At 35.6% G+C, this 1,153,433-nt stretch overlaps 2 protein-coding genes across 3 annotated transcripts; one reads left to right on the top strand and one right to left on the bottom strand.

Moving 5' to 3' along the window:
• Nucleotides 1–82,563: 82,563 nt before the first annotated feature.
• On the bottom strand, nt 82,564–169,661 carry TMX3 (thioredoxin related transmembrane protein 3). Of its 2 annotated transcripts, none has more exons than XM_036734956.1 (16): nt 169,403–169,661; nt 168,109–168,163; nt 156,920–156,959; nt 155,620–155,743; nt 145,954–145,999; nt 138,545–138,625; nt 132,807–132,906; nt 125,955–126,032; nt 119,390–119,456; nt 110,064–110,162; nt 108,123–108,180; nt 106,400–106,453; nt 105,296–105,355; nt 92,328–92,457; nt 91,492–91,560; nt 82,564–85,940 (listed from the first exon to the last, which is right to left on the bottom strand). In XM_036734956.1, the coding sequence occupies exons 1-16, from the start codon at nt 169,446–169,448 to the stop codon at nt 85,668–85,670; spliced, it is 1,380 nt and encodes a 459-aa protein (XP_036590851.1). In that variant the 5' UTR covers nt 169,449–169,661; the 3' UTR covers nt 82,564–85,667. The 2 variants fall into 2 exon arrangements, with proteins under 2 accessions (XP_036590851.1, XP_036590855.1); XM_036734960.1 differs by lacking the exon at nt 169,403–169,661 and adding an exon at nt 156,225–156,333 and having other exon boundaries at nt 168,109–168,144.
• A 135,238-nt stretch (nt 169,662–304,899) lies between these two features.
• CCDC102B (coiled-coil domain containing 102B) lies at nt 304,900–1,101,914 on the top strand. The gene is made up of 9 exons (XM_036736648.1): nt 304,900–304,969; nt 404,140–404,759; nt 407,995–408,209; nt 430,644–430,752; nt 497,449–497,565; nt 560,311–560,520; nt 767,781–767,951; nt 849,549–849,652; nt 1,101,797–1,101,914. Exons 2-9 carry the CDS (start codon nt 404,157–404,159, stop codon nt 1,101,912–1,101,914), a joined length of 1,647 nt encoding a protein of 548 aa, XP_036592543.1. The 5' UTR covers nt 304,900–304,969; nt 404,140–404,156.
• Nucleotides 1,101,915–1,153,433: the final 51,519 nt, after the last annotated feature.

Here is a 1,153,433-nt window from a genome sequence, read left to right as displayed (position 1 = left end):
GTGACAACCTTGGTATGTCCTAAGACAGGATCCTCCTGACTCTATTTCTCCATTGTTCTATTTCCTTTCTGTAAAGGAAAATAATTCCCCACCTGGTTAATCTTGAGCCTTTCTTTTAACACTCTTTGATTACATGATTGGCTGTCAGATATGACTCATACCTGGAATCAAACAGAGATAAGGGAGTTTTTCCCCATATTGTGATATGTGACACTGTTGTAACTACCTCTCTCTTTTTCCTTTTATAGCAAATTTCTACAATTAAGAAGCTTTGTAAGTACAATACTAAATCTATTAAGGAATAGATTGATACTGGAACATCTCTGAGTTACTATAATAGGATGCAAGTAAGAATATCTTACAATTTTAACCTGTATTTGTGGTCAAATTATAATACAGAGATGATATGCTCCTAAGGGGGAAATGATTAGACAAAGTAATAAGACCAAGGTGTAATATAAAAGTTTTCTAAATAAATGGAACAGTAAATTTTGAGAAAAGCAACAGGATTAGACTGTTTTCTCTAAGAACCATACACATGTGTATACGATTACCTTCCAAACTTATCTGTCATGAAAATTCAGGGTTGAATATGTTTTGGTAATAAATTCTCAAAATTGGATTAAGGATTTTACATGTAAATTGTGTTGATAATGGTGAGGAAAGTGAAATTATTTTCCCATTTTTTAAAGTATCTGTCTGATAATTTTAAAAAGCAGAAGAGCTCATGTTACAGTTGGATCCTCATAATTTTTAAAAAAGATATAGGTATAAGATTTAAATAAGGATAAAAACAGCAAATGGTATATCAACTGAAATTCTCAGAAGTTTCAAAATTGGAGAACCAAATTTAAGTGATTATATTAAATTACATTTGTCAAAATCATCTAGGAACCTCTAAATTTGGAACCAGAGAAGCAGAGATCTCTTCAGAGCTGTCCTGAGAATAAAACCTATTGTCCAAGAAAAGACATCTAGGGACCAGGTGACTACGTGAGAAATCTGAGACTCAAAATGTTTGTCTTCTTGGTTACCTTGGTGACATGTTAATCTTTCTTCTCAAAATTAATCCATTGTGAGCCCTCTAAGCAGTTTAATCTGTAACCTGACATTAATGAAACCTGAATTAATCTAATTATGATTGGGAATTTATGAAAACCTTATAGATTTGGCTTATAGTGGATTGAGGGGATTAAGACAGCAAGTGGTTAATAGTATGAATTGAGTGATCCACACTGACTCCATCTTGTGACCCGATCCTGGAACTAGCTTGGTACTTACTCAATTGTGGGTTTAGTCCAACTTCTGTCTTGTCAGAAAACTTTATTCAACTGTGGGAATTGGGAGAAAATCTTACTGCATTGTTTGTACCAATCCCTGTCTCACTGGGAAACTGGACTAAAAAGCAGCCGACACCCAGATAAGATACGGCATTTCACTGCATAATCTTTGCCACTACATAATCATTGCACAGTTTTTTTCAGTCCAAAAATTGTTTGATAAACTTTCATCATGTAATCATTGCATGGTATAATTCTGTTCCTCATGCTGCTTAAAAGGTAACCAGAGTGGGGCAGAGCCAAGACGGTGGCATGAAAACATGGACTCGCTTGAGCTCTCCCCCAAATCCCTCCAAACACCTGTAAAAAATGACTCTAAACAAATTCTAGAGCTACAGAAATCCACAAAACAACAGAGTGAAACAAGTCTCCAGCCCAAGATAGCCTGGATAGTGGCTGGGAAGGGTCTATAGCACTGTGCTGGGAGCGGAGCCTCCTGGGCAGACCAGTAAGGTGGAGCAGGCCTCAGGGCACTGAATCACTGGTAGCTGTGGCAGTTTCCAGACTTCTCAACCCACAAACACCAAAGACAATGGCAGGTCAATGGGAAAACTGTTGGACCTGGGTGAGAGAAGTGTGCAGTCTGGCCCCAGCCCTGGGGTGGTAGAGGTGGCTGCAGGTGCAGCTGCTTCCAGAGGAGCTCCAGGCCCACAGACGGTGTGGGGAATCAAGCTGCTGATCACAGCAGGAGTGCAGGGATCTCTTTGCTGGTGCTGAGGCAGCGTTCTCCTGCTTTGCCCTGCTTGGATCTGGATTGAAGTCTTGGTTGGAGGTTCTTGGGGGAGGAGGAGTGCTAGTGTGGCAGGGCTTGTGGTGGATGTGGATAGGGAGTCCCCCTAGTAGTTACACAGCAGAAAGGAGTGCTTGCACTCACAGATCAGAGCATGCAACTGGGAAATAAGATATATAGGCAATGGGGTATAGAAATCTATCTTGCCCTACAAGAAAGTAAAGGGAAAGGGAATGGGGGGGAAGTGGGGTGACAGAAGGGAGGGCAGACTGGGGAAAGGGGCAATCAGAATACATGATATCTTGGGGTAGGGGGGAGGGTAGAGATGGGGAGAAAATTTGTAATTCCAAATCTTGTGGAAATGAATGTTGAAAACTAAAAATAAATTTAAAAAATAAAAACAAAAAAAAAAAGCAGGATGCTCTCAGAAAAACCTGGAAAGACTTATGTGAACTGACGCAAAGTGAAGTGAGTAGAACCAAGAGAATATTATCACAGTAGCAGCAATATCATACAATGATCAATTGTGAATGACTTAGCTATTCTTTTAGCAATATAATAATCCAAAACAATTCCAAAGGACTTATGGTGAAAAATGCTGAAAATTTCCAGAGAAAGTACTGACGGAGTCTGTATGCATACTGAAGCATATTTTTTTTACTTTATTTTTCTTGGTTTTTTTTTTTTGCTCTGTGTTTTCTTTCATGGTATGATCAATATGGAAATGTTTTTGCATGACTGTACATGTATAACCTATATCAAATTGTTTGTCTTCTCAATGAGAGGGGAGGGTCTGGAGAGAGGGAGAGAATTTGGAGCTCAAAATTTAAAAAAGAATGTTAAAAACTATTTTTACACATAAGTGGGGAGAAATAAAATATTAAATTTTTAAAAAGGTAAACAGAACATCAATGTATTCACAAGTGGCATATGGATAAACATTTATCTCTCACACATTTCGAGCTGTGAGCCTAGAATTCTCAGCATATGCACGTTAGTATTCAATTTTAACATATATTCACAAGTATTCCATGCATCTTAATCTTGCACCAAAGACAGTTGAGTAATAAATGATTTTTAAATACCACCGGTACAATTTAATTTAAAAAAAAAAAAGCTTCACATAATGGTTGCAACCCACTTTTTTTTTCCAAAATATATTTGGCTTCAAATCTTCAACGATTATATGGCGAAATACAGTAGCTGCCACCCAAATTCCAGATGACAGCTAAGTATACTGTCTTAGTTTTTTTTCCTCTTCCCTTTTGCTATGTGACCAATCACCACGGCCCTGATTCCTTACTGGGAGTTTCTCAATGATGCCTGGGACATATTTCCCAGATGTGGGATGGATCTCCGAGAATAAAAATGCCATTCCATCATTGCTACAGGAGAAGGGCTAATAAATCTTGTTTAATTTACTACTTTAACCCCCAAACTCTTCTAAACTCAACGTGTCATCCTGACCCAGCTGGCTTCTCCTGGCATCTTGGCTTATACCTGTCTCTCCTTTATTGGCCTGGAGGGGAGTGGTTCTTTCAGACCCGACCCTTTGGCCAAAAGAGGGAAATGTCAGTATCCAAGACCACCCTTCTCTTTTTACTCCTCTCTTTTACTATCAAGAGACACCTTGTCTTCCAGAAGGAAGGTCCAGCAAACAAGCCGTGCCTGAGCTTAGCATAACAGCAATCTTTTTGGCTCACCTTCTGGATGAACCCTGCTACAACTAAATCACAGAACTGATTGTTCCTGGGCTTGGGCAAGTGCCAACAGGCCCAGACACAACAACCTTGCTTCACTGTTGCTGTTATGCCTTACCACTGTTGCTATACTGCACTGTTTTATTCTTTGTCTAGCCACAAATGTATCAATCAAGGTTTAGCCCCACTGCCTTGGGTCCCCTCCTAGAGGAGACCCTGATGAATGTCTAATTTCCCTCCCCCAATGGAGTAAAGAAAGCTTTTTGCTTATAACCTGTGTGAGCTCTTTGGTATTTCTGGAGTTAAAATGGTTGCGAAACCTCTGTGACTCTTTGGTCATTTGTTTCCAGAGTTGACAGAATCCAAGCCTTCAGGACTCCCCATTCACCACACTATATACTATATTGCCTAAAGAGTGATCTTACTTGGTCCATTAACAATTGACTTCATTTCTATTTTTTCAACAATATGAACAAAGATGGCAATATGGCACAGGGGAGAGAGCGCTTGGCTAACATTTGGGAATCCTGGAGGCTAGTCTCAAACACTGCCAGAAAACTGGATTTATGACATATTTAGTTGATCTCTCACGGACTCAATTTTTTCATTTGTAAAATGAACATTAAACTTCAAATGTCTAAAAGCACCTAGCTGGCACAAGTGGAGTGGGAGCTAGGCCTGGAGTCAGGAAGGCCTGAGTCCAAATCTGGTCACAGACACTATTTTATGACTGAACAAAACACTTAACTTCTGTCTGCTTCAACAGTAAGATGAGGATAAAAATAGCATCTGCCTCCTGCAGTTGTGAGGATCAAATAAGATAATGTAAGAAATGGGGAGAGCAGTTTTGTTTCCACAGAGTTCAAAGTATCCCTCTCCCCCCCAACCTCTCCTCCTGCCCCCACCAGCTTTAGCAGAATGTAAGTTAGATGACAGATTAGAACTAGTTCTAATCAGAGCTGTGATCTAGCAGAGACCAGGCTTCTGGTTGGGTGAAAGGTTAGAGGCTCCTACACATGCTTAGATGAGCCATTTGAGGAGGGCATGACTTAGGCAGTCAGAGGATTGCGTCTGGCCAATGAAGAGCCTGGTGGGAGATTCGAAGTGGGGGTCAATAAAAGGACTGGCATCCACCTGAGTCCTTGTACTCTAACCTGTACTCTATTCAGGGGACGTACCCATTTATTCAGACCAAATAAATGTAAAATATAATTAAAACGTTCCTGGCTTCACAACCAGTATTGTTTATTCCTAGACAATGTAAGTATGTTTTTTAACAATAATATGTGTAAAGAATTTAACACAATGCCTGGAATCTAGTAATTGCTTAACAAGTGATTGTTTCTTTCCATCTTTCCTATTATTGTATATATGATTTGGAAGATTAGAGTTGCTGGGAAAGGAACTCTCTAAATGTTTCACCCAAATAGTACATCCTTTAGGTAAACCCCCTTTACCTAGGCTGGAAATAGTTGTTACACCAGATGGCAGAACTATTTACCCCCAGAAAACGGTTTGTTCCACCCATGTATGGAAGGAAGAACAACACTACTAAACAATATTACTAAACAAAGAAAACTTTGTGATTCTATAAATAACAAAAGGTCTGTATTCCTGAAGTTGCCAGTTCTCTTTAAAAAAAAAGTCACATAGTTAAGACCATAATAATAACCATAATATTATATATTGTTTATAATAATCATAAAAACTATAATAACTTATAAAAACCACTATTTCTAGCATAGGTAAAGGGGGTTTACTAAAGGATGTAATATTTAGGTGAAACATTTAGAAAGCTCCTATCCCAGAAAATCTAATCTTCTAAATCCCATATAGAACAATAGGATGGATAGAAGAAAAAAATATTTTCAAACCAATCAGAAATATGTAAAGATAGAAATTGTAAATGTACTATCATAAGTTTCTACAGGTGAAAGCTAGCTCATCCAAATATCAGTAAAAATTTATATATTTGTGTGTGTGTGTGTGTGTGTGTATGTGTGTGTGTGTGTGTGTGTGTATTGACCCCAGAGGTACCTAAATACAGGCAAATTGAGGCATCAATTTTGTCTTCTGTAAAATGGTGTGAGAAGGGTAGATTATGACCATCAATATTTCTTCCAGGTAGAACAATCTGTGATTTAATACATACTTACTTACCAAAAACTGACCTTACAGGTATACAGAGAAAGGGATCATCCAATCAGTATGATTTTTTGAGAGGCTAGAAACATCCCCTACCTACCACAAAATAATTTTTCTACTACTGCTTAAAGTTCTAGCATTAGAGATTAGATAAAGCAGCTATCTCTCTCTCTCCCCCAACACCCTAACACAGATCCAGGATAAGCCAGGCCTACTTCAATAATCACCTTCAAATTTCCCATATATATTTTTTAAAAAAATCCTAATCCCCCAATAGAATGTAGGATCCTCAGGGAGAGGACTGTGATGGAGAAAGAAAAAAAAAAGAGAAGAGTAAAAAGACTGGGTTCCTTAATCTTTTCTCTATATAACTTTGTTAGTACACTGAAATTATAAGAAATTTGTTTGAAAGGGGTTGTAATTGGCAACCCAAAATTTGAAAGAGAAAGCAAAATCCAAAATATCAATGCCACCTTACCTTCATTTAAAAAAAAGCATTTCCTTCTCCTAGGCTCTCTTTTCATCCTGGTCTCTGGCCTCTAGCTCTGAGATTCTTACCAGTTGATTTGTCATGGACCCCTTTGGCAGTCTGGAGAAACTTATAGACCCTTTCTCAGAATAATGTTTTCCTTTATTTCTTAAATGCATAGTTGAAGGAAATGCTAAATTTCAATTAGGGGTTAGTGAAAATAAAGATGTGAATTTTGGCTTCCCATCCAAGTTCTCCAGAAGGCACACTGAAATTTAACCACAGGACTTCCCCCTCCCCAGATTAAGGACCATTTGTCCAATTTTTCTGGGAGTGTGTGTGGAGTACTCAGGCATAGTCATTTCCTCATTGGTGGCTTCTGGAAGGATTTAAGATAGCTAATCACATAAAAAACTCACAGGCAAAATTCTAATGACTTTGGTTTACTGGTTTCCAATTTCAATGACCATCCAATATACTTCTGGCTCAGGTAAGATGATGCCAAATAACATATCACAAACCACAATAAAGAAATATTTTAGATAGTCTGTAGCTTTCTTCATACTTCTGTTATATCATTGCTATAATTTAGCAATGCCACAGCCCTGTAATGACATATAAAGCTTAGTGTGGAAGTAGGAAAGGTTTGAAGGTCTAGATTCTATTCCCAGCTCCATTTCGATTTACTATGACCTTGGATACAATCACTTCATCATAGTTTATAATTAACAGCTAAAGGGAGGTTACATGGTGATGATACTCCCTCCAAGAGCTCAAGGTAGTTTACCAAGTACAATTTCTGTAGAAACATTAATCTCCTCACACCACCCTCTGAGGGATGGAAAGCACTATTAATAAATAACACCAACATGAAGTCCCACTTCCTCTGCTCCTCAATACAGCAACAAAAATTGATTGACAATGAAACAGTATATTAGTGATTGTGTGGGACAATGACCCTTCCCTGAATTAAATTCAGAGACTTCTCAAGGTAGAAAGTAGAAAGGACGCCACCCAACTGGGGGTGTTTTAATTATGTTTCACATTTATTCGGTCTGAATAAATGGGCACATCCCCTGAACAGAGTACAGGAGAGTACAAAGGACTCAGATGGATGCCAGTCCTTTTATTGACTTATCCCGCCAGGCTCTTCATTGGCCAGATACAACCCCTTGACTGCCTAAGTCATGCTGCCTCAAATGGCTTGTTTAATCATGTGCACAAGCCTCTGACCTTTCAGCCGACTGACCTGAGGCCTGGTTTCTGCTATATCAGAGCTCTGACTGGAAGTAGTTCCAATCAGTCACCAGACTTACACTTTGCTAAAGCTGGGGTGGAGGAGGGGTAGAAGGAAACTTTCAACTCTGTGGAAACAAAACCCTTCCCCCCATCTCTTACAGTAACAAACTTGGCACTACTGGACCTGAAGCCAATGGCACTGAATGTTGAATTTCCCCTTTCTTGAATCTTGCCACTAAGGTGAAATAAGAGAAAAACAAACAAGGGATGAAGTATAAATCTGAAAGAACAAAGGAAGAAGTAAGTACAACCTCCCAAAAGATAAAATTCCTGGTGGGAATTTTAGTTGATGGGTCACTTCAATAATTGGTGTGTCCTCTCATGGGAGTATACTTACTTGTAGAATTGTAGAGTTTGGCAATGTCATGAAGTGATCTGTTCAAGGTCAATGTACTGGTTAGTTTTACTGACTATTTTTCTCTCAAATTTTTATCCTTTGTTCCTGAAAATGACTCACTGGGTTAAGGAATAGGCAATGGTATATTTAGAAATGAATGTGATGTAAAAACAAAAGATATTGATAAAAAATTAGGTAGATTTTTTTAAGTGTACTGTCTAGTTACTGATCCCAATTAGCATGTACTAGGGAAGGAAAGGAGAAGTATTAGAAAATGCCAAAATGGACTTTCCTTTTACTTAAAAAGAGGCAGCATGACATAAAGGACTGAGAGTTAGCTTCAAAATTGGAAAGATTTGGGTTTAAGTCTGATCTCAGACACATATGAAACATATGAACCTGGTCAAGCCTTTTAGTGCTCTAGGTCAATGTGTCAAATTCAAACAGAAAATGGGGTAGGGGGAGCAGGGGGTGGCACTAAACTCAACCATACATAAGGATCCCTGCCAGCTGCATGTTGACTTAGTTTAGCTGCATCTTATCTATGTTTTATTGTATTTTTATTTATTTTGTTAAATATTATCCAATTACATTTTAATCTGGTTAACCTGATTTAATCTGGCAACACTGGAAGAATTAATTGTGGGCCACAGGCCCATTGTATATGTTTGATACCTAAGCTCTAACTTCTCTAAATAAATAAATTGTGGTGATGATGTTGATTTCATGATTAGAGGAATTTTCCTCACCTTGGCATTCCCTATGTCAATGAAATCACAGTCCCTATGACTATACTGTTTAACAATAAGAAATTCACAGAATTTAATGTCTCTATTTAAAAATAGAAATTCAGATGGCAGCCATTTACATTTTATTTTGAATTACTTTAATCAAGATAATTTAGATGAGCAGCTGAGATCATGCTGAAGGATGAAGCTCTGGTCTCCCCAAAACTTAGTGATACCTTTGGTTTGCAAAGTATGTAAAATGTTGTAACATTTTCATATCATTTTCCAATTTTATATTCAACAATTTTCTGAAATGAGATAATCCCCAGTCCTTGAGCTGAATCTACCTACCCTACCCAATAAGTTCCAGTGGCTTCCTATTACCTCTAGGTTCACTTGTCTGTCTGACAAATGGGGCCCTGAACCTACCTTTCTGGTTATATTTTTCAATATTCCCCTCCATACACTATATGGTCCAGCCAAACTTTCCTCCTTGCAGTTTCTCAAACAGGACTCTCCATTTCTAATCTCTGGGCCTTTGCATTGGCTGCTTTCTATGACTGAAATACACTTCCTCTTCATTTTAGAATCCCTAATTTCCCTCAAAAGTTTAAGTGCCACATCCAACATAAATCCTTTCTTTGGTGGCACAGTGGATAGAGCCTGGAGTCAGAAAGACTTGAGTTCAAATCCATTCTCAAACACTTATTAACTGTGTGACCCTGAGCAAGTCACTTAACTTTTTTGTCTCAGTTTCCTCATCTGTAAAATGAGCTAGAGAAGGAAATGGCAAATCACTCCTATATCTTTGCCAGGAACAAATGGGGTTGCAAAGAGTCAGACATGACTAAAATGACTTAACAACAGTTGTTGGTGCTTCTCCCCTCCAAATTACTTTGTGTTGACTGTTTATAATTTATATGAGAGGTGGTGTGGTATAGTGGAGAGAAAGATGGTCTCAGAATCAGCAAAACCAGGGTTCAAGTTCTACCTCTGACATATCCTGGCTCTGGGACTCTCAGTAGGCATCTTAGTGCCTCAGGCATCTTTCCAGTATCATAAATTTCAGAGTATCTACAGAGAGAAAGTAGAACTGGTAGAATTTCCTCATCATTCCCTATACCAAAGAAATCACAGGACTAGTCATGCTATTCGAGAATACAAATCAAGTGCTACAAAGGGGATATTTACTTCCATAATTGCCTTTAAATGTATTATTCATTTCAGAAGCTTGAAGTTGTGATTATAGTTGCTCATTCCGATACATAATAGAATGGACTTTGAGTTGTATATCTTCTGCCTTGCATGATGATGATAAGCATTAGGAAGCTGAAAAAGCAATTGTTTGGTGATTTGTGGGGCACTAGATTTATTTGTATTCTGTCCTTTGGAAAACAGTCCTTGTATAGACTTTTTTTATGAGGTACAGCTCAAGGGCTGGTGATTATCTCATTTAAAGGAGCTGCTAACCATTTCAGAAAATTGTTGAATATAATATCGGAAAATGATGCAAGAGTATGACAATATTTTACACACTTTGCAAACCAAATGCATTCTGCTGGAAAGCAGTATCTTCTGCTGCCTACTATTTTGATATGTTGTCGTAGGTTTTGGAGTTCGATGTTGTAATCTTTGATTTTTCTGATAGGCTTTGGTGCAATTACATTGATGCACCTCAGTAAGCATCAGACTACAATTTCATGTAAGCTTTCAGGGCTGACTTGGGGACATCTTGATGGCAGAATTGGAAGAGGATCAGCAGTTTCTTTTTCACTAACTTTTCCTCTTGCTTCTGTTTACACCTAGGATTTAATGAATTGGAAAGTTCACTTGGAAATGATTCAAAATAAAAATGGAAAAAGGAAACTTTCAGATGGGGAGAAAATTTAAAAAGAAAAAAATGGCCTGCCAAATTATGCTGAGAGTGAGCTTTTATAGCAGTCTTCCTAATTAATTAACTTTGCTGATAACAGGAAAACCAGACCTGGCCTGCCTAGCCCTGGGGCCACTGCAGCAGTCTCACTTGGTGGGCTGGTAGACTAAAATGCCTCCTTAAGAGATCAGACATTCACAGCCACCTCATTGAACTGGAAATTAAATTCCATTTTAGAAAAACAAAACAAAACAACACAAACATTTTAAATAAACAAGAAGTAATTTCCAAAGCAGGAAAAGGATTGACTTTTTTGGTTTGTTTGTTCATTTTATGGAAGGTGAAGATTCCTGGAACTCTGTCTTTGTTCCTGGTACCATTTTCCTAAGAGAAGGCCAAACAAAGCATGTTGACATATAAGATCAAGAAACATATTTTGGGGGGATTGGATTCTTTTTCTTCTGCTCGCTCCTTCCTGAATATGTGGACACCAGAAAGAAGTGAGAGACCAGCGAATCAAGCACACAGAGGGACAGGATCAATCAATCGATTAATGAACTAACATTTATTAACTATCTATTAAATGCCAGGCACTGTGCTAAGCCTTAGCAATATAAAGATAGGCCAAAAAAAAGTCTCTGCTCCGAAGATCACAATCTTATGAAGGAGACAACATGTAGGCAACTATGTATAGTTTATGTTAGAGGCAGGTGGGTGGTGAGATGGTAAAGCAATGGATCAGAAAACAAAAAGAACTGAGTGCAAGTCTAGCCTCACACACTTAATAGTCATATGATCCTGGACAAGTCACCTAACCACAGCTTCCTCATCTATGGAATAAGTATTAAAGTGCTATAGAAATTCCAGCTATTATTTTTATGTACAAATAATATTATGTATGTATATATTTATGCATATCTAATAAATTGAGGGAAGTGTCAGAGGGATGACACTAAGATTAGAAAGGATTGGGAAAGATTTCTTGCAGAAAGGGGGGCTTTAAAGAAAATATGAAGGAAGTCAGGAAAGCCAAGAGGCAGAAATAGGGGAGAATGATCTCCACATGGGGGGCAGCCAGAGAAAATGCTTACAGTTAAGGAGATGGAGTTTATGTTCAAAGAACAGAAATGAGGCCAGTGATACCTCCTTAACCACTAGTCAGAAACAAGACTCTGGTTTATCAGCAGCTCATTTTCATACTCTGACACACACTCAAAAGAAATGAGCCCCAGACTCCTCTTTTTGTATTATTAGTCTTCTCAAACTTACCACTTTCTGATCTCTTTCTTTCGGAAGGCCATATATTCCTTTATTCATACCCCTTGCTCCATCCCCTTAGAGTGGTGCTTCCTCTAAGTTATTTTTCATGAGTCATTTCAACCTTAATTCTTTTATTCAATATAAATTTATCTAGTGCTTATTATTTATTATCTTGTCTTCATCTCTCAGTCCTCAGTTTTTTCATCTATAAAATATGGAGGAGGATTAAATAGTCTCTAATTAGCCTTTACATCTCTAAAATTCTGAAGCACCCTCTCTGGCCTTCAAAGTATCACTGCACTGGCAAATTAGGTTCCTGTTATTTCCCCCAGTGTTCCAGTTAACCCTGAGAGGTTGCTGCTTCTAATATTATTACTTACAAGCCCCCATCTTGTGTGTCCCCAATAATGATCAAGCAGTGTGGCTCAGTGGATAGAGCACTGAACCTGGAGTCAGGAAGACTCATCTTTCTGAGTTTAAATCTGGCATTAGACATTTACTAACTGTATGACACTGGGCAAGTCACTTAACCCTGTTTGCCTTAGTTTCCTCATCTGTAAAATGAACTGGAGAAGGAAATGGCAAACCACTCTGGTATCTTTGCCAAGAAAATCCCAAACGGGATTATGCAGAGTTGGACACAACTGAAAAACAACTAAACAACAACAAATTGCTGACAAGGTATAGCAAGAATAGTAGTTGTAAAACAATCTGCCAAACCAAGAGGTTCACTCTCCCCTTACAAAAGGTCACTAGGGAGACTGAGCAGACTCAACTTAAAGTAAAAAGGTAATAAGACACACATGTTGGGAATATGTGGAACAGAAGGGGTACCTACCTTGTAACTCCTGGCTTTGTTACTCCTTCTCTTCTTTCCCAGTTTCTATCAAATTCACTTAGGCATAAGGCATCAGCAACGGACAAGTCCCTCCCCCCACCCCCCACCTTGGTCACCTAGGCTAGTTTATGACAGGACATACTCTTTCTAACTGGACTGGGTCAAATAGATTGTTTGGCTGTTATACTTACCGGTCCTTACCAGACTTGGCTGCTGCTGTTGCTACTGACCCTGACTAGCCTGACTTCTAATTGGTTTTGTTACACCTCTGGGTCTCACTAATTATTTGTGTACCCCCCTCAGAATACTTGTTCACCTAAGATCAAGAGAAGAAAAAAAAACATAAAAGAGAACAAAAGTGCCATGTGTTTATATGGGCATGTGAATGCTAGGTGAAAGACAGGGCAGCTGCTGCCCCTCCTCCATTCAGTGGCTCATAACAGTTCATGCCTGGATTACCTCAGTCACTAGGAAGGAAAAGTACAAAATGACTAAGGGAAGGGCACATTGATTCTTTTATATTCAAGCTCAGTTATAGCTCTGAGCATGAATTTTCAGTCCCTTCCTTTCCTTAGCCAACCAGAAGACTGATCATTCACTCAATACCAGCACCAACAACCTCAGCACATAAGGTATTGTGCCATTTGCCTAGTGTGTAATTTGGGGAAGATATAAAAAAACCTACCCTGGAGAATTTGAGTTCATATTCTGATTGGAGGTCCAGACCATAAATAAAAGAAAAGGCAAATGACCATAGAGGAGAACAAATAATTAAGTGCTAAGTAACAGGGACAATGAGTGCTCTCTTTTGTTTAAACCTTCATTTCTCCTAACAGCCTCCAAACTCTGACCCCACCAATCCTCCTATACAACGCCACCCAAATAATCAGCTAAAACCATGCCATTTTTCTAACCTATAAATTAAATTGTAGTGATTCCCTATTGCAATCCAAATAAAATATAAACTATTGCCTCTGGCTGAAGGTTTTCCACCATCTTGACCAAAGTGACCTGTAAAGCTTCATCTTACACTCCTCCCCTTCATTTACTCTCCAGGCCAAACAAATTGAAATCTGCTCTGTTTTCCATTTTTACCCTGACTTCTCCCTTTTCCTCCTTCACTCTGGTCTCAGAAGAAAATGTGCCCTTTTTTAACAAAGTCAACCTTTCTACATGTACCTTTGTTCCCATCTCCTAGCTTCTCCAGAAATTTGACCCCATTCTCCTCTACCTACTCTCACTTTTCTTCAATCTATCTCTCCCTTTCTATTATTGCCTTTCTTTCCACCTACAAGCATGCCCATGTCTCAGCCATTGTTAAAAAAATAAAAAAAACCTTTACTTGATCCTACCATTCCCATTAGCTATTGTCTCATATCTAGTACCATTGTGCTTACTTTGTATAATGAAAAAGATAAATTTGGCTATTTTCATTATCTGTCTCTTATTCTCTCCAAGAGACAGAGTAAAATCTTACAAATTGCTAAAGCAGAACACCCACTCTTCTCTATAAATGCCATTCTTTGATTTTTCTCTGCAAAGCTGATTAAACTATACCAATATACAGGAAGTTTCAACATATTGTATATCATTACCATCAAAAGAGCCTGATTAATCCTATGTATGTCAGATGCAGTACACAGAGTTTTATAGGCAAAGGCCACTAATCTTTCAGTACTGACGATCTAAAATAGAAAATGAATACACAAAGGAAAAAAATACAAACAAATCTCTCTTAAAGTCATAGATGTATTCCTGAAAAGGTAGTATGAAGTCAAATGACTGTAAATAAAGAAAAAAAAATTTTTCATATTCCAGATTAGGTCACAATTTAAAGAAATGTAATTGCTATTATTATTTGTAAATTAAGAATCCTTTTGTCATAGGAATTATCACTCGCCTTTGTCTCTATTTTGTAAGTCTGGGATTTTCCTTTATTTTATTTCATCAAATTAACACCCATCAGTAGTTTGCCTCTCACTCACAGTCAGACAATAAGCATTTGTGTCAAGCACTGTGCCTAGTTCTGGGGTTACAAGGAAAGGGAAAACATCTGTCCCTGCTCTCAAAGAGCTTTCATAAAATATTAGGATTTAGAACTGGGAGCTACCCTAGCAGTCACCTAGTGCAACCCCACCAATATTGCAGATCAGGAAACCAAAGCCAAGAGACAGTAATTTGTTCAGTCTTATAATTAATAGGGACAGAATTCAATGCAGTTCCTTTGATTCCAAATTTTAGGTTCTGGTTTCCATTCAACCTTATATCCTCTGCACAAATAATCTTTATGTAGATTTATGAGCTCCTCTAGGTCCAGGACTGCTTCATTTTTGTCTTTGTATACCTACCTAATAGCCAGCACAATATCTTGTGAACAGTAGGCAATTAATAATTTTCAAAATTATTTTGCTATATCTAGGTGCAGCTAGGTGGAACTGTGGATAAAGCACCAGCCCTGAAGTCAGGAGGACCTGAGTTTAAATCCAGCCTCAGACACTTACTAGCTATGTGACCCTGGGCAAGTCACTTAACCCCAATTCCCTCCAAAAACAAAACAAAACAAAAATTATATTGTTATATCTAATTCAAAAGTGACATAACAGATAGGGGACTAGAAGTCTTCTATTTTTCATAGAAGTAATCTCTCTATGTACCAGCAACTCTCTGTAATAGGACTATAAATAAATTGTCCATCTGCTTCCATGGAAATGTTTCTGCACCAAAAATTTCCCAGAATGATAAAATTTCAACCAGTTAAAAAACATCAATGTCATAAGAATAGTTCTTCACTACAACAGCTTCTTACAACTTAGTCAAGATTGTGTTTCAAGTTTAGAGTTTGTATCATCTATTTGTATAAACAATATAAATTATAGACACATGTTACAGCATCCTGGTAATCCAATTGGTACATGCAGACACACTTGTGAAAAGTCAAACATTTGCATTACATTGCTTGACCTTGAAGCTAAAATCAAGCATGGAGGAAGGAAGACTGTGTCTCAACAATTTCAGACATATGTTCAGCTTCTTTTAAGCTAATTAGAAAGTATTTCTATCACAACCTGCCCCACTAACAATCCTTTCAACGATAAGCAATCATGGATTACAGGGGCATTCAAGTCTAGGAATAGTATTTTTGAAGTTTATCTTGATTTCGCTTTTTTACCCCTTGCTGTGTAGTTAAACTTAAAAAAAAAGACCTAATTTAGTATCCCATATTAATGACAATCAGTCACACATCTGCAACTTAGGGTCTTAAAAAGTGGCCTGGCATACTGATAACTTCTGGATCAGTCAAGATATGTCATAGATGGAACATGAACCCAGATGTTCCTGACTGAAAGGCCAGCTCACTATACCAACATTCCTCTTGTGACAGAGATGTAATGATCCAATTCAACAAGCATTTATTAATTACCTACTGTTTGCAAGACAATTAAGAGCTATAAACTGCTATGTTTCCTCCTATTTTTCCTTAGCTCTTCCCTATGACAATTTAAAATAAATAATTTTAAAAGTCTCCTGATTTTTTTATGAAAAAATTTTTAGGGGAAATATGCTATTGCTGGTTTTCATTATACATTTTGTACATCAACAGATATTTACTGAGTGCCTGTTATATATCAGGCATTTTGATATGCACTGGGGATACAAACATAAAATATAAAGCAATAGTTACTTAACCATAAAGAGCTTACAGAAAAAAACACTAAGCATATGTACAGCTAGGTGGTACAGCGGATAGAGCACTGGTCCTGGAGGTAGGAAGAGCCGAGTTCAAGTCTGATCAAAGATACTTAGCTGTGTGACTCTGGGCAAGTCATTTAAATTTTATTTGCCTCAATTTTCTCATCTGTAAAGTGGAAATAATAATAGCACCTACCTCCCAGGGCTGTTGCGTGGATCAAATTAGATAAAAATTATAAAGCACTTAGCACAATGCCTAGTGCATTGTAAGCACTATATAAATGTTAGCTATCAAATATATACAACATAAATATAAAGTTAATAAACATAGATAGAGGTAGAAACTGAAATTCAAAAAACTTTAAGTAATTTTCCTAAAGGTACATAGTAAGTGTGGAAGGTAGGATTTAAATCTAGGTCTCTTCATTCTAGGTCCAGGCTTTGTGGTCTCATTTTTACCAGAATGACTCTCATAATAATCATCTACATTCTGTCAATGTTTAATTTGTTCATGTTGTGTTCATTAAAAACAGTTGGCACACATACATATGCCAATATTATTGATGGCTAGTTTAAATTTAAATATATAATAGATGGAGTTGAGATAGAGAATACCTCTACATCTATAACTATATAATATATATATATATATATATTTAAATAACTGAAAATACAACTTCTTATTTAAAAAGAGTCTAGTTTTAGGATTTCTCATAATATGGTATAGAAAATAACTAAACACTAATATAGCTTAGGAGGAAATCCTCACTTAGTGGAAATAAATTGCATTTTCCAGGCAACTGTACTCTCTAGAAGAGATGACAAACCTAGTGTTCAAGTCAGTTAAACCTAAATTTTTTAAGCACCTCCTGTGTGCAGAGCCCAGTGCTTTGTCATAAGGGAGGTACAAAGTTTAAATAAAATACAGTCCTTGCATCAAGAAGCTCACGGTCTAGTGAAGGATGAAGACAGCACAGAGAGCTATGATGGACAATATTACACCACAAGTTATAAAATGTTAAAATAAAGAGCTGTTTGAAGTCCACAGAAGAAGGTCATTACCAAGTTGTGGGGGGGGGGGAGAATTGGGAAGGGGAGACTACCTGAACAAGGTAGCATTTAGGTTGTACTTTAACTAATTAGTGAAGAGAGGGAAGACATGCTAAAAATAAGGGAGATAGGGGACTACTACCTTGAGTAAAAGCATTGAGGTCTGAGAGTACTGCAAATGTATGGGAGCAAAGGTTCATCCATTTTGGATGTGGAAATGTGTATTGAATCTGGAAATGAAGAGTAAGGCATCAGGTTGTGTAGGACCTTGAACACCAGGCAAAAATTTTTAATGATATACATTATGTGACTGAAAATCACTAAAAATTTCTGAACAATGGAATAACTATATACCATGCACTAGGGATACAAGTACAGCAAATTAAACAATTCCAACTCATAATAGGTTTTCATTCTAATAGAGGAGAAAATAAGTATATATAAATAAGAATAAGCATATATAATAAGTATATATAGAGGGATCTATTTATATATCTTTATATCTATATAGGTATAAATATTTTCTGTATAAAGATGTATGATTATATTATATATGATATATCTTTATATATTAAAATAATATGTATATAGATAGATAATGTATAAATAATAAAAATATATTTATATTATACATATATAATCATTATATGTTTGTGTTATATAAACATATAGATGTAAAGATATATAAATCTATAGAACTACATATGGATCTAAATATATAAAGACATACATATGTGCATATATACACATATAACATATATTTAGATCTATATATTTCTATAGATCTATTTTTATCTTTATACCTATATTTATATAAATAGATGCAAAGATATATAAATATAGCATTTATCTTTGTATTTATATAAATAGATATAAAGATATATCTTAATATTTATATAAACATATAAAATATATTATATGCATTATATATTTATATATTTTATATAAATAATATATACATAGATATGAAATATATAGATATATGCAAGTAGATATGATGATATATACATATGAAATGTATAATTTATAAAACTTACATAACATATTAAAATATATTATATAGGCCTAAATATATTATATATCTTTATGTCTATTTCATATAGAGATACATAATACACATATAATGTAACATAATGTAACATACATAATATAATATAATATAATATAATATAATATAATATAATATAATATAATATAATACAATATAATATAATATAAATGTTGCCATATATGTCATAATACATCATTTATATCTATATATCTTTACATTTATATAGACATATTAAAATATAGTTTTATTTCTATTTATTATAAATATTCATTATCTTTATAACTATGTTTTATTATTATATGTCATGTTATATTGTGTGATATATAATATACATAGTATCTTTTATATATCTTTATACCTATATTCATTTAAATATAGGTACATAGATACATATATATAGATCTATATGTCTATAAATGTATATTTAAAGATATAGATATTTATATAAATAAATGATATACAAATATATTTTATATATCATATACCTTTATATACAAATATATCTACACTTATATAAATATTGATATAAGGACAGATATTGATAGATCTCCTTATATGTCTTTATATGTACATATAGCTGATAGACCTCTCTCTATATAGATATCTATCTATATGTGCACATATATAGAAATTAAATAATTACAAACAAATACACAGTAATTCACAAAGTAGTACAGACTCAGCAAGAGTCAGTTGGCCAGGACTATTCTAAAAGGAACTTTGATTTCAGATACTTAAACCTACCTCTCACATGGGACTCACACATGTGATACGTTCTTCCCCCCAGTTTCCTTCCCCAGCCTCATGTGTACAACTGGCCTGGACCTAAAAATGTGGGCCAGGAATATAGCCTAGGCAAACTGGAGTTTTGAAGAGCCAAGAGACTGCTATATAATCAAAAAACTCTGACTGGCTCTGTTATTACCTCTTTCAAAGAGTGTTACAGGCTTTTAGATCTAATTAATCATCATAATATCCCTGAAAGGTGGAGGTGGAGGAGTAGGTGTTATTACTCCCAGTTTATAGATTTAAATAAATCTCAGATAATAAATTAAACAGACTCAACAAAGTCTGCTTTTCTCTGGCTGCCTGTGCATCTTTATTTCATGAAAGGCTAAAAGGGAGGTTCAATTATACTATGCCAAAAACTATATTTAGCCTTTATAATCAACATGACTTAATAAGTAGAGAATCAGTAGCTAAGAAAACTTGTATAAATACCATTCAGCTATTTGTCCACATGTTACTGGCAGTCTACAAACCCAACATTAATGCTATATTAAAGAACACTCTGTCTGCCTGTGTGCGAGTGTTCTGGCTCTATTAGTTTCATGTTCTTCCTTTCAAGCAGTGCTTCATACCACATGCAATCACAGAATCCCAGAGCTGAAAGGGACCTTCCAGGCCTTCTAGTCTAACCCTTACTTGAAAACTGCATCATCTCTACAATACCATAAACAGCTAATCTTCCAGCCTTTGTCTGAACACCTCCATGGGACAGGGAATAGTGTGATAATAATACCTCACGTTAACATTATACTCTCAGATTAATGAGGTTCTTTCCTCTTTGCAGTTCTGGAAGGTAGGCAGGGGAAAATATTGTTATCCCCACTATGCAGATAAGTAATCCAAGGTTAAGTGAGGGTAAGGGACTTACCAGACCAGGGTGATGCTGTAGATATAGTTTAACTAGATTTCAACTAGTTTAATAAACATACTATACCCTTGATGTGGACAAGAGGGAGAGGTGTAGGCTAGACTACAATTCAGAAATGGGAGAATGTGAGATCCAAAGTAGAACCATTACAAGATTAATGCCAACCTGAAGGCAAATCAGTAGTAGAGTGCAACAGGGATATGTACTAGGCTCTATGCTTTTAAAAATTTTATCAGTGAACTTGGATAAAATAACAGAGATACGTTTATCAAATTTTCATATCATACAAATCTCGGACACATAGCTAAGATATTGGATTACAATATCCAAAAAGGCACAAATAGGCTATGACTATATGTTATATCTGATATGATTAAATTTAATAATGCCCAATCGATCAATAAGTATTTATCAAGCTCCTATCACGTACCAGGCATTGGGGTTAGGCACTGGAGATAGAACCAAAATCAAAATGCTTTTCCCTCTCCAAACCATCCTTCACACAGTTGCCAAAGTGATGTTCCCAAAGCACAGATCTGACCATGCCACTACTCTTATCAATGAGACTAAATGCAAACTGAACTCTGGTAGCATTTAAAACCCTTCACAATTTGACTCCAAGCTAAGGAACTGTGGATAGAGTGCTGGACTTGGAATCAGGAAGATGTGAGTTTAAATACCTTCTCAGAAATTCACTAGCTGTGTGACTTTGGATAAGTTAGTTAATCTCTCTGATTCCCAGTTTCCTTATCTGTAAAATGGGGATAATAATAGTACATACTTCACAGGGCTTTGAGGAGTATCAAATGAGATAACATATGTAAAGAATTTTGTAAACCTTTTAAAGTACTATATAAATGCTAGCTATTTTTATCTTTCCAGATTTATTAAACATTATTCCCTCTTATAAAAACCTATGTTCTGACATACAAGCTGTTACTCACACATACCTGTCTATCTTCTATCTCTGTGCCTTCATGCAGGCTGTCCCACATACATGAGATGCACTCCCTCCTCACCTCCATCTTTTAAAATCCTTAGCTTGCTTCAATGTAATGAAAATTAATAAATGTAGTCTTACCCTCAAGTTTAAAAAATCAGGTTTATAAATATAAGACAGAAGAGGAGTGGCTACATAACAGTTGTCTGAAAAAAAAAGAGAGAGATTAGGTGGTGTGAATAGATCATAAGTTCAATGGGTCAATACAATGATGTGACAATAAAAAACAAACAAATAAACAAAAGTCAAAAGCAATCATAGGTTCTTAATAACAAGGGAGATGAGAACCCTAATATGTTCTGCCCTGGTTCAAAAACACCTAAAGTACTTGTCTGGTGTCCTTTAACAAGGATACGGATAAGCCAACTTGTAGACAGTGTGACCACGATGTTGAAGGACACTGAGATCATGCAATTTGGGATTATGCAATATAAGGGTTCCTTGAAGGAACTGGGGATGCCTAGTTTGTAGGAGAAAAGGCTTAGGAGTGACATGATACCTATATTTGATATCTATATGTGAATATTTAGAGCTGTCATTAGAAAGAGACATTTGATTTTATCTAACCGGTCCCAGAGAACAAGATATTGAGTAAATGTTAAAGTTGAAAAGAGACATATTTTGACTCAATGTAGGGAATGGGGTGGGAATTACATATGTGTGTGTGTGTGTGGATATATACATATACATATATACATATACATATAGACAGATAATATAGATGATATAAATTAGTTATAATTATAGCACATGTGGATGTGAATGTGGATACAGATATAGATAAGGATGAGGATGCAGATGTGGATATAGATATTCCCTGACAACTACAGCTATCTAAGAGAATAATAGGCTGCCTCTGTAGGTAGTGGATTTACCCTCACCAGAAGTTTTCAAGTGAAAGCTTGGTATCCATTTGTTGGAAATGCTGTAGAGAGTATTTTTCATCAATCAACTGAATTCATTCAATCAATTGAATTAAATGGGGCCACACAGAATAAATGGTTTTAATGAGTTATTGTACTCAATAGTAAATACAAGAATGTTTTACACTTGTTTTGTAATTATTTGCATTAAAAGAAATTAATTTCAATGCATAACATTTTATTGCAGCTTTTCAATTATTCTCTCTAAGTCTTCATCAAGATTCTTTGTCTATTCATTCCCACTAATGTGATAATAGTATATTCTTCATTCTCTTTGTTTTGCTTTGCATGATATTTCCAAGTTTGTCTGTATGTCTCATTCTTATCTTAGTTGCATTATAGTATTACATGACAACAATGCTTAACAATTCATTAACTATTTTCATATCATTAGACATTAATATTGTTTTCAGTTTTCTCTATTATAATGATTCTATTAAAATCTTTCAATAGATATCTATTCTTTTGGTTTTTTTAAAATACTACTTTCAATTTATATTCACAAAAATGAAATAATAGAAGGGGCACATCCTACAAGAAAAAAGATAATAAAACAGAGTAGCGCACAGGTTGATCAGGGTACTATGGCACCTCACATGAGAATTATCACTTCAGTTTTTTTGCTTCCTATAATTCAATAGCTCAATGATTCTAAGGATACTCATACAACATATGGATATGTTCATTTGGTTATTTCTACTGGTGTGGATTGCAACCCTTCTTATCCTATAAAATTCTTGTCTGTGTTCTCTCATGAATGGTCCATAGATGATATACCCAACACGCTGGAGATTTTCCTCTAGACCTTTCAACACTATGTGGATACCACTGCAGCAACTAGACAGTCTCTTCTCTTTTGATCTTTTGTACATGATCCATAATACATTTCCTTGATGTTACCTTTTGATCACTTTTTGGCAATATGATAATTTGGTATTGTTGGCAATATGCTACTGCCTCTTAATAATTATACTTGCCATACTTCTCTCCATTACCTTTTAGGTAACTCACCATTATGATTCTTTGAAGGTAAGAGCATTCCATAAGTCATAGTCATATAGCATTGTTAGGAGAAATTTGCATTTAAAAGATAAGTTTGTACAACAGGTAGCAGCATGGGATTACTGAAAATGTCGGGGTTTTTCAAATATAATCCAGCCCATTCTCCTATTTAATTCTGAGATCAACTCATTATCCATCTGCAGTGAATATCCAAGATATTTGTAATGATAGACTAATGCAATGAGCTGGCCTTCTGAATATATGCCAATAATCTGGAGTATATTATCCCATCATAGCTGGGAGAAGAGCCTGCAGTAAATGATAAGAACCTAGACAAGCCAGATTGATCACTGCTGAACTGTTAATCTGAACGAACTGATTGATGGTGATGTTTTTTCCTGTGCCTTCTCCCTCTCTCTTCTAAGGAGAGCATATATTAAGCCCAAAGTTTACCTGTCTTTTAAGCTTGTTTACATTTTTTGTTTAATTCTTTTTGAAAAGTAGGTACAAGATAAAGTGTGGTCAATCATGGTAATTTTTGATTTGTATGCATTTGATTATGGAGAATGGCATGCAGGAGAGAGAAGGGCAGTGACCAGCATTATACTCAAGGAGAGAGGAAACAGAGACAATAGATTCTGTCAAAAATCACTATGATTTTCTCCAGCTGGGGGCCCTGGAGCCAAATGAAATAGAATCTTATTGATTATTATATACCTTCCCAAAGTTGGCTAAAAGTTTTGGAACCAGACCTAAGACTCTAGACAAAAATCTGAGCTGAATAAGTACTTTTAAGTGAAGGGAAGCTTTGCCAGAAGACAGTAGGCTAAGACCTGTAGGTAAATGTTTTCCTGTATTACCATTGTGGAAAATATTATACTATTTTATATCATTTCTAATTTCTACCAGACCCAGAGCCTCCATTAATGAGTAACTGGATGAAGATCCAGGACCTGGGCTTCTTTGTTCTCTCTAAAAGTTTGCTCAGGCAATACCCTTACCTCTGTCAACAAGGACAGATCATTAAGGACATTACCCTAACCCCAAGAGAGATTACCTTGCTTAATATTCTACAGGTATATACTATGTTATGGAATGTAATGAGACACAGAGACGCTGGGCTGTAGTCTCAACTGACTTTTGTCAACATCCTTTACAACTCTATTCCATTAAGGAAAATCCTCTTCTTGTATCATGGTTAAACATACATGGGGGTCATAAAAATGAGGTCATACAGGCTTGCTAGCTCTGCTAAAATAACGTATATAAGTTTTCTCATTGCTTTGTTCAGGCAGCCAGAGTTTATACTCTGACTCCTTGTACGTACAAGTAAGCTAGCTCCGCTATGCTTTAAGGGAAAATAATAAACAACATGGATTTTTCTATCACCTAGCTCTGTTGTATCCTTCAACCAAATTTTCAGGTTTAACACCATCCTATTTCTAATTCCTTCAGAGTATTGCATTCAACTAGTTTTCCTCATGGAAAACCATCTCTTATAATAATTCCTGCCAAGATGTTATGGGTTATAATGATTTAATTCATGCTCTCTCCCAGAGGCATTTGCATTCTGTTTCCTGGGGACACAACAGCTTAACCTTATAGAAATGAATATGTAATGGTAAAATTTCCAGAACAATGGCAGAAAGATAAGATGGGAAAGGGCGAGGGGGGCAATTGGGAGCTGGGTGTTTTTATTAGAACCCCTAAGACACCACCTCTTAAGGTGGCAGTCTATTTCAGCTACACACAAAGTTACCTCTTGATTTAGGATAAAAATACATGACCACTAACTACTTGAAGGAAGGTACTGTACCATTTCCCCATTGTAATCTAATTGCTTAGCACCGAGTCCTGCATATAGTAGGCACTTAATACATGGCTGGTGAATTTAATTGAACACAATTATATTGTTCCTATAAGAAACATTGTATTGTACTAAAAGCTTTGATAGAAACTGCATGCTTACTTCATTTGTATTTTCTTGAAGATAAAGATAAATTTATTGTCCTATCACAGGAAAGGATCTTTTAAAAAGACCTAGATTCAATGCAAACAGTACAAAAGAAGTTAATTTAACTTATTCTTAAAGTTTAGTTATGATCTTAATGCATCATCTTTTTTAATCCATTTGACATGATTTGCATGGAAAATAAATGTTACCATTAAAATGAATATTAATCACCTTTTCAGCTCCATTCATTTTGAAATCAAAGATAATTTTAAGAAACCCAGTGAGTACAGCATTTAATAACAATACTTATGTTTAATTCATATAATTTTAATATAACATCTACTATTAATAACATAATTTTTAAAAAGTCATTCAGTCCTTGTATTTCATTTAGGTTCTTCATCCATCTTAAATTAAACTAAATGGTCCTATAGTTTTTACTTTTGAAATCAATATGTGTGATGACAGGAACAACAAAATTGGAAAGATGCCTTGATTTCCATTACTAACACAAGAAAAAAATATTTTATATTTTGAATTCCTTAAGGGCAGTTCCTTCTGTATCATAAATCTTGTTTACCAAAGCCTTATGGTTTTAGAAGTTGTCTAGCCATGAACTGAAATCTCTCTTTAATGGGGTCACCTGAGAAGGAGCTCACAGGATTATCCCATGTTAGCCTTTTGTCTCTACAGATCAGAGTTTAGAATTTGAAATTACACAGTTCCAGATACCTGGGCTCTGGAGAAAACAGAAGATAAATCACAAAAACATAGTTTTTATAAAGAAGCATGTTAGTGGGTAACAACATGGCTATTTTAAACATTAAAACCTTAATTTTAAAAATCAGTAGAAAATGAACTTATCAGGCAATAAAAGAGTATTTCTAAATGGTTAAAAACAAATTAGTAAGGAAACTACTCACTGGTCTATAGAAATCATTTGCTGCCCCCTTCTGGACTTTATAAGAATCAGCTAAATAGAAGGATAACAAGTAAATGCCTCAATTTTTAAAATGACCATTTGCATCCTTTATTATGTAATGCCTACGCATTTGATATCATATCATGTCACATGACATATTCCCCTCCGTGCAGAAATGAATGAGATATAACAATTCCATTCCCAATTCCATTCATTTAATATGGAATGAATGAAAAGTTTTTGCTTATATACACTAAGAATTAGTGGCCACTGAAAAGATACTGGAAAAGGCATCAGAAGACCGAGATGTTAAACTAAGATGTGCTCCATGACCTTGAAAATATTGCATAACCTCTCTAAGCCTCGGTGTCTTCATCTGTAAAGAAGTAATGCCTACCTAACAGGACTGTTGTGAAAATCAAATGAAATAATGCATATAGTAATACTTTGAAAACCATACAATACTACACAAATAAACGTAAGGTGTAATAATAATAATAGCTATTATTAATAGCTGGCATTTACATAATTCAGGTATGCTAAATGCCTTACATATGTCATATGGGTTTCACAGATTTTGACCTTCACAACAGCACTGCGAGGTAGGTGCTATTATTACGCCCATTTTACAGATAAGGAACCTGAGGCTCAGAGGAATAATACAAAAAGTCCTACGACAGTGTCTCATCATGTACAGCTTTCTACATGAACCCTTTCAAGATCCTTTCAACTGCTAGTGCCTTCCCTCTCTACCTTCTATTCATTTATGTCTATTTTTCTTATATTTAATCTTTTTATTCTTATATATTTACTTCATATCTCTCCCTTCCTCGAAATAGACTGTTTCATGCTTTGTAAGCCTCCCAAAGGGGGCTGGAGATCAGGCAGGAGATTTTGTGTGACAGAATGACATTTCTTCTGCCAGGGGGCTGGAGACTAGGTGGGATGGAAAAGGAGCCATTGATATATGAGGTTCATGTGTATACTCAGACCATCAATTTGTCACAGCAAGATCAACATTAAATTAAGTAGGATAAAAAAGATAAGACGATAACACAGCATGCAACTACAAAAGCTCCAACTTGACCTATTTAGACAAGCCACTGACAATGAAAAGTGGTAAACCGGCAAAGGAAAATAAATATGTCAGCCTGAACTTTTACCTTTTCCTTCAGAATTTTAACCAAAATAAAGCAATCAACACAACAAGGAGAATAATAGAGCCCAGCGACTGCCTCAGCCAAAAATACCTGACAATTTTGTCATATAGAAATATATGGCAGTCAATGATAACACCAGTTGAGAATATAAATTTATTTGCAAATCAAATCTTTGTGGAAGAAAATAGGAGAAGATTGGGAGCAATATCAGCTGTGGAGAGAAAAAAAAGGTTTGCAGAAAATTAAGAGTGAGACCCACTTATGTCAGATGATCTTAAGAACATTTAAAAGTGAAATTAGAAATATAACAAAGGTTAAAAAAAGGTGCAAACTAGTCAAGATTCTATAGCAAAATATTTTCTTCATCCATTATAGAAGAATCACCACAATTGGATCTGAATATGCCAGTCCCTGGTGTGCTATATGAGGAAGTTTGAAATTATACTAAAGACAGTTAAGATGGGAAAAGCTGCTGGAACAGCCAAGTATTCATAGAGCAAATCCATGTTGAATGCAAGATAATTTGAAGGTCTCTGAAAAATTTTCTTCCAAGACAGCTAACAGTCAGGAAGATACCAAATGATTATTTTTAAAAAGAGTATTATTAGTAAATAGTAAATTAGTAAATAGTGAAGAGTATTATTAGCAAATCCATATTGAATGTAAGATAATTTGAAGTTCTTTGAATAATTTTCTTCCAAGACATCTAACAGTCAGGAAGATACAAAATGATTATTTAAAAAAGAGTATTATTAGTAAATAGCAAATAGTAAAGGTAAAGAGTATTATTAGTAAATAGTAAAAGAAAATGAGATAATATCAATAGCTACCAACTATGCCTATGTTTCATCTCTATGAAATCTTTATTAAAATAATCAATCAACCAATATTTATTAAGCACCTCCTTTGCTGCCAGGCACTGGTGATACAAATACAAAAAATATGAAATAATCCCTACTTGCAAAAAGCTTAGATTCTAATGAGGGAAACAGAGAGGACATTAATAAGGATATATAAAGTAACTATAAAGAGAATGAATACAAACAAATATAAAGTAGCTGAATACAAGTTATTAGGAGAGAAGACACTAGCAGTTGAGGATATCAGAAAAGATGATTGATTTATTTTGCCACCATGAAAGTGACTAAAAAGAGCACAGAATGGAATATTGCACTGTTTATTAAAAGCATTTAATTCAGTAATTAAATATGTAACCTTAAAAGTCTTTCTTGAAAGATAGATGAATAACTTCAAAGATCATCTAATCATAACTGTCAAATAAAATATAAAACAGAGAAAAGTATGGGACTTGAAGGGGTTTGCTATTTCCATGAAAGATACTCATAAGCCAAATGGTAGACAGATTCCAAATGGATAGCAAAGTTTTCTAGATATTCCTGTTTGCAGACGATTTTATTCTAATTGCATCAAAACTCCAGAAATCTAGAGTCTACTAAATGAAATTCACAATGATTAAAAATATTTTAGCCCCTTCCCAACCCATCCCGTAAGATACACAGGCAATGGGGCATAGAAATTTATCTTGCCCTACAAGAAAGGAAGGGAAAAGGGGATGAGACGGGAGGGGGGTGATAGAGGGGAGGGCTGACTGGGGAACAGGGCAACCAGAATATAAGCCATCTTGGAGTGGGGGGGAGGGTAGAAATGGGGAGAAAATTTGTAATTCAAAATGTTGTGAAAATCAATGCTGAAAACCAAATATGTTAAATAAATAAATTGCATTCAAAAAAAAATATATTTTAGCCTAGAAATCCAAATAAGGAAAAATAAAAGTGGATAAAGAATGACTATTGTACAATATTAAAATAAACAGACAGCTTATTGAGCTGGTCCATCAGTATGTCTTGCACAGACACTGAAGATGGACGATGAACTGGGCTCAGAATTGAGCAGAAAGAAAAAAAGAAGGCTGGATTTCATTTAGGAAATTGTATAACGCTTTCTTCTCTCTCAAATTGCTTACTGAAACAAAACTCCATCTTTAAGTACCATTCTTCCAGTGATGCCATATGCTTATGAATCACGGAAAATTATAATATCCAAGGAATCAACATTTCAGGTGACTTAAAGAAAAAAGGGGAGATGTATGGTGAGTCTAAGTTGCAGCATATTACAAACGAGAACTTGCCCACAAACAGCATTAAAAAAATATCCAACAGATGAAATTAGAAAAGGAGATAGTACAGTCTTGTTTTAAGAGTGAAGATGGGTGGATATCCACACTGAATGGATCCCATGTTAAAAGTTTAAGGGATAGAATGGATAAGAATTACAAATAAGGGGAAAGCATTGGATTGTTCTCTACACCAATGGAGGGTGCTACAGAATCAATGACTCTGAGAATCCTTTAAAACATTGAAGTATTGATGATATGGACAATACCAGATGATTCTGTAATAATTAATGATATACTTAAGCTTATAAACTATTATCATTTGAGAAAATAAAAACTGAAGTTTCTAATGAATATATCACTATACTTTAAAAAATGTAAACAATGTAAAAAATATAATCTGCTAAAAAGGCATATGATTTTCCAGTTCATTCTCATAATTACTAAACCATGTTACCTACATAAGGGGGAAAGATATGATTCTCTTCTACCCTGGCCAATGTAATCAGCAGTGTTTATGTGATGTTAGCACTTGGTTATCCTGTTATGAAATATGGACACCTTTCTCTGACAGAGTTAAAGGAAGTTTGGTGTATTGTTAAGGTATTTTTGCTTAATTTGAAGATCTTCCCATCCATTAATAAGGCCATGTGACCTGCTTAAGTCACATGCAAGCCTAAGTCACATTTGGTGGGAGGAGCTTGCTGAACAGGTGGAACAGGAAGGGTGGAAGAGGAAGTTGGTCAGAGGAGTTAGAGCTGAGGGAGAGAGAAGAAGTGGGCAAGCACAGGGCTCTGTGGGGGAATGCTTGGGAATGGCAGTGTCCCCTGCATTGTTATTGTGTATAGATTTCTTTGTTGCTATGATGAACTGGACTTTTTGATGTTGGGATTTGATTTTCTGGTGTCTGAATAAATGTTTTGGTTCTATATGGAAAGTCTGTTATAATTTGTGATTCAGAACTATCTGCGAACATTGCATTGGCCATACATTTGGTCACTGGGTAAACAAACTGGCCACACTTCTGGGAACTTTAAATAATAAAGCCTAGGAGATAGTGGGATACTCCATGAAATTTGAGAATTGTAGATAAACAAAAAGAGAGATAGAAATGGAAGAAAAAGAGAAAATATCTTCCTCTCCCTCAAGAGGTAAAGAGATGAGTGATAATACCTGGCTTTCCCTTTTCCCTTTCCAACCCCAGGCAGAGTCAAGATAGTGGAGAAAAGACAGGGACTTACCTGAGCTCTCCCAAATTCCCCTCCAAACAACTTTAAATTATACCTCAAAATAAATTCTAAAGTGGCAGAACACACAACAGGATGAAGTAAAACAATTTTCTAGCTCAAGACAATGTAGAAGGTTGGCAGGAAAGACCTATTGCAGCAGTTTGAGAGTGCAGCACAGTCCAGTGCATGCCTGGCTCCAGAAAGACAGTAGTAAGCTTAGGGGGTAACTGAATCAGTGGAGGTAACAGTGGCTTTTGGAGTACTCAGCCCACAGACAGTCAGGGGGTTGGACAACTGGTCAGAAGGAGATTACAGGGGTCCCTTTGCTGGCACTAGGTGCAGGACTGTGTAGCATTGCCCATAATTGGATCCAGGTTACAATCTTGGGTCACAGTTGCAGGATGAGGAGGAACACTAGCATATTAGAGCTTGCACAGCAGGGGAACAGGGACCCTGGTAACAGTTTCATGGTGGAAAAAAAGTGATTGTGGTTGCTCACAGACCAGAGCACAGGCAAGAAGAGCAATGACCACATCTCTCACCAGATTTATACCACCTTGAAAAAACTGAAAACTTACACATCCCCAGAATTAGCTCAGAGAGAAAAAGAAAGAAAGGTTTGAAGCTTGGGACAGTAGCCCCCTCTACTGTGGAAGCTCAGCCAAACTTTAACATATTAAGTTAAAGGTCAAGACATAGGCTGGGAAAATGAGCAAACAACAAAAAAAGCACCTGAGCATTGAAAGTTACTAAAGTGGCAGGAAAGATCAACACACAAACTCAGAAGAAGACCATAAAGTCCAAAGTGCTTCATCCAAAGCCTCAAAAAAGAATGTGATTTTGTCTTAGGTACAAAAAGAATTCCTGGGAGAGCCCAAAAAAGATTTTAAAACCCAAATAAGAGAGGTAAAGGAAAAATTAGGAAAATAAATGAGAGTGATACAAGAAAATCATGAAAAATGAGTCAATAGCTTAGAAAAGGAGACCCATACATTTCTGAAGAAAATAATACCTTAAAAAGGAGACAACACTAAATGGTAAAAGAGGCACAAAAACCTACCAAAAGGAAGAACTCCTTAAAAATCAGAATTGTCCAAATGGAAAAGGAGGTCCAAAAGCTCACTGAAGAAAATAATTCCTTAAAAATTAAAAGCAAGCAAGATGTCAGCTGGAAAGCAGGGACCTTCTTAAGCTCTCCCCCAAATCCCTCCAAACACCTGTAAAAATGTCTCTGAACAAATTCTAGAGCTTCAGAACCCACTAAATAGCAGAGGGAAACAAGTCTCCAGCCCAGGAGGGCCTGGATGGTAGCTGGGAAGGGTGTATCGCACAGTGCTGGGAGCAGAGCGCAGCACAGTGTGGGCCTCCTCAAGACAGACCAGACCCAGAGTCAGCCAGCTGGAACAGACCTTGGAGCCATGAATCAGTGAGCTGTGGAAGTTACCAGACTTCTCAACCCACAAACACCAAACAGCAGGTTAGTGGGAAACTGCGGGATTGAGTTCAGTGGGGTCAGGCCACCAGCCCTGGGGGTGGTGGAGGTGGTACAACAGTAGCGGTGGCAGCAGCAGGAAGATCCTGAGGCTGCTTCCAGAGCTCCAGTGTCAGCTGCTTCCAGAGCTCCAGCGTCGGCTGCTCCCCAAGTCCCTGGCTCACATGGTGGGAGGAATCTAGCAGTGGATCAGAGTGGGAGTGCAAGGAGCACATTGTGGGCACAAAGGCAGATCCTCTTTCTGTGTCCTGCTTGGATCTGTATTGCGGTCCTGGCTGGCAGTTCTTGGGGGAGGAGGAGAGCTGCTGTGACAGAGCCTTGGGTGACAGTGGAGTAGAAGTAGCTCTGAAAACTGCAGTGCTTGGACTCTAAAGCTTGGGACTAAGTTCTCTCTGCTCTGCAAGCAGTCATATCTTGACAAAAAGCTTAAGGGTCAAGTAGTTGTCTGGGAACATTAACAGGCAGCATTAACGAACTCAGACTCAAACTCAGACTCAAACTCTAAAATCCTTTTTTGGTGACAAATACTACCTTAAAAATTAGATTGGAGCAAGTGGAAGCTAGTGCCTTGATGAGAAATCAAGATATTATAAAACAGAACCAAAGGAATGAAAAAATGGAAGAAAATGTGAAATATCTCATTGGAAAAACCACTGACCTGGAAAATAGATCCAGGAGAGATAATTTAAAAATTACTGGACTACCTGAAAGCCATGATCAAAAAAAGAGCCTAGACATCATCTTTCAAGAAATTATCAAGGAAAACTGACCAGAGGGTACAATAGAAATCGAAAGAATCCACCAATCGTCTCTTGAAAAAGATCCCAAAAAGAAAACTCCTAGGAATATTGTCGCCAAAAATTAGAAGCGAGCAAATGGAAGCTAATGACTTTATGAGAAATCAAAAAGAAATGAAAGAAAACTAAAAGAGTGAAAAACAATAGAAGAAAATGTGAAATGACTCATTAGAAAAACAACTGACCTGGAAAATATATTGAGGAAAGAGAACTTAGAATTATTAGACTATCTGAAAGCCATGACAAAAAAAAATAGAGCCTATATATCATCTTTGAAAGAAAACAGCCCTAATATACTAGATCCAGAGAAGAAAACATAATTTGAAAGGATCTTACTAAAACAAACCCAGGAATTATATGAACACAATTACAAAACACTTTTCACACAAAGTCAAATCTAAATAATTAGAAAAACACCAGTTCCTTGTGGGTAGACCAAGCTAATATAATAAAAATGACAATTCTGGCTAAATTAATTTACTTATTCAGCGCCATACCGATCAAACTACCAAAAAATTATTTTATAGAGGTAAAAAAATAAGAAAATTCATCTGGATCAAAAGGTCCAGAATATCAAGAAAATTAATGAAAGGAAATGCTAGGGAAGGCGGCCTAGTCACAACAGATCTTAAATTGTATTATAAAGCAGCAATCATCAAAACTACTTGGTACTAGCTAAGAAACAGAGTGGTGGATCAGTGGAATAGGGTAGGTACACAAGGCATAGTAGTCAATGACTATATAACTACTGTTTGATAAACCCCAAAACTCCATCTTCTGGGATAAGAACTCACTGTTTTACAAAAACTGCTAGGAAAACTGGAAAATAATATGGCAGAAACTGGGCATAGATCAATATCTTATACCATATACCAAAATAAAGTCCAAATGGGTACACAATTTATATATAAAGGCTATACTATAAGCAAATTTGAAGAGCATGGAATAGATTACCTGTCAAAAACAGAGAATGGAGGAATTTATGACCAAACAAGAGATAAAGAACATTATGAAATGCAAAATGGATCATTTTGATTATATCAACTGAAAAGTTTTTTGCACAAGCAATGCCAATGCAACCAAGATTAGGAGGGAAGCAGAAAATTGGGAAAGAATTCTTATAACCAGTGTCTTTGATAAAGACCTATTTCTAAAGTATATAGAGAACTAAGTCAAATTTATAAGGATACAAGTCATTCTACCACTGATAAATGGTCAAAGAATATGAAGAGGCAGTTTTCAGAAGAAATTAAAGCTATCTATAGTCATATGAAAAAATGCTCTAAATCACTACTGATTAGAGAAATGCAAATCAAAACAACTCTTGGGTACCATATCACACCTATCAGATTGACTAACATGACAAAACAGGAAAATTATAAATGCTAGAGATGTGGGAAAATTGGAACACTAATCCATTGTTGGTAGAGTTGTGAACTGATCCAACCATTCTGGAGAGCAATTTGGAACTATGCCCAAAGGGCTATAAAAATACGCATACCTTTTAATCCAGCAATACCACTTTTAAGTCTGTATCCCAAAGAGATCATCCAAGGGGGAAAAGGACCCACATGTACAAAAACATTTATAGAATCTCTTTTTGCTGTGGCCAAGAACTGCAAATTGGGGGGATACCCATCAACTGGGGAATGGCTCAACAAGCTGTGGTATATAAATGTAATAGAATACTATTGTGCTATAAGAAATAATGAGCAGGTGGACTTCAGAAAAACCTGGAAAGACTTATATAAACTGATGCTGAGTGAAGTGAGCAGAACCAGGAGAACATTGTACACAGTAATATCCACATTGTGCAATGACTGACTGTGATAGATTTAGCTATTCTCAGCAAAGCAGGGACCTAAAACAACTCCAAAAGACTCAAGATGGAAAATGCCATCCACATCCAGAGAAAGAAATGTGGAGTCTGAATGCAGATCGAAGCATACTATATGCTCCTTTTTGTTTTGTTTTATTTTTTTTCCTTTCTCATAGTTCCTCCCATTCATTCTAATTCTTCTATACAGCATGACTAATGTGAAAATATGTTTAATAAGAATGTAGATGTAGAGCCTATATCAGATTGCATGCTGTCTGGGGGAGGGGAGAAGGGAGGGATGTGGAGAAAATTTAAAACTTATGGAAGTGAATGTTGAAAACTAAAAATAAATTAATTTATAAAAAAGAAAGAAAGATTCCACCAATCACCTCCTGAAAGAGATCCCAAAATGAAAATTCCTAGGAATATTACAGCCAAATTACAAATTTCCTGGGTCAAAGAGAAAATATTTCAAGCAATCATAAATAAACAATTCAAACATTGTGGAATCACAGTCAAGATAAGAAAGTTTAGCAGCTTCTACATTAAAGAATCAGAGGGATTTGAATATGATATTCCAGAGAGCAAAGGAGTTAAGATTGCAACCAAGAATCACCTACCAGCAAAACTGAGCATAATCCTTCAACAAAGAATAGGAAATTGAGAACTTTCAAGCATTCCTGATGAAAAGATCAGAGCTGAATAAACCAATTTTACTTTCAAATATAAGAATCATGAAAATCATAAAAAGGTAAACAGGAAAAGAGAAATCATAAGAGATTCAATAAGGTAAAACTGTTTACATTCCTATATGGGAAGATGATACTGGTAACCCCTAAGAACTTTCTCATTATTAGGGAAGTTAGGAGTATGCATAGACAGAGGACACAGGTGTGAGTTGAAGGTGATTGGATGATATTGAAAAAAATAAAATTAAAGGCTGAAAAAGAGGGATGCACTGGAAGAGGGGAAAGGAAAAGGTAGAATTGGGTAAATTATCTCACATAAAAAGGCATGAAAGAGGTTTTACAATGGAGGGGAAGATAGAAGAGGTGGGAAGAGCACATGAAGTTTATTCTCATCCAAACTGGCTCAAAGAAAGAATAACATACATAGTGAGTTGGGTATAGAAATCTACCTTACCCTATAGCAAAGTGTATTAGCAAAGCAATAATCAGAATATAGACAATAATTGTAATTATGCCTATGTAGTTCTGTATCACAAAATATAAGAGACTCTCTGTATAGAAGGTAGAAGTAAACCATTTATTCCCAGAGAACCATGTCCCAAAACCAATAAGTCCAACCCATCCAAACAGCAAACAAATTCCAGAACCATTAAGTCCATTTTATAATAACAGCAAAGAATCTAAAACATAACATCACAGCAGGGAGCCAAGCCATCTCATAACCTTCCCACCCCCTTCTGGGGCCTTGCCACCAACAATCACTCACAGCACAGGCACCACACATCTGCTCTCTTCCTCAGCGCTAACTGCTCTCTCCATATTTCCTGTGACACACTTTCCTTTTCCTTCAGCAAGCTCCTCCCACCACATGTGACTTAGGCTTCTTGTGATGTAAGCAGGTCATATGGCCTATTAATGAGTGGGAAAGATATTCAAATCTAAATTACCATTACAGAAAGTAGAAGGGGAAGGAGATAAATGAAGGAGCAGAGCTCATAGAAGGGAGGATTGGGGTGGGCAAAAACAAAAAACTTTTAAGGATGGGCAGGGTTAAAAAAGAGAGAGTAGGATAAATAGGGAGACAATAGGATGGAGGGAAATATACAGCAAACAACTGTGAAAAAAATTACAGTTGGTGTCTAATAAAGGCCTCATTTCTCAAAATATAGAGAACTGAGTCAAATTTATAAAAATTGGATTCATTCACCAACTGGTAAATGGTCAAAGGATATGAACAGGACATTACAGACAAAGTAATCAAAACTATCTATAATTATATGAAAAAAGGTCTAAAACACTATTGTTTACAGGAATACAAATTAAACCAATGCTAAGGTACTACCTAACACCTATCAGGTTGAACAATATAACAGAAAAGGAAAATGATAAATGTTGGAAGGGATGTGAGAAAATTGAAACACTAATGCATTGTCAGTAGAGTTGTGAAATGATTCAACCTTTCTGGAGAGCAATTTAGAACTATGCCCAAAGGGATATAAAGCTATGCATACCCTTTGACTCAGCAATATGACTACTAGGTCTATATCCCAAAGAGATAAACAACAAAAAGAAAAGGACCTATATGTTCATAAATATTTATAGCAGCTCTTTTACGGATGGCAAAGAATTGGAAATTTAGGGGAAGCCTATCAATTGGGGAATGACTGATCAAGTTGTGGTACATGATTGTGATAGAATTCTATTGTAATGACAAGCACGTTGTTCTCATATAAACATGGGAAGTCTTACATGAACTGATACATAGTGAAATGATCAGAAGCAGGAGAACACTGCATACAGTAAAAGCAATATTGTACAATAATCAACTGTGAATGACTTAGCTATTCTCAGCAATATAATGATCCAAGACAATTCCAAAGGACTTATGATGAAAAATGCTATCCCACATCCAGAGAAAGAACTGATGGAATGTAAATGTTGATCAAAGCATACTTTTTTAAACTTTATTTTTGTTGGGTTTATTTTTGTTTGGTTGGTTTTTGGTTTGTGTTTTCTTTCACAACATGACTAACATAGAAATGTTTTGCATGACTACACATGTAAAACATGTCAAACTGTTTACCTTTTCAATGAGGGGGGAGGGGAGGGATAGAGAGAATTTGGACCTTGAAACTTTTTTAAAAAGAATACTAAATTTTTTTCACATGTTAATTGGGGAAAAATAAAATATTAAAACAAAGTATATTTTTAAAGTATATTAAATATATATTAAATATCTGTGGAAGGAAAAAAGTCTCCAACTCTAGAATTGTGTCATCTATCTCACTGTCTCCATTGCTGTTTAAACATTCCCCTTTACAAGGCCAATTTGGTGAACATCATCAGCCCAGACAAATAGTTTATAAGATCAGGTGTCAAAATAGGCATATTTGTCTTGGACACTGATGGCATTCATAGTTCTCTCTAGTCATGGAATAGCTACAATTCTCTATTTATCTTTTTAATGAATATCACTGGAGTCCTGGTGGTTCAGGTGGAGGTTCATATGAAGCTCCTTTCTAAGACCTCTTGAGGGGACCATGATGATGTAAATTATTGAATACACTGAGCTAATCAGGTTTGGGACTTCTGGAGCTTGCTTGATTACACAAACATACAGACTACGTGAGGCAAAACTTCTCTGATATGACTATGCTAAACACACTCTTATGGTGAAAAAGCTCTAGATTGAAGATCAGCCAGGAATTAGAGGCAAATGGAACATACACACTATGCTAGGCAAAATATCCAGAAAAACCAGGAGCAGAATGCAACTTTCTCATATCATATTCTCAGATTATGTATCTCTCATATAACCCATCTCTATCACTATGAGATGATGAACTGACTGTTTTCAGGTTGGATACCTCACAATGTTTCAGAACTCAGATACTCAGAGGCTTGGCCTACTAGGTTACTAGTCTGGACCAAAGCAAGTGCCCTTTAGTTGTTTTGATTATTACTGGGCAGCATAGGAATCTTAGGACACGCATTCCCTCTGGAAGAGTCCAGGAAGTTCACACTGACCTACAGAGCTGCTACAGTTGGAAACCACAATATCTAGGGACCTAGCAGTTGGATATTGATCATCTAAAATAGGTGGGTCATAGGGTGAAATGTGAAAAATAGTCATTCTGGGTTGAGAGAAGGTCTTGGTATCCCATTATCTTTGTGACACTAGGCCAATCAGTAGAATGATCCTTTACTCGGAAAAAAAAAAAGTTTTGCTGGGCAACATGCTTGGGCCATGATTCCCTGAGACACACCAAGTTCCCCTCCTTTTTCATAATATAATAGACTACTGTTGGGCAGGTTGAAATACTGAGGTATACTGATATAAAAACATCTTGGGATGCAATCAAATGTAGGATTTGGTTTGAATACCTGATAAAATAAGAAAGGACAGATTATTAGCCATTTCTGCCTGGACTGATTCATCATGGATTCATGAAACAAACCTCCTCTAAAAACTGATCCATCAGAGAAAATATGTTCCATGCCATAGACTGGCAGAGTATGGAAGGTACCGGATTATTCTACTATAGTTCTTGTCCCTCCTAGAGCAAATGAATTTTCTGGCTATGTTTAATAATCTCTGCTTTAAGTGTATTTGGGAGTGGGAATGAGTTGGGGGAAGAGCTTGCCAAAGGTCTTGGGGTCTTGAAGGCAGTCCTCCCCCTTGTAGAGTAGAGAGAGATTTTCTGGGTTCTTTGTTGTTGTTGGTTTTGCTTTTGGTTTTGTGTTTTTGAAAACTGCCTCACTACTGTAGTTCAGAATTACAAAGGATTATATTTTAAATAGTTAACAAAATATTTTTTAAAATAAATTCAAAGACCCCAAATTAAGAACCCTTGATCTAATCCAGCCTATATGATAAAAAATATCCCTTGTACCTACATGATAGACAAGGAACCTGTTAATCTTGTAATAAAAAACTCCAAGGAGAGAAAAGCCACAATTTCCCAAGGCAGCTCATACTACTTTGGGAGTAGTTTTTATTGTTTAGAAAGGTTGTTTTCTTTTTCCTAATATAAAGCCAAAATCTGCAATTTCTATCCTCAAGTGCCTGAGGACAGAGAAGGACCAGTATAAGCTATCACTGGAGAGAATTTATCCTTCTGGCGACCTAAACTGCCAGTAAGATTAAAAATTGTAAAGGTACATTAGTAGGGAGTGCTTTTTAAAATTAAGTTGATTGGTAAGTTCCCAATATACCAACAGACAATTCACCTTTTTTCCTTCTCCTGGAAATTGTTTTACTTTTACTTTTGCCTTAAGAATTTCTTTCTTGGGCTGACTTCCCCTATAAAATTTTAGTACATGGAATCCTATCTATCCTTTCACCAACTCTTTTAATTCTACTCTCCTAAAATCTAGGCTGTTTATCAGACCATGCCTGGCTTTCTACTCCTCAAACACAAATCCTAGGAAAGAGTGGGGTCTTCTCCCCAAGATGTACAACATTTCCATCCCAGACATTAGTTCCAGAATAGAAATTCCCTTCATTGGTTCTTCTACCCTTTAAAGGAAAAAATTATTATGTCAAGAAACTATTAGTTGCTTTTCTTAGAATAGAAAAATATTAGCAAATATTTGAAGTCACATATTGCAGATATATGGCAGTTTTCCGAACTCCTCATCTATTTCCTTGTTCTATCCAGCAGGTCCATAATATTTGTTATGTCAATTCTGTTTTAGCCTCAACTGATTTTTATCCAGATGTTTTCTCCTTCGCTTTCCATTTTAGCTTTTGGATTTCATAATATGTTTATATGAAATACCATTCTGCATCTCACCATACATTTTTTTTGTATTATATGTGCCTTTCGAATAAGGTATGCTTTTCCAGAGACCTTTATGAATCATGGATCTCATCCAACCAAGTCTCAGTGGCCAAATTTACTTCCTTGAATTAGACTTTCTAATTCATTTTGCTTGTTATCTATACATGCTGCATTTATTTATAGACATTTGAAGCTATAGATTTTAGTGCTGACTCCTTAATTGAATTTTGTATCCTATGAATTTCAATTTCCAACATTAATATCTAGAATGGTGAATATATGTGGATAGTTTTATCCATCCCCCTTTCTTTTCAGTTTAAAATCATTTTCATATTTTCAAGACTCCATCTGTCTATCAGTCAATCATTATTTATAAATATTCTACTATAAGCCTGGCACTGTGATAAGGGGATCCAAAGGGAGGCAAAAGACAGCCTCTAACACAAAGAAGGCAATAGAATTAACAGGGCTAGAGGAAGTCTTCCAGTAAAAGATTGAATTTTTGTTGGAATTTAAAGGAAGCCAGGGAAGTCAGTATTGCCAGACATTATCAGCAGCATTCTATCACTCAACTATATTTGGTCTTTTCTACATTTTAAGTTGTTGTCTAGAAAATTAAATCCCATCCTCAGATTCATCACCTTAACCAGCTGTTCCTTTCCCATATTTACCTCTTTATTCTGAAACCATTGCCTTCAATTGGCAGCAGTGACAAAAACAACAGCTGAGACCCATAAGATTTTCAGTTTTCCTTTCCAAGACTCAAGTATTAAGCAGTGCTTTCTAGATTCCGTCTGGCCATATAGTTTATATCCTTGCTGATCAGCAGAAGTGGGTATTAGTCATTCATTTTTTTTTCCAATTCCAATTTATTTATTTAATATTTCTTAGTTTTCAGCACTGATTTTCACAAGAGTTTGAATTACAAATTTTCTCCCCATTTCTACCCTCCCCCCCCCTCCAAGATGGCATATATTCTGATTGCCCTATTCCCCAGTCGGCCCTCCCTCCTGTCACCACACTCCCCCCAACCCCTTTTCCCTTACTTTCTTGTAGGACAAGATAGATTTCTATGCCCCATTACCTATTTATCTTATTTCCTAGTTGCATGCAAAAACTTTTTTTTTGAACATCTGCTTTTAAAATTTTGAGTTCCAAATTCTCTCCCCTCTTCCCTCCCCACCCACCCTCCCTAAGAAGGCAAGCAATTCAACATACATGTATCATCATGCAAAACTCTTCCACAATACTCATGTTGTGAAAGATTAACTATATTTTGCTCCTTCCTATCTTATCCCCCTTTCTTCAATGTTCTCCCTTGACCCTGTCCCTTTTTGAAAGTGTTTGCTTTTGATTGCCTCCTCCTCCTATCTGCTCTCCCTTCTATCATTCCCCCCCCCACCCACTGTTGTAATCTCCTTCCTCCTTCTTTCCTGTGGGGTAAGATACCCAACTGAGTGTGTATTGTATTCCCTCCTCAGGTCAAATTAGATGAGAGCAAGATTCACTCATTCCCCCTCACCTACCCCCTCTTCCCTTCCTACAGAACTGCTTTTTCTTGCCACTTTTATGCAAGATAATTTACCCCATTCTATCTCTCCTTTTCTCCCTCTCACAATATATTCCTCTCTCATCCCTTAATTTGATTTTATTTTTTAGATGTTATCCTTTCATATTCAACTCACCCTGTGCCCTCTGTCTATATATATGTGTGTGTGTGTGTGTGTGTGTGTGTGTGTATGTATGTATGTATATTCCCTTCAGCTACCCTATTACTGAGGTCTCATGAATCATACGCATCATCTTTCCATGTAGGAATGTAAACAACAGTTCAACTTTAGTAAATCCCTTATGATTTCTCTTTCTTGTTTACCTTTTCATGCTTCTCTTGATTCTTGTGTTTGACAGTCAAATTTTCCATTCAGCTCTGGTCTTTTCACTGAGAAGCCTTGAAAGTCCTCTATTTTATTGAAAATCCATATTTTGCCTTGGAGCATGATATTCAGTTTTGCTGGGTAGGTGATTCTTGGTTTTAATCCTAGCTCCACTGACCTCTCCTGGATCTATTTTCCAGGTCAGTGGTTTTTCCAATGAGATATTCCACATTGTCTTCCATTTTTTCATTCCTTTGGTTCTGTTTTATAACATCTTGATTTCTCATAAAGTCACTAGCTTCCACTTGCTCCAATCTAATTTTTAAGGTGGTATTTTCTTCAGTGGTCTTTTGGACCTCCTTTTCCATTTGGCTAATTCTGCCTTTCAAGGCATTCTTCTCATTGGCTTTTTGGAGCTCTTTTGCCAATTGAGTTAGTCTATTCTTTAAGGTGTTATTTTCTTCAGTATATTTTTAGGTCTCCTTTAGCAAGTTATTGACTTTTCATGGTTTTCTCTCATCACTCTCATTTCTCTTTCTAATTTTTCCTCTACTTCTCTAACTTGCTTTTCCAAATCCTTTTTGAGCTCTTCCATGGCCTGAGCCCAGTTCATGCTTTTTCTTGGAGGCTTTTGATGTAGGCTCTTTGACTTTGTTGACTCCACTTCACTCAACATCAGTTCATGCAAGTCTTTCCAGGTTTTTCTTTTTTTTTCTTTTTTCTTTTTGCTCTAAATCACTTTTTTATTTAATATATTTAATTTTCAGCATTGATTTTCACAAGAATTTGAATTACATATTTTCTCTCCATTTCTACCCTCCCTCCCCACTCCTAGATGGCATGTATTCTGGTTGCCCTGTTCCCCAGTCAGCCCTCCCTTCTCTCACCCCACTCCCCTCCCATCCCCTTTTCCCTTTCTTTCTTGTAGGGCAAGATAAATTTCTACACCCCATTGCCTGTGTATCTTATTTTCTAGTTGCATGCAAATACTTTTTTTTGTTTTTGAACATCTGTTTTTAAAACTTTGAGTTCCAAATTCTCTCCCCTCTTCCCTTCCCACCCACCCTCCCTAAGAAGTCAAGCAATTCAACATAGGCCACATGCATATCATTATGTATAACCCTTCCACAATACTCATGTTGTGAGAGACTCACTATATTTTGCTCCTTCCTAACCTATCCCCCTTCATTGAATTTTCTCCCTTGACCCTGTCACCTTTTGAAAGTGTTTGTTTTTGATTACCTCCACCCCCATCTTCCCTCCCTTCTATCATCCCCCCTTTTTTTATCTTCTTCTTCCTCCTTTTTTCCTGTGGGGTAAGTTACTCAATTGAGTATGTATGGTATTCCCTCCTTTTTCTTAAATCCACCTGCTCATCATTTCTTATAGCATAACAGTATTCTATCACAATCATACACCACAACTTGTTCAGCCATTCCCCAATTGATGGGTATTCCCTCAATCTCCAATTCTTTGCCACAACAAAAAGAGCTACCATAAATATTTTTGGACATGTAGGTCCTTTTCCCTTTTTTATTATCTCTTTGGGATACAGACCTAGTAGTGATATTGCTGGATTAAAGAATATGCACATTTTTATAGCCCTTTGGACATAGGTTGCAAATTTCTCCCCAGAATGGTTAGATCAGTTCACAAGTCCACCAACAATGCATTGGTGTTCCAATTTTCTCACATCTCTCCAACATTTATCATTTTCCTTTTCTATCATATTAGCCAATCTTATAGGTATTCGGTGGCACCTCAGAGTTGTTTTAATTTACATTTTTCTAATTAATGGTGATTTAGAGCATTTTTTCATGATTATAGATAGTTTAAATTTCTTCATCTGTAAACTGTCTGTTCATATCCTTTGACCATTTATCAACTGGGGAATGACTTGTATTCTTGTAAACATGACTCAGTTCTCTATATATTTTAGAAATGAGATCTTTATCAGAAACACTGGCTATAAAAATTGTTTCTCAGCTTTCTGCTTTCCTTCTAATCATGGTTGCATTGGCTTTATGCAAAACCTTTTTAATTTAATGCCATCAAAATTATCCATTTTTCATTTCATAATGTTCTCTACTACTTGTTTGATCATAAATTCTTCCCTTCTTCATAGATCGTACACGTAAACTATTCCTTGCTCTCCTAATTCTGCTTACAGTCTGTCTAAATCATGTGCCTATTTTGACCTTATCTTGGTATAAGGTGTGAAATGTTGGTCTATGCCTAGTTTCTGCCCCACTATAGTACAGTTTTCCCAGCAGTTTTTGTCAAATAGTAAGTTCTTATCCCAGAAGCAGGAGTATCAAACAGTAGATTACTAGAGTCATTTACTACTGTGTCTTGTGTACCTAACCTATTCCACTGATCCCCCAGTCTATTTCTTAGCCAGTACTAAATCATTTTGATGATTGCCACTTTATAATATCGTTTTAGATCTGGTATGGCTAAGTCACCTTCCTTTGCATTTTTTCATTAATTCCTTTGATAATCTTGATATTCTTTCTTTCTTCCAGATGAATTTTATTATTTTTTTAGCTCTAAAATATTTTTGATAGTTTGGTTGGTACGGCACTGAATAGATTAATTTAGGTAGAGTTGCCATTTTTATTATATTAGGTTGGCCTACACATGAGCAATTGAAATTTTTCCAGTCGTTTAGATCTGACTTTATTTGTGTGAAAAGTGTTTTATAATTGTGTGCATTTAGTTGCTGGGTTTGCCTTGGCAGGTAGACTCCCAAATATTTTATATTGTCTGCAGTTGTTTTAAATGGAATTTCTCTATCTCTTACTGCTGGGCTTTGTTGGTAATATATAAACATGCTGATGATTTATGTGGGTTTATTTTATATCCTTCAACTTTGCTAAAGTTGTTGTTTCAAGTACTTTTTTAGATGATTGTCTACATATACCATCACATCATCTGCAAAGAGGGATAGTTTTGTTTCCTCATTGCCTATTCTAATTCCTTCAATTTCTTTTTCTTCTCTTATTGCCAACACTAACATTTCTAGTGCAATATTGAATGATAGTGCTGATAATTGGCATCTTTTTCACCCTTGATTTTATTGGGAAGGCTTCTAGCTTATCTTCATTACATGTAATGCTTGCTGATGGTATTAGATAGATACTGGTTATCATTTTAAGGAAAACCCTATTTATTCCTACACTCTCCAGTGTTTTTAATAGGAATGAGTGCTGTATTTTGTCAAAAGCTTTTTCGGCATCTATTGAAATAATCATATGATTTCTGTTAGTTTTGTTAGTGATTTGGCCAATTATGCTGATAGTTTTTCTAATATTTTTTGGGGGAGGGGAAGGCAGGGCAATTGGGGTTAAGTGACTTGCCCAAGGTCACACAGCTAGTAAGTGTGTCAAGTGTCTGAGGCTGGATTTGAACTCAGGTCCTCCTGACTCCAGGACTGGTGCTCTACTCACTGCACCACCCAGCTGCCCCTTAGTTTTCCTAATATCGAACCAGTCCTGCATTCCTGGTATAAATCCCACCTGGTCATAGTGTATTATCCTTTTGATAAATTGCTGTGATCTCTTTGCTAATATTTTATTTACAAATTTTGCATCAATATTCATTAGGGAAATTGGTCTATAATTTTCTCTGTTTTGGCTCTTCCCAGTTTAGGTATCAGCACCATATTTGTTTCATAAAAGCAATTTGGTAGGACTCCTTCTTCATCTATTTTCCAAATAGTTCATATTGTATTGGAATTGTTCTTTAAATATTTGATAGAATTCATTTGTAAATTCATCTGGCTCTGGAGATTTTTTTGGAGGAAGTTCATTGATGGCTTGTTCAATTTCTTTTTCTAAAATGGGGTTAAGTATCCTATTTCCCTGTCTGTTAATTTGGTCACTTCATATTTTTATAAATATTCATCCATTTCACTTAGACTTAGATTTATTGGCATATAGTTGAGCAAAATAGCCCCTAACTACTGTTTTAATTTCCTCTTCATTGGTGAATTCACCCTTTTCATTTTTGATATTGGTAATTTGGTTTTCATCTTTTAAAAAAAAAACAAATTAACCAGGTTTGCCTATTTTATAGTTTTATTCATAAAGCAAGCTTTTAGTTTTATTCAATAGGTTTCTTACTTTCAATTTTATTAATCTCTCCTTTGATTTTCAGAATTTCTAATTTGGTATTTAATTGGGAATTTTTAATTTGTTCTTTTTCTAGCTTTTTTAGTTGCATACCCAAATCACTGATCTTTTTTTTTTCTTTATTTTATTCATTTAAGCATGTAGAGATATAAAATTTCCCCTAAGAACTTCTTTGGCTACATCCCATAAGTTTTGGCATGTCATCTCATTATTGTCATTCTCTTTGATGAAATTATTGACTGTTTCTATGATTTGTTGTTTGACCCCCTCATTCTTTAGGATTAGATTATTTAGTTCCCAATTAATTTTTAGCCTATCTCTCTGTGACCCTTTATTGCACGGAATTTTTATTGCCTCATTATTGGAAAAGGATGTATTTAATATTTATGCCATTCTGCACTGGATTGTGAGATTTTTACACCCTAATACATGGTCGATTTTTGTGTAGGTGCTATGTACCATTGAGAAAAGAGTATATTCTCTTTTATTACCATTAAATTTTCTCTACAGTCTATCATATCTAACTTTTCTAAAATTCTATTTACCTCCTTAACTTCTTTCTTGTTTATTTTCTGGTTAGATTGATTTGCTTCTGAGAGGAGGTTGAGATCACCTACAATTTTGCTGTACAGTTTTGCTGTCTATTCCTTCATGTAACTCGCTTAACTTTTCCTCTAAGAATCTGGATGCTATATCACTTGATCCATACATGTTTAGTATTAATCTTACTTCATTTTCTATGTTACCTTTTAGCAAGATGAAGTTTCCTTCCTTATCTCTTTTTTTTTTACATTTTTTTTGGCAGGTCAATTGGGGTTAAGTGACTTACCCAAGGTCACACAGCTAGTACATGTGTCAAGTGTCTGAGGCCACATTTGAACTCAGGTCCTCCTGACTCCAGGGTCAGTGCTCTACTCACTGAGCCGCCTAGCTGTCCCTTCCTTATCTCTTTTAATTAGATTTATTTTTGCTTTGGCTTTATCTGAGATCAGAATTGCCACTCCTGCTTTTTTCTACTTCAGCTGAAGCATAATACATTCTGCTCCAGTCTTTTACCTCTACCCTGTGTGTATTTTTTTTGCCACTCTGTAGGATTGTGGTTTTTCATCCACTCTGCTATCTGTTTCTGTTTTATGAAAGAATTCATCCCATTCACATTTACACCTATGATTACTGTGTATTTCCCCCCGTCCTATTTTTCCCCATTTATACTTTTCTCTCTCCTTTCACCCTGTCCCTCCTCACCAGTTTTGCTTCTAATCATCACCTCCCTCAATCTGCCCTTCCTTCTATCAGCACCCCCTTTTCTTTCCACTTTCCCCTCCCACTTTCCTACAAGGTAAGATACATTTCTATACCCAACTGAGTGTGTATGTTATTCCCTCTGAGATAAATCCAATGAGAGTAAGGTTTAAACAATGTTCACCCCCTTCCTTCTTTCCCCTTATTGTAATAGGTCATTTGCATCTCTTCATGTGATGCAATTTACCCTATTCTACCTCTCCCTTTTCTCTTCTCCCAATAAAATCCTTTCTTTCACCCCTTAATTTTTTTAACATTGTCACATCAAAGTCAACTTATACTCATACCCTCTGTCTATGCATATTCCAGCTGCCCTAATAGAGATACAGTTCTCAAAAGTTACAAGTATCAACTTCCCATGTAGGGAAAACAGTTTAAATCTTATTGAATAACATGTTTGTTTTTTCTTTCCTGTTTACCTTCTTATGCTTCTCTTGAATCTTGTATTTAAAGATCGAATTTTCTGCTCAGCTCTGGTCTTTTCATCAGGAAAGTTTGAAAGTTGCCTATTTCATTGAATCTCCTCCCCTGAAATATTATGCTCAATTATGCTGGGGAGTTGATTCTTGCTTGTAATCCAAGCTCCTTTGACTTCTAGAATATCATGTTCCAAGTCCTCAAATCCTTTAATGTAGAAGCTGCTAAATCATGTGTAATCCTGACTGTGGCTCCTTGATATTTGACTTGTTGTTTTCTGGCTGCTTGAAGTATTTTCTCTTTGACTTGATAATGAGTTTTCATTTTGGGATCTCTTTCAGGTGATTGGTGGATTCTTTCAATGATTATTTTACCTTCTGTTTGTACCAGTTTCCTTGATAATTTCTTGAAAGGTGCTATCCAGGCTCTTTTTTTTAATCATGGCTTTCAGGTAGTCAAATAATTTTTACATTATCTCTCCTGGTTCTATTTTCCAGGTCTGTTGTTTTTCCAATGATGTATTTTACATTTTCTTCTTTTTTTTCATTCTTTTGATTTTGTTGGACTGATATTTGAAGTCTCATAGAGTCATTAGCTTCCACTTGCCCAATTCTAATTTTTAAGAAATTATTTTCTTCAGTTAGCTTTTGTAACTCTTTTTCCACTTGGCTAACTCTACTTTTAAAGGAGTCATTTTCTTTAGTGGGTTTTCCCCCCATTTGCCCAATTCTATTTTTTAAAGTTTTTTTCCCAGTCAATTTTTGTGCTTTCCTATTCCAAGCTGCTGACTCTTTTTTCATAATTCTTCATAATTCTCATTTCTTTTCCCAATTTTTCTTCTAAACTCTCTTACTTGATTTTAAGATCCCTTTTGAGCTCTTCTAAGAGAATTTTTTGGGCTTGAGACCAATTCATATTCCCCTTTGAGAGTTCATATGTATGCAGTGTGGTACTGTTGTCTTCTTCTGAGTTTGTGTTTTGACCTTCCCTGTTGCCATATTAGCTTTCTATGATCATGCCTGTGTTCTGTTTCTTACTCATTTTTTCATCCTATTTTGTGACTTTTAAGGTTGAATTCTGCTCCTGGGCACAGGGGGCACTATTTCAAGCTTCTCATGCTGGGGGCCAGGGGCCTGACTGTTGACTTTCCATGTTGGGCCTCAAGTGCTTGCAGCTTGCCCACTGTGCTGGAGGTGGTCTGGCCTAGTTGTGCCTGCTGTATCGGGGTTCCAGGGCTCACAAGTTGCCTTCTGTGCTAAGTCCAGAGGCCTCACTGTTGGGCTGCTGAGCCAGGACTGAGGTGCCTCAGTTGCTGATCTGTGTTGTGGCTAAGAGCCTCCTGCTGGCTTGCCTGGACACCATCTGCACTGGGCTTCCCTCCCCTTTTATCCAAGTGAGACAGACCTTTCCTGAAGTCCTTCTAAGTTATCTTTCACTCCATCTTTTTGTGGATTCTGTCAGTCTAGAATCTGTTTAGAGACTTAACATTTCTGAAGGAAACTGGGGAAAGTTCAGGCAACTTCCTGGCTTCTCTCCAACATCTTGGTTCCACTCTCTACTTCATCTTTCTAAATTATTACTATGTTCATTTTCTCAATGGAAAGTTTTAAGAAACAAATTTCTCATTTCTACTACTTTCTCAATGTACAAGTGTAACAACAATATTGCTTGCAGCTACTGTGGCTGTGTAAGGCCAACAACACCAGCACACAGGAGGGCTGCTAGAACTGGTTCTTTGATCTCCTTTTCTAAGACAGGCAACTTTAAAGGGTTACCAATATTACTTTAATTAAATATACGTATATCATTCACTTAGTTCAGGGGGAAAAGTCAGCACCCTGAACTTCAGAGTAAATACAAACAGAAATTACAGAGACAATATAAACACATCAACAGACAGGTTTCTGTGTGACCATAGCATACATAATTACCAGATAGAGAAAAGCACCAACATCTGGTTTCAAAGCTGGGGGCTCTTTGACAGCTACCCAGAGTCTCCATACCAACACTCTTCCAATGAATGTCCCCCCAAAACCAAATGCTAACCTCCAAGTATATATATATATATATATATACACACACACACACACACATATATATATACTTCTTCAGGGTCAGACTCAAACCCATTTCAACTAGGCTTTCTTGTGATTTGATTTAAGCAGGTCATCAAAGATTCCCAATTCAATCAAAGACTCTTGATTGAAACAATGGGAAGACTCAATCAAAGGCACTTGATGCCTTAGTGCTGAGAAGCACTCAAACAAAAGACAACAAAAAGTCCCACTTTGCTTGCCATTACATTTGAAAGGCAAGACTCATCAAAGGTACTTGAATGCCTTAGTGCTGAGAAACACTCCTAAAGAAAAAAAACAGGCAATAAGTCCCACCCTGCTTAACACCATAACACGTCTTTCTGAGTGCTCATATTTCCCCACTAGAAATATCTGCATGGCTCAAGATATTCAAGCACTACCTTCTCTTGATCTCCTCAGCCAAGAGTACCTTTCTTCCAGCCAAATTTACCTTGTACTTATTTATTTTGTATAACTCTTGTAAATAATTTTATGGTCTCCTGCCTTATAGAATGTAAGCTCCTTAAGGGAAAAGGCTATTTCATACTGGGGACTTTATATAACCAGCATCTAATGGAATGCTCAGTTGTTCATTGATTTCTGAGCGCTTGGGCCTTTGTATCCTTTGATTACAATATTTGTAATGTCATATTCCCCTTTCACTGAACTATTTGGCATCAAGTCCTCATTAATCTAGTTACATCCCATTAATTGTAATTTCAACTACCATTCCCTAAAGAAGAGAGACCCTTCAATTACCCCACCTAAAATCCTCAGTCTTTGAAGGAAAAAACAATTTAAAATATATTATTAAATTATTTTTCATCCTCAATGTTGCTCTACTTTCTCTCACTTATTCTGGGGAGAGGAAGAACATATATAGTATGAAGACTCATCCTAGCTAGGGATCCTATTAATAACAAGCTCAGGTTGAGTAGGCAATCCTAACAACTATAACACGGAGAGAGATAGACAGAGAGGGAGAGAGATGGACAGAGAGAGAGAGAGAGGAGAGAGAGAGGAGAAAGGGAGAAAGGGGGGGAGGGAGGGAGAGGGAGAGAGAGAGAGAGAGAGAGAGAGAGAGAGAGAGAGAGCACTTAAATACTTTGGCCATATTATGAGAACACAGGACTCATTGGAAAAAACCCTGATACTGGGAAATACTGAAGGCAAAAGGAGAAGGATGTGGCAGAGGATGAGATGGATAGTGTCATGGAAGGAATGAACGTGAGTTCGGACAGACTTCTGGAGATAGTAGAGGTAGTAGTGGCCACGTGTGACCCAAAGTGTGGCCCAAATCAGATTAAAATGTAATTGGGAAATATTTCACAAAATAAAAAAATATATAATATAGAAAAATAGAAATATATGGTTTTCTAGATCAATATGTAGCCCAGAGGGATCCTTATGTATAGTTTAGTGATTCCCACTTCTATTTGAGTTTGACACCACTGTCATAGATCCACAAAAGCACTGAAATACTGATAAAGCAAAATGTTTCCAGAGAAGGGGAGTCAAGATGGTGCAAGGATGAGTTGAACAGATTGTGAAATGGGAAGTTTTAAAGAGAACATAATAGTTGTCTTCAAACATATGAAGGACTGTCACAAGGAAGAGGAACGAGACATACTGCATGATCCTACAGGGCCAAAACCGGAGCAAATAGAGGAAATTACTGAAAAGCATATATTGGCTAAGATAAGGAAAACTTGAACAGTTAGGGCTATTCAAAAGTGGAATGGGTTATATCATTATGTCATGGGCTCCCTTTCATTGGAGGTCTTTAAGCAATGACTAGACGAACAATTACCAGGTAAGGCATAGAGGGCTTGCAGAGGCATTCCTGTAGAGTTACAGGTTAGAACAAAGAATCTCTGAACTTCCTTTCAATTCTATTTTGTGATATTCTTACAGGGACATAAATTATTTGTACAAATCACTTTAGTACTTACCACTTGGAAGATAACTGAGCCATGACATTTGTTTTGTGCTTTTTACACGAAAAACAAAATAAACTTCACATATTCCTTCCATTATGGCCTTCTGAAACTAGATCCAAATGGTTCTTTACACAGCCAGCCATAATATAACCTTCATCCCTATGTTAGAAATCATTAAAATATGGTAAGAAAGCACAGAGTCAGTTGGCCATATTCTCATAGAAAGAAGCAAAAATAGTTTTATTTGAAGCTGTCGTTTACTAGTGTGGCCAGAGAATGGATGTTATCACCAATTCATGCTGAGAGGAGATGAAAGAGAAAAAGCCAATCCACATCCAAGTACTCTATCATTCTGTTCTCTTTATTGGCACTTAGTAAAAATACCTTCCCATATGATCAGAATGTGGAATTTACTATCTCAGAGAGTCAGCCTCTTTTTTGGTGTGGGGAGAGGAGAGGGGAATCTTTTTTACTCCAAACCTAAATAAAATTTACCAAATATTTTAACAAAAAACAAATCATGACTGTCAGCCACTATATGTGTGACCTTGGACAACTTCTTTTGAGTTTCCTCAAAAATAAAATGAAGAAGTCCTACTAGGCAGCCTCTAAGGTCCTTTCTATTTCTAACTCTATGAACTGATGACTGTGCTGACTGGGGAAAGGAAAGGAATCACCTTAGGCCCCACCTATTGGCAAGGAACCAGTGACTTGGGGAGAGAGCTAGTAAAACTTAAATATGCATATAAAAGGTCCATAAATCACTCCTTACCACCAAGACATAGCAGGGCAATGGAATTCTCTTTCCAACCATCTCCCGTCCCACCTAGCTTTGTTGATAAGTAGGCCTCTGGTGGAACAGAGCATGGGGGTAAAGAAAGACTCTTGGAATGCCAGCTGGGGCATCTTGAAGCAAGGTCAGATGGTTCAAGGAGGGATAGGAGCTGGAGTTTGGTGAAGTCAGCAACAGAGTAGTCAAAACATAGCTAGAAACATCTATACTCTTAAATTACACATTCACAGTTTGCCTACCCATCTGATCTCTGAAAGGCTACTTCTGTGGAAGGTGTCCTTAATGCTAAATCCGCCTAAATGGGAGACTGTTATATTAAAACAGGCAGGAGACAATGTACCATCCTAACACATACCTGCCCACACACATAAGCTATTGTTTTGTGACTAATTTTTCTCCTTGAAACTTTCTGGCTCCTTCCTTCAATCTATCTAACTTGGCTTACTATGATTACAGATAACGAATATTTCTTGCTCCCTTAGTTTTCTAAAAACCTAGTGTTCTTTGTTTCAGAAATTATGAAAAATACTTAAGGGTTGGATATTGGGGGCAGATAGTGGGGGCAATTGGAATTCTCTTTATATATGAATCTTCTCATCATTCAAGTCGCGAAATGGACACAAATATAAAAATACTTGTCTTCAAGAATTGCAGCCCCACTCATAAAGTATTGTGTTTATATATGCACACCTATATTTATATAACAAATACTTATATGCAGATATACACATACAAACATATATGCATGTGTGCTTATGTGAGTGTGTGTACTTGTACGTATACACAAATACACATTTCATGGAATGAGTAAAATAGAATGAATATCAAAAAAAAGAATGGGAGCTTAATTTTTTTTTTCTTTTGATGTCATAAAAGTAAGGTGAGTAAAATCAAGGGAGGAAGAATTCTCTTCTTGACTATCCCAATATTCCTCATTTTCAACAGTCATGATCCTTAAAGGAGTATACAGTATACAGCACAGTTTGGCTTATCTTTCCATAGGGTAATTCCTCCCTCTAATTATTAAGATGATCTTCATTTCACCATTTTATTTCATGAATATTATTGAGCCTGGCTTAGTGGTTAATAAGGTCTTACTATAGATGCCAGAATTTATTTAGCCCTAACAACCTGCTTCTGGAAAGTTTGGCTGCTATTATTGAAATGGCCCTAAGTGGTGGGTTGTGGGGTTTTTTTCCCTCTCCAAGAATAAACCCTGTCTAAGTAACTACCAAGTTATATGAGGTTATAGAAAAGTGGTAGAATATAATGAGAACATTTTTTTTTGGCTCAGCCACAAGATTCTTTTTCTCCAAAGGAAGGAGTGTAAACCTGCTTATTGCATGGATTATAACAGCCTCCTTTTGTCTGCTGCTCCCCGCACCCCCCAAATGCTACTCATATTTTTCTCTATCAATAATCATCCATATATCATTTTAGAATAAAAATAACAACTGAAGTAAAATTTTAACAGGGCAGCACCTTTTCTCCTTTAAAATTACATTTGTGGTTTTAATTAACTAGACAGTAATGGCTGATGTCAGGATTACATATGTGGTGACAAATAAGTCCTTTATCAAACTGCCTAGAGGGGGAAAAAGTAATTTGTTAGGGTGTATTTCTTATCATTTAGGTCAAGATCAAATTAATCTAAAAACTGCATTAAAAAAATTAGTAGAGTGAGAATTCTTAATTAACTAGAACACAATCTAAAGAGTCATTTGTTTCTTCTATAAAAAAAAAGTTTCTCATGACTAAAATTATTGCATATACACATTAGGGAGAATAGCTTTTAACAACTTCCTTCCTCATCGAAAATCCTAAAATATTCCAGTGATTTCATTTTAGGATACAGATTAATAATTAGGTATACAGGAGAGTTGGTGTATCAATCAACAGCCTGTGTCACTAGGAAACAGCAGACTACTTAATGCAGCAAGAGTTGTCTTCTAACCTGCAACATGCCAAAAGTTCTGAGCAAGTTTTTCACTAACATTCCATTTCTGCTCTTTCTCTCCAACAAGATTCATTTTAAGAGAAGTTTCTTGTATGTAACACAAGGCAATTGCTCTATTGATATTCAATCTTACAGATGATTAGAGTGCTGGATCCTGGAATTTATGGCAAATGCACTTTTAATACTAAATTACCATGATGCTACTGATGCTTCATATTTCTTTCACCTTACAAGTGTAGCTCAGAAAACTATGTTGTGCTAAATATACTGATCTTGGATGGGCTTCCAGAATGCTCTTTTTAAAAAATCTCTTTAAAAAAGAATGATTCTCAGACCAACTTTCAAAAATCTCTTTTAAAAAGTTCATGTGTTTTAACCTATCAAAAATGAAGATGATTGAAATTAGTAGCAAAATATCATATTTTAATGTAGCATATACTGTGAAGCTATTCTTCCAACTACAACTTTCACTGGAAGATCAGTAAATCAACAATTCAACAAGCATTCACATTTATTATATGTCAGGCATTGTACTAAATGCTGGGGTCCCAAGAACATGGCTACTATGTTCCCTTAGGATTCTAGGGGTAGCCCTGAAGATTAGGAGCTGTTTTCCTAAAATACACACAGGAGCACACGTGCACGTACACACACACACACACACACACACACACACACACACACACACACACCCGTGAGCCCCCACCAGGGTGTACTGCTGATCAGCTAACATAATGATTATCAGTTACGATCAAAGAGTTAACCAAATAATTCATTTCAAGAAAGTCATATTTAATAAGGCCATATGATAAGAACAGTTGAAACAAAGTAACCTCCTCCCACCTACCAAAGTTTGCAACACACTCTCCCACTAGCAAACATGGAATACACGGTTCAAGCTCAAAGAGCACAAGTGGCAAAGATGTGACTCATAGCTCCTGTAACTTCTTTTGCTGGTATCCTCTAGATATTCTCCTTACCAATGGTATAGTTGTTGATTTGTTTGTTTCCTACTGGGCTATGTGTAGAACCTTAAATCCACACTTAGTCTGTCACTGGTATCAGCTATTCCAGGAATGTTGCTAAGAAACAATGGGAAGATGGGAAATCCAAAATCCTCCAGATCCTTAAGCTCACAAAGGTTCTGTTCTAATGGTGGGGGGTGAGGATGGGAAGACTGTTGAGTTGTTCTTCTCCTATTGCTTCTGAGGTATTTAGCTTGAACACCCTCTCTTCTCTGCCACATGAAAAATCTTTTTTTCTAGTTCTGAACTAGCCCCTGTTTTTATATAAGCTCCTCAGTTCATGACTCACCAAATTGGAACAGACTTCCTGTTGCATCCAATTGAAATGTCTTTAATTCATTCAAGGGGGGCCCCACATCTAGTTCTGATCTAGTGATTCAATCAATAAGTATTCTTACTTAACAAAGATAATTACTTTTAAGTGTACTGGGATAATAAATGGAACCCTGCTGTTATACTAGTCAATTCACTAAGCATTTATTTAGTGCTTACTATGTACAGAATAGAAAAGAAAAGGGGGCAAAGAAAAGTAAAGATGGGGGAACTTATTAAGTCATATAAAGTTAAGGCCTAATTAAATAGAAGTCTATTAAAAAACACAAGCGGAAGTCACTATAAATAAGGAAGATGTGGAGGGAGCTGGCATTTAACCATCACTTTCAACATGAACTCTTCAAATGATGGTAGAATACATACACAAACATACACAGTGTCTGATATAGAAACATATTCAACCTAATAGGAAAACAGAAAGGAATATAGAAGAGAGGATGGCAGATAAAAGGAAGGGCAGCTTCAGGGAGAAATTAGTTATAAACAAATCAAACTCTAAATTAATTTACTAATTCAGTTTCATACTAATCAAATTATGAAAAGAGTATTTTATGGTGTTACAAAATAATAACAGAAGTCATCTACAAGAACAAAAGGTCAAGAATATTGAGGGAAATAGTAAAAAGTGGGAAGGTAGGGGGCATAGCAATTCTGTATCAAACTATATTACAAAGCAGTAATCATCAAAATGATTGGGTTCTGGCTAAAAAATAGAGGTCAATAACTAGAACTGACTAGGAGTACATCACAGAGAAGCAAAGAAAGAGTTTAGTGTTCAATAATCCCAAAGGCTTCAGCTACTGGGGTAAAGACTCACTTATTTGACAACTGTTGGGAAAAATGGAAATCAGGCAGGCAGAAACTCAGTTTAGACCAATACCTCACCCATATACCTAGAAAAGTTTCTAATGGATATATAACAGATATAAATATTACATAGTTGTGTGTTTTTTTTAATTAGAGGAACATTGAAATAATTACCTAGATCAAGGAATGGGAAATAGTTAATGAATAAAGGCTAGAGAGGGTCACAGAAGATAAAATGGACAATTTTGTTTGCATGAAAATAAAAAATAAGATTTTATACAATTAAAACTAATGCAGCTAAAATTAGAAGGAAAACACTTAGCTAGTGGAAAAATCTTTGCAGTAAGTTTGTCTGATAAAGGTTTCATTTTCAAGATATGTAAGAAACTCATTCAGATTTATGAGAATAAGAACCATTGCCCAAATTATAAATGGTCAAAGTATATAAGAAAGGTAGTTCTCAGGGAAAGAAATTTAAGATATCTGTAATCACAGGAAAAAATCCTCCAAATTCATCAATAATTAGAGAAATGAAAATTGAAGCAATTCTGAGATTCCACCTCATATCTATCAGATGGGCAAATTTTTCACAAAAAGAAAATGACAAATGTTTGTAGGGCTATGGAAAAACAGGCACATTAATGCCTGTTGGTTTAGCTTCCCATCCTGGGAAGCAATTTGGAACTATGCTCCCAAATTACTACTGTCCTTTGATCCAATGATAAGACTACCAGGCATATAGCTCCAAAGAGATTTTTTTGAAGAGGAAAAGGACTCACTGTAAAAATATTTATAGCAGCTCCTTTTATGGTGGTAAAAAAAACAGCAATAACTAGAAACTAAAGGCATACAGTTCAATCAACTGAGGTCTAGCTTCATAAATTATGTTAGCTGACTATAATGGAATATTATTGTGCCATAAGAAATGAGGAAGGAAAAGTTTCAGGGAAATCTGAGAAGACTTGTATGAATTGATAAAAAGGGGGCAGAAGAGGACAACATATATCCTCTAACAATAACAATGTAAACAGACTTAAGAAGTCTCATCAGTGCAGTGATTAACCATGATTCCAGAGGATCAATGATAACGAATACTCCCTCCCTCCTAAGAGGAGTGACAGATTAAACATGCAGAATGATATACACATTTTTGGAGATGATTAACATGGTCATTTTTTGCCTATGAATATCTTTATAAGTTTAATTTTTCTTCCTCCCTCCCCCAATGTTAAGGTAGGAAGAAGGTACAAAGAAGAGTTAAATCAAGTCAATAAGCATTTATTAAGCACCTACTGTATGTCAGGCACTATGCTAAGCACTATGGACACAAAAAAACAAAAACAAAACAATCTATACTCTCAAGGTGCTCATAGTCTACTGGGGGAGACAACATGCAATCAACCATCTAAAACATGATATATAAAAGATAAATTAGAGATAATCTCAGAGAGAAGGCACTAAGGTTAAGTAGAAGGGTTTAAAATGGTGTAGAATGTGGGACTTTAGCTGAGACTTGCAAAAAGCCAATTCTCATCCACAGATGAGAGCATTTTAGACATGAAAAGGCCCAGAGTTAGGAGACAAGGTGTCTTGTGTCAAGGCCAGTGTCAAGAGATCACAAAGTACATTGATGAGAGTAAGATGGAAGAAGCTCCTTGACCTCATCAGGTTCAGCTACTAAATGAAAGTCAAGGATTCCATGCCTCTCTAAACATACAGAATTAACCAAGAGCCATTTTCTGTTCCTTTCTTCCCTTTTTATATAACCAGCCCCCACCTGACCCCCTGGGAGAAAAAAAATCTGTCTGTTCTTATCCTCATTTCCCCAAACACCGTAGGCTGCTTAGAACAGTGGAAAGAAAGATGGAAAATCTGGACTCGAATCCTGTATCTGACATTTGCTATGGGGTAACCTCAGGTAAGTCACTTTCCTAGTCTTGGTTTCCTCATATACAAACGAAAGGGTTAGGCTAGACAAACCCCTGAGCTCTATTTCAGATCTAGATCCACAAACATCTTCCTTGGCTGTGCTAGCTTACTCCACATCCAGAGCTGTTTCTGATCTTACAATCACCTCCTTCACTCACCATCCTTGATTCTTGGCTGCTCTCTAGTAGCACTGTGTGAAACAATATTAAGTATATCATAGGTTAATCTTTCAGTTGCTGAAAGCCGTTGCCTCTGACTTATCGCCTTCATCCATTCATAAGATTTAGAGCTGGAAGGGACCTCAGAGATCATCTATTCTAACTCCTTCATTTTACAGATGAGGATACTGAAGATCAAAGGGAGAAGGTGACTTGCCCAAGTTTCCCCAGATATTAAGTAGCACAGATATGATATAAACATAGTTTCTCTGATTCTAAAGCCAGTGTTCATTCCTCTACACCAAGCAGCCTCCAGAGAGGCATTAGGAAGAAAACTACTCAGGAAGAGTACACCATAATTAATTAAAATAATCCATGGAGCCTTAATCTCCAACCTGGACTGCCATATGCATAATCTAAGTTTACATAAATTAGACTTGGTGGGAAATTTGTTAACTACTTCACCGAACTGTGGTGTCATTTTCTGAACTACTATTACAAAATCATCAATGGTACATTGAAAGAATTAATATCCTTTCCAAACTGCTTCACTTGTTATAGGTCACTTGCCTGGCAGGCTATGCTCCATTATTTAGCATTTATATAGCACTTTAGATTTGCCAAGTGCTTTATAATAATTTTTATTCTCTTGGCTATCCTATTAGTGATGAGCAGACATATTTCACATGTGCTTTATTACCATCCAGGTGCTTCAAAAGATCACCAGGGAGGAGAAATAAGGTATCTAATGGGATGCCCTTGCACAATACTAGCTTGAGTTCCAGTCAATATCTTAGTGGCTTTTCCAAGTGGAAAACATTTGAAATAAATAGCATAATGGGCATTAAATCATCATTGCTCTCCTATAATTTAGCCCTTATTACATTACTCATGTGAAACTGGTCCATCTCCTCCAGGATACACTACTTCCTAAAGTAGACTCTTCAAGTTCTGGGTCACTTGAATTTTATTTTTCACATAATTGCATCATGTACCCTAGTCACCATTATAACATCATACTTATATTCTCTTTAGCAAGAGAAACAGAATAGACCCCTAAGTGCCATGAACACAGTTATTTCTAGACTGTGGGAAAATGTCTGACAGTAGTTAGATTCACAAACAGACATAATATTAATTCCCATCACCTAATGACTTCTTGCCTATACTGTAGCATTAACCTCCTAACTGGTCTCCTTGACTCCTCTCCTGTACACAGTAACAAACTGGTTTTCTTAAATTATAGGTGTAACCATAATGCTCTCTCAAAATTCATTATCTCTCTATTGTCCCTAGGATAAACTATAAACTGCTGTCATTTAAAGCTCTTAATGCCCTATGTCCAAACTATTTTTCTAATTTTTATTATAAATATAATGGTTGTTTTCCTCCCTTTTCCTTATCCAACAAAACTAGTCTTTTTTGCTGTTCCTCAAACATGATGCTCAGTCTCCTACCGCCATGCCTTGGCACTGTCTAGTCCACATGCATGGAATGTATTTCTCATCATCATCATCATCTCTGACTGGTTATGTTTTGAAGGAAACAGGAGGCAGAGAAAGTGGAGTACTACATCCCTCCCAATGCCTTCCTTTATAGAGTACAAAAATTGGACTTCTGGGCTCACTCCACTTTGCATCTGCTGTCCTGCCTGGTTTTATCAACTCCATGAAACAAGATACCACTGAAACAAATACTCTTGGTTGTTCCCTCCCCCTGCCCTAGCTTTCCTGCTTCCTTTTTCCACTAGAATTCCTTGAGGGCAGAGACCATCTTTCTTTTTATTAAGTGTATTCCCAGTGCTTAGGCCAGTTCCTGGAATGTAGGAGGCTCTTAATAAATGTTTATTGGATTACATTGGATCTGTTACTTCCAAACTGATTTCCTGGCCTCTTGAACTTGCATGGTGATCTAAGATTTCATTCACTGAATGGGCATTACCTCACTCAAAGTGAGAACCTGTAAAGACCTTAGCCTGGAAGGACCAGGGTCTCCTAATGCATCCTGGGCCATCTTCAGTTATCCTGGTGAATATTAGGCCACTGGACCCAGATGGCTCAGGAGCAGAAAGTGAGACTGGTGATCTTGCACAGCCCTTCCTCACTCAAAGCAAAGTCAACTGCAAGTCTTGTCATAAGTTCCCTGACATCATGGTCCTCTTTAAGAACGAAGGACAAACAAAACAACAACACTCATTATAGACTTACTTCCTATTCACAATATCATTTCATAGTGACTCTTTGATTTCTGAGTCCAGACTGGTCACCTAATTTGATTCATGATTATTCCATTTGCTTATGGGTTTGGTTTGGATGTTAGGACTATAAGCTGATTCCATTGAACTCAACCATGATAATGGAACAGATAACTGAGTAAGGAGTTAGAGAACAGGTTCAAAATCTACCTCTCATGTTAATTACCCATGTGATCTTGGGCAAATCACATTCTCTTGAGTCACAGTTTCTTCATTTACACAATGAGTGGGTTGGACTATATGGCCTCTGAGGTACCTTATAAATCTACTTGGCAATGCAACTCTTATCTGAAACAACTGTGAAAATATTTTTCTGTATCATGTAATTTTATTAAGACATACAAATTACACAACAAATAACTTAATTTACCTTTTCCATTAAGAGATCTAACCAACATTTACCTTCACCCAATATTCAAGTTTTGAATGGAGCATCCTCTATTGCTTATACATGCTATGTGACTCTTCCATAAAGAAAAACATGTTTTTGTGCAAAGAAGATTGCTCAGCTTTGTTGTCAAGAATGCTAAGCTTATCAGTATATCAGAAGCAATTATAAAGCAGAAACTTCTCCATGATCGTGGAAGCCAGTAACTCTGCCATTAATGTGATCCAGATTGGTTCCACCTTCCTCCTAAGCGCCAATATCTTCACTACCCATCTTTATCAAGATCAATTATTAGGAATGAAATAAAATTTTTATTTTGTTAGATATGTCATGGTTCAAAGATTCTCTTTTTTTATCATGTCAATAAAGTTATTAACAACTTGAGCTTGAACAAGTGCGTAAAAATGCCAAGAAGCACACGTGGATTTGTTTTGCTCTAGAATTTTCTTCATAAACCCTCTGAACTGTCAATATATTATCTTCAAAAAGTAGCCAGCTATACCTATATAACAGGGTAGGTAAGAACATTTTAAAACACTAGAACAAAATTATAATTTGTTTCACTATTGTTAACCTGTTTTAATTGTATATAGCCTAATGTGATGTATTTTAATGCAATTTTTACTCCTTGAAATTTTGCTGATATATGTGTATATGTATGCATTTACTTTTTATGCTGTGTCAGTTAAGTTAGCCAGTGCATTTTTCCCTCTAGGCTATACTTTCCATTGACTAAGTCAGATATTTTAGAAAAATATGGGCTGTGAAGAATTTTCATAAATGCTTCAAAAAATATTTTGCTTTACTAGTTATAAAAAATGAAAACAGAAGCATTTAACAGATAGTTTGGCATCTGAGAATGCATATTGGAATCAATTGATGTCACCTATCTTAACTGGCTTGTCCAAGTCTCTGTCCCCTAGTCACAAAGTGCTCTTCATATCTGTAGTATAATGGTTAATTACCCATCACACCAAACTTAAGTGCTGAAACACATGCCTACACAACCTCAAAATAAAACGAAGGATTAACAAAAGATTCCAGCTACTCAACATGTTATGTCACTGCTCCAGTTATTCTCTGGTAAACTGAATTGAGCTATTTCTAGCCTGATAGCTATGAATGCAAATATTGTATCACTCTAACCCCTTCTGTCCCTAAGTGCAGTCATATCAACAATGTACCACATATTTGTTACTAACTGTATGCTATACTTTTTCAGTTTATATATCTATCCTGCCTTCCTTTAGGAACTTGAGAAAAGGAACTATGCTTCTTACTTCTTTGTATTCCTAGCATCATGTGCTGTTTGTATACAGATATTCAATAAATGTGCATAGATTATGCCTTACTGTCCCTAGACTTCCATATTAGCCTTTGGTTGAACTAATACCACAAAATCCCCAGCAACGAATTAGGATTTATGTCTGCCTTTTGGAAGCTAAAGCTGTTTAGACATAATGAATCAGTAGAGAAAGCAGATTCCTGGTTGGCCATCCAGGCATGGCCCTTTAGTCCCTATAAATTCAGGATGAGAGGAGGCGGAGCCAAGATGGTGGCTGCAAACAGGGACTTGGTTAAGCTCTCCCCCAGGTCCCTCCAAACACCTATAAAAATGGCTCTGAACAAATTCTAGAGCTGTAGAACCCACAAATAGCAGAGGGAAGCAGGGCTCCAGACCAGGACAGCCCAGATGATTGCTAGGAAGGGTCTATTACATGGAACTGGGAGTGGAGTGGAGCAGAGCAGAACCCAGCATGGGCTGTGCCAGGACCAATAAGACCGGGAGCCGGGTGGAATAGGCCATAGGACCCTGAATCATTGAGCTGTGGCAGTTACCAGACTTCTCAACCCACAAACGCCAAAGACAACAGAGGAGGTTAGTGGGAAAAACTTCTGGGACAGAGTGAAAGGAATTCATGGTTCGGCCACCATCCCGGGAGGTGGCGGAGGTGATACAGCTCTGAGGCTGCTTCCAGAGTTCCAGCTGCAATAGCTTCCGGCCCCAGGCCCACCCGGTGGAAGGAATTAGATGGCAGATTAGAGTGGGAGTGCAAAGCCTGCTTTGCCCAGCCTGGATCTGGGCCACAATCCTGGTTGGCAGTTCTTGGGGGAGAAAGAGCACTGGTGTGGCAGAGATTGCTGTGTAAAAGTAGCTCTGAAAACAGCAGTGCAGCTCCTCAAGCTTGGGACAAAGTACTCTCTACTCTACAAGCAGTCATACCCCAACCAAAAGCTCAAGTGTCAAGTAGCTGGCTAGGATCATGAACAGGCAGAGAAAACGGTTTCAAATTCAGACTCAGACTTCGGAATCTTTTTTTGGTGACAAAGAAGATCCAAACATACAGCCAGAAGAAGTCAACAAAGTCAAAGAGCCTATAACAAAAGCCTCCAAGAAAAATAGGAAGTGGTCTCAGGCCATGGAAGAGCTCAAAAAGGATTTGGAAAAGCAAGTTAGAGAAGTAGAGGAAAAACTGGGAACAAAAATGAGAGTGATGCAAGAAAACCATGAAAAACAAGTCAATGAACTGCTAAAAGGGACACAAAAAATACTGAAGAAAATAACACCTTAAAAAACAGACTAACTCAATTGGCAAAAGAGCTCCAAAAAGCCAATGAGGAAAAGAACACCTTGAAAGGCAGAATTAGCCAAATGGAAAAGGAGGTCCAAAAGACCACTGAAGAAAATACTACGTTAACAATTAGATCGGAACAAGTGGAAGCTAGTGACTTCATGAGAAATCAAGATATTATAAAACAGAACCAAAGTAATGAGAAAATAGAAAACAATGTGAAATATCTCATTGAAAAAACCACTGACCTGGAAAATAGATCCAGGAGAGATAATTTAAAAATTATTGGACTACCTGAAAGCTATGATCCAAAAAAAGAGCCTAGATACCATCTTTCAGGAAATTATCAAGGAAAAATGCCCTGATATTCTAGAGCCAGAGGGTAAAATAGAAATTGAAAGAATCCACCAATCACCTCCTGAAAAAGATCCCAAAAAGAAAACTCCTAGGAATGTTGTTGCCAAATTCCAGAGCTCCCAGATCAAGGAGAAAATACTTCAAGCAGCCAGAAAGAAACAATTTGAGTACTGTGGAAACACAATCAGAATAACACAAGACCTAACAGCTTCTACATTAAGGAATCGAAGGGCTTGGAATATGATATTCCAGAGGTCAAAGGAGTTAGGATTAAAACCAAGAATCACCTACTCAGCAAAACTGAGTATCATGCTCCAAGACAAAATATGGACTTTCAAGCTTTCTCAGTGAAAAGACCAGAGCTGAATAGAAAATTTGACTTTCAAACACAAGAATCAAGAGAAGCATGAAAAGGTAAACAAGAAAGAGAAATCATAAGGGACTCACTAAAGTTGAACTGTTTTGTTTACATTCCTACATGGAAAGATGATGTGTATAATTCATGAGACCTTTCTCAGTAATTAAGATAGCTGAAGGGAATATACATATATATATACACACACAGAGAGAGAGAGAGACAGACAGACAGACAGACAAGACAGACAGAGGGCACAGGGTGAGTTGAACATGAAGAGATGATATCTAAAAAAATAAAATCAAATTAAGGGATGAGAGAGAAATGTACTGAGAGAGGCAGAAAAGGAGAGATAGAACGGGGTAAATTATCTCACATAAAAGTGGCAAGAAAAGCAGTTCGTGAGAAGGAAGAGGGGGCAGGTGAGGGGAATGAGTGAATCTTGCTCTCATCTGATTTGACTTGAGGAGGGAATAGCATACACACTCAATTGGGCATCTTACCCCACAGGAAAGAAGGGAGAAGGGGAGAAAAAAGGGGGGATGATAGAAGGGAGGGCAGATAGGGAGAGGGTGTAGCTAGAAGCAAATACTTTTGAAAAGGGACAGGGTCAAGGGAGAAAACTGGATAAAGGGGGTCAGGATAGGTAGGAGCAAAATATAGTTAGTCTTTCACAACATGAGTATTATGGAAGGGTTTGCATCATGATACAGGTGTGGTCTAGGGAGGGTGGGTGGGGAGGGAAGAGGGGAGAGAATTTGGAACTCAATGTTTTAAAATCAGATGTTCAAACAAAAGCTGTTTTTGCATGCAACTGGGAAATAAGATATACAGGCAATGAGGCATAGAAATCTATCTTGCCCTACAAGAAAGTAAGGGAAAACAGGATGGGGTGGGGGAGTGGGGTGACAGAAGGGATGGCTGACTGGGGAACAGGGCAATCAGAATATATGCCATCTTGGAGTGGGGGGAGGGGAGAAATGGGGAGAAAATTTGTAACTTAAAATCTTGTGGAAATCAATGCTGAAAACTAAAAATATTAAATAAATAATAAAATATAAATTCAGGATGATCACATCAATGATCATCGCCTCCTCTGAGGAGCAACATAGAAGTAGGAAGCACTTCTTTTCTGGCAACTCTTACTGACTTAGTAAATCAGGATGTCTCAGATTTGTAAGATGCCTACCAAGGCTTGAAGCATCTATATCTCAGAAGCACTGTTTAAGAATCTGTGCTCAAAGAAACACAAATGGTCAAAAAAAGCAATCAAGGACTTGAGGTATACTATTTGGCAAACTCTTGTTTCCACATGTTTGTAGCCATCATTGCTGTTGGGTGGGTGTGGAGGAGGATGGAGAGGAAAGAAATCCTCTTCCCCATCTTGGTTGGTAATCCAAGAGAGAATCGAGTCTCAAAACTGTGCTGTCAAAAAAGTGAGATATTTCTATACTTCTTATAACTTTCTGAGGGGGCAATATTTCCTGGGTTGGTCACTGGTTATCTTCAATATGAGCCCCAGTCAAGGGAACCAAGGAACATAAGGTGAAGCAAAGTCTCTTGTATCTTTCAGCAAAGGGATAGAGCATATGCCCCTTGGAAGTGGGCAGGTGCATAGGCAATGTGGGGACAGGTGAATAGTTTTAAATGTGCGACAGAATAGATTGTATTTAGTTCTACAGCCACTGGCATTTACTGAGTCAGGAGTAACAGGTTCAGATCTGTGGTTTAGGAAAATCACTTTGGGAAAGTATCTGGAAAATGTTTTGAAACAGGGGGAGATTTCAGGCAAAGATACCAATTAAGAGATGATTGCAATAATTCAGGAGAAGAAAGGAAGGGCCTTGAGAAATATTCCCATTAGGGGGGAGGGTAGAAAGGATAATATGGCAAAGTGAAGTATCAGTCAGATAAGTAGTATGGGATCCAGAAAATAGCAGTGATACAAAAGGTGAGAGAGAAGAGAGCATCTAGAAGAGAGTGGTCAATGGTCAAAAGTTATAGAAAGTGCAAGAAAGATGAAGACAATAAAAGACCATCAGATTGAGTGATTAAGAGACTTTTGGCAACCTTAGAGAGCTATTTCTGTAGAGTGGTAAGGTAAGAAATCACATTTCAGCAGGATGAAAATGAGTGATAGGAGAGGAAGAAGAGGCAAGAAGAGTAGACTTTTTTTTTACAAGTTTGACTGTGGAGAGGAGAGAGATAAGAAGATAATTTCTCACTTTAACTATTCCTTATTGCTAATTAGAAGGTATTTAAGCTATTGTGCCCATTTCAGGTTTCTTGCAAGGATGGGGAAGTATGATGCTATTCATCTTCTGGGCACTCCCTCTCCACAACTATCCCTGTTTTCATGTAGGCTCAACCCTAGCACTCATTTCTCCCTCTTTGTTTTGATGTTGGGTGAGGTATTATAGTAAGCAGTATGTGGCAACCCCTTCTAGGGCTTCTCCAGAAGCTCTGCCAAAACTTGAGGGAAATGGAAATAAGAGAGACTGCTTAGCTGCCAATAGGACTAGCGTTAACTGGGTATCTACATGAGGGATCCAGCAATAATAGTGCAGGGTAGATGGGTGTTTTAATAATCCGGCTAGCAGCTCCTGTGGGGGCATAAGATCCCCCCACAGCCAGCACCCAGGAGGCTGCCGGCACGCCAGGAAAGCACAGGTTCTTTTTAACTGCTTAAACAAGGAAAGCACGGTGAAGGGGTTGACCAGCTTACTTTAATCCAGCATTCAGTTAGTTCAGGGGAGCATACAAGACAAGCATCAACAGACAGGCTAAATACAGATTACAGTCAGCTAGTACAGGGGAACAAACAACCAGCACCCTGAAGTTCAGAACATTCATTTAGTTTGGGGGAAAACAAAACCAATATCCTGAACTTCAGAACAAAATACAAACAAATTACAAATATCAACAGACAGACCCAGTATAACTTATAGTTACCAACATCTGGGCTCAGCCCGAGAGCAAGGGCTGGCCCAGAGTCACGCTCCCACGCCAACCGGAAAAGGAAAGAGGAATCTTCAAGCCACCTTCTTCCCTCTTATAGAGTTTTTGACATCATCAAGTGCCGCCTGAATGACCAGGGTCGATTGGTTCTTGAGTTGGCCCCTTCCCCTAGGTTAACACCCAATAGGGCATGTCTCTGGAGTCAACACTTCCCCTCAGCCAGCCCCATGACTCATCACACAGGAAGTTCTCTGCTTCCAGGCATGGTCTCTGGGCTTCCTGCCCCAGAAGAGAAGCCCCAGCACCCCACACGGCTCAATGAGGTAAGCTGAGTCATTCAAAGAAAACAAAGGCCATTCTGGTCACACTCCACCCCTCACAATGTTCTAGGATGCACAATCCAATCATAATTTAAATTAAATTATATATCCTAGAACATTGTGATCCAATTAAGCAGGAAACTAAAACATATCATTCATAACAAAGCAAAACATATCATTCAGTGACATTCCCAAATATTGGTTTACGATTCAAATGTGATCCACCCGTAGGTCCCAGCAAGATAATCTCTTCAATTAATCATCTCCAAAATAATTATTAATAATTCAAATGTCTACCCCTAGATCTTTGTATCCATTACATAGGATCAATAATATCATAACAATAAAACAATATAGCAAGGATAACACAAAATAAGTACACAGAACACTATCATCATCCCCCCCCCCGAACGATTGGGGCTCAAAATCTTGGGGTAAGGGGTGGTAAAGTCACCAGAAAGAAATATGAATTTGATTGGGGCCTTGAACAAAGTAGAGCTTTTGAGGAAGCAAAGGCTGCTATACAATTAGCTCTGGACTTATGGCCTATGCAAAATGGGCCAGTGGAGTTACAAGTGACTGTACAAGATGACTGTGCAAATTGGAGTCTGTGGCAAAAACAACAAAGCCGAAGTGTACCTTTAGGCTTTTGGTCAAGGAAACTGCCCTTATCTGGAGTGCAATATACACCTTTTGAGAAGCAGCTGTTAGCTGCATATTGGGCTTTAGTAGAAACTGAGTAACTAACTCTGGGTCATGAAGTGATATTAAAGCCTGGAATTCCAATTATGACTTGGGTAACGAGTACCCCAGCTTCTCACAGAATTGGACATGCACAAGAGGCAAGCATAATCAAATGGAAGTGGTATATTCAGAATAGGTCCAGAGCAGGCAAAAGTAGAGTTTCTGCTTTACATGAATCTGTGGCAAACATTGACACTGAGAGGAATGAAAAATGCTTTAAATCTAAGCAACAGATGGTGCCATCCTAAGTGAAATGGAATAATGGATATGATAGACTAAATGTAGAACAGAGAAACATGCTGGTTTACTGACGGGACAGCAAAATATTTAGGACAGAAGAGACATTGGAAAGCAGTAGCCTATAACCCCTGTACTAGGTGAACTCTGGAAAGTTCTGGGATAGGTGGAAGTAGCCGGTATGCTGAACTGATGGCAGTGCACCAGGCCATCAGAATGGAGAAAGGAGGACAGTGTCATATATTTACTGTCTCATGGGTGGTAGCTAATGGATTAGCTATGTGGATGCCTATATGGAGGAATCAGAATTGGGGGATTCATGGCAAACAAGTTTGGGGTAAAGACTTATGGGAAGATATATGGGACATGTCTTTGGTTACGGATTTGTCAGTTTTTCATGTTGATGCTCACGCGACCCTGACCACACCAGAACATGAGTACAATGCACACGCAGATTGACTAGCAAAGATTGCTACTGAATGTATTGTCCCTACTCCAACTGATGACCCAGGCTTAGCAAGATGGGTCCACCAGACCGCCGGCCATTTAGGGGTCCAGGCCACCCACCGATGGGCACAGGATCGAGGTATCAGTATCTCTCATGCATTGTTAAAACAAATAACAGAGGGGTGTTATATATGACAATTAGAAAAAGAACGAACTCTTCCTAGGATAGTAACTGGAGAAATAGCGAGGGGGAAAGTTCCAGCCCAAATTTGGCAGATAGATTATATTGGCCCATTACCCCAGGATAAAGGATGTAAATATGTATGTACATGTGTTGACACCTGTTCAGGTGTACTAGTGCCTCGTCCTTATAAGGACGCAACTCAGAAAAACACCTGTAAAACCCTAGATATTGTAAGTTTATACTATGGAACCCCAATGCAGATTCAAAGTGACAATGGATCACATTTCAAGGGCAAAGAAGTGAAAAGATATTGTGTGTTAAATAATATAGAATGGATATATCATATTCCATATTACCCACAAGCATCTGGGCTAATTGAAAGAATGAATGGATTGTTGAAAGAACGGCTGAGAAAATTAAGCTCTAATAAATCATATCGACTTTGGAAGGATAATTTGTCTATTGCCTTACGTAATTTGAATAATAGGCCCTTAGTGGGGAGTACACCTCTAGCCAGAATGATGACCTCAAATCTGCAGATCAGAGAACAGCAAACACATGAGATCCAAAATATTGAATTTTGGACTGTGAGGGAAGATGTTCCACTACCATGTCCAGGAACACCTGGTTCGGCAGGATATGATTTACATTGTATAGATAATTTTAGGTTGAATAGGAAAGAGATAAGAAAAACTCCTACTGGAGTATGTATGAGAATCCCCAAGAATCATTTTGGACTGATATTACCTAAACCAAGTTTAGCAGCTCAAGGAGTAGATGTATTGGCTGGAGTGATAGATTCGAATTATCAAAAAGAAATTGTTGTGACACTCCAGAATTTGGGTGAAAAACCTGTACAATTTTGTAGGAATGATAGGATAGTTCAAGTGATTATTATCCCCTGTGAAAAAATACCCTTTGTGAAAACTGACCCTCCTCCTAAAATAACTACTAGAGGGGCAAAAGGGGCTTGCTCCATTGATAGAATAAAGTTGGGAGCTAAGGTATGGGTAAAATGGAAGCCAGATGATATTCCAAAGGCTGCAGAAGTCATAGCCCATGGGAAGGACAACACTGTAACAGTTGTCTATTCAGGGGAAGATAATTACCAAATCGTACCCCTGAACCATATATTTTACCATGAATAGGGCTATAATAATAGATTCACGGACCCCACAGGTATGGCTGATGCTGGTAACTGCCACAAGCCACTCGGAGGGAAGGTGACCTTGTGTGATTAACAGATGAAAGCTTGTACATCTGGGGAAAGGCTGGGAGGACAATCCTAGTCTCTATCTAGGTTGGGATCCTCTTGGTTTAGTTTCCTCATTGTGTTCCGTTTGAAAAGAAACATTTCCCATCTGAGTTTGGCTCTGATATTGGATCTTTGCATAACTGAAATCTCAACCAAACTGGAGATGATTTTATTTGAAGGATAATAGCCCATACTTGCCTACTCTTTTTGTTCTTTGTTTTGACTAACTTTGTTGCTAGTTCTGTTTCCTTTAGGCTTAAGTACCCTGCACTTTCTGGTGATTGCCTAAGCACATAGCATTCTTGGAATTCCTGCCAGCTCGCAAAGAACTGACCTCTGGAATGAGACTCTTTGCGGCAGGCACAGCTCTAAGCCCAATTTCAGCAAGAAGAAGCTATGGAAAATGAGACCTTCACCCCTTACCCCAAGATTTTGAGCCCCATTTGTTCGAGGGGGAGGAATGATGATAGTGATCTGTGTACTTATTTTGTGTTATCCTTGCTATATTGTTTTATTGTCATGATATTATTGATCCTGCGTAATGGATACAAAGATCTAGGGGTAGACATTTGAATTATTAATAATTATTTAGTGGATGATTGATTGAAGAGATTATCTTGCTGGGACCTAGGGGTGGATCACATTTGAATCGTAAACCAATATTTGGGAATGTCACTGAATGATATGTTTTGCTTTATTGTGAATGATATGTTTTAGTTTCCTGCATAATTGGATCACAATGTTCTAGGATATATAATTTAATTTAAATTATGATTGGATTGTGCATCCTAGAACATTGTGAGGGGTGGAGTGTGGCCAGAGTGGCCTTTGTTTTCTTTGAGTGACTCAGTTTATCTCATTGAGCCTTGCTGGGCCATGCCTGGGAGCAGAGAACTTCCTGTGTGATGAGTCATGGGGCTGGCTGAGGGGAGGTGTTGACTCCAGAGCCATGCCCTATTGGGTGTTAACCTAGGGGAAGGGGCCAACTCAAGAACCAATCGGCCCTGGTCATTCAGGTGGCACTTGATGATGTCAAAAACTCTATAAGAGGGGAGAAGATGGCTTGAAGATTCCTCTTTCCTTTACCGGTTGGTGTGGGAGCAGCGGTAAGCATGACTCTAGGCCAGCCCTTGCTCTCAGGCCGAGCCCAGATGTTGGTAACTATGAATTGTATTGGGTCTGTCTGTTGATATTTGTAATTTGTTTGTATTTTGGTTTTGAGGTTCGGGGTGCTGGTTCATTTCCCCCAAACTAAATGAATGTTCTGAACCTCAGGGTGCTTGTTTTTTCCCCCTGAAGTAAGTGAATGAATCTGTATTTGGTCTGTCTCTTGATGCTTGTCTCTTTGCTCCCCTGAACTGAACGCAAACTGAATGCTGGCGTTTTCTCCTGAACTAAATGAATGTTGTCTGTATGCTAACTGAATGCTGGATTAAAGTAAGCTGGTCAACCCCTTCACCGTGCTTTCCTTGTTTAAGCAGATAAAAAGAACTTGTGCTTTCCCGGCAGCCTCCTGGGTGCCAGCAGCCTCCTGGGTGCTGGCTGTGGGGGGGGGGGGGATCTTACGCCCCCACAGAAGCTGCTAGCTGGGTTGTTAAAACAATGGGGCAGAGGCAAGAAAATGGTTATTGGGGAATGGGAGTTTATGGTCACTTGCCAGCCCTGAAAGATATAGAATACTTTCTCCCGCACCACTAAATGGGCTGTCAGATGCTGGGATGCACGTTTTCCATGATTCCTCCAGTTCTGCCCCCACTCATCCATTGTAGGGGGTTTGGGGTGGGAAGTCTTGGCTCTTCTCTCAATCCTATCATTTGGTAAAAAGGGTAACTCACACCAACTTTTTAAAGATTGAGCTCTATTAGGTTTTTAACCCTAGTCCTCCTCCCCAAATCTCAATTAGGGTAAAATGGGTCCAGAATATTAGACCAAGGCGATTTTTGGAAAGGTAGGGTGGTGAGGAAACCAATGGCTCCAACTTAAAGAGTCTTAAATGAAATCATTATAATTGATTGAAGATTAAATAATTTAATCATATTATGGGTCAAAAAACAAATCATAAAAACAATAGAAAATTTCATCAGTGAGAATCATGCAAAATAAACCCCAATAACAAAACCTTTGGGGTTCAAGCCCATGGCACCCAAATATATTTATATTTCTAAACATTTACCTGAAAAAATAAGAAAAAGAACACATTAATATATTGGTCATGAAACTAAGTTTTTTTAAAAAAAACTGGAAAACCATCATAATAAAAAGCCTCTACTAAATACAAAAGATCAAAGAAGAGATTTATAAAATTTAGAGGGTAAAAAAACACTGAATTTATCACTTAAATCAGAAGTTGGTTTAAAAAAATTAACCAGATAAACCATTCTCTAATCTGCTTTCTTTGTAAAAGAAGAAAACCAAATTTCCGTTATCAAAAATGAAAAAGGAGAAATAATAACATAGGAAAAAGAAATAAAGGAAATTATAAGAAATTATTTTGCAATAAATGTCAAAAAATTAACAATTCAAATTGAAATGAATGTTTACAAATTATATATTATATAGATTTATAGAATAAGAAATCAGTAACTGAAATAACACAATTTCATAAAAAGAAATGGAACAGGCCTTAACTAAACTCCCAAAGGGAAAAAAAAAAGAAAAACGAAGGACCAGAAGTGTTTGTAAATGAATTCTATCCAACACTTAAATAACTTAATTATGACACTATAAAAACAGCTTGCAAAAGAAGAGACATCCCAAAGTCCTCCTATGTTCTTGATGTACCTAAATTAGGAAGAGATAAAGCAGAGAAAGAAATATAAAGACCAACATTCCCAAGAAATACTGATGTGAAAATTGTGCTACTACACATCAAAAATATATATTATGACTAGGTAGGATTCATACCAAAAATGTAAATTTGATTTACTATTAACGTATCAAAGGGAAAAATTCTATCGATAGTAACAACAATCAAAACCATATAATATCAACAAATTCAAAGATTCTGACAAAATACAAAACCCATTTGAGCTAAAAACAAACAAACAAAAAAACAGGACAAAACATAGGAATAAACTGACCTAATTTGATATAACAAATAACTATGATTACAAAAATCAATAATATATGTAATAGAAATAAACTAGAGGAATTTCCAATCAGATTGTAGGTAAAACAAGAATGTTCATTATTGCCATCATTATTTAACAAAGTGCTAAAATTCTAACTATAGAAATAAGAAAAAGACAGCAAAAGAATAAGCACAGGAAAAGAGGAAATGAAATTATCACTTTTTGCAGATATTATAATTGTTTACATAGTGAACCCCAGAGAATCAACTAAAAATTAGATGAAACAATAACTTCTGCAAAGTATTAGGACATAAAATAATCCTAATCATAAGTCTTCCTGTATATTACCAACAAAATACAGCAGGAAGAAATAGAAAGAAAAATTCAATTTATAATAACTATGGAATACACGAAATTTAACTCAAAATGCTAAGAGACACGTAGGAATTATTTGAATATAATTACAAAATACTATTTACATAAATAAAGATTGAGTCCTACCAATATAATAAAACTGATAATAGCATCAAAACTATTTTGGAGATTCAGTGCCCTATCAAACTACCAAAGGAGGAACCATAAACCAACAACGGAAATAATAGGGGGGAAAAATGAGAAGAGGGCCTTGAAGTAACAGGTTTTAAACTACACTGCAAAGTAGTAATTATAAAACATTTAGTCTAAAAATACAGAGAGATCAAGTCTAAGATTATGAACAAATAATTCTCAAAAGAATAACTGCAAACTACTAACAACCATATTAAAATGTTCCAAATTGTTAATAGTAAAAGAAATGCAATTAAAAGTAACTTTGAAGTTTCACCACATACCCCCAAAATTGGCAAAGATGATAAATGATGGAAACCATCAATTCTGGAGGTGTTATAGGAAGATAGGTACACTAATGTATTCCTGGTGCATCTGTAAATAAGTACAACCATTTTGGCAATTTGGAGTTATGCAAATAAAGTGACTAAAATAATCATACCTTTTGATCCAGAGATTCTACAACTAAACGTATACTCAAAGGAGGATATTAATGAGAAGAAAGTTCCATATTCACTAAAATATTTATAGCCTCAATTTTTGTAGTAGCAAACAACTGGAAACAAAGTAGATGGTCATCACTTGGGGAACAGCTAAACAAACTGTGGTACATGAATATAATGAAATATTACTGTGCTCTAAAAAAAATTATGCATATTACGAATACAGAGGACGGAAACACATGATCTAAAGTAGTGAGATAATCAAAATCAAGAAAACAACATACACAATGACTATAATCATGTAAATGAAAAGAACCACAAAAAAATCAAAAGTTAAAATAACAAAAATACAAAGAACCAATATGTCCTCAAAGAGACAATGAGACAATACCCCATATGACCCCTTTAAAGAAGTGGGAGGTGCATGGGTGTGGAAAATTGCATGTTTTCAGACTTTTTCAATGTATTGATCAGTTTATGCTCACAGAGGGACAGATATGAGTCAAATGAGACCCTCTTGTCAAGAATATCTAACACTAGATCTGTTTGTGATACTAAGAATGTTGGCATAATGGGCCCCTACCAGAGTCATTAGAGAAGAACCTACTATCCCCACATACTCAAGGATAGCTCCTGCTCCCAGTCCCTTCGGTATTAAACAACTATCAAAAAGACTGAAGTTCCTAGTACACCAAAGGTTTATTCTTCTCTTGGGTGCATGGGAACATGCCCACACTGATAACAAAAGACTAACTAATCATTTCAAACCACAAAATTCTGAGCCCACATTTGTAATGACAAAGCCATGGTTTTAGGTCTGGAGAATTAATCTCCTACTCAAGAGATTTTTTTTTTTTTGTTCCATCTGACATAATAATTCCTTACCTCCTTAGAATGTCAGTCTCTTTAAGAATAACCTCTAACGGAGGTGGATTGCTTTCTACCTATTTTATCTCCACTTAATATTCCTCTACAGAATCTGAAAGGTTCCACTCTCAGAAAACTCACGCAAGACAGAATTTGGATTGTCCTCCTCCCTGAGCCTGTGATGGAACACTCTATACCAACTCAGATGCTCTTCTCCCTGTCTTTCCTTTTTTCTCCTTTCCTTTATGCTCCAATTTCTAATCCCACCTCTTGGGTCTCTTTTGTTCCTCAGGCCATCCTCAGTCTGGGCAGGGAGAGGAAACGATCCCAGAAAAAATACATACAAATCTAGGTGTCCCTGATATGCTCAAAATGCTTGAGAGGCTTCCTTTTTTGCCCACCAAGTTCAAGCTTCATTGACTGCCATCTAAGGCCTTCCATAACCTGGCACCTACTCTTTTCAGTCTTTACCTAGTATTTTTCCCTTCTCCTACACTCTTGTATTCCAGCCAAACTTATTTATTAGCCTCTTCATAAGCCTGGTCTGGAACACTCTCCACTTGTTGAATTATTACCCATCCAATTCAAATACCACTTCCACTAGAAAACTTCCTTAATTCTCCATTAGCAAATGGATTTTTCTTCTCAAATGGCACATAACCACTTGTACCTGTCAGATGCATTTATATATTTTGTACTTATTACCTGTATTATATCCCCTTATCGAACAGTAAGTTCCATGAGATAAACAGCATGAAGTAGGAAAGGAACACACTTCCTCAATTAAGTTCAATTAACTTCTTTCAATTCAGAAAGTCTTCTTTTAGATTAGGTTACCTATTTTTCCCACAGTCAAACTTGCTACCAGAAATTAAATTTAATTCACATTTATTAAAAACTTATTTATTTATGTGGGGAAGTAGATAGGTGGTGCAGTGGTTATAGCACTGGACCTGGAATCAGGAAGATAAGAGTTTAAGTTCAGCCTCAGACACTTAACAGTAAAATGGGGTAATAATAGCACCTTCTTCCCAGGGTTGTTATGAAGATCCAATGAGATATTTGTTAAAAGCACTGTATATAAATGCTAGTTATTGGCAATAAGGATACAAAGACAAAAAAAAAGTCCCTGACCTCAACAGCTTACGATTTTATTTTTTGGGAGGGAAAGGAGGACAATAGAGAAAAATTAAATGTAAATACATAAAGTAATTTCTTAGAGGGGTTACAGATCTAAAGTGACAGTTTAACGATAGAACAGGGCAGTTATTTGGAAGCCACACTAGAAATGCACAGTAGAGTGGGATAGAGAAACAGGAGGAATACAATGAACATGAATGAGCATGAATGATGAATGATAGTGGCCAGGGAAAAGAGCTTCTGCTTATGAGGATTCTGGAGCCACTGGACAATAAATGTCATGCCATTCACAAGAGCCAGAGTAAACATAATTTGAATCTCAGAATGTAGATTGAAAAGGAGCCTCTGATTATCTAGAATATTTTTTTCCTTTTATAAACTAGGAAAATAGGGCCAACAACATAATATTATACAAGTAGTTATTACACATACCTACATTAGAAAATGTATCGCCTGTCAATATTTGTGGTAGTGTAAAAACATCTATTGGTTAAAAGCAGAAATAAATTTACTCCTTTTTCTAATTGACTAGAAGCAGGGGCAGCTAGGTGGTGCAGTGAATAGAGCACTGGCCCTGAAGTCAACAGGACCTGAGTTCAAATCTGGCCTTACACACTTGACACACTTACTATAGCTGTGACCTTGGGCAAGTCACTTAACCCCAATTGCCCTGCCTCCCCCCCCTCCAAAAAAAAAAGGAAATAAAGAAATTGAATTGACTAAAAGCCAAAGTCTCTCCTATAGATTATTCTTCTCCAGTAGAATTCAAAATGTGGAACTTTTCATAATTTGTATTCCAATTACCTTAAGCCTGTCTCAAATTTAAAAGGCCAGCTTCCCTGTATTGAGCTCTAAGATTAGACTTTTCTTGCTTTAACTTTCTACAATTCAGTTGTCCAATTTATTTACCTAAGAAGATCTGCACCTGATCATAAAGTCCAATCACTTACTTAAGAATCACACCTAATCACTAAATGATAGTTATTGAGCATAACTACCCTCAGTTGCTAGAGATGTTTCCAGGATTTTTGTCCAACAATACTTAGTGGGGAGCTTGGTAGAGAATTTCATATTTGGGTTAGTGGCTGTTCATATCACTGTTTAGTTTAAACCAGCTTGGGAAAACAGAAACAGATAATACTGCCAGGATTTTTTTTTATTGTTTTAAATATTATTGCTTTTTTAAATGTACCAGAAAGATGCTCTGCATATTCTGAAACTTAGGCAGATAAGCTATAACTGCCTTCCACACCAAAAACAGGTTCGAGGCAATTTAGCCATGTCCCATCTTTGGAGGGATGGCAGTAGAGGCAAAAAGGGAGATAAATAAGCCTGGCTGGATATGACCTATTTTCTTGTTTACAAGAACAAATCTGTTTTTCTAAAGCCATTACAGTTGTACTAACATGTCCACAAACTATAGGTTAAGAATAAGGTATCACAATGGGGCTACTGAAACAGTACTGTGCATACTTGTATGGTACTTGGCCTCTGCATGCTCAGAAGGAATGGACACAAAATACAATTTTATTGCAGAGCACTGAAAATTCTCTCTAATAATAATTTAAAATATATCAAATACTATAAGAGAAACTTACAAGGTTGAAATATATTTAATTGCTATAATACATAATGATATTGGTTCAAATTAGTATATTCTCATCATTCTTGACACCAAGACCTTGTCCTAGATATTTTATAAGGTTTTAAGTGATAAAAAACTAGACAAATATTTTATTAAGAAAAAATTTTTAAAATATGGTCACATATTTGCTCATTATGATAACTTTTCCTACAAATATCTTTATGTTCTATAAAATCTCTTACATAAGGAACAATTAGTCAAGTAAAAATAGTAATAACTTTTCTTTAGTTTACAAAGTGTCTTTCTCACAACTCTATGAGAAACACTAAAAAGTGGTCATATTAACTTGTAAATTAAAAAAAAGAATGTTTACAAAGATTGGCATTGTCTCTCAGTGCATTCCTTTACTGTTCCTGATATGTGAATAACAAAATACCCTAAAACGACATATAACTCTCAAGGGCTTGGAATATGATATTCCGGAGGTCAGTGGAGCTAGGATTAATACCTAGAATCACCTACCCAGCAAAACTGAGTATCATGTTCCAAGGCAAAATATGGACTTTCAATAAAATAGAGGACTTTCAATCTTTCTCAGTGAAAAGACCAGAGCTGAATAGAAAATTTGACTTTCAAACACAAGAATCAAGAGAAGCATGAAAAGGTAATCAAGAAACAGAAATTGCAAGGGACTTACTAAAGTTGAACTGTTTTGTTTACATTCCTACATGGAAAGATGATGTGTATGATTCATGAGACCTCTGTATTAGGGTAGGTGAAGGGCATATGCATACATATATGTGTGTGTGTGTGTATACATATATATATATATATATGTGTGTGTGTGTGTGTGTGTATGTATATATGTATGTGTGTGTGTATATATATATATATATATATATGGAGAGAGAGAGCACAGGGTGAGTTGACGATGAAGGGATGATATCTAAAAGAAATAAAATCAAATTAAGGCATGAGGGAGGAATATATTGAGAGAGGGAGAAAGGGAGAGATAGAATGGGGTATACTATCTTGCATAAAAGTGGCAAGAAAAAGCAGTTCTGTAGGAAGAGAAGGCAGGTGAGGGGGAATGAGTGAATCTTGCTTTCATCAGATTTGACCTGAGGAGGAAATACCATACACACTCAATTGGGTATCTTACCCCACAGGAAAGAAGGAGGGATGATAGAAGAGAGGGCAGATGGGGGAGGAGGTCATCAAAAACAACCACTTTTGAAAAGGGACAGGGTCAAGGGAGAAAACTGGATAAAGGGGGATAGGTTAGGAAGGAGCAAAATATAGTGAGTCTTTCACAACATGAGTATTGTGGAAGGGTTTCACAGAATGATATGCATGTGGCCTATGTTGAATTGCTTGACTTCTTAGGGAGGGTGGGTGGGAAGGGAAGAGGGGAGGATTTCGAACTCAAAGTTTTAAAAACAGATGCTCAAAAAAAAAAAAAGCTTTTGCATGCAACTAGAAAATAAGATACACAGATAATAGGGTGTAGAAATTTATCTTGCCCTATAAGAAAGGGATGGGAGGGGAGTGGGGTGACAGAAGGGAGGGCTGACTGGGGAACAGGGCAACCAGATTATACGCCATCTTGGGAGTGGGGGGGAGGGTAGAAATGGGGAGAAAATTTGTAATTCAAACTCTTGTGAAAATCAATGCTGAAAACTAAATATATTAAATAAATTTAAAAAAAACTTCTGAAATAGTAAGAAAGGAAAAGGAAAGGAGTCTTGGCTCGTTCACTAAAAATATATTACCTAACAACTAATAAGAGATCTCAATTCCAATATGCTTTCCATGAAAGACCATTTCATTCCATAAACATTTAGACTTTTAATCCAACAATTAGAATGACTTTAATTTCAAGGAAATTTAAGAGCCAATTTTCTAAAGTAACAGGAGGCTGGAATTATTGAGACCTAGAATGAATATTCTATAGCTGTGCTAATCTGAATTGCTAAATGTAATGTCTCAATCGTTCCACCTGAACACGATTGTCTTCTGAATGGAACCCTGTACTAATTTTCATTTTTGCATTGTGACATGCTGCAAGAGTTTTAAAAAGTATATCAAAACTTGATTAAGGTGCATCCCATTAATTCAGAATTTGTGATAATTTGAATTGGAGCTGTACTACATAATACATTACATTTACTGTGCAATAGATTCCCTGAGAAAATTAGTATTTCAAAAAATATTAACAGGAATTTCAAAAGGATTTTAAAGAATCATAGGAAAGAAATCACAATTTAAAAGAGAGAGTCACAGGATGACAGGCATCACCAGGATGAGATGACTACTGACACATACTGGCTATGCATCTCTAGAAAAGGACTCAACCTCTCAACAGTCTTTTAGGCAACAATTTGGGCTGCATTCTAGAGGGATTATGTTCATCTAGGAGTTCCCTACACCAATCCTTATCCTCTATTTTCACCCTGAAGATTTACTCTAACAAGAAGTAATTTTATGTTGAATAAAAAGAGTCAGGATTGGAACTGGGAAAAGTAAGCGCGGATAGCCTGGGCTATTTCACAAAATAGTAGTCTCAGGGAGGAACTCACAATTTAGAAGAAATGGCCACGAGGTGAGAGGATCACCAGGATGACTGCTGGGAGGAGCTAGGGGTGGAAAAGTCCAGAGTGTAGTGGATCTGTGAGAAATGAAAATCCAAAACCAGTTCTAGTAAGAATGGGGGAAAATACCTATTTCTCTCTATAATGCTACCATAAAGATATATAGGTCAGCACTCAATTAAAAATGGGGTAGAATAGAGGCAACTGGTGGCACCTATAGTCAGGAACACCCAAGTTCAAATCTGGTCTGAGAAACTGTGTGAGCACTTAAACCTACTTACCTCAGTTTCCTCATCTGTAATATGGAAATAATCACTGCTGTGAGGATCAAATGAGATAATATTTATTAAAGTGCTTAGGACAACCTGGCACATAGGAGGCACTGTATAAATGCTTATTCCCTTCCCCATTCCCTAGAATATCAGTAATCATACCTAGCAGGGCAGACGAGAATAAAATATATGATCAGTTTTATGCCTTATATTAATTTTTTTCATTGTGAGCCACTCATTTTTTATTACTAAAAGATTAGTGTATATACCAAGTATAATATAAACCTTCATTATATCTACTATATTTGTGCTGTCCAAAACCCTAGCTTTTCTATAACATAACCCAATAATCCTGTTAGATGTGTAAATGAATTTATATATTTCTTCATAATTTTATCACTTGAAGCACAAATTATTATGATGTTTTACAAGCACAGAGTTTTTTAAACATTCACATTTATAATTAAGAAGTTTATGGGTTTGTTAATTAAGCCTCTTAACTTCTAAGTCAACAGAGTATAAATTGAGGTTCAGGCTCAATTTACTAAAAGTAGATTACATTTATAATTATTTAGCATCTTTCCATGGTCAAAATCCACTATAACAGTTCTCAATAAGGGAGAACAAATCAATGAGAACACTTTATCAAATCTTATGATAAAAAATATTATATAAAGTGGACTCTGGAACATCCAAGTATCTTAAAAAAATATGTGAAGGCAGTTTGTGCTTCTTAAAGGAAGCAAACATTTATTATTCAAACTAAAGACAGCTGGGTACAAATGGACATTTACAAAGATCCATTTTTAAATCTTAAAGATGAAAAATGACAAAATGACACAAAAGAATGTAAGCTCCATAAGTGCAAACACCTCTTAAACAACTGGTGTTTCATATATGCGTGTGTGTGTTCATTTGAAAGGCACACTCTTAATGTGAACTCTAACAAAAATTAGCAAAAATACCTGCTCAAAAAAAAAAAAGCAACTTGCATCTCGTTATATAGGTTATATCAAGATGCCAACAGCTTCACAGAACAAAGGTTGGAGGGCTATGGTGTAATAGAGACCTATGCACCCTACTCCATTTCTGTTTTATAACTACCTGATTTTAAGGAGGATATTAATATATTGGACAATAAAAATACATTACAACTTAACATTTTTTCAGTTAATTTATTGTAGAAAAACAAAGGTTTACACGCAGTACCATAAGGCAGCATATCGTAAATTCAGTTATGTTAGATTTTCAGAAACCCTTACATAATTAGTCCAAGGTAAAGTAATAGAAAATTATTTTTCACCCTCTCTTGGACTCAGATGTCTAATTTCTTTCAGGAAAATATATATAAAAATAAAATGCCAAAACCAATCTCACAAATTAAGTCACAAACTGGTCTTTTCGCATACTATTATTACAATATCAAGATATTAAGAATAGGTATGTGATTTTTTGCTCTTCACTCCACAGAAATGCAATTCTGGGATGAAGTATTGATGAGAATGTGAGTGCATTTAAATTGTAATTTTTTTTTAAAAAAACAGCATAGCTGGTTATATTAACAACTCATCTGTACCTGAGTGAGACATATGCCTTTCTGCAAACTTAGACTGGACAGCCCACCAGATATTTGGTATATTATTTCCACAGCAGGTGCCAGCAAGCACTGTGTGCTAGGCAGAATACAGAAACTCTGAGACAGAAACTCTAATCAAAAGACTACTCTATAAAGTTTTAGGCTGTATTAGCTATAGAAAGAAATAATGTGAAAAACAGAGAATTTAGGGAGAGGAATATAGGCAGGTTGAGAAAACTATTAACCCAATTTGTCTTTGAAAATGCTGAAAAAACTTATTTTAAATATTATCTAGGCACCAGTTTACTAGCAGCAGGCATCTGCAATCCTGAATTCTATATGGCATACTCAAAATTATGTTTGAATAGAAAAAAAAAACCCTAACTTAAAGCTGAAGCAGAAATCCCAAATTACCACATAATTTTTCATATTGTAGTTATTTCATTTTAAAATGACGTACCCCATAAATCACTGGTAGCTATGTTCTTCTTTAAAAAAAAAAACAACCAAAGAAGGAGTTTGACTTTTAAATATTTTTTCTGACCACAAAATTTTGCTAAAAAATTTCCAGGGCAAAAGGATTATGGAAGAAAAGTACAATAATAAACAAACAAGAATTATATTAAATCAGTTGGCAGAAGAAAAAATTTTTTTACAAAATTCCTACTCTGAAGTTTAAAAAAGACTTCGTTTTTTAAAAGGATAATGGAGTCGTCTTCTATTCCTAAATCACTAAGATTAAAGTCTTCCTGATGCAGAAATTTTAAAATGAAAATGTTAAGTGGGACAAATAACAATTGGGGTAAAGTTACAGAGTTTAGAAATAGAAATGAAATAAGATTAAACCACTATATCACAAACATGAACCTTCAGATTATATAGTAAGACCACTAAGTTATTCTGTGTACATAAAATAGGCTGCAATTTTTCCTGAGGTCATTAATTTTAGGTTGAGATTATAGATGGGTATTAAATTTTCAAGGTCCAAAATCATGCTGATGGCTAAATCTGAGAGAAGATATATGGTCAAAAGAAATCAATGATCTTTTCTATAACAATTTCTTCATATCCATGATTGTTAAGCATTCACACCTTACAATGACTCTCAATTTAGGCATTGGTAATTTTCTAAACTTTGTATTATGGCAGTACAAATTCGACTGATATATAATAAATAACCTAACATTCATGTCTAAAAGAGAGAATCAATGAGTACTACCTGAAACAGAATTTGCCTGTAAGTTACACATAGCATACCTGCACTAGTTAAAATTTCATTTAGGAATATAATAATCCAGTGCCATGGCATATTTGTTTCATTATAAAAAGTAATGAAGCTGGCATGTATTTTAAAAATGAGTGTTGCAATAAGAAAAAACATTAAAAATTAAAAAATATAAACCCAAGGGATCATAATAAAACTGATGTTAATATTGCCTCAGTACTTGTAAAATCAAGAATTTAAGTTTAGTTTCTATGATGATCCTCATGGCATCAGTGCTAATCAAAGGTTAACTCCTTGGGAACAGAAAATAAGATAACTTATATTTTCAGTATCCCAGGCTAGAATCAGAAATCATTTTTATAATTGAATATTTAAGAAAAATACATTATATTGGATAACTTGATTTTGTGATGATGAAATGCATAAACAACTAATAGCTTACTGTTCAAATGGTAACTAAAATAAAAATGATCAAATATAAACCCAAACTAAAATAAATACACTGTCATGTAAAAATAAACATTTGTAGATATCACTCTATAGATTTAGTGCAGTATTTAAATAAGTATATAAAATGAAAGGATAGGGATGATGGGGAGATGTGTAGAAGAATGACCTTAATAGATATTCTTTTACAAGAGTTGTTGTTTTATAATGTTACATAAGCTGTCATAAATACCTTACAATAACTTTTAAAAACAGTGTTACCTAAATACAGCCTACACAGTGAAGTGTACATTTCCATGGAATAACTGCAAATCTAACAATTCTGAATAGTTTGAAAATATTTCTTTAAGTAATTTCACTTAAGACACAGAGGCTGATGCATACGAAGCATAGAGTTGCTGATTTGGGTTTGGGGTAGACGTATACACAGACTTTATGATGATGCAAAAAAGTAAAATCTGTTCTCCTTTTAGCCACTGAAGTAAAATTGGCATGCTATGTAACGTTAAATTATTTTTATTTACCAGAGTCTGAATAACATGAATTGTTATATGTGGGAGAAATCATTACAAGTCTTACACATTCGAAGTGCTCATCTTTGAAATGGCCAGAATAAACACCTACTTCTATTTTTTTTAATGTAATTGGGAGTGTTATTATTGTTCTAAGTAAAAATGTGTCATCTATCTGATTTACAGATGTAAATATTCTGCCCCAGAACCTCAACTTTGTCAGATAATATTCAAATAAAGGAATATACAAATTGATTTAGTTTCTTACTATGATGTTTATCAATAGTAAACTTTGAAGACTGCTTTAAAAAAAAGATAAATATATCATTTCTTATCCATATGACCCACCTTTCACCCAAATATGGGAAGACTTTAGTCCATGGATTTGATATTAGCAAAATACAGATCAGATGTTTTCTTCGGCAAAGATCATGATTAAAGTCAATAAATAAGTTTTTTTTTTTTAAATTAGAAATCCTATCAAATAACCTAAATCATAGGAGACTCAGTCATTTTTCTTTTCTAATATATCTTTGGGTTCTTGCTCTGCCTCTGAAAGTACTAGAGAATTCCCATTGTTTTCTTCCTTTGTTTCTTCCTCATTGCCTTCATCTCTCACATCTGTAGTTTCAGTTTCCTTTTTAGATACTTCAATTCGTTCTTCTGTATAAGCTACATCTGTGTCAGCTGTGTAGATTCCATAACACATGATGCTGATGACACCCAGTGGCAGGCCAAAGAGAAAACACCCCAAAAATGGTGAGCTTCTGAATACAGACTATAGAAAAAAGAACAAGAATTCAGTTGTATTTAGATTTTTTTGTCACTTAAAAACATTAGAGGTTTTCATCTGTAGTGCTGATGTAAAAGTCAACACATCTATATTCTTCCTTCATACTGTCTACATATAATAACGTAAATTTAAAAATTTTACATACCTATAGTAACAAAAGCGTAGTAAAACTAAAAGTATAAAGACATAAAACCTGGAGATTTTAGTTTCTTTCTAAGAAACAGTAAATAGCAAATCTATTAAGTTTGATTTGCACTTCATTTGATCTGTCTCAATGCAGGAATCTACTAGGCGGATTAACAAAACACAATGGCAAACAGCTTGGTTTACTATTTCCTTCCTATCTGGGACAGAGAGAGGACAGAAAGACGTGTTACCACCTGGGGCAGTGGGGCTACCCAGAACCCATTTGTTCTGCTTTAGTGCTCAAACTGCTTGGCCAAGGTGGGAGTCACTAAATCTAGTTCTTCTAGTAAGATGGACAAGGATCGGGCCTTCGTATTCGCCCTGCCACTGCACTGTAAGGTTATTTGGGACTTAAATTTTATCTTGTCTTTCACCCTGTAAACTTCCAGTCACTGTCATCTTGACTCACTGGCAGAGTCTAAAAATGCCTGGGTCACTGTACCCTGGGCCCTTCCATTTGTTCTTCATCTGAACTTTCTTTTATGTGATCTCTCCCAACTATCATGTGAATTTGAGAGTAGAGACTTTTACTTTGTCTATTTGTATCCTGAGCACTCTGCACAAAAATTAACACAGAATAAGAACTTAACAGCCATCCTCTCTACTCTGTGTTTTGTGACACTGTTATCTCTTCATATTGCTCCTACATATCTAATTGCGGCTTCACAGTTTTCTTTGGATCAACGTGATAATACAAAAAAGTAATTGCATCATATTGTAACCCCTAATTGTGGATATACACCAAGACTCTGTCCTGGCCCCTTTTCTCTCTCTACTCTATCTTACTTAGTGACCTTATAAATTCCCAAGGCCTGTACAGAGATCAATGCAAATTAATTCTAGACCAATATAACTAGCCCTATTCTGCCTTAAGTACTAGTCCCTCATTACCAACTGCTGTACTGGACAATTTTAACTAGATCAACATGCCCCCAAATGGAATTCAATATCCTTCCCTCAAAACCCACTCCTCTTCCAAACCTGTCTATTTCTATAAAGAACACGACCATCCTTCCAGCCCTGGTTTGATCCATGGAGTCATTCTCAATTTCTTACTCTCTCTCTCTCATCCTACAGTATCCAGTCAGTTTCCAAGTACTATGAATACTATTTCCATAATACCTCTTGCCACTAAAGGCCTTGGCATATCGATGGTTCATTATCAGAAACTGATATGACTTTATCATTGGAAATGACATGAAAGAAGAAGCACTACCATCTGCTTTGTTGTTGTACCCTAAAAGTCAAGGGGTCTTTCCACATAACTTAGAGTTAAAAACCTTCCCCATATTTGTTTGTCTCCTTCATTTAAATGTGAATTCCTTAAGAGTAGGAACTGTCTTTCTTTTCTATTTGTATTCCCAGGGCTTATCACAGTGCTTTGCACATAGTAAGAACTTAATAAATGCTTTATTCATTCATTCATCTCTCTCATCTACCCCCTTATCTATATATGACTAATTCAGACTCTAATTCAGGCCATAATATCTCAGCTGTACTACCGTAAGAGCCACCTAAGTGACCTCTTTGCCTCATGTCTCTCCCTACTCCAATCCATCCCTATTTACAAATGCCGAAGTGAAATTCCTAAAACACAAATCTGACCATGTCACTCCTCTGCTGAAGAAACTTGTGGATACCTATTACTTCTAGGATCAAATAGAAACTCTTCTGGCATTTAAAGACCTGCACATTATGGACCTACTTACCTTTACAGCATATTATACATTACTCCCCTTTGCATAATATAAGGTCCAGCTAAATTGGCTTTCTTGCTCTTTTTCATTCATGACTCCATCTCACATTTTCTTAACATTCCATTAGCTGTCTCTCCCTTATTCTAACCCATACTTAGAATGAACTAGATCCTCACTTCTGCTTCTTAGAATCCCTTATTTGCTTCAAAGCTTAGCTTACACACTGCCTTTCTTGGTGTCCCACTTACTTGTGCATACTTTTGCAAATTACTTGGTATTTACTGTCTACTTTTTTACATATACATGTCTCCCTTGACAGAATATTAGCTACCTGTGTCCAAGGGTTATTTTATTTTTGTCTCTGCATAGTGGCACATGGCATAGTGTCTGGCACAAAGAAGGTGTTTAAATAAATGCTTGCTGATTTACTTATAGATTTCCTTCCATTTGGATTTTATCATTATTTATTAAATTTAGATTCTCAGAGTAATCTAAAAGGAACATTACAGGGTACTGACAACTGAATTCTATGTTTAGAAACAAAGGACTTTGTGGTACAAGAACAGTACTGGATATGGAGTCAGATAACCCAAGTTCAAATTCGGGCTCTTCTTTCTCTCTGGAATAAATCACTTAACTCCTTCAGGTTTCAGTGTCCTTATCTGTAAAATGGAGACAACTATATACCTTGTGAGGCATGAATGAGATAAATTATGTAGGCTCACAAAATGGGAGATACCACGAGAGCAATTCGGAGAGTGGGGTGGGGAGTAGTACCCTCAGGTGCAATTGGGGTCCATTGAATAAAAATAAGGGTTAACCTAACCTAACCCCAGGAGGATGATGAGTAATTTTTTTTTAAAGGAGGCAGTATGCCAAATAAGTTTAGGAACCTCTGCCAAAGAAATACCAACTTTGACAATTACTAGGTCCTTTCCTCCCTCCATAACTTCTCTGCTAGTTTCTGTCTCTTTGTTCAACTTTAGAATCTCATTTCACCAATTTTTCCAATTAATATGATTAACAAGTTTTCCTCATTTCCCTTCCAATCTACTGACTTCTTCACCTGTCATCTATATTTGCTGGTCCAGGCAAAAATTCCTCCATTCTGTCACACTTATTTGAACTCAACCATTAGACTCATGTCCCATTTCATCTTTAATCTAATGGAATAGGGTCCCATATTACCCCTTTCCACTGTTCCATGCTTTCTTAATTTCCTAAATTTCCAGCCTGGACCAAAACCCAGTTTCCTATGGATGACAATTATATGCTCCACCCCTCTCCTTTCTCTAAATCTCCATGTGTCTGGAAGAGGAGGAAGGTCCAGTCTGCTTCCTGCTAACCTGTGCCACTTTCCAGAACAATGGTCTGCCACCAGCACTCCAACTGAAGTCCATGTCATCAGATTATGCCACAATCTCTAACCTCCAACAATCACCATTCAGGACTGATCATTACCTTTACCAAGTTATCCATATCTCTTATCACCTTTCACTTAAACATCCATGTAGATGACACATCTGATACTAAGGTCTGCCAGTTTTATCAGCTCTTCTACTTCACTGATCCTCAACTATATTTTAGCCAAATTTCAACCTCATATAATAGAGTCTAATATATACAATGCCTATGTAAGGCATAGGGGATATAAGGAGAACAAACTTCAGTCTTTGCTGTCAAGGAACTTCTATTATCCACATCTAAGATCTTGAACTTGGTGCTTACCCCCAATGCTGGTTGCCAATCCTTTAATTTATTTATATTTATTTTAACTCAATTATAATCTAGCCATTTACTCTTCATGGTCTTGGTTTCTTGCACCCATTTACTCTTTAACTTTCCTTATTTTATCTATCCCTACTACTGTACAGAAAAAGACTCTTACAGATCACTAAAAACTTAAGTGGCTAGGTATTCTTGACATTTATAGCATTCAACACTGCTGAACACTTTACTCCTTTGAAATTAAATTAAAAATTATTTGGTTCACATTTTTCTAGGGGTAAGGGCTGGGAATGAAGGTTACAATTTTACCCATTCCTACAATAAACAAGCAATAGTAGTCCAAATCACTACTGATTAGAGAAATGCAAATTAAGACAACTCTGAGGTGTCACCTCACACCAATTAGATTTGGTTAATTACAGAAATAGTTAATGACAGAAAAGGAAAATGATAAATGTTGGAGAAGATGTGGGAAAATTAGAACACTAATGCATTGTTGGTGGAGTTGTGAACCAATCCAACCATTCTGGAGAGCAATTTGGAACTATGCCCCAAGGGCTATAAAACTGTGTATACCCTTTGATCTAGCAATAACACTTCTAAGTCTGTATCCCAAAGAGATCATAAAAAATGGAAAAGAACCTACATGTCCAAAAGTTTTGTAGCAGTTCTTTTCGTGGTGGCAAAGACTTGGAATTTAAAGCTATGCTCATCAACTGGGGAATGGTTGAACAAGTTGTGGTATATGAATGTAATGGAGAACTATTGTGCTAGAAGAAATGATGAGCAGGCAGACTTCAGAAAAACCTGCAAATACTTGTATGAACTGATGCTGAGTGAAATGAACAGAACTAGGAGAACACTGTAGACACAAACAGTCACATTGTGCAATGAATGACTTTGACAGAATTAGCTCTTCTCAGCAACGCAAGGACCTAAAACAACTCCAAAAGGCTCAAGACGGAAAATGCTATCCACACCCAAAGAAAGAAATATGGAGTCTGAATGCAGATCGAAGAATACTATTTGCTCTTTTCCTGTTTTGTTTTTTCTTTCTCATGGTTCCTCCCATTAGTTCTAATTCTTCCATACAACATGACTAATGTGAAAATATGTTTAATAAGAATACACATGTAGAGCCTATATCAGACTACATGCTGTTTGGGGGAGGTGAGAGGGGAGAGACGTGAAGAAAATTTAAAGCTTATGGAAGTGAATGTAGATAACTAAAAGGAATTAAATTAATTTTTAAAAAATTCAAAAAGAAAAGAAAATGATGAGCAGGTGAATTTCAGAAAAAACCTGGAAAGACTTAAACGAACTAATGCTCAGTGAAGTGAGCAGAACCAGGAGAACCAAACAACACCGTGCAATGATCAACTATGGTAGACTTAGCTCTTCTCAGCAATATAATCATCCGAGACAATTCCAAAAGACTTATGAGGAAAAATGCTATCAACATCCAGAGAAAGAACTACGGAAGGAATGCAGATCAAAGCATACTATTTTCACTTTTTTTTCTTTCTCATAGTTTTTCCCTTTTGTTCTTATTATTCTTTCACAACATGATTAACATGGAAGTATATTTAACATGACTGTACATGTATAACCTATATCAGATTGCTTGCTATCTTGGGGAAGGGGGAAGGAACAGATAGAGGCAGAAAAAACTGGAACTCAGAATCTTACAAAAATGAATGTTGACAACTATCTTTATGTGTAATTGGAAAAAAAAATAAATACTATTAAGAGAAAAAAGAATAAAAGAACCTATGCAGCTAGAAAAAGAAAAATAAAAAAACAAAAATTCATCTTCTTCTACTCATTTGTGTTTTGAGATTTTACTGTAATGAGGTTGTATTCTGGATGAATCATAAATACCTATTTATCTTTCATTATTATTTACTTTTCCCCCCAAATCTTACCACAACTGTAGTCCTGACATCATAACATATTCTTTTCAATCTTTGCAAAATTCCGTCACCACCTCTGGCCTGAAATTTCAGACAAAATATAAGTTAAAGAGACACACATTGTTAATCTTTTTATTTATTTCTCTTTACATCATATTATAATTATTACTAGAAGTAATTTCAAATAGTAAAAACCTAGCGTTTGTTTAGAAGAGAGAAATCAGGATATTCAGAGTTCTGAAGATCATGCCAAATAATGATTGGTTAAAAGAACTTGGGGGTCTTAGTCTAGACAAGAAAAGATTTGGCAAGGACATGAGTGCCTTGAAATATATAAAGGGCAGTTCAGTGGTAGCTGGATTAAGATTTGTTAAATTTGTCCATAAGACAGAACCAGAAATAATACTTGGCTTGATATAAAGACAAATTTCCTCATCATTAAAACCATCTAAAAGTGGATGCCTAGGGTAGTAGAAGATTACGCAATACTGGAGGTTCGTTCTCATGCATAAGAGCTAGATGTCTACTTATATTAGGGGTATTACAGAGATTCTCTCTCAGGTTTGGAATGGAATAGCTAACTTGAGATTCTGTCTAAATGATTTCCTATGTGTGAGAAAGAAGATAAAGAGATGGTGCAATCAGGTGCAATATGAGAATAAAGTGTCATGGAAACCAAAGGAAGATACAATATTGAGAAGCAGGGGGAAGATTCCAGTTTCAAATGCTACAGAATGAGGCCTTTAAGAAAAAGCTAGTATTTCGTACTTTGTTTATCATACCCTTTAAGTTAAAAAAAATGACCAAATAGCATTACAGTTTTATTTAAATTGAATTAAGTCACTTACTTCTATTGTGCCATCCAAAATATCATTAATGAACTGCATCACATCTTCAGGACTCTCAATATGTCTAACTGGCAGAAAATACTGATGGTTTGAAGTATTTATTGCGACTACAGTTGGAACACTCAATTCGCTAAAAATGTGAAAAAGATAAGAGGTCAAAATCCAGAAAAATTCACAGTGCACTTATATGAACTTAGTAAACAGATATAGGGAGCAAACTTGTGATTTCATTGGCATCATAGGCAACTTCCAGATGAAGAAACTCTATGTTTCAACGCAAGCAAACTTCTTGTCTGCAAATTAGTCTTAAGAGAGTTGCATAAGCACTGAGAGGTTTGCGGACTTGCTCAGGGTCACTCAAGATATGTGTCAGAGCAGAGAATTGAACTCAGGTGTTCTTGGATCTAAGATCAGCTCATGATTCACTACATCCCATTGCTTCTCCTAAAATTTAGTATTGAGCTTATATATGCTATATTTAAGTGACTATAAAATATGCTATATTTAGGTGACCAAATAGTATATCCTGTCACTTTTAAGTAGGCAATGCCTGCATTTCAAAACAATGTTTTCAACTTTGAAACTTCAACATTAAATACTTTTTAATATATATTGATAAGCATCCTACCACTAAGATTTTAGCTGAAAAGCAAACACACAATCTTAAGTATTTACTAATTTTAGGTTTAAGACAAATGTAATTTAGGATTTTTACTTCTGATAAATACATAATATTTATTTCACATTGCAGTCAAAGCTGAGTAACTTAACAGTTTCACAAATTGTTCTACAAACATAGTAAATTGAAACCTGGATAAATTGTCTTATTCACCTTTACTTAAGAAATGTACCAGAAATTCTTAGTCTCTCTTGCTAGTTTACTAAGATTTACATATCATAATATAAATCTGACAAGTCTATTTCAATGAACATAAAAATTACTCAAAAAGGTCTAACTGAAATATAAAGCTAAAATGAAAATGTCTTGAAGGAACTATTTAAACTGACTAAAAATAGGATGAGTATTACCTAAAACTTTTTGTTTATATTTAACTCAAATCTGATGATCCAAAGATATTAAGAAGCATAACTGAGATTCATTCAAGTGCTTAAAGACCAGGAATAACAAAGAAAAAAAAATTCTTTGAGAACCGTAGTTCAACTGTAGTTCTCAGTACTTAATATTTGTTGAAGTATTTGAAATAATAATTTTTTAATCTTTATTCAATATATTAATTACAAATTTGTATGTATTCCCTTAAAGCTGGTCCAATTAGTCTCACTTTAGCTGCACCATGTACTTGTAAAAAGATACTAATTTTTTTAAAAATTACATAATTAAAACTTTTAACTAATTCAAGTTAGATATTTCCAAATTAAAGTAATAATTTTACAACATTAAAAACAACTTTTATAGTGAAGCATTTTACTTCTGCTTGCCACGTGGCACAGTGGATAAGGCACCAGTCCTGGAGTCAGTAACTCATTCTGAGTATAAATCTGGCCTCAAACACTAACTGTATGACTCTGGGCAAATCACTTAACCCTGTCTGCCTCAGTTTCTTTATCCGTAAAATGAGCTGGAGAAGGAAATGCCAAACCACTCCAGTATCTTTGCCAAGAAAATGCCAAATGGAGACATGAAGATTTGGACATTACTAGACAACAATTTTACGTCTATGTAAGTCAATTCTAATCTCTCCTCCTTTGTCCTAAATGATATGATTTGTATGGAGAAAAAGTAGTTTCCCCTCTATTTTTCTTTCAGTTCAATAATGCAGAATAGGAAGTGACCAGAAGGCCATATAGATTTTACAGACAAGGAACTGAATGAGATGAAGTGATTTACCCAAGGAAAAAAAAAGGTATTAAATGTTAGAGGCTTAATTTGAATTTAAGTCCTCTGGGTCTGGAGTCAGCATACTTTCAATTGTACAGATTTCAAACGTATGATTGAAAGTCAGCACACTTTCAATTGCAGCCACCAAATGACTCCTAGAAATACATGCATGATTCAGAGTACACAGAACAGCAAGAAGGTCAATTTAGTTGGAACATAGAATGCATGAAGGGAAGTAATACGGGGGAAAAACTGTCTGGAAACAGGTGAGAGCTATGGAAGGGCTTTAAATGGCAACCACAGGAATTTATATATTTTTATGAGCAGCAACAGGGAGTCAAGGGAGTCACTGGAGCTTCTTTATGTATTTCAACAGTCCAACAAAAAGTAAATGTGTTTTTGAACTAGGGTGGTGGCCACACGAATGAAGTGAAGATGGAAGATGACAGAGCTATGGTGGAAGTATAATTTATATGATCTGGCAAGTACTCAGAAAAGGAGAATAAAGGATGAGTGAAAGGCTAGCAATGATGATGATGATCATTACAAGGATGACGGTGCCTTTGATAAAAATTGAGAAGTTATACAAGGGGTATGGTTTGTTGTCAGTCATTTTTCAGTCATGTCCAAATCTTTGTGATTCCTTTGGGGGTTTCTTGGCAGAGATACTAGAATGGTTTGCCATTTCCTTTTCCAGCTCATTGTATAGATAGGAAACTGAGGCAAACAAGGCTAAGTGACTTGTCTAAGTTCACAGAGCAAGTGTCTAAGGAGAGATTTGAACTCAGGATAAGAAGTCTTCCTGACTCCAGACCCAGTACACTATCCACTGTGCCATCTAGCTGTCCATGGGTTTGGGGCAGGGATAATGAGTTTCGTTTTTAACATGCTGAATTCAATTATTTCAAGAAGCATTTAATAAGCACCTATGTGTAAGCTAAAAAGCAGAATGTCATAAGGGGTAGAAATCTGGTCCAGGAGGCAGAAAATTTTGTATTCAAATACCACACTGCTGACACATTCTGTTTGTGTCATTCAGGGTAAATTAATCTAATGATGTCCCAATTGTTTCTAAAGACTTGTAAGTTACAAAGCGTGCAGATTTGTATTATAGAATCTCATCACTGGGAGTTCCCTAAGCCAATTAAACAAGTCAGGGTCCAAAAAAAAAAAAAGTATCAAGTGGTAAAGATACAAAGACAAAAATTAAAAAGTCTCTAACATCAAGAAGCTTCCAGTTTGAGTTTGAGATGCCTATGGGACAAGCAGGTGGAAATGCCTAGCAGAAAGCAAGAACTATGAGGATGGAGATAAGGAAACAAAGATTAAAGCTAAATATACAGATTTGAAAGTTTGCATAGGCATAACAATTGAATCCATGGTATTTGATGAAATCACTGGGAGAAAGGGTAAATAAAGAGACTTTCCAAGGACTTGAGGTGACAACTACAGTGAAGGTTGGTTCTAGTACCCCACCAAAAAGCCACTTCAACTTGAAAATATCATTTTACCTCTCTGGATCCCAATTTCCTTATATATAATAATAATTATAACAGCAGCAACTTATATAGACCTAATCATGACATCAAACTAGTTTTTTTTAAGTTCTGCTTCAGCTTTAAAATCCTATTCCAATTATCAGAAGGATTTTTAAAGATTATTTAACCTTAAAGTATTTCTAGAAAATACTGCTTTGGCAAGCATGTGAACTATAATACTACTATTAATAACAACAATAAGAGCTAGCATATATGTCTGTGTGACCAGGCCCCTAGCTCCCAGCAGAAGAAGCTTGGGACAGTGCCCCCTGTACCCTAGGAGAAGAGCTCAAGGTTAAAAAGCCATGAAATGGGCAAAAAAAATGAGCAAGAAGCAAAAAAGAACCTTGATCATTGAAAATTACTATGGTGACAGGGCAGATCAAAACACAAACTCAGAACAGGACAACACTGTCAATATACCTACATCTAAAACCTCAAAGGGGAATATGAATTGATCTCAAGCCCAAAGAGCTTCCTTAGAAGAGCCCAGAAAGGATTTTAAAAATCAAATATGAGAGAAGAAAAACTGGGAAAAGCAATGAGAGGCATGCAAGAGGGAGCCAACAGCTTGGAAAAGGAAAGATAAAAATTGACTGAAAAGGAGGTACAAAGCTAACTGAAGAAAATAATTTCTTAAAAAAATAGAATTGGTCAAGTGAAAGCTAATGACTCTGAGACACCAAGAATCAGTCAAACAAAATTAAAAGAATGAAAAAAATAGAAGAAAATATAAAATACTTCACTGAAAAAAGAACTGACCTAGAAAATATATCTAGGAGAGACAAGTTAAGAATTATTGGACTACCTGAAGCCATGATCAAAAACAAAGCCTGGACAGCTTCTTTCAAGAAATAACAGGAAAACTGCCTTGATATCCTAGAATCAGAAGGTAAAACAATCATTAAAAGAATCCACATCCTGAAAAAGATCCCAAAACAAGAACTGTAAGGAATATTATAGCGAAATTGCAGAATTTTCAGGTCAAAGAGAAAATACTGCCAAGTAGCCATAAAGAAAAAAATTTAAAAATCACGGAGCCACAGTGAGAATTACACAGGACTTAAAGTATCTACATTAAAGGATCTGAGGGTTTAGAAAATGATATCCCAGAAGAAAAAGGAGCTTGGAATACAACCAAGGATGAACTACCTAGCAAAACTGAGAATAATTTGTCAGGGGAAAAGATACGCAATGAGATAGGGATTTTCAATCATCCTGAACAGAAAATTTGATCTTCAAATACACCACTCAAGGGAAGGAGGACAGAAGATAGTGCAGAAGTAATAGGGGCAAGAAAAGAGAGGGGAGCCAATAGAAGAGAGGACAGACTGAGGTACATGACAGTCAGAAGCAAAACACTAGTGAGAAGGGAAAGCGCAAAAGGAGAGAGAAAAGTGTAAATGAGGGAAAACAGGATGGAAAGAAAGACGCAATTAGTAGTCATAACTGTGAATGTGAATGAGATGAACTCCCCCATAAAATGGATAGCAAAGTGGATTAAAAATTAGAATCCTACAATATGCTGTTTACAAGAAATACACCTGAAATAGAGAGATACACATAAAGTAAATGTAAGGTGCTGGAGCAAAATCTGTTATGTATATTATACTTCAGCTGAAGTAAAAAAAAGCAAAGGTAGCAATCCTGATCTCAGACAAAGCAAAAGGAAAAAAGAGATCTAATTAAATGAGTTAAGAAAGGAAACTGTATCTTGCTAAAAGGTCCTACAGACAATGAATTAGTATCAATAATAAACACAAATGCACCAAGTGATATAGCATCCAAATTCTTGGAGAAGTGAGTTACAGGAAGAAACAGACAACAAAACTACACTAGTAGGGGACCTCAACCACATCCTCTAAAAACTAGATAAATCTAACCATAAAATAAACAAGAAAGAAGTTAAAGAGGTGAGTTGAATTTTAGAAAGGTTAGATATGACAAACCTCTGGAGAAAACTCCGTGAGGATAGAAAGGAATATACTTTTTCTAAGCAGTACATGGCACCTACACACACAAAAAATTTACCACATATCAGGGCAAAAAAATCTCATAATCCAATGCAAAAAGGTAGGAAAATTAAATGCATCCTTTTCAGATTATGATGCAATAAAAATGACATGTAATAAAGAGCCATAGAAAGAGAGACTAAAAATTGAGAACTAAGTAATATAATCCTAAAGAAATCACAAATCGCAGAAATAATTTCATCAAAGAGAAGAGATAACATATTAAAACTTATGGGAAGCAGCCAAAGCAGTTCTTAGGGGAAATTTTATCTCTCTAAATACTTGCATGAACAAAAAAGAAGATGAGATCAAAAAAATGGGCACGCAACTAAAAAAAACCCAAACTAGAATCCCCAATTAAACACCAAATTAGAAATTCTGAAAATCAAAGGAGAGATTGATAAAATTTAAACTAAGAAAACTATTGAACTAGTAAATAAAACTAAGAACTGGGTTTATGAAAAAACCAATAAAACAAATAAACCTCTATTTCATCTAAAAACGAAAGAAGAAAACCAAATTACTAGTATCAAAAAAGAGTGAATTTATCACCAATGAAGAAGAAATGAAACAACAATTAGGAACTATTTTGCCCAACTGTATGCCAATAAATCTGTCAATCTAAGTGAAATGGTGAATATTTACAACAATATAAATTTCCCAGATTAACAGAAGAGGAAATAAAATACTTAACCTCATTTTAGAAAAAGAAACAGAACAAGCCATCAATGAACTCTCCAAGAAAAAAATCTCCAGGGCCAGATGGATTTACAAATGATTTCTACCAAGCATTTAAAGAATAATTAATTCTAATACTAGATAAACTATTAGGAATAATAGGTGAAGGAGTTCTACTCAAATTCTTTTTAATGATACAAATATGGTGCTAATATATAAACCAGGAAGAGCCAGAAGAAAGAAAAAAAAATTACAGACCAATATCCCTATTGAAGATTGATGCAAAAATTTTTAAATGAAAAATTCACAAAGCGATTACAGCAATTTTTCACGAGGATAATACACTATGACCAAGTGGGATTTGTAGTAGGAATGCTAGGCTGGTTCAACATCAGGAAAACTATCAGCATAATTGACCATATCAACAACATAACTAGCAAAAACCATGATTATCTCATTAGATGCAGAAAAAGCTTTTGACATAATACAATATCCATTCCTATTAAAAACACTAGAGAGTATAGGAAAAAATGGAGTTTTCCTTAAAATGATAAGTAGTATCTATCTAAAACCATCAGCAAGCATTATATGTAATGGGGATAAGATAGAAGCTTTTCCAAAAGGATCAGAGGTGAAACAAGGATGTCCATTATCACCATGGTTATTCAACACTGTAATAGAAATGTCAGCTTTAGCTAGAAGAAAAGAAAAAGAAATTGAAGAGTTAGAATAGGCAATGAAGAAACAAAGCTATCACTCTTTGCAGATGATATGATGGTATACTTAGAGAATCAAATGAAAAACTATTTGAAATAATTAACAACTTTAGCAAAGTCAAAGGACATAAAATAAAACCACATAAAACATCAGCATTTCTACATATCACTAACAAAGTCCAGCAGGAAGAGATAAAAAGAGAAATTCCATTCAAAATAACTGTAGACTATGAAATATGTGGGAGTCTACCTGCCAAGATAAACCTGGGGACTAAATGAACACAATCACAAACACTTTTCACACAATTAAAGTCAGATCTGAACAACTGGAAAAAAATCAATTGCTCACGGACAGGTCGAGTAATATAACAAGTATGACAATCCTACCTAAATGAATTTACTTATTCGCTGCCATACAATCAAATTACCAAAAAAAAAACTTTATAGAGATAGAAAAAATGACAACATTCATCTGAAGGAACAAAAGATCAAGAATATAAAAGGAATTAATGAAAAAAATGCAAAGTGAGGTAACCTAGCCATACCAGATCTAAAACTACATTATAAAGCAGCAATCATCAGAACTATTTGTTACTGGCTGAGAATAAGAAGTACAGTGGCAGTACACATGACAAAGTAGTCAATGCCTATAGTAATCTACTGTTTGATAAACCCAAAGATTCCACCTTCTGTGATAAAAACTCACTATTTGACAAAAACTGCTAGGAAAACTGGAAAATAGCATGGCAGAAAGTAGGCATAGACCAGCAATTCACACCCTATACCAAGATAAGGTCCAAAATGGGCACATAATTTAGACATAAAAGGCAAAAACATAAGCAAATTAGGACATCAAGGAATAATTTACCCATCAGATCTATGGAGAAGGGAAGAATCTGTGACCAAACAAGAGAGAGAGAATATTATGAAATGCAAAATGGATCATTTTGATTACATTAAATTAAAAAGGTTTTGCACAAACAAAACCAATGCAACCAAAAGTAGAAGGAAAGCAGAAAGATGAGAAATAATTTTTACTGCCAGTGTTTCTGATAAAAGGCCTCATTTCTCTGATGACCTATCTGATTGGATAATATGACAAAATAGGAAAATGATAAATGTTGGAAAAGATGTGGGAAAACTGGAGCACTAACGCATTGTTGGTGGAGTTGTGAACTGATCTAACCATTCTGGAGAGCAATTTGGAACTATGCCCAAAGGGCTTATAAAACCATGCACACACACCCTTTGATCCAACAATACCACTACTAGGTCTATATCTCAAAGACACTAAGAAAAAGAGAGAGAAAAGAACAAAAATATTTATAGCAGCTCTTTTTGTGGTGGCTAAGAATTGGAAATCAAAGGAATGCCCGTCAATTGGCAAATGGCTAAAGAAGCTGTGGTACCATGCTATAAGAAATGATAAGCAGGATAACTTCAGAAAAACCTAGAAAGATTAACACAAACTGATGTTAAGAGAAGTGAACAGAACCAGGAGACCATTGTTCACAGTAACAGCAATATTGTTCGATGAAGAACTGTGAATGACTTAGTTTTCTCAGCAATACAATGATCCAAGACAATCCCAAAAGAGGTATTCCAGCAACATAATGATCCAAGACAATACCAAAGGATGAAGCATACTATCTGCTTCCAGAGAAAGAACTGACATTGTCTGAATACAGACTGAAGTATGCTATTTTTTACTTTCTTTCTTTCATTCTTTTATTTGTGTATTCTGGTGCAAAATGACTAATATGGAAGCATTTTACATGAGTACCATGTATAAACTATATCTAAATTGCTTACGTGGCTGGGGGCACAGAAGGGGATAGAATGTGAAACTCAAAGCTTAAACTGTTATTTTACCTATCATTAGTCCTTAAGATATAAATGATAAAGTCATGAAAAACTATTAAAGAGATAGGAAATCAAAGATATCATAGGTCAACTAATACAATGTGTTACAAATTGTTCTTCATTGTCACTTTTAGTGAGATTGCAAAAATGTATGGTATTACTCTGATCAACTTCTGAGGAAACAGATGGACTTCCAGGGACTAGGACAGCAAGTGTTTAATTGTAGGAATTGGGGTAAAACCTTACTGTATTTGAAGTTAGCCCTGCATGGCTGGGAAACTGAACCACTTCTCCCTGCTCTTGTTGTTGAGATGGGGAACTAAGGCAAACAGAGTTAAGTGATTTGCTCAGTATTACACAGCTAGTGTCTGAGTCTGGATTTGAACTCAGGAAGATGAGTCTCTGATTCCAAGCCCGGTGCTTTATCCTCTTTGGCACCTAGCTGCCCTTTCCTGTTGCTCAGGGACCCTTAACTAAAGACCTTAGGTTACGCTGATCAGAAACACAGTCAGGTCCAAAAAATAATACAAAGTTTTCTCACAATTGTGCAACTCAAGCAACCCATGTCTTATCTGAACACTGACCCACATTGATCAATTATTGTTTCCATGTTCCTTTAACTGTTCACAGACACTTGACGGGAATGGGACAATTCTTCTTTCTGAATTCAAGTAACTGCACCTATTTGCTCTCCTCTTCCCAGCTTGGAAAATCTCTAATCATTCATCCAGTTAGAATTCAGATAACCTAATGTTGTATTGTTTCTTTTTAAATCAGATCCCTCTTCCACAGCCTTTTCTTAATCTGGAAGACCACTCTCATATCCATATTATGGACTGGCCAAACCTGCTATAGATAGTTATATATTAACATATGTAGAGATAAACATTTTATGAGCAATTAGAGTGTTTGCTTATCAATTGATATTGATAATACCCACTTTCAAAATGCTAATAATTACTGTGTTAATAGTTTGTTAGTGGATAAGACATCAATTACATTATTATAAAATTTTGTTTATTTTTCTAAGATTAAAATCAGCAAAAATTCATATTAGAGAATTAGCTATGTAATATTGACATTCAGTAGATTTGGTACTTTAGGAAGGATTCATCAAACAAAGCAGGAACAGGCTTCCTCAGCTTAGGCCTGGTTCCCAAATATAGCAGGAGACTTTTATACATTAAAAACAATGCCAGTTAATTACAAGAAAACAGTACAACATTAGGGGATCTGAATTCCAACTGGATGAAAGATTAGGGACTTTGCAAGTTGGGAGGGGGAGAGGAAACAGGTGCAGTTACTTGAATTCGGAAAAAGAAGTATCCTATTCCCCCTAAGTGTCTGTAAACAATTAAAGGAACATGAAAATTAGAATTGGACAAAGTAAAGCCAGTGAAATTATAAGAGATCAAGAAATAATTAAACAAAACATGAATAATGAAAAAATAGAAGAGAAAGTGAAACATCTTATAAAAAAACAACAGATTTAGAAAATAAATCAAGAAGAGAAAATATAAAAATAATCAAAGTAATTGAAAGTTATGATCAGAAAAAGAATCTTGATACAATAATACAAGAAATAATTAAAGAAAATTGTCGTGAAGCATTAGGCAGGGAGGGAGAAATAGAAAAAATCAATTGAACACCACTTAAAAAAGACCTATGAGGAAAACACATAGGAATATCATAGTCAAATTCCAAAACCCCCAGTTCAAGGATAAAATATTAAAAGCATCAAGATTAAAACAATTTAAATATGATGGTACCACAACTAGAATTACACAAGCCCTAGCAGCAGAGACTCTAAAGGACCACAGGTCTTGGAACACAATATATTGAAGAGCAAAAGACCTGGGGCTTCAGGTGAAAATATCATACCCTTCAAATTTCAATATCATCTTGAATGAAAAAAAAAATGGACATTTGACAAACCTTCAGACTTTCAAGACTTTGTTAAAAAAAAAAATCCTCAACTTAATAGAAGATTTGACATATAAGAACCATGAGAAACATAAGGTACACACCAAGGACTGACTATAAGGGATTCATAAGAACAGACTCTTTACCTTTCATATAACATAAAATGTGAAATGTATGTCTAAGATTCCTAATAAAAATTGTTGAGTTCATAAGAAAGAGGGGGATAAACATGACTATGATATGAATTTAAAAGTAAAAGCATCTAGAAACAGCTAAAAAGAGTAACTATTTTATACAAAAGAGGTCCAAGAAGAAGAAAGGATACAGAGGATTTAGATGGGGGAGCAGGGCTAGTAGTTCTAGTAATCTACTTTCACTGGGAATGGCTTTAAGAGGGAACAATACATATATATTTAGAAGAGAATAAAAGTCTTCTAAATTTAGAAGAAATAAAATGGTAGGGGTATAGTGAGGGGGGAGAGGACAAGGGAGGGATTAGGAAAAGGGAGGGATTTTTAGAGAAGAGAATGAGGGAATAGGTAAAGGGTGTTAAGATCAATGGGAATGGGAGGATAGGGAAGGGATCCTTGGAGGGGAGAAGGCAAGTAATAGGAGGGCAAGGTGGTTGGTGGAGGAGGGGGTAGGCAAATAATAGGAGGGCGATGTAGTGGGTAGAAGTAGAGGAGGCAGGAGGGATAGAAACATGAGATATGTACAAACATAAAAACAAAGATCAGGAGTAGAGTATATTTGGGAAATATATGTCTATATACGCATGTATATATGTGTAAGTGTATGTATATATCTGTATGCGTATGTATATATAGAGAAACATATCTAAACTACATTGTGGCCTTCTGGGGAGGTGGGGGGTAGGAAAAAAAAGAACAAAGTTAAAAAATACACAGCAGAGAACAAAACACAAGAAAGCAAAGATGGACAATTCTCAACACAAGGTATATTATTTATCATAAAGGCTTTCTTGAAATGAAAATTTGTTACATATTATCAATCGTCTCATTCTGCCATGTACATGACATTTTTTTCTTTCTTTGTATTTATTTCAATATTTAAGTTTATGATATGTTTCTGTTTCTTTTCTCTATTCTGTATTTGTGTTCTGGCAAAATAAAAAAAAATTTGAGGGGGAGGAAAATATTTAAGGGGAGAGACTAAAAGAAAATGAGAAGAATATTATAGCATTTTATTTAGTCTACCTTGCATTTCAAAATGGAATGAAAAAAGTATATTGAGAAAAAGAAGGTTTGAGACTGTAGCATTAATCAATAAGGTTAAAATAGTATTATTTTAGTGGTGGTTGTTTTAAGGCTACCATTATCAATACAGTACTTCTCATAGCGACAGCTAGGTGGCACAACAGATACAGTTCTGGACTTGAAGCTGAGAAGAACTAAATTCAAAATCATCTTCAAACAGTTACTAGCTCTGTGACACTGGGCAAGTCAATAAACCTGTCTGCCTCAGTCTCCTCAACACTCAAATGGGGATAATAAGAGACACCTCCCAGGGATCAAATGAGGTAACATTTCTAAAGAGTTCTGTAAACCTTAAAGCTAACTATTACTACTACTACCACTACTACAGCTATTATTGTTGTTGTTGTTGTAGCTTCCTGGTAGGAACAGAGTTCTTTCAAGACAAATAGATTTTCTCTTAATAAAAGTAGAAATTTATTATACAGAACTAGATCTTTAACTGGTACAATTCATGATACTAAAACCACTACATTCTTCCCACATGTAGGATCTTTTTTGTTATGTCCTAGAGCCAGATTATAATAAAACTTCATATATTTGGATCATCAGAATTAGGAAATATATGCATCATAAAAATCTGAATTATTCAAAGGTATCTGTTTCCATTCCCTTGTAAGAAAAACTTTAGAAGTCTTACTATGTCATTTTTCAAAGGGTCATTTCTTCAGCTTCTCCATCAGAAGAAAAGGCATACATTTGCATAAATTATAAGTTACAAATTAAAGAATGAAACATCTAGATAAACTGGACCTAGTTGAATACCTAGTGAACATACAATCAACTATTTAGTAAAATCATAAAACAACTCACACAATTAAGAAACATATTAGACTAGTGACTTATATAATTCCACTAAAAATTGTAGGTTGTATTAATATCCATTTAATTACTTAATTTTAAAACAGCTATGGAGATTCTAAATTAATAAACCTAAAATATGTGAATAATTTTATTTTAATCTCAAATTTCTTCCAAAATAAACTTACAGGTACAAAAAAAATCATTTTTAAACAAAATGCTTACTATTTGAATAAATTATATATTTTCATTCTGCAGCCAGTTAGTAGTTATCAAATGATCATAAAGCATGTGTGTGTGTATATGTATACCAGTTTACTTACTCCATCAGCATGTTGTTTACATAGTCACTCCCATCTATGTGTCCAAACTGAAAATCTCTCCTAATATAAAAAAAGATTGAACATTAAAGGACATTACAAGAAGACAATTATGTTAGTAGGGTTAATTTGGTCTTTGGAAGACCTAAATAGTAAACATTAAACTATTAATTGTGTTAGGAATTTTTCTGACTTGAGGCTTTGAGCAATCACGATCATACTCCTAACTTTAAAGATTAATATAAATTCCATAAAGCAACAGAGGGAAAATATTGCCTTTAGTTCAAGAAAAAAGAGAAAGATATTTTCCATTACAGAGTATGCCTGATTGACTCTTTAGAAAAAAAAAATAGGGTAGGGAAAGAAAACTCTAACCTTATGATAGTGATCTCCCAACCACTGATACTGCAAGTGGAACTGGACAATATGATCACTAAGGTCTTTTTAAGTCCTAAATTTCATTATTCTATTAGACACCAAAAATTGCATGTTTTAGGAAATAGAGTGTGAATAATTTATTTGCTGAGTTACTGATTTGGAGAGAATTTATATAATAAGTTCTTTGTACTTGAATTGATTCATACTTTAAAAAAGAAAATGATTTTACTTAACACGTGATTTACAAGGAATAAATCTACTAAGTCTATACTTCTGAAGATGCAGTAATCATAAATAAAACATAATGCTTATTAATATAGTTGGAAAATTTCAATTAAATATCAATATCAGTATGATGGAGAAAGATTTACATCACTAAAAAACATCAGACTAGAAAGAAAATTATTAATATAAACATGAAACTGCATTTGATGCGCTTTGTTAAAACAAAGAATAGAACATGGACTAATACATAGCTAAAATTTAATACCTAACAACTAGCTGGTCCTATTTCTAATTCATTTATTTTGTTTTTACTGTCAGCAATTCTAATAATAGTTTTTTTTTAAATCCAGCTAATTCACATCAAAATGTAATAATCACCAATTTTTCTCAATTACTTGATTCAATTAGGAAAATGCAGAATTGTTTTGTAATAAAATAATAGATTAAAATAAATGTAATGAGAGAAAAAAGAGCCAACTAAGAGACTAAGAGTTTGGAACCTACCTGTGAAAACGATCTCTATAATCTTTAGCTACTTCCTGAACAAATTCCTGTAATCTGTAGAAAAATAAACACTTAAAATATAACAGTCTCAAATCTACTTTAAAAAATGATTGACTAATTCAATATTTAGTAGTGATTAAATCAAGAAAGTCAAAGTTATTTTAAAAGAAGGCCATTTGGCTTTAATAATTTAATACTTTCATCTCTCTCCAGGGTGTATACCTGATTCTTCTCCACAGGACTTTCTCTACTATTTTGGTCATGGCCTCTCCTTCAAGTACAGCCTGAAGTTGTAAGAAAGATATTAAATCCTCTCATAGCAGTCTAGTCTGTACTCCAGAACCAGTGCAGTATTAGTCACGTCACTATTTTCCTGGAGTTAAGCAGGGGAGTATCAGGGGAAAATATGCTTCTCTCTAAGAAAGAGTTGCCCTGTATTCCTTTACAAAGCACAACATATGAATGAATCTTGAGATGATTCCACTAGCTAAGAAGATCCATTTTTGTTTCAGTCAAAACAGAAACCAAGTTAGTGAGACACTTTCCCCCTAGTTTAAAACAGGAATTACTAAGGAAGAAAACCTTTTCTTTTTTTTATCCACTGCGAGGACAACAGTGATTAATTTGTTTCAACTGGTTAAAAACAAAAGATAATCAACATAAGAACAAAGCAAATAGCAGTGTGCAGACTGCAATGCTAACAAGTTACTTAATACCTATTTTGTTTCCATAGAATATAAAAACATTACCCCACAAAAGTCCATGCCTCAAGATGCTAAGGATTTATCAATTATATACTGTTTCCCCAGTTTTATTCTCCTTTCAACAGAAAAAATCTGACCCATTACTTGGTGATAAAAGGGAAAAGCCCACCATTCTTAAACAGGAAGGGGTAATAAGAACTGGGCAGTGAATTAGTGTCTAGAATAGGATGTGTAAGGGAATACTTTCATTCATGACCAAGGTTGCTCGAGAAAGTTCTACTTCATCAGTTGTAGGAGAATGTCCCAAAAAAAGAACTTGAGGCTTAGCGATCTCATAAATTTATATAAGCTGCAGATCATAAATATAGAGAAAAATGATGAGATGGCTTTCTAGAAACTAAGATTTTTGGAAATAAAATATTTTCTCACAAACCCAGAAAATGCTGTGGGGGGCGGGGGGAGGTTTCCGATTAGGAAGCTAAGTCATATCCAAATTTCTGCCCTTGGTGAATGCCTACAGACCCCAAGCTATATAAGGTAACCATATTTCCATTCTGATTCTCCAGGGAACAGAATTTATAGTCAGTTACTATGGGGGGAGAGGCACTAGCTGTTTCCTCTTAGTCTTAGTGAACACCAGTATTAGAGGCAGAGCATACGACCTACTCAAATGATCACGTAATTGGAAACATCCAAGCTGAAGCTAACAAGCATTCTAGAGACTCAGAACACTATAAGAGTTATCATTTAAGGTAATAGTACAACCACTCAATCTCTGGAGAAAAAAAGTGTTCACTGGAATAGGTACATTTGATTCCTTTCATGAATCCACGACTAAAAAGGTGTTTGACCATCAGGATACCATGATTTTCTGTTTCAGTTTTCACAAGTGTTACATTAAAAAGAGAAAAAAATATATTAAATATATCTAAAGATATGTTGTTATAAAATTGAAGTTGAGCCCTACTATTTTAACATTTTAATCATTTTAAGAACTGTATCTTTCATGAATATCATACCTGGTATGCTCAATTGTTGCATTTTTCCCATCAATAACTGCTATGACAATAAGTTTTCCTGAAATAAAAAGAATGTTCTAAATTCATCAAAATTCTCTGTAAATAAGTGATGCAACTTTATTGTTTTATGACATACTTTTTTATGTCTAGTGAATTAGGAAATCAGTTATTCCTAAAATCCAAATGAAACTTGTTTGATTCAAGTGAGGCATACTTATCTAAGGTAAAGTCTCACTTCAAGCAAGTACCTAAAATATTATTTTTTTCCTTAAAGACCAGTAAAATTTTACTATGAGAGGGCATTATTTTAAAGCAGGAAAATTATGGTAGAGAAAAGAGGTAGTGGTAGAAAGCAATGCCATACATGGATAGAGTGCTAGACCTGGAATTAGGAAGACCTGAGGTCAAATTTAGCCGTGGGCATTTATTAGCTCTATGACCCTTAACAAGTCACTTACTTTCAATCTGCCTTAGTTGCCTTATATGTAAAACGAAGATAATAATAGCACCTACTTCCCAGGGTTGTTGTAAGGATCAAATGGAATTTAATGTACAAAGTATTTTGTAAACCCTAAAAAGCTACACAAATACTAGTTACTACACTGAATTTTTAGGAAGAAAGGAGGCAAAGAAGGAAGGAGGGAGAGAGGGAGGCCAATGAAACGCACAGGAAAGATCAGAATGAAGTACAAAAGTGGACACAGAGAAGTAGAACAGTTTTGGAACCCCTAAACTGAATTTGTCATACATTTTAAAAACCAACATCAAAATGAATATAATAATAATAATCAAGATGAAAAACAACATCAAGATTTGTGGCTTCATATGCAGTCCTCTTTTATTGTACTTCTTTACCCCTCTTCTTATGTATGTGTGTGATGATATGTTTCCTGATATTTGTCAAGTACATAATAATGCAAAAGAAATAAAACAAAACTGTCAGCAAACAAAAATATAATAATAAAACTATTAAGATACAAATAAGATTAAGATATAAGAAACCATGCACTATTTCCAGTATATTAAATTATTTCCAGTATAACATGAGTATGTCATAGAAAATAACACACAAGAAAGTAGTGCTGAGCTAATGAATTACATGTGTACTACTCAACTTCTTTCATGGCAAAGTCACCAGATACCATGCTAAACTTAGTCTATAATCATAACACCATCCCACTCCAACAATAATACACAAATATAGGCAAAACAATTAACATTTATTTAACCACTAGGTAGAACAAAAATATGAAAAGAATTTTCCAGAATTTCCCTCAAGTTCTTATGCTATTCACCCCCACATGAAACATCTTTTCGTTTACTTCTCCAATTTAAATGATTTTTTCAAGTCGAGCTCAATATTGAAGTAGGTGACAATTACACCACTTTAGGACTTCTTCACAACAATCCCATCAGGTAGGTAATGTAAGTACTATTAAGTTCATTTTGCAGATAAAGAAATTAAGACTCAGAAAAAATAAATGCTGCAATCTGCAGTTATACAGACTCCAAAGCCAGTTAATGTTTTTCCTCACTATACTAGAATGTGTTTCCATTCATGCACTAATCTTTCCCAAAATATATTGTAAACTATACTGATATATCCTTTCTGAATCCATTGTATTTAGTACATGTGACAGATAATTAGGTAATAATAATCTTGTACTCTATTTTTGTTCTACTTTGTAATACTTTGTTCTTTTTTTTTTAATGTTTACATGTCAAAGCCAAGAAAAATAATGATTCTTCAGAATCAATGTATTTCTGAAGAAGTTATCTGTAAAGGAAAATAATCATAGATTTAGAATTGAAGGGGACCTCAGCATTCTTCTAATCCATTGGCTCCTTTTCTACATGAGGAAACTCAAGCCCTGAGAAGTTATGTTATTTGCTTCAGAATCATTAAATCAATAAAAAATAGGCCACAATTAGATATTTTACCTGTGTCTGTAAGTTCATACAGGGTAAAGCCATCCACAGTAAGATAATTCTGAAATCTCTCTCTGTTGACCCATGATTTAAGATCGCCATCTTCATACTCTTAAAAAAAAGTGGGGGTGAAGGTGAACAAAAATTAAAAGAATATTGATTTCTACAAATGTGTTATATTTCCGTATGCCAAGACTATATATCAAGTTTTAATACTTTTGACATGGAAATTTGAAAAGTAAACAGATAATTTTAAAAATGTGAAAAAACACCTTATCATACTTACCAAAATATAGATCTCAAAATATATTCTTACCTACTAATGAAAAAATTTAAAAGGTAATCAAACATACTTTTAATCACTTTCCCCTTGAAGGCATAACCAAAATAAAAGCAAAAAAAATGTTTCACTTATAAGGAGCACTTTCCTTTTTGTATTTATTAAAAAATAGTAATTTTTAGCCATTCATTTAGTTCCCAATAAGAAACTAAATTATATTATAACTAAAACTGATAATTCTTTAGAAGTGACAATATTCTACCATTTCAGAAGTGCGGAGCACTATACAAATAACTTCAACTGACTTCTAGGGAAAGCCTCTGTGAGATGCTATATACAAAACAGTGGATAAGAATTCACATAATCCTGGGAAGAATATAAACTGAGTTGAAATGAAATGTGCAGAACCAGAAAACAACTTACATAATAAAAAACAATGTAAATGGAAACAACAATAAAAATGAAACTGAAAGCTGTGCAGCTATAATGACTAAGTTTCAACTTGAAACAGGAATAAAAAAATGTACCTCCCTTTTTCCTTTGCAGAAGTGCAGGGATAAAGGTGTGGAACACTGGATATACTGTCAAATTCAGCAATACACTGGTTAATTTTGCTGAACTACTTTCCCTTTTATTTTCCTATTCTTTATTTTAAAAAGACAGCTTGCTGGGTAGGGGAGGAGAAAGGAACTATTCGGGGATGAAGGTGATACAAAACTTCAATTCCACCCCCCTGTTAATGTGATAGCAAAGAAAAGTCCAATTATATAATATCAATTATGAATCACCTCTTCAGTCAGTCCACAAACTTTTTTTTTAAATCTACTATGTTCAAGACACTGTTTAAGTACTGGATATACATATATTTTAAAATGATATCTACTCTCAAGGAGCTTCCATTCTCTGAGGGAGGGAAGAAGTAAAATACCACATATATAGGCAAATGTAAAAAAGTATAAAGTAATGTGGACAATGATACGAAGTATACTAAGAAAATTTAAAAAGAAAAGAATACTTAATTGAGGGGATCAGAGAAAGCTACGCAGGAAATGGTTCTTGAGATGATCCTTAAAGGATGATACAACTAAGGGGGGGAGGGGGAGGGCCCAACACAAATGAGCTGCAGTTCAGCGTCTATTACAATAGTACAGTCAAGAGGTAGCGTACTGATCTAGATTGACAGCTCTGAGTGGTAATGGAGACAGACAATAAAGGAGTTGAGGAAGACTTGGCAACTGATTAGACATATAGTGTGAGGTGATGAAAAATCTAAATAAGGCTTTGAAACTGGCTAAATGGGAAGGGTGGTATCACCAACAAAAATAGAGAGGCTGCAAGGGGAAGAATTGCAGAGAAAGATGTTATATTCAGCTTTAGACAAGTTGTGTTTGATATGCTAATGGAATTATCAGGTGGAAAGGTGTATCAAGTGTTCGGCGATGTGTTTAAAGGAGAGATCAAAGCTACAGAAACAGATTTGGGAGCCATTATCATTAAGCATAAAGAACAGATGAGATTACTATAAGAAAAAAATAAAGAGGGCCCAGAATAGAGCTTTAGGGCAGCAGTATGAAACTCTAAATATAAATTGGGGTGACCAATCAGTATGTAAGGATTTTTGTGGATCACATATTGACTTAATTTTAAAATATAGTATTAACCATATTTTGATATTTTTATTAAAAAAAAAACATTTCCCAATTACATTGTAATCTGGTTTAGTCCCTAAATCAGGAGTGTTGTGAAGATCACCTGGCAAGATAAGGTACCAGACACTGAGGTCCTTTCTCAAGCTGAACTGCTAACCAAACTCTGCTTGAGAGAACGCAACTCTGATGAGCTGGCCATGTCGGTCAAATGCCAAACATACATTTGCCTAAAAGACTATTTTACAGAGAACTCACACAAGGCAAGTACTGTCATCATGGTCATAAGAAGCAATACAAGGACACTCTCAAGGGCTCTTGTAAGGAGATTTTGTTATCCTTTTTAGAGTTCAGTTTCTCAAGATCTATGGCCATGGCAATGTCTAGTTTCCAGGTGTTAGATAATAACTCTCAGGATAGCCCCAAGGACTCTACATAATAATTCCCAGAATCACAGTGGTAGGGAGTCCTACTGAGGCTGCACTGTGAGATATGGGAGTGACATAATTGATATTTACTATGTTTGTGCAGAATGATGAAACTGCTAAAGTTAACCTGTGAGCTTAATGTTGACATGATGCCTTCTTTATCTGTTACCCTATAAAGCAGGTGGGCACTGGTCAGTGAGTGGGGAATCCACAGGGAACCCATGGGGGGAAACCACGTGGAAGCCACAGGGGAATCTGTGTGTGCCTTGACGGGCCCCCATCAAGGCTTGAGGGGATTTAGGGGAGGGCACAAGCTGTTCCTGTCTCAATTGACCCCATTGAGACATAAGGGGTAGCTGCCCCCACTTCTCACCCACCCCTGCGAGAAGGGTGATTAGGAATGCTATAGAAGCTGGTTCTCCCAGTATCAGCAACCTTTCTGAGAAGACTAGACTAGAATAAAGTAAGATTATTAACCCCTCCAAAAGTGTCTGCCTGTCTGACCAGATCAAGAGTGAACCTGTTAGAGGCTGGATTCCCAAAACTCCAGTGCCTTCTCTGTGTTATCTATGCAACAGCTCTCTGAAGAACTTTGGAACCGACTGCATGATATAGACGACATCGGCAAAAACAGCACAGCATATATGCCCCAATCATATATATGCCAAATTGCAGTTAGCCCAAAAGAAAAATAAGATGTGCAAATTTAGAGACATCTCCACTCCAAATGTTCATGCAGATGATTTGTGCCCAACCTGTGGGACAGCCATTTGAGCTCATATTGGTCTGTCCAGCCACAGTCAGACACAATGTACCTTGACTACAACATAAGTGTGTCATTTGGGTCCTCTTCGAGAATGAAGGACAACCACCATTACTTCATAATCAACCAAGAAATAAATAGTTTGATATGTATTTTAAAGAAAACTGTAAGCAGCTTCTACCTTAAAGAATTTTGGGCTTGAATATGATATTCCAGAGGGCACAGGAGCTAGGATTACAACCAAGAATCACCTATGCAAAACTGAGTATAATCCTTCAGGGGAAAAAATTCACATTCAATGAAATAGAGGAAATTCAAGAAAGCTTAATAAAAAGACCAAAGCTGAACAGCAAATCTGACTTTCAAATACAAGACTCAAAGAGAAGCATAAAAAGGAAAAGAGAAAGGGGAAATCACAAGGGACTTAAGATTAAATTGTATACATTTCTATAGGGGAAGATAATACTTGTAACTCCTAAGAAGTCTCTCATTATTAGGGTAGTTAGGAGGAGTTTATATAGACAGAGGATACAGGTGTGAAATGAATATAAAGGGATATTTAAAAAAGAAAATTAAGAGGTGAGAGAGGAACATGCTGGGAGAAAGAGAAAGGGAGAGGTAGAATAGGGTAAATCATCTCACATAAAAGAGCCAAGAAAAAGCTTTTACAGTGGAGAGGAATAATGGGGAGGTGAGGGAGAGTAAGTGAACCTTACTCTCATCAAAACTGGCTCAAAAAGGGAATAACATACACACTCGATTGGCTACAGAAATCTATCTTACCCTACAGGAAATTAGGAAGGGAAGGAGATGGGAGGAGGGAGGGATAGAAGGGAGGGCAGAATGAGGGAGGGTACAGTCAGAAGTAAAACACTTTTGAGGACAAACAAGGTGAAAAGAGAGAGATAACAGAATAAATGGGGGTACAGGGAATAGGATGGAGCAATAGTAACTGAGAAAAGTATTTTGAAGCAAGTTTCTCTGATAAAGAAAAGACCTCATTTCTCAAACACATAGAGAACTGAGTCAAATTAATAAAAATAAGAGCCATTCCCCAATTGATAAATGATTAAAATATATGAACAGTTTTTAGACAAAGTAATCAAAACTATCTATAGTCATATGAAAAATTTTCTCACTATTAATTGGTGAAATGTAAATTAAAACAATTCTGAGGTACTACCTTATACCTATCAGATAGGCTAATACAGAAAAGGAAAATGACAAATGGCAGAAGGGATATGTGAAAAATGAGACGTTAATACACTGTTGGTGGAGTTGTAAACTGATGCAACCATTCTGTAAAGCAATTTGGTACTATGCCCAAAGGGCTATAAAACCATGCATACCCTACCTAGCAATACACACTAGTAGGTCTGCATCTCAAAAGAGATTTTAAGAAAAGAAAAAAAGGACTTATGTGTACAAAAATATTTATACCAGCTCATTTCTTGGGAAAAAGAATTAGAAATTGAGGGGATGCCCATCAATTGGGGAATGGCTGAACAAACTGTGGTATGTGATTACGATGGAACACTATAGTGTTATAAGAAATGATGAAGAGGATTCTCTCAGAAAAACCAGGACAGATTTACACGAGCTGACACACAGTGAAATGTACTGTGTACAAAGTAACAGCAATATTATAAGATGATCAGCTGTGAATGACTTAGCTATTCTCAGCAATACAACGATCCAAGACAACTCTGAAAGACTTATGATGAAAAATGCTACCCATCCCCAGAGAAAGAACTGATGGTCTCTGAATACAGACTGAAGTATACTTTTTTTACTTTATTTTTCTTGGGTTTTTTTTTTGGGGGGGGGTATCCATGTTTTCTTTCACAACATATTATGGAAATATTTTGCATAACTACACATGTATTACCTATATCAAATTGCTTGCCTTTTCAATGGGGGGAGTGGGAGGGGGAAGCGATGAAGGGAGAAAATTTGGAACTCAAAAGTTTTAAAAACAAATGTTAAAAATTGTTTTTTACAGATAACTGGGGAAAAATTAAATACTAAATAAATTTTGCAAAAAAAGAAATGCTTAAATAGAAAAAAATAAAATTCAAGGTCTCAAAACAATGCAAACATAGTTTAAAAATTAAAAAACAGGAATTAACAGAAACTTTGAAGATCTTCATTTTAATTCTCCAAATAAAATCTAACAAAAAATAAAGTATAGTAACTGATCTAAAAATCCTTTCCTTCCTTTTTTCCAATCCTAGCAGTAAAATATAATGCAAGGATACTTTCATACAAATATCAGAAAAACTGCATTCTTCAGCCACAAAAGACAGAAAACATTGTGGAAATTCTACTTTCCTCAGGTCTACTTTGTCCTACAAACATGAGAGATAATATTCAGAAAATGGAAATAAAAATAATTGGATAAAAATGAAAAGAAAATAAAGTAAATAAAATATTTAGGAACACACATAAACAATTTGAAAACATTGTAAAGGGGTTACCTAAGCAATGAGACAACAAAGCAGAAAGTTCTTCAGTCACTCTGATGAAGTTATAAAGCACTGGTCCAATTTTGGGTAAAGAAAACAGAAAAGAAATGGGGGAAAAAAAAAGAAAAAAAAGAAACAGGGAAATTCTACAACTGATTGGAACAAGTATCTGACATCCCCTTGCTGGCCTTAAAATGCAAGATTCATCTAAGAAAAAAAGAGTTTAATCTTGTCTTCTCCTTTGCACCTTTTGGAATACAGCAATCAGAGGAAGAAGATTTTTCTTTCCTCTTCCAACAAGCAACAGTCTTGAGAATGAAGCACATCACAGTATCCATGAGAAAGGACTGAGCTGTAAAGTGCAGTTAGTGAGAGGAGTCAAGAATCTGAAGCATGAAAGTTGTGATTCTATTCAGGCAATAACAGGACCCAAAGCCAAGATTCCTTCTGATCACAGTAAATAGGTTGTAGCCCTTTCCCAAAGTGAACAGCAGTAGATGAAGCAAGGATTTCACCTAAGTTTTGTCAAGATAACTAGCTGATTATAGCAAACCCTCTTTATCAACAACTCAAATGGTGACTCTACACATGGACATTACCAGATGATCAATACAGAAATCAGACTGATTATATACTTTGCAGGCAAAGGTGGAAAAGCTCTATAGAGTAATCAAAATATGACCTGGAGTTGATTGTGGCTTAGATCATGTGCTTCTTACTACAAAATTCAGACATAAATTGAAGTACAGAAGACTATTAGACCATATGGGTATGACCTAAATGAGCTATTTAAAATCCTAAAAGATGATACTATTAAAATGCTATACTCAATCTGCCAACAAATTTGGAAAACTCAAAAGGGCCACTAGATTGGAAAAGATCAGTTTTACATCCAAACCCTAAAGAAGGGCAAAACCATGGAATATTCAAATTACCAAACAACTGTGCTCACTTCACATGTCAGCAAGGTTACGCTTAAAATTCTGAAAGGCAGGCTTCAGTAATATGTGAACCAAGAACTACCAGAAGAGCAGGATGGTTTTTGAAGAGGCAAAGGAACTAGAAATCAAATTGCCAACATTCGCTTGATTAGGGAGAAAGCAAGGGAATTCCAGAAAAACATCTACTTCTTTATTGACTACACTAAAGCCTTTAACTGTGTGGATTACAACAAAATGTGGCAAGTCTTCAAAGAGATTAGAGCACCAGATCATCAGCTCCTGAAGTACCTATATCCAGGCCAAGAAGAAACAGAACTGAACATGGAAATACTGACTGAATTTAAGATTAGAAAAGGAGTATGACAAGGCTGCATATTGTTACCTTATTTATTCAAATTATTTTCAAAGTACATCATAAAAAATGTCAGGCTAGATGAATCAAAAGCTGCATTAAGGCTGCCAGGAGAAATAACAACAATCTCAGACATGCAGATGATACTACTCTGATAGTAGAAAGTGAAGAGAAATTAAAAAGCTGGCTTGAAGCTTAACATCAAAAATACTAAGATCTTGGCAACTGGTATCATCACTTCCTGGCAAATAAAGGGAGAAGAAATGGAAGCAGTATCAGATTTTATATTCTTGGGCTCAAAGTTCACTGTAGAAGGCGACAACAGCCATGAAATTAAAAGATGCTTGCTCCTTGGAAGGATAGCTATGGCAAATTGGTACAGCATACAAAAAAGCAGAGACATCATATTGCCAACGAAGGTCCATATGGTCTATGGACTATGGTTTTTCCAGGTGCAATGTATGGCTATGAGAGGTGGTGTATAAGGAAAGCCAAGCATTACAAAATAAATACTTTCAAATTCTGGTGCTGGAGAAGAATTTTGAGAGTCCTTGGGACAGCAAAAAGATCAAATCAGTCAATACTTAAAGAAATTCATACTATTCATTTGAAGATCAAATACTGAAGCTGAAGCTTAAATACTCTGGCCACATAATGAGAAGATGAGACTCATTGGAAAAGGATGAGATGGACAGATAGTGTCAGGGAAACAACGAACATGAATGTGGACAGACTTCATGAGATAGTGGGGTATAGAAAGGCCTGGCGTGCTATGGCCCATGGGATCATGAAGGGTCGGACATAACTGAACAACAAAGGTAAAGACAGTGGAAATCATGACAAAGCATTTTTGGAGATACACACTCTGGATAGAAGCAGTCTCTGAGGGCCTAGCAGAGAAGCATGAGGAATAGTATAAGGGATTTTAGAAGATCTTGGGAGACTCAGCAGTAAGAGGTTCTTGACTGCGTATTTCTCTACTTGTGAACTCCACAGATGTCTAGTCTTTCCAGTAATGCAGTATGTGTAACTGGGGGAGTTGTTTTCTTGCTACCTTTCTTACTGTACCATTTCAATAGATGCCTTTGTTTCAAGTGAATTGTCTCCTGGCTAATTACCAAAGGTAAAAACATCAGTGACAGCCTGTGAGCTCTAATTTTAGGAATGTGGACCCAAATAGTATCTTGTACCTAGGTAATCCTTTCTGGGAGGAATCTAAGCTGCAAGTTCAAGTTGGGGGAATAATCTAAAGGGGTACTAAAAATAAATAAATGAGAGGGTGTTTTTTTTTTCTTTAAGAGGTAGGGTGGTCTGGTTTTCTGATTTCATCCACATAGGGTACTTCTAGTGTGAAAAATCTGTCAGTACAGATTAGCAACTCTTCTAACTTTTACCACAGAGAGCCATCTAGAATACCCATAGAATAAGTGACTTGCCAAAAGTCACACAGCTAATGTTAGGAACATATTTTGAATCTGGATCTTCACAACTCAAAGGCGCATTTCCAAATCAACATACAATGCTGTTCCCTACAGAGAGATTGATGAAGACATTGTGTTCAAACGTCATAAAAGTTCTCTCATAGCAGGCTATTTTTCAAAGCAACAACCTACAGAAAATTCTAAATTTATTTATAGAATTTTGCAAAATTCGAAATAGTATTTTAGATGAGAAAAAAAATCATATGAAGAAAAAAAGAGAGGATTCATTTAAATAGCCACCAGGAAAAACTAGGTTTAAAAGATTTAAACACAAACTAATTAGCCCTTTCTCTTCCTGCCAAAAAAAAGTAAATGATAGGAAGAATTCTTGTGGAAAATAATTTAATTTCAGATGCTTTTTTTGATTAACAATTTATCATTTTGTAGTCATTAAAATAAGTTCAAAAAGAAAAAGAAAATCTGAAGATGTATACTTCATGAATTTTATAATCAATCTTTTTATTCATATGAAAAATAAGCTTCAACATTCATATTAAGTTATCACTATCAAATAAGTGATGTAACATTTTTTAATTTGAATTTTCACAATAACTTCAAACAAAGCTTTAGTAGTAAAAGTTGACAGAGTATGCAATTAACTTATTCGTGTATTACCGCGCAGTTTTCTTTTGAAGTCAATCACCTGACAATTTTAATTCCCTCATTCCTTTTCCAGTTGCAGCTCTATGTGACACCAACTACTGTCATTTTTAGTGCCCTGTGCACATAAATAGTTCGTAAAAACAATATTTAAAGGATCAATAAGTAGAAATTAATACTAAATTTTTAAAGACTTAGTAAATTTTGATTCAATCTACAATTCGAATGAAGATTTATGTTATCTGTATCTTGCATGAACAAAATGGAATTTATATCTTAAGGTCATTCAACTTACTGGAACAGTGAAGAATATTTATATTTACTAAATATTTTACTGTAATCAAATTGTGTTATAAGCTTCAATGCAGCATTATGTACTTACCATCATATACAAAATAAGTTTCATCTTTGAAAACAAGCACAGCAGGCATCTCATTCAGGGTTACATACTGCAAAAATCAGAAATTTCAATGCCTTAATCACTGAAAAAACTTTTAACTGGTGACTATCATTTCACAGATATTCAGAGATCTTGTTATCACAAAATATAAAAAGAGACCCCAAAAGAAAACTAAGTCACATTCTATGAACTTGTCATCCAGTCTAACTTCCCACCTTACTAATCTATTCACTATCAAACATTTTTAGTGGAAATAGTCGATGGTGTAGCCACAGAAAGACAGGCAACAAATACACTGTGGATGGAGCTGTGAATTGGTCCTGTCATTCTATAAAGAAGTTAGGAATTATCTTAAGAAATAGTAACAACAGCAACAACAACCACTTTAAGGTCTGAAAAGCATTATACATATTATCTCATTGATCCTCAAATGAGGAAAACTGAGATAGAGAAGTTAAATGACTTGCTCAGAATTATATACTTAGTAGGTGTCGGACTAGAGGATTTGAACTCAGATCTTCCTGACTCCAAGTAGATAGACAGAGGAGACGGAACATCAGTTTTCACAGTAGAAAAAAACTGAAAATACAGTAACTGACTCCTGACTGAGGGAAAAACTAGACATGAATGCAATGGAATATATATTGCATTGTAAGAAGTGACAGGTAAAAAGAATACAGAAACTCATGGAAAGATTTGTAAACTATGTGCACAAGTTTGCCAATGGAAATGGAATGGACAATAATATAAAACTGAAAGTAAACATAGTATATAATTATAACGACCAAGTTTGGCCACAAAAAAAATATAAGTGGGGGGGGGACTATGGGTGTAGAATACTACATACAATGTTATGCTTGGTTGAATTTATTGTTAGTTTCTCTGAACAGCTTTTCCCCCTACTTTCTTTTTTATTCTGTACTGTAGGATTTATTAGGAAGTGAAGGTGATATGAAAACAAAAGATATTAATAATCTTTTTAAAAAATGAGATAAATCTATCAATAATTATACTTTAAGTCATTGTATCACTTTCTAACTAGCTAGTGACTTATCTAAAAATAACTACTCTTAAAATAACTCTAGAATTATATTTACATAAATAACTAGTATTTAAACAACCAAGGGAAACTATAATTTTACAGATTTTACCAAATATGCATATTCATACAATATACTGAAATCGTACTGAAGGACGTGTATTTTGTGGGGCAAACTGTATAAGATTAATGCACTGAGTTTTTCTGGGTTTTTTTGAGGGGGGGCAGGGATTGGGGTTAAGTGACTTGCCCAAGGTCACACAGCTAGTACATGTATCAAGTATCTGAGGCCACATTTGAACTCAGGTCCTCCTGACTCCAGGGCCATTGCCTTACTCACTGCGCCACCTAGCTGCCCCACAAGAAGTTTTTTTTAATGAGTTAAACTGAATGTGAGTTAAATCCATTAGTGGAATTTCTTATTTAAAGAACCTTTATAAAAACTTTTGCAGTGAGAACAGTCACTTAAAAAGCTGTTTTACAAAATGATAGTTTCCTATATAAGGGCATTCATAAACCAGGGTACGGTCAATCAATAGCATTATGAGTAAGTACTGACAATAATTTACTAAGTACTTACTAAGTGCCATGCACAGTGTGAGGTGTTGGGGATATATGGTCCTTGAAGAGTCCACACTCTAATCAAAGAGATCACATAAAAAACTATATATATCTATGTCAATGGAAGGTAATCTCAGAAGGAAGGCGATAGGAAGAACTGAGAAAGGGACCAAGAAAGCCCTCCTGCAGCAGGAGGAATGAGAACTGAATCTTGAAGGAAGCCCGATGGCAGAAGTACATTCCAAACAAGGAAGACACACACTTGGAACACCAAGAAACTCGGTGTTGCTGGAAAGCTAAGCAGGGGTCAGGTTGTAAAGAGTTTTTAATGACAATTATTTTTGATCCTGGAAATAACACAGCCCCACTAGAGTTTACTAAATAGAGGGGGTGACATTGGATACCTTCTATTTTAGGGAAATCACTTTGGCAGCTGAGTGGAGAGGGAAAGAGTACATTAGCATGGGGGAGAGACTGAGGTCGGGAAAACAACCAAAAGGCTACTGTAATAGCCCAGGGAAAAAGCAATGAGGGCCTTTATACCAAGGCAATAGCTATGTGGATGGGAAGAGGCAAAGGAAGTGTGTGTGTGGAGGGGTGGGGGGTTAGGGAAGCAGAAAGCTGGTCAAAAACCAGATCTAGGTCAATCAAAATTTTAGGCTTGATCTGCTTAATATAAATTTTTAATCTGGACTTTAAATAATTCTTAGGAATTTTCTATGTAGAAGAAACAAATTTCAGTTAAAAGAAGTTAAGATGAATAACTAAATGGAATAGAAGGGCTTTAGAGAAATAAAGCTTAGCCAATTCTGTTAAGTAAAATTGCTATAAAAAAATCAAATGGATAAACAGAAAGTCATAAATATAACTAACATTTACATTAAGAAGACCTCTGCTTCAATAATATAAAGGTTTAAGTATTTCCTTAAGTGGAAATAATTATCAAAAAAAATAACCTCTACTAAAAATTATTATGTATAGAGAATATAGCCAAACCACAGAGTGTGAACAGATTATACCTTATCTCTTTAGGAAGGTGAGGTTGGTGATACCATCTTTTCTTAAAAACAGGGAAAAAGGAAGGGCAAGAGTAGGGGGAAAACTCTTTTCATTAAATGGATGGTGATTCTTCTGGCCTGGATATAAATAAACTCCACAGACCATCAAACTTCCATCAAGGCTAGTAAACCTCCCTCTCTCACTTATCTAAGAAACTAAAAAGAATGGGAAAACTTTACTTATATCATTTGACTCTCCTCCTCTTCTCAAAAAAAAAAAAAAGAAAAGGAATTAGGTCAACGTTGTGGCATTCCTTTTATTTGCTTCTGTAGTAACTCTCTGGATCACCGGATGGGAAGGCAACACATATATATGTATGTATGTATGTTTCTATCTCTTCTATCAAAAGATCATCACATCATGCTTAGATTACTTTAATAATACAGATTTCTTTTCCCCCTGCAATCCATCTTAAACATGATTTTACTTTGCAGTCAGCTGCATCACTGTGTTTAGTTCTGCATATCACATTTTAAAAAGCACACTGATAAACTAGAGCAAATCCAAGGGAGTCTAGGATAAAGGGGGATGCAAAATTATATAACTGAGGAAAGGTCTTAAGAATTGGGGATATTTAGCCTGTAAAGGGAGTCTTAACAGCTGCCTTCAAATATATGAGGGGGTATCCTATAGAAGAGCCTTACATTTCCCTTTATGTAGCTCACTTCGATTAAATAGACATTAATTATATACCTATTTTAAAAGCCCTGAGGATAGAACTAAGACTAATGGATAGAAATTATAGGAAGACAGATTTTGGTTCATAAAAAGAACCACCAGAATTGTACAAAAAGCATGGATGTATGAGGCATTACATTCTCTGTCAAGAAGAAAATAGATGACTGCCTGCCACAGAGATTGTTAAGGGTTTTTTTTTTTTGGGGGGGGGGGGGCGGCTGAACTGCAAAGGAGATTGGACACATCAGATTCAAAGTTCCTTCTTACTCTGACTGTAGGCTTCTATGTCTTTCTTGTTTTAAGAAATGATCTCTCATGCTACATTTCATTCTATTTCTTACACAAATTTATAAGTTTCAATCAAGCACTCAGCAAGTACTTATTAAGGATCTATTTTATGCCTAGCACATTTTCTCAATTTTAGCTTTTCAGACTAAAAGGCAGCCCAAAGTTTCATTTATTCTATCTGCACTTTTGCATAATGAAAGCAACAAAAATTTCACTTCAAAGAAACATATATAAAAACCTGATTGAAACAGAATTTAACCTGTAGTGCCTAAAAATTTTTAATAGAACTTCTAGGATTAAGCCTATCATCAAGACAGTTATGAGGAACATCAATAACTAATAGGAAAAAAAGCGTCCTTACTTTTACCTTTCAACAAAGTTGGTAGTAGGGCAATTTTATTCAGAATAAATTCTATTTCCCTCATAGAGTGTTATTATAAAATTGTAACGAAATTATTCTATGGAAAAAAGACTCTTTGAAATGTGTCTAAACTACTTTGTCTAGATCTTCCCTTTTGACCATCACACTCTATTTTAATCCCCTGTGTATATGTCCCTATCTCCTCCCCTAGATGATTTTAAGGCTCTTTGTGTAGAAAAGTGGTATTGCTTTTTTTTCTTTACAGCCTCAGCATCAAGCACATTTGTTTGCACACAGTAGGTACTTAATATTTACCTGAACTTTATTGACTGTTATAAGTATTAAGTATACTGTAAATATTTATAAGTTAAATTTCTGTTAAAATATTAAAATGCGATGTTCTTCAAATAAGTCATAAATCAAAAATACGAAAAGTTGAACAATATTACAATTCTTCAACTTCAGAATAAACATGCACGGAGGATTGTGAGTTGGACTTGGTATCGGGAATACCCAAGTTTGAATTCCATCTGATGCATACTGGTTATATGACCCTGAGAAAGCCACTTATCTTTTAGTGTCCTCTAGCAACTTTCTTAAACTACAAATTGTAGAATAGTTGCTTATTTGCTTTGGTAGACACTTTCCTTACCCAGAAAAACTGATAAATACCAGATCTGGACAAGAAACAATATTAACTGGAAAACTATGAGTTAACATAAAACAACTGTTTATCTCATATACTGTTTCCTTTGAAAATGTGATAATTCCTAATATCATAGATGCTTGGATATAAGTTCTGAGTTTCAAATCACAAATAAATTCAACATTTCTAACTTTATATCAACACTTTATCTCTCTGTACTTTTTTATATTAAACTTATTGGCCTATTTTCAAAGTGCTTTCCAAACAATCTCTCTATAATACATTATGTATGTTATATATGTCTGCATATAGGTACATACAGTCAATAATAATGGGAAGATTAAAAAAAAACTAACAATACTTGATTTGCTGAGAATGGCAACGTGTTGCTAGTTATGATGCAGACAAGGTGGTTAAAGTTAATCATAATTCTAATAAATGGTTATGTTGTATCTTGTTGTATTTTTATTTATCATGTTTGGCTTCCAAACTTTACATCTGTGTTAAATATTCTTAATATTTCACTTTTCAATTACTGCTTTTGCCTAATGAAATTAAACATTGGTCTCAATTATGTTCCAATCAACTTAAAAAAATTTAAGGGAAAAAAGAAATCCAATTTCAAATATGGAAACTAATAAAACCCAGAGCCAAATAAATCAAGACATACAGATAAAAGGGAAGAAGGCCTAGGAATCGATAACAATGAAATATATCATAAGCATAAAACTTTACTGTTTCATAGTAGATTACAGTTCTAATATCAAATATAATTTCTGTTCTTCTTTAGCTGTGAGTTATTGCAGTTCTAGAACTTAAAAGTTCTAGATAGGCAACTAGATGGTATAGTAGATAAAGAGTTCTGGCCCTGGATTAAGAAAGATCTGAGCTCAAATCTGTCCTCAAATAATTACTAGGTGTGATTCTGGACAGGTCACTCAACCGCTGCCTGTCTCAGTTTCCTCAAATGTAAGGTGGAGACATACCTTTAACATACCACCTACCTCCAAAAGTTGTTGTGATGATCGAATTAGATAATATTTGTAAAGTATTTAGCTTAACTCAGTCTCTGGCACATAGAGGTTTTATTAATGCTTGTTCCCTTCCTTGTTTCACGAAACTCTTGGTTTTTTTTTTTTTGGCCTAAGGCTATGACTAGCCATTTGCTTACAAAGAAAAGTAATTTTAGCACAAAGAATTATACAACAACTAGAAAGTTAAGTGAAGAGTATAGTTTTTGATGAATAAGTATATATTCCAGGTCTAGGAAACCATTTCACAGAAACTAGAGGGCAATTAAAACATCTCAATAATCAGGATAGCTTTGTTCATAATACAACCTAAAGAATTCAGTCTAATAAAAATCAATGTTGCTGTTATTTTGAAGCAAAAAAAATACAATATTACTGTATTACCTAAAATATTATTTCCATTAATATTTATTAGTTGCAGTTCACAATAATCTATCATGATAGCTATGAACAACCACCTATACAGTTATCCCTTCCACATCATGGGGCTTAGGGCCACCTCTGCGATCTGGAAAACCTGCATAAAAATTTTTGGTCCTCCTTTTATACCAGAGAAAGCTGAATTTTTCCTTTTTATGGGGTGTTTACAGTACTTTACTGTAAAATTTCGATTAAGTACTTGTTCACAGGCTATATGCAGATCAATATTAAGTAAAAATACGGTATAAAAAAGAAATTTTAAAAATACGACATACAGTAATTTCTTATGCTGACCTGTGATCTAGCAAAACCATGATGGAGAAAGTCATGATGTGGATGGGATAACTATATTACAATTTTTTTATAATTTTTACTAAATGTGTCAAACAACATTAAAATACAAAATCATATCTCAAATAAGTTTACCAAAAGAATGCTATGAAATGCATTTAAAAGTCACATACCTCAGGTATAACCTCTTCTGAGGCCGAAAAGAAGTAGGTATAAACAATTAATTCTGAAGCTACTTCTATGTACTTCTCCTGTAGAAACATGTGAAGATTGAAAAAAAATGTAAGCCACTATCATATTTGTGTGCATATATCCAAATATTTACATACACATACATAAATACACATTAATTGTTATGTACACCGTATATTACAAGATATCACTATTATAAATTTAGGTCTACTAATTGATTATTTTAATTACTTATTTTAGTAAATCATTTAGGACAGGAGGATCTCAAAGTCCTCAATCCAAAATGACACTTAAAAAAATCAAAATAACTGAATTATTCAAATGACCTTCACAATTCATAAAATACACAGCAAATTTACTTCACTTTAATCCCATTTTAAATTCAAAATCAGTATTTCAGTTAAATATTCAGAGACTAATATTTACTTAACTCATTCATAACTGATGGCAAATTCAATCTAATAATCTAAAACAGGGAGATTCATGAATGATTTAAAATGAAGTGGAATTATAGTGAGGATCACAAAGCTATCACCCACACAACTCTAGAATTCTAGATAAGCAAACATACAGATAATTAATGTTTCAGTTTTCCAAGGAATTAATTCAACTGTAAAGAAGTTGTCTCCTGTACTCAAGTATGGTCCCATCCTCACAGTAGCCTTTTACAGCCAAACTGTTGGGCACACCTTGCTATAAATTTGGGATCATCGATCTGCCACAATTCCCACAGATTTATACATCACAATTTGTCATGCGTTGTTTTTCAAAAAAAAAAAACAAAACTATTAAAAGGCCTAAACTTAAGAAAACATTAAAGCATCATCAAATCAGATAGTATTGACATATTCTGATCTGTGATCTCATTAAATGCAGGCACTGATTCCAATAGTACCAAAACTTTTATCTCTGTTCTTTTGAAATACTCATGGGATGCCCACAAATAGTGCTGCAAGCCTTCCTAGAAGTCTCATCATTTCTTGGAGACCAATGGAGGTATTGCTTATCAAACATCTCTCACTCTCACTATATGACTGGCCCAACCTCTTCTCCATGATCACAGGACAGAACTGCTCATAAACTTTAACCATCTTCCTCAATAAGCTTTTGAAAATAAAATATTTTTAACCCATATTGTCCTTGACTATCAGGTCTCTCCATCTGGCAAAGAAGTCAGATATTTGCTGACTGAGGTGATTTCTGGGCACTTTGGTCTCCTTTTTATGTAACTTCCTTTATATTATTTAAAGTTCTTTAGAAAATGGTGATAATTGTTTTTGATGTCTTTTCCTTTATCTGTTTTCTGGAGTCAATAGTTTGTTTAAATAGGCTGAAGTTATACTTGCACACACTATGTTACTCTCATCCTTTTTTCCTTTCTCCTAGTCAGGTGTCAATTCTGACCTTAGTTTTAAAAAGTCAGACCACAGAAATAGGTTATTCTGATATGACAACCATATCAGTAGCCAATTATTTCCTGTGTGTTATGATAGTCAAATTCTTTTATTGTAATAATACTATTCAGTGTTCACCATATTCAGTGCCTTCTGATTCTTTTCTTCAATAAAATATTCATGGCACCAAAGTTTGAGATTTCTGCAGTCAATAGGCTGTTGGCTTCTTTCATTCTTAATCTTGAATCATATATTCCAATGTATTCTTCACCATTTACCCCACTGAAATCTTTCTACTCTAGCCACCAAGGACTGAGGAACATTAGCTTAAGTTTGGAGTATCTTATCAGGTTCGTTTAAGAATTTCTCTACCTTCTCATCCTTTGCATCAGATGTAGGAATATAAGATGCAATTACATTCATGGTATTCTTTTTGGCTTGTGCTCATGATGAACACAATTTAAGATGATCAAGCATCCACTGAAATGATGGTTCTTACGGCCAGCCCTTGGACATATCACACAAACCAGATTAATTTCACTATCCAAGGAGAACTGTGAAGTATGCTCCATTTATATTAATTTTATATTTTCAAGTTACAATTTACATGAGAATACCAATTACATGAAAAAGAATAAAAAAACCCTTTTAGTGGTTTCCACTACCCTTTCTAACTACCATCTAATTTCCATGAAATCTGTTTTTCTAGCCTTACCACTCTCCTGAAACTTTTATCTCAAAAATTATTAATAATTCCCTCAAGTCCTTCTCAAACCAGTTTTGTTTCTGAGTCAAATACCTACTCATGCTTAAAATATTCTTCTGAGATTGAAACGACAGAATGTTTCCTGGTTCTTCTTTTATACTGTGGACAAATCCTTTCTGACACCCTATTGAAGCTCCCCTTCAACTTCTTGCCTTCCAACTGTGGGCAGCCCACAATGACGCTTAGAATTTTGTTGTTTCCCCTCCATACTCATTCTGGATACTGTCCTGTATTTTAGGCTACTTCTTTGGTCTGCTCTACCTCAAAATCAATTAAACCATCGTTAAACTCATCATCCTCTCACCTCTCGTTTCCAACAAACTGGGTATCCCTTATAATTTTTTTTTTCCATTTTTATCAATGACACGATCACCACTATTCTCTTAGTCACCACAGTTTGAAATCATGGAATTAACTGACTCCTCCTTCATTACTTGTATTCTGTCAACAAAATTTACCATGTTTCCCTTTGAAATGTTTGTAGTAAGATTAAAACTTTTCCCTTCATTTGCACCAAAACAAAAAGCCCATACTACAATTACCTGGCAAACTACTTAAAAAAATACTTCTCATTTGCCATTTTCATTATCTCTGTAATTTCTGATCTACCCTACATATGGATATCAGAAACGCCTTTCTAAACTAGCATTTTTATCATGTAGCTCCTCTGCTCAAGAATAAATCATCTTTTACAATTGTTAAGACTCAGACTGTAATTCCTACACCTTGTTTTTGAAACCTCTGATCCTACCTTTGATATATGATAACTCACATCTGTATTCTAGTGAGCTCATGTTTAATTCCCAAATGGTTAGGATTTCAAAGGATTTTGGAGACCATCCAATCCAACTTGTACCTGAGGAAAAAATTCCTTTACAGCATAACTTAACAGTAGTTAACCAGTCTTGTGATGTGACATTTGGATCTCTGACAGGAAGATGTTCTTTTAAAAAAACTGATACCTACCTCTCTGACTCTTCCAGACATTATTGCTAGGCTAGTTCTGCCCTCTGGTGCCAAACTGAACAAAATTAAATATTCTTCATGATCATAAAATTAAAACTAGAAGAAACATAAAAGGTCATCTAGTCAAACCCCAACATTTATATATGTGTGTGTGTGTGTGTGTGTAAAAACCTTTGAATTTTTCCCTATTAAATATCATTTTATTAGATTCAGCCTAATGTTTTAGTCTGAGATCTTTTTATATCCTTAACCTATCATCCAATATGTTAGCTACCCCTCTCTGGTTTGTGTCATCTTTCAAGTTGGTAAGCATGGTATTTATCTTTTACCAAAGCCAATAAAAAAATATTATACCATACAGGATCAAGCATAGATAGTACGGCAACATCAATTAGAGATTTCCAGACACTCAACTGGTTGAGAATCCATCAAACTGTAATATTTTTTAATTCACATCTTTTCGTTTAGTGGGCAAGAACAGCATAAGAAATTTTTTTCAGATGCTTTGCTAAAATCCAGGTAAACTGGGTTTACAGCATTCCCTTTATAAATTAGTCTAATAGTCCTGTTAAAAAAGAAAATATTAGTCTGGGATAACCTATTACTGATACTATTGATACTATTAATTTAACGAAATGTTTTAAAATTTTGTCAGGAATTAAAATCAAGTTCATTTGCCTATAGTTAATAGACTCACATTCTTCTTGTAATCCTTCCTGTTTGAAAATTAGGACAGAATTTGCCCTTTCCCAATTCATCTCTACAATCTTTACAGACCACTAATAATAGTTCAACAATGCTATCTGCCAAAGGCTTCAGCCCGGAACTAACTGTCTGGGTCCAGTGTCTTGAATTCATCTCTCAGTATCAGCCTACTTCTTTTGGCTGTCAACTCACTATCCACCTTCTTTGGTCTTTCCTTTCAAATCCAAAACATGTAAGACAGCTCTTGATTCTTCCCATCATGAGTTATAATTAGCACATCTTCCCCCAAGCAGTAGTCCTATCCTTCCTTTTATCCTCCTACTTTTCCCCAATATATCTGAAACAACAAAACAAACAAAAAACATCTTTTTTGTGGCCCTCAGCTCATTCTGAGCTTTAACACTTTTGACACTATTCCATCTTCCTCTGTTATCTACAAGATAAAACCTTGCTTTCATCTACCGTAAACAACTTCTAAACATCTAAGCTGGTCAACAAATTCTCAAATTTCCAGTTTATTTAAAAACATTTCCTCCCTAAAATAATTCTTTTTCTTTGTCTGAGATTTTGTTGAGACCTTTTTATCCTTCCCAAGCTGAAATTCTCTGTAGAATTTTAAGAGATTGGATTATGAACCCTTTGAAATCTGCACTCCTCACAACTAGGATGCAAACTAGACTAAGCCTTAGCTTTTCTTCCCTATCACAAATTCTGAAATGGAATGGTCAATTCTCACTTCTACTTCAGCAACTGTTCCTTGCTATTGAGTGCCAGTTCTAAAACAGCAGTTATTCTCACTGGTTCCTCCACCTTTTGACAGTTATCATTAGAGTGAACTATATAACTTATTAGCTCCAGTCCTGGTCATTCCCTCAAGTTCCAGTCCCAACTACCTACTGACATTTCAAAACTGATGGTTCACAGCTATCTAAAACCTAACCTGTACAAAAACAAAACAAAGAAAAACCGGTCTTCATTATTTTTCCCAGCAAGCCTACCTCTCTTCTTCCCTGTTTTTGTCAAAGGTATCACTGTCCTTCCAGTAATCCAGGTTTATAGTCTCGACATCATCCACTACTCCTCACTCTCATTCTTCCCATATAATCAATCTTTTGCCAAGTCCTATAGTTTCTACCATGCCACTTATATGCAGACCCCTTCTCTCTACTCTCATAGCCACCACTTGAGTTTAGGTCCTTATACCACACCTAGACTACTGGAACAGCTTCCTAATTGTTCTACCCACCTCAAATCTCTTCCTCATTCTAATCCATCCTCTACATAGCTGCCAGAGTGGCTCCCTAGCTATCCCTGTAATATCAAATATAAGCACTTCTGACTGGCATTTGCAGTTCTTCACCACTTGACCCCAATTTACCTTTTTTCCCTTTTTACTCAATACTCCTACTACATACTCTATGTTACAGCCATGTGGGTCTTCTTGTTCCTGACAAGCAAACTCCCACCTCAGATGCTTTGCACTAACTGTCCTGTGATTGAAATGCTCTCCTTCTTCACCTCACACAGCTCTTGAAACTTTTGGTTTCCTTGAAAACTCAATTCAAGAGACATCTTCAATATGAAGTTTTTCCTGGTCTCCTCAGCTGCTAATGCCTTTTCTTTCTTTCAAGATTACCCTACATCTTCTTTGTGCATGTTCTGTATATACCTATATTTTATCTCTCTTAATAGAAAATAAACTTCTTGAGGACAGGAACTTGGCATCTCCAGTGTCTGCTGTAGCACCTGGCACAGAATTAAATGCTTAATAAGTGCCTATTTGTTGATCAGTTGCTCTGCTTTTGGCAGAAGGAGAGCTCTAGCTTAAGTCCCCCATCCCAACTGCCTGAATACCAGAGTTATGATATGCTATCCCTAACTCTCCCTCTAATTCCTCTCTCTCAAGGGCCAGTAGTATACTCCAATGATAATCTGGCTTTTGTTTCTGTATTCACAATTTTCACTCAAATGTTTTATGTTAAATTTCCCTAATCTATTCCCTTGATTTCCTCATGGAATATATCACTTTAAAATACAACGCACCCTTCTTTTACCTATATTATTATTTTTAATAAGATATACACTTAGTCAAGACAACAGTGGAGTAGCAGACATGAAGTCAGATTTAGTCATACAGACCTGGATTCAAGTACCTACTCTGACATGAGGTGGCTATTTGATCCTGGGGAAGTTATTTAACATCTCAGTGCCTCAGGTAACTAAGATTATAAACTTCAGAACTGTTGACCTTCACTGTTAGAGGGAATTTCCTCATTGAGTTCCCTACACCAAAAAAACTATAAGTTTCAAAAAAAAAATACCACTTGCCTTAGGTATAACATCTCTCTTTTGTTTCTTCATTTCTAAGATAAGCAAATGCCAGAAATAATGGAAAATAAGAAAGTACTCTACTTATGTTGCTGAATGAATTAAAATAGTTATGGACTAACCATGTAACTGACAAGATCAAACTCTGCTAAATACTAATCACAAAAAGGGAATGTTTGGTGGTACATTGGTGCAGCAGGGTACAGTTAGTCAAACAACAGGAATAAAGAACTCTGACTCTATAGTCAAATACTTGGGTTCAAATCCTACCTCTGATGATTAACATCTGTGTGATCTCAGGCAAGTGACTAAACATCTCTGAGCCTCAATTTCCTCATCTGAAAAATAAGGGGAATGTACTAGTTTGCCTTTAAGATAATTTTCAGTTAAAGATCTATGATCTTGGAAAATATATAAGCTGTTCAATAATTACAAAACTTATTTTCAGATATTACAAAATGGTAAAGCAAGAAATAAGCTGCTAATAGTCGAGAAAATCCCTGTGTGTGTGTGTATAACGTATATGTGTGTGTAAAATGATACTATTTTTCAAAACATATGGAATCAAGGTTTCTTGTACAAGTATCTAGAATTTGGTATGCTATAAGAACTATGCTTAAAATGCAACAAAAAAAGCTTTAACTTGTTATTCAAAATTTATCTTCATTTCAAACCTTTAAAGGTGACTCTCCTCCAACATAAAGAAACAGTACACGATGCCTCTTCTTCACATGCTCAAACATCTGTTGACTTGGAAGTGGACGGATCAGAGCCCTGTATTTAAAAAGACAATTTTTCTTTCAAATAAGACCCACTTTTCAACTTACACATCATGGTTATTCCGTCTTAAAAAAATAACAAATCAAAAAAGTCATCTGAAATATATTTTTAAAGGTTTCTATCACCCAATATGTGTATATATGTGTGTGTACATACACGTGAGTATACATACATACATGAGTGAACTACAAATAACATAACTAAGGCCTTTATACTTACAAAAATAAAGGAAATCCATTTTGGTTATTTCAAATGTTAGCAGAGTTTTTAAAAAATTTTAGATATTCTGAAACAGATTACTATTTTAGTTAATTTTATACGCAAAATTAAAAGTTACTATTTTTTTAAAATGTTAAAATAAAATCTAGTAAATAAAAAGGGAATTGAAATAATTATACTGCTGTATATTTTAAAATTAAAATAGGTCACTTATAGTACTAAAATTTTAAGAGATCACTTGACTGAATTGTAATAACACCTTTATTAACATCAGATAAAAATTATTCCAAGTCTTAACTGATTCTATAGAGGACTACCACAATACAAAGGTCCATAAAAATCTGAACAAATATATGGGGAATATTAAGCAAGTATAACCAATATAATTTTAACTGTACTCTTCATTTAAGACAATCACTACAAGAGTAACTAATGTTTTAAATCTTTTATTGTTCTCTTATTTTATTTCTGCTCATATATTTTACTTAATTGTATCTTTTTTTAAAAATATTGCCTTAGAAAGATACAATGTGATATTTAAAATAAACTTTATTTCTTAAAATTTCATATTAATGGACTTACATGCTTTGTGTAAAAATTAGCATTAAAACTTTATGAAAGTGACTAAAAGGAACCATTAATAAAACTTTTTAGGAAAAAAGGAAAATTATGTATTTATCCAAAGGACCTATTTTATTATACATAAACTATATAACCAATAACTTATTAATGTTTTATTATCTAGGCATGTCTAAAAGGAACCACATTAAATTAGAAATTAAATTACACTAAAAAAAATCATAAAACCAAAATGATATTCAGAACCAGAAATGGCTAATGTAAGGAGATTACTAATTTGAAACTTCCCCATCTACAAGTTTTAGAAAGTCAATATGTTCTTTAACATTTAGTGTGTTTAAAAAATAGGTAGTTCTCTGAGTGAAATATTGAGTCATTCTGCATTCTATTTTTACTTCTGTAACAACTGGATAGACGATGATGTAACTACAGAAACTAATCTTGAAATTTTGGTTGCAATACTTTCATTAGCAGTTGCATCAGAAAAATCTCTTTATTACACTCAACAGAAATCTATAAAACAAATATCAACAAAAAACCTACCAAGATCCCAAATTCATAAATGTTTGAGGGAAAAAAATACTTCACAAGCCTTATTAATTTTATTTTTAAATGTTTATGTAATCTACCAAATATAAAAAAATAAGTAATTATTACAGTGAGGAAAATACAATGAAGAAATTAATAGCAAAGGAAATTGCTGACATAGTGTCAGGCTATACTGAAAACCTGTTTCCTGAATAATTTCGTCCTACAATATCTGGTTGTCTCTACCCTCTAGTTCCCTAAACCCTGCAGACAAGAGTTACCAAAATATAAATAATGAGCTTGCTAAAATCATGCATCCTTTCAGATCAATAACTTATTTTTTTTCTCTCTTCCTCAAAACTAACTGCACTATTTGTTCATTCTTTTCTCTTTTTCTGTAAGTGGTAGCCCCATTCCTAATTAAGGCTAAGCTTAATAATTATACTTATTCCTAAACAGATCTATACCAAGAGTCAGCTAGCTCCCCTCTAGTGAATCTCAGTAATAAAGTCAAATTTAAATAATGATTTAAGGTTTGCAAAGAACTTTATTCATAACAATCCTGTGAGTTGTTCCAAATATTACGTCATTTTTTTTTTATTCTGAAGAAATTAAGGCTGAAAGACTAAGTGACTAGTTCATGATTACACAGGTGGGAACCCAAGTATCCTATAGGAACTCCAAGTCAGGGGTGGCCTTTGTCTTTGACAAGGAAAACCCTTCTCTATGTACAAATGGTCCCATTCAGTTCAGTCTTCTGTGTTGGTAAGCAAAATGGCCTTTGTTTTCTTTGAGTAATCCTTACTAGGTGCTAAGTCCCAGGCCCAAACCCCTATTAGGCAACCTATGTGGGTGTGGATTGGTGACTGGGGTGGGGCCCAAGGTGGGACTGGCTAAGGGGAGGTGCTAACTCAAGAGCCATGACCTATTAGGTGTTAACCTAATCTATGTGGATGTGAACCTCCCAGGGTCCTAAGGGGAGGGGCCAACTCAAGAACCAATCACCAGAGCCTAAGCTCTGGTCACTCAGACAACGTTTGATGACATCTGAAGCCCTATAAGAATGGAGGCCAGAGCCATTTGTGCAGGGCTCTGGAGATGGTGTTGATGAGGAGACTCCAGGCAGCTGTAGCTAAGGAGCTCCTCCCTACAGCAGTGGTGGCACAGGTGACTCTGGGCCAGCCCTTGTTCTGAGCTCCTGGGCTGAACCTAGATGTTGGTAACTATGAATTGTATTTGGTCTGTCTGTTGATGTTTGTAATTTGTTTGTAATTTGCTCTGAAGTTCAGTGTGCTAGTCTCTTCCCCTGAACTAAGTGAATGATATTTGTATGCTGAATTAAAGTAAGCTTATCAACCCCTTTACCTCGCTTTCCTTAGTTAAGCAGATCAAAAGAACCTGTGCTGTTGGCAGCTTTCTGGGTGCTGGCTGTGGGTGGATCTTACACCCCCACAGAAGCTGCTAGCCAGATTGTTGCAACATCTTCTCCAGCAGATTCTAACAACAATACTCTTGCTAATCTTCAATCTCTCTGTCTACCTGCTGCTTCCATACTGCCTATAAACATGTCCATGTTACCTGCCAGATATCTCTTTCCTCATTTTCCTGTAAAAACAACATTCAGTACCTCCACTTCCTTTCTTCTCATTCTATCATCCTCCTAGTTTTCCAGGCTCAAAACCTAGGCATCATCCACAATTCCTCACATTTTTCACCCTTCCCCGAAATCCAATCTGTTGAAAAATCCTATCAATTGTACCTTCTGTATATTTCTTCATCATCTCATCCCTGGAGTACTGCAATAATCTTCTGGTTTTTCTCCCTGCCTCAAGTCTCTCCCCACTCCAATACATCCTTCACTCAGCTGACAAAGTGAGCTTCCTAAAGTACAGATCTAACCATGACACATACCCTAATTCAAAAAACTCCAGTGGCTCCCTATCACCTCCAGGATCAAACATTATCAAATAATAATAACATATATCAAATATAAAATCCTCTATTTTGCTTTTAAAACCTTTTATATGCTTGTCCTTCCTTTCCAGTCTTCTTACACCTTACTTACTGCCACATACCATGAGACCCAGTGACAGTGGCTGTTCCTTGCAGAAGACAATTCTCCATACCCTAGGTATCTTCACTAGCAATCTGGAACTCTCTCTCTCCTCATCTGTGTCTCCTGGTTTCCTAAAAGTTTCAGCTAAAATCCTACCTTCTTCAAGAATCCTTTTCCAATCCCCATTAAGCTACTACCTTCCCTCTGTTGATCATCTCTAACTTGTTCTGTATCTATCTTATCTGTACATTGTTGTTTCCATGTTGTTTTCTCCATTATACCGTGGGATCATTGAAAGTAGCAATCTTTCTTGTTCCCATAGCTTGATATCTAAGAAGATGACTGAAAATTCTTTTTCCGAAACTTTCTTCTGCCCTACAATTCTAAATATGCCACATCTTTCCACCTTAATTTTCTAACAGAACCTAAATTCAACATGACAGAAACAAAGTATATTTAGCATTTTTCCCATTATCATTGTCAGTCATTCTGACTTCCATTTTTTTCCCATTGACACCACCATTCACTCTTGGATATCTTTGATTCTTCCCTCTCCTTTGCCTTTCAAGTCCAATCATTTACCAAATCCTGCCATTTCCACCTCTATAAAATCTCTTGCTTCTGTGCCCTCCTCACTACATCCCTTGTCAACACCCTAATACAGGTCTTAATTATCACCTAACTACACTCTTATAAAAGCTGACGAGTGGTTCTCCCCACTTCTTTTTTTCTTCTATCCCCAATCCTTCAATTAATCGCACTACTAAATTAATCTTTATGCATTCTAACAGAATGTAAACTCTCTGCTAAGAGTATTTCATTTTCATATTTTTAGCTTCCTTGAGAAGTGTAACATACAGTTAGCACTTCATGGATAATTAACTAAATTGAATCTGTTAAGTCCAAATCTGTATTAAAAAAATACTCTGGGGTTCCCTACTACATATTTAAAAAGGTCCTTATTCCTTTGACTAATATTCAAGGCCTTCAAAAATCAGCAACAAAACTCACTTTCCAGCTATCAGGAGCTATGTTGCCATAGTAAAACACTGGACTTGGAGTCAAGAAGCTCTGAGTTCAAATCCTTAGAGAGTTACTGTGTGACCCTGGGCAAGTCAGTTAACTTGTTTTTCTCAATTTCCTCATCTATAAGATGGAGATGATGATAATAACACTGACCTCCCAGACTTGTTTGGAGGATGAGATAATATTTGTAAAATGTTTTACAAATCTAAAGTGATATCTAACTGCTAGATACAATACTCCCTTCCATACTCTTTGCTGCAACCAAAATGGAATACTGTCTACCTTGTGCTCTTATCATTTGCCCTTCTGCATCCCTACTTCTGTAATGTCCTTTCTTTCCTTCTCATTTCAAATGGCTTTAAACATTTATAAAGTGCTCAGCAAAGTGCCTGGAATATAATAGGTGCTATATAAATGCTTATTCCCTTCTCTCCTTCCCTAAGGCCTAACTCTTCAATGAAGTCTTACCTGATCTATCCTCTACCCACAAGCCCTGTACATCTAATATTAAACAACCTTCTATCTTAGACTTCACATAATACTTTACAACTCTCAAAATTAAGAATGCATTATGGATATTATAATTATGTATTATATGTCCACCTACTGTACTGTTAGCTCCACGAGCATAGCCACTTTATCTTAAAGTTTGAACGTCCCTCAGGATCTAGCACAGTGCTCTGCAAATAGCAGTTGCTCAGTATTTGATAAATGTTGAATCAGTGAATAAAATCAAACTTTTATGTATTGACTTTCACATTTCATGGTCAAATTCTGATCACTTTTGCTTTCTGAATAGTAATTTATGAATTCAATATTGGCACATTTAATAAATGGCAATGATCATACATGAGGTCTCACATTGCACATGCTTCAGTTGCAGCCATTCTGGATACAATGAAAAAGAAAAAAATTCGGACCAACTTGAAAAGTTGATTTCAAGAGTGTCCATGACCCTATCAACAAATTAGCACCATACAAACCTCAAAACTTCAAAATTCTGCAATGAGATATTAAACTAACGACTTAAGGAACCCTCCAAAATGGCATTTTTCTGTAACTCATCTTACACATCTGCTACATAAACTTATATTTTGAGAAAGAAATGTAAATTGTGATTATACAATTAAAACACAAAAATGTTTAATCAATATCCTCAACAGTTTAATTCTCAAATTGGACCCTATTACATTAAATTATTTTCAAGGAAGAACAAATACTTACCCAGACACTCTATGAGCAAACTCAATGATATCATCTCTAGTTCTAGGCCCTCGGTAGTTATATGCCAGGTCATTTTTTAGTCTTCAAAAGAAAAAAAAAAGATTGATGTGCGTTTCTGATGTCAACATTTGAATATGGTTTTAATTTGTTAATTAGAAATTGTTACTTGATTGTAGTTAAGAAAAGCTAGCTTCCAGAATGCAAATGTAATGTGTTAGAAGTAACAGTTATGAGGGCATAAGAATAGATCAACCAAATTACAAAGAAAACTATATTCCAAACAAATTACTGTTTAAGTACCTCATAAAGAGCTTTGCATACATGGGAGGAAAAAGTATATGTGTGTATATAGATATATAACTGTATCTATATATATAGCCATTTGTTTATAAAATAGATAACCATACAACTGTGTACATACATACATATAAATATGTGTGTGCATGTGTGTATATATATGCACACATATATACACATAAACACACATACATACAACATTTATTTATTTATTTATTGGAAAAAGTTGAAAAAGAGGGAAAAGACAGTGTCATCTGCCAATCAAGCCCCAACTCCCCTGTCTATATCTCCATGTTTTCTTTATGGCTTCCCTCCCTGGAGAGAGGGTAAAAGTGTGTGCCACTAAGGCAGGTAAGACTAAGAATCATCCTGATGTTGGGGGGAGGGGGTCCTTGCCTGTCCCTCCTTGCTTGGTTCGGAAGTAAGGGCACCTCCCACATGTATCCTAAGTTCTATCTTCCTGCCAATGAGGCAGATCTAACTAAATACATATAGCCATCTATGGAATAGATATATCTATGGAATATATAAGGAAGGAAGGAGGGAAGGAAAGAAGGAATGAGGGAGGGAAGGAAGGAAAGTTGGAAGGTTATATCCATTTATCTCTACAGCTCTATAGATATATATATACACACACATACACACACACACACACACACACACACACACACACATATATATGCAGGTGTATATGTATATATTTTCATATCTATACAAAATCTCTATGAGGGATTTATATACTAAGTAAAGATGTCTTTGATAAAGGTATCATTAAACAGTAAGTGGGATTTCCCAAATGATAGTCAACAATGGACAAAATTTTTACCATGTCATAATTAACTAAACGATGTAAAAAAGTATCAGATACCATTGTGATTACTTTTCTTAATTACAAAAAAAAAGCATCTGGCTTTATTCTTTTACAATAAGTTGTCTCTCATCCATATAACAGATCTTTCAAGATTTCATGAAACATTTATCATTAGAAATAACCTTGGATAATAAACATCAGACAAAGCATGAAACAGGGAGATATATGCTCCCCAAGACTCGGCACAAATTTCGGGTGGATGGGGGAGTACCCTATAGATGGTAAGTTTCTCTGGATGCTATGGTTTGTGGATGACATTAGCTGATTTCATCAAACCCTAAGATTTTGAAGGGACTCCAGGAAGAGCTATGTATTCATTCAAAGGAGTCTGGCCTTTCCACCACAAAGCAAAGGCCATATTAATGAAGACTGCCTATTGCCCAAATTTCAATATAAATCTGAATCAACACTCTATAGAGCTTGTCCAAATAGTAGGTATACATGACATAGATAATACAGATGGTCAATGAACTGGGCCAAGAGCTGAAAAGACTGAGAGTAGACTAGATTGTTTTCAGGAAATTTCAAAGCACTTTTAATGACTCTAAGTTTGTCTTAAAAGCAAAGGCTCATCCATTCAATACAAATATTTTACCCATGCTACATGGCAGTGAAACATGAACACCATAGGCTTCCAAGAACTACAGATATGTATCACATAGCCAGCAATGGAAAAGCACATAGTAGGTGTGAACAAGTTGTACCATATAATCAATAAGGAAGTCCAAAGAAGAATGTAGATGTCATCTCAGCATTGTACCACAGAAAGAGAAGATGGGCTAGTCAGATGGGAAGGACAGACAGACATCCAGAGTACCCTCTACTGGCACCCTGGAAGTGTTAGGTTATTCCCCTATGGCAACTTTTGAGATCATGACTGAGAGGATAGACTAGCATGGACTGCCTGTGTTATGCACAACTGGAAGGAACTCCCAAATTGATGAGGTTACAAGGTCATTTGAATGAGTAGCCAAATTATTTAAATGCACAATGATTATTAAAGTCAGAATATCTTACTACTCAAAGAATGGTCTCCAACAACAGAGAAAACAAAAAAAAAACTATTTGATTTTACCAGTTGATTCAAGGACAAAAAAGGATTGCCAGGATAAGCTCATCACCTGAAACCTCACCAATATGCTAACTACCTCAGCTTTTAATACTCAATACCTTCTCAACCTCAACAGCTGCTCTCCCCTCTGATTGGAGAGCTAGAAAGGGGTGGACTAAATTCTTCCCAAAGGCAGTTGAACTCCATAAGGGGTCTTGCCCCACAGTTTAAAAAGCACTGAACGGGTGCTTAGTGGAAAAAGTTTAAGAAGGCCTGTATTTGGATAAGAGCTCAGGAACTAGTCAGATAGACCTGAGTAGAAACATGGCCTCAGACACTTATTAGCTGCGTGACTCTGGACAAGTCATTTAACACTGTTTGTCCCCGTTTCCTCATCTGTAAAATGAGCTGGAGAAGGAAATGGCATACCACTCCAGCATCTTTGCCAAGAAAACCCCAAATACGGTCATAAAGAGTTAGATGTGACTGAAATGGCTGAACAATAAAGAATTCTTCCCAAAACCTTTTTTTATAGAGGGCTGGATCTAAACTTTTCAGGCAACTATTTTCTATCAGCAGCTTAGCTTGGTTTCAACTCTATGGAACATCACACCCCCTAGTGATCCTCCCCCTACCCTCAATTCCTTCTGTGTGTGTCTTCCCTCCATTAGACTGTATGTAAGTTCTTGGGGGGCTTTGTCTTTTTTATTGCCCCAGGACTTAGCATAGTGCCTGACACATAATAGGCACTGAATGAATTGAATTTCTCCAAATTCTTTTAGGAACCAATAATGTCTCATTAATATAAAACTCTCATGGGATACAAAACTCAGATCAATCGCTGAAGGTCAAAAAGCTTAATAACATAAGAAGAAAATTAATAGTGATGACATTTAATAGAAGGGACAGTAAAAGTGATTGCTTTCACATCAAGGTATAGGAGATGCAAGACATAATAAAATACAAAAAAGGCCAAAAATCAATCAAACGTTAAAAACAAAAATCACAAAATTTGAGACTTGGAAAGCATTTCAGTCTATTCCTCTAGGGCCATCTATTCCAACCTATACATACAAAAAATTCCTCATTGTAAGAGATACCCAACAACTGGTCATGTAGTTTCTGTTTAAAGACCTTCAAGAAGGAAGAGACACCCAAGTCTCAAAAAAAGCCCATTTTGCTTTTGAACAGATCTAATTGTTAAGAAGTTTGTTCTTTTGTTTTGATTTTATATGTCTAGCCTATTGTGGGTCTTTCTGCAACTTCCAGCAACTGCTGCTGGTTCTCCCCTTTGGGTACAAATAAAACAAGTGATAGACCTTGAAATACTTGAAAGTAATTATTATTTCCCCTGAGACTTTTCTTCTTCAGGCTAAATAAGTCCAGTTCCTTCAAATGATCCTAATATGACATGAACTCAAGGCCCTTCACTATCCTTCTTACCCTCTTCTGGAAACTATAGGCCAACAATGTTCTTTTTAAACCATGCATCCAGAATGGAATACAAAATTACAGAAAAGGTCTGAAAGACAAGCATAAAACACTATTATGATATCCTTTTCCTCAAAGTTATGCCTCTGTTCAGGTAGCCCAAGATCACAGTAGCTTTTTTGGCTGCAAAATTACAATGCTGACTCATGATGAGTTTGCAGTCTGCTAAAACTGGTAGATCTTTTTCAAATAAACTGCTATCTATCCATTACTCTCCTAGCATATATTAGTGAAGCTTATTTTTTTGTACCCAAGAATAAGATTTCATATTTACTCCTACTGAATTCCAACTAGATTCAGTCCAATCCTCTAGCTTGTTTTTGGATCCTGACTCTGTAATTCAGTGTTACCTAGCCTTCCTAGTTTTCTCTTCTCTGAAAATGATAAGCACAAGAAATACAAATCATTGATAAAAATGTGACGGGCATAGGGCCAGGCCCAGAGCCTAAGGAGAAGTACAAGTAAAAGACAGAAGGTCATCTTAGAGGGGAAGGAACATGCTTTTTCAGGGTGGGGGGGGAGGGGAGGAAGGGAGAAGTATGATGCAGGGTGATAGAGGGAGGTACTGCAAGAGGCAGGATTTGTGCCAGGTCTTGAAGAAAGCCAGGCAAAGGAAGGAGGAAGCAATGAGGAAGGAGAGCATTCAGGACATCTAGTGAAAAACTGAAGATATGTTAAGTTGAAGTGTCATGTCTGAGGAAAAACATGCAGGCTGGATCACAGAACACAGGAAGGAAAGTAAAGTTTAAAAACACCAGAAAGGTAAACCTACTTGAGAAGAACTTTAGAAAGCAAAACAGAAGACCTCATATATTTAAGAAACAGACAACAGAATTTAACAAGTTAGGGACATGAAGGGATTTAGAAATCTCATGCTTCAGAAAAATCACTTTGTTACCTAAACTGAGGATGGATTGGTCTAGGGAGAGACAGACAGCACAGACAAAAATTGGAAGGCTACTACTATAGTCTAGATGAGAGAGGATGAAGACCTAATTACAGAAGCAGTTGTGTAAGGAGAAAAAAAGGAATACATACCTGTGAAGTTTTGACAGTAAATGACAAGAACTGGCAATGGGCTGTATATGTAACTTGAGGAAGTGTGTGAATTCAAGGTTTAATGATAACGATGATACATTAAATAGTGAGAAAGTTGTTTGGACAGGAAGGTTTTGGGGAAAAGATAATAAGGTCTGTTATACACATATTAAATTTGAGATGCCTAAGATTTTGAAACAGTTTGAAATGTCCAAAAGACATGAGTGGTGATTTAAGGTGAACTCAGGAGAAAGAATTGGGTTGGATATAAAGATCTGGAAATCATGTACATAGAAATGTTAATTGTATCTACCAGGAGAACTGACGAGATCAAGTAAGATAACATGAGGAAGAAGAGAAAAAAGCCCAGAGCAGTCATATGAGAAAGTTAGGAAGTAGATGAAGAACAAACAAAGGAGACAAAAAAAGAGCAGTCAGACAATTAGAAAGCAGTGTCAGGAAAACCTTAAGAGAGAGGGTAACTATTAGTGTCATGCAGCAGAAAAGTCAAGAAGCCATTAAAATTTGACAATAAAGAGATCATTGGTTACTTTGGAGAGGTCTGTTTCAGCTGAAGGGTAGAGTAAGAAACCAGGCTATACATGGTTAAGAATAAAAAGGAGACGAAATAGAAGCACCTATTAGAAAAAGTTTTCTCAAGGACTTTCAACTAGAAGAGAAGAGAGATATATAGAATATAGGGATGGTCACATCAAGTTAAGAGTTGTTTTTGGTTTTTTTTTAATGATGGCTGAAAAATGGGAATATTTGTAGGCATCAAGGAAGGAAACAGAAGATAAAGACAACAAAGAAGTGATAGCCTGGGAAAGAACTAAGGGATGAAGGTATGGAGGTCACAGTGAGAGATGGATAAGTGCATAAGGGGTAAGGAATTATATCATGATAAAAGACTTACCAAATAAAGGAGTTTCATAGTTTGAGAACATGGAAGTAGGACACTTTGTGGGTTTTGGCAAGATCAAGGACAAGGCCATTTCTGTTATACAGCTGAGGCAAAATGGAGAAGTAGGTCATGGGAATTGAGTTAGGCTAAGGAAGTAGGAAGTTAATAGCTTTGTGCCCAGACATCAAACTAGTTCTAAATTCCTCTCATTATATTACTGTTAAATCTCAATCTCTCACTTTTTTATACACAGACACACAAACACATCATCTACAAAAGAATTATGACGTATTCTACAAAAAGCTTTTGTTAAAATACAAGTAAACTATACATCTGCATCATTCCTCTCTTCTACTGGTTGTTTAGTAATCCGTCAAGAAGGAAATTAAGTTAGTGTGGTATGATTTGTTGTTGATGAATATATCATGACTTCACTTTATAGATGTTTGCCAACCATCTTTTTAATCATGTATCCTACAGTGTTCCAAGGAATTAAAACCAAGCTTACTGATTTATATTTTGCAGACTATTCTCTTCCCTTTTTAAATTATAGCAAAGAAAATTGCCAAGTCAATTAAAACAAAATTGCTTTGTTGCTCTTATTTATTGCTTTATTGATCTTATTTAAGCAATAAAATAAATTTACAGCAAACAAGTCTAAGGAAGAGTTTTTCTAAAAATGATTTAATTAATTCTCCAGAAGTCTCAGAGGATATGCTTTGTTCTGGTAGCCTACACAAAACTTGATCAACAAATATAAATTATTATTTAATTCACATTTTGATTAATCCAGATGATCTTGAACAATTTTCATTTAAACACAAAATCCCAAAGTTAAGTAAAGGTAATATTTCCTTTAAGCATTTAATTTTCAATCATCATAATAATAGCTAATATTTCTATAGCATTTTGTATTTCACAAAACACTTATCATATATTATCTCAAGCAGTTGTTACAACAATGCTAAAAGGCAGATAGTTAAATTCCTAATAACCCCACTTTATAGATAAGAAACTGAGGTACTTCAAAGTTAAGTAACTTTGACACAATTTACATAAGACCTTAGCCTGAAAGGGCCAGGGTCTCCTAATGCATCCAGGGCCATCTCCAGTCTTCCAGATCGATATCCAGATGGCTCTGGAAGAGAAAGTGAGGCTGGTGACCTTGCACAGCCCTCCCTCACTCAAATCAAAGTCAACTACAAGTGATCATTTCCCTGATGTCATGGTCCTCTTTGAGAACGAAGGACAAATACAACAACAACTACATAACTAAGTAGGAAAGGCAGCATTGAAACCCAAGTCTTCTGATTCCAAGTACAGTGACAGACCCTAGTTCATAATTAAGAAATTTATTCATTTCTTTCTTTCCTTTTTTAAAGTATCATAATGTGATAGTATACCCTGTTATGCCAAGCTAAAAATATGCTGCACTGAAATGAACATGGGCTCAAGTCTTAGTTCCAATGATATCTAGCTCTGACAGGAAAATTCTATAAATCTCTTTGAGCCTCAGCACAACAGTCTATAAAATACGAGAGATACTGCTTTCATTACCTAATTCCCAAAAATGTTGTCAAAAGTTCTTGGTAAATTATAACATGCTATTAGTTTTGGTTATATTTTAAAAACAGTTGCTGAATAAAAGTCCTTTTGTCTCATGAGCTACTAAGAAACACATTTTCCAAGGTAAGGTACTAGAGTAAGCAGAGCGATAAAAATGCACATTTAACAACCACATTTGACTCTCAACTTACAGCTTAATTGTTGGATATCCTCTAACTCCAAACTCTGAAGCAATGCCTGGAAAATTAAGAGAACAATAAATAAACTTAATCTTCTTTACATACCAATCCTCCATTAAAGTCTTAATCCAAAAGTCTCATCAAGGCACAGAAGTGATGCTATTTAAAAAACTATGACAGTACATACAACTCTGGATCACTATAGGTTAGAGGGAGTGGGAGTACCCTTGATCCTTAAAGTTCTGAAGTAGTCTGTGAGTTTCTTGAGAGCAGGAAACTGACTTTAGCCTTTTTCTTTTTGTATCCTCAGTACTTAGCACACTACCTGATATATCCTAAGAACTTGATAAATGTTTATTGACTAATAAGTAGGTAACAAATGAGTAAATGGAAATTATATACTTAAATTTTTTAAAATTACTTTTTACTTGTATTCATGAATTTAAAAATGTTACAGGAAAATGAGTTATGCTGATATAAACAAAAAAATTACTATATTATACTTATCTAAAAATTTGTAACTTTATTGGTATGAGTATTCCTTTCCTTAACACAAACCACACTTCCTTAGTTGACCATCTTTGGGACTTACTGTTATCTTAATTGCCAAATCTAATGACCTTTTATCAGTCCACCCTTCTTAACCTCTCTCCATTTGAAACTGTAGATCACCCTCGTCCTTAATATTGTACTCTCTCTAGGCTTCCATGACATTACTCTATGTTGGTTCTCCTCCTACACATCTTGCTGTTGTTTCTCAATCCCCTTTGCTGGATCTTCATACAGGACATACCAGCTAATAGTGGGCATCCCCCCAGGGCTCTGTCTTGGTCCCTCTTCTATTATTTCACTCTTACCACCTTACATGGTCCAACTATCAGCTCTATGCAGAAGATTCACATATCTGTGAGTGGAATACAAGATTGTGAAAGCTTCCCTATGAATAACTCAGGCAAGGTGATACTCAAAAAGTACAAATTTAGTTAGGATGTGGACCTCACTAAGCCGAAGTTTCGTTTTCCTGTAAATCATATGATTTCAGGGAAATCAGGTGATATTCCCCTCTCCCCCTCCCCTAGCCTACTTACAAACCATCTTAACGTTAAAAGTTTCCCTATAAGGTAATTCTGTAGTTTCTGTGCTGGTATTGGGTAAAACTTATTCCTGGTTAGATTGTGAGGCCACCTGTCCCCGCAAATGGGGACAGGGGTCCAGCCTCTGGGGTGGGATTTCTTAGAATTGTTTGTACAAGGATATATATCCCCTAGCTTGCCTTCTCTCCCTTGCCTCTCTTCACTACTATCTCCGCCCTGGTAGTGGGAGATGCCCAGTTCTCGAGACTTGATCAAATAAAGCTTCTGTTTTTTTCCTACCTTGAGAAACCGAGACATCTGTTTTTTTTTTATTTGAGCCAGTGGTCTTTTGTCCCACACATCTGTACATCCAGATTCTCAGATCTATGTGTCCTAACCTCTCTCCTGTCCTCTAGCCTTGCTTCTCCAATTGCCTATTAGTCATCTCAAAGCGACATTTTAAACTCAAGGTGTCAAAAACGGTACTCACTATGGTTCCTCTCCCTACCCTGCAAACCATCCTCTCATTCTAATTTCTCTGTTACTACTAGTGTGAAGATGGCTAAAGACAGCTTTTTCTATGAACCTGACTGAGAAGAAGAAGAGAGAACTTAAGATGGCTGGAGAGGATTATTCAGTCACTCAGGCTTACAACCTAAAGGTCAGCCTCAGTCCTTCACTCTTAATCCCCACATCCAATCTGTTGTCAAGTCCCATCATTTTTACCTTCACAACATATCTCCTCTGACACCACCATGGTACAGACCCTCATCACCTCATATCTGGACTACTGAGATATCCTTTTGGTTGGCCTGCCTGACTCAAGGTTCTCTCTACTCCAGTCCATCCTCCCCTCAGCTGTCAAATTAACTGTCTTGAGTAACCATTTTCTGTAATGTTTCTATAATAAAGATTGATTAAAACTATTTACCTCCATTTCCTGAGAAAATTCTAACATCTCTCCAAATTCAGAGAGTAGGGAAAAAAAAGCAACGTGGAAGACTATGTAATTCAAGGGTGCTTACAACTAAAGGTTCACTAGATTAGGGGAATCTGACAGTACTTATTTTTGGCCAAAACAGTGGGGATGGTTTGGAAATAAGACTGCTGTCAAACAAGGTATCAGAGATTATGAAAGGCAAGGATATGCAGAGTGATCTATTTGATCACTTTGAATTATCTCATACCATTTCATTATTATAGGACCAACCCTGAGCTCACTCAGAACCCCTCCCTCATCTCTATAGCAATGAGGCTCTGCTAGCACACCCAAGAATACAACATTGGCTTACAATAAACCCCCACCCCATATCCCTGCTCCCTTCTCTTTCCCAGTTCTTGAATACCCAGACTCCAGGCTAAGGAATGCTATCAGGCAGCCACAGACCCTGAGGAGCAAAAGCCTGGGGCTACAACCCTATGGCAACAATAATGCAAAGCTCCAAAGTGCTGATATTGGGCCAAAGAATTAAAGAACAGAGGGATAGGACAACAGGATAGGAACATTGGAGGGCGCGGGGGAAGAAGGTAGAGTATACAGCACTCTACCAAGCCTGAGGAAAACAGTACAGCAACCAACTGGGGCCAGTCTTAAGCACCTGAAAGTTATTTAGGAGCAGAGACCCATGCCAGTGAAACATGAACTTCCCAACATAAGAAGAGACTAAGATGATTTGAGACTAGCCCCCAAGGAAACCACAATAAAAGGGAAGAGAGCCAGAAAGTGAGCAATAGGAGAAAATGTGGGCGGGGGAAAGAATAACTTCAAATTACCCAAGATTTCAGGAAGACGAAAACTCAACAAAACAACAACAAAAAACTCAAGGCTGCAAGCTCTGAGACCCATAGAGGTGAAATTTAACAATTCAATTCAGAAACAAGTTCTACAAGCCATCAAGAGGAAAAGCTTTAAATATAAAGGAAAGAACATTGTAATTGCACAAGACTATGTGTGCTGATTAGAAATTTTAAGAGAGAATGATAGAACAATGTGCTCTGAAGAACAATGGAACGCATGATGCAGCCCAGGATGACCTACCCTGAAAATCTGAGTTTAACTATACATGAAAAAAAGATAAACATTCATTAATGAAGAAGATTTTGAAATAATTTTAGACAAAAATCAAAACTGGAGAGGTTATTTGCTTCTCAAACATCTCAGGTGACTGAAATGCAAGAAGAGTGAATAAATGCAGAAGGCAAAGACAGCAACAGACTGACAACAGAGAGACCAGTAAAAGACCTGTTTCTAAATGGGAAGGAAATGGGGGGTGGGGGGGCCCAGGGGCCGATGTGGTCGAGATAACAACAAAAGTGTAGACAGGTGGCACTACAGAAGAACCTGGAAAGGAAATGGAGATAATAAGGGCTATCTGCAACACAGAATGTAATCAAGGCTAAATATAAAAGGTTGGCCTTAGCAAAGAGATGGGTCATTTCTTCAATGGAGACTGAAGTGTGGGAGAAGATGTATGAGAAGTGAAAAAAGGAGGAGGCATCACTTATTCACCTTAATTTTATCAATGAAGTATGAGTCAAGTTCCTCAGCTTTTATGATACACAGCTGTTGTGAGCAGAAGGATGGCAAAGTTAGAGAGAAGTAGAATGACAGCCTTGCCTTTCTGCAGTAAGGGCCTAGTTGATATTAGACTAACATAAATTTGTAGTAGACCCAATCATCACCATTTTGTGCTTGGTTTTTTAGCTCTACTTAGCTGCACTTAAATAAAAGAGGAAGTGAAAGGTGGCAAGAGTGAAGTTTCACAAAACATTAACTGAGGAAAAGATAAATACTAGGGATTCAAAAATAAAGGGTAGTCTAAAGTTTATTTCTGAACAATAATGAGGGCCCACCATGACTCAACCAGGATATTCTCAGAGTGGCCCCCAGTGAAGGCAAACCCCAAAGCCATCTAATATCAAGGAGGAAACGCAAAGGATAATTACAATAAATTTGTAAAAAGTACCTAAACATGTCACTCATCTAGTTTTATGGCAGTATTCTTTAGGCTGCAGTCTTAGGATCCCATATTCTCTTCTGGAGACAGTCAAGAACTGTGAAGTTCAAGAACAGCACATCCATATAGCTGACTAGAGTAAGGAGCCTCTTTACTTCAGTGTTAGCTACAAACTGTAGTAATAGCAACAGTAGTGATAGTTAACATTTTATATCATACTTTAAGGTGTGCAAAGCACTTTACATCTATGATCTCATTTGATCCTCATAAAAACCCGGCTAGGTAGGTGCTGTTAATGTAAGAAAGGACTTAGGTATTGACCTAATCAGGGAAGAAAAAAAACTCTACTCTAACTGCAAATATGAAGAACCACCAAGTGCAGTCTGCAAGACTGATTCCCAGTGTAATGACTTTGAAGGAGAATGGAATATAGAAAAAAAAAAAAGATAAGAAAGCAAAAGACAAAGAAGCAAAAGAGGGAGGGAAATGATTATGAATAGAAGAATGGCGGAGGCTGGATCTAGGAAAGCGTCTGGTGGAGCCCACAGACTAAAGTCTGCCAACAACTGCCTTTCAGACTTCTTAAACTGACTGTCCAATAGATGTTAAATTCAGCATGTCTAAAGCAAAATTTATTATTTTTCCCCTTAGATCCTTCCCCCTTCTAAAGTTTCCTATTACTATAGAGGGCATCTCTAGTCTCCCAGGCTCATTGTCATACTTGCTTTCTCACTATCTTTCACCTACCATATCCAATCTGTTGCCAAACTCTATTGATTTCACCACTGCAACATCTATATCCCCTTCTTTTCTCTAATATAGCCACCATCCTGCACAGGCCCTCATAACCTCCCACCTAGACTATTTCAATTAGGTGCTAGTTTGTCTGATAAAATCTCTCCCCACTCCAGTTCATTCTCCACACAGCTCCCGAAGCGATTTTCCTAAAGCATAAGTCCAGCTATGTCTCCCCCATAATCAATAATCTCCAGTGGTTCCCTATCACCTCCAAAATCAAATATAAAATCCTCCGTTTGGTGTTCAAAGTCCATCAGAACCTACCCCCACTCCCACTTTTCTAGTCTTCTTACACTTTATACTCTACACATATCCTTCTAACCAGTGCCACTAACCTCTTTGCTGTTTCATGAATAAAACACTGTGTCTCTTGGCATTTTTTCTGGCTGTCTCCCATGCCAGGAATGCTCTCCTCCCTCCTCATCTGGCTTCCTTCAAGTCTCAACTAAAATCCTACCTCCACAAGAAGCCTTTCCCAAGCTTTCTGATAGCAGAGACTCTTGTCTGTCTTAGTATCCATGGTTGGAAGATAAAGGCTTACTAACTGAAATAATAAACACATCCTTTACAGATCAAAATATAATGAAAACAGTAAACACCAGAAATACAAGCAATAAACTCAGACATTACAAGAACATAAGCTCCTTGAAAGTAGGGATTGTTCCATTCTTTGTACTATATTCTCAGAACCTAGCACAACACCAGGCACACAGTATAGGCTTAACATTTATGTTGAAAGAGCCATGCTACAACTGATAAGTGGTGAAAAGATATGAACAGCTAGTTCTCAAAAGAAAAATATCATCAAAAACCATCTGAAAAAATGCTCCAAATAATTAACAAGAGAAATGCAAATTAAAAACAATTCTGGAGTCAGGTTAGCAGCTCAGTGGATAGAGCACCTGCCATTGAGTCAGGAGGACCCCAGTTCAAATGCTGTCTCAGACACTCACTAGCTTTGTGACCCTGGGCAAGTCACTTTACCCTGACTGACATCCCTACCCCATCCCCCCCAAAAAAGAAAAAAGAAAACAACTCCGAGGTTGTTTTCTCACACCCAACAGACTTACAAAGCTGATACAAATGAAAAAAAAAAAAAAAGACAAAAGTAACAATCCCTGGAGAGGATATGAGAGGTTAGGCATACTCATTCATTGTTGTTTAGGCTATGAACTGGTTTACCATTCTAAAAAGTAATTTGGAACCATATCCATAAAAGTCATCATAAAATGGTGGGACTAATATCTTATCCTGCTCTAGTAATATACTAACCCTCTCCCCTAAGCAAGTTAGGCAAAGGTACTGAAACCATTGGCTCAAGAGACTAAATGTTCATGCTGGTAACATCACTTCCTGGTTACTTGAGTATCAAGCAGCCACACATAAGATATATTTGACTTAGATGTAAAAGGTGATATCAAAAAAACAATCAGAGGAGAGAGAAAGAAATTAACTCTTGAATTTATGGATAGGAGAAGAGTTCATTACTAAACAAGGGATAAAGATCACAGAAATGTAAAATGGATAATTTTAATGACATAAAAGTTTCTGCACAAACAGAAACAATGTAGCTCAAGTTAGAAGGGAAATCATTAAATGAGCAAACATTTTTTAACATCCAGTTTCTCTGATAGGGGTGTCATATCAATATAAGGAACTGATTCAAATATATAAAAAGGAGGCATTCTCCAAGACTGATAAATGGTCAAAGAATATTAATAGGCAGTTTTCAAAGAAAGAAATCGAAGCAATCAACAGTCATATGAAAAGGTGTTCCAAAGCACTCCTAAATAAAGAAATACAAATTAAAGTAACATTATGGTTCCACCCTATATCCAACGTATTGTCAAAGATGACAAGGATGACAACTTTTGGAGAGACTGAAGAAAAACAAGCATACTATTGCAATGCTGGTGGAGCTGTGAACATATTAAGCCATTCTGGAAGGCAATTTGCAACTGTCAAAAAATTACTAAACTGTGAAAACCTCTGACCCAGTGATAAGATTACTAAGCTTACAACAAAAGGAAATCAAAGGAGGAAAAGGACCCATTGCACAATAATATTTATAGTAGTTTTTTTAAGTAACAAAGAACTAGAAGTTAAGATGATGCCCATCAATAGGGGAATAGACGCAAAAATGCTGTGGTAAGAACGCAACAGAATATTATTATACTATGAGAAATGAAGTCATTTTCAGAAAAAACTAGGAAGGCCTGTATGAACCAGTACAGAGTAAAATAAGAATAAGACAGTAATTTATACCAATAGCAACATTATAAAGAACAAACAACTTTGAAAGACTTGAAAATTCTAATTAATTCACCGAGAGGCTGTGATTCTAAAAGACTGATGAAGCATGCTATCCACCTCTTCATATAAAGATGATGGATGGAAGAGAGGGCAGCAGAGAAAGAGGGATAAAGAAGGAAAATGAGACATCCTTTTTATTTTAATGTAAAGAAGAGAAGAGAAGGAATGCTAAAAGAAACAGACAAAGAGGACAGCTCTGAAAGCTACAAGCTGAACTCACACATAAGAAAATCAAATTCTACATAAGTGTTCTAACAGTTTCATGTACAATCCTCTTTTTTATGTTCTACTAAATATGATAACGCCCATTTTATTTGGTGTTTAAGTTCAGAATTAAAAAAAGAAATTAAAAATAATATAAAAGAAGAGAAAAGCTAGAGGTCTTTCCAGTAAGATCACACATAAAGCAAGGATAACCATTATCACCACTATTATTTGACACAGTTCTAGGAAAAGTAACTATTCGTTGTTGTTCAGTCATTTCAGCCATGTCTGACTCTTTGTAATCCCATCTGGTGTTTTCTTGGCAAAGATGCTGATGTGGTTTACCATTTCCTTCTCCAGTTTATTTTAAAGATGAGGAAACTGAGGTAAACAGGGTTATGTGACTTGATCAGGGTCACACAGCTAGTAGGTGTCTGAGGTCAGATTCAAACTCAGGAAGATGAGCTTTCCTGACTCCAGGCCCAGCACTCTACCCACTGTAGCTAGCTGGCCAAAGGTAGCAATAGCCTCAACATAAGAAAAAGAAATTCAAGGGAAAAGTACAGGCAAAAAGGAAACAAAGTCATCACTTTCTGATGATATGATCATCAAAACAAAGAATTTTAATTAAAATTCAACATTCAAAATGTACAGGATATAAAATAAATCCATAAAAATCCTAAGTATTTAGGGATGAGCTGGAATCACAAAACGCATAGGGAGTTGATAGTGAAGCTATCACAGGCTCATTTGCTTTTAGTATTATTCATTTCCTCAACAAGTCAAGCATTTATTAAGCACCTACTATATGCATTAGTACCTACTACTATGCTAAGTGCTGTTAAGGATTCTCCTGAACTTGTAATCTTGAGTTGCCATATTTTGCAGTAACACTGAACCCAGAGTATGCAGGAGGCCCCAAATGTGTCAAGGAAGGAGCCCCCTGAGGTGACTTAATTTGTTGTTTGTATCTCAAACTGGACTCCCTGCATGTCCTTCGGAATCAAGACAGGTGACTGTCAGTTTGCACCAGGCTAAGGAACTATTGGACAGCTGGGACCCTCGATGACAAGCAGACCATCCTGTCTTCATGGTCTAGCAACTCCCAAGGGGAAAGAACGCTGCTTTTGCCGTTGCCTTGCTCCTCCCCTTTGCGAGGGGTTTGGTCCTTTTCACATCTGTTCCACTCTCATGCCACACCTCTTTGGGTGGAGGTTTTTGTTTCCTCCTCCTCCTTTTGTTGTACTGTCATAAATATGCAAACTTCTGTATGGATTGTAAATTTTTTGGGTTTTACAAGCATGGTCATTTCTCTTGTAATAAATCTAGTTGCAGTGCAATGTCAAAAAAAAAATCCTAAGTATTTCTGTATATTAGCAACAAAACTCATCTGGAAAAGAAAGAGAAATTCCATTCAAAATAACAAGAGAATGTTCAAAATACCTTCAAGTTTACCCACAAGACACCCACAGGAACTATATAACTACAGAAGACTCTTTACAGAAGATAAAGGCAGAGTAACTGAAGTATTAATTGCTCGTGATAAGGACTTGCCAACATAATTTTTTCTAATGACAATAATATCTAAATTAATTTACTCCTCCAATATCATGACAAACTACTTAGGTATTATTTTAGATAGCTAGGAAAAAAAATTACATCCATCTGGAAGGAAAAAAAGATAAATTTGGGAAAATGGTACAATCAAGAGATGCAGCAGTACCAGATCTCATATAAAACAAACCAGAAATCATCAAAACTGTTTGGCATTAAATCAAAAACAAGGGAATCCAATCAATGGAAAAGATTAGGTATGTAGCTCATGTTCATTTATTTCTGTGCCTTTGCTCAGATCTCTTCCCTACCTGGAATATTTTCATTCCTTTCCCATTTAATTAAATCATTTTAAAAAACACACAGCTCAAATCTCAATTCCTCCATCAAATCTTCTTTGAGCTCTCTTGCTCTGAACTTCTACTGTACTTATAGCCAGGATCTCACAGTTGAACCTTTAACTGTTCTCAAATTGTTCCACAGAAAGTTCTACTTCCTTAAGGCAAATTGCAACTTGAGGACTGATTGCCTGACCCTCTGTATCCCCAAAGTCTCTAACACAAGGTTCAACAAATAGTAGTTCAGTAACACAAACTGATATGATTTAATGTAAAAATAATCCCAGAAATTACTAACACGCTAGTTGTGTAAGAAGTTTCAAGGGCAAAGACAATGCTACTGTTTGATCTGTCACCACTGTGAGTTATTATTGCTGTGTGTAAAGTACTATATCAATGTTCCTGATAATGAGCATTTTAAAATATCCAGAGAAGGCTTACTAGTGTAGGAAGTAGCATCCATCTTTCCAACTTTAACTGGAGACCGAAGCCTTTTCATCTCCAAACCGACTTCATTCCAAACTGGTTCCAATCTTCTGCAATGTGCACACCATGGCGCATAGAACTAGAATTAAGTAAAACAACTTTTTTAAAAAGTCAGTGATTCTAAACGTTAAGGCAACCATTAACAAAATATTACATTGATTTTTAAAGGGCCTCTGAACTATCAAGAATTCCATTCTGACTCAATCACCTGTTAATAGTTTGTATTCCATAAATGTTCAAAAATTACCATACCAGGTTCATTTAAAACAGATACCTGTTTTACACTATTTATAGTGCATATGTCATTAATCTCAAGTGAATATGCTAATATTTATATTCACTGGGGTCAAATTAATACAAAAAGAAAACTAATAGTTGATGATAATTACAGCTCTTTTCTTCAGATTAGATTTCTCATTATATCCCCATACTGCTAGGGGCTTCCCTGACTTTCCCCCCATATCTATAGGGGAACTTCCAGGGCTTCTGTTTTGGGACTGGAAATAGCTGGCCTGTTTAAATAAATATCCATTGACCACCCAACCAGGTAGGGACCTGACCTTTTCTGCCACCAGCTGGCTGGGGTCTTGGCCAGGTCCACCTGTTGAAGAGCCATAATAAATTGTCCGTAGCCCTTCCATGCCATAAGATTTAAACTTATCCCCTGACCTGAAAGTGAGGAAAGGAAGGTAAGATGAAACTCAAAGTAATTCAATTTTGCTCATCATTTGCAGCTCTAACAAAATACTCAGTAAAAAAGAGACTGAACTGTTTAGTTATGAACAAGTGACAAAAATTAGGTCTGGGCTTATCTGTGGACTGGGATTTATTCTAACCCTCTATGCTAAGGTTTAGACAAATGGAGGTCTGGTTTATAAGTAAATTACTCTATAATCTCACTGTTGACATTTTTATTACAAAGTGGAGTTCAGTATAGCATAGACCTAACATGGAACTAATCCAAGGAGTGTTTGGCAATTTTGTATCCAAAGGGCCACATCATAAGATGCTGTTACCTAATAAACTGGTTCCCCTGACATTGATTCCAAGGTCAGCACTATTAGTAAAAATTTGGTATAATCCTCAGATTATTCTACTCTATTAGTCTATACAAGTACTGATTCAACACACTTAAGCGTTACTCAGATATAAAACTCAAAGTTCCCTATCATTTCTTTCTGGGAAGAAAAAAATGGCAGAAAGTAATACAAAAATATTAACCAAAAGAAAACCTGCTACGAAGTCGTATACTCACATCTACAAGCCAAATGCTATTTTTCCGATTGTCTTTAAATCTAAAAAAGAAAAAAAAATATATCTGATTTATGGATGTGCTCAAATTAGAATTTTGTAATACATTTTTCCCAAAGGAGAAGACAAACACTCTGAAATCTATATATAGATACACACACATATTCATACATTCTACATATGGAAATCATACTATACTACTTACTTCCTTTACTATAACTCATTATAGTACTCTGTACCAGCAACCCATCCCTACTATGGCTTCTCCTCTTTATCCTCTTATCTCTAGCATTTTATACCTATATTGAATTACCCCTCTTCAACATCAATCAATACTTAGCCATTTCAAATCTCTACCATTCTTGAATCTGTTGCATTTTCCCTATTACTGTTCTCTTGAAAAACCACAGGGCTGGGGGCTGGATTATTTCCATCTTAATTTCCTCCATTCCTACTGAGCTACTCAAAAAGCTGGAGGAAATACTCCAATCATGCTGACTGGGTACATTACAATTGATGTTATCCAACGTCAACTGGGACCTTACCACAGCCAAGAAATTGTTTTACTCCTCCCTAATTGATACCTATCTCGCTCCCTACAGAAGGTATTCCAAACATTCTCTTTTCTCTCCACTCCCAACACCCTCTTCACTTCTCTCTCAACTGGCAACCTTATCTTTTACTTTACTGAAAAAACTGAAGCCATTCAATGTGACCTCCACCTTCTCCCATTCTCTTTGCCACAAAACCCCTTGGTATCACCTCCTAATCTAATCTGTGACAATAAGGCATCTCTTCTTGCAATGAACAAATCCTCCATATGTACACCTGGATCCTATCCTCTCCCATCTTGCCTATTAGAATGTATACTCAATCATTCCCTTCTCTTGAATCTTCAAACCTCTCTGCATCATGTAGCTTCTTCCTTATTGACTTCAGATATTAGGCTTCTCTCACCCTTATAAACCCTACCTATCATGGCAGATCTTACCAAACCTTTAAGTTACTGTCCCATGTCTTCCTTTCTTTTCCCAGCACAACTGCTAGAAAAAGCTGTCTGCATTTGTTATATCTCTAATTCCTTTCCTTTCACTCCACTTGCAAATTGGATTTTAACTTAATATTACAATTGAAACTGCTCTCTCCAAATTTAAGAATGATCTCTTAATTGTTAAATTGGATTTTCTTTTCTCAGCTCTAATCCTTCTCTACATAGTTGCTGTATATGGTGGTATATTCCTCCCAGTTTAATATATACATTTTTTTTAATTAAAGGGTTATTTATTAAAGGTCATCCCTTGACTGCTGAAAAGAGGCCTATTCACTGAATGGGCATTACCTCACCTAAAGTAAGAACCTGGAAAGTCCTTAGCTTAAAAGGGCTAAGGTCTCCCCATTGCATCCTGGGCCATCTCCAGTCTTCCAGATTGATTTCTGGCCACTGGACCCAGATGGCTCTGTAGGAGAAAGTGAGGCTGGTGACTTTGCACAGCCTTCCCTCACTCAAATCAGTCAATTGCAAATCATGTCATCATCTCCCTGATGTCATGTCCTTTTTGAGAAAAGATGGACGAATCATAACCCATGAGTAGTCTGAGTTGCCTGAATGGGGACCCAGCTGGAGAGTTCCAGCTGGGCCCAGCCCCTCCCCTCCTCTCTCCTTAGCAGAGGGTGCTCTGCCCAAAGGAAGGGAAATTTTCATGGCCAAAAGCTACCTAGTTGACTGTTTACTGGCTAGCTTTCTTTCTCAAAGACCAAGCCTTAAACCCAATTCACTCTGGATCTCACAGATTGGACAACAATAGGTTCCTGCCCAAGCAACACTTACTTTTAGTTTTAGGGCCCTCCTGGCTTCAAATGAATACATATAGTGACTGTTTTTCTTTTGGCCAGCAACCCTAAGGGTCTTCCCCTTCCAGTTCGATTTTTTTTTTTAATTAAAGGGGCCATCCCATGACTCACTGCTTAAAGAGGCCTATTCACTGACTGGGCCTCACTCAAAGTAAGAACCTGGAAAGACCTTAGCTTAAAAGGGCCAAGATCTGCCACTGCATCCTGGGCCATCTCCAGTAGTCCAGATTGATATCTGGCCACTGGACTCAGATGGCTCTAGAGGAGAAAATGAGGCTGGTGACTTTGCACAGCCCTCCCTCACTCAAATTAGTCATTGTAAGTCATGTCATCATCTCCCTGATGTCATGGTCTTCTTTGAGAATGAAGGACAAACCACAGCATACGAGAGCGCTGAGTAACTTTTTTTCCTGAATACTCTTTCCCCTCTGGTTTTTGTGACATTACTCTCCTGGTTCACTTCAGTTTACTGTATGACCCATTCTTAATCTTTGCTGATTCTTTATCCATATTACGCCCCTCAACTATAGGTGTTCCTCAAGGTTCTGTCCTGGGGCCTCTTTTCTCTCTATATATTCTTTCAGTAACTTCATCAGCACCCAGCAGTTTAACTATCACCTCTATGCAAAAGACTCTTAGATCTACATATCTAGCCCCAGTCTCTCCCCAAAGCTTCAGTCCTCTATCACCAAGAGCCTGCTAAATATTTCTAACCTGAAGTCCCTGAGATGTCTTAAACGCCAAACATCCCCCTAAAACTTACCTTCTAAAACTTCCAGTTTTTATAAAAGTCACCACCATCTTGCCAGGTCCATTATAATTATCCTCAGCTCCTCACTCTCCATCACCTCACACAACCAATCAGTTGTCAAATCTTGCCACTTCTACCATTACATCTTTCACATCTGACCCCTCCTCTCTACTTATACAGCTACCCACTAACTGTAGGCCTTGATCCTGTAATGCCTAGATTATTGTTATTAGGCTCCTAATTAGTCTCCGTGCATCAAATCTCTTATCACTACATTACATTCTATGTGCTTTTGCCAGTAATTTTCCTCAAGCACAGATGTGACTTTTGACTTCTCTACAGAACCAAAATGTATGGCTTCCTATTGTCTCTAGGATAAAATATAAACACCTGTGATTATGTTTAAACTCTATTAAATCATGACCCCAACCTATTTTTCCAGGCCTATTGGACATTACTCCCCTTTCCAATCTGATCCATATAAACTGGCCTTCTCCCTGTTCCCCATCCATAACATTCCATCTCATATTATTTGCAATGGAGAAATTCGGGAAGCTTAGATACTGGGTAAAGCAAGGATACCTTATGTCTCCACTATTATTATTTGATATAGTTAAAGTGATGCCAGCTATACCAAAAATTAAGGAAAAAATGAGGGAAAGAAGCAAAGAGGAAGCAAAATTCATTTCATATGCTGGCAATATGATGGGCTCTTTTAGAGAGCCCAAGAGAATCAACAAAAATAATCAACATAAACAGTCAGTAAAATTGAGTATAAAATAAATCCTTAGCATTTCTTTATATTACCCATGAAACCCAGGAGGAAGAGACAGAAAAAGAAAAGTTTTTGTATAAACAAAGTCAATGCAACAAAGGTTAGGAGGAAAGCAGAAAATTGGGAGAAAATCTTTACAACCAATGTCTCTGGTAAAGGCCTTACATCTAAAATATACAGGGAACTGAGCCAAATTTATAGGAATAAAAGCCATTCCCCAATTGAGAAATGGTCAAAGGATATGAACGGGCAGCTTTCAGACGAAGAAATTAAAGATATCTATAGGCATACAAAAAAATGTTCTAAATCACTATTGATTAGAGAAATGCAAATCAAAACAACTCTTAGGTACCACATCTCTCCTGTCATATTGGCTAACATGACAAAACAGGAAAATGATAAATGCTGGAGACTATGTGGGAAAATTGGAATATTGTTACATTGTTGGTAGAGTTGTAAACAGATCCAGCCATTCTGGAGAGGAATTTGGAACTATGCCCGAAGGGCTATAAAAATGTGCATACCCTTTGACCCAGCAATACCATTCCTAGGGCTATATCCCAAAGAGATCACACAAGTGGGAAAAGGACCTGCATATACAAAAATATTTATAGCAGTTCTCTTTGTGGTGGCAAAGAATTGGAAATCAAGGGGATGCCCATCAATTGGGGAATGGCTGAACAAGTTGTGGTATATGAATGTAATGGAACACTATTGTGCTGTGAGAAATGGGCAAGTTACAGACTTCATAATAACCTGGAAAGACCTACATGATATGATACTGAGTGAGAGGAGAAGAACCAGAGGAACATTGTATGCAACCACAGACATACTGATTCTGTGATGACTAACTTGATAGACCTGGCTCTCCTCAGCAATAGAAGGCTCAAAGATAGCTCCAAAGGACTCACGATGGAGAAAGCTGGCTACATCCAGAGAAAGAACTGTGGAGTCTGAATGGAGACTGAGGCAAACTATTTGCTCTCTTTTTTTTTCCTCTTCTTTTTTGGTTTTGTTTCTTCTCTCTCGTGACTCATTCCATTGGTCATAATTCTTCTTTGCAACTTGACTATTGTGTAAATAAGTTTAATGCGAAGGTTTATGTAGAATTTATAGAGGACTGCATGCTGTTTTGGGGGGAGGGGCGGGAAGGGAAGAAAATCTGAAACTCGAGAACATGTAGAACTAAGTGTTGTAAACTAAAAATAAAAAATCTAATTAAAATTAAAAAAAAAAAAAGAGAATGAATAAGATGCCCACAGTCTTTGGTCCAAGGATCCCATTGCCAGGCATACACATCAAGGATGTCAAAGACAAAAATAGAAGTTTCATATATACCAAAATACTTGCTATATAACAACACTTTTTGTAGTTGCAAAGAACTGGAAAGTAGACGAACATCAGCCACGTAATGGCTATACAAACTGTTGTACAGAAATGTAATGGAATTATTACTGTATCACGAACTCATGCTGTGTCACACATGAACTGATGCACATGTACATATGCAGAATCCAGAAAACAACTCTACTAACAGCTAGAATTTATGTAAGTTTACAATTTGCAAAATGTTTTACATTGTCGTGTGTATATACAAAAAGAAATCAAAACTTAAAGAAGTGAAATTTTAATGTGATAACTTGGCCCTGAGGAGATGAAAAATGTACCTTTTCGCCTTTTTTTGCAGTCATGAGGAATTATAGTTATGAGTATTGCAACTACTTTCAAACTCAGCTGATTGTTGATTAGCTCTGCTAAACTGCTTTATTTTCTCTCTTGTTTGCCATAAGGAATGGTCTCTGGGTAAGGGAGAGATGAAGGCTAAATTTGGAAATGAAGATGCAAAAGGCAAAAGAAATCAGTAAAAATGTTTCAAAAAAGAAATTAGGGAAATGTAAACTACTTAGAACCAAATATAACTACAAAGAACAAAACAAAACTGAATGCCTTGTAATTATAATGGCCAAACTTGGCCCCTAGAAAATTCTATCTACCTTTCATTAAAAACTTAGAACTCTATAGATGGGGAATCAATATTCTACTACTGTATATACTGCCATATAGAATCAATGTGTTAGTTGATTTTGATGAACTACCTTGTTCTCTTTTTTTAAAATCATTTTTATAAGAGATGGCTTACTGTGTAGAGGAAGGGGAGGGAAGTATTTGAAAATCAATCTAAAATAAAAACACGAGATACCAATAAAATGTTTAAGAATTGTAAAAGATTGAAATATGAGAAGGAAATGATGAATGCAAAAGCCTGGCAAGCCCCCCCACATTCTTCCCCAAATAGTGTCAGAAATGTCAAAACTGAAAAGTAAATAATGCTGTCAAAGAAAGCTAAGGACAATAAAAATATTTTAAGCCATATAGTAATAAGCACTTTATAAATATGACCTCATTTGATCCTCACCACAACCGTAGGAGGTAGATGCAATTATTTTTATTCCTGTTTTACAGATGAGTAAACTGAGAAAGATAGCAATTAAGTGACTTGCCCAGGGTCAGCCAATTAAGTTTCTAAGGCTGGATTTGAATTGGTTTCATGTCTTCTCAAGCTCTATCCAGTACACCATCTAGCTAATGACTTTTTTGGTGAGAAAGGACACAATAAAAATGGCTCATAGGAAGTCAAAATCCAAGATAAGGAGGGAGAAAGTAAAAGAAGTATGCCCTTGACTAGTCAAATTTAATTCAAGTCAATTCAACAAGCCTGTGACAAGGTACTGTGTTAGGCACAGGTATACAAAAACACAAATGAAGCAGTCCATATACTCAGGGACCTTATATGTTTGGGGGGAGCAGGGAGAAGAAGAGGGTTCAACACGTACACAAGTAATACAAAGTAATTTTAAGAGAAGAAAATGCTATTAACTAGAAATATCAGGAAAAATCCAGTGCAGGATATAGCACCTGACTTGTACTTGGAAGTCAGCTAAGGATTCCAAGATGCCAAAGTGAGAAGCTGGTATATTCCAGATATGGAGGACCACTTGGACAAAGGTACAGAGGTAAGAGGTAGAATGATGTAGATGAGAAAAAGCTGGCTAAAATGTAGAATGTATGAAGAAGAGAAATGTCAATTTTATATTGGTGTAGATGACGGAACCATGAGGGGAGAAATTGCAGGCAGGGAGGCTATTGCAATAGTCCATGCAAGAGGCCCTTAAGTGGGGTGGAAACTTTACAGGTGAAGAGAAGAAATAGATAGGGCAGATAAAACTCTCAGGTCACTGTCATTAACCTATGAAAGGGAAAGGATAATAGCAAATACAACTGCAGAGCTACTGTAACTGAACTATAGAAATTCTACAATACCAGAGAAGGGCAAATGTCCTAATTTTCAATAAGGAATAATGGGGTTTAAAATTATATTAATTTCCTTTTTTTTGAAGTCCTGGAAGTTATCACTATGCCTCTTATACTAAACATATCTTAAATAGCCAAATTTGTGTTAAATAAATGCCATTACTGAATGCATTTATTTCATTAACGAAGTAATGTAAAGTAATACTTTCATTAACTGAAGTAAAGTAATACTTTGAAACTGTGTGTGCATATAAAGTTCTTTTAAGAATAAACGGGGACTTATCAAGGAGTTACTGGACAAAAATACCTCATCAAAAAGACATCTTTATTAAACAGACTGACTTAAATTAGGACTTGTAAAAACATTAATTTTTACAGGATTGGTCAATAAAACCTACTATAATCATATCAGCAAAGTGACAGTAAAATGTTTTTCAAGACCCTGAAAGAGCCTTATCTCTAACACCATTTTTTAAGATACGTAAAAACAGAAGTAAAAACAGCAAAAGACTTGCTATGAAAGCAAAATTTAACCTTCAAATATATTATTCACCAGAGTGGCTTTAAAGAAGATGGGAAATCTGACTTTTAAGAGAAATGTTTCATTTTTTTTTCCTAAAGCAGGAAAAACAAGATGACGACACTAACAGTCATTCTTCCTTACTGTTGACATGAAACCAAACTTAATTTCCATCACAAACACACTGATTGTCCATCACTCACATCAACATGAATTGTATCTCCTTTCATTTTAAAAATTTGTTCCAGTTGACCTACAGGCCACTTATAGATAGTAAAGTAAATCTATTTTTAGGTAATCAAGGAAAAAATATAAAATATTAATCTCTTTATATGTCAAGATAGGATACTCTAAAAAACATTTTTAACCATAAAAATTCCTAACTGTAGTTTGGAAAAAGGAAAAAAAAAACAAACTAGTAACATCAGAATATCTAATAAAATTATGCCAATTATGTTTAAATGCAACATAGGATCATAAGTTTAGAAGGTGGCTAAGAGGTCATGGAGTCCAACTCTATCATATTATAAATGAGGAAAACTGAAGCAATATCCACATTTATGCATAGAAGTAATTAATCCCTTGGGAGATGATAAGGTCATCAAGTAAGAAAGTATAGTATAGAAGGAAAAGAATGCCTAGGACTGAGCCTTGGCCTTAGTGAACATCCAAAGTAATGAGGTTGATATGAATGAAGATCCAGAGACTGAAAAGCAGTTGTCAGACAGGTAGGAGGGAAACCAAGTTTAAGAAGCACTGAAGGGGTCACGTATGGGAAAAGTTTAAGAAGTCCTGGATTAGACAACTAAGAGATCATTGGTAACTTGGGATTTTCAGTGGAGCAATAAGTATTTTTGAAATATGGACTACAAAGAACTAAGAAACAAATGAGAGGAAATCGGAGATGTGTCCAAAGATTCTATCAGAGGCTCTTACCTCTTCTCTCCCCACATTTTTTCTTTTGATGATATCTTCTTCATTGTGGAATCAATTATCATCTTTATGTAGATAACTATCAGATCTTCATACTCAGATCTCATGTCTCTCTTAACTCCCACGTCCGTATCACAAGCTAAGCTTCTGGACATCTTCACCTAGAAGTCCTCTGACACTGTCACAAAACTGGTGCAGACCCTTACCACCTCACATCTGGAACAGTGCAATAATTTTCCAGTTGGTCCTGTCTCAGGTTTCTCCCCATTTTAGTCCACTCTCCCCTCAACAATCAAAGTGGTCTTCCTAAAGTACAGGTCTTAATAAATGTATTGCATTGAATCCTGGGGTACATCCTATGAAAGGATGTAAACTCAGTGAACTCCAGGGGGCTCCCAAACACCTCCAAAATCAAATAGAAAACTTTCTATTGGACAGAACTTAACTTCTTCCTACCTTTTCTTTTTCCTTTTTTTTGAAATTTTTAATTAATTTTTAGTTTCAGTTTACAACATTCAGTTCCTCAAGTTTTTAAGTTTCAAATTTTCTCCTCCTCCTTCTCCTCCCCTCTCCCCACCCAGGAGGGCATGCAATAGCTTCTACACATACCTTCACACTAAACATTTTCACAATAGTCAAGTTGTAAAGAACTATAACCAATGGAATGAACCAGGAGAAAGAAGAAACAAAAACAAACAAAAAAGAGAGAGAGCAAATAGTTTTCTTCAATCTGCACTCAGACTCTATAATTCTTTCTCTGGATGTGAATCGCATTTTCCATCATGAGTCTTTTGGAGTTGTCTTAGAACCTTGCATTGCTGAGAAGAGCCATGTCTATCAAAGTTAGTCATCAGAGACACCCTGTGTCTATAATCGTGTAATGTATAATAATTCTCCTAGTTCTGCTCCCCTCACTCAGCATCAGATCATATATGTCTTTCCAGGTTATAATGAAGTCCATCTGCTCCTCATTTCTTATAGCAAAACAGTATTCCATTACATTCATATACCACAACTTGTTTAGCCATTCCCCAATGGATGGGCATCCCCTTGATTTCCAATTCTTTGCCACCACAAAAAGAGCTGCTATACATACTTTTGAACATACAGGTCCTTTTCCCACTTATATGATTTCTTTGGAATACAGCCCTAAAAGTGGTATTGCTGGGTCAAAGGGTATGCACATTTGTATAGCCCTTTGGGCAAAGTTTCAAGTTGCTCTCCGGAAGAGTTGGATCAGTTCACATCTCCACCAGCAATGCATTAGTGTTCCAATTTTCCCACATCCTCTCCAGCATTTATGATTTTCCTGTTTTGTCATGTTAGCCAATCTGACAGGTGAAATGTGGTACCTAAGAGTTGTTTTGATTTGCATTTCTCTAATCAACAGCGATTTAGAGCATTTTTTCATATGCCTATAGATATCTTTAATTTCTTCCTCCGAAAATTGCCTGTTCATATCCTTTGACCATTTACCAAATAGGGAACCTCCTACTTTTCCAACACATATTCTGTGCTCCAGTGACACTGCCCTCCTTCACGTTCTTCATGCAAGATACTCCAATTTCCAGACTCCCAGAATTTCCTTTGTCCCTGGAATTCTCTCTCTCCTCTTCTCCATGGCCTGGCTCTTCTGGTTTCTTTCAAGTTCCAGCTAAAATATCACTTTCTTCAAAAAGTCTCTACTGATCCTCCTTAATGCTAGTGGCTTCTTTTTGTTGATTAACTCTAATTCATCCTGTATATATTTTATTTTGACATAGTTGCTTCATGTTGTCTCCATTAGACTCTGAGCTCCTAGAGAACCAAAACTGTCTTTTGTTTAATTTGTATCCCTAACGTTGAACATAGTGACTGGCACGTAGAAGGTGCTTAATAAATACTTGTTGACTGACTGGCTGTGTCATTACCTTATTCAATAAACTACAGTACCTCCCTATTATTTCCAATATCATTCTAGGATCATAGCTTTAGAGATGGAAGGGTCCTTAGAAATAATCTAGTTCAATTCCCTCATTTTATGGTGATGAAACTGAAGCCCAGAGATCATTAATGACTTGCCTAAAATCAAGGTGTATCAGAACCAGAATTGAAACAGACTCTCTGGCTGTAGCACTCTAATATGCTACATAACTAGTCAAATCTGATTGCTTCATGTCAAAAATCTAAACTAAAAGAATGTCTGGAGTGTGGTTAGGAAGAGAAAGAAGTAACTTCAGATTTAGCTAATTTAAGTGAAAGCACATATTATTAATGTATTATTAGAGGATGGACTAGAACTAAGTTAGGGGCTGCAGGGATTAGGGTAGCATAAAAGAACATAAGAAGATAACTGGGATATTTTCTTAAAATGTATCTAGTACTGTTCCTGCATCTAGGAAGGAAAGAAAAAACTTCTTTCTCTTTCTGTAATACAGGGCCCAGAGGTTAGTAGTCATAGCAGCAATAATAGTATACTTAAGTTATACTAGAAGTTAAATAGGATTTTGTGATCCTACAGTCGATAACACTATTTTTAGGAGAAAATTTAGTATGAGCTCCAAAAAGGGTGGTAATTTGAGAACTACATGTACTTGAATAGTCAATGTCTACTTTTAAAGAATGGAATAATTTTTCAATAAATCACCATTTAACAAATTTATTATGCAATCTTTCTACAATTTACATAAGAGTTATGTTTTGTCCACCTTTATGTTTGAAATACTAAGAAAATTAATTTTTTTGCCAACCTCCTCTGGAATAACTTGCATATTAAATTGTGAGATCCTAGAAGGCAGAACTGTCTTTTGCTTTTCTTTGTACCCCCGGACTTAGCACAGAGTAAGCACTTAATTAATGATTATTGACTCAATGATGCCTACCTCCCAAAAGCACCTGTATTCTAGCATATGTGCTTTGTGAGTTTGCCTAGTTTAGTTTCCAACTAAACGTATCTATAGTACTAACACGTAATGTTAGGAAGTAACACGTAATATTTTTAAATCGTGTGTGTGTGTGTGTGTGTGTATGTATATATACATATAAAAAATATCCATATATCCATATACTCACGATTCATCTAACTCTTCTACAACATCTGCATCCAAAGTCTGACCAAGTACAGCAACTGAAAAACAGAAGAAGAATACAATATACATATACTGGCTTTGTATTTTAAGGCAAAGTAATATCCTTTGCCAAAAAGTTTCATTACCCACAAAGAGCAGAAATCTTAATTCACTGAAGTATACAACCAAAATACAGAGAGTGAGTTCATTTCATTTAACAAATATTTTTAAGACACTGTACACTGCATTTGTTCCTCTTCCCCAAAATGTACAATCTGCTGTTCTCTACCACACAATTTTTCTTCTGGCTTCTCTCTGACCACCAAGCTACTAATGCCCTTCATACTACTTACACTCACATCTCCCCCTCTTTTGATAGAAGAAAATAATTTGAGGTACCCAAAAAAACCAAAGTCCAGATTTATGGAATCACTATACCGGAAGTCCAAGTCAACTCACTGATGCATGCTGCCACTTTTCCTCCACAATATCTAATTTTATACAAATTTAGATATATTCCTGACTGTCCCTATCCAAAACATTTAAGAAGCTAAGGTGGGGATTTGCTTCAAGTTGGCAGATTGTTTACTGCCCTGATTCTCATGGGATTCTGATCCACCTGAAGCTTCATTCCTTCTACTCCTTTTCCTCCATGTTAAACCAAATGAAGAGACCTCATCTTTTCATAGGATGTAGCCCCGGAATTCAATACATTTATTAAGCACTTACCACATGCAAAGCATGGGAGGTGCGCAGTAGGGGTCTGCAAAGCTGAGTGATTACGGAACACTCAATACAACTCCTTTATCTTACAGAGGGAGAAACACGGGCTGAGTGATGAAGTGACATACCCAAAATCACAACTCCCAGATTTAAAAGTGGGTACTTCAGGGCTCTTCCCATTACACCACAAGGGCTCTCTCTGGAGGCTGCACCTCCGGCAAGGATAATGGGCAGGTGGGCTCAGAAGGCACCTAGCTTCATTCGGGTGACTAAAGGGGTGCGCTACAACCGGGGCCTAGGCTAGAAGAGGGAAGGAGACCCGTGGGATGTCTGGTAGCGCAATCACCCTCCAGCCTACTCCCTCCCCCGCCCCGGATGGCAACCCGGCTTTCAGGGCGCGCGCACGCGCTTCTCCTACTACTCCCCTCCCCCATATTTCACCACCGCCTCCGTCCCTCCCCCACCTCCTACCCCAAGTCCCACGCTCCCGGCAGCTGGCCTAGGGCGAGGGCGAGCCCCGTCCTCCGTCCCCTCGCCGCCCCGAAGCCTCCCTGCACACCAGCGTCCGCACTTACCTGCGGCACAGAGGAGCAGGAGATGCCGAGCGCTTCCAGCTCCCATAGTCACCACTGCAGATGAGTAGAAGGCGGCGGCTGAAGGAAGAAGAGGCAACGAAACCGGGAGGAAAGGCCACCGCCGCCTCCGCAGCAGCTGCCGGAAAGGGAAGCTCAGCTGTCACTGCGCGGAAGAGCAGAGTGAAGGTGTGAGCAACGCCGCCGTTAACCGCCTCAGGAAGCTGCCCCAGCTTCTGAGCATGCGTGGAACACTTCCTCTACGCATGCTCCACTGTTCTCCTCGTGCCCCTCTTTCTCCGCCCCTCCCCTGGCGCTGGGAGGGGAGGAGCTTGTAGTCTGGATACTGGTCTAGGCTGGGTGTTGGGCGGCGGAAGTCTGTCATGGGTGAAGAGCTGAGAGAATATGGGATAAGACAGAACAGCCTGTGTGCCCAGCTGTGCAGACTTCCAACTAAACCTGACTGCATTTGTCGTTCACCAGTCGGTTTAATTACACTAAAACGCTTTGAGCTGCTTTGGTGTATTTAAGTAGATAGGCGCTTTGCTAAGAGGGATATCTCTTTGTCCAAAGAGATGTGGAAAGGCACGAAGAACTGAGTTGGTACCCTGTGACAACCGGGAATTTTATAAGTGTATCCCTAACGGCTTATTTATTAAAAGTGCCCTTCAACCTGTTCATCTTCATTGTTAAGTACCATTAATATTTTAGCCTTCCTTTGAAGTGAATATTTGATTTTATTTGCACTCTTCTGGAAACCACTGGAGCAGTGAAGGCCCAGAGAGAAAAGAGGGAGAGGTATAGAAAATCGAGGCCTGTCTTCTTCTTTCTTCTGAAAAATATTATATTTTTATTTCATAGATATTTTTAAAATTTCAGTATATTAACACATCCACTGTGTATTCCTGAAAAACAGGCAAGGCCATATATGAGTAGTCTCCACTGCGAATGTAAGTGAATTTTGACATAATGAGTTAAGACTTTTTAAATAATGTCTTTATACATCATTGAGTAGGCTTTACTTCCCTCATAATGTTTATTTTCTTTAATTATACTCAACTGGATCTACGGTCTAATCAATTTGAATGTCCCACCCCCCCCATGATGATGCAAATTTACAGATCACAAACTATCCATGCATGATCATCCTGTGAAACTCTTTTTATTATCCTCCCAGAAGTTCACCAGTTCTAACAGGAAGCAGTACTCCTTGCTTTCTTCTCTATCAGAAACCAAGACTCTTATAATTCTTATAGTTCCTTCTCCTTTACACTTGTTCAATAGTGTCCAACTCTTTGTGACCCCATTTAGAGTTTTCTCAGGCAACATACTGGGGTGATTTGCCATTTCTTTCTCCAGTTCATTTTACAGATGAGGAAACTGCAGCAAGCTGGGTTAAGTGACTTGCCATGGGTCACACAGCTAGTGAGTGTCTGAGGTCATATTTGAGCTCGGGTCCTCATGACTTCAGGGCTAATACTATATCCACTATACCACCTTCCTGCCTCCTTCTCTCTGCTACTCCTCTCCAGCACCTCTTTATCTCTTGTCTTCATCTCTACAATGTAAGCTCCTTGAAGGAAGGGACTTTTGTTTGTCTTTGAATCCCCAGCACTTAGCCCAGTGCCTGGCACACCACTAGCACTTAATGAATGACTTATCTATCTGTAGTGACATTGTGAAAATACCACAGAAGCCCTCAGACTGTACACCTGTTGTCCCCTCACTCTTACCATGTGACCAACCCATCTTTTTGCTCCTACATTTCCCTGATGACATATTATACTCTAGTTTTTCAAAGTTCCAGAACTTTAATTTGTTGCAGCCTGGTTATACCCAAAATGCACCTTTCCATTGCACTTTGTGTGATATTCATTTTTAATACCTTGAAAATTGTTGCAGTCTAAGACTCACAACTATTTAATACCTATAAAATATTGACATTGAAAAGATGGGCCTTTGTTTCTGGGATAAGTTTGGAAGAACTAAAGAGCTTTACGGTATCCTAAAGGCAATCCTGTCCACTCTCCTCTTCCTGTTTAACTCTGGGCCCAACAACTTTTCCATTTATACTGTGAGATGTGTGTTTGTGTGTGTGTGTGTGTGTGTGTGTATGTGTGTGTGTGTGTGTGTGTACACTGCTGGACTGTTTCTATAGGTTGTCCATCCAACTGTTGTGTGTAATAATCTGAGCAACATACTTTATTTAGCTGCTTCATTTTTCTTATGTGGATAATTAGACCAAAGTCTTTGAGTATTTACAAATGTCTTTCAGAAGGCTTTTCATTATTCTGGAGGGATGTTTCAATCAATACAATATGTATCATCTGCAGAAAGGAGTTTCTTAATGAATTCACTATCCACTAGGAATATGTCCTCAAATTTAAATGTAGAATAAGACAATGGTAAATGCATTTGGTGAAAATACATTCACTTGTGTAATAGCAATTTAGATTTGAAGATCTTTCCCACCCATTAATAGGTCTTGTGACCAGCTTACCTCACAGGAAGCCTAAGTCATATGTGGTAGGAGGAGCTTCCTGACAGGAAAAGGAAGTTATGTGACAGGAAATGTGGAGAGAGAAAGAGCAATTTTGGCTACTAATGGCCGCCATTGTGATAGAGCTGAACAGAATAACTTAGCTGTACTGTGAGTTTGTTTTTGGGAAGACCACAGCAGGGGGTAGTAGAGGTTTGGGGATGGTAAGTCTCTGTGTTGTGATATTGTATATTGAAATGTTTTACTGCTCTGATAGATTGGAAAAATGTTTTGTGGGATATGGTTCTCTGGTGTCTGAATAAATGGTTTGCTTCTTCTACCTTCTATGTGGAGAGTCTCATCTACTTTGCGATACAGAACTACATAGGCATTTTGACAATTATCATCTACGTTGTTATTAATGCCTTACTGATACGTTATTTGGCGTCACAAACAGGATGGGATCACAATGTATGAGATCTCTGTTTAGAGGTAAAAGGGCTTTAGAGGAAGAAATGGTTATCCCAGGATGGGAGGATGTAACTTATTGCTCCCTAGCCAGGGAATGGCATAAGGGTACTGGTTTGTATGAGGACTAGAAACAGAAGCTACACAGTGGAGGACATAGAGATTTGGAGCTATGTGTCAGAGATGTTACTGTTGAGCCAGGAAAGGAAATGCCAACAAAGATCTCTAGACAAGGCTGGATTTTACTCACAGTATTATATATGAAAGCAGGGACAGACTATTACGAGAGAAAACTCAGACTCAGACAGTTGCTGAAATGTCTGCTAATTCAAGTGAGAGTGCTTCTTCTATACCACAGCAAGATGGAGAATCTCAGGTGGTAGAACAACAGGAATCTAGTAACTGCTGTAAATTCAGCTAGAAGGCAGAGGAAGCCAAGGAGGTCAAGAGTGCAACTCAGTTCAGCCCAGGTCAAGTCTAGCAGCCAGTCTGATTACCATGCTAACAGGGGAAGAGAATCTAGACAAGAGGATACAATGTCAGGAGTGGAAGATACTCTGTGTTATGACGCTCCTGAGCATCATGTTACAGTATTACACCAGACTTCCCAGCTAGAAGTGCGCCCCATACAGTGAAGGAGGCAAGAAACACAGGACCATAATACTGTGTCCAGGGAACTTTGGGAAGATTTTACACAACAGGAAATAACAGATATCTTGAGTAGGTTCACCCAGAGAATGGGAGAATCATCAATATCTTGGATGGCGAGAATCAGTGATGAAGGGGCTGCAGGAATGTCTGTAGATACTGTGGATTGTTTGAAATTCATAAGTATTAGTCAGAATTTTTTTGTGCTGCAAGCTTTTAGGGATTATCATTTGCGAAGAGGCAACCAGTCCATTAGCTTTGGCTGCAACAGGTTGTAATACAGAATACCCTGCTGCTATGTGGCCTACTGCAGATAGACCCTGGTATTCAATTAGGGACTGTATAAGAAAGTTAAAGGAGGAGGTAATGAAGGGTGCTATTATGTTGGGGAAAGCTGAAGTTTATTATGAAACTCCCTTGAGAGTCTCTCATAGGAATTTGATCATTAAGATGGCACACACCCCCCCACTTATAAACATATAATTCTGATTCTGCTAATTGCAGAAGTAGGAAATACTCTTTCAGAGGTGCTGCATAAGATTTCACAGTTAAACGACTTAGGAGACTGGAAAAAAATAAATTTCCTCAAGAGACAAGGGTAAATGACCAGCAGATTCAGTGTCAGAATAGAATGGCAAGAAAAGACTGTTTACTGCTCTATTGAAAGCAGCGGTAGATTTTAGAAGAATAGATGGTATTCCAAGTAATGAACTATACAAAATGAACCAAGATAAGGGGCTTAATAGCAAATGTAAGAGAGGAGTAAGAACTGCCCCTACAAGTCCTACAGATCTTGAACCCTTGTATCCAAGTGAGTCACATCTTCAAGGAGACTAGGGAATATGCTGAGCCCCAGCTCAGATTAAAGAAACACACAGAAGGAATTACAGACCCCATATTAATCTGACTATATATTGGAAAAATGGATCAAATACCATAACTAGGGCATTGATTGACACTGGGGCAGAGGCCAGCTTGATTTATGGATACCCTGACAAATTTAAGCATGGAACTCTTATTACCATCACAGGACTAGGAGAGGCTGAAATATCAGCCAAACAAGTCAAACTGATGATAAAAATTGGACAATTGCCTAAGAAAGAATATACTGTGGTCATTGTACCTATTCCTGAATACATCATTGAAACAGATATATTGAAAGATATGACTCTGAATTTGCCTGAGGGGAGATATCAATTTGCAGTAAGGAAGACAGGAATTAATACAGTTTTAGTGGGAAAAATAATAATGGACTCAATTACTTTGCCTGAACCTTCTGAAGTAATTACTTTGAAGCAGTATCACGTGCCAGGTGGGTAAGATGAAATTGCCAATAAAGGAATATGTTGAAGCAGAAGTGTTAGTCCCTACAACCATTCAATGGAATAATCCTGTATGGCCAGTATGAAAGTCAGATGGAATGTGGAGAATAACAGTGGATTATAGACAATCGAATGAAGTGACTCCACCCTCATATGCTGCTGTTCCAGATACTGTTACCTTAATAGAAAGAATCCAGAAATACGATGGGACTTTGTATGCAGTTATTGATTTGGCCAATGCTTTCTTTATGATCCCAATAGACTCTAAACAATGGGACCAGTTTGCTTTTACGTGGCAGGGCCAACAATATATGTTCACCCGCTTGCCACAAGGATATCTGTATAGCCATAGTCATAGGATTGTGGCTGATTTGGATGAATTAAAGTTGCCTGGTGTACAGCTTACCCACTACATAGATGATATTATGATACAGGGAGGAAAATGTAAAAGAAGTGGAGAAGAGTTTGATACTTTTAACTGAGCATATGAAAAACAAAGGATGGGAAATTAACCCTGCAAAGATTCAAGGGCCAGCTCAAATTGTAAAGTTTTGGGGTATACAATGAAATAAAGTACTGCAAGAAGTTCTTCCACAAGCTTGACAAAAGATTCAAGATTTTCCGATCCCCACTAATAAAAAAGAGGACCAAAAGTTCATAGGACTGTTTGGATATTGGAGGCACCACATTCCACATCTTGGACAGATTTTGAAACCCTTATATAAAGTTACCAGTGTTTGATTGGGGACTTGAACAGAGTAAAGCTTTTGAAGAAGCTAAAGCTGCTATACAATTGGCTCTGGATTTTTGGCCTATGCAAAGTGGACTGGTGGAATTACAAGTGAATGTACAGGATGACTACGTGAATTGGAATGTATGGCAGAAACAACAAAGCCAAATGTTCTCTTAGGATTTTGGTCAAGGAAACTACCTTCATCTGGATTACAATATACACCTTTTGAAAAGCAGTTGTTAGCTGTATATTGGGCTTTGGTAGAGACTGAACAACTGACTCTGGGCCATGAAGTAATATTAAGGCCTCGAATCCTGATTATGACTTGGGTAATGAGTACCCCAGTATCTCACAGAATTGGACATGCCCATGAGGCTAGCATAATTAAATGGAAATGGTACATTCAGAATAGATCGAAAACAGGCAAGAGTGGAGTTCCTGCTCTACATGAATCTATCGCAAGCATCAACATTGATGGAAATGACAAATCCCCTGAACCAAGGCAACAAGGTACAATCCTTGGTAAAATGGAATGATGGATATGATTGACTGACTGAAGAACAGAAGAAACATGCATGGTTTACTGATGGGACAGCAAAATATTTGGGCCATAAAAGACATTTGAAAGCAGTAGTCTTTAACCCATGTAGTAAGAGAAATTTGGAAAGTACTGGAATAAGTAGAAGTAGGCAATATGCTGAAACCATGGCAGTACATCAAAGTTATTAAAACAGAGAAAGGAGGACAGTGTCATATATTCACTGATTCGTGGGCAGTAGCAAATGGGTTAGCTACATGGATGCCAATGTGGAAAAATCAAAATTGAGAAATTCATGGTAAACAAGTTTGGGGCAAAGAACTATGGAAAGATATAAGGCACATGTCTTTGATTACTAATTTGTCAGTTTTTCATGTAGATGCTCACATGGCCATCACTATGCCAGAACATGAGTACAATGTGCATATTGATTGAATAGCTAAGATACTAAACATATTTTCCCTACTCTGACACCAACTGATGATGCAGTACTAGCAAAATGCATCCACCAAATGGCCAGCCATTTAGGGGTCCAGGCCACAAACCAGTGGGCACAAGATTGAGGTATTAGTATCTCTTATTCCTTGTTAAAGCAAGTAACAGAGGAATGTCATATATGTCAATTGGAAAAGGAACGAACTATTCCTAGGGTAGTAACTGGAGAAATAGCAAGCGGAAAAGTTCCAGCCCAGATTTGGCAGATAGATTGTATTGGACCACTACCCGAAAATAAAGGATGTAAATTTATTTGTACTTGTGTTGACACCTATTTAGATGTACTAGTTGGCTTGTCCTTATAAGACTGCAGCCCAGAAAAACACCTGTAAAACTCTAGATATTATAAGTCTATATTATGGAACCACAATGCAGATTCAAAGGGACAATGGGTCACATTTCAAAGGTAATGAGATGAAGAGATATTGTGTATTGAACAATATAGAGTGGATATATCATATTTCATATTATCCACAAGCATCTGGGTTGATAGAAATAATGAATGGATTATTGAAAGAACAGTTAAGAAAGTTAAGTTGTAATAATTCGTATCAACATTGGAAGGATAATTTGTTCACTGCTTTACGTAATTCGAATAATAGACCATTAGGAGGAAGTACACCTCTGGCCAGAATGATGACCCCACATCTGCAATTTAGAAAACAGCAAACCCATAAGATCCAAAATATTGAGTATTGGACTGTGAGGGAAGATGTCCCACCACTGTATCCAGGAATATCTGGTTCAACAGGATATGATTTACATTGTTTAGAGAACATTTGGTTGGATAAAAAAGAGATAAGAAAAATCTCTACTGGGATATATATAAGAATCCCTAAGAATCATTTTGGACAGATATTACCTAAACCAGGATTAGTAGCTCAGGGAATACGTGTATTGGCTTGAGTGATAGATTCTAGTTACCAAGGAGAAAAATTATTGTGACACTCCAGAATTTAGGTGAAGAACCTATACAGTTGTGTAAAAATGAGAGAATAGTTCAATTGATTATTATTCCTTGTGAAACAATACTTGTGAAAACTGACCCTCCTTCCAAAACAACTACCAGAGGAAAGGAAGGATTTGGTTTTACTAATAGAATAAAATTGGGAGCTAAAGTATGGGTAAAGCAGAAGCCAGATGATGTTCCAAAGGCTGCAGAAATTATAGCACATGAAAAAGACAACACTGTAACAGTGGTTTACCCAGGAGAAAATGATTATGAAATTGTACCTTTGACTCATGTATTCTATCATGAATGAGGCTACAATAGTCTGTTTCTTTTTGGCTTTTGTCTGCTAAATTTGTTTGTGAGATTTGTTTCCTTCAGACTTAGTACCATCTACCTGAAGATGCCGGATCGCTTAAGCTAGATGTCATTCTCTGATGTGTTCGCATGTCACCCTTGGACCTGTCCATGACTGTGATGTGTCATCTCTGGACCTGTCCATGACTGTGTTGTGTCATCCCTGGACCTGGCATCAACTGAGTTCCAGATGCCAGCTTGCTAAAGAACTGACCTCTCGAATAGGACTCTTCATCTCTTGGGACAGAGAGAGATCTACATCCAATTTCAGCAGGAAGAAGCTTTGGATAAAAAAGAGATCATTGGAGGATGAGCTCTTTGCCCCTTGCCCCAAGATTTTGAACCCCATTCGCTCGAGGGGGGAATGATGACATTGTTTTATATGCTTATCTTGTGTTATCCCTGTTATCTTGTTGTGTAAAGCTTTGTTGACACCAGTTATCCCAGAATTCCCATTGCCCTATGTAATGGATACGAAAGATCTTGGGCCTGAAATAATAGCAATTTAGATTTGAAGATCTTTCCCACCCATTAATAGGCCATGTGACCTGCTTACATCACAGGAAGCCTAAGTCACATGTGGTAGGAGGAGCTTCCTGACAGGAAAAGGAAGTTATGTCACAGAAAATGTGGAAAGAGAGAGAGAACAGTTATGGCTGCTAATGGTCACCATTGTGATAGAGCTGAACAGACTGACTTAGCTGTACTGTGAGTCTGTTTTGGGGAAGACACCAGCAGGGGGTCGGAGAGGTTTTGAGATGGCGAGGCTCCATTTTGTGATATTGTGTATTGAATGTTTTACCGCTCTGATAGATTGGCTAAATGGCTTGTAGGATATGGTTCTCTGGTATCTGGAGAGTCTCATCTACTTTGTGATATAGAACTACATAGGCATTTTGACAATTATCATCTACATTGTTATTATTGCCTTACTGATACACCCTGTTTTACACCCTGCCTGGTATTAATGACAACAGATGGTCATTAGAAAAGATTATCTCTGTTATATCTTTCAATCAATCTTAGTTAATTTTAATGTATGAATGGGAGACATCTTGTTATGAGAGAATCTCTAAATGGTATTACAATCTGAGTTTTTCCCACAACTTTGGTATCTTCTAATCTTCAGATAACATGAATATTAATTCCTAGATGCCTTCATAATTCTGTTACCTTCAGTATGTATCTCTTCTATATACATATAAATGAAAGAAAAATATATTTATTAAACACATACTATCTGCCAAGCACTGCACAGAAATACAAATAGGGAAGCCAGACACTCCCTTTTCTCAAGGTTCTCACATTCTAATTGGAGAAGACAATAGAGAGATAGAGAGAGAGAAGAGCGGGGGCGGGGGGGGGGGGGGGGGCAGGGAGGAAGAAAGATCAAGCTACAGAGAAAATAGGAGGGGCCATTAGTGCTAGATGGCAATGTTTGCCCTTTGTGGAGAAAATATTTATCATTTATTAATATTGTTTGAACCTAGCTTTACATGGCTAGAAAATTGTGTAATCCAAAAATCTTACTGTAGAAGTCAAATTGACCTCAGAGACCCTCCAGAGAAATGATTCGATGCCACCCAGTGCTTATTTTGGGTCTGCTCAGGTCTTGTTTTGGGTACTACCAAAAGCTTGTGTTTTGGGTTCCCCAAATTGGATTGATTTATCTGCTGAAATACATCTCAGGCTTCCCTTCTCTTAGAGACTACTACTGTCTACATGAGGCCAATCAGGCAAATGTCTTTACACCCTTGTCTGAACTCTTTATAAAGTAACCTCACAAAGACTTGCAGAGAGCCATACTTTCCAGCACTCTTCCTACCAAAGGACCCAATAAGTTTCTTTCTAAAACTATTTAAGAATTTGGGGGTCATCCTTGCAAATGATAGGATTTAAAGGGGAGGGTGACCAGGCAAAGCAAGGCAGTATTAAGAGCCAACTATGTGGCAGGTACTGCGCTAAATGCAGATACAAAGGAATGCAAAAAATATATCCCTCTCTCAAGGACTAAGCGAGATTAATGGGGGAAACAACATGTAAACAATCACATACAAATAGGATATAGAAAGGGTAAATTGGAGGTAATCAACAGGAGAAAAGCAATAACATGAAGGGGGATCAAAAAAGGCTTTTTGCAGAAAGTAGATTAGATATCACTGAGTTCTTGTTTTGGGTCCTGAAGGACTTGTTTTGGGACTTGAAGGAAGCCAGAGAAGTCAGGAGGCAAGGATGAGAAGGGAGAGAGTTCCAGCCATGGAGGACAGCTAGCGAAAATGTCCAGAATCAATAGAGGGCTGGTGTCTAGTGCAAGGAACTGCAAGGAGACCCATATCATTGAATCTAAGAGTATGTGGTGATGAGAAAGGTGTAAGAAGGTTAGAAATATAGGAGGGCAGCAAGGTTGTGAAGAAGGCTCCATTCCAGAGATGTCACAAAGGTAAAATGGACAGGATTTGGCAACTGATTGGGTATGAGGAATGTGTTTGTTCCCATCATCTGTACGAATGAGGGATATCTCTTTTCCCATCATCTGTATGTCTCTTTTATTTTTTTTTAATGTTAGATATTCAACTTCCCTTTCTCCCCCTGGCTGCATGTACAGTATCCATTCACAGGCTTGATCATATTACTGGTCAACAAATAAACTTCAACCTGCTCCATTTCCAACCCCTTTCAGTAGGTTTACAAAGTAAAAATTATTTTCATGATAATATTAAGGTGTTTTTAATTTCTAAATACTGTAAATATGGATAGACATTACCCACCTTAACAAAAGCTCTTTAGGAGGTCCTCAGTAATTTTTAAGAACATAAAGAGGTCCGGAGATAAAAAAGATTGAGAAAACTGATTTAGTAAAAGCTTCTCATTTTACAAAAGAGGAAGATGAGGCTTAGGTAAGTTGGGTGCCTTATCAGGTCAGGCTCATGAGGGCCAAGAATCTAGGTCTTCAGATTTCTAGTCTAGTATTTTCTACCATCACTACCACCACCACCACTACTACTACTACTACTACTACTACTACTACTACTACTACTATTACTACTACTACTACTACAACCACCATTACTACTACTACTACTACTACTACTACTACTATTACTACTACTACTACTACAACCACCATCACCACTACTGATGATCATACTAAGTACTATTGCTACTGTTACTACTAGCTAGAATTTACATAATGCTTTAAAGTTTGCAAAGCACTTTACATATGTTATTTCATGTAATCTTCAACATAACTCTATGACATAGGTACCATCACCCCCATTTTGCAGGTGAGAAAACTGAGGCTAAGTTAAATAAATTGTCCAGGGTCATACAGCTAGTGAGTATCTGAGGAATGATTTGAACTTAGGTCTATCTTGTCTCTAAGTCCTATGCACTATCCACTTTTCCACATACTATTGCCATATTGTCTTCAGAAGATGAATGTAGCGCTCTTATCACTACACAACCCTGTCCACTACTTAGGTTAGGTATTCTACAATACTATATTTGAAAATGTTAATGCTATTTTTTTTCCTGAGCCAGTCTCTAACCTAAGAATGCTTGGAGCTGCACAAAGCAGGCCAATAGACGGGAATACCAGTAATCAAGTAATTTAATCAGTTTCAGCGAGGAATGTTCTCTTGGCTAAAGTAAAAGCACAGGTTATATACTTAAATCACAAGTGGGGAAGGAGTGGGGAGGAAGGTACATTACAAAAAAATCATTTAGTGGTTTCCCATGAAAAACTCACAAATCCTACAATACAACAATTCTGGAATCAAGTCATTGAGGGTTGAGTCCACCTCCCCTAAAGTGTAGAACCAGAGTTCTGTGACTGAAACAGGTTCTTCAATCTTTGATTCAATTCACTTAAGGTCCAGTGATTGTGAGCATTGTCAGAATTTTGATTAATCAGTTAAAGCTGCATTGTGAGCTCTGACTCCCAAGCCAGGGAGGCAGATCTTGAGAAAACAAAATTATTAGTATATTCATTACACATATATCGATTAATATGAAAATTATAAATTCCTTTCTCAAAAGTAACTTTGTAAACATCAAATCCTAAGCCTTTTTGCTTGTTTTGTTTTTACTGTTAACAAGGTAATCTGCATAGTGTATTATCTTTTAGGAAGTATACAAAAATGAGTTTAAAATCTTCTAGTCAAATGAGATAATATTATCACTGTTTACTGGATTATTAGAAACCAGTTCAAGTGAACCAAGGAGCATTTTACAAACTTTTCAATAATATGTTTTAAAGCAAGTAATAAATAACTGACTGGAGTTTAAAAAAAAAACAATTCACCAATATAGGATGGTGGAGATATGGTTAGATAGTGGTCAATTATTTCCAGGTAGCTCCCTCCCCACCCCCACCCCCATGCCCACTTGCCCCCACCCCCGCATGTTTTGAAAACCCAGATATTGGTGCTTCTCTCTCTGGTAACTGTGTATATATTGCTGTGGTCAGACAGTTAGAAGCCTGTCTGTTGATTTGTGTTTATTTGCTCTATTTATATAACTTCTGCTTGTAATTTCTGTTTGTATTTTCTCTGAAGTTCAAGGTTCTGGCTTTTCCCCCTAAACTAAGTGAATGATATATGTATGTTTGATTAAAGTGAGATTGTAAACCCCTTAAAGTTGCTTTCCTTAGAAAAGCAGATTGAGGAATCAGTGCTAGCAGCACTCCTGTGTGCTGGTGTTATTGGCCTTATACCTCCACAGCAGCTGCAAGCAGCATTGTTGTTGCAGTAAACTATAACTCATTGCCACAAGAAAAGCTAGAGATGTCTATAGTAGAGGGATATCACATATACACAGATAACCAGCTATAATATATGAAAAGTTTATGAAGTTATAAAACAAAGAGCTTTGTACAAGGTATTACATAATGAAGAAATATTGGAAAGTGGTGATATTTAAACTAGATTTTAAAAGGATTAAATTAATAGATACAGTGATATATTTTTTTTCAAAAGTATAAAATATGGCCTATGTTTTGATAAAGGTATTTTGCTGCTCAAAAGAAAAATAACCCTTTTAAATAAATCTTCCTTTAGAACCATACTGGCTTTAGACAGCTAAACTGCTGATACTGAGTGTTCCTTTTCTTTGCTTGAATAATTAAAGAGCCAAAAGGAAAAAGAAAGAGAAGACAACAGGAGGGTAGATGGGCACAGGACTAATTCACAGTCATTTTCTTATTTGTTGAACATAAAGGAGTAACAGGAATGTAGTGGGGCCAAATGATTGTTATCTTTTAATATAGGCCAAATGATTGTTATCTTTTAATATAGTCATTAAGATTTGATTTTCAATTTGAATAGATTTCTGAGTAGCTAAAGAAAGAAATGGTTTTAAGACCTGCTTCTGTGGTAACTGAACCCACTTAGAGAGAAAAATTAAGTACATCAATGTTTTAGCAACCCAGCTAGCAGCTTCGATGGGGGCGTAAGATCCTTCCCCCGCTGCGGGACCCAGGGGGCTGCGGGGACCCAGGAGGCTGCCAGGAAAGCACAGGTTCTTTTTATCTGCTTAAACAAGGAAAGCATGGTGAAGGGGTTGACCAGCTTACTTTAATCCAGCATTCAGTTAGCATACAGACAACATTCATTTAATTCAGGGGAAAAGGCCAGCATTCAGTTAGCATTCAGTTAGTTCAGGGGAGCATACAGACAAGCATCAAGAGATATACCAAATACAGATTCACGTACTTCAGGGGGAAAAAGCCAGCACCCTGAGGTTCAAAACATTCATTTAGTTCGGGGGAAAACAAACCAGCACCTCGAACCTCAAAACCAAAGTACAAACAAGTTACAAGTATCAACAGACAATTCATAGTTACCAACATCTGGGCTTGGCCCGAGAGCAAGGGCTGGCCCAGAGTCACACTTGCTTGCCGCTGCTTCCCACACCAACCGGAAAAGGAAAGAGATCTTCAAGCTGTCCTCTCCCCTCTTATAGGGTTTTTGACATCATCAAGTGCCGCCTGAATGACCAGGGCCGATTGGTTCTTGAGTTGGCCCCTCCCCCTAGGGTAGAGGTTAACACCTCCCCTCAGCCAGCTCCATGACTCATCACACAGGAAGTTGTCTGCTTCCTGGAATGCTCTTTGGGCTTCCTGCCCTGGAAGAGCAAGCCACAGTGTCCAGAGGCTCAATGAGGTAAGCTGAGTCATTCAAAGAAAACAAAGGCCATTCTGGTTATAATCAATTAACTAATTAATAGATTTCTGAAATACTTTTACCTTTTCTGTCAAGTAGTATGGAAGAATTTATTTGTTCGTAATGACTATAAGTTGCTTTGAGATATTTATCCTTCTAGATGGTTTTGTGCCATGAATGAATGAGTGAAAAAACATTTATTAATCACTTATTTGAGAGGGTCTTTAGTAGTCTGTGGTTTGACACACTCAGCACAATGCTAAACACAAACAGGAGTATTTAGACAACCTTGCCATCTATAGGCAGGCCCTCTTCCATTTAGATATTGCTAGGAACATCCTTGATTACAATAGTGACCACTTAAAATGCATACACATCCCTGATTTATACTTCCCTTAATAGTCAGAGGCCTTTGAACAAAATTAGCTCTGTAGTTACATCTGTCAAGGAATATTACATGATTTTAACTCATGCATGGAATTTTGGAGAGCATAAAAAGGTCAAGGAGAAATTGCCAAACAAAGCTAGAAATACATTACTATAAACAAAACTGCAGGGGAGAAGCAGCAACTTAAATAGTAAGGGGGAAATAATGTAATAGAATTTAAGGAGGAAAACATAAACTTAATCATAACCCTAAAATTGAACAGCCCCAATAAAATGAAATGATAGAGAAGACAGATAAGAAAACAAAGTCTAACAATTTGCTACAAATAAGAAACACACTTAGAGAATGGATAACATGCAGAGTGAAAGTGAGAGGCTGGAAAAATGTATTATGTTTTAGGAAGTTCCCTCAAATCAGAAATTGCAATCATGATTTCAGATGTAGCAAAAATAAAATTAATAATGTGAAGAGGAACAGAAATGGAAATCTTATTATGTCTAAAGGTACCATGGACAATAAACCAATATTATTATTACACATATGGGCACTAAATGAAATCACATATGAATTCCTTAAGGAAATGCTAGAGGAATTAAAAAATATTGTTAGTAATGTAATAATTGTGGAGACTTAAAGTTTCTTTCTTAGAAAAGAATAAATTTAACAAGAATAAAGAAGGAAAACATAAAGATGAACAGTGTTGGAAAAATTAGAATGGAAAAACCATTAATGATTTCTGAATTAGGATATCAAAGAATATAAATTTTCTGATAATCACATGATCTATTTATAAAAACTGAACATGTACTAGAGAATAAAAAGTACAAATAAATCTTAAAATGTAGAAAAAATATTTTAATCATAATAGGTTAATCCTTGTAAATCATTCATGAGAAATTACTAACATTTCCTAATTGTTTTCAAAGTTTGTCACAGTCTGGTGACTTCCTATTTCTCAAAGGAAGATTATGCAAGTAACTGAAACTGAAAGGAGAAAGAAGAGAAAAGGGAAGAAATAGGAAAACATTATTACCTCTATGAATAAGAAATGCCTTGAAAGTTCCTGTTCAACTTAAACTTCTTGTGCCTCTCCTGCTACATTCAGTTGCTATTTCTGCTTTTGCCTCTATCTTCTTTGTTCTTGATTTTAATCTTCTTTTCTACCTTATTGTTTGCTGATGACCACTTTACCGGATAAATGATCCAGTCTGTAATCCTAGCTATTGAAATAAAAATACTCTATATCCCCACACTCTGTTCCTTCCTCCTCACAACCTGTGTTAAACTCAAATTTTAAAAAATTATTTAATAATCATAAATAGAATGATATTTTATAATGTTATTTTTAATTAACTTCTGCTACTAACTGAATCTTAAAAAATTAGAAATTATGGCTGTGTGTAAACATTGATTTTAAGGTCAAGAATACAAATTATACCACCTCTAGGGAGGATTATCAGTTGTTGAAGTTGAGACAAGTGCTTATACACAAAACTGCTAACTCCATTCTCTTATTTCTCATTTGGCAATCTTTCATAAAACAGGCGAAGAGTAATTTGCATAATATGTTCAAACTACCCGAGAGTATCCTAGGATTTGAAAGGATTAGCAGAAATAGAGGGTAGGAGTGTCCTTCCAAATCCTCAGGCTCAGTGGGATATAATGATCAAAAAGCACACTGCCTGGGTAGTAAGGGAGAGAGTAGATAAACAGGGCTGATACATGGTATTGTAATACAAGGAAAATTAGGAACCCCTGAGTAACCCCTAGCTACTGATGAGCCCCCTAGGATCCGGTGACTCCTTCCTGGAATGTCAATAGATAGGACCATCCCACTGAGAGATAACTTGATAGACCCTTCCTGGGAGATATCCCTGGGACTCTGTGACTCCACCAAGGAATGTAAATGAGATTATCCCACTAGTACGATAACCTGACTGAATCTTTTGATCAGCCAGGACCTTTGTTCCTCTTCCCCCTACTCTGTACCCCCATATCCTATATAAGCCAAGCCATCACCCCAACACATTTGCCATTGATTTGTGGTGCCGTACCCCGATGGCCGCCGGCTAATAAATTCTCCACTTAAAACTTATACTCTGTGGTGTGTCTCGCTCGCTTCTGGTACAACATTTTGGAGGCCCCAGCGAGATGCGGCGGTATTTCGTGTTACCGCCCTGGAGACACACACAGAATTCCGGACCTCAGCAGGGAGTCTCTGCCCCCGATCCACCTTCTCTCACTTCAGAGGGCCGGCTCCTGGGGATTTCTTTTCCTAGGACTCTGATGTGGAGTGATGGTCTCGGAGAATGGACTCTTTGCTGACCTGTCCCTTTTCGGCCTACGGAGAATTCTGGTTTTGTAGACCTCTAGAGGTAAGGTTTTTCTGGTTTGGTTTCTGGTTTGGGGCTAGCCATTTGGGTCTCTGATACCATGCTAAACCCTGACGAGGCTGTGGTACAGAGCTAGGAGGGCTGGGACGCCACCCTTCCATTTGGGGTGTGGGAAGATTGGGGTGTTTTCCTTGAAGAGGGAACCTGGTTTATTTTCTTTCCTCTGAGGGGACCTGCTTAGCCCCAGTTAACTCATGCCATTGGTTATATGTTTTGTGTTGGGTGTGGGAAGATTGGGGTGTTTTCCTTGAAGAGGGAACCTGGTTTATTTTCTTCCCTCTGAGGGGACCTGCTTAGCCTCAGTTAACCCATGCTACCCGGGTCTGTTTGAGGTATGGGAAGATTGGGGGTGTTTTCCTTGAAGAGGAAACCTGGTTTATCTTCTTTCCTCTGAGGGGACCTGTTTAGCCTCCAATTAGCCCATGCTGTTGGTCTCTGTTTTGTGTTGGAGGTGTGAGAGAGATTGGGGGTCGTATCTTTGAGGAGGAAATCTTTCCTCTGAGGGGGCCTGTTAGCCTTCAGTTCGATCCACACCGTGAATTTTGTTGTGTTTTGAGTTCGTCTCTGTTAGCGTGTCTGTGTCAATTGTGAAATGTCTATGTTTTGTTAAAAAAATCTGAAACATAGGCAGCCAGAGATATCAGGCTGCCACCAGGAAAAAAAAAAAAGATTCCCTTCCTTGTGGCTCCCGTTTGGCCAGCGTGGAACCACGGGGAATGGGTTAAAATTTGGCAAATTCTGGGTTTTAAATTGTTAAAAGTTTGGAAATTGGTTAGTTGAATTTGGGAAGAAAGAACTCCTGAAATTGTAAATCCATTCCAGGAGCTCACTCTTGCTAAAAAAAATACACCTCCTCCCAACGAATGCCTTCTGGCTAAAACCTCCGTTAAAGTCTTCAGCGGGACTCTAGCATTTGTCTTAGTCCCGGATTCCCTTAGATTCAAGTACAAAAGAGGTTTTTGGGAGTGAGCAAGGGGGTGAAGTTTTACTTGAATTACAATCATTGAGATCTTTTCACTAGGGCTGCAGTAAAAGTTAGAGCAGTTAAATCAAACTCTTCTCCTCCCGGATCAGATTAGTAGAGAATGCAGGAGAACTGTAGGGAAAAACTTAAATCGCCCTCCCCACCGGGCAATGAGGAGAGGGATAGAAATTCACAGACTGACAGTCAGTCCTGTGCCCCTGAGTACCTTTGTAGCCCGTCCTTGTGGTAAAGTTTAAAAAGTAAAATTTGTGAAAGAGAGAGATAGAAAACCTGTATAAGGAATTTAGGGGGTGGTAGAGTAGCAGCTTGAGATTACCTGTCTAGTCAGGAGTCCATGTGCTCCTCTTGGCTGCCATGTGCTCCTCCTGGTCTCACCCTTCCCCCACCCTCCACATTGAAAGGTTATCAGAGCTGAAGCTAAAAGGAAACTTGTAAAGAAATAGGGCTGGTTAGTTAGTGCTTGGAAGGGTAGGCTCCTTGCCCTCAAGGGGCTGCCAGGCCCCACCTAGGGAGGAGCCCTTTAGAAAACTAAAAGGGATTTTTTTCCTGCTCTTATCTTCCTTGGGAGTCCAAAAAAAAAATCCTTTTAGGCATTTTTGTATAAGATGAAGCTTGGAAAAGTGGGTGCAAAATTAAGTTTCTCTTTCTTTCATAAGTTCATTCATGGCCAGGCAAAAGTTCCTATACCTGGGCCAGAGGTAGTGGTGCTGAAGAATATACAGCTAAATAAAGTGTATTTGGGATGTTAATGTATTAATATATGTGATACATGTATTTATATATTAATACATTAATATATAATACCAAAAGTAATAAGCTGAATAATTTCTATATGTGGAAGTCTGGAAATGCAATAGATGTCATCTGAAAATTATTGTTTCTGTATTTCTAAACTTGCATCGTGTTCCCAAAATTCTCTTAGATTGTGAAATTTGAGAAGACCATTGTGTGGTAAGAAATGATATTATAGCAATTTTAATCTGATTTTGATACATGTGAATTGGGTTTTTAAAGGGATGTGATAAAATTTGGAACTGTTATATGTGGTTATAACAAGTAATTAATAATACTAATATTTAACCATGAGAACAGACTTTCTGTGTGAAAAAAAGTTTTCTATTATGAGAATATATCTGGTGATTTAAAGTTATGCTTTCAAATAATGATATAAAAGATTCTCTGTGCAAGGAGATTTAGAAATGTGATCACCTAAATTGATAAAAGGGTTGTTTCAAGTTTTAAAATGCATAATTATGTTTAGGGCACTAGTACATTTCTAAATTGTGTAATTTGACAAACAGATGTATCAGCAATATTGAAAAATGTGGTAATCTTTTATAATGCAGAGAGTATTGGGCCTTAGAAATTAAAATGTTACCACTAGTGGTTATGAATCATTTGATTTGCTTATCAAACTCAGTTATGATCACTAGATTGGTAATTAATTGGAATCTGTTTCAAGTTTTAAGTACATGATAATTGCTTGTGGTGTACTTATTTCTAAATTTGTTATTATATACAAATTGGTTAACATCGCATTACCTGTGCTGTTAGAGAATAATTTCTCTTATAATCTGGATGTTGTTAGATTAAGAATCGTAGTTAATTAAGAAATTGAGGTTATTAACTGAAACAAGAACTTTTGAAACCATCTAGTCATGAATTCTTATCAATCTTGTGTGAGTTTTCTGTGTAGAGGAATTCTTATGGAAAAAAAGCTTTTTTAAGTCCTGGTAAACCTTATTATTGTGATAAGGCTAATTAATTGAGTATATAATTTATAGAAATTAAGTGTCCTCCCATTATAACACTTTTTGATTAAGGAACTTTGTAATGTCTAGGAATTCTGTGCAACATTTGAGAGTGAGGACATTTGGCACCAACTTAGTTAATGAATTCCAGCATTTAAGGGTTAATTTGCTTTAAGGAAAAAGGAAATGTCTATCATTTTAAACCTTCTAAATAATTGTGTTCAGGAAAGTTTAGCGAGCATGCCTTTTAACATCTGGATAAAAAAAAAATCCTTATTAGAATTATTAGAATTGATGCTTATCTATAGAAGCGCCCATTCAATGTCTTATTCAAGTTTTTTTTTTTGAGTAAGGAGGTTCCAAAAGACAGTCTGAATTCCTTACTCCTCCCCGCCCTTAGTTTAAATAAGAAGAAAAGAATTTCACCTTAGCCCACCTGTCAGAAGGGAAGGAAAGGAGAGGGGTAGCAATAAGAGGATGGTAGGGGCCAAGAAGCCTCCAACCTGGCTTTTTAAAAAACTGTTAAGATTAGACTAAGACTTGAGATGGGTTTGGCCTGGTAGTTAATTAGTGAAGTCTGCCAACTGATGGAGAAGAACCCACCCTCAGGGGGAGACGAGATGGCAGATCTTTTTAATAAGTGTTCCCTTTTTTAGAATGAGTTATCACGAAAAACAAATCCCCTTTTTTTTGTGTCTTTGTGTGTTTATGAAGCTGGAATGGGATTCCAGTATACACAGTTATGACAATGAAAGTACTAACTTATGAGTTGTTTTGTCTTATGGTTGAAATGTAAAGAAGACTTAGTACTAGGTTTGAAAGATTTGGAAAGGCGAATTAAGGTTGAGGGAAAATAGGAAAGGCAGATAAGAAAGTTTGGGGACAAATGGGAGTTAGCTAAGCCTCTCCTGTCCCGAGAATGATAGTTTTAGATGGTCAAAGTAAGTTGGAGATGAGTTTGAGGAAGTATTTAGAAGATGGAAAAGTTATGTAGCTTGATTTGATAATTATTAGCTCAATAAAATTTGGGCAGTCTTATCTGAAGGATATTTATTTGCTATTTAAGATTTTATGGGACTACAATTTAATATTGTCTTAAGCTCTGATTACAGGACTAGGTCACATGAAGCTGGTAATGGCACACCAGGCGTTACAAGCCGAGAATTTTTTAGGTGGGTCTGCCTGGGAGCAGTCCTGAAGACGACCTTGGACACAGCCTAGGTAGGATCTTCCTGACTCTATTTCCCAACTCTGCTATTTCCTTTCTGAAAAGGAAAGTCCCCACCTGGTTACACCTAAGCCCTGCTTTCAGCACCTGGTGACTATAAGATTGGCTATCAGATATGACTCGTGCCTGGAATCAAACAGAGCTAAGGAAGTAAGTTCTTTCCTTCTGTTAAGATATATGACATAGTCCCTCGTTTCTTTCATAGCAAATTTAAATTATCAAGAAGTTTTGTAAGCACTATGCTAAATCTGTTAGGTAATAGATAGATGAATACTGAAATATCTCTGAGTTATTATAATAGGATACAGGTATGAATAGCTTACAATTTTAACTTAGGTTCATGACCAATAAGACATTGAAATAATATAGGGATAACATCCTCCGAAAGGGGAAAATGATTAGGCAAAGCAAATAAGGCAAAGATGTAATGTGATAGATGTCTAATAAAAGGAAGGGATAGCGAATTTTGAAAAAAGGCAATTGATTGATTCCCCTAAGAATTATGTACAGATGTGTATGATTGGCTCTAAAAATTTATCAATTCTGGAAATTCGAGCTGTTAAGTGTGTTTTGGTAATAAGATCTTAAATTTGGATGCTAATACAAGAAAATTGTATAAGATAATGGTACAAGTGAAAATATATCCCCTTTGTAAAGTATCTGTAAGTTATAGTAAGTTAAAATTGTCTGAGAATTGCTAGATCTGAACCAGAGAAGCAGAACTCTCTTTTACTATCAAGGGACCAGATAACTACAATCAGGCATCTGGGATTTTAAAATACTGCTTTAAATGAACATTGTGAGGAGTGGACATCTGGGCCTATAGAAGACCTCGCCCTGCGGTTCCAAGAGCCTGGGAGGGACAGCACCGGACGCAGACGGCTTTCTCACAGGATCCGGAACCAGAACCTGAGCAAAGACCTGTTTTTTTTCCCTTCTGCGTCCTTGTGTTCCCAAGACTGTTTTTCCTGAACTTTTATTATGTTCCCTCTGCTTACTTACAATTAGTTTACAATTCCTGCCCATCCCTGGGGATGTCCAAATACAGAAAAGGGAAAACCTGACTCCACCTAGATAGGGATTTTAAAACTTCACCTTGTGGAAAATAGAGTTTTTTCCATACCTTTAATTGGTCTTTAGGTGAAACTTTCAGTTTGCCTTTGACCAAAAAAAAAAAGGGGGAAATGTGGGATGTTTTATACCATTTTTAAATTTCTGGAGTGCAGTACCCGGGGAGGCTCCTTGGACTCTCCTTGAGTCTTCCAACTGGGTCTGGCCTTCCCCTGGGGCCAACGACCTAGCGTTCCTTTTATTGTCACCCCTGCTTTGCGTTTTTGGTTGGCCTCCTAATTTTATTGCTATGCCCCATCAGGTCGTTCCTTTTTTCAAGGATTTGAAATTCCCATGAAGAAAAAAAGTGGGGAATGTAATACAAGGAAAATTAGGAACCCCTGAGTAACCCCTAGCTACTGATGAGCCCCCTAGGATCCGGTGACTCCTTCCTGGAATGTCAATAGATAGGACCATCCCACTGAGAGATAACTTGATAGACCCTTCCTGGGAGATATCCCTGGGACTCTGTGACTCCACCAAGGAATGTAAATGAGATTATCCCACTAGTACGATAACCTGACTGAATCTTTTGATCAGCCAGGACCTTTGTTCCTCTTCCCCCTACTCTGTACCCCCATATCCTATATAAGCCAAGCCATCACCCCAACACATTTGCCATTGATTTGTGGTGCCGTACCCCGATGGCCGCCGGCTAATAAATTCTCCACTTAAAACTTATACTCTGTGGTGTGTCTCGCTCGCTTCTGGTACAACAGTATAAGGAGAAAGAAGGTTCATAGCACCCTGATACCATTTAAAGTAGGATGATAGAGGTTACAGGCCCTAGGATTTTTTTTTAATGATTTCAAAAGAATGAGGTTACTCTTGCACAGAGGAATATTTTAAACCTATAATACTTTGGGACAAGGTTCTGGGGTGACTTCTCAAATCTGATTCCCTGGAAAAGGTTGAAAGTGTCAACTGCTGGAGAGTGTTAGAATAACACTATCAAGCAAAGGAGCTGAATTTAGAGGAGGTACAGAGAGCAACTGGCAGAATCTGCTTGTATATTTTCTATAAACTTGGCACTTGCACTAACTATTCAAGGAGCTTAATAATGCTTATGGATTGATTTCTAACTATAAACTACTATAGGTCACAAAGATTGTATAGGTCTCTAAAAAAGTCTTTCCTACTATGGTGACCTCTTGACCATACGGATTTGGATGAGAAATCTTCCTATGTCCTTTAATTTGTAAAAAAAAAATAGTTAAGTATTTTGAGTCTTGTGAGCCTGAGCCCTTGGAAGGGAAGCTAGTGAATACTTATCCAGGAACTGGATTCCAAATACTTATATTTCTAAATTCTTCCTGGGTATGATGGGGTACAGGCCCAGAGATCTTTTCTTCCTAACCCCAAAAAAAGCCCATTTGTCTTTAGGAATTCTCCTTGACTCTTCCCTGCTTGATTCGGTTTTAGCCTGAGGCTATAGCCTCGCATTTTTATTAGGCCCAAATCTCTCCCTCTGTTGTTACTTTAGACATACATGCCTTCAGTTACTTCCCAACCTTGATATTCCCTCAGAACTTCCTGCCCTTGATCCCATTCTCTTGGATCCTGGACTCTGACTCCACCTTATCTTCCTTAGACTTCCCCTCAGGACCATCCCAAAAGCCCCCCACCAGTCACTCCAGACAACCCCTCAATCTTTCCCACAATCTTTTATGTATTTAAATCCCATCCGGCTTCCACAAGGCACTCAGATTCTTTAGGAGTCTAGCCTATGGAGGGGCTGCTGGAGTGTAGCTGGTCCCTAATAAACTTTGTCTTTTTCTTTGGCTAAGAAGGCTTGAGTCGAATTCTTTCGGCAGGACCCGATGCGTCAATATTTTGGGGTGTTGAGTACCTCTCAACCTTTCACCTCTTCATATATGGTTCCCTGCCCGGGAAACGACTGCTAATCTCAAGTTCTCCAGTCAAGACTGGAAGGTAAGCCTCTTCCTAACCCAAACCCTTTCTCGCTCTCCAAGCATTTTGGAGGTGCTTTTCGGGCCTGACTCCCCAGATCCCCAGTAGATCAGACAGCTGCTCACTGTCTCGGACTCAGCCTGATGCTCTCAGGTTCTCGGTCCAGTGGTTTACGTTCAAGGCCATGGACCTGGGCACACCTTCTGAAGCATAGAGGACAAGGACAGACGCCCTATCCGGAAGTGCGCCCCAATTTTCTCAATTCTCTCAATGCTAGGGAATGGGAAAACCCCAGGTACCTTTTTGTGTTTAATTTTTCCCCGTCTTGCTTTGTTCCTTTCTGAGGCTCACCCCCAGATCCTCCTTCCAGAAGGGACTTCCAGCCCCCACCCCCAGACCACAATGGGTCAAACCTCCTCAATTCCCCAAAATTCACCCTTAGGCTGTCTTTTACAAAATTGGAAAAAACTTAAGTTCTCTAAAGAACTTAAAAAGAAAAAGCTGGTATACCTTTGCAATACTGCCTGGCCCCAATATCACCTAGAAGACCATGAAGAGTGGCCTATTTTTGGGACTTTACAATATAATACTCTTTTACAGTTAGAATTATATTGTCAGCGAGAAAGAAAATGGACAGAAATTCCTTACATAATGACCTTCATCGAGCTGTCTCAGAACTCCGTTCTCAGAAAAGATTGTAAGATGCTCATAGCTAGAACCGCCTTACAGAAGGGAAATGGGGGTCAACTGGACATCTTGGATGACCCCCTTCTTATGGCTCCTAGGGCCTCAGCCCCCCACTCTTCCTTGCCTCCATTCCCAACACCTCCTCCACCCCCATCACCACCCCAACCTCCCTCCACCCCTCCAACTGTTCCCTCCCTGTCTCCTACCACTCCCCAACCTTCCCCAGTACCCCTTCTTTCTGGTACTCTGCCTCATAGCCCCACTTTTCCATGGTTTCCCTTCCCTTTCCCCTTAGCCCAACCCCCCTCTTTTCCCACTACGTACCCCTTCCAGGTCTCCTACCCTGCATCTCCTCCCATAACCCTTCCTCCTGGGGAGACCCCTACTCAGGTTCTGGCCTCCAGACCTGCCACTGCTGCAAGTCCTGCAGTGTCTATCACCACAGATCCTGATCCTGAGACCATCCAAACTCAGGCCCTGGATCCTTTTTCTGAGGCAGCACCCACTCAGGTTCTGCCTTCTGGCTCAGCCCCTAAGGCAACACCTCAGTCCCTGGTCTCTCTTTCTGAGATGGTGTCCACATAGTCCTCAGTCTTGGGCCCCACTCCTACAGCAGTCTTTAGTCTCTCCTCCGGTGCCAGCTGATCCCCTCCCTTGCCAACTGGGTCCCCTAGCTAATACAGATCAGCCAGCACTCCCTAGCCCTTCCCTCACAAGAAATGGGACTTCCTATCTCCCTCCCCAAAACCCATCAACGTTTTTCCTTTTAAGGGAAGTACCTGTCCCACCTAATGGAACAATGAGAGTGCATGTTCCATTCTCCATTTTGGATCTCGCTCAGGTTAAGGAAAAATTAGGGCGGTATTCAGAAGACCCCACTAAGTTCACTGAGGGTTTTAGGGACCTGTCCCTACAATTTGAACTTTCTTGGGCTGATTTGCATATCCTTTTCTCCACCTGTTGTACCACTGAGGAGAAGAGGAGAATCTGGGAACAGGCCCAAAAATCTGGGGATCAATTGGCTACTAATGACCCCATAAGATACCCCCCAGGAACAGCTGCTGTTCTAACTAGTGACCCAGGATGGGATTACCAGAAGAGTGAAGATAGAGCAAAGAGAGACCATATGATAATTTGCCTGCTAGAAGGCTTAAAGACTGCATTTCAAAAGCAAATAAATTTTCAAAAACTTAGGGAGATTACTCAGGGAGAGAAGGAAAACCCTGCCCTCTTCCAAGACCGCCTAGTGGAAGCTATTAAGAAATATACAAATTTAGATCCTGATTCTACAGAAGGGATGGCAATTCTGAGCATGCATTTCATTAATCAGTCTGCCCCAGACATCAGGAGGAAACTGCAGAAATTGGCAATGGGACCCCAAACACCTCAGGCCCAATTAATGGAAAAGGCTTTTGAAGTTTTCAACAATAGAGACTTAGTTAAAGCAGAGGAAAAAGAATGTGGGGAAAGGGCTAGAGACAGAGAACACGCCGGATTCTTGGCTGCTGCCATAGCCGGGGAAAAAGCCTGAGGGTGCTTCTGGCCCTTCTGGCATAGGGGAAACCTGCTTTCGATGCAACAAGGAAGGGCACTGGTCCAAGGAGTGCCCTTCCAGGGCGCCCCCCCAAGGAAGCCTCCAGGATCCATGCCTCCAAGACCATGCCCAGCATGTAACCAGGAGGGACATTGGAGGAAGGATTGTCCCCAAGGATGGAAAAGTGGTAGAGCCACCTCCCAGTACCCTGTCCTCCAGTCTTCACAAGACTCGGAGTGAAGGGAGAGCCTAGGGCTTGGCAGTGCTCCCACTTTTTCCATCTCTCTTGCTGAGCCTTGGGCTGATATCGAGGTCGAAGGTAAGGTTACCCGATTTATAATTGATAGGGGGCAACATTCTCTGTTTTAACCAATTACTCTGGCCCAACCCACCCCTCGACCCATCAGGTCATGGGCATTGAGGGGAAGACTAAGGGATGTCATGAGACATACCCACTCCCCTGCTTATTTGAGAATCTGTTGTTTGAACACTCCTTCCTTATTATCTCCTCTTGCCCTGCCCCCTTGTTGGGAAGGGACTTGATGGTGAAATTGGGGAGCCAATTTTCTCTAGTTAAACCTCCCATCTCCCTTTTCCCTCTGCTCACCAGACCTTCCCACATTCCTCCAGAGGTGTGGGAGGCAGTTAAACCAATTGTTTGGGATCAGGGAATCCCTGAGAAAGCTACTCATGCCACTCCAGCCCTTATTTGCCTCAGAGATGCTAATGTGTTCCCCAATCAGCCAACAGTACCCAATTAAGCCTGAGGCTAGGGAAGGACTGCAAGCATTAATTGAAAAATTTCTAAAGTTTAAAGTCCTGGTCCCTTGTCAATCACCATGCAACACTCCAATTCTTCCTGTAAGGAAGCCTAATGGAGAATACCGAATGGTCCAAGATCTTAGGGCTGTTAATGAAGCTACCATTCCTGTGCACACCATCATTGCCAATTCTTATACCATACTCACCCAGATCCCTGGGGATACTAAATGATTCTCTACCTTGGATCTCAAAGATGCCTTTTTCTGTATACATTTGCACCCAGACTCACAACATATTTTTGCCTTGGAATGGATACTTCCTGGGGAATCAAGCCCATGTCAACTAACATGGACAGTCTTGCCCCAAGGGTTTCGGGATAGCCCTCATTTATTTGGCCAGGCTTTGGGAAAGGATTTAAGAGATCTGAAATTAACTGATAGTAGCTTAATTCAATATGTGGATGATATCCTTATTTGTAGCCCCACTCGGGAGGCCTCTCTGGCTGCGGCCACAGAAACCCTAAATTTCTTGGGTACTCGAGGCTACAGGGTCTCTTTGAACAAAGTTCAGATAGCATGCCAGTCTGTAAAGTATCCGGGCCATGAATTAACGCCTACCTCTCGATCCCTAACCTCTGAGAGAAAGAAGGCAATCTTGTCTATCCCTATTCCAGCCACCAAGAAACAGCTCTGAACCTTTTTAGGCATGGCTGGACACTGTAGACTCTGGATCCCTAATTTTAGTCTTAATTGCTAAGCCTCTTTATAACTCTACTCAAGGCCCTGACTCACTCCCTCTGGAGTGGGGCCCCGACCAGGCTAAAGCTTTTGAGACTCTGAAAGCTAAATTGACCACCACTCCAGCATTAGCTCTAGCCATTCTAGAAAAACCTTTCACTCTCTATGTTGATGAAAGGAGAGGACAGGCCTTGGGAGGCCTAACCCAGGCTTTAGGACCCGACCCCAGACCTGTGGCCTATTTTTCAAAACAGTTAGACTCTGTGGCTACTGGATGGCCTGCATGCCACAGGGCCGTAGCTGCTACAGCCACTCTAATTGAGGAAGCCTCTAAACTTACACTTGGCCAGCCCCTGGAAGTTCTGACTCCACGTAGAGTTCAGAACATACTGGAGGCAAAGGGCCACCTGTGGCTAGCTAGCGGCAGGCTCACCAAATATCAAGCCTTGCTTTTAGATACCCCTGACCTAATCCTTCGGGTGTGTCGTACACTTAACCCAGCAACTCTCCTCCCAGACAGCTCACACTCAGACACTCTTGTACATGACTGAGGAGACCTTGGACTGCGTTCATGCTAGTCGACCGGATCTGAAAGATTTGCCTCTCCTGAACCCCGAAGCAGATTGGTATACAGATGGGTCTAGCTTTATTGAAAAAGGGGTTAGGAGGGCTGGGTATGCAGTAGTCAGCCTCCACCAAACCATAGAGGCAAAACCCCTGTCCCCTGGGACCTCTGCCCAGAAGGCAGAGTTGATAGCACTCACCAGAGCCCTAGAGCTAGGGGAAAATAAAAGAGTAAATGTTTTTACTGACTCAAAATATGCTTTCCATGTTCTACATGCCCATGGAGCAATTTGGAAAGAAAGGGGATACCTGACAGCAAAAAATTCCCCTATCAAACATGCCCAGGAGATTTTACATCTCCTCCAAGCTGTTCAAAAGCCATCAGAGATAGCTGTTATCTTTTGCAAAGGCCACCAGAAAGGGGAAACAGATCAGGCAGTGGGAAATTGCCTGGCAGACACTGCAGCTAAGAATGCAGCCCGGCAGCTAACTATACTGGCCCCTTTACTCCCACAGCTTCCTGATTCCTTCACACCCTCCTACAGCACCCAAGAACAGGCCCTCGCCAGAGAAAGGGGATATACTCTCTCTCCCTCCGGGTGGTTTCAGGCACCTGCAGGCCAGCTTCTTATTCCAGAGGAAAGCCAGTGGAAGCTTCTTTTTAGCCTACACCAGGCTACACACCTGGGGAAGAATGCCCTCCAGTCTCTGATAAAGCCCATTTTTATAGGCAGTAAGCTAGGAGAAACTATCCGACAAGTCTGTCGGGCTTGCCCAACTTGTGCCCAGGTGAATCCTGAAGGGGCAGTCAAACCTCCCCCTCTTTTAAAACCTGTTCAGAGGAGGGGTACCTACCCAGGTGAAGACTGGCACATAGACTTTACACACATGCCCCCATGCAGGGGTTTCAGATTTCTTTTGGTTTTCGTTGATACCTTTACTAACTGGATAGAGGCTTTTCCCTGCAGAACTGAAAAGGCTCAGGAGGTATCGAAATTCCTGTTGAAGGAAGTTATACCTTGCTTTGGCTTGCCTGGCTCCTTCCAGAGTGACAATGGTCCAGCTTTTATTTCACAGGTAACTCAGGCTGTGGCAAAGACACTTAAAATCACTTACCATCTTCACTCAGCCTGGAATCCAAAATCTTCTGGCAAAGTAGAGAAAATGAATCATACCCTTAAGCAAGTTCTTACTAAACTGTGCATAGAAACTCGAGAGGATTGGATTAACAATCTTCCAATTGGGCTTCTCAGAGTACGCATCACACCTCAGGAAAATATCAAGCTCAGTCCCTTTGAACTCCTCTATGGGAGGCCCTTTCTAACCTCTGACATCCTTGTAGACCCAGAACAGCATTTAATCACCCAATTTGCAACTCAACTAGGGGCAGTCAGGAATGCTCTAACTGAATATGTCAATAAGTGTCTTCCAAAACCTGTCAGCAAGGACAAAGAGTGTCCTGCTACAGTACAACCGGGAGATTGGGTCTACTTAAAATCATGGAAAACCCAAAAGGGTGAACAGTTAGATGTTAACTGGAAAGGACCTTACAGGGTCATACTGACCACTCCAACAGCAATAAAACTCGAAGGCCTCCCCAGCTGGACTCATAATTCTAGGATTAAACCAGTGTCACCTCTTGCTTTTCCCCCAGAGACTCCGGAATATACCTGTGAGCCCTTGGAGGACCTCAAGTTCCTGTTTAGAAAGACTCCAACACCCTCCAGGGAACAGGTGGATAAAAGGAGGTGAAATCTTTTGGCTTTTCATCTCTTTTTCCCTCTCAAAACCATTTCCCTTTGAGCTGGCAATGATAATACTGATCCTCTTTCTTCTTCTCCCTGATACCTCAAGTACAGGCCTCTGGTAATGGGAGGATAACTCTCTAGTTAAACTAGGAAATTCACTAAGCTGGGGGCGGGGGGGGGGGGGGGGGGCCGGAGTTCAGGATTGTTGGGTATGTCATTCACACCCACACGGCAAGGCAAAACTCATCTCCCACCTCTTGCTATTTTTGCAAAAGCTCCCCTACCCAACATGACCTCCTCAGAGGTCTATGCCTGTCCATTTATGCTGGCAACTCCCTTATGGGCTACTCTTTCCATCTCAACACCTTGTTTCTCTGCAGGGGAATATTCCCTTACTTGGGAGACAAGTTCCAAAGCCACTGGACAAGTTAACACCCCTGTTAAAGGAGGGCTTGTAAGAGTTTCTGCTGGTCTTTTGACCTGCACTATCGGTGCAGATACAAACAGTGACAAGTGCCTCCGGAACTTTACATCGGCCAGCTATACCAATTGTACCACAGGAGTATTTCCTATTTGCACCTATGACCGCATCCCTCCTCCTACCCTGTTGGTGGGATCCCCTTTTTTTAAGCTTCACTCCTAAGTCAAGCCACAAGACCACAGCTCCTTCAAGTTACAACACTCACTGAACGTATTTTGGAAAAAGCTACTTGGATGAAAGAAATCCACAAAAACCTCAGTCCCCCAAAATCATCTTCATGGAAATCCTGGCTTCTTCCTATATTAGCCCCTGTTCTAATTCCTCTGTTGCTTATATTCCTCTTGTGCTTGTTTGGTCCTTGTTTGCTTGATGTCCTTGCCAGGTTTGTCTCCTCCAGGGTCCGAGCTATCAACTTCCAGATGACTGCTCAGGCTGTATATCAACCTCCAACTAAATCCAAGGTCGCCAGCACTGGACCTGGCACCTACCCCGTTCTGAAATCTGACCCTTGAACAAGGGACCCAGAGAATTAGGGACAGCTCTACACCCCTAGCCAGCAGGAAGCAGTTCCAGAAGCTGAGACCTTCGTCCCTGACCCCCAAAAGAATTTGGGTCCCATTTGTTTGAGGGGGGAAATGATGGGGTACAGGCCCAGAGACCTTTTCTTCCTAACCCCAAAAAAAGCCCATTTGTCTTTAGGAATTCTCCTTGACTCTTCCCTGCTTGATTCGGTTTTAGCCTGAGGCTATAGCCTCGCATTCTTATTAGGCCCAAATCTCTCCCTCTGTTGTTACTTTAGACATACATGCCTTCAGTTACTTCCCAACCTTGATATTCCCTCAGAACTTCCTGCCCTTGATCCCATTCTCTTGGATCCTGGACTCTGACTCCACCTTATCTTCCTTAGACTTCCCCTCAGGACCATCCCAAAAGCCCCCCACCAGTCACTCCAGACAACCCCTCAGTCTTTCCCACAATCTTTTATGTATTTAAATCCCATCCGGCTTCCACAAGGCACTCAGATTCTTTAGGAGTCCAGCCTATGGCAGGGCTGCTGGAGGATCTGGCCAGTGTAGCTGGTCCCTAATAAACTTTGTCTTTTTCTTTGGCTAAGAAGGCTTGAGTCGAATTCTTTCGGCAGGACCCGATGCGTCAATATTTTGGGGTGTCGAGTACCTCTCAACCTTTCACCTCTTCAGGTATGGACAAAAAACCAAACCAGTGAAGGTTCCCTGAAGTTCCTCTGGGCTCTTCAAATTGGGATGGATTCTTGGATACAGTTATATTGTATGATGTTTTAAAGATTTTAAAGTTGTTTCACCAATAAAAAATAATTCACTGGATCTCATAACAAATTTCCAAGGTAATCAGGGCTGATATTTTTATTACTATTTTACTGATGAGGAAACTGAGACTCCTAAGTTAAGTGATTTCCCTAAAGCCTCATCTAATAGTGGTATAGTGAAATCAGCCTCTTACTTTTTATGCCTTGGCAGCTCCAGGGCTACATGTGCAAGAAGGAATCTGGTTCCAGATATGAAAACATATAAACTATGACAATGAGAAATAAAGGTGCTGTGTGGGCCTGGAGAGAGGCCTACTATATGTATCTATGCATCCTCGTAATGACAATTTAGATTTGAAAATCTTTCCCACCCCTTAATAGGCCATGTGACCTGCTTAGGTCACAGGAAGCATGAAAGATTAACCTGAATGTGCCTTCACTGCTGCTAATGACAAATGAAAACATATATGTAAAGTACATAAAGTAAACATATACGTAAAACATAAATAAGGTATAAAGTAAAATCCTTGTCATTATTATCATCATTACCATCAGTGCGTGTCATGTAAACTATATACATTCTACAAGATGGAATCTTGCTTTATTCTATCTAGAGACTTGCTTTATTGTATCTGGAAATAAAGGAGGGATTTCCTGACAACTATTCTGGACAATGTGCATCATGAGTCTAATGGTGATGTTCCCAGGACTTCCCTAGTTGTGGGCATAAGTCAGAAAAGTTTTCGGAGTATCCTTTTAAAATTGTAACTTGAACCATAGCTGTAAGATTAATATTTTTTTTTAGTGAATTTTAAGTTATTGTAGTCACTTTAATTTAGTCACCAATAATTAATTAAGTTCCAGGTACTGTATGCTAAGCAACAGGAATACATATACAAAAATGATACAGATCCTGCTTTTAAAAAGCTTACACTCTATCGCAGGTTCCCCACCCCTTCTCTAATAGTTATCTGAAAAGCAATGTCCTGTACAAATATCTTTCTGTAGGAGGCATGTGTGAGTTTGTTTTAGTACCTATTTACTTGGAAGAAGCCTTAGAGAACCGTCTAGCAACCTATTTTTTGTAGTTGAGAGGGACAATCAATTCCTCTCAGCCAGGTCAGCTACTTAGCTCTATCATAATCTGAACCAAAACCATGGACATGGGGCACAGTTGGGAGTTCTTAAAGGGAGACAAACACAATCTTGAAAAAAATGGAGGGGAAGGAGTGGGGACTACAAGAACTGAGTAACATCAGCAACATAAGAGACAAATCTACAACTCCACTTGGGACTTAAACTGAGATAGAAAGATCCATCGGCATGGAGACAACAAGCCAAAGAAGAGACTGAAAGAAGAAAGTGAAAGGAGGGCTGAGCTGTGGCCAAGGAGATATAAAGGAAGACTATTGGACCCCTACAGGCATCTCAAAGAAGATTTCAACTGGAGCTGCCAGTATTATGCACCTATTCAAAGGCTGAGGGAAATTTCAAAAATAGTCTGCCCTTTCCCCAAATTTTCTTCCTGGTGCCTTTCTGGTAGTAGATACTATAATATACCTTGCATGCTTCTTTTGCCTGAAAGTTTTCCTGTATCCTGATTTTTGCCTGAAACGTGGAGACCAGGGGTTAGCGATATGTATAATTTAAATAAGGATAGAGAGCTAAACCCCCCTCTGAATGTTAGGAATTTCTCTGATGGGGGGCTCTGAGATACTATAATCCTATTCATACTATTTATCTCATATAAATTCTGTAAAATAGGAACTACATGGACTTTAACTCTTTAAAAAAACTTAAATAATGTTAGATATTATACTTAATTGTGTTTGTTACTTTAATCCAATGGTTTCCTGGAGCCATCTTGTACCAACAACAAAACTTTCTTGAGTAGTTTCAGCTAGTTGTTAAACACAACACACAGTTCAATCAAGTATTACACCATTTATATTATTTTTTGTTTTAAAATACTTGGTATCAAGCACAGCAGAGCATAGTTTGAATATACTATTGTCTACTTTCAATGACTGTGATTTTAATAATGGATATTTAACTTAATTGCATTTTATCCTGTTATTGCTAAAACAATTCTGGGAAGAAAGTCTGGAGTAGCTATGACATTGTTATAATTTTTTTAAAATCATAATTTGGCACAGTTAAAGTTATCTATTTCAATGATTATTTGACAACTCAATGTATGATACAAAACAGATTCATCATTTAAAATATTTCTTGGAAAAATTAATTCTAGTTATTACCAATCCAATAAAAACAAATTGAGTTAGAAACTGTAGCCTAAAGACTTGAAAATGAAATAGTTAAAACTGAGACTGAGAGGGGTGGCATGTAGTTTAAGAACTGCTACTGCTGTATGGCACACCTATCTTGGGTAATACATATACATACACATGTTGTTCTTATTCTGGTTTGACAAAGAGATTGATAACATTCTTTCAGGATTTTCCCTTGATGGTTGACATTCTTAAAGAATTTTCATTACTTTCAACTGCATTGCAGTCAAGGTGACCAAATAAAATTTTAAAAGTGCAAGAATTAATCAAACATATCCTAACAGCTCTGGAAAGTTTAAAGATTGGTACTGGAAAGCATAAATTCAGGTTAAATATTTGATTAAGTCATGCAGGATTAAGGACATTCCAATTAATAAAAATAATGCATTTAATGTCCTTCCTAGGAATGTTACTAGAAAATATAATTCAACACATGAATTTATGTATTTTATTCAACAGAAGAAATGATGAAAGCATTTTTGATTATTTTGATTCATTAGAACCATCTAATTGGTTTTATGCAGAACAACTAATTTCACCATGGATAGTTGATGGAAAAATATATAATTTCAGTGTTGTTTTAAAACATCAAATTGATTTGGAATGATTTGGGGGGATTTTATAGATAGTAATGAAGAATCACACAAAGGTCCTATCTTTGCAATTTTACAAAAAGCTTAAAAAGAGTACTCATGCAATCAGTATTTTTGAAGCTGAATGAGGTTTCATTTTAATGAATACAATTTGTATGAGAATGAGAAATAGTTTAACAGTAGATTACGTATCAGATTTAATGACAATAAATTTATGGGGAAAAGTTAACAGGTTGATATGTAACTCCATTTGTCATGTCATGGTTAAATTGCAACCACAGGTTCCTATGGATACAAGAGGTGTGCAAAAATCAAGGAAAGTATTTCGTAAGAATCAATTGACTTTATGGAATTTACAATGAAAAGTATCATATTATTTGTAAATTGTTCATTGCACATCCTTTTTATTAGTAAAATTTATAATAAGCTTATTTGTGTGCGTATGTAAGTTGAAGGGGAAAAAACCAGGGATTCAGGAATCCCAAAACTAAAGTTCCCAGCACTGGAGTTCCTGGTGAGGGGGAGTACCCCTCAAGGACCTGAGCACTGGAGCGGGTAGGGGCCATCCGGAATAAATTCACAATCTCAAGCATTCTTTAAGTCAATGTGGCAAAGACTTACGCTTTACAGCAGTCAAGAGTTCTTAGGGAACCTACAACCTTAGAGGGGTGGAGGAAGAGCTTTTATAAGAGATTTGGGGGTAAAACATGTCAATTAGGTGTTTTGGGGTGGGATTAGGGAGTGATTAAGAGGTGGTCAGCTCTTAAAGGAACATGCACTTTTTGTATCTACTATGTAGGCATATTACCTAGAGTTCACTGGGAAATAGCCCAAGAGGATGTCCTAGGGGGTGTGGTTTTTACTGTGAAATGTCACTAAGTTAACTAGCAGTCAGGGCTGACTGAGAATAACTAGGTGGCTTTCATCAAATGTTAGCCAAAATAAATGTAAGAGAGCATACATTTGACTAAATCTAGGATACATATCAGTAAGGTCAGTAAGTAGTGAATATTGTCATGACCCAGTGCACAACCAATTATCAGTACACAGGGAGTAGATAGGCACAGAGGAGACATAAGTCTTTTGCTAGGGCATGCTGCCCTGCTTTTCTAGAAAGAAACTGCTAGGGCCAATGTTTTGAAGCTAGGGAGAGATGTGATTTTAGAACCGGATGTGGTTTTGGAATTGGGGTTCAGGCTCTGGCACCCAAGCAGAGGCTATTAGAATTAGGGTTCAAGCACCCCATTATGTATGCACACAGATCAAACACATAATACATAAATACAATTCCTCCAAGGACCATGTGTTAGCACTAATAAATAAATTCGTAAAGGATTATTTTTATTTTCTCCCAATGAGAAACTACTTTTCTTACATGGTTTTCTCTTCATTTTAACTAAATTTCTTTTATCTTTGTAATGCAAATTCTATCAGTTTTCTAAATTATATATAGCCATCCACAGAAGTGTAATTTCTAAGAATGAGAGATGGAAATCACTATTCTTTTTGTAAAAATAGTAGCAGGAATATTTAGATTAATCAATTGTTTTAATCAGAGAAAGATGTGCATATTCTACTGGGGGAACCATATAAAACTATTCATAGACAGGGAAAAATTGAGATCTTATAAAGGTGATTTTCCATCCCAAATTTTCCAATTTGCAGAATGACTGCAACATTTAAAGAACACTTTTATTATAACCTGATTTATTTTAATATGTTTAAAATTTGTGAATGCTACCAAAAAATGAAAACAACAGCATTTGCTTTTGTAAAGGTTTTCTAAATAGTACAAGCACCTTTTTAGTAAAGTATCTTCTGTTACACCTTCAAAAATTTGATCTACAAACAACTTAGAATTCAAAAAGGTTTTTCCATTGTAACACAAAAGGCTTTATTATTTCAGTCCTTAATTCCTTAAGTTAGAGGGACATCATGTGGTAGCATTTGGTTATATATTCAAAGCTTCCATTATTATCATTGATTTCATAATCTTTTTCATATGAAATCTAGTTGAAATTGACATGGTGTAGTGACCTTTCTTTTAATTCTTTTCTAGTTTGACAATCATGCTTTTTTTTTTATTCACTCTCCCATGGGATTAAACTATTCAACTAGAAGGATCTCTTTTTCAGAACCACAATCAGGCCAACCAGATTTGAAAAATGAGTAGCTAGATGAACAGTTGAGAAAGACATTGTAGGACATTAATCATAAGTCCTTTACTTAGGAAACAAGGCTGGAAATTACCTTAGAGATTATCTAGTTCAAACCCCACTTCTACAAATGAAATTGAGACCAGCAGAAGTTAAATGACTTGCCCCCAGTTTAGATAGGCCTTAAATTGCAGGGTGGGATTAGATCAAATCCATATCCAGCATGTTTTCCATTGTATAACACAGCCTCTCTTCACTTAGACTTAGTGAACTTAATTCTGTTTCTGAATGTTTCAGCAATTTATACAGATGATTTTGAGATTGGGTCCCAGGCCACCTTTATCCCTTTGATCTTTATCAAGGAACTATAACCAGCCTTATTAATCAATGTGCTTTCTATTCTGTCATCCAGATTATTGATGAACAAACAACTGTAGATATAAATCTATCTCAGAGGCTTATGTTGGGTCATTGACACTGATTGTGAATCAACAATTTGCTGTTTTTCTATACAAAATTATGTAGTCTAAATGATATGTCCTCAGCTTTTTGTTTGTTTAAGATGTAGAACAAAATAAAAATAATGCTAAACTTAAGAACATAATGCTTTTTCCCCCTCTTAATGTTGCATAATCCTTACCATGTGATTGGAAAGTACTGGCCTTACAGTATTTGTCCTTTATGATGTGATGATAATCATTCTCTGTGTACCCAAATCTTTTTAGGTTTTTGTGCATTTTTATTTTCCTGACTTGTATCTTGTCCTAGATATGTCTCTGAAGTTCTGGACTAATATTTTCAATGGTTTGCTAACCCCAATTCCTTACAGTATAAAATCCCCAAATTTCCTAATGTCATGTTCAAATCCCTCTACGACTTGACTCTACTGTATCTTTCCAGTCTTATTTCACCTGGCTTCTCATCATGTACATTACATTCCACCCAGGTTAAACTTCTTGAGGTTTCCTAAGCATGTGTAATAAGAATCTGGTACGTGCATGGAATATCTGAGATGACATCTCTGCACATGGGAAACCTGCTTCCAGGAGAATCACAATGATGTGTAAAGAAGTGCCTTGGAAAGACAGATTGTGGAGCATCCTTAAACATTCAGTAACTGGCTCTAGTCGCTAACCAAGTATTGAAGAGGAGATTCTTTGATTGGCTGCAGACATACAATAATAACAATAATAATAGCTAACATTCATATAGCACTTACTATATGTCAGGCATTCTGCTAAGCACTTTACAATTATTATCTCTTCTGATCCTCACAACAACCCTAGGATGTAGATCCTGTTATTGTCCCCATTTTATAGATGAGGAACTGAGGCAAACAGAGGTGAAATGATTTGCCTACATAGCTAGTTAGTGTCTGAGGTCAGCTTTGAACTCAAGTCTTCCTTCCTGATTTCCTACCTCTAGGCCAAACTCTTTGTCCACTGCTGTGCTTCTGGGGCACCTTAGTGACTCGTTCACTCATGGCAATCAGTAAAGGGAGTGGAGTTTCAAACCTTGGAAGGTTTGAAAAGGAGAGGGAGCAAATGACAGTGATTCAGAGCCCAGGCTAAGAGTTGCAGTTAGTCTAGCATTGATGTGCTGAGAAGCAAGGGAGTAATTTTTGGGAGAATCTTTGGGTTCCCTTTAGACCTGAAGTGATGATAAGGGCTCATCCAGCAGAAATGCTGACTTCTGATATAAACTTTGTGGAATTAATGTTACACAGAAACTGAGCTAATTTGAGCCTTCCCTCTACAGAGACCAAGATGGTATAGGGAGCATGTGTCCAATGTTGAGGAAATTAGGTTGTTCTGGCTATGTTTTTGAAATAAATATCTTTTTTTGATTACACTAATTAGTTAATCATTGTTATGCAGTTAAATGGAAATGTGATGCTAGTCACTGGCCCTATAACAGTGGTGGGAATACAGCCACTGGGAGGTCAAGTTAATGGCAGTAGAGAAGGAGATACCCCAAATCCTTCAGTTTTTCCTGGAGTCTTGAGATGATTTATGGTACAACTGGTTCTGAGAGACTGGGGACAACGTATAGACACCAACTATGCTTTGCTGCTACTATCCCTTCCCCCCAGTTCTCTATACCTGAAATGCCATCTTCTTTGCATCTCTTAACTGTTGAAACCCTACCCTTCAGGCCCTTATTAAAAGATTACTCTTCCATGAAACCTTCCCTGATCTCCTACCTGTCTTTTTCCTTCTCTGAATTTTCATAGCATTTAAAATGTTTTTTGTGATTCTGAACTTGACAAATATCAATAAAACATGAGCATGAGGAGTAGAAAAGTTCTATTTTGTACAACTTGTTTCTTAAAGGGATATAATCAATTCAATCAATACATTAGTTTCAACACTATCCTACAAGTCTTCTTTGGAATTGTAAAATGATTCTCTACATGGTACAAAAGACTATAATACCACACAAAGAGAATTTAATGTGGATAAACCTAACTACTTGTGATTGTACAATTCAAACATCTATATGACATAAAAATGGAAAGTTCCTTTATAACTGAAAATGATTCTTCACTCAGTGCCTAAGGGCTACATGCAGAGCCAAGAACATCATATTTATCAGTAAATGTATTTTTTTTACTAAAGCAGTAACATCCAATATATAAACAGGACAGACAGAATAAAAAAATGTACTAATAGAACATCTGTGTCATTACTGAATTTAAGAAGACATATAAACATCAATCACTGTTAAAATCTTATAAATTTAAAAACCTTTTTTTTAAGTTAAGATAGTCTTCCAGGCAGATATATTCAAAAAGTGTATTTTATGCTTAGACATTCCTGGAATTTATCTGGACTCTGATAATTTAAGCATAAATCCTTGCTCAGATTACATATCAATGACATATTGGGATGTACCATAAATTTTATTTATAAGAGCTCAGACAAGTCTGATTTTGTTAATCCTTTTCTATCATGACTTGGAACCAGAAGTAATTACTTCAATATAACACAAAAAACCCCTTCATACTTAAAATAGGATCAGAAATTTTAGAGCTGGAAAGAATCTGATATGTCATCTAACCCCCTCATTTTGCAGATGAGGAAACAACACCAGAAATTAAGCGACTTTGGCCTAGCTTAAACTGGTTATTAGAAGTCAATACTTTAATCCCAGGTTCTTTGGCTCCAAATTTAGCAAAATTCTCACTGTATTACATACAATAACAAACTCAATTTTGTAAAGAAAAATATTGTGTGTTTGTGCACATATAGAAATATAATACATACATATCAACATGTATTGAATGAGCAAAGCATTGCCCCAAATCTTCCAGCTCTCTTTAGGTTCTCTCTTGAGTAAGCAGAACTCTCTCTTCACCTTACTCCTACAGATTGTGGTGGTTCGTCAGGAGGGATACAGTATTACAACTAACTCTTAGGGGCTTAGGGGTTACTTTGGTGATTAAAAACTATTTATCTGCAATTCTCACATCTTACTCTCAGAGACCTAGGGGTAACCTTGATGAGAAAAAAACTATGTATTTTTTTACTTATTACCATAGCACCTGAGCCCCTACTAATATGGTGCCCATGCAAACCAAACAGCCAGAATGATACCATTAACTCCTAATATTGAAACATATACTAAAAGGAGACAAATGCAAATACAAGCATAATTATACGCCAATAAACCAATGCACATAGTGTGAATGCAAGAAAGTAAAACCAAACTTATAAAAACTTATCAGTGAGGTATATAAACAGAGAAATCCAAGAGCCTGTGGTGACTCACAACCCTGGACTATACAGGCCATGATGTTCATGATCTATTTGAAAAACAATTAGCACTATACATCACTTCCTGAGGGGACCACTCCTGCCAGACAAAAACCTCTTCTTTGCCACGTTCAGTCCACTGAAGGAAAAAAAAAACACTTTTAGCAAATAATAGATTTAAAGCCAGGGAATTTAAGTGTCTTTTCTCTAGGCTTTGCACTGACACAATAATATAGTCATTTGATGAAAGATCCTCCTTCAGTTTAGGATTTGCAAAGCTATTAATATCTGTACTATAGGCTTCCCTCTTTTGAGTAATAAAGGATAATCCTTACATATAAATATATAATAAACCTGCAAGAGGTTTCCCCTTTCTCAAGCTGTAGATGGTACTAGGTACAAGGGCTTTAGCCAGCACTTCATTCAACAGAGGATTCTGCTTTCTCCAATCAGCTCCCATAATTAGAGCTTTTTTCCAATCAATTGATCTACCAGCTTCTACAGCAAAGTCTACTGTTCTACTCTTTTTTATTTACCTGATCTTAGCTGTGCTCTGCTCAAAGTAGCTGCTTCTGTTGGCTTCTCAACTCTATTGGCTTCTGTAGTCTCCCTCTTGTCTTTTCTTCTTCCAGAAACTACGTCTGGCTTCTGGGTTCTGTAAGCAGCTTTTCTTCTGGTTTATGTCAAATCAGGGCTCCAAGTATAGTAACCTACAACTATCTTTAGTTGAGAAACCCCAAATCCACATTTCTGTTAGGTATGACACAAGTAGTTAATATATCATACAGTGAATTGTATCTCATAGCTCCCAAACAGTTCTTTGATTTAGACATTCCTCACAATAAACTTTAAATCCTGAAAACATTCCTGTGTAAAGTAGATGTTAGAAGCAATGCATTGTAACCATCTTTATCATCAGTCTGTACTTTTGCTTCTGAAGGACTGCTTTCACTCAGGTCCTCTCAGAACTGTCTGTGTTTCTCCTCAAGCTTCTTTTCTGTGTTTCTCATACAAATATCCCTTTTCCATCCTTGTCAGTAAGTGACCTTACATATTTATTCTATATGGCTTATCTTAAAAAAGAAATGAATGCCAAAAATGCAATTTAAAAATTAGATATGGACAATGTGTTTATCCTATTTTGTTATTATTTTAACATTCTTTATAAATTGACCTATTTATTAATACCTCATTGATGGAATTAGTGGTAAATATGGCATGAATTAACATCAGACAAGGACAAAGACTGATATGTAGCCCAATGGAGAAATTCTAGAAACATAAAAGAGGTGGAAAGAATGCAATGAAACCTAAATACAGCAACACACCAGAGAGTTCATTTGAAGCGAATCTTAGAAGCAAATTTATGGCAAAATCTTTAAAAGAATAACGTTTTTGAAAAGACAGAGTAGAATAGTGGGTTGAAATCAAGAAACCTTGGAGTCAGGAGACTTGAGTTCAGATTCTGACTCTGACATATACTAAGGGAGTAATCATGGGCAAGTTACTTAACCTCTCAGTGCCCCTAGACAAGGGCAGCTAGGTGGCACAGTGGGTAGAACACAGGACCTGGATTCAGGAAGCCCTGAGTTCAAATGTGGCCTCAGATACTTACTAGCTATTTGACCCTGGGCAAGTCACTTAACCTTGTTTGCCTTGGTTTCCTCATCTGAAAAATGAACTGAAGAAGGAAATGGTAAACTACTCCAGTGTATTTGCCAATAAAACTCCAAATGAGGTAATAAAGAGTCAGACATGACTGAAATGACTGAACAACAAAAAAGCCCCCAGACAACTCTCTAAAACTAGAAGTTTCAAATAAGTTACTGAGGTCCTTGAAATTAGGGACTAATTTGTTTGTTTGATTGATTTTTGGCCTTTCTTTGTATTTCCAGCACTTAGCAAAATACCTACTACAAAGTGGGTACTGTGGTGGGTGAAAGGTACAATGATTGAGGAAACATAGGTTGGAGCTTCCAAGCATATACATTTATTAAGTAATGCATGCCAACTGCCCAACAAAAGAGAAGCAGCAGCCTTCCTCAGCTTTGGCACTGACTCCAAACACAGAAAGAGACAGAATTGTTTACATTAAAAACAATCAAGTAAGAGCAATTAACTGCAAGGAAACAATTAACTAAGAAACACCATTAGGTAATCTAATTTCTAATTGGAGAAAAGATTAGGGACTTCTCAAGTTGGGAGAGCAATTCCCTGAAATTAAAGAAAAGAAGTGTTTCCCCTCCCCTCCCCACTCAAGTGTCTGTATTCAGTCAAAGAAACATGGAAACAATAATTGATTGATTAGTATCGGATCAGTTTTCAAATAAGAAATATAAGTTGGAGATGTATAATTGCGAGAAAATTCCTTGCATTAATCTTTACATTTGACCAGGTTTCTGGTCAGCATAACCTAGGCCCTTGGTTAAGGGTCTCTAAACAGCAGGTAGGAATGGTCTACCTTCCCATTCACACAGGACCAGGTTCAAACATTGCAATAAAGTTTACTCACAATTCCCACAACTGAACAAAGTTTTCTCACAGGACAGAAATAGGGCTAGACCTATGATCAAATAGAGAGGGAACTGAGCTAGTTCCAAAGCTGAGTCACAAGTCAGTGAGGTTCACCCAATTCCCAGTACCACTTGCAGTTCTAATCCCCTCCATTCCATTAGTACTTAAATGCTAATTGAGTGACTGATTGTAGCCAGAATGGCCTTTGTTTTCTTTGAATGACTCAGTTTACCTCATTGAGCTTCCCTGGACGCTGGGGCTTGCTCTTCCGGGGCAGGAGGCCCGGGGAGCATGCCGGGAAGCAGACAACTTCCTGTGTGAGGAGTCATGGGGCTGGCTGAGGGGAGGTGTTAACGGCTATGCTAGGGGGAGGAGCCAACTCAGGAACCAATCGGCCCTGGTCATTCGGGCGGAGCTTGATGATGTCAAAAACCCTATAAGAGGGGAGAGGACAGCTTGAAGAGCTCTCTTTCCTTTTCCGGTTTGAGCCAGCGACAGTTACATCGTCAGTTACAGTTACGACAGTTACATCGTCAGTTACAGTTACGACAGTTACATCGTCAGTTACAGCGACAGTTACATCGTCAGTTACAGTTGCAGCTTCAGTTACAAACACAGACACAGCTGAGGCAGGAGCTGCCAGTAGCAGAGCTGATCTACGGGAGGAAGCTGAACAAAGACTTCAGTCCAGTGGGTAATCTTATTACCATAAAAGGGGGGAACATGATTTTGCTTTACGCAATCATGTTTCTCTGTAGCCTCCTGGTTACTCTTTCAAGGCGTACTTATTGGGCCTGGAAGATTATGATCAACATATCAAAATGGGGCTTCTGGTTCATGGGTTGGTTACTGTGGAGCCTAAATAAATGTTTTGATTCTTCTGCCTTCTACTTTGAGAGTTTCTTATATCCGGCGGTTCCGAACCTTTCAGACATGTTTATGATCCTCTTTGAGATTATAAACTCTGCCCTCCTGATACACTGATCTATACAAGCAAAAGGAGTTTCCACATTGGGAGATCCCTACACTGATGGAATCACTGATATAGGACTCCTCACCCCCCAAAAAAAGAGGAACTAAAGCTAATGATAATATTGAGCCATAGACAATTAGAATATTATATTGCATCATTTTATCAATATCTTTAAATTCGCTTTTTGGAGGGGGGAAGGCGGGGCAATTGGGGCTAAGTGACTTGCCCAAGGTCACACAACTAGTAAGTGTGTCAAGTGTCTGAGGCCAGATTTGAACACAGGTCCTCCTGACTCCAGAGTCAGTGCTCTACTCATTGCACTACCTAGCTGCTCCCTATCAAGATCTTTAAGGAAAAAGACTAACAAATGACTAGACAATAACAAAGTTTACAGTGAGAGGGCACTACCAGTTAGGGGCTTCAAGAAAGGCTTCATGTAGAAGGCAGTGTTTGAGCTAAGTCTTAAAGGAAATAGGGATTCTCTGAGGCAAAGGTGATGAGGAAGAGCATTCCAGGAATGAAAGAGAAACAGTACAAAGGCAAAGAGATGGGAGGAGTTCCCCTTCTCCCCTTGGTGAATTCCTTACTGGCATTATTTCATTTGATCCTTACAACAACCCTGTGAGGTAGGTGTTATTATAATGTCTATTTTACAGTTAGGAAACTGAGGCAGGCAAGGGTTAAGTAACTTGCCTAGGGTCTTATAGCCAATAAGTCTCAGAGGCTAAACTTGAAGTCAAGTGTTCTTGATGCCAGGATGAGCACTCTATCAACTGTGATGCTGCCTCTAAAAAGAGATAGTTTATAGTTAAAACCACTTTGCTGAGAATTGTTATGCACATTGCTGTGAGTCTAGTTCCATAAAACTATCAAAAACAGATTAGAGATCTAGTAGGGGACTATTATAATCTTTCAGCCAGGAGCCTTAACTAAGGTAATGGCCATAGATTTAGAGAGGGAAGAATAGATGTGAAAGATAATGTAGAGGTTTAGAAATAGGACAATTGATTACATATCTGAAATGAATATTTGGGTAAAGGTGAACGGAAACAGAGTGATTTTGTCATTTAAGTATACTGAAGCCTAATTGGACAGAAAAAGGACATAGATGAGTTTGGGAAATACATCATAAAGCTGGCATAGAGGCATGATATAGTGGGGTTTTAGGGGTTTCAATTATCTAGGCATCTGGTGTTCTTTCTCTGCCAGAAGAACAGTGACTAATAATTACTTGACTTGCCTTAGGGATAATTTCATCCATCAAAAGATGGAAGAAGCAACAAAGGGAAATGCTATTCCTTATCTGATTTATACTACCAGGAAGGAATCAGTTTCTGGGGTGGAAGTGACTAATCCTAGAGTTTGTGAGACAGAAGAAGAAATCGGTGTATAGTCTCATTTAAACCTTAACATTTTAGTAAAATTTCAAAGGGCTCAAGGAAAGGATAAGATTCTATGAACTGAAATGCTACGAGAAAAGTCAGTCTAAAAGAGATCAGAGATGCTAAAAGATGAAATTCTGAGCATAGAAAGGGAAACAATTCTAATAAGAAGGAAATGGGATTTATCTCAAGAGACCAAAATAGATACACAGGGAACTCACTAACCATTTCAGATTTGTAAAAGGCATGCACAGAAGATGGAGGGAAAAGCAGGTAATAGAAGGTACGTATGAAGGCAAAACAATTCCATAAAAAGCATTAGGAATGCTAAAGCGCAGAAAGAGCTTAGGATGGTAAATTAAGCTTAAGTCAACGACAAAATAAAAGCAAAGTTAGGAGGAAAAAGTGGGTCAAAAAAGAGAGCACCTTTGCTTGGTGCAGATGGGATAACAACTGACACCAGAAGTAAGGCAGAACTACTGAGTTATTATTTTGATCCTATTTTCTCTACCAAGAGGAATGTCCTTTTTCCTGGAAATGACAGGAAAAATGACCAAAAGAGTAGATACCTAACATATTAAAGAAAACAACAAGAGAGAGCCCAACTTCCCTTGTAGAATTTAAGGTGCCAGGCCCAGATGAATTGCATCTCCAGGTACTAAAAGAACTGGCAACTCTAATTGTTGAGCCATTGTCAGTTCTATTAGAAAGATCATGGAAAACAGGAGAAGTACCATAAAATTGAGTAAAAACAATTATAGTCATAATTCCTCAAAAAAGAGAAGAGAACAGACATTCAGTAAACAAGAATTTATTAGTCATTTACTAATTGGCAGTCATTTTACCGAGGCACTGGGATTAAAAAGAAAGACAAAAACAGGTCTTGACCTCAAGGGGCTTACATTTGAATGGAAAAGACATGTTTATAACTAGATATGTATAGAAAAGGTGGAAAGTAATCCCAGATGGGGAAGAAACTAGAAGCCAGGGGGATTTGTGAAAGGTTTCCTGCAAAACGAGGGATTTGAGTCTTGAAAGTAATCAACCTCACTCTTTTTTTCAGAGTCATCTACATCCAGTGGCAAGACAAAAATCAAGAAGACTGGTAATGGCCTGGGATGCAGTGGATGACCTTGGCATCTCTGATGTCTGACCAAGCTCTAAATATTCCACACTGCCTACTTCAGCTGCCTTTACTGCCGTTGGAATAAATTGTTCTCATCCAACCATTCCACTGGAAAAAGTCTTCACATGCTTGGGGTAGATATCTGCCTAACTCACTGACAGGCTTGAGGCCATCTGTTTTTAGCCCATCTACTGAGACGGTTTTACTGGGGTATGGCCTCTGCTACAGCTTCTTGGAGCCACAGGTGAGAGTTAAGTGACAGGTGGATATCAAAGGTAGATAAGCAGCCCTGAAAAGAAGTTGGCAAGCCCTTACACCAAAGGTGCTAGTTTTTCCTAAACACCCCATGCACCCCAAAGGTGGAGGTAATTACAAGACAAAAGCTTGACCTTCTGGCAAGTTTCTCTGGGATGTGGGTGGTGGGTAAAGTTTATAAGGAAAGGAACCTTTAAATGGAATATTTAATTTAGCTTTCTTAAGTCTTGGAAAAACAGAATTAAAATCATTTTTCAGTTTTATAATAGGAGCCACAATTGAGCAAATCCTAGTCAAATGACTACTTAAATTTCTTAGATTTCTTGTTAAATAATTTTATTCATGTGATGCTGAACAGAGCTGGAGAAAATTTAGATATGATACTGCCTGGATCCATTAAAAATTTATGTTACATATTCTCAAAAAGGCTCTCAATGAAACAAGGCAATCCTTTTATATTTTCCTAATAGATTCATAATCACATTTTCTATTTGGTCTTTCCCTTCAGATTGCCTCTTCTATCATCCTCATTCTCACTAATCTTCAGTCTCTCCCTTTCTATTAGCTGTTTTCCTGTTGCCTACAACAGAGAATGTGGGTTCCTATGTCTCCCCTATCCTAAACAAACAAATAAACAAAGAAAAACCTTCACTTGATGTATCTACCCTCACCAGCTATGTTATTATATTTCTCTTTTCTTTCATGGCTAAACTTCTTGAGAAATACATCTACAACTATTATCTCCCTTTCCTGTTACTCTCTTCCAAACTCTATAGTCTAGCTCTGACCTTATCTCTCCAGTTTTACCAAGGAGTTTTTAATCGAGAAGTCTAATAGTGTTTTCTCAGTCTTCATACGTTTTAACTTCTCTACAGCCTTTGACATTGCTGATCACCCACTTCTGCAATCTTTTGGCTCTTTTAACTTTTTCTGATACTTTCCTATCCTAGTTTTCCTTGTATCTCTCTGACCACTCTCTCTGCCTTCTTTGTCTTATCTTGCTCCAGGTCATACTGACTAACTGTGAGTTTTCCCCAAGCCTCCATGCTGGATTCTCTTCTCCTTCTATACTGTCATGCTTGATGACCTCATCGCTCCCATGGGTTCAATTATCATTTCAATTCAGAAGGTTGTTAGATCTATTGATCTGTTTATCTATTTACCCCCAGTTTACTCTGTAATATCTTATACATATGTGCTTGCATGTTGCTTTTCTCAATAGGACACGAGTCCTGAAAGCTGATATTATTTCTGTCTTTGCATCCCCAAAACTTAACACAATACCTGGAACATAGTAAGTGCTTTACAAATGCTTTTTTTTAACTTGATGACTTTGCATAGGTGCCTTTGTTTAAGCTCCAACCTAATGAGATAGACAACCCTGGAAATATCCATATCTGGTTTGTTTGCTCTCCCATAATGCCTCTAAACTCACTTGCAAGTACTCAGGCTAATAAGATGTCAAATATAGAACAAGTTTTATTTAGCCACACACAAATATAGAAAAGATTCATAACTGAGAACTCTGACCATCAAGAAAACTCTTCCCTCTTTTCCAGAGGGTGTTAAGTAATACTCCCTTTTAATAGAGTCATCCTTCCCCATAAACTTGTGTTATCCATATGATTCATATTATCACCAAAAGTCAAGGTCAAAGTTTATTCCTCCACTTAAAGTTTCTGAGCTTCATTAGTCCTTTATACATTTCACTGCTGCATAAGTCTCTCTTTTTCTCCATCCCAGATCTCTCACATCTTGCTGTCATCAAGGCTACATTTCTGTGTCTGTTTTTCTCATCAATGGCTGTTTCTCTGAAAGGCCACAGCAATGCAATGTCTTTCAGTAGAGGCCTTTCTTCAAGTCTCCACACAACTCAGTGTTTCTATTTGCATCATGATTGCTTTTATGTTCAGAAGATTTATATGCCAAGAAATCTAAATCCCAAGATTTAGATCCCAAGAATCTCTCACTAATTCAGTGAATTTGAGGTTGGAATTTTCTTACCCTTTGATGTATGTGTGCCTATTCTAAGTAAACTAGGCTGAAGAGTTCTTTGTGTTACTGTACCACAAAATTATTTGCATTTCCACATCTTACAGTACTAAGTTGAGGAAGGATTTCTCACAGAGTGAATTATGATATTTGAGTTATTTTGCTTAATCGATTTAAAGCAAAATCAGAAAAATTCCTTTGCATTTGCATCATTAGTATTTGATTATAAGATTTATATTACCCTTATGGAATTAGCTAATGTAGAAACAGACAGGACATTGGCCTTTTTTAACTACTAAACTAATAGAGATTTTTTTAAAATCCAACAACAAGATTCCTAATGTTCTTATTATAATCCCTAGAAAAAGACTACAGATAGAAGCTTGGAAAGCAATCTCTTAGTATGTTTCTACTTCATTCTGCAGGTCAAATCAGAACATGGGCCCTGAATCCTTAGAGTTATCCCTATTTTAGTCATGTCTTAAATTAATAGTGTAGTCACCTGAAGAGGTGACATAAATAACAACATCTGGAGATTGCTATAGGAAAGTGCTTTTAAGTGTTTTCAGTTGAGGATTCTTTTCCAACCAAATAAATTAGGAGGATCATCTGGGAGATATGTGAGATTTCACTCAAAAAGAAATTTCAGACAAATGGATTCTTACTCAATGCAACAGATCTTTTTCATAATCTAAATGACAGTGAAACCTAATGCCATAAATACCCAAATTCCTTTTCTCCAGATTTCTGGTGAAATGGGAATTTTATGTCCTCCTTAGGTTCTATAGATATCTTCTTAGAGTTTTCTGAAAATAAAAATAAAAGCAAACTCATCTTTTCACTGTCTTTTAAATAAATGGAAACTTCTGGTAACAATCTCCTGGGTGCATAATATGATATTCCTGACCCAGTGCCTCTGAACACCAGGGTATAAATATTCATCAAAAAGCTTACCTGTTAACTTACTCCTAGCACAAAAGTCCTCATATTAGTAAGTGAAGACCTTAAGTTAAGCATGACTGATATTAAAACCTGCTTTGACTTAACTAAGGGGCATCAGACCAGTAAATTATAAGCTTGAGGGTAGGTAGTATTACCTTGTCACTGAATCTCCAGTTTCCATCATTGTGTCTTGAACATAGAAATTTAATAAATATTTATTAAATTGAATCAAATCAAATAACAGAATGATAGAATAGTAGAATCTCAATTTTAAGGATATATTGCACATCATTAAATCAGATCACAATGTAAACCATAAATCAATTCTTCAGTATCCCTGAAAAATGATCATTCAATTTCTAAAGGCCTCTAGTGACAAGGAACTCATTATCTTTTCAAACTGCAGATTGTATGACTTCATATGAATCCTGCATGAATTACCTTGAACAATTTATAGATGATTTGTACGTACTTTTCTTAACTCTAAATTGAAATATCTTTATAGTCACAATGATTTCTCCACTGATAGCAAAAATCTTCATTGAGATAGACTAAGAGGAAGCTGCTGTTTCACTTGAGGAATCTCAAATTTAGGGTGAGAATTCTGGCACACATTTCTGCAAGTCAGCTTGCTATTTTTGTTAATCTTCAGTTTAACCTCAGTTTAACAGATGTTTGAGGGGTGTCTACATCATGCAACACAACGTACTACATGCTCTTGGAGGTATTGAAATAAAACATTAACAGTCTCTCCTCTCAAATATCGTTTGTGTTGAAACAGAAAATATAGACAAATAATTATAGTACAAGATAAAAAGTAACAATTGATAGAAGAAAGGTTCAACGTATTTTGGGAGCACAGAAGAGAAAGAAGTTAATCACAGCTGTGTCAACAAGGGAATAATAGCAAGGAGGAGGAAGCATTTGAACTAGGTCTTGAGGGATGGGTAAGATTTTAAGGATTGAGGTAGGAGGGTAAGGGGATTCTAGGCAGAAGGAACAGAATAAACAAAGGCACAGTGGTGGAGAAATGTAGTGGAATTTAAATGGTATGATTTGACTGAAGTACGTTTATGAGGTGGAGTACTGTCAGGTAAGGCTACAAGGGTGTGCTGAGACCAGATTATGGAAGGTTTTGAATGATACACTTAAAAGTTTTGGCTTTATTCTATTGGCAATGAGGAATCTTTGAAAGTTTTTTTTGTTTGTTTGTTTTTGACCAAGGTAGGATCAACTGGTTTGGTGACTGATGGTAGCAGAGGTGAGAGAAGAGTCAAACTTATCCTTAAGTTTTGAGCCTAGGTGATTTGGCAAGAAGGAGGGCTACTAACATATATAGGAAGATGTGAATAGTATCCATTGGGTGGGCTGATGATGACTTTGGTTTAGACATATTAGATTCAAGGTTCATAGGAGAATACCTTAGAGATCACCTAGTTCAATATTCCAGTTTTCTAGATGAGGAAACTGAGATTCAGAGAGATTAATTGGAATGACCAAGAGTTTTGATGTTGCTTAGTCATTTCAGTCATGTCTGATTCTTCATAGACTCATTTGGGTTTTTCTTGGCAAAGATACCAGAGTGGTTTTCCACTTCTTTCTCCAGTTCATTTTACAGATGAGGAAACTGAGGCAAATAAGGTTAAGTGATTTGCCCAGGGTCGCACAGTAATAAGTGTCTGAGGCTGGATTTGAATTTAGGAAAATGCATCTTCTTGACTCCAGGCTTGGTGCTTTATCCACTACACCACCTAGATATCCTTGACCAACAGTAAACAATCATAATCATTTGAGGGGGCTCTCATATGGAATAAAAAATAACTTTGTTATGATCTGTTTGGATCCAGATAAGAGCTAGGATCCATGAGGGAAAATTATAAATAGTTGAATTTAGGACTAAAATTAAAAACCAAATACAACAAAACAAACATAAACAAAGGGCAGGGACATGAGAAAAAGCTATAACAATACACAAGCTATAACAATGGAGATCATTAGAACCTCTGGTGTGATCTTCAGACTAGGACAAGAAGAGAAAATGGTTAGCATAACAATTGTCCTTTCCAGAGGCTACTTTCAGATTTGGCACACCCACCTTAACCAAGATCTTGATCATTGGACAAAGCAATGTGAAATTTAGATTATATTTAATTGATTAAAGATAGTTAATCACTAGAAACAACATTTATGAATCAGATTTGGACTTGATTGTATAGGCTTTGGTAGTAGAGTTTATAAGAGTTTAACTTCTTTGTTCCTATGGCCTACAATCCAACCACAAAGACTCAAATCTATGCGCTTTTGCTCCATGGAGAGAAGTGAGTCAATGTGATCATATTATGTTTGCCCATCATGAGACATTGCACAGGATGTTAGGTAACTATGTTTTTCTCTTTGCCATGGGTTCTGGAGATCCCCTTGCTGAGTCAAGCCATTATGTGTCAAACCAATCACAATCTTACTTTAGTTTGCATCACTGGACCTTATGTAACCAATTCTATAGAAGAATTGCTGTGGCTGTTAGATGGATCTTTGACCACTGAGGATCCATTGACTTTGTTTATTGGCAATTGCTAATAAATTGCTTTGCTAATAAATTGATTATGCATAGACCTTTATGCCTCATTTTATCTTTATCACAGATTTTTATCATGACAGAAGCAAAGGTTATAGGTTTTATGAACAAGGCAGGTTCTTGTTTAGTACATGTGGTTGGTTGGTTTCCTCTCTTTGATGTCACAGGCAAGGGGATGCTAGGAATTGGGTAGTTTATCAAATAAGCAAGCCAAGCATAGAACACAGAAAATTCCAGAAGAGGTTAGAATGAGGTTGACATGTCCAGCAAATAGGTTGACTTCCTCAGAAAGATCCATAGAAATAGTGAGGTTTTTTGAACTGTAATACCCTATTTTAGCATACTTTGCCAATTTCTATTACTAAAATAATTTCATTAAGAAATGTACATATTTTGTGATTAGATTCATTAATTAGACTCATTAATTAATTAGATTCATTTTTCCCACAAGGGAAAAAACCTCAGCAAATATTAAAATTTAGTTAGTTGAGATAGACAATTCACAAACCATAAATGGAGTTTGAATTCTTCCTAAATGTCTTTTTGGGTTTCTGTTGTCTCATGTCACGATAATGATAATATATCTAAGGACCCCAAGTCCAAAACTTTGTCTACCATGTTATTTATTAGGCCTCAGGACAACCTACTTACTATCCCGTCAAATCATCAAATCATGAACTTGGAGATTAAAGGGATTTTAGAATTGATCTAGCCCCATTCCCTCAATTTATAATTAAGGAGACTAAAAGCAAGACAGACAAAATGTCTGGTTGAGGTCACAAAGATATTAAAGAGCAAACTCAGGACTTGAACTCATATCCTGTGACTTCAGATCCAGTGTTCTTTCCAACACCCTCCTTTTCCTCCCCAAAGGAATGGTTTATTACATTATAAAGAATTCTTGCAAAAGATTTACTATAAGATTCTTTCATAAAGGGACAGAAATAGATGATTAGAAAAATATCTTAAACTTTTTTAATAAATCATTTGAATCACTGAATCAGATTGGCAGTTGTTAAAAGAGAGAATAAAACTGCAGGTACACTTTAGACTTAATATTAAGAAAACACTATTAAAGGATTTTTATCTATAAAACTTGGGATCATTTATCCATGTCTTTGGTTACACACTGGCTATGTATAGTTGGAGAACACAAAAGCATAGATCTATAAGAAACATAGGTGGCTATGAAATTGAAAGGGAAATGTAGCCCAATAGTAAGAAGCAAGTAGGCTGGATTAAACTTGTGAATTAGCACAGCATTTCAAAGTATCCTAAGCAGCTCACTTCTAAAAAATTTATCTTCTTAATATGATTATTCTCCTAGTGATGCAGTGTGCCTGGGAATGATGAAACAGCACATTCATCACTTCAGTACTTCAATGCATCTGTAATCTCATCAATATGAACATGCCCTTCAACAATGCAGTTTGCTCTCCTACAGAAGATGGCAACTTATCCATACCTTCTCATCCTGTGTGGGTTTTTTCATGTTTCCCATACATTCTACCTCTTGATGAACTTGTTAGTCATGTGAATGCAAGAAACAGCTGCTAATTGCTCATTTGCGCTATTGCATACAGTATAATTTTATCACTGCTAAAAATTTAGCTACCCTAAAAACCCAAACAAAATAAAATTGTTTCATATTATTTCCTAATTAATATTGCATATTTATTCTCTCTTATATGGATGTTAGGAGCAAAGTAGGGTAAGAGATCACATTTTGTGATTTTAGTTATGGAAAGTTCCTCCATTTATACAGACTTTCGATTTGTCTCTAACTTATGGTCATATAGTGTTTCTTGGGAGTATTGAGATGCAGGATGTGTAAAGGGCAGGACTTGAGCCCAGGGTTTTCCTGACTCCAAGGCCAGTACTCTATCTTTTCCTAGATGCTGCTCACTATGGAACGAATAGACAAATTGAAACAGGTATTCAAGTTCAGTCAAAAAGTGAGAATATAAACATCAACCTATACAATAGAAAAGCCAGTATTAAAAACATAGAAACCTACTTACAGTTGTAAATAATAGTAGCAGTTTGGAAAAGATAAAGGAAGTTGTTGGCCAGAGAATGTATCATTTCATTCTAACTGGAGCTATGGAAGAGTTCTAAAAGGATAAAACATCAGAAGTGACACAACGCATATTATTAAGCTTTTACGAATATTTTAAGAGAAATTACCCCTGAAGAAAGCCATACATCATAAATGTGCTCCAGAGAAAGCGAGATGGGCTACAGAATGGATTTCATGGAGAATGACCATTTTCAGAAAATCTACAATCCACAAAAATAAATAATTGACATTGAGCTCATAAATTCCAACAAATACTCTTTGATGTTGGTATAATCACTAACACTATTATTAATACCATACTATTAATATCACATACTAACACTCAGTTGGTGCTGAGTTGAAACTTATCAATGACTCTTGCAAGGAATTTGAAAGTATGTGCTTGAATTGCCTGTGATCCAAGAAATAAAAACTGTTCAAACTCTACAAGATGCAAAAGAAATGTAATAATTATTGGTAGCTATTCATTCATGGGCTAGCTTCATGTAACTTTCAATGAAACCTTGATGGTTGGGTCTAATGCCATTCTTGGTCATGTAGCAACAAAAAATATCAATAAAATTTATTTTTAAAAAATGTGATTGGTGTGGTACCCAAAGGTTAATCCAAGCAAAAAAAACAAAAAAATCTGTTCTTTTCCTGGGTCATATTAAATCATGGATTTCAAGCTAGAAGGGACCTTCAAGGCCATTTTTCTTGGATAAAAGCCTAAGACCAGTCAAACTGGTCTTAGAGAAGCAGCCAATGACTTACAAGTCTATAGTTGAAAGGGAAGCATTTCAACATTTCTCTGGAGTTGTTTTGATTTAAGAATACATTATAATTACCACTCTTAGCAGTTTAAAGTCCACAATAGATTTTATGAACAGGACAGTGCATAGGGATCACAGATTTAGAGGTGGAATAGTCCTTCAAGGGCATCCAGTCCAATCTATCTAATTTTATAGATAAGAAAACTGAGGCCCAGAGAGTAGGCATGATTTGTCCAAGGTCACATGAGTAATAAGTGGCAAAGTTAGACTTTGAATCTAGGGTCTCTGACTCCAAATTTAGCATTCTTTCCACTGAGTTGGTACTGTTCTGAAAGTTATTTTAAATATCAGACAATCTTGGTCTCTTATTCTTCTCAGATTTTTAAATCCCAGGGGCTACAGATGTCTAAAAGGAGAAAGACTGGCCTTCAAAAACAGACAATCCAGAAGGAAAGGATTACTAATTTTCTGCTTCATTAGATTAAACAAATGTTGACAAATACTGAAGCTATGGGAGGTGTCCTAGAGCTTGTCCTTACAGCTTGTAGTTACACAGGCGAGGTAAACATAATACAAGAAAAGGAGGTCTAAAGTTAACCTGCCGTCTGAAAACTCCAGGGACCTCTTATTAGAACACTAAGCTACTGTTTAGGAAAGTTGTAGAGGAATCCCTTAATGTGTTTCAAAAGTCAAAAGAAATGATGAATGAAAAGTAAGTAAAAAGGAAAGATGGACTATGATTTAGAGGAGTGTAAGACATGAACGGAGTATACTTGTTTTCAGACACCATTTTCTGGATTCGCTATCTGAAGAAAACAAGGAAATTAGCTGGCTTGCATCTGTGAACAAAGTTCAAAAATTTCATCACTGTAAAATGACTGCTTCAGTTAGATTTAAATTCAAAACAGCTATAGTTTAGTTCATAAAAGAATTTAAAAGCTATGTACAAAAAGTATGACATATCTCTGTTTGGCATGTAAAACTCTTCATATGTCCCTTTCCAAATTTTATTTCCTGGCCTACTTGTTGTTCTCCACACTTGCTGCACCATGCTCCATCTCCAGGCCTTTGCACTGGCTATCTCTCCTGCCTGGAATGCTTTCCTTCCTCACTTCCACATCTTGGAATCTCTGGCTTCCTTGATTCCCACCACTGTATATCTATTTTCTCCTCCATTAGAATATAAACTCCTTGAGGTCTTTGTACCTCCAGTGGTCAGCAGAGTGCCTATGGCTGAAAAATAAACAAGCAAATGTTTGTTGATTGATTTGCAAGGCAGTTCCTGAAGGGTGCAGACAAGATAGATAGTAGGTAGGGAGAGACCAATGTAGAGCACAGTGTCTGGGAAGGTTTCCTGAATGGATGTCAAGATGGAGTCCTTGGAGACGATCCAGGGTTGGAGGAACTTCATCCAGGAAGAGGAAGGCTGAGCACCCCTGCTGCCAGGGCTACTAGATGGACAAAGTACCAATCACACTCTAATCTGACAGTTCTCTAGGCTCAGAAAGTATGATGGATGCAATGCAGTGCAAAGGGTAGCCACAGGTGCTCCTTGTATTCATCTCAGTGTTTCTCTACATTGATTATTACTACAGGCATTGCTCCAGGTACTGCACAGCATTACATCATGCCGGGTACCACTCATCTCCCACAACATTCCAGGCACACTCTAGTCTGAACCACCTAGAGCCTAGAGGGTGGAAGGGAGCACTCTACACACACACACACACACACACACACACACATATACACACACGCACACACGCACGCACGCACACACACAATCTTCAGAGAAATGCAATTAATTTCTGTTTTTTTTAAATGAATCAATTCTACTCTTAACTGTCATATGACTTCAGAATAGCACTAAGAAAGTCTGTATGCATATTTAAGAAAAATTTTAATACTCTACGATGTAATAACTTGGGTAGGGCAACTAAGTGGCTCAGCAAATAGAGTGCCAGGCTGGAGTCAAAAAGACCTGAGTTCAAATCTGGCTTCAGACATTTATTAGTTGTGACCTTAAGAAAGTCACTTAACCCTGATTGCCTCAGTTTCTCATCTGTAAAACGAGTTGTAGAAGGAAATAACAAATCAGTCCAGTATCTTTGCCAAGAAAATCCTGAATGTGGGGTTATGAAGAGTCCAACAGGACAGAAACGAATAAGCAATAACAAAAAAAGGATGTTCCATGTTGGAATATTGTTTTATTTGGAACTGGAGAACCCAGGTGTGAATTCCATTTCTGCTGCATCCTACCTGTGCCAATTGACCTACTCAATATTCCCCTAGCTCCTGAACTGGACATTCCATCTTCTGTTTCTATGGAAGTGTAGGGTGTTTCCCATGCCTGGAATGTATTCCTTCTTTACTTCCACTTCTTAGAATTGCTAGGATCTGGCTCATGTCTCTTATTCTACCTGAAACCTTTCCTTATCTCCTAATTGCTGCCAGACTATCCTTCCTCAAGTCACCTTGTATTCGTATTTGAGTACAAGCTGTATCTCTTCTATATAATATAAATTTCTCAAGAGTAGGAATTTTTTTTGTTCTTGTACACTGAGCCTAGTATAGTGTCTTGCGCATAGCTGGTACTTAATAAATACTCGTTGAAATGAATTATGAATTACCAAGGAAAGATTTCTAACAAATGATGTATGACATTTTTTTGAAAACCATTATAAACATCAAAAGTGTTTTTTCATAAAAAAATTTGTTATGGATTTTAAAGTTTCTTCATTATCTACAAGGTATAAGTGGAATTACTGAATCAGTGCCTTTTTAAAAGTAACATTCAAAATTTTTAAGAATTGCTGGCATATTTGTCACAGGATATAGATTATTGGCAGCCTCTGACTTGCATGACCTATACATACTAATGGCCTAGTTGCACCTCCTCTGGACCCTTAATATTTCTATCTGAGAGAAGGAATGTCTGGGAAGGAGGTAGAGGCTGAAGGTTTAGAGAATCCATGAGGCTGAAAAGAAATAACACCAGAGGAAAGTCATGGCAGACCCAGGTTCTCAGACAGGCTTGGCCTTTAGCAAAGAATCATAATATCAGACTTAACAAGTCCTAATTCAACTCTACTCATTTTCCCCAAATGACCTGAAACTTTGAAATTTGCTTTATTGCCGAGTTTGTATACTTATATCTATCTATCTATCTATCTATCTATCTATCTATCTATCTATGACATAACTGTTAAGAGGGACAGGAAAGTCTTCCTGAAAAAGGTAGAACTTTATTTTGTTATTTTTATTTTTTAATAGTTATTTTTATTTTTTTTTAATTTCACGTAAAGGCAAATTTTAGTGTTTATTTAAAAAAATTTAAGTTCTGAATTTTCTCTCTCCTCTCCCTCAACTTCCCCTTCCCTGAGATGGTAAACTACTCAGGTTCTATATGTGAAACCATGTAAAACATATTTCCATATTTGTCATTGTGTGGAAGAAACAAACTAAAAGAAAAAAATTTTAAAAAGTGAAAATAGTATCACTTGATCTGCATTCAGATTCCATTAATTCTTTCCCTGGATGTGAATAGCATGTTTTGTCATGAATCCTTTGGATTTATTTTGGATCACTGTGTTGCTGAGAATAGCTATCATTCATAGTTGATCATCCTACAATGTTGCTCTTCCTTCGTACTATGTTCTCTTGGTTCTGGTCACTTCACTTAGCATCAGTTCAGGTAAGTCTTTCCAGGTTTTTCTGAAATCCATCTGTTTGTCATTTCTTATAGCACAATAGTATTCCATTACATTCATATGCCACAACTTGTTCAACCATTCCCCAATTGGTGACATCCCCTCAATTTCCAATTCTTTGCCACCACAAAAGAGCTGCTAAAACTACTTTTGTACAAGTAGGAGCTCCTCATCCACCCCACTGCACCCTCTTCACCTTTTTTAATCTCTTTAGGATACAGACCTAGTAGTGGTATTGCTGGGTCAAAGACTATGCACAGCTTGATTGCCCTTTGGACATAGTTCCAAACTGCTCTCCAGAATGGTTGGATTAGTTCACAACTCTCCTAGCAGTGAATTAGTGTCCCAGTTTTCCCACATCCTTGCCTACATTTATCATTTTCATTTTCTGTCATGTTAGCCAATCTGATAGGTGTGAGGTGGTACCTCAGATTTGTGTTAATTTGTATTTTTCTAATCAATGGTGATTTAGAGAATTTTTTTCATCTGACTATAGAGAGCTTTGATTTCTTCATCTAAAAACTGTCTGCTCATATTCTTTGACTATTTAGCAATTGGGTAATGACTTGTAGTTTTGTCAATTAGATTCAATTCTCTGTATAGTTGAGAAATGAGGCTTTTATTAGTGACATTTGCCATAAAAATTCTTTTTGCTTTCCTTCTAATATGGTTGCACTGGTTTTGTTTGTGCAAAACCTTTTAAATATAATATAATCAAAATTAACTATTTTGCATCTTATAATGCTTTCTATCTCTTTAGTCATAAATTCTGCTGTTCTCCACAGTTTTGACAGGTAAACTATTCCTTGCTCTCTTAATTTGCTTACGGTATCCCCCTTTATGTCTAAATCATGTATCCATTTTGACTTTATCTTGGTAAATGGTATAAGATGTTGGTCTCTACTTAGTTTCTGCCATTGTGTTTTCCAATTTTCCCAGCAGTTTTTGTCAAATAGTGAGTTCTTGTCCCAGAAGTTGGAATTTTGGCTTATCAAATACTAAATTATTATGGTCATTTACTACTATGACTTGGTATCTAATCTGTTCCTTTGATATGCCACTCTATTTTTTAGCCAGTACCAGGTAGTTTTGATGATTATGTCTTTAAAATATAGCTTGAGATCTGGTATGGCTAGGTCACTTTCCTTTGTATTTTTCCCACTAATTTCCTTGATATTCTTGACCTTTTGTTCTTCCAGATGAATTTTTGTTATTTTTTTCTAGCTCTATATAATGTTTTTTGGTAGTTTGATTGGTATGGCACTGAATAAGCAAATGAATTTGAGCAGAATTGTCATCTACATTATATTGGTTTGGCCTGACCGTGAGCAATTGATATTTTTTCCCAGTTGTTTAGACCTGACTTTATTTGTGTGAAAGATATTTTGTAATTGTGTTCATATAGTTTCTGGCTGGTAGACTCTTTAGTTGATTCTCTAGAATTCTCTAAGTATGCTATTGTATCATCTGCAAAGAGTGAAAGTTTAGTTTCTTCATTTGCATAATTCCTTCAATTGCTTTTTCTTCTCTTACTGCTATAGCTAACATTTCAAGTATAATATTGAATAATAGTGGTGATAATGGGCATCTTTGCTTCACTTCTGATCTTATTGGGAAGGTTTCCCATTTCTTCCCACTATAGATAATGCTTGCTGATGGTTTTAGATAGATAATACTTATCATTTTAAAGAAATTCCATTTATTCTTATGCTTTCTGGATGCTTGCAACATTTTCTCCTTGACCTGGGAGTTCTGAAATTTGGGTTCTATATTTTGGCAAAAGCTTTTTCTATAGCTATAGAGATAATTGTATGATTTCTGTTGGTTTTGTTATTGATATGGTCAATTACGCTGATATTTTTCCTAATATTCAACCAGCCTTGCATTCCTGGTATAAATCCCACCTGGTCATAGTGTACGATCCTTGTGACATTTTGCCATAATCTCCTTACCAGTATTTTATTTAATTTTTTTGCCTCAATATTCATTAGGGAAATTGGTCTATAGTTTTCTTTCTGTATTTTGGCTCTTCCTGGTTTAGGTATCAGCACCATATTTGTGTCATTAAAGGAATTTGGTAGGACTCCACCTATTTTTCCAAATAGTTTATATAGTATTGGAATTAATTGTTTTTTAAATATTTGGTAAAATTCATTTGTGAACCATCTGGCCTTGGAAATTTTTTCTTAGGGTGTTCATTGATGGCTTGTCCATTTTTTTTAAAAATGAGGTTATTTAAGTATTCTATTTCCTCTTCTGTTAATTCAGGCAATTTATGTTTTTGTAAATATTCATCAATTTTGCTTAGATTTTCAGATTTATTGGCATATAATTGGCCAAAATATTTCCTATTAATTGCTTTAATTTCTTCTTCACTGCTGGTGAATTCACACTTTTCATTTTTGATATTGGTAATTTGTTTTCTTCTTTCTTTTTAAAAAAATCATACTAACCAATGGTTTATCTATCTTATTGGTTGTTTCATAACACCAGCTCCTAGTTTTATTATCTACATAGTTTTCTTGCTTTCAACTTTATTAATCTTACTTTTGTTTTTCAAGATTTCCAATTTGGTTTTAATTGGGGATTTTTAATCTGTTTTTTTCTAGTTTTTTTCTAATTGTTTGACCAATTCATTGATCTGTTCTTTCTCTATTTTATTGATGTAAGAGTTTAGAGATATGTGTTTTCCCCTAAGTACTGCTTTGGCAGCGTCACATAAATTTTGCTATGTTGTCTCATTGTTGTCATTCTCTCTAATCAAGTTATTGATTGTTTCTATGATTTCTTCTTTCCCTCACTCATTCTTTAAAATTAGTTTCCTATTTATTTTAAATCTATCTTTCCATTTCCCTTTATTGAGTGTAATTTTTGTTGTATTGTGATCTGAAAAGGATGCATTTAATATTTCTGCCTTTCTATATTTGATTGTGAAGTTTTTATGCTCTAATACATGGTCAATTTTTGTGTAGTTGCCATGTACCACTGAGAAAAATGTAAATTCTATCTCCATTCAGCTTTCTCCAGGGGTATATCATATCTAACTTTCCTAAAATTGTATCCACCTCCTTAACTTCTTTCTTGTTTATTTTGTGGTTAGATTTATCTCATTCTGAGAGGAGAAAGTTGAGGTCCCCCATTAGTATAGTTTTACTGTTCCTTCCTGTAACTCACTTAGCTTCTTCTTTAAGAATCTGAATGCTATACCACTTGGTACATGCATATTTAATACTAATATTACTTCATTGTTTATGGTGTAAGAGGTAGTTTCCTTCCTTATCTCTTTTTGTTAGATCTATTTTTGCTTTCACTTTGTCTGAGATCATAATTGATACCTCTGCTTTCTTTTTTACATCACCCGAAGCATAATAGATCCAGCCCCTTACCTTTACTGTCTTTGAGTGTCTTTGCTGCAAGTTTTTTTTTTGTAAACAAGATATTGTAGCATTCTGTTTTTTAATCCACTTTGCTATCTGCTTCTAATTTGTGGGTGAGTTCTTATTCAGATTCACTGTCATGATTAGTAACTGTGTATTTCCTTCCATCCTATTTTTCTTCCTGTTTATCCCTTTCTCTTTCCTTTTCTCTTTTCCCTCTATACCAGTGTTGTGCTTCTGACCACCACCTCCTCCAATTTGTCCTCCCTTCTGTCAGTTCCTACTCTGCCTTTTCTCACCCCTTCCCATCCTCCCTACCTTAGGGTAAGATAGGTTTCTATACCCAACTTATTATGTATGTTATTCTCTTTGAGCCGATTCTGATGAGAGAAAGGTTCAAGTGATTCCTACCTTCTCTCCCTTCCATCTTTCCCTTCATTGTAAATGGTCTTTCATGCCTGTTCATGTGAGATAATTTATTCCACTTTACCTCTCCCTTCCTTCTATTACCAGTGTAATCCTCTTTCTCACTTCTTAATTTTTTATATCAGCCCATCAAAGTCACCTCATGCCTGCATTCTTTGTGTATGCTTACTCCTTCTAACTTCACTAATAGAATTACAATTCTTAGGGGTTACAAGTATCCTCTTCCCATGTAGGGATGCAAACAGTTTAGCCTTATTTAATTCCTTATGTTTTCTTTTTCCATTTTATTTTTTTATGCTTTTCTTGAGTCATATATTTGAAATTCAGTTTTTTAATCTGCTCTGGGCTTTTCATCAGCAAAGCTTGGAAGTCTTCTATTTCATTGAATGACCATTCCCTCCCCCCTCCCTACCTCCCAGAAAGATTACACTTAGTTTCACTGGGTAGTTGATTCTTGGTTGTAATCCCAACTCCTTTCCTTTCCTGAATATCATATTCCATGCCCTCAGATCCTTTAATGTAGAAATAGCTAAATCTTGTGTAATCCTGCCTGTGGTTCCACAATATATAAATTGCCTCTTTCTGTCTGCTTGCAACATTTTTTCCTTGACCTGAGAGTTCTGGAATTTGGTTGTAACATTCCTGGGAGTTTTCATTTTAGGATCTCTTTCAGGAGGTGATCAGGGGATTCCTTCAACATTTATTTTACCTTCTGGTTCTACAATATTAGAGCAGCTTTCTTTGATAATTTCTTGAAGCATGATGTCTAGGTCTTTATCATGGCTTTCAGGTATTCCAAGTATACTTAAAATATCTCTCCTGAATCATTTTTTTAATGCTAGTTGTTTTTCCAATGAGGCAGTTAAATTTTTTTTCTATTATTTAATTCTTTCGATTTTGTTTGAGTGATTCTTGATGTCTCATGGCTGGCTGCTCACCTGGTGCTGCAATGGGGCCCCTGGGGCCTGGCCACTCACCTGGTGCTGTGCCATGGCCCATGAGAGGTCTGGTGCTGTGCTGAGGCAAAGGTGTCTGGCTTCTTGGCTGGTGCTAAACTGAGACTGCAAGGGACTGATGCTACTCTGAGGCTGTACAAGGTGAGACTTACCTGGTGCTGGATGCTTGTGTGCTGCTGCACCGAGAAATGGGTCCTTAGTTGCTAACCTGCACTGCGGCCCAGGGCCTGTTGCTGATTTGCCAGGACACTGCCTGCCATGGACTGTGCTCCATTTTTTACCTGAATGAGACAGACCTTTCCTGCTGATCTTCCAAGTTGTCTTGGACTGGAAAATTGTTTCCCCTCATCTTTTTGTCATTTCTGCCATTCCAGAATTCATTTTGGGGTGCTACTTATAGTTGTTTGGAGGTGGATTTCAGAGAGTTTGGGTCATTTTCTGCTTGCTTTACCATATTGATTCCTGGAAGTCCCAGAAGGAAGAACTTTAAATGGGACCAGAGGAAAGTCAGGGAAGCCATGAGGTAGAATTAAGTATGGAGAATATTTCAGGCATGGGGGGCAGTTAGTAAAAATACACAGAGTCAAGAGCTCACTTGTCTTGTTTAAGGAATTGTGATAAGGCCAGTGTCACTGTGTTGCAGAGAAGTAAAATGTAGTGCCTTCATATTTCATAAGGGATCCCTCTCAGTTTATTTAAAAAAACCTTTTCTCTATCCTACACTTAACTGCGATGCCAGCATATGATTTTGGTACTACAAGATTGGGAGAAGTGAAATTTAAGAACTATAAGAATGATAGATGCAACTGCAGAGAAAAAAATGTTCATGAATTCTGTTATTACCATTATCAAGTTAATCATAAAGCAAAGAGACATATTTGCGTGAGGTGTTTAACATGGTTCTGAAAAATGTCCTGTATATAACCAAAATGGAAATGCGATGGTAAGGTCTTCCAGATACTCCTCTTTATAGATGGATTTTCATGAAGGAATGTGATCTGCTCTGTTGGAGGGAGTATACTCATTCATAATAAAATCAAGGATCCATAGGAGAATTGAACTAATGATGATGATAAGCAATTAAGAAATACTATTGGATGGTACTGGAACAAAGCCATAAATATTTGCAGATTCCTTCCTATGCTTAACCTACGTATAAAAACAATTTTATTATCAACTGTTCTGCTAAAATGGATGTTTTCTCTCTATAACCTCCCCCAGTTACCAAGATATCAAGTTTTTAATTTCTGACATTTTAACAAATGCCTTAGATTTCCAACAGTATTACTTTTAAAGTACTGCATGTTCCTCTTTCAAGCTATAAAACAAAATAATGTTTTGTTGGCTTGTGAACTAACCTGTCAACATTTAACTGGGCTAAATTATAATATGTTTACTACATTTGGCATGATTTTGGAATGATTTAAAGGATTTAAAGTGTGGGCGTTTAGTAGAAGTAGAATGAGGATAAACAAACAATATAGGCAAAGGTCAAGTGCTCTCAAATGGTTATTCTCTCTTCTTAAACTCATTCCCTGCCTCCACCCCCTAACCATTCCCATCTCTCCCCCCTTTTTACTCAGTACAAAGACTTGCTCTATTTCCTCAAGGGACAGGGCAAATATTTTATTTGGGCAAATGTTCAACCCATACAAATTATGTGGTTTTATTCTTAAAGGGAGTATCAATTCTCAGCAAGCCACAGTTTTTCTTATTTTAATAAGGGATCCCTCTGGTTTTATTTGAAAAGATAAAAATATTTGATTTCTGACACTTAACTGTAATGCCAATGCATGATTATGACACTACAAAAATTATTGGGTACCTACTCTTGGACATTTGACTGTGAGTGTGATGGAGACTTCAGTCCATGGACCCATATGTACCACAGATTCTAAAGATGATGCCTTCATGCTATTACTTATAAAAGATAATAATTTTGTCTATTAGCTGTCAGGTGACCTGCATTAACCACTTTATATCAATGATTCAACAAATATTTATTAGCTGCCTGCCTTGTACAGAGCACACAGTACTTAGTGGGGAGAGAACAACATGTTTATAAGATACATTCCCTGGCTTCACAGAACTTGGGAGTCTCATCAAGGATACAGACATTAATACAGAGATATTCAGATGCTGGAACTAAGAGATTTTTATTTTTTTAAGAGTATTGTTGAGTGTTCTGACAACTTCAAGAGACTAAATATGTCTTCCATAAAATTATCCCCAACTTTTTATGGAGCAATTGTCCATAATTTTATTGAAATTCTTCTCAAACTTTCTGAATATTTTCTATGAGTATCACATTTTGAGGTAAGAAATTCAACAAGTTTATTGGAATAATATATAACTAATAAATAACACATGAACAATATGTAATATGAATTCACATTATTCGCCCTATGTGAATAATGAATGCTATGTGAATAAATAATAATAATAACAATAATAGTAACAATAACAATAATAGCTAGCATTTATTCAATATATTAACATTTTCAAAGCTTTTTACAAATATCTTGTTTGATCCTCACAACAACCCTGGGAGGTAGGTGCTATTATTACCCCTATTTTACAGATAAAGAAAATGAGGCACAGAGAGCTTAAGGGATTTGCCCCACATCACCAGCTAATAAGTGATTGAGACTAGATTTGAACTCATACATTCCGATTCTAAATCAGGCCTGCACAACATATGTTGTGCAGTGGCCAGTTCTAAATCCAGCTTTCTATACATTGTGTCATCTGCTTCTGAAGTAAAAATACTTGCAAAAATTGCACTAAAGCACTTTTAAATTCTGAGTTCACTTTAGTTCTAAATTTATATAACCTATTAAATTAGTTTATAGTAACCTTCTCCATAATTTTGTAGAATCAACCATATTACTAGTCAGGCTTCAATAAAAAAAAGTACGTGTTTTGATTGTCCAAACTATTATTTCGTTTTTCTTTGTTTACTGACCATTGAAGTTGATGAACTCTTTAAAGACAGTAACCTCTTTTTTCTATTTTATGATGTAAGTGCTTCATTATTACTTAATCTTTTAGAATTATCTCCTTTCTTGTTTCTTTTGTCTATTGTGATTGCCTTCAAGTACTCTGCCTGTCTCTGTTTTTCTCAACAGAAATACTTACAAATTATTAGTTTTGTTTAAGGTCCATTTTACCTTTGTAGGATTAGGTTAAACTTGACAGGATAAATTATTCTCAAAATGGAAGACATTTTCCTTTGCTTTTTGGTGTATCATTCTAACATTATATTACCCTTTTTTGTAGATGATGCATAGTTAGTCCTATGTGATTTTGACTGAAGTTCCCTCATATCTCTCTTCCTAGTAACTTGCATTAATTTTTTTTCTTTGACTGGAAGCTCTCAATTCTGGCGGTCATATTTCTAATTACATTAACATTGGGGTTTCGCTCTGGTGGTGACTATTGGATTTTATCAATTTGAATTTTGCCCTCAGGTTTCAATACTTCTCAGAAGCATTCTTTTATTATTCCTTGAAATGAGATATTTAGGATTTTTCCTCCATCGCGCTCTTCTGTGAACCTGCAGATCCTTTCATTATTTCTTTTTATGTCCCACCCTCCCCAGGACTGCTGTTTTGATAATATAGACTTTAAGTGTTTTCCAACTTAACTGACTTCTGACTTTGCTTGAATAAAAAGCTCATTGAACTTTTAATTTCTACTTATGCCACCCCCCACCAACCCCTGCCAAATGTTTAGTGGCTTAAACTATTAAGGTATCTATTCTATTCCGTATCTGTTCCTCCAATTCTTTTATTAGACTTTTAAATTAATTTTGGAATTCATGAGTCTATCTCATTCTCTTTTCTGATGCCCTAGCTGTAATTGTCATTGAAGTATTTTCTTTTTCTGGAGATCAATTCTGAAATTATTTTACTCCACATTATTTCTTCATCATATTAAGAGTTTTCCTTTGATTGTTCATTTCCTCATCTCTGTGTTGATTCTTCTCCCCCTTCCCCTTGTAGAAACTTAATTTTCCCATGTTGAGGGTTGTAAGAATCTGTTGGAATCAAGGCAGAGTGAGAAATTTTCTAGAAGTTTAGCCTTCTTGTTTTCTTTTTCTTTTTTTCTTTTTTTTGGAGGGGGGAAGGCAAGGCAATTGGAATTGTGACTTGCTCAAGGTCACACAGTTAGTAAGTGTTTAGTTCTGAGGCCAGATTTGAACTCAAGTCCTCCTGACTCCAGGGCCAGTGCTCTATTCACTGTGCCGCCTAGCTGCCCCTAGCCTTCGTATTTTCAAATGGAATAATATTAATAATTTTAGTTTATCAGATAATTTGATATAAAAGTAGTAGGAAGCCTTTTACTGTTCTGTATTTTTAAAAGTCTTATTGTTGTATGACATTATGTGTGAATGGGACATTGGAAATTTGGTGAGCTGATTCTGAAAAAACCATCTTTTCATTTAAGACAAATACTGTGGCAGTTGTCTCTAAGAGTAACACTTCTTATTCACTAGGAATAAACACAATAGCATTTAAATATTGTGTTTAAGGTAAATAATTATTTAATTTCTACAACACTAAGATTTTTCCTTATATTTAATTTAGGTCTAAAGAAAATTGACAGAAGGAACTACCCAACGTTTTGCTCTTCTATAGTGTGTATTTTTTGCTGTTCTTAAGTGCCTTTAATGAATCTGGCCTTTATTTGAATGGGGCAGGTAAAGTGGGATCTTTTTTGTCTTAGAGGGTTTCTTAGCACTAACACGATTGAGAGTCATTGATTTGTATAAGATGTGGTACTAGTGAGTGATTGAACAACTTTTCCACACCCCACACCCTGGTGTTAGTGATTTCCCACACCCTAAAAGCTAAGTTGAGCCTCAAGCCCTCAAGGTCCTGAAGAGGGTATATGTACTGGAACGTTAGCGTTTGACTTTGGGAGGGTACACTCACTGAAAGGGTGTAATGGGCAAGTCATTGAAACAACACTGTTCCCCCGACTTTGTAACCCAGATGTTGGTGCTTCTCTGGTAACTACGAATTGTGACTTGAGTCAGACAAGGTCTGTCTGTTGATGTTTGTTATTTCTGTTTGTATTTGTCCTGAAGTTCAGAGAGCTGATCTTTCCCCTTGACCTAAGTGAATGATATAGGTGTGTTTGATTAAACTGAGATTGTTAACCCCTTAAAGTTGCTTTCCTTAGAAAAGCAGATCAAAGAACCTGTTTTGGCAGCCCTTCTGTGTGCTTTTGTTGTTGGTCTTACACAGCCACAGTAGCTGCTGGCAACATTATTGTTAGAATATCTGATACTCTTTTTCTAGTATTTTGTAATATAAAATAGAGCTAATCTGAGAAGTACACTGAGTAGATAGGCACCTGAAGGATGATTTGAAGGGGCTCTGGCCAAAACCACCTGACCAAATATATAAACTAATTCATCTCTCACCCCACCATTATAGATCATTCCTTTGAATTTTAGAATTTTTTATCTTTATGAGTCATCTTTAAAAAGGCAAGTACCATGGAAAGGATGTAATAACAATTAATTCTCAGTTTTAAAATGTTATTAGGGATTAGTTGACCTTACACTCAGAGCAAAATCTTTACATTTCCTTCTCAAATGAAACCTTTGATCCCAAGGAGAGATGCTTTAGTAAGGGATGCGAGAGTGGATATTTGATGAATAGAGAGATACTAAGAATTAGAAAAAAGGATACGAGAGACAAGATGCATATTTTGCTTGATTATAAGAACATTAGACTGGAATTTGAGATCTGATTCTTTGTCCCAGCTCTCTCTGTGGTGAGCTCTGTGACTTTCCACTACAGTTTCCTCATTCATAAATCAAGAAATTTGTCCTTAATAATCTCTAAATTCAAGACCCTTCCACCTCAGATATGCTATGGTTTTTCGGATTTATTGCCCAACAGATTAAACTGATTTGATAGTTAGATCTATATTCTTAACTATTTACATTGTGCCTGCCTAGAACCACACTTTGGGAAGTCAGAAATTTCATCAATGTGTATATTGTCTTCACACACACACACACACACACACACACTCAAAGCATCTCTATACCTCTTCCATTTCATGGATTCCAGTTCATTAACTAGTAGCTAGTGTTCTGGTAATAGGTCCATCCACATTTAACCGTGGATGACAATCATACAGTCTGTCACTAGCCCGGTCTCAAGGCCTTTATAACTTGGAGTAATCTATAGGATTTAATGCTCTACTGAAATAGTCAATGTCACCATTTTGCTATAATGAGATATCAGAGTTGTATTTTAATGAATGTCTAGCATAATAAAAATTGAGACTTGGTTTTAAAAGCTGTAAATACATATCCATCCATATATTTACATGTAAATATCATATATATGATACATATGTCATAATATGGCATACATATACCATATGTATGCTAAATGTATATGAACAAAATGATAAAAGAATTAAGAAAAGTAAAATGACAAAGTTTACAATAGGGTATGATTCCAGAGATTAGAAATCAAGTGCCATCATAAAAATATTCTGAAGTTGGTATGGGCAGAATTGTTGTTAATCTGTAAAGATGAAAGAAATAATAGTTCTTGAGGAATACATAAGTAATGCTTTGGCCAGGAAAGGAAAGATCATTCATAGGACTAATGCATAATTAAAAAATATCCTGGAGACCCAAGGGGTTAATGAAGTGGCTAATGTCGCTTAATATAACCAGGGAAAATTTTAAGTACTAGTTTATCCTCTTTCTTGGAATACTTGTATTAAATTTTATTTGGAGAGGGGGGGGAATAATTCCATTCCATTGTTTGTGTATACTCAAAGAGACGGAGGAATAAGTTGCAAACCAGCATTTACCCTGTATAACTTGGCTTGACGTCCTTAATCTAGGAGAATCAAGAGTATTTTTTGTTGAAAGAGCAAATTTTCTGTCTGTGTCTATCTATCTATCTATCTATCTATCTATCTATCTATCTATCTACCTATCTATCTATCTACCTACCTACCTATCATTGACTTGTGCCTAAACTAAAAACTTTGGCAATAGAACTTAAATACTTATCCTCTGAGAATTCCAAAGCCTTTGTAAATATAAGGATAAGAATCTCATTTTTGTCGCTTAAAATTAATTTCCTTAAGAGCTTAACTATTCATTTATTCATTTGTTTATTCTAGGAATAAACTATGTACGAGGTATTATAGGCATCCAATCAATCCTCCTTTCCTTTCAGTTTAGACATTGACTCTAGGCTATGGAAAGATGATATGTGGACAATTAGGTTTTCATCATCTAATTTTAATTATTTTCATAGCTGTATGAAGTATGGACACTTGTTAATGGGAATGGGAAGATCTTTGCCATCCATTAATAGGCCTATGTGACCTGCTTTGAGCCAGAGTCACATGGAAGCCTGAGTCACATGGAGCCTGTGGTGGGAGGAGCTTGCTGAGCAAGTGGAGCAGGAAAGGGTGGAGCAGGAAGTGTTTTATTCAATCACTTGAAATATCATGACTTTTATGGTGAACTTGCTTGAAGTCTGCCATTTTTGAGGATCTCCTTTACAAGCTATGAGAATGTAAACTGGGTAACCCTTATGGTCAAATAGCATCCCACCTACTATGGCCCTACGATTTCAGAGGATATAGCCATAATTGAACCACTTTCCCAAGCTATGCAGCCCAACCACAGACAAACCACAGTAGAAGCCATTTCCTGTATTATAAAGGATTAGTAAAAGAAGCCAGATGGACCACTGAATTTGTTATCACATGCCTATACGGTTATTATTTTTAATCCTTGGGTATTTACCCCCTTTTTATGGAGGAAAGCAAGACAATATGAAGTTATGTATTTCCTTTCTTTGAAAACTTGACAAATGGATCTTTTACATTCTTAAATGAAAAAAATAGTATATTGAGAATAATTACTTGAAGAACAGATAGTTCATATTTTTTAAACACTGAAAAATACTAACAGGCAATGGAAAATGGTTACCTCAAACTATACTTATTCAATAATTTAAAAACAATAAAACTTAACAATATAATACAATACAATAGTCTTTAACTTTTTATAATGCCATCTCAGCTCAATCATCTTTGACGATTGACACTTTATGGGAGATATGTATACAATAACACATCCCTACCTCACTTGGTTAAAGCTGACACAGGAATGACTCCCAAGGACTCACAGATTGAGGAGGGTGGTTTTCTGTTAATTAATTCCTTTATTCAAAACTGTAATTTCCAGTGATTCATCCAGTCTAGCGTGAGAAAGAGGTTGGATCATTCATTAATGCAGCAGACTCCTCAATTGCAGACAACTCCACAGACAGAGCTCAGAATTTAGGAAGAAATAGATATTGCCCACACTTGAGGGACGTCCTCTTGCATGCTAGAAAGAAGAAATACAACTAGTAACATCTGGGCTTGACCAGAATTTGTTGTTCTTTAGTCTTTTTCAGTTGCATCTTACTTTTTGTGACCCCATTTGGAGTTTTCTTGGCAGAGATACCGGAGTTGTTTGCCATTTCCTTGTCTATCTTGTTTTACAGGTGAAGAAACTAAGGCAAATAGAGTTAAGTGACTTGCCCGGAGTCACACAGCTAATAAATGTTTGAGGGCAGATTTGAACTTAGGAAGGTAAGTCTTCCTGACTCCAGGCCCAACACTCTATCCAGTGTGCCTCCTAGCTGCTCTTGCCCTGAAGTAGTATGTGGGTATTGAGGACACAGATCCATTGAAGACCTTTCTCTTAACTTTGGTCTCCTATTTTTGGTTGAGGAGTGGCCCTTTGGCTCTACTACAACTTTGTTTCCTTTTCCTTTGGGGTCATCAGAGGATCAAGGTTTAGCTCTATCTCTACTACTTTATCCTTCTCTTTTTCTTCTGGTTGAACAGGAAAACAGAATTTTCTTTCTGTCCTGCTTCTTAACTATTCTGGAGGATGGATCAACAGTTGAAAGCTTCTTCAACTTTTCCAAATGCAGAGGTGGATAGAAGGTTACCCTTCTTATAAGAAGAATTCACTAGAAGTCTGTTTTTCTTTCATTTTCTTTCTTTTCCTCTTTCTTGACTATGAGTTAGTAAGTCCCTATCTACAGCCTTGTATAGGTATCTATTATTAATTCATTCACTTCATTTGTTATATATTTTTAGGATTTCCTTAAAAATTTCATTTTTATTTTAAAAGGATTCATTTTTGATAGACCGTATTTTTCAAGAAATTTCTCCTTATAATCAATTTGCTTGATTTATATGTTCATTACTGAACTGAGCCCCCTTTGTGATCCATGCGTTTGATAATCATCATTTAAAAGCAAAGTTGGATTTTTCACTAGTGGAGTTCCAATACCTAGAAGATCCTCATTTTCCACCAAATTTAGTTTGCAAGTAAACTTGAAAAAAGGTGGACTCTATTATCTCTTATTCTACTTTTAAAAATATGTCTGATTTTTCAGCCATTGGTTCAATCTAAGTGGCTTGACAAATACAAAGAAAATTTCCTTTGAGGCTCTCCATTCACCGTTTTGTTGTTGTCGTTCAGTTTTTTTCAGTCATGTCCAGCTCTTTGTGACTCAATTTGTATTTTTCTTGGCAAAGATGCTGGATTGGTTTGCCATTTCCTTTTCAAGTTCATTTTACATGTGAGGAAGCTGAGGCTTGTCCAGATTCATATAGCTAGCAAGTGTCTGAAGTGAGATTTGAATTCAGGAAGATGTCTGTCTATTTCCAGGTCCAGCACTAGCCATTGTGGTACCTAGCTGTCTTCATTCACCTTAGCTTGAAGAAATGTAGGCCCTGTTATTCTATAAAGGGCACTTGGCTTCTCCTTATCCTCCTTATCATGTTCTTTCTTTGGTTATCTTTTTTTTGCCTTGGAACCTCTATGTGGGTATTGAGGACACAGATTTGCCTTTATACTGGCTATCGTAATTGTGGATAGTGGTTACCATCAGAAAAGCAGTGAATTATTATTATTATTAGTTACAATTATTATTATTACATTTAGCATTAATTAATTAATTTAGGAAGTCCTTCAGTTGCTCAAAGGTTGTGTGAAGAGGAAGAGATAGAAAGCCACCATATGTCTTCAGAAAGAAGGTCTAAATCTATCTTGCCTCTTTCTCTTGACCTTAAAATATAGGCACATGAAATAACCCTGCATTTGGTGCAAAGGAAATAATGATACCTGCTAGTTTCAAGGATAGAAGGGAAGAAACGAAGCTAGGGTCAGGCAGTAAGTAAAAGTAGCCATAATGAGCACATAGGTGTCACTTTTGACCTCTACTCTCGAAATCCTTTTATTTTTGTTTTTTTTTTAAACCCTCACTGTCACATAGATGCAATGTGACATGTAAAAGTAAGAGAATCTTGACTTATTTACTATGTTCATGACTTTGGACAGCTTACTTTATTTGTAGAAAGAGAAGTTTTGATTAAATGACGGGAAAGCAATAAGCATTTGTATGGTGCCTAATATGTGCTGGGCACTATGCTAAACACTTTACAAATATCTAATTTGATCTTCACAATAACCTTCTGAGGTAGGTGCTCATTTTACAGTTGAGGAAACTGGGGCAGACAGAAATTAAGTGGCTTACCCAGGTTCATACAGTTAATAAGATTTGAGTTCCCATTTTTCTGACTTCAGGCCCAGTACTCTATCCATTGTGCCACCTAGATGTCTCATGAGGTCTAATGTTTCTTCTAGATGTTAATCCTATGTTATAAGGGTTAATTCTCTTCCTTCCTTCCTTCCATCTTTTTCCTTCCTTCCTTCCTTCTTTCCTTTCTTCCTTCCTATTTCCATTCCATATTAAGGAAACTCCTTTTATTAATTAAGATGGGCAAGGAGGGCAGTGACAGCATGTCTATCATTGGATTATAATATAGACTACATGGACAGAAAAAAGCAATAGATGAATAGTTTGGGATATAGGTGAAAAATGTGGCAGAGATAAATTATGTATTTGTATTAGAGGAATTTAAATATTCCCCATATGAGCCAGAGCTTTTTAATATGACAAAACCAAAGCAGAAAATATCTTCTTGACTTGCCTTAGTGATAATTTCATCCTTTAGAATGTGACAGGAGCAGCAAGTAGAAATTGTATTTTGGGTTGGATTATCATTAACAAAGAAGAAATCATTGCTACAATATAAATGCTGGGAACATTGGGATGAAGTGATTCATTTTTAGTTTGTGATAGAAGGGACACGTACCCTAGATTTTGAGAAAGTAGATTCCAAAGGATTCAGAGGAAAGAGAAGTAGGATCCTATGGACAAAAATGCTACCCCTCCCCCAATGCTATCAAAGTGAACTTTCTAAAGCACAAATCTGATCATATTATTCCCCTATTCAATAAACTCTAAAAATTCTCTATTGCCTCCAGGATCAAACATAAAATCATCTGTTTGGCTTTAAAACCTTTCATAACTTAGTTAATTTCTACCTTACAAGGTTTCTTACACCTTATTCCTCTTCACATATTCTATAGTTATGCATTTTCAATGACTGTTCTCCATTCCTGAAATATATTTGTTCCTCATTTTCATTTTCTGGTTTCCTGTAAATCTCAGCTAAAATTCCACCTATAGCATTCCAAATTCTAAATGGCATTTCCCAGCCTTATTTAATATTAGTGCCTGTCTTCTGTGATTATCCCCAATATATATATATATATATACATATATATACATATATACATGTGTATATATACACATATACATATATATACATATATACATGTGTATATATACACACATACATGTTTGTATTTATAAATATATACACACATCATCTATCTATCTATCTCTTGTTCTTATATACATAGTTGTCTGTATGTTTCTCCCATTGGAATGTGAGCTTTTTCATGTTAGGGATTTTTTTTCTCTGCCTTGGTATTGCTAGAACTTGGCACAGTGCTTGGCATTTAGTAGGCTCTTAATAAATGCCTATGGACTGACTGACTATAGAGAAAGTCAATCCAGGAGGGAAGGGAGCTGCTTAAAAATAAAAATTCTGAAGAGGTAAATGGAAGCAATTGCATTGAGGAGGAAAAAAATGGAATTTATCTAAAAAAAAAACCAGTGTGGATGCATAGGGTACTCCAACTTAGAATTAAAAAATGAATGTGCATATGTCTCTATCCCTGGACTACTTCCTGACTTGCATTTATAGTCATAGGTTGTTCCCTAGAGAAGGGCTCCCCCTCCTAAATTTTAGAGAACCCTGTGAGTCCACACTCAAAATTATAATCAATCACCATGCCTCTGCTGTTGAACTTATTTTTAATAGCCAGTAAACACAATTAAATCAAAGCAATGGCATTTAGTAGAATAACATAGTAAGAATTGTAGACATTCACCTTATAAACCTGGGAAGCATTCTCCAAAAAATATATGTAACATCCATGGGAAAGCTGAAAACAAACTTAAAGTACAATGGTGATGAATCATACAGATAGGAAACATATATGTCTAAGGCAACTCAAGCCTCATGGAGTCTTCATGCTCCTTCAGGGTTGCAGTATCTCTACTGAGCAGGCTGTTAAGCTGGATTCTCAGGGCTTGCTGTTCTTTGCAACTGGACTCTTCATTATCAGGCCTATTGACAAAACTGGTTTTCTTCTCTGCTTCCTAGGGTTATGCCCCTTGAAACTGCTTCTTGTTTCAAGTTGCTGACTTTCTTTGTGCCTTTCCTGAGAGTGTGTCTCCATTCCATGATGGATTTGTGTCTTTTGGGCCTCTCAGAGTGGAGTTAATAGATGCAGTATCGTTGTAGACATGGGAAGGGAGAGAGAAATATCCTTTATCACACCCACCCTCTCCCCCTTCCAAAAAAAGATGAAAAGGAATTTTAGTGGCTGGCCTCTTCCTCAATTGCTAACTCCTGATTAAACTCAGAGTTTATAGAAAACTTTACAAAAAACATTATAAAAAACCTTAGGGGCATGACAAGTCTTTGCCTGGCTTCTTCCAATTCAATCAAGAAGAAACTTTCACATTTCATAAAGATAACAGTATGTTAAAATATTTTTGCTCTTGCAAATAAATCAATATGTTATTGCTTCTGTTATTTTTCTCTTTATTTTCCGTGACTCTATCAACTGAGGAGTGGGAGGGGAAATCAACTGGTCAGGAAGCAAGTATCTTATGTAAAGAAGATGGAATCAAGGCTAGGCAATAGAGAATAAATATGAGTATGGTATGGTTCTGTAAAAATAATGTCAGAGATGCTAAAGCTCATAATGAACTGAGGCCTGCAAGGGAAACTATGGATAACAAGGTGTATCTCTTTTCAGCTCTATTAAGAAAAAAAGCAGGATGAAAAAGATTAAAAAAAGAGAGAGAGTCCGTGGTTGGGGGAGCATGGGGTTATTATAATTAAAAACAGAGCTGATTAATTATTATTTTTCTCTGTCAATAAGCACATACTTTGCACTACAATGACAAAACAAGAACAATTAAGAGGGTTAATACCTAAGATAAACAAGAAAATAATGAGAGTGCACTCATTTGCTCTAGATGAATTCAAGTCATCTGGCCCAGCTGAGTATCACCTTTAAGTTTTGAAAGAGCAAGCAAGTATGATTGCTGAGCTACTGTCAGTGGTATTTTAAATATCATGGAAAATAGAAAAAAGTCTACAATATTAGAGAACAGCAAATGTTCTGATTGTAAAAGGGAAGAGAAGAGTCTAAATAGTATTTTAATTCATAGGGGAGTCTCCTTTTTTTCTCTGAATTCAATTGTTATCCCTTTTTATTTGGTGCATAATTCTTTTTGGGAGGTGTTGAAAGGTTGTAAAGAAGTTTGGAAGTGATTAATCCTCCATTTTCTACGAACCACTATCACTCCCTCTGGTCTCACTCCCCAAACTCCCACTTGATTTGGTAATCCAGGGCATGAGTAATTGACTGACTATTTTTCCTCCCAGTGTTCTAAAGGGTAAGGGATTAGAGTTTTTAATATTATTGTTCATTTAGTGTGTTTCCCCATAATCTCCACCCCCCCCCCCACCTCTGCCCTGCTCTCGTAGCAGGATAACCTGTGAGAGGTAAATAAACTGGGGGTAGTATCAATTTTTCCTAGAAAATACGGTAGTATTCTCCTATTCCACCACCACTGAGAATTCTTAGAGCAAAACTCAGCAAAGACAGAAAAGCTGCTTCTTAGCGGCTAGTATACTCTGAGGATTTCTGCAAATATCCCTCCATTTCTCTCCCAGTGTGACATTCCTTGGGGAGGTAGCAGCACCAGATTTGTACTTCCACTCCAAACCTGTAGTAACCATTTCATCCTGGGTATAATCCTCTAGAGGATGACTTCCATTCAGTCCCTTTGTTATAACAGGCACCTCATTATCCTTTATGTATTCCCCTTGCTCAGTTCCTATAGCAGCAGCATTTACAGCTTCTCTCTGTATTATTTGTTGATTCTGCCAAGCTTCAAAATCTTTATGCAACTGTCTGCATTTAGCTTATGCTTGGAACAAATGCTTATGTTGGTGAGAGTGTAGCAAGTTGAATTTTTCCTAGATCCCTTCTGTCTTCAGTTTTGTTATATTTTTATTTTCTGGCCCTGGTTCATCTAATTCAGAACTGAAAGGAGAAGGAGGATAATTCAGGTTCAAATAGTTGTAGTTTCTCTTTGGAGAAAGTTCTCATTCAGGTGCAAAGAGCAATAAGTAGGGCCCATCCTTATTCCTTTATTGCAAGGGCCCTTAACCTTGTCTGGACATGGGCCCATGGTATTCTGGTGAAGCCTATGGACCCTTTCTCAGAATAATGTTTTTAAATGTATAAAATATGTAGGTTTGAAAAGAAAACCAATTATAATGAAATGCATATTCATGCACACATTTACATATACACGGTGCTACTAGGGCAGGAGGGAATATTGAGATCAATTAGTCAAAAAACATTTATTAATTACTGACTATGTACCAGGCAGTGTTAAGTACTGGGGCTACTAAGAAAGGTGAAACTCAATTCCTACTCTTAAGAAACTCACAGTCTAATTGAGGGGGCATGAGGGAGAGGAGGAAGGACAACATGCAAACAGCTATGTAGAAACAACATACATACTTTTAAATTTAATCTGCATTGTTAACATTTTCACATTACTTTCTTAAGCCTAGATCATTAATAAAACAATAAATCAAACCCTGATTTACAGCATTTGCTGATTTCTGAGGTATAAATACCCACACTGAAAATCTAACAATTGACTCCAGTTAGAGCCAGCTCTTATACACTCCTGCAACAGATTTGCATGTTACCATGAGGCCTTTTTACAAAAAGTGGTGCTTCTATCAACCACAATTGGGGAAACCTTAACACAAGCTATACTGAAACTGTGTTTAGAAATTTCCATGGAGTAAACTCTAGTCAAGGACATGATAAACCAAAAAAGAAAATAGCCCTTTTGGTTCAGCCCTGAGACTGGTTCCAGTTCATGTGAACTCAGTGTTTTGAGGGGACTCTGGGCTACAGATTAGAGATAAATAGTGAGCAAATGAGAAGTCATTTCCATTAAGTTTTATAAAAGGAAGCTTAATAGAAAATATGCTTTTGTATAATTTAAGTATATCTTTAAATGTAGCTCAGTGGTAAGCACGATTAGTTTAAGATGGAAAGTTTTATAAATAACGGCAAGTTAAGTATATTATATGCCTAGACAGAAACAGAATTGTCAGTTTTTTTAGGGTATATGGGTTATATAGACAAAGAAGCCCAATGATTTTTAAAAAATGATCTCTACTATTCCAGGGAAATTAAAGCCTAGACTATGTAACCATTTTACTAAGACATTCAAGCTCCTTCAATTTACTTTTGCAACCCCCCTCCAAGTTTTAAATCTGTCTAATCAGGTCCCATTTTCCTGGTGATATTAAAATGCTATTACTTTAATGTTAAAATAACTTTTCCACAAAGATAAACATATTTGATGGAGAATAATTTTTAGGGATCCATGAAAACTCGGAATGACCAATTATTTACAAATTCTAAGGAAGAGACTTTAATTAGCATTCGCTTTTATGAATCAGAACTTGAGCAGTAAAATTTCAAAATAACATCTCTGATGATTAGGCAAGATATGTTTTCTATAGCTTGAGGTTTATGGGGTCAAATAATTTTACTCCAGCTGAATTTATGAAATAGTCATCACTGCTTTCCTCTTCTCCCCCTCACCAGAGGTGGATTTAGGATGTGACCTATTAGGAGCAATCTATTCTAAAGCAAAGACCATTATGGTAATTTTAAACTTCATATAATTTATCTCCTTTTAGATTAATACTGTACATTTGCTAATATCATTATATGCATCAATGATATTTAGTTACAAGGATAATTAATTAAAATTTGAAAGAATAGAAAACACAAGTATAATGCTGATGGAGTCACCTTCATTATCACTGCCTCACAGGTATTAAAATCACCTTAGCATTATATTGTCCACAGTGATAAGTATGAGGAACATAGACCTACTAAATTTAATTAAGTCATACTTCATCTATCTTTTGAGTTATCTATTCCCAGTTGAGACACGTGAGTAACCCTCATTAATGTTAATGAGAGATACATGTGTAGTAGGTGCATGGGTAATTGCACTAGGATATTTCCAAATACCTTGAAAATTCAGCTGCTTAACAACAAACTCATCCTTCTTGATCTCTCAGAAGTTTTTGACAATTTTTAACATCCTTCCTCCTAGATATTCTCTCCATCATCAACACTGCTCTCTCTTCTGGTTCTTCTCTTACCTTTCTGAATGTTTTAAATCTCTTTTGGTGGATCATCATTCAGACTCTGTCATGGGCACTCTTCTCTTTTTGCTTTACACACTCCCTCTTGGTGATCTTCTTAGTAGTCAGCATTCAATTATTTGTGAACTATAAATCAATTTGTAATAACACATAACATGTAAATTTTTTTGAAATATGTGAACTATAATATGTGAACATTTTCAAGATGTTTTAATATACTTTTTTCATTTGAACTTGTTTCAACAATCTGGCTAGCAGTTGCTGTGGGGGGCATGAAACCAACAACAACCAGCTCACAGAAGGCTGCAAGCCCAGATTCCTTTGATCTGCTTTACTAAGGAAAGCAACATTAAGGGGTTAACAATCTCAATTTAATGCAGCATACAAATATTATTCGCTTAATTCAGGGGAAAAAGTCAGCACCCTGAACTTCAGAGCAAATACAAACAAATCACAAACATCAACAGACCAAATACAATTCATAGTTACCAACAGAACCATCAACATCTGAGTTCAGATGGAAGGCCCTTATAGCGGCTGCCCAGAGTTCCTCACCTCCAGGAGTAAGAGCCTTAAGCAAATAACTCTGTTCTCTCTTTGCATACAGTTTCAGACATCATCAAACGTTATCTGAGTGACCAGAACTTAGGCATTTACTATTGGCTCTGGAGTTAGCACCTCCCTTCATTGGCCCCACCTGGAGCCCCACCTTAGTTACCAATTCACACCCACATAGGTTTAGCACCTAATAGATAGGGGTTTGGGGCCTGGAGTTTAGCACCTAATAAGGCTCAATCAAAGACACCCAACTTAATTGATACTACAAACTTCACAATAAATCCATGATATGGATGTTACAGATTCGTTTTACAGATGAGGAAAATGAGGCTTAGAGAAATTAAGGGACTTGGCCATAGATGACACATAGTCACTAAGTGTCAAAGATGGGACTCAAAGTCAAGTCTTCCTGACTCTAAGACCAGCATTCTGTCTATTGTTTCTCTCCTCAAACAGATTTCTATGCCATGACATGCTTGTGAGATACTTCTACCTGGACATCTCAAATTCACTATGTACAAAATAGAGCTCCTCATTATCTTTACCCCTAAATGCCTTTTAAATTCTCTTCTGTTGTGTCATATTTGTTCTAGTCTCCTTGGTTCACATGCCTGACTCTTCCTCATTCTTTTTTTTTGTTTTTTTGCTCTAGCCTTATTTTGTTTTTTTTTTTAATATTTTAAACTTAAGTACAAAAAAAGAAAAGAAAATAATTACCATGTACACAGCAGAACATAAGATAGGATTCAATATGATGCAATAAATTTCCATTTCAAGAAAACTGTTTAATAAAGACTACACATTTTTCAAAGCTCTCCAGCTTTTTTTTTGTTTCCTTGTAGGTTTTCTTTTGTTCTTTGCTGTGCGCTTTTCACTTTATCTTCTCTGCCCAGGCTACAATTAAGAGTGGTTATGTGTGTGCATGTATATATGTGTGTACACACATATATACATACATATATGTATATAGATATGCATAGATATATCTATACACATGTACACTCATACACATATATGTAATAGCGTACTAAGCTTATTTCCACTTGTCATCTATTTCTCTGAAGGTGGATAGCATCTTCTTTCATAAATTCAAGTCTTTCCATGTTTTTTTTTTTTTTTGCAGGGGAAGGGGGAGGCAGGGCAATTAGGGTTAAGCAACTTGCCCAAGGTCACACAGCTAGCTTGACACACGGTGTCAAGTGTCTGAGGCTGGATTTTAACTCAGGTCCTCCTGACTCCAGGGCCAGTGCTGTATTCACTGCGCCACCTAGCTGCCCCCTTTCCATGTTTTTCTAAATCAACCAGCTCATCCATCCACAGCAATATTCCAACCCAATCACATTCTATCTGAGAAATTATCTATGAAAGTTTTTCCCCCAATTTTCTTTATTCTTCTATTCTTGGCTGCACAAGTTTTGTTTATACAGGAAAAATTTAATTTATAATAATCAGAACTATCCATTTTACACTTTAACAATGCTCTCATTTTATAATATAGTTTAAGGTCTGATACTACTGAATGTGCTCCCTTTAAATCCTTTTCCCCTTGTTTTCTTTGAAGTTCCTGACCTTTTGTTCTTCTATATGAACTTTGTTATTATTTTTTTCTAACTCATTAAAATAGGTTTTTTTTAGTAATTTAATTGGGATGGCATTACTTCAATAGATTAGTTATATAAAAATTGTCATTTTAAAAATTATATTGGCTTTACCTACTCATGAACAATAAATATTACTTCAATTATTTAGATCTAACTTTATTTGTATAAAAAGTGTTTTATATTTGTATAGTTCCTGTGTCTGTTTTGGCAGGTATAACTCTCAGGCATTTTATATTGTCTAGTTATTTCAAATGATTTAAAACAATATTGAATAATATGGCTGATGCATAGTGTAGTTTTCCTATTTTTCTCTTTCAATTAAATCTATTTTAGCTTTTCCTTTTTCTGAAATAATGATGACTACCGCAGTTTTTCATTTAAGTTCTACTCCTGACCCTTATTTTGTTTGTTTGTATCTCTCATTTTTATAGCATTTCCTGAAAGCAATATATTGTTGAATTCAAATTTTTAATCTATCAGTTTTCATTTTTATGGGTAAATTCATCCCATCCACATTCTAGCTATAATTGCTTTTTGTATATTTTTCCCTTTCTATATTTCCTCACTGTCTTCACCCTATTCTTATCCCTCCTCACTCCTCTGCTTTACTTTTACCCACTGAGTTGCCCTTCTATTCCTTAACCCACCCTCCCTTACAAGAATTTCTCCCTTATCCTCTCCCCACACCCTATCCCTCTGCCCTCTTATTTCTTTCTGAATTTAGAAGACTTTTATACATACATACATACATATATACATATATACATACATACATATATATATTCCCTCTTTATCCTATTCCCAATGAGAGTGTACATTAATATAGTAAACATTTTGTTACTACAGTGTTTACATATTTTGTAGATGTATCTTTGTAGCTAAGTATGGAGAGGCTCATTTGCTAGGTTGGTTATTGGGTGGTAATCTTTTGGTCACGGCATCTCTCAAAAAACACAGCTAAGTCAAAGAGAGTTTGAAAATGATACTGGTAGAGTGAAAACCTACTATGGAGAAATCATAGATCCTGCCCGATTGAGAAAGAAAAAACAATTGCTTCCTGTAATTACATAATAATTAACAGAAAAAATAAGGGAATAAGAATTTATTGAGCACCTATTATGAGTGCTAAGTGTTTTTTAAAAATATTATTTCATTTGATCCTCACAACAAGCCTGCAAAGTAGGTGCTATCATTATCCCCATTTTACCGTTGAGGAAAATGAGGCAAACAGAGGTTAAGTGATTTGCCCAGTGTCACATAGCTAGTAAATATTTGAGATCAAATCTGAACTCACGTCTTCCTGACTCTAGACCTACCACTCTATTTGTTGCACCAAGAGGTACCCTGACAACTTCGCAATGATTTTGAAAGTATTTCAAAACTCTGAAAGTACGGGCTATTTGAAACTGCCTGTCATCTATATTGTTTAGCTAAAGCTTTGGCTGACAGTGGATTGGGAGTGCACTTAGAAAAAATGAATCTTCTTATGTAAAGAAAAAAAACATGGAAAACTTCTGAGTATGTCACAAAACTAGTTGATGCTTTTTATGTCTTAAGGAACTGGCAGAATATCGTGTACTACATTAATTTCCAAGCGTTGTTTAGAGCCAAGGGGAAATTTGTGAGTCTGAGACCTCCTTCATCTATTTATCTTTAGTACTCCCTCAATGTGCCATCTGAGGAAGACGTTTCCATGGAAACAAAAATGTTACAAGATAGTTGTGGTGTGCTTAGAGAGTTCGTGAGCAGAGCTAAAATGCCCTGTGAACATGTTTAACTGAGAAATAAGAGCCCAAATACAGCAAGACTCTTAGACTGGGCAACAATCCAACAACTATTCAGGTTAGTAAATTTTTTATAGCATCTTTTTTTTGATAGAAACATAAAAACCTACACACATACTGATTCGTTGTTTTTCAAGATGTCAGCTTGGTAGATAGAGGCAATGCTGGTATTCCCATTCCAGAGTTCAGAGATCAAAGGCCATAGGATGTTAAATGGTGTTCCAAGGTCTCTTTATCAGTCAGCAAAGGAACCTGGATAGAACATATTTCTCTAACCTCCATGGACACACACCCAACCAGTAGTCTAGGCAAACCTCACTTAAGATCACATTGTGGGAGAAAATGTTCCAAGAACTATTAATTTGGGGTCCTGATCAGGAAAAAGCCATAAAATACAGTAATAAGTGAAAAGCCCTAAAAACAAACTGTGTGAAAGATGGAAGCCCAAACATGGTGACCTGTTTACAATGATAACTTAGATAATGAATTATATTTTAGGCACTGAGTCATAACTTAAGATACGATGACTTATGAAAGCCAAAACAAGAATATCATGACATATAGGTGACTGAGACATGATCAACTCACAAACTTATGTTTGGGCATAACATTGGCTTAACTCCCAAGGTCATTACTAAGCATAAAACCAAAAAATATCCACCAATCAGTAGTGATGCACCATCTAGCTCCTCCTGCCTTTGTCTGTTTTCTATAATTACCATAGAGATTCTTTAGCAGGGCTCCATTGAACTGTGTGGCTGCTGCCCCAGACTGAAGATTGCCCCTGTTTGTAAGTATTCATAATAACTGATTAAACTACTACCTACAATCCCTCTAGAGATACTTGGCCTCTGAGTCCTTCGCTATTAAAAGAACAACACCCCACTGTTTCGGAGGAGGTACAGGATTCACCAGCCAGGAGAATTCCAGACTTTACAATTAAAAGGGGAGCCCCAGTAATTCTATTAAAATTATACTTAATTGTAAATCACAGATGGTTTTGATGGTTTTTCCTTTTTTTCTCATAGACGAAGTAAAATGACAATCTAAACTTTGCATTCTAATGCATCTATAGATGCTGAGAATTTATGGAAGTTCAACAAATATTTTGTTCCAGGCATAAAATGATGTTAAAAAATTGGAAAGCACTTTATGAGACATTTTAAGCAGAGGTAGTCAATGAAATATAACTATTGGACAAAAATATTACCTATAAAGACTTACTAGTGAAATATTGCTAATCATTTATAAAATGTAATAATAAAAAAATACTGATAATAAGCAAATTAGCTTTCTCCCAAGGGCTAATATTTAAGAACCAAAAAATAATTTTAGATTTATTCCTTATAATTGGAATATTTTCAATTATTTAATAAGTAAGTTATTTTTCATAGCTTGAATTTAACTTTTAATTTTTGGTTCTTTGCCATGCTAATAGAGATAGATTGTATGTAGCTTAAACTCAATAACAGATTAAAAAAAGCTTTTATAGATACAATGTGTCCCAAAAGTCTTAGTACACTAAGTATATTTCAATTCAGCATACTTAGCGAGGTCAGAGAAACAATATATTGCAGTTTGCTAATCACTTATATGTAACCTCAGAATAAGTTTTGTTTTCTAATTGGTGAGGGATATGCACATTATATTACGAGCAGAAAACAAAATTCAGGATGGGGTAAAGCCTGATATTATCAGTAGATTAAATATGAAAAATGAAGGTATCAATTACTTCTAGAATCATGGAGTAGGGGAAAATCCAATTTTGTCTTCTCCATTTCTTTGCTTCTAGGTACATCTATACCTGAACCATTTATGACAGATGGCTTCCATTCTAAAATCTTTCCAGGAATGGTTATTTTACAACAATGGTAACCTGCTCCAGCGTTCAATCAACCTTGCCATTGGAGTGTTCTTCCTTTAGTCCTTCCAAATTTCTTTTTTACAAATTAAGCCTACTTCCTCTTGCCTAGTCTTCTCTATTGTGGAGACCATAAAGAGCTGCCAAATGTTCCTTTCAAAAATTTGCCATAGACTCTAAGATAGTCTATTCTTACATTACCCCTTAGCGCCCCCTTTTTAGCATAAGTAAGCACAAGCATTTGACATTTTCTCATTGGGCTTCTATCCTGCTTGCATTAATTGTTCTCCTTTAGAGCCTTACCATTTTTCTATATCACTTAAAGTGTGGCACCTAAAACTGAAACAACACTTTAGTAAAGAGAAGGTTCACCTTATCTCTTTCTCCTTTTAAAATTCTAGTATTGTTTACAATATTAGTACTAGTATTACTAGTTTACAACATTTACTAGACTGTTTTTCAACTCCACTTCCTTTAGTCCTACATAATACACACACACACACACACACACACGTATTGAATATTATGTATATTATACAGGGTGTTCCTAAAGTATGGACACATAGGCAAAAATGCATATTTTCAAGAAATGAAATGAATGAAATTTTTATTTAATTGGAATATCAACAAATAACATTTTCAATATGATTTCCATCATTTGTGATCCAAAGGTTGATGCACTTTGCAAGATTCACGAGAACTCGATGTAATAACGCCACATTGCCATCCAATGCCTATGTGTCCAGACTTTAGGACCACCCTTGTATACAAACACATATGTGTACATGTATGTATATACACACACATCTATTTATCCATCTATCATTAATCTGTCTATAGCATTAAATTGGACCTGTGGTGATTTTTATGTCTTTTAAAATTTATTAACCAGTCTGGGACAATGAAAACAGCATTATTTGTGGAATCAGAAGAACTAGGGTTAAACACTGTCTTGGACGCTTACTATCTGTGTGATCTTGGGCAAGTCACTTAATCTTCTTGGGCTTTTTTCCTCATCTGCAAAAAAATGGAGTATGGACTAGATGACATCAGAAGTGCTTTACAACTCTGAATTTAGAGCTATGAAATAAGATTGCTGAGTACCATGTAGTCTTCAGGAAGAGGAGACAATAATAGTTTTGTGAGAGAAAGGCTGTGAGAGAGTTCTTGGATTTGTCAAACCTAAGTTTCTCCAAGCTTTCTACACTCTTTCTCATCAATGCGTAAGAAGATGCCTTAATTCTTTGTCACCTCTGTAGTGGGGTGGCTTGCCCTGTAGGTAAAGGCTATGGGTTTTTTTCAGTAGGGAGAAAGGTTCATATTTGATTGGTTTGTGATCTGTTATGTCATAGATTGAGAAACACAGAACCTATACTATTGCAATAGCTTACTGGTTGATCCTTCTGATTCAAATATCTCCCCATTTCAACCCGTCCTTCCCTCAGCTGTCAAACTGATATTCCTAAAGTGTAGGTGTGATCATCTCTCTCTCCTCTGTCTCTGTCTGTCTCTCTGTCTCTCTCTGTCTCTGTCTGTCTCTCTCTCTGTCTCTCTCTCTCTCTCTCTCGTTCTGTCTCTCTCTCTCTTTCTCTCTCTCTCTCTCTCTCTCTCACACACACACACACACACACACACACACACACACACACACATACGCATATGCCCATTCAATAATCTCCAGGATCAAATATAACATCATCTGTTTGGCTTTTAAAGCCCTTTATATCCTGACCACTTCCTGCCTTTCTAATCTTCTTACTCCTTATTCTACTCCAATGAGATCGACTTCCTCGGTTTTCTTTACACAAGACCATTTCTTGACTCCATGAATTTTCACTGGCTACTCCCCATGCCTCAAATTCTCTCTCTCCCCATTCTGTCTCCTGGCTTCCCTGGGTTTCTTTAAGTTCCAGATAAAATTTCTCCTACTAGAAGACTCTTCTAATCCCCCATAATGCTACTGCCTTCCCTGTAAGATTATCTCCAATTTATCCTTTTTATAAATTTTTAATGTAATCATTTCCATGGTATCCCCCCCCCCATTAGACTGTGAACTCTTAGCGAAAAGGGGCTATTTTCTTAAAATTTTATATTTATGCCTATCTTTGTATTTAACTGAGGAACTAGCACATAGTAGTTGCTTAATAAATGCTAACTGCCAACATAGGGAATGGAAGTGAATATGGAGTGTAGAAGTGCCCAGAAAAAAGCAAAGCAAGGGAGACAGAGAGGAAGAGAGGCTGGGACAACTGAACACTAGTGCTGATAGAGGCAAGGCAGTCCAAAACTTGGAGTGGTATTTTTGGTTTATAACATCATTATAAATAAAACAAGAAGAATAAAAAGTAAACCAAAATAGAAGAAGGATTTCCTGAGGTTTTTTTTTAAAGAGATGAATAAATGAAAGAGTTTCACTTTTTCGTCTAAAAACAAGAAAAATCATAATTGCACAGATTATAATTTCATTTGCAGTGATAAATGAAGTTAAACAAAAAGATTACCATGAAGATAATTGTAGTCCATGTACTAACATCTGTTACAAAGGATGGAGAAATAAAGAAATTCTTATAAGCCAGATCAATTTAATACAATAATATGAAAGAGGATTGGTGATAAAAATATGTTGGGAAATATGGCTCAGGATTAAGAAATAAAAACAAGGCTTCACCATAAAGGAGAGTTTTCAACAGATTTTAAATATACAAAAATGGAAAGATCTGCTTATAAAGAAGTAGCGAATCACTAGAAGTGTTTGGTTTAGTAAATACTGGATAATAACTTTAAAGTAATGATGCAAAGTGAACTCATATTTTGCATGGTTAGATTAAATGATCCCTAATGTGCTTTCCAATTCCAATATGCTATGATTTTATAGTTTATATGCTCCAGGGACTCCTTGTTGATGGATCTATAGATTCTCCTCAATTTTTTAGTTTCCCTTTGTAACCACCTTCTACCTCTTATGTACCCTAGAAAAAGGAAGCGTTTCTTATAGAAAGTATGAAGTTCTTTGCCCTGAGTTCTCTTTGCTTATCTCATAAGGGCTTGGTTCTGGTACTGATTCATAACACCCAAATGTTATATCCCTGGGGTTTGGTCTTTATATTAAGATAGAGAAATGTTATAAACAGATTCAGAATCAGTTCACATGGAGAGGCTTTTGTTTTCAGCCCCTACAGGGAGTCATGAGGTTTCCCAGGAGAAGAGGAATCAGAGCCATATAGAAATACAGAAGAATTTAGCTCAGATTTATGGGGAGTTAAAGACAGATATACCAATTGGGACCTAGAGGGGGGCCAAGGATATATGACAGACCCCCACACTCTCTAGGAGAAAAGGAGACACAAAAGGGAAGAAGGATCAGCATTTAAGGATCTGAGAACCATGATATATGAGTCATGTGGGCTGTTTGGAATGCACCAGAGGGAAGGGTTGCTAGACTCCCTAACAATTCTGAGTTCTTTTCCTTTATGAAGGATACTTCCAAAGGTAATTCTGTGTCTGGTCCTTGGGGAAGTCAGAGGCCCACATAATCAAGGGAAGTTATCTCAACTACTTATGGGCTTGGAAGTTTTTGGAACTTTCTGTCAGTTTAAATAAAAGCCATCCTATAGTTATGATGGTCCTATGATTTGTGAGTGTTTATATGAAAGATGAGGGCCCTTTTAGATGAATTTAAGATTCTGAGGTTTGCAGAGAAAATTCTGGGTTTGTCAAAGAAATGTTGAGAGAGTCCCCCAGGATTGTACCTAGTTTGTGTGAATATAAAGTTGAAGTTCAGAGCCATGGGCTGCTTATGAATTTGGATATTTACCATCCTTAAATACAAAACACATCCTTGCTTTAGGAATGTCACAAGGTTAACAGAACCAGATAAAAAAATTCTCTGTAGGGAAGTTGTTCACATAGTGAGGTTGTACTGCTCTTCTTAGGGGAACAATAAATCCCACTGAATACTCCTTTTACAATTGTGCTTAATTATTTCATCAAATATCAAGTTACATTTTGATAAACATATTTTCCCCCATTTGTTCTGAAACTATGATTTCATCTGTGTGGAAAGTCCTTTCACTGATACAGATTTTGATAAAAAACCATAATCCCCTCAAATTACTTTTGAGTTTAGGGATTTCACAAATTCTCTCTGGTTTCTCTATGGAATGCTATAAAGAACAGTAGAGTATCTCCTTATTTTAGCTAGGATAAATCATGGTGAGCCCAACTGTAAAGGCCTCTGCTATAACAGAGCTTTGCCTCTTATAACCCATGATATTCTAATTATTTGACTTTTCTTTAAGCACCCTAAACAGACTCTCTTTGAGTAACAAAATCTTCATAAGGTTACACTGATTGCTGAGCCACCATGTTATATCTTTTGTTTGAATGTTTTTGTCCTACATACTTTCAGAGTTAGAGATTTAATATAATAAAAAATGGCATTAAATCTTGTGGTCCATTGCACAAGGAAAAAGAACCAAATGACCATGTCTGAAAATGTGCCCTTTCTCCCATCAGATTCAAACCAAATCTAGGCATACTCAGTAGAACAAAGTTGTGTTCATTCGTATGGATTCGCTTTCAGTAATCTCTCATTTGCCTTTATAAGATGAAGTGGAAAGTTGGCAAGAATCCTATAAAATTGGGCAGCACAGACTGCCAAACCAGATTATTAGAGACAAAACCCTATTCTGCACTCCATTCTTACAACTTTTGCAGTACAAATTATCTGCAGCTGTGGACAACTTCTAGCATTCAAACAATGGGCAAAACCCTCACTTTTTGACCTGTGCTGTCGGGTTTGGCTGTCTGTATGATTGCGAATGCCAATTTTCCATTTCATATCAAGCTGTGTGGACTTGGTCAAACACTTCTTCCTGGATGCCAAGGGGCAGGAGAACTTTCTTCTTAGCCTGAGTACTATAAAGCAAGGAAGATTAAGAATTTTTTCAACATTCAATTTGATAAATATCACATCTCAATAAATGGCTTATATAATTGAAATACCCAATTTATGTTTAATTGAAATTACTTCTTACTAGCACACTAATTAAGGAAGTCTTTTATAACAGGAAGTTAGTCAGATCATTCACTTTCTCCAAAAACAGATTAATAGAGAGAATTGCCTTAATATTTACTAGTCATTAGTCAATTAACCTGATGACTTTAAAGTCGAGTAGAAACAACTGGCAAGAAGGTTGAACGAGCAAGAAGAAAGGCAATGTGAACAAGGTAGCTCAATTTTCCTGGCAGGTGACTAAACAATAGATGGACTAAAAAATTTTTTTGATTTCTAGGCTAAAATGAAAAGGCAAAGTTGTGGTTTTGCTATAAAATAAAGAATCAATATTGATATTCACTGAAAATATATTATTTGATGTATCAAACTTTTCCCCCATGCAATTTAGCATGCTTTGTATTCCTGTGAAATAAACATTTTTATAACTAGGAAAGAGGTTGCCAGGTTCAGAGAATCAGATTGAATTTCTCGCTTAAAGTTTAAACCTGTCCATTGTTTTAGAGCCTCCAAGTTATCCACAGCTGCAGGTCATTTGTACTCCCAAAGTTCTAAGAAGGTTGTTCTGAGTGAAATACTAGTAACTGCTGGACATCTGCCAAGGAAAAATGGAGTTTAATTTGATATGTGTTGCTGTGCCCAAGAGGTTCAATTCATGTTTGGTAAACTACATACAATTATCCCAATTAGTACATATTTAAAAATCAGTTATTGAAATAGACTTTTCATGTTCTGATTTTTGCAAATAAAATAATTTCTATTCAATTGAGATTAATAGTATTAGTGAAAGTTACACAAGTGTTCGTATCTATGTATCTGTGTACATATGCATGTATATTTTATCTTATATACACACATCTATAGAAAGCATGACATAGTGGATAAGGAGATGGCCTGGTAATCAGGACCATATGGGAGTAAGTCTCATCTCTGACACATTTTTACTTCATGACTTTGGGTAAGTCACTTATTCTTTCAGAGTTTGCTAGAACTAGAACTATGTTCTAGCAAACTCCCTAAGACTAAGTTGCAGAGAAAGTGCTAACTTTCACTGGCAGAAGAAGTTCCTAATTGGAAACTTCTAACATGATGAAATCTCAGATTCAGTCCCTATCACAATCCCTACATACATATTTACATCTATGTATATGTGAATACAAGTATCAGTGTGTGTGTGTGCGTGTGTGTGTGTGTGTGTGTATATATATATATATATGTATATATATGTATTTGGAAGGTAGGGTGGCATATGAATAGGAGGTCAGTCACTGGGGTCAAATCCTTATTAGCTGTGTAACCCTAGGCAAACCACTTAAACTTTTAGTATCTCACACAGCTTCCATGAACTTATTTGCTAAGATTTAGATGGGTTTTAATCTCTGTTGCTTGAGGGAATTCCCATAATCAAAGCTCTGCATGGTGACAGAATTGTACATGTATAATAAAATACTGAAATACTTGAAGAATTTCTCATTTCTTTGTTGCTGTGTGGTTACTCTCTCCAGTAGTGTAGATTATAAGATTTTTAAGCCTTTGAATATACTGTTTTCTTGAATCTCTGTGACTGAAAAGATTAATGCACTAATGCCCAACTTTCTCTGGTGATTAGCTATTCCAAACTAATTAAGTGCTCTTTGGCCAAAAGATACATACTTCATCACTGGGCCCACAAACAGTGTCTCACTGAGCACCGCATGAGGCCAGCTTTTTAGGATCTGACAGAGTTTGTACACCGCTGATATAAAAGACAGATTTATCTCCATGGCATGAGGAAAAACTGGAGTAGGACTTTAATGGAGACGTTTGTCCATAGATTTTCTTCAGTCAGGAGTCCTGTTAATTCAGAAAAGTAAACTTGAATTTCTAACCAAAAGTTAGAGGACAATACAACTTAGAGATTTAGGAGAGCTGGTAGAAGAAAGGGTAGTTAACATTTAACAGTTGAGTTCTAAGAAGAGGTCAAAGGGAAGAATTTTCATATAGATCATTGTACTTTCAGGTAGAGCTGAAGTAAGAAATAGAGATTCTCAGGTTTAAGCTGAGAGCTCACGGGAAAAAATTACAGAGAGCTTCACATATATTGGTTGAAGAAGCTTGCAAGCTGGCTTGAGCCCAAGCCTTATGAGACTGCACAGGGTGCATCAGTGTGCTTGACTGATGCAATTCCCTGTGTGAAAGAGGCTAAGTATATTGCTTCTGGAAAGACTTTGGAGCATGTATAGACATTCGAAAATTGGTTCCAGATTGCTAACCATGTGGTGGATAGTAATTTCTTTGATTGGCCGCAATTGTAGAACTGGAACTGGGGGCATCTTCAAAAGGCCTTAGCTGGCCGTGGCCTCTTTCTCTCTTTGTGGGATCTCTTATCTTGGTTGGATTCCTTGGCTGATAATGCTGTAAAGGGAGAGGCCTTGGACCCTCTCTCTCCCATATCGCTATGTGGTCTCATGAGTATTGACCTCAGTTCCTTGCCTGTCTTGGTGTTTGTTCTGTTCCATTTTAAGTTAAGGAGGTTGGTGGGAATGAGTTTGTGAGTTTCAAAAGGTCAAGAGAGGTTTGGAAATCTAAAAGGTTCCATGAGTTTGAGAATTGGAAGGTTGAGTCTATGCTAGATTTTGTAGCCATTAATCAGCATTAATTGATTTGAGGAATCGAGTGCTACTTTCAGGAGCCAAGCCAGCAGTAACTGAGACAGAACTCGCCCAGCACTAATGGTAGATTTATAAGTGAGCTTGGTGGGACCAATATTCTATAGAAACTGTATTATGTCTGATTTCACTCCCTCTGGAAACAGGTCATATAGGGAAGAATATGCTTCAGAAGTATTGGGGGAATTTTTTTGTACATTTGTTCTTGCTATATCTTTGAAGTAAATATGCTTTGTAAAAGCTATCTGATGTTATTTGGTTAAATGAAACTGGAGTGCTACTCAGTGGTAGTTAAAAGTGAGGGAAACATATGCAGAATGAGGGTTTGACATTAAAGGAGAGATACTTCAAATCCTAAAGGGCACACCTAGAACCTTGAGGGGGAAATGTAGCAGCCTGGCTCTGGGATAGTGAACTCAGAGAATATATTCCCCATAGGTAGCAATTATGTGTAGCAAAGTCTTTCCCAGATACTTACACTGCACATCATCATTACTCTCCTGGAAGCAGGGACTTAGCCCCTTTCATATGTAGAACTGCATTCACCCCTCTGATGCACATTATACCATCTCGTAGGGACTGGGCTCTGGCCATTCATTTTTTTTTTTGCTTTTTCTTTATTTCCTCAGAGATTAGTAGAGCTTAGCACATAGTAAGCACTTAATAAGTACTTTTTAAATGATTAACTATTATTTAGAAGAGCATAGCTAGCTTTGAAGGTAGACAGCCAGGTGGTACAGTGGACAAGGCACTGGACCTGGGTTCAGGAAAACCTGAGTTCAAATTTAACCTACCTCACAGGGTTGCAGTTGCTATCAAATGTAATAATATTCATAAAACACTTATCACAATGCCCAGCACATATTAGTAGCTTAATAAATGCTTGTTTCCTTCCTTCTTTCCACTCCTATCTGCAAGTGTATGATTAGAACTGATAAAAGAGCTTTAATTTATGAATACTTGCTGGATTTATTTTTAATGGATATTAGGTGACCCTTAAAATAGCCAGAGTTGACCAGCTACAACAGTGGAGTGTCTGGTGGGGGGTGGGGGGAGCAACAGAAGGCAACCCTTGGGAATGAGCAGTGAAGAACAACAATTTCTGAAGAATAGGGGAGAGCAAAGCTGGCACAGAGCAGGTCTGTCACAGTAATCCAATGATATCACTAGAAGACAATGGCTACTTTTCAGTTTTGGAAGAATTGTACCTATATACATGTACCCAGGACATATGTATCCCTGTGAGTGCATCCACCTTTGTGCAGGTACCAATGTATTCCCCACTTGTGAATGTCCCACCAAAAGTTCTTATAACTATTTATTCTTCTCACTAAATGCGTATGTATTGTAGGAATCTCAACTCAAGGTTTATGGGTTGTGTGTGTGGTGGGGAGGGATATTCCGTGGTTACTTTATTTACATTGCTATTTAAGTAAAATGTCTCCTCTATAAACTGTGTATTTCATCTGGATGAATGGTTAAAAACTGAAAGAAACATCAGTGGAAGCTTGTGAGTTAGTTGAAGATTCTGACTCATTAAATAACCTACCACTTACAGTAGCTAAATAGGATGTCTAGAGAGAGGCCTTCTGTAGTACCAATTCGATACCCACAGCGGCTGTGGTAGCTGTGAATATGCCAGCGTAGTTCTGAATCACAAAATATAACAGATTCTCTCCATGGAAGACAGAACTAAAACATTTATTACAACACCAGAAAGCCAAATCCATCGTAGCAACAAAAAAATCTATACACATTATCAATGCAGGGAGCACCACCATCCCCAAGCCTTCCCTCTCTCAGACCTTCCAACAAACAAACTCTCTTAAGCAAAATCACTCCCCCTCTCACTCACCTAGCTGCTGCTCTGTGTGTCTCTTTCTCCCAGCTCTGACTGCTCTGTCTCACTTCCTGATCCACCCTTTCAGCAAGCTCCTCCTACCACAGGCTCATGTGACTCAGGCTTCCATGTGACTCAAGCAGGTCACATGGGCCTGTTACTGGATGGGAAAGATCTTTCCATTGCATTAACAATACACCTTCCTTTATAGGTTCCATATCTGTGTGTATGTATGACCAATTCATGTCACTTAATGTCTCAGTATTCCAGGTAATTCTCTAACCCTAAAATTATACATAGTTTGCTAATATGAATTATCGGAAGAAGTTCTTTCAAAAAGGTGATTTGCAGACTGATAAAAGCACAGATCTGTACCAAAAAATGTTCTCTGTCTCTGTGTGTATGTGTATGTGTGTGTGTGTGTGTGTGTGTGTGTGTTTCTCTCTCTCTCTCTCTCTCTCTCTCTCTCTCTCTCTGCCATCCAGGTAAACTTGGATGGTTCATTGAAGGACAGCCCTGTGATATTGTGTGACATAAAGAGATATGACTCCTGCTTGGCTTAGAGACCACTTAGCCCTTGTAATTCTGTAAGTTTAGGTGAATATAACTTTGGATTGTTGGCAAGACTTTATAGTGACTTGGGGCAGGGCAGATGGAGGAGAAGAAGAGATATCAGGAGAGGAGAAAAGGCAAGGTTCAGACTTTGGACAGTTAATGGAAACCTTTGGAGTCAAAGGCATGTGGTGAAATCCAGCATCTTCACATTCTTGATTCCCAGCATCTGAACCACCAGAGACCATTAAGAAAGGACTTCTGGGGTGGAACTGTTTTCTCCTTGTTTGAACTAAGATTTTATCTCCTGTATTTCAGAACCCCCAGACCACTGTATGTCTTATGACCTAACCTAAATTGTGTAACTTTCTGGGTTATTGTTTTACATCTTCAGAAAATACTTCTGCTGTATTGTTTGTGAAATAAGTGTAAAGATTTTTAATGACATTACCACACATAGTACTTAGCCTCAGGAAAGTATTTCAAAGCCTTTTGTTGGATTCCAGAGTCAAATCAAAGTAGGAAATTGCTTTTAATCAGATATCAAAGGGCTTTTCCACATTGAACACTTTATTGCACACAAGAGGAAAATGATGTGATTAAACTGCCTTGCTAAAATTCAGACCCCTTCTTTCAGTTTTACCTTTCTTTGGGTCAATTACTCTGTAGTAAGGATCACAGCATTATTATGTTAAACATTCTGAGAGTCAACAAAAAAACAATGTGGTTATTCAATTTGTGTGTGTGTGTGTGTGTGTGTGTGTGTGTGTGTGTGTGTGTCGTGTGTGCATTGGAAGAAATATTAAAAAGGCAGGAATTTCATAGAAAAACAAATTTAAAGAAATAGTTCTAAATTTAAATAACTTATAAGCAACCCAGACATGATTTAAAAATACATTTTTAAGTCAAAGAAAATGTATGCTACATATTTAAAAGCTTAGATTCTTCAACAAAACTCTGAGATGAATAACTGTTAAAGTAAAAGAGACCATTAAGAATGAAACAAAATTCTTCTATCAGGGTTGGTCTAAATGGGCACTGAGGTGACACTCCACCCTAAAATTTTACAATTCTGTAAATCAAAATTTTTAGTCCAAACAAGAACAGTGGGGACATGAATAGTATAATTGGCTAGGAGAATACTAGAAATTAGGGAAATACCTTGCTAGAAATTCTAGAATGAATAAAAAATATCTTTTAAATACATAAAGAACAGTCACTATTGAATCAGTGGGACTGTTTGATGATCAACACATATCAAGTTCACTCAGTAACAAAGTAATCATTTCATGGAATGCTCTAGATATAATTAATGAATGTAAATTGGACTCAGATGCCATCCTCTCAAGCATTTTGAAGGAACTCAAGAATAAATATTTAAACCTATTGGCCAAAATGTGCAAACCCTTTGTTCCAGTTAAACATGATGTTAGGTCTATGGCCCTATTACCAGTAAATATAGAGGGTGGAACTCTGTAATGGCAAATAAAGTGAGACTTTGTGCTGTCTTTTGTTTTGGAGTGTTTCTCAGCCCTAAGGCAATTAAGTGCCTTTGAGTCTTGCCTTTGTTTCAGTCAAGAGTCTTTGATTGAATCTAGAGTCTTTGATGACCTACTTAGGTCATGGGAAGGCCTAGGTCACATGGGTTTGAGTCACATGGTTGTCATGCCCTCTGACCCTGAAGAAATATATATATATATATATATACTCTGAGGTTAGCATTTTGCTTGGGGCTCACTCACTAGAAGAATGTCATGTGATTTAATCATATGAGACTCTGAGTAGATGTTAAGGAGCCCCCCTGACTTTAAAAACCCAGATGTTGGTGCTTCTGTCTCTGGTAACTATGTATGTGATATCTTAGATGGACAGCTAGAAGCCTGTCTCCTGATTTGTGTTATTTTGTTCTGTTTATATAATTTCTGCTTGTAATTTCTGTTTGTGCTTTCTCTGAAGTTCAAGGTACTGACTTTCTCCCCTGAACTGAGTGAATGATGTATGTATGTTTAATTAAAGTGAGATTGTTAACCCCTTAAAGTTGCTTTCCTTAGAAAAGCAGATCAAAGAATCTGTGCAAGCAGCCCTCCTGTGTGCTGGTACTATTGGCTTTGCACAGCCACAGTAGCAGTAAGTAGCACTGTTGTTACAAATTCAAATTTAAGTCTCCTGACTCCAAACATAATAATATTTCTACTGAAAGGAGTTGTATGAAATACAGGGATGAGCAATGGGCACAATTTGTTTGGGTTTAAAAAAGTTTTTGGTAAGTTTCTGTACCCAAAGTTATTTTACATAAATAAGAAGTAAATATACAAACAAATTTCCCATGTGATTAGGTAGGGAAGCTTTAGCATAGATTAGAAACTGGTTTATCAGTAGAAAGCAAAGTATAGAGACAAATGGACTCTGGATATATATGTGTAAATACCCCAATGATTATTTAGTTTTTACAAAAAAGTTCTGAAGAGCACTTCCTTTTATATGAGGAAGTCTTTAGATTTAGAGTTTTACTTAAGTTCTTTCAGGAAATAAAATGCCAAGTTTATGGGAAAATATTATAATATTGGATGGGCTGAAAAGTAGAAAGTGAATGCATGTGCCATTGTGTCAAGAAATCCAAAAGGCTAGGTGTAATCAGGAAGGGTATGACTAATAAAAGTAACATTTTCTTCCTGTCTTAAAAAAAAAAAAAAACCTCAACTAAACATCTTGTCTATTATAGTGGGGAAAATAGGTCTAGTGCAACAACAAATTTTCCCAGCTCCTTATAATGATGCAGTTTTGATGATTGCTCCTCAAATTCTGGATTTTGAATACCAAAAAATGGAAAAGATTTAGAGAATGGTATATAAAAACAATTGGTGAAATGTAGAAACTTTGAAGGAAAGGCTAAACAAAATTATGACCTGAAAATAGGATGGATGAGAGACAAAAGGATGAAAAAATTTTAAACCATAGCTAGTAAAGAAGGATGGGAATTGTTCACTGGTTCCCAGCATATTAGGTCAAGGAAATGAAATAAGATTTGTTAAACACTTTGCAAATCTTAAAGTACTATGTAAATGTGAATTATCATTATCATTATTATTATTATTACAAATATCACTTAAAACTGGAAAGAGGTTTGTTAAAACAAACCAAATTATGCTCTGATATTTAACACTTAGAAAACTTAAGGAATTCCTGATCTCCAAGAGGTAGGACAAGCTAAAATGTTAAACACATTCAAGAAACAATTGAGATAAGTTCATATCTTGCTAATTCATACCTAGTCAACATTTTTGTCAAACACTTAGCTGAAGGCATAAAAGACATGCATTTTAAACTAAGGATAGCTAATAAGTCAGATGAGAGCAAGAATGAGACTCATATGATGGACTGAATATAATTTAAAAAATTCACAGGACCTTAGGATTTCAAAATGAGAAGGGACTTCACCAGTCATCAGTCAATCCACACCCAGTAAAAAACCCCATGATAGTACTATGCCAAGTGCTCATCCAGAAGACCCCAAATGAGGGGAAACCTGCTATTTCCTGAGGCAGCCCATTCTACCCTTGTATAGTTTTATTGTCAGAAAGTTTTCACAACTCCCACTCATTATTCTTGGTTTTGCTTCAGGCCAAAGAAGTTTTTTGTTCACATATGTGAAAGTTCTTCAAATACTTGGATACAGTTTTCATTCCCTTCCTAAATCCTCTTTTACTGGTAGAACTTTCTTGTTCCTTCAACTGATCCTCATGTTACATAGCCTTAAGGCCCTTTACTGTTCTGGTTGGTCTTCTTTATATGTTCTCCAGCTGATCAATGCCCTTAACTGAGTATAGTTATTCAGGTGTAGTCTGACCACAGCAGAGTACAAAGGGATTGTCATCACCTTATTCTTGGAATTTATGACTCCTCTAATGCAGTCTTTAATCTCAATAGCTTTTTTTGCCTGCCCAACCATATTATTAATATATTAAGCTTACAATCCACTAAAGCCCCCAGAACTTTTTCATAAAAACTGTCATAGAACCATGATTCTTGTACTTGCAATGTTATATTTTTGAACACAAGCAAAATAATTTGCATTTATCATTAGTGAATTTCATATTTATTCCTGTGCTTTAATCTATAAAGATGTTTTTATCTATTTCTCCTGGATATGTTATCTATTTCTCCCATTTGGTTGTTATCTTACATCTGGCGTGTTATCTATTTCTTCTAGGTTGGTGTCATCTGAAAATTTGATGACCATACTATGAATATTTTTATTTTTATTCAAGTGATTGATAAATTGATCAAATGAAAGCCTTGGGGAACTCAGCTGGAGACCTCCGCCATATTGACATTGAAACATTAATTTTTAATTCTTGATATTAGACTCATTCAGCATTAATCAAAATACATTATCATCTAATCAATATTTGCCCATCTTTTCTATAAGATTAGTATAAGATATTTTATCAAATGCTTTACTAAATTCTATGAAAATATTCTAGTTCAGTAACACCATCAAAAAAGAAAATATATTCAGTTTAGCATGGCATGTTCTTGATGAAGCCACATTGACTCTTGCAATCACTACTTCTTTTCCTACATATTCACCAAGAATCAATTTTTTTTTCCAGGAATCAAAATCAAGCTCATTGAAATATAATTTGCAGACATTCCTCTTCCCCTTTTGGAAAAATGAGACAGCTTTGCTCTTCTCCAGACCCGAGGGATATATTCTGTTCTTCCTGATTTTCCTAATATTAATGAAAATAGCTTAGTAATTACATCAGTTACAGTTACCTTTTATTTTATTTTATTTTTTTTTACAAAACCCAAAGAACTGTTGACCTAGACACCTGGACAAGGTGACTTGAATTCATGAAGGGCAGGTAAGTGCTCACTTATTATCTCCTGTCTTGCCTTTGTCATTATCAAATGTTATCAATGCCCTGTTAGCCATGCAAAGAAAAATACCATATTTTTATTAACTTATGCTCTTATACCAAAATTGTTTCCAAATATAGCTCTCCCTTTCCCCTACCCAGCAAACCATGCCTTCCTCAGTTTAAAAATAAAAGAAAAAAAAAACAGTTCGGCAAAATTAACCAATTGTGTCTGAAAATACACATAAAAAAATAAGAAACTGATGTTAGGTGTGAAGGGTCGGGAACTGCATCCATTCCCTCTCTCTAAGGGACCTCTTTGATCCCTTTTATGGACCTACATATGCAGGAATGTCCTGGATCCCATTTGAACTAGTTTGAGAGAACTGATTGTTTCATTTTTGAGGTGCACATTTCTACCTTAGAAATCAGCAACTCCTACAAATCTGGATGTGAATTGGTGTATTGTTGATTGTCTAGACTCTAGAATTTAAAAAGTGATGGGAAATGTTAATAATGAATATAAAAAATGTGTCATCAATACATTTTTTTGAGAGCCAGTTGTTAAAACATTTATAGAATGCCCTTGTATATCTGTGGTCAGACCAGGTCCAGTTCTGGGAGAGCCTGGCCTCTAATGAGATCTGGGCTCACCTTTCTCATGCTCTTAGCTTGTCATATCTTCATGCTGTGTCCTGGTGCAAATTATTTAAAGCATAAGTTTTGGGCTATATTTAGTTCTCCTTAAAGAGGAAAGTAAAAAAGATATTCAATGTTCAATACAAATTAGGTAGGGACAGGAATTATATTCTTACAAACACATGAAGTACTTAACATAGAGACTCACAGCATGCTATAACAAAAACAATTTAAAAGAGAATATGATAAGTTAAAAATAACTACAGCTACAAAATTCTGGAAAGCTAATGATTTAATCTCATCAAGACATAAAGCAGTTTCAAGAAATGCTGATTAAGCATTTTATGTTTTCTATTAGCTCTGCACTGTTTCCTTCAACATGGCAGAATAGGCCAGGTACTTTGGCTCTTCTTCTTGTTGATGGTCATTTTCTTTCATGAATAAACATTCTTTGTCATGAGTCAGCTTCACTCAATTGACTTCTAGACTTCAAACTTATAAGGATACTGTGAAACTGGACATATTCAACTTGAAGCTGATTCTTAGTCATTTACTTAGGAATGGAAGGCCTAACTGGAAAAGGCAGGCAGTGATCCAGGCACAAAGTCACCTAATTAAGTCTCTAGATATTGAATCTAGTTATCTACTCTCTCAGACTCTTCTATCATCTTAGGACAAGAGGAAGACTAAGAGACTATTCAGATTTTTGACATCATACTAAAGGGACAAATTTGACAAGGAGCTAGCTATGAAACCCATGGCCTCAGATGTCTAGACACAAAGTCGGGACAACAAGCAAAGCAAATCAGAAATCCTAATAATGGGAAACAAATTTGACCACAGTTATTACTAAGAATTGGTAGACTTAGACCCATTCAATTCAAGCATTTACTGAATGTCTATCTGTTGGGCAATATGAATGAATGAAAAAGCATAAAATGTTGACTATGTGCCAGGCAATGTGCTAAGTGTTGAGGATGCAAATATAAGAAAGCATTTGCCCTCAAGGAGCTTCCATTCTAATTGGGAAAGACACCACTTAAAAAGGAATTAAAGTGCTATGCCAGGTATGTTATGTCATCATGTTTTTGGAAATGGCCAGGAACTAACAATGGAGCCCTGTTTCAGGGAAAGATAAGGTGAAAACTCAATTATGTAGGCTGGATCCAGAGGAAGACTCCAAGGTTCTAGTGGGAGGAAGATAAAGAAGATGGAGGAGGGGGAGATGACATAGTTTGGAAATGGCCTGTGCTAAGTAAAAAGAGACAAAAAAAGACATAAGAGAAAACAGAGACAAAAAGAAAAAAAACAGTTCCAGCCCTCAAGGAACTTACATTTTAAAAGGGAAGAAAACAAAAAGTGCACAGATAAATAAATACAAAACATATATACAAAATAAAATCTTTAGGTTAAGAATACTGCCAATTTGGGGTGTGAGGAGATTTTAGGAGGTACCTTAGCTATGATGTGGAGGAAGCTAGGGATTCTCTGAGGTGGAAATGAGGAAGAGATGGCTTTGAGAGGATATACCTTATTTACAGTAAAAGGATAAGAAAAGGGAAGTTGGCAGAGTCGCTTTATATTTCAAGATGATATAAGATGAGTAGGAATCAGAGGGAAGAAATATGGTGGAGAAGAGTTGGGTGGTGTTCAACCAAGGCAGAAACAGAAGCAATTTTTTTTGTCAGCATATACTATGAATGACCTTGACAGACAAAAAATAAATGAGTTTAGGAAGCATCATAAGCCTGGAATGGAGTTATTTTATAGTAGTGATGGGGGACTTCAATTATCTAGATATTTGCTGGAATTCTTTCTCTGCCTAAAACAGGATAGTTAATAATTTTCTTGACATGCTTTAATGATAATTTCATCCTTAAAATAGTGGAGAAACTGATGAGTGGAACTTCTATTTTGTACCTGACTCTCACCAACTTGGAAGAACTTGTTCCAGGAAGGCAACCTTCGGGCAAAGTGATCACTTCATTTTAGTAGAGAAGAAAGGAAAGTGGGAATAGTCTGGTATCCACCCAGGTTTTGAGGAAGCTGATTTCAGAAGAGTGAAGTGAAGTGTTAGGTAGGCTGCTTTTTGGCAAATAACAAGGTTAGTCAGGCCAAGAAAGATGAGACAGTTTCAAGAATGAAATTCTGAATTTAAAAATAAAAACAACAAATAATTGCAATGAGGAGGAAAACATATTTGCCTATACTCTACAGAGACCAATGTGTATGTATGTACCTTATTGACCAACTTTGACTATGAAATATGTACAGAAGTTAGAAAGTTGTGAAATGGAAGATGAATGTTAAAATGTGGTATGGAACTATAAAGTTTGGGCTAGGCATTCTGAAGTTCAGAATGAACTGATAGTTGTGAGGAAGGGTAATTACATAAAATGTTTTATTTTTTTTCTTTATTGGGGATAATTCAAGAAGAAATGAGACCTTGGTGCCTCTGCTTTGATAGATGAGACATGACAATGAGTATGGAGAGGAGTTGCTGTTCAACTTTTATTTTGTTCAATTTTCTCTTTTAAGGAGAATAATCTTTGGTCTAGAACAGACAGAAAAAATGGCCAATAACTGGAGCCCTCGAGAGACACCCATAAGAGAACCCCTATGTATCTCGACAAGAGCAGATCACTAGGTTTAGGTGAAGCAACGCCCTAGAGTTCTGAGGCAGATATGATTGTTTAGCTACAGTCTTCATTTTTCAAAATAAGTTTTAATTGATTTTTTCTTTTTCTTACAACCCCATAGTATCTCATGTATCCCAACCTCATCCTTGTGTATCACCCCAAGCCATCCAATATGACAAATAGTATTTTTTGGAGAGGGAAGAAAAGGGTCAGCACAGCTGATTGATACATTAAAAAAATGTGAAAAGATATGCAATGTGCAACACCTGTGGAATTCCCACCTCCATGAATGGGTAGGTTCAGGGCAGGGGTGGGGATCCTGTAGCCATCTAGATCCTTAAGTGTGGTCTTTTGACTGAATCCAAATTTTATAGAACAAATTTTAATAAAAGGATTCGTTCTGTAAAATTTTGATTCAGTCAAAAGGCTGCACTTAGAGATCTAGAAGGTCACAGGTTCCCCACCCCTGGTTTAGGGTATCTTCTTATATATCTTCATTTGAATCCCCTTTTGATCTTTAAACTTTTGTTACATTTACTTTTGCTTTTTTGGTGTGTTTTCTTTTTCCATTTGCATGTTGAAGTTGCTGTGAATATTGCTTTCTTGGCTCTGCTTACTTCACTATGCATCAATTCACACAGATCTTACTTCTCTGTATTCATCAAACATACCCTTTCTTACACCATAATATTATTCTGTTACATTTCTGTTATATTCATGCACCACAATTTGTTTAGCCATGCCCCAGTTCGTGGAATTCACTTTTTCCCCCCAATTCTTGGCTATCACAAAAAAGTGCTGCCATAAATATTTTGGAGTATATGGAGACTTTTTTTCTTATCAATGGGTTCCTTGGCATTCAAGCCCAGGATTGGAGTTTCTGGTTCAAAGGTATTGGAATTGTCTTCATTTTATTTGCCTAATTCCAAATGGCTTTCCAAAATGATTATGCAGTTTCATGGCACCACTAGAAATCCTTTCACAACCCCTCCAATATTTACTGTTGCCATTTTTGATCTTTTTTTTTCCTAATTTGCAATCTATGAGATGATACCTCAATGTTGTCTTGATTTGTGTTTTTTTCTTTTTCTTTTTTGTTACCAATGTTCTGTAAAGACACTCAGAAAAATCTCAAGGAGAAAGTTTAGTGTATGTAGCTAGGATCTTTTCTTGGATCAAATAGGGGAGGTAAAAAATGCTTCAGGGACCACGGCCCCCTTCCCTTTACCCAATGCAATCCCCTTTTTCTTCTTTTAGAACTGAGACCTCAACTGGGTTAGGCACAGTGGAAGCTGAGAAGCCCACAGAACAATCCACCAATTGCTGCCCATATAGAAGCTATCTCACTTCTTTTCACATTATTTCAACAGTAAAACATAAATGAGGGAGTGTAGGGAGTTAGTGCCGACCCCGGGGCTACTCGGACCCTAGCGCTTGGCCTGTTTCCTGGGTAATACCAGACAGGCTTAGTAGGGTTTGGAACAGTAGGCGCCCGGAGGAAAGACTTCCGTCCCTAGCAGCCCCCCTAGCAGCCCCCCTCTTGCTCTGATAGCCATCCTTTCTCATGCAGGCAGAGTCCATTCACTAAGGACTCACAAGCGCAGAAGGAGGAGCACAGCTGGCCACTACCTAATGCTCTTGAACCAGTACCTAACACAAACATGTTTTAATTAATGGGAACTTCTTTGATACTTTACAAGGGCATCCGGCTCCGTGCTTCACATAGCTCATACAGTTCTGATAATCAGTTTGTATCCTGCCTGAGCCTTCCCAGGCCTCTTTAGATACTGTAGAACAGCACTCCCCTCCTGTTCCCAGCCTTCCCTGTTACTGTAGAAATAGCACTCCCCTCCTGTTCCCATACTCCTATGGAAACCACCTTACCACAGCCCTAGTTTTTCCATACACTTGTAGGCAGCATAGTTTACAATAATCCAGATTCTTCCCACCAGATATCGCTACTAATCTAAGTGCAACAATACATTACTAAAGCACATCCCTTTTTCCCCATGCTTTCATCCCCTTGAATACCTGCTTCTGCTTATGCAGTGCAAAACCCTATAAAACTGGATAATGTCTGCCAATGAATCAGAGTTATAACCATCTTTGCTCCCGCCTCATCATTGCATACTGAGATAGGGCAACTTGCTGGTCAAGACCCTAACAAGGGAGAAGAATGATGTAAACAGAATTCCAGGAAAGACCACACTGAATATAATAAAAATTCTGAGTATCATGGCAACATGGCCACAGAGATGTGCCAAGCTTTGCCCTATTAGACAAGGATCACATAATCACAGAATTACAACATTTCAGCATTGGAAAGCATCTTTAAGGTCATCTAGTCCTACCTACACCTGAACAATAGAGTGCAGGAGAGAAAAATCTGCTTCCAATAATTGCTGGATACAGAATTTTTACCACTAACAAATGATATTTATCCTAGATTTCACACAAATGTCGATGCTAAGTAAACACACACTTTAACCCAACATGATGTTTCTATTTGCTCTAGAACTGTGACTTCACTGACATAATGAATCCCAGGGTAAAACTCTCTCCACCAACGCATCATCGTTATGTGTGGTAAAATCTATGCTGTTTATGTACAAATATTATGTAATTTGATCCAATAACTTTGCAAGGTAGATAGCCTTGTTATTCCCATTTTACAGCTAAAGAAACTGAGGTAAAGGTGAAATGACTTTCCCAGGGTCATATCACTAGCAAGTGTCTGAGGTCAAATTTGAATTCGTACCTTCATAACTCCAGGCCCAGTGCTCTAGCTGCCTCTAATGCAAACAGGCAACTAAATTGCCTGGGAGACTGAGATAACAAGAGACTTGCCCAGGGTGACACAGCTGGCATGTACAAAGGTCAGGATTGAAACAAGTCTGCTAGACCAGTTACATATATATATGAACATATATATATATATATACACATATATATGTGTATGAGCATACATATTAAGTAATAATTCCTCAACAATATTACAAGATTTCTAATCTCAAAGTCTCAGTGATGTAATAGAAAGAATGCTGGACTTCCAAAGCTCAGTAACATGATGCTTTTTGTTCTTTTAATTTTTTTCCCTTGTTCTGCTTCTCTTTATTTGATTATTGTGATTGCTTATATCTTTCTTCTTTTAACTCATCTTTGTCTGTGATACTCCAGTTCCTGAAATCTCTTAGGCGCTGAGTGAAAAGCCCTTGAGAACATACTGGAAATGCCTAAAATTAGCTGTATTGTTTTCAGTGTTAAATATATCCTAGTGACAGAGCAGCAATTAACTTTTATAAGCTTGAATTTAGATGGTTATTTGTTCCCTTATCATCCCCCACTAGGAAATAAAAGCAATTGATGGTTTAAATGTTGCTGATTTTCACCTAATAAAGTTGTTAGGCTACATTACTGAAGAATTTTTCCATACACTGGGAATGCTGGCACTTTTTTCCCTTGCTTCCCTCTTCAATTTGACATATTTTATATGTAGTTTTAAGGCAAATTCATGCTGTAAGGTTAGAGCCAAAGGACTTGTCATAATGCTAAACTTACTAATAATAGAGTACCATAAAGGACATCTGAGCTTTAACTTTGGCAAAACTTTGAGTTCTACAAAGTTATCCATAGGACAATATATGGCTTCTTGTCAGGGGGTTCTATTAGAAAGGGCACAGAATTCTTGGTACCATTTAATTGGTACTAATTAATTCTTGGTACCATAAGCATGATTTGAACTTCATGAGAGAAAATCAGATCAGAATGGGCTAAATAAATGATATTTGGTAACGTGGATCTCAGCTCAGTTTATTCAGAGGTGAAGGATTTTCTAAATAAGGATCTGTTCCCATGCCCATTTTTGCTCTCATTCAATTGCCAAAGTATCTTTCTTTAGCTGTGCAATAGTTGATCTAGAGATTTAGGCTAGCAGTGATCTTAGCAAATATCAGGATTTCCCTTTCCTTAATTGCCATTGACCCCATTTTAAGGGGAGAGGAAAGTTATGTTTTAGAAAAGGGAGGTAACTTGCGGAAGATTACTTAGAAGTAGAGCTAGGATTTGAACCCACATATTCTCTTCCAAACGCAGTGGTTTTTCCACTATTGCCTTTCCACTACATTACCTTTCTAAGACAAGGAGGTAGGATGAACTCCTTCTCAACTTGACGAGAAGATAAATATCACTTCCAATTTCTTTTACCTGAACCTTTCATTATTTCAAGTAAAGGGTATTTTCTAGGAGTTGTAATGCAAGGATGAATCATATATCTGGGCTGTCCTTCTGGTTTAGCCATAGGTCCAGAATGTGACAATTCGATTTGATTTAGGAAGACTATATTAAGTGCCTATAAGGTGCACAAAGTAGGTACTTAATAAATGAATGGAGAAGGCCTAGATAGGCTTTGAGCTGTGTATATCGAAGGCATACCTACATGAAAGAGAGATTACAACTTCCTTGGAGTATGAAGGAAACAACATGAAAACAATCCCTTTCCTAAGAACTTAATTTTTCTCAAAAGATACAACATGATACCAGAAGGATATGCTTGAGTAAGAGTGTAGAAGTTTTTAAATGTTAGGCTATAGAGTTTTGTGTTTTATGATAGAAGCCCAAAGGAGCCAGTAGAAGTTTTGAATGAAGGAGTGACATGGTCTAATCTGTGCCTTAGGAAGATTAGTTTTTTCATTTGTGAAGAAGAGTGACTACTATGTACTTGACTTTTTAGATAGATAAATCATAGCTAAGGAGGTCATAGAATTATGTATAATGAACTAAATTGAGATATCCAGTTAGGATATCTAGGATAGCAAATTGTTGTTTTCTCTGCTCTTAAAAATCTATAAATATTCTTGCTTATTTTGGTAATAAGTTTCAGTGTTTAACAATTTTAATAGAATACTCTTTTGAATAACTGTCCTAAATGTTCAATTCAGTTAAGTCCTATACTCCCTTTCCCCCATTTTTAGTGTAAATAGCAGCTTATAGGCTGGCAAGTGGAAAAAAAAGTCAAACCATTGCAGATTTAGTGCCAGAAAGAGCCTTAGAGGCCAGCTAGTCCAACTCCTTAATTTTATAGATATAGAAACTGAGGCCCACAGTGGTTAAGTGACTTACCTAAGGTCATGCAGGTAGAGGGAGGATTTGAACCAGGGGTGTCCTGGAGCCAGCTTGAAACCTGTAAGCTGAGTGATAATTTTTCTTCTTAAACCCTGGAAATCAGCAAATGCTACAAATCAAGGTTTAATTTTTTGACATTGTTTTGTTGATTGTCTAGACTCCAGTGACAGAAAAATGTTAATAATGCAGATTCAACCTAAAAGGTACTTTTTTTAAAAAAGGGGCCAGTTGTTAAACATTTACAAGCACACATCTTATTTGAGCCTTGGTCCTCTCACCCTCAAATGTAGCACTCTTTCTCCCGGACTGATTACGAAATCAGGAGGACCTGTGTTAAGGTTCTCTATAAAACATAGAAGCTGTGTGGCAAGGCCATCTCCAGTTGTCTTGATCTATATCTTGCTACTGGACCCAGATGGCTCTGGAGGAGAAAGTAAGGCTGGTGACACAGTCCTCTCTCTCTTAAATCCAATTCACTTGCATATCATGACACTACCTCCCTAATGTCATGGTCTTCTTTGAGAACGAAGGACTAACAACAACGAGTTTTTAAAATTATTATTATTGATGATTTCAAGCATTTTTAACGTAGTTGTGAATACTTTCCAGTTCTTTTGAGAGCTGTTTGTTCATATTCTTTGGCCATTTGTCTATTGGGGGATTAGCCACAGTTTTTAAAGACTGTTTAGAGTAGAAGATGTGTTACTAGAATGGAGAAGGGAAAATGTTGCCCTGATTTTTACAAAGGAAAAGAAAGGAGTTTGTGAACTAAAGATCGTGAGCTTGATTTTGGTTCCTGAGAAAGTTTTAGAATGTACTCTTAAATGTCATGAATTATCTAGAAAAGGAAGTAGTGATCGGTGAGAGCCTGCATGGCTTCACTAAGAATAGGTCATATGAGACCAACTTTATTTTCTTTTTTTAGAGTTTTACAAGATAAGGCGGCAAGGGGAATGCTCTCTCTTTCTCCCTCTCTCTCTGTCAATTTTGTGGTTCTTAGTTCTTGAAGAGGACCTTGACATCAGGAAGACGATGCCATGCCTTGCAAGTAAATTGGATTTAAATGAGGGAGGGTTGTGCAAAGTCACCAGCCTTACTTTCTTTTCCAGAGATATCTGGGTCCAGCGGCCAGATTTGGATTAAGACAACAGGAGATGGCCCAGGATGCAGTGGGAGACTTTGGCCTTTTTAATCTAAGGTTTCCGAAGTTCTCACTTCCACAAAGGTGATGCCCATTCAGTGATTCAGCTGTTTAAGAAGTGAATCAAGGGATGGTCCCTTTAGTAAAAAAAAAAAAAAAAAATCAAACTGGGAGGGGAATACCCTCAGGGTTTCTGACCAAAAGAGAAACAATTACTATTTACATTCACTCTGAGCCATTAGGGATCTCGAAAAATAACCATTAAGTTAGTGGTGGTCAGGGACCTATTCTTGGCCAATCAATGAGAGTAAAAATGAATTAGGTTTAAGACATAGTTTTTAAGACAGAAATCTAGCCAGTAAACCCTAAGAGATCAAGGTAGGTTTCAGCCATCAAAATTTATCTTCCTTTGGGTAAAGCACCATCAGGTGAGAGCATGAGAAAATGAGAGAGGAGATGTGCAGATTTGAGGTATGTCCTTAACAGTCTCCTGTGCAATTCTTGTATTGAAGAGATAGGAGAAAAGTCTAGTTATTAATGCTTTTGATGTCAATTTGGAGGAAAGTCTCTTGTGGAGTGCTTCTTGCATTTATATTTGGCCCTGTACTGTTTAAAATGTGTATCAGAGATTGGATACAGTAAAGATGGCATAGTTTTCAAACTTGCAGACAGCTCAAGGCTAGCAAGGATTGTTAACACATTGAATTATAGAGTTAAGATCTAAAAAAAATCTTAATAGGTTTGAACATTGGGAAATGTATAAGGAGATGAAATTTAACAGGGATAAGAGTAAATTCTTAAATATGAATTAAAAACAAATCAATTTCACAAGTGAGATATGTGACTAGATGATAGTTTTTCTTTGAAAAAATATCTGGGAGTTTTGGAGGACTACAAGCTCAATATTGATTAGTAATGTGAAATGGAAGCCGAAAAAGTTAAGTTAAACTTTGGCTGCAATCAGCAAGAAGCCATCCTCCAGGGCTAGGGAAATGATTGTCCACTGTACTGTGCCTAGGTATGAGCACATCTGGAGTATCATGTTCAGTTCAGATTGCCATATTTTAAGAAAGACATTGATAAACTAGAGTATTTACAGGATGCTGACCAAGATGCTGGAAATTCTTGACTTTCTGCTATATGAGGATTGGCTGAAGTAAATGGGTTGTTTGAGAAATGAAAATGGAAACTAGGCACAATAGTTATCTTCACATATTTGAAGAACTGAGTCATGAAGAGGAATATGTTTTTTTGAAGGTGCAGAGAAACAGGTTTAGGTTAGGTAGAAGGAAAATGCTCCCAACAGAGCTATTGAAAAAGTGAAATGGGCTCCCTGGCAGGTAATGAGTTTTTACTCTAGATCTTCAGGAAAAGGCTATATGAGTCTTTTGTTGGGTGTATTTCAGAGGGAATTCTTATTCAGATATGAGTTAGGCTAGATGCTCTCTGAGGCTCATTCTATCTCTGGAGTGCTGGAATTCTCTGAAACTCATATTGGCACCTTTGGGTATCTAGAATAATAAAACAGTTCCTTTATGAATACTGTATAAATTAATGGTGGCTCAAATAAGTGTTAAAAATAACAATAGCTAGCATTTATATAGTAACCACTATGTGCCAGGCACTGTGTTAAGAGCTTTAAAAATATTTTCTTATTTGATCCTCACAACATCTTAGGAAGGTAGATGCTATTATTATCTCCATTTTACAGTTGAGGAAATTGAGGCAAATAGACATTAAGTGACTTGCCCAGGATCACACAATTAATAAGTGTCTGGGGATACATTTGAACTCAGATCTTCAATCTACTATATCACCTAGCTTTCTCTGGTGTTGAAATGTTAAATGAAGGAATATAATCATAGTATTTAAAAAGTATTAAATGGATTTTTGAAGTTCAGATCATGAATGTAATGTATGCTTTCCCATGAAACTTTCTTTGGCACCTTTTAAAGATAGAGTACTGAACTAGATGCGCTGTGGTAACTCCTGACCCCAGGAATGAGAATATTTTTCTCAAGTACTGTTCTATCAAGTGACAACCTACATTTTGACTCCAAAGCCTAAAAAAAAAGAGTTTGATGACAGAGGCAGAGTCCACATAGGTGGGATTATGGTGAGGTCAGAATTCTTTGCTCTAGAGCAGGGCTGTTCAAAATGTGACCCACCTACAAGCATAGAAATTTACATAACTTTAGTAAATGAAGCCGAGCTACTGCAGAGCTCTCACTAAAATGGCAAATAAAAATATATTGTCAATTGTTTCAATATAAAGCTAAGGTTGGATAGCCCTGCCCTGGAGCATTCTACAGCATCTTCATCCATGGGGAGATCCAAGTCATGGTGGAGGATAGGCAAGGTAGATTAGAGAGATATATTTCCATGACATTATTGAGACTAAAACATTCTTTAGGAGAGAAAAATGTCAGAAATTAGAGAATTCAAACTATGAAAGAGACACAAGTTATTGTTACAATTTGAAGAACTTGGCTCAATGCTTCGTTAGAATTTTCCTTCAGATTCTTCTATCCCATTTCCTCATATATGCTTAAACGCTTCTCTCCACTATATACCTAAATGTGCATCATCCTTCCCTTGCACCTTCTACATCCCTTTGTCTCTTCTACACTCCTTCCTGGTCCCTAATTGATATGCTTTAGCTTAGAATCAAATTATCAAGGTTTCAAGTGGAGGGGTTTAGCCTTTGTGGGAAGAAACATCTGCTTTATCAGAAACTGAAGGAAAGGAGGAGAGATGGATGAAAAAGAGATTTTGAGATAGAGTATGAGAGCTCATAGTGAATTGCCTCTATTTTCTCAGTAAAGTATGATGCGAGAGACCCACTACTGAGAGTATGGGCAGATAGAAAAATGTAGGAGGCTTTAGAAAAGGAGTTTTGTAACCATCTCTCTGCTGAATGCAATTGAAATTCAATTAAGGACAAATTAAAAAGGACTGCCATGAAGCACTGAAGAACCAGCTGAGATGGGACAACATAATGGACCACTTAAATGATTGTGTGACATGTACACAGATAATTCAGTACAAAGTAAAATACAAAATAATTTCTGGGGAAAGTGCACTAATATTTGGTGAGATCAGGAAAGATCTCTCGTGGGAGATCATGCTTGAGTCTGGTCTTGCAGGCAGCTATGGCAAGGATTTCAAGAGGTGAAGTTAAGAAAGAATTATATTTTGGGGAAGGGAGACAGATAACCTGGAATCAGATTGTGAATGAATTTAATTTCCAGCAGATCTTGTATTTTATCCAATAAGCAATGGGAAATCAGTGAAGCTTCTTGAGCAGGAAGTGACATGATTGGAACTGTGCTTTAGGTCAATCACCACAGCTATAGAGAAGATGGATTAGAGAGTGGAGAAATAGTATGTAAGGAGAACAATCAAGAGGCAGTAGGCCAGATAAAATATGATAAGGGTATGAACTAGGGTGGTGAGTATGTGAGCAGAGAGAAGAATTCAGATAAGAGAGAAATGAAGGAATAAAATCAAACAATTACAGGATTTATGAGCTGGAGGAAATTTTAGAGATGACTTAGTCCAAACTATATCTGACCAAGAGTCTCCTTAGCAATATTCCTCCCAATATGCAATATGATGAATATTTATTAAACACTGACTATATGCCAGGCATTATGCTAAGTTCTGGGGACACAAATGAGAAAAATGAAGATAGTCCCTGACTTCAAGGAGCTTATTATCTATAATGGCAAGCAAAGTGGGACTTGTTGTTATCTTTTGTTTTAGAGTGCTTCTCAGCACTAAGGCAATCAAATGCCTTTGATTGAGTCTTGCCTTTGTTTGTAGAAAGGTTCATACCCTTTTGCTAATTAGGTCACAAGAGGTGTGGAAACCCTCGAGAAGTATGAAGTGCTCTGACCCTGAAGAAATGTGTATATACTCTGAGGTTAGCATTTTGTTTGGGGATCACTCATTGGAAGAGTGTTGGTTTGGAGACTCTGGGTAGCTGTTAAGGAGCACCCTGGCTTTGAAAAATCCAGATGCTAGTGCTTCTCTCTGTGGTAACTATGTATGTAATGCTATTGTCAGACAGATAGAAGCCTGTCTGTTGATTTATGTTATTTTGCTCTGTTTATAATTTCTGCTTGTAATTTCTGTTTGTGTTTTCTCTGAAGTTCAGGTTGCTGACTTTTTCCCCTGAACTAAGTGAATGATATATGTATGTTTAATTAAAGTAAGAGTGAAAACCCCTTAAAGTTGCTTTCCTTGGAAAAGCAGATCAAAGAATCTGTGCTAGTAGCCCTCCTGTGTGCTGGTATTATTGGTCTTACACCCCCACAGCAGCATGTTCTTTAAGTTTCTTGTGTCTGGGTTTTCTTATGGACAGACTCCAACTCTTCCAAAAATAATCTAAGTATACTCTGACTATAGCATTACCTTAATCTACTAATCTAGTTATTCTATCAAACAGAGAAATTAGATTAATCTGGCAGAATCTATTTGATTATATTAAATACAGACTTACTAGGAACAATGTATCCTAGGAAGCATCTCATATTCAGATATGGGTGTCAATTGATCAAACAATAAGGATTTCTGAAGCAACTACTCCATGTAAGGCATTGTGTTGGTGGGAGATAAATGATGAAACACAATTCTTGTCATCAAGTAGGTTAACTCTAGTAAAGGAGACAATACAATCCCTAGCACTAAAACTTACTTTGTAAAAACAAAACAAAACAAGAAAACCCAACCAAACAAGCAACCACCTCAGACAATGTATGAAACATTTTTACTTAGTTCCCTGCCTCTTTCATGAGAGGGGGGAAATGAATTTTATTAACTGTTCTCTAGGGCAAAGATTATGTCCTATTCTTGATGAAGGCTTGTAGGCTTTTACTTATTGCCTCTTTCTTTCCTAAGTGATCACAAATCATCCCCTTAATAATGAAGCCTAGAGTTTTGCCAGGAACAGAAATCAAATTTATTGGTCTATAGTTTGCAGACTCAACCTTCTTCCCTATTTTAAAAATGAATCAGGATAACACTTTTCTATTCCTTAGAAATTTTTTATTCTCTAGATTTTTAAACTGTTATCAAACAGAAGCTCAGCAAAAATACATGCTAGTCTCTTTGGACATTATTGGGGAATGGTGTAACCAACTCATCTGAGGACTGATTGTTAAATATGCATGAGCATTTATACTTCAAAAATAGGAATAGGCTTGAAACAGGGATTGATTGATTGTTTTGTCAATTGTCTAGTTTTAAGAAAGTATCAGAGAAAATGTTAATAAGGTAGATTAAACTTAAAACTGTGTCCTGCATTTAGGAGAGTTGGCTGTTAAATATTAATCAGCACACTCCTGGATATAATAATTCATCTAGGCCTGGTGACTTGGATTCACTGATGGCAATGCTGTCCAACTGCCATTGGACTGTGTTCTCACTTATTTTCACTTTCCACTCCCTGCTAACTATTTTTCATTCTATACTTAAATTCCAGAGGTTCTCCTTGGAAAAGAAAGAAGAAATAAAATGAGATTTCAGTAGTTCAGCCTTCTTATTTCATGTTATCATTAGTCCATCCACCTCAAGCAGCAGTCCTGACCCTTCCTTCATTGTTCTTCTGTCCCCTGCATAGCTAAAAACCAATCAATCAAACAAATAAACAAAAGGAAAAAAACCTTTTCTCATCATTAACTTTCCTTTCTAGCTCCAAGTTATTCTGGGTTTTAACATTCCTGACCCCATTCCCAGGACTATGCTGCTTGTTTGTATTTATTTTTAGATATTTATACTTGCTCCCATTTTCTATGTGTCTTTCAAAAATTAGAGTTTCCTGATGAGTGCTCTGGGCCTCTTTAGCCATATTCATTTTTCCTCTTAATCAAAACCATTTCTTATTGTATTATTTTTCATTCATGACAGCTTCCCATCCCGGTTGGGCTTACTTTTCCTGTGACATATTGAATCCCACCTATCCATTCTCTAAATCATTTAAAATCTATTCTCCTAAGTCTAGGGTGCATTTCAAATTACTCCTGGCTTTTCTTTCCTTTTTATGAAGCCTGTGATGGAGTAGTCACTTACCTGCAAGGTTCTTATAATTCTTATTTCAGCAGTATCTTCCTAGTTGGAATCTAGTCCAGCATAGTATTTTCTCTGTTCGCTTTTTCCATGTTATAAGCAGCTATCACCTGGATGAGTGAGCATAAGACTGAGGGTGATATGACATACACCTAAAAAAAAATAGAAATGATCTCTTTGAGCAGTGGTGTCAAACTTAAATAGAAATGGGGTACTCAACCATACATATGGATTCCTACAGGCCATATATTGACTTATGACTTAGAAAATCACATATTAACATTATCTATTGTATTTTATTTATTTTGTTTAATATTTCCCAATTGCATTTTAATTTGGTTTGGGCAGCACTTGGGAGTATTATGGCCAACAAGTCATGTTTGATACTTCAGTGAGGAATGACTGATTATGGATAGCTGAATTTTCAAACTACTTGAAAGTATTAGAAACTGTTCTTGATTTACTTACTTTACAAAATTCTTCCCCTCCCTTCTCAAATTATCTTGCATTTTGCTTAACTGTGTAAATGTTGTCTACCTCTTCACTCCAGACTCCATAGAATATAAGCTCCTTGGGGGGAATTTTTTTCTTTTTAGCTTTGCCTACCGAATCCCTGACACTATGCCTTGTACATAGCAAGCACCTGTTAAATGCTTATTGAATGAAATGAACTTTCATTAAGTGCTAGAATGTCATATTTTAACGATTTGGGGAAATATTTTCAAAAAGGTGTTTCTGACTTCTCTCAAGGGCCTGCTGAATGCAATTTAATATTTTTTTTTTTCTGGAAGACCCTGAGGTAATTTTTGTAAACATCATTTGTAGTGAGAGCAGTGTTACATAGTAAATCAAGAGTTGGCCACAAAGCTAGGAAGACTTGGGTTCAAATTCTGTCTCTGACTGCTATTGGCTGTGTAATGAATGATGAGTAAGTCACTTAACCTCCCAATGCTTCAGGGGATTTTCTGAGTATCATGGCTGCCTGCCCCCTACTCAATCAACCTCAATGGTTCCCTAGTACCATCAGAATCAGATATACAGTCCTCTATTCAAGGTATTCAAAACCATCTATTCCTTCCTACTTTCTAGTCTTCTTTCACCTTTCTCCCTTCCATGTCCCCTGAGATCTAGTGATGCTGGCTTCCTTGATGTTTCTTGGACAAAGTATACCCTGTCCATCTTGGGGCATTTTCATTAGCTGTTTCTCATGCCTGGAATATTCTCCATCTTCACCTCTCTCTCTCTCCTGGATTTCCTGGCTTCCTTCAAGACTCAGCTGAAAACCCACCTTTTATAGGAAACCTTACCAGATCCCCTTTAATTCTAGTGCCTCTCTTCTATTCTTTCCAATTTATCCTGTATATATGTTATTTGTACTTAGGTGTTTACATGTTGTTTCCTTCATTGGCATGTGAGCTCCTTGAGAGCAAGGATTATCTTTTATCTTTCTTCACATACCCAGAGTTTAGCACAATGCACAAGTTGCTTAATAGATGTTAGTGGCTGACTGACACAAATATTAAATAAAACAGGACCAAGTTAGCATTAAATGGTTGATTTTGTGTGTTCTGTTACATTTAATTTGCACACCATCTGAGTTCATTTGTAAATAAAGATGTTAGATTATATGATCTCTAAATTCCCTTCTAGCTTCCAGATAATGAGATTCTATAATATTGTAGCTAAATGACTTTTGGGGGCTTTTTTGATTGAGACAGGGTGATATAGTAGAAAGAACAATGACTTTGAAATTAGAGGACCTTGGCTCAAGTCTCAGCTCCACTTGCTGTGTGATTTTGGGAAAATTACTTTAATTCTTTGAACCTCAATTTTCTTATCTGTAAAACATGAGAATTTAACCAGGTCATCTCAAATATTCCTTCTGAATTCTAACCTCACTTTATGACATCAAAGTTTAAAATAAGGATAATTTTTATTTTTCCAAATCCCTGGTAATTTATAGAATAAATATTATACATCCACTTATTAGGATGACCAGAATGGGGAAGGAAAGAGAAAGTATTTATTAAGTACCAACTATGTGCCAGGTGCTGTTTTATACTGTTTTACAAATATCATCTCATTTGATTCTCTGTGAGGTGGTGCTATTATCCCTTTTTAGAGTTGAGGAAACAGAGGCAGGCAGGAGTTAAGTGACTTGCCCAAGGTCACATAACCAATAAGTGTCTAAAGCCATATTTGAACTCAGGCATGTCTTTCTGATTCTAGGCCCAGAGCTCATCTACTTTACCACCTAGCTGCTTCCAAATTGGAATAAATAAATATTAGAATATTTTATAACACCTAATATCTGAAATCTTTTAAATTACGTTAATTGAAGAGACAGCTGTGTACTTCTTTCAAACATAGTACAGAAAGATCATCAGATTATAGAGTTATGATGCTGTAGATACTTTAATAAAAATAGCCTCTTATAGAGTCAAATGGATCTGGGACCTCATCAATTTGGGAGTTTCCTCGAATGATGAATATTATAATCCATTCTTGGGAGCCTACCCTGTGAGTCTGTAGTCCAGATTCTTCCCAACTTTCACCACAGGACATCCACCCAATTGTGGTGCTAGAAGCCAAAAAGGTAATCACTAATGTCAGGGAGGAGATCCAACATGGAGATCAGATTGGGAGTTGGGCAGGGATTCTTGGTAGATGGTGAGGTCTTTCCTTGCCCCTGCTGGTAGATGACTTTGTGCTGATTACATCTAGCACCAGGACATTGCAGAGCCCCAGGGTAAGATATCTGTGATCATTCCAAGCAATCGTCCTGTCTGTCCACACAGGAATGCATACATGCACATACACATACATATGTCCATATACATATATGTATATTTTTGTATTTAAAGAGATCAAACAGTGTGCATATATGCATATGTATATGGCACATATATGTATAGATATGCACCTCAATGCATTGTATATACACAGAACACATGTACATAATACTACCAAGCATATGTGCACACGTAGATACACATACATGCATACACACAAATATATGCATATACATACATGCATATGTTTGTCTGGGACAGACAGCACAGTTGGACCATGAGCAGAAACAGAACAGGTTGGACTGCTCTCAGGAAATTGCAAAAATAGCAATAACAGCAACAATAAACTAAATACTAAAACTAAATACTAAATAAAAACATTTTCTCTTCTTTATGTCATTCTAGGCTCAACATCTTCATTAAACCTCCGGCTGGTTTGGTTTGAAGCTCACCAAGAACTAAAAGGGGATGTAATGCTAAACCTTTTTTTAATTTTAGCTTCTTCTCATTATTTTTCACCTAATTCATTTCTTAAGATTATCACTCTTTTGGTGGAGAGCCCCACCAAACTAAAACTAAAGTTCAAGTTAACTGCAATGTTTGAAAATTTCAGAGTGTTGTTGGAACTATAAATTTATCTACATTTTGTTAGTAAAGGTTGCTCTCACTGGTAATTAATTTTTGTTTTGTATATATAATATAATATATTTATAATATATAATATAATATATAATATTATATATAATATATATTTATCTATCTATCTATATCTATCTAACCTTATCTGGACATTTGGCTATATATATTTTAAATATACAGGACAAAATCCTTGAAAATCATAATGTAATTACTTTACAAAATCTCATTTTAAAATTTGTAATCCTATCCTGAATAATTCAGCTTTTTCTTTTCTTCTCTATATTTCTTGAACATCAAAAAGAGCTCTGCTTGTGACATAGAAGGCGTATACTGGAAATATTAGGTCAACTATGCAGATCATAACAGTACATATTTTATTTTTAATTAAATTAGAATATGAATGTTTTTGTACTTTCTCTGGTTTTGCAATTGAGTTTCAGTATTCTCAGTCATGCTTAATAAATTCCAGATATCTAAGGATTGTTTCACATGGATAATTTTCCTCCTACTATTTAGAAAAACCATTTTCATTTTCCTACTGTTAGAAAAGGAAGGTCTATATTCATTAATATCACTTAACCAGGATAAAAAGAAAGTTCAGGAGTCACTACTTATTAATTAAATTATCTATTTCAAGAAAAGAATGGAGAATCAAGAAAAGTTTCATTTTGATGCTAATATAAACTGAAGTTTCTCTTCTTAACTTAAATCATTTAAACCAACATTAAGGATTACATTTAAGTAACATTCAGCATTAATAAGTGATTATGTTACAAAAGTCTCCTGTATTCATGCATTTCAAACAATCTCCTATGCAAACCATGACTTTTCTGATAAAATCAAACTCTATTATTGCACTGTTTTTGAAGGACAAAGATAATACCTTCAGCCTAGGCTCTTATCTCTATAGTGGGAGATAAGTGCTCTGTGTCACTCTGTGCTTAGGGAGCATGAGGTGAGCCTCTGCATAATTGAGTTTGTGGTATACATTTGCAACTGGGTTTTATTAAATCTATTTTGTGAGGTTTTAAAATTGATGTCCTCTTTGCACACTAATCATATCAAGTTGTTTTAAACTAGTTCTTTTCTTTAAAAAAGACAAGTAAAAACTTCAGAATTTCTATAAACTCACAAGCTCCTTATTTTTCATTTATGTCATCTTCGGGAGCTAAAATGTTCATGATTTTCAACCCTCTGTACATGCAATGAACCCAGGAACTTTATGTCTTGGAGAAAGGTGTGTGAACAATTCTTGGTAAGGAGAGAAAATGCTGAACTCCTCTTTCTTGAATTTGTTCGGGGGAAATTGTCATAATTTTATTGTTGTTACTTAATCAAAGTGGGATTATTTTCCTTATTATCATATATAAGATGAATAATTTTAAATTTACATCACAGTTAATCCCAAATCTTTTCATTGAAATACTGGAAATTCTAATACTTAGATAACCATGCCAGGTTATAATTTGTGATGAAAAAAAGATACATGTTGCAAATATTGAAAAGAAAATTGGATACTTTAAAGATGCCTGGTCTTTGTAATAATTAGCTGAAAACTATAGTAATACAGGTTGAGATGAGGTGATTCCATAAAATTTAGAATGTTTTCTCATAAATGAAACTTGCTTTCCTTGAGAATTTTGTTTATTATGGAACTCCTCATAAAACCTGAAAAACAATTATAATAACTATACAACTATTCATTTTTATATTTACTGACACCAGATGCAGAGAGGTTAGGTGACTTGGCCATTGCTTAGCAACAATTCTATGGGGAGTCAAGAATAAAGGTCAGATATCCTAACTCTCATCTCAGTTTTCCATGTGTTTCTAGTAGATCAAACTGTATAATATTTCTTCCTTGCAACTTTTAAGTGCTTTCTTCATATCCAGCCATTTCCACTTAACAAATGAACTCTCTTGCTGTCAAAGTAAAAGTTATTTTTTCCTAAGTTATAATTCTTATTTCCTCAACTTCAAAAGAAGAAAAACCAGCAGGTAGGGGGGAAGGTGACATTAAAGAATTACAAGAGAAAATCTTGTGCTATGTGGAAGAAAGTTCATTTGGAAGTCCCAGCAGGCAGTTGGTGAAAGGAAATGCCAAAAAGCATCATGAAAATGAATCAGAAGTTATGTGAGCTGAGGAGAATTAGTTGTGATTTGGAAAGGATTAGTGGACAGGGGCTGTCCAAAAAGACAGTTACACTTTAAGGGTCAGAAATATGATATATTTTTGTAATTAACTGACAAAAATGAGTTTTTCACTTTGTTATATACCAGATTCAGAGTATATGGGTAGGGTTTCATTAATGGAGGAGAACAACTATACTTTGATTGGATTTACTTCTTGAGTCTACACCAGTAATTTTATCAATATAGTGAATATTGACTTATGTTTTGAGACATATCCAGCTTAACTTGATCCTATAAGACAAATTAAGTGAAACCATTCCTTCTTGCCTCTTATGTTTAGTTGGATTTATTCAATGCCATTTTAATTTATAATTCTCAAAGGATCATAGTATTCTAGAGTGGAGAGAGAGATATTAGAGGTCATCTTGTTCATGCATTTGCATATTTATCTTCTATGCAAACTTTTCTCACAGGTAATCATGCAGCCTCCTTTGAAGATCTCTAGTATCTGAATATTCTCCCTGCTATTGCATACCATTTCATTTCTGGGTAGCTCTAATGATGAGAAAATCTTTATGGTTACTTGAAATCTGCCTCCTTATGACTTCTCACAATGGTCCCATATCTCCCCCTCCCATCACCACCTCCTCCTGGGCCAGGCAACTCTACATCCTTCTCAAGGATCTATCTTGGGCATTCTTCTCTTCTCTGTACACTTTACACTCCTCGTGACCTCTAGCAACCATGGATTTAATTATTACCTTGATGTAGATGACTCACAAATATCCCTCTCTCTCTCTTTCTCTTTCTCTCTCTCTCTCTCTCTGTCTGTCTACACACACACACACACACACACACACACACACACACACACACACATCTCCTAATTTCTCCCATAAACTGTAGTCCAGTATCACCATCAGTCTATTGGAATTTCCAAGTGGATGTCCAAAATACTTCCCAAACTCAATATATTCTAAATAGCACTTATCTTTCTCCCCAAACACTCATTTACAAGCTTCTCTTTTTCTGTCGAAGGCATTATCATTTTCCCAGTTTCTCAAATTCATAAACTTGGATTTATTCTTAACTCTTTACTCTTGCTTGCCCCACATATCTAAGCAGTTGCTAAATCTTGCTGTTTCTATTTCTACAACATTTCTTGAACCTTTTTCTGTATACATAAGGCTAACATTTGAGTTTAGGACCTTCTCACCACTCCCCCAAGGTTACTGCTTTAGCCAGAAGACAATAAGTCTCCTTGCCTTTAATATCTTCAAATTCTAGTCTGGCTTTCAAATTTAATGATCTTTCCTCAATTCTCATCCTTCTTGACCTCTGCAGCTTTTGACACTGTTGACCATTTTCTTCTCTTTGATATTTTGTTCTCTCGAGGATTTGGTGTTATTGCTCTCTCCTGGTTCTCTTCCAATATTTCTTGATCCTTCCTTCTCAACCTCCTTTGTAGATCACATCCACTAATAGTAGGTATCCATTAGGACTCTATTCTGGGTCCTCTTCTCTTCTTTCTCTATATTGTTTTGCTTAGTGATCTCATTAGCTCTTATAGATTCAAGATGGTTCTCAAATCTACTTATCCATTACTAATGTCTTTCCTGAACTTCATTCCCATATTTCTAACTACGTATTGGACATCTTAAACTGGATGTCTAGTAGAAACATTACTACTATATTTCCAAGACTGAACTCATTATCTTTCCCCACAAACCATCCCCTCTTTGTAATTTCCCTCTGTACCACCAGTCACTCAGGCTCACAGTATGGGTATTATTCTCAACTCTTCATTTTCTCTCACCACTTCACCCTGTTCCAGCCAATCTGTTTCCAAGGCCTTTCAATTACCTTTATGACATCTCTCATATACATCTTCTCTCCTCTGACATTGCCACTACCCTGGTATAGGCCCTTATCACTTTGCACCTATAACATGCTGGTTCATCTCCTTCCCTCAAGTTGTTCTCTTCCTCACCCCATGCACTACAGCCCATCCTCCACTTAACAATCAAAGTAGTTTCCTAAAATTCAGGTCTGACCGTATCACCCCTCTCCCTTCTCCTTGTAATTAATAAGCTACAGTGCTTCTCTTTTACCTCCAGGATCAAATATAAAATCTTCTGTCATTCAAAGCCCTTTATAACCCCTCCCCACCTGTTCAGTTTTTCTTACACTTTAATCCCCTCCATGTTTTCTGTGATCTATTGATGCTGACTGCATTTCCTCACATAAGAAACTCTGTTCCTCTACTATGGGCCGTTTTTACCAGCTTTCCCCATGCCTAGAATCCTCTCTGAACTCATTTCTGTCTCTTGATTTCTCTGGTTTCCTTCAAGTCCTAGCTAAAATTCTATTTTCCACAGGAAGGCTGTTCTGGTTCTTCTTAATTCTAGTGCTTCTCTTTGCTCATTATCTCCAACTTATCCTGTATGTGTGAGTGTACACATAATCACACACACACATATGTATGTATGTATGTATATATGTATATCTTGTTTGTACATAGTTATTTCCATGTTGTCTTCCTTATTAGACTGGACTCCTTGTTAGCAGTGACTTTTTTAAAAATTTTATTTATTTATTTATTTAAAATTTTAGTTTTCAACATTGATTTCCACAAGATTTTGAGTTACACATTTTCTCCCCTTTTTTACCCTCCCCCCACTCCAAGATGGCATATATTCTGATTGCCCTGTTCCCAGTCAGCCCTCCCTTCTGTCACCCTACTTTTCTCCCCATCCCCTTTCCCCTTACTTTCTTGTACGGCAGGATAGATTTCTATGCCCTATTCCCTACATATCTTATTTCTCAGTTGCATGTAAAAACAACTTTTTCTTTTGGGCATCCGACTTTGAAACTTTGAGTTCCAAATTCTCTCCCCTCTTCCCTTCCCACCCACACTCCCTAAGAAGGTAAGCAATTCAACATAGGCCACACATATATCATTATGTAAAACACTTCCACAGCACTATATTTCCCTCCATTGTATCCTGTCCCCCTTTATTGAATTTTCTCCCTTGACCCTATCCCTTTTCAAAAGTGTTTACTTTTGATTACCTCCTCCCCCTATCTGCCCTCCCTTCTATCATCTGCTATTTTTATTCCCTTTCCCTTACTTTTCTGTGGGGTAAGATACCCAACTGATTGTGTATGTTATTCCCTCCTCAAGTCAAATCCAACGAGAGCAAGGTTAACTCATTCCCCCTCACCTGACCCCTTTCCCTTCGAACAGAACTGCTTTTTCTTGCCTCTTTTATGTGAGATATTTTACCCCATTCTATCTCTCCCTCCCTCTCTCAATATATTCCTCTTTCATCCCTTAATTTAATTTTATTTTTTTATATCATCCCTTCACATTCAACTCACCCTGTGCCCTCTGTCTATATATATATATATATATATATATATATATATATATATATATATATATGTATATGTATATATGTATATGTATATTCAAAGTTCTTATGAATTACACACATCATCTTTCCATGTAGGAATGTAAACAAGACAGTTCAACTTTGGTAAGTCCCTTAGGGTGATTTCTCTTTCTTGTTTACCTTTTAATGCTTCTCTTGATTCTCATGTTTGAAAGTCAAATTTTCTATTTGGCTCTGGTCTTTTCACTGAGAAAGCTTGACAGTCCTCTATTTCATTGAAAATCCATATTTTGCCTTGGAGCATTATATTCAGTTTTGCTGGGTCGGTGATTCTTGGTTTTAATCCTAGCTCCATTGACCTCTGGAATATCGTATTCCAAGCCCTTCGATCCCTTAATGTAGAAGCAGCTAGATTTTGTATTATCCTGATTGTGTTTCCACAGTACTTAAATTGTTTCTTTCTGGCTGCTTGTAGTATTTTCTCCTCGACCTGGGAACTCTGGAATTTGGTGATAGTATTCCTAGGACTTTTCTTTTTGGGATCTTTTTCAGGAGGCCATAAGTGGATTCTTTCAATTTCTTTTACCCTCTGCTTCTAGAATATCAGGGCAGTTTTCCTCGATAATTTCTTGAAAGATGATGTCTAGGCTCTTTTTTTTGATCATAGATTTCAGGTAGTCCAATAAGTTTTTAAATTATCTCTCCTGGATCTATTTTCTAGGTCAGTGGTTTTTCCAATGAGATATTTCACAATATCTTCCTTTTTTTTATTCCTTTGGTTCCGTTTTATAATATCTTGGTTTCTCATAAAGCCACTAGCTTCCACTTGCTCTAATCTCATTTTTAAGGTAGTATTTTCTTCAATGATCTTTTGGACTGCCTTTTCCATTTGGCTAATTCTGTTTTTTAATGCTTTCTTCTCCTCATTGTCTTTTTGGAGCTCTCTTGCCAATTGGGTTAGTCTATTTTTTAAGGTGTTGTTTTCTTCAGTATTTTTGTGAGTCTCCTTTAGCAAGTTATTGACTTGTTTTTCATGGTTTTCTTGCATCTCTCTCATTTCTCTTCCCAATTTTTCCTCTACTTCTCTTACTTGCTTTTCCAAATCCTTTTTGAGCTCTTTCATGGCCTGAGACTAATTAATATTTTTCTTTGAGGCTTTTTTTTGTTTTTTATTTTTTTCTCTTTTTTATTTAATATATTTAGTTTTCAGCATTGATTTTCACAAGAGTTTGAATTACAAATTTTCTCCCCATTTCTACCCTTCCCCCAACTCCAAGATGGTATATATTCTGGCTGCCCTGTTCCCCAGTCAGCCCTCCCTTCTGTCACCCTACTCCCCTCCCATCCCCCTTTCCCTTCTTATCTTGTAGGGCAAGATAAATTTCTATGCCCCATTGCCTATGTATGTTATTTTCTAGTTGCATGCAAAAACATTTTTTTTTTTGTTTTTGAACACCTGTTTCTAAAACTTTGAGTTCTAGATTCTCTCACCTCTTCCCTTCCCACCCACCCTCCCTAAGAAGTCTAGCAATTCAACATTGGCCACATGCATATCGTTACGTATAACCCTTCCACAATACTTATGTTGTGAAAGACTAACTATATATTGCTCCTTCCTAACCTGTCCCCCTTTATTGAATTTTCTCCCTTGACACTGTCCCCTTTCGAACGTGCTTGTTTTTGATTACCTCCACCCCCATCTGCCCTCCCTTCTATCATCCCCCCCCCCTTTTTTATCTTCTTCCTCCTTTTTTCCTAGGGGGTAAGATACCCAATTGAGTATGTATGGTATTCCCTCCTCAGGTCAAATCTGATGAGAGCAAGATTCACTCATTCCCCCTCACCTGCCTTCTCTTCTCTCCCTACAGAACTGCTTTTTCTTGCCACTTTTATGTGAGATAATTTACCCCATTCTATCTCTCCCTATCTCCCTCTCTCAATATATTCCTATCTCATCCCTTAATTTGATTTTATTTCTTTTAGATAACTTCCCTTCATCTTCAACTCACCCTGTGCCCACCCTCTCTCTCCATACATATACACACGTACATATATACATACATACACACTCACATATACATATATATATATATACACATACATATATATCCTTTCAGCTACCCTAATACTGAGGCGTCATGAACCATACACATCATCTTTCCATGTAGAAATGTAAACAAAACAGTTCAACTTCAGTAAGTCCCTTGCAATTTCTTTTTCTTGTTCTTTTTCTTGATTACCTTTTCATGCTTCTCTTCATTTTTGTGTTTGAAAGTCAAATTTTCTATTCAGCTCTGGTCTTTTCGCTGAGAAAGCTTGAAAGTCCTCTATTTTATTGAAAATCCATATTTTGCCTTGGAGCATGATACTCAGTTTTGCTGGGTAGGTGATTCTTGGTTTTAATCCTAGCTCCATTGACCTCTGGAATATCGTATTCCAATGCCTTTGATCTCTTAATGTAGAAGCTGCTAGATCTTGGGTTATTCTGATTGTGTTTCCACAATACTCAAATTGTTTCTTTCTGGCTGCTTCCAGTATTTTCTCCTTGACCTGGGAGCTCTGGAATTTGGCGACAATATTCCTAGGAGATTTCTTTTTGGGATCTATTTGAGGAGGCGATCTGTGGATTCTTTCAATTTCTATTTTGCCCTCTGCCTCTAGAATATCCGGGCAGTTCTCCTTGATAATTTCTTGAAAGATGATATCTAGGCTCTTTTTTTGATCATGGCTTTCAGGTAGTCCAATAATTTTTAAATTATCTCTCCTGGATCTATTTTCCAGGTCAGTGGTTTTTCCAATGAGATATTTCACATTGTCTTCCATTTTTTCATTCCTTTGGTTCTGTTTGATAATATCTTGATTTCTCATAAAGTCACCAGCTTCCACTTGCTCTAATCTCATTTTTAAGGTAGTATTTTCTTCAGTGGTCTTTTGGACCTCCTTTTCCATTTGGCTAATTCTGCCTTTCAAGGCATTCTTCTCCTCATTGGCTTTTTGGAGTTCTTTTGCCATTTGAGTTAGTCTATTTTTTAAGGTGTTGTTTCCTTCAGTATATTTTTCAGTATTTTTTTGGGTCTCCTTTAGCAAGTCATTGACTTGTTTTTCATGGTTTTCTCACATCCTTCTCATTTTTCTTCCCAATTTTTCCTCTACTTCTCTAACTTTCTTTTCCAAATCCTTTTTGAGCTCTTCCATGGCCTGGGACCAGTTCATGTTTTTTTGGGAGGCTTTTGTCGTAGGCTCTTTGACTTTGTTGACTTCTTCTGGCTGTATGTTTTGGTCTTCTTTGTCACCAAAGAAAGATTCCAAAGTCTGAGACTGAATCTGGGTGCATTTTCGCTGCCTGGCCATATTCCCAGCCAACTAACTTGACCCTTGAGTTTTTCAGTGCGGTATGACTGCTTGTAGAGTTAAGAGAACTATGTTCCAAGTTTGGGGGGATGTGCCAGCTCTGCCACACCAGCACTCCTCCTTCACGAAGAACCCCCAACCAGGACTGGACTTAGATCTTCAGCAAGCTCTTCACTCCTGCTCTGATCCACCACTTAATTCCTCCCACCAGGTGGGTCTGGGGCCAGAAGCAACTGCAGCTGTAGTTCTGTAGCTGCCCCACCTCTGCTGCCCCGGGGGCATGGCCGAACTGTGAACTCCTTTTTTACTCTGTCCCCAGTAGCTTTTCCCACTAACCTTTTCTGTTGTCCTTGGTGTTTGTGGGTTGAGATGTCTGGTATCTGTTGCAGCTCACTGATTCAGGGCACTAAGGCTTGTTCTGCCTGGCTCCTGGTCTGGTTGGTCCACACCACCCATGCTGGGCTCTGCTCCGCTCTGCTCAGCTCCCAGCTCTGTGCGGGATAGACCTCACCCAGAGACCATCCAGGCTGTCCTGGGCTGGAGCCCTGCTTCCGTCTGCTATTTTGTGGTTTCTGCAGTTCTAGAATTGGTTCAGAGCCATTTTTTATAGGTTTTTGGAGGGACTCGGCGGGAAGCTCAAGCTAATCCCTGCTTTCCAGCACTTTCTTTGAGGATTTTGATGTAGGCTCTTTGACTTTGTTGGCTTCTTCTGGATGTATGTTTTGATCTTCTTTGTCATCAAAAAAAGATTCTAGAGTCTGAGTCTGAGTCTGGCCATGTTCCCAGCCAACTACTTGAACTTTGAGCTTTTTGTCAGGGTATAACTGCTTGTAGAGTAGAGAGCGGTTTGTCCCAAGCTTTAGATCTGTGCTGCTTTTTTCACAGCTATTTCTACTGTACTGTCACTGCAAGCTCTGCCACAGCAGCACTCATCCCCTCCCAAGAACTGCCAACCAGGATTGTGACCCCAAGTAGGGCAAAGTAAGCCTTGTACTGCTGCCCTGGTCTGCTGCTTCGTTCCTCTTACCATGTGAGCCAGGGACTCCAGAAGCTGCTGAAGCTAGAGCTCTGGAAGCAGCTGCAGGAGCTTGCTGCTGCTGCTGCCACTATTGCCACACCACCCCTGCCACCCCCAGGGCTGAGGCCAGACTGCTTTCTAACCTGAACTAGCAGTTTTCCCACTTACCTGCTCAGTTGTCTTTGGCATTTGTGGATTGAGAAGTCTGGTAACTGCCACAGCTCAATGTTTGATGGCCCTAAAGCCTGCTCTGGGATGACTCCCAGTCTGGTCTGTCCTGGCGCAGCCCAGGCTGCACTGGGCTCCACTCCCAGCAGTGTGATATAATAATCATTCCCCAATTGATAAATGGTCAAAGAATATGAACAGGTGCTTTTTAGATGAAGAAATCAAAGCTACGTATAGTCATGTAAAAAGATATTCTAAATAATATTGACTAGAGAAATACAAATTAAAACAACTCTGAGGTACCACCTAACACCTGTCAGATTGGCTAATATGACAGAAAAGAAAAATTATAAATGTTTGAGGTGATATGGGAAAATTAGAACACTAATTCAGTGTTGGTAGAGTTGTGAACTGATCTAACCATTTGGAAGAACAATTTGGAACTATGTGCAAAGGGCTATTAAAGTGCACATTCCCTTTGATCCATCAATACCACGAGTGGATCTGTATCTAAAAGAGATTATTACAAAAAGGAAAAGGACCTATATTTACAAAAATATTGGTGGCAGCTCTTTTTATGGTGGCAAAGAATTGGAAATTATGATACCCATCATTTGGGGAATGGCTGAGTAAGTTGTGGCATACAGTTGTGATAGGACTATTGTAATATAAGAAATGATGAACAGGATCCTTTCAGAAAACCTGGAAAGAGTTGCATGAACTGATGCACAATGAAATGAGCAAAATCAAGAGAACACTGTATGCAGTAACACCAATATTGTGCCAATAGCTATGAGTGATTTAGCTACTCTCAGCAATATAAAGATTCAAGACAATTCTGAAGAACTTATGGAAAATGCTCTCCACCTCCAGAGAAAGAACTGATGGAGTCTGAATGCAGATTGAAGCATACTATATCAAAGCATACTTTATTTGTGTTTTCTTTTTTTTTTGGTCTGTGTTTTCTTTTACAACATGACTAATATGGAAATATGTTTTTCATGACTGGACATGTATAACTCATATCATATTGCTTATTGTCTCAGAGAGTAGAAGGGAGGGTGAAAGAACATTTGGAACTCAAAATTTAAAAAAATATTAAAAATTATTTTTACATGTAATTGGAAAAAATAAAATATTAAACAAATAAAAAAGACTAACAAATCACTAATAACAATAGGAAAGAAAATCAAAGACTTTTAAGAATTAAATTTATAGTTGGCAAACTGGAAAAGATGAAAAAGATGGAGGGTCTTAAAAAAGGCACACTAAAGTAAAGTTGTTAATTGATTTTATCTTTCTGGAAACCATTTGGGAATTATACTAAAAAGTGATTAAAGTGTCCATATATATTTTGGCCCATGTATGCTATGGCACCATGAAGAGCATATACCAGGGAAGTTGAAGTATGAAGAGAGGTCACTTTTATACCAAAAAAAACACAACACCATTTTTTTTAGAAAGAAAGAATTAAAAACAAAGTGGGTGCTCATAGATTGGGCTTGGCACAAATAAACAATAAATGCTTGGAGCATGGGCAGGGGGGCTATCAATGTGCAATGTTTCATATAATGCTAGATATTGTTGATATGTTGGTGGGTTTGGCTAAACTACTTTTTTTTTGCTCTTTTTAAATGTTTATTACAATGTGTGGTTTTACTGGGTAGGGAGAGTGAGTAATATATTCAGAAATAGAGTTGATGTTAAAGACAAAAGTCGTCAGTAGAAATAACATTTTAAAAAATTAGGTGTGAAATGTTTTGTGGGCTTAATGATTATACGATCCATTTTAAATTCATTCCTCATATGCCCACAATTGCAGCTAGTGTTTATGTAGCATTTCACAATTTATAATATATGATTTCCTTACAACAACATCATTGAAAGAAGGTTTTGTAAATATAATTAGCTCCATTTTATAGATCAGAAAACTGTGCCTTAGAATGGATATATGATGTGTTCAAGGATATGGAACAATTTAATGGTGGAGCTGGGATTCAAAATCAGGGCACCTGACTAAGTCTGGTGCTTTTTCCACAGTACAATGGTTTTTCAAAGAGGAATATTAAAAGATAAATAAGACATGGTCTCTGAATTCAAGCATCTAATACTCTGGTAGGGGAGATGACTATATACATGAGGAACAAAGTGCTATGAGAGCATAGAAATGTGAGTATAAGCATGTAGATTTGGTTATTTGGGAAAGCTTATTAGAAGAGAGTCTTGAAAGATAGCAGTGATTTTTAACAGGCAGAAGTGATAGAAAAAGAACATTTTTCAGCTACACTGATAAGAATGTAATATAGGAGCAATAGAAAATAAGCCAGCAATAGAAATCTCCCAGAATTTTCTGTCTTTAAGATGTTAGAATTCATTCAACACAAAAGTGTCTCCTTCATATGTGTTCCTTTTGATAGCAAATTTGAAACATCAAAGATAAAGTTTATCGCACAATTGTTAAATACTTGCAGTATACTTCCATGGTAGATGTTTGTGCTGCCACAATCAAAAGACATTGATATCCTTTCCTCACTCTGATTATACTTCAGGGAATTATCACTTTACAGTGATTTCTCCTTTTCCTATCAGTCACTGTTTTAAGGCAGTTTTTTCCCTACATTTTTTTGGCTCCTCAAAGTTATTTTATTTATGGCCATGCAATAGCATGAATGCTGTTAGACCTCAGTTGTAAAATTCAAGCATTGAACTAGATGGAATTCTTAACCAGAAGTCTGTATACCTAAAAAAAAATTGATAACTATATTGTAAGTAATTGGTTTCCTTTATAATCCTTTCTTTTTTATTTTATATTTTAGGAATCCAAAAGCTTTGCCATATTGCCAAAGAGGTCAGTGATACAAAACAAGCTGAAGAACTCATGGCCTCCCTTAGCTCTAAATCTATGATGCTGGTCAGCACTATTTATGATGGGAGAGAGAGAGAGAGAGAGAGAGAGAGAGAGAGAGAATGATATAGATAGACAGACTTCAGAGTCACATGATTAACAAAATGGAGGAGCAGACATTATCTATGATTCTCATGAACTTTCAAACCTCTCAAAAATAGAAATTATGAGTAAGAGAGGACACCAAGAAGTAAGATGAGGTAAAAATTCAGTGAATCAAATCTAAGAAGTGCTGGTTGCTAACAAATGTTCAGTTAGCATACTCCCTCCACCCACTGTCTAGTAGCAGGGTTGTACAAGCCAACCAATAAGCTTGAAGCAGAGCTCAATTATATATCCCCCCCACTTCATGTTCTTTCGGTGTTTTAGAGTCCCCAGTTGCAGAATGTTACTCAGGCTGTGCTACCATGTGGCAGTGCCCTTTGCTATAACATAGCTTGGTCAGTGAATGGTCAAACAGAGGGAATGTAGCAAGATGTATAGCTGTGTGGTATTTCACCAAGCCTGAGAGAAAGATCTAAGCATTCACCTAGATCCAGTTCTGTCCCCCTAGAAATCAGTTAGGGCCTAGACTGAAAGAAGAGAGTGAGACACTTTGAGATCATGAGGGTCAGAGAGCCATACTTCAGGGAAACTGCCATCAAACTGGAGGGAGTCAGAATGTGAGCCATAGGGGAAAATAAGGAGGCAAAAAGACTTAAATTACTGAACATTTCTGGAGGAGAAAACTCAGTTAAAAACCTTGAGCATAAGCAGATAAACCAACAGGGAAGATATTAATAGAAGAAAATAACATGGCCTTCAGATCATGTAAAAGAGTTCAAGTATCTAGAATAAATACTGCAAGACGAAGGAAAATCAGTCATCACCTGATGAAGTAGGCCATCCTATGGGTTCCCAAGATGGAAAGGAACCACAAATAAGATAATCATGAATGGTTTAAAAGAGAAATAAAAATTGTAAAAGAAGAATTTGTGTCCTATACAGCAGAAATAATTAACAGAACAGAAAACTTGAATTCACAGTGGCGAATATCATCAAAAAAATAAGGGAGCATAATTGATTGGGAATGTAACTACATAGAAAAGAAGGACAATCTAGAAGAAAAGCAAAAAGCAGCAACATTAAAGTAATTTTATCGTTTAAATTAAAATAAAGTATGATCTCCATATAAGCAAAACATAGGGTGCATAGAAACAACTAAAGATTTATAGGTCTCCCAGAAGAACACATGTCAAAAAACCTGTTTGGCTGCTAGAGAAAAGCGGAAGGGAAGGATGATAAGGACTTGAAAAGAAAAACGGATTTTTCTTTTTGGTCTTGGAGCAATTATGGGTTGTCTTGTTTGTTGCTGAGTCTGTGATACTCACATACAGTAGTGTCTAATTCTGGCTTTCCAAACAGTGGGAATCTTGTGGCTATTCTCTTTCTCAGCTTTTCATATTACTAGGAGAGTGTTATTAGTAGCCTATGGGGTATAGCTCTGATTTGAATTATTGTACTATGCTCTATTGCCACCAGAGGATGTAGATAACTATAGCATTGTTTAATAACAGAGATTAATCTCCTAAACCAAAGGGAGAGAAAATACAAATGATTGAAGGAAATTTCTTCTTTCCTGTTATATGATGTTTTTGTCATTTAGTTTTCTTCTGGATAATTTGAAAGGTTAGAGTTAACCTTTGAAATACTGGTTTGTTTGTTTTTTTTTTTACTTGCATTCCTAAAGGGATAAAATATCACCATTCCCTCAGTGGATCTTGACAGCTGAGCCATGTCAATGGAAAGTCATTCAGATAAAGGAATCAGGGCCAAAATCCTCTCATTGGGGGGTCCTTGACTTGGAAACTCAGAATTCTTGTCAGTCTGACTGAGATCAAGTGTTCTGACACAAATCTTGAACTGTGATTTATTTAACAAGATATTTCTTTAAACTTAGATAGTGTCTTTTACGAAATGAATCACAGTGATATATTGAATACCTGCAGATATTTTTCTGTTGCTAATTATTATGACCCATAACATAGAATGTTTATCCCTTGCTTTTGCAGGTTTGTTCATTAATAGTTTTTCTTTTATTTTGACATGTTTAGTACATTTAAAAAAGTGACTGGCTGAAGATAATGACATGAAAATAAAGTAGAAAACGTGCTAATGAGAAACTGTGTTTAGATTTCCTGATATATTCATAGCATATAGTTTCAAAAGGTTGTGAAGGAAAGCTTAGGAAACTCATGTTTAGTTTGGGGACAGTAGAAAAAGATTTTATTTTGGTTAGCTAAGTTGAAATCCAAAGAGTGTGTTGTGGTATTGGCTTTGATAAAGCTTCACAACCAATAGGAATCCTTTTTGAGTTAGTGTGGAGTGGCCTTAATGCTGGATATAATCCTGTTGGCCAAGACCCCAGAGCTGTACAGATGAGGAAAGGATGCAGGAAATTCAGTTGTTTACACATGTGTCTGTAACACTGAGAAGCAAGAGCAGCCCAGCAAGCCCAGAGGGTAAGAGTGTTTAATAACCTTGTGGTTTTTCTATTTAATTTTTATACTTTCCTGCTGGGGTAGAGCATGAGTTGTTCTCCGAGCAAGAGAAAAAGTAGTTGGTTATAAGACACAGAGCAAGACTACTGTGGGTCTGTCTGTGAAACAGAAGAAACAGACGTATTTGGATTTTCTTGCTAAGTTGGATATATTTTTCCCTTCTTTTTTCATTTTTCAACTATTGGTGTTATTTATCTTGACACTATATATATTTCCTGTGTTTAAAATATTTGTATAGTTATCATAACCAGGTAAGGTTTTATCATGCAAATATAGATAGTAACTGTAGATACTGTTTTACAAACTTTGGTAGTAAAAGATGAATATGAATTATCAGAAATGTTGGCTATATTTTATGCTTTAAGAACAAAAAAGGTAACATCACTTTTGAACAGTGTATTCTCTTATAAAAACTATAAATTTGTGCTTCATACATTTAACGTCCTTTGGAAATGGCTGGTGCTTTTGTTGAATTCCTGTGATTATTAACAGGAAGTTGTGTGATCAGAAGAGATGTGTCACATTTCAGAGCTACCAAAGTGACCTGAATTTCCTTATGTAAAATACAGGATTCCATTGTGGAAGAGAGAGGGACAGAGAATAAAGGTCAATACATAGACAAACTAAGGAAATGGAAAATATAACTACACAGAGAGGCAATGCTATGTCCAAACAAACAAAAAACTCTTTCTTTGACAACTAGATTTACTTTATCTGTTAATTTAAGAACAGATCACAATTTTGATTACCTGTGAATGTAAAATAGGTCTGTCAAACAGAAAGAAAATTCTTAAAATCATGATTAGCTATTGGATAAATGTAAGTAACAGATGGCTTTCAAAAACTTAATCCTTCTATTTTATCTCTGTAGCCATTGTCACACCAACTCTAATTTTTTCACCTCTCTAAATCAGCTTACATTTTAAAAATTTTATATTCTTTCTTTGGGCAGGGTATTGCAATTTGAAGTTTAAATCTTGATGAACATATCAGAATTCAAAGGATTAGATCAAAGGAATGTTGATGTCAGGATAGCTGCTTTAGAACATAGTAGGAGAGAGTCTTTTTGACATAAGTAAATCAACCTACTTTTATTGTCAACAGGAGATCTCAACACTGCTTGAAAAAAAAATTCTCATATTATTATTCTTCCCTATATATTTTCAATGGGAACATTAAATTTAAGAGAATATTCTGAGAAGATTGTAATATAGCACCAGTGCAGTTGTCCCATATGCCTTTATACTGTTAATTAGAAAATAAAAAATATTTATTTTGAGGAAGATCATGGGAAGAAAATCTATCGCTCACTTAAAATGATTTATTTCCAAAAATCTCTAGAGATTGTCCTGCTATGTAATAGCAGACCATTTCATTGATTATTTTTACTCTCTCTGTAAATATTGGCTGGATTCAGTAATTATCTGATCATTGAGGCATTGAGATGAGGATGTTATTCAAATATTCTTTATGGTATTTATTTGTTGTTTTTAGAGCCCCAAAGAACAATAATGGCATTTCCCACAATTATGCAATACAAGCATAGATCTACTCTTAATACAAGAGCATGGGATTTCCATGTAGATGTCACTATGTCAGTTGAATTGCACATTTAATTTTTCACTAGTTTCCAAAGTAGGACAAAGACAGATATGGGTTTGTATCCTGGTTCCACTGGGGACAAACTGTATCTTCTGTTGCTCATTTAATTTCTTTTAAACAGGAATGATTTTATTTTTCAGATTCACATCAGTTGCCTCTGTAAGCTTTCATAGTCTTTTCTCCCTTTCAATTCCTTAAAAAAGTTTTTTTTTTGTTATTCTGAACTCAACAAATGTGCACACTTCCTATATAAAGAACAGTAAAAGCAACTATATATGAAATTGAAATACATAATCATATTATATATAACTTTTTAAAAGTACTCAATTCAGTGCATTAGTTCCAAAGCTGTTTTGATTGTCTGCATGCCTTAAGAACTTTCTTCTGATCTCCTTTGTGCCTTTTCTTTAAGGCTTCATTGATGTCCTTTCTTTTCTTTGTGGGAATGGGGTGTGGGTCAGGATAGGAAAGGAGATGTCCAAATTCTTCTCCACCTCACAAAAAGCAAACTCTCCCTTTTACAAGTTAGTATGGTTAAGTAAAACAAATCTACCCAGTGGTCAGGGCTGAAAATTTTTGTTACATTCTTATACCTCTAGTCTATAACCTCTCCTTCAAGAACTGGGAGGCATACTTCAACACTGGTCTTCTGGAGTTGTGGTTGGACATGACATCAATCAGGATTCTTATGTCTTTCAAAGTTATCTTCCTGCCCCTCCCCTGCCCACTGCCAGTATATTAGTCCCTTTGTATAAATTATTTTCTTTGTTCTGTTCACTTTACTGTATTTGGAGAGGTATATCTTCCCAGATTTTTTCTGAATCCATCCTTCTCATTATTTCCTATAGTCCAAGGATACTCCATTAATCCAGACACCATTATTTGTATGGCCATTCACCATTTAATGGGCATATAATTTATTTTCAGTTCTTTGATACAACAAAAAGGGCTACTGTAAGTATTTTTTATATATGGGTCTTGCAGCATGGTACAGTGGCTCCAAGTCAAAGGATCTACATTCAAATCTAGCTGCTAGTATTTCCTTAGGCAAATCATTATACTTCTCTGGGCGTTAGTTCCTTCATTTGTAAAATGAGGGAGTTGGACTAGATGGCCTCTGAGTTTGCTTTCATATCTTGCTCTTTGGTCCCTCTTTCTTTTAGCTCTTTGGGATATATGCCTAGTAGTGAAATCACTGAGTCAGAGGTATACATAATTTATTGGCTTTTGGGGTATAATTCCAAATTCTTTTCTAAAATGGTAGGTCAATAAACTACCAATAGTACATTACTATGCTTGTTCTCCCATATCCTCCCTAATAATTTTCATTTTTCTTTTTTTATCATTGTAGTCAATGAGGTTGAAACTCAGAGTTGTTTTTACTTACTGTTTGTGATTTGAGGCATTTTTCCATATAGTTGTTGACAGATTTTTTTTCTTCTTTTAAGCACTTACTGTCCATTAGCTTTGGCCATTTCTCTATTGGGGATTGATTCTTGTTTCTTGGTTATCAGAATTTTATCAGTGGAACATGCTGAAAAAAAAGAAAGAAATTTCCCATTTAGCCATTTTCCTTCTCATATTAGCTGCGGTAATTTGATTTATGTACTTTCTTTTCAACTACAGCTCTTAAAATCCCTAACTTGCTTCCTAAATTAGTGCCAAAGACAAAGGGAGTACATTTCTAGGAATGTGGAATAGGTATGAACATATGAATTGAGAGAGATGGCTTGGCAAAATAAAAAGGTAGTCTATTAGCTTGTCTATACTGAAATATGTAGTATATGAATATGATGTAATTTGAATAATGTAAGCTAGAGCAACATTATAATGGACTAATGAGTTTCTTTCTTTTTTTAATGGTTTTTTATGTATTAATGATTTTATTTAATATTTTAGTTTTCAACATTGATTTCCACAAGATTTTGAGTTACAAATTTTCTCCCCATTTCTACCCTCCTCCCTATTTCCAAGATGGCATATATTCTGATTGCCTCATTCCCCAGTAAGCCCTCCCCTCTTTCACCCCACTCCCCCCCACCCCCATCCCCTTTCCCCTTACTTTCTTGTAGGGCAAGATAGATTTTTTGCCCCATTCCCTATATATCTCGTTTCCCAGCTGCATACAAAAAACAACTTTTTTAAAAAAAAATTTTAAGCATCTGCTTTTGAAACTGAGTTCCAAATTCTCTCCCCTCTTTCTTTCCCACCCACCCTCCCTAGGAAGGCAAGCAATTCAACACAGATCACCCATGTGTCATTATGTAAAACACTTCCACAATGCTTATGTTGTGAAAGGTTTACTGTATTTTCTTCCATCCTATCCAGTCCCCTTTTATTCAACTTTATCCCTTGACCCTGTCCCTTTTCAACGGTGTTTGCTTTTGATTACCTCCTCCCCCTATCTACCCTCCCTTCTATCATCCCTTCTTTTTTATCCCCTTCCCCTTACTTTCCTGTGGAGTAAGATACTCAATTGAGTGTGTATGTTATTCCCTCCTAAAGTTGAATCTGATGAGAGTAACATTCACTCACTCCCCCTCACCTGCCCCCACTTCCCTTCCTATAGGACTGATTTTTCTTGCCACTTTTATGTGAGATAATTCACCCCATTCTATCTCTCCCTTTCTCCCTCTCTCAATATATTCCTCACTCACCCCTTAAATTTATTTCATTTTTTTAGATATAATCCCTCCATATTCAACCCATCCTGTGCCCTCTGTCTATAGTCCCTTCAACTCCCCTAATACTGAGAAAGGTCTTATGAATTACACACATCATCTTTCCATGTAGGAATGTGAACATAACAGTTCAACTTTAGTAAGTCCCTTATGATTTCTCTTTCTTATTTACCTTTTCATGCTTCTCTTGATTCTTGTATTTGAAAGTCAGATTTTCTATTCAGCTCTGGTCTTTTCATTGAGAAAGCTTGAAAGTCCTTTACTTTATTGAAAATCCATACTTTGCCTTGGAGCATTACACTCAGTTTTGCTGGGTAGGTGATTCTCAGTTTTAATCCTAGCTCCTTTGACCTGGGGAATATCATATTCCAAGCCCTTTGATCCCTTAATGTAGAAGCTGCTAGATCTTGGGTTATTCTGATTGTGTTTCCACAATACTCAAATTGTTTCTTTCTGGCTGCTTGAAGTACCCTCTCCTTGACCTGGAAACTCTGGAATTTGGCAATAATATTCCTAGGAGCTTTCTTTTTGGGATCTTTTCCAAGAGGGATCAAGAGGCGATCTGTGGATTCTTTCAATTTCTATTTTGCCCTCTGCCTCTAGAATATCGGGGCAGCTCTCCCTGATAATTTCTTGAAAGATGATGTCTAGGCTCTTTTTTTGATCATGGCTTTCAGGTAGTCCAATAATTTTAAAATTGTCTCTCCTGGATCTATTTTCCAGGTCAGTGGTTTTCCAAAGAAATATTTCACATTGTCTTCCATTTTTTCATTCCTTTGGTTCTGTTTTACAATATCTTGGTTTCTCATAAAGTCACTAGTTTCCATTTGCTCCAATCTGATTTTTAAGGTGGTATTTTCTTCAGTGGTCTTTTGGACCTCCTTTTCCATTGGCCAATTCTGCCTTTCAAGGTATTCTTCTTCTCATTGGCTTTTTGGAGCTCTTTTGACATTTGGGTTGGTCTATTCTTTAAGGTGTTATTTTCTTCAGTATTTTTTGGCTCTCCTTTAGCAAGTCATTGACTTGTTTTTCATGGTTTCCTCGCATCACCCTCATTTCTCTTCCCAATTTTTCCTCTACTTCTCTTACTTGCTTTTCCAAATTCTTTTTGAGCTCTTCCATGGCCTGAGCCCAATTCATACTTTTCTTGGAGGCTTTTGATGTAGGCTCTTTGACTTTGTTGCCTTCTTCTGGCTGTATGTTTTGGTCTTCTTTGTCACCAAAAAAGGAATCTTGAGTTTGAGTTTGTATCTGAGTTGGAGTCTGAGTTCATTTTTGCTGCCTGTTCATGTTCCCAGCCAACTACTTGACCCTTAAGCTTTTTGTCAGGATATGACTGCTTGTAGAGTAGAGAATACTTTGTCCCAAGCTTTAGGGTCCAAGCACTGCTGTTTTCAGAGCTACTTCTGCTCCACCGTCACCCCAGGCTCTGTCACAGCAGCGCTCCTCCTCCCCCCAAAACCACCAACCAGTACCACAATACAGATCCAAGCAGGCATAGCAAGAGAATCTGCCTTTATGTCCACAAGGTGCTCCTTGTACTCCCGCTCTGATCCACTCCTAGATTCCTCCAACCTCATGAGCCAGGGACTCAGGAAAGCAGCTGATGCTGTGCTCTGGAAGCAGTCTCAGGAGTTTCCTGCTGCTGCTACCACTGCCACTGCTATACCACTTCCTCTACCCCCAGAGCTGGTGGCCAGACCACTTTGAACTCAATCCTGCAGTTTCCCCCTAACCTACTCTTTGGCATTTGTGGGTTGAGAAGTCTGGTAGCTGCCACAGGTCACTGTTTCATGGCCCCAAACCCTGTTCTGGCTGGCTGACTCAGGGTCTGGTCTGTCCCAGCATGGCCCACTCTGGGCTGCCCTCTGATCTCAGCACTGTGCAATAGACTCTTCCCAGTGACTATCCAGGCTCTCCTGGTCTGGAGACTTGTTTCCCTCTGCTATTTCATGGGTTCTGCAGCTTTAGAATTTGTTCAGAGCCATTTTTACAGGCGTTTGGAGGGATTTGGTGGGGAGGTTAAGCAAGTCCCTGCTTTCCAGCTGCCATCTTGGCTTCGCCCCTCCCCCACAATGGGCTAATGAGTTTCTATTTTAGTCAAGGGGAATAAGCAGCTCTTGAAGGTTTTTGAGCAGGAGAGTGATATGGTCATATCTATATCTTAGGATAATTACTTTTGCAGAAGATATTTGGAAAGGGAGAGACCAGAGACAGAAAGATTAATTAGAAGGCCATTAAAATAGCCAAGGGCAATGGTGATAAGGGTTTAAACTAGGGGATTGATGTAAAAATTGCTCTGGAAATAGAATGGAGAGTATATATACATATCAGTTGTTATGAAGATGAGGAATATAATAAAGACTTTCCTTATAAGCATATATGTAATATGTTATAAAATACACATGTATTTGGAATCAAGCATTCATAGAAATCATGTTTTGGAAGAGACCTTAAATTCAGTCTATTCTAATATTCTCATTTTGTGAAAGGAAGCATGGAGTAGTGGAGAGAATGCTAGACTTGTGGTCATGAAACATTACTTTGAAATCTGCTCTGCCACTTATGAACTGGACAATCACATCAAGTCAGTTAGCTGTTACAACCTGTGTGACTTTTCCCAAGTCATTCTATGTCATTAGCCTCAGTTTCCTCATTTACTAAATGATCATCTATTAAAAAGACCTCTAAGTAACTTTAAGTTCTAAATCTAGGATCTTATAAGCCTCCCTGAGCCTGTTTTCTTATTCGTAAAATATAGAAAATGATATTTACAATAGCTATTCCTTAGGTGCTTTGCAATCCTTAAAGCATTCTCTAAATATGTTATTTTTTTTTTTAGATTAGGAAATTAAAGCTTTCAGAAACTAAGCAATTTTCCCAAGGTCAACTCTATTTAGTAATACTGCTTTATTTCAAAGCAGGAAGAGTATATGAAAATCGTTCTTGAAAACAGTTTAATAAAGAGAATACATTGCATCCAAAGGAAAAAAAAAAAGGAAGGAACCTTAGAGATAATCTAGTTTTGTACTGTGTTCTGTAGAACTCAGAACACATATGCATACTATTTTACTTGTTCTTACAGCATGTGAGTGAGTACTCTGGGGTAGACAGAAATGGAAATGGTTGTCACTTTCTTCTTTCTTGTTGATTCTTCACAGAATCTATTCCTATCACAAGTATTGTGCAGGGGATGCTTTAGAGGAGGGATCTTAATCCTCTTTGTGTGTGTCATGGATCCCTTTGGTTATGGACTCCTCAGAATAAAGTTACTCCCTGCACAAAATAAAATTATATCTGATCAGAAAGGAAATAAATAACATTGAAATACCATTATCAAAATCTTGAAAAACAGTTCATGGACCCTAGAGTGTCTTGATGTCTGCCTCAGAAAGACTAACTGATGAATTAAATTCCTAAAACAAAGGATAATAACTTTAGTTTGATCCAAATTAAAATTAAAATAATCCAAGGGCAGGCAATAGTTTAAACTGCTCTCAGTTATTTATACTTTTGTGTGAATGAAAGATCTGGGGGCAGTTTTTGTTATTGTAACTTGAGTGCCTCTGGGATAATGGAGAAATACATGATAATACTTGAAATTCCATGGTTATAAACAGACTCTCTGGGAATGCGACTGAAAGGATGAGCACTGGGTTTGGGGGAGGAGGTAGTCACCGAGCCAGGGTGACTCAAGCGTAGATTTGGTTTGAATTTTATGAGAAGACAAGCATGGTAGTAATAGCAAATGGTGTCTGGAGAGAAAAAAGTTCCTGTAGGTGTTTTGGGATGCCTGTTCAGAGACTAGAGCCTGGCCTTTGCAGGCTTGGCTTCTGTGGCCCAGCTTACTAAAGAACAAAACCAAGCAACTGACAACAACAACCAAAACTTCTTATGGGTGTAGATGAAAGGAACTGGCTGACCTGTTGTCATTTCCATATATCATTGCTATCTTAGAAAACCTAGTGAAAGTTTAACTTTCCCCTCTCCTCTGTACTCCCTTTCTCCATCCCCCTCCACCATGGGGGGGAAAAACATTATTTTTTTTTTATTTCTTTAAGGTGTTTCTAATTCCTGATTTTTTAAAATTTAAAACTGTGATCATTCCTAACTGTTTTTTGATGAATGTCAGCTATTAGCTATGTATAGAAGATGTACAATAGAGGAAGATAGTGAATGACTGGCAGTAGAGAGAACTGAACAGTACAGGGGTTTGAATTTTGGTCTAAAATAGCTATGTGGGAATTAGGCAACATAGTGAATAGAGCACTGGGCCTGGCGATCTGACTTCAAATCCAGCCTCAGATACTTACTAGGTCTGTGATCCTGGATAAGTCACTTAATCCTATTTGCCTCAGTTCCTTATCTGTAAAACGGGGGCAAATGGAGAACGAAATGGCAAAACAGGCCAGTATCTTTTCCAGGAAATTCCCATAGCCTTCTGTCAGAGATGCAGAGTCAGACATGACTGAAAAACAAGGAGAGCTAGAATTCCTTTTATCCTATCTTAATGGCTCTGAGAAGTGATCTTGAGAGAATTGAATGTCCTTGGTTTTTATTAATAACACTTGTAAACTCTCAAATAACAGAGGTTAATCACCCCATCAACCTTGAATTGTTGAGTCATATGTAAATAGATTTTGGCAAGCATATCTCAAATGCAAGGACACCTGGGCAAGTTCACTGACTGCCCACTGGTTTCATTTGTCTTCAAAACTTGGGATCTCTTGTGAGGGGAAAAGTAGAGATTGAATAAAGGAGAATACCTCCCCAGAGGCCAGGTAAGGGAGGAACTGGAGAAGATTGAATTAAACCACATTCCAAAGGTGGGGGTTTCAAGGAAGTTCTTTTGTCTTTTGTTTTCATCTTCTACTAATGCCATCTGCTGGTTAAAATATGTTGGGTAGAAGAGGAAAGAAGAGGAGGAGGAATAGAAGGAGAAAATGACACAGACAGATAGAGAGAGAAAGAGAGAGAGAGCACATAATGACATTAAGTCATTAAGTTCTTGAAAGGGGAGAACAGGCACCTATCTTGGTGCAATATAAATACTGTAGAACTAAGGAGGGTGGTGACTCAGAATACAAACTTACCTTGCTCCATAATTTTGCCTAGGATACCCCTGCTATTTTCTATTTTAAGTTACTCCAATGATTTTATTTTTAGTGCTGATATTTCCTAGGAACTGCTGACACAGATTATTTTTAACTAAAATGTCAGTGATTTGTGTTCTGTATTCATATAAACATAAAAAATACAGATGCTAGAGTACCAAACATTTCGAATTTTTTATTTTTGCTATTGCAGCTGAAGACAGAGATTTTCATGTCAGCTTTAAAAAAAGACATTGACTTGTGAAATATGCAACATTATATCTCCTATGTTGAGTCTGCTTTTAATTTGTAGAAGAAATTCTCTCAAGAAGTCAAAGTGAGGACTTCCATTTTTTTGACAGCCTAGCATGTGTTTCTAAGATGCTGTAATGATTTAAATATATTACACTAATTGGAATGGTAATATCTTATTAAAGATTCTAGATCTAGATTCTAAAGGGTTATACGGAAGCAGTTTTGAAGAAACTATAGTCATTAATTTCATGTTGTAGTGGAAAGAACACTGAATTTAGAGTCTGTGGATTTGGGTTTGAATTCTGCCTCTGCTATGTATGTGGGTAGTTTGTGTAAGCCATTTAATATCTTGATATTTCAATTTCCTCATCAGTACGATAGGGGACAGGGTAGGTATTACTCTAGGTGGTCTCTAAGACCCATTCTGGCTTTAAATATATGATTTTATCATCATTTAGTGTGACATTCATGTGAAGATAAAAGATTCATTTATGAAGGAAGGGTAGATGTTGACTGAGTCAATGTGTTTATTAACAGCATACTACCCTGTGCAAAGGTCTGTATTGTAATGGAGTTTTTGATTTAGCTGGGGATGAAGAGGTTACTGTAAAAATGATGATTGTAGGGAACCATATGTTTCTAGGGGTGCTCGAGACCCCAAAATACCTACACGCCGGGTCCTGCCGAAAGAATTCGACTCAAGCCTTCTCAGCCAGGGGAAAAGACAAAGTTTATTAGGGATTCACCATAATGGGCTGTCTTAAGAAATCCCACCCTTTGTGACACCTGCTTCCACAAGCGGGCCAGATTCAACCTACTGAATTAGATTGAATCTGAGCACCTCATGGAGGCAAGATGGAGATTATATACACAAAGATTGTAGGAGGGATTGAGGGGTGGTCTGGGGTGACTAGAGGAGGAGTTTAGGGAGGGTTTTGAGGGGAAGTCTAAGGAGGATAAGGTGGGGTCAGAGTCCAGGAACCTAGAGAATGGAATTAAGGATGGGAAGTAGCTGAAGGCATGGATACTGATATATCAAGGGTGGGGAAGTAGCTGGATAATAAAGGGCAAGGCTAGGGAGAGATTTGGGCCTAATGATAATGTGAGGCTTGTGGCCTTAGGGGAAGGCCAGATCTAGTTGGAAGATTCAAGGACAGTTCAAGGGGGCTCCCAGAGACTGTATTCCAGATTCAAAGGGGTTCCCAGAGACTGTGCCCTCATCAGGGAGACAAGATATAGATCCATAAACACAATTAATATGTACCTTGATCCTTCAAGTATCCAATGTGAGTGCTTCCTTCACTCACACAGATCATAATTCCTTTACAATTCAGTAGTTCGAGATTTACAATATATGAAAAAATTTTCACTTTGCTGGCAAATAGGTGATAAAGCTCTCCAAACTAATACAACCTAGTCCTCAGACAATAGGCATACTGTGTATTATAGGCTAATTCATTAAAGTTTTTCCTTCTTGACAGAACATGGGCTACCCTTTTTGAACCCTGGATCACCTCCACACCAGGATAAGGTATTAGCGATATATCTTAAGGGAAGAACTACAGCATGTCAGTAAATAAATGACAAATCTATGGCATAGACAATCATAATAATAATGATACATGCATACATTCATACATACACACATATAGTGTTTTCTTCACAATAACCTTTTAAGTAGATGGTACATATGTTATATATCATTGTTATTATCTTTTCATAGAAGAGGAATGTAAGGTTAAGGAAAATTAACTCCTCTTATGTTCACATAAGGACAGTTAGGTGGGCATAGTGGGCCTGAAGTCAGGAAGACTCATCTTCCTGAGTTCAAATCTGGCCTCAGACTCTTACTAGCTATGTGACCCTGGGCAAGTCACTGAACCCTGTTTGCCTCAGTTTCCTCATTTGTAAAATGAGCTGGAGAAGGAAATAGCAAACCTCATTATTATCTTTGCAAAAAAAATCCCAAATGGGGTCCTGAAGAGTCAGACATGACTGAAACGATTGAACAAAAAAAAATTCACGTAACTGCAAAGTGGCAAAACTAGTACTTGAGCTCAGATCTTCTGATTCCCAGTCCAGTGTCCACCCAATGAATATTATAAATATTATAGGAGTTCAAAAGAGGAAGAAATGAATGGAGAATCTTTTCTTTTAATACTTCATATGTCATTTAAAATGTTATTTAATAATTTTTCAAAAAAATTCTGAGCTTAACCACCACAATTGAACATTTCATCTTGCTAGGTGTCACGGTAAATAGAGTGTGGGGCTTGGATTCAGAAAAAAACCTTTGTTCAAATCAGACCTCAGACACTTAACTAGAATTTTAACTCTGGGCTAGTCTGCAAAATGGGGATAATAATAGCACATACCTCACAGAGTTGTTCTGACAATCGAATGAGAAAATATTTATGAAATTCTTAGTACAATGCCTGGCACATAGTAGGATTTGTATACATGTTGGTTATTATTAATAAATTCAACAGGATGAGGTATCAGAAATGAGTCTTAAGAACTACAATATTTCAGTAAAAAATGACAAGTCTATGGCATAGACAATAATAATTATACATACATACACCCATACATATACACATATGGTAATAACTTTCAAAACTCTCTTGCTTATATTTCCTTTTGGACTTTCTTCTGTTCAGTGCATTTTAAGAAATGCCTCAACGACTATCTTTTTTTTTCTTTTTTGCAACAGAATTGCTAACTCTTCTTCCCTCCCAAATCTATCTTCCTAGCAATGAAAAAAAAGACAGACAATCCTTGTAATAAATAAACAGTCCAAAGCAGTAAAAAGATACACATTTACTTTGTCCAAAAATCACATGTTTAATTCTGCACTTTCTGTCTATCAGCCTTCTGGCAGGAGGTGGGTAGCATTCTTCATCAAAAACCCTCTGGAGTCAGAGTTGGTTATTGAATTGATCGGAGTTTTAAATCTTTCAAAGATGTTTTTCTTTATAATGTTGCTATGGCATAAATTGTGTGGTTGGTCTTGCTTACTTCACTCTGCTTCAGTTCATACAAGTCTTCAGATTCCTATGAAACCATTCTTTTCATTATTTCTTACTGCCATAACAAATGACTTCCGAGAAGTCTAAGGGATACAGGAGGCTAGAGGTTAGTCATACTTTATCTTTTGTCTAGAAGGACATCAAGGTAGACCTAGTTCATGTGTCAGGACTTCCCTGAGGATTAATGTCTGTTCCCAGAGATGACTGCCCCTATGACAGGATAAATGTGAAATAAGTGTATCTCAGAACCAGACCAGACTTACTGGTATTGAAATTGCACCAATTCTGTTCACAGTTGGCTGTTAGACCTAGACTTCTTTGTCTGGCCCCAAACTAGGCAGTTTTTATTGAATTGTTTCTCTACACCAGAGGGCAAAAATGAAGCACCAGATGCTGAAAATATTTATTATAGTTGGTAACAGGAAGGTAACTTTCTAAAAGAAGATTGATTTCAATAGCATACCAATCATCTGCCAGTAGAGCACTTTACTTTATATGGGAACCAGTAAACATCCAAGAAACACCTTCTCTTTTTACTCTCTACTCTCATTTTCTAGAGATGCTATCCTATCTACCAATGCATTTTTTACAATGGCATCAAGCTGGTTATAACAGTATAGTGACAAATAAGCATTTTGGCAGGGGATCACTGTCATGCATTAATTCAACTCGACAGATACAATTCCAAAAAAAAAAATTATATCTTAAGTATGTATTATACTAGGTAAGGGAGGATATACAGAGTTTAGCTCAGACACTGTTGCTGCTCTCATGGAACTCACAGTCTAATAGGGACATATGAGAAGGTTACAAAGGACAGTAGTGTAAATATATGATAAATACATAAGAGGCATATGCAAAGTTCTAGATGAGGTTTGATGAAAAAAGTCGTTAATATCTGGGGATCAGAGAAATAATTCTAAGAGAAAATTACATTTGATTATGTTCTTATAGTGTGGAAAATAAATCAGCAAGGGGAGAAATGGTGATAGGGAGTTATTTCAGGGTTAAAGAACTGAACAAGAAAAGGTACAGAGTTGAGTGAACAGAGAGCATATATGTATGTGTATGTGTATGTGTATGGGCACTACAAGTAAGCCTGTTTGATTGCAATGCAAAGTTACATGGTAAGAAATGAAAGATAATGCTGGAAAGGTAGGTCAGTGCCAGGTTGTTAAGAGAACCTCTTGATTACCAGGAAAAGGAATAAGAACATATTAAAGAATTTTAAACAGAGAAATGACATGTCTAGATCTCTGAAAAAAAATAAAGGTGTGGTAGTGGTGCGACAGATGGATGAACAGGAAGAAAGAAGAGAAGATCTGTTTGAAGATTATTATGATAGACTAAATGGGATGTAAAAATAGTTTTTTCTAGGATGAGGCTGTTTTTAATTCCAAAGAGAATACAGCATAGGTGACAGGTGGAAGAGATGTTCAGAGGCAAGATAGACAGAATTTGGTAACTAGTTGTAAAAAAAAAAATAGAGAAATTATGGTTTTAAAATGGGAAACAGTATGGATGATGATGCTATCAACACCATCATAGTCCTGAGAAATAAGTACAAATTTTAGGGAAAAGTTAGTAAGTTTGATTTTGGACATTCTGAGTTTGAGCTGCTCGTGAAACATTCAGGCTAAGATGTATCATAGGCACTTGGAGATGAGTTTGTAGCACTTGGGGAAAAGATCAGACCTGATGATCTAGATTTGGGAATCATTTGTGTAGAGATGATATTTTTTTGTGCTTTTCTTACCCTTTTGTTAACTGAGGTCTATTCCATTTATTTTTTTTTATTCATTTTGAATTTAAATACAAAAAGGCAAAAAAGCCCATGTACACAGCACAACACATCTCCATTTTGTGCTTTTTAGTTTTTTTAAAACTATGTAATAAATACTATACATCATTTTCAAAACTGTCCTGCTTTTCTGTGCTTCCTTCTCAGTTTTTGTTCGTTTTGCTTTTCTTTGTATGGACAGCACCTAGCACAGCAAAACAAACAAAAAACAAAACAAACAAAAAGAAAAGCAAAACAAACAAAAAACAAAACAAAAAAACCCAGCCCACTGAAAAACAGAAAATAAAACTAATCCCTCTTCTCAAAGGATTTACCTTGGTGGAGGGAACAACATTTAAATCCCTAATGTATAAATAAGTTATGCATCTCAGAAGAAAGGCACTAGTATTAAAGATTGTCAAGATATCCCACAGTTGGGATTTTAACTGGAACCTGACAGAAGTTGACTTAGAAGATGGAGGTAAAGAGATGAGGAGTTTCAGGCACAGGGGATAGCCAGTGAAAATTCTTGGAATCAGCAGATGGAGTATCCTGTGCAAGGAACCCCTTCCCCCATTCATAAATGGTATAATAATACAAACCTAGTCTTGCACTTAGTTAGGCTCAATGTTACTGGATCACAGAGTACCTGGAGAAGGGTAAGGTATAAAAACACTAGAAAGGTGATGTGGCATTTGAAAAGTTCAAGAGACATCATTTCTGAGTAATTTAATAATTTTATTAATAATGCCAGCATGCTTATTAGTAAAAGGATGGTCATTTGGTCATGTCTCTCTTAGACCAAAGACAATCTTGGTGGTGGCCTCACAGTTTATATGCCCATTGGAAGAGGGTAATCCTGAGTGTGGCAATCAACTCTGATTGGTTAGCCATTAATGAGAGAATGAATATCACAATGAAAGGCTGGATCTGCACTTTGATTATGTTACTTACTTCTTAAGTTATCCCTAGCCCTGGGCAATCTATTCAAATAATTTATTCCCACCCAAACCTGGGTAGAGTACAATGACTTCTCCAGCTGGGTGGGTTCTGAACAAGAAAGTTAGTACATTCTCATTATCAATAATTTCCTTCAAGAGAGTGAATTTTTAAAATCAGGACTTTAGAAAAAGGGGGCAACTATGTATTTTGTTAAATCATTGATTATTGATAGCCATTTCTCTCAGTGGATAGGACCAGGTTTTGAAGAGCTTTAAAAGCCAGTGTATTTTTGATACTAGAAGTAATAGGGAGACCTTGGAGTTTACTGAATAAGAAGGTATAGGGTGACATAGAGATCTACATTAAGAAGAAAATTTGACAGCTTAGTGGAGGATGGACTTGAGGTAAGGAGACCAACCAGAGTACCATGTCAATGGTGTAGATGTGAGGTAATGAGAGCCTACAGCAGAGTGGTAATGGAGTTAAAGGAAAGATGAGGCTGTATAAGAGCTATTCTCAAGGTAGAAATGACAGAAATTGACAAGGGGTATGAGAAAGGGTAAGAAGTCAAGCATGACACTTAGGTGGTCCTGGGTGACTGGAAGGATAGGTGTGTTTTTGACAGAAATAAGGAAGTTAGGAAGAGGGGTGGGTTTTGTGGGAAAGGTAATGAGTTCAGTTGTGTACATAATGAGTTTAAATGTTTATGAGACATCTTAAGTTGGAGATATCAATAGGTCATTAAAAGTATGACATTGGAGGTCAGGAGAGAGATTTTGGTTGGAAAAATAGATCTGAGGATCAACTGCAAGGTTCAACTTCTCTGAGCCTCAGTTTCCTTTTCTACCAATGGGGATTTCAGGGTTGCTGTGTTAATTATATTAATTATCATATCTAAAGCTCTTTCTCAACCTTAAAGGACTTTCTAAACTATAATGATGAAACACAACCAAAAATGAATTGGAAAAAAATCATTTTAAAATATAGCACAATCAATAAATATTTTATAGCCCCAACTTCCAATAGAAAGTATCACAAAAAGCTTTATCTTTTTTGATATAAGTACATAGTATAAACCATAAAACTGATTTAGGGGAGAAGAAGAATTTGATCTGCTCTTTTGGCTTCTAGATTGCATAGTTTATAGTCTAATACCATTATTAGTATAATATTTCTAACTCATTTGTCTGGAATAAAGCCCTTCACAATCCTGCTCCAACTTTTAGTTCCAGACTAATCTTATATTATCTCCCTTCAAAAATTATATTCCAGTCAAAGTGTACCTCTTGCTGTTCCCAGGATGGGAAATTCAATCTCCTACCCTCATCCCTTTGTATAATCTGTTCCCCATACCTGAAATTGTCTCCTCCTCACCTCCACTTCATAGAATTCCCAACATCCCTCACAGGGCAACTTAGGCACCTTTTCTGAAGCCCCTGATTAATGCTGATTACTGAAACAATTTTGTATATATTTTGTATTTATTCATTTGTGTACATGTTATTTTCTCTCTGTGAAATAAAAATTTCTTGGGTGTAGGAGTCTGGAATTTTACATCAATTTTAAAAAAGTTTGTTGAAATGAATTGAGTTATAGATATAATTATTGACATTGAAGCAGGTTCTGGGAGCTTTTGAGAATGCAAATGATAAAGTGATTGAGCATTCCTAAAACAAAAATGCATTAGTGCATTCCATATTTATATGTTAGGCAAATTACATAGAGTTTATTGAATCAGGCCGGTACCTTCATGAGTGATTTGGTGATTCAGACTCATCAAAATTTGGGAAATCATCAAAGATTTTAATAAAAAATGTCTGCAAGATAAAGATTAAAAAGTGAAAATGATCATATTTTCAGCACAATTAAAAAAAAAGTTGCCCATAATAAAACACTGTGAGACATTCTCACTTTGTATATGTTGCCAGTTACCCATATGAATCTTCATTGAATCAAAGCTGTTTTTACACATGGGCTATAACACCGATGCATTCATATGTTCTATGTAAAAAAAATGTGTTTGGCAGGAAGCTAATTTGTATTTGCTGGCTTTGTACCCTTATAACATAATTCTAACGTCTATCATATCTTGCTTGTCTATTTAACTACTCTATTTTATCATTATGTTTCCATTGGTTTTTTTGGATGATATCAAAACTACATTTTGGGGAAAATTAAGGAATTTATGGCTATCACACCATAGCAAATTCTAAGTCTCTCAGTGTTTTTAGATGTTTGTTTAATATTTGTGGGTTTGTATTGTTACTGTTGTTTTTAGCTAGGTGTAAAAATATCAGATTTAATAATCAGTTCACCTAGAAAATAAGAATTTAGGGTATTATCCTCTCATCTACATTGTGGCCAACATTCAACAAGTATTTTTCATTTTTCATATTCATTTTGTCTAAAATATTGGAAAGCTTCTTAATAGAATTAACCAAAATATTGCGGTAAACAGATCCAGTTCTGTGAATGACTTTAATTTATCTGTGCTATTGAAGAGGTTAAAGGTAAAAATGATGATGGTAGGGAGCTATATGTTTCTAGGGGTGCTCGAGACCCCAAAATACCTACACGCCAGGTCCTGCCAAAAGAATTTGACTCAAGCCTTCTCAGCCAAGGGAAAAGACAAAGTTTATTAAGGATTCACCATAATGGGTTGTCTTAAGAAATCCCACCCTTTGTGATGCCTGTTTCCGCAAGTGGGCCAGATTCAACCTACTGAATTAGATTGAATCTGAGCACCTTCCTGGAGGCAAGATGGAGATTATATACACAAAGATTGTAGGAGGGATTGAGGGGTGGTCTGGGGTGACTAGAGGAGGGGTTTAGGGAGGGTCTTGAGGAGGAGTCTAAGGAGGGTAAGATGAGGTCAGAGTCCAGGAACCAAGAGAATGGAATTAAGGGTTGGAAGTAGCGGAAGGCATGGATACTGACAGTATGAAGGGTTGGGAAGTAACTGAAGACATGCATATCTATAGTAACAATAGAGGGCAAGATTTAGGTAGAGATTTGGGCCTAATGATAATGTGAGGCTATAGTCTTCGGGAAGGCCAGATCTAGTTGGAAGATTCAAGGACAGTTCAAGGGGGTTCCCAGAGAGTGTGCCCTCATCACTATGATTATAACAGTATTCTGACTCCTGGATTGTGATTCATATCCTGGGCCATAAGATTTTCATGTGAATTTGTTGTTTTAATTGAACTGTCAAGCAGTACTTTAAATATACTGTGAGAATAAATTTCCATGAATGATGACAATTTATGCTATCATCTCAAAACATGTCTTTGGAGTGGAAAAAGGGGTCAACAGAGTGCACACATTTCCCTTTTCATTGTTATAACATATCATCTGACATTCCCTCTTTGGGAGGCATATGTCATACATGATTAGTAAACAAAAGTATATAAAGTAGTTATGGCAAACCTCAAGAAGAAAGAGAAAGAACTGGGAATCCTGCCAAACCAAACAGAAATTGTCCTTAAACAAGATGAAGAAATTCAAAGCAGAATTTTTTATTTCCTTAAAATTCTCCATGAGGTCATGTGGATTTAATAGTATATTAACAGATCCCATTTCTCAGTCTTCTCCATTATGGCAGTAGTAAACTCTGTTAAGTGACCAGAATCTCTTTAAGATCTGAAGACATTTAAAAACCTCAGAAATTAGAAAAACAGGGAGGTCTGATCACATAAAGCAACCAATTTCAAGAGCCTACAACTTGTCTTTTGAGAACACATGAGAAGCTGGGGAATAACTTTCTTTGTATTCCCAGCATTTACACAATACCTCACATATATTAAGCACTTCATAAATGCTCATTGACTTGATTTGACTTGAATATCATTAAGAGGGGGGAGTCAGGGGCTGTCCTGCAAAGCAACTGAAATTTTGTTTTGTTGAGTTCTTTTCAAAGAAGATAAGAATGAAAGGGAGAAGCAGTTCAGAAGAGGAAAAAAAAGATCTTAAGGAAATAAAAGATTTATGTTTAGGAGGAGAAATAAAGAAAAAGGTCTCATCTGGGTTTTCTACTCAGTAGTTTAGAATTGCTTTAACTCAGAGGCAGAAATACTTACTGCTTTTGAAAGAAATGTGCCCAGGGTGTTCACTCCCATTATTTTGATATTTTTAGTTCAATTCATTTACTTGTCTTAACTAAGGAAATAAGCAATTACTTCTACAATAAAAGCAAGCAGATGAAATCAGTTTCCAGATCAATTAGCACTGGTGCTAAGGGTTTTATAGTTTAACTGTCTTTAAACTATGATCCTTTGTTGTGCCAAAAAATACAAACCAGTCAGGAAAATATTTTTTAAAAAATGATTGGAGGCTTTGGGAAACTTAATGTCCAAACAAATTACTAATTCTTTTTGGCTACAAATACAGAAAGTGTGGTCAGGGATTAAGCAAGGAGAAAACTTACACTAAACTTTTGAAGCAAATTAATACTTTTCAGAATTTGGCATTTGTAGTTGTTATAGGGTATTTAATTTTTTTTTAATAAAATGATTCATAGAACAACAAAGGTTAAAGCCACACTCATGAATTCCATATTTAAAAAGTTTAAAATGAATAGATGTTCAAAATGCCCTAATTTAACAAAGAGAAAAATTTTCTGTGGGGCATAATACAGAAATGACAAAAAAGCTGGGGGTGGGGATGGCCCATGCCCATAATAACTGCTACTATTGATGAGGGTTTGCTTGACACCCCAAAGTACCGACACACTGGGTCCTGCTGAAAGAATTCGACTCAAGCTTTCTCAGCCAAGGGAAAAGATAAAGTTTATTAAGAGTTAGCCACATTGGCCTGCCCCAAGAGATCCCACCCCTTGCGACTCCTGTAAGGAAAGAGGGCCAGATCAATCTGAGCTAGATTGGATCTGACCACCTTCATGGAGGCAAGATGGAGATTATATACTTGCGGGAGGGATTGAGGGGTGGTCTGGGGTGACCAGAGGAGGGGTCTAGGGAGGGACTTAAGGAGGAGTTTAAGGAGGAGCTTGAAGGGACTGGGATGAGGTCAGACTCCAGGGTGGGGGAAATAGCTGAAGGCTATATGGAAATGACAGACCATAAAGGGCTGGGGTAACAGAGCTAGGGTATAGATATTTTGATCAGGATTAAGGATGGGAAACAGGATTAAGGGTGGGAAACAGCTGGACAATAGAGGACTGGGCAAGGTAGGCATTTGGGCTTAATAGTTATAGCCTCAGGCTAAGGCCAGGTCGAGTGGGAAGATTCAAGGAGAGTTCAAGGGTTCAAGGGGTTCCCAGAGACTGTGCCCTCATCACTATGAGGCTAAAGCTGGTGGATTATTTGAGCTAAGGAGTTCTGAGCTTCATTGGGGATAAAGCCCAATTGCATGTGCGTAGGCACCAGTATGGTGAGTCCCCCTGGAGCAAGGGAACACCAGGCTGCTTAAAGAGGGGCAAAGTGGCCAGGTTAGAAATGGACAAATTAAATAGCCTGGGGGAGAGGAAGAGGGGGGCAGAGAGACTCGAGAGAGAAAAAAAGAGAGATAGAGAAAGAGAGAGAGAGAGGGAGAGAGAGAGAGTCTCAAAAAGAAAAGAAAGGGGAAATGAGACAAAGAAACAAAAAAGAAAGAAGGAAGGAAAGAAGAAATTAAGTAAGGAAGGAAAGGAAAGGAAGGGAAAGAAATGAAGGAAGGCTGAGAAAGAAAAAAAGAAAAAAATCCAATATTTTTCAAAAACTTTTATTTGAAAGCTCCACGATGAGACTAAAAGTGATACTAGTTTTCCTTGATATTTTTTTTCATTGCTTTTGGCATAGTGGATAGAGAGCTGTCATTGGAACCAGGAAGACTCAGGTTCAAGTCCCACTTCTGGCATAAAGTGTCTATAGGGATCTGGGCAAGTCATTAAGCCCCTCTCTTCTCTAGACAACTTTCCAAGACAATAAGTTGAAGAAAAAGACCTACATTGGTGGAGCGAGTTCTTTACCTGGCAATTTCCTATACTAATGGAATCAGAGCTCTGCCCCTTAACCCTAACTTCCCTATCATTCTCTGTAGTTTAAAGAATACATACACATGAGCATATATATATATATTTATGTATATGCAAAATGTATGTATGTATGTATGTATGTATGTATATATCTCCTTGGAGGAATGATTTGTGAAATCTACACTATACATAAGCCAGTCTTTGGCTATTGAATTTGATGATAGGATTTTTTTAAACAAAAAAAAATAGAAAAATGACTAATAGACTACTCTTTAAGAAGTCTCAATGCATTAATGATGCTTCTGCTACTACATATTGTAGTCAATTTATACTTAATCTTGCCTACTTTCTAGCCATATCTTCACAAATTTATCCTCCACGTGAAATCTACCCCATGCATTTGAGGCCTTACTTTGAAACCTGTTATTATTTTTTGACATTTTTAGTACAAAAATGTTCTAAAATATTTTTAGCTCAAATATTGTTGGGGTATCTATTATTCTTTTTCCTTTTCTCTGTATCAGTGATTTTGTTGTTTCAGGGAACTCCCAGTAACAAAACTTCTATCAATACTGGTCAGAGACTGTTCTACAATCTAGTCCTAAAAATTCATCTGAAGCAGTGATAGGTCAAATACTAGCTCAGGCTCACATGGCCAGTATGTATCAAAGGGTAGAACTGAATCTAGATTTTCTTGATTTTTAGGAATCTATATTCTACCATACTCTACAAAACCATGTAAATAACAAATACTTCAAATGAAGTGGAGAAATCAGAGCAAGGCATCAATCTAAATATTTTGGAATAAGATGTATGAGTGTGTGTGTGTGTGTGTGTGTGTGTGTGTGTGTGTGTGTGTGTGTAGGTGTTGATTAGCTAAGTTGGCTCTTTCCCATTGTGTGACAGGAGGATGCTTAAAAGACCTTTCCACAAATTCAGAATAGTAGGAGAAACTACTATAGATAAAGAAATTAGGGATTTAGAAAGAAGACCAGTAGGTGGAGATTGAGATATTTAGTGAAGAGAAGGGAGGAAGTGGTCTTTTTTTTTTATTATAATGAACAGATTTAACATTCTTTAAAATCTTCTTTGTTAAGTCATTTATCCTTCAGCCCTTTATGTGTAAATATGCCACAAGTCTGTGCTCTGGACCTTCTTCTCTTCTCAATCTATATTCTTTTCCTTTGTGTTCTCCCTTTGGTTCAATTATTATCTCTATGCCAATTACTCCCAAACAGATTTTATTATTAGGTTTGTGATTTATGAAGTGAATAAGCCTCTAACTTTAACCCAACTCAGCTCTTCTGCTCCTCACATAAACCTGAGTAACATCTTCCACAATCCATAGCAGTTGCTACTTGATTCTTTGCTATAGCCTTCCTTCAACTATTTACCTTTTTCTCTCTGTATCTGCATAATTAATATTTGAGTCTTGGCCTTGGAAATCCCATCTGACTTTTACTGCCTTTGTACATTATTATACCTCTCTGTCTCATCTGACTTTTGTTAACTTTGTACAATATTACACCTCTCCTTCACTTTGTCCCTTCTGCCTGTAACAAAAATGTTACTTGCAGCTACTGTGGCTGTGTAAGGCCAATAATACCAGCACACAGGAGGGCTACTAGTACACATTCTTTGATCTGTTTTTCTAAGGAAAACAACTTTAGTTAACAATCTTACTTTAATTAAACATACATATATCGTTTACTTAGTTCAGGGAAAAAGTCATCACCCTGAACTTCAGAAAAAACACAAACAGAAATTACAAGCAGAAATCATACAAACAGAACCAATAACACAAATGAAGAGACAAGTTTCTAGCTGTGACCAAAGCTATACATACATAGTTACCAGAGAGAAGCACCGACATCTGGGTTTTCAAAGCTAGGGCGGGGCGGCTCCTTAATGGCTATCCAGGGTCTCCACACCGACACTCTTCTAATAAGTGAGCCTCCAACAAAATGCTAACCTCAGAGTACATATACACTTCATCAGGGTCAGAGTGCTTCACACCTCTCAAGGGCTTCACACCTTTCAAGGGCTTCACACCTCTGATGACCTAACTAGCAAAAGGGTGTGGGCCTTCCTACAAAGGCAAGACTCAATCAAAGGCACTTGATTGCCCCAGTGCTAAGAAGCACTCCAGAACAAAAGACAACAAAAGTCCCACTTTGCTTGCACTTACACTGCCCCAGTTGGGACTCCTCAAGCTTCACTACCTCCCTTAGGTGAACTTAGGTGAACTTCAGTCCAAGTTTCCCTAAAGATCATGTGGTTCTCAGCCATTTACCATATACTACCTATCTACTGCTTTCCACATATTTTCCTATATCCCAGCCACCTAGGTTTGCAGGTTTAGGGTAATCCTTAATTACTCTAATTACTCTAATCTTGAGAGTCATCTTCAACCCCCATATCCCAAAGAGTTACAATTCTATTGATTCCATCTCTTACATCTGTCATCTTCTTTGAGAGATGTAACTTTTCTTCTAGTTCCACCCTTCAGTACCTCTCACATGAACCATTGTCATAGCCTTACAATTATTCCTCTTGACTCCATTCTTTCCTTACCCTATACTACATCCTCAAAATTGCTGCCTCATTGATATTCCTAAAATATAGATTCCCTAAAGTGTCAATGGGTACCCATTTATTACTTTTAGAATAAAATATTAAATCTTTACTCTAGTATCTATATTCACTTTCTTTCCTTGTATAATTTCATAGTTTCAATCAGTAAACATTTATTAAGCTGGACATTGTGCTAAGCACAAATACAAATACAAACAAGGAAAAAAAGATACAAAAGGAGGCAAAAGTTTGGGCAAATAATTGAATATCTCAGAACCTCTCTTTCCTAACTGGTCAAAGGAATGAGGATTGAATAGATAGCTTCTGAATTTCCTCCCAGTGGCAAGTCCATGATTCTATGATATACCATATTTTCCAAAGTTTAAAACTTTCTCATTTCAGGCTTTTGTATCTTCAGATTAGTTGCATATTAAGCAAAAATATGATTATGAAGCACAGAGGGAAATTGTTCTTGTCCATTAATATTTGAACTTTCCATGGAAAAAAATAAAAGTGAACTAATTCAAGGGATGAAACTGACACAAATGAACAGCATTACACTTTGGGATGGGCAGGGTGGAAATAAATGGACTTCCTTTTAAAACCTTTTGGGAATTTTTAGGATGTTCCCCCAATTTTAGAGCAGGATGTACTCCACCTTCCAACTTCAAACAAAGTTGAACATGTGTGAATATTTATTTTTGAAGGTTGATCCAGAAAGCTTACCGAAATTCCAAAAGTAGGGCAATTTGAGATGTTCATTATGATCCAGAAAACTTTGTGTCTTTCGGGTTTTCCTGTGACATTCAAACTAGCTGGTTTTGACTTGATCCTTTCTGTATTGAGCACTTTTTCTTTTACAAACTTTTGCTCCCTTTTGTGCTGGGAAAGCATACTTAAATTATACTAAGAATATCTTTGCAAAACATTTTTTGACATAGAATTCTTTCAATTAGATTTCAAATGCATATAAATGTGAAAGTAGGGAGTTCCAAATGCTCATTTCTTATTTTATCTTTACAGACAGTAAGGAGTGAATATGTATTTCTTAGGTATAAATAACATTTATGTATGTTGGGGTTTTTTTGAAAGAAAAGATAGCCAAATGAAATAATCTTAATTGCACTTGCTGAGATGGTTGGTTGGCTTTGGTTCACAGAATTTAGCAGCTGAAGAATGTTGAAAGAATTAAAACCACAAGACATAATTTATGGGTAAAAGCATAAATTAGGTCAATTCTTTAAACTTTCAAATCATATTTATCTCTAATGGTATAATAAAAATATGAACTTAACATGGTTAAGATAATTAAAATGATGTATATAATATTTAAAACTATAGAAGCCCTTCCAAGAGAAATTCAAACATTGAACGGGAAGTGTAGTGCTATGAGAAATGAAATATTCAGGGAAAACTGAGAAAGATTAAATATATTTTGAAAGAAAGAGTAAGAAATATTGAGTTCAATAGGTTAGAGTAACAAAACGGGAGTTAGGGTAAACTTGTTTTTCGGTTGAATCTATGACTTAAAAATGTATAAACGATCCATGACCAATGAGTTGAAACTATATCCAAAATGGTAAATCAGTATATTTTTTAGCTATGAATTTATTTATTTAATATGCAGTTTATTTAAAAAATTATCTTTCATCCTATTAAATCATAAAACCTTTAACAAAATTTCTTTTTCTTTGGGGGTGCAAAAGAGCTGAAAGAAAATACTTTTGAAAGAAAAAGGTTTTTTCTGTTTGCCCCTTCTCCTCACTCTCTGGCATCTCAGGTTTTTTCTTTCTGCCTTTCCCCCATCAACTCATCTGTGTGTGTGTGGGAGTGGAATGTCTTTTTGTTAAGTCATTTTTCAGTTGTGTCTGACTTTTTGTGGTTCTTTTTTTTTTGGGAGGGCAGCATTTCTTGGCAAAGATACTGAAACGATTTGTCATTATTTTCTCCAACTCATTTTATAAATGAAGAAACTAAGGCATGTAAGATTAAGTTACTTTTCCAGTGTTACGCAGCTAGTATGTGTCTAAGGCCAGATTTGAATTCAGGAAGATAAGGCTTCCTGATTCCTGGCCCAGCACTCAATCCTACGTATCACTTAATGGTCCTGAATGTCTTTTTGGAGCAAACAAACTGGGGGACCACAAGATGCAGAGCTTTTGGCAGTTTGTTAGGTTGGCAGCTACAAAGATGAAGACTAAATAGATGTAAGCTAGTCACTGGAGACAAATACAGAGACATAGGTGATGAGGGTTTGGGGTGAGAGGTGCTCAACACCCGAAAGTACCGACACGCCGGGTCCTGCCGAAAGAATTTGACTCAAGCCTTCTCAGCCAAGGGAAGGGATAAGGTTTATTAAGAGTTAGCCAAATAAGCCTGCCCCGAGAGATCCCACCCCTTGCGACACCTGTAAGGAAAAAGGGCCAGACCCATCTGAGCTAGATTGGTTCTGACCAACCTCATGGAGGCAAGATGGAGATTATATACACAAAGGTTGTGGGAGGGATTGAGGGGTGGTCTGGGGTGACCAGAAGAGGGGTCTAGGGAGGGACTTAAGGATGAGGTCAGACTCCAGGGTGGGGGAAAATAGCTGAAGGCTATATGGAAATGACAACCCATCAAGGGCTGGGGTAGCAGAGCTAGGGTATAGATATTTTGATCAGGATTAAGGATGGGAAACAGGATTAAGGGTGGGAAACAGCTGGACAATGGACGACTGGGCAAGGTAGGCATTTGGGCTTAATGGTTGTAGCCTCAGGCCAAGGCCAGGTCGAGTGGGAAGATTCAAGGAGAGTTCAAGGGTTCAAGGGGTTCCCAGAGACTGTGCCCTCATCATAGGGACGGTTAGATGGAGGTGTCAAACTAAGATATACAAACGCATTGACTAGGAAGTTGAATTAAAAAAATATTCTTGAGCCTGGAAAAGCTTCTGCTCCCTGTTCTAAAGAGATTGGCTTGATGTCGATGAATGGCCTTAGAGGCTAAGACTATGAAAAGAATAAGACAAGCTATTCATTAAGAAAATAAAAAGGTCACAAAGGGTTGCCCACCACCTCTAGGAGGTTAGCTATGTGTCACAGTGGACAGAGTGGTGGGCTTGAAATCTGGAAGACTCATCTTTCTGAATCTGTCTGGCCTCAGATACTAGCTGTGTGATCCTGGGCAGGTCACCTAACAACCCTGTTTGCCGCAATTTCTTCATTTGTAAGATGAGCTGGAGAAGGAAATGGCAAGCCATTATAGTGTCTTTGATAAGAAAACCCCAAATGAGGTCATAAAGAGTTGAATATGACTGAAAAGACTGAACAACAACAAACCACCACTAAGGAGGATTTTGCCTGATCCTAATACTAAGTGACTTAAGTCTTGTTACTCAAAAAAGGCTCTAGAAATCTTAAGAACTTTAAACAAAGAGAACATAATAGAGCTTGCTCTTCTCATAAAGAAGAGACAGAATTAGAGTTAAGGAGTCTAAATGAATCTAGAAGGTGGAAACAGAGAAATGCCCTACAATCCATAGTCAATGTTGCCATGCCTGGCATTGCCCAGGAGAGACATAAGTTCCCAAACCTGTTTGGCTCCCTTTAATTACCAACAGTGAATGGCATAAAAATTGACAGGGGCATGAATAGTTTTAGATGACCTCTGAACATCAGAGTACCTTTATACCTTAAATGTAAGATCTTTGTTAAGTGACTAATAAAGTAATGTGCCAGTTATTTGGGACAAATAAAAATTAAAATAATTGATTTCTATAATAAATAATACAATAAATGATATTTCCCTCATTTCTTTCATTCACTTGTTTTACTTGACAGGGCACCAAATTCATAAGCTTTTGACACATATTCTTTAAATCTTCATCATGAAACCACATATCACATTGGTTAGTAAGTTGACCTTAAGCAATAGTCCCTTTTCCTAAATCTAGCATTGACTACAGCATAGAAATTTTTGATTGGTTTAAAGTCAGATAAATTTATAAGCCATTGAAATATACTTATCTCTTTCTCTTGGATAAATTTCTTTCCTTTTTTAGTTTTTTAATAGTTTAAACTTAAATACTGAAACAAATACACAGAAAGAAAAGAAAAAGAAACATTCTATGAACTTAAATACAAAATTAAAAAAGATAAAAAAGCATTGCCATGTGCATAGCAGAATGTAAAAGGATTCAAAATATACAGCAATAAATTTCCAGTTCAAGAAAGCCTATATAGTAAATACCACACATTGTGTTTCGAGCTATCCATCTTTTCTTTGCTTCCTTGTAAGTTTTCCTTTGTTCTCTATTGTGTACTTTTTAGTTTGTTCTTTCTCCTCTTCCTGCCCCACCCCTCCACCTAGAAGGCTACAGTTAAGCAAGGATACACACACACACACACACACACACACATACACACAAATATATATATAATATATATACACACACACATACATACACTTACATGTACATACTTAGATATCTATAATCATACTCTTATATAGACATATACATCCATATCCATCTATGTAAGACCATACTGATGAGGGCACAGTCTCTGGGAACCCCTTGAACCCTTGAACTCTCCTTGAATCTTCCCACTTGATCTGGCCTTGGCCTGAGGCTATAACCATTAGGCACAAATGCCTACCTTGATCCTCCCACTCGACCTGGCCTTGGCCTGAGGCTATAACCATTAGGCCCAAATGCCTACCTTGCCCAGTCCTCTATTGTCCAGCTGTTTCCCACCCTTAATCCTGTTTCCCATCCTTAATCCTGATCAAAATATCTATACCCTAGCTCTGTTACCCTAGCCCTTTATTGTCTGTCATTTCCATCACCCCAGACCACCCCTCAATCCTTCCCACAATCTTTGTGTATATAATCTCCATCTTGCCTCCATGAAGTTGGTCAAATCCAATCTAGCTCAGATTGATCTGGCCTGCTTTCCTTATAGGTGTCACAAGGGGTGGGATCTCTTGGGGCAGGCCTATTCGGCTAACTCTCAATAAACTTTATCTTTTCCCTTGGCTGAGAAAGCTTGAGTCGAATTCTTTCGGCAGGACCCGGTGTGTCGGTACTTTGGGGTGTCAAGTACCCCTCACCCCAAACCCTCTTCAATACTATACTTGTTTGGCCTCTGTTTCTCTGAGGGTGGATAACATCTTCCTTCATAGGTCCAAGTCCTTCCATATTGTTGTAAGTCTACCAACTCATCGTTCCCTATACCATAACAATAATTATTTGAAATGGGCTAAAACTCTATTGACTAATATTGCGAATTTATAGTGTAGTTTCCTTTTTTCTCTTTTGATTAAATCTCTTTTAGCTTTAACTTGCCTGAGAGTGTGATTACTATCCCTGCCTTTTTTCCTAATAAGTTCTACCCCTGATCTTTATTCTATGTTTTTGTGTATCTCTTATTTCCCATCCCTTCTGACTCCTCTACTTTACATCTACCTGCTACCTTGCCCTCCTTTTACTTAACCTATGCCCCCCACTAAAGATCCCTTCCTAATTCTCTCTTTTCTCCCTATCCCCTTGGCCTATTTCTTTCTGAATTTAGAAGACTTTTATACTCTTATATATATATATATATATATATATATATATATATATATATATATATATATATATATATATATATATACATACACATATATATATTTATATATAAAAGACTTTTATACTCCTATATATATATATATATACATATATATATATATGTACATATGTATTGTTCCTTCTTTGACCCATTTCCAATGAGAGTAGGGTTCAAGAACTATCAGCACTCCTTCCTCATCTAATTTCTCTGTCAGTTCTTCCTCTTGCACCTCATTTGTGTAAGATAATCACTCTTTTTACCTTTTCATAGGCAGTTTACTTTTTAGTACTGCATCATACTCAGCTGTACTCTAATCTTTCTTTCATACCACCCAATTACTAATAACAATCTCAGACATATGATCTACATTTCCTTGTATAAAAAGTAAACAGTCTGTCCTTATTTAGTCCCTTGTAATTAGTCTTTGATGTTTACCTTATATTTCTCTTGGATCTTGTGTGTCAAATTTTCTATTGATTTCAGGTCTTTTTGCAACAAAATCCTGAAAGTGTGGCAATTCATTAAATATCCATTTTTTTCCATTCAGGATTATGCTTAAGTTTGCTGGATATGATATTTTTGGCCAAAACACCAGTTCTTTTGCTCTTCAATATATAGTGTTCCAAGACCTGCAGTCTTTTAATGTAGCCACTGCTAGATCTTGTGTGATTCTAATTGTGGCTCCACCAAATTTGAATTTTTTTTTCTTGTTGCTAGTTATATTTTCTCCTTGAGCTGGAGGTTTCAGAATCTAGCTATGATATTCCTGTACATTTCCTTCAGGTGGTAATTGGTGGATTTATTTTCTATTCTGCTTTCTGCTCTTATTCTAACACTTCACGACAATTTTCTTTAATTATTTCTTGTATTATTGTATCAAGATTCTTTTTTTCTATTGTGGCTTTCAGGTAGTCCAGTTATTCTTATGTTTTCTCTTCTTGATCTGTTCTCCAGATTGGTTTTTTTTTCTTATGAGATGCTTCACTTTATCTTCTACTACACACACACAAACATACATATATGTATATTTACATATGCATACACATACACATATCTATCTATCTATCTATCTATCTATCTATCTGTCTGTCTGTCTGTCTGTCTGTCTGTCTATCTATTTCTTGTTTATCCTGTAACTTTGCTGGCTTCCCCTTGCCCAATTCTTATATTCAAGTCATTTTCTTCCTTAAGATTCTGGATCTCCTTTTCTAGTTGGTTGACTTTCTTTTCATAATCTTTTTGTTTCTCTTGGATTATTCTTATTTTTTTTTAAAAAAACATTTCCTCAATCTCTTTCATTTGATTCTTAAAGTCTTTTTAAAGTTCTTCTGTGAATTCTTTTTTGGACAGATGACCATTTGATGTGACTCTTTGGGATAGGAGAGGCTTTTTTTTTTTTTTTTTTGCTTCCATATCCTCCTTTGAAGAGGAACCCTTGTCTTCTTTATTCCCATAATGACTTTCTATGCTTGGTTTCTTTCTCCTCAGTTTATCATTGTAATCAGCTCTAATCCTGGGGTGTGGGGATGGTGCCTCTGGCCTCACATTCTCTTTCAGTTCTACCCTCTGGCCTGTAACCAAAACAAAAACTCTGCCCTCCTGTAAGTGCTCACAGCCCAGCAGCATCCCCGCCCCACTGCTTCAGCACTTACCTGGTGCACACTGGTTTCTTCTCATCCAGGGCCATGTCTTGGTATCACAGCTGAGGTTGGCATCCCTCATCAGCAGGGGTTCCCTCAGTTTCCCCCTTCTCAGATGCCTGTCTCCCCACACTGTTCAGGAGGTGAAAATTCCTGTGGCTGCGGCCAAGTTTACCTCCCAACACAACTAGCCCCAGGGCCCCTTGTTGTTTCAGCAGAACTAGCCTGGAGGTGTTTACACTTCACAGGGACCAAATCTCAGACCTTCTCAGGTTGTCACAGGAGGACCACCATTCTGTCCCAACTCTTGTTTATTTTTACCACTCTACATTTGCCCTAAGGCACTATTTTGTCTTATTTGTGGAGAGCTTGCAATTTGTGACCTACTCCACCATCTTTCCAGAATCCTTTCTCAGATAAATTTCTTATCTTTTCATGACGTGTGGCATGGTGCCAAGTTGCAGCATTGCATGTTTATTTGGGAATTTCTATAATTACAGAAAAAATTTGCTTCTCTGTTTGTCAGTCTATTAGATCCTTGACATGTTGACTTTACCATTCCAAAAGCTGCTACAAAATTTCTAATAGTTATTGAAGCATGATCTTGAAGAGTTATAACTTTTGTACTTTACCTAGAAGTAATCTATCTTAAAAAATGCAGAATGAAAAACACACCAAAAGATACCAACAAAAGGCATATGTGTGGCCCAATGTCCAGAGCTCAGCCTAAAGAACTAACTAAAGGTGAGGAAATCAGTTTATCATCATCATATGGTAAAGTTCAAACATTCTGACTGAATCTAGAATCAATAAAAGCATATCTGCATGAATACTGATGTTGTACAATGAAGCCATATTAAAATTATCACTCATCCCAAGTAGTTCAGACAGTAATCGTTCAATGATTCTATGATTATTAATATCGACCAGTTAATAAACATTTATTGAGTGCCCACTATAGTATGTGCCAGGCACTATACTAGGTCCTGAAGATATGGGGAAATATACACTAACCAAAAATGTTAGCTGCTTATATAGGGTAATCAGCACAAGATCCTAACAGAAAAGGATTTCTTATAGGTGTTTAGTTTTCCTGGATGTTCCTATTTGCAAACGATATTGTACTGACTTTAACAATCCCTATAATACTCCACACTTTCCACACTGAGATCCACAACCACTCGAAAGAGATTGAACTAACAATGCACATAGCAAAAGTCAAGTCAATGATACATGCCCATTGCATAGTGTAGTGCTGTCAAACTCAAATAGAGGAGAATACTAAACCATACATAAGGACCCCTCCTGGCTGCATAATGATTTAGAAAACTACATATTCACATCATCTATATCCTATTGTACTTCTGTTTATTTTTAAAAATATTTCCCAGTTATATTTTAATCCAGTTGGGCTACAGATGGGAATGTTGCTGACAACATTGTAGTGTTTTCGTAACTCTGGTCCTGAGTGATGTGCCATTGAATTGGTAGCCTACTAACTTGGCACATTAGTTAGGCATGGAGGATGGGCATTTAATTGATGCTAAGCAGATATGTTTAATATTGATATTTGTTTATTGTCTGTTGTTCCTTTCAGCATAATGTAGTTTACTTATTTATCTCTTTTTCTGTTGTGAACTTTAATTTTTGCTTTGTCTTATAACACAATTGCAACTCCTACTTTTTTGCTTCAACTAATATATTGTAAATTTTGTTTCTGACACTCATTTTTATTTGGGGTCTGCTTTTTTTTGTATGTTTCTTGTAAGTAACAGATTGTGGGGTTTTGTTTTTCTATCTGTCCTTTTTGTTTTATTGGATTATTATCAATTTACATTTAAAGTTAAGAAAACTCAATGTAGGTATCTTTCCATTTGTTTCTATCCACCCCCCCCAAATTAGGAATTTGTTGCTCTCTAGAGAGAGTACTTTGTTTCTTTAGTTATTTCACCTTAATCTACTTTAAGGTAACATTCTCACTAATTCTCTTCCTTTCGCTCTAAAGACCCCACCTCAAGAAACCCAAAGACTCATTTGCTTCTTAGTTTTGGAGTTTTACATATTAATTCTTTTTTTTCTTCTCTCCTTTGACTAGTCATTTAAATCTGGTTCCCACCTTTTGTTTCTGTCAGACATATCAAGTAAAATCTTCTTTCCTCCCCTCCCCTTTAATTTATTTCATTTATTAGCATGGAAATTTCATTTTTTGAACAATTTTCTAAAAAAAAAAACAATTCCTTTCCCTCCTTCATTATTTCTCTTCCCTTCTATCTATTCTAGACTTTTATTCTTGATTCGTGGCACTTTTGTTTATTTCTTCTTTATTTCCATATTTCTCATGAAATTAAATCTTCTAAGGTACTATTATGAATTTCTTCTTTTAAAGAGGTTCTATGTGATTGTTTTGTAGATCTTGAAAGCTGGGATTGATTGTCATTTGCCTTCCTTTGTATCTCCAGTGCTTAGCAGTAACTGATACGTAGTAAATGCTTAATAAATGTTTATTAACTAGTTGCTGATAGACTAGTTGCTTGAGGAATTTTTGGTTTGCCATTGGAACTGTTAAATTTAATCAACATATGCCATGGAGTTGCAGTTTATACAAGCATGGCCTTTTGGTCTCCCATGGCATGTAGAGGGTGGTGGTAGGGGAGAAGAGTTGAGTTCTTTTGCAAGCACATGGGTTGCTCTGTTCATTTCTGCCAGAACGTGATGGCTGGTGGAGGAAGGGGTGCTGAGTAAATAGGGTTTAGAATTTGGCTTTCTTTGCTATTGGTTCATTTGGTTTTTACCTTGATAGTATTGTTGGTATTAAAATTGCTTTATCTCTTATATATAATTACTATTTTAGAAGAGTTTGAGAAGTTGTGGGAATCAAACAAAGTGTCCAGAACTCTCTGTTTTGGTCAGGTATCCCAGATGTTCTGGCACATTTCCTATTTGAAATGAGGAAAACATCTTTTTTCCAATCACCCAGTTAATGTTGAAGGGACCCCTGACTTTTCATTCTCTATCACCTTTCTGTATATAATCAATTGATGATTCTTATCTAGTTTAACTCTACAATACCTATCATATCTATTGTTTTCTCTCTACCCACCAGATCATCATACTAATTTAGCATTTCATCATCTGTTCATTGGACTTGATACAGCTTCATAAATGTTCTCCCTGTCACCAATTTCTGACCTCTATAGTCCATCCTCAACATTGTTGCCAGACTGGTATTCCTGAAGCCCAGGTGCAACCATGAATCTTTCCTACTAAAGAAGATTTAGTGGCTTCCTGGTGCCTATAAGATAAAATATAAACACTTCTGTTTGGATTTAAAGCCTAACTCCAGCCTACCTTTCTAGGCTTATATGATACATTATTTCCTGTCACATGCTGTATATTAGAGCCAAATTTCTATTTTAACTCCAATTTCCTATGCCTTTGCATGGGCCATGCCCCATGTTTGGATTCTTCTTCCACCTTACCTTTTCCTCATGGGTCCCTTGTGTCCCTTTATACTTGCGCTTGTATCAACAAATGTAAGAGATCTTTGTATGCCAATTTCATCTTTCTCAGGTGGGACAATTACCTTGTTATTACCTTTGACAACAACAACTACAACCCCAATAGTCTGTTTAGAAGCATTTGTGGCAGACTGAAGATTCATCATAATCCTGCTTACTTATCCAAATGTATTGGAAGGTAGACCAGAAGGAATTCAGAGTTGTTGCACTCAGCTGGAGCATTGACTTTGATTTTCATTGTGCCGGTGGCTAGGGCTGTGAAACAGTAAGGCAATAAACACAACATCAACAATAATCCTGAATATGCCTATGTAGTTCTGTATCACAAAGTATACGAGACTCTCCACATAGAAGGTAAAAGTAAACCATTTATTCAGACCGCAGAGAACCATATCCCGTAACAAAATGCTCAGCTCCCACAGTCAGTCAGTCTACTTCATCATAATAGCAAGGAACTTAAAACACCATATTACAGCCTGGAAACTTGCTACCCCAAAACCTCTCTGACCCCCTGCTGGGGTCTTCCCCAAAACAAACTCACAATACAGCTAAATCAGCCTGTCCAGTTCTAACCATCATGAGGGCAGCCATTAGCAGCCACCAGCAGCCATAACATCTCTCTCTCTCTCTCTCTTCCTCAGCATTTTCTGTGACCTAACTTCCTTTTCCTGTCAGGAAGCTCCTCCCACCATGTAACTTAGGCTTCCTGTGATGTAAGCAGGTCTCATGGCCTGTTAATAGGTGGGAAAGAACTTCACAACAAAATTGCTACTACAGGATGTAAACTCTTTCCATATCCTGCCTGGGTACGTGGTGATACCACCAGCCAAAATGGTATTGGCATAGAGATCCTTCAGATATATTTTATGTAGTTGAATGTAGTTTTATGGACACCCCAGGATTCCATAGTTAAGAAAGATGGCTGGAAGAAAGCTTCTGAGAATCTGTATCTCTCTCATTACTTTCAGGGAGGTCATGGCTCTTTTTTGGGGGGAGGTTGCATTTCTTTTTTTAAACATGGTTTAAACATATTTTAATTTATTTCATTAAATATTTCCCAATTACAAGTAAATTTTTTTAGCATTTTAAAAAATTTTGAGTTCAAATTGATTAGAGAAATGCAAATCAAAACAACTCTGAGGTACCACATCACACCTATCAGATGGGCTAACGTGAAAAAAATAGGAAAATGATAAAAGTTGGAGAAGATGTGGGAAAATTGGAACACCAATGCATTGTTGGTGGAGTTGTGAACTGATCCAACCATTCTGGAAAATAATTTGTAACTATGCCCAAAGGGCTATAAAACTGCATACCCTTTGACATGGCACTAACACTTCTAGGTCTGTATCTGAAAGATATCTTAAAAATGGGAAAAGGACTCACATGTACAGCAATATTTATAGCTGCTCTTTTTGTGGTGACAAAAATTGGAAATTGCAGAGATATCCATCAATTGGGGCAGGGCTGTCCAACCTTAGCTTTTTATTGAAACAATAGACAATATATTTTGATTTGCCATTTTACTGAGAACTCTGCAGTAGCTCAGCTTCCTTTAATAAAGCATTTATGTAAATTTTTATGCTTGTAAGTGGGCTGTATAAATTGCATTGTAGGCTGCATGCAACCTGCAGGCCACATTTTGGACAGGCCTGAATTGGGGAATGGCTGAACAAGTTGTGGCATATGAATGTAATGGAATACTATTGTGCTACAAGAAATGCTGAGCATGTGGACTTCAGAGAAACCTTCACTTATATGAACTGATGCTGAGTGAAATGAACAGAACCAGGTTACACTATACACAGTAACAGCCACATTGTGTGATGTCTGACCTTGATAGATATATCTCTTCTTAGCAATGCAAGGATCTAAGACAACTCCAAAAGATTCATGATGCAAAATGCTATCCACATCCACAGAAAGAACTTCCATCTGAATGCAGGTGGAAGCATACTATTTGCTCTCCTTTTCTTTTTTGTTTTGTTTCTTCTTTCTTATGATTTCTCCCATTTGTTCTAATTCTTCTTTACATTATGACTAATGTGAAAATGTGTTTAATATGAATGTATATGTAGAGCCTATATCAGATTCCATGTCATCTTGGTGAGGGGGGAGAAGGAGGGGAAGAAAATTTAAACTCAAAATCTTATGGAAGTGAATGTTGAAAACTAAAAATAAATAAAGTATAAAAAAGAAACCTAAAAAAATTTGAGTTCCAAATTCTCTCCTTCCTTCTCATTCCCCCCCCCACCTCTTGAGAAATCAAATCATGTGATATCTATTATACACATGAAGGCACACAAAACTTATTTACATATAAGTCATATTGCAAAAGACAACATGCACATAAAATAAGCAAAATAAAAAAGTTTTAAAAAGTTTGCTTCAATCTGAAGTCAGAGTTCTCTCTCTAAAGATAGATAATGTATTTTTTTTTAATCATGGCTCTTTTGGAATCATCTTGGATCATTATTTTGATCAAAGTAGCTAGGTCTTTCACAGTTGATCATCCTTATATTATTGCTGTTACTGTGTAACGTGTTCTGCTGGTTCTACACACTTCACTTTGTATCTGTTCAAATAAGTCTTCCCAAATTTTTCTTAAATCATCCTGAACATCATTTCTTATAGCATAGAAGTATTCCATCATAATCATATACAAGTTTTTCAGCCATTCCTCAATTGATGGGCATCCCCTCAATTTCCAATTCTTTGCCACGACAAAAAGAGCTGCTCTCACAGCTCCTTTACAGAGAAAAAACTAGATATTTGCATATGGGTGTGTCACTAGCACCTCAAACTCAAAAAGTTCCCAAACCAAAGTTAGTGTATCTTTCTCTTCTTGATTTGTCTGTTATAATGACACCATCCCAATCCAGTTATACTGATAACTACTAAGTAATTGTTTTTACTATTGTCTTTATATCTGTTGGCACATATTTGCCATTATATCTCTACTAATATCTGGCACAGTACTTTGCATATGGTACACACATTGTTTATTAGATTTTATTGCTCACATACACACATATAGCATACTACATATGTTCATATATCACATATTCATGCATATATTCTTTTGTAATTTCAAATTTTATACCAATTAGTCTATGGGCATTTATTGAGCACTTATGTTATGGGCCATGTGCATTTTTATCTTTTGTTTTTACATAATTTTAAGTTCCAAATACATTTCCCCTCTCTTTTACCCCTTTATTATATTTATGTACAATAGATTGTTTAGCTATTCCCCACTTGATGGATATCTACTTTGTTTCCAGTTTATTATTTCTACAAAAACTTTATTTATTTTTAGTCTCTTATGCTTCTTGTTTTCTATACCTAGAGAAATACATAACCTGATTTCCCTTCTCTTCTCATATACTAATTCTAGAATCCTTCAAATTCTGTTATTCAAACTCAACTAAGTCTTCATTTCAGTGAAGAAATCTTTGATTCACTAACCTGCTCTCCACAGAAGCTATTCCAAATCAAACATATTTCACATATCTACTTCATCCTTAAAATATGTAACTAGACTTAACCATTTCCTTTTTTCTTACATATTTCTTATATTTCTCAAATTTCTGTAAACATTGTCTCTTCTCATTCACTCTTTGATCATTTTCAATATTGCTTTTGACATCATCATTCTACTGACATTTCTTCATTTAAAGTTACCAACAATCTCTTACTTGACAAATCTGATGGGTTTTTTTCTCAGTCCTCATTCTTGATCTCTTGATTGTAGTTCATATTTTTGACCTTTCCTTCCTCTTGGAAACTTTCTCCTTTCTGGGTTTTTCTGTGGTTTTATATTTCTGCCCACTCTTCAGTTTCCTTTGCTGGTTTATCATTGCTAATCACACCCCCTACTCTGTATGTTCTCTTCCCTCTATACTCATTCTCTTTTGGTGACTTCATCAATTCCCATATGTCTAAATACAATCTCTGTGCAAATGAGTCACAGATCTATATACCCAACTGAAATCTTTACTGACTTTGAGTCTTACATTACCAACTGCCTATTATTTAAAATTTAAAACTGGATGTTGTCCCATCCTGCTTGCCATCACCATGTCCTAGAAATATTTCAAGTTCAACACGTCAAAAATGGAACTCATCTTTTCCCCAAACCCTGTCCTCCACCAAAATTCCCCATTTCTGTCAAGGACCATTATTTCAGTATCCAAAATTTATATCCTTAGCTTGTTATCTTCTGCTTCTCATTTCCCTCCATTCTACACTTCCAATTTTTTGTCAAATCTTGTCAAAAAGACTAAAAATTAGATTGGAACAAATGGAAGCTAGTGACTTTATGAGAAATCAAGATATTATAAAACAGAACCAAGGGAATGAAAAAATGGAAGACAATGTGAAATATCTCATTGGAAAAACCACTAACCTGGAAAACAGATCCAGGAGAGATAATTTAAAAATTATTGGACTACCTGAAAGCCATGATCAAAAAAAAGCCTAGACTTCATCTTTCAAGAAATTATCAATGAGAACTGCCATGATATTCTAGAGCCATAGGGCAAAATAGAAATTGAAAGAATCCCCCAATCGCCTCCTGAAAAAGATCCCCAAAAGAAAACTCCTAGGAATATTGTCATCAAATTCCAGAGCTCCCAGGTCAAGGAGAAAATATTGCAAGCAGCCAGAAAGAAACAATTTGAGTATTGTGGAAACACAATTAGAACAACACACAATCTAGCAGCTTCTACATTAAGGGATCAAAGGGCTTGGAAAATGATATTCCAGAAGTCAATGGAGCTAGGATTGAAACCAAGAATCACCTATCCATCAAAACTGAGTATCATGCTCCAAGGCAAAATATGGATTTTCAATAAAATAGAGGACTTTCAAGCTTTCTCAGTGAAAAGACCAGAGCTGAATAGAAAATCTGACTTTCAAACAGAAGAATCAAGAAAAGCATGAAAAGGTAATCAAGAAAGAGAAATTATAAGGGATTTACTAAAGTTGGATTGATTGTTTTGTTTATATTCCTACACGGAAAGATGATGTGTATAATTCATGAGACCTCAGTATTAGGGTAGCTGAAGAGTATATATATATATATATATATGTGGACAGAGGGCACAGGGTGAGTTGAATATGAAGGGATGATATGTGATATCTAAAAAAAATCAAATTAAGGAATGAATGGGATAAGTTATCTTGCATAAAAGTGGAAGAAAAAGCAGCTCTGTTGCAGGGGAAGAGGGGGCAGGTGAGGGTGAATGAGTGAATCTTGCTCTCATTGGATTTGACCTGAGGAGGGAATACCATACACACTCAATTGGGTATCTTACTCCACAGGAAAGAAGGAGGAAGGAGATCGAAAAGGGGGGATGACTGAAGGGAGGGCAGATAGGGGGAGGAGGTAATCAAAGGCAAACACTTTCAAAAAGGGAAAGGGTCAAGGGAGAAAACTGAACAAAGGGGAATAGGATAGGAAGGAACAAGATATAGTTAGTAATTGTGGAAGAGTTTTACATAATGACACACATGTGGCCTATGTTGAATTGCTCACCTTCTTAGGGAGGGTGGGTGGGGAGGGAAGAGTGGAGAGAATTTGGAACTCAAAGTTTTAAAAGCAGATGTTCAAAAAAGAAGTTTTTGCATGCAACTAGGAAATAAGATACACCAGCAATGGGCCATAGAAATTTATCTTGCCCTACAAGAAAGTAAGGCAAAAGGCATTGGGAAGGGAGTGGGGTGACAGAAGGGAGGGCTGACTGGGGAATAGGGCAATCAGCATATATGCTATCTTGGAGTCGGGGAGAAGGTAGAAATAGGGAGAAAATTTGTAATTGAAACTCCTGTGAAAATTAATGCTGAAAACTAAAAATATTAAATAAATAAATAATGATTTAAAAAAAAAAACATTTAAATGGAAAAAATTTGTAATGTTTCATTAGGCATAAAGTTTCAAAATGAGAAACATAAAAGCTATTGCAAACAATGCTGGTGCTTCTTGGGACTAACCAAGATGCATAAGCATTAGATTTACTCTTTTGGCCTAAGACAGTAGGTGTCTAGATGATTCCTGTTAATTATTTGAGTGTTACCCGGGGAAAGAAACACTCTTGGACGAGCATTTAGGAGAAGCTCACTCACCAGACTCCATACAATGTTCAAAACACAGGCTACGGTATTGAGTAAAATGAATCACAGCACATCAGTCTGTCATGGAAAGAGGGTAGGGAAAAGGAAAAGAAAAGGTCTGGAGGATGGTAGACTAAACCAGGCATGAACCATGGGGAAATAGTATTAAAGCACTGGGCCTCCTGGAAGTGAAGCAAGAAAGTCTGAAATAGGGAAAAGGGGGGATACAGAAATTAAAATTCATATACTTAATCATTTTTAGGCCAAGCATGCTGTAAGTCATTTTAAACATCTGCATCAATTTTTTTTTAATGCAAAACAAAAATAATGGCAAAGGGGTGGGATATAGTTGTGATACATAAGCACAGATGGTAAACTGCAACCAATTATCACTAGAAACAAGTCAACATATGTTCAAATTGATAATGGCTGTTCCAGATGGGTCATACAGACTGCTAGCCATGTGAGATATGATTATGAAGGACTATACTAGTTATGAGGTGATTAAATTAACATATAGGAGGAAGATTAAATATAATTTATTTCAATTCAGTGGAATTGAATTGAATTTCAATGAATGAAAGGCTATGAAACTGAACTGAATTTCATTGAAAAAGCCCCCAAAATACCTACCTTAATGCAATGTTTTTTTTTAAACAAGTTAAATAAAGAAGTGAAGAATTGTATTAAAAAAACCTGGTGAACAAACAAACATTTATTTATTTACTTTTGAATAATATTTTATTATTTTGCCCAATTACATATACACTTTTTAAAACTTGATTTTTAAATATTTGAGCTCCAAATTCTCTCCCTTCACTCCCTTTTCCCTGACTCAGTAAGCAATTTGATATAGGTTATACATATGCATTCATGCAAAACATATTTACATATTAGTCATGTCATGAAAGAAAAGAAAAAGAAAAATGAAAAAACTCCCCACCATAAAAAAAATAAGGAAAATGAAACATAGCATGATTCTGTCTGCATTTAGACTCAATCAGTTCTTTCTCTGGAGGTGGATAGCATTTTTCGTCATGAGTCCTTTGAAATTGGTCTGGATTGGGGGTGGAGCCAAGATGGTGGCTGGAAAGCAGGGACTGGCCTAAGGCTCTCCTCCAGGACCCTCCAAACACCTATAAAAATGGCTCTGAACAAATGATAGAACTACAGAACCCACAAAATACCAGAGGGAAGCAGGGAAGCCTGGATGGTCGCTGGGTAAGGTCTATCCCCCGGAGCTGGGAGCGGAGCAGAGCAGAGCCTAGCATGGGTGGCAGCAGGACCAACTAGACCGGGAGCTGGGAGGAACAGGCCCTAGTGCCCAGAATCAGTGAGCTGGGGCAATTACCAGACTTCTCAACCCACAAACACCAAAGACAACAGAGAAGGTTAGTGGGAAAAAACTGCGGGGACAGAGTGAAAGGAGTTCATGGTTTGGCCACTGCCCCGGGGACAGCGGAGGTGATGCACCCTGAGGCTGCTTACAGAGCTACAGCTGCAGTTGCTTCTGGCCCCAGGCCCTTGTGGTGGGAGGAATTAAGTGGTGGATCTGAGCGGGGGTGCAGAGTCAGCTTAGATCTGAGTCCAGTCAGGGTTGGTGGTTCTTGGGGGAGGAGTAGCACTGGTGTGGCAGAGCCTGCTGTGTAGAAATAACTCTGAAAACAACAGTGCAGCCCCTCAAGCTTGGGACAAAGTACTCTATACTCTACAAGCAGTCATACCCCATGAAAAAACTCAAGGGTCAAGCAAGTTGGCTGGGAATATGGCCAGGAAGCAAAAACAAACCCAGATTCATACTCAGACTTTGGAATCTTTCTTTGGTGATGAAGAAGATCAAAACATACAGCCAGAAGAAGTCAACAAAGTCAATGAGCCTACATCAAAAGCCTCTAAGAAACACATGAACTGGTCTCAGGCCATGGAAGAGCTCAAAAAGGATTTGCAAGAGCAAATTAGAGAAGTAGAGGAAAAATTGGGAAGAGAAAAGACAGTGATATGAGAAAACCATGAAAAACAAGTCAATGACTTGCTAAAGGAGACCCAGAAAATACTGAAGAAAATAACACCTTAAAAAATAGACTAACTCAAATGGCAAAAGAGCTCCAAAAAGTCAATGAGGAGAAGAATACCTTGAAAGGCAGAATTAGCCAAATGGAAAAGGAGGTCCAAAAGACCACTGAAGAAAATACTACCTTAAAAATTAGATTGGAGAAAGTGGAAGTGGAAAGTGGAAGTGACTTTATGAGAAATCAAGATAATATAAAACAGAACCAAAGGAATGAAAAAGTGGAAGATAATGTGAAATATCTCATCAGAAAAACCACTGACCTGGAAAACAGATCCAGGAGAGATAATTTAAAAATTATTGGACTACCTGAAAGCCATGATCAAAAACAGAGCCTAGATGTTATCTTTCAAGAAATTATCAATGAGAACTGCCCTGATATTCTAGAGCCACAGGGCAAAATAGAAATTGAAAGAATTCACCGATCACCTCCTCAAACAGATCCCCAAAAGAAAACTCCTAGGAATATTGTCATCAAATTCCAGAGCTCCCAGGTCAAGGAGAAAATATTGCAAGCAGCCAGAAAGAAACAATTTGAGTATTGTGGAAACACAATCAGGATAATACAAGATCTAGCAGCTTCTACATTAAGGGATTAAAGGGCTTGGAATATGATATTCCAGAGGCCAGTGGAGCTAGGATTAAAACCAAGAATCACCCACCCAGAAAAACTGAATATAATGCTCCAAGGCAAAGTATGGATTTTCAATAAAATAGAGGACTTTCAAGATTTCTCAGTGAAAAGACCAGAGCTGAATAGAAAATCTGACTTTCAAACATAAGAATCAAGAGAAGCATGAAAAGGTAAACAAGAAAGATAAATCATAAGAGACTTACTAAAGTTGATTTGTTTTGTTTACATTCCTACATGGAAAAATGATGTATATAACTCATGAGACCTTTCTCAGTATTAGGGTAGCTGGAGGGATTATACATATATATGTATATATATATATATATATATATATATATATATATATATATATATATATATACATATTTATACATATATATGCACACATACATACATACATACATATATTATATATATACAGAGGGTACAGGGTAAGTTGAATATGAAGGGATGAAAAAATAAAATAAATAAATAAATAGAAATAAAAAAATAAAATCATATTAAGTGATGAGAGAGGAATATATTGAGAGAGGGGAGAAAGGGAGAGATAGAATGGTGTAAATTATCTCACATAAAAGTAGCAAGAAAAAGCAGTTCTTTAGGAAGGGAAGAGGGGGCAGGTGAGGGGGAATGAGTGAATCTTGCTCTCATCAGATTTGACCTGAGGAGGGAATACCATACATACTCAATTAGGTATCTTACCCCACAGGAAAGAAGGAGGAAGGAGATCAAAAAGGGGGGATGATTGAAGGGAGGGCAGATAGGGGGAGTTGGTAATCAAAAGCAAACACTTTCAAAAAGGGACAAGGTCAAGGGAGAAAATTGAACAAAGGGGAATAGGATAGGAAGGAGCAAAATATAGTTAGTCCTTCACAACATGAGTATTGTGGAAGGGTTTTGCATAATGATGCACATGTGGCCTATGTTGAATTGCTTGACTTCTTAGGGAGGGTGAGTGGGGAGGGAAGAGGGGAGAGAATTTGGAACTCAAAGTTTTAAAAGCAGATGTTCAAAAAAAATTTTGCATGCAGCTAGGAAATGAGATATACAGGCAATGGGGCATAGAAATCTATCTTGCCCTACAAGAAAGGAAGGGAAAAGGGGATGGGGGAATGTGGGGTAACAGAAGGGAGGGTTGACTGGGGAATGGGACAATCAGCATATATGTCATCTTGGAGTGGAGGGGAAGGTAGAAATTGGGAGAAAATTTGTAATTCAAACTCTTGCGAAAATCAATGCTGAAAACTAAAAATATTAAATAAAAAACATTTATTTACAAAAAAAGAAATTGTTCTCGATCATTGTGTTTTCTGAGAATAGCTGTCATTCATAGTTGATCATCATACAATATTGGTGTCACTATGTACAATGTTCTCTTGGTTCTGCTCTGTTCATTTTGCTTCAGTTCATTTAAGTATTTTCAGGTTTTTCTGATATCATGTGGCTTGTCATTTCATAGAGCGCAACAGTGTGCCATTACATTAATATACCACAACTTGTTCAGCCATTCCCCAATTGATGGGCATTGCCTCAATTTCCATTTCTTTGCCACCACTTAAAGAACTTCTATAAATATTTTTATACAAATAGTTCCTTTCCTCTTTTTAAAATCTCTTTGAGATATAGAGCTAGTATAGTGGTATCGCTGGTGGAAAGGTTATGATGCACAATTTTAGAGTGGTCATAATTCCAAATTCTCTCCAAATGGTTGGAAAAATTCATAGTTCCACTAATAGTGCATTAATTTCTGAATTTTTGTATATTACCTCCAACATTTCTCATTTTCTTTTTCTGTCATATTAGCCAATGTGATAGTTGTGAGGTGGTACCTCAGAGTTTTTTAAATTTGCATTTCTCTAATCAGTCATGATTAGATATGACTCAGTTCTTTATATATTTGATAAATGAGGCCTTTATCAGAGATACTTGTAGCAAATTTTTTTCCCTAGTTTTCTGCTTTCTTTCTGATTTTGGTTGCATTGGTTTTATTTGCACAATAACTTTTAAATTTTATATAATCAAAATTATCAATTTTATATTTTGTAATTCTCCATATAGCTTCTTTGGTCCTAAATTTTTCCCTTATCCATAGATCTGACAAATAAACTATTCTATGTTCTCCTAATTTGCTTATGGTATCACTCTTTATGTGTAAATCATCTACCCATTTTGACCTTATGTATGGTGTGAGATATTGATCTATACCTAGTTTCTGCTATACTGTTTTCCAGTTTTCCAAGCAGTTTTTGTTAAATCATGAGTTTTTGTTCCAAAAGCTTGCATCTTTGGGTTTATCATGTACTAGATTACTATGGTCATTTGTTATAATGCAATTTATACCTAATCTATCCCGCTGATCCACCACTTTATTTCTTAGCCAGTATCAGATTGTATTGATAATTACCACTTTATAATACAGTTTGAGATCCCCAAAGACGAATGATATACTATCCACCTCCAGAGAAAGAATTGATACTGTTTGAATACAGAGTGAAGCATGCTATTTTCGCTTTCATTATTTTTTCTTTTCTTTTTCTTTTATTTGTCTTCTTGTGCAAAATGATTAATATGGAAATGTTTTACACGATTGCACATATATAAACTATGTCTGATTGATTATTCTCTTGGCAGGGACAGAGAGAGGAAGGGAGAGAGAGAATTTGGAACTCAAAACTTAAAAAAATGTTAAATAACATGTAATTAGGGAAAATTATGTATATATGTGTATATGTATATATGTATATGTATGTATATATAGTAACAAACTTTTTTTTTTTAAAGAAAGCTGATTCTATAGTTCTTATTCATCCCAGAGCTGCCTTTTAGGCTGTGGTATGTGAAAGACAAAATGATTGAGGAAGCAAAAGTTTGAGCTTCTGAGTATTTTAATTTTTTAAGCAATGCATGCTAATTGCCTAACAAATAGGTACCTGGCCTCCTTCTTGAGCTTAGAACTGGACCCTGAACACAGGGTGAGACAGATTTTTATACATTAAAAACAATTAATCAAATAAGATCAGTTAATTAAAGGGAAACAATACAACATTAGATCATCTGATTTCTAAGTGGTAGAAAGATGAAGGACTTTCCAAGTTGGGAAGGGGAGAGTTAACAGGTACAATTTCCTGAATTCAGAAAAAGAAGTGTCACACTCCCCCCAAAGTATCTGTAAACAATCAATGGAACATGGAAACAATAACTGATTGATCAGTATAGGGCCAATATTCAGGTAAGACAGTGGGGTTGCTTGAGATGTGTAATTGTGTGAAAACTCCTTGTATTAATCTTTGGATCTGACTGAGTTTCTAGTCAGGGTAACCTAGGTCATTAGTTAAGGGTAGAGGTGGTCCAATTTCCCAGCCACTCAGGGCTAGGTTCAAACAGTGCAATAAAGTGTTCTGACAATTTCCACAATTGATTAAAGTTTTCTCACAAGACAGAAATTGGATTAAATCCGTATTTGAATAGACAGGTAACTGAACTAGCTCAAGAATTGAGTCACAAAATAGAGTTTGTGTGGTTCACTTGATTCCCACCATGACTTGCTGCTCCAGTCCCCTCAATTCCCTCAAGTGTGACAAGGAAGAAAGTGGTTAACTGTGAGGCCTGCTCATGCCAGAACTGAAAATGTATTGACTAGCCCATGTTGACTTAGTAGGCCTCACTTTAATAGAGGAATAACACTTTTCCAATGCAGCAACAGTGGAAGTAAGGCATTGTGATATAGCCGTAGGGTAGGGCAGCAGAACATTGCATTGACTGAGAGTGGCAACTGCAGAAAGGCATATAACCACTGAAAGATGGAGGCTAGCATCTATCGCAGCAGAATTTCAGTGGATGATAACTATGGAAGCAGTGTCCAACAGTGAAAGCAGGTGGTAAACTTCTAAACCTTGACAGGAGTCAATATATATTGAAGTGGCTGGGTGAAGGGACTTTCTGAACTATGCCAAGGAATTATGAGTTGAAGCCAAGAGGCAATGAGGCACATTTGACTATAGGTTTAGGTCTGCCTCTGATACAAACTGGTTGTGACCCTGGGAATATCACTTAACTTCCCTCACCCCAGGCAATTCTTTAAGACTATACATTTCAGGAAAGGTGCTAATAAGTATTAGTAAAGAATGTTCTTCATTGAAAACAGCAAACACTATGAAATCATAGACTTGGTTTAAAAAAATACTGCTCTTACACTTTAGGTATATGAACACCAGGCATGGTGGGGTGTCACAATCTCACCACAAGACATTCGTTCTACTCTATATATTTGCTATCAGAGTTCCATGCTTTCTTTAATTTTTTTTTTTTACTAAGAATACATATCTTGAGCAAAGTCAAATAAACTTTATAAACAATCAAAGAAAATTCTTTAGAGCAGACTTTTTAAAGAGGTAAAATGTATGAGAATATTTCTCTTATTAACTGTCTCTGAAAATAGATACACACATATAAATATGTATATATATATATATATACAATACATATACATAATATGTGTGTGCATTTGTGTGTAGGTATGTCTTTATACCCCTATCTATCTCTCAACATAGACTCTAAATAGAATGTTTATAATACCCTAAATCTTATCGTGACATCCAGTGTTCCTGTACAACTTTCCTCTCCTCTGGTTTGGGGTTTCAAATGTGTCTTCTCGCCTCTCAGATTATGCTAATTTTCCTTAAGAAATCTTTTCTCTTCTTCCTTTGTGATCTTATTCAAAAGAGTCATCTTCTCAGTTTCCAAATCTCTCTAAGAAACAATGAGGAATAGCTTCCAGGAAGTCAGGAAAAGAAAGGCATATACAATTTGATACAAAATCATCTTCTCCATGTGGAAAATTCTGTGTCTGTTTTTTTATCCATTAAGAAGCAATTCTTCACATTACTTTTAAAAGAGAAGTAAAATAACTCTCTCCTCTCTCAATTGCTTCTATATTTGTAATAGGCTATTCCTTCTTACCTTCATATGCTTGTTGACTAATTAACAGCTTCTCAAATGCTTCCATTATCAAAAATAGGCTTCATATCTGGGGTATGTTTTTTCAGAAAGGTTTCTTGAAATTAAAGTATACTTTGCAAGAGAACAAATGGAACTTAAACAAAAGCAAATTGGTTTCATCACAAACACCAAGGACAGAGTTGGACATAACATTCCTTTCTTCATCTTAGACCATGTATTATTAAATAAAATCTTGAAACACTCTCCTAAGGAAAAAAAAAACCCAACAGTTTTTGGATGAGAAGTTACTCCATCATTCAACAATCACTCATCTTCAGCACTCATGCATGGCCTTTTTTGGAAATGAAGGACATTCATTTGCAAAGGAATATAGTAAGATTGAGTTTTTAAGGATCAATTTTGCTCATTCCAATTCAATTGAAATTGTTAAAAAAAAACCCTCACAAATGTGGAAGAAATAGAAAAAGAGTTAGGGATGATATCACAAAATGGAAACTATTCTTAATATTCCAACAAATAATATCCGTAAATGCTCCTGCATTTTGAAAAGCTTAAGTAGTCCCAGATGTTTATGAGAAAGAAGTGATGGCAATGGGCAGACTCCCCAGAATAGTTCATTTGAATTGAAGTGAAGGGAAAGAAGAAGAACAAAAGTAATCCTAGAATATTTTTACAGATTTAAAAGGAAGAATAAGGGAGAGTGGACAATAATTGAGGAAAACTAAAATTGATAAACAAGCTAGGATACTGCATCAGTTACACTTAACTGCTCTGAAATTGCTTTAGATCACTGTTAAAATTAGATTCAGTACAGACTCCTTTTCAGTGAAAGGATTTTTTAAAACAAAATGCTAATGAATTGATAGAAAAAAGCTGATAAAAGTGGATTGTTAGCATAATCAGAAGCTGAAATGGCAACTCTACCAGAGTACTTCAGAATTGCTGGTAAAGAAAAATGAACTGTTTGCCTGGCTTTAAAAAGCTTATATCTTGTGAAATTTATAAATAAATACTATGACTGAAGCAATGAGATGGCAAGGTAGAGATTTTTCTCTTTTGAAGGAAAATCAAGTATATTTGCAAATTTGTAATTTGTGTATGCAGACATTATCTAGAGATAGTGAAAGCAAAATGAATCTGGGGGAAAAATGTGAAACAGGTAATGTCATTCTTCCATACTTCCAAATTCACTTTTCTGGCAGTTTTTCCTTTCAGTTTTGCCCCAGTCCTTGTTGCTAAGGAAATTCTCAGGTGGTCTGTGCCCTTGTTATTTCTTTACTATTACCTTCCCTTATCTGCTGGGGTTGAAGTGAGGGAGTTGTGACATAGGGAAAAAGGGTGAAAAACTCATTTACACTGAGATATAAACATAATAATAAACTTAATGCTTTACTTCTTTTAGGGAAATTTGTATTTTAACATGGGGAAAAATTTCTGTTTAACTGTAGCCAAAAGAATTAACTAATTGCAGAATTTTAGGCCTTGTGTTAAAATTGTATCACAACATTGTTCCCCTTATAGTCAATATAGTGAATAAGTTTATATGAAGCCAGGATGGAGTAACAATAGCAGGAAGTAATATTGCAAAGGAAAACTCAAGACAGTCTGCACATGACTGATGCAAATTGCATCAAATATTTAACAATCACATTCTGAGGCTGTATGCTAAATCAAGGGAGGCCATTTAGGCCTTGCTGTAAGGGCCCTTTGGTCCTATGATAAGTAAACCTCTGAAAAGCTCCAAACATCTTCAATAAGACCAGCAGAACATTAAATGGTGCTGATAACTTTGGGATGATGTTAATGAACTAACCCCAAGGTGGCACAGATAGGAGTTAATACGTTTCCCCCCCAAAATTTATAAAAATGAAACCCCAAAATTCTGCCCTCAAACAATCTTTCTCAATCTGGAGCCGTGCTGCCTAGTGCTCCCAACCCTAATCCATGGTTCTGTGAGTTACTCTCTATGACTTTCCCCCTCTCCACTCTCTTTCCCACACTGTCTACTTTATTCCACCACCCCATTCCCATTCCTATGACATCTACCACTGTATTCCCCAGCCCCCCACCTTTACTGGTTGTCTCTGTACTGTCTATGCCATCTTTCCCTGCCCCCCTATGCTTTATTAAAGTGCGATTGAAGCCTTATCACTCACTGCCATCGTGGTTTTTCCCAGTGAGTACCCAAAGCACTCTGCCTCCTATTTCATAATTCCATAAATTAATTAGCAATTCAGGCATTATAAAATTATTAGAAGAAAATATACTTCAAAATGGCAAATACTTTCTCTGATTAATTTCTTTATTTTTCATAGTAACTAGCACATGCTAGACATTCAAAGTGATTTAAGTGAATGTGAAGTAGAACATAAGGCTAGCTCTGACTGAAGGGAAGACTGGAAAGTTATGACCCACTCTAACATCAAGATTTAATTGATGAGTGCAGAGTTAAGAATTTTGGTAAGAGAGATGATAGTTATACTCATCAGAGCCCCAAAGAAAGGATACAATGAAAAAGTACAGATAACAAGGATCCCCAAAATGGTTTCCACTCATTCACATTTCATGGATCTTCACGGAAGCAAGAAATATTGGGGTTGTCATGTTCATTTCCTTTTCTGATTTATTGGTGAACCTAAATCTTTTGTGGTCATAATTTTAGTAGAAGCCATCTTGATACTACCCTCAAAGAAGGCTCTTGATTGGTGAGTCCCCAAAAGGGGGACTGGCTGAGAACTGAAACTTTCACATCTCTCCATCTCTCCCCCACCTCCCACAGAGGGCAGGGCATTCCTCTCTACCAATAAAGAAAGATTTCCATGCCAATGGACTTTGGAACAGAGATATAAGCAACTTTAGTTTCCAAAGACTCCTGGTAGCATAAATGTTAATAGGATGACATGGTGTAATCACTGATACATCAATCAACCAAAAAGCATTTATTAGCTGTATACAATATGGCAGTTACTGTTAGTCCCTAAGAATTCAAAGAAAAAGTCCCTGTTCTCAAGGACTATACGTTTTTAGAGGCATAAGTGAGGAGGAATTGTATTTCAGGCATGGGTGCCTGAATAAAGGCACCAAATGTCATGTATGAAGAATAGCAGGGACATTGGCTATACTATAAAATGCGTAGAGAAGAATAAAATATAATAGTCTTGGAAATGTAGGTCTGAAACAGATAATAAATGGCTTAAAATAGTCTTCCAAGAAGTTTGTATTTGATCTTAAAGGTAACAGGGAGCCACTAGATTTTATTGAGTAGGAGAGAGATATATTCATATTTTTACTTTAGGAAAATCTCTGTGAAGTGATTAAAGGACAGATTGGAGAAAGGAAACAATGGAAGCAGTGAGACAAATTAGGAGCCTATTTGCCCTGGTTCAGTTAAGGAGGGAAAGAAGTAGGACAGTAGATATCTGAATGAAAAGAAAGGTGGATGTGAGTTGTAGAGAAGGGAGAAGAGATAAGTTGGCAACTAGATAAATATGTGAGGTGAGGAAAATGAGGAATTGAGGACAATTTTAAGGTTGTGGACCTGGGTAAACAGAAGTATGGGGATACTTTACATAAATAGGGAAGCTTGGGAAAAGGGTATATTGGCATGAATGGAGTGGAAGATAATGAAGTCTATTTTGGCTGTGCTAAATTTAAGATATCTATGAAACATCCGGTTTGAAAGGTTCAATAGGCAGTTGGTGGTGTGCAATTGGAACTCACTAGAGAGATTAGGGTTTAACCACATTGAGTATTTGGGTGATGAAGACAATGTAATCCACAGACTTTTCACCAATCCATATTTTTGTTGTGTTTGAATATATGGATCATTCCTTTATTAAAAAAAAAAAACAAAATGAGAGATGATTCTTCTCTTTTACTAGTGATAGGGGATAGGGACTAGACCTGAGATTTTTGTTAGCATAGGGAACTTTTGGGAAAACTTCATAGGAAACCTCTTCTAACAATGAAAGTTGGCACCTTTTTTTTTGCAAGGTTACCTTCTTAGAGTATTGCCTGGAGTACTGAGAGATTAAATGACTTACTCAGTGTCACATGGCCAGTTTATGTCAAAGGCAAGGATTTGAACCTAGGTCTTCCTGACCTCAATAGTAGCTCTACATCCACCATACCATGCTATCTGTCCCTATTTACTATTTGATTTTAATAATCCTCTATGTAGTTTTGGGTGACATGCACTAATATACATGATACTTTTCTCTTAAAGATGGCAGAGATTGGATATACGATTTAATTGAAATAGGGACTCTACCAATGCTGGTCAGTCTTTTTTTCTGTCCCATATTTTTAGAGAATATTTTAGAGAACAGAGAGTTTTATTGACTTGCTCAGGGCCATGTATTATGTGACAGGTCTTCCTGATTCCTAGGCCAGCTCTCTCTACACTATGCCACAGTGCCTTTCTCTTTTAACAACAAAAAGATAGCAAGATTTAATTTTGTCTTCTAATAGAACACATTGATTTTTTTGAAAATGGTGCTTGAGATGGGTGTAGATAAGCTGAGTGATCTACTGGAAAAAAACAATTCTTCATACTCAAGCTGTTTAACTACCAGCATCATGTTAAACAAATACACTTACATGATCTATGACTTGTTCTGTAGAAAATAGTGGCAAATTATATTAAATCAGAGTGTCTCAAAGGAGAGTTGCTCTGGAAAACATGCTTTGGAAAATAGACTTACTCTGTTACATTTGATTTATTTTTCTTTCAAGATAATATAGTGAATGAAATATATTCCTACTTGTATATTCAGATTCAGAGACACTCTCTTGCAAAGCTTACCTGAATTTTTATGATTCCTTTTGTTTGCAAATGCTTTTCTTAAAAAAGTTAATCAGAAAAGAGATAAAGTATCTTAAGACATAAAAGAAAGTTACGGTACTTTGGACATAGCAGGTGCTTAATAAACATTGGTTAAATCGAATTATCTAACTAAAATGTGGTTTAATTTCATTTTCTGGATTCTGTGCAATAAAATATGAAGATTTTTGGGTAGTGAAGTCAGGTACACACACACATACATATATCAATATACAGTCAAATATCTGGCAGCAAATAGTCATCAACTGGTCAATTCCAGTTAGATATGGAATAATTTTATGACCAAACTGAAGCCAGCATTATGTTTCAGTCTTACTTCAACAGTCTTAGTTTGCTGAATCAATTTTTTCAACCAGTTGGACCACTAGAGTTTTCTGTATTAAGAAAGCCATATGTCCCATCCCTCTATCTAGCTCACTGTTAATTAATGGGAATATAATTCACAGTTGAAGCAAATCATAGGTTTCACTTTTGCATAGAAGCCAATTTATTGTTTTCTTTTTGTTATGTGTTCTTTTGAAATTTTATTGAAACAAAGGATGAAAATTGGGAGTAGGCAATGAATGAGAGGTCTCAGAAGCTGTGATAGGGTAGAAATACTGTCAGATCCATATTGATAATAATATAGAAAGTCAAGAAAGTCCTAATGCCTCTGTGATTAGAATTGTTACAATTCATAAGCAAGGCCACAAAGCTATAATTCCTTATTTTTAAATAGGTCTTTACAAATTACAAAGCACTTTACATATATACTATGGTGATTCATGTTCTCAACAACTCCATGAAGTAGGTAGTACATTATTAAACCCATTTTATAGATGAAGGGACTGGGGTTGAGAGAGGTTAATTGATCTTCTCAAGGACACAGACTGTGGAGAAGCTGGGATTCAGAGCGAGATTTAGGATCATAGATTTAAAGATTGGAACAATCTTAAAAGTCATTTAATATAACTTTTATTTTAGATGAGGAAGTGAGATTCAGAGAGGTTAAACAATTTGCCTTTAGTCATAAAGACATTAAGCAGCAGAGTTGGGTTTTGAACTGAAGTCCTTGGACTCCAATACTTGGTGCTTTCTCTAGCACCATAAATCTTCCAGTTCTAGAACCTGTGCTTTTTGTGCTGCACAGCTATTTTTAACAGTTGTCTATGCCCCATTGGGCCAATTCTTGCCCCAATCTCCCCAAAAGTGTTCTTAATTTACTCAAACATTCCTAAGGTATTTTGACTGGTTCTTTCCTTTGCCCCCAATCACTTACCTTTGTTGTTCAGTTGTTTAGAGTAATACCCAACTCTTCATGACCCAATTTAGTGTTTTCTTGGCAAGGATACTGGAGTAGTTTGCCATTTTTTTTTCTCCAGTTCATTTTACAGTTGAGGAAACTAAGACAAACAGGGTTAAGTAACTGCCCAGGGTCAGATAGCCAGTAAGTCTTTAAGGCTGAATTGGAACTCACGGGTTCCTGACTCCAGGCCTGGCACTCTATCCACTGTGTTGCCTAGCTGCCCAATCATTGCCTAGCTAGCCTTATTTTTATCTATATATAGGATACTTTTATTTTGTACAACTTATATTCTTTTGTTATATCACAATCTGAAAAGGATGCATTTAATATTTCTGCCTTTCTGCATTGGATTGTGAGGTTTTTATGCTCTAGTACATGGTCAATTTTTGTGTAGGTGTCATATACTGCTAAGAAAAAGGTATATTCCTTTCTATCTCCATTCAGTTTTCTCCAGAGGTCTACCATATCTAACTTTTCTAAAATTCTATTCACTTCCTTAACTTCTTTCTTGTTTATTTTGTGGTTAGATTTATCTAGTTCTGAGAGGGAGAGGTTGAGGTCCCACACTAGTATAGTTTTACTGTCTACTTCTCCAAGAATTTGGATGCCATACCACTTGGTGCATATATGTTTAGTAATGATATTACTTCATTATCTATAGTGACTTTTAGCAGGAAACAGTTTCCTTTCTTATCTCTTTTAATTAGATTTATTTTTGCTTTTACTTTCTCTGAGATCAGGATTGCTACCTCTCCTTTTTTTTAAACTTTAGCTGAACATAATATATTCTACTACAGCCTTTTACCTTTACCCTGTGTGTATCTCTCTGTTTCAAATGTGTTTCTTATAAAAAACATATTGTAGGATTATGATTTTTAATCCATTCTGCTACCCACTTTCATTTTATGTGGGAGAGTTCATCCCATTAACATTCAGAGTTATGATTACTATCTGTGTCTTTCCCTCCATCCTATTCCCCCCACCCCTGTTTATGCTTTCATTTCTTCCTTTCCCTCCTCAAAAGATTTTGTTTTGACCACTGCCTCCTTCAATCTTCCCTCCCTTCTATCAGCCCTCTCCCTTTCTTTCTCTTTTCCCTTACTACTTCTTTCCTCCCTTCTCCCTTCCCACAACCTCCCTTTTCTTTCCCCTTTCCCTTCCTACTGCCTATAGGGCAAGTTAGATTTCTATACCTGAGTATGTTATTCCTTCCTTGAGCCAAATATGATGAAAGTAAGGTTCAAACAATGCTCATCTCCCTCCCTTCTTTCTCTTTACTGAAATATGTTTCTGTGCCTATTTATGTAATGTTATTTACCATTTTCAGCCTCCTCCTTTCTCATCTCCCATTAAAATCTCTTTTCACCACTTAATTAGGTTTTTTATCATCACATCAAAGTCAATTTATACCGACACACTCTGTCTATGTATATCCCTCCTAAATGTTGTAATAAAGATAAAGTTCTCAAGAGTTACAAATATCATCTTTCCATGTAGGGATGTAAACAGTTTGCCCTTATTGAAGAATATATTTTAAAAAAATTCTTTCCTGTTTACCTTTTTATGCATCTCTTGAGTCTTGTATTTAAAGATCAAATTTTCTGTTGAGCTCTGGTCTTTTCATCAGATAGGTCTGGAAGTCCCCTATTTCATTGAATATCCATCTTCTAACCTGAAAGATTATGCTCAGTTTTGCTGTGTAGTTGGTCCTTAGTTGTAATATAAGCTTCTTTGCCATAAGGAATATCATATTCCAAGCCCTCTGATCTTTTAATGTAGAACCTGCAAGGTCCTGTGTAATCTTGACTGTGGTTCCATGGTATTTGAATTGTTTCTTTCTGGCTGCTTGCAGTATTTTCTCCTTGATCTGATAATTCTGAAATTTTGGCTATAATATTCCTTGGTGTTTTCAAATTAAGATCTCTTTCCGGAGGTGATCAGTGGATTCTTTCAATGACTATTTTGCCCTCTGGTTCTAGGACCTTAAGGCAGTTTTCCTTGATGATTTCTTGGAAGATGCTGTCCAGGCTCTTTTTTTGATCATGGCTTTCATGTAGAGCAATAATTCTTAAATTATCTCTCCTGGATCTGTTTTCCAGATCAGTTGTTTTTCCAGTGAGGTATTTTATGTTTTCTTCTATTTTTTCATTCTTTTGATTTTATTTGACTGATTTGTGATGTCTCATAGAGTCATTAGGTTCCACTTGCCCAATTCTAATTTTTAAGGAATTGTTTTCTTCATTGAGCTTTTGTACCTTCTTTTCCATTTGGCCAATTCTACTTTTTAAGGAGTTTTCTTCAGTGTACTTCCTCCCCCCTTTTCTTCAATTGCATTTTTAAAGGAATTGTTCAGTCTTTCTTCTACCTCTCTAATTTGACTTTTAAAATACTTCTTGAGCTCTTCCAAGAAGGCTTTTTGGGCTTGAGACCAGTTCATATTTCCCTTTGTGGTTTCAGATGTGGTTATATTGACAATGCTGTTCTCTTTTGATTTGTGTTTTGAGCTTTCCTGTCCCCATAGTAAGAATTTTGTTTTTCTATGTTGCTTTTTACTAATTGTGTTTGTCTTTTTCCTGGCTTTTACAGTTGATTTGTGCTTCTGGGGTACAAGGGGCACTGCCTCATGCTTCTTGTGCTGGGGGCTAGGGGCCTGGTTACTGGCTTTGAGTGTTGGGGCCTCAGGTTCTGGCAGCCAGACACCATAGAGGATGTAGCTTTCCTGGTCCTTAACTAGAGTTCATGGTGGTGGCTGGTGTGTTCTGATGCCAGGTGGGGTTTTACTGTGTTTCCTGAGGATTACACTGAAGCTTATGGGGTGAGGCATGGGGATGAGGGTTGTCTGGCCACTGGAGGTCACCTTCTCATTGGGCACTGTGCTGGAGCACAGGTAGGCTCAGCGACTGGTAGACACCTCTCTGCTGCACAAGTGGTCGTTCTTCACGCTGGTGTGTGCTGATTTTCCTGGATGCATGAAGGCATGCAAGGGTCCTGGTGTTGGTGCTTGACTACTCCACGACCCTGGGGCTCAGGATCTCCCTGTGGTCCACTGATGTGGGGCTTGCTGCTGGTTTGCTGGGACACTTCACATTCTGTACTGGTCCCCTTCAGCTACACAGCAAGAGAGACCTTTCCAGTAGTGAGATTCAGCCAATTCACACCAGTTCAGTAGAACCGGTGCCTAACGAGTTGTTAGTGGGCCTGTGCCTGCCACGTTAAGGCAGTGCCTTGTCTGGGTTCCATGGAGATCCAGTTGCTAATTTATTTGAACCTCACCTCTGGACCTTTCCCATTAACTCCCCCAGACTCATGAGCTAAAAAATGGGTAAATCCTGGCTTTCTACTATCTATTGTTCTAGGATTTTTCCTGGAGCAGTATTTTGTGGGTTTTTCAAGGTCAGTAAGGGAGAATGACAGTGACTTACTGCTTACTCTGCCATCTTGGCTACTGGAAGAAACTTATGTTCTTATACTTAATTTTTATCTCTGTATTCTGTGCACAAGGTAGTTCTTAAATGATTGATGAATTGAGTTAAATTGAATAAAGAGTGTAGCTTTTTAATGAAACTAGCTGATCATATGACTTTATGTGAGAATGTTGGGGGCTAAGCTTGTAGGCAGGGATGTCAGTAATTTCTACTTTCCTTTCCCTCACCCTCACCCTCATCCCTGCCCCACCCCCCCACCTTTTTTGTGGATGTGGCTACTTCTTTCCTTGGTGAGTTTTTTTTTTCTCTAGCAAATTTCTTAACCCTTCCCTTCTGGAGAAGGAGTTTTCCATTCAAAGCAGGCACAGGTCATTGTGGATACCTCATTTAGTGCTTATCCAGCCACTTAATTACACAGTCACTGTTACTGCTTCAAGGTTAGAGAGACTTTGGTGAAAATATATACTCTGCCCATGGAAATTTTAAGAAGTTAATCAAAAGCTCCTTTTTTTTAACTTCAAGTTTCCAACTTGATCCCATTCTAGAAAAACCCCAAAATGTTTATAGTATATGAGAAATATTGCAGAGGTAAAATTGATGGGGCAGGGAAAGAGTTGAGATATATTGGGGAGTACAGGATAACACCTAGACTGTGAGACTGAGAGACTGGGAAGATGGTCTTGCTCTATTTGGTAATAAGGAAAGTAGGGATGGGGAGAGTTTAATGGGAAAAATAATGATTTCTTTTTTGGATATGTTTGGTTTAAGAATTCTACTGGACGTCCATTTGGAGATATGAGATTGGAGATTACCTGAGAGATTAGAGCAGAATAGGTAGATTTGTCATCAGCACAGAGATGATAATTAAATCCTTGAGAGCTGATGATATAACCAAGTGAAGTAATGTAAAGGGAGAATAGAAGAGGGTACAAGATAGAACCCTGAGGGAAACATATGGTTACAGGGCATGATATGGATGAGGATCCAACAAAAGTGACTGTGAAGGGACAGTCAGATAGGTAGGAAGAGAACTGGAAGAGAGTGGTGTCCTGAAAACCTAGAGAGATGAGAGTATCAAGAAGAGGGTGGTGAATAGTATCAAAGGATCTCATCAAGGAAAATGAGGATGAAGGAAAGGCCATTGAATTTAGCAACTAAGAGAAGATTGATTTGGAAGAAACTATTTTGGCTGACTGAAAAGTCTGGAAGTTGGACTGTAAGAAAGAGTAAGGGGAAGCACCTATTGCAGATGGCCTTTCTGAGGAGTTTAGCTACAAAGGGTAGAAGAGATTTAGGACAATAGTTAGTGGGGATGGAAGGATCAAGTAAGGATTTTTTCAGAATCAAAGGGAAATGGATATATTTGTAGGCAGTAGGGACCAAGAAATTAAAAACAAGTAATAAAATGGGGATGACAAAGAGGACAATTTTATGGGGTGAGGTGGGTTGGAATGGTTGAATTCGTTGGATGGCTTGAACAGGTAGAGAGATTAATTTTGGTAAGGAATAAAGCCACTTTGTTATTTGAGACAGGGTTGAAGAAGAAGGTGCTGGCAGAAGGCATCTGAGTGATAGATGAGGAAGAGGGGAGAAGTAGCTCAGGGCAAGAATTTGAAAGTGGCAATGAACCATTGGAATAGGGAGCAAGGAATATTCCAATTCTTCTTCTTTGACCAGTGAGCTGAGAAGAATGAGTGAAAGTGAAATCAGTACTGAAATGGATGACCAGATAGGCTCTGTCATTAGGGAGAAACTAGGTTCCAATAATAGCTAGTAGACTGAAAGAGTGGAAGAAGAAAAGATTAAGGACGAAGGAAAATGTGTTGCTGTAGAACAGGCATTTCAGAGGCAAAATGGAAAGGCTGGATGGTATTTGACTGAAACTTTGTGGTGGGAAGTGCGAGAAGAATCAGAATAAGAAAACAGAGAAAGAGGGGATGGGGAATGGAGTTTGGAAGATAATCCACAGGGTTTCAGAAGCACTGGGACGTGAAAGGTATGATTAGGTATGAAAATGTTTATTACTGAGTGGAAGACAACACTTCTCTTTCCAAAAAAGTTGGAGATTATGCTGGAGGCAAGTGCAGCATGAGATGTGGTCACATGCTTGCATGGTTATATGGGAGATCCTGGTTCACTACCCCTCTTCCATCTAAAAGATTGAGATTAGTCAGGAAAAGGTTATATAGCAGGAGATGGAGTTCAAACCCGCACATCAGAAGAATGAAGCCCTGTTCCCAACCACTCTAGTGCAGGCTCTCAAAATCTCATGCCTGCTGGTGGGTTGCTTGATTCAAGTATCTCCCCACTACAATACCTTCTCCATTAAGCCACCAAATTGATTTTCCTAAAGCACAGGTTTGGCCATATCCCTCCCCTACTCAATATACTCCAGTCTCTCCCTATTGCCTCTAGAATCAAATATAAAATGCTTTGTTTGGGAGTCCAAGTCCTTCATAAACTAGTCACTCCTACATTTCCAGTCTTCTTATAACTTACTCCTTGCTATATAATCTTGGGTCCAGTGACACAAACAAGACACTCTATGTTTTCATTCAGGCTTTTTTTTTTTTTTTTTGGCTTCTTCATGCCTGGAATCCTCTCCTTCCTCAGCTCCACCTACTGACTTCTCTGGCTTCCTTTAAGTCCCAATTAGCATCTTATATTTTATAGGGAGATTTTTCAAATTTCCTATAATTCTAGTGCCTTCCATCTGTAAATTATTTCCTATTTATCTCATATATATAATATCTATATGCATATATATGTACATATTTGTTTGCTTTGCTATATTTGTACATATCTGTTGACCCTCCTATTAGATTGTAAGCTTATTGGAGGTAGGAACTATCTTCTGCCTTTTTTTGTATCCCCAGAACTTAGTATAGTACCTGTCATATTTTAAGTACTTAATAAATGGGTAGGTCTGTGTGTACATACATACATACACATGCATACATAATACATATATACATACATATGTATATATGTATGTATATACATACACATTATAACTTATATAACTATATCTACATAGATAAAATATAGTTGGCAGATAGGTGGCACAGTGCAAAGAATGCTGGAGTTAGGAAAACTTGAATTCAAATCCAGTCTCTGACTTACTAGTTATATGACCTTGGATAAGTTACTTAACCTCTGTTTTCCTTAGCTTCCTCATCTGTAAAGTGGAGATATAAATATCACCAGCTCCCAGAGATGTTGTGAGGATAAAATGAAATAGGATTTGTAAAGAGCTTTTCAAACATTAAAGAGCTTCTTAAATGCTAGCTGTTATTATCATTATTATACATATGCACAAATGAATTCATATATAAATATATATAATTCAAAATTTACTTAAGCTTTTAAATTTTAACTAAATCAAAAGCTTGGCATGCAAATGGGTCAATTCCTCAACTCCCACTTGATGCTTCTAAAAGAAGCGTTGCTCATTGATTCACATTCAATTATCTTTGTAGACAAGTATCTTATAACACTAACTGGTTAGATAATAGGTTTTAGTGTTTTGGTTACTCAGATGTCATTTCTTAAAAAAACTCTCCTGTTGTTCATGAGGTTAATAGTGGGTGCCTATTACTTTTTTATCCCTTTGCAGGCCATCCTCCATCTCTTTCACTAGATTTAAATCCCATATGACAGAAGGAAAAAACACTTTCCACCAGTTATTTTCCATAAACAAAAAAACAGACTATTTGTTTCTGGCTAGAAAGCTAGGACACGTAAAATGAGTTCATGGCAGAGTGGCAATGGAGAAATATATACTTGATAAACAGTCAGCTGTCTAGGCATTTCATTTCTTCATCTTTTCTTTTTAAAATAGATAATGGGTTCAGATGAAGTCAGTGATGTCTCATGACTGTTGTTGTTTAGTCATTTCACTTGTAACTTTGTGACTCCATTTGGGGTTTTCCTAGCAAAGACTCTAGAGTGGTTTGCTGTTTTCTTCTCCAGGTCATTTTGAACTCAGAAAGATGAGTCTTCCTGATTTCAGATCTGGCACTCTATCCATTGTGCCACCTAGCTGTCCTTCATTTCATTTCACTAAACACCAAGAATTTGAAGAAAATGACTGGAAAGACAAACCATTTTTTTGCCATATTGCTTCAAGTAAATGAGAATGATTATAACTTTTGTAAAAACCCCTACATCTCTCCAAATTACATTCAAATATGCAAAACTTTATTGAATTCTGCTTATTACAAAATTCTGGGCTATCTATCCAAATGCTTCCTTTCAGTTAGGGGTTACGCTAAAAATGAGCCTAATTGTTGTACCTTTAATGTCTTTGTTTAGGTGTGCAAATCTATATTTATGATTGTAGAAATATTATAAATCTATGACCACAATAGCATATGAGCAAAATGCTAATTTTGTTAAGGTTTGTTCTTATTCTAAAATTTTACTTGTATGGGTCAACTGTTGTATGATTTCTTTTTGTAAGATTAGATTAGAAAAATAGAGTAGCAAAAAGAGAGGTCTTGAAATTTTGCACCTGAAAAATCTAGCATAGTCAAAATGAGGTGGACTTTTAAATCAGTGAAATATTTTCTTAGTATGTAAAGTTCTCTGTGCAATTTCAATTGAGTAATGAATGTATTTTAGCCAATGCCCTGGAGGTAAGTTTCCCTGTAAAAAGAACCTTCATATTAAACATGCATATTATGTTTCATTCAAGGACCCTGAATTACTACTGTTAATCTATTACTTGACCTTGTGGAGATTATTTTAATATAAGTAAAGGAAAATATAGAAAAACAAATAAACCGATAACTGACCTTGGTGGTAAGCAAAGTAGACAATTCATTTAATGACAAATGAACTTACAAATTAAAAGCAAAAGGTAAGTTATATGTGATTATTAAGCACCAGAAACTCCTAAGCACATGTAGATAGAAAACTTCTGCAGAAGACATGAAGCCGGGATGGAGGACTAAAATACTGAATGATTATGCATGTGTGTGTGTGTGTATGTGTGTATTTGATTTGAGTGATATGCATTTTAATGGGGTCAACTATAAACTCTTACATTGAGTTAAAAAAGAAAATCAATAGGAGATAGGAGAAACATGTCTAAACATCAATTCTACTAAAAATAGAAGTTTTAGTAGGTTGTATGCTGATTATGAGTCAGAAATATGATCTGAAATCTAAGAAAGATAATGCAGTCTTAGGAATCCTTAAAAAAGACAACTCTAGAAAGAAAAAGGTTATATTCTTTCTATATGCTACCATTGTAAAACCACATTTGATTTCTTGTGTTTAGCTTTGGGCTCCATATTTAAGAAAAAAAAATTGAGAAGTTAGAGAGTATGCAGACAGGGTATACAGGGTGGTGAAGGGCCTTCAGTTCATGTCATTGACTAGTGGTGGAAGGAACTGGGACTATTTAGCCTCAAAGAGAAGATCATGGTAGAGTGGAGAAAGAGGAATATAATGGCTACATCCAAGTATTTGAAAAGCTGTCACCTAGAGGGGGAATATGACTTGTTATGTTTGGCTCCAGATGGCAGAATTAAGTTACAAAACTGCAGTTTTAGCTTCGTATAAGGAAAAACATCCTAACAGAGCTATCCATATGTGAAATTAACTGCCTTGTCAGGTGATGGGTTTCTCCTCACTGGAAGTCTTCAGTCAAAGGCTGGTTACTGCTTTTCCAGTATATTATGGAGGGGGTTGCTGTTCAGGTATGGGTTGGATTATAAGATCACTAAGAACCCTTCAAATTCTAAATATTTTCTGATTCTGTGAACAAGACAAAAGAATAAAAAATGTTTGTTTCTGGTTTCCATGTAATCTTAGAGTACATGAGGATGACATGATTGAAGAGAAGAACAAAGTATGACCCACTGTTTTCTCCACACTCTTTATAGCTTATAATTTGATATAGACTGAAATAAGTCCTAGAAGATCATGTCTCTGCTTGACACTGACTTCTTGCCTAGCAAACAGCACATCGTTTTGGACAGTATCATTGTGTTCCAAGTTGGCTTACTTGATGCTGTCACTTTCCAAAAGCAACTGGCTTTCTTCCATTGTCTCATAAAGTGCCTGTGTGTGTTCTTAACTTTCTTCTGTTTCTATTATTTGGGATTGTGCCCATGCTAATGCTGAACTGAGGTTTTGGACCAAATGGCTTTGGTCTCAAGACACCCCCCATCCTCTTCTTACTATCAAACAAGAAAACTGACTCGATGAAAAATGTATCCTAAGAATACCTAAATATACTCCTGAATCTTATTCTATTGACTTCCTTGACAGATACATGTGACTTAATTATTGATGGAGTACAAAATAATAGCTCTAGTTTAAACCTTATGAAGGTTTTACAGTGTACTAGGATTAGGTTTTGTTTGGGAAATAGTTGGCTAGAATGTATCATAGGAATCATAGGAACAAAAGATTGCAAATTTAAACATTCAACTTAATAAACTTAATAAAAGTTTAAATTAGTAAGTATAATTTAAGTATTAGTCATTATTATATCCAGAATGTACATACTCCATTCCATCTTCACCACTTTGCACTGTGACCTTTGAACATTTTGTACATGAGGAAATGAAGGCACAGAGAGGATAAGTAACATGTTCAAGGCTACCCAGTGAAAAAGCTAAGACTTCAATCAGGTCCCTCGACCACACTTCCTTTTAGCCATTTTTTTTACGTTATAAACTGTCTACTCAACTAGGATAATGTATTTTCTAAATATGTCCATTTAGCCACCTTTAATAGTATGGGTATATGTATTCTGCAACATTTCTATAAATAAATGGAAATATGACTTCATTATTTTTAAGTTTGTAATATTTTAAAAATACAAGGTGTGAAAGTTTAAAAAGTGTTAAAAGGCGAGATATGTTTTGTATGAAATGGGTAAAGTTTTATCTCCAAAGACTTTTAATAAACTTTTAGAGGGGAGAACAAAGTCACATTTGCTATTTTTATATAAGGCAGTACTGCTGATTTGACAGCATCAGTCACAAAACTGACTTTTTCAGTGTTATAACTCAACAAACGTTAGGATATCAAAACTAACCAATGTCAAAATACACCCATAACTGAACTCAAATAACCTTGTGCTTTAGAAAAGAAGATTTTCTTGTTAAATGGAATTTGGCATTAGAAATGGGGGGAAAATCTTAACTGGATTGTTAAAGTACTTTGCAATTTTCTTTAAGAGTGAAATGTTATGTATAAGATCTTTTGAAAGAGAAACAACTTCAACTCAATAAATTATTTGAAAAATATATCTTCACATGTGACAGTTTGCATACTGTAATATAAAATATTATTCTCAGTAGATCACCACCCCAAAAGTGATGGTGAATTTAATGTTGTGTGTAAAATTTTAGGATATAACTGTGTTTCAACTTTATTACTTTCATAATTGTCCCCTACACTTCAGAAAATTGTAACAAAAATAAAAATATTATTAAATAACAACATTCAACAAACTTTTATTGGACTCTTCTTATAAACTTATGAAGTATGAAGAAACCTTTTCTAGGAGATTTGTATTAGCATACACTATGTTTTAAGTAGCTAAGGACAATATTGTTTGCCAATTTACACTTCCTGATATTACATCTCTGAAGTTGTGTTTTCTTTGTAATCTATTACTGAGGAGGACAGTTATTGGCTCTTTAATCTTGCTTTCCTGCTTTAAACACTTTCCAAAATCCACATATATACTCCTCTCTTCCCTTCTATCTTTCCAACCCCCAACTGTCCCTGAACCCTTCTCAAGGCCAAATTATACTCAAGACATCCCAGAGACTCATTTTGCTTGTCAGCTTTTGATTTACCATATATCATTAGGCACCAACAATGCTTTTCCCCCTAAATATTCACATTATTTTTGTTGACTGAAATGTTTATGCTCTTGGAAGGTAAACTTTTACTCCTTTTTTTCTGGTGACAGAACAAATTCAAAAGTTCAGAGATGAATAAATATATTAATAATCTTTGTAGTGTATAAAATGTAATGAACCAAGGTTTATTTGTATTTCAAGTTGTTACTGAATCACAGAACCTCAGAATTAGAAGGAATCTCAGAGGTCAATTAGTCCAAACATCCCTAAGTAGTATTTAATCTCCAGCTAAAGATCAACAGTAATCGGGAACTTACACTGCCGGTCCATTCTCTTTTGGATTGACTGAATTATTATGAATATTATCTTCTTACACATCATAAACAAGCATTGCAAATTTGCAACTTTCATTCATTATTTCCACTTTTACCCTCTAGACAAATTTTGTTTTTTAGTTTAGTACAACTTTTTGTAACCCCATTTGGGATCTTCTTAACAAAGATACTGTAGTGGTTTGCCATCTCCTTCTCCAGATCATTTTATAGATGTGGAAACTGAGGCAAACAGGGTTAAGTAACTAGCTCAGGGTCACACAGCTAGTAAGTGAGGACAGATTTAAACTCAGCCCAGTGCTCTATCCACTGTACAACCTTGCTGCCCTCTGGTTGAAGAAGGACAAATAAAATTCTCTTCCACGTAAGAGCCCCTGAAATATTTGAAGAGAGATATCATGTCCTATAGTGTTTTCTCTTTTTCATGCTAAAAATGAAACAAAACAAAAAACACAACCAATTCTTTAAATTAGTCTTTTTATCAAATGGTTTTCTCAAGCCTTTCTAGTGACCTTCAGGAAATTCTACTTAATCAATGTCTTTCCCAAAATGTGGTGCTTAGAAGAGAACACAGTTCCAGTTCTGTTCCGAACAACACTGAATGATTATTTATCTTACCTTCCATGTTATCCCTTCTGTTAGTTATTACAACAAATAATTGGCTCCTGTCATAATCTTTGCATTATTACTATTAATTTTAGTTTCATTATATGGAAATATTTCTAATTGGGATCATCAATGCAATTTAAATTTTTGTTTTTATGGCCACAGAAAATTTTTACTTGAATTTGAATTTTTTATGATTAAAAATCTCATTGCCTTAATCTACCTAGATGATACTAAATCTATTTATTTTACCTAAGTATATTTTCATTTTTAATATGTGACATTCAGTGTACTTGTCAGTCTTGCTTCCCCCCATCTTGTACCCTGATCCATCATGATCTGAGTACTCTATGACTTAAAATACTCTCCAAAATATAACTGGTATGTTTATTTTTATGATTCAGAGGACAAACAGTACAAAATAAGTCATTTCCATTAAATGTATTAACAATAATAACAGAAAATTCCCTACTCATGCTATGCTTCCACCTATAACCTTGCCATTTCCCGATTGATCTTCAGTTCATTGTCATAAATAAAATACATATTCTTTAAGGAGAAAGTGGATCTGCATAGAAATCACATGCATTTGATCCGTGTGGGTAGGATATCCATAGCTTAGGTGCCATATATATGGAGTGCCGCCTACAATTCTATGTTCTGCTATTGGAGTTCATTATGATTGTTGAGACTGTTTCCTGCAGAAGAAGAAAATCACTCTCTTTTTTTTTCCTTCAGTCTCCTAAGTCAAAGTCTAAGAATCTCTTCCCCTTAGCTTATTTGCATTAGAAGAAAGAGAGCCCTTAGGCTATTTCTTATAATTTTTGTTTTTGACTCTCCAGTTTTTTTTAACTTTTCTGTTGACTTCAGATCTTCCCTTGACTTTACTTCTTCCAAGAACTATTTTAATTTTCTATTATGCACTCCATTAGGTAGCTAGGGATGATATTATTATCTTCATTTTTCAGAAAAGTAGCCTAAGGTTTGGAAGTAAACTTGCTCAGTCACACACACAGATAAAAGCAACAGAGTTGAGATTTAAACACAAGTGTTTTGATTCCACAGGATACTCTGTCCTACTGAGTACTGAAACATTTTTTAAATATCTCATCATATTCAAGACAGGGATAATTTTGGCCTTTTTTTGTATGCCTAGCACTTGGCACACAGTAGGTGATTAATAAATGTTTGTAATTGGTTAATTGTACTTTTTACTAAGTCTAGTGGCCACATTTGCTTTTGTTGTTAATGTTTTCTCTATTGATTTATCTGCTTATGTTTAATGGCTTTGAGTTTTCTTCTTTGGTAATTTCAGTTTTCTACTGGCTCTCTGATTCTTTCCCATCTGATAATGGTGGTTTCCTTTGGGCTGGATCTCAAAAAGTTGCAGCCTCCTCCCCTGCTGAGCAATTTATAGTTCCCCAGTTTAGGTCTCTGCTTCAAGTGACTTTTGTAGGTAGAACTGGTTCTAGCTAGATGAGGAGCTCTTTCCCTCAGGTTTGGTGGAGCTCCACATAGTAACACTCCTCAACCCTAACACACATATAGTGTCCTAACCTGGCCTCTAGTCCCACTTCCTTTGTTTCTTTTTTTCTGGCCTGAGCATGGGTATTTCAGAGCTTTGCAGTACTAGTGCTACAAGGTTGTTTGGCAGAGTCCGGCTTCTATTGTAGCAAGAACAGACTTTAATAGCCTAGCACCTGCATATTCAGGGGCACTGGAAAAAAAGAGGGAACCAGAGTGGGTTATTGGGCTTTGTTGTAAGCCCATAAGTTAAGATCTTGGGCAGTAACACGGAAGGTAGGGGAGGGGTACTGAGTGAACTCAAACTCAGTGAGCATGAGTAGATGTTTTTATTTTTTTCGTTAACTTATTTTGGATTCTTGGTATTCTAGACCACGGAAGCAGCAGAAGTTACTTTATCTTTGACACATTATTTCTATTTTGAGAAGTCTAAGAGGTCCTGGGGATTGTAGAAAAAGTCTAGATCTCCATCTTGTTGCTCAAGTGATTGAAAGTTGTTATGTTACCTTTTATGCATATACATACTTGTGTATAGGTCTATAGAGAGAGAGCATGGTTTTGTGTATAAAGGGCTCAGAATTAGGAAGATCTGGTTTCAAGTCCTGTCTCTCACATGTGTTATCTGTGTGACCCTGGGTATGTCACTTCATTTCTTGGTACTCCAGTTAATATCTTAAGACCATAATTTTTTTTACAGGGGGGAAGGCAGGGCAATTGGGGTTAAGTGACATGCCTGAGGTCATACAGCTAGTAAGTGTGCCAAGTGTCTGAGGCTGGATTTGAACTCAGGTCCTCCTGACTCCAGGATCAGGGTCACTGAGCCACCTAGCTGCCCCAAGACTATAATTTGCTGAATAGTATCAGATATACATTGGTAAACAGTTTCTTTATAGGATTCCCTGCTTCGAAGAAATCATAGATTTGGAACAAAAATTAAATTACATATTCCATCTAATGTGTTATGCACACAATTTAATAAGAAAGACAACATTAATATGTATTTTGATTTTAGTATTCAAGCACTTTACATGAAATGGAGGGAAGTTAGCCTATACAAATTGAAGATAGGAAGTTCAGCTGTACTTTGGGTTAGTTCAATCTCTTGTGTCATTTTTTTCAAATGTTTTGAGTTAAGGAAATCCCAAATGTGTTTTGTTAAGCACTTTACCCTTAATTTTTAAGCTCAAGTGTAACTTAAAGGAAATTATTTCCATATGTTTGTAATTTATAAATCATCAAAATATGTAGGGTTTTTTGTTTTGTTTTTACACTATTTGATGTTGAAAAAAGCCTCTTGAGCCATTTATTTCCAGGGCCTTTTCTCTATTTTTGGCAAGATTATACTAAGTCAGAAACAAAAAGGTTTGGTTTGAAACTCAAAATACATCAATAAAATGTAGAGCTGCATCTCAGTTAAATATTCTTCTCAGCTTACATTTCCCTTTTTAACAAATTGAGAAAATAACAATTCGAAATTTTCTCCAAGGTAAGATATGAAGGTAAATTTTGATTACTTTCTACCTAGAGTCTTGCAACGATCCTAAGTATTAACAGACACATTTATTCTTAAGTTTCTCTACTTCCACTTCAACTGTTTAAAGGCACACGGACCAGCTATTAAAACCTTTAGCAGCAGCATATTTCAGCCCAAAATGTTTGACTCTTTAAAAGTCTGCTTCTATCCTACTTTGAAGTAAATATACATATTTTATTTTGTTTTACATGTACATATACATACATATGTTATACGTAAGCATATAGAAGTTTTTACAATTTAAGTTGATTAGAACATAGGTAGGAGGCAACTAGGTGGCTCAGTGGATAGAGTGCTGGGCCTCTATCTCAGGAAGACCTGAGTTCAAATTTGACCTGAGACACATACTAGCTATGTGACCCTAGGAAAATCACTTAACCTCTGTTTGCCTTAATCCACTGGTAAAGGAAATGGCAAACCACTCCAGCATCTTTGCCAAGAAAACCTCATGGAAAGTATTGGGGTGCTATGGTACATGGGGTCATGAAGAGTTGGATATGTCTAAATGACTGAACAACAACAACAGAACACAGAATGAGTAGGCAAAGACAACTGTATATTATAACTGCATGTTCAGAGCAAAAAAATTATTTATGAATACACAATTTATTCATATGTTGTGCATTTTCAAATCTGAAATGGTGTCATAAGCATAGGAAATGAACTACTGACCTTGAAAACAAATAAGGAAAATTTAGCTACTCATAATCCAAAAGACATTAAACAGTAACTATGATTTTCCCTAAAGTCTTGGTTTGCTTGTGTATGATTCTTGTGAAAATGGATTGAGCAGAAAGGTAATGTTAGATGGGAAAATATTTTCTCCATGTGTTTCTGAAATTCCTAAACATATACAATATGTCAGCACAGTCTATTTTGATTATGTGATTAAAATCAGATACAAACAAGTGAAAGAAAATGTCAAATGAGCAAATATAACAGTCTCCAATTTATAAGTGGATACATTTTTATGGAATTTCTGACTCCATATATTCCATAAATGAATAAGATCATAGTTATATTGAAAAGGAGCAAAATTTATTTTCTGAGCATTTTAAACATGTGAAGTGAAAGCTCCTTTTACATAAAATTAATTTCTTCATTGTATTTTAAAAATGAAGACAATTCAGTTCATATTCCTTTAATCTTATTCACATGGTGATACCAATCAGTTCATTTTGTGACTGTCCAACTTTATGCAAGATACAGTTTTAGATATAGTCAGTATTTTGGTGAATGGTATCCCTGTGAATTATTTGCATACCCTGGATTTCATGCTAAGTCAAAATTGGTCCTATATATGTATTACAATCTATCATTTTTTAAAAAAATTAAATGGTGTATTAATAGAAGTGTGATTAGGAATTTTTACACCTGGGACAGGGACCACAAATCATACCCCAAGGCAAGCAGCATGAAAATCCACTTATTTTGATAAGGAGGGTGGACAGCACCCTAGCAAGGTGGGATATAGAGAGAGCAACATACCATCTTCTGGGGATCCTGTTTCTCCTTTCTTCCCTCTGGGAGGGTCATTTTGGGAATAGTGTCTTGGTATACTGATCCAAATGGTGGGAATAAATTAGTGCACTGATCTTGTGGGAATTGTATTTCCTTATCAGGCAATTTGGAGGGTTTTCAATCCTCTTTTTTATGTTCAATATAGAGAGAGCCCTAAGAACTTCAAAACATTTTCATGCTTCTTTACCACACTCTGTGAAATGTCTTATGATCATTAATCTTAAAGAAACAATCCAGAGCTATTTCCAAATATGCTATTTGTGATAGCACTAAAGCCACAGCATTATTTAATTTAAGCTATAGTATATTTAATTTAAACTAATTTTTAAAAATATAATATGGAGCTAAGGTCAGTTGTTTTGTTACTCCTTGATATACAGGAAATTGTTTATTGGAGAATGTGTGTATGGGGCAATAGCAATTATAAGAACAAGTAGATGATTAATCAAGAGATATAAGAGGCTTTGAAGTTCGTTTCCATTTTCCACCCTGTTAAAAACAGGACAAAATGAAACATAACAAAGCCCAATAGCACTTAAAATGTTATGTTAAGAATAGAACGAACATTAAGGATCTTCTAACCCAATTTCATGATTTTACAGAAGAAGAAACTGAGGTTGCAAAGAGGAACTGGATGTCTCTCCCATTTTGCCCCTCATTGAATCATTCGCATCACCCCATTCTTACTGTAGATTTTGTTGAGAAATATCAGAAGATTCCTAGGCCTGAGGAAGGTTTTTTCTACTCCCTGAGGTGACTGAACTGACCCTTACAGGTTCTTAGGAATCAGAACAAGCATCCAGGAATAAAGGGGATACCTCAATAAGTTTCCAGGTATACCATGGGTTCAAACTTGATTCCCTTTTCCCCTCCTCCACTTTCATTCTGTCAGTAGGGCAGTTTGAGAAGTTGAGAACTTGAAGGAAAAAAAGGTCTCTAGGGAGAAGTGCCCTTCTTCCCCCCAAGTCTTCCCTCTTTACATGATGATTATAGGTAAAGGATTACAAATTACAAGCAGTTTAGTTAGTCGACCAGCATTTCTTGAAGGAAAAAGGCAGAAAAGACAGAAATGGAAGGAGGAAGAAGAGCATGGGGGATGGTCTGTACAGAGTTGGGAGATGGAATGTTATGCCTGAAGAATGGCAAGTTGGCCAGGGTAGTTGGATCATAGAGCACATGGAAGGAGTAATATGCAAGGAAACTAGAAAAGGCCAATCTGTGAGGGATTTTAAATTTCAAAAGGAGGATTTTATATTTTATTCTGGAGGTAATAGGGACTCACTGGATTTTATTAAGTGCTGTCCTCCTAAAAATAGTGTGGGTATTTTATCCACTTACCTATAATGATCTTGGGCTAATACTTACCACTTCTGTGCCTCAGTTTCTTCATCTGTAAAAATATGGGTTTTGGATTTTATCAGTCCTAAGTACTATGATTCTAAGATTACCTGACTTCTAGCCTAGAGCTCTTTACAGTCCTCTCATGATATCTCCTGAAACAATCAGTAAATGGTGTGTGTGTGTGTGTGTGTGTGTGTGTGTGTGTGTGTATGTGTGTGTGTGTGTGTGTTTAATTCATTCATTTAGGTTATAGAATTGAATTAATGGAAAATTCATGGTCTCTTCTATTCAACTAAACTCAACATTTATCAATTGCCTACTATGTCCAAAGCACTGTGTTAGCACTAGTAATACAAAGACAAAAATTAAATTGGCTCTCCCTTCAAATAGCTTGCATTCTAGTAGGGAGAAAGAATATGCAGAGAGAAGTAGGTAAATATGATGTCACTTTAGTGAAGAGATGAATTTGGGGTATCAAGGAAGGCTTTGCACAGGTGGGGCAGTTAAGATTAGCCTTAAGGGAAATTATAGATTCTAAAAGGAAGAGATAATGAGAAAGTACATTCTAGGCATAGGCAATAGCTTATATTGCTAATGTTGTTTAGTCATAGGATCATAGATTTAAATCTGAAGTTTTCATTTTACTGATGAGGAAAAGAAGATACAAAGGGCTAGGTGAATTGCCTGAGGTCATGAAGTGGGTTGAGATTTGAACCAAAATTCCCTGATTCCAAAACCAGCAATTTTTCTGTCCTATCATGTTATCATTCTCTCTGTATGTCTCTGTCTCTCTCTGCACCTCCCCCCTCCCCCCTAAAAAAAGTTAGACAACTTACAGAAAATCATACAATAAGTTGGTGTCAGGGTAAAAAAAACTCATTTCTTCTGAGTCTTAATCTAGCATACTTTAAAATTGTATAAATGTATCTAAAATATTATAATTAATCACTTCCAGTAATTTCCTGAATAAGAAAACCCTCTAAAACATACTTGGCAAGTAGTCATCCAGTTTTTGGTTGAAGACCTCCAATGAGTAGTAATCTACTCCTCCCAAGACAGTCCATTTCCCTTTTGGACAGCTCTACTGTAATTGTTAGAGTCTTTTCTTACCTGAAGTCTAAATTTTTCTCTTTTAATTTCCACTATTGTTCCTAGTTCTGTCCTCTGGGGCCAAATAGAAGAAGTAGATTCCTTCATCCATATGACAGCCCTTCAAATGCCTGTGGCCCCTCTGAATCTTCTTTTCTCTATGCCAAACATTAATTTGGTAAAAATTGTAGTTCAGTTAAATTTACGGCACATGATTAGTTTCCCATTTATTTTCGTACTTTTTCCTTTCTTTCTTTCAATTCATGCCTTCTTTTGTCCTTTTTCTGTCTCTTTCTGTTCCACTTGTGAGCAAATGAAGGGACCTAATCTTTGCAGAATAATGTAAAAGTAATGTTAGTGATGTATATGCATCAAGGAAAGAAAAATACACAGTTGCTGTAGAGTAAAAGTCAAATTTCAGTTCCATATAAGAAAAAAATTGCCAATAATTAGAGTGGTCCACAGGTGGTAATAGACTCTTCAAGACTGGAGATTTTCATGTGAAAGTTGAAGATCACTTGTTAGATAACATAGAGTGATTTCTGTTCAGGTGTGGGTTGGTCTAGAAGTCAATTGGATGTAATAAAGAACCACTAACACTCACTTCTTAGTTGTTCTCTGAAGTCCCAGCAGAAGATTCCCTTAGAGTTGCCATATCTCTTCATTTGCCTCTCAAAAACTTTAATTTCCTCAAACAACAGCATTCAAAAATAATTTTAAAGTAATCTTTAATTCAATGTTTTTCTTCTTAATACTCTTTACTAGTGTTGCAGTAATTTGTTTTCTATCTTTTCCCCTACTTTCATGTGTGATTAATTATGGACTAATACAGTGATGTAATGATGTATACAACAAGTTTTGTGGGTCAACTTGTGAATTTATAACAATTTATAACACCCTATTAGTGTTCTATGTTTGAAGCAACATACAAGCAAACCTTTGGCATGGAACCCATTTGTAAATTTGAAAGATCTTATCAAAATATTGCTAGACTATAATTGGGTTTAAAATTATGGACCTGTGTCTTTCAGTGGCTTCTAATTTGATATAAATGTGTGTCTTTTTAATACTAAACCTTTACTAACTAGAGGGTGGCAGAGGAAGGGGAGGGTAATACATTTATATCTAGGTCATATCCTTCCTGGCATTTTCTCTGGCTGTCCTCCAGGCATGGAATGCTCTTCCTCTTCCATTTTGCTTATTGATCTCCCTGGCTTCCTTTAAGTCTCAACTAAAATCTCACCTTCAGGAACTTTCCTCAACCTTGCTTAATTCTAGTGCCTTCCCTCTGTTAATTATTTCCTCTTTATCCTGAATATAATTTTCTTTGTTTATATTTATTTTCAGGTTGTTTCCCCCATTAGATAGTATGTTACTTGAGGACAGGAACTGTCTTTTGCTTTTTATTTTTTGAATCTCCAGTTCTTAGCACAATGTCTAGAACATAGTAGGTACATAATAAATGTTTATTACTTGATTTATTTTTCATTGGTCATCAAAGTAGAGGTCAACAAATGACTCAACAACCATCTACTAAGCTCTGGGGATACAGAAAATGTCTGAAACACTGTTCCTGCCCTTAAGGAGCTCATATTCTAATGGGGAAGAAATCATGAAAATAATTGATAAGATGGATTCAATGTAACTAATAAGATGCATACATAAAAATGGAAGGTAACCTTAGAGATAAAAAAAAAGTTTGTAGAAAGGTAGGAACCAGACAAGGAATATTGGAGAAGTTTCTATAAGTTATTATTTTGTCCAATGCATAAATAATTAGTACAGACAAAAGGATTTCAAATAAATGCAGTGTAACCAGAATGGCCTATGTTTTCTTTGAGTGACTCAATTTATCTCAGTGAGCTTTACTAGGTGCTAAGCCCCAGGCCCAAATCTCATTAGGTGTTAATGTAATCCATGTGGATATGAGCCTCCCAGGATCCTAAGGGGAGGGGCCAACTCAAGAACCAATCACCAGAGCCTGAGCTCTGGTGATTCAGATGATGTCTGATGTCTGAAGCCCTATAAGAAGGGAGGACAGAGCCATTTGTGTGAGGCTCTGGAGATGGTGTTGATGAGGAGACTCTGGGCAGCTGTAGTTAAGGAGCCCTCCAGTTTGTAAACCCGGATGTTGAAACTTTGTTGAACTGTGGTAACTATCTGTTGGGACTTGAATCAGACAAAGTCTATTGATGTCTGTAATTTGCATTTTGTTTTGAAGTTCAGGGTGCTGGTTTTTTTGCCCTGAACTAACTGAATGATATTTGAATTAAAAGTAAGCTTGTCAACCCCTTCACCTTGCTTTCCTTAATTAAGCAGATTGAAAGAACCTGTGCTGTTGGCAGCTTTCTGGGTGCTGGCTGTGGGTGATTCTTATACCCCCACAGAAGCCGCTAGCCAGGTTGTTGAAACATGCAGTCGATGGGATTAGAATATTCATAAGGGGCATCTTAAGGGACAGGACTGATTCTGTCTCCTGAATGCTACATAAATGCAGTATAAATAAAAGATATAGAAAGAAGGAATGACTCAGAGAAACATGAGGAAAGTGGTCTGGCCAGAGTAGAGCTTGACTGGAGTATGGCAAGAATATTGAATAAAATAGTGGAAAGTGGAGTAAATAACACAAAAGTGGCAACGACTCACATTAAAAGAAAAAAAATTACAGTAAGTTCTTGCATACTTGACAAGTTTCACCATCTCCCCTAAGATTTCTCTCATTAATCAGCCCACATTCTCTTTGCTGAACTCTTGCTGCATTTATAATCAGTAACTTTAGTGCATGTATATACCTTGTCTCTATAGGTATCATGCAAACATGTTGAGGGCAAAGAAATTCTCCACTCCCCCCCATTTTTTGCACTTGACAGGGCTGAGTATAGTGCTAGACAGTGTAAGAAGTAAATAGTTAAGCTTTTAGAAAGTGGAGTTTGTTAAATATTCTACATGATATAGTGATGAAATGACCGTTTAATTGCCAAATCTCCATGTGTCTATAAATGATGCATTAAGGCAGCAGTTTTCCAAGTGAGGCTCATGGACCCCAGGGTCCCCAACACCATTTTGGGAAGTCCAGGAGATGAAAACTAGTTTCACAACAATGCTGATATTATTTGCTTATTCAAATACAACTTATTTTTCCAACTACATGCTATATGTGTGTGTCTAAATTTTCCTTATGTACTTCATTAAACTAAAATTTTACCACAGGTTGAATTCAGAAGGAAGAGAATATAGCTGTTTTCAATTAAACCAGACTTTAAAGAAATTTATAAAATATGTAAAACAACATCACTCCTTATGAATTATTTTGTTTTAGAATTAGTAATTTTTCATAAAAATGTGTTATTTTAACATGTAATGAGTATTTTTTATAAATTAATAAAAATTAAAATTTTATCAATTTTAATTTTTAATATGGTGAATAAAAATAGACATAACTCACATGGACAAAAACTTTTTTGAGGTCATCAATAAGTTTTTAAGAGCATAAAGGGGTTCTGAGACAAAAAGTTTCAGAAATACATCCTCAAGGAAAAATTCAAACAGGTTCCTTTTTTTCAAATGAAAGTTATATAGCTATTCTGGGGTACTTCACAGCTCTCACATAAATCCCAGGTTTGCAGATGAATAAATGATTTGTTCTCACTGTGCCAATCACAGGATATAGAAAAAATGACTCAATAAAATAAATCAATCACCAAGAATAGATTAATCTTTATCCATTACTTCTATTTTGTTATCAAGAATTTGTTGGCTCTTGGAAGACTAAAATGCTGTCTACTGGGTGTAGAAGTAGGAATACAGTAGTATCCATTGCCAAATTACCAAATCCTTTCCTTTTCAGTCACATTTTCAGTTCTCCTTTAAAGCAGATATTATATGAATTCAACCCCAAAGCTATGGCTTCATATTTCAACTGACATCTAATACTCTTATCTTCATGCTTTTCATACACAGTGGTTGAATTTTGAGATTTGCTTCTTATCTTACTATAGGTAAGAAATACAGTTCAGAAGCTGTAAATACACAATAGAGATAGTTGTCTTTTATGTCATTATGTATTCAGAATGTATTCTTGCCTTTATAGTTGTAATGTTAATGGGATATGAAGATCTTGTGGAGCCTATTGAGGGAAGTCTGCTTAGGAGAGGCTTTCTTGTAGGAAGGCTTTCACACCTTTTGACACTAAGTTGATTAGTCACTGAGCCATGAGGGTTGTGATCCCTTCTGGCTCTGAGAAGTGTAAATATACTCTGAGTTGGTATTTTGCTTTGTGGGTTCGCTTATGAGAAGGATCTTGTTGAGACTCTGGGTAGCAGTATGTTCAGACTCTCAACTCCTCAGATGTAAAGACTCTCTCAATCACATGTAAAGTGTATAGCAATATTGCTTTGACTCAGGTAGTTAAGAGCCCTGTCTGTGGGTCTCTATGTTAATTTCTCTGCTTGTATTTTCTCTGCTTGTACATTCTCTGACATTCAGAGTGCTAATCCTTCCCCTGAACTAGTGAATATAATTCAAAGTAGGATTGTTAACCCCTTTTGAGCAGTCTTTTCTAGAAAAGCAGATCTAAGAACTTGTGCTAGCAGCCATCCTGGGTGTGCCTATTACAATAGTTTACCACAAATTAAATGTAATTCACGCATTTGGGTCATGAAATTTTCTCTGTAAAGATATGCCACATGCCAATAAATATTAGCTTCTACATTATAGTACTGCACAGCAGAAAGATTTTCTACTTATATAAAGATTTTTTTTTGCCCTTTCCTGATTATTATTTTTATTACTAAATTTCCCTGGCAACATTTATTATAAAATGACACTTTATAAGAAATAATGGGCTATAAAGTAAAAAGATTAGTGATAATAAATAAAACATTGATAACTTGAGGGCATTTTTAAACGATCAGGTTTCAAATCTGACATGACCAAGATCACCTACTGAGAGCAGATGAAAAAAATATTAAGATCCATCTTACTTGCCTATAAATGAAATTAACACTAGAATTGTTCCTAACTCTGAAGATATTTTAGCATCAAGCATAAAATTTGATCTGCCACATCTTGGCATACGTATCTAAAACTGACTTTAATAAATACAGATGTTCAATGGCCTAAAATCTGTCACGGCTGAACTTTCCAGAGCTTATGCTTTATTGCCATTGCCATCAAGAATTCAGGGTCACCTCCAATGTATTATGAGGCACTGGACTAAGGCACTGTGGAGAAAAGGCCAGAGAGAATTCAAGTGTCACCCCAGCAACAGACCAAGTCTGCTTTCTGAGGATTACCTAAACCACCAGTAGATTGGCTTGTAGGTGTTTAATTCTTTGGCTGTGGCCACCCATGAAACAAAAAGAAATTTTAAAAGGCCTTCAGTCCTGTGTAGTCTCCTTATGTTTTTTGTAGTGATGGCAACAGAAAAGGAGGCAGAGGATAATGATAATCACAATATTTTTAGGCCATCTATAAACTTTTTAAAAATAAGTTTTTATTGATTTCTTATAAATTCTCTATATTTTCTGTTGTATTTCTCCTAGAAAGCCATTTTTATTTAAAAAAGAGTTTTTAAAAATCAAAACTAAGAGAAAACAAAATTTAAAAATATAGAAATGTATTCTACATCTGTGAACCCTGCACCTCTGCAAAAGACTATGGGGAGGAATCTTCTTACATCTGGCATTTCTTACAAAGGAAGATTGTTCTTTGTAATTTTGCAACATTCATGTTTTATAGTTGTTATTTTTTTCCATTTATACTTCTGTAGCTATTATATATATGTATATATATATATATACATATATATATATATTATTTTCCTTGCCTGTTTACTTCACTTTGCCTCAGTTCATAGAAGTCCTTCCCTTCTTCTCTGTATTAATCATGTTCATTGTTAATGAAAGCATAGCAATATTTTATTATTGTTCCATGATCTGTTTATACATTCCTCAATGGCTTCTGTGACTATTTTAATTCTAATTCTTTGCTTCCACAAAAAGTTTTGCTCTAAATATTTTTCTGTATATATAGCCTTTCTTTTTGTATATGATCTGTCTCCTCGGGGCATATGTCTAGCAATGAAATCACTGGGTCAAAGGGAATAGACACTTTACCCTCTTTATTTGTATATTTCCAAATTGATTTACAGAGCTATTGTACTAATTCAAAGATCTGCCCAAAAGGCACTATGAGTACCTGTCTTTCCACACTCAAACATTGACTCTTTCAAAGTTTTTGGACATCTTTACCAATATCTTGGGTTTAAGATGAAATTTATGATTTATTTCAATTTGCATTTCAATCATAATTAACAATTTGGAAAATTCTATAATGTGGTCAATAATATTTTGTGATTCTTTTGAGAACTGTTATTCTTGGCTTTTGACTATTTCAAGTTTTGGGAAATGGATTTTGTTCTTATATATTTATATTGATTGTTTATATATATGCATATATGGTATTATATGTGTACATATATATATATATAATGATAATTAAGGTGGGACATTTTTACTGTTTTCTCTTTTGGAATGCTGAGGTAATCAAGTACCTTTTATGAGTTCTGCCTTTCAAATGTAATGGCAAGCAAAGTAGACTTTTGTTGTCTTTGATTTGGAGTGCTTCTCAGAACTAAGGAATCTTTGATTGAATCGGGAATCTTTGATGACCTGCTTATGTCAAGGAAAGGCCTAAGTCACATGGTTTTGAGTGGCATGGTTGTGATGCCCTTTGACCCTGAATTAGTATATATAAACTCAGAGGTTAGTGTTTTCTCTTTGGGGGCACATTCATTGAAAGCGTTGGTGGCGAGACTCTGGGTAGCCGTTGAAGCAGCACCCCCATCCCCGATTCCTGGCTTTGAAAACCCAGATGATGGTGCCTCTCTCTCTGGTAACTATGTAATTCTTTGGTAAGACAGATAGAGGCCTGTCTGTTGATCTCTGTGTGTTATTTGCTCTGTTTATATGATGTATGCTTGTAATTTCTGTTTGTATTTCCTCTGAAGTTCAGGGTGCTGACTTTTTCCCTTGAACTAAGTGAATGATATATAAATGTGTGTGTGTGTGTGTGTGTGTGTGTGTAATTAATGTGAGATTGTTAACCCCTTAAAGTTGCTTTCCTTAGAAAAGCAGATCAAAGAATCCATGATAGCAGCCCTTCGGTGTGCTTTTGTTGTAGGTCTTTCACCCCCACAACAGCTGCTAGCAACATTGTTGTTACAATATACTATAGATATCAAATGTTTGTCAGAGAAATTTGATATATAGCTACCTATTTGACCGCTTTTCTTCTTATACGAGATGCTTTGATTTTGCTTTTCCAAAAGCTTTGCAAGTTGTTTTATAAAAATGATCAATCTTATGATGCACTTTTCTAGTTTGTTGCTACTTCTTTCTCATTTGGTTAATAATTTATCTCCTATGCCATTTCTGTGAAATGTAAATGATCTCCTTTAATTTTTTTTGATGTGATCTTTTATATTCAAGTCACATATCCACTTTGATTTTACTGTAGCTTTCTTTAAATTTTAGTCTTGCTACTGGCATTCTAAATCCAAGATCCTTGTTCAATCACTAGCATGTAGAAATACCACTAGAAAAGCTGACTCACATCAATCTTGACATTCTCGCTATAAATAAAAACAAAAGAAATAAGGAAGTTGCAGCTCCATGGATGGATGGTTCATAGATACTCCTTGGAGAGTGAAAGAAAGGAGTTGGTAGAGTTTATTTTATTATGTGCCTAAAGGCACACAATGTTCTTTTTAGAAAACATTATTTCATAGAACACTTTGTCATCTCATGGTGCAGAGCTCATGATGTGTTTGAAAAAATTACTGAGAGAACCATTGCACTGTGAGCACCACCTTATGAAGCAGAGAATTAAGGGGAAGAGAAATTCTATGAAAAACTCAAAAAGAACCCACTAATAAAATTTAAATATATTTTGATACTTGGTGACTTCTATTCAAAGATGAAGATAATATAATCAGAAAGCATGGATCATTAAGAATGAGGGAGGGAGAAGACTTATAGATTATGCAGAAATATCAGACATCATTAACACTTGACACAATAATAAATGATGTCATTAACAGTTTCCTGTCCTTTCCTTCCCTTTCCTGCCATTCATTCATTCATTCATTTCTTTTAACTATGCTTTGGGTAATTTGGAGTAGAACCTTTTGGATGCACTAATTCGATTATTCACTCATTAATTATATATTTGTTAATAAGTCATATTAACTGCCCACTATGTGCTGGAAGCAGAGGAATTACAAAGCTAAATTTATTCTGTCTCTTGGATATTGTAATATGGTACAGAAGTTTTGCAAAAAAAAAAATCATTGAAACAGTCTAAAGTAGTTTTTTTTTTAATTTTTCTTCCTCTTACTTAAATTAGCTAGGTCACATAATGGATACAGTGCTGGACCTGCATTTAAATCCTCTCAGACTTCAGACACTGACTAGTTATGTGGTCTTGGGCAAGTCCCTTAACCCTGTTTGCCTCAGTTTCCTCATATGTAAAATGAGCTGCAGAAGGAAATGGCAAACAACTCTAGTATCTTTGCCAAGAAAACTCCACATGTGGTCACGAAAAGTTGGACATGACTAAAATAATTGAAGAACAATAACAAATGATGACTTTTATCACCCTCCTTTAATCAGTAAACAGGCTTGCAAAATGTATTTATTAGGTGCTTATTATGTCACAGGCATAGTGCTAAGAGATGGGGATACAGGTAAAAACAAATATAAAAGACAGTCCCTGTCCTCAAATAGTTTCCATTCTAATGGAGGAAGACAGAATAAAAGGGAGCTAAAAAGGAAGGGGTGAGAAGTTACCTGTGGAGAGGCATAGTAGTCAGGAATCGTAGTGAATAAACATTTATTAAGCACCTACTATGTGTCAGGTGTTATGTTAAGTGCTGGTTGTGAAGTTTGGAGAATGAGAAATATGGCTTGGAGGGGGATATGTCATGGCTAGCCTGAGCCAATCACCCAAATTCAGGCTTCAGAAGGAACTCACCAATGGGGTAAAGAGATGGTGACGAGATCTTCCATAGTGAGGCGCAAGACTCTACATGCTGAGGGAAGTTTCAGGGTGAGAAAGTAGCTGAAAGAGAGGACAAAGTCTAGAGAGTAAGAAGCATGGCCATGAAGGGAATGAACAACCTTTTACCTCAGAATAGTATACACTTTAATCTCCTAATCATCTTGGTAAAATGAAAGAAGTACTAGCTTTGAAGTCAGATGACTACAGTTCAAATTCGTACTATATTCTCTGTTTTGCCTCAAGCTGCATTTAACCTTTCTGGGCCTCAGTCTTCATCTGTAAAATGAAGGGGTTAGACTAACTGACTCTTTCCAGTTCTAAATCTATGACCCAATGAATTCAAACACTATTTCTCTCTCACATTAATTGAAAATGAAATCATTAAAGTTAGATTGATTGGGGGGTAATTATAGGAACAAATGTTTCTTCATGCCTTCAGCTATTCATTTATTCCTGCATTAACTATGATTCAGGATGAAGAAGGGTGTTAGATTTCTAAGAATTATCTAATTGGGTGTTATTTCTCTTTTAAGGTATAAGTTTTTCAAAGGCCGGGATTTATTTCTACTTCACCAACACCAATTACTGTGGTTCTCTGTACACAGAAGTTATTGCAGAATGACAGTTTTTTATTTTTATTTGTGTGAAGGATATGCCCAAACCAAAATGATTATTTTTTTGTTCAGCCTTGATATTTTATTCATGTAGGGAAATTCTGGTAAAGAAACTCCCTCTATTGCTAATACCAATGCCAATAGACCCCTAATTTGCAACTTAGACTTACAGAATTTCTGGAACATTAAGGACTTAAGCTTCTTACCATGGTCATTCAGCTAGTACATGTCAGTCCCAGGTCTTGAAACCAGGTCTTTCTGAGGCTGAAAAGACTTGTTCTCTATCTATTACATCATTCTGCCTATTAAGAAGTTAAATTGAACAGAAATAAATATATAATTCTGGGTTTACTCCCAGATTGGGACCTGACTTGACAGCTGTTCATGTGGAAAAACACCTGGGAGTATTAGTTGATGTCAAGTTAAATATGATTTATGAATATGAAGTGGCTGTTGAAAAACCTAACGAAATAGCAAGCTCTATTCATTCATTGCACAAACATTTGTTAAATATCTACTGTATCCAGAGCACTGTGCTTGGTATTGGTAGAGACAGAAATTCTCACCTTAAATGTAGTCCCTGCCCTCATGGTGCTTACAGTCTAGTAGGAGAATAAGACGCAGGTAATGATAGTAAACAATTATTGCTTTTTATAATATAAACAATGAAAATAAACTTCATGAATAAATTAGGGAGTCACAGAACAAGGTGCTATGTGAGATCTTAGTGGAAAGATCTTTGCTGAATGAATATTTCAAGGAAGACTCCATGGAAGAGGTGGTATTTGATAGGTAAAGACCAAGAAGGAAGATTTCAAGGCATAGAGATCCCTAAAAATTAAGTCACAGAGGAAGGAAGGTACATGTGTTTTGAGGACAGGGTACACGCTGATTTGGCTAGAGTATGGGGTTCATTGAAAAGAGAAATATGAAATAAAGTTGGAGAGGTGGGAAATTGCTAGACTATGAATGTTTTTAAATAAATAGCAGATTATGGATCTTGAAGTTTACTTTGTAGTCAATAAGGAGTCTATGAAGATTGTGACATGACTAAGTTTATAATAGCCATGATTATTCCAGCAGTGGTATAAAATGCATGATTTTATTGGAGGAGAAGAGAGAAATATGGAAGATCCACAGAAGTAGGAAGATCTGTTGGGAACATTTCACCCAGGGAGGTGGTAATGAGGATCCATGAAAGGATGATGATCAGATAAGAGATGAGGCAAAAGACACACAGGACGGAAAACAAAAAAAAAAGCCCTGTCTCAAGCTGTCCAGTGTCACCTCCCCATGGTGAAGTTGGAGTGGGCTAGAGGAAGCTCATCTGGGAATCAAAAGGTCTGGGCTTAAGCCCCTGCTCTGACACCTTCTTTGTCTGTGGCTCTGAGCCACCACTTTAATGTGAGCCTTGTTTTTTTGCATATGTAAAATGGAGATAATTGGACACATACAGAGAGAGAAAGATTTAAAATTGATTTAAAGAAAAACTTCTTAATAATCACAACAATTCAAAAGTGAAATGGACTGACTTTGGAAGTAATAGATTTCCCCATTACACAGGTTTACAAATTGAATGAATATCTGTTAGAAATATCATAGAGGAGATTCTTGATCAGCTATATATTGAGCTAGATGACCACTTACGGCTCTTCAACTTTTAGATTCTGGGGTTTGTGATAATTCATTTCAATTCAATTCAAATTCAACAAATAATTATTTAGAGACTGCTATATATAAGCCCCTGCACACTAGCCAATTTGAGAAAGACAAAATGAAATAATGTATGTTCTCAAATTAATCTCATAGGCTTGTAAAGAAATTGTTTAGGAAACAATAATCCACTATATAAATGTGGGCTCTTATCATATTCATGGCAGAAAGTATAAGTTTCAGTTCAAGTTTGCTTCAGAATTACTAATTGCTTGTGTAGGTATCAAATTTCCTGTTCCTCTATATTCTTTTTTTTTTTGATTAGCTTGATATTCAAGTATTTATTTCAAACGACTCTCCTAGATTTTTGACGTACTCTTGTCCAATAAAGACTGAAAACTCTCTGAATTCTGTCAGAATTCTTTGGTTTTCAGAGCATGAACTGATTCCTAATCACTGGTAGATATAATCTCTCTGGGCTCCTTCCTTCCTGAATTCCTGATTTTTAGGCTCCAGCTATATCTTGATCTCTGGCAGCTTATCAGGCCCTTGATTCCTCCTGTACCTGTATTAAGCCAGGAGGACTGCTTGCTTTTCACAATCATAGCTCACTATCTAAGCCATCCTATTTGACTGCTGCACACAGCTCAGCATGACAAAAAAAATCCTAATCCCAAATAGAGTTCATGGTCTTTTTGTTTGGGTCTTTAGTTCCCATTTTATGTTATGGTAATGTATGTATACCAATACTTTGACTCTGAAATTTCATAAATGTTATTCCCCATACTTATGCACACTACAACTTTTCTATTCCTAAATACTTGTTTGTTGGCCAGTCTTTTGAGGATGAGCTTTTTTGAACTTAGCTGGGATAGCATTGAACAACAGACATACTAGTTCATCACCTGATGGCATACCAGTATGAAAACTTGCTGGCAAACTTTGTGCTCCATTAGAAAAAAAAGTTTTTAAAAAATAACTGTTAGCTTCCTTGTTTTATATCACCAAAACTCCCCAAACATTCCACTCATATATGAAACTAAAGTAAATAGTTAAGCAATGTGAAATGTCACAGTGGTTGTACCTCATGGTGCATGTACCACTCCACAGCTCTAGCCTACCATCCCTTTTCTGAGAGTAGAGAAAGTATATCAACATTGGAGCCATAGTCTTCAAGCATCTAACTTTACCTTTGTCCAAATATGGCATTGTGATGGAACAATAGTGAGATATTTCAAAATATAGAGAATGGATTTTTATTTTCTGCTATCAGTTATGGACATTGTTATTTTCACAGAGAACAATGAATTCTAGCTCCTCCCTAGAAATAGACATTCTTTTGTAAAACTATGACTTTATTTGAATAAAGGATTGACATGTAAATAAGCATAGGCCATAAAATCAAAGTAAATGATTGGATATCATTTTCCCAGATCCATTTTCCTTTTGTTTTTGATGTGGGAAGCAGTGTAGCAAGTTTTAGTTTATAGACATAGAGAATGTACTGTTGGGAAAATTATAAAAAAGACTGGGAATAATTTTTGTTTAGATTCTTTAGTATTTTATAACTGCTGTGCAAAAATAAATCTGACAATCATTTGGATTATGCTCTCTAAACTTTTCTGAACCACTTTACTTTTTAAGTGTGAGAAAATCCTGCCAGTCAGCTAACGTGCAGAAGGTTGGCAGCTATGTACATTCCATAGAATGTGTGTGAAAAACCAATTGGACAAACTTGACATTCAAAAGCCTTTCCTTTTTCCTAAAGCTAGACTTGTGAATATTTTCCTTTGTCACCAAAAGACATTCCTCAAGACCAATTTGCATGGGGTAGCTGGGGTGTGGGTACTGGTGAGCAGCATCTTTCTAGTTAGGATTTAAAATAAATTTATTTTATTTTTCTCCTCTTTCCTTCCCTCCCATCCCCTCTTCCTCCCCCTTTTCCTCCCCCTTTCTTCCCACTTTTCCCTCCTTTCTTTACTCCATTTCCCTCTTTTCCCTATACTTTTTGCTCTACTTCACCCTCCCTTCTCTTCCCTCTTCCCTTTATTCTCCTCCTATTCCTATCCACTCTGTTCCCTCTCCTTCCTTCTCCTTCTCTTGTCTCCTGTCTTCTCCTGTCCTGTCCTGTTCTGTACTGTCCTATCCTCTCTTCTCCTTTTCTTATGCATCAAATTGGTCATATCCTCACCTCAAGCCTTCTACCTTTCTAATAAGGTATCATATTGCATTTTGACAATCTTCCTGGTAGTCACCTTTGAAAGAGGAAAAAAAAATCCTTGTATGCACATAATTTCGAAATGAGGCCCTCTGATTCTTGCAGCTCATTTTCATTTTAATTTTGGCTTGGATTTACAAGGAAATAATTTGGCTCATTGATTTGGCTCTATTGCTTTGGATGATATTTTATACAAAGTTTGAAGTGTCTTGTGACACAGTATCGCTGAAATCTTTGGTTGTATATAAACTTTTGAAGAACATAAGTTCAACATGGGGCAAGTTTTTCATGTGAGTAGGAAAATAAAACTGTAATGCTCTTGCTTGTGTTGCTACTTCTTTACTTTTTGTTTAAATGTGTTGGTGGAAATAAGCTTCTCTTTTTATAATCTAAGAATACAAATACTCTTATGTCTTAAAATATGTGCTTAGAGTACAAAAATTCAAGAAAATGTGTTTACCACAGAATTTTCTAGATTCTGTTTGACACCTTGAGAGCCTCACAAGCTGAATAGTATAAATTCCGTTATATCCACAAAACCTCTAAATTGACTGAAATAAAGTGTGTACTTGGCAGGCAAACCACTATGAAGGATTCACAATGATCAGCTTGCCAGACAACAGGACTTTTCCCCCACAAAGGTCTATGAAGAATGATGCACAGATCCTTTGTAAAGCAGATTGTTGACTTTGGATATTGCTTAATTTCTCTATTCATATTCCAGACAGGGTCAGCTTGACTGCCTATAAGAACTTAACTGTTTTGTTTTTTTATTTCCCCCAGAATCTTAGGGAAGATATTATTATTGCAGTAGTTTGCAGTCATTAGTGCAAAATATTATGTGCAAAGATGGTACTGAGATGGTTAGTTTGAGGATAAATAGACCTCATTTCCAACTATTGAAAATTTTTTATTTATGAATTTATATTTTAGTAGTATTTGTTTCTCAGTGGACCCTAACCGAAAGGACCAGATTCTAGTATCACCACAGAGGTGATACTAGAAATAGATTCAATAGAGTGAAGTAATGGTAAGAAGATCAAGTAATAGAAAGTCAACCAGCCAATTCACCAAAGCTCTAGGACTTAACACACTTGTTGAAGACCAGATTCAAAAACTACAAAATTCCTACTCAATGAGATAATGGAGCTTAAACATTATTTAATGGTGGTCCTTAGAAAAATGTAGAAATATGATGGCATGATATTTATGTGTTTTGAAAAATATGACTGCTTATGAAATTTCTAAGTGTAGAGTTGTAAATAACAGCCACCAGAACATATTGTTGTATTATTTATTCGTGTAATTTGAGTATATGTTTTCTGCCCACATGCAATTCCATAACCACCAAATAAACATCAGAAAGCTTGAAAAGAAGTACTGTATTCTCCTTCACCCCTAGGATACAACATACATATATTTTTATCTTCATTTTATCTAAGAAATTATATAAAAATCGTGTTTTCTTGATCTTTAGCTAATTCAGGTGCATATGACATTGCCGCCCCCCCCCCCCACTCCAAGGCAAGTGTCTTCCAAAAATAAGATAAAGCCTTATAGCAGTTCCCCAGTCTATACTGTCTCTCTCCTTTGAGTTCACGTAGCATTCGTTAACTGAATACCACTTATTTAACTAGGAAAACCACGGAATCTCTGTTTCTTAGTTTCCTCACCTGTAAAATGGGGGACAAGAATAATATCTATCCCACAGAGTTGTCATGAGGAACAAAAGAGATAACACCTATGAAGTTCTTTTCAAAACATAAAGTCATGTATATATGTATGCACACATATATACATATACTAGCAATTACTATTATCTTATTCTTATAATTTATTACTTTTAGTATTACCACTTGGCATTTTTATTTCTTTTAAAGACATGTATGCTGTCTTCCCATTTAAATACAAACATTTTGAAGTCAGTGTCATATCTCCTTATATTCCCAGTTTCTAACAAAGTGCCATTAATGTAACAGGTGTTATAAACAAAGCCAACACAACAAAGATTAGAAGAGAAGCAGAAAACTGGGAAACGATTTTTGTAACCAGAGTCTATGATAGGGAACTGAGTCAAATTTATAAGAATGCAAGTCATTCCCTAATTGATAAATGGTCAAAGGATATGAATAGGCAGTTTTCAGAGGAAGAAATTAAAGATACTATAGTCATACAAAAAATGCTCTAAATCACAATTGATTAGAGAAATGCAAATCAAAACAATTCTTAGGTATCACATCTCTCCTGTCAGAACTGAGTCAAATTTATAAGACTACAAGTCATTCCCTAATTGATAAATGGTCAAAGGATATGAATACACAGTTTTCAGAGGAAGAAATAAAAGATACTATAGTCATACAAAAAATGCTCTAAATCACTATTGATTAGAGAAATGCAAATCAAAACAAATCTTAGGTAACACATCTCTCCTGTCAGACTGGCTAACATAACAAAAGAGAAAAATCATAAATGCTGGAGAGGATGTGGGAAATTGGAACACTGTTACATTGTTGGTGGAATTGTGAACTGATCCAGCTGTTCTGGAAAGAAATTTGGAACTATCTATGCCCAAAGGGCAATAAAGATGTGCATGCTCTTTGACCCAGCAATACCACTTCTAGGGAAATATCCCAAACAGATCATAGAGGTGGGAAATAGACCCATATGTACAAAAATATTTATAGCACCTCTTCTAGTGGTGGCAAAGAATTGGAAATCCAGGGGATGCCCATCAATTGGGGAATGGCTAAATAAGTTGTGGTCTGTGAATATAATGGAATACTATTGTGTTATAAGAAACGAGGAACAGATGGACTTCATAATTACCTGGAAAGACCTACATGATCTGATGATGAGTGAGGGGAGCAGAACCAGCAGAACATTACACACAATTACAGACATACGGTATCTGTAAGGACGAACTTTGGTATGCTCTCCTCAGCAATACAAAAGGCTCAAAGACAGCTCCAAAGGACTCATGATGGAAAAAAGCTATCTACATCCAGAGAAAGAACTGTGGAGTCTAAATGCAGACTGAGGCAAACTATTTGCTCTCTTTTTTTTCCTCTTTTTTTTTTTTTTTGGTTTTGTTTCTTCTCTCTCATGATTAATTCATTGGTCACACTTCTTTTTTGCAACTTGACTATCATGTAAATAAGTTTAATGCGAAGGTTTATGTAGAATCTATTTCAGACTGCATGCTGTCTTGGGGGTGAGGGGGGAGGGGAAGGAAGGGAAGAAAATTTGAACTCAAGCACATGTAAAACTAAGTGTTGCAAACTAAAAATAAAAAATCTAATTAAAAATAATCAATCAATAACATTTCATCTTAAATACTTATTTTCAATAAGTTTAAACAATCTGTACCAACAAATCCTATTCCTATAAAACTGAACATTTTGAATTAATTTCCATAAAACACTTAGGTTTTTCTTCGCTTTATGTTTGAAGTGTTATAATTATTTACCATAGTAGAAAAATTACACAAATTTACCAACAAATAAAGTCAAATGTATACTTTGTTTTTGTAACATAGGGGCTCCACTTGATCTTAGGCACCTAGACTTTTCTTTGTAAGGTCACATCAAAATTGACATGCATGCATTAAAGTCTTATTCTTTGAATGATCCTAAGCCTAAGATTACAAAATATATACTTTCAACCACTTTCAAAAATTTTTGAAATTTTAAAAATACACTAGCACGGCATATAGCACAAGATGGTTGTTGTGTTGAATTTTGGAAACATTAATGTCTTAAAATTAAATTATTAGTCTTTAAAATGTAATTTTTGTAAGTTTGTAGAATTTATACTTCTGTAGTTATTAATATTGAAAACTACACTAAGACTTTTGGGAGACCCAGTACGATTAAATGTCAAGAGTTGATGAGTTCTCCATGTATTCTATGGAGAATATGCATTAAAAAGTCTCTGTTATTAAATGAACAGACTTTTCAGCACTACTAACCAACCCGGCTGGCAGATATGTTGACCTTCACCAGTTTAATTTCCCATAGAGTAGTAAAAGGTTTTAGTTTTAAATGAGGTAATTCACATAGGGAGATGGTTGCACACAGTACTTTGCTTTTAGCGGGTCTTGCTAAATGATCAGGATTCTACCAAAATCTTATGGAGATTTTGTGCCACATGCTTATATATAAAAGTGAGGGAACAACTTTGTTATTTGGAATCCAATTTGGAATCTGTTAGTCCCATTTTTTTTTTTTGTAGACAAATTGTTCTTTGTCAGATTTCTAAGAAATACTTCAGTGGAAAGTATATGATAATAATAGCTAATATTTAAATAGAATGCTAAGGCTTGCAAACCACCATATGAATGTTATCTTTTTTATCCTCCAATATTTCCATAAGGTCAATATTACAGTTACCACTATCCCCAAATTTCAGATAAAGAAACAGTTTCAGAGAAGGTGATTTTCCCAAGATAACAAATTTTAGAGTTGTATTTGAACTCAATTTTCCCGACTCTAAGTTTTGCATTCATTATGACATGACAAACAGTATTTGAAGCTCATTAGTTTTATTACAAAAGCATTTTATTTTTGGAAACCAGCTAAGATATTGCTTGATAATGGCTAACAAAGAATTATGGCATTTTGAAAGCTAACTTTCTCAAGGGCACTGGGGAAAACCCTACTTTTTTCCTCATGTTCAGTAAGGCTAGATCTAAGACAGATGCCCATGGTGAAAGCTCCACATATTCTGGTTAGTTCCACTGAAGCTAATTACAGTGGCTGACATGCTTCCTCTGGAACAATGAATAGATAGGTTTGTCTAGGTTACCAGATAGAACTTCAAGTCTCAGAGAGGCCACATGAAATCCCAATATCAGGGTAGGATCTTAGGTAGGGATCCATGGTTAGATATTGTCCTTCATTCATTTTTTGAAGGATAGTGGCTATCAAGGGATCAACTTTGGTTATTTATAATTCTTCACTCCTGGGGTAGAGGCAGAGATATTTGATTTGTCCAACTGATCTTTGACTTAAGTGGGCACAATGTGGTAATGGTCATATTTCTACTGTGTTTATGCTGATGGCAAACATGGGTTTTGGTGAAAACTGATGTATATTTTAAAAAATTGCTACATCTACATGTTAAATAAATAAAAAAATAAATAAATTAATACATGTTAAATTAAGACTTTACTTTTCTGATATCTCCCATTAAATATCATTAATATTGCTTAACATTAATATTTAAATAACTCCTTTCTAGAAACCCAGTTGTCAATTGGAAAACATACTAGACTTAGAATCAGAAGACTTTTTTTTTCAAATTTTAGAACTTACTCTTTCTAGGTGCATAAGTGGGCAAGTCATGGAAACTATCTGACTCAGTTTTTCTTATCAGTAAAAAGAGTAGCAATAATGCATGACTTAATTATGAATGTTGCTTTGATTAAAATGCTTGGTAAATCTCCAGTGCTATATAATTTTTTTTAGCACCTCATATTTTAAAAATAGAATTGAGATAGAAATAGTCTAGGGACAAACCACTACCCTTTCATTTTTGTTTAATATTTAATGTTCTGTGGACTATTGAATGGAAGAATAACATTTCTGCTTTCTGTAACTGAATAAGATTAATGGGATATATACCCATTCCCTGTAGACTCAATGAAAGCATCTTCAGGAAAACTCCAATAGTAGACAGGATGATGGGGATAATATGTACTCTGTCTTTATCTGTCATGCTATTTTTTTTTGCTAGGTATTATTGTTAATTTCATTCTCCTTTTCCGTCAGAAAATTTTTACAATTGTTGCAATAATTTTGAAGGTTTTGGACCTGTGATTTCACCAGGGTAGGGGAGTCCCTCTATCCTTGCAGATCTGCAACTATTCTGCAACTTAAGGTCCTAATATCCTGGGCCACTGAAAGGTTAAATAACCAGTATATGTCAGAGACAGGACCCAGTTTTTCCTCACTTTGATTTTTTATGTAGTATTCCACAATCTTTTTTTCTCTCTCTCTCTTGCTCCCTCTCTTTCTCTGTATATACATACACACATATACAATATATGTATACATATATATATTTCAAATGTATGTATGTACATACACATATAGTGCATGTGATGCATTTAAATTTAGCTTTATAAAGACTCTAAAAAGTAAATGTAGCATCACTAACAAATAGCAAGAATAGACTGCTCTCTGATAGACTCTCATTTAAGGACTTATACTACCACAAACATATACTTTTAATAAAATGTTTATATTCATGTAAAGAGCTTAGTCATGTTAATTATGCAGGATAGAAATATAATTCTTAAATAAATGAGTTTCAACAAATATACAATGAGGTGAGTATCCTGTTGTGATAGATTAGATAATTAAATAAGAGATCCATTTTACCCTTTTAGTGCAAATATTTAGAGTAGGAGAAATGATGTGAATCCAAATACTGAATGATGAGAACCAACTCATTTCTTATTTAGTCAGCTGTGAAAAGTATAAAGCTAATTGGTAGGCAAAATCCTAATATACCAGCATCCAATTACAGTGTCTGCAAATCATCAATGGAATAAAAGTTAATGAGATATTTTATAATATGTCACAATTTATGATACTGGTTAATTTTAAAGTATAGAGTTGATAAATTTGAGTTTAATACCCTCATAAAAATGACTGCCACATGTCAGATGTCTCATTAAAAGAAGGTCCCTTAATAGGTGTTACGTACTCTTTTACATAGGCAAGTGATATTTATTTGTCCTCCTTAGGAGTATTTTTCTGTCTATCTGTTTTTTTAAGAGGGGTATTGGTCATGATACATATATGGATCTGGAAATTTGTATGATACATCACAATCACCCCCAAATTACAGCAAATGAATGGAAAAATAACTAAAAATCAATATCTATTCAAATATGATTGCATATATACCAAGGCTAACAAAAAGATTGCAACCATAAGTCCATCTCATTATACTCAGGGGTGAATGGTTTTGGAACAGGTCCAGCTCACTTGCTAAAATGTGAGTTTTCAACACCTGAAAGTGATATTCATTTTACATCAGATAGGCTCTGTTCCACTGAATTAAGGTTAGCCTGGCAAGGGAATCAGGACCATTAGAATTTCATTTAGTGCAAAAAATGGATTGGTTATAGAAAAGATATTTGTGATCTAAAACATAATGAAATGAATACAAAAATGAGAGCAAAGGTGTATATAGAGTATATGTGTAGAAAATGTCATCTGATTAGATGGTTGACAATAAAATTTTATCTGGTATATCTATCTGATTTTGCTGGTAAACACAGAAGTTCATGTTATATTCATTTTGTTTCTCCAATTATAATGCAACATAAAAAATTCTGCTAGGTAGTATACAGATCTATAGGTAACAAGGAGATAGTTGTAGGAGAGGCGGAGATAGATATCAGAAGAATGGGTATTAGATTCATTATATGCATTTGGAGCTTATTAGCAAAGAGAATTGAAAAACTAGTATTAACACTGTAAAGCTCCTTAACTGCTAGTAGTAAACTGCTTCTCCCATCTCATAGCTCTTTTAACTAAGTATAAAAAGAAGAGGAACTCGAATTAGAACAATTAAATTTAGAGCAAATGGCATGAGAAATGAAAAGAAAAGGAAATTAATTTGAATTAAGATCCTGGAGATTTATTGTGCCATACAGATTTCAAATTCCCACAAAACTTCAAATAAATGTTGGACTGGTACTTCTTCATGGAGGATAGCATTGGGGGAATATTTCTTCAGTATATTAGAGACAAGTTTAGTTTGTCCATTTCCTCCTGTACTTGAAAGGAAGTATTTCTAATATGGTATTCTATACACTGAAGATTATTCTAAGATTCTCTGCTAGATGGTATATTAGCTATTTAAGAAGGAATATTAGCTATTTTATGACACTAGAATATATTCATAGATTTGAAGAAGGTTAACACTGGAAAAGACTTTAGAGATTCTTCAAACTATAGACAAGTGAGCTTGAGTTCTCTTTTTAACACAATTCTAAATTATTATTAGAATTATTATCTAGAATATTATTACATTAGTAAAGGTATTATGGAAGAATAGATAGAGAGCTTACCTCAAATCCCCCAGGACCTGTGTACAAGTTTTGCCTTTGAATCATATTCTGACACAAATGTGACTCTGCAAAGGTAGTTTCTCAGAATCCTAGGAAATTCTCCAATATTATAAGTTGCAACATGGATACTGATTAGCATTGGTAAAGGGAGCTTCCTCAGTAAGAATTTCCTGCATCAGTAAAATCATAGGTCAAGACACTCTCCTCTACCCCAAAAGAAATATATATATATATATATGTATATATATATTAAAATTTCTTCTTATTGTTATGTTAAAGTGATATAGAATTCCTTGAAAGAATGTAATACAAGAAATAACTTTGCTTGATAACCCTCTGATTGTTAATATCAAAGTGAGACAAAGAATCTTACTTGTCAAATGTATTTGACATCATCATGACAGTCTCAGTTAAAGAGGGATTTACCATAAGTGCTGATATTCTCCAGCTACTTCTGGTTGCAGATTTTATTGTGCTAACTTCCTCATGTCTTGGAACATTGCCGACACATCTAAATGAGATCCGTGATTACTGAAAAGTGAGTTCTAGCCAACTATCCACAGTAGAAAATCAAGCGCATAAATGATTCCTAATGTCCGAACTATGATATGAAATTGGATCAAAACATAGAGTGCACACACACACACACACACACACACCGACACACACATAAAATGTATCTATATCAATATCTATGCCACCTATATCTTTACCCATATCATTTGTATCTATACCTCTATTTATCTGTCTGTCTAGCTATCATCTTTTTTTAAATTTTTTAACATTGCTAGTCTGGTCTTTGGATGACAAACATTTCCTTGTGGGCTTATCCTCTAGGACTTATTTTTAGGAAACTAAGACCTCCTAATGCTTGTGCTATATTGACATAGCCTTTGAGATTTCAGGATCACCTCTAAACAATGATGAAGCAACAAAGGAGATGTTAGCAAAGGAGAAAAACAAAAAGGAAGGGATGCTGTCTTGTCAAAGGATTAAATAGGGTTCAGTAGGTTCTGAAATGATAATATAGTCAGACTCAAAGAGTAGTCAATGGTTTAATATTAACATGGTCTTTAGTGGAATATTCTAGGGATGTGGGCTTGACTTGTCCCTGTGCTACTTCACATTATTACCAATTCCTTGGATGAAGTTAATGTTCACTTAAATTTCAGATAACCCTAGTTAACTAGTTAATAGACTAGAAGACAGATTTAAGATGTCAAAATATCTTATGCTTCTAGAACACTGAGCAGGGATAAATATAGTCTTTCACTTGGGTTCTCAGTGAAAGGTCATTGATCATCATCAACAAACATTTATTGAATAAATTTAGAACTGGAACTGAGTCTCCTGACTCCCAATAGATTGGCCTATCCAGTATGTCATCTTGTATTTAATTAAAATCCAACATAACTAAAGAGAAAGAGAATACTTTGCCAACTTTATAGAGTTCAAAAAATTTTTTCTCCGTAATTTGTATCCTGGGTAACTAAAAGAAGCTGCATATATGATTACTCAAGATCAGTGATGTTAAGGATAATAGAAAATGCAAGAGGTTCCACTGCAATGAAGATGGGCAAATATTCCAACTTTCTTTTTTTTATTTTTTTATTATTTATTTAATATTTTTAGTTTTCAGCATTAATTTCCACAAGATTTTGAATTACAAATATTCTCCCCATTTCTACCCTCCCCCCACTCTGAGATAGCATATATTCTGATTGTGCTGTTCCCCAGTCAGCCCTCCCTTCTGTCACCCTACTCCCTCCCCCATCCCCTTTTCCCTTACTTTCACATAGGGCAAGATAGATTTCTTTGCCCCATTGCCTGTATATCTTATTTCCCAGTTGCATGCAAAAACACCTTTATTTGAACATCTGCTTTTAAAACTTTGAGTTCCAAATTCTCTCCCCTCTTCCCTCCCCACCCACCCTCCCTAAGAAGGCAAGGAATTCAACATAGGCCACACATGTATCATTATGTAAAACCCTACCACAATACTCATGTTGTAAAAGACTAACTATAGTTTGCTCCCTCCTATCCAGTCCCGCTTTATTCAATTTTCTCCCTTGACCCTGTCCGTTTTCAAAAGAGTTTGCTTTTGATTACCTCCTCCCCCCATCTGCCCTCCATTCTATCATCCCCCCTTTTTTATCCGCTTCCTCCTTCTTTCCTGTGGGATGAGATACCCAATTGAGTGTGTATGTTATTCCCTCCTCAAGTCAAATCTGATGAGAGCAAGATTCACTCATTCCCCCTCACCTACCCCCTCTTCCCTTCCAATGAACTGCTTCTTCTTGTCACTTTTATGTGAGATAATTTACCCCTTTTCTACCTCTCCCTTTCTTTTCTCCCAGTACATTCCTCTCTTATCCCAACTTTCAAAAAAATAAAAGAAAGTGTATAAATCAATAATGAATTTGAAGCAAAAGATGCAATTTATACTTAAGAGAAGGAAAAACTTCCTAATGTTTTGAACTACTGCCAAATGGAATGGATTTCTCACTTCTTGTCAAAGGGAATTCTCAAGTAGAGGCTATGGAAGCTTCTATTGTGGAACATTGTAAATATTTTTGATTAATTTGGCTCAACTTCCTAAGTGCCACTTTAACATTCTTATATAGCACATCCAATACTGAGTGTCTGCCTAAAGATGGTATTTCCACTATCATTAGTTTTGAGAATAGGTCACAACAGAAATTGTGGCAAATCTACTCTATTTTCTACATCTTTGTTGTCATCTTTATAGTTTCATTAATGTTTTGGGGATGATCCATTTAAGTTAGATCTCATGCTACCCTTTCCACTGGCTCATTTTGACTTCTACTTGTTAATTTTCTATTTTGTGAGACAATACTGAAAACTGTCTACTGTCACCCACTTTTAAAACTTAAAAAAAAAAACAATTTGTATTCAAGGCAGTGTGGTACAGTAGAAAGATTTGGAGTCAGTGCACCTGGGTTGAAATTAGTACCCATATAACATTGCCTAAGTCACTTGACCTCTATGGACCTCAGATTCCTTATCTGTAAAATGAAGTTTTAGATTATATGATCCATAAGTTTCTCCCCAAATCTAATTCTATATTATATTTTAAGTGAGTGATTCTTTTAGCTTCTATGTCTCTTCATTCATTGCACTAACAAATCAAATGATTATTAGGTAAGGGGGTTTTGAGGCTCTTTTGATCTCTTCCTTATGCCGTCTGCTTTATATTGGCTAGACTTTTTTCATAAACAGTCAGGGCTTCCTCAAAAATATACCTAAAACAATAAGTTACATTTCAAGGTCTAATCAATAAGTGCAAAATGAATAATAGAATTCATAAGTAGTACACAATATAGTGGGAAAGATCACATGCACAGAAATTGGGAAAGACTTCATTTATGGAACAGAGATTTGAATTCAGTCTTCAAAGGAAACTTAGGACTAATGAGAAGAAAGGAGATAGAATACATTCCAGGCAGAGGAATACTGAACTAGTTGTGTGCCATAACAATTAAGATAGCATTCCTTCCTATTTGATTTTTAAACATATTTAATTTGAATGAATTTCTTTAGGGGAGAGGATGAGTACTAAATCCATAAAAATTTGCATTTCCTTATTTTACCCAGTGAAATAATATTCTTGGTGTTACATGTGATGTTATTAAATTTTACTTTTTGCTGAATAAATCTGGATATCATAGCCATTAGACTAAATGTGTACTGTTATTCTCTCTTTTAAAGGCCTTAAGCAGTGAAAAATGAATTTCGATTCCATCCACAAATTAATTGAAGAAACACAAATTTTTAAGCTCCAGCAATCTTCGCTGAGATCACCTTGTGAATCAGTAGCACCTGCCTCACCACTACGTGACCCCTGTAATTCTTACTTACCACCCCAAGGCCTGAATTCACATGGTGCCCGGAACTTCTATGCTCACTCCTACAGCAGCAATGACTGGGATATCTGTGAAGAGCTTCGAGTTCGAGAACTTGAAGAAGTCAAGGCTAGAGCTGCGCAGATGGAAAAGACCATGCGCTGGTGGTCAGATTGCACTGCCAACTGGAGAGAGAAATGGAGCAAAGTGAGAATAGAAAGGAATAAAGCCAGGGAGGAAGGACGGCAGCTCAGAATAAAATTAGAGATGGCAATGAAGGAATTGAGTGCCCTCAAAAAGAAACAAAGTTCACTAAATGAAAAGGAAGCACTGGATGCTGAAGTCATCTGGAAGGAGAAGTCTGGGCTTGTGGAAGGCTCCTGTCCACAGGAAGCTCAATTTCCTGTGGCTTCTGAGGAATGTGGTACTCCTGGGATCAATTTGGGAAAAATACAGGTTTATCTAAAAGAAGATATAAGCAAGAAGGTAAGGGGCAATTGTCATAGGATAATATCATCTTCTAATGGTCATTTTTCAGTTTTTTTTCTTTTTAAAATAAGTTTAAACGTAATTTAGTTTTCGTTGTATTAAAAAAGCAATATAGATACTTTCCATTTAGCCTGATTAAATTAACATAATGGAATGACCTATAAAGCTTAAACAAACAAAAAATACAAAATTCCCTGTAGTACTATATGGCCCACTTCCATTCGTCTGCGGTGGCAATTGGGTGTAGAGTAGGGGAGAACTATATAAACAGTATTTAGAATTATCCTATGGAATGAGAAGGCCAGAAGTAACTGCAGGTTTCTTCATTAAGGGGTCATTATATATCACTTTCTTCTATCTCTGTTCAATACTCTCTCTGAAAATATACTTTAGCATATAGAAAAATGTATAATGTCACTTCTAAAATTTAAGCTATTCTGTGGGACTTTAGGGAAGTTAAAGGTAATAGGGATCACATGGAAGGGGTAGCAAGTATGGGTGTGCATATGAATCTAATGGAATTAAGATCAGAATTACTATTGTTTGTACTTAGCTTTTTAGGTCTATATTATAACATGCTATTCAGTAATAGTATTCTGCATAACATTGAGAATATGCTATAATTAATCACATTCTAGAGTAACAATAGAGGGCAGCTAGGTGGCATAGTGCTCAGCCTAGAGTCAGGAAGACTCATTTTACTGAGTTTAAATCTGGCCTCAGACTCTTACTAGCTGTGTGACCTTGGGCAAATCACTTAACCATTTACCTCCTTTCCTCATCTGTAAAATCAGCTGGAGAAGGAAATGGAAAACTACTCCAGTACCAAGAAAATTCCAAGTGCTGTCACGGAGAGTTGGACATGAGTGAAATGAATGAACAACAATAAGAGAGTAATATTGATAAGCTGGAATGTCCTGGAGAGAAGAGTAAAATGGTGCTCAGCCTAGAGTCAGGAAGACTCATTTTACTGAGTTTAAATCTGGCCTCAGACTCTTACTAGCTGTGTGACCTTGGGCAAATCACTTAACCATTTACCTCCTTTCCTCATCTGTAAAATCAGCTGGAGAAGGAAATGGAAAACTACTCCAGTACCAAGAAAATTCCAAGTGCTGTCACGGAGAGTTGGACATGAGTGAAATGAATGAACAACAATAAGAGAGTAATATTGATAAGCTGGAATGTCCTGGAGAGAAGAGTAAAATGGTGAAAGGTTTTTAGTTCATGGAATATAATGATGAGTTGGTATTGTAGTTATTTAGTTTAGAGAAGAGAAGGCTATGGAATGTGGGGGATGATAGTTTTAATGTATTTGACAAGATGTACATAGAAAACAGATTAGACTTATTTTTCCTTTCCTTTTTTTTTTTTTGCACGGGGCAGGAGGATAGATGTAGGAACAATGGGTAGAAGTTGTGAAGGGGCATGTTAAAGTTTGAGGTAAGGAAAAAAAAGCTTCCAAATACTTAGCACTGTCTGAAAGTAAAATGATTTTCTTGCCTGAAGAGGTATGGACTCTCCCCATTGGAGGTCTTGAAGCAACAATTAGGTGAACATTTGTTAGATGTGCTGCATTCTTTTTTTTAGATGTGGTTTGCAGTAGAGTGCCCTGCCACTTGTGTTCTATTAAATTATGAAATTATGTATTTCCTTGTAACAATGAGATTCCATTAACCATGAGTTGTTTAATAGATACTGATGAATTAAATGAGTAGAGCAAAGAGTATGCTTATAGAAGAAATTATGAGATTCTAATTCACTTAACATTTGTCAATTTGTTAATAGGACACATGAGAAACCATTTTGTGTGGGAAGGCAGCAGAAAAGGAGAGGGGTATTGCCTCAATTCACTTACAATATAAATAAAATATATTTAAATATGAATAAATTCAGGAAGTATCAAAGTCTGAAATGTCTTCAGGAATCAGGGGAAATGAATCACCATCAGATGTAAAAGAAGCCTTAAGCAGCTGTTCTGATTTAGCGCAGCTTCCTTTGCCAGCTCTGAGCAAAATGAGAAGGGCCATGCCTGAATTATCTCTGCTTACTATGTTGCTTAGTGCATTACACACATCCCATTTGTTATTTGACAATTATTGCACAGAGTGACAAGTACATATTTCTTCTTATGAAGAAAAGAGAGAGTAAAATTAAGCACTACTGCCTCCACATACTATTTTTAAAAGTTCTAATGTATTGATTTATATTATCTTGTAGTGTATATAGATATGTGAGCTCAGATACTAACAAATTCCTTTTTCTCGGTTTAAATTCATAACATATATATATATTCAAGTGTTACATATATGTGGCATGTTCAATATTTGTTGCCATTAACACATAAGATGAATAAGTTTTGTTCATTCTAGTACTGAACCATACACTGACTTGGGGACTTTAATATGCTTATGTTTCCTCAAAAACATCAACCTCAACTTCCATGACCTTTGCTGCTTCTCAATCATATAGAGATGATTTTACCCTGATTGTCCCATTACTCATGAATGTTTTACTTCCATTATCAAGAATGCTGAAATTTCCCTATCTGATCATAATATTCCCTTATTCTATCTCTCCCTGTTCCTCACATCTTCAAAATCTTCATCCTTACCATCACCATCAATTCTTCTGTGTTCTCCTCAGTTGTTAGTCATATTCTGGCTCTTCTTTTCTCCCTTACAAATGTGACCATGTAGACACCCCTACCCCCAGTGTTGTAGGGAACAAACTAAGAGGGTAACTCAGAAGTGTCCAATTATGGCCCTGCCGTAAAGCCAAACCAGATTAAAATGTAATTGAGAAGTATTAAAAATTAAAAATAAATAAATAAAAAGTAAATAAAACAAAAAATATGTGGGTTTTTTGTTGTCTTCGTTGTTGTATGTACAGAGATCCTTATGTTTGATTTAGCAGCTCTCATTTCTACTCAATTTTGACACAGCTGGTATGTCACCATTGAATTGAGGATTTGCATAAGTGAAGTGATTTTCCACACTTGAAATTCCCCAGAGCAATGGGGAAGTCCTAACACAAGCCCCAACAAAACTAACCAAAGAACAACTTTGTTCACTGAGAAGATATTAATTTTATTTTGAATATTCTCAACTACAAAAATGTGCCTTATGATTTTTCTCCACATTTCTCCTGAGATAATTATGATATCAGACATTAAATAATCTAGTAAATTAGTTTTACTTTGGCTAAGTATGTGTCTTTATATTTTTCTCTCTAGGAAATAGAAATGGTTGCCAACCCAGTAAGATTCAACCAGAATTTGGATTTAAAAGGCCCTGATTTCTTCAGAAAAGGTCTTTCTGGCAGCTGTGTGACAAAGCCTGCACTGAGGCTAGATAATGTAGCACAACCTTTGGAGAAGGAACTAACACAGATTTCGACTCTGAAGTTTCATTTGGACGAGTCTCAGAGAATTTTGTGGAAGGAAAGAGAGTAAGTGCAAATCATAGTGTCCTTTGAATAAATCATAACTTTAAGCCACTGAATAGAGTTAATTTAGGTCATTGCTATAAGAGAATGTGCTTTCACCACTATCTTTATAATGTAGTGGAAAGACAGCTGAACTTGAAGCCTAACAGACCTGGCTGTGATACTTACTGTGTGACCATCGGTAATTCACTTTGCTTCTCTGATGCCCAGTTTCCAATCTGTAAAATGGGAATAATCATGCCTATAATACCTTTCTCACAGAACATTTGTGAAAATCAAATGAGATAATGCATGTAAAGCTCTTACAATGATATGTAAATGTCAGCAATTATAATTACAATCTTCTAGGATTTGTCAAATATAATTAATGAGTATTTATTTTTGAAAAAAAAATCTCATGAGTAAATCAGTTTTTGTATCTTTTTGCTAGGTTGGCCTCAAGCATCTGCTATTTTGGGGAGAAGTAATATTGAGATGTTTGCCTTTATCCTATAGAATATATATTTAATAGTCTGTCTGGTAGTTTTTTTTTTTTGTAATTCTCACAGTATTCCTAGAAATTAAGCTGGTGAACACAAAGACTGATTAAATGCAGTTACCGGGGAACTCACAGCTCTGGTCCCAAGCAGATACTAAATACTAATGAAATGATACTTTTTAAAACTGCACCTGTGATTTTAACCACATAAGGAACTCTGTGAGGAAGCTCTTACCAATTGGTACCTTGTACATCACAGTTTTAGAAGACTGTGAAGACCTGGCACTGAGAGGTAAAATGACTTGTCTAAGGTCCCACAACCATTATGTGTCAGGTCTGGTTGACTTTGAGGCCAGCTTTCTAATGACTATGCCAGGTTTCTTACTAAAATATACTATGGCTGAAGTAACTGAGATAATAATGACTAATATTTGTATTGCACTTTAAAGTTTGCAAAGTTCTTGGAATATATGATCTCATTTGACCCATCCTGACAACTTGTTATTTGGGGACTTTTATTACTCCCATTTTACAGATAAGGCAACTGAGACTGATAGAGATAAAGCAATTTAGCCATCTTCACATCACCAATAAGTATCTGTAGCAGGATTTTAGTTCAAATTTTCCAGATTGCAAGTCAAGAGCTCTACCCTACTATGCCACTTAGTTTTCTCTAGATACACCAAAATAAATTTTATGAGAAAGATTTCTTTTCCATGTGTATTATGATAGTTGGTTTGATATACACTCCAGAGTTGATCTTAAAGTAACATCTTCATTTAGCATTCATCAATAAATAAATGAGAATCAACATGATTTATTAAGAAAAAAACCCCAACACCTTCACATGCTGGTAAGCTTAGAAAGAATTATCAAAATTCATTTCGATTTCTATTTGAAAATTGAGACTTTTTATGCCCTAACAATCCTATGATATGTCTATCTCTCTGGCTATGAATTTATCCAGATAGTCCTAGATTTGGAAAATCAGAAAGGAGAGGAATACTCAAGGCTAGAACCAAGTCACAATATTAGCAAAAAAGTGGTTTTAAATTTGCTTCAGCCTTTCAATGTGTCCTATTTTTGCCAGGAATGGAAGTCCAGCTCAATGGACTAAATATTGTAGTACTACAAAATTTTCCTTGTAAAAAATGCGACATTTTTCTTCCTGGAAGCCTGTGGTACCTTTTGTGATCTCAATGATCTTTCAACAATAAAAGAAAAAGACAATTCAACAATCTCTTTTATAAGCTCTTTCAGTCTGATGATATATAGTCGATAAAACCATAGATATAGAGCTTGAAGGAACCTCAGAGGGCATCTGGACCTTCTCTCCTTTACTTCTGCCATTTTACAGATGATGACACTGAGTATCAGGCAGGTTAAGTGACTTGTCTAAGGTTACACAATGTCAGAAGCAAATCTTCTAATTCCAGGGCCAACAGGCTTACCTTAGAATCATTTAACTGGATGTCAAGAGAGACAATCAAGTACCCTCTTATCATTTCCTCCACTTAATTTCATTTTCAACTTATCTTTGACCATTGTTATATCCTTCCTAGAACAAACTTCATTGTCCTTGGGAGAGAGAAAACAAAATAAATACATTAGAGGTGCTAGGCCTTCTGACTTTTCTTTGTTTTCCCTTATTAAACCTTCTCTTGCCTTTCATAGCTTAAAAAATCAAGAAAAACAACCAAAAAATCCCTCTAGGTTATAGGGCTCCTGACAGTATTTAAATGTGAGATATAGAATTGTGCTCCTCTATGTTTTCATCATCTTTACATGTTGTTAATGTCTTTTAAAATCAAAGTTATTCAATAAGTCTTCTGTGCAATCATATCAATTTCTTTAAGCACTTTTTTCTCCCTCATTGAAATAATTTTTATTTATCTCTTAATGATTCCTTTCCTGTGAGCTCCATCCTTCTTGCGCCAATCTTCCCAGCAGAATATTAGGCCATTATATTCTAAGCACTCTTTTTTTGAACCTTTTGAAACTTGGTCTTTCATGCCACTGCATGTCAAACTGTGGTCCTCTCCTCTAACAATCACATCAGGAATCTATCAACAATCAGTAAATAAGCATTTATTAAGTAGCTATTATGTGTTAGGCATTGTGAATATAAAGACAAAAATGAAATAGGCCCTGCATCCATGAGCTAACATTCTATACAGTGAAATAACATTGACTTACATGTTGCTGTTGTTGAGTCATTTCAGTCATGTCTGACTCTCTGTGACTCCATTTGCGGTTTTCCTGGCAAAGATACTGGAGTGGTTTGCCATTTCCTTCTCCAGCTCATTTTATAGGTGAGGAAACTGAAGTAAACAGGGTTAAGTGACTTGCCCAGAGTCCCACAACTAGTAAGTGTCTGAGGCTAAATTTCAACTCGGGCTCTTCTAACTCCAGTGCTGGCAGTCTTTCCACTGTGCCACCTAGTTGCTTAAGTATTTGCAAAATACAGAAGGCAATTTTTGGGAAGAGTTACAAGTATTCGATAAAATTGGGAAAGGTCTCATATAGAAAGTTATATTTGAGCTCAACTTTGAATGGATCTAGGAATTCTATAAAGCAGAGATGAAGGGGTATAAATTCCAAGAATGGAGGATAGCTTAGACCAAATTAGGGAGATGGGAGAAGAAACTTCATGTGGCATGAGGAACAGCTGAAAGTCCCACTTGGCTAGACTATAAAATGGGTGGAGAGCAATATATAGTAAGCCCTGGAATATAGGATGGAGTCTGGTTGGGAAGGACTTAAATACCAAATAGAAAGATTGATATTTGAACTAGAGGTAATAGAAAGCTACTGAAATATATTGAGGAGGGGAATGATATGAAGAGATTTATGCTTTTAATGTGACTTTTTTTTTTAACGATGTAGAGGATGATTTACAGCATTGAAAAACTGTAGCGGGGTAGACCCAATTAGAAGTATTTTCCAATGGTTAAGGTGACGGGTGATAAAGGGTTGACGTAGGGAGGTGGCCACGTAAGTAGATAAAAATAATGTAAGAAATATTGTGAACATAGAATCAATAAAACTTGGTACTCAATTGGATATGCAGGATGAATAAGAATGAGGTATCAAAGATGACATAGAGGTTGTGACTAGGAGGAAAGTAGTATCCTTGACAATAATAGGAATGTTTTGAAAAGAAGTGGATTTTAGGGAGGAAGGAATTTTTTTTTTGGCATTTGAAATCCGAGATGTCTATTTGACATATCTGACTGGCTGTCATATAGCCAATGATATAATGTTGTCACTCCAGGCTAGTAGTAGCATTGAAGACATTTGCAGGAGGAAGTTTCTGGTGATCTTTCTTAGATTTAACCTATTTCTCTTCTAAAAAACCTGTTCTAAGTATGTATTTAATCTTCTCCAAAAGCATTGGCTTCTCTCACCAAAAAGTAATAACTCCTACAGAAAGTAAAATTCTCTCCTTCAGAGTAATACTAATAAATATAACACAGGTAGAAGAAAGAAGAAGAAATAGGCTGTGATTCAGAATTTGTTTCTCCTTATTCTATTTAGGAAACTGTCCTTTGGGTATAGTGACTCAAGTCTTATGTGCCCATGAATCAACATTAAGCTGCAATCCACATGAGACAATTACAAAATCTTTTTTCTTCCCAACACAAGGGAATGTTTCCCAAGGATGTAGCATGTGTTAGGACTATAAATCTTTCTAATCTTTTAAATTCCTCCTCCTGAAACCTTAGTAAGTGGGTGGCTTCTATTGAGCAACCCTGAATATAATTTTTGTTGCTCTCAGCTTGGGGGAACATTCCCTTTTAATTTTCCACAGACATCTGTTGCCTTGACCAGTATAGCCTGGTCAGAAGAGCCCAGGACTAGGACTCAAGAAACCGATCCCAAATTTGACATGGATTACAGTCTTGGAAAATTTACAGGAATTCCTTTCCCCTCCCCCATGAAATGGGGATTTAAAAAAAATATTGCTTATAAAACGTCACCATTTATAAGCTACTACCAAGAATCCTTTTTATAGAGACATATTTATGAATTCCTGACCAGCTGCAATAAGACCACCCAGGTAGAGGAACTGGAAAAGTGATGGGGGATGGGAGCATATATAGTTCCTTTCACATCTTCATCTGTCTTCTTCCAATCTTTCTAAGAAGCACAGATAGGGAGGTATCTATGCGTTCATTTGATTCATTGGTTGATTCAAGGAGGTTACCTGTGTCCAATGTGTCATATTTGAAGCAAATATTTGGTGTAGTGTTTTTTAAAGAAGAATTGTTCATATAACTAATTATAGCCTTTGCCTATATCTGTTCCAAAATATTTGTTTCTTCTCACATATAACATTTATTTCTGCCCTATTATTTGGAACTCAACTCTTCTTTCCTATCTCTCTTTCATAGGAAAAAGAAAAATCATTCCGGTCATACCTTAATTACAATAATATTTAATTTTTTATGTAAATGGGAAGGTCACTGGTCAACTAGAGAGGCATTTTGAGTTCTATCTCTGGCCCATGAACTTGTTCTATAAACTTGGACAATGCATTTTAGTTCTCTGAAAATTTTCTCATATAAAAGAAGCAGTTTGGATTAGGTGAACCCAGAGATCCCTTGAAAATTTAAAGTAAATTGATCCTATGGCCATTTTATTGCCTTGTGCTTCAGTAAAAGCTGAATTTGTTCTTAGCATTTTGTAATTTGAATATAATTTTATATCTTAGTGATGAGATGCAGCAAATAATGCATGAAAGAAAAACATTGAGTTTTTAATCTTATCATCCTGTACCTTAGATTTCATATATGCTTTTTATCTTTTCCTCTATTCAAAAATACACAAATCAGTGTATTAATCTAATTATTTTGTGTGGAAGAGAAAAAGTAAGCTTGTTACAAATTGTATCACTATAAGTATGGAATAATGCATATTTAACTTTGCATGGGTGAAATGATGACTTATAGATCACACCTAACCAAACTTTAGCCTTGGATCAATCACACCTTTTGTCCCATTACTCTTACACACATGCTGCTGATCAAAGGTGGAGAAAGTTGCACAACTATTCTGACTAGTTCCAATAAAAATTCATGTTACATAATTTCAACTGGCCCCTCACTGCTGCTGGACAATCCTACTAGACTTCTCTTATCAACTCAGTATCCCACTCTCCATAATGACTCTTCCAAACCTCTTCATCCCTCTTCAATCCTTGCAGGGCTCCCTCTACCCCCACTCTCTTAGCTGAGAACCTTGTCTCACATTTTATAGAAAAATTTAGGACATTCATCATAAACTCCATCTTCTCCCCTCCTCCTCATCTATCTCTCAAGTGTCATCTACTACTTTCTCCTCTTTGACCCCTGTCTCATACAATGAAGTGGACTTATTCCTTACCAAGGCAAACTTGGTAGTCCCTACTTGTCCAAGTGATCCCATTCCATTCTTTCTCCTCCAACAGATTAACCATTTTGTCATCCCCACTCTTCCACTTATTTTCAATCTATCCCTGTCTACTGGCTCCTTCCCTGTAAAATGCCCATCTCTCCTATTCTGAAAAAAGCCTTCATTTGTTCCTTCCATTATTGCTAACTATTATCCTATTTCCCTTCTGCCCTTTGTACCTAATCTAGAAAAGGCTGTCTACAATAGGTGCCTCCAATTTCTTTCTTTACTCTTAACTCCTTATAAGATGGTTTCTGACCTTATCATTCCACTGAAACTGTTCTCTTCAAAGTACCTAATGATCACTTAGTTGCTAAATCCAATGGTCTTTTCTCAATCCCCATTCTCCTTGACCTCTCCACAGCCTTTGACACTGTTGATTACTTTCTCCTCATTGATATTCTCTTCTTTCTAGGTTTTTGGGACACCAGTCTCTCCTGGTTTTCCTTCTACCTAACTGCTTCTTTTCTATGTTCTTTGCTGTATTCTTCTTCAGATCATGCCTTTTAACCATAAGTGTACCATGGGGTTCTGTCCTGGGCCCTCTTCTCTTCTCCCTCTATACTATTTAGTGATCTTATCAACTCTCATGGCTTTAATTATTATCTCTAAGCTGATGATTCTCAAATCTACCTTTCCTGCCTCTATTTTTGAGCTGACCTCCAATCTCATATCTACAACTGCATTTCAGAGATTTCAAACTGGTTGTCAAGTAGACATCCTAAGCTCAATATATCCCCAACAGAAGTAATATTATTTTCCCCTAATCCCTTTCCCCACTCCTACCTTCTCTATTACTGTAGAGAGCAACATCATCCTCCCAGTCCCTCAGGATCATAAACTAAAAGCTATCCTTGGTTCCTCATTATTTCTGCCCTGCACCCCCATACCCAAGCTGTTTCCAAGACTTGTCAACTTCATCTTTGAAACATCATTCACGTATGCCCTGTTTTCTCCTCTGACACTACTCCCACTCTAAAGGTGCAGCTTACCTCATGTTATTGCAACTTCCTACTATTGGGTCTACCTGCCTTATGTCTCTTTCCATTCTAATTCATCCTTGCTTCAGCCACTTAAGTGATTTTCCTAAATGGCAGGCCCAAACATGTCAAACCTCCCCCTAACTCCCCTTACTTAATAAACACCAGTGGCTTCCTGTTGTTTCTAGGAACAAATACAAAACTCACTTTTTGGCTTTCAAAGCCTTTTATGACCTAGTCCCTCCTATCCTTCCAGTTTTTTACACCTAAGTCCTGAATACATACTCTTCCATCCAGACATACTGGCCTCCTGGTGGTTCCAGAACAAGACATGCTTTCTCTTGCCAACAGGCATTTTCTTTTCTTTCTTTTTTAGCATTTTATTTTCCCCCAGGTACATGTAAAAACATTTTTAACATTTGTTTTTAAAATTTTGAGTTCCAAATTCTCTCTCTTCTTCCCTCCCCACCCCCTCTCACTGAGAAGGCAAGCAATTTGATATAGGTTATATGTGTGTGGTCATGCAAAACATATTCATAATGGGCATGTTGTGAAAGAAAACACAGACCAAAAAAACCCAAGAAAAATAAAGTAAAAGAAAAGTATACTTCAGTTTGTATTCAGACACCATCAGTTCTTTCTCTGGGTATGGATAGCATTTTTCATTATAAGTCCTTTAGAGTTGTCTTGGATCATTGTATTGCTGAGAATAGCTAAGTTATTCATAGCTAATCATCTTACAATACTGCTGTCACTTTGTACATGGTACATTTCACTTTGCATCAGCCCATGCAAGTCTTTCCAGGTTTTTCTGAGAGCATCCTGCTCATCATTTCTTATAGTACAATATTATTCCATCATAATCACATACCACAACTTTTTCCAGCCATTCCCCAATTGATGGTCATCCCCTCAATTTCTGATTCTTTACTCCCAGAAAAGAGCTGCTACAAATGTTTTTGTACATATAGGTCCTTTGGCTTTTTGGTTTTTTAATTTCTTTTGGGATACAGACCTAGTAGTGGCATTGCTAGGTCAAAGGGTATGCATGGCTTTATAGCCCTTTGGGGATAATTCCAAATTGCTCTACAGAATGGTTGAATCAGTTCACAACTCCACCAATAGTGGTGGAAGGCACCCCTTGTAATCTCTTTCTGACCAGCTGGTCGACCCCCTTACCATCTCTGGACTGAGAGCTCCAGAAGCAACCACTGCCACTGCCACTGTTGATTCAGTCATTCCTATGGCCTGTTCAAGGTTTGCAGGGGCCTGATCTGTGCTGGTGCAACCTGAGCCAGACTGTGCTCCTCTCTCTCCCTGGTACAACAGACCTTTTCTGCTGACTTTCCAAGTTGTCTTGGGCTAGAAATTTATTTCACTCCATTTTTTTGTGGGTACTGCTGCTCTTGAATTTGTTTAGCGTGATTTTAAAAAGGTATTTGGAGGAGCTTGGGGGAGAGCTCAGGCAAGTCCCTGCCTTTACTCCACATCTTGGCTCTGCTAATAGGCATTTTCTCTGGCTCTCTCCCATGCCTGGAATTCTCTTCCCTCTTCTCTAACTACTGACCTCCCTGACTTCCTTTAAGTCTCAACTAAAATCTCATTTTCTGCAGGAAGCCTTCCCAAACCCTTCCTAATTCCAATGCCTTCCCTCTGTTAATTATTTCTTATTAATCCTGTATATAGTTTGTTTTTGTAAATATTTATTTGCATGCTGTTTCCCCCATTCAGTTGTAAACTCCTTGAGGGCAGAAACCATCTATTGTCTCTTTTTATATATGTGGTACTCAGCACAGGAGGCATAATAGACACTTAATAAACATTTATTGATTGATTGATTACTTACCCTTTTGGATCTTATTTTTAATTTTTACTAATTTTAAATTGGTACTGAATCTTTAGGGTTCTTTTTTTCATGTTAATATCAACTTAAGATAATTAACCATCAGCAACATGATGTAGATTATTTTGAAAGGGAATTTCTGTTTGAAATGTTAAATGTTTCTTTTTGGATGTTTATTGTTGAAAGAACTTTCAATTTATGGACATATTTTGATTAATTCTAGTTTTTAAGATGTTTTATGATCATAACAGTTGACAAGCTACTATTAGATCATGTGCAAACATCATAACATCTTGCTACAGAAATGCTGTTTGCACAGTTATTGTTTTCATATATTTTACACTCATAACATTTGTGGACTCTAGCAGACTGACTTAAAAACTGCTATTTTAGACCAGGAAAAGCCTTATCATACCAATATTCAATGTTTGGTAAATTTTTGTTTACCAAGTTAAAAAAAATATAATCTTTCTGGACTATATAAACCCTGTTTCAACTTGTTGGTAAATGCCTTTTCATGATTCTGTTAATAAAATCCATAACTACAATACAGATGAATACTAGAAATTGCTGTCTATGAGAATGAAGTAATTCTGTAACTCTTTCTGAAATTCAGAATGATTTAATTAGGACAAAATATTATGTATTTATGTAGTGCCCTCTGCTGCATGACTTCAGATGTGCAGTTTCCTTTGTTATGTGCTGGAAAAGAAGCAGTTTGGTAATATAGCTAATGTTAAAGGCTGGTTAAGCGCCAACCTAAAACAAAAACAAGAACCAAACCAAATCAAAACCAAAAAATGATTTAAGCAGGGCATGATTTTTATATACAATTTGCTTTTCGTGAATTACATTTTTTCTCTATAATAGCTCTGATATTACCTAGTAAAAATATTTAGCTATCTTCCTTAAGGACAAATTAAAAAATGAACAGAAACTAACATCTTAATGAGGTGATAATCTTTCAAAGGTAAATAAGAAAATAAAGGTTTCTGAAACTACAGCCTATAGAGAGGCAGTATGTGATAGTGGATGGAGGGTTAGATTTGCATTCATAATGTCTTGTCTCTGATATTAGCTATGCAAATATGGGTAAATGACTTAAGTTCTCAGGACCATAGATAATCCTCTAAAACACTAAACTAGAGATGAAGATATCATCTACATTGGCTGAGTAGATTTTCATTCCTGGAATTAAGATAGGGACCAAAAGAAACCAAACAAAAAGCTTATTGCTATTTCAGTGGGAAATAAAACTGGTGATATATCCACTTGGATTGACCTTTATGGAAAAAATGAACTGTACAAGTCATTTAATAATTTATATTTTGCACATATATCATAAAAACTAATTTTCTATTCATATTCCGGTCAACTGATTCCATTTTAAAGTTCTTTTTTCAGATACTTGGAAACATCTCAGTCATGATATTACTTCTCTTTATTATTAGCCTTGCACACATGATTCAGGGGAGAATATGTCACTTATTTTACAAAAGCTTATTTTTAAAAAGAAAGCATGTTATGGTGAAGAAAAAACACATAGTCATGTGACTAGCAAAAGACATAAGAAGTGCAGAGTGGGCTAGAGTAGAAGTGTCTTCTATTTTAAAGGGAAAGGCCCCTAGAAACTTACATACACTCAGTTCTTTTCATATGGAGTATATTCTGGGTAGAGATGGGACTATGCTTCCAGATTTCTTACCTCCCCTAACTCCAGGTGGCTGAGGCTGTGAAATCTCAGATGTGTATTCAGGAAAAAAAGGTATTTAAATAAATAATGGAACTAGGAAGAGATTAAAAAAATGGAAGAGATGCCAGAGACTGGGAATAGAAGAAAAAGAACAATAAGAGAGAAAGGCTTAGTTATAAATTGAACTCATAAGCAGTGTGAAGACAGAAAAGTATATAAAAAATTAAGACAGTAACAAAATGAATGTGTATTATACTTAGAAAAACAATCAAAAATCTTCAATGGAAAAGATAATTTTTAAAATAATAATTAACTAGTATTTTTATTTTTCAACATTCACTTTGATAAGATTTTGAATTCCAAATTTTCTTCTCCCTCCCCTGCCCAAAGACAGCATGCAATCTGATAAAGGCTCTACATATACATTCATATTAAACATATTTTCACTTTAGCCATGTTGTAAAAAATAATTAGAACTTATTGGAGGAACCATGAAAGAGAAGAAACAAACAAAAAAAGAGTAAATAGTATGCTTCGATCTGCATCTCCATAGTTCTTTCTTTGTGTATAGACAGCATTTTCCATTACGAGCTTTTTGGAGTTATCTTAGATCCATGCATTGCTCAGAAGAGCTAGGTCAGTCAAAATTAGTCATTGCACAATGTCACTATTACCATGTACAATGTTTTCCTGGTTCTGCTCACTTCAATTAGCATCAGTTCATCTAAGTCTTACCAGGTTTTTCTGAAATCCTTCTGCTTATCATTTCTTATAGAACAATGGCATTCCGTTACATTCATATACCACAACTTGTTCAGCCATTTCTCAATTGATGGGCATCCCCTCAATTTTCAATTCTTGGCCACCACAAAAAAAAAGTTGCTATAAATATTTTTGTACATGTGGTTCCTTTTCCCATTTTTATGATCTCTTTGGGATACAGACCTAGAAGTGGTATTGCTGAGTCAAAGGGTGCACACAGTTTTATAGCCCTTTGGGCATAGTTCCAAATTGCTCTCCAGAATGGTTGGTTCAGTTCACAACTCCACCAACAATGCATTATTTTTTCAATTTTCCCACATCTCCTCCATCATTTATCATTTTCTTCTTTTGTCATGTTAGCCAATCTGATAGGTATGATGTGGTACCTCAGAGTTGTTTTGATTTGCATTTCTCTAATCAATTGTGATTTAGAGCATTTTTTTCCTATGACTCTAGGTATCTTTAAGTTCCTCATCTGAAAACTGATTGTTCATATTCTTTGACCATTTATCAATTGGGGAATGACTTGTATCCTTATAAATTTGACTCAGTTCTCTATATATTTGAGAAAGGAGGCCCTTATCAGAATCACTGACTGTGAAAATTGTTTCCCAGCTTCCTGCTTTCCTTCTAATCATGTTTGCATTGTTTTGGTTTGTGCAAAACCTTCTTAATTTAATGTAATCAAAATCATCCATTTTGCATTTCACAATGTTCTCTATCTCTTGTAATGGAAATTCTTCCATTTTCCATAGATCTGGCAGGTAAACTATTGCTTGCTCTCCTAGTTTGTTTTTAGTGTCAGCCTTTATATCTAACTTGTGTACCCATTTTGACTTTATTTTGGTATAGGGTGTATGATGTTGGTCTATGCCAAGATTCTGCCATACTATTTTCCAGTTTTCCCAGCAGTTTTTGTCACATAGTGAGTTCTTATCCCAGAAGGTGGAGATTTGGAGTTTATCAAATAGTAGATTACTATAGTCATTGATGATTTCTTGTGTATCTAACCTATTCCACCAATCCACCACTTTATATTTTAGCCAGTACCAAGTAGTTTTGATGATTGCTACCTTATGATACAACTTAAGAACTGATATGGCTAGGTCACCTTCCCTTCCATTTCTTTTCATTAATTCCCTTGATATTCTTTTGTTGTTCCAGATGAATTTTGTTATGATTTTTTTCTAGTTCTATAAAATAATATTTTGGTAGTTTGATTTTCATGGCACTGCATGAGTAAATTAATTTAGGAAGAATTGTCATTTTTATTATATTAGTTTGGTCTACCCTTGAGCAACTGATGCTTTTCCAATTATTTAGATCTGACAGTATTTGTGTGAAAAGTGTTTTGTAATCATGTGCATTTAGTTCCTGGGTTTGTCTTGGCAGACAGACTCCCAAATATTTTGTAATGTCTATAGTAACTTTAAATGGAGTTTCTCTTTCTATCTCTTGCTGTTGGGCTTTCTTAGTAATATGTAGAAATGTTGATGATTTATGTGGGTTTATTTTATATCCTGCAACTTGGCTAAATTTTTTATTTAAAGTAATTTTTTCTTGATTCTCTAGGATTCTCTAAGTATACCATCATATCACCTGCTAAGAGTGATAGCCTTGTTTCTTTTTTGCTTATTCTAATTCCTTCAATTTCTTTTTCTTTTATTGCTGAAGCTAACATTTATAATATAATATTGAATAATATGGTGGTAACATATATCCTTTTTTCACCCCCAATCTCATGGGAAATGCTTCTAAGCTTATCCCCATTACATATAATGCTTGCTGATAGTTTTAGATAGATGCTACTTATTGTTTTAAGGAATACTCCATTTATTACTATGTTCTCTAGTGTTTTTAATATGAATGAGTATTGTATTTTTTTCAAAAGCTTTTTCTACATCTATTGAGATAATCACATGATTTCTGTTACTTTTGTTGTTGATGTTGTCAATTATGTTGATAGTTTTCCTAATATTGAACGAACTAGTCTTGCATTCCTGGTATAAATCCTACCTAGCCATAATGTATTATCCTTGTTATATATTGCTGTAATCACTTTGCTAATATTCACTCAGAATATTTGCATCTATATTCATTAGGAAAATTGGTCTATAATTTTCTTTCTCTGTTATTGCTTTTCCTGATATTCCCTCTTTGGGCAAATCTGATGAAAGTAAGGTTCCAACAATACTCATGTCCCTCTATTCTTTCCCTCTACTCTAATAGGTCTCTGTGCCTTTTTATGTGATGTAATTTACCTTTCTCTGCCTCCTTTCCTCTTCTCCCAGTACAATCCCTTCTCACCATTTAATTAGATCCTTTATCATCATATCAAAGTCAACTTATACCCACTCCCTCTATCTAAATATACCCCTTCTAAATGTAGTAATAATGATACAGTTCTCAAGAATTACAAGTATCATTTTCCCATGTAGGGATATAAATAATTTGCCCTTATTAAATGACATGTTTTTTTTCTTTCTTGTTTACCTTTTTATGCTTCTCTTGAGTTTTTATTTGAAGATCCAATTTTCTGTTCAACTCTAATCTTATTATCAGGAAGATTTGGAAGTCTCCTATTTCATTAAATGTCCATCTCCTTGCCTGAAAAAATATGTTCAGTTTTGCTGGGTAGTTGATCCTTTGTTGTAATCCAAGCTCCTTTGCCTTACAGAATATCATATTCCAAGTCATTGAATCTTTTAATGTAGAAGCTGCAAGGTCCCATGTAATCCTGACTATGGTTCCATGATATTTAAATTGTTTCCTTCTGGCTGCTTGTAGTACATTCTCCTTGACCTGATAATTCTGGAATTTGGGTATAGTATTCCTTGGCATTTTCAATTTGGGATCTTTGTCAGGAAGACCTTAAGGCAGTTTTCTGTGATGACTTCTAGAAAGATGCTGTCCAAGCTCTTCTTTTGATCTTGGCTTTAAAGTACACCAATAATTGTTAAATTTTCTCTCTTGGATCTGTTTTCCAGTGAGATATTTTACTTTTTCTTCTATTATTTTTTCATTCTTTTGATTTTGTTTGACTATTCTTGATGTCTCAGAGTCACTAGCTTCCACTTGCCCAATTCTAATTTTTAATGAATTATTTTCTTCAGTTAGCTTTTCTTCCTCCTTTTCTGTTTGACCAATTCTACTTTTTAAGGAGTTTTTTATTCAGTATTTTTTTTTCCATTTGGCCAATTGTGTTTTTAAGGAATTGTTTTCTACAGTCAATTTTTGTCCCTCCTTTTCCAAACTGTTGACTCTCTCTTGCATACCTCTTATTGCTTTTCCCAATTTTTCTTCTACCTCTCTTATTTGGCCTTTAAAATCCTTCTGGAACTCTTCCAAGAAGGCTTTTTGGGTGTGAGACAAGTTCATATTCCCCTTTGGGGTTTCAGATGTGGGTATATTGACAATGTTGTATCTTTTTTTTGAATTAGTGTTTTGTTTTTCCCTGTCTCCAAAGAAAGAATCTATGGTCATTATCTGTTTCTACTTTTTGTTCATGATGTTTGCCTATTTCCTGGTTTTTGAAGTTGAGCTCTCTTGCTAGAGTACAGGGGGCACAGTTCCAGGCTTCTTGTGCTGGGGTCCAGGGCCTGATCACTGGCCTTGTTTGCTGTGTACTGAAGTGCTAGTAGCTAAAGGTTGTAGGCATCTGGCAGCCTACCTGATACTGAGCTGAGGTCAGAACACTGAACCTTTTAGGGTAGAGGGGGTTCTGGCCCCTGGAGAATGACTGCTTTATGACACCCAAATGTGGCTACTGGAGAGTGTAAGGGTCTGGCAGCTTATCTTTTGCTGAGCTGGGGTCCTAGTGGTGGTGGCTGTCATGTGCTGAGGCCAGGTAGGGTTTTTTCTGTGTTTCACTGGGGCTACACTGAAGCTCTCAGGGTGGGGGGTGGGGTCTGCCCCTGGAGGACACCTCCTCACTGGGCTACATTGAAGCATGTGGAGGTTTGGCTGCTGGTGGATGCCTGCCTAGCTGCAGTTGCACTGAAGTATGGGGAAGTTCAGCTGCTGGAGGACACCAGACTGCTGGTGCATGTGGTGGTTCCCTGAGCTGCAGTCTGCCAGTTCCCCTGGCTGGGCCAGTGTACTCAGGGGTCTTGATGTTGGCTCTTGCCTGCTCCACCACCCTGGTGCTCAGGATCTCCTTCTGGTTTGCTGAGGGCTTGCTGGGATACCCTCATCCTGTACTGATCCTCTTCTACCAGAGGGAGAGGGATGTTCCCATTAATTCCCCAAGCCCCCAGGGCTAAAAGACTCCTGTACCCCATCTTTCGACTGGTTCTGCTGTTCCAGGTTTTTTCCTGGGGCAATATTTTCTGGGTCAAAGGTCAATAAGGAAGAGTGAGAGCGACTTACTGCTTACTTGGCTCCCAGAAATCTCTCTGGAAAAGAGAATTTTTCAGGTTCCCTAGAAGTTGAGAATTAACAGTAAGAATCAATGGAACAGTTGAAAAGAAAAATCTTAAAAAACGAGTTATTAGAGGATTATAAGACTAGCAATATGTAAGAGTTAGTTGCTTTGTGAGTCCCTCACTAACCTAAAAACCTTAGAAAAAGACATTAGGAAACAGATACACCATAGGTAAATATGAATACACAAGCAGACAAAACATCCTGCAACAAAACAAAACAAAACAAAACAACCCAAAACAAAAAAATTCATGTAATCAATTGCAGAATTTTAATATTTCAGCTCCCATTCAGTTTCACCTTTCAAACAAGCCACTGTGTGTGGAGCAAAAGGACAGAAATTAACTGGCAGGTTTGTGATTCAGCGTCTCTGTAAAGATTCTTTCTTTGCTGCCCCCACATCTCTGAACTCCCCTTTATCCTTTAAGAGGCAGAAGACACTCATTGTACCCAGCAGAGCCCAGGCATAAGAAAGGGAATGTAAATAGAGTGGGGATTTTTAACCTGGGATCTGTGAACATATTATTTAAAAAATATAACTCTATTTCAAGATAATTAATATTCTTTTTTAATCCTAAATATTTTATTTTATTCTCAGAAAGGGTTAGTGGGCTATATGTGACTGCCAAAATTGTTCATGATATTAAAAAATGTTAAAAACCACGGAACTAGGCAGAGGGAGGAGTGAAAGATGAGGACAGTCCAGAACAATACAAAAACACAAGTGAAAGGCTGAAGAGTATATACACTGCCAGAAAGGAAGATTGGGAACTGAGGTAGAGCTTGTCCTTTCTTAACAGTTCTTTTCCTGGTCAAATACTGAGGCCTACACCTCCTACATCCACCAATTGTAAGATGCTGAAGATCAGAGATCTGTGCAGAAATGAAAGGAGTGGAATGGAAAAATACAGGCAGATGATTCAGAATACAAGGAAGAAGCTGGGAAAGACCAGCATTTCAAGAGAGGAAGCTGAATAAAAGTATAGCTTTTAAGCAGATAAATTATCAGAGATCAAAAGGAAGAATGACTAAAACTACACAGAGAAGCCAAAGCATATTGAACAACTATTATATATTAGGAAGGGAAATGAAGCAAAATCAACCAACAGAGAATCCTGCAGAAACCCCAGAGTTCACAGAACATCAGGAAGTAATTCCAGAATTGTTCAATAGGAAAATATAGTATTTGAAAAACAATTAGAAATGCATTTAGAGCTCTCAGCAGAGAATTTAAAAACACAAGGTGAAGAGTAAGAAAAAATAATTTAAATGATTGAAGATCACTCTAAGGAAACAGAAATGCCAAGAGAAAGAATGGCTGCTTATACAAAATATATTAAACTGGAGGAAGATTTAATAGAAAAAACTAAAGGACTATAATTTTAAGAGAACACATGAATTTTATACGAGACAAAGCAACTGTCCTTGATGGCAGAGTATATAAAGATAAGTAAGGCTCACCAAAAGAAAAAAAATAGCCAAAACAATTAAAAAGTCTAAATCCTATACATAAGTAAATAATAAAAGAAAACTCAGGATTTTTGAATACAAAAATCAAAATATTTAATTGAATTAATAGATCAGCTCCACCAAAGAAACAGCAAAAAGAAACTTGTTTCACATTCCATTGAACATAGTGGTTGTATTAAAAAATTCCAAAAAAAAGGAAAACATATTTTGTAAGTAGTCAGAAGACTTTAGAATAATAAAGGAAACCTATTTCAATAACCCATAATTATTTCATAGTCTTGAGAAATTGGAAGATGAAATGGATATGGGGAATTCCCTGTGAGGACACTCTATTGATTTAGGTTGATACCTGCTGTGTACTTCATGGTCTTAGATAGTTTACTTTTGGCACTGATGTATTAAGTGACTTGCCCAGGGTCACACAGACAGTATTTGTAGAGATAGGATTTGATCCTTGGATTCCTAACTTGAGGCTGGCTCTCCATCCTTTATTACAATTTAATATTTATATATTATGTAAATGTTATTTATATAGTATAGTTCAAGGTTTACAAAGTTATATATAGATACACACACAAACATATACACATATTTATGAATCCTCACAACTCACTGAGATATGATTACCTCTTTTTACTGATGAGGAAACTGAAACAGAAAGAAATTAAGTGATTTGTCTAGGGTCACACATATGGAAAGTACCTTAATCCAGATTCTAATTAGGCTTTACCAATTCCAAGTTTAGCATCCTATCCACTATGTCAGCTAACTACCACTAGGGCATAGTGGCTTTAAAAAATGAGAGAATAGTAAGATAAATTAAAGGCATAAATATAACTAAAGAAGAGACAATTGTTTTTATTTGAATGAATTTTCAGACCTCAGGATGGCTTACTTAGAAAACTTCAGAGAATTACCCAAGAAAACAATTGAGAAAATTCATAATTTTGGTAAATAGACCTTCTTATTTAGAAGCAACTAGGTTGCACAGTGGATAGAACACTGGACCTAGAATCAGGAACACCTGAATTTGAATCTCTCCTCAGACTTTTAATAGCTGTATGATGCTGGGAAAGTCACTTTACCTCTGCCTTAGTTTTCTCAATTGTAAGATGAAGATCATAATAGCAAGTACTTCACAGAGTTGGTATGAGAGTTAACTGAGCTAATATTTGCCCAGTGCCTAGCATGTAGTAGATGCTTTAAAATGTTTATGCCTTCCTTCTTCTCTCCCTTTCCCTTTTTGCCTTTCCTTTCCCCTTCCTCTCCCTTTTCCTTCTTTCCCTTCCCTTCCCACTTGCCCTTTCTTTCCCTCTTTCTATTCCCCCTTCCTGTTCCCTTTCACCTCCTCTCCCCATAAGCTATAATCCAGCAACATTCACCTGTTTGCTATAGCTTGCAGAAGACACCATGTCTCTGAATTCTGTACATTTTCGCTGGCTGTCCACCATGCCTGAAATATTCTCCCTCTTTATCTTTGCATATAGAATTAATTCCTGGCCAGCCCATAACCCACTATCCCAGAACTATTCCTCGAAGCAAGGAAAAATGGTAAAAAAAAAAAGACTAATCAAAACAGAAGTTTCCTTCTTTGTGTTTCAAGTATTTGGCCTCTATAGCCATCTGTCCTCTGGATTAAATAATGGTTCTTGCATTTTTCTTGAGATCATTTACCTTTTTGAATAATTTTTATTGTACTCACTGTGCATATTGTTGTCCTGGTTCTGCCTACTTTGATTTACAACAGTTCAAAGAAGGCTTTTCATATGTAAGTGAATCCTCCATGTTTACTTAAAAAACAATTAATTTTTATTGAGTATTTTATTCCCCCTGCCCCGCTTACATGTAGAAAGCAATTTTTAGAATTCATTTTATAAAACTTTGATTTCCAAATTCTCTCCCTTCCTCCCAAACTCATTGAGAGAGAAGATAAGCAATTCCATTCAAGGATCAGGAACCTGCAGACTCGAGGTCACATGTGGCCCTCTAGGTTCTCAAGTACAGGCCTTTGACTGAGTCCAAACTTCACAGAACAAGTTTTATAGCCCTTTGGACATAGGTCCAAATTGCTCTACAGAATGGTTGAATCAGTTCACAACTCTACCAAGAGTGCATTAAAGTCTCATTTTTCTCACATCTCTTCCAACCTTTGTCATTTACCTTTTCTATCCCACTAGCCAATCTAATAAGTATGAGGTAGTACCTCAGAATTGTTTCAATTTGCATTTCTCCAATCAATAGTGAGTTAGAGTGTTTTTTATATAGCTATAGATAGCTTTGATTAGTTCATCTGAAAGCATCATATCTAGTATGCATTTATCAATTGGGGAATGGCTCTTGTTTTCATAAATTTGACTCAGTTCTCTATATGTTTCAGAAATGAGGCCTTCATCAGAGAAACCTAATTCAATTTTTTTTTCACAGTTACTATTGCTAACTGCATTTCCCTTTATCCTGTCCTATCCTATCCTACCCTACCCTACCCTACCCTACCCTATCCTATCCTATCCTATTCTATCCTATTCCCCTGCCCCATTTATTCTATTCTTTCTCTGCTTTCATCCTGTCCCTCCTCAAAAGTATTTTGCTTCTAACTACCCCATCCCTCAATCTTCCCTCCCTTCTATCACCACTACTCTCTTCTTTCATCTCCTTCCTGTCAAACTTTCCTGTGGGGCAAGATAGGTTTCTGCACCCAACTGTTTATGCTATTCCCTCTTTGAGTCAATTCTGATGAGAGTAAAGTTCACTCACTACTTCTCACCTCCACCCTCTTCCCCTCCACTGCAAAAGCTTTTTCTTGCCTCTTTTATGTGAAATAATTTACCCCCATTCTGCCTCTCCCTTTCTTTTTCTCCCAGTACATTCCTCTCCTACCCCTTAATTTTCTTTTTTAGATATCATCCCTTCATATTCAACTCACACCTGTGCTCTCTGTCTATGTATACTCCTTCTGACTACTCTAATAATGAGAAAGGTCTTATGAGTTACAAATATTACCTTCCCATGTAGGAATATAAACAGTTTAACCTTATGATCTCCCTCTTATGTTTACCTTTTTATGCCTTTCTTGAGTCTTGTATTTGAAAGTGAAATTTTCTATTCAGATCTGGCTTTTAATCAAGAATACTTGAAAAGTCCTCTATCTCATTGAATATCTATTTTTCTTTTTTGGTTGTAATCCCAGCTCCTTTGCCCTCTGGAATGTCATATTCTAAGCCCTCTGATCTTTTAATGTAGAAGCCACTAAATCTTGTGTTATCCTGATTGTGGCTCCACCATTCTTGCATTTTTTCTTTCTGGCTGCTTGCAATATTTTCTATTTGACTTAGGAGCTTTGGAACTTGCCTGTAATATTCCTGGAATTTTTCATTTTGTGATCTCTTTCTGGAGGTGATTTGTAGATTGTTTCAATTTCTATTTTACCCTCTGGTTCTAGAACATCAGTACAATTTTCTTTAATACTTACTTGAAATATGATGTCTAGTTTCTTTTTTTTTTTGTTCATGACTTTCAGGTAGTCCACTAATTGTTAAATAATTGCTCCTGGATCTATTTTACAGGTCAGTTGTTTTTTTAGTGAGATATTTCACATTGTCTTCTATTTTTTTCATTCTTTTGGTTTAGTTTCATTGTTTCTTGATTTCTCATGAAATCATTAGCTTCCATTTGCTACATTCTAATTTTTGAGGAATTATTTTCTTCAGTGAGCTTTTGGACCACCTTTTCCATTTAGTCAATTCTGCTTCTAAATGAATTCTCCTCATTGGCATTTTGGACCTCTTTTACCATTTGGCCTAATCTGTTTTTTTAAGGTGCTATTTTGTTCAGTATTTTTTGTGTCTCTTTTAGCAAGCTTTTGACTCATTTTTCATGATTTTCTTACATCACTCTCATTTCTGCCCCCAATTTTTCCTCTACCTCTTTTACTTGATTTTCAAAATCCTTCTTGAGCTCTTCCATGGCCTGAGAACAATTCATATTTTTCTTGGAGGCTTTGGATGTATGAGTTTTGACTTTGTAATCTTCTTCTGAGTGTGTGTTTTGATCTTCCTTGTTACCACAGTCTTTTTCTGTAGTCGGAGTTTTTATTTCCATTGTCTGCTCATTTTCCCAGCCTATTATGTGCCTTTTAACTCTTTGTTAAAGTAGGGCTCTGCTTCCAGGATGGAGGGTGTACTCTCCCAAGGTTCAGGGGCTTTGTGCAGCTGTTTTCAGAGATACTTATAGGGACATATAAGTTTCAGTTCTTCAAAGATTGTATGATCTGAGGAGAGGTGTTTACTACTCTTTTGGCCTGTGCTCTGGTCTGTGAGCAATCACAAGCACTCTTTTCTGCCCTGGAACTGTGAGGGGGGGTTCCCATCCCCACTGTGGCCACAAGCTCTGCTATGCTAGTGCTCTTCCTCACCCTGCCACCCAGGACTGTGACCTAGATTCAAGTATGGCCAAAGCAGCAGAGTCCTGCATCAGTGCTAATCTCCTGATCAGTTGTCCTACCCCCTTACTGGTCTGTGGCCTGAGATCTCAGGAAGCAGCTACTGCCACAGTCACTCTAAAGGCCTGTTACTGGTTTGCTGTAGTCTGGGCTATGCTGACTTGGCCCGTCCTGGACTGTGCTCCTCTCCCACCCTGGTCCAACAGTCCTTTCCTGCTGACCTTCTAAGTTGTCTTTGGTTTCTGTTGGGCTGAGAGTTCTGGAAACCACCACTATTGTCAGTGATTCAGTTGCCTCAAGGCCTGCTCCTAGTTTGCTGGAGCTGTCTGAGCTGGTGCATACTGTGTTGGACTGTGCTCCTATTTTACTCTGGTGCAACAGACCTTTTCTGCTAAATTTCTGAGTTGTCTTGGGCTGGAAATTTGTTTCACTCCATCTTTTTGTGGGTTCTGCTGCTTTAGAATTTGTTTAGAATCATTTCTAAGGTATTTGGAGCTATTTGGGAGAGAGCCCAGGCGAGTCACTGCCTTTACTCCACGATCTTGGATCTGCCCACCTCCCCATTTCTTCATTTTTTAAAAATGCACTATACATATATATATATATATATATATATATATATATATATATATATATATATATATATATATATATATTGCAGTTCCTTTAACCCCTCCCCTATCAATGAAAATTCACTTTGCTTCCAATGTTTTGATGCCACAAAATATCTTGCTACAAACATTTTTGTACATTTAAATATGTATACTTTGTTATGAAATGTTGGGGCTAAACAGTTCTTCTTTAATCTTAAAATATAATATAATCTTAGAAGCATGGAGTTACTAAAATCGTATATACAAAGTGATTTTTAGTTAATTTTTAGTTGCCTAAGAAACGTTTTGTTTTGAAATTTCCTAGTTTGCGTTCATCTTTGGAAAAAGAAGTTGAGTTACTCGAGTCAGCATTGTCTCTTTGGAAATGCAAGTATGAAGAAATGAAAGAATCAAAAGAGATGGGTTTAAACCAGGTATGTAGGCATGAATGCCTCCTTGTCTAGAAGCATTTTAAAAGATATAATTGTTTTCAATCATGGGGTAGATACTATATGCTAGCTGGAGATCAGTAGATAAGAAGTCATATAGAAGAGCAGGACTGCTCAAAAACAAAAACGTGAAACAGAAATAAACACAGTGAGTAGATTGGGTAGCAATTAAATATTTTAAAGAAATCCTTAAAGAGTTAGCATTTTAAATGCTGAAACAACCTGCTTTGTTGTACTTTGTTTTTAGTGTGTTTGTTTGTTGTGGTTTTTGCTCTACACAATACCATTATTGGTATCTAATTATGTGATTGATGTCAGAGGCCTATAAGATGTGAAATGCAGTAGAAAAGTATATCTGAAGCTATCCCTATTTGTTGACTACATAATAATTTACTTATAAAATCCTAGGGTGTCCACAGAAAATCCAATTGATACAACAACTTTAACAAAGTTTCAGACTACAAAATATTTTCACAAAAAATCAACAGCATTTCTATATAATAAAAAAATCTAAGAGAAAAATAATAGAAAAGAAAATTCCATTTGAAATAACTACCAAATGTACAACATGTTTGGGAGTTCAGCTACAGAAGCATACTAAATACTGTATGCATTAAATTTAAAATATGCCTTAAAAATAAAGAAGAATAAAAAAGCTGGAAGAACATTTAGTTTTTATGGCTGAGAAATCTCACTATAATAAAACTGACATTACTACCAGTTTTAATACTAAGCCTGTCAGTTTACCAAAGAGGATCTTCAAACGATACCTTGCTAAAATAACAATAAAATTATTTTGGAGTAAAAAATGATCTAGCCTACCAAGGACAATAATTTTAAGAAATGAATGAAAAGGGAATAGAATGTCTAGATCTTAAAATATTATAAATCATCAATTTTCAAAACCATCCACTAGTGATTAAAAACATGAAAGTAAAATAATGGAACTGACTTGACAAGGGAGAATCAGAAGTAATATAACTCAATAACTTGGTACTCAATAAAGCTGAAAACATAAACTACCTAGAAAGAAATCCCTCTTTGATAAGAACTTTTGAGAAACTGCAAAGCATACTGTCAGAAAGTAGGATTAGACCATATCTTACACTTTATTAAACAATAAATTCAAAGTGGATAAGTGACCAGACTAGTAAAGATTGCATCATGCGAAACAAAAAAAGATTATATATATATATATATATATACACACATATACACACACACACTCACATATATATGTATATATTTACAGCTGAGGGCAAGAGATATGTTTCTAACCAAACAAGGGATGAAGATCATTACAAAAGATAAAATAGACTGTTTTGGTTACATGCATTTGAAAAGCTTTTGCATACACAAAATAATGCTTCTAATTTAAGAAGGAAATAATTGACTAGTGAAAAAGATTTTTGAATCAAATATCTCTGCTAATGGTTGAATCAATATACAAGATATATAGACAACTAATACAAAAATAGAAGACCAAAAACCATTACTCAACATATTAGTAGTAAAATGATATCAACAATTTCTAAAAGAAGAATTGCTACCTCTTAAAAACTGCAAAAGAATTCTCTAAATCATTAATGATAATAAAAAGTAAATTAAAAACCCAAGCATTTATCTAAAAACCTGCAAGTAAATAAATTAGCAAAGATAAAAAACATTAAATGTTGAAGGAGTCCTATTATGGGAAGATAACATTAGTGATATTCTTGGTGAAGGTATGAATTAGTGCAAACATTCTGTAAAGAGATCTGGAATTATGAAAATAAAGGGACTAAAATGTCCCCATTCTTTGATGTGCTAGGCGGATATCCTAAAGAGATCAGTGACCAAAATAAAAAACCTTCACATACACCAAAATATCTACTGCAAACCTTTTCTTTGAGTAACATCAGTTTGGAAATAAAGTAGATATCCAATGATTGGGGAATGGCTAAACAAATAGTGTAATGCAATTTCACTTTTCTTTAAGAAATAATGAACATGATGAATACAGAAAAGCACTAAAAGATCTACATGAACTGGTATAGAATGAACTTGAGCTAGGATAACAATGAGTACAGGAATATAAATGGCTAGGCCATTTCCAAATAGGAACTACAAAGCAACTGAAATGAATGATCTGCAATTGTGAAGAACAAGCTTGTCTCCAAAAAGACACAAATGAAAGGAGAGATCTCTTCTACTCTTTTCCCCTCCAGAGATGAGGAATCCACAAATGTAGAGTATTGCTTTTAATGTCAGATTTTTTTGATGTCTTGATCAGTTTCGATAATTTCCCCCTTTTTCTTTTTATTTAAGAATTATTTTTATAAGGAATCAATCTCTAGGAATGGGAGAGCAAAGGGTATAGGGAAAATATAAGTGATATACAAAAATATATTGAAGAAATATTTTAAAATTAATTTAGTGTAGGAGTAAAGAAACTGTCACTGTTAGTGTTTCTCTTCCCACCCTCTGTCTGTCAGCCTTCCTTCCTATTTATCTGTCTTTATGATTTTGTTGCCAAAAAATTTTGAAGTCAATGTGTCCTACTATGAATAAACATGTCTTGTTTAATAATTACTGGGTTTTACATCAGGAAACTTGTATCTTGATCCTGGCTCACTTTCTAACTAGCTTTGTGAAATTGAGTATCATTTTTCTTCTCTGTAACTAGTATTCTTATTTATAAAATGAATAGATTACACTATGATTATTACACTATGAACTAGAAGGCATCACAATAATACCTTATTATGATGCCTTCTAGTTCTAAAATGCTGAAGTTTTAATATCTAATCATGTATATGCATACTTACATACATACATTTGTGTGTATATACATATATGCATATATAAGAGTTAAATTGATATCTCCCCCGCCAAAGCCAAAGTTTAAAGTAAAGAGTGCTGGTATTAGAAAAGTCATTCTTTTCTAGCTAGCCCATTTAATCTTTTGCATTGTCTCAATACAATATATGTTCCTGGAATGAGATAATGGCATTTGAATTAATTTATCATGCATAATTGTTTTCCATAACGAAATTATTCTCCCTATAATTTTCCTTAAAATAAATCTGAAAGCATATATATATATATATATATATGAAAGCATATATATATATACATATATATGAAAGTATATATATACACATACACACACATACATACACATATAATATGTACACACATATACATATATATGTACATACACACCTATATACACACGTATTTATATACACACAACTTAAGAGATTTTTTTGTAGAGGGCCAGCTCTGAGAAAGTCCATTTTGAGATAAGATACAGGCCAGAGGCCTGTTCTTGCCCTTGGGCTGATAACTCGGCACTGGGCTTTCCATTCCCCGCCTCAGCACGCACATGCTGCTCAGGATGAAGGCTTTTCAAGCCTCCCCAGTATACACGTGCTGAACACCATCTGTGGGCTATTAACACAATATTGTTTACAGCAAAAGGGGAACGAAAGCATGAGGAAGTCATGCAAAGGGGAACTAAGCAAGAGGAAGTCATACATTGTGCAAATGCCTCACATGTGGATTTGTTGATTCTGCTTGCCTAAAAGGGTATATAAGCCCTGTTTCTCAGTTTAATAAACGGAGCTGTTCTTTACTCTTCTGCCTGGCCCATGTTTTCTTATCACACTCCATGGCATTCGGCCATCTCTGGCCATTTCAGCACCACAGCCGCTGGCTGCAATTTGTCTCAGCATTTCAGATAGAGGGATTATAGGCCTGTACTACCATATCTAGTTTATTTTTTTTACCAGAAATCTAATTTAAGATGACATTAAAAATTGGCCTTTATATAGCACTTTAGGTTTTCAAAGTACTTTAAGTGGCTTTTCCCATTTCAACCTCACAATAACCCTATGATGTAGATACAATAGTTATTCATATTTAGTAACAACAACAAAAACCAAAAAACTTAGACTCAGAGAGTTAAAATGACTTTTCTACAGTCACACAGCTAGTGAGTGTCCAAGAGAAGAATTGGGTTTAGTTCTCTCATGGTCCCAAGTCCAGTGTATTAAGAGTCTTCCTCAGTTTAGTTATCCTTGGTAATCACTTGGTATCACTTTTCTCCATCTTGTACTAGTATTTGCTGCAGCAGCAGCAACAGTAGTAGAAGTAGTAGTAATAGTAGTAGCAACAAAAACAATATCATTTTTAGTCAGTCGACTAGTATTTGTTAGCACTTTAAGGGTTTGTGTACAGAAATAGTTCTCCATAAGTCATGAATGAAGGGGCTAGTATTTTATTTTGAATAAAAAACTAAAAAAAAACACATCTTGGAAAAAGATTTTCCCCTCCCTCTCCATTGCTCCCTCCCATTTTCTTCTTCTTCTCCCCTTTATCTTCCTCCCTTTTCCCTCTCTCTCCTTTTTATACCTGTCTTTCCCCCTTTCTCCCTTCTTCCATTTTCCCCTCTCTTTCTCCCTCCTCTCCATTTTCCTCTCTCCCTCTCCTTGTCTTCCTCTTCTTTCTCTTCCTCCTCCTCCTCTTTCCTCTCTTCCTTCTTTGTTCTCTTTCCCCCATCTCTTTTTTTTCTCTCCCCTTCCCTCCCTCCCTCCCAGAAAGCAGGAAGACGTAAATAGAAGGGAAGGCTATTCTTGTGGATTCTCAAGATTGTTCCCAATGGACCTACATAAGCAGGTGCATATTGTTAAGCCTTGCTTTATTTTAAGAATAATCTTTTCTTCTGCTTTTTTTCTAATTACTGTTAAGTTATTGTTAATATTTGTATTTTCCTTATCTTGGAATCATTTTTGCTATATTCAAATGTTTGTACTGAGCTGGGAATTGCAGTCAGCAGTCCATGTTTCTGACATGTCTATTATAATCCTATCATCATTATTGAGCTAATAATTTCTTCTATGTTCTAAATGCTTCCTGATGCTCCATCATCTTTCTCTCTCTCTCTCTCTCTCTCTCTCTCTCTCTCTCTCTCTCTCTCTCTCTCTCTCTCTCCCCTTCTCTCTCTCTGTCTCACACACATATTCTCATAATTTCATAGTTACATTTTACTTGGCAGATTTGGACAAAAGCTTATATTGTACAGAACAAAAATGTTTCAAAACAAAGTATTTTGTGTTTTATTTTTACAGCAATGGTATCTTACTTTAAAAACTAGTCAATGTTTAGGACAGAATTTATCACAGGATTGAATTCAGAAAAAAAAAACATGCATGTACTTGGTATTACCACTGGTGTGCAGTATAGACCTACAAATACAACGATCAGTCTGTTAAGGTTTGTTCTCCTATGTTATCATTGTGCCGTTGAAATGCTTTAGAATAGTTTTGAAAAACTCTTATTTCGTTATTAGGTTTATAGAAATATCCTTCACAAAATGCCTGCTACTTTAAATACCATAGAATCCTTAAAACAGGACAATAGATCTCTTCCCTTCAAATTGTAGAGATCAGAGTATTAGATGGTATAAACTGCCTATACTTTGATATCCGCATTACAAAAAATAAAAACAATAATGCTGAACTGGATAAAATGCTTGCCTCCTGAATAAGACAGAAAATCTAGAACCTATTGGGCCTCATAATTATGCTCTTCTACTCTACTGTCAACAGTTTCCATGGTGGCAGCAGCTAGAGTTGCTCTCAGATGAGTGATTTCAATAAGCCAGAAGTAGGGGAAATGAGGCTAGAGAGTGTGCATTTAGCTGTCATACAGCAGGTGAATGGTAAAATGTAATTTTACACATACGAGAAAAAAAGATGTTCTAGTCCATGGCTTCAAGGTCCCTTTAAAATACTGTTCTTTTTTTTTTTTTGTAGAGTTCTGCATCCAGGTACTCTTATGAGCAGTGACTAGAAGATTCATAGAATACTGGCCCTTAAAAGATTTGGAATACAAGCAGGTTCTTTATGAGGGCATTGACTCACAGCAAGAAAGTTCTGAGTTCATCCAAAGATGTGTTAAATGTCTGCATGATTATTATAAAAATGTGATGAGATCCCACCTCCACATCATCTTTAAAAATGCAAGCTAACAAGATCTTGAGGAGCAGTTCTCACTAGAGCACTCAATTTATTCTTTTTAGAATACTTTATAAACAGTACATATCTTATGCAGTGCTAATAAAAAGTGAGATAGAGAGATAAGAAATGAAGTGGCCCAAAGCTTTATACACCAGTGATTGACAAGTAGAAAAAGTTGTCATGATACATTTTGTTTCACTGAAACTCCATAGGAAGTATCTCCCTTTTTATTTCCAATCTTCTCCCAAAGATCTGAATAATTAATTTTGCATTCTCTGCAGTTTTCAACTTTGTAGGGGCCCTAACCACAGTAGCTTCTATTCTTTGAAATATCTGAATCTATTCAAAAGCAAACAAATGCTTGACTAAGCACTAGAGGGAGGGAATGCTTATGGGAAGATTAACAATTTTTAGAGTCAGAACCAGATGTTCTTAATAGATCAAGACTTTAAAAAAAGCATTTGTATAGCTAATATTTCTCAGAGGGAATTTTAAAAATTAAATCATTGAAATTTTGAGAAGGGAAAATTGAATAATTTAATAGGAACACCTACATAAGTTTTATCAAAAAAACAGTTAGCATGGATATTAAACAACAGAGATATTTGTATTTGGAACATAATGACCATGTTGTGGTTGGCCCTGTATTAAGAATTTTTCCTTGCTATTCTGTGCTTATCTAGCAATACATAGATAATGCTAGCATTCAATGGCTTAATAGCCTTATACTTTTATTGTCTCATCTGTGGTCTAGTCTGATAAGTAACATGTATATAATGGTAATTCTGATTGTAAATAATTTGACTTAGATGTATTGTCAACACTGTAATTTATAGAACTATGTCATTTTAGAGTTGGAAGATAGCTTAGAGACAATCTGGCTTACCTTTTCATTTTGCAGACAAGGACACTTGCCAAAAAGGGAATGGGGTGGGAGAATAAGCATTTATATAAACTTACTATGTGCCAACTACTGTGATAAGCACTATTTTACAAATATTATTTCATTTTATCCTCACACCAACTTTGAGGTAGATGCTAGGTTAAATAACATATTTAAAATTAAAAGTGAGGTAGTAACAGACCAAAGCCCAGAGGGCTGTAATGTTCAGAATGAGAGAAATAATCATCCCACCTCTCTAGTCAGATAACCTCTGGAATACCATTCTGGCCAGTGCCCAAATTGAAAGACAACAATCTGAAGAACATCCAAGAAGGTAACTAGGATGATGAGTGTAAGAAATGGGAGGAGGAGTTTTATTTCCACAGAACTAAAGGTGTACTTCCCCCTCCCCCACCCCAGCTTTAGCATAAATCAGGCCTCAGCATCAGTCAGGTGAAAGGCAGTCCGGGGAATTAGAGGGGCCAAACCAGGTTGAACCAGTTCAAGCTTATCTCGGGTCTGGTCTTGGTCAATAATCCAGGCCTACTGATTTGCATAGTTTGCATATGTTAAAGAGGGAAAGGAGGGGGAGTAAAAGCATGTAGTTTAATCCTAAACTAAGACAAGGAAAATCTAATTAGCTTCACTTTTGCTTCTGAACCCTTATTATCCTACCTATATAAACTGTATAACCTAGGAAAACTATGTAAAAAAATAAAGATTGTAAACTAACCATAACTCTAGCAGGAGTGGAGGGAATGGTTACCCCTGCTCCTGCAACTATATTGATGTGAGTGTTCCAGTGAGCACTACACCTGTTTTCTTTGAGGAGTGTAATAAAAGCCTTCTTCTGCCCACTCTAGTCCTGAGTTCTTTGTGTGAGAGTGGGCAAATCACATGGATCTTCCCAAGATTAAGGGGGGCTACCACTTGGTCTTCCTCTGGGAGTCCTGTGGTCTGCATAGCCTTCCTTAATGGTCATCATGTGGCTCTTTCCCAGGGTCCAAACCTGGGAGGTCCTATGATTCCCCATGACCATTCTAAGGGGCCATCATTTGGGTTCTCCTTAGGGTCTGACCCCTAGGAGCCCTGTGATCTCCACAGATTAAGGGGTGGCTACCACTTGGCCTTCCTTTGGGAGTCCTGTGGTCTGCACAGCCTTCCTTAGGGATTACACAGGGTTCTTCCTCAGGACTTTGGCCCTGCCTAGGAAGTTCAGTGATCCCCAAAACCACATTTCTCACAATTTGGGGAAGTCCAGTGATCTCCAAAATAGTGTTTCTCACAATGAGAAAATTAAAACCAATGCAATATAATACTCTTCTAAAGCAGGGGCTATTAAGCTTTTTTGTTGTCAAGGACCCCTTTGGCATCCTGGTGAGGACTATGGGCTACTTTCCAGAAAAATGTTTTGAAATTAAAATTAAATTAAATTAAAATTAAAAGAAAAAAAATCAAATGAATTTGCAAGCCTTTCTCCCCCTGAAATATTTAACCTAGTGTTCATAGCATTTGCTTCATTGGGATTACTGAAAAATTGATTTGTGGTAAAAGCCCCTCCCTCATTCTCTTTTATTGCCTCTTCTTTTGGACAGAGGCCATAAGAGTTCGAAAGGTCCTTTTCTCCTTTTAGATATCTTTCTTAGCTTTAGCATTAGAGTTAGAGTTTTACTCAAATCAAATATTTCAATTAGTCATTTAAATAACATTCTCACTTATTTCTTGCAGGAGCAAATTTATTTCCATTTTGGCTTGTATCAAATTACAGTATCAAGAAGGGAAAGAGGCAGATTTATTATTCTATTGTGACCAGTGAAAATACGTTTGTTTTATAGCCAGTGTTTAAGTAAGGGAATCACATCAGTGTTGCAAAGAAAACAATCTTCATGAAGCAAAGGAAAAGACAAGGCAGGTGGTAGAGCACATTTTTTTTTTTTGGTGTTTAAATTTTTATTTGGATTTTCCATTTGGGAATGTTTGATAAAAATATTAGTGAGACACTGTGGTTTGTTAGGCTCAATGTGTAGAAGATTCCTTCTGCATTTTATGATTTACAAAGCAATTAATATCTATCCTTTAATTTTGTTTCTTACTTCTAGTTGTTTCTTGCAATCGTTTTCATTGGCTATGAATAAACAAGTAAAATAGTCACAATTATTCTTTGTCAGAGAAGAGGTAGGCAGCATGAAAAAAGATTATTGAAGAAATATAGGGAGTATAGAATAAAGAAGGGATTGAGAGAATCCAAATAGAATCGGTGATATGGATGGTATAAGTGACATTAGAACAATCCTGGAGAGAGTCTGGGGTGTGTTCACTAGCTATGTCCAGGAACAAGAGCCTAGAACAGACTAAGAATTAATTATATTTGCACAACAGGTATAAGCTACATATTATAATAATGCCTAATATCTATATGGATCTGTGATCTCACACTGAAACTTATCTGAACCCTTTCATTCTGTGTGCATTTTCACATGATCTTTCACATTTTGCAAAGCACCAGTAACCCAGTTCTGTGAACCTTTCTTGCATACCTTCATTCTTCATACAGTTCTCTTTCTCACAAGGAGGGGGGGCACAGCTGGTAGCACAGTAGATAGAGCACTATGCCTGGCAACAGGAAGACCCGAGTTCAAATTAAACCTCAGATTCTAGCTATGTGACTCTGGGCAAATGTCTTAACCTCTGTTTGCCTCAGTTTCCTCAACTGAAAAATGGGGATAATAGTTTCTCCCTCCTAAGGTTGTTGCTAAGAGCACACTTTCTAGGAGCATAGGTAATATGTAAAAGGTTATTCTCTTCCCTTCTTCCACTTATAAATTTATATAGAACTTTAAAGTTTACAGAGGTACTTATACATATTATCTCATTTTTTTTACTCACCAAATCCCTGTGGTGTAGGTCTTGTTATTATTCCCGTTTCACAGATGAGGAACTGGAGACAAACAACATTTAAGTGATTTACCAAGGTCACATTACTATTAAGTGTCTGAAGCAAAATTGTAGCTCAAGTCTTCTTTACTATAGCCTATCACTCTATGCGAATGGGTGGGTGAAGTGGGTAGCCTATTCTATTGTGGCAGCCTATTCAGTGCAATTCAGTTCAGTTCAGTTTATCTCAATTCAACAAATATTTATTTAGTGTGTACTTGGAGTTGGTAGTTTTATGTAATGAAAAAGGGGAAGAGGTGTTAGAATAAAATAAAAAGCACTATATATCTCTGCTATCTTCTACCTATGTGACCTCAAGCAAGCCCTTTCACTTCTCTGTTTCCTCTTCTTGAAAAATATACATTTTGGACTAGGTCTCAAAGATATATTCCAGCTGTGAATCATATGATCCCATGAAAATCAATGAAATCTGATAGGTAATTCATTGTCATAACATCATTGAACTGCTTAGAAACTCCTTTGATCTCTCCTGTTTCCAGGTTCAGATGATTTTCCTTTTACTATTGGGTAGGCCTAATTTCATCTCTACCCTCAGATTCTATTGTTGCATAGTCAGAATCCTGTAATATTAGAGCTGGAAGGAACTTAGAAGCTCAGGTAGGTCATCTGTCCTATTTCTTCAGCTAAGAAAAAATGAGACCAGAGTGAGTAAATATTTTTCCCAAGGACTAACATTCAATTATTGGTGGAATCAGAACTAGAATGAAGGTATCTTGATTGCCAGTCATGTGCTTAGTCCACAACATACTCCCCTCTGACTAGTACTTTCATATTCTACATGAACATTACCTTTGCCTTGAAATCTTTTCAGATTTCCTTGTGTTTATCAGAAAGGGCATTTTCTCTGCCTCTTTCAGTCTTTTTGTAGGCTTACTTAATGCTATCTCAATTATAGATTACCTCCAGCTCCTTCCCTTCTCTTAATCTGATATTGATTAGCTTAGTTCATATTTTTGGTATCTTACCCTGAGTCCGCATTATCACAGATTAGAAGGGGCTTTAGAGATCATCTGATCCAAACTTCTTATTTTGGGATAAAGAATTTAAGGCTCAGCGACATTCCAGAGTCCCACAGATAAGTAAGCAGCAGAGCCAGTATTTAAATCTAATTCCTCTGATTATGCATCTTCTATACTTACCACTATACCATGTTGTTGCCATAGCTGGCACCCCAGAAATTTGAAGGATACTCAATGCTATGAAATATCCCTATACCTTTACAAGACAATATCTTAATTTTTAGATGAATAAAAAGAAATCTCAGAAGGATTAAGTGAAGTGAATGGACATCAATAGTGAGAACTGGAACCAAGGCTTGGACTCTTGGGTTTTGGTTTTAAATTCAAACCAATTTCTATTGCATCATGCTGCCACTCTCCATTGCCATCCCATAACATCACCATTAAGGATTATTGTAGTGTACAAAAATTGTAAGTACATAAATATACACCAATTCCTGCATAATCCATGTAATCTTTGTGTCTGAGATATTACAGTGATACTGGGCTGCAGTGGCCTAATCAATGCATATACACAGAAAAATAATGAAGCAAATTTTGTACTTGTCAAGAATTCAGATAAATATTCCATAAAACTCACATAGAAATAGGCAGAAAGAGAAATGTTGTGGTAGAAAAGCAGATTTAGGAGGCAGTAGGGCAAAGATAGTACAAGATAAATGAAGCCATAGAGTGGGACAAGATTATCTAGAAAAGTGGGGGATTCTATAAATGTAGAACTCATCATTTTGTATGAATGGTCTTAGCTTAGATTGCATTATAGAAGGCCTGGGTATGGACTGAGAAGGAGAAACATGGAAACTGGACTGACAGTTAAAGTAATCATTAAGTTTTGGATCTGACTCCTTAATTAAAACCCCATTAGATTCCCTTCCCCTACATCCAAATCCTGTCATAAAAGAGATTTTAAATTTTAAAGAGAAATATTTAAATGAAATACTGGATAATCTCATTGATTTACTATTGATTTCTGTCTATAATATTCATTCATTCATTCAACAAACATTAAGTGTCTGTTATGTTCAAGGCACTGTGAAAAAAGAAAATTACCAGACTTTTCTCCTTATTTGTGAAATAGCAAAGAAAGTGAATAGAAGTGGCACAATGGGAAACTGGTAAGAAGGGCTAATCCTATCAAAGCAGTTTCATGCATTAAAGAAAAGGGGTGAAGATTTTGAATCTAATATTTGATTTAAATCAACTAAGTGGAAAGTCAATCATACTGGCAAGAATCATAGAATCAGCAGAGGCAAAATAAATGAAATGGGTATATGACAGGAGGCCCAGACAGGGTGGGAAGAAGTCACAAAAAAGTTTTTCTAGAACACTTTTTTTTTTTAAAATAGAGCATTTAGTTTATTATATAACAAAGTATACTTTTTTGTTGTATTATAGCAAGGATACAAATTTTAAATAGAAGTTTTTGGATAAGTGATTCTTTTTAATTAAAGAGAATCTAATCTATCAAGGAGAAATGAGTTGAGGCAAAAATATAATATGAATTATTTCTCAGATACTTTAGTCAAAAATATATTTTTCAAAACATCTTATTTCTACAATATTATCAGTAGAATTACCACATAGAACAATGAAGAGCCATAGACGGAAAAACAAGCTTGCAGACAGCTTGGCATGACAGTAAATTAAGCCTCATCATCCAATGAGCACTTAAAGATGAAACTAGATGAAGACAACAGAAAAATAAGAAAAGGAAAAAGATCTGTCGAAAGCTCTCTAAGAAGGCGTTTTCTCCACCATTGACAGCAGAGCCACTTTATTCATTCTATTATAGTATCTCATCCCTGGTTGGGTTACATGGATAATTCATTAGTGAACATAACTATGGGAAAAACTAGTTGGGTCACATCAAGTAAACAAGGATATCATTTTTGCTAGAGGGTATACAATTTTGCAAGACAGGGTTTGATTATCAAGATATCTAAAAATGAACCTGAATGATTGGAAAATATTATAACTTGTATTATACTTAAATTGGTGATAAAGGGAATGCCAATAATTATCAACACATATATCTTTCACATTTCTATAAAATATGAAAATGATCTGTGCATATATTGCGTACATCTTTGAAGAACGTATGAGAAAAGAACAGGCAGACCTTCACAAACGACATTCCACAGCAGACTGCATTTTTTATAGTCAAACAACTTACTGAAAATAGCAGATATTTCAAGATCCCACTGTGCTTTTGGTTTGTTGAATATAAAAAAGCAGTTGATTCACTGGAGCAAAATGCTGTCCTAAAGGCATTCTTCTAAGAAAGTCTGCCCCATTATTATGTTAAAATCAAAGAAAACTCAATGGATGGAGCAACAGAAGCAACTATATTCAATTAATCTCTTATGATAATTACCATATGTGGCACAAATCAAGGACATATACTCACTGAAGTTGTTGACCCTTGTCACAGAAGATACTCAGGGAAGAGTTCAAGTGAGGAAAGACTCTGTCGTCAATGTCATTAATTACAAAAAATTTATAGATGACTTTGTATTAATTGCATCAAGTCATAGAGTACTACAGTGCCTCATAAATGTGATTCACAACCACTCAAATGAGTTTGGCTTAATAAGGCCATTAAACTGTTAACAAATATGTTTTGGGTAGATTGTATACATACTACAATTCTGAATCAGTATTGAGTATGAAGAATTCAATTTAGCTTCTGTTTAGGAAATTATTTAGCCTTTTCAATGAACACAGATATTCCATTGAAAACAATATTCCATCTTTTAAATAACAATATTCTTTTATCAGTAATATATGACTGTGAATCATCAAACAGTATAATTTCAGGGACATATGGGGCTGTTGTATATTGTGTGATGAGATTGAGGGATTATGAACCACATGAATTTTTACTGGTTCTTAGGTAATCTTAAAAGATAAAGGAACTCTCCCTTCCTCCCTTTATCTGTACTTTGTTGGGTGAATCCTCTATGGAGAACGTATGGGAAGTAATGGATGTGAGGTCATATAGGATGAAAAAAGGCAAATGATTATGAACTGTGCAATCTGTACTAGAGATACAGATTTATATCTCTGCTGAGACTAAAATAAACAATGAACTGTTCTCTAGGTTGCTCCTAAATCAGGCAAATCCAGTGCCTCAGTCTGAGAACAGATAGATATACAAGTTACTTCTTGGCCATAAATTATTTAAAAAAATAAATTATTAACAAAGCATAATTTGTTTAACCATTTGATAAGGACCAGTCAGTAAACAGGCATTTAATTGGCATTACCAAGAACTATACTGTGTGGTGGGAATACAAAGAAAGGAAAACATAGTCCCTGCTCTCAAGGAGCTCACGTTATAATGGGACATACAATGTTCAAATAACTACATATATACAAAATATGTAGATTGTAAATGGAAGGCAATTTCAGATGGAAGTCACTAGTAATAGGAAGTAGGGACTGGGATACGTTTCCTTCAGAGAATGAGATTTGAGGTAAGTCTTAAAGATAGCCAAATTAGGTGGGAATCAGAAGTGGGAAGGGAGAACATTTCAGGTGAGTAGGACAGCCAATACAAATGCCTGGAGTTGGGAAAAGAGTATGCTGCATGAGGAATAGCAAGTAAATGTAACTGGATTGTAGAGTATGTAGAAGGAAGGCAAATGTAAGGAAACTGCAAAAGTGAGAAGGGACAAAGTTATGAAGGATATTAAATGCCAAACAGAGAATTTTATAATTGACCCTAAAAGTATTGGGACACACTGGAGTTTATTGAGTAGTCAGGGTGACATGATCAAAGGAAAATCACTTTGACACTTGATTGTAGGATGGATTGGAAAGAGCATAGATTTGAGACAGGGAGATCAATTAAGAGTCTATTTCAATAATAAAATCAAGAAGTAATGAGGGCCTGTATTGGGGTACTTTGTGAGTGGAGAGAAATGGGATATATACAAATGACGTTATGAAGTTTGGAGAAAAAAAAGATTTGCTGTACTAGATTGGCAAGGAGCACCAACTTCCCTTGGGCTAGAGTTTTTGCTTCAGGACAACAGGAAACCATATCAATGATTCCAACCTGAGGCTCTGAACCAATAAAATCATGATGATTTGCCTATTTAAAGAAAAGCCATCCTAGTCTATATAAAATCTATGCCAATTCTACCACAAGTATAATTGGAGTACGTATATGCCATACATTGGCATAGCTATATGCTAATTGGAGTTGTGGTAGAAGGTATATATGTGTGTGTGTGTGTGTGTGTGTATATGTATGTATATATGTGTGTGTTTATATACATATATGTGTATAATAGCTGTATGTAGTATGTATATAAATTTGTATCTATATATATAAATCTATACATAAATGTGCATATATACACATACACATATAATGCATATATGTGCATATAAATATGCACAGAGATGTATATATACATATATACACATATAATATATATACACATACGTATGAATGTATATGTGTGTGTATATATGTGCATATATATGCATACATATACATACACACACATATATGAGAGGAACTCTCCTGTGATTTAATCAGAATAGAAAGTTTCTGGACAAAGAAAGCCCTCCAAATATAGGTCACAACCTTCTTTGTAATCAATAGTCAATTTATAGAGAATTGCCTAAATCATGTGAATGGTTAAGTGACTTGCCCATTATGTGTCAGAGGCAAGACCTGAACCCAAGGCTTCTTATCTCAGAGTTCAGCTTTCTATTAACCATGTCACACTACCTCTCATTTTGAATACAGCAATATAAAAATATAACATTTCCACAAAAGGCTGATTCACTCATTGTTCATTTATAATCCTATTGTGAATTTTAAGGGTAGATGAGTAAATAATTGTGGCAATGTTATTGAAGTTCATCTCATTGGAGAAATCATGTGGTTATTTAAAGGGGTTGCTTTTATAATAGCATCTCATCATTTAAAACAGTCACTTTTGGGAGGATGTCAGAGCTAAGATAGTGGAATAAAATCAGTGACTCATCTGAGCTCTCTCAAATTCACCTCCAAACAATGTTAATATTAAAGTAATGCCTCGAAATTAATACTGAAGCAGCAGAACCAACAAAAGGGTAGGGTGAAATGATTTTCCAGCCCAAAACAACTTAGAAGGTCAGCAAGAAAAGTCTATCTCACTGGGGTGAGAGTCCAGTGCAGATAGCACCAGTGTAGACCATGCCCTGGTAAGCCTCCATCATGGCTTGGAGGTGACTGAGTCAGTGGTGGTGGCTTTCAGAGCTCTCAGCCGACAAATAGTAAAGGGATTGGACAACTAGTCTAAATGGGATTACAAAGATCCCTTTTTCTGGCACTGGAAGCGGGACTCTGTTGCCATTGCCCTTATATAGTTCTGGGTCTCAATTCTAGGGTGGGGAGGAGCATTAATGGGATCAGGGCCTTGTTCCCAGTTCCAAGGTGGAAAAGAGTGCTTGCACAAGGCACTCACAGACCAGAGCACAGGCCAGACAGCAATGGCCACACTTCTCCTTAGTTCATGCCATCTTGGAAGAACTGAAAACTTACAGAACTCCAGAACTAGATCTGAAAACAACAGCTTGACAAACCTGAAGCTTGGAACAATAACCCTTCCATCTCAGGAGCAGAGACCAACTTTAATGGTAAGAAAAGGCAAGAAATAGGTTGGAAAAATTAGCAAACAACAAAAAAGAACCTGATCATAGAAAGTTACTATAGTGAAAGGGAAGATTAAAAAACCAAACTCAGAAGACAATGACATCAAAGCAGCTACAAGTAAAGCCTCAAAGAAAAATGCAAAGTGGTCTCAGTCCTTGGAAGAGCTCAAAAGAACTTTAAAAATCAAATAAGAGAGGCAGAGGAAAAATTGGAAAAAGAAATGAGAGTAATGCAAGAAAATCATGAAAAAAAGTTTCAACATTTTGTTAAAGGAGGCACAAAAAATACTGAAGAAAATAACACCTTAAAAAAACAGAAGAGACCAAATGGTAAAAGAGGCACAAAATTCCACTGAAGAGAAGAGCTTCTTTTTTTTTGTTTGTTTTTATTCTTGTTTTTTTTTTTTTTTTGTACCAAATGACACAGTACAGATCTCAATTTGATGCATTTCCAAAAAGTGCATTTTGCCCATCCTGCCGCTTCTTGGAGTATGGAGTTATAGGGCAAGAGGAAGACAAACAAAAGAAATCATCCAAAAATATTAACAGCCTCTTTAAAAGAAAGATAATGGTAAGATTTTTAGGGTCCCAATTGCCTAGGGGATGGACAGGACTCTTTACTCCTGGATACAGAAGAGTTTTCTCTAAGCCTAGAGGTACCTGGCACTCATGACCATATATATAGTTAACCTTGTTGCCTCCTCATTCCCAGTCACTGGAAAAGTCCTTTACCAAGGTTGCCCCCACCCCTTCAACCCCTTGTTCAGGTGGCCAGGTTGTCTTAAATATCCCCAAAACATAGGATTTTTAGCCCAAGGGATCAACATTTTGAGAATGAACCATGACTAAGTAGAGGCCAAGTCTCCAAGTACTTACTTCCCTCTGGCTCCCTGGTACCCAGGCCAGGATCTGGTGTGTGGTAAGGTACCAGTGTATGCAATCCTGGGTTTCCTGAATGATCAGTAGGGTGACAGGATACTCTGAAGCTGACTGGTGATGGGAGACCATGAGATGGATATTATGGGTACAGGAGCACAAGGGGTAGGATGCATTTGGCTGGTGTGAGGCTTTCTGGGACAGCAGTCTATGGGGCTTAAGTACTAGCCATCCTGCAATGGTCTTCGTTGGGCAGCTTCTCTATGTCCTCCAGACTTAGGATGGGGAAGCAAAGAGCACAGATAAATTCAGTCCATGTGCTCTCCCAACTCCCTAAAGTCTTCATCACGGAGGCCCTGAGGAACAGGCAGCAGGTTAATAGGAAACTGACTGGCACCAACATCATACCTTATAATGGGCAGCACTAGGAGGCAGAAAGCCCCATAGAGTCTGGAGAACTTTCTTTTTTCCCATTGGCTAAGAGATTTGCTGTGTTTCTTGGCTGGCCCTGTAGCTCTGGTGGTGGGAACACAGGTTCCATCCCCTTTTCTCCCGGGGTAGTTGACTCCATTCACAAGGGACAGAGGTAAGAGTCTAAGCCCTCAGGAGGTCTTTGCTTTCTCCCAATTTTTCCAATCAGGAACTCTGCTTGGGTTGAGAAGAAGTTCTTCAAAAGCAGAATTGTACAAGTGAAAAAAGACATACAAAAATTCACTAAAGAAAAGAACCACATAAAAATGAACTGGCCGAATAGAAAAGGAGGTACAAAGGCTCAATGAAGAAAATAATTTCTTAAAAATTACAGTTGGGAGAGTGGAAGCTAATGACTTTATGAAACAGCAAGAAACAATGAAACAAAATCAAAAGAAGGAAAAATAGAATAAAAACTGAAACATTTCATTGGAAAATCAAGAGACCTGGAAAATAGATCCAGGAGAGATAATTTAAGAATTATTGTACAATCAGAAATCCATGATAAAAAAAGATCCTAGACATTATCTTTTAAGAAATTATCAAGGAAAACTGCCTTGATATTCTAGAACCAGAGAATATTTTATTCTAGAATAGACATTGAAAGATCCACTGATCGCCCCCTGAAAGAGACCCCAAAATGAAACTTCCCAGGAATATCATAGCCAAATTCCAGAGCTCCCAACTCAAGGTAACAAGCAGTCAGAAAGAAACAAATCAAATGTCGTGGATCCATAGTCAAGATAACAAAAGATTTTGTAGCTTCTAAATTAAAGGATCAAAGGGGTTGAGATTTGATATTCTAGAGGGAAAAGCAGCTTGGATTACATTCAGGAATCACCTCAAAATTTTAAAACCTCAAAAATGGATTAACTTTATGTATTCTTTGTGTATTCTGGATGTCTCCCCTCCTTTTCCTCTCTTTTGTGTCATTTTTACTTGCTCTCCAGGTATATCTGCAACAGTAATATATAATCCAAGTGTGGTGAATCAGTTGTCCTTGATGGGGAAAAAGGTTTGTTATAAATATCTTGATAGATCTTTTGCATATTTCATATGCTTATTTTTCTTTTTCCAGCTTCATCCACAAATGACCTCAAGATATCTTTGGTTAGCTGAGGCTTCTGTAGAGCTTTCTTTAAACTGGCTTTACCCTCCACATCTTTCTGTTTTATGTAATGAAACTCCTTACTTTCTTCAACCATCTATTTCTCTATGATTTTACTAATAGATTTAAATCCTAAACTTATTACAGACTTATCTGCCATATCCAGCCACTTAGTAAATGGTCAAGAATTTGCTGTCTAAGCTATTATTTAGGTTCTTTCAATCTCTTTGGTATGGCAATTGATTTTCATTGATGAAACTTCCATATGAAATTATTTGCAATCAGTTTTATTGTGATTTCTTCCATCCTATTCTCATTTTTTTTGCATCAGTAGTTCACTTAAATAAGTCATGTAGGAATTGTTTCAATTGTAGATAAAAAATATCAAAAAGGCATAGAGAATAGAAATTGGAATTATGTATACTTAAGTAAGTCACAGATGGTCTCTAAGTCTTTTATAGTTCTAAATCTTTGGTCCTCTGGTAGTGTTGTTGGCTGATACTAGGCAAATCACTTTGTCTCTTGGGCTTACTGGGAGAGATGAATAGATGAATATCTTTGGAATCCCTTCCATCCCTCTCCAGGAAAAAGTTTAATTCCAGCTGACAAGTGAGTAGGAGATTCGGGTACTGAGGCTGACTGGCTCTCTTCTCCTCAGAGAGGAGCTATCAGATGAATTATATTTAGGAACACCTCTAAATATTGCCAGTCTAAGGGAAATGGAAGGAGTGTCCCAACCTATATACACAGGCTTGACTTCCTACCCACTAAATGCTAGTTATACAATGATCATAACAAATAGTGAATAGCAAATAAACCCATCTATACAAGTTGAATGCAAAGAGAAATCAGAGGAGTTATGCAGATTACAATTTACCAGACAGTACAAAGAATGGATGGGTCTCCCACTGTGAGCAAGATATCTCAGCTCAAATGAGAGAGTCCTCCTTGATGTAACCCAACAGGGATCTCCCCATTTTCTCTAGTGCAGCAAGTTGGAAATAGGGATAAGCTCAAGGCAAGGAAAACTGCCTCCAGGATCTAGAACCATATATCATCTCTATTGAACTTGGAAGCCAGGAGAACAACTCTCCTCTCCTAAGCTCTTGCTATATCCAACACTCAGGCAGGCACAAAGGCTAAGTAAATATTCTCTCTACCAATGAGGAGAATCTTATGCAAATGCCTAGGCTGAAACCCTGGATTGCACATGTACACTTACACATAAATATGAATATATATATATATATATAATATATATATGTCTAAATCTGCTTGCTCTTGTGGTTATATATTGTTTCAGAAATCACAACTGACTTCACAATCACATCTAGGCTATAGTTTTTTCTCCCTCAAACAAACTAACAGGAATACAAAAAAGCTGACAGTGAACTGAAAACTTAAGACAACTTGTAAGCAAAGTTTTGCATCTATTTCTCTTCCTCAGGGGACACCAAACAGGGGAAAGGATTTGTAACTTCTAGTACCAAGGTGCATTCATACACAAAATTATGCTCACCAGAAAAAGGACATCAGTTACAAGTGTCAGGTTCAATATCAGCATAATTTTGGAAAGAGAAAGGCTCTTTAAAATTATTTTAGCCTGTCAAGTTGTAGTGGGTGGGTAGGTAAAGAAACTTTCAAGTTTATGTCTAGTTGTTATACACACACACACACACACACACACACACACACACATATATGTACATATACATTTATTTCTATTCTCTTAAGTCTGATAAACAACTGAATATAGTCTCCATGGAAACTGAGCAGTCCCCTGCTTAGGATGGCTGTTTGAGAACATTTTAAAGAGATTTAATGTCATTCAGCTAGCTTGCTGAGATTCTAATGCAGAGTTACTGGCCTTCTATTTTCTAACAAACACAATAATGGACCCTAAGGAGAAGCATTCTATACTCCTGATAATCTGTGGAGTCTAAACATATGCCATAATAACATCTTTGATTGTCCTGGCTCACCTAGGAGAAAGGTTTTGATAAATAGGCGAGGTTACCAAAAGTGTACTTCTCACAACCGTCATACACCATTGTTCAAATATTTAATTTTATATTTGGAATTAACAGTCTGGTAAGGGCATTACTGCATATATTTCAAGGCTGTGCCATCTGTCTCAATACTGCAATTTCAGGGATTTCTTAGGTAAAGTTTTGCAGAATTGCCTTTAGGTGAAGTTTGTAATAAATTTCTCCAATAGCATCTCTTGCTTGAACTAAAATTAACCTTTTTAATAACCCAAGACAAGATACTGGGGCTACATGTTATAGAAATTGAAGTAGCAGTATCAATGATGTCCATAACCTGCCTGCAAAAAGACCTTGCCATCAAAGTCAGCAGGTAACATAGGAAATTCATACTGGACAATATCCAAAGATCTATTGAGATGTATTTGTTCTGGTGGCAGAGGGTTATATCAGTGTTCTTGAAGATTGAGAAATAAAGACATCAGATAGTGCAAGAGCCACTACGCCTGAAACTGATTGATAAGTTAATATTATCAAGAGCCTTAATTTATATGGTGCTCTAAGGTTTTCAAAGTGCTTTACAAATATTATCTCATTTTATCCTCACAAAAACCCCTTGAAAGTAGATGCTATTATTATCCATTTTACAGATAAGGAAACTGAGGCAGATGGGTTAAGTGACTTGCCAAGAGTTACACAGACAACAAGTGTCCAAGTCTAGGTTTGAACACAGGTCATCTTGACTCCAGGTCCAGTGAAGTGACATAAATATCTGCCTCAAATACATTGATAACATCATAAGAAAGTCCAAATATTTTAAGATGTTAATTACATGCCATTGAGAAGAATGATACTTTGCATCACTTGTGTGCTATCCTTGGAGTCAAATTCTATTTGGTCCTTTGATATTTAGTGCAGCACTTAGTGTGGATTCTAGATCTGCTTTAGCCTTACTGCATCTTAGAACTAAAGTGATGTGCCAGACCCAGTCTTACCTGAAGTAGGAACTCCAGAGCTATGCCACCACTTCAGATTCCCATTCCTATTTTGACTAAATACTTGATGCCAGTAAGTCCAAGCTGCTCAGACACTTGTCAAAAGAGCTTCTTGTTGACTTGGAGCTATGTGTCTCTGGAATTTCAACTCTATTTATTTCTTTCAGTCTTCATAGAGTTTGTTTTCTATGGAAATTACTTCTGTCCTTGGTGAGCAGTTCTTTACTCTTATTTTGTGTGCACAAGTGGAACTTAGCAGGGGTTATAGTAGGGTCTGGCCAAAGCCCACTACAACTTAGTTGCCTGAATTATCCTTGTGGAATTAAATATTTGCTTCAAGTTTCTGAGGAGAAATGGTGAAAATTTGTATAATGCCCTTTCTATACAAATTCCTTAAAGTCTATTGAGTAAAACAGTATTCAAGAATGTTTTTCAAGCATTATAGACATTTGCTGCTGAGGAACAGACCTGGTATGGTGTTTTGCAAACCGCACTTAACTATTTGTTGAATTACTTAGAAAGTTGTCCCAGAAAAAGTTAGTGAACAGTATAACTTTGCAAAGGTTCAACTGTGAAAGAAGATGTAGAACTACCTTGATTCCTGTGTTAACAATAAATATGTCTTTTGATTGTGGGCACAGTTACATTCTGTAGATGGAATTATTCTTAAGTATTCAGCAGTTGGTGCTTCAGGACCATCTGGTATTCTGTGGCTGAATACAACTTCAATACCTGAAGGAGAATCATTTAGGATAAGAAGCACTGGTTTGTGTTCATTTTGGTGTATAAGACTGGACTCAGATGTGAATAACTCCTTAGTATGCAAAGTAGTGCCCTTATGCTGACATGTCCAGTGACAGAAAATGTTCTTTTCCAATATGTGATGAAGAGGTTCCAGATGGTTTCCTTTTATGGAAGGAAAACATGGTAAAAATCGAATAGTTCTTGTAAACGTGGCAAATGAAATACATTCTTGCTTTTTAAAAGTTTATGCTAGTTTCTAAGGCAAATAATGTATTCTGATAGAGGTCTTTGTGGTGCAATGTTCTAATATCCTTCTCTTTTCCACCCTTCACCTATTTTATAACAACATAAAAGGTATCATGGTAGTAGGATGAGAGTCAGGAGGCCCTAGGTTTGAATCTTCATCATGCATCAAGTCCCCATGATGTCCCAGTTCGCATTATCATCCTCTTCCACTTCCTCCTCACCATCATTACCAACACTTTTTGTAAAATGGGATCTTGCACATGATAGTGTCTTCACTAATAACGTTCACTGATACTGAAGGCCTACTCATGCCTGTTACTTAGCCAGCACAATGGTATTATTAGTTTAGAAGTTCAATAAATCATATAAATTTAGCAAATAAAGGTCAATATTTATAGTATAAAATATATTTGACATTTCAATAAAAGAGATACAGAATTGCCTGTGGTTATAAATAAAGGATATGAATTTGACTTTGTTGTCAATTGCTGAATTTTTCCTTTTTTTTAATGAAGCATCACATGAGGTTATTTCTGCTATCTGGGTCTATTTACATTGTTTACACATGAGGACACATTGCCCCAAAGAAGAAAAGGAGTGTGGTCAGCTGTTTGATAGCAGAAAAGATTTGCATAAGTCAGATTGCTTTCTCTAATGACTCTAAGAGTTCTGTATGTTATGAACAAAATTGAAAGATAATAGTATCCAAGATATTTGTAACCTTACAATATAAAGTGCTACAGTCTGTAAATATTATGTGGCCATGAAGGTAAAACAACAGCTTCTGTTTTAAAGCATTATAGGATGAATGTGAAGGAATACTGGTTAATTTTTTTTCCCATGCAAGTGTGATGTTCCTTATTTTGAATCCTCAAATCCCAGTATTGAATTCAGAAAACCATAGAGGAGTGAGGAGGCTTTTTGATTCCCCTAAAATAGGGATTCCACTAAGGCAAATTAAGGGATGAAAGCTCCTGCTTTGCTTCAGATCTTTTGATTAAGAATGCTCCAATCTAAAGCCCTTTGAGACGTAAAATTAAATTAGAAGGAATAATTGCTATAATCCTTTTGCCTAAAACAATCTTTGTTATTTACATAGGTTTTTGAACACAGTTTCTGTAATCTATTAATACTGCTATCCGGTTAATTTTTTTCTTGTCATAGCCCAAGAAAAAGCATGAATAGCATGCTAATGCCTTATGAAAGCCCCCATTTAAAATGAACAACCATCAGGGGAGATTTGTCCTCATCTCTTCAGAGAAAAAAAGTAAAATGAAAGTTTTCTCTGTATCTGTCTAAATTAGAAGAGTTAAAATATGAAACGATTTCTTCCTTAAAGGAAACTTTCACTTTTAACAAACCAAAGATAGCATACGAATGAGTGCTCTACCCTCGCCATGTTTAGTAAATAAGCAATGCCAGTTTTTTACAAATAAATGACAATTTGTCAAGTTGTAAGGTTTTTTTTTGGGGGGGGGAGGGATATGAGTCTTTTGGATGAGAAATCTGAGGGATTAGCATGTGCTAATTTTTTACTTCAGTGAAGTTAGACCATATACTTCAACTCTAGCAAAATCCATTAAAATATGTTCATTTAATTTGTCTTGATGTTTTGCTTATAATAATTATATAGAACTCATGGAAAAACCTGAAATATAATTAAGAATTAAATCATACTAATACTAGATAAAAATCTCATTTGTTCACAGGAATATAATGCAGATGACTTTTTTCTTAACCAAAAATTTTTCTGTCTTATAATTTAAGCTTTTTATTATAGACTTATAGGACTCCAAAAATGTATTGATCTTTTAAAAAATTGTACTTACTAAATTAAAAGGTATAAGTTTCAAAAATGTAATTTGGAAAAATTTCCCTATTTTTCCCCCTAAGAATCACAACAATGATGCCTTTGTTGCTAGCTTTGAAACTCAGTTAAAGGATTTAGCAAGAGTTTAGATCAAGGATGGGTACTGCTGGGGAAACTTTGATGATTTCATCATTTGCTCCTGTAATCTTTTCTGATCTTCTTGTTTAACCTAATGGAAGCAAACAAGACAAAGAAAATAAAGTATCATGTCTCATCTTTGAAGACAATATTTTCTGTCAATTACGGAAATGAATTCATTGGGCTCTGAACTTCTTCCACTCACAATTATGCTTACCTATCTTTTGTGCCTGATCAAACAAACAAACAAGCAAAAACCTTTACTGGGGATGCAAGAGTAAGGTGCAACTAGCTCAAAGGAAACATTTTTCACAATTTCTGACAACTAGTGTATAACTCAATTAAGTTCTACGATGGGAGTAAAGTTCACCAAACCCATATACTTTATAAGCCGAGGCTAAGAGGAGAACATATAAATGATAATCCCCTTGTAAAAGCATTCTAATTATTAGTAATAATGGCTCAGATAAACATAACATTTAAGGTTTGTGAAGCACTTTTACACAATTAATTAATTCAAAAGAAATACCTGCAAAAAGATACTATTATCTCCGTTGTTCAATTACGGAAACTGAGTTTTACAGTGGTTAAATGACTTATCAGTGTTTACATAGCTGATAAAGTTCAAGGGCAATCAATCCTGGTCTCTCAGAACCTGATTTAAGACAAACACATTTTCCATTACCTCACATTGCCTCTTCTTCACCATGCTATTTTTTGTAGAATACAAATTAACTTTCCCTAGAGTGAAAATTTCTAGGAGCCACACAAAGTGACAAAGCTTGACTCCTATTTCTAAAATAGCCAATGGTAACTTTAATAGGCATATCAACATCTGTGTTGAATTAAATAAACCATTGTAATGAGACCAGAAGGTGGAATTTGATCCTCTCATAAACCAGTTAACTTCACTCTATTCCATGGGCATGGCCCACAGTACCGTTGGTCTGTTTCCTTGTTTAACTACTTACTGGTCACAAATGGGAGCAGCTGAGAGAGTTTGAAATAATCAGTACAAAGTCTTTACCTTTTGAGAAAAAATATTGCAGTATAAGTTATGCTGATGGTAGGTCAGTACAATTGTCATCATATGCAAAATGTGACATAAAATTTAAAAAAAGTATAACTACAATGTCTTTCACATATTTTACCATATTATTATATTGCCAATTACATTTGCATAAAGATATATGTAGATGACAAGTCAATGATAATGTAAGCTGTTTTATTGTTTTAAACAAATGTTTTGTTCTATCAAATATTTTTGTGATTTAAATTGAACAGATAAACTGGTTATCTTTCATATTAGTACATTTTCTGTCTTTTCTGGTGAATAAGAAGTACATAATATTTCTTTACTGGTTGATTTGGGACCACTTGTATCATTTTTACTTTTTTATTAAATAATAAAATTTCAGAGCTCAAAAGGAGAAAATCTAATTCAGCTCTGTTGTTTAGGAAATTGGGTCCCAGTGAGACTGTGTGATTTGCTTGAAAACACATAGGTAGCTAGTTATAGAGGTTAAATTAGGATACAGTTCTCCTGAATTCAAGTCTTATGCTCTTTCCCTTTTACCCTGTTGCTATTTGTCATCAAAAGAAATATCATATTCCCATGTTTCAGATGAGGAAATTAAAAGTCAGGAAAGTTAAGTTACTTGCTCCTCATACAAGCTATTAAGTGGTAAAGTCAGCACCTAAATTGTGGTCCAATGCCCTTTCCATTCAACTACTCTGTTTTTTTTTGTACCACATTTTATAGTTATCAAAACACTTTTATGCATGTTATCCTATAAATAAATTTGACTTGATTTTATGATGAAAACAAGGAAAATATTATCCTTTGTCTAGGTTTTTACATCCTTCAAAATGTAGGGAGATAATGTGCATGCAAATAACACTCAACATCAACAGGGGAACTTTCAGAGTTAAATGGGAGGGTTTTTCCTTTTTTATACAATTACCTGGAACTCTTAAAAAAGGATTAGGAGCATGGAAAAAAGGGATGAATTCACAAACTTATCTCTATATGATACCTCATTAAAAAAGTTTAGTTTTGACTTTTAGAATTTAACTTGGTGATATAATTATTTTTCACCACCACCCCCACTGGCCCTCTCAGCTTCATGTAATTAATACCACCATGGTTCTATCAGGTTTTATTAATATTTCAGTCATGCCATCAATAATTTTAGTTTTCATAGCTTTTGCTAGTAAAATGTCTGCAGATGATAATCAATATTGAATAGAATCAAGAAACTCCAATTCTTTGTCTAATAATTCCTCTTTATTAGAATCATTAATACTACTTTACTTTAAACTTTCTAAGGTCCTTTCTTCCTGAAATTTCTTTTAATATTTGGCATTCTAGAATCTGGTGCCATCTTTTCTTTCTAGCCTTGTGTCACAATATTCATTTCCAAATACTCAAATCTTCAATTAAATCATTTTATCTAAAATCCATAAATACCATTTTATTTCCACCCCCAATGCCATTGCTTTCTCTGTTCCTCAACTCTGGAATGCCTTACATCTTCCTTTTTTGCCAGTTACTTTTCTGCCAGATATTTTATAACCCAACTCCAACACCCCGATGTCAAGGGGGTGATTGATATCTTTAATAGGAAATAGCCTATTCATCCTTGGCACTTGCAAAGTATTCTGTTGTACCTCTTTGTAATTTTGTTGTTGTTCAGTCACGTCTGACTATGCCAGGCCATTCTATCCTTCACTATTTCCCAATGCCCAGCTTATGATTATTGCTTCCATGACACTATCTATCCATCTCATTCTCTGCCACCATGCTTTCCTTTTGCTTTCAATCTTTCTCAACGAGACCCATCTTCTCATTATGTTGGCAAAGTATTTAAGTTTCAGCTTCAGTATTTGACCTTCCAATGAGGAGTCTGAGTAATTTCTTTAAGTATTAACTGATTTGATCTCCTTGCTATCCAAGGGACTTGCAAAAGTCTTGTCCAACACCACAATTCAAGTGTCAATTCTATAGTGCTCAGCTTTCCTTATAGTTCAACTCTTACAGACATACATTGCTACTGGAAAAACCATAGCTTTGACTATACAGACATTTGATAGCAAGGTTATTCTCTGCTTTTTTGCATAGTGTCCAGATTTGCCATAGCTTTCCTTTGGAGGAGCAAATGTCTTTTAATTTCATAGCTGTAATCACTATCTGCAGTGCTCTTTGAGCCCAAGAATATAAAATTTGAAACTGGTTCCATTTCTTCTGTCTCTATTTGCCAGGAAGTGATGGGATCAGTTGCCAAGATCTTACTCTGCTGTTGTAGGTTTTTTTTAAAAATTTATTTTTACTGTTAAACTTCAAGCCAGATTTTATACTCTACTCTTTTACCCTCATCAAGAGGCTTCTTAATTCCTCTTCACTTTCTGCCATCAGTGGCATCATCTGCTTATTCGAGATTGTTGATATTTTTCCTGGCAACTGTAATTGCAGCTTTTGATTCATCTAGCCTGGCATTTTGCAAGATGTACCCTGCATGTATGTTAAATAAATAAGATAACATTATAGAGCCTTGTCATATTCCTTTTCCAATCCTAAACCAATCAGTTGTTCTATGTTCGGATCTAACTCTTCCTTCTTGGCCCACATACGAGTTCCTCAGCAGTCAAGTAAAATGGTCTGGTACACCTACCCCTTTTAGGACTTGCTGCATTTTATTGTGTTCCACATTGTCAAAGGCTTTGGTGTGGTTAATAAAGGAGAAGTATATGTTTTTCCCTGGAACTGCCTTGCTTTCTCCATAAACTAATGAATGTTAGCAATTTGATATCTAGTTCCTCTGAATATTTGAAAATAGGCCTATTCTTCTGGCAATACTTGGCTCACATAATACTGAAGGCTTGCTTGCTGAACCTTTTAAAATTTTATTTAATATTTTGTTTTTCACAATTACATGCAAAAAACAACTTTAGCATTCTTTTATTTTCAAATTTTGAGTTCCAAATTCTCTTCCTCCATTTCCTCTACCATCATTGAGAAGGCGAGCAATTTAACATAGGTTATACATGTATAGTAATGTAGAACACATTTCCATGTAAGTCATGCTGTGAAAGAAAACACAGATGAAAAAACCCAAGAAAAAAAAAGGAAAAGTATGTTTAATATGCATGCTGGATTCACTAGTTCTTGCTCTCTGGCAGTGGACAGTACCTTTCATCATCAGTCCTTCAGAATTGTTTTGGATCATTGTATTGCTGAGAATAGCCAAGTTATATGCAGTAGATCATCATATAGTACTGCTGTTATTGTGTACAATGTTCTCCTGGTCTGTTCATTTCACTTTGCATCAGCTCATGTAAGTCCAGTTTTTTCTGAGAGCATCTTGCTCATCATTTCTTATAGTACAACAGTATTCCTTCACAATCATATACAACAACTTGTTCGGCCATTCCACAATTGAAGGACATCCCCTCAATTTCCACCACTAAAAGAGCTGCTATAAATATTTTTGTACATATAAGTGCTTTTCCTTTTCCTTTTTTAAAAATCTCTTTGGGGTACAGACATAGTAGTGGTATTTCATGGTCAAAGAATATGCATGGTTTTATAGCCCGCTGGGCCTAATTCCAAATTGCTCTCCAGAATATTGAATCAGTTCACTACTCTGCCAACAATTCATTTGTCTCAATTTTCCCACATCCACTCCAAAATTTCTCATTTCCCTTTTCTGTCATATTAGCCAATCTGATATGTGTGGGATGGTAGTTTAGATCTATTTTAATGTGCATTTCTCCAATCAATAGTGATTTAGAGAATTTTTTCATATGACTATAAATAGCTTTGATTATTTTATCTGAAAACTGCCTGTTCATATCTTTTGACCATATATCAGTTGAGGAATGGCTCTTATTTCCATAAATTTGGCTCAGTTTTCTATATATATGAGAAGTGAAGTCTTTATCAGAGAAATTTGATGTAAAATATTTTTAACAGTAATGATTACCAACTATGTATTTTCCTCTGTGTTTATTTTCTCCCTGTTTGCCTTTCTCTCTCTCTTTTCACCCTGTCCATTCTAAAAAGTGTTTTGCTTCTGGCTTTTACCACCTTAATCTGTCCTTCCTTGTTTCAGCACTCTTCTTCTTTTCAGCACCCTTCCATTCTCTTCTCTGATCTCCTTCCCCTCTGACTTTCCTGTATGGTAAAAGTTCCTATACCCAACTGAGCATGCATGTTATTCCCTTTTTGAGCCAATTCTGATGAGAGTAAGGTTCATGTGCCTCCTGTTTCCTTACCCCATCTTTCCCTCCATTGCAAAGTCTCTTTTGGGCCTCTTTTTTGTCAGATAATTTACCCCATTCTATCTCTCCCTTTCCCCCTCTCCCAATGCATTCTTCTTTCACCCCTTAATTAATTCTTTTTTAGAATAATCATTCTATCACATTCAGCCCACAGCCATACTTTCTATCTATGTATACTCCTTCTAACTGCCCTAATGATGACAATGATTTTAGGAGTTAGGAGTATCATTTTCCCATGTAGGAATGTAAACTTATTGAATGTCTTATGATTTATCTTTCCTGTTTACCTTTTTATGCTTCTTTTGAGTTTTGTATTTGAAAGTCAAATTTTTTATTCAGCTCTGGTCTTTTCATTAGAAATGCTTGAAAGTCCTCTATTTCATTAAATAGCTATTTTCACCTGAATAATTATACCCACTTTTGCTGGGTAGGTGATTCTTGGTTGTAATCCTCACTCTTTTGCCTATGGAATATCATACTCCAAGCCCTTCAATGTAGAAACTGCTAAATCTTTTGTTATCCTGACTGTGGCTCCATCCTTCTTGGCTGGTTGAAATATTTTCTCCTTGACCTGGGGGCTCTAGCATTTGACTATAACATTCATGGGAGTTTTTTTGGGGATCTCTTTCAGGAGGTGATTGGTGGATTCTTTCAATTTCTATTATACTCTCTGGTTCTAGAATATTAGCGTTTTCCTTGAGAATTTCTTGAGAGATGATGTCTATGCTCTTTTTTTGATCATGGCTTTGAGGTAGTCCAATAACTCTTAAATTATAGCTCTAGGGTGTATTTCCAGGTCAGTTATTTTTCCAGTGAGATATTTCACACTAATCTTCTATTTTTTCCCCTTTATTTTATTGGATCTTGCTGTATCATAAAGTCTTTGGCTTCTACTTGTCCAATTCTAATTTTTTTTTAACTTTTTTAAATTTAAATTTATTTATTTGACATATTTAGTTTTCAGCATTGATTTTCACAATAGTTTGAATTACAAATTTTCTCCCCATTTCTACCCTCCCCCCCCACTCCAAGATGGCATATATTCTGGTTGCCCTGTTCCCCAGTCAGCCCTCCCCTCTATCACCCCCCTCCCCTCTCATCCCCTTTTCCCTTCCTTTCTTGTAGGGCAAGATAAATTTCTACGCCCCATTACCTGTGTATCTTATTTTTTAATTGCATGCAAAAACTTTTTTTTTGTTTTTGAACATCTAATTTTAAACCTTTGAGTTCCAAATTCTCTCCCCTCTTCCCTTCCCACCCACCCTCCCTAAGAAGTCGAGCAATTCAACCTAGGCCACATATGTATCATTATGTATAACCCTTCCACAATACTCATGTTGTGAAAGACTAACTACCTTTTGCTCCTTCCCAACCCATCCCGCTTTATTGAATTTTCTCCCTTGACCCTGTCTCCTTTCCAAAGTGTTTGTTTTTGATTACCTTCACCCCCATCTGCCCGCCCCTCCATCATCCCCCCCCGTTTATTTTTTTTTTATCTTCCTCCCTCTTCTTTCCTGTGGGGTAAGATACACAACTGAGTATGTATGGTATTCCCTCCTCAGGCCAAATCTGATGAGCGCAAGGTTCACTCATTCCCCCCTCACCTGCCCTCTCCCCTCCTCCCACAAAACTGCTTCCTCTTGCCACCTTTATGTGAGATAATCCACCCCATTCTATCTCTCCCTATCTCCCTCTCTCAGTATGATGCTCTCTCATCCCTTAATTTCATTTTATTTCTTTTAGATATCTTCCCTTCATCTTCAACTCACCCTGTGTCACACATATATATACACATAGATATATACATACATACACATTCACTTATATATATACATAAACATATATATGTATATATATGCATATTCCCTTCAGCTACCCTAATACTTAGGTCTCATGAATCATCCATGTCCTCTTTCCATGTAGGAATGTAAACAAAACAGTTCAACTTTAGTAAGTCCCTTACAATTTCTGTTTCTTGATTACCTTTTCATGCTTCTCTTGATTCTTATGTTTGAAAGTCAAATTTTCTATTCAGTTCTGGTCTTTTCACTGAGAAAGCTTGAAAGTCCTCTATTTTATTGAAAATCCATATTTTGCCTTGGAGCATGATACTCAGTTTTGCTGGGTAGGTGATTCGAGGTTTTAATCCTAGCTCCATTGACCTCTGGAATATCGCATTCCAAGCCCTTCGATCTCTTAATGTAGAAGCTGCCAGATCCTGGGTTATTCTGATTGGATTTCCACAATACTCAAATTGTTTCTTTCTGGCTGCTTACAGTATTTTCTCCTTGATTTGAGAGCTCTGGAATTTGGCGACAATATTCCTAGGAGATTTCTTTTTTGGATTTATTTGAGGAGGTGATCTGTGGATTCTTTCAATTTCTATTTTGCCCCGTGGCTCTAGAATATCAGGGCAGTTCTCCTTGATAATTTCTTGAAAGATGATATCTAGGCTCTTTTTTTGATCATGGCTTTCAGGTAGTCCAATAATTTTTAATTATCTCTCCTGGATCTATTTTCCAGGTCAGTGGTTTTTCCAATGAGATATTTGACACTGTCTTCCATTTTTTCATTCCTTTGGTTCTGTTTTATAATATCCTGATTTCTCATAAAGTCACTAGCTTCCACTTGCTGCAATATAATTTTTAAAGTAGTATTTTCTTCAGTGGTCTTTTGGACCTCCTTTTCCATTTGGCTAATTCTGCCTTTCAAGGCATTCTTCTCCTCATTGGCTTTTTGAGCTCTTTTGCCATTTGAGTTAATCTATTTTTTAAGGTGTTGTTTTCTTCAGTGTATTTTTCAGTATTTTTTTGGGTCTCCTTTAGCAAGTCATTGACTTGTTTTTCATGGTTTTCTCGCATCCTTCTCATTTCTCTTCCCAATTTTTCCTCTACTTCTCTAACTTGCTTTTCCAACTCCTTTTTGAGCTCTTCCATGGCCTGGGACCAGTTCATGTTTTTCTTGGAGGTTTCTGTTGTAGGCTCTTTGACTTTATTAATTTCTTCTGTCTGTATGTTTTGGTCTTCTTTGTCAGCAAAGAAAGAATGCAGAGTCTGAGACTGAATCTCGGTGCGTTTTCGCTGCCTGGCCATAATCCCAGCCAACTAACTTGACCTTTGAGTTTTTCAGTGGGGTTTGACTGCTTGTAGACTACAGAGTTCTACGTTCCACGTTTGGGGGGGAGGTGCCAGCTCTGCCGCACCAGCACTGCTCCTTCCCCAAGGACCCCCAACCCGAACTGGGCTCAGATCTTCGGCAGGCTGTGCACCCCTGCTCTGATCCGCCACTTAATTCCTCCCACCAGGTGGGCCTGGAGCTGGAAGCAGCAGCAGCCATAGCTGCCCCACCTCCGCTGCCCCCGGGGCTGGAAGCCGAACTGCGAACTCCTTCCACTCCCGCAGCTTTTCCCACTAACCTTCTCCGCAGTCTTTGGTGTTTGTGGGTTAAGAAGTCTCCTAACCGCCGCAGCTCACTGAATCAGGGTGCTAGGGCATGCTCTGCCCGGTTGCTGGTCTTGTTGGTCCACGCTGCTCAGGCTGGGCTCTGCTCCACTCCGTTCCCAGCTCCCAGCTCCCAGCTCCATGCGGGATAGACCTCACCCAGAGACCATCCAGGCTGTCCTGGGCTGGAGCCCTGCTTCCCTCTGCTGTTCTGTGGGTTCTGCCGTTCTAGAATTGGTTCAGAGCCATTTTTATAGGTTTTTGTAGGGGCTCGGCAGGGAGCTCAGGCTGGTCCCTGCTTTCCAGCTGCCATCTTGGCTCCCAATTCTAATTTTTAAGGAATTATTTTCTTCAGTGAGCTTTTGTACCTCCTTTTCCATTTGACCAAATTTACTTTTTAAGAGGTTCTTTTCTTCAGTGGATTTTTGTGCCTCTTTTACCATTTGTCTTATTTTGTTTTTTAAGGTGTTGTTCTCTTCAGTATTTTTTGTGCCTCCTTTATCAATATGTCAACTATTTTTTCATGATTTTCTTCCATTAGTCTAATTTCTCTTTCCAATTTTTTCTCTACCTCTTTTACTTGATTTTTAAAATCCTTTTGAGCTCTTCCATGACCTAGGGCCAAATTATATTTTTCTTTGGGGCTTTGGATGTAGGAGTTTTGACTTTGTTGTCTTCTCAGTTTATGTTTTGATCTTCCCTGTCACCAAAGTAACTTTCTATATTCCTGCTATTTGCTCATTTTCCAGCCTATTTCTTGTCTTTTAACTCTATGCTAAATTGGGGCTCTGCTTCCCAAATGGAGGGCACAGCATCACGAGCTTCTAGAGGTAGTTCTGGGGACCTGTAAATTTTTGGGTCTTCCGAGGTGGTATGATCTAGAGAGAGGTGTGAGCTATTATCTTGTACTTTGAACTGGTCTGTGAGCAATCACAAGCACTTTTTTTCTACCCTATGTTTCAACAATCTGGCTAGCAGCTGTTGTGGGGGTGAAAAACCAATATAAATCCAACAACAAGAATGCTGCCAGCACACTGCCAAAGTCCAGGTTCTTTTGATCTGCTTTACTAAGGAAAGCAATGTTAAGGGTTAACAAGCTTACTTAAATCCAGCCTACAAATTTCATTCACTTAGTTTAGGGGAAAAAGCAAGATCATGAACTTCAGAGCAAAATACAAACAAATTACAAACATTGATAGACAGATCAAATACAATTCATAGTTACCAACATCTATGATCAGCACGGAAGCTCATAACAAGGGCTGGCTCAGAGTCACGCATGCCAGCAGGGCTGTGGGTAAGAGCTCCAAAAAAAGAGAAAGCCAACTCCTGGTTTTATATCTTTTTTAGGGTCAAGGGTGAGTCACACATGCAACTTACCAACATGACCTGAAATGGTCACAAAGAGGTGACTTAAACCCACATGGTCTAAAAGACTTTGATGTCCCAAACATGCCACTCAAATCCATGTAAACTAGGCCCTCCCCTGAGGCAAGGAGGTCACCAAGGACTCCCGATATAATCAAGGAAACAAAGGCCAAACTCTTCAGGGGTACTTGGTTGAACTGAGTACTAAAAGCCCATTTTGATTGCCAACACAACCAGGAACTGTGACCAAGGTCCCTGCTCCCCTGCAGCCTCAAGTTCTGATGTGCTAATGCTCATCCTTGCCCTCAGACTGAGATACAACCCATATCCAAGAATGGGCAATGCAATAGACCCCTACCCCCAGTGCCAGCAAAGGGACCCTTCTAATCTCCCTCTGAACAGTTGCTTGACCTCCTTACTGTCTGTGGGCTGAGGGACCCAGAAACCATCACTGCTCCTACTGATTCAGTTTCTCCAAGGCTTGCTCATGGTTTGCTGTGGCCCAGTCTGCTGGCATGGCCTGTGCTGCACTTCACCCTGTGTAACAACAATAGGACTAGCAGCTGCCATGGGGGGCAGAGGACCAACAACACCAGCACACAGGAGGGATGCTAGCACAGATTCTTTTGTTGTGTAGAAAATAACAGCGAGATGAGACCTGGATTCAAGGTAAATTTAGGGTGTGGATTTATTGATCAAGCGCGCAACTACCTGGAGTATGCATTCAAATCAGGCAGTCCCCAACTGAGGGACTTACAGGCTTATAAAGGCAAAAATCACAATTACACAATTAGGGAGGGTCACTAGCAGAATCAATGACTTACAGAGGCAAAGATCAGCCATTGGTTGGATTCATCAGCTCAGAGCTAATTTGGGAATATGGCAAGATTCAGGGGTGTGACCATCCTGTGACACAGGGTGGTCAGCTTCCTGGAATGGGTGGCCCTCTTAAGTTGTGATCAGTTTCCTATAACTGGGTGAAGGGTTCAGGGTGGAATTTCCCAGAAAGTAGCCCTACTTGATAAGCTATGGTCTGAGTGGAGTGACCTTGGTCAGCAGAATAGCTGCACCATAACCCAGGGTGGGGCTATTTGGTAACCAGGGGGTTTCTCCTTAAAATAAACTTATACCTTACCCTAGCAACTGATCCTTGCACATAATGCTGATGTAGAGAAAATATACAGAATGCTGAATCATGAGGAAGGGGAGGGGGGTGGAGTCAGGGGACTAGCCTTGGGCAATACCCAGAAGTATGCCTTAAGCAGTTTCAAGCCATTTCAGGGTGTAGGGCAGAGACAAAGTTGAGAATATAAAGGGAATTAATGGTGGGCTTAATGGTGGGCTTCAATTTAGGTGTAACACTTTGATCTGCTTTTCTAAGGAAAGCACCTTTAATGGGTTAACAATCTCATGTTAATTAAACATACATATACTGTTCACTTAGTTCAGGGGAAAAAGTCAGCACCCTGAACTTCAGAGCAAGTACAAACCGAAATTACAAACAGAAACAATATAAACAGATCAACAGACAGGCTTTTGTCTGATCAAGCCATCAAATTACCAGAAAGAGAAGCACCAACATCTGGGTTTTCAAAGCTGGAGGGGAAGGCTCCTTAATGGCTACCCAGAGTCTCCACTCCAACACTCTAACAATGAGTGGGCCCCCAAAAGCAAATTGCCAACATAAGAGCTCATATAACCTGTTCAGGGCCCTGAGGGCTCAGGGTCTACTTAGCAAAAAGGGGTGTGGGAAAGATCTTTAATTACTACATTGTTTCCAATCAGTGACTCGATTCAAACAAAGACAAGACTCAAAGACACCAGACTGCCCAGTGCTAAGAAGTACTCCAAAACGAAAGACCCCATTTTGCTGGTCATTACATTTGAAAGGCAAGACTCATCAAAGGTATTTGATTACCTCAGTTCTGAGAAGCACTCCAAAACAAAAAACAAAAGGTCCCACTTTACCTGCACAAGTCAAACAAAGTCAAGAGTCATTAAAGGCACTTGATTGCCTTAAAAGATAAAACAGTAAAAAAGTCCCACCCTGATTATCATTACACCCTGTTGCAACGAAGTTTTTCCTGTCACCTTCTAAGTTGTGTTGGGCTGGAAAATTGTTTCACTTTATCTTTCTGTGGGTTTCTGTCTGTCTAGAATAATTTTGAGTCATTATTTAAAGGTATTTTGAGAGGTTTGGGAGAGAACCGAGACAAGTCCCTGCTTTTCCTCTGCCATCTTGGCTCTGCCCTCCTTTATTTGCAGAATCTTAAGCATAATCCTGCTGGCATATGAAATAAGTGCAATTGTTGGGTAATTTGTACATTCTTCGGCATTACCTTTATTTTGGATTGGGATGCAAACTGATCTTCCAATCCAGTGCCACTCTTGATTTTTCTGAATTTTGCTGATATATTGAGTGCAATATTTTAACATCATCATCTTTTAAGGATTTTAAATAGTTCAGCTGGGATTCTGTTGTCTTCACTAGTTTTATTGTTAACATTGCTTCCTAAGGCTTACTTGACTCCATTCTCCAGGATGTCTGTCTCTAGGTCAGCAATCACACCATCCAGGTTATTGTTGATATGAAGATCTTTCTTGTATAGTTCTTCTGTATATTCTTGCTGCCCATTTTTAATCTCTTCTACTTCTGTTAAATCCTTACCATTTTTTGTAATGAATTATGTATTATCTTGCATTATAATCAATTTAAGTGTCATATAGTCTGACTAGAATGTAACTTCTTGTCAGGGACTGAAGTCAGAAACTGAGTCTTAGTTAAATTTTATTTCTCCCCTAGCACTTAAACAGAGTAACTGTGAAATCAATCTTTACCGGATTGAATCCAATTTTATTGTTGAATAGCTCTCATGAAGAGTTGCTTTATAATAGTGAGGTTTTTTTTTCTTATAAAATTTAGAGATAAGCCCATCTGTTTCACAATCATTTGCTTTACTCAAGAGCTTTATCATATTTTTGGTCCCTATTTTTGCCTCTGAATCTTAAATTTTCCATTCTGTTAATTACATCTTAAGGGAAAAAAAAATCTCTCCTGTTATGTCTAACTTTTCTTTTCAACAACTCTTGGCTTGTTAGCTTTCAAATTCATTGGCACTTTACCACCATCTCTTCATCTCTAACCTGCTAACCTCCTAATTACCTGAATGATTTCTATTCAGACTCTTTCTTTGGGTCTTCATTTTCTTTTATTTATATGATTGCCTTCCTTCATTATCCAATCTTTGTGTCCTGTGTAAATCTTCATAGTTTCACAAACTCTACATAAACTTGCAAAGTCTTTGCTCACTGATTCTTTTAATTAATGTATTTTGTTTTTTACATTGCAGTGAATATATATATATATATATATATATACATTGCAGTGAATATATATATATATATATATATATATATATATATATATATATATATATATATATACATATATTAGTCTACTCATGTTTGGACCCACCTCTTGTAATAAAGAAAACCAATTAAGTCAGGAGAAACAAAACAATGACCACATATGGCAATGTATTGAATGTTCTGCCCTTCCTTCCTCTTCCCTCTCTCTTTGTCTCTGTCTCTCATCTGTTCTCCAAGACGAAGGGCTTTTTTATTATTCATTATTCCTTCATGTTCATCATAATCAACATTATTAGTACTAGTCCTCATTATTCTTTTTGATAAATCAACAAATCAATATTTATGCATTAAGCACTTATCATGTGCAAGGCATTGTTCTAGGTCCCAAGTACACAATGGCAAAAATTTAAAAAGTTTCTACCCTTAATTGTGGTAGTCATTGTATATATTATTCTTCTGGTTCTGTTTATTTTTCTTTTCTGTATTAGTTTATAAAAACTACTTACTTTGTTTCCAGTTCTTTGCTATCACAAATAACGTTGCTTTGAAGATTTTGGTAATCATTGGACTTTTATTTCTTCATCTCAGCTTCTTGGCTCAGTACAGGTAGGTCTAATTTAAAGAACCCTGTATGAACAGTTTAGTCATTTTTTTCTCATTGTTTTCCGGAATGGCTGGACAGATTCACAGCTGTAGCACTGCATTTGTGTGCCTATGATATTGACTATTGGCTGTTCCTGTTTTTGTTTTTGTCATCTTTGTTTATTTTCAGGGTGTGAGGTCAAATCGTAGAGCTATGTTAGGTTATAGTTTTCTTATTATTGTAGTTTGAGTCATGTTTTCATAGAGGTATTTGGAATTCTTTTGAAAGTTTTTTCCCATACATTAGCCAATCTATGCATAAATGGTTTCAGTCTTATATCTTTGTGTCAATTATCTACATGTCTTGATTATCAGATTTGTCAGTGATAATGTAATTTTCCTGCTAAATTTCTCTTCTATCTGCGTAGTTATTTATCATGCAAAAACTTCTTTAAGTCTTAATTTAATGCTTTTTTCTTTTACGATCCTTTATGTACCTTGTTCCATTCTCCCACTAGCCAAGGTTGTAAAAAGTAATCCTTCTTGTCCTTTAACTTTTTTAGTAGTCATTTTTACATTCTGGTCACATAGTCATTGCAGTTAATAGTATGTAAACTGATGGTCTAATCCTATTTTCTCTCAAATTACTTTCCAGTTTTTCTAACAATTCTTTTGAAATAGGAATCTTTCCTTCAATAATTTATGTTTTTGGGATTATCAAATTACTGAGTTTCAATTTTTAATTTCTTCTGCTTCTTGCTTATATAGTCAGTTCCATTTACATACTTGTTTCGCAGATAACACATGGGAGGCACTGGAGTTTTTGTACTCTAGCCTCTAATAGTTCACTCTTGATCTGATCAGACAGGAAGGACAGGAAAACAGCTTTGGAGGGGTTAATAATTTTACTTTATTCTAGTCTAGTCTTTTGAAGAGGGAGTTGCTGATAATGGGAGCACCAGCTCCTACAGCATTCCCTGATAACCCTTCTCACAGGGGCTGGCATGGGGGGGGTGTGGTGCAACTACGCCTACATCTTGATGGTGTCAATCGAGACAGGCACAGCATGTGTACTCCCATAAATCCCCTCAAACCTGGGGCCAGTTGAAGCAGGTACATGCAATCCTCTATGTATTACCCAAATCTCAAATGGCTTCCCCAGTGGGGTCCCTAGTCACTGACCAGCACCCACTTGCTTTATAGAGCAACAAACAAAGAAGGCATCTTACCAACATTAAGCTCACAGGTTAATTTTAAGAATATCATCATTCCGTGCAAGCATAATAAATATCACATTATGTCACCCCACATCTCAATGCACAGCCTCAGTAGGCCTGTCTATCACTATGATTGTAAGATCCTTAGATTCTAGGATCCTTAGGGTTATTCTGGGAGTTATTATCTAACACTTGAAAACTAGACATGCTAGATCCATGCCATGGCCATAGATCCTCAGAAACTAAACACTAAAAAGGATAAACATTGAAACTTAACTACAAAATAAGAAAAGACAAAAAGCATGTCATTTGCACAGCAGAATATGAGAGGATTCAAAAATATATAGCAATAAATTTCCATTTCAAGAAAGCCTATATAATAAAGACTACTCATTGTGTTGAGAGCTGTCCATCTTTGCTTCCTTGTTAGTTTTCTTTTGTTCTTTGCTGTACTCTTTTTGCTTTGTTCTTTTTTCCTCCTCTCTCCTTCCTTGCCCCCACCAGAAGGTTACAACTAAATACAGATATATGTATATATAGATACACATATACATATGCATACACACATACATGTATGCATACTTATGTAGCCATATACTTTCCCTAACAAATTCTGCTTCTGATCTTTGTATTCATGTCTGTGCATATCTATTTTTCAGCCCTCCTAACTCCTCTACTTTACTTCTACCCACTACCTTGCCCTCCTGTTACTTGACCTACCCCCTCTTCAAGGATCCCTCCCTTATACTCCTATTCCCATAAATGTAAACACTCTTCTATACCACCTCCCTTGACCTATTCCCTCACCTTCCTCTTTAAGGATCCCTCCCTTATTCTCCCAAGGAGCCCTCCCTTGTCCTCCCATTCCCATTAATGTAGACACCCTTTTATAACCCCCTTTAACCTATTCCCTCACTCTCCCCTCTAACGATCTCTTCCTTATCTTCTCCCCCTCCCTATCTCCTTAGCATTTAATCTCTTTCTGAATTTAGAAGACTTTTATACTCTCCTAGAGATATATATACACACACACACATATATATATATATATATATACATACACATACATACATACATATACATACATACATATATTGTTCCCTCTTGAACCCACTCCTAATGTAAGTAGGTTTCCAGAATTAACAGCCCTCCTTCTGCATCTAATTCCTCTATGTCAGTTCTTCCTTTCCATCTCATTTATATAAGATAAGTACTCTTCTTAGCTGTTCCTAAATGGTTTTAATTTCTAAAGCCATACCATATTGTTGCAACAATTAGGCTAGCAGCTGTTGTGGGGGTGAAAGACCAACACAAGCCCAACAACAAGAACACTGCCAGCACAGGTTCTTTTGATCTGCTTTACTAAAGAAAGTAGCATTAAGGAGTTAACAATATTACTTTAATCCAACATAAACATATAAACTCACTTAGTTCAGGAGGAAAAGCCAGAAACCTGAACTTCAGAGCAAATCCAAACAAGTTACAAACATACACAATATAAACAGACCAGATCACAATTCGTAGTTACCAGGAAACCATCAACATCTGAGTTGACAAGCCAGAAGGCTCTTAGAGCAGCTGCCCAGAGTCCCACACCAACACTCCTCCAGGAGTGACAGCCTCAAGAAAACAGCTCTGTTCTCTCTTTTTATACAGTCTATAATGTCATCATATGTCATCTGAGCTACCAGAACTTAGGTACCTACTATTGGCTCTGGTCTTAGCAACTCCCCTTAGGGCCCTGAGGACTTCACACCCACATGGGCTTAGCACCTACTAATTAGGGGTTTGGACCCAGGGCTTTGCACCTAGTAAGGCTCAATCAAAGACACTTCATTAATTTAGCATTCTAAAACAGTAAAAAAAAGTCCCAACTTAATATTACACATATTCAGGTCTACCTCAATGTTTCTTACTAAATACCCAATTACTAATAACAATCTTAGACACACATTTTCCATTTTACATACATAAAAGGTAAACAGTCTGTCCTTATTGAGTCCCTTGTAATTAGTTTTTGGTATGTACCTTATATTTCTCTTGGTTCTTGTATGTCAAATCATCTACTAAAAGTTCAGTCTTATTTTGAAATCCTGAAAGTCTGACAGTTCACTAAATGTCCATTCTTTTTTGATTCAGAATTATGCTTGGTTTTGCTGGGAATGATATTTTCAGCTGGAACCTTAGTTCTTTTGTTCTTTGATATATAGTATTCTAAATGCTGCAGTCTTTTAGTGTCGCCTCTGCTAGGTCTTGTGTGATTCTAGTTGTGGCACTGCCATATTTAAATTGTTTTTTTTTCTTCTTGCTCATAATATTTTGTCCTTGAGCTAGGGGTTTTGGAATTCAACTATAATATTCATATGGGATTTCTTCATGGGATCTCTTTCAGTTGGTGTTTGGTGGATTTTTTTTTTCTATTTCTATTTTACCTTCTTATTCTAATGCTTGGGGACAATTTTCTTTAATTATTTCTTATATTATTGTAGCAAGATTCTTTTGTTTTGATCATAGCTTTCAGGTGGTCTGATTATTCTTATGTTTTCTCTTCTTGATCTGTTCTCCACATCAGTTGTTTTCTTTATGAGATGCTTCATACTCTCTTCTTTTGTTTCATTCTTTATGTTTTATTTTGTTATCTCTTGATCTCTTATAACTCTGCTGGCTTCCCCTTGCCCAATTCTGATTTTCAAGGAGTTGTTTTCTTCCTGAAGATTCTGAATCTCCTTTTCTAATTGGTTGACTTTCTTTTCATAATCTTCTTGCTTTTCTTGGATTGTTCTTTTTTATTTTAGTTTTTCCTCAATCTCTCTCATTTGCTTTTTAAAGTCTTTTTTAAAGTTCTTCTATGAATTCTTTTTGAGCAGGTGACCATTTGACAATACTTTTTGGGATAGAAGAGAGTTTCTTTGCTTCAGTATCCTCTGAAGATGAACCCTGGACTTCTCTATTCCCATAGTAATTCTCTATAATTGCATTATTTCTCCTTTTGATACTTTTGTAATCACATTTAGTCCTGGGGTATGGGGGATGGTGCCTCTGGCCTCAGGTTGTCCTTCCATTCTCCCATCTGGCCTGTAATAGGAATGAAAACCTGCAGCCTCCTGTAAGTGCCCCATAGCCAGTGGTATCCCTGCTCCACTGCTTCAGCATTGGGTGTTTGCTTGTTCTTTTTCAACTCCACTGATCTGTAGCACAGCTGGGTCTGGCATTCATTGTCAACAGAAGTTTCCTTGATCTTCCCAGGCTCAGAGGCTCAACAACTCTCTCTGTCTCAGGGGTAAAAGTTCCTGCAACTGGAGATGAGGCAGTCACCCAACACAGCTAACCCTTGGGCTTGCCACTTGTTCTTTAAGCTGACCTAGGACCTTGCCTAGAGGTGTTTACTCTTCATAGGGATCAAACCTCATCCTGGGACTTTTCTTCAGATCTCTGATTGACCAAGGAGGGCCCCTTTTCTTCTCCTACTCTTCTTTATTTTGACTGTTCAATATTCACCCTGAGGTGCTATTTCATTTCTTTTGTGTGCAAAAATCTTGAGAGCTTGGGATTTTCTGACCTACTCTGCCATCATCCCAGAATCCTCTCCTCCTAAATACTATGCCTCATCTGCTTGCTTTTTTTCATTATTTACCTTGACACCTCCTTATTTATTTCCATTTGTTATGATGCCCAGTAATTCTGATATTAATTTTTTCTCTTCCTATCTGTTTTATCTTCTGATACTATAATAACTATGTGTCACAAATCAGGTGGTATCTTAATGTCAGGATCTCTTTCATTCAGGCTGCAGAGACGTAAAGAAAATCCTGATGTTGTTTTTCCCCAATAATGTTTATTTATTCCATTGAAAGTTTCAGGCAAATGCAACAGCTTGAAAAATGTGCCTAACCTTCACCAACTAAATTAATAATCAAATTAGAAAGTTGGGAATGACCTCAGAGATCTAATACAGAGATCTTTAACATAGGTTCCATGGATTAATCTCAGGAGCTAAGTGAACTTGTATAAAAAAACCTTACTTTTTCAAAACTTTTCTCTAACTGAAATTTAGCATTTCCTTTCATTATGAATATAATTAACAAACCCCAATAATATTATCAGTACTTGCAACTTTTTCATCAATAGAAATCACAGATATTTTTATATTTTGTTATTAGTTATTGCACATATTTTAAAATATTTTAATACTCATCTCTACTTTGAAATTATTATACTTATGAAGCCCATCATTAGATCACACAGGATCATAGTTTTCCTTTCAATAGATTCTCAATAGAATCCAATTCTTCCCTTGTAAAGTGATCTATGGAAGCTTTTTACAATAATATATCTTTGTGTTTCAGGGATTTCAACATTTGTAACCATCAAAATCAACAAAAAAAGTGAAAACAATTTGTATTCTATGTGACATGTTTGTTGTCTTATAGAGGAAAATGCCAATTTAATGATCTTATTCAAGCTAAGCAACAATAGCTTTCATACTTATATTTCTCTAAAAGCAAAATTTAATTTTAACTAGACTATATTTTTATGCTTTATCTTGTTATTTAATTTGTTTATAAAGTAACATAAATTACTACATCACAAACTTTTGTTTAATCTTGATAAGTATTTCAATATATTTATTTTCCTTTATAATTCTATGTATTTTATTTTATCAATCAATGAACATTTATTGTGTACTATTTTATGCCTTCAAAACATTATTCTGAGAAAGAGACCAAAAGCTTAAGCAGATTGTGAATGGGGTCTACACCCCCCAAAAGTTTTAAGAATTCCTGATCTAAGCCAATCCCATCATTTTAATAATGCAATTCATATAGCAGTGTAAAGCTTTAAGGGCTCTCAAAATGAGTGCATATTATGAGCTGCATTTCTCAGATAAGGATTAAGGCTTACTAAAGTTAAATTACTTGCTTATAGTTATACGTCTACTGTCAGAAAATGGATTTGAATCCAGATGGCCTGACTCCATATCCAATGTTTTCTTCCCCCCTACAAGACCATATTGCTTCATTTTATGTTCTATGTTTGATTCTATGATCACATTCTACACTATTGTGGTCTTCCTTTACATATGTTCTTCTAAACTATAATTACTTCTTATACCTCCCCATAAATACCAACTTGTCTGAAATAAATTATGCTAAATTCTTCAGTGTTCATTAAATGCTGCCTCCACTTCAAATTTTTAGTGATGTAAATAGAAACAAATTAGTCATTTGCTGATTAATGTTTTTGCAAATAAAATATATCACTTACAAGAGACATAGGCAGGATTTGTGTAAGAAAATCTCAGGGTGGAATTCCCTTCAGACTTTGAGTCCTAGGAAGGAAGCTTGAAACAGTCCTAAGGAGTTGTTTGAAACACATAAAGGTTCAGTGACTTTTTCAGTGTCACACACAGCTTAAGGATCAAAGATGAGATTTGAACTCAGGTCTTTCTGACTCTAAGTTCAAGATTCTAGCCACTATTTACTGTGCCTCTACTTGTACTCTGTAGTCCTAAATACAAATACCACAGCATAAACCACAAATATAAACACATTTACTATGTTTCTATATTAGCTTATTCTCTATAAAGCATTATATATTACAGGCTAAAAATTGCAATTTTAGAGTATTTTACTAGGGAATTTTCTTCTAAAAATGGAAAGCTCCTTGAAAGCAGTAGCATACTTATTTGAAATGCATTTTATAACAAATAGAACCCTGTCATATATAGCACATGCATTAATTTACCTTGACACCTCTATCTGTTATATCACCTAGCTTCCCCATTCTCATTCATTCAAATAGAGCCCAACACTCTGATGCTATTTGAGATAGAGCACAAAGTCAAGCATCATGTGTTTGGGAGGCATTTTATTTGATGTAATTTATGAAGTTATTACAAACAAATGCATGTAGAACTAAGACACACACAAATATCATTTCAACAATTTGCAAATGTTCTAGTTGGAACTTGAGCTTTCTTGATGGTGACATTTATCTAGTCCTTAAGATGTCTAAGTTAAACAGTGATGCTATAGAAAATCCAGCTAAGTTATACCTTTGAGATACTCTTCCTTTAAAGATGTCTTATTAAACAGATCACTCTGGAATTTTCTCTCCTTGTCAGAAAACCAAAAAGTACTGTGTTTAATTTGGCTGCCACAATTCTTCCTTTTCAAATTTTAACCACAAAATATTTTATACTGAAGTCTAATAGAAATGTATTAGTTTTTTTTTTAAAAAAAAACAGCAAATGATGCATGGTTTCCATAAGGAAACCACTGCCAACATAGCTGATTAAAGCAAGAGCTTGGGAATATATCAAGGCTGCCCTGCTTAACCTGCCACAAATATAGCAAAACAAGAGATAGAAACATGCTAAATGATTTTAAAGAGAAAAATACAATATTGTTAATAAAGGGATAGGAAAACCAAATGAAAACAAAACACCCCTCCTCCACCAACACATATATTTTTCCTGACCATATAAAACAAAATACTTTGATATAGTATTATAAGATTAAATAAATATGATCTACATGGGATCTAAAATTTTATGTTCTCCTCTGTGATCACATGGTTTTCTTTGTTTTTTAATTGAAATTTGGTTCCCTGCAAACAAAATGGCTTGACATCTCAATTAAATATTGATAATTGTAAGACTGAACATAAATTTGGAAAATGCAATCTAATGATTACTCATTAATTTAGACAGCTGCCATTCTGGTTTTGTCAGGTTCGTTTTACCTACAGCCCTGTATCATTCAAGGAAAGGCATTGATAAATTTGCTTCAAATATTACTCTTCAGTATCTAAGTTTACAACTCAAATTTCTTACTGCTAAGTAGATTTTACTTATAAATCCATTACTCTACAACTGATTAGTTATTCCTTTCAGAATGAGAGCCCTTAGCAAATTAAATAAAGACATTATGATAATAATAATAATAACATTTATACTATGCTTTAATATTTTTCAAAGAGCTGTATAAATATTATTTCATTTGGCCCTCACAAAAACCCTGTTTGGTTGGTACTATTATTATCCGCATATTACAGATGAGGAGACTGAAGCAAAGAAAGATAAATAGCTTGTTTAGGGTTACCTAGCTATTAAGAATCTGAGTCTGCAAATGGTGGGGGGGTGGTGTGTGGAGCCAAGATGGCAGCTGGAAAGCAGGGACTTGCTTAAACTCTGCCCCAGGTTCCTCCAAACACCTGTAAAATGGCTCTGAACAAATTCTAGAGCTGCAGAGCCCAGGAAACAGCAGAGGGAAGCAGGGCTTTAGCCCAGGAAAGCCTGGATGGTCACTGGGAAGGGTCTATCACACAGAGCTGGGAGCAGAGCAGAGCACAGCCCTGTGTGGGCTGCTCCAGGACCAACCAGACTGGGAGCTGAGTGGAACAGGCTGTAGGGCCCTGAATCATTGAGTTGTGGCAGTTACCAGACTTCTCAACCCACAAATGCCAAAGACAACAGAGAAGGTTAATGGAAAAACTGCTAGACTGAAGTAAAAGGAGTGCATGGTGGGCCCCAGCCCCAGGGTCATGGAAGTGGTACAGCTCAGGGGCTGCTTCCAGAGCCCCAGCTGCAGTTGCTTATGGCCCCAGGCCCACCCTGTGGGAGGAATTAAGCTGTGGATCAGAGCAGGAGTGCAGAGCCTTTTTGGATCTGGGTCATGGTCCGAGTTGGCAGTTCTTGGGGGAAGAGGAGTGCTGGTGTGGCAGAATGTTCTGAGTAGAAGTAGCTCTGAAAACAGCAGCACAGCCCTAAAGCTTGGAACAAAGTACTCTATACTCTACAAGCAGTCATTCGCTGACAAAAAGCTCAAGGATCAAGTAGTTGGCTGAGAACATGAACAGGCAGTGAAAATGGTCTCAGATTTAGACTCAGATTTTGGAATCTTTTTGCTGAGAAAGAAGAGCAAAACATACAGCCAGAAGTCAACAAAGTCAAAGAGCCTACATTATAAGCCTCCAAGAAAAATATGAATTGTTCTCAGGGCATGGAAGAGCTCAAAAAGGAGTTGGAAAAGCAAGTAAGAGAAGTAGAGGAAAAATTGGGAAGAGAAATGAGAGTGATGCAAGAAAATCATGAAAAACAAGTCAATGACTTGCTAAAGAAGACCCAAAAAACACTGAAGAAGATAACACCTTAAAAAACTAACTCAAATGGCAAAAAAGCTCCAAAAAGCCAATGAGGAAAAGAATGCCTTGAAGGGCAGAATTAGCCAAATGAAAAAGGAGGTCCAAAAGACCACTGAAGAAAATACTACCTTAAAAATGAGATTGGAGGAAGTGGAAGCTAGTGACTTTAGCAGAAATCAAGGTATTATAAAAACAGAATCAAAGGAATTAAAAAATGGAAGACAATGTCAAATATCTTATTGGAAAAACCACTGACCAGGAAAATAGATCCAGGAGATTTAATTTAAAAATTATTGGACTACCTGAAAGCCATGATCCAAAAAAGAGCCTAGATATCATCTTTCAAGAAATTATCAAGGAAATTGCCCTGATATTCTAGAGCCAAAGGGTAAAATAGAAATTAAAAGAATCCACCAATTGCCTCTTGAAAAAGATCCCCAAAAGAAAACTCCTAGGAATATTGTCACCAAATTCCAGAGTCCCCAAGTCAAGGAGAAAGTACTGCAAGCAGCATGAAAGAAGTAGTTTGAATGTTGTGGAAACATAATCAGGATAATACAAGATCTAGCAGCTTCCACCTTAAGGGATCAAAGGGCTTGGAATATGATATTCCAGAGGTCAGTGGAGCTAGGATTAAAATCAAGAATCACCTACCCAGCAAAACCGAGTATAATGCTCCAAGGCAAAATATAGATTTTCCATAAAATAGGGGACTTTCAAGCTTTCTCAGTGAAAAGACCAGAGCTGAACAGAAAATTTGACTTTTAAACACAACAATCAAGAGAAGCATGAAAAGATAAACAAGAAAGAGAAATCATGAGAGACTTACTAAAGTGGAACTGTTTTGCTTACATTCCTGCATGTAAAGATGATGTGTGTAATTCATGAGACTTTTCTCAGTATTAGGGTAGTTGAAGGGAATATACATATATACATATACATATACACAGGGTGAGGGCACAGGGTGAGTTGAATATGAAGGGATGATATCTAAAAAAATAAAATGAAATTAAGGGATGAGAGAGGAATGTATTGAGAGAGGGAGAAAGGGTGAGATAGAATGGGGCAAATTATCTCACATAAAAGTGGCAAGAAAAAGCAGTTCTGTAGGAAGGGAAGATTGGGCAGGTGAGGGGGAATAAGTGAATCTTGTGCTCACCAGATTTTACTTGAGGAGGGAATACCATACACAGTCAATTGGGTATTTTACCCCACATGAAAGTAGGGGGAAGGGAATAAGGAAGGGGGGATGATAGAAGGGAGGGCAGATAGGGGGAAGCAGTAATCAAAAGCAAACAGTTTTGAAAAGGTACAGGGTCAAGGGAGAAAATTGAATAAAGGAGTACAGGATAGGATGGAACAAAATATAGTTAGTCTTTCACGACATGTCTATTTATAGGAGTTTTTCGCATAATGATACATGTGTGGCCTATGTTGAATTGCTTGCCTTCTTAGGGAGAGTGGGTAGGGAGGGAAGGAGGGAGAGAATTTGGAACTCAAAGTTTTAAAAGCAGATGTTCAAAAAAAAGTTGCTTTTGCATGCAACTGGAAAATAAGATAAACAGTCAATGCGGCATAGAAATCTATCTTGCCCTACAAGAAAGTAAGGAGAAAAGGGATGGGGGGAAGGGGAGTGGGGTGACAGAAGGGAGGGCAGACTGGAGAATGGGGCAATCAGAATATATGCCATCTTGGAGTGGGGGGGAGGGTAGAAATGGGGAGAAAATTTGTAACTCAAAATCTTGTGGAAATCAATACTGAAAACTAAAACATTAAATAATAAAGTATGGAATTCAACATAAAGAAAAAAATCTGAGGCTGAATTTGAACTCAAGTTTTTCTGATTACAATTCCATTGTTCTATCTGTTACATCACCTAGCTGCCCCATTCTCATTAAGCATTTTCAGATATCATTCTCTTTAAATATACATTTGAAAGTGTTACCATTTGTAAAAAGACTAAATTATATTACCTTGTTTTTCAGATGCCTTAATGTTGCCAACGATTGATCACTTTATGCATTGAAAGAGGCATCAAATATGTAAACATGTATTTCCAGGAGGGTGCTAATAAAATTTTAACAACTTCTCTGAAAAAAAAAAGTATGAAAAATCGATTTTAAGTTTAATTTGTATTATTAACATTTTATCTAATTCTTTATCTAATATCTAATAGTCTAGATAAACAATAAAGAAATAAATAAATCCCTGATTTGTAGTGTTCGCTATTCCAAGTTGCAAATACTTGCACTAAAAATTTAACAATTGACTCTCCAGAACTACTGCAAGCTGACTCTAGTACACCCCTGTAGCTAACAAATAGGACTGTACCTATACACAAAATATATATTGTCTAAATTACAGGTTTCCTAAGATAGTGTTTATATCCTTTTGGAAGTTTAAAAAAAACCCACTGAACATCAATATGGTGATAGAATCATTATCTAATTAATACATATAGTCCCTCTATTCACTTGAAGCATGAAGTTGTAGAATATCTGAAAAATCTCTATCCCTACACATTATGCTATGTACAGCACAGAATTTAACCTATTCAAATCTTCCTATTGTTTGTGATTCTAGCCCATTTCTTCCAAAAAATCTTCAGAAAGCATATACTCTACATGGTAGAAGGCTTCATCTAGGTCTTCTCTATATTTTATGGATACTAGTGTTGAACTCTCTCTATCCAAGGGTTATTCCTCACTCTTGGCACCTCACAACCCCAGTCCTATTCAAGTCATACATGTCTTTTGTGGTGTCTTTATTTTTAATTAAGTAATTTATTTTTAGTTTTCAATGTTCACTTTCACAAGATTTTTAGTTCCAGATTTTCTCTGCATCTCTCCCTTCCTCTTCCATAAGACAGTGTGCATTCTGATTACCTCTTCCCTCATTCTGCCCTCCCTCCTATCATCCCATTCCTTCTTTTATCCCCTTCCCTTCTATTTTCCTGTAGGGCAAAATAGATTTCTTTACCCCATTTCCTGTATATCTTATTTCCAAGTTGCACGTAAAAACAATTTTTAACATTTGTTTTTAAAACTTTTAGTTCTAAATTCTCTCCCTTCTTCCCTTCCCACCTACCCTCTTTGAGAAGGCAAACAATTATATCAAATTATACATGTGTAGTTATGCAAGATATTTCCATAATAGTCCTGTTGTGAAAGACTAACTCTATTTCCTTCCATCCTATCTCACTCCCCATTTATTCTATTCTCTCTTTTGACCCTGTCCCTCCTTGAAAGTGTTTACTTCTGATTATCCCCTCCCCTAGTCTGCCCTCCCTTCTGTCATCCCCCACCCTCTCTTATCCCCTTCTCCTATCCCCTTCCCCCTACTTTCCTGTAGGTTAAGATAGATTTCCATACAACTGAGTGTGTGTGTTATTCCCTCCTTAAGCCAAATCCTATGAGACTAAATTTCACTCATTCTCTATCACCTCCCCCCATTCTCCTCCAGTGTAAAAGCTTTTTCTTGCCTCTCTTATGTGAGATAATTTACCCCATTCTACCTCTCCCTTTCTCCTTCTGCCAGGACATTCTTCCCTCACCCCTTAATTTTATTTTTTTTAGATATTATCCCTTCATATTCAACTCACCCTGTGCCCTCTGTCTCTATCTATCTATCTATCTATTTATTTATCTATCTATCTATCTATCTATCTATCTATCTATCTATCTATCTTCCCTCCAACTATCCTATTACTGAGAAAGGTCTCATGAGTTACAAATATTATCTTTCCATGTAGGAATGTAAACAGTTCAACTTTAATAAGTCCCTTATGACTTCTCTTTCCTTTTCACCTTTTCATGCTTCTCTGGAATCTTGTATTTGAAAGTAAAATTTTCTATTCAACTCTGGTCTTTTCACCAAGAATGCTTGAAAGTCCTCTATTTCCTTGAAAATCCTTTTTTTCCCCTGAAGGATTATACTCAGTTTTGCTTGATAAGTGATTCTTGGTTTTAATCCTAGCTGCTTTGACCTCTAGAATATCATATTCCATGCCATCCAATCCCTTAATGTGGAAGCTGCTAAATCTTGTGTTATCCTGTTTGTGTTTCCACAGTACTTGAACTTTTTCTTTCTTGCTGCTTGCAATATTTTCTTGGGGTGTCTTTTATGGTCCTTCCTGAACACAACTCATCATTGGTGTGATATCATCACTGCCCATTTAGATTCACCATGTGTCTTTCCATTGCTTTCAGGGTAACCTAAAATTCTTATTCTTCTGATAGTATGTTATATAATATTACTTGAAGAACATTGGTATTCATTCATTCATTCGATAAGCATCGATTAAATTTCTACTTCCAGCTCTAGGAACTGTGTTAGACTTTGAGAATAGAGAGTCAACAATAAATGTGCATAAGAAACTTACATTCTATTAGGGGAGATAACATAAAAAACAACAGATAATTTTAAACTATATGCTAAGTAAGCTCAGCCCAAGTGAAATTTTGGAATGAAATAAATAATAATAGCTTACATTTGCATAAGGCTTAATAGTTTTCAAAGTGTTTTATGTACATTGATGGGGAAGATTTGCAGAGGAGGAAACAGAGCCTCCAAGAATTTGAGTGACTTGATAGATATTACTTGACTTATAAATTGTAGAACCAAGACTACATTTGAGGCATTCAGTCTCCTAGTCCACTACATCTAGGGAGGCTTCAAACAAACAAATAGATAAACAGAAAAACAGACAATTGGTGAGGCAGGAACAGAGGAAATAGAGCAGGAGGGGGAACATGGAGAGGCTGTGGCCAGCCATACCCGGCCTGAATCCAGAGGAGGAAGGTGGGGCAAGGAGGGGCAGACACATGGGGGAACCAAGGTAGATACAGGAGAAGCTGGGTGACATATGGGGGCAAGGACAGATATGTGATACCCAAAGGAGAAGGGAGGAAAGACTGACATGCAGGGCATGACACTTAGGCAGGTGGGCATGGTTGGCAGGGCTGCCTCTCTAGGCCTCTGGAGATCTAAAGCCAAGCCCCTGATCACTGACTGCAGTGGTGGTAGTCTCTCTGTGCTCTGTTCTTCTTTCACTTGTAGAGTTTTTTAAAAAATGTTTCTGTTTTGCTAATTTTGATTTTTGGTAGGGGCATGGGAGGCAGTAGAGCACCAAGCAGAGGGACAGGAGGGGAGAGAGGAGAGAGAGAGAGAGAGAGAGAGAGAGAGAGAGAGAGAGAGAGAGAGAGAGAGAGACAGAGAGAGAGAGAGAGAGACAGAGAGAGAGAGAGAGAATGAGAGAGACAGAGACAGATAGACACAGACACAGACACAGACAGAAAGATACAGAGAGACAGAGACAGACAGAAAGAGGGACAGAGACAGACAGAAAGTATAGCACTATAAAGTAAAAGTGTTTTTTTTGAGGATAAGAATTTCTTTTAGAATTCTTGAGGAAAAGTCAAATTTTCAATGTGAATTTATGTGAAGAAGTGTTTGTACATGTATGTGTATGTTTATATATATATACACACATATGTATATATGCATGTATGTACACACATACATATATGGGTGTATATGTGTGTGTGTGTGTGTGTGTGTGTGTGTGTGTGTGTAGTGATCAAACTGCCCAGAAAATTCTGTTCAGTTTACTTACAGTCAACATTTATTACATCACTATGTGTAAGGATTCATACTAAGTGTTAGGTTAGATACAGCTATAAATAAGAAGTTTAAAAAAAAGGGTGTATGTGTGTATATATATACATACACACACACACACACATATATATACATATGTATGTATATATACACACATACACACATTATACATATAAATATATACATACATATACATACACCTATATCCATACACACACACATATATCTTAGGGCCAAGGGCTTCACATCTAATTAGCAAAAGGATATGTGCCTGGGGCTTCACATGTAGTTAGCAAAAGGGTATAGGCCTTCCTACAAACAAACTTCCCCTAATCAAGCTTCCCTTAACTAGCTCCACCTGAGGCCTATTAAACAGGCAGGGAAGATCTTTAATCACATTATCACCACAGAAGTATGCAAAAATCCCACGGGATTATAAAGAAGTAAGGTTATTCTGCTGGGGGAGCTATGATCCGTTTCAATGCTGGACTTCAGAAGGGGTCTTTAAACTCTTCAGGAGAAACTGTCGAACACGATGATGCGTATGCCCCTTAATTATCATCAGATTGCCTTACATCCTTAAGTATTACCATTGGGCAAAGTGGAAAATGGAGGTATAGGATGTACGAGTATATCTGGCCCAATTCTATACATACCTTATGCCTACCATGCAGGTAGCATAATTTTGGGAGACTAGGACTTTTCCTGGATACATTTCACTGAATATAATGAGAATGTACAAAAGATCACCAATATATTGTGATGAGCCAAATCATCTGGTACTCTTGGAGAAGTTTCCTACACTCAGAGACCAATGTTTTGCTGCTAAAAATATTTTGTCTAGTATTCTATAATTTTTTGAAAAAGAAAATAATCCCCCGATAGTGTTGTTAAATAATTAATTTTATATTACTTTATGAATTTGGAAAGACAAGAAAAAACATGGGTTTTTAATGGCTCATAATGATTAATTAGGCAATACCCTAGAAAATTTGAAACTAAACTAAGCTATACATACCACATACCATTAATTACTGAACTTGAACTAATTGCTGACTTGCATATGCTCATTTCTAGAATGGGAAGGTGTGAAATACTCTGTAAGAGGGAAATAAAAGGTGAGAATGTTTGTCTGAGATTAAGGCAGCCATTTCTCTTCATTTCATATTTAACTTCAAGGTTAAAACCCACAAAGCAGCAGGAGAGATGGGACTTGTGACAAATTTGTTGTAAGCACTGATTATTTGCTAGTATGTGTACTGGTATATACCAGCTGGGGGAAAGTGCTGATTGAGACACAACCATGGATTCCAGCCAAAATAATTTATAACCTAAGATGACAGTAGAGACAGGAAAATACTTTGGGGTAAAAACAAAGCTGGATCTAGGATTTTTTCTATTGCTATTATTGTTCCCCCTACCCTCCTTGAGTTGTTTGCCTTTTTTTTCTGCTCAGTGCCCTAAAATACATAGTGTTTTATATAAAAGTAAACAGTTCAATCTTACTGAAGAATAATTTGCTACTCTGAATTGTTATAGGGAGTTTCCTCATCAGTGGTTTCTTTCACTAATAAGGTAACAGGTATGAAACTGCTCCCACTCCCAACAAAAAACAAAGTCAGGCTTCAAGCAAGGGAAGGGCAAGTACTTACACAGATGTATTTTGCAAATCAGAGTGTGATGAGAAGAAATAGAGACATTTTTAATTTTTTTAAAATTGTCAACATGAATGTAGCAAAGGTACAATTCCAGGTTAAGCAACTGTCAGAGTGTTACTATAATAAAATAAATTGAGATGATTAGATATTGGAAGCTAAATAGCTAGACTATCTGACAAGGTGGCTATTGTTGCAAGCAGGAAATCTCACATTCAGGTCAGTTGTACTGCATTGTATTCAGAAGCCTGTGCATACACTGAAATGAATGTATAAAAGCCTTTGAAAATAATAATGCAAATACTGACGTGTAAATGTTCCTCACTCGACTCTGTAGCTGCTCCTCTGCCTGGTTTAAACTCCTGGACCAAGATGCCCCCTGCTCAGGGTACCATTTTGGGAAAGCAGCTATTTGTGCTGAATCAGCCCAGGTGATTCCATTTTAAAACCTTGTTTAAAAGTTTGAGTATGTGGCAGCTGCATAAGATGGTGGTGTGCTTGCTCACTAATTGTGGTAGCTGCCCAAGGTGGCACAAACTCACTAATACCATTTCCCCATGATACAGAAATGAGGGAGTGGCTGAGGCAACCCTAACTCTGTCTCCTCACAGATTAGGTGGATCAATCAACATTGTTTCTGTTATATAGAAATTGCTCACTCCTTTCTGTAACACAGATTAAGTACTGCAGGGTCACAAACACTTGCTGCCTTGGTGTATTAAAAATTCATTTTATATTACATTCTGAGTTTGACTAATTGATCAAGGTGAGTTCCTAACCTAGGTTTCTTTTAATACTGGCATCCCACCCTTCTTTTGAGTGTTGTCTCCCACCATCCCCTTTAGATTGTAAACTCCTTCAGGGACCATCTTTCCCTCCTTCTCTCCTTCCCTCCTTCCCTCCTTCCTTCCTTCCCTCCTTCTCTCCTTCTTTCCTTACCTCCTTCCTGTCTTCCTTCTTTCTCTCCTTCTTCTTTCCTTCCTTCCTTCCTTTCTTTCGTTCTTTCTTTCTTTCTTTCTTTCTTTCTTTCTTTCTTTCTTTCTTTCTTCCTTCCTTCCTTCCTTCCTTCCTTCCTTCTTTTCTTTCTTTCTTTCTTCCTTCCTTCTTTGCTTTCTTTCTTTCTTTCTTTCTTTCTTTCTTTCTTTCTTTCTTTCTTTCTTTCTTTCTTTCTTTCTTTCTTTCTTTCTTTCTTCCTTCCTTCCTCCTTCCTTCCTTTCTTCTTTTCTTTCTTTCTTTCTTTCTTTCTTTCTTTCTTTCTTTCTTTCTTTCTTTCTTTCTTTCTTTCTTTCTTTCTTTCTTTCTTTCTTTCTTTCTTTCTTCTTTCTTCCTTCCTCCTTCCTTCCTTTCTTCCTTCCTTCGTTTCTTTCTTTCTTTCTTTCTTTCTTTCTTTCTTTCTTTCTTTCTTTCTTCCTTCCTTCCTTCTTTTCTTTCTTTCTTCCTTTCTTTCTTTTTTTCTTTCTTTCTTTCTTTCTCTTTCTCTCTTTTTCTTTCTTTCTTTCTTTCTTTCTTTCTTTCTTTCTTACTTCCTTCCTTCCTTCCTTCCTTCCTTCCTTCCTTCCTTCCTTCCTTCCTTCCTTCCTTTCTTTCTTTCTTTCTTTCTTTCTTTCTTTCTTTCTTTCTTTCTTTCTTTCTTTCTTTCTTTCTTTCCTTCTTTCTTTCTTTCCTTCTTTCTTCTGAATCTCCAGCATTTAGCACAGCACCTGGCACATAGCAGGCACTTAAAAATGTTTTTTGGATAAGATCAAATATCCAAATGACCCCTGAATGGTTGGTGGCTCAGAGGATTTGCCCTATGATCCCCATTGCCAATGCTTTAGAGGCACCATAACAGAATTGAGGGAGTTCTGTACTTGAAATTAGCAGACTAATACTAAAATTCCACCTTAAACACTAACTGTGTGACCATGGGCAAATCAATAAATCTCTCTGGGCCTCCTTTTCCTCACCTGTAAAATGGGGATGATAGTACTTATGCCTCCATGTATGTTGTGAACAAAGTGGTCTGTAAACTTTAAATAATTATATAAATGCTATTTTGTTATTGAGATTTCTTTTTGCTTTTCTTTCTGCTGTCTGCTGTCTGAGAGCATCCAGCCCAGACTCCCAAAACTATTTGTGGTTTCCCTCATCTTCCTTCAGGATTTGTTTAGGGAAGTGCGTTGAAATGATGGTAGTAGTGAGAGGGCAAAGGAAAATAAATTCCCTCACTTCTTCACCACTGCTAAGTTACTTCTGTAAGTGAATTGGTATCCCCTATCCTCACTGAATTAGGGTGATATAGTTGAAAGAGCATTGGACCTTGAATGAAGAGGTCAGTTCAGGTATAAGCATGGATACTGATTAGCTGTGTAGGCTTCCATGGATTTTAAAATTGTTGACCATTTTTTCAAATAAGAGGTATGTGACCTTGGACAAATTCTATAAGGCTGATTTTTTTTCTTTTGTAAAATATTAAAAACACCCCAATAATAATTGTATTACTTGTCTCATCAGGTGGTGAGATAAAGTACTTTGTAATCTTTAAGCATTCCTTTTTAAGGTCTGCATCTGAGATTTCATTGGTATAGGGACCTCCTACTGAATAAACTACCTTAGAAAGCTATCTGGGACATTGAGACATTGAGTGGCCTGTCCAAGGTGATTTTAGCTATTATTCAATGCTCTTTCTTCAATCACTATATTACTAAGAGTTATTATATGATTTCATACCATTACCACTGCTTTCTCCATACAAATAATCTGTCTTATTCTTTGAATCAGAACTATTTTCCTGAGACAAAATTCTCATGAAGCCTGCCTGTTTTCCCTATGAAATATAGTTGAACCTTTCTTATTCTACATGAATCTTTTGAGTCAGATATCTATATTTTGAGTCAGGTATCTATATTTTAGTACCTATGTATAACTTTGTTTTCTTCTATAATGTCTATAGAAAAAGAGAATGAAGAGTGGGTCCCAAGATGGAAATGTTTTCCAGGTTAGGAAGGTGGTTGGTGAGGAAAAGTGGATTGGTGATTAGGGAGTAATGCTAGGCTTGGTAGCTGGGATCTCCAAAGGAGTTAGTAATTTATCAAGATGAACTATGTCCATGACAGCTATGGTTATTAGTTTTTGATATTTTCTGACTTTTCTTATTAGACTTACTGATTTAATTTTTCCACTAACTACTTGAAAAGATAATGAAGTTTCTGGGATATTTTGATGACTTATTGAGAAAATAGAATAGAATAATTAAAATCATGACTACTCTAGTTAATTGGGCCTATATGGTCACCATTGTTGTATTTTTTAAACTCTTATGATAAGCCCCAAAGAATATTTAAAAACTTTCTAAAGAAATAGTGAACTTTCTGTTTTGCCTAGTACATGGAAATTTAACTGTTATGCAAATATACATGGGAGGAGCTAACACTGTTTTATAAAGGAGGACACAATAACAGCTTAGTTCGATATTGAAGTGTTATTCAGTTTTTTGCAGTAGTGTCTGATTCTTTATGATCCAATATGGCATTTTCTTGGCAGAAATATTGTAGTGGTTTGCCATTTCCTTCCCCAGGTCATTTGATGTATGCAAAAACTGAGGCAAACAGGGTTAAGTAATTTGTGCAGGTCACGTAGCTAGTAAGTATCTGAGGTCAGACTTGAACTCAAATATTAATATTGCAATATAGAAGGGCAGCTAGGTAGTGTAGTGGGTAGAGTGCTGGGCCCGGAGCCAGAAAGATTTGAGTTTCAGTTTTCGCATACAGAAATAAAGAGTTAATTCAAGATTTTGGAAAATTATATCTACTTCTCAGACATGCCTTTAACAACATCTTATTAAGGAAAACAAAATTTAAGTCTGACCTTAGAAATTTACTAACTCTATAACCATAGGCAAATAATGTAAACTGCCTGAGCCTCACTTTCTTTGTTTATAAAATATTTTCTCCGAAGTTTGTTGTAAATTTCAAATGAGATAATAATCTTCATGTATTCAAAGGATTAGCATATGGAAAAGGTTTATTTTCAAGAAAGAAAATGAGGAACAGGTGAAAGTTTTAAAAAAGATAAATTTGGGTTTGATATAAAACTTCCTAACAACTATTCTTTCTATTAGAGGTCTTTAGTCAAATGGGTCTTTCTCTCGAATAGATTGGTATAGATGTCAAATAATATAAAATATTGTGATTCTATGATATTCTACATTTCAAATTGTTAAGCATTATATAAATATTGGTAATTAAAATCCTCACAAATTATTTACTTTGAAATGTTGTTCAACTGTAATAATGGAGAAGCAACATGGTATATTAAGGAGAGCATAAGTTTTGGGTAATATTAGCCTTAGCATTCAGTATTTGTGTGAGCATACTATTTAATTTCTCTTAGCCTCAATCTTCTGATCTGTAAAATTGAAATAAAACTTACACCACCTTCCTTTCAGGGTGAGCTTCAAAGTGCTGCAAAAGACTTAAATCACTTTAGACAAGAGTTTTTATTAATATTAACTCTCATTAATTATATGTAAACTATTATTATTAAGACAGATGTTTTGAAAATAGACATTCAACAAGAGAATTATACATTGAATAGAAAATACAGTAATATGTTCTTGGTCCTTTTTGTTCTAATAAAAAGGAAAAAAGAAAACATCTTTTATTTCTTGCATTAACTTCTGTCATATCATCAAAAAAATGTTATGACCATGTGAAAAATAACCCATGGTAAATATTCTTGCAAAGTAAAACTCTTAACATTTCCTAAACATACAATGGACTCTTAAATCTCTTTGATATTGAAAATAACTAGGTGAAAGAGAAAGCAGAGTAAATGCATTTTTCCTTGAGCTAAAACTATGAGTTTCTGCCTTCAGAGAATTTTAGTTCCTGGAATTTTGGAGCAAAGGGGAAAAAGGTTTATTTTGAATCTGTAGATTTTTTAAAGCCTTGCTACTCAACATTTTCAAGTTACCAATCATTTTAGATGTATCTCATCACTAAAATTACTAACAAATAACTCCTCTCTTGTTCCATTATTTTCTCAGCATTCACTTGAATTTTCCATTTCTAAATGTAAGTAGAGATCCCTACCTCCTTGGTATTCATAATAAGATTGCTAATTAAGGTCAACTATATTTTATACCTGTGTGTAAAAACCATTAAAAATGTACTGCTTAGTTAATAGATGCATCAGTACTAGGTAGTGAAGTACATAGAGTCAGGAAGACCTGAATTCAAATTTAGCTTCAGATACTTACAAGTTGTGTGACCTTGAATGAGTAACTTAATTTCTACATTCCTTTGCCTCCTCAGCTATAAAATGAGGATAATAATAGTACCCACCTCCCAGGGTTGTTGGGAAATTCAAATGAGATAATGTGTTTAAAAGTCTTTAGAACAGTGGAAGGTACATAGTATGAATTCAAAATAAATACTTGTTTCCTTCCCTTCCACTCCCTAAAATGGATTGTAGCTTCTGATTTATTTTAAATTAAGTTTTGTATCTAGTTCTACTATCTCACAGTTTGAGAGACACTCAATACTCAAAGAGCAAAAATAGTTTCAATCCGCTAGTTATATCCTCTCTAAAGAATAGATAGGAGAATCTAGACCAAATAATCCCATGATATTAAAAGGCATAAAACATTTTGGAATTACATCAGTGGGGTTGGTTGTATGCAAGGGAACATATGATGATGAACTTGAAAATAAATTATCTATTATTTTCAAAACCCACTCAGAAACAGGGGGAGGAGAAAGCCTTGCAAGATCATTTAGCTACCCACTAATTTCATTTAGGTTTAAATTTAAACAATCTCGATCACATGTGTATCACTCTTGAATTTCAAATATATCTGGTTTCAAATCTTCCTGGCTCCAGGCCCAGCACTCTACCCACTGCACTACCTAGCTACCCTTCTATATTGCAATATTAAAGGTATGTACTGAACTTCTGTCAGAAAAGCTTGCTAGAGAAGCCCTAGGATGGGCTATCAAAGGGTCAGATTTAAATTTTGTTTTCCTTAGTAAGATGTTGTTAAGGGCATGTCTGAGAAGTAGATATAGTTTTCCAAAATCTTGAATTAACTCTTTATTTCTGCTTTTGATATTCTTTGCTGTTGTTGTTTATTAAATTACATCTGTATAGATTTGTTTTCTTTTCCTAGAAACACTATAATACCATTTGTTTCATCGATTATTGGTAACTTTCTAAGAACATATTCCTATGTGACATGGATAATTCATAAACATAAATACAAGGAAAATGAATCATTATCCATTACCTTTTATGAGTCTAATATGAGGTTAATTTTTAAAATGGTAAAAATAAAACTAAAAGGAAAATTATACAACAGTTTCACTAAGGAATATAGAAGTTTAAATATCAAGTAGAATATAGCAATGCATTCACACAGTCAAGCAGGGATTGTACCAGGTATGTAAGACTGGTTCATCATAATAAAACATATTACAGGCATATCTCAGAGATATTGCAGGTTCATATTTGGTTACAGATCACCACAATAAAATGAATACTACAAAAAAGCAAGTCACATGAATTTTTTCCCAGTGCATATAAAAGTTATTTTTACATGATATGAAGTATGTCTATTAAGTGTGCAATAGTGTTATGTCTAAAAAACTCCACCTTGATTAAAACTACTTTATTGCTAAAAATGTTAACCATCATCTGACACTTTAGCAAGTTGTAATCTTTTTGCTGGTAGGGGGTCTTGCTTTGATGTTTATGGCTGCTGGCTGTTCAGTATTCTGGTTGATGAAGGTTGGGGTGACTGTGGCAATTTCTTAAAATACAATGAAAATGAAGTTTGTCACATTGATTAACTCTTTCACTTGAACACTTCCTTAGAGGCCACTGTAAGATTATTAATTGGCCTAATTTCAATATTATTGTGTCTGGGGAATAGGGAGGCCTTCAGGCGGAGAAGGAGAAAGGATGGTGACACTTCATTTGGGACAATCAGAATGCACCACAACATTTATCTATTAAGTTCACCGTCTTATATGGGTGTGGTTCATGGAGCCTCAAAGCAATGGTAATTGTCACATCAAAAATGAATGATCATAGATCACTATAAGAGATATAACAACAATAAAAATGTTGGAAATATTTTGAGAATTCATAACAATAATAGACTGTGACACAAAGAAAAGATATAGGCTGCTGTCAAAATGGCACCAATAGACCAGCTCAATGCAGGTTTGCCACAAACCTTCAATTTGTGAAAAAGAAGAAAAAGGGACAATATCTGTGAAGTACAATAAAACAAGATATGCCTCTAATCAGTGTAGGCTTTAAGTATGGTTATTATTTCTTTTTTTCTGATTTTTAAAATCTATCTTGTCAATAAATATACTTTAAAAAATTTGGCAACCAGATGTAAGTGGATAGGAATGATTAGCTAATGAGCATGACTGGGAAGCATAGTGATATGTTGCGAACTGAATAGAAGGAAACTTCTAATGAATAATGCTACACATCCCCAGCATCTTTATTAAAAAAGAAACAAACAAAAAAACATTATTAATTAAAGAATCAGCTTGAGAAAAATTCCAAAGTATATTTATATATTTTAAAGTTTACAAAGTGCTTTCTATGTTTTATCTCCTTATGGGAAGGTAACATATGTTATCATTATAACTATTCTATAGGTGAGGAAGTACATCAAATAAATTTTCATTTGACCATGATCACAAAGACAGTAAGCATCAGAGTCAGAGGTAAAATCCAGATTTTCATGCCTGTAAGTCCAGCACTCCATAATGCCACTCAAATATCACAGATTTCAGATTATTGATTATAGTTTATAGTGATATTTAATATTATTAATTCACCGACATCTTTTTTCCTGAAACTTAATTTATAAGTATTTGTTTTGCTAAACCCTTTCCCCTAACCACATGTAGCCACACACTCAATTTGTCTTTTCCGTGGTCTCAAGAGGTATATCAAAATGTAGTGTTTAGAAATTTTTCATCAAAGTGATATCAATGTGATGCTATGGAGAAAGACATTTCCCCCCAAAATGATGATATGTGGTATGGTCATTGAAAAAAAAAACCTATACATTTTACACATTAAAAGAAGTAGTATAAATGGATTAAAAAATTTCCCTTCCTTTTGTTTACATGCCCCAGGCTTGGTGCCTCTATGCAGCAAAAATCTATACAGAGAAATCTCATGGGAATGGGTCTCCATTTCTGAATTTCAAAAGAGAAGGTATAATTTTCCCTGTCTCAATCTTTGGCTTTTCCCTGTGAGCCAACTGCATTAACACCAGTGATGGCAATACATATAATAAAACGTATAAATCAAGACAAATTTTTAGTATGGTTATTGTTTCCATTTTTTTTGAATGATGCAGATTGCTACACAAACATGACTCACCATCTTTATAAACGTATTCAGAAGCAGACACTGGTCTCTTCTCTTTCATAAAAATGGCATGCCAGTCCTATTTCTGAAAATCACTGTACTTTATGAAGTTGAGGGATCTGTTTTAAGCTACTTAATGATATTCATTCACCAGATGTTTAGCTGAGCTCCTTAAATATCTTATTTTCCATGCAAGGGAAGAGAAATATTTCAATTTGTTTTACCATCATTCCTAACAGAAAATAGATATTCATATGGACAGAATTCCCAAATATTTATTTATTTGTTTGTTTGTTTTTATCAGTTTGCCCTATTGCATATTTGAAATGTGGCATAGTACAAAGTACACTGTCTTGGGAGTTGAAAACCTGTGTTCATATCCTATCTTTAATACTGGTTACTTTGCGAATATCATGTAATCTACATGAGCCACTGGTCCCTAATCTGTACAATGAATGTCAGACCTGAGAGCCTCTAAAGCCCATTTCAGCTCTAAAATTATGAACTTAAAGAGGATGATGATATCCAAATCTTCCTCCAACTCTGCAAATCAAAAACCCTCTCTGTCTGTCCATCCTATGAAATTCATCCCCATCTTCCAGAAGTGATTTACTTGGTTTCTTCTGACACAGTAAGAGTACCAGTAGAACATTCTCTCTATTTGTCATTCCTCATTCTTGGCATGTCATTGGCTCATTGCTTCTGGTCTCACAGTTTCATGATGACATCTTTTATTTCTATTGGAATTCCTCATTCATTACATATTAGAGTCTGTTCATACCTGACATATACCTTTCCATTGTGTTCTGTAAGATTCATTTTTTAATTCGTTGGAGACAGTAGTGTTTCATGCCCTTCTGCCTTAAAAGAATAAAACAAAAAATTCTGAAGAATTTTGGTTCCGAACCTAAAATGAACTGTTCTTGCACATATGTAGAAGAGACGATTTGTACATATCATATTTAAGTATATTTAAGATATGCTTATTATAAACATTTTTCCCCTTCATAGTGATACTAGCAACTGAGAGAAGTGGGATTTGAGATGAACTTAGAAGCAAAGTAGTGCTTAAAAGAGGTGAGGAAAGACTTCATTCTATACATGGATGACAACATTTGCAAAGATATTAAGGTGGAAGAGAATATTTTTTGTGCAAGGAAGAATAGTTTGGATGGATCAAAGAATGAATGTAAGGAAATGAGTCTGAAAAGTTAGGACAGAGTCAGGTTATAATGGTCTTTAAATGTAAACCAATGTTTAAGATAAAATCCTAGAAGTAATTAAGAGCCATTGGAGCTTATGGAGTGGTGAGGTGACATGGTCAGTCTTATGTTTTGGGGATTTCATTAAGGTAGCTATATGAAGCATATGGTTGGCTTAGGGAAAGTCTGACAGTGCTGCTATGAAGTCCTTCACTTTGGAATCATATTTTAAAATTTTAGCATTAAGTAACATCAATATTTTTATTGTTATCTCATATTGCTGATGTATTGGGTTTAAGGCACCTAGAACTTTGACATTCTCCCCCACTTCCCCCCAAAAAAGACATTGTTTTGTAACCACATTTTTCTGTTTTCCCTAGATGCCCTTTCCCTTTGTATTTACATCTTCAATGCCTTGTGTAATGCTATGTACATAGTAGGCATATTTAGAAAACCTTTTTGAATTATAGTGGCTCTTTTATTTTTAGAGTAGATTTTCTCAGCATTAGCCCACTTTCCAAAAATTTCTATAGACATCAGTTGGGATCTTAGTTCTGTTATTCAATGTATTAGTTATCTCACCAAACTTCACATCATTCTAAAAACTGATGAGTGTAGCTTAATTTATGTTATTCATAAAGGATAGAATCCTGTGACTTAACTAAGGGCTTGTCTCTAATTTGACATGAAACAATCATTTAGGCAATACGTTTTAAAACTACTTAATTATATTATATTTCCACCTAGTCCACCTTTTTCTGTTTTGCCCATTAGGATATGATTTGATCTTATGACAAGAAATGTGATGAAATATAGAAATACTTTATTAATGGCATCAACCTCATAGCCCTGTCAACAAAGAAAATAGCAATGGTTTGGCATGCCTTGTTTTTAATAAACCCATATGGACCATTACTGTTTTTCCTTTGAAGGACTTAAAAACTTTTTAGACATTTTTATTAGACCTACTAGACTATTCATACAGTCAAGCAGGGTTTATACCAGGTATGCAGGACTGGTTCATTATAATAAAACTTATTACAAGCATATCAGAGATATTGCAGATCACAATAAAATGAATATTACAATATTATGAATATTGCTGTTATTAGAAACTCACAAAGACACTCCCCTGCAAACCCCCTCCCCCAAAGGAAATTTATACCTGTTCTGTACTTTATAGTCATAAAGACTTGCATGGCTCATTAAGAAGTTAAAGAATTGTTCAAAGGTCACAAATTAGCATGTGTCACAGATGGGAATTGAACCCAGCTTTTCCTTTCTATCTACGATGCTATGCTGCCTCTAATAAAACTACTGTTCATAAGCCTAGTATAGTATAACCTAGCTTTATGTAGATTTGCATAGCTAACATTATTAGGTAGTTCATCAATTCATTGATTAGTAATAGCTAATAATATTAAAACAAAAAGGAGTACAAAAACCTAAACTACTCCTGAAGATACTCAAAAATTAGTTAAAAATAATATCTTAAGAATGTTCTTTTACATTTTATGATTATCAATTTATGACTTTTGTAGTTTAACATATTTCAGGACCTACAAGAAAATGAAGTGGAAAAGGTTTCAGAAGATAGAACGGATGAAGCCAATTGCCAAAACAGCAAGGACAGATTGATCTGTGAGCTGAGAGAGGAGGTATATTTTTGTTTTGATTTTTGCATTACTACTTTGCATTGGCATATAGAATATACTATTGTAAGCATGTTGGATAAATCTTCTTAAATAGTTAATGTTATCCATAGCATAAACTAATAAAGTGTATTGATTTTAATGCATAGGCAGGCCATTCACTTTTAAAGAAAGAACTTTGTCAAAAACTTATGCACATGAAATTAACTGGCATGGAACTATTATTTGGCATCAAAACAATGCAATGGTATCAGTTCACATTAGATCTTGAGCAATTTTAATGCTACAAAGATATAACATTTAACTACTCTAAGATTTCTGATCCCAATGCATGTCTTTCTTTGAGTAAAAACTCATTAAGTGTACAATCTGTTGTGCGGTTTGATGTGTCAGACAATTGTCATATCCAATGACATAAATCAAGTGTTGCATGAAGTTTCTGGTGGACTTAATGGTATTCTTGGCAAGGCATGCTAGTAGGGGGAGACAAGCAGAGTAGATTTATTTTTGTTGTATCTAATTTACGACTGAGGTACTTGTCAAATGAAATAGTAGAAAACAGGTTTTTTTTTTCCATTCCAAAAGAAACAAAATTGTCACGGATTGTAAACTTCTTTTTACCCTGATTTGATAAAAAGCAAAGATAGTTATTACAAAAGATTGAGCCATTTATACTTTCAAAAGTCAAGACTTTTTATGCTTACATGTTGCCTAAATGAAGAATTGTGGAAGTCAGAAATTCTTGTACAGTATATTAAGTACTCCAGAAAACAAAAAGTTTGGTAGTAAACTATGTGAGAGGGGGAGGTAAAAGTCACAAGTATTTGGTCTGTGTATTTTTAACATTATTAAAGGAAATGTGGAAAAGTGGAGCCAAGATGGTGGAGAGAAGGCAGAGATTTGCCTGAGCTTTCCCAAACTCCCTTCCAAACAACTTTAAATAATGCCTCATAATGAATTCTGGAGTGGCAGAACCCACAAAAGGATGGGGTTAAATAATTTTCCAGCCCAAGACAACTTAGAAGGACTGCAGGAAAGATCTAACTCTGAAAAAAGAGTGAACAGTGCCCAGTGCAGGCAGTGTCCAGATAAGCCAGCATGAGGTCTCTAGCAACTAGCACAGATCAGTAACTGAGGTCCTGTGGCCCTGGAGCAGTAGGCCAGAAGTACATAGTGTCAGCTGTGAGGCTGCTTGCCCCTGGTGCAGAAGGTGAGTGGCCAAGCCTAGAGACCTCAGCACAGGAGGTCATTGAGCAGCCCCCTGCCCCTGGTGCAAGAAGCTTGGGATAGTGCCCCTGGTACCCCAGGAGCAGAACTCAACTTAAAAAGTCATAAAATAGACTAGAAAATGAGCAAACAACAACAAACCTGACCAAAGAAAGCAACTATAGCAATAAGGAAAATCAAACAGAAACTCAGAAGAGAACAATGTCAAAATTTCTACATAAAAAGCCTCAAAGAAATGTGATTTCTTCTTAGGCAAAATAAAGAATTCCTGGAAAAGCTCAAAAAGGATTTTAAAAATCAGAGAGGTAGAAGAAGAATTGGAAAAGAAATGAGAGTTATGCAAGAGAATCATAAAAAAAAGAGTCAATAGCTTGGTAAAGGAAGCACAAAAAAGGGGAAAATATATACCAAAATACCCTTAAAAAACCTTAAAAAGTAGAATTTGCTGAATGGAAAACATACATAATCCAATGAAGAAAATAACTCCTTTAAAAGTAGAATTGGCCAAGTGGAAAAAAAGAGGTACAAATGCTCACTGAAGAAAATAAATCCTTAAAAAGTAGAATTGGGCAAGTAGAAGCTAATGACTCTATGAGAAATCAAAACATAATCAAATAAAACAAGAGAATGAAAAAAATAGAAGAAAATAGAAATATCTCATTGGAAAAGCAACTGACCTGGAAAATAGATCCAGGAGAGAGTTTAAGAATTACTGGACTAGACCATGATCAAAAAAGAGCTTAGATATCATCTTTAAAGAAGCTATCAATGAAAACTTCTTCAATATCCTAGAACTGGGGAGCAAAATAGAAATGGAACGAATCCATTGATTACCTCCTGAAAGAGATCCCAAAATGAAAACTCACAGGAATATTATAGTCAAATTCCAGAATTCTGAGGTCAAGGTGAAAATTCTGCAAGTAGCTGGAAGAAAATAATTCAAATATTGTGGAGTCAGGATTATACAGGATTTAGCAGCTTCTACATTAAAGAATTGGAAGGCTTGGAAAATAATGAACAGTAAAGTAAAGGAGCTTGGATTACAACCAAGAGTCACCTACACAGCAAAAACTAAGTATAATCATTCTGGGGGAAAAATGGATATTCAATGAAATAGAGAATTTTCAAGCATTCTGTATAAACAAACCAGAGCTAAAAGAAAATTTTATTTTCAAATACAAGATTTAAGAGAAGCATAAAAAATAAACAAGAGAAAACATAAGGGATTCAATTAGGTTAATCTGTTTACATCCCCAAATCAGCAGATGATTAAGAACTGTATCAATATTATGGCAATGAAGAGAACACAGAGACAGAGTGAAGGTATAAGTTGACTTAGATAGGATGATATTAAAAAAAATTAAAGGGTGAGAAGGAGGATTGCATTGGGAGAGGGATGGGTGAGGTAGATTGGGTAAAATTTTCTCACATAAAGCAGTACAAAAGAAATATATTACAATTCATTGAAAGATGGGTGGTGGTGGTGGTGAGCATATCTTGACCCTTACTCTCACCTCAGTTGGGGATAGAAATCTATCTTACTTTATATGGGAATTGGAGGGGAAGGAGATAAGAGAAAGAGGAGGACTGATATAATGGAAAGAAGATTGGAGGAGAAGGTAATGGGAAGAAAAACACTGATGAGGAGGGATAGGAAGAGGAGAGGAGAGGAAAAGGGAAGAGGAGATAGAAAGACAGAGAGACAGACAGATAGACAGACAGACAGAGAGACAGAGAGTGAGACAGAGACAGAAATACAGAGGGAGAGACAGAGAGAGAATAATAAATAGATGAAAATAGGATGGAGGGAAATACAATTAGTAATCATGAGTAGGAATGTGAATGGGATGCACTCACCCATAAAAAAGAAGCAGAATACAATATATTGTTTACAAGAAACACATTTGAAGCAGAGAGACACTCACAAAATAAATGTAAAAGGCTGGAGTCAAATCTATTATGCTTCAGCTGAAGTTAAAAAAAGGAGGGGTAGTAATCATGATTTTAGACAAAGCAAAAGCAAAAATAGATTCAATTAAAAGAGATAAGTGAGGAAATTACATCTTGCTAAGAGATACCACGGACAATGAAGTAATATCAATATTAAATATATGCACCAAATTGTATAGCATCCAAATTTTTAAAGGAGAAGTTAAATGAGTTCCATAAGGAAATAGACAATAAAACTATACTAGTGGCAGACCTCAAAAATCTCCTCTCAGAACTAGATAAATCTAACCACGTAATAAACAAGAATTAAGTTAAGAGATGAATAGAATTTTTGAAAAGTTAGATATGATAGGCCTCTGGAGAAAACTGAGTGGGGAGAGAAAATAATATATGTTTTTCTCAGTGGCACATGGCACCTACACAAAAATTGACCCTGTATTATTCCTCACAATCCTCATAATCCAATGCAAGAAGGCAGAAACATTTAATGCATCATTTTAAGGATAATTAATTTCTTTGTTTTTATTTTAAATTTTTATTTATTTTTTTCTTTTTTAAACAGTATTTTATTTTTCCAATAATGTGTGAAGATGATTTTTGACATTAAATTTTTGGAAGACTTTTGAGTTCCAAATTCTTATTCCTCACTTCCTTCCCTCTCCACTCCCCAAGAGATCAAGCATTCCAGGATAGGCTATACATGTGCAATAATGTAAAACATATTTCTACATTAGTCATGTCGTGAAAGGAGAGACAGAACAAAAGAAAAAAACACACAAATACTAAAAATATTATATTGATCTGCATTCAGACTCCAGCAGTTCTTTTTCTGGATGTGGACAGCATTTTCCATCATGAGTCTTTTGGAATTGTCTTGGATCACTGTGTTGCTGAGAAGAGCTAGTTCAATCATAGTTGATCATTGCACAGTGTTACTGTTATTGTGTATCATGTTCTCCTGGTTCTTTTCACTTCACTCAGCATCAGTTCCTGTAAATTTTTCCAGGTTTTTCTGAAATTAAACTGCTCATCATTTGTCATAGAACAACACTACTATAATACCATAGACCAAAACTACCACTACATTTTGACTAAATACAATTCCTATCCTCATTAGAAACATGAGAGACCAGAGGAATAAATAGAGCTTACTTTAAAATAAGTAGTATTTTTCAAAAACCATCAGCAAATATTATCTATAATGTGGATAGGTTAAAAGTCTTCTCAATAAGATTACGGATTAAGCAAGGATGCCCAATATCACCACTATCTTTCAATGTTGTACTAGAAATGTTATGTGTAGCATTAAGAAAAAGAAATTGAAGGAATTAGAATAGGCAATGAGGAAACAAAACTATCAGTCTTTGTAGATGATATGGGGGTATACTCAGAGAATCAGAAAGAATTGACTAAAAAAACTACTTGAAATAATTAAAACTTTAGCAAATTTGCAGGATGTGTAATAAACACACATAAATCATCAACATTCTATGTATAACCAAGCCCAGCAACAAGAGATAGAAAGAGAAATTCCATTTTAAATAACTGTAGACAATATAAAATACTTGGAAGTCTATCTGTTAAGAGAAATCCAGGAACTGTATGAACACAATTACAAAACACTTTTCACACAAATAAAGTAAGATCTAAATAACTGGAAATATATAAGTTGCTAATGGGTAGGCTGAGCTAATATAATAAAAATGACAATTCTACTTTATTCATTAAATTATCACTACCAAAAATTATTTTATAGAGTTAGAAAAAATAATAACAAAATTCATCTGGAAGAACAAAAGGTCAAGAATATCAAGGGAATTAATGAAAATAATGCAAAGGAAGGTGGCTTAGCAGTGTGTGGTTTGTCCTTTGTTCTTGAAGAGGACCATGCCATCAGGGAGATTATGACCTGACTTGCAATTGACTTTGATTTGAGTGAGGGAAGACTGTGCAAAGTCACCAGCCTCATTTTCTTCTCCAGGCCATCTGGGTCCAATGGCCAGATATCAATCAGGATGATTGGAGATGGCCCAGGATGCTCTGGGAGACCTTGGCCCTTTTATGGTAGGGTCTTTTCAGGTACTCACTTTTAGTGGGGCAACACCCATTCAGTGAATAGGCCTCTTTAAGAAATTAGTGAAGGGATGTTCCCTTTAATAAAACAAAATCAAACAGCATTCAGGATTGCTGGCCAAAAGAGAGACAGTTACTATTTACATTCACTCTGAGCTATGAAAGCCCAGAAAATAACCATTAAGTGGTGCTTGGGCATGGATCAATCCATGAGATCCAAAGTGAATTGCATTTAAGGCTTGTTCTTTGACAAAGGAATCTAGCCAGTAAACCCCAAGTTAACTAGCTTAGCAGTACAAAATCTCAAACTGTTAAAACGTGGTAATTATCAAAACAATCTGGTACTGGCTGAAAAACAGAATGATTGATCATTGGAATAGATTAGGTACATAATACATCGTAGTAAATGACCACAGTAGTCTGCTATTTAATAAATCCAAAGATCCCAGCTTTTGAGATAAAAACTTACTATTTGACAAAAACTTGTGTGAAAACTGGAAAACATTAGGGCAGAAAGTAAGTATAGATCAATATCTTACACTGTACATCATGATAAAGTCAAAATGGATACATGGGTACATTGGACATAAAGGATAATATGATAAGGCAAATAGGAGAGCAAGAAATAGTTTACCTGTCAGATTTATGGAGCAGGTAAGAATTTATAACCAAACAAGAGAGAGAACATCACTAGGTATAAAATGGATAATTTTGATTTTATTAAATACCTTTTGTAGAAACAAAAGCCAAACAACCACGATTAGAAGGAGAGCAGAAAGCTGGGAAACAATTTTTGTAGCAAGGATCTCTGATAAAGGCCTCATTTCTCAAATACATAGAGAACTAAGTCAAATTTATAAGAATACAAGTCATCCCCTACTTGATAAATGGTCAAAGGATATGAACAGTTAGTTTTCAGATGAAGCTATCTCTAGTCATATGAAAAAAATACTCTAAATCGCTATTGATTACAGAAATGCAAATTAAAATAATTCTGAGGTATCGCATCACATTAAAATAATTCTGAGGTATCACATCAGATTGGCTAATATGACTGAAAAGGAAAATGATAAATGCTGTAGAAGATGTGGGGAAAATTGGGATACTAATACACTATTGGTGGAGTTATGAACTGATCCAACTATTCTGGAGAGCAATTTGGAACTATGCCCAAAAGCTATAAAACTGAGACTACTTTTTGATCCAGTAATACCACTACTAGTTCTGTATACCAAAGAGACAAAAAAGGGGAAAAGAAATATTTGTATAAAAATATTTATAGGAGGGCAGCTAGGTGGCACAGTGAGTAGAGCACCAGCCCTGGAGTCAGGAGGACCTGAGTTCAAATTTGGCCTTAGACACTTGACACATGTACTAGCTGTATGACCTTGGGCAAGTCACTTAACCCCAATTGCCCTGCAAAAAAACCAAAAACCAAAAAAATATATATATTTATAGGAACTCTTCTTGTAGTTGCTGAGAATTGAAATTTGAAGGGATGTCCATCAATTGGGGAATGGCTTAATAAGACGTGTTATATGATTGCAATGGTATACTACTGTGTTATAAGAAACGATGAGCAGGCTGATTTCAGAGAAAACTGGAAAATCTTGCATGAAACTGAAGTGAGCAGAACCACAGCAATATTGTATGCAGTAACAGCAATACTGTATAATGATCAACTGTGACAATTCTCAAAACTCATGATGAAAAATGCTATCCACCTCTAGAGAAAGAACTGATGGAGTCTGAATGCAGATATGCAGATCAAAGCCTACTAATTTTCATTTTTCTTTATTGTGTGTGTGTGTGTGTGTATGTTTTGGTCTGCATTTTCTTTTACAATGTGACTAATATGGTAATAAAATTTCACTTTATTCAATGATAAAAAAAATTTAAAAATGTGTTTCAATCCCTTGCATCAGGTTGAGTTCCACTCAGAGCAATTAGGATCTTCATTATCATATATGTTTAGTAGAAATATGAAAGAAATGGAAGGAAAACAAAATATGAGAATTTTCAAAGATCATTCTGTACACCTGTGTCCCACTCATAAAGAGATATTTGTCACCTCAATTAGTTTAATACTTTTGAGGAAATAATTTAATCTTTCTTTGCCTAATTACCTTATTTTTATGATTGTGATAAAGTTATCTTTCTGGCCTTCAGGTTGATTCTGCTATTTTGAGATTGTTTTTCATTTCTAATATCTATGAGTCTTTGAGAAAAAAGAATGGAAATAAAATCTACTTATGATGAGGATATTTCTCATACTGAATAGATGGGCAAAATTGAAAACAATACAAAATTAGGACAATTTTTACCTTTAGATAAAAGTAATTTTTTTTTACAAAAGAAAAAATAAAGGAATAAATTTTAGCAAATAAGAGCTCAGTTTTTTAGAGCTTGGCTTATTTGGCACCATTATTTAGGTAACTAATTGCCTATTGTGCTAATCATTTTTTTTTTGCGGGGGGGAAGGCAGGGCAATTGGGGTTAAGTGACTTGCCCAAGGTCACACAGCTAGTAAATGTGTCAAGTGGCTGAAGCCAAATTTGAACTCAGGTCCTCTTGACTCCAGGGATGGTGCTCTACTCACTGTGCCACCTAACTGCCTCTATTGTGCTAATCCTAGAGAGAATTTCTCCATATACTAAAGCTCTGGTCTTTGCTCTATATTAGATAAGCAGAAATCAACTCTACTTGTGACCAAATTGCTGTCATACAAATGCGTTTTTACCAGTCTGTATCACAACTTTCTTAGAAATTAATTTGATAACTTCATAAACTTAACTTGGTATGTATGCATCTATTTCTCTGTCTCTATTGCTATATTTACATATACACATACATTCCAGTGCTTAGCACAGTGCCTTGCATATGGTATTCATTTAATAAATGCTTACTAAATTGACTTGTTGAATTGAATTGCATACATATATGTATACTAAATGCATGTATTGTTCATGTTGATTATATGATGATTTCTTACTAAATACTATCACTAAATGCTCTTTGACCTAGAATTCAAAACGACTTTTTGAGCATGGTGATATATTCACAATGACCCCTCTACTTTCTGACCTTGTCCTTCCTGTCACTAGAGTTTTGGATTTACAAGGAAATTCTCCACAGAGATGAATGGAGTCTGAATTGTAGGACAGTTCCCATTTATTCCCAGAAAGGAAACAAATTGGTAAATTTGATCTTGTTTGACAACAGTCCAATAGAAAAACCAGTTAGCCACCAAGAAGTTTTAACTAGCAGGGGTTAACACTTTATTTTCCTGGGACTGTCTTGGTTTTAAAGAATAATATTGTGTACATTAATCCTTACTCAAAGAGGCTCATTTAATCATATAGAGGTCAGGATTATATCTGCATGAATGCCTACAGTGGAATAAAAGATAGGGAGCTAGCCTAAGAGTTAGGCAGACATGATTTCTAGTTCTGCCTCCAAAAGATTCTGGCTTTATGACCCTAGGGAAATCACTTAACCTTTCATTGTCTGATAAAATTCTTTAAGGTTTTAAGTCATAGAGCAGATGTGGATCAACACTGTTTAAGGGAGTTCCCTTATCTGGATCTTCCCATCCCAATGAAAACACAGGTCTGAGTCCCATTTTTCCAATCATTATTCAAAATAATAACTCACAATCACAGTTCTTTTTTTGGGGGGGCAGGGTAATTGGGGTTAAGTGACTTGCCCAAGGTCACACAGCTAGTACATGTGTCAAGTGTCTGAGGTCAAATTTGAACTCAGGTCCTTCTGACTCCAGGGATGGTGCTCTACTCACTGTGCCACCTAGCTGACCCACAATCACAGTTCTTAATAGTTTACAAATCACTTCCTTCACAAGTGTAGACTGTATAATTATTCCTACTTTAAAGATGAGAAATCTGACACTAAAAAAAGTCAAATTTATTGCCCCAGGTCATACAGCTAAAAAGTAGAACTTTTTCATTAAACATTGGTCTTCTTATTCCAAATGCAGTGCTCTTCACTATTTTCAGTTAATTTTAATGAAAGAAAATTGATTTTCTTTCCTTTTGAATAAGTTCCTTAAGCACTTGCTACAGAGATTTTTTTGATTACCTTTTTTTACATCTAATTTTATTTGCATTGGTTTTGTTTGTGCAAAATGTTTTAATTTGATGTAATAAGAATTGTCTGTTTTATCTCCTGTGATCCTTTTTATACCTTGTTGGTTATCACTTGTTCTGGAGCACATGGACAGGTTAATCTACAACTACGGAACATGGCTTTCAAATGTGGCTGCCCTGCCCCAATTTAGCACTTAAGGATGAAGTTAGTTGTTTTATGAAACCCAGATTGGTTCTTGCAAACTTGGCCACAAAAACCCCCAAAACATAAGCCATCTCACCCAGACTTTTACTGGCTCTGTCTCCATTTTCTAGACCAGCTCACCCCAAATCTTGATAAGGGTAGTACCCAGGACAGAGGAAAGAGTTCCTCTGGAAAGACCTAATTTATTCTGGCTTTTGTTTATACAGTAAACAAAAAAAAGTATGGCTGCCCAAGTAGATGCCTTGGGAGCTAGGAGTAGTCACATTACTGTGGTCACACCCTTCAACAATTTCTTGCCTTTTCTGGAGTGGGGTCTTGATAAAAATAGAAGGAAAAAGGATATATTACAAATAAATAATTGGCTATAAATATAATAGTATATTATCTTTCCTCACCAGAAAGACAATTTCTTCCTTGTATCTCTAATTTGTGTTTATTATCACCCTTTATATCTTATCCATATACCCATTTGGAGTTTGTTGTTGTTCAGTCATATTTGATTTTCTTGACCCCATTTGGGTTTTGTTTTTGTTTTTTGTTAAGGATACTGGAGTGGTTTGCAATTTCCTTCTCCAGCTCTTTTTATAGGTGAGGAATGGTGAAAACAGAGTTGTGACTTGCCCAGGGTCACACAGCTAGTAAGTGTCTGAAGCCATATTTGAACTCAGGTATTCCTGACTCCAGGGCCACAGATTTACCATGCCACCTATCTTGTTATAAAACATGAGATGTTGATTTATATATAGTTTCTGCTTGACTGCTTTCCAGTTTTCTCAGCATTTTTCTCAAATTTTAAGTTTGATAAATACTAGGCTAATGTATTTATTTGCTTCTAAAGGGTGTTCCTATGAAAATTTGTTCTGCTAATTTACCTCTTTGTTTCATAACCATTATTGAATCATTTTTATAATTGTTGCTTTGTAGTAAGGTTTGAAACCTGGTAGAGGTAGATGTCCTTCCTTCCCATGCTTTTATTATTTCCTACGGTGTTCTTGAAGTTTTTCCCCTCCAGATGAATTTTATTACTTTTGTTCTATAAAGCAATACCTTAGTATTTTATTTAGTATCCAATGGATAATTAAATTACATTATATAGTACTGTCCTTTTAAAATTAGCTCTGCATTTCCACAAGAAACTACTGTTTCTCTATTTTAATCTCTTTATTTCCATAAAGTTTTTTTGCAAATGTATTCATACAGTTCCTGTGTGGCAGGTGGACCCCAAAGTCTTTAATACACTCTATGGTTATTTAAAATGGAATTTATTTTTCTATCTTTCTTGATGGGTTTTACTGTTAATATGCAGAGATGTTTATGACTTATATGGATTTATTCTATACATTCCAACATTACTCAAGTAATGAATTAAATTTATTTGATTATTTTTCTCTAAATATATTATACCATTTGTAAAAGTAACAATTTCATTCTTTGTGTATTCCCTCAATTTTTTTTTCTTTTCTTATTGTTGTAGCTGGAATTTCTGGGTCTCTATCAAAAGTACTGATGACAATAGACATCTGTGTTTTAACCCTTCTACTTACTATTTCATGCTAACTCTATCATAATCAAAGGACAAAAATTATAAAGCATCTAGTATATATAAATTCATACTACAAGGTAAGGATGGTATGGCAAAAATGAAACAATATTGACTATCAGGAGCTTGGATTTTACTGAAGGCTGGGTGAACAAAAAATAGAACATATATAAATAAGTAAATGTAAAATAATTTGGGGAGAAAGAACACTAGCAATGATGAGATTTGGTGAATATTTACAGAGGAAGTAGCAATTGAGCTAAATATTAAAGGAAGATAAATCTTAAGTAAGAGCTGAGGAAGAATTGGATTGTAGGGATGGGAGACAGCCCACATAAATTCATAGAGACATGAAATGGCATATCAAATTCAGGCACTGATCAGCTAATTGACCAGTTAAGCTGGAAAGAGAATTAGATACTATGAACTGTCTGGAAAATTAGGTTGGAACAAAGTTATAGAGAGCTTTCAAATTTAAGCTTGAGAAATATATATGTCATAGAGGCAATAGTAAGTCATTGAAATTTTTTTGATGAGAAGTGATATGATTAGTTCTACTCCCTAGGAAGATTATTTTTGTAGCTATGTGGAAGATGGATTAGAGTATCATCTAGAAGTAAGAACATCACTTGTTAAATATTATAATAGCTCAGATGAAAATTGAATAGGAATTGAAATGGCAGGATGTTGATATGAGTAGAGAAAAGGGTACTAAAGTAAGAGACATCATGGATGTATCAATTACAGGACATGACAAGAAATTGTATGTATGAGAAGGGAAGGAGAGATTGAAAGTATAAAAGTTAACTCTGAGTTTATGAACTTGGGTGAGTGGAAAGTTAGTGGTATCTTCAACCAATAGAAGGAATTTAGGAAATTTGGGAAAAGATCAATTCCATTTTGCATGTATTGATTTTGAGATAGTGATGATATATACTGATGGAGATAGCAGGTAGTTGGAGAGGCAGGACTGGAAGTCTGGAGTGAGTTTGATGATAAAAATATAAATTTGGAAGCTACCTCCAAAGAAATAATAATCAAATACTAGAGGGATGATGATATCCCCAATAAAGGATAAATAAATAAAGGGTGTAGTGAGAAACAAGAATAGTTCTCAGGATAGAATCTTAGAGAAAACATATGTATATAGGCATGGGTGAAGGATGATGACTCATCAGAAAAGATTAAGGAATGGTCAGATAGGCAGGAAAACATGAGATCTAAGTGTCATGGAAACCAAGGTGACATCGAGTGACATCAGTATATCAGTATATGAAATTCCTAAATATTTGAGATAGGACAGTGTTTGAAGTAGATAGGAATGCTGGAGCATGGTTATTGAATTCAAGAAAGGAGGGAAAGTGACTCAGAGACCAAAGGATCACAGAAACATGAATATGGATAGTGTATTAAAGATAGGACAAGAGGTTGTAGGCTGGCCTAAGACATATAGGAGATATTAATATGGTATTTTTTACATTCTCAGTAATGCATAACTAGCACAGTGAAACTAATTTGGAGGTCTATTCTAGTATTCAGATGGGGAGAGTAGCCAGACATTTATTAGTGACTGCACTTTCTTTAATTTTTAAAATTCAAACACTGACAAGGAAAGGGTAAGTGAAAAGTTCTTAAATTGATATGGTAAAATATCTTTAGGATTGCCTAAAGTATATTAATGTATATTGGGTATATTAAGAAAGTCATGCCTGAAAATTTCCTTCACAGTTACTCAGTAAATAGTCACTTCGTTATATAATTTCCATTTTGCAAATAGGAAGAAAATGAATTTAGCCAAGTTTTAAAATTATGAGGTGAATAAAAGACAGCTTCAAAAAGAAAGTGTAGTAGGTCTGACATCTAATATATTAGGACTAATGAATTTTTTTTTTTACTTCATAGATTGTAATAGTTTAGTATTTTAAAGAACAAGATAACAATAGTTAAGATTTAATTTTCAATCTCACAGTACCATTTCTAAAATGAGTAATTAAGGAAAAAAAATTCCAAACTGAAAGACAGAAAGGAATTGGTAAGCGATTCCCCTAGTTCTTTAACTAAGATCACGTATACAAACATTCATTTTCCCCTTACATATGGATGTAGAGTGCAAGGCCAGCCAAAAGGAGGTAATTACATTATATTATAAGGTCTTAGAAGGCAAACACTGTTCCCTTGCCTCTATTGATCCTAGCGGATGTGGTTAGCATTTTCTGTCATGAGTCTTTTGGAATTATCTTGGATCATCGTATTGCTGAGAAGAGCTAAGTCTACCATTGTTGATCATCACACATTGTTGCTGTTACCATGTACAATGTTCTCCTGGTTCTGCTCACTTCATCAGCATCAGTACATGTAAGTCTTTCCAGGATTTTCTGAAATTTGCCTGCTCATCATTTCTTATAGAACAATACCATTCCTTTCCATTCATATACTAGAACTTATTTAGCCATTTCCCAATTGATGGGCATCCCCCCAATTTCCAATTCTTTACCACCAACAAAAGAGATGCTATAAATATTTTTGTACATAGGGGTCCTTTTCCCTTTATTATGATCTCTTTGGGATAAATATCTAGAAGTGGTATTGCTGGGTCAAAGATTATGTACATTTTTATAGCCCTTTGGACATAGTTCCAAATTGCTCTCCAGAATAGTTGGATCAATTCACAACTCCACTAACAATGCATTAGTGTTCCAATTTTCCCACATCTTCTCCAAAATTTATCATTTTCCTTTTCTGTCACACAAGCCAATTTGATAGGTATGATATGATACCTCAGAATTATTTTAATTTGTATTTCTGTAATCAACAGTGATTTAGAGCATTTTTTCCCTGTAACTGTAGACAGCTTTAATTTCTTCATCTGAAAACTGCCTGTTCATATTCTTTGAGCATTTATCAATTGGGAAATGACTTGTATTCTTATAAATTTGATTCAGTTCTCTTTATATTTTAAAAATTATCCTTTTCCTTTTTGTTTGGAACATCACACCCAGGTTGGCACAAATGAAACATTAAATAAGTTTATACATAGAAACCAACCATTTTTATAATGACAAGCAATATTAGTGTTTCTTTTCTTAACATTTGATTTTAAGTCACTTTGTATTGCAAGACTGCTGGAGGCTCTTATACACCCTCTCCTTTAACTACCTCAAGGCAGCTAGGGACCCCAGTGGACAGGAGTCAGGTAGAACTGAACTTAAATCTTATCTTAGACACTCATTGCCTCTATGATCCCAGGAAAATCACTTAATCTTTATTAGCCTCAGTTTCCTTAATTGTAAAATGGAGATAACAATAGCACCTACTGTAAATGAGATAATTTTTGAAAATAATTTAGCATCATGTATGACACATCATAGAACTTAATAAATGCTTCCTTCCTTTCTTCCTTCCATTGGTAGTTGAGAAATCAGTAATGTTGTCTTGCCTGTTCTTGAATACTGCCCATAAATTCTACCATTTTAATGCTACTTCTAACTTCCTGGTCAGAATATATAGAACCACTCATAAAATGATGGTGCTAGAAGGGACCTTACAAAGAATATAACTAGCCTCTTTATTTTACATCTGAAGAATTTAAACCACAGAAAGATTAAGTTACATATCTAACATCACATGGTTCATTATTGCCAGAACTAAGACTTTATCCAACTCTCATAACTGAAATCCAGTAATTTACCTTCCATACCATTCTTCCTTCTAGTCTTTAAAAAATACATTTTTGTTGATTGTTTTACAGATTTAAAATTTACCACTGTATACTTTTTCCCTGCCAGAGAACCACACCCTATAACAAAGAATTTTTTTTTTGGAGGGGAAGAGGAATATTGGCTAAACTAATCAGCACATCAAAGAATGACTGATGTTATATGCATTGTTCCATAAAAAGGTCCCTAGCTTCTGCCAAGAGATGGAGAGGTGTCGTCATATATGTCTCCCCACCTTTTTGAGTCAAACTTGGTTGTTTAGTTTCTTTCTTTATTTTGAGAGGTCCTCCTTAATTCTGGGTCAGAGATTCTTGGTTGACTGCTTTAGGAAATGTATTACAAGTGACTTCAGTTCAGCACAACTGGTCATTTAGTTCCAACTGCTTTATTGTTATTCTTTTCATTTACAATAATGTATTTATAGTGTGATATTGTGTTCCTGATTGTGCTTAATTCACTTTGCATGATTTCATATGAACTTTTTCAAAATTTTCTGTATTTATCATCTTCATTTTTTCTTAGAGCTCAGTGATATTCCATTGGATTCATGTATCCTAACTTGTTTAATTCCTTAGTTAATGGACATCTAGTTTGTTTCCAGCTTTTTTTCCCCTATCACAAAAAGTGTGATTATAAAAATACATTGGGTCTTTCCTTTGTTCACTGACTTCCTGTGACTGTATTCCTAGTAGCTGGATATCTGGATCAAAGGCTAAGAATATTTTAATCACATTATTTTTTAAAAAATTAATTAATTAGTTTGTAGTTTTCAACATTCACATTTATAAGATTTTGAATTCTAACTTTTCCCCCTCCTTCCCTCCCCAAGATGACAAGCAATTTGATATGGGCTATACATGTACAATCATATTAAACATATTTGCACATTTGTCATGTTGTAAAGAAGAATCAGAACAAAAGGGAAAAACCACCAGAAACACAAAAAAATTAAAAAGTGAAAATAGTATGCTTCAATCTGCATTCAGACTTCATAGTTCTTTCTTTGGATGTGGATAGCATTTTCCATCATGAATCTTTTGGAACTCTTTTAGTTCCTTGCATTGCTGAGAAGAGCTAAGTCTGTTTTTCTATGCCTAGTTTCTGCCATATTATTTTCTAGCTTTCCCAGCAGTTTTTGACAAATAGACAATTCTTATCCCAGAAGCTGGAGTCTTTGGGTTTATCGAACAGTTGATTACTATAGTCATGGACTACTGTGTCCTGCATACCTAACCTATTCCACTGATCACCATTCCATTTCTTAGCCAGTACCAAGTAGTTTCCATGATTACTGCTTTATAATGCAACTTTAAATCTGGTATGGCTAGGCCACCTTCACTTGCATTTCCTTTCATTAATTCTTTTGATACTCTGGGTTTTTTTTTGTTCCTCCAGATGAATTTTGTTATTATTTTTTTCTAGCTAAATAAATTTTTTTGGTGGTTTGATTGCTATGGCACTGAATAAGTAAATGCATTTACATAGAATCATCATTTTTATTATATTAGCTTGGCCTATGCATGAGCAACTGCTATTTTTCCAATGATTTAGATCTGACTTTATTTGTGTGAAAAGTGTTTTGTAATTGCGTTCATATAGTTCCTGGGTTTGCCTTGGCAGGTAGACTCCCACACATTTTATTTTGCATACAGTTATTTTAAATGGAATTTCTCTTTCTATCACTTGCTACTGGCTTTTATTAGTAATATATAGAAATGCTGTTGATTTATGTGGGTTTATTTTACATATTGCAACTTTGCTATAGTTGTTAATTATTTGAAATAGTTTTTTTTTAATTTATTCTCTAAGAATACCGTCATATCATCTGCAAAGAGGGACAGCTTTGTTTCTTCATTGCCTATTCTAATTCCTTCAATTTATTTTTCTTCTCATTGCTAAAGCTAACATTTCTAGTACAATGCTGAGTTACCGTGGTGATAATGGACATCCTTGTTTCATCCCTGATCTTATTGGAAATGCTTCTAGTTTATCCCCATTACATGTAATGCTTGCTGATGGTTTTGGAGAGATGCTACTTATAATTTTACAGAAAACTCCATTAATCCCTATGTTCTCTATTGTTTTTAATAGGAATGGGTGTGCATTTTGTCAAAAAAAGGCTTTTTCTGCATCTATTGAGATAATCATATGGCTTCTGTTAATTTTATTATTGATATGGTCAATTATGCTAATAGTTCTCCAAATAGTGAACCAACCCTGCATTGCTGACATAAATCCTACCTGGTAATAGTGTATTATTCTAGAGAGAAGTTGCTGTAATTTATTTGCTAATATTTTATTTGTAATTTTTCCATCTACATTCATTAGGGAAATTGTAGTGTTCTTTCTCTGTTTTGACTCTTTCTGGTTTAGGTATCAGTGCCACAATTGTGTCATAAAAAGAATTTGGTGGGACTCCTTCTTCACCCATTTTACCAAATAGTTTACATAGTATTGAAATGTTTGTTTGGTAGAATTCACTTGTAAATCAAACCGGCCCTGGAGTTAATCTCATTCTTTGCATAATTCCAAATTGTTTACCTGATTGCACTAATTCACAGTCCCACTAAAAATGCATTTGTGTTGCTTTATATTAAACTTAATTTAAATTACCTTTCTGTCTGGTATAAGAACAAGTTTTTAAAGCTGAAGTTTTCTCAAGAAGAAAACATGGAGCACCAGAGTTACATGAGGAAAAGAATCTTGGACTAGAATTAGGCAAACTGAAAAGCCCAGCCCTAACTTACAACATAGTAAATCACTTAAAGGTCATACATTTTAGTTTCCTTATTAGTAAAATGAAGGACATTTATTTGGTTCTCTCAATGTCATTAATTTTATTTCTAGCCTATGATCTGTGAAGCCTATAACTGTGAAGCAGTCTTCTGGATTTTGAAGAGAGGTGAAAAATACAATTCTTAAGACAATAAGTTTATATTCTAATATCCAAGGTAAATAAAGCTAGACAAAGTACTAGAGAATAATTTGAGAAGGGAAATATCACTTTCCATAGGGGGATGTATGGAATTAGAAAAACAATGTTTCTGGAAGAGGTAGCCCCTGAACTGAGCCCCTGAACACTTTCAACAGCCTGATAGCATATTCTATTTTTTTTTTCAAATTTAATTTATTTAATATATTTAGTTTTCAGCATTGATTTTCAAAAGAGTTTGAATTACAAATTTTCTCCCCATTTCTACCCTCCCCCCACTCCATGATGGCATATATTCTGGTTGCCCTGTTCCCCAGTTAGTCCTCTCTTCTGTCACCCCACTCCCCTCAAATCCCCTTTTCCCTTCCTTTCTTGTAGGGCAAGATAAATTTCTATGCCCCGTTGCCTGTGTATCTTATTTTCTAGTTGCATGCAAAAACTTTTTTTTTTGTTTTTGAACATCTGTTTTTAAAACTTTGAGTTCCAAATTCTCTCCCCTCTTCCCTTCCCACCCACCCTCCCTAAAAAGTCAAGCAATTCAACATAGGCCACATGTGTATCATTATGTAAAACCCTTCCACAATACTCATGTTGTGAAAGACTAACTATATGTTGCTCCTTCCTAACCTATCCCCTTTTGTTGAATTTTCTCCCTTGACCCTGTCCCTTTTCAAAAGGGTTTGTGTTTGATTACCTCTCCCTTATCTGCCCTCTCCTCTATCATTCCCCCTTTTTTAATCTTCTTTCTCCTTCTTTCCTGTAGGGTAAGATACCCAATTGAGTGTGTATGGTATTCCCTCCTCAGGCCAAATCTGATGAGAGCAAGATTCACTCATTCCCCCTCATCTGCCTTCTCTTCTCTTCCTACAGAACTGCTTTTTCTTGCCACTTTTATGTGAGATAATTTACCCCATTCTATCTCTCCCCTTCTCCCTCTCTCAATATATTCTTCTCTCATCCCTTAATTTGATTTTATTTCTTTTAGATACCATCCCTTCATCTTCAACTCACCCTGTGCCCTCTCTGTCTCTCTCTCTATATATACACATACATATATACATACATACACATGCACATATATATACACACACATATACATACACACATATTATATATGTATATATACATATATTTATATCTATATCTATATCTATCTATATCTATCTATCTATCTATCTATCTACCTATCTATCTATCTGTATATATGTGCATATTCCCTTCAGCAACCCTAATACTGAGGTCTCATTAATCATACACATCATCTTTCCATGTAGGAATGTAAACAAAACAGTTCAACTTTAGTAAGTCCCTTGCAATTTCCTTTTCTTGTTCTTTTTCTTGATTACCTTTTCGTGCTTCTCTTGATTCTTGTGTTTGAAAGTCAAATTTTCTATTCAGCTCTGGTCTTTTCACTGGGGAAACTTGGAAGTCCTCTATTTTATTGAAAATCCATATTTTGCCTTGGAGCATGATACTCAGTTTTGCTGGGTAGGGGATTTTTGGTTTTAATCCTAGCTCCATTGACCTCCAGAATATCGTATTCCAAGCCCTTCGATCTCTTAATGTAGAAGCTGCTAGATCTTAGGTTATTCTGATTGTGTTTCCACAATACTCAAATTGTTTCTTTCTGGCTGCTTCAAGTATTTTCTCCTTGACCTGGGAGCTCTGGAATTTGGTGACAATATTCCTAGGAGATTTCTTTTTGGGATCTTTTAGAGGAGGTGATCTGTGGATTCTTTCAATTTCTATTTTACCCTCTGGCTCTAGAATATCAGGGCAGTTCTTCTTGATAATTTCTTGAAAGATAACATCTAGGCTCTTTTTTTGATCATGGCTTTCAGGTAGTCCAATAATTTTTAAATTATCTCTCCTGGATGTATTCTCTAGGTCAGTGGTTTTTCCAATGAGATATTTCACATTGTCTTCTGTTTTTTCATTCCTTTGGTTCTGTTTTATAGTATCTTGATTTCTCGTCAAGTCAGTAGCTTCCACTTACTCCAATCTAATTTTTAAGGTAGTATTTTCTTCAGTGGTCTTTTGGACCTCCTTTTCCATTTGGCTAATTCTGCCTTTCAAGGCATTCTTCTCCTCATTGGCTTTTTGAAGTTCTTTTGCCATTTGAGTTAGTCTATTTTTTAAGGTGTTGTTTTCTTCAGTATATTTTTCATTAGTTTTTTGGTCTCCTTTAGCAAATCATTGACTTGTTTTTCATGGTTTTCTTGCATCATTCTCATTTCTCTTCCCAATTTTTCCTCTACTTCTCTAACTTGCTTTTCCAAATCCTTTTTGAGCTCTTCCATGGCCTGAGACCAGTTAATGTTTTTCTTGGAGGTTTTTGTTGTAGTCTCTTTGGCTTTGTTGACTTCTTCTGGCTGTACGTTTTGGTCTTCTTTGTCCCCAAAGAAAGATTCCAAAGTCTGAGACTGAATCTGGGTGCATTTTCACTGCCTGGTCATGTTCCCAGTCAACTTACTTGACCATTGAGTTTTTCAGCGGGGTATGACTGCTTGTAGAGTAAAAAGTACTTTGTTCCAAACTTGGAGGGATGCACTGTTGATTTCAGATTTCAGCTCTGCCCCACCAGCACCCCTCCTTCCCCAAGAACCCCCAACCTGGACTGGACTTAGATCTTCAGCAGGCTCTGCACTACTGTTCTGATCAGCCACTTAATTCCTCCCACCAGGTGGGCCTGGGGCTGGAAGCAACTGCAGCTGTAGTTCTGTAGCTGCCCCACCTCTGCTGCCCCCAGGGTGGTGGCTGAACTGGGAACTCTATCACCCTGTACCAGCAGCTTTTCCCACTAACCTTCTCTGTTGTCTTTGGTGTTTGTGGGTTGAGAGGTCTGGTAACTGCTGCAGCTCACTGATTCAGGGTGCTAGGGCACGCTCCACCCAGCTCTTGGTCTGGTTGGTCCATGCAGCCCATGCTGGGCTCTACTCTGCTCCTCTCTGCTCCCAGCTCCTTGCGGGATAGACCTCACCCAGCGACCATCCAGGCTGCCCTGGGCTAGAGCCCTGCTTCCCTCTGCTATTTTGTGGGTTCTGCAATTCTTCTCTGTTGTCTTTGGTGTTTGTGGGTTGAGAAGTCTGGAAACTGCCACAGCTCACTGATTCAGGACACTAGGACCCGCTCTGCCTGGCTCCTGGTCTGATTGGTCCACGCGGCCCTGCTTCCCTCTGCTATTTTGTGGATTCTGCAGTTCTAGAATTGATTCAGAGCCATTTTTTTATAGGTTTTTGGAGGGACCTGGCAGGGAGCTCATGCTAGTCCCTGCTTTCCAGCTGCCATCTTGGCTCTGCTCCTCCCCCCTCCCCCCATAGCATATTCTAGGCAGGGAAAATGTTCTATATGAAGATGCAGTAAAGAAATTAAAAGATGAATGTGGACAGCAGCCAGTAGTTACATTTGAATCAAAGGAGTTTTAATTAGAAAGGACCTTAGAGCTTACATCACCACATCGCCACATTTTACAGATAGGGAAACTGAGGCTTATTGAGATGAAATAACTTGTTCAATGTCAACAGTAAGGGAACAGAACTATGATCTAAATATATGTTTTCTATCTCTGAATCCATTTCTTTTGCCATTACACCAAAGCTTTTTTACTTTAATTAAACTACTAAATTACATGAATGAGAGTGATATGAAATAAGACTAGAAAGATAGAAGGGAGACAAAGTCTGTAGGTCCTTAAGTGCAAACCTACAGAATTTAGATTCTCTCATATAGGCAATGGCTACCCAATGAAATTTTTTATTCAAGAGAATTATGTAGAGATAACCATATGTTAAGAAGGATAACTTGGATTCCGTGAAAAGGATTGGCTTGAGAGGTAAATGAATGGAGACAAGGAAACCAATGAGAAGGCCATTGTAATAGTTTAGGAGACTATACAAATATGAGCTAAAAGGCTATTGTGATAGTTTGGAAGCTTTGGAAATCTTAACAAAATGGTTTGCAATATCAATATAAAGGTGCTACATGTGCTAGTTCAGTTTTAAAATGTTGAATTTGAGGATCTAGGAACATATACAAATTGGGAGGTCTCCTGGATAAATAGAAATGTGTAACTAGTATTAGAGATGATATTTGGGCTGGTTATATAGATGTGGGACTCATATACAAAGCATAGATGTACATCCAATAATTCAATCCAATCAAATAAACATGTATTAAGTACCTACTACGTGTTAGGCACTGTGCTAAATAATCTAAGTATGGGCAAAAGACTTTTTAAAAAGTCTAAATCTAAAACAATATAACAGAGCTCATGTTAAGTACCAATACAGTAACAAGGTTTACACACACACACACACACACACACACACACGCACAGACACACATATATATGTATATGTATACATAATATATATATGCATACACACATATATACATATATGTAATACAATAATACACACACACACACACACACACACACACACACACACACACACACACATATATATATATATATATATATATATTTCAATATGTCAAAAGATGGAGTTATCATCCGGGGTTGAGATAAAAGAGGTTTAATTTCTCTGGACATTGAGGGCAGGATAGGACCTAAACAAGCTGATGGTTGGAAGAAAGGCATACCAGGCATACCAGAGCTGGAAGAAACCTCAGAGAACCCCATCTAGTCCAACCTAATCATCTCACAAATGAGAAAATTGAACCCAAGGAGGTTAAGTGGTATTCAATGGAAATGTTTATGAATGAGTGTAAGCTCAGATTGCAAGTGTTCTTGGTCTGTTTGGGGAAAAAAAAAGTATGAAAGAAGTTTGGCTTGAGCAGAGAATTTTTTCTCTCTAATTTGAGGCTTGGATATAGTTAATCTAAATTCTCAGAAAGAGTTTACTTTGAAAACATTTATACATACTACGGCTTGCAAGGTCTAACAATCTTTTGACATTACTCAAAATGCCAGACTGCTCTCACTTGACATTAGCTTCTCAGTCCCAATCCCTGGAGCCTTAAACTAGGTCATTTGCCTTAAATTCTCAGAAAAGGTCAAGTGTGCCTTGTGAAATCCTAGAGGAAAGTGTGAATCATATATGCATGATGTGTACTAGGCACCTAGGGATCTCACCTTTTATTATCTTAGCTAGCTCATATTAGTCAGAAGAACTAATTTCTTTAAAGTAAAATCAATGTGACAAGTAGCCTCTTTGATGTTTGCATGTTGAGATTTCATCACTAAAAAGAAATGCAACATTTTAAGATGAAAACATCAACCACAATTTAATTATGTTGGTATAACTAGAAAACACATTGCAAATGTACATACATACATACATACATATTATATATAAAGCAACCTATAATTCCCATTTCTCTTATGAAACTATTAATTTAGCTCTACAGTGAATGTGAACTACTATACAGCAAGTTGGTTGCTAAACCCAGACAATGCTAATTATATCACCTTCAAACGAAGTTATTTAATAGCTAACTTCTCCAGACTAACATGAGTTGAGATGTTTTCTTTCCATTTGAGTTCTTAGAATAAAAATTTAAACTTGAAAAATTTAAATATCATTAGAGAAGTCATACTTTCAAATCATAGAATCATAAAATATTGGCCCCAATATGTACTAGCAATGTAATCATAGTCCTATCATATAATCTCTCTGAGGCTACTTACTCATCCATAAAATGGAGATAATTATATTTGCATTATCAACCTCATAACCTTCTTCCCAGATTAATATTAATTTTTGAATGAATTTTAGTACTGTAAAATTGAATTTTTGTTTTCTTATTTTTTTATGAGAATATTAGTATGAGTCAAAGACCTGATTTCAAATCATAGTATTGAAACCAAGCAGAGTTGTGTGACTGTGACCAAGGCAAAGTTGTTTCGAGAAAGGGATTTCCCCAAGATTTTTCCAGGGTGAGGTTTGAGTTTGGTAGAAATAGTTTCCTATTATGATCATTAGTAAGGTTAATCCAGAACATTTTGACTAGATTGAACCTGGAAAAAAAGGGTTTATAATGAAGTGATCCAAAAGCAAACTGAGGATGGCACTTTGGTATTTTGTTGCAAGAATATCTGAGTTTTGCTCACTCAGTTTATAAGAGAATTGCAAACTCTATTACAAAAGAATGTTCCAGACTAATAATAACAAAAATGAATCAAAAAGACCCTGAGGTTTGACCTCACACCCTACAATTAGAAAAGACAAGGAAAGATGGAAACAGTTGGTATTAGAGATGTTGTAAGAAAATAGGCATATTGACACAGAGGTTCCATTACTCATCTTATACCTCAAGGAGGTAATTTATAAGAAGAAAGTCCCCATATACACCACAATATCTATAGTGGCACTTTTTGTGGATCTCAAGAATTGGAAACAAAATAGATGACCATTGATTGGGTAATGGCTAAACAAATTACAGTACAGTCAGTTCTCCTATAAAGTTGTTTTGAAAATGAGAATTTATTCCAACAAAAATGATATTAGGGAACATTCTAAGCAAAACTTGAATTTAGTGTTTGCTTATATATGATTTTTTTCCTCAAGAAATAGCAATATTGCAGAAATCTGTATCACTTCACAGCCAACAACTCTTCTGATGCCAACTTCCACAAGCAAACTTTACGTTTTTGTTTTTTTAAGGTAAAATGAAATAGTTATTGTTTATAATCTTGAGCAGCAAGAGCTGAGAGTGGAGGTGGGCTAGACAGAACCCTCACCATCTTCCTACCTTTGGTAGTCATGGCCTTTAGCCAGTCCAATATTTGTAAGAATTTGCCAGTCTATGTTGTAGGAACCTGGGTGCAGGCTGAACAGCAGTCCAAGGTCATAGACACAACCATGATTTGTCATAGTATATATGTATTTCTTAACCATTTAATGTATGAAATTGAGCGACCATTTTTGTTGTGTTGCCACATTTTTTTTCATTTCTCACTGTTAAAGTTTTTGCACATTGTACTCCTAATCCCCTATCCCCCATAAGCCCTGTGGTTTTTATTGCATCCTTTTGCATAGTGAAATATTTTTGGGGAATGCATATATTGAGTTATAGCAAAAGTGACTGTACATGAATATAATGGAATATTACTGTTCCTTAAGAAACAATGTAGGTGATGGATAGAGAAAACCCTGGAAAACTTTATAGGGATGGATGCTGAGTGAAGGAAGCAGAATCAAGAAAATAATATGCACAATGACTACAATGGTATAAATTGAAAGAATAACCACAAAATGATTGAAGGTGAATATAGCAAAATTACAAAGAACAAGCTTGGCCTCAAAGACAAGATATAAGACCACCCTAATCTACTCCTTTACAGAAGTTGGAGGTCCATGGGTGTGGCACAATGCATATATTTTCAGACTTTTTTGATGTATTGATTAATTTTGCTGACATTGTCTTTTTTCCTCTTTTTCTTTCTTTAAAAATGATATTTGTTGGGGCAGCTAGGTGGTGCAGTGAGTAGAACACCAGCCCTGGAGTCAGGAGGACCTGAGTCCAAATCTGGCCTCAGACACTTGACACATGTACTAGCTGTGTGACGTTGGGCAAGTCACTTAACCCTAATTGCCCTGCCCAAAAACAAAAAAAAATGATATTTGTTATATATGATGGGTCTCTAGAGGGGGCAGGGTTGTAATGGTATAAGTTATGGTCATGGAAAAAACAAAATATTATCCTTCAAATTTTACTTAAAAAATAAACAGAGAAGTCCTAGAAAACTAAGGTGACTGGTCTCTTAAAGAATTTTATAGTGCAACCCTTTTATCTTACATTTGGGGAGATTATGATCCAGTCCCCCCACTTCTCCAAGCCTTAGTTTCCTCCCCTATACATTGACAGCATTGTATTACACCAACTCCAAGGTCCTTTTCAACTCTAAAATCTATGGTCCTTTAAATTAAATGATTTTCCCATGTTCACACACCAAGTCATTTTTAAACTATAATTTGTATTTCCTGACTCCTTGTGAAGTGTGTTTTTCAGTGTGCTGTCAAATCAGAATAACCCCTATCCCTTTCAAATTTCATGTATAAAATTCCAGAATTAATTCAAGGAAATTAATTGTTCTCTTTGGATCCTGATACATTAAATTGGTTAATATCTATAATGGATGTTTCTCTTAAATATTATTAGCAATGTTCATGACTTCTTACTGAAGCAATATGTATGTTTTTAATTTGATAATGTTAATACATTAATGGATGAGAAGTACATTTCTTCTACTTTAAAAAATCCTAGTAAGCACAGGTGGCTGTTGGAACAATTATTTTTAACACTAATTAGATCGTATTGATTTGTACTTTTAGTGTTGAACTATTCAAGTTCAAAACAGCTGTTCTGGAGTTATTTGAGTATAGTTGCCTGAGGCTTCTTCTGCTGTATTTAACAAGAATGCATGAATCCTAGTGGAGGGAAATATTCTCCTGGTTCACAGTAGATTGGCTTGTTGTAGACTTTCCAATTCTCACCCCCAAAATAAATAAGGTTGTCACTAAGTAAAGTCATATAATTCTTCCTTCCTCTACTCTCTTCCTCCCTTCTTCTGTCACTTAGTGAGGTGGGTGGAGAGGGCAGGTTTTAGAGTAAGGCAGAATGTATCTCTGACACATTCAGAGTATGTAACTATGGGCAAGTGACTTTACCTTTTTGTGCCCTAGGCAACTTTCTGAGAGTCCAAGGTACATAGCAATTACCAGTGAGACTCTTAGCTAGGGATTATTGGCCAATTTGTTACACTTCAGGGAGTTTTTTAACATCATAATTTTCCAAAACTCATCCACTTATAGGTGTGCTCCCAATCTCTAGCCCCATCCCTCCAAAGCAACAGCAAAAATGAAATGTATGTATATGATTTTTTCCCTCTTGCAGCCAAAGTGGATGGGGACAGTGATGTAAGGAGAATGGGAGGAAGAAAGGGAAGGGCAAAGAGAGACTACCACTTTCTTTAAGAAGGAAATTGGAAAGGAAATTGATTTATCCATTGTTGATGCTGAAATGTTGTCCTTTTTGTCTTGACTCTTTTGGTTTTAAATATTTTTTTGATGTCTTTTGCTTCAAAAAATATCACCCTTTCCCCCAAATATATCTCTTCCTCTCCCCTAGTCAGTTAGATATTTTTGTAAGAAGGAATAAAAAGGAAAGTGAAAAAAAATTCAGTTCAGCACAACATTCACTGTGCCTGACAACACATGTGATATTTCACACCATGCTCCTCTGATACTCTTTCTTTGTAGAGTTTTCTGCCCCAGTGCATAGCTTGTTCAACATAATTATATAACATTGAGCTACATTTTTGTTCTTTCTGATTAAATTGCTGTAGTTTTTTGTATATTGTTTTCTTAGTTTTGCATACTCCACTCATTTTTAGTTCATATATGACTTCCCATGCTTCTCAAAATTCTTCATATTTGTCATTTCTTACATCACATTAATATTTTATGACTTTTATTTATCACAACTTGTTTAGTTTTTCCCTGTTTTAAGGACATCTACTTTGTGTTTAATTCTTTGCTACCACAAGAAACATACTGCTGTGAATATTTTGGTGTATATATGGGATATTTTTCTCTCTCATCTTTGATATTCTTGGAATATATAACCAGAAGTAGAATATCCATATCAAAGGCTCTGGATATTTTCAAATTTTTTTTTTAATAAAATCCTAAATTTCTTTACTGAATGGTTAGACCAGTTCCCATTTTACCAACAGTGTATCTTAATGTTCCTGTTATATAGCTGTTAATAATTTCCTATTCCTGAACTATACATGTTCTTTAACCACTTATTTATTGGGGAATATGGGAGTATATGGGGTGTTCAAGGATGACTAGCACTTCTGATGTGAGGGCTTGCTCAGCCCTTTTCAGCCCTTTGGCACTCAACCCTCACCTGTCACTCCAAGAAGTGGCCACACCCCAGTGTAACAACAATGTTACTTGCAGCTACTATGGAGGTGTAAGGCCAGTAACACTAGCACACAGGCGAGCTGCTAGCACAGATTCTTTGATCTGCTTTTCTAAGGAAGTTAATTTTAAGGGGTTTGAATCAAACTTTAATTAAACATACATATATCATTCACTTAGTTCAGGGGAAAAAGTCAGCATCCTGAACTTCAGAGAAAACACAGACAGAAATTACAAGCAGAAATTATATAAACAGCGCAAATAGCACAAAAAAGCAGACAGACTCCTAACTGTCTGGTCATAGCAATACATACATAATTACTAGAGAGAGAAGCACCAACATCTGGGTTTTCAAAGCCAGGGAGCTCCTTAACAGCTATCCAGAGTCTCATCTGGCCAAATCACATGAACCCTCTTCCAATGAGTGAGCCCCCAAAGCAAAATTCTAACCTCAGAGTATATGGTTTCCAATCAAAGATTCTTGATTCAAACAAGGGTAAGACTCAATCAAAGGCATTTGATTGCCTTAGTGCTGAGAAGCAGTCCAAAAAGAAAACACAGTAAAACATCCCATTTTTCTTGCCATTACACCCAGTAAACTATCTTGGCAGACATGTTAAACCAGGTTGAGGATAACCACCAGGCCTCAAACATATTAGTGAGGTAGGGGTGGGGTGGGATGTCTAACTTAAGCATATGAAGACTTTTCCTGATGGAATGGGTGAATGAGAACAATTTGTTCCAGTGGCCTTGAAGTAACTGGAATAGGAACTGTGGAGCATTTAGAACTTTCTCAGGCAACAGAGAAACCAAGGTCATGTACTGCATCCTGAATTATCGCCAGCCATCTTGACTTTTGTTTTACCACTTGACTTTGATGACTGGAATAGAGAGTGAGGCTGATTACTTTGTGCAACTCTGACTCATTTAAATCCAATTCATGTGCTAGTTAAGCTGTCACCTGTGATGTTATTGGTCTCTTTTGAAAATGAAGGACAAATAACATCAGGGAATGTCACACCAACATTTTAAAATAACTGTCAATTTTATTTGGGATAGGCTCTGAAATAATTTATATTGGACCCTTAGTAGGTGTCAATATGAATAGTTTTGATGTACTTTAATGAACTTTAATATGTCATTATTATTAATCTACAGTCAATCTTTTAGTAATGAATATGCATGAATTTAGCATAGTTGGTCTTCAGCTTTAGAGACCTACTCTTTAGTTCCTTCCACATAGTCTGTGCATTTCTAGTATATACACAGTTATTTGCAGTTGTTACCTCCATTAGAATGTGAGTTCTTTGGTGGCAAAGATTGTGTTTGTCTTTCTCTTTATCCTCAGAGTTTAGCACAATGCTTTGTAAATATTCAATAAACACCTATTTATTGATGTACTGGTTGAGTCTTCCCCAAAAGCCTTTCCAGTTTGTTAGTTCTTCCCCAAACTTGTGCTTTGCTAGAATGGCTTTTAAGAATAAAGGGTTAAATTTATGGGCATACAATTGGGCAAAATAATTCCTAATTATTGTTTTGATTTCCTCTTCATTAGAGGTGAAATCATCCTTTTCATTTTTGATACTGGTAATTTGATTTTCTTCTTCCTTTTTTTTAATCAAATTGACCAAAGGTTTATCAGTTTTATTGGTTTTTTCATGAAACCGGCTCTTTGTTTTATTTATTAATTCAATAGTTTTCTTGGTTTCAGTTTTATTAATCTCTCCTTTGATTTTCAGTATTTCTAATTTGGTATTTAATTGGGGATTTTCAATTTGTTCTTTTTCTAGCTTTTTTAGCTGTATGCCCAGATCATTGATCTCCTTTTTCCCTATTTTATTCATGTAAGCATTTAGGGATATAAAACTTCCCCCTAAGAACTGCTTTTGCTGCATCCCATAAGTTTTGGTATGTTGTTTCACTATTTTCATTCTCTTGAATGAAGTTATTAATTGTTTCTCTGATATGTTCTTTGGCCCACTCATTCTTTGGAATTTAAGAATAAAGGGTCACATCTATTGTGCAATGAGGTATTGGAAATATTAATCATTTTTTGAATGGTATTAGAGGGTAAGGAATCATACTAGATGATCCTTAAATTTTCATTTAATAGTAAAATGCTGTGGTACCAAATCCTGGCACAATTATTTGTAGATGGAGAGATAATCTTTCAAAACTATTTGCAATGATAACATAACATACAAATTCTGTAAATTTAAGGTTTAGTCTGAAATTCTGTGAAGATCTTAGCTTTAAAGGTATTGGGTGTATTTACAAGAAGCTTGTAAATATGTTCCTTGGTATGAGAAATAAATTCCATTCCATTAGATATATGTTATTGCTATATTTGCTAGCCAACAACTACATCAACTCATAGCCTGAGCTATGTGACCCTGATGTCCACTGTTTTACAGTTTATTAAAAATAAATAATTTGCAGTCTGGTCATTAAAAGACCTGAGATTTACATAAAGTTTAAATTCAGAATGACATATCTATCCATTCATATTCTTAAACTGATCTTTAATCTGACCCAGACCAGATTGAATAAAAATGGTTAAGTTTATTTGACAGTGAATATGACTGAGTCCTTAATTTTAAGTGAAGGTTATTTATGCATTTCTGTTATAATGTCCAGTGCTTTGGGTATATTTGCAATTATGTATATTTGTTTGCATGTTGTTTTCCCCATTAGATTGTAAGCTTATTGAGGGCAAAGACTGTCTTTCTGTGTCTCTTTTTGTATCTCGAGCACACAGCACAATGCCTGGCACATAGTAAACACTTAATAAATGTTTATTTTATTGCATCGTAATTTTTTTGTGTTGTGATTTGCTTGTGTCCAAGCAGAGAACAGTAGGTCTATGCAGTTTGGTACTGGGTAATACCCAATGAGCTGTTAATAGGAAACAGTAAAAATTCTTAGTCAATATTCTTTTATGAGATTGATTTTTATCTAAAAATATAAATATAATGAATTATATGAGAATGTAAAATAAAGCATTGAGAAAAACAAATTTGAGTCTTCCAACAAATAGAAATTTGCCATGTTAAACCTAGTTTTAAATAACACTGCTGGAATATACTATCTGTGTTACTATGTACACATCTTTTAAACTTTTGGTGCCCCTAGACAATTATCTAAGATGATAAATTGATCCCTTGAGGTAGTTTTTATGTCACTTTTTTGCATACACATCATCACTGGTAATATGAAGTGGCCTATCTCCTTTTATCCTTTGCCACTGGGCATAGTTCCAATAGAGGTCTGACATAATTAAAGAGAGATATGTATGCAAAAAGCAGTAATAGTGGAGTTAGGAGTGTGCTAGCAGCTGTTTAACATCTTACTGTCTGGGAGTGGGGTAGGTGGGAATAAATCTGTGTAATATTTCTAAATCATTTTCTTAGGTCTAGACAATCAAAGGCAATAAATTATACCCTGATTTGGAGCATTTGTGGATTTTAGAGGTGTAAATGGTCACAATGAAAATTTATAAACTGGGAAAGTCAGGTGGAGCTAACTCCAGCCCACCACTTACTGTAGTGAATAAAGGGCCAACTTGCCCTTGAGTTAGGAAGATGCAGTTTTAGATAATGCCTCTGTAGTGTATTACCTTTGTTACCTTATGTGAGTCTTTCTTTTAGACTATTGGTACCCTGACCAAGACAATAACCTAAGAAGATAAATTGATCCCTGGAGGGAGTTTTTATGTCACTTTTGCATACATATCATTGCTGGTGATGTGAAGTGTCCTATTTCCTTTCATCATATATAATATATGTATATGTATGTATAGATAGATATAGATATCTACATATCTATATATTTGTTGTTCTTAGGGTCACAAGCAATTATAATTCTTTAGAGTGAGTACCTTATGCTTTTGCATCTGGAAGAATACTGTTGTGAATAAGTGTATTTACTTTTAAAAAAATACTTGAGAGAGTAGATTACAATCATCAAAAGAATTATGTGATTTGCTACATTCTTTCATTCACTTTTGGGTCAAATGTATTATTCCTCTCTAATGTTTGTCTAAGATATTGACTGAATGATAATACAGCAGATAAAAGACCTGAATTTCCAGATAAAGCATTATATTAAAAATCTCATACAGGGGAATTTAATATCTCTATTGCATATTACCCATTTGGGAACTAGAGGTATCTGTCCCAAATGTAGACTCAGACAAGAATCATTTGAGGAAAAGACTATATTAACTTGATGACTCCTCTCTCATTCTATATTATTTACAAAGTTCTGAAGCAAATATGTAGAATTTGGAAAATATGAGATATAGACATTTTTATACTTCAAGTATTGTCATTGTCAATATTAACACCTATCTGTTTTCAAAATCACAACTTGGAGCAGCGGTGTCCATACTGAGAATGTGACTAAAATGGGCCTCTGATCTTGGGTAATGCTATCTCCTTGAGTCACGCCAAAATCAATTTTTTATTGATTGGTAGTACAAGAGTGAATTTCTCTGGCTTGAAATTTGGTGAATCAGCTATTTGGAACATAATCCTGTTTGGGAGCTTGAATTTGGATTCCAAATTATTTTTTGTGCAACAAACAGTTGGCATCTCTGAAGACTAAAGTGTTTTTCATCTCTCCCCTGCCTCATCACTTTAACTTGACAGCAGAGAAACAAATAAATGTGTCCTATTTCACAGAATTATAACAATGAAATGTAGTTAAATATTTTAAAAAGAAAATGAATTTCACTACTACTTGAGAATTGAAAGGAAATTATTTTTATAATTGCTGTGTGTCTTTGGTGGGCTATGTTTTTGCCAAAGTTTTGATGGTGGAAATACTTGTAGTACTGTCATTGTTGAACTCATCAAAAAGAGCAAAGGCAAAGATGCTTTGTCAATGGTCAGATTGAAATCATTATTTTTCACTGACGCTGAACAAACACATTGTGATAATTATAGGAGGAAACATGACATTTGCATCAGCAACCTGATGGATAATATTTTCTAATTCATCTGTCTTGACCCTTTCTTACCTAACTCCCATTTAAAATATAACAGTTATATATCAATCAACCTCATGACCCTCCTTGAGTCTCTTCTAATTTTAGCTGAATGTTTTTCTTTTTAATGGCACATTGTGCCATAGCCCACATTTACATGGCCCTTTATGATATAGCAATTCAATAAATTCTCACAACAACCTTGTGAGGTAGATGGTGCAAGCGTTATTATTTTCACCTTCAAGATGAAGGATTTTGATGCTTGGAAAGGATTAGTGACTTGCTTAAGGTCACATATCTAATGAAAAAGCATATCTAGGACTCAAACCCCTGTCTTTGGCTTCCAAATCCAGTGCTCTTTCTATTTCTCTATAGCAGCTTCCGATCAGGATTGGATGGTAGGGCAATTATTTAATCCTTTATGTCTCACTCACCCCAAAACTAAAAATTTGATTTCACTTTTGTTTTGGTTTTTGTGTAGTCATGCCTCATTTGGATTCTGTTCCTTTGAACTTGCTAGAAGCCTATACATTCAGCATATGTAGAGAAAGCACTTTCTATATTTCATTTTAAAAATATATACTGGAAGATCTACGTCACATGAAGTATAGGACAATGGGGAGAAGCAGAAGGGAAGTATTTGTTCCTATGCTGGTCGCTTATGGCCTCAATGGGCCACAAGTGTGCTAAAATGCTAGTCCTTGATTTAGGCAGGACTCAAGGATATTACTTGTGGTAGGGGAGAGAAAGAAAATCTTAGCAAATCAACAAAGACATGCAGTATCTATTAGGTGTGAAAACATGAAAAAAATATTTGCTTCTGACATATTTTTGTTGTTCCATCTGTCTTTCCAAAGGTAGGGGAAAATACTTTTTTATATTAAAAGTGTGTATTAAATTTCTTTTACCCCAACCTTCAACCAGGAAAACTGCTAGTATATGGTATTATGTCCTAAAATACAATCTAGTTCTGTTTTATTAAGCTGTACCTTGTCTAGAAAGTTTGACCAAGCCCTTGTCATTGGCAAAGAGGGATGACATGATATTAAGTTCATGGCAAATACAGAAGTTTCACAAATCCCTGAACATATCAGAATCTTTCAATATTTTCAGTACTCTCAAATTTGACACCATCAGTATAATTTACATTACCAGTATAGTTATGTTGTAATGGCAAGCAAAGTGGGACTTTTTGCTGTTTTTATTTGGAGTGCTTCTCAGCACTAAGGCAATCAAGTGCCTTTGATTGAGTCTTGCCTTTGTTTGAATCAAGAGTCCTTGATTGAATCAAGAGTCTTTGATGACCTGCTTAAGTCACAAGAAAGCCTAAGTCACATGAATTTGGGTCACATGGTTGTGACACCCTCTGATCCTGAAGAAGTGTATATATACTCTGAGGTTAGCATTTTGCTTTGGGGCTCACTCATTGGAAAAGTGATCATATGATTTGGCCAGACAAGACTCTGGATAGCTACTGAGGAGCCCCCCAGCTTTGAAAACCCAGATGTTAGTGCTTCCCTCCCTGGTAACTATGTATGTATTGCTGTGGTCAGTTAGAAGCCTGTCTGTTGATTTGTGTTATTTTCTCTGTAATTTCTGTTTGTATTTGCTCTGAGGTTCAGGGTGCTGACTTTCCCCCCTGAACTAAGTGAATGATATATGTATGTTTAATTAAAGTAAGATTGATAACCCCTTAAAGTTGCTTTCCTTTAGAAAAGCAGATCAAAGAGCCTGTGCGAGCAGTCCTCCTGTGTGCTGGTGTTATTGGCCTTATACCCCTCCCCCAGTAGCTGCAAGTAACATTATTGTTATGTATGTCTAGCTTTAAGGATCCTATTTAGTTCCTTTCCTGTTCATATAGTCAGGGTTCTGACACCAACACTCATTGAATATAGGAGGTTTATTTTACCTTAACACAGTAATAACATGCAACAAGGATTCAGTGACACTTAGCTTCTCTAGAAGTCCTAAACTACCTGTTCCCATTTGGAAAAGGTCTTTCAGGGCATGATGACTGTCATGGACTCAAGCACGTACAAGTTTGGGATGCCCAGAGCATATGCATTTGCGGATATTTATGCCTTTGAACCAAGAAACTGCCTTAAGAAAGCTGGAGCCAATCAGGTTCTATGGAAAGAGGAAGATGTGTCAGGGAAATTGGAATGGGCAGAAGGAATTTGCGTCAAGGAAATGCTCTTCCTATCACATCCATCATCCTTTGAGGTTTTCAGTGGAATGCAGCAAATCCTATTTAATCTGTTTTGGGGCAACTGTGTTTGTGAACACAGGAAAACAGCCAAGAAGCTGATGTCAACACATATGACTCAACAGATTCTAGCAGAGTCTGAGGCCTTGGTTTGTTGCTTACTAGCTGTGTAACTGTAATCAAGTTGTCTCACAGTCTGAATCTCCATTTTGTCACCTGTGAAATTGGTGCAATAAAAGTTGGTTTCCCAAACAAAGGATGGTTTTCTTGGGAGGATTTGGGGAAAGAATATATTTAGAAATGAAGGATGATGTAAAACCAAAGATATCTATGATTTTTTAAAAAGTGTTTTTTTTGATAAGAGTGAATTAAAAAAAGTCATATGAAGTCTCCTTCAGAACAGCAGAGAATACATAACTATTATATAACAACTCAACCCCATATTGGGGTGATGAACTACATAGGACATTTATTTAACCTTATGTAACCCACCATGCAGCCAAATATGAGATCTACTGATGGTGTGAAGCTTGAAATTTATGAATGTATGGAGAGATATTGAAGTGTTCAGAGACATGGTATACTTCTGTCTTTGTTGTACATTAAATATCATATTGGCACTCTTTACTGCTGCCAAGGGCTTGGTAAGACTTTTTAGGCAGTGTGGTCTGCAATCATCAAACAAAAAGACAATGTGATTTAAAGGTGTGGTGGACTTAGATGAGGCCCTGCTGTGGTTCCTCTCCCCCCCAATAGACTCCAGGTGTTTACATAGATTCAAGTGAAATAACCCTTATGGTAGTAGTGCAGTGGAAAATTAACTCTCTAAATAATAAGATTTTAAAATAGAGAAGGGGGAAGAGTATAGAGACATGAGTGCATAGCCCTAAGGCCATATTTTTTCACAATTGCTTATATAATCTTGAGTTGATGTGGCACATAGGACATGGAGCATGAAAGCAATCTCAGGGAGACATGGCATTGTTCTTCTGACCTGATAAGACTCTTATCATCTCCATGGGCTGCTATATGTTTGTTCAAGGTAAAGTTGGAAGCTGAGGCCTTTCAGGGTGAATTCAGAGGGTTTGTATTTTAAGAGTTACATACAGACTACAATACTGTTAACCATGCTTTAACTAAAATCATCAAAATGCCTTAGTAATAAGGGAAAATAATAAAGGTTAGACCAATAGTAGTTGCAGTAAAAAAAAGCTTTCTGTGGTTCCTGTAGGTGCTTACAGAGGCTACTCTTGGGTCCAAGTAGTAGCAGAAGTTACAATAAAAATAGAGAAGCATGACACCTTGAAAATCAGAATTGGGCAAAGTGAAGCCAGTGAAATTATAAGAGATCAAGAAATAATTAAACAAAACATGAATAATGAAAAAATAGAAGAGAAAGTGAAACATCTCATAAGAAAAACAACATATTTGGAGAATAGATCAAGAAAAGAAAATACAAAAATAATCAGAGTAACTGAAATTTATGATCAAAAAACAAATCTTGATACAGTAATACCAAAAATAATTAAAGAAAATTGTCCTGAAGCATTAGAACAAGGCAGGGAAGTACAAATAGAGAAAATCCATTGAACACCACTTAAAAGAGATCCTTTGAGGAAAACTCATAGGAATATCATAGTCAAATTCCAAAACCCCCAGCTTAAGGATAAAACATTAAAAGCATCAAGATTAAAACAATTTAAATATGATGGTGCCACAATTAGAATTACGTAAGACCTAGCAGCAGAGACATTAAAGGACTGCAGGTCTTGGAACACAATATATTGAAGAGCAAAAGACCTGGGACTTTGGCCGAAAATATCATACCCTTCAAATCTCAGTATTATCTTGAATGAAAAAAAGGATATTTAACAAACCCTCAGACTTTCAAGATTTTGTTAAAAAGAGTCTTCAACTTAATAGATTTGACATACAAGAACTAAGAGAAATGTAAGGTACATACCAAAGACTGAATATAAGGGATTCATAAGAACAGACTGCTTACCTTTTACATAACATAAAATGTAAAATGTATGTCTAATATTCTTATTAATAATTGTCGAGCTCATAAGAAAGAGGGGGATAAACCTGACTATGGAAGAATTTAAAAAGTAAAACCATTTAGAAATAGCTAAAAGCAGTAGCTATTTTGTACAAAAGAGGTACGAGAAGAAGAAAGGATACAGAGGATTTAGATGGGGGAGGAGGGCTGGTGGTTCTGGTAACCTACTTTCATTGGGAATGGGTTTAAGAGAGAGTAATACATATTCATTTAGAAGAGTATAAAATCTTCTTAATTTAGAAGAAATAAAATGGTAGGGTTATAGTGAGAGGGGAGAGGACAAGGGAGGGATTAGGTAAGGGAGGGATTTTTAGAGGGGGGAATGAGGGAATAGGTAAAGGGAGTTCAGATCAATGGGAATGGGAGGATAGGGAAGGGATCCTTGGAAGGGGGAAGGCAAGTATTAGGAGGGCAAGGTAGTAGGTGGAAGATGGCAATGGGAGGATAGGGAAGGGATCCTTAGAGGGGAGAAGGCAAGTAGTAGGAGGGCAGGGTGGTTGGTGGAGGAGGGGGTGTAGGCAAGTAATTGGAAGGAAGTAGCAAGTAGAAGTAAAGTAGAGGAGGCAGGAGGGATAGGAAACAAAAGATATGTACAAATATAAAAAAACAAAGAGCAGGAGTAGAGTATGTTTGGGAAAGTATATGTCTATATTTGCATGTATATACGTGTAAGTGTATGTATATATCTGTATGTGTATGTATAAATCAACAAACATATCTAAATTATATTGTAGCCTTCTGGGGATGGGGAGGGAAAGAACAGCAGAGAACAACAGAAAACAAAAAGAAGCAAAGAAAAGGTGGACAATTCTCAACACAAGGTGTGTTATTTATCATACAGGCTTTCTTGACATCAAAATTTATTGTTACATATTTTGAATCCTCTACTATGTTCTGCTATGCATATGACATGCTTTTTTTCTTTCCTACTTTATATTTGTTTCAATATTCAAGTTTATGATATGTTTTTGTTCTTTATTCTATTTTGTATTTGTGTTCTGGTAAAATAAAATTAAAAACTGTCAAAAAAATAAAAAAAATAAAAAAAAGAAATAGAGAAGGAAGTATGAACACCAGAGATATTGTGGAAAAATTGCTGAGAGGGTCTGACAATTCATTATATAAGGGAACTGAAGAAGATACATTGAGGTTCTGAACCAGGAATGAAGATGAAAATGATGGAAACTATGAGTAATAGAATCATAGTTAAGAACTGAAAGGGACCTCAAAGTCCATTTAATCCAACTTCCTCATTTTGCAGATGAGGAGATTGGACTCAGAGATGTTAAGTGACTTGCTTTAGGTGCCACAATAGTGATCAGAAGTGGGATCTAAACTCTGGTTCTCCTCATGTCAGAGCTAGTGAAAAAGAGTGGGCTTAAGAGGAATACAGTACATTCAAACACATGTCAAGTTCGAGGTTCTAGGTGATATCTAGGAAGAGGTATCATAGAGGTAGTCAGAAGTCTGGGGCTTGAGCTCAGAAAAGTGACTGTTGAAATGCAGATTGGGAATCATCTACATAAAAGTTAATATTCAAAGCAGTGGCAGTAAATGAGATTATCAAGGAAGACAAAGTAAAAAGAGAAGAAAACAGAGCCAAGGGCAAATCCTGTAAGAACAGAACAAGCGAAAAAAGTAGAAAGAATTAAAATGGTAGGAGAATTAGAAGTATGTAGTGTTTCTGAATCCAAAGGAGAAAAGTGTATTCAGAAGGAATAGATGTCAACGCTTCTTTGTGGTCAAGGAGGATGAAGATTGAAAAAAAAGGCTCGTAGGAAGTTTTCATAACCTAACATCTTCTGACCCTTGAGAGAGCAGTTTTAATGAAGTGATAGTTACAGAAACTAGATTGTAAGGGACTAAAGAGAGAACCAAGGAGAGAGAAAGTGGATTAATGATTGAAATTATAAGAGAGAGGGTCATACATCCAGGAGGGGCCTCAGATTGTCATCTAGCCCAATGTTGTAATTTTCTGTTTGAGAAAATAGCCCCAGAGAGAGAAGTGATGTATCAAGAAAGAGAATGCCATCAGTGATAGAATTTGAATCCAGGTCCTCTGACTACAGGACCAGTATTTTTTTTCCACTATAAAGTATTGACTAAGTATAGTCATTCTGAAATTTCAATAACCTGATGCTTTTGAAGATGTGAAAATTTAAGTGGCGAGATTGCCATAATGATGGAGATCAAGGGTTCTTAATTTATTTTGCCTCATTGACCCCTTAGAGAATCTGATAAAGCCTTTGGATTCCTTCTCAGAATAATGCTTTTAAATGCATGAAATATAATAAAGAGATCTCAAGGGAAACATACTGAAATTCAGTAACAAAATATATTTTAAAAAAGTTCATGAATTCCAAGTAAACAACCCCCAGTATAGATCATATCATCCTAGAGTAGGCCAGGGTAGTGTCCCACACTGACTACATACATAGTTGAAAATTATCATTATCAATTCATAACAAAAAAGTAATAACTTATTTCTGTTAATTAACTACAATCTGTTCATTGATAAAATATTGCTCTTTGGAGGAAAATACAATAAGCTAACTCAAGAAGACCAAGATGTTGTCTGGGAGGTAAGCAGCAGATGTCTTGTAGTAGCAAGTAGCATTTTTTTTAGAGTTAAGACAGGGTCCAGCCTCCTGGATGGCTAGACCTTCTGAAGTGCAATTGTAGAATCAGTTACATTTGTGTCATCTATGAGATATACTTAAGTAATGGTAAAAGAGGAGTATCAGTGATGTACACATACACACACATACTGTACCTTGAATCCATTATGTGAGCAGTTAACTGCAACCAAGATTTACTTGTGGAAAGTTTAAGCTAGCTAGTTATGATTTGGGGGCAACATTGCTTTATATTCAAGGTCCTTCATGATTTTTTTAATAGACAAATATCACTTTAAGGGGATTGTGGATAGGATAGAGTATTACCCGATGCAAGGCAGAAGCCAAGTGAAATCAGAGAACTAAGTCACTCAGTAAGTGTTGATCAAATTATGAGAAGGTTAAACAAAGGGATCCAAACAGTACAATTTTGAATGATGAATCTGTGAAGGAATTGAGGTATAAAGACAGAATCACCCAAGCATCTAAGGTGCTAAGGCATCAGAAACAACTGAAAATGACTGTGTCTTTTCTAAGTCATATTTTGAAAATTACATTATATTTTTCTGGCCCTTGTACCAGAACTTAAACGGCTCAATTAGTTTGTGCCTGAATACCAGGCCAGATTCTGATACATGAGTAACGGAAATATGCGAAACATTCATTGAGGTCATCTTCAAGTGGCATAGCTTAGTTGTTGCTTGCTCTAAAAGAATATGCAGAATAAATTGAACAAACGTATTAGTCTATGAATCTTAGGCCTTAGCTATGTGATAAAAGCATTATAAATTAGTTTGTATTTGAGGGACATTTTTTCTTCTTAGAGAAGTCTTATTTCTTTCTATTCGAAAATGAATCCCTTATAATACATGCTACAATTTTAAAGAATTTTTTTGTTATTATTTGAAGATATAACTTATTTGCATTGGGATATAATATAGGAAAGTGAAACGATAGCTCTTATAGATAATTAGGAAATATGGATTTAAATAATTTTCAGGAGTCAGGAAATAAGAGGAAACCTAAAAGTATGTAACAAATAGTAATCTATACTACTTTTGATCAAATACCATTGCGAGAATCTAAACATATATTTCATTTTCAAAAGATGGTTGCATTATATTAAGCCATTTTAACTGCTGGAGAGTTATGAACCAGAAAAGAGTAAATATTAAATACAAGGAAAAGAAAAATGATTTTAATGACAAATATATCAAATTAAACTAAGGTCATAGACAGATATTGGGATGTTGCCAACTGTAACTAAATGAGAACAGGGCTGACTCTTTAGATTAAAGATGAATACTTGCAATTAATCTGTCAACTGAGTGAAAACATAAGTATTAATGCTTGCAGTAATTGAATATATTTTAAAGTATTACATCAAGCATGTCCAATTCCTGTTGAACAACATGTTCTACACTATGAAAAAGTAATTTTTACCCTTGAGGTTGGTTCTGTCATAAATGGAACACTGTTAAATCTTATAGGGGAGGGGCAGATTTCCATAAGGATAATTCTATTGGTGTTGTGCTTATATAGTACTGTGCACTCATTAACTCTTTCAGGACACTAGTTTGCTGTAGCAGTTACATACTTTAAAATCTTCTATACAACTGTCTGTTCTGTAGCATGTTTGTACATTTGTTCCAACTTATCCATCTAGGATTCAAAAATGTAGCCAATTTTTGAATATCTGTACTGGCAGAAAAATAACATAAATCAGCATATAACCCATGAGAGTATTTTGGAGCATTTGCTCTGAGGATAGATTTGCCTGGGTGATAAAACAATTGGCCCCAACCGGATGGGAAATCTTGCTATGGAGAATGACAAGGGGTTTCCATTCCCTATAGTTTCCCTGGGTAGTGAAGATATACTTTGAGAGCCACTAACTGGTATAAAGAACATTTCTGTCAGTCACATTTCCTCATTGCTTAGAATACCTTGCCTGACTCCTGAAAGACAGGCAAACACAAGGGAGAAACTGATTGCAATATTTAGTCAAAGGCATTATGATTTTAAATGCAGAAGATGTAGTTTGCTAATCTCCTTCATGCAAGACCTAGTTAACCTGGGATGCATGTTTGTTTATTTTAAAATTCTATTTGATGCTGCAATTGGTACAGATATCAGGGCTATAGCACTTTAGCCTTCTATGTTTTATTACTAGCGACAGTATTTTCAGTTGTTGCAGATAGTAATAGTCTTCACTTGTCAGGTATCTGAGAGCTTTTCTATTCTATAGGGCTTTCACAGCCCAATTTTCTCCTAAGGTCATGAGAAAACTACTGTAGCATATAAAAGTTTGACAGGGAAGTTTCAGAAAAGCCTCATTTTGCTGGTTTTACTTTAGTTTGAGGGCTTCTTTTTTGTTATTTTATTATATACTAAAATGGTGACAGCCAACCTTTTGAGGCTTGTGACATTTCATCATTATTTGAGAATGTGATTTCTCCTCTCCTGAAAGCATATTGGCATATACATAGATTGTTAATTAAAATGAAAATATTGAATTAATTTTTATTTGGGTATTTCCTAATACCCCCTGAGATAATTGGATAGAACTAGGTATGTTTTTAAATCAAGTCATCAGTATTGGCCTTAAATTCTCCTTATGAATTCTATGTGCATGGTGGCACAAGCACATTAAAATCCTTCAAAAATTATTTACCCCTTTGTAGTTCAAGTAGATGGTGATTTATTTAGACATTAGTTATAGTTGCTTTCTTTTTTAATTTGCTTACATTGGACTTGATTCATGTTCCATTTGATACCTTTTTTGTATTCCCAGTGCTTAGCAGAGTGCCTGATATATAGTAGATGCTTAATAAATGTTTCTTGAATTGGATTTGATCTCATTTTTGGCATGTTATCTATCTATCTGACTATTTTCTTATTTCTTTATCTATCCACTCATTCATTCATTTATTTATTTTCAGTTAAAATCAGTATTTGTACCCTTTACTTAAGGAAATTCTCCAAATGTAATTAAATAAAGCATTAAAAATACAAATGAAATTGCTTATTGCTAAAATTAGTCATTGCTTACTCTAATGATGGTCAGGGAGATAGTGAACACTGATGGCAATATATTCATATAAGGACAAATAGAAAGGAAGTGCGGCGTGGAGAAGAGTAGTGGGTTTGGGAATTAAAAAAAAAAAACAGACCCTAGCTCCGCTACTTATTACCCATATGGTTTTGGACAAATTCCCAACCCTCTCTATACATGGATTTCTTTATGAAGGAGTTGAACTAGATAATATCTAAGGTGGCTTCAAACTCTAAATCTTATGGTCTTTAGTGGGTCATCATCTAATAATGCTGTCTTCTGATGCCTTACTCCTCAAGGATATTCCAGATGAGAATAAGCTCTGGTTGATGCTACCTAGATGTAAGGGGACTGAGTATGGGCCTGGTGCCAGAACTTGTTGCCTCACCAGCCTAGGTAAGGCTGTAAGGACTCAGCTCCAGTTGGTTATGTATTGGCTAATGATTTTTGTTTTTAGTCATAGCAGGTCTGAAAAATAGTCTACAAGGTGGAGAGGCATAAAGAACCTAGAGATTTATTTGATAGGATAAAATGGATCTTTTAACCCTAATTCTTCAGATTGGCTAAATATGCAGCCCCAAATCATTAATTACTTCAGTGTTATTCATAAATTCATTATTAAATTAAATTATTAAATATAGATCAAGTAGTAACTAGCAATTTTGGAGCCTAGGATAAACATTACAAAACGTACCCAGAAGCAACATTTTAAGACAAATGCAGTTGGTTGTAGGAGAGATCCCAGAATACTTTGAAATTATTGCTAAAGTTGCTAACATGGATAAGTACAGGAGAGGTTTATTTGGGGTCAGGGTATGAGTGATAGAGGAGAACAAGTAAGCCATCTGGTAGCTTCTCATTTTAATTATTTATTGTTAACTAGATGCTAAGATCAGTTTTTTCAGGCTGCTGAAGGAGTGTAACAGCTCTCAGCACTCTATAAAATTTGGTACCTCTGAGAAGAAAATCATGGTTATTCCATTTTATACTTCTTGGTAATACATATATTTAGGGTGGTAAATTTATAAATAATGAATAGCATCATGGAAGTTATAAAGTTATAAAAACTTAATAATTTAGAGTTCAAGAATTACAATTTATCTGCAGCTTATCCCTTAATAAGTAGTGAAGTTGAGTTCCTGGTCCAGGTTATAAGATTCTGAAGAGTTGAGGATATTTCATTCTTTATATTTGTATACCCAGCACATAGTAGAGAATACATGTTGATTGACTGTTTACTGTTTTTAGAAGTTACAACAAAGTTAAGTAGAGTTCAGTTAAGAAATTGAATAGCCGGTAAGTATTTATGGAGTATCCACAGTAAAAGTAAAGCATGAATTACCCTGCAACCAAAGTTCCAAAAATACTTTCACTGTGATTCTATATCTTTTTATCCACCACAGCCAAAAAGAGTGATTGCTTACATTTGAAAGTGGAATAGTTTTTGTATTCAGTTATTCAGAATTTTCTATGGCTCTTTGGTACTAAATCCATGTAATTCCCTTTCATTTTGATGAAATAATTAGTGCTTGTTTTTCAAAGAGTAATTTCTGAAACTGTTGAATAATTCATGATATAGTTCTTGGTTACTGGAATTGCTTTGGACTGTGCATTGAGTTGACGGACTTATGATATAGTTGATTTTCCTACATTCCACGGAAAGAGAAGGTTTTATGAGAAATCATCGTGTGGCCAAAAAGAAAAATTCTAAAATTAATACTTTCGGAGTCTTGCATGGTTGTCCTGGAGATTCTATCAATTTATGATTTCCAAATCACATTATTTTAGCAAATGATTTATATAATTGTCCTCAGAATTATAAATAATAAATAGATAACTTTACTTAAGTCTGGCTAGTATTACCAAAGCAATCCTCCAATTTTTTCTTTGTCCCAAGTTTTAGGATCTGCTCATTTCAGTAACTCAAAGCTTCAGATATACCTGTTATGTCATTCCAGTGGTAAAAACAATTTAAGTGACCACAGCAATTTCTGTGAAATTAGAGAGAATTTGATAGCCTTGATGTAGCATCATCCTATTTTTCTTAAACACAAGTCATTCAATCACCTGATCTATTTTCCATAACTACCATAAAATGCTGACTTTTTGTTTGGTTTTAATCCTAAAAAGTGGTGTGATGAGTATAAAACTTTTTGGAACATTAATCTTAGTAATTTAAGTGATGTCATATTCTAAATTGGATTATGAAAGATTATTTCTACTTCCTATCTATTTATTGCCACCTCGAATATCAAGTGCATTATCTGGAAACTAATCTTTTAATTTTACTAATTAATTGAGTTCCATTATCTACTACAAAAGATACAATTTTTGTCTCTTGCCACATATGAAATTATAAGTCAATGTTTCTGTTGCAATGGTAGACTGATTAAAAAAAAAGTTCTGGGTAAATGTTTTGGTTTGGGTTTCAGTTCTAGAGATATTATTACATTTTAAAATTGTATTACTTTAAGTTTAATATTATTTTTCCCTTAAAACTAACATTGATATGAAGTATGTACAGTATAATATTCACCACCACCAATAACAACTCTGCCCCACTTTTGATGTCTCAATAATAAAGAAAATATGATTTCCAGTCACATTTTATAATGAAAAGTCCCCAAAATTTCTGGATAGCTATTGGGTCATAAATTCAGTCTTAGAAAAGGAAGGACTACTAGAGGGCACTTTGTCCAACTCTCCAGTGCATGTGGGGATATCACTGTATGATATTATTGACAGGTAAATTGTTCAGTTTGGTCCTGATGATTTTCATTGAGAGCAAACTCATCACTTCATAATGAAGATCATTATGTCTGAAATTATGTACAAAGAATTATAAAACTATGTATACCCTTTGACCTAGCAATACCACTATTAGATTTGTTTGTCAAGGTGATCAGGGTAAAAAGGTATATATATATATATATATATATATATATATATATATATATATATATATATACACACACACACACACACACACACACACACACACACACATATATATATATATATGTTCAAAATATTTATATCAGTTCTCTCTGTGGTGGCAAAGAATTGGAAATTATGGGGATGTCAATCAGTTGGGGAATGGCTAAACAAGTGGCAGTATATGACTGTGATGGAATACTACTGTGCTGAAAGAAATGATAAACAGGTTGAGTTCAGAAAAACATAGAAAGATTTGCGTGAACTAAGGAAGAGTGAAATGAGCAGAAGCAGACATTGTACATAGTAACAGTAATATTATTCGAAGAATAATTGTGAATGAATAAGTTATTCTGAGTATTATAAATACTCAAATCAACTACAAAAGACCTATGAAGGAAGATGCTATCCATCTCTGGAGAAAGAACTGATACATATGCAAACTATGGTATATATATTATATATATGCATACATATGGTTACATATATATAATTTATATTTACATAGTTATATGTACAGTTATATAAATATATAGTTACATAATTATGCATTTTATATGATTATAAATAGTTTTATATATATGTATGCATATATATATACACATATATAAGAAAATTATAATTACATATATCTGTGTCTAATGGAGGCCTGCTTTAGTACAGGATCAGGAGGTAGGGAGGGAGACAGTCTGGAACTGAAAATGACAGAAAATAATTTTAATTTAATTTTTAAAAAAGTAGCTCATTAGGTTGGAGAAAGCAAAAATGATTAAAAAGTTCTTCCTTATCTTGAATCAAAATCTGAATCCTTGTAACTTCTAACACCTGGTTTAAGTTCTCCTTTCTAGAGTCATACAGAATAAGTCTGATCTATCTTCCACATATAACCTTTGATTTATTTGAAGAGATTTTTCGTTTCTCCCAACATAGACATCCCTTTATCCCCCAAATTAAGCATCTCATTTTACTTCTATCACTTCTCATTTGACATGATATTTAAGAACACTTCCAGTTCCCTTCCCTGCATAAGTTCCACTTGTGAATGTCCATTTCAAAATGCAGTGTCATGGAGAGGATTCTGGGAAGATGGCAGACATACCAAAGACTGAAAACATGGGATTCAATAAAGACAGTGTTTACCTTTTATGTATGTAAAATGTAAAGCATATGTCTAAGATTTTCATTAGCAATTGGGTGGCTTGTAAGAAAGATTGGGTTAGACCTGAGTATGCTATAACTTTTTAAAATGTAAAACCCTCTAGGAACAGTAAAAAAAGAGAAATTATCTTATACAAATGAGGTGTGAGAGGAAGAACCTACACAGAAGAATTAGATGGGGGAGGAAGGCTGGTAGTTCTGATAACCTATTTTCATCTGCTATGGATTCAAAAGGGAACAATACATATATATCTAGAAGAGTATAAAAGTCTTCTAAATTCATAAGAAATAAAATGGTAAGGGAATAGGGAGGGGGGAGAGGATAAGGGAGGGATCTTTAGAGGGGAGCATAAGGGAATAGGTTAAAGGGGGGTATAGAAGAGTGTTTAGATTTTTGGGAATGGGAGGATATGGGAGGGACCCTTGGGAAGGGGATAGGCTAAGTCATAGGAGGGCAAGGTAGTGGGTGGAAGTAAACTAGAGGAGTCATGAGGGAGAGGAAATAAGAGATATGCAGAAACATAAAAACAAAGATCAGGTGGAGAATTTTTTAGGGACGGTATATGTCTTTATATGTATGTATGTGTATATGTGTGTATCTATCTATCTATCTATCTATCTATCTATCTATCTATCTATCTATCTATCTATATCTGCATTTAATTGTGGCCTTCTCGGGGGGAAAAGGGGGGAAAGACAAAGTAAAAAGTGCACAGCAAAGAACAAAAGTGCGTACCATCTTTATATACCATTATGCCCTTATTATAATCTTTAATTAATCTTTGATATCTACTATTACAGACATATAGCTTGTAGTCTAATCACTTCAGTTTGATGGACATTTTGTTAAGTGATGCAGTGTGTTGTTGTTGTTGTTGTTTGTCCTTCATTTTCAAAGAGGACCATGACATCACAGGTGATAATTTGACTTGTGTGTGAATTGGATTTAAATGAGACAGAATTGCATAGCATTGTCAGCCTCACTTTCTCTTCTTGAGTCATCTAAGTTCAGTGGCAGGAAGAAAGCCAGGACAACTAGCAGTGGTCAGGGATGCAGTGAATAACCTTGGTGTCTTTGTTACCTGACCAAGCTCTATTAAATGATCTACAACACCTGCTTCAATTGTTTTCATGGCCCTTGGAACAAATTGTTCTCCTCCTCCCATTCCACTGGAGAAAGTCTTCACATGCTTGGGGTAGACATCCACCAACTTAACAAAAGGTTTGAGGCCTATTGGTTACCTTCAACCTAGTTTAATCCCACTTGCCAAGAAAGTTTATGATGGTGTGGCTGCTGTACATTCTATATTTTCTCGTGACTACAAGTGAGAGTTGGGAGAATCAGGTATACACCAAAGGTGGATGAATGTCCCTGTAAAGGGCACAGCAAGCCCTCACACCAGAGGTGCCAGTCCTTCTGAATACCTCATGCAGTGTGTTAGCTACTGCTCTAGGTGCTCAAGATTCCAATAGCTTGAATTCCTGGCTCAAGTTTCTTACCTATCTAGACTATCCTACACATAGCAGCCATGATATTTCCTAAGTACAGCTCTGACAATGCTAACAATGCTACTTTCCTACTCAATATCTTCTATTCTTCCCCAGGACTCAATACAAAGTGTTTGCTTTGACATTTGAAGCCTTTCCCAACATGGTTCCAATATATCAATACAGAATTCTTAAATACTTCATATACTCTGTCCAATAGGCTTTTTTTGTTGTTGTTAAATGATATCTCATATTCCATCATTATACAGATTGTACCTTTATGTCTGTGTAATATGAATGTGGAGTGGTCGCCAACCACAAAGAAAACATAATATATGGGGTGACTAGGGTTTCCATTTGATATAGATCCCTTACACAAGGCACATAGACATCTACTTTTTCCCTCCAATCTGGTCTCTTACATGCCAGTCTAGGATTCTAGAGAGAGAATGATGCTGCAGTTACATTCAAATAGTGGTAACCATGTAAGTGGGAAATACATTTCTTTTTCTCACTGCCCTACCTCTTGAGTCCCCATTATTGTCTTTCTTTTTACCTAGTGAGCTATTCAAAATGTAACACACTGTACTAGGCTTCAGTGGCAGTAGAAAACCCATGCGTCGAGTGTCACATTTACACAACTGGCCACTTAAAATAATGATACTTTTAGAACTTAAAAGAGCCATTTACTTAACATAATGCAAAATAAACCATAACACCATGAACACTCACATTAAGTCAAATGCACAAATAATAAAATGTGATGAAATACTAATATAAAGCTGGGTCATGAACTTCTACCAATGTCCCCAATATCTGTCAGAGAGAGTAGGCATGTGCTCTCTGGGAGAGAAACACTTGAGAAAGAAAAGTTTAAGTGCTTGGGGTAACTCACAACTCTGGACTGATAATGTTGGCTCATTTGGAAACATCCATATCACATGAAATGCCATCTCTGTTTATTACTTGTTTATTGATCCTTACCACTCTTCAGATGGATAAATCCTCTTTTCTTTTATATTTGGATGTAGCATTTATAAACTTCTTCACTTTTAATCACCATTAAAAGGACATTTAGAAAGTGATAGATCTTAATTTGAATAGCAGTTCTCTTTAAGCAGGAGAGCTGCAAAGTTCATGAAATTGGCTCTTTCTGGGTTATGTAAAGCATCCTAGTCAGTTATTCATTCAGGTGCTCTGTTGTCAGATGAAAACAGAACTGCCAGTATGCATCTTAGGTTTAATAACCAGCCAAATCCACCCAACTTTTTCTCACATTTCAAGATATTTGTAGTATCTGCTTTCCCTTTTCTGTTTTCTCTTCTCTGAACAGAGGGGAGCAGAAAGGGGCAATATATACTTATGAGTTTCACTTCTCTAAAGTTTTAGGTGGTACTGAGAGGCAATAGACAAACTGTCATCTTCATTCAGTCGTTCAAGCAATAAAAGTCAAAGTCTTCTTGACAGCTGATTTTTCTTGTCGGTCTCTTTAGACCAGGCCTGCACAACCTGCAGCTTGTAGGCCGTTTATGGCCCTTGGGCACCTTACAACCAGTCAAAGGATTTCAGGCAGCCCACAAAAAATGTTGAAAATGTTTGTAAGTGGAGGAAATCCTTTGGCTGGCTGCAATTTGTGCAGGCCTGCTTTAGACAGTTCACACTAACTGCCATTTCAATTCCATGCCATTTCTTCCTCTTCTGTCATTTTTAGCTTTCTATCTCTCCTTTATTTTTCAGTGGCTTAAATAAAAACCATTGGCTTTTGGTTCTCAATGACCCACCTTTCAATGAAAAAGTTAGGCTCCTCAAATTTCCTCTATGAAATCAATGCTCATTTACAATCATACTTCAGTTGTCTTTTGTGATATGCTTTTAATCTGTTCAGCTTTATCCTTTAGTCATAAAACAGTTATATGAGTTTAGGGAACATGCTGTCCTGAAGCTCTAAAGTCTTCAATGTGGTCCAACTCATTTTGTGTCCTTGAACTGTTTCTTCATAGCTATATTTTCCACCTTGTGATAAGTAAAAGTTCTTTCTCTGATTCTTTGAACTATAAAACTGTTTACGTAAAAGTGTGTTATTATTCTATATTGTTTTCCAGGTGACTTGAGTCACTATATTTATGCTGCAGTTCATTTTTTCTTTTCCAAACTGCTTAAATTCCATTAGAAAGCTGTTAATTCATACACATATTTAAGTGTTTTTAATTAAATTTCTTATCTAATTCTCCTTATGTATTAACATATTTATTTATAACAGTGACAAAATATCACATCTTTTGGTTATTGATAAAACTTTTCTTTATTGAAGCTACTTTTTCATCTCCTTTTAACACTAAACTGAGGATTTTTAAATAGTATCTTAAATAGAGAGTATATTATACCTGAAATACACTCTCTTCTTACCTCTGCCTCTTGGAATCTATATTTTCTTGAGGCATGGTGGTACATACCCATAGTTTCTACTGCTAGAGGACCTTGAGTCTAATAGATTACCTGAGACTGGAAGTTCTGAGATACAACAGGCCTAAAGCTGACTGGATATGCACATGAAGTCTGGCACCAGTACAGTGAAGTCCCTGGAGCCTTACCAGGCTGCTTAAGGAGAGACAAAAAGGGCAGATTAACACTTCTTCTTCAGTCAATATTGGGATCAGGCCCATTGACTGGCTGCTGTACTTATAGCTTGGGCCACACAGAAAGAGCATATCTCAAAATAATGATAGCCATGATGACGATGATGGTGATGATGACAATGATGATGATGATGATGTTGATAATGATGGTGGTGGTGTATAGTCTGTATTTTTCTTCAAAGTTTAGTTCAAATCCCATTTTATATGATTCTTTCAATGGAAGTATTAATACTTACTATCCTTCCATACCTTAAATCCTTGGGATTCTATTTTACTTGCTACTGAAAACTTCCAAATTTAGACTCCTCCATTTGAGCACAAATAATGTCTTACTTTTCTATTTGTAGCCTTAGAACTTATCACAATACTTCACATATAGTAAGCACCTAATAAATGTGTCATTCATTCATTCATTCACTTTCTATATAAGGTCTTTTCTGATCCCCTAGCTACTAGTCCCATCCCTAATGATAATTATATTTTATTTTTACAGAAATGTGTGCATATATTGTCTCTCCTTAAAAGAATGAAAGCTCCTTGAAATAAGGACTGTTTTCATTTTTGTGTTTTTCCAACCATTTGGCACTATGGCTAGAACACAGGCTTCATATGTATAATGGGTATTGTATTTCTTGTCTTCTGAATAGGCAGGTGGAGGGAGGGAGAAATTTGAAAATAAAAATAAAATTTAAACTAAAAAATAAAATGCAATATTGTCTATAAAAAGTAAATATTCATTGAATGGTGAATTAATTGACATCTTTATTCTTGATTCTGTTATTTTGAAATATTTTTCCTTCTAATTTATTTAGTATTTTATTACAATTATAAACATTCATTTTAAAACTTTGAGTTCCAAACTTTCTCCCTTTCTTGCAAACCCCACCCCCAAGACTCCCATTGCGAGGGCAAGCAATTCAGTATAGGATATACATGTGTAGTCATGCAAAACATATTCATAATGGTCATGTTGTGAACGAAAACACATACAAAAAAACTCAAGAAAAATAAAGTACAAATAAATGTGTGCTTCAATCTGTATACATATGCCATCAGTTCTTTGTCTGGGGATGGATAGCATTTTTCATCATATATCCTTCAGAGTTGTCTTGGATTGTTGTATTGCTGAAAATAGCTAAGTCATTCACAGCTGATTGCCTTATAATAATATTGCTGTTACTTTGTACACACTACATTTCACTGCATCAGCCCACACTTTCCAGGTTTTTCTGAGAGCATCCTGCTCATAATTTCTTAAAGTATAATAGTATTCCATTATAGATACATACCACAACTTTTTCAGCCATTCCTCAATTGGTGGGTATCCCCTCAATTTCTAATTCTTTGTCCCCAGAAGTGAACTGCTACAAATATTTTTGTATATATAGGTCCCTCCCCCTTTCTGTCTCTTTTGGGATGGAGAAGTGGTATTGTTAGGTCAAAGGGTATGCACGGATTTTTAGCCCTTTGGGCCTAGTTCCAAATTGTTCTACCAAATGGTTGAATCAGTTCACACCTTTACCAACTGTGCATGAACATTTCGTTCTTCCTCCATCTCCTTCAGTATGTTTATCTTTTCTGTCTTATTAGCTAATCTAATAGCTATGAGGTAGTACCTCAGAACTGTTTTAATTTGCATTTGCATTTTTCCAATCAATAATGAGTTAGAGTATTTTTTTGTATGGCTATAGATAACTTTGAATACTTCATCTGAAAACTGATCATATCTTTTGATCATTTATTAATTAGTGAATGACTCTTATTTTTATAAATTTGACTTAGTGCTCTCTATGTCTGTGAAATAAGGCCTTTATCAAATGAACTTGCTTCAAATTCTTCTTTTTCACAGGTGCTATTGCTAACTGTATTTCCCTCCATCCTATCCCACCCATTTATTCTATTCTCTCTCTCCTTTCACCCTGGCCCTCCTCAAAGGTGTTTTGCTTCTAATTATCCCCTCCCCTAATCTACCCTACTTTCCCCTCCTACTTTCCTGTACAGCAAGATAGATTTCAATAACCAATTGAGTGTTTATGCTATTCCCTCTTTGAGCCAATTCTGATGAAAATAAGGTTCACTTACTCTCCCTCACCTCTCTCCTCTTCCCCTTTACTGCAAAAGTTTTTTCTTGCTTTTCACAGGAGAAAATTGACCCCATTCTACCTCTCCCTTTCTCTTTCTCCCAGTACATTCCTCTCTCACCCCTTAAGTTTATTTTTTAGACATGATCCCTGCATATTCAACTCACACCTGTGCCCTCTTCTATATATACTCCTTCTAATTACACTATAATAATGGGAAAAGTCTTATGAGTTACAAATGTATGCTTCCATTCCCATGTAGGAATGTAAAATTATTAAATCCCTTATGATTTCCCTTTTTTGGTTACATTTTTATGGTTCTCTTGAGTTTTGTATTTGAATTTGAGTCTTACCTCAGTGCTAACAAAAAGAACCCTGTAATCTCCTTTTGATCAGTTGTTTGAACCCCTAACTCTCGGTGGGTTGAGCGCTTCAGGAGCAGCCACTGCTGCTGCAGATTCATTGACTCCCAAGGACTGATCCTGATTTGCTGTGGCTGGGGCTATGCTGGCTCGGCATCAACTGGACGGTGTTTCTCTCTCAACCTGATGCAACAGATGTTTCCCTACCTACCCTCCCAGTTGTCTTGAGCTGGAAATTTGTTTAACTCTGTCTTTTTGTGGTTCTCTTGCTCTAGAAGTTGTTTAAAGTCATTTTAAATGATATTTGGAGGGGCTTGGGGGAGAACTCAGGTGAGTCCCTGCCTTTACTCTGACATCCTGGCTTCACCTCTACCAATTCCTATTTTTGAATATTGATTCTTCCCAGCCTGTATTCTCTACCAATTTTGTAAATATGCCATTAATATGTCAATATGTCATTGATCAAATGTAGTATCATGGAAGGATGACTAGTTATGCATTTGGAGGAACTGTATTTCAGTGAAAGCTTTGCTTACCTCCTGACCTTGGGAAAATCAATTAACTTCTATGAGTTTCTGTTCATCATCTTTAGACTAAGGAACTTGAATTAGATCTCTAGGACCTGATCCAGCTCTAAATGCTATTAGTTTGTAGTACATAGGACAGGGCCAAGTACAGAATCCTGGAGCACATTAGAAACCTTACTTACTTTAAGTTGAAATTGATCTCATTGAATGCTGTTTTAGATTGCATACCAATCAAACTACATTTCTCCATTTCATCCATAAGGATGTGAGAGATCTTATCTGATCTGAAATCTAGATTGGTTGTTATCCTTTGTTGTTGAATTGGACCAAAATGATATTGCTATGCTCGAGCCAAGTTACAGTGTGTCCAACTCTGGCTGATTAAACAAATACAAGCTTGGAATGCTCTATCACAGGGCAGGCACAAATAGTACATGGGAACACTTGGGGTGGATTCTCTAAATTTGTACTTCTCATGTTTCCTTTGAACTACTTCAATTCTGCTTTGCTCATTATAGTGATGTGCCAGTATCTCCAATCACACAGTCAATTCCAAAGTTCTTGAGAGTGTTCTTGTATCACTTCTTCTGACCACCATGTAAGCACTTGCCCTGTGTGAATTCTCTATAAAAGTCTTTTTGGCAAGTGTATATTTGACATTCAAACAATGTGGCCAGCCCATCAGAATTGCACTCTCTATGGTAGAGTTTGAATGTTTGGCCATTTAGTTCAAGAAAGATCCTCAGTGTCTGGTATTTTATTCTGCTAGGCAATTTTCAAAATCTTCCTAAGATAATTCAAATAGAAGAGATTCAGTTTCCTGGGGTGGTGCTGGCATACTGTTCAGGTTTCACAGGCGTACAACGATAAGGCCAGAACAATGGCTCTGAAGCCCTTCAGTTTGGTTGATCAGTCTAATACCTCTTCTCTCCCACACTTTCCTTTCAAGCCTCCCCAACCCTGAGCTGGTTCTGGCAATGCATGAGTCAATGTCATTGTCAATGTGTACATCCCTGGAAAGTACACTGCCAAAGTAAGTGAACTTACCCACAGCATACAAACCTTTTCCATTTTTGTAACCAATGGTTCCATGTATGGATGGTGTGGTGCTGGCTGATGGAGCACCTGTGTTTTCTTGGTGTTAATTGTTAGGTCAAAATTAGAATATAAAGCAGAGAATCAATCCATAATTTCTGGTATCTCAGCTCCAGCGGCTACATTGAGTCCATAATCATCTGAAATCAGAAAAAAAACATGCAGCAATGCTCCTTCCACTTTGGTCTTGGCTTGTAGCCTTTTTAAGTTGAATAATTTACCATCAGTGCAGTGGCTGATTTTGATGCCTTGTTCATCCCCATTGAAGGTATTTGACAACATGGCTGAGAGCATCATGCAGAAAAGCATGGGAGCAAGCACATAACCTCATTTCACTGCACTGGTGATTGGAAAAGCACAAAAGCTTTGTCTATTATCCAGATCTGGGAAAGCATGCTATTGTGAAATTGATATACAATTCTGATGAACTTCTCCATGCAACAAAATTTTGACATAATTTTTTCCCATAATCCGTCATGACTGACAGTATCAAAGGCCTTGGTCAGAGCTACAAACATTGTGTACATGCCTCTGTTCTGCTCCTGGCTGCCCAACTCCAATTGATCAGTCCATGGTCCTTTCTCAAGCCACACTGTCTCTCAGTTGGATGAGTATCTTCTAGTTGAAGGATCAGCCTATTCAGGAGGACTTTGGCAAGAATCTTGCCAGCAATGACTAAGAGAGAGACCTCCCTGTGATTGTCACAGGACAGTCTATTTCCTTTACCTTTACAGAGATAGAAAATGAAGGCATCCTTGAGTTCTTGGGGGATAACCTCCTCTTGCCATATAATCCAGAAAATTTCAGTCAGCTTTTATATGAGTAATGGACCTCCTGCCTTGTAAATCTCAGCTGTAATAGAATCAGTACAAGGTTCTTTACCACATGAAAGGAGCTTAATGGCATTCAAAACTTGTTATTCATTTGGAACTTCAGCTAGCGTAGGACTGACTTCAAACTGAGAAAAATGGTCAATGGTTTCAGCATTGATTATGGTCTGCTGAGAACACAATGGAAGTGTTCAGCCCATATCTCTAGGATCATGCCCTTATCACTAATCAATGTGGCTCCATCAGCACCTAGTAGTTGAGATACACCACAGATCTTTGGCCCATATATAGCCTTCAGAGTATCATAAAAGCACATTGGATTATTATCAGCATAAAGCTGAATTTCATCTGACTTCTTACTGAGTAAAGGATCCTGCATCACTCTAAGTTTCAATTGTATTTAATTTTGATGAAATTTAATGCTGCCTTCTTAGAGATGGATGAAGTATCTTATTGGTAAACCCCGTGGAGTTCTCCTTTTTTGTTTGGCAGGTTCTGAATTTCCCCATCATTTTCTTCAAACCAGTCTTGATGTTTGTGAGTGTTCTGATCCAGATGAGCAAATGCAGTGCCATAAACCAAATCTCTGAAAGCTGGCTACTCCTTTTCTGCTTCACCGTTGCCAGCTGTGTGTTGGCTCAACTTTCCCTCCAAGTTAGCAATAAACTCTTCCAGCTCCGGTAGCCATTTTGCCTTGGGGTCACTGCTTTTGTTGAATGTGAATATTTACCTTGGAGAGGATAAGTCTATGATCAGTCCAGCATTCTGCACCACCCATTGCCTTCATTCCTCTCACATACTGTCTGTCTCTTCTCTTTACAATTACGTTGTCTATTATTTTTTTTACTCTTTTTAAAAATTTATTTAATATATTTAGTTTTCAGCATTGATTTTCACAAGAGCTTGAACTACAAATTTTCTCCCCATTTCTACCCTCCCACCCATTCCAAGATGGCATATATTCTGGTTGCCCTGTTCCCCAGTCAGACCTCCCTTCTGTCACCCCACTCCCCTCCAATCCCCTTTTCCCTTCCTTTCTTGTAGGGCAAGATAAATTTCTACACCCCATTGCCTGTGTATCTTATTTCCTAGTTGCATACAAAAACTTTTTTTTGTTTGTTTTTGAACATATGTTTTTAAATCTTCAAGTTCCAAATTCTCTCCCTTCTTCCCTCCCCACCCACCCTTCCTAAGAAGGCAAGCAATTTAGCATAGGCCACATGTGTATCATTATGTAAAACCCTTCCACAATACTCATGTTGTGAAAGACTAACTATATATTGCTCCTTCCTAACCTATCCCCCTTTATCGAATTTTCTCCCTTGACCCTGTTCCTTTTCAAAAGGGTTTGTTTTTGATTACCTTCTGCCCTCCCTTCTATCATTCCCCCTTTTTTAATCTTCTTCCTCCTTCTTTCCTGTGGGGTAAGATACCCAATTGAGTGTGTATGGTATTCCCTCCTCAGGTCAAATCTGGTGAGAGCAAGATTCACTCATTCCCCCTCACCTGCCCCCTCTTCCCTTCCTACAGAACTGCTTTTTCTTGCCACTTTTATGCTAGATAATTGACCCCATTCCATCTCTCCCTTTCTCCCTCTCTCAGTATATTCCTCTCTCATCCCTTAATTTGATTTTATTTTTTTAGATATCACCCCTTCATATTCAACTCACCCTGTGCCATATATATATATATATATATATATATATATATATATATATATATATATATATATATATATATATATATATATGTATATATACCTATATACACACATACATATATGCATAGACACACACACACATATATATATTATACATACCCATATACACACACATACACACATCATATATATATATATATGAATATTCCCTTCAGCTACCCTAATACTGAGGTCTCATGAATCATACACATCATCTTTCCATGTGGGAATGTATACAAAACCATTCAAATTTAGTAAGTCCCTTGTGATTTCTCTTTCTTGTTTACCTTTTCATGCTTCTCTTGATTCTTGTGTTTGAAAGTCAAATTTTATATTCAGCTCTGGTCTTTTCACTGAGAAAGCTGGAAAGTCCTCTATTTTGTTGAAAATCCGTATTTTGCTTTGGACCATGATACTCAGTTTTGTTGGGTAGGTGATTCTTGGTTTTAATCTTAGCTCCACTGACCTCCAGAATATTGTATTCCAAGCCCTTTGGCCCTTAAGGTAGAAGCTGCTAGATCCTGTGTTATTCTGATTTTGTTTCCACAATACTCAAATTGTTTCTTTCTGGCTGCTTGCAGTATTTTCTCCTTGATGTGGGAGGTCTGGAATTCGGCAACAAAATTCCTAGGAGTTTTTTTGGGGGATCTTTTTCGGGAGGCAATTGGTGGATTCTTTCAATTTCTATTTTACCCTCTGGCTCTAACATATCAGGGAAGTTCTCCTTGATAATTTCTTGAAAGATGATGTCTAGGCTCTTTTTTTGATCATGGCTTTCAGGTAGTCCAATAATTTTTAAATTATCTCTCCTGGATCTATTTTCCAGGTCAGTGGTTTTTCCAATGAGATATTTCACATTGTCTTCCATTTTTTTTATTCCTTTGCTTCTGTTTTATAACATCTTGATTTCTCATAAAGTCACTAGCTTCCACTTGCTCCAGTCTAATTTTTAAGCTAGTATTTTCTTCAGTGGTCTTTTGGATCTCCTTTTCCATTTGGCTAATTCTGCCTTTCAAGGAATTCTTCTCCTCATTGGCTTTTTGGAGCTCTTTTGCCATTTGAGTTAGTCTATTCTTTAAGGTGTTTTCTTCAGTATTTTTTTCAGTATTTTTTTGGGTCTCCTTTAGCAAGTCATTGACTTGTTTTTCATGGTTTTCTCGCATCCTTCTCATTTCTCTTCCCAAGTTTTCCTCTACTTCTCTAACTTGCTTTTCCAAATCCTTTTTGAGCTCTTCCATGACCTGAGACCAGTTCATGTTTTTCTTGGAGGCTTTTGATGTAGGCTCTTTGACTTTGTTGACTTCTGTCTGTATATTTTGGTCTTCTTTGTCACCAAAGAAAGTTCCAAAGTCTGAGACTGAATATGAGTGTGTTTTCTCTGCCTGGCCATGTTCCCAGCCAACTTACTTGACCCTTGAGTTTTTCAACAGGGTATGACTGCTTGTAGAATAGAGAGTACTTTGTTCCAAGCTTGAGGGGATGCACTGTTGTTTGCAGAGCTATTTCTATACAGCCAGCTCTGCCACACTCATACTCCTCCTTCCCCAAGAACCCCCAACCCGGACTGGACTTAGCTTCAGCAGCCTCTACACTCCTGCTCTGATCCACCACCTAATTCCTCCCACCATGTGGGCCTGGGGCTGGAAGAAACTGCAGCTGTAGTTCTGTAGCTGCACCACCTCCTCCACCTCTGGGGTAGTGGCTGAATTGCAAACTCCTTCTTTCACTCTGTCCCCAGCAGCTTTTCCCACTAACCTTCTCTGTTGTCTTCGATGTTTGTGGGTAACTGGTCTGGTAACTGCCACAGTCACTGATTCAGGGTGCTAGGGCTTGTTCTGCTCGACTCCTGGTCTAGTTGGTCCTGCTTCCGTCCACACTGAGCTCTGCTCCCCTCCGCTCCCCTCCGCATCCAGTTCTGTCCAGCTCCGTGAGTGATAGACCTCACCCAGCGACCATCCAGGTTGTCCTGGGCTGGAGGCCTGCCTCCCTCTGCTATTTTGTGGGTTCTACAATTCTAAAATTTGTTCAGTGCCATTTTTTATAGGTTTTTGGAGGGACCTGGCAGGGAGCTCATGCAAGTCGCTGCTTTCCGGCCACCACCTTCGGCATTGTCTATTAAATATCAGCGTTTGCTGTGAGGATGCATCCACAAAGTTTTATTGCACTTAGTAAATGGAAAACAGTGTTGGTTTTTGTAAGGTAATGAGCTGCACAAGTCTTCATAAGTAAGTAACCATTGCTGTTTCTCTTTCCAACTCCTTTCCTCCCTAGGACTCCCTGCTAAGTCTGCTAGTCTAAGCCGATCGTAGCATTAAAGTCACCCAGAATTATAAGCTTGTCCTATTTTGTCACATTTATGATAAGGGTCTGCAGGTCTTCATAAAAATTTTGTTTGACCTCATCAGGGTTTGTCATGGTGGGAGCCTGGGCATTGATGATGGTTGGATGGTGTTTTCCTGCAAATAGCAATCACATTGTCATGAGGCTGTCATTCAATCCTTTTGGTAGGCATAAGAGCTTGTTGACTAGATTTTAAGTGCAAAACCTACACCAGCTTCACAGCATTCCCCTTTGCTGTAGCCACTGCAGAAAAAAAAAGTTCATCCAGCTCCAACTTCACTCAGCTGGCCTTCATTCACTTGTTTCACTCAGGGCTGCTATTTGGATATGATACCTTCTGAGTTCTCTTGCAACAAGACCTATTTGTATTTTAGATATACTGGATTTTGTGTGGTCTGTAAGTGTGCACACGTTTCATTTAACAATGGTGAGTGGAATCATCTTTGCAGGAGTTTTTGTACTTTTTTTGTTTTTCCATTATAGGGTATGATCCTTGCCTGCCCTGGTAATCAGGCCAATGTTGGGTAATTGTACAATATTTAGAGCACATTTTCTAGCCCTTTCCTCACACTAGAAGGTGAGCAATGCAATCCTTAAAATGCTGCTCAGACACCTGGGGACTGCTGAATCCCACTGCTGCTTGTAGTGAGAATATGACCCTATGACCTTGGCTGCCTGCATGCAGGGTTGTAACTACAGCACGTGCTGCTTCATCACTTGCCTGTCACCACAGGATTTTGAGATAGGGAAAAATGTTAAAATGGCATGGACAATGTCTTTTGATTCATGTGGAAATTGGATTTAAGTGAGGCAGAGCTGCACGAAGTCACTGGCCTCAATCACCCCTCCAGAGTCATCACAGTCCAGTGGCAGGACAGAGTCAAGATGCCTTCTGGTGGCTGGAGATGCAGTGGATGACTTTGGTGTCTTTGATGTCTAACCAAGCTCTAAGCACTCCATAGCTCCTGCTTCAACTGCCTTCATGGCCTTGGAACACATTGTTCTCAATTGCCCATTCCACCAGGGGAAGTCTTCATATGCTTGGGGTAGACACTCCCCAACTCACCAATGGGTTTGAGAACCCTTGGTTACTCTCAACCTCTTTTAGCCTGTCTGCCAAAATGGTTATAGGGAGTTGCTGCTGCAGATGCTACAGCTTCTTGGAGCCATAGCTGTGAGTTAGGTGGAACGGATGGACACCAAAGATGGAAAGCAGCCCTGAAAAGGGCTCAGCAGCCCTCACACCCAAGGCATTAGTCTTCCCTTAACATACCCTACGAACCCATGAAATCTAGATACATTGTTAATGAATGAATGAAAAAGCTTTTATTTAGTGTCTATGATAGGGATAAAATAGGAATGTCATGAGAGTCTTTGCTCTCAAGAAGTTCATACTTTAAGTAGGGCAGAATAACATATAAAAGAAATTTCAGTTGTAGGGTAGATGGAAAGGCCCAGAAATACTAAGAATTCAGGTGCCCATTATATGATAAGATGGATCCTTTGGCTACATCAGTCAGTCAGATGACCTTGCCAGGTCTTTGTGATTGTAGAAAAAGGGCAGATAATAAGGCCTGTTGTATGTTTTAAACTTAATGGTTACATTTTACTAACCATAACATAATATTGACTGTCCATATGTTCAGATATTGTCTGCTGGAAGAAATGTCTCCTACAATTTGTGGTCTCTGCTGCTGGAACTCTATGTTAACATCTTTGGAGAAGTCACTAGTGGTCTGGAGCCCAATCTAGCACCTACCTTCACTTCTGCCTCTCCGTCTAGAGCAAGAATTCTTAGTTGTTTTTTGTGTCAAGGACCCCTTAGAAGTCCGCCGAAAACTGTGGACTCCTTTTTCAGAATAATGTTTACAAATTTATTAAATTGTAACATGTAGGATTGCAAAGGAAATCAGATTTATTGAAATAATTATTAAAATATTAAAAAAAAAACAAACAAGTTTAGGGAAATTCACAGGATAAGAACCCCTGTTCTAGAGCCTTCCTGAAATATTTCCCCAGGGAATGACACTGACTGGCACATTCTATGGAGTCTTAAATACCAGCTTTCCTATTCTTTATTCCCTACTCCCACCTGGTTAACCTCGGTGATCAGAAGGGTTCAAATGATCTCATCGTTCAAAAGAAAGTAGGTGGTATATTGGTTAGAGCTCTGGGCTTGGACTTAGGAACATGAGTTTGAATTTGCTTGTTTCAGCCTCTTACTTTTCTGTGTGGTCCTCAACAAATCAGTAATCCTCTGTCTGCCTCAGTTTCCCCATTTGTAAAATGAGAACAGTGATCGCAATACCTCACAGGGTGGTTGTGAGGATAACATGACGTAACAGATGTAAAGTGTTTTGCAAATTTAAGGTGCTATATAAATTCTAGCTATTATTACTTCAGCAAACTCATGAACTCTAATACCTTTTATAGGCTAGGCTATGAAACTAATTATCATGCATCATAATGTTTTTTTACAGGAAAAAAAATAACAATGAGTTCCAAAGAACAGATTTTAAATGGACTTTTGGCACAGAGCCCATGTGTTAAGTCAAGGTTACCTAGACATAGTTTATAGAAACATGCCCTAATCATCAAATTGCTTCCTTGATTATCTCTGCTTGAATGGGTAGGATTACTTACAGTTTTTATTTAACGGTCAACTTCAAATTCAGTCAGAGGGAATACGGAAGACTGCACAGATTGCCACGGAATTAGTTTGACTGTGTGGTTCATTATTAATTATAAAGATTGGCAAAATGACTAGATGAGATATATTGGAATCCAGTTTATCCATGAACATGTTTAGCTTTAGAGCTTAGTGTTTTTGCCGGCTTCTCAAATATGACAGTTTCAGACAAATGTTATTTCTCCTCTAAGTTCTCAAAGGTATATCTCTTTAAAAATATATATGTAACAATTACTTCTCTGAATTTGCCATCAAACCTTCTCAGCATGTGCTGCTTGTCTGAATCCTCTAGTAGATTGGCATTACATGTATCCCATGCTGTTTTTTTTTTGTATTGTATGTTTTCAGCTGGAGAGACTACAGGCTGAGAATACCTCTGAGTGGGGCAAGAGGGAAATACTTGAGACGGAAAAACAAGGACTGGAAAGAGACAATAGAAGGTTAAAGGCCCAGGTGAAGGAAATGGAAGAGCTTTTGGATAAAAAAAATCCATTAGCTGCAGTCCCTCAAGGTCCTGATTTGAAGACGTCACAAAGTGAACTACTAGAGAAAAACAAGGTATGGATTCTACTTTGAAGTACATTTTCTTACTTGCATACATCATGTTTTTAATGCCTTGTTATCTTCAAGTTTGATCTCTCTCCCTGTTTGACTTGTCTCTTTTCTACCATCTAAGATGAAAGCAGAAAGTTACCATGCCAGGTTTTTGATTCTCTAACTTGTAAAATCCCTTTTTGGTTCATGAATTTGAAAACTTAGAGGATCAATGACTTTGGATTGAAGTTTTAGATTATGTCAAAGCCTCTCAAGGCCTTCAAGAAACCTGTGGTTTCAAAGATTTTCCCCTAATGACAAGAAGTCTTAGAAAAACTTATTCATTCTTTATGACTTACTTGGCCTGTTGTGTTTCATTCTCTGTGCATTTTCCAAGCAATTGACCTTATTATTCACACCAAATGTCCTGTCTCATCAATTCTAGTAATTACTCAGTAAGCTTTAGTCAGCAGCAATCTTGGTAAACACTTGATAGATTTGGCCTGTTATTTGCTTATCCCTGGTTCATATGTAATCAAGATCAGATAAGATGATTTTAAAATAGAATTCTAAATATTAGTTTTAAAATAAATTTGAGAGGCTGTTATAGACACCTACACATGCAGATATATATGTACATATAATATATATACATGTATATATATATGAACATGTAATTAAAATATTGACTAAAACCTGGATTGTCTAAAAGTATTTTTTCTTTATATTTCTGCAAAGATCTTTACCATTTATGGAGGAAAATACTTTGCTTACAGGTTGTAGACTTTTTAAGTCATAATTTATATTATCACTTTCATTTGTAATGTAATAAATATAAATGTAATTTATATATAATTAGTATATCAATCATGCCATTTTCTTGCCATTTTATTCCCTTTGAGGGGAGCTTGCAAGTTGAAGAGATAGACGTAAGGAGAAAATTTGTTTTACAATGTGCTTGTATTTTTTTTCCATACCATATTTTCCTCCTTTAAAAGCTCATAAAGATTTTAAGGCAAAATACCACATTGATTTTATTCACTGTCTTTGATAACTTCGCAGGTTCCCAAATTTTCTATATTCAAAGTTTAGACTTTTAGTAATAAAAATGTTTTATTTTGAAAATACAACTAAATTATACAATTTTAATGGGCAGAAGTGAAAATTTTATACATTCCTACTATGTTGCAATCTTTTTTCCTTCTTTCTTCATCTTTTCTCTTGATGTGTTCCACACTGAAGCAACCAGTGCAATGTCATCTTATAATATTGCACTGGTTCCTCCTGATTTAGGCATTTAATCTTTAAACTGAATCATTATTTTCACTGATTGTAGTTTTCATTCTATAGCAGGGTATTCAGAGCACTTCTATAATTGGTATTCATTGAAATCACTAACATAATCATAAAATTATTTTGTTCTAACATGCACATCATTTCTGTATTTGAGGGCTATATATTGTCCAGAATTTATCTAAAAGTGTCACAAATGACCTTGATCTACCTATTAAATACTGAATGAATAGCAAAGATCTGCCATCAAATTATTTGGACACTTTCCTAGGGTTCACCAAAATGAAATGACATATGACAATGGGGTTATGACTGGAATCCAACAGGAAGGGTATTTGGCATGCTGGCAATTTGCCAGATCCTATCCATCGACAACCTCTAGGTTATTTTTGCTCCTATTGGGCCATTGGAATACTCATCCATACTTCTCTGTCCGGACATTTGAACCTGGAACGTCTGCATCAAGCTTATGACAATCAGGATAACCCAGGTAATTTTGAGGGCTCTAAATTATTTTGAGTACCACCCTGGCATTCTTGGTCTTTGAAAGACTTCATCAATCTCTTGCCCAAATCATGAAAAGTCTATAACCTCAAGAAATTATTCTCTACAAGGAGGACATAGTCATTTGCTTATAAATCCTCTCTCCTAAATTCCTCATCCCTCACATATGAGAAGGTTTTATACTAGTCAGTCACAGTATCTTCTGGGTCTTCATGTTCTTCAAAATAGTTCAAAGTTTGGTCATTAGGCACACTGAACTGTGTCTGTGCTGGGATACTGAACATGCTAATAAAGCCTCACATATGTTTTTTTTTTTCTGTTTTATATGAGAAGTAGTTCCCTATTTTTAGATCTCTAAATGAATCAAACAAACAGTCCATTACAATCTCACTTTTTTTACACTGCAATTGTACCAAATTGTTATTATTACTTCTAATAATAGTTCCTCATTCAACAGAAATTACCTAGAAATGTGTATATCCAGATACGTTGTCTGTAGGAATTGAGAATGAGTTTATATTTTTGAAAAGTCTCAATGCAAAACACTTTTAACAAAGGGTACTGAAAAATGAAAGCTTTGAAAATGAGCTTGCCAATTTGGAACATGAAGTATAGAAAATTAATCTTCTATCCATGAATTTCAAGAAAATTTGTATTTCCTTTCCCTGGACAGGATGCTAGATTAAAATAGTTTTTTTCTCTCAGAACAAAACAAAAAATGCATTAGTAATTCAAAAGATAAAGGTTAAGATAAAGGTTCTTTCAGGTGAACTTTCAGGTGAACTGATTCAATCAATTTCAGGCTCTTAAATCTCTTTGTAGACATGTTGCTTATACATCTAATTTTATGTATCATTGTAATGTATGTGTTTTACAAAAACTAGATCTGACTTTTTAATGGGTAAATTGTATTTTAAACATTAGTAAACAGATTAGTTCTTCATTTGCCAAGCCTTCAGTGGCTGTTCCCAAAAGGTTAATTCTATTGATGTTTGTGCTGCAGTTCTTCTGGTGGGGATGGCATTGTTCCATGGCTTCAGCTAAATTGATGAATTAACTGAGATCAGATGATGGATTTTGTGTAGTACTATTGATTGCTCCTCATGGAATGATGTTTGAATTTTAAAATAATAATAATGTTTGAATAATAACCTGCTAATATAAATGTAAATGGGGACCACTGATTAATTTTAAGAATAGAAATAATGAAACAAACTTAGAAAATATCATATTATAGTTCAAATTTTCTCTCTCCTTTAACAAAGTTTGAGCTGGCTAATAATTATTTTCCTCTTATGGCCCCAAAGATAGCATGAATAACAATTACGAAAATAAAGGTGATATGAATAACCTGATATAAGCTTTTTGGTGCAACTTATATACCTGTACAGAACACCATAAATTTGATGGAAGTTCTTTTAAAATGTCTGACTTATTTTCTTATCTTTGTTGCATGGGAAAAATGAAACAAAGGACCACAAGTAAGCTTAGTGCAGTCATCTACAGAGTATCTACACAAATCTACTTGAAAAGTGAAGAAAAATTAAGTACTTCTGGTCTTTTGGCATATTTATGTATATGATGTAAGCTGTTTTTTTTAAAATTTGTTTGACCCTTTACTGAATTAATTATTCCAATGATATGGTCATAACTTAAATATTTATATTCTCTCTATCTAATATTCTTACTTTGCTTTCATGTTTCTAATTCTAGATATTTCTCATTACATGAATATGATCTCTGCTAAACCCCTATTTGACAAATTCAATAAACATTTATTGAGTACCTTCAATATGAAAGAAACTGTTAGGTGAAGGAGATACAAAGACAAAAGAAAATCGTTCCCGCCCCTCAGAAGTCTGGTTAAAAGTCAATAGTAGTAAGGGATACAAAATTATGCAAATTCAGACAGAATAAAGTAATTTGATAAGGGAGAGGAGTCTTTAAGGAAAACAAAAATTCTGATGGAGAAGGAAGGATTATGTTCAAGATATAGGAAATATCTACCCTTTATTACACCTGTGTGGACAGATATTCAACAAGTCACATCAACAAACATTTATTAAGCGCTCCCATGACAGGAACTGTGCTAAGTGCTAGGGAAACTAATATCGGCAAAAAGAAAGACAACTCATGCCCTCAAATAGCTTATATTTTCATAGAGGAAAAGATAAGACAAAAAGAGGTGGGGGGGAGGGTTCCCACATAGGGTAGTGGTGAAGAAATCCAGAGACTGAAGGATGATGGGTCTGGATCCTTCCTCAAAACAAAGGTTCCAGGAAGAATTTACTAATGAGAGAAAGGAGCAGAAGGAGAAAGCCACTTGATCATGGTGAGGTATAGGTAGAGATAGAATCAGCATGATTAGGGGCTTACTATATGCCAGGATGTATTTTTAATATTATATGATAAGTTCATTATAAGCAGAGACTTTCATTTTTTTCAGGTCTATATACTTCAAGGTATGCCACATGGTAGGTTTCTTGTTTTTGTTAGTCACTTTTTTCAGTCATGTCTTACTCTTTATGACCTCATTTAGGGCTTTCTTAGCAAAGATACTGGAGTGCTTTGCCATTTCCTTCTCTAGTTCATTTTACAAATGAGGGAACTGAGGCATACAGGGTTAAATGACTTGCCCAGGGTCACACAGTTAGTAAGTGTATTAGGCCAGATTTGAACTCAGGAAAATGAGTCTTCCTGACTACAGGCCTGGCACTCTGTCCACTTCGCCAATTAGCTGCTCCAAAGGTGCCTTATAAATGGTTATTAAGGGACAGCTAGGTAACACAGTGAGTAGAGCACCGGCCCTGGAGTCAGGAGGACCTGAGTTCAAATCCAGTCTCAGACACTTGACACACTTACTAGCTATGTGACCTTGGGCAAGTCACTTAACCCCAATTGCCCTGCCTTCTCCCCTCCCAAAAAGATAAATAAATGGTTATTAAAATGAATAGAATAAAATGTACCTTGCTTGGGAACATTTGGCTATATTTGATTTAGTATTTCCTTTCTTATATTTACCTCTAATTGTTTTGTATATGAATGGCTTCCCCTCCCCTGAAGAAGATTATAAGTTTCTTGAAAGTAGGCTCCATGTCATATATTTCTAAGCCATAAAGATCAGTGCTATGGTCTTCAGTCAATAAATACTTGCTGAGCAGAATTGAATTGTACTGCTACGGTGTTACACTGATCAAACCTTACCTAATTCTTCTCTCACCTGCATGCTGGGACCTCAATTCCTGTTCTTGAATTGGATCTGACAAGCTGGAGGATAAAAATGAATGCCATATGATATCTACATAGACAGAGCTGTGTTAAAGTGATACACCTCAGGCTGTATATATACACAAGGCAAAATGTGTATAACAGAAAAGAGCAGGAAAAAAACCTGAATAGTCTAATTATTATTTCTTTTTGTGTTTTTTCTACTTTTATTGATATTTTTGCTTTTGTATCAATTTCTCCAAATATCCCGTCTTCCTTCTCTACCCAGAGACCTATTTCATATAGAAAGTAGGAAAAATCAAAGCAATTAAGCAAAGTTAATTAACTTATCAATCAAATTCAATAGTAAGTATGATATTCCACAACCATAGTCCATAGTCATCACCTCTGCAGAAGCAACCTTTTCTGTCTCTTCTTTGGGATCAAATTTAGTCAGAATTACCCATCATTGAGTGTTGATTTAGTTAGTTTTTTTTTCTGTTATATTGCTTTAGTCATTGTATATACTTCTTTCTTCACATTATTTCAAATAATTTTGCCTTCTCTCTTTCTTATACGTTCATTATTTCTTATATATGTATATTACATATACATATATGTATATTATACATATACATATATATGTATTATACATATACATATATGTATATTATACATATACATATATATATATATATAATATTTTTGGCCATTTCACAATTAATTGCCATTTACTTTGTTTCTATTCCTTTCTTACTAAAAACAAATTAAGAGAAAAAATGCTATTATAAATATTTTGTAGTATATTGGACTTCTCCATTTTTTTTAACCTCCTTACTGTCTAACAATGGTAGCCCTCTGGGTAAAAGCCAATTTAGTCACTTTCTTACTGTAATTCTGAATTGCTTTCCATAATGAGTGGAACAATCCACAGATCCACAAACATTGTATTAGTGTTCCTTTCTTTTCATGGGTTCCCTAATACTGACTATTCCTATCTTTTGTCATCTTTAGCTTATTATTTCTTTTAAGACAACCAGGAATTTAAATGGTAAATACAACTTTGCTTGAATTAAGTTAGTTTTTGAAAAGAAAAAAAAACAACTAGTTACTCAAGTGGATTCAAATATTTGCCTGTATGCTTTTTTCTCCCAAACTTAATTTGTAAGTACAAGCCTAACCTTTAATCATCATAGTGCTAAAAGGAAGAGGAGAAATGTAGGGTTAAGATAAGCTTCTTGGCTAACTTCAGAAAAGAAAGTCATTAACTTAAAAACTGATTAGACCAAAAATTTGATATTAAGAAAATTCTATATCTGTGTCTATACATATTTGTAGCAACACATATTTCTATAACAAATAGACATGTATACGTATATGAACATTTATTTCCATGCACACATGCATGTATATATATATAATTATATATATATATACACATACATATATACATATACACACATATCTTGTAATATAGTAACAACACTATAGTCCTGACCATAGATGTGATAATACTTTTTGTGGATATAACTTGCTAATTGTGTTTCATGGGTACTATCTATTCTATCAAATCATTTAAATGTTATATATTTGTTATTTTGGGATGTTCTTACATAATTCTCCAATACTCTTTCAAATATACAATATACTGCTAAATAAAAACTAAGCAAAATACAAAGACTTGTTAGATAAAAGAATCACTTTTTGAAGGAGGAAGGGATATAAGAAATGTATGGATTGAATAATGATTATAAATCTAGAACTAAAGGAACCTCAGAGGGGAGGCATTTTCTTGAGAGAGGAAATTAAAAGCTCCATTACGATTTCATTTATTCATTTCCTTCATTTCAACAACTGGCAAGCTCCTACCACATATAAAATGCTATTTTCCTTAAACTTCAATGTTTTTTAAAAGATGGATGGGAACATCACACAGCTTTATTTTAGGATAAGTGTTTTTTGATCCTTAGGTTATCTCCTTTTGAGATTTCTTACACTAGCTTTCATTAAAAAAAAAAACAACAGGATAGCACAGTATACTTGATAGTTTTTTTCTCAGTGAGAAAAATTTAGAGAATGATAGATAGCTTCCTTATCAAGTTGTCAGATAACACAAAGCTAGTAGGAACAGATTATATGTAAGGTTACAGAGTCAGGATACAAAAATGATCTTGACAGGCCAGAAAATTGGACCTAGTCAAATAAGTTGAAATTTAGCAGGGATAAATTTAAAGACTTACATTACATTCATGAAATCAATATCCTATGTATAGCAAAGACAGCACTTGATCTGAAAAACAAGATGTAGTGGTTTTAATGGACTGCAAGCTCATTACAGATGAGTCAGCAATATGATATGGAAGCCAAAAAAGCTAATGCAATCTTGCACTGCATGAAGAAAAGCACAGCTTCTATGAGAAATCATTATAATCCTTCTGTACTCTGCCTTAGTTAGGACATATCTGGAGTACTGTGTTCTGTTCTTAGTATCATGTTTTAGAAATAATATTGATAAGCTTGTCCATGTCTAGAGTAAAGCAACTGGAATGATGACCATGGGAAATGAGAAACTATTGGGATTGTGTAATCTAGAGAAGGGAAAACTCAAGGGCAATATAATAGCTCTCCTTTAATATTTAAAAGACTGTCATAGGAAAGAGGGATTAGACATTTTTTTGGCCACCAAAAGAAGAAACTATGGTATGTGTGTGTGTGTGTGTGTGTGTGTGTGTGTGTGTGTGTGTATGTATGAGGGGGGTAGAGTCTTCTTAAGAATTAGAGGCATATCTTTGATCTACTTATTTATTTATTTATCTGTCTATCTATTTATTTATTTATTTAATATATTTAGTTTTCAGCATTGATTTTCAAAAGAGTTTGAATTACAAATTTTCTCCCCATTTCTACCCTCCCCCCCACTCCAAGATGGCGTATATTCTGGTTACCCTGTTCCCCAGTCAATCCTCCCTTCTGTCACCCTACTCCCCTCCCATCGCCTTTTCCCTTCCTTTCTTGTAGGGCAAGATAAATTTCTATGCCCCATTGCCTGTGTATCTTATTTTCTAGTTGCATGCAAAAACTTTTTTTTTGTTTTTGAACATCTGTTTTTGAAACTTTGAGTCCCAAATTCTCTCCCCTCTTCCCTTCCCACCCACCCTCCCTAAGAAGTCAAGCAATTCAACATAGGCTACATGTGTATCATTATGTATAACCCTTCCACAATACTCATGTTGTGAAAGACTGACTATATTTTGCTCCTTCCCAACCCATGCCCCTTTATTGAATTTTCTCCCTTGACCCTGTCTCCTCTCAAAAGTGTTTGTTTTTGATTACTTCCACACCCATCTGCCCTCCCCTCCATCATCCTGCCTATTTTTATCTTCTTCCCTCTTCTTTCCTGTGGGGTAAGATACCCAATTGAGTATGTATGGTATTCCCTCCTCAAGCCAAATCTGATGAGAGCAAGATTCACTCATTCCCCCCTCATCTGCCCTCTCCCCTCCTCCCACAGAACTGCTTTCTCTTGCCACCTTCATGCAAGGTAATCCACCCCATTCTATCTCTCCCTATGTCCCTTTCTCAATATATTCCTCTCTCATCCCTTAATTTGATTTTATTTCTTTTAGATATCTTCCCTTCATCTTCAACTCACCCTGTGCCCACTCTCTCTCTCTCTCTCTCTCTCTCTCTCTCTCTCTCTCTCTCTCTCTCTCTCTCTCTCTATATATATATATATATATATATATATATATATATATATATATATATATATATATATATAAATATACACATACATATATACCCCTAACACTGAGGTCTCATGAATCATACACATCATCTTTCCATGTAGGAGTGTAAACAAAACAGTTCAACTTTAGTAAGTCCCTTGCAATTTCTTTTTCTTGTTCTTTTTCCTGATTACCTTTTCATGCTTCTCTTGATTCTTGTGTTTGAAAGTCAAATTTTCTATTCAGCTCTGGTCTTTTCACTAAGAAAGCTGGAAAGTCCTCTATTTTATTGAAAATCCATATTTTGCCTTGGAGCATGATACTCAGTTTTGCTGGGTAGGTGATTCTTGGTTTTAATCCTAGCTCCATTGACCTCTGGAATATCGTATTCCAAGCCCTTTGATCTCTTAATGTAGAAGCTGCCAGATCTTGGATTATTCTGATTTTGTTTCCACAATACTCAAATTGTTTCTTTCTGGCTGCTTGCAGTATTTTCTCCTTGATCTGGGAGCTCTAGAATTTGGTGACAATATTCATTCTTTTTGGGATCTATTTGAGGATGCTATCGATGGATTCTTTCAATTTCTATTTTGCCCTGTGACTCTAGAATATCAGGGCAGTTCTCCTTGATAATTTCTTGAAAGATGATATCTAGGCTCTTTTTTTGAGCATGGCTTTCAGGTAGTCCAATAATTTTTAAATTATCTCTCCTGTATCTATTTTCCAGGTCAGTGGTTTTTCCAATGAGATATTTCACATTGTCTTCCATTTTTTTCATTACTTTGGTTCTGTTTTATAATATCTTGATTTCTCATAAAGTCACTAGCTTCCACTTGCTCCAATCTCATTTTTAAGGTAGTATTTTCTTCAGTGGTCTTTTGGATCTCCTTTTCCATTTGGCTAATTTTGCCTTTCAAGGCATTCTTCTCCTCATTGGCTTTTTGGAGCTCTTTTGCCATTTGAGTTAGTCTATTTTTTAAGGTGTTGTTTTCTTCAGTATATTTTTCAGTATTTTTTTGGGTCTCCTTTAGCAAGTAATTGACTTGTTTTTCATGGTTTTCTCGCATCCTTCTCATTTCTCTTCCCAAGTTTTCCTCTACTTCTCTAACTTGCTTTTCTCAATCCTTTTTGAGCTCTTCCATGGCCTGAGACCAGTTCATGTTTTTCTTGGAGGCTTTTGTTGTAGGCTCTTTGACTTTGTTGACTTCTTCTGGTGGTATGTTTTGGTCTTCTTAGTCACCAAAGAAAGAATCCAAAGTCTGAGACTGAATCTGAGTGTGTTTTTGCTGCCTGGCCATATTCCCAGCCAACTAACTTGACCCTTGAGTTTTTCAGCAGGGTATGACTGTTTGTAGAGTTATGTTCCATGCCTGGGGGGATGCGCCAGCTCTGCCACACCAGCACTCCCCCTTCCCCAAGAACTGCCAACCCGGACTGGACTTAGATCTTCAGCAGGCTCTTCACTCCTACTCTGATCAGCCACTTAATTCCTCCCACCAGGTGGGCCTGGGGCCAGAAGCAACTGCAGCTGTACTTCTGTAGCTGCCCCACCTCCACTGCCCTGGGGTGGTGGCCGAACTGTGAACTTCTTCCACTCCCACAGCTTTTCCCATTAACCTTCTCCACTGTCTTTGGTGTTTGTGGGTTGAGAAGTCTGGTAACTGCTGCAGCTCACTGATTCAGGATACTAGGGCACACTCCGCCCGGCTCCTGGTCTGGTTGGTCCGTGCTGCTCACACTGGGCTCTGCTCCGCTCTGCTCCCAACTCTGTGTGGGATAGACCTCACCCAGAGACCATCCAGGCTGTCCTGGGCTGAAGCCCTGCTTCCCTCTGCTGTTTTGTGGGTTCTGCAGTTCTAGAATTGGTTCAGAGCCATTTTTTTAGGTTTTTGGAGGGACTTGGCAGGGATCTCTCTAGTCCCTGCTTTCCAGTCGCCATCTTGGCTCTGTCCCATCTCCACCCCAGCCAGAATTAGAGGCATTTCAAAGTAAAATGTGTTGATGGGATATATCCAGAAGTAGTGAGCTCTCTCTCTCTCTCTGTCTCTCTGTCTTTGTCTCTCTGTGTGTGTGTGTTTCTCTCTCTGCTTCTCTATCTATCTGTCTATCTATCTATCTATCTATCCATCTCTCTTGTAGGCCTTAAACCAAAGGAATGAAATTTGCTGTAGCAAGGAAATTTTATCAGGTATGGTTTTCAATAGTCATTGAGGTCCCTTCCAACTCTGAAATTCTGTACTTATGTGATTCTATGAAATGCAGAGTTGAGGTAAACATAAATGATAATATTATCACAAGAAATATTTTTATACATTATACAGAATAGGATGATTTCGACCGCAATTACTGAAAATCAAGAGAACCCCAATTCAGTATTCCCCAACTGATACTTACTGATATTTCTAAAGTATTTTTTTGGAAATTAAGCTATGATCACACTTTAAGCACACAAATACCTAGTTTATTCTATGATACTTTTAGGGCTTTCTTTATATTAATATGATTCTAGCTTAATTGATTTTATCCATATTTCATATCTTCCTTATAACGTTTAGATTTTTAACAAGGAAGGCATTATAACTTGGTTTTCTTTCATTAAAAAAGTTAGAAAGATGTTTTGGCATATTTTAAAGTTTGATGCTCTCTTCCCCATTCCTTTCTATTATGCTTTTAAATCGTAATCTGCATGGATATTTTAACTGCTCCCCTGAAAAAGATGACATAATATAGTGTAAAGAACATGAAAGAGGTGTTGTCTGAATCTTAGTTTTCTCATTTATAAAATGAGGGCTATATTAAATTATAATGGTTGACCCTGATGATGTCTTTATAAATGTATTGAGTTTAAGTACATTGTATCATTTAATATTCATAACAGATTATTTGTAAAGGCGAAAAAAACAAGCTCAGAAATGATATATGACTTAATCACATTATCACAGCTCCTAAACCCCAGGGGTGGAAGTCTCTCCTGAATTGATGCCAGCACCCTTTCTACTTACACACTTTCTCTTACACGCATTAATAGCACGGCCCCTTCTGATTTTAAATCTACCTGATGAACAATTTTCTAGGAAGTTAGGTGTGATATTCTGTGGTGCTTAAGGTACTATCTGGGCCTTAGTTTTTGCATTTATAAAAATGAGGAGATATGATTATATTAATACTAAGGACCCTTTTATATCTACTATTTAACATGTAGGGTTTCAAATAATGTTCTCTTCCTAATAAATGTGGGCTCATCAAGAATGATAAGTCTCAGTACTCATGTTTCTATCTTAAAGGACATCAACAATTAAGGATAATCTCTGAAAGAAGCTATATTTCTCTTTATGCATTTTTAGATTCATTATCTAATGAAGGGACTTATCTTTGCCATAATAATTGCATTATAAAATGAAATAGAGAAACATTTAAAAAGATTTGTCATAAAATCCCTATTGAGAGAGAGATTATAGAATCATAGATTTAAAGCTAAAAGGGAAACTCTAGTCTAGCCTACCTCCCTTATTTTTATAGATGAGGAAACTGAGATCCAGAAAGGTGAAGACTTTTGATGCTTCACACAAAGAGTAAATAACAGAGGTAGGATGTGAACTCATGTTCTGTGTCTCTAAATCTTGCATACTTTCTGCTTTACAAAACTGGAACACAATAGTTCTATATACATTTAGATGTGAGGCACTTCGTGCACAACGATGATACTGATGATATTAATATTTTTACTATAACTGTCATTTTCTCCCATTTATGGGTCATTTTACTGTTTACAAAGAGTTAGTAGGGTTTTGACTTATTTTCCCAGTAGTAAAACATCTGCTCATTCACATTGGCCTTGATCTAAAAAGAAAAGAAACAAAACAAAACAAACATAGATATTTTAAAAAGTTGTTCAGGATAAAGTATCAGAAAGATGAATAAAACACATCTTCTACAATATGGTGCAGTACAGCAAATGCTGGATTTGGAATCTGAGAACCTGAAATCAAATTCTAGCTCTGCTACTTATTACCTGTATATTCTCAGGCAAGTCACTTAATCTCTCTGGTCTTCATTTGTAATATGAGGATGTGGGACTAAATAATCTCTAAATTCTTATCCATTTTTAGATCTATGATGCTGTAACCTTGACTTCATTAGCCCTAAACTCTGACAAATTGAAAATAGATTTGAATACAACTATGAATATAAATATTAATACTTAGCAAAGTGCATGGATATATGAGATGGAATGAGGCAGAGAATATAATTGAAGTGTTTGAATTGATATGTGTAAATTAAAACTAAGTAAGTATAATATATGTGTATATATGTATTATATGTAAACTGATTTTAAAATTGAAATAATGTATTTAGTAAATGACAAATTTTATTTAATTTTGACTGACTGTAGTGTGGTGGAGTGGAAAATAATCATCCTCAGAGTCAGAAGGTTCGAATCTCAGCTTTTCCAGCTGTTTGTAAATGGTTGTTTAGGCAAGTGATTTAATCACTCTGAGATTCATTTTTGTCATCCATAAAATAAGAGGGAAAGAAATATTACGATGATTACACATCTCATAGAATCTTGTTAAAACATTTTGTAAAAAGTAAAATGCCATATAAATGGGAAAATAACAATAACTTAAAATAACTCATCATGCCTATATTATTATAACACTTGCAAAAAAGAGAAAGAGAACTTATATTTGTCGTTTGAACACATGCTAAACATCTATCGATCTATCAAAACATATAAATCTAAACTTATATAAACCTTACAAAGTATTTTTAAAACTACCAGGAATAATTTTATTAAGCAATATTAAATACTGATTATTGTATTTGTTAGATGTAATCCAAAGTAGTTTGCCTATGAGGCATGCAAAAAAGGAGAAAATCCAATAATGTAATCAAGAGGCCCTACAATGGTGGCATCTGTATGAACTCAACAACAATGTATTGACAAAAAAGTGTATTTAATTAAATAGCTGCATAAAGGTGGAAATAAAAAGAAGATCATAGCAACTGAGGATCATGTCATTGTCAAATGAGATTATAAGTGAGTTATTCCTAAGAATTCTAAACTTATTGATTAAAGTAGGTTGTAGAAGCAGATGATAGAAATCTGTGCAATATATTACTTCAGACTTAAAAAATGAACACTTATTCTATATCTAAGAAGACACAATCTGTTTGCTAGAATCATACAATGGAAGTTCACCATGGTTTCATGACAAAAAAATGACATATTACTATACTACATATAGATGAAAAAAATATCTCAGAGGACTCTACCAACAAACTGTATCGAAAACAAGATTTTTATCAGAGACAAAACTGTTACTCACAATTACCTGTTGTGACATTGAGCCATAAAAAACAAGAACATTTTAATAAATTTTGACTAATCAAATATTCAAAATCTCCAAGACACATGGAACAAAAAGTTTTCAAAATATAGAGACCTAGACAAGGATATCAAAATCATATAAAGGATGTAGTATGTATTAACACTGCTATCTCATCTGTTACTCATTTTGTATAGAGGAAGGTTTCAGCAGTTCTTTTGTTCTGTTATAAAACAAATATTTTATCCACCTGTGTAATAGTAAGGCATTAATTATAATAGAACAATAAGGGGATAACAACTTGACCCAGAACTGTTTTTATCTGAATCCCATTTAAAAAGATGAGAATAAGATTGTAGCAATAATAAAAACCAAGAAATTATCTAGATCAGGAATCTCTGATGAATAATTTGTAATTGATGGATCAATTGAAAAAGCTAACTGATTTTATAGGGCAACAGTAAATACAACTTAGTACTTTTCAGGCAGTAGTATTTTCCATCAGGGTATCAGATCCAATTAGCAACTTAGGCATGGCTTTCTACCTGTAGTGAATGGTCAATTGCATTTGGAGAGGGAAATGTCAGGAAACTACTACTGTTAGTTGGGGCGGGGGACCTTCAGAAGAATTTTAGTCATATTTCTTATGTAAGAAAATAATGAACCACAGGGAAGGGTGTATGGTGTGTTCTTTTAGCCCACACCTGATAATGGTTCACTGTTCTCCGCAAACCACTCTCCCTCTGCTCATGGACCACATTTTCAGGGCCTTCCCCCTTCTCATTTCTACTCACTAGTCATAAATTGAATTCTTAAAATTTCATCAACTGCACATGAAGTAGTGTCCTCTATGGAGTCATAAATTTGAATTGCAGGTTAGTAACTAGGGTTGAATTAAATTGTATGAGGATTTTCATTATCCCTTAAAAAGTAGGTTATATCCCTTAATGATTAGGCTCCAAACAAGGAGTACCTATCTTTTTCTGAGACATTCCCAGGTGTATTCATGACCTTAAGTCTTAATGAATTCATTCGTGTATTCAATATGCATTTATTAGCCACCTACTACAGTTCAATATTGAAATAGATAGAAAAGACATAGAATTTTAGTTTCCTATTCTTTAAGGAGCTTGCTGCGTAATTAGAGAGACCAGAGAAAGCTGTGAAATGAAACAAGGTCCAACATAAGACATGTGATAATAATAATACCCATTAATAAATCTTTAAAGTTTACAAAATATTTTTCTTACAACAACCCTGTGAGGCAAATACAAATAATAAAGTAATGTACAATTGTAAGACAGATAACACTAGCCCACAGGATGGCTGCTAGCACAGGTTCATTTTGATCTGGTCAGACAGGAAGACAGCTCTGGAGAGGTTAATAATCTTACTTTATTCTAGTCTAGTCTTCTTGCAAGGGGGTTGCTGATAATGGGAGCACCAGCTCCTATAGCATTCCCTAATCACCCTTCTCACAGGAGCCGGTGAGAAGGGGGTGCAGCTACCCCTACATCTTGATGGGGTCAATCAAGACAGGCACAACTTGTGTGCTCCCCTAAATCTCCTCAATTCAATGGGGGCCAGTTGAGGCAAACACAGATTCTCTCCAAGCCTTGAAGAGGGCTGATCAAGGCACACATAGCATTCTATCTTGTGCATTCAACCCCAAGGGTTCCCCCACTCACTGACCAGTGCCCACCTGCTTTATAGGGCATCAGACAAAGAAGGCATATTGCCAGCAATAGCCTCCAATTTTAGGTTACCTCATCCCTGTATGTCACTGTGCCGTCGCAGTGGATGTTTACAATTTAAGCACAAATGTTTATATTATTTATCATTATATAATGCTGCACAAGTGTGGTGGAGATGTCTTGAGCTACAATCATGAGGACTCATATCTAATACCCGGGAACAAGAGATTGTTATGGGTATGGATCCTGGGAATTAAACTATAACAAATAATAACAAAAATCCACCTTGCATACAGTAAAATCCACCTTACTTACAACAATAAATACAAAACAACAGGAATCTGATGCTTAGAGTAGTCAGCAGACTTGCCTCAGCTCCCATAAATAAGTACCAAAGGTAGAAGGAAATTCCAGATCTCTTCTGACTTCCAATCCCTTCCCCTTTCAATCATACCACATTGACAATCAATTGTAATGAACAGACTTTAAAGGAGTAGAGAGTAGGAGTAGACAGAAGGGAAACAGGATTGCAACCTCAAGGTCTTTGGTTAAAGCTTCATAGAAAAGTTGGCACTGGAATCTGGGGAATGAAGGAAACACAAAGTTTTAATTAGTTAAGGTATAGTGGTTTGCACATAACATAATTAAAGGCACAGAGGAAGTAGTAAGTAAATTGGTTATTACAATCTGCATTTAAACACTACTCTGTCAAATACGGTTTTATTTAAATTATCATTAATATATACCCAAGTAATTTCTAGCTTGCAGAGAGAGAGAAAGGGAGATCTCCAAACTGGCATAGTGCCAATTGCTCTCCAACATGATTTTCTGTCATAAGATTTCAGATTTATATTTCAGGTTCACATTTATAATCAATCATTCACAAAGCCTATATTAAATACCTATAGGTGGATAGAGTACATTCTTACGCATTCAAAAATGTTCTAAAAAGGGATCCACAATATAAAAAATGATTAAGAGCTACTGTAATAGATGTGGGAATCTGCTCTTTCTTTTGACTAAATTCATCACTCTACTTGATTTTGCCTTATCAAACTCAAACAGGATATACAGCTGGGTCTTTGTGGCTGGCTCAGACCTTGGTGTTTCAAAGGACTTTTTCCAGTTTTGGCATAAAGAGATCATGATCTATGACCTTCTTGATCTGGTTTTCACACGTGTTCACAGGATGGCCCTTATTAGAAATAAACTCTCCCTTTGGGAATCTCTATCTCCTTGTGGCCTATTCCAAACTCTCTATATACTGGCAAAATTGAACTGACAGGGACAGTGGATATAGTTCTGGGGATGAGTCAGAAAGATATGAGTTCAAATCTGGCCTTAGGCATTTACTAGGTATCTGACTCTGGGCAAGTAACTTAAGTTGTTTACTAGTATGTAAAATGGGGATAATAATAACAATTTCCTCACTGGGTGGTGAAGATCTAAGGAGATGATAGTTGTAAGGTGCTTAGCACAATGCCCAGCCCATACTAAGTGCCATGTAAATGTTAGCTACTATTATTATAATATACTGTACTTATTTTCTTACTTCAAGTTAAAGATCAAGAAATTCACTCACTTCAAGGTAATAAATCATTATCTCAAGTCTGGGCCCTTTTTCTGGGTTGCAACTTGAAGACTCTATTGTTTCCAATAATTAAAAGTAACAAAAACATATGGACGTATCATCATATCAATGTACTCTCATGTTTTGTTATGGTGTAGCTACTGCTGTATCACATTCTTCTGCATTGCTGCTGATATTTCAGACTTCCTAATTCTGACACATACTACATCTATTCCATTTTTGTAGCAATACTACCTTGTCAACTAAAATATACTTAGAAAAGCATATTCAAAATTGTCCTGGCTAAGACTCCATGAAAAATTAAAATAAAATTCTTATAAAATGCTTTGGAAGCTTGTTTTCTCAATCCACCCCTGAAATTGAATTCATTCATTCAGGTCACACAATGGATCAGTGTAGGGTAGGAGAGCTTCTAGAACTAGCAGATGTTTTAGCAGGTTCACTCTTGATCCTGGCAGGCAGGAAGACAGAATTGGAGACATAAGACAAGGGGTTAATTACTTTATTCTAGCCTTCTCAAAGGGGTTTCTGATAATGGAAGCACAACTCCTATAGCATCCCTTAATTACTCTTCTGGCAGAGGCAGGTGAGAATACAGTGGGAGCTACTCCTACAGGTCCCTTAAGTCTAGATGGGGGCCATTTGAGACTAACACACATTAACAAATCCCTCCAAGACTTGATGGGGGCCAATCAAAGCATACACAGCATTCCAGCTTGTTCATTCCCCCCTAAGGCTCAGTGGGGGTTAGTTGAGACAAGCACACATGCACATTCCCCTTGTGCATTCTTATTCCCCACTTACTGGACCAGTGGCCACTTGATTTATAGAGTAACAAAGAATGCAATTTGCCAGCAATAGCTTCACAAGTTTACATTAACTCATCTTTATTTCTCATTGAGCAGTCACAGTGGATATTTGCAACTTTAGGCACAAATGTTTATATTATTTATCCTTATATAATGCTGTGCAAATGTGGCAAGATTGTTTATGAAGTGAAATCCTGAGAACTAGAGATTGCTATGGCCACGGATCCTGAGAACTAGTATCTATGATACTGGGAACTATTATTTAAAAAAGAATAACAAAATCTACCTTACTTATAGTCAATTTTAGAAGGTTAATGTGTCATACTAGTAATTGATATGTCTCCAGGAAATGAGGAATGAATCAAAATGTTGATAAGTCATCAAAGCCAGCTCCTAATGAATTCATTTCTGTAAATATGACATAGCTGTAGGCCCTACCATAATATTTCTTTCAATTAGTAACTGATTTCTATAAAAAGTAGGTTTTCTTAAACAGTGGTTTAATAGGCACTGTATTTCATTAAGGTGGCAACCTATTTTGCAAAATGTTTCATCGTGGAGAGGTTTATGTACATTTTCCTTACATAACTACATTGTTTTCCCTTAGCTAAATAGCTTAAATGATTGAAGAATAAAAGTGGATTCTATTCTCTTTCTCAGTTTTATTCAACCACACCTATTGTATACTCACTAATTACAAAACTCTGTTCTAGGTGTCAGATCTGCAAAGATGAAAACAAATCTCTTCTCTAAAGGCTTACAGACTTTTCTATTGGAGGAGACATATGCAGATAACTATAAGGCAAAATGATTTGAGAACAGTGACAGCTTTAACTACTGAAAATTTAGGGAAGACTTCAGAAAGGAAGTAGTAGGTTGCCTGAAGTTTGAAGAAATATAAGGATTCTGAAAAAAGTGAGATTAAGCATAATTTCAGGAAATCTGTGCAAAAGGAGATACAATGACATCAAGAGGTTTATAAGGATATGACTAATAAGCCATTGGCATAATTTGTTTGGGATAGGGAAAGGGAGAAAATTTTGTGGTTATATGGAGACTGAATTAGGGAAGATACTGGGATTGAGGAGATGAATCAGGAAAGAGATGAAGAAAGGTGTTAAACCTATATCTACATAAAAAAATTCCCAGATGAGGAACTCCCTTAACTAATGCAGTCTATTTTTTGCACTTAATAATATTTATATTTTTCCACAATTACAGGTAAAGGAAGTTTTCAGTATCTACTTTTATAAGATTTTGAGTTCAAATTTTTTTCTTCCTCCCTTTCCTATCCCTTACCCAAGAGAGGAAGAAACCTGATATAGGTTATACACATACTATCATATTAAACACATTTCCATATTAGATATGTTCTGAAAGAAGAATCAGAACAAAAGGAAAAAAATGATGAGAAAGAAAAAAACAAAAAAAAAGGTGAAAGTAGTGTGCTTAGATCTGCATTCAGACTTCATAGTTCTTTCTCTGGATGTGGATAGCATTTTCCATCATGAACCTTTTGTAATTGTCTTTCTATTCAATTTGTCATTGTATTACTGAGAAGACACAAGTCTACCAAAGTTCATCATCATGCAATGTTGCCGTTATTGTGTATAATGTTCTCTTGGTTCTGCTCACTTCAATCAGCATCAGTTTATGTAAGTTTTTCCAGTTTTTTCTGAAATCTACTTGCTCATCATTTCTTATATAACAATACCATTCCATTCCATTCAATTCATATACCACAACTTGTCCAGTCATTCCTCAGTTGATGAGCATCCCCTCAATTTGCAATTCTTTACCACTACAAAAAGAGCTACTATAAATATTTTTGTTCATGTGAGTCATTTCCTCCTTTTTATGATCTCTTTTGGATACAGACCTGGTAGAACTATTGCTGCATCAAAGGGTATGCACAGATTTATAGCCCTTTGGGCATAGTTCCAAATTGCTCTTCAGAACGTTTGGATCAGTTCACAACTCCATCAACAATGGATTAGTATTCTAATTTTCCTGCATCTTTTCCAACACTGATTGTTTCCCTTATCTGTCAGATTAGCCAGTCTGAGAGGTGTGAGGTGCTGGCAAGATTGTTTTAATTTGTATTTCTCTAATCAATAGTGATTTATAATATTTAATTTTTTCATTTAAAATTGTCTGTTCATATCCTCTGACCATTTATCAATTGGAGAATGATGTGTATTCTTATTCATTTGACTCAGTTTTCTATATATTTTAGAAATGAGGCCTTTATCAGAAACATTGGCAGTGAAAATTGTTTCCCAGCTTTCTACTTCCCTTTTAATCTTGGTTGCATTGGCTTTGTTTGTGGAAAAACTTTTTTTTTTTATTTAATGTAACCAAAATTATCTATTTTGAAACTCATAATTTTCTCTGTCCCTTGTTTGGTCATAAATTTTTCCCTTCTCCATAAATCTGACAGGCAAACTATTCCTTGCTCTCTTAATTTGCTTCATAGTATTACCCTTTATATCTAAATCATGTACCTATTTTGACCTTATATTGGTATACAGTGTAAGATGTTGGTCTATGCCTACTTTCTGCCATACTATTTTCCAGTTTCCCCAGAAGTTTTTGTTAAATAGCGAATTATTATCCCAGAAGTTGGAGTCTTTGGGCTTATCAAATAGTAAATTGCTGTAGTCATGGACTACTGTGTCTTGTGTACTTAACCTATTCCACTGATCCACCACTCTATTTCTTAGCCAGTACCAATAGTTTTGATGATTGCTGCTTTATAGTGCGGTTTTAGATCTGGTATGGCTAGACCACCTTCCTTTGCATTTCTTTTCATGAATTCCCCTGATATTCTGGACGTTTCCTTTTTCCAGATGAATTTTGTTATGATTCTTTCTAGTTCTATAATATAACTTTTTTGTAGTTTGATTGTTATGGCACTGAATAAGTAAATGCATTTAGGTAGAATTGTCATTTGTATTATATTAGCTTGGCCTATCCATGAGCAATTGATATTTTTACAATTGATTAGATCTCACTTTATTTGTGTGAAAAGTGTTTTGTAATTGTGTTCATATAGTTCCTGAGTTTGTCTTAGCACATAGACTCCCATATATTTTGTATTGTCTACAGTTATTTTAAAAGGAAATTCTCTTTCTGTCTCTTGCTGCTGGGCTTAATTGGTCATATAAAGAAATTTTTATGTTGTATGTGGATTTATAATATATCCTACAAGTTTGCAAAAGTTATTATTTATTTCAAGTAGTTTTTTAGTTGATTCTCTAAGTATACTGTCATATCTTCTGTAAAGAATAATAGTTTTGTTTCCACATTGTCTATTCTAATTCCTTCAATTTGTCTTCTCTTATTGATAAAGCTAACATTTCTAGTACTATACTAAATAATAGAGGTGATAATGGGCATCCTTGCTCCATCCTTGATCTTATTGGGAAAGCTTCTTATTTTTCCAATGAGGTATTTTGCATTTTCTTCTTTTTTTCTTCTTTTGATTTCATTTGACTGATTCTTGATGTCTCACAGAGTCATTAGCTTCCATTTTCCAAAATCAAATTTTTAAGCAATTACTTTCTTCAGTTAGCTTTTGTACCTCCTTTTTCGTTTGTCTAATTCTACTTTTTAACAGTTTTCTTCACTGGATTTTTTTTTTACATTTTGCCAATCATATTTCTTAAGGAAATCCTTTCTTCAGTCAGTTTTTATCCTTCCTTTTCCAAGCTGTTGACTCTCGTATACCTCTCATTCTTTTCCTAATTTTCCTTCTACCTCTTTTATTTGACTTTTAAAATCCTTTTTGAGCTCTTCCAAGAAGGCTTTGGGTTTGACACCAATTCATATTCCCCTTTTGAGTTTGTGTTTTGATCTTCCCTGTCATCATCATAACTTTCTAAGGTCTTCATTGGTTTTTTTTTTTGCTTCTTGCTCATCTTTTTTGCCCCTTCCAAGGCTTTTAAAGTCTAACTCTTCTGCTAGAGCACTGTCCCAAGCTTCTTGTACTGGGAGCCAAGGGCTTGATTCCTGGCTTCGTGCACGTGGGACCTCAGGTGCTGGTGGCTTACTCACTGTGCTAAGGTGGCACAGCCTAGTCACATCTGTTGCTTTGTTTCCAGGGCTGGCAGTTTGCCTTCTCTGATGGGGCTGGAGGCCTCTGGGGCTTTGGCACTGGCCTATTAAGCCAAGGCCTTGATAGTTGATCTGTGCTTTTGGCTAAGAGCCTCCTGCTGGCTTGCCCAGACTCTGTCTGCATTGGGCTGCAATCTTCTCTTACTCAAATGAGACAGACCTTTCCTGAATCCTTCTAAGTTAATTTTAAGCTGGAGATTTTTTTCACTCTATTTTTGTGTGTTCTGTCATTCCAGAATCAACTTAGAGGCTTGATTTAGTATTGTTTCTGAGGAACTGTGGAGAGCTTTGAAAACTTCCTGGATTCTCTCTGCCATCTTGGCTCTTCCTTACTAATGCTGTTTGTTATTTTCTCTGTATTTTATCATTTTACAATGTCACTTAAAACATTGAGAACCTAAATGACTTGCCCAGGTTTACATAGTTATTACCTGTCAGAGCAGAAGGATATTAAAATAGTCCATGTGAAAGATGATTTGAGTCTTACCCAGGGTGGTGAGGAACAAAGCAGATAGATAAATAAAAATTAGGTAGAATTGAAGAATATGCCAACTGATTGGCTATCAACCAGCAACAATCAATCAACAAGCATTTATAAAATACATACTATGTCCTTAGCATTGTGCAATGTGCTAAGATACAGAGAAAAAAAGGAAACTCCCTGACTTTGTGACTTATATTTCATTAGGAGAGACGAGGGGTGTGTGTGTGTGTGTGTGTGTGTGTGTGTGTGTGTGACATACGCACACCTACCCCACTCCTACATATATATCTATGTGTATATATAAACACAAACATACACACATATACACTCTATCTATCTATTAGCTAGGTGGCACAGTAGATAGAGTATAGTATTCTGGCCTGAAGTCAGGAAGACATGAGTTCAAATCTGGCTTCAGGCACTTACTAGTTATATGACTTTGGGCAAGTCACTTAACCCTGTTTACGTTGTTTCCTCATCTGTAAAATAAGCTAGAGAAGAAAATGGCAAAATACTCCAGTATACCAATCAGAGATGTTTGTAATTATTCCTAGAGGTAACAGGACGTCTTTGGGGAGTGATGATGTCGAGCTCTGTGTTTCAGTAAAATCATTTAGCAGATATACGGAGAATGGATTGGAGAGGGAATTTACTTGCTCTGAAAGACCAATTAGGATTCAGTTTTAATAGTCCAGGCAAGGAGTGAAAAGGGAATGAATTGTTAGTGACCACAGGAGTAGAAATGAAGAAATGGATGCAAAAAGTATTTTAGAAGTAAAATTGGCAAGATTTTGTAACTGAATGGATATTTGGGGTAAGTGGGGATGGTTCTCAGCTTGTGAACATGATTGACTAATTAAATGGTGATGTAAATAGAAATAGGGAAATTTCTAATAGGGGTCAGTTTTGGCAGAAACAGAATTAACTGTGTTTTGAACATGTTGAATTTGAGACATGTTGAGTTTGAGATGCAAGGTGCAGTTGGAAATGTCTATAAGTACTTGATGATGAGAATGTATAGTTTGGGAAAGGGATGAGGGCTAGATATATACATCTCAGAGTCATCTGTATGGACATGACAATTGAGTATGCCAAAGAGGTTACCTAACTAGAGTGTAGAAAGGGAGGAGAAGAAGGCCCAAGGAGAGAACTTTGGGATCTGGATAATGATCCAGCAAAAGAAAATAAGGAATCTTGGTTAAGCAGGCAAGAGGAAAATCAAGATAGAATTAAGAAAAAAAAAACTTAACAAATTTCTTTAAGTATGTGCCCATTCTCTCCCTTTAATTGTTGGGAGAGTGCGACTCAGATTTGGATGATTTGGTGTAATTGGAAAGCACTTCTAGGATCCCTCACATCAGAGTTGTTACAACTGTCTTGAGAGACAATTGTGAAGTGTTGCCACATGACACACTCCACTCTGGAATCTCTAGACTTGCCAATGTGGTTATAGGTTAGAGTGAGTAAGCCTGCCCGGTAAGCAAAAGTGGGGGGACCACATTATTCCCTCTGGCTACATATGAATGGAAGGACAGTGATGTTCTTATAAAAATAGAGGAATTTGGAGGAGAAGTAAATTTACAATTTATTTTTATTAAATTTATACTTATAATTAATTCTGTTTTGGAGATGTTGAGTTTGAGATGTTAATGGTATTATAGAAATGTCAATCAGGTACTTGTTGACTCAGGAGTGGATTCTAGGGTTGGAGATTAGGATTGGATTTGTACAGATTTAGGAAATATTTCTGGAGATTGGTAATATATTCATTGAATAGTATACTTCAGAAATCTAATAAAGCCAAAGATTTTCAATATCAAAACAATTATATTAAAATGAATAAATTATTTTAGTTCTTTGTATCATTTCAATATTCTAATGCATGGGATATGGAGAAAGGGTTAAAAAGTATTTATTAATAAAATATTTGATTTCACATGGTTGAAAATATTTTTGCTTTTACACATAAAATAGACTTGATTTTTCCAGAGAAGAGGGGAGTATTTACTTAATCTTTCTAAAGATTTATAAGTTGTTTGGAATTCTAAAACTATTCTCTAAATACAGTCTTATCATAACACACGTGTTTCACTATATTTGTTTCTACCACAAATTAACAATTAATTTACTTCTTTAATTTAAACCTTTATGTATATCTTGATGCTATATCATTAAAGAAGAATCCTGTTGAACATTTTTGTTTACATTTCTTTATTTTTTTAAATGTTGTCAAGTGAGAATGGGTAGGGTTGTTAATCATGGAAATGGTTTTCTCCCATGAGATGCTAGGATTAAAAAGTACTACTCTCTGAAGAGTCATTTAATTGTCTAAAGTGAGGAATTTCATGAATCAACTCTATTACTCTGAAAGATTTGCTCCCATCTTATGTAATTCTTTAAGTCCATAATCTATTATATAAGGATTTGTTTGTTCAAGTTCATAAGGGACAATTCATTGTCCTTTCTGCTTTTGTATTTTACCCATTGAGTGAATAGGATATGGGTATGTATGTGAATTGCCATTCTGAGAAAGAACTTAAACACCTGGTAGAGGGGCAAGGCCCACCGCAACAAATAACCATGCCATGTATGTCATTTCTTCATTTTAAAAGACAACCAATAGATCACAGAATTAAAACTTTAGACTAAAATGTCTTTTTTTTTCCATTTTTAGAAGAGACAATATGGCATGATAGATATTACATGTATAGGAAGAAGATAGGGGTGACTGTAGGCAAATTATCAATTCTGTCAAGCTTAGCCTGGTCATCTGTAAATTGAGAATGATATTACTTGTACTAACCCCAAATTGTTTGGAAAACTCAGTATTCCATGAATGTCTCTGGCTATTTGTTAATTTAGGTGGGAGGAGCCTCAGGGCCACATTATCAGATTAATTAGCCTAGTCATTCACTAGAACTCATCCTCAACTTTTCTCCTAAGCAATGAAACCAATTCACTCTAGATTCCTGGTGTTCTTTCACATGGCACCTCTCCTCCTCCCTCTCCTTTAAGAAGCAACTTACAGTTTAATGGACTGGCACACCAGGGTCCTCTATTCTCCATTGGACAAACAGATAAGATGTCCACCATTAACTATCAGGGGTCAAAACCATTGGGGAAGACTCCAGAAAAGCAGCATTAATTTATGTATCAGGTAAGAAGAAATAAAGTGCACAAACCATTGTGAGAAGAGGATCCATGCCTTTTTCTTCAGTATCTCATCCTTGTACACAACTTCATCAAAGATTATACACAGAAACTATTTTATCAATTGATATTAATGCTAGGGGCCAGTGAAAGAGCTAGATTAGATCACCAACACTGACTCCTGGCTTTTGTAGTTAATACTATAAGAGAAAAGAGGTATCAGCTGAGAATGGTGCTACCCATCAGTTTCTCTCCCCAGATGTTCTTAGCAATTGCTTTTGTCTTTTTGCCTTTCTAGAAGACATGACTTCTGTCACATTACCTCAGTTCTAGTGATTCTCTGCTACCTTTGCAATTTGTGGAGTAATATGACTTTCAATACATCCCAGTAACAAGTCACTTTTTGTGGGCCTGTCAAGAGAATATTGGGATCTCTCTCAAACTAGCAATATCCTCCTCACCCAGCTCATACATTTTTAAACTGCAAAGTTCTATCTAAGTTTGGACCATCATCATTATTCTACCCTTTATTTGAACTATACTGAACCATTTTTTCCCTCTTACTTCTTTTTCACCTATATCCAAAAATTAGAGGGCAAAGGGTTTGGGGTAGGAGTTACCTTTTCCCCCCTTTATTCCTTAAAATCATAATAAGTCAGTTAAGAATCTCTTATTATCCATCCAATTAAACTGAGGAAGCAATTTTAGACATTTTAGGTCACTTGCTTTTTATGTTTTTAGACTTTAGTGATCTTCTTAAAAAAACAGAAACAGAGAAGCTCAAATTGGAGACATCATTCTAGTATTCTTTATGAGTATCATAAATTGATAACCCACTATATTACAAAATAAGTGGCACATCAATATAGAAGTTATCTGTTGATGTTTATTAGGTGATACTGAGGATATGATAAAAAGAAATGATTCAGACATTTCAGCAGGTATAAAAATTCTACTTTTTAGGCATTATGAAACTAGAAGCAAGATCAATTAAGTCCTTAGATAACCTCTTTTACTCTAGGGAGATCACTGTGATCCTGGAAAATAAAAATAAAAGAAATCTTATTGAAGCATGTATACATATCGAGGTATAAATTATCCTAAAATATGTGCATAAGGAGTGTGATATTCTCTCATGGCTTTGCTAAACTCAAAATTAAGCAAATATACAATGATATTTTAAATTTGAAATGTTACAGTTGTTAATGTAGAAACCATTATCACATTGGGTAGCATATTTTGTTGTAACCCCTGTTTCAAATTCATTGGTATGGATATCTCTCCATATTGGGTGAAATGAAAGTTCTGGCCTGTGTGAGGGGTGGGGCAGAGTTGTTCAGAAGTGAGAGAGCTCCAGTCTTTCCCAGTCACCAAAGATTTCCCCTTTGGGAACTCTTCAAGTGGGAGTTCCCCTTTGGGACTCTTCAAGCTAAAGTCCAAGCTAGCTTTCAGGTTGGAGAGAGAAGATGAAAGAGGCCAACCTCACTTCAGGTTGATGGAGGAAAAGACTCTGCAAAGACATGAGAAGCTCGGGCAATCTCCATCATGTTCTTTTTCCAGATTGCTACTCTAGAGACTTTTCCTTTGGATGAATTCTAGGACCTTTTCCCTTGGTTGAGCTTAGTTATCTTGCCTCCAAAGGGAGAACTTCTTCATTATGATTTGTCCCATATATATTCTCCTATATATAATTTCACTGATTTCTGTGGTAATTGGGTTTCTTTGCTATTTTCTACATTTGTTCTTTGTTGAACTGATTTTAGGAGAAGGAGTCAAACCTTGGATATAGATCTTGGACTTCCCTTTTTCCCCAAAATGATAATGTCATCAAAAGTTAGCTCAAACCTGATTACATTCTCTAAACTAAAAATACTTAAGAGTTTAAACAGATATGCTTCTATCCTGTTATCCCCATTTTCCAAGGAGAGCAGAATGGTGGCCTTTAGCTCCAACCTCCTGCTTCCTGTCCTGGAAGGAATGAAAGTCTCTCTTACAGAAATATAGGGGGAGAGGAGGCTAGAGAAGCCACAACAAGTACAACTGCCCTCACTGAATGTGAGCCTATTACACTTTGAATTTAATAAATATTGATGAATGGGGATTCATATTAAATATGTGGAAGTAATAAAGATATGTTACTTATATTCATACTGAATGATCAACATTATTTGATTTCACTACTTTCCAAGTTTCAACAGGGCCAAAATGGTTTTACATATAGTAAGAAACCATTGGCTACATCAAGCCTCTTAGATTATATGTATCAAGCATGTGCGATTTCATAGATAGGAATTCCATCCATTTGGATCTATTGCAACATAGTGGAGGCTTGTAAAGGTTAAGTTAAGCAACTAGCCCTGGTTCACACAGTTAATTGATGTCAGAGGTGGAATTTGAGCCCAGGTATTCCTAACTCCCAGCCTGGTTTCAAATCCAATAAATCTTGGTGACTTTATTTTGGACTCTAGGCAAATAATATCTAAATAAAGATAAATGTAGAGACAAATTTAAGCAGAGATTGTCAACAATTGCTCCCATTTTAACCATACAACTTTTATGCCTGATTTTTAGATTAGTTCTGTATAGGATGAAATCATTTTCCCAAGAAAATTTCCCTTTAAATAATACATGAAAAAATCTTGACAAAGTAATATACTCAGATTTGAGCATCAGTGTCTCAATGTGAGAACTGATCTTTCTTTTTAAGCTTAGTTTCTATTTTTTCAAAATATTCATTACAGCAAAATTGCTGGTAGTTTTCAAGATAAAAGCCACCAGAGTGCCTGTGAATGACTCATTCACAGTTAAGTTCACAACAAAGCTTCTTGATTGGTTGACAGTGAGTCAGATTCACACCCTGTATTGTCTTTAGCACCTTTTTCATACAAACAAAAAAATGCCTTTGAAAGGACACAATATGATAGGATATAGGCAATCTTAATTATCCTGCCTCCAAGCTGGTGTCATTGATGCTTTTTTATTCTTTTTGTAGAAAAAAAAACTCTTATACAAAAGCAGAAAACTTGAAGTCTGATTCTGAAAGCAGAATTCCATATGATAAAAAACAGAACACTTGTCTGAAAATGAGTGGAATGCTTTTTTTCCCCTCTGAGTTCTGAGCTTTTGCAAGCTAGTTCACACCTAGTGCTAAACAGATTGCATCTATGATGCCAGTGTGAAGAAATTAATAAGGGTAATAATCTCTGGGCTTTTGAAATTACAGAGCTAACAACTTTTTAGATAGAGTAGGCAGCTGTCTAAATGATAAGATTTCTGGAGCAAAAGGAAGGAAAGACTGTCTAAGCAAAATTGCCACTCTCCTCTTATTCTTTGGGGCTTAAAATTCCTCTATCGGGAGATAACAACTGTTTCTTCCACAATTTGAGATGAAACTCCTTTCCTTTTGGTTATAGATGTGAAATCACAATTTAAATTCATATTGAGGCATGAATCACTCATTGATAATGTCCCTTCAAGAGAAGTTTTCTACAACTAGAAATGGGTTGCAAGTCATATTTTGTGGTAGAGGTGGTATATGATAGACAAACTGACCATTAGCAAAGTTCAGAAGGGTGTTTTGTTTCAGATGGCAAGATCAGTGGCTCAAATTAGGGACTCAAATTAGGAGAGAATAACACATGGAATTTACATTATGTTTTAAACTTTTGAAAGTACTTAACATACTATGTCTCATCTTACCCCAACAATCATCCTGTAAATGAGATACAATAAGTATTGTTATGCCACATTATAAGGAAACTACCAAAACTACATTATGAGGAAACTACCAAAATGTCTTCTTTAAGCCTGTGCAGCTACTATCATTTTTGCTTCTGTCACTACTCTTTCTTGTGGCGAGTTCTGTACCCTGCAGCCTATTATCTTTCTTGGCCACCACAACTATTTAGCCTTTTGTGGAAAGTGGAGAACCTAGAGAACAGCCCATAGGTACCAAGTGCTCTGTCACCTCATTATTCTTCATGGCTCCTCCTTCCTCCTCAGCACCCTTGACCGTAAAATCTGTCTCTCCATGATGGGAGAGGGTGGAGAGTAGACATCAAGAGCTCCTTGCAGATCCTTCATTTAATGAAGATCCCCATGAAAGCCATCTAATAATTTCCTATTCACTCCAAGATTTCATAATGCTCCCTCCTTTGGTATTCATTTTTTTTCTTTTTCTTCCTCCCCCATTTTTCAGTTTTCAAAATGTGTTATCTTTCCCTATTAGATTGTGAATTCCTTGAGGGCAGAGACTGTATTTTGTCTTTCTTTGCATCCCTGGAGCTTACGACGTTGTCTGACACATATTAGACAATAAATATTTAATGACTGACTTTTCACTGGCCTTGCTGCCTCTGCCTCTTCCAGCGATGCTTATTGCAGTGACTGACAACACCTGTCCTAGTCCCTCCCTGGTTGTTCAGACTACATCTATCTCTCCTGCTACCACTGCCGCCCTTGGAGGGAGATAGGAAAAGAAAGAGGAAACAACATCTCACTCTGTTGCCATAACAGCCATCCATGTACTATAGTTTTTGCCTTCAAATAGCTGTTTAGAGACTGGGGATTCCTTGGTCCTCTATTTTCTTCGCAAACCCTTAGTGATCATATTACGAATGCCCTAAAGACATGTGGGACAACAGAACCTATGAGTGGTAGTAACAGAAAACTGCCCCAAGAGCTTCAGTTTCCTCTAGAACTGTGGCTGATGGTGATGAAGTAATTATCTACCTTCTGGGTATACAAACTGAAAGTGCCAATGTGAGTTGAGTGACTGAATTCTGAAATGTGATTTTTAGAATATCATGTTACAATGTTTCCTTTCAATATTCATTACTGATGAATAGTACTATACATTTTGGTTTGCTGTTTCCTAATTTTTAAAAATGCTTCCTCTTGGGGGCTGCAAATATTATAGAAAATTGAAATATGTTTACTACATTTTGGGTTAAATTGAATTTGAGATTCTTCTATGTTGGCATATTGTGAATTTTTTCAATCAGCCACTTTTTTTCCTTTTCTCCACTACTCAAGGCAGTTTTTTTTGTATGATGTCTCAGAATATAGTATTTAGTTTCCTTCTAAAATCTATCATCTATCTGTCTATCCATCCATCTATCTATCTATCTATCTATCTATCTATCTATCTATCTTTATGGAAATATCTATTTATAGATACTCTATGTATGGAAATATCAATAGATATAAATAGATAATTTCAGGGAGTTCAGACATAAATCTTACATATCAGACCTCAGTTGTTGAGATTTGACTTCTAAGTCAGCTGTATTAGTTTATAGAAACAATACAGATTCCATTTCTGCAGCTTTGTTTATCTATTTATTTATTTTTGCTTTGGTATTTGTTCCTTTATCTCTTCACCATTTTGTATTCTGCCTCTGCTACTCTCCTTTTTAAATTATCAGCTGCTTTGAGATCTTCTGTTTTCTGTTATAAACTACCAATTCTCATTTGACTTTTCAAAATCTTCCTCGAGAACTCCAATATTCTTCCTTTCTCCCATTGTTTCCTTTTTCCCTAGGGGCCTCCATTTTTGGGGAGGAGCCCAGGACAGCCATCCTTCATTCCTTTCATGACTGTGTACTTTGATGCTGGTGTCTCCTCCTCTCCTTCACATTTGTATGTTATGTTCTTCTTTGAGGGCAAGGACAGTCATTTCTTTTTGTTTGTATTTTTATTCCCAGTGCTTAGCATAATAAGTGCTTACTAAATACTTGTTGTTTTATTTTTCTCCTTTATTGTATTAAAATATAATCATGGCTCATGTTTGGGGGATTGTTCTATTTCCATTTATAGTGTATCTAGTTGCTGTTATTGTACTATTATTTTTTTTCTCTTAGAAATTTCTCTTTACTGTCATTTATCAAGATTACTTGTTCATTTTTCTTCAGTCTTTAAAATTTTTTGTTTAATCATTTCTTCAGTTTCTCTTCTAGTTTATTAGAAGATTTTTTGGTGAAGATTTATTTCTTTTTCATTTTATTATTATTATTAGATAATATCTTATCTCCCTGAGGACTCTGAGGTTTTCACTATTGTCTTTGCATCCCTCATCCAGTGCCTGGTATATTAACTCAAATTTTGAAACGAATGTGATCAAATCAATTTGGAAGTTATCAGTAATGATGTAGATTACAACACATCCATGACTGTCCAGAATGTGTAACTACCAGCATGCTGGATGCTTCCTTTATTTCTTCTGACATATCAAGACTATTAGCAGATCAATTTGACTGCATTCCAGTCACCATCTCTTTTCCTCATCTTGTGATTAACCTTGCTTTTCTTCCTGTCATGTATTTCCTTGATGATATATTTCACCCTTCTTCTCCTTAATTCCTGGTATATGGCATGTACTTAATAAATGCTTGGTAATTGATTATTTTTATTCTTTTACTGTATTCAATACATTTATTGGTTATTTTTACATCAGAAGAGGAAAGTAGCCTTAAACACTATTACTTACTCAGCCAATTGTTGGAAATATTAGATTTTTTAAAGTTTCTGATTTTTTCAATGTGTTGGTCATATTTTTAGCCTCATGAAATCTGCAAATTATACATTCTATGTTTTCATCCAATTCAATTATAAAATTTTGAAGAGCATTGGGCCAAGGACAGATCATGCTACTGAAAACCTCCCAGCAAGGTTATAATAACCCATCAGTTTCTTCTTTTCTTATCTAATAATGATGCTACTGATATGGAAGTCCACATTTTTCTACCTTATCAACAAGAGAATCATGAGAGACTGCCAGATATTTCACTGTTGCTGCATCATGGGATAATGGGATTTAGAGTGGGAAGAGATTTTTAGAGATAATATAATCAAATGTCCTTATTTATAGATGAGTAACTGAAGCCCCTAAATGACTTGGCCAAGTCATTTGATCAAGAGAGTGGAAGAACTAATATCTGTCTTCAAATCCAGTGATTGTTATATTGTACAACTCTAATTCTCTCAACATCACTATATCTGCAATATTGCTACCCAAAAGCTCATTTTATTATACTGAACATTCATCTCAAGCCTTAGTTAATCACTGAATACATTAGTAATTTTTACAAGAACATTCTGCTCTTTTGTATTCTTTCCTTGTTCTTTCTTTTGAACACATCTTTTAAAAAATCAGTTTTGTTGTCCACATGTTCCTAGAACATCTTTTTAGAAATCTGTTTCTTATTATCAGAATTATTTGTGTTCATGTCAAAATTTCCTACTCAAGAGTATCTTATTATTTTTGTGTCAATTTACCCTTATAACAGTTTAGACTCTGAGATCTTATCTATTCTTTTGTTTCAAAATCTTATAAAATATAAAGTCTATTTTAGGGTTAAATATACTTTTAAAATTTTATAGGTTTTTGCAATGTACCCACCTTTAGTAAAAGTTTTACAAACTGGTAAAAATTAATACAGACTAATATTGGACTTTTTTGCTTCTGTAAAAGTGCTACTCTGGATATTTTGACATATTTGAGATTTTTCTTTTTGTCTTGATTTCCTTGCCTGTATATATGTCTGTGTGTGTGTGTATACATATCTATATACATACACACACACACACACACGCACACACACACACATATATATATACATACTAGTAGGATTATTTAGGAACATATTTTGAACAATATAGTATTATTTCTAATGTTATATATTACAAAAATGTACAGTTTAAACATGATACTCACTACTTGCTAATGTTTAGTGCTTTAAAATTTACAAAGTGCTTTACATATATTATCTTATTTGAGCCTCATAATAACCCATAAGGTAGGTAGCATCCATATTTCCATTTAGTATTTGAGGAAACTGAGATGAAGAGAGGTTAAATGATTTTCTCAGGGCTACATTAAGCATCTAAAGTAGGATTCAAACAAAATCATTTTTGACTCCAGGTCTGGTATTTTCTCTCTGCCACCTAGCTGTCCCACAATTTAAAAGCAAATACTTGAGATCATTGGTTGTTTAATTCCTAATTTTAGTACCAGTTAAAGGGGTTTGAATCCTTCTTAATAAGACATTATAGCAATATTTATAAGCTCTAGGTTACATTAAGATCATGATCTTCAAGATAAACTATCAAGCCAATGGAGGAAGCTTATGAGGCTGGAATCAGACTTACAGGGATCAGGCTATGGTAACAAGTAGACTTGATAATAGGGAACGGGATCAGGAATACACACAATAGAATGATGCTTGCCAAGAACAATATCTGAATTATAGGACTTTGCAGATGATTTTAGTTCAATGACTCTGAAGCCCAAATCCTAGAAAATCTCCATTAAAATATACAATAAAATATAAAATAAACAAGTGGCTATCCAGATTTTGCTTGAATAATTTCAATAAAGTAGCCCTTTGCATTTTTGGAGAGCTATAATTATTAGGATTCCTGACCCCCTTGATATAAAATCAAAATTTACAGATATGATTCACATGATATCATCAGAGAAATCTGTGAGCTGAGAAAATGATGAGTGATAACCAATGTACTCCGAAGACAATGGGTAAAGCTCTCTTGAGGTGAATATGTCGACCCAAGGACTAGACCTGTGATTTTACTGGTGAAGAGAACTCCCAAGTGAGGAAATTTCCTTTACTGTTGAAGGCTGACATTTATAATCTTTGGGAGTTTCATAGAAAGGTGAGAGGTTAAGTAAATTGCCTACGGTTACACATATCTGGTATGTGTCAGAAGTGAGACTTGAACCTAATATGCATGAGTTGTTACTGTGGTTAAGAACATCTTTCCTTAGCATCTTTCTTCCTGGTATAATTTTCACAGTGTCAATACTGTAATATGGATGTGTACCCATATACATATATATATATATATATATATATATATATATATATATATATATATATATATGTGTGTGTGTGTGTGTGTGTGTGTGTGTGTGTGTGTGTGTGTAACAGTTCTAGTCAACTGAGTTGAGAAGGATATCTCAGATGAAGATAAGTACCTCTAAAAGAATTCTTGCTTAGTCATTTTGTTCCAAGTGTCCCTTGCTTTGAAAAACGAGGAATTAAAAATCAGATCTTGGTATATGTTCTTGAACAAAATGTATAATCTCCCTTGGCTTATTCCCTTAGTTTCAAAATGGCCAATTCATTAACATTAGAGTTGTCAGAGATCAGTGCTTCATAGTTGTTTGGATTAGATATGGCAAGGTACAATGACAAGGCTTCTGAATTTGGAGTCATTGAGTTACAAGCCCAGTTCTGATATTTACTACTTCTGTGATTTAAGCCAATCAATTAACCCTTCTGGGTCTTGGGTTCTTCATCTTTAAAATGATGGGGTTGTACTAATTATTAAGGCAAATCGAGACTTGAAGTTAGGAAAAGAAAAAAAAATAATAAACCAAAAACTCTTTCTGACAGTTAAAGCTGTCCAGAGGTGGAATGGCTATCTAAAGATGGGGTGGGGCCACCTTCCTTAGAGTTTTTCAAGTAGAGTCTGGACACTTGTTCAGAGCAGACTTGTCAGTTATGTTGTAGTGAGAATTCCTTACACATATGAGTTATACTAGAAGGCTGTTGAACTCTCTGCCAATTCTAAAATTCTATGATTTCTAATCAGCTCCAGCTATATATTCCTAACCACAGTTTCTAAAAGTGTGAAAATTCTATTTCAAATCTCACCTAATGGGTTTCTGTAGGGATCAGACATTAGAGTATTTTTATTTCCTAGGAATTATTTTTTAGAATTTCAGTTGTTTTTAATTGAGGATTTGCTACAATAGATGTTGGTATCCAACATATATAAAATGTCATTTCCATATGCTCCATCTATTTCTTTCACAATTTCACTGTTAAATTTAATATGATCATTGACTTAATTAACATATTTATCATTTCATATGCTTCTATTATTTACTACCATTTTCTGCTTCTATATATTTTTATTTGGCTTAACGTGATGGTATTTAACTCCCTAACATATTTGGCAGTCATGCTTAGTGTAAAAATCCTTGGAAAACAGTTACCAGAAAAATTGTCAATATATCAATTGTTAAAAAGAGTCATTAAAAATTACTTTGGAATTTTTATTTTCCATTATATAGCTCTTCTTTGGTTTTCTTGTTTAACACATAATGACTATAATGTCAATAAGAAGGGATAATTACAAGTCATATTTGAATTTCTATGCTTCATACTCATTGCCTTTTATATGATCCAAGAAACATGCTGAGAGCATTCAGCTGGCTGAATTTTTATTTTTTTAAAGCAAGAAAGAAAATGATTTATCTTTAATCAGAACTATTCTTATTTAGTGGTATACCATATTCATTTCACCAAAGTGTTTTATAATGTCTATTGTATTACCCAAAATTACTTCAGATATTTGGAAATGTTTGCCTCAGAATCATAATATTTCTGAAGCTATCTCAAATAATATTAGTAGCTTGCATTTAAATTATACTTTAAAGTTTCAAATGCTTTATAAATATTAACTCATTTTATCTGATAACAATTCTAGAAGGTATTAAGGGAAGAGAAGAAGCATTTGTTAAGTACCAATATGTGCCTGTGCTAAGTGCTTTACAAATATTATCTTTTTTGATCCTCACAAAACCCTGGGAGACAGGTACCATATTATCCCCATTTTACAATTGAGAGAACTGAGGCAGACATTAAGTGACTTATCCAGGGTGATACAGATACTCTGAGGCCAGATTTGAACTTCAATCTTCCTGATTCTAGTTGCAGTGCTCAATCTGGGGCACCACCTAGTTGCCATTGTTACAATAAAAAAAAAAACGAACTATGGGGGGTTAGAGGTTGAGACCCATCCACATTCTCCTTAGTGCCAAACACTATGATAAGCACTGGAAAAGAGAGATGATAAAACAAATAGTCTTTTTATTACATTAAAAGTTATAACAAAGATTCATTGTTATAGAAAGTTTATATTGTCTAAAACTGAAGGTTTAGATTAACTATAGATTTAGCCATAGAGTTTAACACATTTCTCCTGTGCTCTAAGTAAAATGAATATTTCAATATTATATATTCTTTATCTCTTGCTCTGTATATATATGTGTGTGTGTGTATGATATATGTATATATTATTTGTAGATAATATATACATTCATTCAGATATGTGTATATATAAATATTCCTATATGTCTATATAGTTTTTTTTCTGCTTAAAACATTTGCAGATACTCTAATAAGATATTAACAAAATCAGGAAGTAATTTTGAGAAATTTGAAATAATTTATTTTAAATTATCTTAGGATTTAAGATAATGAAAGTGCTATTTTAAAGGTCATAGTTTGTTTTTTATCGGTGCAAAATAACTTCAAACATAAAACACAGTATCACATGACTGAATTCAAAAGAGTTATTCAACCACCACTTGGACCAGTTCGCTGTTAAAAAAAAGGAGGTTAGAGTATGTAATGCTCAGGAGAAGGAAGACCCAAATATAAAGTTGATAAGACAAATTTCTCTTTTTTCATTGTTTTATTGTAAATTCATCCTGTTATGAAACTTTTGATTATTTTTGTTTTCTGAGATTATTTTGGTATTGAAAAGAACCATGTTATTTCCAAAAAGCAATCCAGGCCATTCTTGTCCTCCTCCTTTTCAATTTGGGGCCTAATTCATTGCCTATTTGTTGTGTATGTAGACGTTCCATTCAAATCCATGTCATAATATGGATGATATGCATTGTTCACCCCCTTAACTTTTCCTGTCTGAGTAACTAGGGTCAATTTTCAGGGTAATTTTTTTACTTCACTTAAGAAGCTCTGCAATGTTCAGAGGCTTTATACTATCATAACAAGAGAATCTGAAAGACCTCAATGTCTATAATGGAGGCTTTTATCCTTTTTTAATGTGTGATATGGACCCTTTTGGCAGTCAGGTTAAGCATATGATATTCTTTCTTGAATATTTTAAGTGTATGAAATAAGATGAATAGAATTATAACAAAAAGCAATTATATTAAAATATGATTTATGTTTATGTACACGCATGTGTATATGCATGTATGTAGTCAAGCAAAATAAATTTCCACATTGGCCACATCCAAAAAAAGATATTTGTTTCATTCTACATTCTGAATCCTTCAGGGGATAGTTAGCATGTTTCAACATTAATCATCTGGAATGATGGATGGTCAGTATGCTGATTATACTACACTCTGCATCAGATCATATAAAGCTTCCCAAGATTTTTCTATAAAGCCATCCCTTTATCATTTTTAAACTGTACAATAGTATTCCATCACATTAATATACCATACCTTGTTCTGCACCCCCTCAGATTCCCTGTACTTTCTTTGGTACATCCTTTGTGGTTTGTTTTGCTTAGGAATAAGCCCTCCCTAAATCTATTGTACATCTAATTCCTCCATTTCCCTTTTTACCTTTCCTCATACTTCCCTGTTGAGGAAAATGTATTTCTGTACCCAAGTGTGTCTGCGTTTTTTCCTCTTTTGACCAGTTCAAATGAGAAAAAAACTTAAGTGTGAACTGCTCCCTACCTCCTCTTTGTATAGATGTTTGTATGTACTTTGCATAGATGTCTACTTACAAACCCTGATTATGTGAGAAAAATTTCTCTAATATTCATTTCCCTTCCTCCACCCCACGTGTTTTCTTTCCCCCTCTCTTTCCATTTTTAAAAGGTCATTAAAATAACAGAATTTCTGCCAGACCATGCCTAATTAGACTCCCTCAGTGATCCCATATGATGATAGGGTTCAGAGGGTATCATATTCCCATATTAGAAAGTAAGCAGTTAATACTTGTTTAATCCCTTATGATTGTTTATTCATGTTTATCTTTTAATGTTTATTTTAACTCCATTTTTGAACTTCAGAGTTTCTATGCAGCCCTCATCTTTTCATCATGAATGTTCAAAAATATTCTTTGTTTCATTATAGGTCCATATTTCCCCCTATGGGATCTTACCAAGGTTTCCTGGGTAAATAAATTTTGGCTGTAAGTCTATATCCTTTCTCTTCTGGAATATCACATTCTAAGCTCTCTGTTTCTTTATACTGGTGGCTGCTAAACTGTATCTGATCCTGACTGTGGCTCTTCAATTCTTTCTTTTTGGCTGCTTTTAGCATTTTTCTTTGGCTTGTAAGCTCTGGATCTTGTGAGTTCATTATTTGCCTTCCTGCCTTCCGTCCTTCCTTCCTTCCTTCCTTCCTTCCTTCCTTCCTTCCTTCCTTCCTTCCTTCTTTGCTCTCTCTCTCTCTCAACCTCTCTTCCCCCCTCCCTCCCTCCATCTCTGTGAGGGTGTATATTTTCTCAGGAAGTGACCTGCAGTTCCTTTATATCTCCATTTTGTTCTTTGCTTCTAAGAGATTTAGGAAGTTTTATGATTTCTTGAAATATGATATTCATTTTTTGGTTATGGCATTCAGATAGCCCAATTAATTGTTTTTTTTTTTCTCATTGATCTGTTTTCCAGATCAATTTTGGTCCAGGGCTTTTTGGTCCATTATGATTTTCAAGGAGTTTCTTACTTGGGCAAGGTTTTGTGTCTCTTGTGCCAATATGTTAAATCCTTTCCATTTCTTTCTTCTGTAGCTCTCATTTCTTTTGTATTTTTTTCTCCTAGAGTTCTAATTTCATTTATTTAAAAAAAAGGGTTTTTTTAAACTCTGCCTTCATATCTGCTGGGACTTCTAGCTGAATCTGTACCCAAATTGTAATTTTCTCTTAGGCTTTGCTTATAGATATTTTAGAGTCATTCTTTGCGGTTTGTGTCTTGAGCATCCTTGTTACCAAAATACCTTTTAATAGTGGAATTCTTTTTCTATGTGCAAATTTTCCTAGCTTTAGGACTTGATGTTAGAACTGGATTCTGTGTACTTCTGGAGTAAAGATCTAATCTAATACTGTTGCTGCTTTCTTGAGGGCATTGAGAGTGGTGTTATTCTTGGATCTCAGGGACTTACCAAACTCAGGATGTGTAAACTTTCAGTAATCTCAAAGTAATCTAATCCAGGGAATAAAGCTTCCCTCGTCTGAGCTCTGCCAGTTCCTGGGTATGGGTCTGATCAACAAATATTTTGTGCCTGACTCAGAGTCTATCAACCAGCTGGGAACCTCAGCTGGTTCAGAATGACAGAATATAGGCTCTCTTTGCTTTGGGATTCTTGACCTGGTTATTCTTCTGCAGGCTTCAGATTGGGCTAGATGCTAGTAATGAGACCCTGTTACATTTCTGGGGTCTGAGCCACCACTATTGTTTTCTTTTGTAGTTGCTTCCCTCAGTACACCATCTAGGGCTTATAGCTGTACCTTATCTCAGAGTGCCATCTTTGGGCATGAGTACTTGGATCTATGATTTGGAACTGGGTAGTGAGTGACAAAAACATTACTCTTGCCTCCATATGGGTCTCAGATCTCCTCTTGTCCCAGTTCCTAGCCTTTTCTTATGTACTTGAGTGTTCTATGAAGCCTCTTCTATCCACACCCCGATATCTGCAGACTAGTCTCTCTGCATCTCTATGCTGACTTAAGATGGAAAAATGGCTTTTTCTTGAATTTCCCAATCAGGATTTGGTTTGCTGTATTTTCTAGGTTTTTTTTGAAGGATTGTGTTGTTGTTAATTTCCTTGCTTTTTCAGGGGAGCTCACTATATTCTATAATTTTTTAAAAAAAGTTTATGATCCACAGGTTAAGCATCCTTAATCAATAAGTAATCCCTCTTCAAAGCCTTAGCAGTCAATGAATAGCTCTTGGTGTTGAAACTCTCCTCATCCATGAAGATTTTCAATTCATTTGAGCTCATCATCTTAGAGAATTGCCTGGGGCCCTATGATGTTAAGTGAATTACCCATGATTACACAGCTAGTTATGTACCTGAGGCAGGAATTAAATCCAGGTCTTCCTGACTTCAAGACACCCAACTATCCAGTGCCTTTACATACATATTTAACTTATAATAGAGATAGGAATCAAGAATAAGGTAATCTCACAGTATTCTCCTTTATGATGTCTTTATGTTGTATGTATGAATTGCTTTTCATATTTCTTTAGCACTTGAGAGTTAAATATATATTTCTCACAATACATTTTTCAAGATTATCAACTTTAATTGTCACATACGTAAATAACATTCCTCCAAATACTACTTAGCACAGAGGGCATGGCCTAAGTGATAATGAAACTCAGTTAAGTAATTATTAGATATGTAAATGCTTGGAGGGATAAGACATAGTAGGAGAAGGATTGCATTTTCATTCTTAAATTTTATGCACCTTAAAGTTTAATAGGGATTAAAGCTCCTGAACATAACACCTGAAAGAAAGATTTGCTTTCTTATTTGTTATGCAATTTTCTCCATGCTGAGCTATAAAACATTGTCTTCCTCATAAACTCTATTAAGTGAATTTGAGAGCTTAATTACAAAAAAAAGATATGGTAAATCAGAAGGATAATTTCAATGTTAAAAAAATACGTTAATCTCATTAGAGCAGGGATTTCCAGAAAGATTGCTGAGATAGATTAGTTTAGGAAGCTGTGTTCCTTTGGAAGCCCTTATTGCTCACTTAGTGATACTGAGTAAGAAGTGTTAATCTGCCTCCTCACTAACATCAAAGAAAGCCAATTTCTCTAATTCCACTAGTCAAAGAGCCTAAGGTAGATACCATACAGGTATAAGTATGTCCCCATTCTAGCTAGGGCTTTGGGTGAATTATCCATTTGGTTAAGCATTCCAGGTGGTGTCCTTGAGAGATACAATGGACTCATAATCCATTTAGCTCTGTTTATTCATTTGCCCACTTTTAAATTTTGTGTCTATACTTGTACTAACCCTGTGCTATGAACACATATGTATTATCTATCTTTCTAAAGGAATTAAGGATTGGCAGTGATTTGGTGAAAGCTACAGTGAAGGGGAGTGCTCAGGATGATGAACATACTTCAGTGCAAAATAACAAACATGCATAGTAACAGCACAGCCACTAGCATTACCACCAACACCACTAAAATAAAACAAAACACTAAAACAGTGCCCAAGACTGTGAAAAAATAAAGACAAACAAGAACAAAGTGGACTACACCTTTGAGGGATCTAGCTCAAACAACAATAACAAAATGAGAGCATTATACTCTCTATCCTGAGGCCCACTCCCAGTATTGGTAACAGAAGTACAGGGCCCTACGCTCATATCAAAAGGGGCCCCAGCTCTCTTCAATAATCCTTCAATCATTGGGTGATTCACTCTGTAATTCTCTTCCTCCTCTATGGCAGCTTCCTAGTCCTACAGATACCTCAGCTACCTTAATATATACTTAGATACCTTAATGACTGTCTTAAGATTATGAGTCCCTAGCCTGGACCTCTATTTCATGAGGTACTCCAGCCATGCTCATTTCACTCTCCAAAGGACTAATTTTACATACTTCACCTCCTTTCTAGAAGACTTGTCCTTCCTATTCCTCTTTATGTGTTGTCTTCCCCCATAAGAATTCAAATTCTTTGAGGGCAGGGACTATTTTTTCTTTTCTTTCAATCGAGTGCTTCGCATAGTGCCTGGCACATAGTAAGTACTTAATGGATGTGTTTGCTCTTAGTCTGTCTTCCTGTCTTTCTCATTACTTTCATCTCTCTCATATCTCCAAGGAAAGAACAGGCTTTGATATAACATATAACATGGGCCTATAGATAAAGAATTAAATAAAGACAGAGATGATAGCAGCATTAATATACTGTAGAAAAGTACTGGAGGAACATCTTGGCACAAATTCAAAAGAAAGATCTGAGTCATAATTGACCACAATTTGCTTGTGAGTCAGCAAAGAAGTGGCACTGTGAAAACACAAGAGTAATTATGGGAATAGGACAGAGCTGAGAATAGCAGGCTCTACATATTTTTCTTTAGTTAGATCCTTTTAGAGTATGGCTTCTAGTTTTGTTCACCTATTAAAAAAGGACACAGAGACACTCCTCTGCATGGAGGTGACTCTGGGTTCTTGAAGACTATGCCAGTGTAGTGAAAGCTCTAGTAGATTCTGACATTCTGAAATGGCTTTACAAATAGCTCAACAACAGACCCAGTTGGCTTTCCAAAGACCATCCCAGCTACATAGAGAGTTTTGTCAGTGACAGGCTGGCTACTTGGTGATAAAGTTTTGGTCATGACAACCCATGAAATAAGAATTAGAAAATATCCCTCAAGCCATTTCTATACTCTCATTGTCAAAGTTGTAGGAAAGGGAGCAGTGGGTGGCAAAAATAACATCCATTTTTCATCTATAAATATTAAATTTGACTTTTGTAACTCTGTGAGATCTTTGTCCAATATCTATCTCTTGTTAGACATACCACAGGAAGAGTTGTTATATCAATCCTAACATTCTTGTTTTAGGTGAAACCCAAAGAAAGAGGAAAGTTTCAGCTGATGGAAAGAATGGCTCATTTGTATTCTTTGAAGATACTAAGAAAGAAGCTGATAGAGTGGGTGCTATTATATTTTCAAAGGCAATAAAAACATTACTTGGCAGGATACCTGATCATCTTGTATTTCAGTACTGTAATATCAGTTAAGGTGGAATTTCCTTACTGTTTTAAAATGATTAATTAAGTCTTATTAATTGAGTCTTACTAGGTGATAAACCCCAGACCCAAACCCACATCTATTAGGTGCTAAGCCTATATGGGCATGAAGCCCTTGGAGTCCTAAGGGGAGTTGCTAAGACCAGAGCCAATAGTAAGAGCTAAAGTTCTGGTCACTCAGATGGTGTTTGATGATGGTTAAAGAGTGCATAAAAAGGGAAGACAGAGCTATTTGCTTAGGGCTCTCACTCGTGGTGGTATGCTGAAGTGGAGACTCCAGGCAGCTGTAGTTAAGAGCCCTCCACCTTGTAAACCTGGATGTTTGGACTTTGTTAAACTCTGGTAACTATGCATTGAGATTTGAGTCAGACAAGGTCTGTTTGTTGATGTTCATAATTTGTATTTGCTCTGAAGCTCAGGGTGCGGGCTTTTCCCCCTGAACTAAGTGAATGATATTTTTATATTGGATTAAAGTAAGATTGTTAACACCTTAACATTGCTTTCCTTAGTAAAGCAGATCAAAAGAATCTGGGCTGGCAGTGTTTTGTGAGCTGATTGTTGTTGGTTTTATACAGCCATAGTAGCTGCCAGCTGAACTGTTGAAAGAAGTACTAATGATATTTCTACAAAAACCAACAGGAATACAATTTATTCCTCTGCATCACCAGAAGAGATAGAGAAATTTTATGAAGAACTTTATGATTCCCTAAATTAAGTCATTATATACCCTGATATTCAGGAACTTAAATATAAGGTAAGAAAAAGGTTAGGATGATGATTCATGTTTTAGAAAGTGATTCAGAAATAAACAAGAGAGGCTCAAGAAGTGCTGACTTACAGAAACCTCATACCTTGAATATCATGAACACTTTATTTGTTAAAATAATTTGTAGATGCTGTTCAAGATGACTGTTAAATATTATTGAAAAAAATGGAATAGATTACATTTCAATAAATAAGAAAACGTTTGTTATTGATATGGTAGTTATCAGCTCATTGTGCAAGTAGACTACCAACTTGGTAGGGCAATGATTAGAATTAGTAAAAATGAAGAAAAAATAAGAAAGAAAAAATTGAGTACAAGGGAAAATCAATTCCACTTAAACTAGACATCAACAACCAGATATGGGAAGCTGACATAAAAATAACATCAGGGTTGATTATAATAAATTTTACAGATGTTTAACTTCTATAAAAACCTTAGTCAGCAAACATTTAATTTACTTATTAAGGGAAAGAGAGTTAGAGGCCAAAGTCAACACTGGATTAGACTACAAACTCATTAATAAAGTTTTATGAAGAAGGTTAATCAATGATTATGAGCATATCATTTCATAAAACAGAGAGAAGCACTGGAGGGGTTAAGAAGTTAAAAAATCTTTACAAGAAATCACTATGCAAAGGCATACTAAGGGCATTTATGGAAAAAAATGGAAGGATAACAAAAGAATAATATCTGTAAAATTACTGTAACAAACCAGATTTACCATCAAGGCCATTTGAACCAGAACAACTGGACCCTAATACCAATGTTACATTCCTGGGTATTCTCATATAAGAGGTAGAAATGGAATTAAAGAGAAAAAAAACATAGGAAGAGTTTCCCAATTGGACCAAATATATAGAGAAGAGATTTATGTTTAATGTCACTCTAGATTTCAATGTTACTTTATTTTTTTAATAGTGGCTTAAATTCTATGACTTCTTAATTGCCAAATCCAAGGGGTTTTCTTAATTCACATTCTTCTTGAACTCGCTGCAGCCTTTGACACTGTCAATCACCACCTTCTTCTTGATATTTTCTTCTCTCTAGATTTTCAAGACACCACGATCTTTGTTCTCCTACCTATCCAAATGTTCCTTAGGCTCCTTTGATGGATTCTTATCCAAATAATACCATCTAACTGTAGGTGTCACACAGGGTTCTGTCTTAGATCGTGTTATCTTTTCCCTCTATACTACTTCCCTTGGTGATCTCAGCAGCCCTCATGGATTTAATTATAATCTCTCTCTGGATGATTGTTGAATTCACCTATCCTACCCTAACCTCTCTACTGACCTCTAATCTCATTTCTCCAACTGCCTTTCAAACATCTCAAACTAGACCTCCTGTACACATTTTTAACTAATCATGTCCAAAATTGAACTCATTATCTTCATCCCTAACCCCTACTGACTCCCAAACTTCCCTATTATTGTCAAGGGCACCACCATTCTCCCAGTCCTCCACACTGGGAATCAAGGGGTCATCCTCAACTCCTCACTATCTCTCTTCCCCCATATACTATCTGTGGTCAAAACCTGTCAATTTCACCTTTGCAACATCTCTCAAATATGGCCCCTTCTCTGTTCTATTACAGCCACCATTCTGCTGCTGGCCCTCATTTCCTCATGCCTTCTGCAATTGTTCAGATCATTATCTTTTTATGTCTCTTCTCACTCTAGGCCATCCTCCAATCAGCCACCAAAGTGACTTTTCTGAAGCATAGATTTGACCTTGTCCTTCATGTACTTCAGTAGCTCCCTGTAACCTTCAGGATCAAATATAAAATTTGTTGGTGTCAAAATCTCTTTACAACATGGCCCAACCAACTTTCCAGTCTTTTTATACTGTAATCCCACCTTGTCCATGGATTCTTACATTTAGTGATACTGGCCTCCTTGCTGTTCTTCAAACAAGAAACTCCATCTCTCAGTTCTGGGTATTTTTAACTGAGTCTTCATGTCTACAATGCTTTTCCTCCACATCTATATCTCCTGGCTTCCCTGGCTTTCCTCAAGTCCCAGATAAAATCCTACTTTGTTCAGGAAGTCTTTTCTAATTCCTCTTAATTCTAATGTGTTCTCTCTGATGATTACTTCCTATTTTCCATTCACATAGTGTGTTCCTACATTGCTGTTTACATAATGTCTCCCCATTAGATTGTGAACTAAGGCAGAGACTATATTTTGTCTTTCTTTGTAGTCCTAATGCTTAGCATGGTGCCTATCACATAGGAATATAATGAATGCTTATTGATTACATGACTGACTGTTTTCTTCTTTCTTTTGCATTACTTCTTTGGTCCTCAATCCTAGATAACTACAGAATCAATCCATAGAAATTTGCCATATTCCCTATCCATCAAGGTTTGGGAAGTTAATTTAAAAAACAGTTCCTGTAGCTTCCCTTAAGCAACCAGATAAATGGTAATACTTTTTGGCTTTTGACCTGTGTCAATACTTGTACATATTTACCTTAGTCAGTAGTTTAAGCTCTTAACCATTTTAACATACAGGGATAATGACCCTCTATGGAAGAGAAAAAAGGGCCTTTAGGTTCTCCCACATGAGGGTAGATCAAGAAAATGAGAATGTTTAACCTGAAATAATTGAGAGGAGACACGAATGATATCTACTTGTTTTTGAAGGACTGTCCCACAAAGGAGAGATTGGATTTCTTCCAACTAATCCCATAGGAAAGAGCAAGGAACAATAAATAAAAATTGCAATGAGGAAAACTTAAGCTTGTTATAATGTTATGGACCTATCTGGAGGCAGATTAGGCTGCCTGGTTAAGTTAAGGATGAATGATTGCATGTTGGACATTTGGTGCACAGGATTCTTTTTCAGCTATGGATTGGGCTAGATGACATCTGAGGTCTTATCTCTGAGTTGCTGTATTTTTTTCCTTTTTTAAACTAAATTTTATTTCCCCCCCTCAATTACATGTAGAAACAACTTTTAACATTTGTTTTAAAAGTTTTCTGGGTTACAAATTTTCTCTCTCCTTCCCTCCTACCCCCCATTGAGAAGGCAAGCAATTTGATATAGATTATAAATGTGAATCATACAAAACATATTTCCATGTTAGTCATTCTGTGAAAGAAAACAAGGACAAACCCAAGAAAAATAAAGAAAGTAAAGAAAAGTTATGCTTCAATCTGTATTCAGACTCCATCTGTTCTTTTGCTGGAGATGGAGAGAAGTTTTCTTCATAAATTCTTCAGAATTGTCTTGGATCATTGTATTGCTGAGAATAGCTAAGTCATTCGCAGGTGGTCCATCATACAATATTGCTATGACTGTATACGTTATTCTCCCAGTTCTGCTCATTTCACTTTGCATCAGTTCATGTAAGGCTTTTCACATTTTTTTTCTGAGACCATCCTGCTTGTCACTGCTTATAGTACAAGAGTGTTGCATTACAATAATATACAACTTGTTCAGTTGTTTCCCAATTGATAGACATCCCTTTAGTTTCCAATTCTTTGCCACCAGTAAAATGATGCTATAAATATCTTTTTGTACACATAAGACATTTTCCTTTTTGTTTTTTATCTCTTTGGGTTACAGACCTGTGGTATTGTTTGGTCAAAAGGTATGCATGGTTTTATAGCCCTTTGGACATAGTTCCAAATTCCTCTCTAGAAAGGTTGAATCAGTATATAACTTCACCAACAGTGTGTTAGTGTCTCAATTATCCCACATCCCCTACAATATATGTCATTTTCCTTTTCTGTCATATTAGCTAATCTGATAGGTATGTGGTAGTAGCTCAGAGTTGTTTTAATTTGCATTTCCCTAATCAATGGCAATTTGGAGCATGTTTTTTCTCATATGCCTATAGATAGCTTTAATTACTTCATCTGAAAACTGCCTGTTCATATAAGATGCTGTGTTTTAAACATCTTTTGATCTCCTAAAATTAACAGATTTACAGATTCACAGAGTTTTAGAATTGGAGAAAATTTCAGTGGCCATCTATTTCAACCCATACCAGAAAAAGCATCCTATTACCACCAACCTTAGTGGTAGCCAGGCCTCTGGTAATAGAAGACTTCCAATAAAGAGGAACCTATCACATATATGCATTGTTTCCCCATTAGAATATAAATTCCTTGAGGACAAGAACTATCTCACTTTTGTATTTATATTCCCTGTCACTTAGCACAGTGTTTGGAACTCAGTAAGAGCTTGATATTATTTTCATTCATTTAAAGCATAACTTGACCTTTGTATTTAAGAGGGAGGGGAGCATCAAATAACCTTGTTAATTAATGATAAAAAGGAATGATTTGAATCTATATAAACTTATATTAGATTTTAGATAACTATAGGGGAGTATTCTTGATTGTCAGATATTAAAATCCTGTAGGTTATTTTGAAGATCAATTTGCTTAGCACAGTGTCTAGAACATATTTGGCACTTAATAACTGTTTTCCCCTTTCTTTCTATGATATGTTACTGAAAAAGTTTGGAAATAAATAATATGATCATCTCTTTTTTTGTAAATATGCATAATGCAAAAATTTACCATTTATGACAATGAGAAATCTATACAGTAACTTTAGTTCCTAAAACAAAGAATAGATAGCTATCATTTTTCAATGGTTTAACCATTTGCCATCTTGAATATGGGTAACTATATTAGATTACCCCTTCAGGGTAATTACCCCTTCCAGTTCAAAGAATGATTTAAAACCCTTTGGTAATGAATCTTATATAATTTATCACATTCCTCTGGTAGAACACACACATACACACAAGTAGAAAGGGATTTATATAGCACTTTAAGGTTTGGAAAATACTTTATAAATGTTTTTTTCATCCTCAGAACAACTCTGGGAGGTAAGTGTTATTATTAACCTATTTTACAGATAAGGAAACAGGCAGGCAGAGGTTAAATGATTTGCTCGGGGTCACACAATGTCTAGATTTGAACTCTGGTCTTTCTAAATTCAGGTCCAGTATATTATCTAGCTACCTATGTGTGGATGTGTATATATCTATGTTTACATATATATATATATATATATATATATATATATATATATACATATATATATATATATATACATATACATAAATATAATTTGTAAACACATGAACATATATATTTATTCTTAAATACATATATATATCTGCATACATACATATATACGTATATATATTATATATATAGCTTGTTTATTTATATTTGTTTGCATTTTGTCTCCCTCATTGTATTGTAAGCTCCTTGAGGGTAGGGGTAGCCTTTTGCCTCTTTCTTTTTGTATCCCTAGCATTTAGCACAGTGTCTGGCAAAAAGGAGGTACTTAATACATATTTATTGATTATCGATATTTGTTGACTGATGTATACATGTGCATATTTCCACTTGGTGAATGAGAATTGGGAAATTAGTCAGATCTGAGTACTGGCTCCGTGACCTGATGCAAGTTATTTACCATCTTCTGATTATGTATCCTTAAATGTAAAATAGAGATTATAATACTTGCCTTGTATACATGACAAACTTGTTATTAAGATCAAGTAAACTCATGCAAACTCTATAGCTGTATACAAAGGGGAGATATCATTGATATTAAATGGAAGAGGCCAAAGTAACCTTGGTAGTTGTGTACAGTGGCTTTGCAATCCTCTATAGTTAATTGAAAGTAGTATGGAAGTCACCTACACAGACTAGAAGAGGCCACTGAGAGAAAATTTGTTCAAATTTGCAATGGATGAATTTCATGATAATGAATATGTGGATCCTATGGGAATGGTTTTAATTTACTAACTATGACAAGGAAAACTGTGGCTATAATCAGCAAAACTTGATATCTCATCCCTGAGGTGCCTACCATTAAGTGTTTTGTTTGATTGCATATTTATTGCTATAGGTGATATCATTACCAACTAAGGAAGTCTCCTAGGATCCAAAATTGCTGAACTGCCTAGTTTTGTAAAATTAGTCTCACAATATCTTTCACTGTAGTTCAGGCTCTCTCCCTCCCTCTCTCTCTCTCTCTCTCTCTCTCTCTCTCTCTCTCTCTCTCTCCATGTGTGTTTGTCTCCCCCCTTCCTGCCCTTTCCCTAACTTTTCCTCCTATATAAATACTTTTCAAGAGGGAGGGTGAGGGTCGAAGCAGCCTTCTAAATAAGCTTTTTTCATTCTCTCTCTCTCTCTCTCTCCCTGTCTCTCTCTCCCTGTCTCTCTCTCTCTCTCTCTCTCTCTCTCTCTCTCTCTCTCTCTCTCTCTCTCTCCCTGTCTCTCTCTCTCTCTCTCTCTCCCACTCACACACATACATTGACATGTGTGAATATGTGAAAAGAATAAATTCACCTTTAAGATTAATGCATATAGAAGAATGGATTAGAAATCAGAATCCAATAATAGGATTCTTACAAGAAACACATTTGAAATAGAAAGACACAGGCATAATTAAAATAAGGGACTGGTGCAGAATCTGTTATTTATCAGCTAAAGCAAAAAAAAAAAAAGACAAGGGTAGCAATCATGATCTCAGACTAAGCCAAAGCAAATGAGACATAATTAAAATAGATAAGCAGAGAAACTACATCTTCCTAAAAGTTACCATAGACAGTCATGTAATATCATTACTAAATATATATACACCAAATGGTGTAACATCCAAATTCTTAAAGGAAAACTTAAATGAATTACAGGAAAAAAAATAGACAGTAAATTATAGTAGTTGAGGACCTCAATTAATCCCCCTCAGAACTAGATAACTTTAACCATGAAATAAAAAAAAAGAAGAAAAAGTTAAGATGAAAAAAATTTTCACAAAAGTTGGGTATGATAGAACTCTAGAAAAATGGGAACAAAAAAGGAATATACCTTTTCCTCAGTTGTAGATGGCACCTTCACAAAAAACTGATCATGTATTAGGGCATAAAAACTTCACAGACAAATGTAGAAAGCCAGAAATACTAAATGAACCATCTTTGGACTATAATGAAATAAATTATATTCAATAAATGGCCTTGGAAGAATAGATTAAAATTATTTGGAAACTAAATAATATAACCCCCAAAACATCAGTGAGTTAAAGAGCAAATAACAAAAACGTCAATAAATTCATTAAAGAAAGTGACAAGACAACATTCCAAAATCTATAGGGTAGAGTCAAAGCAGAAATTCAGTGACAATTTCTAACTCTAAATACTTACATCAACAAAAGAAGTTAAGAATAGGTAACTATTTCAGAGGCAAGTGAAAATAGAAAAACAACAAATTAAAAACCACGAGTTAAATACCAAAATTGAAATCCTGATAATCAAAGGAGAGTTGAATAAATTTGAAATAAAAAATGAACTAATAAATAAAACTAGGAGCTTGTTTTATGAAGAAAAAATATCAACAATAAAATAGATAAATCATTTGTTGATTTGATTTAACAAAAGAAAAAAAAAAAGAAAATCAAATTACCAGTATGAAAGGATGAATACGTCACCAATGAGGATGAAATTAAAACAATTACTAGGAGATATTTCGCTCAATTATATTCCAATAAAACCAACAGACTAAATGAAGTGGGTGAATCTTTACAAAAATAAAAATTTTCCAGTTTAACAGGAAAAGAAATACTTAAATAGCCTATCTTAGAAACATAAATCAAACACAATATTAATGTGATCCCTAAGAAAACAATCCCTAGGACCAGACAGATTTACAAGTGAATTCTACCAAAAAAACCCTATTATTTCTAATACCATATAAGCTATTTGAAAAAAAAATACATAAAGGAGGCCTATCAATATGACACAAATATGATTCTGATACCTAAACCAGGGAGATAAAAAACAGAGAAAGAAAATTATTGACCATTTTTTCTTAATGAGTATTGCAAAAATGTTCACACAAAGATTTTATTAAAATACTAGCAAAGAGATTACTGCAATATATAACAAAGAATAAACACAATGACTAAGAGGAATTAATACTAGAAATGCAGAGTTGGTCAGATTTTAGGAGCTCTCTAAGCATAATTGATCATATCAATAAAAAACCCAAAACAAAAAAATCATATGATCATATCAATAGATGTAGGAAAAGCTTCTCACAAAATATAACACCCATTCCTATTTTTAAAAAAAAATGCTAGAACTCATAGTAATAAATGGAGGTTTGTGTAAAATAAGAAATATCTATCTAAAACCAAGAATAAATATTACTTGTAATGAATTTCTTTGAGGAACCCTAATCTTTAATGCTATGAGACCTTGACACTTATCATGATGTTTAGAGGTTATAGAGCTGGTTCAGGTGTGAAAGAATTCACTTATGCCTTCTTTGTAGCCATTGGGAGCTTTATTGATACAAAAGCAGTATGGACTCCTAGCAAGAAAGCTAAGTGAGACTCTGATATTTGGGGGGGGGGGTTATGCTTATATAGAGGTTTCAGAATGATGATGTAGTTTCAGAAGTTTTTATGGGGGTTTAAGATTAGGGACAGGATGAGGAAGATGGATGACACAAGGGAGACAGGGGAAATTTTATGACCCAGGATAGGGGAGACAAGGAATTTTATGGTCCAAGATAAGGGGGAAGTTTTGTGGAATTTCAAGGTAAGGGAAACAGATTTTTGGACACCTTCAGGTTAGAGAATAAACTAGGGACTTCACAAAGTACTGGAAAAGTAACTCTCAACCCATAGGGCACTGTTTATATCCACATCATTTATATGTATGGGAAAAGGATAGTGGTGGATAAGAGAAAACAGAGATCTGGAAAATCAACTCAGTTAAAAAGGTGGATGAGGGAAAATCCCATAGGAATAAAAGAACATTTCTGTGCATGAGAAAGCAAATGAAGAAGCTGCTCAATATTGAAACTATGCTTTCTAACCTAATATAGTAGTAAACTGTGTATATAATTGGCTTTTTAATTGCTCAAATACTGAGTCGCTTTAAGTTAAGGATCAATGTTAATTACTTTTATTCAATGTTAATTAGTTCTATTTCCTCCTCCAAAGGAGTATACTAATCCTTCTCCTACAGTAATTTTGTCATGTAAATACTTATATACAGGCAAGTACTAGTCATAAATCAAAAAGATCAGGTAAAAAACTCAAGAAATTATACTAATAAAACACAACCAATAAATTATGGCTGCCATTTAAATGTAATACTTCTCTATCACTGGGGGCAGGTTTCTTATAGAAGGATTCCTACCATGGAGCCCAAGCACAAGCATAGGAGAAGGATCTTGCTCCAATTCGGAATGGACTGACCTTGTGGGAGGCACACGGATTTATACAATAGGCCATTTAAAATAGGGATCACAGATTTTAGGAGAGATGAGTTTCATAAAGCCTGTTGTCCTATATGATGATTCCATCTGTGAATTTCCATAGAACTCCTGCTCCACAGTAACTGTCCTCAGTAAGAAGGAAAAGTAATTCAATAAAATTAGTAAGTATAATTAAAGAAGTACTTCAAGCAAGAAATAAGGGCTAGTGTCAATTGCCTCTTCTTAGGCCCATGAGGACATAAGTCTAGTACATGTCATATTTATCTTCACATTGATGAAACCACAGATTTTTAATATTCTGTCTTTTCTCACCATATAAGTAACTATGCCCTAAATCTTCTTTCCTCTTTCCACTATTCCAGAAGCTTTTGCTCTCCCTCTTTATATGGGAGGCATGACTTAAGGACAACAGATAGTTTGCTTACTTCTCTGAAATGGCATCCTTGTTTCCCTAGCATGTCTCCATTGACATTTGTGGAAAATTTAGATGACTAACATCTCCTTTCCAGATTTTGACCAGAGGCAAGAGTTGTACCATACTCACGTGTTAGTGATGAAGCCATGCCAAGTTTCAGGGGCCATTTATAGCATCTCTCTGAGTAAAAGCAGCCTTTTCAGTTGACAAGGTATTAGGACTGCCCTCTCCTCTTTTCAAACCTCTTCAGTTACTCCCAAGTGCAATCTCATTCTTTTTCCAATCACTAAGAACCTTGCACAATCAGTGGCTACCTCATCTACCCGATTTTATCAACCTGATGTATACTTGATGATACAGCCAAAAGGGAATGACCCTTATATTCACTCCACGTATTTGCTCGCATTGGTTTCTCTGGGATGTACTCTTTCCCTTCTCTGCCTCTTGAATTCCTACATACCTTGAAAGTGCAACTGAAATGCTGCCTTTAACAGTATACCATTAATGCCCTAGTCAAAATGGCCATTATTTGTTTTTGCTTCAAACTTTGATCATACTTCTCTGATTCATTTTTCTTATATTATTTTGTATCATGATTTGGTATACAACCTACTAGATCATAAATTCGACTAGCTTGGGGGACATGACTTATCTAAACTTTGTATCTCTTCTCCTGATACCCTATTCTATGTATAATTGGAGTATAATAAATGAATATTTTTTAAAATGAATTGTTTTGTGCCATGGATTTCTCATTGACCCTTAATTTTTTTTGCCTCTGTGCACCTAGGACATATCATATCAGCTGAGGAAAACTAGGAGTGGATGTGGGTGATGAATGGCTTTAAACTTCATAGTGAAGAGATTGGATTAACTGTGCCAATTTATAGACAGTGTGAAGTATTATACTTTCTTTACCAGTGTAGTACTCCAACTGAGAGATAAAACCCATGGTACAGAACTCAGATGATTATTCTGCTATGTAACTTTCTGACATGATAACTGTTCTCTCTCACCTCTTCATTTGCTAATTAAACATCGATGATGCCTACAGTGGTTTTGTCTCTTCAAAACAATAGACTTGTCTCAGATAATCATCAACACGAATGAACTATTTCTTTTTTCTTCTCTTTTTTGATTTTACATAACTTTTATTTCCAAATATATTTGCCTCCTTCCTTGTCTAGCAAGGTATCCTTTGTAACTAAAAATAAAAATAAACCAAAAAAATCTCTCATTTCTCAAATTCAATTAAATATTATACTTGCAAAGTCATGAAATTCTGCAAGGAAGGGAAAGAGGCTCTTCTTGCACTGGTTTTCATTAAAATGTTCCCTCTCTGCCCAGGTAGAGGCCATATTTCTTCCTCTGAGGTGGCATTTTGGCAAGTCTACATCAGTTTGTCAGAACTATTTTTGAGCAAGAGCAGAATATTTGAGTCTCCAGCTGGTGCTTCCAGTGGCGTTTCATGGTTCTAAGGGTATTTACAAATTGGATCTATGTCCTGATTGGTGATAGATTACCTAGGCTTATGATGAAAGGAATCTATCAGTCAAAGCTAACATCATTAGGGTTTTTCAGTTACTCACTGTATTTAATAGTTGTTTACCAAATTTGAGGGCCACACATATGTCATTGCCAAACTATATCACTTAGGTCCTTACTTACAGCACAGAAACAACTTCTATATCGCTGTTTAGTCTCAAAATGGAGGTTTAAAACAAAATGGAGTCACTTATCCTAAGTTAATATACTTATTCCCTCTATACTTCCTCTTTTGTAAATATTCATAAAGCATTTAAAATTATCTTCATCTAAAACTTTTGAACTAATCTGAAAGAGAAACATTTATCAGTACTTTATCAATTCAAGAATAATGTTCTGTTCCCTTTTCTTCAGATCAGCACAGGAAGCAGTCTTCCCTAAAATAATTAGGTCAGTGACAAGGACAGGGCTTATTTGAGCCAGACTATTTTTCTGGATTGATGAAGCAAACTATTAACTTCTGTCTTAGGAGTTGTATCTTACCCTGAGTTGTAGGTTTTATCATATAGTCAAATGTCATATTGGTTCAAGAATCCTACAAATGATAATTCAAAATGTTTTGTGTTAGAGATATGTTCAAGGGCATTAGACAACTTTGTTAGTTTAGTTATTTATTTTTCTAAGAAAAATAATTATTGGATTATAAAAAGGATAAATAAATGAACATTGTTTTTGTCAGGCTAATGCCCACAATATACAGTATAGTATTAATGTATTTTCTTCAGAAATATAGATGATAAGAAATTTTTCACATCTGTAACTGAAATAATTTTTCTACTTTTATTATTTGTTTGCTTTATATAGACTATTAATTTTTAAATTAGTGTTCATTTAAAATTGTTTTTGAACTCTTTTGACTTCTTATGTTTTATTAAATTTTTGGTTTTCAATTTCAATTATTGATCAGTGGAATATAGAATTTTGATATATTTTTGTTTCCTGGAATTTATTTTGTATGTTTGTTTTTAATTGTCTTTCATAAAGTAATAAGATTTCATTTTCTGCCATGTCTTTATTCAGGTCTTTGCAAGTTTTCTCAAGCTGCTCCTGGCCACGGTGATATTATAAAATACCAATAAAATACCTATGGTATTATAAAATGCCCATAAAATATCCGATCCTTGTCTTTAGGTGTTCCTCAATAGCTCTACCTTTTCTTGCCATGACAATGATTATAATGTATATTATTAAACACAAGTCCTGAAATGGTACTACATTTTCTGCAAAATATTGTGAGAGAATGTATTCATTCATGATGGTTATAGAAAGGCCAGTTTTATTAAAAGTTATTTTGACATAGTTAGTTGGTCTATTGTTTATATGTGTGCCCTCAAATGCAAATGGAGTTTGTGAATACCATTCATTCCTCTGTCCTCTGTATCAAGCTGATCATCATGTTAGTGCTGAGGAAGGCCAGCCTACAACCCTATGCTTTCTTATTTCTTTCATTCTTAGAAACAGTTGTAGCACTACAACAGGGGTGTTGATTAAAGCAGTGGCATAGTCAGAGTGTAATTATCTGATATCTCATGATTCCTTCCAGACCTTCACACCTAGAATAACAATAGGGGTTAATGCTTCGGGGGAAGTGGAGCCCAATGGTAAAGACAGATACTTCTTTTATTTTCTCATGTTTTTCCTGTATGGCAAAATCTTACTTAATGTTTAATTTTTAAAGCCTTGTTGTTTGCTGAGAAGCCAGGTTAGTAATGGAGCAGTTGAGTTGGGAAGCAAGGGTCAAGGTCCTTAGAGACATAATGGAAAGTTCAGATGTTCCCAGGGTCTGGAAGCTGGATGTGGTGGGGGCTGTTATAGAGAGAAACAGAAAGATCAAACCTTGTTCATGAGAGCTTGAAGATGAGATTCTGAGACACTGATTAAATCATTATTTTAGAAATGAGGAAACTGAAACTTAGAGTGGTGAATGACTAACTTCAAGTGACACAGTTGGTATGGGACAAGTACACCTTTCAAACCCAGCTCTTCTGAATCTGATTTCATTGCTATTTTCATACTATTTGGGCAAGTTCAATAGACTCACTGAGCTTTTGAGCCATTTTCAATCAAACTAAGGGGACTTTGATTAGATAGTGCCTGTCCCTAATTAGGTGGGAGAGTCTTCAATTTTGTAGAAGGGGCTATTATTGAATGAAGAGATCCCTCCTCCCCTCAAATGCAGCACATGGAGAATTAGGAGCAGGGGAGTCATCAAGGAGCAGAGCAGAGAAGAGGATGAGAAAATTGCAATTCAGTCGATCACATCTATTCAGCATTTTAAAAATCTGTCAAGTACCTTACCTACAACAAATGTAGTGCTATTAGTCCAACTTTTAAAATGAGGAATTTGAGCCTCTGAAAGTCACTTACCAATGTGTACAGCTAGGTGTACTAGGCTGTCACTATTAAGTGTTGGAGACAAGATTCAAAAAAAGTACTGCTTTCACTCAAAGCACTATACTATGCTCAAGTATGTTAAGGGTGCATCTTTATATGCTGTAATCCAGGTAGTCGTGCTGACATAATCAATTTTGTGAGGTGACAAACGCATATACCTTTGTAAATCACTAAAGACTCAAACACACAAAAATGTTAGTTTGCTCTTTTAAATGTTCTTGCCATATAGGAAAACACAAAAATTAAATATTTTGGTCTAAAAATATGATATATCTGGAAATGCATCCACTGTGTAGCAACATCTTTTACTTTTAACCTTTAGTTGGGGCAGGTAAGTGGTACAGTGGACAGAGTTCTATGCCGGGTGCCATGAAGATCCATGTTCAAATCCTGCTTCAGATTTGCTTGTGTCTTTGGGCAAGTCACTTAACCTTTGCCTTACTTTCCTCAACTGTGAGGTGAGGCTATTAATAGCACCTATTCTCCAAGGTTGTTGTGAAGATCAAATGAGATAATATTTGTAAAGCACTATGCACAATGTCTGTCACATAGGTGCTAGAGAAATGCTAGCTATCATTATTATTATTTTTAAAAGAGATATTAGAAAAAACCTTCACTGGCAAGAAAACTTGGCCTCATATTCTTTTAAAAATTAAATTTTCTGTTTTATTCTGAACTTAATCAAGAAACAAATAATTCGATAGAAAGAATAAGAAAATTAGTTATAATGCTTATATAAGAAACTGAGAAAATTTAAGAAGTGTCTATGTAAAAATTAACATTGTAGTAACATAACTGATATTTGCATCTCTTGTGCATTTTCCTTCTGTGCATTAAAGACATTTTATTGGTCTTTCTTTGTATATCATTATCTACTTATTTATCTTTCTCCTTTCCCACTAAATCCTTCTTTATTACAAATATTCTCAATCCAGCCAAATAAATTTAATACTTTGTGTCTGAGAATATTTATTTCAATCTATATGTCTAGCCCAGTTGAGATGGACACACTATAAAATATGTCCCATTTTATACATTGTTACCAGTTGGAAAGAGTGATGATTTTTCAGGGTGCTGAATGATTTGAGCAATTTTCAGTTCCCTGTCTAAACGAACATTTTCAGATGGCAAAGTGATCCATATGGCTTTTCATCCAATCGTTAGTTAAGAAAAAAAAGTACCAGCGAAACCTAACTACAGTTTTTTCCACCCCAGAGATTCTACCTAGCAGGGTTTCCAAGTTAGCAAAGCCTTAATTTCACCCTTCAGTATCTTTGAAGTTCAGTAACTTCCATTTTGACTGAATGGGTGGTAGAGCTATGTAAAGAGTTTTCTACCTGAAATGGAACAATTTCATCCTTCTGCTGAGTTTTCCACTTTACAAAAGTGTTGGTTTTCCAACAGACTGCTTTTTTGCATTGGTTTTACTGATACAGAAAGCAACTTTTATGGCAACCCCTGCTGCTTATCTCTGTGAAGCGACTGTTTCCCCCTCAGCTTGGCAAAAACAACATGAGGCCCGAGCCTGTTAAGCATTAGGGAAGTATAAAATTTCAGTTGAGATTCACCCACTTCTATTTCCATCTTGCTTTACAATTCCTGGAAGCTAGTTCATGGCCATTTCATTTGCTTAATTTAATTTTGAATTTCAAAACATCAGCCATCAAATGACTTGAAACACATACCCCAAGAATATGAAAGAATTGAATTCTTGTTACTGAGCAGAATTCATTTCAATTTGGCCCTATTTAAGATTAGGATAAGGTAGAATGTAAAAATCACTATTAGGATATCTAAAAGTTAATATATAGAAAATGTTCCTGAATTAGGACCTCTTCCCAAGCCTGCATTGTCTAGTTCCATTAGCTAAAACTTACTAATATATTAATAGAAGTAGAGAATGCCTATAAAAATGGTTAAAGAAGTGAAGAAGCAGTTTCTGTGCCTTTAATTACAGCCTGTCCCCTCCTGATATTTGTTTTGGTATAGCCACCCTCACTTCTGTCACATTTCTTTGCTACGGTATTTAAACTTAGGTCTAATTGAAGGATCCAGATTGATGTTTTGGTGTTAACTACTGTGAATTTTAATGTGCCTACCATCCCAGAATTTTCCTGATCCTTCTAGTTGTTGCAATTTTCTTCCATTTAGTATATGTGTATACCTATACCCACTTTGCATTTATGGACTTATGAAATGTTTATTGCATCTATTAACCTTGCATGCTTCTCCTCCAACTGAAATTAAATTTCCTTTATATTAAGGGCTTTATCCCTTTTGTTTTCTCTATGCATACTACATTGGCTAATATTTATAGAATTGAATTGAACAAAATAGGAATACTGGAAGTTGGATATTATTAGGCCCCAGAAAAACAATTTCATTCTTGTATTTTATGTAGAGGATATGGATTCAAATTCCTGTTCTGTTCATATACTACTTTGGGGACCTTAAGAAAAACACCACATTGGGCATTGTTTACTAATCTGTATAGGGAAGGAGCTAGATTAAATGACCCTACACAGCCCCTCTAGCTCTAAATCTGAATTGTATGATTTTAATATATTCATGCTGTTTTAGTTGCCATAGAACTCTACAGTAATTCAAATTTGATGTTCTCTCTCTCTCTCTCTCTCTCTCTCTCTCTCTCAATCTCTCTCTCTCTCTCTCTTTCTCTCTCTCTCTCTCTCTCTCACACACACACACACACACACAAAGCTAATGCCCTAAACTCAAATAATTCAGTTCTTTAATACTGAATATTTTTGATACTTAAACATTTGAATTAAAATGCCATGATCTGTCCAAAGTGTGTAGTTTTCTTGGCCACAGTGAATATTTGTGATAGTGTTTTATCTATACCTTTTAATTGAATTAGTTGCCATTTTAGTTTCTGAGGCACTTGGGGAATTTAGGACTTACTCTATTGGCAATGATGATACTCCCATAAATGATACATGCTATTAAGCTGAGCACTTATGACATTTGTGATTCATGAATACTCAAAGTAAGATATGAGGAAATAGCAAGTTGATAGTAACTATCACTAGTTGACAGAATTTCAACTGACCAAGTAATTTTGCCTGAATTTTTAAAGATGCAAAATATTCTAGAACCATTAATTACACAGAGAGGATATTAGTATTATAGGTAAATATGCATTGTAATATTCATCTAAATTTTAACATTTTAGAGGATATTTTGCATATAATCTTACCTTATTTTATAAGTTTTGAATGGCTTATTACCAATTTCTGCTTTTCAGCTTCATTTGTATTTATCTATCTTGCAGTTCTATATTATGTTTCTTATTTTAGAAAGAGTTGCTAAATTCTGCTTCATTTTTTTAGGTTATACCCACACATAGTTTGGTTTGTAGTAGGAAAAAGTATGATACTTTGAAAAGGAAACTTTATCAGAAAGGGACATAGGAAAGAGTTTAGTCCAACATATATGGTCCCTATGCTATCATTCAATGAAAAATTAGGAATGACAAGAATCTGGCTTCAAAGAACAAATCTCTGATATTAAAAAAAAGAGGCAATAAGGCAAAGAAAACTATCATTTTGAAGTCACAGTTTGGATATACAGTAATGTAAGTCTCTAATTTTGCCCTTCTTTTTTGACTTGTAGAAGAGAAAGATGTGGAAATAGAAATAAAACTTGAGAATGGCAGGAAGATAGTTTATTATCTTATTTCAGTTTTGTTTTGAAACAATAAAAGAGAGAACATTCCCTCATTAGAGAGAACAAAGACTAGATGCCATCCTCTGCAAGGTGGGAAAAACCTATGGGTATCAATTCACTTGTAGTTAGGTATTCGTACTTCTGTAAACTTTCATCTACCTGGATATTATCTGAATATATAGAGTAAATACTAGTGTTATTATAGACTTACTATGTAAGCTGAATTGACATAATAATTAGATTTTTATTATTAAAAACCATAATTGAATGATAAATCTACTGTTCTAATGTGATGTTCAGATTATACATCCATAATGAAATCATCCTGAGTTAATTATGGGTGAAAAGTGCCTCCAATTAAATAAATACCTACCTGTGTGCTAAATTTTTTTAACTTTTAAAATGATTGGGAATATTACCCTCATTGAAGCATTAATGGTAGAGATGGAAGGAACCTTGGAATAAAGAACATTAAAGCACAGAGTATATATTAGACCAAGACAAGATTTTACAGATGTGTAAGCCTGAAAGGTTAAAATATTTTCCCCCAGTATCTGTAATTATCAAGGATTAGAGTCAGAGTTCATACTCCCATGACTACTTTTACAGTGAAGTAAACTCTAGGTTGCTCTTCCTAAGTTTCATTTCACATCAATTAATCCTGCAAACCACTGCTAAAGAGATTGATTTAAAAGGAAGGTCTGGCCACGTCTCTGATCCTGTTCAATCAATTTTGTTGATTACTTATTGCCTTCAGGATAAAACAAAATAAAATATAAAATAAAAATGAAACAAAATAAAAATAAACAAAGAGCCCTTCAAAACCATATCCCAACATACCTTTCCCAACCTTGCTATTCATCACTCCTCTTCCTTGAACTATGGGATACAGTCAGAACTGGCTTTTGCTATTCCTTACATGTGGCTTCTCAGCCTTAATTTTGCCCATTCCTACCATTCATTCACACTTCTCCTTCTGTAATGCCAATCATGGCAGCACACTTGAGGACTGCTGCTGTGAATAATTTCAAGGGTCTGATAGCATAGTATAATGAGCTCTATTTATTCAGCAATAAACTAAAGCATTGTTCAATAAAGTAAAGCATAACATTCATAACAACATCCTTAAGCAAAACATATCATCTAACACACACATATTATATATATATATATATATATATACTATATATATATATGCAATATATATATATGTATATAGTAACACTCAGTATATCATATGGCATATAGCATATATCATTGCATTCAGTAACATTCCCCAAAATACTTGTTTACACAATTACAGGGTCCCAGGCTAGGGTCTTCCCTAGGATGACACGTCCTTAAGGAGTAGCAGAAAATACCATACCATCCACCTCTAGGTTACAGTAAGAGCAACACACTACACAGTATATATAATTGCATCCCCAGTATCAGGGGGTCCCAGGTTAGGGTCTTTCCCAGTACAACATATCCTTAAGGGGTAGCAGAAAATACCACACCATCCATGTCTAGGTCACAATAAAAATAATTTTCTTAATCAATAACAAGAGTTCAAGTAAAGTCTTCTTTCGTCTTGAATCAAGGTTGACTTTCAAGTCCCATGGCTCTTACTCACCTGGATTCACAGGCAGGCAGCTCTCTGCTCCTGCTTCAGGTCTCAGCTCACAGGGACTGCTCCACTCCAAGCTCTTCCTGCTCCTGCCCAACAGCTGGCTCTAGGGACTCCTGCCCACAGCTTCTGCCTCTGGGAAAACAAAGCTTAACAGGACAACAACACACACTATCAGCACCACCATCTCAATTCACCTCCAAAATCCAGAGGCTCTGCGATAACAGCTCAGTTCACTTAAACAGCTCTCAAAAGGGGCTTAAGCTAAGCCTCCTTCCCATGGGCAGGTGTCTGCCCTACAGCCCTATTTGCTTTTACAACTCAGAAGCTCCTTCAGCAAGTCTCAGCAATCAAACATCTTCTCTTAGCCCTTAGAGGTCTCTTCTCTGCTCTCAGAGGTCTCCTCTCAGCTCTTAGAGGTTTTCTCTCAGCTCTTAAAGGTTTCTTCTCAGCTCAGTGCTCAAAGCTCATTCTTCTTCTTTGTTTCTTCTCTTTATTCTCTTCTTCTCAATGCTGGCTCACCCTTTCAATGCTGGCTCTCTCAATGTCTGCTTTCTCTCAACAGTGGCTCTCTTTATATACAGTTCTAGTCGGCATCTGATTAACTGAAAATCAGTCCACAATCTCTAATTGGCTAGAACTAAATGCACATGTCTGATTGGTTAGAAATCATGTACAAATCTTAGATTGGCTAGAACTCAATCCAACAAAAAAGTCCTACTTTCCTTGCTTTTACACCTTTACTTCTTAGAATCCATTTTTTCATTTCAAATATATGTCAGATGTGACTTCTTACATGCAGCCTTTCCCACTCCTCTTAGCTGTTTGTGCTACACATATAACCTAGTACTTATTTTGAATGTCTGTGTATACAGGTATGTATATACCCACACACATACCCACACACATATATGTGTGTATATATATATATGTATATATATATGTATATATATATATATACATACATATACATACCATCATTTCCTTATGACCTGCTCCCCCTTTGCTATTACTCTCAATAGAATAGAGGCTTCTTGAGGGCCAGAGAGTTTCAATTTGTCCTTTGGTTCCCAGCACCTGAAATAGTGTCTAGTACATTATCAGTTATTAATAATTGCTTGTTCATTAATTGATTGAGAGTAATAAAGCTGAGGTTTATGAGTCACAGGTTTTCTGATTTTTAATCCTATATTTTTGTCCACTTCTTCTGAAAAACAAACAAACATATGTTCATATATAATTGACAACAATAAGCAATGTCTTTTGATTCCAAGGTTGAGGAAAGCTAGAATTTATAATAGAAACTGATCCACATTCATTTTGGTAACATTCATACACATAAAAATAGCAGCTAGTTTTCCTGCATACATTCTAAGTCATGCATATTTCCTATACCATTCTGGCTATGCTTTTTATTAAATCACCTATCTCCATAGAGATATAAAAATCTTTTAATAATTCTATTTCTTAGTATGTGATGTCATTGTGTGATGTTTCATCAATTGAGAGCCACAGGCAGAATTTTTTAGAAATCTTCTCTTTTGCTATGCATTTGAATTTTCAACTTTGTTTTCTAAATTACTCCAATCTTCTAACTTTCCATAATTTTACTATATTTTATTATAAAATTATTTTAGAGAGTGTTCAAATGTTTGTTTCATAGATATTTTATAAGTAAAAAAAATCAACTAACCAAAATAATTGTTAGTAAATATAAAAACTGAACGTTACAGCTAGTGCATTTTATAATCCCAGTCAAAATTAGAATAAGACTTTCCAAATGTCTGCACGGGAGACATGGTGGCCATAGTTTGCACAGAATTGTATATAATCCTTGTACTTAGATTAAAGACAATAGATATAAAAGTACAAAGTTACATGGCATGCCTGGAAAATAATTCATATTATAAGACTTTTGGATTGCTAGAGTAAGGAAAAATCAGTATGAATTAATGGCACTATAGCCATTAAACAAACATGATCTTAGGATGCAAAGAAAGGCTTATTCCATAGTATCTTCAAGCCAATGGTCAGTTTTTAAAAATGTGCAGAATGCCAAGGAGTAGTATCTTGTAGTGGGGAAACAGTGTAAGCAATTTATTTAACCTCTGTTTCCTTATCCGTAAAATGGGGATAATAACAATACCTACCTCTCTATTACTCTCAGGATCACTTGATAACAATAGAACCATTAGAAGCGCCTTCTTTAGAACTATCAGACATAGATTTAAAAAAAAATTTGGTCACACCTCCTAATGACTCACCAGAGACACAACAATAAAAAGGATGTAATAATTTGTCTGGTTTCTGGCTACCATTTAAGAGGTAGCACTTGATATTTTTATCCAACTAATAAAATAGAGAACTAGTCTCACGAATAAATATCCCATTGCTGATTATTAAAATCTTATATTAAGTAGAGTGAAGGGGTAGGGCACATTATGTATATGAGGGGATATTGTGACATCATGCTATTTTTTCTCATCAGTGTTTTCTTCTGAATTTTTGTATTTGTATGTGATTTTCTAGCAATAAAGGAGTGTCACACATATGTCATCACAACCATCCACTTCTCCAGTTCAATCCTTTTTTAAGGTGGCTTAGCTATCATTATGTGTCATACAATTCTCTAAGTCATCTTTCAATTTCTGATTTATAAAGTTGAGTCAGAGAAGGAAGCTGACATGTTATGGCATTTGATTTAATAATACACTTCAGTGGATCTGTGGTCTCATAAATGTGGATACATGTGGGTCAGAACAAATTTCATCTATGCCTTAAAAATGTGATTATTGTTCATATTTTCCTGTAAATCCAACATGGATTCTGCCCTCTGCAGTGTGGATCTTCTTGTAGGACTTATGACATTGTGTCATTAGTAATGTAGCATCCATGTTGAAAAATATAGTCAATATGACAAATAATACATCAGAAGAAACATTTCCTTAGAGGAGAATTATTGATAGTATATTGAATCTCTATTGAGCCAGTAGGGAGATAGTGCTTTGTAGTAAAAAAAATCCTAGACTGAAGTCCTACATATGACACATATTGCTGGTGTTACTCTGGGTAAGTCACTTACCCTTTTAGCACTCCAAGCAATCTTCTAAGTTGCCAAGAAGGTGTCTTCCTGGATTTGTAGATAGTGATTCGTCACCTGGGAGTTCCTCTTGCAAATGAAATCACAGCTCCAATCCCTACTCCTACCTCTATAGTTCTAGCCCCAAACTGGAGCCTGAACATTTTGACATCTTGATTGTTTACTTTATTTTTGTTGCCTAAAGATTCAATATGATGATAGCAATTAGGCTAAAGAGAGAACCTGGAGAACCATTCATTACAACGAATGAGAACATTGTATCTTCAGATTTACATTAGGAGTCTAAGTGCAAACTCAGTTATTTGAGAAAGAAATGAAATGAGAAAGAATTCCTTGCATACTGGAAGTATAACATATACAAACAAACAAAATTAATGAGGGTACCACAAAAGGAAAAGTCTAATTTAATTGATATTTTGAAATCTAGTGACACTCAGAGTTTTAATATTTTTGTAGATACACATTTCAACAAATTATCTACAGTTGATCTAGAGCAAAAATATATGAGAAATAAATGGCTCTGGAAATACGAATATGAATGAAATAATAGGAAATTATAGACTCTTGTGGCTGTAAAAAACCTGAAAATGTGACTGTGCTTTCATTATCCCATCTTTAGAATTGCACCTAACACATCAAGACAGATGGCTATCCATATTGCATTTGAAATTTTCCAATGAAAACTTTTCTACAACAGTTTTCATTGACCTATTTCAAGGAATAGAATTCTTTTCATCAGAATTTTTCCCTTATTTATAACCCCAATCTCTTAAAGAATGTAGTTCCATTTTTTTCTTTTCTCTTTAGTAGGAATGAAAGGCTTATTTAGCCTTATACTTGAAAGCCTTCTGCTCATATCTTAGCTATGTTAATTCCAACATCAATTTCCTTCTTTGTTCCTTCATTATAGTCTTAAAACATTTTCAATTATTTCCTATCTTTTTTGAAAACAAATGGACTTATATGACTCTTTTTTAGTACTAATGTGGACACAATTAGATATTGACTTTAGCAACTGACTTTATGGTGAAAGGTATGTTTTACAATTTTTTTCTATGTTAATACATTTTGATTTCATTAAATATAACAGAATTTAGAATTAGACTAGGCTAAGGTTGACATTTGTATTTTTATTGTTGAAAAGTGTTTTGTAAAAATAAAAGACACATATGGAAGATATTGAAATTTTTAAAAACAACAAGCAGTTTTTCAAACAGAGATGCATAAGTATTATGTCTTCTTAAGATTGTAGGGTCCCTGAAACAATATCATATTTATTTTGTGTGGTTTATAGCACCTGGAATGATATTTTACATATTATATGTGGTCAAATGATTCAGGGCGAACTAAATATACATTCAAAAATTAATGTGCGAATTATAAATCTCTAAGTACAGTAATAACAGAATCTGTTTTGCAATTATATTTTATATATGTCCTTATGTTGATATATATGCATATATATACATATATATATATATATAGTTGAAAAATCCTGTTAAATTAGTCTAAAATTCAGAACTTTCACTTATTCAGAATGGCAGCACAAATTTTCTGAATTATCTAGATTTAACTGTACAGATAATTAGGGATTTATTTGGCACCTCTTCTGTGAATATTGCTGTAATTTGTCTACTCACATTTACCCAAGATGTTACTGTTATATTAATTTTCTTCTTTCCCCATAATAAGTATGTCATCTGGTGTGCCTCTTTCTTTTTAAAAATGTATTTATTCATATATTTTATATGTCACCATAGTTTCTTCCCATTTTCCATAAAAGCATCCCATATACCGAATAGTATTTTTAAAGACAAAAAGAGTAAAAACCAAAATAGCTGCTTTTTCTGATCAATATATTCAAAATATAGCTGACACACACATATATAATCATAAATATATATGATCAATATAGGAAAAACGTCTGAAAACATGTGCATCATACTACATTTATGAACCTCCCACTTCTGCACTTGGATGGAATGGGGATTTCATTTTGTAACTCTTCTTTTGAGTCATAATTGTTCTTGATAATTTTGAAACGTTCACTTTGGAATTTGTGTGTATGTGTGTGCACATTTATTTTTAAACTGTTGAGTTCTATATTCTCTTAACTCTACTTTTTATACTGGGCATCAGTTTAAATAGACCTTTTCATGCTTTTGCTTGCAGCACATTTGTCATTTCTTACATTTAAGTCATTCCATTACACTTATTATCATTCCATTACACTTATGTACCACAATTTATTTAGTAATTTCCCAATTGATGGGCATTATCTTTTGCTTTTAATTTAATTTAATTTAATGTTTCTTTTGGTGTATATGGGACATCCTTCTTATCAATGGCTTCCAAGGTGGTATATACCTGGGTAGTTGAATTTCTGGGTCAATGGAAATGGATATTTTAGTTACTTTAGTTATATAATTCTAAATTACTTTCCAAAATGTTTATAGTAATTCACAACTCCCCAAACAGTGCACCAGTTTTCCTCCTTCTACAACCTCTTCACTATTAGTTACTATCATCTTTTGTTATTTTTGCTATTTTGCAGGATATAAAGTGAAACTTCAGGATTTGTTTTTAATTTACACTTCTTTCAGTGATTTGGAACATTCTTTCCTATGATTGCCATTTCTTATTTCGCCATTCTTATTTTGAGAATTATTTATTTATATGCTTTGACCACTTATCTATTAGGGACTGGTTTTTGTTCATATGTCTTGTAAACAAAATCTTTATCAGGAAAATTAGATACCATCTTTTTTTTATCATTTGCTTCACTTTTTACTCCCAAGATGCAGTTATATTATTTGTGCAGAAAAAAATTAGTTTCATGTATATCAAAGTTGTCTATTTTATCATTTCTAATTGCCTCTATCCCTTATCTGGTTAACAATACATATCCTACCCATAGTTGTGAGAGGTATAGTATTTGCTTATCTTGTAATTTTTTATACTAGGATCAGTAATAATTAATCACTTTTCTATTTAAAGTGCATTATGGAATACAATGTAAAATGTTGATCTAAGCTTAATTTCTGTCATATTGTTTTCCAGTTTTTTTGAGTAGTTGTTATGAAATAGGGAGATCCTTCATAAGGAATTTGTGTTATTAAATATTAGGCTATTGAGTTCCATTATTTCTGATTATCCCTTGTCTAGTATATTCCAATTATCTTCTCTATTTTTTTAAATGAATATCAGATTGTTTTGATGATGGCTACATTATAATCTGAAGACTGAAATTGCTATTCTCCAATTATCTGTACCTTTTTACAAAATTTCCTTTGACCTTCCAGAGCTTTTATTTTTACAAATGAATTTTGTTATGTTTTCAAATTCTGTAAAATATCCCTTCAAAAATTTTATTGGTATAGCACTGAAAATATAATTTAAATTCAGGATTAGTAGTTTTGTCTTTTTAGTCATATTCCCATGGTCTAGCCACAGGCAGGCACTCAATATTATTCCAGGTATTTAAGTTGTTCTTTACTTCTTGAAGGAGCTCTTTGAAGTCAAATCTATATAACTCTTTTGTGTTGTTTAATACCTTGATCCTCAGACACTTTATACATTTTCTAATTTATTTGGAATAAATTATCCTTTTATATTATTACCCCTTGAATTGTTATGACATTCCACTAAGTCTAAGGGGAAAAGTCCCTATCTAGCTGGGTCAAATTCTGTCCCCCACAGCACCATTTGGAGAATTCATTTGGGACACAGCCTGAAATTGGAAAATGTGAATTGCCCATCACAGGGAGATGCTGAGATGGCTTTGAGGTCCAACCCCTAGGGAGACCACAGCAATAGGGGAAGGTGTCAGGAAGTGAGTTGTAGGGAATATGAACAAAAATAACTAAAATTACCCAAGATCTCAGGGAGAAGAAATTTCACTTAAGGAGTAGTGTAAGCAGATAAACCAATAGAAAAGATATTGTTAAAATAAAACTATATGTCATTTACATCAGCCAATCAAGTCTCAACATCCTTTAATAATATTGTAATACAGAAGAAAATGAATCAATAATTGATGAGGCAGTGAAGTTTCTGGGTTCCTGAGAGAGCATGGAACCACAACAAGATATTCCTGAATTGGTTAAAGTAGAAATGAGAATTTATGAACTGCACAGAAGAAACATTGACAAAATTGAAAAAATGAATCTATGGTAGCAAATCTTACAAAGGAAAGAACTGATTTCTCAATGCAAATGCACAGAAGTGAAGGATGATCTAGAAGAAAAAAATATCAAAAGTGAAGTAGAATCTGGAAGAAGAGAGTAGAAAAAACAATAATGTTAAAAGAAAGCATGTTCCATGTACTAGCAAAGCATATTGATCTTGACAGGAAAAATATTTAAAGTTTAAGGTTATTGGTCTTTCAGAAGGATATAACAAATAAAAAACATCTGGAGACCATAATGCAAGAAATAATGCAAGAAAATGCCTTAAAAGTACAAACATAGAAAACAAAGTTGTAAATAAAAGATCCCACAGATCACATCCAGAAAAAATTGCAGCAAACTCAGATGCATAGTGATTACATCCAACAATTCTAGTGAAAAACAACAAATTATGCAATCTACCAAGAGTCAGATCTTCAGACACAAAGGAAATGGAATTTGAATAACATAAGACTTTTCTACACCCATCAGAAATCACAGAAAGCAATGGAATACATCTTTCTTCAAAGCAAAGAAGCTCAAAATACCATTCTACGAACCTGAGTCTAACTACTAATGAAAAAAGATAGATGTTCAATAAAAAGATTCATTCCTATAAAGAAAAGTAGAAAATATTTGTTTTTCAAGTATTCAACAACATGAAAATACAAGAAAGATAAACAAATGCAGCAAACAAGATCAACAAAATAATGATAGAGATCATTAAAATAATTCCATTTAAAAGTGCGTAAGGAGATGAGGGTAAAAGCAGAAGTCTGAAAAAACTGATCGTAGATAAATAGGCCTAGTACATGATATTTTAAACCCCACAACATCTCACCTAAAGGTAATTTAGTATTTTTTATTTATTTGTTCTTATTTTGTTAATGTTGTTATTGGACAAAATTATGGAATGAGAGGACCCGTAAAAGGAGACAGTACAGGAAGGAGAAAACATAGAATGTGATACATTACAATCAAGGCAAAGATTAACAATAAAGGGAATACAATTCTTGTGGTCTTTCAGAAAAAAAGAGAGCCTATGTGAGAATAGAGAAGAAGGCTAAGGGAGATATCAAAACATGAAGGAAGAGGGTAGGGGAAATGGTGTTTCAGTAGTGGGAGGGGTGATTGCTGATGAATGTTTGTATGGAGTAAGAGGGATGTGCAATAAAGGGAGATGGAGACCTTACAATGGATATAATGTATTGGGATTTGGTTCTCCTCATCCTGCCTCAGGAAAATGGGAATAAGAGCTCTTAGGGGACAGCTGATACCCAGAAAATTGTGAAGACATTTACAGAGTGAGGAAATTTCATGCAAATGGGAAAAAAAATATACTGCCATGTGGAGGCCAAAAGCTAATAAGGAACTAAACAATCGGGGACATAAGAGAAGTCTTTCCATGGAGCAATATCTGCTCTAGCATCTTTAGTAACTGGTATTTCTTAAGGGAATTAAAAGAAACCTTGTGATCTTTTTCTGGTATATAATATAGTATGGTTAAAGTACCATAGAGTTAAAAGATGAATTAAAAATATTCATGAAAAGGAGGAAAAAAGAGTTCTTGACAATTAGTTTCCCTAAACTCAGTGCTCAGTAACATGTTTTCCTCTTCTAAAAAGTGAGGACATGAAAAGTATCATCTACTTCACTGGAAGGATCAAGTAAATTTGCTATATAAATGCTAGATATCATTATAATGTACAAAATATGTGAATTGACATTCGAACATTATCAAATTATATTTTTTGGATATAAAGGAAACATGAAAGTTTGAAGAGGAACTTACTGATTCAAAACAACGATTGGTCAAATAAATTTTATGTTAATAGTATATAATGGAAAGAGAAATGATTGGGAGCAAGAAGACATAGTTTTGAGACTTGCCTCCATTATATTGTAGTTTTGTACCTTCAGGCAAGTTATTCAGTCTCACTGATCCATTGATTTTCCACATTTGGAGTCAGGATAATACTTACCTTTTCTATCTCATAAGAATGTATTCTGAGTATTAAGTGAAATAATGTGTATAAGTACTTTACAACCATAAAGTACTACATGATAATTATGACACTTTAAGTATATTTATTGATTAACTTATTATTACATTATGAATCTCTAACATTACTATTATATTCTTTTTATGTTAAAGGGTATTATAAAGTATTAAGAATTTATTTAAGATGTTCCATGTTATTCTGTGTGTCTATTAATAAAGGATATGTTCAGTGTTCTTCATAATTAAAGATATTAGTTGACAGCCTACTAAATATGGTTGCTTAATGTTATTAAGTATGAAAATATATGAGAGAAGACTTTCATAATCCAAAGCTATAAAATATATTTCTATCTCAATGCTTCAGGGAACCATAATTTTGTTGATATGAGTAGTCACTCCAGCAACATATATCACAAACATTCTGTACCTCAGTAGACAGCCTTTGTGAGTTGCAGTGGCAGCAGCCAACCTTCTGGTGATAAGAAGATATGTTTATATTTCCACATTTTCATCAATTCAGTCAATAACACCAGTGTAGTTTGATTTGCAAGTACACTACAGTATGTTTTAGAGGGATAATATCCAGGATTCTGCTAGCTCAATTTAAAAAAAAATAAAACTCTTTCAAAGTTTCTTTTAACTTTTTAAAACATTAGTGTCTCTCACTGAAATAATTTACTAAATCAATTTGTTATATCCTTTATACTAAGCAAAGTATATAGTAACCAAGTATTTATTTAAGTTAATTAGGACAGGCAACAAGATCTAGTATTTCACATTTCCTCAATAAACAGAAGAAACACAAATATTTGACCATTTGAATCTCATATACCTAAATAACTTCTGAAGTCCCTGTCTATTTTGAAATTTTATTAATGTGTAATTACTTACATGTACAACTTTTCTTCTAGTAGATATATATATATATGCATATATATGAATGTAAATTTGCATGTATTTTTAATGTACATTCCAGATCACTCAATTTTATATTAATGAAAGGTTTTTTTGGGGGTAGGGGAGACAGAAATGGTTGCTGAATTCAGTTTTACCAAGACTTTGTTGATAGGAGTTGTTTAATATCTGTTGTTTGTTTGCAAATATTTGTTGAACAAGCAATTATTGAAAACCTCCTATGTGAAAAGCCATGTGATAAGCAGTATGTGGAATGCATAGACAAATGAATTTTGGTCCCTATCCACAAGGAGTTTTCTTACCTAGAATGGATAAGAAGACATGCAAAGATAAGCCTATTAGATGATAAAAAATGTATAAGAGGCATATACTTAGTGGTGCAGAGCTTCAGAGGAGAGAGGGATTGCTTCTAGCTAATGGGTTCAGGAAGGGCATCTTAGAAGGTATAGGATTTTTATATGAGACCAAGGCTGGACCTTGTAAGATAATCACTATTTCAGCAACCTTTTGTTAGTAGACATTTGGAATTTTATTTAGTTCAACAAAAATTTATTACTGTTATAGTCAGTAGTCAAAGTATGGTATTTAGTGAGCATGTGGGAGAATATTCAATACAAATATTATATTAAAGTATGGATGCTCTTGGGCAGCTAAGTATTATAATGAATAGAGTGCTGGGCCTGGAGTCAGGGAGACCTGAGTTCAAATATAGCCTCAGACACTAGCTATGTGTCCCTAGGCAAATCACTGAACCCTGTTTGCCTCAGTTTCCTCATCTGTAAAATGATCTGGAGAAGGAAATAGCATAGCATTCCAGTATCTCTGCCAAGAAAACCCTAAATGGCATCACAAAGAGTAGGACATGACAAATGAATGAATAACAACATATTGGTCTTTATGAAAATGACCTATGTATCACTTTGTATTCAACAAATTTCAGACTATAACTGCCATCTTAACCACACTGTTTCTTAAGTAGTCTTGGAAATAGAAAATAAAATTCCTATTGATAGTATGTATTAATGGTTAAAAAGTACTGCAAGTTGATGACTGTAGTAGGTGTTAGCCTTCCCTATGGATAAGTTTAAAATTTTCAACCTTTTTCACTTTTTATTTTTATAAAATCTTGCCTATTGTATTATTTTTCTTTGCAGAAAATTGTGAACCAATAAAATATGGCTCAAGAACTTCAATAATTAAGACTCAATATCTTGAAACTGAAAAACAAAATCAGATGATACAATCTTTTCTAAGATATGATCCTTCAACAATCCTGAAAAAAATGTCTGTATATCAGTGTATACACTGTTTTAACAACAATGCTGCTAGCAGCTGCTATGGGAGATGTAAGATCAACAACACTAGCACACAGGAAGGCTGCTAGCACAGGTTCTTTGATCTGCTATTCTAAGGACAGCAACTTTAATCAAATATACATTCACTTAGTTCAGGAGGAAAAGCCAGCACCCTGAAATTCAGAGCAAATACAAACAGAAATTACAAACAGAGACAATATAAACAGAGCAAATAACACAATTCAACAGATGGGCTTTGTATGATCAAGACATCACATACATAGTTACCAAAAAGAAAAGTACCAACATCTGGGTTTTTTCAAAGCTGGGGGGCTTTTAACAACAGCTGCCCAGAGTCTCTGCAGTCAAATCATGGAACACTCTTCCAGTGAGTGAGAGCCCCCAAACAAAACACCAACTCTGACTTTATATACCCCTCTTAGGGCCTAAAGGCTTCATACCTAATCAGCAAAAGAGTATGGGCATGGGGCTTAGCACCTAGGAAGACTTAATAAAAGGCATTTGATTACTGTATGATCAAGACATCACATACATAGTTACCAAAAAAAAAGTCCCACCCTGCTTAACGTTACAACTTACATATATGCAGTACACATACACATGTGCACACACACAGACAGACAGTGTATATACATTATACATAATATATAGTTATAACTCATAAGTCATAAGCTTTGTCAATATATTTTGTTCTTATAATTGTTTCTGGTTCTATAATTTCATAAAATGAGGCCTCCATTTTAATTAATGAAATTATAGTCACAGTGGCCATATCAGAAATTGCATATAATATCCCACATCCTTAATTTCCCATCTCCTTCTCTAAAGGAAGGAGATACATAGCTATTCCTAGGAATTAGGGTGAGCATTGTCATTACTTGGTGTTTGGAGTTGATTTAATATTATTTATCTATTTGCAGTAGTTACAAATATTATTCTGGTTGTTTTTACAAAGTCTACATGAGTTCATATAAGCCTTTTTATATTTTCTGATTTCCCTAACATAATCAAAATATTCAGGCACAATGATATTCCATGGCATTCCTATATCATATTTTGTTTAGTGATTTTCCAATTTTATTATAAAAAAGTACGCTAAAAATGTTGATATATTTTGAGACTTTCTGTCCTTTACCTCTTTGTGGTAAATACTGAATATTGTAATATCTATGTCAAATTTTTTAAATGTAAAAAATAACAAAAAAAACCTCACTCCATATATTATCAAAGCTTCTTCCATAAACTAGGCAGGGAGGGGTTAGAGAATTAGTGGCTTTTCTCAAATAAATCTAAATTATTTTCAAGAAAGGTAAGAACACTAATTCCTAGCTCCACAAATAGTGTATTACTGGGCTTCCCTTGTACTCTATAAGACTTTTCCTCATCTTTGGCAGTTTGATAGATATGAGGTGAAACTTCAAAATTGTTAATATTTTTCTTTCATTTAAAAGTAATTTAAATATATTTTTACATTACCAGAATTTGCACTAGTATTTCTCCATTTTCTTCTCTGAGAGCAAATAAGAGGAAAAAAACAAAAAAAAATAAGGAAAATGATTCAATGCATCAAAAGAGTCTGCATAATATACAATGTATCCCCCAACCATCCTAGAACTCCCTCTCTACAGTTAAAGTGGGTGGGGATATCTTTAAGTAATTGAACTTGAAGTTATTGAATTCTCTTGTTCTTGATTCTTTCTTGTTTCATCTCATTCATTAATCAGCACCTCTGTTTCAACTAATATCAAATGGGGAAAATAATATTAAAAGAAACTCTGTAGAAATAAGATATATATGAAATAAACTAAATAATCATAGAGGGAAAGCACTAATAAATAAGGTTTAAGGACAACTAGGAAAGACTTCTTGCAGAAAGGTGGCTTTTAGCTAGGACTTAATGGAAGCCAAGGAAGTCAGGAAGCAGAAATGAGGGAAGGAAAGAATTCAAGGCATAGGGACAGCCAGTGAAAATGCCTTGAGTTGAGTGTTGAATTTGTTGTGTGAAAAATAGCAAGAAACAATTGTCACTGTATCTCAGAGTAGGGAATAAGGTAAAGGATAAGAAGACTTGAAAAGTAAGAGCTGGACAAGTTGTGAAAAAGGTTTTTTTTAAAGAAAATTTTAAAAGCCAAAGATAGGATTTTATATTTATATTTGATCCTGGAAGTAATAGGGAGTCACTGGAGTTCATTGAATAGAAGGAACATATAGCCATCCCTGTGTTTAGAAAGATCATTTTGTTAGCTGAATGGTAGATAATGACTGGGGAGGGACTTGTGAACAGGAGACAACATAGCAGGTGATGAGGGGTTACACCAGGGTGATGGCAATATAAGAGGAGAGAAAAGTGCATACTGTATGTATTTCACCCCATAATTGTCACCACCACATAATCATTGCACCCTGTTTTTCAGTCCAAAATTTGGCTCCTAACCTTTCATTGTGTAATTGTCACAAGTTATAATTCTGTTCATCAGTACCTCTTAAAGTGTAGACAGAGAAGCAATATATTCAGCAGTGGAAGACAGATACACATTTCTGTCTCACATATTGCAGGCTGTGAGCCTAGAATTCTCATTCCATGCTTACTGTCAGTATATTTCCAAAATCCAACTTGCCTGGTTGGTTTAGAGCACTGCAGTACTGGTGGTATTGTTGCTCAAGCCAATGAAGAGCCATAGGCACAAGGGAGCAGGTGAGCAGGTGAAGCTGCCATGAGTAAGTCATGTGATATGGTAGGACCTGCAACTTCCCATGCTAGTTAAACTATCCAGTTCATCTGCCAGTGGCACATTAACATGTGAAGCATTTCTTTCTGAATATAGGTAAATATAAAAATTATTCTGTGATTGCATGTGCTGAACAGCATGGAAACAAAGCTGCAGAAAGAGAGTTTTCAGTGAGTGAAAAGTCAGTGTGAGACTGGCAGAAACTAAAAGACAAGTAATACCAGCACAGACTTTTCTAAAGCTTCACATAATGGCCACATCCTATATTTTGAGGGAAAATATTGGCATAAAATCTGTGAAAATTATGTGGGGAAATATGGTATTTGAGTGATGTTAAGGAGGTAGAAAGAAGAAGATAAGAGAGTGAGGAATCAAGGATAGCACCCAGGCTGGGAACCTGGATGATTGGGAGAATTGTAGTAATTTTAACAATAATAAATAAATTCAAAAGAGGCAAGGGTTTTTTTTTTTTTTTGAGAAAGATATTAAGTTCAGACTTCCATTGAATGGCATCAGTTTTTTCAGTGAAACATGAAGCAAGATTATCACCTTGGTATGGGCAAAGGTAGGTGTGGGAGGTTTGTGAAGAGATAAGAATTTTATATAAGCCTCTGGATTGAGAGGATAGTTAATCAAGATGGGAAGTAAAAAGGATTGCTTTGTCCTAGTGAGGGCCCAGTTGATATTAAGTAACATTAACTTGTAGTGGACCCAGACAGCATGGTTTCATTATTTTCTTGAGCTTTTTTATTATGACAGGAGTGAGTACAAGGGCAGAGTTGATAGGATTTTACTTAAAAAGCTTTGAATTGATAATTATTAGTGGCATTGTTCTCTAGAAGAGGGCAGCAAATTGTTGCAGTAGATCAAATCTGGCTTGCTGCTTCTTTATGTACTACTTGAGAAAAGGAAGGTTTTTAAACTTTGAAAAAATCTTTATTGTATTAAAAATGTAAAATCTATTCTTAATCCTCATACTCTTGGCCCATGAGCTGTAGTTTGCTGACCCATGGTATATAGATCTTTGTTTTATCTTTCTCTGATTTAGGACTATATTTGTCCCATAAAAGGAGACTGGTAGACTACTTTCTCAATTTTTGAGAGTATTATGTAACATTTTTACTAATTTTTCTTTAAAAGTTTAATAGAATTCTCCTGTGAATCCACCAGGATTGGAAGTCTTTCTCACTGGTAGTTGCTTTACAGCTAAGTCCATTTCATTTTCTAAGGTGGTATTATTTAAACTCTCTAGTTGGTCTTCTGTTAGTCTGGGTGTTTTATTTATTTATTTTAGTTTTTGAATGTATTGCTCTGTTTCTTTTGTGTTCTCAGCTTTCTTAGCATATAAAAATGAATTCTAGGGTGTGATAATTCTTTAATAATTATCAGAAATAATGGAACATGTGAGATACTCACCAATTAGAATATCAGAACTCTCTCACAGAAGTTTCAAATTTATAGGAGTTAACTGGTTTGGGTGGCAATGTGGTTAGAGTGAAGATCGCTAGGGCAATAGAAAACTGAATGGTAGGAGGAAACCTGTCATCTTCTGATAAAGGAGTTATTGCTTTCTAGAAATGTGTCACTTGAAACTATGTATAGCAAAAATCTCTCTTGAGTTTTTCCAAATTTATAGCAAGTAATGCAGAAAACACCCTTTTCGTTTTTCTGTATGACAGCCAAAGCTTCTACAGATGACTGCTATTATGCTCCGTCTGTTTCTTTACATTAATGAACCCCAGTGCATGCAGGGAAAATCATTTTATGCGAGCCAACATTATTTCATGCTTCATTACATGAAGTGCTTACTAACTCTTTGATTATATATAAATTTGTTCCTGAAAATCTCAGAAAGCAGCTTGTGATATACGAGTTAATGAATTCTCATTAGATATGATCATATTTCTCATTGCTGAAAAGAATATTCTTTTGTTTGACAAATCAAAGGGAAGGCTTAACTGCTATTTAATTTAAGCATCTGAGGGAAAGCATTATAACTAATCCAATTTTAATACATAAATTTGAGGTATGCATTGTTGATTTTTGTAACGATAGAATATTCACTAAAGATATTTTTCTTTTGAAATCTACATGGGGAGCATTGTAGAAAAAATAAGTGATGAAGAATTTTAAACATAGTAATTAGTTTTGCACATAATGATTAATAATCTGATTAGAACAGTCAGGAAACAAATGGGTAGGGCTTAGGCCACTCGACTCTGTTTTGGAGTATTGTTTTCAGAGCACAAGGAATTTCTTTGCAGGAAGATTTCCTCAAAGTATTATATGTGGCTCTGGATAGCTGACATCTTGAAACAGAAAGTTAACCTAAACAGTTATGATCTTAGAACAGCATAACCTTTATTTGCTAAATTAAACAAATTTGGAGCCAATGTTAATGTAAAATCTCTACATAGACGTGGTTTATATATTTTTATCTCAATAATACCTAGCTCAATTCTCTGTACACATTAGATATTTTTAAACAGATGAATGAATATATGAATAAGTTTTTGAACAGAAGGGAGAAGAAACATTTGTTATCATAAACAAGTCATTTGACCTTTTGTTTCCTTATCTGTAAAAGGAAGAACTTTGTTGAAATAATTTCTGCTCTCCTTTGAATAAAAAGATTAAATAGAATATCTACGATTATGTGATTTCAGATTCTCTAAATTATATTAGTTAACCAATAATTCAGCAAATATTTACAACCTATAAAGTAGGTAAATTTAAAATAGTGATTTTTTATACCTTGAGACAATTGCAGAATTATAAATAGTTAAGGCAACAGGAGAAAGAACTCAAACAGAATCTAAGAGTTGGAAGGAACCTCAGAAGCCATTTAGCCCATATACTTAGGGACAAATAATTCCCTTTATCAATGTTCTGCAACATTGATAACCAGCTTTTGCTTCAAGACTTGGTAAAATGCAATACTCTTCCTTCCAAGGTAGCTGATTCTCCTGTTGGATAACTTTAATGGTCAGGAAGGTTTTTCTAATATGAGACTTTAATATAATTTTTAAACCACCACTCTCTCTTCCTAGTTCTTTCCTTTAAGATGAAACAATATTTTAATCACTTTTATTCATGGCAGCCCTTCAGATATTTGAGAAGAGCAACTAGATGACTCAGTGGATAGAGTGTTCAGCCTGAAGTCAAGATGACCTGATTTAAAATCAAACCTCAGGCATTTACTAGTTGTGTGACCCTTGGCAAGTGACAATCTCTGTTTGCCTTAATTGAAAAAAAGAAGTAAATAGCAAACCACTCCAATATCTTTGCCAAGAAAACCTCATGGACAGCATGCTATAATCCACAGGGTCACAAAGAGATGGACATGAATGAACAACTGAACAATAACAGTCATTACTTCATCAAGGTCCGAAGTCTTCCTTTTCCAGGTTAACATACACAGTTCACTTAATCAATTCTCATATAACATAATCTCAAGCCCATCACCATCCTGAATGGCTTCTAGAGGCTCTCCAATTTATTAATATCCTGACTAAAATGTGCATATAGTTGGAGAAATGTACTCCAGCCTAATGTACTCCTAAATGTACTCCAGCTAACCAGAGCAAACTACAATGAGACTTTCACCTCATTCATTCTGGACACTATTCCTCTCATACTTACAGCTAAAATCACACTAATACTTTTGGCTGCTATATTGAACTATTGACTCATTTATCTTAAATGGTTATAAAACCTTAGCATCTTTTTAAAATGAATTGCTGACTAGTCTTATCTTCCCATATTGTAAAAAAGTAAAAAAGTCGTTTTGAACATAAGGGCAAATTGTTGCATTTGTTCATATTAATTATCTTCTCTAAATTAAAATCCTTGTCTCAATATTTTTAATCCACAGTTTATCATCCAGTTTGTTAGCTAGCCCTCCCAGCTTTGTGCTCATGCAAATGCCAGTCTACCGGTAAACAAGGACTTTTTTTGCACTTGTACCGCACCAGGTACAATGCTAAACATTGGGGATTACAAAAAGGATAAAAAGAGTTCTTCACAAAGGAAATTACAATCTAATGGAGGAGACAAGATGTGTATATATATATATATTATGTATATATGTATATATATATATTGTATATATAGATAGATGTGTATATATATATACATCATTATACACACGCACACACACATATATATAGTTACACATACACACATATGAATATGATATATCCAATGGACATAGAAGATAACTTTAGAAGGGAATCACCTTGGGGGAGGTACAGATAGCCAAGTAAAAGCTGAGAGTGATCTGACTCTTGAATGAATTCAGGGACTCTAAGAGGAAGTGGTGAGAAGAATGAGCATTCAAGCTATGAGGGAAAGCTAGTGCAAAGGCATGGAGACTAGAGATGGAATGTCTTGGTGTATAGGCCAGTTTTAATAGATTATTGAGTGTATCAAGAGAACTAAAGTTTGAAAATATTGGGAAAGTTGAAAAGTGTCAGGTTGTCAAGAGTTTTAAGTGCAAAACAAGAATTTATATTTGGTCCTAGAGGTAATAGGAAGCCATAAAAATTTAGCGAAGTAGGAGTGGTGGTGACAAATCAGATCTGTAATTTAGGAAAATCATTCTGGTAACTTAGTGAGAAAAGATTGAATAGGGAGAGACTTAAGGTAGCAAGACCAATTATAAAGCTAATTGCTGATAGTTTCAAAAGAAAACAATTTGAAGTCCAAAGGAAGCAAACACACCATTTATACCTTTAAAGGCAGCTATAAAGCTAATTGATAATTAGAAAAGAAAATAATTTGAAGCATAAGTGAAACAAGCATGACATCTATATTTAGAGACAGTTAGGTGGCATACATAGGAAGAAGCTAGATGGCTCAGTGGATGGAGCACTGGATCTTGACACAGAAAGACCTGAGTTCAAATGTGACTTTTGACACTTATTAAGTCTGTGACCCTGGTCAAGTCATTTAACCATTGTTTGCTTTAATCCACTGGAGAAAGAAATGGCAAATCACTCCAGTATCTTTGCTAAGAAAACCTCATAGACAGTATGGTGTATGATGTCATGAAGAGTCAGACATGACTGAATGACTGAACAACAAAAAAAGTGCCATACACAGTGGATATAAAGTCAAGACTGAAAATCAAGAAGACCTGAGTTCAGATCTATCTTTAGGTGTTTACTAGGTATGTGATGTTAGACAAGTCACTTAATCTCTTTCTGCCTCAATTTCCTAATCTATAAAATGGGAGGGGGGTAATATCACCTATCTCCCATGGTTTTTATAATGATAAAAGTAGATAATATCTCTGAAGTACTGTTAGGGGTTCCCGACCAGCAAGAACCCCAATCTCAGCACGCAATGATGAGGGGGGAATCAGGGAAGATGCAACTCTGATTTATTGGGAGACATTATCCAGTTTTATAGGGTTTTGAACTGCATGAGCAGAAGCAGGTGTTCAAGGGGTAAGGGGATGACAGCATGGGAAGATCGATATCTGGTGGGAAGAATCTGGATTCTTGTAAACTATGATTCCTACAAGTGTATGAGAAAATTAGGGCTGTAGTAAGGTAGTTTCCATGGGAGTATGGGAACAAAGGGGGGTGCTGTCCTACAGTATCTATGGAGGCATGGGAAGGCTCAGGCATGTAGCCAGCTGATATCAGAGCTGTATGAGCTATGTGAGGCATGGGGCAGGATGCCCTTGTAAAGTATCAAAGATGTTCCAGTAAGTAAAGTATCAAAGCATTGTTGTGTTAGGCACTGGTTCAAGAGCATTAGGTAGTGGCCAGCTGGGTTCCTCCTTCTGGGCTTGTGAGTCCCTGGTGAATGGACTCTGCCTGCATGAGGAAGGATGGCTACGAGAGCAGGAGGGGGGCTGTTAGGGACAGAAATCCTTCCTCCGGGCGCCTACCATTCCAACTCCTACTAAGCCTGTCTGGTTTTACCCAGGAAACAGGCCAAGTCATTTATATAGTACTCAATATGTACCAGAAACAGTGCTAAATGTCTTATAATTATTATCTTATTTGATCTGCAAAACAACCCTGGGAGGTATCTCCCATATTATCTCCATTTTACAAATTGAGATTTTTATAATGAAAATTTTTTATAATGGACATTTTCTTATAATGGAAATTTTATAAATGAAGTAATGAGGAAACTGAGGCAAATGGAAGTTAAAAGGCATAGTCAAGGTCATATAGCTAGTAAATACCTGAGTCTAGATTTGATATCAGATCTTCCTGATTCTAGTCCTGATATTTCATCTACTACACCTCTGAGCTGCCTGAACTTAGCATGACATGATCTGTTCTTGATGAAACCATCCTGACACCTTGTGACAACAGTTTCCTTTTCTTGATATTCATTAACCAACTTTGATAATATTTTCAAATATATCTCTAAGAATTGAAGTCATACCTATAATTTGTAGATATCTCTTCTCTAACTTTTTTGTGAAATGAAAACATTTGCTCTTCTTCAGAGCCACCTGTTTTATTATCACTGACTATCTCAGAAATTACGTTCTCCAGTTCTTTCAGAGAACTGAGATGTACTTCACCTGCACCTGGTGGCTTCTACTCAACACATGCAGCTAAGTTCTTTCTTATCATTCCTTTAGTAATCATGGGATTTGGGTGCATATTTGAGATTTGTGGGCTGTCTTTGTAGTTCGAGGGCCATTTTCCTTGGCAAAGAAAAATGATAGCTGACTAGCTCTGTGCTACCTCCATCATATGCTGTTATGGTCACATCCACCTTGAGCAATTCTATCTCTTTGATGCTCTTTTCAAAAAAGCTAAGACAAACAAAACAAAAAAAACCCCAAAACAATGTTTTTGTTTTCCTTTAAATTTAACTTGATTCATTAATTTTTTTGAGTCCTGAGACTACTTTTACAGGACCATGACTTGCTTTTGTATTTACCCTCAGTTTGTGGAAAAATTGTTTCAGTAGCATCTTTGTGACCTCATTTGGGGTTTTCTTCACAAAGATGCTGGAGTGGTTTGCTATTTCCTTCTTCAGCTCATTTTAGAGATAAGGACATTGAAACAAGCACATCTGAGGCTGGATTTAGATTCTGGTCTTCTTGACTCCAGGCCTGGTGCTTTATCTACTGTTCCATTCCCAGATGCTTTTCTCAAATCCATACCTCTGTTTAAAAAAATTTAGTTTACTCAGTATTGTCTATACTTACAAAAGAGCCTCTTTAACAAACTCTAACATTTTGGTGAGATTTTTTCTCTTTATTTTTTGTCATTAGAATTTCATTTTTGATACTTGATTCTTCTTACTCTGATTTTCCTTGAAAAACCTTGTCATCCTACTTCTCCTTGCTCAAAATTGTTTGAATTTGCTCAACAGAAATATAGTGTCAGACAATGTCTAGTTATTACCACCTCCTCTATCACAAATTTTAAGATAAAATCTGCTTCTTCCTAATGTTTCCATTACTTTTATCTCACTAGCCAGTTCTGCTTTGTTGATGAGAATGAAGTTCAAAAGAATAGTTCACCTCATCACTTTTTCCACATTTAATGATGGAATTATAATTAAGGCAAAGCAAAAATCTATCTGCTCATCTCTTGTCAGAGGGAAAACAGGACAAATACAGTATATAACTCCAATCATTACTCTTTTTAAAGGCTTACAGTTTATTTCCTTAACTCTTCATCTATAGTCTTCATCTTCCTGGGTTGTCCATAGTGTACCTTCATTAGGATAGAATCTAAATCCATTTCCCCATTTCCTGATTTTTATCCAAATATTCTTCAGTATTATTCCCTCTTCTGGTTACAGAATTTCATAGGGTGAATATACCTTCTAAATCTAAAGGGTTTCCCCTGTACTCTAAAGCTTTAATAGCTAAAGATTTCCAAAAGGAGGAATCCACTACATCCTGAAGGTCCCTTTGATCTTCTACCTTTTTGTTCCTGGTTCCTTCTCTCAGGCCATACAATATCAGCCAAATCTCTCTTCCTCATGACTTTCCATCAATTACTTGCATAATGACAATTATTTTCCCTACTTTGAGTCGTCTTTTTTTCCTCCAGGCTAAACACTTTCATTTCCTTCAACTGATTATCACATGATATGGAATCAAGATACCCCATGATGCTGTTGTTCTACTCTGGACACCTTCCTGCTAATCAATATTCTTAAATTTTAACCCTCAGTACAAAACATAATACTCCAGATGTGGTCCAAGGGAGAATGAGCCTTGGAAATGGAGAGTTATGCCAGAGAAAATACTCTGGGATGAGAGAAATGGGGCAGGAGTAAGGAAAGCCTGTACTAATGTATGTATAACTTGCCTTGCCCACTTACAAGGCCACAATTTCCACATCTGCAAAATGAGTGGGCTAAGTTCAATTATCTCTTCTAGTTCTAAGTCCTTGGCTATGTCATAGATCCTTCAAATGTGAAACAACTGAAGGTGATTTAAAATATTTAACTGATCAAGTGGAGCCAAGAAAAAAAAAGAATATTATATATAGTTAACAGTGGAGCAATATCAATACTAAATATATCTGCACCAAGAGTTATAGCATCCAAATTCTTAGAGGAGAAGTTAAGTGACTTACAGAAAGAAATAAACAACAAAACTATACTAGTGGGGAATCTCAACCTCCCCCTCTCAAAACTAGCTAAATCTAACCACAAAATAAACAAGAAAGAAGTTAAGAAGGTGAATATAACTATAGAAAAGTTAGATGTGGTAAACCTCTAGAGAAAACTGATTGGAGATAGAGAAGAGTATACCTTTTTTTCAGCAGTAAGTACCTGACACCTACACAAAAACTGACCATGTATTAGGGAAAAAAAAAACACTTCACAATCCAATGTAGAAAGGTAGAGACATTAAATCCATCCTTCTCAGGTCATGATGCAATAAAAATTATGTGTAAAATAGGGCCATGGAAACATAGACTACAAATTGATTAGATACTAAATAATCTAGCTCTAATGAATGAGTGGGTCAAACCACAAATCATAGAAACAATCACTAATTTAATCAGAGAATGACAATAATGTGACAACTTACAAAACTTATCAGATGCTGCCAAAACAGTTCTTATGGAAAATTTTTTATCTGTAAATGCTTACATGAATGAAATAGAGAAAATGGAGATCAGTGAATTGTGCATGCAACTAAAAAAGCTAGAAGAGCAATAAATAAAAATACTCAATTAAATGCCAAATTAGAAATTCTGAAAATCAAAGGAGAGATTAATAAAATAAAACTAAGAATTGGCTGTATGAAAAAAAAACAATAGAATAGTAAATCCTTTGATTAATTTGATTAAAAAAAAGAAAGAAGAAAACCAAATTACCAGTGTCAAAATGAAAGAGGTGAATTCACCATTAATGAAGAGGAAATTAAAACAATAATTAGAAGCTATTTTGCTCAACTGTATGATAATTAATCTGACAATCTAAGTGAAATGGATGAATATTTAGAAAACTATAAATTGTCCAGATTAACAGAATAGGAAATAAAATACTTAACCCCATTTTAGGAGAACAATTTGAAAAAGTGACCAATGAACTCCCTAAGGAAAATAATCTCCATGGTCAGATTGATTTACAAGTAAATTCTACCAAACATTTAAAGAGCAATTAATTCCAATACTATATAAACTATCCAAAAAAATAGGCAAAGAAGGAGTCCAGTCAAATTCTTTTTATGATATAAATATAGTTCTGATATCTAAACCAGGAAAAGCCTACACAGAGAAAGAAAAATTATAGAACAATTTCTCTTATGAATGCTAATGCAAAATTTTTAAATAAAATATTAGGAAAGAGATTAGAGCAATTTCTCATGAGGATAATAACCTATGACCAGGTGGGATTTATACCAGAAATGTAGGGCTGGTTCAATGTTAGGAATACTAACCCCATAAATGATCATATCCTTAACAAAACTAATAGAAATCATATGATTATCTCAATAGATCAGAAAAACGCTTTTGACAAAATATATACCCATTCCTATTAAAAACACTATAAAGCATAGGAATAAATGGAGTTTTCCTTAAAATTATAAGTAATATCTTTCTAAAACTATCAACAAGTATTATATGTAATGGGGATAAGCTAGAAGCATTTCCAATAAGATTGGGGTGAAAGAAGAATGTCCATTATCACCACTATCATTTAATATTGTACTAGTAATGTTAGCTTTAACAATGAGAAGAAAAAGAAATTGAAAGAATTAGAATAGATAATGAGGAAACAAAGCTATCACTCTGCAGATGATATGAAGTATCCTTAGAGAATCCTAGAGAATCAACTAAAAATATTATTTGAAATAATTAACAACTTTAGCAAAGTTGCAGAACATAAAGTAAACCCACATAAATGATCAGCATTTCTATACATTACCAACAAAGACCAGCAAGAAGAGATAGGAAAAAAATTCCACTTAATATAACTGTAGATAATATAAAGTATTTGGGAGTCTACCTGCCAAGACAAACCCAGGAATATATGAAGACATTTACAAAACACTTTTCACACATAAGGTCAGATCTAAATAATGGGCAAAATATTAGATGCTTATAGGTAGGCTGACTCATTATAATTAAAATGATAATTCTACCTAAATTAATTTACTTATTCAATGCCATACCAAACTACCAAAAATTATTTTATAGAGCTGAGAGAACAAAGGTCCAGAATATCAAGGGAATTAATGAAAAAAATGCAAAGGCAGGTGGCCTGGCCATAGCAGATCTAAAACTATATTATAAAAGTGGCAATAATAAAAACTATATGGTGCTGGCTAAAACATAGAGTGATGGATCAATGGAATAGGTTAGGTACACAAGACACAGTATTCAATGACTATAGTAATCTACTGTTTGATAAACCCAAAGACTCCAGTTTCTGGGATAAGGACTTGGTATTTGACAAAAACTGCTGGGAAAATAGGAAAATAGCATGGCAGAAATTAGACTTAGACCAACCTTTCACACCCTATATGAATATAAGGTCAAAATGGGCACAGTATTTATACATAAATGAGTGATACCATAAGTAAATTAGGAGAGCTAGGAATAGTTTGCCTGTCAGATCTTTGGAGAAGTGAAGAATTTATCACCAAACAAGAGATAGAGAACATTATCAAATGCAAAATGGATAATTTTGATTATGTTAAATTAAAAAAGTTTTTTTTTGCACAAACAAAGCCAATACAATGAAGATTAGAAGGAAAGTAGAAAGCTGGGTACCAACTTTCACCACTAATGTTTCTGATAAAGGCCTCATTTGTAGAATTGAGTCAAATTTATAAGAGTACAAATCATTGCCCATTTGATAAATAGTCCAAGGATTTGAACGGGCAGTTTTTGGAGGAAGAAATTAAAGTTATCCATAGTCATATAAAAATGTTCTAAATCACTATTGATTAGAGAAATGCAAATTAAAGCAACTCTGAGGTACCACCTCAAACCTATTAGATTTACTAAAATGACAGAAAGGAAAATGATCAGTGTTGGAGAATATGTAGGAAAATTGGGACACTAATGCATTGTTGGTAAAGTTGTAAACTGATCCAAGGATTCTGGAGAACAATTTACAACTATGCCCACAGGGCTATAAAACTGTGCATACCCTTTGATCCAGCAATACCCCTACTAGCTCCATATCCCAAGAGATCATAAAAAAGAAAAAAAGTACCCACATGTAAAAAATATTTGTAGCAGATCTTTTTGTAGGGGCCAAGACTTGAAAATTGAGGGGATGCCAATCAACTGGGGAATGGCTGAACAAGTTTGGTATCTGAATGTAATGGAATTCCATGGTGCTATAAGAGATGATAAATAGGCTGATTTCAGAAAAAACTTGGAAAGAGTTGCATGAATTGATGCTGAGAGAAATGAGCAGTACCAGGAGAGCATTGTACACAGTAACAGCAACATTGTGTGATGATCAACTTTGATGGACTTGGCTCTTCTCGGAAATACACTGACAAATTGTATACAAAGACAATTTTAAAAGACTCATGATGGGAAATGATATCCATATCCAGAGAAAATACTATTGAGTCTGGATGCAGATCAGAAAGTATTATTTTCACCTTTAAAAAGTGTTTTTCTTTCTCATAGTTTTTTTTTCCTTTTTGTTCTTATTCTTTTTTCACAATGTGACTACTATGGAAATGTGTTTACTATGATTCATACATAACCCTTATCAGACTACTTACTGTCTTGGGGAGGGGGTAGTGCAAGGGATGGAGGGAGAAAAAAATTAGAACTCAATATCATAAAAATGAATGCTGAAGAAAAAGAAAAAGAAAAAAATCTAACAAAGTTAATATTTCTGCATAAATTTTAGACCAATTATTTTTTAATGATTCGATATCTGATCAAACATAGTAAAAGGTAAAATAATATCATCATTTCATACTTCAGTGGATGTGCAATCTCTTCTATATCAGCCTTTTGTCAGGTGGTACGGATTTCATCCTTTTCATACCTTCTCTTCCTATATAACTCTTTTCTGTGTCTTCCCATAAATCCTTCATAGAGTATCCACCCAAGGCACTGGAGCCCTCATTCTGGCCCTTTTCATGAAACACTATGTTAATTGTATAAAAAACTCAAAGAAACCAACTTTCCTCTGAGTATGAATACTATAAGGGGAAAATAGGGTAACTTTTACTTGTGGCAACAGGCTAATCACTAGTAGGTTATTGTTGTTTTCTTACTGCACTGCCTTCAGCTGAGAGGAGTGGGGCTGTGGGAGGATGGAGAGAGTATAGTTAGGACCATTCAGAATTGATTCTTTGTCTACAGCAGACCATTAATCAAGGATCTGTCCCTTCTGTTTTTTTTCTTTATCCAACTCTATGATAACATCTTATCTCTTTGTAGTTAACCAGTACTAACCAATCTCTTGTGTCTTATACAGTTCTCTTTAGGTCTGAATCCAGGACTCTAAACTCAGACCACATGGAATACACATTTTACTATCACTAATACTGAGCTACCTAAAGGAAATGGTGTTTTAGAAACTTTTATCCTGTGGTGGGAAATAAAAAATAGTCACAAAGGGCCTGTATTTTTTCTTAAATAGAATTTTGGAAAATATGATAGCATTTACTTGGTGAAAACACATGATCTCTTAATGATCTAAAGTGGGGATATATCACCCTACCATAAATCTAAGTTCTATGAATCATAGTGCATTGCACATAGCAAGTGCTTAGTAAAGTTTATTTAATGTAAACAAATAAGGGAGAACATTATTGTAGAATGGAAAGAATACTTGATTTTGAGTTGGCAGATTTGAGTTAAGATGTTGTCTCAACCATAGTGACATTGGGTCTTAGTTTTCTTATCCATAAAATGGGCAGAGAGACTAAATAAACAGTAAAGTCTTTTTCAGATATAAATGGATAATGTTATCATAAGTTATGAGGTAAAATTAATAGGGACAGAGAGAAAGTGAAAGTGTTTCAGGAAAATTTTAGGACAGAGACAGTTTTCAGGGAAACTTCCTGGAGAAGATAGTGTCAGGGCTGAACTTCAAAGGAATAGATTCATTGCAACTGGCTTATATGAAGTGAGAGCTTGTTTCCAGCATGGGAAATGATATCTATAAATACATTAACACAAGAGAATATGTGGCAAATTGGGAAATATTTGTAAATTCAATTTTACTGAAATATAGAGTACAAAAGTAGCAATCCCTCTGTTCTACTTCCTTAGTTTGCAGTTACTCTCCAAGTTGGTGTCTAGATGGAAACTAGTACTCACAGGTTATGCCTAAAACTACATAGATTATGAGTTCCCATTGCTGAGCGTCCCCTTAACAGCCAGCCAGTAGACACAATTAGCTCACAGACAGCATAAGAATAGTAACTGTAGAGCATGCCCTCCCTAATATAACCCTGGAGCACATTCTCCCACAAATACATGAAACATACATGAGAAACATAGAAAATTTGAGGACAATGGTATTGAGGCATATATGTAGGAAATTCTTGTAGGCAAGGCAAGTTATAGCTATATTACTATAGGCTCTCCCTACCTTTGCCCCATTTCTCTCCTCCTGGAGTATTTTATGTGGCACAACTCTCTATTACCAAGGCTAATTCTCCCTTGAATAAACCATCAGCTCTCTGTTGCAGGAGTTACACTACTTGAAACTACTTCTTACTCAAAAACTCTTGGATAGAATGGCTCTTAACTGTCCATTAGCTCCATTTCAAAATGACATGGCCATTGGGTTGGGATTGGGGCAGGGGTGAGGCAGAGAAAATCATCTCTCTTCCACTATCCTCTGGTACAGGTACAGGTGGTCACATTCCACAAAGTTATTTCTGTCCTGGACTATCTTCTACTTGCATTGACTTGAAATGACCAATACTGCTACTATTTAACTGTCTTTTAAGGACCACTGAGGGACACATCCAATATTTTCCCCCAATCAAGGTCCCCCTTTTACTTCTACAAATGATAAACTTATTCATACTGAGTAAAAGGGATCATTGGATATGTCTGCCTTTATATAGTGAAGCTCCTTTTTGTCTGTCCTTTAGTTTCTGTGAAAGCATTCAGGTCTCTGGATAAGTGGAGTTTGAGAAGGAAAGTTGATCAAAGTCCATGCCCTGTAACCAAGAATGGGACCAATGTAAAAACAAACAAATAACAAAAGAGATGGGGAGCTGGGAAATTAGTTAGGAATCAGATTGTGTAGGAAAAAAGAATAGACTTCTGTATTTCATTCAATGCAAAGTAGTCTGCAATTAAGCAGTTTTCTACTAATAGCTAAGAAATATTCTGCAGATATAGAGGAAAACCACTGACTAATCCAGAAAAAAATAAAAATGAAAAATATCTCCCTGACCCCAGACCAGAAAAGACTAGTAAAAATCACCAGTAAATATTATATGATAACACTCCTATGTCTGTGTCTATATAAATAAAAGGTTTGTCTTCTAAATTCTAAATTCTTTGTGAATTCTACTCAGAAATTTACATGAAAATAATTAAATTTTAAAGATTAAACAAGACTTTATGATGATTTTTATATTTTAATTACACATATTGTTTCCATTTTAAAGAAAGTAAATTGAAATCAGCCTTGGAGAAAAAAATTTTTTTTCACATTAAAATAACTCAGCAGTCAACAATCATTTAAAACCTACTGACATCTTGAGTTTAGTCTCTGTCTTATTTCATCTTTGTATCCTCTTGCTTTGAACATAATGGGCACTTTAAAAGGTTAAATTGAAATAATAAAAATACTTCCTCTTTTTCAATTCACAAAATAAATGAGTAGCAATCCCTACACATTTTCCATAAGGAAGGATTTATCAGGTATAAGGTAAATATTATGTCCCCATGTAATCAATGAAGGTAAGCATTTTTAGAAGGAAGATACTTGTTTTAACAAAGTTCACTAAAGGGAAATCCAATGTCATTTAAATATTCATGCTTATCTGACAAAGCTAATATTATCAAGGCCATGAAACCTATTTTCATGATAGCTAGGTACTCCCAACCCCATAAAGACTTCAGAATACAAATGTGAATATGACTTTCAAAACATATAGATTACCCATAGACATTTAACTGTTCAACACGAAAAACATAGCTTTGTAGTTAACCAGTACTAACCAAGGTTAGTATTTAAATGGAAAAATAGATTCTCAGTCAATTCAATAAATATTTATTAAGTGCTTACTGTGTGAAAGAGCCTGATGCAACAAAAACTGTACAGTTTCTGTGACCTGACTTTGTTGTGTCAGTTGTCAGAATATTTTATAGTGCAGCTGTTGATTTTCAGTAGATAATGGATTGAGACTCTGTTTAATAGCATAGTTTACTGAAGCATGCTAGTACAATGTAACCTCAAGGTATTTGTCATAAATGTTGGGAAAATTCTCTTGTAGAACAGCAGTAAGGCAATTTATTCCTAGGACATGGGGCCAGAGCTCTGAGTTCACATAGCAGCCTACTTTGTGTTACTTTCTTCATATATGGGATTGTAGATGGTTGTCTGAAATATAATTAGCTTTGCAGCATATCTGTAAAATATATAAATATTTGTCATATACATTAGTGATTTTCAATGAATGAAGATTAGGAATATCAGATGTATAGATACCATATAATATCAAGTATTCTTTTTTTCCTCATGTATTTTGTGAGTATTCATGAGTATATATGTGTAGTGGTTGTATCTAAATTTGTCATATACACATTTGATGGGTTGGAATCTACCTGAGCATATGATATTCCTGACAAGTTCCATTGTCAATTTTCCCTAAAGTTTATGCTAATTTATCGTCCTGAGTTCACTATTAGGAGATATAAGAAAAATGTGGAAACTTTTTCTTTTTGGAATTATTAGATATAAAAAGAGTAACAACATAACAATAAGACCACTGACCAAAACTAAATAAAAGCGGGATAATAATTTGTCTTAGGACCATTTATATCTGAAACCAATTTAGAAAAGATGAGAACTAAATGGTGATGAAGATTATAGCTATAATATGTCTTTAATTATATAAAATATAATTTAGTGCACTTAGGTCACACAGTGGATAGAACACTGGGCTTGGAATTGGGAAGACTCATCTTTATCAGTGCAAATCTAGCTTCACACACTTGCTAGCTGTGTGACCCTGGATAAGTCACTTAACCCTATTTCCCTTAGTGTTTCATCTATAAAGTGAGATGGAGGAGGAAATAGCAAACCATTCCAGTACCTTTGTGAAGAAAACCCAAAATAGGATAATGAAGAGTTGGAAACAACTGAAATGATCAAACAAAAATTATTCATAATCATCAAATAAAAATTTATTAATGTATGCCAAGGAAATACAGACAGAAAAAAATATACCTTAAATTCAGAGCTCACCTGGACCCAATAGTTAAATTTTATTTAGGCTTTTCCATAAAAAGATACATTAAACATAAAGATATGAAGGAATAAGCTATGGCTGTATACATTGAGACTTATTGACATCCTTAAATTAGCCAAAGGGAAAGAATATTGTTAAAGCAATGAACACATACAAAATATGGCTTAATATACATTTTCAGAACTGTAAAATGGACTACTAGAGATTTGGAAAGTATCCAAAGGAAAAAAAAAAACTTCATTATATTAATGAATACAGGGCCCATCCGATTAATATTTGCTCACCCAAGGTGGGGGATGATTGCTAGATATTCCTAAAGGACATAATTTACAAATTAAAAAGACTCTACTTTTGGAAAATGCAGATATCACTTCCCTGACTAATACTCAAGGTTGCTAGTAGGTAGGTACACTACATCAGATTTGTTGAATGAAATGGTAAATGTTTTATCTCTGGTTGGAGCTTATGAAACGATTATGATCTTAGTTAAAAATTAAAAACAAAGAACCTGCAGTGAGATCCATATGAACTTGACTGACAGCAAAGCATTAAACCAATGACTTCGTTGTGTGTATTTGCTTGTAGAAATGAAGAAATGTATTATGGCCATTTAGGATTAGGTCATTGCTACCACAATTATATATCAATCAAAGCTGGTTGGCGTAATGGGTAGAGTGATAACCTTAAAGCCAGGAAAATTAGATTCATGTCCTATCTGTTATGTGATGTTACACATGTTGTTTAACCTCTCAGTTTACTCTAGGCAGCTTTTTAAGGTGCAGGGAAGGTACTCACCTGCTTTGGTAGAGGAAGCTTTTTCATCTATGAGTTTCCTATACCAATTAAATAACAGGTTCAGTTGCTATTCCTTAAAGTTTACAAAGTACTTTTTCTACAACTACCCTGAGAAGTGTACAGTTCAGGTAGTATTCTCCCCCATTTTATAAATGAGATTAATAATAATAATGATTTTAAAAAAAACAACTTGTATATATTCTAATGTTTGTACAGTGCTTTATGTAAGTTATCTCACTTGTTTTAAAGAATGCTGCTTGTATTTGGTGCTTTTGTTATCACCAATTTTCAGATGAAGAAACTGAGTCTGAGTGGTTAAGTGACTCGTGCAGTATCACAATATAATAAGTGACTGAGATGGGATTTGGACCCAGGTCTTCTGACTCCAAGTTCATACTTTCCCCACAGTATCATAGTTCTTCTCTTAAGATACATAATTCCTTAATATCTAAATAACTATCATTTCTTAGTTATGATCTTATATGAAAGTAGCAATTGATAATGATAGACTAGTCAGTGATTGATTCATTTTCCAAGAAGAGTCCCATGCAATGTGAACATATGTCCTCTTTTAAATATCACTTTCAACAGGGGTGAAGCAAGTACACTTCATAAATCAATCTACTAAAGTGGAGATGCACACTGCATTCCTAAAAGCCTTAGGAGAATTGCTTAGTTGTCCATAAATCACAAAAGAATGTAGATATTGGTATGCAAATACAGTTATAAAATGTAACTAGTAAATTTTAATAACTAGATTATCATATCTGGCATGTTATAATTCTTTTGCCATTTAAGTATGACTCTTTTAACCAATAAACCAATAAACATTTATTAATTGCCTATTATTTCCCAGGCAGTGTTTTAGACTTTTAACTAGAGACATAGACATTATCTTTCCAATTTTGATTGCTACAGAAATTCTAAGATGTGACTAGAATTTCTCAATAATGTTATTGTGTTTTCCATTCAAAATATTATAAGGATTATTCATAATGTGATATTTCCTGAAACACTTGTTAACTCTCAAAATCATTTCTTTTGTGTAGATTGGAGATTTGAGTAGTATATTGAAGTCATGGCATTCATTTAGCAGGTGCATAATTAAAATAATTCTTTTCATATTACTTTAAATGCATTGGAATAAAAGAAGGTACTGAGGACTGATTCTAAAAGAAAGAAATTAAGTGAACTGTATTTTCAAAGTTTTTTTAAACATACCGACATTTTCAGAGTGGTATATGTGGTGCTATGTCAGACTTTAGTAAGGGTATCATAATTACCTGTTACCATTAGAAGATTGGCTAACCAATGCCCAATTATATGCTGATAAATTTGGCAATGTAAATGAAATGGATGAATATCTACAAAAATATAAATTAGCCAGATTAACAGAAGTAGAAATCAAATACTTAAATAACCCAATCTCAGAAAAAGAAATTGAACAAAGCATCAATAAACTTCCTAAGGAAAAATCCTCAGGGCCAGATGGATTCACAAGCAAATTCTACCATATATTTAAGGAATAATTAAACCCAATACTATATAAACTATTTGGAAAAATAGGTGAAGGAGTGTATCAGGCAAGATTCATGACCTCAAGGATGACCAGGAACATGCCTGTAAGGTTCAGAATTGCAAAGTATGAAAAATTCTCTACGTAGAAGGCAGAGGAAGGCTAACATTTATTTAGACACTAGAAGATCAAACCCTGAGTCCAGTAACTCCAATTTGGTATAGTAGTAATTATATTCCAAAACCAGTAAGCCCACCTCCATGTAGCAACAAGGAAATTATAATACAATATTATAGCAAAGAACCAAGTCATCCTGTGATCTCCCCCCCCACCCCGAGCTGGGGCCTCCTTGTAAACACTCATGAATCCCAATTGTCTGCTTGCTTGTGTTCTCTCCCCCCTTAGTTCACTGGTCTCTGCAGCTCCCTGGTTTCCACTCTCCATTCCTCACTATTTCTGTAGCTCTGAGTTGTCTCTGAGTTCTTACTTCTCCTCCTTGGGCTGGATTCTGAATTCTCAGTTCTCAGTGGCTACCTTCTGGGTGTATATAGTCTTTTTAGGGCCCAAGGGCTTCATGTCCAATCAACAAAAGGGTGTGGGCCTGAGACTTAGCATCTATTTAGCATAAGGGCATGGGAAAGATCTTTAATCACTGATTGCCATCACAAAGGTATAGATCTGCCCCTAATCAGGCCTTTCTTAACTGGCTCCATCTGAGGCTTACTGAATGGGTAGGAAAGATCTTTAATCACATTACCACCAAATTCCTTTTGTGACACAAATCTTATACTGATACCTAAACCAGGAAGAGCAAAAACAGAAAGAAAATTATAGCCCAATTTCCCTAATGAATATTGATGCAAAATTTAAATAAAATCCTAGCAAAGAGATTGAAGCAATATTTCACAAGGACCATACACTAAGACTAGGTGGGATTTATATCAGGAATGCAAGACTGGTTCAGTATTAGAAAAACTGTCAGCATAATTGACTATATAATAGCCAAACCAACAGAAACCATATGATTCTCTCAACAGATGCAGAAAAAATCCCTTAACAAAATATAACACCCATTCTTAAAAAACACTAGAGAGCACAGGAATAAATGGAGCTTACCTTAAAATGATAAGTAATATTTATTTAAAAACATTAGTAAGCATTATCTGTGATGGGTATAAGGTAGAAGCCTTCTCAATACAATCAGGGGTGAAGCAAAGTTGCTCACTATCGCCTCTGTTATTCAATATTGTACTAAAAACATTAACTATAGCAATAAGAGAAGAAAAAGAAATTGAAGGATATTATCTTTGCACCTAATACAATGTTATACCTAGAAAATCATAGAGAATCAATTAAAAACTACTTGAAATTATTAACAATTTTACCAAAGTTGCAGGATATAAGATAAATCTACATAAATCATGAGCATTTATTTTTATGACCAGCAAAGCCCAACAGCAGGAGATAGAAAGAGAAATTTCATTTAAAATAACAGTAGACAATATAAGATATTTGGGAGTCTACCTGCTAAGACAAACCCAGGAAGTATATGAACACAGTCACAAAGCACTTTTCATGCAGAGAAGGTCATATGTAAACAGTTGGGAAAATATTAATTTCTTATGGGTAGGCTGACCCAATCTAATAAAAATAACAAATCTAACTAAATTTATCTATTCAGTGCCACACCAATCAAAAATTATTTCATAGACTTAGAAAAAGAGTAACAAAATTTATCTGGAAGGACAAAAGCTCATCCTCATGCATATCAAAGGAATCAATGGAAAAAAATGCAAAGGAAGAGAGTCTCAAACTGTATTATGAAAAGATATCAAACTGTATTATAAAGCAGCAATTATCAAAACAATCTGGTACTGCCTAAGAAATAGAGTGGTGGATCAGTGGAATTGATTACATTATGACCATAATAATCTGGTGTATAATAAACTTGAAGATCCAAAATTTTGAAACAAAAATTCATTATTTAGCAAAAACTGTTGGGAAAACTGGAAAACAGTAGGGCAGAAACTAGATGTAAACAAACATTTCACACTGTATACCAAGATAAAGTCAAAATAGGTACATGATTTACACATAAAGGATGATAACATAAGCAAAGTAGCAGAGCATAGAATAGTTTTTTCTGTAAGATCTATGAATAAGGGAATAATTTATGACCAAATAAGAGATGGCATTACAAAATACAAAATAGATAATTTGATAATATAAAATTAAAATATTTTTTGCACAAAAACACCACAATGCAATCAAAATTGTAAGGAGAGCAGAGAATGGGAATTTTTTTTGCAAATATCTCTGATAAAGGCCTCATTTCTCAAATATATAAAGAACTGAGTCTAATTAATAAAAACACAAGTTATTCCCCAACTGATAAATTGTCAAAGGATATGAACAGACAGTTTTTAGACAAAGAAATCAAAACTATATATAATCATACGAAAAAATGCTCTAACTCACTTTTGATTAGAGAGATACAAATTTAAACAACTCTGAGTTACTATATTGCACCTATCAGATTATTTAATATAACAAAAAAGGAACATGATAATTGTTGGAGGTGATGTGAGAAAACTGGGAAACAAATGCACTCTTGGTAGAGGTGTGAACTGATCCAACTGCTCTGGAGAGCACTTTGGAACTATGTCCAATGGGCTACTACACTGTGCATATCCTTTGGTCCTGCAATACCACTGCTAGATCTATATCCCAAAGACATAAAAAGACAGGGGTATGGGGAAAGTACTTATATATAAAAAATATTTATAACAGCTCTTTTTGTGCTGGCTGAGAATTGGAAATTGAGAATTGGGGAATGGCTAAACAAGCTGTGGTATATAACTTTAATGGAATATTATTTTGCTGTAAGAAATGACAAGCAGCATAATTTCAGAAAAACCTGGAAAGACTTACATAAGCTGATGCATAGCAAAGTGAACAGAACCAGGAGAACTTTGTACACAGCAACAGCAGTATTGTGTGATAAATTGTGAATAACTTAGCTATTTTCAGCAATACAATGATCCAAGACAATCCCAAAGGACTAATGATGAAGCATACCATCTGCCTCCAGAAAAAGAACTGATATTATGTGAATACAGACTGAAGCATACTTTTTTCACTTTTTTCTTTTATTCAAGTCTTCTTGTACAAAATAACTAATATGGAAATGTTTTACATGGATACACATGTGTAACCTGTATCTGATTACCTACCTTCTCCGAAATGGAAAAGGGGAGTGAGTGAGTAGGCAAGGGATAGAAGTTGGAACAAAAACATTTTTTTTAATTGTTAAAAATGTTTAACTTTTAATTGGGCTAGTTGTTTTTTTTTTTTTTTTAAGGAACTTGGCCAAGTGAGTGATATAACATTTTGGGAATTTGTATGAGTGTTTTTTAAATATTAATCCCTTTCCAGAGGTTCCATGGGATCGAAACTATTTTCATAAAAATACTACGGCATTATTTGCTATTATTTTATATTCCTTTTTCTATTGAAAAATCTATGTGATGTCAGATTTTCTTTATATAGTTGAATGAAAACATGTCAGAACAGATTGAATTTAAAAGCAAGTGTAAGGATCCACCCCTCTTTTAAGTCAAACATTAAACATATTTGCAAAAATATATAAAAATACCATACTTCTCACTATGTTTTTGCTTTGGAAAATATATTTTTTTCTAAAATATATTACTTACATTTATGTAATTGGTTCATTATTATTTTAAACAAATCAAGTGAACTTTGAAAAATATCATTTAAAATTTCTAATATGATAAATACTGATAGAATACAAATAAAATTCTTGGATATTCAATAATTTTAATAGTGTAAAGAGGTTATGAGATCAAAATTTTGATATCTATTTTTGTAGGTAATACTATCTTTAAGATTGAAACACAAAGTATAATGGCCAAATGGGAGTTAAAGATGATATTCATTCTTGAAACTTGTAGCATTTTCAAGCTATAAGAGAGTCTAGGGAGTCCATTTACTTCATTCTGAAGATGAGAGGGCTGAGTAACAGAGACTAAAAGCAATTTATCCAAAGTCACTTGACTAGTTTATGGCTAGAAAGTAGATCTCTGATTTTTGTTCCTCTATAGCATGATCTCTCTTAGTATACAAATGTAACAGTTACAATAATTAGCTGATTTTAAATGTAGTGGGCAATATAATGGCCCCTGAGGTCCATTTGTTTTCCTCCTCTTAGACATTAGTAAATTTGTTTTAACAAAATGTTATGAAGTCAGCCATAAACATTCCGATTCTCCAGTTATGAAAATTCCTCACATTTATATAGAATTTGGGCTCTCTTCCTAATTTTATCTTTATATTTTTCTCTAGTTAACTCCAGCCTCTTTGCTATTCAGGCAAAATTAATATTTGTGGAAATATTTGGGTAACAAAACAGTAGATTATATTAAAGTTTTGAGGATAGACAGGCTGTGGGAGGGGAAGTCAGGAAAAGAGGTAACATTTTCTTGATACTTTACTCAGGTTTAGTACTCTGCTTGGAGATTTCTACAGAACCAGTTACCCTCCTTGATATTTCTCTGTTCTGTCTTTCCTCATAATTATAATAATAATGATGATAATGGTAATAATAGCATTTATGTGCTGCTTTAAAATCTGAAAAGTGATTTATAAATAAATATTAGCTTATTTTATCCTCGTAATAACCCTGGGAGGTAGGTGTTATTTTTATCCCAATTTTACAGATGAGAAAAATGAAGAAAGCAGGGACTTGCCTAGAAACACACCTTTAGTAGGTATTTGAGACTGGATTTGAATTCAGATCTTCCTAACTTCTTCTTGGATGTGCTGGAGTGCCATATTTGTTCCCACCTACTGAGTTAATGGATTTCTATTATGATAGACACCCTTAGGTGACCAAGATTCTTCAGCTTATCTAAACACCATTCTTGCGCAAACTCACTATAATTCTGAGAACTTTCCCATCATTAGTCTGAGGCTTATGAAGTTAGGGAATTGGACATCATATCACTTATTTCAAATGGAGTACAAATGAGTAAATCAGTCACCTCAACCTTACACAAATATTTATAGTTAGGATAACAACATATCTTTCTCTTCATTGAAATAGTCCCTTCTTATTTACTTGGTGATTAAATCATACTAAAATTTCCCAATCTTTTCACCTATGGGTTCTAAGAACTTAAGCTATCCCTCATATTTTCCTCATTTTGCACATTGAGGTTACGTTTAAGCATCCTAAATTGTTGCTTATTTAGTTTGCCAAATCGGATAGTCTTTTTCTGAAACCTTGACCTCTGTGAAGCTTTTGATACTACCAGTCACTCTCTTCTTGATATTCATCTTTCTAGGTTTGCCTGATGCTACTGTATGCTTATTATCCTACAATCTTCTGGGCTTTCCTTCTCAGTCTCCTTTGTTATATTATTATCCTCAGGGCCCTCTCCTAGACTATCTTCTCTTTTCCCTCTACACTAAACCACTTGGTTATCTCATCAGCTCCCATGGATTCAATTACGATTTCTCAACTGATGATTCATAAATCTAACTTCCCAGCCCTAACCTCTCTACTGATCTTCAGATTCATATCTTGAACTGAATTTCTCACAGCCATTTTAATTAACATATCTAAAACTGAACTCATTTTCTTTCTCATCAAATCCTCCCTTTTGACCTTCCACTGTTGCTGTTGTGAACACCTCTATTCTTCCAGTCCTCCAACACCACAACCTATGCATCATCTTTGATTCCTCACCTTCTCTCACTCTCCCACCTCTCCCATATCCAATATGTTGCTAAGTGCTACCTCTTTTACCTTTATACCAACTCTTCTATATGCTTTCCTTTTTCTTTAAACTCTCACCATCCTGGCTCAGACCATCATCGTCTCATGTCTGGACTACTGCAATAGTTTGCTGATTGGTCGCCTTGCCTCAAGTCTCTTTCCACTGCAGTCCATCTTTCATGCAGCTGTCAAGCAAATCTTCCTACAGCATAGTTTCTGATCATGTTCATTTCCCTACACTTCAATCTCACCTCTCACCCAATAAATTCCAGTGGTTTTCTGTTACCTGGAGGATCAAATATAAAATCTTGTGTTTCACATTCAAAGCCCTTCACAACCTTTCTCTCTTCTACCTTCCCAGTCTTCTTTCACCTTATTCACTCCCAAATACTTGGTAATCCAGTGACACTGGCTTCCTTTTAGTTTCTTCCACAAGGAACTCCATTTACAAGCTTTTTGCATTTTTGCTAGCTGTTCCCCATGCCTGGAATTCTGCTTATTCTCATATCTGCATCGTGGCTTCCTCGACTTCCTTTTAAGTCCTGGCTTCCTTGACTTCCTTTAAGTCCCTACTAAAAGTGCATGTTCTACAAAAAGTTTTTACCATTGCCCCATAGTTATTTTTACATTTTCTCTTAGATACTTTCACCTTTCTATACCCCCAGACCTTGGCACAATACCTAACACACAGTAGGTATTTAACAAATGTTTATTAATTGATTGATTGAGGAAGCATGTGTGTGTGTGTGTGTGTGTGTGTGTGTGTGTGTGTGTGTAGTATAAAACGGAGTAGAATTTGATGTCATTTTGAAATATCAGAGAGACAGTGAGAGCAGTATAGGCAATTATTTGTTTTTCTGGTAAGTAATGTATGCCATTGGAACAGCAGATAAGAGATGATTATACCTGATGATAGCTAACATTTACCTAGCATTACATATGTGTGCATGTATATATTTCACATTTACTCTGTGAGATAGATACTAATATTATTTCATTTTTTTAATATTGAACACTGAGGTTGACACAGTTTAAGTGACTTTTCCAGGTTCATAAAACTAGTGCTTTAAGTTTCATTCCTTTCTGAACTCCAAGTCCAGTACTCTCTCCATTTTTACAGCTAGCTGACACTGGCTCTATTAAGTAAACCAAATATTTAAAATTACATTTTATGTTAGCATTAGCTATAAGAGAAGAAAAGGAAATTGAAGGAATTATAATAGGCAATGAGGAAACAAAGTTATCACTCTTTGCAGATGATATGATGGTATACTTAAAGAATCCTGGAGAATCAACTAAAAACCTACTTGAAACAATTAACAACTTTAGCAAAGTTGCAGGATAAAAAATAAACCCACATAGATCATCACCATTTCTATGTATTATGAGAAAAGCCCAGCAGCAAGAGATAGAAAGAGAAATTCCATTTAAAATAACTGTATACAATAGAAAATATTTGGGAGTCTACCTCCAAGAGAAATCCAGGAACCATATGAACACAATTACAAAACACTTTTCATACAAATAAACTATTGGAAAAATAATAATTGCTCATGGGTAGGCCTACCAGAAGAGACACTGCCCTCAAGGAGAAATTATGAGGATTTACTGCAGAGAGAAAGGACTTCCTGGCCCTGTAGTACCAGGTGTTCTGAGTCTCCTTTGCCATAAATCATTCATACATATATGCTTTCACTATTATTGTTCTTTATGTTTGAGTCTATTCTTCCCAAAGGATATGGTTTGTATTTGTGAAAGGGTACAACCCAGTTTCATGGGAATCATGTGTTGTTTTGTGTTTACTACTCCATCTTAAGAAATGCCTTTGCTGGGAATTACTGAAAAGAAATGCAAGGGAAAGTGGCCTAGTTGTACCAGATCTAAAACTACATTATAAAGCAGAAATCATCAAAACCATTTGGTACTGGCTAGGAAATAGAGTGATGGATCAGTGGTGGATTGATAAATCCAAATACTCTAGCTTCTGGGATAGGACCTCAATATTTGAAAAAAAAAAACTGCTGGGAAAACTGGAAAATAGTGTGACAGAAACTAGGCATAGACCAACACATCGTATACCAAGATAAGGTCAAAATGGATACATTATTTAGACATAAAAGGTGATACCATAAGCAATTTAGGAGTGCATGGAATAGTTTATCTGTCAGATACATGAAGAATGGCAGAATTTATAACCAAACAAGAGATAGAGAACATTATGAAATGCAAATTGGATAATTTTGATTACATTACATCAAAATGTTTTTGCACAAACAAAGCCAATAAAACCAAGAGTAGAAGGGAAGCAAAAGCTGAGAAACAATTTTTACAGACAATGTTTCTGATAAAGGCTTCATTTCCAAAACAGATAGAGAACTGAGTCAAATTTATAAGGTTACAAGTCATTCCTCAACTGATAAATGGTCAAAGGATTTGAACAGGTACTATAATCGTATAAAAATGTTCTAAATCACTATTGCTTAGAGAAATGAAAATTAAAACAACTCTGAGGTACCACCTATCACATTGGCTAATATAACAGAAAATAATAATTCTAAATGTTGGAGATGTGAGAAAATTGGGACATTAATGTATTGGTGGATTTGTGACCTGATCCAACCATTCTGGATAGCAATTTGGAACTATGCTATATAGTTCTATGGCTATAAAATTGTGCATACCCTTTGATCCAGCAATATCACTGCTAGGTTTCTATCCCAAAAAATCATAAAAAATGAAAAAGGACCCACCTGTACAAAAATATTTATTGCTGCTCTTTTTGTGCTGGCCAAGAATTGGAAATTGAGGGAATGCCCATCAACTGGGGAATGGCTGAACAAATTTGGTATCTGAATGTAATGGAATTCTATGGTGCTATAAGAAATGATGAATAGGTGGATTTCAGAAAAACCTGGAAAGACTTGTATGATCTGATGCTGAGTGAAGTCCTGAGCAGAGCCAGGAGAAGATTGTATACAGCAATGGTAACATTGTGTGATAACCAACTTTGATAGACTTAGCTCTTTTCAGCAATACAATGATCTAAGACAATTCCAAAAGACTCATGATGGAAAATGCTCACCACATCCAGAGAAAGAACTATCAAGTATGAATGTAAATTGAAGCATACTATTTTCAATTTTTTATTGTTTTTTTTCTTTCTTGTGGTTTTCCTTTTTCTTCTCATTCTTCTTTCACAACATGACAAATGTAGAAATATGGTTAACACAATCATACAAGTTTAACGTATATCAGATTGCTTGCTGTCTTGGGGAGGGGAGGTAGGGAGGGAAGAAAAATTGGAACTTAAAATTTTATAAAAATGATTATTAAAAACAATCTTTACATGTAATTGGAAAAAAATACTATTACAGAGAACAAAAAGTACACTTTAGACGACATTATTTCCCTCCAATTCAAATCCTATAATCCATTATCTTCATTTGCCCAAATCCCACTTTTCAAAAATAATCCTAATTCAAGTCCCACATCCTCTATCAATATCCCTCTCCCACCTAAATGACCCAGCTCTCAGCATTTGCTCCTGGCTTTGCTCTTCTGAAGCACTTGTCTGTGCCACCAGTTTAACAGTTATTCTATTGTAACCCTTTATTTTGTTGTAATCCTGTTATTTTTCAATATATATTCCCAGTATCCGTAAATAGACTACAAAACACTACCAAGTAAGATCTATGTGTGCCTATTCATATGATCAGCACCTAATATAAAATATACAAACACATATATTCATATTTCAACTTTTTCCTGATGTTTATTGTCAGTGTTAAGGATATATTTTATACTTTGGTTTCTGTGCAATAGTTGTCTAGTATGGAGATGAACAGACTATATGAGCATCAATATTTTAATAAGTGTAGAATAGCTCCAAGAAAATCAAATCTTTGGGGAAATGTGTCTTCCTAGTTTGGTGTCAATAGATGGAGCCAAAGCAACAAAGCATGATGTGATTAGTATAGCAATATCCATTGCAAAGAAACAGAAAGTTCCCAAGATGACCTGGAATGGAAACCCATGTTCTCTTTCTCAATGAGTTGTGAATGTGAAGGGGTTTCAAGACCTTTCCATACCTAAATACTCCAATGCCCAAGTTAGGCCTTCAATATAGCTTCATGAGACTTGCCTTGATTTGCTGTTGGCCTTCCTTACTATTGGATACTCAGGGAGCAAGTCTTCCCTGGGCTGATGATTACTGTCTTAAGAGTGATTTGTTTAAAGTAAACACTATACTAAGCAAAAGGAGACAGGAAGACAATGACTATTGCCTTCTTAATTATACTGTGAAGAAAAAAACCATGTACATAGATAAATAGGATACTTTTCCTCCAGTAAGTATACTAAAAGAAAGGTTTGCTATTCTCCTTCATTCAACTAAGTAAAGATTTTCCTTTACAAGATAGTGTTTTTCCCCCTACAGAACACAGCTTTTAGAATGACTGCATCTGAGAGAATTTCAAAAGAGGCGGCTCGGCATAGGGGATAAGATATTGAGTTAAGATCTGAATTAAAATCTTGTTTGTGATGTTTGTTAGATGTGTGACCCTGGACAAGTCACTTAATCTCTCCCTGCCTCAGTTTCCTCATATATAAAATGAAGAGATTGGAGTTGATGGCCACTGAAGTATTTATATTTAGACCTTTCCATCTCTGTTACCCTGTAGTTACATAAAACCTTATTTTGAATCCACTATTTTCAAACCTTGGGTAAACCACTTTTCAATTCTCGACCTCACTTTCCTCACTTCTGATATAAGGGGGTTGTACTAGGTATACTATTTCAGTCCCCTCCCAGTTCTATGATTCTGTGATTCAAAGGGAATTAGAAGTTGTTCAACATGGCAGGTGTTCCCTACTTGTGCCCCCCAATTTGAAAGAATTGTGGCATGAAAAAAAGATTTACTTTCCTGCCTTCTGGAATGTATTCATCAATCATCCCTAAGAGCTCTTTGCCCCTCAACTCCCCTTCTCTTTTCTGAACCTTTAAGATAGATAAAAGTTCTTTGTAAGCAGTCAAAACTGTTTACTAACTCCATCTGTCAGGAACCCTTAATTCTCTGTCATATTGGCCACTATTAAACCCTATTAAAAAGCTACTGTTTACAAAACCTCATTCATATATATGTTTACATGTGCACACACACATATGTGTGTGTGGGCATGTGTTTATATACATATATGTGTATATTTTGTGTGTGTGCATATCATCTATATATTATACACACACAGAGTAATATAGAATAAATCTAAACTCTTAAAAGTCAAACAGTATAATTCTCTCTATTTATGAGGAATTGCTTTTCATTCTTTGCCTCTTTCCCCTTAATCATGAACACATACACATATCCCACAGTTATGGTGATCATACCAGAAGCATGACTTTTAAAATGAGTTTAAAGGTTCTTCATGTAATTGTTAATCTTTACTTTGCCTGCCATTAGGGTTGGAAAAACTTAATTTGACACACCCATCACTCTCTGTGTTTCATTGAAATCTATTTTGAAAGAAGTTATCTTAATCATTACTATGTATTTTCAGATTTAACATGATAAGCTGGTTACATTGAGAAACCCATATGTTATATATCTTGTAGGGATATAAAGCCAAACATTCCTTCATACTGCTGATAAGTTTGTTCTTCCCAAAATATATGTATTTATCTTTTAACATTGCATTTACAGAGCATTTCTTCAGAAAGGCTATCCTTTACTGTCAAACATGTCTAGCAGGAACCCTTTCTAGTATAACCAACTAATGGGAAAGTGTCACCAACTCCAGAAGTATTTCAAAATGTACACATCAGAATCTGAGAAAATATTAGTCCATGGACAATGGTAAAGGTCAGCATATCGAGTGCTCCAAACCTGAATATACAAACCTGGGTTTTGGTAATCCTTATAACATTTGAAAGGCTGCACAGTAGCTTCTACATTAAAGCTAAGGGGATCTTTGAAAAATTGTTGCTCTATAGGGAGGAACCTTTATTTTAACAGTTTAGGCTTTTAGAAATGGTAATCATAATAATAAAAAATAGAGGTAATAACAGTTCTCGTAGAAACAGTTTTCAAGGCCTCGATTTTCAGGAACATAATGGAAGTGTTTTTAAAAATTCTATTCCCAGGTACTTTTGCTCTTTTCTGTTAGGCTTCTACCTTATGACATTTTTACTACTGCTTCTAAGTCTATTTTCTATTTGGTCCATTAAATCAAAGGGTTACTTATAGAGTTCTTTCTGGTCGTACTATTTACGAAGTTTGTGGTGAAACTGAAGGAAGAAATATTTCCCCAGACTAGCTGTTGCCAGCTAAGACTTCAGTTTCAGTGTGAGCTCTTTGAACAAAAGTTATAGATAGTCTTCATAAACATGGTATGCTAAGTGAATTAATGGATCATGTTCAAAGCATGGTACTTGCAAAATTCTTCAGTTCAGCAGCAAACTGTAATTGGGGAATGCTTAACAAAATAATAAAAATACAACATAGATAATGTTAATTTGTGGTTTGCTTTGTCAATATTATATACACATATATAAAATAAAGCATGATGTAAAGTAGCATGCTTCAGTGTTAAGAGAGATATCATATGGCAAGTACAAGAGTGATTTAGGGAAAGCTCTAACCATGTGCTGTGGAGGCCAGAGAAAAGTTTCATTTAATAGCTGGACTTAGGCTTACAGGAGAGAAACAAAGGTTCTTGTGGTTGGACTGAGCAGAGTTTGTCCAGAGGACAGTAAAATACACTATAATGGCCACAATGAAGGCATTATTTGGAGATAAAGTTAGAGAAGTGGTAAAAGCTAATTAATTACTATAAATAAGACCTATTTCCCTAAGGGGAGCAAGTAGGGACATTCAGACAGTAAGCCCCAAATGGTTGAAGGATATCCAAGAATTCTGCCATACCCTTTGCTTAGCTTTTACTGATCTACTCAAGAGTAGTGCATTTATAAGAGGCTGAAGTTCCTTTTGTCTAATTACTGTGAAGTGCATAGGTCCTAATATCTATGAAGCCTCACATGGTCCTATATATGTGGATAGTTTGCCTTTTTTGCAACAGTTGTATATCTACTTACAGTTCCCTGGAGCAGACACAGATAGAGTTGGAAGAGAAGCAGTTCTTCACATATCTTCTTTCCTTCTTAAGAAATGAATTTGTGGGGCAGCTACATGGCACAGTGAATAGAACACTGGCCCTGGATTCAGGTGGACCTGAGTTCAAATCCAACCTCAGACACTTGACACACTTACTATCTGTGTGACCATGGGCAAGTCGCTTAACCCCAACTTCCCTGCATTCCCCCCTCAAAAAAAGAAATGAATTTGTAATTTGGATTGTATAATGAGATAAATACTGTTAGAGCAACTCAGTGTGAAGAATTTCCTTAGGTTCCTTGAATCCTCTAAGCTGATTAGTATGCTAGGTATAATTATGATTTTCCCTTACACATTGTCTTATGTACAAGATACCTTTGAGATGCCCTGTATAATCAGTTGCCAAATCTGTCATTTCTTCCTTTCAAATCTCTTATATCTATCACCCTTCTTTATCTCTACTGCAACATAATTGTTGAGGCCTAACCTGGACTATTATGATAATAACTTCCTAAATTTGTTTGTTTTTACTTCTACTTATCCTTTTTTATTTAGCCCTTTAACACCAAAATCACATTTATCTTCTTTATATGCTCATTTCATTCTAAATTCATTCTCCGTATTCTTAAAAAAGGATTGATGTAACTCTCTTTCCAGTCTCTTCTATTTCCCTCTATTTACTCTCTACTCCTCTGCACTCTTATTGGACTACCCTTCTCTAGTATTAGGTGCTATTATCTTCTTTTGTTCATTATTTAACATTTGCTTGTTTATTTAGTCCATGTTTTGGTTCTCCTCTTAACACTCAGGTAAGTAGTCCAAAAGCTTCCTCTCTTGCTTTCTAATCCATTACTTTTAGTAGCAGTTTTTATTGTACACTATTTCAAGATCTTTTTCTTTTGTTTGTAGTCTTCATTATTTTTCTTCTCAGTTTTATTTTATGAGTTACAGGTTTATTCCTTGGAAGGTAAAAAAAAATGTAGTACAGTGGAGAGAGTTTTGCATTTGGAGTCAGAGGATCTGGGTCAAAATTGTGTTTTTCTTATTTGCATCCCACATAACTTTTGTCAAATCACATTCCCTTTTTTGTCTACAGTTTCTCATCTATAAAATTTTAGACTAGAGCTTTCTAAAATTCATTCAAGGTCTAAATCTAAGTTCCCTTTTCTGAATGTTTCCTGGGCTGTTAGAATGGATAGAAAGCTTAATATAGATCATAGATATTCTTGGCTGTCTTCATCTTTTAAGTAGGCATTCTAATCTAATCCCAGCCAGAGTCCAGATTTTTCTCTTTATTATCATCTCTAAGTAGGGCCTTAATTAATGAACTCTGAAACCCATAGTCATGTTGGCAAGATGACCAGGGGCCCACAGATTCCCCACTAGCATGCCTATGTTCCTCATCAAGTTTGGAGTTAGGGAAACAACTCTATTCCACTTCCATAGAGAACATCCAAACCGATGATATTTGGACCCTATAGCTTTCATCCCATTTCAGATCCACAAGGATCAAAACCTTTCTCAATGGTCTAATTTCTCCATGACCGTGTCTACAATATCTTCATCTGTTCACTACATAGTAATTAACAACATGATCCGGGGAAAGAAGACAAGAACCAGGAGAAGTTCTTCCCCACTGTTACATAATTTAGTACTTTACCTGCCTCCTACTTCTCTTCTTCCCCACCAAATCCTAATCTGTTCACAGCCTGCCCCCATGCCCCAGGCTCTTCCAAGACAAAGACTAATTCATTTTTCTTTTTATCTCTAGTGCCTAGTTTAGTGTGTGATACATAGTGGGGACTTAAAATTCTATGATAATTGAACCAAGTTATCTTCATAATAATATCTACTGTAGAATCTTGAATTATTTTGACATATGTGTGAGAAAGGCATATCATTTGAAGAGAAAAGCTTTAAGGCTGTATTTTGGCTTACCAAGACAAATTCTTTTTTTTTTTAAATGAGTCAAATTGACAGTACAAATTTATATTTCCTCTGCCTTAGAAACAGTTGTATAAAGATAACAATGTGTTCTGCTTTAGAAAATGATAGAACCATAGACTGAAACTAGATTAGCACTTCTAGCGCTTTCCTTTTATAGATGAAAAAATGAATCAGAAAAAAGATTAAGTAACTTGCTTAATGTCATAATTCCATTACAAGTGATCACATGTGAAAATCTACATTTAATTTTTCATATTTCCATTAGATACCCTCAAAATAGACTTCCTTTTCAGTATTTATATATATGTGTATATATATATATATATATATATATATATATATATATATATATCATCTTTCTATTTTTGTAAAAAGTACCATTGATATATTCTATTCTTTTTAACATTTTCTTTTTCTTTCCAAAGTTTTGGAAATAGATATTCAAAACATCTAATATGTTTTCTGTATATGTCTGGCCATGTCAAGGCACTTTCCTCCAATGTTATAGCAGGCATGAGATGGAAGCATCCTAATGTAGTGATTTCATTACTATTACTGATGAGAATAGTTCACTATGGAAATTCTAGAAATCTGTTGGATTTTGTTTCTCTCTTTGTCCTCCGTGCCCCATTCCACTTGTTAATCTTGGAATGGTCTGGTTTAGCTAGATAGTATATCAAGCTTTTTTTTCCAGAAAATTTTCTCCTCATTTTTTCCCTGTCATTTTGTTTTCTTTTGGTGATATATTGCACATAATCTACATTATCCTCCTATGGAATGTTTTGTGATTGTACTATTGTGTATGTTATTTTCATTGAGAAGGTCATCAATTTTTTTTTTCAAATAGCTTTCCCCATAAATTTGGTATAATAAATATTAGGTAAAAACCTTACTTTTGGATTTGTGTCCCCAGGACCTAGTACCATACTTGGCATAGAGTAGGTGCTGAAGTAATGACTCTTAATTGAAAAATATTTACATTTAATATAACAACAAAAGAAGCGTTACTTAAGTGGAGTGCTATTCTAGGCATTGAGATCAGAAAGTATATTTCATTCATTTGGCGGGGAGGGTATTTTCAAATTGCTTTCTAGGTTGCAATTCACACACAGTACTACCAACAGTATAGCTATATTTCTGCCGCCTCTCCAACACTATTTCTATCTTTTGTCACATTTCCCAATTTGTTGAACAGAAGGTAAAACCTAAACTTTGTTTTTATTTACCTTATTTCACTACTAGTGATGAGGAGCAGTCTTGTATATAATTATTAATAGTTTATATATTTTTATAACTATTCAAATCCTCAGACCACTTGACCATTGAGGAATAGTGCTTTGACAGATATTTTAAAATTGACACACACAGATATACATATATACATACATATACATATATGAGGCATATGAGATGTTCACAAACTAGCACCTCTGGTGTGAGGGCTTGCGAAGCCCTTTTTCAAGCCTCCTTATCCACCTTTGGTGTCTATCTGATTTAGCTCCAAGGAGTTGTAGCATGTGCAATGGCCCCATCCCAATAAGCTATCTTGGAAAATGGGCTGAACCAGGTTTAGTGTAACTAACAGGCCTCAAACACAGTGGTGAGTTAGGGGATGTCTACCCAAGCATGTGATGACTTCCTTTGGTAGAATGGATGGAGGAAAACAATTCATTCCAATGGTCATGAAGGTGACTGAAGAAAGTTGGGTCAGAAAAGAGCTTGGTCAAACATCAAAGATGCCAAGGTCATCCACTGAAATCTGAAACATCACCAGTGTATTTGATTTTTCTCCTGACACTGGGCTTCAATGACTGGAAAAAGAGAGTGTGGCAGATGACTTTGCACAACTCTGCTTCACTTAAATATAATTCATGCATGAGTCAAAAGACATCACCCTGTGATATCACTGGTCCTCTTTCAAAATGAAGAACAAACAACAACAACATATATTAGACCATTTTAGAGAAATTTGATGTGAAGATTTCTCTTTCCTAATCAAAAACTTTCCTTCTTATCTAAGTTGCATTAATTTCATTTATGTAAAAAAAATTTCGAGTAGTGAAAATTATCTTTTTCTTTTGTTCTCATTTCTGTCTCTTGGTTGGTCAGAAACTCTTTCCTGATCTATATCTGTGAAAAGTACCTAAACTTGTTCTTTTCCATTTTTTTTAATGATGTGAACTTTAATATTTACATTACAATTTTTTTTTTGATTTATTGAGGCATAAAATCACTTTGATCTTTTTACACATTCTGAATGTTTTTGGATTACGTATATGATTTTATCTGTTTAAGGACTCCTCCCTTCCCTCTATCAGCAGCTTCCTTTACCAATGCAGATTGGCACTTTCTCTACAATTTCTGTTCTTAAAAAAATGTTGGGAGGATTGATGGGTTGTTATTCGACATAGACTATGTGGCAGAGATTGTACTTGAACTTGGGTGTTCCTGACTCAGTGTTACCAGTTTTTTTAATTATTCTAGTTGGCTGTTAGCATGATTTTTTAAGGCTATTGATGCCAAAAGCAAAGGAAATAGATAAAAGATCAACATTACTAATGGTAAATAAGCTATGACATTTTACTCAGAAAGGAAAACTGCCTTTCTGAAGTAGCATAAAGGATATTATCTGGGGGAATATATGATGGGAAAAGATGTGGACCAATTATGTTGCAAGTGGAAGTATTAATCTGTGGGTGGCTTGTGTACTCCATTGTTATCCATACAATGTCAAGAGAGCTAGCAAAAGACTGACAGCACATTGGATACACTCTTGGTAGAGGACCCAGATAGATATCTAGCAGGAAGAAAAGATTTGGAAAAGCTGTGGTCTATCTGCATTGTTGGATGAGTAGCCATGTCAATGTGATAACATCTACTTCTACCAAGGTGTTTAAGTAATGAGAATCTAGAGCATTTTGTAATGGAGAGTGACCAAGCAAGATTTCTTAATAACTTGGAAATCATGTATGTGGATAAATGGAAAAAAATGTGGAAAAAACTTGGAAAACTCTCTCTCTCTCTCTCTCTCTCTCTCTCTCTCTCTCTCTCTCTCTCTCTCTGTGTGTGTGTGTGTGTGTGTGTGTGTGTGTGAGAGAGAGAGAGAGAGAGAGAGAGAGAGAGAGAGAGAGAGAGGGATGAGAGATGATTGATGGAACTAGGGATGCTTGGCTTGGAGAAGAGGAGGTTTAATGTGGAGGGTGGAGGTGAGATTTATCTTTAAATATTTGAATAACTGTCATGTGGAAGAGCCATTAAACTTTGTCTTCACAGATCTGACCATAGAGCTCTGATGAGTGGGTCAGAGAGGTTGATTTTTGACTCAATAAAAAAAAAGAAATAAAGTTCTCAACAAGTAGAGCTGCCTAAAAACAAAATGAGTTATCTTGTGAGACAGTGAGTTAAAACATAATTCGGATGACCATATGTTGTCTTACTTTAGTTGTGAGATTGACCTTGATGAGTAATTGTTTCCCTTCTGACCTACAGATTCTATGGCTGTAAAATTCTTTAAGTCATTTAATCTTACTGGATCTCAGCTTTCTTATCTGTAAGATAAGGGGATTAAAAAAGATCTCTAAGGACCTGCTGGGCTGTAAAATTCTATGGTTCTATGATTTTTTAGTAATAATAGCTGACATTTATACAGTGTTTTAATATTTACAGAACACTTTATATGCATTGTCTCATTTGACTCTTTGTGACACCATTTTTTTGCAGAATTCTGTAACATAACTTTAATCAGCCATTGATCATGTGCTACTAATTAGTATACAAAGTGCCAAATCAAATGCTAATATGCCCATGTGTCTCAAAGGAAATTTAAAAGCTTTCAAAAACCTCTAAGCCTTAACATGAAAAGAGGCTGTAGAAATAAGAAGATATCATTAAAAAAGATAAAGAAATATTATTTATGTAAATTCTTTGAACTTTTCATTCCAATTCCTCACACTGGCACAAAGGTGACTACGTTCTTAAAGGACAGTGGAAAGGCAGCTATACAAGGTTTGACCAATGAGAAAAAAAATAATAGATTATTTGTTTGACAACTGAGGACCAAGAAAGCTAACTTTTGAAAGGCTCATTACCAGACGGTTGATGCATGATTTTTTTTGTCATAGTAGTTCATGAAACATCCCTGTGAGGAATGAAGTCTCATAATCAATGCTGGTGTCCACATCTAGGAAATAATGGAATTTTTAATATGTTGAAAGAGTATGGCATAATGAAACAAATATTAGATTTGGAGTTAAAAAAAGAGGGGCTTGGGTCCTAGCTCAGCATTTACTACCTGTATAATGTTATGAATGTTACTTTACTTATTTCTGCTTAAGTTTCTTCATTTGTAAAGTGAAGCGGTCAGATCAGAACATCTCCAATGTCCCTTTCAGAGTCTTATCCTATACAGAACGTTTTACCAAGGTTAAGTGAGCTATATAAATGTGTTAGTATTATTAATAATTGATCAAAAATATGTAGAAAGGAGCCAAGTCTCATTTCATTTTTTCTAGTAAAAAAATGTCATATGATATCCATTTTGCAAAACTTGGAAAAAGGCCAGGGGGAAGAATCTCCTTTTATTTTAAATGAATCCTTAAATACTAAATGAGGATCAATTTATTTATTTTATATGTTTTGTTTTTTCCCAGTTACATGTAAAGAAATTTTTACAAGATTTTGAGCTTCAAATTTTTTTCCCTCCTTCTCTTCCTTCCCCTGTTCTTTAAATGTTTGGTAGAATCTACTCATGAACCAAGCTGGGGCTGGGGATTTTTCCCTAGGGCATTCATTAATGACTTATTCAATTTCTTTTTTTCTGTAATTTTTCTCATATTTTATTATTTAATATTTTAGTTTTCAACAATGATTTCCACAAGATTTTGAGTTACGATTTTCTCCCCATTTCTACCCTCCCCCAACTCCAAGATGGAATATAGTCTGATTGCCCCATTCCCCAGTCAGCCCTCCCTTCTGTCACCCCACTCCTCCTCTCATCCCCTTTCCCCTTACTGTCTTGAAAGGCAGGATAGGTTTCTATACCCCATTCCCTATATATTTTATTTCCCAACTGCATGCAAAAACAATTGTTTTTGAGCATCTGCTTTTAAAGCTTTGAGTTCCAAATTCTCTCCTATCTTCCCTTCCCACCCACCCTCCCTAAGAAGGCAAGCAATTCAAAATAGGCCACACATGCATCATTATGCAAAACACTTCCACAATAATCATGTTGTGAAAGACTATCAATATTTCCCTCCATCCTATCCTGTCCCCCTTTATTCAATTTTCTCCCTTGACCCTGTCCCTTTAAAAAGTGTTTGCTTTTGATTACGTCCTCCCCTTATCTGCCCTCCCTTCTATCATTCCCCCTTTTTTATCCTCTTCCCCCTAGTTTCCTTTGGGGTAAGATACCCACATGAGTGTGTATGTTATTCCTTCCTCAAGCTAAATCTGATGACAGTAAGATTCACTCATTCCCCCTCACCTGCCCTCTCTTCCCTTCCAACAGAACTGCTTTTTCTTGCCACTTTTATGTGAGATAATTTACCCCATTCTATCTCTCCCTTTCTCCCTCTCTCAATATATTCCTCTCTCATCCCTTAATTTGATTTTTTAATATCATCCCTTCATATTCAACTCACCAGGTGCCCTCTGCGCGCGTGCGCGCGCGCACACACACACACACACACACACATATATACATATATATATATTTCCTTCAACTACCCTAACACTGAGAAAGGTCTCATGAATTACACACATTACATTTCCATGTAGGAATGTAAACAAGACAGTTCAACTTTTGTCAGTCCCTTATGATCTCTCTTTCTTGTTTACCTTTTCATGCTTCCCTTGATTCTTGTGTCTGAAAGTCAAATTTTCTATTTAGCTCTGATCTTTTCATTGAGAAAGCTTGAAAGTCCTCTATTTTATTGAAAATCCATATTTTGCCTTGGAGCATTATACTCAGTTTTGCTGGGTAGGTGATTCTTGGTTTCAATCCTAGCTCCTTTGACCTCTGGAATATCATATTCCAAGCCCTTCGATCCCTTTATGTAGAAGCTGGTAAATCTTGTGTTATCCTGATTGTGTTTCCACAATACTCAAATTGCTTCTTTCTGGCTGCTTGCAGTATTTTCTCCTTGATCTGGGGACTCTAGAATTTGGGGACAATATTCCTTGGAGTTTTCATTTTGGGATCTTTTTCAAGAGGCAATAGATGGATTCTTTCAATTTCTATTTTAGCATTTGGCTCTAGAATATCAGCACAGTTTTCCTTGATAATTTCTTGAAAGATGATATATAGGCTCTCTTTTTTTGATCATGGCTTTCAGGTAGTTCAATAATTTTTAAATTATCTCTCCTGAATCTATTTTCGAGGTCAGTGATTTTTCCAATGAGATATTTCACATTGTCTGCCACTTTTTCATTCCTTTAGTTCTGTTTTATAATATCTTGATTTCCCATAAAGTCACTAGCTTCCACTTGCTCCAGTCTAATTTTCAAGGTGATATTTTCTACAATAGTCTTTTGGACCTCCTTTTCCATTTGGCTAATTCTGCCTTTCAAGTCATTCTTCTTCTCATTGGCTTTTTGGAGCTCTTTTGCCATTTGTGTTAGTCTATTTTTAAGGTGTTATTTTCTTCAGTATTTTTGGGTCTCCTTTAGCAATTGGTTGACATGCTTTTCATTGTTTTCTTACATCACTCTCATTTCTCTTCCCAATTTTACCTCCACTTTTCTTACTTGCTTTTCCAAATCCTTTTTGAGCTCTGCCATAGTCTGAGACCAATTTTATTTTTCTTGGAGGCTTTTGATGTAGGCTGTTTGACTTTGTTGACTTTTTCTGGCTGTATGTTTTGATCTTCTTTGTCACCAAAAAAATTCAATAGTCTGCATCCTTTTTTACTGCCTGTTCATGTTCCCAGTCAACTACTTGACCCTTGAGCTTTTTGTCAGGATATGACTGTATGACTGCTTGTAGAGTACTGAGTACTTTATCCCAATCTTGAGGGCCTGTGCTGCTGTTTTCTGAGCTACTTCTACTCCACCATTGCCACAGGCTCTGTCACAGCAATACTCTTCCTCCCCCAAAAACCACCAACCAGAATCTCAACCCAGATCCAAGCAGGGCAAAGCAAGAGAAACTGCCTCTGCACCAGCAAAGTGCTCCTTGAACTCCTGCTCTGATCCACCATTTGTTTTCTCCCACCATGTGATCCAGGGGCTCTGGAAGCAGCTGATGGTGGCACTCTGCAAGCAGCTGCAGGAGCTTCCTGCTGTTGCCACTACCACGGCTGCACCACCTCCACCACCCCAGGGCTAGGTCCCGACCACTCTTACCCAAATCCAGCAGTTTTCCCACTAACCTGTTTCATGGTCTTTGGCATTTGTGGGTTGAGAAGTCTGCTAACTGCCACAGCTCAATGATTCATGGTCCTCAGGCATGTTCTGCCTGACTCCAGGTGTGGTTGGCTCCCAGCATGGTGCGATAAACCCTTCCCAGAGATCATCCCTGTTGTCTTTTGGTGAAAACCTGCTTCCCTCTGCTGTTTTGTGGGTTCCTCAGCTCAAGAATTTGTTTAGAGCCATTTCTACAGGAGTTTGGAGGGATTTGGAGGAGAGCTTAAGCAAGTCCCTGCTTTCCAGCTGTCATCTTGGCTCCACCCTCCGTTCAATTTCTTTTTCTAAGATGGGGTTATTTAGATATTCTATTTCCTGCTCTGGTGTAAATATGCATCCATTTTGCTCAGAGAGGCATATGATTGGGTTAAGATTTCCCAATGATTAGTTTAATTTCTTCTTCATTGATGGTGATTTCATCTTTTTCATTTTTGATAGTGGATATTTGGTTTTCTTTGTTCCTTTTTAAAAATCAAATTAACCAATGGCTTATCTCCTTTATTGTTTTTTTTAATAAAACAAGCTCCTATATTTATATACCAGCTCAATAGTTTTTATTTTTATTTTCAATCTTACAAATTTCATCTTTGACTTTCAGAATTTCTACTTTGTTGTTCAATTGGGTATTTTAAATATATTCTTTTTCTAGATTTTTTAGTTGCTTGCCCAATTGCCTGATGTGTTCTTTTTCCATTGTTGTTGAAGTAATTAATTAGAGAAACATATTTTCCTCTAAATTATGCTTTGGCTACATCCCATAAATTTGATATGTTTTCTCATTGTTGTCATTCTCTTTAATGAAATTATTGATTGTGTCTATGATTTGTTCTTTGACCTACTCATTCTTTCAGATTAGATTACTTAGTTTCCAATTAATTTTAATCTATATTTCCACTGCCCTTTGTTGAATACAATTTTATTGCATTATGATCCAAAAGGAATACATTTATGATTTCTGCCTTTTTACATTTGATTTTGAGATTTTTATGCCCTACTTCATGTTCAATTTTTGTGTAGGTGCTATGTGCTGTTGAGAAAAAAGGTATATTCCTTTCTGTTCCAATTAATTTTTTCAAAGGTTTGTCATATCTAGTTTTTTCTACTGTTATATTTACCTCCTTAGTTTCCTTCTTGTTTCTTTTTTTGGCTGAATTTGTCAAGTTCTGAGAGAGGACAGAAGAAGTGACCCACTAGTATAGTTTTGCTCTATTTCTTCTTATAACTAAATTTAACCTAATTTCTCCTTTAAGAATTCAGATGCTATAATACTAGGTGCATATATGTTTAGTATTGACATTGTCTATTTAGCATGATGTAATTTTCTTCCTTATCTCTTTTAATGAAATTTATTTTTGCTTTTACTTTATCTGAGATCAAGATCACTACCCTTGCTTTTTTTAAACTTCAGCTAAAGCATAATAGATTCTGCTTCAGTCAATTACCTTTATCCTGTGTGTGTCTTTCTGATTCAAGTGTGTTTCTTGCAAACAACGTATTGTCAAATTCTGGTTTTTGATACACTCTGCTATCCCCTTCTATTTTATGAGAGAGTTCGTCCCATTCATATTCACAGTTATGATTATTTACTGCTTATTTCCCTCCATCCTATTCTTCCTCTTGTTTATCCACTCTCTCCTTTCACCCTCTCCCTCTTCACCAGCATTTTGCTTCTGTTTACCACCTCCCCTGATGTGCCCTCTTTGTTGTCATACCTCATACATTTGTAGTATTTTTCCTTTACCTGAGAGTTCTGTAATTTTGCTATAATGTTCCTTAATGTTTTTATTGTGGGATCTCTTTCCTGAGGGGATCCATGGATTCTTTCTATCAATGCTTATTTTTCCCTCTGTTTCCAGGACATCCCAGCAGTTTTCCTTGATAATTTCTTGAAAGATGCTGTCCAGTTACTCCTTTTGTTTATGGTTTTCAGGTAGTCCAATGATTCTGATATTATCTCTCCTGGATCTATTTTCCAGGTCATCTGTTTTTCCCATGAGCTATTCTACATTTTCTTCCATTTTTCATCCTTTTGAATTTATTTGATTGATTCTTGATGTGTCACAAAGTCATTAGCTTCCACTTGCCCAATTCTCACTTTTAAGTTGTTTTTCTCAATTAGCTTTAGTGCTATCTTTTCCATTTGGACAATTTTACTTTTTAAAGAGTTGTTTTCTTCAGTATATCTCTGTTTCTAATTTTATAGTTTTCCAAGCTGTTCACTCTTTTTTCCATAATTCTTTTATATTACTCTCATTTCTTTTCCCAAATTTTATTCTGCATCACTTATATGATTTTTAAGCTCCTTTTTGAGATCTTCCATATTTTTTTTTTCTGGGCTTGAGGTTACTTCTCATTTTCTTTGGGGTTTTGCCCATAGGTATTTTGACATTTTTGTCCTCTTCTGAGTTTGTGTCTTGGCCTTCCCTGTCACCACAATTACTATGGTCAGATTTTTTTTCTATTGTTTTTTGCTCATCTCATTTTTTTGACCTTTTTCTTTTCTTTTGAATTTGATTTGTTCTCCCAGGGAGAAGGCGCTCTGTTTCAGGTCTCCTGTGTCAGTGGCTACAGGCACTAGCTATTTATCTAGTGCTATGCTGATGTTGCCCTGAGGCAACATTGTGGATTCTCATGCTTGGTATTGTGTTCAGGTCATTGGGTGGGTGGGTGGGTGGGGTGGATGGCACAGCTGGAGTCCATAGGGATCTGGCAGCTTACCTGGTGCTGAGCAGGGGTACTGGTGCTGGTGTCTGGTATGTGCTTAGGCCTGGTGGGATTTTTCTGCATTTCTCTTGGTCTACACTGAAGTCTGCAGAGGTCTGACCACTGGAGGGTATCTGTTTGCCCTGGGCCATGCTGAAGCATGTGGAGTTCTGGTCTACTTTCTTGTCACACTAGGGGATGCCTATTTGCCTGGGGCTACGCTGAAGCAAGTGGTGGTTCTTGGAGCTGGAGTCTGTTAGTTCTGTTGGCTATGCTAAGCCACATGGAAGATCTGGGTGTCAGTGTTTGCTTGCTCCACCACACCAGCACTCAGGATTTCTCACTGATTAGTGAGGTGAGGCTTGCTGGGTTGCTTCCTGTCCTGGATTGTACTCTTCTTTTACCTGAGTCAGATGGAACTTTCTTGTTGATCTTTCAAGTCTCCTGGGCTAAAAGACCATTCCATCCCCTTTTTCTGCTGATTCCACTGTTCTGGGTCTGGGGTGCTATTTTGTGATTGTTTGGAAGTGAATATGGGAGAGCTTACAGAGATTTACTGCTTACATTGCCATCTTGGCTCCTGGAAGTCCCAGGATCATTTTAGATGCATAAAAATCATCTTAATAGGAGAAAGGAATGGGTACACTTTGAATTCACTTAGAAATTAATTTCTGTACCAATCTAAGCAAAGATATACTCAGGAAAAGGCAGATTATCCAGGGATAAATCACAAGAAACTTGCTCAATAATCTATTATTTGTCTTAGCCAGATTTTTCTCCCTTATAGAAGTTTCTGCTTTTATAAGAGTTTCTTTATTTCACTGGCAACTCTTAAATAAATATAAGAAAGTTTTCCCAAGGTACCTGATTATTACCCTGTGGCAGGTGATGCTTCCAGATTATGCCTGGCATAGACCTTCCTTTGTGTACTTATCTCTCATGAGTGTGCCTGACAAAAGGTCTCATGAAACTCTACAGAAAATGGACTAGCTTCTAGGCTAATTACATTAATGCTTTTTTGAGCATTAGTGGGTTTTACTTTTGTGACACTGCTGATGTTCAAGTGCATTTCTCTTTGAAATGACTACTCACTTTACTGTCATATCTGCAAACCAGCACATTTCCCTGTCCTTGTGATGACATAACAGACAGATAGCTGAGCAGAAATGCCACTTCTGGTAATTTTTCTATATAAAGGCAACCTGTAAGGTAACCCATCACCCTTTAGTACAGGAATAGCAGCCACCTCATGTTCAACATATATATGAAATACTGGGTTTTATTAAGGCCAAAGAGTGAGCACCAATATCTGAGCTTATTTTATTACATATTCCTTGCTTCTCCTGATAATAGTAGGATGGCAATAGACATAGAGTTGTCAGAAAACTGAATTAGATGTTTCACAAAGGTGTGAATCTACTATTACCAGAGCAGTCCAAGTAGACGGATGGCAATTTGCCACTGGTACTGTAGAGGGGTTTTTCTATTGGACAGGATGACCTCTAGGGTTCCTTCCAGTTGTAAGAAATTGTATGTGCTTCTATTGAACTTTTAAATATCACAGTTGTTATTTTTTTTATGAAAGTAGTCTAGCCTCAGACATTTAATAGCTGTATGACCCTGGGCAAGTCACTTAACTTCTGCTTACCTCAATGTTTTTATATCATAAAATGGGAATAATAATAGCATCTAATCATAAAATCTTAGCACAGATACTAGCATAGTAGGTTCTATGTAAATGTTTACTCCCCATCCCTTTGATGTAGTTAGAGCATTAATTGTTTTGATTCTGCTCACCTTGTTCTTCATTGATCCATGTAAGTCTTCCTAGGTTTTTCTAAAACAATTCCTTTAATCATTTATTACAGCACAATAATATTGTATTTATATGCATTTATTTTCATGCATGGTATAAACTTTCACTCTAAAGTATAACTAGTTGAATTTCTCATAGAACTTAAAATACACACTGATGATCCTTTAATAATATATTTTAATGTAAAGAAAAGAGGTTGAAGTCATCCTTAGAAGCATGACCCAAAAAGATACTGCTGTTTTGGGGAATAAAGTGAACTTTATGCCTTCAAAATTCATAATTGACTTTTTACTAATGATTATCATCTACCTTTGGCTTTGGTCTTTTTGCAGAAGCTTGCCATGTGGGGCAGCTAGGTGTCTTGGTGAATAGGACACTGGTCCTGGAGTCAGGAGGGCCTGAGTTCAAATCTGCCCTCAGACATTTGACACTTACTAGCTGTGTAACCTTGGGCAAGTCACTTAACCCCAATTGCCTTGCCTTCCCCACCTCCAAAAAAATAAAAAAAAGAAGCTTGCTATGTCAGAATGTTGCAAATAGAGAAATCCATCTCAAAACTTGCATGTCATATTTAAGAGATATAATTATTAGATCTAGCTTTCATGAGAGTACCAAGAAGTTATTTTATGATGAATATGGTGTTGAGTGAGTTTCCTAAATGCAGATCAGACTGTTTATACTGAACAATTGGCCTAGTATTCAAAAAATATATTTAATCCTGGGTACCAGGATATCACTGTGCTAAGTGTAATGATGAAAGTCAGTAAGTCTCATGAATAGCCACAAAGGATAATGTTTTAGAACTCTTAAGGTGACTTTCCAGTCAAAGAAATATGGCAATGTGAATGCTGAATGGAATAGTAACATTGTATGCTTGAAATCCCAGCTCTTTGTACGCTTAAAGATTATTCTGTTTCATTATTTTTACCTCTCCTTTTTGCCCCATTTGTCTTTTCCATATTTTTTCTCTTTAGACTATAATACCTTTTTATTATTTGCTATGCTCTCAATAACTAAGAAGGATTCAACTACTCCTGTAATGGCTTCATGTATAATATGGCCAGTTAATAATTTCATTTTAGAGACAGGACTTAGGTTCAAGTTTCATTGAGAAAAAAAAGAGGAGAAGGAAAAGGAGGAGGAGGAGGAGGAGGAGGAGGAGGAGGAGGAGGAGGAGGAGGAGGAGGAGAAGAAGAAGAAGAAGAAGAAGAAGAAGAAGAAGAAGAAGAAGAAGAAGAAGAAGAAGAAGAAGAAGAAGAAGAAGGAAGAAGGAAGAAGAAGGAAGAAGAAGAAGGAAGAAGAAGAAGAAGTGGAGGAGGAAGAGGAGATAATGATGATGATGATGATGATGGCATGATGGTGATGATGAAGAAAAGGAGTTTTTTGTAAAAGGACTTTCAGATGGATTCTCAGCAATTCTTACTATCAAGTTGTATCATATTATACATTCTAGTTAAATTCAGGTTTTAGTTTGTCTCTAATGAAAACACAGTTGTTTTTCCATTTTTCATAAACTATTTTATGTCACTTCTGAAGGAGATGCTTACATAAATTTGGCCCCACATTGATAAGTTAAAATTTAAGGGAGTTCTCTCAAGTTCAGAGAGGTTAATGACTACACCATAGATAACAACAGAAGGTCAGAGAACTGGCCTTCCTACCAAGACTGGAATTCCATCTACTACTGTATTAAACTATTGAATTGTCAGATATTTGAAGATACAATTAACATGTGGCAAGCATTGCCCATATTATCATTATTTCAATAGCTTTATGAATTCTTTGTCAGGCATGTTTGCATGATAGTTTGAAGAACAAGGGTATATACATACATAGAGTGATGGGGAAATGATTAAAATCAGTTTATATATCCAGGCCAAATAAAACCACATTAAGAGTTTTTCCTCCTCTATATTGTTTTGATATAATTAATTTTCTAACACTTTTGGAAGGTATATATTCATAGTTTGGCAGAATTTCATAACTTTCATAACTCAGTCATTTTAACCCATAACCTCTATCAAAGTGAAGATTTCCCTTGTTTTAAAGAATAGATTTATTCCAAAAAAGTTGGCTATGAAACAAGTGCTTTTTCTTTCCCACTGACTTCTGTTATAAAATCAACATTCATTATGTGAGGGAAACAATCTCCCTATAGATTGAGTTTAAGAATTTTCATGAGGAATGTATTCATGCTTGCCAATACCTCAGCACGACAGAAGCTTGAGTAACTTTACAAGATTCAACTAGAAAGCTCATAAAATTTTAAAGCTAGAAGGAAAATTTAAAAAAAATTCTCATTCAACTACCTTATTTTCTAGATGATGTTAAGTGATTTTTCCTCTCTCAGTCTCAGTTTCCCCATCTGTAAAATGGAGCTAATAATATATATCTTGCATGGTTATTTTGGGAATCAAATGAGATACAATATGTATAGTGTTTGTGAAATTTAAAGATTTTTATAAATACTAGTTATTATGTATTCACATGTACTAAACTGAATCTCTCCTCCCCAAGCAGAAGACTATTTCATTCTTGTCTTTTTGAACCTTGCACATGGTGTAGGACCTGCCATATAGTAGAATTTCAATGAATGGTTGTTGACTTTGTTGTTGAATTGGTTAGAAAGTAGCAGAGCTGAGATTAAAACTCCTCTCTTTTGACTTCTAGTTGAGTGCACTTTTAGAATTTTGGGACTCTAGGTTCAGAGAAATGTATATATTGAAACAGCAATAGAATACTCTTCTACTTTTGTTTATAAAATAAAAATTCATGTAAAATAAGAAATTTATCAGTGAATATATAGCTGTATATGCCTATGTGTAGATATATATCTATATATACAAAATATACACACAAATAAAAATAAAGATGTATGTATTTGTGTATGCATGTATATTTTAATCTGTACCTGTGGTTTCATTGTTATAGGAAAAAGTTAGTGATGAAACTCCCCTACTAATGTAAATTGCTACTTACTCTGGAATCTAGAGTATTTGAGTTTTGCCTGAGGGCAATAAGACATTAAGTGATAGAAGATGATTAACTGAATCTTTCAACTTATTCAACTGAAGGTGCTAATGGAACATCTAGGTGAACATGTTTAATAGGTATCTTTAATAGGCATTTTTAACAGGCCTAGAAATTAGAGGGATAATCAATAGGTATAATTTAACCCCATTCTCTTCTGGCCAGGATTCCAGAGTACTTTTTTTCCTCTGTGTTTCCTTTCCCTATCATTTCTCAAGTGCTTACTGTTTGTACCTTCTACCCCCATTTATTAAAAGCCTGAGACTAGAACCATAATTCCATTGATTCACAATATCAGGTAACACAAAAGTGTATTTATTTCATAGATATGCCAAGAATAAATGTACAAACATCCCTCCCCCTAGTATCAAGGAGGAAGTATTCATCCCTATACCAATCTCAGTCTCTTAGAGAATAGGCTCATAACTACTCTCACTACCTAGCAATCATCATCCCAACAAGTCTAGGTTCAAATCTGTCACATGTGGGTGAGTCTTCATTTGTACTTTCATGGACAAGGGTCAAAAAAGTACCCCTGAGGACCTCTCCTTGTTCTTTTGGGCAGCACCAATTGCCATTGATGTCAACTTCCAGGTTTGTTTGGCTCTTCTTCTGACCAAATCAGAGTCAACTCTTTGCACTTAAAACAGAAAAGAATGAATAGAAAAGGCAAGTGGCCCCCATTTCTTGGCAGACAAATGGCCTCAAAGGGAGAAGATAGTCTCATGGAATTTTTCCTTACAGCAAGTTTTCTTACTGGATGTCATCATGCTACCAGAGTACACCTGAAGACAATGAGGCAGAGGGCAAAAAAGAAGTAGCCAAAGTTGACAGACCTTTTCCAAAATTTCCAAAGCCAATCATAGAGTTTCCTCTTCATCATGTGATTAGCTGACCAGAATTAGTAATTGAATGTCTCAGCATGCTCCAGCTTCTCCAAGGCATTTACTGTACATTATTCTCCCAAAAGAAGCTTTCTAGCATCCTCCATGTGGAAAAAAGCCATTTATTCCTTGTGTCTTGACATAGTAATACTGGTCCATTTGATCTGGGTGTCAGACTTCCATTACAAATAGATATGATAGTCATGCACACAGTGAGTATTACTGAAGCTATGAAATTAGATGAGATTACCAATGGATAGAATACAGAGTGTAAGAAAAGAAGTTTGAAAATGAGAAGTTGAGGGAAATCTATATGCATTGGTGCAGAAAAGCAATGAAATGGAGTATGATAAAAAAGAGGAATGAGCAGACATGTAATAGGAAAACCAAGAAAAATAACATAACTCAACCAAGAGGGGAAAGAATACCTTAAAAAAGAAGGGATTGTTGAACCATTTAAATGCTGCAGGAAGAATACTTAGGGCTAAGAAAAGATAATTTGTGTTAAACAAAAGATCATTGGTGCAATTACAGACAATTTAAATAAACTAGTGAGAATGAAAGTCATCATGGAAGGGGTTGATAAAGATTTTTGTTTTTGTTTTTACTTTGAGAAAAATGTAATATGTGAAAATTCTTATTTGTTCAAACAAAACTGGACAATATCCAGAGGTAAGCATCTTGCTTACATAAGAATTTACAATAGTATTGTTTAAATAACTATTTGCATTAATGCATTTTGTTAGGATAGGGGTGGTAAGAGGGAAGGAAGATGGCATTAGGATGAAAACCAAGTTGGTGTAGTAGAGAGTAATTTGGTTGTTATGGGTATCAGGAAAACCTAATTTCAAATCCTGGTTCTGATATACAATGGCTATGTGACCCTGGGAATATCACAACCTCTCAGTACTCCAAGGAACTCTTTAAGACAATGAATTGCAAAGGACATAGAAATCTGAACTGATTAAGGAGTTTGCTCCCTAGGAATTTGCTGTATCAATGAAATCACAATGCTGTGTATATGTATATGTGTTATATATTTAGATTTGCAAAAAGATAAGATCTTAAATTTTGTGAGATATAGCTAGGTGAGGTGGGTGGGGGAGGGATGAAACTGGTAGAAAGTTTTTTTTTTAATAAAGTCAATAGGTAGGTAGTATGCATTAAATGGATTTGGCGTGTACATAATGTCTATCTTATATTTGTCTAAAAGGATTCCACATTCCTTGATTGGCTGAAAAATAAGATGCCCTCCTCTCTACTTAAAATGAATTAGTTCTTTTTATGAGAACTAGATCTGACAAAGTGGGACAAAATGTACAAGAGATACAGGAAATTAGAATGCATTACAATAGGTTATAGGAAATTCCATAATGGGGTTCTCTATGCTCCAAGACAAGCTTGTTAGTTTCATCAAAGAGTAGATTGCTATAGTCATTGAATACTGCGTCTTGTGTACCTATCCTATTCCACTGATACAAGACTCTGTTTCTTAGCCAGTACCAGGTAGTTTTGATGACTGCTGCTTTATATTACAGTTTAATATCTGGTATGGGTAGGCCACCTTCCCTAGCATTTCTTTTCATTAACACCCTAGATATTCTAGACCTCTTGTTCTTAAAGATGAATTTTGTTATTATTTTATCCAGCTCTGTAAAATAATTTTTTGTTAGTTCAATTGGTATGGTTACTGCATAAATAAATTAATTTAGGTAAAATTGTCATTTTTATTATATTAACTCAGCCTAACCATGAGCAACTGATATTTTTCCATTTATTTAGATCTGACTTTATTTATGTGAAAAGTGTTTCATAATTATACTCATATAAGCCCTGAGTTTGTCTTGGCAGAGAGACTCCCAAATATTTTATAGTGTCTACAGTAACTTTGAATGGAATTTCTCTTTCTATCCCTTCCTGTTGGGCTTTGTTAGTAATGTATAGGAATGCCGAGGATTTAGGTGGGTTTATTTTATGTCCTGCAACTTTGCTAAAGTTGTTTATTATTTCAAGTAGTTTTTTACTTGCATCTCTAGGATTCTCTAAGTAAATCATCATATCATCTGCAAAAAGTGATAATTCAGTTTCTTCTTTTCCTATTCTAATTCCTTCAATTTCTTTTTCTTCTCTTATTGCTACTGCTAACATTTCTAGTACCAAATTAAATAGTAGGGGTGATAATGGACATCCTAGTTTCACCCCTGATCTTATTGGGAATGCATCTAGCTTATCCCCATTACAAATAATGCTTGTTGATGGTTTTAGGTAGATGCTATTTATAATTTTAAGGAAGGCTCCATTTATTCCTTTGCTTTCTAATGTTTTTAATAGGAATGGGTGTTGTATTTTGTCAAAGGCTTCCTCTGCGTCTGTTGAGATGATCATATGGTTTCTACTAGTTTTCTTGTTGATATGGTCAATTATGCTGATAATTTTCCTAATATTGAGCCAGACTTGCTCAATAATCAATTGTTGAATAAATCCTACCTGGTCATAGTGTATTGTTCTTGTGATAAGTTGCTGCAATCTTTTTGCTAATATTTATTTTAAATTTTTGCCTCAATACTCATTAGGGAAATTGGTCTATAATTTTCTTTCTCTGTTTTGACTCTCCTGGTTCAGGTATTAGTACCATATTTGTGTCATAAAAAGAATTTGGTAGGACTCCTTCTTCACGTATTTTCCCAAATACTCTATAAAGTATAGGAATTAATAGTTCTTTAAATGTTTGATAAAATTCACATGTAAAACCACCTGGCCCTGGAGATTTTTTCCTAGGGAGTTCATTGATGGCTTGTTCAATTTCTTTTTCTGAGATGGGGTTATTTAGGAATTTTATTTCCTCTTCTGTTAAGCTGGGCAATTTATGTTTTTGTAGATATTCATCCATATCCCTAAGGTTGTCAAATTTATGGGCATACAATTGGGCAAAATAATTTCTAATTATTGTTTTAATTTCCTCTACATTGCAGGTGAATTCACCTTTTTCATTTTTGATGCCAGTAATTTGATTTTCTTCTTTCTTTTTTGTAATTAAATTGACCAAAGGTTTATCAATTTTATTGTTTTTTTTTCATAAAACCAGCAATTGGTTTTATTTATTAATTCAATAGTTTTCTTGGTTTCAATTTTATTAGTCTCTCCCTTGATTTTCAGTATTTCTAATTTGGTATTTAATTGGGGATTTTCAATTTGTTCTTTTTCTAGCTTTTTCAGTTGCACACCCAATTCATTGATCTCATTTTTCTCTATTTTATTCATGTAAGCATTTAGAGATATAAAACTTCCCCTAAGAACTGCTTTTGCTGCATCCAATAAGTTTTGGTACATTGTCTCATTATTGTCCTTCTCTTGAATAGAGTTATTAATTGTTTCTATGATTTGTTCTTTGGCCCACTAATTATTTAAAATTAGATTATTTAGTTTCCAATTAATTTTTAGCTTATTTTTCCCTGGTTCTTTATTACAAATAATTTTTATTGCATCATGATCTGAAAACGATGCTTTGACTACTTCTGCCTTTCTACACTGGATTGTGAGGTTTCTATGTCCTAGTACATGGTCAATTTTTGAGTATGTGACATGTACTGCTGAGGAAAATAAAGTATATTCCTTTTTATCCCCATTAAGTTTTCTCCAGAGGTCTATCATATCTGCCTTTTCTAAAATTCTGTTCACCTCCTTAACCCCTTTTTTGTTAATTTTGAGGTTAGATTTATCAACCTCTCCCTCAACCTGTCCTCTAAGAATTTGCATGCCATACCACTTGGGGCACATATGTTAAACAATGGTATTGCTTCATTGTTTATGGTACTTTTTAGCAGGATGTAGTGTCCTTCCTTATCTCTTTTAATTAGATCTATCTTTGCTTTTACTTTGTCTGAAATTAGGATTGCTGCCCCTGCCTTTTTATACTTTAGCATAAGCACAATATAATCTACTCCTGCCTTTTACCTTTACCCTGTGTATATCCCCCTGTTTCAAATGTGTTTCTTTAAAACAGCATATCATAGAATTATGATTTTTAATCCATTCTGCTATCCATTTCCATTTTATGGGAGAATTCATCCCATTCACATTCACAGTTATGATTACTCTCTGTGCCTTTTTCTCCATCCTATTTCCCCCCTGTTTATGCTTTTATTTCTCCCTTTCCCCTTCCACTCCTTAACAAAGTTTTGCTTTTGACTTCCACCTTCCTCAGTTTACCCTCTTAGTTCCCCTCCCTTATCTTCCCATTTTCCACTTGCTACATCTTCCCTCCCTTCTGACCACCCCAACTCCATTTTTCCCCCTTTCCCCTCCTACTGCCTGTAGGACAAGTTAGATTTCCATACTTATCAGGGTATGTTATTCACTTCTTGAGCCAAATCCGATGAGAGTAAAGCTCACATATTGCTCTTCTCCCTCCCTTCTTTCCCTCTACTGCAATATATTTTTTATGCCTCTTCATGTGATGTAATTTACCCCTTTCTACTACCTCCTTACTTCTTCTCCCAGAACCATACCTTTATATCTCTATGTAGTTTTTATCATTATATTAGTTATTTTATACTGACATCCACAGTCTGTTAATATCCCTTTCAATTGTTGTAATAAGTATACTATTCTCAAGATTGACATATATATCTTTATGTGTGTGTGTATGTATATATATATATATAAAATAACCCTATATAATGATGTAGTTAATTAGACTTGTTGATTAAAAAAACTAGGGTTTTTTCCCCCCATTTACCTTTTTATTTCTCTCTTGAGTTTTGTATTTGGAGATCAAATTTTCCATTGAGCTCTGGCCTTTTTGTCAGGAAGGTCTGAAATTCCCTTATTTCACTGAATGTCCATCTCCTTGCCCAGAAAATTATGCTCAGTTTAGCTGGGCAGTTGATCCTTTGTGTATTCCAAGCTCCCTTGCCTTTTAGAATATCATATTCCAATTTCTCCTAACTTTTAATGTAGAAGGTAAAAGATCCTGTGTGATCCTGACTGTAGTCATATCCGACTGTAGTATATTTGAATTGTTTCTTTCTAGCTGCTTGCAGGATTTTCTCCTTGACCTGGTTGTTCTGGAACTTGGTTATAATACTTCTTGGAGTTTTCAATTTGGGATCTTTTTTCAGGGGGTGATTGATGGGTTCTTTTGATGAAAGTTTTACCCTCGGGTTCTAGGACCTCTAGGCAAATTTCCTTAAGAATTTCATGGAAGATACTGTCCAGGCTCTTTTGTTTTCATCATAGCTTTCAGGTAGACCAATAATTCTTAGATTGTCTCTCCTGGATCTATTTTCCAGGTCAGTTGTTTTTCCAATCATGTATTTCATGTTTTCTTCTATTTTTTCATTTTTTAGATTTTGTTTGACTGATTCTTGATGTCTCATAGAGTCATTAGCTTCTACTTGCCCAATTCTAAATTTTAATGTTTTGTTTTCTTCCTTTATCTTCTCTATCTCCTTTTCCATTTGGTTGATTTTACTTTTCAATGAGACATTTTCTCCAATCGTATTGTGATTTTCCTTAACCAATTCCCTGATTTTACCTTTTAAAGATTTGTTTTACTCATTGAATTTTTTTTCCATTTTTTCTTTTACCTCCTTAATTTGGTTTTTGCAGTCCTCCTTGAGTTCTTCCAGGAATGCTTTTTGGTCTGGAGACCAGGTCACTTTCCCTTTTGAGGTTTCAGATGTGGGTGTAGTATCAATGCTGTCCTCTTCTGAATTGGTATTTTGATCATCCCTGTCTCCATAATATGAATCTGTTATCTTTGAAATCTTCTTACTATTCTTTTTCATTGCTTATTTTCTTTTTTCTTCTTCTTTATTTTTCCTTATGGGCTAAGAATTCACTATTTCACAAAACCTGCTGGGAAAACTGGAAAATAGTAGGGCAGAAACTCAGCATAGACCAATATCTTACACCATACACCAAAATAAAGTCAAAATGGGTTCATGATTTAGGAATAAAGGCCGATAATATAAGCAATTTGGGAAAGCAAGGAATAGTTTACCTATCAGATTTATGGAAAAAGCAAATAATTCATGACACAATAAGAAATAGAGAGCATTACAAAATGCAAAATGGATAATTTTGATTATGTTAAATTGAAATGTTTTTGCACAAAAAAAGCCAAAGCAACAAAGATTAGGAATGAAACAGAAAATTGGAGAAAATCTTTAAAACCCGTGTCTCTGATAAAGGCCTCATCTCTAAAATATACAGGGAATTGAATCAAATTTATAGCAATACAAGTCATTCCCAATTGAGAAATGGTTAAAGGATATAAACAGAGAGTTTTCAGAGGAGTAAATTAAACATATCTATAGGTATATGAAAAAATGCTAAATCAATTGGGGAATGGCTGAACAAGTTGTGGTATAAGAAGGTAATGTAATACTATTGTGCGATAAGAAATGGGGATGATACAGACTTCATAATAACATGGAAAAACCTACATGATATAATGCTGAGTGAATGGAGCAGAACCAGGAGAACATTATACACAATCACCAATATAAGGATTCTGCAATGCAAAGGAAAACTCCAAAGGACTCGTGATGGAGAGAGCTATCTACATCCAGAGAAAGAACTATGAAGTATGAATGCAGATTGAGACACACTGTTTGCTCTCCTTTTTTATTTTTTGTTTTCCCTTTGTTTTTTTTTTCTTTTTTGTTTGTTTTTTTTGTTTGTTTTTGTTTTTTCTTTCTCCCAATCCATTCCATTGGTCATAATTCTTCTTTACAACTTGACTATTGTGCAAATAAGTTCAATGCAAAGTTACATGTAGAAGATATATCTGATTCCATGCTGTCTTGGGGAGGGAGGAGGGGAAGGGGGAGAAGAAAATCTGGAACTCAAAATTATGTGGAATTGAGTGTTGTAAATTAAAAATAAAAAAATCTTAATTATAAAAAAAACAGTGTCTCAGAAAAAAAGACAAGCTTCTTAGGCTTCATCATAATCTGGCAATAGTTATTGGAAATAAGAGTAAAAGTATATATTTAGGAGAAGAATTTAGTAAATTACAACATTTCTATGAATACATTCAGAATTGAGTTTGATTTGGGGGTGAACATTGACCCTCTTCCTCAATGAAACTCATGTTAAGTAGCAAAGAAACTTGTACCTAATCCTTAAATCAGAAGCAACCAAATTGCTTTTATTCCCATGGTTCTTAAATGTAGGGGCAGAGCAGTGGTAGGAAAATCTAGTACATTAAAATATTATTTAGTTTTTAAAACTAAACAGATGAGGCAACTAAGGCCTACTGTATACATGACTTGTTCATGGTCGAATGCTATATTCACAGGAGGGTGAAAGGCAGAATTTAAACCCAGGTCTTTCTAAATTCTTCTCATTACACCACACTACCTCTTTGATGTAGGATCAGAATAAAATGTTCAATGTTATAGTATAGATGTCCTTTAATAAATATTCTTACTTGGCATTTTGGCTTTTTGATTTAAATAATTCATTTGCTATACATTAAGTATGGTATTAAGAGAAGTTTTATTAATAGTTGGCATTGGTCCCTCTACCACTCCAATTGTTTTTTTCTACAATGAGTATTACATGTCTACTGTCACAAGTATCTGAATTCACTAGCATTATCAGGCCTCAAATTATCAAAATTTTTGAAAAGTAGCCAGTAGGATTCTCATGAAAATGTTGTTTCACATACACGCCTATTTATTCTCATTCAGAGTAAATAATGTGGCATTGAAGAGCACATGCAATGCTTTTTAGGGGTTCTTCCGACATGTAAATCCATCAGAAATAGCTTTTTCCATTATTGAATCAGAGAATGTGAAATTTAAGTTCCTTTTAAATTGTCAAAAGGGGATAGTATCACAAAATATACTAATAAAGAAAAAAAAATTAGCATATTTATTACTATAAAAATCACATGCTGACAGTATTGCAGTGGTAAACATAGATACAATGTTTGTAGTAAAATTTTAAAGGGAGTTTGTTTCTTCAAGTTCTTTGGATATTACCTATTACCTGTGGGAAGAGTATAGATAAATAAATTTAATAAATCGCAAGGTACTAGAGCTTCTGTTGTAATTTAGAAGTGACATAAATATGCACAAGTTCTTTAAAAAGATACTCTCTTAAAAACAGCTTTTCTTCAAACCTTGGCCTCAGGCCAAGGGGAAAATTTACTGTTTTGTGCTATATTCCCTTGAATAATAGTTGAATAAAAGGCTGATCATTGGTTGAAATAATGATGTGACGGTAACAGCTTATGGGCAGCCAGGTGGTGAAGTGGAGATAGCCCCTAGCCTGGAGTCAGGAAGACTTGAGTTAAATCTTGCCTCAAACAGTTACATGTTGTGTCACCCTAGACAAGTCCCTTAACCCTATTTACCTCACTTTTCCCATCTGTAAAAGAGCAGGAGAAGGAATTGTCAAACCACTCCAGTATCTTAGCTCATAAAATTCCACATGGAGTCACAGAGAGTTGGACAACACTGAACAATAATAGATCACATCAATATAGTACTTTGCAAAGCACTTCTGATTGCACCTGTTACCAAACCACTTCGCTTTTCATAATCCCTCTCAAATGCTCTTCATCATGAAATACCACAGTAAGCTTAATATAATAAAAAGAGTATCAGGCTGGGACTATGGACCAGAGAAAGGATTGCTTTTTATGCTTTCTGTGTTAAAATCTGAAATATGACTGTGTACCACAAAGGACTGTGCACTGACTCTAGTGATGGGAACACTATGTTCAAAGCATGCAACTTATTCTTGTCTCATCTATGCAATGAGTGGGTTTGCAATGTGGATTATGCAATGACTGGATGGCCTCTGAGATCCCTTCTACATCTTGGCCTATGAACCATTGGCCTAGTAAGATTTTTTTAAGTATGACTTGAATATTTAGCAAACAATAATGACTAGTATCAATATAGCATTTCATGTCATTATCTCATTTAATCCTCACAATGTAAATCATGAGGTCTATACACAAAAATATGTGCACCTTTTAATAAAGAAACAAGCTCAGAGACATCAAGTGACCATGAACACACCCCTATTAAGTCCCAGAGTTAGGATTCAAATCCATACCTCTCCTCACTTCAGGGTCAATGCTCTTTCTACTATCTTATGTTGCCTCTTTAATAAGATATGGAACCTCAATCAATAATTCAAGAAGACAGAACAATCCAAAACCAAAGACTGGTTAGCAAAAGAATAGCAAGAAGCAAAAGAAATAGACATAATATACATGATAAAAACCAATGTTTCTAAGTATGTTTAATTTAGCCTATCCCCATGTCCTTGTTTCCAAATATTTGATAATCTTAGTTGCATTTTGACTATTTTCAGACTTTGCATATCCCTGTTTTCAATTTCAGGTGTGTAGAACTAGAGATATGATTCTAGAAATTACCTGATTAGTGCCAGGTAACATATAATTTTCTTTTTTATATGCTGAATTAATCCATATTACACCCTTCATAAACACAACCCCGCATACACATAGACCTCTACCTCAAGATGTTCAGATAATATGGAAAAATTGATAAAACTATACTTTGAAGTGTGTCTTCTTCCCAATCCCATACATGTATGTAGCATAGTATATACTCATAGCACTCTCTCTAGAGAGAGCCTGGTAAATTTTTCTGAGAGACAAAATAATCATTCTCATAGAACCAAAGGAAACTACAGTGAAAAATCCTTGATATAAGGGAAGAGAGCTGGCTGGCAAGAATGCTAAACTCCTTGAGGCTTTGTGAGCCAACAAAATTTGACCCTGGCAGAGAAATGCTTGCGTAATTTGATATATTAAAGAAAGACATTGATGTGATGCAGACCACCAAATAATAGGATATTAATGGATATAAAACACTTTCACGTATATTATCTCAACTAGGCCTTACAATAACCTCATGAGATAGGTATCATTGTTACATAGATTGAAAAAAACTCTCAAGAAAAAATATCATGGAATTAAAACATTTCAGAAAGAGTAGAGATCTCAGAGACTATCCAGTCCAAAACAAACTTCCATTCAAGTTCTATTTCCAACAAGACTGAAAAGTGTCATCTAGCTTTAAAGACCTCTAAGTGAGGGGAAACCAACAATATCCTGAGACAACTCTTTCCATTTTGGGGTAGTCTTGACTATTAGGAAGTTTTTTTCCTCACTTACATTAAGCCAAAATCTTTCTCTATGAAATTTCTACCTGTTGTTTTCCATTAGTTCTCTGGGGCCGAGCCTTACAAGCAGAATTTTATTTCCATATCCCATATAAGCAATATAAGGTATCTGTCATGGTCTTTGTAAATTTTTTTTTTTCATTTCCAGCTAAACATACCCAGATCTTAATACATTATATTCAGTCCTTCAACTATCCTGGTATTGCTCTGCTAGATTCTTTCAATATCTTTCCCAAAATGTCATGCCCAGAAGCAAAGACAATTCAGAGTACAAATCTAAGCATTATACCTCTCTACACAACCCAAGATCACATTAATTTTCTTCCCCATCATATGACAATTATTACTCAAATTGAGCATGTAGTACAGCAAAACAACCAGATCAGTTTTTCAGAAAAAAAGCTATTTAGCTACCCTCCAATATTATATTTGTGCAATTGATTTTTGGAGCCCAAGTATATGACTCTACATTTATCACTATTAAATTTTGCCTTTTTAGATTTGGACCAATCTTCTAGCCTATCAAAACCTTTGTGTATTCTGATGCTGTCATCCGATATACTACTTATCCTTCCCCAGATTTGTGTCATATAGAAATTTACTGTTTGTTTCACATGTAACTCTATATTTTATTAATAAAAATATCAAATAAGTACATTACCCTGGTGCACTCAACTGGACACCTCATCCATATTTTAATCAAATAATGATTATATTTCCATGCTATTTTCAACCTATATCCATCTATCTTTTGCCCAAGGATAACATGTAAGACTTTGTAAAATCCTTGAGAAAATCTAGGTAAACTGTATCTGCAGCTTTATCACTATCTAATTTTAAAAGCATTTTCATCATTAAAATGAGTATAATATGTTTTTATATAGTGAACTATTGTTTACAAAAAGACTTTACAAATATGTTATCCTTTGTTCTTCACAACAGATCATAGAGGTAGGTCCTATAATTATCCCCATTTTACTGAGGGGAAAAAACCTGAGGCAGACAGAGATTAAGCAACTTGCCCAGGGTCACACAGCTAGTAAAATTTCTGAGGCAAGATCTGAATCCAGTTCTTCCTGACTCCAAATCCAGCACTCTATCCATTGGGCAATCTAACTACTTCAGGTTAGTCTGGCATGATTTGTTCTTGATGAAGTCTTGTTGATTATAATAATTTCTTTTTAAAGATATTCACCAACCATCCCTTTAAAAGTATACTTGAGGATTTTGTTAGGACTTGAAGTCAAGAACATTCACCTATAGATTGCAAATTCCTTCATTTGTGTAAAAATAGGACAATATCTTCCAGAAGTGGTATACTTTCCAAGGTTACATGGCCAATAAGTTGTGGAGCCAGAACTTTAACCAGGTTTTCTGTACATAAGTCCACTATTAAACTAAAGTAACCTGAAAATCTTTTTCCTGCTGCTTGACTCTTCATTTTCTACCTCATTTCCATCACATATTATTGGAGGTTGTTACTTCACCAATTCTTTTATTGACATAGAGGGAATCAAAACAAAACAACAACCCCAACTATCCAGGATGTATTGGAATGGGATGGATCAAGTGCTTGGAGGTTCCAAGCACAACCTTATTTTTGAACTAGAATGCAGACTTTGGAATCACTTTCTGCATGCTTTCAACTTGTATTCCTAGGGACTGCCAGGTGCTATGCAAGGGCTAATAGTGCCTCTTGGGCATTTTGGGGTTTTGTTTGGTTTTATGTACTCAAAAGAGATCTCTGAAAACAATTGTCCACCAAATGGGGAATAGATAAACTAATTGGGGTTACATTAATGTAACAATACTAAAATGCTAGAAAAATATGGATAGAGTAGATACAGAGAAGCATAGGAAGATGTGAATGTTTGCAGAGTGAAGTAAACAGAAACAGGAAACTAATATATAATAACTATATAAATATAAATGGGAAAAAATAAAACAAAAATGCATGTTATATAATTATATTTGCCAAATATGGTCCCCAAAAAGAGATGAGAAAATATATCCCTTTCTGTTATTTGCAGAATGGGAGGCTATGAGTATGGAACAATGCATATGATGTAAGAATCAGTTGATTTTTCAGTTCATTTTCATGAACCGCTTTTTTCCCTTTATAATAAGGGATAGCCTCATGCATGGTTGGTGGTGGGGGAGGAAAATGTTATTTTTTTAAATGAGGGGGATTTAAAATATCAGTAAAATGAGAAAATATTAAAATTCCCTCCTCCTCTAAAAAAAAAAGAAGTGTTCTGGATTTTGTTGTTCTTGTTTAACACAATTTCAGAATATGTTTTCTATGTATTCCTCAGATTATTGGATTATAGTGTTTTTGTGTTTGTGTTTCAATATCTGCAAGTGGTAACATTACCCTAGCAATAGTAAAGTAAATTCCAATGGTCTATAGGCAATTTGGGGCTGGGTATTCACAAATCCTGTGGCTATGAATGCTTTCATTTTAAAAGGATTAAACATACAGGCAGCAAAAATCTAATACAATATTAGAGTGATTTGAACTGCAGGTGGGCTACCTTCCATAAACTCAAATTGCAGCATATGTTTATCCACATCTTTTCTTCTCCAATGTGCACCAGCTCTGAGTCACAAACCACCTGACCTAATGTGTAATAGGATCATTCAGCTATCTAAATTTTGCACATTGCTGACTTCCAAATTTGATGGCTGCAGTTCTGCTAAAGGATTTTTATGTCATTATAAAGGCTGGACATTGGCAATTAAAATAAAAACACAGAACTTTATTCTTACCCTTTCTTATTCTAATTTTCTGGATATATTATAACTTAAAAGCAAAGGATCAAATATTTGACGCAGGAATTTTACATACTTGCATCCGTATTCACAAGATAGCAAATTTATTTTTAGTCTGTCATGGTTACAAGTTTTGAAGTGGTATTCCATTGCCACCCCAAAGCTGTGATATTTGCCCCTTCAGTCATGACTATTTTAGACAAGAATTAAATGATATAGAGCTTTGCAACTCTGAGTAAAGCATGCTGACAGCAAAATAGGAAACTGCTGCTCACTTTAATTTACAGCTTAATAACTATTGTGGATGCACAATATCATTAAAAATCCATTTCCATTATTTAACATGACGTATCGAGCTTCTTTGGAGAAAGCACCCTAGCAGTACACTGTAGAAAACATTGACCATTCTGCTAATTCTTTTTAATTTTACATCAAAATTATGTTTAAAGCCAAATATTTCTTCAGAAAAAAACATTTAAAAATTATCATAGAAGTGCTAATGCTTGTGAAAATTGGTCTTGAAAGGAAAAAAGAGCTTCTCATATAATTTGTCCATCTTAATTTTCAATGGCTCTTTAAGAAACCACATATAACAAGGGAGTTGAATCCCTTATGTGTCTTCAGGCATTTACTCCAAGACAGATTTTTTAGATACCTCAGACAAGCAAAGTGTAAATAGACAAGCCAAAGGATGGGTATAATAAATGAGTTGGTAAATTTGCTGCATTGTATCAAAACTGAATTGGTGCTCTAAGTTTCATCTTATAATTTTAACTATTGAATCACTTAATAATTCATGCTTTTTAATAACTTGGGAAATTTTAAGGAAAAAAAAAAGACCTAGCCACTTAGAGGTCTATTTTTAGCCACAGGTTTTCTACCTCATTCATCCTTCTATTTTACATTTTTGTAGAGAAAGAATTTTTTTCTCATTGATTATAGATATTTGCATGCAACAAAACATTTAAAGAAAAAGTTTTTTTTTTAAAAACCAAAAGAAAGTCATAACCTTTTTTTCCATTATTAATACCTTATATCATGGCATAATTTCCTATTACTGATAATTTGACATGTTCAAGAATCATTTGCAAGTGTCAATAGGGAATTAAGCTTGAAGTAGGTAGAAAGTAATATGGCTGGCTATATCTGCCTCTTTCCTCAACCCTTACCAACCAGGGTTATAATGTACTTCTGAAGGGTTGGGGGTGACTTTATGGTGCTATTGCCTAAAGTTACCATTTTAATGTGTTCTTTCCAATTTTAACTGCTAGTAGTTAGCTCCCCAGTTTCCAATTATCAATTATCTCTTACAAAGGGCTATTTACTCTGAAGTTCTAGTTAGAGCATAAGTTACCAAGCATTCTCCTCTTGTCCTCAGTTTCTGGGGGGTGGATATGTGTGTGTGTGTGTGTGTGTGTGTGTGTGTGTGTGTGTTTATTTTTTCTATCTATTATCTCAGTCTCTGGGAAGAATGGGTTTACAGTTAAAGCACTAACTACAAAGCATTTACCTCACCAAGTTCACTTCCAAATATAGTATAGCCAGTTAATGAGTCCATGCCTATGATAATGCTGGGCTGGGTAAAGCAGATCACTAGGATTTCTCCCTTCATCTTCTACCATATGGCATATCCTAGCATTGGCTCTAATCCATACCTCTGGGGACTTGCAATTCTTACCTTTTAAATATCAAAAACATATAGGGGTCTTTGATACTCCTCCTAAAAGTAGGAAAGGACAAATACAAAGCAGTAAAAACAGAGGTCTGTATTCATGGCTTCCTTTTAGCCCTCAACGAAGAACACCTGAGGTTTAACCTTCCATTACAAGTGTCAAGGCAATTCACAAATATTTAATACATACCAACTAAGTACAAGGCATTGTATAAGACACTTTAATAGTCTCTGAAAGGAGAAGGGGTAGGGGTATGAGGACAGTTACACTGTCCCTACCATTAAGAAGCTGATGAACTAATTGGAAGAACAAAGAGGTTAGAATATATCTATCTTTCCACACAGCTGCCATAAGTCTATAATGTCTCACTCCCCAAGTACTTTGCATTTACTTTGTATTGTTACCAATGTGTTTTCCTCCTAGTGAAATTTAAACTCTTTAATGGAAAAGACTGTTTTATTTTTTTTCCTATCCCTGATCCCTAGTGCATTTCTGAAAGTGAATGGATATAGAAAGTGCTTGTTGTATGCATGCTAAATTGAATTGAATGACATATACGAAGTATACCATGAACTATAATTTAACAAAAACAACAGAGAAATACATTTGGTACATTTGGAGACCAAAGATTGAGTTCCAGAGGGTGTCTTTGATGCCATCTAGAACAACCCCCTGATTTTAGACATGAGGAATGGAGATGCAGAAAGCTTAAATCATTTGCTCAGTTACAGAATAAAGTGATAGATCTGGGTTTCAAATCCAAGTTCCTCAATTTCAATTCAGTCTTTTTTCCCAAGGCTCCATGATGCATTAATTTTAGTAATCAGGGCCATAGTCATTTGTGCATCACTAATTCATAATATATAATACTCAGGAAAGAGACTGCATGGAAGGAACTTAACTTTAAACTAGGAAAATATCAATTTTTTTTTCAATATTGAGCACTATGCAAGGCACTGAAAACAATTCAGTTTTATATGTAAGTGTAAATAAATCTTGTTCAAGAAAAATATCTCAAAGAAAAAACTTTTGAAACAGTGGTTTATGATATGATTTATGTATTACGAGCCATCATTTGTGTATAGATTCATGCTATTTGCAGTTAATAGATAAAGAACATTAGAACTATAATAAACCTTTGAGTGATCCTGGTCCAATTCCCTCAATTTTGTAAGTGAGACTACTGATCTCGGAAAGTTTGTGACTCCTTCAAGTTACACAGACTATGATGAAACTCTTTATTCCTTAACAATGCCTCCACAGAACCATTAACTTTGTTAGCCTCGTTTCTCTTAAAAACACTTTAAGGACTCATTTCAATTTTTTTAAAATTTAAAGTCTAAAAGATTGTGTAAGACAGACTTTTCAAAAATTTAGATTAGGCCATGACTCCTGATGAGTGCCAATTATGGAAGCTTTACAATAGCTAGTAAACTCTGCTTGGTAAAGGCAGTTTTCCTGAAGAATGATTCAGCTAAGTGAGGTTATTTAACCTAATGAGAGAATGCCGTATAGCAAGTTCTTGTTACTTTATTAACTAGGGCAAACAGCTGTCCTCCATCTTCATTATAGGGAATATAGAACAAAAGGAGTTTCAAATGAAACAGAAGAAATGTAATTTAGAAGTATGATGGTTCTGATAGCAAAATGTTATACAACATAATCTCACATGAAGGCTATTTGAAACAAATGGAAATTTTCATGATCCACTTTAAATTGCTGAAGAAACTTAGTCATCAAAGACTTGGACAAACTTGAAAAAAGAAATAACAGAAACAGTGCAGTGATTTCAACTATAATAAGGTAAATTTGTCTTGATTAGTTTTTTTTCTAAAAAGATGCAGTTATCTATATTGTCCAGATTCACTTGATATTGATCCATAAACCATTCTCCTTTTTTTATTACCAGTTAGATTTCTCAAGGGATGCAATAGATTGTTTGTCATATTCAGAAATACAACTAGCAGAGAGTGACAGGGGCTATATCCTAGAAACTGTCATCTGAGTGGATGTGATTCCTATATTTGACATTTTCTTGTTCTATGCCTACCTCTCATGACCCATTCATTAGCCAAATCATTGGCCTACTATACTCTTGTTTAGCCCTGGACTTTCAGTCTCTGTGGTTCTTTAGCTGCAAACCCGCTCTCCCAAGACACCTTCTCTTTGAAGTAGACTGGATACCACTTCAAATCCTCCTAACACTTACTGTTCAAATGAGCTTCATGAGTTTAATATTCCTTTTAGTATGATCTTCATCTGTAGCCTTATAGGAATTGTATATGAAAAATTGATGGTAACATAATTTTCAAACAAATACCGTATGTAAATGAATATGGCATAATGATGAATCTAGGTCTCTTAAATAGTTGGCTTTGCACACTGAGCCTGCTTCTCCTTGAGTATTTTCTTGCTCCAAGTTGTCTGCTAACAAGAATCTGTCATTCCTTTCAAAATATCTAGTCTTCTGTATGCCAAACAACTTAAATTACTTGCTAATTCCTTTAGGGTGTTTTAGAACCAAAAGTAATACTATGAAGACAATTTTTAATTCACTGAAAATTTCTAAAATCATAGTATCTTTCATTTTGTAAATCTCAGCTGATAATTCCCCCACCTTGTTTCTTGCTTCTTTATTTCATGATACTGGAATTATAGATCTATCATACATATTTTCTCTAGGCTTATGTTTGTATTTCTAATGAATTCAACATATAAATAGTACAAAAAATCAATAAGCCATCTTTGTACTGCATCTCTCATATCTAGTGAGTATTAACATGCCTTACAATGTCTGTCAATAATTGAAAGTGAATAGATGGCATGGTAAATACTATGATATTACCTTGTCTCAGAATGATGATTGATTTTTAGATCACATATGTCCACTTGAAGAAGCTTATTTTCTCACTCAATATTCATGAATTTATATATATATATATATACATATACATATATATATATATATATGTAGCATGGCTAAGTTAATGAAATGTAGCAGGCACAATGCTTGTTTTATCACTGCTCCAGCAGTTAAATTTTCTCTGTAGATGGGAAACTGAAGGATACTAACTACATGAGGCACTTTAACCCTCTAATATACCAGGTCATATTTAGTTCACTGAACGTATAATTTACATATTGGTATACTGTATGGGCTTAACATCTTAATTGCACTCCCTCTGAGTTTCAGATCCCTATTTCTTTTAATGGATTCTGACTAAATGGACTTTTTAAATTTCAATTGGAATGTATTATGATTTGGAGTCTTGAGTTTAAGAGGCACCATTTGGGCTGGTGACACACTGTAAAATTCTGAATGCTTTTGCAAAATTGTGATGAAATGGGTTACACTGGTATATATCAGGAAGAACCAGTGTAGCAGGCACAAATGCTAGGAATCAGTTATAGTTTCTATTTGATTATGTCATAGACAATTTGCCATTTTGACTAGAACTTAGATACTTAAGGGAAAAAGTCCTGGAAATGTAGGAATCCTGTCTTTATTATTTGTTTCTCAATTCCAATGTGAACCAAACATTGTAAAATATCCTTTGTTGGCAGTTAGATCTCCAGAAAAAGTGGACAGATAGATATAGTGATGTGATATGACATCATATATATAAATCATATATATGTATACATATATACTATATATATAATATATATCTACAGTAAAATGCATGTGGATTTTCCTTGGCATTTGCATAATAATCTTTTTTAAAGATCCTGCTACTTATTCAGATATTCCAATACACAAAGCATTGAAGAAAAACCCTAAGTAAATATTAACCTATACACATGTATACAGGTTAATGTGTATATACACACATGCAGATATATATATATATATATATATATATATATATATATATAAATAGATAGATAAACAGATAAAATTAATGTTTGGAGATTGATTCAGGAGAGGAATTGTCATATGAGTCCATAAACACACTTAATGTCATATGTTATTTTTTTCCTTTGCTAAACTAGCACAGCTGAGGCATGCAGCCTTTGTCTAAATACAGTAATAAATTATAACTATATAGATAATGTCTATTAGTGCAGCAGTGTGAGTTCATTTTCATTCTCAATTTGTACAGAGAAGAAAGTAGACTCCATCCCAAGGCTATCAATGAACCAGATTTCTCCCTTTCTCTCCCTCCCCACCCACACAGCCATTTCCTTTTTCCTCTTCTTTGACTGTTAAACCAATTCTAACACTCAAAGATTTCAAAACATAAATTTGGGGATGGAGGCAACAAATAATACTTCATGTCTCCCTACCAAATAAAAATCTAGGAAGGTCAAAACTAGATCCCTAAGTAGGGAAAACTATCAGCATTCTTATAGCCTTCATGAAACAATGAGGTTTTTCTTATGCCAAGGAAAGGAAAATTACTGCTAGCCCTTAGGCCTTTTCTTTTTTCATGAACTTCTGCCCTAAATGTTAGCTCTTAGACTGCTGGAATTAATAGTAAGTTTAAAAATAAAGGTCTGGAAAATAAACATTAATTTTAAGGGCCCAGTGTTATTGTCTTCTGATTTCCAGACAACTTTGTCCCTAAATTTTACAACAATAAATTTTACATTATATGTGAATAGGTTTTCACGTTTCTGCTATGGTCACTAGCTTAGCATTAGATTGCCTATTTAGAAAGCATTTGCTGCTAAATGGTAAGAAAACAGATGGGAGATTCTGAATGATCTGAAATATCCCTTATCCCTATGTCCAATTTAGCTTTGTAGTATTATAATAGATAAATAACAGAAATATTATAATAGATAACATAATATAGTAGTAGAATAACTGAATGTATCAAAATTTTGTACAGGAATAAATAAATTTAAAGTGAGATGAAGTAGTATCATATTGTAAGACAATTCACTGAAAAAGACATTGCAATTAATATAATCCAATCGGGAATTTTCTAGAATTATATAGGAGAGGAGAAATCTTTCAGTATGCATGGAGAATAGGCTGGGTTGGCCTGATTATTACAGGATCTGGAAATCATGCCACAGGGTTTCCCAGAATATACCCAGACAGTGCTGTAAGCATTTTGATGATGTACATTAAAAATAGATTCTAATAACATTAGATACCTCTGAAAGTGAAAAGAGAAGGAATTTATGAAGTTTCTATGGAATATATTTTTTAAAAAGGTGAAATTAATGACATTAGTAGAGAATATTTTTTAGTGTTGAGTGCAGGTATATAAAGAATGTTTGGCAGGTGTATTGGCATACACTGAGGCAAGAATCACCACTGACCCTTTCACTTCCTTCAGGGAAAGGACCAGTGCTAATACTAATGCTAATACAAGTGTACCTGGCCCATGCTTGATGTTTGACTATGATTTATACTGATGATATTCTTTAATGTCACTTAATGCTTTTGGCAGGGAGACTGCCAAGCATTCCTGAAGTTCTGAATGTTATAGATATATTTATGCTGATTAATTTGAGTCAATTTTCACTACCACTCCAGGTATCAAAGGCCTCCCAATAATTAATGATCCTAAATATCCATTTTATAATTATTTGAATTATCAATCATGTAATACATGTATATTAAAAGAAAAAAAACCTTTTCACTAAAAATTGAGGCCACTTGCCAAGAGTTACCTCTTCCTCTCACATCCCTCAGATGCTTTCCTCCTTCTATTGTGCCTCCTCCACTATTTCCTCCTTCTCCCCTATCTCACATGAAATGTGGGCCATGTCCTTGCCAAGCAAACTCTTCCAATGCATAAATGATTTCATTCCATCCTGTCTGCTCCATCAGATTGCCTCCTCTAACATCCTGATTTTCTCACCAATCTTTAATCCTTCCTTGCCTGCTGGCTACTCTCCTACTGCCTACACAAATCCCCTTTATCTCCCCAATCCTCACAAAACCCTCATTAAATCTGGCTGTTCCTACTAACTATCATCCTCTATTTCTCTTCCATTTTGTGACTAAATTTCTAGGGAAGGTCATCTGCAATAGGTGTCTCCACTTCATTTCTTTTCATTCTTTTTTTTAAATCTCTGCAGTCTGGCTTCTGACTGCATCATTCGATTAAAACTGCTCTCTCCAATGTTGTTAATGATCTTTCAATTGTTAAATTCAAGGCCTTTTTAAAATCCTCATCATTTCTGACCTCTCTGCAGCTTTAATACTATCAGTCACTCTCTTTTTCTTATTACTATATTCTGGTCTCGCCTGGCTCTCTTTTGTCCCTTCCCCTACCTATGTGACTCAATCCTCAGTTTGCTTGGCTGGAACTTCATTCCACTAAAGCCTGCTAACCATGAATGTCTACCAAGATTCTATCCTAAGTCCTCTTTTCTTCCTCCTTTGTGCTATTTCACTTGATGTCAGCAACTCCCAAGGTTTCACCTATACAAATGATTCTCAGGTCTATTTGTCTAGCCCTAAACTCTCTCCTGATCTCCAATCTGGAATATCTGGCTGCCTGTTGGACATCTCAAACTGGATGTCTCATAGAAATTTTAAATTTTCTTATGCCCCAAACTGAACTCACCTTTCCCCACAAACCCTTCCCTAATGTCCAGGGTACCACTATTCTCCCAGGCTCACAAGGCATTATTCTTGACTCTTCATTTTTTCTCAGTCCCCATCTGATCAGCTGTAATTTTCTGTCAATTTTACCTGTGTAACATCTCTCATATAGACCCTCTTCTCCTCTCTGACACTGTCATCACCCTGATATAGGCCCTTATCATATCACACCTGTATTATTGAAATAGGCTGATGGTTGGTCTCCCTACATCAAGTCCCTCTCAGGACTGGATTTCAATCCATCTTCCATTATGACATAAAATTAATTTCCCTAAAGTACAAGTCTGCTCATGTCATAATCCTGTCCCTCCCCTCAATAAACTCCTGTGGTTCCCTATTGGCTCTAGAATTAAATATAGAATCTTCTGCTTGGCTTTTAAGGCTTTTCTTAATGTGTTACCTGCATACCTTTTCAATCTTACCCTTTTTCCACCTTCAAATATTCTTCCATGCAGTAGCAGTGGTCTTGTTATTCTTCACAAATGTCACTCTATCTCCTCACTATGTGAATTTTCACTGGGTCTTCTACTATATCTAGAATTCTGTCCCTACTAAGTTCTGTCTTCTGGCATCCATGTAAAAATCCCACCTCCTCAGAGAGCCTTTCCCTATTAATGCTGGCTTCTTTTTCCTGAAAAAATATTTCCAATTTGTCATGTATATGTCTTGTTTGTACATAATTGTTTAAATGTTGTCCCCTCCAATTGACTGTGATCTCCTCAAAAGCACAGGTTTTTCAATAATTTTTCTTTATATCTCCAGTGATTAGCAAGGTGCCTGGCACTTAATAATGTTTGTTGACTTTAAAGTTCCCCAAATAAAAAAAATATAAATTAATTTTTGGAGAAATCTTGATGTATATTTCAGCTCTCTTCACATGATTTATGTAATTTGTGAAATACATAAAGTGTCCTGGATGTTAGCAAACCACTTAGCAAATCAGTACTCTAATCTCCATAGACTTTATCTATATGACACAAAATGAAGTGGGCATCTGGCAATTGACCAGCTAATTTGATTAATGAATCAGCCAAACAATGAAATGCAGGCCAAAAGAAAAATCATTCACTTGGGCATCAAAATGATGTCCTAATGGACTAAAGGAGTTGCTAATCAAGGAGTTTAGTTGCCCTGTGAAGTATATTGGTGAAATGGATACTGTGAAGTAGGAACTTTCTAAAATCCTCTTACCCTGCAAATCTAGAATTAAAAAAAAATCTTTCTATGTGAAACCATTGTTGTGTTAGCACAAGTAAATATAGTATAGATTCACATGCTTAAAAAAATTGATTGATACATACACATATAGCTCTCTTAATATGTATTATTACTTTAAATTACCTATAATATACATCTTTATGTAAATCCTATTTAAAGTACTCTATATCAGAAAAGAACTCTTCTGTTAAAAATTTTGTCAACAGTCATGAATGGATTTTCCCTATGGTTTGAAAAGAACAAATTAAGAAACATCATAAAAGGATACAGTTACAATTGCTGTTATAAAATTATATGTTGTTTGAAATCAGCCATTATCAAAAGATTATTTTATTTAAGTATATGTATTTTAAAATAATGAACAGGGGAACAAAAAATCACATTTAGTTTCCTTTAAAGGTTTAACTTCAACTAGATGATTTGCACAGTACATTAATGACACAAAAGAGCTGTGATGTCAACTTAATCATAGGAATCTTCCTAAGTCATGCCTAAGTCATGCATAGAGATTAAATGACTTTCCCAGGGTCACTAAGCTAGCAGTATCAGAGGCAGAATTTGTACTTGCATAGTACCCTGTACACAGTGATGTCTTTATGAGTACGTTAAACTTTAAGTATTTCAGCATTGGCTTCCCCTTATTACTTGATGATTAATAGTTAATTACATGTTAGCAATATACAATCGCTACAAGTTAGCAATCTGTGCATTTTAATGGGCTGCCCCCCATGTCTGGAATGATCTTCATCCTCAGCTTTGCTTCCTAGCCTCCCTACATTTCTTCCAATCCTAGAGAAAATCTCACCTTCTGTAAGCAGCCTTTCCTGATTCCCCTTGTACTGATGCCTTCCATCTTTTGATTATCTCCAGTTTATGATAGGTAGCTATAAAGAAAAATAGATGATAGATTATAGTTTAATACATATGATAAATATAAGATATAGAATATATAGTTATAGTTACAGCTTATATGTAAGATATAGAATACATATTATATGTCTATATATAACCATTTCTATCAATCTATCTTTGTTAACATATGAATGTTTGTCTTCACTTGTATACTTGATATCATACTACTTGCCTTCTGAATGGGTGGGGGGCAGGCTGGAGGAAAGGAGAGAATTTGAATGAAAAGAATGCTAAAAATAAATATTTTTAAAACCATCTTTTCCTGCTGCTTACCCTCTTCCCCAACTGAAACAACAATAGTAACAAAGATTCCTCATAACAAATGTTCATAATCGAGCAAAACATTTTGGATATGAACAAAAATATGTATCTCAGTTTACACCCTAATCCCATTACCTACCCCATCCTCCAGGAAGTTTGATACAATGCTGTATAATCAGTCCATTGGAATTGTAGCTGATCATTATTCTGATCAGAATTCTTAAATCTTTCAAAGTTGTTTATGTTTACAGTGTTTTTATTGTATCATTGTTCTGGTTCAGCCATTGGACTGATTCTATGTCAGTTCACACAGGATCCCAGCTTGCTATGAAATAATTCTTTGATCATTTTTACAGCTCAGTGGACGATAACTTGTTCACTCATTTTTTAGTTGGTGGTCACTCCATTAGTTTCCAGCTTTTTGTCACCACAAAAATGCTTCTATAAATATTTTTGTATGTCTGAGTCCTTTTAATGGAGGTAAAATTTCATGGTAGAATCTATGCCTCACTTCTTAAACTGTGGATACTGACCCCATATGGGGTCACAAAAAATTTGGTAACAGTAAAAGGTTTCTGAATGCATGACCAAAAATTAATTAAAAATCAATGTTGCATCCTACAACTTCACTTCAGTCTTGGTTTTGAATACAATAAATACACAGTACAAAGTGTACTTTGCTCTACACATACTCTCAGGCCACAGAAGGCCAACAAATGCTGCCAAAATGAGAAGAGGGGTTTTGAGTGGGAGAAGTTTAAGAAGCTCTGCATAGGACAGTACATATAATCAACAAGTGGAAATTTCTCCTAATCACCCTAATCATGCCCTTGTTACATATTCTAAATTGCATTTATCTTGGGCTGATTGAATTTCTAAATTGTTGATGGTTCCCAAGCCAGAAATTTTTTTGTCATTCTTTTTACTCCAGGAATAGAAACTTTCTGTTGTATTGTGTCAGAATAAATTGCTAGTTCACTTGAACTTAAATATTTTGAAAGCAAAATTAACATTTGTTTTTCAGAAGTTTTTCTATGTGTGTGTGTGTGTGTGTGTGTGTGTGTGTGTGCATCTATATAAATGGATTTCATTAACAATGTGTTTCATTAGATCAAAGGTTTCAATGAGAACAAATGTGTAAGATAAATCATATATGCAGAACATAATATCAACATATAATTAGAGTTGAAAATATCCTTATGTTAAATGCTTATAGAAAAGCTGTTTTTATTTTTTTTAATTTAATTTTATTTTTTGAGGGGGGAAGGCAGGGCAATTGGGGTTAAGTACCTTGCCCAAGGTTACACAGTTAGTAAGTGTGTCTGAGGCCAGATTTGAACTAGTGCCTTGCCCAAAGTCACACAGCTAGTAAGTGTGTCTGAGGCCAGATTTAAACTCAGGTCCTCCTGACTCCAGGGCCGGTGCTCTACTCACTGCACCACCTAGCTGCCCCGAAAAGCTGTATTTAGAAGTAGTTTGGTTGTTAAAACCCAAGTAGAGGCCATTTGGTACAGTATATAGAGTTGGACTAGAAGCTAGGAAGACTTGGCTTCAGATTTACCCTTAGACACATACCTGCTGTCTACCCATGAAGAAGAAACTGATCATCTCAGAGCTTCAGGAAACTCCCTAAGACTTTAAATTGTAGGGAAGGTGCCAAACAGCATTGGCAGTTTCTCATTCAAGAGTTCCCTATACCAAATGAGATCACAGGTTTGTTATCTATTCCTTGGATATTAGCATTTCTTATTCTTATCCTTCCTTAAAAGTCTATTTTCCTTAAGACAGTAACTTTTCAAATAAAATTTGTGTACATGTACTGCCTAACATATAATAATGATTTATGGTATTATAGTCTTTTCCTGCAGCCATTAATTATGTTGTCAAAGAGGATTATTACATTAAGTGAAGAATAATCTGGTGACTATTCTTTAGCAGGAAAAAAGCCATTCTCTTGCACCTGTATCAACAACAAAATAGGGAACAGGAATATTGAAAATATTATTTATTATTATATATGACTTTTTAATTATAGACAGAGAGAAGATGCATAAGGCTGTGAACATTCTTTAAAGAGCCATAGTTAAGGGAGACCACAATATTTTCCCTAAATATCTGGCTCATCATGATGGAGAGGAGAGATCTGTGCATAGAATGATTTTTTTTTACTGAAATAGAGATGTAAGTTTTTATTAAGGTCCTCTTTCTTTCCTGCCAATAACAAGAATTGTATTTGACTCCACCACTCATATTGAAAAACAAATTGAAACAATAATTCCAATATCAGTAGTAAATGCCTAACACAAAGAGAATTTGTGAGTTGACTTCATTGTTAAGGGCTGATGATTACTCCACCCCGAAATTTGAATCTGCTGGTTCAGGCAGCCTTTAGCAGCCATTAGAGATTCACTTGTGTCAATAATAATGGTAATAATAATAGTAATAGGAGCAGGAGTAATAGTAGCTAACATTATATAGTAACTACTATGTGGTAGGCATTGTGCTAAATGCCTTAATATATTATCTCATTTGATCCTCATAATAACTGTAGGAATTAAGTACTATTATTATCCCCATTTTACAATTGAAAAAATTGAGACAAAAAAAGATTGTGACTTGTCCAGGATAATAAAACCAATAAGTGTCTTATGCCACATTTTAACTCATGTCTTCCTGACTCCAGGTCCAGTGTTCTATTCAACGCACCTAGAAACTAGAAAAGATATGCAACTAATTTTTTTTCCAATATGCCAGAGAAAAGACACCTAAATGAATTCCTTCCTTTTCACCATAGTTACTGTGGGGATTGTATACTTCTTGCAATGATACAACCATTGATTGCTTATGGTATTTTTGAAACTAGTCTTTTTTGATTGACAGTGTTCATTTATGAGCCTGAGAAGAAAAAAAATCATTACTTTTTAGCTAACATGTTTTTTATATTTAACTAAAACACATCAAGTTTTAGAAAGATTGAACACATACCTTATTCACTATATTTTCCTCCTAATATCTTTTGGGTATTTCTACAGATTAAAAGCACATCCAGAGGTACATTTAAATATCAAAGTTATCAGATTTCTCAAAGTTCTAAAACCAAAATTTATCCAAATTGAAGACATTCAACAGAATTTGCTCCAATCTCCAAAGTTCTCTTTGTAAGAAGATTCCAATCATTTAGATGTATTGGCTCTTTTATGTTTATTTTAACAAAAGTAAATATTTAAAAAAAAGTTTCATTGTATGATCTGTCTCTTTCCATGGGATTCTCACACATGGATTTCTATAAATTCTTATTAAATGACTCATAAAACAGACCAGAGCCCTTGTTTAATTTTATGGCTATTTTAAGGGTACTCCCTCACTCTAATTAAGTGCCCAACTTACTTTCTTTTATAGTTATGCTTTTCAATATTGAAGTCTCTTACACTACTTTTGATGTGTACAACTTTGTTGGCAATATGCTGATCACTGTTAGTCAATTATTCAATCAACAAGAATTTATTATGTTCCTATTATGGGCTGATAATTGTGCTAGACCCTAGGGACAAAAATGTAGAGAATAAAAAAATCCCTATTTATAAGGAGCATACATTCTAATGGAGAAAGGCCATAAGTACACATAAAAATATAAATATCATAAATGTAGAGTAAATAAATAATAAATGAGAGTATGTGACAAATAATTATACAAGGTAGTTTGGGAGAGAGGGCACAAAAAATTTGAGGGAGATATCAAAAAAGTCTTCTTTATTAAAGATGGTATGTAAGCTGTACCTTAAAGGAAGGAGTGGTACTTTATGAGGTAGAAGTGAGGAGGGAATGCATTCCAAGCATGTGGGTCAGTCCATTCAAAGTTACAAACTGGGAGATGGGATGTCATGTAAGGAACAGAAAGTAGTAGGTCAGTTTGGCTGGATCACAGAAAGAGGGAGAAAGAATAAAGTCCGCTGACAGATTAGGGCCAGGTTTCTGGGGCTTTAAAGACAAAATTGAGAATACACACACACACACACACTCGCTCAATCACACATATACACATACATATATATTGAATATATAAATAAAGTATAATATGTAATTTACATATAAGCTAGAGAATTTAAGTTCTCTCTTTGGTTAATACATAATATAAATTATATGTATATGTATTTATTGTGTACACACACACACACAAACACACACACACACATTACTAGAAGCAACAGAAAACCACTAAGGTTTATTTAATATGGGAGTGAGGTGTTTAGCTCTTCATTTAAGGAAAATCATTTTGATAATAATGTTCAGGGTAGACTGGAGTAAAGAATGATTTGAAACAGGGAGGAGGATTAGAAGGTTGTTCTTCTAATCTTTGTAAGAAGAGATAAGGGCCTGAACTAAGTTGGTAGTTGTGTGAGTGGAGAGAAAGGGTAAGACTCATGAGAAACTGCAAAACTAGGAATTATTAGATTTGGCGATTGATTGGATATGTGGGGGAAGGGAGAATGAGGAGTCAAGATAATGCCAGATTACAAACCTGAGATACTGGAAGGATGGTGGTACCTTTGACAGAAATTGGAAATTTAGTTCAGTTTTAGGGATGCTGAGCTTAAGTTATCTTTGGTGTGTCAAATGTAAAATGTTCAGTAGGCAACTGGTGATTATGGTACTGGAGCTCAGGGGAAAGAATCCTGGAAGAAAATCCATACTGGCCTCATTGGATAAAAGCTAGATAAATGAAATGGATGAAAAAATTGCTCACATTTATATAATACTTTAATGTTAGAAACTATTTATTGCACAGCAGCACTATGAGCTAGTGTAGACACAGAGAGATATGATTTGCCCATAGTTTCCCTGTCATTCTGAAACTGCAAGATCGTGTTACTTGACTACTGATGAATTTTTAGTGGCTCTCTATTCCTTCTAGGATAAAACACAAACTAACCAGTTTGTCATTTAAAACTTTTCATAGTCTCAATCTATTCCATAGTTTCCATATAAAATTACATGTTACTCTCCTTCACTCACTCTATATTCCAGGCAAATGTCCTCACTTTTTGTTTCCCCAACCCAATATTCAATTTTCTTCCACCATAACTTTGCATAGATTGTATGACTGTGTTCCTTTCTCATCTCTTCCTTTTAGAATCCTAAATTTTATTCAACACTCAGTTCAGGTGCCACTTCCTCCTAAAATTATCCTCCATTTGCTTATGTATTTACAACTTTTATCCCCCAATAAAAGAAGTAGAAGTCAGATATACATTTTTTTTTGTTTTAGATCTCTAGATACTGTGACATTTAAAAAAGCTTGAGAGAAATAATTTCTAAGTAATTTAATCATTTTATTAATAATGCCAGCATTTTAATAAAATGATATCATTTGGCTATCTCTCACTTAGACCAAAGAAAATCATGGAAGTAGGCTCATGGTTTACATGCCCTTTCAGAAGAGGAGCATTCTTGAGGGCAGCAATCAACTCTGGTTAACAAGTAATGAAAGAATGAATATTACAATGAGGGGCTGGACCTAAATTTTGATTATGTTATTTACTTTTGGTAGCCCCAGTCTTGGGCTACCTATTCAAAAATTTGTCTCCACCCAAACCTGAGGGGAACACAATGGCTGCCCCACCTGGGTAGAGGCTGGTTAGAAGATAAGGTCTGCTTAATCTTTGGAAACTGAGGTCTTGAAATGAAGTTAAAAGAAAAAGGGGGAAATCTGAATCTCCCCAGATGATTGGTTATGAAAAATCATTTCTCTCAATACAAAAAGCATAAAAAGTTTTATATTTATTGAATTGAATAGAAATAAATAGGAGCAAGGATTCTTTTCAATTTTTTTTTTGGTCTGTAACCTCAGTACTTGGCACAGGGCCTGATATACAGTACGCCCTTATTATGCCTTCTTGAAGTCACATAGATAATAATATGTGGAATTAGGATTCAAGTTATATTTCCTGACACCAAATCTAGTGCTATTTCAAATTCACTACGCATATGTCCCAGATTATGACTTGCATTTGGATGGGTAAAACCCTTGAGTCAGTACTTTAGTAAACATATATTAAAAACAGGTAGTATAGACAATGAAACGGGCTCAGAGCTTCATAAATTTGGAGAAGGGGCTGTAAAGAATTTAAGAAATATGTAGTATTTTCACTAATCCCAAGTCACTCACTGCTACAAAAGCCCATTCTGTGAATTGCAGTATTCTGAAAGTGACACTGAATTGTCATAATTCATGGCATTCTGTAAATTCAGAAGAATCAAAATTGGAACAATTGAAAATTTTGCTCTAGCCAGAGCTTGTATCTCTCTACTGTAAAGTTGGAGTAGATGTGACTCTTAAAAGTTCCACTGGAAAAAAAAGTTCCACTTAGAGCACGTTTTAAGACTCTCATTAATCACATTATGACATTAAACTGTAATACTCTGAGAAACTTGGCACTAACTTGGAACTTTGGCACATCAATTAACTTATGACTATAGAATGATTGTTACGGTTTAATCAGAGTAATATATATTTATTTCTGTATATCCCATTTAGTTAGACATTTAAATGGAAATTTTAATCACTTCTAGGAAGAAGAGGCTAATTTATATGTTATAGTGACTATCTAGTGTTTGTATACTGTATGCCAATATCTTCCTTTTTGGCCTGATTAATTGGTATTTGACTTTGGTGCCCAAACTTTGTATGGTTTCATTGAAATGTGGGATGAAGCACAGAGGAATGCTCCCAACTTTTCAAATTCCCTGTTTGGCTTCAAAGTCCATCATAAATTATGTCCCTTATAACTCCTATCTTTCCAGTCTTCTTACACTTTACACAAATACCAACTATGACTACGTACTCTCCCATCCAGAGATGTTGGCCTCTTAGCTATTCCATCTCTTATCTCCAGGCATTTTCTCTGGTTGACCTCCAGGCCTACAATACTCTTCCTCATCATCTTCTCCTCCTAGCTTCCTTGGCTTCCTTTGCTTTCTTCATGTCTCAGCATAATTCCACTTCCTACAATAAACCTTTCCCAATCCCTCTTAATTCAGCTGCCTCCATTTTGTTGATTATTTCCTTTTATACTGAATATTCATATCTATACATATTTGTTTACATGGTATCTCCCCCACTGGATTGTCTGATCCTTAAGGACAAGGACTGTTTTTTGCCTTATTTTGTACTGCTAGAGTTTATCACAGTATCTGGCACATAGTAGGTACTTAGTACTTATTGATTGACCAAGTATAATGAGTCCTTTCTCCAGGCAAATACTTCAGCCAAAAATATTGAAGTTTCATTGTCATTTTTCTATGTTACTCATTCAATTCAATTCAGCTGGAGCTTATGCAGTGCCTACTAGGATCCAGATGCTGTGTGGTAAAGACAAAAATGGAAATATGCTTTGCCTTCAGGGAATTTCCATTCTACTATAAAGAAATAATATTAATATTGTTGTTTAAATACAATGTGTACATGTGTGTTTGTGTGTGTATTTGCATGTGGGTGTGTCATATGTGTGTGTGAAGTAAGGAGAAAATAATTTTTTTGAGGGGAGAGCATGACTGAGGGAATCAGAAATGGGCTCATTGGGAAGGTGGCATTTGAATTTGGCATTCATCCCTGGGATGAAGTTAGAGATTCCATAAAGCCTTATTAATGTCATTGATTTGCCTGAAAAGGACAGTACTTTATATATGGAATCTGAAAAATAAAATCCCTCATTGGACTATGAGCTCCTTGAAGGTAGGAAATATTTTTTGCCGTTTTTTGTATCCTCAAGGCTTAGCACAGTATGTGGCATTTAGTAAAGGTTTATTGATTGATTGACTGGTTAGTTGATCTGAAAGAATTGCAGTTATGTTTGTAATTAACCTAACTCATTTTCTGTTTTGAAATTGGAGTCTTTTGAATTTAGTGTATGATCATGTATAAATCCTACTCTCAACCCTGTTCTAAGAACTCACTGTACTTAATGTGGCTGTGAGTACTTGGTCACAAGATCACAATCACAAGATCTTGTTAGTCATAAGCTTTGGCAGCATATGCCAATCTCTAAAGGCTTTGAATGCAGAATCACTGATAGACTTTACTTCTCTCATTCAAGAACCAGTCTAAGTGTTGAAATGCTCATCACCATAAGGCTGGCCATCAGGTAATGAATTTTGTAGCCATAGCAACTCAGAAAACATGGAGAGGCTGTGATCTGTATTGGTAGAGAGAGTATTCACTATAAGAAAATTACAGATATTATAAGGTATCACTATGCAAATAATTTATGACCTTCACATGCCTAGAAGATAGTATGACAGACTGATCCCAAAGAACAGTTTACTCTCTATGATAGGTATGATTAAACAAAAATGAAGGCATCTGATTTGTCACAATTTAGAAAAAGTGAAATATAGCCAGCTCAGTACTTAAGAGGAATGGTATAGAAAAGGAAAGAATAGCCAGATAGTCATCACTGACAGGTTGACATAGATGCTCCTAGATGAATGACAATATACCAAGAAAGCAGATATCAATACTGAACTATAGCTAGGTTAGCTTGCAATGTTTGGTGCCATATGTGCTGTTGTTGTGTTTGTAAGTGGTACTATCTGTCTGTACCTTCACTATAATATACAATTGGGGGATCCTCATACCAGTGTCCCTAAAGTCTGGACACATAGGCAAAAATGCATATTTTGAAATGTTTGAATATTAACAGACCTTAGCCACCTTGACTTCTTTTCCAGGGTATGCTAAAGGAGAAGGTGTATTCATTGAAAACCACAGATGCAACACACTTGATTGAATGCATAGAGTGAATGTGCTAAAATTGATGGCAATGTGGAGTTATTGCATTAAGTTCATGAGTCTTGCAAAGCACACCAACCTTTGCAAAACAAATGATGGAAATCATATTAAAGATGTTATTTATTAATATTCCAATAAAATAAAATGTTGAAAATTTCATTCATTTCATTTCTTGAAAATATGCATTTTTGCCCATGTGTCCAGTCTTTAGGAACACCCTGTATAACCTTTGGTTATCTTTTTCTTTCTGGGTAACTCAGACAGAATCTGGTATATCATAACTAATATTAATCCAAGCTAATTTTGGATTAATCAGTGCCACACAGATAATCCTAACAAATAAGTACCAAGACCACACCTTTGAAAATATACTAAATATTATAATAAATAAATTTTATTATTAACAATGATTTTTTGGAATCCTTTTTTTAAAATGTAACCCCCAAATTAGAATATAGGTACTCTCTTGTCCCAGGAATACTTTTCCATAAGAAAATAAAATTTTGTTCCTGTATCTCTGTAGTCCTGGACAATTATAGGGCAGGGTGTGTGGGTAGTTGTAAACTATTATCACTTGGCTAAGTGTACCTTGCTGAAAACATAACCATGTAGGAGTAACTCATTCTCCACTGAACATGAGTCATTTTCTCTGCTTTTATGCCCCATGGGGAACCTAAGAGACTAGGAGCTAACTTAAGATTTGAGGCACAATTTTTGTTGGGTAAACATCAAGAGATTTACTTTTAATATTTTGGAGAACTCTGAAGATATCAAACATTTCAATTTTAGGCTATATTTGTAGCTTATAGTTATACTTTGTGCATAGAATTAATATGATATTTTTGTAATGCTTTAAATATGAAATTTAACACAAAGATTCAATCACGCTGTCATGAATAAAATTCTCCCTCCTGCCATTACAGATTTGTATCATTCACTGTATAATTTATATATTATTTGCAACTTAGCTTATGTTATTAAAAGAAATGTAACAAAAGTATATATTATCTGGGTATGTCAAATATGATTCACTGTATGCTGATGTAGTTAAGCATGATCTGTATTTTGAATTTCACAGCATTTGAAGTTTTATTAATCACATATGTCTCTGTACATGCACAATTAATATTACTGCCCTAAACCTTCAATAAATACATGTACACATATGTACAAATCAGCATGATTTAATATATAGGGAGCTTGCCTCTAAGTCAAGATGACATGAGTTCAAGTCCTACTTTAGATATAAACTGTCTGTGCATCACTGGGTGCGTTGTTTAACCTCTTAGTGTTCCAGAAAACTCTCTAAGGCTCTTGAAGTTGCTGAGTAGGTAATAGAGAGGGACTTTTATAAAATAAAATTCTTTATTCCAAAAAGAAATCATGGTATTTTCCAACAATGTACATATATTTGCGTGACAATAAAATGCAAGCACATTTATGCATATGTAGATATACAGAAATAAAGTTCACTAGTAGCTGAAGGGAATTTTGAAAGGTCATGAAATTTCATCTAACATATTCTATGCATCCAAGTCACCATAAAAGGGAAATTTATAGGTTGGGGAATCCGTCATGAGAAGAAGATATATGTCTGTCATTTGATAACAACAGTGGCAATAGCAAAGAATAATTATATAGTGGTTAAAACTACAAAGGACTGTACATGCATTATTGAATTTTATCTCAATCTAACTAGATGGTATTGCCACCGGGGAAATTTATAGAGAATATAGGCTTATGTTTAAGGGTGGGATGGTTGGGAAAAAATGAGTCCTATTTTGGACATGCTGAATTTGTTATGTCTATGGGGATATCCAGTTGAAGATGTTATATCTACATCTATCTACGTACCTATCTGTATCTATCTATCTATCTATCTATCTATATCTATATATGTGTATTCATATGAATAGAGATTATAATTCAACTCATGATAATAGATAAGATCATTGAGAGAGAGAGGGACAATTAAAAAGAAAAGAGGGAGACAGAGAGAGAGAGTCTTGAATAGAGCCTTCCTAGTATATATCCATCCATCCATATGTACATATATATATGTATATATATATGCACATACACACATACACAGATTTATACATAAATGAATATATATTGCTTATGTCATATGTATCTAAAAGAATCACATATATTAGTTAATACTTCAGAAAATTTGTGATTTGATGAATTTGGACCCTCCATCAACTGATACACAATACACTGCTTTGTTTATTAGACATTTCAAAAAATTAATCAAATAGTATTGTCTACTACATGCCAGGCACTGGGAGTACAATCATAAAGAAGGAACTTTCATTTTAACGGTAAAGACAAGAAGACAAAGATAAAATGTATGCAGCATTACATTGGTGAATACTAATCCATGCCATAAACATACACATGTGTATATGTGTGTCAGGCTCTGTGTGTTCATATATACATATATGTATACACACAGGAGATAAATAAAAGGTACTATGGGGAGGGCACTACCTATTGATAGGGTCCAGAGAGATTTCATGCAAAATGGTGTTCGAACTGTGTCTTACATCAAGATAGGGATTCTGTGAAGCCAAAGGTAAGGAGAAAGGGCATTCCAGACTTGTTTCTTCATAAATTACTGGGAAACAAAAACTTACTCATGTTTCTTCTTCCATACCCTCCTACCTCTACTCCTAGTTTTACTGTATACATGTAGTCCACTGATAAACTTCTTTGAATTTGGACAGGCTGTTTCCTGGGTGATCCTTTACAATTTTATAGGACTTTCTAGCGCTCAGGATCCATTGGATTAGTTTGTGAGGCCCTAGCATTACCTCCCCATCATTATGAAGTATCCAAATACATTTTGGTGGAGGAAAAGATTTGACACGCTTTCTAAATCTACACTACTAGAAGAATGGTTTACTGTCTGTTATCAACTGAAGGCAGAGATATAAAATTGACCATTTTATTTTCAGTCACAGCTAGGGCTCTTGAGTATTTCTGGATATTATTAAATGGTAACAGACTTCCTCCAAGAGTATCTCTTAAACAAAGAAATATTGAAAAAAATTTCTGAGTTTATGTATGGAAGAGAAAGCAATAAGCGTTTCTATAGAATCTTCTACATACTGGACCCTGTACTAGTACTTTATAAATACTATTCCGTTTAACCCTCATAAAACCCTGGGAAAGAGATGGCTATTGTATGTACCTTATAGTTGAGGCTGCTTAGTCATGTCCAAACCTTTATGACCCCATATAGGGTTTTCTAGGCAAAGGTACTGGCATGGTTTGTCATTTCCTTCTCCCGTGGATTAGGCAAACAGAGGTAAAATGATTTGCCCAGGGTCAAACAGCTAGTGAGTGTCTAAGGCCAGATTTCAACTCAAATCTTTCTGACCCAAGTCCCAGTACTTTATCCACTGAGCCATCTAGCTGCAAGCAAAGGAAATTGTGTGATTTGCTTAGGATCACACAGCTAGGAAGTGAGGCTGCATTTGAATTCAGGTCTTTCTGACCAGGTTTGGTGCTCTATACCACCTAGCTGTCATCCATCATTCATTTCTGAAATCACAGCAATATATACTTTCAAGGTTGAAGATGAGCTCAAAAGCTATCTAGTTTAGTCCATACCTGAAAAAAAAATCTCTCCTACAACATGCCTGAAAGGTGGTTATCCAAATCATTGTTTGAAAGACTTCCAATGAAAACAAAACTAACTCATAATTCACTTTTGGATTGTTCTCATTATTAGAAAAATTTCCTTTACATTAAGCCAAGATATGTCTCTCTATTACATCTATTACAACCATGCATACATACATACATATGCGCATATATATACACACCTACATACCTATGTATACATATATATGAGAGTATATTGCTCATATCATAGATATTCAAAAGAATCACATATGTTAGTTAATACTTCAGAAAATTTGTGATTTGATAAATTTGAACACTTCATCAACTGACACACATTACAGCAGTCCTAGTTTTTGTCTCTGGAATCAAGTCAAAAGACTAAGTCTCATTATTCTTCCATAAGAATCTAACTTTAGTCTTTTCTTGTCCAGGCTAAATATCACCAGTTTCTTCAACTGAGCATCACAGGGCATGGTTTATAATCTCCTTGACACCCCACTTATCATCCTCTAAACTTTGTTAGTGTCCATTGTATATATAACACCCAGGATTGAACAGAGTATTTGAAGTGATCTGAGCATGGCAGAATATGACTAGACAATTGTTTATCTTATTTTGGACAATATGTCTGTCTTAATACTCCTTATCTGAATAAATCTAACATCTCCACATAAATCTTGACTCAGGAGATTCAAGCTCACATACAGGGACATAGTTCTTTCAGATAGATAAGGTACATGTATGTTAATTTGGCTTTTGAGAGAAAATTATATCACAGGTATGTAGTTCTTTTATTTCCAAAGGGCTTTCTATGTATTACCTCATTGTGTTCTACAATATACCATGTAAGACAAATACTATACACTCATTTGAGAGAAATAGTAACTAACATAAAATTTAAATGATTTTCCCAAGTATCACACCCCAAATCCATTGCTGGATAATTGTTTTATCAATATGTTATCCATTAGGCTACAAACTACTTTTCTAAAAAGAATGTTCTGAGAATTAATGATACCAATTCAATTCAGCAAAGATTTATTACATGTCTATTGTGTGCTAATTGCTGAGTTGAGAGAAGAGGAACAAAATTTAGTTCATATAATTTTGGAGGAGAAAATTATTATGTCCGTAAATATGTATATTTGCAGAATGAAAAAGTGCAAAAAAGTGATAATTAATAGGAAGGAAGGAATCAGCATATGTTGTGTTGGGAGGTTAGAGATAGCACATGTATTTGGAATTAATTAAAGGTTCAAAATAAATGTTTTATGTAAGCTTAATTTTCTAACCAACTCAAACATTATCTTTAAGCCAAGCATATGGAAAAAATACTGGACTTTGGCTTAGAAGAGACATGAATTCAAGAACTGGCTTGGCCACTTGCTAGCTATATAGGCAAGTCACTTCTCTAAATCTTAATTTTCTAGTCTATAAAATGAGTTTACGACTCTTTTGATTTTATACATCATGGTGAAGATGAAATATATCCTAGTTCATACTAATGTAAGTGAAAATTTGTTGTAACCTGTTAACTATATAAATTCAAGTGGCTGTTATTTTATTATTATTATACATAGGATTTATATGTAGCCTATTAATTTCTTACATTGCACTGCCTACTTGCTTACTTTCTATTTGGATAGTAGTATCATATATGTCTGCCATCTACAAATCTTGTTTCTAAGTAATCACAGATTCTCTAAATGTTCTTACTAAAAATAGGACAAATTGCATACATGAGTATTTCTGCAACAAATAGGATCTACAATTAATATATTACAATGCTAAGTAACAGATGACAAGAACACATGGATAATTATACAAACAATCATTTTTAAATATATTAGATTTATATGAGCAATTTAAGATACCGCATGTCCTGGAGCAAACCAAGTATATAAAATTTTCAAGGAGATGGTTGTAAGCATGCCATACTTTATAATGGGATTTTTTCTTGGTCAAAATAGTAAAAATGATTGATTTTACATGTGTCCTGGAAAGCTTACTCTATAAATTATCCTTACCTTAATAGCACTACAGGGCTAGGCTATTTCATTTAAGATTGCTGGAGAATTTCTGGACATAACAAAAAAATTACATAAACTGGGAGAAATTTATGATATCAATTTACATGGGTCTCTTTTTTTAAAGAAAAAAGGTATAAGTGAAGAAATAGTGTTTGTATATAGACACATATATTCATATATATCTTAACCCTAACATGCAATATAGATTATCATTTTGTATCATCTGTATATATATTCATGTGACACATCTAAATCTGTAATAATGTTAGGAAATTAGAACAAAAATGACTTTGAACTAACAAAATGATTATCTTTGATATATAGTTGAATGCCAAAAGCAATACCTTTCGTAGAATTAAAAATAACAGCAAAGTCCAAGGACTAAATTACTTTCTAGCTATCCCACTTATGCCATTCCAATCAGCAAGCATTTAGAAAATGCCTCTGAAGTTCTGAGGTAACAAAGATGACATAAGACAAAGTCATGCCTTCAATGGAGTACAGAGTAGAAGGGAGATAAGATAAATATGCAAATAATCATAATAGAAGATATGATACAATAATGGTAGAGGAGAGGTTAACCAGAATTTTATCTGAGGTTGGAGGAAGGATAGATCATTTATAGCTGAGATGATCATAGAAGGCTTTTTATCTTCTCATTCTCTTCTTAACCCCTTTCAATACAGCTTCCAAATGTGTCCTTCCACTAAAACTGCACTATACAAAGACTAGTTGTTGTCCTTCATTCTCAAAGAGTACCAAAAAGATATCACTATGTTGGGGTCAAAGTACAGTATGTCCAACTGTGACTAATCAGACCAATATTAGCTCTGAAGACTCTACCAGGGGTCGGGCACAATGTCCATATGAACGTTTGGAGTGTCTCTAAATCTTTGCATTTCACATTTCTTTGGAGCTACTGCAATTCTGCTTTGCTCATAGAGTACAACACCTTCTTTGATATAACCATGTAATGATGGATGATCCTGTGCCAGTGTCTCCCATGTTACACAACTGATTCCAAAGTGCTTCAGAGAGACCTTATATCCCTTTTTCTGATCTCCATGTGACCATGTGAGTTCTCTATAAAATAATCTTTTAGGCAAACATATATGTGGCATTCAAAAAGTATAGCCAGATTATCAGAGTTGCATTCTCCGTAGTAGAGAATGCTTGGCAGTGCAGCTCAAGAAAGGACATCAGTGTCCAGTATGTTATCTTAGCAGGTGAGCTTTAGAATCTTCCTTAGACAATTCAAATGGAAGCTATTCAGTTTCCAAACATAGCACTGGTAGACCATTCGGGTTTCACAGACTTAAAACAATGAAGTCAGCACAATGGGTTTGTAGACCTTCAGTTTGGTAAGCAGTCTAATAACTCTTCTTTCTCACACTTTCCTTTGGAGCCTCCCCAAAACTGAGCTAGCTCTGGGATTGCATGCATCAACCTCATCAGCTGTGTGCACATCCCTGGAAAGAATGCTGCCAAGGTAAGCAAAGTTATCACAGGATTGAAACTTTCTCCATTTGCCGTAACAAATGGTTCCACATATGAATGATGTGATGCTGGCTGATGGGGAACCTTTGTTTTCTGGGTATTGTTAGGCCAAAATTAGCACAAGCAGGAGAGAATTGATCCATTCTTTGTTGTGTTTCAGCATAAGAGGCTACATTGGATGCACAATCATCTGCAAACAAAAAGGCACATACCAACTCTTGCTCCATGTTAGTCTTGACTTGTAGTCTTTTCAAGTTAAATAATTTATCATTAATGTGGTAGCTGACTTTGATACTCTTTTTATCATTGTTAAAGGTGACTGACAATGTTGCTGTAAGCACCATGTTTAAAAAGCATGGGAGCGATCACACAGTCTTGCTTCAGTCTGCTGGTTACTGGGAGAGCATAATAACATTGTCAATTATACAGAACTTGAGCAAGCATACTGTTATGGAACTGGTGTACAATATTGATGAATTTCTCTGGGCAATCAAATTTGCCATGATCTTCCACAAGCCCTCACAGCTGACAATATCAAAGGCCTTGGTCTGATCAACAAATGTGTACAACCTTCTGTTTTGCTCCTGAAATTTCTCCTGGAGTTGTTGGGGAGCAAACACTACATCAACTGTTCCTCAGCCCTTTCTGAAGCCACATTGACTCTTAGGTAGATGGCCAATTTTCCAGTGAAGGATAAGCCAATTAAGGATGATTGTGGCAAAAATCTTAATGGCATTTACTAAAATAAATCCTCTCTGTGATTGTGACAGGACAATCTACTTCCTTTTCCTAAAGGATTCACTTTATCCTCTTATTCTTTTCTTATCCTTTTTCAATATGGCTTCCAAACTTATCATTCCACTGAAACTGCTCTCTCCAAAGGTACTAATGATCACTTAGTTACCAAATTTAATTAGGTTTTCTCATTTGTCATTCTTGCTGATGTCTCTTCAGCTTTTAATTCAGTAGTAGATCATTCCTCCTTGATACTCTCTTCTCTCTAGATTTTTGGGACATAATTATCTCATGGTCATCCTCCTGTCTATCTGACTGCTCCATCTCTGTTTCCTTTGTTGGATTCTCTCTCAGATCATGCACTGTCACTATAGGTGTGCCTCAGGGTTCTATCCTGGGCCCTCTTTTCTTCTTCCTCTATACTCCTTCAGTAGGTCATCTCATTAGCTCCCACGGATTTAATTATGATCTCTATGCTGATGATCCTCATATCTACTTGTCCTGCTCCAAACTTTCTGCTGACTTCCAGTCTCTCAACTCCAATTGCTTTTTAGACATCTTGAATTTGATGTTTACTAGACATCTCAAACTCAATACATTAAAGATGGAATTCATCATCTTTCACCTTAGCCCTGGGGTGGGGACCTGCAACCTCAAGGCCATATGTGGCCCTCTAGGTCCTTTGGTGTGACCTTTTTACAGTCCAAGTTTTAAGGAACAAATCCTTTTATTAAGGGGATTTGTCCTGTGACGTTTGGATTCAGTCAAAGGGCTGCACTTGATTGTCTAGAAGGCCATATGTGGCCTTAAGGCCACAGGTTACCCACCCGTGCCCTAGACTCTCCCATTTTCCTCCCTTCTTTTTTTAGTGCAGAGGACAACACCATTCTCCCTGTCCCTTAGGCTCGTGACTCAGTAGTCATCTTGGATTCCTCACAAACTCAATGTCTGAATCCAATTAGTTTCTAAGGCCTAATAGTTTTCCTTTTGCAATATCTGTCTTACATGGCCCTTTCTCTTCTATGATACTGACACCTTTTTAGGCACTCATCCACTCATGCCTGGCGTGTTGCAAGAGGTTGCTGGTGGGTTTGCCAGCCTAAAGTCTCTCCCTACTCCAATCTATTGTCTATCCATCCAATAAAGTGATTTTCCTAAAGCATGGGTCTTATCTCACCCCCTACTTTTTAGTCTCCAATGCTTGCCTATTTTCTCCAGTATCAAATAAAAAATTCTCTGGCCTTCAAAGTTGTTCATAAACTAGACCTCTCATAACTTTTCAATCTACTTACGCCTTACTCCCCACCATGTATTCTTTACTCTGGTGACATTGGCATCGTGGCTCTTTCAAGAACAAGACACTTCATTTTTTGGCTTTCAGAACTTTTTCTTCCCTGTCCCCTATGCCTGTGTCACTCTCCCTACTCTGTTATATCAAGCTTCTAGGCTACCCTCAAATGCCAGCTAAAATCCTGCCATCAATGGGAAACCTTTCCTGGCCCCTTTTAAATCTAATGCATTCCTTTTGTTAATTATTTCCCATTTATCCTGCATATAGCTTGCTTTACATATATTTGTTTCCATATTGTCTTCCCCATTATATTTTTAACTTTGAGGGTAGGTACTATCTTTTGCCTGTTTTTGTATTCCTGGTAATTGGCATATTACTTGGTACCCAGTAGATACTTGATAAATGTTTGTTGATTGATTATCATTTCAACCCTAGACTATAATAATCTTTTCCTCACTATTCTACCTATGTCTAAGATTTTCTATTTGTTATCTTAAAATTATCTGCCTTGAAAGAAGCTATGAACATATAATTCCATTTTTAAAAGCTTCTAGTGCTTTCTCATAACTCCTTTTTCTTTGGATTAAAAGTCTTCATTCATCATTTCCAGGTCATCTGAGTCTACCTCCAGCTATCTCCTTTCTCTATCTAATCCCTCAGTCCAGTAAACATGCACCTACACACCTAAAAATTATTCTTAATACATGCTGTAGTAGTTTACTAGACATCAAAGTTTCCATAATCATTTATTCAATATAATTTCACATCAGTGCATCAACAATGCTACTTGCTGCCACTATGGCCATGTAAGGTCAATAACATCAGCACACAGGAAGGCTACTAGCACAGGTTCTTTGATCTGCCTTTCTAAGGAAAGCAACTTTAAGCAGTTTACAATCTTATTTTAATTAAACATACATATATCATTCACTTAGTTCAGGGGGAAAAGCACCCTGAACTTCAGAGAAAACACAAACATAAATGACAAGCAGAAATTATATAAACAGCGAAATAACATGAATCAGCAGACAGGTTTCTAGCTGTCTGTCCAAGACATTACATACATAGCCTCCAGTGAGAGAAGCACCAACATCTGTGTTTTTCAAAAGTGGGGGACTCCAATAATTACCCAGAGTCTCATCTGGTTGAATCATAGGAAACTCTTCCAGTGAGTGAGCCCCAAGAAAAATGCTGACCTCTGAGTATATATACATTTCTTCAAGGTCAGAGGGTGTCACAACAATGCCACTCAAACCCATGTGACCTAGGCCTTCCTGTGACTTAAGCAGGTCATCAAAGACTCCCAATTCGATCAAAGACTCTTGATTGAAACAAAGGCAAAACTCAAAGGTGCTTGATTACCTTAGTGATGAAAAGTACTCCAAAACAAAAGACAACAAAAAGTTCCATGTTACTTGCCATTACAATCAGGAAGAAACTTTTCTTGTGGAAGAAAGATCCATTGGTAGAACTGGTCCAGTCCTTCAAAATTCTTTTTCATAATCATCATTCTAGATAGCTAGATTCCAGATAGCAACCCACTTTAAAACCTTAAAATTGTTAAGTGAAAGACAATTTGAAACATTTTAGGGACTAAAGCATGATTTTCTTCTATTTCTTATGTATCTAATACAAATAATATTATGACAGGAACAAATACCAAATGATAGCACTTTCCACTCTGTCCAGTTTTCTCACAAATATATGATATCTTTGAAACACCTGTGCTGACCTCTACAATGATACATTAAGCCAAAATGGCAGATTGAAATGCATTTCAATTATATCAATAAAAGAAAAGATACTGTCACTGCTTTAGATGACTATAAATGTTCATTAACTTATACAATATTATCGTTTGTTTCTTTCTCAATTCTAACTCCAATAAATATTTATTAATAATGAAGGGTTTAAAAAGATCCTGAAAAATGTGTAAAGGAATTCACATGAGTCGTTAAACTAAAAACATTTAACTATTTTTGAAAGTGAAAGGAAATTATAATTTTAAAATTGGAAATCTACTTTTGTAATGCAAAATTTAACAAAGAGGAAAGTTTAAGAATTAATGGAAAGATTTGTGTCATTTGATGTTTCAAGTAGAATTAAAATGAATTTCAGTTACCCATATATTGCTAATAAGATCTAGGGATCCTTATCCTAATGCCTATCTGCACTGGAAAGTTAGGGTACCAAATTAAGATTATATCTCTTTCTCAGTGTTCTATAGGTACCTTTGAAGGGTTGGGATACATTTTTAATGCTATTGGATCAAGCATCTATTTCATTGTTCTTTCCAGGACCTATCATTAGTTAGAGTATCTTCCCAAAAGTTACCCAATATCATTTAACCGTATAAAATAAATTAGCTTTTATAAAAGGCATATTTACCAAATAGATGTTGAAAGAATAGAAGTACAAACACATGCCATCCTTTCATCCCTCTCAATCTTCTCTCTAGATCTGGAGAACACACTTTCCTCTACACCACCTTGGTCTTTGAGAAGAGTGGGCTCAATGTTAAAACAGTTGCAGTAAATTGTACAAAGTTAACAGTGCCAATGTATTAGTCACTCCCTTTTGGCTGCCTTCATTCCTTTGCTTGCTTAGTCAAGGAAGTTACTAAAGACTTTAGTACTTACTGGGTTTGGCCCACTGCAATCTTTGGCATGAATATCTTTCTCTTGACCTACAGTGGCTCACCTTTCCAATCTCTTTAAGCTCACAAGGGTGTAGCCTATTCTGTTCTATCTCTAATATGCCTTCACAAAAGGCAATAGGAGCAAAAACAATAAGTACATTTGGTCATGGCATTATGTGATTCTGGGTGAGAAAAATAGGCTATTGGCTTTAGCTTTGTCTCCTCACCTGGTAGGTTATAGAAGTCTTTGGCTTTTAACTCAAACATGTCCAGGCCAGAAGGAAAAGAGAATTGAATGGTTAGTGCATTTTGAATGCACACTCAGTTGGGGCCCAGTAACCAATCCAAATATTGCTTCATTACTACATGGTTAACAGAATGAAAATAGTTGTAGAATAACTATGCCCCTATATTCTGTGTCATTAGGCACTTTCAGAACTAAGCTCACTCAGTCTTGGTGCACTATATGCACCAAAGATGGGAAATCATTGGCCAGGTGATGTTATATCACCTCGGGGGTTTACTTGCACAAAGCTTTTCATCAGGATGCCGCTACTTCTCCTTTTTCTTATTTTAATAGCATTTTATTTTTTTCCAATTACAGGTAAAGACAAATTTCAACATCCATTTTTATAAGATTTTGAGATCTAAATTTCTCTCCCTTCCACCTTCCCCTCCCCCTTCCCCAATTTGTCAAGCAGCCTGACATAGGTTATACATGTGAAATCATAATTATGACAATCTTTTCAAAGAACTTTTTTTTGGGTTTCAGAATTTATTGTTTACTTTACATTCTTTGAAGGAGAGATAAAAGGTTCTTTTTTGTCTTTTTTTCAGTATCTACATTTTTAATTTAATGTTTTTTAGTGTTCAGCATTGATTTTCACAAGATTTTGGATTACAAATTTTCTCCCCATTTCTACCCTGCCCCCAACTCCAAGATGGCGTATATTCTGATTGCCCCATTCTCCAGTCAGCCCTCCCTTCTGTCACGCCGCTACCCCCATCCTCTTTTCCCTTACTTTCTTGTAGGGCAGGATAGATTTCTATGCCCCATTGCCTGTGTATCTTATTTCCCAGTTGCATGCAAAAACACCTTTTTTTTAAACATCAGCTTTTAAAACTTTAAGTTCCAAATTCTCTCCCCTCTTCCCTCCCCACCCACCCTCCTTAAGAAGGAAAGCAATTCAATATAGGTCACACATGTATCATTATGTAAAACCCTTCCACAATACTCATGAAAGACTATCTATATTTTGCTCCCTCCTATACTGTCCCCTTTTATTCAATTTTCTCCCTTGACCCTGTCCCTTTCCAAAAGTGTTTGCTTTTGATTACCTCCTCCCCCTATCTGCCCTCCCTTCTTTCATCCCCCCCTTTTTATCTCCTTCCCCCTACTTTCCTGTGGGGTAAGGTACCCAATTGAGTGTGTATATTATTCACTCCTCAAGTCAAATCGATGAGAGCAAGATTCACTCATTACCCCTCACCTGCCCCATCTTCCCTTCCAACATAACTGCTTTTTCTTGCTACTTTTATGTGAGATAATTTACCCCATTCTATCTCTCCATTTCTCCCTCTCTCAATACATTCCTCTCTCATCCCTTAATTTGATTTTATTTTTTTATATCATCCCTTCATATTCAACTCACCCTGTGCCCTCTGTGTGTGTGTGTATATATATATATATATATATATACACACACACACACACACACACATATATATGTGTGTGTGTGTGTGTATATATATATATATATATATATATATATATATATATATATATATATATGTACATGTATGTATATTCCCTTCAGCTACCCTAACATTGAGGTCTCATGAATTGCACACATCATCTTTCCATGTAGGAATGTAAACATGACAGTTCAACTTTAGTTTATGATTTCTCTTTCTTGTTTACCTTTTCATGCTTCCTTTGATTTTTGTGTTTGAATGTCAAATTTTATATTCAGCTCTGGTCTTTTCACTGAGAAAGCTTGAAAGTCCTCTGTTTTATTGAAAATCCATATCATATTTCAAGCCTTTAGATCCCTTAATGTAGATGCTGCTAGATCTTGTCTTATCCTGATTGTGTTTCCACAATACTCAAATTGTTTCTTTCTGGCTCCTTGCGATATTTTAATCTTGATCTGGGAGCTCTGGAATTTGGCGACAATATTCTTAGGAGTTTTCTTTTCAGGATGTTTTTCAGGAGGTGATCCGTGGATTCTTTGAATTTCTATTTTACCCTCTGGTTCTTGAGTATCAGGACAGTTCTCCTTGATAATTTACTGAAAGATGATATCTAGGCTCTTTTTTTGATCATGACTTTCATGTAGTCCAATAATTTTTAAATTATCTCTCCTGGATCTCTTTTCCAGGTCAGTGGTTTTTTCCAATGACGTATTTCACATTGTCTTCCATTTTTTATTTGTTTGTTTCTGTTTTATAATATCTTGATTTCTCATAAAGTCACTAGCTTCTACTTGATCCAGTCTAATTTTTAAGGTAGTATTTTCTTCAGTGGTCTTTTGGACCTCCTTTTCCATTTGGCTACTTCTGCCTTTCAAGACATTCTTCTCCTCATTGGCTTTTTGGAGCTCTTTTGCCATTTGAGTTAGTCTATTTTTTAAGGTGTTACTTTTCTTGAGTGTTTTTTTTTTGGGTCTCCTTTAGCAAGTCATTGACTTGTTTTTCATGGTTTTCTTGCATCACTCTCATTTTTGTTCCCATTTTTTCCTCTACTTCTCTTACTTGCTTTCCCAAATCCTTTCTGAGCTCTTCCATGGCCTGAGAAAAATTCATATTTTTTCTTGGAGGCTTTTGATGTAGGCTCTTTGACTTTGTTGATTTCTTCTGGCTCTATGTTTTGGTCTTCTTTGTCACCAAAAACAGATTCCAAAGTCTGAGTCTGAATCTGAGACCATTTTCACTGCCTGTTCATGTTCCCAGCCAACTACTTGACCCCTGATTTTTTTTTTGTAGGGCTAAGACTGCTTGTGGAGTAGAGAGTACTTTGTCCCAAGCTTGAGGGGCTGTGGTGCTATTCTTAGAACAACTTCAACACAGCCAGCTCTGCCACACCAGCACTCCTTCTCCCCTAAGAACCACCAACCAGGATTGCAGCCCAGATTCAGGCTGGGCAAAGCCAGTTTTGCACTCCTGCTCTATTCACCAGCTTAATTCCTCCTGGTGCCAGAAGCAACTGCAGCTGTAGTTCTGGAAGCAGCATCAAAGCTGCACCACCTCCCCCGGGGTGGTGGCTGAACAGTGAACTCTTTGAACCCTGTCCCAGCAGCTTTTCCCACTAACCTTCTCTGTTGTCTTTGGTGTTTGTGGTTCGAGAAGTCTGGTAACTGCCACAGCTCACTGATTCAGGGCACTATGTCTGTTCCACCTGGCTCCAGGTCTGGTTAGTCCTGGCACAGCCCAGGCTGGGCTCTGCTCTGCTCCACTCCCAGCTCTGTGCAATAGACCCTTCCCAGTGACTATCCAGGCTGTCCTGGGCTGGAACCCTGCTTCCCCTTGCTCTTTCGTGGGTTCTGTAGCTCTAGAATTTGTTTAGAGACATTTTCTTAGGTGTTTGTAGGGACCTGTGGGGGAGCTTAAGCAAGTGGCTGCTTTCCAGCTGCCATCTTGGATCTGACCCCTTACCTCTGCTTTTATGAAGGGAAACACACAAAATCCTGGTTTTTACCAGTAGCTTTAGTATTCCATCTCCCTATGCCCGCACATGATAATGACTTGGTATGTGCTTAGGAAAGGCAAGCTTTTCTTGTCAGGATAAGCAAAATAATATTAAAGGTTGAAAAATACACCTGTATGTGGATACAGTTGTGTTAATATGCTATGATTATATTGCTTTGGAAATGTCATTTAATGTATTATAGATTGTGAACTATCTATAATTTAGAGTTTTGAAATACTACATGAAGCTCAGAAAGGTAAAGTGATTTCAAATATCAGAAGAAAGAATTGAATGTTATTTACTGTGGTGTATAGTGATATCCTCTAGCACCTAAGCATCTAGTCCCATGCTTGGTACAAAGCAGGTGAGATTATGTGTACACATACACATATATACTTTAGAGGCATGCATATATGCATACACATGCACACACATATTTACCTACCCACATATAATACATGTACCTATGCATAAACAAATGGATATACATATGTGTGGATGTTTGCATATTTATATTATACTTCATGTGTTTAACTCAACATACTGTATGAAACAATATGCATGTTATAATTTTTATATGCACAATATCAAGACTTTACAAAACATACACAATTTCATTTTACCACATTTATCTTGTTGAACACTGTGAATGCTAACTCATTCTTTTATGCATAGCATCTCCATTTAATGATTAAAATAAGAAACCAGTACTATGAACACAAGAAATCTGCCATGAAAGAATACAACACACAGATGCACAAGTGTCATCAACTAAGAAAGTGCACATTATTTTTTTTTCCTTTGTTATATAGAAAACATGACCGTGCCCCTTGTCATGTAAATGTAAGTAGAAGGGAGGTGACTCACTAAAAAGGAAACCAGAATATGCAGTACGTTTTTGCTACTTTGCAAAAAAGCAGGTTTTTTTTTATTATGTAATTTGCTCTAGAAAGGCATTTAGGGATAAGGATTACATAAGGAATTCTTATACAATAAGACTCCCCCACCACCACCATTTTCAAAAACTTAGATGCTTTGGAAAGTTCAAACTAGTCAGAGATTAAGAAGTCAGAGAAAACATATACTTCTTTCCCAATATCTGCTAATCTTGCTCCACTTGTGTTATTCCAATTTTGAGTATTTCAGTGAGCAGAGACTGCCAATTAGATGTGATCATGCTTTCTTAGAAGGTAAAATAAATGTGGACTGTATAAATAATATTTGTTGTTGTATATATTGTTGTATAATATAAATAAATGAATGAAATGTGGACTGTATAAATAATATTTGTTGTATAAATTGTGGTATAAATAATATTTCAAACTGTATAAATATTTTATTTACATACAACCATATGTGTACATACATACATACACATAAATAGATGTGCATATGTTTATGTAGCTCTACCTACATTAATTGACATAGATATTAAGAGATAGATAATGATATTGATAAAGGTAATATACTCAAATCTAGATCTAGTCCAAGCTGTCTTTTTTTGACCATTTTTATTTAAATTTTTCTGTTCCAAATTCTATTCCTTCCTCTCTCCTTCCCTTGCCAACTTCCTGATATGGTAAACAATCAGATATTGGTTATATATGCACAATTATGTAAAACATTTGCATATTAGTCATTGGATACAGGAAGACTTGAATAAAAAAAGAAAGAAAACAAAAAATAGCAGGCATTATTCTATATTCAAGCAATAACAATTCTTTCTCTGGAGGCAGATAGTGTACCTCATCATTAGTCCTTTGGGGTTGTCTTGGATCATTGTATTGTTGATTATAGCTAAGTCATTCACAATTCTTCATCAAAGAAACCACATTCCTGGTTCTGTTCACTTCACTATGTATCAATTCATGTAAGTCTTTCCAGGTTTTTCTTAAATCATCCTGCTATTCATTTCTTATAGCACAACAATATTCCATTGCAATCACATACCACAGCTAGTTCAACCATTATTCAATTGATGGTATCCCTTCTATTTCCAGTTCTTATCCACCAGAAGCAGAGCCACTATAAATATTAATGTACAAATAGGCCTTTTTCCTTTTCCTTTTGTTGTGGATGTCTTTGGGATACAGACCTAGCAGTGGTATTACTAGGACAGAGGGTATGGACAGCTATATAATCCTTTGGGCATAGTTCCAAATTGCTCTCCAGAATGGTTGCATCACTTCACAACTTCAACAGGGCATTAATGTCCCAGTTTTACCACATCCCCTGCAACATACCACATATTAACCAATCTGATAGCTATGAGGTAGTACCTCAGGGTTGTTTTAATCTGCATTTCTGTAATCTACAGTGATTTAGACCATTTTTTTTCATATGACTATGGATGGCTTCAATTCATTTGTCTGAAAATTGCTTGTTCATATCCTTTCTCCTTAGACTTATTGAGGAATGCCTTGTATAAGAAATTCTCTTTACCTTTGAGAATTGAGGTCTTTATCAGATGCAATTGTTGCAAAATATTTTTCCCCAGATTTTGCTTTCCTTATAATTTTTTTAAAAGTTATTACTGTTACACAAATTTTATTTAATTAGTTAAGCAAGTAATTATCAAACCCTGCTGTCTAAAAACCCTGTCTTGTACTCTGCTAAGATGAAAACAAGCTTGGCATGCTTAGAGAAGGTAGTTTAGGTTTTTTTAATTAATTTATTTATTTAATAGATTTAGTTTTCAGCATTGATTTTCACAAGAGTTTAAATTACGAATTTTCTCCCCATTTCTGCCCTCCCACCCACTCCGAGATTGCATATATTCTGGTTGCCCTGTGCCCCAGTCAGCCTTCCCTTCTGTCACCCCACTCACCTCCCGTCCCTGTTTTCCTTCTTTTCTTGTAGGGCAACATAAATTTCTATGCTCCATTGCCTGTGTATCTTATTTACCACTTGCATGCAAAATTTTTTTTTGGTTTTGAAAATGGTTTTAAAACTTTGAGTTCCAAATTCTCTCCCCTCTATGCTCCCCACCCACCCTCCCTAAGAAGTCAAGCAATTCAACAAAGGCCACATGCATATCATTATGTAAAACCCTTCCACAATACTCATGTTGTAAAAGACTACCTCCTTCCTAACCTATCCCCCTTTATTGAATTTTCTCCCTTGACCCTGTCCCTTTTCGAAAGTGTTTGCTTTTTATTACCATCTCCCTCTATCTGCCCTCCCTTCTATCATCCACCCTTTTTATCTCCTTCCTCCTTCTTTCCTGTGGGGTAAGATAACCAATTGAGTGTGTATGTTATTCCCTCCTCAGGTCAAATCTGATGAGAGCAAGATTCACTCATTCCCCCTCACCTGCCCCCTCTTCCCTTCCAACAGAACTGCTTTTTCTTGCCACATTTCTGTGAGATAATTTACCCCATTCTATCTTTCCCTTTCTCCCTTTCTCAAGATATTCCTCTCTCATCCCTTAATTTGATTTTATGTTTTTAGATATCATCCCTTCATATTCAACTCACCCTGTGCCCTCTGTGTATATATATATATATATATATATATATATATATATATATATACACACACACACACACATATATACATATGTACATATATACATATATACATATATATATATATATATATATATATATATATATATATATATATATATATATATAATATATATATATATATATGTACCTTCCCTTCAGCTAATGTAATACTGCGGTCTCATGAATCATACATATCATCTTTCCATGTAGGAATGTAAATAAAACAGTTCAACTTTAGTAAGTCCTTTATGATTTCTCTTTCTTGTTTACCTTTTCATGCTTCTCTTGATTCTTGTGTTTGAAAGTCAAATTTTCTATTCAGCTCTGGTGTTTTCACTGAGGAAGTTTGAAAGTCCTCTATTTTATTGAAAATCCATATTTTGCCTTGGAGCATGATAATCAGTTTTGCTGGGTAGGTGATTCTTGGTTTTAATCCTAGCTCCATTGATCTCTGGAATATCATATTCCAAGCCCTGTGGTCCCTTAATGTAGAAGCTGCTAGATCTTGTATTATTCTGATTGGGTTTCCACAATACTCAAATTGTTTCTTTCTGGCTGCTTGCAGTATTTTCTCCTTGATCTGGGAGCTCTGGAATTTGGCAACAATATTCCTAGGAGTTATCTTTTTGGGATGTTTTTCAGGAGGTGATCAGTGGATTCTTTCAATTTCTATTTTACCCTCTGGCTCTAGAATATCGGGGCAGTTCTTGGTAATTTCTTGAAAGATGATATCTAGGCTCTTTTTTTGATCATGGCTTTCAGGTAGTCCAATAATTTTTAAATTATCTCTCCTGGATCTATTTTCCACGTCAGTGGTTTTTCCAATGAGATATTTCACATGGTCTTCCACTTTTTCATTCCTTTGGTTCTGTATTATAATATCTTGATTTCTCATAAAGTCACTAGCTTCCACTTGCTCTAATCTAATTTTTAAGGTAGTATTTTCTTCAGTCGTCTTTTGGACTTCTTTTTCCATTTGGCTAATTCTGCCTTTCAAGGCATTCTTCTCCTCATTGGCTTTTTAGAGCTCTTTTGACATTTGAGTTAGTCTATTTTTTAAGGTGTTGTTTTCTTCAGCATTTTTTTTCAGTATTTTTTCATTCTCCTTTAGCAAGTCATTGAGTTGTTTTTCATGGTTTTCTTGCATCATTCTCATTTCTCTTACCTATTTTTCCTCTATTTCTCTAACATGCTTTTCCAAAAACTTTTTGAGCTCTTCCATGGCTTGAGACCAGTTCATGTTTTTCTTGGAGGCTTTTGATGTAGACTCTTTGACTTTGTTGACTTCTTTAGGCTGTATGTTTTGGTCTTCTTTGTCACCAAACAAAGATTTCGAAGTCTGAGACTGAATCTGAGTCCATATTTGCTGCCTGGCCATGTTCCCAGCCAACTCACGTGGCCCTTGAGTTTTCGTTGGGGTATGACTGATTGTAGAGTAGAGAGTACTTCGTTCCAAGCTTGAGGGGATGTGCTGTTGTTTTCAGAGCTATTTGTATACAGCCAGCTCTGCCACACCAGCATTCCTCCTTCCCCAAGAATGACCAACTCGGATCTGACTCCGATCTTAAGCAGGCTCTGCACTCCAACTTTGATCTGCCATGTAATTCCTCCCACCAGGTGGGCCTGGGACTGGAAGCAACTGTAGCTGTATTTCTGTAGCTGTACCATCTCTGCTGCCCCTGGGTGGTGGCCTAAGTGGGAACTCCCTCCTCTCTGTCTCCAACAGCTTTTACCATTAACCTTCGCTGTTGTCTTTGGTGTTTGTGGGTTGAGAATTCTTGTAACTGCCACAGCTCACTGATTCAGGGTGCTAGGGCCTTTTCCACCCACTCCTGGTCTGATTGGTCCTGCTGCCACCCATGCTGGGCTCCTCTCCCCTCCTCTCCCAGCTTCAACCACAATAGACCTCACCCGGAGGCCATCCAGGTTATCCTGGGCTGGAGCCCTGCTCCCCTCTACTATTTTGTGGGTTCTGCAGTTCTAGAATTTGTTCACAGCCATTTTTTATAGGTTTTCAGAGGGACCTGGTGGGGAGCTCACACAAGTCCCTGCTTTCCAGCCACCATCTTCTCTCCACCCATCAGGTAGTTTCCTTTCCTTATTATTTTGTTTGCATTGGTTTTGTTTGTACAAAAACTTTTTGGTTTTATGTAATCAAATTATCTATTTTATATTTTCTAATGCTCTATCTTCTTTGGTCTTAAAGCCTTTCCTCATCCATAAATCTGACAGGTAAATTATTCCAAGCTGCCTTCTTTTGCTTATGGTATTTTACTTTTTGTGTGAATCATGTGTCCATTTATACTTTATCTTGGGATATGGTCTATACCTAGTTTCTGCCATATTGTTTTCCAGTTTTCTCAGCAGTTATTCTCAAATAATGAATTTTAATTCTAAAATTTAGGTCTTTGGGTTTGTCATATGCTAGATTACTGTGTCATTTGCTATAACATAATTTGTATGTAATCTATTCCACTGATCCACTTCTCTCTTTCATAGTTAGTACCATATTGTTTTGATAATTACTTTATAATACAGTTTGAGATCTGGTAGAGCTAGACTACCTTCTTTCACATTTTTTTCCATTGATTCCTTGAACTTTTTTTCTTCCAGATTAATTTTGTTATTATTTTTTATAGTGCTGTAAAATAATTTTTGATGATTTGAGTGGTACGGAACGGAATAAGTCGATTAATTTAGGTAGGCTTGTCATTTGTATTATATTGGGTTAGCCTACCCAAGAGAAATTAATAATTTTTTCCAGTTGTTTATCTCTGACTTTATTTGTGTGAAAGTGTTTTCTACTTGTGTTCATATATTTCATGTGTGTCTCTTGTCAGGTAGACTCCAAAGTATTTTATATCATCTACAATTATTTTAAATGGAATTTCTCTTCTTATCCCCTGCTGCTGGAGTTTCTTGGTAATATATAGAAATGCTGATGATTCCTGTGGGTTTATTTTATATCCTACATCTTTGCTAAAGTTGTTAATTATTTCAAGTAGTTTTAAAATTTGATTCTCTAAGGTTCTGTAGTTATAGCATCATATCATCTGCAAAAGGAGATAGTTTTTTTTCTCCTTATTGCCCATTCTAATTCCTTCAGTTTCTTTTTAGTATTGCTATATTATTCTCTTATTTCTATAGCTAACATTTCTAGGACAGTATTTAATAATAGAAGTGATATTGGGCATCCTTTTTTCACCCCTGATTGAATTGGGAAGGCTTCTAGCTCATCCCCGTTATAGAGAAAGTGTGCTGATGGTTTCAGAAAAGTATCAATTACCATTTATTCCTATGCTCTGTAGTGTTTTTAGTAGGCATGGAAGCTGTATTTTGTCAAAAGATTTTTGTGCATTTATTGAAATAATCATGATTTCTGTTAGTTTTGTTATTGATATAGTCAATTATGCTGATAATTTTTATAACATTGAACTACCCTCTCATTCCTGGTATAAACCCCACCTGGTCATAGTGTATAATCTTTGTGCTGTTTTCCTCTAATTTCTTTGCTACTATTTTATTTAAAATAATTGCATAAATATTCATTAGGGAAATTGGTCTATTATTTTTTTTTCTCCCTTTTGGCTCTTCTTGGTTTAGGTATCGGCATCATATTTGTGTCATAAAAGGAATTTGGTAGGTCTCCACATATTTTTTTCAAATAGTCAATATAAAATTGGGATTACTTATTCTTTAAATGTTTGGTAGAATCCTTTTGCTAGTCCACAAGGTTCTGGGGTTTTCTTAGGAATTTCATTGATGGTTTGTTCAATTTCTTTTTCTAAGATTGGGTTATTTAAGCATTTTATTTCTTCTTTTGTTAAACTGGTTAATTACATTTCTGTTGATATTCATCCATTTCATTTAGATTATCATCTTTCTGGTATATAATTGGGCATAATAGCTCCTAGCAATTGTCTTAATATTCTCTTCATTTTGGATACTAGCAATTTGGTTTACTTCTTTCTTTTTATAAATCAAGTTAATAAGTGCTATATCTATTTTATTCTGCTATCTGGTTCCATTTTATGAATGAGTTCATCCCATTGACATTTATAATTGTAACTAACTGTGTATTTTCCTCCATGCTACTTCCCCCTTGTTTATACTCTCCCTTCTCTTCTCCTTGCTTTTTCTCCTCATGAGTGTTTTACTTCTAATCACTGCCTTCACCAATATACTATTTCTTTTATCAGTCTCCCTCTTCTATTGTCCCCATACCTATTTATTTCCTTATGGAATAAGATAGATCTCTGTATCCAAATGAGTGTGTATGTTATTCCTTCTCTGGGCCAACTTTGATGAGAGAAAAGTTCAAGTTGTGCCTCTCACAACCTTCTTCCCCCTGATCTTCCCCTCCATTATAATAGCTCTTTCACACCTCTCTTATATGGGATAACTTACCCCCTCCAGTCTCCCCCCTCTTTCTTTTTCCAGTACAATTTTCTTTCTCATTCCCTTTTTTTGGAGGTTAGGGGGGCATCATACCATCAAAGTCAACTTAAATCCACACCCTCTGTCTATATATACTCTTTATAATTACTATTATTTTGCCATATAGAAATATAAGCAGTTTAACCTTAATGAATTTCTTGTATTTTCTCTTTCTTGTTTCTTTTTTACCTCTTTCTGTTTCACTTGAGTCTTATATTTGGAGGCCAAATTTTTTTTCAGCTGTGGTCTTTTAATTAGAAATACTTGAAAGTCCTCTATTTCATTAAGTATCCATTTATTTCCCCTGAAAGATTATATTCAGTTTTGCTGGCTACATGATTTTTGGTTGTAATCCCAACTTTTTGCCTTCTTGTATATTGTGTTCCAAGCTCTCCAGTTCTTTAAGGTGGAAGCTGCCAAATCTTGTCTAATTCTGACTATAGTTGCACCCTACTTGAATTATTTCTTTTTCGCTATTTGCAATACTTTTTCCTTGATCTATGAGCTCTGGAATTTGGCTGTGATGTTCTTGGGAGTTTTCATTTTGGTATCTCTTTAAGGTGGTGATCAGTGGATTCTTCCATTTTCTGTTTTGCCCTCTGATTCTAACCTGTCAGGGCAGTTTTCTTTGATAATTCATTAAAAGATTTTTTCTAGGCTTTTTTATTTTAATCATGACTTTCAGGTAACCCAATAATTCTTATATTATTTCTCCTGGATCCATTTTCTAGGTGAGTTGTTTTTCCAATAAGAAATTTGACTTTTTAATTTTTTTTTGTAGTATCTAGATGTTTCAAAGATTCATTAGCTTCCACTTGCTCAATTCTAATTTTTAAGGAATTGCTTTCTTCAGTGAGTTTTTGTACTTCCCTTTCCAATTCTACTTTTTAGGGAGTTATTTTCTTTGGTAAATTTTTGTATACCTCTTCCCATAGTATTGACTCTTTTTTTCATGATTCTTTTGTATTACTCTCATTTCTTTTTCCCATTTTTCTTCTACTTGTCTAATTTGCTTTTTAAAAGCCCTTTTAATCTCCTCCAGGAATTTTTTTGGTGCCTGAGACCAAATTATATTTGTTTTTGTGGCTTCACATATAACCATTTCACATTGATCTTTCCAGTAATCATAGTGACTTTCTATAGTCAAGTTCTTGGGGTTTTGCTCTTTTTTCCTGCCTTTTTATAACTTGGTGTTTTTATGAGAGCTGGTCTGTGGTTCTGCACTAGGGCTCAGGGTCTTTCTGCTAGCTTTCACTGGGCTTCAGGGTTTATCTTCTTGCTTTTGTTGGAGGACAGTTTACCTTTCTTGCTCTTACTGGGGGTTATAGTCTCCCTGTTGGCCTCCCCTGGTAGTGGGATTTAGCTGCTGGCCTGCCCCATGGGTATGCCATTTCTTCTGGGTTGCTATTATAAAAGAGTCTTTCTGGCAACTGGACCTATAAGAGGGATCTTGTTGCTGGTTCTGCCTCAGGGGTAGAATTCTGCTATTCGGTTGCTAGGGAAATGGTGTCTCTCTGCTGTCAGTTCGCATTGGTGGATCTTGCTGTTGGCCAGCCCTGGGGTAGAGCTTTATGACAAATCATTAATGGGGTCAAGGCCCTGCTAGTGCCTTGTGCTGGGGGTGGGGTCTTGTTGTACTTCTCAGGGAGCTACTAATTTACAGTAGGGTGGGGCCTCACTGGTGGATTGCCGGGGTTTGGAGCCTTGTTGAAGGTCTCCTGCTATGAGGCTGGCTGGCTGGCTGCTGCTGCTGCTTTTGGAACTTGCTCCCCTCCCACCCCAGTGAGACAGACCTTTCTTGCCCTGCTTGTAAGCAGCTTCTCTGCTCCTAGATCAATTGTGGGGTGATTTTCTAGTTGTTTGGAGGGAAATTTGGGAGGATTTCAGAGAATTCCTTCCTCACTCTGCCATCTTGGCACCAGAAGTCCTGCCTATCTGTCTTTTGTGTCCTTAGAGTCAATAAAAGCAGTTTTATTATCCTACCTCTGAGAGTGTTATTTTGCATGAGGTAAGGTACTTCACTGCTATTTTGACACTCATTTATTCTTACCACTCAAGGTTGTAATAGTAAATGTTTAATAACTGATGATCTGGAAAAAAAGAGTATATATGCTTTTAAGTTTAATCTGCATTATTAATGTTTCCTCTATCAACAAAATTATAAATCAATCCCTGATTTTCAGTGTTTGTTGATTTCCCAGGTATAAAATGCTCATACTGAATATTTAACAATCAGCTCTGGCATGAGCCAGTTAGAGCTGGTTCCAATATACTCCTGGTTAAGATTATCTAACTCTGATTAACATGAGAAGAATTGACAGAAGGCCCTATTATTTATTTTTTGATGGTTACATAGGAAATTGTTACTTTTATTCATTTGAACTGAACTCTAAGTCCAGAGTTATATTACTTCGATGAAGTAGTGCTGGTCAGCACATTTTCGTGGTTTTTATGTGCTCTTTGTTTGCTGTCACATTATTTCAGTGGTCCATGCTTTATCATACATATGCAGCTCAATAGAATTCAATTCAGAATAAAAATCTTCATAATTGAATATATGCTAATATGTTAGGATTATTTTAATAATTATATTTTAATTGACATCTTTTGCTTCCAATTCTTGTAACAACAACAAATATAAGGCTGCTATGAGCATTTTGGTATATATTGGATCTTTCTTCATATCTTTTACTTCCTTAAGGTATATGCCCAGCAGCAGAATAAATATTTTGGTTAGAGAGCATGGAATATTATTCATTTTCTTAACATGACTTCAAATGGTTTTCCTGAATGGTTGGGCCAAGTAATAGATATTCCAACAATGCATTAGTATGCCTGACTTTCCCAAACCCTATTACATGGATTATTCTCATGTTTTGTTATCCTTCCTGGTTTGCCATATGTCAAGTCAACAAGCATTATTAAGTTCCTACTATGTGGCAGATACTGTGAGAAAAGCTGTGTCATGCATGATAATTTCAGAATTACTTTGATTTGTATTTTCTTATTAGAAATTCAGATCAATATTTCATAAGTTTCTTAATAGTTTGCAGTTGCTTTTTTGAGAATCATTGGTTCATATCTTTGATCACTTATTCATAAATGAATGTCTTATATATTTTTATTAGTTCCATATATATATTGGATTTTAGACCCTTGACAGGAATAATTGATGCAAATCTTTTTTCCCAAGTAATTTCTTTCCTCATTGTCCTAGTTACTTTGCTTCTGCCAGTTTAAATTTTAAGTAATTGAAATTATTTATTTAAGTCCTTGTGATCAACTCTATTGGTTGTATAAAAATCCTCCCTATAGATATAGATATCAAGTGTATTTAATCTGGTTCTCATTTTCTTAATGGTGTTACCTGTAATTTTTCAGTTGCAAATTTATTGAATTAGTTTTTCTAATGGCTTATTTTTCTGTCACATCCTCAGATTCACATGGGTTTTTAACAAAAAAAGATTCTTAAGATAATGATGATCCTTTACTCTCATGAAATATTATTTTCAAGATCTTTAAAAGTGCTTAAGAAAAAGATGATTTACCTACAAACCTTTATTTTTGTCTTATTGAACTAATTAGAAGCTTATTTAGGACATGTTCAGATCATCTCCCTTGTTGTTTTGAAGGAAAGTCTTTATTACAATAGGTTTCTTTCAAGAAGGTTGACAGATTAATGTAGCTGCCAATTAAAGCCCTCAAAAAGGCCAACATCTTTACAATTGACCAAAAAAAATAGAGAAAAGAGAAGGATGCAGAAGGGCTTTCTTTCGGAGGATTGTAAAAAGACCCTTCTATTTAAATGTTAGTATTCCCTATAGGTAATTTTAATAGTTTATCAAGAAAATTGTAGTTTTGCTCTTTGAAGGCTTCTCTTCCTGTTTGTTGTGGTAACAATTAAAACGAATCAAAAATGAACACAACATCAATCCTTAGAAAATGTGACACATTGTTTAATGGACTCCTGTTATAGACTTATTTGAGAGGAATTGTGAATTTTAAAATTTAAGTTACTCTATTTGATCATGGTGCTAATCCAATGTATCTCAGTCAACTTTTATTTTATGAGAAAAGTGCCCTTAGGATACCATTATTACAGCTGGAATACAACAAGGTTGTCAAAAGACTCTAAAGATGTTATTTTCATTTATTCAATTACAATTATTTTACTACTTTTGAGTTATGTATGATATGTGTGACTTTCAGGATCTCTGAAAATCCATATACTCTAATTGTGTTTTTTTTGAGACTACAAATGCAGTGACTACTAATTATAGTTGGTTACCACCATTGCCCACTTGTTTTTCAAACTGAACAAAAACAAAGACCACCTACCATAAAATATTAAACTTTTGTCTGTGTGCTCCTGTGTTGCAGATGCAAAAGATGTTTTGATTCAGCTTTATCAGTTTCTCATTATGTCATTACTTGGTTTCCAGGAAGATTCTATATTCTCAATTGTTTACAGCAATCAAAAACATTATATTTTTTAGTATTGGATGCTTTAAATACTTATGCGTGTTAAAATTTACTCTTGCTTACTAAAGAATGGATTGATGAAGTAGATTATAAATAATGGAAGCTTAAGTAGGAAAGTCTGATGTTACTTAATTTGTTTTAAACTTCAGAGTGAGCCTTTAAGACTCTTAAATTTTAAGTTTTCATCTTTTCAACAAACTAAGATGATAAAATAAATGAGCTAATTTAATGACAGTAAAATTTCATGTACTTAAAATTTGTAAATTTCATATAACTTTTATTATCTTATACTACAACTGAGGACTATTAGGTGCTTTTTTATGCTATGTTTTTTATATAGAAGCAAATCCTCCTAAATAATCTACAACTTCCATCTAAACCGACATTGGGCCACAAAATAGTGCATATTACTTACTTATTATGTAGAGGGCACATTTTTTTTCCCAATAAGTCAACAATTTAGTGAATATTATTTTTATATATAAATCTAATTTATATTTTTTTCACATTTAACATCAGCCAAAAATCTCACATCATAGATGTAATATGTTTTTTATCATGTAAACTTTAAGAATAAATTAAATTTAAAAGAAGTCATGGTGAGATAGAACTACAAATAATAGAACCATATATTTCATACTGAAAGGAGACTCAAAAGTCATCTCCATACCCAAATTATGAATCAGAATTGCAGTTTGCCTTCTAGCCTCTGCTTAAAATCACCAAATATTAGGAACTCTCTATATAGTAAAGTAGCCAATTCTCTTTGGGGGCAATAACAACAGCGAGACTGCTTTTCCTGATTATAAGCAAAAATCTGCCTTCATGTAACTTCCACCCATTATTTGTGCCCCCTTGAGCCAAGTAGAACAAGTTTCATTCCTCTCCTATTTGACAACCTTTAAAATGTTTTATATTACTATCATATTGCCCTCATTTTTTCTTCTCCAGGTGAAATACTCCCAGATTCTTCTTCTCATAACTTAGTTTTCCTTCAGCTGCTAATACTTCATTTCTCTCCAGAGCTGAACACATTACATAATTATCTGAAGTATAAATCTTACCATTCAAGTAACTTTCCCATACAAAATGCCATTCATTACCCCTTTGACATTTCAAGTGAATATCTGTCTTGAATGGATTCCAATTATACATTTACAAATAAGCTACAGGAAGATATTTAGATTTCAGATAACTGCTGGTTTATGTTTCTAAGTGATTCAGTCATTTACGGTAATGGTAACCCTTTGAAAGAAGGGTGGCAAAGAAAAGTTCTTATAAAATTCATTCACCATTTAAAAAATTTTAAAAAAAATTATAAGCTGCTAGAGCAGCATCAGCAGTAAGTATTAGCTTGAAGAATTCCAAGATAAACAACCCACCAATCTTTGGAGAGCAGACAGAAATATCATACACCAAGTATGGAGGGACAAGGGAATATCATGGGCTAAAACTTATGTATACCAGAAAGGGAGAAATTAAAGGGATTAAAACATTCTTGATAAGTTTTTAATTATATATTGATATAATTGAAAATTTTTATGTATTTGTATTGTAAAAATCTATTTCCTTTTCCCAATAACATTCTGTTTTTATTTTTGTTAGAAATGGAAATAAAAGGGATTGTGGAAAGATGGTAATGGGTTAAGTCAAGATGTAGAGGAGCATTGATCCCCTCAAAATTCACCTGTCTAAAAAATTAAGAAGAGTCACCTGTTGACTTCTCTACCCATCTCTGAGATCTACAGAAAGATGCCTGGAATCCCATAGAGACCCTGAGATAGAAAAGACTGAGAAGGTACAAAGGAGCTCAGGTTGTCCCAGGAGACTGGGGGGTTGAAGTTGGTCCAGGATGGCACTAGGATCCTGAGGAATTTTGTAATTGCAGGTGACCAGCAGGAAAGCCACTGGGATCTCTAGGCAGGTCCAGTGAAGAATTCCAGTATGATATTCTTCTACCACAGGTCTAAATCCAGAACCAGCATAAAAGCTTTAGTGGGGAAAGACCCTAGGAAAAGCCCATTTAAAGGTGTCTCCCAACCCTTGGCTGGAGCTCAGTGAGTGGAATGGTCTCTGTATCCAATTGCAAGGTAGAAGGAACTCAGCTAAAACCTATATGTAGCACAGGGATAGCTTGCAGCTCTGGTGTAAGAGACAGGGCCCAGGCAAAGTCCAGCACAAAAGCAGCTTCAGAATCCCTTGAATGAGTATCCTCTTCTTGGCCACCATTCTCAAGTCCAGGCATGCCATGTCCATACCATTAAGTTTTGAAGCCTGACCCAAGAACAATTGCCCTTTCCCGGATGCATTTTGCCCTATGCTGCTAAGGTGAGCAAACCAAAAAAAACTCAGACTACCATGAAGAAAGACTTTGTTTTTGAAAGACCAAAAGACTTTTTTGGAAAGACTTTTTTGGGGATAAGGCCCCAAAAGGATAGTGACCCTACAAAAAGTTCAGGTAAAGGCTTGAAGAAAAAACAAGTCCTGGCTACAAAGATCATAGAAGTACCTGGAAGAAATGAAAAACAAGTGATACAATATGAAATAGCCAGGGATTCAAAAATAACAAGAATGAATACCTTAGAACCAATAATAGAAAACCTCTGAAAAATTATTGCCCTGAAAATTCTAATTGGCCACCAAGAAAACAAAAAGTAATATAAGAATAGGAGAAAAACAAACAAAAAAATCTAAGAAATATTATACTCCAAACAACTGATCTTTAAAAGATTGAGGAGATATAACCTTAGAATCATAGAACTATCTGAAAATCATAATAAAAGTAAACTCTGAACCTGAAAAGATTTTTATAATTTCAAATGAGTATGAGAGGATTGTTTAAGTGTTAGAATAGTGATAATAAAATAAAATGTTCTCAGAACCTTAGTAGCATTAAGGGTCATAGTTTAAAAAAAAGTAAAAATGAAAAAAGGGCTTTAGAATGTCTTGTTCTGTTTTGTTGATCTTAAGAGAAGACAAAAATTGGAGGGAAAGGAAACTAAATGAGAAGAAAAGAGGAGGTAAGGGTGGGAAATCACTATCATATAATAGAGATACACAAGGTGAAGAGTACATAATAGTGGCAAAAATCACAAAAAAATGAGGTGGGCATCCAATGAACCTCACTTGTATCTGAACCAGCTAAAGGAATGTTCAACATAATTGCACACCTAAATACATAGAGGGTTCAGCATAATAAAACATTAAATTCAAATTGCTGAAGTTTATAGTTAAAAGCCAAAAAATTAAAAGTATCCTTTTTCAGATCAAACTGCAATAAAATAATATTTAATAAGTAAAAAGAAGAACTATTAAAGAGGAAGCAGGTAGGGGTAGAGGGTTGGTAATATTGGAACTATACTCTCAACTGGATATACATGAAGAGATTTAGAATTCTTCTTAACTTCTATAGAGGTAAGAAAACTGTGGGATAGGTGAAGAAGAAACTCCTAGAAAGGTGTGCTGATTAAGATTAGGAGGGTGGGGTAGAGAAATAAGGGAGGGACCTTTGGAGAGGAGGGTAAAATAAGTTATAAGAGGGTAAGGAGAGAAGATAAGGTAACTGGATAACATAAGAAGAGAGGCTAAGAAGGAAAATTATAAAAATTAGATGGAGGGAAATTCACAAATAGCAATTATAACTTTGAATGAGAATGGGATGAACTCACTCATAAAACAGAAATGGATAGCAGAATGGATTAAAAATCAGAATCTAAAAATATGCTATTTACAAAGAAAAAAACAACCAACATTTAAAAATGAGAGATACACACAGAGTTTGAATTGAGTGTTGCAGTAGAATTTATTATGCTTCAGCTAATGCAAAAAAGACAGGGGTAGCAACTGTGATCTCAGATAAAGTTATTGCTAAAATAGCCATAATTAAATGAGATACACAGGGTAACTTTATATTGATAAAATGTACCATAGACAATGAAGCAATATCAATATTGCACCCATATGCACCAAATACTATAGCATCTAAATTTTTTATGAATCACAGGTGGAGATAGATAGTAGTGCTGTAATAGACTTTAATCTTCCCCTCTCAGAACTAGTTCAACCTAACCAAAAATAAGTGAGAAAGAAGTTAAAGAAATGAAAAGAACTTTAGATAAACTACACATGATAGATACCTGGAGAGAGCTGAATGGAAATAGAAAGGAATTCCCATTTTGATTGACCATATGTTAGTACATAAAAATTTTATAGTTAAAAACAGAAAAACATAAGTATTAAAACTATCCTTTTCAGGTCATAATGCAACAAAATTAGTTTAATAAAGGACCAAAGAAACATATATTAAAAACTTATTAGAGACTAAACAACCTAATATTAAAGAACAAGTGGGTTAAAGAACAAATCAGAGTAACAATACTTTCATTAAAGAGAGTAACGGTGTTGAGACAATGTATCAAAACATGTGGGATACAGCAAAAGCAGGGATTAGAAAAATACTTATATCTCTAAATGCTTACATCAATAAAATAAAGAGAGCAGATAAATGAGTTGGATATGAAATTTTTAAGAAATGGAAAAAGAACAAATTATAAATCTCCAATTAAATTCTAAATTGGAAATATTAAAAATTAAATGTGAGATTAATAAAATCCAGCCCTCATTCCCTTTCACTTAGACTCAGTTTTCTATATGTTCTAGAATATTTATAGCAGCTCTCTTTGTGGTGGCAAAGAAGTGGAAATTGCAGGGATGCCCATCCATTGGGGAATGGCTGAATAAGGTGTGGTATATGATTGTAATGGAATGCTACTGTTCTATAAGAAATGATGAGCTCAAGGATATTAGAAGAACATAGGGGAAAATTACATGAAATAATGAAGATAAAATGAACAGAACTAAGAGGATATTGTATATAGTAACAACAATATTGTTTTAAGAAAGACTTTGAATAAATAAATTATTTTGACTATTATAAATGGCCAAATTAACTACAAAGGACATATGAAGAAAGACACTATCTGCATCCAGAGAAAGAACTGACAAATGGAGATATATAAAGAATAATTTTACACACACACACACACACACACACACACACACACACACTTATTTATGTCTAATGGTATCCATCTCTAGAGCTGGGGATGGGGAGGGAAGAAAAAAAGGAAAGAAATTTACATGATAATTTTGTTATTTATTTGAAAGGAATAGCAAGTTGTCCATAGTATATTAGCAGTTTCATGCATGGTTATCTTTTTTAAAAAAATAGCATTATGTTATGGAAATGCATATTTCATTCCATAATTTAAAAATTAAAAAATTCAAATTGCTACTGACAAGGATGAGGGAGGGAAAAAGAGAGGCATAAGAAGGAGGGCAGGCTAGGCAAGGGAATAGTAAGAAATAAAACAAAAGCAAATGTTGAGAGAGGAACATGAAAGGGAGAAAAAAGGAAAAGAAGAAAGAGTAAAGTTTTGGGATCAAAAGGCATATAAATATATATGTATATGTATATGTATATGTATATACACTTATATACATATATACTTGTATGTATGTATATATACACATATGTGTGTATGTGAATATATACACATATGTGCATATATGCACATATATGCATGCAAATATATATGTCTTTGTATATTGTGTGTATATGTATATGTGTGTATATGTGTGTGTATACCAAATCCAACAATATGTTGTTGGTACAAAATAGAATTGAAACAAACAGATTTATAATAAATTAAAACAAAAGGCTGGTGAATGTACCTCATTCAGACCTTGTCAAGTCCAACCAAAAGGTAAAGAAGAAAGAATTTAAGCATTTGAGTAGAGCTTTAGAAAAATAAAAGATGATAGATCTCTGGTGATTAATAAATAAGAATAAAATAATTTTTATATGTCTTACTTGTACATGGAACATTTACAAAAGTTAACCTAGTTTGGAGGTTTAATTGCCCCTCCAAAAATGTACTAAAGCAGAAATAATAGACAAATTGTTTATGGTCACAGTATGATAAAATGAATCCAATAAAATATTATAAGTAAAGATTTTTGAAATAATTGCAGACTAAATAACATAATTCTAAACCTCTGCTGGATCATGTAACAACAGTGTTGCTAGCAGCTGTTGTGGAGTTGAAAGACCAACAACAAAAGCACATAGGAACGCTGCTAGCACACATTCTTTGATCTGCTTTTCTAAGGCAAGTAACTTTAAAGGGTTAACAATATTACTTTAATTAGACAAACATGTATCAATCACTTAGTTAAGGGGGAAAAGCCAGCACCGTGAACTTCAGAGAAAACACAAACAGAAATTACAAGCATACATTATGTAAACAGAGCAAATAACACAAACCAGTCTATCCATAACAATACATAGTTACCAGAGAAGCACCAACATCTGGGTTTTCAAAGCAGGTGTGGAGGGTGGAGGGGTGGGGCTGCTTCAAGGGCTTGCTTAGAGTGTGTCACCAACACTTTTTCAATGAGTGTGTCTGCAAAGGCAAAAGCACTAACCTCTGAGTTTATATTCACTTCTTCAGAGTCAAAGGACATCACAACCAAGTGACCCAAAACCATGTAACACCTTCTTCAAGCATCACAACCATGTGACTCAAACCTATGTGAACTAGGCTTTCTTGTTTCTTAAGCATGTCAAAGACTCTTGATTCAATCAAAGAAATAAAAGACAGCAAAAAGTCCACTTTGCTTGCCATTACATTTGAAAGGAAAGACTCACTCATCATAGGTAATTGATTACCTTAGCATTCTAAAAGAGAAAAGAAAAAAGTCCTGTTTTAATTACCATAACAGATCAAAAAGTAATATATAGAAAAAAATTCTTTAAAGAAATGTATTAAAAAGATAACACACAAAAACTTCAGAGATGCAACTAAAATATTTTTTCAGAGGAATTTTATATCTTTTAATTAAAAAAAGAAAAAAAATCAATGAATTTAGTACTCAACCAAAACAAAATTCAAGCAACAATAAATCAAAAATTTTAGTAGCAAAATAGAAAGTGTAAAAATTCAAGAGGAATTTAATAAAAGAAAAAGCTAATGACCACTGAATTTATAAATAAAATTAACTCTTTTCTTTTTAAACTTAATGAGATAAATAGCTAATTATGTGTTAAGAGAGAAGAAAATCAAATTGTTCATGTCAAAAGTGAAAAAAAAAGAGCTCACAACATTACAAAAGAAATAAAGGAAATTATCAGAAACGATTCACCAATTACATGCCAATAAATATGGAAATTTGAGCAAAATATACAAATGCTTAAAATATAAATACTCTGATAAACAAAAGAAGATATAGATTATTTAATTAACCCAAATATCAGAAAAATAAATTGGGCAAGCCATAAACAAACTCCCAAAGGTGTGTGTGTGTGTGTGTGTGTGTGTGTGTGTGTGTGTGTGTGTGTGTGGTGGGGGGACACCACTAGGATCATAGTGATTCATAAATTATTTCCCTTGGACATTCAAAAAAAAGAATTCCAATATTAGGGTTTGTAATGATAAGACATTTTTTTCATGACACAGATATGATCTTGATCTCCAAACTAGCAAGAGACAAAACAACAGCAACAAAAACTGCAAACCAATGTCCATAATGAACATAATGAATATCAACAATCACAACCACAAACCAACAACACAATAAAATATTTGCAAATAGTTTGTGATAATCTAGGAGGAAAAGTACACTATGACAAGTTTTATACCCGGAAATGCAAGGTTGGTACAACATAATAAAGACCGCAAATATAACAAATCTTATTAATGTTATACAGAACAAGAGTGTAAGATAATATCAATATATGCTAGAAATACTTTTGACAAAATCCAACACTCATTTGTAGGAAAAACAAAACTCTTGTAAACATAGGACTAAATGGAGAGGTATATAAATAAATGGAATTTGCTTAACTTAGTAAATAATAGCTATTTAAATCTAAGAGCAAATATTATATGTAATGGATAATACTTAGAGGCCTTTCCAATAAGTCATACATACAGAGATGATGTCCATTATCATCACTTCTATTTAACAGAATGCCAGAAGTATTAGCTGTACCTAAATGACAACAAAAGAGAAATTAAGAGAATGAGTGCTGGTAAGGAGAAACCAAAATTATTATTTTACATTGAAAATGATGATTTATTTGGAACATTGCAGTCAATCCAAAATCTATTAAATAATAATGAATTAAGAAATGTTTTTAATATACAATGAATGCTCATAAATTTTGAGAATTCTTATATATTACCAACAAAACTCAGTAGGAAGAGCTTAGTAAGAGAAATTGCATTCAAAATAACTACAGAAAGTATAAAATATTCAGAAATACATTTACCAGGATGAACTCAGGACCTATATAAATGCAGCAATAAAGCACTTCATAGAAATAAACATAGACCTAAATAATCAGAGAGATATTAATTACTCATGGGTTGGCCAAGTCAAAATAATTAAAATGACAATACTACCAACATTGGTCATTTAATCCTGTACAAATCAAACTACTAAAAGATTTTATAAAGTTAGAAAAATAATAATGAAATTCATACGGAGTCAAAAAACTCAAGGATTACGAAGAAAAAAAAAACAACACGGAAATGTTATATTAGTACCAGATCTCAAACAGTACGACATTTCAGTAATCATTAAAACAGTTTGATAGTAATTAGAAAAATGGAGATGTTAATCTTTGGATTAGGTTAGGTCTATAACATATAGAGGCAAACACAAAATAAGATTGTGTTGTTGTTCAGTCATTTCAGTCATCTCTGACTCCTCATGACCTCGTTTGGGGTTTTACTGGCAAAGATACTAAAGTGGTTTGCCATTTCCTTCTCCAGTTCATTTAACAGATGAGGAAACTGAAGCAAACAGGATTAAGTGAGTTACCCAGGGTACACAGCTAGGAAGTGTCTGAGGCCAGCTTTGAACTTAGGAAGATAAATCGTCCTGGCCACTGACATGGACACTATCCATTGTGCCACCTAGCTGCAATAGAGCAGTGTTCAACACACCCAAAACCACTCAACTACTGGTGGTAAGATTAGATGACAAAAACTACTGCAAAAATGGATAGAATTCAGGCAGAAATTAGATTTCATATAGCATCTCATATAATTCACCAGTATGTTGTTCATCTTTATTTCAAAGAGGACCAATGACATAATGTGGTGGTGTCTTGACTCACATGAATTAGATTTAAGTGAGGCAGAGTTGCACAAAGTTGTCATTCACTCACTCTTCCAGAATCATTGAAATCCAATTACAAAAACAAAAGTCAGGACAATTGGCAATGGCCTGGGATGCAGTGGAGACCTTGGCATCTTCAATGTCTGACCAACTCTAAGAGCTGCACGGTGCTTGCTTCAGGTGCCTTCATGGCTGTTCTAACAGATTGTTTTCATTTGCCCATTCTGCCAAAGAATGTCTTCACCTGATTGGAGTAGACATCCCCCTAACTCACTAATGAGTTTGAGGCCTGTAAATTACCCTCAACCTGGTTTAGTCTGTCTTATGAGACAGTTTTACTGGGGTGTGACCACTACACATGCAATAGCTTCTTGGAACCACAGGTGAGAGACAGGTAAAAGAGGGACTCCATAGGTGGATGAGGAGCCCTGAAAAAGGCTCAGCAAGACCTCACACCAGAGATTCTACTTATCCCTGAACACTTCATATGACCCATGCCAAGATAAACTCTATGTGGATATATGATTCAGATATAAAAGATCACCTCATCAAGAAATTAGCAGAACAAGGAATAAATTGCCTTTCGCATCTATGGATAAGGAAAGATTTCAAGACTAAACAAGTGATAGGAAGTATTGAACATGATAAAATGGGCAACTTTTATGTAAAGCTAAGTTTGTTGTTTTTTTTTTCACGAACAAATCTAAGGTAGACATAATTAGGAGTGAAATATAAATGGGAAAATATCTTTCGAGCAGATTTCTTTGAATATCTAAAAATATTTAATATCCAAAATATCTATGTATCAAATTAGTAAAAGCTGTTTCCTAAAGGAAAAATGTTTAAAGGATACAAACAGGTAGTTTTTAGAGGAAGCAATACAGGTTATCAACAGCCACCTGAAAAAAAATGCTCTAAATCACTAATTAGAGAAACACAAATTAAAGCAACCTCCATATACCCATCAACATCACAAAGATAATGAAAGTGGAAAACTACAAATGTTGGAGGAATTGTGGAAAAATAAGCACACTAACACACTGGCAAAGTTGCAAATTTCTCCAGATATTCTGAAAAGCTATTTGGATCTATGCCCAGAAATTCCCCAAAGTGTGAATAACCTTTGGCACAGCTAAATCGCTATTCGGCCTATACTCCAAGGCTATCAGAAAGGAAGAAAAGAATCTATATTTATAACAAATATTTATAGCAGCTCTTTTTATATTAGCTAAATTGAACTAAAGGGCTATTCTCCTATTGGAATGGCTAAGCAAATTGTGGTATATGAATGTAATGTAAAATTGTCTTTCGCTAAGAAATGACAAAATGGAAAATTTCAGAGGAAACTAGAAATCAATTCATGATCTCGTGCAGAGCAAAATCAAATCTAAGAATCACTTTATTTGATCAGTTAATCAATAAGGATTTGAGTACTGAGGGTAGAATAAAAAGCAGAAAACAATCCCTGCCTTCAAGGACTTCACAATCTAATGTGGGAGAACCAAAGAAAACACACATGTACAAACAAGCTATGTACATGATGAATGGGAAATATTCAACAGAAATAAGATATTACAACTAAGAGATGGGAAGAGCTTCCTACAGAAGATATAATTTTAAATGGAAGCTGAAGGAATCCAGGAAATCTAGGAAGCAGAGATAAGTAGGGAGAACATTGAAGAGGTGAAGGACGGCCAGAGAAAATGACCAGAGTCATGATGGAATGTCTTATTCCTGGAACAGGTAGGAGGCTAGTGTTCTTGGATCAAAGAGAATACATTGGGGAGTAAAGTTTAAGAAGACTGGAAATAAGGAGGGAGTTAGATTTTGAAGAGCTCCTTAGACAGGGAGCCACTGGAGTTCATTGAATAGGGAGGTGAAATTGTCACCTTTGCTTTAAGAAAATCACTTTGGCAGCTGAATGGAGGATGGTTTGTACTGTTGAAGAACATAAGAAAGGCAGACCCACCAGTAGGCTATTGCTGTAGGTCAGGCATGAGGTAATGGGGACCAGTACCAAAGTGGTATCAGTGTAAGAGGAGAGGAAGGAATGTATTTGGGAGATGTCACATATGTGAAATCAACAGGGCTTTGCAACAGATTGGATATGGAGAATGAGAGATAATGAGGAATCCAGGATAACTTCTAGGTGTGAGTTTGAGGAACTGGGAGGATGGTATTGCCTTCTATAGTGATAAGAAAGGCAGGAGGGAGATAATGTTTAATGGGAAAGATACTAAGTTCAATTTTGAATATGTTGTGCTTAAGATATCTATTTAATATCCAATTTGAGATATCTGAAAGGCAGTAGGAGTTGAGAGATTGGAAGTCAGAAGAAAGGTTAGGGCAAAATAGGAAGATTTGGAACATCAGCAAATAGATAATAATTAAATCCACGGGAACTGATGAGATCACTAAGTGAAGCAGAATAGAGGGAAAAGGCAAGGGGGCCCAGGCCTGAGTTCAGTGGGACACAAAGTTAGAGAGAGTGACCTAGATGTAAAAATAACAAAAATATTATAGAGCAAAACTTGCTTTTAGAATAGAACAGAATTTACAAAATCTTCTGATTTTCAATAATCAGTAGAACTGCGATCTCATTTATGAGGGAATTCCCTCTAATGTTGCTGATAGGAATCCATCCATTTCTTGTCAGCCTATACCATTTTTCTAGAAGTCCTTCCTTAAAATAGTTTAATGAGTCATGCAAGAATATTCTTTACTGGGGGAAGAAGCCGACTTCTGGGAGCCAAGATGGCAGAGTGAGAAGTGACTCCTGCTCTCCCTTATCGACCTCTGAAAGCCCAGAAAACATTGCCCCAGGAAAAACTGTGGAACAGCTGAGCCAGCAGAAAGATGAGTGAAGCAGTCTTGTACCCCGAGAAGCTTGGGGCATTAACAGGAAAGGCTCCGCCGGCTCTGGTAGGGGGGAGAAGTACAGGATGGTAGGCATCCCAGCAAGCCAGTGGCAAGCCCCACCTCAGCAAACAAGTGGGAGATCCTGATCCCCACGGTGGTGGAGCAGGCAAGTGCCAACACTAGGACACCCCCCACCCCACACACTCGAGTGCATCGGCACAGGCAGGGGAACCCACACCAAGAGCTCCAGTGTTGCTGACCCCAGCTCAGCATGAAGTAATCTGCCAGATTTCTACAGCCTCCAGATACCAGCACCTCAGGATCCAGCACACAAGGCCAGTGAACAGGTCCTGAGTTCTTAGCACAAGAAGCTTGGGTCAGTGCCCCCTGTCCTCCAGCAGGACAGCTCAACTTCAAAAGCTAGGAAATAGGAAATCACCATAAGTAAAAAGTAGAAACTGACAATGCCCATAGATCCTTATTATGGGGACAGGGAGAATCAAGGCTCAAATTCCAAACAGGACAACATTGCCAATATACCCATAACTGGAACCTCAAAGGGGAATATGAACTGGTCTCAAGCCTAAAAAGCCTTCTTGGAAGAGCTCAACAAGGATTTTAAAAGTCAAATAATAGGAGCAGAAGAAAAATTGGGAAAAGAAATGAGAGGTATGTAAGAGTCAATAGCTTAGAAAAGGAAGGACAAAAATTGTAGCAAACAAGTCCTTAAAAAAATACAATTGGCCAAATTGGAATTTGAAGAAAACAATTCCTTAAAAAGAAAAATTGGCCAAATGAAAAAGGCAACACAATAACTCACTGAAGAGAACTTCTCAAAAAGTAAAATGGGCCAAATGGAAAAGGACGTACAAAATCTAATTAAAGAAAACAGTTCATTAAAAATTAGAATTAGGCAATTAGAAGCTAATAACCCTATGAGTTATCAAGAATCAGTCAAACAAAAATAAAGAATGAAAAAATAGAAGAAGAATATTCTTTACTGAAATATGGATTGGCGGAGCAAAACATTGACACATTTTAGAACTCGAATCATGAGTCCAGGAAACTGAGGAAGAACTATCTCCCTCACCTCCTACTAGATAAGTAATGAAATAAAAATGCAGAGAAAGCAAGAGAGAATGATATACATTTTCAGGCATGATGAATGCAAAAATGTGTAATATGTACAGTTAAGTTTTTTTTTATTCACAAGGGAGAAATGGAACAGAGAAATTATAACTGGATGCAAAATAAATAGAATTTTTAAAGATATAATATAAAAACTTGGGGTTAAGAAAAAATCAGTTAATGTGTCTTTTCTGTACACTGTATGCCTGCAAGTAGAATGTGGCAATTGAGCATTTATAGGCATAAAATTTTATTAAACTATTCAAATAAAAAAAGAAAAGGAAATGAAAACAGTTTTTATCAAATTAGGAACCTTAATATTTTCAATTTTGTTCAAATTTAAATCAATGCATAGCTTTTCAGAGTTATTGACAATCATATTAAACAACAGTGTAATAGATTTGATAAAGCAAGTAGTAGGTTGCCTTTATTAGTATTATTATTTGGATATTGTAATTTGCAAAGAAGAAATGTTGTTTTTTGGCTAGGTTGAAATAAATTTTTCAGCAATGGCACCCCACTGTTATCAAAATCTTTCCTTGATGCTGAATAGAATTTACAAAGAGACCTTCTGATCTTCAACATTTCAGTGGAACTATATTCTCTTTAATGAGGGAATTCCCTCTATGGTTCTGATGGAAATCCATCCACATTTTGTCATCCTATCCCACTCTTTCAGAAGTCCTTCCATAACCTCTCCATAGGGTGTCTACCCAAGCCTAAGATAACGTTTTTTATCACAGCAGCAACAAGCTAGCTAGCTGTTATCCTTCATTCTCACTGTATCACTAGTCCAACCACTTTTCTGATCATATTCATATTTGATTATGTCTTTTACCTCATTTCTTAAAAACAACTTGATATTAATTATGTGTCTTGGATTATTTTACCTGTTTCCACAGTAACACCAGTTTAGCTAGTACATATTTCTTTTTGTGAAAATATCACATTACAATTAAAATTTGACACATTACTTCATAAAGGAAGATAGATAAATTTACCTAGATGACTAACCACAATCAACTGTAAAAAAAAAAGATGCAAACCATTTAACTTAGTTTCCTAACTAAATAAAATGTTTAATAAAAAAAAATCCCTCCACTTTTCTTGCTGTTTTTCTTGCCTAGGTTAGATTTATCATATTACTTTGTATGGAAAATTTTTAAAAACATCATTTAAATATGATAATTTGCTCTTTGGGGTTTCACTTTACTTCATTTTGATCTGTGTACTCTTAAGATTTGTGATAGATGATTATTACTTCAGTTCAGAGGAGGTAAGGAAAAAAAAGTATAATGAGTCATGCAAGAATATTCTTTACTGAAATAGGAATTGGCAGGGGAAAACAAGACCCAGTCCAGATTTCTTTTCCCAATTAAGACATTCAGGATGTAGATTCATTTTCTTCCCTTTCGTCTTTGTTTCCTCTTCCATGAAATGACATCTGCAGGCATGTTGACAGTCCTTGTAAATAGCTCTATTCTTTAATAATATGCTATTTAAAGTCCTTTGACAGTATTTTTCAATGAATCTGAAGAAATGTTCTTGGCATATCTTAAAGTGTCATCACATGAAATGAACTAGCATTTCCTCCAGTAGTCATAGAATGTTCTTCTGTTTAACAAATATTCACTCCACAAACATTTATTCAATGCCTATTATGTGCACAACACTGAGACTCATTTACTATAGATAGATACTTTATTGATTAATACATCTTATTAGAATGAAGTCCTCAAGCTCAAATTTTATGTTGACATTAAGTTTATGACATTCATTCATTCATACCACAGAGATATGAATTTGTTTCTTTTTTATCAATCATCAACAAACATTTATTATATACCGGGTGTCAGGCACTGTGCTGGGAGCTATGGATATAAAGACAAAAAATACAATAATCCCTGCCCACTAGCAATTTAAATTCTATCTCCACTTACTTCCTAATTTCATCATGTATTTGTCTGAAGAAAAGGCCAGAAGGGCTTTGTGATTTATCCTGGAAGGCTGGAAGCAACCTACTATGACTGCAGGATAATGTTTTGATATCCCTGGCTTACAAAGCTGGAAAACTAAAATATATAAGTCAATTTCAATACCCAGTGAATCACATCTATAGTTTAAATTCTACTTTAGATATGTATTAGCTATCTGAGTTTAATGCAAATTACTTAGAACAGTTTTCTGATCTGTAAGATAGGGATAAAAACATCTTTTATCTGGCAATGTTGTTATGAGGATCAAAAGAGATAGGGTATATAAAGTACTCTACGACTTGAAAGTCCAGGTGATACTGAAAAGCGAGGCAAATTGAACTTTTAATCTCTCTATTGCTTTGGCAGGGGAAGAACTCATGCCTGTATGAGTTGTGGCTTTCCTTACCTCCACCTCCTCTCCTTTCCTAGGGTACCTTGTTCTTTAATCACTAAGGTTCCCTTCACAGTATGACTTACTTTTCAAACCCAGTGAATTGCTGTTGTTGTTAGTTCTTTCTTCTTGAAGAGGACCGAAGACATCAAGAGGGTGATGTTTTGACTTGCAAGAGAATTGGATCGAAATGAGGCAGAGCTGTGCAAAGTCATTAGCTTCACTCTCTCCTCCAGAGTTATCTGAGTCCAGTGGCAAGACATAGGTTAGAAAGACTGGGAAGGTTTCATGCAGGAAGGTAAGGTCTTTCCCGGGTCTCAGTTTGTCGGAGGCAACACCCATTCAATAATTAAAGGCTAGGTAAGAACTGAGACAAAATTGGCCTGGTGTGCTTTCACAAATGAATCAATCTGGGAGGGGAAGACCTTCAGAGTTTTTGGCCAGAAAAGAAACAATTGTGATTTGCACTCACTCTGAGCCATTAAAATCTAAACAATGAGCCAGTGAAGCTTGATGTGGGACCTAGCATTGGCCAAAGACACGAGTGATTTGGGTTTAAAGGCATAGTAAAGAGGCTCCATTTAAATCACCATAGATTTTATCTCTGTAAAACCAGTGAATTAATAACAGGAAGAATAAAACGACCACCCTTGCTTCCTTGGGGTTCATTTTATTGGCTCATGTCTGAGGGGAATCTAGCTCCCCACATTTTTCTATATTGCCTTCTCAAAATACACATCTTAGTTACAGTAATAGATATTATAGATACAGTAATAGATATAAAATAGATGAATTTAGTTGATCAAATTGTATAGTTAGACTTTTTGCTTTTTTACATCTTAAAAAATAGTGAACTTTAATATGCAATATGTCCTCCCTTTGCTGCACTTACTTTACATCAGAAATGTCAAATTCATGGTCTATAACACTCCTGAGTCAATTCAGGACCAGATTAAAATGCAGTTAGCAAATATTTAACAAAATAAGTGAAAATACAACAAAACATCAATAATAGTACATTTTAAAACCTGTGGCCTTCAGGGATCTTTATTTACAATTCAGTGGCTCTCCCATTTCTAATTGAGTTTTGCTTAACTTCTTTACATGATTTGAATTGAATTTACAAAATTTTGACTCATTTAAAAAAATTCTTCATCACGAAAGCAAACTTCTCAAAGAATCCAGTTTTTCTAAGTCAGGCCTTGAATATACTGCATAGGTTTTCAATTGTGTTTAAGTGAGGTGAGTTCTTAGGCCATAAAAGCTTATTTATTTGAATCTGTTGAATAAATTTTTTAGCTTTTTGTGTGATGTGGCTTGGTTCAAAATCATGCAGTAACATTTTATCTCCACTTGTTTTCATGATTCTGGCATAATCCAATTTATTAGTATTTATCCTTCTCTCTACGGATGAAGATTTCCAGATAATAAACAAGACAATATGTTTTGGGGATTGGGGGAGGATGTATATAGCATAATGAAGATTGCCAGACTAGATCTCATAGACATATCTCAACAGTCTGAAAATGGTTTTGATTTTCTGTTGAATTAATTCTGTTGAATTAATTAATTCTGTAAAATTAAAATTCTGTTGAATTTTCTGTTGAATTGAATTTCATCAATGAAAATTGCTTCCCCCCAATCTTCAGTAGTCCCATATTTATATTGACTACTCTATGCCATGTATTTTTTTTTCATAGCGATAGTAAGTGGCTATGATTTTGCCTGATGTTCTCATTGTCCCTTTGAATTTGGGAATCATTCATAGCACTGAGGCAGAAACAGTAATAACTGTTCCAGTTGCAAAGTTCATGTGAAGGTCTTAGTTTCCTTTTTTTTTTTTCAGCAATAGATTTTCAGTTCTTGTTTTTATTGTTGTTCAGTTTAGTTTCTTGCATTCAACAAATACCACTTTCCTTTTCAGTGTGACTAATCCTATTTCGTTGTGAGTTTGAATGATCCTTGAATGCTTCATTTCCTATACCAATAGCAGCTGCAGTGTCTCTAGCAATAATTTGAAATGTGCTTTTAAAGAGCTGTAACTTTTGTACTATTCCTCTAATATGGTTCTTAAAAGCCACAAAAATGAATATGTGCCCAGAGAGAGCAATGAGATCCTTGTTTACAGAGGAAATCCAGCATTCATCTGACAGAGATATTGTAATTAATGTTAATAATTAATAACCCTCTCAAACTGCTTTGACCTATTGAAGGTTAGACTTCTGTATCAGTTTAGTGTCAGTAGAACTCTCCCCACAAAGACAGAAAACCCAAAAAATAAAACATTGCAGTTACATAATGAAACCATATACAAAATATTATTTATCCTGATGAATTCTCATGCTTCTGCAAAGATATGATTTGGGCCCCACTGCCAGATTGCTGCCGCAGATTCAATTTACCACTATGAATCTTTCAGTAATTTCAATCCTTTTTCACTCCCAGGACAGTTCTCCTTCCTTTCTCAACTCCACCCTTTCCTTTAAATGAACAAACTTGTCTCAGATTCAAATAAGTATCTGGATTTTAATATATATATATACATATATATGTATATATATATATAAGTGTGTATGTATGTGTGTGTGTGTGTGTGTGTATATATATATATATATATATATATATATATATATATATATATATATATTACTCCAACATTATGGAAACAAAACAATATCATTTAAAGACATAATAGTATTGTAATCTGAATTTCTAGTGGAGAAGGGAAAGAAGAAACGGCTTGATTTTCTTCCCTTCATCCTCTTCTTAGTTGAGGAATGGATGAGCAAGGGAGCTAAAATGGCAGTGGATCTCTACTTTTAGAAGACTGAGGAATTGCTAAGTCATTCTTACTGACAATTTCTCATTCTTGAATGTTCGTTGCCTGGCTCCTTGATATTCCCTCATTTAATCACTGTTCCCCGAGCTCTTTAGGGTTCCTCTTTGGTACTTTGATCATAGGGAGCTATAGGCTTGGCAACTCATAGCTCAACTCCTGATAGCAAAGTTCATCATAAGAACTGCAGCTTGGAACTGCCTTGGCACCATGCTTGTCATTCTCTAAGGAAGGTTGGAGTTGCTGAGTAATGGTGGCAGAGGGATGGTTGGAAAGTGTCTTTGAAGAGCAAAGAATCTGGCACCTTATCCCCCAGTCTATAATGGTGAATTGTATGAGATAAGGAACAATTAGCCTTAAAGAGAATGTCAAGAATTTTATATCTTAAAGCTAGGTTTCAATGAATTTGAAACTCATCTGGTCCAACATACACACTTTATAGTTGAAGAAACTGAGGCCCAGAGAGGAGACCTGCTTAAAGTCTTGACAACAAATTGCCAAATTACATTTCAATTTAGTTCTCTAGATACAATATTTCCACCACCATAATAGAAGAGAGTCTAGTGGGCATAGTGCAAAAGTAAGGTAGAGAACATTAGGTAGTGGACAAGGCTAATACTGGGTTTGCTATAGTGAGTGGGGGAAGGAAAGATACCTACAGCAGCCTGTAACACCAACCAACCCTTGTCTGCCACTAATCTCAGCTGTATTGGTTTATCCACATTGTCCAGCTGATAGGTATTCAAGCCATGTAGGCACAGAAAAGAGGGACATGGTGGCTGATTTCAGAATCTTCCAATCTTCTGGCAGGGAAGGCAGTCGGCCAATCTGTGGTGCTTGTGGGGTAGGGATGGGCACAGTACTCTCCCTCACCCCTACACCAGCCACCTAGTTGCCAGTATATAAAGGCAGAGCTTGTTAATTTTTGCTAATTTGGTCTCTGGAGTAGAAAACACTTTGGAGACACAGGCCAATTATGGCAATACAAATTTCCATGAATCTGATTTTATTTCTGTATTTTTCATAGGTTTACCACTGGAAAGAAATTTATAAATTATATAGTTCTAGCTTTTCATTTTGCAGATGAGAAAGCTGAGGCCTAATTTAGAGGTAATAAGCAGTCAAGCAGATGGTTGGACTCCAGATTCAAAATTGTGATTTTGATAGCATGGCACCTGGCTTAATAAATGTTATTGATTGCTTTCAATTGTTTATCTATTGATTAATAATGCTGCTATTTTAATAATGGTAATAATAGTATTTACATTTCACTTTAAATTTTGCAAAGCACTATATCTCATACTATGTTATGTCAATTATTATGATTAATAGAATCTGTATTTTCTTTTTAAAGGAGCTGGCTGAACTTCAACAGGCCTACTGCAAACTAAACAAACAGTATCAAGAGAAAATGGCAGAACTGATTCATGCAAACAACAGAGTGGATCACCATGAGGCAGAAGTAAAGAAACTGAGATTTCGAGTGGAAGACCTAAAAAAGAGCCTCAGCCATGCAGAAGATGAGGTATTTTTTAACTCATTTAGTGGAGGATCCATTTCTGGTTTATACTTTATGTAATAGATAAACAATTACTCTCTTTGTAAATTAACAGGATCATATTCTTGAATTTGTGCTAATCATTTGGAATAAGAATATTCAAAGCTCAGGGACTGAAATTGAAATTGGAGTCACAGGATAAAAAAAACAGTGAAGGAGAGTATTTGATTATTCTGTATATCTTTGTGATGATTGGGGAATCTGTCATATGTTCTAGAGTTCTTGATAATGATAAGAAGTTAATGTACTTATTTTGTCTTTATATGGCTATCGTGAATTTTTAGAGAATTATTTAATGCGTTTGGGCAAAGACATCAAAGAGAATGAATGACTACATTCTAATACCAACAATTCCACATATTTTTTTCTGTGAAAAAGAAGTTTAAAAATACAGTTTTATGATCTTGTTATATTGTATATGATTCAATGCATCATCTTCTTAGAGCACTTAAGTTAGTGCATTATTAATATGGAGACTTTCTTAATTTTCTTTTAGAAAATTATTAGCATTCTGACTAGTCTGTCTGACACCATTTTCATTCCTCTCTAGTACATCTTTCATATGGCTACAAAAAGTAGACTTGCTATAGAATGAAGTCCATGCCTCCTCTCTGTTAACCACAAACCACCCCTATAGCAACAAGAGCAACTTTTCAAAAGCTATTTGTTTCCTCTAGGATAAAAACCACAATTCTCAGGCTGGTATTTCAGGTACATAGCAATATGGATATAAATTTTCCAACTACATTTCATATTACTCTTCACACACTATGGCTGTTCCCCAAATTCAGCATACTGTCTCCATGAACTAGCTTATTTTGTATTCTATGACTATAATGTAACCCATGGCATCTCTTCTTTTTTAAAGTCATTCCATTCCTTCAAGACTCAGGTTTGGTGCCACCTCCTCCATGAAACCTTCACAGATTTCCCTAGCTAGAAACATATTTCACAGCTGAAATTGCTTCCTTCCTCCTCAACATTTCCTAGAGCCCTTTCTCAAGATGTCTCTTTTGCCTCCATCATTCTCTACATTGTGCAATACTATTCTTCATTAAGTGTAATTTAAACTCCTTGAAGATAGTGACTAATTTTTCCCCTGTTCAACTCCTAGAGGGTATCATGGGATAGTGGGTCAATAGTTAATTTTAGAATCAGAAAGAGTTGGGTTCAAGTCCTGATTCTGATAAATACTGGATGTGTGACCCCTTGCAAGTCGTTTACCCACTCAGTGCCTCTAGGTACTTCATAAGTACTTGTTGAATTGGATTGACTTATATACAAAAAACCTATATTGATATATTCTAATTAAAACCATAATTCATGATGTTAAGGACCAGAAAATTTAGGTAAAGTTAGTAAAAAAAAAATTATTAAACACTATATTCCATGTACTTGCTAAATGATGGAGATATGAATTCAGAGAAAAAGAAAGACAATTCCTTCCCTCGAGGATCTCACAGCTTGTTGAGGGATGACAGCACATAAAGATGATGGATGATGGTGGGAGGTGAGCAATTATAATGAAGCATAGGGAATGAAGGATAGTTAATCTGAGCCCTTCCCCAAAATCTAGGTTCTGCTGGGAATTCAACAATGGGAGAAGAGGGCTATAGGACTAGAGAAGGCAGCTGCAGCATGAGGTGATGTCTGGCAAATGGAGCATAGCTGGCCTGTTCTAGTTAAGTGTAGTCACAGACAATACAGAGAACTTTACAGAAGGAGATTTGTTTAAAATTTCAATGTGAGAGCCCCTTCCCCACCCCTACCGAAAATAATATTTCCAGGCCATATGATCTTAATTTTTTTAAGGGAAATTTATACTTGTGAGGTTTCCATGATCAAATTTATATTCCTTTGGGCAGAGCACCCATGGGTAAGGCCATGATTCCCTATGTGGACAGAGGGAGAAGAAGGAGGAGAGGAAGGGGAAGGGAGGGAGAGGGAAGAAGAAAAGGAAGGAAGGAAGGAGTGAGCATGTCCAACTGGAACTGGCCAGTTGGCTCCCCAGTGGGGCAACTACTCCTACTCCCAGATTGTTGTTTGTCCTTCATCCTCAAAGAAGATCAATGACATCAGGAAGGTGATGTCATGACTTGCAAGTAAATAGGATTTCAGTGAGGCAGGGCTATGCAAGGTCACCAGCCTTGCTCTTACCTCCAGGGCCATCTGGGTCCAGTGGCAAGATATAGATCAGGATGACTGGAGATAGCCAACAGGTCCCAGGCCAAGCCTCACATGGTCATTATTTAGACTTGATGACTCAGCATGAGTGTAAGTAGCAATCACTTCTATTTTGGTCGATAATCTTGAAGGTCTTCCCCTCCCAGATTGATTTTTTTTGACTAGGTAAAAGAGGCCATTTTGGGGCTCATTTCTTATGTAGTCTTAATCACTAAATGGGCATTGTCTCAGGCAAACTGAGACCTGAGAAAGACCTTAACTTAAAATGGCCAAGGTCTCCCACTATATCTGGGGCCATTTCCAGTTGGCCTGATCTATTTCTTGCCAGTGGATCTGAATGGCTTTGGAGGAGAGAATGTTGGTGACCTTGTACAGCCCTGACTCACTGAAATCCAATTCACTTACAAGTCATGACATGACCTTCCTGATGTAATTGTTCTCTTTGAGAATGAAGGAGAAACAACAACAATACATTATTTATATTTTTATATTTCTCTGCTTCTAAAATTTCTTTGGTTTCTTTTATGACTTCTGGGAAATAGCAATTGCAGGGTTTTTGTTTTGTCATGATTTTCATGGAGCCCCATGATTATCAATATATTTTTCCTTGCCCAGTTTTTCATCTAATTTTTCAGTCTTTTGATTTTGTTCTTATATTTCTTTTTTCCTGATTGTTTCACTAAGTTCTCTTTGTTACATTATTTTTTTTTTCTTTTTTCCCTTAAATTGAACAGCTAGGTGGCAAAGTGAATAGAATGCTGGCTCTGGAGTCACACAGATCTGAGATCAAATGTGGCCTCACAAACTTGATAGTTGTGGGACATTTGACAAGTCATTTAACCTGTTTACCTCTGTTTACTAAAATGCAAAATAGAGATAATGACATTCTCAAACCCCCAGGATTATTGTGAGGATAACATCAGGCATTTTTAAAAACAGCAGAGTGCTTAGCACATGGTAGACAATAGTTTAACAAATGCCTATTTTCTTTTGAGTAGTTTCCATTCCTTTTTTACTCTAAGCTGTTTATTCTCTTTGCATGTGTTCTAAATTATTATTATTATCATTATTATTTTGGTTCTTTCATTTCTTCTATCAACTCAAGGAGTCCTTATGGTCAATCTATGTTCTTTTCTTCTTGTTCTTTTAAGGCTCTACTTGTAATTATTTCAGAATTGTTTCTATCTTCTGGTATTATGTTTTGGGGTTCTTTTCACCCAGAGTGCTTCTTCCTCATAGTAGGAGATTTCTTCTGTTTGTTTATAGCTTTACCTTCAGTCCTAGGATTCATCCTTTGTGTGAAAGAGGTGCTTTCCCCTCCTGGACAGAGTAACTAGTTGACTTTCCTACTGCAGTCTTGGAGTTGGAAGAGGTTGTATAGGTGTTAGCACTAATATACACTCTAGTTTATAAAATGTTGTCCTCTCATAGTCTATTTTTATTCATGTATGCCCACTATAATCCCTGGGTAGAGAGGCTCAAACACTGCCTCTTTTAAAAATGTAGGCTATTGCGTTTGTCTTTCATTTTTGAAGAGGACCATGACATCAGGGAAATGATGGCATGACTTGCGGTTGATTTTGATTTGAATGAGGGATTCTGTGCAAGGCACCAGCCTCACTTTCTCCTCCAGAACCATCAGGGTCCAGTGACCAGCTATTCGTCAAGATGACTGGAGATGGCCTAGGATGCAGTGGGAGACCCTGGCCCCAGCTAAAGCCTTTTCAGGTGCTCTGGATGTGAGTGAGCTCTGGATGGTTCACTATTTTGCCATTTTAATTTGTGGTACTATGCCTTCCCTCACTTTGCCTTTAAACTGCAAGGGAGGAGGGTTGGATGGGAGGCAATTTCTCTTAACTTTTCATTTACTTATTCCCCTTCCTTCATCAACACCCCCTTCCACTCCTAATACAGCCACAAATAGTGACTTACAAGAAAAGTACACGGTGAGCACCCAGGGTTTACCCAGGTGAATTTAATGTTTCCGGACTTCCAGTTTCTGGTTGACTTGTTATGCCTTTCCTCCTTACCCCATCACTTGTTCATTTTAATTATATACCACCAGCAACACCCAATTACTTGTATTTTTATAGAGTTTTAAGGTGTGCAAAATACTCTACAAATATTATCTAATTTTTTCCTCACAATAGCCTGGTAGGTAGGTGATATCATTATCCTCATTTTACACATTAGGGAACTGAGACAAGTGGAGTTTAAGTCAAGTTTCTAGGATCACATAACTAGTATATGTCTGAATTCAGGTATTTCTGACTCCAGAGCTCTATTTACTGCTCCAATGAGCTATCTCAACCAGAATCTTCTGCTGTATTAATTTGTGCATTTCCTACCCTATAATACAATATATACTGAGATTAGCTGTTCAGCATCTTCTTTACACAATCATTTCATGCCTTTGAAGATAGTAATTAAATCACCTACCCTTCTCCAGGATCTTTATAGCACTGCTTTTCTGCTCCTTTTAAACAGTGTTATCATTTTTCTATGGATAATCTCCAGTTTCTTTACAACCATTTAAAGACCAATATAATTTATCATGGTATTTTAAGTAGAGCTGAGTGATGAAGCTTCTATAAAGTTACTGTTTCACAGCCTTTGTATGCCATTCTCCCTTAATATAGCCATGGGATTTTCATATTACCACATTTGAGAATCATATTGGTTAAGCAGAATACTATATTTCCCTTTCTGGTGTTTTAGGAACAAGATATGACTAGTTGGCTGCTTAGTCCCTAGATTTCCATTGTCATCACCAGTAGTTTTTCAATTATACGAAGGAAGGGGTCATTTCTTATTTAAACATCAAGTATTACCCAAGCCTTAGTACAGTGTTGTTTCAGCAATACAGCTAGCAGCTTCTGTGGGGGTATAAGATCCACCCACAGCCAGCACCGAAAAAGTTGCCAACAGCACAGGTTCTTTTGATCTACTTAACTAAGGAAAGCAAGGTGAAGGTGTTGACAAATTTACTTTAATCCAGCATACAGACAGCATTCACTTAGTTCAGGGGAAAAATCCAGCACCCTGAACTTCAGAACAAAATACAAACAAATTACAAATATCAACAGACAGACCCAATACAATTCATAGTTACCAACATCTAGGTTCAGTCCGGGAGCTCAGAAAAAGGGCTGGCCCAGAGTCATGTGCCACCACTGCTGTAAGGAGGAGCTCCCAAGAACAAAAAGCCAACCCCTGGTTTTTATATCTTTCTCAGCATTAGGGGTGAGTCACACATGCGACTCACCCACGTGACCTAGAATTGTCACAAAGAGGCGGACTTAAACCCATGTGTTCTAAAAGCCTCTGCTCTTACAGACATGTAAACTAGGCACTCCCTGGAGTTAGCCCCACCTTGGGCCCCACCTTAGTTGCCAATCCACACTTACTAAGGTTTTACACCTAATAGGGGTTTGGGCCTGGGGCTTAGCACCTAGCAAGGCTCAATGAATTACTCAAAGGGAACAAAAGCCAAACTATTCAATGGCACTCATTGAACTAAGTGCTAAGGAGCCCAATTTTGCTTACCAACACAAGTGTTTTACATACAGTAGTTTTTAGTTACTATTTATTGGATGGTATAGCCAATTTTTTGTCTTACAGAGAGAGTCTAGAGAATTCAGAAATATTACGCATTTTTGTTAAGTGATTAATTTACCTCTTGACTGGAAAAATCTAAATACAAAATAAACATATTTAACTCTAAAAGACCATACCACATGAAACAAATATATAGATTAACATATGATTGCATACTGTATCTACTTGACTCAGCTTTTATCTTCAAACATTTTATCTATTGTTATTCTATAATAGGATAGAAGAGTTTCCAAACTTAGGTTTATGATTCTCTTAAAAATCAGTTTGAAACTTTTAGTTCTGTCCTCTATTAGCTAGTGCTACTGCTCCTGCTATTAGTTGATCTCTGGAGTCTTTTTCCAGTTTGAAATATATATTCCTATGTCCAAAGGGCAATCAAACTATGTACACCCTTTGATCCAGTGAAACCACTGTATGATTTGTATCCCAAAGAGATCATAAAATAGAGAAAGGGACCTACATGACCAAAAATATTTTTTGTGGTGGCAAAGAATTGAAAATTGAGGGGATACCCATCAATTGGGGAATGGCTAAATAAACTGTGATACATGGATGCAATGGAACAGTATTGTTCCATAAGGAATGATGAGCAGGCCAACTTCAGAAAAACCTTATATCAACTTCTGCTGAGCAGAACCAGGAGAACATTGTGCACAGTGACAACAACATTGTGCAATGACTGACTTTGATAGATTGACCTCTTCTTAGCAATGCAAGGTTCCAAGACAATTCCAAAAGACTCCTGATTGAAAATACTATCCACAACCAAAGAAAGACATGATGGGGTCTGAATGCAGATTGAAGCATACTATTTTCATTTGTTCATTTTTTTGGTTTTTTTTTGGCAGGGCAATTGGGGTTAAGTGACTTGCCCAAGGTCACACAGCTAGTACATGTGTCAAGTGTCTGAGGCCGGGTTTGAACTCAGGTTCTCCTGACTCCAGGGCCAGTGCTCTACTCACTGCATCACCTAGCTGCCCTGAAGCATACTATTTTCAATTTCTTTATTTGTGTGTGTGTGTTTCCTTTTGCAAATTGTATTTTTTTTGGCAAACCATTTCTTCTTTCCCAACATAACTGATAGGGAAATAGGTTGCCCATGATTGCACACATATAACTTAAATTGTTTACCCTTTTATGGAGGGGGAGCATTGCTGGGCTTTATTAGTAATACAGAGAAATGCTGTCAATTTATGAGGGTTTATTTTACATCCTGCAAGTTTTCTATAGTTGTTAATTATTTCAAGTAGTTTTTTTTAAAAAAGAATACCATCATATTATCTGCAAAGAGTGATAGCTCTGTTTCTTCTTTGCCTATTGTAATTTCTTCAATTTCTTTTTCATCTCTTACGGCCAAAGCTAACACTTCTAGTACAATACTGAAAAACAGTGGTGATGATTGTCATCCTTGTGTAACTCTTTATCTTATTAGGAATGCTTCTAGCTTATCCCCATTACATATATGTGATGACAAGTAGGATGGGACTTTTTCTCTTTGTTTTTCCTTCAGGACTGCTTCTCAGCACTAAGGCAGTCAAGTATCTTTGATGAGTCTTGCCTTTCAAATGTTATTGAAAGCAAAGTGAGATTTTTTACTGTCTTTTGTTCTGGAATGCTTCTCAGTACTGAGGTAATCAAGTGCCTTTAATGAGTTCTGCCTTTGATTCAATTGGGAGTCTTTAATTGAATCAAGAGTCTTTGATGACTTGATTAAAAAAAAGAAAGCGGGGCAGCTAGGTGGCACAGAGAGTAGAGCACTAGCCCTGGAGTCAGGAGTACCTGAGTTCAAATCCAGCCTCAGACACTTGACATATTTACTAGCTGTGTGACCTTGGGCAAATCAATTAACCTCAATTGCCCTGCCTTCCCCCTGTAAAACAAGCAAACAAAAAAACAAGAAGCCCCCACGCCCCACCCCCTTTTGCTAAGTAGGCACCAAGTCCCAGGGCCATGAGAAGTGTATATATGATCTGAGGTTGGTGTTTTGTTTTGGAAGAGTGGTTTGGCCAGAAGAGACTCTGGGTAGCCATTAAGGACTCCCCCTCCCCACCTCCTGCTTTGAAAACTGAGATGTTGCTGTTTTTCTCTCTGATAAATATGTATTGTGATTTGGTCAGACAGACAGAAGCCTATCTGTTGATTCGTGTTATTTTGCTCTGTTTATAATTCCTGTTTGTAATTTCTGTTTGTATTTTCTCTGCAAGTTCAAGGTGCTGATTTTTTTCCTTGAACAAAGTGAATGATATATGTATATTTAATTAGAGTGAGATTGTTAACCCCTTAAAGTTGCTTTCCTTAGAAAAGCAGATCAAAGAACCTGTGCTAGCAGCTCTCCTGTGTGTTGGTGTTATTGGTCTTATGCCCCCACAGTAACTGTTAGCCCCATTGTTGTTACAATATAATGCTTGCTGATGGCTCTAGATGGATGCTGTTTATAAGTTTAAGGAAAACTCAATTTATTCCTATGCTCTCTCATATTTTTAATAGGAATGGGTGCTGTTTTCTGGTAAAAGCTTTTTCAACATTTATTGAGATAATCATGAATTCATTTAGTTTTGTTATTGATATGGTCAATTATGCTGATAGTTTTCCAAATATCAAACCAGCCCTGTATTCCTGGTATGAATTCATCCTGGTCATAGCGTATTATCCTCATGATAAATTGCTATAATCACTTCTGTAATATTTTATTTTAAATTAGTGCATCAATATTCATTAGGGAAATTGGCCTATAATTTTCTTTCTCTTTTTTAGCTCTTCCCAGTTTAAGCATCAGCACCAGATTTGTGTCATAAAAAAAGTATTTGGTAGGACTACTTCTTCATCTATTTTTTTTTTCAAATAGCCCATACAGTATTGGAATTAATTGTTCTACAAATGTTTGGCAGATTTTACTTGTATATTTATCTGCCCTGGAGAGTTTTTCTTAGGAAGTTCATGGATGGCATGTAAAAATTCTTTTTGTGGAATGAGGTTATTTAAGTATTTTATTTCCTCTTCTGTTAACCTGGGGAATTTATGTTTTTGTAAATTTTCATCCATTTTTCTTAAATTTTCAGATTGATTGGCATACAGTTGGGCAAAACAGCTTGTAATTATTCCTTTAAATTTCTCTGATGAATTCATCTGTTTCATTTTTGTTACTGGATATGGTTTTCTTCTTTCTTTTTTTTTAAATCAAATTAACCAAACAATTATCTATTTTACTGTTTTATTCATTAGACTAGCTCTTATTTTTATAAGTTCAATAGTTTTCTTGCTTATAATATTATTAATTTCTGTTTTGAATTTCAGAATTTCCAATTTGGTGTTTAATTGGTGATTTTAATTTGTTCCTGTTCTAGCTTCTTAAAGTTACATTCCCAATTCATTGTTCTCCTTTTCTTCTATGTTATTCATGGAAGCATTAAGAGATATATAAAATTTCCCTAAGAACTGCTTTAGTTCCATTCCATGAATGCTGGTATGTTGTCTAATTATTGTCATTCTCTTTGATGAAATTATTGATTGTTTCTGTGATTTGTTGTTTGATCCATTCATTCTTCATGATTAGATTATTTAGTTTCTGATTAATTTTAATCTATCTTTCCACGGGCCTTGGTTACATGCCATTTTTTGTATTGTGATTTTAAAAGGATGCATTTAATATTGCTGTCTTTCTTCAATTGATTTTGAAGTTTTTATGCCGTAATATATGATCAATTTTTGTGTAGGTGCCACATACCACTGAGAAAAATGTATATTCCTTTTTATCACCCATTCAGGTTTCTCCAGAGGTCTATCATATCTAACTGTTCTAAACTTCTCTTCACCTCCTTAATTTCTTTCTTATTTATTTTGTGGTTAGATTTATCTAGTTCTGAGAGTGGGAGTTTGAGGTGCCCCACTCGTATAGTCTTGCTCCCTATTTCTTCCTGTTACTTAGTTAATTTCTCCTATAAGAATTTGGATTCTATACCATTTAGTGCATATATACTCAGTATTGATATTATTTAATTGTGTATGTTACCTTTTGCAAGATGTAGTTTCCTACCTTATCTCTTTTATTTAGTGTTTTTTAACTTTTAATTTCACTTAGTTCATGATTGCTCCCGTGCTTTTTCTTTTTCACTTTAGCTGAATTGTAACATATTCTGCTCCAGCTTTTGACCTTTACTCTGTGTATATTTCTCTGCTTCAAATGTGTTTCTTCTAAATAACAATGTAGGATTCTGGCTTTTAATGCACTGGCTATTCATTTTTGTTTTATGGCAGAGTTTATCCCATTCACATTCACATTTATGATTATAAACTCTGTATTTCCCTCCAACCTATTTTCCCCCATTTATACTTTTCTTTCCCTTTCAACCTGTCCCTCCTCAGTAGTGTTTTGCTTCTGACCACCACCACAGTCAATCTATCCTCCTTTCTATCAGCCCCTTTCCATTTCTTTCCCCTTTTTCCTCCTACTTTTACCCTCCCTTCTCTCCTCCCTTGTGTAAGCCCCTCTGCCTCCCCCCCCTTCTCCTTCTACTACCTTATAGGATGAGATAAATTTCTATACCCAACTGTGTGTTTGTTTTTCCCTCTTTCAGCCAAATCTGATGAAAATAAGGTTCAAACAATGTTCATCCATTTCCTTCATTCCTTCTAATATAATATGTCTTTGTACTTCTTCATTTGATGTAATTTACTATATTCTTTCTCTCACTTTCCTCTTCTTCCAGTACAATATTTTTTCACATTTTTTTTCCATATCATCACATCAAGGTCATCTTATACCCACAACTTTTGTTTATGTACACTGCTTCTAACTGCAGTAATAGAGATGCAGTTCTCAAGAGTTACAAGTATCATCTTCCTGTGCAGGGATGTAAACAGTTTAACCTTATTGAATAACATGGTTTTTTCCTTGTTTAACTCTTTATGCTTCTCTTGAGTCCTATATTTGAAGATAATTTTTTCTGCTCAGCTCTAATCTTTTCATCGAGAAAGTTTGAAAGTCCCCTATTTCATCGAATATCCATCTTTTCCCCGGAAAGATTATGCTCAATTTTCCTGGATAGTTGATTCTAAGTTGTAATCCAAGCTCCTTTGTCTTCCTGAATATTATGTTACAAACCATCTGATCCTTTAATGTTGAAGCTGCTAAGTCCTATGTCATCCTGGCTGTGGCTTCTTGGTATGTGAATTGTTTCTTTCTGGCTATTTGTAGTATTTCCTCCTTGACCTGATAGTTCTAGGATTTGGCTATAATATTCCTTCAAGCTTTCCTTTTGGCATCTCTTTCAGCAGGTGATCACCAGATTCTTTCAATGACTATTTTATCCTCTGGTTCTAGGAAAACATGGCAGTTTCCCTTGATCATTTCTTGAAAGATGCTGTCCAGGCTCTTTTTTTCAGTCATGGTTTTCAGGTAGTGCAATAATCCTTAATTTATTTCTCCTGGATCTAATTTCCAGGTCAGTTGTTTCTCCAATGAGGCATTTTACCTTTTCTTCCATTTTTTTTCATTTTTAAAAGGTTTGTTTGACTGATTCTTGTCTGATAGAGTCATTAGCTTCTACTTGCCCGAATCTAATTTTTAAGGAAGTAGTTTCTTCAGTTAGATTTTGTATCGCCTTTTCCATTTGGCCAATTCTACTTTCTAAGGAGTTTTTTTTTTTCATTCTTATTTTTTTTCTCATTTGACCAATTGTATTTTTAAGGAATTATTTTATTCAGTCAATTTCTTCCTTTCCAAGCTGGCTCTGTTTTGCATAACTCTCATTTCTTTTTCCAATTTTTCTTCTGCTTCTCTCATTTGATTTTTAAAATTGTTTTAGAGTTCTTCCAAGAAGGCTTTTTGGTCTTGAGACAAATTCTTCCTCCCCTTTGAGGCTTTGCATGTAGGCATTTTGGCATTGTTGTCCTCTTCTGAATTTGTGTTTTGATTTTCTCTGTCACCACTGTAGCTTTGTATGGTCAGGGCTCTTTTCTGTTTTATATGCATTATTTTAGCCTAATTCAGAAATTTTAAAGTTAAACTCTGCTTCTGGGACACAGGGGACACCACCTCAAGCTTCTTATGTGGGGACCAGGGACCTGGTTACTGGCTTTCTTTGCCAAATCCTCAGGTACTGATGTCTTGCCCACTGCATTGGGGTGGGCCAGCCTAGTTACACCTTCACTTATAGTGGTTCCTGGGTTGGAAGTTTGCCTCCTGCACTTGGGCTGGAAGCCTCAAAGCTAGCCTTTGTGCCACTAGCCTGCTGAGCCAGGTCAGAGGGTCCTTATTTGCTTGTGCAGTTGTGCAGTTGATGTTTTTGGAGTCTTTGAAGACTAACCAGGCTATCAGTGCTTCACAGTGCTTGCTTCCTTTGCCTTCATAGCCATTGGAACTAATTGTTCTCCTCTGCTCATTCCACCAGGGGAAGTCTTCACATGCTTGAGTAGACACTCCCCTAGGAGTCCACAAGGGTTTGAGACTCCTTGGATACCCTCAATCTGGTTTAGCCTTTCTGTAGAAACAATTTACCATGGTGTGGCTGGTGAGCATGTTAGTGTTTTCTGGAGCCACAGATGAGAGTTCATTGGATCAGGTGGAAACTAAAGGTAGAATGCTATACTGGAAAAGGCTCATTACCCCTCACAGTAGAGGTATTAGTTTTCCCTAAACATCCCCTACATTCTACATCATGTATTACCTTAAGAAATAGCTAACATTCACATAATGCTTTAATATTTGCAAAACTCTTTACATGTATTATTTCATATGATCTTCATAACAACCCTGATGAAGAAACCGAGACAGATAGTTTAAATAAGTTGACCAGGGTCATGGAGCTATTATGTATCTGAGATGATATTTCTATTCAAGTTTTCCTGATTTTAAATCTAGCCCTCTGACTGTCTTTAGTAAAGGTTCATATACAGTATAGAAATTGGACACTTAGTATAGCATATTTATAAGAACTAGGAGGAAATATTTTCAACTTCTGTTCATTTCTTTAAATTCAGCACTGAACACTATAATTTCCTTCCTGACTTTACTTAATGTGTTCAGGCTTTCTTCAGAATTGTCTTTATTTCCATAAGGAATTATATAAGTTAACATTCTCCAGTAACTCACATAGCTATCTAAAGTAAGCAGAATACTTTACATATATTTTCTCCCTTGATCCTTAACTCTGAGAGGTATGTGCTATCATCATTCCTATTTTATTTTATTTTTTAGTGGACTATAGAATTTCTTTTGCTTTTTTTAAATTTTATTTAATTTATTTAACATATTCAGTTTTCAGCATTGATTTTCACAAGAGTTTGAATTATGAATTTTCTCCCCATTTCTACCCTCCTGCCCACTCCAAGATGGCTTATATTCTGGTTGTCCCAATCCCCAGTCAGTTCTCCCTTATGTCACCTCACTCCCCTCCCATTCCCCTTTCCCTTCTTCTCTTGTAAGGCAAGATAAATTTCTATTTCCCATTGCCTATGTATCTTATTTCCTAGTTGCATGCAAAAACTTTTTTTTTTGTTTTTGAACATCTGTTTTTTAAAACTTTGAGTTCCAAATTCTCTCCCCTCTTCCCTCCCCAACCACCCTCCCTAAGAATGCAAGCAATTCAACATAGGCCACATGTGTATCATTATGTAAAACCCTTCCACAATACTCAAGTTGTGAAAGATTAACTATGTTTTGCTCCTTCCTAACCTATCCCCCTGTACTGAATTTTCTCCCTTGACCCTGTCCCTTTTTGAAAATGTTGGTTTTTAATTACCTCGTCCCCCCTGTCTGCCCTCCCTTCTATCGTCTCCCCTTTTTTATCTTCTTCCTCCTTCTTTCCTTTGGGTAAGATACCCAATTGAGTGTGTATGGTATTCCCTCCTCAGGTCAAATCCAATGAGAGCAAGATTTACTCATTCTTCCTCACCTGCCCCCTCTTCCCTTCCTATGGAACAACTTTTTCTTGCCACTTTTATGTGAGATAAGTTTATCCCATTCCGATCTCTCCCTTTCTCCCTCTCTCAATATATGTCCTCTCTTTCTCTTAATTTGATTTATTTTCTAGATATCATCCCTTCATATTCACTCACCCTGTGCCCTCTGGCTGTAATCATATAGTATATATATATGTATAGGATATTGTATACATTATATAACACATACACACAATATGTACATACAACACACATATATATATATATACGTTATAATACGTATAGTATTATATATGTGTAATATATATATATATATATATATATATATATATATATATATATATATATACATATTCCTTTCAGCTACTATGATACTGAGGTCCCATGAATCAAATCATACACATCATTATTCCAGGTAGGAATGTAAATAAAACAGTTCAACTTTAGTAAGTCCCTTGTGATTTCTCTTTCTTGTTTACCTTATCATGCTTCTCTTGATTCTTCTGTTTGAAAGTCAAATTTTCTATTCAGCTCTGGTCTTTTCACTGAGAAAGCTTGAAAGTCCTCTATTTTACTGAAAATCCATATTTTGCCTTGGAGCATTATACTCAGTTTGGCTGGGTAGGTGATTCTTGGTTTTAATCCTAGCTCCACAGACCTCTGGAATATCGTATTCCAAGGCCTTCAGTCCCTTAATGTGGAAGCTGCTAGATCCTGTGTTATCCTGATTGCTTTTCCACAATACTCAAATTGTTTCCTTCTGGCCACTTGCAGTATTTTCTCATTGACCTGCGAATTCTGGAATTTGGCAAAAATATTCCTAGGAGTTTTTTTGGGGGGGATCTTTTTCAGGAGGTGATCAGTGTATTCTTTCAATTTTATTTTGCCCTCTGGCTCTAGAATATCAGGGCAGTTCTCCTTGATAATTTCTTGAAAGATGATATCTAGGTTCTTTTTTTGATCATGGCTTTCAGGTAGTCCAATAATTTTTAAATTATCCCTCCTGGATCTATTCTCCATGTCAGTGGTTTTTCAATGAGATATTTCACATTGTCTGCCACTTTCTCATTCCTTTGTTTCTGTTTTATAAAATCTTGATTTCTCATAAAGTCACTAGCTTCCACTTGCTCCAATCTCATTTTTAAGGTAGTATTTTCTTCAGTGGTCTTTTGGACCTCCTTTTCCATTTGGCTACTTCTGCCCTTCAAGGCATTCTTCTCCTCATTGGTTTTTTGGAGCTCTTTTGCCATTTGAGTTAGTCTATTTTTAAGGTGTTGTTTTCTTCAATATTTTTTCAGTATTTTTTGGGTCTTTTAGCAATTCATTGACTTGTTTTTCATGGTTTTCCCACATGATTCTCATTTCTCTTCCCAATTTTTCCTCTACTTCTCTAACTTGCTTTTCCAAATCCTTTTAGAGCTCTTCCATGGCCTGAGACCAGTTCATGTTTGTCTTGCAGGCTTTTGATGTAGGCTTTTTGACTTTGTTGACTTCTTCTGTCTGTATGTTTTGGTCTTCTTTGTCACGAAACAAAGATTCCAAAGTCTGAGACTGAATCTGAGTGCGTTTTCACTGCCTGGCCATGTTCCCAGCCAACTTACTTGACACTTGAGTTTTTCTTCAGGGTATGACTCCTTGTACAGTAAAGAGCACTTTGTTCCAAGCTTGAGGCAATGCACCATTGATTTCAGAGCTATTTCTATACAGCTAGCTCTGCCACACCAGCACTCCTCCTTCCCCAAGAACCGCCAACCAGGACCTGATTCAGATCTTAAGCAGGCTCTGCACTCCTGCTCTGATCTGCCACTTGATTCCTCCCACCTGGTGGGCCTGGGGCTGGAAGCAACTGCAGTTGTAGTTCTGTAGCTGTACCACCCCCGCTTCCTCCAGGGTGGTGGCCAAAATGCGAACTTTCACTCTGTCCCCTGCAGCTTTTCCCACTAACCTTCTCTTTTGTCTTTGGTGTTTGTGGGTTGAGAAGTCTGGTAACTGCCACAGCTCACTGATTCAGGGTGCTAGGGCCTATTCTGCCCAGCTGGTTGGTCCTGCCGCCACCCACGCTGGGCTCTGCTTCCCTCTGCTCCGTGCACTATAGACCTCATCCAGCAACCATCCAGGCTGTCCTGGGCTGGATCCCTGCTTCCCTCTCCTATTTTGTGTGTTCTGCAGTTCTAGAATTTGTTCAGAGCCATTTTTATAGGTTTTTGGAGGGACCTGGCAGGGAGCTCACACAAGTCCCTGCTTTCTAGCTGCAGTCTTGTCTCCCTCATCCCTGATTATCCATCATTCCTGTTTTATAGATGAAGAAACTGAGTCATCGAAGGTGAAGTGATTTTTCCAATATTATACAACTTGTAGGCCCTCCTAACTCCAAATCTAATACTCTATTTACTATGTCATATTATCTCTAAAAACAGTTCAAATTAAGTGGGATGATCTTAATAGATGTTTATGTACTTATTGTTTATATTCATCTGAGAAAATCCAACAATTTTCATGAAGAATCCTACATCTATGATAACCAAGATGTAGCCTATATTTTACGTATTAAAATCACAGACTAGCTTTTTTTTAAAACAGGAAACAGTATAGAACAATAAAAACCTAATGGTTACTTCTTGACAAGCTAACATTTGAAAATTTTCTTGTGAACATGCAGTTATACAATCAGTCCAGTCTAAGGCATTTAAAAAATTCTCTGTTTTGAAAAGGCATTAAATATTATCTACAAAACAAATAAATCTGTATTATAAAGAAGAAATTTTGTGTCCTTTATTTACAATCTCCTCAATGCTAACTTTGCAATATTTTAAAGGCATAAAATAACAAACCTAAAAGGTTCACCATTTATAAAAATTACTGAATGAAAGTTTCCTAAGTTACAATAATTGTAGGATAAGAATTTATTAAAATAACAAAAAATGTAACAACACAGAAAAAGTCAACATTCACTCTCATTGACATCTTTGTCTTGGTCTTACTCTATAATGTCCTTTTCTTGCGGTTGTTCCTTCCAAAGTTTGGTCACCACCATCAGTTTGAGGTTGGGCTAGTTTGCAGCATCTTCTGGAAAGATGCAATTATAGTACTCTTCCCAACCAGCATCAAACCCTCTTCTGCCTATACTTTTATTATCCTCTTGACTTTCTGTGGTATAACTTTGTTCACTCTCTCCTTAAGAAATTCTGTTCCAAATTCATCTTCAAAGTTTCACCAGGATTCTAGTAACATGAGTCTTTCTTCCTTCTCTTCACAGTTTCTCATAGTTTTGTTGGCTTCATCATAAATTTGTTTTCAATGAAACTTTTTTCATTTCCTGTAGACAGTTCAAATTGGGAAAACTTATCTAGTCCTAGATATGCTATGCTCATTGAAGCAATCTCTGGTAAAGACCTTGGTTTTCTTTCTGTTTGTTTGTGTTTTTTTTCAGTTTCTTCCTGTTCAATTTCAAAATCAGTGTAGGATTTCCAAAGCATCTCTGGCATGTCTAAGCATGGCTGGCTAAGAGTCAACTCATATATCACCTGGGCTCTCTCAATATCTCAAAGAATTTTCTCTAACTTGAAAAATTTGATCGATGTTGTCCAATTTTCTTGTACAAGTCCCATGTACTTTCCATAAAGTTTATGGCAATGTTCAAATTCTTGAATCTGCAGCGCCAACTCAATGAGACATTAAGTAATTTGTTTTGGGGACACCTGTCAATAGAAGTTCCCAAAACACTTTTGGTAAGTGGTAGGTTTTTCTGTCTTATTTCTAACTGAATATACGGTAGCCATATTTTGGCAAATGGAAATGCATCACAATTATGTAGATTAGACTTCATCTCTTCTTTACTAGCATCTCCATTGCTTACAATGATGTCTTCAATACCTTACCTATTCCAAAATATTGTTTCAAAGATTTTGTAATTTTTAAACAGTTCTCAGGCTTCATACTTCAAAATCCTATCCACAACTTATTTATAGATCACTCATACCCTTTCAAATTCTTTCTGAATTTCTTCTAACTTTCTAAAAGATACATAGAGAAATCCATCCATATGTTCCTCTCTAACGATTTCCAAAGCTCTTTTATACACTTTCCTTGCATGAGCAAAGTTGCCATGTTTTTCTTCAAAGCAGACATACTTGATCTAGGTCTTAACATAAAGATGCAAGAGGACAATCTTTTGTAAATGCAATATGCTCAATCCACTTCTTTATATCTCTGTTCAGAGTTGAAGTAGGAGTTTCAGATTTGTTCCTCAGGTTGCCAATCCATCCAGCATTCGAATACTTGCTAGGTTCCAGTAATATTTCCTAATATCTCCTCAAGATAAGTGTATTTGTACAAGGACTGGTTGACCCAGGAAACAGCTAGGATGGCCTAATCCCAGATATTTCAGGCATAATTTACTTTGGGTTTCTTGAATTCTGTTTCTGCATATTTTAGAGAGAGTGATATTTTGATAGCATGTAAGGCATGCTTATATGTGGAATGGGCCCTTTGAAATATTTTTAGACTCCCAACCCCCATGGATTGTGAATATTTCATCCACTTACTAATCACAATGTTCTTTATATTGTCCTCAAAAGTCTTTCTTTTCCTTGGTTTATAAAAATTTGATTTTTCAGCTCTGATCTAATGTTAAGGAGGTGGTGGAAGAAGATCAAGTCCAGGGTCAATTAGCCATGCCTTTCCTAGCTTGTTAAAAGTTATTTTTTGAAGTAAATGTAGAACTTTTACTTTATTCCTATTAAATGTAGTTTGCTTTTGTTTATACCATCATTCTATACATTCAAGGGAATTTTAGATCTTTTCTTTGAATTCCATACTTTATTATTTAATATTTTTTTTAGTTTTCAGCATTGATTTCCACAAGATTTTGAGTTACAAATTTTCTCCCCATTTCTACCCTCCCCTCACTCCAAGATGGCATATATTCTGATTGCCCCATTCTCCAGTCAGCCCTCCCTTCTGTCACCCCACTCCCCTCATCCCTTTTCCCCTTACTTTCTTGTAGGGCATGATAGATTTCTATGTCCCATTGCCTATATATGTTATTTCCCAGTTGCATGCAAAAACAACATTTTTGGAGTTTCTGCTTTTAAAACTTTGAATTCCAAATTCTCTCCCCTCTTCCCTCCCCACCCACTCTTCCTAAGACGGCAAGTAATCCAACATAGGCCACACATGTATCATTATGCAAAACACTCCCATAAACAGTCGTGTTGTAAAAAAGATTAACTATATTTCTCTCCATCCTATCCTGTTCCCCCTTCATTGAATTTTCTCCCTTGACCAAATCCCTTTTCAAAAGTGTTTGCTTTTGATTACCTCCTCCCCCTATCTGCCCTCCCTTCTATTGTGCCCCCCCTTTTTTATCCCCTTCCCCCTACTTTCATGTGGGGTAAGATATATAATTAAAGTGTGCATGTTATTCCCTCCTCAAGTCAAATCTGATGAGAGCAAGATTTACTCATTTCCCCTCACCTGCCCCCTCTTCCCCTCCAATGAATTGCTTTTTTGCCACTTTTATGTGAGATAATTTACCCCATTCTATTTCTCCCTTTCTCCCTCTCTTAGTATGTTCCTCTCTCATCCCTTAATTTAATTTTATTTTTTTAGATATCATCCCTTCATGTTCAACTCACTCTGTGCCTTCTCTCTCTCTCTCTCTCTCTCTCTCTCTCTCTCTCTCTCTCTCTCTCTGTGTGTGTGTGTGTGTGTATGTATATATATATTCCCTTCAGCTACCCTAATGCTAAGAAAGGTCTCATTTATTAGACACATCATCTTTCCATGTAGGAATGTAAACAAAGCAGTTCTATTTTAGTAAATCCCTTATGATTTCTCTCTTTGCCTTTTCATGTGTCTCTTGATTCTTGTGTTTGAAAGTCAGATTTTCTCTTCAGCTCTGGTCTTTTCACTGAGAAAGCCTGAAAGTCCTCAATTTTACTGAAAGTCCATATTTTGCCTTAGAGCATTATACTCAGTTTTGCTGGGTAGGTGATTCTTGATTTTAATCCTAATTCCTTTGACCCCTGGAATATCATATTCCAAGCCCTTCAGTCCCTTAATGTAGAAGCTTCTAGATCTTGTGCCATCCTGATTGTGTTTTCACAATACCCAAATTGTTTCTTTCTGGTTGCTTGCAGTATTTTCTCCTTGACCTGCGAATTCTGGAATTTGGCGACAATATTCCTAGGAGTTTTTTGGGGGGGGATCTTTTTCAGGAGATGATCAGTGGATTCTTTCAATTTCTATTTTACCCTCTGGCTCTAGCATATCAGGGAAATTTTCCTTGATAAGTTCTTGAAAGATGATGTCTAGGATCTTTTTTTGATCACAGCTTTCAGGTAGTCCAATAATTTTTAAATTATCTCTCCTGGATTTATTTTCCAGGTTAGTGGTTTTTCCAATGAGATAGTTCACATTGTCTTCCATTTTTTCATTCCTTTGGTTCTGTTTTATAAAATCTTGATTTCTCATAAAGTCACTAGCTTCCACTTGCTCCAATCTCATTTTTAAGGTAGTATTTTCTTCAGTGGTCTTTTGGACCTCCTTTTCCATTTGGCTACTTCTGCCTTTCAAGGCATTCTTCTCCTCATTGGTTTTTTGGAGCTCTTTTGCCATTTGAGTTAGTCTAATTTTAAGGTGTCATTTTCTTCAGTTTTGGGGGGGGTCTTTTTTAGCCAGTAATTGATTTGTTTTTCTTGGTTTTCTTGCATCACTCTCATTTCTCTTTTCAATTTTTCCTCTACTTCTCTTACTTACTTTTACAAGTCTTTTTTGAGCTCTTCCATGGCCTGAGAACCATTGATATTTTTCTTGGAGGTTTTTTATGTAGGCTTTTTCACTTTATTGACTTTCTGGCTATATGTTTTGATCTTCTTTGTCACCAAAACAAAGTATTCCAAAGTCTCAGTCTCAGTCTGAGTCCATTTTCACTGCCTGTTCATGTTCCCAGCCAACTACTTGACCCTTGAGTTTTTTGTCAGGGTATGATGGCTTGTAGAGTAGAGAGTACTTTGTCCCAAGTTTTAGGGACTATGCTGCTGTTTTCAGAGCTACTTCTACACAGCAAACTCTGCCACACCAGTGCCCCTTCTCCCCCAAGAACTGCCAACCTGGACCTCCACCCAGATCCAAGCAGGCTCTGCTCTTCTGCTCTAATCCACTCCTTAATTCCTCCCACTGGGTAGGCCTGGGGCTGAAAGTAGCCCAGAGCTGCACCACTTCCATGCCCTTGGTGTTAGGCTGACCATGCGCTCCTTCCACTCAGATACAGAAGTTTTTTCACTAACATTCCCTGTTGTCTTTGGCATTTGTGGGTTGAGAAGTCTGGTAGCTGCCACAGTTCAATGATTCAGGGCCCTACCACCTGTTCTGCCTGGCTCCTGGTCTTGTTGGTCCTGGTAAGGCCCATGTTGGGCTGTGCTCCATTCTGCTCCCAGCTCTGTGGGATAGACCCTTCCCAGTGACCCTCTAGGCTTTCCAGAGCTGGAGCCCTGCATCCCTCTTCTATTTCATGGGTTCTGCAGCTCAAGAATTTGTTCAGAGCCATTTTTACAGGTGTTTGGAGGGACCTGGCAGAGCTTAAGCAAGTCTCTGCTTTCCAGTCTCCATCTTGGCTCCACCCACCTCGGCATTTTAGATCTTGATTCTGTCATCCAGTATTAGCTATTCTTCCCGGCCTAGTAAAATCTGAATTTTTAATGAGCACAATATCTATGCTTTCATCTAAGATATTATTGAAATTTTTAATAGTCTACAAAGCTAAGAATGATCCTGGAATTATTCTACCAGAGACTTCCTTCCAAGATGGAAGGCACAATTTTCTTGTTCATAGACATAGCATGAGACTTCTAGAAAGATTACTAGATCATGTTTTCCTATACAGTGTATCTTTTTACCAAAATGTATCTAACTATGCATCCAGTAAAGAAGATTACTTGTATGCAAAGTACTTCACAAACAGTTTAAAAAGGAACGTATCACTTCCCCAAATTAAAAAAAAAATACTGTTCATACTCTAAAAAATCCTCACTCTAAAATTGTTAGTGTTTTGCTGAAAGTGGTGTCAGTGTGTCTTAACACTTACCAATTATCACCTTATTATAACAGTATGGTGTTAATAACTTTTATAATTCTTAGCTAATTCAAACCTGTAATTTCAGTAAATTCTTGGGTCATGACACAATTTTTTTTTATGGTCTGATTTCATCAGCCAAAGATGGATGTGAGAGACATCTTGTTGAAGTTATAGCCATGAAGGATAGCACTTTCTTTTATAACTCTAATGCACTTTTATTTAAATATTGTGGCTTATAACTATTTGCATCTGTTAGACAATAAGTTATATGAGGGAAGGGACTTTAATCTAAATTTTGTAACTCTCCATTAAGTAGCACAGTACAGTAGTTGTGAGGTACATAAAGAGAGAACACATGTGGACAAAGCAATTTGCTCCTCTGGTTCTTCAGATTTCTAATGTTATTTTCTTCTTTGTGGTGTCCTCCAGCTTCTTCCCCTTGTGTCCAGTTTCTCTAATGGGCATGTTAATCTTCTGAGATCACTGGGTCTGTTTTTCTCAGCTCTAAGTCACTCAACTCTTGACTTCCAGGACAAATTATCTCTTGTATTTAAAATTGACTCCCTTCTCTGCTACCAAATGTCATTCTCCTCAACCTTTCTTCCCCCTTCCTTCCTCCTCTTCAATATGGTTTATTCTGTTGGGCAAATAGCTACACAGTAAAATGTTATAATGGGTGAAAAAGAGGAAGGTGCCCTCAGGGAAAGGTTCAGGTGTTATTCTCTTCAAAGATGCTTTCTTTCTCCCAGGGTTGGCAACTTTTCTTTTTAAGGGAAATGAGATTTGACCAATTTGGAATCAGCTAATGAGAAGTAACCACTCTAATTCCATCGGTAAATCTTCTTTACACATTTTAAAGGGATAACAAGGTGTGGGCATGTCTTTGCAATTTCTTAACACAGTAACACCTCACCTTTCTGTTACCTTGCATTTTTCTCTCATTTCATCACTTGGCTCAGTAAGAAGAAAGAGAGAAATAAATTGGTTATTGTCCTATTCATGTCCCACATACACAAGCAATTTTTATAGTAATAGATAATTCTTATTTCCTACATAAAGCATGAACTCTAAAGTAAGTAGAAGGGCCTCATCCAACCCCATAATTTTTTAGATAATGTGGGTGGGATCCCAAATGATTAAATGACTGACCCAAGACCATACAGACATAACATTTTTAAATACATAAAATAAAATATGTAGGATTACAAAGAAAAACATTTATATTGATATGTTTATCAGAATATTAAAACAAATAGGTTAGGTTCCCAAGTTAAGAACCCATGCCTTATTTTAAGTGATATATTCTGTTTACTCAATTATCCCACTTTTATAACAAAAACAATAATTTATTTAATACATAAGCTTATGGCATGCAATGAAGATTTTCTGATTTCTTCCATGTAGTAATTACAACAAATTCATCTAAGATCGTAATGTTGGCAAAAATAAAAATACTGCTTTAAAGTGGGTCTGTATCTTGATGCTTCCTAATAGTGTGCACAGTCATTAATTTATCAACATCAAACCACTAAAGAGAACAAAATGCATTTAACTACTTTATCCAAGACAAGTGTTAGCAAGTCCTTCCTTTCCATCTCCTAATGCTATGAATCTCACTACTTTGGACTCTTAAGCTCTTTTATTGGTACTTTTACTCCTTTCTCCACTCACCACTTAGGAATAAATGTTTCTAAGCATAATCTTTCTATACAGCAGCATGTGATTCAGCTCTACCTTTCCTTGACTGGTTTCATATATGATTCCATCCTTGAATTTCCTTTCCCTTTCATATCAGGCTAAGTAATTTCCTCTTACCCCTTGATCTATTCACCTTTCCCTTCATCATTTTTTTAAATGTCACTATATTTCTCTTAGCCAACATCTTCCTGCTCATAATATATGAATCTATGATTAAGAAAGTAGTCCAAAGGAAGGTAAGTGGGGAATAATTAGGCACCCACATTTTTGTCCTAAATGATATATAACATTTCAGTTATTTGGAAAAATAAATTTAGGTCCCTAACTAAATGGGTGATTTTTTTTGTAATCCAGATGTTTATTTTCATGTTAATGTAGTGACTGTGTTCTTTGAATAAAGAATGATGAGAAAAAGAGAGACCAATGAAATGGTAACATATTTTGTGTTTGTCGATTGTATCAAAAATATGGCTTTGCAGTCAATATTGGTAAATAACTCTCACCTTTCATAGGAACTTTGTCTTAATGTACAATAAGGAACTGATTGCAACAATAGGGTATCTGATTTAATTTTGAGATAAGATAAGAAGGAAACAAGGGTGATAAGAAGAACGAGGGCCAATAATTTGGCCAAAGTTTTTTCATTCCAAAAATACCTTCTTTTGCATGACACAATAAATATAAAAGTGCGTAAAAGTACCAACCAGGAGGCTCTCCAAGCCAATGGTTTTAATGGTGTTTTGCCATTTTCCTAAAGGCAAATTGGAGAAGCAGAGAATCTACATTATGGTAATCACTTCTGAAACTTGGTCTTTTAGTCAATTTCAACTTATGTACCAGATATTTTAAGTCCAGTACTTATGTAGAAAGGAAAATAATCTTTCCAGTATGCTCAATCCAATTTTGGTTACATGGTTTAGGAAATACTGAATTATGTCCAGGCCACTTAGAGTTCTGAGGATATGAAGCAGTGCTTTCTCCCTGTTATGATAAAGGCAAGTCTTTATGAAGGTAGTCTTTATTTCCTCTGTATTCCATATCTTCTGTAATTCTTTTATAACTTTTATAACTATTTTGTACAATCTGTAATTCAAAAAATAATTTGTTGAAGTATAACACTTGTGACTATAAGAGTCATCAATGTGAAAATTAATATTTGGATGCATTTCATAGTGAATAACTCTATATGAAACACCAGAATTTTTGTTGGCTTAACTGGTTAGCAAATATCAAACTCTTGGACAATTTTTTCCTTTCTGGAAGGTGGCAGTGAGTAAGTGGAATTATGACTCAAGAGGAATAAGTATGCCTAATTTTATTACTTTAAAATATGTGCAACTTTGGCTAATTATACTTTAAAAATATAAAAAAAGAAAAAGAAAACTTTTAATATTTTGTTCCATCCCCCAACTAGTAAAAAGTAATTTTCAGCATAAAATCCAAATTGTGCCTTGGCAAAAGCACTGGTGATCAAACAATGCTCTCCATTTATACTGCCTTTTTTGTAGTATGTTGGATTCTTTGATTCTGTTTCCCCATGACTGAAATAATTTTCCTGAAATTATTTAATTTGGCAATATAATAATAAGGACCATTTGTTAGGCTGACCAGAGTTTGATCATGATTTCTCAACTTGAGACCTAGTTGAGAACTATATAATTTCTGTTTTAATAGTCTTCCTTTAAGTTCACATGGTACACATGATGAGTTCATGGTGCGGGCAGTAGATAGCTTTACTTTTCTTATTTAAGCATCTAGGCCCTTTAGATAAAATAGCAAATTGTATATGTAATTCATAAGTTAAATAAAATACAATTGTCATTCCTAAAGAAGTCTTACTGTGTATGATTACTTTGTATGTCAAGGCACATGCTGTAGCCCTCAATGCAATGCAAGGATGACTACAGTTATATAGAATGGGTTTTCACTTGCCTATGACTTGGGATAGCTCAACCATAACACTGAATGCTTAACCTGAATGAATTAAATCTCTCAGGACATGGGAATATGGTCTCTGGAGGTCCTGGTGTGAAGGGTCACTAAGAGGTACACGCACCCTTGGAATTTCTGTTTGGCCATGGTATGTTTAGTATTTTGTTTCAGTGACTTGGATAAAATTATCCCTGGCATTCTTTATTAAATTTTTAAAATACTCCAAGCTAGTAGGAATAGATAATATACTAGATGACAAAAGTCAGATTTCAAAAAGTTAGAGCATTGAATGATATCAAATAACATTAACTTTAATAGGAATTAATATACAGTCTTATACTTTGGGTGAAAAAGTCACTTTATAAGTATAAGTTACAGGTGTGGTTAGATATTAGTTTGTCTGAAAAAATATATGTTGTTTCAGTGAACAAAAGTATGATGTAAGTAAAACTGTATGGTGTCTAAAAAGCTAATTTGATTCCAGGTTAAATTGAAGACTATAGCTTCCATGAATTATAGTCCTGCTATCCTTTGTTCTGGTAAGTTTACATCTAGAATATTGTGTCCAGTTGTAAGCACATATTGCATGAAGGACATTAATAACTTCGAGAACATTGAAAGGAAGGCAGTGAAAGACCCCTGAATTTATTTCAGGCCATATGAAGATTGGTTAAAGTGACTGAGGATGTTTGTTCTGGAGTAGTGGAATGGGGCAGGGGGGGAGATGATGAAAGGGGTGATGATCTTGGTGATAGGTATGTCTTCAAGTATTTGAATAGTTATCATATGGAAAAGGGATTAGAGTTGTTCTTTTTGGTTCTTAAGAGCAGAACTGTGTAGAATGGAAGTGACTTGAAGACAGGAACTTTTATTTTTTTCCCCATTTCTCATCTGGCTATATTACTCTGGATCTTCTCTGACTTTCTGACCATTCCACAGGGAACTTATTAGAATCATCCTTCAAGATCCCATTATTTTTGTTCTACCATTGGCCTCTCTGATTGAAGGGAGGAGCCATAAATTACATTACCTTCATTTAAAGAGGGAGCTCAGCTCAGAACATCTCCACATTTCTTACCTGATTGAATTACTCTGTGATTTCTTTGATTTGTCTACTATGCCCCTGATTTAGGTACATCCTCCCACCTTTTCAGCTTGCTTTTTGTGTGTTGTCTTCCCTTATTTGATTGTAAGCTCCTTGAGGGCAGAGACTTTTTATTAGTATTTGTATTCCCAGTACTTAGTCTAAATCCTGGCATGAAGTAAGTTCTTAAAAATGTTTATTACCTAAATTATTGACTATTTTTCTCTGTCTGCCCAACACCTAGTAAAAAGACTTAAAGGTATTAGTGCTTAATAAATGCTGGCTGAATTGGATTAAATACAGTTAGGAAGGATGGGTAGAAGTTTCAAAGCACTATTTTAACATATAAGAAAACTTAAGAATTGGATCTATCTAAAAGTGGATTGTGTTCCTTTAAGAAGTGCTGTGTTCTCCTTAATTGAAAGCCTCAAAGAAAAGGCTGAGTAACACTTGTTGGGTATATTGTAGAAGGAATTCATTTTATGTATGGATTGGATGTGATAGCCATTGAGTTCCTATCCTACTTTAAAACTATGATTCTGTGAATTAGAGAGGGTAGAGAAGAGATAAAGGAAGACCAGTTAGGACACTTTTGTGTGAGATAAGAGGACTTAACTTGCAATAGTGAGCAAGGAAAAGGAGAGTTAAAAGAGTTGGGGTAGATAGAAGTGGAAGGATTTGGTGTCTGTCTGGTTGGATTGTGAGATATAGAAATTAGTAGCACTGAGTAATATAATGATGAATGCATGAAGAGATAGAGATATCAGGAAGAGAAGTGTGTTTCAGGGAAAAGGTGACTCCAATTTTACATGAATTCTAGTTTCAATCCACAACTTTTATCTTTATAAAAAGTTGTGGCTAGGGAACATCACCAAGTCTCTGGTCTTCTAAATATCCTAACCTATTCACTACTATATTACCACCACTAGTGCAACTAATTTACAGGCAAAGTTATTGGGTGTTAGGATGATAAATCAGCATCAACTTTGCTGCTAATTATGACAAACAAATAATTTTGCCCAAAGGCTATATGCCTGGGTAATGACATAATTCCATTTTCATTAGTGCATGAATGATTATTTGAGAACTCCTACATTAACTGTTGTCAGAAAGGATAGGGCAAAGCTACATTTTCTGAATGATAATAAAAGAGACTACAGTTGTAGCACCTAAGCTGATTGGTTTATTGATTAGTTTAAGAATGAGCTTCTCATTATAGAAGCTACTAAGTGGATAACAAAGAATTTTTTTAGTTAACATTTATATAATTTTAGAATGTGCCCTATGCATCAATTATTGCAGTCTGTTGTACATGGAAATACATCCAACATAGTCCCTGCCTTCAAAGAATTTACATTCTTAGAGGAGAGATGAGACAGCACTTGTAGAAATGAGTAACAGGTGTAAGAAAAATTCCCTCAAGAACAATAATAAGCAAGAATAAAATATTCAATGTTCACAGTTTAAAAAAATACAACACTGGGGCAGCTAGGTGGCACAGTGAGTAGAGCACCAGCCCTGGAGTCAGGAGGACCTGAGTTCAAATCTGGCCTTAGACACTGGACACACTTATCAGCTGTGTGACCTTGGGCAAGTCACTTAACCACAATTGCCCTGCTTTCCCCCCTCCAAAATAAAAGAGCACAACACCCTATGCAATGACATCTACCCTTTCTCAACACCAGACCATTTTCATTTTTTAATCATTTTGCTTTCCGCCACCTGGAACTCGAAATGTTCCAAAGGACTGTGGCGATCCTTAACTGTCTTCTTTCCTTTTAAAAGAAGCCTTATTTCAGTCCTGCCTTGAAGATATTAATGATACAAGTAAAATTTGGAGCTCCTATTTAACTTCAGGATTTTACTAAATTCTGGCCAGTTATATTTTTTTTAGAAATTGTTTACTACAGGCAATTTTTGTCTTTCCTTTTCCAAGCTATTGACTCTCTCTTGCATACCTCTTATTGCTTTTCCCAATTTTTCTTCCACCTCTCTTATTTGACTTTTAAAATCTTCCTTGAGCTCTTCAAAGAAGGTGTTTTTGGCAGTGTTTAAGACCAGTTCATATTCCTGTTTAAGGTTTTGGATGTGGGTATATTGACAATATTGTCCTCTTCTGAATTTGTGTTTTGATCTTCCCTGTCCCCATAGATAGAATATATGATCATTTTCAGTTTCCGCTTTTTGTTCACGGTGTTTGCTTATTTCCTGGCTTTTAAGGTTGAGCTGTCTTGCTAGAGTGAAGAGGCCCTGTTCCAAACTTCTTCTGATGGAGGCAAAGAGCATGGTCACTGGCTTTGTGTGCTGGGGCTTGAGGCACTGCCTGCTGGAGGCTCTAGGGGTGTGACAGCTTACCTGGTGGTGAGCTGGAGTCTAGTAATGATGGCTGGCATGTGCTGAGGCAGCCTGGGGTTTTTCTGGATTTCATTTGGTGGCTACACTGAAGCTCTCAGGGTGGGACTGGAGCATCCAGCCCCTGGAGGATGCCTCCTCTACCAGGCTCCACTGAAGCATGGGGAGGTTCAGCTGCTGGAAGACACCCACCTTCCCAGAGCTGAGCTGAAGCACCAGGGAGGTTTGGCTCCTGGAGGATACATGCCTGCTGGTGTACATGGTGGTTTTCTAAACTGACATCTTCTGCTTCTCCTGGCTGTGCAAAGGCACACTGGGGTCCTGGTGTTGGAGCGGTCCTGCTCAACCACCCTGGGAATCAGGATCTCCTCTGATTTTCTGAATAGGGGTTTGCCACTGGCTTGCTGGGATGCCTCCTGTCCTGTACTGCTCCACTTCTACCAGAGCAAGAAGGGCCTTTTCCATTATTCCCCCTAGCCTCCCTAGTTAAAAGACTTCTGCCCGCTCCCCATTCCAGGATTTTTCTTGGGGTGATATTTTTTGAATTTTTAGAGGTCAAAAAGGGAGAGTGGGAATGACTTACTGCATATTCCCTGCCTGCCTTCCCACCCACCTGGGCCTGGACTGAAGCACGTGAAGGTCTGGCTGCTGGAGAATGCCTGCTTGCCTGCCCAGGGCTAAGATGAAGCAAATAGGGGTCCACCTGCCAGTTCTCTTGGCTGTGCTAAGGCATGTGGATGGTTCTGGCGTTGGTACTTGCCTGTTCTACCACACTGGAGCTCAGGATCTCCTGCTAGTTTGCTGATGTGGGGCTTGCTGCTGGCTTGCTGGTACACTTTCTGCCCTGGAATGCAATCCCCTTTTACCCAAATGAGATCGACCTTTCTCACCAATCCTCTAAGTTTCCTGGGTTAAAAGATTGCTTTACCCCATTTTTCTGCTGGCTCAGCTTTTCCAGGATTTTTCCCAGGGCACAATTTTTTTTTTGTTTTTTTAGAGCTCAATATAGGACAGTGACAGCAATTTACTGCTTACTCTGACATGTTTGGTCCTGGAAGAGAGGCCCACTAAGTTTCTTTCTTTCAAGATAGGACAATTTGAGTTTTAAAACATTTTATAATGACTAGTTTTGTTTATTATGACTAGTGAAATTTTAAGACATTGCAACATTGTTAGCTATAATGCTTTTCAAATTTAACTGTTTAAATAAAATTAAATAAAAATAATTACTTTTTGGCTTGGAGTGGGAGTTGATTTCTCTGAAATAGATTTAAGTAGAAAACATGGTATATTGAACCTTGTAGACACTTACTAAATATTTATGGAATTGAATAGAGTTGATAAAAATAGCATTATAGCTAGTGTCTGTAACACTGAAGAATGATCAGCAAATAGTTTATGTTTAGATTTCCATTTATACTTCATTTAAGAAGGCTAACTAAAATTTTCTGATTTTATTATACTGTTGAAGTTAGGTTTCTGCTATGAAGTGTTAGATTACCTACTATATAATAAATTTAAACTTGGTTTATTTGATTTATCATATCCTTATATTAGAGAAAATCACCACAAGGACATGCACCATATGTTATCAAAATTATGAATTTCCCCCAGGTTCTATGAAAAGATTCAGTACATAGCAGGTGCTTAGTAACTGTTGACTTCAATTAACAGCTATAATTAAGGCATAAGCTTTTACTTTAGTAATCGAGTTGGTGAAAATTGGTTGATTTCCCTTTGCTAGGCAATGAGAAGTGTGAAACATAGTGGACGATAAGGAGAAGTAGTGAAAACTGAGTAACTTGCCATTGAAAACTCAAAGAAATAATAAACTGCAAATAAAAATTGTGGAATTGTAGGAGTGGGTGTTATTTTTTTTTAAATTTCAGGTGGAATAAGACAAATTTGCATTTCAAATTTAAAGATGCTTTCCTTTCTCTCATGGACAATTTTCCAAAGGAGTGCCCTACTCTTTCTCCATGAGAAATAGGAGCTTTGAACTTTAAAGATGGGATGCATCTTAGGGATCAGTTTTTTTATCCATGTCATTTTATAGATGAGGAAGTTGAAAACCATAGAGATACAATGATTTGGTTTATGATTATACATATTATACATTTTTATACATATTTTATACATATTTTTTAAATGACAGGGTGAGAACTGGAATGCAGGACTTATTATTCCCTGTCTAGTATTGTTTCCATCTTACCAATGCTACCTCTCAGGATGTTACTTAAAACACCCAGCATGAGAATATTGTGGTATACCTCCAGAAGAAGCTGTAGCCAAGAAAGTATGCTAGTATATTTTAGAAAGACTTTTAATAGCAGGTGTTAAAAGTGTTATTGGAACAGAGTTCGTCCTTGGCATTTTCTCATGAAAGCATCATTGTCTTTGTTATTGGCATCCAGAAAGCACTGTTACTATATTAAAACATCAAAACTCTATTTAGTATGTCAGCACTCCATCTTCTATTCACATTCTATTTTCTAAGCATATTCTTTGTTGTCATTATCCTGCTTTCAGAACATAATAATAAATGCCACACATAACAGCAGGAAAAAAGAATTGTATTCTTGAAACCAATTTAGAGTTTTTCATTATTCCTGGATTTCCTTTTTTTACTCATTAGCTCCTATTTCTATTATCAAGTGAAAGTCAATAAGTATCTGAAGTGAATTTTAGTGTAGCTTAAAATTTAGAGTTAGAAAAATTGGGTTGGGAAGCAAGAGTTAGTGGCCTTTAAATTTTCTGTGGATGGGGCTTTATTTTCCCTTTGTGTTTTATAATGTGATCCAAACATCACCGTTAGGATAATGTTGAAAGTTAGAAAAGATGTTACAGGCCATTTACAAATGTGGTACAGAGAAGTTGATTTATTCAAGGTCACAGAAGTTGTGTGTGACAGAGGTCATATTTGAATCCAAGTTCTTTGATTCCAGATACATTGCTTTTTTCTGCTTCTACTTTCGAGTCTCCCAGTCTTCTTAATTCCACTTGTCCCTACCCTCCTTCATATGATTGATTTGTTGCTTGGTTATACTGACTTAAAAATGTTAAAGACTCACTGAGTAGTAGAGAATGAAGTGCATTTTCAGAAATAAATTTGCCTTTGCCTTTATGTCTGCTTCTAACTGATTTGTGCAGTTCTCGAATTTCTTATATTCCAGATGTATTAGGGAAATTAGGAAGTTTTGACAAAAAAATCTGGGGTGATTTCATTCTTACTCTGGAAAAATAAGTTTGGCTGGTTATTTTTATTCCAATGTCGATCTTGAACAATTTCTTGGTCATGCTGTTCTGTGATGAGGAATAGTGTAGATAGAGGTGTTAAATTCACAGCCTGGGGGCCATGTATGACCGATAATGCTTGAAGTGCAAAGTGAATGAGATTAAAATGTGATTTGGAAGTTTTTAATTAAATAAATAAAAATGAAATAAAACATAGATGATGTTCCATTTTGAAACCTATCAATATGTGGCCCATATGGATCCTTCTGTTTGGATTAGTAACCCTTTTCTATTTGAGTTTGATGCCACTGATACAAAAAAAAGGAAACCTGAATTTATCTAAATATTTTGCCGAGTCAACCAATTCAGAATAGACTCAGTCAGGGAAAAGGTACCTTACTCCTTTTCTTTTCTTTTTTTTTTTCCTTTTCCTTTTTTACAGATGGAACACTATGGATAGGAGATGCTACTTGTACCATCAGAATCTTTTGATATGTTTGTTTTGTAAAACATTTTTTTTCATTTTCATTCATCATAAAGGATAGATTTCTGTGAGAAAAAGAGAAATTATATCTTGATAAATATAAGTGATTTGAAAACAAAATATACCAATAAAATGTTATTTCTAATATGAAATATTAAATTTTATAATGTTATGGGAAGTGTGTTTATTGTACAAAACATAGCTCAAATTCTAACTTGGTCTAGGAATACCATGATTTATCTTCAGAAAGCTATATCCCCCTTTCACAACATACTCATTATGCTTAAAGGCCTTAGTGAAAATTCATCCTCCTCCAAATATTCCTCAGCATTAGTTTAGAATTCCCACTTCAGTTTTTTTCATTTTCTATTTATTTTATTTTTTTTCATTTGTGGAATAAAACAAGCATTTCCATAACATAGTACAATAAAAAGATGACTATATATGAAACTACAAATCTACTATGCACCACTTGCTATTTTTTAAAAATATACAATAAAATTATAATGTAAATTTATTTTTCTTCCCTGTTTTTCTTTCCTTCCCTTCCCACCCTAGAGATGGTTACCATTAGACAGAAGTATAATGTATCTAAGTATGTAAATATATGTATATTTTTGTATGCATATAAATGTAAAATTATTCAATACATACTTCTATTTATCAGTTCTTTCTCTGGATGCAAATAGCATCATTCTTCATATGTCCTTTATAGTTAATTTGGGTATTTATAATGAACAAAATAATTTATTTGCTCAAAGTCATTCTTAAAACAATATTGCTGTTATGGTATACAATGTTTTCTTGGTTCTGCTCATTTTGCTCTTGATTCTTTCATTCAAGTCTTTCCATGTTTTTCTAAAATTATTGAGCTCATCATTTCTTATAGCACAGTAGTGTTCCATCACAATCACACACTGCAAATTGTTTGGTCAGTCCCCAGTTCAAGGGTATCCCTGCAATTTCTAGTTCTTGGCTGCCACAAAGAGAGTTGCTATAAGCATTTTAGAATACAAAGGTTATTTTCCCTTTTCCCTAATCACCTTCAAAAATAGATCAAGTAGTGGTATTGATGGGTGAAAAGGGTATACAGGTAGTTTAATAACTCTTTGGGCATAATTCCAGATTGCTCTCTAAAATGGTTAGATCAATTCACAATTCCACCAACTATGACTTGGTTTTGCCCTATCCTCTCCAACATTTCTCACTTTCCCCTTCTATCATTTTAGCCAATCTGTAAGGTGTAAAATGATTTCTCAAGGTTGTTAAATCTGCATTTCTCTAGTCAATAATGATATAGAATATTTTTATATGATTAAAATTGTTCTGATTTCTTCATTGTAAAACTGTCTGTTAATATCCTTTGAATATTTATCAGTTGGGGAATAACTCATCTATTTTAGATATGAGACCTTTATCTGATGCCTATAAAAATTTCCATCCAATTTTCTCCTTTCATTCTGATCTTGATTATATTTGTCTTATTTGTACAAAACCTTTTTAATTTAATGTAATCAAAATTATAAATTTTATACCTATCTTTGTTCTCTATCTCTTGTTTATTCATAAATTGTTCACCTATCAATAAGTCTGATAAGTAATACATTCCATGTTCTTTTAAATTTCTTGTAAAATCTCTCTATATATCTAGGTCCTGTATCCATTTTGACCTTATCTTGGTAAATGGTTTGAGGTGTCAGTCCATGCCCAGTTTCTTTCATACCGCTTTCTAGCTTTTCCAACATTTTTTTTTTACCAAATACTGAATTCTCATCCAAAAATCTTCACTCTTCACACTCATTAGAACAAGGCCATTGTGTTTATTTGCTGCTCTAAATTGTATGTCTACCCTAATCTGTTGACATACCTTTTTATTTCTTAGTCAGTACCAGATAGTTTTGATAATGACTGCCTTATGATATAGTTTAAGACCTGGGACTGCTAAACCTCCTTCCTTTACATTTTTAATTGTTACCTTTGATATTCCTGACTTTTTTTTTAAATGAATCTTATAATTATATTTTCTAATTAAGTCATTTTTGATAATTTAATTGGGATGGTGTTGGATATATAAATTTGTTTGGTCATATGGTTATTTTTATTGTATTGGCCCTTCCTACTCATAAACTCTCCAATTATTTAAATCTGATTTTATTTGTATATATTTTTTTATAATTTTGTTTATATAGTTACTGAGTTTGTTTTGGCAGGTGTACTTATGGTATTTGATGCTGTCTAAAGTTATTTTAAATGGAACAATTTTTACTACCTCATTTTGTAGTGTTTTTTTGTGTGTGATGCATGGGAATGTTGATGATTTTTGTGGATTTACTTCATATCCTGCTATTTTGCTAAAATTCTTAATTGTTTCAACTAACTTGTTATTCGAGTCTTTTGGATTTTCCAAAAATATCATAATGTCATCTGCAAAAAGTGATAGGTTTTTTTTTTTCACTTCACTTCCTATTCTCATTTCTTTGATTTCCTTTTCTTCTCTTATTGCTATTGCTAGAATTTCCAATACAATATTGAATAATTGTTAGAAGGGGCATCCTGTTTCCCACCTGATCTTACTGGGAAGGTTGCTAGATTATTTTCATTATAAATAATGCCTGTTGACGGTTTTAGGTAAATGCTTTTTAATCAATTTAAAGAAAAATCCATTTATCCCAATACTTACAAGTGTTTTTAATAGAAATGATTATTGAGCTTTATCAAAAGCATTTTCTGTATCTCTTGATATATGATTTTTGCGTTTGTTATTGATGTAATTATGTTAATAGCTTTCCTTATATTAAATCATTCCTGCATTCCTGATATAAATCCCATTTGATCATAACATATAAACTTTGTAATATATTATTGTAATCTTTTAGCTGGTATTTTACTTAGGATTTTTGTATCCATATTCATTTATGAAATTGGTCCATGATTTTCTTTCTCTGTTTTTATTCTTCATAGTAAACTATACTTCATCTGATACAAAGAAGGCAGAGGTAGCAAATATGTTCTCAGACAAAGTTATGGCCAAAATACATTTAATTAACAGAGATAAAAAGGATAACTACATTTTGATAAAAAGCACCATAGACAATGCAACAATATCAGTTCTGAACCTATATGCATCAATTGTTATAGTATTAAATTGTTAAAACAAATGTTAAATGAAATACAATTGGAGATAGATAGTAGTACTATTATTGTAGGGGATTTTAATCGTCCCCTCTCAGAACTAGAAAAATCTTACAAAAATAAATAAGACAGAAGTTAAGGAAGTGAGTAGAACGTTAGTAAAATTAGACATGATAGATATCTGGAGAGAATTGAATGGAAATAGAAAGAAATATACATTTTCTCAGTGGTTTATGGTACCTTTACAAAGATTGACCACATATAAGTATGTAAAAATTTATAGTTAAAAATAGAAAAGCAGAAATATTCAAAGTATTCTTTTCAGTTATTCGACCCCTTTACCATCTGTGGGCTGAGGGCTCTGGAAGCAGCTGCTGGTGCTGTGGATTCAGTGGCTCCCAAGGCCTGCTCTGGGTTTTCTGGGGCCTAGTCTGTGCTGGCGTGGCCTTTGCTGGACCGTATACCACTCTCACCCAAGTGTGACAGGCCTTTCATAAAAACCTTTTAGTTGTCTTTGGCTGAAAAATTATGGTCCTTTTGTGGGTTCTGCTGTTCCAGGAATTGTTTTATGGCATTATTTAAAGGTGTTCATAGGGATTTTGGGGAGAGCTCAGGCAAGTCACTGCTTTTTCTCCGCCTTCTTGACTCTGTCCCTCCAGTATATATTTCTAATACAAAGTTTGCCTAAAATGGGACTAGACATCTCTAATAATAAACTAAAGATAGTAAGGTTATTTATAAATATTACCAAGCCTTGCAGCCAATTTCCCTTGCCCTATTTTTCTGTCTAAAACCCTTAACTACCATGATGCTCAGCTCCTATATACTTCTGGTAATAATTACAAATTTTTATCTAATAATAAAATCAGATTTTCTACTCTACGCACTTTGTTGCCCCCCTCTGGACTTCGTTGTGCCCCATGCTAGGTATATACCCATATCCCCTTTTGGCTTGTTACCTTTCCCATTAGACTGTTAGCTCCTCTAAAGGGCAATGCCTATCTTTTGCCTTTTTTATATACCCAGCACTTACCACAATGCCTGGTACATAGTAGACATTTAATAACTGTTTATTGACTGACTACTTTATCCTTTTAAAAATTTTCCCTGATGAATACCTTTCTATAATTCTTTCAATTCTTTTCTATTTTGTAATAGAAATAACATTTTTGTGCCTTTGCTTTTTCTATACTAACTGTATGATTCCCAATAAGAATTTAAAAATTATCAAAAAGGTCTAGCCTCTTTTCCTATGAGATTTTAAACATCACTACAGAAAAAGCAGTGCTTTATAAATCCAACACAGAATATTATTTTGATTTGATCTGAAAAATGTGTATCCAACTCCTTCTTTGGTAAGCTGGCCCACATTTGCCAGCCTTGTTTCACTCAGGGCTGCATTTTGGATGTGATACTTGCTGAATTTTTTCATGACAAGAGCTGTTTGTCTTTCACATCTACTGGATTTCATGTAGTCCATAAGCATGCAAACATTCCACGTACCAATGATGAGCTGAATCATCTTTGCAGGTGTTACTGTCTATTTTAGGTTGACATGCCCACCTGCTGCTGTAAGGAGGCCAGTGTTGGGTAAAGCAGACAATTTTTAGTACATCATTTCTAGCACCTTCCTCACACCAAGAAGTGAGCAGTATGGTCCTTTAAAAAGGCTATGTAGATACACAGGGGTGGCCGACTAATGCTGCTCCTTCCAGTGAGAAGATGACCCTATGGACTGTGCCACCTGTGTGCAGAGTGGTTACAACAGCTCCTAGCGTATCCAGACCTGCTACCTTGTCACTCACTTGTCACCACAGGACATTGAGATATGTAAAAATGGTAAAATCGTATGGAAGATATCTTTTGATTCACACATAAATTGGATTTAAGTGAAGCAGAAATTTGACTTCATCCTCTTCAGTCTTTGGTACTTGGTGTTCAACTGATGCACCCAAATGCTTTTATAGGAAGAACTCCAAACCCCCCCCCCCCCAAATCAATGTCACAGTGAGAAGAGAAAGCAATTCACTAATCTTAGCTTTCATAGTAACTGCTTTCCACTCCAAGCCACCTTTTAAGTGTTATTGCCATCAAAGAAATTAGCCAGCTTTTTTCAGGGAATATAGTTGGCATCTCTATATACATATACTCTTAAAATATCATACCTCATTGTCACCCCCCAATCACATTCCATGGGAATCACAGTTTGAGTATAAATATTCCAAAGGTACCTATTGATCAATAACTTCTTTTCTCACTGACCTCTCTTGCTTCTGGTATCTCTCTGATAAAGTACAGAGGTACTCCTTTTAATTATTATACTTATAATCTCAGCAATCCCTTTACTTTATACACAGTGAGGCCTTTCAGGTCAGGGTTTATTGTTCTTTTTCACTTTCTCACTCTTGTTCTGCCTCACTTAAATCCAACTTATGCATGAATCAAAAAACATCACCCATACTATTTTACCATTTTTACCTATCTCAAGTCCATGTGGCGACAGGCAAGTGAAGCAGCAGGTGAGGATACACAGGGAATTATAGTCACACTCTGCGCACAGGTGGCCTAGGCCAAGCAGAAGTGAGGTTTGGCAGCCCCCTGGGTGTCTGAGGAGTCTATTAAGGATCTCACCACTTACTTCCTCATGTGAGAAAGGGGCTAGAAAAGATTCTCAAAAATTATTTGCTTACCCAACCCTGGCCTCATTACTGTAGCAGGTGGGCATCCAACCCTGCAGCCTAAATGCACAAAAAAATATACAAAACATCTGCAAAGATGATTCCACTCACCATTGCTACATAGAATGTGTACATACTTGTAGACAATACAAAATCCAGTAGATCTGAAAGACTAACAGTTCTTATTGCAAGAGAAATTCACAGATATCATATCCACATAGCAGTCCTGAGTGAAATAAGGCTGGCAGATGAAGGCCAGCTGGCTGCACCTGGAGCTGAACAAACATTTTTTGGAGTGGCCCCAGTGAAGGGGAGTGCCATCAAGCTGGTATAGGTTTTGCAATCAAAACTAATCTGGTCAACAAGCTTGTATGCCTACTAAAAGGAGTGAATGACAAGCTCATGACAATGTGATTGCCACTTGCAGGAAAACATTGTACCACCATCATCAGTGCCTATGCTCCCACTATGACAAACTCTGACAAGGTTAAAGAAAACTTTTATGAAAACCTAGAGACCCTTATCATCCATGTGCCAAATGAGGACAAGCTTATAATTCTGGGTGACTTTAATGCTAAAGTAGGCTCAGACTACCAGATTTGGCAGGGAGTCCTAGGGAGGAAAGGAGTTGGAAACAGAAACAGCAGTGGTCACTTACTACTTAAGACTTGTTCATCTCATGACCCTCTCATCACAAACTCATCATTTACCTAAAAGCAACAAAATTTTGTGAATGCACCCTTGCAGCAAACATTGGCATTTAATAGATTATAAGGAGAAGGGACAGACAGGATGTGAGAGAGACAAAGGCAATGTGTGCTCAGAGCGCTGGACTGATCATAGACTTATCCTCTCCAACCTACATATTCACATTCAACAAAAGTGGGGACCCTAAGGCAAAATGACTACCAGAAGAATTAATGTCAACATATTAGAGCTCTTCTTTGAGGGGGAGCAGTTTATTGCTAACTTGGAGGGAAAGTTGAACCAAAACATAGTTGGCAATAGTGGAGCAGAAAAGGAATGGGTAGCTTTCAGAGATTTGGTGTATAGCACTGCATTTGCTCAACTGGATGAGAACGCTTGCAAACATCAAGACTAGTTTGATGAAAATGATAGAGAAATTCAGAAGCTGCTAAATGAAAACAAGAATTCCACAACATTTACCAGCAGGATAGTTCATCCATTTCTAAGGAGATAGCATTTAATTCCATCAAAAGAAAACTACCAGTGAAGCTTAGAGAGATGAAGGATTCTTAGCTCAGTAAGAAGACAGATGAAATTCAGTTTTATGCTGATAGTGATAACCCAAAGCACTTTTATGATGCCCTGAAGGCTATTTTTGGGCCAAAGATCTATGGTGCATCTCAACTGTTTAGTGCTAATGGAACCACATTGTTCAGTGATAAAGGCATGATCCTAGAGAGATGGGCTGAACACTTTTATAGTGTTCTCAGCAGACCATCATCAATCAATGCTCAAGTCATTGACCATTTTCCTCAATATAAAGTCAATACTTCCCTTGCCAAAGTTCAAACCCAAGAAGAGGTTTTGAATGACATTAGTCTCCTTGATGTGGCAAAGCACCTGGTGCTGATTCTATTCCAGTTGAGATTTACAAGGTAGGAGGTCCATTGCTCAAATAAAAGCTGACTGAAACTTCCCTGCATTATATGGCAAGAAGAGGTTGTCTGCCAGGAATTCAAGTATGTCTCCATTGTCTAACTCTATAAAGGTAAAGGAAATTGTTTGGACAATCACAGTATATATGTGTGGGTCTCTCTCTTAGTCATTTCTGGCAATATTCTTTCCAGAATCCTCTTTAATAAGCTGATATGACACCTGGAAGATGGTCCGCTGCCTGAAAGCCAGTATGGCTTCAGAAAGGGCTGAGGAATGGTCAATATGTTTGCTGCCTGAAAAATGCCAGGAGCAGAACAGAGGTTTCTACTCAAAGTTTGTAGACCTGACCAAGGCCTTTGATACTGTCAGTCATGAGGGATTATAGAAAATTATGTCAACATTTGGTTGCCCAGAGAAGTTAATTAGCATTGTACATCAATTTCATGACGGCATGCTTGCCCAGGGTTCTGAATAATGGACAGTGCTCTTTTGCTTTCCCAGTCACCAATGGAGTGAAACAAGGCTGTATGCTTACTCCCTTGCTTTTTAGCATGATATTTTCAGCTATGCTGTCAAATACCTTCAATAAGGACAAACATGGAATCAAGGTTAGCTACCACACTGATGGTAAATTCTTCAACTTGAAAAGGCTGCTACAAACCAAGATCAAAGTGCAGGGAATGTTGGTGCATGATTTTCTGTATTCAGATGATTGTGCACTCAATGAAGCCTCTGAAGCTGAGGCACAACAAAGTATGGATTGACACTCTGCTGCTTGTGCTAATTTGGCCTAACAACACCATGAAAACACAGGTGCTCCATCAGTCATCACCATACCATCCATATGTGGAACCATCAGTTATAACAAATGGAGAAATTTTGAACACTACGGATAAGTTCACTTACCTTGGTAGTGTACTTCCTAAGGATGTACACATTGATAATGAGGTTGATGCACACATTGCCAGAGCTAGCTCAGTATTTGGCTGACTCCAAAGGAAAGTGTGGGAAAGAAGAGTTATTAGGCTGACTACCAAACTGAAGGTCTATTGAACCATTGTGCTGGCTTCATGGTTGTATGCCTGTGAAACCTAGACAGTATACTAGTGCCATTCCAGGAAACTGAATTGCTTCCATTTGAATTGTCTCTGAAGGATTCTGTAGATCACCTGAGAGGATAAGTTATCAGACACAAGTTCTTTCTCAAACTAAACTGCCAAGCATTAGAACTCTACTGCAGAGAGCAGAGCACTGATGAGTTGGTCAAGTTGTTTGTATGCAAAACATACACTTGCCAAAAAGACTATTTTATGGACAGTTCACAAAGGGCAAATGCTCACCTGGTGGTCAGAAGAAGCAATACAAGGACACTATCATGGTTTCCCTTAGGAATTTTGGAATTGATTGTGTGATACTGGAGACAGTGGCACAGGACTACCTGGCATGGTGTGCCCTCATCAGAGGAGGTGCTATGCTATTTGAGCAAAGCAGAATTGAAGTAGCTCTAAAGAAATGCAAGATGTACAAATTTAAAGAATCCACCACAAATATTTAAATGAAGTATTTGTGTGTAACCTGTGTTTGAACTTTATGAGCTCATATTGGTCTGATCAGTCACAGACTTCTTTTTACTCTAGCATAGTGATGTAATTTTTTTCCTCTTTGAGAAAGGATAAAATCAACAAACCAGTGCCCACATAACTAGAGGGAAATAATAGAAGCTGAGGGAAATAAAAGGTGCTTTGGATACAAGTTATATTTATAAAAATCAAGCCCATTAACCCTTAGTATAAGTGAAAATTTCATTCAAACTTCTCAAACCCTTAGTCAGTAAGGACATAAATAGTAACTATATAATTTAAGTCACATGCCATTATTTTTGATTTTCTTTCTGCAATCAAAAAGGTAATGAAAATTCAGAGAAGTATAGATATACCATTTATGGAGAGATTCAACAAATTAAAATAATAGATAGGAATTTTTTGCCTTCTGCTCTTCTTCTGGTAAACCTTGACCCTTTTATGTTTCCATATCAGGAAGTTCATGACTTTGTTTTACTAAGATGAAAATAACTGCTTTATTTGGATTTAAATACCGTACTTTATCAGAATTCACGTTTTAAAATGATCCATCTTTTTTAAAAAAAGGAAATAGCGGTTTCAATAAAATTATCAAGTGCATAGTTACAAATTTCTGTCATAATAGAACATTTAACTGGCCTATTTATCATGTCACTTAAGTAGATGATGATATCCTGTAATATAGGAACAACCAAATTTGTTTGTTTTATATAAGTATATGTCGACCATATGACATCTATTTCTTCATTTATTTTAGAGATGTTAAAATTGATCTGTTGAGAGAAATTAAATGTATCTTTGACCTCATGTATGTATATATATACATATACATATATATGTGTACACACACACACACACACACACACACACACACACACACACACATATATATATATATATATATATATATATATATATATATATATATACAATATTAGAAATATGCAGGACTATTGAGAAATGTTTTATTTGGGAAATGTATGGTACACTTCAGGAACCTTTCTCCAGTCTTTTCCTAACAAACCAGCTGAAATTATATTATAACTTAAGACCTTGATTCTTATTTAAAAAGCAAGCATCTTTGGCAGATTTTTGCAATATTTTAAAATATTCCTTTTTTTCTAAAAATTACATTGTCACACCTTCATTAATGGGATACAAATAATTTATATGACTTTTATTTAGTACTATGAGGTCAGTAACTCAGGTAATGTTACCATGATTTTGCAAATGAAGAAGTCAAGTATCAGAGAGGTTAATTGACTTGGCCATGATCATGTAACTAACAAATTCCCAAAATGACATTTGAACTGACTCAAAATCTAGCATGTTATCCTTCTAGGCAATGTTTCTTCTCCTGTTTTTCATAAAAATTGAAGTCATTAAGTTTTATTAGTTTCCATCAACTTTATAAATTAATGTCTTAGAGTTGTTTTAATTTTAATTGTTGTTATTATAGCACCTGAAAACATGTTCAGTTAATGATTTATATTTTGTATTTCTTCTTTTGAGAAATGCCTGGTCATGTCTTTGGAACACTTGACTATTAGGGGGATATGCATCAATCTTAAAAATTTCAATCAGTTTCTTATATATTTCGTATATCATGCTTTTATCTGAAATGTTTCTTAGCATTTTTCTCCCTAATCAATATGTATATATATATATGTATATATACGTATACGTGTCTATACATACGTATATACACATATACATACATACATCTCTATATATACATACATATGTGTGTGTGTGTGTGTGTGTGTGTATATATATATATATATATATATATATATATATATATATATATATATATATATACAGAGAGAGAGACAGAGAGAGAGAGAGAGAGTGAGAGTGAGAGAGAGAGAGAGACAGAGAGACAGAGAATTGTCCAGTGATCAGAGAGCTGGACTCAATATTGGGAATACTTGCATTACATTTTTGACTCAGATATTAATAAGTTCTGTGACCCTCAGTCTCACTTTCCTTATCTATAAAATGGGGATAATGATATCAATAGCAATTACAGTCATGAAGTTCCACTATTTCCACATAATTTAAGTTGAGTTTTACCTAAATGGTAAGAGAGAAGTTTACAGTGTAGGTGAATAAGATTAAACATACTACTTAAAAAGATATTCCACAAAAGCCATTATCAAGTAAATATATGACCAAAAATGGACGGGGGGGCATGGAGTAAAAAAAATGATAATTGATGGATTACTTGTATGTCTTCTTGCTTCTTAAAAGGAACAACTTGTTAGAAGGGAAGAAATAAACAAAAATTAATGTGGTAGCTCAGAGATTCCTCAAGAACTCTATAAGCTAGCATTTGGTCCCACTGGGAACAAATGATTCACTACTTCTATGAATACATGAACACTTTATCTTTCTGCCACTGAGAAAATATATTTCATCAAAGATAAAAAGCTTTAGGCAAGACTATCTTTCTGAATATACAACTGAAAAAAAAATTTCTAATACAAGAACTAAACAGACATATTTCCATTTTCAACTACCTTACTGCATTCTCATGGATTTCAAAGGGAAGGGGAAATGAAGAAAAAAGAATATTTTCTTTCAAATTACATTGTTTCCTGGTGTAGACCTAGATGTGGGAATCTTTTCAATCTGCTTAATTAAGAGACATCTGCCTCTCTGTCAATGCACTTAGTAATGCCTTCCATTCATATATGCAGCAGGGAATTTGTGAGCCTGAAAATAGTATATATATTTTTTTATTTGGATAATACTTCATAACCTTACTCTAATATTTTCAGATCCACACTGTAGAACTTTCCTAAAAGTCCAATAACTTGGGCAGAGCCAAGATGGCAGCTGGAAAGCAGGGACTTGCTTGAACTCCCCACCATGTCCCTCCAAAAACCTATAAAAATGGCTCTGAACAAATTCTAGAACTGCAGAACCCACAAAATAGCAGAGGGAAGCAGGGATCCAGCCTAGGACAGCCTGGATGGTTGCTGGATGATGTCTATTACACGTGGAGTGGAGTGGAGCGAAGCTCAGCATGGGTGGTGGCAGGACCAACCAGACAGGGAGCCTGGTGGAAAAGGCCTTAGCATCCTGAATCAGTGAGGTGCTGCAGTTACCAGACTTCTCAACCCACAAACACAAAAGACAACAGAGAAGGTTAATGGGAAAATCTGTGGAGGATAGTGTTTGAGGTTCAGCCACCGCCCCAGGGGCAGCAGGGGAGGTGCAGCTACAGATCTACAGCTGCAGTTACTTCCGGCCCCAGGCCCACCTGGTGGGAGGAATTAAGTGGTGGATCAGAGCAGGAGTGCAGAGGCTGCTTAAGGTTTTCATCAGGTCCAGGTTGGTGGTTCTTCAGGAAGGAGGAGTGCTGCTATGGCAGAGGTGGCTGTATAGAAATAGCTTGAAATCAACAATGCATCCCCTCAAGCTTGGAACAAAGTACTCTTTGCTCTACAAGCAGTCATATCCTGACGAAAAAGTCAAGGATCAAGTAAGTTGGCCAGGCAGTGAAAATTCACTCAGATTCAGTCTCAGACTTTAGAATCTTTCTCTGGTGACAAAGAAGAGACCAAAACATACAGACTGAAGAAGTCAATGAAGTCAAAAAGCCTATACCAAAAGCCTCCAAGACAAACATGAACTGGTCTCAGGCCATGGAAGAGCTCAAAAAGGAGTTGGAAAAGCAAGTTAGAGAAGTAGAGGAAAAATTGGGATGAGAAATGAGAATGATGCAAGAAAACCATGAAAAACAAGTCAATGACTTGCTAAAGGAGACCCAAAAAATACTGAAAAAATTTTGAAGAAAATAACACTTTAAAAAATAGACTAACTCAAATGGTAAAAAAGCTCCAAAAAGCCAATGAGGAGAAGAATGTCTTGAAAGACAGAATTACCCAAATGGAAAAGGAGGTCCGAGAGACCACTGAAGAAAATACTACCTTAAAAATTAGATTGGAGCAAGTGGAAACTAGTGACTTTATGAGAAACCAAGATATCATAAAAACAGAACCAAAGGAATGAAAAAGTGGAAGACAATGTGAAATATCTCATTGGAAAAACCACTGACCTACAAAATGGATCCAGGAGAGATAATTTAAAAATTATCGGACTACCTGAAGGCCATGATCAAAAAAAGAGCCTAGATATCATCTTTCAAGAAATTATCAAGGAGAACTGCCCTGATATTCTAGAGCCAGAGGGTAAAATGGAAATTGAAAGAATCCAGAGATGGCCTCCTCAAATGGATCCCAAAAAGAAAACTCCTAAGAACATTGTCACCAAATTCCAGAGCTCCCAGGTCAAGGAGAAATTGCTGCAAGCAGCCTGAAAGAAACAATTTGAGTATTGTGGAAAAACAATCAGGACAATACAGGATCTGGCAGCTTCCACATTAAGGGACCGAAGGACTTGGAATACGATATTCCAGAGGTAGGATTAAAACCAAGAATCACCTACCCAGCAAAACTGAGTATCATGCTCCAAGGCAAAATATGGATTTTCAATAAAATAGAGGACTTTCAAGCTTTCTCATTGAAAAGACTAGAGCTGAATAGAAAATTTGACTTTCTAACAGAAGAATCAAGAGAAGCACAAAAAGGTAAACAAGAAAGAGAAATCATAAGGGACGTACTAAAGTTGAACTATTTTGTTTACATTCCTACATAGAAAGATGATGTGTATGATTCATGAGACCTCAATATCATAGTAGCTGAAAGGAATATGTACATATGTATGTATACATATATATACTTATGTGTGTATCTATGCATGTATATATGTAGGTGTATATATGTGTGTGTGTATATATATATATATATATATATATATATATATACATATATATGCACACACACACACACACACATACAGAGGGCACAAGGTGAGTTGAATATGAAGGGGTGAAATCTAAAAAAATAAAATCAAATTAAGGGATAAGAAAGGAATATATTGGGAGAGGGAGAAAGGGAGAGATAGAATGGGGTAAATTATCTCACATAAAAGTGGTAAGAAAAAGCGGTTCTCTAGGAAGGGAAGAGGGGGTAGGTGAGGAGGAATAAGTAAATCTTGCTCTCATTGGATTTGACCTGAGGAAGGAATACCATACACACTCAATTGTGTATCTTAACCCACAGGATAGAAGGAGGAAGAAGATAAAAAAGGGGGGACAATAGAAAGGAGGACAGACGGGGGGGGGGAGGAGGTAATCCAAAACAAACACTTCCAAAAAGGGACAGGGTCAAGGGAGAAATTTCAATAAAGGGGGATAAGTTAGGAAGGAGCAAAACATAGTTAATCTTTCACAATGTGAGTATTGTGGAAGGGTTTTACATAATGATACACATGTGGCCTATGTTGAATTGCTTGCCTTCCTAGGGAGGGTGGATGGGGAGGGAAGAAGGGAGAGAATTTGGAACTCAAAGTTTTAAAAACAGATGTTCAAAAACAGCAACAACAAAAAAGTTTTTGTATGCAACTAGGAAATAAGATACACAGGCAATGGGGCATAGAAATTTATCTTGCCCTGCAAGACAAGAAGGGAAACGGGGATGGGAGGGGAGTGGGGTGACAGATGGGAGGGCTGACTGGGGAATGGGCAACCAGAATATATGCCATCTTGGAGTGGGCAGGAGGGTAGAAATGGGGAGAAAATTTGTAATTCAAACTCTTGTGAAAATCAATGCTGAAAACTAAATAAATTTAAATCAATCAATCAATCAATAAATAAATGAATAAAGGTCCAATAACTTTACAACAATTTTATGTTTCTCTTTAGAAATTCAGCCCTTTTAAATGAGGCCTAAGAAGGACCATGTTATACTGAATGAGGTTTGTATTTAATGGTATTAAAGAAACATTTCAGTGTCCATATTCTTAAATGGCATTCTGAAAGCACTTTCCCTAGGAATTCAGTCACTTTTTTTGCAAACACCTTTCTAAAATATATGATATCCAAATTTAATGAACCAATGATGACAATTCTAGAAAATGTTGACTTTAGCAAAAGTATCTATTTGCCTCCACAATATAAGGTTTTACACACACAAACACATAATATATAATTTATACGTATACATATGTGTTGTGAGATTAATTTTTCCCTTTAGGTCATAAATAATAAAACAATTTGCCCCCTTGGTTCACTCTTATTCCTATTCAATTTTTCTTCTGATGCCCGCAACTGCTGAATAAATTTCTCACTAGTTACCTTCAATTTAATTACCTCATAATTATTTTTAATCCATGCCATGCATTTTAACTATGTACATATTATCTTCCTTAAAATAACGTAAGCTTTATAAGACATGGATTGTTTCATTCTTCCTATCCCCAGTGCTTAGCACCATGTGATGCATAATGGTGCTTAGTAGACATTTGTTTGATTAATTGATTTTTTACCCTCCACCTTCTTTTTTAAACTTATTTTAATACCTTCTTATATATACATATATATACATATATAAATATACATATATATATATTCAGGTAAGGAAAGCTTTGGAATTTTTGGGAGGTACTGAAAAATTCTTTAAGAATTAGTGCTTGGGTAATAGTGGAAAATGTAGGGAATTTTAATAGAGTAACTTAAAAAGAACTCTGTGCATATGGGTGTGTTTATCTAATCTTTACTTTTTCTTTGTGCTGAAAAGAAATATGTCATCGGCTTGGCAAAATGGAATGCCACTATTCATATTAAAAAGAGATTAATTTTTCTCTAGATTTTTGCTATCATTATGCCCCTCATTTACCTGATAGTTTAATATGTGTGTTAAGCTTTCATGACCACTATGTAATGGAAAACAGTGGACACTGGAAAGGGTTTTGTGTATTTGGTTAATAGTCTCTGCTAAAATTCTAAGATTTTTTTTTAATTTACAATTTTCTATCATTGGACAGATGACTGTCATGTGAAGATTGTCTCTGTCAACTATGGTATCTTTTAGTCAAGTTTTCTCGAGAGCAACATGTTATAACATCTTTGCCTCTTGAAGAACTTGAAATTGAGGAAGTGACCATATTCATTTTATCCAATTGAACTCATTTTGGGGATACACACACACACGCACACCCACACCCACACACACACATCTGTGTGTATGTGCACACATATATATATAGTCATATTCCTTCAAGAAATCTTGCAATCAAGTCTCTTATTTCATATCTAAAGTCACTGAATGATGATGCCTGGATGAACCTGCTTAAACACTCCCAGGAATTCTAAAATTCTAGCAGTGTTATGTATGTGAACTGCTTTAAGTGAGTTCTATCTACTTCATTCCAAATATTTTTTTTATTACCTATGAGACTAAAGCCATTCTGAGGAGATATATATGTGTGTGTATGTGTGAGTGTGTGTGTGTGTGTTTATGTGTGTGTATTACTATGTTAAGTGACTTTTTCACATAATATGTTTATTTTATTTTTTACAACTTAAGAAATAGGATTTTTATATTTTTGAATATTCATCTTTATTTTCTATTTTAAATGGTTGCTTTGTAGCATAGAGATTTTATCTGATATATGTATTTATCATTTTATTTTTCAATTCTTAAATAAGAACTATTTTAGAACATCATTTTCCAGCATTTGTCCTTGAAAAAAAGAATCTGGGCCGATTTTTATCTTCCAATTCAAGTCTAGGAATGAAGCATATGGACTAGTCACTGAATGATGAAACTTGCTTCCACCAGGCACAATACTCTGCTATATATAGTGCTATAGAAATCTAAGAGTGTTCTGTGACAAATCCAGTTGAATAATCACCAGGAGAAAGTACATGTATTATTATTTCTTGGCAGAAAATACTCCATAGAGTAAATCTAAGATTATCTTTTTTCTGATTTTTTTTCCTCTTTCCTTTTTTAATATGTGAATAGGGTGTAATAAACCACATGAGTGTACTATAGGAGGAGGTTAGAAAGCTGAACTTTCCAGATTTAGAAGTTTGGGCTCTTGTCCTAACAAAGAACAGGCATCATCAGAACACCATGCCATACACTGGCAGTGCACTCTATCTTACACATTATTCAACATAATGAAAAAAACAAACTAAAAACGGGAAATCTAAAGAGGCAACCACACTTGAGAATATCCAACCCTCCTAACACTGAAGGCTCCTGTAGCACAGACATAATATGGATATTATACAGAGAAGAAAAAAAACTACAACTATCATGCAAAGTAATTAAGTATAAGGGGTTAAACTGATCTCCCTATCCACTCCCCTTTTTTCCACTTCTATTTTCCATTTTACAAATTGGCTCTATCAGGCAGACAACTTGGCTATTGCTCTCAACAAGCAAGAAAAAACATTAATTTTTTTGAAGGATAATAATCTCCCAAGGCAAGTTGTTGCTTAAGATATTTGGGAGTAAAAGAGAGATAGACCATTAGTATGTTACCAAATGAAATCAGAACAATTTCCCCCTTCCTCCACTGCAGGTGGTGATTTATCTTCTGGAGAGACTTAGGAGGTTTAAAAAATATTTCCTTCACTGTTCCCCTAAGTAGGAGGTAGGAATGGGAATGAGATCCATTCTTCTATTTTTACATAAACTTTTTGAGAACTTCACAATCTAGGATAATCTGACCTTTATATGCAGTTAAAAGATTGAGATCAATATGATCTATATGATGTGTTAGGTAAATGCTGAAAAACAGCTGTATAATAGAAATACAGATGGAAATCTTTGTAGAAGCATGTTGGAAGAGGAGGAACATAAATCAGATGCAAATGTACTTAGGGAAATATCCCTGCTGTCATCAGTTTTCAGTATATCACCTACTTAGAACTCACATTTATTATACCAAGTATGCATATATGTTTTTTTTCTGGAAGATACAAACCCATATCCATACATGGTTTCCCCACAATTACCCTCAATCCATGTATCCAATTTTATTTCTACCAACTTTTGGTGTTCTATCAATAAGGCAAGATTCATCACCTCAAAGATGACCACGAACATGCCTGTATAGTTTGGAATCACAAAGTATAAGAAATTCTCTAGGTAGAAGGCAGAGGAAGTATAACACTTATTTAGACATCAGTGGATCAAATCCCAGAAACAGTAATTCCAATTTGATATAGGAGTAATTGTATTCCAAAACCAGTAAGTTCACCTCAAAGGAAACTATAACACAGTATTACAGCAAGGAACCAAGTCATCCCTATAACCTTCCCCCTGCTGGAACCTTTCCATAAATACTCATGAATACCAACTGTCTGCTTTCCTAAATTCTCTCCTCCAGTTATCTGATCTCCACAGCTCCCCAGTTTCCACTCCTCACTCTGCACTCTTTCTGCAGCTCTGTTGTCTCGAGTTCTTACTTCTCCTCCTTGGGCTGAATTCTGAATCCTAACTTCACAATGACTACCTTCTGGGTATACACACACACACACACACACACACACACACACACACACACACACACATATATATATATGTATATACACTCTTTTTAGGGCCCGATGGTTTCATGCCTAATCAGAGAAAGGGTGTAGGCCTGGGGCTTAGTGCCTAGAAAGTAAAGGGTATAGGCCTACTTACAAACAGACCTCTAATCAAGCCTCCCTTAGCTGGCCCCACCTGAGGCCTACTGAATGGGTGGGAAAGATCTTTAATCACTGATTGGCATCTGAAGTGTGTATCCCTCACTCTAGTTAAGCTAGTCTCCCATCTGTCCCATGAGATATGCTCATTGGTGCTTTTTCTCATGCTATTTCTGTGTCTGTAAAACCTTCTACTTTCATCTTTATTTGTTCTTAGCTAACTAATTAGTCAAGGCCAAGTTCAAGTCTCCCTTCTTGTATTAAGTCTTTCCTCATGTTTTCCATCTACATTGCTAGCTTCTTAATTTAAATCTTTTGTAATATACCATCAATGCCACAAAATTACTACCTCACTTTATTATTGTCTCTTCATTTTCCATAAATAATTTTATTCTACCAATATTTAGCTCCTTTATAGTATAGAAAAAGGCCTCTAGTGTGATAGTAAGAAGATAACTAGCCTCAAAGTCAGAAAATTCTGTGTGTGTGACTCCAGGCAAGTCAGTTAACCTCTCACTGCCCTAGGGAACTCTAAGTCTGTGAGTTGTAGGGAAGTAGCTGGTGTGGACTGTTAAATGTGTCCTTACTAGAATTTCCCCATGCCAATGAAATCAAAGTTCTGGATCCCTTCTCTCGCCCCAATGAATGTTATTATTCCTAATACCATGCTAATTGTTTATCTTTACATACTTGTTTAATTTGTTGCCTTATTAAATTTTTGTTTTGATTTTTATATATCCTTTATATCCAGCATTCTTTCCTTTGAGTCTAATGATAGCTTTGTTTTCTGTTATGGTCATACATAATCTATTGATTTAAGGAAAAAAAAACCTTGAAATTCATCTCTTATGAGTCTACCGTCTTATATATAATGAAAATAGATGATGTATGTCATTAAGTAACTTTTCCAGTGTTATATATTATGTAGGTAACAGAGATGGCATTGGAACTCAAGTCTTCTAATTCTACATTCACTGTTCTTCACATTGCCTAATGATGTATTAGGTATGAAATGCATAATTATCATCCCAACTTTAGATGAGATACAGAGGAAAAGAAGTTACTGACTTGTTCTAAGTTATATTCAACAAATTAGTAAGAGATGGATCTGGTAACTAGATTCAATTTTCTGTGTGTTTCCAAGTCCAGTGTTCTTTCTACTAAAAATACCAGTAATATCTTGTAGCCAAATGCTGTACCTTCTGAAACTTCTGTGCCTCATAGTGCTTATCACAGGATTAGTCATGTGGGTATTGTCTTCAGTATATATTTGTTCATACTCCTTCATAAGGAGACAAGGGGAAATATTGTGGCAAATATTTTTAGTTTGTTCTTTAGATATTCTTTAAAAATAAAATTTATTGGTACCTTCTTCCATTTTATAGCACTTTAATTTTCCAACATGTTCTCCAAAACTAACTAATGGACTTAACAATTCTGACATTATTTTCTAAGCCCCACACCCATAGTTGGCTACTTCTGCAAAGAAGTAGGTAAGGAGCTGAAGACTTTGAAATCCATCCTCATATTTCTTCTTTGGGTCTAAGCTTGGTAATTATAGTTTTATATCATAGTTTATTTAGTTTGTTGCTCTTTCCATTTGTGTTTTTGTAGTTATTGTTTAATTTTTGCTCATTATTGCTTTTTGTGTTATTTCGTGATGTTTATTACTTATTACTGTTTCCCTGGTTCTGTTTAAGATATTCTAAAATGAGAAAGGGATTCTTACTTTAGGGTATGTTTAAAGGGAAATTGGGTAGAAAAGAGGCTTGGGGATAAAAATGAAGTAAAGATACAAATGGTAAAATAAAATCATCTGTGGAATCATTGAGTTGGGGTGACATCAATCAAAATGCCTTTGATATTGCCAACTCTCCTGGCACACAATAGAAATGATATAGGAAATTCCTTTTGAGCAGAGGTTTGAGTTTGAGCTTTTAAATTTTAAATACTGAGTTCCAGAAATGAGAAAGTTGTTGGTTTTTCCTTCTCTATGAAGTAAGAAAAACCATTACATATTTAAATCAGGTAAAACAAAATAGTTGATTGTGGTACTGTTAATCTTTAAGAGCAATAAGCAGGCAAAAGAGAGACTTTCTTAACTCCTTACTTAGAAATTAAGAGTAAGTCTATCTCAGAGAAATGAAGGATTAAATGCTGTAAGCTATATGATAAGATCCTTAGAACGATAAAATGTATATCATTATAAGGCATTGTGGTTATAAATAGCTAAACAGCAAGTGACTATAATTAATAGTAATTGAAAGCTCCATACATTTAGGTATTTCTGAGTTGTTTAAATAATTGTCTCAAATACCAAATATCCATTGATAAGCAACAAAGGATAGTGGATAGAGACTGTGTCCTAGAGGCAGGAAAACAAGGTTCAATTTTTACCTCTGACACACACAAGTTATATAGCTATGGTTAAGACACTTAACCTATTTGTGTCCCCAGACAACTCTAAGTCACTAACTCATAGAAAATTTGCTTATCTCTTTTTGTGAGGGGGTTTCCATAACAGAAGGTCTGCGTACCAATTAAATCACACATCTCAACAACGCTCTTAATTGTAATTTGAACCCATTCATGTATACTTTGCTATCTGATTTGAAAGCCAATTCATTATGTTTTAGAGAACAAAAGGGAGAATTGAATTTCTAGTAAACCAACTTTAGTTTCCATCCACATATATCAGAAAAGATTTAATGATGAATAATGTTGAAAATAAGTTTACAAGAACAAAGGAAAGAACATCCACATAAGGTCTCATGTCACCCCTTCTTCTGTTAAGAGAATGAGGACAGAAGTTGTCCATCTCCTCCCAAGAAGCTTGATTTCTTTGTCTCTGTAAAAGATGATGCTATTCAGTAAGCCCAGTCCATGGATGAACATCCCTTTGCATTAAGCTCTTTGACAAAACACACAAACAAAAAGAAAAACAAAACAAAACAGACAATGTCATTGCTCATATTCTTTGCTGTGGATACAGGCCATATTTAACATTTCATTTGGCCAACTTAAGAACCTATTGTTTAATTTCAGGAAGAAAAAAAACAAAAACAACATCAAAACTATGGATGGACCAGTGGTTGGTCTGTAGTTCTCATAGCATCAGAAAATTTAGAATTAGAATTTCAGAAGTTCTTTTTCCAACTCCTACTCCAAAAGAAGCTTCTCTATATTGCTCATCCAATGACTGCTTAGAGACCAAAAAACTTATTTTAACCAGGGACAATTTATGCTTATGGGACAGTTTTCATTATATCTATTCCAAAGAGTCCTCTTTGAAATTTCTGCTAATTGCTCCTGGTTCTGCCCTCTGAGGACAAATACAAGATTCATTTTTTTTCCTTCCCTCACCTGACAACCTAAAAAAAAATACTTGAAGACAACTGCCCCACATAAGTGTTGTCCCCTCCAGGCTAAGCATTCCTAGTTCCTTGAAAATATAGACTGAAGACCTTTTAGCATCCTGGTTGCCCTACTCTGTCAAAGTTATCGATATCCTTCTAAAACTTTGGCACCTAGAACTGAACAAAGTGTTCCAGATGTACTCCTGACCAGGGTAGAATACAGAGGACTATCACCTTCTTATTCCTGGAAGTGTGGTTCTCAATGCCACCAAAGACTGCATTATTTTAATAGTAGTTAACTTCTATATAGTGCTTTAAGGTTTGCAAAACACTTTACAAATGTATCATTTTATCCTCTCTGTACCACCTAGCCACTAACTCATATTGAACTTTCAGTCCAATAAAAAAGCAAAATATTTTTCAGACAAACTGTTTTCTCCCTAATCCTCTTCTGTGATGTACTTGAGAAGTTGATTTTTTTTGAAGACACATTGAAAATTTTACATTCTTCCCCATTTTACCATAGAAATGTCTCTGTTAAAATGTGATAGTTATGGATTAAGAAGTAATACATAAATGTGACTATTCATACCATACCTCAATTTATTCTATCTTGTTAGGTAACTAGTTACTTCATAGGGTGAGATATATGAAAACCAAGTTTTGACTGGATGATAGGTCAGGAAAATTCTAAAGTATGAGACATTGTATGCAAAGGAAACCCATCGAGGAATCCCTGGGAAACATAAAGAGAAGGTATTAAAAAGAAAAAATGTATAAGAATAACAAGGTATTGAATGAAAGCTTAGGATCTTGGAAAACTTCTGTAACAAAGAATTTTAAAGGTCCTTGGAGTATCATGTAATAGATTCAGCAGAACAAAAACTTGGGAGACTTGGGCTTGTCTCCTACCTTTGACACTTACTTGCTGAATGTTCATAGTAGACTCACTTTACTTATGAACCTAATTTTTTTCAACTGTAAAATGGAGATTATTCTTAGAGTATGTGCCTTACTAAATTGTGGTGAGGCTCAAACTAGGTGATGAATAGAAATCTATAGTTCTATTCACTGGTCAGTAGATATAATAAAAATTACTATTATTATCACAACTATACTGATTTTCTTTTTTTTAACTGAAGAAGGTTGCGTTAAAATAATACATTGCTAGGGATTTGTTTATCTTATGCCTTATTTCCTCACAACAAATAGTTAATTTGTGACAAGCTGCAATTAAAGGTAAATGCCAATAATAAACAATTTAAATGTGACAGTACCTGGAAATGAAATTCCATAATATTAAATAATTTAGACAAAAATAACATTTTTCCAAGTACGTAATAGCTTTTAATGGGGCCCGATCAGAAACATAACTTGGAGCTACTAAGAGACTGCTCTGCATAATATCTTCAGTAAGCTAAAGCTCAGGGTTATTTCCTATAATAATTCCCAAAGGTACTAGTTTGTTCTCTATTGATTGGGCACTCTGTCAAGAAGGCAATTGTTTATCTACTTGGCAGGATGTTCAGGTTGATTTTTTTTTGTAATTCTCTATTTTATACACATGCAATTCTATCAGGAAGAAAATCTAAGGACTCCAAAATTGCAAATATAGTTCACAGGTTTGATTGTGTGCACAAACTATTAAATAAAATTACATGTCATCAGATGCTGGCCACAGAGTGGAAGTGATGGTATTATTTTTATGGGGAGATGAGCCATCCTCACAGGTATGAGTTTCCTTTTGCTTATAAATCAACAAAATGTAACTTTACATATTCTGTGAAATAAATTCCTTTCATCGTGGCTTTTTGTAATTTCTAAGTTTTCTTTAAAATGTTTTTATACTGTTTTACTTAATTAACAGACATCTCTGAATATCAGTGTCAATGTGTGAGCCCTTAGCTTCTGATTGTCCAATTCCTACCATAAATTCCAAATGAAAAAGGTCCTTATCAAAGATGCCTTTATCCCTCTTCAGGCTTCATTGCTGTCTCATCTCCACAGCCCTTTCTCTACCATGTCCTTAACCCTAATACCCACTTTCTCTCTAAACTATTTTTCTGCTCCTCTTTTATTTTTTTTTATTTTTATGTCTTTTTTTATTTGTTTAATTTATTTAATATATTTAGTTTTCAGCATTGATTTTCACAAGAGTTTGAATTACAAATTTTCTCCCCATTTCTACCCTCCCACCCACTCCAAGATGGTATATATTCTGGTTACCCCATACCCCAGTCAGCCCTCCCTTCTGTCAGCCCACTCCCTTCCCATCCCCTTTTCCCTTACTATCTTGTAGGGCAAGATAAATTTCTGTGCCCCATTGCCTGTGTATCTTATTTCCTAGTTGCAAGCAATTTTTTTTTGTTTTTGAGCATCTGTTTTTAAAACTTTGAGTTCCAAATTCTCTCCCTTCTTCCCTCCCCACCCACCCTCCCTAAGAAGGCAGGCAATTCAACATAGGCCACATGCATATCATTATATAAAACCCTTCCACAATACTCATGTTGTGAAAGACTAATTATATTTTGCTCCTTCCTAACCCATCCCCCATTATTGAATTTTCTCCCTTGACTCTGTCCCTTTTTGAGAGTGTTTGCTTTTGATTACATGCTCCCCCATCTACCCTCCCTTCTATCATCCCCCCATTTTTATCTTCTTCCTTTTTCTTTCCAGTAGGATAAGATACCCAGTTGAGTATGTATGGTATTCCCTCCTCAGGTCAAATCTGATGAGAGCAAGATTCACTCACTCCCTCTCACCCGCCCCCTCTTCCCTCCCAAAAGAACTGCTTTTTCTTGAGACTTTTCTGTGAGATAATTTACCCCATTCGATCTCTCCCTTTCTCCCTATCTCAATATATTCCTCTCTCATCCCTTAATTTGATTTTTTTTAGGTATCATTCCTTCATATTCAACTCACCCTGTGCCCTCTCTCTCTCTACACACACACACACACACACACACACACACACACACACATATGTATATTCCCTTCAGCTACCCTAATACTGAGGTCTCATGAATCATACACATCATCTTTCCATGTAGGAATGTAAACAAAACAGTTCAACTTAAGTAAGTCCCTTGTGATTTTTCTTTCTTGTTTACCTTATCATGCTTCTCTTGATTCTTGTGTTTGAAAGTCAAATTTTCTATTCAGCTCTGGTCTTTTCATTGAGAAAGCTTGAAAGTCCTCTATTTTATTGAAAATTCATATTTTGCCTTGGAGCATGACACTCCATTTTGCTGGATAGGTGATTCTTGGTTTTAATCCTAGCTCCATTGACCTCTGGAATATTGTATTCCAAGCCCTTCAATCCCTTTATGTAGAAGCTGCTAGATCTTGTATTATTCTGATTTCATTTCCACATTACTCAAATTGTTTCTTTCTGGCCGCTTGCAGTATTTTCTCCTTGACCTGGGAGCTCTGGAATTTGGTGACAATGTTCCTAGGAGTTTTCTTTTTGGGATCTATTTGAGGAGGCCATCTGTGGATTCTTTCAATTTCTATTTTACCCTCTGGCTCTAGAATATCAGGGCAGTTCTCCTTGATAATTTCTTGAAAGATGATATCTAGGCTCTTTTTTTGATCATGTCTTTCAGGTAGTCCAATAATTTTTAAATTATCTCTCCTGGATCCATTTTCTAGGTCAGTGGTTTTTCCAATGAGATATTTCACATTGTGTTCCTCTTTTTCATTCCTTTGGTTCTGTTTTTATGATATCTTGGTTTCTCATAAAGTCACTAGTTTCCACTTGCTCCAATCTAATTTTTAAGGTAGTATTTTCTTCAGTGGTCTTTTGGACCTCATTTTCCATTTGGGCAATTCTGCTTTTCAAGGCATTCTTCTCCTCATTGGCTTTTTGGAGCTCTTTTGCCATTTGGGTTAGTCTATTTTTTAAGGTGTTTTCTTCAGTATTTTTGGGGTCTTTTTTAGCCAGTAATTGATTTGTTTTTCTTGGTTTTCTTGCATCACTCTCATTTCTCTTTTCAATTTTTCCCCTACTTCTCTAAGTTGCTTTTACAAATCCTTTTTGAGCTCTTCCATGGCCTGAGACCAATTCATGTTTTTCTTGGAGGCTTTTGATGTAGGCTCTTTGACTTTGCTGACTTCTTCTGGCTGTATGTTTTGGTCTTCTTTGTCAACAAAGAAAGATTCCATATTCTGAGACTGAATCTGAGTCTGTTTTTGCTGCCTGGCCATGATTCTTGAGTTTTTCATCCAGGTATGACTGCTTGTAGAGTACAGAGTACTCTGTTCCAAGCTTGAGTGGCTGTGCTGTTGTTTTCAGAGCTATTTCTATGCAGCCAGCTCTGCCACAACGGCGCTCCTCATCCCCCAAGAACCCACAACGTGGAACTGACTCAGATCTTAAGCAGGCTCTGTACTCCTGCTCTGCTCTCCCACTAAATTCCTCCCACTGGGTGGGCCTGGGGCTGGAAGCAACTGCAGCTGTAGTTCTGTAGCTGCACCACCCCCACTGCCCTGGGATGGTGGCCCAACAGTGAACTTTCACTCTGTCCCCTGTAGCTTTTCCCAGTAACCTTCTCTCTTGTCTTCAGTGTTTGTTGGTTGAGAAGTCTGGTAACTGTCACAGCTCACTGATTCAGGATGCTAGTGCCAGTTCTGCCCAGCTCTTGGTCTGGTTGGTTGTGCTGCCGCCCATGCTGGCCTCTGCTCCACTCTGCTCTGCTCCCAGCTCTGTGTATGATAGACCTCACCCAGAGACCATCCAGGCTGTCCTGGGCTGGAGCCCTGCTTCCCTCTGCTATTTTGTGGGTTCTGCAGTTCTAGAATTTGTTCAGAGCAATTTAATAGGCTTTTGGAGGGCTCTACTCCCCCTTTAGCGTCTTCCCTCACTAAAATATAAACTGCTCCCCCACCTCTCTTTTTGCCTTATTGTATTTTTACTGGATGCTGTTCACATGACCTTTCCATATTGATTAGATAAGATTGCCTTTGTTGTCCCTTCTAGCTTTAGATATTCATATCATCTTCCCTAAATAGAATGTAAAGTGCTTGTGGGATGAAATTGTTTCATTGTTTTTTCTTTTGCATTATTAAGGCAATAAATCCAATATCTATGATGTTTGTGATTATGCCTGTATAGTTTTGTATAGCAGGATATAAGACACTCTCCATATAGAAGGCAAGAGACGTAAAACATTTATTCAAACACCAGAGGATCAAATCCCAAAACCAATGACTCCAATTTGACATAATGATTAAATCCCAAAACCAGTAAGTCCACTTCATAATAGCAAAGAACTTAAAGCACAATATTGCAGCACGGACTTGTCATCCTGTAACCTTCCTCCCTGCTGGGGCCTCCCCATGAACACTCATGAACCCTGACTGTCTGATTGCCTGCATTCTTTGCCCCCTCAGTTCTCAGGTCTCAGCAGCTCCCTGGTTTCCATTCTCTGCTCTGCACTATTTCTGCAGCTCTGTTGACTCCATGTTCTTACTCCTTCCCCTTGGGCTGAATTTTGAAATCTGGCTTCTCTTCTGACTCCTGAATTCTTACTACTCAATGGCTATCTTCTGGGCATATATACCCTTTTTATCACTGAGGACTTCATGCCTCTCATAACCTAATTATCAAAAGTGTGTGGGCCTGGGGCCTCAAGTCTTGTTAGTGAAATGGTGTGGGCTTGGAGCTTCACAGCTAGTAAGTAAAGGGTGTAGGCCTGCCTATAATCAAGCCTCTCCTAATCAAGCTTCCCTTAACTGGCTCCACCTGAGAAGCTTCCCTTAACTAGCTCTACCTGAGGCCTATCGAATGGGGAGGGAAGATCACATTAACACCACATCTTTGTATTCTCAACACCTGGAAGAGTGCCTGACACAGAGTATGCATTAAATAATACTTGTTGTTTGATGTATAATTGTGTTTCAAACAAACAAAAAAGCTTGCTTAGATGCAACATGTAGCTTATCCTCAGAAAAAATTCACATATTCAAATAAATAATAGGTAACAACTGGAACACAATGTGATTAAAAAAAAAAAAAGCTAATGCACACTTAGAATTCCAGGCCCACTGCAGGTGTAAACCCTAGAAATTTTCCTATCTAGATATAGGATGGATCTGGACTCTAGGTTTCCAGGGAATAAACAGTTTGAGTTTGTTTAGTTTCCCGCACTTGAAACCCTTTGAGCAGTCAAAGGATTATGTGACACAATTCTGGTAGGATTTTCAACTTTCTCCTTGTGGAACCAATCAACTACAGATGCCTCAACTCGGGAACCTTGCTCAGCCCAGAATGTTGAACATAGGATCTGATGCAAACTAATACTCACTACTGGAACCTAGTCTAGGGAAATCTGTATTTCTCAAATTTGCATCTTGTATTGATACTGCCATTCTATTGTGTGGATGACTCTGAAGGGTTATATGATGCCTCTGTTGTGTTGACTCATTTCTTATATTTCTATTTTCATATTTTGGTGGCTTCTTGAGTACTCTAGCTCAGCCTTTCAAAGGAGATGACTTTTTTTAGTGTAAGGAAACTTTAAAATATATTAACTGCTGTCAGTAGTACACACCCAGTAACTTCTACTGGGTTAGATTTCTCCTTGACTGAATGATTCTAGAGGACAAAAAGACATGAGTTTTGCTCCATCATTTTGCATCACCATTATCATCACTATCACAGTTATCATCATCATTCAAACTTGGCCATCCCAAGTTACTGGAAATGAGGCAGACTATTCAGAAAGGGATATTGTGCAGGATTTATAGTGAGCATATCTAATGATTCCTCTAAAACTCAGAGGAATCAGTTGTGTGGACAGCAAAGTTATTCTTTAGGAGCTAGCTTTCTCTGTTCTTGAGCTTACTACCCTTTAAGAACGTATGGCTCAAGGTGGATTTCAGAAAAAACTTGGAAAGATTTACATGAACTGATATAAAGTGAAATGAGCAAAACCAGGAGGATATTGTACACTGTAACAGCAAGATTTTGCAATGAATGATCAACTATGATTGAATTAGCTCTTCTCAGTAATACAATGAGCCAAGACAATTGCAGAAGATTCACTATGGAAAATACAATCCACATCCAGAAACTGAGTCTGAATGCAGATCAAACCACACTATTTTCACTTTATTTTTTCGCAGTTTTTTTCCCATTTTGTTCTATTTCTTTTTTCACAACATCACTTATATGGAAATAAGATTTACATGATTGCACATACATAACCTATATCAAATTGGTTATCTTCTAAGGAAGAAAGGAGAGTAGGGAAGAAGAATATTTAGAACTCAAATTTTATTAAAAAATGAAGGTTAAAATTTGACTTTACACATAATTGGAAAAAATAAAATAGCATTTAAAAGAAAAAAATATGAATCAGATGAAGCAACGGAATGTAAAAAGAGTAACTCTCATCAGTCTATTCACCTTCTTGCTTTGTCTTATGCTTGCTTAATATTCCTACTCACCTTAGTTTGCCCAGTTGGAGCCAAGCAAATGAAGCTCAATGAGCACTCACGTGTCTCATGCATGCCACTGTACTTGTTATAATTCATTTTGTGTTCTCACAATAATTGTGTAATGGACCATTTATAATTGTGTTGTTTATCCTTTTACTTAATTTCATTCATGGCACTCTCCACACTAGAAAATCAAAGTGATTTCCCAGGGCATTTAATGTATAAGCTAAATAATGTGGGATTTGAGAGGCATATGGTGTGGTGGATGGAAAGATGCTCTTTAAGTCACCATGACCAAGTTGAAGTCTGCTGACAAATACTAGCTATGTCAGCATGAGTCAGCCACTTAAACTCTCCATTCCCCAGACTTGTCTCTAAGAAAATATGTTACAAATGAATTACTGATCTGCCTCCATGGGTGGAGTTTCCACACAAGTAGTTCCTCACATAAATGGAATTGCATATTTAGGACACTTATTTTTTGCCCTGCCCCTTAACAAAACTGCATTGTGCTTCAATACCTTCCACTGAGTGTATTTCCTCTGTCTTCCTCTATGTCTCATTAACATTAATTCCCATAATATCCTGTCTTTAGCAACAATTCAGAAAAGGAATTCTGCTTAATGTCTCTGTATCTATACACAACTTGAAGTCTCTGTCTTCAGAGTTTTTGCATGTGCTTGCATCCTTCTAGAATTCCCTTCCCTGCCTTCTCTAACAAACTGCATCTCTGTCAGCCTTCAAAACCTTAAGATTCATTTCCTTAATGAAGACTTTTTTGATTAGCTGCATTTGGGTTTGGATTCCATTCCTTTCTATTTCTGTTGATATCTGTGTAGGCACATAGCTTGTGTGTTTGCTTTGTTTGTCTATATTAATTTGTTCAGGCTTACCCTCTTGATAGAAAGTATCATCCATATGGATAGAAGCCATATCTTAATGTATGGGATCAAATCAAGGGAAGGGTAAACTTTTCACACTATGAATATTGGATAAGCGTTACTGACATACTTAATTGGATAGCTAATTGAGTAGCTATAGCTTTATCTAGATATTACAAACTATTACCCAGTATTTGTGATGAGCAATAGTGATATTTAATTATAAATGGATTTATAAAAATGAAAATAGCTAACATTAGCAAAGTTTTGCAATGAATATTAATAGTATTCTAGACTTAACAAGGGTCTTGTTGAAACAAAAACTTAGCAAGAAACACCTTTACCAAGTCCTTATTATGATATAGCCCCTCCTAAGTATTTCTAGTAATGAGGCACATAGTACCACACAAGGTAGCCCGTTCCAGTTCTAAATGTTAGTTTTTCCCAACTTGAGTTGAAATATGTCTTTGCAGATTCCACCTGTTACTATAATATATGGAACTGATGAACACTAAAATACTTCCTCCATCACTAACTGTTATTGATTCTCCCAAATAGTAACATCTTCTTCCTATTGATTTATGCTGCTCTAATATACATATGTATTATTAGGCAACCTCCCCAAGTCTTTTCTTCCCTATCCTAAGCATCCCTAGGTCCTTGAATAAGTCCTTAAATAGTATAGTTTTGAGCTCCTTTGTCATTTTGGATACCTTCCTCTATGTTCTACCTTGTTAAGGTCTTTTCTTACTACAGTGCATTATCATATGAATGCTTTGATTATATATAACGCTATTGGCTTACATTAAAACTTTAGTTCACTTAAACCACTGTCTCTTTTCCATAGAAAATATTGTGGAGCCATGCCAGTCCCTTCATGCAGTTGGTGTTTTTAACTAAAGATTAGATTTCACATTTATTTGTATTAAAATTTTTGTTCACAATCCAACTTAATTTTCTAAGGCAAAAGAAATGAAATATGATGAATGGGAATATGGTATTGGTAAATTTGGGTGAAAATAATGTAGGAATTATAGAACTTGATTTAGCCTATTTTTGCCTTATTTGATTTAGTCCTGCTATTCTAGTCTTTTAAGATATTTTTGCCTGCCCATTCTTTCATCTAAACTTATGTTTTTATGCCACCCACAATTTTGATGTGCACGTTGTCTCTGCTTTTATCCATATTAGATAGGTAAATGCATAGAAAGATAGATAGATAGATAGATAGATAGATAGATAGATAGATAGATCATTCCATAAGGAACTTACTATGTGTCAGGAAATGTACTGATTGCTGAGGATGAAAATTTAAGAAAGTAAGACAGTCCATTCCTTCAAGGAGCTTACATTCAAAGACATAAAGAAAACACATAAAGAAAAGTTCAACAAGTAAAAGTTTTCCTGCACCACAGCTAAGTTTATAAATAACATCCATGAAATGATTTAGAGGCCTTGTTCCTGGCAAGATAAGGCAAAATTAACCTATAAGAGCCTAGAATCCCAGGAATAGAATATAAACGTCTAATAGGGTTATGATGCAAACGATGGCCAGAGTACAGGCAGCATGATTTGGAAATGGTATCTAGACATTATATGGGAGCTTAATTAAGGGCAAGATAAGGCAAAAGCTCAGCTATTAGAATCTCATTCCATCTTTTCATATGAACCATCATCCCTTCTTCAAGTTTCTAATTTGAAGGATCCTTCTGGTGACATCTGGATCTTTCAAAACTAGTATCTTAAATGATGTGTTTCTTATATGTGAATCAGTATTAATACCATTAAATTTGTGGTGACATTGAAAAGGATTTTTCTCTGTTTTCTGAAGACATATGCCCAAGTTGTATTTGCATCTGTAGATTAAATTTGAAAGAGGTCTTACTTATGCGATGCACAAGTAAATAAATAAAGCAGAAGCAAGCACAATTGTATTTCTCTCTAAGCAGTACACAACCTTGGGTATTTCAGAGGTCAGTAGAAAAAATAGTTTCCATATCTGTAGTTCCTTTAATTACTATACTTTACAAAGCTTATTCTCTTAACACCTTTATTGTTACTGAGCCATCTGGATGGGACAGGTTTTATTATTTCTTTGGGATTCAGTTAACAAGGAATTTTTTGTGGCTTTTGTGGCTATAAACTTGTTGAAAGATGGAATGAAATTCTCCCTGGTCCTGATATTGACTTTTTTTCTTTCTAAGGTGTTTGCAAATCTCAATGCACATTCTATTAGCAGATATTACCTAAAATAAGTTATAATAATAGGGCTCCCAATCAGAAAAGGCCCATAAAACATGCTTGAAAGTCTATGAACATGCTTTAGCTCACTGGCAGAAAAGTACATATCAATATAGAGAGAGACACAGAATATAGCTATCGACACATATCTCTATCTGTTCTCTCTCTCTCTCTCTCTCTCTCTCTCTCTCTCTCTCTCTCCCTCTCTCCCTCTCTCTCCCTCTCTCCCTCTCTCTCTCTCTCTCCCTCTCTCTCCCTCTCTCTCCCTCTCTCTCTCAACCAAAATGCCTATCTACAAATTGCACCTTGTAGACCCCTGTCCAGGAAAGAAATCCTGTTATCGCCTTATTATCAGTTTTATTTTATAAGCATTGGAGTTAACTTGCTTAAACAGGAAAACCAATTTGCTATATTTTGAATATTTTAAATGTTTGACTACCACAATATTTCAGTTGCTTTGTGCTTTCATTTAGAGACAGCTAGGTGCTATAGTGGACAGAGGGGCCTAGGGTCAGGAATACCTGAATTCAAATCCAACATCAGATATTTCCCAGTTAGGTGACCCTAGGCAAGTCACTTAACCTCCATATGCCTCAGTTTCCTCAACTTCAAAATAGGGATAGTAATATCACCAACTATAAAGGGTTGTTTTGCGTAACAAATGAGATAATACTCTTAAAGCATTTAGGATAGTGTTTGGAACATTTTAGGCTATTACTAAGTGTTTCCTCCTTTGCTTTCATTTTTTGGAAAGCAGGAGAAGGAACCTCAGTAAGCTTGTTTAAAAAGTGATGGGGTAAAGGTGTTTGGGGCAAGTTGCAATTAGTGGAGAGGGGAAGCTCTTTAGAAACTGAAATTTCTAGGCAGAAGAACATCGTTGAAGACATAGAATCTGCATTTTATAAAGGTAGAGAAAAGCTTCTTTAACAAACAGTATTCACATTAACAGAATTGTAATTATCTTTGAAGATTTTTTTTTTAATTTTCAGTCACTTGTTTTTAACATCACAATATCAATAAACCTTCTCAAACTTGTTTATTAATCTATGAATTCTGAGTAAATGCAAGTGATCAAAACATCATAGATTTAAAGTTAGAAGGGACCTTCAATGCCATCAAGTTCAATCCTCTCTTTTTACAAATGAGGGAACTAAGCCCCAAAGTGGTTAAAGTGTTTGCCAAAAATAATACAGGTGGTTTTTTGAGAGATTCAGAAATTGAACCTGGGTCCTCTAACTCCAAAATCAGTGCACTTTCCATTGTATGTTGATTTCAAATAACTCAATTAAAAGAAAAGTATTTTAGTTATGTTATCTTTATTCAAGGAACACAATTATCACTTTGATCATGTGCAAATACCATATCTATATGAAAACAAAATTTAGATATTTTTTAATAATAACTTTTTTTTACAATTATGCTATGTGAGTGTAATATCAATTAAGTTGGGACTTTCTTACTGTTTTAAAATGATTAATTAGGTGTCTTTGATTGAGCCTTACTAGGTGCTAAGCCCCAAGCTCAAACCCCTATTAGGTGCTAAGTCTATGTGGGTGTGAATTGGTAACTAAGGTGGAGTTCCAGGTGGGGCCAGTGAAGGGAGGTGCTAACACCAGAGCCAATTGAAGGAGTGTAAGTTCTGGTCTCTCAGATGATATTTGATGATGTCTGAAACTGCATAAAAAAGGAAGACAGAACTATTTGCTTAGGGCTGTAACTCTTGGTGTCACACTGATGTGGAGACTGGGCAGCTGTAGCTAAGAGCCCTCCAGCTCATAAACTGGATGTTGGTACTTTGTTAAACTCTGGTAACTATGAGTTGGGATTTGAATCAGACAAGGTCTGTCTGTTGATGCTTGTAATTTGTTTGTATTTGCTCTGAAGTTCAGGGCACTGGCTTTTTCTCCTGAACTAAGTGAATGATATTTGTATGCTGGATTAAAGTAAACTTGCTAATCCCTTAATGTTGATTTCCTTAGTAAAGCAGATCAAAAGGTCCTGGGATTGCAGCATTCTGTGAGCTGGTTGTTGTAGCTGCTAGCCAGATTGTTTAAACAGTGTGACACAGGAAACTTTAAAAGCTGCAAGCTCATTTTTTGAGAGAAAATATTTTAAAATACCATTTTAAATATTCGTCTTGACTGCATTGTTAAGTTCTTATCCTAAGGTGTCAGATTCCTTTTTCTCACACTATAAAATTGCATCCAACAGCATGGTTGTTGCCATAAATACTAGGATCAGACATTTCAACTCAGAAATTATTTCAAGTAAGTTTCATGGATAATTTCTGGGGAAAAATAAATCTAAAGTCGATTAGTAGAAAACCTTTGATAATGATATAGCTATAATCCCAGCACTATCATAAATATAAAATTCTAAAAACTACCTTAGAGAGATAAAAACAATTTATTGGATTTGATACCTAGGCACAAAAAGCACAACTCAGAAAATCATTAAGTTTCAAGTCTCACTTCTGAAGTGTATTAACAGGAAAGCTACAGTTCATTTTGAGAATGTCTCCAGGTTATCTTTTAACATTCCTAAAAAAAATTCTCCATGTTTACTCAGACAGTCAGAACTGAAGGAGTAGGGCCTGGCACAGTGTTGGACTCATAGTAGGCATTCAGTAAATAATGGACAGGGTGTTCCTAAAGTCTGGACACGTAGGCAAAATGCATATTTTGAAATATTTGGAATATTAACAGACCTTAGCACCCTTGACTTCTTTTTCTGGAGGATGCTAAAGGAGAAGGTGTACTCAATGAAAATCACAGATGCAACACCTTTGATTGAGTGAATGTGCTAAAATTGACAGCAATGTGAAGTTATTGAATTGAGTTCACGTGAATCTTACGAAGTGCATCAACCTTTGCATCACAAATGATGGAAATCATATTGAAGATGTTATTTGTTAATATTCCAATTAAATGTTATTGAAAATTTCATTAATTTCATTTCTTGAAAATATGCATTTTTGCTTATGTGTCCAGACTTTAGGAATACCCTGTATATTCCAAGTTTTAATTTAGAATCCTGATTTCAAGAGAGAAGATTTTATTTTGTTTTTCTTTCCCCCTTCTTATTCTTCCATCTTTGCCCAGTTCACATAGAGACTATACTGGAGGGAAAGATATGGTGATTCTCATGTTCAACTTTCTCATTATTGATTCTTCATCAGTTCCCCCTCACCTTTTCCTCTCCTTTCCCTTCTTTGTCTCTTTTAACTTCTCTTTTCTTTCTTTTTTTCTCTTAGATTTCTTTTTCTTACACTTGTCTCCCTCTCTTTCTAGAAGCTAAGAGGTTACAAGTAAAAATGAAGGTATTGGTGTCCAAGATCATACCAAAATATCATTTTTAATAGAAGATTACATTGAAAACATTGGTAGAGGTACAGAATTTAATAAGACTCTCTAAATTAAAACAAAATGTTTTTTTTTAATATGAAAGGATATTATAGTGAATAGAGATTCTTCTTCAGAGTGAGGAAGATCTAGTTTTAGTACTGTCTATGAAATATACTGGTTGCATGACTGCACAAGGTATTTAAATTTCCTGAGAATATAGACTGTAGAAGAGTTGCTCATCTTTATCAGCAAAGGAGTTCTGTCACCAAAATACCCTGCACCAAAAATTTCAGATGTCTGTATGCACACACAAACACAGAAAATACAGCAACAATAGAAACATTTTTTCTTTGTCACTTCTATGAAAATGCATAAATGGATGAATATGGCAAAAAATCTATCTTAGATCAGAAATAAAGAACGAGAGAGGCCAAACTTTCATAGTCTACACAGAAGCCTCATACCTCTATATCACTCATAGTCTCAAGAAATAAATCAGAATGCACTAGTTTTGATAGGTACCAGTAACATAACAAAAATGAAATTACTTATATTTCCAAGGATAGGGAATGACCCATTACTGATGTGAGAATTATTCGACAAATACCAACATTTTTACCACAAGAACCAATTTCTCTTTTTAGTAAGAATTAGATACAAAATATTTTTTTTCTTTGTTAGTTCAACCTTTTGAGTGCTGTAGTTATCACACAGGTAAATCAAGAAGGTATTTGCTCCTTGGCTTTTGGCAAAGAGAACACTGGAAGATGTTTAAATAATTGAAATCCTTCATTCCTATTATATCATGCCTCTGCATCAAGCTTATGATTGATTCCCAAAACTCTTTGTCAATCTCTTTTTTCAGGACTACTGGTCTGTAGTATGCATCAATGGCAAAACCATTTCTGCTTTTCTCCTTTAAATAACCTTCTGCCAAATACAATTCACCATCTACCTTGTACCTCTCCTGTTTTTTTTTTCATTTTAACATATATTTATATATTTAACCTGTTACCTCATTCATCTCCCATGTTTTACCTGTTTTTTAATAAAGTATGTACACATTCAGAGATGTATTCCAATCATAAGTTGTGTCTCACTGATTTTCAGTTTATGAAATCAAAATTTCTCACCTGCAATTCAAACTTTTAGTTCTTCTTGCTGTTGGCCTAAACATTAAACATTTGTGAGAATTCTTATGTCCATACTAATAGGCTGTCACCTCTGCATATAGAGGAAGGAGATGTATCTCTTCTTTGAGGAAAGGCTTTAGTCAGACCATTTTCAACTGAGAACTTCAGTTCAGATAGTTTAAATTCCAGGGGAAATTACTCAATTTTGTTTAAGATAAATGTAAACATTGAGTAATTGGAATTGTTACAAATGGATTTTTAAGTGAAGATGTCTGACTAAGATACAAAATGTGAGAATTTATTCTGATTTATCTATATTCCAAATTAATTGGTGACTAACTTTATGGGTTCTAAAAGCTTGAAACTTGAGACAAAGACAGATCTTATGTTCTTTGCAAGAATGCCTTGGTTCTGGATTTCATCCAGGTATCCAGAAGCAAAGAATTCACAGCTCAATGCTCCAGGAAACATCTTGCTTAGGTTCCTCCCTAACTAATTCTGAAAGCAGACATCTGTTGTGTGTTAATTGAGCAAAGATGAAACAGGGGAGTAAAAACTATTAGTTAGTTCCCCAGGTACTGTATTTGGACACTCAACTATTCAGAAGCTGAAATAAGAGAGAGATAAACATGAATCCCTTGTGATATTCAAATAATAGCATTACTGCCATTAAAATTAATAGATGAATAGATGCTATTTTATTTTCTTCAATATAGGACAAAATAATATTCATTTGGTTCATAAATATTTCTATTTTATTTATGAAGGTTAAAATGCATTTTAAAAAGTAGGGCACTTTTAATGAATATACAAATTAGAGTGTTTCAAATCATTGATAGCAACATAAATTCCCTTCACATTCTGTCACTCTTATCCACATGAATGTTTTCATCCATGAAAATGCATGGTCTACATCTGCTTTTGATTTGGGTGAATATACAGAACCAAATAGCCTTTGGGCATCAGAATGGCCCAGATGCTGCATCAGTGAAATCTTAAAGTGAACTTTGAGCCCCAATTGTCACATTGTTTACCTTTTGATTTTTTTCCTTCCAGACTGTCTATAACGATGTCCCAGTGCATGACTGGAAAGCCAAAATGGGAAAGAGTGTTTACAAACACTCACAGACAACTTAAAAGCTATACCTGATGGTCATGATGTGGGTTGTTTGTTAAAGATTGGTGTCTCTTATTTTTTGCACATCCTATATTTCTGAAAATATTCCTCATCCATCCTCTCAAAAGATCCATCCATTTTAACTAATAATAAAAATGAAGAGGAAAAATTAATCAAGTCAAACACTATTTGCAGTATTCCACAGACATAGACCTGTGAAAAGAATGAAAAGAGGTTCACTCTCATATCACTTTTTAGAGCAGAATTTGATAATTATAATTGCAGTGTTTAGCTTATTTTGTTGTTCTTTCCATTTACATCATTTCATTATCTGTATATATCATTATCCTAGTTCTCCTTACTTAACTTTATATGACTGAATATGTCTTACTTATGTTTCTCTGCAGTTTGCAGAATCATCCAGTCTTTATGTTTCACTGTTATCTTTTTTACATCACCTACATTTTACATGGTATTTTCTTTAGAAATCTCTCTTAAAAAAGAAAACAATAAAAATCAAAAAATAAATCGGTAAAGCTAATGTAAATATCAATATCTACTCTCATCATCCTCCTTTATAAAGAAGGAAAAGAATATACCCTCTTATCTCTTATTTAGGATAAAGAATGATCATTATGATTTAATATCAACATAAAGAGAACCAGAGTTCCAATCCGATTTCTCACCCTTACTGCTTGTATTATTTTGGAAATATCAGTCTCCTGGGCTTCAATTTTCTCATCTTTATAAAGATTGGACAAGATGTTTTTGTAAGTCTCTTTTACTTCTAAATCTGTTATTTTATTTCATCCCTTATTACCCTCCTTATTCTTATTTTATTTAGCTTTATCTTTCTTTTTGTTATTATCTTGTTGTTATTGCCTGCATTGTTCTGCATACTTCAATTTGTATCAGTCATATGTCTTCCTGTGCTTCTCTGAATTTATCATACCTCTTTTTACAATGCAATAAAATTCTGTTACATTCAAGTATCACAATTTCTTTAGTCATTTCCCAATGGACATCTAATTTTTTCCAGCTCTTTGTAACTAGGAAAAGAAAATGTAAGTATTTTGGTATGCACAAGAAGTTTCTTTCATCACTGGCCTCCTCAGAGTGTAAGTATAGCTATGATATCTCTGGGTCAAAAAACATAAACATTTTAGCTAGTCTCGACATAATTCCATAGGATCATTGATTAAGAGTTAGAAAAGAGCTTAAAGTCCATCTATATTCAACTCACTCATTTTCTTTTCCTTAATAGTATTTTATTTGCCCCCCAATTACATGTCAAGATAGTTTTGGCATTCATTTTTACAGGATTTTGACTTCCAAAATTTTCTCCCTCCCTTCCTCCCCTCCCCTCTTCTGAAAATGACAGGCAATTTGATATAGGTTACAACATGTGCTCTCATGTAAAACATTACTCACAATTGTGAAAGAAGAAACAGGTCAAAATGGAAAAAAAAAACATGAAAAAGAATAAAGGGGAAAAATATGCTTTGATCTGCATTCAGGGTCCATCAGTTCTTTATCTGAATATGGATAGAATTTTCCTTTGTGAGTTTTGTACTTGTCTTAAATTATTGTGTTGCTGAGAAGACCTGAGTCATTCATAGTTGGTCATCACACAGTGTTGCTGATACTGTTTACAATGGTTTCCTGGTTTTGCTCACTTTACTTTGCATCAGTTTGTACAAGTCTTTCCAGGTTTTTTTTTTTGAAATCTGCCTGCTCATCATTTCTTATAGCACATTAGTATTCCATTACATTCATATAGCATGACTTGTTCAACCATTAATCAATTGATGGGCATCCCCTCAATTTCCAATTCATTGTCACTGTGAAAAAGGCTGCTATAAATATTTTTGTACATGTATGCACTTTTCCACTTTTTTGATTTCTTTGTGATACAGACCTAGTAGTGGTATTGCTGGATTAAAGCGTATACACAGTTTGTTCGCCCTTTGGACATAGTTCCAAAATTGCTCTCCAGAGTGGTTGGATCAGTTCACAACTCCACCAAGAATGCATTAGTATTCCAATTTTTCCCACAACTTCAGCATTTATCATTTTCCTTTTTTGCCGTAATAACCAGTTTGATAGGTGTGAAGTACTATCTCAGAGTTTTTAATTTATATTTCTTTAATCAATAATTACAGCATTTTTTCATATGACTGCAGACAGCTTTAATTTCAATTACGTGTTTTCCTGTTACATCCTCTTAGCTCCATCAGATTGACAGCTCTACTATTTATCACTATACTTAGTGCAGTTTAGAAATTTAATAGGTTTTGTAGAATTTAGGTGAATCCTTGATGCTAATTATTTTTAAAATATGTACTTAATGTAACATTTACATATTGTCCAATGTTTTCCTTTATAATTTTTATTTGGACAGTTCAATATAGGTAGACATAGTTGGTGAAATTCTCACAAATGCAAATGAAATATGTTATGCATTAGGGTTTTCAAGAATTAATATCAATTTGGCTAATAAAATGTCATTACTAAGAAGGTAAAATAGTAGTAAGTGGAAATCTCTCCAGAAATACAAGAGAGGTGAAAGTAGTTCCATTTATGCTCACTGAGAAGATCAATGGTTATGCTATGCAGAGATAAGGGTTACTAACTGTTAAATATTACAGTAATACTATTTTGTGGATGAGATTTGACTGATTAGCCAAATATTCATTTGAATTATAAGATTAGTTATAATGTTTAAGCATCACTTTTATAATATTTTGTGACTGAAAATTTTTGTTTCAAATTTTATCATTTTTATTTAATATTTTAGTTTTCAAAATTGATTGCCACAAGATTTTGAGTTACAAATTTTCTCCCCATTTCTACCCTCCCCCCATTCCAAGATGGCATATATTCTGATTGCCTTGTTCCCCAGTCAGCCCTCCCTTCTGTCACCCCACTACCCCCATCCCCTTTCCACTTACTTTCTTGCAGGGCAGGTTGGATTTCTATGCCTCATTCTCTACATATCTTGTTCCTGGCTGTATGCAAAAACCAACTTTTTTTTTAAGCATCTGCTTTTAAAACATTGAATTCCAAATTCTCTTCCCTCTTCCCTTCCCACTCACACTCCCTAGGAAGGCAAGCAAGTCAACATAGATCACACATGTATCGTTATATAAAACACTTCCACAGTGCTCATGTTGTGAAAGGCCAACTATATTTCCTTCCATCCTATCCTGTCCCCCTTTATTCAATTTTCTCCCTTGACCCCTTTTCAAAAGATTTTGCTTTTGATTACCTCCTCCCCCTATCTGTCCTCCCTTCTATCACCCCCCCTTTTATCCCCTTCCCCTTACTTTCCTGTGGAGCAATATACCCAATTTGGAGTGCGTATGTTGTTCCCTCCTGAAGTTGAATCTGATGAGAGTAAGACTCACTCATTCTCCCTCACCTGCCCCATCTTCCCCTCCAACAGAACTGCTTTTTCTTGCCACTTTTATGTGACATTATTTACCCTATTCTATCTCTCCCTTTCTCCCTCTCTCAATATGTTCTTCTCTCACACCTTAAATTTATTTCATTTTTTAAGATATTGTCCCTTCACATTCAACTTATCCTGTGCCCTCTGTCTATATTCCCTTCAACTCCCCTAATACTGAGAAAGGTCTCATGAATTACACACATCATCTTTCCATGTAGGAATGTAAACATAACAGTTCAACTTTAGTAAGTCCCTTATGAATTCTCTTTCTTGTTTACCTTTTCATGTTTCTCTTGATTCTTGTATTTGAAAGTCAAATTTTCAATTCAGCTCTGGTCTTTGCATTGAGAAAGCTTGAAAGTTCTCTATTTTACTGAAAATACATATTTTGCCTTGGAGCATTATACTCAGTTTTTCTGGGTAGGTGATTCTTGGTTTTAATCCTGGCTCCTTTGACCTCCATAATATATTCCAAGCCCTTCGATCCCTTAGGGTGGAAGCTGCTAGATATTGTATTATTCTGATTGTGTTTCCACAATATTCAAATTGTTTCTTTCTGGCTGCTTGCATTATTTTCTCCTTAACCTGGAAACTCTGGAATTTGGCAACAATATTCCTAGGAGTTGTCTTTTTGGGATCTTTTTCAACAGGTGATTGGTGGATTCTTTGAATTTCTATTTTACCCTCTGACTCTAGAATATCAGGACAGTTTTCCTTGATAATTTCTTGAAAGATGATGTCTAGGCTCTTTTTTGCTGACCATGGCTTTCAGGTAGTCCAATAACTTTTAAATTGTTTCTCCTAGATCTGTTATCCAGGTCAGTGGTGTTTCCATTGAGATATTTCACAATGTCTTCCATTTTTTCATTGGTTTTGTAATATCTTGGTTTCTCATAAAGTCACTAGCTTCCACTTGCTCCAATCTAATTTTTAAGGTCGTATTTTGTTTGGTGGTCTTTTGGACCTCCTTTTCCATTTGACTAATTCTGCCTTTTGAGGCATTCTTCTCACTGGCTTTTTGGAGCTTTTTGTCATTTGGGTTAGTCTATTCTTTAAGGTGTTATTTTCTTCAGTAATTTTTTGGGTCTCCTTTAGCAAGTCATTGACTTGTTTTTCATGGTTTTCTCACATCCTTCTCATTTCTCTTCCCAATTTTTCCTCTACTCCTCTAACTTGCTTTTCCAAATCCTTTTTGAGCTCTTCCATGGCCTGAGACCAATTCACATTTTTCTTGGAGGTTTTTGATGTGGGGTCTTTGACTTTGTTGACTTCTTCTGGCTGTATGTGTAGATCTTCTTTGTCACCAAAAAAGGAATCTAGAGTTTGAGTTTGAGTCTGTGTTTGAGTTTGAGTTCATTTTTGCTGCCTGTTCATGTTGCCAGCCAACTACTTGACCCTTGAGCTTTTTGTCAGGATATGACTGCTGGTCCCAAGCTTTAGGGTCCAAGCACTGCTGTTTTCAGAACTACTTCTACTCCACTGTCACCCCAGGCTCTGTCACAGCAGTGCTCTTCCTCCCCCAAGAACTGTCAACTAGGACTGCAATAAAGATCGAAGCAGGACACAGCAAAAGAATTTGCCTTTGTGCCCACAAAGTGCTCCTTGCACTCTTGCTCTGCTCCACTGCTAGATTCCTTGTAATGTGTGAGCCAGGTACTTGGGAAGCAGCTGATGCTGTAGCTCTGGACACAGCCTCAGGAGCTTCCTGATGCTGCCGCTGCCACCACTGCACCACCTCCACCACCCCCAGGGCTGGTGATTGGACTGCTCTGAACTCAATTCTACAGTTTCCCTCTAACCTGTTCTTTGACTTTTATGGGTTGAGAAGTTTGGTAACTGCCACAGCTCACTGATTCATGACCCCAAGGACTGTTCTGGCTGGCTGACTCCAGGTCTGGTCTGTTCTGGTGGGGCCCATGCCAGGCTGCGCTCCACTCCCAGCACCACATGATAGACCCTTCCTGGAAGCCATCCAGGCTCTCCTGGGCTGGAGACCTATTTCCCTCTGCTATTTTGTGGGTTCTACAACTCTAGAATTTGTTCAGAGCCATTTGTACAGGTGTTTGGAGGAATTTGGGGGAGAGCTCAAGCAAGTCCCTGCTTTCCAGCTGCCATCTTGGCTCCACCCCCATGATTGAAAATTTTTGAAAGGAAATTAAAAGTGAGTGAATAAAGAATTCACTGAGTGTGTTGTGTTTTTACCATGAAGATTTAGAAAAGACAAAAGGCACTGTATTTTGATGAAAAAAATACTTTGTATGCATTGTTTACATGGTCTTTTTTATTGCTTTTCAAGCCAAAAAAAAAGAAGAAAAAAACTAGGACATAATTATTCTCTAATGAATTCTATTGCAAATTCAAACTGTTAAAGGAGAATGTGTCATTTAGTTTATGTGAAGCTTAATGATGAAAGAAGCAATAAATATTTCATATTATCCAATGTAAAATTGAAATACTTTCACCTTTAAACATTTATAGGTTAATTTTTTCAAGTAAGAGGGAAAAGTAATACTAAGTTATACAATACTTTTAGAGAAAATAAGAAGAAACTAAGTGAAAAATGGTTGAATTATGTGAATGTCTAAGGACTTTAAAACTTAAGGATACATATTTTCTTTTAAGTAATGTGCAGCTGACAACATGTTAAAACCAGCAACCTAGCAAAATAAGTATATAGACAGTGCTAATATCTTTCCAATATACTACAATATAAATCCTCCACAAAATACTTCCTTTTGTGCCTCATCATAGATGGAGGTCACCATTATCATAATTAGCAAATTTTTTTTCTGTATAGAGTCTAACATATAAATATTTTAAACTTTTCAGATCAATAGGTAAAATGGGGGATTACTTATATAATAAGAGAGAAGACATATTTCCACAATTTTATTGATGAAATTTAAAATATAATAATATTTTAACATTTCACTTTTAGTAATAAAAATGTAATTCTTTTAAAAAAAACATTTTGCTTAATTCGGGGTCAAGTTTATTGTTTCCTCTAATCAAAATCTATGGTAAATATTTATGTGTTACTCCTGAGTGGCGATTAGTTTGTACATATTTCAACTTTAACTATTTTCACACAGATAGTTGCAAGTAAAAACTGAAATTAGTTTAAGAACATGTGACTTCAATTGAGCATGTTCATTGCTAGAAAAGCATTTATAGAATTCTATTAATTTTTTTTGATATTTGTCTTTTGCATGTCATTCCATTTCAGATTAATCTCTTCCAATTGCAAGTTAGGTGGAAATTCCTCTGTACAATTAAATGGATTTCAAAATAGGGAAATTTCTTTTACAGGTCTGAAAAATGCTGCTTGAACTGTACTTTGAGCTCGGAAAATATATCCACTGAAAATTTGTGTGGGGATGATTATTTTTCTGCCTGTTTTAAGTTTTGATAGTAAGGGAAGAACATAAAGCTTGACATTACTTGTGATTTAAGCAACATGAGTTGCAATTGAATTAACAGTATAAATTTCACATGTGAACTCTATTTTATATTGTAATTTTAGGTTGACCTCATTAAGAAACATCAAGTCAGTAGCAAAAGCTACTTTCCATAGTTATTCAGAATAGATAATATGTGAGGGCAATATTTTCTTTGTTCAGGAAACTTTCAATATGTCCCTGAACTAAAAAATCATTATGAAACTCTTAAAAATCATTTTCCCACTTATTTTGACAAGATAAATGTATGCCTTTATAAGAATAAATATTTGTTGTTGTTGTTTTTGAGTAATATATGATCCTTTATGACCCCATCTGGGGTTTTCTTGGCAAAGATATTGACAGTGTCTGCCATTTCCTTCTCCAGGTCATTTTACGGTTGAGGAAATTGAGGCAAACAGGGTTAAGTGACATGCCTGAGGTCACTTAGCTTAAAGTGTCTGAGGCCTAGATTTCAACTCAGGTCTTCCTAACTCCAGACCCAGAGGTCTGTGTGCTGTATCACTAGCTGCCCTTATTGCAGTACAGCATTTGGCATGTCACTTAAATGAGTATGACTATATTAAAATAAATGTTGATGGACACTGAGATTCGAATTTCATAATATTTTCATATATCATGAAATATTGTTCGCTTTTGATTTTTTTCAAATAATGAGAACTGCTGGAGCAAATGGCCTATAAGAGAATTCACATTCTCACTATCAGTGTAACTTGAGGTTGCTGCTAAAAGGAAGATTAGCTTTTTAGAGACATCATAAATGTTCATCATATATCAGTAGCATCAGCAATAATAATTGAATAGTTCCCTTTTATATAAAGCTTTAATGTTCAAAAAACACTTTCCTCACAATTTACAGTATCAGTAGTTCAACTGTTATCATCCCAATTTTTCAGTAGAAAAATTTGAGGCAAAGAGAGGGGAAATGAGGAGCCTATGGTTTTACAGCAAATATTTGCTAGATCTGAGTCACAAACTCATGTTTTGTGCCTCAGAATTCAGTGTTTCGTACCCTGCACTAAGTCACTTCTTATTTTGTGGAAGACTTGGTCATCTTGCCTTATAACACTCAAAAGGAGAGTAATAAAAGAGCAGTATAAAGTTAATTGTCCCATATATATAAATATATATTGAAAAGCACAAAGCCAAGAAATCTCATTAATAACTTGACAAGGTAGTTCAAATTAAATATACTTTGATTTTCAATATTTTCAATGTAACAGCGAGCTGAGGTGAGTGGAAGAATTCCGATATAAAATATTTTAAGGGAGAAACAAAGAAATAAAAAAAAAAACCTAAAGCTGATGGACTACTCAACATCCTCATATCATCATCATTAATATTTTCTTCAAGAAGAAAGTTGGATGGTGCTAGATGTGTCCATCACCTAATAATATGATTAAAATGAAATTGAATATGAATTAACTAAAGACAGAAAGTCAATGGTTCCAATAATCAAGATCATTTCAGAATTATTAATCATAGCATAAAACAAGACTTTTTAATATGAGTTGTAGGTACCCACTATAAAGTCAGTGGGTAGATTTGATGGGGTCCAGAAACCTGGCTTATTATATATAAAGATGCGTAGAAAGCACTATATTAATATAATTTAGCCATCCAATAATAATGAGGACACAGTGCCTTAGTTTTCAGCTTCTTGGTCCATCAAAAAGAACATATAGATGTAGATTTATAGATGATATAGATTACATATATAGACATATATATACCTATGCATATTTACTTACATATTATATATGCATATGTGTATAATCTTTAATAATCTACACATGTGTACATAAATATATTATTCTTACATATTTGATATATAAGTTCTTTCCTACTTTGATCTTTCATGGGCATATCAGTAACATATTTGGTTTACAGTATGACATTAATAAAAGTTTCTTGTTCTGAGTATTGTTTTAAATTGCTTTTCAGGATTCTGGAACCAAAATTATAGCTCCATTAAGACTACATTAATGCCCATATCCATAATTGTAATTTTTAAAGCAGCATCTTTGCTATTATGAGGGATTTGAAGTAATCCCTCCTCCCTGAGTTGTTTTAATTTACCTCTCTCTTATTATTAATAACACATACCATGTATCTATTCAGCTGCAATGGCTCCCTACTAATTCTAAGATCAAAGAAAAAATCCCTTGTTTTGTTTTTAAAACCCTTCATAATATTTCCCCTTTCTATGTTTCCATTCTTTTACACCTTAGGCCTTCATATATTATGTCACCTGTGACACTGACTTTCTTGCTGTTCTTCACAAAACATACCTATCTTCTCACTATACATTTTAAATGGTTGTCCCCCATACCTTGAAATCTCTCCCTCTTCCTCTCTACACCTTGTTTATTTCAAGTACTAGATAAAGTCCCATGTTTTGCAAGAATCTAATTTCTCATAGTAATTGTACTTGTTTGTGAATTAAGGAAAACCGTGATCTTGGGAAGTTCAAAATTATATGTAACTACAGGTACAATAGGAAAATAAGTGGATTTATCATGGAATAGTGGAAAGATCACTGGACTGTGAGTCATTAGACATGTGTGTGTGTGTGTGTGTGTGTGTGTGTGTGTGACAAACAATGTTTAACAATATGGAGGCAAGCTTCCAGTACTTTGAATAATTGTTTATGTAATGTTTATTGGAAGATGTTGATGAGAAATTAATAAGAAATGAAGGCATAGAAGGATATGATACACAGTGAAGAAGAATATGCCCATAGTGATGAGATCACATATCTTCCTTAACTTCTTCTGACAATTTGCAAACTTGTAACTTCTGAATTTCTACATATCCTATGAAAACCTACTTAATCTCTATAGACCAGAATTTTCACTGCTGTGAAATGGAGGGGGGTGCAAAGTAGGTGGACATTGAGCTCTCTTCCACCTTTATATCCACCATCCCACCTTTATATGTAAATTAATTAAAAAGAGAGATCATAGGGTAGGATTTGTCTGCCCCTATGTCTTCAATAATACACACAGATGCACACATGCACACACACACACACACACACATCCAGAAATATTAGATATTTTATCTTTTAAAAATGAGGTGACACAGTCATTAGAGTACTAGAATTGAAGTCTGTAAGACCAGAGTTCAAATTTGACCTCAGACACTTAATAGATATGTGACCTTGGCAAACAACTCACGACCTTTGTTTCAGTTTTCCCATTCATGAAATGGTGATAACAATAGCACTCACTTCACAGGGTTATTGAAAGGATTAAATGCAATAATATTTGTAAAGCATTTTGCAAGCTTCTAAGCAGGTTATAATTAATATTAATGTTAGTGGTATTATATATTTAGAACTGTAATATAAAGAATTAAGTACATCCATACCTCTCATTTTACAGATGATAAACTTGAATTTCTAACAGGCTAAATGACTTGTCCAGTGTCACATAGATACTAAGTAGCAAGGGCAAGACTAACACCCAGGTCTTCTGATTCAAAATTCAGATTTCTCACACTAAATCAAACTATCTGATAATTCCTTATTTTCTAATATTCAATGTGATTTCTGTTGGAGAGCTAGATTCCATCCCTAGCTTCATCAGCAACAAGCATTATGAACTAAAGTTTACACATTTCTAATTTACTAATTCACTCATTTCTCTCAGCCTTGGTGTTTTCTTTGATAAAAGGGGATTAGATGAGATGATCTCACATTTTAAAGCTCTATAATATTATTAGCTATGATATCTTAAGAATGATTCTGTAACATAGGCAGTCTGACAATGTGACTCTTAAAACAAACTTAAGAAAGTCTTCAGCATTATTTTAAGTAATGTTAAAATGAGAGAAAAAAACTAACTTTAAACATTCCTCGGATATTGATCATAATCCTCCACCTTGCACAGTTTACATAAGTAATATCAAATTCTTTAAAAGCCCCCAGGTTTTTTTAATTTTAAAGTTAATTTTTAATAATTCATTTTTTGGGGATCACCTTAAATCAAACATCTTCCTTGTTTCTTTTTAGCTTGATGGCTCGCTAAATCAGATTTGGAAGCTCCAGCGATCACTGGATGAACAGATAGAAATGAACGATAGTCTACAGATTCAGCTCAATCATCTACAAAGCAGGTAATGATTATACAATAATATTTTGTTCAGCTTTGAATCTGTGGGGTTCCAAAGATCTGTTCTTTTACTTACAGGTAGTATTGTATTTCCATCACTCATACAGAAATAAACATTATTTCTTATTTTCTTATATAAATATTACATAGTAAGAGTTACACTTCATAAACTGGGGATATTAAAGGAGGATATTTATAGACAATTATGATATATTTATTTAATTAGAATGTTGTATTGTCAGTATGTGATAGGGAAACAATATGGTAAAGTGATAAACATGTTGTCTTTGGAATCAGAGAACTAGTGTTAAATTCCTGACTTTGTCAGTTATGGTGTATGTGACATACCTCTAGAAATCTCAGTTTCATCATTTGTAAGGTATTAGGGGAGTTGACATCTAAGATTCTTCTGTCTCTCTATATATGATCCCATTATTACCTGAGAGACTTCTAGACATTTGGCTTTCATGGAAAATTTGTAAAACTGCAAGTTTCCGGTTTGTTGTTTTTTTTTGTCAGTAGGAATGTAAAGTCTTCCATTAAACATTGTTATTAGAAGATGAGCTGTTTGTGGTTCCAAGTTCTCAAAATGTTTGGTAGATTAATATAAAAATGTGATCTAAGAGAGTTAACACACACACAGAGAGAGACTATGTATATCTTTTTGGGAGACTGAACAATAGGGCTCACCTTTATATACCATAATGGCTTGCATCTATGAAATATATATGCATACACACACACATATTATATATATATATATATATATATACACACATATATATATATACATAAATGTTGTGTGTGGTATAATGAGAAAGATCTTTGGGCTTTGAAAACAAGTTCTGATGTTCTCACCCAGTAGCTATGTGGCTATAAATTAGTCACATCACTTCTCATAGGAAACTTTCAAAAGCTAGTTCACATATTGTATTTGTATAAGTATTTGTAAACTATAAAGCATTATACATATGTAATCAATCATTGATTCTTTTCTTAAAATATTGAAATATTTCTTTGAAAGACATGATTTTTTCTAGTGCAAGTTAAGCTTGGTTAAAAAATTGGAGAACAGAGTACTTACAAACATAAAGGCAAATATTTGGAATATTCAAGAAAATGTATCACACAGATCATTCAGAAAGAAGTTTGAATTTTACATTTGGCTTTCACCTTTGATGTAGTAAAGCCTGTTGCTTTTGTTCTTGGATGTTTTCTTTTATGAATTTTGGTGAATTAATCATACAAAAATTTATTTTTCTCTAAAATGCTATATTTCAATAAAGAGCATAATGGGGAACTCTTGATAATGATGAGTAGTACACTGAAAAATGTTAATGATGTGATAGCATAAGATACCAGAAAAAATTATTTCATTAAACAATAAAAGTAACATATGCCCTCCTTTAATACTTCCAATCATGTATAGCTATTCTTAAGAATTTTTAAATTTTCTGAGATTGGAGAGAGAAACATTATTGTCATGTTATTAGCAATGAGAATTACTGCATAAAACCACTTTGGAAAATGAAAGGCAAAAAAACAAAAAACAAAACCACAAAGAAAACAAAATATTGGGGGTAGAGTCAAGATAGCAAAGAAAAGGCAAGGAATCACCTTAGCTCTTTTAAATTCTCCTCTAGAGAAGTTTAAATAGAACCTCAAAATTAATTCTGGAAAAGGAGAACGCACAATATTAGAGGGTGGAACAATTTTCCAGCCTAAGACAACATAGAAGATCTGCAGTAAAGGGCTATTGCACCTAGGTGAGAGTGGAGCACAGTCTTACGCAGGCTAGTCTGCAGCAGGCCTTATAGGTGACTGACTCAATAGACACAGCAACTTCTGGAACTCTCAGCACAAATATGGTAAGGGACTAGAACAACTGGTCAGGAGGAGATTATAGAGGCTCCTTTACTGTCACTAGGCACAGGATTCTGTTGCATTATCAAAATGGGGATACAGGTTGCCGTCCTGGGTTGCAATCATTGGGTAAATTACTACTACATCAGCACTTACAGTCACAGAGAACAGGGTCCCTGGTCACATTTTCAGGGTGGGAAAGACATATTGTGATCACTCACAGACCAGAGCACAGTCCAGGATAGCAGTGATCACACCTCCCCCCAGATCATACAACCTTAGAATAATTGAAAACTTGCCAGTACCCAGAATTAACTTTAATAAAAACAGAATAAAAATTCTGAAAATTCAGAAAGTGCCTCCTCCAGGCTAGGAGTGCAGTGCAACTTAAAGTTAAAAATCAAGAAATAGGCTTGAAAATGATCAAACAACAACAAAAGTACTAGATTATAGAAAGTTGCTATGGTGGCAGGGAAAATCCAAACAAAATTCAGAAGAAGACAATAAAATCGATAGTACCACACGCACAACCTCAAAGAAAAATAAAAAATTGTTTACATCTTCAAAGACAATTCCTGAAAGACTTCAAAAGGGATTTAAAAATCAAATATGAAAGATAGAGGAAAAATGGGAAAATAAAAATTGTGCAAGAAAATCAAGAAAAAAGAGTCAATAGCTTGATAAAGGAGGCGCACAAGTGTTAAAAAAAACACTATAAAAAGACAATAGGCCAATTATTTTTAAAGGCACAAAAATCCACTGAAGAGAAGACCTTAAAAAGCAGAATTGTCCACATGGGGAAAAATGCAAAAAAAAATCCACTGGAAAAAAGAACTCTTTAGTAGAAAAGCCCAAATGGAAAAAGAGGTACAAAAGAATAAAATAAATTTTATTAGATTTGGGCAAGTGGAAGCTCATGAGACATCAAGAAACACTGAGACAAAAAGAAAGAATAAAAAAATGGAAGATAATATGAAATATTTCACTGAAAAAACAACTGATCTGGAAAGTAGAACAAGGAGAGATAAGGACTAGAGGAGAAGACTCTGGGAAGATGGCAGAGTATGTCAGAAAATTTCAAGCTCTCAAGGTCTTCCCCCACAAAAGAGATGAAGTAGCACCTCAGGGTGAATATTGAGCAGTAAAAATAAATAAGAGTAGAGGCAGAACAGGAGTCCTTCTGGGACAATCGAGAAAATCTGAAGAAAAGTCCCAGGACAAGCTTTGGTCCCTGTGAAGAGTAAACACCTCCAGGCTAGGTCTTAGGCAAGCTTAAACAGCAAGGGGCAAGCCGTGGGGTTAGCTGGGTTGAAAGGCTAACTCATCCCCAGCCACAGGAACCTTTACCCTGGGACAGTCAGAGGTATTGGGTATCTAAGCTGGGGAAGGTCCAGGGAACCTTTGCTGAAAAGGAAGGCCAGACCCAGCTGTGCTGTAGAGACATGGCAGGGGTGTGAAGGAACCAGCACATGTCCTATGAGTACAGAAGTAATGAGGCAGGGACATTGTAAGCTGTGAGCACTTATAGGAGGCTGGAGAACTTGGTTCTAATTCCAAGCCAGAGGGGAGAACCAAAGGAAGATCTGAGGCCAGAGGCACAATACCCAATACCCCAAGATTAGATGTGATTATCAGAACTGAGCTACTACAAATAAAAAAACTGCACATCAAAAGGAGGAAAAAAAATTCAACCATAGAGAGTTACTATGGGAATAGAGAAAAATGTCATTCATCTTCTGAAGAGAATACTGAAGCAAAGAAACCCTCTTCTATCCCCAAAAGTAATGTCAAATGGTCACCTGCTCAAAAATAATTCATAAAAGGACTTAAAAAAAGACTTTAAAAAAGAAATGAGAGAGATTAAGGGGAAAAAGAAAAGAACAACCCAAGACAAAACAAGATGAGCACGAGAAGAAAGCCAAATAATTAGAAAAAGAGATCTAGAATCATAAGGGAGAAAACAACTCCTAGAAAATGAGACTTTGGCAAGGGGAAGCCAGCAAAGTTATAAGAGATCAAGAAATAATAAAACAAAATATAAAGAATGAAAAAAATAGCAGAGAATGTGAACTATCTCATAAGAAAAGCCAATGTTCTGGAGAACAGATCAAGAAGAGAGAACATCAATAATCAGACTACCTGAAAGTTATGATAAAAAAAGGAATCTGGATATACTAATACAAGAAATAAAGAAAATTGTCCTGAAGATTTTTAATATTACTTATTTCACTATATCCTCTTCTTAGAAACTCTAACACCCTTCTCAGCTCAAGTACTGCCTCATACATAAAGCATTTCTTGATCCTCCTCCTTCTTGTGTTTTATGTATTGCATATTTATTCATTCATTTATTTTTAAATAAATTTATTTTTTTAGTTTTCAGCAATTACTTTTATAAGATTCTGAGTTCAAATTTTTTCCCTCCCTCTGCCCACCTTCCCAAGATGGCTCGCAATCTGATATAGGCTATACATGTACAATCACATTAAACATATTTCCACATTAGTTATATTGTGAAAAAAGAATAAGTGACTAACAAAGATTAAACAGATTTTAGCAGAGGAAAAGTTTTGTCAGAACATAAAGAAAAGCTGTTTCACTATCAATGTAAAAAATATCCTTGAGATTTACTTATTTATTCATCTATCAATTCTTTTTTTTTTTCTGCAAGGGGGAAGGTAGGGCAATTGTTAAGTGACTTGCACAAGTTCACATAGTTAGTAAGTGTGTCAAGTGTCTGAGGCTGGATTTGAACTCAGGTCCTCCTGACTCCAGGGCCAGTGGTCTACTCACTGCACCACCTAGCTGCCCCCAATTCTTTATTTATTTGGAAAATGTAGAATAAACAGACAATCATGGTTCTAGGTGGATCAGCTTTTCTTCAGCCTAGAAGTAGAATGTCTCTTTAGGCTTCTTGTATTCCTATTTAATGATTCTTCTGCTTTCGGGTGTAAAAAGATTGGAAAATTTGGTCATGGAAAAATTAGTAATCCAAACTCACATCTCTAGGTTTCTTATAGATAGGAATCTTTTCTTCCAAAAACTTCTATCTTGGGGCAGGGCAGAGCCAAGATGTAGGAGTAAAAGCAGGGACTTGCTTGAGCTCTCCCCCATATCCCTCTACGTATAAAAATGACTCTAAATCAAAAATTTCTATCTCCATCAGTACCTAGAAGAGTAGTCTGAACTCTGTATGTACTATTTACTGATTCTCCAAAAGGAATGTAATCTTTACAGATAAGTTAAGTTCTTTGGGATAAAGTCTACCAGCAATACTGATATTCTTTCATTTCAATTATTGTGCCCAAGAAAGCTGTGACTGAGTTTAGCTGGATATAGGAGAACTATATTAAGAACATAAATACCTGCTTTTGAATTTTGTCTCTGTCCTTTACTAGACTGGCCATCCTTTGCAAATCACTTAACTTCTCTTGCCCTCAGTTATTCACTCTGTAAAAATACTGGTTTTGAACTGGAAGATATCTAAGATCTCTTCCAGTTCTATAAATTAAACATTCTATGATTCATTGCAGAAATTTAATAATTTTGAGATATTCTTTATATATCACTGGTGCAAAAACCCAAACTTCTCTAAAGACAAGCCATAACCTTTAAAATATGTCAAACATTTAAAAATGGCCATCTCTAAAATGATTAGAAGTGGAAGGGCTTAATAAATCTTATGAATTGTTATATTTACTTAAAATAAAATTACTTTCAATCCACTGTGTTTTGCCTTGGTGTCAATATTTGAGACATGATTCTTTTGCTAATGCTGACAAACCCTGTCAAATGACCTAATCCCAGGGAAAAGAATAAAGCTGAAAGAAAGCATGAATAACTACAATTCAGACAAGACAGTTATATCAATAGCCTTGAATCAGTGTGTGAAAGATTTACAGTATTCTACTGAGATTCATAATTAAGCTCTGCAGTCAATAAAGTGTTAAGAAAATATAATCCACATGCACAGAGTGACTTTAAAGTCCTTTAATATCATGTTCATGGAAACTGAAATAATGTTAAAGGGATAAAAACAAATTCATGAATTTTGCTTAAAATGTTGCTATCTACCTATTAGTTATCAGAATATTTTGAAAACTAATGAATTCTATGAAACAGCTCTTCCTTTTTTAAAAAAAATAAAGAATGTGTCCTGCTAATTGTGGGATCCCAAACCAAATTAAATCACATCTACAACAAATAGATGAATGTATAACATAGTTTTATCATCAATGATTATCACCTTTGCTGTTACATTAAAGGTCATTTAATTTTTATTTATCATAGTTGTTTTATTTGAAAATTCCATTTTTTTCAAGTGCACTCCCTGAAGAGGATTGGGGGTGTTTCACTCAGCTTCCTATGATAAAACAGAAACAAAAACCACATTCTGAATCTGTGCACAGTGTTTGTTTCCCTGTTGTTCACCTTCTGTACCCCACCTCCCTCTCTTGAGTTGCTTTCGGGCCTTCTTTTCTCTATTCTGAAGCCCTACATATTGATTTCTTTCTATCTGCTCCATTTTCTACTTGCAGTTTTTCTTTGACCTTCCCCAGCTTGTCATTCCCACTTTGTAGTAGGAGCCAGCACTTCACCATAGGCTTGGCTTTCACTACCTGCCTGCATTGTCTAAATTTTCCTGACCAAAAAACCCTCTAACCTCCTGTTCTGGCAGTATCTTTTGCCCTGGAAGAAGGAAATATTACCATTCATGGTTAAAAGACATGTATTCTGGTTTCACACCTGCAGTTTTCTCTTTCCCTGGATCACGGGGTGTTCTATACCACTATTCTTACATTATCGAAGAACTTCTTGTGTGAAGCCACCTAGAAATTTAACAGTTTTAAATTTGGAAATGTTATTCACATTCTGTCAACTGGCACATTTTTTTTCCTGGGGTCTATTGGCTGAAACTGTAGTTGCAGTTGCTATAGGTCAATGAAATGTTACTGGGCCTTTAACACTCTGAGTTGACAGCTCATAAGGATTGATGTTGCCACAGTAAAATAGGCTGTTTAAAATAAACATAGAACAAAGCTCCCCTTCACTGCACAGAGCCTGATACTGAATATCTATATGGCTTTCCTTGTTGCTTTTAGAGAAGCCAGCCTTGAATTACTGAAGGAGACATTCTGCAAATCCTCCTGAAGGATGTCTGACCAGTATCTTATCCTTTTCATTCCCTATTTAACTTCTCGCATTGAAAAATAGAGTCTAAAAGATCAAAACTAAATGTGAACTGAAGAGGATCAGAGATACATCCTTTTCAGATATAGTAACAAGGTGTATGAGTGATAGTGCATTTAAGTCTGTTCCATATATCATTATTGTGACTTTTTCGACTTCTACTATTTATTTTTTTGGTATCTCAAGTGAGCTATAAAAACCTAAGCAGAATGAAAATGGGAAATGAAGTTTACCCTTACTATTACTGTTTGTAGGCTAAAGTGCTTTGAGATTCAAAGTGTTTACAATATATTTTAAAAAAATATTATATTCTGCAAAATGTTTTGTTCACATGTATAAAGTAGGCATGGTGAGTTATGTAAATATTATTATCTCAATTTAATAGATAAGGAAAGTGAAACTCAAAAATTTAGTGACCTTTCCAGGGTCCCCAAAATAGCTGCTGTTGAAGATGGAATTTTAATTTATATCTTATGACTTAAGTCCTGGGTGCTTTCACAGCTTCTCAACATTGCACATTCTTATAAGCAGCCATCAGCCCAGTCTTTAAGAAGTAAAATGTCTCTTTGAGGTAGTATTTCATGGTGGATAGAAGGCCAATCTTGGAATCAGGAAGACCTGGGTCTATGTCTTGCCTTTTACATGATAGTTTGTATAAATAATGGGCAAGTCAACACCGCAGACAAAGCTCTAAGATAATAATATAAGGTAACTGGATTAATGGACGGAGATTCTATGCTTGAAATTCACTACTGTGATGAAATTATGGGTCCAGAAGAACAACAATAGCAAAGCATAAATAAGTAAATGGAGTTTACATAGTTTTTTTAAGATTTGCAAAGAATTTTTACACATATTATCTCATTCAATTCTCACATAAACTCTCTGAGATAGGTACTATTATTATCTCCATTTTACAGATGAGGAAGCTGATTCTGAGAAAAGCTAGGTAATTTGCCTAGGATCACATATCCAATAGGGTCATATGCAGAATTCAATTGCAGGTCTCCTTTATGCCAATTAAGGTGCTCTATCTGCCATGTCAGCTAGCTGCTCAAATAAATGGATGTATAATTGAAAATAACATAATACATACATGCATATGAACACATTCCAGCTCCCTTACAAGGAACCCAAGTACAATGTAAGTATGCCATCAAATAATGGGTAATAAAAATTATTTTCTCTTACTACCTGTTGGATGAAACTTTCTTGGTTCCCTTTGCAGTTTTTCCCCCCATATCCTATCCCCTACATGTTGATAGACTCTAGGTTTCTGTCCAGGACAATCTATTTTCTCTATATACTTTCTCTCTCTCTCTCTCTCTCTCTCTCTCTCTCTCTCTCTCTCTCTCTCTCTCTCTCACACACACACACACACACACACACACTCTCACTCTCTCTCTCTCTCTCTCTCTCTCTCTCTCTCTCTCTCTTTCTATCTATCTATTTCTCTCTCTCATTGCATCTCATCTGTTTGCATTGGTTCAATTATCATGTCTTGTGAAGATGATTCACATATCTACATATCCAGCTGTTTCAACAATCCGGCTAGCAGCTTCTACAGGGGTGTAAGATCCACCCACAGTCAGCACCCAGAAAGCTGCCAACAGCACAGGTTCTTTTGATCTGCTTAACTAAGGAAAGCAAGGTTAAGGGGTTGGCAAGCTTACTTTAATTCAGCACACAAATATCATTCACTTAGTTTAGGGGAAAAAGCCAGCACACTGAACTTCAGAACAAAATACAAACAAATTACAAACATCAACAGCCAGATCCAATACAATTCATAGTTACCAACATCTAGGTTCAGCCTGGGAGCTCAGAACAAGGGCTGGCCCAGAGTCAGTGCGCCACCACTGCTGTGGCAAAGAGCTCCAAGGAGGAGACAGCAACCCCTGGTTTTTGTATCTTTTTCAGCATCAGGGGTGAGTGACACATGCGACTCACCCACGTGACCTAGAATCCTCATAAAGAGGCGGACTTAAACCCACATGGTCAAAAAGCCTCTGCTGTCCCAGACATATAAACTAGGCCCTCCCTGGACTTAGCCCCACCTTAGGCCCCACCTTAGTTGCCAATCCACACCCACATAGGTTTTACACCTAATAGGGGTTTGGGCCTGGGGCTTAGCACTTAGTAAGGCTCAATGAAATACACTCAATTACTCAAATGGAACAAAAGCCAAACTATTCAAGGGCACTTGTTGAAATAAGTGCTAAGGAGCCCATTTTGCCTACCAACACACCAGCAACTAGCACTGTACTGAGTTCTAGTGCTGGACCTCTCTTCCTGGGTGTCCCATAGACTTTTCATATTCAACATTTCCAAGATAGAACTTATTTTCTCCTCTCCTTATCATACCCCTCCATCTAACTTCTCTTATTCTGTGAAGTTGGCCAACATTATCCCCTTATTCAGGTATGCAATTTCAGCATCATATTCAACTCTTTAATCTTTTTCAACATCTATATCTAATCAGTTCTAAGTTTTGTCAATTCTATGTCATTATTTCTTACAACTTTTTCTAATATCACAATAAACCTAGTCCAGAGCATCACCAAATCTAGTCTGGAATACTGCAATAACCTTCTAATTGGCATTCTCATAACCAGTTTCTCTATCTTCCAGATGCCAAATTGATGATCCTAAAGCAGGGGTCTGAGGTCCTATGCTGAAGGAGCTGTAGTAGCTTCCCTTTGCCTTTGAATCAAAATCCAAATGCTTTTGTCTGCCATTTAAAACCTGTCATAATCTGACTGCAGCCTTCTTTTCCAAGTCAGTCACACACTTCTAATCCTCATGCATTTGTGTTTCAGTCAGACTGGACTATTTTCTAATTTCTAGTCATATCCCACTGTTTGTGTATGGCCCTTTGCACAGGCTGATGCCCCTGCCTTGAATTATCTTCCACCAACTTACTTATTTTGAACTTTTCTTCAAGGACTAATTTATGTGTCAGCTTTTTTCAAGACAACTTCACTTATTTCTTCATCAATGTAATCTTTTATTTACTGTTTTGGGGGCAAGAGGGGAATGCACCTTCAAATTACTTATATGCAAACATTTTACATTTCCTATAGTAGGTTAGAAGTTCCTTCAGTGCAAGGAGTAATGTTTTACTTTTGTATTTGGATTCCTAGCATTAAACACAATGTGTGGCACATAGCAGAAACTAAACAAATGTTTGCTTATTGATTAATTAGAAAAAGTCCTAGGTTTAACATAAGAAGACCTAATTTTAATTCCCTCCTCTTCTAATTACTAAGATGTTGATCTACATACTTTTATCTTTGTGCTTCAGTTTCCTCACCTGTAATGTATGAATAATCATAGTCATAGTTCCTAACTCATGGCACTATTATATCAAACAGGCTTTGTAAACTGTAAGTAAGTGTGAGTTATCAAAAAACGTTTTTATTTTTTCATTAGCATAGTCTCTTTTTGAATGCTCATATGAGTTCAGTATTATAAACTTTTATAGAAAGAAGGGCTATAAATTTGGAAATAATAATAATACTTTCATTTTAGGGTCTATCTTCAGCAGTACAAAAGAAAATTATGCTAACTATAGCCACATATTTGTTTGACATTTTCCTTCTGTTGTACAGAACATTTAGCATATATTATATAATATTTTTTCATTAAAAAACTATGATTAGGCAATGTACATAGTAGTCCCTCCCCATTACAAAGATCATAAAACTGAGTCTCAGAAGGATCAAGGGATGTTTGCAAAATGACACAGCTATTAAGTAGAAAATGTGGGACTTGAACCCTGGTCTTTTGATGCCCATGAAAGTCAGGGGTATGCCCTCTACCATTCCACTCTGTTGTTCAACTGGCAAGATTTCTCATGCTCTGTCTCTGAGCTAGAGAGGGAGACCTCCATTGAGTAAGTTAATTCTCTACTTTGGCTCTTTGAGGCCTCTTTGGCAACAATGATTGACCACTCCAATTTTCATGTGTCCCTTTGGGGTGCTTTCAATTGTTCAGAGGATGCTGCAGTTTCCCTACCACTAGGCTGTTTTCAGTAAGGTAATTACATCTAACACAGCTCTCCTAATGTCTATTCCCTGCCCTGTAAATCTTGAGCAAAATCAGTTAGTGTTGAAATCACTTATCATTCTCATTTTGATCCCCAGTGTTTTCTTTTTCAGAAAATTTCCTACGTTGAATGTCCTACATTCCTCTATTAATCACAACCCTGACTTTTTCCTGCTATGTTGTGGCCAGTTAACTTCCTGGAATTTCAAAATGCCCTGGATAAACTGAATAAATTTGAAATATGTGTGGTGGTAAGAGTTATGCACGTCACTACCATTTTTCAGAGCATTGCTTATAAATGCTTATTTAAATGTCAGAATTACCATATAAATTATGAGTCACTCAATTTTAAATTTATTCTCCTTTTCTACACTTAAAGTCCACCCCCTCTTCCATAAGCTAGTTATCAAATAAGAAACAGATCTGAGAAGTTATGCCATGCAGTAACAGTTTTGGAAATGCAATAGGCCTGTTTTACAAGGAAATATGCACTGACTTGTGGGTTACTTTCTATAAACGCATCTCATTTATCTACCACAAGTCTGCTGTTAATTAGTAGAAGCAAAAAGGATGGATTATGAGAATGTGCTGTGTCCAGGAAGCCTGCTTATCTATACAAAGAACTTAATTCCTCACTGAACGGTGACCATGTCACCATGTTAGGAATAGTTTTCATGCATGTATAGCCAGGGAGAGCACATATCTACAGTGCTGAGGTCAGCACCAAAATGCCAAAGTGTTTGCTAGCTTATTCACAGGCAAAATTGTGGTGTAGTGCCAAACTACTTTCCCTTGGATTCTTTCCTTCATTCTACATCCATTTATTATCTATTATGAAAAAAAAAATCTCCATGCTAGGTGCTGAGGAAGATCATTCAACCAATCAGTATTTAAGAGCTTACTATGTACCAAGAAATGTGCTAGGTGCTGAGGAGACAAATACAAAGGTAAAGTTGACAGAAATAAAGAGATTAGAAAGAGGGTGACTTGAGGAGAAAATATTAATTCAATTTTGAATATGTTAAGTGTAAAATGTGTGTAAGATCTGGGAAGACTTATAGTCAAGCTACAACTCTGATACATACTGACCATGAGATCCCAGACAAGTCATTTAACTAGTCTAGTTCTCTAGGCAAATATCTAATGCAACAAATTGCAGACAGTATGTCAGGCTGCATTGATTAATAGTTTTCTCATCCTCAAATTCTCTATTTCTCTGAAATTGTAGGTTTAGTCCCCATCCTGATGGGATATCCTAGGTTGAATGTATCTAGCAGGCAGTTATTGACATGGGGCCACAGCTCAGGAGACTGCTTCTGGATTTGAACTTTTATGAGTCATCTGTGTAATTAAATACCTTGAGACTGATGAGATCATCACGGTGAAGTACAGGGAAGGAAGAAAAGAGGTCCTAGAACAATACAAAGTGTACAGGACACAGATAAGACTGGAGGAGAACCAGGAAAAGTGATGGCATGAAAACCCCATTAGGAGAATGTGCACAGTAGGACAGTATGGTCCCCAAAATAAAAGAGGCTATTGGTTTAAGAAATCAGGGTTAACTTTGTAGAATGCAATTTCAATTGAGTGATTATTTCAGAATTGAGATTGCAAAAGAATAAAAAATGTGAAAAATCTGGTGTAAGTAGAGAGACAGAGGGTAGATAAGATCAAATGAAGGATTTTCATGTGTCACCAAATTAATCTTGCCTACATTCCAGGTAATATTGACTTTGTCCCAAGGCCCATGAAATTTTAAGGAGGTACAGAGTTAAAACAGTAAGATTACTTGCAAAAGCTCCCCTTACTTTGATAAAGCTCTCTGTGTCAATTATCAAATCCATAACATGACATTTATATACAACTATAACAATAAAACTTACAGTTCTTTTTTTTACCTGTCTAAGAATTGGACAATAGAACTTCATCAGATTAATATTGGCCTATTGCTAATAATTTAACAGACAAGAGATAACTTATTGTACTGAAATAATTTATTCAATGCTATCTGAATCACCTACAAAAGTTAATGCAATTTTCATAATTAATTCATTCCAAGGGAATAGCTATGAGAATTTGTTTCATTGTATAAAACAATTTCTGAACTTCTGGGAAATAGAAAGTACACTTGACTGAAAAGGATCAGATGTAGAGAGCAAAGCACCACAGGGCAGAATAATAATGCATCAGAAGATTCTAATGATTTCACCATACATTTAGGAATCAATGGTGTGTAGTAATTGAGCTCCTCTTCACCTATGAATACTACTATTTAATACAAACAATACTACTATTTAATAAAACACAAAGATAGGTATATGTGTATGCATATATATATAATGTGTGTGCATATATACACATATATATACGTATGTATATTTATATATAATTTGTTACCCTCTACTATGTTCTGATTCTGCTCAATTCACTTTGCATGAATTCATATGTCTTCCCAGATTCTTCTGAAACCATCTTGCTTATCATTGCTTATGGCAAAATAGTATTTTATCACAATCATATACCATAACATGTTCTTCCCATCACCTTTGATGTCCATCCCCTTAATTTCCAGTTCTTTGACACCACAAAAAGAAGCTGCTATAAGTATTTTTCTACAAATAAGTATTTTCTTTTTTCCTTGATCTCTTTGGGATACAGAGCTATTAGTGGTATTGCTAGGTCAAAGGGTAAGCACAATTGTGTATACACACACACACACACACACACAAAATAGCTTTTTGTACATGGTTCCAAGTTTTTTTCCAGAATTGTTATAATAGTTTGCAACTCCATGAACAGTGCATTAATCATCCATTTTTTTCATATCTCCTCCAGTATTTGTCATTTTTTCTTGTCTGTCATGTTATCAGACTGGTGTCTGACAGGTGTGAGGTGGTATCTAAGATTTTTTTTTAAATTTGCATTTGTCAATTCAGTTATGATTTACAATATTTTTATGTGACTATTGAGAGCTTTGATTTCTTTATCTGAAAACAGTCTCATGATATCATTTGATAATTTATCATCCAGAAAATTACTGCTATTTTTGTATTAATTTAGCTCAGTTCCTTCTCTACACAAGAAATGAGGCCTTTGTTAGAAAAAAATTCACATAAAAAATTTGTTCTCAGTTTCCTTTTCTCCTAATTTTGGCTACATTTGTTTTGTTTGTACAAAAACTTTTTAATTTCATGTAATACAAATTATCCATTTTACTTGTGATCTTTTCTATGTTTCATTTGGTCGGGAACTCTTCTCTTATCTTTGTATCTGACAGCCACATTTTTTCCATGCTTTTGTAATATCTCCCATTATATCTAAATCATTTATCCGTTTTGACCATATCTTTGCATAAAATGTTGTTTTATGCATAATTTCTGCCAAACTACTCTCCAGTTTAACCAATAATTTCTGTCAAATGGTAAATTCTTGCCCCCCCAGAGCTTCTATCTTTGGGTTTATCAAACACTAGATTACTATAGTCATTTACTACCATATATTGTGTACCTAAGCTATTTCACTGATCATTCACTCTATTTCTCGGCCAATACTAGATTTTTTTGAAGACTACTGCTTTGTAGTATAATTTGAAATCTAAATACACTAGGCCACCTTCCTTCATATTTTCAATTGATTTGATATTCTTGAAATTTTGTTCTTTCTAATGACTTGTATTATTTTTTTCTTGTTCTATTAAATAATTCTTTAGTAGTTTGGTGTGGCACTGAAAAAAAATAAATTAGCTTAGATTGAATTGTCATTTTTGTTAATTCAGCTCAACCCACTTATGAGCAATTGATATTTTTTATGTGTTTAAATCTATCTTTATTTGTGTAAAAAGTGTTTTGTAATTGTGTTCACATAATCACCAGATTTTTCACAGCACGTAAAAAGCCAAGTATTTTATATTGTCTGTCATAATTTTAAATGGAATTTTTCTTCCCATTTTTTGCATTTTTTGTTGGTAGTATATAGAAATACTAATGATTTACATGGGTTTATTTTCTATTCTGTATCTAGCTGAAGGAGTTCATTGTGTCAACTAGTTTTTACTTCATTCTTTAATGTTATCTAAGAATGTTGTTTTTCAGTCATTTCAGTCATGTCCAACTCTTTGTGACACCATTTTTTTGGCAAAGATACTGGAGTAGTTTTCTATTTCCTTCTCCAGATCAGGAACTGGTGGAACCAGGGCTAAGTGACTTGCCAAAGATCTCACAGATAATAAGTGTCTGAGGTCAGATTTGAATTCAGATCTTCCAGACTCCAGGTCTGGTGCTCTATCTGCTGTGCCACTTAACTGTCAGTCTCTAAGTACATCATTATGTTATCAACAAAGAATAATAGTTCTGTTTCCTTATTGCCTATTTGAATTTCTTGAATTTCTTTTTTGTTGTCTTGTTGTTCTACCTAGTATTTCCGGTAAAATATTACGTTGATAGCTTTTCTAATATTGAATCTATCCTGCATTCCTAGCATAAATTTCACCTGGTCGTAGAGTATGATCTTTGGAATACATTGCTACAATCTCCTTTTCTAACATTAAAAAAAGGTTTTTTGCACAAATATTCATTAAAGAAATTGGTTAATACTTCTCTTTCTCTGTTGTTCTCCCTATTACATGTGTGAACACTATATTTGTGTCATAAAAGGAATTTGGTAGGACTACTTTGCCTATTTCCTCCCCCAAATAGTTTATATAATATGTGGATCAATTGTTCATTAATTATTTAGTAGAATTTACCAATGAATCCATTTGGTCCTGTAGAATTTTTTTTCTTAAGGGATTCGTTTATACCTTGTTCAACTTATTTTTTCAAAAACAAGGCTATTATTACTATAGTAATCTAGTGTTTGATAAATGCAAAGACTCCAGCTTCTGGAAAAAGCACTCAGTTTTGACAAAAACTGCTTGGAAAACTGGAAAACAGTATTGCAGAAATTAGGCATAGACCAACATCTCACACCCTATACAAAGATAAGCTCAAAATGGGCATATGATTTAGACATAAAAGGTGATACTGTAAGCATATAAGGAGAGCAAGGAATAGTTTACCTCTCAGATCTATGGAGAAGGGAAGAATTTATGACCCAACCAAAGATAAAGAGTATTATAAAATGCAAAATGTATAATTTTGATTAAATTAAAAAGGTTTTGCACAAGCAAAACCGAGGTAACCAAGACTAGAAGTAAAAAAGAAAGCTGGGAAAAGTTTTACAGCAAGTGTTTCTGATGAAGGCCTCATTTCTCTAATGTATAGAGAACTGAGTCAAACACATAAGAAGACAAGTCATTCCCCATTTGATAAATGGTCAAAGGATATGAACAGTCAGTTTTAGATGAAGAAATTAAAGTTATCTATAGTCACATAAAAATGCTCTGAATTATGATTGATTTTTAGAGAAACACAAATTAAAAGCACTATGAGGTACCACCTCACACCTGGGAAGTGACACGAAGGAAAATTGGGACATTAATGCATCGTTGATAGAATTGTGAACTGCTTCAACCATTCTGGAGAGCACTTTTGAAATATACCCAAAGAGGAATCAAACTGTGTACACCCTTTGATTCAGCAATGCAATTACTAGGTCTGTATATCAAAGAAATCAGAAGAAATTTGAAACTCAAAATCTTACAAGAAATGAGTGTTGAAAACTATCTTTACATGTAGTTGAAAATTATCTTTACATGTAATTGAAAAAATAAAAGATGATTTGCAAAAAAAAAAAAATACTATCTAAGTGTTCTATTTCCACTTCTATTAATCTAAGTAATTTATATTTTTATAAAGATTTGCTCATTTCATTTACATTGTTAGTTTTACTGGTACATAATTTGTCAAAATGACTCCTAATAATTTATTTAATTCTATCTTAATTGGTGTTGAATTTACCCATTTTATTTTTGATATTAGTAATTTGATTTCCTTCCTTCTTTTTTAATCAAATTAACTATTTTAATCTATTTTTCATGAAATTATCTCTGTCTTACTAAATAGAATTGAAAGAAAAAATACTTTAATGTCTTTTTTCCTTCATTTTTAAGTTCCCATTTGATTTTTAGAATTTTCATTTTGATGTTTAATTAGGGATTTTTAGTTTGGTCTTATTCTATTTCTTATTTCATGTCCAATTAATTGATCTGTTCTTTCCTTCTTTTATTGATGTAAACATTTAGAGATATAAAATTTCCCCAAAGTACTTCTTTGACAGTCTCTGTTTTAACAATCTTGCTAGCAGCTTCTGTGGGCATGTAAGATCCACCAACAACCAGTACCCAGAAAGCTGCCAACACAGGTTCTTTGATCTGTTTTACTGAAGAAAGCAACTTTAAGGGATCAACAATCTTATTTCAAACCAACATACAAATATCATTCACTTAGTTCAGGGGAAAACGCCAGCACCCTGAACTTCAGAGCAAGTACAAACCAATTACAATATAACATCAACAGACAGACCTTGTCTGATTCAAATCACAATACATCGTTACCAGTACCAACATCTGGGTTGCAAAGTTGGCGGGGGGGGGGGAGGGGGGGGCAGTTTGCAGCTTGCCCAGAGTCTCAACACTTCTTCCGTGAGTGTACCCCAAAAATCAAATGCCAAGCTCTCCTCCATTATATCCAGTTTGGAGCCCTGAGGGCTCTGACCTCACCCAGGCTGGGTCTGGGAAAGTTCTCCTTCCTCAGGATCACATCATATACAAATCAATGACTCCCAATTGTCTCAGTGCTGAGAAAAACTCTAAGACAAAAAGATCCCACTTTATCTGCCCCATTCAAACAAAGGCCAGAATCATTAAAGACACTTAAGAGATGAAAAGCAAAATGTCCCACCTTAATTACTATTACACTATCCTACAAATTTTAGAGTGCTGAATTATTTATTGTTCCTATGATTTGTTCTTTGATCCACTCATTCTTTAGGATTACATTATTTAGTTTCCAAATAGTTTTTAATCTGTGCTTCCAGAGCCATTTATTTAATATAAATTTTATTGCATTGTGGTCTGGAAAGGGTAGATTTAATATTTCTGTTTTTCTACTTTTGATTGTGGGGATTTTATTCCTTAATACATGGTTAATTTTTTTATGAATGCAAAGCTCTAGGATGTGGCTATAATATTCCTGACGGTTTTTTGCTTTGAGATTTCTTTGAGGAGGTGATCAGCAGATTTCTTTTTTCTATTTATATTTTACTGTCGGGTTCTAGGATATCAGGACAATTTTTCTTGATAATTTCTTGAAAAATTATAATGTCTAGGGTTTCTTTTCGTTCATGGTTTTCAAGTAGTAAAATAATTTTAAAACTGTCTATTCTCAATCTGTTTTCCCCATCAGTTGTTTTTCCAATAAGATATTTCACATTTTCTTCTATTTTTCAGTCTTTTGACTTTATTATATTGTTTCTTAATGTTTCATTGAGTTTTACTTGCCCAATTCTAATTTTTAAGGAATTATTTTCTTCATGGAGATTTTTTCTATCTCTTTTTCTGTTTGGCCAATTTTGTTTTTTCAATGAGTTATTTTTAGCATTGAAATTTTATACCTCTTTTTCCACTTAGGTAATTCTTTCTTTAAGGTATTATTTCTTCAGCATTATTTTTGTTCCTCCTTTACCAAGCTATTAGTTGCCTTTTCATAATGGTTTTCTTTTACTTTCATGTCTTTATCTAATTTTTTCTCGACTACTCTGATTTTGAAAATAACTTTCTTAGTTCTTCCAGGGTTTCTTGTTACACTTGTGTTCTATTCATATTTTTTAAGATTTTGGTCATAGCTCTTTTGACTTTATCATCTTCTAAATTTGTGTCTTGATCTTCCCTGTCAGCATAATAACTTTTTAAGGTCAGGTTCTTTTTTTTGCCTTTTCTCTCATTTTTTTCAACATATTTCTTAATTTTGAACTTTTTGACTATTTCTTTAAGTCTCATTAATTCATAAGACTTGCCCAATTTTAATTCTTAAAGAATTATTTTTCTTCACTGAGCTTTTGCATCCATTTCTCAATTTGGACAATTCTGCTTTTTAATGAGTTCTTTTCTTCATTGGATTTTCGTACCTCATTTTCCATTTTGCCTATTCAGCTTTAGAGGGGTTTCTTTTCTTGCCTGAATTTTTATTCTTCTTTAATCATCAGGTCAATTCTGTGTGTGTGTGTGTGTGTGTGTGTGTGTGTGTGTGTTTTACCAGACTCCTAATTATCTTTTCATGGTTTTCTTTCATTGCTTTTATTTATTTTCCCAATTTTTTCCTCTTCCATTCTTATCTCCTTTTTAACTCTTCCAGGAATTCTTATTGGGCTTGGGTCCAATTATCATTTTTCTTTGATGCGTTGGCTGTAGGTGTGAGAAACGTGGTTTTGGGGATCACTTAACTTCCCCAAATTGTGAGAACATGTGGCTTTGGGGATCATTGGACTTCCTAGGCAGGGCCAAAGTCCTGAGGAAGAACCCTGTGATAATCCCTAGGGAAGGCTGTACAGACCACAGGACTCCCCGAGGAAGACCAAGTGGTAGCCACCCCTTAATCTGTGGGGATCACAGGGCCTCCTAGGGGTCAGACCCTAAGGAGGACCCAAGCAATGGCCCCTTAGGATGGCAGTAAGATCACAAGGCCCCTGAGACAGGGCTGGAAGTCCCAAGTGATGTCCCCTTAAGAAGGCTGTGCAGACCACAGGGTTCCCCAAGGGAATCCAGAGCGGTAGCCCTCTCAACACCACAGTGGGGATCACAGGACACCCCAAGACAAGATCTGCAAGTAAGCTCGACAAGCTTCTGCTGCCTATTGCTTCCCTTCACTTGACCTTAGGAAAATCCATGTGATTTGCCCATTCTCACCCAAAGAACTGAAGACCAGAGTGGGCAGAGGAAGGCATTTTATTACGCTCCTCGAGAGAGAGGGTGTAGTGCTCATGGGAACACTCACACTGATACAGCTGCAGGAGCAGGGGTAACCATTCCTTCCACTCCTGCTAGAGTTATGGTTAGTTTACAATCTTTATTTTTTACATAGTTTTCCTAGGTTATACAGTTTATATAGGTAGGATAATAAGGATACAGAAGCAAAAGTGAAGTTAATTAGATTTTCCTTATCTTAGTTTAGGATTAAACTATATTCTTTTACTTCCCCTACTTTCTCTCTTTAACATATGCAAATTATGCAAATCCGTAGGCCTGGATTCTTGACCAAGACCAGACCCTAGATAAGCTTGAACTGGTTCAAGTGGGTTTGGCCTCTCTAATTCCCCAGACTGCCTTCTCAAAAAGCATGCACATGCATACAAGCCTCTGACCTCTCACCTGACCGACCTTGAGGCCTGGTCTCTGCTAAAGCTGGGGTGGGGAAGCACACCTTTAGTTCTGTGGAAATAAAACTCCTCCTCCCATTTCTTACATAGGTGTTTTCAAATTATTGTCTGTTTCTGATTTCATGTGTTGGTCTTCCCTGCCACTGTAACAGATTGTTATATTCCAGTTCTTTTTTGTTGTTATTATTGTTTGTTTATTTTCCCAGGAAATTTCTTGACTTTTTAAAATAAACATGTGTGTCTGTGTGTCTCTGTGTGTGTGTATCCACACTTACTTGTAGCCTTCTTGAGGGAGGGTGTAGAGGAAGGGGGGAAAGGAATAAAGTAAATATAAATATTAAATTTGGGCTTTGCTCACCTTCAGGTGCGGAGACACTGTTTACTAGCTTCAGGCTTTTTGTGCTGCTCTTCTTGGAACTAGTTCTGGGGTCTTCAAGTTTTAGTGCTTTCAAGGTGGTGTCATCAGGGGAAAGATATGGGCATAACTCATTTTGTATTTGCCTTGGTCTTTACCCAGGAAATTCTCCTTCTTTTCTGCAGCTTTAAATCCTAATAATCCTCTTGGCTATTCATCTGCTGCCCTACAACTGCGAGTGCTTATGCTTCTTTCCACCTTGGAACTGGGACCAGGGCTCCTCCTCCCTTGTAAGCAGTCATGAGTGCTCCTCTCCACACTGAAACTACAACCACAAACTGCACACAAGCAATAGAGTTATCAATCAATACCAGCTGCACCTAGTGACTCTTTGTTTCTAAGGTTTCCCTTACTATGCTGTGCAATGATAGTACAAGTGAGACTTGCTTACAACAGTAGAGCAGCTCGGAAATATAAAGACTACATGGATCCTCTGCAATCTACATGGACAACACCAAGCAAAATAAAAGTAGCAGTTTCTACAATGGCTTTCTGGCATATTTGCCAGAAAGGCGAAAGAAGTTGATTCAATTCTCTCTTTGAAAACATACACATCATAGAATTATTTTCTCCAATAAAAGTATTGACTGAGCAAAGATTGGCAGATAGGCACTATTTAGCAACTAATAAACCCAACTTATCTTTATTGAGTGTTGTAGAAAATTTTATTCTGCTGTTAGCCAAAGATTAAATTTATTTCTATTTTAATTTCTCTCTAAATCTCTTGGTATTTCAGCTATTTTCCTGTATTTCTAGTCATTTTTTTTTTGCCTATTCCCCTTTCCACTAGTGGACCGTCCCCTAAATCTGCACTACTTGATATTGTCAGTTACCTCATGTTGGGTGATTAGGAGAAACTGTGGCTGCATTCCTGCCCTGTATTACTACCAAGGGAAGAAGGCTGCCCCCATTTTAGTTTTATTGGAGCATTCATCTTTTGCTTATGTACAATACTCTTTCCTTTCCTACTGCCAGTGAATCTCAGTGTATCCAATATTTTTATATGACTGATATGAACCAAAATCTGATACTCCTGGAAGGATCACTGTCATGCTATATCACTACTGGACCCTAGTTAGAAATTGATGGGATCGCTTATGCTCACCATCATAGCCATGGGAAGTTCTTTTGGGATATAAACACTGAATAACAACTTTAAATTTTGAGGCATCAATCTTGATTTGCATTCCTTTTTTGTTAATTTGTCTGTACCTAATTTTTTCATAATTACTTTTGGGGGAGGAAGTTTGGGGCTTGAAGAAGGGAAAGACAGTGGATAGAGTAGAAGCTTTGGAGTCATGAAGATTTGACATAAAATTCTGCCTCAGATACTTACAAAGTACATAATTCTGTAACTTAATTTCCTTTTTTGGGAAATGGGCATAATAATAGTGCTTGCCTCACAGTGTTGTCATAAGAATCAAATGAGATAACAATATAAAAACTCTACAACCCTCAAAATACCATATAAATGCTAAATTTACTATTCTTAATATCATCACCATCATTCTCATCATTATAGATATTTGAATAAAGTAGGTATTTAACTATCTTACTGGTCAAATGTATTTAGTTTTGAGTTTGTATAGATAAGTAGGATACTTGAGGAAGAGATGATGGAATATTTCATAATGAATAATAATGTTTCCCAAGAAATAATTTCCTAGGTGTAGCTTGCTGCTTTCCATAGGATGTTCTAAGCTAGTTAAAAGGAAGGCATGAAGGAGAAGGAACAAGCATTTGTGAAGCACCTACTAAGTGCTAGACACTATACTATTTCCTTTACAAATATCGCATGTGGTTCCATCAACAATCCTCTGAGGTACGTGCTGTTATTATCCTTATTTTACACTTGTGGAAACTGAGGCAAACTGAGGTTAAGTGACTTGCCCAGGGTCACACATGTACTCAGTGTCTGACGTGTGATTTTAACTCAGATCTTCCTAACTCCATGCCCAGTGTTCTATTCACATTGCCACCCCTTCCCTTGCCTCACTAAAAGGGGAAGAGCCCAGTCAAAGCATTCTTCCACAAGCTCCTTGCCCTGCTTTACTTCTGGCTCATTATTTCTTGCCGAAGTTTTTAAAGACATCATTATTATGTGACTGAATTCTTAATCTCAGAATAAGGAAGATGAGGGACAGCCTATCTCATCATCTGATGAATTGGCCATGATGGAGATAAACATGAGAATGAAGATAGAAGTAGCAGGCATAATACTACTCTACTCATAAGAGAAGAAAGGATATTAAAATCAAGGTCAGATGGTATTAATTTGCTTCTCTTCTCATGGATGAGATTCCTTCATGCATTTGTTATTCGTAGAAACAGCTGAGAAAGTAGAAAGCATGGGAGTTGGAAGACATTTATTAGCAACTCAAATTCATTATTTATCATGTATGACCCTAACATCTCTGAGTCTTATTTTCATTATCTGTAAAATGAAGGTGATAATACTGGCACTACTTATCCCACAGGGCAATTATAAGGAACTAATATATCTCACAGCTTTTTGCAACTCTAAATCCCTATTCATGTGAGGCACTATTATTCTCTGTAATAAAGAATCTCTGAGTTAAAAGAAAGTGAGGCGGTCATCCAACATCAGACCAATCCACATCTGACCAAGAATCAGCACAACTGCATACCCTGTATGTGACCATCAACTCTTTATTTCATGACTTATAGTGAGAGGGAAACTGTTACTTCTTGTGATTGCTCATTCTACTTTCATACAGATCTAAATCTTAGGGAGTGTCACAGTCACTCTGTAACTACTACTCATTCCTCCCAGTTCTGTCTTAATGGGCCAAAAAGAACAAACCCAATTCATCTCCTATCTACAGCATTTTTAAAATTTTATTTGATGATAGTTTTGATGTGTCTCCTAATTCTAGGCTAACATAGCCAAGATATTTAAACCACCTTCATAATTCATGGTCTTAGGTCATATTTCTGACCTAGTTGGAGTAACTAATAGAAAAAAAATCTAAATTTTCTATCATAAATTATTTCCTCAAAATATAAAACCAGAATATTTTTAATAGTGATGCTTGATTAAATTTCATCCTTTCATAGGAAAGGAAATATAACCTGACATTTTATATGAAATTTATGAGTAAACAAGTTTTAAAGACTATGAATCAATACCCTCCAGAATTTGCTTCAAGTTTCATTTCTACCTGTCAGACTAGTTACCTTGCAGAATAAATAAATGTCTTTTATTTGATTATTATTTTTCTAGATGATAAAATCTGCTACATGAATAAATGATCAAGAATTATAGGATTAGGAAAGCAAGGAATAGTTACTGCCTATAAAAATGAAAGTAATACCTACAACAATGAACGTGCAGATCCAACTAAGTAAAGAGATATGAAAAAGAAAAAGGTATTTTGGAAATGATTCCATGTTATGGTAATAATTTCAGAAGCGCTGTTTTTTTTTATTTTTAGTTTACAACAGTCAGTTCTATAGGAAGCACTGTTTTTAGAATTTGCCAAGTGGTATTGACACATGTTCACAATAAAATCTATGGCTTTAGGCATTACTTCAACTCCAGAACATTGCACCAGCCTGGATACTACAATACTTCTTTCCATACTTCCAATTTTTACTGTGTTGATACCGTCATCCACGTCAGTTTTACACAAAACATTTGTTATGTTTTGATCATGTCATGTCCACGCTCAATAATCTCCAACGGATTCTTCCTCCCTCTCAGATTGAAAGCAAAGAAAAAAACAACAAAAAATGAAAAAACAGAAAAACAAATTCTCCAGTATCATTTAAAGTCTTATACAATTTTCTTTTTTTCTGTTATTTATTTATTTGTTAGTTTTTTTTTCATTAGTTCCCTTGATATTCTGGACTTTTTGTTCTTCCAGATGAATTTTGTTAGTATTTTTTCCATCTCTATAAGATAATTTTGGTAGTTTGATTGGTATAGCACTGAATAAGTAAATTCATTATGTAGAATTGTCATTTTTACTATAATAGTTCAGCCTATCCATGAGCAACTGATGTTTTTTCCATTTATTTAGATCTGACTTTATTTGTGTGAATAGCTTTTTTTGTAATTGTGTTCATATAGTGCCTGGGTTTGTTTTGGCAGGCAGACTCCCAAATAGTTTACAATATCTGCAGCTACTTTAAATGGAGCTTCTCTTTATATCTCTTGCTCTTGGGCTTTGTTAATAATATATAGAAATATCCATGATTTATGGGGGTTTATATTTATATCCTGCAACTTTTCTAAATTTGTTTATTATTTTAAGTAGTTTTTACTTGATTCTCTAAGTATATGATGATTTCATCTGAAAGTGTAATAGCTTTGTTTCTTCTTTGCCTATTCTAATTCTTTCAATATTTTTCTTCTCTTATTGCTAAAGCTGACATTTCTGGTACAATACTGAATAACGGTGATGATAATGGATACCCTTGTTTCACCTACGGATCATGTTGGAAATACCTCTAGCTTATTCCCATTATATATAATGCTTGCTATTTAAGGAAGACTCCATTTATTCCTATGCTCTCTAGTGTTTTTAATGAGGATCAGTGTTGTATTCTGTCAAAAAGCTTTTTGGGTATCTATTGTGATAATCATATGATTTCCGTTAGTTTTGTTGTTGATGTGGTCAATTTTGCTGATAGTTTTCCTAATATTGAACCAGCCCTGAATTCAATGTAGAAATCCTACCTGGTCATAGTGTATTATCCTAGAGATAAGTTGCTATAATCTCTTCATTAATATTTTATTTTAAATGTTTGCATCGATATTCATTAGAGAAATTGATCTATGATTTTCTTTCTCTGTTTTGACTCTTCTGGTTTAGGCATCAGCACCATATTTGTATCATAAAAAGAATATGGTAGGGCTCTTTCTTTGCCTATTTTCCCAACGAGTCTATATAGTATTGGAAGTAGTTGTTTTATAAATATTTGATAGAATTCACTTGTAAGTCCATCTGGTCCTAGAGATTTTTTTCTTATGGAGTTCATTGAAAGCTTGTTCAATTTCTTTTTCTGAAATGGGGTTAAGTATTCTATTTCCTCTTCCATTAATCTGGGCAATTTATATTATTTAAGTTTTAATCCATTTTACTAATATTGTCAAATCTATTGGCATACTGTATGCCCATTGGCATACAGTTGGGCAAAATATCTCTCAATTATTGGTTTAATTTCCTCTTTGGAGGTGAATTCACCCTTTTCTTATTTGATACTGGTAATTTGGTTTTCTTCTCTCTTTTTTAATCAAATTAACCAAAAGTTCATCTATTTTATTGTTTTTTTTTTCAGAAAACCAGTTCTTAATTTTATTTGTTAGTTCAATAGATATCTTAATTTCAATTCATCTCTTCTTTTGTCTTCAGAATTTCTAATTTGGTATTTCATTTGGGTATTTTTAATTTGTTCTTTTTCTAGCTTTTTTAGTTGCATGCCCAATCCATTGTTCTCCTTTTTCTCTATTTTATTCATATAAACATTTAGAGATATAAAACTTCCTGTGAGAACCACTTTCGCTGCATCCCATAAGTTTTGGTATGTTGTCTCGTTATTGTGATTCTCCTGGATGAAGTTATTGATTGTTTCAACGATTTCTTGTTTGACCCACTCATTTTTTAGGATTAGATTATTTATTTTCCAATTAGTTTTTAATCTATCTTCCCTTGGCTCTTTTTCACATGCAATTTTTATTGCATCATGATGTGAAAGAGATGCATTTAATATTTTTCAAAGTTATTTCTTTACCTTAATGTGGTCATTTTATAAATTATTCTCCTGGTTCTGTTCACTTTACTCTTCTGTTGTTTAGAAAAATCTTTCAATGTTTCTCTGAAACCTTGCACAATACTTTTTCATGAAAATTATATATCATAACTTGTTCATCCATTCCCTGATATATAGGCACCCTTTCAGATTCCCATTCTTTTGCCACATTAAAAGATCTATATTTTTATACATCTTATTTATATCTTTTTATTTAGGACTAATCCCTCCCTTAATATCTTCCCAGTTATTCCCCTTACTTCCTTTTCCACATTCCTTCCTGTTTTCCTATTGAATGGAATGAATTTCTTTAACCAAGTCTTTGTATTTGTGTTTTTGTGTGAGATAGAGAATATTTCTGTGCATATATTCTTCCCTCTTTGACCAATTCAGATGACAATTATGAAATAGTGTCAGCCACTGCCTCCCCACCTCCTCTTTTGAATAGATGTTTGCTTGAGGACCTTGGTTATGTAAAATAATTTTATCTGAATATACTTTACCTTACCTTTATTTCTCCATTAGGATTCAGTCTGATGAGTTTCCAAGATCTGTTTGGAGGATTTTTGGCAGGGGGAGCTTGCTGTACTTCTTAGTCTATCATCCTTATATAGCAGTCTTTCATACATTCTACAATTTAGCCAGACTTGGTATCTTCCTGTTCTTAGTACTGAACATGACTCCTGCATTCATTCAAATTATCTCCCGTGTTTGGTGTTCTCCTCCCTACCTTTCTGAATTCTTATCTTCCTTTAAGGCATAACTCCTGCACCATCACTTTTTTCAGTAGTCGTGGTCAATAAACATTTTGAGTAACTAATAGTGTCATGCCTGGCACTGTGCTAGGCTCTGGGAATACAAATTTGAAAAATAAAAAGAGAAAGACAACCATAATTGCCCACTTTGTTCACTCTTTCCCCACTCCTCAAGCAATCCCCTATTTTTCCCCTCAGAGATGGAATTCCAATCTCTTTTTTTTGTCCCTTCCATTCCTACAGATACTATTATTATAGTAGAAAGGATCACAAGGTCATAAAGGACTATGTGATTTAGAATTTAGAAGTTTAGGGTTTTAGAGATTTAGAATTAGAAGGGTCCCTGGTGATTTAGTGTAATGTGGTATAGTATAGTATAGTATAGTGTAGTATAGTACAGTACAGTACAGTGTAGTGTACTGTAGTGTGGTGTAGTTTAGTGCAGTTTAGTGTAGTGTTATGTTATATTTTACACTGGAGAAGAAATGTCAATCCACTCCAGATACTTTGCCAAGAAAACCCCATGGGTAGTATGGTTTACTGGTAACAAAGAATTAGACATGAATGAATGACTGAAAAACAACATTATATATACACACCTCTATTTTTTTTTTTTTACAAATTAGTAAAATGGGTTCCTAAGAAGTTCCAAATGACTTTACCTGAGATCACATAGAGAGCCTAAAGAGATTATTCTTATCTGTGTCAATCATCTCAGTTTTCTCTTCATATTCCCAATACCTAATTTGGTACCTTACACGTAGTAGGTACTTAACACATATTTGTTGTTATTTAATGACACCGTATTCTCTCCATAACCACTCTCTATGCTTCCCAGGTTATGATTGCATTCTATTCAGTGTAAATATAAACATAATATGTGCCCTGGTTTTGCCTCAGTTAACTTGTGATGCTTCTCATTTATTTCCCCTTTCTGGTAAATGCGACAAAATACAACTTAGTATGATTTTAAGTATGTTGCTGAAATAAATTGTACCATGTTACCTACTACACATATAATTAGGGTCTATTGAAACAAGTCAAATTTACTCTGCCTCATTTCTTCTATACTAAACACATCCCCACTCAAAAGGGGATTGGTGTAAAGTGTAGAATATGATGACAATTTATATGGAAAAATTAACCAAAATAATTTCCTTCAGGTGCTTATTAAAAGTGATTGACAAGATAGAATTGAAATTCTGAACTACAGAATAGACCACTGAGAGAAGAAATCAACCTAAGGACAGATTGTACTCCTTTGATGTGGTATCAAGACTAAATACTGATTCTGGAGAAAAATTAACTTTCATGAGATAAGAAAAAAATATAGTGTAATGTTGGTGGAATATTTAAGCAGTTTTAAAACACTAAAATTACCAAGGAACTTAGGGAGTTTCTTAAAAAAATGTTAGCTTTCTTCTTTGGTAGAGGATGAAGATGTTCTTTTTGAAGAAGATATATTTAATGTACTCCTTTCTCCCCCATTTAATTTCATATTTCAGCACACTTTTCATGGCCTTTCTGACAGTAAGCCTTAGAGAGGGAAAATCATAATGTAAATGAATTATTCTGTCCTCCCCTAATTAGCCTGCATTATTATGAGTCTTTGCTTACTTCCAGGTCTGAGAGGACTTCAGCAGACAATTTTTGTTAGATAGCTTTACTCCTTCATGACACAGGAAAAAATAGATTTAATCAAGCTTCATAAATGAATAATCAGGTTGTATATTAAATTTTATTTAATTGCTTTTCTACAATAAAACCAAATAATACAAAATCACTGTTGCAAGGAGGCACATTATTATTATTGGTGCTCAGACTGTTTTATGAAACATTACATGAAATGTCCTTTAATGTTTTAACATATGTGCTTTAAAATGCCTAATTCCTATTTCTTTAATATGCAAATTAAGTGTATTTTGGTGATGACTTAAGCATATTTGCTAGTACTATGAGGTTAGGGTACATATATTAACACAGATCTGGAGGTATTGCTGTGTACCTATCAAAATGATGTTTGTTTCATATAACATACAATAATATAATGGTAGCTCTAGAGCTGAAAGGTCATTTAGACCAATACCCACATAATATGGATGACCATACTGAGGCCCAGAAAGGTTAAAAAACTTACCTCATGTCACAGAGATATTAGGAAGTTCTTTAATCTTTTTCCATGATAGTTTTTTACTTTTTTCCAATTACATGTAAAGATACTTTTCAACATTTATTTTTGCAAAAATTTGATTTCCAATTTTTTCCTCCCCCTCCCTACGACAACAAGCAATCTGATATAGGTGATGCATGCATAATCATGTTAAATATTTTTCCACATTAGTCATGTTGTGAAATAAGAATCAAAACAAAAGGGAAAACCCATGACAAAGAAAAAAATAATGAACCAAAAAAGTGAAAAAAATATGTTTCAATTTACATTCAGCTCCATAGTTATTTCTCTGGATATGGTTAGCATTTTCCATCATGAGTCTTTTGGAATTACCTTCGATCATTGTATTGCTAATAAGAGCAAAGTTTATCGTAGTTAATCATTGCACACTATTGCTGTTGATTAGTACAATGTTCTGGTTCTGCTCACTTAGCATCAGTTCATATAAGTCTTTCCTGCTTTTTCTGAAATCCACCTGCTCATCATTTCTTATAGTTCAATAATATTCCATTACATGCATATATCACAACTTGTTCAGCCACTCTTCAAATGATGAGCATCCAGAGATCCTTTGATTTTATCAAAATTCTTTCAATTCCTGATCAACATAGGAATCATGTTTAAAAGACAGAATTAAGACTTTCAGATATGTTTTCCTAATGTTCACTTTGGGTACCCAAAAGTTTTCTAGGGATTTTAAAAATGATCCTAAGTTGTGAATAAGAGTGAGAGAGAAAAGGTACTGTTCCGTATTACAAGCAAGGACCAAATGAAATATATGTATGGCATATTCAGAAAGGACCAAATCATTTCCATTTCCAGTATATACCAAGCTACTGTGTTTAGGTTGTACACTGTAAGGTTTCATAATTCCAAGTACAGCCTGGCATTGGAGCTACCAAATGATATGTTCTAACACTTATGAAAACTATATGTAAACCTGATGTTGTTTTCTAACCCTTCTTTGCTAAATTTGCATGAAAAGTCTGATGTTTTCTCAATTTCAATGTGGAATCCACATATATTATAAAACTCAATAATGTCATTGACTTATATGGGAATTTCCTTCTGTTCTTTCATCATTCTAATATTTTTTGCATAAAATCTGCTTTTCTGCTAACATAAGTTTGGAATATTTACTGCTTCTCCTTTTCCTCAGAATTTATATCATGCCCCTAATTAAATTTTTTGGTTGTCAATTTAAATATGGATAATTGCCTTCTCATTTCAGTGACCTAAAATATTTTTATTCATGTTTGCAATATTTTAATTAGCTAAGAGTTAATGGCTGGGATTTCTCCACAATTCCATTTCTTTTTTTTTTATATTGCTGACATTTTTGGTTACTTAATTCTTAATTTGGGGATCCAACTCTCTTAATGATTTTACATTTTGAATTTTCAAATAAAAATTTTGCAGACTAGCATATGGTACATAAAAAACAAGAAAAATATTTACATGTATGTATATATCTCACAATATGACAAGATTGAAAGCTGTATTTATAATATTACTCTAACATTATCATTGTCATATCTGTCAAGAGTGATATGGCACTCTGGCTGTGAAACTTGCTTATGCTGTTAGACATAAGTACAAATGTATTGATCCAATCAAAGATGATTTTCTTTCTGCAGCACTGATGCAGTGTTTCTTTATGATTATTAAGTTGTGTCTATTAATCATTGTTATGACATATACAATTGAATCAACCAGTGGTGGCAAAAAATTAATGGTGACAAGGGAAAGACAATTTTTTGATACATATCATTTTTAGATTTATCCATATTGTAAGGCCTTGATAGTAAATAAGAAGCTCATCAAGTAAGTAAAAAATATTAGTTGTATTTTTCTTCCTATAACCTTTAAAGAGGAACATGTAGATATTATTGCACATCCCAATGCAGTAACCCAAATATTGCTCCTTTCTTGTATTTTACCTTACCTTTTCATCTATCAGTGAAACAGTTCATTTGAGTCAGCTATATTGCTATCCCTAGTGTCTCATTTGTATATTAGAAAACTGCTACTGAGGGAGAAAATCAGCTTATATTTTTATGTGACTTGTGTCAGGGGAGTAAAAATGAAAATTTCAAATTCATCTATGTTGCTAAGTTTTCTGCTTGTATTTCAACTTATTCCATTAAATCCAACTGAGCTCTGCTATTTTAAAGGATATTCATTGGCAAAGCTAACTTTATTTGTCAGATTTATTAAAATAAACACATTACTCCTAAGTGTAAATAAAAATAAATACATCCATTAAATTAAACCTAGGTTCCAAAAAGGCCATTAATCAGGAAAGTTGAAAATAACATTTTAAGGACCAGAATGATCACTTAAACTATATCTGAAATTATTGTCCTGAATGTTAAATTGTAGGACTAAAGGCCTCATTTTAGACCCAAAGAATTTTTGTGAAAAAAAAATTCTGAGAAATCTTTATGATGAAATTGACTATTTATTTAATTATCATAATAGCAGAGGTAGTATCTAGGAAAACTTCACCTCACTTAGGTCATAATCTATGTCCATAACCCAAATTATTATAAAACTTTTTGTAATTTTTAAATATTGAAGTTGTCATTTAGAGACAACAAAGGTTGCATTTGGTTGTGCAGGTTAACCTGTAGTCAGATAATTGAAAAACTACTTATGGAAAAGTTGTAGAACAGATAGACTTTTGAAATAGTATGAATGTTGTCTGGACTTGCAAATTTATTATTTTTTGTTACACGTACACACATGGCTAAAGATACATTTCTCATTTGGTTATTTTTATATTTTATAACATTAAACACAGTCAGATCCTGATTAGTTTAAATAGTAAATTCCCTTGGAATAGTTGCATGTATTCATGCAACTCTATTCAAAGTCATAGTTATGTAAAATATGTAATCACTACTAGCTCAATGGAAAATGCAGTGTAATTTATTAAGATTCTATATGGTTCAAAGATGGAAAGCTTGTGGATAGATAGATACACTGGTTCCTTAGCTGTAAATTGTTTCAACTGATTTGGAATTGTGAGAGAAATATGACAAATTTAGTGATATTTGATACCATATGGTTTTTCCATTTGTTAGATTCTGGACTTATTCTTTCAACCTACACAAAATCTCACAAGTCAGGATCCCACTGTTAGGTTGTCTACATCTCCCTTTTAGACTTTTTGAAATCACCTTTGAGGGTTGGAATAATTCTTCTTTAATGATTTCTGCTTGAGCCTCTTTACCAGTATTTTCTCAGTCAATCAATAAACCTGTATTAAGCTTCTAATACATGTCAGGCACTGTGCTAAGAAGTAGAGATACGAAGAAATACAAAAGACAGCCACTGTTCTTTAGAAGCTCACAGTATCATTGGGGGAAACAACATGAAATAACTATGAAAAATAAAGGTACATACAGGATAAATATGGAAAGGTTTCAGAGGGAGACTCTAAAATTAAGGATAACTAGAAAAGTCACAAAAGCAACTTGAATGAAGCTAGAGAAACCAGGTGAAACAGATGGGGAGAGAGAGAATTCCAGGTGGGAGGACAGCCAGTGAAAATTCCTGGAGTAAGGAGATAGTGTCTTGCTCAAGGAATATAACAGAGGCTAGTGTCACTGGATTGCAGAGTACTAGGGTGGAGGGAGGGCCTAAAGTATAAGAAGACTGGAAAGGAAGGAAGGACTTATATTCTAAAGGACTTTGGATGCCAGAAAGAAGAGTTTATATTTTTACCTGGAGATGATAGGGAGCTACTAGAATTTATTGAATGCAAATAACATGGTCAGATCTCACAAATGTTAATTGCTGGATTAAAAACCATTAGCTTTTACAAAGGGATAATTACTTTCAATGTATAAAAAGAACAGAAGTTGCAAACCTTTATTCTGTTCCTCCCAACATATAGGAGGGCATTCTCTTCTATCCAAGAGGGAAAGCGGCCCTCAAATTTAAAGGAATATTTTACAAAGCTTTTGCCTGAGTACAATCACTTCTAAATGAGATATAATTGATAGATAACTCCTCAACTCTGTTACCACAGGTTTATATCCTGTAGATCACATCTCAGAGGCTTGACTACTAACTGACAAGGTTCTACTGGTCTAAATCTCTGGCATAAATTTTAGTCCTCAGGTCTCTATGGGATGATTATTCCAGCTTTTGAAGGGTATAGCTAACTCCAATTCCTCTTCACCTAAAAGTAGAAAAAAAGAAAAATAGGCAACCATCAGAGGTCCGTATTTGGATGCCACATATTGATCTTATATAAGGAAGACCCATTCATACATTGATACCATTTTCTTCTCACCCTAATTGGCAGGAAACCTCAAAAACTAATAATTTATGTTGGTCAATTTAATATCTTTTTTTTAAATTTATCTTTTATTTTGAGTTTACAACACTCTGTTGTAACAAGTTTTTGTGTTCCAAATTTTCTCCCCTTCCCTCTACTTCCTACTCCCCCCTCCCAAGATAGCCTCTCTCCCTCTCTTTCTTTCAAATACCAATAGCCTATCTCTCGATCTATCAAGTCCCAAATTGCTTAGTAGTTTTAAGCTGTCTACATTAGCAGAAGGAGGTTAAAGAGAACCAGGTAAAACATATCTGTGGTAGGGAAAGGGGTCTATGAGGATGGGATATGCTTGAATGTCTCTGCCTGTGTGTACACATTCCCTAGTTTTGTGTGTTCCTAGAGAAGGTATGAAATTCAAGTTGTTTGAGGTCTAGGGAATAGTAAACATTGAAGGGTTAGTGTACACTGACAGACAGCCATGTGGACCACAAGCACAACATCTTCAACACTGTCTTTACATAACTTTTCTATAGACTTTTCTAAAATCCCAATTAATAGTATTTTTTTTCCAATTTCATTTAAATATAGTTTTCAAAATTTACTTTTATAAGATTTTAAGTTTGAATTTTCCCTCCCTCCCTTCCCTTCCCTCTTCCCAAGACGGCAAGCAATCTGATGTCAACTACAAATGTACAATCATATTAAACATATTTCCATATTAGTCATGTTTTGAAAGAAGAATCAGAAAAAAGGGAAAAAACCTACAAGAAAAAAAAGATTCTGCATTCAAACTCTATAGTTCTTTCTCCATATGTTCATAGCGTTTTCCATCATGAGTCTTCTAGAATTGTCACAGATTGTTGTATTGCTTTTGACCACCACCTCCCTCAATTTTCCTTCCCTATCAACCTCCCTCCCTTGTCTTACCCTTTTCCCTTACTTCTTCCCTCCATTCTAACCACCACCCCCTTTTCTTTCACCTTCCCCTCCTACTGCCCATAGGACAAGTTATTCCCTCCTTAAACCAAGTCCAGTGAGAGTAAAGCTCAAACACTACTCTTCTCCCTCCCTTCTTTCCCTCTACTATAATATGTATTTGTGCCTCTTCCAGTAATGTAATTTACCCATTTCTACCTACTCCTTACCTTTTCTCCCAGAACAATCCCTTTGCATCTCTTAATTATTTTTTATCACCACATCAGTTAATTTATACTCACACCCTCTGTCTGTGTATATCCCTTTTAATTGTCATAATAACTATACCATTCTCAAGATTTATATATATATATATATACATATATATATATATATACATATATATATATATATATAACATATATAAAACAATATAATCCTATATAAGGCTGTAAACAATTTGCCCTCATTGAATAGCAAGATTTCTTTTTTTACCCCTTGTTTACCTTTTTATGTCTTTCTTGAGTTTTGTATTTGAAGATTAAATTTTCCATTGAGCTCTGACCTTTTCATCAAGAAGGTCTGGAATTCCCTTATTTTTATGAATGTCCATCTTCTTGCCTGAAAAATTATGCTCAATTTTGTTGGGCGGTTGATCCTTGGTTGTAGTCCAAGCTCCTTTGCTCTTTGAAATATCATATTCCAGTTCCTCTGATCTTTCAATGTAGAAGCTGCAAGGTCCTGTGTGATCCTGACTGTAGTTCCATGATATTTGAATTATTTCTTTCTGGCTGCTTGCATTATTTCTCCTTGACCTGATAATTCTGGAATTTGGCTACAATAATCCTTTGAGTTTTCAATTTGGGATCTCTTTCAGGGGGTGGTTGGTGGATTCTTTTGACGAATACTTTACCCTCTGCTTCTAGGACCTTGGAGCAGTTTTCCTTCATGATTTCTTTGAAGATACTATTCAGGCTCTTTTTTTATCATGGCTTTCTGGAAGACCAATAATTCTTAGATTATCTCTCCTAGATCTATTTTTCAGATCAGTTATTTTTTACAATGAGATATTTTATATTTTCTTCTATTTGTAGATTTTGTTTGACTGTCTTTAGATTTTGTTTGACTGATGCTTGATGCCTCACAGAGTCCTTAGCTTCTACTCGCCCAATTCTAATTTTTCACAACTTATTTTCTTCAGATAGCTTCTGCATCTCTCCATTTGGCCAATTTTACTTTTCAAGGATTCATTTTCTTCTGTTAGATTCTATAGTTTTTCTTTTACTTCTCTAATTTGGCTTTTAAAATACTCTTTGAGCTCTTCCAGGAATGTTTTTGGGCTTGAGACCAGATCATATTCCCTTTTGAGGTTTCAGATGTGGGTATAGTATCATTGCTGTCCTTTTCTGAATTCATATTTTGATATTCTCTGTCCCTATTATACAGCTCAATGGCCTTTTTTAAACTTTTCTAGCTTGCTTCTTCATGGTGGTTGCCTATTTACTGACTTTTTAAGTGGATCTCTGCTTCTGCGAGACAGGGGGCTCTGTCACAAGCTTCTTGTGTTGGGAGCTAGGGGCCTGGTTACTGGCTTTGTGGTCTGTGGCCTCTGGTTTTGTTAGCTAGAAGCTGTATACTGCTGCAGCTCACCTGGTGCTGAGCTGAAGCTTGCTGGTGTGTGCCAAGGATTGAGGCCTAGTGAAGTCTTTCTGAGTTTCCCTGGTGGCACAGTGTGAGGTGTGGGTGGGGTAATGTGCCTGCTGGAAGTCTTCTTTTCCCCTAGGGCTACACTACATAGTACAGATGGTCTCAGCTATAGGTCTGTGCTGGTCTCTGCCAGTTCCCCTGGCTGTGCTGGGTGTTGGTAGTTGCCAGCTCCACCCCCCCACCCCCGGGGCTCAGAAACTCTTGCTGGTCTGCTAAGGTGGGGCTTGCTCAGATGCCTCCCTTCCTGCACTGATCTCCTTCCTTCACTACAAGAGGGGGTCTCCCCAGCTTTCCAAGCTAAAAGACTAATGAAACCCCACCTCTGGTTCCACTATTCCAGGGCCTCTCCTGGGCAGTGTTCTCTAGGTTATTCAAGGGAGGGATGAGAGCTCCCAGAGTTAACTCAGTGGTCATAGCTTTAGGAAGTTCCAGAAGGTAAGTTTCAAACCTTTACATTGTGGGCTGATGGCCCCAGTAATAGCTGTTGCTGCTGCCACAGGCTCTATGTTTTTGTCTCACCTAGCTCTGACAGAATCCAGTCCTGTGCCAAGAGGCCTGAGAATATCTACCACACCTGGCAATTCAGCCCTGGGCCTGCTCCCACTCCCGCTCTGTTATAATTTAGTTCCACATGCTGAGTGCCCTCCCAGCCTGGTCAGCTGGCTGGGTTGTGCTGCTACTCCCACTCTGGTGTGGTCAGGTGCAGTTCTGTCACATTGACCCTATGGACTCTCCTGGGCTGGAAATCTCCCACTCTTGGTCTCCTGGTGGCTTCTACCTCTCTCAAATCTGCTCAGATTCACTTTTTTAGAGGTATCTGACAGAATTTCTAAGAGAATTCCAGTAAGTCCCTGTTTTCACTCTGCCATCTTGGCTCCCAGTCCCAGATTGTTGTATTGCTGAGAAAAACTAAGTCTAACCAAGTTGGTTATCATACTGTTGCTGTTACTGTGTACAATGTTCTCCTAGTTCTGCTCAGTTCACTTAGAATCAGTTCACATAAGTCCAGGTTTCCCTGAAATCCACCTGCTCATCATTTCTTATACACAATACTATTCCATTACATTCATATACCATAACTGGTTCAGCCATTCCCCAGTTGATAGGCATCCCCTCAATTTCCAATTATTTGCCACTGCAAAAAAGAATTCATAGAAATATTTTTGTATATGTGTGTCCTTTTCCTAATTTTTATGATCTCTTTGGGATGCAAAACTAGAAGTGGTATTGCTGGGTCAAATGGTATGCAACATTTTATGGTCCATTGGGCATAGTTCCAAATCACTCTACAGAATGGTTGGATCAGGTCATAACTCTATCAACAATACATCAGTGTTCCCATTTTCCCACATCTTCTCCAACATTTATTATTTTCCTTTTTTGACATATAAAGCAATCTGATGGGTGTGAGGCAGGACTTCAGAATTGCTTTAATTCATATTGCTCAGATCAATAGTTATTTAGAGCATTTTTTCATGTGACTATAGATATCTTTAATTTTTTTTTTGAAAACTTTGACCATTTATCCATTGGGGACTGACTTGTGTTCTTATAAATTTGACTCAGTTTTCATTATAGTATAGATATGAGGAGTTAATCAGAGGCACTGGCTGCAAAAATTGTTTCCCAGCTTTCTGCTTCCCTTCTAATCTTGGTTGCATTGGGTTTGTGTAACAACAATGTGGCTAGCAGCTGTTGTGGGAGTGAAAGACCAACACAAGACCAACAACAAGAAGGCTGCTAGCACAGATTCTTTGATCTGCTTTACTAAGAAAAGTAACTTTAAGGGGTTAACAATCTCACTTTAATCACCCATACACATATCACTCACTTAATTCAGGAGGAAAAGCCAGCAAGCTGAACTTCAGAGCAAATACAAACAAATTACAAACAGAGACAACATAAACAGATCAAATCACAATTCAATTACCAGAGAAGAAGCAATGGGTCTGGGATGGCTAAGCCCGGGGCAGGGGGGGGGGGGTGGAAGGTCATTGGTTGCGATGGCTTACCCAGAATCTCAACACTCCTTCCATGAGTGAGCCCCCGCCCCCAAACACAATGCTAACCTCTGAGTTTATATAACCTTTTTAGGACCCAAAGGGTTCACACCTAATCAGCAAAAGGGTGTGAGCCTGGAGCTTACCTCTAGTTAGCAAAAGGGCATGGGCCTGGGGCCTTCCACCTAGTAAGGCTTAATCAAAGGCATTTAATTATTTTAGTATTCCCAAAGAGAAAACAGTAATAGATAAATAAATAAATAAATAGATAGATAAATAGATAAATACATAAATAAATAAATGAAAATTAAAAAAAGCTCCACCCTAATTACTGTAACAGTTTGTTTGTACAAAACCTTTTCAATTTAATATAATCAAAATTAACCATTTTCATTTCATAATGTTCTCATTGTCTTAATCCTTAAATCTTATAAATTCTTCCTTTCTTTAAAGAACTGACAGGTAAACAATTCCTTGCTCTCTTAATTTGCTTATGGTATAAGGCTTTATGTATAATACATGTCCCCAATTTGACCTTATCTTGATATAAAGTGTGAGATACTGGTCTATGCTTAGTTTCTTTCCTACTATCTTCTGGGTTTCCCAGAAGTTTTTGTCAAATAGTGAGTTATTATCCAAGAAGTTGGAGTCTTTGAGCTTGTGAAACAATAGATATCTATAGTCATTGATTACTGTGTCTTGTGCAGCTAACTTATTCCATTGATCCACCATTCTATTTCTTAGACAGCACCAAATAGTTTGCATGATTCCAGCTTTATAATAGAATTTAAGGTCTGGTATGGCTAGGCCATGTTCCCTAGCATTTCTTTTCATTAATTCTCTGGATACTCTGGACCTTTTGTTTTTCTAGATAAATTTTGTTATTATTTTTTCTAGCTCTATAAAATAATTTTTGGGTAGTTTGATTGCTATGGCACTGAATAAGTAAATTAATTTAGACAGAATTGTCATTTTTATTATATTAGCTTGGTCTGCCCCATGAGCAACTGATGTTTTTCCCAATTATTTAAATCTGACTTTATGTGTATAAAAAGTGTTTTGTAATTGTATTCATATGGTTCCTGGGTTTGTTTCAGCAGGTAGACTTCCAAATATTTTGTATTGTCTATATAACTATATATTTTAAATGAAATTTCTCTTTCTATCTCTTGCTGTAGGGTTTTCTCACTAATATTTAGAAATTCCAGTGATATATGGGGGTTTATTTTATGTCCTGCAACTTTGCTAAAGTTGTTCATTTTTCAAGTAGTCTTTGGGTTGATTTGCTAGGCTTCTCTAAGTATAATATCATATCATTTTCAAATAGTGATAGTTTTGTTACCTCATTGCCTCTTCTAATTCCTTAAATTTCCTTTTCTTCTTTTATTGCTAAAGCTAACATTTATGGTACAATATTGAATAACAGTAGTCATAATGGACATCTTTGTTTCACACCTGATCTTATTAGAAATGCTTCCAGCTTCTCCCCATTATAGTTAATGCTTGTTAATGATTTTATATAGGTGCTACTTATCATTGTAAAGAAAATTCCATTTATTCCTTTGCTTTCTAGTGTTTTTAATAGGAGTGGGTTCTGTATTTTGTCAAAAGCTTTTTTTATTGACATAATCATATGATTTTTGTTAATTTCATTATTTATATGGTCAATTATGCTCATAGATTTCCTAATATTGAACCAGCCCTGGATTCTTGGTATAAATCCCACCTGGTTATAGTATTGCTCTCACGATAAATTACTGCAATCTCTTTGGTAATATTTAATTTTATATTTTTTTATGAATATTCTTTAGGGACTTTGGTCTATGACTTTCTTCTTTGTTTTGGCTTTTCCTAGTTTAAGTATAAGTACCATATAATATGATAAAAATAATTTTGTAGCACTCCCCTTATTTTTCCAAATACTTTATATAGTATTACAATTACTTGTTCTTTAAATATTTGGTAGAATCTACTTGTAAATCTATCTGGTCATGGATATTTTTCCTTAGAGAGTTCATTGGTTGCTTGTTGAATTACTTTTTTTTTTTCTGAATTGGGGTTATTTAAGAATTTTATTTTCACTTTTGCTCCTCTGGGCAATTTATGTTTTTCTAAATATTCATCTATTTCACTTAGATTGTCAGGGTTATTGGCATAGAATTGGGCAACATAGCTAATTATTGTTTTAATTTCCTTTTCATTGGTGGTGAATTCACCTCTTTTATTTTTGATACTGGTAATTTGGTTTTCTTCTTTCTTTTTTTTAAATAATAAAATTAACCAAAAATTCATCTATTTTATTGTTTTTTTTTCATAATTCAAGCTCTTAGTTTTATTTATTACTTCAATACTTTTCTTACTTTGAATTTTATTAATCTCTCATTTAATTTTCAGAATTTGTACTTTTGTATTTAATTGGGGATTTTTACTTTGTTCTTTTTTCTAGCTTTTTTAGTCGCATTCTTAATTCATTGATCTTCTCTTTCTCTCTCTCTTTTTTTTGTGATTGAGAATGTGTTTAATCGTATTTTTCAGTCAGGTCCAACATTTTGTGACCACATATTGGGTTTTCTTGACAAAGATTCTGAAGGGGTTTACCATTTCCTTCTCTAGCTTATTTTATACATGAGAAAACTGAGGCAGGGGGGAAAATAAGAAGAAGAAACATGATTCCAAATTATAAAAAAAAAAAAAACTAGACTAAGTGAATGATGGTATTACTGGTAAAGAGAGGGAAATGAGAAGCTTGAGTAGGTTTAGGGGGAATGATAACAGTATGATTTTTAACATGTTGAATTTGTAATGATGATGTCGCATTTCTTGAGGAACACTGGAGATGTGGGCCTGGAGCTCTGAAGAGAGGTTGGGATTAATTTGGGAGATGTAATGAATAAAGTTGTAAGAAAGAGTGAACTTGCCTAGAAAAGTAAGGATAGACCTTTGGTGAAAGCCCACAGTAAGGGGCAGAGTAAATCCATTAATGGAGACAGGAAAGAGGTTTTCTTGCCCTCCTTTGCTTTTCTGCCTTCTTTTATGTATTGTCTTCCCCCTAAACAATATAAGTGTCTTGTGGGCAGGGACTGTATTTCTTTTTGTTCTGATTTATATCCTCAGGGCTTAGAATAATGCTAAGTAATTGCTAGTAAGACCCATTTGATGTTGAAGTTGACTGTTTTCCAGTCATCCTGACCTATGCCTTGCCACTGGATTCAAATGACTCTGAAGAAGAAAGTAAGGCTGATAACTTTGTACAGTCCTGCCTCACTTAAATCCAATTCACTTGCAAGTGAAGACTCCACTGTCTTGATGTCATTGGTTCTCTTCTTTTCATGCTTCTATTCATTCTTGTGTTTGAAAGTCAAATTTTCTATTCAGCTCTGGTCTTTTCATTGAGAAAGCTTGAAAGTCCTCTATTTTATTGAAAATCCATATTTTGCCTTGGAGCATTATACTCAGTTTTGCTGGGTAGGTGATTCTTGGTTTTCATCCTAGCTCCTTTGACCTCTGGAATATCATATTCCATGCCATTCTGTCCCTTAATGTAAAAGCTGCTACATCTTGTGTTATCCTGATTGTGCTTCCGTAATACTCAAATTGTTTCTTTCTAGTTGTTTCTAATATTTTCTCCTTGACCTGAGAACTCTGGAATTTGACTACAATATTCCTAGGACTTTTCCTTTTGGGATCTTTTTCAACAAGGAATTGGTGGATTCTTTCAATTTTCTATTTATCCTCTGGTTTTAGAATATCAAGACAGTTTTCCTTGCTAATTTCTTGAAAGATGATGTGTAGACTCTTTTTTTTCTTTTGATCATGGCTTTAAGGTAGTCCAGTAATTTTTAAATTATCTCTCCTGGATCTATTCTCCAGGTCAGTGGTTTTTCCAATTTTTTATTCTTTTGGTTCTGTTTTATAATTTCTTGATTTCTCATAAAGTCTCTAGCTTCTACTTGCTCCCTTCTCATTTTTAAGGCAATAGTTTCTTCAGTGGTCTTTTGGACCTCCTTTTCCATTTGGCTAATTTTGCCTTTTAAGGCATTCTTCTCCTCATTGGCTTTTTGGAGCTCTTTTGACATTTATGTTATTCTATTTTTAAGGTGTTATTTTCTTCAGTATTTTTTTGGGTCTCCTTTAGCATGTCATTGACTTGTTTTTCATGATTTTCTTGCATCACTCTCATTTCTCTTCCCAATTTTTCTTCTACTTCTCTTACTTGATTTTCCAAATCCCTTTTGAGCTCTTCCATGTCCTGATACCAATTCATGTTTTCCTTGGAGGTTTTTTGTTGTAGGATGTTTGACTTTGTTGACTTCTTCTGTTTTTATGTTTTGATCTTCTTTGTCATCAAAGATTCCATTGTCTGAGTCCTTTTACACCATCTGCTCATTTTCCCAGACAATTGTTTCACTGTTGAGCTCTTTGTCAGGGTATGACTGCTTCCAAAGTGGAGAGTGCTCTGTCTCAAGCTTCAGGTGTTTTGCCCTGCTGTTTTCAGAGCTACTTCTATTCTGAGGTGGTACAATACTCCTCTCCTGTGCTGTGCTCTGGTCTGTGAGTGCAAGCCCTCCTTTCTGCTGTGTAACTACCAGGAGGACTCCCTCTCCTCAGCCACCACAGGCTCTGCCACACCAGCACTCCTGCTCCACCACAGGCTACCAAGCAGGACTGTGAACCAGATCCAAGCAGGGCAAAGCAAGAGAACACTGCCTCAATGCCAGCAAAGAGATCCCTGCACTTCTGCTCTGATCAGCTGCCTGATCCCCACCCCACCCCCCAAGATATGTGCAAATGGAGCCCTGAAAGCAGCTGCCAGCACTGCTGCTGCTGCTGCTACAGGCACCTCCACTACCTCTGGGTCTGGGGCCAGACCTTGCAATTCTCTCACCCATGTCCAATAGTTTTACCACTGACCTACTAAGTTGTCTTTGGTGTTTGTTGGTGAAGAAGTCTTGAAACTGCCACAGCTCAGTAATTCAGGGCGCTGAGGCCTTCTCTGCCTGATTTACTCCTACCTGGTCTCTTCTGGCCTGGCCCACACTGGGCTGTGCTTCCTTCCCAGCATGATGCAATAGATCCTTCCAAGAGACCATCCAAGCAGTCTTGGGCTGGAGACTTGTTTCACTCTGTCATTTTGTGGATTCTGTTGCTCTAGGATTTGTTTTGAGTCATGTTTTACAGGTGTTTGGAGGCTTCTGGGGGGAGAGCTCAAGCAAGTCTCTGTTTTCATGCCACCATCTTGGCTTCATCCCTATTAGTTGATTTTTAACTCTTTATTAAGATAGGCCTCTGCTTCCAGGGTGGGGGGCACACTGTCCCAATCTTCAGGGATTTTGTGAACCTATTTTAAGAGATATTTTTGGGGACTTGTAAGTTTTCAGTTCTTCCAAGTTGGTATGATCTCAGAAGTGGTGTTTAGTACTCTCCTTACCTGTGCCCTGGTCTGCAAGCAACTAAAAGCACTCTTTTCTGCCATGGACATGGAAGGAAGTTCCCTTCTCTAGTGCTGAAGCAAGATCTGCTATGCTTGTGCTCCTCCTAGTTCTGGGACTACCAGCCAGGACTGGGACCTTGATCTGAGTATGGACAAATTGATCCCTTTACCATTTATGGGCTGAGAGCTCTGGAAGTAGCATCTTCTGCCACTGGCAACTCGATGGTTCCCAAGGTCTGGTCCTAGTTTGCTAGGGCCTGGGCTGTGCATGCTCAAACCCAGGTGTGACAGATTTTTTTTCCCACCGACCTTCCAAGTTTTTTTTAGTGTCTGTAGTCTAAGAAGTCTGGAAATAGCCATTGTTACTAGTGATTCATGCATCCTAAGGTCTACTCTGGGTTTGCTGGGGGCCAGGTCTGGAATGCTGCAGACAGGAGCTAGACTGTACTCCTCTCTTACCCTGGAGTAACAGAAATTTCCTGCAAACCTTTCAAGTTCTATTAGGCTGGAGATTTGTTTTATTCCATCTTTTTGTGGGTTCTGCTGCTCTAGATCAAAGATCTTATGATCCTAAGGTTCTGAGTGGTTGATCTATGTTAGTGAAAGGTATTTCTACACTTGGAATTCTCTATACTGATCAACTCTGGAACTGGACTGAATATACTGGAGTAGAGGGTGGGGAAGGACCACTGCTACTGTTGCTAGGCATTGGGCTAAGCATTTTACAAATATTATCTCCTGTGATCTTCACAACTCTGCATGGTAGATGCTGTTATTGTACATTTGAGGAAACTGAGGCAGAAGTTAAATGATTTGCTTAAGGTCACAGAGCTAGTAAGTATCTGAATCTAAAGTTGAAATCAATGTTTTCTGACTCCAGGCCCAGAGCTTTAGCCATTGTACCACCAAGCTGTCAAACTATGTTTCAAAAACAGACAAATTACATACACACACACACACATACATACATACATATATACATATTGCCAAAACCATTGATTAGGAAATGATTACAGTGCTCTAAATTCTGAGAATATAAAGAAAAACATTATATAGCTTCTGTCCTAAAAAACATACCATGGAGTAGGAATAAAACACACACACACACACACACACGCACACACCTATTTTACAAGAATCAAGTTAGAGTGGCTTCTGTGGCAGTAGAAATGAAAGAATATATTTGGAGATATTGTGGAGGTAGAATTGACAGGACTTGACTACTTCTTGAATGTGGAGGATGAGACAATGAAAAGTCAAAGACTTTGATATTACAAGGATGGGATAACAGGAGCATACTGATGCCATCAATCAAAAGTAAAAGTTAAATGGAAGGCCAGATTTTGAAAACCAGAAATCATGAGTTCAGCTTCAGATATGTTGAGTTTGATGTTCAGGCAAAATACCTAAGTGAAGTTTATCAGACCATTGGAAATATGAAAATAGAGATCTACTTTTTGAGGAAGAGATAAAAATTTGAGCTTTATTGACATAGAAGTGATATGAGATTGCTAAAGCAGAGGATTTTAGGCTCATAGGCATACAGCTGTAGGGGATATTTGAGTTCACCTATTCTAACTGCTTAATTATATTTTAAATTTTTTTTTATTTGTCATTTTCAACATTCACTTCCAGAAGATTTTGAGTTACAAATTTTCCAAATATTTTATAATGTCTACAGTAACTTTAAGTGGAATTTATCTTTCTATCTCTTGCTTTTGGGCTTTGTTAGTAATATATTGAAATGCCAATGATTTGTGTGAGTTTATTTTATATCCTGCAACTTTGCCAATGTCGTTTATGATTTCAAGTAGTTTTTTTTTTACTTGATTCTTGAGGATTCTTTAAGTATAGCATCATTTCATATGCAAAACGTGATAACTTTGCTTCTTCTTTGCCTATTCTAATTCTTTCAATTTCTTTTTCTTATTGCTAAAGCTAACATTTCTAGTACAATATTGAATAACAGTGGTGATAATGGACATCCTTGTTTCATCCTAAATCTTCTTGGAAATGCTTCTTGTTTAATTCCATTACATGTAATGGTTGTTGATAGTTTTAGAAAAATGGTACTTATCATTTTAAGGAAGATGCCATTTATTTATGTGTTCTCTAGCATTTTTAATAGGAATGGGTGTTGTAATTTCTCGAAAGCTTCTTGTGAATCTCTTGAGATAATTATATGATTTGTTAGTTTTGTTGTTGATGTGGTCAATTATGCTGATAGTTTTCCTAATACTGAACCAGCCCTGCATTCCAGATCTAATTCCTACCTCGTCATAGTGTATTATCCTCATGATAAGTTGCTGTAATCTTTTTGCTAATATTTTATGTTACATTTTTGCATCAATAGTCTTCAGGGAAATTGGTGTATGATTTTCTTTCTCTATTTTGGCTCTTCCTAGTTTAGGTATCAGCACTGTGTTTGTATCATAAAAAGCACTTGGCAAAACTCCTTCTTTGCACATTTTCTCAAATTTTGAATTCCCAATCTTGGAATTAATTGCTCTTTAAATATTTTATAGAATTCTCTAGTAAATCTGTCTGACTCTGGAAATTTTTTCTAAGGGAGTTCATTGATGGTTTATTCATTTTCTTTTTCTTTTTTTATAATTAAGATTTTTATTTTTAGTTTACAATACTCAGTTCCATATAATTTTGAGTTCCAGATTTTCTTTGCCCCCTCCCTCCCTCCCCAAGACAGCATGGAATCTGATATATCTTCTACATATAATTTCACATTGAACTTAGTTACATGATAGTCATGTGGCAAAGAAGTATTATGACCAATGGAATGAATCAGGAGAAAGAAGAAACAAAACAAAACAAAACAACAACAAAAAAAAAAACCAAACAAAAGAGAAAAAAAGCAAAAGGAAAAAAAAGAAGGGCAAACAGTGTGCCTCAATCTGCATTCATACTTCATAGGTCTTTCTCTGGATGTAGATAGCTCTCTCCATCATGAGTCCTTTGGAGTTGTCTTTGTACCTTGTATTGCTGAGAAGAGTGAAGCCTATCAGGGTTAGTCACCACAGAATCTATATATGTCTGTGATTGTGTATAATGTTCTCCTGATTCTGCTCTGTGTACACAGCATTATATTGTGTAGGTTTTTCCATGTTATTATGAAGTCCATATCATCCCCATTTCTTATAGCACAATAGTATTCCATTACCTTCGTATACCACAACTTCTTCAGGCATTCCCCAATTGATTTCCAATTCTTAGCTACTTCTAAAAGAGCTGCTATAAATATTGTTGTACATATGGGTCCTTTTCCCACTTGTGTGATCTCTTTGGGATACAACCCTACAAGTCATATTGCTGGGTCAAAGGGTATGAACATTTTTATAGCCCTTTGGGCATAGTTCCAAATTGCTCTCCAGAATGGCTGGATCAGTTCACAACTCCACCAGCAATGTAATGGTGTTCCAATTTTCCCACATCCTCTCCAGCATTTATCATTTTCCTGTTTTGTCAATTTAGCCTATCTGACAGGAGAGATGTGGTATCTAAGAGTTGTTTTGATTTGCATTTCTCTAATCAGTAGTGATTTTAAGCATTTTTTTTCATATGACTATAGATATCTTTAATTTCTTCCTCTGAAAACTGCTTGTTCATATTCTTTGACCATTTCTCAATTGGGGAATGACTTGTATTCCTATAAATTTGGCTCAGTTCCCTGTATATTTTATAGATGAGGCCTTTATCGGAGACACTGGTTATAAAGATTTTCTCCCGATTTTTCTGCTTCCCTCCTAATCTTTGTTGCATTGGTTTTGTTTATACAAAAACATTTCAATTTAACACAATCAAAATTATCCATTTTGCATTTTGTAATGCTCTCTATCTCTTGTTGTGTCATGAATGCATTGCTTTTCCATAAGTCTGATAGGTAAACTATCCTTGTCTTCCCAAATTGCTTATAGTATCAGCCTTTATTCCTAAATCATGAACCCATTTTGACTTTATTTTGGTATATGGTGGAAGATATTGGTCTATGCCCAGTTTCTGCCCTACCATTTTCCAATTTTCCCAGCAGTTTTTGTGAAATAGTGAATTCTTAGCCCAGAAGCTGGATTCTTTGGGTTTATCAAAGAGTAGATTATTACAGTCATTGACTACTGCTGTCATGTGTACCTAACCCATTCCACTGGTCCATGATTCTGTTTCTTAGCCAGTACCAGGTAGCTTTGATGACTGCTGCTTTATAGTACAGTTTAATATCTGGGTGTGGCTAGACCACCTTCCCTAGCATTTCTTTTCATTAATACTCTAGATATTCTGGACCTCTTGTTCTTTCAGATGAATTTTGTTATTATTTTATCCAGCTCTGTAAAATAATTTTGGGTAGTTTGATTGGTATGGCACTGAATAAATAAATTAATTTAGGTAAATTTGTCATTTTTATTATCTTAGCTCAGGCTAACCATGAGCAACTGATATTTTTCCATTTATTTAGATCTGATTTTATTTGTGTGAAAAATGTTTCATAATTATGTTCATATAAGCCCTGGGATTGTCTTGGCAGATAGATTCCCAAATATTTTATAGTGTCTACAGTAACTTTGAATGGAATTTCTCTTTCTATCCCTTCCTGTTGGGCTTTGTTAATAATGTATAGAAATGTCGAGGATTTGTGTGAGTTTATTTTATATCCTGCAACTTTGCTAAAGTTGTTTACTATTTCAAGTAGTTTTTTACTTGATTCTCTAGGATTCTCAAGTAAATCATCATATCATCTGCAAAAAGGGAAAATTTAGTTTCTTCTTTTCCTATTCTAATTCCTTCAATTTCTTTTTCTTCTCTTATTGCTACAGCTAATGTTTCTAGTACCAAATTCAATACTAGTGATGATAATGGACATCCTTGTTTTACCCCTGATCTTATTAGGAATGCATCTAGCTTATCTCCATTACAAATAATGCTTGTTGATGCTTTTAGGTAGATGCTATTTATAATTTTAAGGAAGGGTCCATTTATTCCTATGCTTTCTAGTGTTTTTAATAGAAATGGGTGTTGTATTTTGTCAAAGGCTTTTTCTGCATCTATTGAGATGATCATATGGTTTCTGCTAGTTTTTTTTGTTGATACGATCCATTATGCTGATAGTTTTCCTAATATTGAACCAGCCTTGCGTTCCTAGAATAAATCCTACCTGGCCGTAGTGTATTATTCTCATGATAAGTTGCTGCAATCTTTTTGCTAATATTTTATTTAAAACTTTTGCATCAATATTCATTAGAGAAATTGGTCTATAATTTTCTTTCTCTGTTTTCACTCTTCCTGGTTTGGGTATTACTACCATATTTGTGTCATAAAAAGAATTTGGTAGGACTCCTTCTTCACCTATTTCCCCAAATAGTCTATAAAGTATAGGAATTAATTGTTCTTTAAATGTTCGATAAAATTCACATGGAAAACCATCTGGCCCTGGGGATTTTTTCCTAGGGAGTTCATTGATGGTTTGCTTGTTTTTGTTTTGTTTTGTTTTTGTTTTTTTGTTTTTTTTTTTTTTGGTTTTTTTTTTTCCCCTGAGATGGGTTTATTTACGTGTTTTACTTCCTCTTCTGTTAACCTGGGCAATTTATATTTTTGTAGATATTCATCCATATCCCTAAGGTTGTCAAATTTATGGGCATACAATTGGGCATAATAATTCCTAATTACTGTTTTAATTTCCCCTTCATTCAAGGTGAATTCACCCTTTTCATTTTTGATACTGGTAATTTGATTTTCTTCTTTCTTTTTTCTAATCAAATTGACCAAAGGTTTATCAACTTTATTGCTTTTTTTTTCATAAAACCAGCTCTTGGTTTTATTTATTTATTCAATGATTTTCTTGATTTCAATTCTATTAATCTCTCCATTGTTTTTCAGTATTTCTAATTTGGTATTTAATTGGGAATTTTGAATTTATTCTTTTTCTAGCTTTTTCATTTGCATACCCAATTCATTGATCTCCTTTTTCTCTATTTTACTCATGTAAGCGTTTAGAGACATAAAACTTCCCCTAAGAACTGCTTTTGCTGCATCCCATAAGTTTTGGAATGTTATCTAATTATTGTCATTCTCTTGAATGAAGTTATTAATTGCTTCTATGATTTGTTCTTTGGCCCATTCATTCTTCAGAATTAGATTATCTAATTTCCAATTAATTTTTAGCTTATTTTTCCTTGGTTCTTTATTACAAATAATTTTTATTGCATCATGATCTGAAAAGGATACTTTGACTACTTCTGCCTTTCTGTACTGGATTGTGAGGTGTTTGTGCCCTAGTACATGGTCATTTTTTGAGTATGTGCCATGTACTACTGAGCAGAAAGTATATTCCTTTTTATACCCATTCAGTTTTCTCCAGAGGTCTATCATATTTGCCTTTTCTAAAATTCTATTCGCCTCCTTAACTTCTTTCTTGTTTATTTTGAGGTTAGATTTATCAAGTTCAGAGTGGGGGAGGTTGAGGTCTCCCATTATTATGGTTTTGCTGTCTATTTCTTCCTGTAACTCCCTTAACCTCTCCTCTAGGAATCTGTATGCTATACTACTTGGTGCATACGTGTTAAATAATGATATCGCTTCATTGTTTATGGTGCCTTTTAGTAGGATATAGTGTCCTTCCTTATCTCTTTTAATTAGATCTATCTTTGCTTTTGCTTTCTCCGACATTAGGCTTGCTATCCCTGCTTTTTATTTTACCTTAACTGAAGCACAATATATTTTACTCCAGTCTTTTACCTTTACACTGTGTGTATCCCCCTGTTTCAAATGTGTTTCTTGTAAGCAGTATATCGTTAGGTTATGGTTTTTAAGCCATTCTGCTATCAGTTTCCATTTTATTGGAGAATTCATCCCACATTCACAGTTATGATTGCTGTCTGTGCCTTTTTCTTCATCCTATTTCCCCCCTGTATATGCTTTTATTTTTTGCTTTCCCCATCTGCTCCTCAACAAAGTTTTGCTTTTGACCACCACCTTCCTCAGTTTACCCTCCATCTTGATTCCCCTCCCTTATCTTCTTGTTTTCCAATTGCTCCTTCTTTCCTCCCTTCTGACCACCCCCTCCCTTCTTCCCCCTTTTCCTCCTACTGCCGGTAGCACAAATTAGATTTCTATACTTATCAGGGTATGTTATTCCCTTCTTGAGCCAAATCTGATGAGAGTAAATCTCACATACTGCTCTTCTCCCTCCCTTCTTTCCCTTTACTGTAATGTTTTTGTTCCTCTTCATATGATGTAATTTACCCTTTTCTACTATCGCCTTACCTTTTCTCCCAGAACCATGCCTTTATATCTCTACAATTCTATTTTTTATCATTATATCAGTTATTTTATACTGACATTCACAGTGTATGAATATCCCTTTCATTTGTCATAATGGTGTACTATTCTCAAGATTAGCATATATATCAACAATATATAAAACAAATAATCCTATATAAGGATGTAATTAATTAGCTTTATTGATTAACTAGGGTTTTTTCCCCATTTACCTTTTTATGTCTTTCTTGAGTTTTGTATTTGGAGATCAATTTTTCCATTGAGGCCTTGCTTTTTCATCAGGAAAGTCTGTAATTCCCTTATTTCATTGAGTGTCCATCTCCTTGCCTGGAAAATTATGCTCAGTTTTGCTGGGTGGTTTATCCTTGGTTGTAGTCCAAGCTCTTTTGCCTTTCAGAAGATCATATTCCAATTTCTCCTGTCATTTAATGTAGAAGCTAAAAGACCCTGGGTGATCCTGACTGTATTTCCATGATATTTGAATTGCTTCCTTCCAGCTGCTTGCAATATTTTCTCCTTGACCTGGTAGTTCTAGAATTTGACTACTATATTTCTTGGAATTTTCAATTTGGGATCTTTTTCCAGGGTGATCAATGGAATCTTTAGATGACAGTTTTACATTCTGGTTCTAGTACCTCCAGGGAATTTTCTTCATGGATTTCCTGGAAGATGCTGTCCAGGCTCTTTTTTTTCATCATAGTTTTCAGGTAGACCAATAATTCTTAGATTGTCTCTCCTGGATCTATTTTCCAGGTCAGTTGTTTTCCAATCAGATATTTCATATTTTCTTCTTTTTTTCATTTTTTAGATCTTGTTTGACTGATTCTTAATGTCTCATAGAGTCATTAGCTTCTACTTACCCAATTCTAATTTTTAATGTTTTGTTTTCTTCCTTTGTCTTCTCTATCTCCTTTTCCATTTGATTGATTTTATTTTTCAATGACACATTTTCTCCTTTTATATTCTGATTTTTCTTAACCATTTCCCCATTTTTACCTTTTAAAGATTTGTTTTCCTCAACGAATTTTTTTCCATTTTTTCCCTGTTTTGTTTTGCCTCCCTAATTTGCTTTTTAAAGTCCTCCTTGAGTTCTTCCAGGAATGCTTTTTGGTCTGGAGACTAGTTCACTTTCCCTTTTGAGATTTCACATGTGGGTATAGTGTCCATGCTGTCCTCTTCTGAATTGGTATTTTGGTCTTCCCTGTCTCCATAATATGAGTCAATCATCTTTGAAATCTTCTTACAATTCTTTTTCATGGTGCTTTTTTTTCCCCTCCTGGTTTCTCAAGTGGATCTCTGTTTCTGAGGCTCAGGGGGCTCTGTCCCAAATTTCTTGTGTTGGGATATAGCTTTATGTGCTATGGCCTCTTGTTTTGTGAGATGTGGGGGAGGGGTGGTCTGCCTGCTGGGAATCTCCTCTTCCCCAGGACTGTTCTACAGCAGGGGTAGTCTCAGCTCTTGTCTGTGTTGGTGTCTGCCACTTCCACAGGCTGTGCAAAGCCAAGCCTCGGGTCCTGGCATTTATGTTAGTTAGCTCCATCCCCGGGGCTCAGTTACTCTCATTGTTCTGCTAAGGTGAGGGCTGCTGGGACACATCTCTTCCTGTGCTAGTCTCCTTCAGCCACCACAGGAAGGACCCTCTCCCCCACTTCTCTTGCTACTGAAACCCCCCTTCTGGCTCCTCTGTTTCTCCTGAGGTTTTATTCTCTGGGTTTATTCAAGGGAGGGATATGAGCCATTTTACCTGCACATCCTGGCTACCAGGAGTCCAAGAAGATGAGTTTCAAACCTTTGGACAGTGGGTTGGAGACCTCCATGCTAGCTGCTCCCATGGCTGCAGGCCCTGTGGTCTGACAGACTTTTGTCCTGGGCAGAGAGGCCTGGGATTCAAACATGGCCATAGCTGGTACTTTCACCCTGGGCCTGTTCCTGCTGTAGTGTTTTGCTCACCCAGTGCTCTCCCAGATCCACAGGCTGGCCAGATTCCTCTGCTGTTCCCACTTGGTTTGGTCTGGTTCCTGGAGCTCCTATCCCTCTCAGTCTACTAGTGGCTTCTAACTCTCTCAAATCTGCTCAGATTCACTTTTTAGATTTATCTGACAGAATTTGTGAGAGAGCTCTGGTAGTTCTTTCCTTTAACAGTGCCATCTTCTCATTTTCTTTTTCTATGAAGGGCTAACCCCTTAATTTTTAAAAAATGAGGTAACTGAGGCTTAGAGAGGTTAAATAACTTTTGTGAAGTCAAAGGCAGTATATAGCACAGCTGTAATTTGAGTTCAGGCCCTATAAATCCAAGCTCAGCACTCTTTCCATTGTAATACATTACCTCATTATAACTGTAATGATAAAGAGAGAGAAAAAAGGACTAAAAACAAAAATATACACATGTTATAGGATGTGATAGAAAACTTAGAGCTCTACAGGGATAGTTTGTCAGCAGACTTGACAGTTCTTGCCCATGACCAGATTATGCATTAGTGCCAGGCAGGAGTTGGGAATGCAAGTGATCATTTAAAAGATTTAAGGAATTAAGTTGGGTTGTATTCAATTTAATTTTTGAATGTTCCTTATATTTTAGCTTCCACTTTTATTGTGTGCCTCTTGGACCTAAGAGTTTGGTCACTCTACCCCTTTCTGCCTATTTAGATATGGCACTTTGTAGACATCTGGTTTTTGCCCATGTGCCTTTTTTGGTTTATACTTAATCTTTTTCTGGCTCAGACTCTGTATTTTCCACCACAGAAAGATACAACCCTTTCTCTATTCAAGGACTTTCCTGATCCCTGTAATATATTGTCTTGGTAAGGTAAGATATAAGATCAAAAAATGAGTCAGAGGAGAAATCAGAGCAACAGAAAGAGAAACATGAGTTCAATTTCACAGAAGTCTAGGAAGAAGAAAATGTCAAATAAGAATGTTGATGATAGTACTAAATACTACAAAGAGTTGAGTTTGATTTAATAACATTCAAATAAAATTTCATTAAAGTAATCATATTTAGATCTGGAAAGACCTAGGCCAAGCAATTGGAAACAAAAGAAAATAAAGACAAAAGAATCTTTGTTGGAATTATCATTAGAGAGGTGGTTGGTAACCTGTGAGAAAATATTAATGTAAGGATCATAGTGCATCCAAAATACAAAGCGATGAGGAGTACATGGATGTTGAGATGGTACATATAATAAGGACAGACCATTTCTTCTGGAAGTTGTTTATGAAATAAAGAAGTGATAGGAATATAGATTTATGTAATAGCAGATTCAAGGGGAAGTTTATTTTATTTTTGGGATTGGGGGCGGGTGTTTGCAGGCTGATAAGAATGAACCAGTAGAGAGTGAAACTTAAATATTCATGAGGTAGATGGAATGATTAATGGAACAAGGTTAGTCAACAAGCATTTATTAAAAGCATATAAGCTGCAAGTTGTGCTAGGTATTAGGTATATAAAGACAAAAATGAAACAATTTCTGCCTTCAGTGTGCTTACATTATATTGAGGCAGATAATACATAGATATAAAGTATATTTATAATATATTTATGTATTATCTCCTCCCAATCACTACATATAATATGTTATATATGCACTTATGTGAAAATATATGTGTGTGTGTTTATAAACATATGCCTCTGTATATATTTCATGACATTGGAGGAGTTGGATTCAAAAATACAAATGGTGGAATTTGGTTTGTTAAAGAGGAAGACCACTCTCCTCCTTCCTCTGATAGTGGAAGGAAAGAGGAAAGATTTTGCAAAAATCAAATAAATAATGGATTATGGGATATGAGAGAATTCATATAACAGCATTTCAGGTTTCTCAGTGTTAAAGTGGAAGATGAAGTCATCAGCTAGGAAGCAATACTTTTCCTTTCACTACTCTTCTTTGAGAAGACATTTCTTTTGGTTTGGGTCTTCAGGTTCAATGCATTTAACTCATTTGGCAAATGATGAATTTTCCTATTTTTCATGCATATTGCATGAATAAAAGCAAATTTTAACACCATTTGTTCCATTATGTAAGAAGCCAAGTTTGAATAATGATGGCATTGGCAAAAAGGACAAAAAACATATATTTCAGCTTTGTTTTGCCGAGCAACTGAACAATTATCAAATTCTAATTGCTCCAGGTATATAATATGACAAATGGAGAAGATACCTTCATTGCAAAGTTTTGAATTATGATAAATTTAAATAATTATATAGTGCTTTGAATTCATGCTAGAAGTTAAACAAATATTTAGTAAATGCTTGTAAAATGCAAATAACAATATTTAGGTATTAGGGAAATAAAAAGATAAATTAAACAAGTTCCCTATTTAAAATGAACTAAAAATATATGTAACATAGCTAATATGATGTAGCTTTGGGTCAGTACAATCAGTATGTTAGCTCACCCAGCGTTTACTATTCATCTCTTTGTATTCAGTTCTATCTATTTATGAAGCACCTATCATGTGTAAGGCACTGTGGAAGGTGCTCAGGATGAAAAAAAAAAAAGAAATTCTACAGTATCTTTCTTTAATTAAGGAATTAAGGAATTAATTAATTCAGGCAAAATACCTAAGTGAAGTTTATCAGACCATTGGAAATATGAAAATAGAGATCTACTTTTTGAGGAAGAGATAAAAATTTGAGCTTTATTGACATAGAAGTGATATGAGATTGCTAAAGCAGAGGATTTTAGGCTCATAGGCATACAGCTGTAGGGGATATTTGAGTTCACCTATTCTAACTGCTTAATTATATTTTAAATTTTTTTTATTTGTCATTTCCAACATTCACTTCCAGAAGATTTTGAGTTACAAATTTTCCAAATATTTTATAATGTCTACAGTAACTTTAAGTGGAATTTATCTTTCTATCTCTTGCTTTTGGGCTTTGTTAGTAATATATTGAAATGCCAATGATTTGTGTGAGTTTATTTTATATCCTGCAACTTTGCCAATGTCGTTTATGATTTCAAGTAGTTTTTTTTTTACTTGATTCTTGAGGATTCTTTAAGTATAGCATCATTTCATATGCAAAACATGATAACTTTGCTTCTTCTTTGCCTATTCTAATTCTTTCAATTTCTTTTTCTTATTGCTAAAGCTAACATTTCTAGTACAATATTGAATAACAGTGGTGATAATGGACATCCTTGTTTCATCCTAAATCTTCTTGGAAATGCTTCTTGTTTAATTCCATTACATGTAATGGTTGTTGATAGTTTTAGAAAAATGGTACTTATCATTTTAAGGAAGATGCCATTTATTTATGTGTTCTCTAGCATTTTTAATAGGAATGGGTGTTGTAATTTCTCGAAAGCTTCTTCTGAATCTCTTGAGATAATTATATGATTTGTTAGTTTTGTTGTTGATGTGGTCAATTATGCTGATAGTTTTCCTAATACTGAACCAGCCCTGCATTCCAGATCTAATTCCTACCTCGTCATAGTGTATTATCCTCATGATAAGTTGCTGTAATCTTTTTGCTAATATTTTATGTTACATTTTTGCATCAATAGTCTTCAGGGAAATTGGTGTATGATTTTCTTTCTCTATTTTGGCTCTTCCTAGTTTAGGTATCAGCACTGTGTTTGTATCATAAAAAGCACTTGGCAAAACTCCTTCTTTGCACATTTTCTCAAATTTTGAATTCCCAATCTTGGAATTAATTGCTCTTTAAATATTTTATAGAATTCTCTAGTAAATCTGTCTGACTCTGGAAATTTTTTCTAAGGGAGTTCATTGATGGTTTATTCATTTTCTTTTTCTTTTTTTATAATTAAGATTTTTATTTTTAGTTTACAATACTCAGTTCCATATAATTTTGAGTTCCAGATTTTCTTTGCCCCCTCCCTCCCTCCCCAAGACAGCATGGAATCTGATATATCTTCTACATATAATTTCACATTGAACTTAGTTACATGATAGTCATGTGGCAAAGAAGTATTATGACCAATGGAATGAATCAGGAGAAAGAAGAAACAAAACAAAACAAAACAACAACAACAAAAAAACCAAACAAAAGAGAAAAAAAGCAAAAGGAAAAAAAAGAAGGGCAAACAGTGTGCCTCAATCTGCATTCATACTTCATAGGTCTTTCTCTGGATGTAGATAGCTCTCTCCATCATGAGTCCTTTGGAGTTGTCTTTGTACCTTGTATTGCTGAGAAGAGTGAAGCCTATCAGGGTTAGTCACCACAGAATCTATATATGTCTGTGATTGTGTATAATGTTCTCCTGATTCTGCTCTGTGTACACAGCATTATATTGTGTAGGTTTTTCCATGTTATTATGAAGTCCATATCATCCCCATTTCTTATAGCACAATAGTATTCCATTACCTTCGTATACCACAACTTCTTCAGGCATTCCCCAATTGATTTCCAATTCTTAGCTACTTCTAAAAGAGCTGCTATAAATATTGTTGTACATATGGGTCCTTTTCCCACTTGTGTGATCTCTTTGGGATACAACCCTACAAGTCATATTGCTGGGTCAAAGGGTATGAACATTTTTATAGCCCTTTGGGCATAGTTCCAAATTGCTCTCCAGAATGGCTGGATCAGTTCACAACTCCACCAGCAATGTAATGGTGTTCCAATTTTCCCACATCCTCTCCAGCATTTATCATTTTCCTGTTTTGTCAATTTAGCCTATCTGACAGGAGAGATGTGGTATCTAAGAGTTGTTTTGATTTGCATTTCTCTAATCAGTAGTGATTTTAAGCATTTTTTTCATATGACTATAGATATCTTTAATTTCTTCCTCTGAAAACTGCTTGTTCATATTCTTTGACCATTTCTCAATTGGGGAATGACTTGTATTCCTATAAATTTGGCTCAGTTCCCTGTATATTTTATAGATGAGGCCTTTATCGGAGACACTGGTTATAAAGATTTTCTCCCGATTTTTCTGCTTCCCTCCTAATCTTTGTTGCATTGGTTTTGTTTATACAAAAACATTTCAATTTAACACAATCAAAATTATCCATTTTGCATTTTGTAATGCTCTCTATCTCTTGTTGTGTCATGAATGCATTGCTTTTCCATAAGTCTGATAGGTAAACTATTGTCTTCCCAAATTGCTTATAGTATCAGCCTTTATTCCTAAATCATGAACCCATTTTGACTTTATTTTGGTATATGGTGGAAGATATTGGTCTATGCCCAGTTTCTGCCCTACCATTTTCCAATTTTCCCAGCAGTTTTTGTGAAATAGTGAATTCTTAGCCCAGAAGCTGGATTCTTTGGGTTTATCAAAGAGTAGATTATTACAGTCATTGACTACTGCGTCATGTGTACCTAACCCATTCCACTGGTCCATGATTCTGTTTCTTAGCCAGTACCAGGTAGCTTTGATGACTGCTGCTTTATAGTACAGTTTAATATCTGGGTGTGGCTAGACCACCTTCCCTAGCATTTCTTTTCATTAATACTCTAGATATTCTGGACCTCTTGTTCTTTCAGATGAATTTTGTTATTATTTTATCCAGCTCTGTAAAATAATTTTTGGGTAGTTTGATTGGTATGGCACTGAATAAATAAATTAATTTAGGTAAATTTGTCATTTTTATTATCTTAGCTCAGGCTAACCATGAGCAACTGATATTTTTCCATTTATTTAGATCTGATTTTATTTGTGTGAAAAATGTTTCATAATTATGTTCATATAAGCCCTGGGATTGTCTTGGCAGATAGATTCCCAAATATTTTATAGTGTCTACAGTAACTTTGAATGGAATTTCTCTTTCTATCCCTTCCTGTTGGGCTTTGTTAATAATGTATAGAAATGTCGAGGATTTGTGTGAGTTTATTTTATATCCTGCAACTTTGCTAAAGTTGTTTATTATTTCAAGTAGTTTTTTACTTGATTCTCTAGGATTCTCAAGTAAATCATCATATCATCTGCAAAAAGGGAAAATTTAGTTTCTTCTTTTCCTATTCTAATTCCTTCAATTTCTTTTTCTTCTCTTATTGCTACAGCTAATGTTTCTAGTACCAAATTCAATACTAGTGATGATAATGGACATCCTTGTTTTACCCCTGATCTTATTAGGAATGCATCTAGCTTATCTCCATTACAAATAATGCTTGTTGATGCTTTTAGGTAGATGCTATTTATAATTTTAAGGAAGGGTCCATTTATTCCTATGCTTTCTAGTGTTTTTAATAGAAATGGGTGTTGTATTTTGTCAAAGGCTTTTTCTGCATCTATTGAGATGATCATATGGTTTCTGCTAGTTTTTTTTGTTGATACGATCCATTATGCTGATAGTTTTCCTAATATTGAACCAGCCTTGCGTTCCTAGAATAAATCCTACCTGGCCGTAGTGTATTATTCTCATGATAAGTTGCTGCAATCTTTTTGCTAATATTTTATTTAAAACTTTTGCATCAATATTCATTAGAGAAATTGGTCTATAATTTTCTTTCTCTATTTTCACTCTTCCTGGTTTGGGTATTACTACCATATTTGTGTCATAAAAAGAATTTGGTAGGACTCCTTCTTCACCTATTTCCCCAAATAGTCTATAAAGTATAGGAATTAATTGTTCTTTAAATGTTCGATAAAATTCACATGGAAAACCATCTGGCCCTGGGGATTTTTTCCTAGGGAGTTCATTGATGGTTTGCTTGTTTCTGTTTTGTTTTGTTTTTGTTTTTTTGTTTTTTTTTTTTTTTTGGTTTTTTTTTTCCCCTGAGATGGGTTTATTTACGTGTTTTACTTCCTCTTCTGTTAACCTGGGCAATTTATATTTTTGTAGATATTCATCCATATCCCTAAGGTTGTCAAATTTATGGGCATACAATTGGGCATAATAATTCCTAATTACTGTTTTAATTTCCCCTTCATTCAAGGTGAATTCACCCTTTTCATTTTTGATACTGGTAATTTGATTTTCTTCTTTCTTTTTTCTAATCAAATTGACCAAAGGTTTATCAACTTTATTGCTTTTTTTTTCATAAAACCAGCTCTTGGTTTTATTTATTTATTCAATGATTTTCTTGATTTCAATTCTATTAATCTCTCCATTGTTTTTCAGTATTTCTAATTTGGTATTTAATTGGGAATTTTGAATTTATTCTTTTTCTAGCTTTTTCATTTGCATACCCAATTCATTGATCTCCTTTTTCTCTATTTTACTCATGTAAGCGTTTAGAGACATAAAACTTCCCCTAAGAACTGCTTTTGCTGCATCCCATAAGTTTTGGAATGTTATCTAATTATTGTCATTCTCTTGAATGAAGTTATTAATTGCTTCTATGATTTGTTCTTTGGCCCATTCATTCTTCAGAATTAGATTATCTAATTTCCAATTAATTTTTAGCTTATTTTTCCTTGGTTCTTTATTACAAATAATTTTTATTGCATCATGATCTGAAAAGGATACTTTGACTACTTCTGCCTTTCTGTACTGGATTGTGAGGTGTTTGTGCCCTAGTACATGGTCATTTTTTGAGTATGTGCCATGTACTACTGAGCAGAAAGTATATTCCTTTTTATACCCATTCAGTTTTCTCCAGAGGTCTATCATATTTGCCTTTTCTAAAATTCTATTCGCCTCCTTAACTTCTTTCTTGTTTATTTTGAGGTTAGATTTATCAAGTTCAGAGTGGGGGAGGTTGAGGTCTCCCATTATTATGGTTTTGCTGTCTATTTCTTCCTGTAACTCCCTTAACCTCTCCTCTAGGAATCTGTATGCTATACTACTTGGTGCATACGTGTTAAATAATGATATCGCTTCATTGTTTATGGTGCCTTTTAGTAGGATATAGTGTCCTTCCTTATCTCTTTTAATTAGATCTATCTTTGCTTTTGCTTTCTCCGACATTAGGCTTGCTATCCCTGCTTTTTATTTTACCTTAACTGAAGCACAATATATTTTACTCCAGTCTTTTACCTTTACACTGTGTGTATCCCCCTGTTTCAAATGTGTTTCTTGTAAGCAGTATATCGTTAGGTTATGGTTTTTAAGCCATTCTGCTATCAGTTTCCATTTTATTGGAGAATTCATCCCACATTCACAGTTATGATTGCTGTCTGTGCCTTTTTCTTCATCCTATTTCCCCCCTGTATATGCTTTTATTTTTTGCTTTCCCCATCTGCTCCTCAACAAAGTTTTGCTTTTGACCACCACCTTCCTCAGTTTACCCTCCATCTTGATTCCCCTCCCTTATCTTCTTGTTTTCCAATTGCTCCTTCTTTCCTCCCTTCTGACCACCCCCTCCCTTCTTCCCCCTTTTCCTCCTACTGCCGGTAGCACAAATTAGATTTCTATACTTATCAGGGTATGTTATTCCCTTCTTGAGCCAAATCTGATGAGAGTAAATCTCACATACTGCTCTTCTCCCTCCCTTCTTTCCCTTTACTGTAATGTTTTTGTTCCTCTTCATATGATGTAATTTACCCTTTTCTACTATCGCCTTACCTTTTCTCCCAGAACCATGCCTTTATATCTCTACAATTCTATTTTTTATCATTATATCAGTTATTTTATACTGACATTCACAGTGTATGAATATCCCTTTCATTTGTCATAATGGTGTACTATTCTCAAGATTAGCATATATATCAACAATATATAAAACAAAATAATCCTATATAAGGATGTAATTAATTAGCTTTATTGATTAACTAGGGTTTTTTCCCCATTTACCTTTTTATGTCTTTCTTGAGTTTTGTATTTGGAGATCAATTTTTCCATTGAGGCCTTGCTTTTTCATCAGGAAAGTCTGTAATTCCCTTATTTCATTGAGTGTCCATCTCCTTGCCTGGAAAATTATGCTCAGTTTTGCTGGGTGGTTTATCCTTGGTTGTAGTCCAAGCTCTTTTGCCTTTCAGAAGATCATATTCCAATTTCTCCTGTCATTTAATGTAGAAGCTAAAAGACCCTGGGTGATCCTGACTGTATTTCCATGATATTTGAATTGCTTCCTTCCAGCTGCTTGCAATATTTTCTCCTTGACCTGGTAGTTCTAGAATTTGACTACTATATTTCTTGGAATTTTCAATTTGGGATCTTTTTCCAGGGTGATCAATGGAATCTTTAGATGACAGTTTTACATTCTGGTTCTAGTACCTCCAGGGAATTTTCTTCATGGATTTCCTGGAAGATGCTGTCCAGGCTCTTTTTTTTCATCATAGTTTTCAGGTAGACCAATAATTCTTAGATTGTCTCTCCTGGATCTATTTTCCAGGTCAGTTGTTTTCCAATCAGATATTTCATATTTTCTTCTTTTTTTCATTTTTAGATCTTGTTTGACTGATTCTTAATGTCTCATAGAGTCATTAGCTTCTACTTACCCAATTCTAATTTTTAATGTTTTGTTTTCTTCCTTTGTCTTCTCTATCTCCTTTTCCATTTGATTGATTTTATTTTTCAATGACACATTTTCTCCTTTTATATTCTGATTTTTCTTAACCATTTCCCCATTTTTACCTTTTAAAGATTTGTTTTCCTCAACGAATTTTTTTCCATTTTTTCCCTGTTTTGTTTTGCCTCCCTAATTTGCTTTTTAAAGTCCTCCTTGAGTTCTTCCAGGAATGCTTTTTGGTCTGGAGACTAGTTCACTTTCCCTTTTGAGATTTCACATGTGGGTATAGTGTCCATGCTGTCCTCTTCTGAATTGGTATTTTGGTCTTCCCTGTCTCCATAATATGAGTCAATCATCTTTGAAATCTTCTTACAATTCTTTTTCATGGTGCTTTTTTTTCCCCTCCTGGTTTCTCAAGTGGATCTCTGTTTCTGAGGCTCAGGGGGCTCTGTCCCAAATTTCTTGTGTTGGGATATAGCTTTATGTGCTATGGCCTCTTGTTTTGTGAGATGTGGGGGAGGGGTGGTCTGCCTGCTGGGAATCTCCTCTTCCCCAGGACTGTTCTACAGCAGGGGTAGTCTCAGCTCTTGTCTGTGTTGGTGTCTGCCACTTCCACAGGCTGTGCAAAGCCAAGCCTCGGGTCCTGGCATTTATGTTAGTTAGCTCCATCCCCGGGGCTCAGTTACTCTCATTGTTCTGCTAAGGTGAGGGCTGCTGGGACACATCTCTTCCTGCGCTAGTCTCCTTCAGCCACCACAGGAAGGACCCTCTCCCCCACTTCTCTTGCTACTGAAACCCCCCTTCTGGCTCCTCTGTTTCTCCTGAGGTTTTATTCTCTGGGTTTATTCAAGGGAGGGATATGAGCCATTTTACCTGCACATCCTGGCTACCAGGAGTCCAAGAAGATGAGTTTCAAACCTTTGGACAGTGGGTTGGAGACCTCCATGCTAGCTGCTCCCATGGCTGCAGGCCCTGTGGTCTGACAGACTTTTGTCCTGGGCAGAGAGGCCTGGGATTCAAACATGGCCATAGCTGGTACTTTCACCCTGGGCCTGTTCCTGCTGTAGTGTTTTGCTCACCCAGTGCTCTCCCAGATCCACAGGCTGGCCAGATTCCTCTGCTGTTCCCACTTGGTTTGGTCTGGTTCCTGGAGCTCCTATCCCTCTCAGTCTACTAGTGGCTTCTAACTCTCTCAAATCTGCTCAGATTCACTTTTTAGATTTATCTGACAGAATTTGTGAGAGAGCTCTGGTAGTTCTTTCCTTTAACAGTGCCATCTTCTCATTTTCTTTTTCTATGAAGGGCTAACCCCTTAATTTTTAAAAAATGAGGTAACTGAGGCTTAGAGAGGTTAAATAACTTTTGTGAAGTCAAAGGCAGTATATAGCACAGCTGTAATTTGAGTTCAGGCCCTATAAATCCAAGCTCAGCACTCTTTCCATTGTAATACATTACCTCATTATAACTGTAATGATAAAGAGAGAGAAAAAAGGACTAAAAACAAAAATATACACATGTTATAGGATGTGATAGAAAACTTAGAGCTCTACAGGGATAGTTTGTCAGCAGACTTGACAGTTCTTGCCCATGACCAGATTATGCATTAGTGCCAGGCAGGAGTTGGGAATGCAAGTGATCATTTAAAAGATTTAAGGAATTAAGTTGGGTTGTATTCAATTTAATTTTTGAATGTTCCTTATATTTTAGCTTCCACTTTTATTGTGTGCCTCTTGGACCTAAGAGTTTGGTCACTCTACCCCTTTCTGCCTATTTAGATATGGCACTTTGTAGACATCTGGTTTTTGCCCATGTGCCTTTTTTGGTTTATACTTAATCTTTTTCTGGCTCAGACTCTGTATTTTCCACCACAGAAAGATACAACCCTTTCTCTATTCAAGGACTTTCCTGATCCCTGTAATATATTGTCTTGGTAAGGTAAGATATAAGATCAAAAATGAGTCAGAGGAGAAATCAGAGCAACAGAAAGAGAAACATGAGTTCAATTTCACAGAAGTCTAGGAAGAAGAAAATGTCAAATAAGAATGTTGATGATAGTACTAAATACTACAAAGAGTTGAGTTTGATTTAATAACATTCAAATAAAATTTCATTAAAGTAATCATATTTAGATCTGGAAAGACCTAGGCCAAGCAATTGGAAACAAAAGAAAATAAAGACAAAAGAATCTTTGTTGGAATTATCATTAGAGAGGTGGTTGGTAACCTGTGAGAAAATATTAATGTAAGGCATCATAGTGCATCCAAAATACAAAGCGATGAGGAGTACATGGATGTTGAGATGGTACATATAATAAGGACAGACCATTTCTTCTGGAAGTTGTTTATGAAATAAAGAAGTGATAGGAATATAGATTTATGTAATAGCAGATTCAAGGGGAAGTTTATTTTATTTTTGGGATTGGGGGCGGGTGTTTGCAGGCTGATAAGAATGAACCAGTAGAGAGTGAAACTTAAATATTCATGAGGTAGATGGAATGATTAATGGAACAAGGTTAGTCAACAAGCATTTATTAAAAGCATATAAGCTGCAAGTTGTGCTAGGTATTAGGTATATAAAGACAAAAATGAAACAATTTCTGCCTTCAGTGTGCTTACATTATATTGAGGCAGATAATACATAGATATAAAGTATATTTATAATATATTTATGTATTATCTCCTCCCAATCACTACATATAATATGTTATATATGCACTTATGTGAAAATATATGTGTGTGTGTTTATAAACATATGCCTCTGTATATATTTCATGACATTGGAGGAGTTGGATTCAAAAATACAAATGGTGGAATTTGGTTTGTTAAAGAGGAAGACCACTCTCCTCCTTCCTCTGATAGTGGAAGGAAAGAGGAAAGATTTTGCAAAAATCAAATAAATAATGGATTATGGGATATGAGAGAATTCATATAACAGCATTTCAGGTTTCTCAGTGTTAAAGTGGAAGATGAAGTCATCAGCTAGGAAGCAATACTTTTCCTTTCACTACTCTTCTTTGAGAAGACATTTCTTTTGGTTTGGGTCTTCAGGTTCAATGCATTTAACTCATTTGGCAAATGATGAATTTTCCTATTTTTCATGCATATTGCATGAATAAAAGCAAATTTTAACACCATTTGTTCCATTATGTAAGAAGCCAAGTTTGAATAATGATGGCATTGGCAAAAAGGACAAAAAACATATATTTCAGCTTTGTTTTGCCGAGCAACTGAACAATTATCAAATTCTAATTGCTCCAGGTATATAATATGACAAATGGAGAAGATACCTTCATTGCAAAGTTTTGAATTATGATAAATTTAAATAATTATATAGTGCTTTGAATTCATGCTAGAAGTTAAACAAATATTTAGTAAATGCTTGTAAAATGCAAATAACAATATTTAGGTATTAGGGAAATAAAAAGATAAATTAAACAAGTTCCCTATTTAAAATGAACTAAAAATATATGTAACATAGCTAATATGATGTAGCTTTGGGTCAGTACAATCAGTATGTTAGCTCACCCAGCGTTTACTATTCATCTCTTTGTATTCAGTTCTATCTATTTATGAAGCACCTATCATGTGTAAGGCACTGTGGAAAGTGCTCAGGATGAAAAAAAAAAAAGAAATTCTACAGTATCTTTCTTTAATTAAGGAATATACATTATACCAGAGAATGTAACCTGGTAGTAAAAGTTCATAAAAGCCATCATTCTTTTCTTCTGACCAAGCATAAATGCTTTTATCTTCATGGTGGTGAATTACTTTTTCTTAACATTTCTATAAAATACCATCTAAATGCTAAATAACAATCTCTGGCTCTAAAGCTCTTTACCTTTGAGTCAGTGGTTCAAATCCACAGGCAGTTGGGTATGACTGAAAACTATTAGCACATAAGTTGTTTGTGTGAAATGAGATTAAGCCTTCAGTCTTGCTTATGGATTCTGTATCCAAAAAGTCATTATCACTCTTCTCACCTTCAGTGGCAAGCCTAACTGAGAGGTCAAATACATAAATATACATGGAAATTAAACTACTCACTCATTCTTATCCCCAGATATTATCCTTCTAGAAGAAGTTTAAAAGTCTGGAAGGAAGCCACTTAAATATCATACAGTGGGGGTGGGGTAGATGGTTGAATAAATTGAAAACCAATACTGCAATTAAGGTCATGTAAGAAAATATGGGAGAGAATTTATGAAATAATGAAGACTGAACAAGCAGAATAAGAATGGAGTACACACTAATTATACCCACATGAAAAGAAATATAAATGGTAATGAACAGCCAAACAAAAAACCTTTCTGGGAATTTCAGGGAGTGATTAAAACATTGTTATATGGTACTCTGGAGGTTGGATGTCATTTTTAAAAAATGTAAATAATTGCAAAGCAAGTTTATGTGATTATATTTTTGCTCAACTATTGTTTATGGTATTTTTTTTAATTTAAATACTCTTTGTTGAACAATATTCTGCTTATATCACATATGCATCTTCTTGGCCTTGAAACATTCATTCATCTAAGCAGCTTTTCTTCTACTGGCACTAATTTTTATGCCTTATAAAAAGTGCTTGGATATATGTTAAGTGGAATACTTATGGTTTACTTCCCAAGTCTACCAACCTTACCACCAATTTTTAAAAATATATTCTTCATCATGATCTAAAATTTACTGAGGGGACTATAATTGGCAGGAGCTTGTAAAGGCAAGACAAAGGACCTGGGTTCAAATCTTTGCTGTTTTACTTGGCACCTGTGTGATTTCAGCAAATTATTTTACCTCTCTGAGCCTCAGTTTCCTGATCTGTGAAATTTTATAAATAGACTTTCATCTGTATTCATCACTTATACATTTATATTTCTAATCCCTATATTATCCTAACAATATTTTAGTGGCATCATCTCTAATAATTCTTATTCATCAATGCCTACTATTAAAGACTTCATTCCATTTAAGATTTTAAATATTTAATTTCTTCACAAAAATATGTTTTTTACTCTACCTGAATTACCCAAATTGTCTATAATTGAGATGCAGTGGAGCATAGTAGATAGAATACTAGAAGAGAGTTAAGAAGAAATGAATTTATATCCTGGCTCAAGTACTTATTAAATACCTCTGTGACCTTTGACACATCATTTAATTTTCAACCTAACTTTCTTTATTTGTAAAATGTGGGACTATGCATTACTGAATTGTGAGAATCAGAATAGTTGTTTGTAAAGTGCTTTTGAAAATGTAAAACCTATATGAATATTAGTTCTTATAATTTAAACCAAGTTAAACTTTCTATTAGTTGTGAGTAGACTTTGCCATACAATCTATGAAGTCAACCACAAAGCTGAAAAACCTCATAGAATAATAAGATCTTCAGCAATGTAATATGTAATATTACCATCTGGAAAAGTATCATGTATAGAGCCCCCAAGTAGCTATTCTGTGTATATATTTAAGTGGCAATAATGGTATGATCTGTATGGTTACAAGGCTTAATTTTGCTTCACTTGAAAAATTGTTTCAAAAGTGAATAAAAATAGTAGCTTCAAATTCAAGACAAAAAAAATTAAGTTCAGAGACAATTCATTGCTCTGCTTCTTAAAAAATGGGAAAACAAAAGAAATTAAAGCAATTCAAAGGAAAATAATTTCTCCATGTCAAGTGTTGGCAATTCTTATGAGTGAGAAAGAACAATGACAAAATTTGTTTTGTTTGCCCAAAATAGTCATTCATTCAACCAATGTTCATTAATTTTGCGATGTATATTGAATACTGAGCTAGATGCTGGGAGAGACATAATATTCACATAAGGTATTGTCCCTGCTCTCATGAAGATTATTTTCTAGAGGCACAAATGTACAAGTTTACATAAATTCATTCAACAGTGGTCAGACTGAAATTAAGAGATGACTTGATTATGTGAACTGATACCACTGTGGCCCACTTAAACTACGCATTAGTTCAATTCTTGATGCCTTTATTCTAACTACAAGCCTCCTACCACTGAAAACACTTGCTCTGAAATTTTTAAACACAAGAGCTACTAAACCTGATGGATTTTTCTTAGTCCTCCATCTACTTGGCATCTTTAGGCAATGCCAATTTCCCCTCATAATTGCTACTCTATATTCTGTTTTGCTTCTTAAAACCTCTCCTCTCAGTTCTCCTACCTATTGGTTATCAGTTTTCTTTGCTGGATCTTCCTGCTTGCTAACCATGAGTATCATCCAAACATTATAAGGAGGAGCCTCATCTTTTTCATCCTTCTCCCTCTATAAATTCCCCAACTCTGATTTTTGCTCTGGGAACAATAACTATCAATATTGCCATTGCAAGTGATAATCTACTGACTTAAACTCCATTCAAATCCTTTGACTGCAGGAACTCAAGATACAACCTCTGGTTAATACTTCTCTAGAAGTATTATATTCCTACTTTAGAATATAAGCTCCCTGAGGCCAGGGAATACCACATATTGGTTCTATGTTTCTCAAATCTAATATAGTGATGCATTACAGGTTTTTGATAAGTGCTTTGTAGCCTATGTTGTGCCTCTTTCTCAACAGTCTTAACAGAGATTATTTTCCATCTTTTATCATTTAGCCAACCTGACAGGAATACGGTTTAATTAATTTATTTTTAATTTTTTTTTTTTACCATTTTTATTTAAACTTTTGAGTTCCAAATTCTATCCTTCTCTCATCTTCCACCTCCCAGATGGTAAGCAATTGTATATGTTAGACATGTACAATTGTGTAAAATATTTCCATATTACTCATTTTGCACAGGAAGACTTGAATAAAATAAAAAAAAGTAAGTGAAACACAACATACTTCAGTCTGTATTCAGTCAATATCAGTTCTTTCTTTGGAGACATATGGCATGCTTCATCATTAGTCCTTTGGGATTGTCTTGGATCATTGTGTTGCTGAAAATAAAGTCATTTACACTTCTTCATGGAACAATATTGCTGTTACTATGTACAATGTTCTCTTGGTTCTGTTCACTTCACTATGCATCAGTTCATGTAAGTATTCCAGAAATCACCCTGTTTATCATTTCTTATATTGTAATAATTTTCCATTATAATCATATACCACAGCTTATTTAGCCATTCTCCAATTTATGGGCATCCTTTCAATTTTTAGCCACCACAAAAGAGCTGCTAAAATATTTTTCTACAAATAGATTATTTTCCATTTTTGAATGTCTTTGGGATATAGACCTAGCTGTGGTACTGCTGAATCAAGAGTATGAACCATATTATAACCCTTTGAGCAGAGTTTCAAATAACTCACCAAAATGGTTGGATCAGTTGACCACTCCACCAATAGTGCATTAGTGTCCCAGTTGTCCCAAATCCTCTCAAACAACCAACATTTTCCTTTTTTTGTCATATTATCCACTCTGATAGGTGTGAGGTAATACCTCAGAGTTGTTTTAATTTACATTTCTTTGATCAATAGTGATTTAGAGTATTTTTTCACATATTGTAGATAGCCTTGATTTCTTTGTCTTAAAAACTGCCTGTTCATAACCTTTGACTATTTATCAATTGGAGAATGATGTATATTTTTTATAAATATGACTCATTTCTCTATATATTTGAGAAATGAAGCCTTTATTGTTGCAAAAATTTCCCCAGTTTTCTACTTTCCTTATAATTTTCATGGTATTGGTTTTGCTTGTGAAAAACCATTTAAAATTTTATATAGGGGGGCAGAGCCAAGATGGCAGCTGGTAAGCAGGGAATAGAGTGAGCTCCGTACTGAGTCCCTCCAAAAACTTACAAAAAATGGCTCTGAACCAATTCTAGAATGGCAGAACGCACAAAACAGCAGAGGGAAGCAGGGCTCCAGCCCAGGACAGCATGGATGGTCTCTGGGTGAGGTCTATCCCACACGGAGCTGGGAGCTGGGAGCTGGGAGGTGGGAACGGAGTGGAGCAGAGCCCAGCCTGAGCGGTGTGGCCCAACAAGACCAGCAACTGGGCAGAGCATGCCCTAGTGCCCTGAATCAGTGAGCTGCGGCAGTTATGAGACTTCTTAACCCACAAACACCAAAGACTGCTGAGAAGTTTAGTGGGAAAAGCTGCGGGGAGTGGAAGGAGTTCGTGGTTCCGCTTCCAGCCCCGGGGGCAGCGGAGGTGGGGCAGCTAAGGGTGTTGCTGCTTCCGGCTCCAGGCCCACCTGGTGGGAGGAATTAAGTGGCGGATCAGAGCAGGGGTGCACAGCCTGCTGAAGATCTAAGCCCAGTTCGGGTTGGGGGTTCTTGGGTAAGGAGCAGTGCTGGTGTGACAGAGCTGGCACCTCCCCACCAAACGTGGAACATAGAACTCTGTAGTCTACAAGCAGTCATACCCCACTGAAAAACTCAAAGGTCAAGTTAGTAGGCTGGGAATATAGCCAGGCAGCGAAAACGCACCGAGATTCTGTCTCAGACTTTGCATTCTTTCTTTGCTGATAAAGAAGACCAAAACATATAGACAGAAGAAATTAATAAAGTCAAAGAGCCTACAACAGAAACCTCCAAGAAAAACATGAACTGGTCCCAGGCCATGGAAGAGCTCAAAAAGGAGTTGGAAAAGCAAGTTAGAGAAGTAGAGGACAAATTGGGAAGAGAAATGAGAAGGATGCAAGAAAACCATGAAAAACAAGTCAATGATTTGCTAAAGGAGACCCAAAAAAATACTGAAAAATACAAGGAAGAAAACAACACCTTAAAAAACAGACTAACTCAAATGGCAAAAGAGCTCCAAAAAGCCAATGAGGAGAAGAATGCCTTGAAAGGCAGAATTAGCCAAATGGAAAAGGAGGTCCAAAAGATCACTGAAGAAAATACTACTTTAAAAATGAGATTGGAGCAAGTGGAAGCTAGTGACTTTATGAGAAATCAAGATATTATAAAACAGAACCAAAGGAATGAAAAAATGGAAGACAATGTGAAATATCTCCTTGGAAAAACCACTGACCTGGAAAATAGATCCAGGAGAGATCATTTAAAAATTATTGGACTACCTGAAAGCCATGATCAAAAAAAGAGCCTAGATATCATCTTTCAAGAAATTATGAAGGAGAACTGCCCTGATATTCTAGAGCCACAGGGCAAAATAGAAATTGAAAGAATCCATCGATCGCCTCCTCAAATAGATCCCAAAAAGAAATCCCCCAGGAATATTGTCGCCAAATTCCAGAGCTCCCAGATCAAGGAGAAAATACTGCAAGCAGCCAGAAAGAAATAATTTGAGAGTATTGTGGAAACCCAATCAGAATAACCCAAGATCTGGCAGCCTCTACATTAAGAGATCGAAGGGCTTGGAATATGATATTCTGGAGGTCAATGGAGCTAGGATTAAAACCTAGAATCACCTACCCAGCAAAACTGAGTATCTTACTCCAAGGCAAAAATATGGATTTTCAATAAAATAGAGGACTTTCAAGCTTTCTCAGTGAAAAGACCAGAACTGAATAGAAAATTTGACTTTCAAACACACGAATCAAGAGAAGCATGAAAAGGTAATCAAGAAAAAGAACAAGAAAAAGAAATTGCAAGGAACTTACTAAGGGTGAACTGTTTTGTTGACATTCCTACATGGAAAGATGATGAGTATGATTCATGAGACCTCAGTATTAGGGTAGCTCAAGGGAATATGCATACATATATGTTTATGTATATATATGGGTGAATGTGTATGTATGTATATATCTATGTGTGTGTTTGTGTGTATATATATATATATATATACATATATATATATATATATATACATATATATATATATATATATATATATGGAGAGAGAGAGAGAGAGAGAGAGAGAGAGAGAGAGAGAGAGAGAGCGGACACAGGGTGAGTTGAAGATGAAGGGAAGGTATCTAAAAGAAATAAAATCAAATTAAAGGATGTGAGAGGAACATACTGAAAGAGGGAGATAAGGAGAGATAGAATGGGGTGGATTGTCTTGCATAAAGGAGGCAAGAGCAAGCAGTTCTGTGGGAGGAGGGGAGAGGGCAGATGAGGGGGGAATGAGTGAACATTACTCTCATCAGATTGGGCCTAAGGAGGGAATACCATACATACCCAATGGGGAATCTTACCCCACAGGAAAGAAGAGGGAAGAAGATAAAAATAAATGGGGGGATGATGGAGGGGAGGGCTTATGGGGGTGGAGGTAGTCAAAAACAAACACTTTCAAAAGGGGACAGGGTCAAGGGAGAAAATTCAATAAAGGGTGATGGGTTGGGAAGGAGCAAAATATAGTTAGTCTTTCACAACATGAGTATTGTGGAAGGGTTATACATAATGATACACATGTGGCCTATGTTGAATTGCTTGACTTCTTAGGGAGGATGGGTGGGAAGGGAAGAGGGGAGAGAATTTGGAACTCAAAGTTTTAAAAACAGATGTTCAAAAACAAACCAAAATGTTTTTGCATGCAACTAGAAAATAAGATACACAGGCAATGGGGTGTAGAAATTAATCTTGCCCTACAAGAAAGGAAGGGAAAAGGGGATGGGAGGGGAGTGGGGTGACAGAGGGGAGTGCTGACTGGGGAACAGGGCAACCAGAATGTATGCCATCTTGGAGTGGGTGGGAGGGTAGAAATGGGGAGAAAATTTGTAATTCAAACTCTTGTGAAAATCAATGCTGAAAACTAAATATGTTAAATAAATTTAAAAAATTTATATAATCAAAATTATCTATTTTACATTTAGTATGTCTTCTTTGGTCCTGAAGTCTTCCCTTTTCCATAAATCTGACAGATAAGCTATTGCATGCTCTCTTAATTTTACTTATCATGTCACCCTTTTGTGTACATCATCTACTAATTTTGATCTTATCTTGGTATATGGGGTGAGATGTTTGTCTATACCTAGTTTCTGCCATACTGTTTTCCATTTATCCCAGCAGTTTTTGTCAAATAATGAGATTTGTTCCAAAAGCATGAATCTTTGGGTTTATAGTATACTAGATTACTATGGTCCTTTATTACAACACAATTAGTACCCAATCTATTCCACTGATCCACTACTCTGTTTCTTAGCCAGTACTATATTCTTTCAATAATTACTGATTTATAATATAGTTTGAGATCTGGTGTACCTTCTTTTACATTATTTTTCATTGATCTCCTTGAAATCCTTGAACTTTTGTTGTCCCAGATGAATTTTGTTATTTTTTCTAGCTTTATAAAATAATTATTTGAGAATTTGATAGGTAAGACACTTCATAAAATGATAAATTTAGGTAGATTGTCATTTCTATTAAATTGGGTCAGTGTATCCGTGAGCAATGAATATTTTTTGACAATTGTTTAGATTTGACTTTATTGATATTAAAAGTGTTTTATAATTGTTCCTGGGTTTGTCTTGACAGGTAGACTCCTAAATATTTTATATTTTGTACAGCTATTTTACATAGAATTTCTTTTTCTATCTCTTGCTGCTGTGCTTTGTTGGCAATATGTAGAAATCCTGATGCTTTAGAATGGTGTGTTTTGTATCCTGCAACTTTCCTAAAGATGTTAATAATTTCAAGTAGTTATTTAGTTTGTTCTTTAGTATTTTTGAAGTATTACATCATATCATCTTCATAATAATAGTTTTGTTTCCTCATTGCCTATTCCAATTCTTTTAATTTCTTTTTCTTCTCTTATTGCTTTGACTAACATTTCTAGTTCAATATTAATTAATAGAGGTGAAAATGAGCTTCCTCTCTTCACCTTGATTGTATTGGGAAGGCTTTTAGTTTATTCCCATGTTACACAATACTTGCCTTGCTGAGGTTTTAGATAAATATTATTTATCACTTTGAGATAAGCTTCACTTATTTCTATGTTCTCTAGTGTTTTAATAGGAACTGGGTGCTATATTTTATCAAAAGTTTTATTCTGCTTCTATTGAGATAATCATAGGATTTCTGTTGGTTTTCTTACTCATATTGTCAATTATGCTGATAGCTTTCCTAATATTGAACCAGCCCTGAATTCCTTGTGTAGATCTCATCTGATTCATAGCATATGGTCCTTGTGTTACTGTGATCTCTTAAGTAGTATTTTATTTAAAAAATTTGCTTCTACATTAATTAGGGAAATTAGCCTATAATTTTCTTTTTCTGTTTTTGCTCTTTCTGGTTTAGGTATCACCAACATATTTGTGTCATAAAAAGAATTTGCCAGGATGCCTTCTCCACCTACTTTTCCAAATAGTTTATATAGTATTGGGATTAATTGTTCTTTAAATGTTTTGTAGAATTCATTTGTGAATCCATCTGGTCCTGAGTATTTTCTTTCTTAGGAAGTTCATTGATGGCTTATTCAATTTCTTTTTATATGATTGGGCTACTTAAGTATTTTATTTCTTCTCCTGTTAATCTGGGTAGTTTATATTTTTGTAGATAGTCATACATTTCATTTAGATTGTCATTTTATTTGCATATAAATTTCCTCTTCTTTGGTGGTGAATTCACCCCTTTCATTTTTGATATGAGTAATTTGGTTTTCTTCTTTCCTTTTATTAATCCAATTAACCAATGGTTTTATCTATTTGATTTTTCCCTATAAAACCAGCTTCTAGCTTTATTTTTTAGTTCAATGGTTTTCTTGCTTTCAGTTTTATTAATTTCTCTTTTGATTTTCAGCATTTCCAATTTGATGTTTAATTTAGGATTTTTAATTTGTTCTTTTTTTAGTTATTTTAGTTGCATGCCCTCTTCATTGATCTATTCTTTCTCTATTCTATTAATGTAAGCAATTAGAGGTATACATTTTCCTCTAAGTACCATTTTGGCCATATCCCATACATTTTGGTATGTTGTCTCATTGTTGTCACTTTTTAAAATAAAACTATCAATTTTTTCCAGTACTTTTGGATTAGATTATTTAATTTCCAATTAATTTTTAATCTCTCTTTCCATTGTCCATCATTAAATGCAACTTTTATTGTATTATGATCTGAAAAAGATATTTACTATTTCTGCCTTTCTGTTTCTGGTTGGGAGGTTTTTGTGTAGGTGCCATGTACTCCTGAGAAAAAGGGATATCCTTTCTTTCCCTGTTTAATTTTTGCCAGCGATTTATCATATCTAAGTTTTTCAGAATTTTATTCACCTCTTTAACTTCTTTATTGTTTTTCTTTGTTTGATTTATCTATTTCTGACAGGGGAAATTTGAGGTTCCCCAATTCCTCCTGTAACTCATTTGATTTCTCCTTCACAAATTGAGATGCTATGTTATTTGGTGCATATATGCTTAGTATTGATATGGCTTCATTGTCTATGGTGCCTTCCAGCAAGATATAGTTTCCTTCTTTTATTCTTTTAATTAGAACTATTTCTGCTTTTGCTTTGTCTGAAATCATGTGTGCTACCGCTACTTTCTTTGCTTCACCTGAAGCTTATGCTTCTTATGAATCTGTTCAATTCCCTTACCTTTACCCGGCGTGTATCTCTCTGTTTCAAATGTGTTTCATTCAAATAACATATTATATGATTCTGAATTTTAATCAATTCTTCTATCTGCTTCCATTTTATAGGTGAGTTCATCCCATCCACATTTATAATTTTGATTGATTGTGTATTCCCCTCCATGCAATTTTTCGCTTATCTGCCCCACTCCCCTTATCTCCGCCCTTTGCCTCCTTACTGTTTTACTTCAGATCACCCCCTTCCCCAATATGCCCTCTTTTTTATCAGGCCCCCCTCCCCTTCTATTATGCTCTTCATTTGTTTTTGTTTTACTTTCCAATATGGTAAGATAGATTTCTATATCTGATTCAATATGTGTGCTATTCCCTCTTTGAGCCAATTTTGATGAGAGTAGGATTTAAGTTTTGCACACCACCCCCACCATCATCTTCTATTCCATTATTATTGCTCTTTTATGTGGGATAATAACCCATTCAATCTCCTCCCTCCTTCTTCCAGTGTAATTTTCTTTCTCACCCCTTTATTTTTAGGGGGGATTCATCCTATGAAGGTCACATTGTGTCTACACCCTCTATCTACATCTATTCCTTCTAATTGCTCTTATAGTAATAAAATTGTTGAGTTACAAATATAATATTGTCATATAGAAACATAAACAGTTTAACCTTATTTGATTTCTTATGTTGTCTCTTTCTTGTTTCTTTTTCACCTTTTTATATTTCCTTTGAGTTTTGTATTTGGAGGTCAAAATTTTATTCAGTTCTGGTCTTTTAATTAGAAATGCTAGAAAGTTTTCTGTTTTATTAAATATCCTTTTTTCCTGAAATATTATATTCAATTTTACTGGGTAGGTGATTCTTCTTCTAATCATAATTCCTTTCCCTTCTGGTATATCATGTTCCAAGCTCTCCACTTCTATAATGTAGAAGCTAGCAGATCCTCTGTAATCCTAACTGTGTCTCATGATATTCAAATTGTTTCCTTTTTGCTTCTTGCAACACTTTCTCCTTGATCTCTTAGTTCTGGAAATTGGATATGATGTTCCTGGAAGTTTTCATTTTGGGATGTCTTTTATTTGGTAATTGCTGGCTTCTTTCAATTTCTATTTTTTTCCTCTGATTTTAATATATTAGGACAGTTTTCTTTGAAAATTTCTTGAAAGATGTTATCCAGGTTTTTATGTTTACTTTTTGTTTGTCTTGTTTATGCTTGTAGCTTCAGGTAGTTCAAAAATTCTTTTTTTTTCTCCTTAATTTATTTTTTTATTTAGTTTTCAGCATTGATTTTCACAAGAATTTGAATTACAAATTTTCTCCTCATTTCTACTGTCTCCTCCACTCCAAGATGGCGTATATACTGGTTGCCCTCTTCCCCAGTCAGCCTTCCCTTCTGTCACCCCACTCCCCTCCCATCCCCTTTTCCCTTCCTTTCTTGTAGGGTAAGATAAATTTCTATGCACCATTGCCTGTGTATCTTATTTTCTAGTTTCATGCAAAAACTATTTTTTGTTGTTTTTGAACATCTGTTTTTAAAACTTTGAGTTCCAAATTCTCTCCCCTCTTCCCTTCCCACCCACCCTCCCTAAGAAGTCAAGCAATTCAACATAGGCCACATGTGTATCATTATGTATAACCCTTCCACAATACTCATGTTGTGAAAGACTAACTATATTTTTCTCCGTCCTAACCTATCCTCCTTTATTGAATTTTCTCCCTTGGCCCAGTCCCCTTTCGAAAGTGTTTGTTTTTGATTACCTCCACCCCCATCTGCCCTCCCTTCTATCATCCCCCCTTTTTTATCTTCTTCCTCCTTTTTTCCTGTGGGGTAAGATACCCAAATGAGTATGTATGGTATTCCCTCCTCAGGTCAAATTTGATGAGTGCAAGATTCACTCATTCCCCCTCACCTGCCTTCTCTTCTCTTCCTACAGAACTGCTTTTTCTTGCCAATTTTATGCGAGATAATTTACCCCATTCTATCTCTCCCTATCTCCCTCTCTCAATATATTCCTCTCTCATCCCTTAATTTGAATTTATTTCTTTTAGATATCTTCCCTTCATCTTCAACTCACCCTGTGTCCACTCACTCTCTCTCTCTCTCTCTCTCTCCCTCCCTCTCTCTCTCCATATATATATATATGTATGTATGTATGTATATGTATAGATGTATATATATATATATACACACACATACATACATACATACGTACACACTCACATATACATATATATATACATAAACACACATATATATATATATATATATACACATGCATATTCCCTTCAGCTACCCTAATAATGAGGTCTCATGAATCACACACATCATCTTTCCATGTAGGAATATAAACGAAACAGTTCAACTTTAGTAAGTCCCTTGCAATTTCTTTTTCTTGATTACCTTGTCATGCTTCTCTTGATTCTTGTGTTTGAAAGTCAAATTTTCTTTCTTTTTTTTTTTTTGCTTGTATTTTTTTTTTATTTATTTAATATATTTGGTTTTCAGCATTGATTTTCACAACAGTTTGAATTACAAATTTTCTCCCCATTTCTGCCCTCCCCCCCCCACTCCAAGATGGCGTATATTCTGGTTGCCCTGTTCCCCAGTCAGCCCTCCCCTCTATCACCCCCCTCCCCTCTCATCCCCTTTTCCCTTCCTTTCTTGTAGGGCAAGATAAATTTCTACGCCCCATTGCCTGTGTATCTTATTTTTTAGTTGCATACAAAAAGTTTTTTTGTTTTTGAACATCTGATTTTAAAACTTTGAGTTCCAAATTCCCTTCCCTCTTCCCTTCCCACCCACCCTCCCTAAGAAGTTGAGCAATTCAACCTAGGCCACACATGTATTATTATGTATAACCCTTCCACAATATTCATGTTGTGAAAGGCTAACTACATTTTGCTCCTTCCCAACCCATCCCGCTTTATTGAATTTTCTTCCTTGACCCTGTCCCCTTTCCAAAGTGTTTGTTTTGATTACCTCCACCCCCATCTGCCCTCCACTCCATCATCCCCCTGCCTTTTATTTTTTTTTTTATCTTCCTCCCTCTTCTTTCCTGTGGGGTAAGATACCCAACTGAGTATGTATGGTATTCCCCCTCAGGCCAAATCTGATGAGAGCAAGGTTCACTCATTCCCCCTCTCACCTGCCCACTCCCCTCCTCTCCTAGAACTGCTTCCTCTTGCCACCTTTATGGGAGATAATCCACCCCATTCTATCTCTCCCTATCTCCCTCTCTCAGTAAGTTACTCTCTCATCCCTTAATTTCATTTTATTTCTTTTAGCTATCTTCCCTTCATCCTCAACTCACCCTGTGTCTGCTCTCTTTCTTTTACATATATATATATACACACACACGCACACACATACATATACACATAGATACATGCATACATACACATTCACTTATATATATATATATATAAACATATATATATGTATATATATATATGCATATTCCCTTCAACTACCCTAATACTGAGGTCTCATGAATCATACTCATCATCTTTCCATGTAGGAATGTAAACAAAACAGTTCAACTTTAGTAAGTCCCTTGCAATTTCCGTTTCTTGATTACCTTTTCATGCTTCTCTTGATTCTTGTGTTTGAAAGTCAAATTTTCTATTCAGTTCTGGTCTTTTCAGTGAGAAAGCTTGAAAGTCCTCCATTTTATTGAAAGTCCATATTTTGCCTTGGAACATGATACTCAGTTTTGCTGGGTAGGTGATTCTAGGTTTTAATCCTAGCTCCATTGACCTCCGGAATATCGCATTCCAAGCCCTTCGATCTCTTAATGTAGAAGCTGCCAGGTCTTGGGTTATTCTGATTGGGTTTCCGCAATATTCAAATTGTTTCTTTCTGGCTGCTTGCAGTATTTTCTCCTTGATCTGGGAGCTCTGGAATTTGGCAACAATATTCCTAGGAGATTTCTTTTTGGGATCTATTTGCGGAGGCGATCGATGGATTCTTTCAATTTCTATTTTGCCCTGTGGCTCTAGAATATCAGGGCAGTTCTCCTTGATAATTTCCTGAAAGATGGTATCTAGGCTCTTTTTTTGATCATGGCTTTCAGGTAGTCCAATAATTTTTAAATTATCTCTCCTGGATCTATTTTCCAGGTCAGTGGTTTTTCCAATGAGATATTTTACATTGTCTTCCATTTTTTTCATTCCTTTGATTCTGTTTTATAATATCTTGATTTCTCATAAAGTCACTAGCTTCCACTTGCTCCAATCTAATTTTTAAAGTAGTATTTTCTTCAGTGGTCTTTTGGACCTCCTTTTCCATTTGGCTAACTCTGCCTTTCAAGGCATTCTTCTCCTCATTGGCTTTTTGGAGCTCTTTTGCCATTTGAGTTAGCCTGTTTTTTTTAAGGTGTTGTTTTCTTCAGTATATTTTTCAGTATTTTTTTGGTTCTCCTTTAGCAAGTCATTGACTTGTTTTTCATGGTTTTCTTGCATCCTTCTCATTTCTCTTCCCAATTTGTCCTCTACTTCTCTAACTTGCTTTTCCAAATCCTTTTTGAGCTGTACCATGGCCTAGACAAGTTCATGTTTTTCTTGGAGGCTTTTGTTGTAGGCTCTTTGACTTTTTTGACTTCTTCTAGCTGTATGTTTTGGTCTTCTTTGTCACCAAAGAAAGATTCCAGAGTCTGAGACTGCATCTGGGTGCAGTTTGGCTGCCTGGCCATATTCCCAGACAACTAACTTGACCCTTGAGGTTTTCAGCGTGGTATGACTGCTTGTAGAGTTAAGAGAACTATGTTCCAAGCCTGGGGGGATGCGCCAGCTCTGCCACACCATTACTGCTCCTTCCCCAAGAACCCCCACCAGGACTGGACTTAGATCTTCAGCAGGCTCTTCACTCCTGCTCTGATCTCCCACTTAATTCCTCCCACCAGGTGGGCCTGGGACCTGAAGCAACTGCAGCTGTAGTTCTGTAGCTATCCCACCTCCTCTGTCCCCGGGGCAGTGGCTGAACCACAAACTCCTTTTTGAACTCTGTCCCCAGCAGCTTTTCCCACTAACCTTCTCTGTTGTCTTTGGTGTTTGTGGGTTCAGAAGTCTGGTAACTGCTGCAGCTCACTGATTCAGGGTACTCGGGCCCGCTCCACCCGGCTCCTGGTCTCGTTGGTCTGCGCTGCCCATGCTGGGCTCAGCTTCTCTCCACTCTGCTCCCAGCTCCATGTGTGATAGACCTCACCCAGAGATCATCCAGGCTGTCCTGGGCTGGAGCCCTGCTTCCCTCTGCTATTTTGTGGGTTCTGCAGTTCTAGAATTGGTTCAGAGCATTTTTTATAGGTTTTTGGAGGGGCTCGGTGGGGAGCTCATGCTAGTCCCTGCTTTCCAGCTGCCGTCTTCGCCCTGCCCCCCCCCCCCCAAATTCTGATATCTCTCCTGGATATATTTTCTAGGTCAGTTGTTTTGCAATGAGAAATTTCATATGTTCTTCTATTTTGTTCTTACTTTTTTATTTTGTTTTATTGTATCTTGATATCTTGTAGAGTCATTAGTTTCTACTCATTTCAATTCTAATTTTTAAGCAATTATTTTCTTCATTGAGCTTTTGTAATTCCTTTTCCATTTGGCTAATTCTATATTTTAGGGAACCATTTTCCTCAGCAAAATTTTGTATATCTTTTCCCATGCTATTGACTCTTCTTTTTGTGATTTTCTTGCATTAGTCTCATTTCTTTTCCCAATCTATCTTCTGTTTTTCTAATTTGCTTTTTTGAAATCCTTTTTAAGATCTTCCAGGAATTCTTTTTGCACCTTAGATCAAATTATATCATTTGTTGGGGCTTCACATGTAGCCATTTTGTCCTCTTCTATGTTTATTCCTTGATCCTTCCTAACACCATAGTAACTTTCCATAGTTAAGCTCTTGTTTGTTTGTTTTTATTGCTAATTTTTCCCTGACACCCCCCCTTTTTTTTGGTGATGTGGTGCTTTTGGAATCTGATCTACACTGTCCCCCATTGTGTACTGGAGTGCTGGATCTTACTGCTGTCTTTCATTTTGCTTCAGGGCTTAGCTGCTTGTTTTCATTGAAGGATAGACTTCCTTTCTGTCTTGTACTGGGAGTGAGGCCTCCCAGCTGGCCTTCCCTGTGTATGGAGTTTACCTGTTGGCCCACTCCAGATGCAGGGCCTTGCTGCTAGGTTGTTATGGTAAAAGAGTTTTTTGGGTGTCTGGCCCTGAAAGAGGGATCTTGTTGCTGGTCTGTCCCTGGGTTGGAGCCCTGCTGCTGAGTTGCTATGGAAACAGTGTCTCTCTGGTGGTAGGCCTGACAGTCCTTGTCTAATTGTTGGTTAACCCCAGTATGTACCTTCACTACTCCTCCACAATAGGGTCAAAGCCTTACTGGTGGCTGTCCTTGGAGTAGGGTTGTTGGGGTGTGGCCTTGTTGTGCTGTACAGATTGCTTTCTTGCCTAGTTGCCTGCTGGTTTGCAGGAAGGTTGGACCATGCTTGTGGATTGCTGCAGGCTTGGAGCTTTGCTGCAGGCCCACTGCTGTGAGATTGGCTGCTGATGCTGCACTTGGACTTTGCCCCCTCTAATCCCAGTGAGATGGGCCTTTCCTGCTGTACTGGTAAGTTGCTTCCATGCTCCTAGATCAATTCTGAGGTGATTTTCTAGTTGCTTGGAGGGGAATTTGGGAGAGCTTCAGAGGTTCTCTTCTTCACTCCACCATCTTTGCACTGGAAGTCAGGATTGAATTAATTTAATTTACATTCATCTGTCATCAATTATTTGAATTTTTTTCATAGAGTTTTGTAGATTGCATTTCTTCTCTTGAAAACATACTTACACACACACACACACAAACACATTCACAGACACTCATGATGCAGGGTAATTTCTGTCACTTATCTGAAGAGTAATCACAGAGATAAAAACAGGTTAGGAAACTATACTAGTACGTCAGTAGTACTGAGGGCAGCATCAAGAGGCAGATTGTCTTCCTAGATAATGGAAAGAATGAGGGAAAATAATCTGGACTTGTGCAGAAGCATAAAGACAGATCTGTATGATTGTAGTTAGATTGTGTGTTTGAAGGTCTGGTACAGGCAAATCTGTTGAGAAGACTGTAAAGAAACAACTGTTTCTATGCAGCTACACTTTCTCTTCTATTCACTTGTTCATTGACAGCCATTGGTTTTTGATTCCTTTTAACATTATGAGCTAAGCTGTTTATTCATGATCATTTTTAAATTTTCTTTTATATAAGTACGGTCAACCTAGTTGTGCATTTGCTTCTGTTCATTGTTCCCTGGTATGAATGTGCAGTGGGAAAGTTCTAGCAGTTCAAAAATTTGACTAGGAAGTTTTCTTTGTAGTATAGCCCTAGGATTACAACTCCTAGACTGTTGTTAAAGAATGTCTCTCTCTGTCTACAGAATGATTTACGACCCACTTTTATTCTGTATTTCCTTATAACATTGCAAGTTCCCCAAAACTTGGTTTTAAGATGGAATTCCAACTCATTCACCTCTCTAGATGGAAAGAATCTTTTGCGTTTTTGGTTTGTTTTATACATTGTTCTTGTAACTTACATTTCTGGCTCATTGCAGGGGCTCTGAGATAGCCTTTGAAAGAAGGTAGGTGGAGTTTGCAAGAGTCAATCCCTCTTTCCATTATAACAATGGGGAAGAAGGAGTGAGAGTCAGTCTTCTACCCAACATTCTCCATACTATATCTGCCCTGACTAAAATTCCAACTACAGTACTAGATACAACTCTTTAACTATGGTGGATACAAGATGAAATCACTGAGAAAATACAGGTTCCAAGTTGTAAATTGTTTTATTTAATATAAATGTGATTTGCTCAGCTTGCTCAGTGTAATAATTATGATATTAATAAAAAAACGAAACTTGTCTATTACATATACACCCTAACTTCAAAATATACAAGGCCTTCAATTTATAAATAACTCAAAAACAAAGAAAAACCGAATATATTTCTTCCTACTCTCTCACAGTTTGACCATCTAAATACACAGTATGCCACAATTCCTCATGATAGAGCACTGAGCTTTGAGCAAGAAAGCTGGCAAACAACTGATAACTCACGTTACAAAACACTCACAGATGTAACCTCTTTTAAGTCATTAGAAGAATGCTATAAGATAAGCAAAGCAAGTGTTCTTATCTTCATTTTATACACAAGAAAATAAGAGGTTAGAGAGTTAATGTAACTTTCCAAAAAGGCATATAACTATTGATTCTTGAGTGCTTATTTAAGCGATGGTCTAGCTTGTTCCATGCTTCCTTCCTCATAATTCATTTACTGAAATTACAAGTAATCGAATAAATAAACCAACAAACAAACAAATAAATAAAGCAGAACTTGAATTACTTGAGAGCAGTCACTGTTTTGCCTTTGTCTTTGTCTCTGTAAGAGCTTACATAGTGCTTTATACACAGACTTTTAATAGAAGATAACTGAATAAAGAAGAGGACATAATAATGAGAGAAGTATCATGATGATAGTAAGATTCTGCATACAATGTGACTAGCACTGTATGCATCCAGGTCAAACTTTGCCCCTGTTGAAAATGCCCATCTTACCCCATTCTTTCTTGGTAGTGAAAATGAAGAATGGGGAGGACCCCCAAGTCTCCTGTTAAAGAAAGCAGGGTGGAAAACCTTACTGTCTAACAACAATCATCAAAGTAGTGTGTGTGTAGCAGTACGTAACACATAGTTCCAAAGGAGTAATATATTCTCTTTTGTGACTTTTTTCCTTTTCTTTTTTTTGGTTCATTGTTTTTTGTTTTTTAAAGGCAGGCCTAATACTTGCACCTCTGTGTTAGTCAAGTTTAATGTTTGGACCCAGAGGCAAATCCAAATCATCAAACAGTTAACAAGAAGACATTTTGTTGTTGTTCAGTCATTTCAGCCACATCTGACTCTTTGAGACCCCATTTAAGGTTTTCTTGGCAATGGTACTATAGTAGTTTGCCATTTCCTTCTCCAGCTCATTTTACTGATAAGGAAACTGAGGCAGACAGGGTTATGTTACTTACCTATGGTCACACAGCTGGTAAGGTCAAATTTGAACTTAGGTCTTTCTGACTCTAGGCCCAGCACCCTATCTACTCTACTACTTAGCTGCCAGGATATAGTTGCAGCCTCCCTCATCTCCGTATATAAAGCTTCTAGTCTTCAGGGCAGGATATGGTGACTAATATGGTCTTCAAAAATTTATCAAGGTGGGAGGCCCTGACTCCCAAATGAGTGGGACTTTTTATCCATAAGTGACCAGAAAATTTCATCAGGCGAATCAGGGACAATCAAGTTATAGGGACAGCTACACTGCCTTTCAGGCAAAGCTCATCCTTGTTACTGAAAACTGGAGAATTTTTCTTACCTCTTTCACCTAGGAGAGTCTACAGCTTACTAATCTTAATGTAACCCTGCTTCCATTATAGCAGATGTTCCTGATTGACCTCACTTTAGGTACATTACTATTCTCTATCATAAATATTATTTCACTATTTTCTTGATTATTAAGAAAATTCTTGTCCTTAGAATGAGTAACTAAGGCATTTCTTATGTTACCTTAAAATCTCTCCAAGCATCTAGAAGCAATAGATTTGGAGTTAAAAGACCTGGGTTTTAATACAGGGTTTTTTTTTCTCACTACATGTGCCACCTTGAATAACTCATTTTAGCTACCCAATCCTCTATTCAAAAATCTACCATATAAAAGAAATGGACTGTATAATTTCTAGATCTTCTTCTAACTAGATCCTATTTCATTATTCATGAAGTAGATATAGGATTTTCCAAATATGAGTCATCTTCAGAGGTTTTGTATTAGGTTTTATGTCTTTTTTTTTAAAAAAAAATTATTATTTTGACAACAATAACATCAAGTTTTCTTTGATACAGTCATGGACTAGAAAGCACTTTGAGTTTCCTTTAGTTACTTAGTGAATATACCTGAAAAAAAACATTTATGAGGTTAGTCTGGACAAACTCTCTTTCCTATGTTTTTATGCCATTTTAGATGTGTCTTTGGAAAAGGCAATTTAAAAATGTTTACATATTTGAACAGATTTTGTCCCAAGTTCCCTAAAGTTGACAGTGAAGAATCTTTTGTTTTTAAATATTCCTTATCATTTAGGAGGCAGTCTAGTTGTTAAATCTGTATTTACATTGTCCAAATACAGATACTTATGTAAGAAGATATTCAAGGATCATACAAGCAGAGACATCAATACCACTCATTTGTCCAAAATTGTTCTTATCTGAAACCTAAGAAAAATATATTGGTACTTGCCAATTGACCAAAGGAAATGTGTTTAGTGTAGAATGGGGAGGAAGAGAAAATCTTATTTTCATGAACACTCCCTGGCTGCTTTGCAATTCACTGCAGCTTTTCATATCATGTAACCTCAAAGTAGAAAACAAAAGGAATCAAGTGTGCCAGGTGCATTCTTGCTGTGTCAGCCAGCCTGGGATGGAGCCATTCTTTGCTATTTTTCACTGATGGGAAAAACATGCCTGAATAATACCTTTTGTTTTTGTTTTTTTTTAAAGTGTCAGCTTTAGCACAAGTTTAGCCTAAATGAGTTGTGGGGGACGATGTGACATGAGAAAGAGAGTCATGATCATTGATTCTAAAATTAATGGGCAAACCAAAATTGATAGTACAGTGATTATTTGATATAAAAATATGTTTATGTCTTGGCTCTTATACAATAGTTCAGATCCATTTATGTATTTTGCAATTATGATTTAATTTGCTTTCTTTGAAGGTAAAGCAGTTTTGTGAATAGAGTTTTGAGTTGGAAGTCTAAAAACCTGGCTTCTGGTATTAGTCCCAGCAATAGAATTCATTTTCCTAAACCTTAGTATAATAGTCTTTAAAGGTGGTAATTACAGCTTACTATCTGACACTCTAAGAACTGCTAATATAGGATTTTAAAAAAAACATAAAAATATTCCTATGTTTCTTGTTCATCATTGGACCTAGTTCTTAGGGTTCTATGGAATTAGGGTTGGTTGTCATAAAGACATGACAGGGGATGAAGCCCTTGTTCTTTAGTCATTTATATAAGATATTGTTTCAGTTATACATTGGGTAATGTATAAGATACTTAAGAGAATAGTCAATAAATGAATTAATAATAAAGAATAATACTAGATCCCTTATCTCAATGAACTTAATATATGATTGAGGGAAAACCTAACCACTTAAAATTAAATAAAAATTCAAAAGTTAAAGAACAATAGCCAAGCAATACAAGGGCTTTCACAAAATGGTAACAGATTTCTTGCTAAATAGTAAAGTAGCTAGACAGTGAAGAGGGTAGAGCACTGAACCTAGAGTCAGGTAGCTCTGAGTCCAAGTCTGGCATTAGACATTAGCTGTATGACCCTGGACAGGTCACTTAACCTGTCTATCTCAGTTTTCTGAACTCTAAAATAAGAATAACAATAGCACCTACCTCACAGGGAGATTGTGAGTCAAATGAGATTATATTTATAAATTGCATTACACAGTACCTAGCACCTAGGAGGTCCTAAATTAGAGTTTGCTTCCTTTCTACCTACTCACATAATAGGGAGAATCCTCATTGTAATAGGATTGCTAGGAGTGGTCACCAGCTTTGCTCAACCCCTGCCAATGATTTCACTGCATTATTTTGTGATTTTAATAAACCATTAACACAATTACAAATTTTGGCACCAGTCACCGAGAGGGATTATGCATTTAAAAAGGAAAATATAAAAGACTACAAGTAGTGATTATCCCCAGATTAAAAAAAAAGAACTCAGTAATTACTGATAAATATGTGTGGGTAGAGTGACCTATTGTCCTTTAGGCAAAGAAAAGGTAAATAGGATTCAGTAGGAGTAAGGGCTGCAGACTTTCCCTGGAGAAAGGCAAATCTGATAGGTTTCACAACTAATGTAAGGGATTCATTTCTATATTAGCTAGTTGCCTGATTCATAACATAATAATAATCACGTTAATAAGTCTTAAGGTGTGTTTGGCCCAGATTCTTCCTATCCTATAATGATAACATTCCTTTCAGAAAGCAACAGAGTCAACAGTACAAGCATGAGGTTATAGTAGCTACAGAGATGACTTTCAGTAACAGAAGAATGATCAAGCTTCCTACTCAATACCTCTGAATAAGAGTGAATGTAGTAGAGTGGCAGTGGTAGGACAGTGAAGGAGCCTTGCACCATGAGGATCTGGTAGAGGTATAGATCTGGAACCCTGAGAAATAGAGTACTAATGTTAAAACCTTTGATTTTGTCTTTTACTCATAACAAGGAAGGGGTAATGCTAATAGAGCCAAGGGTTATGACTATCAAACTCTGAGTTCTTTGTCTATTTATCACCATAGAGGAGAAGTAAATCTAGGGCAGTAATACAAGTCCTGAGTCATTATGCTGGCTTGTTGACTTATAGGGTAAGTGTAGCTTACTGAAGGGGAAAGTTTTATTGGTTGTCTAAGGGCTTGAGTATGAGACATTTTGGGGGTATTTTTCATTGTTAGTGACAAATTTTTTTCTCCATTCCAAACTGTGTTAGCTTAGTGCTGCTAAAATAACTAAAAGAAATTAAACAAGAACTAGAAAAGAGAGGAATTTGTTTTTAGGGTTACTTTATATAGAGTCATGAACTATAGAGTATGTTATGGATAAGCCCTCCCATATGGAATTCAGTGTACTTTTCCTCAATCCTGACTCAGGAGGATTCTTGATTTATGGAGATAAGAAACATTATTATGGTTCACGAGAGAGTGATTCCCATGAATTCAGGAAAGCTTTCATGGAGGTAGTGGGACTTGGGCTAATCTTCTTTTTTTTAAAATTATTTATTTATTTTTCGTTTACCACACACGGTTCTACATAATTTTGAGTTCCAGATTTTCTCCCCTCCCTCCCCCCTCCCTCCCCAAGATGGCATGGATTCTCATATAACTACCATGTATAACTCCACATTGAATTAATTTATACACTAGTCAAGTTGTGGAGAAGAATTATGACCAATGGAGTGAATCATGAGAAAGAAGAAACAGAACCAAAAAAAAAAAAAAAAACCAAAAACAAAAACAAAAGAGAAGCAAAAAAGGCGAGCATGTAGTGTGCCTCAATCTGTATTCAAACTTCACAGTTCTTTCTCTAGATGAAGATAGCATTCTTCATCGTGAGTCCCCTGGAGTTGTCCTTGCACCTTACGTTGCTGAGAAGAGCAAAGTATTTCAGTGTTGGTCCTCACAGAATCTATATATCTGTGGTTGTGTACAATGTTCTCCTGGCTCTGCTCCGCTCACTCAGCATTGTGTTGTGTAGGTTTTTCCAGGTTGTTATGAAGTCCGTATCATCCCCATTTCTTATGGCACAATAGTATTCCATTACCTTCGTATACCACAGCTTGTTCAGCCATTCCCCAATTGATGGGCATCCCTTTGATTTCCAAATCTAGGCTACCACAAAAAGAGCTGCTATAAACATCCTTGTACATATGGGTCCTTTTCCCGCTTGTGTGATTTCTTTGGGATACAACCCTAGAAGTGGTATTGCTGGGTTAAAGGGTATGAACAAACATTTTTATAGCCCTTTGGGCATAGTTCCAAATTGCTCTCCAAAATGGCTGGATCAGCTCACAACTCCACCAGCAATGTAACAATGTTCCAATTTCCCCACATCCTTTCCAGCATTTATCATTTTCCTGTTTTGTTATTTTAGCCAATCTGACAGGAGAGATGTGGTATCTAAGAGTTGTTTAGATTTGCATTTCTCTAATCAGTAGTGATCCAGAGCATTTTTCATATGCCTATAGATAGCTTTAATTTCTTCCTCTGAAAACTGCCTGTTCATATCCTTTGACCATTTCTCAATTGGGGAATGGCTTGTATTCCTAGACTTGGGCTAATCTTAAAGAATTAGTACGAACAGTTAAGGAGATAGGGTAAAGGCAAAGACATTCAGGCCTTTGTGCTTGCTCAAGCTGCAGTAAGTAGATCAGTGGAATAAATGTATTAGAGTTACAGAATAGAGACTTGGATGGTGACCAGACCTGTGATTGAATAGCATAAGGAAGAATCATTTGCAGGAATGTTCTACCAATGAACCTTATTTGCAATTTATAGCCTTAGAAAGAGAATAGAAAACTTAGAAGCTAAATAAATTGCCCAGTCACAGAGCGTGTGTGTCAAAAGTGGGACTTTAACCCAGGTCTTTCTGGATCCAAATCCAGCTTTCTATCTGTTACTACATACTACCTACATAGAGGAATAATGTGGTGCAAATTTGGTAAGCTAGTTTAGAACCAGATTATAAAGAGCCTTTACTTCTAAGCACAACAAACTTTATACTTGGAATCCCTCCAGGGTTTATGTTGAAAGAGAAAGTATTATAGTTCCTCTCTATAGGTGCAGTCTGAATAAGTTAACACTCTACCTATGAACTATCACTTTCAAGTATGTGTTCAAGGTATTTTAATTAAATATAACAGGAACTGAATTGGTGGTTGAATGTAAATGGCTGTAAGGACCCTTTAAAGTGAAACCAGTGGATTTCCTTGTAGTAGTTTCTAAACAAGCAATGAAAAAGTCCCCCATATTTCCCACCAGAAAGTTATTTCACCCTTTATTCAGTTTCTTCTAATTGAAGTGAAACTACAAAAGAGAATTTTTCTTACCTCTTACCTAGGAGAGTCTACGGCTTACAAAATTCATTATGTTAAAGGATGAATGAAATCCATGAAATGCTTCCTGCAAATAATACTGAAACATAAGATAACTTTTGAAACTAAATTTACTGTATTTTTAAAGAAGGGACTATAATAGCTATAATAAAGAGGCTTGGAAAATAAAATTCAGAAATATTATTTCATCAAAAGTTTTTGCAATTCAGTTTCTAGGAATGGATAAACAGCAACTAAAAATTATGCAATTTGTTTACCAAAGAAAGGGTAGAAATACCATTGCTTCACTTTGGCTATCATGACCACACTTTTATAGTAAGAAACACTCTGGGTCCCAGAATCAATAAACATCTCAATAGAAAATAAACAATTGAATGAAGAAAAGAGTTTTAATTTAATTACAATTTGAGTATTTTCTAGATCCTTTAAAATATTGATTTACTTGCTTCTCATCTCTTCTTATACTCTTTCAGCAAGTCTCATATTGCTAATTGCTACCTTCCATTCCTACAGAGATACTCAGCAGCTTTTTTTTAATGCCTATCAATCAACATATGGGCTAAAGACTTACCAACATCATGATAATTGTCTTGGTTTTTGTTTGTAGTCTGTGGTGATTACACATAGTCTGTCTCCCTGAACTTTTCATTTTTGTCTCTTGCTTTTAGTCATAAGGGAAAAGAATAACACTGAAAATAGATTGTTCATTTTCACCTGAAGATTACAGAGGAAACATTTTCAGACATGTGGATATTATTTCATGTAATGATTACCCTTCAGTTGGGATTACATAATGATCACAACTGCCACAAATGTGGCCTCCTGGTCAAAATCCCTCCTGAAAGCAAGTATGAATTGTAGGATCCAGTATGCTTTGAGCACCAGACAGCTGAATTTGAATATGCTCACTCATCATGAAGTACCCAGATATTGTAAAAACAGGATGAAAATGATGAAGGTCACATTAGAACTGTGATTAATCCCTTTAAAATATAGAAACTGACAGTGGAAACAATTTTGAATAGATTTTCTTTTGACACCTGGTATCTATTATGAGACAGGGTGGCATTGTTCCATGTGGTCAAATCACACAGGTATGCAGGAGTTAAAATACTACTCATTGAGTCTAATAACTTTCACTCAGCTTTCCCTTCTGTTACAATATTTTGTTGGATCAGCACCAAAGTTTTTGCTGTAAACATATGTGAAAAAATATGAATAAAGATATAATCAGGGAGTATAAGTAACAAGGTACAATTAAAAAAAAACTTTCGTAGTCTAACCAGTAGTCCTTGGTTTCTTCATAAAACTTTTGACCTAAAACATTTCCAATAATTTTTATGCTCTTATTTGAATTGGTAAGCTTCAGAGAAACTAAAAGAGCAAAAAACAGCAACTTACAAAATATTGAGTCCCATAGTTTCCAAAAATACTTGTACATTTTGTAAAATAGGTCATTTGACTTTTAGGAAATTAAAAATAAAATAAACAAATTTGATGACTGAGCTCAATTCAAACTTATTTCCTAATCTCAGTGAGGCCATCATAATAGCAAATTATTTTACCTATTCTTCTGTAATCATTTCTCTATCCCATTCATGCCAACCTTTTTCTTCTTTCATCAAGCCTTTCATACCACCACCTCTGGCTACTCTCTCAAGCAGTCACTCTAAACTTTATACATCTTACCTTATGCTTTGGTGAAAATATAGAATATTTTGACTTTAAGATCCCTCTTCTACCCTTTCCCAACATTAACATCCACCATCTTCCCTTTTACTCTGCTTTCCAATAAAGGTGTATTCTTTCTCCTTGCTGAATCCATTTCTTTTGTGTTTATTTTCAATCCCATCTCCTCCTGTCTCAAATGGATAACTATAAGTCATATATTGACTTAGTAAACCCCAAACAACTATGTTACATTGCATTTTTGTTTATTTTGTTGAACAATTAATTAATTTTAATCTGATTAAGGCCACACTTCAAAGTTTGGGGTGCCATGAACCTAAACTGCTAGTTTGACACCTCTGCATTTTACCTGTCACCCCCTCTTTATTTTTAATGTTCAGAATCCATTTTTGTGTACTCGTTCCTTCCCTTTGTGTATAAATACTCCCAAGTCCCCTCCCAAAAAAGCAATTCCACTAAATTAAACCATCTCCTCCTCCCAAAATATAATTGTATATCTTGCCAGAACTTCTCAGCTAAACTCTTTGAAGGAAACCGTGTCTCTACTTAATCTCTTCTCTCTCTCTCTCTCTCTCTCTCTCTCTCTCTCTCTCTCTCTCTCTCTCTCTCTCTCTCTCTCTCTCCCATCTTTATATTCTCACCAGCTATTTTTAGGCTTTTCTGTGTCAGAGTAATGCTCCATTTAAAAACTAAGATTCTTTCACACCAATCCAATTGGTTATTTAGTCTCTCAGTATCTTGTTGCTCCTTTTACACTAAGTTACTATCTATCTATTTTACTGGCTTCTGTAGCTTCTGTAATCTTACTTCTGATGTCATTGTTCAATGAAAACTGGCCTTTCTAAGCCTACCAATGATCTCTTAATTGACAAATTTGGCAGCTTTTTTTCAATCCTTATCCTATTTGACTTCTCCAATGCACTGACACCATTAATCACCTCCTCTTTCTGAATAATCCATTAAGTTTCCATGAAACTGTTCTCCTACTATCTGACTACTCCCTCCCACAAACTCTGTGATCCCATTATTGTTATGCCTTTGCACAGATTGTCCGCCATTCCCATAATGTCCTGCTCTTCAACTTTTCTTGAGTTTCCTGGCTTCCTTTCTGTAGGAGTCTTTTCCCTCTTCCCCAGCTACTAATGCCTTTTTGTTTCATATTATCTTCATCTGCTTTGCATATATTTTTATGTACATGTTGCTTTTGCCCTTAGCATGCATGTATATGCTCCTTGAGGGCAGGGGACTATTTTTGGTCACTTATTTTTACCTTTCTTTGTATCTCTTGTGCTTAGCCTAGTACCTAGGACACAGTCAGTATTTAATAAATTCTTGTTGATTGACTGACTAGCCCATATAGTGCCACTGGTGCCACACACACAATATGTAAGCTTGTTATCTTTTCCCCTAAACATGTACCTCTTCCACACTTCCTTATCACCCTTTGACAAAACCAGCAAACTTCCAACCAAATTTATAGCCACCATGTTATCCTTAGCTCCTCAACATCACTTACCACATTTATCCAATATGTTACCAGATCTTTTCATTCAGCATTCCCAACATTTCTTGCATCTCTCCCTTTCTCTTTGCTTATATGGTCACTACACTAGCTCAGTCCCTTATCACCTCTTGTCTGAACTATTGCGGTAGCTTCATAATTGATCTCTCTGCATCATTTCTCTCCCTGTCTCTGTCTCTGTCTCTGTCTCTGTCTCTCTCTCTCTGCCTCTCTCTCTCTCTCTCTCTCTCTCTCTCTCTGTCTGTTTTTCTGAAAAATCCATTATTCACATATCTACCAAAGTGTTTTTTTTCTAAAATTCAATCTGACAATATCCTGACCAGTACTCAGTAATCTCTTGTCTCCTCAGTAACCCCAAGATCATATAGACACTCCTTTTGTTTGCATTTCAAAGCCCTTCTCAGCCTGGTCTCTCTTTGCCTTTCCCATCTTTTACATTCACATTCTCTATTCACATATTCAGTAGTTCAGCTATATTATGCTAATTCCCTCCACCCCCATGTACAATCTTCATGCCTTCCAAACGATTATCTCCTTTCCTGGAATGAATTCCCTCCTCACACCCATTTCTTAGAATCATTATTTAATGATACTGCTCAAATGCCACTTTATTAGTGGAGGCCCATTCTGGTTCCCCACCCCACCCCAACTGCTACTGCCTTCTTCTACTAAGGTTTGCATTGTATCTATCCTATATTATGCATGTATGTATTTGTGCATATTTTTCCTCTTTCATTAAAATTCAACCTCCTTGAGGGAAGTAATTGTTGCTTTTTTTTGTATCCCCACCACTTAACAGAGTATTTATCACATAATGAACACATAGTATCAGCTTATCATTAGATCAATTGGAGCACAAATTAAAAAGAATAATATAATGCAAATACATTAGCATCTCCTAATACACAGGCAATATTAGACATTAAATAAATGCATTCTCTCCAGTAAAATATATGGAAGATTATAAGAATTAGAGCTAATGATTAGAATGAATTACATCTGAAGATCATTATTTAATGATGGAATTATACCTGTACCATTCATTATTTATAATACCTAAATCATTCTTTAATTTTCTTTAATTCTACTAGCATTTATGATTTTCAAAGCAAGGGACCCCTAATCTGTATGTAGTGTTTGATTTCAGAGGTCTAACATGAAATTCGCAAATACTATAGAAGAAAACAAGCTGTAGGGAAAAAAGGCAATTGTATAGACACTTAAACACAGTCATTCTTTGTAGCATCAAAATCATATAGGAGTGAGGAAGTGAAGTTTAATAATCTGATTTGTGTTTTCCTTCATTATGTACAAAAGGAAATGGGTATATTCCCTTGTGGGGTTTGGTATCCATTTCTGCTTAGAGCTTCTTACATGTAAAACCACTTTTAAAATAGTATATTAAGTTCAATAGAATTATTTTTGAATGAACTGAACATGTTATAATTTCCTCTGTAATTTGATAGACAGGTAGAAAATGGACTTCAACTCAGTGGAATGTTTGATCAACTCATAGTAATGGTAAAATGAAAAAAAAAGAACATCTAGGTCAGGGTTTAGCTCTTTTATTCTGTGATAACATATCTGAGTAAAGAGGATATAAACTTAATAATTACCATATGCTAGTTAGAATAAAATGGAAGACTGTAATTATAAATTTGTAGCATTTAAAGTGATCTCCAGAGGTGGTGTATTGCAAAATGTATACACAAAGCATGAATTCATGCTATAATATTCCTGATATGAGATTATACAATTGCTGTTTAAAGAATTGACTACATTCACCAAAGTAAATGATTCCATATCAGGATATCAATTATTAAACAATATTCCCTTACATTGAATAACATTATATCCTTCCATAATTTTAAGTATTTTCTTTTGCATTGCAGGACCAAGCAAAATAAGCTTAATTCTTCTTGTACACAGCAATCCTTTTAACATTTGAATCACATATTATATCCTCAGTAAATTTTCTTTACTTTTATTACTTTAAAGTATTCACATAAGGGCAAATTTTAAATTTTCTCACCAGCACAGTTCTTCTCTGTATGAATCACCTACAAGTAACCACTGCCCTTTGAAAATGTGACTTGTAGGGAGGCAGAGCCAAGATGGTGGCTGGAAAGCAGGGACTTGCCTAAAGTCCTCCCCCAGGAGCCTCCAAACACCTACAAAAAATGGCTCTGGATAAATTCTAGAACTGTAGAACCCAGAAAACAGCAGAGGGAAGCAGGGCTCCAACCCTGGACAGCCTGGATTGTTGCTGGGCAAGGTCTATCACAGTGAGCTGGGAGGAGAGTGGAGCAGAGCCCAGAAGGGGCTGCACTCAGACCAACCAGACAAGGATCTGGGCAGGACAGGGCCCTGAATCAGTGAGCCATGGCAGTTACCAGACTTCTCAAACCAGAAACACCAAAGACAACAAGAGAAGGTTAGTGGGAAAAGCTGTGGGGACACAGTGAAGAGTTTGTGGTTTGGCCACCACCCTGGGGGCAGCAGAGGGGGTACAACTCTGAGGCAAGCTTACAGAACTATAGCTGCAGTTGCTTCCAGCCACAGGCCCACCTGGTGGGAGGAATTAAGTGGCATATTAGAGCCTGCTTTTCCCTGCTTTTCCCTACCTGATCTGGCCAAAATCCTGGTTGGTGGTTCAAGGGGAGAAGGAGAGCTGCTGTGACAGAGTTTGCCATGTAAAAGTAGCTCTGAAAATAGCAGCACAGCCCTTCAAGCTTGGAACAAAGTACTCTCTGCCCTACAAGCAGTTGTAACCTGACAAAGACTTCCAGGGTCAAGTAGTTGGCTGGGAACATGAACAGGCAGCAAAAACGGAATCAGATTCAGACTCAGACTTTGGAATCTTTCTCTGGTGACAAAGAAGACTAAAACATACAGCCAGAAGAAGTCAGCAAAGTCCAAGAGCCTACATCCAAAGACTCCAAGAAAAATATGAATGGATCTCAGACCATGGAAGAACTCAAAAAGGATTTGGAAAAGCAAGTTAGAGAAGTAGAGGAAAAATTGGGAAGAGAAATGAGAGTGATGGAAGAAAACCATGAAAAACAAGTCAATGACTTGCTAAAGAAGACCCAAAAAATACTGAAGAATATAACACCTTAAAAATAGACTAAAAAGAGCTCCAAAAAGCCAATGAGGAGAAGAATGCCTTGAAAGACAGAATTACCTAAAGGAAAAGGAGGTCCAAAAGACCACTGAAGAAAATACTACCTTAAAAATTAGATTGGAGCAAGTAGAAGCTAGTGACTTCATGAGAAATCAAGATATTAAAAAACAGAACCAAAGAAATGAAAAAATGGAAGACAATGTGAAATATCTCATTGGAAATACCACTGACCTGGAAAATAGATCCAGGAGAGATAAGTTTAAAAGTTATTGGATTACCTGAAATCCATGATCAAAAAAAGAGCCTAGATATCATCTTTCAAGAAATTATCAAGGAGAACTGCCCTGATATTCTAGAGCCAGAGGGTAAAATAGAAATTGAAATAATCCACCAAAAACTCCTTGAAAACGATCTCCAAAAGAAAACTCTTAGGGATATTATTGCCAAATTCCAGAGCTCCCAGATCAAGGAGAAAATATTGCCAGCAACCAAAAAGAAACAATTTGAGAATTGTGGAAACACAATCAGAATAATCCAAGATCTAGCAACTTCTACATTAAGGGATCAAAGGGCTTGGAATATGATATTCCAGGGGTCAATGGAGCTAGGATTAAAACCAAGAATCACCTACCCAGCAAAAGTGAGTATAATGCTCCAAGGCAAAATATGGATTTTCAATAAAATAGAGGATTTTCAAGTTTTCTCAGTGAGAAGCAAGCCTTGAAGCAACCTCAACTGTGGCTCTGGAAACATCCCCAGAGCTTCAGCACTTCTGTGCCCCCAGGGCTGGGGCCAATGGTGCACCTGTCTCACTCCATTCTAGCAGTTTTTTTCCCACTAACCTTCTCTGTTTTCTTTGGTGTTTGTGGGTTGGGAAGTCAGGTAACTGCCACAGCTCACTGATTCAGGGCCCTGCCACCTGTTCTGCCCGGCTTCCAATCTGGTTGGTCCTATCGTGGTCCAGGCTGGGCTGTGCTCCACTGCACTCCCAGCTCCCTGTGATAGACCCTTCCCCATGACCGTCTAGGCTTTCCTGGCCTGATGCTCTGCTTCTTTCTGCTGTTTTGTGGGTTCTGCAGCTCTAGAATTTGTTCAGAGCCATTTTTATAAGTGTTTGGAGGGACCTGGGGGAGATCTTAAGCAAGTCCCTGCTTTCCATCTGCCATCTTGGTTCCACCCCCACCAGACTGCTTTCTAACCTGATCTAGCAGTTTTCCCACTAACCTGCTCCGTGGTCTTTGGCGTTTGTGAGTTGAGAAGTCTGGTAATTGCCATCGCTCAGTGATTCATGGCCCTAAGGCCTGCCCCAAGCCAACTCCTGGTCTAGTCTACCCTGGTGCAGCCCCCCACTGGGCTGCAGTCTGCTCCCAGTTCTGTGCAATAGACCCTTCTCAGCTACCATCCAGGCTGCCCTGGGCTGGAGACCTGTTTCTCTCTGCTATTTCGTGGGTTCTGCAGCTCTAGAATTTGTTCAGAGCCATTTTTTACAGGTGTCAGGAGGGATCTGGGAATGAACTTAAGCAACTCCCTGCTTTCCAGCCACCATCTTGGCTCCACCCCCATGCTTGTCTATTTTTGTTTTCAGTCTAAGATATATGCCATTTATGGAAAACTCTGAAGGTTGCTCACTTAAGCACATATCATCATGTAATCATGCAGGAAAGTGATTACGTATCAATTCTAGAAAGTTTTGTGGTATTCCATGCTTTGATTCAACCAGCATAATGTTGGGTACAAAGAGGAGCATCTGAAGGACCTCTCAATAATTAGGAGATTCCTCTTCACCTTGTACTCTACACTGGAAGTCCTCCATTACAAGAATGAGCACTTTTGGTATACATGTTTTAAGCCTTACCTAATGCTGGAGGTTGTTGAAAAGGGCTATCTCTCATATCTTTTATGAAATCTTGAATAATTGTGATATATAGATGAAATACTTTGTTTAAGCTATCCACACTATCCAACAATAAATGCAATGGAATCCTGTATTCTCTCCAAATTTCCAAAATGTTTTCCTAATTGGTAGGTCTAATTATGTCATTCCCTTAATCAATAGCTATGAACCCATTAGGTTCTCACTAGTGTCTCTAGGATGCAATATTCTTTTGTCTTATTCCTTTTTCAATTTCTATTTTATCTGTAAGTTTCAAAGCCTACAGGGTAATAAGCTTAGCAGTAAGGATAAGAAACAAGGGAGGAAGGAAGCATTCATTAAGTGTCTTCTATGGGCTAGCCACTGTACTAAGTACTTTTACAAATATTATCCCATTTGATACTCACAACCTCTCTGTAAGTTAGGTTCTTTTATCACCCTCATTTTTCAGTTGAGGAAACTGAGGCAGAGAAAGACGAAATGACTTTCCCAGAGTCACAGAGCTAGTAAGGTTAGGCTTGATTTGAAATTTGGTATTCATGATTTGAGGCCCAGCATTCTATCCACTATATCAGATGGTTCTAACAACTGGTTAAGAATTGGAGTTGGAGTTTCAATGGTATACGGAACTAACTTCCAGGTGATGAAATTTCTTCTACCAATATTGAGGGATAATGACCTTATAGGCTTAGAGAAATGCCCAGAATACTAAGAGGTGAAATGATTTGAACCAAGGTCATTCTGCCTTCAAGACCAAGTTTCTAATCACTGTCTCTAACAGTGTACAGGGTGTTCAAGGAGGAGTAGCACCTCTGGTGTGAGGGCTTGCTTAGCCAATTTCAGGGTTGCTCAGCACCTTTGGTGTCTATCCAGAATGCAACTCTCACCTGTGGATCCAAGAAACTGTAGCATATACAATAGCCACACACAGGTAAACTCTCTTGGCATATGGGTTGAATCAGGTTGAAGGTAACAGATGGGCTTCAAACTCATTGGTTAGTTACAGGGGTGTCTAGTCCACACTTGTGAAGACTTCTCCAATGGAATGGATAGATGGGAACATTTTGTTCCAATGTCTGTAAAGGTGGCTGGAGCAGGAGCTGTGGAGTACTTACTTATGAGACATTAAAGACACCAAGGTCATCCATTGTATCCCAGGCCTTCTACAGTTATCTTGATTTTTGTCTTGACACTGGACTTTTATGACTTTGTGTAATTCTGCCTCACTCGAATCCAATTCACACAGAAATTAAGACACCATCCCATGCTGCCATTGATCCTCCTCAAAAATGAAGGACAAACAACTATAACTAGAATAGGATATGTATATTAAATATAAATAAGTAAATATGAGTATACTTATTGTGACTATTCAAAATATTTTTATTGGTAGGAGTATGCTATCAAAAAATTGTGGATAACCCTACAGGTTTTAAGAATTCAAGGAAAATAACAAGAACTTGTCATCCTGATCTCTGAGACATACAGATATAACCAAGTGTTGACATGCTATGTAACTCTTAAAACTACATGATTCTCTTTGGATTGTTGTGCAGAAAGCTGATAAGAAATTGACAAGTTGCTTGCTTCCTTTTGCAAAGAGTTGTCACAAGTCAGAATTCATCACACCAATGCAGATAACAAGGTAATGAAAGTGACACATACACAGCATCAGAAGCATTTGTATTTCTTGCCTTTTTGACTTCAAAAATCATCCTCAGTTGATTCAACTGGAAAAATTTGAGCAAAAATCATCTCTGTAAATGTTTCCATATCTTTTTTAAAATTTTTATTAGGCATATGTGTACACCTACAAATATTAAGAATACAATAATATGAATTCTTCCTTCTCTATACACTAAGCTGACACAGAAGCAACACATAGAACCCATGTCCTCTTATAATGTCTTCATCTCTCCTGAATTCTGTGCTTAACTGAAAGGATAAGTTCTAGAATTACAGACATTATATAATTGATTACTTATCTCTTTCTTAATTTAGAATATCTCTTTGGGTCTATCTCTTTCCATAATTCCTATGATCACTGTAGTCTATCCTGTTTGTGTGTACGTCATTTCTTTTGTGCATTACTGGATGGGTTGATTCGGAAATTGAGGTAGATGGGTAATGTGGTGAACAGTCAAGAAGATCTGATTTCTAATTCATTCTCAGACACTAACTCTCTGCTCTGAGCATGCTATTTAACCTTTATTTCCTTCTGTTTACTTTTCTGAAAAATGGGTGTGGGATAATAATTGCATGCATCTTCCAGGGTTGTTGTGAGGATGAAAGGAGATACAATATTTGTGAGTGCTTTGAAAACTTTAAAGAACTGTATGAATGCTAATATCTTGAATCCAGTGAAGCATTTCATAGTCTTTAAGGATATCCTTGTGGATAAGCTGCAAAGGTATGGGCTAAGATCTAACAGTTAAATGAACAGAGAAATGTTTGAATGTTAGGACCCAAAGAACAGTCAATAATTAGTTGAACAGTGCAGTGTCATTAATAATTATAGTAATAATAAACTAGGATTTATATAATACCTCAAGGTTTGTGAAGTATTTTAAAATATTAATCCATTTTATTCTAATAACTCTGGGAAGTAGATGCTATTCTTATCCTAATTTTACAAATAAGCAAACTGAAGCAGACAGTGGTTAATTGACTTTTTTAGGGTCATACAGTTAGTACATGTTGTGGGTGGGATTTGAACTCAGGTCTTCCTGTCTCCAGATCTAGTGCCCTATCCACAACACCACCTAACTGCCAGGTGCTGTATAATATTTTTATGATGGTTTAGGTCGGGGTGGGGAACCTGCAGCCTTGAGGCCACATGTGGCCCTCTAGGTCCTCAAATGTGTCCCTTTCTCTAAATTCAAACTTCCCAGAACAAATCCCTTTAATAAAAAGATTTGTTTTGTAAAACTTGGACTCAATCAAAAGGCCTCACCCAAGGACCTAAACTTTAGATGCTATGTTGATTAAATTTGCATGTAAGATTAAGCTTAAAGGGCTTGCTAAAAATAAATAAATAGATATGATGAAAGGATACAAAATAAGAGACTGAAAGAGGTCAAATCTAATAAGAGTACATTTCAGTTAAAAGTAAATTTCAATGCTAAATTAAAAAAATCTCTACAAGTAAAATATTCAGAAGGGTGGTTATAGACTTAATTAAAAAGTTGTGAGGACATTAGTGATTTGCAATAATGACATCAGAGTCAATGAAGTTAATATCCTATTAGACTGGATTAAGACAGGTATAGTTTTCAAAACAAGAGATATATTTTTGTGCTATACTCTGCCTTGAACAGAACCTGGAGTATTATATTCAGTTTGGCTCACCATATTTTTAGTAGGATTGTAATAAAGTGGACTGCATCCAAAGAAAGATGACCAGGATAATATGTTACTGGATGAGAAAAATCAGTGAATAAGCATAGAGGAACCATTTCTCTAGGATATCTTCCTTTTTATCCTTCACCCATAAAATTAAGTTTACAATAATAGGTTTTGCTAAGTATCTAGAAGCTACCTAACTTTTATTACTTAAATCATCCTTTCTGTGTCTTATCTTTAATCTTCCTTTTTACCTCCTTCCCTTCCACTTAAAAATATGTCTAAGTTTTATTTATACACACACACATATGTATACACATATATTTAAATCCATTGATGCTACAATTTCCACAATCTATTTTATTCTATCTCTATTCTATCCTTCACTATCCAGTTTTTTAAAAACTTATTCAGGCAGTTAAGCGGTTCAGTGGCTAAAGTGTTGGACTTGTAGGTCAGGAAGATCTGAGTTTGAATCTTGCCAGAAAACCCTGGACAAAGCACACTAACCTTCCTCAGCCTTAGATTCCTTATCTACGAAATGGGGATAGTAGCCTCCCCTTCACTGAGTTGTCATGAGGATGAAATGAGAGTAGAAAGTGCTTTGCAGACCTTTAAATGCTATACAGATGTACTCTACTATAATCCTCATTTATTATTCTGCCTTTATTACATCTCTGAGACAACTCTTGGCCATAGGAAGGGAGAATAAAGGAAGTTAGACTACCGTTATTCTCTGCATTGTCACTGGCATTCACATTTTTTACCTCGGTGACCCAGTCGTCAAAGTCTGAATCTGGTTCTCTAGGTGATGTTTCTCTTGGTGTCAAACTCCTAATTTCCCAGTGACAGAAATCCAAATATCTGCTGCCAGATTTATCTAATCCTTTTCTGCCTCTATCAATTTTCTATTCCATAGATACTCTAATGTCTCTGTTTTAGCCTGGAATCGCATGCATTTCATATATTTTTCTCTGGGAATAATTTCCCATTTTTTGGTCTATTTCTGGATTTACAATCCTGTATGCTTATTTCTAAAATTTGGTCAACTATATCTATTGTCTTGGACTTCATCTTATTCTTCAGGTCTGACTAGAATTTTATTCCTCACCCTCCCTGGTCTGTTTTACCTTCCATTTATAACATACTGCCATTTTGCATTGACCCCATTTTCCTTTACTTTTAAAATCCATTTTTCCTTTGAAAGTAATCAAGCAATTAGCCAAATCCACTAATGGAAAGTAATGGTAATTGGAACTCTCTTATGCTAACAAAATAGGCATAATTTCACTCAGGTAATATACATTTTTAAATTAATATTTATCTCATTGACAAGGAAACACTTAGAAGCTTTAAGCAATTAGTAATGTACAAGCAAACTTTAATCATAACTGACATCTGCTATTGGGGCAATTGACCTTCACTGTCCTTTATCTGAGTGAGGTAGAAATTTTTCAAAAAAAAATCTCTTAAAAGTGATTGTGGCCTGTTACTTTTGACCTTCAGTCATCTCCCATTTGATCAGAAAACTACTGTGCCTATCTTTCAATTTTCAGCCTCCAACGTATCTTTGAATGTATTTTGCTAAAGTATTTCAAGCTACAAAGCTCACATACTGTCACAGCAGCACGTGCACTAACCTCACTTGATCCAAACAATGGTCTTGAGAAGCAGGCCAGATAGGTGTTGCTATTCTCATTTGTTACAGCTATGTAACAGAAGCTTTGGGGTTAAATTTGACAAAAACCTCCTGAGTATAAGTGGTTACAGAGTGAAGCCTTAAACCCTTCCTTCTGAGTAAAATTCCAAATTCTTTCCACTGCACCACACCTCATCAAGGTGACATTAGTATGAAATACAAATAATGTTTTGAATACAGACCATACATCTCTTCTATTCAATGTGTATGTAAAACCTTTAGTTAGCAGCTAGGTATACAGTGCCTAGCACATATTAAGCTCTATATAAATATTAGCTATTGTATTTGTTTAGCACTTAGCACTGTGCTTAGCATGTAGTAGGCACTTAAATCATTTATTACTTCCTTTCTAATCCCTTCCTTCCGCCCTCCCTTCCTCTATCCCTTTCTTCATTCCTGCCTGCCTTCCTGCCTTCTTGCCTTCCTCCCTTCTTCCTCCCTTCCTTCCTTCTCACATCTGATTGGGTGTATACTTTTCTTATGAAGTAGTTATTATCCTTTTTATCTAGGTGTCATTTTCCCATCACAAGGTTTTGACATTCATGGGACAGGGAGAGTTTATTTTTTCTATCTCTACCAGTATTTTCACAGTAGTTGCTTAGCAAATGTTCATTGAATTGAAGACAATAGGATTAAAAACTATTTTAATGCTTTGTTAAATTGACAGAATGCTTTAAAGAGTTTTGAGATTTGATAGAGGAAAGAGGAAAAAGAGTCTTCGTTCTTTTAAGAAGAAATTCTGGCTCCTATGATCATTCTATTTCTCTGTTCAAGAAGATATAGTGATTTCTCCACAGTTTGGGGGGATAAAATAGATTCTTTGGTTTGGCAATTAAAGCTATTCACAACCAGGCCTCAGCCTGATTTTTCTTGTCTGGTCACACATTACTCCCCATCACACTCTCTATGATCCAGTCATACAGTCTACATACTGTTCCTTCTCCCACCTCTATGCCTCTATAAAGGCTGCCCCCTTGTGCCTGGTATAGTTTCACTCTTTGTCTCCACCTTTTGAAACCCATAGTTCCTTTCAGAGCCTAGCTTAAACACCATCTCCCCTCAAGAAACCTCTCCTAATCACCTAGTTTTTGGAGTCCCATTTGTCCCAAGCATTTATTTTGTATATGTTCTTTGTTTGCTTAACTGTTAATATATTATATCCAATAAGTAGAATGTAAGCTTCTTAAGGCAAGGTACTGTTTCATTCATATTAGTATCTCAAACACACTCACACTTATAGACACTAAATAAGTGATTATTAATAGTGGACAGAATCTAGACTAGGTGCCCTGAATTAGGATTAAAATTAATTAGTCATGAAGAAAGGGGCTTGAAGAAATGAAAGAAAAAATGTCCCAGTAGCCTGATTGATGGGTGTCTGATTAAGAAGTACAGGGTATTAGAACAATTGATGATCATTATAAAATATGTTGACTGTTCCATTGTTAATTTAAAAGAACATATGATGATTATCAAATTTTATATAAAAGGCAGAGTAAACTGGAGACAGGAAAGCTAGGTTCAAAACCTGGCCCTTAGCTCTTGGATACACAACTTGACCTATGAGAACTGCAATTTCTTCTATAACAGACTGAAAATATATTTATATTACTTACTTAATAGAGTTAGAAGAAAAATGTATTAACGCTTCCAAGAGCTTTGGCAATGTAAATTAGTATTCCATTATTTCTATAATGGGAGACAAATTATTTACATAATAAAATATCTTTCTATATCATTAGTTATGCAATTACTTTGACTTGGAAATTGACAATTTGAAGGAATAATTTAAAGATAGATATAGATGATTAATGAGATATGGAAGAAGAAGCAATCAGCAGGGTTTTCTGATAGCCTTACTGTATTGTACAATCTGTTCATAAATACATAATCTAAAAGTAATGCCTGGATTGCTAAATCAATACACATTTCTACTTGTGTTATTGAGTCTTGGTGACAGACCCTTAAATAGTGGTCATGAAGTGAGACTATTATTTTCATATGTATAAGCATGTTCCTAGTTTGCAAGTTTCTGCTTTGCAGGTAAAACCTATTATAAAGTCATCTTAATTTTCTTCTCAAGAATCATGTACATAGGATGTTTTATTTTGGTTTAGATTTTTTGGGGATATATGTAAATACCAGAACGGAAAAAAGAACATACATTTCTAGCTCTTAAATATAGATATATGTGAATTGTTTTTTTCATCTAATCTTATAAACTTCTTTCTAATTTAATTTATATGTAGTTGCATAAATTAATTTAACAATGTGACTTTTAAAAGATGCTACTATGGTTTTGCCTATGATCATTGCATTTCTAATCATATATGTATTTAATTTATTTGAAACTTGTTTTGTAGTTTCGTTCATCATATGTTATATATGTGTCTTGGTGGGATAACCCATTTTTTATCTATACATTTTAAAATTTTAGTTCTTTTTCCTTAGTTTTGCTAGTGATTCACAGAAATTCCAGTTTTTATTTAATCCTAGTAATAATAAGGAAGCACTGACTATTCTGTTAAGTAACATGGGCAGACTCTGAACAACTTTTTTTTTCAAAAGAAGAAAGATAAGCTCTCAATAAATATCTGGAAAATTGCTCATATTAATGATCAGAGAAATCTATTCAACCAAACTATTATGTAGTACGTAATGGTCATCAAAAATTTTCATGCATTCATTATGTATCTTGCAACTTTACTGGTTATTCCATTGATTATTTTTTTACCTTGTTGATTTTCTAAGTTTTCTTAAGTAAATCATTCTAAAATCTACAGATAGAATTTTTTACTTCTGTGCCTATGCTTTTTATATTGATTTATTTTTATTATCCTATGCTATGCGGATTATTTCTAATACCAAACAATAATGTATATAGTAAGAATCTTTGCTTTCCAACTATCTTTTTGGGAAACTTTTGAGTATTACTCCATTGCAGTTATTCTACTTATTGGTTTTTGATAATTTATTTTTTCAATCAGAAAAAAAAAAATCTTTCTTGTCTCCTCCCCATCCTGATATCCTCCACCTTCAATAGAGAATGAAAGAAAAATAAAATTCCTGTTACAAACCTGACTAGTCAAGCAAAACATATTTGTGCCTTGGCCTTGTCAGTGTGTGTGTGTGTGTGTGTGTGTGTGTGTGTGTGTGTGTGTGTGTGTGTGATAACCAGTCACATTACTCCTTTATGTTGGTGCTAATCATATTTAATCCTGTAATCCTTACTGGGTTCTCAGTGCAGTCAGTTCTGCATTAATTGGACATATGCATTCCCCAAAAGCCCCATGCTATATAGAATCATGAAATAAGAACAGCAGGACTTAGAGGAAAAATGAGGTTAGGAGAATAATACTCACAAGCTTCATCAGTGACACATTAAAAAATATCGAATGGCAGCAAACTTTTATACAAGTTAAATGGTGAGGAGATACATAAATACTCCAATAATTATTGGCAGTATCATTGGGAAGCTGCTTAGCCTCTGCCCCAGCTCCCATGGCACGTGGCTGGCAGCAAAGTTTTAGACAAGTTGGACAGGGCATGATTCCCAGCCTCCAGATAAGGTCATGGCAGAAAGGTACAGCTTTTAAGTTACTGTACCATGGTACAGTTTTCTGCATTTACAATGTTTCACTCGGAAGAAATTTTGCAGAAGGAAACTAGAAATTTTTAGTATGTTAAAAATGTTCTCTAATATTTCATTTGGGTTGGGAAAAATTATGTTTTTAAATATGTCATAACAAAACTGCCCGCACTTGAATTCTTTCCAGTTGCTTTCAGTACTTTCATTTTGACCTGGAAGCTCTTCATTTTGGGTACAACATTACTGGTCATTTTCATTTGGCTATCTCCTTCAGAAAGTGAGCAGTAGATCTCTACTTTGCCTTCTGACTCTAAGAGTTTTATTTTAAGATTTCTGGAAATAGGATTTATAAATTTTTATTTTGGTAAAGTAGTCCCATGATTCTTAATTTTCCCCCCAATATCTTCTCTAGGTCACTTGTTTTATTTGTTTGTTTGTTTTTGTTGTTGTTGTTGTTGTTTGAGATGCCTTATATTTTTTTCTATTATTTTATTGTTTAAATATTTTGTGTTGTCTTGTGAAGTTATTGGTTTTTATTTGGTCCATTCTAAGTTTTAGGCAATTTATTGTTTGGGCAATGTTTTCTACCCCTTGTGCCAAAATATTGATTCCCTTTTCAAATCTGTCTTCCAGAGTTCCCATTTCTTTTCCCTTTTTTGTGGTCTCCTTTCATTGACAAAAAGGTTTTTCAACTACTGCTTCAGGTCTTCCAAGAATTCTAATCAATTATATTCTGACAATGTTTTGGTTGTTGGAGTTTTTAGGCTTTGTTTATAGATGTATTGGAGTAATTCTCTTCTTTGGGCTTTGGGTCTTGTGTGTCCTTGTCACCATAAAAGCTTGTTAAAGTAAGATTCTTTTTTTTATTTACTCATCCTTCCATCCTGCTTTTTGAATTTTCACTTGATATTTTTTTGCACTACTGGAGGAAAGATATAGCCCAGATTATATTTTTGCTATCTTGCTGTATTGAGTATTTTGTTGTTCTAGGCTCTCAGAGGCAGTTTAGGCTGTAGACTTCTCAGATTTCAATGCTCCCACAGTGGTCTGACAAGGACAAGTTTTGATCTAAGTTACTTCATCTGACTTCTTCAAGTTTCTCACCAGGGTTGTAGTCCAAGAAACAGCTGGATGTTGATTGGACTCAGCCATGATCAACCAACTGGGAAGCTCTGCCAGTTCAGAGTGACAGAATTCCATGTTTCCCTTTGGTTCATAATTATATCCCTGGTTATTTCTCTGCACACTTCAGACTGGGTATGGAAGTAGAACTGATGTCATCCCCTACTCCTGGAATTACAGCTACATTTCTACTACTTTTTTGGTATACAACCCACAGTCTTCATTGCACAATTCCTTTCTTTAGTCTACCTTGGATCTATGACCTGAAATTTGGTAGTGAGTGACAAAGCTACTAGTTGGCACCAATACCTGTTGAGATGCCCTGTATGTGTGTGTGGGATGCCTATGGGTCTGATTAATTCTTTTGCTCTGATCTTTCTGTGCTTCTGTGACAGAATCACAGTCTTTCTGAATTTCTTGCTAGACTCCCATTCTCAGGTTCCACAGACATTCCTATCTGTCTTACTAAACTGCTTTAGGCTGCAGAAAAAAATGACTTTTCAGACTTCAAAAAAAATTTCCTCATTAGGATTTGATCTGATGCATTTTGATATCTATTTGGAGGAATTTGGGGTAAGAGTAGTGGAGGGCTGAGCTCCCTGTGCAACTTTATGATACTCTACCACCAGAGATCTCTTGATAACTATTTAACATACTGTTAGAGGGTCCTTCAATAGAGAAAAAAAAGATTTTTGATATAAATGACTTGTATATGGTAAAATACTTTTTTTATTTATTTATATGATACGGTGGAAGGGGTGTTGGGCCTGGATTAAGGAACAGCTTGGTTCAAGTGTGATCTTAGACATTTCCTAGCTATGTGACCCCAGGCAAGTCATTTACCCTCTGTCTGTTTGAGTTCCCTCACCTAAAATGGGTGAACTTACTTCCCAGGGTTGCTGTGAGGGTCAAATGAAATAATGTTTATAAAGTTTGTAGCACAGTGCCTTGCACATAAGATTTTAATAAATCCTTCCTACCTTTTGATAAAATTGCATATTTTTCTTCTTAATAATATTAGTTTTGCTATTAGTTTATTCTTGTTGAATATTGCTTGTTTTCTTTATATGAATATAAATAAAATTTAACTAATATTTTGTATACTGCTATAACTTTTTCCCCCTTTATTCAGTTTTCTCCATTGACCCTGTGCCTTTTCAAAAGTCTTTGCTTTTGACTACTCCCTCCCCCAATCTCCCCTCCCTTCTATCATTCCACCTCTCATCCTCTTCCCCCCTACTTTCATGTAGGGTAAGATACCCAAATGAGTGTGTATGTTATTCCCTCCTTAAGCCAAATCTGATGAGAGTAAGGTTCACTCATTCCCTTTCACCTACACCCTCTCCCCCCCCCCATTATGACATCTTTTTCTTGCCACTTTTATGCGAGATAATTTAGTCCATTCAGTCTCTCATGAGTTAAAAATATCAACTTTCAATGTAGGAATGTAAAACAAAACATTCCAACATTAGTGAGTCCCTTATGATTTCTCTATCTTGTTTACCTCTTCATGCTTCTCTTGATTCTTGTATTTGCAAGTCAAATTTTCTATTCAGCTCTGGTCTTTTCATCAAGAATGTTTGAAAGTCCTGTATTTCATTGAAAATCCATTTTTTGCCCTGCAGTATTATACTCAGTTTTGCTGAGTAGGTGATTTTTGTTTTTTTTTTTATTTTTATTTTTGGAGGGGGGAAGGCAGGGCTTTGGGGGTTAAGTGATTTGCACAAGTTCACATAGCTTGTAAGTGTGTCATTTCTGAGGCCGGATTTGAACTCAGGTCCTCCTGACTCCAGGTCTGGTGCTCTACTCGCTGTACCACCTAGCTGCCCCTGGTTCTTCATTTTAATCCTAGCTCCTTTGACTTCTGGAATATCATATTCCAAGCCCCTCTATCCCTTAATGTAGAAGCTGCTAGATCTTGTGCTATCCTGATTGTGTTTCCACAATACTCGAGTTGTTTCTTTCTGGCTGGAAAGAATCCACTGATCAATTCTTAAAAAGATCCCAACAGGAAAAGTCCTAGGAATATTGTGGCCAAATTCCAGAGTTCCCAGGTCAAGGGGAAAATATTGCAAGCAGCCAGAAAGAAACAATTCAAGAATGGCATAGCCAAAGTCAAGATAACACAAGATTTAGCAGCTTCTATATTAAAGATTGGAGGGCTTGGAATAGATATTCTGGAAGGCAAAGGAGCTAGGATCACAACCAAGAATCACTTACTCAGCAAAACTGAGTATAATCCTTCAAGTGGAAAAAATGGATATTCAATGAGATAGAAAACTTTCAAGCCTTCTTTAACTTTCAAATTTAAGACTTAAAAGAACCATAAGGAGCTCAACAAGAAAGGGAAATCTTAAGGGACTTAATAAAGTTAAACTCTTTATATTCCTACATGGGAAGACAATATTTATAACTCTAAAACCTTTCTCATTATTAGTGTATCTAGGAGGAACATATATAGACAGAGGGTACAGGTGTGAGTTAAATATGAATGCCTACTATCTAAAAAATAAAATTAAGGGGTGAAAGAGGAATGTACCGGGAGAAAGAGAAAGGGAGGGGTAGACGAGCATAAGTTATCTCACAAAAAGAGGCAATAAAAAGCTTTTACAGTGGAAGGGAAGAGGGGGCAGGTGAGGGGGAAATGAGTAAACCTCACTCTCATTATAATTGGATCAAAGAGGAAATACTTGCACCCCAAGTTGGGAATAGAAATATATCTTGCCCTACAGGAAAGTAGGAGGGGAAGGGGATAAGAGAAGGGGGACTGATAGAAGGGAGTGCAGGTTGGGGGAGGGGGTAGTCAGAAGCAAAACACTTTTGAGGAAGAGCAGGGTGAGAGGGGAGAGAATAGTATAAAAGGGAAGATAGGATGGAGGAAAATACAGTTAGCAGTAGTAGCAGTGAAAAAAAAAATTGAAGCAAATTTCTCTGATAAAGAATTCTCCTCAAACATATAGAGAACTCAGTCAAGTTTATGAAAATGAGAGCCATTCCCCAATTGATAAATGATCAAAAGATATGATCAGTTTTCAAATGAAGTAATCAAAGTTATCTATGACCATATGAAAAAGTAATTGAACTCACTATTGATTGGAGAAATGCAAATTAAAAGAATTCTGAGGTACTACCTCATAATTATTAGAGTAGTTAATGAGACAAAAAAAGTAAATGACAAATGTTGGTGGGGATGTGAGAAAAATGAGATATTAATGATCTGTTAATGGAGTTGGGAACTGATTCAACCATTCTGTAGAGCAATTTAGAACTATACCCAAAGGGTTACAAAATCATACAAACCCTTTGACCTAACAATACCACTGCAAGATCCCCAAAGAGATAGAAAACAAAAAGAGAAAGGATACACAATTTTGATTGTCTCCCTCTCCCTGCCCTCAATTTCCCCTGCCCTGTATACACACACACACACACACACACACACACACACACACACACAAAATTTCCCTATTTTATTTCCACATGCTCACAGCTCCATCGTAGCAAGAAAACATTTTCCTTTTCTTCAAGGCCAAAAGTTACCAAATTTTTAAGACTGAATCCCTAAGAAAGTCACTCTATTCCCACCCCACCTTCCAGTTATTTATTTAATTAGTTAATTTCTTAGTCTAGGCCAGATTCCCAAGTTATTTTTTTCCAACTTTTCTCACAGTAAACTCCATCCTATTTTTAATGCCCTTGGCTCTTTGACTAAACTGATCAAACACTTTTTTTTTGTTCACACATGCCTTTCTCTCTTTCCTATTTTTTTTCCTGACTCTACCTTCTACTGAAGTTTTGGCTTGGTACCATTTAGTTTTCTGGCCCTTTCTAATCTTCACTTATTTTCACTAATATATCTGGGATCTATGATTTCATCACTGGGGGTGCTTAGTCCAGTGATGGAGACAAAAGTCCTTCTGTGCTTTAGTAGATAGTATTCATGAGATACTTTATGTGGGTTAAACATTTTTCACCTTGAAGTTGAACATCTAATAATGAACATCACAGGTAGGACAATACTTATCTGTAGAGAAAAAGTGTAAAATACACATAATATCAAATTGGTTTTGCCAACTGCCCCTCACATTGTAGTAAAATCACTCTGCATTCCCTTACATGTAATAGATGGTAATTGATGTTTTGAATTAAAATGGATGTCTCCTTATAGGATTCTATATGATTAATGATTATGTATAATTTAATATTTAACGTTTACCAAACATTGATGTTTAAGTTCATTACATCCGTTGGTTCATTTGAACTGCATAACAACCCTGTGATATAGGCAGTGCAACAATTATTACATGGTTGTAATTGAACAAATAGACTGAGAGAGGTTACACAGCTGATACGTGGTTGTGCCAATCCAAGTGTTTTATCTTCAAGTGCAACAGCCATTTTGTTTTCTCATGCTGAATGTTAAGCAGACAAAAAAGAAATGTTTAGGTAACATTTGGCACAAGTTTTAAGAAACCTACTAAATACAAACTGAGAATGTATAGTGACAATGTTAGCTTATTTTATGTGAAAGAGGACAAAATATGGAAAGCAAAAGCATTGGTCATAAATTTGTGAAAAAAAAAAGTATTTTCTTGTTGCTGCTAACATTCAAAAACAGTTCATTGTTTATTTCAATTACTGAAGTTTCACACACAGAGAGATTTTGGTTAGAACATTGCTTTTATTCTCATCCTGAGGAGAGTTGAACTATCTCAATCAGAATCTATTAAAAATGAGAGAAGCTGTTTTTTAAAAAATATTATTAGCTTCCATGATTTTCTTTATAGCTGTACTGGAAATAGTATTTCTTAATCATTTGGTTCTTTTAGTGTGATAATTTAAAATAATTGAAGTATTTTAAAATCAAGCTAATGTTTATTATTCTGTTGCATGTTTAAAATTGTTTATGTAAATTCTATATAAGGATGAAATGAATTTAAAAATCCTCACTTCTATGTTTACTAATAAATCTTCAGTAGCACTCTCTTGCTTCCTGAGTACCTTTGTCTTTCTCTTGCTTGATATTGAAGATTCTTCCACATCTGGGAGCAAATATATGTGTGTGTATGTATATGTGTATATGTGTATGTACATATGTGTATACATGCAGATATATTTTCATGTAAGAATTAAAATACTAAAATCCTTATTCCTTTACATATGTTTATATATGTACATTTATATACATATAATATACATAAAATTATTATATATCATAATATATTCTTTTTTCTTACCTGTAATATTAAGAAATGTAGCTTCTGCCAGATGTGGAAAACCTTGAATACAAAGCAAAATAATGTGAAATGTACTCAAGGAGGCAAGACAAAACTCCTGAAGACTTATTAGAAAACTTAAAAGGATTTTCACATTCATTTAATCCTTGCATGAAATTTACACACACATACACACACATGCAAATATATTACATGGATTAAGAAAAGTGCATATATGTATAAATATACACCTATATACGTATATATGTGTACTTAGTGAACCTTCTCTTACAACAAATATTAAAAACAAGGAAAAAGAAAAGCAAATTTTCTTTCTTTTAGCAAAATCCACACATGCAACACTTCACACCCATAGTTCTTCACCTCACAAGGAAAATGAGAAAAGTGAACTTTCTAATGTTTTCTACAGGGCCAAGCTTAATCAAGACAATTGAACAGAATTCAATTTAATTTTATTATTCTACCACTTATATCAGTAATTTTGTATATTAACTTCTTACTTATGTTTATTTCATTTTACATCAGTTCAAAGAGTCTCAGGGCATTTCTGTAAATTGCTTATCTTAAAAAATATCTTACGGTTTAAAAGTATTCCATTACATGCACATATCAATATTTGTGTATCCATTTCTAACTGACAAGTATTTAGTTTGTTTCCAACTTATTGTGACTACAAAAAGTGTTGCCTTGCCTTGCATATTTTGGTACATATGGAAACTCTATTTCTATCCTTGACATCATAGGGATAACTTAGCAGCATAATCTCTGGCCAACTGAAATCTTTGTTGCTTCTCAATAAAATTGTTAATGGATAATTGTTATGGATATTTTAGTCACTTTTAACATATTTTCAAATATTTTTTTTCCAGAAAGGTTGGACAAATTCATAACTCTTCTGAGAATAGATTAGATTGCCTTTTATTCCCAGCCTCTCCAGCCTTGACTATTCCCACTTTAGCATTTTTTTAATATGTGAAGTGAAATTCAGTTTTGTTTTAATTCATATTTCTTTCATTAAGAATTTGGAATCCTTTTTCTCTTATTTTTCTTTACAATTTGTCATTCTTCTTTTGAAAAAAAATCATAACCCTTGACCAATTTTAGGATGTCACAAAAATCTTAGTATAATTTTAACCTATTTAAGATTAAGACTATGCTAAGAGTTTTGGAACACACTGCATACCAAAAAAATGAAATGATCTTATATTTGTGCTCACTCCACATATATCATAAGTATCATTCATTTATCAGAGATATGATGTAAAACATTTTCTTTATCAACACCTGCTCTGCTTAGTCTATCTGCATTGATTTTGTTCACACATAATATTTTTTTTACAAATATGTAATAAGAATTGGCTATTTTTGTCTCTTCTACAACTTATCGGGTTAAAAGTTCCCTTATTACTATGAGTGTGGCACATGATGTATGGTCAAACAAAGTTTAACTGGCCTTTATTTTTCCTTTTTAAATGTATTATTACTTATTCTCTTGTGAAGTTAAAGGAAAGGGTGTATTGGGAGATTAACATAAAATTTAAATAACGAAGGTGATGATATTATTAAAATAATTTCCTCAAGCCAATGTTTTATGATTCCTACATTTTACTATATGTAGATAAAAAGATAAATGATCATATCATTCCCAGTGTACTTTTTTTTAAAAAAATCTCTTTTTTGTTGCAGTGATGTCTCCAATCTCTCTCTTTGGTTCTCATTGATTTTTAGGCTCAAGTTTGCACATATTATCATTTTTAGGTTGCAGCTCAATCTCCATTTTTTGGCTTTTTTTGGCTAAAGAATAATATCAAATTGTTCAAAATTATTTCTTTTATATTTAAAGCTTTTTCTTCTGGTCAACTAAAATCTTCATTGCTTCTTAATAAAATTGTTCATTTTAAACTCTATATGTCTTGGAGATTTAAACTTTCCCTCACCACCACTCCCATATTCCCTTATCTTCCAATCTTTGGTTCTCTTAAAGGATGGTTTCTCATCTGAATTCATGAGTTCTAGGAGGTTATCTCACAGTTCTTTATCACATTATGGCATTCATAATGTATTTTGTTTGTTTTTTGAAGTGCTTCTGTGAAACATATGATCTTTATTTCTATGTTTCAAGGTCCACTGTTTTTAGTTCGTATAGAGTTATTTTCTTTTAATATTGTTACCTTTTATTTTTTGTCTGCCCAATTTTTCTATGCTTTAGTGTTTCTTTATTGTAAATCCATTCATCCATCTCTCATTTTTCTATGATTCTCCAGAGTAAATTCTTTTTTCCCCCAATCTTTTACCTGAGTTTTATTTTTTTGTTGTGAGCATTAATTTCTTATCTAGATTCTGATCTAAATTCTTATCTTCTTTTTCTTTCTTTTATTTTTTAGACTGCATTTCTTTTCCTTTTTTTAATAATGAGTTTTTTGTTGTTATATATTCTCTTGGCAGTCAACAGAATTCTCAAATTGCTAGGCCATGAATCATTTTTCTTTGTATTATATAACGTACAAATAGAATTTTGCATTTTTAAAGTGTTATGCATTCTTCCTTATGGTTTTAGTGTATTGTGCAATATTTGTTTTCCTAGAGAGCTGATTATTAACCATCAAGCAGCACACCCCTGATTTTATTTAATCAGGTTTTTTTTAATGTTTCTCTTATCAAAGAAGTTTTCAACTATTCTATATTTCATGGATTGCTTTGACATTTTGTGACACATATAGGACAATTCAGAACAATGCTTTTAAATGAATAAAATAAACAAAAAACCTCAGAATTGCAGTTTTCAGAGCAGGAGGGTTGAAGTAGTTTGGAGAACGTAAATAGTACCCATATTGCTGGGTCATATGACATAGATTGTTAATTATGTTTAATTGATTCACTTTTTTATACTATTGTTACTTCTCATCAGCTACTGTCCCACATGGTAACAAATAAATAGTCGAGCAAACCAAATCACTATATTGAACACATATGAAAATGTTTACCCTATTCTGCACTTCTCCCCCAAGAGATGAGAGACATTTTCCCTATAAGTTTTCCAGTTATGATTGCTTCATTGATCAGAGATTTATTAAGTCTGCCAACATTCTTTTCTTTTACTTTGTTGATGTAGCCCTATAAAGTGTTCCCTTGATTCTGTTTTTGCCATTTTTTTATGAATTCATGCAAGTCTTCCCATTTTTTTCTAAATTCTGCATATCCATCTGTCTATCTATCTATCTACACACACAGACACACACACACACACACACACACACTGCAACCAAAACACTTTAAGCACTCCTATACCAACATTTGTTTAGCCTTTTCCTGGTTAATGCCAGCTACATTTTTGCACTTTTTTTCTAAAAAAAAATGGTGCTAAGCACACACACATACTTACATACATACTCACGTATACATATATGCACATATATTTTTATATATACATACATACAGGGTTGGGTTTTTTCTTATAAATATAAAAAGGTATTAATGATCACTGATTTAACTAGAGAAAGTCTTTTTAATACTAAGAAAGAAAGATGGTGATAGTCTTTAGGTGACAAAATAGAAAAATCAACAGTGTTTTCAAGAGCTAAAGAATAAAAGAACCATTAAATTCTCATAGTTTTGCAAAAAAGATTTAGCTTATATGAGCACAAATATAACTTGTAAACATAATTACCCAATGAAATGTATATACACAGATGTGGGAGACTTAATGGGTGTTTGGTGAATAGTTTTACACCAGTCAAATGGGTTATGAGGGAGGAATAAAAAAAATTAACAAACCAATTTTAGCATGAAAATTGCAATAAAACACATAAGAAAATGAAAACCATCCAATCATTTTTTATGAGGGCAACTCAACTTTGAAATTGATTTCAAGAGGAAAAGCTAATATTTTGCTGATAAGCTATAATTTTCTGCTTAATAATTATCTTTTAAGAAACAGTCACATTTTATTAAAATGACTAATTAACTCACTGTACTGCTGTGCTAATAGCAAAAGAATCATGCTAATTGAATGTAGATAGCCAGATTTTTGGGGGAGAAGAGAAAAGTTAAATGGTATATAGGGTCTCTATACACCACAGTGTAATTTAAATGCAAATGGGAACCAAAAACATTCACCTTCAACAACCTCCTTGTACAGAGGCAAAAAAAAAAGAATATTGGAATATGCTTCTTAAGGTAAGAAAGATGTGAAATTCATGGTGTTTCTGAAGAGAATCATAGAGAAGCTGGACTGTTTTTAAGTATGTGGTAGGGCTTCCATTCCATAGAGACTGCATTACAAAATGTCAGGGACAGATGGATGAGACTCCTTCCTTCTAGAAGGCCAAGGGAATTGGGAAAATCTCAAGATATTCCCTTGTTGGCTCTCAAAAGCCAGCTTTGGAATTTCTCTTTGTAAGTATAAGGCCATTTTCCTCCAATTCCTTAAAAGCTGAATATTTTCTCACCACTTAATATGGATACAATTTAGTTGAATGTATGTCAGATTTCTGGTGGAATTCCCATTTGGAGGCTGTGTTCTAAATAGCATTGAATTCAGGAAAGTTTCTTCAACCTCTAGGAAACCCTCAGAATATCAGTAACAGAAAAGCACCTCACCTGGTCATGGTATAGTTAGGAAGTTTCCTCATAAGAAGCTCCCAATAACAATGAAATAACAGGTCTAGTGCCTCAAAAAATATCATCACAATTTCCGTTATGTCAAAGTCACTTATGCAGGTGGCTTAGCTGTTTCTGCCAAGGCTGTTGTTCACTGTCAAATCAATGTTTGATTAGAGAAGTAGAGCAAATGGGCAAATGATGAAAGTTCAAGAATAATTATGGAAGTCTCATTTTATCTCCTGACAGCTGATGTTAGAGGAAATCATTTGTAAGTAACTGTGTATTAATCCCAAATAGAATCCCTGAACAGTGGTAGGAAAGACAATTAAAACTCTGTACTGAAGAAGCCCTGGTTGCTAGGAGAAAAATTATATTTAAACCAGATAAAATCTCTGGAGAAAATACCTGAGAAGGTACTTTTTTTGGTCTCTGGCTGTGTGAAATCCACAAGGTTTATCTCCACAAAATGTGTAAACCTTAAAATGCTATATAAATGTAAGCTATTGTTTATTTTTAACCTGACCTGTAATCATACCGGTGTTGAGAACACCCAGTGTTCTCAATACAGTTTGGCACATTCTGTAGAAATAATAGTCATAAGAAGGTGCCTGGGCACCCTTCAAGGTTAAGTATCTTGCTTAGGGTCACACAGCCAGAATGGGGCTGAGTCCTGACCTGACTCTAGTTCTTCCTAATTGTGAGGTTAGCCCTCTAACCACTATACAATACAGCCTCTCAAATTATTGTTACCATTATTTTCAAAACAAAAATGATAAAGTAGAAAGTACAGTGTTATCTGGATTCAGATTTGAATCAATTGATAATTAGTTTTTGACCCCAGAAGAGTGCTGTAACCTCTGTGGATATCAGTTTTCTCATCTATAGTATCTGCAGGTTGGATTGTATGATTTTCTAAGGTCCCTTCCATTCCTTAAGTTTCATAGTTTGATTTCTCTTTCAAAACTATGTATAGTATATAAGAAAAAAGCACCCATTCCCAATATTCCAAGGTAGAGATCAAACAGAAGCAAGGAAATATGTCATTTGTGTATGATTTTTCAACCTCATGATATCTCAGTTGAAAATGCTGCCCATAAATAAAACTCCTATGATTCAATATGTGAGTCACAGAGAGAAATCTTAAGACACCTCTATAAAGTTGCATAGAAAGCACCTTTTCAGTGTGCCTTTAGTGACTCCAATTGTAATGGATGTCTATATATATACACACATTCATCCTTTCTTCCTGGGTTAGTCTGTGCCTGGATCTGCCTAACACCAAAATAATTGCTTAATTCAAAGGAAACATGAATCACACTGCTCTTCTAGTTTCATGCAGATATAACCAGTTGTTTAATTGAATCTTTAGTTTTGACCAGATTGTAAGCTCCCAGGAAAATTTTTGTGTCTTCCAGATTTTAGGATAGATTCCAGGATGCAATAGGTATTTAAGAACTGCTTCTTATTGTGTGTATGTGTGTGTATAATACTAAATACAGTATATTCCTGTTGACTAAGTATTATGAATGTAAAGTCCACGAAAGTAGGAAGTATTTTTTTTTTCCTTTTTATACTCAGAGACTAGCAAAATGTGTTGTACATGTTAGTTATTTAATAAGTGTCTTTTTTCTTGTACAGAATTATTCAAATGGGAAATATACTTAAGGAAGAACTGAGCTGATGAAATATGAGAATAATAAATACAAAGTAATTTAGGTTTTGTTGATTCCTTGGCTACAATCATAACTCACAACAGTTTTTAACTTCCAGATAAAACAGATGCTATCTATCCTGGCATGCAATGAAAAAGGCATTGAAACACCACTGCCGTACTTGTAGGGTGATATCTGCCCTTCACTTTTGCTTTTCTAATTTATGGCAAGTAGGTCCTGAGTAACTAATGTGGACATTTGCACTTGAGAAATGAAGCAATGAGAAAGCAAACATGAAGGAAAAGCCCATGATCACCTACTAATTCCTTCTAATTATGACATGATTAAAAAAGAAACTAAATGTTCACCCCCCTCAAAAAAAGCCTGGGTGAATATTCTAATTTGCATCCTGATTTTTTATTTTTTCTTCTAAACATATGCCAAAATATAGTACAGGATGCTTTTGTACCTGGGGATTGGCCAGGGGAAGCCAATATGCATGTTCTAGAGACTTGATCTTTATTGTCATGTTCCCCTTACACTTTAAACTAGATTGCAAGCTCCTTCTAGGCAGGAAAAAAGTTGCATTTTCCAGATCTTAGCATGATTTTCAGCACACAGTAGGTATTTATGAAATGCTTGTTATCATTTTTTTTTTACTGGATGTACTATATTTTTGTTGACAAAGTACTACAAGTATAAGCTCCTTGACAGAAGGAACTATTTTTTTTTCTTTATTCTTTGTATACCCAGAGCCTAGTTGATGCTTGGGTTACAAGGGTCACTAAGGAAATAAAAACCAGGTGTATCTGAGTTGTAATTAACTTTAATTCTCTTCCTTTGAATATAAAGTGAAGTGAATAAAAAGAGTCATGAAATTTTATTCATATCAGCTACATCCAAGTGTACCTGATATTGTGTGTGTGCATGTGTATGTGTGTGCATATTTGTGGGTATGCATGCCTATGTGCCAGTGTGTGTGTGTGTGTGTGTGTGTGTGTGTGTGTAAGTGTGTAGAACCTCTTAACTCTTCACTGAGGCCTTATAATTTATTAAGAGTAGGTGGGAGAAAATGTTGGCACTTCATAGGAAAACAGGATTTAAAACTGAAATGGACTTTAGGGATTATAGTTTTACTTCCTCATTTTACAGATGAGAAAACCCAGGAACAAAAAGACTAAATGACCTAGCCAAGATCATACAAGTAGGTAAGTAGAGAAGTTGGAGGTTGTAGTCAGGTCTTCTGATTCCCAAATCTAGTGTTCTTTGACCTAATACCAGATCATGTCTAATCACACATGTGGGTAATACTTAATGCAGGATAAAAAATAGGGTGCTGTCAAGCTACAAGAAAGGATACATGAGACTTCTATATCCTTCTTTCATACCTTAATTGCATCCTAGCCATAAAAAATACAAGAAGGGTGGCATGGATGACACAGTATTCCTCCCAAGTGGTATCAATATTCTATCCATCAAAGTCAGAAAATAATGAAATGAACATATTTCCTTTGTCACATCAATGTTCCAACTGCTGTGACATGTCTTCACAAGGTATAAGGAAACATGGCAATGGTGACTGTTACTCTGGTATCTTGTATCTCTATTGCAAACTCCAGCAATTAATGGAAAATTGTCATAGAAGGGGTTGTCATGCATTATCAGCTCAATTATGCTTTATGCTCCACCAGTCATTACTGACTTCTTGGAAGAGGGTGAGGGATTCCTGCCTTGTAAAGAGGAAGGCTAGAAATATATCAGGGGGAAAAACTAATGACCTCTTTGGCTCTAAGTCCCAAATAAAATACCACATTCTACAGGAAGTTTTGCCCAAACCCTCTTAATTGCAGTGCATTCCTTCTTTTAATTATTTTCTATTTATCCTGTCTATAGCTTTCTATGGATACATTTGTTTGCATGTTGTTTGTTCCACTAGATTGTAAGTTCCATGGGGACAAGGACTGTCTTTTTTCTCTTTTTGTATTCTCAGTGCTTAGCAGTGCCTGATATATAGTGGGCACTTCAGAAATGTTTATTGCCTTGACTTGACAATGCAGTGCATAATGAAATGGAGGACTTTAAGCATTTCTAATTAAAAGACCAGAACTGAATAAAAAAATTTGATGTCTAAATACAAGACTCAAGAAAAATGTAAAAAGGGGGCCAGAGCCAAGATGGCCCTGTGAAAGGATGAAACCACCAGAGCTCTGTCAGAAATTCTGTCAGATACATCTAAAAAAGTGAATCTGAGCAGATTTGAGAGTGCTAGAAGCCACTAGTAGACTCAGAGGGGTAGGCATGCCAGGCATGTGGAATGGCATCATACCAAACCAACTGTGAACAACAGAGGAATCCAGCCAGTGTATGGGTCTGGGAGAGTGCTGGGTGAGCAAAACACTAGAGCAGAAACAGGTCCAGGGCAGAAGTACTGGCTATGGCCGCAATTGAGCCCCAGGCCTCTCAGCCTGGGAAAGGAATCTGTTGGAGTGCAGAGCCTGTGGCTGTGGGAACAGCAATGCCAGAGGTCTCCAACCCACAGTCTAAAGGTTTGAAACTCACCTTCTTGAATTTACAAGAGCCATGATGTGCAGGTAAAATGGCTCTTATCCCTCCCTTGAATAAACCCAGAGAATAATACCTCAGGAGAAACAGGGGAACCATAATGGGGGCTTCAGTAGTGAGAGAAGTGGTGGCAGAAGAGGACTAGTACAGGAAGAGTGGTGTCTTAGCAGTCCTCACCTCAGTAGAACAATGAGAGTAACTGAGCCCCAGGGGGTGGAGCTAACTAACATCAATTACAGGACCCCAGATATGGCTTTGCACAGCCTAGAGAAGTGGTAGACACCAGCACAGATAAGAGCTGAGACCGCCCATTCTGTAGAACAGTCCTGGGGAAGAGGAGAACCTCCAGCACCCAGGCTACCCATCTCCCATACCTCATGAAACCAGAGGCCACAGAACATAAAGCCAGTGAGCAGAGCCACAGATTTTAACACAAGAAACTTGGGACAGAGCCTCCAGAGCCTCAGAAACAGAGATCCACTTTAGAAGCCAGAAGGAAAAAAACACCAGGAAAAAACATGCTAAGAAGCCAAAGATGATTGATACATATTATGGAGACAGGGAAAATCAAAGTACCAATTCAGAATAGAACAGCATGGACACTACACCCACATCTGAAACCTCAAAAGGGAAAGTGAACTGTTCTCCAGACCAAAAAGCATTCCTGAAGGAACTAAAGAAGGACTTTAAAAACCAAATTAGGGATGTAAAAGAAAAAATGGAAAAAGAATTCAATGAGAAAAACAAATGTATAGAAGGCAAAATCAGGGAAACGGTTAAAGAAAATCAGAATATCATTGGAGAAAATGTCTCATTGAAAAGTAAAATCAATCAAATGGAAAAGGAGATAGAGAATATACAGGAAGAAAACAAAACATTAAAAATTAGAATTGGGAAAGTATAAGCTAATGAATATGACACATCAAGAATCAGTCAAACAAAATCTAAAGAATGAAAAAATAGAAGAAAATATGAAATATTTGATTGGAAAAATAACTTACTGGGAAAACTGATACAGGAGAGACAATCTAAGAATTATTGATCTACCTGAAAGTTATGGTGAAAAAAAGAGCCTGGACAGTATCTTCCATGAAATCCTTAAGGAAAATTGCCTGGAGGTCCTAGAACCAGATGGTAAAATTGTCATTGAAAGAATCCATTGATCACACCCTGAAAAAGATCCCAAATTGAAAACTCTAAGAAATATTATAGCCAAATTCCAGAACTGCCAGGTCAAGGAGAAAACACTGCAAGTATCTAGAAAACAACAGCTCAAATATCATGGAACTACATTTAGGATCACACAAGATCTTTCAGCTTCCACATTAAATGATATGAGAAATTGGAATATGATCTTCTGAAAGACAAAGTAGCTTGGGCTACAACCAAGGATCATACCCAGCAAAATTGTGCATACTTTTTGAGGCAAGGAGATGGACATTCAATGAAATAAGGGAATTCTACACATTCCTGATGAAAAGGCCAGAGCTCAATGGAAAAATTGATCTCCAAGTACAAAACTCAAGAGAGACATAAAAAGAAAAATGGGGGAAAAAACCCTAGTTAATCAATAAGGCAAAGTAGCTACATCCTTATATAGGATTATTTTGTTTTGTATATATTTTATATGTATATGTCAATCTTGAGAATAGTATGCTTATTATGACAATTGAAAGGGATATTCATAGACTGTGGATATCAGTATAAAATAACTGATATAATGATAAAAATATAATTAAGAGATATAAAGGGATGGTTCTGGGAGAAAGGTAAGGAGGAAGTAGAAAAGGGCAAATAATATCACATGAAGAGGCACAATAACATATCCTAGTAGAGGGAAAGAAAGGAGGGAGAAGAGCAGTATTTGAGCTTTACTCTCATCAGATTTGGCTCAAGAAGGGAATAACATACCCTGATAAGTATAGAAATCTAACTTGTACTGCAGGCAGTAGGAGGGGAAAGGGGGAAAAATTGTAGGGGGTGGTCAGAAGAGAAGGAAGAAGTAGCATGGGGAAAAAGGGAAGATAAGGGAGGAGAATCCAAAGGGAGGGTAAACTGAGGAAGGTGGTGGTTAAAAGCAAAACTGTGTTGAGGAGCGGAAGAGGAAAGGGAGAAATAAAAGCATAAACTGGGAGGAAATAGGTTGGAGAAAAAGACAAGGATAGTAATTATAACTGTGAATGTGAATGTGATGAACTCTCCCATAAAGTGGAAGTAGATAGCAGAATGGATTAAAAACTATAACCCTACGATATGCTGTTTACAAGATACACATTTGAAACAGGGGGATACACACAGGGTAAAGGTAAAAGGCTGGAGTAAAATATATTGTGCTTCAGCTAAAGTAAAAAAAGCAGGGGTAGCAATCCAAATCTCAGACAAAGCAAAAGCAAAGATAGATCTAATTGAAATAGTTAAGGAAGGACAGTACACCCTACTAAAAGGCACCATAAACAATGAAGCAATATCATTATTTAATATATGTGCGCCAAGTGGTTTGGCATGCAAATTCTTAATGGAGAGGTTAAGGGAGTTACAGGAAGAAATAGACAGCAAAACTATAATAATGGGAGACCTCAACTTCCCCCTCTCTCAACTTGATAAATCTAACCACAAAATAAACAAAAAAAAGGAGTTAAGGAGGTGAATAGAATTTTAGAAAAGGCAGATAAGACAGACCACTGGAGGAAACTGAAGGGGATAAAAATTAATATACTTTTTTTTTTCTCAGCGGTACATGGTACATTCTCAAAAACTGACCATGTACTAGGGCATAAAAACCTCACAATCGCGTGCAGAAAGGAAGAAGTAGTCAAAGCATCTTTTTCAGATCATGATGAAATAAAAAATATTTTTAGTAAAGAACCAGGGAAAAATAAGCTAAAAATTAATTCGAAACTAAATAGTCTAATGCTAAAGAATGAGTGGGCCAAAGAACAAATCATGGAAACAATTAACAACTTCAAGAGAATGACAATAATGAGACAACATGCCAATGGGATGCAGCAAAAGCAGTTCTTAGGGGAAGTTTTTTTTTTTATCACTTAATGCTTACATGAATAAAATAGAGAAAAAGGATATCAATGAATGGGGCATGCAACTGAAAAAGCTAGAAAATGAACAAATTGAAAATCCCCAACTAAATACCAAATTAGAAATACTTAAAATGAAAGGAGAGATTAATAAAATTGAAATGAAGAAAACTATTTAATTAATAAATAAAACCAAGAGCTGGTTTTATGAAAAAACCAATAAAATTGAAAAACCTTTGGTCAATTTGATTAAAAAAAGAAAGAAGAAAATCAAATTACCAGTATCAAAAATGAAAAGGGTGAATTCACCTTCAATGAAGAGGCAATTAAAACAACAATTAGGAGTTATTTTGCCCAACTGTATGCCCATAAATTTGACAACCTTAGGGATATGGATAAATATTTACAAAAATATAATTTGCCCAGGTTAACAGAAGAGGAAGTAAAATATCTAGATAACCACATCTGAGAAAAAGAAATTGAGCAAGCCATCAGTGAACTACCTAGGAAAAATTCTCCAGGGCCACATGGTTTTCCATGTGAATTTTATCAAACATTTAAAGAACAACTAATTCCTATACTTTGTAGACTATTTGGGAAAATAGGTGAAGAAGGAGTCCTACACCAAATTCTTTTTATGACACAAATATGTTACTAATACCCAAACCAGGAAGAGTCAAAAGAGAGAAAGAAAATTTTAGACCAATTTCCCTAATGAATATTGATGCAAAAATTTTAAATATATTAGCAAAAAGATTACAGCAACTTATCATGAGAATAACATACTACAACCAGGTAGGATTTATTGCAGGAATGCAAGGCTGGTTCAATATTAGGAAAACTATCAGCATAATTGATTATATCAGCAACAAAACTAGGAGAAACCATACGATCATCTCAATAGATGCAGAAAAAGCCTTTGACAAAATACATCAATTCCTATTAAAAACATTAGCAAGAAGAGGAATAAATGGAGCCTTCCTTAAAATTATAAATAGCATCTACCTAAAACCATCAACAAGCATTATTTGTAATGGGGATAAGCTAGATGCATTCCTAATAAGATCAGGGGTGAAACAAAAATGCCCATTATGATGCCTACTATTCAATTCAGTACTAGAAATGTTAGCTGTAGCAATAAGAGAAGAAAAAGAAATTGATGGAATTAGAATAGGCAAAGAAGAAACTAAATTATCACTCTTTGCAGGTGATATGATGATTTACTTAGAGAATCCTAGAGAATCAAGTAAAAAACTACTTGAAATAATAAACAACTTTAGCAAAGTTGCAGGATATAAAATAAATCCACATAAATTCTCAGGAATCCTATACATTACTGACAAAGCCCAACAGCAAGAGATAGAAAGAGAAATTCCATTTAAAGTTACTGTCAACACTATAAAATATTTGAGAGTCTATCTGCCAAGACAAACCCAGGGCCTATATGAACATAATTAAGAAACATTTTTCACAAAAATGAAGTCAGATCGTAATAAACGGAAAAATATCAGTTGTTCATGGTTAGGCCAAGATAATATAATAAAAATGACAATTTTACCTAAATTTATTTATTCATTGCCATACCAATCAAACTACCAAAAAATTATTTTACAGAGCTGGATAAAATAATAACAAAATTCATCTGGAAGAATAAGAGGTCTAGAATACCTAGGGAATTAATGATAAGAAATGCTAGGGAAGGTGGCCTAGCCATACCCGATATTAAACTGTAATATAAAGCAGCAGTCATCAAAACTACCTGGTACTGGCTAAGAAACAGTCATAGATCGGTGGAATAGGTTAGGTACATAAGACACAGTAGTCAATGACTATAGCAATCTACTCTTTGATAAACCCAAAGAATCCAGCCTCTGAGCTAAGAATTCACTATTTCACAAAAACTGCTGGGAAAATTGAAAAATGGTAGGGCAGAAACTGGGCATAGACCAATATCTTACACCATATACCAAAATAAAGTCAAAATGGGAGCATGATTTTGGAATAAAGGCTGATACTGTAAGCAATTTGGGAGAGAAAGGAATAGTTTGCCTATTAGATTTATGGTAAAGCAAAGAATCCATGACAAGAGATAGAGAGCATTACAAAATGGATAATTTTGATTATGTTAAATTTAAAAGTTTCTGTATAAAAAAGCCAATGCAACAAAGATTAGGAGGGAAGCAGAAAATTGGGAGAAAATCTTAACAATTAGTGTCTGTGATAAGGCCCTCCTCTCTAAAATATACAGTGAACAGAGCCAAATTTATAGGAATATAATTCTTTCCCCAATTGAGAAATGATCAAAGGATATGAACAGGCAGTTTTCAGAGGAAAAAATTAAAGACATTTATAGGCATATGAAAAATGCTCTAAATCACTACTGATTAGAGAAATGCAAATCAAAACAACTCTTAGGTACCACATCTCTCCTGTCAGATTGGCTAAAATGACAAAACAAGAAAGTGGTAAATGCTGGAGAGGATATGGGAAAATTGGAACACTCTTACATTACTTGTGGAGTTATGAACTGATCCAGCCATTCTGGAGAGCAATTTGGAACTATGCCCAAAGGGCTATAAAAATGTTCATACCCTTTGACCCAGCAATTCCACTTCTAGGGTTGTATCCCAAAGAGACCACACAAGTGGGAAAAGGACCCATGTGTACAAAAAATATTTTTAGTGGCTCTTTTTGTAGTAGCTAAGAATTGGAAATCAAGGGGAGCCTAATGGTATAGCATCTAATTTTTTGAAGAAGTTAAATGAGTTATAGGAGGAAATAGACAATAAAATTATACTAGTGGAGAACCTCAACTTTCCCCACTCAGAAATAGATAAATCTAACCAAAAGATAAACAAGAAAGAAGTTAAGGATATGAATAAAATTACGGAAAACTTAGGTATGATAAAACTGGAAAAAACTGATTGGGAATAGAAAGGAATGCACCTTTTTCTCCCTGTACATAGCACCTACACAAAAATTGAACTTGTTTTGGGAGATAAAAACCTCACAACCAAAAGCAGAAAAGCAGAAATAGTAAACATATCCTTTTCAAATTATAAAGCAATAAAATTACATTCAAAGATGGACAATAGAGAGATTAATAATTAATTGGAAAGTAAATTATCCAATCCTATAAAAGAAGAGTTTCAAAAAAAGTCATAGGAATGATAGATAATTTTATTAAAGAAAATGACAACAATGAGACAACATACTACAATTTATGGAATGCCATCAAAGCCATATTTAAGGGAAAATGTATACCTCTAATTGTTTGCATCAATAAAATAGACAAAGAACAGATCAATGAATTAGGCATGCAACTAAAATAACTAGAAAAAAGAACAAATTAAAATCACCAATTAAACAACAAATTGGAAATCCTGAAAATCAAAGGAGAGATTAATAAAATTCAGAGTAAGAAAACCACTGAACTACTAAATAAAAATAGAAGCTGATTTTATGAAAAAAAACACAATAATATGGATAAACAATTGGTTAATTTAATTTAAGGAAAGGAAAGAAGAAAACCAAATCACTCAAATCAAAAATGAAAGGGGTGAATTCACCACCAATGAAGAGGAAATTAAAAATAATTGTTAGGAGCTATTTTGCTGAAATACATGCCAATAAATCTGACATTCTAAATGAAATGAATATCTACAAAAATATGAATTACCCAGAGTAGCAGAAGAAAAATCAAAATACTTAAATAACCTCAATTTAGAAAAAAAAATTGCACAAAGTTTCAATGAACTTCCTCAAAAAAAAATGCCCAGGACTAGATGGATTCATAAGTGAATTCTATCAAACATTTAAAGAACAATTAATCCCAATATTATACAAACTATTTGGAAAAAATAGACAGAGAAGGAATACTACCAAATTCCTTTATGCCACAAATATAGTTCTAATAAAGAAACCAAGAAAAGCCAGAGGAGAGAAAGAAAAAAAAATACCAATTTCCCTAATGAATATTCATGAAAAATTTTAAATAAGATATGAACAAAGAGATTACAGCAGTATACTACAGGGATCATACATTATGACCACAAGGGATTTATATCAGGAATGCAGGATTGGTTCAATATTATGAAAACTTTCAGCATAATTGACCATATGAATAATAAAACTAACATAAATCACATGTTTATCTCAATAGATGCCAAAAAATCCTTTGATAAAAATACAGCATCCATTCCTATTAAAAATACTAGAGAACATAGAAATAAATGGAATTTACCTTTAAATAAGTAATATTTATCTAAAACCATCATCAAGCATTATTTGTAAGAAGGATAATCTAGAAACCTTCCTAATACAATCTCACATGCAATTGCCCCTTTGTAGGAAACATTAGGAGAATAAACCCCAAAGAGGCAAAGCATAGATTAAACCAGAAGAAATAGATTATGTCTCAGCAAAAATACCTTTTAGAGTTTATGGTACTTTTGAATCACCTAAATGACTGAAGCCATCAGTGTTTTTCCTCCTTTTTTCTGATCAATATGTAGGAAAGAGGAAATATAGCTTTTGAACTCTCTGGTTTCAGAATCTTTGATTTAAAAATGAGGTGAGCCCTTGTAGTGCTGTTACTAATAGGAAATTAGGAAATGAAGGAAAGCATACTTAAATAGCTTTCAGGCATACATGGTTCCAGTTATTGAAATATAGCCAGGTGGCCCCAGTAATTTGCCTGGAAAGTTATAATAAACAAAATTACCAACTTTCCACAAAGCAGCATTTTCTGAAATAACTAAAACAGGGAATCAGATGCTTGGTAGATATCAAGGTAACTGCAGTATCATACCTAATATGTTGAGGTAAACCTGTTCAGTGTGAAGATTGGCTGACCTGGCTCATTATCAGATGGAACAATTGCTAAGAGTTAAGTCTACTTCTCCTATTATGTTCTATAGATATTCTGTAGATAATATCTTTAGATATTCAGCAGCCCTATTTCAGAGCTTCATGCTGCCAAGGGAATTAATGTGTACTGATATAAATGTCTCCACTTTTAGAAAACTGAATATGTAGAGATGCTGCTTTGCCAAACAAATAAATTAGAGGATGATTATTCATTTTTATAGTTATTTGTATATATGTTACATTGCATTCTCCTCTCAGAAAATAAGTTTAATGAGTTCAGGGACTGTCTTCTTTTTCTGTGGCCTCTCCAGTGCCAGCATGGTATTGTCCAGTTACTAGGTATGCCAAAATCCAGGACAAGAAAACATGAAGCACTCAATAAAGCAGTGAAGCAGGGCAGATTTATTGTAGGAACATATTTAAAATATGAAGGACATTCTAAAAGGATGGTGTTAACAGGTCAGTTCTAGAGAGGATTCTGGGAAGATGGCACAGTAGGTCAGAAAATTGCAAGTTCTCAGGATTTTCCCCCATAAGAGATAAAGTGCCAGCTTGGGCCAAACAAAGTGGAGGTAAAATAAATAAGAATAGGAGCACAACAGGGGTCTTCCTGGGACAATTTGAGAAGATCAGAATCCTGGGAAGAGGTTTGGTCCCTGTGAAGAATGAACACCTCCAGGTAGGGTCCCCTTTAACAATGTGTCAAGCCCTGGTGTCAGTTGTTCGAGAGGTTGTGTTGGCCCCAGCCACAGGGACTTTTACCCCAGGGATAGTGAGGGAAGGCCAGGAACATCAAGGAAACCTCTGTTGACAAGGAACATTAGACCCCGCTGTGCTACAAAGAGTGGCCAGACAAGAAGAAACCAGCATACTTGAGGTGAGTGCAGAAGCAGTAGGACGGAAAACCCCTGGCTGTGGGTAGTTACAGGAGGTTGGAGGTTTGGCTTTGCTTTCAGGCTAGAGAGGAGAACTGAAAATGTTGGGCAAGAGGCGCCATCTCTCACACCCCAGGGCTAGAGGTGATTACAAAAATTATTACCACAAAAAATGCACAGGGAAAGGAGAAAGAATCCAACCACAGAAAGCTATTATGGGAATAGAGAAGATGGGGATTTATCTTCAGAGTAGGATGTTGAAGTAAAGAAACCCCCAAAGAATAACATCAAATGGCAACTGCCCAAAAAGAATTCATAGAAGATGTTTAAAAAGACTTTAAAATCAAATGACAGAGATGGAGGAAAAAGTAAAAAAAAATAAGAATAGTTCAAGAAAAACAAGAAGATTATGAAAGGAAAGTCAACCAATTAAAAAGGAGATCCAGAATCATAAGGAAGAAAATGACATCTTGAAAATTAGAACTGGGCAAGATGAAGCCAGTCAAAGTATAAAAGATCAAGAAATAATTAAATAAAATATGAATACTGAAAAAGTAGAAGTGAAAGTAAAACAGCCTATAAGAAAAGAAACAGATCTGGAGAATAGATCAAGAAGACAAAACAAAAAATAATTAGACTAACTGAAAGCTATGGTCAAAAAAAAGAATCTTGTGCAATAATAAAAGAAATAATTAAAGACAATTGTCCTGAGGCATTAGAACAAGGAGGTGGGGGGAAATAGGAATAGAAAAAAATTCACTGATCACCAGTTAAAAGAGCTCCTATGAGGAAAACTGAGAGGAATATCATAGTAAATTCCAAAGCCCCCAGCTCAAGGAAAAAATATTAAAAGCAGCATGAATAAAACAGTTTAAATATGATGGTGCCACAATTAGAATCACACAAAACATGAAGTGAAGACATTAAAGGACAGCAGGTCTTGGAACACTATATATTGAAGAACAAAAGAACTGGGAGCTCCAGATGAAAAAAGTCATACCCAGTAAAGGTAAGCACAATTCTGAAAGAAAAAAAAATGGACATTTGATCAACTCTCAAATTTTCAAGACTTTGTTAAAAGAAAAAAATCTGAATTTAATAAAAGATTTGACATAAAAGAGCCAAAAGAAATACAAGGTACATACCAAAGACTGATTATAAAGGATTCAATAATGACAGGCTGTTTACTATATCATATATATATGTACATATATATATATATATATACATATACATATACATATATACACACATATATATATATATATATATATATATGATGTAAAACATATGTCTAAGATTCTTATTAATAATTGAGTAGCTCATAAGAAAGTTTGGGATAAACCTGAGTATGATGTGAGTTTTAAAAGTAAAACTATTTAAGAATAGCTAAAGAGGGTAATTGTTCTATACAAATGAGGTCCAAGAGGAAGAATCACTACAGAGGAATTAGATGGGGGAGGAGGGCTGGTAGTTGTGTAACCTACTTTCATAGGGAATGGTTTTAAGGGGGAACTATATATACATATATGTGTGTTTGTGTGTGTGTGTGTGTATAATATATATATATATATATATATATATATATATATATATATATATATATATATATATATATGTATGTATGTATGTATTTAGAAGAGTAGGAATGTCTTCTAAATTCAAAAGAAATAAAATGATAGGGCATAGGGATAGGGAGAGGACAAGGAAGGGGTCTTGAGAGGGGAGGGTGAGGGAATAGGTTAGAGGGAGGTATAGAATGGTATTTAGATTTATGGGAATAGGAGAATAGGGGAGAGATTCTTGGAGGGGGTAGGCAAGTAATAGGAGGGCAAGGTAGCAGGTAGAAATAAAGTACAGGAGGCAGGAGGGATAGGAAATGAGATATGCACAAACATAAAAACAAAAATCAGGAGTAGAATTTGTTTGGGAAAGTATATGTCTATATATTTATATGTCTATTTATATATCTATAGCTATAGAGAAACATTTCTAAACTTAATTGTAGCTTTTGGGTGGGGGAGGGAGAGAACAAAATAAAAATGTGCACAGCAGAGAATAACAGAAAACTTACAAAGAAGCAAAGATGGACAGTTCTCAACACAATGTGTATTATTTATTGTACAGGGTTTCTTGAAATGAAAATTTATTGTTACATATTTTGAATCCTCTCTTAGGCTCTGCTATGCAGATGACATGCTTTTTCTTTCTTTCTTTCTTTCTTTGTGTCTAAGTTCCAATATTTAAGTTTATGACACATTTTTGTTTCTTTTCCCTATTCTGTATTTGTGTTCTGACCATTGAGTATAAAATAAAATTAAAAAAAAAATGAAACAGGTCAGTTCTGCTGGGGCCATAAGTGACATTTGTTATGATCAATAGTAATAAGGTACCCTTCAAAAAGAAGTGAAGTTGATTGAGATTTTCTGGTGTTCTTCTTTGGGTTTTGCAGGACCAGATGTGGCAGAAATGAGTGAGGAACCTTGACCCAGGTTCTGTTACTGATTCATGTTACTGGAATGTGGTGGGATGGGGAAGAGGAGAGATACTCCTGGGGAGTTGTTAGCTATTTCATATTGAAAATCCCTACCAAGAAGGAAAGGGCCTTTGGGCTAATGCTGATGGTCTTTGATAGGGTGACTCAGAGGCTTTGTGTTTCCCTGGGGCTTTTTCATTTACCCAGGTTGAGGAGGTTACTAGATAACACTTATAACCAGTTTGCACTATGCAAAACTGTTCTAATTAGTTTTTCATGAAAGGAATTTCTCTAGCACTTTTGAAATATAAATCAGAACAGAAGTTAGAAGTAGAAGTATGGTGGAAAGAACAATGAATTTGAAAACATAGAGCCAGAGATCAAATCTTTACTCTTAGCTCACGACCTTGGGCAAACCACTTGCCTCATTTGCCTCTCAGTTTTCTCATATGTAAAATAAGGGGTCTAGAATAGATGACCTAGAATAGATGACAGCTCTGATCCTATAATACTATGATCTGGGCTTGAATTCCAACTGCCGCCTACTACATGTCCATGAACCTTGGTAAATTATTCAATCACCCTGAGTTTCCTCAATTGTTAAATGAAGGACAATATAAGCTATAAAGTCCTATCTAGCTCTAAATCTATGATCCCTCATTTTACAAATATAAAACCTGTCTCAAATGATAAACATTCTATTTTCACAGATTTTCAGGAATATATCTGATCCATGATTATTCTATCATCAAGTATATGCTTTTTACAATCACTTATTAAAACCACCTTTCTTCAGCAATTGGAATTTGAGTTCTTATCACTACTCAGCACATTAGTGTTGTGAGATGGTATTTCAGTGTATAAGAGATGAAATTTCCAACCTATTAATAGAAAACATCCTTTTCTGAAAGGAAACAAAATTTCCAGGGAAAACATGAGAATTATGTGATATTTACAATTATAATTGTCACTCAACTTGACAGTTCATAGTGATTCTGAAGCATAAATACAATAACTTAGAAATACATAATAACTTTTAAAATGAACTTTTTCTGACAATATCAGTTCAAGAATTGAGAAAAATAGTAGTGGATTGTGTCAAAAGACTTTTCTTAAAGTGTTGCCTTTGATACAAACTAGGTGTGTACCCCCATGATAAGAACTTGTCTGATAGACCATTGACATTTCACTGAAATATTATTATTATTATTAACGGATAACAATTATACCTAACATTAAGAAAGAGTAAGATTAATTTTCACACTGACTACAAAATGCAAATTTACTATTCATAGATTGTTTAAAAAATTACCACAATTGCTTCATGGAATAAAATTGGGTACCCACTTTGCAACAATTATAGAAACATTTACTATTTTCATTAAAGTATTCGTTATTGTTTTCAGTCATGTCTAACTCTGTGACCCTATTTGAAGTTTTCTTGGCAAAGATACCACAGTGGTTTTTGCTATGTTCTTCTCTAATTTATATTGCATATTAGGAAACTGAGGCAAATGAGATTAAGTGACTTCCCTGGGATCACACAGCTAGTAAGTGTCTGAGGCCAAATTTGAATTCAGGTCTTCTGGTCTCCAGACTGGCTACATTATCCACTATGTGGTCCAGCTGCTCCCAAAAGTATTAATACTGCCTCATTAAATTATAAATTCAAAGGCTCATAGAACCCTTTACTGGATTACAACCTCATGAATCATGTAACCCAGTGATATCAAACCCAAAAAGAAAAGTATCCCTGCCACTACCCTGATAATAACTTAAAAAGTCATAAATTTACAATACATGTGTTACATTTTTCTTTTTTAAAAAATAAGCTTATCTTGATATTTTCTGTTTGTTACCTTACCATAGCATCCCTTTTATCCTTTCCCCTTCCCCTCCCAAAGAGCAATCCCATATGACAAAAAGCATTTTCTTGTAGAGGAAAAAAAAAACAGAGCAACAGATCAATAAATTGAAAAAAAAAGTCTGAGAACATGTGCAATGTGCAAAAACTGTGGACTTCCCATCTCCAAAAGGGGGTAGGTTGGGGATGTCTTCTGATATCTCTTCATCTGTCTTCCACTTGATATTTATAATTTTGTTACATTTACATTTGATTTTTTTGGTGTGTAATTTTTCCCTATTTACATTGTTGTAGTTCCTGTGTATATTGTTTTCTTCAATTTATTTACTTCTCTCTCAATCAAATCATATAGATATTTTCATGCTTCTCTGTCTTTATCACACATACCATTTCTTAAAACATGTTTTTTAATTAATTTATTTATTTAATATTTTTGTTTTCAATATTGATTTCCACAAGATTTTGAGTTACAAATTTTCTCCTCATTTCCAAGATGTCATATATTCTGATTGCCTCATTCTCCAGTCAGCCCTCCCTTCTGTCACCCCACTTCCCCACAATACCCTTTCCCCTTACTTTCTGTAGGGTAGGATAGATTTCTATGCCCCATTTCCTATATATCTTGTTTACCAGCTGTGTGCAAAAAACATTTTTTTTTTATTTTTTAAGCATCTGCTTTTAAAACTTTGAGTTCCAAATTCTGTCCCCTCTTCCCTTCCCACACACCCTCCTAGGAAGGCAAGAAATTCAACATAGGCCACACATGTATCATTATGTAAAACACTTCCACAATGCTCATGTTGTGAAAGGCTAAGTATATTTCCTTCCATCCCATCCTGTCCCCATTTACTCAGTTTTATCTCTTGACCCTGTCCCTTTTCAAAGGTGTTTGCTTTTGATTACCTTCTCTCTTCTATCATCCCCCCTTTTTTTGCCCCCTTCCCCTTACTTTCCTGTGGAGTAAGATACCCAATTGAGTGTGTATGTTATTCCTTCCTCAAGTTGGATCCAATGAGATTACGATTCACTTATTCTCCCTCACCTGCCCCCTCTTCCCTGCCAACAAAACTGCTTTTTCTTGCCACTTTTATGTGAGATAATTTACCCCATTCTATCTCTCCCTTTCTCCTTCTCTCAATATATTCCTCTCTCACCCATTAAATTTATTTCATTTTTTTAGATATTATCCCTTCATATTCAACTCATCCTGTGCCCTCTGTCTGTATTCCCTTCAACTCTCCTAATACTGAGAAAGGTCTCCTGAGTTACACACATCATCTTTCCATGTAGGAATGTAAACATAACTGTTCAACTTCAGTGAGTCCCTTATGAATTCTCTTTCTTGTTTACCTTTTCATGCTTCTCTTGATTCTTGTATTTGAAAGTCAAATTTTCTATTTAGCTCTGGCCTTATTATTGAGAAATCTTGAAAGTCCTCTATTTTATTGAAAATCCATATTTTTCCTTGGAGCATTATACTCCTTAATGTAGAAGCTGCTAGATCTTGGATTATTCTGATTATGTTTCAACAGCATTCAAATTGTTTCTTTCTGGCTGCTTGCAATATTTTCTCCTTGATCTCGGAGCTCTGGAATTTGGCAACAATATTCCTAGGAGTTTTCTTTTGGAGATTGTTTTCAAGAGGTTTTTGGTGGATTATTTCAATTTCTAGTTTACCCTCTGACTCTAGAATATCAGGTCAGTTCTCCTTGATAATTTCTTGAAAGATGATATCTAGGCTATTTTTTGATCGTGGCTTTCAGGTAGTCCAATAATATTTAAATTATCTTTCCTGGATCTATTCTCCAGGTCAGTGGTTTTTCCAATGAGATGTTTCACATTGTCTTCCATTTTTTCATTCTTTTGGTTCTGTTTTATAATATCTTGATTTCTTATAAAGTCACTAGCTTCCACTTGCTCCAATCTAATTTTTAAGGTAGTATTTTCTTTAGTGGTCTTTTGGACCTCCTTTTCCATTTGGCTAATTTTGCATTTCAAGGCATTCTTCTGCTCATTGGCTTTATGGAGCTCTTTTGACATTTGGGTTAGTCTATTCTTTAAGGTGTTATTTTCTTCAGTATTTTTGGGGTCTCCTATAGCAAGTCGTTCACTTGTTTTTCATGGTTTTCTTGCACCACTCTCATTTCTCTTTCCAATTTTTGTTCTACTTCTCTTACTTCCTCTTCCAAATCCTTTTTGAATTCTTTCATGGCCTGAGACCAATTCCTATTTTTCTTGGAGGCTTTTGTTGTAGGCTTTTTGACTTTGTTGACTTCTTCTGGATATGTGTTTAGATCTTCTTTGTCACCAAAAAGTAATCTAGAGTTTGAGTTTGAGTCTGTGTTTGAGTCTGAGTTCATTTTAGCTGCCTGTTCATGTTGCCAGCCAACTACTTGACCCTTGAGCTTTTTGTCAGGCTATGACTGCTTGTAGTGTAGAGAATTCTTTGTCCCAAGCTTTAGGGTCCAAGAACTGCTGTTTTCACACCTACTTCTATTCCACCCTCACACCGAGCTCTGTCCCAGCAGTAGTCCTCCTCCCCCAAGAACTGTCAACCAGGACTGCAGTACAGATCCAAGCAGGGCACAGCAAGAGAATCTACCTTTGTGCCCACAAGGCACTCCTTGCACTCCCACTCTGATCTGCTGTAGATTCCTCCCACCGTGTGAGCCAGGGACCTGGGAAGCAGCTCATGCTGGAGTTCTGGAAGAAGCCTCAGGAGCTTCCTGCTGCTGTTACTGCCACAGCTGCATGACCTCCGCCACCCCCAGAGCTGGTGGCCAGACTACTCAATCCTGCAGTTTCCCCCTAACCTGCTCTTTGGCATTTGTGGTTTGAGAAGTCTGGTAACTGCCACAGCTCCCTGTTTCACAGCCCCAGGGCCTGTTCCAGCTGGCTGATTCTGGGTCTGATCTGTCCTAGAGCAACCCATGCTGGGCTGCCCTCTGCTCTCAGCACCATGCAATAGACCCTTCCCAGCAATCATCCAGTCTCTCCTGGGCCAGAGACCTGGTTCCCTGTGCTATTTTGTGGGTTCTGCAGCTCTAGAATTTGTTCAGAGCCATTTTTTTTACAGATTTTTGGAGGTATTTGGGGGAGAGCTTAAGCAAATCCCTGCTTTCCAGATGCCATTTTGACTCCATTCCCCTTTTATTTTTGATATGGTCAATTATGCTGATAGTTTTCCTAATAATGAACCTGTCCTGCTTTCCTAGTATAAACCTCATCTAGTCATAGTGGATGATCTTTGTGATATATTGCCATAATTTCCATGCTAGTATTTTATTTAAATTTGTGCCTCAATAGTCATTAGAAAAATGGCCTATAATTTTCTTTCTCTGTTACTGTTCTCCCTGGCTTAAGAATCAAAAGTATATTTGTGTCACAACGAATTTGGTAGGACTCCTTCTCTACTTATTTTGTTCAAATATTTTGCATAGTATTGAGATTAATGTTCCTTAAATATTTGGTAGCATTCACATGTAATTCCAAATGACCTGGGGATTTTTTTTTTCTTAAGAGGCTAATTTGTTGCTTATTCAATTCATTTTTCTAAGACAAGGTTACTTTAGTATTCTATTTCCTTTTCTGTTAATCTGTGCAATTTATATTTGTGTAAATATTTGTCATTTCACTTCAATTACATTGTCAGTTTTATTAGAAAATAATTGGGCAAAATAACTCCTTCTAATTGCATTAATTTCTTGTTCATTTCTGATACATTCACCCTGTTCAGAATTGACACTGTAATTTGGTTTTATTTTTCTTTTATCTAAAATCAAATTAAACAATGTGTATCTTTTTTTAAATAAAACCAACACCTAGTTTTATTAGTTCATATTTTTTTTACTTTTAATTATATTAACCTCATTTGAATTTCAGGATTTCCATTTTATTGTTTATTTGTGGATTTTTTATTTTGTACATTTGATTATTGTTATTTACATGTTTGACTCATTGCCCTGCACGTTTTCTCTTTTATGGTTTCATGCATTTAGAGGTATAAATTTTCCCCTAAGTATTGCTTTGAATGCATCCCACAGATTTTGATGTGTTGTCTCACTGTTGTCATTCTATTGATGAAATTATTGATTGTTTCTTTGATTTCTTCTTTGACTCACTCATTAGAATATTTAGCTTCCAATTAATATTTAATTCATGCTTCGATGGCCCATTCCCTAAAGTGGAATTAAATTTTTTATTGAATTATTTTCTGGAAAAGGTGCTTTTAAAGTTTTTACTTTTCTGCACTTGATTTTGTGGGGTTTTTTGCACTAATACATGATCAGTTTTTGTGAGAGTGCCATGAACAGCTGAAAAAGGTATATTTCTTGCTATTGTTATTCATTTTTCTCTAGTAGGCTTTCATATCTAATTTTTCCAAAATTTATTTCAACATCTTAAATTCTTTCTTATTTATTTTATGGTTAGCTTTCTATATATCTGAGAGGAAAGAGTTTATGTCACCCACCAGTATAATTTTACCATCTATTTCTTCCTATAAGTCATTTAACTTTTCTTTTGAGAATTGAATATTATGCTGTTCAGTACTTATGTTTTAATATTGATTTGACTTCATTGTCTATGGTGACATTTAGTAGGGTGTAGTTACTCTACTTATCTCTTTGAACTGGTTCTATTTTGTTTTTGTTTTGTTCATCCCTTTATTTAAACTCTGCATGTATCTTTCAGGCAGCTAATTGGTTCAGTGTATACATCGCCAGACCTGGAGTCAGGAAGACCTAAGTTCAAATCTGGCCTCAGATCCTTACAAGCAGTGTGGCCCTGGGAAAGTCAGTAAACCCTGTTTGCCACAGTTTCCTCATATATAAAATGAGCTGGAGAAGAAAATGATAAACCACTCCAATTTTTTGGCAAGAAAGCCCCAGATGGGCTCACAAAGAATCTGATATGACTTGAAAGTAACTAAAATAAAACAAAACAAAATAACAAGTATCTTTCTCTTCCAAATGTGTTTCTTTTAAATAACCTACTGTTGGATTTTGGTTTCTAATCAATGCTGCTATCCTCTTCTATTTTATTGGTGAGTTCATCCCATTCACATTCACAGTTATGATTACTTAATGTTAATGTCCCTTCTTTATATTTTCTTGTCATTGTCTTTATCTCTCTTTTTTTACATTGTACCTACTCAGAAGTTGGTTTTGCTTCTCACCGCTGCCTCTTGTACTCTGCCCTCTGTTTATCACCACCACCCCACTCTCTCTTATCTCCTTACCATTTTACTTCCTTTTGGTGTATGATACATTTCAATACCAAACTGAGATTGTCTCTCTCTCTTTCCCTCCCTCCCTCTCTCTCTCTCTCTCTCTCTCTCTCTCTCTCTCTCTCTACTTCTCAATATGTGTAGATAGATAGACATAGATATTCTTCCCTTTTTGATTTATCTGTTTTTTGTTCAAGATCTTTGATTTTTCATTTCTTTTTCAAGCTTTTATATAGTATTTCATTTTTCCCCATTTACATATAAAAACAATTTTAACATTAGTTTTAAAAAGTTTGAGTATCAAATTTGCTCCCTTCCTCCCTCCATTCTCCCTCCCCCATTGAGAAGGCAACAATTCCATATGTATGATACATGTGTAGTCATGCAAAACATATTCATAATAGTAATACTGTGAAAAAAACATACGCAAGAAAAAATACTCAAGAAAAATAAAGAAAGTTTAAAAAAAGTATGCTTCAGTCGGTATCCAGACACCTACAGTTCTTTCTCTGGGAGTAGATAGCACTTTTCATCACAAGTTCTTCAGAGTTGTCTTCGATGGTTGTATTATGGAGAATAGCTAAATCATTCACAGCTGATCATCTTACAATATTGCTGTTACTTTGTACACACTACATTTCACTTTACATAAACCCATGCAAGTCTTTCCAGGTTTTTCTGAGATCATTCTACTCATCATTTCTTATAGTAAAATGGTATTCCATCATAATCACATACTACAACTTGTTCAGCCATTTCTCAATTAATGAAAATCCCCTCAAATTCTAATTCTTTACCCCAAGAAAAGAACTGCTATAAGTACTTTCGTACATATGGGCCTTTTTCCTTTTTTTTAAAATCTCTTTTGGAATATAAACCTAGTAATGACATTGTTAGGTCAAAGGGTATGCACGGTTTTATAACCCTTTGGCCATAGTTCAAAATTGCTCTACAGAACAGCTGAACAACTCCACCAACAGTGCATTAAAGTCTCATTTTCCCACATCCTCTCCAACATTTGTCATTTGCCTTTTCTATCCTATTAGCCAATGTAATAGGTGTGAGGTAGTAACTCAGAATTGTTTTAATTTGCATTTCTAAAATCAATAGTGAGCTAGATTATTTTTTCATATGGCTATAGATAGCTTTGATTACTTCATCTGAAAACTGATCATATCTTTCAATCATTTGCCAGGTGGGAAATGGCTCTTGTTTTCATAAATTTGACTCAGTTTTCTGTATGTTTGAGAAATGAGGCCTTTGTTAGAGAAACTTGCTTCAAATTTTTTTTGCAGTTACTACTGCTAACTGTATTTCCCTCCATCCCATTCCCCCATATTTTCTTTCTCTTTTCATGGTCTCTTCTCAAAAGCATTTTGTTTCTGACTACCCCCTCCCCAAATCTACCCTCCCTTCTATCAACCCTCTTCTCTTATCCCCTTCTCCCACTACTTTCCTGTAGGGTAAGTATGACAGATTTCTTTACCCAAATGACTGTATATGTTATTGCCTCTTTTAGCCAATTCTGATGAGATAAGGTTCACTCATTTCCCCTAACATCCTCCTCTTCCCCTCTACTGCAAAAGCATTTTCTTGCCCCTTTCATGTGAGATAACTTACCACATTCTACCTCTTCCTTTCTCTTTCTCCCGTTACATTCCTCTCTCACCTCTTATTTTTTAGATATCATCCCTTCATATTCAACTCAAACCTGTCCCCTCTGTCTGTATATCCTCCTTCTAACTACCCTTATAATGTTAAGGTGTTATTTTCTTCAGTATTTTTTGTGTCTTCTTTACCAAGCTATTGATTCATTTTTCATGAATTTCTTGCATCACTTTCATTTTTCTTCCCAATTTTTCCTCTATCTCTTACTTGATTTTCAATTTATTTTGAGGTCTTCTATGGCCTGAGACCAATTCATATTTTTCTTGGAGGCTTTGGATGTCTTTGACTTGGTTGTCTTCTCTTGAGTGTGGTATTTTAATTTTTCTTGTCACTTTCTATAATCATAGTTTATTTTTTCCATTGTTTGCTCATTTTCCCAGCTTATTAGTTGATTTTTACATCTTTACTAAAATAGGGCTCTGCTTCCAGGGTGAAGCACTGTCTGAAGTTTCAGAGGGTTTCTGTAGCTGTTTTCAGAGCTACTTATAGGGACTTGTAAGTTTTCAACTCTTCCATGTTGTATGATCTAAGGAGAGATGTTTACTCCTCTCCCGGCCTGTACTCTGGTCTGTGAGTGACCACAAGCACTCCTTTTTGCCCTTGAGGAAGGTTCCCCCTCTGCTGTGGCTGCAACCTCTGCCATGCTAGTGGTCCTCACCCTGGACTGCCTGGGACCTAGATCCAAGTATGGACAAAACAACAGAGTCCTGCCATAGTGCTAGCAAAACAACCCTGTAATCTCCTTCTGACCAGTTGTTTGATCCCCTTACTGTCTGTGAGTTGAGACCTCCAGGAAGCATCAGCTGCTACAGATGATGATGATTCAGTTACTCCCAAGGCCTGCTCCTGGTTTTCTGTAACCAGGGCTGTGCTGGCCCAGCCTACTCTACACTGAGTTCCACTGTCACCCGAGTGAAATAGACCTTTTCTACTGACAACTTAGAAAAGTTGTCTTTGGTGTCTATGGGCTGAGACGTCTGGAAACTGCCACTACTACCAGAGATTCATTACCCTGGAGGCCTGCTTTGGCTCGCGGGGGCCTGGTCTGTGCTGACTTAGCATCCCCTAGACTATACTCCTCTCTCATCCTGGTTCAAGACCTTTCCTGATGATCTTACAAGTTGTCTTGTGCTGGAAATTTGTTTCACTCTGTCTTTTGTGGCTTCTGCTGCTCTAGAATTTGTTTTGAGTCATGTTTAAAGGTATTTGGAAGGATTTGGGGGAGAGCTCAGGCAAGTCCCTGACTTTAGTCTGCCATCTTGGCTCTGCCCATTTTTTTTATATGTTTGGTATTTTTAATCTTTTTCCACTCTTGTTTTCTTTATCTCTATCTTCCTGAATTCCTCCCATCTTATTATTGGTTTGTTCATGTTTTTTTTTTGGGGGGGGTGGATCTCAAATTATCTCAGTTTCCTTCCATACTGAGCAACTTATTGTTCACCAGCCTTTGTTTATTTCCCGACTGACTTTTGGTTGGTCAGGACTAGCCTCTGCTGAATGCTAGGTTCTTTTCTTCAGGCTTGGTGGAGGGGGCCACCCCCCCCCCCAGCAACCAGCATAATATCCTGTGCTGGTGGCCCGTTTTCCCTGGCATGAACAACTCAGAACTTTTAAGGGTTGGTGCTTCCAGATTTCTCTTTGTGTCTGATTCTTTTTCTGTCTCTTTATCTCTGTCCTCTCTGTCTCTCTTTCCCTTCTGTCTCTCTGTCTCTGTCTCTCTGTCTCTCTCTGTCTCTCTCTCTCTCTGTCTCTCTCTCTCTCTCTCTCTCTCTCTCTCTCTCTCTCTCTCTCTCTCTCTCTCTCTCTCTCTCTCTCTGTCTTTGAAGGACATGAAGGAAAGGGAGTCAAAGCAGCTTTTTTTTCTTATTATATTTTTCTTGGATAAAATATATAAAGAATTTACCTCACCAATTTTAGATACTAAATTTTTAATCCTCTTGATCTATTAAGATCTGCTAATATGTGCATTCTGTCATGCACAACTTAACCTTATTTCGCAAATAAATGTGTGACTAAAAATTTGTGTGTTATAGGAATTTATATATCAAATAATTTTGTAAAATCTCAGAATTTCAGAGTGGAAAAGACTTTCAGAAGTCATCTGGTATAAACTATACCTAAACTATTTCTATCTCTGTTGTAATATATATGATTTGGTCAGTTAGTCCTTGCTTGAAGACTTTCAGTGAGAAAGAATACTGTAAAAACATAGTAAGGCCTATCCAAATTTTTGAAAGTTGTCCCTTTCTGGCCTTCTTTCAGGTCTCCTTCTGTTCTTTTCTCTCCATTAAAAATACCTCAATAACACTGTCCTTTCCTGATATCTTATATCCCACAATGTATAGCACTATTTCACAGCCCATATTGGGACACCCAACACCTGCTATATTCCTTGCAGAGAGAAGAGGAGGAGTCTTAAGCTGCCACAACTCTTTCCTTCCCATGTAAAGCTATTTATCAACTACGTTCAAAAGTTCTTACAATACATTTACAATGTGGACCCCCAATCTTCCCCTTTTGATGATAGTAGTCATACAACATTGTAAAGTTTTCAAAATACCTTTCAAATATCATCTTATTTTATCATCTAAACAACCCAGGGAGGTAGTTATTAAAATCCCCATTTTACAGATAGGGAAACTGAGGCAGATTGAAATTAAGCAATTTACCAAAGGTCAGACAGGTGGTAAATGTCTGAAGATGGATTTTAATTCAGGCCTTCCTGAGTCCATGTTGAAGCTCTGTCTACCATATAAAATAGCTGCCTTTGTTGCATGTAAAAAGAACTTTATATAAAAGGTGCATATAAAGAAAGTATTAATGGATTCTATAAAGGTCAGCTGTTGTTATCATCATATATCCAAGTACCTTAGTAGAATGTGAAATCCTTGGTGGGAGGAACTGTCTCCTTTTTTTATTTATAACCCTACCATCTAGGCAAAGTCATTGACACATAGGAGGAACATAATAGATGCTTGTGAATTCTTCTTCATCATCATTATCCTCAATCTGCATCATTCTTCTTGGTCTCTTTTCATTTTGTAGTACCAGTGGGGCTCTAATTATTCATCTAATAACTTCTGCTCTCATGATACAATCAGTCTGCCTCCTTTTCCATTCATTTCATCACTGATATACATTATACCATTTGTCTATCATTGGTCATTCTTATAAAAATGTAGTCAACTTAAAATGGCTGTCCTTCTCTTCATTTACCTATGGATTATTTGAGTCTTTGGTCCTTCAGAAACTGTCAAAGTCCCATCTTTTCAGCACTTACTAATGATCTATCATCGATGTTGTGTGTTTTTAAAGTTTCTTGCAGCTGTAGGCAAAACAGAGTAGACACTAACCAAGAGATCAAAGAATTTTCCTAATGGATAAAGTTCTCAGACTCTAGTGCATGAACTTTGCAATAGCTATTTCTGCTGTTAATTCTGCACTTAATTCCAGTTATATTATTAAGCTTGAGATTCACCATCAAAAACCTCCAAACAAATGGGGAAATATGGTATAATAAATTAGAAGATTGGAGTCATTATACAGTCTTGGAGAACATTTTTAGTTGTTTCAACTAATTCACTGATAATTTACACTTATACTTTCAGAGAGGAAAGAACCTTAAATTTGCTTGTACTTCACATTTTTTGGTGAACAGTTATCTAGGTCAGTATTGAAACACAAATGTACTTAGAGGTATTACCAATGCAGTTCCAGTATAATCATTAAGTTTTTATAATTGAACATGGTTTTATGATTACAACCACAAATGGTTTCACCACATAATGTAGTCAAAATTTATAAAAAGTTGTAGGCTTATAAGAGTTGAGAATATAGATCTAGAAAACTGCAAAGCAGGAAATATTTTTTTTCAGTCACAAACAGACTGATTAGAGGTTTTCAGGTACATTCTCCATTTGCTTCTCTGTGTCCCCAAACAAAAGACAAAAAATGGGGGTATCCATATATGTGAATAGAAAGGGGATTTCTTTTTTAAGATGCTTTTAACTCCTTACTTATATCACTTCTAGTGTTTACTGCTAAAATATAAAATTTTGACATTTTATTTCTCTTCATTTTTTTACCCCACAATTTATTAAGAGAAATGTTTATGTCATTTCAGAAAACCTATTGAGTTTCCCCTGCCCTAATAAAGTAAAAGTAAAAAACAGTTTCATACAATATATTTTTAAAAGAAGCTCTTTTATTACTAGAGATGATTAAAAATATGATGCCAGAAAATGAAAATATTTTACATAGAATTAATAACATTCATTTAAAAGTGCTTGATAAATCAAAAATATCTACATTGTAAACAACAGATGCTTGAATTTTCATGTGCAGATAAGCAACCACAGGTAGAAAAAATTTAGTCCAATTGCATGCTTAGCATTGAAAGGAATAAGACTGTGAAGTATTTTTTTAGTTTGTTATAAATAAAACATTATTTCCTAAACTTATTTTTAAACAATTTTTAATGAATTGGAAATTCCACTTAAGAGATAAAATCTACCACCTTCAAAAGTCAATTTTATTACTACTAGTTGAAGGGGACAGGGAAATACAGGCTAATTAAACCCATAGAAAAGTCTGAAAACTATCAGACTGGCCAATTATTTCCATTTCCCTTGTGACCAAATATTTTATCAAAGCTAATAACAAGTAGCAAAATTGATAGATTTGAGTTTTACCTCTTCTCTCTGCTCTACTCTCTGTGATAAGCACTGAAATTCCCAAAAAGTGATACCACGATGGAAAGCCCTTGAGTAATGGGAGTTTATTATATAGCTGCCTAAAGCTGTATTTATAGCATGAAGAAAGCTGGTTTTAAGAAAGTTTTGAAAACTTGGTAAGATTCTCCCAGATGTGGTACTTTAGATGACTACTAAATTTGTAAACATCGTGAATTGCTTTAATTTGTTTCTGTCATTTCTCTTGAAATATAAAAATTCTTGATTCTTTTTTCTTTTCAATGGTGCTATAATCTTCCTAGGAAATGAAATTCTACTTCTGATAAATATTATTTTGTCTCTAGCTTTCTGAGTCACTTTTAAATAAATAAATAAAAACAACAGCAGCAAAAACTTCCTTGCATCACCCAGACATTTTAAAACCATTTTGGAAATTGTTACATGATGCAACAGATAATAAAATGACATTAAGGTCTTGGCAATTAAGATGAATGAAGATTCTCTAAACTATTCCAAGTTTCCCGTTCATGAGAAATGAGGCTTATAACTATTCTCAAAGCATATCCCAAATAAACATTCTCTCATTGAAGCCTGTTTGCTTCTTTTTTTAAAAGACAAAATGACTCAATGAAAATTTTTACCAATAATCAGTAACTTAAACATAATCACATTACATAGAAGAAACCAATAGAATATTAAATTTCTGGAAAACTATCCATTTCCACATTAAAAATGACAGCCCAAATATGGCAGATTACTGATTTATACAATCATCTTTCACACAGAGAAGCATAGATGAGATTTCCAGTATATTTCCTGCTTATTTAATTGATAGAAATCATTGCATGCCATTAGAATAAATCCAGCATATGTGAGGCAAACAGCATATACTTTTCTGTTAAAGTTTGACAGTGAACCTTGGGTGGAGGGGGCACTGTCCCAAACTTCAGACTTTTTTTCCTATTCGTTTTAGATCTAATTCTTGGAGTCAGTGAGTTCTCAGTTTTTTGAAAGGGGTCCTCACTGCTTTCTTGGCCTGTGCTCTGGTCTATGAGTGACCACAAACACTCTTTTCTGCCCTGCACCTGTGACCTGGAACCATGTGTAGTTAATACAACAAAGACTTCTTCCTAGTGCCAACAAGGGGTTCCCTGTAAACTTTTTTGACTACTTGTCTGATCCTCTTATAACATGTGGGCTGAAACCTCCAAAAACTATCTGACTTAGTAGTTCCCAGGGACTGCTGCTGCCTTACTAGAACATGGCTTGCAATGAATTGTGCTCCACTCTCAGAAACAGTGAGATAGACTTTTCCTAACAACCTTCTGGGTTGCCTTGAGCTAGAAAATTGTTTCATCCCATCCTTTTGTTGGCTGTGCTGCTCTACAATTTGCTTTGAGGTGTTATATTTAAATTGTTTATAGGGGAATTTGGGAAAGCTTAGTGGAATATCTGCCTTTTCTCCACCATCTTGGTTCCACTAACACCACCCCTGTCAGGGCTTTTTAAGTATCTGTTGTCATCATTAATACTTATCATAATTTCTTTGTCTGATTTTTGAATACTTAGAGTTTTTGCAATATAAAGTTGGCAACATTTTTGTTCATGTCTGAAATAAGCCACAAAATTGACTCTGAGGTTCAGGTCATAGTTTTTGATAGTATCATAAATTTGTACAATAAAATAATTGAGTTATGCCTCTAAATTCAGTGATCTTTCTTATGATTCATTTGAGAAACATACCAAAGGATAAGGAATACTGAGGCTATAGTTATTTCCATGGATACCTTTCTAAGGGTGGAAGTATTTTATTATACTATAGGTCTCTTAAGTATCTAGACTAGTGTTCTATCTACTATTTTATGCCTTCATTCCATAAATTGAAGCTTTAAAATAAAATTTAATTTCCAAATGAAATCTAGTTCACAACCTGTAAAGACCATGTATTGAACAAAAATTGGTTGATCACTAATAAGAAATTCAATAATAATTTGTTGATTGTAGATCTCTACTTCCACCAATTAACAAAAATGTCAGAAGATATTCAACTTTTGATATCTAGATAGCTGCTTCAATAAAGGCCCAAAGGATGGTTTTAGTTTAGGCTTGATAAAAGGAAAGTATTCCTAGGAAGCAGCATTATCTACGAGTGAAAATGTTTGCCTCTTGAGGTAGTGTCCTATCTCAAAGGAGACTTTCAGGCAAAGTCAAATTATACATGAAATTATTGCTTAAGTATTTTTAAGTATGTTTAAATATAGACTTGATTGTACCTGAAATCTCTTCAGGAATATGAAATTCAGGAATTCTCATTCAGTGTTTTTTTCTACAAACTCAGAGGTCACAGGCTAGGCTAATCCCTACTTTCCCCTGAATATTCTTTCTTTTCTACTTAGAGACATAGTATCACTTCATTAGCATATTAATATCAGTAATTTTTAATCTATATTTGTATATTTGTTTGTGTAAATATACACATATCTGTTTTACATGGAATACATATTTAATGCTATATGTGTGTGTATATGGGAAAACATAGAAACAGAGAGACAGACAGACAGAGACAGACAGAAATAGAGAGACAGCAGCAGAGAGAGAGAGAGAGAGAGAGAGAGAGAGAGAGAGAGAGAGAGAGAGAGAGAAAAAGAATTCTTATGGCCACACAAAAGGCATAGTGTATGCTAAGGCTTCCATCTGCCAAAAAAAGTCATATTGCTTTACAAATGGCTCTATGGGTGCTTTTAAGACAAGGAGTGTCAAAACACATATAACATAAATACATAAGAATTACATGTGAAAGTAAGTCCATAAAAGATTACATGAAATGACACTTTAAGTCTCAAGTTGGTCTTTAAGGAAAGTGGGTCTGCATGCAGCCAGATGTTACTAACAATGACTATTACACACACACACACACACACACGCACACACACACGCACATACATCACTCTTCCATCACTTTTGCTTTGTCTTCAGTCATTACAGTTGGCATGTTGTCTCACCCCATTAGTCTGTGAGCTCCTTAAGAGGGGGACTATGTGTTCACTTTCTTTGTAGCACCCATGCTTATCACAGTGCCTATCACATTGTAGCTGCTTGATAAGTGTTTATTGACTGAGTCATTGATTGATAGACACAGATACATGTGTGCACCCATGTGCACGCAGACACATACACACACAGACATACCACAAAGTGCTATAAGGAGGTCTTTTGTTTGGGGATATGCAGAGAGAGACATCATGGGATGGATCTAAAGCATATTGAATGGCAAAATCACAGGCGGAAAAAAAAACCATCTGTTGGTTAATACAGTTCCACATTAGCACTTCATACTTCAGCATCTGGAAATATCTGCCAGTCAGAAACCAGCTGTTTATAGTAATGGTCATGGGGAATAGGACCAGTTTCCATTTGATTATAAACAGTTTTCTTGTTAATATTGCTATCACTCCCAACTCTCCTTTATTCCCTAAAGTACTATAATTTTTGTTTCATCTCAAATCCAAGTTATAAATGCAAAGATATCAGATTTCATTCTCCAGGAAATAAATTCCTTTAGGAATTCAGATTTACATCCTCAGATCCTCCCCTTTTCACCACCAAAATATAGAACATATTGTTGATTAGCATCCAAAGGTCCTTATGGCTATGTTGTTAATTTTATTCTTTGGAAATTAGACAGGAAACTTCTGTTAACAGGAAGAACAGAGTTTTTATATCTCTTACATATGTGAATGGAAACTTAAATCTCTAATGCTCAAAATAGATTAGATGGGCTTAAATAAATAAATCATCCCCCCCAAAAAACCCCAACAACAACCAGGTACAAGAGTCTCATACTCAAATTATCAGTTTAATAAAAAAAAATATGGGTGCATGTTTTGCCAGTGGAGGATGAGGGGAGTGGATTGTGAAATGGTATATCTTCAGCTCCCTCATTCCCTCTTTTTCTTGTTTCTTCCTCTTTCTTATGACACTCGTATCTGTGACAGAAGGATTCAGTGTCCTCATGTTACTCATGAATTGTATTGGCCTGTGAGAGGACCCTTTGTTACTTCCCATCAAAACTTAATACTTGTCAAAAAAATACTGGGCTAAGAGGTTTAAGGATGTGGGTTCTAGTCTCAAATTTATCATGAACAGTTACATCTTTCCAGATGAGTCACAGAGTATCTCTGGGCTTATTGTCTCACTGATATAAAATGAGGGAAATAGACTTAGATGACCTTTAAGATCTCTTCTGGCTCTAACACAGTAAGATGCTAATTGAGTAATTATATGATCCATTCTATGACAGTGGATAGTGATGTTAATTTTAATGAGATAAACTAATATTGGCTAGGTAATGTGTTACTCTGCCAGATAGTGAGATACATCAGACCATTTTAAACAGACCTTAAGAAATACTGATATTCAATGAAATCTAGACACTCTAGTAGGCAAGTGATTGATATATTTAATAACCCTTCAAGTCATAACTCATATGTTTTCTCATCAACCACCAATTGTGGACATAAAAACTTTTGCCTAATTTAAAAATCCTCAAAATGTAAGTCAAATGATTTTTTTAATCTAATGTCAAAAACCTGGAATTATGATGGCTCTGTACCTGAATGGAAGAGACCTCAAAGCTGCTTAGGACAAATGATTCGTTCTAGTCTATAAAGAAATTCAGGACCTTCTCTTAAGGCTAGTCCTCTGCAGTAGGGAGCTATGTTGTCTGTGTCAAAACAGAAAGTGATCAGTTAACTAGGTGGAAGATAAAAATATGAACCAGTTCTTGTTTTCATTTTTGGGGGGTTTGGGGTTAAACTGTAGAAGCCCAGGACAATCACATCAGATGTTTGCATGTTGAGTGCATATCAATGGTAAGTTCAGGCTGTGTCCTTGAATGGATCTCCTTTTCAAATATTGGAGGATTTAAGACAGGATTTGGATCATAGAATGAAGAGAAAACCTTGGAATTCATCTAGTTGACCCTTGCATTTTACAGATAAGGAAGTAGATCCTTAGAGATTTTAAGTAACTTGTCCAATTTCATGCTAGTAGTAATCAGAGGCAGTCCTCTGCTCAATACTCTTTTCTATTATACTATGTTGAAGACAGATTTCTCCAACCTGAAAGTGGATGAAAAGATTGAATGTATTTTAGGTTCCAGTGCTGCTCCTCATTCTATGATTATGGTATTTGAAAACTATGATGACAAAGCTCTGAGTGATGTGAGGCAGCTGAATGGCATACTTTTAAGTCCTTATTGGTCTCTGCTTGGGAAGAGAAAATACTTAGCATGGAGAGTTATAGCAGTAAGGCAATGATAGCCATGAATATGCCTGAATGGTTTGGAAACTAGAAGTATAAGAAATTCTCTAGATAGAAGGCAGAGGAAGTATAACACTTATTTAGACACAAGAAAATCCAATCCCAGGAACAATAATTCCAATTCCATGTAGTAGCAATTAAATACCAAAACCAGTAAGCCCACCTCAATGTAGCAACAAGGAAATTATAACACAGTATTATAGCAAGGAGCCAAGCCATCCTGTAACTTCTCCAACACCCCATCCCCTCCTAGGGCCTTCCTGTAAACAGTCACTCATGAATCCTAACTATGCTCAGCACTCTCTCCTGCAGCTCTGCTGACTCCGAGTTCCTTGATCTCCAGAACTACCTCTTGTCCCACACTCTTTTTTCTGCAGTCTCTCTAGATGCTGGCTCTCCCTCAGTGTCTGCTGCCTCAATGTCTGCTTCTGAATCCTGCTGCTCTCAGTTCTGGGCTCTCTTTTTATACAGTCCTAGCCAGTATCTGATTGACTAGAACTCAGTGCACATTCCATTGGCTCTGGCCTTAAGCAACTCCCCTTAGGGTCCTGAGGGCTTCATGCTTCTCATTAATATCCTAGATACTCTAGACCTCTTGTTTTTCCAAACGAATTTTGTTATTATTTTGTCCAGCTCAGTAAAAAAATTTTTTTGGTAGTTCGATTGGTATGGCACTGAATAGATAGATTAATTTAGGTAAAATTGCCATTTTTATTATATTAGCTCGGCCTAACCATGAGCAACTGATATTTCTCCATTTATTTAGATCTGATTTTATTCGCGTGAAAAGTGTTTCATAGTTATATTCATATAGGCCCTGGGTTTGTCTTGGCAAATAGACTCCCAAATATTTTATAGTGCCTTCAGTAACTTTGAATGGAATTTCTCTTTCTATCTCTTGCTGTTGGGCTTTGTCAGTAATGTATAGGAATGCTGAGGATTTATGTGGGTTTATTTTATATCCTTCAACTTTGCTAAAGTTGTTTATTATTTCAAGTAGTTTTTTACTTGATTCTCTAGGATTCTCTAGATAAATCATCATATCATCTGCAAAAAGTGATAATTTAGTTTCTTCTTTTCCTATTCTAATTCCTTCAATTTCTTTTTCTTCTCTTATTGCTACAGCTAATGTTTCTAGTACCAAATTGAATAATAGGGGTGATAATGGACATTCTTGTTTCACCCCTGATCTTATTGGGAATGCATCTAGTTTATCCCCATTACAAATAATGCTTGTCAATGGTTTTAGGTAGATGCTACTTATAATTTTGAGGAAGGTTCCACTTATTCCTATGCTTTCTAGTGTTTTTAATAGGAATGGGTGTTGTACTTTGTCAAAGGCTTTTACTGCGTCTATTGAGATGATCATATGGTTTCTGGTAGTTTTGTTGTTGATATGGTCTATTATGCTAATAGTTTTCCTAATATTGAACCAGCCTTGCATTCCTGGAATAAATCCTACCTGGTCATAGTGTATTATTCTCGTAATGAGTGGCGGCAATCTTTTTGCTAATATTTTATTTTAAATTTTTGCATCAATATTCATTAGAGAAATTGGTCTACAATTTTCTTTCTCTGTTTTAACTCTACCTGGTTTGGGTATTAGTACCATATTTGTGTTATAAAAAGAATTTGGTAGGACTCCTTCTTCACCTATTTTCCCAAATAGTCTACAAAGTATTGGAATTAGTTGTTCTTTAAATGTTTGATAGAATTCACATGTAAAACCATCTGGACCTGGAGATTTTTTCCTAGGGAGTTCATTGATGGCATGCTCAATTTCTTTTTCTGATATGGGGTTATTAAGAAATTTCATTTCCTTCTCTGTTAGCCTGGGCAGTTTATGTTTTTTGTAGATATTCATCCATATCTCTAAGGTTGTCAAATTTATGGGCATACAGTTGGGCAAAATAATTCCTAATTATTGTTTTGATTTCCTCTTCATTAGAGGTGACCTCACCCTTTTCATTTTTTATACTGGTAATTTGATTTTCTTCTTTCTTTTTTTTAATCAAATTGGCCAAAGGTTTATCAATTTTATTGGTTTTTTCATAAAACGAGCTCTTTGTTTTATTTATTAATTCAATAGTTTTCTTGGTTTCAATTTTATTAATCTCTCCTTTGATTTTCATTATTTCTAATTTGGTATTTAATTGGGGGTTTTCAATTTGCTCTTTTTCTACCTTTTGCAGCTATATGCCCAGATCATTGATCTCCTCTTTCCCTATTTTATTCATGTAGGCCTTTAGAGATATAAAACTTCCCCTAAGAACTGCTTTTGCTGCATCCCATAAGTTTTGGTATGTTGTATCATTATTGTCATTCTCTTGAATGAAATTATTAATTGTTTCTCTGATTTGTTCTTTGGCCCACTCATTCTTTAGAATTAAATTATTTACTTTCCAATTAGTTTTTAGCTTATTTTTCCATGGTACTTTATTGAAAATGATTCTTATTGCATCATGATCTGAAAAGGATGCTTTGACTACTTCTGCTTTTCTGCACTGGATTGTGAGGTTTTTATGCCCTAGTACATGGTCAATTTTTGAGTATGTGCCATGTACTTTTGAGAAGAAAGTATATTCCTTTTTATCCCCATTCAGTTTTCTCCAGAGGTCTATCATATATGCCTTTTCTAAAATTCTGTTTACCTCCTTAACTTTTTTCTTATTTATTTTGAGGTTAGATTTATCAAGTTCAGAAAGGGGGAGGTTGAGGTCTCCCAATATTATAGATTTGCTGTCTATTTCTTCCTGTAACTCCCTTAACCTCTCCTCTAAGAATTTGTATGCCTTACTACTTGGTGCATATATGTTAAGAAATGATATTGCTTCATTGTTTAAGGTGCCTTTTAGCAGGATATAATGTCCTTCCTTATCTCTTTTAATTAAATCTATCTTTACTTTTGCTTTGTCTGAGATTAGGATTGCTACACCTGCTTTTTTTACTTTAGCTGAGGCACAATATATTTTATTCCAGCCTTTTACCTTTACCCTATGTGCATCCCCCTGTTTCAAATGTGTTTCTTGTAAACAGCATATTGTAGATTATGGTTTTTAATCCATTCTGCTATCTGCTTCTGTTTTGTGAGAATGTTCATCCACTGCACGTTCAGAGTTATGATTTCTATCTGTGTCTTTTTATCTATCCTAATTCCCCCTGTTTATGCTTTTATTTCTCCCTTTCCCCTTCTCCTCCTCAACAAAGTTTTGCTTTTGACCACCGCTTTCCTCAGTTAACCCTCCCTCTTTATTTCCCTCCCTTATCTTACCATTACCCACTTGCTACTTCTCCTCTCCCTTCTGACCACCCCCCTCCCTTTTTCCCCCCTTACCCTCCCACTTCCCGTAGGACAAGTTAGATTTCTAAACTTATCAGAGTATGTTATTCCCTTCTTGAACTAGATCAGATGACAGTAAAGCTCAAATACTGCTCTTCTCCCTCCCTTCTTTCCCTCTACTATAATATGTTTTTGTGCCACTTCATTTGGTGTAATTTACCCTTTTCTACTACCTCCTTACCGCTTCCCTCATAGCCCTCCCTTTATATCTCTTACTTATATTTTATATCTTTACATCAATTAATTTATACAGGCATTCACAACCTATGTATATCTCTTTCATTTGTCATAATAGCTGTACCATTCACAAGAATGACTTATATATGTGTGTGTATATATATAACATACATAAGATGATATAATCCCACATACAGATGTAAACAACCTGCCCTTATTGGTTAATAAGGTTTGTGGGGTTTTTCCCCCTGGTTACCTTTTTATGTCTCTCTTGAGTTTTGTATTTGGAGATCAAATTTTCCATTGACTTCTGGCTTTTCATCAGGAAGGTCTGGAATTCCCTTATTTCATTGAATGTCCATCACCTTGCCTGGAAAATTATGCTTAGTTTTGCTGGGTAGTTGATCCTTGGTTGTAGTCCCAGCTCCTTTGCCCTTCGGAATATCATATTCCAATTGCTCCTAGCTTTTAATGTGGAAGCTGAGAGATCCTGCGTGATCCTGACTGTAGTTCCACGATATTTGAATTGCTTCTTTTTGGCTGCTTGCAGTATTTTCTCCTTGAGTTTATAGCTCTGAAATTTGGCTATAATATTTCTTGGTGTTTTCAGTTTGGGATCTCTTTCAGGGGGTGATCGGTGAATTCTTTCAATGACTATTTTGCCCTCTGGTTCTAGGACCTCTGGGCAGTTGTCTTTGATAATTTCTTCGAAGATACTGTCAAGGCTCTTTTTTTCATCGTGGATTTCCGGTAGACCAATAACTCTCAAATTGTCTCTCCTGGATCTATTTTCCAGGTCAGTTGTTTTGCCAATCAGATATTTCACATTTTTTTCTATTTTTTCATTCTTTATGTTTTGTTTTATTACTTCTTGGTGCCTCATAGATTCATTAGCTTCCACTTGCTCAAGTCTAATTTTGAATGAGTTAGTGTTTACATTTTGCTTTTGTGTCTCCTTTTCCAATTGGTTGATTTTGCCTCTCAGGGTGTCCTTTTCTCTCTCTAGATTCTGAATCTCTGTAGCCATTTCACCAATCTTATTCTTTAAGGACTTGATTTCATCAGTGGATTTTTTCTCCATTTTTTCCATATTTTCTTTTAGCTCCCTAATTTGGTTTTTAAAATCCTCCTTTAGCTCTTCCAGCAGTGCCTTTTGGGCTGGAGACCAGTTCATATTACCTTTTGAGGTATCTGATGTATCTACAGTATCATTACTATCCTCTTGCATATTTGTATTTTGATCCTGCCTGTCTCCATAAAAAGAATCTATTGTCCTCGGTTTTTTTGTGTTCTTCTTCATGTTGGTTTGCCTTTTTCTGGCTTTACAACGAATTTCTATCTGTGGGCCTCAGGGCTCTCTGTCCCAGCTTTCTTATTCTGGGGGTTGTGAGTCTAGAATTATAACCTTCAGTTTCCTGAGGTGTGGGGGAGGGGTCTAGCTCCCTGGCGTCTCACTCCCTGTGGGTGCTCTCCAGCACTTGCTTTTCAGCAATGGTCTCAGCTGTTTGTTGTTTGAGCTGATGTCTGGCACTTCCCCTGTGGGCGCAAGGTTACATCTGGGCTCCTGGCGTTGACCCCTGCCGACTCTGCCCCTATGGGACTAATGAACTTCTGCTATTTGACCACTGAAGCCCTACTACTTTCTGCTCAGTTCCAGCGTTCTTTTTTTTTTCCCCCGAAGGACTCTCTGGGTGGGGAGGGGAGGGATTAGAGCTGTTTACCTGGACATTAAGAACTCCCGGAAGTTCAAGAAGCCGTGTTTAATACGTTTGGGCTGCAAAGTTCTGGAGACGGTGTTTCATGGGTGGCGTTGTGCTGCCTCTCGTCGCTTCCACAGACTGCCATCCTGTGTTGGGAGTCCTGGGGATCTCCACTGGTTTCGGGCACCCAGCTTTCTCCCAGCCCGTCTCCCACGTGGATTTCCCAGCCAGCCGCTTCTGCCTTGGTCTGGAGCAGCTCCGCACTGAGCACTTTCCGAGCCTACAGGTTTGTGCCTCCAGCCTTTCAGACTCTCCCGGCTCGGAAATTTGCCCCACACAGACTGCTCGCAGTTTCTGACTCTCTCAAATCTGCTCAAATTCACTTTTTTATAGGAATCTGACAGACCTTGTAAGAGAGCTCCGGTAAGATGCTGCCTTCATGCGGCCATCTTGGCTCCGCCCCCGGCTTCATGCTTCTCAAGGGCTAACTAGCAAACGGTGTGGGCCTGAAGCCTCATATTTAGTTAGTGAAAGGGTGTGGGCCTGCCCCTAATGAGGCCTCCCACTTGAGGTCAATTGAGTGGATAGGAAGAGTTTTTAATCCATGATAGGCATCACAATAATCAGGCCTGCCTTCCTTGGCCCCACCTGAGGGTTATTCAATGGGCCAGAAAGATCTTCCACTTACTGATTGGCCTTACAAGAGTCAAGGCAGAAATGAACCTAAAGTCAAAACATCAGAATGCTTCTTTGAAAGATTCCATGTCTTGTCATATCAACTAAAGATTATAAGCTTGAGGCAGGATATTGTTCCACCCAGGCAACAATTGTGGAATGTAGGATAGTGTGAGAAAATAGCTATATGCTATTATGAGCATAGAGCTCTTGCCAAAAGTAGTTAAGGACAATACTTATTGTAAGAAGGCAAAATTGCTATAATTGGTAGATGAAAAATTCTCAATCTCTGTTCCCTTATTAAACATGCAAAAGATAATGATTGCTTAAAAAGACGAAAGGGAAATACCATACTATATTCTAGGGTTCTGGAACCATGACCTCTCTTTTTTTGTGGCCTGTATGTCTAATATAACAATGTTTTAAGATATTCATTAATTCATTGAAAAAATGTTAACTACTTACTAAGTGCAATGTCCTTTCCTATATCCTGGGGGTGAATGACACGCATTTAAACAAGACTTAGTCCTTACCCTCAAGGAACTTAAACTCTAAAGGTTATTACAAGAAATCTTCAAAAATTAAAAGAAGATACAAATTAGCATACAATAAGAGCAATACAAAGTGCTAGAAGATAAATGACAAAAAGGCAAAAGAAGTCTTTAAATAGGAGATAATTCTTGAGATAGCTCTTAAAAGAGGTACATTACGTTAACAGCTACAGAAGGATCCTAGATGACAAGGAGACATTTTTGGGGAGATCACTACTTAGGCATAGAGAATTGCTGATGGGCAAAGTGTGGGAATATCTGGGTGAACAATCATTTTGGCTTGAGTATAGAATATGAAAATATTGTACAATAGAGCTGGAAGGAAAGTCTGAAGACAGATCATGAAGCACCTTGTAAGCTAGGAAAAGAAATGTGAATTTTAATAAATAAGCAATAAGGTATTAGAATTATGGAGTAACTGCTGAATTAAGATCAATGTAGTAGTGGTTTGAGTGGAAGATTCAGAACTACATCTTTCCTTCTGGTTACTTCCAATAAACTGTGCATAAACTCATTGCAATCCCTAAATAGTGAAGAGGCACAAACATACAAAGAGTGTAAAAATTCATGAAAGTGTGATAATTCTCTTTCTACCCTATATAAAGTCAAAGAATCTGCCACATAATGATAACTGTTTATTGTTGTATTGAATAGTGAAGTAAGATAGATTATTAATGCATGCCACTTTCAGACAAGTTCCATATCAAAGGTAGGGTAATATTAACCCCTCCTGGAAGCAAATTAAATTAATGGAATATAAAATACCAAACAGTAGCATCTTATCAGCATTGGTTGGGATCAGCAGGTGAATTTTTTAAAAATATGACCACTGAAAAGGATTTTCAAAGAGAACTGCACCACAATAATTATGTGTCTCTAAAATGAGTCATCAAACTCTGCTCAAACTGCTCTGTCACTTAGCACAAATACCATGTGGGATGATGAATGGAATTATTAATTAGATAATTAAGAAGCAAGTACTTTCCTGTTAATGCTATTATCTTGAAAAGTAGTTGCAATTAAAAACAAAAAAAAAAACCTGAAACTCCACTTACTCTATAAGTCCCAGAGTGGAATTTGCTGATATTTGAATTGTAATGGCTAAAGGACCATTTATACACCACCCACATATTCTGGAGTCTCTGGAAGATTCCAGAAAAATACTTTGATTCCCTTTAGGGAACTTTGTGTACAAAGTCCTGTAGAAGTACCTAAAACCTATGATGGTTGGGAGAAAGAGGAGTTGATCTGCAGGGGCTTTGTTCTGCCTACCTCATGACTCAGATAGGGATGAAACATTTCATTACACGGCTCTCACAGAAATATTACTAACAATATTTAGTAAGAATAAAATATCTTATATCTTGGTGAGAGCAAAATCTTTATAACATTACCAAATATTTTCAGAATATCTCATCTTTTAAAATTTAATTTAGTGTAAGTTTTATAATATAAGTAACAGCATAGCTATGCGTGTATGTATATAATTTATAAAAAAAAAATTCTGCATGCATTATGGTGTGCCCAATACATTTTTACTGATTTTTTTTTTGTTTTTGTTCTTCAGTCATTCAGTCATGTCTGAATCTTTGTGACCATAGAACTCCAGGCCCTTCTATCCACCAGTTAGTCTCAAAGTCTGTACAGGTTTATGTTTGCTGTTTCCATGGCATTATCTACCTGTCTCATCTTCTGCCATCTTCTTTTCCATTAGCATTCAATATTTCCCAACATCAGAATCTATTCCAATAATTCTTGTCTTTTCCTTATGTGGCCAAATTATTGAAGCTTCAGTTCAGTATTTGACCTTCCAGTGAACAGCCTGAATTAATTTCTTTAAGTGTTGACTGATTGGATCTCCTTGCTGTCCAAGGGACTCTAAAAGTCTTCTCCAGCATCACAATTTGAAAGTGTCAATGTTGTGCTCAGCTTTCCTTATAGCCCAGCACTCCCAGCCATACACTGCTGCTGGAAAACCATAGCTTTGACTATAGGGACATTTGTTGTCAAGGTGATGTCTCTGCTTTTTAGTATGCCGTCCAGATTTGCCATATCTTTCTTTCCAAGGAGCAAGCCTTGTTTAATTTCATTGCAGTAACCATCTGCAGTGATATTGGAGCCCAAGAATACAAAATCTGACACTATTTCCATTTCTTCTCCCTCTATTTGCCAGGAAGTGATTGGACCAGTCACCAAGATCTTAGTTTTGCTGTTGTTGTTTTTATGTTAAGCTTCGAGCCAACTTTTACATTCTCCCCTTTCACCCTCATGAAGAGGTTTTTGAATTTCTACAAATTAGTGTACACAGTTAAAAAGCTTGGAGAAGATTGCTTATAGATAAGAACTGTCTTTAGAGAGGTACCTAGGTAGCATAGTGAACAGAATGCTGGGTTTGTAATAAGGGAGATATGTGTTCAAATCTAGCCTCCAATACTTACTAGTTTTGTGACCCTGGACAAACCACTTAACCTCTAACTGCCTCAATTACTTCATCTGAAAAATGGAAATAAAAGCAGCACCTACTTCACAAAGTTATTGTGAGAGTCAATTAAGATAATATTTGTAAAATTCTTAGCACAGTTCTCGCCACATAGTAGGTACTTAACAAATGCTTGCTCCCTTCCCCTTAATGATAGCAAACAAACTTGTGAAAATAGCTAAATATATTAAATTGGCTGATTTTTTCTTTCCACTGATAAATATATAGGTGAATGATTGGCTAAATATGTCAGATTTCTTTTGTAGTATGTTTAATGTTGTGTCAATACAATATGAGTATTTAAGCTCTATAAGCATTTAGCATATGTCTGTCCTAATCCTTATTTGACCTAAATACACATTTAAAACTAATGGACCATGAAAATTACAAATTTGCTCATGTCAGCAAAAAGTAGCCTACAGTGACTGACCTAGTTGTCCAAAGAGTAGAATTAGAAGTTTTGAGAACTGGACCCTCAGAAGTCAGGGCCTTATGATTCAAAGCTAATATCCTCTAGCTATACTTTCTATGACTTATGAAAAGAAAAGTGTCATTAACTTGTGGATCTGGATAAGGGATTGACTTTCATGTATCTTCCAAGTATGAAACTTAAAGAAACTAATTTTATTTTAATTTCTATAATATTGCACAATGCTCAGTATAGGAGTGTTTGTGTGTAGAAAAATATGCGTATGTCACACATATCTGTATGCAAGGAAAGGGAAACTAATAATATTTGGGGGTATTTTTTTCCTAATTACTTTCCAGTGGTGGGGAAATCTGAGGCCACATGTGGCCTTCTAGGTCCTTAGGTGTGGCCTTTTGACTGTGTCCCAGTTTTACAGAAGAAATCCTTTTATTCAGGGGATTTATTCTGTGAAGTTTGGATTCAGTCAAAGGGCTGCACTTGAGGACCTGGAGATCCACATGTGGCCTTGGGGCCACAGTTTCTTCATTTCTGCCTCAGATGTTCTTATCTCAAAAAAAAAAAGAAAATAATATTATTTTTCTCCCAGTTGTGAGCATAATAAGCAACATGGAGAAACTATCTACAGTGAGCCCAATTTAACTATCATTATGGATGTATATTGCCAAGAAGACATAAAAACCAACTAGAATTAGCTTTTAACCTTTTGATTTTCTTTCTCACTTCACACAAATTTAAGTTTCCAATAAATGACAGAATGTGGCCTATTCCCAAGAGCAGCTTTAACTAAGACTAAATTGATGTACTTAGCCACACTAAAGTGATGGATTCTGTTTTTTTTTCTCCCTCTTTTTCTCTCTCTTTAGAGTGGAACAGATGAAAGGCTTATACTGGCTTTGAGTGCAAAAGTTTAATATAGATTTCTTTTTAATGGTGAAAACCCTTTTCTTTTTTTGCTGCCACTTGATTCTCTTAAAGAGCTGTGATGCCTCAACATTAAATTTTATGGGTCAACTGAGTTTTTGCTTATTTCAGTGGAATCAAATCAATTAATCCATAAACTCCTAAGAAAGCTTGAAATTCTTAATAAAAACCTGAGACTCTATTTTGGAGATGCAGTGGTGTAAGCAGGTAAGATGGAGGGGAAGGGGTAGGATGGGTGCTTATCTAAAAGACATAGACAATCACAATCAATCTAACAAGCATTTATCAAGCATCTTTGATGTGCCAGGCATTGTGCCAGGTGCTGAGGATATAAAGGCAAAAAAGAAACATTCCTTGCCCTCAAGGACTTGTGAAGCTGGATAAAGGATTGCATACCAGGTATCTTCCATGTGTGGAATATCAGGCCACCGGACCCAGATGGCTGTAGAGGAGAAAGTGAGGCTAGTGGCCTTTCACAGCCCTCCTTCACTCAAATCCAAGTCAACTGCAAGTCATGTCATCTTTTCCCTGATGTCATGGTCCTCTTCAAGAGTGAAGGACAAACATAAAACAACAACACAGTCTTCCATGTGTGAAATGTGAAAAACCTAATGGAATGCTGTAAGTAAATATACATGTGTATACACACATATGCATACATACATACACACATGTACATATATAAATATATACGTGTGTATATATTCATGCATACATACTTATAAGTATATTTAAGTTAACAAGGGAGGGGGAAACTAATGACTGGAGACCTCAAGAAAACTTTGTGTAAGAGCTTATCTTGTAAGATGGCCAAAGATTCTGTAAGTTGGAGGTGTGGAAAGAGGACTCTTTAAGACAGCTTTTGGGAATGGGATCGAATGCCAATTTGGGCAAACAGCTAATATGTCAGTTTGGTTGGGGCCAATGGGTTAACATGAAAAAATTTTAGTATAATCTTCATAGAGCAACAAAACTTCCTAGAAAAGGAAATGTTGTTAAAGATCCTACAGTGATTCCTCTCATATTAAAGATGAAGAAACTGTGACCAGATATTTTAAATTATTTGCCAAAATCACTTTAATACATCATTTCTCCCTCATCATTTGGCCCTCTATGATACATTATCTTTTGTTGTTCTCTAAGTGTTTTGCATTTGTGGGCAGTGTCTTTATGTATCATTGCTTTTGCATCCTCCATCACAAGAGTTAGCAGAGCAAGGAGGCACCTAAGTAGTATAATCTGAATGGTTCTAGAAAGGACTTTCCTGACTAAAAGTAGCTCATTCACTAGCATGTGCACACACACACACACACACACACACACACACACACAAACACAAACACATCTGCATGTATGCTTATTTTTTCAGGAAAAAAGAATTTACTAAGATGAATAGATACAGTGTAATAAATACAGAAGTAAGGGGAGCTGTTCAGGGTTGCCTAGTGAGGTTTCTTTTCTTTTATTATTAATTAATTTATTTAGACTTTCCAACATTCAGTTCCATAAGATATTGAGTTTTGAATTTTCTCCCTCATCTTCTCCTCCCCCCTTCCCAAGACAGCTTGCAATCTGACGTAGGCTCTATGTATACATTCTTATTAAACAAATTTTCACATTAATCATGATGTAAAGACAAATTAGAATTAATGGGAGGAACCACAAGAAAGAAGAAACAAAACAAAACAACAAAAGAAAAGGACAGCCAATAGTATGCTTCCATTTCATTCAGACTCCAGAGTTCTTTCTCTGGATATGGATAGCATTTTCCATCACGAGTCTTTTGGAGTTGTCTTAGATCCTTGCGTTGCTGAGAAGAACTAAGTCCACCAAGGTCAGTCATCACAAAATGGGGCTGTTAATGTGTACAATGTTCTCTTGCTTCTGCTCACCTGACTCAGAATCAGTTCATATAAGTCTTTCCAGGTTTTTCTGGTCCACTTGCTCATCATTTCTTATAGCACAATAGTTTTCCATTACATTCACATACCACAACTTGTTCAGCCACTTCCCAATTGATTGCCATCCCATCAATTTCTAACTCTTTGCCACCAAAGAAAGAGCTGTTATATAGATTATTTAGTTTCCAATTAATTTTTGTCTACCTTTCCATGCCTTTTATTGCATGTAATTTTTATTATATCATGATGTGAAAAGGATGCATTTAATATTTTTCCCTTTCTGCATTGGATTGTGAGGTTTTTATGCACTTATACATGGCCAACATTTGTGTCAGTGCCATGTGCCACTGAGAAAAAAGGTATGTTCCTTTTGATCCTCATTCAATTTTCTCCAGAGGTCAGCCATATCTCACTTTTCTAAAATTCTCTTCATCTCCTTAACTACATTCTTGCTTATTTTATGGTTAGATTTATCAAGTTCTGAGAGGGGGAGATTGGGGTCCCCCACTAGTATAGATTTCTTATCTATTTCTTCCCATAACTCCCTTAACTTCTCTAAGAATTTGGATGCTATACCACTCGATGCATATATGTTTAGTAATGATACTACTTCATTGTCTGTGGCACCTTTTAGCAGGATGTAATTTCCTTCCTTATCTCTTAATTAGACCTATTTTTGCTTTTTTATCATAGTTTTCAAGTAGACCAATAATTTTTAAATTGTCTCTCCTGGATCTCTTTTCCAGTTGAGTTGTTTTCCCAATGATGTATTTTATGGTTGCTTCTATTTTTTTCATTCTTTTGTTTCTGTTTGACTGATCCTTGATATCTCACAGAGTCATTAGCTTCCACTTGCCCAATTCTAATTTTTAACAAATTGTTTTCTTCTATTAGATTTTGTACTTCCTTTTCCATTTGGCCCATTTTACTTTTTAAGGAATTCTCTTTAGTGAGTTTTTGTGCCTCCTTTTCCATTTGACTAATTCTACTTTCTAAGGACTTGTTTTCTACAGTCAATTTTTGTCCTTCCTTTTCCAAGCTACTGACTGTCTCTTGCATACCTCTCACTTCTTTTCCCATTTTTTCTCCTACCTCTCTTATTTGACTTTAAAATCCTTCTTGAGCTCTTCTAAGAAGGGCTTTTGGGCTTGAGATCAGTTCATATTACCCTTTGGGCTTTTTGATGTGGCTATATTGACAATGTTGTCCTCTTCTGAATTTGTGCCTTGATCTTCCCTCTTCCCCATAATAAGAACGTATTGTCATTGTCCATTTCTGCTTTTTGATCATGTTGTTTGTCTAATTCCTGGATTTTAGAATTGAGCTCTCTTGCTGGAATGCAGGGGGCACTAACCCAAACTTCTTGTGCTGGGAGCCCAGGACCTGGTCACTCTCTTCGTGTCCTAAGGCCTCAGGTCTAGCAACTTACATGGGTGCTGAGTTGGCATCAGCAACACTGGAGCTCTTGGGGTGGGGGTGGGAAGTGTGGCCCCTGAGGGATGCCTGTTCACCAGGGCTTCTTTAAAACGCTGGAATGTTTGGTTGCTGGAGGATGCCTGCTAGACTGGAGCTGTGCCTCCTGGAATTGTGCTTCCTGGACTTGTGCTGAAGCACCTGGAAATTTGGCTGCTTGGAGAATGCTGGTGCATATGGGGATTTTCCAAGCTCTACCATTTCTCTGCTTGTGCTGAGGCACTCATCAGGGTGCTAGTGTTGGTGCTTGCCTGCTCCACTAACCTGGGACTTAGGATCTCCCTTTGGTTTGCTGATGTGGGGCATGCCACTGGCTTGCTGAGATGCCTCCCATCCTGGTCACCCTCCCCTAAAATGAAAAGGAGAATTCCCATTAATTCCCCACACTTCCTGGGCTATAGACTGTTACATCCCATCTTTCTGCTGGCTCAGCTGTTCCAGGGTTTTTTGTGAAGCAATATTTTATGGGTTTTCAAACATCAATGGGGAGGCTGAGAGAATTCTTACTCTACCATCTTGGCTTCTGGAATTCAATTATGCTTATATGTGTATAAAAAAGCATGTGTATATGTGCATTGTATATACACATGCTTGTATGTGCATGTATATATGTTTATTTAGATATATTGTCACTTTACAACTGTATACCCCTCCTCACTGACCCTTCTCTTGTAATGAAGAAAAATATTTAAACAAAACTCACATAGAAATCACATCATTTTATATCTGAACCATTACCACTATGTCCTTATTGTTAAAAGGGAAGTTTTCTTCATCATCAGTTTTACTGCACAGAGATTTAACCAAGAATTCTACCAATAGTTTCTTTTAGTCTTGGAATTGTCAAAGTAGAAGGGACACTAGAGTTGGATTTAGACTACATGCTTTCAAATTATGGTTTCTTTACTTAGTACAATGGAGTAAGTCATGGTCATGAGTCATCTCAGTTTGAGTCTCAGTTTCCTCAGATATAAAGTTTGATAATAAAGTTTGCACCCCTTGCCACTCTTGAGGTATTGTGAAAATACCGCTTTGCAAGCTGAAACAATTTATATGAACTTATTATTGCTATTCAATAATAATGTAAATTGTTATTATTTATTTCACATAAATATGTTTTATTATTCAAAAATCCCCATATCAAGATACATAAAACCCTGGGAATGGTACTGGATTGTACATTGTCAAATGGTTTCATCTTAGGAAGGAGCTTAGAATACAGGCAAGGAACTCAAAGATAAGAATATCAGGGTTGAGAGCTTTCACAAGGATAAGAGGCCTGGAAAGGGAGAGAAGGGAGAGTAAATACAGCATAATTGAATGTTTTTGCCTGAGGAGGGCCCCATTTGCAGCATCCTCATAATATGGAGTGTGTAGCAGTGGCTTAATACATATTTTGGACTTGTTGACCTACTGGTAGCCACTGTCCACTCTGCCAAACAGTAAGGAGAAAACATGAGGCTATGGAGGTGGGTGGAAAGATTCTTGTTACAAATAATAGAAAAAGAGGAATACTTTGGTATAATAATGTAATAAGTACTCTCACAGTACTCTCACCTGTTAACAAGAGTAAGCCTAAAGTATAATCTCTTTAAGGAGTTTAGTATGTTAATTTGTTCTTTAAATTAGTAGCGATTGTCCCCATGTACCAGAGAAAATATAATTCTATGACATTTCTTAATTTAAAATGGTATATCTCCCAGATAATTTCTAAAATCAAGAACAGCAATTGTTGTTCTTCAGTTACTTCAAGTGTGTTTCACTCTTTGTGACCCTTTTTGGGATTTTCTTGGCTAGGTTACTGGAGAAGCTTGCCATTTTCTTCTCCAGCTACTTTTAAAGATGAGGAAACTGAGGGAAACAGAGTTAAATGACTTGCCTACAAAGGGTCTTAAGTAAAATTTGAACTCAATTGTTCCTGATTCCAGGCTGGGCATCTATCCACTGTGCCACCTCACTGCCCAATATATGATAATAAAGTAGGAATAAGAGCAAGAAATATTATATTGGTCATTAAGTGCAAGTAGTATTAATCTGTCCATTTGAGAATGGACAAATTTGATTTCACAGAAGTTAATTTCTAGCATGCTTCTTAGTGCACATTTTTTTAAGGCAGGAATGATTGGGAGGATGAATGAGCAATTTAACAATGTGAAGTTTTTTAAAAAACCTCATATAAACATATCTGTTATTCCATCTTGTAAAATAAGGCCTTGTGGTAGTGACACCACGACAGTCCCCTCTTAAGGGAGGTTGTTTATTCATAGAATCTATGGACAGAAACCATTGCAGTAAGATAAGATTTTGTAAAAATACTGATAGCATAAAGTTAATATCTTGCCAATTACTAGTTAATCGTTCTCCTACCCTTACACCTGTGTACCTCAAAAATCCCTTATGTGACCTGAACCTGAAAATACAAGTTGGTTAGCTGCAGGTGGCCGAGATCGGGGTTTAAAATATTTTACTTCCAACAGGGTACATTGGAGTTTATCTTCCCTCTCTGGTAACATGCAGTTAAAGGGACCAAGCATTCTCACCTGAATGGACCACTTGAATGGACCATTTAATACTTTTCCATGCATGCATGCATTTATTCCATAACTTTTGAACCATGTTGAGCTTGAACCATTACAATCCCCTGAGCTTTTTCACACAGACAAAAACAAACAAAAGCATCGTTTACCCATATTTCTCCAATCTTGTGAAACTGGTTTTGAATTCCAAATGCAGCTCCACATTTAACTTTACTAAATTTAATCTTGTCGGTTGTTAACGATCATTCTGGTTTAAGTACTGTTCATAACTTGCTGCTGCCACCCCATAAGTCTGTGCAGATTTATTTAATAGATACAATGTACCAGGTCCACTGCTAAATGGTGGAGATTGTTGCACAGTTATTTCAGTTTCTTTTGAGTCTTCATGAATGCATTTTGGGGTTTTCTTGGCAAAGATACTAGAGCAGTTTGCCATTTCCTTCTCCAGCTCATTTTGTAAGTGAGGAAACTGGAGCAAATAAGGTTAAGTGACTTGTCCAGGGTCACACAGCTTGTAAGGCTAGATATGAACTCAGGTCTTCTGACTTCAGGCCCAGCACTTTATCCATGGTGCCACCTAACTGCCAACAAAATGGTGAAGGTACAAAGAAGGAAAGACAGTCCAGACTCTGAAGGAGCTCTCAGTTTAATTGGAAACATTTAAATAGTTCTTGAAAATACAAGATATACACTTAATAAATTGAAGAAAAGCAGTAGAGGGAAGGCAGTAGCATTAAGGGGGAATCAGATTTGAAGAAGATGAGTTTTTAGCTGGAACTCAAAGAAAACCAGGGAAATTAAGAAATAGAGACGAAGGAAGAGAATATTGCAAGGAGGAGGGTCAGCCAATGAAAATCCCTAGAGTTTGGGATGGGGCATATTTTGAAGGGAACCACAAGGATATCAATGCCACTGAATTGCAGAACAGGGAAGGGGGTTGGGAGAGGTGAACAATGTGTAAGTAGATGGCTAAAGTAGAATGGAACCAAGTTATGAAGAACTTTGAATTGTATTGGAACAGTATTTTGAATGTAATCCTGAAAATGATAGGGAACCATCGTGGTTTATTAAATTGGGAGACAGGTGTTTTCTTGAGGAAGATCAATTTGACAGGTGAGTGAAGGGTGGATTGGAATGGATAGAGATGAGATAGGGAGACCAAAGAGCAGGCTATCTCAACAGTTCATATATGTGGTGATAAGGACCTGCACTAGTGTGGTAACAGTGTCAAAAGAGAAAAGGAGGTTTAATTAAGCAATGTTGCTGATTGCAAAGATAAAATGCAAAGACTAGGCAATTAAAAAAAAGAAATGGAAAAAGTTGAGGTAAAGTTAGCTATTCCAGTTTTTTTTTTATCAATTGAATTTTGATGAGTATGCCACCTAAGTTTTAAATGCACTGATTAAATTTTTAAATAAGACAATATGATTTCTGGTATACTCCTCTAGAGAATTCGTTCTACATTGACATAGAAGTGATAGGGAGCCACTGGGGTGTAATTAAATTGAGGGAGAGGTATTGTCTCTAGTGACAGGTGAATAGAGGTGAATGCAATTTGACAATGGAATACAGTCAATCAACCGGGAATTTCTGTTTACTACAGCATATCGGATCCCCTCTGTCTATAGTTCTCTGGCTTCTGCTTTCCAATAATTTTCCCCAGGAGAGGTCGCTAGTGTCACCTTTATAAAACTATATATTCTCTTCTTAGAATTTGTCCTTTGTATTTCTTTGCCTGATGGTCAAGAAAATTGATCCAATTTTCATGTAGACTAGCAAAGACATTTCAACAACTTTTAAAACCTTTCCTCTTTCTTAAAATTAGGGATAGTTATTCCTTTCTCCCAAGTATGATTGCACACTAGGACAATAAAACATTTAAGCCTATGAGGGAGGGTAGTACTAACACTTAATCAACCACCATTTATTAAACACTTACTAAATACCAGTTACTGTACTAATAGTTAGATATATGAAGACAAAAAATAAACATATTTTCCCCTCAAGGAACCTACATTTTGTTAGGGTAGACAACATGTACATATTTAAATAATCATATACAGAGAAGTTAGAAAATAAATAGAAGAAAATTTCTATGAGAGGTGGTTGAGGGGAGGAACTAGGAGCTATGGGGATCAGCAATGATTCTATGTATAATGTGGTGCTTCAGATGAGTTTTGAGGTAAAATAGAATTCAAAGTGGTAGAGGTTAAGAGGGTAAGGGGAGAAGATAAGGTAACAGAGATAGGGTGAAAAGAGAGACTAAGAAGAAAAATAGTGAAAATAAGATAGAGGGAAATTCACAAATAGGAATTTTAAATTTGAATGCGAACTGGAAAAACTATAATGAAAAATTCATTTGGAAAAACAAAAAGTCAAGAATATCAAAGGAAATAATGAAAAGCTAGTATAAAGGAATGAGGTTTATAACTATCAGATCTTAAATTTATTTATTGAGAGGGCATTAATATGATCAAACCTGTAATTTAAGAAAATCATTTTTGCCACTGTGTGGAGGAAGGATTGGAGAGCAAAGAGAATTTTCTATAAGCCAACTAGGAAGCTATTGCCATAGTGTAAATAAGAAGTGAAGGGCCTAAACAATGATGGTAGCCATATGACTGATCAGGAAATGCTTCTTGTAAGAAATGATATATGATCTTAGCCTTGAAGGAATTTAGGGATTCTGAGAGGTGAAGTGTTAACAAGTGAATTCTAAAAAACAGAGCCAGTTTGTGTAAATGCGCAGAAATAGGTGATAGAGACCCAGGTTTTGAGATCGGCAAATGAAATCAGCAAATCAGCTAGCTTGACTGGAACATAGGATGAATGGGGAGGAAGAAATTCATATATATATGAAAATATAAATATACATATATATAATATATACATACACATGTATGTATGTGGATATACATATGCATATGTATATAAATATATACATGTGTGTATATGTATATGTGTGTACATATGTGTATGTATCTCTATATCTATATCTTTAGTATGCCTAGAAAGATGACGTGGAGCAAGGTTGTGAGGAGCTTTAAAACTCCAACTGAGAAATGTGTATTTTATCCCAGAAGCAATAAGGTACCACTAAAAGTTCTTTAATAGGGAAGTAACATGGTCCCTCATATGCTTCAGAAGGATTATTTCAGCAAATTGTGTCAAAAATGAAATGGACAGCCATACACTTCTAAGGCTGTAACCCAAAGAGATAATAAAAATGAGAAAAGGAAACACATGTATGAATCTATTTATAGCAGTTCTTTTTGTGGTGGCAAAGATTTGGAAATTGAGAGGATGCCCATCAATTGGGGAATGGCTGAACAAGTTGTGGTGTATGATTGTAATGGAATACTATTGTGCTGTTAGAAATGATGAGCAAGTCAACTTCAGAAAAATCTGGAAAGACTCATGAACTGATGCTGAGTGAGGTAAGTAGAACCAGGAGAGCATTGTACACAGTTACAGCCACATTATGCAATGACTAACTTTGATGACTTAGCTCTTTTTGGCAATGCAAGGTTCTAGGACAACTCCAAGGGGCTCTTAATAGAAAGTGCTAACCACATCCAGAGAAAGAGTTACAGAGTCTGTATTCAGATTGAAGCACACTACTTGCTCTCTCTCTTTTGTGCTTTGTTTTGTTTCTTCTTTCTTGTGGTTCATCCCATTTGTTATAATTTTTCTTTACAACATGACTAACGTGAAAATATGTTTAATATGAATATATATGTAGAGCCCATATCAGATTACATGCTGTTTGGGGGAGGGGGAAGGGGAAGGAGATAGAGAAATTTTAAAACTCAAAGCTTGTGGTACTGAATGTTGAAAACTAAAAATAAATTAATTAATTTTACAAAGGGAAGAATTTAATTGTTCTAGCTCAAGAAGAGTAACTATAACTATATCCTATCTGTATATAAGAAGAAGATATATTCTATGGGCATATTTTCATAAATTGAGTTGAAAGTTAGATGCTGAAAACTGTAATAGTCTCTGGAATGAAAATATGTTTATATGATTTAAATTAAAAAAGAAAAAAGAAAATGTAATGGAAAAGAAGTCAGGAATCCAACTAGGAAGCTATTTCAAGATTCCAATCTCAGAATCTTCCTTCATATTAATCAGGTCCATAAAGTCTCACAGAAATAGAGAAAGAGAATGATTTGATGTATGGAAGGGATCAAACTGATAGGAGAAAGCAATAAAAAGCTTCAGCATTGTGCCCCATTTACATAAACAAGGCATGAGAATAAACCAATTTATCCAATAAGATAGCATATTTTAGGGCATGCCATTGAAGGCGTATGCCCATGAAAATCATTAAAAAGTTGTTGAATGACTAGTTGCATAACAATTGGAAAGCAATAAAAATCATCTTGTACTACAATTCCTTTCTGCTAGTTAAAGATGATTTTTCTCTTCAGGCTCTGCTTATTTACATATATTTATCCAATTAGTATTAGCAGTCATGACTCACATAGCTCATTCAAGCATGGGGGGCAGGAGGGAAGAAGAGATACATTCATCTGCTCTCAATTAATCACTATTTAATCATCATGCACTAAGGTAAGCATCTGTTGCTAGGATGTTTGGTCCAGAATGTGGGATAGGTTTAGCCTTTAAAGTGAAAAGCTCAGAAAAGGGGATCATTTCATTCATAATAAACTGCCAAAAATTGAACTCAAAACTAATTTATATCTCTTTCAAAATTAGCCTTTATTCTATGTTGTTACATTATGCAGTTCTAATTACCAGCTATAAAATTTATTCTACTATACTTTCCTTCCTCAATTTATAACCTTCAAATACTTTTTTTCTTTCCTTTGTAAAAGAATCTTCCTTCTAGAAAGATCAATAAAATATTTGTTTTCAAAAGAAACATAAATAAAAAGATATTACCTGAAATTGTATTTTTATGATCTACTTTCTTCTTTTATGTGATATGAACAAATCCTTTTCTTTTATGCTTATAAAGTAAAAACTTTTTGAAAACCTTTAATTTGATTTATTGGTATCCCAGTACTCTATAAACTTTTCTAAGAAGGTCTATTCAATTTATTTTATAAAATATGGCAGCAAATCTATCCTGCTTGACATGTATCATTTTTTTTCTTCAACACTTCACTACAACAATACCCAACGAAGGTCTGAACACTGTCAAATGAGAAAGGGAACACTCAAGCAATAGGAATAGCAACATGTCTGTGTGAGCATAACAGAATGTTAGCATGGAGATGCAGTGTTTCAAAACATGAGAATTATTGGGTATAGCGGTAGAATCCCTGGGTTTATAGCTTGGCTCTGATACTTGGTATGTAGGTAAAATGAGAAAAGTAATTCAACCATTCTATACCTTAGTTACCTCATTTGTGAAGACATATCATCGTATTATGCTTCTTCTCCCACAAAAGAGGGGAACCTTCACAGGGCTGGCATGAATTAAGAGATTGGTAAATATTAAAGTGTTACATAAATGTCTTATTTATGATCATTGCTGCCTTTATTACAAAATTATTGAAAGGTGGGTCTAGTATATGACTGGACTGTTGTTTTTCTTATAAAATGTTTCACTTTCTCTTCTATTTTTCATTATTTACATTTTGTTTAATTATTTCTTGATCTCTTATAATTTCACTGGCTTCACGTTGCCCAGTTCTAATTTTCAAGGGGTTATTTTATTCATTAAGATTTTGGATCTCCTTTTCTAATTAGTTGACTTTCCTTTCATAATCTTTTTGTTTTTTCTTGGATTATTATTTTTTTTTAGTTTTTCCTCCATCTCTGTCATTTGATTTTCAAAGTCCTTTAAAAGATCTTCTATAAATTCTTTTTGGGCAAGTGACCATTTGACATTATGCTTTTACTTTAATTTTACTTTTAATTTTAATTTTATTACTTTTAATTTATGCTTTACTTTAATATCCTCTTTTGAAGATGAAACTGGTCTTCTCTATTCCCATAATAGCTTTTTATGGTTGGATTCTTTCTTTCCTTTCTTTGTGCATCTTTTGTGTTAATAGCTTAATTTTTGTAATCACCTGTAGCCCTGAGGTATGAGGGATGTTGCCTCTTCCCACAGATCTTCAGTTTTCCCCTCTACCCTGGAACCAAACCAAACCTCCAACCTCATATAAGTGCCTACAGCCAAGGGCTTTCTGCCCCACTGCTTCTGCACTCACCAGGCATGGGCTGGTTCCTTCTCACCCCTAATGCTCTTTGCAGCACAGCTGGGTCTGGGGTTGCTTGTCAACAGAGGATCCCTCGATGTTCCTGGGCTCAGACACCTAACTCCCCTCACTATCCCTGGGGATAAAAGTTCTTGTGGCTGGGACCAAGGCAGCAGCTCAAGCCAACTAAGCCTAGGGCTTGCTACTTGTTAAAGTAGACCCTAGCCTGGAGGTGTTTACTCTTCACAGGGACCAAACCTCTTCCTGGGATTTTTTTTTCTGATCTTCTCAAATTGTCTCAGGAAGATGCTGTTGTGCCCCTATTCTTATCTATTTTAACTTTTACTTTGTTTGCCCTAAAGTGATGTTTTATCTCTTTCATGGGGGGAAATATTGAGAGCTTGGAATTCTCTGATCTACTCTGCCATCTTCCCAGAATCCTCTGCAAAAGAAAACCTTTTAAAAATATGTGTGTGTATAGTCAATCAAAACTAATTCCCATATTGACCATCTATAAAAATGTATGTCTCATTCTGGATATCGAGTCTATTACTTCTCTTTGAGGTAGTAGATTAAATTTTTCTCTACTTTTTTCCCATCTCCTAAATTTTTTTCATCTACTATATTTTTCATCATCAGTCTTCCAGAACTACGATTGGTCATTTTATTGATAAGATATTTTTAGTTTTCAAAGAAAACCAAAAAAAATTCTCCACTTAAGCATCTTAAAAATAGCAGAAACATCTCAATACATACAGGAGAACACTAAAAAAAAGTTCTACTTGAAGCTATTAGTTCCATTTCCTATGTCTCACTTAAAAAACAAAAATGTATGTAATAAATTTGATATATAACTTGCAAAAATGTCCAGCTTATGAGTACTTCCTTGTGAATTTCCTGATCCTCCCTTCTGTACTTTTTAAAAATGACCCTTTTTCTTAGATTTGAACATTTTTTAAACCTCACCTCCCCAAATACCATTCCCATTAAAAATAGGGAGAAAACATGAGGTAATGGAGGTGGGTGAAAAGATATTTGTTGCAAGTAATATCAACAAGTAGAACAAATCTAATTGGAACCATGTTCAAAAACATTACATAATGTTATATATGCCTCTAAGGGCAGTTAGGTGGCACAGGGCACTCTGAGCAGGGAGTCAAGAAGACCTGAGTCCAAATGTGTCTTCACATATTTGCTAGCTGTGTGGATCTGAGCTAGTCACTTAACCCTGTTTGCCTCAATTTCCTAACCTGTTAAATAAACTGGAGAGAGAAATGGCAAACTACTCCATTGACTTTGCCAAGAAAACACCAAGTGGGGGTCATGAAAAGTTGGACATGATTGAAACAACTGAATAGCAACACGTATGTCTTTATACCTAGCCCAGAACCAGAAGTTAGGTATCACTTCCAACATAGGTCCTCTGGAGATTGTTGCTTGCAAGAACAAACCCCCAAATCTGAAATAATTTTAGAAAAAAATTAATTAAGTCACTTGGTACAGGAGGTTGATCCAGAAAGGAGATATGGCTTCCTTCTATCCAGGCTCATAACGGTTTACATAATATAGTATGTAAACAAGGATGCTGCATGCAAACCACAAATATACAGTTAAGCAATTTTGCTGAGAGGTCAACTTCAAGGAAAAGTAAGTTAAGATAGATACGATTAACCATAAATTTTAAATAAAATTTGAGTGAATACAAAACATAAGGGAACCCAAAAGACAAGCTTGGGTGGACCCATCACAAGTCCTGAGTGTGGTAACCCAAAACAAGAATGCTTTTGGTGGATCTAAGAACTGGGGGAACCCAAAATACCTTGTAGCCATCTACAGCATTCTTAGAGTTACTGGAGTCAGGTGACATTCTGCTTATGAGTTACCTTTAATCACGTAAGGTTGGATCCAAACAGTATAATTTTCCAAGCAATAAAAATATATATAGGTATATTTTTTTCCTACAAGATATAATGGGTCACTGCATTGATTAGACCTATTACAATTATTTTTTTTTCTTTCACAGTTTTTCTTCACAATATTGATATACTTGTATCAATTGTTCTCCTGGTTCTGTTCACCTCATAATACATTCTTTCATACTGCCTGGGATTCATATAATTGTCTCATTTGCCATTTGTTAATACATAATAACATACCAATACATGTATATACCATAATTTGTTAATCCATTCTCCAATTTTCTAAAAGGCAGTCTAAGTCACTCAGATTCTTCTATTTTTTCTTCTTCTCTTGAACTCTTTCAATACCTCCCTCACCCCAAGGATCAGTTTGTTTTGCTTGTTACAATTCCTTTCTTGATGTAATCCTCCCTCTTCCCCAATCAATCCCCTCTTTGGAAAGGACCTGTTGAGGCTGATGCATTTCTACCACAAACTGTGTGTGTTCAACATTCCTTTGCCCTTTTCGGATAAGAATGAGAACCATGTGATGCTTATATTCTTCTCACCTCTTCCTGAATGTTTCTATATGATTCATGTCACAGCCCCCAAGCATGAGAAACAGCAAGAGCCACTCCCTTTCTTATTTTTTGTTTCTAGACTATTCTATTCTTTTTACCTTCCTTTCTCTTCTCTTCAAACCCTTAAAATAGAGTTGACCCAGCCCCTCCACCTATTTTTTAAATTAATTCCCTCAATACTCTTTGTAGTCATTAATGTTTTGAAGAAATATTCTTTCTTCTTCAAATAGAATGTTGGCCACACAACATCATATGACATCTTTAAATTGTTAAAGAAATTTAACTTTCCAGGTTTCCTGGGACTCTTATGTTTGTATATTTTTAAACATCTTACTGTGGTCTTTTCATCAGGAATGCTTGAATCCATTTATTCCATCAAATGATCATTTTTACTCCCCTACAATATTATACTCAGCTTTGCAGGGTCGTAAGTTCTTGCTTTTAAGACATTTGGAATATTTTCTAGCAAGGGATCGTGTTTATAGTAGAAGCTGCTTAGTCTTCCATGATACTGAGTCTAGCTCCTTAGTACTTAATTTGTTTCAAGATGCCTACAAAATGTGTGTGTATGTGTGTGTGTGTGTGTGTGTGTGTGTGTGTGTGTGTGTGTGTGTGTGTATGTTCCTTACAGGCCTCCATTTTGGGGATGGACTGAGTTAAGGAATGTGTGTCATTCTCCTCATGACTGTGCTTCTGGAACTCTCCATTTTCAGCATTATGCCCTTGCTCAGGTATCTTCTTTCAATACCACACTCTCAGCTTTTCATCTCCTTATTGTTTATTGACTTCTCTCATTACAGAGCAAGCTCCTTGAAGGCAGGACTGTCTTTATACTTGTATTTTTAACTCCAGTGCTTATGACAATGCCTTATTATGTTGTTGGTTCATAATAAGCCCTTAATAAGTTCTTGTTGCCTGCCTGCCTGACATGGTAACTCTATATTTTTGCTGTAGAAATCCTAGAATTTTTCCCTTTGAGGGTTTCTTTTAGAAGGTGATAAATGGATTCTTTCTGTCTTTACCCTCTAGTTCAAATAGAAGTAGATAGTTGTAATTTTTGATACCTTGAAATACAGTAGCCAGGTTATTTTAAGTGATGGTTTTTCAGGGAGTCAATGATTTTTTCTCACTTAATAGTATAGTATTTTTTAATTACATATACAAATAGTTTTCAACATTCATTTTTATAAGACTTTGAGTTCCAATTTTTTTTATCACCCCTCTCTCCACCCCCACTCCCACAAACAGAAAACAATCTGATGTAGGTAATAGATGTACAAGCATGTTAAAAATATTTCCATGTTAGTCATGTGAAAGAAGAAGCAGAACAAAAGGGGAAAAAAAAACTACAGGAAAGAAAAAAAAACAAAAAAAAGTAAAAATAGTATGCTTCAATCTACATTCATGCTCTAGTTCTTTCTATGAAAGTGGATAGCATTTTCCAATATAAGTCATTTGGAATTGTCATGGATCGCTGTATTGCTGAGCAAAGTTAAGTCTGTCATAGTTGATCATCATACAGTATTGCTGTTATTATATACAATGCTGTGGTTCTGTTCACATAACTCAACATCAGTTCACATATGTAATTCTGAGTTTTTTCTGAAGTCTGCTTACTCATCATTTCTTATGGCACAATTGTATTCCATTATATTCATACACCACAACTTCTTCAGCCATTGTCCAATTGATGAGCATCCTCTAAATTTCCAATTTTTTGACAACACAAAAAGAGCTGTTGTAAATATTTTTTACATGTGGGTCCTTTTCTATTTTTTATGATCCTTTGGAATACAGACCTCGTAGTGGTATTGCTGGATCAAAGTGTACACACAGTTTGATTGCCCTTTGGGCATAGTTCCAAATTGTTCTCCAGAATGGTTGGGTCAGTTTATAACTCCACCATCAATGCATTAGTGTTCCAATTTTTCCATATCTTTTCCAACATTTACCATTTCCCTTTTCTGTCATATTAGCCAATCTGATAAGTGTGAGGTAGTACTTCAGAGCTGTTTTAACTTGCATGTCTCTAATGAATACTGATTTTTAGCATTTTTTCATATTATTATAGATAACTTTAAATTATTTATCTGAAATCTACTTGTTTCTATCCTTTGACCATTTGTATTCATATAAATTTGACTCAGTTCTGTATATATTTGAGATATGAGGTCTTACTAAAAAAAAACTGACTGTAAAAATTATTTCCCAAAATTTTTATTTCCCTTCCAATCATAGTTGCATTGGTTTTGTTTGTGCAAAAACCTTAAAATTTAATATAATCAAAATTATCTATTTTGGATTTCATAATGCTTTCTATTGGGGCAGCTAGGTGGTTCAGTGAGTAGAGCACTGGCCCTGGAGTCGGGAGGACCTGAGTTCAAATCTGGCCTCAGACGCTTGACAAACTTACTAGCTGTGTGACTTTGGGCAAGTCACTTAAGCCCAATTGCCCTGACCCACAAAAACAAACAAACAAACATAATGTTCTCTATCACTCATTTAGTTATAATTTTTTCCCTTCTGCATAGATCTGACAGGCAAAATATTCCTTGCTTTCCTAATTTGCTTATGATATCCTTTATGCCTAAAACATGTGCCTATTTTGACCTTATTTCGATATATTTGATGAGATGAACTATGCCTAGTTTCTGCCATGCTATTCCCTAGTTTTCCCAGGATTTTTTGTCAAATTTTGCCAGAAGTTGGATTCTTTGGCATTATCAAACAATGTATCACAGTAGTCACTTACTACTGTGTCTTGTGTACCTCTCCTGCTCTAATGATCTACCACTCCATTTCTTAGACAGCATCAAATAATTTTAATGATTGCCACTTTATAATATAGTTTTAGATCTATTATAGTTACGCCATCATCATTTGATTTTTTTTCCATTACTTCCCTTGATATTCTTGGCTTTTTGCTTTTCCAGATGAATTTTATTATTTTTTTCTAGTTCTATAAAATAGTTTTGGTAGTTCGATTGGCATGGCACTGAATAAATAAATTGATTTAGGTAGAATTGTCATTTTTATTACATTAGCTCAGCCAAACCTTGCACACTTGATATCTTCTAATTATTTAGATCTGGCTTTATTTGTGAGAAAATGTATTTCATAATTGTGTTCATATAGTTCATTGGTTTGTTTTGAGAGGTAGACTCCCAAATATTTTATATTGTCTACAGTAATTTTAAATAGAATTTATCTTTCTATCTCTTGCTGCTGGGCTTTGTTGGTAATATATAGAAATGCTAATGATTTATGCAGGTTTATTATGTATCCTGCAACTTTGCTAAAGTTATTATTTATTTCAAGTAGTATTTTAGTTGATTCTCTAAGTATACCATCATATCATCTTCAAAGAATGATAGTTTTGTTTCCTAATTGCCTGTTCTAATTCCTTCAATTTCTTTTTCTTCTCTTATTGCTATAGGTAAAATTTCTAGCAAAATATTGAATAATAGTGGTGATAATAACTATCCTTATTTCACCCATTATATTATTGGGAAAGCTTCTAGTTTATCACCATTCTGTATAAGGCTTGCTGATGCTTTTAGATAGATGCTACGCATCATTTTAAGGAAAACTCCATTTATTCCTGTGCTTTCTAGTTTTTTAATAGGAAGAGGTGCTATATTTTGTCAAAAGCTATTGCATCTATTGAGATAATCATATGCTTTCTGTTAGTGTTGTTATTGATAGGGTCAACCCTGCATTCCTGGTATAATTCCTACCTGGTCATAGTGTATTACTCTCATGGTAAGTTCTTATAATCTCTTTGCTAATACTTTATTTAAAATTTTTGCATGAATATTCATTAGCAAAATTGGTCTATAATTTTTTTCCCTATTTTGGCTCCTCCTGGGTTAGGTATCAACACCATAGTTGTGTCATAAAAAGTATTTTGTAGGACTTCTTTGACTATTTTTCCAAATAGTTTATATAGTATTTTAATTAATTGTACTTTAAATGTTTGGTAGAATTCACTTGCTGATCCATCTGGCCATGGAGATATTTTCTTAGGGAGTTGATTGATGACTTGTTCAATTTCTTTTTCTAAAATAAATATATTTAAGTATTATTTTTTCCTTTTATGTTCACCTGGGCACTTCATATTTATCTTAATATTCACCCATTTCACTCAAATTGTCAGATTTATTGGCATACAATTGGGCAAAATAACTCCTAATTATTGTTTTGATTTCTTCTTCTTTGGTGGTGAATTCACCTTTTTCATTTTTGATAATGATAATCTGGGTTTCTTCTTTTATTAAATCAAATTAACCAAACTTTTATCTGTTTGATTGGTTTTTTCATAAGACAAGTTTTTAATTATTTCAATAGGTTTTCTTAACTTCAATTTTATTAATGTCTCTGATTTTCAGAATTTCTAATTTGATGTTTAATTGGGGATTTTTAATTCATTATTTTTAGGTTTTTTAGTTGCATGCCGAATTCATTGATTTGTCTTTCTCTGTCTTATTCATGTAACTATTTAGAAATATAAATTTCCCCCTAAGAACTGCTTTGGCTGCATCCCATAAATTTTGGTATGTTGTCTATTGTCACTCTCTTTGATGAAATTATTGATTCTTTCTATGATTTGTTCTTTAATATTAAATTAATTAACTTCCAATTAATTTTAAACTCTTTCTGTGGCCCTTTGTTACTTGTAATTTTTATTATATTATCATTTTTAAAGGATGCATGTAATATTTCTGCCTTTCTGCATTTGATTGTCAGGTTTTAATACCCTAATACATGGTCAATTTTTGTGTAGGTGCTATGTACCACTAAGAAAAGGCATATTCCTTTCATCCCTATTGAATGTACTCTGGAGGTCCACCACTAGTATAGTTTTGCTATCTATTTCTTCCTGTAACTCATTTAACTTCTCTAAATATTTGAATGCTGCATCTCTTGGTGCATACATATTTAGTATTGATATTATGTCATTTTCTGTGGTACTTTCAGTAAAATGTAATTTCCTTCCTTATCTCTTTTAATTAGATCTATTTTTTGCTTTTGTTTTGTCTCGGATCAGGTTTGCTACTCCTGCTTTTTAAATTATTTTTTAAATTTAGCATATTCTGGGGCAGCTAGGTGGCACAGTGAGTAAAGCACCAGCCCTGGAGTCAGGAGTACCTGAGTTCAAATCCAGCCTCAGACACTTGACACATTTACTAGCTGTGTGACCTTGGGCAAGTCACTTAACCCCAATTGCCCTGACCTCCCCCCTGCAAAAAAATATCATATTTTGCTGCCACCTTTGACCTTCATTCTGCATGTTTCATTCTGCTTTAAATGTTTTTTTTGTAAACAATATATTGTAGGATTCCAATTTTTTTTAATCCACTCTGCTGTCTACTTCAATTTTTTTGGAGAACCCATCCCACCCACATTCAGTTATGATTACTGTTTATTTCCCCTCATCCTGTTTTTTCCTTGTTTATTCTTTTCTCTCTCTACTTATACCCTGTCCCTCCTCACCAGTATTTTGCTTCTGACCACTGTCTCCTTCAGTCTTTCCTCCCTTCTATCAGCTGCCCCCCACTTTTCTTTTCCCTTTCTTTTACTTTCCTGTAGGCAAGATGAATTTCTATAGCCAACTGAGTGTGTATGCTACTCCATCATTGTGCCAAATTTGAGTATAAGATTCAAACAGTGCTCACCTCTTCCCTTTTTTCCCTTTACTGTAAGAGGTCATTTGTGCCTCTTCATGCAATGTAATTTGCCCCCATCCTGCCTCCCATTTTCTTCTTCTCCCAGTATAATACTTTTTTATTGCCTGTTAATTTTTTTTATATCATCACATCCAAGTCATCCTATACCCACAACCTCTACGTATACTCCTTCCATCTGTCCTAATAGACATACAGCTTTCTAGAGTTACAAGTATCATCATCCCATGTAGTGATGTAAACAGTTTGACTTTATTGAATAACATGTTTTTCCCCTTTTCTGTTTACCTTTGTATGCTTCTCTTGGTCTTGTATTAGAAGAACAAATTTTCTGTTCATCTCCAGTCTTTGCATTAGGGAAGTTTGAAAGTCCTCCATTTCATTGAATATCAATCTTTTCCCCTGAAAAAATTACATTCAATTTTGCTGGGCAATTGGTTCTGGGTTATAATCCAAGCTCCTTTGCCTTCAAAAATATCATATTCCAATCCTTTAATGTAGAAGCTGATAAACCCTGTGTAATCCTGTCTGTGCCTCCTCTATATGTGAATTGTTTTTTATTTTTTCTGGCTGCTTTATTTTCTTCTTGATCTGGGAAGTCTGGAATTTACTTGCAACATACCTTGGAGTTTTTATTTTGGGATCTCTTTCAAGAGGTGATCAGTGCATCCTTTCAATGACTATTTTACCCTTTGGTTCTAGGCTATCAGAGCAGATTTCCTTGATAATTTCTTGAAACATCCAGGCTCTTTTTTTTATCATGGCCTTCAGTTAGTCCAACAATTCTTAAATTATCTCTTCTGGATCTACTTTCCAGATCTGTTTTTTTTTTTTCTAGTGAAGTATTTTACATAGTGTCCTATATTTTCCATTCTTCAGACTTTTTTGGATTGATTCTTAATGTCTCGTAGAGTCTTTATCTACCACTCAGCCAATTCCAATTTTTAAGGAATTATTTTCTTCAGTTAGTTTTTGTACCTCCTTTTCCATCTCACCAATTCTACTTTTAAATGAGTTGTTTTCTTCAGTCAATTTTTGTTCTTCCTTTCCTAAGCTGTTGACTCTTGCATAACTCTCATTTTCCCACATTTTTCTTCTACCTCTCTTATTTGATTTTTAAAATCCTATTTGAGCTGTTCCAAGAAGGCTCTTTGGTCCTAAAACTAATTTATATTCTTCTTTGAGGTTTCACACTTAGGTATTTTGTCACTGTTGTCCTCTTCTGACTTTGTGTTTTGATCTTTCCTGTCACCATAATAGCTTTCTGTGGTCAGAGCTCATTTCTGGTTTGTTTGTTTTTTTTTTTTTTGTTGTTGTTGTTGTTTTGTTTTTTTGGGTTTTTTTTTTGGGGGGGGTTTCACTTATTTTTAGCCTATTTCATGACTGTTATAGTTGAACTCTTATCCTGGGGCACATGGGGCCCTGTCCCAAGGTTCTTGTGCTAGTGTGTCACTGGCTTTCTGTGCCAGGGCCTCAGGTGCTGGACTCTATCATTTTTATTTTTCTTTGGCCTATTTCCAAATCATATGTTTTTGATATCAGATTTCTAGCATTTTTGTCTAATTTTTAAAATCTTGATTTTTTTTCAAATATTTCTTGCCATCTTGTGCAGTCATTGACTTCTACTTGGTCAGTACTGTTTTTCAAGCAGTTTATATCTTATTTAATGTTTACTACTTTCTCTCCTATGCTAGTCACTGTTCTTTCAGATCTTTTTTTTTTCCTAAAATTTTCTTCCTTCCTTCCTATTTTTTCTTCCTTTCTTTCTTTCTTTCTTTCTTTCTTTCTTTCTTTCTTTCTTTCCATCTGTCTTTTGCTTTATATCTTCAAGGTATTTTTAAAGTCCTAGAAGAAACTATTTGTTCTTTCTTTTGGGGATCTCTAAAATTTAAATAATTGTTGATAATTGTTATATTTTATTTGTGTATCTCTCCAGTTTTATATTCTAAATTAGGGCTTTGTGATATGGCAGTCTCCACACAATCTGTTTTGGGATGCAGTTATCTAACCCTCTTATTCTCCACCTAGGATTTCCTGGCTTCTGTCACTGACCTCCTACTGAGGTTACCCACAGACCCCTAGATTGTTAATGTTCAGTATGTTATATCATAATGGCCCTCTCTGGCTTGTAGGGAATGGAGGAGGAGAGAGGTAAGGTCCCTGATCTGTCACAGTCTGAACACTGGTTGGCACCCCACTTCACTAATCACTGATGCTGCTCCTCATTGGTCTTCCAGGGTTCCCATCCAGGTGTATTCTAAACACACTGGGGCTTGCTCAAGAAAATCCACTCTTCTTACTACCCCTAGACACAGAGACTTGCAAGGTATACTTGATTCCACATGCATTCACTTTACTGGAGTGGCTCTCATTTTACCTATGGGCTTCTGGTTGATATTTTGTGCAGTTGTAGGGCAGAAGAAATAATTTGCTTTAGTTTCTCATTTGGATTTATTGTATATTTGATCTGGTGCAAACTTTGGGATTTTCCTATAATATTTATTTGTGGTTAGTCAGACTCCCATTCTGGAAGGATGGGCATGGAAAATGAATTTGAAAAGCACTATATGGAGAAGGTATAACTCCTGGCTTGGAAGACAGAAAGCCTCAACTAAACTAATAATTATCTTAGATCAAAAGTCAGACAGAAAGTCTCAATTAAACTAAGAGTTTTCTTAGAACGAAAGTCAGAAGGTAGAAAAAATGGTTATTATAGAATTAGTCATAATTAACTCTAGAGAGATAGTTTCTATCATATATTGACCTTTTAAATACTCATTTTGAAGGAAGACTGCCACTTTGTTAGAGGGAATATTCCAGAGGACTGTAGAGGACATATTGAGATCCCTATGAGAACCAAATATATAATGTTTTTAGTGTTTATGATTGAATTATTAAATTATATGAGGGTAAGAAATTTAGCAAAATAAATATTTGAAGGAAAATTGAGGAAAAATTTTCCCAATCTCTTAGAAGCCTGATATCAAATTAGTATACTTCTACAAGTATAAGTTCACTCTAACTAATGCCATATAGCTTGTGGCCTGTAAATTGGTCTATAATTAAAGGTCATAATCTTAAAAAAAAACATTTCTATTGTTGCACAGAATTCCACCTTCAGCAGCCTTGAGGCTCCTTGTACAGCAATGACCTAAAGAAAATGATTATTCTGTGCAAATTTCATATCTCTATTTTAGTATTACCCACTATCATTTTAAATATCTGAAATGATTGGCACATTTTGAGAGGAGGACAGTTTTAATGCTTTCTTCTTGATTGACAGTCAAGAAATTTCTCTCTGTGATGGAAGGTTTTATTTTATTCTTAATTTTTAAGAACTAGAAACTTTTTATTATTTAAATAATATTTACAGTTTCATGAATTTTTGGTAGCTTCTTATTTCTGCTTGTTTCTTAGTTTTTATTCTTTGAGAAGATTCTTGATTGAAATTTTTGTACTATTGATTATTCTAGATATCAGTATATTTAGAGTGACAAACAGTTTAAGGCCAATTTTGGCAGGAAACTACAAATTCTATATAATGTCTGATTAGAGAAAGCAGTTTCTCCCCACATTTATCAAATAAAATTCTACCATCACTTCAGGCTGTTCATAAGACTTCAATATGTTCTAAATCTTTTAGAGACAGTCTACCTGGATAACGTCTGTAGAATTTATAGCTTTCTCTGGAATCCCTTTGGATGTTAGCTGTAACATATTGTAAATGGAAAATAGTAATTGCAATTATTATTACAACATCCAGGATCACTGAAATTGGTCTCTTATTTCATTAATTCTTCCATGAAAAAGGTGAGCCTTGAAATAAGTTAGATGAATTTGCATATTCTGGAAAGGAGAAATAGATCAGTCTTTGAAACATTCATTAGGCATAAGGACACTGGGTAGAAAAAGAACAATAAGCACAAATGCATAATCCTTTTGACTCTTATGACTCTCAAACTTGGACTGACATGTATTGAAATTTGTGTTTATATCTCATTGCACTTTCCTCCACTTTTTTTTTCTTTTTCTTCCTAGATAATACATGTATAAATATATATATATATATACATATATATATGTATACATACATATATCCACATAGTGTATGTATATATATATATGTATGCATATGTATGTGTGTATATACAAATATTTGTAAATATATCATGTCATGAAATATTATGTGTGTGCATATACAAACATATGTATGTATGTAAACAACCATACAAATACTTTAAAACACATTAGCAAATGCAACTCATATTTATTTGTAGTTTGTCAGAAATAAAAGAAGACAAGGCTTCAAAAGTAGCTCCTGTATGTTATCAGACAGGTGGTGTGATATCTTGAGAAAAGTGCTCTATCAGCAGTCAGATGACCTGGGCTAGATTATAGATTTATCATTTAATACATGTGTGATATTGGGTAAGTCACTTCACTCCCTGTATTTTAATTTCCTCATCTAGACTAGATGGCAACTGGGGTCCCTACCAGTTCTCAAATTCTAGAATTATAGGATCTGTAAAATGAGCCATTGGACTGAGGAAGTTTAAAATGTCCCTTCTAACCATTACTTTTTAAATACTACTATATGATTCTATGAATAAAAGACATCTAGGATCCTCTCTGTCTCTAAATCTGTGGTCTTAATTAATTTAAATCATGGTCCCACATTTTATGTGACTTTAAATAAAATCACCCGACTACTCTGATTCTCAGTTTTCTCATGTCTAATGTTTGGAAATTGGACTCTATAGATTTCAATCTATGAAATGATATAGTATGATGTTGTGTGCTGTTGGTAGCAAAGATGTTTAAATGGAGATGAACTAGCCAGCAGTATTCTGATTTCACTTCTCAGTAATAAGAAATTGTTGGCAGTATGCCAAATTCAAGAATATCCATGAATGTATTTGCTTTTATTGCTAAAGTTTATATTTCACAGAGTCACTCCTTTTAGTTAATCATCTTTCTGTAGTTGTAGTTCATCTCTTCTGGTTCCCCATTACCACCTACCTAGAAATCATTTAGAAGTGTCTGTCTCATGTGCACCTCAAGTCAATAGGTCTGAAACAGAATTCATTATCTTTTTTTGCCCAAAATCCACCCCCCATGCTTCCCTGTTTCTGTGTAATGCAATACCATCCTTCCAGTTACCAAGCCTTTAGATCCTCAGAGTCAACTCTTTATTCTTCCTCTTCTCATATGACTATTAAGTTGCCAAATCTTGTCAATTCTACCTCTACTGAGTCTTTTATATCTATTGTCTTCAATCAAGTCACACTGCTATCACCATAGTTTAGGTACCCATCACTTCTAATCTAAACTATTTCAGTAGTCTCCTTATTCATCCCATTGCTTCAGTCTCTCACTTATTCAATCCTTCTTCAACTGAGCTGCCAGTTATTTCCTAAAACGTAGGTCTTATCATAACTACTATACTATATAACAAACTGCATCATCTCCTTATTATCAAATATAAACTCCTTAGTTCAGTATTAAAATCCTTTTTCAGCATTGTTTCTAGCATTATTATCCATTATTTTCATTCATGAACTCGATTTTGGAACCATACTGTCCTTTTTGTTACCCATACATGACACTAATTCCTATCTCTGTTTGCCCTCAATGTTTGGAATGTGGCAGATAGAGTTCCAGGCCAGGCCAGGAGTCAGAAAGATTCATCTTCCTGAGTTCAAATCTGGCCTCAGATACTTAGATGTGACCCTGGGCAAGTCAATGAACCTTGCTTGTTCCAGTTTCATACACAAAATAACCTGGAAAAGGAAATGGCAAACCATGACAGTATATTTGCCAAGAAAATCCCAAATGGGATCAGGACAAGCCAGATGATGGAAATGACTGAACAAGAACAACAGTGTTTGGAATGAAATATCTCCTCACCTTCACTTCCCCAATTTCCTTTAAAATTTCAATTAAGCACCACCTTCTAAATAAGACCTCCCCCAATGTCCTCAGCTCCTAAAGTCTCTACAGAAAATATTTTTCATTCATTTTGTGTATTTTTCTATATTTAGATTTACAAATATTGGATACCTCTTGGTACAGTATAAGCAACTTGGGGGCATAGAATACTTTGTTTATGTTAATATTGCTAGTGCCTATCTAACACACACTTACTTGACAGAAAAGTTGAGTGATTATATGACATGGTTCCAGATCTCTTCACACTCTTGGACACTTTGTCCTAGGATTCCTCATATAACTTTCCCTCCTAGTAGACAGGGTATCCATAAGATCTGTATGCTATTTACAAGTTACAAGTATTTTAAATTGCACACAGACTTTATGGACACCCTGTATAGTGCCCAGAATTTAAAAAAAAACAAACAATAATGATATGAGTTGAGTACAGCAGGGTGTAAGTGATTATTATCTCCTTTGTTCTAGATTCAGCCACTAATATAACACGCCCAGATTAGGAATTAAGAAACTTTGTTTCTAGTAAAAGCTCTTTAGCTTCTGGGCACTATTATCCTGTTACATAGATTTTATACAGTACCAGAATTTACATTTCTCCTGAGAAACACCTTTGACAGATTTTCAGAACAACTTCATTTCATTATTTTTCACAGTGCCTGAAATTCTACCATTGAAGTTTCATACTGGTTAACAAGCTCCCTCTTTCAAAATACAAATACTCTTTGAGAGTTAAGGCTTTATCAATCACACTTCGGAAGACATACTTTTCCATTAAAAATTGCTTTTCTCCTAACATCTAGATAAGATCTGTTACCCTGAAAGAAGGAGGATACATTTGCAGAAAGGAAGGGGTGAAAGAAAGGTGATTTTAAAGCATACAGCCCTTTACCGTAGTGGAGACTTTTTGTAAATAAGTACTTGAAAGGTTGATATTGGGTGAAGAGGGGACAGATTAATAGGTGAGGGGCACCAAAAGGAGGGTAGACATCAAGAAAAATTTGACTAATTAAAAATATTTTATAGGTTCAGCCATGCCTATGTTATGAAAAGGAAAGGACATTGTTGTGTGTAATTTTTTCACACAGAATCAGTGAATCTCAGAATGAGAATGGACTTCTAATTCATGCTAATATAGAGGCTAACTATCCCAACCCACACTTCAGTATGAATCCTCTCTACTGTAACCCTAACCAGCAGTAATCAAGCAAGTGTTTGAAGACCTACAGCAATGAGGACCCTAGTACATTTTACTTCTGAACAGTACAAATTAATTTATTGGAAGATTTTTACTTTATCAAGCAGTATAACTATAAGTCATTTTGGCATGGCAAGCTGGCCTTTGAGCCAGCAAGTCCAAGTTGGTTCAAGTATTGTCTTTCTGACCCAAAGCAAGGCAATTAGCTTATCAGTGACCCAGCTTTACTAGCAGAGGAAGCTTCCTCACCAAAAGTTTTCTAGACCAAAAAAAAATGAGGTCCAGTCCAGAAAAGTGAATAAACATATAATTGAGTGTACCAAGTTATTAGTACACTCATTTGTATGAATATTTTCCTTTAGAAAATATTAAATTTATTAGACTGAAGCAGAAAAATACAGCTGATGGAAACCTTGCATCTAATAATAGCAAACCATTTTTCAGGCTGCTGATACTGAAAAGTGAAAAAGAAACTTTTCTTGTCATTTTCTGGCAACCCAAGATCAAGAATTATGGATGGTTACCTTGATGCAAATAGGCTGCTACTAAAGAATGTTCGCCACCTGCAGGGTTCTTCTCCACATCCCACTGAGGGAGTGGGCTTTCTGGCAAGTGTACATCTCAACGACTGGCAGCTGTGAGGGTAGGAAGTTTGAAGTGCCTTTGACCAAAGAGAACAGTGATTTCAGGAAATCCAGAAAGTCACCTGGTTCTAAAATTAAGTCTTGGAGGAGCCTCATTAATGATGCTATGTTTAGCTCTTGGTGTAACTAAAAGCACAGTTATTTGTGAACCTGTAAGGAGAGCTGTTTCTGAAGTTCATGAACTGGAAAAGGTGACAGACTGACTTAGGGAAGTTTGGAAAAGTCACCAGGAAAAAGATCACACCTTTTTGCTAATTCAACTTTGTAAGGAGATAATATTTTGTTCAGCAAGTAGGAAACAGCTATGAAATGCGGGGATTTAGTGTTACAGTACACAAGAAACATGGTCCAGAGAATTTCAGGAAGCAAATAGGAAATTGAAATAATTCCAACATTCGTAAGATTTGGAGCTGGAAAAGACCTTACAGGTCAAGTTCAACTCCATTTTACAGATGAGGAAACTGAGTTTTAGAGAGATAAAAGGACTTACCAAGATAACAGAAGTATTAAGTTTCTAAGGTAGTATTTTAATGAGTCTTCTTGACTTTAAGTCTAGTGACCTAGTTAGTCACTGTTCTATATTCTTTCTCACAAAGCAATAGAAATTCTTCCTTTTTTGTAAATAATAAAGACCTTTAAAAAGTCTTTGTTCCTATTTCCCTGGTGAAAAATGTCTTTTTAGAAAGCTGTAGATTAAGTATTCCAAACAAGCTTACTATTCGCCCTTCTAGTGAATACTCAAGATGGAATGAATTCAAGGGAAATGAATATGGGTGATGATCTCCTAAATGATTTAAACTCAATTTTTTTTGGCTAAATGGCATTATATTAGGCTTATGTAAAACTGGTGAATACTCTATTTTCTAATGGAAATAATAATGGTTTTATTACCACTGCCACATCAGGAAGCAGTTGTCTCTGTCTCTCTTACAGAAAAGAGGATTTTCTTCCAAATAACTATTTGATCCATATTGTTCACTGACCTTTACCATAAGTAGTACTTTCTGAACTGACTACAGACAGGCTGAAACTATTTTTGTGCTTGAGAGAGATAATGGAAGCTAATTATGCCTTGTTCAGAAGAATGCCAATTTCAGGTGGCATACACATGGCATAGTCCTTTAACAGAGATAAGGTAAAGCTAAAAAAAATTACAATTTAAAAGTGAAAATGAGACTTTAAGTTAAAAGGAAGCATCTCATTATCTAAACTGTCTAGTCATACTTTTCCCCCTAGTGCTAGATATGTCATAAAATAAAAAAGGATTTTTTTTTGCTTTTTAGGATTTTTAAAAATACTGGTATGTATCTACAACACATGTATTTACAAAATCATGGTTTAAAATTGGAATGGACCTCAGAAGCCATAGTCCAAGACTTTAATTGATGAGTAAACTGAGTGCCAGTGAAATTAAATAAATTGTTCAAGGTTACCTATTTAAGAAATATTAGAGTCAAATTTGAACCTAGATCCTCAAAGTCCAGAATAAATATTCTTAACACCAAACTAAGCTTATGTTATACTATCCCCCTAATTTTGAAATCATATAAAGTAATCCTATAAATGAAAATATTATATAATACATAGGAGGTATAGTGGTATTAGATTTTGAGTTCATGAATCTGGTTTTAAATTCTGGCTTTGCTACCAGTGCAACTTTGACAAAAATCACTTAAACTTACCGTGCCTCAATTTCCTCCTAAATGGGATCTATAGTCTCTAAGGCTTTTTTCAGATTTAAATTCTACAACTTCTAATTTGGCTTATTCCTCAAAGTTGGAGAATGGAAATTTTAGCTTCTCAGGTTATCAGGTCTAGCTACTTCTTTACAAATGAATTAAGTACAAAAAGAAGAATCATAACACAGGTCATTTCAAAATAACTACTTTGATCAATGGACCACATCACTCACTTCCATAATTTCCTACTTTTTATTATTCTATTCATTCCAATTTCTCAATTGAATATAATTTTATTATTGCAACATAACAGTCTCATAATCTTTGAATAATAATTTCCGTGGGCCAGCCTCAGAGTAACAAAAAGCATGGTTAATGTCTTTCATCTCTCAGTGCACTCATATGATTCTTTAAAACTATGAATTGAAGATGTACAGTAAAAGATACATGCATAGTTGGGAATTTGTATAAGTGTGGAGAATGGTTGTAGTTGTAATTGCTGATGACAATGATGACAAAGATCATTATAATGAGATTTAACATTTCTATGGCACTTTAAGGATTGCAATGCACTTTACATGTTACCTTATTGTATCCCCAAATAATCCTATGAGATAGATGCTACTATTAGCCCTTTTTACAAATGTGGAAACTGAGAATGGCCCAGGTTATGTGACTTGACCAGCATCAAACAGCTAGTAAATATTGGCAGGATTCAAACTGAGATCTTCCTGACCCTAAGTCCAGTGCCATGCACCTAGAAAAGTATATTATGTGACTTCTCGAATTAATCCAATTTCATCCCCAAAATGTAATCACTGGTAGCCTTCCTCCCCCCACCCCCCCAGTATAAATAGTTTGAACTCTGTTCAACATACCCTTCTAAGTTAAGATTAATAATTTTCTCAAGCATAAAGCTTCATATTTTAGTTATCAGGAAGCGGTAACCACAAATAGTTAAGCAAAGAAATTTCTGTTATTTCAATAAAGAAATGGAAATGTTTGAAATGCCATTCAATTTTCCATCTTGTTTTCTTCATTCCAATTTCATCTATTAATATTCTTTGGATAATGTGACTTAGTTCTGTCTCATGTCAAATTTCCTATAAACTCACCCCCCAGTATTTTTCATAATTTTTCATAATAATGAAAAGATTGCTAATAATCTTCCACTGTCTTCCAGGGTTGTATTTTGTAGTGCTTTTGAAACAATTCCTTCTCACATGTAAGGACTCAAGCAATGGTATCCCAGGTTCAAGTACTCTGTTGATTTATATCCACTCAAAATCATAACTAATAAGCCCCCACCAATATTTTTATTTGATTAGTCAGCCAAAGGACACAATTATTTCAAGGCAATGAGTTAATTGAAATAGCAAAGTGAAAAAAATTTCAATAAAACTTGCCCTGCATAAACCATGGCACAATCTCATAAAAATACATGCTTCATGAGTATTCAAAAGAGTGGGCAGACTTAGGTAACACTTTTTCCTGAAATCTAAGTGTCACCATTTTCATCACTGGGGTATATGTGTTCTCTGTCTACTTTAATTGTACGGAGTAGAACACATGATCAGATACCTAGTAACTAATGAAATAGCTCACAAAAAGGCTCCCCATTGTTTTTTCTTGTAGCCTGTATTTGAATTTACTTGCATAATATTTTGTCTTAGTCATTTGTGATATAGAATCTAACTTCATTTTTAAAGCATGAGCTATGAAGTCATGAAACTCAATTAAAAATTAATTTGAATGATTAATGTTTTCTCACTGTATCCAAACTATGTGTGTGTATGTACATCATGATATGAAGACCCAGGAGAAAAAAAAGGATATGAGCACAGATTTGTATACAAAATTCTAAGATAGCACATGTTCCATGAGTATTCTTTATCATTATATTGTTAATATACTTAAAAAAATCTAAACCAAACATTTGCTTATGTGTATACATATATCTAGGTGGTGTGACAGAAATAGTGTGGGGTGTAGACTCAGGGAGACTCATCTTCCTGAGTTGAAATCTGGCCTCAGACACTTACTTGCCGTGTGACCCTGGGCAAGTCACTTAATCCTGTTTGCCTTAGTTTCCTTATCATAAAATAAGCTGGAGAAGGAAATAGCAAACCACTCCAATATCTTTACTGAGAAAACACCAAATATGGTCAGGAAGAGTTGGATATAACTGAAATAGTTGAACAACAACAAGAATATATATACATACATATACATATATATATATATATGTATATGTATGTATGTGTGTGTATATATGTATGTATATGTATATATACATGTGTGTATATACACATATATGTATATGTATATAAATAATATATACATATATATATAATGTATGTATATGTGTGTGTGTGTCTCATATTCCCCAAAAACTGCTAATAGTTGGACCTATTCATGTTTTTTTTTAATTTTTATGGACTATATATCACTAGAACAGTCTGCTTTATTTGCCATGAAGATAATACCCCTTGCAAGTTTTTCATGGGTAGGATACCACATTCAACCCATTTTCCAAAACAGAAAACTAATCATATATGTTTTTTAAAACCTTTATGGCCTGACAGAAAATGCCCTAATGCTCTCTCTGCATGACCTTCATAACTTAAACCTCAAGCTCCTCTCTTTTACCTTTCTATGTGTCCCTAGCATCTGGCAAAATGCCTTGCATATAGTAAATGTTTAAGAAATGTTTACTGGATACCTTTTTCTCTGAATGATGGATAATCTCTTTGGAGGGGGAGCAATAATGTATAGATTATATAGAATATATTCTATTCTAGAGATTATTTCTTTTTCCATGCCACCTATAAATTTTAATAATTAAGAAATGTGAATTGTTATTATTAGGCCATTAGGTTCAAACTATAGAAAGAAGGCTTCTGAAGATGTAACTTCAGATCCCAACTCTGCCATTGAATAATTGTGTGTCCTTGCTTAAGGTACTTAACTGAGCTTCAGTTACTTCAAAATTGGAAGAAATAATACTTATACTATTTCTCTCATGGGGCTGTTGTGAAGACTGAGGGATTTTATATAAAAAAATGATCACACATACACACACACATATATAGATATACAGATATGATACAGATACACACATATGCATATATGTATATATATATATATATATATATATATATATATATATATATATATATGTACATGCACACACAAATATCTAGAAAGCGTCAAGCCTGTGTCATGTTTGATGGACCTTCTTTAGTAAATTTATTGGAGGGCATGGAAAAGCATTTCAAAACATGGGTAGACAAGGATGAATTGCAGTGTGCATTATCAGAGGGAACATCTAAATCGTTGTAGTCAAAAATGCATTTAAGAAATGAGTATTTAGTGAAGTACTGACTTTATAAAGAGTACTGACCTTAGATGCAAGACACCTTAGTAGATATGCTAGCTTTAACTTTACTATTAATATGAACATGAATAAATCATTCGATACCATTATGCCCCAATTATTTCTTGTATTAAATGGGAATGTCAATGACTGTACTACCTAACTCATGGAGTTGTTTTGGGGGAAAAATCAGCAAAATTTAATGCACTAAATGACAGATATTATTATTATCCTTTGGTAAGTACTTTGGGTCAGATTCACACACCAAAGATTAATCATCTCCAGCTGTTTCCTTGGTCTAAGAAAACAGGAATCCAAAAGAAGGCTTCAAAGAACCCCAGACACTAATGCCAGACCTTAGAGCTAAGAAACAGAGGGAGTGGTATAGGTCACTAGGACAGGAAACTGTGTGCTTCAATTTTGCAGCACTACACTAAGACTAAAAAAAGATATGTCATCTCTGAGGCTACTTCTGAGCACTCAACAGTCAGCTGGGAGAGAAACCTAGGCTGGTTGACTACAGCTTGCTCAGTATGGGAAGAGATTGAAACACTATGATTTATTAGTTCCTTAGAAACCACAACAAGAGAAGGAGTCAGAAATGAGCAATAAGGCTGTGGCAGGGTGGAGGGTTAGTGGGAGGGAACTGAAAGTATCAAAGATTCCAACAAGAAGCAACTTCAGAGAATGTAAATAAAAACAGATCAATCAACAGGAAAAAATTATGTAAGGAAATATACCCTCTAACTCAAGTAATGAAGTCCAGGCATCTAAGAACAAATACTTCAAAATAAAGGACAATGATACAACATTTGATGAGACAAAGGACCTTATGGGTTTAAGAACAGGGAACCACAACACTCTTTTCCTGAATGGTTGAAAAAGAAATGAGAATTATGAGAGCAAAATAGGAAAACAACAACAAAGAAAACCTTTAATCTGTAACAGAAAACCTTACCAAAGAAACAAAAGAGGAAACAATAAATTGAGAATGAAAATGCACAGTTATGAAAGGTAATGTGGAAGAAGAGAAACAAAGATAAATAGAAAATATATTCACTATGCAAACATACAGATCTCAAAGACAGGATATGTAGAGGCTGTCTAAGGATCATAAATCTCACAGAAGAACATGACAGGACAGAAAATTTTAACATTAACACCATAATGAAGGAAATAATAGAAAAGAACTGTTTAGAACTGCTGATCATAGAAAATTAAGTTCTAGTGGAAAGAATTTATAGATTGCCTCCAGGAAAACAAAACATCAAGGCTGCATACTTCAAGATACATAATGGTTAAATTTACCATCTTAATTCAGAAACAAAAAGTTCTGCACACAATCAAGATAAAGACCTTCAAATACAAAGAAAGGGATAGCAGAGTAATGCAAGACTGTTCCATACCCAAAAGAAAAAGGAGGAAATGGAATAATGTGTTCTGAAGAGCACTGGAGCTCAGGATACAGTTAAGGATGACATATTCTGCAAACTTGAGCCTACAAATACAAGAAAAAAGCTATCTATCTTTCATCTATATTCAATAATAAAGAACAGTTTGAAACATTATTTAGAAGGGAAAAAAAGAATGAAGAGAAGATTTGCTTCTCAAACAGCCAAAATAAAAGAAATGCAGAAAGAATGACAAAATGCAGAAATCAACAGAATGGCCACATATAGCAGTAAGGCAAGATTCATGACCTCAAAGATGACCATGAACATGTCTGAATGGCTCAGAATCATGAAGTATAAGAAATTCTCTAGATAAAAGCCTGAGGAAGCATAACATTTATTTAGAAGTGAGAGAATCCAATTCCAGGACCAATAATTCCAATTCCATATAGTAGCAATGCTGTTGCAAAGCCAGTAAGCCTACCTAAATGTAGCAAGGAGGAAGTTGTAATAAAGTATTATAGCAAGGAGCCAAGTAGTCGTGCAACCTCTCCCCTGCTAGGGCCTTCCTGTAAGCAATCACTCACAAATCCTAACTCTCCCCTCAGCACTCTCTCCTGCAGTTCTGTGGACTCTGAGTTCCTTGATCTCTGCAACTCTCTCTTGTTCTGCACTCTCCATTCTGCAGTCTCTCTTGATGCTGGCTCTGCTTCAATGGCTGCTGCCTCAATGTCCTTTCAATGTCTGCTTCTGAATACTGCCACTCACAGTGCCCCTGCTCCCAGTTCTGCTGCTCCCAGGTCTGGGCTCTCTTTTTATACAGTCCTAGCCAGCATGTGATTGTCTGGAACTCAGTTCTCTGATTGCCTGAATTAATGATTGACTAGAACTCAGTGCACATACCATTGTTTCTGGTTTTAGCAACTCCCCTTAGGGCCCTGAGGGCTTCATACCCACATTGGTTTAGCATCTAGTTAAGTGGGGACTTTAGGACTACTTACAAACAAAGCCCTAATCAGGTAATCAGACTTTCCCACCTAGGCCCACCTGAGGCCTATTGAATGGGTGGGGAAGAACTTTAATGATAGTAATACTACACTACAGCAATACCAATAAGCAATTTCTTTTTTAACTGTACAGGAGACAGGTGAAGATGGAAATCTGGTACTTGTAACAGTGAAGAGGCAGAAGTTATTGACAGAACCTGATGATAAGCTGTCTTTAGGTGAATACTTTTCTGGGACTATATTAACACAAGTGAGGGTACGTGAAAGTGAGGGAGGTAAGTAGGATAGAGAGGAGTGAGTGATATGTAGGGGTCAAATCAAAGCCTAGAAATGAGGCAAAATATATTGCATGAGGCCTGGAGGTTTTGATACTTGGAAAGTTTACTTGTCATGGGAGAGGGGAGACCTGTAACCTCTAGAACAACTGGAATTTAGATAAGTGAGAGAACATGGACACAGGGAGAAGAATTCTAGGTAAATGTAGAAAAAAAGACCAACAAGATAGGTTATAGATCAGTTCTGGGGGTGAGAGGGTGCCCTGCCATAGGACAGTATCCTCTCTGACTTTCAATAATTGGCATTCTTCTAAGAATGAAGCACAATGGAAAAGAGGAATCCATGAGATAAGCTCTACATGGCAGAAGCAGAAACAGAAATATCCTAGAAGACAAAGCCTAGAATGGATAATTTGGAAGCTTTGTTTTACGAAGAACATGGAGGAGAGAGCGAGAGAGAGAGAGAGAGAGAGAGAGAGAGAGAGGGAGAGAGACAGAGACCAGAGACAGAGAGAGACAGAGAGGGAGAGAGAGAAATGGAGGGAGGGAGATAAAGAGAGATAATTATTGGAATGTTTGAGAAAATTAGGGCCTAGAGAAAACAGGAAGAAAAGAGAGATAATAAAGAGGGAGAAAACTTGAAATGCTTTTTAGAAAGAACAAGAATGAAATTAAAAAAAATAATAATGAATAATGAAGGATTAGCTAAAAGGGAGTATAGGAAGGGCAGAATCTAACCTAGGAAGGGGAAAAGAGCCAAAAGAAATATGTAATTAAATAGAAGTAAGAAAGAAAAAACTAATAAACATAATCCTAAAAGGAAAGGAGTGATAAACAAGAAGAGGGAATCGGGGGTGAGGGGAAGAGAATCACTTGGATCACTTGTAACAAGGCCACCTTAAAAAAAAATAAAGTAAGCAAAGGAGTATAATATTGTGTTTAGAGGATAAGAGGGTAAATTATAAAGTGAAAATAAATAGAGATAGATGAAAATATATGCCTAACTCACAACTTTAAAAGTGGGATTTGACAATTCAATAAAATTCGAAAGAGTGACAGATTGGATAAGAAATGAAAATCCTACAATCTGTTGCTTACAAAAAGAAACCATTAAAAAAACAAAGATATACACCAAATAAAACTAAGATGATGGAGAAAAAAGTTTCTTATGTGTTAAGTAAATCAAAAAACAAATAAACAAACCTAGCAATCCAAGAGTTGACATTATGCTATCAGATAAAGTAAAACAAACATAAAGAAGTATAAACAAGAAAATTTTTTTGCTGTAAGGAGTTATAGAGTACAAGCCAATATCAGTAATAAACTTATGATCTCCAAATGCTTCAACATTACAATTCATAAAGAAAACAACAAAACTGAGAATACCACAAAAACAGAGGAATATTTTCAAAAAAATAAAATACCCAAACTATCAGAATACATCTATAGATCTTAAATGATCTGAGAAAAGGATCTTTCTCTAAAGGAAGTAGCAAAGGGGATGGGGTGGTGGTGTGAAGTACTTCTGTACCTGATGGAATTAACAGAATAATTTGATCAGACTTTTTAAAGAACAGTTAGGACCGATGCTTCATAAACTATTCTCAAAAATTAAGAAAGAAAGAACTACAAAAAACTTTTTTTTTCAGATAAATACAGACCTAATACCTAAATGAGGGAAAGACAAAACATGGAAAGAAAACTATAGGCCAATCAATGAACATTGACTCAAAATTTTTAAACAAAATTTTATCGTATACGTTACAGCAATTTATTCAAGAAAGCATTCATCATGATCAAGTGTTATTTATACCAAGGATGCAAAGGTGCTTCAACATTAGGAAAACAATCAACACAATTGATCATATTAAAAAAAATTGGAAAGTTAGAAAAATTGAAGAAGAATTAAATAACCGTTTTCTTAGGGGTGAAGTAGATTTATACTCCTGTGAGTGTGTGGGTGTCTTAAGAATGTTTTCCTATTTGATTCCCTTTCTCATTATTATTATATGTTTTAATTAAATGTTTTTCCCCATTGGAAAAAAAGCAAAATTTCCAAATCCACAAGATTATCTAAATAGATGGAAAAAAGTCTTTGATAAAGTACAATACTCATTATGTTAAAAACCCTACAAAATATAGGCATACTGGAACCTTTTTTTAAATATCATAAAAAGCATATGTCTAAAACCACAAGCAAGCATCATGTGCGATAGGGATACAATGGAGTTTTTTGCAATATATATGGGAGTGAATGAATATTCCTACTCTTCCCACTATTAGTTGATATGGTTCTGAAAATTCTAGCAATGGTGATATGACAAGAAAAAGTACTTAAATAAATAAAGATATATAGAGGAGATAAAACTATCCCTATTTGCTCATGGCAAGGGCATTCCAATATAGTAAAAGTGACAATACTATCAAAATTAATTTATACTTTTAATGCTATACCAATTAAATTACCAAGAGGATAGCTTAAAGAGTTTGACAAAGTAATAAAATTAATTTGAAAAAACAAAGCATCTAGAATTTCAAGGGAAATGATAAAAAGAAATAAGGACCAAGGGGATATCACACTTCCAGATTTCAAATCATATTTGCAGCAGTGATTAAAACCATCTAGTATAGCTAAAAAATAGAGAGATGAAGTGATAAAAGGGGAAAAGGACAAATGTTGGAGGGGATGTGAAATAATTTGGACTTTAATTCACTGTGGGTGGAACTATGAACTGATCTAACCATTTTAGAGAGCAATGTGGAATGATGCCCAGAGTTATGAAACTGTGTATACCTTTTGACCCAGCAATGCCACTATTAGATCTTTTTCCCAAGGTGATTAAGGAAAAAGGAAAAGAATCTATATGTTCTAAAATATTTATAACAGTTCTCTTTTTGGTAGCAAAGAACAGGAAAGTGAGGGGATGCCCACCATTTTGGGAATGGCTAAACTAGTTGTGGTATGTGATTTTAATGGAATACTATTGTGATATAAGAAATGATGAGCTCAATGATTATTTAAAAAAAAAAAAAACATGGAAAGACTTACATGAAATAACGAAGATTAAAATGAGCAGAACTAAGAGAAGATTGTATACAATAATAGCAAAATGATTATCAAAACAACTTCGAATGACCAAGTCATTTTGAGCATTATAAATACTCAAATCAACTACAATGGACCTATGAAGGAAGAAGTTATCCACATCCAGAGAAAGAAATGCTAAACAGAAGAATATCATAGTATGGTGATATATCTATCTACATAGATAGATATGATATACACACATATATATATATATATATATATATATATAAACATACATACACACATTTTATATATGTAGACAGATATTATATATATGTAAACATATATATATATACACACATACATACATGCGTGTGTATATTCATATTTATATCCAATGGCAGTTGTGTGGGATGAAAGACCCTCACCAATTAAAAGTTAATAAGGAGCCACCTCAGGGTGGGAACAGAAATAAATTTTATTGAATTCTCAAGAATTGGGCATCCCCACTAGAATGAATCCAGCAAGGGAGGAGCTTTACAAGGGGCAAAGCACCCATAATTATACCTGACACAAGAGAATTCCTGCCCTCCTCTGACCCTTCTCACCATTGCCTGGGTGTGTTGGTAAGCAAAATGGGCTCCTTAGAACTTAGTTCAACCAAGTGCCCTTGAATAGTTGACCTTTGTCTCCTTTGAGTAATTACTAGGTGCTAAGCCCCAGGCCCAAAACAGCTATTAGGTGTGGAACCTATATGGGTGTGGATTGGTGACTGGGGTGGGGTCCAAGGTGGGGCTGGCTAAGGAGAGGTGCTAACTCTAGAGCCATGCCCTATTAGGTGTTAACCTAACCCATGTGGATGTGAATCTCCCAGGGTCCTAAGGGGAGGGGCTAACTCAAAGGGCCAATCATAGCGCCTAAGTTCTGGTCATTCAGATGACATTTGATGATGTCTGAAGCCCTATAAGAAGGGAGGACAGAGTCATTTGTTCAGGGCTCTCACTGGAGATGGTGTTGATGCAGAGACTCCGGGCAGCTGTAGCTAAGGAGCCCTCCAGCTTGTAAACCCAGATGCTGAGACTTTGTTGAACTTGGGTAACTATGTATTGGGATTTGAATCAGACAAGGTCTGTCTGTTGATGTTTGTAATTTGTTTGTATTTTGCTCTGAAGTTCACTGTGCTGGCTTTTTCCCCTGAACTAAGTGAATTGTATTTGTATGCTGAATGAAAGTAAGCTTGTCAACCCCTTCACCTTGCTTTCCTTAGTTAAGCAGATCAAAAGAACCTGTGCTGTTGGCAGCTTTCTGGGTGCTGGCTGTGGGTGGACCTTACACCCCCACAGAAGCTACTAGCCAGATTGTTGAAACACTGGGAGGTGGGCTTACAGTCTGAGCACAAAAGCTAGACAAAGAACCGGGAAATTGAGGCACAAAAACTCCAATTCCCATTCCCTTAGTTAACAATTACAACTGAGGTGACATCTATAAATCTAAAAAAGGAGAATAGGATAAGGGGAGGGGGAGGCCCTCTCCATTCTTCTACAGTACTTTTACAGTAAAGGAAAACAGGTCACAGTGACGCTGCTCTTACTGAGCAAATATTTAAACCAGAACCAGAAGAAAAAACAAAAAGTTTCAGGGTAAACTTTCTCAGAGGCTGAGCAATCAGACTCTCATGGCCTCAGAATTTTTTTTTCCCTTTCCTATGTCTTGATTTTTAAACATTTCTTAGTATAGATATGGATATATACTTATACATATCTTCCCCGTGAAGTCTTCACATTTTATTTACCTCACACATAATCTTACCTAGAGTGGGATGGAGAGGGAGAAAAAAGAATTAAAAAGTACTCAGCAGAAAATAAAAGAAAACTTAGAAGGAAGCACAGGAAAGCAAGGCAATTTTGAAAATGGTGTGTATTTATTAGTTTTTTTTTTTTTAAAGAAAAAGCAAAGAGTATAAAACAGATATTTATAGTTTTATATTGACCTCTCTTTTTATGTTGTGCTGTGTCCATGGAAATGTTCTTTTTTGGTCATTTTGTATTTAAGTTAAAAATGAGTATTTTTTTTAAAAGAAAATAAGCAAAATAAGGAATACAGAGGTAAAGCAATGAAACAGACCAAATAAGGAAGAATCAAAAACACTAGAACTTTATAACCCAGTGTCTGATGAAGGGGAAAACATAAGTTACATTGTGGGGGAAAACCCTTATTTGATAAAAATTTATGGGGAAACTGAAAAGCAGTCCAGTGGAAATGAGGCTTATACCAACATGCCACATTCCACATTATATTTAAATAGATATATAACCTTAATATGAAAGATCTTACTATAAGGAAAATAGAAGTATATCATGTACCTCTTTCAACTATGAATAAAAGATACACTCTTGTATCAGTAATTAAGGTGGGACTTTTTGCTGTTCTCCTAAGTGCCTTTAATGATTCTGGCCTTTGTTTGAATGGGGCATATAAAGTGGGATCTTGTCTTGGAATGTTTCTCAGCACTAAGACAACTAGGAGTCATTGATTTGTATATTATGTGGTGCTAGTGCTTGGAGTTTTCCCACACTGATTTCTCACACTCTCAACAGTGAGCCTCAAGTGTCCCAGGGCCCTGAGACAGGTATATAAGATCCAAGTTTGGGGTTTGACTTTTGGCGGTACACTCACTGAGTGTGAGTGACATACTCCGGGCAAGCCATTGGAATCCCCCCCAGCTTTGTAACCCAAATAGATGTTGCTGATTCTCTGGTAACTATGATGTGATTTGATCAGTCAAGGTCTGTCTGTTGATGTTTGTAATATCTGTTACATTTTGCCTTGAAGTTCAGGGGGTTGATCTTTTTACAGTTGAGGAAAATAAGATAGAAGTTAAGTAAATTGCCCAGGATCATGCAGCTAGTAAATTTCTGACGCCAGATTTGAACTCAGGTCTTCCTGATTTCAGACCCAACACTCTAACCAATTGACCATCACCTGACTCTCTACAAGAAAATCTCTGTTCAAATTGCATCTCTGATAATTCCTTGATTTTTTGATATTGACAAATCTTACAACATTTCTGGGACTTAGATGCATCCATAAAAGGAGGAGGTTAGGTCTCATATTCCTTCCAGCTGTAAAGCTATGACCTTATAAGTAGCCAAGTAGCAGAGTAGATAGAATGCTTTGTCTGCAGTCAGTAAGACCTGAGTACAAATCTGGCCTCATTCATTTACTAGTTTAATGACCATGAACAAGTCATGTTTTCCTCAGATTCCTCAAACAAAAATAGGGTATCATAATAGCATCTACCTTCCAGAGTTACTTTGAGCATATTAACAATAACAACAGTGTTTATAATAATAATGACAATAGCTACCATTTATATAGTACTTACTATGTGCCAAGCATGGTGCTAAGTGCTTGGCACATACTTATTGTTATTCAGTTGTTTTAGTCATGCCCAATTCTTCATGACCTTATTTGGGGTTTTCTTGGCAATGATACTAGAGTGGTTTGCCTTTTCCTTCTCCAGTTCATTTTACAGAGGAGGAAACTGAGGCAAACAGGGTTAAGTGACTTAGAGTCACAGAGCTAGTAAGCATCTGTAGCCAGATTTAAATTCAGGAAGATGAGTCTTCCTGACTCCTGGCCTGGCACACTATTCACTGTAGTACCTAGTTGCCCTCAAACATAGTAGACACTATATGCATGCCAGTCGGCATCATCCTCATCATCTTATGGTCTTAAATTTATAATCCTATGATCCTCTTCCATTTTTATCTTCCCTCACCCCTATATTTCATATGCTGCTCATGACAAATAGGTGATCATCTAGTGCCCATCCTTCTATTGCTAAGCCCTCGTGTATTTTACTTGACTGGAACTCAATGATCCAATGTATTGCCAACATCAAAATTACAGCCTTTAGAGAATACAAGGCTATTTGCTTTTTAGAAAGTCAAAGTATAAGTTTTAACTATAATAAGGATAGTAGGGATTATATGTAATTTTAATAGGATTTTTTTGAATCTTAATTCTGGGTATAGTTCAGTAAGTTCCAAAGATACTCTCAAGCTAGACAGACAGATAGATAGATAGACAGGCAGACAGACAGACAGATAGATAGAGAGATAGATAGATAGATAGATAGATAGATAGATAGATAGATATAGATAGGTGTATAGTACATACACATATACACATGCATGCACATGTTATAATTGCATATGTATGTGTGTATAATATGTGTTTATATGATATCCTCAAATGGTAAACTGTAAATAGCTAAAGTTTCTATAAAAAAAGAAAATATTGCACTGCACATTCATAAAAATTATATTTGATGTCAGTTATTCAACAAGTATTTAGGTGCTTACTGTGTGTCAAGTACAGTGTTAAACCCTGGAAATTTATGAAAAAAAAGACAAATATGTGGTGCCTGTCTTCAAGGACTAGGAGACAATGCAGAAAAATTGTACTTATAACATATATGTAGTATCAGTGGAAGGTAATCAAGAGGCAAGGTGAGGTTGGGGACAAAGTTCTACAGAAGGTAAGCATAAAGTTAAATGTAGAGCATTTGCAACAATGGGTCACAGCCAGTGGAAACTCACAATGTGGGAAGATGGAATGTTGTGTGCAAAGAATAGAAAGAATGATAGTGTCACTATATCATATAAGATGTAGAGGAAAGTCTAAGAAGATTGGAAAAGGAAGAACTTTAAAAGCTAGATATAAGATTTGAGAGCTTCATATCAAATAGTCAGACTATAAATATTTTCCCTTATTGTGACACTAAGGGTTCTGATTCCTGCATCATAGGAGAGTCAGGACAAGATGAGCACAAAGCCCTTCCCAAACTCTAAAAGTCTCTGATTCTATGTTAACTTCTTATTAATTCTTGGAGCATGAGTTCTTGTCCATGTTTCCACTTTAATCTGCAACATTGGGATGTGTTCCCTTTTTGTATAGCAAGTAACCTGAGTTTCTATAATGAAGCATTTGTCTAGAGGTTCAGATTTTCCATTAATTTTATATTTTGGGGAATATTCACATAAGAGATCACATAATTTATGCATGAATAGATGCGTAAAACATTGAAAACCTAGCCTCATTTATAGAAAAGAAGGCTTTTGTCTGCATGTTTTGTTTTAAAATTGAAACCAAAAGCATGCTGTGCATGTTAAGTAGTATCTCTAGTTGCATAACTTTTATCCCTAAAAGACTTGAATTGTTAGATGAAATAACTAGGAAAAGTAGGTTTTCCATGAACTTGCCTCAAGATTATACTTTTTCTGTATATTAGTAACTTCTGAAAAAATGACCAAAACCAATTTAAAAAAAATATGGATGATGCTGATATAACTTGAATGACAACATACAGGAAGTCAATTCAAGTCTTCATTTAACTAAACAACTAATGGCCAGTGTGTCCTTGAAGATGATATTCGTCATCTTAATCTCATTTGCCACATCTGTAAGGTAGGGAGTGTGAAACATTCCAAAGTATATCAAAAAAGTAATTAAAGGTTTTACAACACAATATTTTCCAAGAAATTGAACACACATTTTTTCCTGTGAAATATATAGGATGTCCCCCAAATCTTTGTGCACTTTTCAACCATAAACTGCTTAGAATCCCACAAAGACTTTATGGATAACCTGTATATGCCTATAATGTTTTATTATTGTTACTAATTTTATTGAATATTTAATATTAATGTTTGTATCCTTCTCTTGAAACTTCTGTTTGAATATTAAATTTTTAATCAGCTCTTTTCTTTTTATTAAGAATGATTGAAAGCCCTCTATTTCATTAAATACCCATTTTTCCAGTGAAGGATTATGCTCAGTTTTTCTTGGTAGGTTTTTCTTGGTTGTAATCATATCTCCTTTGCCTTCTGGAATATCATATCCCAAGACCTCTTCTCCTTTAACATGAAAGCCACTGAATCCTGTGTGATCCTGTCTGTGGCTCTATGATAACTGAATTCATTCTTTCTGGCTTATTGCAGTGTTTTTCTCCTTGACCTAAGAACTCTGGAATTCGGATATAGTATTCTTTGGAGTTTTCATTATTGGGTCTTTCTCAGGAGGTGATTGTTGGATTCTTTCATTTTTTTAATTTCTTTGTAAATGTTAATTCGTTAGTGGTTAAATGGAACTGGAGTGAAGGAGACCCCTACAATTGGGAGGAATACCATAGGTGTGGGCTGGAGCCATTTGCAGAGGGCCTAGACATACCTCAAGCAACCTTAAAGATACCAGAGAACCTTGGGGGTGGGAATACGGCAAAACTGGTATCAAGGCAGTGGAGTCCAATGGGGCCATTGTTGCAAAAGAAAAGTGAAAATAAGCTTGAATTTCCCCTCAGAAGGAAAGTCTAGTAGAAATAGATCTCTGAGAACATGCAAGGTTCTTTCCACAGAATTCAGGGAGCTGGTTTAGAGTAAACTCTTTGCCTTCAGATGTGAAATCAACCATCCAGGGGGAAAAGTCCTATGTGTTTCAGGGTGGGGGGGTGATGGTGGTGGAGTCAAGATGGCCCATTAAAGACAGCAATCCAGCTGAACTCTCTTTTGTTATTTTTGTTTGCTCATTTTGTTATTCTGTTTCTTGACTTTCATCTTTATGTTAAATAAGGGCTCTATTTGCCATGGGGTGGATAGGCACTGTCTCAAGCTTCAGGTTTTTTTGCGCTGCTGTTTTCAGAGCTAGTTCTGGGGGTCAGTAAGTTTTCAGTTTTTCCAAAATATTATGATCTAATGAGAGGTATGTTAACTGTTCTCCATATCCTATATACTTTATAGGAAAAAATCTCTGTTCATTTTCATGGAAACTATTGTTTTTGTAAAATCTTCAAATACTTTTTTGATATACTTTGGAATATTTTACACTCCTTACCTTTCAGATGTGGCAAATGAGATTCAGATGATGAATATCATCTTCAGGGAAACACTGGGAATTAGTCATTTAGTTAAATGAAGTCTGGAAGTGACTTCTTGTATGTTGTCACTCAAGTTATATCAGTGTCATCCATACTTTTTAAAAAAAATTGGCTTTGATAATTATTTTTCTGAAGTTACTAATTTAAAGAAAAAGTATAATCTTGAGTCAAGTTCACGGAAAACCTATTGTTCTGCACTCTGTCCTCTACCCAGAAAGAGTCCTGGCTCCCTGCAACCACAAACACTAGTGCTCCACTTTGTTTTGGAACTGTGATCAGGGTTTCTGTACACTTGTGACTGACCAACTGCACTCTTCTCCATCCTGAACTGTGATCAAAGCTGAGGGTGTTCTGCCCAAAAGAATGTAAATTTTGGTCACTGAAGATATCTTACTGTTTATGGGCTAGATTTCTTTTTTTTTTAAAGATCATACCTTAAAGCCAAATCACTTTGGCTGTCATTGATTGGTGAACAATAAGTTCTAGCCCAAGCCCCACCTGGTCATTGTTAGGGCCCAGATGGATGGCTCCAAGCGAATTTAAGTAGCAATTGTTTCTGTTTTGGCCATAAACTCTGAGGATCTTCCCTTCCCAGACTGATTTTTTAACTAGGTAAAAGAGGCCATTCTTTGCCTCATTTCTTACCTAGCCTTAATCACTGAAGCATTTTCTCAGTCAAATTGAGATCTGGGAAAGACCTTAACTTAAAAAAGCCATTGGGAGACTACATTCAGGACCATCTCCAGTAGTCCTGATCTGTATCTTGCCACTGGGCCTAGATGGCTCCAGAGGAGAAATGAGGTTGGGGACTTTGCACAGTACTCTTCCCTTAAATCCAATTCACTTCCAAGTCATGGTATCACTTTCCTGATGTCATGGTCCTCTTTGAGAATGAAGGACAAACAAAAACAAAAACAACAACGAGTAACAGAGTTGTCAATCAGTGCAAGCTTTACCCAATGCCAACAAAAGGTCCCTTGTAATCTCTTTCTGACCATTTCTCTGACTCCCGTATCAACTCTGGGATGAAAGCTGCCAGAGATGCTGCTGCCACTATATGTTCTCCAGGCGGGCCTCCACCCCAATGTCATAGACCCCTTCTGCTGACCTCCTAAGTATTTTTAGATTGGAACATGTCTTACCCTGACCTTTTGTTGGGTCTGCTGCTTCAAAATTTGATTGAAGGAAGTATTTTATAGTTGTTCCAAAGGGAATGTTGAGAAAGTTCTGCTTTATTGCTGCCTGTAGTTAGACAGCTTGGCTCTACCCTGGGTCCCCTCAACACAGAAGACTTTTAACACAGGGCAGTTATTTTCACATCTGAAGTTTAAACCAGGTCCTTAAATGCTGTGGAGAGAATCTTGTACGTTCTAAGAGAGGTATATGAAATGGGATTTGCCTCTGAGGAGAAACTCAAGCTTCTTTTAACATTTTTTGGTAACAATGGCCACATTGGACCCCACTGCCTTAACATCGGTTGTGTTACATTTCACCCCTCCTCCATGTACCTTTTAGGGGGTTTGAGGTGTCTAGGCTCTATGAAAATGGCTCCAGCATACATCTATGGTGTTTTCATTGTAAGGGTCTCTACCCCAGTTTCAATTAAATACTAACAAATATGCTTTTACAAACAAATATTTACTTCAAAAAGTGATGGTGTAACCCAAATAAAGTGCTACACAAGTGATACAATTGTTTTATTCTGATGCAATGGGTATAGCAAGCTCTCATAAAATATTTCATAGCCATATATTTGATAGAAAAATCCAATCTGTTAAGTGATCATCAATTAAGACTCATGTAAGCATGAGTAGCAACATCAAAATGGCTGCTTTTATAGGGGCTTAAACTTTTACCATGGTCCCTCACAATCTCCAAAATCCCCTAAATACTTTACAGAATGTCTTTTTGAGGAATGAAAAAATCTAACCTCAGAAATCTGTTCCCCAAAATACTCTATATATTCCACATCCTATTTGATACAGTTTCTTGGAAGGGAGGGAATTGGGATATTGTGGCCAAAATATGCAATACTTATCAAGTAGAAGTATCTCTTTAATTTCTAATTTTTTTTGTGATTTTCCAGAATATGCTTTTTCATCCTTTTTCAATGAGGTTTTTCCTCAGACTCAGCATTTGTATGGTTTTAGATTGTGTTGGGTTTAATAAATGCTTGGCTGATAGAGAGATACAACCTTTTTCTGATACAAGTGAGAATCAATTGGACCAATACAGCATTCTTTACCAATTTTCAGAATACTGCAAACCCAATTTCCTGAATTTTTCTTGGGATCCAAATCACTTAACACAGATGAGCAACAGCATACCAGTCATCCCTAAACTTTGTCTGCTATTTAGGTGTTTCATCAAATGAACATGTTGCATGGAAACAGATGTACTAAATCCTCAAAGGAGAAAATTAAGAAAGTTGAGTGAAAAGATCGAGTCACTGACTGCAATAGTGATTAGGAACTCATGTAATGAAATATGCATGCATGAGGGAAAGAAGAACAGTATATTTTAATATGTAGTCTATAAAAAGATAGATGATCAAAAGGAAAGAAAGGAGGATAAATTGGAAAGGGAAACCTCAGAAATTAAATATTAAAGAAACATTTACTTCAAAAGGGATCTAATTCAGCCCTGCATGTTTTGCATAGCCTATTGGTAGTACCAAAGTTAGGCTGTACTTGGATCATAGAGCTTATCCCTGGATTCTTGGTCATTAGTGGATTTTTTTGTTGGGTGGATTTTCTGCCTCACAGTGCAATGACTCTCAAGCTGTCACCATCCCCTTGGTGAAAAGAGAATTTCATTAAACCAGATATTCAAATAGACATTAGATACACACTGGATTGGAAATAAAACACAGGATTTCAAGATATGTTTCTGAGGGTATTGGAAGTACCCCAAGATAGCTCTTTCTCCTTGAATATTTTTTTTATTTTTTTAAAACTAAACAATAGTGAGATAAGATATGCCAAAGAAGAAACTTTTTATAACTATTCATCCATAATTTTCTTATTTAGCTTTACAAAATATAAGGAAGCTAAGAAAGTTGAAGCAGCGTGTTTTATTCTCCCCTCTCCTCACACTGATTTCATAGCAGTGAATTCAGAATTTAAGGAAAATTAGAAGAATACATAGTTCATCTCTTAATGTTCCTTTTAATATGAGGGGGAAAATCCCCTTGAATATATGGGTATGCACTGAGATATATGTATTAAGTATAATACCTAAAGAGATGAGTTACTAAATATACCTGCAATTTAATTGTCACTCAGAACCCTTTCCAGTACAAAAAGCAAGAGTGTATTCATGAGGAAATAACATGTAGATGTCCACAGCAAGAACAGGAAAAGAAAAAAAAATAGCAACACAATTTCATTACAATGCAGACTGCGATTTTATGTTCTAATTAAGAAAGCAAGCTTGTGAGCATGAGAAATAGCTGAGACAGACAGGTGGGAGAGTGGGGGAATGCATACATGACATATTTCTCTGTAAACTAAGGGACAACTGATTGCCTCTCTTGTTCCAATGGCTTCCTGTTACAAAGAACTTGACTTAGTGATATGGCTGTTTGAGCTTTAAAAAGGACCTCCTTACAATTTATAGAAATGATTGCATTTGTCAGAATGTGAAGCAGAATTTTCAGACAGGGCTTCCTTGAAATATAAAACAATTCACCAAAATATGTCTTTTTCAGAAATTCCAAATCTCAAAGTAAATCCAAGCCAAAATCAAAAGCACTGGAGGACTTTGCCAGTGAAACAGATGCAATCCCTGGAAGTCCCTTTTGCATTTTCTGGGTAGCATCTGGGTCCTCTTTATTCTTACCAAAAGATAAAAAATAAAATGGGAGACAATCGCATTTGTAGTCTTTATCAACATATTCCATTTAGAATCTTACCACCACCTCTAATACATGTGGAAAAAATGTACTTTCAAAAATATTCTTACATAATGAATGAAAAGTTCTACTGCATTTATTTTTTAAATTTATATTTTATAGATATATACTCCATTTACTTCAATATGGAAAAAGAATCCTTCATTGTGTCATCTGTTCCTCCTGCCTAACAGACACCACTTCTTGGAGACATATAGTGTGACATGTGGACCCAGATTTAGTTATCTGTTAGCTTAAATCATTACCGGGGCTGAAAGCCTGAATCCCCACTAAATGCTAAATGTTGAGTTCTTGTCTATAAAAGGAGAATATTCCTGGGCTCATTGAGTTGATTTCTAAATTCCCTCTTGTATATACAAACCTGCTGGCTTAAAACATACTTTTTTTAAAATATAAATTATAATGACAATAGAAGATTTCACAAAGGCTCTTATAAAAAAAAGCCTATATATTTTTTAAGTTGTTAACTATTCTACTTGAATATTTATGAAATGATGCAGCATAATAATTGAAATGAAATAGCGATGTAATCATGACAAAGAAAATTATGCCAGTTTATGAGAAATTCATACATGCATGTTTCTGTTTTGACTAACATTATTATTAATATATAATAATGCTAATAGCTTAGATTTATCTATGAATTTAACTTTGTAAACTTCTTTATATTCATAATTTCAAAATTTTAACTATTTTGTACTATACAAAATTATGTTTACATTTTATCTTTAGTGTCACAGAATTTTGTGTTCCTCGCTCTTCCCATTGCCCCCCATAGGAGACAGATTTTGCCAAATGAAATATACGCTAGGAAGAAATTTGTAATATAAAGATATCATTCTTTGTGTAATAAAAAGATATACTCATACATGTATCCATATATACTTGTGTGTATATGCGGTGATATATATATATATATATATATATATATATATATATATATGTGTGTGTGTGTGTGTGTGTGTGTGGATATATATGTAAATATATACACACATATTTACATAGATCCATGATGTGTTTAGATTGAGTCTGAGACTAGGATTTCACTGATGCACATAAAAAGCAACTCTATAGCATAGAGTCTTATGGGCTCTATAGTCACATACCTAGCATATGGCAGAGATAACACTTGAAACCAGGTTTTAATTACTCCTAATTTATCCTGAAGAAGTTACTTCACCTCCCTATATCTCAGTTTCCTATCTTATAAAATGAGAGAGTTAGATTTTATACGTGAATGTATGTATATATTTATATCCTATAATTGTTCCTACCCCAAAACACAGTGACAGTAATAACAATACTGTTTATATGTATATATGTGTCCATATAATACATATCTATTACTACTGATATATTACATATCTATGTATTATTACTATAGATATGTTTAGGGAAAAGATTAGCATAAGATATAAATTTTATTTCTTCATAAAGATAATAGATAATAACTGATAAAATGACTGTAAATAAGAAACTCCACAATGTCCTGCTATGATACATCATTGTGGCTTGGAAGTGACCCAAGATATTTTGCATATGCCCCTTGAGGAAAAGCTCCCACAGGTTCTATCCCTGCCAGAAAGCCTTCAAATACAGGCCTTGCAACAAAATGAACTTTTCATTGAGGACCAAACTAGCTATGTATGGAGAGGATTATGGCTGGCAACTGGGTGATGATTTTTTGGCCATGAAACAATTGAAAGTCAAAGATGGCCCTCAGATCTGTGCTGCTAGTACCTTTTATTTCTACAAGGAAAGTGGCAAAGTGATGGAAAGGGGGCAGTGGGTGTTAATAGTCATAAAGTTTTTAGATAATTGATAGAATTTAATTTCAGTATCACTACCCTAAATATGATAACTTATTAATTGATCAATGAGTCCAGTGTTACTAGAGGAGCTGAATCATATCAATCTTAATATTTTTGCTATAGTGAAAACCAGAAGAAATAGAGAAGTTGCGTAGCATACATTCTTTGGAGAGGCAAAGAAAGACATTGAAAGTGAAATTTTATCATATACCCAGATGAAACAAGAAACATTATTTCATGGATGATTTTGCCATCATATGTTGTAGTTTTAATGATAATTATTTATAATTAGGCTTTAATAAAAATAGATAAATCACATACATGAACATTGGTAACCAAGTTTGAAGAAACAGAGACATTCTATGATTATCTTGATGAGACCCTTACAGTTAAAGCAACATATGTTCTGCTACTTGATGAATTAATTGAGAATTGAGAGAAATATGTGGGAAAGTATGATTTGGGACAAAGGAATGAGAGAAACTAAAGGCTTATACATTGTACAAAATCTTCACATGCTTATTTTATGAAAACTATTTTTGATAAGAAGAGTAGATAATGGACACACTAAGCACCAAATAACCACAGAAAGTTAATAAATTACATTTTAACTCTGATTGGAGTTCCAATATCTCCTCTCATGGTTATTCTGTTTAACATTAGCATATCATATAACTTCCCTTGTTTTTTATTTTCCTCATCTAATATATCATTGGATTGGGCTACATGGCTTCTGAGCTACCTTCTAGTTCTAGATCTATGATCCTATGTTGATTATGAAAAAAAGTTTAATTTGTGCAATAGAACATTTTACTACAGGCTTTTTTCAACAAGGTATCTCCTATCCACAAATAAAAAATGATTCTAGATTCATTAAGAGACTTAGCAAATAAAATAAAACCCTCTGATCTAGTAAATCATAAATCATGGAGAATTATGCTTGCAAACATGTTCAGTACTGTGATGGAAGAGATGCAAAAGAGTCCATGTTGAAGAAGGATTTCCTGTGGATAATGATCCTTTCTTCTTTGCCGATATCATTGTGCTGAATATATGAAGAAATAGAACTTTGTGAAACCTACCAAAAGGATTAATAGTAATGCAAAACAATTTGGCCCAATCACACATCCTGGAAAGAGCAAATGGTTAAAAATGTGTTTATTATCCAGATTATAATATGCATTTGGATGGAGAACTTATAAAATATGTTATGTAATTTACAGTGAGATTCAATTGACAACACTTATACCCAGAGTTGAATAGGATGATAAAGAGAAAAGGATGGATTACATTCCAAAAATGCCAAAGCTCCTTTAAAAAGGATATACTTCTCAAGAAAGTAAAGATCCTTCTTTTTAATACCAGCATTCTACAAGTATTGCTATATGACAGTGAATCATGGAATATAATTAAAAATTAATGTCTCACAGAGGATAGTGGTGGTTATGAGAAAGCTGCAACATACAACCACTGAGGAATATTGAAAAAGTAAATTATTAAAAATGGCATGAAAGAATTGTACAAAAGAGAAGATGGTCTGGTTCCATAGTGATGGAGAGGGATGACAGGTGTATAATCAGAGTGAACTCCTGATATTTTGCACTAGCAGAAGAAAATGTAGAAAGTGTTCATCACATTGAATGGACCTATATAACAAATTTATGGGATGACAAGGGCAGGAGACGTGAAAAATAGATAATATGAGTGGGATATATCTACATCATTGAAAGAAACTTCTGAATCAATAAGATTGAGCATCTGAGAACTGAACAATAACTTCATATTATGGAATCAATTACAATTTACAGTTGCAAATCAACCAAATGATTCTAGGCCAGCACTTCTTAAACTGTGTGTTATAATCCCATATGGGGTTGCATACCTGAATTTGGGGTTTGAAAAAAAATTTGTTGATAGTAAAAAGTTTCTGAACATGCAATGACCAAAAATTAATTCAGAATCAAATGCCTAATGAATCTGAGATGTTTCTGACAGTGCTTGCCTGTGTTGCATTGTGTGATTTCATTGCAGGCTTGGTTCTGAACATGCAACATGTGTAATTGGCACTGTGCATGCTGTCACACCAATGAATGCTGCCAGAAACCCCTCAATTCAGATTTGAGATTATTGTATGTTATAAATTGCAGGGTTTTTGCTGTACATACAAAGTTTTCTGATCTTACAAAAATATAATAGTAAATTACAGAAAATAAAAACTTTTAATATTTTGCTACCATCATTCCTCAGTGTGTAAGTATCAAATCAGTATATCTTTGGAATGTATTGTATTAGAATGTCTGATTTTTAAAAATTGCAGTTATCTCCTTTTACAGAAACATGTGTTTAACAGGAGCAAGTAAAGACAAAAGCCCTTTAATAATATTTCTCCACCATCACCACAGTATGTGTATGTCACTGTGAACATAATTTTTAATCAAGCATAAACAAAGGTAATTTCATAAACTAAAACTAGCATTTATTTGAGAAATTACTAATAATATCTATTTATATGTTTAGGACAAAATATTTCTTGATTATGGTTCAAGTTAGACAGAAGAGGTAAAATTACTGATGACATGGCAGAATCCTTGCTACCAGGTTGTAGTACACCTAAATTGACAAGAAAAAGAAAATATGGATTTACTTCCAATTGATTTACTTCTAATAATTATGATGTTGTGGGGAAAAAAAACACTTTGTTTAATTTGTAATGAAGTTTTGACTATGGAGAGGATGAAACCAGCCAAATTAAAATGACATCTTAATATCAAGAATGCAGTATACAGCAATAAAACAAAATAATATTTTGAATGACCTTTAAAATCTTCTAATAAAAAAACAACATTTTGAGAAAGATTTACTGTCAACAGAAATTTTTTACTTTCATCTTACAAAACTTCTTATTAAAATGTAAAAAAATTAAAAAGCCCCATGCACTAGAAGATCCTATGTTACCTGCTGCTATTAAAATGTCAGAAATAGTTCTGGGGGGAAAAATATGGGGATGAAATTCATTAAATTCCTTTATCGAATGATACTGTTTCTGAAAAAATTTCCAAAATTAATGTAATTAATGACTAATTCCAGGAGCTTATTTCCAGCTTAAAGACAACCCAAAGTTTGCAATTCAGTTAAGTGAAAGAACTGATGTTTGTAATGTGGCACAGTTGTTACTTTATGTAAGATATATTTATGGAAGAAGCATACCTGAGGAATTATTTTTTGTCACCCTTTGGAAGAGCACACAAGAAGGGAAGACATATATCTTAAAGACAATGAATTTTTCACAAATAAAGGTTTATAGTGGAAAAAATTATTTTGCAGTCTGTACAGATGGCGCTGGAGCAATGATGGACAAGTGTGTTGGATTTGTAGCAAAAGTAAAAGCTGGTGATAATGAACATATCACTTTTACTCACTGCATGATCCATTAGGAGGCACTTGTAGCCAAAAAAAAAGTATCACTAGAGTTAGATGTTGTGCTTCATCATACTATCATCATACTATCATGAGATCTTTTTTCCCCTTTCTTAACCACTGCGAAAGATCTACCTAATATGATGGAAGATTTTCTCCTTGCTTTTTAAAATATTTTGTAAGTAACTATTCAATAAGTTTTGAAGAAAAATTATTTGTCCATTGTATCCCATTCTCATTATATTAATCATCCAGATCATTTCCCCAGATATCTTTTTATGCCACTACTTGCCCACAAGTCCTTGCTAGAAATGTTACAAGACATTTATACTGTCTTATTTAAGTTTTTTTAAAGAATTATGATATTTTATGATTCACAACCACATGACATGAAAGATGCTGGTATAAAAAGATGTGTGTGGACACTGCATCTAAAATCATGGAAATTTTGCACAATTTCCTAGATCTGAATTCTTTTTTTCCAGCCAATTTTACTTTTGAAGTGTCTATCTAAGACACATACACTAAAGGAAAAGTCAATGAATTAATCCTCCAACTGTATGCCCAAGACAGGTTCTCACATGGATGTCAGAAGAACCAATACAAGGATACTGTCAAGATCTCTCTGAAGAATGTTGGTATTAATTGTGTGATAGGGAAGACACTGGCATAGGATTGTCCAACATGGAGTGCCTGTATCAAAGAAGACTCTAGGCTCTATGAGCAAAGCTTAATTGCAGTGGCTCAAAAGAAATATGAGATGTGCAAATTTAGAGACATCTCCATCCCAAATGTTCATACAGACTATTTGTGCCTGACCTGTTGTAGATCCTTCCAAAATCATATTGACAAGATCAGCCAAAGTCAGACACACATACATTGACCCTGATATTATGATGCCATTTTTGGTCCTCTTCAAGCCTAAAAGACCAAAAAAAATGGACTGGAAAATAGGCATTCACCATCAAATGTTTTTTTTTTTTTCCTTTGTGGATTTTTTAGCCAAAGTTGTTTGCATAACTATGGATCTTATCTGGCAGAAGGGCTTCTTGAAAAGATTACAATGCCATCTACAAACAAAAGTATTTCCAAAAAAACCCCACCAAATTAAAAAAAAAAGTCATCACTTTCTGTAATGAATTTCCCTGATTTTTGGAGTACTTGAAAAATATCTTGCACCACAACACTGGATAACAGCTGAGAAAGCCATACAACTTCCTGTTTTATGCATCATCTAATATAGATAATCAAAAGATCCCTGTATAAATTCATCTGTGTGGCTTCATATGCATAGGAAAAACCTCTACCTTTGAGTCCCTTTAAAATTTTATCTTACTCTATTTCCTTAAGTAATTGATTATCTAAAAAATAATTGTAGCACTACAGATACACTACCACCAGCTAAACCTCACAGGTTGTATTTCCCAGGAGACTGATATTTTTGAGGCAGCCAGTGGATCTTCACTTTTGACACTATAGATCATGAGCACCCACCACTGAATTTACCTATCTAAATTCTTCCAGATGACAAGCTTGAAGTAAAGACTTTTATGAAATGCACTTAAAGGAACATAACACCTCTCTCATGAATCTGGGGTAGAATATTGCAAATAAACCCTGAAACAACAGAGAATGTAATACAGAGAAGTCATATGTAGAAAGTAATGCACATAAGAAACATGTCTGCCCAGGGCACAGACATGGGGAAGTGAATTCTCAGGAACAGTCATGACAATGCATCCTTCCCTTAATTCATGCTTTAAGACTGTTGCTGCTTTCCTGCTTGTTTCACTGAAAAGGATTATGTATTTTTAACTAATTCCTATCCCACTGACTATTTCTTGGGTAGTACCACTACAGACTCCAGTTTCTATCTCAGCTAAAATCATAGCATCATAGATCTCAAGCTGAAAAAAGATCTTAGAAGTCATCCAGTCTAACATTCTCATTGTATGCAAGTAGACCTGGGGCCCAAAGCAGTCAATTGATTTGCCTGGTGTCACAATAATAACAAATTGCAGAGTCAAGCTTTAAACCCACGTACTTTGACAACAAAGCCAGTGCTCTTTCTACTGATGTTCTATGTCCCCTCTATTAGAGTATCACTGTGCTCTTTCAAGAAAATCTGGGATCCTCATGTTAGAACCAGCAGAAATACCTCCTAACTCCTCCCTGCCCCCAACATAGATTTCACCCCTATAGAATCTGGATTGTGAGGAATGCTGTTTCCTGAGCAAGAGATCAAATATCAAGGTTATTCATCAAACTAACAGCTTAACTTTCTCCATCCATGACTCTGGTATGTGGCTTGGTTTTCTCAATTAGAACTCACCCTAACCTAACAGAATTGTCTGGTACATTTCAAAACAGCTCAACCTTTTCAATAATCACCAGACTACTGCTTTCAGGAATCCAGATATTTTAATTTTTTTTCCTATTTTTCTTTTTGCAAAAGAATATATGGAGAAGTAGTACATTGGCAATCTATGCCCATGGGGTAAACTCACTGTTTAGGGCAGGGGTGGGGAATCTTTTCATTTAGAAGGCTACATTAATAGAATAGCTATAATCAAATAAGGCAACATTCAAGAAATTTCAATTATATATACTTAAAAATGTATATTTAAAAAATATAACTACTATCTACTTAATAATTTCAAAAATGAAAAGTATTTGTTAATTTTAGTTAACTAACATTTTAGTAACTTTGTTGTGTATGCTTTTTATTAGAAAACATTTGAATATTTGGTTGCAACATGGAGGTCCACAGTTTCTGTTGATCCTCTTGATAGGTATCAGTCATTTGTGACCTTAAAGACAACTTGATTTGGATTAGGTAGAAGAATGTAGACTCATAGCAATAAGTTATGAAAAGCAAGAAAGCATTTTTTGGCATGTTACTGGTGGTGTGGGCATTCTAGTGCATTATTGCTTATTTCAATTGGATCTTTCTTATCTCAACAATGACTTCAAAATGTCATCTACTGGTAGCTCAGTCTATTCCATTTGTAATTTTAGGTGCCTTGATAATATCAGCTAGGTCAAGCTGAAATACTCATTAGAGTGTAATGTCATGATTCTCAGTCAGTGAACCTTTCATTGTATTCTCCAATTAATAGGTCTATAACAACTGTATATTTTTCAAAGGGTTTGCATTTATCATCCTGCTTATCAATGACCTTTGCTAACTGGGAAATGTATTCTTCTGAAATTTCCTGTTGAAGAAAAAGTGTTTTGAAAAAAGAAAGCTTTTTCCAAATGCTTAGATTTTTAACCACATATCATATATAGACTTAGTTTTAACTTGCAAAGAAATATAGGTCATTTTGATTTGATGTAATATCACACAGAAATGGAACATTCCTATAGAAATCTTTCAATAATTCACATTGCTAGGTAGGTGGAGCCAAGATGGCAGAGTAAAATCAGGGACTTGCCTGAGTTCTCCCCCAAACCCCTCCAAATACCTTTAAAAAATGATTCTAAACAATCCTAGAGAGCAGCAAAACCTATACAAAGACGGAGAGAAACAAATTTCTAATCCAAGACAGGTTGGAAGGTCAGCAAAAAGTCAGTTGCATCAGGGTGAGAGAGTAGCAGAGTCCAACACAGGACAACCCAGCACACATCACACCACAGCAAACTTTAGCAGGCCTTAGGGTGATTGAATCACTGGCAGCAGTGGCAGTTTCCGGACCTCTCAACCCATAGACACCAAAGAAAACTTAGAAGATCAGCAGGAAAGATGTGTCACACCTGAGTGAGAGTGGAGCCCAGTCCAGCACAGGCCATGCCAGTACAGCCCCCAGTCACAGCAAACTAGGGACAGGCCTTGGGAGAAACTGATTCAGCAGCTGCAGCAACTGCTTCTGGAGATCTCAGCCCATATACTGTAATGGGGTCGAACAACTGATCAGAAGATTATGGGGGTATTTTTTATAGCACTGGGGCAAGACTCTTGTTTTGCTCTTACTGAGATCTGGGTCTCAGTCCTGGGTCACAGTTCTAGGGTGAAGCACAAGTACAGCAGAACTTGTGGCCAGAGTAGAGGGGCAACCTTCCCTTAGCTCGAGGGCAGGAAAGGAGGATGCTTTTGATCTCTTAGAGACCAGAGCACAGAACAGGTGAGGAGTAAACACCTCTCCTTGGATCATACCACCTTGGAAGGAAGGAACACTCACAGATCTCTAGAAGTATCTAGAATGACCTAGAAGCAGCTGCACAAACCCCCTGCAGTTTAGGACAGTGTGCACTACACCCTGGAAGCAGAGCCCTACTTAAACAGTTAAAATTCAAGTAATAGGCTGGGAAAATGAGCAAACAATGGAAAAAAAACCTCTTGACTATACAAAGCTATTATGGTGAGAAGGAAGATCAAAACACACATTCAGAAGAAGATAGTAATGTCATCCAAAAGCTCTGAGAAAAGTATGAATTGGTCTCAGGCTGTGGACGAGCTCAAAAAGTATTTCAAAAATCAAGTAAGAGAGGTAGAGGAAAAACTGGGAAGAGAAATGAAAGTCATACTAGAAAATCATGAGAAAAGAGTTAACAGCTTGGTAAAGGAGACACACACACACAAAAAAAACAAAAACAAAAACTAAAACAAAAAACCCTGAAGAAAATAACATCTTAAAAAACAGACTGGGCCAAATGGCAAAAGAGGTCCAAAAAGGCAATAAGGAGAATAATGCCTTAAAAAGCAGAATTGACCAAATGGAAGAGCATGTCAGTGAAGAAAATAATTCCTTAAAAATTAGAATGGAGCAAATGGAAGCTAATGATTTTATGAGAAATCAATAAGCAATAAAATAAAAGCAAAAGAATGAAAAAAAATAGAAGACAATGTGAAATATTTCACTGGGGGAAAAAACTGTTCTGGACCAGGAGAGATCATTTAAATATCACTGGACTACTTGAAAGTCATGATCAAAGAAAGGGCCTAGACATAATCTTTCAAGAAATTATCAAGGGGCAGGGCCAAGATGGCTGAGTGAAAGCAGACATACTCAAGCACTCTCACAAATCCTTTCAGATACCTCTAAAAAAGTGAAACTGAACAAATTTGAGAGGGGTAGAATCCACTAGGAGACAGATTGTGGCAGATTTCCAGCTCAAGAGAGTCCAGAATGTCAATGGGAATGATCTGTTGCACCTGTCTGGGAGAGAGCAGAGTGCACAGGACTATACCTGACTGTGCGGCAGTCTGAACTGCCAACAGCAGTAGTAAGTATCAAGCTTCTCAATGCAGGACAGGAGTCTGTCAGAGCTGGTTAGAGAAGTACAGGGCCTGTAGTATTGGTAGCAGTTACTCCGGGGGCTATCAGCCTACAGACTAAATATTTGGAAGTTATCATCTTAAACTTCCAGGATCCATGATGATGAAGTCAATTGTAAGTGCTCTCATCTCCCCCTTATTTATTGTGAAAAACCCAGAGAATATTGCCTAGGAAAAAACCTGAAGAAGTTGACCCCTGAAGTCAGGACACAGCAGTCTTTTAGCTTTGGAAGATAGGAAAATGGGCCCCTCTTATGGTGGCTGAAGGGGCCAGTGCAGGAAGGGAGGCAGCTCAGCAAGCTACACAACAGCATATCAGCAGGAGTTCCTGAGCCCCAGGGGGTGGAGCCAGCAAGCACCAACACCAGGATCCCAGAAGTACCTTTTCACAACCAGGGGAATTGACAAACATGAGAGCAGATGACAAATAAGGCCACCTAAGCTATAGTGCAGCCCTCAGGGAAGAGCAGTCTTCCAATAGTCAGACCACCCCTCCCCCACACCTCTCACTGAAAGCTTCAGTATAACCCCCAGGGAACTCACAAAGACTTCAGCAAGCCTCAATGCTTGACACACAAAAGCTAACTCCAGCTCAGGACCAGGTGACCTCCAGTATTATATAGCTTCTAGCTGATAAAACCAGAGGCCAGAGTGCACAAAACCAATAACCAGACCCCTAGTTTCCATCACAAGAAGCTTGGGACAGAGTGCCCTGTGCCTCAGAAGCAGAGATCCACTTTAAAAGCCAGGAAAAAGGCAATCAAAATACAAACCCAGAAGAGGACAGCATTGACATTATACCCACATCTGAAACCTCAAAAGGGAACATGAACTGGTCTCAATCCCAGAAAGCATTCTTTGAAGAGCTCAAGGAGGATTTTAAAAGCCAAATTAGAGAGGTAAAAGAAAAATTAATGAATTATTTTAAAAATGCAGTGGACCAAATGGAAAGAAAAAAACTTCACTGAAGCAACAAGAATCAGTTAAACAAAATCTAAAGAATGAAAAAAATAGGACAAAAAAACAGAAAAGGGAGAAATAAAAGCATAAAAGGGGAAATAGGATGGAGAAGAAAACACAGATAGCAATCGTAACTGTGAATGTGAGTGGGATGAACTCTCCCACAAAATGGAGGCAGATAGCAGAATGGATTAAAAACCGTAATCCTACAATATATGGTTTACAAGAAACACATTTGAAACAGGGAGATACACACAAGGTAAAAGTAAAAGGATGGAGTATAATATATTATGCTTCAGCGGAAGTTTAAAAAAAAGCAGAGGTAGAAATACTTATCTCAGATAAAGCAAAAGCAAAGATAGATCTAGTTAAAAGAGATAAGAAAGGAAATTACTTTCTGCTAAAAGGCAACATAGACAATAAAGTAATATGTAATGGGGGTAAGCTAGATGCATTTGCAATGAGATTGGGGGTGAAGCAAGGATGTCCATTGTCACTCCTATTATTCAATTTGACACTAGAAAATGTTGGCTTTAGCAATAAGAGAAGAAAAAGAAATAGAAGGAATTAGTATAGGCAAAGAAGAAACTAAGTTATCACTCTGTGCAGATGATATGATTTACTTAAAGAATCCTAGAGAATCAAGTAAAAAACTACTTGAAATAATAAATAACTTTAGCAAAGTTTCAGGACATAAAATAAACCCACATAAATCCTCAGCATTGGTATATATTACTAACAAAGCCCAACAGCATGAGATAGAAAGAGAAATTTCATTTAAAGTTACTGTAGATACTATAAAATATTTGGGAGTCTACTTGCCAAGACAAACCCAGGACCTATATGAACACAATTACAAAACACTTTTCACACAAATGAAGTCGGAACTAAATAAATGAAAAACGATCAATTGCTCATGGTTAGGCTGAGCTAAGAAAAATCATTCACATTGCTGATTCTGTTCTTAAAATTTAACTATCTGTTGTCACAGAGATAAAATTTTGCCTAACACCTATCTCTCTTATGGCCAATGAACTTTAGAATGATACTGCAAATCCACACTGAATACCTCATTGTTTAACTTTAGCATGTTATGAAACTGTCAATGACATCTTGCATTTGAATGAATGTAGTTGACAATACTTATAACTTGTTGGAAAGTGTTGTAATGCCAAACAGGGTGGGACTTTTTGCTATTTTTTGTTTGAGTGCTTCTCAGCACTAAGGTCATTGAGTCCCTATTAATGAGTCTTACCTTTGTTTCAATCAAGAGTCTTTGATGACCTGTTTAAGTCACAAGAAAGCCTAAGTCACATGAGTTTGAGTCAAATGGTAGTCATGACCTCTGACCCTGAAGAAGTATACATATGCTCTGAGGTCAACATTTTGCTTGGGGCTATCACTCACTGGAAGAGTGTCCTTCGATTTGACCAGACAAGAATTTGGGTAGCTATTGTTAAGGAGACACCTGGCTTTGAAAACCCAGATGTTGGTGCTTCTCTCCCTGGTAAAAATGAATTGTGATTTGATCAGATAGAAGCCTATCTGTCAGTTTCTGTTATTTTCTCTGCTCATAATTTCTGTTTGTATTTTCTTTGAAAGTTCAAGGTGCTGACATTTTGCCCTGAAATAAGTGAATGATATATGTATGTTTAATTAAAGTAAGATTGTTAGCCCCTTAAAGTTGCTTTCCTTAGAAAAGCAGATCAAAGATCTTGTGCGAGTCACCCTCCTGTATGCTGATGTTACTGGCCACAGTAGCAGCAAGTAGCATTGTTGTTACAAGTGTCACTTAAATTATTAGTTCTGGCACAGAGATTTTGCTGATGTGAGATACAAGGAAAAGAAATTAGAGCCTCTAGGTCTGCTAATATATTTTTTTATCTGTGCAATAAAATCTTCATGTTTTCCTGTCATGGAAGGGACATCATCTGTACATACATTCGCAAAATTTACCAAATTCAGTCTAACTTCATGACATTTATCTTGAAATTGTTGAAGATATCTATTCCCTGTGTTCTGCTCACAAAAATGCACAAACTGAGTAACTCTTCAGAGCAAAGAAAATTTTCTCTTAGGACCCAAATGAAGTGCAAAACCTGCATTGTCAGTAGTATCAGTTGATTCATCCGAAGCAATTGAACAATATACATTTTCCTTTAGAAGTTTTACATGAAGTTGTTCTGTTAAGCTGAAGGTTTATTCATGCTGGTGATCAGTTATGGCTCTTGAAAGAGGCAGTTGTTTGTACTTTGAAATATTATTGGGGTCTAAGAACGCTACCACTTTGACAATGCATTCTTTCACAATTTCTACGTCGTTGAATCATTTCCTTTTTTCCCCAAGTATATAAACTACTCTTTAAGTTGCTTCATTGGTATTATTTCCAGAACTTATTGCTGCTTGAAAGAATTTTCTTTGCTTTTGTTTTTTGCCTTTTAATTTCTGCAATACAACCTTTCACCCCTCTCCCTCCAATTTAAAATATTTGTGGTTCTTAGGTGTTATAATTCGGATGAGCATTGAATTTCTTTGATGTTGATATTGCAGTATCATAAAACAAGAAAATCATCTTATCTTTAGCAGAAACAAGATAATATTGCAATTCCCAAGCCTCATTTTTTTTAAAAAATCTGTTTTCTTCCTTAACTGTTCTCTTGGTTTTCTTTTACATGATGAGCTGTATAGCAGACAGAAATAAAAAATACTTCCAAGCTGTGCAACTATACAAAAATTCCACTTCAAATAGAAACACAGTGCACCATTGTCAAAAGCTGATAACAGACTGCCTTACTTGACCCCCATAAACTCTCACTAACCAGCCTCATGTAGTAGTGGCAACAGTCAGGTGATGTGGTTAGAACTGAATAATGAGCATAGCAGTCATCAATTTAGCCTTATGTCTTACTAATGTTCTAATTGTGCAGGTCAAACTGGGAGGAATATATCACTGAAACTAATTTTATTCTTTGGCATTTTAAATACATTCATTTTTAAAAATAAAATAAAAATATGAAAGACAAAATGTATTAATAAAAATAAAAGTATTTGCTCTGTAAAATTTGGATTCAGCCAAAAGGTTGCACTTCAGGATCTAGAAGGCCACAGGTTCCCCACCCCTGGTTTAGGGCAGCTACTCAGCTGCATTCCTGATCTTTTCATATACTAATGTGCCTATTCAAAATATGAAAGTCTTTTTGCCTCCTGTTCTTACATACTGCCAGATCCTTGTGTTTCCAGGTTCTCCTTAGCTGCCCTAGAGATATTGACTACACTACTGATTTCTTTGTTTTTGGTGTGCAAAAACAAGGTACTTCTTCTACCAGTGAATTTTTAGTCAATTACATGACTTTGAAAGTACATCTTGATATAGAAAATCATTTGTAAGCATTCACATGTTTTCATCAAAATATTTTTGAATATTCAAAATATTGCACTGTATTGTTATTTAGTTTGACAAATTTGGATCTAGAAGGTTCTTAAGGATTGTTTTGGTAGACTCCAAGATGGTGCAAAAATACACTAAGTCCTCTCATTCTTTTTGCAGGGATTATTGGTTAGAGAATACCTCCCCACAAAGACAGAGTAGGTTAGTATTTCCCCCTGAATCTCTCTCTCTCTCTCTCTCTCTCTCTCTCTCTCTCTCTCTCTCTCTCTCTCTCTCTCTCTCTCTGTCAATATTATTACTTTTTTATGTTTTCCCAATTGTATGTAAAAACAAATCTAACCTTTTTTTTTTCAAATTTCGAATTCCAAATTATCTCCCTCTCTCCCCTCCCCCCTCATTGAAAAGGCAAATGATTTGACATAGGTTATAAATATGTAGCCATGCAAAAAAAAAAACATTTCCATGTAAATCTTTCTGTGAAAGAAAAAAGGCAAATAAAACAAGAAAAATAAAGAAGGTAAAGAGAAAGTGTCTTTGATCTCTAGTCAGTCTCTACTAGTTGTTTTTCTAGAGAGGGACAGCAACATTCATTGTAAGTCCTATAGAATTGTCTTGAATCGTTGTATTGCTGAGAAAAGGACTTATTCATAATAGATCATCATACAATATTACTGATACTGAATATAATGTTCTGATTCTGTTCATTTCCCTTTGCATCACTTCACATAAGTCTTTCCATGTTTTTCTGAACACATCCTCTTCATCATTTCTTAAGGCATGATTATATGCAACAACTTGTTCATCCATTCCCCAGTTAATGGATATTCCTTCAATTTCCAATTCTTTGCCATCACTAAAAAAACTGTTATAAATACTTTTGTACATATAGACCTTTTTCTTTTTTATCTCATTGGAATACAGAGATAGTAGTATGATTGCTTGGTCAAAGTGTAGGCATGGTTTTATAGCATTTTGGACATATTTCCAAATTTGTTTTCAGAACTTTGAGTTCCAAATTCTCTCAATTCTTCCCTCCCCCCCCCACCTTGAGAAGGTAAGCAATTCAACATAGGCCACACATGTATCATTCTGCAAAACACTTCCATAATAGTCATGTCGTGAAAGACTAACTATATTTCCTTCCATCCTATGCTGTTCCCCTTTATTCAGTTTTCTCCCTTGACCCTGCCCCTTTTCAAAAGTGTTTACTTTTGATTACCTCCTCCCCGAATCTTCCCTCCCTTCTATCATCACCTCCCCTCTTATCTCCTTTCCCCCTACTTTTCTGTAGGATAAGATACCCAACTGAGTGTGTATGTCATTCCCTCCTTTAAGTCAAATCTGATGAGAACAGGACTCATTCCCTTTCACCTGCCCGCTCTTCCCTTCCATAACTGCTTTTTCTTGCCACTTTTATGTGAGATGATTTACCCCATACTATCTCTCCCTTTTGCTTCTCCCAATATATTCCTCTCACCCCTTAATATTATTTTTTTAGATATCATTCCTTAATATTCAATTCAACCTGTTCCCTCTGTCCATATATATATATATATATATATATATATATATATATATATATGTATATATATGTATATATGTGTGTGTATACATATATATATGTATTTATGTATTTATGTATGTATGTATATATGTACATATGTATGTATGTATGTAGGTATATTCCCTTCAAATAACCTAATACTCAGAAAGGTCTCATGAGTTACGAATATCTTTCCGCATAGGAATGGAAACAAAACAAAATGATTCAACTTTAGTAAGTCCCTTATGATTTCTCTATCTTGTTTACCTTTTCATGCTTCTCGTGATTCTTGTATTTGGAAGTCAAATTTTCTATTTAGCTCTGGTCTTTTCATTGAGAAAGTTTGAAAGTCCTTTATTTTAATGAAAATCCATATTTTGCCTTGGAACATTATACTCAGTTTTGCTGGGAAGGTGTTTCTTGGTTTTAATCCTAGCTCCTTTGACCTCCGGAATATCATATTCCAAGCCCTTCAATCCCTTAATGTAGAAGCAGCTAGATCTTGTGTTATTCTGATTGTGTTTCCACAGTACTCAAATTTTTTCTTTCTGGCTGCTTGCAATATTTTCTCCTTGACCTGGGAACTTTGGAATTTAGCTACAGTACTCCTAGGAGTTTTCTATTTGGGATCTTTTTCAAGAGGTGCTTGGTGGATTCTTTCAATTTCTATTTTACCTTCTGGTTCCAGAATATCAGGGCAATTTTCCTTGGCAATTTCTTGAAGGATGATGTCTAGGCTTTTTGTTTGATCGTGGCTTTCAGGTAGTCCAATAATTTTTAAATTATCTTTCCTGGATCTATTTTCCAGGTCAGTGGTTTTTTCAATGAGATATTTCACAGTCTTCCATTTTTTTCATTCTTTTGGTTCTATTTTGTTATTTCTTGACTTCTGAAAAAGTCACTAGCTTCCACTTGCTCCTTTCTAATTTTTAAGGGAGTATTTTCTTCAGTGGTCTTTTAGACCTCCTTTTCAATTTGGCTAATTCTTTTGACTTTTTGAAGCTCTTTTGCCATTTAGGTTAGTCTATTTTTAAGGTGTTATTTTCTTCAGTATTTTGGGGGTCTCCTTTAGCAAGTTGTTGACTTGTTTTTCATGATTTTCTTGCATTACTCTCATTTCTCTTCCCAATTTTTCCTCTACTTCTCTTACTTGCTTTTCAAAATCCTTTTTGAGCTTTTCCATGGCCTTAGATCAATTGAAATTTTTTTGGAGGCTTTTGATGTAGGATCTTTGACTTTGTTGACCTCTTCTGGCTATATATTTTGATTGTCTTTGTCACGCAAAAAAGATTTTTGTAGTCTGAGTCTTTTTATACTGCTTGTTCATCTTCCCAGCCAGTTACTTGACTTTTGAATGTTTCTTCAGGGTATGACTGCTTTCAGAGTGGAGAGTGCTTTGTCCCAAGCTTCAGGGTTTTTTCACTGCTCTTTTCAGAGCTACTTTTATTCTGAGGTGGCATCATGCTCCTCTCCTGGCCTTTGCTCTGGTGTGTGAGTGCAAGTACTCCTGTCTGCCATATAACTACCAAGAGGACTCCCTCTCCACAGTCACTGCAAGCTCTGCCACACCAGCATTCCTACTTCCCTGAGAACCACCAACCAGGATTGTGATCCAGATCCAAGCAGGGTAGAGCAAGAGATCTCTGCCTCTGTGCCATCAAAGCAATCCCTGCACTCCCACTATGATCCAATGCTTGATGTCTCCCACTTTGTGGGCCAGGGGCTCTGGAAGCAGCTGCACTGAAGCTCTGGAAGCAGCTGCAGGAGCTTCCTGCTGCTGCTGCCTGCTGCCCCTGGGACTGGGGCTGGAGAGTGCACTTTTCTCACCCAGATCCAGAAGTTTTCCCACTGACCTGCTCCATTTTCTTTGGCATTTGTGGGTTGAGAAGTCTGGTAACTGCCACAGCTCAGTGATTCATGACCCTGAGGCCTGCTCTGCCCAATCTGCTCCTGGCCCTAGTGTTCCTCCTTGTGCTGAGACTAAAACCCGAGACTGCTACCCAGATCCAAGTATAAGCAATGCAACAGAACCATGTCTCTGGTGCCAGCAAAGGGACCTCTGTAAATGTTCTGACCCATTGTCTGATCCCCTTACAATACATGGGCTTAGAGATATCGAATGGTATGCAATGTATGGGTTCTTCTCCTCTAGAATTTGTTTAAAGTTATTATTTAAAGGTATCTTTAGGGGTTTGTGGGAGAACTCAGGCAAGTCTTTGCCCTTACTCCACCATCTTGGCCCTAGCTCCCAGAATATTCTTAATATGTATGCAAATAATTCTCTTAAATATTTTATAGTGATGAAAAATAGAAATGTAGGTTAGTGTCTGGTTTCATAGGCAGCAAGGTAGCACAATGCATAGAGTTCTCTAATTCAGTTAGAAAGATCTGATTTTGATTCCTGCCTCAGCAATTACTAGCTGTGCAACCTTGGACAAGTCACACTGTGTGCCTCAGTTTCCTCATCCATAATATGAAGGTAATAACATCTACATCCCAGAGTTGTGAATATAAAATAAAATAAAATAACTTAAAATAATTAGCAAACCTCAAAGTACTATGTAAATGTTAGCTATTATTTTTATTCCTTTCAATCATGCATTTTAAAATAATTATAAAGTCTTTAGTTTCCCCTTTTTTAGTTTTTTGCAAAATCAATCTCTCCGCACTTTCAAAATTGTCTTCTCATGACAATACATGTCTTTCTTATGAACAACTAATCTTCTTTCTGTCTTTGATTTTAATGTTATTTTTGCTTCCTCCTAGAGCTCCTTTCTAGAGTTGTGTTGACAACACACTTGCATTGCAGAAAGGATTCTTGTTTAGTTGTGGTCTTTGATTCTAGTAATACCCAAATGTGATCTCTAACAAGTCCAGAAAAATCAATCAATAAACATTTATTAAGTACCTGCTATATCTGAGGCACTGTGCTAAGTGCTGTGGATACAAAAAGAGAGCCCCTGCCCTCAAGGAGCTTGCAATCTAGTGCAGGGGACAACACATAAAGAAAGCTATACAAAGCAAGTGTCAAGATTGAAATAAAGGTACACTGAAGCAATAAAAATCCAAACATAATCAATTTATTGGTGAGGCTAGCAGTAACTACTAAAAGGGGTTAATGACAACTCAATAGCCAAAGACTCTGAGTATAGGCTGACAAAGTTGTTTTGTTTTGTTTTGTTTTTGTTTTTTTATGGTGATTAACAAGATGACAGGGCAAAATCTCTGGCTAGACATTCAATGAGTTGGGATAGCTGTCACTTCAGTTCCCCCCCATTATATCATTGAGGGATGAGGTCAGTTCTCAGGTGATGGGATTAGTATACAGACATAGGAGTTGCTACAATGATTTTAAATTGATAAGACTGACCCTTAGTACCACAGTTTACCTAAACCTTGTACCTGATATGGATACTGCCATGCATTCTTTAAAGGGAGGTTCTGAAAAAAAAATGCATAAGGGCCAAGAAATGCATGAAAGCATAACCTGTAAAATTAGCCTTTCATCTATTTCAATCTTTATTTCAGATTTAAGCCACATACAAAAAAAAAAAAAACTATACAATTCTACCATTTATAACTGCCCTATGATATAAGTAAGCAAAATGTTACAGCTATATTTAAGAAATGCAAATCACAACTGAAAACCAAAACCTAAATATTTTAAAGCACCACAGAAGACAGAGCTTTGAAACACTTTAAATTAAGCTTTAAAAACCAGAAAATTCATAGCTTGTGCAGAGAGTGAACAACACAATGTTATTTATAAAATCTTTAATTCTGCCAGGGTACGCTTTAATCTAATTCATCCTCTCAACTTTTTCTAGGGACAAACATCACTTGTGGGTGCCTTTAGATCTTCCTCATTTTGATCAGTGCATGGTATTTCCCTTGAATGGTGCATTATTGGCTTAGTGATAATTCAGACAATCATACCTGAAATCAACTCAAAATCAAATAAAATTATAGTAAATGAGATTTTGCCTTGAATAGCAACATTTCACTAATCACAGTTTAGGGCTAAGTTATTATTATAAGCAATCACATTCTGCAGTTTTACACATGCAGTGGATAACCAGTAGTTGACTCAAAAGCTTAGAAAAAAATGCTGACACCTGCAAATTTCCAGACTAACATATTTCTGTTTTGCCTATTAAACTGCAAGGCACACAATAAAAATCTCTGCATCTAAAGTCAACTATTATTGACTTCTTTCCAAGATGTAACTTCAATATATACTATTTTTTTAGCAAGTATAATTTCATAATTTTCACAAATGATAACCAAAAAGTATATCAGATTAAAACTTATGCTTTACTAAAATAGAACCTAATAAGATTCTTGACTCTGACTGGGAGTGGTCCCAGGTTTTCAAACTCTAACATGTGATCAGCAGGCCTGATAAGATCTTCTGACCTAGCCAAAGCACAAATCCCCAAGGAACCCACAGATAAGGATAGTTTAAACAGGACTTTGTTACTTTTTTTCTCCCAACAGTAAGTTATTAGTATCTATTTTAAAGCAAAATATACCCAATTAAATATTTGTTTTTAAACATTATAGTTTCATTCTTTAACTGTTTAATTCATAATATAACAACCTCTAGATTAAAAGAGAAGTAATTTTTCCAATAGCATTTCTGAAGCAAAGGTTTATCAAATTTTACAATATGGAAGATTTTTGAATTTAAGAATTTCATTTTTCCCAGTTATATGTAAAAACAATTTTAACACTTAGTTTTAAAACTTGCAAATTCTCTCCTTTTCACCCTGCCCCCCCAATTGAGAAGGCAAACAATTCGATATAGGTGATAGATGTGTAGTCATGCTAAACATTTCCACATTAGTCGTGTTGTGAAAGGAAACATAGACCCAAAAAAAAACCCTCAAGATGTAAAAAAAATTGTATTCAGACACCATCCATTCATTCTTTGGAAATGGAAAACATTTTTCATTATAAGTCTTTATGAGTTGTCTTGGATCATTGTACTGCTGAGAATAGCTAAGTCATTCACCACTGATCATCTTACGATGTTGCTGTTACTTTGTAAACAGCACATTTTACTTTTGCATTAGAAGATGCAAACCTTTCCAGGTTTTTCTGAGAGGATCCTGCTTATCATTTCTTATATAACAATGATATTTCATCATAATAACATACCACAATTTGTTCATCCATTCGTCAATTGATTGGCTGCCCCTCAACTTCCAATTCCTTACCCTCAGAAAGGAGCTGTTTATAAATCTTTTTGTACATATAGGTCCTTTTCCTTTTCTGTTTATCTCTTTTAGGATACAGACCTAATAGTTATAGTGCTAGTTCAGAGGAATATACATGGCTTCATAATCCTTTGGGCATAGTTAAAAAGTGCTGTACAGAATGGTTGAATCAGTTTACAACTTCACAAACGGTGCATTAATGTCTCATTTTTCCCCACATCCCCTCCAATATTTGTCATTTTCCTTTTCTATCCTATTAGCCAAATCTAATAGGTATGAGGTAGTACTTCAAAATTATTTTAATTTGCATTTCTCTAATCAACAGTGAATTAGAACTTTTTTTTTTATATGGCTATAGATAGCCTTGATTACCACATCTAAAAACTGTTCATACACTTTGATCTCTGATCAATTGAACAATGGCTCTTAGTTTTATGCATTTGACTTACTCCTCTATATGTTTGAGAAATGAGGTCTTTATCAGAGAAACTTCCTTCAAAATTTCTTTTCACAGTTACTATTGATAACTCTGTTTTCTCCACCCTGTGCCCCTCATTTATTCTACTCTCTCTCTCCTTTCACCATGTCCCTCCTCAAAAGTGTTTTGCTTCTGACTCCTAATCTGCCTCCCCTAATCTTCACCCCTCCTTTTGCCCTGCATTGTCTTATCCCCTTCCTCTCCTACTTTGCTTTAAAATAAGATAGCTTTCTATACTCATTCAAGTGTGTGTGTTATTCCTTCTTTGAGTCAATTCTGATGAGAGCAAGGTTCGCTCATTGCCCCTCACTTCTCCCATCTTTACTTACACTGTAAAAACTGTTTCTTTCTTTTTTGTGCGTAATGCCAATCATGGCAGTACATTCAAGGATCACTGCTCTGATCAATTTCAGGGGTCTAGTTGCACAGTACTATTGACTTTCTATTCAGCAATAACCAAAGCATTGTTCAATAAACCATAGCATAACATTCATGGCAACATCCTTAAACAAAATATATCATATATCTCATATCCACACCTAGGTTACAGAATGTTGCACTCCATTGTATATTGCCTCCAATAAGAACATCACACTACACAATATATATCATTGCATCCCCAAATCAGGGGGAGTCCCAGGAAAAGGTATTCCTTAGCACAACACACCCTTAAGGGGTAGCAGAAAATACCACACCATCCACCCCTAGGTCACAGTAAGAAAAATCCCCTTAATCATTACCAAGCATCCAAACAAAATCCTCTTTCATCTTGACCCAGGGTTGGACTTGAAGTCCCATGGCTCCTCCTCTATAGGCCAACCACACCTGACTCTCACCTGGATTCACACACAGGCAAATCTCAGCTCCTGCACCAGGCCTCAGGTCATGGAGACTGCTAAATTACAAGCTCCTGCCTGACAGCAGGCACCAGGGGTTCCTGCCCACAGCTTCTGTTCCTGGGAAAATGAAGTTTGACAGGGTAGCAACACAAAACCAACACGACCATCTCAATTTACCTCCAAAGACCAGAGGCTCCGTATTAACAGCTCAATTCACTTTAACAGCTCTCAAAAAGGGCTTAAAGCTAAGCCTCCTTCCCATGGGTAGGTCTCTGCTCTACACCTCCACTTGCTTCCATTTGCCTTCAAAGTTCAGAGGCTTCTTCAGCAAGTCTCTGCCATCAAAGGTCTCCTCACTCCCAAAGGCTCTCCTCTGCACCTGGGAAGCTTTCTTCTGTGCCCTCAGAGGTTCTGCCCAGCTCTTTTAGATTTCCTTTCAGCTCAGCACTGGCATCTTTCTTGACATTAGCTCTCTCTCAGTCTTCTTCTCAATGCTTGCAGCTCTCTCAATGTCCTCTCTTCAATGACCTCTTGATGTCTGCTTCTCTCATACTCTGGGCTCTCCTTATATACAGTCCTAGCTTGTATATGATTGGTTAGAACTCAAATCTTTGATTGGCTGAATTCATGCACATCTGATTGGCTAGAACTCAATGCACATACAAATCTCTGATTGGCTAAAACTTGACACACTTTCAATCTGGCAAAAATCCCACCTTGCTTACCATTACATTATGTGAGATCATTTATCCCATTCTAACTCTCCCTTCCCTTTCTCCCAGTATGTTCTTCCTTATCACCATTTAACTCATTTTTAAATATAATCCCTTCATATTCAGCTCACACCTGTGCCCTCTGTCCAAATTGCCCTAATAATGAGAAAGTTCTTATGATTAACAAGTATTATTTTCTCATGTAGCAATGTTAACAGTTAAAACTCACTAAGTCCCTTTTGATTTCCTTTTTATGCTACTCTTGAGTCTTCTTTCGAAAATCAGAATTTTTATTCAGCTCTAGTCTTTTCATCAAGAATGCTTGAAAGTCCTCTATCTCACTGAATATCCATTTTTCACCTGAAGGATTATACTCAGTTTTGCTGGGCAGGTGATTCTTGGTTGTAATCCTAATTTATTTTTTGCCCTCCAGAATGTTATATTGCACGTTACCTGATCTTTTAAGGTAGAAGCTGGTAAATCTTACATTATACTGGCTGTGGCTCCACGATACTTAAATTGTTCCTTTCTGACTGCTTGAAATGTTTTCTCCTTGACTTGGGAGCTATCGAATTTGACTATATTCCTAGCAGTTTTGTTTTGGGATCTCTTTTAGGAGATGATTGGTGGATTATTTCAATTTCAGTTTTACCCTCTACTTCTAGAGCATCAGGGAAGTTTTCCTTTATAATTTCTTGAAAGATGATGTCTAGGCTTTTTTTCTTTTATCATGGCTTTCAGATAATCCAATAATTTTAAATTATCTCTCCTGGATCTATTTTCTAGATCATTTGTTTTTGCAATGAGATATTTCACACTGTGTTGTATTTTCTCATTCTTTTGATTTTGTTTTGTTGTTTCTTGGTGTTTAACAGTCATTAACTTCCATTTGTTTATTTTTAATTTTTAGGGAATTATTTTCTTTTGTGAGCTTTTGTACCTCCTTTTCCATTTGGTCACTTCTACTTTTTAAGGAATTTTTTTTCAGTGAATTTTTGTGTCTCTTTTTCCATGTGGCCAATTCTGCTTTTTGAGAAATTCTTCTCCTCATTGGCATTTTGTACCTCTTTTACCATTTGGTTTTTTAAGATATTTTCTTTGGTACTCTCTTTGCCTCCTTTACCAAGCTGTTGACTTTTTTCATGATTTATTTTTGCATCACTCTTATTTCTCTCCCCATTTTTCCCTCTACTTCTCTTATTTGATTTTCAAAATCCTTTTTGAGATCTTCCACAGCCTGAGACCAATTCATATTCTTTTTTGAGTGTTTAGATGCAGAAATTTTGACTTTGTTGTCTCTTCTGAGTGTGTGTTTTGATCTTACTTGTCACCACATTGCCTTTCTATGTTCAGAATTTTCTGTTGTTTGTTCATTTTACCAGACTATTACTTGACTTTTAGGTAGAGGGCATATGGTCCTGAGCTTCATGGGTTTTGTGCAGTTGTTTTCAGAGGTACTTCTAGGGACCTGTAAGTGTTCCTTTCTTCCATTGTGGTATGATTTAAGGAGAGGTGTTTCCTGCTCTCCTGACTGGTGCTCTGGTTTGTGAGTGACCACATGCAGTCATTTCTGCCCTGGTACTGTGATGAGTGTCTCCACTCCACTGAGACTGCAAGCTCTGGTAAGCTGGTATTCCTCCTTACTCTGGGAATGCCTGAGTATGGGCAAGGCAATGGAGTCCTGCCTCAATGCCAGCAAAGAGACCTCTGTAATCTCCTTCAGACCAATTATTTGACCCTCTTGCTATCTGTGGGCTGAATGCTCCAGAAGTAGTTGTGCCATTGCTGATACAGTAGCTCCAAAGACCTTCCTGGTTTGCTCAGTCTGGGTCCTTGCTGGTACAGCCTGTTCTGGACTGTGTTCCACTCTCTCCAGGATGCAACTGACCTTTCCTACCAACCTTCTAAGTTGTCTTTGTCTGGAAAATTATTTCACCTCATCCTTTTGTGGGTTCTGCTGTTCTAGGAATTGCTGTATTACATAATTTAAAGGTGTTTGGAGTGATTTGGGGGAGATCTCTGTTGAGTAGCTGCCTTTTCTCCACCATCTTGGCTCTGCCCAATATTAAAGATTTTAGAAGTACAATAATAACATACATGATATATTTAAAACAGGAAACAAAACTTATAGCCAGTCAGATGATATCAATTCAATTGAATGCATTTCAAAGTTATCATAGAAAATCATCTTATTATTTTTGATATATTATACTAATCACATCTAAAACCCAATATATAGTAAACCTTTATGGGGCAATTAAATTTAAAGAAATAATAATAATTAACATTTATCTGGGTATTCTCACATTTCAGCCATGGTGTTAAAGACTTCACTATTAGATGAGCCTTACAATAACTTAGGAGGTAGGTGCTAGTATTAATATTCCCTTTACAGATTAGGAATCTGAGGTACATGGAGGTGAAACAACTTGCTTAAAGATGGACTTCATTATAAACTGGAAAGACTTATATAAACTGATGCTGAGTGAGGGGAGCAGAAGCAGGAGAACATTATACATGATTACAGACACATGGTATCTGTAAGGACTAACGTTGATAGACTTGGCTCTTCTTATCAATGCAAGGTTCAAATACAGCTCCAAAAGACTTATGATGGAAAAAAGCTATGCATATCCAGAGGAAGAATTACAGAGTCTGAACTCAAACTGAGGCAAACTATTTGCTCTCTTTTTTTTCCTTCTTTTTTGGTTTCATTTCTTCTTTCTCATGTTTTGTTCCATTGGTTATAATTCTTCTTTACAACTGGACTATTTTGTAAATAAGTTCAATGTGAAGGTATATGTAGAACATATATTGGATTGCATGCCATCTTGGGGGGAAGGTGAGGAGGGGAGAGAAAATTTGGAACTCAAAAACTTTTGGAACTGAGTGCTGTAAATAAAAAATAAATTTAAAAAGAAAGAAATAACTTGCTTAAGGTCACACAGCCAATAAATTTCTGAAAATTGATTTTAACTTATGTTTTCCTAATGCATGCATTTTCCAGCATAAAGCCTCAACGCAGGATAGGAAATGTGATTTCCATTAAGTTCTGATTTAAAACAATTACTTGAATAGGAAAATGCATCTCACTGTTAAAGAGACCATTTGACAATTTAGTTACAGGATAACCCTCAATCAAATTAAGTTAGGATTTATTTTCACAAATCTAAAATCTCAATGTTTTTCTAATGGCCATTAGCTGGCAGCACCAAATTTCATGGCCCATTGTTTTCAGTTAGTTCATATTCAAATTTTTATAGTAGCAGAGTCTCCAGAATTTCTCTTTTTATTTTTCCATTTAGAAAAGATAGATTTCTATATCCAAGTGTGCATGTACACACATGCACACACAGACATATATGTGTGTATATGTATATATGTATATATGTGTGTGTATATATATATATATACATATATTAGTCCTTTTTAATGAGAATGAGGTTCAAGCATTATCTACAACTGCCACATTTCCCCCTTCACTATAAAAATTCTTCATTCATTCCACACCTCTTTTACCTTTTTATGTGAGAAAACTTTCCTCATTTTACTTCTTCTTTCTCCCATCTCCCTGTGCATCCCTTTTTAACACCCAGTCATTTTTTGGGGAGCTCATTCTAACATGATGGACTCATACCCATGCCCTATGTGTATTTAAACTCTTTTAACTGCCATATTAATGATAAAATGTTTAGGAATCATGTCTCATTTTCCCATATGGGAATGTAAGCATTTTAACTTTATTGAGTCCCTCATGAGAACTCTTTCATATTTACTTTTTAATACTTCTCCTGAGTCTTCTTTTTCAATCTCAAAATTTTTTATACAGGTCTGGTATTTTCATTAGAAATTATCAAAAGTCCTGAATTTCATTCAATATACATTTCCCCCCTGAAGGATTATACTCAGTTTTGCTGCTTAAGTTATTCTTGGTCATAATCCAAGTTGCTTTATCTTTTGGAATGTCATATCCCAAAACTCCCACTCTTTCAATGTGAAAGTTGCTAAATCTTGTGTGATCTTTTGTGGTTCCACAAAATTTGAATTGTTTCTTTCTGACTGCTTGACCTGGGAGCTCTGAAATTTGGCTATAATATTCCTGGGAGTTTTCATTTTGTAATCTCTTTCAGGAGATAATTGGGATTCTTTTAATTTTTATTTTTACCTCTGGATCTAAGATATTAGGTTGGTTTCCCTTGATAATTTCTTTAAATATGATGTTTGGGATCTTTCTTTCATTATGGTTTTAAGGTAGTCTAGTAATTCTTAATTTATCTCTCCTCAATCTATTTTCCAGGTCACTAAGGTGCAAAATGACTGAAAAGTTAGGAGTATGTTAAGTTATGAAGGGCTTTGAATGTCATAACATTTTGTTTTTGATCCTGATGGCAATAGGAAGTTATTGGAGTTTATTGAATATGGGGATGACACACTCAAACATGAGCTTTAGTGGCTGAATTGAGGATGAATTGGAGTGGAGAGAGACCTGAAGTAGGTAGACCCATGAGCAGACTATTGTGATAATCCAAACATTAGGTGATGGGAGCCTGCACTACAGTGGTGGCAGTGTAACAGAAGAGAAGAGGGTATATTCAGGAGATGGTAAAAAGGCTAATTCAACATAACTTGGCAACAGATTGGACATGAGATATGAGGGACAGTGAGGTGACCATCATGACGTCTAGGTTCAGAATCTGAGGGAAGGGGAGGATAGTATTTTCCTCTACAATAATAGGGAAGGTAGAAGTTGGGAAGAGTTGCAGGGGTGGGGAACCTGCAGTGTCAAAGCCACATGTGGCCCTCTAGTTCCTCAAGTGTGGCACTTTGACTGAATCCAAACTTCACAAAACAAATCCCCTTAATTCAAAGATTTGTTCTATAAAATGTGGATTCAGTCAAGACGCTGCACCCGAGGACCTTAAAGGCCACATTTGCCCTCAAGCCACAGGTTTCCCACACCTGGGTTAGGGGCTAAAATCATGAGACTGGTTCTGGGAATGTGTTAAAGATTTCTACTGGATATCCAGTTTCAGATATCTGAAAGGCAGTTGGTGATGGGAGCTTGGTGGTCAATAGAGAATTGAGGGACGGTTAGGAAAATTTGAAAATCAGTAGCACAGAAATGGTAATTAAATTCAAAGAAACTGATGAAATCACCCCAAGAATTTTTTCAACTGAAAGTAGGAGGATGATCAACTGATTAATTATAACAGAACTATTAGCATTCCCATAACAAGTTATTTTTAGCATTGATGATAGTCTTTCATATTTTATCATAGCCACATGACACTATCTTGTATTTGTCTTTTTTTTAAAAAAATGAGCTCATCTTTGAGCTTCCTGTGCAACCATATTGGCTTCTCTCTTCTGTTTCTCAGTATAATTATGATTTTGTTTAAACAATCAGACTTTAATTTTAAAAAATCTTATAATCTGTTATGCTATAGGCAATTGAACTCCAGAAACATATTAAATACTTACTAAATGCAAGGCAAAGTACTACACTATAGAACTACCACATTGAAAAAAACATTACATTTTTTTTTTGCCCTGAAGAAACTGGCAATCCAGCAGAAGATAGAATACTATAGTAATAACTGCAACACAAACCCCAATATAATCAGTACATAGGAAACATGGTGTTATGAGTGATTTAGTCAGGTGGAATCACTTCTATTCATTTTAGTTAAAAACAAACAAACAGGAAGAATCCAGTAGATCCAGGAGCAATGTCTAGCCAATAATTGTGCCAGCAATACCCTCCAAAAAAGACAATTTGGGGGGGGGGATAAGGGATTATTTTTGTGAGTGAATTTCAAGGCTAGTGGCACAACTTTAGACATATTTTTCTAAAATGAGAATAGAGATTATCAGACTTAAGTCTTTGGACTTAAAAAAAAGATTCTTCCTACATTATTAATGATTCCAGGGAAATTTTTCAGAAAGCCATGAGAAATATGCCAACCCAGGGGAAGACAGATGGGGAATTGTATTTTTGTGTCTGTATCTCCCTCCCCCAGGCTTCTTTTATGCTATAGCTGGGCTTCTAAGGGTTAAACTGATCAGGAAATTCATGGATTAATAAAACCCTTCGGATAAACTTCAGACTAAATATGTGATATGACTACCTGATATCAAATTATAATGTTGTAAGGATATATTTATCATCCTTAGACCTAAAACCTATTATGAACATATAGCCGTACTAGAGGAGATAAAGAGAATTAATAATTTATTGACTTAACCAGGAGGATTTAAAGTCTAGTGGAGGAGTTGCTTTATAAAACATGTGCTCTTTAAATGTGAAGTATTATTAAGATTATGATTGTAATTATTAAAGGGGAATAAAAAATATCAAAATAACTAGAATATAAAATAGAACATGATAATGCAAAAGAGAGATTCAAAATCCCTACCCTAGGAGATGTGAGAAAAGAAATACCAATGTCAAGTAAGGAAGAATTTAATGGGCGAGGTATGATGGCAGCTGGGCTTTTAAGAATGGATAGGAATTTGACACGTTGATAAAATAATGATAATGATAGTAATGATGGTGATGATAATATCATTTGATACAACAACCCTGGAAGGGAGGTACTATTATGGTTCCTACTTCACAAATGAGGAAACTAAGGCAAACAGAGGTTAAGTGATTTGCCCAGCATCACACAACCAGTAAGTATATGGGGTGACTGGATTTGAATTCAATTCTTCCTGACACTAGGCCCAGCATTCTGTCCACTTTAGTCATTGGACCTTCTAGCTGCCAATATAGTGAATATGCATCCTAACCATGAGGACATAGAATCATACATATCATCTTTTACCTGATTTAAACACACACATATTAATACACACATATACACATATATATGTATATATACAGATACATACACACAGATACATATACATGTATATACATATATATATATATATACATACATACACACATATATCTACATCTGTTTCTAAATCTATCTATCTATCTACCTAACTATATGCTTTTCTAAATTCTAGGGCACTGAATTTCCTTTGTTCACTATTACAATCTTGTCCCTAGTTCCTGTGACTTTCATGTTAACTGTTAGTTCTTGCTTTTGTTGTAACAAAGGACAAAGTCATAGATGCATTTCTTGCTTCCCTTAACTTTTGAGAAATGAAACCAATAGCAAGACAAGGCAAGTACCTACTCCTGCTTTTCTGTTAGCAGAATTAGTGTACTTGGAAAGAAATTCAATTTTGTTTCCCAGTTCACATAATAAATAAAGTCACAATAAAACTGGTATCTAGTAAAATTCCTCTGAAAATCCACTTAAGAAGTGAATAAAAAGGATTTATCATTGGTACAACTATTATTTGAATGTATAAAGATATTTTAAAGTCTTGAAAATAAAGCATTCAGTTGAGTAATTTTAATAAGGACTCGACAATCATGTTTCTATCATTTTTTCCCATTGGGAAGGAAGGAAGGAAGGAAGGAAGGAAGGAAGGAAGGAAGGAAGGGGGAAGAGGATAAATGTATATGTATGTATGTATATACACACATACATACACACACATACACACATATATAGTACTTAATATGTGCCAGGCACTGTGCTAAGTGAAATTTTTCAAATATTTTTTCATTTGATATACCATACATATTAGACAGTTTAACTTTAAGCCCATTTCTGTTTAAATTAGCCAAGATTCTGAAATGATAAAATATAATATCAATTCAATCTTGCTGTATGTTTGTATATATAAAGTTCTATTAGCTATTACCTGAAAATATGTTTGCATTATGGGTGGTTGAATAAATAACATAAAAGATTCTAGAGTCTATTTGGGAATAAACTAACATATTTCTTGCCTCATACTGCATTATGGAAACAGCAATCTAGAGCTTAGAGGGACTACTAAGGATATCTAATGCAATCCCTCTATTTTATATTTTAGAAAACTTAGACCCTACAAAGCTTAGTGATTTACCCAAGGTCACAAAAAGAATAACTTCCAGTGGGGAAATTTGAAATCAAGTCATTTAGACCCATAGCTTGTGTTCTGCCCATCAAAATATACTGCCTCTCTTATTCATCTTTTTTTGTTTGTTTTAATTCACTTATATTTCTGTGCTTTTAATGTTATATTTAAAATATTTCCATTTCTAGCTAACTTCAAAATTTCTCTCTCCCTCTCTCTCTCTCTCCCTCTCTGTCTCTCTCTCTCTGTCTCTGTCTCTCTCTGTCTCTCTGTCTCTCTCTGTCTCTCTCTCTCTCTCTCTCCACAGAGGAAATTCTCTTCTAGAATTCACAAATGAGTTGTTTAAAAGTCTGGAGTGTAAAATAGTTTGCAATGATTATTCTACTTGACCCCGGAAGGAGTAATAGGTGGAAACTTCAAAGACACATATTTAGGCTTGATTTATGGGACAACAAACAAAGAAACAAAAACTTTCCATCAATGAAAGTTGTCCAAGAGTAAAAGTGGGTACTTTAGGGAAAAGTGGGATCCTCTTCACTAGAGGTCTTCAAGTAAAAGTCAAATGGCCATGCTTTGTATATGTTGTGGAGGATCCTCTCAGTCAGGTAGGGATTAAACTAGATGGCATCTGAGGTCCCTTCCAACTCTGAGATTCAGTGGATACAATCATAATTACAGGAATTTAATTCAAAAGAAGGCACTGATTTCTATAAAACAAATGCCCATAGAACTTTATTAGTGGTATTAGCTGACAAAAATATTGAGATGCACAGTTAGATAGGAAATGTGCCATATGCCATCTTATACCTGAACACAACAGGACATCTCCTTAATAGCTCTCTTAATATCCTTACTATGCTTGGGTTTGGGAGAACATATGGTATTTTGCCTGCTTAGTCATGCTTTTCCATGCTAATCTTGGTCGACAGTATTTGATGCTAACGTTTGTTCAACTATAAATAAAAAAAAACATAATTTATTCAAAGTTCCTTAGCTTTTTACTTTCTAAATCAATTTCTAGTTTGTTCTTATAAGTCCACACATATCCTCATAGAACCATTGGATTTAGACTTAGAAGGAATCTTCAAGATAATTTTAAAGATGAGGAAAGTAAGACCCAGAGATGTTAAAGATTTGCCGCACAGTCAGTTGTCAGGAATAGCTGTTTCAAAGTCCTTCCTTGGGAAGAGGGAGGGAAATAGTCAATTGGAGAGAATTCAGGAAAAGCTGAATGGCAGGGCCTGTATATACACAGATGTGCTTAAATAATCACATGTATAAATAGTATAGCAAATATAACTGATTGAAACGTGCTTTGTTTAAATCAAAACTTTTAAATATATCCAGGACTTAAGCAGTTTCTAGGGTCTGCATAATTCTAATAATTATAGTCTTTGGTGTACACTCCAAGTTATTTATGTCCTTTTTTAACAGTGGTGACCACAGTCTTTGTTCTAAAGAACAAGTGACTGACAAAAAATGTTTCTCTCCTCTTAGGAGTTGGGGATCGTGAGGCTACAAATGATGGATACTGAGGAAGTGATTAGATGGATTCATTTGGTTTTTAGTTTTGCTTAGATGTTTTTATTTCTTATGAGGGTATGTTCAAAGACAGGGCTCTATTGAAAAAATAATAACTGTCTTGAACAAAAAAGGTATCAGTAAAACTTTTTTTAAAAATGTACTGCGTTACCCAGAACTTAATGAGCATCTTATATTTGTTCTGACAAGAGAAGAATATGGGGATGTTCTGAAGCCAGCTTGAATCACCTCACAAAAACAGATTGTTAAATTTTCACTGTGAACATTTACAAACAATACAGATCAGGGTTTGATTTATTTTTTTGTTGATTGTCTATAGTTAAACTTAAGAAAATTATGGAGAAATGTTAATAATGTGAATTATTCTTAAAAATGTAGCATATGAACTTTTCCCTCCAGAGAGCCTGTTGTTAATCATTACTAGCAGATCGCTGGAGTATCACATCTCTTATTCTGTAAAGTTGGTCTTTTAATTTAGCCTAAGAATATATGAGTATTTTGTTTTTAAAAAATGTTTGTAACTTTTGATTTTATATTACCATAATTTCTGGAACCTATATCCTTTCCAGAATTGGCCCTATCTGTAAGAAAAAAAATCAAATTAGTGAAGATTCACAACATCTAGAAATCTACACACCATTCTGTTATCCTAGTCCTTCTTCTCTTTATAAGAAGGTTGGGGGTGTTTCATTATCTGTTCTCCAGTCACTATTGTTTTTTCCCAGTTTCTTTGAATTTTGTGCATTTCTACTTTGCATTGTAGTCATACTGTTAAATCATGTTGAGCTTGCAGCTGACAATAATCCTTATATCTTTTCCACAAGAACTCTTATCTAGGCATTCCACCCCAAACTTACAGTTGTGCAGTTGGTTATTTGAAAATAATATGAATATTTCATTTACCTCCACTAAATTTTATCCTATTTAACTTAGCCCATCCTGTCAGCCAGCTGAATGTTCTTGGATCTTAATTCTGTTAAAAGTATCTGCTATCCCTGTGCTCGCTGAAGGTTTGATAAGGGCACCATATGACTTTATCCACATATTTTTTTAAACTATTGAACAACAAAATTGCATCAACAACAGATCTCTGAACCACTTTCCTCAAGAGTGATAGATAAAATAATTACGATTTTTATGACTGATAATTCTGCCAGTTCTCAATATTTCTAGTTCTTATCTTTAACCTCACTTTTCTCCATCTTCACAATAATGATATCATGAGAGATTTTTTCATTTGCCTTATTGAGAGTTTTATTTTTTATTAAGAATAGAGAATTCCCTTAATCTACCAATCTAGAATATTCTTGTAAAGAATTATTCTTGAAGAGCCCATACTGACTAATGATCATGACATTCGGATATCTCTAAGGAAAAATTTTTCACAACTCTTATTAGCTTTATGACAATTCAACTTGCTGATATTTAGTTTTATCTCCTATAAAATGAGGAAGTTAGATCTGATGACCTCTGAAGGTACTTCCAGCCCTGATGGTGTATATTTTCCTTTTTATCCTGTGAGGAGCAGGTAGAATTGTATAGGTAAAGACAAAGGGAAAGAATAGCATAACATCTAAATATCAGTGTCATGTTGGCAAAATGATAGATAGATAAATTGATAGTGCATATATGCATGTATATTTATATATGTGCACATATACATGTGCATGCTTCTATGTACTTGCATGGATATGTGCAAATATATATTTCTATGTGTATGCATATGTATATATATATGCATGTACACACACATACAAGAGAGAGAAATGAATTAACTAATTTGACTTGAACTAAGGTTTAGGGATTCTAAGCAGCTAGGGGTACAAATATATAGATAGGCTGGGGTTAGATTGTGGAGAATCTTGAATGCAAAGCATAGCAGTATGAAATTTATTTATTAGGAATTAGTCATTGAAATTTTCTTAGTAAGGAGTGACATGACAATAACAACATGTTTGAAAGGTAAATCTAACAAAAGCAGTCCACATTGATTGGAATGTGTATAGACTGGAGAAAGAGGAAAGATACTACTGGAGTGTTCCTGATGAGATAATAATGAATTAAAACTATGGTGAGTTAAGATGTCCATAAGGAAAATAAAGTACATAAGTTTTGTTATTGCAGTGCCTCTCAGAAGCATTTTTTTCACTTTTTTTTTCCTCCAAATGCCTGATTGAGTTCCAAATGATTTAGGAATAAAGAACTCTGACCTCTTAATGAAAATAGCATTGCTCTAATGCAAATGTGGAGTATTGCTACCATGAGTACTTTTCAGTAAAAATTCATAGTGTTTACTCATTTATATTTTTATAAAGCAACATTTTAAAAACCCATTATTCAAAATAATGCTCAATTTAATAAATAAAGTATTGGGTTGCTATCAGTTTGAAAAAAAACTATATACCATTTTCATCAATTAAGACCACCAGCATGATAATTGGCTAAAATTAATTTGTCTTTATTAATCTGTTAAAGATATTGGAGAGGCAGCAAACTGCAAACTATGTTTTCACTACCCTGTTTCATGAGGGCCCATTAGCTTTGATAATTGAGATTTTACAACTGAAAGCCAAGGCCATTATAGAAATGGTCTGTGTATTTCCATTAGAAAGGATTTTTATATTGCAAGATAAATTAAATTGCTTTTAAATATGCAGTTTATGTGTATTCCAAGGGGATAGGATACAGTATGTTGGCTGTATCATTTTTATTCATGGTTTTGAGTTGGCTCTTTTCTCTTTTAATTCCCTAATTTTCTGGTTCTCTTGAGATATAAAGGAAGAGTATGCTTACACTGTATTTGAGTTTTTGTTGCCTTGGAAACTGAAATGATAGTTTATCAAATAAGCTTGGATACCTTCAAATACATGTCTATAATAATAGCACCAAGAATTTGCTTTCTGTCCGATGAGATACTAGTAGAAAGGCAAATTATGGGCATTAGAACTTTTTTCTGGGTCATTCATTTAGTAATAAGTACATTTTGCACTTAAATACAAATGTATTAAATTATTATATTATTATTTGAACCATGTAATCATTAAGAATATTTTGCTAATTCTGGGTTTAGGATCAAATTGTAATGTTCAAAATGGATCGCCTTTGATGACCTCTATATTTCTAAAAATATAAATAATTTTAAAATATTTGAAATAACAATTTAATAAAGTTAATAAGTTTTTTTTATTTTTATGCACATTTAACTTTAATACATATACTTTATTTTGTGTTCATAAATGATTTAATTAGTATTAAGTTTGGTAGCCAAATCATTTGTCACATGCAAGAAAGAGAAAGACAGAGAGACAGACAGATAAACACGATGGAGATTCCAAACACTGTGTTAAGTTTGAGGGATATAATCAGAAAAAAAGTGAGTTTCTATTCTCAAAGTATTTACAATCTAACTGGGGTAGATAACACATTAAAGAAAGATGACTTATAGAGCAGATGGAAAGATCTAAGGCTCTTTTGAGTGCATTGACTACTCAGATGGACATGTGTTAGGTTTGGAGGGTAAAATCAGTTGGTAATATGGTTATCTACCATCATACTAGGAGAATAATCAGGCACTCCTCAAGCATCCAAGCTGTGTGTACAGCCATCTCTGCAGGGTGTTCCTAAAGTCCGGACACATAGGCAAAAATGCATATTTTCAAGAAATGAAATGAATGAAATTTTCAACCACATTTTATTTAATTGGAATATTAACAAATAACATCTTAAGTATAATTTCCATCATTTGTGTGATGCAAAGGTTGATGCACTTTGTAAGGTTCATGTAAACTTGATGCAGTAACTCCACATTGCCATCTATTTTTCTATGTGTCCAGACTTTAGGTACACCCTATGCTCTGCAACTTTTCAGAAGAGTATGGAGGGGTCTGACCAACATCATTAAGGAAGAAAACAATGAGCCTGAGGGATATACTTACTAGAACGATGAATCTGGGTACACTGTATAGAGGGAGGAATGGGCAGAAATTTTCAGGTTGAAGTATCCTTTTTGGTAGTGACATAACCCATTTGAATAAACATGATGTAGAATGTGAAGTGCCTGGGGTCAGTTCCTTCATTCAGTTCCCTTGCCATCCTTAGATTTATTTCCAAAGTTTCTACTTACAAAATCCCTCATGCACAACAGTCCTTCATTCTGACTGTTGATTTCCCAATAACAATTTCAAGTATCACCATGGAAGGCATATCTGTAACTTCTAAACCGACAGTGGTAGTCACACTTAGCCCAGAATATGTATGTCTTAGGTCAATATCTTTTCTGGAATGGAGATTGTCACTAAATAGTGACATCAGATTTAAACTTAGCTTTGTCCTAAGTATTCCAGGGTTGTAGTGAGGTAAATATACAATTTAAGTAGAATATCTTCCTTTGGTTACTGTTATATGTCATGGATGGGGTGAAGATTATCTATCTATCTATCTATCTATCTATCTATCTATCTATCTACCTATACCCATATGTCTATCGTATCTACCTTCTGTGTATTTATATGTATATGTATATACAGATGTATACATTTGTATATATACACATAGGCATATGCATACATAGATAATATTTTGTTAGTATATGTTTATAATATGTACACACACATACATATACACATAGATACAGATATCTCTATATGTTTGTATACATATAGATATTTGTCTCTAAAAAGTAAAAGGGAAACACACATATGAAAAACAAACAGGTATATGCAGGAGGCACTGGTTCAAGGGAGAAAAAGGAAGAGGCTTTAGCAAGTCAGAGCTGGGAAAGACACTCTCTCACCTTCATATACTGTTGGGGGCCTGGGATCCGAGGGTCACACACTGAGTTTGCAGTGACCCAGTTCCTTGGAGATGTGGCAAAGAAATTTGGGCATGTCTCATTTGATCCTGACAACAAACCTTTCAGGTGGGTGCTATTATTATCCTCATTTTATAGATTAAGAAAGGGAAGCAAACAGAGCTTAGGTCACTTGCTGAAAATCACACAATTATTAAGTGTCTGAGGCCATATTTGTACTCAGCTCTTCATGATTCTAAGCCCCAAACTCTATACCTGAAGCACCTAACTGCCCCTAGAGTAAAATGAAAATTTTCGAGTATTCTTGTAAGCTAACTGATATAGAGAGTTAATTTGGATAATACAAAATTTAAAAATAAAATGTGTATACAAACATATACATTTAAATTTTAAAATAATATAAGCACATATATGTGCAGACATATGCACACATATAGTGCATGTACATGTATATAGGTAAAAATACATGTTCACATAAATACATATATACATATATTTTTATAAAAAATAAAAAAGAGGCAGCTAGGTGGAGCAGTGTATAGAGCACTGGCCCTGGAGTCAGGAGGACCTGAGTTCAAATATCTCCTCAGACACTTGACACTTATTAACTGTGTGACCCTGGGCAAGTCACTTAACCCTGATTGCCTTGCAAAAACTAAAAATAAAATGAAAAATATTTTTTTTTCATTTTCATCATCCAGTGCAGTTGTTTATATGTATATGTACGTGTGTGTCACTGTCACTTGTAAACATATATGCATGTCTATGATTTTGGGGGCCTAGCTTACTCCTAGAAAACTTATAAATTTCCACTTTGTACTCTATCTATCTATCTATCTATTTATCTATCTCCCTATCTATCTGTCTGTCTGTCTCTGTTTTACTGAAAATTTCTGATTTACAGAAAGAATTTATCAGTTCAGGTATATATGGTTGTTTGTTTTCTTATTTATTTGAACAAGATGTTTAGATTTATCTTAGAAAATATTTCATCCAATTGTAACCTCCAAAGTTCTCCTACTAAAGAAAGATGGAAAATTGAGATCATTGTTACTATGCATTTAACATTGAAATAGGTAGATTTTGACTTACTTTTCAGACCCTATTTCTGCCCCCACCCTTCATTGTATAGATTATTGTTTTAGGTTTCTCTCCTATTTTATAGACCTGATCATATAGGCTTCATTTTAAATCATCCCTTCCCCTCTTGTGATTAGTGAAGTGTCATTGTGCTCTACACTCATGTGACTCATGTGCAGAGTTGGACAACTGATGATAAAAGCATATGCTGGGGTTCAAATAAGATCAATTAAGATACCTAATTCCAGCTTTAATCTGGTTAAGTAAAATCAAGAAAGATTAATTAATTTTTGTTTTTGTTCAGTTTTTTAATCATGTCTGACTCTGTGATCCCACTTGAGGTTTTCTTGACAGAGATAGTGGAGTGGTTTGCCATTTACTTCTCCGGCCCATTTTACAGATGGGGAAACTAAGGTAAAATGTGTTCACTGCCACAGTCACAGAACAAGTAAGCATCTGAGACCAAGTTTGAACTCAGGAAAATGAGTCTTCCTGACTCTAAAACCAGCAAAGATTTTTATACTGAAGAACATTTCTATTTATCCCAGGTATTCCTTTCTGGATGTTCCAGTCATTTCCACATTTTCTTCTTTTTCCTTCCAGATTCAAGAGACAAAAAAATGTGTGTCCTGCATATGGAATCAAAGTGAGTCCTAAATATGCTTTTGAGGACTCCACAGAAGCTGAGTATGAGGAGGAAGGTGGCCAGTCTATTTCATGAAGCACCTGGGGACATGTGGGTTTGTCAAATTAGAGTTGAAGAAAAAGATAACAGAAATAGAATCAAGAAGGGAAAATCAATTGGAACCACCTCAAATATACGTTTTTTATAAAATGTAAAGTATCATAGGATATTTTGTAAGCTTTTTATCCAATACCAACAATTTTTGCACAAAACAAATTTACCTACCTTGTTTTCTATAAAAAGAGAGGTTGAGATTTTAAGTGTGAATTATATACCCTGTGAATTTTTTTTTCCTAAATCACTTCTTCAAATTTTGCACCTCCCTCTTTTATTGTCACTGAGAAAAGTTGCGAAATTTTAAATGTGCTTTGTAAAAAGTAGAGACCACAGCTTGTAAGATTGTGGGGAAAAAGTTAAAGCTTCAGTTTATTATTCACCTCCTACACGTCACAATTTGCATATGAGACAAAAATTATACCTTTAAAAACATAATGCTTTCATTAACACTTTTATCAGTAAACTCAGCAGAAGATTACTTTGGGCTGAATCTTTTAATGTGAGAAAATAAAAAATATTAACTAGCATAATGAGAATACATCAACATTTTCATTTATTTGAAAAAAATCTAGAAATATAGCCATATGTGCTAAAATGGCTACTATTTTTCTTCTAAGTATTATGTTTGGTTTCTGGCCCATTGACTATCCACTAACTTTGACTTTTCTTTTACATATGAAATCAATTATAGGCCTGGGATATATGGTTTACTTATTCTTCTTATAAAGCCTGTTGATTTATTTGATTATCAATCACTAATCATTATAATATCTATCAACTTCTTAGAATTACATTCTTTCAAAGTTCTATGTTCATAAAAAACAGTATATTATTGGTAGGAAAAATATTTACCAATATACAAATTGAATAGATAAATGATATCTTAAATTTAACAAGGGTGCAAATTATTTATTTGAACAAATAGATTTATTCATATAGATTTAATCAAGTAGATAATTAAGATAAATGTGTGAGAAATATGTATCTATATATTTGTTTTTGAAGATATTTTCCTTCCTCTAAAATTTAGAGATAAGCTCTTAGAAATAATCTAGTCCATCCCCTTCAATTTACAATGAGGAAATTGAGACCCAAAGAGTTTAAGTGATTTACTCTAGGTCACACAGATAGTAAGTAGCAGAGACATATCCTTAGTGATAGTTTGGCACTATTGTTTAAAAAAAAAGTGGTTTTGGAGTAAACCAAAATCCTCTTTTAATGTTACAACTTGTATAATCTTAGACAAGTTACAACCCCTATTTCCTCAAATGGAGAATGATAAAGTTGGACTAGCTGGCTAATGTATTCTCTTAAGGGTCTAGAAATATGATCCTGTATGAAGCCCAGCATTCCAAATACAGTCACTTTTTCAGGATAAAGAATACCTCCCACATATGCACTTAAAGAATGTGTAAACTTTCAGAAGTTCATATGCTGATTTCATGGAATAAATTCATAAAACATTAATTGAAAAAGAGGTTAGAGTTCTTGTATTCAAACTGCTTCATTTATGATTTGCTCATGTGTACTGCCACCAAGATTTAAAAGTTCCAGGTAACACATAGAGAATTGCTAATTACAACATGCTAGAGAGTAACTTGCAATCCTTCCTTTATAACTTAAAGATGATCTACACAGACTAGCCTTTCAGGTGAGATAATGGCATATTGAACCTGTAACCATAACTTAACAAAAATAACTTTATGTGGGAGAATAGTCTCTCACTGTAATAGTCTGTACATTAGAGAAAGTATAATTACTTGTATTATTTTTAAGGTACCATCTATTGGTAAAGTCATTCTTCTTTTATGCATTTTGTATTTTCCTTAAAATTTTTATTAATTCAAAATATTTAATAAACTAATTATTTCTTATAGTCAGTAAGAAAGTTTGTAAAACTTTTGGTGAATTGGAAAAGCTCGTTATTTTGTCCATTTCGATTTTCATATATTGGATCATTTCAAAAGTAGAATATAATTTTAATCAAGAAAAAAATTTCTATTATTTGAAACACCTTTAACTTAGACCAGGTCTACATATTTGAGGGCAGAGTTTATCTTGGAACAATTTCACCCAAATTTTGGATCAAATCAGTTACCTATGTTTGCCTTAATATAGAAGACAATTAGGTCAACTGAAAGAAAATAATAGGATGGAAGCTTCTGAAACAAAGCTTAGTATATATGTATGTGTATATATATACACATACATACATATATATATATATATACACACATATATGTGTGTGTGTTTAGAAATAAATATTTGTTACTAAATGGATATTTCTATCTCAAAATTCCTGGAAGTGCTTCCTTAAAATTGGTTTCATGTTCTTAATCATACCAAGTTCTCATAACACTGTTTTCAAAAATCATTTAATTTCCTAAGAAGCATGCCTTTCTGAATGTTTTATAGCCTAATTTTATACTTCTTAACTATATATAGCATTAACTATTCAGTTGGATAGAGAATATTTTTATAACACCTTAGTTAAAGAAACAAGTAATGAAAAAATAGCCACACAGGTTAAAGTAAGAAACACATTTGGATATATTTCTCTAATCATATAGTACCATTATATCTTTTTATTCTTTTTATTTGTAAGAACAGTCTTCTAATATCGAAACTAATTAAGACATAATGATTAATTGAGAAGACTTTGGAGACTCAATTTTATTTTAATAACCATCCTTAGGAGATTGTCATGGATTACATTGTTCTGACACTTCTGTCCAGAATCAACATAATCATAGCTATGTATTGTTGAAGCAAATCAAATTTCTTGAATTCTAATGAATTTAAATGTGCACAATATAAACAAGTATCCTATTTAAGCATTGATATTATTTGCACAATTATTTAACATAAATTTGCCTTAGAAATGTTGTTCTCTAATCATTTGATAAGAGAATTCTACTATTATCAAAATTTCAAAATAATTTGCTTCCTGAACTTTTGGTGCAGGAGCAGCTCACAAACACTCACTTTTGCATTCACTTCAGGAGAAATAGTTCTGGAAATCTTTAATGGACTTTTTTCTTCTTGCAGTTGAATTTTTATTTCAAGGCAATTTAGAAGAGAATATCATGTTGAGTGTTTTGAAGAATGTCCTAAAGTAAAAGCTTAATGAAACTTTTTTGTTATTTTACCTATAACTATCACTGTTTCAAGTACCAGAAATGTTACTTTATTGTTAATCTGTTTACAATTTATTTCCATGGGGAAGCAAGTTCCTAATAGGTAATTGAGGACTATATCTATAAAACAGGCACAGAAAAATCCCATGGTGCTGAGCTTCTAAGCTAAATTTCCCAGGGTGACATGAAATGTGCAGATTATTGTATAACCCAATGGAAAAAAAATGTCTAATGGATTCATAAGATAGATCAAAGTCATGCTACTTAATTTTAAAAGGTCAATATCTTCTGTGTTAGCTAATGAAAATATATTAGTCTGTAATAAAGGTACCAGAATTTCTGAGTTATATTGTCTTTATATTATCATTTCATATGTCTATACAGGATCCATTGAAATATAATGTATTTAATCTTCTAATAATACAGGTAGAGTTTCTCCATTCCAGCTAAAATGACAAGATAGAAAGTATAACCTGCAAATAAAAATCAGACATGTAAATATTTTGACCAAGACAATGCCATCTACAGATGGAGTAAAATTGCTTATTCATAATTCAACACTCCCCCCCCAAGCCTTTTCTTAGATTGTAAAATCTCTATGAATTTCTAAATTTTAGTGAATTTCATGAATCTTTCTAAGGAACTGATCAGGAGATTCATTTCTAAGAGGTATTTTGTGTCATGGCCTCTTTATTGACTCTTCTTTACCCACAAAATAAAATTTGTCCTTTCAAAGATAATATCTATTTTAACTTTAAAAGTACTGATTTTTTAGTAGCTACATAAATCTTTTACATGAAGTGGTCAATAATCTCTTATTTAATATCACCTTATACCAACAAATGTTTCATCTTAAAATTCATTTTCAGTCTGAATCGCTGCTTATCAGTAATTTCAACAATTGGTATTGATGAAACACTTCAAAAGTAACCACCTTTCATGGTCCCACAAAAATCTTCACACGGAGTCATAAGGAATTAATGTTGATAAGTGATCCTACAATAAGCAAATCCCATTTGCCACCACTATTTTTTTTATTTTCCCATGTATATCATCATCATCATCATCATCACCATCATCATCATCATCACCCATGATACATGTTAAAAAAAATTACTGAGCAGTTGGTAAGTACAAGGAACCAGCGTAGGCACTAAGGAAACACAGCACATAGATCCAGAGCTACTTTTATGAACATACTGCATGCTACCAGAAATAAATGAATGAATATCCAAAGGAAAAAAAATACAAAATTATAGCACCAAATGAATGCACAAAGAATTCTGTCAGACATTCAAAACCAATTCTAACATTGCATATTTTTAAAAAGCTAAAGAAAAATATCTTATCAAATTCTATCTATGAGATAGATATGGTTGGATTAAAAAATAAACATAGACAAAGTAGAAAAAAAGGAAGGTATAGTAGACCAATATCCTTGATCAAAATTGATGTAAAAATGGAAATAAAATGTAAGGAAAGAGTCTAAAGCAACTATCAAAAAATTATACACTATGATTTATTTAAGGATTGGATTTATTGTTAGGAATGCAAGGATGGTTTAATAATGGGAAAACTATTAGCTTAATTGATCATATAGTAAAAAAGAACAAAATCATAAATATATTAAAAGATGCAGAAAATTGACAAAAATAACTACTTCTGTTAGAAACACTAGAAAACATTTAAAAAGTTATTTTCCTTAAAATGATAACAAATATCTAAAACCAAAAGCTCCATTATAGGAAGGGATAGCTGTAACCAATTGTATTTGACATAGATATCTCTGCTATAGTAAATAGAAATAAATTGAAGAACTAAGCATAAGGAAAGACATAGCAAAATTATAATTTTTTTTTGCAGTTGACATGATGGTATACTTAAAGAACCCTAAAGTCTCAAATAAAATTAATGGAAACAATGACTTCATTAAGCTTGTAGAATATAAATTAAATTCACACATATCATCAGCATTTTCTTATACTGACAATGAAACCTAGATGGAAGAGATTAAAAGAGAAATTTTATTTAAAATAAGCACAAAACCTGTAAAATTAAGCATGTGTGTGTATTACTTTTATTTAGGATGTCAACCTAATATTTATGAAAAGACTGCCAAAAATAATTTACTTATTCAATGCCATGCCAAATCAAACTATAAGTAAGCGTAAAGGTTATATTAGAGATCTGGAAAAAGATAATAATGATATTTATGTAGAGGCAAAAAACGTCAAGAATCTAAAGGGTAATAGGAAAAAGAAGCAAGAGATAAAGGGGGCCTAGCAGGACCAGATCTCAAACTATGTTACAAAGCACTAATTCCCCCCTCAAATTTGGTACTGGTTAATAGATAGATTGATAAGTAAACAGATCTGGTACATAAAATACAGAAGTAAATGGATCTAGTACCTTAGTATTTGATAATAGAAAGACTATAGCATGTAGCAGTATGGAAGAAATTTAATTTAGACCAATACTTTATATTTCAGACCAAGATAAGTTCCAAATGGATATGTGAAATAGATATAAAAGGTCATATCACCAACAAAATAGAGAAATAAAGAAAATAATACCTATCAGATATATGGATAGAAGAACTGTTCATGATCAAAGGATAGAGTAATCAGAGACAATAAGATGGATAATTTAGAATACACATAATTTTAGAAAGTTTTGCATAAAAAGTCCAATAAAACTAAAGTCAAAAGAAAGGAACTTAGGGGAAAAAATATTTGCAGAAAGTTTCTCTTATGCACATCTTATTTCAAACATATAAATGGAACCTATTGATAAATATTTTGAGGATGTGAACCAACAGTTCCCAAGGGACAAAACCCAGACAACCTATAGCAATATGAAAAATTATTAAATTGCTAATAATAAGAGGAATTCAAATTAAAGCAATTTCATACAAAACATGCATCAGATCGGGAAAGAAAAAAAAGAAAAATGATAAAAATTGATGAGGATTTGGGGAAATAGGCACATTAACTCATTGTTGCTGGGCCTGTGAATGGATATACAGTGTTTGCCTTTTGATGAGTTATGCCATATATATTCACCAAAGATCCAATAATTAGAAAACAAATCTATATACTCAAAGCATTTATTGTATCTCCTCCTGTGGCAGCAAAACATAATGGAAATATAAAGGTATTCCCAATACTTGAGGAAGACTATATAAATTTTGACACATGAAAGAGATAGAATCCTATTGTGTTATAAGAAATAAGGAAAGAGGTGATTTTGAAAGGTCATGAAAAAATGAACTGATGAAGAGTGAAATAAGCAGTACTAGAAAAACAATTTATACTATAATATTGACATAAAAACGATCACTTCTAAAGATTTTCATAAGTTGATAAAGAATGAAATAAGCAAAACCAAAACAACTTATAAAATATCAATTACAATATAAAAACAACAGTGTAGAAATATATAAGAGCTAGGTTCAATAAAATGACCATTCATGACTCCAAAGAACTAATTACATTAATGCACTATCCATTTCCTGACAGAGAGGTGTTAAATTTCAAGTGTAGAAATACACAAGTATAAATTCTTACATGTATGTACACACACATATTTAGATTATATGTATATAATAGATTATTAGATTATACATACATATAGAGAGAGATTAGATAGATATATAGATAGGTAGATAGATAGATAGATATTTAGATTCATATTTAGATATGTATGTTTAGGAGGTACAGCCAAGATGGCTGAGTAAGGCAGGAATTCTCCTCCCAACACATATTAAATAATGTGTTGAAATGAATTCAGGAGCAGCAGAAGCAACAAAAGGTTGAGGTGAAACAATTTTTCTTACCTAGGTAACTTAGAAGATTGGCAGGAAATATTTGTCTTACTCAGGTAAGAGTGCAGTCCAGGCCTGGGCAATCCAGGAGCAAGATGCAAGCTTGAGAGCTCAGGCAGGAGGCCAATGGTGAGATCCAGTGCCTCCAGTACAGCAGGACAACAGTGAGGGCCCATGTCCCAGACACAGCAGGTGGTAGCGAGGCCTCACATTCCTGGCACAGAAGATCAGCAACAAGGCTCAAACAAGAAGCTAGGAATAGTGCCCCACCAAAACAAACATGAACAAACAAAAAGAACCTGACTATAGAAAGATACTATGGTGACAGGGAAGATCAAATACAAAATTGGAATAAGACAACAATATAAACAAGTTTATATGCAAAGCCTCAAAGAAAAATATGAATTGGTCTAAGGCCCACAATAAAATTTTGAAATTGGTCAGAAAGGATTTTAAAAAGCAAATTAGATAGATAAAAGAAAATTAGGGGAAAAAAAAACTAGAGTGATGCAAGAGAATAATGAAAAATGGAAGATTTTGATAAAGGAAGCAGAAAAATTGGAAGAAAGATGCACAAAAATTCACTGATGAAAATAACTTAATAAAATGTAAAGTTGACTAAATAGAAAAGAAAATACAAAAGCTCGCAGGAGAAAAATAATTCCATAAAATTAGAATTGGGCAAGTGAAAGGTAATGACTCCATGAGACATCAAGAAACAATAATCAAAAGAATGAAAAAATAGAAGAAAATGTGAAATATCTCATTGGAAACAATTAAATAGGAAAATATATCCAGGAAAGAAAGTATATGATTTATTGGACTACCTTAAAGCCACAGAACAAAAAAAGAACCTAAACTTTATATTTCAAGATATTATCAAGAAACATTGCCTAGATATCCTAGAGAAAAAGGTAAAATTGAAATTGAAAAACTTTACCAAACACCTCCTGAAAGAGATTCTAAAATGAAAACTCCCCAGGATATCATAGTCAAGTTTCAGAGCTCCCAGGTCAAGGAGAAAATATTGAAGCAGCCAGAAATAAATAATTCAAATATAGTGGAGCCATAGTCAGGATAATACAAAATCACTATTGATTAGAGAAATCAAATCAAAACAACTTTAAGGTACCACATCCCAGCTATTAGATTGGCTAACATGAAAAAACAAGGAAATAATAAATGTTGGAGGAGATGTGGGAAAATTGGAATATTAATGCATGTTGGTGGAGTTGTGAGCTGATCCAACCATTCTGGAGAACAATTTGAAACTATGCCCAAAGGGCTAATAAGCTGCATATCCTTTGACCCAACAATACCATTACTAGGTCTGTATCCCAAAGAGAGCATAAAAAAGGGAAAAGGACCCATATGTACAAAAATATTTATAGCAGTTTTTTTTTTGTTGGGAAAGAATCAGGAATTGAGGGGATGCGCATCAGTTGGGGAATGGCGGAACAAGCAATGGTATATGAATGTAATGAAATACTATTGTTCCACAAGAAATTATGAGGAGACAGACTTCAGAAAAACCTGGAAAGACTTGCATGAACTGATGCTGAGTAAAGTGAGCGGAAGTAGGAGAGCACTACACAGTACATCACTGTGTGATGACCAACTTTGTTACACTCAGCACTTCTGAGAAATGCAATGATCTAGGAAAATTCTAAAACACTCATGATAGAAAATGCTATCCACATCCAGAGAAAGAACTATGGAGTCTGAATGCAGATTGAAGCATATTTTTTCTCTTTCTTTTGTTGTTTTTTTTTTCTTTCTCATGGTTTTTCCCTGTTGCTCTGATTCTTCTTTCACAACATGACTAATTTGAATATGTGTTTAATATGATCATACATGTAGAGCCTATATCAAATTGTATACCATCTTGGGGAGGGAAGAATGAAGGGGGAGATTTAGAACTTAAAATCTTATAAAAGCAAATGTTGAAAATTAAAAATAAATAAAATATAATAATCTAAAAATACTTTATCACCATTAGGGCAGTAAGAAAGGGTATACATATAAGTGGGGCTTGGGTATAAGTTGACTTTAAAGGGATGAGAAAGAGGATTGCATTGGGAGGACAAGGAAAGGAGAGGTACTATGGGCTATATTACCTCACATGAAGGGGCACAACAGATGTATTACAATGGAATTAAAGATGGGGTGATGGGCATCATTTGAATCTTATTCTTATCAGAATTGTCTCAAAGAGGGAATAATTTACACATTGAGTTGAGTATAGAAAAATCTGTCTTAACCTTTAGGGAAATAGGAAGGGAAAGGGATAAGAGATATAGTTGGTTTGATGGAAGGGAGGGCAGACCAAGAGAGGCAATGGTCAGAAGCAACACACTGGTAAGAAAAGACAGGGTGAAATGGGGGGGAGGGGTAGGCAGGGATAAACAGGAAGAAATAGAATGGAGGGAAATACCCAATTACTAATCATACCTGTGAATGCGAATGCGATGTATTCACCTATAAATCTAAAGTGGATAGCAGAGAGGAATAAAAACAAGAATTCTAAAATATATTGTTTACAAAAACACATTTGAAACAGAGACAAAGAGTAAAAATAAGGGGCTTCAGGAGATCTATTATGCTCCAATTGAAGTAAATGAAAAAAAAAAAAACAAGGCAGGATTAGCAATCATGATCTTAGACAAAGCCAAAAAGGGGGGGTGGGGAGGGGTCTAATTAAAAGAGACAAGGAAGGTAATTGCATTTTGTTAAAAGTTACTACAGACAATGAAGTAATATCAATACTTAACACATGTGCATCAAGTGGATAGCATCTAAATTTCTAAAGGTGACATTAAATGAGTTACAGGAGGAAATAGACAGAAACTATATTAGTGGGTGTGGTGTTAATATGATTAAAGATCTTCCCCACCCATTCAATAGGGCCTTTACTTATACCCTTTATTTACTAGGTAGGAAGCCCCAGGCTTACACCCTTTCACCAACTTGGTGTGAGCCCTCAGGGCCCTAAGGAGAAGTAGTAAGACCAGAAACCACTGTTTGAGCACTGAGTTCTAGCCAATCAGATGTGCATGAATACAGCCAATCAGAGACGTGAGTTCTAGACAATCAGATGCTAGCTAGGACTGTATATAAAGAGAGCACAAAGTGTAAGAGAAGCAGAACTGAAAAGCAGACATCAAGAAGACATCGAGGCAGTAGATATCAAGAGGGCATGAAGAGCAGACATTGAGAGGCAGCATTGAGAGAGACTGCAGAGCTAAGAGTGCAGACCAGAGAGTTCTGGAGATCAAAGAGCTGAGAATCTACAGCATCAAGAGATTGGAGAACTGAAAATCCAGAGAATCCAGGAGACTGTAAGGGCTCTGAGAACTGCTAGGGCTTTCAGAACTGCAGGAGAGGATGCAGGCAAGCAGACAGTTAGAATTTGTGAATAATTGTTTATTGAAAGGCTCTAGCAGGGGGGAACATTACAGGGTGGCTTGATTCCTTCCTATAATACTGTGTTATGATTTCCTTGTTGCTACATTGAGGTGGGCTTGCTGGTTTTGGAATACAATTACTGCTACATTGAATTGGAGTTATTATTCTTGGGATTTGATACTCTGGTGTCTAAATAAATGTTATACTTCCTCTGCCTTCTAGACCTAGAGAGTTTTCATACTTTGTGATTCTGAACCATACAGGCATGTTCATGGTCATCCTCGAGGTCATGAGTCTTGCCTTACTGATATAGTGGGGAACTTCAATTTTCCCTTCTCAGAACTAGATAAATCTGACCAAAAAATAAAAAGGAAAGAAGTTAAGGAATGGATAGAATTTTAGAAAAAGTCAGCATGATAGACCTCTAGAGAAAACTGAATGGGGATAGAAAAAAATACTTTTCTCAGCAGTACATTGCCCCTATGCAGAAAGTGACTGTTGGGGGGCAGAGCCACAATGGTGGCTGGAAAGCAGGGACCTGCATGAGCTCCCTGCCTGGTCCCTCCAAAAACCTATAAAAATGGCTCTGAACAAATTCTAGAACTGCAGAACCCACAAAATAGAAGAGGGAAGCAGGGATCCAGCACAGGACAGCCTGGATGGTCACTGGGTGAGGTCTATCACACACAGACCTGGGAGCAGAGGGGAGCGGAGCCCAGTGTGGGTAGCAGCAGGACCAACTAGACCAGGAGCCAGGCAGAACAGGCCCTAGAGCCCTGAATCAGTGAGCTGTGGCAGTTACCAAACTTCTCAACACACAAACACCAAAGACAACACAGTAGGTTAGTGGGAAAAGCTGCAGAGGACAGAGTGAAAAGAGTTGGCAGTTTGGCCAATGCCCCAGAGGCAGCGGGGGTGTTGCAGCTACAGAACTACAGCTGCAGTTGCTTCTGGCCCCAGGCCCACCTAGTGGGAGGAATTAAGTGGCCAATCAGAGCATGAGTGCAGAGCCTGCTTCAGATCTAAGTCAGGTCCAGGTTGGTGGTTCTTGGGGAAGGAGGAATGCTAGTGTGGCAAAGCTGGCTGTATAGAAATAGCTCTGAAAACAACAGCACATCCCATCAAGCTTGGAACAAAGTACTCTTTACTCTACAAGCAGTCATACCCCACTGAAAAACTCAAGGGTAAAGCAGTTGGCTGGGAACATGGCCAGGCAGTGAAAATGAACTCAGATCTTTCTTTGGTGACAAAGAAGACCAAAACACATGGCCAGAAGAAGTCAACAAAGTCAAAGAGCCTACATCAAAAGCCTCCAAGAAAAACATGAACTGGTCTCAGGCCATGGAAGAGCTCAAAAAGGATTTGGAAAAGCAAGTTAGAGAACTAGAGGAAAAATTGGGATGAGAAATGAGAAGGATGTGAGAAAACCATGAAAAACCAGTCAATGACTTGCTAAAGGAGACCCAAACAAATACTGAAAAAAAAATTGAAGGAAACAACACCTTAAAAAATAAACTAACTCAAATGGCAAAAGAGCTACAAAAAGCCAATGATAAGAAGAATGCCTTGAAAGGCAGAATTACCCAAATTGAAAAGGAGGTCCAAAAGACCACTGAAGAAAACACTACCTTAAAAATTAGATTGGAGCAAGTGCAAGCTAGTGACTTTTTGTGAAATCAAGATATTATAAAACAGAACCAAAGGAATGAAAAAGTGGAAGACAATGTGAAATATCTCATCGGAAAAACCACTGACCTGGAAAATAGATTCAGGAGAGATAATTTAAAAATTATTGGACTACCTGAAAATCATGATCAAAAAAAGAGCCTCAGTATCATCATTCAAGAAATTATCAAGATGAACTGCCCTGATAATCTAGAGCCAGAGGGTAAAATATAAATTCAAAGAATCAACAGATTGGCTCCTCAAAAAGATCCCAAAAAGAAAACTCCTAGGAAAGTGACTGTTTATTGTGGCATAAAAACCTGATGATCAAATGCAGAAAGTAGAAATATTAAATACATCTTTTTCAGATCATAATGAAATAAAATTTTATTCACTAAAGGGATGTGGAAATATAGATTTAAAATAATTGTAAAATAAACAATGTAATACTCAAGAATAAGTAGAACAAAGAACTAATCATGAAAGCAATAGATAATTTCATAAAAGTGAATGGCTATAATTGGACAACATATCAAAATTCATAGGATGTAGCTGAAAAATGTTCTAAGGTGAAAATTTATGTCTCTAAACACTTACATCAATAAAATAGAGAGAGAACAGAGTAATAAATCAGCTGTGAAACTAAAAAAAAACTGGGAAAACAAAAAATTTAAAATCCCCAATTAAACACCAAATTGAAAATTCTGAAAATTGTAGAACAGATTAATGATATTGAAACTACAAAACCATTTTACTAATAAGTAAAACTAATCATTTATTTTATGAAAAAAACAAACTATTGGTTAATTTGATTTAAAAAAGGAAAACCAAATTACTGGTATCAAAAATAAAAAGGGAGAATCCACCACCAAGGAAGAGGAGATTAAAGCAATTATTAGGAGCTATTTTGCCCAAATGCATAACAATAAATCTTACACTCTAAGTGAGATGGATGAATATCTACAAGAATATAAATTGCCCAGATTAAGAGAAGAAAAAGAATACTTAAATAATCTCGTGTTAGAAAAATAAATTGAATAAGCCATCAATGACCTTCTTAAGGAAAAAAATATCCTCAGGGCTAGATGGAGTCACAAGTGAATTATGACATACATAAGAACAATTTAAATACCACACAAACTATCTGGAAAACTGGGCAAAATAGGTACCCTTCCAAATTCCTTTTACAACACAAATTTAGTTCTGATACACAAATAAGAAAGGGCAAAATAGAGAAAGAAAACTATAGACCAATTTTCCTAATGTTGATGCAAATTTTTAAAATAAAATACTAGCAAGGAGATTATTACAGCAATATATCACAAGGATCCTATACTATCACCAGGTGGGATTTATAACCAAAATAAAGGGCTGTTTCAATATCAGGTTCAATATTATAGTCATATAAGGTAAAAATGGGTGCATGATTTAGATATAAAGGGTAACACCAAAAGAAAATTAGAAGAGCAAGGAATAATTTATCTGTCAGATCTATGGAGAAGTATAGAACTCATGAACAAACAAGTGATTAAAAACATTATTTAATGCAAAATGGAAATTTTGGTTACATGAAATTAAAAAGGTTTTTCACACACATAACCAATGCAACCAAGATCAGAAGGGAAGCAAAAAGCGGAGAAACAATTTTTACAGCAAGTGTTTCTGATAAAGGCCTCATTTCTCAAATACATAGAACTGAGTAAAACCTGTAAGAATAGAAGTCATTCCCAAATTAACAAATAGTCAAAAGATATGAACAGACAGTTTTTAGATAAATAAAAAAAAATCTCTAGTCACATAAAATGCTCTAAATCACTCTTGATAAAAGAGATTAAAATTAAAACTACTCTGATACTACCCCACACCTGTCAGATGTGCTAACATGACAGTAAATTAAAATGATAAATGTTAGAGCAGGTGTTGGAAAATTTGGACACTAACCCATTTTTAATGGAGTTGTGAACTGATCTCACTCTGGAAAGCAATTTGAAACTATACCACACTGTGTGTAATCTGCTCAAGCAATACTACTATATCCCAAAAAAGTATAAAAGAAGGCAAGGTCAGGGGGAAAGGACCTATATGTAGAAAAAAAGTATGTATAGCAGCTCTTTTAGCGCTATCAAAGAATTGGAAACTAATGGATGAATAAGTTGTTATATATGAATATGAATGGAATACTATTGTGCACTAACAAATGATGAGCAGATTGCTCTCAGAAAAGCCTGGAAAGATTAATGTGAACTGATGCAAAGTGAAATGAACAGAAACTTGAGAAGACAGTACACAGTTATAACAATATTGTGTAATGATGAGCTATGAATGACATAGCTATTCTCATCAATACAATGATCCAAAAAATTCCAAAGGATTCATGATGAAAAATGTGATCTAACTCCAGAGGAAGAACTGATAGAACCTGAATGTTGATTGAAGCATGCTATTTTTTACTTTATTTTTTGTCTTTGTTTTCTTAACATGACTAATATAAAACTGTATTTTTCATGATTGCACATGTATAACCTATATCAAATTGCCTACCATCTCAATGAGGGGGTGAGGTGAGGGAGAGAAGGAGAGAATTTGGAACTAAAGCATTTAATCTTATTTAAAGGATGGATGGAATATCACATTAGATGAATAAGTCTTTTATATCAATTCTTTGGGAGTTCCTTCCAGTCTTTAATATTGTTATCACGCTTAAAATATGTCTCCTTAGAACTTTCTTAAATGTTGTGATCCAGTATATTCTGTCAAATTGTGTGAAAGCAGCCAGAACTAATTGAGAAAATTGGTATAATTTTTCTGTATTCATTTGTCTACATCTTGATTCCATTGTCCTAATCTGGCATTTGGTTTTATATATGCACTGGACACAAATTATTTGTAATTATTAAGCTAAACTAATTTCCATTATTAGAATAAAATACAATGGTGTCTTTGCATATTTACAATCATGTACATTAAAGATATTGTGTAGTACTGCATTTTTATGTTTGCAATATTAAGTTGGATCATGCTTGTCATGGTCTAATTTTAATTGTCTATCCAGCACCTGTTTTGTGTTCTTTTGGAAATTCTAGGAAATGACTCTCATTCTGGAAGTTTTTGGAAAGGATTCATAGTAGGAAATTTAAACATTTTACCAGGATCTTTATTATCTCCAAGATCAAATATAAAATCCTCTGTTTGGCATATAAATCTCTTGACAGTCTGTCCCACTTATTTCCCCCACCAGCTTTCTTCATTTTATTCCTATTCTTATACTCCAAGATCTAACTTCCTTGGCCACCTTACTTTTCTTCTAACACGACATTCCATCTCTGATTCCATGCCTTTAAATAGACTGTCCCTCCATACTTGGAATGTTCTTCTCTCTCACTTCCACCTCTTAACTTCCCTGGTTTGCTTTATGACTTAACTAAATCCTACTTCATGTAAAAGACTTCTTGATCTTCCCAAATTCTCATCCCCTCTCTACAATATTATCTTCTATCTACTTTGTATATATCTTGTATATACCTAAATATTTACCTTTTGTCTTTCCCTTTAGAATGTGATCTTAAAAATAACACAATATTTTATCTTTCTTTGCATCCCCAGTATTTAATATAGTGCTTGGCACCGCATAATAAATGACTAATGTCATTTATCTGTTCTTTTAAAATGTTTAACTATTGCCTTTCAGAAGCAAATTAACCTGCTTCACTATCTATGAAAATTGGCTTAAGACAAGTGTTAATAAAATGTGGCCAGGTGGGTGGGAGTTGAAGAGGAGTTTGTGTGCTCTCGAATTGCCTTCCTTCAAAAGGCCTGAAGTGCCAGGAAGCACTTCACTTTAAATGTCATATACTTTTACTCTGGAAATAGTGATCATTCAAAAAGAGATTCTAAATTCTTTTTCTTCCTGAGATGCACAACAAAGAGGCCCTTACACAGGCATGCAGGGACTTGCCATCAGTCTCATCATTCTAAGCTTTTTTTTTTAATTTTCCCCTCAATTGTCACTCTGCTCTTTTAAAAATCTAACTAGATATTTGCTAGAAACAAAACATACTTAGTGAAGGGATAAACAATGCCTGTTGGAAAGCCAGGAAAGTTTTTGTTATACTTTACATTTATTCTCTCTGGATAAATGGGTATATCCTGTATGGAGAGTACAGGAGAGTACAATTTGTTCAGAAGAGTGCTAGCCTTTTATGTTATTCAAATTTGAATCTCCCACCTGGCTCTTCATTAGCCAGATGCAACCCCCTGAACCGCCTGTATCATGCCCCCACCCCCCAAACAGCTCATTAAGCATGGATTCAAGCTTCTAACCTTTCACTAGATCAGAAGTTGGCTTCTGCTAGATCATAGCTCTGATCAGAACCAGTCACCTGACTTATATTCTGCTAAAGCTGGGAGCAGTATTTTTAATCCTGTGGAAACAAAACTCCTCCAGTCATTTCACACAATACTAATTAGCTCTACCTCCTAAGTGAAAATCTTTCCTTGGGATCTGATTCTTCTCCTCTAAAATAATAACATTTTAAAGATGCATAAAATAATTATCCTTTTAGGACAGTTTATTTCTGTGCTGATTTTCATTTGAATAGAGAATCAGCTTTCTCTCCACACTTACCATCTTATGAGATTTCAATAGGTAGGTAAATTAAATTAACTATAAAAATTTCTGGAAACATTGATAAACCAAAGATGTAAATCTATTGCTAATTGGTGAGCTTTGCTTCTGTGGTATAAACTAATTACTGTATTTCTGCCAGGCAGAAACACATTATAGTGATCTCTTAAGATGTTAATTATGCTTATTAGTATATAGTTTGTAAGTACAATGCTTTCCTTTTATTGTTTAAGGAAAAATATTGAACATTTATATAAAATGAAATATACATTTTGATGGGGGAAGAGAAGACAGAATTGGTGGGATATAAAAATTCCCTGCCCTTTACTCCCCCACTAGTGGAAACATTCGATTAGTCTCAATTGTTTCTAATCAATATCTGTGATTGCTCTCTCTACCAGAGCTCCTTGATTCTGAGTACTTCTTCCAAAAACATAGATGAACAAAAGGCTTTGTAGACACACCTTTGCAATCAAACTTATTCCAAGAAGTAAAATGTTTTTCCTCTCTCTCTCTCTCAATCTCTCTCTCTCTCTCTCTCTCTCTCTCTCTCTCTCTCTCTCTCTCTCTCTCTCTCTCTCTCTTTTCTTCTCTCCCTCTCTCTCCTCTCTCCTCCCTTCTCCTCTCCCCTTCCCTCTCTTCTCCCCTTGTCTCTTTCTGCAATCATGCAAAACATATTTTCATGTCAGTCATATTGTGAAAGAAAACAAGAGCAAAAAATTTAAGAAAGTGAAATAGCATGTTTTTATCTACATTCAGAAGACTACATCTGTTCTTTCTCTGGAGATAGGTAGTGTATTTTTTTTCATCATGAGTCCTTTGGAATAATCTTGGATCATTGTATTGCTGAGAATAGCTACGTCATTCACAGTTGATCAGCATATGATATTGCTGTTACTATGTACGATGTTCTTATGTTTCTCACTACACTTTCCATCACTTCATGTAAGGCTTTCTAGGTTGTTCTTTTTTTTCTGAAAGCATCCTACTCATCATTTCTTTTAGCACAATAATATGTCATTATGAACACACCATAACATTTTCAGCCATTCCCCAATTGATGGGCATCCTTTCAATTTCCTATTCTTTGACACCACAAAAAGAGCCACTCTAAATATTTTTGGACATATAGTTCATTTTCCTTTTTTTTTGATCTCTTTGCGATGCAGACCTAGTAGTGGTTTTGCTGCATCAAAGAGTAATGCACAGTTTTATTGCCCTTTGGATATACTTCCAAATTGCTCTCCAGAATATTTGGAGTGATTCACTACTCTACTAGCGGTGAATTAATGTCCCAATTATCCCACATCCCCTGCAATACTTACCATTTTTTCCTTTTCTTTTTACTCATTTCTCAAAATGTTCTAGGACCCAAAATGATTACATTTCTGAGGTAACCTGGGAAAGAAAATTCTCCCAGGCTGAAGATGCAGTATGAGAAGGGTTAGTCTGTGAATTTGTTATTCCCTCTTTCCTCGTTGAAAACAGATAAAAAACTGTTGTATTTATTTCATAATCAAATAGACACAAAAAGCTATCTAGTTAATGAGGATGTCTTCACTGCTTGTTAGTACTGTCAACTTTAGCCTTTACTTAACATATAACTCTTTCAAGAAGTTAGTTGAGTCTCCATGGCTTAGATGGATGATGAAAGAAGGGAAAATGTGAAAGGAGAGGAACAAGAAAGCAGAAGCAGCTTAACAAAATACATCTAGGAGGTTTAACATGGCTACATTTGGACAGTAAGAAATCACTAAGAATTTAAGTAGAATGTAGCAGTAATTATGTCTTTTAAAACTTAAATCCTTCTCTTTTTTCACCCACTCTGTGAATGTTTAAAATGCATACTTGAAATATTGCTTAAAACACTAAAAATACAATTATATTTTTCATAGTGGATAAAAAAACATTGTCTAAAAGTCAGAAATAATTGAGTTTATTTCCAATCAATGACACAAGCTGCCTGTGTGGCCCTAGGCATGTGACTTGTTGCCTTAGTACTCCAAGAATCTCTAAATGACTGGAAGGAGTGCACATTGGTAGAGAGAGTTTCAAAAGAGCAACTCCCTATCAGAGAAAATTACTGCTCTGGTAAAAGCAAAAAAAAAATTGCTCAGGTAAGAAGCATGTCACATTAAGTCAAGAAACATTTATTAAGTGACTTCTAACTGCCAGGCCTTTACCAAGTGCTGGAACTACAAATATAAGAAAAAGGACAGCACCTGCCCTTGAGGAGCTTACCTTTGAATATAGAAAAATAAAAGGTAATAGAAAAGTAGAAGAGGTGACAGGTAGAGGAAACGTATAAGCAAACAGGGGAGCCTGAAGAAAAAAAAAGAAAGAAAGGACCTGTTTGACCCGGGCAGAGAAATTGACCAATCAGAAAAAGGAGCAGTGATCTTCCTAGATGAGAAGACAGGAGTAGCATGGAAGAAAAAGTAAAGAGAAGTTTGAAACTAATAATTCATGGTTTCAAATTTTTCCTCTCTTAGTCAATTTGGTCACAGACACATAGAAGGATATGGAAGGGAATATAGAAATCATCTGGATATTTATTTTCCTCTTACTTGGTTTACTGTTGAAACAGAGGCCTATTGAGGCAGAAGTATAGGATTTAGACAAAAAACACTTAGAAACCCTTTAGTACAGCTCCTTATGTTTATAGTTAAGGAAACTTAGGCTTAAGTAGGTAAATGCATGACTTAGCATAACTAAGACATACCTTGAAGATATTATAAATTCACTTCCAGAACATTGCAATAAAGTTAATAATACAATAAAGCAAGTCACATGATTTTTTTGGTTTTCTAGTGCATATAAAAGTTACATTTATATTACACTATAGTCTGTCAAGTGCACAATAGTATTATGTCTGAAAAAAAACTATGTATGCACTTCATTATTTAAAATGCTAACCATCATCTGAGCCTTCAGTGAGTTATATTTTTGCTGGTGGAGGGTGGTGGTTGCTGAAGGTTGGGGTGGCTTTGACAGTTTTGTAAAATAAGACAGCAGTGAGGTTTGCTGCAAGAGTGACTCTTCCACTCACTTGAAAACTTAGAGACCATTGCAGGCTTATTAAGTGGCCTAATTTTAATATTATTTTGTCTCAGGGAATAGGGAGGCTGGAGAATAGGGAGAGAGACTGGAACAGCTAGTCAGTGGAGAAGTCAGAACACACACAACATTTATTGATTGTTTGCTGCCTTATATGGGTGCAGTTCATGGTGCCCCAAAACAATTACAGTTGTAACAGCAAAGATCATTGATCACAGATCACCAAAACAGATATAATAATCATGAAAAAGTTTGAAATATTGTGAGAAATGTCAAAATGTGATGCAGAGACAAAATGTGAGCACATGCTATTGGTAAAATGGTACCAATAGACATGTTCAATGCAGGGTTGCCACAAACCTTCAATTTGTAAAAAATGCAATATCTATGAAGCTCAATAAAGCAAAATGCAATAAAATGAGTTATGTCTGTATACAGGTGGAGTTTGGATTAGAATCTAACTCCTCTGACTCCAAATCCAGGGCTCCTTCAACTATACCAAACTATTTGTCTCCGAAGTAACAAAGGTTGCATATAGAAGCACCAGAAATAGAATATAGGTGATGATGATGATGATGATGATGATGATGATGATGATGATGATGATGATACATAGCATTTGTATAAAAGCCATTATTTGACAATCATTGTGCTAGGTGCTTTTTAAATATTATCTCACTTGTTCCTCACAACTCTGAGAGGTATGTGTTAATATTAGCACCATTTTTACAGTTGAGGAAATTGAGGAATACAGAGGTTAAGTGATTGGTCCAAGGTCACACAGTGAAAAAAAAATAGTGTGAGGCAGGATTTAACTCAGATGTTCCTCACTGTAGGCATAGCACTCTAGTGTCACCAAGCTGTTTAATAGCCAGGGCTCCTGGCTATTGTACTGGTGGACTCTCCATCACTACAGGTTTCTGTTTTGTTCAGTTGTGTCCAACTTTTTGTGATGCTGTTTGGGGTTTCCTTGACAAAGATGCTGGAATGGTTTGCCATTTCCTTCTCAGCTCATATTATGGACCACGAACTGAGTTAAACAGGGTTAATGACTTGCCCAGAGTCACACAGATGGTAAATTCCTAAGGCCAGATTTGAACTCATAAAGATTAGTCTTCCTGACTCCAAGCCCAGTGCTCTTATCTATTGAGCTATCTAAATGCCCAGGCTGCTGCCAGCATTGGAGAAAAGTGCTAGAAAAGTATAACTGTCAAGAAGTCAGTTAAAGAATATGGTTTTGGGGTTGGCACATGGAAATTGGCATTCTGGATCCACAACTTATTGCCTGTGTGATGTTGAGCTTATTGTTTTGATTCATTTCAATCACCATTTTTTATGTACCTTCCATGAGTGAGCTACTGTCCTATGTGCTAAGGCTATAAAGACAGAAAGGCAATCTCTGCTCTCAAAGAGTTTCTATTCTTACAAAGAGAGACAGAGAGATAGGGCACATAGAGGATTATGCTTAGAAAAAATTAGACTTATTAGAAGTAGGAAATCCTGAGTTTGAATTGCATCAAACACATTTATCACCTGTGTTTTAGCGAGCAACTTAATTCTCTGATCCTCTACTTTGTCATCTGTAAAATAGTGATTATTCTAGCTCATTTGAGGTAATTCCTGTAAAGAGCTAAGTAACTCCTCAAGCACTATGTAAATATGATCTATTACTTTTATTTTATTGGTTGCTGTTATTGTTGTTTGGTCTTGCCTGACTCTTCATGATACCATTTAGGGTTTTCTTGGCAAACATACTGGAATGTTTTGCCATTTTATCCTCCAAATCTTTTTACAGATAAGGAAACCAAGGCAAATAGTTAAATGACTTGTCCAGAGTCACATAGCTAGTAAGTTCTTGATGCCAGATTTGAACTCAGGTCTTCCTGACTCCAGACCTGGTGCTCTATCCACGGAGTCACCTAACAACCCTTCTTTGATTAAGAAGGAGGGAGACATTCTACAGATAAGTAAATACCAGAGAATTTGATGAGAGAGATCAGAAAAAGCTTCCTGAGCTGAGTCTTGTAGGAAGCTAAGAATTGTGAGAAGCAGTTATCAGAAGGCTTTTCAGCTATAAAATGAGAAGGATAACCAGATTTTGTAGTCTCTTCTTACTCTGAATTCTTATGTAGCCAATTAGCAGTTATGCATTAGCAATATCCATTCAAATTTTTTAAAAATTAAATGCACACAAAAAGTGCATACACATATATTTAAGAAAAAAATATTTAGAACCCGAGTTCTTAAGCTTGGGTCCATGAATTTGAATAGAGTAAATATGTTACATATTTATTTAAATATAATTTATTTCTTTGGTAATCGTGTGTATTGTATTTTAGGCTTTGGAGAAGAAGGCCACTGGCTCATCTAGAAAGCAAAAGAGTCAGTAAAACAAAACAAAGTTAAGAACTCTTGATTTATACCTTCACTGTGTCCAAAGGAAGTTGAAAATTTGAGGATCTCAGGGAATGTCCTGAGGTGTAATGACTGAATGACTTCCATTTCCCATTTCTTCCCTCTCAACTTTATTTAATTGTTCTTCCTTTTGGTTATTCACTGTATTTTTGTTATTTTGTATCTTAGATTAACTATGCCAATCTGAAGTCACATGACAATTAGGGAATATATATCTTCATTTTCAATTAATCAATAAATACTTAGTAAGTGCTTCTTATGTTCCAGGCAGTGGACTAAGCACTGCAGATACAAAAGGAAGCAAAAAAATATATAGCCCCTGACTTCAAGTTGCTTACTATCTACTAGGAAAGACAACATACAAACACATATACAAGGGATAAATAAGAAATAATTAAGAGGAAAAAATTATTAAATAGAATTGCATTGTAGACATACATGGATATCACAGGAGTGGCATCATAAAAATACATATCTTTTTTAATATTTGGTAATAAAATCAAATTAATATGTAGTCAACAGAAAGCATGATTTGTGAGAATATTATTTGCTTGAGATAAGCTTTTCCAATCTCCAGACGTGATTGTAAAAACATCAAATAAAAAGAGAAGCATGTGCTTAGAAAATATCTGGACAGAATGGATTCTGAATTATAATCTTAGTTGCCCACGGTCTTCAGCTCTATCTAAATATTAGGATTTTTAATAGCAACTTTCCATTCTATGAAGGAAATAATTATTTCTGTACATCTTCAAAAAGATGACAGCTCTCTATCTTCCTTGATTCACACAGAGAATTGAGCTAAATCATCTCTTGAGACATATTACACCTGTACTTTTCTATAACAAACCAAAGTTCTTTTAAAAATGTTTTCAGTCCAACAGATAACTCTGGATTTCTTTTTCTCTATGCAAATAAAAAAAAGTGTCTGAAAGATAAGAAAAAGGATGCTTCTGACACACTGCTAGCCAATGACAGCCCTATTATGTTTGGGTGGGAGGAAGAAGGTGGAGAGTGGTAGTCAATCTGGCCATTAGATTTCATTTTAACTAGAATTAAATTGAAATTGAAGAAAATGTTCAGTTCTGAATTGTCAGAATGACACATGATCAAATCAACTCTTGTTTTGCATATTCAATAATTAATCTTTACTATACTTGGATATATCTCTGTCTCTATTGTATAAAAAAGGATGGGGAAAATAATTATATGACCTGAAAACATTACTATGAGATAAATGGGGAAATGCATTAGACAATATTACCATAGAATGTTTACATGCAATCTATTAAAGTACAAAGCATTCTTTCTGTTACAATCAGGCAAGTCACCAAAATTGATTCATATTCTTATTTATGCTTTGATCCCCACTTTCTGCAGCATATGTGACTCCTGGAACCATCTGGGCTTTTGAGGTGCACTGAGAATCAGTGCCAATGCAATTAGGATTGAAAAGTGAGCTGACATAACTCGAGCCAGTATTCCATGTGCATGGGGAAAACTGGAGGAGGTCAAAACATGAATTAAGAAGGTGCTGTTAATATTCTGAGTAATGTGCATTCAGCACATATGCTTTGTGCTGTTTTCTGTTGTCATTTCATCCCTTTCACATCTTACTCCATGTCCCTGTGGAGCTGATCCTATGTGGGAGCACTCACTGTGAATAAAGGAGAACTCAACTTGGCACAGCTGACAAGAGAAATTAAAAATAGGCAAATTTATTAATATTCTAATTGATGAATTGAGCATTTCCTGCCCCATATAAAATTGTGAAATCATAAAGAATATACCTTTTTATTTCCCCATAGCGATATCAATATATGCTATAGAATTGCCCCTTTCTCCTTACTCTAAGATTTCTCCACCCTTCCACCACCTCCCCCAAATACACTCTCATATACCATTACAAACCAGCAGGTTGGAATATTTTTTTTAACACTGAAAGTTTTGTAACTCATGTAAGAGTACATACAAAATATTCAGTTGCTTCTTGTATTGGTTCTGCTTTCTGTTGTTCCCAGAGCTTCTGTCTCTCTTCATTTTTGGTTGGTACTACCCCTTCTCTCTGTGTTTCTACCTCCATCGTTACTTATTCTTCTAGAGATCTTAGGCTGAAAAACTATCTCCTGAATAACTGTAAGTAAGCTGTTATATGCCACTGTCTGCTTTTGACCTTCATAAGGCAACCAGGTTAATTGATAGTTAATGACAAACATTTATTTTCCCTCTATAAGCTGTTCAGCAGGCATGTTTTCCAAGTAATTATTAGTGACATGTTATATGGGCTTTGTCTTGCATATTTGCACCCATTCCAAAACAATTTCAAAGACTCATAATCCACTACATTTGTATATTTCTTTGCCAAATTTTTAATTAATTAATTAACATAGTAGTGCCTAGTTTAAAAATGATACATAAATCAACAGCGAATCATGACTTTTTAAAGGAACTTCGATTTTATCCCAGAAGGTAATAAGGTGATGAGCAGGCAGGGAAAGTTGCTTTCTGTAAAGAAAGGATAAGCAAATATGTATTTAAAAGTGTAAGCAATATGCAAATACCTCAACCAACTTCCTTAGGCATTTTAGAAATTTTAAACATTGGGCTGCCTTGTAGGTGGCATTTCCTTTTGTGACTTCATTAGTTATAAGACAAGATTATGGATAAGATAAAGTAAGAAATAGAAAAATGGATGCAGAGAAAGGACTCAGGGAATGTTCAAGCATTAAACAAATACAGATTTTTGGCAAAGATTTTTAGAATATAAATGGTCATTGATTTCTGAATGAGCTAAACCAAGCCATCTTATAGATGGCAAATACCCAAATGACTTATGATCTCCTTGACATAGGGAACTCCCATCCCTGACATTTTTGATTTAAATAATCTTTATGAATTATTTGAAGTAAGTGGCAATTTGATTAGGATCACACAGCTGGAAAGTATCTGAAATAGGATTTGAACCCAGGTCTCTCTGAATTCAAACCCAGAACTCTATCCACTCTATACCAATGTTGAGTTTTACTTAAATGTCAAATAATGAAAAACTTCACTTGGAGAAAACATATTCTTGCTTCTTTTTAGTGATGAGATAAGATGATCTTTCTTTTGGGCTACATAGGGCCATGAGGCAGACTTCAACTTGATGTAATTTAAAGTGTGCTAGGGAGGTGCCCTGAGTGTCCCAAGTTATCTAAACCTGCACTGTTTTTAAGGTGTCTTTAATATACTGCATAACATTCCTTTACAAAATCTTTGGAGTTATCAAGGTGTTCTCTCTTAAAAGGCAAACAATAAATCAAATTCATTTCCTGATGAAAATTAGTAGAAGGCAGAGAGTCATTAATCAATGGTATTTGGTTTGGAGTCTCTATTCCCTTCATCATTGTGGTATGTAGGCAGTGTTAATCAGGTTCATTGTTGCATATGTTTGTCCTCCCTACTTATTTGTCTAGCACCCCACACACCTATCCATTCATCAGAATTAGGGAAATGAACTATCATGACAGATTTGGTCATATATCAATTCGATTGACCAAATATTTTTCAAGAATCCACTATATTATGGGCACTATGCTGCATAAAAGGAATCCAGAAACAAAAGGTAAACAAAATTTCTTGTCCTTAGGGAGTTTACATTCTATTAATCCAGTCAAGCACTCATTATCTAAATTGTAGCAACTGAGCTCACTTTTGATTCCTGTCCCTAAACAAGGTTGTTTGGATGCTCTTTTTTAAAAAATTGTCATTTTTATCACTTAGGATATTTTTTTCTCTTTTCTCTGTGATGCTGTGGAATGGTCCATCAACTAGCATTTATTAAAAGCCAGGCACCAGGGTTACAAAGGAAAAAAAAAAAGCATACAGTAACTACACTAAAGGAGCTCACAATCTAATGGAAAAAAAATACAAACAACTACATACAAACCAGCTATATAGTAGATAAATTTGGGTAAGTCTGAAGAAAACACTAAGATTAAGGAAGACTGAAAAACTCTTCTTGGAGAAAGTGGTCCTTTGGCTGAGACTTGAAGAAAGCCACAGAAACTAGGAGGCTGTGATTAGGAAGAAGAGCATTCCAGGTATGGGAACAGCCAGTAAAGACCTAGAGTCAGCAGATGGAGTGTTATGTTTGAGGAACAAAAATGTGATAGTCACTGGATGGCGTAGTATATGAAAGGAACTAAGATATAAGAAGACTGGAAAGGAAGGAAGAGATCAAGTTATGAAGTACTTTAAACACCAAATAAAGGATCTTCTATTTGATACTGGAGGTAACAGGGAGCCACTGGAGTTTATTGAATTAATTGGTGACATGATCAGACCTGTGCATTCGGAAGATCGATTTGACAATTAAGTGGAGATGGACTAGAGTGGAAAGAGATTTGTGGCAGAGAGACCAGAAGAAAGACTATTGCAATAGTGCATGTAGGAGGTAATGAGGGACTGCATTTCAGAGGTAACATTACAATATGTCCATCAATTTTGGACCAGTCTACAAACAGCCTGGAGGAATTTTGTAGACCATAAGGGTCCTCCTTACATAGAGCATTGCTATTATCCCACATACTCAACACATAATGAGATTCTATTTCTATCGTAAAACTTTGCTCTCTGAAAGTGTTCCATTGAACAATCTTTGTTTTTCTCTCATATAACTCATCTATGATTTTAAAATGGATTATATTGGAAAAAGTAGGATTTATGACCCAGAGATGTTTTTTTATCCAGTTTTGCTGGCTATATATACTCTTGGTAGATAGGTTAAAAGCTTTTTTCTATTTCAGCTTGTTATCATTTTTCTCTGGATGTGATTCTAGCAATATCACCCAGTTTATTTAAACTTAAAGTTAATACTTTCTTTGAAAATTAGGTTTATTGCATCATGTTGCTGATCATCATTTTATTGTCTATTAGATCAATTTATATAAAATAATCTATCAAAGACTTCTGAGAGCCAAGATGGAAGAGTAAGCAGTAAGTCATTCTCATCCTCCCTTATTGACCTTGAAAAAGCCAAAAGAAAAATCACTCCAGGAAAAATCTTGGAAAAGTGGAGGCAAAAGAAAGATGGGGTACAGCAGTCTTTTAGACCAGGAAGCTTGTGGGATTAACAGAAAAGGTCCCTCACGTTTTGATGGAAGGAGAGCATCACAAAACAGGAGGTGTCCCAGCAAGCCAGTGCAAGCCCCACCTCCACAAACCAGTGGGAAATCCTGAGCCCCAGGGTGGTGGAGCAGGCAAGCACCAACATCAGGACCCTGCCCCCACACCAATGCCTTGGCACAGCCAGGGAAATTGACAGACTCCAACTTATAGAAACATCATGTGGACATGCAGGCACCCTCCAGCAGCTCAAACCCCATGGGCTTCAGAGAACTCCAGGTGAGCAGGCATCTTCCACTCAGCTGACCCCCCATCCCCACCCCATGTGCTTCTGTGCAGCTCTAGGGAAACTCAGAAAAACCCGACTTGGCCTCAGCACACACCAGCCACGACCACCAGCTCGAGCTTAGCATCAGGTAAACTACCAAACACCTATAGCTTCTAGCTGTCAGCACCTGAGACCCCAGAACACAAAGCCAGGGACCAGGCCCAAGGCCTCCAGTACAAGAAGCTTAGACAGTGCCTCTTGTGACCCAGAATCAAAGATAAATTTTAAAATCCCAAGAAAAGACAAACACCATTAGCAAAAAGCAACAACAACCAAAAATATATATAAACAAATAAATATTGACCATAGAGAATTATTATGGTGACAGGGAAGATCGAAACACAAATTCAGAAGAGAACAACATGGTCAATATACCCACATCCAAAACCTCAGAGGGGAACATGAACTGGTCTCAAGCCTCAAAAGCCTTCTTGGAAGAGTTCAAGAAGGATTTTAAAAGTCAAATAAGAGAGGTAAAAGTAAAAATGGGGGAAATAAATGAGAGGTAAGCAAGACAGAGTCAACAGCTTAGAAAAGGCAGGACAAAAATTGACTGTACAAACCAATTCCTTAAAAAAAATACAATTGGCCAAATTGGGGGAGGTGGGGCAGGGAAAGTACACTGAAGAAAACAACTTTTTAAACAGTAGAATTGCCTAAATGAAAAAGGCGGCATAAAAAAATCGCTGAAGAGAAGAACTCTTTAAAAAGTACAATTGATCAAATGGAAAAGAAGGTTCAAAAGGCAACTGAAGAAAACAATTCCTTAAAAATTAGAATTGGGCAAGTTGAAGCTCATGACTCCAGGAGAGATCGAGAATCATTCAAAAAAAAAATCTAAAGAATTAAAAAATAGAAGGCAACATAAAATACCTCATTGGAAAAACAACTGTCCTGGAAAATAGATCCAAGAGAGATAATATCAGAATTACTGAACTACCTGAAAACCATGATCAAAAGGAAGACCCAGACAGCATCCTTCAATACATGAGGAAAACTACTCTGAGGTCCTAGAACCAGAGGATAAAATAGTCATTAAAAGAATCCACCAAACAGCTCCTGAAAGAGATTCCAAAACAAAAATTCCAGAATTATCAGGTGAAAGAGAAAATACTACAATCAGAAAGAAAGAAACAATGTAAATATCACGGAATCACATTTACACAGAACTTAGCAGGTTCTACATTAAAAGATCAGAGGTCTTGAAATATGATAATCCATAAGGCAAAGGAGCTTGGATTACAAGCAAAGATCAACTACCAAGAAAAAATTGAGCATAATGTTTTTAGGCAAGGAGATAGATGTTCAATGAAATGGTGGACTTCCAAACCTTCCTGATGAAAAGACCAGAGCTCAACAGAAAATTTAATCTTCAAATACAAGACTCAAGAGAGGCATAAAAAGGTAAACAGGAAAAATAAGTTGTTATTCAATAAGGGCAAACTGTTTACATCCCTAAAAGGGAAGATGATACTTGTAACTATTAAGAACAATATCTTTATTAATACATTTAGAAATGGTATACATTGACAGAGGGCATGGGTAAAAGTTGACTTTGATGTAATGATAAATCTAATTAAGTGATGTAAAGGGATAGTACTGGGAGAAGAAATAAGGAGAAGGTTAAAAAGGGGTAAACTACATCACATGAAGAGGCACAAAGACCTATTAGAGTAAAGGGTAAGGAAGGGAGGGAGATGAGTATACTTTGAACCATATTCTCATCAGATTTGGCTCAAAGAGAGAATAACATATTCAGTTAGCTATAGAAATCTAACTTACCCTATGAAAAGTAGGAGGAGAAATGGGAAAGAAAAGGGAGGGAGCTGATACAAAGGATGGCATGTTGATGGAAGTGGTGGTCAAAGTAAAACTCTAGTGAAGAGGAAAATGGAGAAAAGAGGGAGAAAAGCACAAAGATGGTCTGGAGAAGGATGGAGAGAAAGACACAGATAGTAATCATAACTGTGAATGTTATTAACCCTCCCCTAAAATGCAAGTGGGTAGTGCAGTGGATTAATAGCCATAATCGTATAATCTGTTGTTTACAAGAAACATATATGAAGCAGAGTGATATACACAGAGTAAAGGTAAAAGGCAGGAGCAGAATATATTATGCTTCAACTGAAGCAAAAAAAGTAAGCAGAGATAGCAATCTTGATCTCAGACAAAGCAAAAAAAAGATCTAAATAGCAGAAATAAGAAAGGAAACTACATCCTGCTAAAAGATTCCATAAACAATGAAGTAATATTATTACTAAGCATGTATGCAGAAGTGATATGAATCCAGATTCTTAGAGGAGAAATTAAGTAAATTACAGGAAATAATAGACAGGAAAATTAAACTAGTGGGGGACCACAACCTCTCCCTCTCAAAACAAGATAAATCTAACCATAAAACAAAAAAGAAGGAAGTTAAAGAGGGAAATAAAATCTTAGAAAAAAAGATATGGTATAACTCTAGAGAAAACTGAATGTGAATAGAAAGGAATATATTTTTCTCAGCAATACATCACACCTACACAAAAACTGACCATTATTAGAGCATAAAAACCTCACAATCCAAAACAGAATGGCAGAAATATTAAATGCATCATTTTCAGATCATAATGCAATACAAACTACATATAATAAAGGGCTATAAAAAGAAAGGCTAAAAATTAATTGGAAACTAAATTATCTAATCCTAAAAAATGAGTGGACAGAAAACAAATCATAGAAACAGTAATTTCATCAAAGAGAATGATAAGACAACATATCAAAGCTTAAGAGGTGCAGCCAAAGCAGTTCTTAGGGGAAGTTTCTATCTCCAAATGCTTACATGAATAAAATAGAGAAAGACTAGATCAATGAATTGTGCATGCAACTAAGAAAGCTAGAAAAGAACAAATTACAAATTCACAATTTAATGGCAAATTAGAAATTCTGAAAATCCATGGAGAAATTAATGAAATTGAAAGTAAGAAAATTATTGAAGTAATAAATAAAACTAAGAGCTGGGTTTACGAAAAAAAGAAAAAACAATAAAACAGATGGACCTTTGGCTAATTTGATTAAAAAAATAAGAAAACCAAATTACCAGTATCAAATATGAAAAGGCTGATTTCACCATCAATGACAAGAAAATTAAAAAATAAATAGGAGCTACTTTATCCAACCGTATGCCAATAAATCTGACAATCTAAGTGAAATAGATGAACATTTACAAAATAAATAAATTGCCCAAATGGACTGAAGAAGAAATAAAATACTTAAATAACCCCACTGTTGAAAAAAGAAATTAAGCTATCAATAAACTCCCTAAGAAAAAAATCTCCAGAGTGAATTGATTTACAAGTGAATCCTACCAAACACTCAAAGAACAATTAATTCCAATGCTATATAAACTATCCAGGAAAATAGTCAAAAAAGAGTCCTACAAAATTATTTTTATGTTACAAATATTCTGCTGATACTTAAACCAGGAAGAGCCAAAATAGTGAAAGAAAATTATAAGCCAATATTATTATTAATATAATAGCAAAAAGATTACAGCAATTTACCATGAGGGTAATATACTATGACCAAGTGAGATTTATACCAGTATTATAGAACTGGTTCAATATTAGGAAAACTATAAGCATAACTGACCATAGCAATAATAAAACTAACAAGTTCACACCTAATCAATTGACTAATATGATAATAAACAAAAATGACATGTGTTGGAGATGATGTGTGAAAATTGGAACAGTAATGTGTTGTTGGTAGAGTCATGAACTGATCCAGTCCCTGCGGAGAACAATTTGAAACTATGCCCAAAGAACTATAAAATTGTGCATACCCTGTGATTCTGCAATAGAACTACTAGTTATATATCCCAAAGAGATCATAAAAAGGGGAAAGGACCCACTTGTACAAAAATGTTTATAGTAGCTCTTTTTTTGTGATGGCAAAGAATCAGAAAATGAGGGGACATCCATCAATTGTGGAAAGGCTGAACAGTGGCATATGAATGTAATGAAATACATTCATTATGTAAATGAAATGAGGAATAGACAGACTCCATGGTAACCTGGAAAGACTTATATGAACTGATGCTGAGTGAGGGGTGCAGAACCAGGAGAACACAGTTACAAACACATTGTATCTGTGATGTCTAACTCTGATAGACTTGGCTCTTCTCAGCAATACAAGGTTCTAAGACAACTCTAAAAGACTCATGTTGGAAAAAGTTATCCATGTCCAGAGAAAGATTTATGGAGCCTGAATGACGATTGAAGTAAACTATTTGCTCTCTCTCTCTCTCTTTTGGTTTTGTTTTGTCTTGTTTCTTGTTTCTCATAGTTCATTCCGTTGATTGTAATTCTTCTTTGCAACTTGACTATTATGAAAATATGTTTAATATGAAGGTATATATAGAACCTATATCGGATTACATGCTGTCTTGGTTGGGGAGGGGCAAGGAGAACGGGGAGAAGATTTGGAACTCAAAAACTTTTGAGACTGAATGTTGTAAACTAAAAATAATTAAATTTAAAGGAAAAAATAAAAGCTATACCTGTAAAACAAAAAGAATAAGCAGCAAGCCCTAGGGTTAAATGAGTTGGGAGGCTGCCTCAGCCACAGCTGCAGGAACTTTTATACCCAGGACAGTAGGGTTGTTGGGTGTCTGAGCCAGAGAACATCAAGGAAACCTCTGCTGACAAGAAACACTAGACCCAACTGTGCTGCAGAGATAGAGCAGGGTCAAAAATAAAACAGCACAAGCCTGGTGAGTGCAGAAGCAGTGGGGCTGGGATGCTGCTGGCTTTGGGCACTCACAGGAGACTAGAAGTCTTGGTTCCAATTCCAAGCCAGAGGGGAGACCTGAAGGAGAATCTGAAGTTAGAGGCACCATCCCCATACCCCAGGACCACAGGTGATTATAAAAACTCAGCTAGTACAAATACAAAAAAAAAAGCATAGGCAAAGAAGAAAAAATTCAACCATAAAGAGTTACTATTGGAAGGATGGGGTTCATCTTCAAAGGATGATACTGCAGCAAAAAAACCCTCTTCTACCTCCAAAGGGTCACCTGCTCAAAAATAATTCATAAAACAACTTTTAAAAGACTTTAAAGATCAAATGATAGAAATAGAGGAAAAACTAAAAAAAAAAATCCAAGAAAAAAAAGATTATGAAAAGAAAGTCAACCAATTAGAAAAGGATATCCAGAATCTTGAGGAAGAAAATGACTCCTTGAAAATCAGAACCGGGAAGGGGAAATCAGCGAAATTATAAGAGATCAAGAAATAGTAAAACAAAACATAAAAGAATAAAAAAATAGAAGACAATGTGAACATCTCATAAGAAAAACAACTGATCTGGAGAACAGAGGAAGAAGAGAAAACATAGGAATAACCATATTACATGAAAGCTATGATCAAAACAAAATTTTGATACCATACAAGGAATGATTAAAGAAAATTGTCCAGAGGCATTAGAACAAGAGGGGAGAGTAGAAATAGAAAAAAAATCCACGGATCACCACCTCAAAGAAATGAGATAAGGAAAACCCACAGGAATATTATAGTCAAATTCCTAAACCCCCAGCTCAAGGATAAAATATAATGAGTGACAAGAAAAAAAATTAAATATGGCAGTGCCACAATTAGAATCACTCAAGACCTAGCAGCAGTGACCATAAAAGACTAGGTCTTGGAACGCTGTATAACAAAAAGCAAAGAACTGGGGTTCTGGGTGAAAATATCATGCCCAGCAAAGCTAACAATAATACTGAATGGAAAAAAAGGATATTTAATGACCTGTCAGACTTTCAGGACTTTGTTAAAAAAAACTGAACTTACTACAAGATTTGATATAGAAGAGGCAATAGAAATATAAGGTACATACCAAAGACTGATTACAAGGGACTCAATAAAGACAGACTATGTATGTACGTAAAATGTAAAACATATGTCTAAGATTGTTATTAGTAATTGGGTAGTTTGTGAGAAAAATTGGGGTACACCTGAGTATGATGTGACTTTAAAAAGTAAAACCATTTAGGAATCACTAAAAAGAGTAATTATTTTATATAAATGAATAGCAAGAGGAAGAAGCAACACAGAAGAATTAAATAAGGGAAGAAGGCTGTTCTGGAAATCTACTTTCATCAGGAATGGGTTATATAAATATATATATATATATATATATATATATATATATATATATATATATATAAAATACATAAAAACCTTCTAAATTCAGAAAAAAATAAAATGCTAAGGGGACAGGGAGGGGGGAGATAATAAGAGAGGGACCTTTAGAGGAGAGGGTGAGGGAATAGGTTAAATGGGGGAGGCATAGAATGTTGTTTAGATTAATGATAATGAGAGGATAAGGGAATGATCCTTGGAAGTAGGATAGGTTAAGTAATAGGAGGACAAAGTAGAAGGTAGAAATAAAGTAGAGGAGTTAGGAGGGATAGGCAATAGGAGATACACACAAACATAAAAATAAAGTAGAAATAGAAATTGTTAGGGAAAGTATATATATATATATATATATATATATATATATATATATATATATATACATTCACATACATACACACATACATGTATATGTACATATATATACATATATGCATATGTATACACATATGTGTATATACGTGTATGTTTGTCTGTATAAGTATATGTGTATCTATATATCTATATCTATATATAAATGTATTCACATGTAATTGTAGACTTAGGGATGGGGTTAGGGGGAGAAAGGGGGAAGAAAGAACAAAGTGAAAAGTACACAGCCAAGAACAACAATAACAACAAAAAAAAACTAACAAAGAAGCAAAGAAAAGATGGATAGTTTTCACTACAAGGCATAGTACTTATTATATAGGCTTTCTTGAAATGGAAATTTATTGCCATATATTTTGAATCCTCTCTTACGTTCTGCTGTGCACATGGCATGCTTTTTTCTCTTTTCTTGTGTATTTAAGTTCTCAGTATTTAAGTTTGTGTTTCATTTTCTTTTCTTATTTTGTATTTAAGTTTCAGTAATAAAAAAAAAAGAAACAAAAACAAAATGAAAGACTCATAATGGAAAATGCTATCCACATCCAGAGAAAGAATTATGGAGTCTGAATGAAGATTAAAACATACTATTTTCTTTTTTGTTGTTGTTGTAGTTGTTTTTTTCTTTCCTGTAGTGTTTCTCTTTTGTTCTGATGCTTCTTTCACAATATGATTAATGTGGAAATATGTTCAAAATGATTATGCATGTATAGCCTATATCAGATTGCTTGCCATATTGGGGAGGGGAAAGGAAAGTAAGAGAGAAAGGCTGGGAGAAAAAGAAAAATAGAATTCAAAATCTTATAAAAATTAACATTGAAAGCTATCTTTATATGTAATTGGAAAAAGTAAAATACTATTAGGTAGGGAGAAAAAACAAATGACGATTTCCAACAACTTTAGTGATGACCCACAACTTAATTTTCATATTATCATACACAAATCAACATAAATGGTAAGAGAGCAAGTTGCCTCATGGATAGGGTTTCTCCAGGAAAGATGTGATTCAGGATATAACTTAAGAAGAAATTGGATACTCGATCTTATATACCAGGTTTTCTGCTGTGGGGGAGGCATTTACCATGTCATAATTACATAAAAACTAAAGAAAATATTCTATTCACACATGGAGAAACATTAAACATTCATTTTAATGAGGGCAATAGCATTGGTGCAACAGGGTCATTTTGGTATTATTCACACTAATAGAAGAGAACATCGCTATATATAATACCAAATAGTACAAATTTTGTTTGAAAATGTATTTATTGCTTTCATTTAAATGCTGTTTTGCCTGGAGGAGTTATGTTAGTTCAGGTTCAAGTCACACAAGTCAGGCAGTCATGGGTGGGTTGGGTTCTGTTTCATTGGAAGTAATACCCGTATGGATGAGATTACACATCCATGTTCTGCTGCTTGGATTGATATTCTAATAATATCTTCACACACAATGATAAAAGCATACATAAAAGCATATGTATGTCTACATAAGTATATATGTATCTACATATCTGTATATAAATACATCCATGTGTAATTGTAGCCATTGGGATGGGTGGAAGACGAAGGGGGAAGAAAGAACAAAATAAAAAGCACACAGCCAAGAACAACAAGAAGACTTAAGTTTGAAAAGCCAGAAAGCTATCTGGTCTTTTACAGTACCAAGTTATAGAGAAAGCTTTTCTTCATGTCTTTAATTTTTATGTTTTCCCCTCCCCCCCTAAATTATGTGGAATTTATTTTATATATGCTTTGTATAGAAAAGTAGTGTGGCTCACCTAGTGGATAAAAAGCCAGGTTTATTGCTTATTCCATATCAGGAACAATGCTAAGGGAAGGCAAGGGAAATAGGGAAGACATTGATATTTGTTACGTTCAAACACAGTTCTGAACTGTGTGATTTTTTAGTATTATCATTTGCTGAGGGAGTGGGAGGAGAAAAATACACACAGAGGAGAGTATGTTATTGGGTTAATTTCATAGATTTATTGGACCTACTCTAATAGAGATAGGAGCTTGACCTATTGGCATTAGATGGAGTCAGAGAAACTTGCCCAGAGCCCAGGGCTCATTTATCTGCACAAATGGTCACAAGCACCTAAGAAGCTATATGACAAATTAAAAAAACAAAGGTACCAATGTTAGTTTTTGACTTGAATCTTTGAATTAACTCTTGATTTCCTGAGCTTGACTCCAAAATTTAAAGGTAGAATAAGCAGATCAATATTCACTCATGTCTTTTTGTTCCATATTTCTGTAATGATGACTTGCACCTGTAAGATGGGCTAGGTGGCAAATGCAATTGTGTTTATCTATCTATATACTTTTTGAGCAAGAAATGTGAATTTATTAAATTCATTAAGGCACCTAGAGTGCCAAACAGCCTAATTAGCAAACATATACAGATTATAGGAAAGGTCATAGTGGCTATAAAGCAGATATTAAGAAATGAATTGCAGCAGTAAGAATTTAACTAACTGTCACAATGACCCATATATCCAGAACTTTAGATTAACTTGACCTTTCCTTCCTTTTCCAAGTCCTTTAATTACAAGGCAGACTATATCAGATTGCAGTTCTGTTCTGGTGGGTACATTCACACTTCAGATCATCAGTTTATAGGATCTAGAAATGAAGAGATGATAGAGATCAACTACTCCAACTCTTTCATAATACAAATGAGTAAAGTATAGCCCAAGACACTAAGTTCACACAGTAAATGGGAGAGATAGAATTTGCCAAGTTATCTAATTTCAAATTGCAGTTTCTTTCAACTATGTTTTGTTTAACCTGCACTTTCTTTATTTGGCCCATTCTACTGCCTCAACAGCCCTGGTACTGACAGTTATTTTTATATTTTAAAGTGCATTACACTGATTCACAAAGTGCTAGTTTCAGAGGGCAGAAATGGGAAAGGGAAATTTCAATTATAGCAACATATTTATATAAAAAATTATTGAGTCAGCATAGGCCTTAATGTGTTAAGAATAAATTAACGAAAAGAATGTATGTACATACATACACACATATGTATATACATATGCATGTACACATATACATGTGAATATATATATATATAATTTGTCCTTAACACATTATCTTAACATATTTTTTCTTAAATGTACACACACACACAGACACACACACACACACACACACACACACACACACACACCTGAATACAAAAACAATCAAAGAGTAAAAATTTAGAATCAGAGGATGTCACAGTAAATTCTACTTCTATAGCATTAGTCTGGTCACTTAACCTATTAGGGCCTCAGTTTCTTTATCAGTAAAATAAGAGAATTGGAATAGATGGTCTTTAATAGCATTTTAGTTCTAATATATTATCTGATGAACACATAAGTAAGACTTCAGAAACAATGATAAATTAAAATTCCAGAAAGTATGAACTCTAACATGGGTTGCCTCCTGAAAGGAATCTCAAGGTCATTTCTATTTGGGGATGATTAGTTGCCTTTAATGTTATGTGCCGAATTATATCAGAATAGAAGTCTTTCGAAAATGTCCACGTGGTATCACTGAGATTTAAGAAAACACAAAAGATCAATGTTAATAATTAGTGTTCAATCATTTTAATAGAGATATTAGGTTACTATTAAACATTTATTTTTCTCACATTAATTTTACCTGATTCAATACTATGTGAAGGAAACTTTTTCAGGGTAGAGAATAGGAATCTGTCTAAGGGCACCAGGTACTCTTTTTTTTTTTTTGAGAAATTATCTAAAAGGTGAAACTTCATCCTACCAACAAGAGAGAGCTCTCCATTTTAAATGCCTGGAGAGCTTTGACTATAACTGGTGCTGGATGATTTATTTTGTATGCATGGCAGCAATAGTAACATTGATTAGATTGAATGGAAACTTGTACCCAAATATGACCCTTTCCCTTCTTTGCTAATTTCTTCTCAGAATATTAATTGCCAAGTTAGGCATTTAGAGCTTTACTTTAATTAAACAAGCACATTATAGTTTGATTAGATTTGGTGGCATCTGCATTAACATATCACTTCCACTAAGTATAAATGGTACCCAAAAGTACAGTATTCCTTCAAGTCTACATAATTTAATTTCCCTCCCCAACAAACTTGTGGAACAAAATATTTTCTTCCCATCTGCCAACCCACATTGTCATTTGTGTTTACATTTAACAAAACTAATGTGTGGCTTCCAAAACTTAAAAGAAAATGAGGATATTGAGAGAAAGTAAAACAAATTTCATTGAGGTTTATGAAGAAAATTACCTTGTTTAACTTATGTTTTATCCTATTTGATGGTTTAATTTTATTTATTCATGTTATGTTTTCCTTCAAATGTTCGAAATTAATTCAGAGTTATCAAATTGAGTGAAGGAATTAGTAAAAGCTTGAGGGAGAGACAATACAATTAAGTAATCCCCTATCAAAGGTACTCCACAGTCCTTAGATGTTTCCAGGCATTGCAATGAGTCAGAAAGCGAGGACTGCAGGGATTTGATAAATTCTCATGACTTTAGCAGAACTTCATCTGCCGTGAAAACTTAGCACTGCCTGTTGGGTCAGATTCTTGTTATTTTTGTATGGGGAAGGGGGGAAATTCCTACACTAATGGAGTCAGATCACAATCTGTGAGACCCAGCTTCATTTACATTTGGAACTACTTTTACCAAATTGTCTCTCTAGGACAAAAGTGAGGAACCTGTGGCCTCACGGACATGTGTGTCTTTCTAGGTCCTTGGTTTCAGCCTTTTGACTGAATCAAAGTTTTACAGAACAAATCCTTTGATGAAGGGGATTTGTTTTGTAAGGATTATATTCAGTCAAAGGGCCACACTCGAGGACCTAGAGGGCTACATGAAGTTTCAAGGCAGCAGGTTCCCCACTCCTGATCTAGGAAATCCTGGACCTTTTATTAAAAGATGACATTTTCTCATCCTTTACTTTCTGAGAATTCATCTGTCCTTTTTGATCTTCAATTCCAAACCAACTTATTGACCTTAAATGTATGCTTCTTTTGCCAACCCAAATTAGCTCTCATTTTTTACTTTCTCTCCACATCACTTGGAATCAAGGAAAACTTTATAGAAGAGTTGGAAACTAAGTTGCATTCTGAGTGAAGAGGAAGGTTGAGGAGAAAGAGCAAAGTGACAGCTTTTAATGAAGAATATAGATAAAAGAATATAGGCTGAAATTGTGAAACAGTATTACTCCAGTTTTGTTAAAATGGAGATTATGTGACAAGGCATAATGTGGCATAGGAATGCAAAGATAGGTTGGAGTCAAGACATGGAAGGCCTTAAAAATTATGCTAAGGAGTTTACCTTGTATTCTATAGGAAATGGTAGTCATAGAAAGTTTTAGAGGGTCATCAACAAATTTAGTTAAGTTATGAGAACATATAGGTAAAGAAAATAAGTTCAGATTTGGACATATCATGCTTCAATTACTAGGAGGATACTAAGGTAAAACTGTTGAAAACAGAGATGCCAAATTATATTTATCAGAGAAATGAGTGCTTAAGGCTTATTTGTAGGCAGGTCCACACCCTTTTGCTAACTAGGTATTAAGCCTTAGGCCCATATCCTTTTGCTGATTGGGTGTGAAGCCCTTGGGGCCCTAAGAAGGGTGTATATATCCTGAGGGTAGCCATTAAGGTCAAAGACAGAGAACTGGAAGAGACAGAGAGACAGAGAGAGAACTGGAAGGGCTAAGAGAGAGACACAGAGAGAAAGAGAACTGCAAGGGCTCTGAGAACTACAAGGACTTTCAGAACTGTAAGCTCTCAGAACTGTGGGAGGAGAGGACACAGGCAAGCAGACATTTAGGATTCATGAGTGAGTGTTTATGGGAAGGCCCTAGGACAGGTGAAGGTTATGAGATGGCTTGGCTCCTTGCTGCAGTATTGTGTTTTAATTTCCTTGCTGTGACATTGAAGCGGATTTACTAGCTTTGGTATATAATGCTTGCTATGTCGAATTGGAATTATTGATTTTGGGATTTGACCCTCTGGTGTCTGAATAAATGTTTTACTTCTTCTTTCTTCTACATAGAGAGTCTCTTTATACAGGCATATCCACGGTCACCATCGATATCATGACTCTTGCCTTACTGATACAAAGGCCAAGGGTAAAGCCTTAGGAAATGTCCATAATAGGGGGTAGGTAGAGGATAAACCAGAGAAGACCAATAAGCAGTAGTCAGATTGCCATTGTTGGAGGAAAATCAGATGACAACAATAGAAGCCAAGGGAAAAGAAAACCAAATAGAATATAAGCTTTTTGGGGGCAAGAGCAATTTCATTTTGTTTTATTTTTGTATCCTCAGCATCTAGCAATGTCCGGCATATAGCAGTTACTTAATGAAGTACAGCTAGGTGGTGCAGTGGATACAGTGCCAGGCTTGGAGTCAGGAAGACTTATCTTCCTGAGTCCAAATCTGGCCTCAGACATTCCCTAACTGTGTGACCCTGGGCAAGTCACTTAACCCTGTTTGCCTCAGTTTCCTCATCTGTAAAATAAGCTGGAGAAGAAAATGGCAAACTACTCCAGTATCTTTGCCAAAAAAAAACCAGAAATGGGGTCACAAAAAGTTGAACATGATTGAAACAACTGAACAAGAAGTCATTTAATAAATATTTGTTGAACCAAATGTGACTGAATTAGAGCTGAAGGGTCAAATGGGTCAAAGAGAAAAAATTGACTTGAAAGAAAAAGCTATTGAACTTAGCTATTGGGAGAAATTAGGTAAAAAGAGTAATTTTGGTAGAGTGGTAGTGTCAAAAACCAGGGTACAAGAGACTGAGTACTACGTGGGTGGTGAAGAAATGAAAACAGTAAGTGTGGTCTTTGTTTCTAGAAGTCTGGCAAGGAGGAGAAATGCAACTATGGTTAGCTACAATTCCTCTTCCCCAATCCTATATTATTCTTTGTTACAAATTACTGCTGATATCCTGGGACAAACCCAGGATTCGACGAGGTCAGAGCTGGTTCATCCTAGCTCTTCCTGTGCAGGTCAAATCAATTCATTCTCATGAGATAGTTGACCTGACATCTAATATTTAGAAAAATGTGTCAGTTCAAGGATACATATGCCCATGAGATCTACCATCTACGTATAATTTCAGTATATCTAGTATAATTTCAGGGGCCTCCTTTCAATCTCTTCAAGTCCCAACCCTGTTGGGAATTTATTGGTCTCCCAGACAAATGTGATAGGATCTTGGAATCACTGGCATGTTTCAGGGCACAATTCAGAATCCTTTGTATATTTGCAGCAGGAGGAGACTGTCAATTTTCATATCTGGAAGCTCTAGGAAAAAAAAAAAAACTTATGGTCGAATCTATGTAAGGCAGTTTCATTTGGAGCACTAAATAAATGAGACCATCTTAGTGGTGAGGGTCTTGATAAATCCATCTGATATGATGGCAATGAAAATGTATTAAAAACTCATGTGGCCTGATTCATCAATTCCTCTAAGTAGAAGGCTGGCTGAATTTTTGTTGAGGAGTCTCCTATATTTTAACAGTCAACTGTGCATCAATTTTTCATTTATAAAGACACAGAGGCCTAAGTGCCTATGTTCTATTCAGCTGAGAAAACAACCAAATAGACAATCAGTCTCCTTTCTTAGCACAAATTTTTTCATCATTACAATACCCATTGTAGCATGCATTGACTCCATCAACCTAAAACAAAGCAGATAACTCCAAAAGTCAACCAGAAACAACTTGGCTGTTTTCATGTTCAATTTCAAAATATTACATATCCAATGTAATAAACACTGAGGGAACAGAACAGGTAAGATGAAGCAAATCTGAATATTTAACCTTGCCTGTAGCTACTTAGCCCAAAGGCATATTGAAACCAGAAAATAATGCCAGAATATAGTTCCAGTTAGTCTCTTGGCTCTTATCTAAGAATAATTCTATATATTCATAATGGGCTTTTACACAGCTCTTATATTTTTCTACTTTTTCTCATTCTGCACTCTCTATAGGGAAGTAGGTAGCATGTTTCTTCAGTAGTCCTCTGGAATGATTTTTGGTCATTATACTGATAAATGATCCCAATTCTTTCGATGTTTTTTGCCTTTACTGTATTGTTGTCATTGTGTAATTTTTTTCTCCTACTTCCTTTTGCATCAGTTCGTAATATCTTCCTTGGTTTCTTTCAAATCTATATATCCATTCTTTATTATTTTGGGAATCCTCTAGGATGTTCGTTCTTAGGCATCTTAAAAGAACTATTGTTTGCATGTCCTACTTTTTAAATATCTTCCCCCATTATAGGTGAAAACAATTTTTAACATTTGTTTTCTTTTTTACTTTTGCGTTTCAAATTCCACATGTCCCACTCTCTCCACTCCCTTCCTGAGATGGTAAGTAATGTGATATAGGTTATAAAATATGTTTCCATATTAGCTATTTTGTGTAAGTGTTATGGTAATTAAGGTGGTACTTTTTTACAGTTTTCTCTTTTGGAATGCTGAGGTAATCAAGTACCTTTGATGAGTCTTGCCTTTCTATAAAACATTTGGTAGCTTAATTGGTATGGAATTGAATTAATAAGCTAATTTATGTTGTAATGCCATTTTTTTATCATATCACTTCTATCTAACCAAGGCAATCAATATTTCTCAGTGATTTAGGCCAACTTTACTTGTGTAAACTATGTTTTATAGTTATATTCGTACAGTTCCTGTGTATATCTTGGTAGTTAGAGTTCCAAATATTTTACACATTTTAAATATATTTATTTTAGTTATATGAATAGAGTGGAGAAAAAGGTGATCAATGAGTTGGACATGCAACTGAGAAGGCTGGAGGGGGAGCAAATTGAAAACCCCAATTAAATACCCAGTTGAAGGTGCTGAAAATCAAGGGAGAGACTGATGAAATTGAGACTAAGAAAACTATTGAATTAATGGATGAAACTAAGAGCTGGTTTTATGAAAAAAACAATGGAGTTGATAGACTCCTCTATTCATATAAGCATCTAGAGATATAAAACTTCCCCCAAGAACTGCCTTTGCTGCATCCCACAAGGCTTGGCATGCTGTCTCACAATTGTCATTCTCTTGAATGAGATCATTAATTGTTTCTCTGACTTGTTCTTTGGCCCCCTCACTCTTCAGAACTAGATTATTTAGTTTCCAATTAATTTTCAGCTTATTTTCCCATGGTTCTTCATCACAAATAATTTTTATTGCATCGTGATCTGAAAAGTATGCCCTGACCGCCTCTGCCCCTCTGCACTGGATTGTGAGGTTTCCATACCCCAGTACATGGTCAATTCCCACCGCTGAGAAGAAAGCACATCCCTTTTTTTTTATCCCCATTCAGCTTTCTCCAGAGGTCTATCATATCTGCCCTCTCTAACATTCTGTTCACCTCCTTAACTTCTTTCTTATTTATTTTGAGGTTAGATTTGTCAAGTTCAACTAAAATCAAGTTTAGTTGTAATTTCTCTATTTCTCCTTGTTGGGTTTTATTAATACTATAAAGAGATGTTGATTTATGTATGTATATTATATATAATGTATATAAATGTATATACATAAATACATGTACAGATATACATACACACACTCATGCACACACACACACACACACACACACACACACACTCTCTCTCTCTCTCTCACACACACACATAGATATATTCTACAACCAGGAGCTTACATTTTATCAGAGTGGATAGTGACACATATGGGGTACTGGTGGCTAGGGAGGGAAGGGTTGGTTTTGGAAAGTAACAGGAATGATGAAAGGAGAGACTGGAGAGTAAACTGACACTCTCTTTTTAGGAGCAATGTAAAGTTAATAAGATTTTGCATTCCACTAAATTTCTATCCAAAACTCTGAGTGAAAAAATACCTCAGTACTTCAAATGAGCTACATTTTCATCAGAATGGGCACCTTTCACTGATTTGGATTGCACTCTCTTCATATTTCACTAGATGATTTCATGGGGTATAGTAGTGAAAATACTTTGTGGACTGGTAGCAAATTTCTGTTGATAAGCCAAACAGATAAAAGCTAGCAGGATGGTAAGAGAACTATGCCATGTGAGAAAAGTTAATTATAAATTGTATGTATAGAGTGTTTTGCTCTTGACAAAGTTTTCTGCATTCATTATCTCATCAAACCTCATATCAGCCTTAGGAGATAGATACCACAGATGTTATAATTCCATTTATTATTATGTTTTAAATCTTACTTTATAAATGAGGGAGCTTAGGCTCAGGAAGATTAAGAAACTTGCCCATAGTCAAGCATTTACTAAATGGTGATAACAGGATGCAAACACGTCTCTTCTAGCATGAGACCTTACCACTTTTCACTCCACTATCTTGCCTTTGTGCTAAAGTAACAGCTGTGATTTCTTTTTTTTTTCATTCAATACTACTCAAATCTTCTGTCATTCTTCTACTTAACATTTGCAAACTATCTTGAACTTTAAACTAATACCACCCAAGTCTGCCATGTCAATTAGCATATGAACTAGTTAAAGTGCTGGTTATGTCAGTTTTAGGCTTTTTAAAATTTTCTTATTGTGGCAATTGTTTTGTACTGGTTAAAATGCTCTTGGAAATTGTGATAGTTGGAATCAATGTCTTTATTATTATTTTGAGGATAAAAAACTTGTTCATCTCCTAAAGGAGTTACTGTAATTTAGCACACTGTCTTCTCATCTTGATTCTTTTAATTTCATGTCAATTTTTTATTTTACAGTGGGAAGGCAGGGCAATTGGGGTTAAGTGACTTGCCAAAGGTCACACTGCTAGTACATGTGTCAAGTGTCTGAGGCCACATTTGAACTCAGGTCCTCCTGACTTCAGGGCTGGTGCTCTACTTGCAGCACCACCTGGCTGCCCCTTCATGTTAACTTTTATCTCTGTGTTAAATCAACTGATGAGCAGGGTTTACAAAGACAGCAGATTTTGAAATAACTGCTGTGTTAGTAGATAATAGTTTCTTTGTAAAAAGACAGAGTCAATTTCATTTTTATGACCATATTCCACACTTTCCTGCTACAATAATTTCTCTACAACTTGATCTGTTCCTAAAAAGTATCATACTATGCAAAATTGCATAATAAAAATCACAGAGCTTATGGGGAAAATGATATTGGGACACAATGCTTAAAGTTTTCACCTATGACACACAGAAAAGTAATAAAATCAATAGCAAAGCCTTATAGATGTTGAATGACTAAGGAATACATAAATACTACAATAAATAGTGACTGTCTTGGGCTGCTGATTCTTCTTACTCCTCAGGTTGCACAATCAAGTTGGTCAGGCCCTAGCAACTTGAGGCCTCATATGACAGGCCATTGGGGAGGGGGTTGAGCATAGGAGTAGTATAGTCCCTTCTCAGTTTACAGCTCCTACTGCAGAAGATGGATTTTGACAAAGACCTGAAGTTTGCTTGTAGAAATAGTCAGCTTATGAGTTAATGTGAAGTAGTACAATTTTCTGAATTCTCACTGTTTTCTCAAGGAATTGGCACAAGCCAATTCAAATTTAAGATACGCTTCCTGTGCTCAAAATATTTCTTAGACTACCAATTATCTCAGAAAATGATTATGTTTTAGAAATACATATCATAGCAACACTGATTGTACAAGTTTGAGATTTTAATGTAATCTATAAGCCTTGGCTCAGTTTTTATTGATACAAAACCATATTCTCAACCATAATTTTAGCTGTTTTCTCCTGTGCCCAATCTCCCAATGACATCAATGAATATCAAGCCATACATTAACTTGAATGCATGAACTTTTTCTCATCTTCATCATTTCTTCTACCTTGATATTCATCTATAGAAAGTTATCTGTCTGACTGCAAAAAGACAGTTAAGTCTTTTAAAATCACATCAATAAAGTTATGTCATAGGTAAGATATAATCATTTTCAGTTTGGTGGCCACAGTAACCTATGCTCTCCAAATCTTTTTGTAGAAAGCATTCATGGTATAATTCCGTAAAGTATCTGTGTAGTCCGCCTATATATTCTTTGATAGCTTGATTATGAAATATATATGAAACATTTTTTTTTACCATTCTACCTTTCCCTATTGAAACTACTAAATTCCAATGTATACATTAACTAATTTGGAGAATTTTGTCAAATTCTTCAAACACGTCAGCATTTTATTCATCTCATGATATTTTGGTGAATTGTTATATCTTCATGGTTTGTTGTTTGCTCATATTCATTCTCTGTCTCTGTAAGACAGAAAAGTGTCTTATGAAATTATATTTCTGATTACCTTTAAGCAAACCAAATGTGTCAAATCTTATTGCATCTTGAAAGTCAATCTCTTGGCTGCCCTTTAGTTTAGTTTTAATTTCTTTGTCTTGTTTTTTTATAGTGAACATTTCAACATGGACACAGTTCAGTCAATTTGGTTAGTGTGCCAATTTATTGGCCTTCACACAAAGATTGCACATGAAGCTGACAATTAAAGTTATCCTTGTAAAAGATCTAGGAACTATGTAGTTATTCTGCCCTTTGTCTCCTTTTTTCCAAAATAAATTTTTAGAACTGCATGTGACCTTTGTAATCATGTCATTCTATCCTCCCCTCCCTTTTACAAAAGAAGGAACTCACACTCAGAAAGGAGAAGTGACTTTCCCAAGACACCAGAAGGATTAAACGGTAGACTGATATTTTGAACTCAGATCCATAAGCAGGAATTTTTCTATTATAATACATTGCCACACTATGATCATCACTGAGGAGGTTAAAAGAAATACAAAAATCTAAGTACCATCTTATGTTTTTTGTGCTGGAGTGGGGCAGGGATAGGTGGGCATTCAGTGAGAATAGCCATGGTAAGAAAAGGTAATCACCCCGTAGTCAATCTTCTGGGACTAAACCTCCTCATCCTTTCATGGGATACTTCTCAGTAATTAAAGACCTAGGCTAATCAAACTTGGGAGGATGTGCTAGCACATATGCTCTATCTCAAGAACCATGAGGTACTTTCTCAACATGATGAGGCATTAGAGTTGATGTTTGTGGAAGGATCAAGTACTTATGCCTGGGAACATCAGAGGTCATGATGGATCATCAAATAATTTTTATTTCATTAACAGTCAAAATATCAGTACATCCATTTGAATCTAAAGGTTACTTCATTTATGGTCCGACCTTAGCAGTGGAAGGACTGATTTTGGCCAAGTCTCATTTTAATCATGAATCACCTTCTTTCACCCTTTTAAGAGAAGAAGTGAAATTAGTTTGTACATTCTTGGCACCGTCTTTTAACTCAGTGATGGACTGAAAATATATGGCAGTGGGTTAATACTCCTGTAGGTTTTTTTTAATAAGTATTGGATCTAGCCCATCTAATTACCTTTCCTTGTTGACATTAATGCCTCTTATCAAATCAAAAGCTACATTAAATTCTATACCTCTATCTCTTCTATCAATTATACTCATTTCCAGGTCACTAACTTCTCCTGGATTCTTTTATTGCTAAATTAATTTCATCAAAGCAAGGTTTAAATTTCTCTGCAGCACTTGCAAAAGTTGTGACAGTGATTTGCAATCTGCTTCACATCATCACACATCATGCATTAGTCATTTAAACAATTTCTACATATTTTAGATTAGCCATCCCAGAAGTCAGATTTAGGAATGTACCAGAGTTTGCTCTGATACAGGTAGAATTCCCCAGAGTCAGAAGGTGTAGCCAATTAGATGAACAGGGAGATCAGAGACCATAGTGTAATGACATTTACTAATAAAGCAGGGGGACCATATAAGGCCTATATAAAAGAGAAAGCATGTTATTGTGAAAGGAAGAATGGGCTTTTTTTCAGAAGATACAAGTTCTAGTTCTGGTTGTGTGATAAGGAATGAGTTAAATTCAACAAACTGCCTTCCTCTTCACTGGGCAGCTAATTAGTTCAGTGGATAAAGCACTGGTTCTGGAGTTATGGATTCATCATCTTCAGAGTTCAAATCTAGCCTCAGTCACTTACTAGCTATGTGACCTTGGGGAAGTCATTTAACCCTCAGTTTCCTTATCTCTAAAATGAGCTAGAAAAGGAAATGGCAAACCTCTCCACTATGTTTTCCAAGAAAATTCCAAATGGAGTCACTATCAATAAGACACAACTGAAAATGACTAAACAGCAGCAATTAGCTTCTCAGCATATAAAGAAAAAATGAAGCACAATGGCCACAGAGTATATTATATGTAATGTGTATAAAACAGAACCATAAATGAATATAAGATATAGCATGATACTCACAAAGAAGTTCAGATTGTATGATATAAAATATATAATTTTAATTTATTTATTTTAATTAAATAATTTTATTTTTAATATATAAAATAAAGCAAGAATTTCCATAACATAGTATAATAAAAAGATGATGCACAAGAAACTGCAAACCTATTATGTACAACTTGCTATTCCTTTTAAATACATAATAAAATTATCATGTATTTTTTTCTTTTTCTTCCCTCCTCTCACCCTACTGATGGCTACCATTAGATACAAATAGGTAAATATATGTAATATTATTCTATACGTAATATTATAAAAGTACCAAAGAAGCAAAGATCACTTACTTCCCCTTAGAGCAATTATTCTTTGTGATTGCACTAAATAGCAAAATTTCAAACATCATTTTTTATCATTTATTAATTAATGGCTAAATTTTAAGGCTTTAAATAAATAAAAAACCTACCTAGATAATTTATTAAAGAGTCAACACATGAATAGAATGTAAAGAAAGGAAAATATATAAACAGGTTGTAATTAGATAAAGAAGATTGTCTTTTCCATAAAAGAGAACTAAATTAAACAAAGTCATGGAGATTGGAAAGGGATATGTGAGAAAAGGCAACAACAAATTTTTCAGCATGGTTGGAACCTAGAAAATGGGCAAAGTGAGATTAGGCTCGAAGTGTGGGTTTATTGAATTATGTGGAAATGATTTGAGTTAAACTGATTGAATTATTTCTTGGCATTGGATTTTGGAGGGATTGTTTTTTGGGGGGATTACACTTTATTCTACAAGTAAAGGGAAGCACTGAAGCTTTTTGAATAGAGTAGTGGTGAGATCAGAACAGTACATTAAGAAGATGAAGTGGGAAACAATATTCAAAATGATTTGGATATGGTAGATTTTGAAGTTTGGGGATCAATACAGTATTTCAGGTGAATGTGAGAGTAGAGTAGAAATTGAAACAATATGATAACTTATGACATATAGGAGTGAGGGAGAAGGAAGTGTCAAACATGTTGATCAAAATTATAAAACCCATTACTTAACCTTATGTATGTAATAAAAATATTATTGTGTTATATGAAATGATGAACATTAGGAATTTTGAGGAACCTGGGAAAACTAGGAACAGCTAGTTGCTTCCATGTGTAGAGTGCCCAGACCATAGTCAGAAAGACTTCAGTTCCTATAAATCCTCAGATTCTTACTGTCTATGTGACTTAGGGCAAATCACTTAATCTCTGTTAGCTGTAGTTTCTTCATCTGTGAAAAGGGGAATAAAAGCACCTACCTCCCAGGATTGTTAGGATCAAATGAGATAATATTTGTAAAGTGCTTAGCTCTATAAATGTTAGCTATTATTACTGTTGAAATCTCACATGAAGTTATTGAGATCAAAAAAGTGTTCAAATGAAAAAAACAGAAAATGCAATTGGACACAGATGAATAGCAATGAACAATTCTAGTTCTGCAGAATAGCATACGAAACACAGATCCCTCTGCTTAGTAGAGAGTTGAGGTACCATGGCTTGTGCTGTCAAATACTGTTACTTTGCTGGCTGGTTTTTTTTTTTAACAGTTTTTCTTTGTCATAGGAGATGTCTGACTGTGGGAGCAAGTGGATTTATCAGAAAATGACTATAAAGTTTAAAAATGTATTAAATAAAATTAATATTATGGTTTTATTGGTGTCTGAAATAGTGCAGAAAATCTAATTCTGTGATACTGAGGAATTTGTGAAACTTATTTTCTTTACCCAATATTAAAGACCCAAAGGTGATTTTAAAACAAAGAAAGCAAACAAAAGAACTATTACAGAGAAAGAAAAGATCTGAATTTAAAGAAAGTCTATATTATGTTCCTCCAAAAAGTTGGACAATCAACTTTGGGTCCAAAGTTCCAGAAATCACTCTTTCACCATTGACTAATATTTACAGCATCATGTACTTGAAAGATAAGAGCATTTTAGTTTTAATCTCAGTAATCTAACTCTTATTACACATAAAATTGAAGGCAAGTAATTTTTTCTCTTTTAGCCTCAGTATCCTTATCCATAAAATGGAGTCAGATAGAATACAAATAAGTTCTAAGATGCCTTTCCAGATTTAAATCCATGATCAATATATGCATACATACATACAAATGTATATACATATGTAGTAGTTGGTAAGTATGTATATTGAGAAGTGCCAAAATTATTTCTTCATAAGATATTTGAATATATTCTAGCATATTTGAAATCCTTACCTTCAAGACTCATGCTGATGGATTTTTTAAATTTTGCTTTCTTTTGTCTGGACCTGTGATATTAAAGGCCTAAGGATTCTCCCTGTCATAGGAATGAGTGTGGGGAGGGGTCTTGTACAAGTAAGAGTACAGCCTGAGATGGAAACATAGTCAGAGATCCAGTGTCCTTCAGGGAAAAACTAGTTCTTAACGAGGGGTGAGAGGGTGAGAGAAAAGAGATGCACAATGAAGGTAATTCTGTTCATTTGAGAATAATCATTTAAGAGAGCACAGTGAAAACTACGGGCAGGTTTGGAGTGGAAAATAGGGTAGAGTTTAAAAGCATGGAAAAGAGAAAAGGAAAGATGGGAGTTAGATTACCTGCTCCTTTCTGGAAGATGATTGAATATTACAGACTATTTTTGGACATGTTGGTATCTTCTTAGTTCTAATTCAATGTCAGAATGAAATGAGGCATAGGTGAGTCACTAAACATTTAACAAAGGAGGTTTACATTGCTCTAACCCAACAAGTTGTAAAGGCAATCAGTGCATGGGAGGATCTCCCCCGCCCATTTGAGTGGGCTTTGGGGGCAGGGCTCTCAGGGTCCTGAGGGGAGTGGCTAGGACTGGAGCCAATGGTAGGTATATAATTCAAGAATTCAGTGGTCCTTATCTGGACATGGTCCCCTTCGTCTCCATCTAGAAACCTGTTTGGTTAGCAATAATCAGGGTATAGCTACTCTCTAGGCCTTGGGCACCTACCAAGTCTGAAAGGCTCTTGGCTTGGGCTTTTTATTGGCCCTAAGCTATGAAGTATGAGATAGCTCTGAGTAACCAGGACCAATCAGGTTTTGTGAAGTAGAAAGCTTCACAAGGGAAGTGACTGCGGAAGCTGGGTCCAAAGGAAGTTGTGTGGT

The sequence above is a fragment of the Trichosurus vulpecula genome, chromosome 1 (assembly GCF_011100635.1).
Source record: "Trichosurus vulpecula isolate mTriVul1 chromosome 1, mTriVul1.pri, whole genome shotgun sequence".
Lineage (NCBI taxonomy): Eukaryota > Metazoa > Chordata > Mammalia > Diprotodontia > Phalangeridae > Trichosurus > Trichosurus vulpecula.
Note: the sequence above shows the minus strand (reverse complement) of the source record. Positions and strands in the feature narration are given on the sequence as shown.

Excerpts from the sequence above, each read along its gene's own strand:
- TMX3 (XM_036734956.1), bottom strand. The coding sequence starts at position 169,448 with ATGGGAGCTGGAAGCGCTCGGCATCTCCTGCTCCTCTGTGCCGCAG. Across the intron at positions 108,181-110,063 it reads GTATGAACTTACAGACACAG|GAAAACTTATTGTCATAGCA; the intron begins GTAAAATATCTA and ends TTTTTATTTCAG. Across the intron at positions 91,561-92,327 it reads TTTTGGATGGCACAATAGAA|GCCAGAGGTGGTGACGGAAT; the intron begins GTAAGTGACTTA and ends CTGAAATTTCAG.
- CCDC102B (XM_036736648.1), top strand. The coding sequence starts at position 404,157 with ATGAATTTCGATTCCATCCACAAATTAATTGAAGAAACACAAATTTTT. Across the intron at positions 404,760-407,994 it reads AAGAAGATATAAGCAAGAAG|GAAATAGAAATGGTTGCCAA; the intron begins GTAAGGGGCAAT and ends TTTTCTCTCTAG. Across the intron at positions 408,210-430,643 it reads ATTTTGTGGAAGGAAAGAGA|TTTGCGTTCATCTTTGGAAA; the intron begins GTAAGTGCAAAT and ends GAAATTTCCTAG.